The sequence below is a fragment of the Anopheles funestus genome, chromosome 2RL (genome assembly GCF_943734845.2).
Source record: "Anopheles funestus chromosome 2RL, idAnoFuneDA-416_04, whole genome shotgun sequence".
NCBI lineage: Eukaryota > Metazoa > Arthropoda > Insecta > Diptera > Culicidae > Anopheles > Anopheles funestus.
The window spans coordinates 12697294-13768265 of NC_064598.1; the positions used below are offsets into that span (position 1 = coordinate 12697294).

Consider the following 1070972-nt stretch of genomic DNA (forward strand, 5'->3'; position numbering starts at 1 on the left):
CTTTTCCACCCGCTGAATTTCTTTTTACCACCAACCCCTGTCTGGTTTGGTGCGGCTGTTTGGAACACCTGCAGCAGATGGTACACGGTATGAGGCGTATCCTATCGACGCCGGTGTCGGCAAACAGGAATGTGTCCATGAGCGAGCTGTTGTGCTGTTTCGTAGATTTGTCAACAGGCTCGCTGTGTGTCCATAATTAACCACTTCCGGCGACGTTGAATGTTACATGCCTGTAAGATTATGGTGCTGAGACAAGGACTGTTGTCAATTGGAAAAAGTTTGGTTGAAGAAAAAGGAGTTCTTTTTTTCGCCGAAGATGACAAGAATTACAGAAATAATCGAAGTTGATCAGTATGTTAGTAATCTTGGGAATCACCCTGCTGCTAAAGGTGGGCCATAAAATAGCCAAATAGCTAATTAACACAAAAAAAACATGATGGATCGAATTTCCACGGGAAATGAGAAATGGGTCATGTACGAAAACGATCAAGCAGCTTGGTTGGGAAATTTTAATTCGGCCACCATTTAGTTCAGCCCTGGCACCAAATAATTACCTCTTCTTCCTTGCATTGGCAAATTTGCTGAGTCTGAGGGTCATCCTGTCACTAAACGCTTAGCAATTGTCACTTGTCAGTTTTTCTTTAAAAAACTAACATTTCTAGTAAAATGAAAAAAAGAAAAAAAGAAAAAAAATCTATAATTTTCCCTACCTCCTAAGGCTCATTTTTGCACCAAGTTTTACCTATAACTCGGTCGGTAACCAACGAATCGCCAATCTTTAACCTGTGGTCGATAGATGGCACCCATGGCTACATTTTCTTCTTGGACGGCCATGCTCTCAGGTGTCTCTGTCAGAAGTTATTCGAGGAACCAAGTTCCATACCCTGTTTGAGACAATGTAAAATTTTCTTCATTTTTGAGTAATTTTGCAAAATTTTAAAAATTGATTTATTTTAATGCGAATTTGTTGCAATAAGTTTCTTTTCACTCAAGTAATGCTTTAAACTAAAAAAAGAATAAAAAAATAGAAAAAAATTTCAAAAAAAATTATCACTCGAAAATTTCATAAGGCTTACCCCTTGCCATTTTTTTGAGAAATTTTGAAAAAAAATTTAAATTGATTTATTTTAATGCCAATTGGTTGCAATAAGTTTCTTTTCACTCAAATAATGCTTTAAACTAAAAAAAGAAAAAAAAAAACTAAAAAAATAGAAAAAAATAAAACAATTATAAAAATTTGAATGCAATTGCTAAGCATGTAGTGACGGGGTGATAAGAAATTGTGATCAAACGAAGGTTGTTTAAAAATCATTACATTTTACACATAAGTAATCGATTAATTTTCCTCCATTCTAATAGTATTATCATCGATACGGGGCACTAATAGAGACGGTAAGAAATAAAGGAAAGTGAGCATAGTAAGAGATCAATTCTTTGACACTAAATGGCAGTACTTGATGGCGATGTGTCAACTATCTTCTATCTATTTATTTTAATCGCTTTTGACACACCAGCAACCGTTTAGTGACATAGCTCATTTACTAAAACATTCGCTGCAGCTTGGTCATTATCGAACAAACATCTAAACCCTTCTGTTTGGCCTATACTTTTGGATGATTTATTGAGCGAAAACAGTTTTAAACTAGGTCAAGCGATTGACGAAAAACAGCACATAAGTAAATGGTGCGTAAAGCGTCGGTTAGCCGTTTAAACAACCGCATAGAACTATAGACGAACGTTTAGACGTTTTTCGGCGAAAGTATGCAACACAAAGAAGCACGTTTTGAACGTTTCCGAATGGTGTCAGAAATAAATCTAACCGACGAATGTATTTGCATGTAGCACCAGCACCAGAAACGCATTAATAGTGCAAAATTGTCTTCCTCTCGCTCGCTGCTCATTCTATTTCATGCAACAGGTAGTTGATCCGTAACTAATTTCCTCGTTAGTATCACATATTGCAGAGCTGAATAAAACATTTTCTTAAGTAATAATCTACGGCCAGCCGTACATGACGAAATCCTCGATACAGAGCCATTCTCTAAGTGATGATCACCAAAGTTGGCGCACCTCAAAACAGACATTGAATTTATTTGGCCTGCGGCCGGAAACAGTTGTTCGACTTAATCACGTCGCAACACCCTCGGAACGCACGTACAGCATGTAGTTGATTTGGTTTTTCTTTTGGTTTTTGGTCACGTATCTTTTTTGTCTGCCTTCTGTAAATTGCATTCCCGTGCCCCACTGTTTTGTTGATTAATCGAGTCTATATTTTCAAAAGCCACTTTCTGTGTTATTTGTGCATGTTCAAAGTTTTTGCTGCATTCCTGCTTTCCTTTGGGTGTTCGGGTATCCCAATCCGCGGAAGATCACTTTGAAATTCGCCACGAATAAACTGAGGTCAGTGGACATTATCCCGGTTAGTCCTGTTTCGGCCGTTTTGATGGCGTAACAGGTGCCGGTTGATGGAAGAAATCTATTTTGCTTGTTAAGCTTCTTTTCCATTACTTGCCTGCGGTTTAACATCGTACATCAGAGAGGGTCAAGTTCCAATGTTATTTTTGTCCGCTTTACTCACTGGTCGTTATTAGATGGGCAGAATATCTTCTTTCCCCATTCGTAATAAAATGCGTATTTTAACAAATATTTCTTAAAGTGTATTTCTAAGACAATCATTCAATCAATATTTGAATTTTATTCCTTTTTGGATGGAAATTTTGCTATGTTTTTCGCCACACTCACGACCTTCATGACCTTCTCCAAAAACCATGAACTCAAGCTAGCAACATTTCACTTGTGTGCAGTTGCTCTTGCAGGACTGATGGTAATAACATCTCAAAATAGTTCATCTTTGATGGCGATACTTTTAATGTCCTGCCTTGAATTGGGTAATAAAATTTCATCCGAATGTAAATATTTTCCGCTGCACACATTTGTTACGAAATTGATTTTTCTTGGCACTACATCAACAACCTGATGAAGTTAATGCACGATCAAAGTTTCAACAATGATCTGGATTATGGTAAAATGGTAAAGTTTTACATAAGAACATTGTTGAACATTTCGCTTCGAATGAAAATCTGACTAAAATCTCTGGAATGTTAAGAATGCAGTCCATATTAAAAGAAACTTTGCCAAAACTGGATCACGTCAGAGACACGTAAATATTTACAACGAAATCTATAAATCTCATCGCATTCACCAAAGCTCGAAAAAAAAACAGGTGAGCAGCAGCAGTGTGCCGATTATTTCTGAATGAACCAAAAGCAGGAAGAGCATATTTTGAACGTACGATGACGAATGTATGACGTAGTGATTTTGATGTAATCCTACAAAACCAAATGTGGGTTGCAGAAGCATAACAAAAATCGGTAAACAAAATCATCGAAGACCGACCAACCCACTTGAAATTAATCATCGATATTATTTTTGGTTATTAGATGTTGTTTTCGAGGGAGATTCCGCTATAGCGTCATAGTTGTAAAAGCGATTTGAGATTGTTTTGTTTCTCTAACCACTGATCGACCGATCGCTCCTTGTTTGGAAGTGTTCGGAGTGATAAATGTACTACGTTGTTTACTTTACATTAACAAACTTCGGGAGTTATGTTTATGTGAATACATTTTACTACTGTCAACTCATTTAAAAATAGCATAATGTATAATTACTCCCATTTAGTATTTTATTAGCAATTTGTTAGTAGCATTTCACTTTATTTATCTAGTTTTGAAAAGCTGTTTTTCCCGCCAACCGATTACGCCACCCTGTGCAAGGTTCTTATATAGAATAACGACTGATGATCTTGATATTTTGTGGCTGGTTGAGGTTCCCTGAAGCCGGTCGGGATAATTTTTACTATTCATACATACATCCATCCCGGCACAGAACATCACCTATGCGCATCGAATATCTCAATTTCGTTATATTTTACGATATTATTGCATGTGTTACGTTTTTCCGGCACTTTTACGAGGGCTGTTTGAAATTTGATCGACCTTGTCTATTTTTTTTTATTTTGACAAATAATAACACCCATTTGTCATTTCTCAATACCAGTGCAGCACCCACTGTGCTGTGGCATCTTCGCACCAATGTTTGTTTTCGTGGTGTTGTTTCTCTGGACAGAATAACAAGCGTTCTCCACTGCATTCTGTAGTTTGTAAAGCAAAATCATAATTTTAGACGCATTTAGTGCCACGAGTGAATCAAATTACCATCACGCAAACATGTCCTCGTGGGAGGAAATTCAGGCTGTAAAGGTGAAGCGTAACAGCTTACGCGAAAAGTTAGAGAAACGTAAAAAAGAAAGGCAAGACTTGCTGGGCACCAGCAGCCCCGGCGGCCAGGGAGCCGTTGTCGGACTCATAAAAATCGAATCGAGCAACAACCTGACCGAGGATAAGGGTAAACTTCTTCTGACTACAATCAAACTGGATCAAACTGGAAGTGCGGGTAAAGCGGATCTCTGTTGTCATACAGACCGAAGTATTGTAGTGTAATGTTTTGTGCGGTTTTTATTATACACACTCACTTGCGCACAAGTTTTAAATACACAACAAGCTAAGATTGTGCCAGGGATGCTTATTTTTATGATGAACAGTATTAAATAATGGGGGGAAATCTTGCCTGCTGTCCATACATTCTTGCACGGTTCTAAATGTGATCCATTTTCCGTTCTGAATAGACATCGATGCAGAAGTGGAGAAATGTTTGGTGAAGGTGCTCGCCGACGAAAGCTTAATACTACCGACCAATTCCACCCAGATTGCGGAGCGCGTCGAAAAGCACGTTCAGAAAACCGTCTTGCGAGATTCGATCGCGTACTACCTTCATAAGCTAGCTGGACAGAAGTTGATCAACATTAAGGAAGTCAGCATTGGTGGAACTGTGGGCTATGAAGTGATTTCTGCTGAACATATAAATCTACAAGCGCTGCACGATGACATGGCAATGAACCACGCGCCCGTCGTATCCGTTGAGCGAGACGCAACGAAACGGAAAGCGGAGTGTACGAAGGAGGAAAAGTTGGCCGGTGGAGGTGGCAAAGTGGCCCGTGCCAATGCAGCCGGCGCAAAGGACGAAGGAAGGAAAGGCAACGCAGTCGATGGTTCGTTGGCTTGCAAAGCATCTGACATCATGTCCCTGCTTTCGTTACCATCGACCAGGGAGAAACAGAGCAAAAAGGTTGGTGAAGAAATTTTAGAACTACTTTCCAAGCCAACAGCGAAAGAGCGTTCGTTGGCGGAAAAGTTCAAATCGCAGGGCGGTGCACAGGTGATGGAATTCTGCCCTCACGGGACGCGCATCGAATGTATGCGATCGTTAGAAGCAACGCCAGACATGAAGGAAGATAAAAAATCTTCCAGCAATACGGACGATGAGGATAATGACGACGAGTGTAAAAACGAAGATGATGTTATTATTACGACGGACGAAGAGACCTGCCAAAAGAATACGATTGTGCTGGACGAAATTAAGGACGAATCCGTCTCATCCGAAACGGCAGCTAGCGAAACATCGGTGGAATTGCCAAACACCAAAACGAAGTATCAATGCAACAAGTTGCATTTCAAAAAAATCATTCAAAACCACACTGATGAAACGTTGGGCGATTGCAGTTTTCTGAACACATGCTTTCACATGGACACGTGTAAATATGTGCACTACGAGGTGGATACATATGTGGGCCAGACACCGACTATAGTGCCGGCAAAGCTAGAACCGACCGATGAACGGGTTGCTGGACAAAAGCGTCATGCTGTAGATGCATGCGCCACGCTATATCCCCCGCAATGGATTCAATGTGATCTGCGGTTTCTTGATATGACGGTACTGGGAAAATTTGCCGTAGTAATGGCTGATCCTCCCTGGGATATTCACATGGAGTTACCCTACGGTACAATGTCCGATGATGAAATGCGCCAGCTGGGAGTACCGGCGCTGCAGGACGATGGATTAATCTTTCTTTGGGTTACTGGCCGCGCAATGGAGCTCGGTCGGGAATGTTTGAAACTATGGGGCTACGAGCGAGTAGACGAACTGATTTGGGTGAAAACTAATCAGCTCCAGCGTATCATACGAACTGGACGTACCGGCCATTGGTTGAATCACGGCAAGGAACACTGTTTGGTGGGTATGAAAGGAAACCCTCCGAATTTGAACCGTGGCCTTGATTGCGACGTAATCGTAGCAGAAGTAAGGGCCACCAGCCACAAACCGGACGAAATTTATGGAATCATCGAGCGCCTGAGCCCGGGAACGCGTAAGATTGAGCTATTTGGTCGACCGCACAACGTGCAACCGAATTGGTAAATTCAAAGCAAAATGCAATAGTTAGGAAACATTTAATGATTTTATTGTTGTTTCGCTTTAGGATAACTCTAGGCAACCAGCTTGACGGCATTCGTTTGGTGGATCCTGAATTGATCAATTCGTTCCAGAAGCGTTACCCAGACGGTAATTGTATGACTCCGGGTAAAATACCCTAATTTTGCCCAATATTAACTATCGGTAGCTTTTTTTTAAATCTCACACATTATGATAATAATATTGAAAAGACTTATTTGCAAGTCAGCAGCAAAATTGAGCAATACACATTAGTCGTCTTTCAAGTTCGTTTGTATACCTCCAATCATAAGTAGAGTTTTAGCATCCGAAAATTATCTACTATTTCTACTCTACTGAAAACGGTAAACGTATACAACCAAAATAAAAGATCTCTGTTGAATCTGGGACAGAATTGCATTAATATATGGCAAACAGGGATCTTTAAATGTAATCACTAAAATCTTATCATTGATGCATGCATTTGTGGAAATAATGAGGATCGCTTCTTTAAATTGGTAATAATTTACTTGATTTACACTGCTTCTAGAGATAGTTAACTGCTATTATTATAGTTCCTCCAATAACAGCCGTAAACTCTTCGTAAAGTAACGGGGCGTTCATAAACAATAATTTATGCCCTATTGGCTTGATCCAAAAATTTTGTAAACATCTCAAACAACCATCATAAACTCAAACGGCTACCTTGGCGAACTGTCATTATGTGTGTGTATATAAACCTCGTTTGCATCGGCAACGCGAAGAAGAGCAAGAACATTTGCAGTGTGTGGATTTTTCTCTCCTTCGTAAAGGATTTACCGCATTTACGGCAAATAGTAATTTTGTTTTATTCGTTTCCTTTTGCACACCGCTAATAGTTGGTCACCATGGAGAAAGTAGACGACGACAAAAGCCGCAGATCACCGGCGGAGAAAAGTAAGTGCCCTTTGTTTATCACTCACTCACGACTAGGGTGAAGTCATTCATGCTTTTAATTGCTTTCCGGCAGGTTCAAAGAAGAAAAGTGACCGCAAGTCTCGTTCTCGCACACGCAGCCGTAGCGCCAGCCGTACGGATAAGCGGCGCAGCCATTCTAGGAGTCCGAATTATCGCCGGCGGCACGGCGGTAGCTCTTCCAATCGAAAGCGTTCTCGCAGTCCGCCAATGTACCGCTCCAGGCGTAGATCACACGACCGTGGTCCACCGATGCGCCGACATGGGCACGGACGTCGGCGTAGCCGGTCGCCGGGTATGGGTGCAAGAGGCGTTGTTGATGGTAGCGGAATGCAGATGGGCATGATGGTCGGTAACCAGGGAGGTGGTTCGTACATGATGCAGGGAACGATGTATGACCCTGCCTTCTATGGAGGGTACGGCAATAACGGTGGCTACATGGGTGGATACGGTGCGTATGATTACGGTATGGTATCCGCCGGATATGGCACTGGAACGATGATGGATCCATCGCAGGCAATGATGATGGGTGGAGGAGGCGTACAGACCGAGTGGGATCATGCTCCCATGCAACCGATTGTACAGGAAACGGAGGAGGAGAAACGCAAGCGCGAAGGTAAGATTTCTCCAACCAAAATGTAAATGACACCGTTGCTACAACATTCTTCCCTTTCCACTTCCGCACAGCGGCAGTCACGTTAGAGTTGCTGAATCAGCGAGCTGCTATGAAAAAACAACGCGACGACTACAAACAACGCGCGGGTGCACTGAAGCGTGAACTGAAAACGCTGAAAGAGCAACGGTCTGATCTTTGCTCGGGACGTGAACCACCCTCACCGACAACGAACGTTTTTATCAATGAAAATGACAAATTGCAGGTGAGTTTACCATAAAGGGAAAGATACGCAAATGAACTATGCGAGGCATACACGACGGTTCCCCCTCACCTTCGATTGTTGACCGTTGTAGTAATGTAAGAAAATTTTGATAAAAAAAAAGATAGCATTTAAAGTTAAGCAACAAGAAGAGACATTTCAAGATGCTCACTTGGAAACCACTCACACACACATACATACATACACATTCAGACACCTTACCTCCGTTCAAACGATAGATTTCCATTTACGGCCGCGTGCCGTTGCATTTGGACGATAGTTTTCTCTATTTCTCCACTTTTCCCACAGCCTTTAATTGATGATTGTGAGAGATGAATGTGATTGCAAATAGCAACAGGGACGAACAGACTGCACACAGGAACGAAATCACACACGTGAATGGAGAGGGACGTACCCTCGGCCGACTGCCGTATGGCTCCCTTTATGCCGCGGACAGCAAAGGGTCGAGACTGGCGAAATGTATGTGCATCTGCGAATGCGGCGATGCTATCGTAGGATAACAAGATTGTCAAAAACTGTACATTTGTAATGACCGGCTCTGTAAGGGTAGGATGTATTTTGAAGTCGTAAAGGAGTGGCTAGCCAAGCGCCTGCAACGGTGAAAAAATTGTTCGCTCAATGCCCTATAGTAATACACTTTACGCTTCAGAATACGCTTGCCCCAGCCCGATTGCATCGGGTCCGCACTTGTTGTAAAGTAGTTTGTAAGCCTTGGAGCAACTTCTCTCTGCTGGTGGATTGCCCGGGATCGTGAGCGGATTTTGAAACCTTCTTCAGGACCATAGCGTATGCGTGTTATCATCCATCATTATCATCCTTCCCAACGCTTCCATCATTGCGATGATGAGGCTACCAACTACGCCAACCAACTACCTGGTATTACCCGTTTGTATGACTCACTTTTGGGTGACTAGTTTTAGCAGCTCGGCTCACAATCCGACAAGGATAACACCCCTTTCATCTGTACCAACACACTTCTTTCCTTTATGGGTCTCCGGTCGCCCAGTATACGATTCCGGTTCCTAGTGGCAAACGATCGCACAAGCGTTCATCTGCACCTCTCCAACACAACCCCGTCTGGTCAGGAGTGAGGTCTAAATTGGTCATCCGTTACGTCCGACCACCCAATACCAATACACCGTGTGTTCTGCTTTGCGTTAAGAGTCGGATTAAAGAAAGGTTTCAAACGCAACATAAGACTTCTCCAACTGCTGGTCACTTGAACCTCTATCCGTATTGATCGTCATTTTTTCTTTGTTTTTTTTTTCTATTTTGCTCTTCCTTTCACTCTCGTCGGATTGAACGCGGGTGAAATAAAAACGTGCAGTCTCAAATACAGGACAAGATCAAAACGATCGAAAATGTTATCGACATGCTGGATGGGATCATTGCTAAAGATAGAACACCGTCACCGCCACCAGGTATGCTGTTACCCGGTACAATGGCACCGCTACATACCATTCCGGACGCAATGGGCACAACGTCACCCACTGCTGGTACGCGCGAAAGTGATGGTGGTGATGCAAATCGTCGCACATACCGCAACCCATCACGTTCACCCCGTCCCGACGGTGGTGGTAGTACGCTTGATCGTGCCCGATCGGAGTCGCCATCCCCTGAACGGTTAAAGAATGAAGTCCTGGAGAGTATGCATGCACGCGGGAAACGTAAACCATCAGATCAAAGGTACACCGCATTACTTGAAACATTGGTTTCGTTCGATTAATCAAATTTGTTTCATTTTTGCATTTGGTTTTATAGACAAGCTGATCATGCCGATGGCAAACCGAAAAAGCCCCCGTACAATTACGTTCATTATGATTCCGAGCTGCACTGGTGCGCTAGCTGCAACGTGTTCCCGAAAACAGCCAGAGAGTATCTGGCGCATTTGCACTCGGAACAGCACCAAAACCGGATGATCATTGATGAGGGCTCGTCCGAAGACCAGAAGCTGAAAGTAGCACCATGGCGTGCACAGCTGGACACTGACGATAATATGCTTAACACGGAGGCACCGACCAAAAGGGTACCGATACGTGGTTTAGAATTTTTCATTCCAGCTACGGCCTGGTTCTGCAAGTTGTGCAACTATTGGATGGGTGATCTCCACTGTGCTTCGTGGCATTTAAAATCACAAAGCCATGCCGAAGCGTACAGCGTAAGTTGGTTTTTATCATTCATCATATTTCACATTCACTGTAACGTGCCGTTCTCTACTCTGCAGAAATATGTCAACGGCCATAAAAACTATGAAATGGATTGGATGGCGGATCGACAAACAGCATTTGAAGAGTACGGAGAATCGAACCAAGGAGGTGATGGAGATATTCCTGCTCCACCGCCACCACCAACAGCCGAAGAGCTTCGGCTTGCTGCCTCGGGTACACAGTCCAACAAATTGCTAGAGGCTTCTTCATCTTTCCACATTCTACCGAAAAGCTCCAACCAGGAACGCAATGCATCATCCCCGGCGGTAGAAAGTATCCGGTCGTCCGCGACAAAGGCAGAGGTGCAAGGTTCAGCCTCAAGTGCGTCTAAAAAGACAAAAAAGAAGAAATCTCGCAAAGAAGATCGAAAAGAAAAGAAGAAAAAGAAGCGAACAAAGAAAAGAAAGCGAGCAGCTGCGTCGTCCAGTTCATCGTCCTCTTCGAGCAGTAGTTCGGATTCATCCGATTCGGATTCCGAGTCAGGTTCGGATAAAGGCAGCAAGGAAAGTGCAAAGAACGAAAACCCAATTCATGCAGCCATGCGTAATATTTTGAACGCTAAGGAGATGAATGCGAGAGAAGTAGCGGCAGCTGTCGCTGCAGTTGCTGCTGCTGCTGCTAAACCGAATGCTAATGAGGATGCTACGGGCAGTGCAGCTAAGGCGGACCAAAATTTAGGTATGTTAATGAAGCTGTTTACACTTTTAGCAGGTGATGTTTATGATGCTTTCTGTTTTCTCGCGTAGGTAAATGGACGGTTGTTCATCCGGCACAGGAAAGAAAAATGGCTTCATCCAAAGGACTAGCTGCTACGCCATCGGCAGTAGCACCTCCGCCACCTGCATCGAATTTTGCACAAGTTGCATCCAACTCCTCTGGCCTGGACGTTGACGACAAGAAGCGCAGCGGACGTGACGAGGAACGGGATCGAGACCGCGACAGAGATCGCGAAAGGGATAGGCGCAGTGTAGACCGTCGAGATCGTTGGGATCGACGAGACAGTCCGGACCGTTACGGTGGACGTGACCGTGACCGGGGTAGAAGACACGATTATCGTGACTATCGTGATCGACGCGATCGACGTCGTAGCCGCTCGAGAGGACGTAGAAGCCGCAGTGGTAGCGGTATGGGACGTCGATTCCGTCGGCGATCGTACTCCCGTTCACGCACACCGCGTTCTCGATCGCGTAGCCGGTCCAGATCAAGCCGTGGAAGTCATCGAATTATCGAAAAACCAGTTGTAAATTTTCCGCCGCAACCGAAACCGATTAAAACGGACAAGAAGGGTACGAAATCATCGGGCAAAGCATTTGGCCGTTCGGATGATGGAGGTTCGTCTAGCAAAAAGATCAAATCTACCTCGAGTGGATCTGTCAAGGAAAACAATAGCGAAAAAGGTGCGTTACCCAAGAAGCTTCCCTTTATCGGTCGCATGCCTGTATTTAAGAAGCAGCAGGCGGAAAATGCTAAGAAGGAAGAAGCGGCCGCTGCAGCAGCTGCTGCCGTACCGAACGCCGAAGAAAGCAATGATGCCGTTGACGAGCAACATGGGGAATTGGTTAGTTCAGAAGTGAATGAGTTGGCTGCTGCAACAATGGTCACTGCAGGTGATGCTAATGAAGCTGCTACAGCTTTGATGATGATGCCGGCACAAGAAGGCGTATATGATTCCCAAATAGTACAAGGAACGGATGCTTACCAGTACGCGGAATTACAAATGGGAGAAACAATAACACCCCAAGACATGGATGTGGCTAGTGGGGAAGAGCAAACAGGAGAGGAGAATGCGGTGAGTCAGGAGGACATCAATGCCGAGCCAACTCTTGCCAACACCGAACAGGATCCCGACGCATACGTGACAGCAGATGGGCAAGTACCGCTACCGAAAGATTTTCAGGAAGCACTGGACATCATTTACGATGGTGGCGATAAACCAAAGCGGGCTGATGTGATTGCGAAGGAAGCAGCTGCCGCAGCTGCAGCAGCAGCAGCCGCCGCTAAACCACCTGAAATAGTGCCCAATCCGCACGAGCCAGGATCTATAATGCCGGGGATGGGCGCACCTATGATGATGGACCATGATCAACCGCACATGATCGTCCCTGAAGCGATCGATATGTATAATCAGCAGTACGCTCTCGAATATGGTATGCAGTCGGCGGCATATCTTGCGGCAACTGGTGCCATGATGACCATGGGCCACGGTGTCGTACCGGCGGAGATGCATTACGTGGAGGATGAATCGCAAAATCAACCGCTTGACAATATGATGTACGGTGCAATGCATTCCGCCACGGACGCGGCGGCAATAATGCACCATCACCAGCAGATGGTGGCTGCTGGTGCACTTGATCCAAATGCTGCAGCCTATGCTATGGCAATGGTTGCCGGTGGTGGATATACGCCAGAAATGATGGCCATGCACCATCAAGCATCAATGGGAGTTACGGACGGTAGCGTAATGATGGAGGGACAGGCGACTTCAGGAAATGTTTTGAATGAAGTATATCCTTCGGAAAGTGCAACTGTAAAAGAGAATGAAGCTGCTGGAGCTGGCACAGAGGAACCTGCAAAGGGCCAAAACGAAGAAGGTTCGGTTGAAAATAATTCCGAAGAAAAAAGGACAAAAATAGTGGAAGGAAAAGATACTGCAGATGAGAAGGCCGTCGAAGCACCAGCTATGCAGCAATCAGTAGAAGAACAAGTTTCCTATGCGGAACACGAGCAGCAAATTGTAAATGAAAAGGAAGTAGAAGATAGAAAAGCTTTAGAAGAAGTCAGTTCTTACCCGAAACACGGGCAGCATGTTGCAATCGAGGCGTCAGAAGAGGCAGAACCACAGGAAATAGTAGAAGAACGTTTTTCTTACTCAGAACATGTTGAGCATGTTGTAAACGATTCGCCAGATGATGCAGAACCAGAGCAAACAGTAGAAGAAGAAGCGTATTCCTATACGGAACACGACCAGCATATTGTAAATGAAGCATCTGAAGAGGCAGATCAAGAACAAGATGCAGTCTACTCCTATGCGGAAGACGAGCATCATGTTGTAGAAGACGTACCAGTATCTGACAACGACGGAGACGAGTGCATCGAAATGCCCATGGGAGAACACTACGTTGAAGATTCTATGCAATCGAATGAAAACCAAGAACAGCCTGCATCGGTAGAAAATTGCGAAGAAGAAGTACTGTCGTCGAATGAAGCATTCGGACGAGAAGAAGCTACATCAGAAGAGGACGATGTGGAACAGGTGCTAACTTCGGAGGAATATTATGAACAATCCGAACCAATGCAGTCAACGCAATCCATACTGGATAGCATGATGGCCGCTGCTATGTGCAACTACATTGAGGAAGAAGTTGCTGAGGAACATTCGCAGGATTCTTAGGCATTCAACATTCAAGACAAAGCCGTAAAAGAAAGGATTTTATGCTTCTTCTGTGGTGTAACGACCTCCTAGAACCGTCTCTGCCATACATTGGTTTACCAGATAGGCCGAACAGTCAGGTCTTATCACGCGTTGGTTTATCCAGAACAAAGCAAACCGCGAAATGTTAGACACGTGATTACAAACTTATCACAGCAAAATATGATCAACATTTTAAATATATATCTGGTCAGATAATTTTAATTCCGGTATTTTGCATTCAAGTTGACGATCGCTGTTATTTGTAAACGGTACACAATAGGAATAAATAATGAATCAAAATAAAATTATGCTTACCATCGGTAGCACAAGCGGAAATCATTAACGGTTTGCTAGATATCGGTAGACTAGTACGAAAGCAAGAACTCGGCGGCACGGCTAGTTGGGTATGTATACTGCAACGCGCTCTTAGTAGAATTCGTATGGATCTATTTTTTTCCTAGATTGATCGCTTGTAGCGCTTGTAGTAAATGATCGACATTCTGTACCATTGTAATTTCCAATTGAAATCGTACGTCTGGATCCAGATTGAATAAGCGAGCGGCTTGTACTGAAGTACTGAAATATGGGTTTTCAGTAATGAACTGTAATCATTGTTAGTGTTGTGTTAATTACAACGCACGTTTTGCCGAAATTAAAATCCTGCTGGAACGGTTTTATTTTTCATATTGAATTGAAGTATCAAGATGAATGTATTGTTATGTGCACACCTTTGTTAGATGTACCTTTGCATTGTTTTTCGTTGTCACACATACCAACGCAAGCTTTACTAAACGTCAAAACAATTCACAAGCCGAATGCGCTTGTTTCGTGTGAAAAATAATTTGTGAAAATTTGATAGAAAATAGGCGTATTTACTATTAGTACATATAAAAAACTTCGATTAAAACATTTCTGGATTTGTAATTGCGTAGAAACGCTTTGTTCAGAACTATCTATAACAGTACTACAACAGTATGGCTGACGCAGCAGCAAGACAGCTTCAGTATGAGTACAAGGCGGTAAGTTGTGAAATGTGGCCTAATAGTTTGTTGTTTAGATGTCCTAAAACATCGTATTCTTTAAATGTCCGTTCCTTCCCAACACACAGAACTCAAATCTTGTCCTACAAGCGGACGTTCGCCTGATCGAGCGTCCGAGGCGCGATGAGGCTACCGGTGAGGTTATATCGCTCGTTGGCAAACTCGATGGTACCCGGATGGGTGACCGTGCGCAACGCAGCAAACCGGAAAAAACGGAAGAACGTAAAGCAAAGCGCCAGAAGCGTGATGAGGCGCAGTACGATTTCAACAGCATGAAAGGCGCTACCTTGCTGTCCGAGGGAATCGATGAGATGGTCGGCATCGTGTACCGCCCGAAAACGCAAGAGACGCGTCAAACGTACGAGGTGCTGCTAAGTTTCATTCAGGAAGCGATCGGTGACCAACCGCGCGATATTCTACGCGGTGCGGCAGATGAAATCTTGGCCGTGCTGAAGAACGATCGTATGAAGGAACGCGAAAAGAAGCGCGAAATCGATGGTTTGTTGGGCAGTGTGGCAGACGAACGATTTGCACTGTTGGTGAACCTGGGTAAAAAAATCACTGACTTTGGTTCGGATGCGGCCACCGCGATCGGTGGTGCGGGACAGGCTGGTCCCGGTGGTGATGAACCGATCGATGAAACGTACGGCATCAACGTACGCTTCGAAGAATCAGAAGAAGAGTCGGATGAAGATAAGTATGGTGAGGTGCGTGAAGACGATGGACAAGACGAGGGCGAGGAAGCCCGCGATGATGGTATTCTCCATGCAGAAAATCTTGGTGGTGGTGAGGACATGAACAAAAAGGAAAAGGCACTCGACCCGCGAGACATTGATGCGCATTGGCTACAGCGTTGCCTACGAAAGTACTATAATGATTCAATGATGTCCCAGTCTAAAGCACTCGAGGTATTGAATGTGCTCAAAGAATCCGGAGACGATCGGGAGTGTGAGAACCAGCTGGTGCTGTTACTGGGCTACGATTGTTTCGATTTTATTAAACAGTTGAAGAAAAATCGTCAAATGATCCTCTACTGTACGATGCTGGCCCAATCGCAGAGTGAGAGTGAGCGTGCGAAATTGCGCGAACGCATGAAGGCGGATGCAGCGCTAGCAAAGATTCTGCGGCAGCTTGATACTGGCAAACAGGAAGCGCAAGAAGGTCGAGACTATTCCAATGGAGGAGCAGACGGAACGGACACAAAACCGTCGCTTCGATCGCGACGCGATCGTGCCATGGATGATAGCGCCATGGACTTCATGGAGGGAAATGTGGGCAATGGAAGCGAACGTGCGGCTGCTGGAGGAGGACAGATTCTAGGTAACCGTACTGTGCTGGAGCTGGACGAGCTGGCATTTACGCAAGGTTCACATCTGATGGCCAACAAACGTTGCCAGCTACCGGACGGTTCGTTCCGTAAGCAACGCAAGGGATACGAGGAGGTGCACGTTCCAGCCCTAAAGCCACGTCCGTTCGATGAAGACGAAGAACTGATTGCCATTGAGAAGCTTCCGAAGTATGTGCAACCCGTTTTCAACGGGTTCAAAACGCTCAATCGAATTCAGAGCCGATTGTACAAAAGTGCTCTGGAAAGCGACGAAAACCTACTCCTTTGTGCGCCTACCGGTGCTGGTAAAACGAACGTTGCCCTGCTTACGATGATGCGCGAAATCGGTAAGCACATCAACGACGACGGAACGATCAATGTGGATGAGTTTAAAATCATCTACATAGCCCCGATGCGGTCATTGGTACAAGAAATGGTCGGTAATTTTGGCCGTCGGTTGGCGACGTACAATCTCACGGTGGCGGAGCTGACAGGCGATCATCAACTGAGTCGGGAGCAAATTGCCGCAACACAAGTCATCGTCTGCACGCCCGAAAAGTGGGACATTATCACACGCAAGGGGGGCGAAAAGACGTACACGCAGTTCGTACGTTTGGTTATTATTGATGAAATTCATCTGCTGCACGATGAACGTGGTCCCGTTTTGGAAGCGCTCGTTGCTCGTACAATCCGCAACATTGAAACCACCCAGGAAGATGTGCGCCTGGTAGGACTTTCGGCCACGCTGCCCAATTACCAGGATGTTGCAACGTTCCTGCGCGTCCGTCCCGAAACGGGACTCTTCTACTTCGACAACAGCTACCGACCGGTTGCCCTGGAACAGCAGTACATTGGCGTGACGGAGAAGAAAGCGCTCAAACGGTTCCAGGTGATGAACGACATTGTGTATGAGAAGGTGATGGAGCACGCTGGCCGCAATCAGGTGCTGGTGTTTGTTCATTCGCGCAAAGAGACGGGTAAAACGGCACGTGCCGTTCGGGACATGTGTCTCGAGAAGGACACTCTCGGAACGTTCCTGCGCGAAGGTTCCGCTAGTATGGAAGTGTTACGTTCCGAGGCAGATCAAGTTAAAAACCAGGAACTGAAGGATTTGCTACCGTACGGTTTCGCAATCCATCACGCTGGAATGACACGCGTCGATCGTACGCTGGTGGAGGATCTGTTTGCCGATCGACATATTCAGGTGCTCGTATCGACGGCCACCCTTGCGTGGGGTGTGAATCTTCCGGCACACACCGTCATCATCAAGGGTACGCAGGTGTACAATCCGGAAAAGGGGCGATGGGTCGAACTGGGCGCGCTGGACGTATTGCAGATGCTGGGTCGTGCCGGTCGTCCACAGTACGACACGAAAGGTGAAGGCATTCTGATCACAAATCACAGCGAACTGCAGTACTATTTGTCTCTGCTGAATCAACAGCTGCCCATCGAATCGCAGCTCATTTCCAAGCTTCCGGATATGCTGAATGCCGAGATCGTGCTCGGGACGGTGCAAAATGTCAAGGATGCCGTCACTTGGCTCGGATACACCTATCTCTATATTCGTATGCTGCGCCAGCCGACCCTGTATGGAGTGTCGATCGATGCGGTACAGGAGGATCCACTGCTCGAGCAGTTCCGTGCGGATCTCATACACACCGCTGCGTTACATCTCGAACGCAGCGGCTTGATCAAGTACGATCGCAAGAGTGGTCACCTGCAAGTAACCGAAGTGGGTCGAATTGCGTCCCACTACTACTGTACGCACGAAACGATGCTTACATACCACCAGCTGTTGAAACCTACACTGAGTGAGATTGAACTTTTCCGCGTTTTCTCACTGTCCGGAGAATTCCGCAACATTACTGTGCGCGAGGAGGAAAAGCTCGAACTGCAGAAGCTGATGGAGCGTGTACCGATCCCGATCAAGGAGAGCATGGAAGAACCGAGCGCTAAGGTGAACGTATTGTTGCAAGCGTACATCTCACAGCTGAAGCTGGAAGGTTTTGCTCTGATGGCCGACATGGTGTACGTTACGCAGTCCGCGTCCCGACTGTTGCGCGCAATCTTCGAAAATGTCCTTCACCGTGGTTGGGCCCAACTGGCGGACAAATGTCTTACTCTTTGCAAGATGATCGATCGTCGCATGTGGCAAAGCATGTCTCCGTTGCGCCAGTTCCGCAAAATGCCCGAAGAAATCGTAAAGAAAATAGAGAAGAAAAACTTTCCCTGGGAACGGCTGTACGATCTGGAGGCGAACGAAATTGGTGAGCTGATCCGTGTACCAAAGCTTGGCAAGACGATCTATCGCTACATACATCAGTTCCCGAAGCTGGAACTTTCGACGCACATCCAACCGATTACACGCTCGACGCTTCGCGTAGAGCTCACCATCACACCCGACTTCCAGTGGGATGAAAAAGTGCACGGCCAATCGGAAGCTTTCTGGATTCTGGTGGAAGATGTCGATTCGGAGGTGATTTTACATCACGAATATTTTCTGCTAAAGGCCAAATATTGCACCGATGATCATCTGGTGAAGTTCTTCGTGCCCGTCTTTGAACCATTGCCTCCGCAGTACTTTTTGCGAATCGTGTCTGACCGTTGGATCGGTGCCGAGACGCAGCTTCCCGTGTCCTTCCGGCATTTAATCCTTCCGGAGAAGAATCTTCCACCGACGGAGCTGCTTGATCTGCAACCGCTTCCGATCAGTGCCCTGCGAGATCCATCGTTCGAAACACTTTACGCCGATCGGTTCCCTCAGTTTAACCCAATACAGACACAAGTCTTTAACGCGGTATATAACAGCGAAGATAATGTATTTGTCGGAGCTCCCACAGGATCGGGAAAAACTACCATTGCGGAGTTCGCAGTGCTTCGATTGCTCTCGCAAAATCCGGCCGGCCGCGTAGTGTATCTTGTCGCACGCGATCCTCTCGCTGATCTTGTGTTTCATGAATGGCATCAACGATTCGGACAATCCGCACTCGGTTGCAAGGTGGTTAAGCTAACAGGCGAAACTGGAACCGATTTGAAGTTGATCGCCAAGGGTCAGATTATCGTAACGACAGCCGACAAATGGGATGTGCTTTCGCGCCGTTGGAAACAGCGCAAGAACGTTCAGAACGTGCAGTTGTTCATCGTGGATGAGTTGCAGCTGATGGGAGGAGAAGATGGTCCGGTACTGGAAGTGGCCTGTTCCCGGATGCGTTACATTTCATCGCAAACCGAACAACCGATACGCATCATCGCTCTATCGGCTTCGTTAGCCGATGCGCGCGATATTGCGCAATGGCTTGGCTGTAGTACGAACGCTACATTCAACTTCCATCCCTCTGTACGGCCAATTCCTTTGGAGCTACACGTACAGGGTCTCAACATAACGCACAACGCATCGCGTGTCGCCGCTATGTCCAAACCGGTGTACAATGCGATCACCAAGTTTAGCCCTCACAAACCGGTCATTGTGTTCGTCACGTCCCGCAAGTTGGCCCGGCTTACGGCAATCGATGTGCTGACGTACTGTGCGGCAGAGCTGCAACCGAATCGTTTCTTCCACGCGGAAGAAGAAGATATCAAACCCTTCCTGGACCGGATGACAGATAAAACGTTGAAGGAAACTCTCTCCCAAGGTGTGGCGTATATGCACGAAGGACTAACTGCTTCCGATCAACGCATAGTGGAGCAACTGTTCGACTCCGGTGCGGTGCAGATAGCTATCTGTACTCGCGATCTCTGCTGGGCGTTGAACATAAGCGCACACCTGGTCATTATTATGGATACACAGTTCTACAATGGCAGAAATCATTCCTACGACGACTATCCGATCACCGATGTACTGCAAATGGTCGGTCGTGCCAACAGGCCTTTGGAAGACGACGATGCTAAAGCTGTCCTGATGTGTCAGAGCTCGAAGAAAGATTTTTACAAGAAATTCCTTAACGAACCGCTACCGGTGGAAAGCCATCTTGATCACAGACTGCATGATCATTTTAATGCAGAGATCGTCACAAAGACAATTGAAAACAAACAGGACGCCGTAGACTATTTGACGTGGACGTTTTTGTATCGACGTCTAACGCAGAATCCAAACTACTATAATCTGCAGGGTGTCACTCACCGTCATCTGTCGGACCACTTGTCGGAACTGGTGGAATCAACGCTCTCCGATCTAGAACAATCGAAGTGTATCGGTGTGGAGGATGAGATGGATGCTCTGCCACTTAACTTGGGCATGATTGCGGCATACTACTACATCAATTACACTACAATTGAGCTGTTCAGTCTTTCGCTGAACAGCAAAACAAAGATTCGAGGTTTGTTAGAAATCATTTCATCTGCGGCAGAGTATGAGGATTTGATCGTGCGCCATCATGAGGATAACATTCTGCGAAGTTTAGGATCCCGTCTGCCCAACAAACTGACCGGTCCGAATGGTACTGCACCCAAGTACAACGATCCACACATCAAGACGAATTTGCTGCTCCAGGCCCATCTTTCCCGTCTGCAGCTGGGTGCTGAGCTTCAGGGCGACACTGAGCAGATCCTTGGCAAAGCAATTCGTTTGGTGCAGGCGTGCGTGGACGTACTTTCCTCTAATGGTTGGCTATCACCCGCCGTCGCCGCTATGGAGTTGGCCCAGATGGTAACACAGGCAATGTGGAGCAAAGATTCGTACCTCAAACAGTTGCCACATTTTACCGCAGAAATTATTAAGCGTTGTCAGGAGAAAGGCATCGAAACAGTGTTTGACATTATGGAGCTGGATGATGACGATCGATCACGTTTGCTCCAGATGACTGATCAGCAGATGTCGGATGTAGCACGATTCTGCAACCGATATCCAAATATCGAACTGACGTTCGCAGTTCTCGACAAGGATCGTATCCATTCGGGATCTTCTGTCGATGTGGAGGTTACATTAGAGCGCGAAGACGATGTAACAGGCCCAGTAATTGCACCCTTCTTCCCACAGGTAAGTTTCCTATTTCAAAGTTTTCATAGTTGTTATACCTAGCATAATAATCGTAGACACTGACTTATTTAAAACTATTTTTAAATCATTAGAGTGGGAAAAAAGTTCACCGGTTATTTCACATTAGCGTCGGTGTGTGTTATAATTATGCAACCAAAAGGGTGTAAACATAAAGAGTAGGAGCGTCGCCATAAGGATGATAATGGTTGACCTGTGAACAGGATGCGCCAGAGTACAGTACAGCATGAGCTATTGATAGACCGCTGCTCGGAGAAATGTTGATGAATTGTTAGATTGTTAAGATTACGGCATTATACAGCAACCGGAACTACCGAAATATTTTTTTCTTGCTGTATATGGGCAAGAGTAGTGGATTTATTGTAACAAATCTTACGTCATTGGCAACTAAGAAAGCCATGTTGATTAATTTACACGAAACACATTGGAATGGAGTATGTGACAAACCTACCTATTTAATGGCGCCGAGATAAAGTTCAAAATTTGCATCCTAGGCGCTTGTCACCTCAACCACAAGTTTATGTAGTTTAGTGGTGCAGTCATGTAAGTTGATCCAACTTCCTCGGATCTCCGTTGTTACAGAGTAATCGGAGACAATAGAGCTGAAACATTACCAGTGGAGTAAAGAGGAGCAGGTGCCTAATAAATCAGTCGAAGATTAAATAGCACCCGCCGTCGTCATCTACAATCGATCATTATTAATCGCACCCATGCGCTCAAGTCCTATCTGATTACTTTTCTGGCAAATGATTTGTTTTTGGTTGGTGGAAGGTAGACATCAGAGTCGGTCCCAGATCGACCAGAAACCACAAACCGCTCTAACGCAAGTGCCACATCGATCATCGATCGTCCTTTTTCGTTGCTTCAAAGAGTCGTGTAAGAGCCATGTTTGAGTTAATCTGATGGATGACCTTTTGCTTACTTACTTACTGGGTACACTACCAATTTATTTGTTTAGAGTGTATCTTTACACATGTACATAACATTTACTGTGTTTAGCAATCACAATTTTATACTTTTGGAAACATTTTTATTAACTAAAACGTTGTATCATTTTTTACCAAAAATTAACTGATATTTCTTTTATTTATCTACAGAAACGCGAAGAAGGCTGGTGGGTTGTAATTGGTGATCCGAAAACAAACTCACTACTGTCCATCAAACGACTTACCCTACAGCAAAAGGCAAAGGTGAAGCTGAACTTCGTCGCTCCCAGCCCAGGCCACCACGAGTACACGTTGTACTATATGAGCGATTCGTATCTGGGTTGCGATCAGGAGTATAAATTTTCCATCAACGTTGGCGATTTCCAGTCGGAGAGCGAAAGCGAATCGGATTAAAATTAATGTGGGCGAACAGAATATCAGTACAGCTCTGATGACGATTACTTTAAGACGGTTTGTATAATGCTAATCGAAATGATACTGCGTCTTTAAAACAATATTTGTCACCACCAAAACAATGGAATAGAGGAAAGATATCTATAAACCTAAACCTAATTCATAGCGAAGCTACTGAGCAATTTATGTGCATTGTCTTGAGAAATAATGTTCCAAAAAACCTTGATCAATGTAATACGGTCCATCTTCAAACCTTTTACTCCACCCTTCCACAGCGTACAAACATCAACGTGTGCAAGCGGACCCGTACGTCCTTCCGGTTTTCCTTTACCTTTTCCGCTACGGATTCAAATTTCAAGGCCTCAATCCACGAAACCTTATCCCAAAACGTATCTAATATTTCTTCACGATCGTGTGCGTGATTCCACGAAGTGCAAAAAGTCGCCCATGTTTTGCTGGCCATACACCAACGCCGACGACGGTGACCCACCACAGAAGATGGCGCGCAGAATATCAACTAATCGATCGAATTACAACTGGACAATAGGCAAAAAAGACGTCTTTAAATTTGGTTGTCGAAATACGAACCACGCGGTGGTAGTGCTCGAAAAGCTTGCCCAAAAATCCACCAAGTATTGATTTCCGGAACGATGCACCCGTGTCCACCAGGGTCGCAATGGTGGTGTAATTTTTGGGTTTTCGTATGTCGATCGAGGTGCGTAAAATCCTTCATTAATGTGATCCTCTTCCGACGTCCGTTGGTATTAATAGCCACGGTGTGGGTGTGTCCACTACTTCCTCATCCGCTTTCGGTTCCGGTCTGAGAGGCTCACGTGTATGTTTTTTGTTGTTTCTTTCGGCAGCGTATAAAATTCAATGCTGAAAACAATGAAAACTGAACTCTCGTGTTTGGCCACGAGCATCGTGTTGCATAGCACGTCTTTTCGGTGCAGATAGAACGGAGTGTAAGGTGTCCCAATAGTGCATCCCATGTATGGTGAGTAGAGCAAGATGTGTTTCTTTCAATGCTCCAAGACAGTGGATCATATTTTGTTTCTTATTCCGCAGCTGGCGCCATTAGCCTATGGTAGGGATTGATAGAACACAAATAGAGGCGTGAGATGATACGCAATCGCGGCTATTGGCAGGATGCATTCGCATTCGAGTGGGTGAAACTTTCCGTGAAATGTTTGACAGCTCGTAAGGCACACGCGGGCGCCCAGATCGAATCGCAATCGAGTGCTAATTGCAACGATGTTACGGATCAAGGGTTGCGCGTGTTAGCTCTTTCCGCCATCTAGGATCAATCTAGGGGAATGGAAACATTTCTTAAGTTTAAAAGCAGGTACAGCATGTTTATTGTTTTCGGTTGCCCACAAAACTGTTAAGTTTATTCAAACTGGACAGAAAGAAAAGGTTTCTAAAAACAAATATTACTCAGGTTTTTTTCTTCACTTGGATGAAATATTCAATCAATCATCTATAAAGAGTTGTCAAACAATTCTTTACTGCCTAGAGTAAATATTTTTAAAACAAAATCGAAAATTAGACAAGTGACCCAATGCAACAACAGTTTCAGATGTGAATGGAACAAACCGGTTTCGGACCATCGTTTTTCTTTTCCACGATGTGCTTCTTTAAAATATCGTGTGCGACATAAAAGGGCTACAATCGGATTAACGCTTTCATGGAAGTTCTACCGTTGTGCCATGTCTTGATTGATGAATGGTAAACCCAACGTTGTAAAGCATTGGAGAACATCTTTTGGGATGAAAGGGCTTTAAAGTGCGCTTTGACGGCACGTATTGTAAAGGGCATAGAAAAATACTTTCTTTCTCCGCTGCTGCATTCCAGTTCCGCTGGTTCATTTGAAAAGGTCTGCAGGCGCCAGACATACGTAAGCATTTATCAAGCTTGTCTAAATGCGAGCTGTTGTATGTGAAGTGTCTTCAAAACCCTTTAAAAGGGGTAAATAACTTATGCCGTCTTGTTGGACGTCGCTTGCAGCAGTTAGCGGTGGATGGTCCTCAAAATCTTCCCATAAAAATAATTTTCTTAGACCCCAGCTTCAAATTGGGATCAAGTTTAGGACCAACAAACGTAGTGCATCAACAATTTATTAACGATTTCCTAAAGGCTACTTCCGTTTCCAGCATCCACAGCTTAACGCCACCCACATCGATCGCGTAATGGAACCAGGTTCATCTCGATGCATGCAGGCACTGGATGACATCTGTCGCCCTTTTTGCTGACCAGCAGTTAGTGCCGATTTGTGCCACCCTAGCAAGGAAGAGACGAACGGTGCAAGGGCGCTGTGAAGCAAACAAAACAAACAAACGCCACCGTGCTAAAGCTCTGTACGGATGGCAATCCAGAGCCCATGCAGTGGTTGCATGATATGTTTATTTTTGGAACACCACCCGTACACCCGGTACAATCCGGCCGACTTAATGGTGCCGCTTCTATCGCTTCTACACTATCACTCGGATGGTCCTCCGGGTAAATCTCTAACACATCTCTAGGCACGTATCACGGCTACTATAGCACACTGTCAACGTACACAACGTAATGTAATGCTTGAGACTGATGTGTACATCTTCATGTGTGAGAAAGTAAAGATGCCACGCTACTTTTGTAAACGACGGACCATTCCTGAGTGAAAGCCAGCCGAAATAACGTTTATATGGTTGTGAAACGTGTTCGATAGATTACAAAGTCACCAAACCAATCAGCTCAATTTTTGATCTATTGATCTTCAACTTTAAATCACAAATCATACGATCGGCATTTGTTCAGAACTTTCACGTACAATCCTATACGTCATCTACCTGCTGTTATGGAAACATATTACACCTACAATGAATAACCAATTTTACACTTAAGTGCGTACAGACCACTACTAAGAGAATGGTGACAGATCGTCCGAATTAGGATGATCCGTTCCATTACTGTGTCAGTCAGTGAAAAGAAAGCGTCCCGCAGTGTTCGGCTCTTGCCGATGCACGATCACTTTGGGCAAAAAATTCCTGCAAAAAACTGTGCAATTTTAATGTTCCATTTTATCCATTTTGTTCAACTGTTCCAAACATTGGATCAGTTTGTGTTTTTTATGTGCTATATGTGTCTTAAATGTGTTTCCGTTCCCGGCATGCATCTAATGCGTCGTCAATTGTGATAATGGTTAGTAGTGCATATTGTACGGGTGCAACAAACACAACTTAAATGATGTTATATATAAAAACATACAGAAATAGGATGAATTATGTTTAAAGGTTTACATAAACCAATCCATCCTTCCTTCCTTTATGCTGAGTGTTAAGATTTGCCGAATTATTTCGCCTTTTATACCTGCAACAATCATGTCCGGCGGTCGTCGCAATAAACGTGGGAATACACGCATAAGCCATTTTGTTTTCGAACAGGCAATACGATGGCACGTTGCAACGTGTAGTGCCATGTGGTTTCCTTACGCCTTTCGATGTATTATCAATGCAATAACCGAATGTGTATGACTTCATCTGTAAACAGTGCGACATGTGTGTGAGGGGCTAGATTTATGAGCAATAATAATTGAAGGAAGTGAAGCAAAAAAAAAAAAAACACTTTGTGACGTAACTAGGACAAGTTTGCGACGACGACGAGAGGGACAATTTTACAAACCTGTCGTGTGTCCCCACAGATCACGTGTGTTGATCTATATTTGAACAGCGGAACACACCCCTCATCGTTAAATTAAGACAGAAAAGTCTAATGATACGTACGAAATCGAACGATCATTTCCGAAGTGTATGGAAGAATTCAACTGGCAGTTGAAAATAGACTCGTAACAAATGGTTTGTGCTACATCTGGCACAGGTAAATCATTAATTTAGCATACACCCCTGCTGTTTGTTTTGCTGTACCCTACCACCATATAACCTTGTCGGTCTTGTTTGGGTTGGGATTTTCTATTTAAAGGACATACCCAAACAGGGTTGAACTTACGCCCACCTGTAGTACGGGAGGGATCGGCGCGTGTCCGACATCCTTCGTTTACAGGGCGCATCTTTCTAGGTACAAGTAGAGAGCAAGTAACTAAAAAAACAGCTGACACGATGTCACGATGTGACCTGATGGGCTTACATCAGGAACCTCTGGGCCTGCAAATGGCCCTGGTTGCAGCGTCGCAAAGGGCGCGATAATGAACGTTTGGCGAGTGCACTCTCGTCATAATAACTGTCTACCGATAATGGCCAATGCTATTTTCACAAGATCAGTCTACGCTCGGTGAAAAAAGGGCCCAACCAGTGTCGCCCGGTGTACGGCTGATAAGACGCACTTGCCATATACCTGATAAGCTTTGGCTTGGCTCTCTCTCTCGCTCGCTCTCATCATCGTCCCTTGGTTATCCCTATTTTCCCTTTTTCCTTCCATTCCCACCAAGTTTAAATTCTCAAGCCACGAGCGCATCTTTGAATACATAAATAGCAAAGTTTAAACTAGTAATCAGATCAGCACGAACTGCAGGCAACTGAATTCGTTTATCTACGAGACAAGTAAATTTAGTACACCATCTTAACAAATTATATCCGCAAGACTTTGTATAATGTGTACAGAAACATATTTTTTCGTCTGGTCGTGATCCTTTGGAAAACAGGGCTAATAGAGCGTTGTCACATTGCAGAGAGCGTACAAGAGAATGAATCACCAACGATTACTCTCTGTTATAGAGCAATTGTAGCAATTGTTTAATATAACCAAAAACAAAGGACAAATTAGAGTATTTTGGTAAAATCCATGCAAGGAAAGCAAGAGGAAACCTTTACCAAATAACAAACGATCACTTAACATTGCTACTAGCATTTTATAATACTTTAAAAATTGAATAGAAGCAAAAGTAATAAACACTTTCATCATCACTGGACCAAACGGCACACACCCATCGAACATTGTGGCGTAAGCCTTTGTCGCACGCAACAAATGCTAGAGCGGAGCGTAAGCGAGAGAGAACCGGCTCCCAGCTCTCTTTGAGCCGTGATCGACTGCAGTGCGCCGGAATGAATGAAGCTACCATTTAATTCCTTTGCTCGGCGCACCGATGCATGAGTCTTCGATAAACGGTCGAAGCAAATGGACGTAGCCTTTCCCACCATCATCCGGCACTACTCGACACAGCATCCCGAGTGCTGCTATTTAACTTACGCCCTACGTTGGTTTGTGGCTGCTTTTCCTTTCTATCACGGCACAACATGAGCGACGGTGTGCGAAAGTTGCTACATCTGCTCGTCCGGAAGGCGTCGTGAATCATCCGGCCAGTAGGGGTACAGGATATTTTGCCAAGTGTTTGTTCGTTGCAGTGCAAGAAGAAGAAGAGGAAGAAGGATCAACCGATCCTCGTAATCCTGTGAGGGATGATGGTGAAAACATGTGCTAGAAGTGATCGTCCATTTTAAGGACTCTGGTTCCGTTGTGATTGCTGCTATACTGATCCTTCAAAGTGTTGATATTGGCTCAACATTATCAGCTGACTGTAAACGGATTCCGACAACAGTGTGAGAACGATTGAGCAAGAAGTGTTCTAAAGTGCAGTAAAATGTGCGACGATTTGTTCTCCGTTCTTGAAGCAAAGCAAAAGTAATCGCTCCCATAGTTGATGAAACCGGCACAAATTGAAGGTGAATCTGTGGAACTATTATCCCACGGACACTTCCGGAGGTCTTACACACTATCGATCAAGAAAGGACCAAGAACTCCTTCTCTGTGCAGTGTCTGTGCGTGTTGCGTGTGACGTGGCTTCCCAAATTTCTATCACCCCGATAGCCGGACTGACCACGGTGAACTTCGGCTAAAAATAACCAGTGCTTTTCCGCGACTTGGCAACAGTGATCCGCTCGGAAACAGGTGCGTCCCACGTTCACGTCGTGGGTGCGCTTTGTCGACATTTCTTTCCTATCCGTCGTGTGTGTTTCGATGCGTTCGTTCCGGCTAGCCGTGTTCCGTGCACGGGCCAAAGCGTAACGGCGTCTGAGTCTGAGTGTGAGAGTGTTTAGCTAAGAGCTAAGGAAGTTTCCCTTACTTGGCCGATGGTGAGTTCACTTGTCAACAGTGCACCGGAAGAGTGTATTGTTTGTTCGGTGGTGGATGCAGCAATAGTGGCTGCTTGAACGATTACTGCTGAGAAAGAAAGTGCGATCCAAGAGCAAGATTTCTGATCAGATTTACGAAGGGTAATTAAAGGATACCCAAGAAACACAAGGAACATCCTGGAAGCAACCCTGTTCGTGATAACTTCCTCCAGTCGTTAATTAACCATAAACCGGTAAGTAATGTATATGCTTTTTAATGTACTTTTGTAAAGAAGCACTGCATTCTACAATACAATGGCAACTTAAATTTCCCTTCACCCACACACAAGCTTTTGATTTGCTTGCGTGAAACTCAACCCACTTTCCTCGACGAAGACGAAGCGTAACAACAACAAAAAACCAAATACCCAAAGAAGCCAGACGTGCTCTCTAATCCAATTCGTCCCTTTTTCAATTGGTACGCCACGGTGCAGTCAATGACATTGTGCCCTTCTGCCATGTGGGACAATTTATGCTTTCACCACCTACGCGCTCCTCAGGCTGAAAACATAGTATATGGCCACCAAAGACACCTTTGCGTACACTGTGGCGGTACATAAAAAGGCAGCTAACGACCCCAAGGCGTATGATTATTTGCCACAATCGGGACACCTTCGTGTTGGAATATCGAAACCACCAATCCCGGCGGACATTGAATTATGAAGTATGCTCGCAAGCGAACTTCTTCAAGGCAGCTTTCCGATACCTTTTTTTGTGTGATAAGTGCAAATGGAAAATGCATATCAAAAAGGAAGTTCCGAGGCCGCTACAATGTTGCAAAACGTAAAGCCCTTGCAGACACTGATGCACGGGGCGTAACGGACGGGCAACTCATATTTATTGAGCGCATGTGTTCCTGTTATGTTGGTGGCACGGTTCCGCCTAGAAAACGATTCGATCTGATAGATATTTCGGAATGGTGTATGGGATGTGCCACAAACCCTGTGCCAGTACCTATAATCTTGCCTCTTGCCAAGGATAATAGGAAAAACCAGCTGCTAAGTGCTGGAAGCAAGAAAAAGGGCAAGATACATGAATGGTGATAAATTGACACTGTTTTACGTGCGCTTATTAAAACCACCTCCACGCGGTATGTCCCGATATCCCCGGTAAATCAAACTATTAGGTGTATGCAAAAGTTTGAGAACCTTTTAGTGTGGTTATTGAAATGAATGTCGTTCTTCAAGGAACTTATGAAAGTAAAAGATCTCTCGTCTAAAACATCTCAAAGGAATTCAAGACATTTATATATAAAATCTGTTAATCAATCTCCAACATGGATGCGCCTACCATGTGGACAAGTACGAACAAGATCATATCAGAATTCTACTGTTAAAAAATATGCTTTTGCCTATTACAACTACGTTTCCCAAAGTACCACATGGGGCATATATTATAATGGGCATTCTCTTATCTGTTGCATTTGTTGGTACAATTCCCAGTTCTCTCGTATTTCCCTTTCGGGAAAAGACATATCTCCTGTTCGGCTCAGGATCAGCCGACGGAATAGTAAACAATCAATAAAAAGCCTCATCATGAAATCGTTAATTCTAATTGCCGAACATGATAGCGTTTTCTCCGGTTTTATTGCACTGTAAGTGCACACGGTGTGAGGTGCGAGAAGACCTGTCCGATCGACACACCGTCAAACAAGACCATCCCCTCCGCTGGTGGTAAAGGTCATTCGAGGTAGTGACCAATATTCTGCTCGTTTGGCAGATTACGACCAACAAGAACAACTAACAAGAGCTTCCAGTCATCCCATCCTGCATGTCCAACAATCATGGAGACGGTTCGGTCGTTAGCACAAGAAGAAGAAAAAAACAACCCCAACGAAAACTTATCAAACTGAACAGTGTGGGGAAAGCAAAACACAAGTACACAAATACAGAGCCAAATTCAAGATTAATAAACAGTAAACAGTCTCGGCAAAAAGGTCACCAAACAGGCAAACACATCGGGGTGTAGCGGACACTCGTGTATCATTCGGTGGGCGAGTGATTCAACTACACTTGTTTAGTGCCGGCTCCAGAAGGGATCATCACGATCGTGAAGGAGCATATTTTTGGAACAGGGAAATGGTAGTAGCGCCGATTAGATGCCAGCATTTCAACTGGCAACCGTACACTTCTACTACAAGGCTGCTGTGAAAATTGCTCAAATAAACCGCGAAGATCCTGTGTACTCACCTTATCACTTTCGATTGCTGGTATCACCGTTTTAGGGGAATGGGATCGGGAGAAAAGCATGTTTGGTAACGAATTTTTGGCTTCATGTCCATTTTTGTGTGGTGTGCTTGGTGCCATACCAAGCTGAAGCTCTTATCTAATCGAGCTCAGTGAAATAAAGTCGAAGTAATTGTTATTGGTGTTGTTTTTTTTTGTTTTTCTTTGGAACGAGCCGGTCACCGACCGGTGTCGTTTGTATGGTGTGCAAAATGTAGGTAATGTAAATATCGGTTGTCAGGTCAGGACCCTATCTTGGTGAGTAACAGCAAAAGTAGAGGAGGACCCTAAATGATTAGCGTCTAATTTTGTGTAACATTCCAGTGTGGTTATTTCCCTGCATCGGTATCGGTTACTAAGCCACCATTTTTATCAAATAACGCCAAACAAATGTTACCCAACCGATTGGCATTGAGCGCTGAACTTGAAGTCGATGGATAGAAACGTTCTAAAACGGTACTGGTGCGGTCTATCTTCAGCAAAAGAAATGGCACAAAGTTGTCCACATTGTCAAGTCGACTCAGCTGTTCATGCTGCTAATACAGACAAATGTTTGCCATTTGCCGTGTGGCGTCATCGTCAACCCAAACAGTTTGCCCAAGGACTGAGATGTGTCATTTTATAAATAATTCATAGACGCTGCTCGCTAAAACGCACGGCATTAACCCGGCTAGTTGTCTCGTGCCTTCTTCTCACGATAGGTGAGAATGCGCGAAAAGTGTGCGCAAATCGCTTCCTTGTCACGCGAGCAGCACGCGATCGCCGTGGTCGAAGAAGTCAAGATCTATGCTACGCTAAAGTCAGACACAGTTCAGTTCATTAGCAGTTTGTCGGACAAGGAACATGACATTGTCAGACCATTTTACGTGGGTGTATGTGTGTCTGCCAATGATCTAGTTTATGTTTGATAACCTTTTGATACGTGTCAAACCTAAGAGCAGTTGGGTAATCTGTACTGATTTGGAAACTGCAGAGCAGTATTCTTTTCAGAACTAACAAACAACACGGATCCACTTTTTAATCTAGAGCCATCTATAGTTTCTGTTGAACTAAATCACTGTCTCAAGGACGTCTTCTTTATATTGGTGCGCCTGTTCAACCATTACCACTACTCATTTCAAGGTTTTTTAAAGCTCGTAGAACTTCAAGTACGCTTCTTGCATTGCGTAAGGAAGTGATCGCCATTAATTCTTCACGTTCGTTTACGATTCCCTTGTATTGTGTGACAAAAATTGCACCGCCATCATTGGTAAAAAGATGCGAAGAGTACAGAAAAAGCATTAACAAATATGAATGACTTGCGCTCAGAATGAACGTTCGTAAGGCAAGCCTCCATCAGCCTCAAGCAGCATGTGCAAAGCAGAATTGTTTGTTGTTGTGCTTTCTGTGGTAGTTTACATTTACTCCTTCAGCCTCGCAAGGTGCACTTCCTCTATCACCTACACGATGGTTGAATTTTGCAGGACTTCCCCATCAAGCGCCCACAGCCACTTATCAGCGAATCCCGATGACCTCTGGCTCGATGGTCAGACTGGTGACACCGGCTGACACTGGTCACTTCGGAAAGTGATGGTGGTGCTGGTGGCACATGAATGGATTGAATCCAGAAACACGAACCCAGTGCCACCGATAACATAAGGCCGAGCACGTTGCATTCGAGTGCACATTTGCATTCATATTGGAGCATGTGATTGTCGCTAAATCAGCGCCAATGCCAACCCATTAATTGATTTCGTTAGCTCTTGCTGGAGCTACCATCAATAAGAAGGGTTTCACAAAAGCAAAACAAATTAATATAAACATTGAAATTTAATGTCCAAAATGCTAAGAATGCATTCGGCAGCTTTCTCTCATTAGCCACCATACGGCCGGTATGGTGAGCTATTAAAAGCTGGAAAATAAATGCTGGTCACATCGTGTTTCCCTTCCTTCGAAAAACTTGTTCCTGGTTGATCCAACCGAGGCGATAACGAAACCGAGGGTCTGTGCTTCATTTTCAAGCTAGTCAACGACACAACCGGGCGCAGTTCACGTGATCGACGCATGCACCAGCAACAGCGACACAACAGCCAAAACTGGCCGGATCATAATTTCCATCGATTGTTCACTCGCACACTACAGCGCAGCGTGAACGCAGCCAAACGGGGCATAGGCGTTCCACCAATTAGACCGCACCAAATAACAGCACCATTGAGCCACTTGGGAGGGTCGTCGGTGTGAAACTGGTCGATCAGCAGGAGATCTCAATTACGATCTACGAAAACCTGGGAAGGGAAACACAGGAAGGTACGGGGATGTCATCCATCGTGCACAGCGAGACTGACTTTTGGCAGCGAAACCCGAACCGAATTACATAAACGGACTCGGCGCCAAAGCAAAACAAAAAAAAAGATTGTTCGTTTCAATTATATCGCCTCGTGCCTGCACCAAAGTGAAGATGTTATCAAGAAAAACTATCGTTTGATTTCGATCTATCAAGAGCACTGAAAATGTCAGCTTTTGATCCATTTACTTCCGGAGTACTGTAAAACGGGAAAGAAGAAAATCAGGTTTTTCTTTCTGGTTCTTTAAAACCACATTGAAAAGTACGATCTGATTGAGATTTGAACCAGGAACGGACTTATTGTCGCTTCATACCGTTACCGACTTTGCTATACAACCACTCAAGATGCTTGAGATATTATCGCCAATAAAAACCGGATCGAAGGGACTTCATGTCCTATCTTTATGCAGCGTAAATCTTCACATGTTGATTACTGGAGACCTTTCGGGGAAATCGTTCAATGATAGCACATTAATCTGTGCGCTTGTCAAGCCGGTAGAAATGCGTAGGAAGCGCATTGAACCGTACGATACCAGCACTAGGGTTAAGTAATGAAATAACTTCCATAAAACTTCACAGCACTCTGGCCTGTTTACCACCAAGCATAAAGTAAACTTTTAAAGTACGACAAGCGGTGTCAGTGATTTACGGCACACATTTTTTTTTCGACACTGTACGCGCTAGAGCGGGTGAAGAAAATACAACCATATGTGTCGCCCTTTGAAAGAGGTGTCCCGACGATGCAGCTACATTAGCATATTGATGAAGAAACACTAGAAAAGCAATTAACTTTCTCGCTCGATTGTTTCACCCGGAACGTTATATTCCTTGTGGCCGTGTTTGCGCACCACATGATTGCATATTTCCTTTTGTGTATGGTAAATTTAACTCCAAAAAAAACTAAACCATTGACTCGCAGCAACAAATTCAATCATGTACAAATATAGAAATGCATATCACAAAATGTTGCTGGCAAACGATGTGGAGGAAACCCTTTGAGGGATTTGGATTCGTCTCCTTTCGCGCAAAACCCATCGTCACCAGGTATCCTCCCCCGGTGCCGATTCTGCCACCCATATGGATATCCCACGTTCTGTTTCTGCACACACCCACTCGATACATTCCGAAGCTTGGGTTGTGCTATTTTTAAGAAAATGTAAAAATATAAAAGGGGAAAAAAAGAAATCACCTCAGCATCACACTCGGCCCCGTGCGGTAGAAAATCCGAAGCAACGTCGTTACGGTGGTAACGGACTGTGTAAACTGTGCTTAAATCAAACAATTTCAAGTAGGAGATCGTTCAACCGGCACCGTTCGTTACGTTCACGAGAGGGTAGATTTATGCATGTAGATTAAGTTTTTTTCCCTCTTTCGGGTGCATTTTTCCGCAAACTCAAGACCTACCAGAACTAAACGTACGGCGAACTTGATTGAACCCCACTATTCAACATTCGCCGGTTCAATGGTTGGACGCAAGGGGCTAAAAAATGGAGTAAGTCTAGTTGATCAGCATGTGCCATGTTTGCTGCGTGTTGGGCAATCTATCATCAGGAGGCTGCATTTCGGTGGGGTCCCTTGGGGTTTTTCTTTACAGCCCACGTTTCCTTCCTAACGCACGGTGTCACCGGCTCGTAGCTTAGCCGTTCCGATACCTGCCTACCCATGCTATGCGCACGTTGCGTGGGCTTGATATCTTTCGATCCTCTTTCGGGAGCGAAGGGAAACAGGTTTACCGCTAGGTTTGTGAGTGGGAAACAAGCCACGGCTCCGGTAGAGGAATAGAAATCAAAGAAATAGATTGCCCAATTCCTTCGACTCTTTCACTGCCAGCAATAACCCGTCCAATGCATCACGGAAAGGTGGAATTTGATTCTGTCGTAAAGAGGATACCAATAATCCCTACCGATAAGGTTGCATGTTAAGCTTTACCTGCGCACCGAGGGATGCTCTAGCGGGCTACTCTTCGTTTGGTGCGATTCACACGGTTCGCCCTCCTGATACGGCCTTCCCAAGCAGATCACAGCTCACAGCAGTTGTGCCATCACGCGGCGTGCGCGTGATCATCAGCCTGCTTCAGTTTTTTTTTGCTACGATGGAAACCCCGAGGCTATCAGAGCACGTGTGTGGAAGCGTGGTGTCCGGCTTGCTCCTCATCGACGAGGCTAAACCAAACCGATCGTGCAGGATTAGTGGCGACGATTTAAAAAAAGAAATTCTACTTCGTAATCTATAATTACCACCCCATTACCGCGGTCACCACCTAGCATCGGCAGCCTCAACATTGCGCAGTAGTACTAACTGCACAGTTAGGAAGTGCATCGGCTCGAGATAAGTAAGCAATTGTGTTCACGGGGCGCTATCTACCGATGAGACGACACTACCCATTGGGATAAGGATCCGTACAAGACGCACCATAGTAGTGGATTACTACTGGCATCACGGAATGATAGTATACCAGTAGTGTGTCTGACAGGTTCTCGTTGTCCATACGTTACTGTCTTCAGTATTTGACGTCATTCTTTTTTCCCGGGTCTCCGGTGGTTTAGTGAACCGGAACTTTTGACACACTTTCGGAAGACCTCGGCTGGCACGAAGGTTAGTTTTGTGATTAAACTTCACCTCCTGCGAAAGAGCAAATTCTCGGATCACTTTGACAGACCGAAGTGAGTATTGCGTCTAGTACAGATTCAAGACCCTAAGGTGCAGGTCGTAGACCTATCTTCCCGGGAACGAAGTATCAGAACCAAGAACAGGGAAAGGGAACAAACGTGTGTCCGGATCGAAAGATAAGCTCCAACGTCAGAAGAGCTTGATAAGCATGGTTCAGGTTCCGTATCAGCTGTTTACCGAACTGATTGTACTGGTTGGTTTCTACAGACCATTCCTGTCTGTAATGTGGGTCAAGGTGTGTGTCCACAAGCTGGGAATTGCAAATGCCTAAAAGGGACAATACTATACACCCAAACACTTTCAAATCCGTCTATCTTGGGAATATCAGAAATTTCATCAACAATAAAATCTTGGATTCATCGCGTCCATCGCGGATGAATGGTTTCTTATCACTGCCGGGTGTCAAACGCATCTTCCGAACGTACTGGGTAGCTACAACAAAGTAGCGCCATTCTACTAACAACCAGTGCCAGAAGTGAACACGGCGCCATTTCTGTGCACTCTCCTGCTTTACCATGTGAGAGGCACTATCATCGCCGCTCGTGTAGATTCGATCCTATTTGCATTGCACGCTTACCTCGGCTGTGGTAAAACAAGGGCGATCATGTTTCGTACACCTAACGACCCATAAAAATAGCTCATTCAACGTGCGATAACGAAAGCTTTGCACGGAAGAGAACGGCAAGGACGGGGCCATCGGTAGGACGCGTGCCAAGTCATCCAAAAGGAGAAGTAAACCAACAAAACAAACTAATTAAGATAAGATGGATGTGTGCGAACGTTGAGAGGGAACTCCGGAGCAGCATGGAATGTACTGAGAAATTCGTCACAAGTTCAAAGAGGAAATTCGGAGCAGGTACAGGGAGCGGTTGGTACGTACTGTGAGCTAACAAGCCTTTCACGCGGAACGATCGCCCTCGTCTCGGTGGACGAATAGCCAAAACCTTGTAAAATCGACCAATCGCCCAAAACTAGACGCCAGCGAAAACGGTGTGATGATCGCGCTCTATCCTCTGCACAAGCACCAAATCAAAGACGCCACGGCTCAAAGTCTGATGAAATGCTTTGAGACAATTATATTTTTAGCGAAACGATCAACCGTGGCCAAGCGAACGCACCCGTTGTCCCAGTTGCCCATGTGAAAGCCGCGTGATACTGTGTAAACTATTGACACGCTTCTCGCCCGACAGTAGTTGGTGGTGGCCGATCTTGATCGTCGCTTCTTCTGAGATGTCTCCTTGTCCGTCCTTTTGATGGGTGAAGTAAACAACACCCACTGAAGCGACTAACAGTGGCGACAGGTCATTTGCCTCTTGATCTGGTCTAAGGTGATCTACTGTTGCATCGAGGTGGAACAGCGCCGGTGACTATTGCTACTGCTAGTTCTCGCGGACAGCATTACATGAGATATTACGTTATCACTGTCTCCGGTAACACCAGGTAATGATCCAGCAATAGGATACTGTACTGGAATATTAAGTAATTTCGTTGCGCAATCGAACGACATTGGGTGATCAATGTCTCGGTACGATAGAGCGCTATTAGAAGCTGAATTGTATCATCTCACTCAAGAGCACCTTCCTTTCCCACAATGTATCGCACGTCATTCGAACCCCAGCGGGTTGAAGCGAAGCGCTAATATAAATAATCGGTTCTGGTTGCATTTGCAAAAACCCAAGCAATTTGTTTTTCTTATCCAAATAAAATTGTTCCAATAATCCGCTCCTGATTGACGTCAGTGGCGGTAATGTTTTAACCGCTAACGCAAAATCACATCGATACATCAGAGCGGTGTATGGAATGGGCGGATGTGTAAAAGAAACAAAACTGCAACTTAAATTGCCACATATGTACAGGATGATCTACCACCACCTCATTCGAATGGGGAGCGTGGCGAATCAGGCGAACCGTCGTTGATAAGACGCTACTTGTTCAAGTCGCGACCTTTACGGCTCCGCTCGGTAAGATCTGGATGGAAAAAAGAACAAAACACACGCAACGTAGGGCGGGTGGTACGAGATTTTGATAACGAAATTGCCCACAACGGAATTGGCGAACCGTTCGACGAGGGCTTGACAGTTGAAGCAACGAAGGGACACATTAATCACAGCTCCAACCGACGATCGGATGATTTAAGCCCTCTCGTCCGCGAAATTCGCCCACTGGATCGCGCTCAATGACAGTTATGCTGTCAAAACTTACCATTTGGATGATAGGCGAAAGTGTAAACAGTAGGGCACGGTGCTTTTACTCACAGTTGTCTGACGGTCATGGTCCCATGGTTCGAAGCAAACAACAGTTTCCCTTGTTTACCTTTCATTGTTAAGCCTAGCGATAAAAGCAAACACCTATCACACCGATAACCTCCTTTCGCTGTGTTGTAGGGGACTTACTGAATGCACTGAATGCACCACTAGTAGTCCGTTGTCCAACAGGGTTTTGAACACGATTAACACCAACTCTGTTGGTACAATCTGCCCGACAAAGTGCGACATTCACGATTGTCGTAATACGTTAAAGCCTGGTGGATCATTCCTGCATGCCTCTGGGTACACTAACCTTCACAGCTTAAATCTGTCTATAGATACTTGATCGGATGATATTTCCCTCAAATGTCCATACAAAGGTTGACAAAGGCGAAAGGTGCGACAACGGCACCAGACACGGGGCAGACACGAACTCTGCGTGAAACGCGCTGTAGATGCGCATCCTATACGATGTCTCGTTTTAGAGACTTTCCCTATTGGACACTGATGACCATTATTTCAATCGCCATCAATTGGACTTGTCAGTGCTAGAGGGCATAACCTGCTGAAGGCGCCCATCTTCTCATCCTCTACAGTCGCAACTGATGTAAAGTCGGTTGAATCTCCACCGAGGCCGGTGTCCTAAAAACGACCAAATTGAAATAAATTGCTGTCATACATGCGTATTGCATTGTGGGTGCACCTTCAAGGGTTCCAAATGCTGAACGGTACTGCCAAGCTGTACCGTTGGACATTGTTGCATCGGTTGTGCTGTTTGGAGCTCAGATCCAATGACACGCGGTGTGCACCTTTGGTGCGTGTGTGTAGCGGAAACAGAAACCTGGCACAACGGTGTCACCTTACACACATGTCCGTCCAGCATCGTTTAGTTGCATTCCAGAGTAGAAAGGGAAAAGCAATGCACGGTTTAAAAAAAGGCCCCGAACCAAACACACGCGTGCATTTCTATTCAAATTTAAACCGATCCCGAACAGCATGCTGGCGCTGCTCCATGTCTGTCACGTGTGTATGTATTTGATTCACATGTCAATTCCCGTCCATGTCATGTGGCTTTCATGATAACCTTGCAAAACGTTGTTGTGAAAGAAAAAAAAAGTGCAACTCAGAAATACCCGGTCTTTTCTACCGCTTGATCCATTGCCGATCCTCGTGATCGCTATCGCCCTGAAAAGTGCACGAAGAGCGAAGGAAACCTATTTATGGCTCAATCCTTGCACATGGAGGGATATTCTTATCAACCTGCGATTTGTGATCGTCGAATGGATGCACCACGGAACGGTTGGGTGCGCTAATCAATGCTGATCGACAGCGTATCATCACAAACGCTTTTTACGAGTTATTATTGCTGCCGCAGAGCATAGGATCGTGAGACTTAACCAATAATCCCACGCCCTCTACGCTCCGTGATGTTGGTGCCAACTGCCACATTACAGGATGCTGGCGCCAGCAAAACAGCTGAAGTGCTTTGATGGAAAATTCCATCCCTGCTTCATGTGTTTAAATAAAACTATGTGCTAAACAGAATCAGGCTCTTCTTGCGATTAAAACAATTGACAAGTTTAAGATTGTCGTATCTTTGGTGTTTGGCTAAATGCTAAATGCCTTTCATGTTAATGAAGATCGTAACACACACGAGAATCTTATAAAAAAGAGGTCACAGTCAGCTGAATGGGAGATGATCATGCGTTTATTCTTTAGGGAATGCATACGATTTCTAAATATATTCCACCACCAAATCAACCTGTAGATTATATCACTGTATTTACAAAGATTTGTTTGCCTGTATTGGCCGGGTCATTGAATGGGTAACACACGCGTAAAACCTTTCTCAGCGCCAAATCGGATTTCCGAGAGTTGTATGAAGAAACCGAACGAATGACGTGCGTAGATCAACACTAACAATCTACGAGTAAACAAATAAATCACCAGAATGGCAACGTCATCAGACTTTCTGCTGTCCTGCATATTTTAACCGCACACAATTACGAGACTTTATTGAGCATTGGCTTGAGAGGATGCACTTCCGGAGCGGCAATTAATATGGTGGCGATTGTCCTGTCTGTTGATTTTCATTCACATGTTCACCCATAAATCGTGACAAAAACCAAGACGCCACGTTTGCACGATGAACAGTACACGCGTATCTGAAGGAAAACGCAATACTTTCCTATCAACATTTTCAAATGCAATATCATTGTTTAAGTTCGTACTTTAATGCATTTGAACGATGTCTTCCGAGCACGATCGTACAGCCGAGGTAGGAAATTGCAGCAATACCAAACCAGCCGTCGTGAGTTCAGTTCCCGAATGGTCATCTTTCGACAGTGTGAATATTTTACACTATAGAAGAGTTCTTGTAAGTATCCGATTCTTGGTTACCTTGTAACACAGCCAACCTTGAATCATACTTGATCCGTCGTACTCGCCATTGAAAGCGCGTGAGAGCGAGGGGCATATCGTTGAGAAAAAGTTCCCGTGCACTCTTCCACATTTGTTGTGACCATGTCCTACTTTTTTATTGCTCTTCCATCACTGGTTGAATAGCGGTGCGGTTAGATCTTGTATATTCGTTTACTGCCATTGCACCAATTCAACGTATGCACAACGGGTGGGATGCCCTTAAAAATAGATTTTCCACCAACCATACGGGCATAATGGCCTCTGCTTTCCTTGTCCTTAAGTTCCTTTTATTCCGTAAAAACATTTTTGCCTTTACCTATTGCACCCAACCTGCTGAAGCAAACGGCTCAAGACTGTAACGACAATTATTATATTGCCTTGAAAGTCCATTATCCAGAGATGTGCCTTGGTCATGTCAGTAACGTTGGACATGCGAATGTCTCTCTTTAGAGAAAGTCAAAACTGAACTACCCAATATCCGATATTACCCAAGATTCGTTCATAAATAGATTGCCGAGCGGTAATGTGCACTATAAATAGAATCAAATATTTAAAAGATCTAATACGATCGTATGATTTACGTGTTCTTTCCTTCTTTTCCTTACAGAGAGGGAGGATTCTTCTAACGACCTCCAAGACTACTCGTACACTTTGTCTAGCCTCTGCAAGCGATTTTCTACACTCCTCGTCTGAATGCCAGCGTTTGCAGAAATGTTAGTTTCACAAAGTCCTCCCGTGTACAACCACCCACTGTCCACGGACTACAAGCCTGGCGGTGGGTCACCAGGTTCGGGTGGTGGTAATGATGGTGGTTACTACTGCCGACCAGCTTCACTGCAACTGACCCAAACACAGACAAACGGGGGACCTCCGCCGTTCCAACGGCAGCTTACACCGCCCTGCCTCAGTCCTACCGGTGGCAAGTTGCCAATGTCACCCCGTCGCTCCTGTCTGGTGATACGACCTGATGACGCCACCACGCCGGAAGAGTCCGAACCACCACAGACGGCAATGAAAATGATGGCAGTGACAGAGGACGACACGGTTTCGGCAATGTCTGCGGGACGCAACAAGAAGAAGGTTGTGTTTGCGGACGATCACGGTGGACAGCTGACGCAGGTGCGCGTGATGCGCGAACCCTCCTACATGCCACCGATCTGGAGTCTGCAGTTTTTGGCCCACGTGACACAGGGCATGATTAGTCCAGTACCGCAGGAACAGTGGGTCGTCGATTTTGTACAGCCAGCCAGCGACTATGTGCGTTTCCGGCAAAAACTGGACGACCGAAACGTATCGCTCGAGAACGTGATCATTAAAGAGACGGAGCAGCTAATCGTGGGTACGGTGAAGGTGAAAAATCTATCCTACCACAAAGAGGTCATCATCCGTTCGTCCTGTGATAGTTGGAAAACGCATGAAGACACTTTCTGTACCTATAGCGTGGTAAGTACTTGTGTCTTGAGCTTAATAATGCTTTAAAGCTTAATGATGAGTGATGTACGAACAATGTAATTAACTATTAACTCGTCTCATTCCTCACAGGTTGGCAATGGGACCGCTTCGGCTTATCTAATATTTGACACCTTCTCCTTCAAGCTAACTCTTCCTCCTAAGTCCAGACGGATTGAGTTTTGTGCCGCTTTCAAGTGCGATGGTGTCGAGTTCTGGGACAATAATGATGTAAGTGTCGTCTACTATCCTTCCGGGCGTTTTCGCTTTGAATCGCCGATACTAATCGATTGCTTCTTTTCTTAATCCAACCACTTCCAGGGTCGTAATTACTCTCTCACCAACCGTATCGCTCCCAGAGAGAACTCTGGTGCGTTCCTATCGTCATCTTCCGCCAGTGCCTTCAACAGTTCCAATCCCGGCCGCAATGGTATGTCTATGGCATCCGAAAGCTTCTCGTCGCCGTACGTGGATCCTGGCGCGGTACTCGATACATGGAGCGATATGAGCTTGGAATCGCAATCGGGCCCTTACTGGTAAATGCAAATTGCCAACCACATAGAAAAAAGAAAAGAACAGCTCTCAGCCACAAACACACACACAACCACACCCACAAAAGCCAAGATCCTTCATTTCCGACAAATGGCTCCGACATTCGGCTGCACGGTTCCAAGCAAAATGTAGTGTTTATGCAAACAGTGTAATTAAATGCCCATCCGTCAGGAAGTGCTGATCATGAACAGGACCCTACACTTCACAGAACTTAATGCTAGACTGCACAAATTTGCTGTGTTGTCACGCTGCTTTGTAAGAGAACATTCCGCCATTAATGGCATTCGAATTTAAAAAAAAGCACACATAAGTGAGACGATTGATAGCTGGGTAATAGATTAGCGATTGGTCGTAATGCATGTTGGCAATGGTTCTCTTCCAAACAGCAAGCAGCATTGCCATAATCAAACATGAGAAAGCCAGGAGGGGTGGAGAAAGGGCCCAAAATGGAAGGCGACAGCCAGAACAAAACGATAACAATTAGCAATTCAATTGATTCAACTGAACATCAGAAACAGATTGGCGTGAAAGGAAAAAAATAGCAGATGATCAAGCAAGCGATACAATTTCCACCACCCCTCCGACGTTTAACGTTGGTGACAAAACTAGGACATAACGAGTTACTAGTGTAATGGACATCCAGAGAAGAAAAACCTCGTTAGGCTCATAAAAGTGTTGCGGGGCGAGGATGCGACCTCTGTGGCATAGAGAGTAAACAAACAGTTTGCTAACAACTGAGAGAACACAACAAAAACCAAGTGATAATACTACTGTTGACGCCAGTTTCACCAAATCATAGTGCAACCCTAGTTACTAAGCCTGTGCTTTAGTAACCCCTTGCGTACTTTCTACCTTCGGGCGTGTGCTTCAAGCTGTGCGTGTGATAACTACCGGAAGGTTTCCGAAAAGTGTGTGCGATTGTGGATATTATACTAAGAGAGAGAGATAGAGAGAGAGAGAGAGAGAACACGAGGAAGAAGAGCATGGCGGAGAGAAGGAGAGATTAACCAAATGAAACAAAATCACACAGTCACACATTCGCACGCAATCGAAAGTGAAGGTGAATTTTCTCTGTTTGAAAAAGGTAATTTTTCAAATTAAAATTCCATACCATAGCATAAATATTTAGATATTTCCTGCTCCCTGCTCCTCGCCCTGCTCCACGTCGTTATCACTGCTTGGGGACCATCAACACTAAAAAAAACTGAACACCCGTACGCCACTCGCTTGTATTTAAACAACATTCAAATGGGAGTTAGTGGACTTTTTAGTTTCAAAAGAAAGTGGCCTAGAATCGTTTAGTAGAATTAGTGGGTTAATCCTAGCATTCGATCGACACTAGAGTACTATGACATTGTGCAAGGTTTCTGTAGAAGCTATTACGTAGAAGAGCTTTTTTTTGTTGATAAAAATGCACTACCATCTGATCATTCGACACTCACATATCAATCGTTGACTGACAAAATTGAGGTGTACGGGAAATATGTTTGCTACTAACGTTAAACATTACCTAACCAGCATGCACAACCGAACACTAGGTCAGGAGGTTATAAATCGTGCGTAAAGTGAACGCAAATGGAACCGGTTGCTAACGTCCTTCGAGTCGTTTAATGCCCCACCAAGCTGCCATTGAGATCTCTCGACGCACGATCACACACTCCCCGTTTTGGGTTGAATGATCTCGTTATTTTTGCGCGCTACTTCCTTCCGATTATGTTCCAACTTCCGTGCAGGTGTTGTGAAATGTTGCATTTGCAAAGTAATAGAATCAAATTTCATTCAACGGATGAAGTAATCGAGGAAAATGTATTGCCTACTCCAAATGACACTTTTTGTCTTGTGTGTGTGTGTGATTGTGTCCACTAACTTCCTGCAAGGTAAGTGTGTGATCACGCGATGCCCCGTTGAGCACGTCATTGGATAGCACACTTGAGTATGCGCACTCGTTCAAACACTCGGTTCGCGCCAATAGGCTCATTGGGCCGAAAATTTCACCCTCAATGCAAACCAAACGAACGTTTTTAGCATTTTCCTCTGTTTTCCCTTTCCTTCTCCCTTTTGTCCCTTTTTACAGCTGCTTCCGGTGTTACTGGAACTGTGTGCAGTCTGCGTTCAGGTGGTTTGCATCAGAGGGAAAGGTTAAAGAACCGAAAGCTAACCCTACTCGTAGACATATTAGAAACTGATCAGTAAGTGGCGTTAAGTGTTCCAGTAGGTTTTTAATTAGAATTACTATCGCCTGTGGATTAACACTGCCGGACGGCTTAATTGATTGTGTCACGTAAAATGAATGTACTACTTGTTTCATTCGTTTGCTGGAAATTCTTATCGCCAAACCACGGGATCCGTTTGTTCGGCTTGTCATTTGCGTGTTGGGAATCGTGAATCACCCTTTCAGTATGCTACCATGGGTACAATATGTTTGTGTGTGCTTTTCTTTCCCTTCCTTTCTACTTTTCCAATGCAATGACCATGGACATAGTTAGAGGTTTCATGTTTTGGTGTTTTTTTTTCTCTTTCTCTCTTTCTCTCCCTTGCACTATCTGCACTACCAGCAGCACGTTTGACTGTTCGCTGAACCGTTGCACCAATAATCGTAACCACGTGGCACAGGATGCTGTCGGTGTGCATCCACAGATGAAGCCGATCAGCATGAGCCTGGCGTATCCGGAAGGCACGGAAATGTCGCAGTGTCCGAAGGTGACGTCCGGTGGAGAACGACGGGCTAGTACGGGGGAGTTTGCTGTGAAGAAAAGCTGCAACCATTCTGCCGGTTCCAAACCGATCACCCCGCTTGGACGCAGCGCAAGCAACGGCAAACTGTTTTACATTCGCGAACGGCACGAAGGTGAAGATCTGCTCGCTAATTTGCTTCGTTTGCGTAAGCTGATGATGGGTGCGATCTCGAATGATGTCGTTACAAATTAAAGATCGCACATATTACAAAGCTAATATGCGGGAAGCATTCGTAGAAACTCGATCACCAGATATTTAACGATATCGTTCGTGATCGTTATGTCAGGATGTTTGATCACGAGGCAGTTTGACAAGTGTCCAATGGGGAGATTGGGACATGAATTTTCTGTAAAATTGCAGCATTAGCTTCATTCCTAAATAACCATTTGTATATAATTGATCAAGAGAGTCCCTCTCAAAACAATAACGATTGAATGAATGATGGTTGATGTGTCACACTTACTGAAGAATACTCAAAATAGACTCAACTGTAAAGGATCCCGATAACGGATCCCGAAGAACCGATAAACGCCACGGAATCGATGCAATAGAGTACAGGACCATAGCACAACTGATCAGCCGACAGATACGTCGATAGCGTTGAGATAAGGAAGCACGTGTAAGGAATGGAAAAGGATATTGCAAGAGTGATAGTACGTTTGTAAGAGAGCGCGTGATAAGGAGCCGGTGACCGGACGAGATTTATCGAATACTGTTGGAAGGGTAGAGATGCGTCCGGAGGTGAAAAAGAACGGATGATAACAAGTACTAGTAATTTAATATTCATATTTACATACGGAAACTAAAAGACTGATCGTGTCCACAAAGTAAATTTAATCTGGAACAATGTGTGTTAAAATTGCGAAACGAACCAAGAAAAGGGCGCCCGTCGATCGCAGAACGTAGAATGTCGAAGGGAGTCAGCAGTGCCGAAGTTGGGCCATAGATGGAAAAAGGCAATTACAGAATGAAATTAAAACAATTCGATACGATATATGTACGACATGTGTACCTTATGCGAAGCACAATATGGGAAGCATCCGTGGAGGAAGAACTAAGAGAACAGAGAACTTAATGCAAGTTTTCAACACGGTGTAACATACACACCAGAGTGGACCTAGTGAAAAGCTGTTTAGTGGCTTCGTTAATTTATGCACGATTTCTTCTACATCTATTTGCAACATCACTACACCCCCATGGGCATACAGTGCACCGTGACGCTTTACCTTTTCGTCGCAAATGCTGATAGGAAGGGTTGTTTGTTTTTTAAAGTTAATTAAGTTAATATATTTTCTACACGTCGCACCGGTTGAGTGTGTAGTCGTAGCTTGTAGATTATAACGTGAACAAAGTGATTGTAGAATAACCAATTTTCTTTGTAAGGAGGGTAACATGTTGTTAGCAGGAGGAGAAAATAGAAATCCCTGTTCCAGTTGAAGGAAAGATCAAAGACAATCGTTATCTTAAAGAGTGATTTCTGAGTCAAATTAATCAATAACGGCACACTTTCTAACGATGGCAATAGCTGCAGGGTATGTTTTATTGATAGACATTGCGTTGCTGATCCGGACCACATGTCGTTAGCTTGTTTCAAATTGTATACCCATTACTCTTAAGCTCAACTTGTCGCTACTTTGCCTTAGAATATAAACTGTGCTTTATTAGAACTGTATCGAACCATTATGAATCCTATGATCCGACGAGAGACAAATTGTAAGCAGATCGTGCAAGATCTGATTGCAGCGAGCACTAGTAGCTCTACCTTGGATATAGATTAGGTATACTTCGCAAACAGCTAGTGTGCGAGAAGATTGTACATATATTGTGAGACACGATCCCGTGATCGAAGGATGTGTTATTTGATCGTACATAATACGTCAGCAGCTTATAAGCAAATGAAACAATAGTTAGTAGATCGCATAGATTATGGTACATTGCTAACCTATATTTTGCCTGGACAGATCAATCTGGTCGCAAATAAACTGAACAATAAGTAAATTTGATTCTTAATAGTGCGTGAATGTTGGGTAAATGGGAAGTGAGGGTAATTTAAACGTGATGACATTGTTATTAAATGAAACAGATGTTGTACATGCAAGTATGATAGGTAAATCCTACGTAAACTCCCCAAGAGTTTCCGAAACTCCCAAGAATTTCCATAGCAAAGCATCCCAATAATTTCCATAGTATGTTTTAATGTTGTTGTTTCTTACCGATGATTTCCTTATGGATGCTCTGGTGAACATTCGGCAACAGTTTTTCACTACACAAATGTAATCCAGAGAATAACCTTTATACTTCCGGTGAAATGAAACACTAAATCTGAATATGCGGTGTTGTCACATCGTTTTCCATGGAAAATCGCCTGGGAAGCGCTGACTGTTCGTCTGACAGCTTCGATTTGCTAGTTGTCATTTTTTGACAGCGCCATTTGGTGAAGGAAGAAGTTTGCAAAGAAGTTTGTTGATCAATTTGCAACACCCATTCCTGCGTGCTACGTGAAGCCAAAAAATTCCAATGTGCTAGCGTTGCTCCCTAGTTTTCGCTTGCATTTCGCTTTACGAACCTCCATCCGGCAACAGGGCAACCGTTATAACCGGAACAGAACAGCAGACGAAATACGCGCCTTGTCTATGCACGGTGCTACGATTGCACACGGACGCAGCGGGCGGATGCTTGCTGTCTCGCACTAAAAACAAAACAACCTAGCAACAGCAACAACGACGACGATAAGCGCGGTACCAGCGTAGGAAGGAAAGTAAAATGGACAATTGCCACAACTATGCCACCACATGTAAGACGCGGGAACTTTTCCATTGTTTGTGCGTATCCGTTTATTTATGATATTTGGTTTCCTTGCAGCGAAAAAGAAACGAATCCCAATCTCCGACGATATACACATCATTATCAAAAAGTTCCGTGACAAGGACAAGCACGACGAGAAGCCTTGTGAGTGTGTCTCGGTTAAGAATGTTACCGTTCTGTGAATTATTGTGAATTACCATGTTCCATTTCCATTCCACCAGCTACATCAGGTGACCATGACTACGACGACGAGCATAGCATGGATTCGGAGGAACTGCGGCGTGTCCGGCACCAGGAACCGTCGTCCTCCTCCACTCTGGTAGGCATCACGTCGAATAGCAACAGTAACAGTACAACGTGCCCGAGCGGCAGCTCGTTACAGGCGGTCGGCTTAGGAAGCAACCATTCGGTGCAGGTGCAACTGCAGCCACAGCAACACATCATTTCACTAGGCCAGACCCATACCGGACTGGTGGCGAGCAGTAATGCAAACCTAGCATGCCAAAGCAGCAGCAACCAGACGGAGGATATCAAGCTTATACTGCGAAAGTTGTCCAACATCGAGGAGCTGCTGAAGGTGGTCGCCGAACAGAGTCTAAGTCGTCTAACGGCGATAAAGCAGGAAACGGGAGCTACGTTGACGGCTGCTCCCGGTGCCCAGCTGACGGCGGTGGATACGAACCAAATAATTCAGCAACATCATCAACAACAGCAGCAACAACACCATCAGCAGCAGCAGCAGCAGCAACAGCAACAAACGGTAACCCAGAACGCGGAGATTGAATCGTGCTTCAAGTTCCCAATTCGCTCGCTGAAGGAGCTGATCGAGCTGAACAAGAGCATCTGCGGCGACGAGTCGCTGTACAACAAGCTGTTCGAGCATCTCACCAAAATAAGACTGGACTGTGACCAAAACATAGTCATCAATGCGCTTACGTCCATTGTCAGTGACGAGGTGCTGGATGCGGTTACGTGGGACACTGGGAAAAAGTTTAAACTATCCTCGGTCGTGCTGTTTAGCGATTCGCTGTACGGTGAGCATAACCGATCGGAACGCAACCGAACGATGGCATCGTTTGGCGTCAGCCGATTCTTTGCTGCTAACACGTTTATAATGCGTTTCGTTTTCTGTTTTTTTTTGCGTTTCAGTCGCTTGGTTTAAGGACAAAATGAAGTACGATGAGTATGTGACCGAGATGAAGGATGCCATCGAACGATCGCACAAGCGGCATGCTAAGGTAAAAACGAAACGAAACCAACAGAACAGCCAACTGCAGCAGCCCCAGTCCCTGCAACCGATCATGCATTCGCCTTTGGGGACAAGCAACAGTGCCAGCGCGAACGCTCCGCCGGGGACCGTTAGCACGATCAGTTGTGACAATAGTGCATTAGTACTCGAATAGTGAACCGCGCGGGATGTACCATTCTGGCCAAGAAGAAATGGGACGGTTCGAACGTTCGAAGTGAATCTTGTTTAGCCACCATCCCCTCTATCCTTCACCTTCCTTTCTCATCCCTCGTGGCCATCGCGGCACTCTGCACTTGTGTTTTTAGGTTTGTTTGTTATTTTGCAGAACCGTTACTCTCATCGTTTGTAATCCGCCTGTTTCCATAGCAATTCTTCGGTGCTTCAACGGAAGATTTAGATACGGTTGAATTTAAACAGGACCAAACCACCTCCTAGCGATCGATGATCGCTCATTTGGCTGCAAGCTAGTTAATCTAGTAGTTGATCATTACAGTAAACTAAAAGAAGAGCAAGATTAATTGCTTTCATCAAATGCAAAGGTCACTATGATGAGCAAGAGAAGCCATTGCTGCTAGAATTCTTCTTATAAAAAGCCTAGGAGGGAGAATTTGGTCTCGATTAGGTTCGTACCCATCATTTCTGGTGTGTAGCTCAGCGCAGCAGTATGAGAACACCCACCCACTCCAACCTATAGTAAAATAATGATTTTAGAATCGCCAGTTACATGCAAGAAAGAGTGCCACAACTCGAAACACGTTGCCACAAATGGCACACCACGCGATCGAGAAATCGCAAGCAGAAACAAAACGCTTGAGAGGAGCACATGTTTAATTTCTTTTACAAGAACTTTACCTGTAATGCGTCAGCGCACACGCATAAACATCGGCAGAGCGCTGTATATTAGTTATGAAATTGTTTTGTTTTGTTTTGTATACTGTTAGAAAGTTCTTTTGCGTCCCAATATAGCGATGCAACTCGTATGGCAACAGGCGAATGTATGACAAAATGTTCGTTTTTCACTGTACACATTTGGCATGAGCTCTAGGAACTAAAGCGCTACACAGCAGGTGAGAAGAAGGCGGCAAATTTTAGGTTTAGAAGGTTTAGAATTACAATAACTATCAAAAACAAAACCTTACGAATAAAACAAAGCAAGAAACCCCCTTGTGTCAGGGTGCGGGAAACGATGGTTTCAGATTCATTTTTTGTTTGTATTTTTAGTCGAATCTCAGTAACCGTTGAACCGCAGAAAACGCTGTCGAGCGACTAGGGAAGAAAGTGTCAAAGGAATTCCTTCCAAAAGGTATGAAACTTAGCTTTGACACGCGTTTTTGTACGTTGCCAGCGACACACTGGACGTTGCCACTTACCTGTCTGCCACTATCGTCCAGCTCGGCATTATCGGGAATCTGTGCAAGATGGTTACCCGCAGACCCACCGGATGTAAGAATCTTTCTTCATTCCTGCTGTACTCTACTGTTGGTAAGTTTCAAACAGACATTTAAAATATGGACAAATATTTATGTTCCTTGCTTTTCTTGTAGATAAATAACATACTTTCGTATGTGTTTCTATTGTCCAGAAATGCGGTTCAAGCTACAAGCCATACTGAGCCACGCACGAGGGTTAGATACTTGCACTATCTTCTCATCGTTTGGCAGACAAACTCACTGCTGGTGCAGGGATACATTTGCTATCAAATATCTAATGTAAGACATTCTTAATTGAACAGTTCATCAGTGAGGATTGAACACATTTTATTTTTCTCTCTTCTGCAGTACCAACATGTAGCAGAACTGGTGGATCTTTTACCACTGTGCCTGTGTTTACTCTTTTTGGACACTTGTTACGCGATAGCACTAAATAGCAGTCTTCGAGTGATGTCGAACATCTTTTATGGAACAGTATTTGTCGCTTTTCATACCGTCGCTTGGCTCATGCTGTTGCTCAGCTTAACCTGTATAGTGTACAGAGAGTATATCGACTGCAGCTTCATTTGATAACAGCTTAGCTCCCAAACAGCCAACAAAGAAATATGCAATTCTAGTTCTCTAATAATACCTCATTCATTATATAAAGGGTACAAACTTATTCGTATTCCAGAAGCTTATAGCGATTTATGCAAAGAAGTAACAACTTGCTCCATTTTCTTATCATGCAATAGCGTTTGCTTATCATGTTGCACCTTACGAATTGCCTGACGCATGGCGGTTAGGAAATTTATCATACTGTCCGTTTCCTTCTTTACGTACAGGGCATGCGCAAGAAAAGGAATTTTGCGCAACGTTCGTCCGCTTTGTCCTGCCGACAGCTTAACGATCTGCAGTAGAATGTCGAGAACAGTGCAACTTGCTCTTCCAGGATCTGTGGCATCCTCGTAGCTCGGTATACCTTCAAACGCCGGTGCCGATAGTCGTCGATTGAATTTTCCTTCTTTCTCAACAATCCCATTGGCTTGCAGGTTGTGCAAAGCCGTACGATAAATTTCGTAGATGGCATGTTCCGTTGGGTGGCCTATGTACTGCACGAAATCGGCTCTATCAAGGAACGCCGTATCGATACTGTCAGTTAGGTTGGAAGTTGCGAGGATAAATACGTTTGGGAAATGGCGTAGACGATCTAGCTGAGTTAGAACGGCATTTACCACCCGTATACTGTCGCTCGGTTCGTTTGCTACAAAAAATAAAATGCGTATTACAGAAAATTTGAATTGTGGAGATTCATCGCATTCCTCCCAGGAACGTAACTTACAAGAAATTCTTTCCCTAGCGTATGCAATGGATTCAACCTCGTCTACAAGAACGCACACCAGGGAATGTTCATCTTCTAGCAATGCGACTATCTCGCTGAACACTTTCTGCACCAGCTTGCCACTCTCGGAGAACCAGCGTGAGAACAAACTGTGACTATTGATCTCCACCAGATGGGCATGTCGGTATTGCTCGTTTAATCTTATGGCCAACTTTTGAGCAACGGCCTTACAGAGGCTCGTTTTGCCCGTTCCCGGCGGTCCGTGAAACAACGCCAGACGATTGCAAGTGATCAGATTCTTATCAACACCCTTTCGTGCGAAAAGCATGGAGGTTTCGGCAAACGCCAGCATTTTATCCTTTATGCCTTCCTCGTAGATCAAGCTCTCCCACAGGCCGTGCAACTCTTGTGACGGAAGTAGCATATGCTGGGATATTTCCATTTCTTCTGAATAGTGCTTGATGGTTTCCGCCACGGCAGGCGTCTCCTGGAGCACGTAGAAATTGAACAAAAGCGCTGAACGTACCATATACTGGTCAATATCCGTGCACACCTCGACTTGCAAAACGAATGGGACCGGTATGGTGAACGTAGTGCCCATTTGAATTGTTTCCCGTTCTTCTAAAATGTCGTGAACATGCTGGTACACCAAACAACTCTGCTCCGCCTTATTAAACCTGCAATAAGAGAAAGGATAGCAATGAGTTTCGATAAAGAATTTATTGATGAATAAACTGTTTCATACCCGCGTGTGCAAGCCACCTCTATCCGTATGGTCGGTGCTGCTATGTCGTTCATCATTGAGCTGGTTCAGTAGTTATTTCTTGGGTGCGCTGTTGAAAACAACTTCGATTTCGTTTCTTCTCCGCGCACACGAACCCGCAGTCTGTCTTGTAATATATTCCAATATTGATCAACCAATTTCACTCGACCACAGTTTCCGATGAAGCTTGCACTCCCGTGCAAAATTATATCGTTTCAATTCAACGGCCATGCTTAAACCCTTTGCTGTCAACACATGTTTATAGAACACACTCCAATGCTTCCAATATAAACCCTTTTGCCGGCACAGGGTGATCTGAACCTTTGTTGTTGTACAACCGTTTTGTGGACGTTGTGAATAGTGTTGGGTCAAGAGCGAAAGAGGTACCTTAATCGCTCCGCTCATCTTATTGTGCGCGCTCCCGCACAGCCCAAGGGAAAAAGAGGTAGCTCCGTACGGAGCACTACACACAGGAGCGATTGTACGATTGCGATTGAAATTTAGCAAAATTTTATAAATGTGAAATATTTTAATGGGAATTTGTTGCAATAAGTTTCTCTTCACTTAAATAGTGCTTTAAATTAAAAAAAGAATAAAAAATCAGAAAAAAAAATTTTAAAAAATTTCAACTCGAAAATTTCATAAGGCTTACCCCTTACGTTTTTTTTGGGAAATTTTGCAAAAACAATTAAATTAATTTATTTTAATGCCAATGGGTTGCGATGAGTTTCTGTTCACTCAAATAATGCTTGAAATAAAAAAAAAAGTGAAAAATAATAAAAAATTCAAAAACTTGAAAAAAAAATGAAAATTTTCCTCATTTTTGCATCAACTTTTGCCTATAACTCGGTCGGTATCCAACGGATCGCCAATCTTTAACCTGTGGTCGATAGATGGCACCAATGGCTACATTTTCTTCTTGGACGGCCAAGCCCTCAGATGTCTGTGCCAGAAGTTATTCGAGGAACCAAGTTCCTTACCCTGTTTGAGAAAATGTAAAATTTTCCTCATTTTTGCATCAACTTTTGCCTATAACTCGGTCGGTATCCAACGGATCGCCAATCTTTAACCTGTGGTCGATAGATGGCACCAATGGCTACATTTTCTTCTTGGACGGCCAAGCCCTCAGATGTCTGTGCCAGAAGTTATTCGAGGAACCAAGTTCCTTACCCTGTTTGAGAAAATGTAAAATTTTCCTCATTTTTCACCAATGTAGCAAACTTTATAAATGTAATATATTTTAATGGGAATTTGTTACAATAAGTTTCTTTTCACTTAAATAGTGCTTTAAATTAAGAAAAGAATAAAAAATCAGAAAAAAAATTTTAAAAAATTTTCAACTCGAAAATTTCATAAGGCTTACCCCTTACGTTTTTTTTGGGAAATTTTGCAAAAAAAATTAAATTGATTTATTTTAATGCCAATGGGTTGCGATGAGTTTCTGTTCACTCAAATAATGCTTGAAATAAAAAAAGAGTGAAAAATAATAAAAAATTCAAAAACTTGAAAAAAAAGAAAATTTTCCTCATTTTTGCATCAACTTTTGCCTATAACTCGGTCGGTATCCAACGGATCGCCATTCTTTTACCTGTGGTCGATAGATGGCACCAATGGCTACATTTTCTTCTTGGACGGACATGCTCTCAGATGTCTGTGCCAGAAGTTATTCGAGGAACCAAGTTCCTTACCCTGTTTGAGAAAATGTAAAATTTTCCTTATTTCTGGGTAATTTAGCAAAATTTATAAATGTGATATATTTTTATGCGAATTTGTTGCAATATGTTTCTTTTCGCTCAAATAATGCTTTAAAAGAAGAAAAGAATAAAAAATAACAAAAAAAATTAAAAAAAATTCAACTCGAAAATTTCATAAGGCTTACCCCTTGCCATTTTGTGAGCAATTTAGCAAAATTTAAAAATTTGTTTTATTTTAATGCGAATTTGTGGAAATAAGTTCCTTTTCACTCAAACAATGCTTTAAATTAAAAAGTAGGATAAAACAAAGAGCTTTTCTGCATTTTGCATATTTTATTCCATCCAAACAGTGTTGCTGAAGCTACGGTGCGATCACACAATACCGGAATCAAAGAAAAAGTTTGTTCCGCAGAAGGCGAGGCAATCATGTGATTGTCTGTTTTAACGTAATTAATAATATGCAATTTTAACGTTAGACATTTACTGCTAACTTTTAATAAATAGAGCAGAAACATCTCAATTTGTTTAGCAATCCTGTTTGTTAAATCGAAATGAGCGGAGTTGATGATTCTGAAGCGTATGGGGTGAAATTTTAAATGATCTTTGGTTACAAGATCTCCGTTGGTTCGGTGATCGAAGCTAAACAAGATTGAAATTTGAATGGATGCTCCGTAAAGATTCTTCGTGGGGCCGAAATCTTTACAACGATGGTGACAGCCATAAACTAAAACACATTTATCAACCATGTTGCTGTTTTTTGGGTCGAAAATTAAGAAAAATATCTTCCAGAGAAGTTTCATAAATTGAATAAGTTAAGATTTGCTCAGTACGTTTCTCTTTAAGCTCTACGACCTGGTGAAACAGCTCAGATAGTTCAAGCGATGGACTTACGACGAATTTTAATAAACCCTGTAAGAGAGTAAGATTTTTAAAACATCATTAATATTAATGTTAACCCTGCTGCTTGGAATTTTTGGCATGCGTGCTTAACAAACCTTATGTTCCTCCTGCAGTTTGGCTTTGCAGCACTCCGTTACCTCATGAATCAATTGAGCAAAATCACCCGCTACATTTTCACGATCAATCAACGTGATGTTCAACTTTATCCATAAGTTGTATCCTTGTCCGTGCCGTTTTTTCAACTCTGGGATGGTGCCTACACACCGAAGCTGCCCATCAACCATAATCGAGAGCCGATTGCAAAGCTCCTCGCATTCGTCCATGCTGTGTGAGGTGAGCAGTATCGTTTGGTTTTTCCGCTGAATAGCTTTGATCGTTTTCCACAAGAAATGTCGCGACTTTGGATCAACACCGGTGGTGGGTTCGTCTAACAGTACGACCGATGGACCACCGAGCAGTGCCAATATTGTGGTGACCTTGCGCTTGGTACCTCCCGAACATTCGTCCAGTGTATGATCCTTGTACTGTAGGATGTCCAACTTAACCAGCCAGCTTGTGATATGCGTATCTCTCGCTTCGACTCCCTTAAGCTGTGCAAAGTAATCGATCACCTCGTACACGGTCATAAAATCAAGCAGTACATCGAACTGCGGGCAGTAGCCATATTGATGCCGGTATTCCAAAGCGTCCGCCTCGCGTACCTCGCAGTGCTGTAGATAAATTTTCCCTTCCGATGCAGGGAGATTGCGTGACAGCATTTGAAAGACGGTCGTCTTGCCGGCCCCGTTCATTCCGAGCAATCCGAAGCATTCACCTTTCTTCACAGCAAAGCTGACACACTTTACTGCCTCGTGCTGGGAATACGTTTTTTTCAACGCCTTTACTATGATCGCATACTGCTTGCTGTCTTCCTTTGATTCTATTAAATGGTTTACCAACTTCGTTTGCTGATCCACGTCATCGCAATTCGTTACCGGACTGTCCGTTTCGTCGCGTCCATCTCCTTCTTCCGGCTGGCGGTTAATCTTTGATCGTTCGTCCTCTCTCGATATCGAACGGCTGACCTGCCGGACTACTTTACGAATGTTTTCACTGGCCAATTCTCCCCTTATCTTTACCCTTTCTCTTGTGTACATGTTTTCCACCACTTCGTTCAGAATGACTACCAGGGCTACAAAAACAAACGGTGCAATTATGTAAAAAGTCGTTGGGTAGATTCGCTTGTTAGCGAATGTGGTCGAATGTTCCCTATTCTGCTGCTTGGACATGTGTTCGTATATAATAAGCTTTTGATTTTCGTACACCACACGCATTGAGTGTTTGAGCGCAAACTCGGGAACGATATGCAATATCGCAATCCAGGGTGCATTGTTCTTGATATCATCGTATCCATTGGAGAGCATTAAGACGCAAGCAACTAAAATGGAGGGTAAAAAAAGCGTGTACGTTAGTGGCAGCACCTACGTACTAATTCGCGGTCAATGTCGTCAATTCATTACCTCCCACAATCATAAGATAGCTCATAATTGTGATCGCAGTGTTGGCACTCTCCACACACTGGCTGATGATGTAAATCACCACCAGCGCAAGTACTCCGTACAGCCAAAGTATAAAAAATATATGGACCTTGGACAATTCACTAAATGCCTCATTATGATCCAACAGACCAACGAGCACGATCACTAGCACACATAGTAGCGTATGCACGAACAGATCGAATAAATACGTGCCGGTCCAATAAACGTATCGGTTTATGTTTTGAAGCTGCCGAAAGCCGGTCAAATGCTCGTGTAAAGGCACTGTCAGATATATCAGCATGTAGAACATGAACGCTGTGAAAGAAAAGCAAGGCGAACGTTGTTATGTGTATTCGTGATATTCGCGCATTTAAATTACCTATCGCGATCAGCTCTGTGAAGAAGAAAGGTGTCTTGATGTCTATAAGCTGTTTGCGCGTAGAAGGGATGTTATCCGTATGAACTATTGCGTCTGGTACACCGGCGTAGTAGCGTAGCAATATTGTTGCAAAAACAGATTCCGCTATTCCTGTACTATGGACGAGATTGTTGTTATACAGCACCGTTACCTCTACGGCATCGCCGGTAATGTTACATTCAATTGCTACCACTACACGGTCCCGATACCCAGTGTAGTCTTCAGCGATCCGTTTGCGTAACGAATCTAGCAAGGACACATTTTCCTCTACCACCATCCGCACGCCATTAACCGTAGATCGTTTAAAATCCGATTCAATAGTCTCAAGGTTCCTGAACACTTCATTGCCACCGCTATCAGTGGCACGATTGATAACAAGCACACCGAGCGCCTGGTCGATCACGTCCGCATTTAACGTTACCGCTGGAAGAGTTTTCGCAGCATCGATCTTACCGGTAGTGAACAAAAAGCATAATACCGTCACCAGTAGTGGCAGCGCATGCAAGAAACCGTAAATGTGCTTGTTGCACTTCATGTGTATCCACTTTTTGCGCCAAATCGCGAAACAAACATTTTTTGCGTGTAGAGGCGTAGTTTTGGATCCCGTTTCCCTCGAAGTTACTTCGTTCGTTAATGGATCCGGTGGGCTGTCTACACAATCGACACTTTCTGGATGATGTTGAAGATCCTTTTTACGCGTGCTGGAACTGTAAATGTATTGCAGGGACGTTAAACAAAGGTTCACGAACTGAATGTTTCAATCAAGGGTACTTACTTTAGAAACACTTCCTCGAGCGTTGCATTGGCCATACCGATCGTTTCGATGCCTAGATTCTTCTTGGTCACCTCTAGCTCTTTCAGCATAGCCGCATACTGTGCTACATCGTCGTATGGCAGCGTAACGGCAAATATTTCTTGAACCGAATCTCGAACGAAAGCTTTTGGTACGTGATGTTGGATCAACGACCAGGTTTGTCTTTCGTCAAAGTTCTTCGCCTTGAATAGTTTTAACGTGTAACCCTTGCCGTACTCCCGTTTCAGGTACAAAGGTGAACCGAACGCCACCAATGCACCCTCCTCCATGATCGCTACCCAGTCAGCCAGCACGTCCGCTTCCTCCATGAAATGTGTCGTCAGTAAAATCGTATGTTTTTGGCGCAATTTCAACAACACGTCCCAAATGTCGCGACGCGATTCCGGATCCAAACCGGACGTCGGTTCATCTAAAATCAGCAGCTTCGTGTGGCCAATGATAGCATTTGCCAGACTAAGCCGACGCTTCATACCGCCGGACAGTGTGTGTACGAGCGATTCACTCTTATCGAGTAGATTTACCTTTTCCAGCACGATTTTCGCTTCGTTCCTTGCTTCGGCTTTGCTTAAACCTCTCAAACACCCGAAAAACTCTAAATGTTGCCGACAGTTTAGGAACGAAAAGAACACATTGTGCTGTGGACAAAAGCCTATTCTCTGGCGGTATTGATTTGCGTCATGCTCCCCATCCACTACGATCGTTCCGGAGGTGCGAGGCAATATTCCAGTGATGATATTCATCGTCGTCGTCTTGCCTGCCCCGTTGTGACCGAGCAGTACGGTGAGACTCTGACTATAGATCGAGAGTGAAAAATCTTTCACCACCAACTTGGCACCACCCGTTCGGCCTTTGAAAACTTTGTTTAGCTTAGAAATGCGTACGACTGGTTTCGAGTTTTCACCAGATGTTTCGTTTGAAGGCTGATCTAGTTCCACTGCAATCGGGTCAGCCGCTTGATCGATGTACTCCATACTGATTGTTTCAAAATTGTTGTCCAGCTCATTGCTTGCGCTTGAGTTTTGCTGCAAGTCGTGTTGGCTTTCAGCGGTAATTTTGTTTGTATTTTTTGATCTATTTTTGACGCTATCACTTAACCGTGTCCGGTAGCTTTTCGACAAGAAAAAGCCTTTGGACTTTGGTGTGCCATACCGTCCGGGAAAAACGTTCGAAACGTAGAACCATAGAAACAGCCACAGTGCTGATCCAAAGAGTTGACCAACAAATATACGAAACAAGCTTATATTCTGTAGTCCAGGATAACCCACAGTGAATAGATTGTGAGCCTGAAACAAATGGCCCGAGGATTTAAACACATCCAACGTTAGTCCTGCGTAGCATAGGCCGGTAACGGGAAACACCCCAAAGGGTAGCACTAGTTTTGTGCTTAAAATTGACAGAAAATATGGCCCAAAAAATATGATTGGCGCTGCTGCGGTCGCCACCGTTGGGGATTCTACTGTAGTGCTCAGGAAGAAAGTGAAAGTAATCAGATTCGTCACAAACAACGCGCTCAGTATTATGAGGTACACCACTAGCGCTGCGGTCGCGTCCCAAAACCCGCTTCCGACGGCTATTGCTAGGCATATCAAGAAATCCACACAGAACTGAATAAAATTCAAAATAAACAGTGCAACTTCTTTCCAGTAGCTTTGTAAAGAAGCGATTTTCAAATGTTCTCTCATGCCGTTTGCCCGCTCTTCAACCATGGGAAGAAGCAAAGCGAATATGTCAATTATGACGAACACTACGGCTAGAACAGTCATGAGATGGATCGTTGGTATCGGTTCCTGTGGGCCCTTTTTATCATCCACGAGAATGTGCCCGTAAGCCACATGCAGTTTTGGTTCCGCGATGTTATTGTTTTGCTTGGCCAGCATCGACACGTACGACTGATCGACTGCATTTTGGAGCGCTAGAAAACCACTCTCCACATACTCATTGTCTCGCTTTTGGTAGCTGGAAAAGACGTCTTGCGAATATACGTCATCCGTGCGAAAGTTATTGTTTTTTGTCCGTATAACGAACGATAAGACACCTCCGTCAGAAATGTTTAGAAAACTAACTCCAAAACATATGTACGGGTTGTCCAGCAGTGCGAATTCCATTTCAGCATCACTAGCAAAAGGTACAACTCCTGAAAATAAACACGATATCATAAGTAAAAGATACATCAAAAGCAATGCACTACGCATAGCAACTTACGTTCGTCCACAATGAATAACTGCTGGCGCACAGTTTCCATCAGATTTTCGGTCAGCTCAGTTTGAGGGGTGTAGAATAGTTTGTTGACCAGCTCACCGGGGAAGTAATCAGCCAAATTATCCTGAATGATGGAAGAAGCAATAACACATTATTTCCGTTCAGTCGGTAGCAAATCGTTAGTTGCTTCGAAAGATTTATTCATGTATTCATCACATGTGCTACCGGTCGCGTACGTGATAAAGTTGCAAAAAGCACGCGTATTGTGAAGCTAATCGCACTACGCACGGACGTTACGTTATCGCCTAGGGTTCATTTTAATCGTATAAAGCGATTTGGGTCGTTAATCGATAACCTGCTTACATATAGCAGAATGATTTCTATGCTATGTTTAAAACGAACGTAGCGGGAATGGATGGAATACAAACGAAAAATCAAATTATTAGAACCAGTTTTTAACTAATAGTTTTACTTGCAAGATCCAAACAAGCGATAGGCCAACCTCTGGTTCTACGGGGCAGGAAACCCTAATGATCTAATAAAGTTCTAATTTTTGTCACACCCTCGTTAGCATACCACATGTTACAACCCTGATGTTACAATGTTTGCAGTAATGCTTTGTTACTTGCCTGTATAATGAGGTCATTTTCATAACTTTCGCCTGAGCTGGACGCTGTTTTGTTTTGTGGGACGTGGATAACAAAGATCGTTAAAAGAATGGGTAGCAGCGAATGGACGACTAGCCGCACTTTATGTCGCCGCTTTTCCGTTAACCCCATTGAGAGGAATAAACCCAATAGACGATGCATGTCTAAAGATTGTTTCACCACTAATTACACACTGTTGCTATTGAATTACGCACAAAACGGTAGAGCAAACGCCCCGACGCGTAGCTCGCTCGGTGACTCCGCACGACGAACTATTTGTTTGGCTTGCTGGCGAGAAACGTCAAACTCTGTTTTGACAAACGTCTGCTAGCCGAGCAGCAGCTGCCTGGTCCGACTGGATGGGTTTGAATTATATTTGCGCGCATTGAAGATAGCAAAATCGAAAATCATACTTCCTAAAACACAACATGCTATGTGCTGGTTCTTATCTCCTTACGAAGCGAAAGCATTGCGGTTTTAGAATTGATAACAATTGCTCACTCAATCAGGGCTCGACAACAAGCAATTTTTTGAATATGTACATGTGCCAGATGGTCAGGAATATTTAAATAAACATCACGTTTTAGATTTCAATTTGTTATTTCAATTTTAATATAACATTTGAGTACTTCAACAAACTAACCTGGGAAAATTGAGGCATCCCTGCCGCTTACAAACTTCAGGTTAAGTCGTTCAAATCCTTCCGGTTTGTGATTCGTGTCGTAATTTATTATTTTTCAATTATCGGCTACACCCGCCAGATAAGAATTATGCTGTAGATAGCATGCAATGCCATGGCAATCATCGTCCATGCTCCCTGTGCATGTGTTTATAAAACGAACTAGGATCTGCGAATTGGCGGCTACAAACTTCGCACTGGTACGGTTTCTCGCCTGTATGCAATCGTAAATGAACCGTTAACGTTGGTTTCCGTTTGAAGCGTTTGTCGCAATACTCGCAGGTGAAGTTCTTGGTGTCACTGTGCACAACCTGCATGTGCCGGTCGTAAGAGCTTTTGTACGTGAAGTCACGATTGCAAACGTCGCAACGATATGTCTTCCTGCCACGGTGAACGCTTTCGTGATCTTGCAGCGCGATGCGTTTGTTAAACGTACGTCCACAGAACGAGCAAAAATACTTCGGTTGTCGGCCTTGGTGCATGTTGTAATCGTGTTTCTCTAGTTTTGCTTCGCTCGTAAACTTTTTGTCACACATTGCACATTGGTACAGCTTGACAGACACGTCGGCATGCTCTTTAGCAAGATGTTGAAGCAGATTGCGATTGAATTTGAATTTCATCCGGCAGACAAAACATTCATTTGTTCCATCCGGTCGACATTTGGTAGCGTGGGGTTTCTTTTCTAAGGTACGTTTTGTCTTATGTGAAGCTCGATGTTGGCGAGCAATTACGATAGACGTGAATTGTTTGTGACACAGATCACATCGATGGAATTTCATCTCTAGTTCGGTATGAATCTGTCCGATGTGTTCACACAAATCCTCATTTTTAACGAATCGTTCTTCACAAACCGCACATATCAGTCGTTCGTTGCGTTCGATGCCATCATCAGCATTCATCCAGGTGCTGATATTGCACAAACGTTGTTCATCACTTGTCCCACAGGAGTTATGTTTCAACAGTTCATGGATGAAGGCAAACGTTTGACTGCAACCATTGCATCGATACCCAGTACAGTCTTTCTGATGTAAATCCAGTTCTGTCTGTGACTGGAATAGCTTGTCACAGTACAAACATCCGAACGGATATTGATGGGTGAGCAAGTGGTCATTCCATTCCAAAATGCTGCCCAGCGATATCATACACTTTTGGCATTGTTTGGGTACGATAACATCCTTGTGCGATGAATGGAGATGTTTCTGTACGTCGTGGTACGCCCCGGAGAACGATTTGCAGATGAAACATTTATGTTCCTGATCGTTTCCACAGCTTTTTGTAATGGCGAGAGGTTTTTCTTCGATGCCTTCTGATTCGTTGTCATATTCGTACAAATACTCCTCATCGTCGGATACGAGCTTGGCTGCTTGCATTTCGCTAGCTGCATCCGGAACAATCACATGCAATACATCGGCCTGGAATGAGGTATGGTTACTAGATTCATGATACATTGTATCTAGCAATTTTGTCTCCCGTTGTAGACTGAAAGTTATAGAAAAAGTCGTGTCAAAGATCTTCTCAACAACAACAAAATACCCTCTTCAAACATATCGCTACTTACCGTAAAAGTGAACAAAAAATCCCATTTACTCTTCGAATCTCGGTCATAATGCTGAAGACAACAGTGATGTTGTTTTCGCACTCGGGGCAAATATTCGTATACTCATCGGAAGGTAGCATCTGGATATCAACAATGATCGGTACGAATTTGTTAGTATGATTGGGACATTCAACCGAACGACGCTTTGCTTACCTCTGTCCCTAAAAGCACTTGCAAATGACTGCACTCTTCTTCGGAGTTGAACAAATCGAAAAAACTTCTTGTGCACTCGGTCTTCGTTAAGCAGAACCGGCACATGGTATTGCTAAGTTCTGTAGCCATGTTGCAAACCGGCCCACAACACACTGTTTACAAGAATAGCTAAATATTCCACAACGCGTTTCTTCCATCAACCATGTCAACAAAAGCGATTTGTTTATGCTTTGTCCAAGGCGACAACAGCTGTCAACGTATTGATAGAGAGCACAACTAAAATTAAGTGGGAACACGATTTCTCATAAACTAAAGATTTTAAACCTTTATCATTTCGAACAAAGAAATTATTATTATACAGCATTTTGAAGGAAATAATGTACGATTTATTATTATGCAACTTATGTCGAATTTTGCGTAATAAAGGATTTCTTATCTTGAAACAAGCCCACTTTCCATCTTATGATCGTAAAGCTAACATCCTTAAAATTCCCAGCCACGATATTCCTTCAATATCGCATTATTATCCTTCCGCATTCGTCTGACAGCACTCGCTTCACCCTTCGGCACGAGCCGTTTCTGCATGTCTTTCTTTTCCCGTTGTTGTAGATCCCCTTTTATCCGATTGCTGACTATCGACGGAGCAATCGTACTGGCCGTGGTGGAATAGGAACGAACGCTGCGCGCATCGTCCAGCAGCTTTCTTACCATCGCCATACGATATTGCCGTGAGTTTGTATCAATCGTTTTATCTTCTGGCTCACTTTCAGGATCGTCGGATTCGATATCGACACGCGCTTCTTCCGACGATTGTGCCAAGTGCTCTGTAGAGATAGAATCTTCCTCTGCCTGTTGCTGTTGGATGATGCTAAGATTGGCTGGCTCAATTTCTTCCTCTTCGTTGCGTTCAGGCATTTCAAGCTCTTCTTGGATGGACAAAGATTCTAGGTAGTTGAAAATTGCTGCATTCGGCTCTTTCTTTTTAGAATCCTTTGGTGGCTGTTTTCCTTCCGATAGTTTCATTTCCTCTTCCAACTTTCGACGACATTCGTCTAGCTCCTTCTCATCGACAAGTGAGTGCTCGTTATTCTGATCATACGCTGGATCTGCTGTTTCCGTATCTACATCTTCATCCGTGTCTGATTCGTCGTTTTCCGAACATTCTGATCGGTTTTCTTCGTGATATTCCTTCATCAGATCATCCTCCATCTCCTGTGTAAAACCATACCCTGAACAGAGCACTTCCAGATCGAGCTCGTCGTCTCGTTCCAGATCGCTGAACTTAGGATATTCTTCACTCTCGTATCCAAACTTCTTTCGGAACAGTTCTCGTACACCCTGCACGTCTCGATCAAAGTACATTTCAGCGTTTGGATGTGACGTTGACACCATTTGAGGAAAATCGATTACGATCGGACGTTGATCGTCCGTTATCATGATGTTGAACTCGTTGAAATCACTGTGTATTACACCACAGTTTCCAAGACGAACGATAAGGTTCATCAAATCATCGTACAGTCCTTCCACGTTTCCAACCTCGGATACGTTTGTTAACGGGTAGCCATCAACGAGCTCCATAATAACACAGTGCCGGTTGAAATCAACCGGTGTCGGTACGGGAAAGCCGCGATCGTACAAGGCCTTCATGTAGGCAAACTCGCGCGTTGCTGAAATGCGCGATAGATAAAGCCAGCTCATCTTGCGTCGCTTGCCGTGATAATCACGCTTCTCGCGCACATTACGGAAGCAGATACGACCCAGACGGTGCAGCTTCAGACACAAAGATTTGCCCTCCCCATCCACTACGGTATAGATGTTTGATTCCTTGCCGACTCCAATCTGATTTCCGAATCCGGCAATAGCTCCGCGTAGTGTAAGCGATTTGAGAGCCAAATAATCGTATCCAGCATTCGTTAAACGGTATCCATCGACTGCAAACGTTGGCAAACGGAGAAACGTTACAACATGGCATTTCAAAAAGTACCTAAATTACTTACATCGTTTGCCTCGTTCGTATGAAAGGAGCTTATGTTTGCACAGCTCGCGTAGCAACTTATGAAGTCCACCACTCTTTAGGCTTGCAATCGCGGCCACCAAAACTCCCGGCACCAGTTCATGATTCTTCATGCCCATTTCAATCTGTACCAGAGAGGTAGAAAATAAACACCAGTCGAAAGCATCAAACATCCGCTACTTACCGCCGTCAGGATGCGGAAATCTTCCTTCGTGAGATACCGAAGTACAGTTACATTGAGTTTTCCCATGATTTTCCCGAGTCGTTAAACGTTCTTTCTGCTTTGGAGAGATTTTTCTTTCCTCGTGCTTTGAGTTTCTGTTTACATCTCGCTGTCAGAAGGAATGTGCCAAATGCCCAAGATAGCTCTTTCTGAGACATCTACTGAGGTGTACACAGACGCCAGGGAATGCCAATTTGCAATTTTATTTTTATTTATACAGCATAGAAATGCAAAATGAGATAAGTTTGAATAAACTTGGATGATTCCTAATGAATTCAGAAATTCTTCGTGTGTAGGACAAAGGTATTCTGAAAATTTTATCCCAAATTTGGCGCCGGCATGTCAACGAAGAAACAGATGACATTTCTGTCCTTTGTTATGGAAAAGAGACGAAAGGAAACTGCGAGCGAGAGGAGACAACAGGCAAGAGAGAAAAAATAGTAAACGTCACTACTGTGAGTTGGAAGTTATGGTGGAAGTAGGAAAAAAGTGACACAAATTCAATTTACCCAAAGAAATTTCGCTCGCTGGTGTCCGCCTTGTGTTCCGTTGGCCAGCTGCTGGCCGCTGATCAAAATGTCACCACCCGGGAATGGAATATTCGTCGTGCGCGGTGAAATGTCCACCCTGACGACGGCAATGCGCCGCGGGTCAAGGTGGAGCTTCAACACGTACCAGGTAACGATGGGGTATTCATGAATGCTGGTGCCCAGATTTTCCCATCTGGAATCATTTCGTACGCCGTACGGCAGATTTTCGGCGAGGATGAACATGATATTTAAATGCGTTACGGAAACATTACTCTGTGAAACTACTTTTCATTGCAGGATGACGACAAGGATGTGCTACTGAAGAGTTTTCAAGAGCTGAAAGAAGTGCTGCTCCAGGTGGAAGATCTTCGATTGGTTGAGCCGAACGTATTCCTTTCTCCATTTTTGGACGTGATACGATCGGAGGAAACGACGGGACCCGTCACCAGTCTGGCATTGTCCGCCGTGAATAAGTTTCTGTCGTATGGTTTGATCGACCCAACACACTCGACCCTTGCTGCCACGGTGGAAAATATTGCCGATGCGGTGACGCATGCACGATTCGTCGGCACAGATCAAACATCTGATGGGGTGGTTCTGATGAAGATCATACAAGTGCTCCGTACATTGGTGCTCAGCCCAGAGGGTAGCGCACTGTCGGATGAAAGTATGTGCGATATCATATTGAGTTGCTTTCGATTGTGCTTTGAACAGCGGCTTAACGAATTAGTGCGACGTACGGCTGAAAATGCGCTGAAAGATATTGTGCTACTGCTGTTCATGCGGTTACCGCAGTTCGTGGAAGGTGGAACGTACAACACACTGAAGACGCTGAAAATGCGCTCGAGTTCGATGGATCAATCCGGTAAACGAAGAAAGTATAGTAAATCAAGCATGAAAGAAGAAGCAAAGCCTGCCACAAGTGTACCTAGCGTTACGACAGCCGTTCCGGCGGTGCCGAAGATTGTGACTGCATCCTGTACGGAGGATGCAGCTAATCAGGCAAATTCGGCAGAAGAACCAGTCACACCAGTGATGCTTACGGCGCCGAATCGTCTCAGGGCACTACCACTGTCAACCACACCAGCTACGCCTGCTGGGGTTATTGTCGATCTGCAGGGTTCTATTTCTCAAACGCCAAAAGCACCCGCAACAGACCCATCAGTAACAACAGCGGGAGATGGCAGTTCCGTCCCTGAGACCGAACCGGAAACTGTACCATTGCAGGGTAGTGAGGAACCGGTTGCTACTGATCCATCATTTGTGAATTCGGTTGGTGTTCGTTTTACGTCACAGCAGGCAGATGAAGAGGTTCCTACGACTGGGAACGCTTCGACGGTTTCACACGTTCCATATGGACTACCGTGCATACGAGAGTTGTTTCGATTTTTAATTTCATTGTGTAATCCAATGGACAAACAAAACGGAGATGTAATGATTCACATGGGCCTGACGCTTCTTACAGTAACGTTCGAAGTTGGTGCGGACAGCATCGGTCGGTACGATTCGTTGCTCACCATTGTGAAGGACGATCTGTGCCGCAATCTGTTTGCACTGCTCGCTACCGAACGGATATCGATATTTGCAGCCGGGTTGCAACTTTCGTTTCTTCTGTTTGAATCGCTTCGTGCTCAGCTAAAGTTTCAACTCGAGCATTACCTCACCCGTGTAGCGGATATGATAATGAACGACAGCCCCAGGATACTATACGAGGCGCGCGAGCTAGCAATGGATAATCTGCTACAGCTATGGCGCATTCCAGGTTTTGCTGCCGAATTGTACATCAACTATGATTGTGACCTTTACTGTTCAAATCTTTTCGAGGACTTGACGAAACTGTTGTCGAAAAACACACTTTCGGCGACCCAAGCCATCTATAGCATTCATACACTATCGATGGATGCATTGCTGACGATTGTAGAATCGATCGAACGGAATTGTGTGCATGCGAAAAATGGACAGAAACCGAAATACATGCGACATTCGAGAAATAATTCCTATGCGACGGCAAAGATCGTGTTGGATGCGTCAACGACCGGTACACCGTCCGTACGAGAAAACGAAGGGCAAATAACGTTGGAATTGGAGGCTGAATCCGAAGATGCAGGAGGCAATGCAGAACCGGCAGTAGTGGTGGAGAATATTAGCAAATTTTTGCACTCTAGTCAAAGTGATCGTTTAAGTCGGGAAGCGATTGCTAGTGGTGCATCCGGTGGAGATGAGGCTGCCACCGAAGGCACAACACTCCCTGCCGAGTCCCCGCAGAAGCTATCGCACGAAGAGCTGGCCGCAATCAAGCGCAAGAAGCGCCTACTGACGCAGGGAACGGATTTGTTTAACCAGCGTCCAGAAAAGGGCATCCAATTTCTGCAGGAAAACGGGCTGCTTAATTCAGTGCTCGATCCACAGGAAGTGGCACAGTATTTGCGAGCAAACTCTGGTCTCGACAAGAAGATGATTGGGGAGTACATTAGCAAAAAGAAGAATGTCGAAAGCCGCATCTTGGAGGTGTTTGTGAAATCGTTTGATTTTGCCGGTTTAACTATCGATCAGGCGCTTCGGTTGTATTTGGAAACGTTCCGATTGCCTGGGGAAGCACCGCTGATTTCACTCGTGATGGAACATTTCGCCGACCATTGGCATGTAAGTGATGAAATAAATTGTCGCTATTGCATTTGTCGTATTTGGTTACATCATGTTAATCGTTTGATCTTGTTTGTAGGAATGCAATAATGAACCGTTCGCCAACACGGACGCTGCGTTCCGTCTGGCGTATGCAGTGATCATGCTGAACATGGATCAACATAATCACAATGCGAAGCGATTAAACGTTCCGATGACAGTGGATGATTTCCTACGCAACTTGCGTGGTTTGAACGGGAACTCGGACTTTGATCAGGAAATGCTTACTAAAATTTACCATTCGATAAGGTAATGTTGGTGGCTTGTCGGAGATTCAGTTTAGATGGGACGCTAAATAAACGATTTTTTCATCTAACAGAAATGAAGAAATCGTTATGCCCGCGGAACAGACGGGACTGGTGCGTGAGAACTATCTCTGGAAGGTGCTGTTACGCCGTGGCGCCACAAAAGACGGCATCTTTCATCATGTGTTTGGGCCACAACACGATCGTGAGCTGTATCGCGTTATACAGGGGTCAACACTGGCCGCCCTCAGCTTCGTTTTCGATAAATCGCTAGACAATGTGTCACTCTACCAGAAGGCAACGGGAGGTTTCATGAAATCGGCCGCCATTGCAGCTCATTTCCAGCTGCACGGTGACTTTGACGCATTGATTTTAACGCTGTGCAAATTTACGACACTCCTAACGCCACCGCCGAACGATTCGAATGAAATAACGGCCAGTGTTATGTTCGGCCAGAACGTGAAAGCGCAGTTAGCGATGCGCACCGTGTTTGGGCTGATACACGAACACGGTGATTGTATGCGCGAAGGTTGGCGACACACGATGGATGTGCTGTTACAGCTGTTCAAACTGAAGCTACTGCCGAAGGCACTGATGGAAGCGGAAGATTTTTGTGAAGCAAATGGTAAGGTAACGTTGCTGCGTGAACCAAATCCACTGCCGAAGACGGAGGCGGGACTGTTCAGTTCGCTGTACTCGTATCTGGCGAACGATGGTCAGCGGCAGCCTTCGTACGAGGAGCAGGAAGTGATCAAACTGTCACGAAAGTGTATACGCGACTGCCAAATCGAGCAGATCGTGAACGAGTCCAAGTTTCTGCAGCTAGAATCGCTCGAGGAACTAATTGGGTGTTTGCTGGCGATGATCGTACCGCCAGACGCCCACAAATCTACTGCACCGCCGTACGGTGAGTGTACGGTCGTGTTTCTGCTCGAGCTGCTGGTGAAGGTGTTGATACAGAATCGCGATCGGTTGCTACCGGTTTGGTCTCGAGTGCAGGAAAAACTGTACACATTGTTGGTGGGTGCTTCAACGAATGAGTACACCTATCTGCTGCAGCGTACGACGGTCGCACTGCTCAAGCTGGCCATTTATCTGATGCGCAACGAGGAAATCTGCTCCACTATTCTGCAGAGCTTTCGAATGCTGTTGGCTCTGCGTCCAGCGGTCATACTGGCCATCTCGAAACCCATCTCGATCGGTATGTACGAGCTGCTGAAAACAAGTGCCCAGAACATCCACACCGAAGCAGACTGGGTGATCGTGTTCACGGTGCTGGAATGTGTCGGAGCAGGCGCAATGCCACCGGATTATGCCGTCGATCAGGTAGCGATCAGTGGTGCCAAATCGGATGGAGCGATGAGTAGCGAAGAAGATTCGGGTCTGCCCGATCGTGGGTATATTTCCGATTCCGAACTGAGCACTGCCACAATGCCTTTGGTAAAGACGGCCGCCCCAGCTCCATCTCCGGTACCGCTTCCTAGCAGCCCAACCACTGGCGATGCGTGGATAATGGTTAACAAGGATGCGATCGATCTGGTTCCGGCAGGATCCGGTGGGCACTCTCCGGCTACCTCTATTCAGCATTCGATTCAGTACCACTGCAAGCTACTTGAACACTCCGCGTTCGCGTTAGTGAAATGTTGGGAAAGTTTGGCGTTCATCGTGCGTAACGTGGCGCACATCACGCCTTACAACTTTGAGAGTTGTGTCCGCTGCATACGCACCTTTGTGGAAGCTTCTATGAGCCAACCGTATCACCCACAGCAACGCGATTATCAAACGAACAAAAAGAAACCCGGATCGGGCAAGGATCGTCAGCGGAAGCGGGAAGGAGCTTCTCACCAAGGTGCAGGCATGTCCTCATCCTCATCCTCGTCGCTCGCAATGGATAGCAGCGATAGTGAATCGGAGGAGTTGCCCGAGCGTTATCAATCAATATCAATCCAGCTGCTCGATCTGATGCATACGCTGCACACGCGCACGGCACAGATCTTTCGCTGGTGGGCCGAAGAAGGTGGTGCTGTGCCACAGTGTTCTTCTCTGTGGTCCCAGGGGTGGTGTCCGTTGCTCCAAGGCATTGCACGACTTGCAACTGACCATCGGCGCCAGGTTCGCACCAGCGCTATCACATGCCTACAGCGCGCATTACTTGTCCAGGATCTTCAGACCCTAACCGGATTGGAATGGGCTGGTTGTTTCAAGCAGGTTTGTTCAACAGCCGATATCTTCTCAGTCTATGAACTAATGTTTTTTTTTTATTTGCTATTGTTTCATAGGTCCTGTTCCCTTTGCTACAGGAGCTGTTGCAGGAAAAAGCTACCGGCCCGGTGGAGGTGTCCCTGCTTGAGGAATCCCGCATACGAACGGCAACGATTATGTCCAAAGTGTTTCTCCACCATTTGACACCGTTGATCGCATTGCCTAATTTTCAGGAGCTATGGCTCGAGATACTGGACTATTTCGAACGGTTCATGACGGCTGGTTCGGATATGTTGTATGAGGCGGTGTTGGAAAGCCTCAAGAATATGCTACTCGTTATGCATTCGGTAAGATGTTCTTGCTATAATAGCGTTGATCGAACGTGGTACTAATTGATGGGGTGATTGATTGTTTCGCGACAGGTTTGTGTGTTTCACAACACTGATGGTGTTACGCATTCTATGCTGTGGGATGTCACTTGGCAGCGAATATCCGGTTTTCTGCCCAATCTCAAGGATGAGCTGTTCAAGCACGAAGGTAGAACAGCTAGAGAGAGCAATAGACTAGCCTAGTTATGAACAGTTTTGATTAACAACCCGGTCTATCCATTCTGTTTGCAGCCGTCCGTTCATCGGTTAGTATTAGTGGTGGTAGCGCGGGAACTGGAAACGCAGGCTCCGGAATATCTCATAGTAGCCCGATGGTTCCACCGTCACTTGCCGGAGAGCAACAGCACATTTTAGAAGGTGGTCAGATAAATAACAGCTCAGTCGTTACCGACAGCATTCATCCGCGTGTTGTACTACATCCAGTACCCGCAGTGTCGGTTTCTTCAGCCTCGGTGCTATCGTCTTCACCTCCGGATTCATTTGTACAGCAACCCCAACCAGCTGCCAGTCATCCGGTCTCAACGGTTGAAGTGCATCGTTCTCCTGTACACCGAGTGGCTCCTAACAATCTGCTAATGAACAGCACGGCAACGAGTGATTTTAATGCACTTCCACTGATGCTGCCACGTGTTACAACGTTACCGCCACCGTCAGAATCGGTGCTTGCTGGACAGGAAGATACAATGAACGTAATGCTTTCATCTCCTGCGAAGGATGCCATATCACAGCAACATCAAGCATTGGCACCGGTTCAGACGGTTCCTTCGATAGTTGCACCAGTTGCTTCGAACATTATTGAACTCCCGGGGTTCCCGGTACCTCGTACACAACATTTGCCAACGAGTGCGCTGGACGATAGAAAGAACGATACGGAACACGAGTCTGCGATATCCGGCACCACAACGATCCCCGATGTAGAAACTGGAAATGTTCCATTGAGTCATCGTTTAGCGGGCTCACAGTATCCATCGCTACAGCACGTACCCATCGGTATTGCCCAAAGTTTTGCTCCGATCTTCGTACAACCAAATCCAATTCCAGCGGAAGCATCCGATATCTATTCGGATTACATCAACGATCCCTATAATCTGACACTGCAAATCGACAACGGAACTGGTAGCGTCCCAAGCGTTACCGGTGCTACAACGGTAGCTCCTGATTCGGACACACTAGCAAGATCAATAGAGGAAGCAAAACCCAACCCGACGGCGGTCACAACGACAATGACGGCATCAGCGACGTCGTCTGCCCAGATGGCGAATGTATTTCAATCGGCGCAATATTTTAGTTTCCCGGCCAGTGGCCGTATACCACCTGGGTCGGAGATGCTTTTCGGAGAACCGTAAACCCTAAGCATCGAAACCATTGGAATGCGTTCTTTTTCATATCGAACATTCCTACCATTCGCTTTTTTCGTGTTTCCTGTTCGTTTGTGCCTGGAATGGTATCTTTTAGCAAATTTATTCTACTCCCACCGGAGTTGTATTGTTTAGTTGGCACGTCTACAGAACGAGTGAGACACACACACCGTGTACCTTCAGCACGGTCTAATTCCGACTTGGAAGGATAAGGAATGCATATTTTAAGTACGCACTATATTACTCCTATCTTCGAACAGAGCTGCAGTGATTCAAACGGTAGCCAAGATATTTATTGGTGTCAAATCAGGAAAATCCTCTTCCGTTCTGTTGCAATTAGCTTAGCGGCGTATTGTTTATAACGCTCGACCACGAACGTTCTAGGGAAAGGTTGTAAAGGCTAACGATTGTTGTTCAATTTTAATTCCACTGTTTGTGTTTATTTAGGTTTATTGCCAATCTACTGTCCGTTTCCATTTTTAATGCATATAGTAAACAAAGCACCGCTACTTGCATTGTATCCCGGGCATGGGTATAGAAAGTAGTATTATTTAACCACAACGGTACTTGTTTTTATCAGTTTATCACACAGCAATTTATATCCTCCTTTGGGACACATATGCACTGTAATTGTGGATTTTTGGCCAAACGATTCACGTGGCATGCCGCGATGATGCAGACAGAGCCACAGGCATTCACGTCCCTTACACATTGTACGATGTTCAATAGCGAAATGAGGTCAAAGTTTAAGAAATAAATATATTACAAATATCCGTTCCTTCGTTTTTGATCCGCTTATAGCTAAGCTACGTTCTACAAGTAGCATGGCTGTATTCAATAGCCTGTAAGATCTGCTCCACTTTATCTGATATATCGATGATATCGCTATAAAATTCTCATTGTTTCCGATCGACGCAATTGTAATTTCGTTTGAAGTATTTAATCCTTCTTCATCCGAGAAGTTGTTGTTGTAGTTTGTTGTAACAAACCAAGAAGTTTGTTGTAGTCAATGTCTCTATTCTCCTCCCTGCTTTTGTGGTTTGGAATCTTTAGAATCAGAACCGCTTCCATCGATCGATCGCCTTTCGCACCTTTTTTATGGCGGTGAACCCACACCGTGTTGCAACAAACCAAAAGGCAATTCAATTTGGGTTTAATATTACATTTTTGTAGTAAGATTCGCTCTAAATCTCACCTGGCAAGAGATTACATTCCGGTGAACGCTTCTTTACGAAATATGGCAACTAACTGTTCTGGACTATGTCGACAACCATCTTTATCCAGCACGATCGTCTTCTGACGTGATTTAGATCCTCGATCGAGACTAATATCGCTCTTGCGTAGCTCCAGCAGTTTGGAAAGATATTTGATTAATTCCGTGTTGGCTTCACCATCGATCGGAGGGGCGGCTAGAATGGAAAACCGAATTGGTGTATAGTTTAGACGACTGATGTTACAAACATTCCCCATCCGGTCTTACCTATTTGACAACCGATTCCTTCCTCACTAACATCGGTGATTCCGCTTGTTTTAGCTCCCGGTTTGGCCAATATTTTAACGATCAAGTTTCCAGTCTTTGCATCTACCAGTACAGGACCATTCGGTGCCGGTGTGTTGTTTATCTCATCTTTTCCAGATTTTGAATGTTTGCCTCCAGCTGCTTTACTGGATTTCTTGGACATGCTACTAAACGTTGTCGTTCTGTGCCACGCTGCGGAATTGATCGATTTTCCAATGATTGTTTTGATCACCAAAAACATTTAGCCTTGTAAACTGGGTCGACTGCTTTAGGAAAGGGTAGGTTTGTTTACAAACAGCTGATTCTGACGTTTCTTACTCCTTTGGATTGGAAATTCCTTCTCGCCGGTACGGCAATTTTGGAAAACTTACTATTTCAGCAAACTTCAAGAGTTTCGTTTGAAGGAAAGGTATGTGAGCTATAGGGAGTACACATTTGCTCATGATTGATTATTCGCTCGATGTGGGCACATTAAACAAGCACATCTTATCAAAGTGAAAGTGAGCAGCTTGCTGGGGAAAGGCGGCAGCACCGTGACATTGATTGGGCTCTGGTTTGTAGGTCTGACCTCATTCGTCTTTCAAGACATTATCAACCAGAGACACAGAAAGTGCGCACCGTCTGCAGAAGAGGCCTTATGAGGGCACAGTTTATTTCTGAAATGAGAAACGACAAGCCACAAGCGTTGTAGTTTGAATTCGAAACAATTTGAAAATGTGAAAAGAATTTCAAAGTGGAGGAAGATTGAAGTTACACAGCACTACCATCGTTTACGGTGCAAATACTAGAAATGGGAAAGATGCTTACGTGAAGCATAGCTACAAAACCAAACTTGTTTGACTTTCTCTTACTGTGCAGTGTTTGAAGCTTCGTCCTTTTTAAAGGGCTGTTTGAAACAACGACGCAGTAGTGTGCTGGTGTACACAAACCTTACATAAGGCCCAGGACGGAGAGACAGGGCAGTTTGTAGATATACAAACAAATCGTTTGACGGTCACGATCGCATCAGTTTGGGAATTATTTGGGACAGCTTGTTTGCGTTTGCGATCGTTCGTGGAATGAATCCTGTATTTCGTCAACTTTCCGCAGCTCTATCGAGTGCCAGCTTGAGAGGTTCCATTCGGTACGGCATTGATGGACATTCGAAACGGCTTCAGCGTCCCATCTCCGTAGCCAAATCAGTCGCTTCCCAGATCCATCGAAATTATTGCTGTTTTGAAATGAAACCAAAGGTGTACGTAACCCGCAACGATTATGCCAGGATTGGGCTGGATCTGTTAAGAGAAGAGTAAGTTGTTAGATTTTAATCCGTTCAAAAATTAGCCAAATTAGCCGTACAATTTCTCTTTCAGATGTGATATTTCACTGTGGGACGAAGCTTATCCTGTGCCGAGAGATGAATTCCTCAAAAATGTGGCGGGAAAAGATGCAATCTACTGTTCACTGAACGATCGCATCGACAAAGAGTTGCTCGATCAGGCAGGACCAAATCTTAAGGTCATCTCTACCATCTCAGTTGGGTAGGTTGGAATAGGATGGCCGTAAAATTACACTAAACACGTTGGTTTCTGCTTCACAGCTATGATCATATCGATGTGAAGGAATGCAAACAGCGCGGAATTCGCGTAGGCTATACGCCGGATGTGCTAACGGATGCAACGGCCGAACTGACGGTTGCCTTGCTACTGGCAACAGCACGTCGACTATTCGAAGCCAACAAGCAAGTTCACACTGGCGGGTGGAAATCGTGGTCTCCAATGTGGATGTGTGGCAAAGGTGTGAAAGATTCTACTGTGGGAATCTTTGGCTTCGGTCGCATCGGTCAAGAGGTGGCAAAACGTTTAGCACCGTTCAAGCCATTACGGATTCAGTTTACAAGCCGCACGGACAAGTTTCTCACGGCGGAAGATTTGGGCGTAACACAGGTTCCGTTTGATGAATTGATCGAAACGAGTGATTTCCTTATCATTGCCTGTTCGTACAACGTGGAGACGGCCAATTTGTTCAACGATGCAGTGTTTTCGCGCATGAAACCTTCGGCAATCTTAATTAACACTAGCCGAGGTGGAGTGGTTGAGCAGCACGATCTGATTCATGCTTTACGTGCGGGTAAAATACAGGCAGCTGGATTGGACGTTACCACACCGGAACCACTTCCTCTGGATAACCCTCTCCTAACGCTTCCGAACGTTGTGGTATTGCCTCACATTGGCAGTGCCGACATTGAAACTCGTATTGAAATGTCGCGCATTACAGCATGCAATATCTTGGCCGGACTGAAGGGTGTAAAAATGCTTTCGGAAGTGTAGTATTGCATCCCGGATGCTGGAGAGCAAACTACTGTTACTTTGCGTTGTTCCGAAATAAAATGACCATATTTACCGAATTTCACTTAAACATGTTAGAATCGTTTCTTTAAATCTTTTGCCGATAGATAAATTAAACCGCTTAACTGCCGACACGCATCGGAGGTGAAACCAGAATGACTCCATCGCCGCGCACAAACAACATTGGAATGGTGCGTTTGGTAGTTTTGTACACCTCCTCGTACGTTTCTTCGTCAATCTCTACCGTGGTGACTGTTTCTTCGGCATCGCCCAGCACCATGTTGAGATGTTGATCAAATGCCTATAATCCGTACAAGACAAAGAGGGAGTGGAAGATAATGAAAATCAGGTTGGCAACCGTAAGATATTCGGGGAATGGATCTTACGTGCAATCGTCCGCGCAACTCGCGTTCGTAGCGCATTTTAACGTAGATTTTTTCATCCAAACTAAGCCGGATAAGATCCAATGGTTCCTTCACGGGAATAATGGGCATCTGCAACAAAGCGACCCATAACACGATGAAGGATAACATTTATGATGCGAGTGAAAATCAACCTACATACCTGTTCCTCTTCAGCCATTTTAATGATTGGATTGAGTTATTGAATGAAATTAGAAGATTCCACAGGCAAACGCCGCTATTTGTGCCGTATTTTGTTGTTTCTATCACAAGGCGCGGCTTTGGTAAATTGGCTTTGAAGTTTGTGGTGTAAACAAACGATGACAGGTTTATGCTATCGGTTACGTACTTAACAATTGATTTAAATATGTCTGCGTACTTTACGAAGCAATCCTCAGGAGGAGGATATGTATTACTCTAGTGAAGAAAATAAATTAATTTTTATCGATAAATTTGTACTCACTTTATCATTTTATTCGGAAGAATAATATTTTCTGCCTGTGTCTATCTGTCTGTTCGTCGAATAAACTTGAAAACACTGATGACATTTGGCACATGTGCTTGACAAACATGTAAACATGTGGTAGGTTGTTTAGAACAGGACAACGTGCCATGGGATTGTGAGCATCGTAATAGCAAAAATACTTGAATTTGTAACAAAATTAAAGACTATTGACTCTAGACTGATCGTGTTATTGGTTTTTGGTAAGTAGCAAATAAGTATTAATGCGTAACATCCGTAGTTTGATTAGTAGAGCGAGAATGCCGGCAATATGTGATGCGTTGCATTGTTGACAATGTGCGGACCAACAATTCTTATACTAAACGTAATAAAACGCTTACTATACTAAGCGTGTTCAAGTAATGGTAGCTGTAACAAAAGTTAGTCTACGTGCAGTCTCGAAATAATGGCCAGTTACAGATAGCGCCGGATGGGAAATAACTAATCAAAGACACATAACCTCACTTTCATGTTACGCTTGTTTACCTGTCGTTGCAGTTTGTTCGCTATGAGTTTCCGTGGACGCGGTGGTGGCGGTGGAGGCGGTGGATTTGGTGGACGAGGTGGCGGTGGTGGTGGATTTGGAGGACGTGGTGGCGGTGGTGGCGGATATGGTGGACGAGATAGCGGTGGCCGCGGTGGTTTCGGTGGTCGCGGTCGCGGCGGTGGCCGAGGCTTCGGTTCATGGGGTGACGAGGGTCCCAAGAATGTCGTTCCACTCGGATTTTACGATTACCCGTGCCAGGAGGATTTGATCGCAAAGGTGGATATACCAAATGTTCCATTCTTCAATGCACCCATCTATATGGAAGGAGAGAAGCTGATCGGCAAGGTCGATGAGATCTTTGGCTGTGTGAAAGATTTCTACGTATCGATCAAGCTGAATGATAACATGAAACCGGACGGGTTCCAGCCGAAACAGCAGCTGTTTATCGACTCGGCGAAATTGATGCCCATTGCCCGATTTTTACCTGGCAATCAGACTAAACGACCTGGTGGTCGCGTGGGCAAACCGGGTGGCCGTGGTGGTGGCGGTGGCTTCCGCGGCAGAGGAGGCGGTGGCGGTGGTTTCCGTGGCCGAGGAGGTGGTGGTGGCGGCTTTGGCGGTGGTGGTGGTGGTGGTTTCCGTGGTCGCGGAGGAGGTGGAGGACGTAATGGTGGTGGTGGCGGTGGCGGTGGCGGCGGCGGTGGTGGCTTCCGTGGTCGTGGAGGTGGAGGAAATCGGAGGTAATTTGATGATAGTCTCACGTGTTCACTACACAAATCCCTACACTGTCCCCGTATGCAATTTGATTATAAGTGTTTAAAGATTAAGGTCATGGAAATAAATGTGTCTCTTCCTGATTGCGAAGAAATATTCCAACCAAGCCGAAACATTTGATTACAATGTCTTCTTTGGAATGATAATTTGCATGTTTTGTTAGCTACATCTTATCATTTATTTAAAGTTAATCTTCTTGTCTTAAATACGTGGTTATTTATAAGCTTTATCATACAGAAGTTAGATGAAATTAAATAGATCAGGAACATTCACTCCTACACACTGGACAGCATTTTTTCTCCTCTAACCACCGGTCGATGCACAAGCGGTGAAATTGATGAACACACAGCTGCAAGTTTTTACATGCGGAAGGCTCGATTTGCTCCAAACAGATGGAACACTCTGGCGGTAATTGCTTTGCGCTAATTTTCCTGCGAAAAGAACTAACGTTTAAAAATGGCACTGAAAAGTACAACCGGAACAAGCTATTAAGAAATACCCGTACGATTGTAACCCATCGTGATTATCGTCCGCATATCCTGAAAGTACGTCCGATGTAATAATCGCGGGTGGTAGGAAAGTTGCCGTAAACCGTATAAGTTCAAACTCATCTTCGCAGCAGAATTCGCTGCGAAGCTTCAGCTCGTCCCGGTACTGATATGTGCTGGCGAAACAATGTCTACTGAGCATGTGTTCCGATAAACCACCGGTTTGATGCTGAATAAAGGCAGGAGAATTTTCCAACCGAAAGCACACACAAACTGGACAGTGAACTGCGGGGAGTTGTTGACCGCCGTTAGCAACAGCCGCTGGATGTAGATCGCGCGTATGTTCGTACAGTGAGTCGACGGTCAACCGGTCCAGGGCACAGTACGGGCAGGTGTAGATACCGATGGTATCGTACTGATCACTGTTCACCTTGCGTGCATACTTCGAGATCAGCTCATCGTACGAAATTAAACGTTGCAGTGGATGCTGGTGCTCCGAACAGGATGGGCTGGACTTTGGACATGCGAGACAACTGTACGTGCGTCCGTTCAAAAAAACTGCAAACGAACGAAAGTATGAACGTTAGCGAAGAAGACCTTATGTTCCAGCTGTACTTACGACTCATTGTTGATCGTTGCGGACGCTTGTTTGGCTGCTTGTGAACCGTTCACTGGAGAACACACGAGTGCTTTGAGCTGCCCGTATGAAGCCAATTGGATTGTCGGTCGCTATGGGAATGCGGAAAGCGTTGATCCGTATGACTGATAACAGTCGATTGGTTATGGATTGACGGAGATCACGTTTGCAAACCAAAGTACAGTGTGTAACGCATCAACAATCCAGCCAAGCTGTAAGAGTTTCCGCTGGGCATTGTTAAAGCTCTTGAAAGGAAGCATTTTGGGTACTAATAATTTCTTTAAATCTTTTCAGCTAGCACCAACTCAGTGCGTGTTGAAATTTGTTGAAACAAGCAGAGTTTTTTCCACATCTAGAGAAAGGTGTGATTCCCTCAGTACATAAGACATCAAACATTACACACTGATAAGAAATAGTACAGCTGATGATGATGATGCTAATCCAGCCATAACAAAAACAACGATGAAAGAGAACAGACCGTACAATAGAAGGGTCGATCTTTGGTTCTTAATCCATGCAGCGGGGAATAAACCTTCGAGTTGTTAAACAATCAAGCATTTATTTGTGCGAAGTGCTTGCGGATCGCAAATAGAAGACAACCGGGGGCATATTTCGATAGGAGTTTTAATTGTACAGCACTTGAATGATGATTATCCATCAATTTACACTTTTATGCGAGCGATTCATGGATGTTAACGGCTTTTGCACAAACTCACCACTATTTCTCCTGCGTGGAGGGGAAATTCACCACCCTACGGTGAGCTCATTCCCCTCCATTTTCTGTTCGTTCGCACACGTGCACCAAGTGAGAATTTTAAATTTCAAACGTTGGCGGTTACAAATAGATGTACCTTCAGTGATTTCATTCATTAAGATTACCGGAATTTCAATCGTCGTAATGCGGATGTTTAGATACAAAAAATGGAATGTTAACTGCATGAGCTATAATCCAATAATTCAATTTGTATTATCTCCAAGGACCATTTTCGCTTCAAGAAAAAAAACGCACGCATAATATGTCCTGAAAGCAAACGAAATTGTAATTCTTTTGGGAAATATCAAGAGATGGCAAGGGTGAATCGTCTATTCATTCTACGCAGCAATTATTTACGCACCGTAACATCCAGTCATGATCGATAATGTAAATGTGATATTTTATTAATTGAAAAAGGATTTCATTCGATGGAATTCAAACTGTTGAGTCTTCCATTGATATGATCCTTTGCCACCATGGTCTTTTTAAATCGAAACTTCAATAAGAATAAAACAATGCTAGTAAATTGTGGAATACAATTTCAAACTTTATTGGAAGAACTGATCCGACGGAACAGTTATTTGCAATGGCAAAATGATTATTGCATGAAATTCCAATGTCTGAAAGACATGGTGGGAAAATTGTTTCCATTCACAAATAGCTTCTAACAATTATGTTCCGTTGCTGGTGAAAGCAAACATACATAAAGTACATTACAAACAAAACTCCACATGGGCAAGTCCAGATTGCCATGGTTAGTGTTAGTGGGACACTCAGCTTTAGAGGGTGCTCAGATCGAGAATAAAATCCATTTCCTGCCGTCAACTACCATTGCGGGACACGCTCTCCGTTTATCCGAAATATGGTCGGCAAAGGATGTGAAGCTGGCACGAGCAAATAAAAGAACTCTTATCCGTTCCAATTTTATTTTGCATCCTCACTGGATAGTGTGCCCTTTTGGTACGGAAAGTTTCAGAAAGATGTTGAAAAAAAAAATTAAATAGAAGATTATATTACACGATTTTCCTTTCTCCATGCTTATCATCATCTGCGCGCCTGTTGGAGTCACTTATAGAAGTTAAGGTGTTGAATAGAAATACCTTTAAAAATAAATCGAGAACTGATATTGGGGGGAAAAGTGAATAAAATGAGTTTTCATATAACTTTCTACATTCCACTGGGAGCGTTTCCTGTTTGATGATTCGCCTTTCCCAACGTAAGCTTGTCTTTTACGTTCCATCTTTTCATATAGCAAAATTGTTCGTTTTGGTGCACCTGTCCCGTTTGTCTGTCAGGGTGATAAATAAAATAGTTGAAACAATCCAAACGACACGTTCATCCCTCTTCAAAACCACTCAAGCGTAAGATATTGAAACGAGCTTCTTGACCGGCGATTTCCCGCGGAACAGGCGTATGCGGAAGCTTTCCGGATCAATGCGTACGTGTTAAACTTTCGGATTTAAAAAAAAAGCCATTTAAACTGTGAATTATCGTCACTGGAGTGTAGCTTCACACGGACGGACACATCCTGTCCTTGAAAGCGAAGCCTAAAAGCGTTCTTTCAGCACAATTTCAATTTCTGCCACGGATGAAGGCGAGGGTTCCTGGGAGATGCTTTAAAACGTCCTTCTTCATGATTTGTGTCGAAGTTAAGATACGCAAAAATCAACGGATGTACGATACACAAGGAAAGCCAAACTGGAAGGGCCCAACAAAAAAAATTGTCGGTAAATATTGACCGTGGGGCACCGACCATGCCAGAAGCAGGACCCTTTTCGTACGGGTGTTCGGGACGCCTTTCCATTAAGGTTGGCAATGTTTTTTTCCCTATCCCTCTCCTGTCGTTACGACATTTTTGGGCATTCTTTTGGGGCATCTATTTGGCACAGGCCAGCCTGTGGAGCGATTCGATTCTGACGGTATGTCGGTACCGCAGTTGTCTGAAAGTAGCAAAAAAAGAAAAAGATCCGGACGTAGATCCGGCACCCAGTTGGTAGTCAGTGATAACGAACAATCAAACACGGGTGTCGGATGGTAGCCGTTTTATTTATTTGCCTTCACATTCCTTTACGGTAAATCGTTGGCACGCCTGATGATGTCCTTGGAGAATTGTTGCTGGCTCGAGCCTTCGGCATGGCTTCCTGCCAGGTTCAGGTACATCAAGAATGTGAACGCTGTAAGTCAGTAGAAATGTTTCTGGATCTCAATCACGTACTGGAAATGAAATGAAATATTTAAAAGAATCTACTTTTCATTTCCATTCTACCATTGTTTACAAAATTTGCACCAACTGGGACGTCTAGGTCTAGAGTGATTTGTCAATTTGGCAAAGGCATTGGAATTATTGTGAACAATATGCAATCAGCCTAACGAAGGGAACCACACCTATCAACCCATCGGAAAAGGTGAGATAAAGATGTTTTTGGTTCGTCTGGACTGTGTCCTTGAACTTGGGTTCTTCAACTCGGATTCTTTTCACTAGAAGAACAACACTACGCCCTTTTGCTCTTCGCAACAGTCAAGTTCACACGCACTTCATGCAACCCAAATGCTTTCCCGTGAATACGGCCCACAAAGGCCCACGTACGTCATTCGTGATTGATTGATAAAGCATCCACACAAGGTACATCCGTTACCTTGAACCTACACTTGTTAGATCTATGGCCAGTAAGCCAGTTTGCTTGTACGACTAGTACACAGTGACGGATCTAACGATAGGCGGAGTAGGTGGCCGTCAAAGGCCCCTCCGGCCAGGTGGCCTCGACGGACGGAAATTTGTATGAATGTTGGTAGCAGAAGAAAACCTTTCTTCTAACCATGGTACACTCGCCATCACGGTGGTATGGGAAACGGCCCCTCTTTCTAAGCAATTTATTGCCACACGATCGAACCAATGTCCCTTTAAAGCGTTTTTTCTACTTATCACAACAACAATGTTTTATGTTATTAAAAAATGTTTATATGACTTCATTTTCCATGCCATAAATGTAAGAACGGATCAAGAGAAGGCGAGGATGGCCTTTTTTTGCTTCTTACTTACGGCCAGACAGAATAGTCAGTCCTTTTTCTTACTTCAATCATTATATTTAACGTAATGCAAGTTGACGGTTTATTACTCTTATTCGCCATCTATCGATTTAAAATTCAGCCTAATGAAACAAATCCTTTTTTGTAGAGATATCTTCCGAAAAGTGTACCGAAATTCGAAGTATCTTGTCACAGTTAAAGATCTTAGGCTATGCGCTCCGACACCTTGTAAGAAGCTAAATTCGAATGATGCAGAATCAAGCTTTTCAAGAACCCATGTCGGCTTGAGAATACTTAAATTCTACACCTGAAAAACATCCTATTACTACTGCCATGAGTTTTCTTCTACGAAAACGATGGGACGAGTAGACTTCAAGGAAAGAATTTTACCATCAGCTCTCAAAAAAAAAAGCTTTGGAGCATTTATCTAACACATTCCAATGTAAGTACAAACCAATAAGATGAATTTGGTTTCAAATGTCTATCGATGAGATTTGGCACTCTTTAGCATGGTAAAGGTCAAGTTGAAGGCTGCTTGTTTTTCGTAGGAGGTGTAAATATTTGCCAAATAACATCAAATACAACGATGCATTAGGTGTTAGTTTACTTCTATTGAACTCAATACTGATTTTCGGATAAGTATCATTTGTTTTTTTTCCTTATCCGAATAATGTGTTATTGGAATAGTATTATTAGCGACAATAAGCCAATAATCGCCGTTAGATCTGTTTTTTTGTTCATTAATTGGTAGTATAACTTATTACAATCAATACTCAAATGTTCTGCGGATTGCATAAGTTCAACATAAAAAGGACAATATAAAAATGTCTCTCAAAGTTAAGCGCCTAAAGTTATGCAATATATGTAAAAATTAATGTTTTTCTTCTCAACACTTGGAATCATTGAACGTACAAGCAGGAGTAAAACAATACGTACAAATGTGTTGTCCTATTTTTTTTTAGGAAAAAAAAACTTTTGGATGAAAAATCGTTCCCCATCAACTATAGAGCCTGTCGTACCACCTGTTTGTTGAAACAGCCCCTCAAGCGAGTCTAGTGTCGAAGCATCAAATTCTCCACCTTTTTGGACGCTAACGCCTAACCAAGGGAAGGTAGGGATCTTCATTTGTGATCTTATGAAAAATTGCAAGTACGCGAACGTTAAGCAAAATGGCATAATCTAACGCTGGTGTGGGTGGACTAGCGGTACTGGAATGTGTTCTCACTGGGACCGTTAAGGTTACGTTGCAAAAGAACAATTTATCACGTTTGTTCGGTTGCGAACACGAGCCGTACATTAATTAGTGCCAGCGCGACAACAGCCAAAAGTTCTTTCGGTCGGCAAAGTGTGGGTGAAAGTTTGTGCAATTTTTCTTTTTTGTTGCTTCTTCGTTGCTTAAGTTTGGCATTCTTTGGCAGCTCTTATTGTTTTTAGTTTGTAAAGCAAAAAAAAAGTCATTTTAATGGTGTCGTTAAGCGGTGTTTTTATTTCAACAATCTGACATCAATTGAAATTATGGCGAAAAAAAAAGAAAACAGTAATTGATATTAAATTTGCTAATAAAAACAACAAATATAAACGTTGAAAAGTATCATTTCAAACCTTTGGAATATCGTTTTCGGAAGGATGTGACAGGACGCTAACCGATAGGAAAGAATTATGATGACATTTCCCTGCTGTTCGCGACATACTCATGATAAATGGGGATGCCCTGTTAGGGCCTTGCATCACACTAACCACCATTAGGGATCATTCAACTATTACGTATTTGCATTGTATAATTGATCATGATTCAAGATCTTTTACAGTTGGTTATCGATAGCCTGAGTTTATCCGATGAAGTGGGAAGAATCACTCGTCTTTTTTAATCTATTCGACAAAGGATCTCCAACGACAACAAGCGGGAAAGGAACCACTTTATGAAGGACTAATCTTTCGAACGGTTAAAAAAACACTAAATTTGCGTTTCGTAATAGTTGATTCATCCCTCAGCTCATTTGTTTCCGTTTTTGCATGCGTGATGTTTTATGTCAGCATAATTTAGTTGCTGTTTTTGTTCTCTCTGTGCCCTTTCAAATACTACGCAGCCGGCGTATAATTCTGATGCTGTGTGAGTTATGCACGAACCGACCCGTTGAAGGAAATTTTAAGGACGAACACCCCATTTTTCTCACAACACGGTGTCAAATATTTGCTTACGAGTGCATTCTTCATTTAATGAGTTTTATGCTAATTTCTCATTCGTCAGGTGTGTGTGTTTTTTTTAGTTTCAGTAGGACGCATTAGGAGGCCGGATGTTTGGCAATATTCCGGTAAGGTAATCGCCTGAGAGGTCATCTGCACGTTTTGTTGATTTTCAGTTTCAATGTCATTCGGGTCTTCATGAAAACCGGGAAAGAAATAAAAATTAATCTTCATCGTAAATGTGTTGGTTGTAAAAAGCAAGTGGCTTTTTGGGAAGAAAATTATAGTCTTGGTGTTTTTTTCCTATAAGTACGATAGGAAATGATTGATACGTTTTCTTAACTTTTAAATTTAAATTTATGAGTCATTGTTCGGGATCGTTTACCGTTGAACATTATTTGAGGTGATGGGAAAAGTCCTTTGTTTCCCCGTCACGACATGTTTAGCAATTGTCGCGTTTGCTAACGCGCACGTAATAAATTCATTCACAATGCAGCAATTATTTGAGTGAAAAGAAATGTATTTCAACAAATTTGCATTAAAGTACATCAATTTATAAAATTTTGCTAAATTACCCAACAAAACTAAGCCTTAAGAAATTTTCAAATTTTAAGAATTTTATTATTTGTTTATTATTTTTTATTCTTTTTTTATTTAAAACATTATTTGAGTGAAAAGAAACTTAATTCAACCAATTGGCATTAAAATAAATCAATTTAATTTTTTTTTGCAAAATTTCCCAAAAAAAACGTAAGGGGTAAGCCTTATAAAATTTTCGAGTTGAAAATTTTTTAAAATTTTTTTTCTGATTTTTTATTCTTTTTTTAATTTAAACCACTATTTAAGTGAAAAGAAACTTATTGCAACAAATTCCCATTAAAATATATTACATTTATAAAGTTTGCTACATTGGTGAAAAATGAGGAAAATTTTACATTTTCTCAAACAGGGTAAGGAACTTGGTTCCTCGAATAACTTCTGGCAGAGACATCTGAGGGCATGGCCGTCCAAGAAGAAAATGTAGCCATTGGTGCCATCTATCGACCACAGGTTAAAGATTGGCGATCCGTTGGATACCGACCGAGTTATAGGCAAAAGTTGATGCAAAAATGAGGAAAATTTTACATTTTCTCAAACAGGGTAAGGAACTTGCTTCCTCGAATAACTTCTGGCACAGACATCTGAGAGCATGGCCGTCCGAGAAGAAAATGTAGCCATTGGTGCCATCTATCGACCACAGGTTAAAGATTGGCGATTCGTTGGATACCGACCGAGTTATAGGCACAAATTGGTGCAAAAATGAGCCTTAGTAGATTGACAAATTTATAGATTTTTTTAGTTTTTTTATTTTTTTTATTCTTTTTTCAATTTAAAACATTATTTGAGTGAAAAGAAACTTATTGCAACCAATTGGCATTAAAATAAATCAATTTAATTTTTTTTGCAAAATTTTTCAAAAAAATGGCAAGGGGTAAGCCTTATGAAATTTTCGAGTGGAAAATTTTTTTGAAATTTTTTTCTGATTTTTTATTCTTTTTTTAATTTAAAGCATTACTTGAGTGAAAAGAAACATATTGCAACAAATTTGCATTAAAATAAATCAATTTTTTTAAATTTTGCAAAATTACTCAAAAATGAGGAAAATTTTACATTTTCTCAAACAGGGTATGGAACTTGGTTCCTCGAATAACTTCTGACACAGACATCTGAGGGCATGGCCGTCCGAGAAGAAAATGTAGCCATTGGTGCCATCTATCGACCACAGGTTAAAGATTGGCGATCCGTTGGATACCGACCGAGTTATAGGCACAAATTGGTGCAAAAATGAGGAAAATTTTACATTTTTTCAAACAGGCTATGGAACTTGGTTCCTCGAATAACTTCTGACACAGACATCTGAGGGCATGGCCGTCAAAGAAGAAAATATAGCCATTGGTGCCATCTATCGACCAAAGGTTAAAGATTGGCGATCCGTTGGATACCGACCGAGTTATAGACAAAAATTGGTGCAAAAATGAGCCTTATGAAATTTTCAAATTTTTATAATTGTTTTATTTTTTTCTATTTTTTATTATTTTTTCAATTTAAAACAATATTTGAATGAAAAGAAACTTATTGCAACCAATTGGCATTAAAATAAATCAATTTAATTTTTTTTGCAAAATTTCCCAAAAAAAACGTAAGGGGTAAGCGTTATGAAATTTTCGAGTGGAAAATTATTTTGAAATTTTTTTCTGATTTTTTATTTTTTTTAAATTAAAGCATTATTTGAGTGAAAAGAAACTTATTGCAACAAATTGGCATTAAAATAAATCAATTTTTAAAACTTTATAAATTTCCCAAAAAAAGCTAAGGCCTTAGGAGATTTTCAAATTTATAGATATTTTATTATATGGAGTTTCGCAAAAATTTTCTGAATCGCGTTCGCAAACGCGACATTTGCTAAGCGTTTAGTAACGGGACTAGAGCAAATAAATTTGATTTATGCTTAGTTCCTTTTTCCTTTTCGTTAAATAATAAATTAATAAAGTATGAGCAGCGTTTCAGTGGCGAAGAACAAACATCTAGGGAAATACTTTTAAAACAAGTTTTTTTTCTTAAAACGTGTTTAAATACGTCTGGAAGTTTCATAACTCGCGCCCAACACATCAGAACAGAACTAGTTTGAAAATAAAGTTAAACATGGCAAGAAGCCGTCAAGTTATTCAAAGACCTTACTGCACTTTCAAGCTGTGAGCAATTTGGATTCCATTGGGTTCACTCTTGTTCCCTTGGTTGATACTGAAACAATAAAAACTGTTTCACAAAATGCAGTAGCAGGGACGAGCACCCAGAGCACAGCGAAGTTCAAGTTATTATAAAACGCTTTTCCCCGGTGAACCTAAGAACTCGGCGTAAAACAACAATTTGTTGCGTCTGTTCTTATGTTTTTACTTTTCTTTCAGCCCATAACATAACCTTGTTTGCCGCCACCTTAGTGGGCAACTTATCCTTTCGAGCGGAACAGGTATTTCACGTATTTTCTTTGCATCCTTTTGACTAGACAGGTAGGAAATTTCCAACGGTGGAAATCCAATAAAAACACGTTCTATTCTTAAAGCAACAATCAGAAAGCATGGTATGGGTTGAACATTGAAAAAGGAAGAAAAATCTTCAATGTGGAAAATTTAGTCTCGATGGAAAAAAATTAAACAAAAAGAAACGGTTTACTTTCGTGCTATTGGCTGCTTCCATTTGTAATGCGTAGATGGATTTAAAAAAAGTTTCACAATGAATATGAAATATGCTTCAAAAGAAACAAGATTTTAATAATTTCCAAATAAAATACGAAACATAGAATAACTTTATAATATAATTATAATTAGGTAACGAAAATAAAACACAGCTTATAAATAAATATAAATAAATATAAATTGGAAACCATGTAATGATAGTAAAGAAGAAACAGTATTAAGTTAAAACAAGGATATTATGTCAATAAGGTTCACTTAAAAATAGTATAAAAAAATGTTAAGGTAAAATATCTAATTAATCATTTCATTATTTTTTAAAATAATTTCGGTATCGGTATACATTGAACTTCAAATAATTAAAAACAATAAAACTAAAAGGAAAGCTCGTGCTTTTCTCCTCATTTTTCTACCGGTCGAATACCTCAGGGGGTTTAAAAAATGCCTCAGAATCTTACGGTCTTACGGATCGATCGTACGGTGCGGTTGCAAAAACAACGGAAAAGTAAGATTCAAGTAAAAGGTCGCTCGGATGTTGTGTTGTGTTTCACTATTCCATTTGCCGTGGGTCGGTCGGAAGGATAATGCAATGTTTGGCCGTAATTGGATTTTAACCACAAGAAGTGACCGGTTGCGGTTTTTTATTCCCCGCGTGTGTTGGTAGATGTAAGTTCCTTCATTAAGTCGAACAAAGTGGAAAATTAAATCTATTCCACCGTTCCTCCGTTTGCGTACGACGAAGGTAACACCTAACCAATGCCGATTGATTGTGTTTTGATTGTGCGATGGGCAAACAAGGACATGTTTAAATAGAAAATCATTCAAGCAGAAGTTTAATAAGATTACCCTCTTTTTTTGATCATTATAAATTTATGCCGAGATTAAGAATAAATTGTAGTGAGCATCAAAGGAAAGCATATAAATTCCGTATCTACCATCAAGAAATCTCTTTCGCTGTAAATGAAAGTAAAAGTGTAAGCTTTATGAATGGAAATGTTACCAAGAATGGCCAGCTTATCACGCTTTTCCATCAATCGCATTTGCTTGTTAAAAGTTAATTTCCATTGAGAGCTCATTTACATTCCATTTATCCATTTATGCCAGTGAAAAGACAGCCCGTAAGCAGCATAATAGCATTCCAATGAGTCAATGTGCTTTGGAAAGGGACGATGATGTACTAATTTATGTACAAGTCTGTTAGAGCCATTTTCCACCTCTGTTAAAGTTTCCGACGACGAGACGGAGATGACACACCTTTCACACGGTTGAATGAACGCACCAGACTGCAGAAGTCGGATAAGCAGAGAAGATAAAAATCACGTGCCTTCGGGTATCTTTTATTATCGATATACACAACAACGGATCACAGCCGTTAGTGCCTGGTAAGTGTCTGGAAACCTTTCCAAACCATTATAATTAAGGTTGACAGCGTGGAAAGCCGATTGGATCATTCAGCCAACTACACACACCCACACACACAGAATAGTTGGTTTAGTGGCGTAATGTTTGTGTGGAAGATTACGGTGAAGAAGCTGGCAAACCGCCAAGGTCAGGTATGTGTCGAGATCTGGGGAATCTTATCTTAGATAAGCCTGCAGAACAGCCTCCAGGCGAAAAAGGGACACCTCGACCAGACAATCTCAACCCCCCCCCGCCCCGCCCCCACCTTCGTTTCCGGTTTTATGTGTTGGTGTTTATCTTAAACATTGCGCACCTCATCAAAGGCCACTGATTGATCGAACGTGGTACAGGAATGGTGTCCTTAGGTACCGGAGAAAAGGTACAAAATGGAGTTTGTTTTGTTTACCTTTTGCCTTTGCAACCCCCAAAAAGTCGCCCCCGGGGCTAGTGAAGGATCTCGGAAGTGCGAAAAAGGTATTCGCAGTGATTGAATGGAACGCTTCAACGGAATGCAATGGATTTCCGGAACGTTTTGCGCTGCTTGTGTTGGTGTGTATGTTTGGGATCGTTAAAATATTTTACTATTACGCAGCTATTCCCTGGTATGGTATGCGAACGAAAAAGCAAAACCATCAGAAACAGAAACAGTTATGAAGTGTTTCCTCTTGTGGAATACACACACTCTGCTGAGAATTGGGACACCGGAACATGTTGCGAAAGTTGTGACTAGAATTTAGAGTATTTAATTACGCATTGCTGAAACACATTTCAAATTTTCGTTTCAATTGAATACACACATTCACGGGAGATCGCTTTTGTAAAATTACGATTCATTATGTCTGACTTTGTGGGGGTGGGAATTCAAAATTTGAATCGTTTCTTGTACAACCGATTCCTACTGCAATATGGAAGCTTTTGGGTGCTTTATGTAGTTGTTGTGCACGTGACGATTCTGTGGGAAAAGCTCGTTCCCAGCCGCATTTTATGCTGCGTATGGGATGCAGTGTTCCAAAGACTTTTCGTTGAATTTCCTGCCAGTTCTACCGCATCAGTGTACGACGAAACAATCGGCAAGGTATTTGGCCACAGCTTGCCATAAAATGGTGCCGCAAACGAACAAAAGACATACTTGCGAAGCGAAAGTTCTGTTCAGCAGCACTGAAGCGGAATAATTCTCTTTGATTTTACTTTTCTACCGGGTTGGATTGTTTGAATTTTTAGTGTGCGATAGGCAAAAGTTGGGTTTATATCTTTGTGAAAAAAAGATTTTTTTCCATTTAACATACTTTATATTAAACAGATTAAAACAAGTCAAAAAATTAAATTAATTATATAGTATTATAATATGCTTACGGTTATAAACTCTTTCATTGTGCATATTGCATACTTTCAGGCGCATTCATATGCGTAACATAACAACATTTTCATTTTTAATCTTTTTTGTCCTTTTTTTGTCCTTTTTTTGATCTCCCAAAGTCCTTAACCACGTCTTTCATTTCTTTTACCTTTTTATCATCGAAGTACGAGATTTTTGCGACCAAAAATAGGACAAAAACTGAATGGGATGAAAGCTTGCAATGCATTTCCATTTCATTGCACGACATCGATGTGCTTGTGATGACTGTGATGACTTCATCAACGTGCAATCAGTCTTTGTGTTGTCGATTGGATTAGGATTCGTTTTGATATGTGGAGGAAGAATTTCTCAGTTTGAAGCGCAACTGCAACGATGCACTATTTCACATTTTAGGGGGGGAAAACGTATATCAAAATTCAAGTTTTCTACACAGTTCATGTACCCATAGAACGTTTATTGAGCTGATGATGGTTGAGCTAGTTTTCTTCATAAACTCATCCGATACAAAAATGTATGTGGGTTTTTGACACATAAAACACATTTTACCTGCTGTAGAGAATAATATTTGCAGGTTTTGAACACTTTGCACAAAATCGTTTCTATCAAGTCGACGGTAAATTCACTTAAAGTTGCTCAAATGATCATCGTGGGAGCAATCATGAAAACACAGCTTTTGTGAAGCAATAACAAAAAAAAATGCATTCTCCCACTGTAAAATCAACGACAGACTGTGGTTCAACGTTCCTGATCGTTCTTGTACAGTTTCATGTTTCTTTTGCGTAGTCGTAGGACGTAAAATGGACTTGCGCTTTTTTTCTGCTGTATTCGAAATTGATTGACATGTATTGTGTATGTAGGGAGGGTTGAGAAAGTGTTTCCGATAAAGTAAACTTCTCGGCCTACACTGCATCGTTCGGAGCTGTGAAACATGTTAAAAAGTCAACCTGTTGAATGGCGTGTTTTTCTTTTCTCCCATCACACCCAGTATGTAAACGAACCGTACACGATAAAATATGAGTCTATACGGTTGTTTTTCCCCAAATCGCTCCATTGATCCCGGTACCGGTCAGTATGCATAGGCGGTCGGAATAAATTTATAGCCGACACACTATACATATGAGAGTGAATGAGATGAGACGAACAAGAACGGTTCCAAGTAAGAAAAAAAAGGAACACTCAAAAAGTTGCTCTTGAATGGTCATGTTTTGAATGAGAAATTATTTACCAGCTAGTGTAAAACATTCAACACCATCTGGCTGGTGTAAAAGTAATCCACACCGAATCATAAAAGGACATGAGCGTCTCTAACGAGCGTTCGGTTCCCTTTATGGTTGCATATGAAAGCAATACAATCCAACCAAAAATGGATAAAAACGCTACAAACTCTGTGTATGAATATGGTCGAATTGTCTTGTAGGAAAGTTGGTTTCGTTGTTTCAATGATTTTGTTACCTTCTTGTTTTCTGCTTCCTTCCCAAAATTTGCGTACGATTTCCCAAATGTGTGAGCATGGTGAAATATTTAAATTTATGTTACAACGCCGATCATCTTGTGTGATGTGAGGAAACGAAGAATACAACGGCCAAAAGCACAATAGAAGCATCATGATATTTACATTTGTGGAAGCGGATCGTTAAGTTGTTCTTCGTCGGTTTAACACACAAATACTCGAAGCACATTAGCCTACGGAACCATTTGGGAGCGTTTTTGTTTTCTTTCTACCACCGAATTCCACAAAAAAAGCAATACAAACAATTGAAACATGCTTTACACATTGCATTGCTGGAAATGTGACGATAAGAGGAAATCTAGAAAGTAGCTCCAGTTCATACGGGTTTGTTCATGGGACGACAATCGAGTACCGTTTTCTTATAATCGAAATTGAGTATTTTTGTTTGGAAAACACCACCCAAAAGACAAACTCCTCATTTCTGTGCGTTGCTGTAATATAGAAGAAAGCCCGCACGAAAAGAAAGAAAAACACACAAAAAGCTTAAACCACCGTACAATTCAAGGTAGTCGAGTCGAAAGGAAAATGTGCTACAACTTCGATTTCATTTTGGCAAACAATGGTGAAAATGGTGAAAACCACAACGCAGCCACTTCGTGTTTGCGTTTGCGTTTGCTGCAAGGGCTGAATATTTAATAAAAGCACGACAGATTTACTTTACTGCCAATTCGCTTGCACATTCAATATCCGTTACTTAAAGGTATCAACCGTCCACAGGAAGCAGGAATTTCTCCACCAAAGGCATTCATTTCGCCCCGAAATCGATTGCAATAAAAAGCGATATCACATTCCGATCGCTTGTCCCCGGGTACACGGTGTTGTGTGGGGAAGCATTTAAGCATGATGCTTTCGGTCTGTTTTTGTCTCCAGTTTTATGACCACACGTAGCGATACTTCCACACATCCCAGTCGATTGCAAACTCGATATTTGATAGTAACGGAAATCGAGTTTGTACTACGAGAGTAGGGTGTGTTTGATTTAGAATGTTCCACAGTCAGGATGTCAGTGAACAGGGGCAGCTTTGTCAGTCGTTGTTTGGCAAAGTATTGTGTATGGGTGGGTGAATGTGAAAAAACAATTTAAAAAAGGAAGGAGAGAAAGAGTAATCTAACACCAGTCCCCAGTGTGAGTTTGATTTAGTTTTGTTTCTTATGTCACCCGCAAGGGTATATATCGAGAGCAACTCACTTGACACCTCGGCAATGACCTAGAGACCGAAACTTGGCGTCCACCAGTTCCGGTAGTCGAATATATTTTCAATTTTTAACAACGGGTCTTCTTCGGAACATGTTTTACGATATTTGTAGGTTATCTTGTCATGTGTTACGTCCCAATGGCGTTGCCCACCATCGGCTACGGAATGTATTTACGTTAGCCATGAATCATTGGATAGGATTCAATACGGACATGTTGCAGCAGGAAATAAGATACTCCAAGTTTTCCCCCGGATAAAGGGTGACAGGAAAAACTTTACACATTGAGTGTTGGATGCGGTTCGAATGAAATGAAATTGAGTGCAAAAATGTCACCTGCAAAATAGTACACATAAATAATTGATAAACAGGTCCATCATGGAGGACTTTCTTGAGATATTTTTTCGAACGTAGTTGGTCCTGTTGCTTTAAAGAACAAACTAACGAGTTGATGTTCATTGTGCTTTGTAGCCTTTTTGTTACGTGCTTACGTTCTCGTACCATTCTCCTGGGTTCAATTCTCGGGTGTATTTTGGGAAGAAGATGGCGGATAAAATTATTACGCGGGAGTATCTTTTCGGTAAACAGTTTTGATTAACTTTGTTAAGTTGTTTTGTCAATAAAAACCACTGTTCCTTACTACAACGATGCAAAGGCAGAAGAGAAGATACACCTTGCTGTGTGCGGAAAGTTCGCTGTGAGAAAATTAAAATTCCTCATGAAACATTGTTTCCGTAGCTGTGTTCTCACTTCCCTTGGGTATTTTATTATGCAAACTAGTGTCAAGTTCGTACACAAGCACCATCTGCAATTATTCACCCTACAGTGTCGACCTTCCGGAGATGTGTGTTATTGTGTTCAGCTTGTTAAGGAATATTATCATACTTGTACAAACGTTGGAAGCAGCCGGCGTCTTTGCTGCAGGAACGAACGGGAGTAAACACTTGAGCATAAAAGGTGCTTCCAGAGGGTCCTTGCCCTACTTCCCACGGACATACGCATAGTAACGAAGGCAACGTTTTGTTTAACAACAGCCAACGGTCATTATAACGGATGAACTTGGATTGATTCCACAGGACGTAGGAAGTTAGTAATAGTTTCGTTCGTTCCCACATAGTAATAGACTCTCTTGTCTACCATGGTTGGTGGTTGATGGCTTCCAACGTTAATTAATTTATATCAATGGTCTGTCACGTTGAGACATTACAGAGTAATTATGGTTGAGTTTCAACGAAAACCCCGGCCGCCTTCTTCTATTCATGTGGCAGTTTAGCTTTCCGCGGAATACCCTCTAACTGAGGCGTGTAGTTTGAAAGCGTTTCAATAAGATGCTCCGATAAACAGGAGATAAACAGTTCCAGCAAAACGGCTTCAGGCTGCCGTTAAGAACTTCCTGCAAGAGCAACAGACGATGAGTGCCACACTCAGAAAGAGTTGTGGCGCTGGTAGAACGGATGTTTAGCGTGAAAATTGATTAACTATCCGAGTGTTCGTGGAAATGACGATGGTATGATGGAGTTTTTTTTTTGAGGGCCAACAATTCGAATAGTATGTTGAGCTGATGGTATCAATCTTCAGCAACAATCCAGCACAGACAGTGATCTACCAAATATTTGTCGAAACACAGCAGACAACTCGGATGGATATTTTAGTTGCGTGAAGTTTTAAAAGCTTCTTGCTTTCGCTTCCATTTGCCCGATGAGCATGAATCCTGCATGAATAATAAGTTAACCGGTTGCTGGAAGTAGCTATATAGTGAGAAAGTTGCACAACACTTAGCGCTAACGGATCCAGTTTCTGTCTACCGAGGATGGGAAAAGGTAAGTGTTTTTCCACCTTGCGATGTGGCCTTTTGAAAAATTGAAAAAAAACTTGCTTTACCAGACTTTACTTTGAAATCAGATAGGCATGATTGGTAATATAGCGAACGGTAGAAAAATAAAACGAAATTCATCCGTTGGATGGAAAATTAATTTCACTTAAAGTGTACCTTTTACCGCTTTGCTTTGTATTAAAGAAACAGTTTTCAATCTATGTAAATAATCCAACAATTCTTCGAGGGTTTAGATTCTACGGTTCGTCGCTTGGGGAATTAGAAAATCAGGTAGCTGAAACCTTTAATTTCCATTTCTTAAACAAGAAAAAAAAACAAAACAAATCTCAATAATAAATACTGTTTTCCATTAAATTAAGCACCGTTGCGTTCTCAAACGGTCATAATTAAGGCACCCCGTGTTCAGCACACACACACCCCCCCAACACACATTGATTAATGGGAACGATTTGTTCGGCAAGTTCTCATCATTCTTACACGCCCAGCGGAGGGGCTCATTTCGAAGTTGACAAGGCAGTTTGTTTATCAGATTGCCTTCAGGGAATTGGAAACTTGTCTGAACTTCACAGAAACCCTTGTTAGACAGCTCCAAACAAAGGCAGCTTTCGGTATTTAACGAAGTTTTAGTTATTGTTGAACCTAATTTTAAACCCGGATTGCATACTTTCGGGGGCAAAAAGAGTTCGAAAGTATGCAATCCGTAGTACACAACACTATTTTGGAAATGAATTTTACTTTAGATTTAAACTTGGTATAGCTATTACATTTTAATTTACAATACTAAAACACACTAAATTAAGGAACCAATAATTATTTTTTACTTTCCTATTTACAGAAGTATTTACATTATCTTATCGCTTCTAGATGAAAAATACAATTTTCTCATTATACAACTTTCTTTTTAGGTAAGAAAATAAGAAAGCACCACCTTAAAAAAACTATAAATAAATAATGTTTTCCTTATTAGGAACGAGGGAAAAAATGGGACTTGTTTTAAAAATTTAATAATCTTATCCCTTTCCATATCGCCCTGGCCGACAAATATTATAATCTGCCATACGGTTCTTATCAGTGAAGCTCGTAGCCGTTTCTGTTTGGCAGCTTCCAGTACTCTCCCATGACTGAGATAATGAATGTTTTATCGTAAAAAACGCATTTGCACTAACTACGGTTGAAGGTTACGGTGGACGATGACACGTTGTGGTTCTCGCGTTCCCATGTTGATTTGAGCAGTGTGTTGGCTTCTCCAGAGATTTCTGTAATCACCACACAGTTGGTGAAAAGTGAAAGTTAATGAAGAAGCATGTTTCCAGGGCAATTCGGCAGGTCGACATTGTACAGCGGACGGAAGTCAGATAACTGATGCAGGCAGCCGAAAAACGAAATTAATTAACGGGATAAGGGGCCAAAAAATACGGCCTTGTTGGTGGCACTTGACATGTTGTACGATTTGTGTCTCTTGTGTCTCTGAAATGCCTTTCCGTTGTTCCGTTCGCAACTTATGCCTAACTTTCTGCCGGCTGTGAAATGCTGCTAAAAGGACGCGTCCCTTTTTCAAGCACCTTTCCATTTTAGCGGGGGTTTTGGCTTGTGATGCGTTGCGTTGAAAGCTTTACACGAAGAACATAATTCCCCATCATCCATTACTAGCAGCTTCTGGTGAGTTTTTTGTCGGACGTTTTTCAACATTTTGTAATGAAACTGTAGGTGTGTCCAGCGGTTGGGCAGTAAGCTAGGACAGTCAGATGACTGTCGACTGATCGACTAAGCTTCATTTTTCGAAACTGGATAACCGTGGTTGTATGTGTGTGTTTTTTTGTTTTTACGTTCCTAAAAGGATAATATCTACCTTCGTCCAAGAAGGTACAACAAATGAACTTTTTACCAAGCGGTGGACGATCAGTCTTGACGATGGGAGAGTTTCCGACGTGACTTTTAAAACGAGACATTTTCTTCCAAAAGAAGCACAACAAGACAACCAATAAGTGTGCCCTTCTCGTCATCTGCGTAAGAAGCAGGGATGGTAAAAATTCTTGTAATTGTGTCACTTTTTCCATTGTTTGCTTGCTGCAATTGTTTCAAAAACCGAGCTTATAGGTTCCATCCCGGTTTTCCAACTTTACCAAACATGGAAGATATCCAATTTCCATGAGAAAACATTGCTGAAGTTGCAAATGATTATAATTAAACCCTGAGATAAGGTACATAAAAAGTTCTTTAAATTAGTTGCCTAATTGCTATCGCAATTTCTATCTCTCTGTAACCTGAAGTTTAAAAACTATTAATTAATTAATTAAATTAACATTAACTACTTCACAAGACAATTGAGAACATGATAATTGAAAGTTTTTTTTATTCTACCCATTAAATGAAAAGAAGCAGAGTAAGAAAATAAAAGCAAATAAAAACCAAACAGCAAAACCTCTTATAAACATCGCAAAACTTTTAATTACTCCACGCAAACAAATTTATCATTGATTAAATTGTTTCATTTTCCACTGTTTATGTATATCTGCCATTTGCTAGTCATACTTTCGCGCCAGCGAAAGCGTACAATCTAATTAAGTTTTTTGAAACATCACCGATGGCATTGAGCCTTTTTTCTACGTATTTGCCGGAAGCTATTACCATCTTCTTGGTCCGTTGCCGGTATCCGGTTTCGTTGCCATTTAACTAGCTTCTGCATGCAACAGCTATAAAGTCCGCAGTGCATTGATGTTTTGATTGTGCAAACGAGGGAACACGACCACGCACGTGCCAGAATGCGCCGTTTGCATGTTGCTTATTGTCGGTCAACAACATACAAGGCAAGGCAAGGAGGGGGAAAAAAAGAAGAAATTATTCACTAACACAAACGCACAAATCATTGGTCCCTGGAGCATTGCCAATTAATGTATTGATTGGAAATGTGTCGCAAAGAAAATTGAATCGGATCGTATAATTTATGGTAAAGTTTACCACGAAATGTGCCATTCTAAAGGGAGTTTGGGGAGGGAGAAACTACGAATTGTTTATTCAAACAACCATTAGACAAATGATTGAAGATGGCATTCCATCGATGATGGCATTTCATTACGGGTGATTGTCTCTGGATTTTTCCTCTCGTTAGTATGTTCTAGGTAGGTAAGACGCTTGCGAACAGCCGACCGGAGCAGACGTGTTCACACTTTGCTCTCGCCTTGGTATTGGAGTTCTACAAAGCTTTTTCTACCTTTGGCGCGCCTCTGGTAGAAATTAGTGGAGTGCTCACAGCAGGTGTTAAATCAGCGACTTGGAAGGGAAATATTGTGCTTGTGTGTGTGTGATCGTGCTAACAACAGTGAAGTGGTGTTGCGTTCCGAATTACTCTGTGATTGGATGTGGCTGTGCTTTATGTGTTGTGTTTTGTGATCCCTACGAGCGTGAATCCTGTTTCAATAAAGTGTTCTCTGTGACAATCTAACGCGAATCCAGTGAAAATCTGCCGTTTTGTTTATTAATTTATTCATTGATCCAATTAAGTTGCCTTCTGCGACAAATTGCCAACGGGTTTTTGTTAAATTATATCCAATTCTCTCTTCTTCTGCCGTCGGCACAGTGTTTTTGCCCCGTTTTTTCTCATTAATTTCCAATAGCATCCTAATCGCCTTCTGCGTTAAGTGGATCATTTTAAATTTCGATCAAATTAAGTTGCCTTCTGCGACAATTTTGCCGACTAGTGAAATTAAGAACATTCGTGAAAGTGTCTAGTGCGCGAAGAACTTTCAGTGGCGCGTGCGTGTGCGACTAAGTGCAAACAAGTGCAAGTGGGAGGCGTCCGCGTCTGTTGATTGCCGTATCTTTTGAGTTATTGTCTTCCACGATAATTCACGGATATTCTACAGGCGGCGTTGACGCCCTAAGTTGGTGAAGCCCTCTGCCAAACCAGTCCCGCTTTAGCGAGTGCCAGTGTATTGAATCAACGGACAATTAAGATCAATTGGGAGGCGACCGCGTCTGTGGATAACCGTTTTGATTTGTTGTCTTCTACAATAAATACGCGGATTTTCGAAGGACGGCGTCGACGCCACAAATTGGTGAGGCCCTCTGCCAAAACCAGTCCCAACTTAATTGTCCTAGTGCTTGTGCGTGCGTGTGTGTGTGCTCCAGAAATTGATCCTCAAGCGACGAAGCATCCCACAAGTGCCAGCGCAGATTCAAACCGGCATGTCCTAGACATTTAAGATTGCAGAAATTTTAATTCATAAATTATTCCCAACACTCAATAACACTAACCATACATTCCTAAAAAACCTTGTCTACCCAAGTACAAATTCCCAGTCCCCATTTTAAAAATCGCTAGGAAAACCCACAAGAATCTCAAAATTCCAGAGCAAAAACCCATTCACAAACACACAACATTTAGCCCTAACCCATATTAAAATAGCATACACGGACCAAACCCACACTTCCCTACGCTCATAATATTTTTCTCCTTTGCACCTGCCACACCCTTCTAAAATAATATTTAACTAAACACACTAAATCCCTTTCCCACGCGCAAGGTAGTTTTTCCCCCCTCGAGAAACCACGTACGCACTTGCTACCTTGTACCCGTAACGGGGGAAATCCCACCAGCCAGCATCCTTTGCTTATTCACCATTCTCTATTGCACCTGCCACACCCTCTAAAATAATAATCAACTGTACGCACTAAACCCCCTTTCCATGCGCAAGGTAGTTTTCTCCCCGCTCGGTAGTTTATCTCCACGTACACACTTGCTACCTTCTACCCGTAACGGAAAAAACCCCATCAACTAGCATCCCTTACTTATTCTCCCATCCGTAGCTCCCATTCGTCACTTCTCTCTCTTGCACCCAAATAACCAATTCACCACTCACCCAACAATTAGTTCATTCACTAAATCATTCATTTAAATCTCAAACTAGGAGTTCCGTTCCGATACAATATCTCCTAAATTTAGCCTTAACTTATTAATTCTCCCACCATCACATCAACAGAAAAAAACTAATCCCTGAATAATTTTTTCCTGGAGATAATCAATCATCACTCAAAGTATTCTAATAATTTAATAACATTATATTAGGTTTCCGTAGACAAATCCAAATCCCCTTCAAAAATATCCTACTGTACTCTAGCATTAATATTCCCGAATATTAAACCAATTTCGATTTACGACCTAAACCTACCAAATCCGAAAATACTACTATATATATATATTTTATTCTGCATATCCACAACATTTCTTCTCTCTCACGCTTAGCACAAATTAAATAATCCTATTAATTTATAATCTCCCCCCCCCCCATTATAAACAAGACTACACTCTCCTTCTTTTACTACAATTCCAGCTCTAATTCTCCTCTTTCCTTACAGTCAAAATTCTCACACCCATCCCATATATCCGCTAAACCCACAAGGCAATACTACACTCTCCTCCTCTCTTATATTTTCAGCCAAAATCCTCATCCCCTCATAACTAATTTACCAAATCCCCTTCCACTTGTTAACAATACTACACTTTTCCTCTTCTCTATCTCTTATCAGTGCTAATTCTTTTCTTATTCATAAAAAATCCTTAAATTCCTCCCTTCTATCAAACAATACTACACTCTCCCTCTCTTCTTATATTTCCACAAAATTGCTTAACCTACCCCCCCCCCTCCCCATTAATAAACAATACTACACTCTCCTTCTTCTCTTTTATTTCAGGAAAAACCTCTTAATTCAACCCTCCTCCCCCAAAAAAAGCAATACTACACTTTCCCTCTGTTCTTATAATTTCAGATAGAACCCCTCCTACCCAATTAAACAATACTACACTCTCCTTCTTCTTTTCTCTTCCAGGGCAAAGTCTTTCATCTTTATCCCTATCCTCCAAAAAAGGCAATACTACACTTTCCCTCTGCTCTTATATTTCCAGGTTAAACTCCATCTGCTTCCACCATGGCCCCAATGACGCGCAGTACCTCCAGGTCGCAACTGACCGCATCGCCCAAGCGACTGTCGGGACCGGCCCGGGTGACCTCCAGAGGACGGGCCTCCCTAAGCACGGCGACCCCGTTGATGTCAGCCAGACAAGAGGCCCTACTCACTCGCCGGATGACACTAGGCTCTTCGCCGGCCGTGCCAACCCTTCCATCAGCGGAAGCTTCCGCACCTTTGAAAAGCACTTCGAAGGTTGGACTGGGTCTGGCAAAGCGGTCGACGTTGCAGCCGGTCATCGAGGGGAGTGCTGGGCCACTGGTTACATCTACGGCTGGGCGCAGCTTTGAGGACTTCCTGGTACGGTACCCCGTTGGCATCATTCCCGCGAATGACTTAGAGCGGGCAATGGCGATACTGACTGGCTTAATCCGTGACATACGGGACGGACAGAAGACAAAAGGACTCCTCACTATGCCAAAAGACTGGGCACTCAAATTCCGGACTTCCTTGAATTTGCTTGCCGACACAGCCGACAAAAACAAGACGGGATATCACGACAAAACAACAATGACGGACGTTCCCGAATCACCGCCACGTGCAGTGGACGAACTACCGGAACTCATTGCGACACCGGTTGAGCGGCAGTCCACGGGTAATGTAGGTGAAGTGGCCAGGTCTTCACTAGTGGAGGCCCAGCCTGCACCTCAGTCTCCCGGAAAACAGCTGTCTCCCGGTCCGACCAAAGAGGAGGTGGAAGAGCTGACGCACATGACGGAATTGATCTTGGAGGCCAACAATAAGCTTCTGCTTAAGTTGAACGCTGTAAAACAGTGGACACAGGAACAAACACAGGCACAAACACAGATAAACCAAACATCAGACAACCCAAACAACGAAGACACCACACAAACAGACAAACCAACAAACACACAAGACACCCAAACAAACAACCCTTCGACCCACACAAACAAAATGACAAAAACACCAAAAGACACAAACACCAAAACACAAACAAACAAAAAGACCGAAACCACACAAAACTCTGAAACAGACATCCCCACGACCACGGACACACCCTTGACCCTTTCAAACGATGAGGCAAGCAACATAACAGACAAACACACAGACACACAAACAGCCAAAAAGACAAAGAAACGCAAGCGCAGACAAACCAAGAACAAGACTACGGACAACAGACAGGACCAGGACAAGTCTCAAGAACCGGCGCCCGAATGGACAAAAGTTCTGAGCAAACAGGCCAAGCGACGGGCACGGAGGAAGCAGCGGAAGCAGGAAGCAGCGGCGCTTGACGTGAACCAGCAGCACCAGCGGCAGCAGCCGGAGCATCAGCAACAACCAAAACAACCGAAGCAGCGCGCGCATCGCGTCCCAGATGCGTTGGAGTTGGAAACAACGAACAACACAACACAGGACGAGATGATGCGCATCCTCAAGGAAAAGCTGGGGGATGATCGGCAGAAAGTGGAGCGTGTAAGGATGAATTTCCAGGGGAATATTCTTCTGGAATTGTCCTGCAAGAGCCACGACGAGACGCTTGAGATGTGGCGGAAAGTGTCCGAAGCACTGGAGGGCAAAGCGAAAGCCCGACCACGGACTCCCACAACTCGCCTCACCTGCACGAACATTCCACCAAGCTGCACCAACGAGGAAATTGCAACGGACCTAAGCACAGCCCTGGGAGTTACGATCTACGCGGACCAGATCAGTACCGTTAAATCCAATTACGGAACGCTGGTCGCATTTTTCGGATGCCCAGAGGTGGCAGTAACGGACGACGTGCTACTAAAACAGCATGTTGTTGGATTCAGCCAGTGCTGCCGGTTCAAGAAGGTTGAGGTGAAGCGCCAATGCTATCGGTGCTACGAGTTTGGCCACATTGCCACTCACTGCCGTGGGAAGGATCGGTCAAGCAAGTGTCATCGATGTGCGGAGACTAAGCACCCAGGACCGTGCACCAAGGAACGGAAGTGCCTCGTCTGCAAGGGCCCGGAAGCAATCGGGCACTCGTTCGGACAGCGCAACTGCCGCCAAGTTGGAGAAGGGGTAAAAAACCGGCCTCGTCATGATTAATGTCCTTCAACAGAACCTTAATCACAGCCAGCTGGCCCAGGACATGCTGATGCAGACTGCTCGGAACGAAGGCTGCGACATAGTGTTGATCGCCGATCCATACCGGATTCCGGAGAACAACGGTAACTGGGTCGCGGATCCGACGGGCAGAGTTGCAGCAGTATCGACAGGAAGATACCCTATCCAACGCATAATCGAGAATCGGCGGGATTACTTCGTCGTGGTCGAAATGCGTGGTATCATTTTCTGCTCCGTGTATCTACCTCCTGTGGGGTCCGATTTGTCAGTGGAGGATTATCGACGCAAATGGACCGAAATTGCGTCGGTGATTCCGCGGAATCGGGACACCGTGATCGGCGGGGACGTCAACGCCTGGTCAGGAGCGTGGGGGATGGAACGCAGACACAACGATGGAGAACGAGTTCATAGGGGAGCAGTGGTGATGGATGCTATGGCATCACTTGAGCTAGTCTTGTTGAACCGGGGCAACCGGCCAACCTGGAGCAACAACAGTGGCCGTAGTTCCATTATCGACGTTTCCTTCTGCAGCTCGTCTCTTCTGGGGGAAAATAACTGGCGAGTCTGCGACGAAAATCCAAGTGACCACAATACCATCAAGTTTGCGGTCGGGAGGACGACGACGCAGCGTAACCTGGGACACAGTGCACAGCAGGCTTCGGAGAGCAGATGGGCAACCCGGTATTTCAACAAGGACTTGTTCGTTGAAATGTTGGGGTCACTGGACATCTACAACCGCACCCTCTTGGCGGACGAGTTGACAGAGGCAATGTCAACCGCCTGCGACGCGACGATGCCGAGATTGCCAGCAGCACGGGGAGGACGACGATCGGTGTACTGGTGGAATAACGAGATTTCCCAGTTACGTCGCACTTACATCGGGATGCGGAGAAGACTCAGGCGAGCCCGAACGGAAGAGCAGCGACAGGATCGCCGTCCGGCGTACACAGCAGCGAGAGCAGCACTGGAGCAAGCTGTCAAGCGGAGCAAGAAGGAGCAGGGCGATCAACTTCCGGAACAGCTGGGGCCCCACGGATTCGGGCCAGGCTACAAAATCCGGAGGCAGATGTGGCAAGGAGCCCGAGTACCGATGGAACGGGATCCAGCCAAGCTGCAGCACATCGTCGGCGAACTTTTTCCGGTGCAACCGCCCATGGAATGGCCCACGGCAACAGGATTGACGGACGAGGACACGGCACGGGATGCCGTTACCGAGGGTGAGCTGGTGAGCATTGCAAAATCGCTCAATCCCCAGCGTGCCCCAGGAGACGACAACATTCCGAACGTGGCCTTGATTGCGGCGATGACGGCGTTTCCACGCGTCTTCATGAGAACGTTCCAGCATTACATCGATTCCGGCCACTTCCCCGTCGAATGGAAGAGGCAACGGCTAGTGCTGTTCTCGAAGGCCGGGAAACCACCCGGAGAATCATCGTCGTACCGGCCAATCTGCCTGCTGAGTGTTCTGGGAAAAGTATTGGAGCGACTCATACAGCGCAGACTTACGGAGCATCTGGATGCAACGGGCGGTCTCGCTGATGCCCAATACGGATTCAGGAAAGGACGCTCAACCATGGATGCCATCAACAGGGTGATTGCCAACGGAAGGGTTGCGCTCGACAAAAAGCGCAGGGGCGATCGACTGTGTGCGATGGTGACAATCGACGTGAAGAACGCCTTCAACACGGCCAACTGGACAGCGATCGGAGCAGCTCTGCAGCGAAGGAACACGCCACCGTACCTCCAGGCGTTGCTGCGGAACTACTTCACGAATCGCACGCTCCACTACGAAACGGATGAAGGAATGGTCTCGTTACCAGTATCGGCAGGCGTCCCGCAGGGTTCGGTTCTAGGACCAACACTGTGGAATGTCATGTACGATGACCTTCTTCGTTTGGAGCTGTTCGGAAAGCGTGCGGACATTATAGGGTTTGCTGACGACGTGGCGTTTACCCTTATCGGGAGGGACCCGCAGGAAATCAGCAACCTTGCTACGAGGAACCTGGAGATGATCGAGCGTTGGATGGATGGAGTGGGATTGAAGCTGGCCCATCAAAAGACCGGCTACATGATCTTCTGCACTCATCACAACCCGCAGGTAGGTCAACTACGTGCGGGGGGACACACGATCGTATCCACGGAATCGCTCAAGTACCTGGGGGTCGAGCTCTGCCGCAAACAGCACCACGGTCGGCATTTGGAGAAGGTTTGCAGCAAGGCATCACGTATCACGAATGTCTTGACCGCTCTGATGCCGAATAAGTGTGGCCCAAAAAGCAGCAGAAGGAGACCCTTGGTTAACGTTGGGAATAGCATTGTCCGTTACGCGGCACCATCGTGGGGACGGACGCTTCTTCAGAAGGACGTTCACCGGACCACGGTTCAGAGGACGCACCGCACAGGAGTTCTTCGAGTGGCCAGTGCCTTCCAAACGGTCTCCTACGATGCCGCTTGCGTGGTCGCAAGCACTATCCCGTTAGTCCTTCTCCTAGAGGAGGACATCCGCTGCCACGACGAAAAGGTAGCGAGGGGAAGTCCAGGACCAGACATACGAAAGCGGCAAAGGGAAGAGACCATGGGACGCTGGCAACAACAATGGACAGCCGGAGCGGGGCAGCCGAGATCGCCGGGGATGAAGACGAGGAGAATTATCCCGGACATTATGTCCTGGGTAAATCGCAAGCACGGAGAAATTGATTTTTATCTCTCTCAACTCTTTACAGGGCATGGGTTTCTCCGAAGCTACTTCGTCGAAAAAGGCATCCTCGACGGCTCGCCAAACTGCCCGGTGTGTGAACACCAAGTGGAAGATGTCGACCACGTAATGTTCCACTGTCCACGGTTTGCTCGAACCCAACACGAGATGCAGCAGCAGAGCCACACCAGCTTGACGATAGAAAATCTTGCAGCGGAAATGTGTGCCAACAGCAGCACATGGGAAGCAGTCCGGACCGCCGCAAGGACCATCTTCAGAAACCTCCAAGTGAGATGGAATGAGGAAAGTCCACCTACGGCCAGACGGAGACGACAACAACGACGGCGGAACACGGTACAAACGGGACCGCACCAAAGGATGACGACAACGGAAGCAGCAGCAGCAGCAACGAGTAACCAGAGCAGCAGCAGGAGCTAGACCCCACCGGAAGTAGCGGCTACGGACGGGCGGAATTAAGCAGCAGCAGCGGAAGGAAGGCACGAAGCAGCAGCAGCAGCTGAGACAACTAGGACGGATGACGCAGTAGCAGCATTGGAAAGCAGCAGCGCGTCAACAGGATGGGTGCATCGCACAAACGTTCCTGCATGGAGTACTACGCACATCAAGCGCATCGGCAGGGTTCGGATCAGGTCGAGGAGTGGTTTAGTTAGGGTCCCATCGGCTGCCGGGTCCGCTTCACGGGCCCAGCGTCACGATGAATCCCACATAACCCATCTCGGAGGGATTGGTTTGTAGCCGCAAGCCGCCCTTCGAGGTGGGTACCTTTTGAAGGTTCCCTCCCCGTTAACAAAAAAAAAAAAAAAAAAAAAAGTATGTTCTAGGTAAGTAAATGTGATTGTCGTTCTGGACTGCGCGTTCTGTAGTTTCGATATATTTTTAACTGGTATTGCCAATAGCACATCGAAGCATAATTTAATGGCGTTGCTTTGACAATAGCGAATGGTGGTCTCGATTCATGGAATGTTCAATACAAATGTAGTTAGTTTTGTTTTGAGTTCCTAAAGGAACATTTTATTTCGATGAATTTTCTAGCACTTAAATGGCGTTCACCTTTCAAACAACAATGCTTCAAGCTTTGTTCAAGCTTTATTATAAATTATTTATAATCCCACAATCGCAATATAAATATGTAAAACCCACCATTTCCAAATATATTGCAAAGGTTAAGGGCTGAAAGCATAGATAGCGAATTGTGTTATTTTAAATTAGCCTTAGGATCGGTTCAAATCGCGTTAGCATTTCGGTGAAAATACACTTCGTTTCGGTTCGTTGATCTATTTAGAACACATTTTTGCCAGTGGAAAATTTGACTTCGATATCGGTTCGGGATCGTAATTTATTGGACAGAGTTCGTTCGGTTGCGTGACAGCCGATCGATTTTCGGCAACCGTACCGAGCTTTTTAGTCACCAACAACAGTGGAAAAGGTTTTTTTTATCTATATAGATGCGATTGAAGAGATAAGCTAGATTGATAAACGGTGCAGGCAGATTAGGCGTAGGTTTAATTTGAAAGAAAAATTTAATCCACATTGTGAGGATGTTTTTTTCTGTTTTCATTTAGAATGAAAAATAAATAGTATAAAATTTTTGTGAGCATTGCATAACTGTAGGCGCACAGTATGCACGGTTGTACCCAGAAGTTATACAATTTAATCGAGCATTACAATGAATTTTAAAACATTCTTTTATTTCTCAGTATTTCTCAGTTCCCATGCCCGAGTACCACATTTGGTAGGAATTTTGAACGACAACGTTTTTTTCCGTAATATTACACATTCTCACACATACACACGCAACATTGTGTAATATATCGGATTACATAGTAATGATGGTGCCGTTTCGCCTTATCGAACATTTCTCCAAGTTAATTATCTAGTTGATTTGATTCAAATTTTCACTCATCGATTTCCCATCGAACTTTGTACATTTACTAAACTAAGTGCTAGCGTACGAAAAATATGCATTTCAATTCAAATGTATGTAAATATATCTGCTCTACTGCGGTTTTTCCTAAAAACGCGCTAATGTTTCAATCCATTCGTTCCGATCGCACAAAGTCGGCGACCCGCCCGAAGTCTATCATTCGGTTGTTTGCCGGGTTTTACTTAAATGTAAGTTTGTATCATGGTTTTCACTCATCACAAATCACGTTTCACAAATCGACTCTTGTACGAATCTGCTTCCCATTTTCCTTCACTATCCTACCTGAAACCAAAGCTGTTATTCAATAATTTTTTTCAAGTTTTTATTTCAATAGAAAGTAATAAAGATGAAATTTCTCCTTTAGTATCTGTTAACATTTAACGCTCGTTACATCACGCTCACGCTTTTACCGGTTTTGCATGAAGGATATTCCTTTTAAACCGTTTCCACTCGTGACGGTAATGAGCGATGGTGATGGCGTGCATCGATGGTTTTAATGAGTCCGTTGCGTACTATTACAACTGCTGCGATTGCCATTGTGTCGTACGGTGAGGCTCACCAGCATCGCTGCGATCATCATCGCCAACCACCGGTGTCCAAACTGCGCGTCAATCCACACTCAACCGATGAGTCCAGCTCGTGCGGTGTCGGGTCCGAGTAGAACGATGGTCTCGAAAGCATCAGCGAGTGTTCATCGGCCAGCATAGCGAATTCGCTGTAGCTTGGTTGACATCCTTTCCCGCTACCACCACCAGTCCAATAGCCGGTCCGGGAGTTGTGCTGCGTAAAAGGTAAAAAAAGAGCGAAACAAACGAAGCGTAAGGTGATGCGAAAAGGGAGATACATAGTTATGTTAATTTCACGCCGACGAACAATCTGTCTGAAAAGGGGAACTGTTACGATGTTACCACCGTGTGTAGGTGTAAGCCTAAACCCGGAACGGATGAAGAACTTTTTCCGAAAAAATGATTTCAATCATCCAGTCAGCTTGTCGACTGAGGAGGCATGGTCAGAAAATTAACACACAAATTGAAACTCGTTCCTTTCATCTCGATTTGCCACGTGTTGGAATTCGTTTGAATGGAACTGTGGAAAAAAGTCGATTAGGCGCGGATCTCCCGATTGGGATTTTTTGTTGTTGGTAGTTTTGAATCGTTTCACTCTTCAGATACCATTTTGATGGTCTGTTTACAATCTTGACTAATTAAGAAACAGTTGCAAGCAAACGTCAAGTCTGACATTTAAATTATCAAGTAGTTCTTGATTTGCGTTTCTTTTGCCACTTACTGGAATTAAATTTCGATTTCTTGTGAGCAGAAAAAAAGACATTGTGCTTTATTTGCTCAGTAAAATCATTAAGTAAGTGCAAGGATCTTTTTTTCTGCAAAAGCCTTCAAGCGCTTTGTGTGTTGTTTTAGCAAAAGCGTTCGATGGACATGCTGGAGCTTCATTTTGTAACGTTTTTAGCGTTGAATGACAGTGGTTGAACGTAGAGCAAAAACAAAAACAAACATAAAAGGGGGCTCCAAGCGATTCATTCCAACCTCGAAAACAAAACCTTGCACACATCGAAGTGAAAGTTACGAATGGACGTCTTACGCACAAGAGTTGGTAAAATTAGCACTCGTAGACGGTTTCTACACACTGCCTTAGGATAGATTCAGGGTTCAGGAAATTGTACCGAACAGAAAAAGACGTCACAAGAGTTCTCCCAAAAGAAAATGCTGAACCAGGAAGAATCCATTGGACAAGAGTTAACCCAATCAATTCCCATCATCAACGGCTAGTAATCACACACAGCAGACATTTGATATTGAGAGCGAAGCAGGGAAAAAATAAACACTCAAAACACTTACCTCCTTTCCACCACCCTTCCGATGGTTGCCTCCACCACCAACCGGTGTGACCGTTCCCACCTTACTTCCTGTCACCGTCGCGTGTTTGCCCGTGCTGCCATGGTAGTTGCTATTATTGTTGCCACTGCCGAGACGGTTGTAGAATCGGGTCGTTGCCGTCGTAGCCATACCGGAACCACCGGCAATTACTCCACTAGTGCCGGGTCCACCAGCTCCTGCACCACCACCACCACCAGTGCCACCACCGGTCGAACGAAGCAAAGATGCTAAATGTCCATGAACGAATGGGAAGAGAAAAAGTGAAACAAAACAAAATGGAAAACACGCAGTCAGTTACATTCATTTGCTTCATTTGGTTGATTGATTTTGTGCGGAGCGTGAAGATCGAGTTAATGAACAGAAGCAACCAGTTTCCCGAAAAAGGGTTTTCTTCAATACGTTAAACCCAAAATAAATTTGTGAAGTTCGTGTGGTAGTGGCAGTATATAGTTGAAGTTCATGAATTGTGGGATTAAATATAGAGAACGTAACGTCGAAAATTCATTCCCAAACCAGTTCAAATGTACTCTACATATTGCAATTGAAAGCTATAATTATCATTTAATAAGACATTTTGATCCACTCATCATCGGTACAGGATGCAAAAGGAATGTGAATGTTCGTTCTTGTCTATCGCAAGCTAATTAGCAACAAATAATATGGCGATGGATTGATTCAAATGGTCCATCAACTGGTGCTGGATTCTTTGATGTTAAATAAGCGTAATTGTATGCTGTTCGATTATAATTAAGTTTAACACATTATCTCATCCCAATTGGTGGTATTATTCCAAAAAGCGTATAAAATCTTAATTATGTGAAACCACAAACAGAATAAGCAGAACACACGCAACGATGTAGATTATAAATTCATCAATTGAATTGTTTTGTTTGCTTTACGTTTTAAGTGTATTTGCTATTCTGTATTCATTGGAAGAAGCAGCACCATTATGCAGCACACTGTATGTAGATAATGTTTTGTGCCACATTTTATCACAAATTGTTTGGTCATATTCACTCATAAATTCAACCACATGTGCTGTGTGTGATGGTGATGAATGTTGCAAAATATCATCATCATCATCATCAGTATTATTAACAGGTGTCACATTTCAAAACCAGCATGAACGGTGAAAACCTCAACCTAGGTTATGATGAGCGCGCGCTAATGGAGACGCCCAGTAGTTCGCAATTGCAACATGGATGGAGGCGCCTGGTGTTTTGAGAAAATGCACGTTCCACTGGTAGAGTGGTTTGCCGACGTTTGTTCAACGGATTCGGTTGTCGATGTACCTGTCGGTTGTAGTAGCGCAATGGTACCGTTTTGGTTAAGGTGGTTCATCGTTATGCTCCGGTGGTCCGCTACCAGCAGCTCATCCTTATTATCGCGCCCAGTCAGACGGTCCGAGTGCGGTCCAATGATCCCCGAGACGGCATCTGGAAGTAGAATGGCCGACAATAGATAGTGCCAACGGGGGAAATAAATTGAACAGATGGCGGGGGGGGGGGATGTTTTCAATGTTGTATAGCAATATATCAATGTTGTTTTCATACTGTCTAAAACATCGGTCTAAATGCAAATGCAAATCATCGAACGCTAAATAATTCGATTTGATTTGAGCATGCAGATTAGCAATGTTTCACGAACCGACATTAGAGGCATTAGGGAGAGAAAAAATCATGCAATCATGCATCTACTCTAATCTCGAATGCAAACTAATTTGTTGTATAGATGCAAAAAGAGCTAATCGTTAGCAAACAGATACGAGATGAACCATACGGAAGAGAAACAGTATTTAATGCCGCAGGGCTGTGTGGGTTTATTGTTTTGATCAGACAATATTGTTCATTTTTGAAATTTAACAAAAACAAACACCTTTGTTATCATGCTTTGTTTTACTAGATAATTAAATTATCAATTCAATTACAACACGTTACAACACTTTGTCATTTAACTACCAACATGCACCTTTAAAAACCTTTAATATTGGCTTTGATATATAATTTGTACAACGCATAGTAATTTAATCCTTTTTTCACGTTTGATATCAGCTTGTCAATAATCAGAAATGAGACATTTTTCACATGAAGCTCAGTAAAATTTTAATAACTTCTCCCTATTGATCGGTTGGCTCTGTGGAGATATAAATTGACTGATTTCAGCGTACTCTTAGGTTGACGTAAGTAAAACTCATGGAAAAGGCTTAATATAAACACACCCGTTCTTGTACGATCTTTCCATAATTATTCCATTTTCGGGGAAATAACATTTTTTTGCTTCTTGTTGCATTTGTCATGCCGTTTTAGCCCCGGTAACGTTTGATATAGCGATAATGAGCTACTGGATGTTTCGAAGAACACAAATGCAGGTCTCAGGTTTACTCTTTGACCCACTGCTACTGTTGGCAGTGAGGAAAACATAGTCGTAACAAACAAATTCTCAACAAGCCACAGGTAAAGGTGGACCAATTCCTACGGGAGTTCGGTGTGTACCATGCAAGCTAAACACGTGCACGCGCATGCAACCACACGACCACATAACACGTACCTGTAGACCGTCGCTGAGCTGCATTAGGTGTTTGAGCGCCGCCAAGCGTGTTCCGGCGCCGACAGGGTAGCCGACATTTCATCGCATACGAACCGTACACCAGCGGGTTCATGCACGAGTTCGACACGGCCATCAGAAACAATCCGTCCTGTACGGCAACGTCGACCTTCGCGGCACTTTCCCGATCGAACATGTACCTGTAACGGAGAGGGAAGTGTTTCCATTAAATTCTCCTTTTTCAGTGATGCGCTTCTTTTCCAGTAATGGGAAGTGTTTCTACGTGATGGTTAACCAGTGTGATGGTACTTACCAAAGGGTCATGACGACGTACGGTGTCCAGCACCAGACAAACACGACCACAATGGTGATGGTGAGTCGTAACGTACGCTGACGAGCTCGTTCAATATGCGTTAGGTCGTTGCATCGCAGGCGCATCGTTCCGGTTGAGTTGGAATCGCTCGTTTCTGTGAGAAATGAGTTTTAGTGAACAATATGAGTTTCCTTATTTAACTTTGAACAATATTAACCACAAAAGTTTGTCGTTACAAATCGTTAAACTCATTTGTTGCTATAATTGCAGAATAACAGGCGTTTTCTGCCTGAAAGTATGCAATCCGCACTTCAAATTACTTCAAATAATATGAAAGAAGTCGAGAGATGATCAAATTTTAATTTTACTTTGCTTTTTACTTCTTCTGTAGGGTTCAATATCAATGTGTAGAGTTCAATATCGTTTCTTGTACAAAATATTTACTTATTTAAGAGATTTTTGACAGCGGAATTCCTTTCATGGAACTACGCAATTAAAGTACTCGATATCATTTTCCCTCGATGATGTCAATTGTTCGTGTACATTCTAGGGAAGGGTGCTTCAGACAACCACTCGATTGAAGCACTAATGGTGCGTTTCATGCTAAAAGGTGCGTTGCGGTATTAAGCACCCTTCAGCGTGGTCAAATTTCATTCACATCGAATTGAATTCTGCATCGTGCGCGACTCGTACGGGGAATCGAATACATGTGAAAAACAAAAGCAAACCGCCCGCTTCAAAGGCGAATGGGAATGTGTGAGGTTTACTCGTCAAGACTTACCCTTTTCCCGCGAACGGTTGGAAATTTCGCACAGGATCACAGTGTAGGCACCACTGATGATCATCAGCGGCAGGAAGTACATGGCTATCACGCAGAACAGGTTGTAGGCCGTCTCGAGACCCGGCGTAGCAAAGAAGCCGAAGGTGACGCACTGCGTAAACCCCGGCACTTGTGGATGTTGCTGTACGCGGAAGATGATACTCTGTGTGGAAAATTCACCACGCGCAAGGTGGGTGGTGCAAGCGTGGGAAAAGGAAAATTAGCCGTTGCTAGCATAACAAGGATTTATCGCAGACAACTGTTTACCAGATGTGGGACGCGAAGGGACGAAAATAAAGCAAAAGCATAAAGATGGTGACTGTCAACAGAAGAAGACAATCTTCATTTGTTTTGTTTGCGGAAACGCAAGCACCTATAAATGGGACGACACGTTCATGCTGCAGGAGCAAAATTCTTATTCCGCTTCTTGATTATGAAGAACTTTCACCCACAACTGTACGCAACATGAAGCATCTCAGTGCCTGGGACAGAATTCTGCCTAGTGGCTGACGACAGGAAAAATCATTCGTGCGGAGTTTCATTAATATTTGTCTGTCGTTTCAAGTCCGTCGGTGCTTGTTCTACACCGTTCGACAGAGATTTTGGTGCTGACCTGTTTAATAGAATGCGGCAAAAGACATCGGCATTGGAGATGTGCAGAGGGCAACATTCGGCCCATTGGGAAGGACGCAGCATAAGCTCGAATAATAACGGATACATTTGTTTGTGGTGAAGCATTTTCATTTTCCATTTATGGGCGAGATGTTTTGCGGAAGGGAAAGGTAGCTGGAAAAGGGAAAAGAGTGTTTGCTACTAAGATACAAAACTGATACTAAGTCCCTTGTCAGGCCAAGATGCGCACTTCAGGTTTTCGGTTATGTTTTATCTCCACCTTACATTTTCCGAAGAAAAACGTAACAAAAAGAAAATGGAAACAAACCACAACAATTTGAATCTGTTTCCATATTTTCACCTCTCTTTCTCTCTCTTTCTCTCTCTAGCTCTTAAGCAACAATTGTACCGGGGGCTGACCCACAAAAACTTGTTTTATTTCACCGATGGGTGAATACTATTGAGATAATGAGTTAAATAAATTGGCGTTGGGAAAGTTTTTTAATTACTTAACCGTGCACGGTGGCCGAGGAAATGAAAGGAAACAAGCCAAGCTCGTTTTATGACTCGGTGAGCCTTTTCGAATGGGCAAACATGTCCGAACGAAGTTTAATTGGATTCATTTCGGCAAAAGTAAGTGCGGCGCCTCCCGCATTGTATGGGATTTTGTTTCGGATTTTTTAATGTTGAGACAAGCATAATGTTTTATTAGCGACAGTTATCCATTAACGCTGTTTGTGCATGAAGTTTGATTAGTTAACGAAAGGAGAGTAGAAAAGTGTTTCGTTTTTCACTTTAATTCATCCATTATGCACTTATCCCACAAAATGAGTATTCTTGTTCGGTATGGGGAACGAAAGTAAAAATTAAATAATCATATGTCGGTTTCACTGGTAATGTTGGGCAAGTGGCAAATGTTTGAATCATTTCACAATGTAGTCGTTAAGAGGTACGGTAAATGTCACATACAATCAAATCATTGCCATTACCAATACGTCCTTGAGTTTTGGGAAGGAATCAGAAAAGAAATCAAATGGAAATAGATTTTTTGGAAAAGTGTTTGATCGATTGCACGAAGGATTTGCAATTTAACATGGAGTTGATCGAACTCAGAATAAACACAGAACAACATGTGTAATAATAACCAGAGTGTGTTGGTAGAGAAGAAGGTAAGGACAATTGACAATGCTTTGAGGCGTGCTAATTGCGTGAAGAAGTAACAAAGATTTGAGGAAAAGGAAAGTGAGCAAAACATATTTTTAAACGTAATTCGAACCTAACGATCATAGAGTTCAAATGGCTATGAAACTTCTTCTTAATAATCAGGTTACAACTTCTACTCAATAGCGACACAACAGTACCGAAAACGGATGAAAAGAAGGTAGTTTTGGTTTTATTTTCCAAAGTATTTCCCTTCCATGGATTTGATTGTGAAAGTTTGGTACTCACCTGTGGCATCGCATTCACAAACGCAATGAACCAAGCTCCACCGAGCATAATTTTGCCCCGCTTACGGGCGGCCGACACGCGCAAAGGATATATCACAGCGAAGCAGCGGTCGAGCGACACGCACACTAGCACGTTCGAGCTAAGATACAGACAGAAGGCGCGCATGAACAGGAACACTTTGCAGGCAACGTTCCCGGCATGCCACTGCACCGTGATGCGCCAACCAACCTGCAACGTGGGACAGATTGCAATGAAGCAATTTATTCAACTGCTCGCAAAGACTTGAACAATTCAACTCTGATTGTGGATTATTATATGGAAAAGGAAAACGGTGAAAATCGAGTAAAAATGAATTTTCCCAGCATAACGCTGCTGCAGATAACAAGCTAGTCATTGATTATTCCTTCTAGGAATTTTCATTTCATCAAAGAATAATTTACGTGGAACACAAAAAGTTAGAAAAGTAGTTGGAAATTAAATCTCAAAGGATTGAACTACGAAGTGTGCATGAGGAGAATAATTATAATGAATAAAGAATAAAGGGAATCATGCATCAATTGCATGATTAATACAGAGATTAAAAGCTGACATTTAAAAGGAAAACTCTCTTTAGCTGATGCGGATGTTACTAATGCAAATGTAATACTTGCAATTGCATCATTACAGAACATGAAATTGACTTCCGATAGCAATCGATTGTAGTGTAAATATTTGACAGGAAATGCAATTTTAGCTTGCATAGTGATGTGGAAAATCTGTCTTTTGTAGCGAAGGAAATGATAATCAAATAATCGGCACGAAGTGCTTCACAACGATCAACTGAAGCATGTGTATTTTTCCGCTTGTTTGTGTCGTTAGAAAGAAATCAGAGATATAAAATAGAACACTATGTGAAGCAGTAGGAATGCAACATGAATCATCGCATGAAATGGCAAATACTGAACGTTTTTATATAAAAAATCCAATTAATATTTAAACAATTTACACAAGTTTCTCTTCCTAAGATAAGCAATCATTTACAGATGAAATAGCAACAAAATCGATAGTAATTAATGGAAAATTTATATCGATTATGATTGCTAATACTCTCAGCAACAGCAATATTGGAAGCTTTAATAAATAACAATACATCATCGCTCTTATCCGAACATATGTCAATGCTATCTCAATTTATCTATTGCATAACAGATTATGCAGTGAACGGTGAGATTTCCTTTCCAATGAGTTTTCCTGGAAAATCGATTTCAGAGTGACGGTAACGATGATTGGATAATATTGGAAGGCGTCACAAGGTTGATTAAAGCGTTATTCAAGAATATTAATTAAAGACCTTATGAAATTGCAAAAATGATAGATCAAAATAATTACCTATAATAAAACAATACACTTAATTTAAATTTCAAATAGATAATTGCATCAAACCAAATCAATGCATTAAAAATAAGTGGTCGAATGAGGTTTTCCTTTTGCATACACAAGTAAAAGCTTCTGTAGAGATAAACAATGCAATCAATTTATAACAGAAAAATTCACCGCTGCAAAAGAGAACATGCTTTTGCATTTTAATACGCATTCCATGGCATTTGGTTTCGGCAGTAAATGATGCTGCGAATGCTCTAGCAGCATACACGCCGCGGTAATGAAATTCTGAAACCATGTTGTGGTTTGCATCGTTCAATCGAGTGCTGCTCGGATTCCTCGGTGCTGTGATAAACTTTCACTTACCTCCAGTGGAATCATGATGAACGCGACCATTAGATCGGCCACGGCCAGATGGCAGATCATGAGGCTGACACGCGAACGACGATGGCGCCTGGAGCGGAACAGTGTTATGACAACCGACAGATTGCCGCCGGCCGCTATCACAAACAGGACGCAGTACACAATTATGACGGCAACTGTGGAATCGGTGTGTCCTGTAAAGAGAGGCAGAGTGACAAGATACCACGGATGGTAAGGTGAATATGCTTTCAATGTGACGAGTTTTGTGGTTGCAGCTTGAAATAAATCGTGCCATTCATAAGTGTACACAATAAGCCAACTAAGTAGCTGAAACGGATTGGTTGCAGCTTGTAACAATGTTGAGTTTGTACAGCGAACCGGATGCATGGTAGTCCGGGTCGTATGTATGTTTAACCCCAACCAGCTAACGGACAGCAAAATAGGAGGTTTAGTGTGAGAGCAGAATTGTCTTAAACAGATCGTTTGTTTGGTTGATTTAAACGTCTCTTTCAAATACCCTCGAGGAAATCAGAACCATGTGAAGGTACAGGCATGATTTAACGATGTCACAGAGGATTAAGAGCGAATTCTTACGATTAATAGCCTCTTTACTGCAAGATGAATAGAAAAGTCAAAGGTGTAAAAAGAGTCCTATTATCAAACTTTCGCAATGTCAAGTTGAGATAGATTTTTTAAAATAAAATCTCTTAAAAGTATGCAATTCGACTAACAAAACGTTTCTAAGTGTCGTGTATAACTAGTGTTGGGTCAAGAGCGAAAGAGGTACCTCAATCGCTCCACTCATCTCCGTATTGTGCGCGCTCCCGCACAGCCCACGCGAAAAAGAGGTATAGCTCCGTACGGAGCGCTACACACAGGAGCGATTGTGCGATGCGCTCCCATTTGAAAATTTCGTGGGATGATTTATTTTAATGCAAATTTGATGCAATATGTTTCTTTTCTCTCAAGTAATGCTTTAAATTAAAAAAGAATAAAAAATCAGAAAAAAATTTCAAAAAAATTTTCCACTTGAAAATTTCATAAGGTCTTGCCATTTTTTTTAGCAATTTAGCAAAATTTAAAAATTTGTTTTATTTTGATGCGAATTTGTTGCAATATGTTTCTTTTCACTCAAATAACGCTTTAAATTAAAAAAAATAAAAAATCAGAAAAAAATTTCAAAAAATTTTCCACTCGAAAATTTCATAAGGCTTGCCATTTTTTGAGCAATTTAGCAAAATTGTTTTTAGCAATTTAGCAATTTGTTTTATTTTGATGCGAATTTGTTGCAATATGTTTCTTTTCACTCAAATAACGCTTTAAATTAAAAAAAGATTAAAAAATCAGAAAAAAATTTCAAAAAAAATTTCCACTCGAAAATTTCATAAGGCTTACCCCTTGCCATTTTTTTGAGAAATTTTACAAAAAAAATTTAAAAAGATTTATTTTAATGCCAATTGGATGCAATAACTTTCTTTTCACTCAAATAATGTTTTAAATTGAAAAAAAGAATGAAAAAATAGAAAAAAATAAAACAATTATAAAAATTTGAAAATTTCATGAGCCTCATTTTTGCACCAAGTTTTGCCTATAACTCGGTCGGTATCCAACAGATCGCCAATCTTTAACCTGTGGTCGATAGATGGCACCAATGGCTACATTTTCTTCTTGAACGGCCATGCCCTCAGATATCTGCGCCAGAAGTTATTCGAGGAACCAAGTTCCATACCCTGTTTGAGAAAATGTAAAATTTTCCTCATTTTTGCACCAACTTTTGCCTATAACTCGGTCGGTATCCAACGAATCGCCAATCTTTAACCTGTGGTCGATAGATGGCACCAATGGCCACATTTTCTTCTTGGACGGCCATGCCCTCAGATGTCTGTGCCAGAAGTTATTCGAGGAACCAAGTTCCATACCCTGTTTGAGAAAATGTAAAATTTTCCTCATTTTTGCACCAAATTTTGCCTATAACTCGGTCGGTATCCAACGGATCGCCAATCTTTAACCTGTGGTCGATAGATTGCACCAATGGCTACATTTTCTTTTTGAACGGCCATGCCCTCAGATGTCTGTGCCAGAAGTTATTCGAGGAACCAAATTCCATACCCTGTTTGAGAACTGTTATATTTTCCTCATTTTTGAGTAATTTTGCAAAATTAAAAAAAAAAAAGATTTATTTTAATGCAGATTTGTTGCAATATGTTTCTTTTCTCTCAAGTAATGCTTTAAATTAAAAAAAGAATGAAAAATCAGAAAAAAATTTCAAAAAAATTTTCCACTTGAAAATTTCATAAGGCTTACCCCTTACGTTTTTTTGGGGAATTTTTGCAAAAAAAATTAAATTGATTTATTTTAATGCCAATGGGTTGCGATGAGTTTCTGTTCACTCAAATAATGCTTGAAATAAAAAAAAGAGTGAAAAATAATAAAAAATTCAAAAACTTGAAAAAAAAATGAAAATTTTCCTCATTTTTGCATCAACTTTTGCCTATAACTCGGTCGGTATCCAACGGATCGCCAATCTTTAACCTGTGGTCGATAGATGGCACCAATGGCTACATTTTCTTCTCGGACGACCACGTCCTCAGATGTCTGTGTCAGAAGTTATTCGAGGAACCAAGTTCCATACCCTGTTTGAGAAAATGTAAAATTTTCCTCATTTTGCACCAATGTAGCAATCTTTATAAATGTAATATATTTTAATGGGAATTTGTTTCAATATGTTTCTTTTCTCTCAAGTAATGCGTTAAGTTAAAAAAAAATAAAAAATCAGAAAAAAATTTCATAAAAATTTTCCAATCGAAAATTTCATAAGGCTTACCCCTTACGTTTTTTTTGAGAAATTTTGCAAAAAAAATTAAATTGATTTATTTTAATGCCAATTGGTTGCAATAAGTTTCTTTTCACTCAAATAATGTTTTAAATAGAAAAAAAGAATGAAAAAATAGAAAAAAATAAAACAATTATAAAAATTTGAAAATTTCATGAGCCTCATTTTTGCACCAAGTTTTGCCTATAACTCGGTCGGTATCCAACAGATCGCCAATCTTTAACCTGTGGTCGATAGATGGTACCAATGGTTACATTTTCTTCTTGAACGGCCATGCCCTCAGATATCTGCGCCAGAATTTATTCGAGGAACCAAGTTCCATACTCTGTTTGAGAAAATTTTCCTCATTTATGAGTAATTTAGCAAAATTTATAAATGTGATATATTTTTATGCGAATTTGTTGCAATATGTTTCTTTTCGCTGAAATAATGCTTTTAAAGAAGAAAAGAATAAAAAATAACAAAAAAAAATTTTCAACTCGAAAAATTCATAAGGCTTACCCCTTGCCATTTTTCTGGGAAATGTAGCCAAATTTTAATATTATTTTATTTTAATGCGAATCGATTGAAATGAGTTTCTTTTCATTTAAATAGTGCTTTAAATAAAATTGAAGAATAAAAAACAAAAAATAAATAAAAAAATTCAAAAAATTTGAAAATGTTCCTAAGGCTATAGCTAGTGGATCATGAGCGAAAGAGGTATTTCAATCACTCCGGTAATCTTATTGTGCGCGCTTCCGCACAGCTCACGGGAAAAAGAGGTAGCTGTATCGCAGGAATCGCTCCTGCTTGCAGCACTCCTTGTGGTGCGAAACTTCGCTCCTGAGAGCGCATCGCACAATCGCTCCTCTGTGCAGCGCTCCGTGTGGAGCTACCTCAAGCGCACCGCACACTTTAGAGAGCGAGAGCGGTGCGCTCCGCTCTTGCAAAAGAGCTACTTGACCCAACACTATTTATAACCATTCTAGTGTCAGCTGTAACAGAAGATTGAACTCACTTACTTAAGGACTTTGATCCTTTTCTACGTATGGCGCATGCATAATCAATGATTGTTCACAGAGCAAGAAAAAATATTTCTAAAATGAAAAACAATGACACCAAGTCATATGCTTGTTGCTGACATTTTGATATTCTACACCCACAGCTGGTACCACAAATCAACGGAAAAGGAACATCACCAGTCTCCTACACAATAGTTCGCACAGTTTTAAAGAAGGTCGGGGGAAGCTGTGTTATCTTCTGCTTTTGTTACATTTACCGTACCGGTTCATACATCACTTTAACAAGTTCTGCTTTTAGTTGCGTAAACGAGGCAAGAAAAATATAAAATGTAAACATTTTACATACATTGTTGGACGTTTGGCTTTGGAGCTGATTGATGGGAACGATGGCACGTGTGTGACTGTCAGATCAACCGCAACAACCGCAATAGTTGAGGATGATCAACCACAACATAATAAAAGCCAATCATTTTATACAAAAAAGCATACAGCAATAGCTCAATAACGAGAAAATTTTAATTGAAAAGTGTAAACAAGCTAGGAACGCGTAAACATCTGAAAAACCATGATTGTTATATCTATCGTTCTTTGAAATGTTTGTCGCTGATTAATTTTCCTACCAAGAATTGTACGTTAAGCTTCAATAAATAGAGTGCTATTGCTCTTTAGAAAAAATCTCACTATAGTTGTACATTTCTGAAACGTGAGTGAATCAATTTCCATAAGTTTAACATGTTTCGCTATAGAAACAATGGAAAGAATCACCTGAACGACGATGGCGATGGCTGACGATGAACGTGTTTGATTGCAATTCAAAAGTATCTGGTCTGTGATATTTTAATTTTCTTTTCTTCACTTCCATTTTGTGTTCTTCACATTAATAGCAGTTGTTCTCAACAGGTTACAGTGGAGAAGCTTTCAAATATAAACATCATGAAATCATACTATCAGCTGACTGATAGGAGAGTCTTGTTAAAAATAACTAACAAGCTGTCAAAACAATCATAACGCGTCAAGCCATTCGTCATACGGATTGCAGGGGGGAAGGTAAACAAGTGAATGACGTTAATAAGGCGCGAGAAACGCAACCATGACACTTGAAATTATGCAAGTCTACTAACAAGTTGTTAGTCATTTTTAATAGAGCTGTCAGTAGGGTTGTTGTAGAAATAACATATGGAAAATAAGACACTGTTTGTACAAAAAATAGTTCCATAAATAACTACACTGTAGAATGAAAAAGGCGAAGATGTCATTGGTTGTGTTAGTTTCCTTTCTAGTCACAAACATTCTTGACACGAATGTAATTGATTTTTATTTATAAAATTGTCCCGCTAGTAATAGATCGTGCAGCGTTGCGAAGTTGCGAAGGAAACATGTCCGGTTCGTGACAGTAGTTGAATGTACCGAAGCTTTTCCTACGTTACACGGAAAAGCTTAGACACTGTATACAATGGAGGCGTTCGATTGGAAAGCAATTACTGTGTTCTGCGTGGGTAGGTACATACAACAAGAAAGCAATGCAATGCGTAACAACACTAACGGACATCTTCCGAGCGGAATTTTTTGTTTTATTTGCAATTCTCCATAAACAAACGTGTTACAACCTTTACCTTTCAAACGACGCTTTTATGGGGAATTTTTTTGGACGATGAAATAAATTTGTTTGTCACCAAGGCAGCTGGTCCAACATAATGCATGATGGCTTCTGGGCTTCTAGAAATTTAATTTTCATTCGTGTCCATTTTATGAAAACAATCTAGAATCCAGAGAATAGCTCATTACCTTGATCAGCAGTGTGTGCCAATTAGTACATTGCCGTTCTCTGCCCCGTGTATTTTGATTTATGTACTAGAATCTCCAAAGAAAAGAGCAGATTTTCATAGTCAGTGATGAGATTTGCATAATTGAATGCTTCGTTACCATTTGCTCGAAAGGAAAGTATAACTTTTTTGAGAAAAACTTCCCCTAGTTAGTGGTGAAGCAAAAACTGAGAAAAACAAATGACGTCCGGCAGGCAAATGCTATTAGTTTTTCGATTTCAGAATCGTTATTTGCCATTTGCCACCTCGTAAATCTTGGTCGAAACCGGTAAACCGGTCGAACAGATAGGAGAAAAAAAATCACAAACACATCTGTGATTTTCCTTATCGTTTCCAATCGGTTAGCTTGATTCATGGTGCGGTGAACAAACGTTTAATTGGTTTATGGCTTAAAATCAGATCGACTGCAACTTCGCTTCAATGAAATTAAGTGAGTTGATGAAGCTAATAGTAATTATTTACCGTGTCTGGTTGCAACGAACGTTCGACATTATGCCGATGGTACAAATTTAAGAGAGAATGGTTTTTCATTTGAGTAAAGAAATGCTCTTCATGGGAAATTTGATTTGTCAAATGGTTGACAAATTTGGAACGATTTGTTACACTCTTGTTCAAAGCTGAGTACGCCATTTGGGATGAAACATGATAAAGATTTGTTGAAATGGGATGTGTAAAATCGGAATAAGGAAATTCAATGAAAGTTACTAGGTTCTTTTAGATTCGAATATTTGGTTTACAGAAAGATTTAGACTATTTAAAGGCGACAAAAAGAATGTCGTTTTGTTCTATTATCCGGTTTGAATGAATTATATAAAACTTGCATACATTTAGGAGCATTTTATAATGACACCAATAAAGCTAAATTTATGCCATTTAAGTGTCTCTTTTGAAAATCGCATCATGCTTCTTCATTAGTCAACTTGAACCTTTTTCAAAATTTGCACATGGAAATAGAAACATACGAAACAAATGAAAAAGGCTTTAATCACGCTTAGTTAGTTTTCATTCGTAATTAATCGAGTGATATACGGCGAGTTTCTACCCACCACAGAAAGTTCCTACGAGTTTAAAAAAAGGGAATCTGTCGTCAGCAAACTCCAACGTGTGTGAAACAAAGTTAAAAAATAGCATGTTAGATAAAGTTTACACTTTCAATTTATTGAGGTTGCAGACGACAAATGCTCCACACACAGTGAGTAAGTATCACACTGGCCAAAATGCACTGAACAAATGGCGCCGTTTTGGTAAAGCTCTGCTAGATAAAGTTTAACTTGATAGTTGAAGTAGATACACTGGACTTATTCTTTTGCTTCACACAGGAGATTGTAAAGGTTGCTATTATAAACTTAAATCTTTGGAACATGTCGGATACATCCGATAGCCAGACTTAGAGCTCGCACTTAGAGTGTAAAATAATTATTTTCTTTCAACTTTTCGATATTCTATCAAGAACATTGGATAAAGTTCAATAAAAAAAAAAAGTTCAAACCGAAAATGGAGACTCAAAAGATAAACAAAAATAAATTGGCAACTTTCAACCTCAAATCCAGCCCATCATACTTCAACATTTTCGATATAAGCCAGCATCTGCTTACCGCCAGCTACAGATTAAGATTTAATGGTGTTTAACATATCTCTCCATTTTTTTATCCATTTTCTATGAATTCTACTTGATCGTTTCGATTCAAGCGGTTTGAAACACTTGCCATCGATTGGAGATTTTCTATTCAAAAAGGTAAATGGAAAGTTTTGTTTCTATTTGTCTTGTATTGGTTTAGCTAAAAGTGCCCACGAATCAAAACACCCGTGCAGGAAGGGATTTCTGTTTGTACTCGTATTCTGCTCGCGTAAGCATTAGCCTTCCTACGCACTGGAGGGCCACACTTTATAAGAAAATTTTCCATCAAAGTGTCGCTTAAAAAGCAACGGTTTGAGCAACCAAATGTATGCTACAGAATGGAAAGTTTTTTTTCCCACCCTCAAGCGTAACGAATCTTCTGTCAACATGATGTTGCCGAATTTTTGTCTCAACGCTATCGCAAAGAAGAAAAGTGATGAGTGGGTAGTGAAGGGATCATATTGTGCTACAAGTAGAAGATATTTTAAAAATATGAAGGCAAATTTCATACCCAAACGAAGCTCAATTACGTACCCATAATGCTTTTGGTGCTGAATTTTCTTTTTTCACTCGATGTCTATGTTTAGGAACATAGAAACATAAGTTTGTTATCAAATTTTTGGTTTTCTTTTGCTAATAAACTGTCCTGCCTGTAGGTTGTGTTGAAGATAAATTTCCTCCCACCCAAAAAAAAAATAAAACTGGTATTCCATCAGACGAAAGATTAATTTTGGGGTGTGTGGTTTTGAAAGTTTTTGGTACCGCATGTCACATACACTTCAGTCCACTGGAACGTGAACTGGAAATGGAACGGCTGCAAGGGACAGGCCGGGAAACGTGTAAGTGCTTTTCGGTTTCGGTTTCGGTTTTAGTGAATGAACCTTAAAGCGTATATATTGTTGACAAGTTAGAAAAGCTTCCAGTCGCTTCGTCTCTCGCTCTCTTTACTTCCATTCACGAATTTACCCACGGTTGAGTTTATCGTAGATCGCTTAGCTGGACGCAGGCCGTAATTTATTGAACTTTTCTTTTCACAAGTGAAACCAAAAACTTATTGCTATGGGACAGAGAACCATTAAAGGAAAATAAGTCAACGCAACATAAATTGTGGTCAAAATGGAAGGTAAAACATTTCACGATCATAAACCATTTGTTACGCCTTGGGAGTGAAGTAACATTCGTTCTAGAACACGGCGAGGCTTTTAAAGATTGTACGATTAATTCTCTTTCAGCATCTTGGATAAATCATTTAACTTATTCCATCATAAATCTCTACAGTTGATGATTGTTCTTTTTCTAGCTTGAGGCGTATTTCCTTTCCGTAAAGTTGTTTGAACTTACTTCCTGGTGCTGTGACTTTACCTAATTGAGGGCGGTAGGATAAGCAGTGACAAAAAGATACCATCACCACAGTAACATGTCCGGATTGTACTTAGTTTGTAATTGGAAATAATTTTAAGCAAGATGAAAGTTATGCTTATTGTGCCAAACATCAAAGGGAACACTTTTTGCTCAAGGTAAGGGAATCGTTGTTTCAGGGGAAATTAAGGATTACGCTTTATTCCTTGATTTATGTCTTGTTAATTAATGTAATGTAAAAGCTTTACAACAATTTTCTCTTCCCTCAAATAATATTTATAATAATAAAAATAAAATAAAAAATAATAAAAAAAATTCAAAAAAATCTATAAGTTCTCCTAAAAAATAAAATTGAAATAAGTTTCTTTTCACTCAAATAAAATACAACTTATACATTTGCGCCTAAATGAATGCAATTCATTTTCATATATCCCTTAACGTCAAGGTTTTTTGAATTATTCAAATTATTTTAATTATGTTAATTAATTATGTTTTATTAATTAATTAATTAATTAATTAATTAATTATTATATATGAATAAAGATTTATGCTAATATTTTCACTTAATTCTTTTGATTTAATTGAGTTTTGATATGGGTTTTCTAGCTAATTTTAATTCCACAAAAAGTGGGTTTACATTTTACTAGCATATAAACTATGTTGATGTATAACCAAATGCTAAAGCACAACATGATCACTAACGAGTTTGGGTGTCAATATCAGGACAAAACTCATACATTCTGGTGTGAAAATAGAGCATTATCCTAGCAAAAAGGGGAAACTAATCGTTTTTGGCTGTATTGTTTGGCATCCTACCAAGCAAACAGCTACCTCAAAACCGCGGTTCGTGACCAAGAATCTGTGCAATATTGCGTGCCAAACGGGGTGAATTTATCGTCATTTGCATCACGTGTTACACTGCTGCCAAATGGGACCAGAATTGCTGGACCAGTCCAGCCAGCCAGAACATAAACTTCACCCACGCGATGGTGAGCTTCTGCTGGCGTTAGTGCAAAACCCTTTGCGCTCGACACTTTGCTGAATTAGTTTTACACTTGGAGATGTATCGTTCTCTACAGGGGGTCCGACAACACCGAACGTGCTTTTGCTGTCCACTGCTGTGCAGTACACCGGACGGTGTAACAGTGTTTGATGCATCGAAATGAACCACGGAATTAATGCAATAGAAATTAGGAAAAGATTTACGAGCAGGCTGTAGGCAACACATGGCGCTTGTTGCTAAATTGGTTCTGCTGCTAATTGATGCTGCTATTTCCGCATGCACTAGTTTCCCAAAAACTCATCTAAAAAGTGTATAAATAAACTATCAAATTAGGTGTTCAAGGATGAATTGAGTTTCCATTTTCGATAGGCGAATAATGATTCACAGGGGAACGTAATTACAACACATTGCTGTTCTGAAACAGGTTAACCAAAAACGGCATGTTTTCCTTAATGAATTATTCCTTAGCTATTATTACATTCCTGGTCCTAATCAGCATGGCCAGCATTTTTTCGCATACCGACATGATGCTTAATTTCCGTGTCCCAGTCTGTTATCTGCGGTCGGATAATCTAACCACATCCTTCTGCCTACGACGGAGGGAGGTTTGCTGCCGAGAGGATGGATATTTAATTAACAGCTGGAATGAACGATACCGTTGGCCCGCATTCGCATCGAAATTGCTGGATCGTGGATTTGCTCGTCCCCGTACTTAATTTGTTTGTCGCTTACATAATGGCCCGCAACACGTTTACGGTGTCACTCGCCTTTAACTTTCGGACCATCGCAATCGCGAACGGACAATTCGGACAGGCTTTTTTGTCCGAGTGAATAATTCCTCTAGCGATTAAATAATCTGTTAAGCTTTTCCTGGGTGTTTGGATAAAATGACCCGATACGTTCGAACGAATGAAGGCCAGCTTATTAGCAGTGGCAGGAACGTGCTACCCGTTCACTCCAATTACGAGAAGAGGATTAATTTTGGCAAACACATGTGGTTTTCACATTTCTGTTTTACGAAAAAATGCCATTCGTGACGGTGCTCCACTGCATCAATGGTTTCTTAACAGTAAAATACATCCACAGATTTTGTTTAGACCTTCAGTAAGTTGAATGAAAATCCTACTTTTATCTTCACAGTTTTGTAACACAAAAACAACGCCTAAATGTATGCAATGGTCTTTACAAAACACAATTTTTTAACCTTCTCTTCAGTCTTTTCAATACTTTAACGCAACGAACACTGTTGCTGCGGTTGGTATTGTTTGCTCTGTGTCTAAAAATATGTTTTCCCATCATTCCATGAAGCAATAAATAAATAAATACTGAATCATTTAGCACCCCGTTCGTTTGAAGTTTGTGGTTCGACATGTTGATTGTATTTTTATTTCGAGAAAACGTTATTTATCTCGCTCGATGCAATCACTCCTTCTTGGCAGATTGAATAAATAGCAAAATGTTTCGGAAAACTAATATTTGTCTTTCATCCGTCAAGCGCGACCTTTAAATCAATCATTTATACTGCGAACGCACGAACGATTGTCTGCGATGTGGAGATTTTCAAACGAAACGAAACGTTTGTTCGGCAAAGAGCATCTTGAAGCAGGTACAGCGAAATGGTAAACGGTTAGTAATAATTTATGAAGCCCACGGTGCATTAAACTGTTCGTTATCTGGTCACACGTTACGCCCTTAATCTTTGTTCCCTTGATTGATGGCGTCCGTATCCTGCTTCAGGGTATTAAATCATGTTTTGATCGTTTCACTTATTGCTTTAAATTGATTGGATCACACATCCGTTGTAGTGAGTTTGGTGGATGTGAGAAATGTTGGTGCATATTATATGAAAGCATATGACGCAGATCACTCTTGATGCCGATTATTGATAGAATCTTTAATGCTAAAATTCTCCATTCTGTTGTCACATGTTCTGTTCAGTACAGGTTGTTAATTTTAATGTATTTCCACCTGTATAATTTTCTTATGTCACAGCATTACCAGCTCGACAGGACCCACCGTGTACGGATAAGATTGTGAAACGAACAAGTTGTCTCCTTTTTCAAAAAAATGGTTAATTTCGTGAGCTAAAGGTAATGACAGCCGGCCGGTAACCAGCTCACCCTGGAGGACATGTGCTCGTTGGTACTCTTTTCTAAACGTTAAATTCTCTTTACCCTTGTGAGTGTCCCTCTTTGAAGATGGAGACGTTTTTACGAATTAGCAACATTTTTTTTATAAAAAAAAACAGAAATGTGTTTGTTCACGACACTCGCACACATTTGGCTACGAAGCTCCTATCAAATGTTCACCCCAGTAAGGGTTTAAACAGTGATCATACCGTTTAGCATGCTTCTTGAAAGTTACTTTCTTGACAAGGAAAAACTGAAAAAGCACACAATCATCTCATGATGTGATAACATGTTTATACACCCGTAGAGTAGAAGCACTCGCGAACAGAAACGATCTCACTTTGACATACCGCGTACGTGCGGATACTGTGTCCACCGCGAAACCTAGGAAGGCATCCGCATCAGAGCTGTTCACTACTTTCTTTTTGAACTCGAACCAGCACGTTTTCACTGCTTTCTTACGTGTATTTAGATCATGTTAAGCTCAGCCCATGTCTACAAGCTTTCAGCCGCAAGCTTCAGCCGTAGTAAGAAGAGCCCATCACCGGAGCTGCTTAGTGGATCAGTAAAAGGATTAGAACACATGGTACGGTGGAAGGAAGAAGGAAAGGAAAGCGCCAAATAAATTGGATACGGTAAGTTCGTTTTGTGGTCTTTGAGGTAAGTGGATGGAACGTACCGACATTAGCAGAAAGAGTAAATTTCCATTCACGTTGCTAACACATTTTCCACCATCTTAGTCACAACAAATTTTCCACCAGCGAATGATTTTACAATGGCAAAGTTGTCGTTCACAATTTACCTGTCACTGACAAAGCAGATGCTCCGAGAGGAGAAGAATGGAAAAAAACTATTTCGTTTTTTTTTAACCAATTTAACGTGCATGGCAAACCTGGCGAAAGTCTTGTTAAGAGGCTGAAATACTGTTTTAAACAAGTGCGCCTCGATGTATGCAATCTGTATGTCAAATTGTGTTCTTTTGTAGCAATTCAAGTGTAGCATTCAATAGGAATAAATGGTTAAGTAGTACTGCAATTCTAAGCTTTATTACGCAAAAAAATGTGTTTTTGCATTTTTTTAAATGGTAAAATGAACATCCAAATATGCCAAACAAGAGATCACATAAAACAACAAATGATTAACTCTCCCTTACAATTTTCCTTCCATTTATGCAAACATACACACACATTACTGAGCTAGCTATAAAAAAACATCAGAAAATCCCTATATGAAAACCCTTTTGTTTTCTCTAGAGTGAATGTTATGGCTCACAATGACCAGGATTTTTGACTAGTGAAAGGCAAAACAAACAAAAAACGACGGACAATGTGACGCAGATGAGAATTGTTTGAAAGAGAAGTTCGTTTTTGATGTGGTTCATTTTTTGTAAAACATTGGTGTGGAAAGTTGGTGATGTAAATTAAAAAAACCAACCTTCAACCGTATCGTTATCACAAACGGATGAAAGTTTTATTTTGTTTTCCTGTTCACCATTGGTACTTTTCCATCACACATTAAAAAGCCAAATGTGAATATTTTACAAACAACACAAGCTACCATAAAAACGGACATTTTCCACAAAGTAAAATCCGACTCCAAAGTTCAGTGGTTGAACTGAACAGCTGTCGGTCCTTTATGCTACACAAAAACCGCGTAGGTAGGTAGCGTGGTTAGTTCGAAAAGGTAAAATAATGCCATTTTCTGTGATGTTTTTTGGCTGACCTTTTCTTGCCGTGAGTGGTTGGTTGATGCGGTTTCGCAATGAGGATCACCCTCTACTGTGAGGTCGTTTGCGAGGAAAAGTCATCCGAAGCGCATTCATGGACACTTTATTAAAAGGCATTAATTTGGACATTGCGACGTCTGGGTATGGTTTTATTAAACATGTACACAGTACTGTTCAGCTTCAGTCCACACTTGGGTCGTTGTGTGTTTACACTGGTGATTTAACGTGCCTAGTTAGGTTGACTCATTTCGACCCTTTCAAGAAGCACTTCAATCTTAAATCTCGTTACCACACAGATTAAAGAGATATCCCTCCATGGGATAACAACGTAAGGATCGTTGTACGTTCCTGCGAATAAATCTCTACTGTTTATTAGCTTTTTTTCGGTGAAATCACACCACACAACACAACCAAATGTTAGGAATTTTCATGCAAACCAATGAACGATCCAAACCCAATTATGATTATCGCGCACAAGTATGTACAATCTCGTTCATCGAGGCCTCCAATCCATCGAAATCCTCCAATTGCCTCACGGTGTAAATTCTTTTGCATTTCATTATATTCTTGAAATTTTCCTTTTGTGCCCTCCAAGCATCCTCATCGGTTGCCTTGGCTCGAACCGTAACGAATCTGGCGTGTCTTTGCTAGTCATTTTGAATTGCGAAATGTAGAAAGGCCTGTTTTCCCCAAAAGGCCTGTGAAAACCTTCAGCCGGAGGCACAAAATTTGCTAATGCATTGTATGTTTAGAATTTGGAGAGAGAGAGAAAAAGGTCCGCAGCTGTCTTTTCGATGAAAGTGAAAACATTGAAGACTATTTTTCATCTCGGAACTCGCTTTCTTTCTTCTGCTTTTTCTGTTATCGCCCGATGGACCAATTTAATACTAATGCGAATTTTAATCGGAGTAGAAAGAGAGGAAGCATCAAATTTTGTCGGCGAACAATGGAAAAATGGCTTCATTAGCAGTCAGGCGAGCGTCAGCAGGTGTCAAGAAGCAGCAAACATTAATTCAAATTAAAAGCTTATTGTTAAAAATTAACGTGAATTGTCGTTTGTTTGTTCAAAAACGATAATGCAGAGATCGAGCAGTTTTAAACGACTTCACGGTAAAATAACAACAGAAAGGTGTAAAAAATCATTAGAATTAAATTGAACTTTTCTCATTGGCTTGAATGTCATTTTATGTATTCCTATAGAATATCGAAATTTGTCTTCAGACGAATGATGATTTTCATTTCGAATTGCATACTTTCATGCGTATTTCCATTCTATGGTCGTTATATAGAAAATTTTATAAAAGGCGCTATCAATGCTTGCCTTACTTGTTATGTTTCCTTTTACGATATTTTTTACGTACAAGAAACCATACGCTGCTAACGTTGAATAATGCAGATGAACCCCCGAAATATAAATTATCCTTTAATGGAAGTGTAAATTAATTCTATTCATCGTAACCTTTTCACTTTTTCTGCACGTACAGCATTCAAAAAAAAATTGCTATCAGACGTGTATTAAAATTGAACGAGTTCTTAAAGCCTTTAGTCATACAACCAGCCGCCAGTATTTTTGCTATAAAAATTAAACATGCTTTTGCAAGGTAGCAAACGCACCTCACAGCTCTTCCATTTTTTCCCTTTACTGTGTCAGAACTGATAAGCAGCCTCAATTATCTCACACCTTTACCTTTATCCACGGCTTAACGTTAGATGAAGAAGGACGCACGGGATTGTTAAGATGGATGGTGTGTTAAGCGAAAAGCTTACTGTTTTAATATAAATAGACCAAAAATAAAATAAGCACACCCAAAAAAAAAACGGTTGTTGACATTCATTTTCATGTGAGCACGTGGGTTATTGATATGTTTTTTTTTATGGGCGGTGTGCCGCTTTGCTCTACCAGCAGCGAATCCATTAGATCCTTTGGTTGGACCGTAAAAAAGGTTTCATTACATCCTGCGCAAACTTGCTGTTCGAATCTCAAGCAAACAGGAAGAAGAAAAACAAACTCCGTACCGAACGAAAGCTCCTCCGGCAAGTGAACTCAGTCTGTTCCGTGTTGCGATGGGAACTTGCTGTTTGTGTACCTTACACGGAGCCCACATTTCCGCGTACTGGCGCAGGCAAAAAAGGGGTTTTGCGGTTGGTGTTACGAGCTTTGCGATACCACATGATAAATGCACCCAACGCATGTGGCAAGATCGATGGATGGCGTGGGTAATGGGTTGAACATAAGTCTTCATCGAGCGTAATGTCTGCACAATGCTGTCCCGGGGCCATGAATCCAACATAGTTTGGCTTCTTTGGCCATGGTCTCATACCTTCGCGTGGGACAGACGATGACTTTAGACTAGTGCAAGGTACGGGGAAGGAGACGCCTTTTTTTACATTTCCATATCAGCTGTTCTCTGGCGGAAGGCGCACATATTTTATGGCATGACGTTTGGAAACAGAATGCGACCCATGGGAGAACCAGTTGGATGAAGGTAATAAAAACCCTGTATCTGCTACCAAGAAGATCGAACTAGTTTTTGCGCCGTATACGATAAGTATCGTCTAATACCAATTGATGGTGGAGTTTATGGTGCAATCTTGGAACACGCAGGATTACCCTATAGAATGAAGATTCCCACAAGAAAATCCATTTTTCCAACCGTTATTGCAAGCTAGAAGTGAAGGAGTGCATAATATATTTTGCAATCATTTTTATATCCTTCCCGATTTGGTGGTAAGTCGCTTGATGATTTACGACTGTTGTGGTTTAATAACCTTTGCAGAAGACCGTTTCCCCCCGTTACAATCGATCGATGGCGTTAAAGTGGTCTTATTATCATCTGCTTAATACACAAGTAATGAACAGTGTGAGAAACGATAATCATTTGTATGAATGACTTCCTTTTTGGGTGTTTTTTTCTTCCCAGTTTTACACAAGAAATCATGATTGAAATATATTATCAATTTATTAAATTTAATTTCCCTTGAAAACTCTCTCAAGCATACCTCAACCAAGCATTGATTTACCTTAGCTTGGATTAGAACGTTGTACAATATTCCCGATAAAACGTTCGTCTTTCGTACTTTACATGTAACGATGTGCTTAGTCTGTACAAGAAACTCGCCTGCACAGGAAGCACCATCATGTTTCCTCTTTTTGAACTAAGTTGTCATACTGGAACTTTCCATCGCATAACATTATTCCCTTTGCATTGCTACCGTAGCATGATTGCTGGTATCGGATACATTCTCTTAACTTAGGGTGGAATGGTTAGGTTAGGGAGCTACGATGAAAATTAGATCTGATGGTATCAGAAAGCCATTAAGATACATTCTACCGTTCAACAACTTTCGACCAAAGCGTTTATCTTCAAGGCTCTTCTAAAATGACTCCTGTAAAGGTATTCTCGTTTTGGTTCAAACCTGTCAATACGTTACAGGTAATAGCATAGTAGAACGAGATTTAATATCCCCAAACTGTTTACTAATAGTAGGGATACATTTGTCGATCAAATTGCATAACTTTAGGCGTTGTTTTTTCCTAATTTTGGCGTAAACGATATTGCCGTTAGGTATGCATTCAATTAATTAAATCACAGACACTGATTTCAGATGATTGATTAAACATAATCGAGGTCGTCAGAATATTGCACAAGCGTCAAACTTAATGCGTTATTAGTAAACCACCGAAATGGAACATTAAATTGTTCAAACATGAATCCTGTACATGAATAATGTGTTTACCTTTATGCTTCAATTTTATAATGAAAATTGAATTAATTAGCGTTTAATGGCGTTCTAATTATGCTAAATGGAAGTTAAACAGCAAGCTTAGTTGAAACGATTCCTGAACGTTGATTTTGCATATCATCTAGGACCGTTACGTACGGCAATAAATCACAATCATTCGATCAAACTCATCAAATTGCCGAGTACAATTCATTGTGATAAATATTGGAAAGCAGCAAAGGAATGTTGCGTTCAATCATCCTCATCATAATTTGAGGAATTCGATTCAAATCGATACAATTTCGGGGTGCGCTTGATTGGAGTTGGTGTGAAATTGATTGAATCGGTGTTTAAATTTGAAAAGAATGATACAAAACACAGGGCAGCAGCTAATTAAAATGCTTCTAGCAATCAATTAACATTATCCTATATTAAAACCAATTTACTGTTTTAAACAGTTTCATTTATTATGAAACAGATGTTTTACGATAAATCAGTTAAAAGGGGGAATTATTCTTCTGAAACTTCTGTCTGGTGAAGTTTATAATTACGCTTTAAAAAAAAGGAAAAAAGTCCACTAGAAGCTGGTAAACATTTTGAATCAGACTTTACCTCGTTCACGTTTATCGTTCAACTTTTCCCTATTAAGTGCTCGAATTTGTAACCGTTTCACGGAACTTTCCCCCGTCACTGTTTTGCTACCAAGGTCATAAACTTTTGACAAAAAACGGCACGCGTATTGTGTTCGGAAGGTTAGAAAATGGGCCATATAATTTATGTTCTTAAATAAACTATAACTGTATACTATCGTCTCTAGACACGGTCACCGATAGTTAATGTGGCTTGTACAACAATAGGTAGAGACCTTTTCAACCACTTTATAGATTTTCTTATACTTAGGAACTGTTTGGTGCTTAGGTAGTCATCTATTTCCATTCTTCCGTATCCTATTGTACTGCACCAATGAAACACAGCTTTATAGCTGCCCTGCAGTAGTTCGGATCGGCACAACCTCATCAAACTAACCTGACTGATGGCATCGTGTTAGTGAAATGTTACATGTTTAGCGTCAATAATTTGTGTCTCACTGAACGTGGACAATAGTGAGCTACCTTACCTGGAGCGGTGATGGTAACTTCCGTGCCATTTTTGTCGAGCCCTCCGAGCAGGTTCGATCCGTTCGGTGCGAACCCACCGAAACCACCCAATCCGTACGGGTTGGTGCCGGTAAAGTTACCGTTGGTAGCCGCACTTTGAAGATACTCCTGCAGATATTCATGCTGAAGGGAGATATCCATGATGTTAAGTAATCCAGCTGCCAGGTACATCCAGAGCGAGCTGCCTCCACCGGCAGCAAGTTCACTAGTGTGCACAGAAAATCATTCACTCCGGTGGCAATAACACACCGGTGGCCAATGGCAATTAAAATGGGAAGGCCTTCCCTTTCCTCTCAAGGGGAGATATTAATTTGCGTGCTAAATGTAACTTATTCACCAACACCGGAATTGCCCATTCCACGTGTTTTAATAGCCCCCCAGGGGGAAATTCTTGCACAGCGTAAATGGCACGCACTAATTCAAGTTGAACTTCCAGGAACCACTTCCACACACGATAAGGATGTTGAATATTTTAACACACTGAGATTGCACACATTGAGACACGGGCAGGCAGTTGCATCATCTGCAGAAGCGACCAAGCTGGCATGTGCTTTAGCTCGCCATAGTAATGGAGTGTAGCAATTGAACGGTAATTATTTTTCACCAGCATATTCCAACCGATAATCTTCAGCAGTGCCCGGCTAATTGGTAGATTGCGGTGTGGCACTTTTGATTAAAACTCGTTGCAGCACTATTGCGAGAGCAATGCACTTCACTCACTGCACAAAATGCGTAATTTCGATTTGAAGTTTCACCTTAACGAGATATCTATTGGTGGTACAATTTCTTTACTTCACTTGCAATTCACTTCCACACTGGTTGGTTAGTCACGGAAGACATGCTGGCTGTTAGTGCGCAAAGCTTCACGCAGTATGCAGATGCAGTATCTTGGCAACGAGCTAACACCCTTAAACCGTTTGAATTCAGGCGGGAAATCTCCCCGCGACAGAGTGCGTTTTAATCAAATTCTACACACGCTCCACGCTCGACCACACACGCTCTTCGGTCACAGTCGAATGGATGACTAACTTGCGCTTGTGGAAAAGCCTTCTTTGCGGGCTTCAACCGACCTGGATGGGAACCGTTTCAGTTGGATGCTGCGTTACGAACGTTGGGGAAATAGAACTCACCAGATGTGGAACACTCGTCCATCCTGCGACATAGATTCCTCGTTGAGGCGCATGTGCAATAGCAAACGAAGAAATCGGTTCGGTTTGCTGAGTGTGCCATAGCCTGGGGAAGCTAAATCAGATTTATCGCTTTACTATATCCTACACTTTACTGCAAAGATCGAATGCCTTTCCTTGGCATTGTAAAAAAAACCCCCGTAGCACAAACTGTTGCTTTACCGTTTCAATGTGTCCTCGTACCCATTTCACGCCCGGTTCATTATTGGCCTATTGTGAAGGCGATTGAAGCCGGTGCTCAAGTTTGATCGAAAACATCGTTTAAACCCGTACTAGACAAAACGGAGGGGCCCGCTGGCACAGATTGATTGATGTTGACAGTAAAGTATAATCCCTGCTTCCGGGAGTATTTTCCCGGCACGGCAGAATGTATTCGTCCTTTCGTCAAGGAAGGTGGACTTCATTTGCAACGATAAGCCAGTTGTCGTTGTTTCCGTTTTCCGGGAAAGCAACACGCTACGATAGCATTATAATCCGCATTCATTTTCAGGGCTGTTTTTTTTTACTGCTTAGAGGAAAATAAAAGTCCACACAATGGGTTATATGTAGCTATAGCAGCTCAACAGTACGACTGTTGCCGAGCCGATACAAACGACTTCAGTGCGTGCTTCTGGTTTCTTCTTTGCCTTGGTTTCAACACTTGACAATTGTACCACTCTTGTTTCTTTTTTATTTATTTCAAACCATTTGAAGCGAGCTTCCCCTTCAGACGTTTATGTGCTATTGATTCACATTCGCCACTGCTTCAAGGGAACAAAACTCTTATCGGCACGGAACCACACGCATCATACTACGCGAGCAATCGTATGATGCCGTAAATGTGCTTGTAAAATTGACAACTGGAAAAATGGCCACCGTCTGATGATGGTTGTTCCAGCAGTAAGTTAATGCGAACGTTTTTCGCAAGGGCCATTCCTACTTGCGAAGGAATCGGTAAAGGAAAGGTAACGAAAAGCAGTTAGCTTTTACGTGATTGCCTCGTTACGTTTCGATTTGTTGGTGTAGAGAATGTTGTGAAAAAAAAACCCCGTCAAGCAAGCTAATCGAATGATATTGATGGCAATCATGGATGAATCGGATCTTCAAATTCCGAGCGAAATATCGATTGCGCCTAAATTTATGCAATCTCATCCGGGGGTGATACGGATTTCGGCACAATGCCTTGACCCCATCAATCTTTATTAGCGGAAAGTAGCATAATCTGTTCCTGGTTGTACTGTACGTGAAAAGGAAGTCACTTCCATTGCTTTAGTGGTGTCGACATGTACAAGCTTAATCTTTGAAGCGATAAAAATATAAATTAAACACAATGATCATACAATAAACTTGTTGAACTCCATTCAACCTTCCGGAAACTGATGTGAAATGTATGTCACAAAATTTCAGATCGGTTTAAAAATAAAAAAAGAAACAGTACAAACCATTAAGCACGTGCGAATAACGTCAATGCACCCAATCACCATTGTGCGTCACACGGAAGCCACAATATCGAACCAAACAAAAAAAGACGATAAATTAAATTGAACGCAACATTTAAAATCTGGCCAACCGACTAACGCCTGTGACGTGGCTGATGTTTGATTGAATTATTTATTTTTATGTCACTTCTGTTGCGGTTAGTAGGATTCACATTCACTCGTTTATCCTATGTGCGGTTTTTATTCCATTCAAGCTAAATTGTTAACATAAAACAACGAGATTGTTAAGAGTGCGTGCCTGCCATTCCATTCAGATCATTGGAAACGAATAAGCTATCGAATTACGAATGTTTTTTTTTTTTAATTTTGTTGGGAAAATGCTCTTTAATATTAATTGTTAAAAGCACGCGAATTCCTTGTACGCCGTGAAAAATTTAAATGAAAAAATAAGTAAAATCAGTCCTGATTTCTTTTCTGAAAATGATGTTTAATTTCACAGTATTTTCCCAATTGGTTTTGCTGTTAAATTTTATTCACAATTACTATGAATCATTAATTAAATCAATAGAACATTATGCAAATAACATCTCTTCAAGGAACTGGAAACAGTGTTTGGTACTTGATTCCTGAGCGCGAAATCTTGCGTAATAAGGAATAATTATTTCCTTGAAGAATATTCCAATTTCTACCTTCAAGTGCTGTATCATGATTGAATCACTTAGTGGATATTTGCTAGTTGTACAACCATATGCTGCATTTGAGCATACTTTACCCGTCTGCGGTTCAGCAAATTAATCATCCTTTGTTTTCGGGGGAAGGAAAAAAAACGAATCAGCAACATGCATGTTAATACTGTTCATTTGCATCAACTTCTACATCTATCTAGCGAATAAATGCCGATTCCCAACAAACAGATGCGCATCCATGAAGCGATGCTTCGTAGCACAGGGTTAATGGGAATATCCTACCCGATTGCTTTGAATCTCATTTAGAAATTGTTCAAACGGCAGACCGCGAACTGGATTTGTCTAACTGCTGAGGACATGCAATAACCACCATTTGAATAGTCTCTCGAGCGCGCATAACATAAGCTTGACATTGGTATAACAACATCTTGACCGTATGTGCGACAAAGCTCATGCCAGGATCTGTTGCTAGCGGCTAGAAATCAGTAAGCGCCCGGACCGGAGATATTACCAACGGTCGAATACATGAACTGATCGCTAATTAATGGAAACTAATGATGGAACGTAGAGCTTTCGCTGTACATACGGAAGCCTTTAGATTCTGTCATGACCCTCAGCTGTTTCGTCTCGAGCTGGGAAGCAGTTTCGTTGGTCGTTATTGATTGCTACGAAAATAGGGAAGCTTAATCCTATAAAATGCCGTAAGCGTAGACTTAGCGGCTACCGTACACTGGAACCGTCGTTCTACGTTTCATAAAACCGTGGACAAGTCGCTGCTACATGTTCTGCCCATTTTGTGAGAGATGTTTTTTTTATTGCCATGTTCCGATTAAAACACTGTTGACTTGTGATGGGAAAAAGTTCAATCATGACTGCTGTTTTCGTAGGGCTCTTAGTCGAGTTTATCTTTTGCCATTCGAACCATGTCGTGCTGGGCCTACACAATATGGTAAAATATGTTTGAACATCCCATAGATGAAGTTTAAAATGAAAAAAAAAACACTAAAGTAAAGTGTAAAAGCAGGTAAACGGCATATACAAAGGTCAACAATTTTCTTGCTCGTCCTTCGTTATTCAAAGTATCACAGAGCGCAAACACGCCGGGGAGCGTAAAATACAGCTGAACGTTATTGTTTGCTTTGAAAGGCTAATGTTTCAATTTCGTTTTGAAACTACTCAAAACATACCTTATTACTGTGTTCAAAACGTGTGTAAATATGGTACGATCAAATAACAGTACCTGTTACGCCTTAATTCAGACTTTTGCGCAGAACATGCTATAACTCCGTCACTAAACGCTAGCAAGGTAAACAAATACAAATTCAAAACAAAAACAAAAAACAAAAAAGATGGTAGAGTGTCATTAAATATTGTAAAGTTTAAAAAAATCGAGTGCCTTTTTGCAAGTGCGTACGTGTTGTATATAATTATTGTGAATGTAAATACTATTTTTAAAACAGACGAATGGCTGTTAATTTGAAAAAAAAAATCTCATCTCGTGGACATTTTCCAAAAAAAAGAAAACTATAATGTTGCCAATCTCCTAAGGCTATAGCCTTAGATTTTTTTTGGGAAATTTAACAAAATTTTAAAAATTGATTTATTTTGATGCGAATTGCTTGAACTAAGTTTCTTTTCACTCAAATAACGCATTAAATAGAAGAAAGCATGAAAAATAAGAAAAAAATAAAAAAAATCTGAAAACCCGAAAATTTCCTGAGGGGTTAGCCTTGGTTTTTTTTGGAAATTTAGCAAAATTTTAAAAATTGATTTATTTTGATGCGAATTGCTTGAACTAAGTTTCTTTTCACTCAAATAACGCATTAAATAGAAGAAAGCATGAAAAATAAGAAAAAAATAAAAAAATCTGAAAACTCGAAAATTTCCTAAGGGGTTAGCCTTGGTTTTTTTTTGGGAAATTTAGCAAAATTTTAAAAATTGATTTATTTTGATGCGAATTGGTTGAACTAAGTTTCTTTTCACTCAAATAACGCATTAAATAGAAGAAAGCATGAAAAATAAGAAAAAAATAAAAAAATCTGAAAACTCGAAAATTTCCTAAGGCTATAGACTTAGCTTTTTTGGTGAAATTTAGCAAAATTTTAAAAATTGATTTATTTTGATGCAAATTGGTTGAACTAAGTTTCTTTTCACTCAAATAATGCATTAAATAGAAGAAAACGTAAAAAATAAGAAAAAAATAAAAAAATTCTGAAAACCCGAAAATTTCCTAAGGGGTTAGCCTTGGTTTTTTTGGGAAATTTAGCAAAATTTTATAAATTGATTTATTTTGATGCGAATTGGTTGAACTAAGTTTCTTTTCACTCAAATAATGCTTTAAATAGAAGAAAGCATAAAAAATAAGAAAAAAATAAAAAAATCTGAAAACCCGAAAATTTCCTGAGGCTATAACCTTGGTTTTTTTTGGGAAATTTAGCAAAATTTTAAAAATTGATATATTTTGATGCAAATTGGTTGAACTAAGTTTCTTTTCACTCAAATAATGCATTAAATAGAAGAAAACGTAAAAAATAAGAAAAAAATAAAAAATTTCTGAAAACCCGAAAATTTCCTAAGGGGTTAGCCTTGGTTTTTTTGGGAAATTTAGCAAAATTTTATAAATTGGTTTATTTTGATGCGAATTGGTTGAACTAAGTTTCTTTTCACTCAAATAATGCTTTAAATAGAAGAAAGCATAAAAAATAAGAAAAAAATAAAAAAAATCTGAAAACCCGAAAATTTCCTGAGGGGTTAGCCTTGGTTTTTTTTGGAAATTTAGCAAAATTTTAAAAATTGATTTATTTTGATGCGAATTGCTTGAACTAAGTTTCTTTTCACTCAAATAACGCTTTAAATAGAAGAAAGCATGAAAAATAAGAAAAAAATAAAAAAATCTGAAAACTCGAAAATTTCCTAAGGGGTTAGCCTTGGTTTTTTTTGGGAAATTTAGCAAAATTTTAAAAATTGATTTATTTTGATGCGAATTGGTTGAACTAAGTTTCTTTTCACTCAAATAACGCATTAAATAGAAGAAAGCATGAAAAATAAGAAAAAAATAAAAAAATCTGAAAACTCGAAAATTTCCTAAGGCTATAGACTTAGCTTTTTTGGTGAAATTTAGCAAAATTTTAAAAATTGATTTATTTTGATGCAAATTGGTTGAACTAAGTTTCTTTTCACTCAAATAATGCATTAAATAGAAGAAAGCATGAAAAATAAGAAAAAAATAAAAAAATCTGAAAACTCGAAAATTTCCTAAGGCTATAGACTTAGCTTTTTTGGTGAAATTTAGCAAAATTTTAAAAATTGATTTATTTTGATGCAAATTGGTTGAACTAAGTTTCTTTTCACTCAAATAATGCATTAAATAGAAGAAAACGTAAAAAATAAGAAAAAAATAAAAAAATCTGAAAACCCGAAAATTTCCTAAGGGGTTAGCCTTGGTTTTTTTTGGGAAATTTAGCAAAATTTTAAAAATTGATTTATTTTGATGCGAATTGGTTGAACTAAGTTTCTTTTCACTCAAATAACGCATTAAATAGAAGAAAGCATGAAAAATAAGAAAAAAATAAAAAAATCTGAAAACTCGAAAATTTCCTAAGGCTATAGACTTAGCTTTTTTGGTGAAATTTAGCAAAATTTTAAAAATTGATTTATTTTGATGCAAATTGGTTGAACTAAGTTTCTTTTCACTCAAATAATGCATTAAATAGAAGAAAACGTAAAAAATAAGAAAAAAATAAAAAAATTCTGAAAACCCGAAAATTTCCTAAGGGGTTAGCCTTGGTTTTTTTGGGAAATTTAGCAAAATTTTATAAATTGATTTATTTTGATGCGAATTGGTTGAACTAAGTTTCTTTTCACTCAAATAATGCTTTAAATAGAAGAAAGCATAAAAAATAAGAAAAAAATAAAAAAAATCTGAAAACCCGAAAATTTCCTGAGGCTATAACCTTGGTTTTTTTTGGGAAATTTAGCAAAATTTTAAAAATTGATTTATTTTGATGCAAATTGGTTGAACTAAGTTTCTTTTCACTCAAATAATGCATTAAATAGAAGAAAACGTAAAAAATAAGAAAAAAATAAAAAAAATCTGAAAACCCGAAAATTTCCTGAGGCTATAACCTTGGTTTTTTTTGGGAAATTTAGCAAAATTTTAAAAATTGATTTATTTTGATGCAAATTGGTTGAACTAAGTTTCTTTTCACTCAAATAATGCATTAAATAGAAGAAAGCATGAAAAATAAGAAAAAAATAAAAAAATCTGAAAACTCGAAAATTTCCTAAGGCTATAGACTTAGCTTTTTTGGTGAAATTTAGCAAAATTTTAAAAATTGATTTATTTTGATGCAAATTGGTTGAACTAAGTTTCTTTTCACTCAAATAATGCATTAAATAGAAGAAAACGTAAAAAATAAGAAAAAAATAAAAAAATCTGAAAACCCGAAAATTTCCTAAGGGGTTAGCCTTGGTTTTTTTTGGGAAATTTAGCAAAATTTTAAAAATTGATTTATTTTGATGCGAATTGGTTGAACTAAGTTTCTTTTCACTCAAATAACGCATTAAATAGAAGAAAGCATGAAAAATAAGAAAAAAATAAAAAAATCTGAAAACTCGAAAATTTCCTAAGGCTATAGACTTAGCTTTTTTGGTGAAATTTAGCAAAATTTTAAAAATTGATTTATTTTGATGCAAATTGGTTGAACTAAGTTTCTTTTCACTCAAATAATGCATTAAATAGAAGAAAACGTAAAAAATAAGAAAAAAATAAAAAAATTCTGAAAACCCGAAAATTTCCTAAGGGGTTAGCCTTGGTTTTTTTGGGAAATTTAGCAAAATTTTATAAATTGATTTATTTTGATGCGAATTGGTTGAACTAAGTTTCTTTTCACTCAAATAATGCTTTAAATAGAAGAAAGCATAAAAAATAAGAAAAAAATAAAAAAAATCTGAAAACCCGAAAATTTCCTGAGGCTATAACCTTGGTTTTTTTTGGGAAATTTAGCAAAATTTTAAAAATTGATATATTTTGATGCAAATTGGTTGAACTAAGTTTCTTTTCACTCAAATAATGCATTAAATAGAAGAAAACGTAAAAAATAAGAAAAAAATAAAAAAAATCTGAAAACCCGAAAATTTCCTGAGGCTATAACCTTGGTTTTTTTTGGGAAATTTAGCAAAATTTTAAAAATTGATATATTTTGATGCAAATTGGTTGAACTAAGTTTCTTTTCACTCAAATAATGCATTAAATAGAAGAAAACGTAAAAAATAAGAAAAAAATAAAAAAATCTGAAAACCCGAAAATTTCCTAAGGGGTTAGCCTTGGTTTTTTTTGGGAAATTTAGCAAAATTTTAAAAATTGATTTATTTTGATGCGAATTGGTTGAACTAAGTTGCTTTTCACTCAAATAACGCATTAAATAGAAGAAAGCATGAAAAATAAGAAAAAAATAAAAAAATCTGAAAACTCGAAAATTTCCTAAGGCTATAGACTTAGCTTTTTTGGTGAAATTTAGCAAAATTTTAAAAATTGATTTATTTTGATGCGAATTGGTTGAACTAAGTTTCTTTTCACTCAAATAACGCATTAAATAGAAGAAAGCATGAAAAATAAGAAAAAAATAAAAAAATCTGAAAACTCGAAAATTTCCTAAGGCTATAGACTTAGCTTTTTTGGTGAAATTTAGCAAAATTTTAAAAATTGATTTATTTTGATGCAAATTGGTTGAACTAAGTTTCTTTTCACTCAAATAATGCTTTAAATAGAAGAAAGCATAAAAAATAAGAAAAAAATAAAAAAAATCTGAAAACCCGAAAATTTCCTGAGGCTATAACCTTGGTTTTTTTTGGGAAATTTAGCAAAATTTTAAAAATTGATATATTTTGATGCAAATTGGTTGAACTAAGTTTCTTTTCACTCAAATAATGCATTAAATAGAAGAAAACGTAAAAAATAAGAAAAAAATAAAAAAAATCTGAAAACCCGAAAATTTCCTGAGGCTATAACCTTGGTTTTTTTTGGGAAATTTAGCAAAATTTTAAAAATTGATTTATTTTGATGCAAATTGGTTGAACTAAGTTTCTTTTCACTCAAATAATTGCTTCAATTGCGTTCGCAAATGCGACAATTGCTAAGCGTGTAGTGACGGGGTACGAATGTAATAAATGGCAATGTGCTTAAGCTACACAAACGTTTTTGGCATGACAAATCGATCGATTTACATAAAAATTTACAAAGCGTTGATTCATGAATTTACGTGAAAAATGGTGAAAAAAATACACTTACGTCATTGATAATTCCTTTCAAACGCCTTCAGAACTGTTACGGATTCACTTCATGCTGTAATGCAACGTTCTTTCATCGAACTTGCCGTTCAACCATTGAACCCTTAAAGCCATTTCTGTTGCCAAAAAAACGACACGCGCCAAAACCGATTGTTACGAGAGCGAAAGGATTTAGTTGGAAAATTGTCTGTTGGAAAAACAATCAAAAAGGGCAATGAACGATGAAAGTGAATTTGTCTCGTTGGGTGGTTTCAAATTCGGTTTCAAACTTGTACAATGCCGGATTTTGTTTACCGGTTGTATAACAAGATAAATAACGCTTAAACTAAACTTTTAGAAGAAACCTCAGAGAACCACTGAGACGTTCTTTATACATAATTCAATAATCAATAATATTTACTGTACGGAGAATACATTTGACTTTAAGATTCCCTTGCCAATAAACTTGCCTAGAAATGTGGCCACATTCGTTGGACACGCTTTAAACCCATAAGTTTCTGTGGAATCCACATTTTGGTTGCGTTCCATTGTCACTCGTTCAAATCTGGATTGACCCTAGTGAACATGGCACAATGCGAGTAAAAAATTCAAAAGAAGTGCTTTGAATTTTGATGGGAAATACCACGCTCACAAAATACGTTGAACCATTAGACGTTAAATCAACCGATCATGAGGGGTTCCAGTAAGGGATTTCAGACGAATGTTGGAATGTATTTTCTGCCGAAAAGCTACACATATCTAAGATAGGTACGTTATATACGGTAAAGGGAAATTCACTATAACAACAGCTGGTCCACAATCAGCTCTGAAAGAAGAAAAACATAATTAAATCGAGTTAAAGAACAAAAATGCAATACAACACAACTATGGGTCTTAATTATGTTTCTCATCATGAACATACCAAATACAATACAGATACTCTTGCAGCATAAAACCTGCTCTTGCATCGGTGCATATGCTTTTAATAATTTGCACAAAATGGAATAGAAGCACATCGTAGTTCGAGGAATACACATAATGGTTTTGAATTTCCGACAGTAAACAGATTCGTACCAAAGCTTTGTACGGCTTATTTTCTTGAAAAAGCCTTCATTGTTAGTTTGGGTAGTTTTGTTAAAAGTAATGAAATTTTCTGCCAGGAAGCATGAATAGGTAGTTCTGCCAACCGCAACATGTGCATGATCCGATTAGATGTCTGCCTAGTTGCATGTTTAAACATGAAAACTGTGGCGAAAGACATTGTATGAAATAGAGCTTTTCTCTGTGTTCATGTTGATATTCAAAGCTTGGCCTTGAATAAATAACTCCAACCACATAGCTTTATTTCGTTGGTTCGTTTATAAGATTATAAATCACCAACAAAATGTGTCTGTATCTGTTGATCAACAAGAAAGGATGTATCCTAACTAAACTGGATATTGAGTTGCCTGATCCATTCACCAGAGACCCACGCCAAATTAGCCGACGCTTGTTCCTAACTCATTGAGTGCATCCAAGAGATACGAACTGTCGAGTTGGCGAGTTTCATTCATTGATTTGGATCGCATGTTTTTGGTTGTTTTTTCTTCCTAATGCAAAAGCTCCAACATTCATAAAAGCGCGTTCCAATGTTTTCGTACAGCGCCGTCAGGGCTCCCACGGCGGATGACGGGTTCCTGGAACCGTTGACGAGATTTTCTACGGTAAGCATCATCACATTCCGTGGCTAGAGACCTACGCAAGGCTATATAATATTGGTGGATTTCGGACTGTGACTGTGCTTTGGGAATTTAATTTACATAGTTTGTAGAGTAGCTGTACCATCAAGTGGCGGTAAAGCATTCAAGGTTTCGTAGAAGTTGTTAACAGCTGTAACATTTGTAACGCCTTTATTGCAAACTTTTCAAACGATTAACGTTTAAAGGGCGTTGAGCTTAAGCTGTATCTGATTTCCGATTTGATTTGATGCTGAATAATGTGAACCATCATGGTTTTTATATGGTTATAATATTAAAAAAAAATCACAGCTCTTGACTTGACGGAAAAACCTTACGTTAGGTTTGCTGTTTCTTAGAAAGTTGAGAATATTCTTCTACTGCAGTTTTTTTTACAACGAAAGCTACTAATGAATTTATCTAGAATCAGCAGGATCCACATAGGAGATCGATATACCTGTTTTCGGTAAAAAAGAATAATAATATATTCTGCCAGCACCAGGCGTCTCCATCATAATATCAGTATGACTTTTTCCATGCTAACTTTTACAAATTACTTTTACAGGGAATCGCAAATGATAGGGTGTGGGGAACTCACTTCGCTGGTGAACCCAGGAAATCGCTTAAGTGAATATGAAATACACGACTATTGATATCGAAACTCATAATACGTTAGCGAATCACCCAAAAATGATATAGAATCGCGTGTCATTTATATATGGAATGTCCATGTTCTTGACTTCTCCACACAGGTGGTTTCGGGTTCAGTTCTTCCATTCGTCAGCAACAGCTGAATGTCTTGCAGGGTCTGGAATGCCTTGACTTCATTTACCCATGCGCTGGATAAAATGTTCTGCATATGTGGTAACAGTATGGGATATAATATATGAATAGGTGCCAGGCGTTGTCGAGTAAACGGTAAATAACTGGCTGATGTTGCCGTGCACACAGCTAATTTCACCCTAACCGTAATGTGAGTAGCACATTGCGCCTGTAACGGAAGTAAGTTTTACTTTTCGCGCGTAAAATGAAAGCACGTGCTGTCAGTGGGTTGATTTCGTTAATGCTGTCTTTTGATACTGTCAGCTGAGCTCTATTGTTTTGTTTTCAAATTTGCGTTCAATGTCAAACGAGATCACCGTTGGTGATTCCATTGTGACATTGCTGTCATCTGTGTGTTCTGTCAACAACAACGAAACTGTTTGCGTAAATAAATTAGCTGCGTGGTAAAGTTTTACCCAAAAAACACACAATTTGCGAAGTAAAATCAGAGTTGTTAGAGAGAAACTTTATAAAATAACATTTGTTAACACAATTCAACGATACTAGATTCATGCTGAAGGGTTCCAGCGGTGGGAGAACATAAAGTGATTTGTCATGTTGTAGCCTCTACCCGTGTAGAATGATAGTTGATATTTCTACCAGCATTTCGTGGCTTTAGAAAACAATTCGAGATAGTAGCCGTTAATCGTAACTCACTACACCATGTCTTGTGAGGTAAAAGTTCTCGCCAGCATTGACAACTTAACCGAAGTGCAGGAACAGTTCGGTTTGGGTTCAGGTAGGTAGAAGAGATAGAAGATTCCGAACCGCATTTAATGTTTCTGTTTCCCTTGTTTCATGAACATCGGCAGAAGAAAATTGGCTAAATGCAGTTTGCTATTCGTTATCTCCCGCCGGCGACATCCTTGCACTTGGGCACGGTTCAATTCTGGTGGTGTTAACCTCGCGCTGGGATCGTCAACGGCAGATCAATGTGTACAAAACGGCCTGGCGAGGAGCGATCGATAGCCCCAGTTGCATCATCACCAGCGTACTCTGCACTCCCATCGTCGGCCAGGGCCAGAGCTCGCAAACAATGGTCGACTTTAGTTACATCATTGTGGGTCTCGACGATGGACAAGTATTGTTTTATGGTGAAAACGGTACGCTTCTTCACTCGCAGATTTTCCACCAAGAACCGATACAAGCTATCAAAGCGCAAAGCGGCAAACATATCAATGAAGAGCTATACGTGCTTTATCCTTCCTGTAGTGTGATTTTGCAGGGCGCACAGGTATTTCCTTTGTTGCGCAGTTTACGACAGCAAATCAATCGTTACGGTGCCGGTAGTCCGAAGGTGAATGAAGCACAGGAAACGATCGCTTGTCGCAAGTGGAGTTATGAAAAGGGCATGACGATCGTGGATGCCGTAGTTGTTGGGCCGCAGAAGAGCTGCACTTTTGATCATCTGTTAACGGCCAGCTTAGAGGGTGGTTTCTTTGCAAAATACCGTCACGCAGCTCCGCAGAATTCGCTCATAATTGCTGCCGGGAGTAAGCCTTACGTTGGTTTCCATTACGCCAAGGAAGGGTTTACGCAACCAGTGCTGGCGGACGTGGCCAGAGCTGTAGCTAGCAAAATTAAATCTGCCTTACCGTAAGTACTGCCATACCGTGAAATTATATTTCCAGCATATTAATTTCTTTTGTTTCTTTCAACAGTTCCTGGCTGGGTGGTGGTGGTTCTTCCGCTCAACAACAAACTGCCGCAGAACCACAACTGCCTCCTTCCGAACCGCTGATATGCAGATTCGGATTATGTGATTTGCAGCGAAATGCGTTTGCCGTGTGGCTGGCACCGAACTATCAGTTGGCAGCCGTTGCGGATCACCTTGGGCGCATTATTCTGGTTGACTGTCAGCGCGGGATCGCTTTGCGCATTTGGAAAGGCTATCGCGATGCACAGTGCGGATTTGTAGAGGTGTCGGAGAAGCCACCTAAGGAAAGCTCAGCTACCGTAGGAGCAACTCGGAAGATTGATCGTCGAAAAGCATTGTTTCTTGTTATTTATGCCCCCCGTCGTTCGGTATTAGAGATTTGGTCGCTTCGTTCGGGTGGTCCGAAAGTGGCCGCATTTAGTGCCGCTAAGAACGGACAACTAATCTACAACACCCACAGCCAGATGGGAGTGACTAGCGGGGCAAGCAAAATTAAGTACACTGGCCATGGGTGTACATTTTTCGATCCGTCCGACAGCAGTTTGAAAGAGATCGTGATACCATTTCACTGTGCATTAAGTGATTCTAAGTCAAAACTAGCCAAAGATTTGCATTTGTTAAAGCGACTGAAAGTTTGTTTAAAATCGGGCGACGGTAGCGAATCCGAAGAGCTAGAAGAAATGACCGATATGTGTCGGTGTTTCGAGACGGATGAAGTCCGTCTGCAGTGTGTAGAAATGTTGGCCAAGCAGCGCAAGATTCGCCCGAAACTGTTCGCAGCCGTAGTGGACATCTTTGCCGAACTTTCAGCTGAAGGATCAATGATGAACACGACACTGGGGCCATCTGAAGCATCGGTACTGTTGGATGACGTCGTTGAAGACGATCAGGAAACGCAATCGATCTGTATGCCGATCGGTAAAAGCCCACTTCGTGTGATGTGTGAAAACTATCAAAGATTAGTAATGTTTTATCTGCATCTACACGGAGATAAGCCCACGATCGACGATGGAGATAAACACGGTAAACTTGCAGAGAAATCGATCGACCATTCTGAATCTGACGAGAAGATTGTTCCGAGCAAGGACGAGGAAAAGAAAATGAATGTACATCTTTCCGACCAGGAACTTACGGTGATCGAGCAATTGATTGAACTGATCCGTATGAACGAGAGTGAAGGATTACAGATGGGCCAGAACGCTACAATTGGGACCAGTGGTAATGCAGCGTCGAAAGGCGTTAAGTTCGACGAGAGTGCAGCTTCGGGTGTGCGTAATTCTAGCTTCATGGAGTATCTTTCATCGTTCAACGTTACAAACGAGGATCTAATTCTGCTGCGCGATGAAAACGGTGCCGTTGCACATGCGAGCTTGGGGAAAATCATTTTTGACAAGCTCTATCGAACGGATTCGAGCCGTTTGGTTGGGTTCGTAGATGCGGCAGATGCTTGCAGGCTGATGCCCGAGGATTTGCTGCGTACGTTCCTCGCGTACTGGTTACGGTTACCGTTCAACTACAGCGATATTGCCACCTTGATTGAAGACTTGACACGGTTTAATGCCGTGCTGCATCAGATATGTTTGCTAGCGCGAGATAGAATCCTTTTCGAAAACAATGCCATCTGTCTGTGGTGGCAATCGGTGCGAGAGTATCTGCTAGAGTCACCTTGCGCATTGCGCGGACTGCTGGCAGCACTGATGTGTCGCAACGAAGCCCTACGGCACGAAACGCGCCGCCGAAGCGACGAGGAACAGATCACGAGTGAACAGTTCGAGCAAGTGTCGCAGGAAGCGTGTCAGTGGATGCTGCTAATCTGCAAACTAGAGGACGTTGCTATTTTGGGGAAGATTCTCGTTGAAAACATTCGATGCCGCAACGCACGCTGGCCTACACTAAAGTATCAAAAACCGGTCGTAAGCCTGAAGGAAATTTTAACCGGTGGTAAGGGGATAGTGTCGGAATTGGTTGCGAAATGGGTTTCCTCGACTGGAATCGACCCGCCGATGCTAGTAATCGAAATACCACAGGAAGCAACGGAAATCGACCCGAAACCGATAGCAGAAGAAGCTTCCCCCGAGAAAGAGTCCGAAAATAACAGTAGACGCGAACGGAATCGACGGTTGGCGTTGATGAAGGCTAATCTGTTGCTTACGTCCGAGTACGGACCGTCTAAAGAGGATGCCGAGCAGGAAGCGGAGCTTGATCCGGTGCTATACAACTTGAACATTTTACGGCTACACTTTCCCTTTAGTCTCGATTCTGGTCAGCTGCTGGCGCAGCTCGCCTGGGAGTACATTGGAGCGTGGAGCAGAAATATGGCAAATGTGGCCTGTCTGCAAGCCGGACTTGCATCGCTCAAAGCTATCCCACGATTGCAGTACTCGATCAAGCACGGTCTTTGCTGTATGATATGGAACGCTCATCTAAAAATACCACTGGAAGCCACAAAGAAACTGGTCAACAAGGTCGGTCGACTGCCGAAGGAGAAACTCTGCCTGCAGGATATCGGTATCAGTGATGCGCTGGTCCCACAGTTTCTTGAATGTTGCCTTGAATTTTTCGAACAATTTGCTGGCAGCATCGACCATGATAAACTGGAGCTACGCTTCGAGGATCTGCTGCAGGATGGGCCGGTGCCGCTAACGACGTTAGCAACACAGCAGTCGTCCGCAAATATGGCTCTTCTAAGACTGCATCAGGAACTTACGACGGTCCTGCTCGTACTGACCTCGTTCCATGTGCGCTATGCGAACAAACCAATCCAACAGCTGTTTGATGGGATGTCGAATCAGGCATTTTTTTCGGAAATAAATCGTCAACAGAGCACAGCGAATGCACTACCCAAGGCGGACCAACTGTTGCGAAAAACGCGGCTAGAGTTTCTGTGCCGCACGGTAACGGCAACGATGGAATTGATTCACGAGGATATGGAAACCGTGTACTATACGGACCATAACAGCTGGATGGATACGATCGAGCGGCTAGCAGGTGCCTGGGAACTTGAGTTTGGGGACATTCGCAAGCATCAGGTAAGTGTGTGATACCGCAAGTACGTTGACCAAAAGAATCTGAATGTTTTTGTTTTCAATGTGTTAATTGGGATAATTGAATACGGTCGTTAATTGTTGGATATTTTTCCTAGTTTGATTTGTTCATTCCAAGTATTAGCAACTGTTTAGTTTTATTGACGAGAGCATGCTTTTTGTTTTTAAAAACATCAACACTGATTAATTAACAGCCACAATTCATTTCATTGATAGGAAGTTAATTTGATACATGTTTTCCTTCATCAATTGGTAGCTTTTGCGAGAAATTCTTTTGTTTTTGAACGCTATAAATGCGTAATGGAAATTCCAAACGATTGTTACGGCGTACAAATTAATCAGCGGCTATCCAATCCTTTGTCTATCTTTTAGATAATTGAACTGTACGCCTATGGATGGGACACATACGCACACGAGCTGCTGGAGAACGTTATTCCGGATCAAACATTCGCCAACCTGCTGCTAACGATAGCGGGCCGACGTTTGGCACTGTACACCAAGGCGAATCCGACGGCCTGGGGTCAGATCGCTGCGGTTGGTCCACTGCTTACCGACTATCTCGATACGCTTGTAAGTGTTGGGCAGGTTTACCTGCTGAATCGCTGAAAACATGCGCCGAAGGGAGAACATACTGCTCTAACTCATATAACATCAAATTTATCTCTCTTTCTCTATTTACTCACAATCCCGAAACACATCCTTTCCCGTGTACCCGTCCTTCCCTATGCCGTGTGTAATCGAACCGGGTGTAACGTTCGGCACGCAGGTAAGTAACAGCAATTACGGACCACCGCTGCGTTCCGTCGAGACAGACGAAACCACGCTGGCAACGGTGGCTGGCAGTGATTTGTTTATCGAAAAGATAACAAAACTAACCGAGAAAGCCTTCAACTGCCTGTCGACGCTGGCAGTCAATGCAAAGGGCACCTCCAAGGAGCTGCGTGTTGCCGGATTAATATTTGACGCTTGCGCCACCATCAAAGATCATCGGCATTAGTACATTAGAAGTAGCTTCTTCCTAATGTCCCGGCACTCTAAAAAAAAGCCACGTGATATCGATGTCTGCGGTTATTTGTTTTTGTCATTTACTACCAATCTTCCGTATTTAGCAATCGTTGTGTTAGGAGATGGTACGTTTTATTGTAAATAATTTCATTACATTTTAAACGTATAGGAAGATTCGTGATTGTGTGCTACTATTCGCGTCGTGGTCCTCTTTATGATCGTATTGATCTTTGCTTTACGGCGGTACCACAGTATAAAAGTTTAAAAACAACCAAACCAGCACCGAATCCGAACATATACAACCACAGTTAAATATGTCTCGAAAATGTTAATAAAAAGCCTTGTTGACTCGGACAAAACGTGCCTTCTAATCATCGATTCTGACGAAAGATGAAGTCTGATAAGGTCGACGTACATTTTCGTTCTATTTGCACAATCACCCACTTACTTACCAGACACGGAAGAAGACGAGCTATTGCGGTCCCGTGGCGAAATGAGTGAATGTAAATTAATCTAAAGTATTCTCCTTTCTGTGTCTTTGCAATGGCTTCCCGTTTGGGTTTGCGGTAGCCACAGGAATTCGTGAAGATAAAGGCACCGACATGAAACTTCTGTTCCATGTTATTATTTCCCGTGCTTCCACTGATTCAATTAGGCGTAGCAAATATTTGCATTTTCTTCTCGACTGCCAGACTGTACTCGATGGATGATTTTGAATATCGCCCCAGAAAACATAAGCTCCGGTGATAGTTGCCGCAAACCCCAGTGTCGGGTATGGTCATACTCGTTAGTATGATAAAGTCTGTGGCTTGGAATCGTAATCATCTCCCGCCTACAGCATAGTGAGTGTCTGCCTATGGTCAATTAACTGTGACGAATGGTGTTAAAATGTTGAGAAAGATTCACCGGAATGTAATTACTTTTCATCAGCTTTATTTAAGTGGTTTTATTGCTGTTAATGAAATTACGTAGTCCGATAAATAGTCCCTATTATGTCTGATTTCCTAGAAAGATACGGTTTAAGGATTATCTGGAAAACGGGTTGGATAAAAAGCATAATTTAATGGAAAATTCCCGAAATACTAGGCCATAGTACATAACAGAGAGTAAATAGGATATTGTAATTAAAGGTATCAATTTTATGATTAATGAATGCTAAATATCCTTTTAAATCGACGAAACGAAAACAAATCGCTTAGACACGATTTTGATTATAATATGCAAATTAGTTCAAATTATTTTCTGTTGTTCTCAAGAAGCGATTCCATTTATAATAAAGATTCGACACAACTGTGTGGGTAGGGAAGAAAGTACAGGAACTCTTTCGCGTAAGTAAAGAGCTTTTTTTACTTTCATTGTGTCAACATCAGAACGGCAAGGTGACAAACCATCTACTGATGACGTGATTTCCTTCCAAACGGACGAATCTGAAGAGGATTTAATCAAGTTTTGTCATTAATCAAACTGACTCGCCCACCGGTCGCATGTCTTATTTAACCTAAAAAGCTTCACAGTATTTTGCCCACGCAACCCTACAATCGGTGATCGGTTCTCTGTGCGTGCCAATGTGGTAGTGATCCAAAACTACAACTCAATTTACTGTTGGAGAAAATTGATCTCTTTATCAATCATTGCTCCTTAACGTCGTTTGTACGCTTTAAAAAGCACAACAGCAAGAGTAATGGTAAATCTCGATAATAGTGAATCCTTCTCACTCACGTTTATGTCATTTAGTTACGATTTTTTGCGTCAGATGGCGGCGCTATTAATACTATCAACCACTAACTGCTTGTGAAATGACGTCCTTTAAGTCACGAGGCAGAATAACTTTGTTTAGTTTATCTTTTAGAAAATTTGTTTAGAGGTAAAGACCAGAGCACTTTCCAACTTATAAGATTTCTCCTTCTACTAGCTATCTTAATATGTTTGAGATTAAATTTTAGTATTATTAAATCTATCGATCCATTAAAGAATTAATTTGCATGAGGATCGTGTTCTTTAGCTGAGCTTTTATCTCGAAATGCGCTTATGTTGCTAAATCGATCTTTAAGCATCAATTTACTTACGGTCATCTGGGAGATGCTGTCTCGCATTGAAATATATTAGCAAACAAATCAAGTTTGGCAAACATCATCTGACCACACCTGACCAGACTCGCCCTTTTGTCATCGCCTCTAAGCATCTAGGCTACATTATGCGCTCTGGTGAAGCAACAAATTGAAGTTTGTTACCGCCCTTGGTGGCTGAATTCTCATGTTTACCCTGCAAGGGGAAAACTTAAAGCAACGCATTTTCCGATATAAATATTATATCTCCCTCCCATCATAACATAAAGGTGTAGCTTCTTGACTGTTGCTCTTCTGTGGCCAACGAGAAGTTACCCGGCGGCGACACAGGATACATTAGCCCTGTAATGAACGCCACTCACGCAATAAATCAACAGCTGGCGGTATTGTGCCCTTCGCCGAAGGATTCGTTTGAATTTTCACCTACACCTGGACGCTTGCGTCGCTTACCCCAAAGGCGGCATTCCAGTTAAATGGGTTGAACATTGCTCTAATTAAGCGTTAAATCGAGCCGTTTGATGGAGCCACTGTGATGGTAGTACAATCAACACGCTAATAGGTCCACAACCGAACCGCAGATTTCACCAGTGTAGATATCGGAGAAACCGCAATTGGAAGTTATTACGCATCGGTTACCTCACCACCGGTTGTGGAGTCCCTTTTATGTGGGGTAAGAATTTTTTTACTTCATGCTGTTTGGATGTGTAATGGAAGTCTTCTTCTGTCACTTTGGTGGTATGGTTTTGCTTGCAATAGCTTAATAGACGTCATAGACCTGACTAATCTACTAATCTACTGTACTGAGTATAAGCCTCAATTCATGCCATTTTGAAATATCGATTTTACAGATTGTTGAATACACATTGAACTGCTGCTATACTTTATGTTAAGATACAGGATGACGTAATTCGATTCAGTTTACGATTAAACTTAATCTCTTTATAGAGGCAACATGTGAACGAATTTAATTCGAACGATTAAAGCTGATTTCATTGAAACAGTTAATCATGGCCGTGCTTTGAGCATGAACATAAATTACCTGCGAGTTTAATTTGCAGTAAAGCTTTTCATCGATTGCAACTTAGCTACCGAATTATTTTAATTACTTTTTTCTTTATTTACCACTCAAAAGGAATGGTAAAAAAATGAAATGGAGAATTTTTTTAATCGGAATACACACTACAATCCGAAATGAAAACATTGCCAGAAGCAATTCGGAGCTTCTGACACTGAGCTTTCTCCCTACTGAGCATATTTTATCCAACCATAACACCGGAACTTCGTGCACCGGTTCCGCCCGGGGGGCGAAGTGCCGTTTGTATGAGGGAAAACACGTGGACCACCTACATGTGTGAAACCGAAAATACAGTGAATTATGTATGAAGGGCAAAACGCATGTATGAAAATCCAAAAAAAAGGACAAATAACATCGAAAAAGGAACAGTAAATGCAGTGAGAATATTATTTATTTAAAGCTTTTATTATTGCTTGGTCTGGTAGGCGTTAAAATGGATTTAAAAATGGATTGGTGATGATTGGAAATTTATGAATGGGTCGTGTAGTGTTGAATGATTTCTTAGTATTTAATATTAAAATATTTTCTATTAATAGCTAACTTGTATGAGTCGAAAAAGGAAACGAAAAACCAAGACACACGACTTTGATTTTCTTTGTTTGTGTTCAATCTTTGTGATACACTTCAGCACACTTGTTACCATGGACATGAAATATTCATGCTTTATCCGTAAACATATCTAGGTCTTCCGGTAGGGCCCACACATGCCAAAGAACGGGCCCGATTTTCTCTTGGGCAAATCATTCAACCATTCCAAGACGACATTAGTTGCTTCTCATCTACGTCGCCGAAGCTTTCGATTTCCGCAAAACGGTCGTCAAGGATTGTACGGAATGCTGGTGCCCGAAGCACCGTACAATATACCGCAAATGCGGAAACGAAGTTCCTGCCTTGACAGATAGCAGCTGCACGCGAGCCAAATATTTTCCGACCACTTGTCTACAAACCTCACCTTGGTCAACCTATCTACCGGAGTCGGGAATATTCTGTGAACCATCCGTTTTGTTGTGTCTCAGAAGGAAATTCATGTAAATTTTGCACAATTTGCACATCACTTCGGATGAAAGCACAGGTTTAGATCGCTGCCATTTTCTTGAACATGGTGAAGTTTACATTTTGATATCTTGACAAGAAAATTGCATGCTTTTGGGGTTGGCATATCAACAGTATTCCGTTCACGTAACAATTGCAATTTGCATCAGAAAATTCACGTCATGATTAAATGCTTTAACAAGAACATATTAATATAATATTTAACAACGAGTTTGCAACTTTTGATAGAAACTTTACATCAAACAAATCTAATTTTTTCGTCCGAATTTCGTACCAATTTTAATTTGCTTCTTCACGTCTCTCTGACCACATTCGTATCCCTAACCACAACAACCATTTTGTGCATATGAGGCAACACTAATTTTTCCCCAACTTTCATTATACCGTTTGCTAACATTTGGCCTCTTAAAAAAACAACAGCAACAACTCTATCCCGCACGGATCAAAGCGATAAGGACCTGACGACCTCGTAAAGTTCGTAAACATACGTTGGTCGGTATCGTACCAAAAATGGGACATGTTAATCCACTGGGAATATCATATCATATGTGTTGCTATCGTGCAGCCTGTTTGTGTCGAGATAACGGAGCATGAAAAATTGGGAAAATTTAAAAAAACAAAGTAAAACAAGAACAAAGTTTAATTTTCCATCCCAAGCGTAAGGTACGAACATATATTCAACGCAAACACAATTAAATGGTTTTTTCTACCTGGTTTAAAGTGATGGGTATGAATTGATGATGTTATGCGGTTTTGTGAAAACTTTGTGAAACAGTGGATAAATACGACATTGGACGGCAGAATGTCAATTTTTATAAAAATGTTTTAACGCCCATCAAACTCACATACATATGAGAACGTATGAGGGTTATCGTTTTTATTGTTTTACTTTAAAGCCGCTTTCGGTTTGGATAGTTTAAACGCAAACCAGAAGCAATGTTGGCTAGTGCAACCAACCAGTGAAATTTTTACTTTATTTTCATTAAAGTTTTCATGAGATTTTTACGTAATTTTAATTACGAAAATTTTACGTAAATTTTGAAAATATCAAAATGCAAAAAAAAATTATGTTCTTAATATTGACGATAAGCACGTAGGTTAATTATGCAGCCCAACAACACTAATTTCCGCGCTTCACTACAATCCGTCCACGTGCGATCGAAGCTGGTGTATTTTTCCCGCCATCACGGTACACTAGATTGAAAATATTCATCGCCCGCTTACTGTTTGCAAAGGGGGGAGCGTCGTAGGTATATTCCTAATTTTACTAACTTTTTCTCATTGGCAATGTACTCCATATTGTGCGTGTGTGTGCAAGGTTCGTTTGTTTGGCTCGACGCGAAGCGCAAAACCTCATCCCGGTAAATAGCATCCTATTATCTACGGAACATTCAAAACAACCAACAAGCGTAACCACCAGCCTGCCAAAACAAAAGGGATTTTTTACATGAAGATTTTACAGCAAAATGACGGTATCACGCTATCATTTTCACTTGCGTTACGCTTGGTCGCACGCCGTATACGCATTCCTGTCATTAACGTCTTTTAAAAATGTTATCCCTGCGCTACGGGAAGCACTCGTTCGTAACTCTCCTCCTTGACAATTGAAGCCAGTTTTGCCCCGTTTGGTTTTCTTTCCTTTTTCCCACCCTTACACTAAGGGTGGCGAAATAAAAATGGTAAAGTTTTGTAAAAAAATGTTTTGATTCATTTTCTTTCTCTTTGCCTTTTTTTCGAGCGAATGTTTGGTGTAATTATGAATTTTTCATTAGCCACTTCTATTTTCGTGTGGAACAGTGTGGAAAATGCTAATTTCCCAGCGTAAAGCTTTAACAAGTGGAAATGGTACACGGTGCCTTTTAACCAAGGTAATTGCGTGGCTAAAACAATGCGTTCGGCAAGCGTAATATTTTCGAACCAGTTAATAAGTTTAGTGAAGTAAACGGAAAGGGAAACGGAAGTCTTGGAACAATTGCTGGGATTAAACCGTACAGCGAGTGGTTAAATAATAGAAAAAATGAAATCAAATTTTCAACGTTTTGGCACGTGTCGAGTTCTATTATTTTTTTTTCTCTAAAAGAAGAAAATTCCCACAACAAATATTCGTTTATCGGAAACGTTCCATACTGTAACATTTACAAAACATTATCCATATATATTGCTCCCCTCTTTCGGGCCGTGTTCCGTGACGTTTTGTACCGTGATTTAGTTTGCAAAATCTGAATTTTTCAATACCGCTCATGGTATTTCATATTGAAATTCCTGCCACGCATTGTGTTGAGGAAAGCATTGGCAGAATGGCGCATACAAATCCTCTTTACTGAAACGTGCATACGGGCTCCACCTGCGAACGCACATTCTCATCGGATCGGATTGTTACACACAAAATTCTATACCGAACCGAACATGCTCATACATCGCACATTGGGTGGACTTTGGAGGTGAACCAGTACATTAATTAAGAGCCACAAACGTAGCCGTACACAGCATATGCTGGCTTTAATTCGTTTCGTTGGAACTCGAATCCTTGTTTCCTCTGTGCGATGAGTGTGACGAGTAAATGGAAGCAACTGTACAATACATTAAACAATACACCCACGTAAATTCATCTAAGCTAAGCTGATGAAGATCCCTTCAACGACACCTGCCGAAAGAAAACTTTCCTCGACAGCCTCGACTGCTAATGGCGAATTAATAGACCCTCCAGTCGTGTTACGGGTTCACTCATGTTCGTGGAAAGCCTTCAACACGTGGGTTTGCCATAACCTTTTTGACAAGCTTACTTACACCTTACCCACAAAAAAAACCTTCCACCGTAACGGTAAAGGTATGCAACAAAAATTGGGGAAAAATCCCAACCAATCTGTACCACCGGTTACGATTTATTTAAATCTTTTGGGACAAAAACCTTTCCATTACTTACAACATAACGTGAAACATTGGTAGCACCATTAAATTGCAGTATTCCATAGACGTGCAAAAAAAACAATCTGCGAAAACTGAGGCCTGAAAAGAGAGCCAATTTATGAATTACGTTCCAGTGGCCATTTCGTGGTATTCGATTAATTTCCGCTAGATGCCATCAAATCCTATCACGTTACACGGTGGAGCATTTAAATTTGTTACCTTCTGAGACTTTCTGCACCACATCATGGCGCTGCCCCTTCCGGAGAACAGTAGCTTAAGAAAAGGCAAACAAAAAAGGCTTATTGAGTTGCAAAAATGGACAGCAGGGACAAACGGAACCCGTTTCGGTAGGTGTCGTGTTACGCTGTCTGAGGGATTTCGGTACCCTGTTTTGAATGAATTTTGATGGAAATATCAACAAAAGAACGGCAAAAGGTTGAATGGAGTGCGTCCCGACCAAAAGATGAATAAAGAAGGCTTTTCATTCAGTTTACTCACGTTTCAATTATTTTTTTGTAGCATTTTGACATATTTTTAACAACAAAATTGATTTCAGCTCTTTGCAAGTTAAGTAACAAATAGCTTTAGTGCCTCAACGGTTATTAGCTTCAAAGTACTCGAAAATATCTAATTTTATATTTCACTAGACAAGTATGATTAGAAATATGAAATTACATCCCAATATCCCAATGTCATCACAGAGTTCCAAGAAGCCTGCCGCTGATCGTGATCCTAAGCAATTGAGCCGTAGTACCTTTAGCGTTATATTTCCGCCCTTCATTAAAGTTGATGCCCTCGAAAGCCCAGCATCAAGGGGCAGACTCGTGTCGAAGCGAAAGTCTGTCGGGACGAACTTGAACTTGTCAACAGACGATGGTCGACATTTACTTCCATACTTGTCTTCTCCTCTTTTCTTCCGCGACTAGCAGACGTCTAGTCACTTCTCCAGGATATTCCTGCCGATGGTAGAACACTTGTTGCATGTACTAGACACACAGAGTAGGGGAACGGAAGACTCACCAAACCGCCAAAGTGGCACGAAAGACACTCAGTTCCCCTCTGAGAAGCTTTTTCTCTCCATCCGAACAGAAGTGGTGAGTCTGCGCATTCGGCTCATAGTCCAATCGGAAGGAGAATTCATTCAACTATGACTTCTAACGACTAGCGCGGATGGGTTTGATGTGACACACCTTTGTACACATATTCTTCAATGAAGATTTGCAAACGTGCAGTCTAAAGCCATAAATGTCAACCATCGAACTAGGTACGTTAAGCTTATCTACAAAAGGTTGTAGAATGCATATTAAAAATGTTATGAACCTTATCGGGATACTAATGATACCGTATAAATTAGCCAACGAACCGTCACGCAGCTACCTGTACGTGGGAGTCCCATACGGCGTTCTGCTTGACTAAAGAGTCATCCACGGGCAGGGTCACCGAAATTGAAACCACCTTCTAACGCTCATATGTCCGAGAAGGTTTTAGGATTCGGAACAAGAGACAGATCAAGGGATGGATTTTTGCTGCTGATTAATGGAGGTCTAAAGACTACGCACTGCGGGGTCAAACAAAACACATCCCCTGGGATCGACTGAAGGACATGGAAACATTTCGTATAAATAATGCATGTCGGATCGTATAGTTCAGCCCAAAATGTTAATTCACTGTAAAACAGCAACACTAAAATTATATATCTCTAATGAAACGAGTTTTCCCCTGCAAGATGGTGACTCTCGTTAGATGAAAGGTCACATTAACGGCAGGACTCGTCAAACGCATAATCGTGTACGTTGATATAAACCTTTTAAAAAATATATTTTATTGGTTTAACATGAAACATTTGACCGGATCAGACAAGCAAACTCTCATCTTTTTTTATTTTATTCACCTTCCGACTGACCTGACCTTTGCTTTTACCGGGAAGGTGTCCGTCCTTTTTATTTCTTTCTTCAAGTACGCTTATTAAAATTATATGCGGTTGTCTTTTGAAAATTGTACTTCAGCAAGCAAAGTGCAATAGCTGCTCCAACTGAAAGCTGCTGGGGAAAAAACTGGCAAATGGAACGGATCACCCAGTTCGAAAGCGCTAAAAACCAACCAACGAAGAATTAAGGTATATGGAAGAAGCAAAATCCATATACACACACACACAGACTCTAGATAAGATGAAACCGGCTGGATTGAGCACGCTGAATGCATATTAAAATATCCAATTACCATAACTGTGTATGACAGGCGGATGCACGGCGAATTGCTTAAGTGCCGGAGGTTTCAGGGAAAAACTGAAACAAGCAGCAAAAGAAGAAGAAGAAAAAACCCAGCGCATGGGCGAATGAGTAAAAATATGAACAATTTCTCCAGATGTTATCTTGAACCAATACTAATCCTTCCTTTTTCACACCGGTCCTGCTTTCAAGACAGATTTCCGTACGGATCTTCCGGTCCCTTGCGGTACAAGTTGGTGTACTCCATCCGTTTGCTATCCTGCTGGCAGAAGTCATAATCGAAATCAAACGACAGCGGTTGGGTTGTGTTTGGATGTCCGTAAAGCTGAACACTTCCGATGGTAACGTTAAGTGTAGCACCTTCGGCACAAGCCACCTGCTGTACCTCCTCCGTCGAGGTAACGTTCGCGATGACACTTATCACGACACGATCGTCAAGATCGACACCAAAGTCCAACCGGAAGCCAGGTTGAAAGAGTATGCGACCCGTCATCGAGCATTTCCATCGACGAATGTTACAATCGAACGCACCGACCAGATGGAGTGGCTTCAAGCGGGATAGTTCCGCTGTCAGAGGCACCGATGTCCCATTATCAAGATCAACCAACTCCTCGACGATGTCACGCATCGGAACGATAAATCCTGGTCGTAAAAACATCGGCAAATCGGACTCAACCACCGCATACTGTAGGACATCGTTGCCCGGCATCTTTTGACCGCCCCAAAGCTCGTAAAACGTGTCCGGGAAGTAGATCGCTATCTGGGTCATCTGGGGCAATAGAACGGGAGCTACCAATAGTGCCTCTCCAAGCATGAACTGCTCCCAAAGGTCCTTTGTATAGTTGGAGGCTTCCTCGTAATGGTAAAACATAGGTCTCAGATAAGGTGCGTCCTCCAGCAGCAAGGTGTTCATATACTCGAGCAGCGAGAAGCGTTTGCGCAGAACGGCATACATTACGCGTCGTCCAAAGTGGGTGAATTTATTCGGGGTCCGATCGGCCGTTACACGAAACAGTGGTAGCAGTGAGGCAAACTGGTACCAGCGTATGCAGAGCTCCTCGGAAACATTAGCGCGTCCAAGCGGTGCATTACCACACACCGGAGTTCCGGTAAAGCTGACACCGACCACGGAAAGCCCTATACACCGATTCACCTCGCTGCGTAGCGATATCCAGCTGGAGGAGATATTCGATGGAAGTGTTGCCGCCCGACTGCGAACATCGTAAGCTCCAGTCACAACGAAAGCATTCGCTGCAGCAATTTTCCTCTGCACAACATCAAGTGCCTGGACTCCGATCAGGTTATGCTGGGAAAGCTCTAACTGTAAGCTGTCCGATAGCAACGTGTTCCAGGGCAACATTTCTGCCAAACTGGCGTTCAGCTGATCCGGTTGATAAATCAACTGCTTTGGGCGTGGTAAGGAACTGTTTCGCTCATCGCGTGGACTGGCTTCTTCCAGCACGTATCCATCCGCTTCCAAGTTGAGGATCTTCTCCCATTGGGCGTCGAACCATTCGGTGAGATTAGACGAGCGACTGGTTCGCCAATCCACGTACACAGCGGTACGGTTTCTTACACGACCTTGGTAAGCAAGTTGATTTCCCGCGTGACGTAGCAGGATGCCTTTTTCACGCGCATCAATAAAGGTTGGATTGCCTCCGTACCCTACGGCAAGCACAATCGCAGGGACAAACTTCTTCCCGGCGTCTCTCAGTAGCTGCAGCATTGATTCGACATCCTTGTCGATAGTCATCGTGTCGGAGATCCAGAACATATCGTTGTGTAGACAGTGGGAATCAAACATAACGGTGTCGTTAAGCAGGAGTTCCAAATCCTGTCGCACGATGGTAAGATTTCGCTTCACAGACTGATCACAAACGTGCACTCCATACGCCCAGAACGGTGGTGTGTACTGGTTCTGCAGGATGGCTTTCGATTGTCGATACAGCATGGCGGGTGTTGGTCCAGGCAGAAACTGTAGATCAAAACTCTCGCCAAGCTGTGCACGTACAATGATGAGACGGGAGCCAACAATTTCCACCTCAGTAAGTCCGGGTGTGTTAAACATTAGTCCGTTGAACAGTTTCAGCTTTAAGTCTGGAATGACAATACGCCGTTACCCATCGGAATGGTACTGTTGATCATGCTGAAACTTACTGTAACCCATGATGATAGGAACGGCGGAGGTGTTCTGATTGTTCAACAGCAGATATTTGGTACCAGGCTCGAGATAAGCACGACCCAACCCAAACAAAATATCCGCTCCTAGGTGTAGTGTCCATTCGATGAAGTTATCCGTCACCACCAGTGGACCACGTGCAGTAGAAAAGATCACTTCGTGATCGATCTTTCGCTTGACTTCGATAAAGAAAGTAGGACTGTAGACTTGCACCTGTAGATCGGCTGTTTCTAGCTTCGTTGAAGTTGTAGGTGCCAGTGGAGGTTCTTGGTTTTCATCCATCTTGGACAGTAAAAACCTAAATCGTCCTCCAGTATCCTCTGTGACGCTGACATCAAATCGAACCTCCTTTAGTGCCGACTTCTCGTAAGGAGTCACAAGTCTGTGAGGGGTTAGGATGGCTGGCTCACCGGTAGCCCAATCACTGCCGATGATGTACTGATGCTCTGAGGGTAATGAGTGGTAGCAGGTGGCCAAACTGGTATAGCAACAGCCCATCAAGTGACATTCATTCCTTGTAAGATTGTGTGGATATCCGCAAGGAATGTGATAGAGTGTCGGATGACCACATGTACCAATGATGTCGCGCTTGTTACCGTGGCCAATTTCCTTCGAGAAGAAAAACAGATACGCAAACGCTGGTATTACGACACTGGCCAAACCAAGCACCACAAAGAGTCGTATCGTCTTGTTCAGCAGCAAAATGTGAATGAAAGCAGGCCCTAGAAGACATTTTAAAACCCAGATCAAGTTGGTCGATCGACACGACGTCACACGCTAACTTACTTTTATCGAATTCCGGAATCGTGGTGGTGTCGTAGCGTATTTCAGTGGAAAAATTGTTTCCGGAACCGTACTGATGTGGCGTTTTGGAACCGTTTCCATCCTGCCGACGAAACATGGCTCTAGTGTTACTCGCGAACTGGATTAGTAGAAAGTTTTTTGCGCGTGCGTTCAAGCGTTATCAATCAAAGTGAAATTTTCTTCCGACAGGCAGGTGGCAATAAACTGACACTAACCACCGTGATTGGCCATTAATTACTCCCGTCGATACGTGATGGTCGTTAGATGGTAGCGCGAACCGACTTCAAAGATAAGAAGTTATCAGGACGGAAATATCGCCGATAAGACGACACACAGTGAAACCACACGGTGTGACTGTGTGTGGCGGTGAGTAAACTAAAGAAACTTGGGATTATTTATTGGTAAGATTTGCAGTACGCATTTCATTTCCCCGATGATATGCTGTTGGCAGACATTGTTGAGCGCATTCCGAATGTCCTGAAAGGAATGTTTTCCGTTGATTTCAAAACATAGAATCAACAACATAAAACATCGAATTCCTCCGAATGTCATGAATGCTAATGTAAAGCATATTGCATGCTTTACAATCGGAAAGATAGTTGTGATTTTGATCGTTTGAATTAAATGATGGTTTAAATGGTGTTCGAAGAAAATAAACTTGATTTAAAATCCCTTTGAATCATGTAATGTCATGTAATGTTTCCCGCTATGTTTTGCTATGTCAGTATGGCGCGAATGCATTCAACTTCAATGAGCCAACCTTTTGTTCGGTGTCAAATATTGTGGGTTCAGAAATGCTAGTGTGTGAGTGACGGAGCCCATACGATGAGTGTGACATTATACGATGCTGCCGGTGTGTTGGTGAGCTCGATTGCACTCTTTACTGCGCGCTCAGAGTCGACGGTGGAAATGAGAAAAAATATTTTCCATCGCGAAAGTCGCGCCGTACCAATCGGAAGAATAAATCGCGATCGGACAAAATCGGTGCAGCAAAAGACGGCGGTCGTATGCAAAGCTGCATAGCACGCGCGTTTGCTATCGATGAGTGTTGAAGTGCAGCAGAAAAGTGATTTCGCTTACGGCTTAATTGGAGTGAATTAAGTGAGCAAAATGTTGCAACGCAAGGGGTCAGGCGAAGGTGCACCGCCGCCGAGAAAATGCTAATCCGGAAGATGGAATCAGCTCGAAAAAGAACCTGATCTGATTTCACATGATTGAATGATTGGCTGTAATCTAAATCGCTCGGGAAGAAATCAACAAATAGTGAACGGTGGGGTGCGAGAAAGTGTGAAATCAGGCGCCGCAGCAGTCGACGGGGTAGCCGTCATAACATCCCATTCTGATGCTTGCTTTGACGACCTTCGTGCAAAGCGCCACCAGTGTGATGGGTTGATTATTCCTATCTGCAAATGTGTTATGGCATAACGAGCGCATTTATTGTCAATGAAAAGTGTGTCGAAATCGACCATAATCGATTGCAAAACATCGCCATCGTGCTACGATCCATCTGTTATTTTATCCACCGTGCAGTGTCGTTCGACGGTGAGACGCCATTTTAGAATTGATATTTATAAAAAAAAAGTTTCAGCTGCATGCCGTGTGTACCGTGCGTATGCGAAAGGTATGTGTGTGTGTATGCGTACGCGTGTGTGTGTTGCTCTGGTGCATTGTACTACGAAGTAGAGTTTCTTCAATCATTATACGGCCGTTGGTGCCCATAAAACGGTCAATTTAATAAAAGTGTTTCCTTAAAAGTGCGTCATTTCCACGAATCGTGGATATAGGCATAATTGGATGCAGTTTTTTCGGGTGAAAGTGCCATGGTGGCAAGAAGCAAGGAAGAAGATTGGCGAGAGTGTGGTGTTGTCGAGAAAGATGAGGCAACACGCAGTAGTGGGGTCGTTCGCTCTTAGCTCGGTGAGCGAGTGTGCGTGAGATAGAACCCCCGTTGGCCGAAGTGTCGAGTAACGTGGTGTGCGTGCGTGTATCATACTGGTGGTTTGTTTTGTTTCGCAACATTGGAAGAATGCGTGCATCTAACGCCACGGTGTACATAATTGCACGATAATAGAAGAATCGTGAAAAAGAAACGTGACCAGAAAAGAAAATCAGTGTTGCGAAGACACACACTGCGTGTGCGAGCGATGGTTGCTGTGTGTGAATAAAGCAGCAGCCGACGAGCAGCTGTCAAATGAGTTGGCCGCCTATTTTACGCAATGAGATTCCGATCAGGTGTAATTTAAATTTGAAATAACGCGTGTGTTTCTACTGAAGAGCGAAATCTTCTAGAGAATAGAATGTTGATTATATAGGCAATTGAAATACGTAAGCGCCGTGAAGGCTGGTTATGTTTTGATCGTTGACAAGTGGTACTTGTTGTGTTGTCATCGTGCGTGAGCGTGTGTTGGTTGAACATATCGGTCAAAACAGGCGCCTTCTAATACTTCCACTACCACTACACAGTGGTTGTGGTGGTTGTGTGTGTGTGTTAGCACTGACTTATGTTTCCATGCGGGTAGGTTTATGTTTTTTTCTTCTCTCCATCTGATAAACTGTGCTATAAACATACGCGCCAAAGATTTATTGTGTTAGTTTCTAGTTCTCTTGAATGTGAAATTTAAATCAAATGTAAATAACACAGTTTTGTGTTATAAAATAGAAATAAGTGTTTGCCAACAACAGTGGTTGTAATTTAGCTAGAGCATTCTTCTTTCATCACCACCTTTTCTGATACGTGTCATCGTTCCACACGATTCCATTACGGTTATGACCCAAATATTTACCACCGGTTTCACTCGCAAAGAAGTTTGGAATGGAATTTATACTGGTTTTCTTCGAATGTGGAAGTACATTTGCGCATTAGCATACAGAAATCCATACAGCGTCCATTGAAGTGATTGAAGCAGCTTTGGCCCCTTTATTTATTACAATCGCACTTGAACTGATCAAGCTTTTAAATTGTTTGTGTACGTTTTTCTGTTTTACATTACATCAGTAATGTTTTTTTCATAAATGCATAAAATAATGTGTACGGGTTGTGAAAAGAAAAAAGAATGAAGTGGATAGTTAAAACAAAGTAGAAAGCATGTGCTTGGCAATCAGCTGCTGTCAAGACAAGACGCCTAGAAACAGTGGAGTACGTGACGTAATCCAAGGACGAACTCTCATGCCCTGCAATTCATCCTTGTGGGCCTTCGACCTTGAACACACCACACCAGCCTTTCTTGCCTGTTTGTGCACCTCTCGTCCTTCGTCGAGAAGATGATTTATGATAACGTCTCGGTCGGTTCCATTAAACAAGCGGCTATTGCTGAAAGGGCATTTTTCAGTCTGGCTACCTGCCAAACGAAACGCATTGGGCTCTTTTTTATGTCGTATTTATGTGTATTGCAATGTGGGCAAAATGGGCAGAAATGGAACGTGCGGAACATTTCAAAATGCTTCAAAAATCCACCCATCCCTTCAGTTGATGCGTTCATTGAATAAGGCAGCCTCGTTAAGCATTATTTTTCATAACACCAATCTTGAAAGATAAAGCTGGCCACACAAACAGAAGGTCCCTTTAATTTAGCTAACATTTATTGATTTAATTTAATTTAATTTAGTGCTTAAATATTAACGTTCCTATGTTTCCGAATTTTTAATAAATCCCTTATTTTCTTCTCATTTTAGGTGCAAAAGTTCTTCACAAAAGTGTCGATAAAAAAGTGGTAAAGCCTTATGAATAAAAAGTGGAACGAATAAGTGAATAAATTGTGCTGTATGGTTGAATGATAATTTAGTTCTAACTCCAACGTTCAACCGCTGCCTAAGCAAAATGACCATCGTAAAAAGCAATACAACCGACGCAACCAACCCTGCGGACAATGCGAAATCGCCTCTATCCTCATCATCATCGTCCTCTTCATCTTCCGACTCGGATGATGGATCAGATTCGTCTAGTGATTCCGATTCTTCGTCGGCATCTACGAGCAAAACGAGCAGTAAACAGAGCAGTGGCGGAGGTGTCCCACCAGAAAAGCCCCAACAATTTAGTGTTATGAGGTACTGTATTGGCGACATGCGCCAATTATGAAAATAATCGATCGCTAAATTGTTTCAACTAAATCGTTCCATTCACGCTTGCTTTCAGTTCCGATAGTGCCGGACTTCGAATGAAAATAGCTATTCCTCGAAGCCAATCCAATGCGACTCCCACGCCTTCACCAACGTCGCTCGGCTCCAACCAGCAGCAACAGCAGCTGCTGATGCAACAGGATCTTCCGTCACCGTCAGGAGCAGCTGATCGAAGACAGAAAAATGCAGAGAATACCCTTAGCGAAGCATCTAGCGCACTGTCGGCGCAAACGCCACTTACCGGATCCACTGGCAGTAAGTGCGATTCCTTCAAGGAGCATGGTAGCGTGAAAAAAGGATCCAACGCTAATGGAAAGAGTGCCATGGTGGAGGGTTCAAGTCGAGGTAGAACATCGACCACCCAACAAGTGTCTACGGAAGGTGGTAAAACGCTGATGACAGCGGCAGCCCACAAGCAAGGCAGAACGTCGGACAAAAGGGTACACGAGCGAGGAAGAACAGCGCATTCGAAGTCCAACAAACGTTCCGCTTCGGGAAATGGTAGTAGCGTGGGCCGGACAAAGAAAAGTGTCAGCGAAAGTGATTCCAGTTCACCCAGTTCATCCTTTTCGTCCTGCACGAGCAACAGTGATAGCGATTCGAGTAGCACCGCTGGTGACAATAGTAATCATAATCCGAGCGATAAATCTAAGCCAACGGCAGGACGAACCGCAACCAACGCAAGAACCCCAGCATTAACATCAACGACGGCTGGAAACACCATCGCAGCTGGTAAAAAGCAAAAAATTCTCAAACGAAAAAAGGTACTATTTTCCTTACAGATTTTATCTGTACCTTACAGATTAGAGCAAATTCGTGTTCATCGTTAATTAATTCATTATTTTATTTGTTTTTAGGCAAATCGGACCGTTACTTCCAGCAGCAGTGATGAAGAGGATGAAGACGAATTGCCGAGTGGACGTAGTGGCAGCAAAAGTGGTGCTGCGAGTCGTACAAACGAATTCACTACGTCCGACTCTAGCTCATCCGATGAAGTTGGAAAAGGATTGTCGGCTATACGAGCGAAGGGGAAGAATTCGCAAACGAAGCTGTCTGGTGTCACTTCCTCAGCAAAAGCTAACGCATTGTCCTCCGGTAAAGATGGTGGTCTTTTGACGATGACAACAGCAGGAGAAGGGTCGGGACTATTGCTTAACAGGCCGCCGCTTTCAACATCAACTCCAGCCAAACAACATGGGGCCTTTCCGCCTTCGCTCGGTGGTGGCGGTGCGTCGTCGGTGGGAGACGGAGGACTTACGGCCGAAGGTGGTTCGTGTTCTAGCGACAACGAACTTCCGGCTCTAGTCAATGCAGCGATCCGCCGAGTAGAAAGTGGTTCCGATGCGGAAAGCATTCGTGGATTGTCCGCTCCAACGCAACAGTACACATCTAGCTTGTTACGCGACTTTGTCGTGAAAACACAAATGCTTGGCTCGGTTGGTGGGAATGGAGCACTTGCAAATGTCGGTGGATCTGCCGCAAATAGCGCCGTAAGTGGAAGTGGCATCGGTGGTGGTAATGGTGGCGGTGGTTCACCATCCTCGTCGTCATCCTCATCGTCGTCGTCGGGATCCACATCCTCTTCGTCATCTTCGTCAGTGGAGGAAGGAGCAGATCCAGTGATAGGGAGTGCCGGCCCTGGACCGGGTGGCGGTCCTGGACCATTCGAATTAGATGTTCGCAAAATTAAGACTGAATCTCCTGTAATTTCATCGGGTCCGGCTGCTTCTGCCGGTCGAAATACACCAATTGTAAATGGGCTTACATCGGGCATGAAAGGTGATCCACTGGCACCAGCGGCACCTATCGTGAAACGTCGTGGACGTCCACCAAAATCTAGTTTGGCGACCGCCGCTGCTGCAGTTGGCGCAAGACCATCAGCTTCTTCCAGGTCGGTCTCCATTCCGACTGTCATTGAATCACCCGATTCGGGTATTCTTTCCACGCACAGCTCCACTGGTTCGCCTAAAACAGACAAAGCTAGACCCAATCTACACATGAGATCTAGCATGGGAGCGGGAAGTTCTTCATCAACCCGTCGCAGCAAGTCGGAAGTGCGTGGTGGAGATTCGACTGCATTGAGTGCCATATTACCCGCCAGTGGATCACCATACGGGGGGAATACGCTCTCTGCTTCTGCAACCGTTGGAAGCAGCGGTCGAACGTCAACTACAGCCTATTCGCTTTCCTCCTGTCTCGATCGAAACACGTACGCGACCGAGCGAGTGCTTTATCCACCTCGAGGACCTAAGAAACGAGGTGTAGGCAGACCACCGAAGAAAGATACGGCACAGCAGCAACAATCGTCTTCCGGAAGAGGTTCCCTGAATGGACCGCAAGTGCGTATTGCTGCTACCCAACAGTCGGAAGATCGTCTTGATCCTCACTGGCAAAAGATTGACATTAGCAAAAAGTTTCACGAACCGCGACTCAGTGGCTACAAAAGTGATGGTGGACATTCGACAATTTGCTGCAGCAAGCGACTTGCCTCACAAAGTGGTTACATTAGTGATTACGGTGGTGTTGGCGCTAGTGGTGGACGCAGCCGTCTTTCGGGGTACAAATCGGACTACAGTTCACGGTCTAGACGAAGCTGTAGCCGCGGTGCAGGATACCGGAGCGACTACGGAAGGGCAAAAAGCTGTGGTTATCGAAGTGATTGCAGTACACGCCACCGGAAGCAAGTTAGGCGGAAACGGCGGAAGAAAATTGGACATCAGCAAGAGCAGCACGAACAGCATCACAACAATAATCTCAACGATCGGAAGAATTATAATGCGTCTAGTGATGGTGGCGGAGGCGGAAGTACAAAATCGGCAAGTGTAGGTGAATTGGAAATAATGTTCATGGCCGGACTGACGCTGGGGAGTACGAGCGATGAAGATAGCAGCAGTACGAGTAGCAGCACAAGCAGCAGCAGTGCTGAGAGTCGCGAGAGCTTATTTTCGGACAACTCTGGCATCGATCGACCAGCACCGAGTTCGGTGGACAAAGCCAAACGAGTATCGCCTGAGAAAGGACGGAGAGGTAGTACCAAGCAGTTAGATAAACCGGCAGCTAAGATCCAGAGAACACCGCGTAAACCTACGCCGCCCAAAACGATTGCCAAAGGGCGAGTCGTGAAAGCTTCGGAAAGGTCTGTAGTTCGTGGCAGCAAAAACATATCAACTCCAACGATCGATCGAAGAAGGAAATCTAATCATGTGAAAGACAGCAAGGAAGACGAACAGTCAGATGAGGATGTGGTAGCTCGACGGTTTGGAGACAGAGGCCGCACTAAATCATTGCAAGCAACGGTGAAGGAGCCGCCGCCACCACCACCGCCCAAACCTTCAGTTGCTGCGACGGCTTCTGTGGCTCTCAAACAAAAGTCTTCTGCGATGATAAAGAAACCGGGCACACGAGGTCGTCCGCCGTCTGTTAAGAAACAGCCAGCAGTATCAGCTGGAGCTGGGAGCAACACTGCATCGACTAGCAAATCGCTTGGAAGTTTGAATGCTCTACTCGCACCGAAAAATCGTGCCACGCTTGTGCTACCCACTAACAACTTCGATCGAGTGTTTGCCTCGATGAGCAATAAGCAGCAGACAGCTGGGTCACCCAACGAGTCTAAATCGGCCATTTACACGTTCTCCAGCTCGACGGTGGGTTCGAAAAATGCGTTTGCGACGTTTTTACAACGCGGCGCAGCAGAAGGTGCCTCGAAAGACGACAACGATGACAACGGAAAGTTGATGGCGGTCAAGAAGCTTCCTCTGTCGAAGGCGAACGTGATCAAAAACTCGGAGGAGTGTAATCGTAGGTTTCAAAAGTCAAGCTCTTCGTTTGCGCTAACCGTTGGTGGAGGTGTGGGCGGTATTGCCGGATCGGTCGATCTGTTGGCACGGATTGCGGACGGAACGATACCGAAAGCGTCACCCACGAAATCGGTTTGTTCGAAACGTAGCCGCAGGAAGAGTTGTACCAGCGATCGACTGGAGGTGATGTCGGTGAAAAGCTACGGTGTGATTGGAAGCTGTGGCAAGATCAGACAGCGGCGCTTGAGTACGATGAGCCGGTGCAGTAGCCGATCGGCTGGATCGAGACATGCGGCGGCTAGAATGAAGCGACGCAAAAAACGTCTACGTTCTATGTCTGTCGCACCTGGTGCCACGTCGGATATGCTTAATGCTGGAGGGACGGCTAGTTCGTCGGGGCTCGACTTGAAGCTCAATGCCGAGATCGATCGGTTGAGCGAAAGTTTCAATGGCATGTGCCGTATCGTTGGTGGATCGACTGATGCTGGAACATCAACAGGTGGGCGATCGGTGAACTCACCAGAGGAAACCACATCGGCAAATGTTCCTTCAGTGGCAACACCGTCCGGCAAAGCACATCAAACGAAACGCTCGGTAAAGAAACGGAAAGCTTCAGAGCATGTGACCGATTCTCCATCGGCAACAGGTGGAGGAAATGCCGCAGGGAGTGGTGGAGCTGGTGGTGCAACAGGAAATGGCGGAGGCGGTGGTGGTGGAACGGGTAAACGGCGCAACAAAAAATCCGTACCAACGCAAAGCCCGGACGATCATAAACTTCCACTGAAGAAACGCCACTATCTGCTGACACCCGGTGAGAAAGGGAACAATAGTGATAACAATAGCGGAGTGGACGAAGTCAAATCGACGGGTGGCGCTAGTGGAGGCAGTAGCGGTACTGGAACAGGAACGGCTGGATCCGGTGGTGGTTCTACCAACTCTAGCTTTGCCGGTAGTCATACGGTGTTGAATCCGTGTGCCTTTACTAGTGGACGATTATCGGCCAACGCTGCGGTAGCTGGCTCATCCATGTCCGGAGCGGCCACCAAAGCTGTTACACCGAAAAAACGCCATCTACTGAAATCACCTGAACCCGGTCCTGTGCCGACTGACACCGAACTGCAGCTACAGCAAATAAAATCGAGTAATTCTCCACTAACGATCGTAAACGGAGGGATCGCAGGAACAGTTGGAGATGTTGGAAGTTCACCGCCGGAAGGATTAACAGCTGGACGGAAGGGACTAACCGATTTCGTCACTGGTGGAAGCCCGTCAAGTGGTATTGGTCATTCTACTACCGGTGCTAGTGGTAGCAAGAAGAAACACAATCGACAACAGGAAGCTTCAGCAGCTTCTGCTCACACCGGAACGAGTGAGAATCACAATTCTGCGGGAGCGCATCATCATCACCATCATCGTTCGACACCACCGGCACGTCCCTCTGTCATACAATCGTCTGCATCCGTGCTCCCTTCGGGATCCGGTGGGTTTTCTTCATCCTCTTCCGGTCCACCGCCGGGTGTGTTCGAACCAACGGTGGATCTGGAACTCGTGATACCACCACCGACCTCGATACCATCGCTTATTGCCAAGGTGGAGATGCTAGATTCGCCCCGCCTTGGAAAGGATTCTGCCGGTGCCATCGGTGGATCGGGCAATATCACCACCAAGCTGGAATCAGACGAACTGCAAGTTTTAACGGCTGCTCAGCGTAAAGGTTTGGCTGCTGGAAGTGGGTTACTCGCAACCGTCACGCCAACATCGGCTTCCTCCGAGAAGGTGCTGGAAAAGTTGCTCACCAAGACGGGCGCTCACCATTTGCTGCTGAAGAAAAAGCGCAAGAAACCCAACAGGACCGGTTTTCCAACGGTGAAGAAGAAGAAAAAGAAAGCACCAGAAAGTGACCCACTAGACGTTGGGTTGTCGGTGATTGATTTAAAGCCGGAAGTGGGACCGGATCTGTTCGATTCCTCCAACCTAACGCGACACGTACCATCGGAAGCGGAAAGGACGCGCATGAAGGAAAAGCATCTGCATCAAACGTCCACCGGCAAAAACGCTTCGTGCGATCGTGTGCCAAAGGAAGGCGAACCGACGGATTGCTTTATCGAGCGCCATTCGGGCGTTGGGAGGCCCCGTCTGTCGGTCGTGAGCTTGGAGAAGCTGCAGGGTAAGCTGCCAATTGCGACAGGAACGCGTGATGTGGCAACAACACCCCCGGCGACAGGCGGCCGAGGTAGGAAATCTGTCATAAATCCGCTTGCACCAGAACATCAGCTGGTGCATCGATCGCAGGAAAGAAACCGTAAGGACGATTTGTCATCAGTTACCACAGGGCGCAAAGGAAAAAGAAAGCACGAAGTATCAAAAGCACCTCCGGATAGTGGAAGCAAGCGTAAAGGAGCTGCGGTGGAAGTTGACAATCGTTCAACGAAGGAACGTAATCGCAGTAAGAGCGTGTCAGCATCGACGGAACCGCAGCAGCTACCGAACATTGTGCGATTAAGTGAGACTCTGTCGAAAGGTACGGCTAAAGAAAACAAGGAAAACAGTAAGCTACCTTCCGGCAGGTCTCCTTCCGCTGCAGGGAAGAAATCAAGCAAAGAGCCCGTCGTGAGCCCTGGTACCTCGCCGGAAGGTGATAGTACGGGAGTCATTCGACGCACTCGTAGCTCCTCGGTGGCGCTTGATCCGTCGGAGGTGAAAAAGATACATCAAGATGCTGACGATTCCGTCGGAAAAGGAACATCCCAGTCGAGTACACCAGTGCGATTGCATTCCTGGGGCGTTTCTGGCATACATAACGAAGATTCTACGTCACTCGATTCAATGCCACTGTTGAAGCGTATCCATTCGCGGTCAATCTCGCGATTGCAGTCAGTTTCCACACCGACGGTATTGCTGGAACCGTTGGCAACGTCACCGAAAACTCCGGGACGTCCAAGAGGACGTCCGCGAACAACTTCCCCCATCACGGCAACGGAAACGCCACATTCTCCCACCACCGGACGGGGTCGTCCTCGGACAGCGCTGGCAATCACCGGTAACACTTCGATCGTGTCTACCGATCGCGTTTTGTCGTCTCCACTCAGGTCACCGACGGCAAGCCCTATCGTTGGGGCTGTAGGTGGTGGTGTAGTAGTAGGCAGAAAGAAACAAAAACGAGATGGCCGTAAATCCGTTCCGCCTGCTATTGCCGAACCGATCGAAAGTGCTCATCTAGCGACCAGAATAAGTGCGTCCAAGTCTGTTACACCGACACCACCGGTTGGTACTGTGATACCGGCTCGAATGAAACGTGGCAAAAGTGACGAAATAGTGCGTTCTCAGCAGCTGGAAAAACCTGCCAAAAAACCTAGAAAAGACATTGCTTCCGCAGAACCATCGCCCGAAGCGACGACTGTTCCCGTGCCCAGAAGAAACCCGATCACATCACCGATCGTTGAACCGGTCGAGCCAGAAGAGACGGCCCACATTCTTAAGCCGGCTAGCTCGACCGACGAACTAGAACACGATCCGCTTCCACCGGATGAGGGACCGTCGGATTTCCTGCGTTTAGCTGACACTCCATCGCCAACCTCTTCCGGGGAAACGCGCGACCTGCCAACGGGATCTGGTGGGCGTGTTACGAGCAAAAAGCTACCTCGCAAGAAGTACATCACAGCGGGTCTGTTCTCCGATTGTTACAAAGACGATGGCACCGGTGGAGAGGGTCGTTCGGGACCGAAAACGCCACCGGAAACGCTGCTTCCTCCTCCGGCTTATTGTGAGCGCTTTCTGCGACGTACTGTGCGTGATTTTCAGCTACCGTACGATCTCTGGTGGCTGCAGGAGAATGGAAAACTGCCCGGACGGAACTCCGTTCCCAGCTGGAACTATCGTAAAATACGTACTAACGTGTACTACGATGTTAAGCCAAACCCTTCGACGGACAATCCACAGTGCAACTGTAAGCCGGATAGTGGCTGTCAGGATGATTGTCTCAATCGGATGGTATACACCGAGTGTGTGCCGGAACACTGTCCGTGTGGTGATCGTTGCAGGAATACGAGCATTCAGCGCCATGAGTACGCACCCGGACTGGAACGCTTCATGACGGAGGAGAAGGGATGGGGCATACGGTCCAGAGAGCCAATCATAAAGGGTACTTTTATAATGGAGTATCTTGGGGAGGTGGTGACGGAGCGAGAATTCAAAGAGCGTATGCGTACGCTTTATTTGAATGATACGCATCATTACTGTTTGAATCTGGACGGAGGTTTAGTGATCGATGGACATCGGATGGGGAGCGATTGCCGATTTGTGAACCATTCCTGTGCTCCGAACTGCGAAATGCAAAAGTGGTCCGTGAATGGATTGTTCCGGATGGCGCTGTTCGCTTTGCGCGACATTCCGCCGAATGAGGAGCTAAGTTATGACTACAATTTTAGTCTGTTCAATCCCTCCGAGGGACAACCTTGTCGCTGCGGGTCGGAACAGTGCCGTGGTGTAATTGGAGGAAAATCACAACGCATCAAACCCATCCCACTCGGGTCGTCCAACGGTAGTACGGGGCACCGCAATCCATCCGAAGTAGGTCCCGATACGGATCCCAGCAAGTCTGGTGGATCCGATGGAGCTGCTGGAGCAAATGGACCGGGCAGTGGTGGTGCACTGGTGGTCGAACTGAGTCCACGTAGTGCGGCGCGATCTCGCAAACGACAGGCGAAGAAAAATCAACCGATCGTGCATCTTAACGGAACACCGCTACCGACATTCCATCCACCAACGGTTAAGGAGCGTGCGCTGATCGCCGAGCATCATTGCTTCTTGCTGCGCAATCTCAATAAGATCCGTCGTCAGAAGGAACGTGCTGCCACGATGGTATCGGCCGGAGGAGCGAGTGGTGGCGCAGGAACGTCTGCAACAGATGGAGGTGCAGGAGCAGCATCGGGAGCCGATCAAACGACCTCTGGTAAACCGTCACTCGCATCTCAGATTTCGGCATTACGCTGTCCGCGCAATATTCGCACACGAGGGCTCGCATTCGTCGAGGATGATCCGGAGCTGGAAAAGACGGCACGCATCGCTGTAGCCTTGAAGGATATATGCACCGAAATTGCCACATTGAAAGGTAAGCGTTAAGAATGGGAAGAACAAGTATTGCTGGGTGAAGGAAATATAGCTAACATTATCGTTTCACTTTGTTTTAGATGATAAAGGGTTGCCCTATATCAGCAAACTTCAGCTGCCGTCGAAGAAGAAAATCCCTCTGTACTATGAGCGTATCCCGAAGCCGATAGATTTGGCACAGATTGAGACAAACATTGAGCAGGGTATATATCGCATGCCGAAGGTGTTTGAAGATGATCTACTGATCATGCTCAGTAATGCGATCAAATACTATGGCATCAATTCACCCGAAGGGATCGCATCGGAAGCGCTCAAATCTCACTACTATACCTGCAAACAGCAGCAGGTGCCGAAGTTGCAGGCCTACATCGGCGAAGAGAACGAACTGCTGCGAGGTTTCGTACCGAAGAAGGAACCGGAAGAGGACACGGGTTTACCGAAACCCAAGCGTGGTCGACGACAGGAGCAGACGGAGGACATTATACGCTGCATCTGTGGGCTGTTCAAGGACGAAGGTTTAATGATCCAGTGCTCGAAATGTCTCGTGTGGCAGCATATCGAGTGTACCAAGGCAGACCCAGCGGTGGAGAACTATCTGTGCGAGAAGTGCGATCCGCGCGATGTAAACTATGAGATTCCTTTGAACGAATTCACGGAGGAAGGTTACCAGTACTACATCTCGCTTATGCGTGGTAAGCTGCAAATTCGTCAAACAGATACGGTGTACGTGCTGCGCGACATTCCGATGTCGCCGGACCCGGACAATCCGAGTGCACCGGTGCGGAAGCATACGTACGAAACGATCGGTAAGATCGAGTACAGCGAGTGTGACATCTTCCGCGTGGAGAGTCTGTGGAAGGATAAGGAAGGGCGTCGGTTTGTGTACGGTCACCACTATTTGCGGCCGCACGAAACGTATCACGAACCAACGCGACGCTTCTATCCGAATGAGGTGATGCGGGTACCGCTGTACGAGGTGATCCCTATTGAGCTGGTGGTCGATCGGTGCTGGGTGCTCGATCCGATCACTTTCTGCAAAGGTCGTCCGGTCGATAGTTCCGAACCGCACGTTTACATCTGCGAGCTGCGTGTTGATAAGAGTGCGCGACTCTTTTCAAAGATCTCACGCCATTCGCATCCGGTTTGCATGAAGTCGTATGCTTTTCACAAGTTTGAGCAAAAGCTTAAGATAGCAAAAACATTCGCTGTAAGTATTTGCATGCGTTTCTTTCCCGCTGCAGTGCGAAAGGTTTTATTTTAATAAATCTTTTTTGTTTGTTACAGCCTCATGATCTTGGTTCTTTGGCACATCTACTCTCGATACGGGATAGACAGAAGAAAGGATCGAAAAAGGACGATACCAGCGGAGGACAATCGTCGACGGGGTCGGTCAGCGGCACTTCCAGTTTCACTGGTACTGGAGGAAGTCATTCAAGTGGTTCGAAGAAAATGACACCGATCATACAATTGCTGCCACCACCGCCGAAGGTACGTTACGATAGACGTAAATTGCATACCCACAATTTGTCATCCTTTCATATCGTGATTCAAATTTCTATCAGTAGGGGGAAACCTATCATGTACCTAAGAGCAAAACTTTCTAGTCACACACATCTTGTAACATTAATAAGATTCCATTCATAACATACTCATTAAAACATCTCACCCAACCGTAGCAATTTGATAACACATAACGTAAACATTTCTTTTCCCTGTCTTTTCTTTCTCTGTTTGTCTTTTCTGTACTCCAAAGACTGGCTTGAGCACAGAACGAACCCTTGCGGTTCAGCCTCCGACGGTGGAGGCAAAGCCGAGAAGATCAAAGGTCCATACATTGTTCGCTAAATAGCTACTTGTTCTTTACCATATTATTGCTTCCAAGAGCCTTTATTCATCTAAAATACTGATCACAAGATTTGTGTTGCCGCAAGATGAAGCTCTGCTGTTTATAAACGATCGGTTGATCGAGAGAGAGAGAGAGGAAGAGAAAAAACTCGCTTTACTGAAGATCTGTTTACAAAACTCCGTTTTCTAATGATATGTTTTTACTTTTTTCGACAAATATAGACGCTGGCAGAGAAACGGAACCGGCTGGAACAGGTGCTATGCCGGTTAATGCTAAAGCTAACCCTCAACCCGAACGCGCTACCGGTGGTGGACATATCCTACCTGTTGACAGGACGCGGTGCACGTCTGCGACGGACCAACAACTCGACACCGGTGCCGGTTATTTGAGAGTGGGTTCGCAAGAGGAGAAAACGGCGTCGCAAATGGAAGCGATGCTATGACTGAGCGCCCCGTTACGACGGACTCATGGTTTCTTCTCGCGGACGGTGTTTCATACGCATCGCAAAATACCAAAACAGACGACGGCAAATTGCCTATTGCAAGCTGTTTTCTTTCACAAGACAAACGATCACGGCAACGAAAAACGAGTGCGGCTGCTTGTTGACCATATTAACACAAGGCACTCAGTTGTGTTGACGAGCCAAAACAGGAATAATTTTCTGTCGTTTATCAGTGAAAGTGATAGCGTTGCTGGAAGGAGGCTTAAAAATACTAGGAAAACATACAAGAACACCCCGCACAACTTATGGACAACATTTTTTTTTTGGTTTGTTGTGCCGTTTGCCAACACACTCCAGGTATATGTTCTGTCGGTGGTTCTTGTATGCTTTCCGTTTTGCATCTTTGAAAAGGATGCTACCGATGTAAGAGATTTTCATCTATACTCACATACAATCACTCACTCACACACATATACGTACTACACTTACAATCATCTACCAACACATAGGAACACGCATATACTCACACACGCATATACAATACTTACACCGCTTTTAGTGTACCTTATTTTGATAAGATTTTTTTTTGTATTTATTATTGTTAAACGCTTTTATGGACTTGTTTAGAGACGTGAGAATTAGGTTTGTTAGTATTTTTTTTTATTACTTTCGAAAGGTTTTCCCTTCCAACCGTGGTTAAAAGGGATGAAAGCAAAGCGTCTGTCCTTTGCTATCCGGTTCGTACCCGTATTGTTATTTATTTGTACGAATTGGAACAATTTTCTGGACACGTATGGTTTTCGTTGATTCGTTGGTGTAGAAATTTGTTGTAATTATTATTCTAACTACGCGTACAAGCGTGTACGAGCATTGGCGTAATCGTAACGAGCTGGTTTTTAATTTTGCATTGAACTAGAATTGAGCACCTTTATACCCGTACCTTTAACTTTCATAGTATAAGCATAACTGGAAAGGGGGAAAACGTTTGTGCCACTGATAGGTGCGTAACAGCCGAATTTGGAAAATCTACGAAGCCGAAGTGGATGTTAAAATTGTAAATAGGAATGCAAAAAAGGGCCATCACCGATGCCAAGGATATAGTGTAAAGAAAAAATGCGATTGAATTTCCCTACATTAACACAGTTGTTGCTGAGACACGAAAAAATCTCCTTTAAACAAACAAACAAAAAATGCGCCCCCCTGTCAAATCACCGAATCGAATGGACTGGATAATTATTAGGTCATAGGCATTTAGGCGTAGTGTTGTAAAAAAAAGGAATACATCTATTTTTCTGCCCCAAAAAACACACACACGGTGCACCAACTTTTGTAGGATATAAGATGCAACATTAGTGTACACACATGCTTCGGACAGAGGGAACATTTGGAACATACATTAATATGCAGGATAGAAATTTAGTAACTTATTAAGATCAGAGTTGAAACGCTAAGCAAGTCAACATGCGCATAATAAGGCACGCTTTATTAGAGATTTCCAAACACGGGAAACGTACATCCGAGTGAGTATCGATTTATCCAACGTAAAGGATCTACTTGTACAATGCTTCATGCTAGATATAGATATGAAAGGTTTAACATGAGAGCTAGAGAGAGAGAGAGAGGCTTTCGTCACGATGGGCAGTAGTAGTAAGGGACTAAGCTAAAGATAGAAAAGGGAGTAAAACAGGAAACCGTGGTGCTAGACAGGAAATTAATTACACACACAAAAACACACACTCACTCACACTACAGCAGCACTGAGACGCTGATGCGTTTGCTCTACTATTCTCTGGAAATAAAACAAAACCACATTTTTGGATCATTTGTTCAGAAGTGAATTAAACGAAAGGTACGCTATTTAGCTAGTGATATCCTACTCAATCGAAAGAAACGTCGCTGATGAGTAAAGTCATAATATAGTGCGTTCCAAGAATTGTGCAATGAGCTGTCAGTCCTTTCCAATTGAGCGATCGTTTGCGACTTGATATCGTCATAAGTGAGCAAGCGATCGACTGATGTGCCGTCATCGTTTCGAGCGTGTTGTGATCGCTGACTTATTGCACGTTTCTGTATTACTCATCCACTGTAGCTGTCATGATCAGGATTAAGATCTTGTCTTTTCGTTCGCAGGCGTGTGAGGTGGTAGGGTTCGGTCTCCATGCAGACTGAGCGGACTTCAATGACGTAGGAACGTAGGGATGTAGGAAGAGGTATTAGCCAACTAAACCTTCCCAGGAGAGGGCGTTTAATATGCAATTTGGCCTCCTCCTGAGTGGGTCATACGTGCCCGGAACGGACAACTAATAAATGGTGGAAGTTAGTATTGATGCGGGGAATTAAAGCAAGTGCGAAGTAACTTCCCTTCTTTTAAACCCTCAAGTGCGCAATTGCTTGTTTATTAAATGTAACGTTAAATGTTTGATAAACGGCACCAATTCCTAGTGAAACAAGCTGTCCACTGCGGTTTAATCTGGTGAATGCTTCAAAACACTTTCCACATGACTCACATCATTTTGTGTGAAAAGTGGAAGTAACAAAAGTTAAGCAAATTCTCTCGAGAAAGTAGAAATTCAAGTTTACAATCAACGTCCACGATCATCTCTAAGCTTCAGTCTCACCTCAAGAGTTGAAACGCCATTAACCTAACGGTGGCAACAACATTTTGCGTCGTTATTTTCAGCACAAAACGAAAGCTTCAGCAACAGAATACATTAGTATTCACATTCAATCCTGGTTTCAAACCGCAACCCATCTGTAGGCAATGATCTTCCTTACCTACCGGACAACCAGAAAGCTCATAAACGAATGGGACAACTTTGTAGCTACGGCAAAAATAACAACAAAAAACACACCCCATGACTCACTGGGTCGGGGGGTTCAGGTGGTTGCCGGATCCTCTTGACAAGTCACTTCTCGTCAAGAGAAGCTCCCAGCGACTCACGTGTGGTACTGCGTTCCGTTTCAGGGTCTTGCACGCGTACGATCAGATACGAGCGATGAGATTTATAACGAAGATGAATGCTAATTACGGTTGTACAAATGTGTGTACAGTTATGAACTAACTTTACATACATTAGTTGGTGAGGTTTTGAGATTAGATGCTAGCAGTACCTTCACACCGTAATGTAGGGTTTGTGTCAATATTTTAACTTATAACTCTACGGGCTGGCGTTTTCCAGTGTAAAATGTGTCACCTAAAGGTTCTTTTGAGGTAACCTTTTGAGTGGTTTCTGTATTAAAAAAATGTTGTAATTTAAATCAATGATCTGGTAAACGTCTGACATTTGCAAACAAGTAATTGAAACATTAGATCATCCAACATTTATACCACGGCACACTCAATCAGCGTAGTGAGCAGACCTGTCCTGACGATCGTCATACTTTGATTCTCATCCTATGCGAGTTCTCTTTCTTTTTTCCTTACATTTTCTATTTCTGTCTCTCATTGTCCTTCTCCACATAGCTGAATGGAGACGCGTGGTGAATCATCAATAAGAATCAATCATTCTCATGCTGGGGGTGTGCTTTTTTAGCTGTACAAGAATCACCAACAAGGGATGATTCAACAATTACGTGATGAAAAAATTGTGAATTTTTGACCTCCTCGATCGTAGCAAAACATAGTACGGGAAGCATTATTACAGTAATTTTTTGAAAATTATACAGGCATTTTGCTTTATTTTTATACATCTAAAATAATTACTTTTGAAAAAACCATTTCTAAAAAAAATTGTTAATAATTCCAAAACCCGTCGCCGTTACGTGGTCTGATCTGCTAGAAAAATACTTTGCACTCATCATCATCAACGGAAACAACAAGGGAGCATCCCACAAAAGAGGTCCCATAACACCGTTCGATTTCGCCGCCAGCGACGCGAAAAAACGTCGCTCTCAAAAATCCAAAACTGATTATTCAACACCAAGATAGCATCCAACGGAGGAGGTAACACTGACTGGTAAAAAACAATACAGCAAATTGCATACCCTTTAGGCTTCTTCCATTATAGTTATGGTCATATAAGCTGTTTCCGCCTAAAAGTATGCAATTTGCAGAACTGCGCTATAATGTCCTTAACTGTCATGAAGGAGGACCGTTGTGCAATTAACGAAAAAAGTAACACTTTGCGCCTAAGAGGTATGCAATTCTATGTATTGGTTTTAACCAGTGAGTGTTTCCTCCTTCGTTGCATGCTCTCTTGGTGTCGAAAAATCATTTTTGGTCGTTTTTACCCAAACAACATGAGAGCATCCCAGCAAAGATTTAACAGCAACTGCTTCTTGTCAGCGTAACGCTTCATTCAGGGGTCTCTTTCTCACCAATTATCAATACTAGATTATCTCACGTCGTGATCAATGCTGCGCGATCAACATGCGAGAAAAGAACAACTATACGATATTCTAGATTGCCGGCTAGAACAGCGAAGTGTTACCTTCTTACGTGGATGTTCTCTTGGTGTCGAAGAATCATTTTTGGACGTTTTTACCGGACGATCATGGGGACATTTACACCAGTAAAGAGACGAACACTGCTTTACTTTTTATCATACTTACTCATATCGATCGTATGCCATCCATAGCTGAAATTTTTCACGCATGTATTAAAAATCCGAAATTTTAGAATTTTTTTTAGGTATTTATTTTATTTATTATTTATTTATTTTATGCAACTTGACACAAATTTAAAGCCCGCCTCCCCGCTACCAGTGTTACGGAATAGTTGAATGATCCCTAAGCAAACAAGTGAAGAATGCTGAAACCCACGAAATATTAACGATTTGTAAATAACCAACAGAATCCGGGGTAGCATCAAGGTGTGAAAGTAATTCGTGAATTATTGTGTGAAAATTACACACCAATGTAAGTTGTTCTTCTTTGGTAGTTCGATACGTTTATATGTAAATCACGTTGATCTTTAGAAAAAGTAATGCGCAGAAGGGGTTTTTGAATGTGTGTTGGTGATTCAACGATCTCGATTTCTAATCAACGAACCGGATGCTTGTGGAAGGAATTCTCAGCAAAAACGCGTCGGTAATCAAATTAGCACAATGGCTAAAGCACAGTGGTTAGCGACATCTCAATGAGGAGGAAATGGCGATGCTTTCGACTACATGCGCTTCAGCTTAAGCATCCAAATTGGTTAAGCTTCGAAATGATTAAAAAGGCTTTTCAGTGTTAAAATTCAAACTGCGTAATTGATAAATGCTTTACAATTAGAATGATGATGTTAAACATAAACACTCCCTAGAAAATATGTGATAATTTGGTACTTTTTAGAACGTTTTTTGTATTTTTTTCTAAATTACTCACATTTATTCAAACCACTTGCTACAATCATACAAAAGATATCTCAAGAATCTAGCAGTGTCCAGTGTCAACATTTCGCAGTGATCAATGCACCAAATAAACAACAACAAAACATCACATTCTGCATCCACTTCCCAGCCACTATTCCACATAAGCTTCTCAGTGTAAATCAACTCCAAAAGCACATTATTACACCCACCCCCATTTACTCCCCATACAGATGCATCGTCACGGCACGAAAAAAAGAAGGCACGTGACTAATTTCTGTAATAAACTCCCCACGGGTACTGCACCTATCGCGCGCCGTGACTCCAAATTGCGAATTAATCGAGCCACATGCAAAGAACACAGTAGCGTGCAGAAACGTGAGACAACTGTGCATTTATGTCCAATGCCACTGCATTTTATCGGTGTCCACCTTCTTCATCCGACATGCACCGTGGATGTAAATGGGTTTATTAGGAGCAGTTGTAATTAGCGTTGTGTCAAATCGTTCAGCTGGAGTGAGCTGAACGTGTGCGAATTTTATGTGCGAAGCCCCTGTCCTGACTTAAGCTCAGGATAGCATTTTGTTAGAGTGTTATTTATTCTGTTTTTTTTAATCTAAATATTACTTAGTATGTAGACTTTATTCGTTGAATTCCTTACACTGTTGATCGCTATTATGCGTTTGCGTGTTTTCGACCAGATCCGAGTGCCGTTTCATTTTTTATTTTTTAAAGTACGTATGTGTTGTATATTGTGAATGTAAATACTACTTTTGAAACAGAAGAATAGCTGTTAATTCGAAAAAAACATCTCATTTCGTATAAATTTTCCAAAAAAAAATCTATAAATTTGCCAATCTCCTAAGGCTATATTTTTTTGGGTAAATTTAACAAAATTTTATAAATTGATTTATTTTAATGAAAATTGGTTGCAATAAGTTTCTTTTTACTCAAATAATGCTTTGAATTAGAACAAGAATAAAAAATCAGAAAAAAATTTAAAAAAAAAATTTCTACTCGAAAATTTCATAAGGCTTACCCCTTACGATTTTTTTGGGAAATTTTGCAAAAAAATTTAAATTGTTTTATTTTGATGCCAATTGGTTGCAATGAGTTTCTTTTCACTCAAATAATGTTTTAAATAAAAAAAAGAGTGAAAAATAATAAAAAATTCAAAAAATTACAACAAAAATGAAAATTTTCCTCATTTTTGCACCAAGTTTTGCCTATAACTCGGTAGATATCCAACGGATCGCCAATCTTTAACCTGTGGTCGATAGATGGCACCAATGGCTACATTTTCTTCTTGGACGGCCATGCCCTCAGATGTCTGTGCCAGAAGTTATTCCAGGAACCAAGTTCGATACCCTGTTTGAGAAAATGTAAAATTTTCCTCATTTTTGCACCAAGTTTTGCCTATAACTCGATCAGTATACAACGGATTGCCAATCTTTAACCTGTGGTCGGTAGATGGCACCAATGGCTACATTTTCTTCTTGGACGGCCATGCCCTCAGATGTCTGTGCCAGAAGTTATTCGAGGAACCAAGTTCCTTACCCTGTTTGAGAAAATGTTAAATTTTCCTCATTTTTGAGCAATGTAGCAAAATTTTTAAATGTGATATATTTTAATGGGAATTTGTTGCAATAAGTTTCTTTTCACTCAAATAATGCTTTAAATTAAAAAAAGAATAAAAAATCAGAAAAAAAAATTTAAAAAATTTTTAACTCGAAATTTTAATAAGGCTTACCCCTTACGATTTTTTTGGGAAATTTTGCAAAAAAATTTAAATTGTTTTATTTTGATGCCAATTGGTTGCAATGAGTTACTTTTCACTCAAATAATGTTTTAAATAAAAAAAAGAGTGAAAAATAATGAAAAAATCAAAAAAATCAAAAAAATGAAAATTTATTAAGGCTCATTTTTGCACCAAGTTTTGCCTATAACTCGGTAGATATCCAACGGATCGCCAATCTTTAACCTGTGGTCGGTAGATGGCACCAATGGCTACATTTTCTACTTGGATGGCCATGCCCTCAGATGTCTGTGCCAGAAGTTATTCGAGGAACCAAGTTCCATACCCTGTTTGAGAAAATGTAAAATTTTCCTCATTTTTGCACCAAGTTTTGCCTATAACTCGATCAGTATACAACGGATTGCCAATCTTTAACCTGTGGTCGGTAGATGGCACCAATGGCTACATTTTCTACTTGGACGGCCATGCCCTCAGATGTCTGTGCCAGAAGTTATTCGAGGAACCAAGTTCCTTACCCTGTTTGAGAAAATGTTAAATTTTCCTCATTTTTGAGCAATGTAGCAAAATTTTTAAATGTGATATATTTTAATGGGAATTTGTTGCAATAAGTTTCTTTTCACTCAAATAATGCTTTAAATTAAAAAAAGAATAAAAAATCAGAAAAAAAAATTTAAAAAATTTTCAACTCGAAAATTTCATAAGGCTTACCCCTTACGATTTTTTTGGGAAATTTTGCAAAAAAAATTAAATTGTTTTATTTTGATGCCAATTGGTTGCAATAAGTTTCTTTTCACTCAAATAATGCTTGAAATAAAAAAAAGAGTGAAAAATAATGAAAAAATCAAAAAAATAAAAAAAATGAAAATTTATTAAGGCTCATTTTTGCACCAAGTTTTGCCTATAACTCGGTAGATATCCAACGGATCGCCAATCTTTAACCTGTGGTCGGTAGATGGCACCAATGGCTACATTTTCTTCTTGGATGGCCATGCCCTCAGATGTCTGTGCCAGAAGTTATTCGAGGAACCAAGTTCCATACCCTGTTTGAGAAAATGTAAAATTTTCCTCATTTTTGCACCAAGTTTTGCCTATAACTCGATCAGTATACAACGGATTGCCAATCTTTAACCTGTGGTCGGTAGATGGCACCAATGGCTACATTTTCTACTTGGACGGCCATGCCCTCAGATGTCTGTGCCAGAAGTTATTCGAGGAACCAAGTTCCTTACCCTGTTTGAGAAAATGTTAAATTTTCCTCATTTTTGAGCAATGTAGCAAAATTTTTAAATGTGATATATTTTAATGGGAATTTGTTGCAATAAGTTTCTTTTCACTCAAATAATGCTTTAAATTAAAAAAAGAATAAAAAATCAGAAAAAAAAATTTAAAAAATTTTTAACTCGAAATTTTAATAAGGCTTACCCCTTACAATTTTTTTGGGAAATTTTGCAAAAAAATTTAAATTGTTTTATTTTGATGCCAATTGGTTGCAATGAGTTACTTTTCACTCAAATAATGTTTTAAATAAAAAAAAGAGTGAAAAATAATGAAAAAATCAAAAAAATCAAAAAAATGAAAATTTATTAAGGCTCATTTTTGCACCAACTTTTGCCTATAACTCGGTAGATATCCAACGGATCGCCAATCTTTAACCTGTGGTCGATAGATGGCACCAATGGCTACATTTTCTTCTTGGACGGCCATGCCCTCAGATGTCTGTGCCAGAAGTTATTCGAGGAACCAAGTTCCTTACCCTGTTTGAGAAAATGTTAAATTTTCCTCATTTTTGAGCAATGTAGCAAAATTTTTAAATGTGATATATTTTAATGGGAATTTGTTGCAATAAGTTTCTTTTCACTCAAATAATGCTGTAAATTAAAAAAGAATAAAAAATCAGAAAAAAAAATTTAAAAAATTTTTAACTCGAAAATTTCATAAGGCTTACCCCTTACGATTTTTTTGGGAAATTTTGCAAAAAAATTTAAATTGTTTTATTTTGATGCCAATTGGTTGCAATGAGTTACTTTTCACTCAAATAATGTTTTAAATAAAAAAAGAGTGAAAAATAATGAAAAAATAAAAAAATCAAAAAAATGAAAATTTATTAGGGCTCATTTTTGCACCAACTTTTGCCTATAACTCGGTAGATATCCAACGGATCGCCAATCTTTAACCTGTGGTCGATAGATGGCACCAATGGCTACATTTTCTTCTTGGATGGCCATGCCCTCAGATGTCTGTGCCAGAAGTTATTCGAGGAACCAAGTTCCATACCCTGTTTGAGAAAATGTAAAATTTTCCTCATTTTTGCACCAAGTTTTGCCTATAACTCGATCAGTATACAACGGATTGCCAATCTTTAACCTGTGGTCGGTAGATGGCACCAATGGCTACATTTTCTACTTGGACGGCCATGCCCTCAGATGTCTGTGCCAGAAGTTATTCGAGGAACCAAGTTCCTTACCCTGTTTGAGAAAATGTTAAATTTTCCTCATTTTTGCACCAAGTTTTGCCTATAACTCGATCAGTATACAACGGATCGCCAATCTTTAACCTGTGGTCGATAGATGGCACCAATGGCTACATTTTCTTCTTGGACGGCCATGCCCTCAGATGTCTGTGCCAGAAGTTATTCGAGGAACCAAGTTCCTTACCCTGTTTGAGAAAATGTTAAATTTTCCTCATTTTTGAGCAATGTAGCAAAATTTTTAAATGTGATATATTTTAATGGGAATTTGTTGCAATAAGTTTCTTTTCACTCAAATAATGCTTTAAATTAAAAAAAGAATAAAAAATCAGAAAAAAAAATTTAAAAAATTTTCAACTCGAAAATTTCATAAGGCTTACCCCTTACGATTTTTTTGGGAAATTTTGCAAAAAAATTTAAATTGTTTTATTTTGATGCCAATTGGTTGCAATGAGTTTCTTTTCACTCAAATAATGTTTTAAATAAAAAAAAGAGTGAAAAATAATAAAAAATTCAAAAAATTACAACAAAAATGAAAATTTTCCTCATTTTTGCACCAAGTTTTGCCTATAACTCGGTAGATATCCAACGGATCGCCAATCTTTAACCTGTGGTCGATAGATGGCACCAATGGCTACATTTTCTTCTTGGACGGCCATGCCCTCAGATGTCTGTGTCAGAAGTTATTCGAGGAACCAAGTTCCATACCCTGTTTGAGAAAATGTAAAATTTTCCTCATTTTTGCACCAAGTTTTGCCTATAACTCGATCAGTATACAACGGATTGCCAATCTTTAACCTGTGGTCGGTAGATGGCACCAATGGCTACATTTTCTACTTGGACGGCCATGCCCTCAGATGTCTGTGCCAGAAGTTATTCGAGGAACCAAGTTCCTTACCCTGTTTGAGAAAATGTTAAATTTTCCTCATTTTTGAGCAATGAAGCAAAATTTTTAAATGTGATATATTTTAATGGGAATTTGTTGCAATAAGTTTCTTTTCACTCAAATAATGCTTTAAATTAAAAAAAGAATAAAAAATCAGAAAAAAAAATTTAAAAAATTTTCAACTCGAAAATTTCATAAGGCTTACCCCTTACGATTTTTTTGGGAAATTTTGCAAAAAAAATTAAATTGTTTTATTTTGATGCCAATTGGTTGCAATGAGTTTCTTTTCACTCAAATAATGCTTGAAATAGAAAAAAGAGTGAAAAATAATAAAAAATTCAAAAAATTACAACAAAAATGAAAATTTTCCTCATTTTTGCACCAAGTTTTGCCTATAACTCGGTAGATATCCAACGGATCGCCAATCTTTAACCTGTGGTCGGTAGATGGCACCAATGGCTACATTTTCTACTTGGATGGCCATGCCCTCAGATGTCTGTGCCAGAAGTTATTCGAGGAACCAAGTTCCATACCCTGTTTGAGAAAATGTAAAATTTTCCTCATTTTTGCACCAAGTTTTGCCTATAACTCGATCAGTATACAACGGATTGCCAATCTTTAACCTGTGGTCGGTAGATGGCACCAATGGCTACATTTTCTACTTGGACGGCCATGCCCTCAGATGTCTGTGCCAGAAGTTATTCGAGGAACCAAGTTCCTTACCCTGTTTGAGAAAATGTTAAATTTTCCTCATTTTTGAGCAATGTAGCAAAATTTTTAAATGTGATATATTTTAATGGGAATTTGTTGCAATAAGTTTCTTTTCACTCAAATAATGCTTTAAATTAAAAAAAGAATAAAAAATCAGAAAAAAAAATTTAAAAAATTTTCAACTCGAAAATTTCATAAGGCTTACCCCTTACGATTTTTTTGGGAAATTTTGCAAAAAAAATTAAATTGTTTTATTTTGATGCCAATTGGTTGCAATGAGTTACTTTTCACTCAAATAATGTTTTAAATAAAAAAAAGAGTGAAAAATAATGAAAAAATCAAAAAAATCAAAAAAATGAAAATTTATTAAGGCTCATTTTTGCACCAAGTTTTGCCTATAACTCGGTAGATATCCAACGGATCGCCAATCTTTAACCTGTGGTCGGTACATGGCACCAATGGCTACATTTTCTTCTTGGACGGCCATGCCCTCAGATGTCTGTGCCAGAAGTTATTCCAGGAACCAAGTTCCTTACCCTGTTTGAGAAAATGTAAAATTTTCCTCATTTTTGAGCAATGTAGCAAAATTTTTAAATGTGATATATTTTAATGGGAATTTGTTGCAATAAGTTTCTTTTCACTCAAATAATGCTGTAAATTAAAAAAGAATAAAAAATCAGAAAAAAAAATTTAAAAAATTTTTAACTCGAAAATTTCATAAGGCTTACCCCTTACGATTTTTTTGGGAAATTTTGCAAAAAAATTTAAATTGTTTTATTTTGATGCCAATTGGTTGCAATGAGTTACTTTTCACTCAAATAATGTTTTAAATAAAAAAAAGAGTGAAAAATAATGAAAAAATAAAAAAAATCAAAAAAATGAAAATTTATTAAGGCTCATTTTTGCACCAACTTTTGCCTATAACTCGGTAGATATCCAACGGATCGCCAATCTTTAACCTGTGGTCGGTAGATGGCACCAATGGCTACATTTTCTTCTTGGACGGCCATGCCCTCAGATGTCTGTGCCAGAAGTTATTCGAGGAACCAAGTTCCATACCCTGTTTGAGAAAATGTAAAATTTTCCTCATTTTTGCACCAAGTTTTGCCTATAACTCGATCAGTATACAACGGATTGCCAATCTTTAACCTGTGGTCGGTAGATGGCACCAATGGCTACATTTTCTACTTGGACGGCCATGCCCTCAGATAACTGTGCCAGAAGTTATTCGAGGAACCAAGTTCCTTACCCTGTTTGAGAAAATGTTAAATTTTCCTCATTTTTGAGCAATGTAGCAAAATTTTTAAATGTGATATATTTTAATGGGAATTTGTTGCAATAAGTTTCTTTTCACTCAAATAATGCTGTAAATTAAAAAAGAATAAAAAATCAGAAAAAAAAATTTAAAAAATTTTTAACTCGAAAATTTCATAAGGCTTACCCCTTACGATTTTTTTGGGAAATTTTGCAAAAAAATTTAAATTGTTTTATTTTGATGCCAATTGGTTGCAATGAGTTTCTTTTCACTCAAATAATGCTTTAAATAAAAAAAAGAGTGAAAAATAATAAAAAATTCAAAAAATTACAACAAAAATGAAAATTTTCCTCATTTTTGCACCAAGTTTTGCCTATAACTCGGTAGATATCCAACGGATCGCCAATCTTTAACCTGTGGTCGGTAGATGGCACCAATGGCTACATTTTCTTCTTGGATGGCCATGCCCTCAGATGTCTGTGCCAGAAGTTATTCGAGGAACCAAGTTCCATACCCTGTTTGAGAAAATGTAAAATTTTCCTCATTTTTGCACCAAGTTTTGCCTATAACTCGATCAGTATACAACGGATTGCCAATCTTTAACCTGTGGTCGGTAGATGGCACCAATGGCTACATTTTCTTCTTGGACGGCCATGCCCTCAGATGTCTGTGCCAGAAGTTATTCGAGGAACCAAGTTCCATACCCTGTTTGAGAAAATGTAAAATTTTCCTCATTTTTGCACCAAGTTTTGCCTATAACTCGATCAGTATACAACGGATTGCCAATCTTTAACCTGTGGTTGGTAGATGGCACCAATGGCTACATTTTCTACTTGGACGGCCATGCCCTCAGATGTCTGTGCCAGAAGTTATTCGAGGAACCAAGTTCCTTACCCTGTTTGAGAAAATGTTAAATTTTCCTCATTTTTGAGCAATGTAGCAAAATTTTTAAATGTGATATATTTTAATGGGAATTTGTTGCAATAAGTTTCTTTTCACTCAAATAATGCTTTAAATTAAAAAAAGAATAAAAAATCAGAAAAAAAAATTTAAAAAATTTTCATCTCGAAAATTTCATAAGGCTTACCCCTTACGATTTTTTTGGGAAATTTTGCAAAAAAAATTAAATTGTTTTATTTTGATGCCAATTGGTTGCAATGAGTTTCTTTTCACTCAAATAATGCTTGAAATAGAAAAAAGAGTGAAAAATAATAAAAAATTCAAAAAATTACAACAAAAATGAAAATTTTCCTCATTTTTGCACCAAGTTTTGCCTATAACTCGGTAGATATCCAACGGATCGCCAATCTTTAACCTGTGGTCGGTAGATGGCACCAATGGCTACATTTTCTTCTTGGACGGCCATGCCCTCAGATGTCTGTGCCAGAAGTTATTCGAGGAACCAAGTTCCATACCCTGTTTGAGAAAATGTAAAATTTTCCTCATTTTTGCACCAAGTTTTGCCTATAACCGGATCAGTATACAACGGATTGCCAATCTTTAACCTGTGGTCGGTAGATGGCACCAATGGCCACATTTTCTTCTTGGACGGCCATGCCCTCAGATGTCTGTGCCAGAAGTTATTCGAGGAACCAAGTTCCATACCCTGTTTGAGAAAATGTAAAATTTTCCTCATTTTTGCACCAAGTTTTGCCTATAACTCGATCAGTATACAACGGATTGCCAATCTTTAACCTGTGGTCGGTAGATGGCACTAATGGCTACATTTTCTTCTTGGACGGCCATGCCCTCAGATGTCTGTGCCAGAAGTTATTCGAGGAACCAAGTTCCTTACCCTGTTTGAGAAAATGTTAAATTTTCCTCATTTTTGAGCAATGTAGCAAAATTTTTAAATGTGATATATTTTAATGGGAATTTGTTGCAATAAGTTTCTTTTCACTCAAATAATGCTTTAAATTAAAAAAAGAATAAAAAATCAGAAAAAAAAAATTAAAAAAAAATTCAACTCGAAAATTTCATAAGGCTTACCCCTTGCCATTTTTTTGAGAAATTTTGCAAAAAAAATTTAAATTAATTTATTTTAATGCCAATTGGTTGCAATAAGTTTCTTTTCACTCAAATAATGCTTTAAATAAAAAAAGAGATGAAAAATATTCAAAAATTAGAGAAATCTATAAATTTGCCAATCTCCTAAGGCTATAGCCTTAGCTTTTTTTTGGGAAGTTTAGCAAAATTTATAAGTTAATGTATCGCAAACGCGTATAAATCGTTCGCAAACGCGACAGTTGCTAAGCATGTAGTGATGGGGTGAGATTTCACATTTCCTCCTCCCGGTTTATGTTCTCTTGGTATCAGAACTTATGAATCGAATCTTTTGTAAAAAGTTTAAGTTATTTACAGCAATTTAAGTAAATAGTATTTAAGTACAATCAACACATTCAATATACCAATGCATGTGACTCCCATTTGCCTGTTATTAGTACCATTTTATACCTTAATACACCAAACGAATTAGCCGTAACGTAAGTGATTTTTCATGTTTTTGTTACAGTAATTTCACATAAGGTATATATTTTTAACTGTCCACACCATATTGATCAATTTTGCTGTCGGTTTGATCAAAGGAAGATGCAGACATCAATACCGGGGCATGTTGTTCGATAACTACTGACTCGCATTAGCAATGGTGGCGAAAAACGATTACTCGTAAATTGCCTTCCAATGATCATATCCTCCTAGAGGTACATTTATTTTTTTATTGTTTTCATTCAGTATATGACAAAAAGTTTAATTACTTAATGGATTGGAAAAAAATTAAAATGAACTTACCTCAAACCATCACATCAGTTCAGAACTGCTTTATTTTACATTTTTCGACGCGCACTCTCTTTGTACTCTGGTTCTCCTATCGTAAAGCTCAACAGATTCCAATGTCTCAATGCGCACGAAGTACAGTGCGCCACATTCTTTCTTCATTGAACGCCACGCCACCCTCCGGAGGCTGTGTGTCAATTTCCGCGTAGTTGGTCGATGTTTCAAATCAATACATTCTTCAAGATAAACTCCTAAAGCAAACAATCCGCGTGAGCTGAAGGCTTTACATATCAATAGCTTTTTGTACGGTTGGAAGTACGCAAATGGAGTGTATATGGTATCCGGGCGATGAAGCCGATTCGGAGATACAATTCATTCATGGTGGGATCTGCTGTGCCGATAGAGAGCAAGATGAAGGATAGGTAAATGTGGGAGGTACTCACATGCGATCAAGCCTTCAATTAAGCACCATCGTGAGTGTTTCATTTACGGCTACTAAGTGTCGGCCGAGTACTTCTAGCAGGGTATTAAGTAATGAGCAAATAATTGTGCCCGTGCTACGATGGTGGCATTAGTGCAGGTTTAATCTTGCGATCAATCGCCATCTGTTGGTTTATGAGCTCCAGTAAGCTTCGTTATTTAAAACAGCGAATCCGCACCACTAAAACCGGTGGGTGGGAAATCAAAAATAACATGTTCCAAGTTTAACAGAAAAGCTGTAAATTATTATGGTGATAGTTTATTAAAGCAATGAAGGAGTAGGTGATATTGCCCGTTTGTCAGACGGTTTAATTTGGTTCCCATGTAGTTTGGTAATGTTTTTTTTCTCTCGGCTGGTGTCCTAGGACATTGGCCTCGAAGCTCAAAAAAGGGACCGCCAGCTTCATTTGAATGCGTTAAACCCCTTTCGGATACACTAAAGCAACGGCTATTAACGAATACCACACGTACCGATACTGAATTGCAGGCTGGTAAAGTGCAAACTGCAAGCCTCAGTTGCATTCATACTGATAAAGGGCACGGACAGTCTAATGATGGTTTTGAATGAACTTGCGCGTTTTGGAGGAGATACCTGCAAACGGAGAAGGGAACACAGTCGATTAGGAAGAAGTAAAAAGAAGGTAGAAACTTACCAGTTCTGATGTTCATTTGCATTGAAGCAGGTTTTTGCGAGTGTTTTTTTTTATTTCTAATTCGAGTGTAGTACACGTCGGGTTTCTTTTTCTGCTTTAGGCGTTCAGCTGGCGGATTGGAGTTTGTTCTAAAATGAATATATAAACCAAAATATTATTAATATTTTTAGCATACAATAGTAGCGTTACAGTAAAAGTTACAAAATAAGAAATTAACAGTAAAGTATAACTTTTGATGTTTAATTTATAAATTCCGGGTTCATTTTTACACACCCAATGTTAAAGCATTACTTATCCGTATACTTAATAAATCTTAGTAAAATCATCTTGCTTTCGTGTATACGATCTTTATATCATACAATGTTTGTTTTACCCAACTTAAACCGTCTGTCAGTCAAAGCTTAACCTTCTATTAGTCAAGTTAAGCTCTCACACAAGTAACTATTTGCTTTAAAAAAACAGGGACCGCCCGCAAAAGCGTTGAAGAACTATGATTCACGCGAATATTTTCTATCGGGCACAGGGATTAGTGTTAGAAATTAGCATTTTCCAATTTATCACACAGTCTTCGGAGACGCAAAAGTGAGTGGTTATGAAGGCGCTCACTGGGTGGACAGGTGAGACGGAAAGGCGGCGTTAGATTACATTTTTGTTGTTCTTGTTGCTGTTGCTTGCAATATTCACTTGGAGAAGCTGAATAATTGATTACTAATTATTACACGCACTAACTTCCCTACCCGCCCTAAAATACATGGTTGGAATCAACACACAGCATCATGGCGTCAGACGAAACGGAGGAGAATGGAAGGTGCGAGGATGAGAGTCGTATGTTGATTGGAAATGAAGAACTTTCCGAGGGAATATAAGATCAAAAAAAAAATACTGAATGCACCAGACTTCGACTCTTCCTCCGTTTCTGCTACGTCCGATCCATGCAATCACGTTTTGCGTCCTTCATCCTCTGTGGGGTTCGACGTTTTGCTTTGATCGGTTCGACACCGCCACACGTCGGCTTCGTCCAATCGAATCGCAACGGGACGATTCCGTATTAATATTCATGAACAATTTTCCAACATCGAAGCTCACGGCCTCGTGCTGCTAGTGTAATAGTGCCCGGAGGGTATGGAACTTATCATCAGAGCATCTTGGAGTGGTGCTTCTGCAGCTGTTCTGAGATTACTGCCGGCGCAAGGCTAGAAACATTGACGCAATGCATTTCGAATGCAATCCATCGGTAAGTTTCTTCATACTGCAAGCTTTTAACACGAGTTTTAACAAATAAATTGTGCGATTTTTTTTTGTTTTTTTGCAAACCATACATTAAGAGATTAAAACTGTTGAGTTCACTGCTCGATTTGGGGCTTGTGAATCATATGATGGTGGTAGACATGTAACCGGAACGAGACCACATGCGAACAGACAAGCGTTATCAGCGAACGCAATATAATTGTGGAATGATTTGAAACCAAAAATAATATGATAGCAGTCCTACGCATAACTCACCACAACGACAACAGCAAAAAGTCATCCTGGATGCATTCCATCACAGGCATGTGGACCAAATTATTTCCCAAGCGTGATAAGGTGCGTCTCGGTTTCTTCGTTTTCTACCCCCAGCTTTGTAGTCTACGATGTTCGATGAAAGACCCTGATAGGAAGGTCTTCCTTATCTGCTTACACCAATTCCCCGCCTGAAGAAGCAGCGAGTCCAAAAATCACACACTGTCTCATTAAAGACACAAAAAAAACCCTACAAATACTGATAGCTAGAGGGCTAGAAGACAAATTACCCAAAACAAAATGTTCAAAAACGTTGAGCATGATTAAGCTACGGAGCTTTATCTGCAATAAAACAAACGTCATGAAACCTTATGGTTGGTTTGAAGGGAATCGGCCGGTCAGTTTTCTCGCTAACCGTTATCAAACACCTGACGATATGTGTGACGAAAATTTGTCGATCGCTTGGTGCAAGTGAACTCAATCACTTAGAGAAAATTGTAATCATAGATTTCACTCAGCGTCATCAACGTCACACTTTTTTAGACGTTTGCTTTCCTCCCGGACAGCTGTTGTTATCAGCTTCCTCATGATCATAGATTCTTGTGATAGATTGCAACCGTGTATAGGTATGATAAGATTGATTTCAAATGTGTGCAACATCCTCCTGTCAAGGTCGTAGCAGTGATAATTGACATTTTTTCGCGTAATAAAATGTTCCAGATATTCGTGGGAATCACTGGCTTATCTTAGCGAACTTTAACTCCACTTTATGTCTTATTTTATTGGCAGCAGGTGGAGCGGCTTTAAACACTTTAAACTGCAATTATAAACACTTCAACGAAAGCTAATTTTTCACAAATAAAAACTGTCGACATTAGACGTCAAAATGTCAAACACTTAGTCCCTTCGCATTAAGTACTTCAAAGGGTACATACAGTTTAATGACAAAAATAAACCAACATAGTTTTGTTCGTTGCGCAAGTAGTTTACATAAGCTTATCTTACCCATTCTGGCTTTGACCTGCATCTCACACACTATCGTCATTATATGCAACTACGCCTGCGCTACTACATCAACTGCATGTGTTTACTTCCTTCCCTGCAACTTCGACTAATTGCAAGCCGTTGCATGCTAATGATAATGTTTAAAAATATAAACAGCCAGCGCCTTACATCGATTGCCGGAACAGATTTATGGCCTTTCCTGTGATTGTTTTGCTGCCGTTTGTGTGCGATCGTCGGCCATCTTCCCCGCCACCTTTAATTACCCTTTGCGGCTTAGACCGGGTTGGGAACACCGTTCCAAACAGTGGATGGATTCGATTAGGGCGAAGAAATTCAATGAAACAGAACTATGATGGAGAGGTTTTCTAACCTCAAGTTGTGCAGTGACTAAAGATGGACGTGACAGTGTATATGGAACCGGCCATTTGTTTACGATGTACGGTTCACCCATACGAATCTTTTGATCGTAATTAATATTTATAACAGTTCGAGAATTCTTGCCAGTTTTTTTTTGCTGTTGTTGCTGTCTCGTTTATTGACCATGAGACCTTATCATTACGGGACAGAGAAGCCCGTTTGTCAAATGATTCGGTCCGTGTCCAACGCAGCATGTCCTCCTTTCGAATTGTGCTGATAACTGAGTTGTGTACGTGTGGAAAAGAAGTATTACGAAATGGCAAATGGTCGATTACTAGAATACGAATGGTGTCATTACACTGGAGGAAAGGAATTCCCGTTCCGCTACCAGTATCTAGGCTTTCATGCGATGTTCATGCGAACATCAGTAGCACAAGTTTCGATTGAAATTGTTCAACTGCCTGCTGTCATTTTTATGTGCATAATTTGTTTCCATAATCCTAAGAAAGGTCTTCCTGACCATGATCTTTTTGGCCTTTTTTTTAAAATATTTTGTCTCGAAATCAATAAAGTTCTCAATTTTATTAACGATTTTTGACAACGCTTATTGATGCTCAGGAAGAAGAAAACTGGAAATTATTTGATTAGCTTTTCACAAATTATGTCACTAACTTGGTACATGTATTATCGTAGTGAATACTCTTTTTTTTACGCAATTCTGGTTCCCTCTGTTATAAAAAAATATATTGAAAATTCCGTGTATAATTGATGTGTTCAGTGTTAGGTTAGACTTTCATCGCTCCATTTTCAATTCCTTCATTCGCCGTTTGATAGAAGAAGCAAAAAAAAAACATTTCTGCACAAATGCCAACTCCCCACGATGCCATGTTGATCCTAACACGGGCCCACCAATACCCGGCCCGGTTAAAGAAACTGGATCTCTTTCGATCGGTGACACCTCGCAACAGGCGACAAACACTACCGTCGGCTTCGTTAACAGACCGCCAGCATGTGCCATCGAAGATAAGACCGGAAATAAAGAACACGAGTTTACGCACTCGCACCGACCTGACAGGTTGGTGAGCGGTGTCTGTGTGCTGTGGATCAATGGGTTAGTTCCCGGTCAATAAAAAGCAATACGATCAGTGGGATGCCGGAGGTCGAACCATTCTTGGGAATGCGAAGAAATGGAACGAAACGATAGCCGATCCCGATCGTACCGATCGTGTAATGTTGTTCCGATGGCGGAACACATTGAACATGGACGCGATAAATTGTGCCCCGGTGCACTTATATTTTTATCGATCCGTTCTCTGCAGGGAGTTACTATTAGCTGCACTTGGGGCGATGTAATCAAGTTGAGGAATTAATTGGTTACTATGTATGGGAAATCCAAATGACATCTTATTTGAAGGTTTGCTGTTGGAGTAAGAATATGAATTTACGTGGAATTGTTTCCGTAGTGTGTTTCTACACACATATGTTTGTAAGTGAACGGGTTAGGTTTCTTTAGCGTGTCCTCGCAGAAAATTAAATACCTAATGCCCAGAAGCCAGCCGTCCGTCGAATGGGATAATTAATTAACAACTTCATTCCGACGAGACGATAAACAAGTGACTCGTTTTTGAAACCCTTTACAGTTACAGTCCCCATCCCGATATGATTCGCCAACGCAAAGTGGCCCATCATCATCTTTTCAATCAAGTTCCTCTCTGTCGACCCGACGAAAGGGTACTCTCCCTGATTCCAGCTTCTTTCCGTCAGGATAGTCGACATTTGGGGGCCCAAGACAGGAAACGGGAGAAACATCTTGCGGTAAAGAAATTATTTATGTTCGCTTTAAAACATACTCAACCAGCGACACCCTGGCGACGGACGTACACTCGACCATCCAGACATTGTCCGTGTTTCGCCGAGACAAGGGATAAGGAATGATGGTGCACAGACCCTGTGAATCGATTAAAACCCAGCAAACGGCGGTCCGGAACAGAAGCCATGCCAAGTCAACCAATCGCCACCAGCACAGCCGGTCGACACAATGAAACGACATAATTTATAATTAAAGCACGAGGCCCGAGGTCCGAGTATCCTTGAAATGTGAGTTATGTGGCGAACCGTGACCGACCGATTCCCTCCCAAAAGCCTTATCATACGTTCGTACGTTCCGGGAGAGTTGTGCTTATTGCATGCGCTCGGCAATAGCCCATGGGAAACAAGTCCTTTACTGAGTGGGTTAATCATGTTCCTTTTTTTTTGAGTTCGTCTAATTACGATACTTTAGCTCAAAACTGAAGCTTGTTGGGTTACTTTTTGTCCCAGTCACCGTGCTGTGCTGCTCCACATGCGAATGATGGTTGAAGCCTAATCCTGCCACACGACCGAAACACAACGTCCTTTGAACGTACGAAATGCCATGACCCAACAATGCAGAAGAATGTGCCTAGTAGTTGCAAATAAGTGGAACAAACAATAAAAAGGTTCGAGTTCAATGTGCTTCTCTTTCGTTAGATTGTACAGGAATCGTCAAACAAAAAGCAAAAATACTTATATTCGAAACAAAGAGAAATGAAAGAACACTTTTTGTTGTTTCATCATTGTTTCCAACAGATGGCGCTTGCAATTGACAGTTGTAGGAAAATGACAACTACAAAGTGTCATGTTAGTTTCTTAACGGTCGAAAACGATCTGTTCGAACACTACTGTAAATGACGCGCCTATTTCCGCCAGAGTATCTGGGCTGGAGCCGTTCTAAATACCATTTGTCGGAACCAACGTCGACGCTGTCCGCCATACTATGGTGCTGCTGTGAAGCGAGATAACAATCCTTGCGATAGCGATCGTGAATCGTGAGAAAACGTCGAAGGACAAAATGGCCGGAAATCACGAAAGGGTTCACAACTTCCTGAGAAAGGTCCACCTCCTTTCCAGCAGAATTGTATGTATTATTTGATTACTTCCTGGTGAATGTATTCGAAGGAGGACAATTTTCACAATAAAAAAAAACATGAAACATTTGTTTTCTGCTTATTAGAGAAACATTATCCTTGACGTGTAAACAAAGGAAATCGAAGAAAGTGATTTGTTATGCAGGTTATTTCCATAATTACTTCAACATTTCTTATCTCAAGATGGGGGTTATTAGGCTAGGGGAATCATTTTAGAACTTCCTAGATTCCTTTTCAATTCCTCCATAGTCACACTTACTTTCGTTTTTTTGTGTTATTACTTCAAACCCAAAACAAAAAAACACATCGTGGTATTTCTCGTCTGGTGTGCTTCTGCCTTGAACAAATATGCAAGCATTGTGGAGGTATGATAAATGTGTAATAAAAACCTAGCTGGTTCGCGGCTGTACAATACTTTCCAACGTGAAGCTCGTGAGGAACCTTGAAATATTTCTCGTTAGACAGACTGGCTACAGCCGATGCTGCGTACCTTTGCTTCAAACGGCAAAGCATTCCTCTAGACATCAGCCATGTTCTATGCTTTACCGATTGTGCGATTATAATTCCGTCGCCTCACACTGCTGGAGCCTGTTTTCATACTGATGAACAATCGTCTTAAGTCTTCCAGTCGCTAGTCTCCGTCTCCTGCTCGCCCATTCGTCCTCTGGACGTGGTTTGAGCCGCTCCACTTGGTCAGGGGCAAACATTTCAATGTAAACTCCACCGTATTCTGTATCAGAGGATCGCTCGAAGCGGCATGGCGCGAATCGAACACATTGATTCGTTTCGCCTTTCCGTTCCGAGAAGGCAACTTCCCGTACGGAGGTCACAACCGCCAGCGCCATCTACAATGCAAAACTCGCTACCTTCCGCCCCTCCCTAGGCATCCCTCGAGAAGGGTTTGTTTTATTTTATTTAATATTTTTTTCCTCTCTTTTGATCTCCGAGGGAAGGTATCAATAGACATACAAGGAGTAGTAACCGTGGGTTCAAATGCGTCGGTGCCGGTTTACTGGCGATTAATCTTTTGCTGCAATGCGCTAAAAGGTTGAAAAGGGTTGCAACCTGCCGCCCCCCTCGCCTTCCCGCGTTCGGTGTGGGGCAAACCTTGTGCCTTTGGCACTTGTGATGACGGGACTAGGCAGGATCTCCCGGGCAGTAATTGATAGCTTTGAACTTATTGATCCGTTCCGGTGCGAAAAGCGAAAATAGGAGGGCATGAGGTAACACTGCGATCAGTCGCAAAGAGGTCGTTGCAAGATGCGCTTATTATTGTTACAACCAAAAAGACCTTCATCGGTGAACGATTGAAAACCGGTGACTATGAGTAAATGAATATCTGTTGCAATGAAACACCATTGACGAGCAATGAGATTTTGGGAAAAGTGTGCCAAGTTTGTATATTTTTCACAGGTTTTCTTTAGAGGACGCTTTTTTGGAAGTATATTTCAGGGTCACGTTTTCATCAAGAATTCTTCCTCCTGGTGAAGAGACGTGAAACCTTCACAAAACAATTTATTTCACGATAAGACAGACCGTGATTCCTGCACCAGCAGTAGATTGACAGAGGTTACGGTTCACATCTGACCCCGATGCTGTCTTGTTAGCATCTGTCAGGTGTTGAGTGGATATTTACTACATAAACATTTATTTACGCCACAACATGAGCTTGTGCTACAATTCAACCGATTAAAAGCAACCAGCCATAAGAAGCAGCTAGTAATGCCACCAGCAAAGAGGAAAGAAACAGAACGACACAAGGGTTGTTAAGCATCATAAGAAATCGTATAAATATTCTTCCCCACAACTCGTTGCATCTTCGTGCTGCAGTGCATTCAAGGGCGCACTTTTTTGTCGTTAGTTTGTTAGGACTGATTAATGCAAACAAAACAAAAAAAACGACACATAAGAAGTCACGCCAGTGAGGGAGGCTTATTGGACCATACGGTGACGACGATCCCTCACGATATTCACTAATGATGCAGATTTTTTAACAGTTCATTAACGCTCATTAAACAAGCTAGCAATTAACTCCCTGACATTGTGTTGCGTTTTGTTTTATGGCTTCGTTTTGTTTTGCTTTACAAAATTGCAATAATCAAAAGAAAAGGTTTAGTTGCATTTTTAGTTATTCGCCATTGATTTTTGTTTTATTTTCTAGCTATGGCTAGATGATTTTAATTGTTAAGCATGACCCTTTTGTGCTGACATCCTTGAAATAGAGGAAACCTTTCAACGACTTTAACAGTAGAATTGAAACACGCTAGGAAATAATCGATCAGAAAGCAATCTTACATCATCATTTGCCTATCAAACATTCGACCGTGTTGCCTTGGAAGTCATATCTATGTAACATGATGTTGTCGCAAGTCGTGAGGTAGGCAAGCCCACTTCCAACCGATACGGCTCGAGAGACATCTTGATCACACGAATGGATTAACATGATTTTTAGAACCTAGAAAACTCGCAGCAAATGACACCCGCGTACTGAATTTGTTTACTTTGACAGATTGTGGGCAAACATAGGCCAGTTTCGTCCATCCGTGCCATATTTGTGGGCAAACAGTGTACGGACACACGATACGTGTAATGGTGCATGTAATAGAGAAAAGAGGGCTCGTGTTTTTTTGCATAGATTATAGCATGGAACTGCCCAAAACATGACTATTTGTTGTTGTTCGTGTGTAAAGCTGACTCATGGTTACTGTCATAATATTGAAGTAGTAAAGGTTGCAAAGGTTAATTGACTTCATTTAGCATGTTCAAGCTGTTGTCGATCTTGAACCATCGCCGCATCGATTGCATTATGAGTTTAGCAAAGGAAGGATATACAATACCAGCACCAAATTATGCCATCAGGATCCGTCCACCGCAATCGATGACTTCACCAAACCCTTCGATTCGTCGACACCCAAAAGGAACATGGCAAGTGCCATGCGTAAGGTATACATCAAACGCCATCTTTGGTAGAAGAACACGCGCCACTGCGCCGAGTGTCTTGTTCTGTGGAAACTAACCATGCCAACAGAACTCTACATGGACAGGCAACATGGACGAAGGGGAATGGCGAACGCACCCGGGATGTCAATGGCAACACAACATTTATCATCGCACGCTTTGGCGTAAATGAATTCCACGTTTTAACTCCCCATTTTTGCAAGCCCCATTCGCTAGTGTACGCAAATGCGCCATACGAAGCGGGCGTCCCAAGCAACCAAAGGCGTCCTCCTAAGCAAAATCACGGGCGTGACAAAAGCTCGATTACCGACCAATGGAGCTGCGCAGAAACGAGCAGGCTACGCAAATGGGTTAGCAGCAGCAGCAGCAGGCAACATCGAACATGCACTTCACCGATCGTTGTTTGCTAGCTTTATTATGGATTTCAGTTCGATGCAACCGTGTTACGCACCATGGCTTCTTGAAACGGCAATTATGGTGTTTCGATACGGTCGATGCGCCAATGTGGTTGACACCGATGTGTTTCGGATTTCTGTGCGACTAATTTTAATGCGCAGAGTGAACCGACCGGGCGATCACGAGTTCGTGAGCAGCTGGACGGTTTAGAGGACATGGATGGGACAACTTTTATGTTTTTGTAGAACTTTCAAATTAAAATAAACGTACAGGAAAATGCGTAATTAAACATAGGCCTCTTTTGTGGAATCGATCGATCGATTACTCACAAAAAAGATGGTAACTTAGAGTGACGATCTTACAAGAACTCTTGTTGGGGAAATATATACAAATATTACCTAATTTAAATTTGAAACATAAATTATTTTCATTGAAGCATAAGCATAAATTCAAATTTTACGTCCAAGATAGCGATAATCATAAATCACCCTTAATTGAATCTGTTTCACATTGCGAAGCTTCATCAGTTCCATCTCTGCCCTACGACTTCTCCACTAAGACCCACAGAAATGAAGTTTATTATTATTCACTCTTGAACCGTACCACACCAGTCCGCCTGGTTTTATACGTTCCAGATTAATTCTCCCTCAGGCATGTTCTCAAACAAACACGACCCGAAGCATCGTCCCTGGACGATGTGTAATGTAAAACAATCAAGCTAATTCGCCGCGCTCCCCGATTAGACACAGCCTCGACGGGCGCTGACGGATTCCGATATCCATTCCTAAGGGCTGTGGATAATCGTCTATTTTTAGCAAGCTTTAAGTCATCCACTGCCCAGCCCCCCGACCTGAGTGTCGGAGTGAGAAGTGTGTCATGCCGTTCTGAGGTTTAACCCCTATGCAGGAGTATCTACAGGACTGCTTCTGGGCTGTGGCCAAGAATGAATTCAATTGGTACGATCGAGGATCGACAATGGTGCCACTGGTTCCAGCATATTCGAATCGTGTCGGTACGATCTTTTACGACTGTATGTTGAAGTCACACTGAGACAGTATTTCTTGTCAGTAACGTCAAAATAAGTGCCTTATAGAGATATGCAAAAGGATGCACTAGAACTACAATATTAATTAACGATTTCCTTATTGTCTAATTTTCTCGAAGAAGTCATTAAGCGATAGGATGATCAAAAAAACAAAATATTTCTATTGCCCAATTTTTGTCCACTTATTAGTGTCAATGTGCAACACTTGGTAAGGAACCGCAACGACTCTCCAATATGATTGAACGTCCGAACGTGCCTCGTTGGCAGTTCGCGGCGTCGTCGATTACACGCTCCTTTTCGTGTGTTTTTTTTTCAAACAGACCATTCCAGCCTGCCACATCCCAAAATGACTAATGTTGGTTTGCGGCAGCACACTTGACTGTGTCAGCACGAAGGGTAGGATCGACGACACACGGAGCCCAAACAAAACACGGTCGAGTAATTGTGCGGTCATATTCCACCGGATCGAATCGATAGCATCACTACCGGAATTACGGAACGTGTCGTTTGAGATGAAATGCTGTAATTTGTGTGTCAAAACGTACACGGTCTCTTGTAAATATATTCGTTTGTGATTTGAATATTGAAACATTTGCAACTAAAAACAGTATAATTGGAGGTGGCAATAAAGTTTGATTCGTTTTTTTTTTTGTTCTTTCTCTGCTCAATCTGTCGTTCCTACTGACAGGTTGATTATTGCTGTGAGTTCGACAATACACATGCGTATGTTTCAAAACGGAAATATCAATTTCATGAATATAATATCTCCCTCTCTCGTTGCGAAATTATCTTGAAGTGAGACATCCTTTCGTTTGCATGATTCGTCATTCATTTCGCTGGAAGGAAGATAAACGTTTGTGGGTTAGCGTTCAAACGGAACACGATCGAAGTCAATTTTGAAAAGATTTGAAAATTAAAAGTATTTAATGATCGATAAATTACAGCATGAACGCAAAGATATTGATACTTTTATGGAAATGGACAGAAGAACAGAAATTTGATTTTGGAAGAAATAAAAAACATGATGAATCATACATGGAAAGAGAAATGAATAACATAAACAGGATAATTTATTATCAAAGTCAATATTTAACGTATTCTTCTTCTTATCTTTTGTGGCACTGCAACCTCAAGAAGTCTTGTGGCTTGCTATTTCTGACTTTCCTTGACTTTGTTTACTCGTGGAAGAACGGTCGTTGCGTTTAACCTTCTCTCAAATTTCTGCAGATTAAGAAACATAAACCAAGGTACTAAAAGAGACTTTTCTAGAATTTCTAATGTATTCATGTTTGAAAACAAAAATGTCTGTCCAAAACTTCCCCAACTACATGTACAAATATGTGTTACGTATTTTTCATCCAACCACATACACATCCGTACCGAAAATTGTTTAACAAACTTATGATAAATCCTTTGCGCTGTTGCAATCTCTGCTGTTTCGCAGGGAATGTGACACGATCTACGTGCCACTTCTTACACGCAAATGCACGAAATTTGTCTTTTTTCGGCGGGGGGTTCCTCTTGGCCCGTGTACTGGAATGTGTGAGAATGATGTCTTCGAGTTTGATGAAACATGTGTTTTTCCCGATGTTAAATCGGTAGCTGTTGTTGGAATGGTATGCTTTTGGTTGTGTAACTTTAGCATTTATTTTGGTTACTTTCAACGGACGCACTCTTCCTTAGGATAATACTCGAACTTAGTATTATTATTAAAGTATTTGAGAATTAAATTCAATTTTATAAAAATCCACTTGTCATACGAATTTTTTATTTAAATACAATTTTGCTCTGAAAAGAAGAAACATACTGCAACTCTCTAAGTATTACTCTATAAGTATCTCTTGGAAATTTGAAATAAAAAGTAGGATCATTTAGTCATATTTTATATTTATCCCTGTAGGATAATAAAATAAATATTCAATTTGGACATCTTCATTTACAAAAGTAAACTCACACGAGAAATAATGCTTTTCTCACCATTCCGCATGTTAATTTATGTTCCCGCAGCAATTACCGAAAAATGCACACTGAAATACAATACATCTACCTTTCCTACGGTTTGCAACATTATGCATTCATACGGATGCAGATGCAGCTGTAGATAAATCGCCACCATAAAGGGAGACACAAACATACAAACAAAACAAAACAAAAAAACAATCAAACAAACGGATACACAACACGAAACAAATTTTAAACATTCAACTGCGTGATGGCTCCGGTTATGCCATTGGCACCAAATTTTATGCTTCTGTTCGCTGTGTGCTTGTTTGTTAGTTTTGCCACCGAAGGCCAACGCAATGTGTAACGATGCGTGAAAGTGAACAACTTCACCCGGGTTGGGGTGCAACGTTGGCAGTTAAAACTAAAACCATGTACCAAACCAGCATCCGGGGTGGTGAGGGCGGTAGGGGAAAACAGGGAAGAACCTCCTTCTGGCCCTGGCAGTTTTAAAAAATGCACCTCATTTCATACAAGACACCTTGAAGTACCTCGTTCAAATGTACCAACAAGAACGTCATGCTTCGAAGCAACTGTCCTGATCAGAAAACCCAAATTACGACATTCGAAATACGGGCTCTTCTTTTCTACTGCTGAACACAGAAAGAACATTCTGATTATGTTTACTTGGCTAACCACAGGCGGATCTCACTCGTTACGCCGTACAGCCAACAACATCGCATTTGTCATCAACCTTTTTTCCCCCCGTGTCGGCTGCTCGCCTTTGGGCTTTCCCTTCGCTCGGGGCCATCCCTTTTTGACGCCAACTTAATCAACATCCCAAAAACCTGCCTAGACTTAAAGACGACGCAACGTTTCGGCGCGTATTCGAGCGTCTATTTATCATTTTGGGTGGGATTTTTTTTTCGGGTTAAAAATATCGTCACACAAAAAAAAAATGAAAAACCAACCCTCTGGTTCATACTTTTTCATGGAAACAATCAATTTTCCTTCACAGCACGTGTTGCATTTTCCTTTGCCGAACGAAACCGTTCGAATTTGAGTGTACAAAATTAGTCACCTACAATTTGTCAAACAAAAATCTCGCATGTAATGGTTGAATATTTTCCAGCTTAGACAGAATGACTCGGATATTTGGTTTCACAAGAACTGAATCATCTTTAAGTTGGTACCAATATTCTCGATGTAAAATTTGTAATGGAATCTATAAGAAATTTCTTGTAAGATTAGAAATTACAAGGTGAAACGGAGTTTCGGAATAAAGTGCATGAAACATCCACCAACACAATCAAGAAAAAAAGATCACGAAAAGTGCGATCGCGTGCTTCATCGGAGCAAGAGATGCGTGCGGCACGCAGTGTGTCACACCAAGTGTAAACAGAAGACAAATGACAAATGTCAACGACACTGTCAGCTTACGGTCGGACATCATTTTGCCCCCTATCAGCCTAGTGGAAAGGTTTACTAAGAAAAAAAATACACACAAATCAGGTGTTTTGAGTAACGTCTGCGTTGGGCACAGGTTAATACCCAAAAATTAAATTGTTCCAACACCTTCCAACGTTTCCGTAGCCAAATCAACATTTTCAACTGCAACGAGCAAGATTGATGTAGGTACAATGTTGATCGTGAATCTTGAATGATTCAGAATTTGTCAATGGTACAATCTTCCCTAGGACGCATGAAAATGGCTGGGCTGTGATGTTGTTCCCTTAATTGAGGTTAGGGGCGTTGTTTACCTTTGACAGACGATCCGTCAAAGCAAACCGCCACAAGATCACGACTGTCCCACCCCCCGTCGACGTGTGCTGCGTGTTGTATGTCCACATCGGTCGGTGATCTTCACGCCGTTTTTCACGCGCGCCACCAATCAATTTGGTGTCTTTTTGGTGGGGTTTATTTGATGATTTCTGGTACGCCAGCAAACGACGATGGTGGCCATCGGGGTTTAGGTTGGAAGAAAAATAAAACATCGTCCAACATGACAACAAAATTCAAACGGTACGAAAGAGCGGAGCGGAAGGTGCGACCGGAGGTGGGTTTAAAATGTTTGCTTGGCTAATTTGGAAAGATAAATGGACGATTATGCCTTTTAAAATATTCCAAAAAGCCACTCATCAGTCGACGACAGTTCACGCCGTGGTAGTCTTAGTAGTAATGGCATTGGGACAAATTTTCCTCCAACTGCTCATCGTTGCCTTTGGTCCGTCTGCGCCGAGTGGTAGTTTTTCACTTTTGTGCTCTCTCGAGCTATCGATCGGTATTTATATATTATTCGAGGGTTATGGCATTTTGGGATGGATAAGCACAAAATTCAGTGTGTCGTGACTAATGGGCATGTCATAATTTTACGCTTTATTTTTTATAGCTTAACGTTTTATAGTGAATTTGAATAAAAGGATGGTTTAAAATATTTTATCAAAAAAATTTACTGTTGCATTTCATCTTAGAACACATATTGTAACAACCAGTGTAACTCTTTCAGACTAAAAAAATAGTTTCAACACTTGATTAACGGTGGGGATTAATATTATTCATCACGCATAAAGGGTAAAATTGAAAAATCAATCATAAATCGTTAAGCATAGCTGAAATAGCCATCATCATCCGACTCAACAAGCAGCCACCAACATTGAATGCCCCCCTCTTAAGCTTATCTTTATTTAAGACCACTTTGCCATTGATTTTACAACGGATTAACATCCCTTCAACTCCCACCCCCGTAGCTCCCTTTCTGGTCGAAGGTGAATGGGATTCCCTTAAAAGTGCCATCCAATCAACCGATAATGCGCCAACCCGCTAAGAAATTAATCAATTTCGTTCTTTCCGATGCGTACGCAGACCCTGTCACCATAACCCGGTCATTATCGTCACCAATTTTGTGTGTTTGGTGTCCGCCATGGCTGCGGTGATTGCAAATGGGCGCCATTTGTCTTCGCTTACAAGCACCACCTGTCAAAATGGATCGGTTTTGTATGTTTGTGTGCGTGTTTTCCTCATTCTTTTTGTCCCAATTTTACCACCATGCCATATTTTTTCCTTTTTCCGTAACAAATCTTGATTTGAGCAACATTTTTATTCACTCCATTCGGTAGGAATGTTGCCCTTTTCCGGCTTTTCGTCCGGCGGGAGAGAAGGAAACTCCCGTCTAATGATGCCAAGGTTTCGTAACATTTTGGGATGCAGTTGGATGATTGATTGTGACCGTTACCTTGTGTGAAGGGTTGTGTTCACACTGAATTATTACCATAAAAATAGGTAGAAGCCCTTTCGGTGTGGTCTCCGGCTACGCAATAGGAAGCGTTTGCGGAAGCCTTTCCGACACCAAAAAGCCGAAAACAAAGACCTTCTCCATCAGAGGTAGGAAAAAAAAGCACGAGAAACCACCTTCCTAATCGTCTATTCGAACCATCCGTGTCTAATGAATAGCTCTCGCGACGCTCATCGCGAAGGGTTGAAAATGAATGAAAATTAGGGGAAGCAAAAGCGAAACAAAGCGAAAACAAAACGCACGAGAAGAACCGAAATTATCGCATCACATAATCGGTGTGGTCACCAGATGAAGATGGATGCGGTGAAGCCGCACGGGTGGAAGACTTATAATTCCTTCACTTCCGATGGTCAAGGTGGGCATTTTTTGAAGGATGTTTCCTACCGCTGTGATCAGCTATTTCCAGCTTTGTCGAAAACTAATCGCTCTTCCACATCTGGTCACTTACGGTATGTCAGGGTCGTAAAATTTCGTGGAAGCTATCATAATGTTGCTGCGAAGCGCAAAAGGGCGCAACCAGAAGAGTCGTTCGTTCGCGTTCCATTGGAATCATTAATATTCAAATTATTACACCCCCCGAACAGGGAGGGATGATAATACACCCGGAGGGTTGATAACATGTTTTTATAAAATAAATTTTGGATTTTCATAATCGGCAGCACTCGTTGAAAACAGACCACAAACGGGTGGTATGCGATATGTTGTAGGGATTGTCTGCTTTGTATGAGGTATGTCATGGGAAGATCCATATACTGGATGTGAAATACAGTGGAATTTAATAACTGAAATCAAATTTCAAACACACTGATTCTCACGTGATCTGTTTGATCATAAATCGTTTGTAATATTTCTGCTTTGTAATTGGAGTCATTTCTGAATTATTTTCAAATTAAAAGGTAAAGAATATGTAATTCTACCTAAATTTGAGAAAAATCCAGACAAGGCTTCAAATTTGTCATATAAACTTAGAAAAAAAAACTCCAGTAACACTTATTTGTTTAGGAAAATATTTCCTTTCCTTTACTCAAAAACCAAGTTTTTGTTTCACATTCTTTCATCTAGTGACTAGAATAACGAGAAAAAGAAAAGGTGATTTAAATGTTGAAAAAAGAACAGGAAGAGAAAAATCCACATATAATCCATTTGTCATATAAACTTAGAAAAAAAAATCTCCAGTAACACTTATTTGTTAAGAAAAATATTTCCTTTCCTTTACTCAAAAACCAAGTTTTTGTTTCACATTCTTTCACCTAGTGACTAGAATAACGAGAAAAAGAAAAAGTGATTTAAATGTTGAAAAAAAAGAACAGGAAGAGAAAAATCCAGTTTCTTCGATTTCATTCAACTTTTTGCTAGAATAGAAGGCAAAAGATCGCTGAAAGCAATTAGTCTTCACAACTAACTGCAAACACAAGTCATGAGGAACACCGTGGAATCAATAGCAAACACGGAATATGCCAAAAAACCTGTACGATTTGTGGGACAGGTTTACAAGGAACGAAAAAAGTAAATAAAAAAAAAGAAAGAAACACATCCAAATACGATCATCAACCACCATTGACGAGGAAAGACACGATCGTTAGAAAAAGCAACCAAACGAAAAAAAAACAACAAACCCATAAGATCGAATACCCAACGACAAGGATCAGAAAGTGAACAAAAAAAAAACGGAACAAAACACAGAAATATCGCGAGTTGAGAAAAGATAAAAAACGATCCATCCCTGTCAAAATAAGACGGGTGTGTGAAAAACAACAGCAACAAAAAAAAACCACATCCCCAAAAGATCACTCACGGTTTCAACCGAAAGTTTAACGGTGAGTGTATCGGACAGATGAGTTCCAAGTGAAAAAAACACGATCCACCACAACGCCAAAATAGCAATCAACGAAATATGAATTTCCAACCCCCAAACGCCTAGGTCCGCTCACGTGTCATTTCTTCTCACCGCCCACCGCCAACCGTTGGCGTCCGATCGCTGCTCCTACACCTCTTGGGCCGGTTCTATCCACAAACGCACACCATCTTAATGTATGATGGTCGGCGCAGACACGCTGGCGCGAGCATCGCTGCCAAAAGTAAGCGCGTATCGCGGCAAGTAGCCGAAATGAAGGAAAAGACGACTAGCAAAACCAAAAAAAAAAAACAGCATAAAACGGAACGCAAAGGTTATCTCGCGCTCTCTATCAGCATGTTATTTCTATTTGCTCGAACCAAACAGTAACTTCAAAAAAATGACTGAGCACTCTTATCAGAATCACAGCCAGCCGCAAGAAGTAAAGCGCGGCAAAGTAATGAAGCAAAGCACTGAAACACAGCGACGACCAGAGAGGACAACAAACGAATCGATTAATTGAGGTTGAAACTACCCCGGGAGCAGTCCGTCTCACCCCGTACCAGATGGGGTGGAAAGTGCCCTCCATCCTTTCCCCCTTTTTGGGGATGGAATGTGCTGTGCGATGGGTGTGTTTAACACTAACCTCTTTTCAGAAATCAACAGCAAAAAAATATTCCTTAAAATCTGCCTTAAAGTCCCATTCAATCATGTGGCGAATAATTCGCCGTGAGTGGAAGCTGTGGAGGGCAGGCAGTCAAAAAAAAAATTCCACTTCTCATCCCACGAAACACAGCTCCACACCAAGCAGATCAAAAACATGGCCAACAAAACGATAAAGAGAAAAAAGTATTAACAAAAAAAAGAGGCAAGAAATCACATCAAGCTCTCTACCCCAAACGTGAACCGAATATTCGGGAGGAAGCAAACAATATGTGGCCAGAAAAAAAAAGATGTGAAAGATTGAACGTAAAAACATCGGGAGGGAGTTTGATATGTAAATGGCAAAAAAAGGGAACACAGTGTAGCAATGTTTGACCACCGAAATTCATTTGCTGCTCCTTCAACGTATCACCCCAGGGAGAGAAGGGTTTCCGGGCATGGTAAACAAAACTGAAAACTAATTTTATATGAAAAATTGATGAAATAAAAAACGGTGTACGTGGGATTTTATCAGAACCAGGCACAGCTATTGCCCATTCCCATCTGTTGCTACGCGAACTCGCTGCAGAATTCGATTCTTCTCAGATTACTTCGCACACACACAGTCGTCGAGCAACTATCGATCGTTTGTTTTCGACAGAAATGTGTTTTAAAACATGATACCAATACTCTTCCTTGAGCAAACGCTTTCGAACAAACGATCGCATGCACGAACCGTCTAGAAGGAAGGAATAGAAAATACAAATACACACTGACATTAAGCAAAAGTCACACCAAATGTTGGAATTTGCATATTATCATACCGAATCAATTATCGTGTGGTGTTTTTTTTTCAAAAATGACAATCATTACAATTATGAGTACTGAACGTCATAATTTCTTGGCCTGCTCAACAAGAACCCGGACAGTAGTGTGGTCCGTCCGGCAGCTTCCAAGATCCGTGTGCGTATGCTTCGCCGAACCGGCATTACGGTACGGGGGGAATTAAAAATAACAATAATAAAACCACTCACCACTACCATTGTAGCGATTGCGAGTGTGGGCGAACTGCCACTGGCAATTGGTCATTTGCGTGTGTGCGATTCGGTATCGAAAAGATGCGTGCAAATCCGACCGGATCTTGCCCGATCGACCGGTCAGTGGTTTTGTGATAGTGTATGTGTGTGCGAACGTTTAGGGGTGTGCATCCCCCTTAAGTTACTTATATACTAAAAGGGCGAACCGTCACTACTTCACGTACACGAGAATCAGCTGCTATTCGTACGCGTCAATAAGAGAGCAGCTCCACGTACAGTCGGTATCCATCTTTAGCTGGAGTCACATATTTTTGTTCAGTATTTCTATTTCTACTTTTTTTTATTTTACTTCTATTTATTCACCTACTAATGACCTACATTTCTAAACAAGTGATGTGCATTTTTTTTGCAATAAACTTCCACCTATCAATTGTTGGCATCTTTCCGATAAAAGTGCAACCATTACGACCCCACTGTGCCCTGTTTGTGCACTAATGAAAGTGGGAAAAGTTCTCACCATCGTTTCCGATCGTTGTACAGCGATCGTTCGATAAGCTCTGATAGCTTCCAGCGCGCGATAAACAACTCACGATAAAAAGCGATCCCGACTGTACCGGTCTCTCGTATGCGTCTCTCACGTGCTCACGCGTCTTTTCGTGTTGTATTGTTTTTTTTTCTTCTTCTATTCCCTCCCCATTATTGACACGATCGCCCGCGAAATGCTTCTGGTGCGAGAGCGATTTCACTATCAAACGGCATGGTGGCTTCGAAGGCGGTGGAACAGCGGTCCACGTTTCCCGGTGGTCGTGCTGCTGCTGCTGCTGCCCGTACAGCTGCTAACAAATGCAAGCTGAAGCGAGTAGAGAGGATGGAGGACGCCAAAAAGGTACTGCTGCCAACGCAGTACACGAAATGCCGGCTAGAAAGGCAACGAACCAATCGGCATCGAGTATGACGGCATCTCGCACCAATGCGACCGTTCCGATGATGCCAACTGTTGGGGATGCTATTTTTAGCCCTTCTGAGAGGGTTTCCAATTCGCGGGATCCAATCGGCAACTCACTATCAAACGTGGGGTGCCGTTACAGGGTTCGCTAAGACGTTAGTGTAACGATATGAAGCCGTTTATCCGGGTTTCTGTTTATTCGTGCTGCTCACAAAAGACAGTGATAAGTGATAATCTGAAACAAAATGAAGTACATTTTCCAAAAAACACAGTTTCAGCCCAACATACATTATAAACTGAGCCGTTTAAAGACGTGAGACATTGATGATCGTCAGATAAAAGTTAAAAAAGGCCCTTGATCAGTTGATGCTCATGTCATGAGAATGACACCAAACAATTCAACCAGTAGAATGAAAATAATTTTCCCAAAATAAACGAAAAGTCGTGTCTAACTTATGCTCGAAACATTCAAACCCTGCCCACGCGGTGAGTGGCCGCCAACACGCGTTCGCAACTCGCAACCCGAGAAAACATTCACGCTCACCCCGTGTTGCGAGCGCACGACCAAACCGATTTGGGGTTGGCAAGCGTGGTCGTGTGTCGCTCGTTTGGCCGTTTGCCGCGACCGTCGAACGAACCCGAATGCTATGCGGCGAGCCCAGTTTACAATCGCACACGAAACGGACCGCACATGTCGGCAGTGACCGGATCGCGAGCTTTGTCGCGCGAAACCACACAAACCCCGTACGCAACAAACGTGTCCCTGTTCGCAGCTCGATGCACCAAACGCGTAACGCGACGGAAAAGCGCCGGAAAATTCACGTTTACTTCTACGACACCCGACAGCGAACCGGCAGCGGAAACGGACGCTTCAGGTGGGGGAAACGCAGAGAGGGCGTGAACGTGAAAAATATTGTTGGGAAGGAAAAGCACGTACACACACACACACAGATAATGCACACATACACGGCGGGTAAACACAACGACGCTCAAGAGGAAAATTCAAACAATTTCTGCGCAAACAATTCAACGGAAATAAATCGGCTAGCAGAAGGTGTGAAACTGAAGCTTTGCAGCTTATAGGAAACAAAAACACAAATTTCTTCACTTCACAAGTGAGAAAACAAATCGGTTGTGAAAATTTAACCAAGATTGTATTACGAAGGAGATTCATTTTCAATTTCAAATTCTTTAAAAAATTTGATTGAAAAATTAAATTGAAATCTTTCGTTCCTAAGGGAAACTGAAAAGAAAAGTGATGCTTATGTTTGTGATTTTGTTGAGTTCGGTTTTATAAAGTGAAGCGTATTTAATGTTGATATACTAAGTAAACAAAACGAGTTTGAAGGTGAAAAGAATGTGCCCAGGGTTGAGAAACAAATGTCACCAATAACATAAAAACGATGTTTAGTTTTTCGATATTTTTAGTACAAAACAGTGAATCTAAATTTTGTTGTGTTTTGTAAGTCTTTTCTTTGCAACGGAACGTCAAGGACATTTAAAAGCCACGCTCATATGGTTCACCTTTAAAAATGTTTAAAAGAAAAGGATTTTCCGCATCACAATCCTTCTTAATCGCAGTCAAAAGCATGGTGTTAGTTTTAGCGTGTATGTATGTGTGTGTTTGTGTATGTGTGTTTTGAAACGTGTGTCCGTGTGCAACACTGGTCCAAAAGTACGCCTATCGAGTTCCGACCGAGGGAAACCACACACACACAAAAAGAGGTCTTCGAGTGTTGAGTTTTCCACTCGAGCGAAAAGTGTTACCACGCCGCCGTTTGGCCGTGTCGGATGTTGCAGCATTGAAGTAATATACGAAGAAGAACAACTGTTCGAGTGGTTTTTGCCAAAAAGGAAAAGCTGGAATACCCCCAACTAACCCCCTCACAGTGATGCCGGTGAAGGCATGCTAATTCTGGCAAACTCACGGCAAAAACAACAGCGAGCGGTCGGCGTGGTTGTGGTGAAAAACAGTGGAAAAATCGACTGACCGCCGGCAGCTCTTGTTCGGCTCTGGACTGACCGGCGCCACCGGGAAATACAATCGTGAAAAACCCCATCCCACCCTTACTGTGGGGAGGGTTTTCCTTCTTGCCATTGCTTCCGAGTTGAAGTCGGAAACTTCGGCTTCGGAAAAGTGGATTTAACGTTTCGTGGAACTTCGTGCCGTTCGGTTCGGGATGTTCGGTGCAGCAATGTGGGAAATATGTGTCCCCCCCGCTTGTCGGTTTTTCACGCCGTGTATTCGCTTTTGCTTATTTCTTATTTCTTATCCTTTTTCTCCAGCGATTCGCAGCACACAGTGCATAAAACGTCACTGCCGGCCAACAACAGAATTTACAGAAGCAGCAGAGCAAGTGCATCGGGTGCAAAAAAAAAAGGTGAATACAAATGTCACGCCAGTGTAGGTGCTAAATGTTAAATGTGCTAAGGTGCTGTAGGTGTTTCGCGTGTGTTTAGAAGAAAAGAAAAATAAGAAAAAGAAGAGAGAAGTACGAATAGAAGGAAAGAAGAGAGGAAGGAGATGAAAAAGAAAGGTGCAAAACAACACACAGTGATAGTGAGTGATAATATTAAACGCCAATGAACCGAATCAGGCAACGGCACGAATGCAGTAGGATTTACGCCTGAAGGAAAATATGACAACCGTGTTAGTATCAACGTAGCCACACATATACGCAACACATTGCATCGAGTGGCCGGCACAGCACCGGAAGTGATCGTAACGCTGCATAACGCACCGACGACAGGGGCGAACAACAGGTGGTTATACATTTTTGCTCCTTATTAAATACACCGAAGTATCATAATTCACGATTAGAGCGTTTGTACGAAATGATGCGAACCATTTGCCAATCTTCCACTCAAGAAAAAGGACGACCACTTCCCAACATTTGTTGCATGTTTTTGGCAATGTGGCGTGACGCCGTGAGTGAGACAGCGTGCGCAAGTAAAAACGGGAAACGACACTTGCACGGCCACTTGGCCCACTGCCCGGACGGCTTTCCACCCGGCTTTCCACCCGCACGTGCGGTGTGAGAAACAAATACAACATTATAGCTCATTGGAAATGGGCCAATTGCGTGTCGGCATACTATAAGAACATGGGCCAAAAAAAACGGGAGTAAACCGAACCGTGGAAAAAGGGTCACGTGCAGTGATTATATGCTGTATAAAGTTCACTCCTTTTTGCTTCAATACTATACTACAAACGCGAAACGTTCAGTGTACAGTGAAGCTGGCAACACTGCTGCCCGCTTGTTGGCAACGATTCTACATCAGCCTATAGATCGTATTCATTTCCAAACGCAACAACCAATGTTGCAGGTGTAGGTGTGGATCGATCGTTGCACACTTCTGACTTTTTGTTGTTGTATGTCTTATTTGGACATACTAAAAACACCGAAAAAAGAGCCAAAATTTGCACACGAAAAGAAAAAAAACCCGAAAGATCAAGGTAGAAAACTGGTCTTTTTGGTGGAATCGAGGATCAAGGAAGGTTTACGCCTTTCGCGGACGTTCGAGTTCCAGATTTATGGGCACCGCGAGGCTTGAACGAACGGGAAGGATAATTAATTTTACTTTGTAAAAACACAATCTGACGTGAAATCAAAGGGAGCGGGACAACCGATCTTGGTGCGCTTGAACGCTTGGTGGCAGGGATTAAGCATTGAACGATGAAACATAAACTGGCCGCTAAAACGATTTCCAGAAAAAAAACATTGAATACCTGCGTAGGTGGTACTTATCCGACCGCGCTTTTGGAGACTTGTTTTTCCATTTTTTTTCTGGTTGGCCAAGAATTTATGGCTACTGTTACCAAATTGCCAATCACGCATACACGTTGGAAAGTGCAAATTGCATCGTTAATCCTTCGTTTCCGGTGATTTTGGTGGTTGTATTTGTGCATCTGCTAAATCGTAAATGACTTTAATGGGGATATTTTAAGGTGTGCGAAGCAATTTGTTGACAAGAGACATGTACAGCATCTCCGGCACATTGTGTGTTCCTAGTAAATCCCTAACCGTGCTCACCACTCCAAAGTCCTCCTCCGGGAAGCGAATTTGCTACACTGTAATCCATTTGTTTGGCGTTTGGCAAGACCCAGATGGACCTTGTCTCCTGGGCAGTGTTTTCCCTACACATCGCTTCCTAATTATTCTCGTTAGTCTTCACGCACCGTGTATCCCACTGGGGCACACATAAAGTTTAGCGCCTAGGTCATATTCATTAGCTTAATTCAACCTACCCGCGGCCTCTCTCGCGGTCGGATGTCTGTTGGGGCGGAATCACAAAACCAAATATTCACTGTAAATGAATGTAAAGCAAACCACACCAAACCTGCATAAACCCCGCTGAAAGCGCATCGCGCAAGCGATACGGCAGGAATGAGCGGCATGAAGAGGCGTGAAGATATGTGATACACACTGTAAATGAATTGCATAAATTTGCATCTTCGGGAGGAGGCACTGGATTCAGCTTACTGGCTAGCATCCGGCGCATGGAGGGATGAATTCGCGCTGGAAGTGCTCGGAAATAAAATCATATTAATAAAACGCATCCCGATCTTCTGTACGCACACAACCCCAACTTAAGTTGTCCGGAGTCCCCGAACTGCAAAGGAAGTGTGTCGTGTGCGGATGCGAAGTCTCTCTACCAGCTCGTTGCACCAGATCGTTCTGTACCACCAACATCACGGGGCATCGGATCGTTTAAAACACACCCGTCCTTTGTCATGCTCCCGGCCACTTGTGTCTACCAAAAAAAAAAACCGCACACAGCCACAACACATCGCAAATGATAATGGTGCGAGAAGATTGCGCCTCCGGGGGCTACATAAAGTGGCACATAAAGTAACACACTTTATGGGATGTGGAGGAGCTTCTTCTGTGCGGCTGAAAAGATGCAAATTCACTCGATTTAGGAAAGCGACGAAGTGAGCGAATGGAAGCTGTTTGCCATTTACCCGGCTAAAAGGGAGGGATGTTGGGACGATGGAACGCTCTAAGTAGAATTTTGATCCGTTGGATTATCTCTTTGAAGAATTGATTAAGACAGCTCCTTTACTGAGTCGCGTTCTTAACGGCTGTTTCGAACATTCCAGGGTTTCTGGATATACAGTTTAGGGATTACACATATTAGTTATTACCGTATTATGCTCAAGAATGCGGGAACTTTTAGCTTTGTATGAGTACAAGACTGTAAAGGAATTATTAAATATGACTTGAAACATATGATCTTCTGTTAATTGTAATGATCAAACTTGTGAATCCTTGAAGTCTTCTAGGTCGAGTACCTGGAACGAGATGTCGCAATGTTGCATTAATTTTCATTCACTCCCGCAACAACTATTCGACCATTCAATCTCGTTCTTGGAATTGTTCTCAGCAAACAAGGTCCGCTGCCGTTTTAAGGTTATGTGGTGGAAGTTACAGGCCGCGTTGCCTCAAGAATAGATTCCTCAATGGAACTGCACTGTACGATCCGGAGTTCAACTTCAATCAATCTATTTCATATTTGTTTCAATCATCATTCGAGGTAGTAGCGAGTAGAGACGGTACGATCGTTGCATTTGGATGGAGGGTTGCACTTGAACAACAGTGCTATTAGAATCAAATTACCCGCGAAGTGTCATGATGGTGACACCGGCAAGTAAAACACGCTTGCAACGCCTTGACAGCTGTCGATTGAGTTGGTGGCCAATCGAGGTGTGTTGGCGGTGAACCGATGAGCAAAGATCAAGACACCTCATACACACGGGGGGGCTGCTGCACATGTCTGGACATGATGTACTCCAAAAGATACTTGTTGCGATGTCACAAAAGTCTTCCAAACAGCTTCCAAATGAAAGCACCGGGAATTGGTGATAATGGAGGAAAATTAACAGAAAAGGATCACAATGAAAGTGGAATTTTCCTGCAGTTGGTAAAGATCACACTGCGAAAGGTAGTGTCGAGACACACATCAATCAGATGCATGCACACAATTATAGACATAGGCCACGTATCGCATATACAGACTATTCGCCTTCGCACAAATGCCTCCTACGCGTCGCTACGTTGATGGCCCCACGATGGTGATTTTCTCCGCTTCGATGAGACGAGAAACATTTTCTATTAGCATTCTCAACACATAAACCTCCCCCTCCCGGTTTGCCCGATCTTCCTCGGTATTCCTCTTTTTCGTCAAATTGTATTTCTTGGTGTTTTGTTTTTTCTCTCCTACTTCTAACTCGACTGCTCGATCAAATCAAATTAGGTTGATGGCTATTAGCACGGGGGGAGACGACAACGCAACAGCGCTTCAAGAACATAAAACATGCGCGTGTGTGTATGTGTCTTTCACCACCCACAAACCTGTCCCGTCACACCACCCTGAAGGCTTCTTGCAGCAGTTGCACGATCGACAAGATCGTGTCTCGAAGATTAACACTCGAGCTTCTGAAAGAGGTCGTCTCAACGCCCTGCGTGCGCTATCGGTGTTTGGGCCAGAGTATGTTGTTGTTTTTTTTGTACTCATATACTCACTTTTAACCACACCTTTACCCACATATACACAGCATGTTGGGCGTGCAATTTTTTTTTTTGCACTCAAACCCCTTGCAAACCTCTCGGAGATCAACATCGCCGTAGTCGCATTCCCGCCCGATCTCAGGGCTTATCGAGAAGACAATGAATAAGAAATTTATGACTACGAGATCGTAAGATACTGATAAGCATGTCCGCGCAGCTTTAGGGCCACACGGTTTGGTTTCTCTAAATCGCGCCTTTTTTTTCGCTTATATGCAGCTGTTAGCCTTGCTTGTTCGTGAGGATTTGACATATGAACACAAATTTTGTCTTTATTTTGACATATGGGCGTTACGGGGTGCTGTCAAAAATGAATTTGATTGCTTTTGGCTTTTTTTGTTTTTTTTCTTCTTGATTCATATTTCCTGTTTTGGTTATCTGCTCCTGGTGCTATTATAAATCTAGTACGAAAAGGGCTGCACCTAGAAAGGAAATGAGTTACAAATTGCTTTTGTACACCGGGCTTTTGTAGGCACATATACAGTAGGCGACATATTGAGAATGTCATTGGTTAAACACTTGTCACGCAAGAAGACGCGATTCTTGATCTACGCAAGACGATCCTTTATAATGCTTGGAGCAACAGTAACTGTGGATCGTTTGATCGTAGAACACATCCGTTTACCAGAGTCACCTTGTTTCTTATCGAGGTTTATACTTGCTTTCTTCTTCGCTTGCAATACTAATGGAGTCACCGCGTGTATCACCCATTGTGTTTTCCCATTAGTTTCCCTCTCGCTTAAGATGATAACCGGCACCACCAGTTCCGTTTGCGTTTTCATGCCCGATGTTACCTCTCCCATTGAAAGGAAAGCGATAAGATTGTCTGAAATATAAATAATGATACTTGAAATTGCTGAAGCGAACTTTAGCCAGACATTTTCGGGTCCACGGAACACCAATCGGAATGTTTGAAATCGCTTCATACCAGCAAGGTCACGTTCTGTGCAAATGATTATGGAAAAATGGACGATAGTGGATTGTTTACTTTTTTGTTGTTCCTTTCATTATTGGAATATTTTCTTTTTTCCAGTAAACTTAAGACGTGTAATTTGTCACGTAGACCAGTGTAAGATTCTGGAATTAGTCATTATAACATGCCGATTACACCCGCTTTCAGATTAGCAACAAGCGCATGTAACACGCCATCGGTACAAAATGGCGTCGAATCGAACGTTCGTAATCGTGTAACATGCAAATTAGCTAACTTCTGCTATCTCTCTCTCTTTCCCTGCATGCACACTTTAGCATGCACAATCTGTACCAGCTGCTTCGCCCTTGCTTTCGCCACTTTAAACACTTTCATCCTGTACCAGCGGAACTTCAAACGGAGATGTAACAGCGCGGACGGTCGGTTACGCCGCGAAACAATATTTATTTCCATCAGCAAAAAGTGTGCCAACGAACCGTCCGAGGTTGTGACAAGCCTCTCCACAGTATGCAAGCGGCCATATTGCATAATCGGACGCACTTGCGCCTACACGTCTGCCCGAAGGCGCAACACTGTGATGACCGATTGGCTGTGTGGTCGTTTAAGTGTGTAAAACGATTGACCGTAGGTGATGCATTTCCGTCACTTAAGCAAGCGTCAAGTGTCACCTGATAAAAAACCATCGCATGTGGACACTCTTGTGTGTGTGCAGATGGAGTCACCTGGTGCTTCGTAGAATTTCGATAAGATGGTTTAAAGGGTTTTATTTGTTTTTTTTTCACCCGAGCAAGAGCTATTCATTCGTAGAATAAGTGTGGCTAAACACAATTGTTATTTCTACGGATGAAACACTCATAAACAATTTGCTGCTGGATATGATCAAAATTTACTTCTACTGGGACCATACACACCCAGCAACAACCAATTCCTCTTTCAAAACATTGACTGGAATCGATCAAAATATTCCCATTTTTTCTCACGATCTTAGCTTACATCCCCCACTCTCCTTTTTTCTGCCGGATAGAATTTGAATGCTATTTTTAATGACTTAAGCTAGGAAAAAAAGGCAACAAAAAATGGATCGAAAACAGGACAAAATCCATGATGAGAGCGCGACGGTCAGTCAAATCCCGTGTACTGGCTTTGGTTTTTCAAATTTCCTTACGGTTGGATTTTACTTGTTTTCATCATAAACATACACATGCCCGACTGTTATTCTTTCCGGTCCCGGGAGTTCATTGCGGCATTATGACGCGCTCTGGCACGCTGCGCGAGATTTTGCGTCCGCGTGTGTAAGAGTTGCGGATCGTGTTTTCAGACCGTTCAAAAATAGCCCTCCACCAAACGGGGGAACCCACCCATGGGTTGTTTGAGAAGGAATCAAATACACAGAAAAGGGCAAACATGTGTGCGGGTGAATATCGCGAATAAAAATGGGTGTGTTATTTAATATCCAAGCGTGAGAGCGGCGTTGATCCAACGTCCTTCGGCGTCCATGGCGCCGTACATCTTTGGGGTTATCATCAAACAGCCGTAGAACATATGAAAATGGTGTGACTTTCTCATGCTGTTATGCTTTATCGTACGTTTCCTTGCTCAGTAATCGAACACACAATGTGTGACAAATTTCAACCCAACCGACACTGTTTGTACAAAAAAAACGCTACTTAATTGATCGTTACCCAGCTACAGAGCGAAATGGTTGGGAAGTTGATTAAAGCAGGAATTTTGCATACTTCGCTTACAGTCAATGGAAAGACAACGGCCAAGCGAAAGATGGCGAAAGCTGTTTATGCTCCTGTCAGAATGAAATTTTCAAACAAGAAAGCTGATAGCTATCAGTTACCGCCACTGTCACTTGTTGGTGATGTTCGAGTTATGCGCTACTCCCATTTTTTTGCTGTTGTGTACCCCACCCGGAAAGCCGATCCTTGGTAAATGTGTTTGCTGTAAAATGGGAAGCTGGCTTGCCGCAGACGTACGACAAAATACGCCGTCCGATACGTTTGTTTGTGATCTGCTGACGGTGAAAGGTTCTTAGACGCCATCACCAGCTGTATGCTAATCGGGTGAGGGAGAGTAGGGAGATATGGGGGATGAGAAAAAAAAAGGAAAAATGGCAAAAGGTCTCTGTGAAGAAATTCGACACAACAATGTCACACAGAATGTAGGCCAACGTTGAGTTTTCGGAATGGAAAAGAATAACCAAATTGATGACTCTTTTTTTCCTGTTCTGTTTTGTTTGGTTGTTGCTGAGGCAAACTTCGATAATGGAATCCACTTTCAACAGACTCGTTGCGCGTTGCGCGTTAAGGGTGTGTGCTGTTCTTTTCCTCTTTCGGTTTCACGTCCAGCTACAAATGGTTTGGATTAATTTCCAACGACCGTTTGCCATTTGACTGAGCTCATGATGGATTGGTGATTAGCCTAGAAAAACTATAAGCAACACTAAATGCAGCATTTGTTTAGTTTTCGTATAAACATTTCATTGTTGTCCAACAACAGCGACGGTATTACGCTAAGCTGATTGGTTTACTCAAACAAACAAAAGCAGTAATTGAAAATAATAATTTATCATGTAGCGCATTCCCTTTGCGCTAAACCTATTACAGCATGCTTGTTTACATTTTATATTCTAGGTGTTTTTATTCTTTTCGACATACTTTCCCCTTACGACTCCGAGCAAAAGCCCACCTGGGTGGTAAAAAAAACTAATGTATGCAAATATGTCATTAACCTATCACAATATGCCACATTTCGGGCGCATAGTATTTTCCATTCCGATTTTATTGTTTTAGAAATCGGATTTTTATTTCGCCAAAATCGTACGCTTAAATGTCGAAGATTATGAGTCAACCTTTTCGGTACTGATCGGTGATCATTCTTACCCAATGCCAATATTTAAACCATCTCGGAATCGTTTAGTGTGATACGATCAACCGCTTCTTTCAGTAATGGACACATCGCAAAGGTTTGACTATCCCATAAATCACTTCCCCAGCGAAAGAGGAGGCTTTGCTTTTGCGGCATTCAAAATGTCCACTGAAAAAGGCATCCTTAGATTTTCGACCAAAAGCCACGGACGATTGATCTTCATCAGCACCGGGCACATTTGCATCGAATTTAGATCGAAAAAACATTCCAAAGATCAGTATCTCGGTATGGGGACGATCTTCCATGTGGTTGTTGTGGACATCCGCGTAGTAGGAAGAATTGAAATAGAGAGCTTCTCCAAAAAAAAAAAACTACCACATCAACAACCAACAGAGAGGAAGTCATTAATAATGTTGTGTGACTGCTATCTCAAATCATCTCCATAGAAAAAATAAAACAAAACTTCAGCGACATAAAGGCCACATAACCTTCGACCGTTTGCACACAGAAACGCATGTACAGCTGTCTACTACGAGTGGATTGTTTTTGTTTAAACTTTACTTTTTTACCAAACCTAACCATTGGACGTTCCAGTTCCGGATTTCAGACATATACACTCACACACACAAAAAAAGCTAATTTCAAACGTCAAAACATTCACGGATGAAGTGTGTTTGAATAAAACGAGGTTTCGCCCACGATTTTATCATCCTCTGCAAGCGCGTTACGCATAATTTGCACCGTTTTGTGGTTGAAACGGGCAGCAAACCGGCAAGGGAGAAAGAACAAACTAGCTCACACAAAACGACAGCCAAGTCGTCGCGGCAAAGTTTTTGTTTTGTTCGCTATTTTCTTCCCTCCAGAACGCAGGAACCACAGGCCTGATGACCGTAATTAATTTTAGCGAACCGAGCAGCAAATAAATTGAACCCATTCGTTAAGCACATCACAATTAACGAATGTCCGGCCTGAAGTGGGGCTAGACTTGTGTGATGATTTAGACTTTAAATTCTGCACATCGGCACCATTATAAACGTGCTAATCGTTTGAAATACGTGGGAATATTTAATTTTTTTTACTGTAATATAGTTGGGGTTTTCACGTATTGTATGTGCATTTAAAATGTGTGCCATGTTGCTTTATAACGAATACAATGTTCAGTGTCCAAGAGTATGGGGTTCCCCACAATTGCCCCAGTCTCCAATGGAAGAAATGCTTCGAAATGAAACAATGTGTGATAATGATTTTCTCGTCCCAGCACGTCCAACGTTCTCCAACGGTTGAGTGAGATCGTGCAATATCATGCCCTGACTGACTGACAGATGGAGTTACTTTATCGCCCTCGCAGATTCGTGGCGCCCTGTAAGACGGTCCATTAAAGGAACGAGGGGATGGCATGTACCCAGCATTACTATAAGCGAAGTAGACAGGGTAGACAACAGGGTTGAAGGTAAATCCATACTGGATCGGTATGGCTCAATGTAATGCTTTCAAATGGTGGGCACAATGTGGAGAAAGTGGTCGGTGCTCTATCCAGATAATTGATTTGTCACAAACGAGCACTGCACCGTATACTCACGACCACGGTTGACATTGAGCAGTACATTGTGGCATATGCAATGTAAAACAATCGAACCAAACTACGTTCTATTGACGCCTTTCAGTAAGCTTATTGTGGCGTCAGTTAATCATTATGGTGCGTTAAACGTGTTTAAGAGTGAAAAGTGTCGAAGGAAGAAATTATGATTTGCTATCCTTTTTATGGAGAAAGCTTTTTCTACCAGGAAAGTAACAACTTCATGAAATATGGGAAGAACAGTTTAACACACAGAAATCGCTACGATTAAATTAACTGCACCTGAAAACATCCTAAAGTAAGGTAACTACCGAATAAAAGGATAGCTCATAAATCAATACATCACATACCACAAGACCAACGACCTTCTGGCGATATACTGCTAGTGTTTCCTCGTTCCCTATCATCTATTAGACGCCAAACGGTCTACGTTTTGAAAACAAAGTTGTATTCAGATTTTTTTCGCGAGTCAAAGCGAGAATCTAGCCTTGTTGGGCTTTGTAAAATCTCGGTCAAAGCAATTTTGTTGACCGTGTTCCAAAACAAAACAAAAAACAATAGTTACCACGGTAAAAACGAACAAAATCCCCAGACGGATCCTCCAAATCCTCCAAACAAAAAAATACCCTCAATGTCTATATGTTCCTACGAAACCGAGATTAAGTGCCGCATAATTGGAATTGTGGTAGCGTAACGAACACAACTCGTCACCAAAAAAAAAGAAAAGGGTCACAACAGGAAACTGGTAGATGGCAACAAGCAAAAATCTCACCAAATTCCCCCAAAAATAAAACAGCAAACAACCTCCCGTTGCTGCAGCGGACATCCTTCGTCTGCGCGAGATGAAGTTGAAACGCTGTGTCACTAAGCGTAAGCGGGGAATCCGATTTGGAAGACGGGTAACAAGCAAAAGGAACTTCAAAATTTGGACAAAAACCGCATCGCCACAGCCACATATTTCTGCATGCAGCGTGGCAGGTTTGTGGCTGACTTTTTTGCTGGCAACACTGCTCACGAAGGCATTGCAAAGGGGAGGGCTAAAGCACACATACATCCACATATACAAACACTAAAGTTGGCCATGAATCAGGAAAAAAGACAACGCTGTTGCATGCGTCAGTTTCGTGGCGCCATCTGGTGCATTTCTCGATGTCTTTCGGGTAGTAAAACTCAAGTCGAGTTTTGTCGTGTGTCCAAAAATTTGGTGTCCCCAAAAACAATGCCAATTCCGTGTGCAACAGCGGAGCTTGTGAGAAGATTTAGCAGCGGTGTTAGAAGACGGTGCTACATTTTTGTGGATTATAGCCGCCACAAACAGGGCAGCCATATTGCACACGGAGCGCGTGGTCGTCGTGAACGTACTGCTACTGCCATCGTACAACATTGACCTTAATATCGGTGGGAAATATAAATCAAATTCATCCATAAATAGTGCCAAAGTGGAAACGGGCGTGTATGTTGTTGCTGTTTCCTCCCTTTCTCGCTCAGCTTCGAAGTCATCGCCACAGGGCGAACGAATTGCCGTCAATTGTGCTCAGTAAGCTTGCAGCTCTAAGAGACCAACCAGTGGACAAGCAGTTGCACTGTCGATCTGTTTTACTTGCGAGGATCGTTAGCAAAGAGTGCCATTTCCTTCCAAACAGTTTACGCATCCCCCTCTGCAAAGAAGACATTTCTGTTGACAACTGGATGCGGCCTCGAAGACCTCGGAAGGCCTCGTTTGCCGTTGCAGAAATGATCAGTAATAAATCACGCTTGGTGACGGTGGTGGCTGCGTGATTTTTGCCAGTCCAGGTGTTAAGTTGGCGCTGTACATTTTAGCGCTTCTACAAATATGGTGTAACTTGTAAACGAGTTCCAATGCAGAAGCGCTCCAATGCACTATAATAATAGTGTCGAGTAGTTAAGTTACAAGGTGAAAATTACACACTCTTCTTAAATTTATGACACTGTTAAGGCACGTAACAAGAGACGAGTACGGATGGTTTAACGTTCAAATCCTTCACATCGTTTCTGGATCTCGAACGATGCTCTCCCAATCGCAGCGACGATCATTAACGTTTTGCGCACGCGTTTCGTTGATACGCTTTTAACCCCAACTCCCTGTTGAGTGTTTTCTTCCCCATCCATACCTGCACATCCGGTTTCACACGGGCACGTTGTGCACGTGAGCGTTTTGTCGTCTTGGCCCATCGCTCACTGTCAGCGCGTCATCATTAGCATCAAATGGCACGATATAAAATTTACAAATAATTATCGGCAATCTATGGGCAGTGTGTGGTGGTAGCTCTAAAATAAACGAACGATGCACCCACCCACACGGCCCACACGTTTACCGCCGGGTTGCCCTTTTCCCCATTCGTCGGCCACTCTCTCTCTTTCCCCCAGCCGTCGTGTGTGTGTTGGAGTGTGACAGCCCCCGCGAGAGGTAATTAACTTTGACATTGAAAATCTCGGCAAACCAACGGTACGTTTTTTGTTCGGCTAGAAGGAAAGAAAAGTACCGCGTCCAATATGGGTTTGGACGGATGGTGGGAAGGTGAGCTGCGAGATAAACTCACCCCATTTACCTGCTGAGAGTGAGAGAGTAAACCACCAGCCAGCGGTACTAAAAACTAGTTAGGTGCGGTTAGTTTTTTGAAAGATTTCATCTCAACTTCAAAGCGCCACTTCCGCTCTGTGAGCGTGGCATTATATTGGTTATGCACCTTCGCCCGTGGGTTGTGTTGGAGGTGGAGGCCTATGTATGCGTCCGTTTGCATACAGTATGTGGCCGCGCATGCACATAAATTATTTAATTTCATTGTGCCCAAGCCACCGCACGCTGACCATCGCTCCAGCTCAAGCCCACGGATGACACAGCGAAGAGGATGATGAGGCAATGGGATTAATCTATCGATCGTATCCGTACGTAAATACGCAATTCGTGAACAAACGATTCGAACCACCTGTGTTTGCAAACTCTTTCCCGAAAGGTCGTTTTATTTTTTGATGATTTATTCGAGGCGGTGCCTGCTAGCAAAAAATAGAGGAAGAAAACGAAATCCATTTAGAGAATTATGGAAGTAAATAATTTAAATATTTTATCATGCCGCTACTAGTTTACTGCTCTCCTGCGAAAGCCCATTATGGTTCTATTATATCAGATTTTAAGCCTTAATTATGCCATTTTGAGGCGGATAAATAAACACCTCCGGAAATGGTTGTGTGCACCTTGAACTCAACATCAAACGATTGCTAAAAGTATCACCAAACCGGCGCATTTCACGCTGTGTTTAAATCTGGCAAACGTTACTTCTACCACCAAAATGTCAAATCTATCAATAAACTACAATTTCAGCAGATGCTTTATTTGGTGCCTTATTTCACCAGGCGCTATCATAAACGTATGATCGCCGACAGCAGCATGATGCTTGCATCACACGCGCTGTAAATTATTTTGCCGACGAACATTCCATCGTTTGTTCCATTGCCGGGCCTAACCACTAATGAACGGGAGAGCCCACCCGAGAAGTGTTTAAATCTAATTTACACTGTGCGCAGTGGGCGAAAGTGATACGCTGCTTGAAGTTTAACGATCATTTTGGAGAAGCCATCTTACTGTCCCAATTACGAACGAAATGAACGCACTGCTCGTTAGCTTGATAACCGAAAAAGAAACAGATAAAATTCACCCCGAACCGTGGCGATTCCCCGCGATCGGCATAAAGATAAAGATGAGCTACAAAGCGCAAGCCGTGAAATGTAAACTTTGATCGATTGAAGGTCGCACGGTGCTAGTAGCATCAATCAACTTGTTTTATTTAGTTTGTTTTTCTACACTCCATCCCGGGGACGTTCCAAAACGGGGTAAAAAAGACAACAAACGATAGCGTCGCTACATAGTGCCTTTTGCCCTACGTTTAGCATAACAACTCTATTTCTACCACCGAAATGTTATCTGTTTTTCTTCCCCCTTTTATGGCTTCCACTATGAAGCGTTACCTTCTTTATCGTTTGACTCTTAACTGATGGTGGAAATGCGTTTAATGGAGGTGAAGCGTTGAAGATGAAGCCGCCACTGATGTTGAGGTTTGGTTCCTAGAGCTCAGTGTCAAGCATGCGACAACACAAACGATCATGCCGCCGTACGGTAATTGACAAACTCGCTCTCTCTCTCTCTCTCTCTCTTCCTTCCCTAGTATTGTCCCACAAACAATCCCAATGTTCAATAGATCAATCTGAATTTGATTTGATTATTGTGCCCAATAGAGCGTAACAAATGCGTTAGCGCGTTATGCAATGCGTTACGTACCTTTGGTGCACAATCCACCAGATGGCGCTTGATTTATTTTAAGTACTTCAAAACAAGCATAAAAAATTTGCCCAATTAACATTGATGAATGGAGAATTTTATCTAAAGGGTATGTCTCTTTTGCTCCCAAAAAAAACCACTACAAGCCATTTCTCTTGCATGTGCGTCGCATGTTGCCCACCACCCGTATATGGGGTTATTGGAAGCATATATAGTTCGGTGCTGCACGAAAGAACAGGAAAGCGGAACAAAGTTCAGAACGTTGGCGCCAGCACGATGTGGCGTGTGCTCAGCCAGTGTGACTTTTATGGCGTTATTGTTATTTCTAAATTAGGTCTTCAAGGCTCCGCAATTCCCATACCTTCCGTTCTGCCCACCCTACTTGAATTCGGGGATAGTATGCCGGGTGACCCGTTTTCCAAACCATTCGGCGACACAGGGGCACGCCATTTAGCAATGCCGTGCAACAACAAACTGCAGCCTAGAAGGGGGTTCGGGATCTTTTTTTTTTGTTGCTTTAATGGCATCGACGGAATAGTTGCCGGGAGGGGGCTAGCACTGAAGGAAACACCTGTATGGCCTTCCTGTTTTAACTGGTACCCCGGAATGGCCGGGCTATGTGCTCGTGCTTTGGCTTACAATGGCGAAGCACGAAGAAGCGCAACAAAACAGTTGGCGCACTCAGAGAGCAAACAACTAATCTCCGACACGGCGCAACGGGAAATGAACGGGCTGAAAGATCGAACTAGGAAACGCTGGCGCGTAACGGAAGGACGCGCACCGGAGGATGAGGCTAATAAAAAAGCGGTGCTTAATTTAATTTAGTTAATTGAATCGGCTCGTTGCCAGCGCTTTCCTGCTCCATTGCCCTGCCTGGGAAGCGGCGCTGTTTGCAAATGTAGCGACCCCACATGGAAATGGCATTTGCAGAGTTTCCTCGTTTGAAGAAGGCTGATCGTGGATGCGATACAGATAGGGGAGTGAATCAATTCTCCCTGCAATGCCTTTGATTATAATCGAGCCAAATGCTAAATGGCGATTATCTTAATCGATTAAGAAGTGGGATAATATATTCCAAAGCTAAATCTATTAGCAATGAAATATTTATTTCTACTCGACTTTATATCAACATTTGAAATGACTTTAAAATAATTTCTCCAATTCTCACACGATCATGTTGTATCTCTTCACTAGTGGACGTTAATTTCTCCTTAATTGTCACACCAGATAAACATTGTTTATACATCTAATGCGTACGCTAATTAAATCCAACCCACACTAGCTCTCCGAATCCGCGACTTCCAGAATGGATGCGAACTGTTACACGCAGCAAACTTTCGCCCGTTTCGAAACAGTTTGCGTATGTGAATTGTTTGCACTGTCAACAGGGGCTGAGGTCCCAAGGAGCGCCACACTCTTCAACCTAATTGTACTTGCGTGCACTTCCGTTCGCCAGCGTTTGCATCGCTGCATGCAATGAATAATCTACGGGTGTGAGACGATCGTGTTGCTTACACAGCCGGCCCATATGTTTGTGTTTGGAATGGTTGCATCTTGCGAAGGGAACCACATTGCACACCTTTAGAACCGGAATACAGACTGCCTAACGAAGCTTAGTATAAAACCATTTTATTTGAACCAAATGGTATGTGTTTGGATTTACACCAGACACTATCCTATTTATGCAACAGACACGAACATTTTCGTCACGTGTTCAAATTTGGATCAATATTTTGCTCTCCTATTTGCATCTTTCTGGCTCAGATTTCAACACAAATAATTGCCACAGGGTGGTTTATATGAAGTAGTACAAAATTCAAACTGTCATTACTGTCAAATTTGTACCAGTATTAGTACATTTCCAGATTGACATTTCGAAGTAGACTCTCTCCCTTTTTCACTCTTCCTCGTCGTGACAGAACATAATATCGGGTCTGTACTTTTATCCCGCATAGATCTACCCAAACGAATGTTACTTGTGACTTTCCGCCCAACAAAAAATTGCTCAGTAATTGCGTCCTCATCCTAAGCAGCTTCAAGCACAATGGAGCAATTATCAGGACGATGTAAACCAATCCATCGCCCTAAGTATTTAACCTCTTCCAACCACGAACCGATTGGGGACCGATCGGTGGATCGCTAGAATGGAATCAAATTTCATCACGTCTTCGCACTTACCTTCGTAACTTCGCGACAGATGACGATGGCGGATGAGGCGCCTCCAAGAACAACACTGCCGCCGACGCCAGCGCAAGTACGTCTACGATTTGTACCCGGAACGTGGTATTTGTACGCTTCGGTATGTCTCCCGCACTCATCTGAAACCTATCCAGCACGTTGGATTTCCCGACATCGATTTCTATGAATTCAAACTACCCGAGCCGATGGGGGGGGGGGGATTTATTTCCCTGTAATGAAAAAGGGGAACGCGAGAGGAAGTTTATAAATAACACTTTGAGAGATAAAATACGACACTGATTCAACACTCGGCCGAACCAAAACTGGTGCAGCATTAGGAAATCCAAATGTGCTTAATAAAATAAATTCGTCTTGCTTTGTTGGGGAGAGAGCGAGTCTGGTCGCAACCGCAATCATAAACAATGGCATCGTTTTGTGTTACGCTCAAAATCAATGCTTACGGTTCGTACTTTGCTCCATAGAATATTTCATACATTTTACGACTTTATTGAGGTTGAGTACATTTCCATCTATACTACACGTACGAAGTTCCGATAGTGTACTCGATCCAATATCCAACGATTGTTTTGTGCTGGTCATTTTCTTGGAAACACACCATTACCGTAATTTCCCACACATCTCCGCATGCCCCCTCATCTACCCCCGTAAACATTGTTCCACCTTGCTGAGAGGGTGCGTTTTTCATCACTGATAACATCCTAACCACGGTTCATACCGGCATTACAAAGTAAACCCCACAAGGCGTATGTTGTAAGATCGGAAAACGATAACGCTTACGCTAACGAACGCGACTCAATGTTTGTACAATGGGAAACAGGAGCTTGCCCGGATGCAACCCCACCGCCATCCCCAAGTGGGGTTGAATTGTTTGCTAAGTGCATGTGGGCTAAATAAGGGTGTGCATTTCTTTACTATCGCAGTACCGCAAAATGGCAAGCGAATCCGAATATCGCTTAAATCGCCGTGTATGATTCATCTCAGAACGAGTCCCGGGCGATAACAGTGGAAACATACATAAGCTAGATAAATGTGCGATTCGCATAACATATACCAGCAAAACTTGTTACTTGTCAAGACGCAAACGCACGTGTGAATTATTCCACTGGACATGATTTATTTCCAACGCGTTTTGTTCGTCAGTAGCAGCATGTTTGATGCATGTGATGAGTCGTAGAACCCGATAACAGGTTCTAAATGCGTATCTACTACGATGGGATGGGTGTCGGCGTTGGGAGTATGATTACAATAAAAGCTAAAAAATATTACTCCTGAACTCCTTTTCTGGCCACAAACAATCCTTCGAATTGTCGGTTAGATGAAGAACCTTGACGATCGGTAACAATGGCTTGATGATCTTTAGACTAAGCTTTTGCATTTTTTTTCGATCATCGCTGGTCCGGAACACTTTCAGGAAATTAAGTCTTATTTCATTTTATCTATTTCTTCTACCCAGTATTACTGAACGTAAGATTTACGTGTTGCATTCCTGTAAAGAACCCAGAGTACATACCGGGCGATGCATCATCGTTCTAACCGAAATGATCTATCGGACAGTATCTAGGGCAAATTGGAAGTACACAGTTATGATCAAAGCACTTTTCCGTGTGCGGAAAGAGCATTCCAAACTGACACGCGAAGTGAAAAAGGAAACCGCTTTCCGTAAGAGGAGCTACAACAACATCTACCATAATAAAAACTCAAGTGTTTCACCGATCTTACACACCAACCGTCTTGATGCGAAATTGTGAAAAAATAAACATTCAAACGCTGGGAGCCAGCCATCAACTATCAGAGTTCCACTGAATAGCAACACTTCCCCGCTTATGTTTCTGCGCTTGCTCTAGCATTAATGTGACCTTATTGCATGCTTTTGCAAAACATGAAACAGCTCTTCGAACCAAACCCCAGGAAAGTGAAGATGCCGCCGAAGATGCTTCCTGTTCCCCGATCGTACCGATGTTGTTGTATATTGATTTTTGAGACGTTGTAGCACTTAATTCTCTAGCACACAGCTGCAGTCGGCCGTGTTTCGGTGTTCGTTTCCCTGTCTCACTGTTCCAACCAGTTGGGATGGTTGCAAGTGGATGACGAAGATGCGAAATAAAACTCAAGCTGCCTGCCAGGGTCGATTAACACATTTTCGAACATTTCGTTTACTGCTGCTGCTGGCTGCTTGAGGATGTGCATCGTGGCCACACATGCACAACATGGGGAGAATATCAAATAAATTTTGAAACCGATGAGATCTTTCGAAAACCGACACGTACATTCACGTGCGATGCTGGATGGAGTAAAACCCTCCGAAAAATGAGGTTAGAAATTAATAACTGTCAAAAACGGGCCCGGCTATGGGCGTTGGTGGTAGTGCGCGATGTCGTTGATGCTATCGCGCTGTCATACCGCTTCAAGCGCGGATCTTACGCACATGTTTTGTTTTGAGCAACAATTTGTATTAGTCGCATGTTCACGGCGATTTCAAGGATTTCGCCGTGCGTTGGGGGTGCAATTTTTCATTCCACAATTTTATGAATCGTTTAACGATGGAAATATGTCATATGCAGTTGGTAGACAAAAAAAAGTATCGCAATAGTTAGTAGACGTTGCAGCTGTTGTGGGAAAAAATACTAAACCTAACACATTTTGCAATACATACATCGGGAGTGAAGTTCTATTGAATATTTTTGTCAAACGCTTCAAACGCTGTGTACAACACAAAGGAAAACCTCAAACTTACGTTTTACCGTTTGAAAGAAGCAAAAAAAGAAAAATCTATCCCCAAACATGTGTTTGCAGTAAATTTTGTACATTTTTGTCAGCATGCCAGCTCGAAAGTCAGAGAAACCGATCGAGCATGGCACAGGCAAACTCACTGAAATGAAAGGTTTTTGTCGACTTAAAAAGAGGGCCAAGAAAAAAAACACTAAACATTAACGACGAAATGCATCGAAAACTATGGCGTGCATGAGAAACATTTATGTGTTTCTTCTTACTGCCTAAAATTAACTGAGTTTGATATCTTCCTAAAAGTGCTTTGAAGTGCCATATTACTACCTATTAACCCGTACGAATAAATGCGCCCTTTTATTTATTTTGTATTTTACATCTCTGTGTTGTATGTGTGTGTCCGTCCGCAGCCTTTACGAATGATTGTTTTGACAGTTGAGCAACAAACGATGCAATTGTGCAATATAAATCGCACCAGGCAGAGAGATGCGCATTCCTACAAAAAGGTGCAACAACAGCAACGCGGCAAGTGGTAAAAAGGTCAAGCGATTTGCATTTTCGGACTGTCGTGTTACGTTTTCAAACACTAACGAACGGCTCTGTAATTCACTTTGACAGCAATTGTCAGCGGAATGTTGACAAATGCTTTCGCTCGATCGTTCCCTGTCAGCACTGTTCTTCGTAATGTGTTTTTGGGGATTAGTATTATCGTTTACGCGGGTCGGCAAAATATACACAGCAGTAATGTTTCTATTAATAAAATTTCCAACTAAATTATACCATTTAATTATGTTAACCTGTTTGCTATCTTAATGTGATTACGAAATAATATTTTCTCTTTTATTTTTTGCAGGTAATTTTCACAACCCTTGACCCACATCGAATGGAGTTTTACATCAACCTGTTGATTGTCCAACTGCCTACAGAAGGAATAGTTATCGTACATGAAAAGTAAGGACACTTTGCGATAGGTATTTTAATTTAAAAATCCACTCCCATTTATTATGCACTTGGGTGCCCATTTTACCCCAAAAGTGGAACGATATGGAACGTTCTAACCTTTTGCACACTAACCTTACTTACTGCGTAAACCGAACCGGCCGACACCTGTTTTCTAATCACGAATGTAACACCCATAGCAAAATGACTTATTTAATGGTTTCCCTCCCCATCGGTGGAACCGTTGTAGGTTGTTTATTTTATTTTTCAACTCCCGCCGGGGACTGTTCATGGCATGCCTGTACACGTGAGTGTGTGCATTTGGATCGATTTCCCCTGGCTAAATGTTTACAGTGACTTTAGATTCATGTAACCCAACCCGGTACACCCGGTGGCAAAACGTTTTGTGGGATAAGAAAACGCAATATATAAAACGGCAAGCTTTCATGCTGCGCCTGTCCGTACGGTAGCATAAGTCATAAGTGAACTTGAAACGCATGAAATGTGCGCATTTTAATCTGCGCCAACGCAGCGGACCGACCAGCTGGCGCTAACGTTGATATCTCCCCCCCCCCCCCCCCCAGACGACCATTTATACCGATCGTACATGCGATCGGGAGTCCTACGCGCTTAAACACCACGCTCGAACGAGAAAGCGTAATTGATTGATCTTGTGTCAATTTATTTCGCATTTATCTTTTCCTTACGTTTAAGCGAATGAACGAAAAAAAACGCACATTGTATCTGGGAGGGCAAAATTTTAAAAACACTGAAAGAATCTACACATTTAATGGAGATACAAAAAAATACTTAGATACTATTTGGTTCTTCACTCACAGTGTGGCGCTAGTGTTGCTTATCCGATGGCCTTCAGTAATCACTCCCTCGCGATCGTTATTGGGTTAATCTATCACCCCTAGCGGTTCCCCTGTTTACAACTGTTCTCCACACCCTAACGAACATAACTTTTTCTCCGATTTGAAGCTCAACACAACACACCACCTTCATACGATGATCCATCAATCGAGCTCATTGACGTTAAGCAAATTATGACAGCTGCAGTCCGGGTTCGCTGCGTCTCCCTCTCTCTTCATGGCTTGCCATACTGCATGCATTTATATGCCTTTTGGACCGTTCCTCTACTTAGCGTGGAATGCTTTTGACGAGCTTGTTGATTATTTATAACACCCTCCCTTTTGCGTGCCGGTGTTACGACGGCTGAGATGAAGTTTGTTTTTTTGCCCAGATACTATTCTCTTTTCCCTTCTGTTAATACCAGGCGGCTCCATCGGATGATGATTGTGTGTGTGTGTTTCTGCATCTCAATTGCAAAACCGTTTCCCATGACATGAATTCAAAGAATGTCTCCCTGATATGTGATTATTGTTTTTTTTTCTTTTTATGTGATTATTGTTGGGGTTCATTGTTTTTAAATCTATTAGTAGAAAATACGTAAAATGAAAATAGAATTGCAACAAATAACATTGAGAAAAACTGATAAAAGTATGAAAAGCATTCATTCACTACGATTAAGAGTTCATGCGTTGAACGCATCTCTCTAGAACTTTGCTTCGGAATGCATTCGCCACACAAAGCAATCCATTTAGCACCAAGCTTCACCGAATCGCACTTGCCGTTTAAACTCTCGCATCAACACTTGCCCACGTGTGCGTACCTAAACGGGGATGGACAATCGGTTCGGTTCAACGAGCGCAGACGGTCGAGAAACGCACACTGTCACCATGGGTCACTCTGTGCAGCACGTGACGGTTGAAAGATACCGCCATCGGTAGAAGTAAAAAAAGCAGAGGGCAAAGGGCATCACGCTTATACGAGCAAAAAAAAAGCCAGGGCAACGCAAGAGAGAACATAGAAAAGAAAGGAACGTCCATTCCATGATGAGCGTGCATTATGACACGAAACGGTGATGGTGTGGCCAGAGTGGCAAGAGAAACACGCGCAACATGTGACATTCGATTAAAATTCCCACATCCGAAGGGCGCGCACGTCTCGGCACAAATACCTCCACATGCCAACTGTGACCGGCACAGCTTCAGCTTCACCGTGCTGTAGTGGCTCCGACCAATCATCTGTGATGGTGTGCGTAAGGCGCGTTGTTGACAAGTGCGACAATGTGGCGCGCCTCCACCGGCCGTTTCGATCGACCGTTGACAGCTTGCAAATGGAGATATTCCGCAGTTGGGCCACACTGGGACGAAATGGTTTTTGTGCGTTGTGTGTTTATTTTTTTTTGCAACATCAATTACTTTGTTGCTCATGATGATGGGTAGAAAGATAGTACAATTTTTAATATGATTTCAGAAACATAATTTTTAACCCGATTTTTTTTGCCATCAACCAAACATGAACGCTTGTAAAATTGATTCAAACTACGATCTATAAAAAATATGTTCAAATGCTAAGCCACAAGATCATGGGGAACCTCCGATCAATAAGCTTCAATTTAACATATTCTAACACGGTAGTTGCACACACTTCCTTAATAACCTATTTCTGTGATTATCGATACGAACCGGTGTTAGAGGTCCCATAAATGTCTTATCACTCTGCAATCAATATGTAATCTTATTTTATTGAATCAATTAAGCATGCTTGTTACACGCTAATCGTATGCATTTCGCTCATACATGTCACTTGTTCCAGTTTGATTGATTGTCAAATTTATGGCAACTCTGTCCCATTTCTGTGTAGAGGACATTGAGACAACAACAAAAGATGGACCTAAACAATGAATAAAGCCTGAAACTTTGTCCTTACTTCTACCTTAAAGCACTACAAATCTTCACAATCGGCAAGGTCACCGGTAAACGCAAAACGTACCAAAAACATCAACATATGCTACGTTATGTTGACTTTTCTACGGATAAACAAAAGCAGTAACTCTTCCTTAGTAAAGTGCGTTTGTGACCTTCACCATAGAGAGCGTTTTTAGGGATTCGTTCGCATTCGGAAGCTATTAAAACTATTCATGGCTTAGTATTCATTCGTTCCCAAAATGTATATTAACTTTCCCGCGACAGCTGTACTCTTCCAAGTAAATCCATTTGAAATGTTGTTTTCCCAAAAAAAACCCAACATCGAAGGCCATGTTCTGCTAGCCATGCACACAATGTTTGCTTTTCGATTCAACCTACACCAACCGGATAGCGGATCGTTTTTCACAATCGATCAATACCAGTAAAACAGCAACGTGAACGGGACCAGTATCCCCAGCCCCCCAGCATCTAATCTCCGGAAGCTGGCCGTCATGTGTAAAAGCAAACTACGTTACTGGCGGCACAGATGGAAATGTCGAGGAGGCGAAACAACAGACAAAAAAAAACGTTCACACGAAACGCTCGGAACATTTTAAAAATAGTTTCCTCCAAATTGGTTTTGAAATTTTGTTCACCATACCACGTGGTTGCGTACTATCACGCAAGAAAAAAATTGCGCTAAAACGTCGACAAGATGTCTAGTCGAAAGGGGGGGAAAGTAAAGAAGCATATTTTTCTATTCACTTTTTTGGCAGACAATTAGGGTTAACATGGGAAAAGTAAAACCTATAACTTAAACGTCAAACGTGAAGATTTTCTTTTAAATTTCCATTTCCGGGCGTAGGCATAAAAAAGACTTAATGGTGTCTAATTATAGCGCCTCCGGACGTCACTAGTGATCTGCGAGATTTACAGCAAATAGCAAAGGACACCTTCCTACACGTACGATCGATTATCGATTTGATTTTTAATCAAACCCTATAGCTTTACGAACGGTTCATCAAATAGCAATTCACTGCAAACGATGCCTCTTTAATGTGTTTAATCCGTTGTGGTTTATGGGTTAATTGCCTGCGCTTTTATCGAAGCAAGGATTATAGCGAACCTGTTCGCCTCAAACCTCAACTAGCATACACACTATAGTATATATACGCCACATCAAACAGTCATAAAACAGCGCGCGTCCCCACCACAGCCAACGTAACACAATTAGCGTCTACAAAACCCTTCCAACGCCCGCGATCAAGGGCCTAAGGAAGTGTGGTGAAGCATAAATAGTGCCGCCAGCCGGCTACTATTCATCTGTCAAACATGGCGCGGATGAGAGTTGACACAGTGGGAGCCCTGCAGGAGCACGATGTACCGTGACAAGTCAAATGTCAAAGTCACCTGCGTCGTTTCTGCGACCCATAATCAGCCTTCAGATCCATATTGCTCTACTCGAGCCATTCAATGTATTGTATTAATATGTCAACAGAATCGTTTACACGAGCAATTAGTGGCTTGTCAACAAAACAGTATAAAAAAGAATCGTTTCTTCTACGATAAGACACTAACCGAGCGCGCACAACGCAATGTGTGGAGTGTGTTGACTAAAAGCTTCAACTTTTCTTTACCCTTAACCTTCATATTGCTTCCCAACAGAAATCCTGTCCAACCAGACAAGCCGTTCATGCGAATAAACACACACAAAGCCTTTCGAGACGTTCCCAATGAGTTCCCAATCCAAACAAAACCTTCCGAAATCTGGTGGCGGTAGATTTTGGAGAACCAAAAAAGTACATAAATCTTCAGACCGTAGTGCTCCAAACATACCCCCAAGAAATATCAACACAACGCCTCTTTTCAAATGAAATGCGCAACGGCACGATCACGCGAACCTGGTTGTGTTTCGCGAGTCAACGCAAGTCGCGTGGTTGCGTGGTTGCGGTGTGTCGCAGCTCAATTGATTTGTCGCAATGTTGCACTTGCATCCGCAAGTCCACTCAAGCTCGAGGCACGATCGTGAGCTTCCATTTTAAACTTTCCAAAAATCTTCCCATAGCACACGAAGGTCTACCAAAAACTCGTACAGGTTAGTTATGTTGGTACTTCCTCCAGCCAATGTATACCGACAATCAACATACACCCTTGCAATGCTTCCCATTGCTGTTCCCAACCAGTCGGTCCGCTTAAACAAACAAACAAATGCGCGATACGACTTCCTCTCTCGGGCGGAACTCACGAAAAGGTTTCGTCGTTCGTTCGACCATCGAAGGCTCGAAGTTTTACGACACTTTACCGCACTGCTCGCGGGTGTACTGTATGCTGATTATTTTCCCATCACCAACCAGACCCATCGGCAAACGTTGGTGACCCTGAACGGAGGCACGCCGCTCTACTGCCTGCCGGCACGACGATCGCAACGATCGCTTTGATGTGTGCCGTTTGGAGTAGACCGCTTTGTTGTCGTTCTTCGTTTTTTTTTACTGCACGCGAACAAGTAGACACACTGCGTAGGAATCGTTAGGTCTGGCGGCATTTATCTCTCTCCGTTCTAGCTCTATTCTTAGTGAGCTTCCAATGTTTCAGGGTGTTTGTGGCATGGCATTGAACAATACTAAGTTACTAAAACATTAGCTCCAAAACTTAATTCGATCAAAGTGAAACATCTGAGCTTGTTCATCCTAATAAAAATACAATACCTTATGAATTATACATATGGACAATATTGATGTGCTCACAGGAATTTTGGACTATATTTTAACACGTTTCATACATACTCTTGAACATCTGTTTCACTGCTCTTATAAATACTTTTGCCAAATTCCTCCATACTGCAAACTATGCAAGGAGTTCCTCTAACTGACACGTCGGAATGCATCGAGGAGCTCCAAGAATTTCTTTCAGTTCGCGCCTGTCGTACCATCGTTACACATATGCAAACATGCAATCATATGCGACCGAATGGAAAGGTAGATCGGGAGTGGTGTATGGGGAGAGAGTGGGAGGGGGGAGAATGCAACCCATCCGTCACCTTCCTTTGCCACCCGTGAGCGACACAAACCTTTCATCGGTGCATCGATCTCCGAGGACGTGTGGGTGCAGCGAGTCAATTTTATGCGCGAGTATTTGGGTCAACCCGGTGCCGCCGCCGTCACTATCGCATGCTCATGTTGCCATAATTAGCGGCTTTCATTACTGTTTCATTAGCTCGCGACGCGTTCGTGCCTGTCCCGCCTGCATTCCACACCGCAGACACGGCGTGGCGTTCCTGGGGCTTTCAATTCTTCCGTTCCCTTTCAAAGCGTGCTGGGACGTTCGATTGGCGCCTTCAGATACTGTGTAGCATCTTGCAGAATTTTCATCGAAGTTCGAACGTGTTAATCTGCTTCGTAGCATGTTGCATTTTTGGGAGATTCATGGCTCACTAAAGATAATGCAATTAAAAAAACATCTCTCTATCCGAGGATTTTCAGTTCTTCTCAAGATGGCTACCAAAGGACCGTTGGGCTGTGCATTATGTTTTCAAGCTCTTGTAAGAAGATTCTTGTTTCGTGTGATGTTTCTTAATGAATTTTGATACCTTCTGATGACCACTCAGTTTTATCTTGATTGCATTAAATTTCACACCGGTGTTAAACATCTGGAAAACAGAACGCACTTTGCATAATAAGATAACGCCTGATCGGTAACGCTACCTTGACACCTTCGAAGATGGTCGTGGAAGATGATGAAAAAGGGACTGAAAACTGCGTAATGAAATCAGAGAAAATACACATATCTCGGTGCTTAAGTATTCACGATTGAGGACACAGCCAAAACATGGCACATTCTTGCACCGTCTTCACGCACTTCAGCGTGCTTATAAAAACCTTCCAAAAGAAGTAATTCTTGCCATGTTTTATTTTAAAGCATTTTCTTGTCATTTTTGGTAAAATCCTGTTTCTCACCACAAGAGATTACGATGTCAATTCGATTTATTTACCTTACACTCAATACACCGCTTCTTCTTGCTTGGAATCTTATGTAGCGGCCCCTCTCTGTGTCTCCCTCCCTTCCTTTCGATGGCATATTTCTCGTAATCAGTGTTTCCGATTTTCGTCTCACACATTGCATGTACGTCAAGTGGTGTCTCAGCACATGGTGGTAATGGTGCGTTTTGTAAACGGTTCGTTTGGTGTCGCTTTTAGAGTCACCTCATTTCGAGGAACGTTTCGCTGGCTGGTGAGTACTTGAAAACTTTGCACACCGTTTAACGTTTAACCGAGTCGAGAGCAATTTTTAAGTGTCAAATATTTTCTGAGCAGAATGTGCTGCTCCACCGACGACAAACCATTCAGATGCAGATCAAGCGCAGATACAAGCGAGCGAGAACTCCTCAGACCAACCGACAGCACAATTGACCGGCCCGACCCGTCACGAGTTATTAAGAGTGACATAAATGGTGTCTCGGGCCGGGAGGAGTTCGAGCTTTCATCCGAAAAATCTTAAGAAGTACGACTCACCCAAAACCAACCATTAATACACGCATGCAGCCCCACAAAACCTGTGGTTGGGAGTGTGGCACTGCCACGTTGACGGTATGTCAATGAACTAAAAAAAAAATTTGGTTTGCAAATTGTGCGGAAACACAATCGATACTCAAAAAAACACAACAAAAAAAACTTCAATCCGGGTGAAGATCTCTTCAAAATTCCAAGGTGACTCATCTCTAGAAATCATAAACAGTTCTAATCCAGGGGGGACAATTCTTTGAAGATTGTCTTCGTGTCGTTTCAAACTATCGTAATAAAACTATTTCCCTAGGTTCTTTTGCTTTCAACAATTTTACGACCATGTGCGCGTTCCTTTTCTAGTTGCTAAAGTTACCCAACTAATCCTTCCGGACTGCAAAAGATCCTTGGAAAACGTAAAACTCTTGCAATAGTATCGGTACCGCTAGAAACGGAAAGGGGTTCCATTTGTTTGTTTGTTCTAGCGTGGCCTTTCGACAGGAAGATACGAACCCGAAACCCCCCGTAACATCGACGTACTCCGCAATCCACATTACGACATCTTCTCGACACTCTGTCAATGACGGTCAATGTTCGAATTTTCCCACCCCTGGGCATCCTCAAGCAGCACTATTTTTTTTTCTGCCAGATGTCCGCTACTCCAAGGTCAAAGCAGAAATGTCTTCCTCCCTTCCTAAGTAAAAACAAAACGAACCAGCATCGGAAATGTACGAAAATGGAGGAAGGTCCCTCCATCTTGAATCACGACCGCACTCGGCGGCGCACTGAGATAAACCGTGTCTGCGAGATGGAAGATGGTTTTGCTTTTCGTATACGGGTTTTTTTTTGTTTTTGTTTATGGATCTCTCTTGCTTTACGAATTTTTGGATGTTTAACTTTCCTTGTTTGCGTAGCTTCTTGGGTGTACGCTTTTCGTCGTCGTCTTGCCGTTCATTTGTGTCCTCCTTGCAAGCGGTACGGGCATCCGTTTCCCTTTGGTCCACCATTTTTGGAGACCCGGTTGGCGATGTGGCGTCGTTCCATCAGCCGAATGTGCGTTTTGGATTTCGTCTGGATTGTGTTGCGACTGTGGCCAGTAATTTTTTTCGTTGTGTGATGAAGCATGAATGTAAAAGACGCGAGCAGCCGGTTACCAAAAGGCAGCCTTTTCAGTTCATTTATCATCGATTTTCGATATTTTGAGCATGCAGATGAGTGTCTTGCTTCGTAGAGTAGAGATGTTACGGTTTAGCCGTCACTGTATGGTTGCCGTTTTTTTTTTTGGTTTTGTTAGCCAAATGTTTTCATACACAAAGGAAATTTTGCTGCAGTTTGCTTGATCCCGTTGTGAGCGTTTTATGATTTTGGGACAACTGGTTCCTGGTGTAATAAAATCGGTTTTTAAATATTTATTTCTTCGCCATAATCCGCCATAAAAGTTACCATTAGTCGCTATTTACGATTATCTACCGAGCGTACAATAAAACTTTACCTCTAAGTATTGCCATAATCGGTGCATACAAACGCGACCTGTTCGAATTAATCGATCCGATCACCGGTTAACTCGTGCATAAAACTCATCGCTACGTCCACTGTTGTCTTGTATGGGGATCTTTCATGTTTCCGTTTAGTATAAATGCGTTTTAGCGTGATCAAACCAGTGCAAATCGAATGACGAACGGAGCAAACGGAGAATTAATCATGGCAGCATTTTTATGTGTCTGCACGCGATCGTTAGCAATCAAGCCGCATGTCTCAAATATCCGCGTGTGATCGACGGTGGGTGAAATTTGAAATCGCATAAATGGCAAATGGTGACCATACGGCGAGAAAGGAATCTACGGCAATGTGCCATAAATGAAGACGGCGAGAAAAACTGCAAAGTCAAAACATAGCACCAGGCGCCACGTTTACTTTTTCAAGCAATTTATAAGCGGCTGGAATTGTGAAAAAAAAATTACTGGAGCACCTTTAAAAGCTATTAGAGCCATGTTTTACGGTTTTTTACAAATCTGCATTCGTGGAAAGCAACGATTAATCCTAAATGCTTTCGCTCGATCCTAAGCAACATTTTGTCGCAATGAATGCAGTTTTTTTAAACCACACCTCAGCACCACAGAGTATCGATCTAAGCCGAGGGTCAATCAGAAATTATGATTCTCTCCTTGGGCTTCGGCGATGATCATAAAAATCCACTTCGCTGCACTCACGCTCCAATCTTTCGCTTTCCTCCGGTGACCATTAACGAATCGAAACCCCAAAACCGAACTCGAAACGAAGAAATCAATAATCGGTTGAACAAAAAAAATACAACATACCAGGCTCGAAAAGAAGAGGAAAAGACAGCATAAGAGGTTGAGGATTAATCGGCGCCATTAGCATGCTGTGATGGGGTTTTGTTGCAATGGATCAAGCGATCGACACTGGATGCAGATTTTTGGACATTTTACCACAACTCCTCAAGTCACGGGTTTTTAGCCCCCGGAACTGTGCATGAAGACCCAGAAAGCGAGAACATAAAGGAGTAGTCGCTATCAAGTAAACAACCAGACAACAACATTGACCGTTGCGTCCCAATCGTCGTTGATGTGTTGTTATACATTAACCCGAAATGCACAACACTCGTGATACTAAAAAAAATGCAAAACAGACCCACAAATCGGAAGATGACAAGAGCTGGAGATGGTTCGGGAGGTGATATTGATTAAAATTAATAGCAATAATTAAGCGTCAATGTTGTTTTTTGGAGGATGAAAATCATTTGCCAAACTCGCGGCTATGGATCGCGCGTCGATCGGAGTGGGAGCAATGTTGGTGTAGAAAAATTTTGGTACAAGTTCGGTGTCTTGTGACATTTAAAAAATTCGGTATTTTTTCAAAAATAAAAAGGTACAAAACTACACCATACACCTGATTTCCAGATGGTGATAATTTAAAATACAAACATGTGCCTTTTTCCGTTTCTCCCCAACCATACTCAAACACACACAGACACAGACACAAACGCAAGAGACTCTTCTGAATAGGTTGGAAAGGCCGCGATTGGAGGGACAGGTCAAAAGTCCTCCAGTCACCTTGACAGGCTGGAAGATTTTATGGCCCCCAATACCTTACGACTGCGTCTTACCGTCCAAAAGTAGCAGCGAATGTGACCACCACCACATACCACTAAACCGCATAAAAGACGTCGGATCAAGCTCCGGAAAAAAATGCCACACCGTGCCACTTGCGGCACAAAAGGAAGAAGAACAAAACCACACAACTTCAACCACTCGATGCTCAGCTTGATAGTTCGGTTTTACGACCGCATAAAAAGATGAGATATTGGCCTTTTTAAATTGCCCCAACGCGTTTCGGTGGTACGGTAAGCTCCGCCATATCGTTACGGCGGGTTGAAATCTTCCACCGGTGGAAGCATACTTCCCCAAAAATGGCCAAACTATTATTGCTACCGCGCTGGTTCTTTGTCGATGCTCTATCCCCGGTGAACGGTAGCCAAGTGGATGTTTCGATGGTTCTCCAAAACGGCAAAGATCTCCCCACCTTTACCACTAGCAACATATCGCACTCGAACAGTCTTCCTGCCTTTCAATACCAAAAACAAGCAACCCGAGTGTCCGAAGAAGCATCGACCACTGGGGTATACAAAAGATGCCGCCTGAACGATTCGGCTTTTGCCAAAAAGTTTGTCTGTAAACACGTTCCTACTGTTGACATCAGCGACAATGTTCGACGGTAATGGTTCGCACAACCATCGCCGTCGCCATGTTCATTTCGGTAGCTAACAAGTGGCTTCCCCGGATGGTCAACATGTCACACGTCTTAAGGATCCAATCAAGACCGTACCACAGCAGTGTGTGTGCGTGTGCGTGTGTCTCTCTAGTAGCCTATTCCGGTTGCTACTGTGCTAGACATTGTTCATCGATCGGATCATAAATTCGAACTTGGCACGAGTCACCGATTGCAATCTTAAAAAGGCAATCACGGAAGATGGCCAACCTTAACCGGGAGGTAGGAAAAGGACAAAAAGAAAGAAACAATTGCATTTGCCTATTCGTGTCCGCGAGCGTTTCCACAAACTTCTACTTTACATCGTCCAACTTCTGCCAAGTTATCGTGATGTCGTAAAACGTTATCGAGACATCCGCGCACACGACACATCGACACCTTCCGATGGTTGGCTTTGAAGCTGATGGTTGATTTATCTCAAGAATTTAAGTGTTGAAATAAGCATACTTGAAGTTGAACTGCATCAGGACCTCCGATGAGCTGTGCTGTCCTTCGGCTGACACATGGAATAATTAACCATCAAACCTGTTCACTCTAGCTGATTAACAAGAAGCAATATTTCGCAACGACTCACGAAGTCTGTTCGTTTGCCGGCCACTTTATTTGGCAGCTCTGTTTTGTCTTGCTAATTGGAGAAGCAAACGGCACAGTTAAATAAAGGATTTGTTTTTAGACAAATTCTCAATGTCATGCTTCTTGAAGACAACTCGCAAAAAAAAGCTCACAAAACCGTCTTTGCGAAATTGCGAGCGTATTTGAAGATGTCACTCTGGCGTGGAAGTATCAATATGCCGTAACGCTTGGAAACAAAACGAATTACCAGGAATTGCGGACACATGCAAATAGTGAAGAAAGCTTCTCCTTTTTTTATTTCCTTATGCGTCTCAGTCGCTATTGAAGAGTTCCAAAAGGAATGTGATATTAATGGCGAAGGTTTTGAACAAAGACATGTTACCCAGGAAGATGTTTCTCGCATTAGAATCGGAGTACTCCCCCATCAAACTTCACACTTGAAATGATATGCGAAGGAAACTATAAAAACCCGATGAAATAATCGTAAAACCCTATCTCTAGCACTAACAAAAAAAATGTCTCCTCTGCGCATCGTTGGAAAACATTCGTCCAAACAAAGGAAAAACAAATGCGGCGTCAGCCAGCTAGGGACCCAGGAGTGTAACGAACGTGTGTGCCACGTTTACAATCTAAATTATGATACCCATCAACATCCAGCTCACGCGACAATGCGTCGTCGTCAATGTGCCCGTCTTTATTGGAGTTACCATGGATACACACATTCCCTTGCCAATCCACCAATTCTGTCTTGTGTCTTTTGCCAGCCTGAAGACGCCATCATATTGCAGCGGGTACTGAAAAATATTCGTCCAAGACGTTAGGTACGAGATGCGATATACGTTCTCATCCGAATGCGCATGCACACATGTACGCATTTTCTGTCGCAATAAAAACTGCATTATATCGGAATTTGCATAACGCCTTCACGTACTCCACTCATCGAACAAGCGGACCACCGACGAATGGATGCAAATGATGGCTCTTTGCGCGAAGAAGAAGCTCCTTTGTGGGGGGTACGTTTTTGGATAAAACCTGTACTGTGATGCAGCAAAACCACAGGTGTGGCACAGTAATATCGAGAGACCAAAGTTTGTATTCTTGCGTCCAGAATCCGCAGAACGTTAGCTTCGAACGAACGAATTCTACAGGTGGCTGGTCTTAACGGACACTGCACACAAACACACAACAGAAATATAATCACACAAAACGGAAGTGTGAATGAATTGTTTGCCGCAGCTACTTGCCCTGTTGCTGTTGTTCGACATCATTTGCGTATGCCATTGTACGCGCCCCGGATGCGGGTCATATGACATGCGGTATGTGTAAGGTTTTGTAAACCACGAAAAGCACTTTACAACACACCTTTTTCCCTCGCTTTCCGCCCCATTTTCCGCCCCAAATCCGTTACTATACGCCTAGGTTGTATGTGATTCTCTGTAACGGATTTTATTTATAAATTTCATATGGCTAACCACCAACCATTCGCGAGAGTGCACTTTCATTTCGCTTGACGTACTTTTTGGTTGCGTATTAGCAAAGAATAGATTGTTCCGCGTGTATCATAATCGAGTTCAGAAAATATGAATACTGTATTTTTATAAACTCCTTACATTGATTTACTAAATCATCTACTAGTGCCTTTTTTTGTAGCGCACTGTATGTTAAATAAATAAACCAACTCGTATGGCAAATGAAATCGTATTTATCTGCGATCCTTTTTTTTGCTTTATCTCTGTATCTTGAAATACTAACTCACCGTTAAAACCTTCTGCCTGGTCCCACTTGCTTTACCTTGCCAATGGTACAGATGCATCAAACGCCACACGCCCCGAAGCGCCGAAAGAATGCGTTGCGTAAATTACAATCCGGCGTACGTTTGCGCAAAATTCGCCACACGCGCCTACACACACTGTCCCTGATCCGACGCGTATGGAGTCAACGGGACAATAAATTAAATCCGCGATCCTTCCAACGCAACGTCGAGGGCCCTTTTACTTCCCCCCAACACTTACAGCGGCGGGGGACAGCACAAGTGCCAACACAATGGCCATTCATACGAAGAGACACTTTCGGTCGCTTATCGAAGATTTTTATTTTCGTTACTCCTTCTTCCGTTTTTTTGCCGTGCAAAAACGCAAGTGCAGTGAATGCATCGAATGGAAAGTGGAACAGCAAGAGGCATAGGAAACACATTGCATTCATTGAAATGGGGGATACGGAAAGACAATGCGTGTTTTGGAAGACAAATTATGTGAAATGTTAGTGATGCCGTTCGTTTCGATTATAATCGCATTAACTCAATTAGTCATCACATATCAGTAAGAGAGATACGTAAGCAATCTTCTTGGTGTAAACTTTACTTCATCATAGAGACAATTTTCTATTATAACACGTTCACAGCAGCTTGAAACGTTTACATAAAGCCTGGTTTCCAACCGTCAAGCTAGATCAATTCAAGATCGTTTCTATCCCAAACAGTTACCTGCTCAGTATCAGCTCAGCGTCAAAAAGTCGACATGTATAATCAATCATCCAAACACGGACTGTGGCGATTATTGTCTTTTTCGCTCACAACATATCGTTAGGGAAAGGAACTCGTGTTTAAACGAGTTTGGGGAATTTGCCTAAGTTCTCCAAGTTCATATTGAAGGTAGAGGAACACTTCGGTGCACTAAACCCTCAATGCAATAGTAAAACTTTTTTAAAAGTACATTTGATTACTTAGGTTCCAACAAATAGAAACTGCGTGACTTCTTTCTCTCTCTCTCTCGCTCTCTTTTTGATTTATTTGACCCCGGTATGGTACAGTACGCTATGACCATCTGTCACAAGACGCACGAGAACCTACGCTTTTCTACTAGTGCAAAGCTACTCACCACCTGGGATGGGTTGCTGTTTGTCTCCGTCTAGAGGGCGCCACTTTTGGTGCAAAGTAGTACACACACTGACAGTCGCCGACCGTTCCGATTGTTTTGTTTGTGGAAAACATGGCAGTTCGGAACGTGGAGGCGTTGGGATTGGGAGCTCCCAGGGAGTTAACCTCAATCTCGTACCGAACGTTTCAGTAGCTTTGCATTCAAGCATCAAACCGCGAGACCGGTTCGGAATGATCCCTGAGCCGGTGGTGGGTGCGATTTTTTTTGTGTAGTTTTTTTCTGTCTTTATTTTGAATCAGTTCCTGAAGGAAGTGAGATTCAACGATCAGGGAATGGGAAGCAAATGAGTGGTTAAATCTGCATGAATTGGGCTATTAAAAAAAACGGATAGCTTATATCTTGTTCTCGCTGTCTAGGGTGAGGCAAACATAGAGAATAATGACTTGACATTACGTTTATGGAAGAACGAGGTCCATTCCGGACACTACTGGCACCCATTACCGATCGGGGAGAAGTCCACTTTGAAAGCCCATAGCTCATTTCAATCCCCCCGGGCCTGCCTGCCTGCTACAGTTCGTGTGAGTGGGTGAGGCTCGTCCCATGCTTTACTAGAATCTATTTTATGACCTCCAACAGACAACGGCTTGCCAACCTGAACCTGCAGTCTTAACAATCGCTGAGAGGGCGTTCTGCCCCAACGCCTTCGAGAGTTCGCATCCTCAATGTCCGATGGAGATGCGGCGTTGGACGCATTTTGTTGGGGGTTTTTTTTTTGTTCTTTCCTCCCGCTTAACCCAACTTAAGCGAACTGAAGCCAAATTAATTATCGCTCGTACCACAGTTCATCACAGACCCATAATACCGCTTCGATGCCGGTGGCAATTATCATTAACCGAGTTCTTTCGTTTGCTTCAGTACTCCCATTGCAGATAAGCTTCCGGATTCGTGGGCCGCCGGACTCACGGACACTCCTGCACCGCGGCGAAACAACAAGTGCATAAATCAATCAATCAATCCTACGGCACACTGACGAAAGTGTGCACAGGAGTGCAGCCACGGATCGCCTTGAGACCTTTTGTGAACGATTAACTAGTGCCTTTCCATATTCGCTTGCGGAAACATTCGGGACTCGGGCAAAACTATTTGGTTTTGCAAAATTTCGTCCCACAAAATCAGAACGATAGTGCCCGCAAAAGCAAACGAACATCGACTGGATGTGAAATATCTGTGCCAATCGCTAGTCTGTGACAAATTACAAGAGTGCCGTTTCATCGTACAATTCATACGATCGTTCAAATAGATCGCGTTAAATCGACAGTTAATCGTTTTCCGGCTCCGAGAGCCACCGAGCAAAGGAAGGAAACAAATCAGTCCTTGCAGTCATTCGACTGGTGCTGAGCAGCAAGCATATTGTGATTTAAGTTAATGTACAGCAACAATACTTTCATATACAAACGTACAATCAATCATATTTAAACAATACAATACAAATCTATTTAAAACAAACCCGTATACTAAGCGGAAGCATCATCACACGATACTTATATGTTGTGCTCCTAGCAGCATCATCATACACCAATACCTTACCATTGAAGTGCAGTTGTTGTGGTGCACAGAAACCAACAATTGCAAAACACACGACACTAGTGTATACTAACGCGCATACAGAACACGTGCCTCTTTCCAAAATCGAACCACTTTACCGCTGCGCAAGTGGGTGCGTCCTCAAAGTGCAAAAGTAAACAGCGCAAAGCAGCAAAGAGCTGTCCGTTGCTGCAAACAACATACCAGTGAAAAGAGTGTTTTTAAATAGAAAAAAACACACACACAAAAAGTGTATTTGAAATATCTGTGATTAAATTTATTCTGTTAATTTTGTGTGTTTGTTTGCTTTATTTTAGTGTCGGTCCGTGAGCCTTACCATTTTAAGTTTTTTTTTTGTTCGATTTTATAACGATCCTTTGGTTGGTTTCAACGAAGTAAAAGTGCCACGTAAAACATAACATACGAACGAACGAACAAACGACTTGATTTAGAGAGTGTTAAAAAGAAAAAAACACGCGTTGGGAAAGTCACCCAACAGCATACAAACGATATACGAACTACGTCAAACGAAACAACTTAAACTACCCGGGGCGAATCAAATTCGCCCGTCATTTAGTCATCGTACCGGCTAGCGATAGCTGACAGTTGCTAAGAGCAACAATACCTTCAGCGCATCAGCGCTGTTAAGCATCGACACGCAGCACACAACACAACATGTTCAACACAAACCTCAGCCTCAACGTGCCATCGCTCCTTATCATGGACGGTGGCACACCCAGGACGCCGGAGATCCTGAACTCGCTTATGGCCATGACAAATCCGCTCGAGTACTCGTACCCAGTGAACAACTCACAGGTGAGTTCAATATTTACAAGCTTCTTATCCATTGCTCTAACAATTCGATAGCCTGTGGATTTTAGTAACATTTTTGATAAAGAATTACTATAGTTAAATGTACAATGAGTAATTGAAACTCATAAATATACTTTTATTTCAATTGCAATTGATACTAAATTCTGCCAAATCTTGATAGCTAGTAGCTCCACATAAAATGTACTCCACCCAGTTCAATGCAGCATAAATGTAGAGTGTGTAAGTTTTACTCTTTAAACACCATTTTAAAAATAATCATTCCTCCAAGATTTGAAATCTCCCCACATTACTGTAAAGACTTTTTCCACGTCCTGTGGTGTTAGGTTTTGCACAATGTTAGACTTTGCTTTGATACGCCACACGAAGAAACTCATTTGCATACCATGCTCCACAACGCAGGAAATGTCGTTGATAACATCTTAAATACACCTCCACAATGAATTCCATCTACACGATTAACAAACCTTCATTTCTCCTATCCGGACGCCAACTACAATGTAGTGGATTCGTGACCCCAAGGAGAACCCCCATTGTGTATGTGTCTGTTCACCTAGACGGTACACTAGCTTAGTACAATCTTTGTTATTCTTGTTGGTTTTTGGTGCGGTCCCCGGTAATTCAATCAAATACCGATAAAAATCACTCAACGAATAAAATCTAATTTACTACATCACGGTGCAGCGGGATAGTAGTGACAGTACACTGGTCGCCTTCAGACAGCCGCTACCATTGTGGGGTATGTCACCATGTACGAATGTATCAGAGCACCCGACTCACAGCTGATTAAATCCAAAGCATTTAAGGCTGTCGGTAAGGTTGGAATTTTCGCTCAAAGTCTAGTCGAAGGCAGTTTTGAAGACGCCATCGCAGACACAATGCTCGCGTGAATATAACAATAGGCAACAGAGACATTTTGTAAGGGTTTCCCAATTTTGAATAGTAAGAGATCACGGTAATACATCCATGTGGAATGACCTTACAAGACGAACCCAAATAAATCACAATCAATGTACACTCTAAAGCGATGTTTTCTCCCATATAAAGTGAGAGAGACACATACTGAGTATACTAATCACCATCTTGCGTCTTAGAACGCTTACTTCACTGCATAAAGGCATTAGTTTTATTGAGCGGGTCTCTTTGGAAGTTTAGATCTTGATGAAGCTCAAAGGAAATTGCCGCGACCATGATGGTTTGTAGCCATCGGCGTATGTTGCGGTTCTACGATGGACCTATTTCCGACGACTTTGAACCTTAAAAACCAAACACCCACTCAGGTTGCGAGGGACAGAGAGAACTTCGTTAGATCGTGACAGCACAGTAACTACGGGGTGGAATGTGATGTGGAGTCCATAAATCTTCCTACACGCGCGTAATCGCGTGGTACATGCAACAGTTCCTACAAAACTGTAGATCTCCTAATAGACGTCAGGTCCTACACAGTTGGTACCTGCCATTTCTCGTAGGTAGTAAGCGCCATAGTGTTCCTTCCCGAAGACACGAACCCTTGCTGATACGAGTGCGTGCTTGATTTTTGTTTTCCAAAAAAGGGACAACAAGCGAGAGAAGGATAGAACTGCAATAACGAAACGGACGAAATAATCATGCAAGCAACCCTGAACCTTTCAATGATGCGACCTCCAACCGTTTGAAGTACATACCCAAGTACGCCTTACACCTTTACACCCTTGTACAGGTGTTACACCGCAGTGCAATTCCAATTACACGCGGGGCCCAACCCTACTGCCCTATCGTTATCGCCATTCTTTCGTTAGAAAGAACCCCACGCGGGAAAGCACCGCTCGGGACGGCAAATACAAGCGGAACCAACCATACCATGCCCTTCGATAACTTCCGTCGCCGACAACGCGAACATTAGCGGTCCGGTTCCCGCTTTGGAATGAAAATGGACTGAACAAAAACGCGCATAGTTCCAGTCATGGCGCCGCCATCAAACGAAATAAACCCTTCTCTCCTCCTCTTCCTCCAATGGGACACTCTTCCGTACCGGTGGACTTGTTTGAAACAATGTTGTATTAGATTTTATTACCTTCCTAACCTTACTTTTTTGCGTTGATTGGGGAAGCACGAACAGTCTCGTGTATGTGTGCATTTTGTGGGGGGGTGGGATTGGGTTAGGTTGGATTTTTTCACACCTCTGTGTCAAGCCCCGCGTGTCTGACGGTAATTTTTCGCTAGCTCGCTATGATATTAGTACGACAGTACCATTCCTCTGCGTGTTGCGCATCGTTCTGTACGTAAATTTCCTAATGAGCCTTTCCTCCACACCTTCTGTGTACTGTCAACACTTCTGCAACACACTACTATATTGTTGTACGCAAATAGCTTATAACAATGAAGCTTCTTTCCTTTCGATAAACATCTTTCTTCTAACTCGCCGGATTCGTGGAGGAAAAAATTAAAAACGCACATGATAGAAAGATATCAAAGAAATCATTCAATCTCTACCAAAGTTACTACAAGTTACTAGTTACGGTAAACTATGCGTAACATTCCAAGTAATCCATAATCTTAGGTTTTCTTCTCTGCCCCAGAGCATTCCTTCTTGGAAGTCGAGAAAAAATATTGCTGTAGAAAACCCCCGGCGAACATAACATTAATACCGCCAACAAACCAAACTAAAGGTGGAAAGCATGTTCGACGGGGCGACAAGGTTAAATTTACCATTAATTTATGTTGCCACAACTTGCCGTACCCGTACCGACGCCCGATCGGCCATCGATCCACGCCTCGGATGATAGATTTCCTAAAAAGGCGGCCCATTTCCGTTCCGGCGAGCATATCCGGCCCGGAAGAACCGATTGGCTCAGTTGGTCGCAGTTAAACAAGCCCGATTCGAACGAACTGATAACGACCCGGCACACCCATCACTTTTCGGACCGCCGGCTTCAGTGGGCCCTACCGGTGTCAACGAACCGAATGGGAATTCCTTCACCGCGAACCGTCCTCCAGTAGAAATCCACCTCGTTTTTTTATCACCGTATCAGTGGGCAATTTCGTTTCAACCGACCTACAAACGGGCTTCCGTTTGTCCAGTCAGCTCCGTGTGATTGTATGATTTGCTTCATTTCGTTTTATTTATTTTTACTAGTTTTGTTTGCTAAAATTAAAGATGCGTTGCTTTAGATAAGCTGCACCTCACTAAAGCGCTCAATTCAAATGACAGTGCTCCATCGGCCAAAGGCCAAGCACACACGCGGCGCGTAAAACAAAAGCACATTGAAAATGACCGTTGATTAATTATTTCTTGCACGCACACCGCCAGCGTAACCCTCATTTCCATAGAATATGTCGTGAAATGTATTGGCGTATTGTGTTTTCCCAGTTGGGAGTGTATACATTTATGGTTAGAAAACAGCGGCGAAGTGATGTGAGGCTTCTTTATTCCAGCAGCGAGGCTGACCGAGCAGAGGACGTGCTAATAGCTTTGAAATATTGAAAAATTACAGTAAAATTGAAAAAAAAAATTTAAATTGAATTATAATGCGAAAACTACAGAACCTCTCCATACATCCACGCAAATCAAAGTGCAAAGGTGTCGAACCTTTAATTGAATCTTTTCGTGAAATATTTCAAAATATTTCATATCGAGCAACCTGCGATCTTCACAGTCTTGCAGTTCACTATCAAACTAATCCATAATCGTTCAACATCTTCATAACTTTATTAATGATTCTTTTTCCTCATCTTTTACTGTTTTTCAGCAGACATCACTGAACGATAGCCATTCCAACAGCTCCGATTCGCCACTGGACTCGCCAGCCAGCCAACAACATCAATCCCAGCAGCAACAACTTCACCTTCACACCGGCAAGACGCCGAGCGTACAACAGGTAAATGAACTGCGAAACAAAACAAAACCACCCTCTTTGCCTTCTTCTTTTCCTGTCCATGTCTCACTAGGGCTGGTGGAAAGATTTTCTGCGCAGTGCAAATAATTATTAAAAACTCACCAGCAAACCAACCACAACCCGCGACCAGTTTTTGAGGACAACGGTTGTCGTGTGGTCCCAACCACTGTTGGAAGATTGCCTCTTTCGGAGAGTCCAATCACAAATGTGCAAACAATGCCCACAGTAACGACCCACAAAAATACACTTTGTTTGCGAGAGTTTTGGAAGAGAGTAGAATTGTTTGCGAAGATACTTTTACAGCAAATATAGAAATTGAGGTTCCTCGCTTGGATGGTCATTGTAGATGGCAATATGTTATGGAGACGTTATTGAATATGTGTGACTTTGGCACCATTTGAAATTATTTCGCTAAGTTACGTGCGATCCAGTTGAGTACTATTCCCACTACCTGCGGTGTGTTGAGCCTTGTGCTTACTTCCAGCTTTATCAGTCCTCTCTGTTCGAGCCATTCTACTGGAGATCAAATATATCCTACTGGAGATCCCACATATGAATATGAAAAATTCCTGTACTGTAGACAGCTTAACCATTTTTTAAAAGCTATTACGAGAAGATTGCTATATCTTACATTGTATATCTTGAATTGTTGTCCCATTGAAAGGAACTCTAATCTCTCTCGTTCTAATGCTCATCCTCCCAAATTTCGATACGTTGTGTCTTGTTAGTATTGTTTTTTTTCGCAATTCCTTCCTGAATAGCCTCCAATCAAGAGCTGACACCCAGTAGGAAGCGATCAATTTGTTCGCCATTCAATCACTAATGATGATAATTACGAATATTGGCAGCGACGACCCCAATGGGGCTTCGATTAATCAAGCGCGCGTTAAGCATTTTAGCATATTTTGGTATTCAAATAACCTTAGCCTTCGTCTTCGTCGACGGCGATCCTGCGTTGCCATTGTGGTAGACCCATTTGTTATCCTGACGGAGATTCATGTGTTAGGGTTTTCGCATACAATACCATTTGTTTTGTATTGTTTTAGGATATTTTCGAGTGAATCACTACGCATCAACATGCGATGTGAGTTCCTCTTTTGCTTAATCCCGTCACATTTTGCATTTTGCAAACTTCTGCTTCCGGCCCCAGTACAAGATCGCAACTATTCCGAGAAAAAAAATCTCTCTCCATTACCGAGGTCAATCATCCGCGAGCTGTTTGCTTTTCAACTTCTCGATCAACTTCTCCCCAAGTCGACCGCTTTCCCTCAACCCTTCGATCGCACTTTGCGCCACGAAATGCTGATTGATGAGACGACCGCAAACATCCCGAACCAAACCAAATTCAACGCCCACAGTGCGACAATACGTACGAGAGCCAACATTTCGGACCCTACATTCCCAAACCTCGGCGTTCCCGTCCTCCTATTGCGTGACACCGACACCCAATCTTCAATCCCAGGCACGTTCGCACTCACCCTGGCCCGCACACATTTGCATACAAAAATATCAAGTCAAGAAGAAAAGAACAATTCGATACCGCGCACAAGCACGCGAAATGTATCCATCTCCTCGGTCAATTTCTTCCCTCCCCCCCCCAAAGAACCCGGCCTCACCAAAAAGGCAAACGATCGCACACACTGCGCGAGACGACAAATGCCACATGCGAGCGTGATTTTGAAAGCATTTCGTGTGCTTCAGGGTTTCAGGCAATACGTTTCGGTGCTGTGGGCAGTACCAACGTGCTGGAAAATGCGATCTTCGATCTTGATCTTCGCACCGCATAAGGAAGAGAGGGAGGCTTTTCATTACTCCTTGCTGGTGTGGAGTACTTTACACCCTCAAAGTTTATGGTTGGTCTTAATCGAAAAAAATAAAACTTTCGAATTGCATACAACTTCCAACAGGCAGTGAAACACACAGACAGATACACAGATAGCACGAAGATAGCGACAAGAGTTTCGTCCCGAAATGGCGAAAACATTTTTCATGCTTCACCGAGTTGAAAACAACACGGCAAAAGCAAGAAGGAACGGAAAAGATGTTCCCTTCGAAATAAATAATGCCGCAAATAAGTCACCCAACCCTGAAGCATTTACGCAGCCCTGCTGGTTCAATTATGTTTCACGACTTTTGAGCCACGTTTCGGCGTTGAATTATGATTATGGCAGCTTTACCGCATTATTCTTAAAACTAGTTTTTGCTTTCATTTTTTTTGTATATGGTAGTGCGTTTGCTTCCTCAGCAGCAACAAAATGATTCACTGCTACTGCTTCTGTTTGTCAAATTAATTTTCAACGGACATTGGATTGGTTAATGGGTTGTTTATAGAAAAAACGGGCAATTCGGCTTTGGTTTTTAAAATTTAAAATATTTCATACTACTGCTCTTCAACACTAGACTGTTTAGTACTTATTTTTGTCATGACAATAACGCGATTTTCGTACTCGATCGTTACATAGAACAGATGAACAATCACCTCTGCCGTCTCACGGTCCCATTTTATGAACCAGAAACGATACAGACATGATTCGAATTCTTAACATTTTAGCGGGTAGACCGGTGACATTTTTGTTTCCTCTGTGACAACATCCCTTCACACAGACTTCATCGAAGAGGCCATTTTCAAACATACTTCAGCAAACTGAATAAGACGGAAACGACACGCACGATATCGTGCGTTGTAATTTTTTCATTTGATTCCGTTTACACAAACTAACCTTTTTACAAAAAAAAGGCAACGCTAAGCGATAAATAGAATCAGCATGGCGCTCGTATAATAGTCATTAGCTGACGGTGTTGTGTAAGTCTTACCTGCTGATCTTCACTGATCTGTATGTGTGATCTTTTGTTTCCACTTACAGACATGCTCGCAACTGATCAAGGAAGGTGTGAAGTTGCTGATTCAGAGTAAACGCAAGCACAGTGGTGGAGACTCGAGCGATGGAAACGAATCCAGCACACCGAAGGCAAAGGTAGCCCGTCGGCGTGACCCCTCCATGACCGATCACCGGGAGACGAGTGAAGATGATATGGAATCAAAGGCGAGTCCTCGCTCGACTGTTGCGGTAAGTATTGTTGGGATGTGTTCTGAGAAGATATGGCCACATTTTACGCTTTACTGGAGTTAAAGTACACATCCTTTTTTTCTGTTACCCTTTTTCCTGTATAGTTAACACCAGAAGATGAGGATCGGCGACGGCGACGCCGCGAAAGGAATAAAATCGCCGCTACCAAGTGCCGTATGAAGAAACGTGAACGTACGGTTAACCTTATCAACGAATCGGAAACACTCGACGCCCAAAACAAGGAGTTAAAGTCGCAGGTCAGCAAGCTGGAAACGGAGTACCGGAAACTGGTGGAAGTACTGCAAGCGCACGGTCCCACCTGCGTCCACCAGAAAGGCTATCAACCTCTTCCCTCGCTGTCAACCATTATCGGTAACAGTGGTAGTGGTGGAAGTGGGAAATATCTTAACGATCTGAACTATCTCGATCAGGACCAAACGGGTCAAGGGGAAATTAAATACTCCGAGTGTCTGAAATCGGTTTCCTCGAGTTCCGGCTCACCAATGGATAGCTTCTCCAAGCAAGATTCTGGCATTCTTCCTCCCGGCTACTGCAAACTTTCGCCCACGGAAACGACAAGCTTCCTGCTCGAATCACCCTCAGAATTATCCGGTACTGGGGAGCAGATTACCAAATCGGACTACATTCCCGGACCTGCAGTTTCTGTCGCTTCGTCAAGAACGAACTCCAACACGCAACAACCTTCGAAGAATGGACGATCCAAGCCTGGACCCAAACCAAGACAGTCTAGAGCGCAGAGTAAAACGACTCCAGCATCGGTAGCTACATCCACAGCAACGAATCTTCCTTCAATGAACAATACCACAACCACCACCTTCGGTAGCAAAGGGAATCCCCTGATTGCAGCAACCCTCATGACGACGACACCTTCCTCCTCCCCCTCATCCGTACCTTCTCCACTAACTGTAGGCAACTCGGTGTCGACAGTGAACGTTATCAACTCGATCGGAACACTTGTGACTACTGACGATGATGACTTTATTCTGAAAAATGAACTCATCGACACGCACAGCCCATACACCACGGTACAGAGTGCGGATCGGTTCTTGTTCGATGCCACACTTGATCTGTACAACAATAACGCCCACAGTCCCCTCACTGCCGGGCTCAACTGCGCCCAACCGCATCAACAACAACAGCAACAGCTTCAACAACAATCACAGCACAATCATCATCTCCAGCAGCAGCAGCAGCAACAACAGCACAGTGCAACTCTCAACAACAACAATCCAACCATGGTAAACGAAAATGACAAGCTTAATCACCTGAACGCCATTAAAGACAACACCTCCAATACGCTTCTCGAGTTCGGCTCTAGCTTCGAAACACTTAAGCCCGCCACAGTAGACTACACGCAGCATCAACAACAGCAGCAGCAGCAGCAAGCACAACAACACTCCAACGGGATGCATCATCAGCAGCAGCAACAATTAGATGGTTTGCTGGTAGTCGGCGATCCTACTCTCGGCCATCTTCTCCATCATCACCCGCAACAGCAACAGAACCATCACCAGCATCATCATCAACATCAACAACAGGCGCAACAGCATCAACAGCAACATCATCAGCACAACCAGCTTCAACAACACCATCAGCTTCAGCATCAACTACAACAACATCACCTCCAACAGCAGCAGCTACAGCAACAACAACAACAACAACACCACCACCAACAGCAACAACAACTCCACAATGCACTAGATCTACTGGGACCGGTCGCGAATGACTTCCTCCTAATGACTGACGACGATCCGACGGATTTCACCGATCTAGACAGTGGTATAACTGCGTACAGCAGCATCAACGGATGTCTAGCGTGACCTGCAGCTTTCGATCTGTAAACAAAACAAAACCTTCCACAAAGACAGCAAAAAAGCTTCTTCTGCTCGTATCGAACTGCTACTACTACCCAACAACATTAGAGATCATCAGTCTTGTTTTACTTACAACCAGAGCTTGTTTCACTCTTCTTATGTTCCTCATTTGTCTGTCTTCCAACATGTCTGGTGGGATAGGATTCCTCCGTTCTGGGAATGCTTATGTTCCTTTTGCAACAGATTGTACAATCTCGTCCAACAAATCATGTTCGACAGTAAGAACACCTTTAGGTGTTCTTCTACTATAACAAAAATATGCAACAGGATTTCACTTCAGCGTTCTAAATTGAGGTTAGTTGGCAAACGCCACACACAGAGAGCTGCGTACAATGTGCGCACACAAAACAACATCATCAGAAATGCCCAACTTTCCAATCTTTCAGGATTAGGAGAAAGAAAAGAAGTCTTTTTTTATCACCATGATATTTTCGCACAGATATTCCACGCATTGTTGATCACTGTGAGCCTTGTTCATAGCTTTCATAGCGCTGTCCAACAGAGATTACTTTCGCAAATTGTCTTTATTTTCCTGCTCGAATGGAATGTGTTGCTTTTCGCTTTAATGTCTACAACTATAACTAAAACGGAACAAACAAACAAACAAAAAAAGACTACAACAAGTAAATGGCGGAGTGGCAGAAAAAAGCTAACAAACCAGAAACAAAAGGAAACGGAGGGTTGCGAAACGAGATGGCGAAAATGAAAAGATCGGAAATGCATTCCTTTTTCGTGCGTAAGGTTCAATAATCGTATCTCATTTTATTACTATTATGGAACACTATACTGGATGTTATTAATATTCTTATTCCTACTATCGACTATTATTATTATTGCTGTGGCTATCTCTTACCGTTTCTTTAACATTTCGTTCTGCTCTGTTCCATTTGGCACTTGTTTCCAGTTGCTGTATGTTGTATGGCTTTGGGCTGCTTTTTTGTTGTTGTTGTTGTTGTATCCTCCATTTACTTGTTCAACCTCCTCTTTTCTGTTTCATACCTTTTCGGTTTAGTTTATTGTCGACTTTCAACTGGACAGAGAATCAGTTTTGCATATACACTGCTCTTTTGGCAAGTGTTGTGTTCATGTCTTGTGCTTCTTCACACCCGCAAGCTAATTTTTGTCAACCAGCAGAATGATGCCCCGATTACTTCCTTCCTTACTCTTCCCCTTTCGCCCTCTCTAGACACAATTTGAATACTGTGCAATCGTATGTTTTTCTTTATGGTTGCGTATGCTTGTTTTTGACGGCTCAAAATTCAGTTTGCATTTGTACAGTCAAAAAAACCGCATGGTGCGCATTAGGTGGGCGCTAAAACGAGAGAACAAAATGGATGTCAAACGTACCACATGGTAACTGTATGAAACGAACCTTAGCGTGAGCGGTGTGTTTCTGGCCATACTTTATCATTCAAAAGGCAACACACAAAAACGAAGTAGTTTCACATTCAGAAGCAGCTGGCATCTTCCAAAAGGTTTCCACTTTACTGTTCATACTCGCACCCATTCATTTATCTTCGTCTCACCGTGCAAAGTAAATTCATTAATTAAATTACCATTTGTACGGTGACTTGAAAGGAAGACATTTTTTTGTTCAACATACACAGAATACTCGAGATGGCAAACAAAACAATGTTTCCAAGAAAGAAAGACAACAGCCGTTCAGGCAACATCGCAAATCAAGAATTAACCATATTTGAATGTCCATGATTATTTTCGGGATTATTTTCGAGTAATTCTGATTGATACACAGCGAGCAAAGAATCTCAAATCATTCGGCTTCCGTTTTATGTTTTATCAGTTTTTTTTTGTATCTCAACACTCTGTCTCTGGAGCAGAATTTATTGGTCCAAACCTCAACATTCCAGCACGAAAAGAAACGACATTTTGTTCAGTGTATCAGAGCCTTATCCGGCAAGTCACTCTCCACAGTGTCTAATGCACCGAGCACGATCTACGTACCGAGGAACAGATGTATATGTGTCTAAAAGTAAAGCTAGTTAACTTAATAGTAATATCAAACTAACGATGTTTTCACACTTGTTCTATTGTGTATTGTGAACACACACACACACGAAGGAATGTTTCCTTCCACTTCGTACTGATTCAGGTATCAAATCAACCAACGGAAAGTTACCATTGTTCTATTTGCGAAAGCACTCTCGCTTTTCTGGTCCAGCATGCCAAACGGAAAGTTACCAATCGATTCAAAACCCCAGAAGCTTAAGTTTTCGTTGCCCAATCCAACTGGATGGATTGAAAACCATAGACCTTTAAATGCGGAGAGAGTGTTTGCGTGTGTGTGTATTGCCCTAAAGGCAATCATTAATCTACGGGTGCCATACTTTTAGCGTACATGTGTGCTACTACCATTTAACGAGCGGATGTAATACAAGCAAATTAGTATTAGATGTTTCCTCGTTCATGACTTGTTTTTTTTTTCATATTTCATTGTAATTACTATTAATCTCACTTAGTGATTTAGTGACAACAAACCAATCTCTAAAAAAAACATCAAATGGTGAATACTTATAGTCTTCCTTAGGCGTTTTACTACACTTTTTCTTTATTATTAGGAGTGTGACATTTGTCGATCAAACGCGAATGGCCCAAAAACGCATTTGTTAACAGATTAAGTTTCTTGTTTAAATAATTAACACCAACATTACTTTGACCACGCATACCATCTGTTCCTCGTGCTTCTTTGCATTAGACAAAACCCTGTCAACCATCACACATCTCCTGTTGCTGGAGTGCTCTAGCATTGAGATCTCTCCCAGCCGCTTCGTACATCACAAAAGCACAGCATCAAAACAAGACCAAGACCAATTTAATATTAGCTAGATTTGGATAGTTGTAAACGTACTATTATTAAGCATAACAACCAACCGAAAGCTTACTGTGAAAACTAGGATATAGGACAAATGAGTATGATATATAGTACTACGGCCTTTAAGTAACTGCAGCGAAAACACAATCGCCGATCGTGCAATGGTCGTCGTGCAGCGCACTACGACACGAGTATATATTATATATATTTATCAACTAACACTGTTGCAGCCTTTCAATGCGTACCAGTCCCGTCAGTAGCTCAGTTTATAGGAGAGTTACTAAGCACGCAGATAAGGCAAAATCATGTTCATTGTATACCATTTTAAGCCGTTTGTTCCACCTGGAACGCCCCAGGAGCCTTAGCGCCCGCAAACAGATTTGCTGTGCGGTTGTGTCTTCGTTTTATACTCAGGTGGTTTATGTTTATTTGGACCAGTTTAGCTTCACTGGTTTTGTTCGATGCCTTTACCAAAATGTCCTTCACGGTTTAACGGGCTGGACTTCTAATACTCCATGCCCTCAGTCTGACAGGACCGATGGTAACAGGATATATGCAAAATCTATGAAGCTAATATCGAATCCGTTCAAGGTGCCGCTTAAACCACCAGTCGCATGCCTTACGTATGGTAAAAGAAGCCTACTAAAACGATATTTAATATTGAAGTAAATTCACTACCCCAAAACTAGATAAAATGCCTTCCTATTTCCATGAATAGGTTATAATGCATGTTGCTAGTTTTTTCAGACAAACAAACCAGAAATCAAGAAGAAAAAAGCAAAAAAAATACAACAAAAAAAAGAAGAAATACCAACAAAAGGAAACAAACGAGAGAAAAATAGACAAAAAATATTAACATTCAACATTATTGCATACATTGCTATAGCCTTAGATGTGTACACTGTACGTGTTGTATGTATGTTTTTATTTTGTATACTTATTGTGCATTAGTGGGCCACGACCGTACTCCAAAACAAACGCTTTTTCCCTCCCTCTTACTGTAACTACTGCCCAAACATCAATTCGAGAAGAAAATGCATAGCAAGACGATTTTAAAATAGAAAAAAAAGTGTGATAAAGAAAAGAAGCAGGGTCGCATTGGGTGAAACAAGAGAAGGAAACAATAGATATTAAAGAGAAACTGAAAGTTCAGATCGACAAATATTCAAATAACACAGAAGACTGTGAATCATTCTATCAGCAAAGTCGAATACGAAATTCGCCAAATTCTTTCTCCCCTTTTTCCCATGCCTATCCTTAAAATCGATACTAGCTCATGTATTTTTCACTTCCAACGACACCCAAAAACAGAAAACAAAGCGTTCAATAAAACAAGCTAACCGATCCCAAGGTGGGTGCTGGTCGAGGTCTATTTGCGTATGCACAAAGGCAGGAAGATAAAAACTATCGAATGAAATTTATTATTCTACTTTGTACCTGGCTACCGTTGGCCACGTTCATGTTGATGAACGCAAAAAACAAGCGACAAAACCGAAAAGGACTCAAATTTAATCTCCTTACTCTAGATTATTGCTAGCGCACAAACAGACAACCGGGGCAGGAATGGGCAAGTTGGAATTTATATAAGACAGAGAATACGTTCTACAACTCCATGCCTTCCATCGCAACTGTAATTGGTTATATTGAGTTTGCAAGAAACATCAAAAAAGCACATCAGGAAAATACAATACAGCCCTTTCATCCCCCCAATATCAGTCCCTTTACTACAGCTACTGTGACGCTGGGCGAGAACCAATTAGGGCTGCGAAAATTTATCGAGCACGTTATACACTACACGAGACGTGTCTATTTTGTTCCAAAAACCTACTTTACTAAGCATCTATTCGTCGCAGCTTCCGTGTACGCACACTACAGACAAAAGAAATAGGGAAGGAATCCCCCAAAAAGAACCCTCGATTCCGCTTCTGCAATCGGAACAGAAGCGAGAACTAAAACATATTGAATGTTCGCATAAGTGTTGCCTAATGTGTTGCGCATGAAAAAGAAAATTGTAACTACGACTAAAACAGCATAGCTGACAATGTGAAAGCTTCACTAGAAAAAGGACAATGGACGAAGTAAGCAAAGAGTTCAACAAGCAGAATCATACGTTCGCTTTGTTAGAAAGATAAGAACGATGCAAACAAAATAATTGAAAACAAAAACCGATCGATTCAGCAAAGGAAGAATTATTTACAATCTAGGGAAAGGTAGAACGAGCAACAAATGTTCGACGAACCAGTGATGAATCAGTATCAAAAGCTGTAGTAATGTAGAAGGCAAAGAAAATGCGCATAAAAAGCAAAAGAAAAAAAGGAATTCGCGTATTATTTCGTCTGCTAAACGGCAAACAAGTGTTTCAAACGCATCCAAACTTTACGGCAATACGAATTACAGAGAGACAACCACACGACTGCTGTGTCGGGAAGCGAAACCATGATGGATAAAAATATAAACAACATCGGACTAAAATAGCCCAATATAACAAGCGATTCCCGGCGTTTGATTGTGCCTTCCCTTTCTCATTCATCCGCAAAAACCACACACACATTAACATTCACGGTTTTACTCACGTTTTGCTTTGTGTTGGCGGAAAAATTTCACCAGCTTCCCGTGCGCTTGACCGTACCGTTCCGCACAGTCCATTCGCTCGGAAATCCACACCGGTAGCTTCCGACGGATGCGTTCACCCGTGCAGTACCGAGTGTCGAGCAGAATGACGGCCGCATAGTCCCGTATATGCCGTACGGCTCGTCCAATGCACTGGTTAACTGCTTTCATGCAAAGATTTTCATAATATTCATTGCCAGCAGTTCCGGATCCGACCGCACCGGATGTGGGTAAACTTCGATCGAGGTATCGCATCCGTTCGATCAGTTCCGGACTGGTACGATTCGGGTAAGGTAAACCAACCACCACCACACATCGACCGAGTTCGTCCGCGAAATTTAATCCTTCACTTAGTTTACCACCGACAACGCTGAACAGTATGGCACCCGTGGCTGATCGTGCCGCACGCCCGTAGTCGAGCAAGATTCGATCCACTTGACCAGAGATTTTTGGCTCACGGAACACTTTCTTGCGCTCCTCTAGCCTTGCACGATTGCCGGACTCTTCCAGCTTCCGATAGAACAGATCAAGAAAGTCGTAGGAACTGAAAAATATCACCACACCATTCGGTACCACCTGGCAAATGTTTAGTAGGGTCGATTGAAGTTCGTCCAGCTGTTAAGAAAGAAATATTAGTTTACGGAAAAATGCACATAATGAACATGAGTAGGACATACCATTTCCACGTTTTGTTTGTTGGCGAAATTAAACAGAAATTCCTTCCCCGTCGGTCCACGTCCAAGCGCAATTGGAAGGACGGCATCCTTTGGGACCACATGGGGATAGCTTTTAATGGTAACTCGTTCCCGGCAATTGCGAAACACCTGTTCCGTTAATTCCTCCGTCGGTTGCATCGTACCTCCAGCAAGGACGACCTACAATAAAAGAAAAAAATATTAAAAAATCCTTCCCAACATGTGTGTGTTTTACTGTACTCCTCACCGATCGACAAGTTTGGACGATTTCTTCAAAGCGTGCACCCGGATTAAGCAACAAATACTTCATGGCTGACTGTGATGGATCCTTTTCGTCGAACGATAACAACACTCGACTATCGCCACCTCCATCTTCCATCAAACACTCGAGAAAGTTAATTAGCGGTCGGATTGCATTTGTTATCGAAGGTTTGGTTTGTATTTGGCGATCATTTTCCTGATCACACACAGTGACCACTTCCGGTTGTGCTTGCTTCATTGCTGGTCGTCCAACTTTCTTCACCTGTGCTTTGCATTTGTTGTCCTCTTCCAGATTCTTTAACAACGATTTTAATGCACTCGAAGCAGCTGCTTTCGATGTGGTTCCAACCTTCCCTCGAATGGCAGGTACATCCTGTTCGAGCAATTCTCGTGGCGAACTTTGGGCAAATCCATGTACTTTTTGCGCAATACGAGACCGTTCGCAGAATGAAAGTATATCGGACAAATCCAAATTAAATATATCCGCTTCAAGTAACAGCTCCTGCGTTTCAATCATTCGTGACGATCGGACGGTGGTAGTTTTACCATCCGGGGATAGCAGTTTGCCCAATCGGGTAGCGATAAAAATTAGCTGATTTATCCGGAGCAGATTTTTGGTGGAAAATCGTGAAAAATAGCGTGCCTTGTAGGCGGATAGATGCATCTTTGCCTGCCGGAACTGTTCCTGTTTCACTTCCTGGCTGTGGATGGCTGCAATCGTGTCCAGCAGATTGTGTGCCTCGTCGATGATGAGGATAGAATTGCGCAGATCAATACCGGATTGCTGTCGTGTGCGTCGATGTAGGATCAGCTGGTAGGGAACCATCAGCACCTGTGCGTCGGGAATAGCAGCACGAGAGGCATAATATGGACATGCCTTTTCACGCTTTCCCTCCTTTACAAGATCTTCAATGTCGGGCACTTCAAAGAGGATGCCATTTTTCAAACCTTCTATTGCACGTGGATTGTAGTAAGGACATGACTGTGCGAGTTTTCTTCGTTTCTTCGCACCACGTCCATCACGATCGCTAGGGTCCGTTTTACTCTTTCCCCCTTTTTTCAGCAACTCCAAACATCGCTCGTTCATAAGGGTACTAGTTTTAAGTTTTTGCACTTCCGCATTGATGCAAAGATGTTGCCGTGATGCAAGGGACATGAGACGAAGATCGTTTGCATGTTGCGTTTCTTTCACTTCGTTCACTACCTGCGACAACTGTGAATGTGTGCGGCTGCAAAATATCACCTGCACTGGACGGTATCGGTCCTCTTCGTCCTCCTTCTGCCGGCCAGAATTAGCATCTTCATCACTATCATCGTCACTTTCTTCCGGAATCAGAAACTCATCCTCATCGATCGTAACGTCCTGCTGCAGTGATTCTTCCTTCAATGTATCATCTTTCGCACGAATTTTTTCCCATCGAATCTTGTGCAAAACACCTTGATCCTTCATCTGTAGCAGATGCTTTTGATGATCTTCTATGGATTGCTTCAACAGGTTCAACTCATCCATTTGCTTTCGCTGGCCCATGGCATTGTACTGTCCCGATATCCAATCATTAGAAATCTCGTTCTCTTTTTCCAGTCGGACTATTTCGGTGCGCAGCTTTTCGATCGTTTCTCGCAGCTCCTCTTCAAATACGCGTGCATAATCCTTTAACCATGTCAAAGTTCCACAGGTTAAACTCAACGATTTGCCGGTTCCAGTAGGACTTTCGAAGATACCAATGCCGCCAGTGTGCAGTACTGTGTAGAGCGCTTGCATGAAATCCAACTGAATATCGTACGGTAAATAAGGGAAAGCAAATCCCGATCCATTTTCTGGAGGATAAAGTTGTTTTTTGGGATTAAAAGAATCCATTTCTAGGAGCCGGCTTTACTAGTGCACTTTTGATCGTTGTTTGTGTTTACGTTTCATTCGGTTTCAACGATTGGCGCCATTTCTTCTGTCATAGTTTCAAAAATACATCGGCAAACATCGAAAGTATTTTAGTTCGCCAGATTCAGGTTTTACCCCCTGATCAGCTGTGTAGTTAAGGTAGTTTTCTAAATGCTTGATTTAAATACATACATTCAACAAATTCCCAGAAACATTCAATTTTTGTAATTTTCTATTGACAATGAATTTTCGGTACAAACGCACTGTCAATCTGTCGGTACAAGAACGCGGTTCTGTTTTGACATTTGGTTGACATTCGTTTGTGCGTCGTTTTGTGATGAAACTGGGAAAAGCCAAGAAGACACCATGGCGGCCGGTCCAATAGCAGAACGAAATCAAGGTAATTTATCGGTGAAAATGTGTTGAGAATATAGTTATTGCTTCCACAATGTGAATACTATTAGCGTAAGGTAGCCGCCAACCATCGACATCATCAATTGTGCATCGTAGTTCGTCATGTTTTCCATATAGATGATGCCATGTTTGTTGCATGTTTACTAGGAATGTTTTTAACACACGCATTTCCTCGTTCCAGATGCAACGATTTATGTTGGTGGACTGGATGATAAGGTTACCGAAACCCTGCTGTGGGAATTATTTGTCCAGAGCGGACCCGTCGTCAATGTGCACATGCCGAAAGATCGTGTCACACAGATGCACCAAGGTTACGGGTTCGTCGAGTTTCTAGGTGAAGAGGATGCGGATTATGCGATTAAAATTATGAACATGATCAAGCTGTACGGTAAACCTATCCGCGTGAACAAAGCATCCGCACATCAGAAGAGTCTCGACGTGGGGGCGAACATTTTCATCGGCAATCTGGATCTGGAGGTGGACGAGAAACTGCTGTACGATACGTTCTCCGCCTTCGGTGTGATTCTGCAGACGCCAAAGATTATGCGTGATCCCGAGACCGGCAATTCGAAAGGATTTGCCTTCATCAACTTTGCCAGCTTCGAGGCATCGGATGCGGCCATGGATGCGATGAACGGACAGTATCTGTGCAATCGCCCCATATCGGTTTCGTACGCGTTCAAGAAAGATTCCAAGGGCGAACGTCACGGATCGGCAGCTGAGCGTCTTTTGGCAGCACAGAATCCACTGTCACATGCGGATCGACCTCATCAACTGTTCGCCGATGCACCCGTACCGCCTTCAATGCATCCGGGTATGATGGGTGGCCACCCGATGATGCCACCGCCACTGCTGCCCCCTCCTCCACCACCCTCCAATCCGGCTGCTGTTATACCGCAGCCACCAATCATGCCACCACCACAAGCTCCCAGCGGATACGGTGGTCCGGGAGGAATTCCTCCTCCTCCTTTGCCACCACCACTCGGTGTTCAACCTCAGCCTCCGCTACCAGCGGCCCCGATGGGTATTCCGCCGCCACCAAGGATGATTCCTCCACCACCGTGGCAACAACCGGGCGGCCCAGTGCCTCCCGCGCCTGTCGGGGCTCCAGCACCGCCACCGGCTCCCTCGGCACCGTTTCCACCACCACCGCCATCATTTCCACCAGCGGGCAGCAACGCTGGGGGACAATTTCCACCACCACCTCCAGCACCCAATACACCACGGCCTCCTCCTCCCGGTGCGGTAAGGCCTCCGCAACCACCACCACCACAGATGCCGGGCTTTCCTCCAAGACCTCCACCGGGCGGTGGTTTCCCTCCTCAACCAAGATTGCCTCCGCCTCCACCTTCCGCCACCTACACAACGGATGGCTACGGAGCGTACTAAAACAAGCACATCTCAACATTAACAACAGACAGACCTGTTTTCCAGCTGACTCCATGCGACACTCGCTCTATATTCGTTTCGCTCGTTTGGTACAAAATGAAATTAAATAAAACAAAAAAATGGAATTATCAATACCATTTTTCTTCAGCATCGGAGTTTTCTTGTACCATATTTTACCGCCTCTCACCTCTCCCTACGTACCCACACACACTATGGCGCGCCTTCCTATCTCTTCTTTTTCACGACCGAGAAAAAGCTGCGTGTGCGTAGCTTCCACTTCGTCCTGCGCTTGCGCTCGACATTTCCTAATCGAAAAGCTTACTCATCTAGGTTTACGCACGCATACACACACACAAACATACATATATGCAAGAAAGGAGATCATCAGAAGAAACAACTCCTTCCCAGCGTACAGAGAACATCTTGACGCCGCTAAACAGTCTGTGGCTCCTTTGATTGATTGGTAAACACTAATTGGCGCTTTACCATTTCGATCGCTTCGACCAATCCTTGGGCGTCCAGTGGAGACACTTCGAATCGATGCGAATCTTTCGCTTCTCCATCGCCTTTTTGTGCTGCTCAATCGTTTCCTTATTGATACAGATGATGTACTGGCCCTTATAGTAGTTGATTAGATTCAGTATTTGCAGCGTCGAGATGACGTCCTCCTTCTTTATACTGGTTAGTTCACATATTTCGCTAAAAAGTGAAAGAATTCGCAAATTAGAAAGGTATACTTTGTTAAGCTCTGGATGGTCCACACACTCACTTTATCGTTATTTGTGGTTTTTCGTTGTCTCCTGTTGGCTTTTGGAGGATTAATATTTCTAGTATCGTTTGCGCCCAATAGCTGCGGTACGACAGTAAACCTAAATCGGACAATGGCTTCTCCGGTGAACCCGTTTTCCCTTCGAATTTGGACAATTCATAACCTGACAAGAAGGAATAATCATTCACAGATTAGTTCATACAAAGTGGATCATAACTCGTGCGCGTTTTTTTCCAAAACACGGATAACACAAACTAAACTTACTAAATTCTATTAGTAGCTTTCCGTAACCTTTTCGTTGGTACGGTGGAATAGTTAATATGCACGCTACGTTATAATCTTCAGTGCTTTCCTTCTCTTTCGAGAAGTACCCGACGATGTGGAACCCGCGCGTATCGTACTCGGTCATTACGTAGAACAGAAATGGATCCGTGTCGTAGTAGAGCGTTTTATGATCGAGAAACAGCTTCGCGAGCAGGCAGAGGTTTTGAGCGTAGCTTTTGTTTTTCCTCCCATCGATCTCGAAGAAGCTGATCGTGCTTTTGCGATAGATCTCGTTCCCGGGCGGATGCCGTAGGTTGCACTTTTTCGTGTGACGCTCGAGACATTTGCGACTCTTGCGGTACTTCAGACAGAACTCGCAGATGTAGATACACGACATGGTGCACATTTCTTGCGGGTATGGTGCAAAGTACCAGGGTTTGATTCGATGCCGACCGAGCTCGATTAACTGCACGTTTTTCATCCGCGTCACCACATCGTCGTGGTGCGCCACCATGCTGCCCGATTGGCGCGGGGTCGGCGTCGATGGGACATCTTCCGAGTCTTCGTTTTCGGTGGAGGTCGCTTTGCGTTTGCGGCTGATTTTTTTCTGCAGCGCCGCCTCCAGCACGGCACCTCCGTTTACCGTAATTTCCGGCGTTTGGACGGGACTGGCAGGTCGGGAGCAGGTAAGGGCGGGAGGTAATCGTTTCGGTGTCGTCACACCGGTGTTCTGTCCCGTCGTCATCCCGTCTTTGCGGGGGAACTGTACTTTGCGCATATCCAGATACTCTTCCGTTACCCATTCGTCTAATCGTTTGTTAACTAAAACGGCAATCAGAAACAGTTTAAAATAACGTGCCTTCGCTGCCGAATGGTACACACTTTTCCACTACTCACAATCTACATAATGTACGTAGTAATAGCATTTCCGGTCCGATCCCTCCCTAATGCTGATGATTTCTGCTAGTGGCCAATCGTTAGTCCCGCTCATTTTCACCGGTAACCGGCAGCCTTCCACCAGTGAGGACTGTAAACAAAACGTAAACAAACGGTTGTAATCATTCGTCCTGCCGCACAGGGTCAAATTTTCGTCAGCTATTTGGGTAATTTCAATGGATGTTTGTGGTGTCTTTCTTCCGCAACATTTAGCACCAAGGTACGGCACGTTAAATAGCTAAAAACAGGAAAACTCTATCGACTCTGGGATCCTCCACATACAAGATGCTACCAATGTTTACATCGTGCAAAGCGCACACGGAATCGCTCGGCTGAAGGCTACGGAACGAAAGGGAATCATTTCCATGAATGCAATATATGAAAGCCTTACCGCCGAATCGAAAATTGTTTGTGCTGCGTCTTCGGAATCCATTTTTCTGTGAAATTTTTACCGAAAAATAAACCCGAACCAGCCCGCAGTTTACTTTTTTTATTTTTGTTTCTTGCTTTTGACAGCGCGCGAGCGAGAAGAACGTGGCGTTAGAAAGAGAGCCACCCATACATCCCGAAGTGAACCCGAAGCTGTGACGTTCGAACTACATCGCACAACAGTTTAGAACTCACCCAACTGCTAATTCTTTCATTTTGATATTTTCACGATTAAAACATGAAATGAAATAGCTTTGAGGTTTTAAAAAGTATCAGAAATGTACATGAAAAGTTATATTTTCTTTCCGAGTTTGAAATTCTCCTGCAACACACATTTACAATATTTTAGAACCACTTTCGAACATGCAGCACTGGGAAGTGTACTAAAATTTGAATTTTAGAACTAATTCAAAATTCTCTCCCCACGTGTTTTTAATAGCAAATAAGTTGTCCCAAATGTACACAACGCCAGTTTTGCAAAATATTCTTTTATTATATTTTTGCTCTCGTTCACTGAGAAATTCAAGTCGCTCTTCATGGTGCACAATTGTAATAGAAAAGAAAATCTATCCCATATACCCCACCCCAGACGCAGATTCGTTTGAGCCGCGCAAGAACACATAAACGTGGATAGAACGCAAAATAATAACCATAACTTTACAACCATCTCTTCCCTGGTCTTGATCGTTGTATAAACAGCAAAAACCAAAAAGAAAAAGAAAACAATATCCTTCGACTACTTCTTAACGCCCCAAAAACATTGTTCAAGTGAGCTAGCACATTACGAATCTACCAGTCAAAGATACAGCGGCAAAGAAAAATCTAAACCATAATATACAAAAAAAGCATACCGTGCCCACCGATACCGTTTCGCGTACACTTAACCTAAATTTCATATCTTCCCTAAAGTCTACACGCGCTACCGTACAGCAGGACGTGAAACGGGGTGGCACGAAAACTAAAACCGAGCAAATAAATATAATATACAATCTACACAAATTCCCGCCCCACATTATTCACTGCGCGACGGACGCTACCATAAAAAAAGGAACATAAAGCACCGCCGAGCCACTTAACAACATTGCGGTACGGTTCGTTGTTTTAATTTTCCCCTTTTTTATGACACTTTCCTTGTCCCGTTCGATCCATTCGAAGTTTGCTTCTTCTTCCGGTTTCTCTTTGGCCGGTGTTTCATGGGTCACTAGAACTTCGCGCAAAACCACGTGTCTTTGTGGTCCGTTGCTGATTTCAGCTTGTTCACCCATTTCACCGGTGATCGCCGCGTTAGCTGCATGATCATCATCAGCATCGTTGTCGCGTATCGAATTCCTTACACTTTTATGCTAAAAATATAGAAACGGTTACCATTTCCCAATCCCCTGGTTCTCCCCGTGCGACACCATCCTACCTCAATCGCACACCCTTTCACTCTTGCCCATGCTCGGCAGGTTTTGTTTCAAACATTAGCTTTGATTTATATCAACGCTCAGTCCGGATGGCAAGCGTTGTCGGAAGAAAAATTATATTAAAAAATCCCGCACAGTCTCCAACGATGGGCCGACCGCTGCAACGACACTTAGGAACGTGTTGTATTCTTCATTCGCACAAACCCCCACCACACTTTTTGCACGATTGCGTAAACTGTCATACGCGATAAGCTGCATGGTTCTTTTTTTCTTCACCCTTTTGCACATTCGTGGCATCCACTAGCCAACTAGGCGAGATGAACCTTCCATCGCCATGTTTTCGGGCTTGTTTTCGTTTCGCGTACATGTTCCAACGGACGGACACATGACACATTTTCCGTAAGTCTCTTCCTACGGTTACACGATTGGCAGTATTGTAAGGCTAGTACGGTAATCCACTATTTCTGATTCTCCTTCAGCTTGCGTATAAACTCCTGCTGGTATTCGCACTTCAGCTTTATGTCCGGTGGACACATCGACAGGCGCAGCTCGAGCGTGTCTGTCGTTTGGTCCAGATAGCCTTCCTCCTGTAGCCGCTCGTGATCCATAAACTGTGGCCAGCCCCAGATCTTCTTCAGCTTGAACACGTTCACGCCCTCCATCTTGATGTTTGCCGTAGGATTTAGATGATGCAGCAATTCCACACGATACTCGAACCTGCTGCACGAAAGGTTATAAAACAAGAGAAAAGAAAGCATAAGAGACAAGCACCTCGTAAACGATCGAGTTGTAAATGGATTACTGTGGAATGGTTTGATCTGCGAAGCATGTTTCATTTTTATACACACATTTTAGTAGCTTCCTCCGACATGACAATCATATGTACAAAGTCTCAGAGAATTGAGAATTTCATCAAAAATGGAGCAATAAAATTTTAACATACATGTACTAAATATAGGAAGACCATAAGTAACGTTTACTTACCTGGCAGACACGCCTTCGAACAATATAAGATAGATACTAAGATGATTTCCACGCGCTTCGTTGTGTCCATTTGCGTAGATCAGTAATCTCCAGGAAAAGCCCAAATCATCCACTAGTGGATCTGAGTACACGAAGCTGTCCTTGCGCTGCATCTCGGAAAAGTTGCGTAACGTATAAGTCATCGTACTGTATGCCGGTATCAGTTCACTGTAGTGAAAGGATATCAGTATTGATTGAGTGTGAGAAAGAAACGCTTTCGTGTTACAACATATTTAACTTCATTCCCTTTTTTTGTCACTCACCGTTTTAGTAGTTCACACTCCCGCTTCGCTTCCAGACGGAGAAGATGTTGATATTCGCACTTTGCCTTATAGTTTGGTGGTCGTAGGGAAAATCGAAAGTACAATGCATCCTGTTCCTCGCTAACGAACCCATTCGCACAGATCCAGTCCAGTCGGGCGAAGCGTGTCCAGCCAAATCGTTCCTGTATGTCGAACGATTGGGTTCCTTCCATTTTTACCGTTTTCGCCGCATCATTATGCAACAGTTCCACGCAGTACTCGTAGCTAGACGAATGAGAAACGATTAATAAGTTCTGCGATAAGCTAAAATTACCCGTGAACTCACCTTCCTGGAATGCCTTCTAGCAGTCTCAGGTACACGCTTAGCCATTCATCACGACCCTCCTTATCACCGTTGGCGTACACAATCAGCCGCCAGCAGCAGCCAAGATCGTCGTACGCATTGTCGGAACAGATGTCTTCCTGCGCTTCTCGCAATGCGGTGAAGTTGCGGACCACAAAAATGTTGGAAGCATACTCAGGATACACCAGCGTTTGCAGTGATGCGTTGTCATCGCGCAGATTCTTTATCCTCATCAGGTTCTGGTTCAGTTGACTGCAAATGACAGAACATTAGGATATAAAGAAACGAATGGCTTTGGCGTAACCTCACATATCCCCTCGATATACGTACGTATTGAACTGGGTACGAATTTTTTCCTCCTTAAGCGTTTGATATTCTTCCTGATACTGGCAACGGAGTGCGAGATTGGCCGGACGTATCGAAAGACGAATTAGAATGGATCCTTCCTCGTTCAGATAACCTTCCTCGAGCAGTCTTCGGACGCGAATAAACTTCTGATAGCCTCGTATTTCGCCCACCTTGAAGTGATCCTCCGACTGGAACTTCACCTGACGTGTCACATCGTCATGCAGCAGCTCCACCGTGTACTGATATCTGCGATGGGAAGGTGAGAAGAGTTTATAGTTAATCCCGAATTCTTCGGGAACATTTGGAGTGTACGTTCGGCCACTTACCTTCCAGCGATACCATCACACAGCTCAACGTACGTACTCAGATATCGTTGGTTAGTGTTGTTTCCCTTCGGATACACGTTCAACCGCCACCGGGATCCAACCGTATCGGTGTACTGCTTCGACAGTACGATCGATGTAGTGGGATCGCGAATGTTGCAGATCGTGATCACATTGCTATCGTATTCGCTGCAAAATGACAAATGCGAGTGTACAAACAAACCCAAGATGGTAAGCAAAATTTAAGTATACAAACCAAGCAATGGTGGTTTCTTTTATTAACGACAAATCAACAACAGTCATTAGCCGCCAAGGCAACATCTCTTTGCTTATCTGTGGCGCGATCTTGATGTTTTCAACGTTTTAAAAACTCTCTTTGAAGTCGGACTAACTATCGTTATTAGCGACCATTAGCGGCTGCAACGAACAGTCCAAAACGGAGATACAAATCGATCGTTTAAGATAGCCTTCGTTTGTGCACGCACACAAATTATCACCATCATAATTAGGACCACAACAATTCGGCCAATCTCGAACCGTTCTGCCGCAACAGCAGCTGTCACATAGGCAGAACGTTGGTATGCATAATTACTTAAATCTACCACTTGCCTACCTTCCTTCCGTCCTGCAGCGAACATCTTTACTAACTATCAACCCGGCAAGGTCAACCCTAAACATCTAATAGGCCGCCTAAAACCGGCCGCTCGATCCGAACTCGATCGCCTAGTCATCGACTCAATCTGTCAGTCCCGGATCACTGTCTAACGGCCGGAGATGGAACGCACACGCTGAAACAGTACACCACACCGGTCATGGACTTCGGGTGGAAAATTGGGACCGTGTCATGGCGTAGTTTAAGCATTTAATGGAGCATGAAAGACACCATTTTTGGTGGAACCGTACACGGCGCTTGTCTTGTGGAAGAAAGCACGACACCAAGCACCCAATTGACTCATGTGTACATGGACCGTCAAAGCCACCTCCGAATGTAATTATGATGCAAAACGCAGGAAAATGGCAACTTGCGATCGGTGTCTGATGTGTGATGAGCATCGGCAGGCAGGTCACCCTGGGTCGACTGCTTGTGTGGTTTAGTCTCCGGTGGCTGGTCTTCATTGTTTCTTCAGCAGGAAAATTGATGGTTTCGGACGATGGACGATGATTGGCAGCAGTTAATCTTCCTCAAGACTACACAATAGGTTTAATGTTTTTGGGCCCTAATCGTTTTGTGTGCCGCGTTATGTTTGGTGTTCGGGCTTTGCATCGCATCTTGTTTCGTGTTTTGGATCCATCCCTTCCAGGCATTGGTTTCTCATGCGTTTGCTTGGGGCTATTTGTTTGGTGATGATGCACCTAGACCGACACCATAATGTGCATTGTGTGGATGTGGATCATCATCTCGCTTCGGGTGGTAGCACTGACGGGTGTAAAGCATATCCAACACCAACCCAATTTGGAGCATTCAATTAGCCGCAAGGTTATGGATGCATTCGTACCTAAAGCATCGACTAAGTCTAATTCCACCAAACTCCCTCCAAATATCGAAGCCGTGTGACAGAATGATCCTTTTAAAGTACGACCAATCGGGTGTCCAGCACGACTAATTTGGACTTTTGGTTTTTTTCGGGGGATTTTTTTCACCTATTCATAAATAGCACCGATCCTGTAGACCACGCGGACAAGTGGGTCAAGTACTTTGACCAGCATTGTGATACATAACCACAAACGATACTACATCACACCGTTGAACACACTAAACTGCTCAATAAATTCTCTCCATCCATTTCACACAATAACCACAGCAATTAATGCCTTAAAGGGCGATTTGTTGGAAAGATTTTGTGACTATGCTGTCTAAAACTGATTGTCGACAACGTGCCATAAAACGCATGTACTCCATAAAAAGACCATTCCAAATTGATTATCTAAAGAACGACGTCATATCGTACGGTTTTCAATTACCTTTATCTATTGAATTAGGATAATAAATTTGGAGAAATAGATAAAAAGGCCTTCACGCTTGTACTATTTAATAATTATGCAATAACTATTCTCACTTCAAGTGTTTTGTGTCATGTTTTAATTTGATTGTTATTTACGTTCAATGGCAATTTATTTTCCAACCACCATTGTTTGCCACAAATTGCCGATCAAGATCAAGAAGCGAAACCATAAATCATAATGTCTTGCTAAATTGATTCATGTTTATGGCAAAAGAATCGATTACACAGGCCCCCAATAAAACATATTGCCATTAAAACTTAATTGTCTGTTCAACAACACACCTTCACCCGTGGATTGAAATACTAATTAACGAATATGCACACAACAAAGGACCTTCAGTTGGCATGATTGGATTGTGTGCGCCGATTCCTGGTACCAAGATTTGCAACCAACCAGCCCGTCAACAGCTTTGACCATCAACTTCCAAAAAAGGGTGTTAAGCGGCACTAAAAATGGTGCAAATTATAGCAACATTATCGTGCGCATACTTGTGCGTGTAGTTGGTGGGTACGTTTGCACCGATCGTAGCAAGGGAAGAGGTTCTTCCTTCGTTCGATGCCATTTTCTTATTCTTTGTGCCTAAGCACCGTAAATCAGCACACACTTTCATCCATCATCCATCTTGTGGTGATCTTTCGAAAGTTCGCTCTTGTATTGTGGTTTTTGGTGAGGAACTCAAAACTCAAGGCCCTTTTGAAAAATTATAATCCCAGACCCAAATCTGCCTTAACCTTAATTTATCGCTCCCGGCTATTACGATACTATTCTGCTCTTCTTTTAGAGTGTTATTTTAATATAAATGTAACATATGTTTTTTTCCTCCTATCCAAAAGAAAACTATAAATTAAACAAGAAAGAAAAAAAAACAACACGCTAATAAACAACCCCTAAATTGATTGCCATGGCGTCACGTCGCCGTCGTCGAAATAAAGAATGAAACCATGTCAATCGTTTGCGAGTAAACAGCCCTTAGCGGTGGTAAGATGTTGTCGTTAACATGTTAATCGTTAACATGGGGAGTGGGGAAAGCTAAAACGCCCTTGCATTGATAGCAAAAATGCTACAAATCGATTGGCAAATGGTGAACTACCGATCAGACAATTAGCTTCGAAATGAAGATCCTTTTTTTAAACTAATACCGTGCGTCTGCGAAGAACGCGAATAAATTACGCTCACAGCAAGGGCAATAACTATTGCACATTACAAACGACATGGTGTTAATCGAACTGCTGTAACTGGATGTAATTTTAGACAACGTTTTAACATGCGATCTTACATAAATCACTTACGCACTTAGTACAAAGTTAAGCACGGCCAGTACTTCCAACCCATGCAAGGTAGCATAATGCGTGGGGAGATGAATGCATTAAAAATAAATAAAATAAACATTCATCAACGTACGAAGCGGCTTGTCTCAACGGAAAGGCCCACTAAAATATCAACACCGTTCGCATCACATTCGCATCCCGTCGTCATCAGACTAAAAAAAAAGCGCCCCCTCCCCGAACGCATACAGTGTAAATAAAACATAATTAACACACCATTTAAATGCACCCGCACTGCTGGCAGCTGCTGTTGTTCCTGCTGCGGATCGCGAAGAAGAAGGACGATAAAGACACTCGCCCAACCGTCCACCCATTGTAATGTGACGGTACGGTAGCAGGCAGGGTTCGCCTAGTCACACAGACGGAGGATTAATATAAAAATCGACCACAAATTCGTAGCGTAGCTCTGTGAGTGAAGTAATAAGAGACGGAGAGAAAGAGAGATGGAGAGAAAGAAAGGAAACATCTTGGGATCGGCTGGTGGGTGTGTGTGAACTAGGCCATAAATTGCACTTTGCTTTGGTGATGTAAAAAATGATTTACAGCTGCACATCATAATAGAGTCAGGGTATCCGATCGTTCGGGCCTGAGTACCCGGAGTGGCATGAAAGGGAAAGCTTGGACAGAGATGAAACACATAATACGCAAAGCGCAAAGCTGGCGAATTTTAATTAATTCCTCCAACCCCGCATGATGTTCTTGAAGGTGTTTAAGCATTTCCCAACATTTGCTTTCCTTAATTATGATTATTTTTATTCCTGCTGCCGGGGGGATTTTTTTTTTTGATCCTCCGATTTGACCGACACTAGATCACACTAGTGCTTGCTTAATGCGGAATCTCTGCACACCTTAGAAAATAAATGCTCATTTTTTTAATAACTAACGTTGCTTCATGTACAGAATATTAACGGTTTGAGCAAACAGTTCGATGAACAAGACGTCACTAGCTGCCCGACTTTCACTCTAAACCCTCGCCTTGTACAAAACTGCCACGTCCGCACCTCCGAAGCCTGTTTCACATTGTTTTGCCTTTGGCTTTTTGCATACATAGCTCGGGCGATCTGTTTTTTTTTTTGGTCTTCTTCTCCTATTGGCAACGCTCACCAGAGCAACGCCCCGTAGCGAATTAAGAAACATTATTGGCGGGGAGAGTGGCGCGAGGCATGCCATGCGCCGGCATTAAGGTTCTGGCCCCGGCCGAAAACCTTTGCGCGCCACTGTTCGCGGGTGGCCCAGTATGCGCTAATTGACTTCACGCCAACAACGCACGTCAGCATCGGACAACGCGCGAGTCCTCCTCGCACCCAAACGAACGTCACAACGTGTGTGCGACGATCGTTCAGTTGTTGTGTGCTGTAGACGGTCAACTACCACGTTACGATTGTCCGCCTATCAACCGAAAACCAAGGGGACGAAGACAGGGCACCACGGGTCCGTATCTAATGATCGGAACGGTACTTTCATCTCCTAGCTATTGTTCTTGGCCGGTTTGTTTACGGTACCGCTACCGTACGAACGCATGATAATTAGCGTTACATTAAATTAATATGTCTCATTGGTGACTTCAATTATTTACACTACAGCCAAGATGCACCTGTGAACCCCTGCCCGGTGCAGATGTTGAAGATCACGTGAGCAACCACCAAATACGCAAAGTGAGAGATGAATCATGAGAACGCCGCACTCGTTGAATGCAAGGTACGCTGCTCACGTGGTTGGAATACCTCACAGATGATGTCCGAACTCTCCCACGGCGTGCTGTCGGTGGATCTGTGTGAAACTGATGGGGTAGGCAGGGTTTAAACTATTTTTACACTACACGATTGGACTCCCGCAAACGTTTCATTCCCGTACCCAACGCAGCAAAACCCACCCAATGAACGCAACCACCAGGTCCGGAAGGTTTGAACACATTAATGCGGTGCGGTAACTCCCCTCTCTGGGTGACCAATTAAAATTTCTCATGATTGATCCCTGTGGTGCACCTCAGCAACTAGCGATCTTTCTCGGCTCGTACGAAGCAAACGAACCGTTTCGTTTCGAAATTTCTTGGAGATCATTTAATTCTAACCCCAAATCTGGACGTCGGTTCGAGGTGTCGGCGCAATGACGCCGGACGTACTACATCGCACTAACAAGCGTGCTTGAAATGCTCAAACTGATCGGAAAAGCGGCAAATAGTTTATCCTGCACCACGAATAGTTTACCTGGCGTCTGGTTACTGTTTTGCGAGGAATGTAACATGGGTTCAATCTAATTGGATGATTAGTTTCCGGCATCCGGCCGGAAGCCTGGACGATTAAAGAGTATTTTTGGCAGCGTAGCTACTTACTTGATGTTATCCTTCATGAAACGATCGATAAACTCCTGCTGGTAACGGCTAACCATGACGATTGTAGGTGGCCGAACGGAGAACTTTATCTGCAGTGAGTCATCTTCCGCATTGAGGAAACCTTCCACCTCGAGCTGTTCGTTCTCGATCAGATCATGTACCGGGCCTGTCTGATGTAGCTCAAAATGGTCGATCTGTGTCAATCGAATCGCTTTGGTTGGATCCTCGTGCATCAGCTCGATACAGTATTCGTATCTGTCATGGAGAGGGTAAAAGTCGCTCAGTGACTTCAGCTTTTTTAACTCCATTTTCTCTCCCCTCTTACCTTCCAATAACACCATCCGTCATGATCAGGGTTACCGAGAGATGATCACTCTTCCAGATATGTAGACGCCATCCGAATCCGACCACATCTCGCAGCACGTCCGACGTTCGACACTCCTCCATCGGTTCGATCGCGTGATAGTTCTTGATGACGAACACTTCCGATCGGAACTCGGGCACAAACTCACTGCAAGGTAAAAACAATGACACTCATTAACGTGACTTTAGACGACGCCTGAACTCCTTACCAATCCAGATCCACCGGGACGTGCTCATGGCGGAAGGCTTTCGATGCCGGAGTCTCAACCAGCCGACTACAACGCTGCAGGAAGTCATCGTCTTTGAATAGCAGTTCCGGCTTTGGACATACTTTCAGTTCACTCTCCAGCCGCCTATAGGCACCGGTCACTCGAGCAATCTCCCCACTCACGGAGTCCTTCTGGCGCTGGAGCAGTGTAAGCTTTGCCTGGATCTGTCGCTCAATGTTTTCCGCTTCTGTGTGGAGCAGTTGGCTGAGTTCCTGGAGCTTCCGTGCTTTGGATGCCCGCACCCAGTCAATGTTCTGTTCGATGGCTTTTAGTACCGTGCCCACATCGGCTAGATACTCCTTGATGCCTCCAAACTCGTGCCGGATCTTCTCCACCTTGCTGTCGTACATGGTGGTGATCTTCTTGAACGTGTGCTCTGCATGTGTGTCATCGTGCAGGGCACACGTCTCACAGATACACCCATTACACGATAGACAGAAAAAGAGCATTGGCAGAGCGTGTGTGGGACAGAGCTTATCTCCACTCCCCCTGTTGTCATCTTCAAATGGAACCTTGTCCACAACATTGGGTTGTGACGAATCGACCGTCACACTACTCGACCGAGTAGTTTCTATGGGAGGAGGTGATGATTGCTTTTCCACGGCGAGGACTTTTTCACCTTCAGCCGCATATTTGTGGCGATAACCGTTCCTACGTGTCGTTTTCGGTTCCTCGAACGTCACCGTGGGTTTTCCATTGCTTTGGCTACTCTTTCGATCGGCACTCTTTGGTGACGGTTCTGGATGCACACCGTTACAGATGATCGGTGGCGATTTCGGTTTATTTCGCCCATTTTCCAACGGCCCAGAACCTGCCTTCTTCTCGACCGCGTCCAATTCCGTTCCGGCACCGTTCGAGAGTGACGGATCCGCTTGCGATTTGGACGGTGTGTTATCTTTTCGTTTGCCATGCTGCTGCTTACCATTCGTCACCGGCGGATGCATCTTCTCCGAGCTGGAACCGTTCGTAAGCACGGCCCGGGTGCCGTTCGATGGGTCCGTGCGGTTCCTCGGCGGTGGCGATGGGTGTCCGTCTTTCGGTGACGCATCGGCATCGCTCTCCAGCACCTTTACCACCACGCGTATCGTGCCCTTCTCGACGGACGGTGTGGCCGTACCGTTGCTCAGCTTAAGTGATCCATTGCAGCCGTCTCCGGCACCGTTGGTAAGGTGGACCGGTTCGCATGCGGTTGCCAGCGTATCATTCGCCTCGGACGCACACTGCACAAGGTGCTCGAGTGGCAGCTTGGAGTGGCAGTTGGGACACTCGATACTGCCGGGCGTTTGGGCGCGCTTCGTCCCGAACCACTTGGTGATGCACTGCAGACAGTACTGACGGGCGCAGTTCGGACAGCGGCTCGGATCTTGCGGTTGGTTCCAGCACAGTAGGCACTCGTTCAGGGCGGCCGATGCGTCCGACTTCGAACGCCGGTTGAGAATCACACCGTTCGGCAGTACGATCAAAGGTGATGCGCTGTTACTACTGGTGTTGTTGTGGTTCCCCGCACGTCCAACGCAATCGCCCATTATCGAGTTAGATAACTACTGCACAGCACGAGCACTAGGGTTAATGTTTATCGATTCGCGCACATCAAGCAGTCGCACTGCAGCCGCACACATTCCGAGCACTGCACTCAACTAACCGGACTGCACTGTACCGCCGCTGCTGCTCGGATCCGCTCCACTGCCGGGAAAGGACTAAAAAAGATGGGAAATTACCACTCACTACCAGGGTACCACGATCACACACGATCAAGCTCCCATCTCTCCTGCGGGTACGACTCATTTGCGAAAACCTCATTAACCATTTGCATCATCCTCAATAATCCTCAACCGTTCGTCACTTCACACGGGTTTTGCACAATTTACATCACAATTTAGCGTTGCTCGAAATGCTCCAAACGCTGGTTTTGTGACCACACATCCGGTGCACACGAAAAAAAACCCTCCCGAATCCGAATCGCTCTTTCATTTCTACACCGCATACATCGGAAAATCGAAACAGAACCACTAAACCTTAATCATGCTATAATGCTCGCAGCGTATAATCGTTGGGAAACGATGCACTTGTCGTAAATTCAAACAACCCCAAACGATAAACACACTGTTGACGCGAATTGTCACGGTTCTTAACCTGATGGTTCGAAGATCAAAATGTTCGCAATGCTGTTTAAAATGGATGTCCAAACATCCTACTCAGTGCGCAAGATTTACAACAGACTCTTGTGATCCTTTTTGGTGGAATTTCTTTCAATGGCCTATCTTCCCATTTCTTCAAACAAAACAAAAGACATTGCTGAACCACATCCTTGTTACACAACATGTCTCCTTCATCATCCGCTAAATGAACGTTAAACAGATCCATGTTAAAGATTATCCGATCTCCACCCACACACACACACACATGCACACACAGAAATGCCGTTTCGGATCTGTTTCATGTTCAGCATTCTGGGCGGTGCAGATTACCCAAAATGCTGGCAATGATTCGCAAAACATGTCATTCTCACTCATGTGTACATTTGGACAAATTGGAAACGGTTTAGTTTAATAAATTGCACTCCCTCTGCTGCTGTCCACAAACCATCTCCCTTCCGCACCCGTAAGCACTTCTTCGATCAACGAGGCAGAAAAAAAAGAATTAGTGGAGGTCAAGTTGTGTGTATGTCAGTTTTTATGCACTTAAATTCGTTATTTTAACTCGATTTGTTCTCCGTTCCTCGTCGTTCCACCTTGGAGACACTCTTCCGTCAGATCGACACTGCCAAGTGCGTTTTGCCCGGTACGATTTCAACACCAGGCAACTACTGCTGGTGGCGATTAGGAGAGGAAGTCTGTTGGCACATCACAAGACAGCAGCATTAAATCCAATCTCGTGGCTAAAAAGGGGTCGAAGGATGCGTGTTACTATCCTCTTGTTTCACTCACGAGCAAAGGTGGCAGAAATTTGAGACGAGACTAATGACTTCTCGACACAAATAGTTGTAGCATGTTAGTAGTGCAATCTGCACAACTGCTTCTTGGCGAACTGGGGGAACTGGGAATTGGGGAACTGTCGTTGAAGGCAGAGATAGTGCAGGAAATGCAGTGGATGGACGTTACAAGGATCATGCGCAATTGCAGCTGATGCAGTTCAAAATTCTGGGGGCAAGTTTGCTACTTTCCGCCTGATTAATTAAGATGTTTCACTTCCTTTAGACGTGATGGCTGGCATGGTTAGAATCTCTGTCGCCACATGTACACAGCTGCGACTACCAACAATGTGTACATTGTTCTGCAATTGGGATTCACCAGGAATTTACAAAATTCTCATGTACAACAGAATATATGAATTTGTAAATATAATTCATAAGAGAATAACAAACGTTAAAATAAATCGCTATATTATTTACTCATTTTGAGTGTCTCATGTCTGTCTATCAACATGCACTATGATATCATCACGATCGTTTCATTCTTTACATTGTGCGAACTGCATACGAATGATCATTCCTGTTTGCATTCTTGCTCTTCCCTTGCTCTTTCATCCGCTCTCCGTTTTAACTCTCATGGAAATGCGAGAAAAACTAACTCTCGGTTTTCCTCCCTTCGCGCTCTGCATTCGTTCGCTTTTCCACACGCACACTGTCGCACACGAAAGAGCAAATAAAAAAAAATACTAGAATCTCTCTCACAACATTCTGCGATCGGTTGATTTCTACTGCACAAAGATGGCGCTGCTGTAGCGAACCCGACACCTCACGCCTCGTGCGTGAAAATCTCACGAGCGAACCAAGCCCCAGGTGTCACGATGTGTGCGTGATCATTTCGGGATGACTACCGTGTGGCCACCACCGTGCCGTGATGGAGGTGAAAGAAAAAAAATATTTTTAACCCACTGTCGCCGATTTTCGTCGGTGCGTTTTACACCCCCGAAACGTAGCCGTGCCTCCGGCCCTTCACGCTTCTTCTGCACAGCCATGCGGTTGGGACTGGCAAACTGTGTCACGTTTACCTCGATCCTTAGACATTCACCTTTGCGGGGTGAGATCCACGGATAGTAATTATCGTCTTTTTTTTAAATTCGAACAAAACGTACGATAATTGTGCGCGAACACACCGTCGATCACTCGATCTCTAAGTGGAAAAAACCGAAAGGAAAATGATTTCCGTAGGCAGACGATCTAGTGGCTAGTTGGGTTTTCACACATTTTCACACAATGTCACCATTTTTCACATTCGGTGACATCTTTTACGCGCGCGCACACACACAGATCAACGCAAACACGCACGCACGTACGCACTGTATTGGATGAGATTTTCCCCATATCTACCCCTGCCGAAGGATTTGGAAGAGGGTGGCAAGGAAAACCGTACAATTCACCACAGATCACCCTTTATAAATTGGGCCACGCATACACACAACAGCTCACATCCAAACACTCTCGCACACCCATAAAATCCGGCTCGTTCGCACACAAACGGAAACGCTAGACGTGTGTAACGCACTTAGTCTGAGCTAATTTTCTTCGAAAGATCATTTTCTCCATACAATAATACCCGCGGAAACCACTAATCGTTGACTCGTGAAAGAGGAATACGTTTTCCCACCGCTAACTACCGCGATTTTCAAACCACCTTTCAACCACCAGCGATCACACCAGATCGGGTGTCAAATAATATTAGATTAACTAACACTTTGCATGATCGCAGCCGTGAGCGGGGGTTTTCCGCGACGGATATCGGATCCTTCTAGCGCATGCTGCACAGGTTAACGCTGTCTAACATTTGCACACCGCAATACCGAAACCGGAGTCGAAAATGAAAAGGTAAACGATAATAAATTGAAAATAAAAGGAAAAAAACGACTAAACGTAGCGTAGCAGATGCCCCCGGTGCCGTTTGGAAAAGTCGATCGAACAGCACACGACCCGAACCGAAACCGTAGGACGACCACCGAGAACTGAGAAGATTCGGTGTGGAAAACTGTGAGAAAATTATTTTGCACTAATCCTCACATCGGCACCGATCGTTCACACTCACACCCAGGATTCTAACCGAAAAAAAATTTTTGACGCAACGAACGGAGAAAATAGATTCAACTGAGTGGTGAAGAGAGTGTGTCTGCGATCGTTTACTCGCTGTAGATAAACATAGAGACATACACACACACCTTTATAAACTCAAATAGAATCTCTCATTTTCCTGTGCGTAGCGCAATAGGATGTGCATGGGTTGCACGTAACAATCGATCACAATCTTCGAAGGGTTCCCCGCTAAAACCGGCTGATAGTAATCAATACTCTCCGACACTCTCCATCCGTTACACACGATCCTCGGAAGCGGGGGTTTTGGGGAAAACTGTTTTCAGTGGGGCCTGGCAGTATTGCCAATGGGGGTTTTTTAGGATTATGTGTCTTTGAGGACTCCCGCGGGATGCTCCGAGGGTCCCTTACGCCGGACCGCCGGTTCGCTTGGTCAACCCCACGCAACCGATAATATACACTTAATAAAGTTTTATTTTTAGCACTCACGAAACGTCAGATCGTGTTTCTTTTGCTGGCACTGGCGTGACAGTTTGGTGCGTTTCCGAATGTCGCGATCTTGATGTTGTTTTCCCCCAAAAGCCGTATGGCTCATCCAGCACAAACCAAGCGTGAATGCGTGAGCGCCCAACAGAACGATCGATACGTTGTTTTTTTTTTGTTGCTTAGCTTATGATGGAGCTGGATTAATAGAATTCTTCATTTTTTTTATAAGATGAATTATTTCATCCAGGATGATCAGTAATTTTCTTCGCCAACTGCAATTTTAATCATACAAAACTGGAATGTTTCATTAATAAGATGGCTTTACGTAAGATAGATCACTTTCACCAATTGGATATTCCATGCGTGCTATTTTAGACCAACTACTTTATGTTCCAGCTGGGATCATTAGTCACGTTCAAAATGCGCTAAACTGCTTCGTTAACCTCTTGCGAATTTCGGACATTCTTCCACTACTTCTGATCGAGTAGGTCCTAGTGGACCGATTAAACTCGTTGATTGATCTGACAGGCGTGTGTTTGATTGGATTGGAGTAAGATATTTACAACCCGCTGCCCAACCTGGGACCGGTATTCGATTACACAAGGGACCCCAAAAATTACAGGGGTTTCTTGCTGATTTCTTTGACCTAACACCGCTATAGCTGGGTTTGTACCGGGGCAACTCTACTGGTAAGCGGCTAATGAATTATCGGGTCAAACATTCGCCAAAATGCTGGTTAGTGGTATCAGTTTGTAATAGTACGCTAATAACATACTACCATCGCTAATAGGTAGTTATCGATGATCTATTTAAGGTTTTGATGAGGTTTTGATAAATATTACCCATTGTTTCCGTAATCTCTTATTGGTAACATATACGCCTTCTGAGACTGTGAGTCTACGTCACGATTAACATCAAACCCACCGTTCCATTACCATTAGCTCTTGGTGAACTCTCTACCATCGTTCGTACCATCCGGCAACACCCCGCCCAGACCGAACCAGCCTTTTTGGACGCTAAAAATATTCCGCCACGGGTATACATTTCCGATTGCATAAGTTTTGGAGATTCTATAAATATGTCGATTACTGCTGCGGTTCGCCAGCGCAGCGTGCTCATTTGTTCGATCAACTATCTCGCTCGGTTTGCATGCTTACCGGGTAGCGCAATTTCACTCTCCTCTTTGCTTTTTCTTATTCGTTCAGGTGCTTCTGGCACGTCTGCTCGCTAGCATCTTCCCATGTTAGAAACATTGGCCCTCAAGACATCTTCCTAAGACATCCCCAGCCAGCGAGTATGTCCCCTGCCAGGCTTACGAGCATTGTAACACAACAGCCACTGCGGTACGGTTTTCAGAGCCGGTCTAGAGCCGCCCCGGGATTGCTCCACAACTGCACGTGCATCTCCACACGCGGCCGCAGCTACCGATCATTAGTCATTCGTCACCGTCCGCTACTTAAGCGCGTGCGGCTTAGCCCGGGATTGGGAAGCGTGATTTGTATTATTTTATAGACACTTTTGAAACATTGGACGGAGAGGGGGGGGGAAACATTTCAATTATTATAAACGTTTTCTTATGGTTGGAAATTGAAGAGTGAAGTAATTTATTTCTTTAATTGAAACAAGATAGTAACGATCTTCGATAATATATTTCTTAAATGGCCATTTACACAATTCATCTTTTCTCAATTATGGTTTCTGTTTTAATATCAGCAAATCTCTCTTCTTGGCTTCAACGACCTTATAGGTCATGCCGGCCATTTCTGGCTTACTAGAATTATTTTTACCACGTAGCCGGGTAGTCAGTCCTTGCTACGGGAGGACGGTCCGGATGGGATTTGAACCCGGTTCGGCCCTGTGGACTGGCGCCGTTTATCACATGCACCACCGGGCCGCCCCAATATCAGCAAATAAATCTATTAAATTAGGTTTTACTAAACTGAGCTCTGCTACTGATAGCAACTTGATACACTCCGTGTTCCATTCCAAAGGTGATCTCAGTACGACAGCTGTACATAACAGCTAAATCACTTGCCTCTGTGTGAAGCCGTCTCTAGACAACTATAACAGCTTCCTCTTGCTTATTTTCAATCAAATTAGTATCTCAAGCACTCTCACCTTCCGGTCAGCAACGACCACGCTTCCCTTTACTCCATTCAGCCTTCCAGCATTGGTTTTCGAAACGAATTGATTTGAGTTAAGATTACGCCGTGCACCGTGCTGCTAGCTGCTTCCATTTTAGAGGGGGAACGATTCGGCCATTTGTTTTATTGCCAGTTACCCCTTTCATTCACGATATGATCGGTTCGCTGTTTAGCAAACAATGTATTTGTAACCCCAGCAGTGCCCAAACCAACCAGCATCCCTCCCCCCCCAACAGGAACGGGAGCGTGAACAGCGTTCCGGCAGTCGTGACATAAAGCTTTTGTCCAAATTTCAACAGCTCCTGCTACACGATACTCTTGATCAACGGGGTGGCCTTAGCAGATCATGCAAACGCTCCCGGCATCACTTGTTCAGGTGAAATGGTTTCGTTGGCTTAACTTCTTGCCTAAATAAAATCGTCTCGTTTCATCGTCGCCCGTAAATACTCTCACGCGACCGATCACGCTGTGGAACGGTTCCAACCGTCGCACGCCTTTGACCCGCGGGGCCATGCGGCAATTTAAGTGCAAACAAATGAAACGAAAATTAAAACCATTGCTGATTTCACCAGTCACCCTTAGCTTGTGGGATTATTTGTGTAACGTTTGCCGGCTAGTGATGTACAAAAAACCGCGTAAAAGCCGGTCAGAAAAATAATGAACCTCTCTCCGGGATTCGGTGCAGCGAATTAGTTTTTCATCCTTTATGGAAATCCTCGCTGCTGTCTGTAGAATGGGAAGATAAATGGCAACAATGTCGCCATTTGCTTTAATTATTTCTCCGGCCTATTAATCTTGCACGATGGATGCACCGTGCAAGTAAATTGTGTATTTCTTTCGTAGGAGGAACCACGCTCCAATGGACGGTAAGATGGACGATGACATTGAGTCAGAAGTTGCACGACTTATGACAGAATGCACTTAGAGTGCAGTGGCAATCGTGTCGCATATTAACATTGAATCAAACCGCTGGAGAGAGAGAGGGAGAGAGAGTGAGAATACATAAACCAGACAGATCACATGCTGTACCGCACGAATGCGGTGACTGGTGACCCCAGAACTGGTCGGCGATGAGCTAGATGGGCATGAGAAATTTGTGCACTTTCAAGGTTTTTCTTCAAAATTTGCAACTCACTGAAAGGGCAATGTTCTAATGAATTCTTTGGTGGTGTACTTGATCAATGATTTATTGAATGTATTCTTAGTAGGACAGTTGAACGAGATTCATCATGTGATCGCCACTCTATTTATTGAAGAATATCAGGTGCTTCACTCAAAAATGGCAATTAAGAAGAAAAGATCATCCATTCGTTTGTCATACGTTAATCAAACGATCGACAAGAAATAGCTATTCTATGATCCTGTCCCTGACCCCTGATGCTACCGGCTTTACTGTTAACCTCTGGACAAATAAAAGTGTTAAAGGTAATTTACACACGAACAACGCAAAAATCCTACCACGAGTATAATCAACCCGAGCCTGCACCGGACTGATTCAAAACAGATGCACTCCATTACGTTTTTATGCATACAATTCGCCGTACAATTTATGTTCGCATAAACCAACCAAAGCAATGGTACCCGAGCGAAGTTAACGAGTTAAATTTGGCTTTCAAATTAAGCTGTCTCATAAATAACAATAACATTATTTTTGCTGACAACTTGTTGAATCGATTCCAACGCGCACGAACTTGAGGAACGCTGAAGATGAATGGTACCCTGCGGATTTTTGTTTTTTGGTGTGCGTGTGTCTCCACGATTGGAAACCGATCATCGGACCGTTGTAATAATCTCATCCGACATAATTCCTTCTCCGATTGGAGAAGTGTATAGCCGTCGGGTAAATCTCTCGGTAACGAAGCCCTGATAAGCCGTAAAGAACTTCCCCGATAAGCATCGGCAAGATGAATGGAACGGCATTACTGAGCTGCGTGTACTTTCGGAACTTTCGGGACTTTCGGGACTTTCGATTTCGGACAACTGCACTAGAGCGCCTCGCACGCAGGTAACAAGGTACGCTCCAAATTACGCAACTCGTGTTCCTCTTCCTCTCCCAGCGAAGTTGCCAAAAAGGGCTTCTGCTACCGCTCGTACCGTTGACAGGTTTTGGCTACATCGACCAACCTGTCAGCCCCAGCCAAAAAAAACCAACTGTTCTGTATCTTCTCGTACCTTTCACTGATGCATTCAGCTGTCGCACCGTAACCGCCGCTGATGACGTTTGAAGTGTACTGCCCTGCGCCAATCAGGCTAGAGTGACTGCGTGTCTTGGCACTTTCGAAACCGAGCCGCAAAACGTTGCACCCAGGATTTCCTGGGTGTTTATTTTCGCGCCCAATTCCCAACTACTCCGTACGGTGGTTTCTCCTCGTCTTCCAAGACAAGCCTTTGCGCCGTGGACTTTCATCTCTGCGCAAGGACAGGCCCGCACATAGATTCTGGTGTACGGTTGATGACAATCTTTTATTTCCGCTCAATTTGCAGCGACCGATCTCTGCACCCGTCAGCGACCGTTCTCGCGGTGGCATGGCGTGACACGATCCGGCCGGTCCGAAATGTCAAGTCTACCACCGTGCGAGCAATGTAAATTGGGTGCGGAAAATGTACGGTTCGGTCAAAATTTTATGACGATATCCTACCGACCTGCCCGGCCCTGCCGGCGTCCGATCCCGAGCGGCTGGGATTTCATCCCTTTGGGTTGCATCGCACGGGAAACCATAACCTAGATATTTCGACGATATTTTCATTTCACGCCGGGCTGCATTTTTTCCTCGTTGCCGAAACTCGATTGACGGGATCTTCGGCCCGGTTTTTGTCTCGCACTTGATGCGAAACATCGATCAAGTGATGATCACCGCGCATGATGGACGCAAATACGTTGAGGCAAATTTGCAACAAATGACGAATAGTTAAGCCATTTCTTGCAGTTAGCGACTGGATCGGATCGGTGTCTTGAGATATTATTAGGTCCCATACACTGGCAGATCCTGGCTTCCGCACAAACACATTCCGTTACGCACATCATGTTCGGTTTGCGAAAAGCTGTGAAGCATCTAGTTTTATTGGCTTCCCATTGGAACAAGACACATTTTTACGAGCTCGTTCTATTCCAATCATCGCCAGGCACAATGTGCGCCACAGATCGGACGCACGTTTCGCAACAGCACCCGCGTACCGTTTCGAGCTGCCGTGTTACGGATATGGATGGCGCCATTCGTTGGTGTCGATACAAGTAACATGGCCGGGAATGGGAAACCGTTCCCCGGAGAAGAAACTGGGACAAAATTGTACGTATACCTGTTGCTTGTCGCCATTCGAGACAATCGGCGGGTTTGTTCGAACGTCAGGACGCCGTTTCGACGCATCATCGGCCAAGCGCGCGCCCACCAGATGACACCGGAACGCAGCGCTACGCAACGGAACACCGCAAAACGAGGTTAGCTATTCTTGGAGCAGATCGCATTCACCGTGCGCTGCTCTATTCGATACCCTTTTTTACATGCTCGCTTGCCCGTACCGATACCAATCGGGCATGCCCGTTGCATGTTGACCGGGTTCGGAAAGCGACCAGAACGACCTTGTGGCTTCGAATCAAATTACCGTCAAGCAGGATAGTGCGGGTGGTCAAGAATGAGCGGCCACAATCGAAGGCCACAATTTACCACTTTTCACCTCATTGAACTGGGGCCGGCATGCTGTAATTTCAGGGACGGCGCACGGAAAAGCTGTAAGCAAAGACGTCGAGACACCGGTAATTAAATGTTCGCTCTCGTTTCCCACTTCTTGGCAATTATGTATCGCTCCACCCCATCGGAAGTCCACCTGCAAGAACGGACAGTTTCGTACGATTTCTTCCTTTTTTGTCTTCTGTAACCGGTCGACCCTAAAATATGCCCGGCGGGAAGGTCGTAATGCGCTTTCTTCACCAGTCCAATCGAGACTGACCTGAGTCATAAAACGATAAATATGTTTTGCAGAATTCCACCACACGTTACATTCACCTGCAGTTTTTTCTTAATCATACCAAACACTTTACTGTTGATGCATCTCCTACTCAACATCTCACCATTACAATTGGATATTATCACCATCGTAAATCCATTCCATACGACAACTGTTTGCTCTGCTCGCCAGCATCAGTAGACCGGTATACGGTTCGAGGCCAGACCACTTTTACCAGTTGTGCGCGATACTGAATGAGAAAACACGATTTCCCAAGGCCACTACACTATCTCCATCTGGATCACCAGTAAAACGAGACAACAAAAAATCATCATGTGAGCGGTCCCACAAACTTTCAATCTTCCCTGGTTCCCTGCTTCGTTGTTCGAAAGGATCACCAGCGCGTTATGCAAGATCGTTCTTAAGATCGTCCCGAGTTGCACACACACAAAAAAGGGAACGGAAAATAATAAGAACCGGTGTGATCTTACGTCATGTTTGCCAAATTCATGGCAACAGAAGAAAGTATTGCCTTTCGAATTTTGCCTACTGATTCCTACCCTAGAAACGCGTCATCTACGGGCCCCAGTAGCACCGGTACGATCACTACTGTGCCAGCGCAAACGAAGAAAGGCCGGAGAGACCGGTGACAGGTGAGAGGTGACCTCGTAAGATTTGACCGGCTCACCGAGTGTGCGCCATAAATCAAACACAATCAAACGTATGCACTCAATCGACGGCTCCATTTGACACAAACTAATGCGTTTCACAATAGAACACGTTATGTGTAATCGGTTGATTGACTCGACGCAAAGCAAATGCGTTGCATTCAATTTATTTATTTGATAAAGCTGACACATTACTGGACATACGCCCGGTCACTGGCTATGCTCTGCTGCCACTGAAGAGCCTTGCAGAGCTTAACCTTCCATGTCATCGCACCAGACGACCCGAGCAGTTTCCGATCTGACCTCCAACAGCTAATCCACACCCAGACTCCACAGGATTGACCCCAAACAAGCCCTTATTGGGTGACGGAAAACGAAACCTTTCTTGAGAAGACTGCACAAAAGGGAAAACAAAAGATAAATTAGTGCCAACTCGTTGCAGAGCTCCTCCATCGGTGTTCACCGGCCGATCGGACATTTGTCTTTCGAATGCACTTACTTTCCTTGCTCGTAATCGGTTCGCTCATTTTGCTTTCGATTTCGATTGCAAAGAAGCGGGAAACCAATCAGTCCTGCCTGCTCGACAGGAATGCGTTGTCCGTGGGCGCGAAGCCCCGACTTGGAATTGTCGGCGCTCGGTTAATTTGGTCAAGCCTCCCCGAGGGCTCGCGAGGAGCAAGCAGGAAGGCCTGACCACGGGTACGTACACCCGAAACCGCTGATACTGCGTTTCGTTTACTCGCATATTTTGCTTTAGTTTTTGTTTTTTGGGGGCAAGTTCGTCCAAACGACTGGGTGGTTATTATGTAATGTCTGAGCCGAAGCTGACCATGATGTCCTTCCGAGATCGAAGAAAAAGGGGCAAAGAAATTCCGAACCTGCTCCGAGCGGGTGATAATCTGTTTTCGATGTGGCCGTCGGATCGGAGGACATGTGCGGACGGTGAATTCGGTGCGCCATATAAAACTGGAGCAGTTGTGCCTTTTTTTGGACAGTACCCAGGGAGTGTCCGTTGGCATACGTTGGCGGCATCGGTCGTACCGAATCGATAGTATAGCAGTGGAACGGTGATCTAGACGTGTGCGGCAAACAGTGAGCAAGTCATCGGTGACTTAAATTGTTTCTCGTTTGATCGTGCTATAACGTGCCATCGTACAATGAAGCATTTTGTAGTGTTAAGTGCGTTAGTGTTAGCGCTAGCTAGTGCAAGACCGGAAGGTTATAGTTACTACACACCGCATGTTTCCAGTTCCGGCCATTCTGCTACCTCGAGTGCTAGTGTTCTGTTTAATTCCGGCACGAGTGCGTCTGGCACGAGTGCGTCCGGCACCAGTACTGTGGATGATTGTGAAGAACCTGAGCACGAGCAGCTGTCTCCGTACCAGCACAGCCAGGTGCACTTCTTCGCACCACAAGCCCCCGCTCACTCCGAAACCTCATCCTATCTGAGTGCTTCTTCCGGACATCATCAGCACGAATCGTCGCTTCCAGTAGCTCACTCGCAAGCATCCGTGTCTAGTGGTTCTTCCGGTTCTAGCCACTACCACTACCAGCACCAGGAGCAACAACAGCATCAACAACAACAACAGCACCACCAACATCATCAGGCGGTCGAACATCAGGTGCATCATCACGTTGAGCCACAGATCGAGTACTTTACAAACGTACACCAGCATCAGCAGGCTCACCAACAGCAGCACCATCATGCTCACCATGAAGCATCCGTACACTACGTACAACAGCCCGTAGTGAAGGAGGAAGTCCATAAGCACGTTTACGTACACGTCGCACCAGAAGAGAAGGAAGAAATTCACCAGAAAGTGATACTGCCAACCTACACCAAGCAGAAGCACTACAAGATCATCTTCATCAAGGCACCATCCCCACCGACCGTTAGCAAGGTGGTTCTACCTCAGCAGCCAGTCAACGAGGAGAAAACATTGGTCTACGTGCTTCACAAGAAGCCCGAGCTGGAACAGGAAATTGTCGTACCACCGCCAGCGACTTCAAAGCCCAGCAAACCGGAAGTGTACTTCATCAAGTACAAGACCAAGAAGCAAGAACACCAACATTCGTACCATCACGAGGAACAGCACTCATCCAGCTCTTTCGGTGGAAGCAGTGCTAGCAGCTCTGGAGGTGGCTTCGAAGTGGGCGATCTCTCCGGGTATGGTGGATCGCTTGGTAATAGCTTTGCCCCGATCGTCGTTTCGGAAGGATCGTACCATAGCACGACAGCAGCACCGCTTAAAGTGACTACTGTCCATTCCGTGGCATCTTCATCCTCGGCCGCACCCTCATCGTCCTACGTTAGCAGTACGGCTAGCAGCCACGGTGGGCATAAGGCTCAGAGCATTAAAGTCACCAACATTGGTCTGTCCGGATATTCTACTGGAGGATCGGGCAGTGTAGCATCAAGCTCCAGTTCCGGCTCCGGTAGTACTAGCAGCCGCCAGCGTGGTTCCAAAAAGTCCTGCGGAAAGTGTAGCAAAACTAACAGCACTCCTTTGTCCGTTGGAGGAACTCTGGATGCATTTGTGTCGAACGTGTTCTAGGTGATAGAAAGGGAGAACGCATGTTCTTTAGTTGTAGAAACCTTAGATTCTTTAGCTCGTTTAAGAACCACCTCCCGAAGAGAGTGAGAAGGGTGTGTTCCAATGCCAGATCCGTCTACTGGATGTTAATAAAACACAAACAACAAATTTCTCAAACCTCCGTTTCATCTCCATTTACTGGCAGTGACATTATGCAATCTACATGAGCAGTCGCACTCAGGCTCATTGTTAGTGGTCGTAGTTGCGTACCACCAAGGAACGGGACCGTTGTGAAAGGGACCGTATGATCGATAACGATGATCCGATCCGGCGAAAGAGAATGTATGGGAAGGTACTCCGATAGCCTTCCCAGTGTCTGTCCTTACCAGGAGTTTCCTTCACACGTTGATAATGTTGATGTTCTTCGGTACCGCGGACCGGGTATTCCCTCGCTCTGCTCGAATGGTATGTAATTAGTGGTGCGAATTGGCCACGATTTGTCGCCTCGGACGACGATGGTGATGAAGTGGAGCTCTGACAATCATCGAGGCATCTCCCCGGTTGTTGGTTTTGGTTGTTGTGCTTGCAATCTTCTTTTTGTTGCCTTACACTACCTCTTTGCAATGCCAATTTACTTCGCCTTCTCGCTCTACGCCTCGGGACTGAAAGGCGCGTTAATCATCCTAATGTTTTATCGTCTCTCTTTTCCCATTCTGCAAGCACAAATTACCCATTCAAAGTCACGTGTTCGAGGTGTTTGTTTGGGCGCAACAGGTGCCAGATAACCGAATACATTCGGTTTCGATCAATCGAGCGAACGCACTCTTTTTGTTCCTTTTTTAACCGTTTTATTTTGCCTTTCTTTCTATCTCTTTGGGAAGTAATAAAATATATGTAACTGGTAAAATTTGGAGACTTCTCGTTTGCTCTTGCATGATGACCTGTACTTGAATTGGAGCTGAACAAGCTTTGGTTCGATTATCAATTCGCTAAAGCATACAAGCTGAAGGTAAACTAGTTGAAAGTTAATCCATCATTTTGCCCACTTTGAGTGACCCTCAAGACTGCCAACAGCTGAACAGTAATTACTCAACAACTGAACGATCAGTGACACACTTAAAAACTTCCTTAAACTTATTAATTTAATGGGAATGTTTTGATTTGTTAGTTCAAATCGTTACCCCGATAATCTTTTCAAAATTGTTATAGTTACCGATTCGTCAAAAGAGGCTTAAACATCATAAAAGCCCACACTTTTAATTTTCCTACGATTTGAACGATTGGCATCCACAGTTCTGGGGTTTTCCAAATTTTCAATTCCAATCTCCATCTATCCTTGAACATCCATCAGCACGACACAACACACGCACGAAGTGTCCGAAAAGTGGTACCAATCTGCAAAATAGAATATCGCTTCCATCAATTCTCGTTCCCACTCTTGATTTCGTTACATTTCGATCGACTTTGCTCGCCAAACTGGTTTGAGTAATAGAAATTACACTTTTCCTTGACATGCCATGTCGTCACGTATGATCGGTTCGCTTTTTGTTACTCCACTCGATCTTCCTAATGCAGTTAAATCCCGCAAGCGAATCAAAACAAAACCACATTCCAAAACCATGTTACATTGCGAAGCATCTCGAAGCACTCAGCCTCACTGCCGAAGGTCTCGTGCAGATTGACGTCGTGTACCGTATGGTGCCTTTTGACCTCTTACGCTTCCGCACTTCAAAACTCAATTGCACTAGGTAAACATGGTAAAAGAAACCCCCATTAACGCACTTACTGGTGATATAATGTACACGATGAAAACACGGTTAGAGTTTTGTTTAAATAAAAAATTTGTCACCGTTATTTTTTTTTATTCTACTTGAGTTGCGCCACACTTCGTCCGGGTGATCTAATGTCCGTTGCCGGAACGGAGCTATGGAAACGCACGCTCAGTGTATGCAATATCCTTACAGTAATAAATAACAAATGGTAACGACTATGGCTTTCTCTCTCGTTCTTTTTCTTGTCCATTTTTTCCTTTCCCCTTTATATCTCTCTCTATCTTCCTGCTTTTTTTTTATCTGCCAGCTCGAAACCGTTCCAACTACTCCTACCGTTGGACTACAATCCTTTCGCTATCGTGTTTGTTATCTTTCTATTTGTTCTCTTTTCTAAAGTACAGCAGATGGGAAGAAATAGTGAATCATAGAAAACGATAAATGTGAAAAAACAAAGCATTACATGATCTATATACAAGCACCAACTGCCCGCCGTTCCGGTCGATTGCGCTAGAAGCCACAACGTCAGGAAGGTAGCAGTTAGCTTCCGATCGAGTGATCGCCTCGATCGACTAATCTCGTGAGTCCTTCGTTGTACGGCAGAAATGCATGATCTCCTGGATGATGTGGTGTCGTCGTGTATGGGTGTGCGGTGTAGAATGTACTGGCCCAGAATGGGGATTTTTGCAGCATCACCATGGGATGGTGCCACGAATCCTACTGCATGATTTAGTACGGTCCGGGGGAGTGACCGGGGGGTCCGTATTCGGTTGGCTGCTTCTCCTTCTGGGTCTTGTACTTGATGAAGTACACCTCCGGCTTGCTTGGCTTGGTCGGTGGTGGAGTCGGGATGACAATGTCCTGCGGTTCCTCGGGCTTCTTGTGGAGCACGTAGACCAGAGTCTTCTCTTCGTTCTGTGGCTGAACCGGGATAATCGGTGCCTTCGGGGCCGGTGGGCTCGGGGCCTTGATGAAGATGATCTTGTAGTGCTTCTGGGGCGGTGCTACCGGGGTAACGCGTGGATAGTGGACCTCTTCCTTCTCTGGCGGTGGCACATGCACGTAGATGTGCTTTTGGACGATTTGTGGAGCAGGGTTGTAGTTGTATCCGGAGCTAGAGCTACTACCTGTTTGGTGAAAAACGAAGAACTTTAGTATTGAGTGTTGCACGGAATCGATGAAGAAATAGTCTTAAGCACATTGGGTTTTTTGTTTTGGAACGAGCAGCTAGTTTATCATCTTTAATCGCAGTTAATCCTTATATCCGAACGATTTCATGTACTGTTACGTCTTGAAATTTCCTCACTAAATAACTTTAACCATTCACAATTACGGACCTGAGTACGAACCACCAAAGTCTCCGACCGATGTGAACGACGGAGCCGAGTAGGACGAAAATCCAGCTTCCGGACGAGCGGCGGCGTACGCCAGTACCACACTTAACACTATGAACACCTTCATCGTGCGTATCGTTTTAAGTTTTCGAAACCACCACAAATAGAACACTACACACGATTCCACCAGTGCTTGGTATTAGGCGGCGCTTATGCTATGCTGGCTGATGCTGCTGGAACAATGCACAATTTGAAACTGTTGCCGTGTCTTGAAGTGCAATGATTATTTATACTAGCGCATCCGACAGCACCGTAGCGGCTCATCAGCATCCGAAGCCACCACGATGAGCCTGAGAGTGGTAGCATCCCCCCACACCCGAAACAAACCAGGCACGCACACCACGATCGGCAACGCTCAGCGCCTTCAGCTCGCGGACACCGGTCGTGGAAGATGAGTTCGGACGCCATTCATCGTAGCGCATCCGCTAAATGGCGCACACCACCAAAGCCCATAGCCCTTCTCCGGGCACACGAACGAATGGAAACCCACGACCCACGACTGGGAAACCTTCCATCGTTTTACGGGGTTTGCGTTTTTTTGCCGCTGCTGCTGTTGTCGGAACATTCGCGCACCGATCAGTAAACCGCAATGCCCAAAATCCGCGCTGAGATCCACCACCCTTTCTGCAATGTGGATTTAATTTCGCGAGGCTTAAGGAAGGTACTGGATGGAACGGGCAGATCATTGCTGTCACGCGCAGTAAGATAGGAAGATGTCCTGTGTGGATAGTTACAGACGACGAGATACGAAGATAACCAATCACCATATACCCAATAAACAAACGGTCAGATTAAGCTGGATAGCTTTTGCTAATCGGTACTGACAAATGCGATAATGTAATCCCGTCAAGGCCATACCGGAGGGTTAGAGGATGGAACGTGCGGTGGAAAAATTACCCCAAACTCAACAGTAGCGATCGAAACGGAAAGCGTTTTTTTCACTTTCTCACCGCCATGTGCGCGCCGGGCCATAGGTTCTCGGCGATTCTTCATCAAATTACCGAGAGGAAACTGGCCTGATAGGCCGCCACCGTCTTGCGTTGTGTTTAAATGTCTGTGTTTGTGTCACACTGTTTGGTGAAAGGTAACCAGTCTCTTCCGCCAGCCAGCCAACAGTACCCAACAGTGGAGGGAAGATTTGTAGTGCCTCGTGCGGATACGCGATACTACATCGAGGAATGTGCGTTATGAAGACTATCCCGTCCCGTCAACCCAACGATTTAGCATAGCATGGAGGTAGACTAAACGGGACAAAAAAAAGCTACCATTAATGTGTTATGAAATAACAGCTACAGCTAATGTGTGCTTAGGTGTTTTTACTGTTTTTTTTCCTTCCCATATGAGATAAGCCACTAAGCAGCACTAGCAATAGGCGGTATGTACTAAATGCTCGCCCGTTTATACGACCGGTTTGGCTAATCAAGTTGACGTTACGCGATGGTGCTTGATTGATTACATTCCAATGCCAACGGATACATTCTTTTCGGTGAGCTTTTGATTGCTCTTTTACTATACTTTACACCGATGGGTATTCATGTCCAAATGGAGTTTGTACCAGAAACACTATCAGGGTCAAACACCTTCTAATTTTGTGACACATTTGTTGCCATTTACATTCACAACGTGCGATCTGCCCTTTTATCGCACAAGCGCAATAAGACTTTTTTGGTTGGTTGTGATTTTATCATCAATTAATTTGTATTGACCTTTTTAAAGAAGAATCCTTCTCTTTTTATTTATTTCTTTATTCGTACACACCGTAGAACAGTACTTCCACTTCCAAGCATACGACTTTCTGGACTGTTCCATCGACGATAAAATTGCTCCCATTCAAGCATTTGCATAGAAGTATTGCATTTCTCTAGATGATGCTTTTCGAATGATCCTTTACCCGACTTCCTCTCGGTTATGCAAACAAAGAGTTTCACACGGACATGCAGCTTTTGCTAAAGGTCGCCCTTCAATAGCACTTATCGTCTTGCAAGCGGCAGGAAAAAGCGGTCCACGCCACTATTGCAATCTTCTGCCAGTGGACTTTCGAAGCGCATTACGTACATTTCCCTCTGTAGTTGAATTAGATTTATATGAATGACTACGAGCGGGAGCAACCCTAATGGTGGCCCATACTGTTTGACTTTGGTTCTGATGCCATTTATGCCAGATCGAATCGCGACCTCACGGGATAGTTGGTCCACAGCCGATGAGGAGGGTAAAGGCAGAGATCTTCCAACTTCGCGCTCGTCAGACCACGGATGTAATCGTTCGGATTGAATAACGCCGCGCAAACTGTCAGTCTTCAGTCGGTCGGTAAAGGTTTCCACCAAGCTACCAAGTTTCCAAACGGCATCCAACAATTCAATCAAAACCTTCTACCAATGCGAAACGGCGAAACAAAGGTACGAAATTGGCAGAAGATATCCGAGTATGTCCGATTCCTAGTGCCGTGACGACCAGACGTCATCATGGCGCTGAACATATAAAACTGCAGCCCCTTGACAAGAAGCAGAATAAATCGATTTTACGCCGTCCTATGGATGATGGGTTGCATGGGTGCTGCTGTATCCTCTCGTGTGCCGCTGGGTTCAGCCACATTCGATTCGGTCTAAATCTAGCGGATGATACGTACGCTGGGGGGAAGAATTTACATAACTCCAAACACGCCACAACGTTTCCCGCGTGTTGTGCGAGATGAACCGCTAGGTCTCGTCTGCCTGAAGTGTGTCTGCCTGGCCGGGCCGGACGCGGTTGTTGAGACCTCCGTTTGCCCACTGAACTGATTTAAGGGGTTACGAGTGTAGGGCACCCCGAAAAAAAAAACAACCGGGTTAACCGTATGGCTCCGGTTGAAAGCGACTGTACACCAATTTCCCCGCCGACAGCCAAACAACGGCACGGTGAACGAGCCGTTTCGACCCTCGTTCGACCGAATTTGGCGGACCTGATCCGCTACGCAAATCATCACTTTGTTCCATCAATCTTAAGCTTCACCGGCAGACCGGCAACGCGGAGGCAACAGGTCAAACACAAAATTCGTACGTAGCTGCCGGAGTTGCCGTTTGAAAGCGAGAGTCTTAACCGCTTGACCTTGCATAATTACATACACCGCACACGGCACTACGCACTGCCTCCGCAGCTGTTGTTACGTTCGTGTCTAGTAGTGCCCCGTGGTAACTGCCGTATGACCGTTTTTGCTTCCTACGATGGATCGTTCCCTTCACTTGGTGTCCCGCAGCTAGCCGAAGGCATCGCGTGGTAGGATTTTAGAACAGAGCCAAAGAGGATCGGCTAGCAACAGAAGAAGTCCTCGGTAAACACAGTAAAACATCTCTTGAGGATCAGTGTCACGCGCCACTTCTACCACAGCACGAACCAGAGACATGAAGTGTTTCGATCCATTAGTAAGTTTTGTCCAACGTTTTCAACACGCGGAAAGGCGTCAAGATTTGTTCAAGTATTGCTTGATGTCCGATGGTGAACCACTTCAGCTACGACGCGCCAGCTTTCCCAAACCAAAGCCTGGTAGCACCTGATTTTTAACCACTTGCGGTGGCATAAATAGATCTATCGATCGATCTATTGGTGTTGCGTTAAGTGGCTCTACATCTAAATCTGACCCCAACACCGGTTCACCATCAGATGAAGAGTAGCTTCGCTCCTCAGGCAGCAAAAAAGGAGTGTCACGGTTAACACGCGCCACCAGCAGGTGAAAGATGTCATCTCGGACAATCGAACAACGGGCTTTGAAAGGGAAATTGGGCCCGCAGGAGTTTCGTCCGACCAACCTTAATCCAAACCGTGCCATTTGCCAGACCTTGACGGTACAGTTTCTGCCGTCTTCTTCGAGCCGAGTCCGAGTCAAGTGCATGTCCGTGCGGGGTACGATGTAGAAAGAGCGATTTGGTAGGAAGGAGACACGCACAGTGAAAGAGACGAGGATTGAAGAGATTGGAGAAAAAGTGTACCCAAATTAAATTCAACTTATTGCTCGAGTCACCGAGTAAGCCGCACAGCTTGCAAGACCGTCAAGGCCGATGCGCAAAAGGACGGACATCGGGCACACGGTAGTGTCCGAAAAGAAACGTCGAGGTTCCGAGTTCAACAACAATCGACCACCGGCCCCTTTTGTTGTTGTTGTACTTCTTCAGCCAATCAAACGGCCCCCCTCATGGCAGCCATCGTGCAGGAAGTGGAATTTGGGTACCAGCGCATTGGCAAGTGTTCCGAGTCGCTGCCGTATGTACCCTGTACACGGCATTGCATAATTACGGCGACTTCAATTGAGCGAGCCGCTGAATGAGCCTTACTAATGAGCCAACCGGCACGGAATGAAGTTGTCCGAACTCTGCTTCTCACTCGACACTTCTAGAGCGGTTTGATTGAGCGTATCATGGCACGTTGCGCCTGTCTTGAAGGGTCCCTCAACACTTTTTGGGGGGGGAAAAGAAATGGCTCTTGTCGTCGTTTCGGAAGTTTGCCAGCGCCAGTTACGTTCGATCGCGCCAATCAATTAAATCGCATTTCAAACAAACCCCAAACCGAAGAGGGCACACTTGATAGTTCGCACGGATTAACGACCGTACGAGAAGAAGCGCCGGAAGAGAGCTTTCGTCCCGGCTACTAGCAAAAGGGGGGGGGAAGATTGGGTATTTTTTCCATAATGACTATGTGAGAATCACCTTGGAGAAGCGTCTAATTCTATGTTCAATCTAATATTAAGACACTTTCTAGGGAAAATAGGACCATAATTGGATGGATGGTGACCTCATCAGCTGCAAGTTATTGCGTTGTGTAAGTTACGCGCCGTACATACTTCTAGCGAATGCACTTCAGATCTCTTACCCAACAATCAAACCGATTCCCGATCGTAAGTACGCCGTGTTGCGATGATGATTGACAACTATTTTAATTACCATAAATCTAGACCACCGAAACATCCAGCCATTCAAAAATAAAAGCATCCCATCAGCTTATCCATCGCATCTTGTTCACCTTACCCGAAAAAGGCTGATCTTATCCGAAAGTCTTTTCATGCCTCTTCTAATTACCTTTCCACCTTTACCGAGCAACTACCGTTCCATCGTTGCTCAACGCCGGTTGCTTATAATTTCACGAACAACCCATTAAAGAATAAATCAAATGACAGAAGATTGGTTTAAACAAAAAACAAAAACCACCCCACCGAGGGGGCTGTCGTTGTGGGGGGAGCTATATCTCACGCAATTATCGAGCCCAGTTTTAAAGTACATTTTTACTAATGCAATCACGAATTCCTGCACTGTTTTGGGTTTATGGTTTGGATGGGTTGTGCGGCTGTACCGTCGATTCAAATGGTGTATAATTTAAGCATGAATAATGCATAATAACGATACTATCTCCTATCGGACGCGGTCGGTACCACTTCCTCCGACGAGCCAATCACCACCGGCAGATCTCTTAATGATCGCGGGCCAGTCTTTTGGCAAACTCCCCACCCCCCAAAAAAGCAAACAGTGGCCCAGCAAGGCCACCCGCAATTTCTCCGGGTTCGGGTTTGCACTGCTTCAAAGTGGAGAGATCGCACTGCTTCGGGATAAAGCAAATTATATCACACTATCATTCATTAACATTAGCCATTACGTCAGCTTAAGCTATCTCTAAGTCGTCTATTTCTTGCATCGACAAGATTCCTTCCCCTATCCCCTATCATACCTTCCCCATCATCTGCTCTTTGACGGAATGTTTCTTTTCCATTTCAACTTCGATTCGATAGTGAAGCTGCAAGAATTGTGGTGTCATTTTACGCTTTTCCATGGTTCACGAGTTTCGACGTTTCGTACGGTATGGGTTGCTTATGTACATCCTCTTGCCGCTGGCGGGAAATGAAACAAACAATAAAGCTAAGAGCGAAAGCAGACAGTAAAAAAAACTAGATCTTCCACCACCTTTCATCACCGACTTTGGAGAAGAATGTACTGCTCAAAAATACAATCATCGAGATCGTGCCACCGTTCGGTAAGACAAATCGCTATTATTCCATTGCAAACGGCGGTAAAGCGAGTGTTCGGTCCGATCGTGTACGTTCGCAGCATCGCTGAGCTTTAGGAAAATCATAATTATTTCGAACTGGTTTTATGGGTTTTTTTTTTATTGTTGAGGCGGTTTTATCTTCGTGTCGAAAGGAAAATGAAGGGTGGAAAATATGTTCGCGGAGTGACTAGAGACGGAAAAGCTTGTAACTACTTAAAGAAACGTGATGTTCTATCGAAGCAATAAGATTAATGTTCGTATTTCAACACCACAAGATTAAAGAATTAATAAAGCACCTGTAACATTCTGCACTTAAGCACGTATTGCTTTACCAGACCCATGACTGGTTCTCTTATTTCTAACAAAAAGAACTTAAACAAATCCATTACTAAGACACACCTGACACACTGGAAAAGGGAATGGATAACCCATTAGTCAAACGCGATGGAAAATAAAGGCAAACATTAAAACACGAGACAATTAAAGCGAAACAATTGCCATTGAAGAAAGGTAAAAAAAAACGATACGTCACCAAGTGCCGATGGAACATGGTATTTCTTCACTAACCCTTGAAGTGTTTGTCACATTTTGAAGAATATCTTATGGAAATTGAGAATAGACTTTTCAAATCCCATCCCGAGCGGCAAGGACTCCCAGGCTGCGTGATGATAGAGATTATTAAAGAGATTTTGATGAACGATTTATTTTTTGAATTGCACTTTTTAGACCTCAGCAATGTCAATTATCTTCGATCAAATCAACATTCAGGACAACCTTTAATAATTTTTCTTTCTGACACAGAATTGTACTGCTGCCATTCCAGAGATCCACACACAACAAATGAAATATTTCCTATAAGATTGAGCATGCAAGGGTTTACCAGGGCATTCGCAATGGAACACATTGGACCTCAACCACAAACGCAACCACAATGCAATCAACACTGGGTCTGTAGGGCAGCAGGCGAATGGAGCATTGATGAACGCAAAGTGATAGTCACAAAGCCCTCCTAACGATGCACAATTGTGCAGTTCGCGGCTGTGAATGCGTATTAGCAGGTCCGAGGCAGGTCCGGTCTAGAGATGAGAATAAAAACTCTGTTTGGTGAGTGAGTCAAAGTGAATGAGTTTTTTATTAGGAATCAGCTCGTTTAACGACTCATTTCGGAATCTGTCTTAAAATATTGTAATACTTTACCTATTTTCTTAGATTTTTTTTTTGAAATTAGCAAAATTTTATAAATTGATTTATTTTAATCCGAATTGGTTGAAATAAGTTTCTTTTCACTCAAATAATGTTTTAAATTAAAAAAAGAATAAAAAATTTGAAAAAAAAATTTAAAAAATTTTCAACTCGAAAATTTCATAAGGCTTACCCCTTACGTTTTTTTGGGAACTTTTGCAAAAAAAATTAAATTGATTTATTTTAATACCAATGGGTTGCAATGAGTTTCTGTTCACTCAAATAATGGTTGAAATAAAAAAAGAGCGAAAAATAATAAAAAATTCAAAAAATTGAATAAAAAATGAAAATTTTTCTCATTTTTGCACCAAGTTTTGCCTATAACTCGGTCGGTATTCAACGGATTGCCAATCTTTAACCTGTGGTCAATAGATGGCACCAATGGCTACATTTTCTTCTTGGACGGCCATGCCCTCAGATGTCTGTGTCAGAAGTTATTCGAGGAACAAAGTTCCATACCCTGTTTGAGAAAATGTAAAATTTTCCTCATTTTTGAGTAATTTAGCAAAATTTATAAATGTGATATATTTTTATGCGAATTTGTTGCAATATGTTTCTTTTCGCTCAAATAATGATTTAAATTAAAAAAAGAATAAAAAATCAGGAAAAATTTTTTTAAAAAATTTCAACTCGAAAATTTCATAAGGCTTACCCCTTACGTTTTTTTTTGAGAAATTTTGCAAAAAAAATTTAAATTGATTTATTTTAATGCCAATTGGTTGTAATAAGTTTCTTTTTACTCAAATAATGTTTTAAATTGAAAAAAGATAAAAAATAATAAAAATATTGCAAAAAATCTATAAATTTGTCAATCTACTAAGGCTCATGTTTGCACCAAGTTTTGCCTATAACTCGGTCGGTATCTAACGTATCTCCAATCTTCAACCTGTGATCGATAGATGGCACCAATGGCTACATTTTCTTCTCGGACGGCCATGCTCTCAGATGTCTGCGTCAGAAGTTATTCGAGGAACCAAGTTCCATACCCTGTTTGAGAAAATGTAAAATTTTCCTCATTTTTGCACTAAGTTTTGGCTATAACTCGGTCGGTATCCAACGGATCTCTAATCTTTAACCTGTGGTCGATAGATGGCACCAATGGCTACATTTTCTTCTTGGACGGTCATGCCCTCAGATGTCTGTATGCCTGTATAGATGTCTCAGATGTTTCTATAAATATGCCAACCTCCTAAGGCTGTATAGCCTGAGGCTTTTTTTTAAGTAATATTACAAAATTTTTAAATGTGATATATTTTAATGCTGCAATAAGTTTCTTTTCACTCAAATAATGCTTTAAAAGAAGAAAAGAATAAAAAATAACAAAAAAAATTAAAAAAAAATTTCAACTCGAAAATTTCATAAGGCTTACCCCTTGCCATTTTTTGAGCAATTAGCAAAATTTAAAAATTTGTTTTATTTTAATGCGAAATTGTTGCAATAAGTTCCTTTTCACGCAAATAATTCTTTAAATAAAAAAAAGAATGAAAAATAATGAAAAAAAAAATCTATAAATTTGGAAATCTCCTAAGCAGAGGCGAATCCCGTTTCATGTCATGGCGTTATTAGGCAACCGTTGGCTCGATCGTTTAACGAAAACCGTCACCTTTATTCCCTCCTCAAATAAAAGTAAACAGTACCATCACCGTAATCGGTTGTGTGAAAATGATCTCTCTTATTAATTTCAACCATCAATTCCGGTGTTCCATTTTTTGGGGCAGCGGATCGAACCGCACATACATCCGGCGTATGAGAAGCAGGAAAAGTGTTTCGCCGGTGGAAAGGAACACATTTTGCATCCTTCAGCGATCGGTTCGTTCACCGGTTTGGTTCAAGGCTGTGGGATTAAAATCTCTACCACTTTGGGTGCTTTTAAAACAGCAGAACGTTTTTAATGGTTTTATATGGAATATTGCAATTCTTTTTTTTTTTGGTTCGCATCTTTTTTTTTTGCAGACACACTTTTTCAAATATCATTGGACGCATTGCCACACAACATGTTTTGTTTTCGTTGCGTTGGGTTTATTTTGCATCGTACAACGAATGACACGAAGAAACATAAACAAAAGACATCAATGCTCTTGGGACGTAAAGGAAAGGTTCGTCGCTTTGAATGATGGCGCAATGGACGCAAACACACATGTCCCAGCTATTTTCAATCATAGAAATAATCCTTCACCCTAGAGCATGTCTATTATGTCTTCTCTGTCGAGTAACATTTTAAACTGTACAAAACCCATCTAGTTTAACGCTACAACAACTGAAATCCGAATCTGTGCACCGTGCGTGATAAGGCTATCGATGCCACTCATCGTATTCTGTTAATTACTAACCACCATCTTCAACCTGAAAACGAAACAAGGTTCCCTTTCAGTTTTTTTTTATTTTTGGAAATCCCTAACACTTTTTGCGCTTAATTTTCCTTTTGTGGCGAAAACAAAAAAAAATTAGCGAAGGTAACACTCCGATCACCGGCGATCGCAAAGTAAAGACAATTTTATTCCATCCTGAAAGGTGAATGGCAAATGGTCGGTCGAAGAGGAGTAAACTAAAATAAAACAAAAAACAAAAAGGCATGCTTAAAACGATCCTAGTACGATCGTCTGCTTCATGTAGGATCGTTAATTTTATTACGCATCCCCTGTTCAACTTTCGGATAGGTCAGTTTACCTTGTCTTAGTGGTGCAGATAAAACCAGGCGAGCTTTTCTATCAATCAGACAGCCTCTAAGCTGTCTAGCGAACGGAATGGCTACCTTTTTTTCTTTGCTTTATTTAACTCCGTTCGCTTTCAACGGCGCGCTGTTCCCAAAAGCGCGCGAGGGGGAAACTATCTTAAAAGCCTAAGCCATTCTCCGCAGGTGGTAATGGTACGAAACCAAATTATGTCACTCCGGCACTTTCCACCAAACCATTGAATCGTGCTCGAAATGGATTGTGACGTTAAAAGGGTTGGAAATTACTTCTAATTGAAGCTTCAATTGTAACTAACAAAGTGAAATTACATTTAGCACTACTAAAGATATTTCTTTAGCTAAGCAAAAAAAAGCGGAATAAAATAGTTGCTTGTCTAAGCTACAAGTTTCGTAAACATTTTTAAAACGTTCCTCGTACAGGGTGAAAGGTTTATTTTATCGTCTTATCTTTGTACTGCTGGAGTGTAAAACATCATAAGGCTCATTTTTGCACATCTTCCATTCGCATCCTGTGTCACCTTTCGACAGACCATTACCATTTTGAAGATGTTGTTTTTTTTCTTCCTCTCTACCAGCCATCTTCTTCCGCAATTGACCTCATCCACCACCGAGTGTTCGTCGGATCGAATCGAAAGAAGCTACCACTTCGGTCCACTTCCGCGTTCTTCATGTTTCTACTCGATTTCCCATTTCGCCCACACCAGACAGATCCAACCACCCACCAATCAATGATCATGATCACAATGAAATTACGCGCCAACGGTGGCCAACATTTAAAAAAATGCTCACACACACTCCAAACCCGGCTCCTTTCACGAACGACGCTGCTGATAATCGAACCATCTTCAGCGCAACCTTCACCGGCACTCGAACAGAACAGGTTGGCCCGGTTGCGTATGTGATCTCGGTAAAGGTCCCTTCCTTCCAGCAAACCCTCTACACACGATGATCCCGGTGTCTCTTGAGGAGGGAGTGGGTTGGAGGCTGGGAGGTACGTGTCCAGCTACAAGACAGCACCGACTGATTGCAATGATCGCACCGAAGGAGGAGTAAAATCGCGAAATTACCGCTTGCACCGTTAGAGGTAGCACTTCTGGTGTCGCATGCACAAACTGAGAGTGGGAAAATCGGGATAATAAGAGGGGGAGAGGGGAGGGGAAAACGGTAAGAAACGGTACCCAAAAACATACGCGCCAGACCGAATGCCGTACCGTTGGTGGTCAAGCCGCAAATCAAAGACACTTTGGCAACGACCCCATCAACGGGTGATTACTTTTACTTTTTCTTACCATCCAGGGGGAAACATTGGATTGAATCGATGCTGTACCTGATTGTGCCGGTGTGGAGGGCACCATAACATCATAACAATAAATATGTTTTTATATACCGCTTTTTTTTCTTTTGCTCCCCTGCAATGTCTTAGGCGCACCTGCTAGCGAAAACCCGTACGACGTTTGCACACAGTTTATGGTTCTTTTATTTTAATCTTATAACACTAATGCGCCTCTTATTACACCATCAGTCTTTCCGGCACAGTTGGAACACAGTTTGTAAAATGTTTCATTGAACAATGACAAGATTCTCCAAATAAAAAAAAATTGTACCACAATTTGTAAAGACAAGATTCGCAAAAAACAAAAACATAATTTGTAAAATGTTCAATCAAAACATGACAAGATTCACAAACATTATCACACAATCATCACACTAGAAACGCGTTTCATTACATCCTAATGGCAATAAATTCTTCAATTTTTGCGTTTCGCTCAATGTTCACTCAGTGATTCATCAGCATCCAGGGAGAGCTGTGCGTCGATCGGCGTTAATGGCCGTATGTTGTACAGCAGCTCCAGCGAATCATTATCGCGCACATAGTTCTTCTCCAGAATCGTTGTGAGTGTCACGAAATCACGTAAACCCCAACCCTTCTGTGGTGTCCTATCGAAGTACTGGCGGATAGTCTTACTGATGGTCATCTCCGGATCGAGGTGTATCAGCTGGAACGTACATTCCATCCTAAAGATAAAGCAACAAAGAAAGTGCTCAACAACTCACTAGAACTAAACGGGAATTCTCGCATTGTACATACCAGCAAGGACTTCCGTCGATCAGCTCCAAATAGATCCCGAAGTGATCCTCCGCTATTACACACCACGCCATGATACGCCACGTACGTCCCAAACAGTCGGAGAACTCGTTCGAGTACACCTTATTGTCGTCAAACGTGGAAAAGTTATGCACAACGAAGATCCCAGTCTCGAACAGGTGTGGAATTTCTCTGTAAAACCGGACAGTGGCGTCAAATGGGTTATAAATCTCCCCGTTTATGCGAAGCGCAACTTACATTTTTAAATTGGCCTGTACACGGATCTGCTTAAAGTCTTTGATCGGATTCATGCGAATCGCATTACACACGCTGAAGATGTTGGACTTCATCTGGATGAGTTCCGGTTTGCTGCAGAGCGTCATTTCGCAACGCATCGTCTGGAGCTTCAGGTCGATATCTTCCATTTCTTGCAACAGACCGTCCTGATGGGTACGCAGCTTGGTCAGCTTCTCTTCCTCCTGCCGATCGAGACCCTTCAGTGCGGATACCATGATCGCTTCCAGCTCCTTGTGCTTGACATGCTTCACCCGTCCGATCAGTGCTACATTGCGATCGATCTTGTTGATCAGTAGCGCCAGCTTGTCCCGATAGTGTTCTACCTTTTCCAGCTCGTTGTTCAGCATGCTCACGTGCTGCTCGTACGTCACGTGCAGTGCCTTGAATGTATGGTCCCGGTGCCGTCCTTCCGACACGTCCGTAGCGCATACCTCACAGATGCACTGTTTGCACGAGGAACAGTAAAAGTTGACTATTTTACCATGCATCGGACAAAGCTCGCTTTCCGTTCCAGGGCCCATAGTACTGCCCTGTTTCACCAGCTGTGTGTCTTCGGTATCGGAAGCGCTTAGGGTGCGCAGTTTCTGTTGCAACTTCTGAATATCATCGAACCAGCGCACCTTTACGAGTTGATCGAGCTGTAGCTTAATCTTACAGTTTGGGCAGCTTTGGCTAATGCCCGAATCGAGCCACTCTCCGATACAATCGTAACAGTACAGCTTCGAACACTGCGGGCACAGGTGAGGATCATCGAGCCGGCCAAAGCAAATCGTACACTTGAAGATGTCATTGATGTGGGACAGAACATGACGGCCCGAATCGGTGGGTGTAGTGAGCGCTAGCGTCGACGTAGGAAAGGAAGTGTTGGACGTTGTCGGAATGGTAGATCCAGTTGAACAGTTCGTACCAACGGCAACAAACGAGGTGGAAGCGGTAGTGGATGAGGAGCTTGAAATGGTCGTTGAAAGCGAACGCGATGAAGTCCCGTGCCGGCGGGATTCGTTTTGATTGCTAGAACTGGCCATACTGGTGAAAGAATAATCTCTGCAATAAGACAACATACATCCGCATCAGTTTCGTTTTTGAGGGAAATAGGTTTGTGAAACTCATACTCAACGTGAGAGCGATTCATTGCTTTTTAACACGTGATTCATTTGCCGCTTCTTAACAAAACATAACACACAAAATAAGCGTCCGTAGTATGAAGATGAACGCACAGACAGAATATAGATCGTTCTTTTCGCTACTAAAATGGTGACTGATACTGATGCGCTATTTCACGCGGATGGTCATCGAACTTTCCCCCTGATGGACAGTACACAGTAATCCGCAAAAACAAAGCTAGCGAATATAGTGCTATAAAACTTCAGATTAAGATATGCAAGGTAAGCGAAAAGTTGGTTAATTTGGCGTGTTTTTTTTTTTTTTTTGGAACAATTACTACAAGCAATTTGAAGCACACAATCAAACAAATAAATTAATTGCGCTTCTTTAACTCGCCTCTGCGCAAACGCCACTAAATGTCACTAATGAGACTCACCCAGATATGCTACGATACAGATCAAGGTCTTGACGAACTCTATTCTTTTTAAACATCTTCACCAAGATTCACTTGTGCCATCTACGGCAACAGTTGCAATTGCGTTGGCTGTTGTTGTACATTGTCATGCAAATTTCATGAACTAAAAAAAGGAGGTAGTAAACGGCAAGATGCTGTAGTTAAACAATCAGTGCATGAACGCAGCTAAACTGTGCGTCTTAAGCTCGTGTAAAGCAATTATATGTTTGAGAAAGAGGGTCGTTTTGCAATTTGCAAAGAAACATCCGTATGAAGGTAAAGGTGATGTCAATGCCGTTTGCTAACTTTAGTAGCTAGGGCGCTCTGTTGGACTAACCTTAGGTGTGTTCTACACTTTTCATTTTAAACTTTTAAACAGAAGTAATTAGTATTCTTTAGTGATAATAATTTTAAAAAAAGTTCAATTTTTAATTCACCTATTTCCATTTTAACCTTTACACGCTATTGAACGAATGTCTTCAAGCGTTTAAATATTCAATCAGTTGAAGCACAATTCGTTTGGTGAATAATTTACGTGAAAAACCCCCCATTTTAAAGTCGTGCAATACTTCTGTCTGTTTTTTTTTTCCTTCCTTTACTATGGGCATCGTTGCAAATTCACAGCAAAGTAACAAAGAGATGCGCGGATCATTACGGCTTCGCGTCACGAAAACCTCCATTTCCCACTTTCGCTGTCAACGGGTGAGATGAATTGTGTACTGTGCACCGCCCGGTTTTTTGTCGGTTTATTAGCATTTTCTCACTATACTAAAACGAAGCGAGAGAAGCGTTCCGTAGCGTTGTAATGAATTTTATGTTCCTTCTAAAATTGTTACCACGATCAATACTCGTTGATTGAGGCACGTTACGTTGCGAACACGAAATTCATTTCCGGGGTTTTTCCGGCACATTTCCCGAACGAATTATGCGGCACAAACACACAAACATTGTTTGCAGCAGATCGCTGAACAGGGCAACATTCACATTCACAACGAACCTCACGACAGATACCACATGCATTGGCTAATTTTATCAATTGCGACAGGCTAATGCACTTGCAATGTGTTTATGCTGCCGCATGGTTACACACGTGTATGAGCTAAACACATTTTCACACCAATACACATGTCGTTAAACGCGTTCAGACTGCGTTTTTCCTTTTACCGCAAGTTCATGGCCCAAGTGCAACAAACTCTCACGTATTGGAATGTTCTGGTGAATTGATCTTTCTGGAGATGCACTGCAACACAATCAGACAGCTGATGATCACTAACTAGTACCCGAAACTTACCAAATTGTACTTTCGATTCGTTGTTGGAAATAGCACCGATGCTTCAATCTCTTCTTATGCGTCTAATCACCGCGAGCGGTGCATCCGATTCAATCGCATTCGTTTTCCTAACGATCGTCACTAAAAACACGACGATCGTGCTTTAAATGTCTACTACCCATACCATGATGGGATCCGTTCTTGTTTATCTATTTAGCACGATAGATCTGCGTTTATTCACGCACGACTTTAATATAGACTTCTTTGTTCTATGCACAGCGACGATACGCAATGGGTTATTCTGTCTACAGCTGGATACAACCGTTACGTATGCGTTAAGTAGCGCTACAAAGCGTTGCAGTTTAACGTTCCAAGGATTGATTTTTATTTTTCACTTTATACATCATTTTATTAAAACCAATAATAAGGAATTATAACGAACTAAAAAAAACTTCGAAACGCCATGCGGCGATGAATTTGAATCAACCTGGCTGTCGTTAGCGTACCCACCATTAGATGGCGCTGCTATTTCGGAGAAGTATATGGGATACACAAAAACCCAAAATAAATCGATTTTATCTCCGTAAACTAAAGCAAGCAGTTTTTGTACATGTTTTATTAAATATTTTTATCTTTTTTCGATTAAAATTAATTTCATTTAGATTTTTTTTTCATTATTGACACAATTAACGTCAACGATACGATTCAACATGGCGTCCACAATCCATCATTCACCAGCCTGCGCGTATAATCCGTCCTTTTTGACAGCAACAACACGCGTGTTTGGACAGCGTGAATGTTGCAACAGAAATTTTCACTAAATTAGTTAATATTTCTGTTAGCAACGTTCGAAATACGCCGCAACAATGCGTATTGAGACGTGTTTCTTCTGCTCGAACAAAATCTATCCCGGGCACGGGATGGTTTTCGTGCGCAACGACTGCAAGGTGAGTGCGAATCCCCAATTGTTTACCTCGTACCTTTCTCGCTAATCCCTGTTGCTTTTGCGTTTCGCCGCGTTCTGCTGTAGGTGTTCCGTTTCTGTCGATCCAAATGCCGTCGTGCGTTTAACCAAAAGAAGAACCCGCGCAAGATCCGCTGGACCAAAGCGTACCGCAAAACGAACGCCAAGGAGCTAACGGTCGATCCAAGCTTCGAGTTTGAAAAGCGTCGCAACGTCCCGGTGAAGTACGATCGCGAACTGTGGAACAAAACGATCGAGGCGGTGAAAAAGATCAACGAAATCAAACACCGGCGCGAGTGTCACTTCGTTATGGAGCGTCTGCGAAAGGCGCGCGAGTACGAGATACATCGCGACATCGTGGACGTACAGAAGAACATTTCCCTGATCCGGTCGCCTGCCATTGGGCTGAAGGAGCGCCGCGCGAAGGAGGAAGCCCAGAATTCGGCCCTGCTGATGGATGTAGAAACCGGCGAAGAGGAGGAAGAAATCCAGTACGTCGATGCCCGCAAGCTCGAGAAACAGCTCGAAGAATCGGCCGCTCTCGAGGATGATGAGGAAATGCTCCGAGCGTAAAGGGTGTGGGTATATGTGTGCGATTTTACCGTGTCGTTCGTTAAGGATTAGACTGTAAGGAATATATAAAAAAACACGTTGTAAAAAGAAACAAAGCTCCTGCGCAAATGTGTGAAAAGGTTGAGCGCAATAAAGCTGTTTCCACAAGCTGTAACATCAAACCGACGGCGATAATTCAGTAAAAATAGTTCCGACTAGCACGTTTCGTACGCGTAATAGGATTAAATTCATCGACCACATTCTCGGTCCTTCGCTCTCGTGGCAAACGGGAAAAACATTACCATAAGGTCAGTATCAAGTGAACAACTGGGCACGATGGGTTGTGTAAAAAAATTGGTGCTTGTATCGCTCGTGACGGCCATTCTGTTTTGTGGCGCTTTGCTTTTGCTGTGGATATGGCTGGGAATGGAAATTATTCCCAATCAAATTCGTGATCCACACATACTGCGTGATCGGTCCTTCGACTACATTATCGGTAAAGTATCCTCATTCAGAGGTATGCTGCTATCGATCGATAGTATTAACGTCCTTCTGTTTGCTAGTGGGTGCTGGAACGGCAGGATGTGTGTTGGCCAATCGTCTTTCCGAAAATCCGAACGTTACGGTGCTGCTGGTGGAAGCTGGCGATACGTTCGGTGCAGCTTCAATCATTCCACTGATAAGTACCGCCATGCAAGGCACCAAGTACGATTGGGCATTCCGTACGACACCACAAAAATATTCTTCCCACGGTTTAGGCAATAATGTAAGGTTACACTTTAAAACACTGGAAGCTAGACGTATTTATCGATCGATTTGCGTATCGAACGCTTGCAGCAACAACTGCTACCACGTGGCAAAGGATTAGGTGGATCGGGACAAATTAATTACATGCTCCATTTCACGGGCATTCCCGAGGATTTTGACCGTTGGGAGCAATTGGGAGCACGTGATTGGAATTGGCATGCAATGAAACCTTACCTGGATAAGCTGAACCATCCGGGCGGGATCAGCGATCAGTACGATGAGGACGACATTCGGGAGTGCAACCAGGAGCTTACTGGCGAGGAGTTATATGAGGTAAGAAGAACACGTTCAAAGCTGATTTACAAATAAAACTAAAATACCTAATTCTAATTTTAGACTAACAACCACTATGCATCGATTTTGTCCGAAAGTGACAAACATGCAAGCATTAACTTTTGCGCCCGAAAGGTTTCCTCCCAAAATCGGAACCTTCCCACAACGGATCGGTTGCACATAACCGAGGTAGACACGCGAGAATCTCTGCTGGCAAAGGTATTTACAGAAGCACCACTGGAACTTGGCCTGGATCGGTATCACTTCCGACCCGCCCGATACACCATTCGCAATGGAATCCGTTGGAGCAGTTACCATGCTTATCTGCGACCGGCATTCGGTCGTCCTAATCTATCCATTCTCACATCATCCTCCGTCGCGAAGGTCCTGTTTGATGAAACCAATCGAACGAAGGGTGTAATGGTGCAGTCGGTCGGCACTGGTCGGCAACAACCGGTTAGCATCCGTGTCGGACGGGAAGTGATCCTCAGTGCTGGTGCGTTACACACACCACAGATTCTGAAACTGTCCGGCATTGGACCGAAACTCGAGTTACGGCGACACGGTATCGAACTGGTACACGATGCACCTGCCGTGGGTCAGAATTATTTCGACCATCTCAATCTGCCGCTGTTTGTAAGCATCAACGCCACGGCTAGTGTAACGATGGACAAAGTATTATCGGTAGATTCGATCCTGCAGTACCTGAAGCATGGCCAGGGAGCATTAGCCACAACGGCCATTGCCGGTATTGGAAGTCCTCACGATGGGCAGTACGGGATTATCCTGTTCGGAATGGGCAGTGTCGATGAGCAAGCGTTACGCCATGTGTCCAACATGAAACAGGACACGTTTCGAGCGTTTTTCCCTTCGTATCAAAATACCAGTCAGGAGGGGTTTCTATTCCTCAGCACTTGCCATCAACCGTCCAGCCGTGGTGCAATCTTTCTGCGCGATCGTCACATCGACAGTGTACCGTTTTTCAATCCTAACTATCTTAAAGATCGGGCCGATATTGAGTGTATGATCAAGGCAATCCGACTAGCTTCGCGCACGGTTCGAACGAAAGCCTTCCGCAAGATCGGAGCACATCTTCACTGGCCGCACATTAAGCGCTGTTCAAACTTTGGCCCACCGGAAAACAGTTCGGAGGAACCCTCGGAACGGTTTCTGGAGTGTATTCTTCGTACATCGGCACTGACTGGGCATCATCCCGGAGGAACGGCCGCCATTGGGCAGCATGGTGAAGCTGTTGTCGATAATCAACTCAGGTGAGAGCCTGGCACTGTTGTGGAGTAACCTACCTCAAATAATAACGGTCAATACCTTTTCTTTCAACAGGGTTAACGGTGTGCATGGTTTGCGTGTCGTTGATGCAAGCGTGTTTCCTGCACCAGTGTCCGGAACACCGAACTCGGTGGTAATTGCTGTGGCTGAAAAGGGAAGCGAACTTATAGTGCAAAATGGTAATTAATAAAAAAAAATGGCAAAGCAAAAAAAGATTTCCTCTCCCCGACGGGGAATCGAACCCCGGTCTCCCGCGTGACAGGCGGGGATACTGACCACTATACTATCGAGGACATGTTGAGGAGCGTGTTCAAAGCCAAACATAAACACTGTGCATGACTCGTGCGGTACGAGATGGAATTGTTTTCACAAAATAATTGACTCATAAAAAATTTCTATCACATTTTTTACAACAAGAATAAATTAATACAAAACAAATTGTCATTCGACAGACAAATAGAAAGTTTTTTAAAATAGTTTCAGTTATTTGAAAGAAGCATTTCGATAAAGAAAAATGGTTCACTTTACATCATAAAATAAGAACGCATGTGAAAATTCCCCAAATTATCAATCATTCACCAATAACGGACAATATTTTGCAGCAGATATAGAATAAGGCGGCGTATGAGAGCAGAAGTTCAATCTGCTATCACCGTTACGCAGTCAATAAAAACCACTTCATCCTGTTGCTGCGTAGATGTACCATTTCAGCTCGAATGTTTTCAATGTCAACGACACTGGTAACAGATAACGTGTGTACACGTAGAAAACTGCGCCATCGATTGCTAAAATTGAGGCTCCAACTGTAATCTGGAGAACGTAATACGCCCGATTTTGATTCAGGTGTACAAATGTTGCGAAAAAAATGGGCTCACTATATCACACCCACAATAAGGCGCAATTTCTAGCCGTTTCGGAAGATTGGTTCGAGAATAAAAAGAAAAGACAGTACTAGTTTTCACATTGATAATATATAATTTTCACCAAATTAGTTTTGTCAGTTTGAGTGCTTCACTGCTTAATGTATATACTTCAATGTTCTTGCGACCGGTTTCGCATCGAAAGTATACGAAAAAGGAGTTTTCTGAGTGTATTGTGTGAGGGTATTTATTTTTACGCGATTCGTATTGTTTTTTGTTTAGTTATGCTTATCCACATGCTATTTACTTCGCACGCGGCACACGTTTCGACCTTGGTCTAGAAAGCAATATGTTGGTCTTTTTAGATTCGGGAATTATCTTCTGCTTGCATGCTTCTCCTCCTCCTCCTCCTCCTGCCGGTCATATATCGTAGGCTTCGATGCAATGTCGGTTCACTCGGTTCGATTCTCTAAGGCTAGGTTAGCGCATGTGATGTGGCAAGGCTTTTGCGCCGCTTTTTTGTTTTGTTTACATACTCCCCACAATCGGGCGCGTTTCACCTGCTTTCTGCCTACACTTGCGTATGCAGAAGGTTCTGGAGTAATCAACTGCATCATCGTTTAATCTATCGGCGCCGGACAGTATATCCAGGGCGTGGAATTGTGCGAAATGTGTTTGAAAGATCTTGTTTTGTTTTTCTTCGACCGAATGCTTTCTCTGCTTCAGTTAGCACTGCATTCCACCTTCCGTTTCATAGGCAGATTTGGACAAGCATAGATGGAAAGGGAGGAAAACTTTGATTCAATGTACCATGTACCACTAGCAACCAAATATAATGCTAGCAAGACATGTTTTGCATCTTACGCGAACGCATAGTGCACGGGGTCAAAGTCATCCAAACAAAAAACAAACAGTATCAGTCAGTGCATGGAAGAGCCTTCCAACATAAAGTCACATCACAATATTTTACAAACAGAGACAGAGACAATGTACAACAAAAAATTTATACCAAGCAATGTTGGGAACGGTTTCCGTGGCAGCGCATCGCTTTGGAGACACGTTAACTAAAACAATACATTAACACTTCAGCCGATCCGGTCCCATTCGGCGGGGGGCTCATAAAAGTGGGAATGGAAAACAAACGAGTGTACAGAAAAAGCAAAAAAAAAATCACGTCTCTCCGTAAAAAATAGGGAAAACGCGAAAAGAGAACGAACGGTTTCTTTGTAATCAAGAAGTTGGCTGGCAAATCGATCGGTAGCGGGATCGATCGCCCGGCTTATGCTATACGAATCGACTGAATGATCTGGAATATCGCCGAACCGCACACCACGAAGATGAACAGGGCCAACAGCCACGGTCCAACCGGATACTTTTCCTCGGTGTTCTTTGACGATTTGGGCACGTTGCCACGCATCGTGATGTTCTTGCTTGCCTTCTCGTTGGCAATGCGGATTCGCTGCTGTGGGGCCATCTTTCTGTTTTGCTGGTGAGGTGTTATCGGCTGTGAACACTACGGGGAGAAGAGAAAACAAATATGTCACGAAACATTCAACTTGGAGGCATTATTTCCCACATGCGTATTTACAAGGAAAACATACCTAAATCTGGGAAATGTTTTGTGCGTTGCTGAGGCGCTTTACTAACAGCAGTAGGCTATGGATTGTTTCTGTGGGAGAACGTGAAGAAAGCACAAAAGTGTAAGCACCTTAAGCCAGACGGTTAAAAAACAACAACTACAACGAAACTGCAACCAGATGATTCTTTCCGTCACTCGTATTTCACATACCACGTAGTACACCCGTCGTCTATTGCTTATTTGCTTTCCTGTTATGGGGAAAACAGATTCGACGTGGCGCTCGTGTACACGTTTTCAATCAATTTTTCACACTATACGCTAGAAGCGACGGTGGTCTGATTACGTTGTGCGTAGTAATTGAATGTTTGGAAAGAGAATGGCAATCCAGTCGAACGAGCGAAAGTGGGTTACTTTGGGTGGAGGAGAAAACGGATCCTTTGCTTACACACAAATCTGAGAACACTGACGAAAGTTCGACCGGATTGTTTGATTACGGTTGCTGACTGAGGGGAACACTTACTGCAACTGACTTGACGCTGGGACGCTTCCAAGTAAATAGAGGTCTGGATTTTTTAGTCTAGGCTCTTGTTTCGTTGTGAAAATGCCGAAAATGAAACAAGCAAATGCGACGTGGCGACGAAGAAAATACACACACCATGACACGTAGTCCCATATGCACTGTGGGGCATCTGCTGGTCTGGTCCGATTGACAGTTTGGTATGTAATCTGTCGTGAAAGGAAGACGTTGTGAATACAATATCTATGGAGCATACGCATAAAAAACAATTATTTTTTATCATTTCAGCGTAATAGAATAATAAATTGTTTCTGTTAGTATATGGCCAACAATTTTGTAAATACTTTTTACCAATAGACATCGCCTCTACAAACCTCGAACAATTTCTTTACAATCTGACGATCAAGTAAGTTTTCAGCTTCGTATCTAATTCAAGATATCACGGCACGAAGAAATTATTTATTCTTATTTTCTTTATAAATTCAGACGATACAATCATTTTGTTATTTAGCTGGAAGCAAAACAATACATGACGATCAATTAGGATTCAATTGGTTGTAATAAAGAATGACACAATTGGAAGCAAACTATTGCACCTAATAATGGAAGCGAAACTAGGGTTTCCTATGGTTCCTGTTTCGCAATGTTTGTATGCTCCATGTATTATGCCGCCCGGAAATGTTATTTCCGAGAGGTTAGCATTTAGGTGTTAAATAGTAAAAATAAGCTATATAACGCAATACTGGCCAATCCAGACAGCATCATATGTTAATATACATATTTAGTTACTATACGATATGAATTAGTTACAAACGATAACCGGTAAACTAACATACATTGTATATGGATGCTAGTAAGATTCATCAACCCAACACAGTTGTTATATATCATCCCATACTTTGTTCACTGCTCCGTATGACCATAAACCAATCTTTAAATGAACTTCAGTTGAGTTTACAGAAGCTACAATGTTATGGTATATTGCTGTTGATTTTTCAAGATCCTGCTAGCGTTTCCGACTAGTACATCACGCTTAGTTCGTTTGAACTAAGGCCTCTTCCATTTGTTTACCACTCGAAGATTTGTTCAATTTTGTTTACACTCAGTAATACTTGCACACAAGGGGAAGCCTGAAAATTTAATGAATCCTTCCTAGAATCGGTTCTACCTACAAGTAAACAATTTTCTCAATATCACAACAACCAATAACAAACAATGTATACTCCATTTACGAGGTACAAGATCCTTCCCGGCAGCTTGTATTTCTTACTTTTCGCACTTGGCTTACATTAACCGAATCCTTGTCCTGGCGCTGGCCCGTCACACATGCACACACCGGTGGAAAATCAATGACCCTATGTAGCCATCGTACCGCTCTGGACCAGATCCATCGCAACTCTTCGCAACTGCTTACGAACGTGGCCGCTCCTTCTTTTCCTTGTACAGCGCCAACAGCGAAACGTTGGCCACCTTCACCACCTTGAATCGGACTCCGGGAATATCACCGACGGCGTGACCCTTACGACCGAAACCGGCAACTAGCACCTCATCGTTTTCCTCGATGTAGTTCAGACAACCATCCCGGGGCACGAATGCGGTGATCTTCTTTCCGTTCTTGATAAGCTGCACACGGACGCACTTGCGGATGGCGGAGTTAGGCTGCTTAGCTTCGACGCCGACCTTTTCCAGCACGATTCCCTTGGCGTGGGAAGCTCCGGCGAACGGGTTGGACTTCCAGCGGGTACCCAAATGGGCCTTCTTGTAGTCCTTATCCGCCCAGCGCTGGTCGCGACGATGCCGGACGTGTTTGCGGGCGGTACGAATTCCACGTGGTTTACCCATATTAAATGGCGTCTGAACCGAACGAAAACTTGTGACGAAAAGAGCTCGCAATGCGTTGACAGCGGCGAAAGGGAACCTCTTTGACGTTTGGTCAAATTTTGACAACTTGACGGATGTCGCCCAAGGTAGCTAAGGACAGACGGGACGATTGATTTACCTTGGGCAATGTGGAAAAACTCTTTTCCTAGGATTCTGCAGATGTAATTTCAAGATGAATGATCAGTTGTGCTCCAAAAAATATTGCTACTTCACGAGAGACTGCCCCCCAATGATAAAGAACGATGATTGTAATTTTGAAAAATCGCCCACGTCCATATGGCTCATCAACAACTGAGCTGATTTGATGTTTCTTCCGTCATAACAACACACATACATACGGGTACGCACGGGCTGCGCATAAGCTTTGCTTTCTTTACGCACTGGTGAATTTGGAAAAAAAGTCCTACCAGACAGAGAGTGGTTCCATCGTGCTTGTCTTCTTGGTGTGATTAATTTCTTTTTACCACACATTGTTCGGTGTACCTTTTGTTCATTTTGATGTGTACGAAAGACAAGTGCGAGCAAACTCTTCTTGCAGCAAAGGTGTCCCTTTTTTCTGATTCGAACGCAACTAATTAAGGCGGAGAAACATTTGCATTCATGTTGGGAACGCTGGCGGTCCGCTGACCGACTGGGGGTGTTATAAATGTTGACCCAGCGAGAAAAAACTGTGGTCTCTACTGCCGTCATAGCTGCCGTCGGTGTCGGTGTCCTGTTCGTACTATCACGCTACCGCCGTGGCATTATGAGCCGGCTGAGGGCACTGAACCAGCGGGATCCACTCCGAGGACAGCAGGTGCACATCATCAACACGACCGATGACTGTCGCATGATTGTGGAGAAACTGCAAAGGTAAGGATCGATCGAAGCTTTTTTGCACACACACACACGCGCGCGCACATGCTATTGAATTAATCACGCGAACGTTAAATCCCACAGGCACTGTCAGGAGTACAATGTGCTAGGATTCGATTGCGAATGGGTCAGCTATCAGGGGAAGAGACGACCGGTAGCACTGCTACAACTTGCCTCGCACCGTGGCCTCTGCGCACTGATACGGCTGTGCATGATCAACAGGATACCGCAGGAGTTATACGATCTTCTAAATGATGACAATATTATCAAGGTAGGGGTGTCCCCGTACGAAGATGCGCGCGTACTACGGGAAGACTATCGGCTAAAGGTGGAAAGTACGCTCGATTTGCGGTACATGGCCGAACGGACAGGACTGGAACCGCTCGGTATAGCGCGACTAGCCAACGAGGTGCTGGGAATTACGCTTGACAAACATTGGAAAGTTCGTTGCTCCGATTGGGAAACGCCAGAGCTCTCCGATCGGCAAATGAAGTACGCCGCCAGCGATGCACACGTGGCGGTGGAGCTGTTTAAAAAGCTTTCGTACAAACTAGTCCCACAGTAAGTGGAGAACATTCGTTTCTGCTTGAGTGTTTCTGCTACTAATTCTTGTTTCACTATTCCTAGTTACCCATGGACAAGCCGAAAGGTAGTGCTTGAACAGGTTCTGGAGGAAATGGATTGTTTCATGGACCAACCGCACAACAATCGTCGGGCAAAACCGGGCGGAAGCTCCAAATCGAAGAAGCTACTCGCACCCCAAAAGTAAGTGAAAGTCTCCACTGGCGCATCGATGCGGAACCCAACCACTTAATGTTGTTTTTTTTTCCTCCGACATTTTCTGTTTCTAGTCATCAGAAGGCGAACAAACGATACCATTCAACACGCACGAAGCCACTGTATCACAACTGTTTGATGCAGGCTCCCGATGGTGAGCTGCTGTGCACATGCGATCGACGCAAGGCGGAATGGTACGTTCAGCGGGAACTGAGTGACCTTGTGAGCGAGAATCCGTACACCGTGCGGTTGCGTTTCGAGCCGGCCGGTCGGGCAGTTGATGAGCCTGGGAAGTACTATCTGCAGGCGAAGGAAAACATATGCGTGGTGTGCGGGGCAAAATCAAGCTTCAACCGCAAGAATATTGTCCCGCGGGACTATCGTAAGCATTTTCCTGGTACGTATATGCCTGCTACGGTCATAAGCTTCAAGCAAACGTGTAATAATTGTTTGATCGCGTTCGATCATTTTAGTAATAATGAAAGAGCACGTTTCGCACGATGTGTTGCTGCTGTGTGCTGACTGTCACCAGCGAAGCAGCATTTGCGATGATCGGCTGCGCCAGGAGCTGGCCGAGTTGTGTAATGCACCTTTAGCTGGTCAAAAAAATGGCTCCAAGGAGATTCGCATTGAGTCTATGGCGGAAATTCGGAAGGCAGCAAGAGCTTTGTTGAACAGTGCAGCAAAAATTCCTCCCGAACGGAAGCAAGTTCTCGAGGAACGGTTGCTGTCGTTGCTGAACAGTTTGGGAAGCGAGGGAGATTCGGTTTCGTCCGAAACACCAACCGGACCGCAAATTACGGAGCTTACACAGAACTTACTGGAGGAGTACAGTAACATCGATATATCGGTTCGCAATGAGCTGTACTGTGCGCACGGCGAGCGTGTGGTAGAACACTTCAAAAAGACCCCGGGAGGTTTGATGCAGCTGGAGCGCAGATGGCGGGAAAATTTCCTGCACACAATGCGTCCGAAGCATCTGCCACAGCTGTGGTCGGTAGATCATAACTACAAACGGTAAGCATTCGGAGGTTGTTTCATTATGCACATGTGTGCACGAACTAATGATCGTTTTTTTTCTCTCTATCGATAGATTGGAAATCCGTGCCGTCGAAGGGAGGGTGAATGTGGAAGATCTCGCAATTGCCGGCATCAGTCTTAACTCGTCACCTTCGACTTCGGCAACCTACTCGAGCCGATCGTACAGTTACTCGAATAATACACACACGAACGGGAGCCGTACGTACAGTGGCATCGGTACCACCGATAATCCCGCAACATCGACCCGATTCTACTCGAATGTGCAATCGCAAAGCACTAACGGGGAGACCGGAACTATAACGGGCGGTTCGCCCTACACAACACAGTACAAATCCATTGCTCAGCCGCGGCCACCCGATGGCCGATGGGTGATGGGAGCGGATGATACAATGTCGGACGATCCGACACTGTTTAAAACTGTCCACAACCAACCGACGCTACCGTACTATAACGAACCGGGAGCAGTCGGGTCGTTTCTGCAGGCAGACAGTGAACCGGCTACCGAGCGAGATTTTGCTTCGCTTCAACTCACCTACGATAGTGACGATTCTAACTCGACCCTTTCGCAACCATCGTCCACACTGCTAAACTCTAACGGTGTGTTCCCGGACGAGGAGTACGACGATGTGGAGGAAGGCGTTCCGAACAACGGTGGGGAGCAGGACGAGGATGCCGATGAGCGTAGCTTGAACGCGGTTGACAGTCTAGCCACCGATAGTTCTTCCTCGTCTAATGCGGCCAGGGTAAATCAGAGCGAAAAACAAACTGCTGTAAGCGGACACAAGATGGCTTGATAGACGGACCAGTGAGAACCGTGAGGAAACTCCGATAGAGGCAATATATTTTTGAACCGAAGCGAACCGAGAACCACTATCACAACAAAGGATGGTACAAACATCTTAACAATGCGACCGTTTCACACAAATGTAACAAATAACGAAAACTTATGAATTATAATCAGCGTTGGTTGTAAACCACAAAACTACAAACGACTGTTTTCGTGTGTTCGTGTTTATCGCTCGCTGCGCACCTGGTTATCTAGGGGGGGTTGTTCTCACAGATGAGACCGAAAGTGAATTTCTTCACACAACTTACGCCAAACGTTCTGGTGCGCTGCCAAAAAGGTTCACTTTGGCATTCGTTGTACCGTAGCGAAACAACGGCAACAGATGTAAAAGGGTGCACATTTTGAATGAGAATTTCATGCAGCCTGGCCAGGTGTAGACCGGTAGACGACAGAATGCAAACCACATGCAAAACGGTATCCCAATACAGAAGGCGTATAAATTTAACTTCATTCACAGATCGCGTAGCGGATGTTCATGCATTCCTCGATAAATTGGATCATTAATGGGAAAAATTAAGCAAATTCTTCACCGGATCGAACTATCCACCTGTGAGTGGCCGCTATTTGCCAGTAGCACATTTACAACCTTGACCTTCAAAATGCAGGATAGGCAAATGTAGCACATGTTCTGGCAACGCTCCGGTTATGTCTAACATTGTAGACTAGCAACAATTTTTCGTGGTACAAAAGGGAACCCATCGAATGTACAGAGAGAGGATCGGCATACCGTTTCGACATGCATGCCGGCCAGATTACACCAACACATATGACACGGTAGCAGTCCGAAGGGTGCACCGGTTCTGGGACTGAAGGGAGGGCATGATGGTACACAATTGGTCGTAATTCATTCAAGCAAGTTAAGCTAAATCCATTTATGTACTTAACTGCATTTTGTTTGAGTCTCCCGGGCAAACGTCTAAGTCCGAAGGGTGGAATATACAAGGTGCAAGAAGCATGGCACATGAGTATGAAAGATTGATGAACACTTTCATCAAGCAAAACACATCCCCATCCCTAAAACAAACAGCATGATGGATAAGCCGTTTACTTCAATCGAACCAATTCCAGCAACCGAGCGACGCTAACACGTGCTCGCATGGACAAATCAGAGCAAAGACAGTTTATTGGGACAATCTTCAAAAAGCTGTAGGCAGCCCCATCTGCCTACATGCGGCTCAACTACCTTTCCTGCTATCTTTAGTCGATTGCGGTGCACGATGGGGACAACCCATGTACATCCTCCCGTACACGTTTTGTGCAGTCTGCCAGATTATATTGACCGTGCTGCCGTCTGTCTGCTGCTCGGGCACTAATCCGCCACTCGCGCCCGGTGAATGTGTACGTAGTGGTGAGAGGGATAAGCACACCGAATAACCGTCGATTGTCAAATGGTTCCGATGTTTGATGCGCGGTCCATCTCCGAGGACCGAGAGCTCGCAGTTGCCAGCTGTTCGCGGGTGAGGATCAAACACTGCGCCAAGACGGTTTCGCGAGCACATCATTTGGACCGATGTGCGCAACGGGGTGATTTTTTGCACCCACAGCTTCCGGTTTGGCGTGATCCTTTTTTTTTGTTGGTGTGTTCGTGTGTGAGTCGTCGAGTGTGCATGAGTGGAGTGTTTGGTGATCGTTCCTAGTTTCTTACTACGAACCAAGAACCATGGGCACGGAACTGGAGGATATTGTCGAGCACATGAGGCGATTCGCCTGGCCGGATTATCTCGTGTTCGTGTCGATGCTACTCCTGTGCATACTGATAGGAGTGTACTTCGGCTTCGTACAACGGAAACCGAACACCGAGTCCGAATATCTGATGGGAGGTCGAACGATGCTGGTGTTTCCGATTGCCCTATCCCTGATCGCTAGGTAAGGTGTGAGCAGGACATGTGTGCATCGTTCACAGGTGATCACTGACGCTCGAATCGCATTCCAGCTTCATCTCCGGCATTACCTTGCTCGGTCTACCGACAGAAGTGTACTCCTTCGGTATTCAGTACGTGTATGTGGCGCTTGGAGTGACGCTGATGGGCTTTGTGATGGGTTTTATCTATCTGCCCGTATTTCACAAGCTTAACATCACATCAACCTACGAGGTAAGATTTTCCTTACAGACATATTTAAATGTAACATGAAGAAATCGAAGAAAATTCACATCGCAGAGCTTGCACTATTTTCACGAATTCACACGATGAATCAGCTTTGCCGTAATGTAGCGTTTCGCCTTTCGTAACCTCTAACACTGCAATCTGACAAACGGGGATGACACGATTACCTAATTGAATCAAATTTAAATTTATACCCTTTTCGTTTCACGGATTGTGGCCACATTTCACCCCAAAAGGGTAGTTGAGTTTTCCCCCTACTTTTTGGTAAAGATGTGAGGGAACCGAATTGCCCAGAGCTGTCTCCTTCCCCATCTATCTCGATCATGGATTATGATCTAATATGACCATGGATTGCATTAAATTTTGCCTGCTAGTCAGCAATTTAGTATCGCCCCTTAGTATATGACGAAGTGTAGAGATTACCGGCGGAACGAACACAATTGTCCGATGAACAGAAATAAAGCAGCGCTAGTACAACCACCGATGAGCAGGCGTAAATATGGCGCACGAACGTGTGCCAACTGCCGGAAATAGTGAAAGTGTGGCTGTTGAATACAGCACCCCAAACCCTAATAGTGATCTTCATTTAGAACTATCCGAATCCGGGATCGATCGGTGATCGGGTCGTGTGTCTTCCCGCTGTCAGGTTCATTGAAAACATGCAGCATTTGCCTCAGGAAAAAAACGGGGGGAAAAGATACCAAATTCGTCCCGTGCCCAACGATGACGACACGGAGCTGAGTACTAGTAGAATGGTCAGTTGGCACTCAATTAGATTGATTGTTTTTAAACCATGTTTCTGTGTCCTCGCGGGGGTTTGTACCGAGAATTTTACCGGGGCGTTTAACTGCTGTCTAAATTCGATGATGGATAGCGGGTTTACGATGTTACGCTGTTTCAAATTAGGAAAGGACCCCAATTTGCCGTAGTTAGACGAATGAATTGTTCATTACGCGACTTCGGGGATGATTATTTATGTGGTCGTAAAGAACAAAATCCCGCCTTGTACTAACCACTGCAGCGGTTAATCAGCACACGGCCTAACGCTTATCCGGAGAGTGTAGTATACAATTTGGTTCTTGGACATGTCGTAATTAAGGGCGAGTGCACAATACATAGAACCAGATCGCCCGAACCAAAGAAAATGAATTGTTTCTAGGGATTGGTTTGACGTAGACAAGTATTTGAATACTTACAATACTACTTACAATACTTACTTTTCAATACAAAAGACGATTGGCGACAAGGCTGGAGTTGCTGTTCTGCAATCCTTTTCAGAATCTACGACTTGACGAAGATTTGATCCGCAGTACATTTTACGATTCGGAATCATCTCTGTTAGAAGAATGCTATTAATGGGGCAAGCGGATCTTGGAGAATTGCTATTCTTTAGATTTTGTTCGTTTAGGCTGCTATTCCATCGATATAGTTGGCAAATGCTGGATGTCTTCATATTTTTGAGCCAATAGATTTTGGTTGTGCCTTCATTGGCTTCCTACCGGCATTTGCAATGATGTATCGCAGGATAATGTTCAGATCATGCTTTGGAAATTGAGTAAAGATTTCTCTAAAACAACCTTTGACACACTGTTCCACTTACTGCTACATTTTACCACATAAATTATGATCTCTTTCAGTATCTGGAGACACGGTTTGATCGTCGATTACGAATGTTTGGTTCGATTATGTTTACCATTATGAATGTAAGTAAAATTGGAAGGCAATAGCCGACGCAACTCACATTAATGGGTCTTACATTTTCGTTTAAGATCGGTTATCTTCCTATCGTTATTTATGTACCGGCGTTAGCTTTTAATCAAGGTATTTTTTTAAACTCCCATTTAAATGTGATTCGTGTTGTACATTTCGTTTCGTTTCTTTTCTTTACATACATTTCTCTGTCTCTGTGCAATGTGTCCTGTGCAATGTTCCCTTGTAGTTACTGGAGTAAATATTCACGTTATCACACCCATCGTTTGTATTGTCTGCGTGTTCTACACCTGTGTGGTAGGTTTACTATCGATTAGTTTATGTCCAAGCATGTAGAATGATGTCTAATTATCAATTGTCTCTTATTACCCGGTCACAGGGAGGCCTAAAAGCCGTCGTGTGGACCGATGTGGTGCAAACATTTTCCATGTTCGGTGCACTGGTTTTGGTAGCCATCAAGGGTACGATCGATTTGGGCGGATCGGATGTCGTGTTTCGAAGTGCATGGAACACCGGACGATTAGAGCGGCCTAAGTAAGTATTCGTTCGTTACAATCTCCATCGATCTCCAAACGTCTAGCTAAGGGTGCTTTCTCGTGCTTCTCATTTTCGGTAGCTTTGATATTAATCCAACCACACGGCACACGTTCTGGTCACAGCTGATCGGTGGATTCGTGTACTGGCTACAAACGAATGCCGTCAGCCAGAATATGATTCAACGATATTTATCACTTCCGTCGGTTGCCGCCGGGCGACGCGCTTTATGGATCTTCGTATTCGGCGTGTGTCTGCTTATGTCACTGTGCAGCTACTGTGGACTACTGATTTACGCCACATACCAAAACTGTGATCCTCTTACGACTAAGGTAAGGAAAAACATAAAAAATACATTTGCTGATCGTACGATAAATAGTGATGTTTTGTTTACAGCTCGCCCGAGCAAAGGATCAGTTGTTGCCTCTATTTGTGATGGACATTTTGCGGGATCTTCCCGGTCTGTCCGGGCTGTTCGTTGCCGGAGTGTTCAGTGCAGCACTCAGCTCTCTTTCCACCTGTCTCAACTCCATGTCGGCCGTCATTTTGGAAGATTTTGTCAAACCATTCGTACACAAACCACTGTCCCAACGGACAGTAAACTGGATTATGCGCTCGGTCGTCGTGGGTGTTGGTGCGCTCTGCGCCGCGCTCGTGTTTGTCGTCGAAAAGATGGGCACGGTATTGCAGCTGACGATGAGCCTGGAAGCGATCACCAATGGACCACTGCTGGGAACGTTTACTATCGGTATTCTTATCCCGTGGGTCGAATCCAGGGTATGTTTCGGATTATAAGCGAGACAAAAAAGGACAATTATTAACCGTTTGAAGTACACCATTTCAGAGCGCTCTTACAGGTGGCATTTTCGGGGTAATATTCATGTCCTGGTTGAGCTTGAAGGCACAGTATTGGGTGGCAACTGGTACGATAGTGTTCCCGCACAAACCAATGTCAGTCGACGGTTGTACGTACGATTTCGACCGTTCTTTGATAAACGCCACCAGTACGAGCGTTTACACAACTGAGTAAGTAGCTTTTGCTAGAATCTGTTTCGGTGGCAGCTTTAATTCTGTCGTAATGCATCTTTTCAGCGATATTTTCCCACTATTTCGTGTGTCGTACATGTGGTATACATTCCTCGGGGCGGCTGTTACCATTCTGGTTTCGTTGCTTTGCTCTGTACTGATCTTTGGACGTAACGATCCAAAAACGGTTTCACCCGATCTGATGGCTGGCTTTGTGCGTCGCTACATCCACGGTCCAGACACCGCGCTGAACGATCGAGGTGCATCAAACGCGTATGGTAAAAATGGCAAAACGTTACACGAATCTGCATTGTAAAACACATTCATACAGGATGAAGGGAACGGTCATTTGAAGTCATGTGGTAAGTTGTTCTTTAGCGAACGTTAGTAAGTATTTACTGTAAGATAAAGTGTTTGGCAGTGCCGCTACGCAAAACGGACTAGCATAATGTAACGTATATGAAATAAAATCTTGTACCGAAACAGTAAAACTAGTCTACTAACACTCATTACCTCCAAATCCATAGCTTTTACCGTTGTCTTGTGCTTTCATTTCTCTCACCCTCATGCTCATGTCAACTACATAAATGTATGTAAGTTTGTTTGTGTCAATTATTCCATTTTATTTATGTTTTTTGTTTATTAAATTGTTTTCAATCTCGTCGTTGATTGAGTCCTTTCTAATGAAAAGAAGGAAATATCTCAGGGATAGCTAATTTTTCCCTTTGCGTAACCCCCAAAAGCTGAGTCGGTCTGTCGGGAGAACCCTTATAATTTCTCGTACTTACGAAGGTGGTTATTGCCGACTGCGTGACCGACTTCTAGGTCTCTTCTTCTTCTTTGTTTTCTTCTTGTGAAATTTATCATCTGATTCTGAGCCGGATGAACGGGGGCTACGATGTCTTCTATCACGCGAAGAACCACGCCGTTCGTCCCGATACTCGCGGCGTTGCTTGTACTTGTGGGATTTTTTCTTCGTTCCCGACGAAGTACGAATGTAAGGTGAGGATGATTTCTTGTGCTTTCGCCGTTGGTGTTCTCGTTCGTCTTCGCTACTATTCGTACTGTCGTTGCCGTGATGGGAGCTGTGTTTGGAGTAAGCTTTCTCCACCCGTGTGTCCTTAGATGAGCCGGCGGAAGCGTTGTTCAATTCACGCTCCTTAAATTGTTCGTATTTAACCGTATCTAATGGATTGAAAAGGGAAAAAAATATGATTTAAAATAGCCTGTATGCAACTCGAGAATGGGGGCTTACCTACTTATAACATTTGAATTTTTGCTATATTCTGCCACTGATACTAGCTGAACCAAACACTCATTCAATGATTCCAATTTTCTTCCGATAGATAATTCAACAATCACTCGACCAGTGTCTTCATCGATACTTTTAACCTGCAACACAGAGAAAGAATAATAGAATTATAATTTATTTTTAATATTCAACATTTCATTCGTCTAGAGGCTGTTTGTGAATAATGAAAAAAGGTGATTTATTGCTTTATTATTTTATTAAAGTTTTTTTTCTCACATTAAAAGTCAACATTTTATAGTATTGCCTTCCCACTTGCCCGTTAAAGAAAGCCCAATCGGAACACATCCTTCAACAGACCGGCCATGCGTGTCTGATACTTTGCATCGCTCGTATCACTTATCTGAATCGAGCTGGTATCTTCACGGGCTTCATCAGTTTCGTCTTCCGCCAAAGCCGTAGCTTCTTCGCTTGCCACTGTTAGTGGGATGTGAAGCATACCAAGCACCAATGCCTGTCGGGCCTGTAATTTGATCAGTCGCATCAGTACTGTCAGCGGGAACCATTCCGTTGCACTATCGTCGCCGAGTCGCTCAAGATGGCTCAGTAACGCATGGTGGTAAGTCTGCAGCATGTTGTCGTAGTGATTGCGACGAAACGTTTCATCCGTCGACAGAAAGACGGTGTGTACAAAATCCAATGCCGGCGATCCATACTTTGCCAGCTGCCAATCGAGCAGTACCATTCGGTTGGGAAATCCACCCTAAAGGATAAACCACAATCTTGTATTCAATCATTCCACAACGTGTATGCGGATGCATTCTCACATTGTACGAAAACATCATATTATCTCCGGCATAATCTCCGTGACAAACTACACAGAACGGTTCCGACAGTGCGGTGTCGTTGATGTTCTGTAGCTCCTCGGCAAATGATCCACGAAGACGTGCCAACTTTTCGCGCCTTCCCACATCGCCCGGATTCAGCGTGGCCGACGCACTTTCGAATGCTTGTTCCATTGCCTGCTCGAACCCTTCCATCGCTAGTACCCGCTCGCCGGTAACATCACCCATGTATCGATACTGTTCAAACAATTCCGGCTGTTGCTTCTTGAGCGCTAGAGAAATGGCATGAAATCGTCCCAATTGCATCATCGCCAGTCGAGCATGATCATAGTCCATGGGTTCAAATTTGTGCCGGTTGGTAAATCCACGCCTTTGCACATCTTCTAGTATGATGATTCCTTCACCCTTTTTCGCGTCACAGTGCGCATGGTAGCACAACGGTCCAAAGGATACCATCTCCTCCTCGGCAGCTGATGTGTCGGGTGTCGCTTCCCGCTTGGTACGCTGAAACTGTTCGAAAGCAGGCAAAAGTTTCCCATAGACGAACACCTCACGCTCAAACATCGCCAGCATGATATCGTCAGCATCGGAAGGTGGCACTTTACACAACACGGTCACTTCACGTGGTTCTTCGCGAAATGTCACCCGGTAAAAAACGGACACCACCGAACGATTGTTTTCGTTGGTACGAAAATCATAATCCACCGAATGTTGATTACTGACGAAGCCCAACTTTTGTGCCACGCTGTTTAGGGCATCCCGCACGTATTCGGGTACGGTTAAGGAAGTTTTCATTCTGTACTATCGGTTGGTAGGTATTGTAGTATACTGAACGGTACATTAACTTGCCGCACAGTAGAGACAAGTTTATTTAAAACAATTTAAGATAAGATAAATCGACACACGATAAGACATGACTTATCGCATTGTGCGTCGCTGTGATATTCGATTCAAAGGAAAATTATCACTTTTATATATGGTGTCTCGTTAAGTTCGCATCGTTTTACAATAGATGGCGTGCATCTTAAACGGATGTTTTATTAATTGTTGAAAAGTTTTCAATTCTGGTTTGAATGTTATGTGTAGCTTATCAGCTGTAATAATACGAAGCAAAGAAAAGCCTGATGCTTGTCAGAATATGCCTACACCATAGAGAAATACTCATGGAAATATATGTTAGTAGAAATAAAAATTTAAAAAAAACTTCTTTTTCTCCTGCTTCTTCTTGGTGTAAGGATCTACTAGATCATGCCTGCCCCGGACTGGCTTAAAATAACTTAAGTCATTTCTTTTTACATCAGAAAATTAAAAACGAAACACTCACATCTTAAAGTACATTTAGTGTTAAGCTCCCTGCGTTCATCGATAATCGCTCCTTTTATTTTGGCGCATTCCATAACGAAATTGTTACGGAAGTGATTGCGTTCACTCTAGAGATATCCATAACGCACCATATCTCGTATTGCAGTACTCATGCGTGTATGGTAAGCTCTCTTATTGGTGTTAGTAGTTATGGCCTTCACATCCAACTCATTCGAATCGCGATACTTCTCGGCCGCGTCTTCCATATCGTGCAGATCTTCGGGACGTGTACACATCATCGGCACTAGAAAAACTGCCATCAAGATTCCGAACTTGCCATAACGCCGTAACTGGCGCACTAGCGCAGTGCGTGGGAACACTTCCTGCGGATTGTGGCCAAGCTTTTCAAGCAGCGTTGCTAGCGAGTTATGGTAAATGTTCAACATCTCATCGTAGTACCGCCGTCGGAACTCCTCGTCCGTGCAGCAAAACAGGAAGTAAGCGATATCGAGAACGGGCGACACGTAGCGTGTTATCTGCCAGTCAAGAAAGATGATATTATCTGGCGCTCCATTCTAATGAAAGAAAAGAGAGAGAGAGGCAACAGAATGGTTAAATAACAATAAACCAAATATCACAACGGAATGCGTACCTTATAGTTGAACATAAAATTATTGACCCAACAGTCACCGTGTCCTAGTACGGTGTATGGTTCGGCGGAACTGCCATTTGCTAACGATAGCATTTCCTGTCGCATATTTTCCCCGAGCTTTTCCATCTTTGCCCGTTCCTTTGTTTCGTGCGGTTCAAGCGTTTCCTTTGCATCATTTATCATCTGTTTCATCATAAGTTCGAGGGGGCTTTGATCATGCATCAGCAACACCAAAGAATCTGGCACTTTAAACTTTTCGAACTCTTCCGGTCGATCTCGTTTTAGCGCTAGTGAAACTGCATGCAAACGACCCAATTGCTGCATGGTCAGTCGAGCGTGTTCGTAGTTCACAGGCTCCAGCTTATCCCACATTCGGTAATCCATTAGACGCAGGTCGTCCATGATTATGACCGATTCTTCGGCGGCTTCATCACATTCAGCGTAGTAGCATTTCGGCACGTTGAAAAATCCTTCCTCGCGGCCAACGCCCTTTTCCTCCTGATAAGCAAACATTTCCGGTAGGAATGTTTTGTACACGAGAGTTTCACGACCAAAGCTGATCATCGTGTTAAACTGCCGACGGCGTGCATCGTTCAGCGGTGGAATTTTGCACAAAAACACCTCCCGTCGATCACCTTCGGTAAGGTAAGCTTTGAACATTTGGCCCACGAAACCGTCACCCTTGTTCGATCCAACGTCAAACTCGAGCTTGAATTGCCCGGCCGTAAAACCTTGCTCACTGGCCACCTGTTCCATCGCTTTGTAAAGATACGCGGGAAGCTCAGTAGTCTCTTCGGCGGTCGGAGGTACACCAGTAGAACTTTGTTCGGTAGCAACGGGTTCAGTTGCCTTTTCCTCGACATTGATTTCCGGTTCATGTGCAGCAGTTGCATTTTGTTCTTCCACTTTGCACTCTTCTAAAGGTGTGTCCTCCTTATCTGATACCGCTTCGTGATCATCATCTGCTGTATTTTGTTCGACACTATTAGCCTCCTTAACTTGCTCAGCCTTGGCCGTGTTCTGAGACTCTGAAGACTTTAAATCTTGCACCAATTCTACGGCAGCAGCAGACAAATGTTCAGACGATGTTTCTGTTTGGGCAACAGCTGTCTGGTTTGGGGGCACCGTTTCCGTATTTGTTTCTCCAGTCATTTTGAGACACCTTCACACCAGTACGTGCTTGTATGTTGTAGATCACTGTATAACTACGGCGGTACGTTTCAGTCCACTATGTCGACCCGATCAACTGAATCGCGACGGCCAATTGACGGTCTGTTATATTTTGATCACCCAGATGATGCGTTGTGACACGTACGGGCTGAGAAAAAGAACCGATAAAACGATGAAATAACGTACCTTCAATCACTTCCCTGCCTTGAATATGGTTTATCTAATCAGCAGCATTGCGTTTTCGTACAGCAGACGCCACCTCGCGTCTTTTATGTCGATAGCTTATCACGTCCATAGCGTTGTAATGGTTATAGCTACCGCATAGCACTCACTTTGTTATACCCATACAAGGCTTTCTGAAGCTAAAAATTTGGACCGAACTAAACCGCGAAATAACCTGCCTCCCCGAGCGACGCATTCGAAGCAAAATAAATCCAAATTCCTAGATTATGCGGCGGTTCATGCCGTGTTAGATTGTTCTCACCACAGGAAGTTTAGTCACAGAAGTGTGCCATCAATGAATTTACGTTATCTTAAGTCTAAATCTTGCTAAATCATGAACCATAAAAAAAATAAACAAAACTCCATGAAACCGAATCGAATCAAATGGCCATTGAAAACGAAACGTAACAATGATGACTAAACGATTCGTTCAATCATACCGGGGCGTAATCGTGTGACACAAGGCAACCCTTATATGGAAGTAAGAATGTAATGTTGGCCCACGAGACTGTCGCACGTCGAACCCCATTATCTTATCGTAGCCGTACGTTACTGTCTGTTATTATTTTTTGGACCTTTTCTACCACCCTGTTTTGGAATTGTTGCACGGAACCCAAAGCGAAACGGTTCATAATAATGGTCAAAGTGCTGTACAGAGATTTCAATACTTTGGAGCGAAAGCTTGGAAAAAGGTTATTCAATTACATAAAATATACACCCTAATTTTAAGTGTTATCACAATCAGCAGTTCTTCAACAGTGTACCGGAACGGTAACTGATTCCTATGAAAATGTAAGCTACTATCAATCTTAGTCTGCACTATCACTAAAGCTTTGAACTGCTCTCGGTGTACAGAAGTTCAATCTTGAAGATAAGCAGAAATATGGATACCGCCCAATAACCGGTTTCTTTTGAATCACAAAACAAATTAAACATATATTTTACATGCCCAATCGTTCCTGTGAATGGAAACAAATTCTACTTTATGCACTGCTTTGTAAGGAATGTAAAATCAACTTTTTGACCATGCGAATCAAATATAGCCATAGCGTACAGTGTCCCGTATCACCGCACTCATCCGCTTACGATAAGCGCTCTGGTCTGTGTTCTTCGTGTAGATGGCAATATCGACATTCTGCGTTTCGCGAAACATTTCTGCCGTTGCGTCCATATCGAGCAGATCCTCACTGCGCGTACACAGCATCGGCACAACAAACGAAGCTAACATTAATCCGAACCGACCGTACTGTCGCAGCTGACGCAGGAAAGCGGTTCGTGGAAAGATTTGCTGTGGACTGTGACCAAGCTTTTCGAGCAGCGTCGCTAGCGAGTTGTAGTAAACGTTCATCATTTCGTCGTAGTGTCGCCGGCGAAATTCTTCATCCGTACAGCAGAGGATAAAGTACGCCAGGTCGAGGATGGGTGACGAGTAGCGTGCCGATTGCCAGTCGAGCAGAATGACTTGCTCCGGTGCCCCTTTCTGAAATTGATACCGTGTCATTGTTTTGATCGTTCGATTCATCTTGCTTTGCTTTCAGCACGTAACTCACCCGGTACCGATACATCATGTTGTTGATCCAGCAGTCACCATGTCCGAGTACTGCGTACGGTTCTGCTAGCTCAAAATTATCGTACCGTTCAATATCCACCATTAAATTGTCGAGAAGTTTCTGCATTTTGCTTCGTTCTTTCGGTTCATGTGGTTCAAGCGTTTCTATCGCATCCATTGCCGTCTTCTGGAGCATCATTATGAATGGATTTCCAGGGCCCATCATCTCCTTCATTGGATCAGGCACCTTAAACTGCTCGAACTCCTGTGGTCGATCCTGTTTCATTGCCAGCGATACCGCATTGTAGCGGCCCAACAGTTCCATCGTTAACCGGGCATGCTCGTAATCGACTGGCTTGTCCTTGTTAAACATTTTGTAGCTGTTTAGACGTAAATCTTCCATTACGATAATCGCTTCCTCGGTCTGCCCATCGTAGTGTGCGTAATAGCATTTTGGGGTGCTGAAAAATCCTTCCTCTCTACTAATGCCTTTCTCCTCCTGATAAGCGAACATGAGCGGAAGTAGCGTATTGTACACGAGCGCTTCCCGTTCGAAAATCTGCATCGTTCCGAACTGTTCCCGGCGTGCTTCGTTTAAGGGAGGAATCTTGCATAGGTACACCTCCCGACGATCACCTTCGGTAAGAAATGCTCTGAATAATTCACCGACAAATCCATCACCTTTGCTGGAACCATCTTCCACTTCAACAGTGTATTGGCCAACAGTGAATCCTTCATTTTTGGCTACCTGGTCCATCGCTGTGTAGAAGAATTTGGGTAGTTCACTCGAGTTACTGTTATGTGGTTCACAGGAAATTGGTTCCTTTTCCGATACTTCCGTGACATTATTTGTTTCCTCGACTGCTTCTAAGACTATTGGGCCGTTTAGGCTGGATTCGGTAACGTTTACCTGTTCCTGCGATAGATCAGATTTAGATTCTTGCACCATTGTCACACCTTTTTTACACCTTTTTGACCACTCTTCAGCGGGGAACGATACACTGAACTGTTTACTGGCGATTACCGATCTGTTATATGTTCCTGCACTGGCAAACGGTAAAACAACAACTTCGATCGAAATCACGGGCAAAGCGCAAGATAAACAAATCCTACTTTCAATCCGGGTGATGTAATACAAATGGGAGATTTATCTTATCGGGCGGATCACATTGATTTAACGATTTTACATTTTAAAAAACCATTCCGGTTTTCACATTATTTGCTAAAATCATCAATAACCATTCTAGAATTACACTTTCACGGGGTTAATATAATTAGTTAGTAGATCGTTAGTATATCGCTTCCTATGTAACATCAACCATTTAATTATTTTATGTGATAAAATGTAACACCAACACAGACAATTCTATTACTAACTAAGACACTAAGATTGCAACACCCAAGATATTGTTACGTGATGAGAGTATCGTGACTTGCAAAAGACTGAGTATAATTTCGCAAGTCAGCCCGTACGAAACTTGCTGTCCAGCAGGACCCAACACCAAACAGTAAATTAATAGAACTGCTCCGTCATTGGTAACGGCCATGTGGTGGAAACATACGGCACCAAATCTGGTGGGGATGTGATATGTTTCGGGTGCGATCATACCTACCCCGTCACGCGCTTGCAATCTTATCTTGTTTGTGGTGGCGTTTGTGCCTGGTTTGCTGTAGCTTCAGACGAAAAAAAAATGAATGCCAAACATATGAATTACGAATCCACAGTAAACGGGGACTTTTTTTCATTGGCCAAAATCAACAATCATAAAAGTAAACAGCACAAACACAGGAAAGATCGCGATGGTTGAATACGATGGTAGAGTAGTGGGGAAGTTCCAACAAAGTTCCGCCGTCAATCTTCATAGACGTTTAAACACACAGCATTAGAATATAGTGCTAAAACGAAACCAGAATTAATAATCATTCCAACGCGAGATGTGCAAACAATCTTGCCCGCCCAACAATTCAACAAATCGCTTACCCTTTCGTTTGGAACTACTACATGCAAACACTTTATTGGGCATATGAAGTTATTGAATGTATTGCGCTTAGGTGCTCCGTTAATGAAGCCGGCACAGCATCATCATCCACAGCATAACGTTTTCAAAGCAGTTATTCACAAACGCACGCCAGACCAGCGGAAAGATGTATATCATGACCGTTTGTGCCTGACAATGTCGACGAGTGTGTTTGTATCTTGTCCAGCAAACCCATATACACGATCACTTCCATTTGTGTCGCAAATATACAATGAGAAACCCACGCTGGAAGCTCTCGGTCAAGTGCACGTTTTTTCCTTCAGTACTGATTTAGTTGCGACCGGTTACAGACTAGCGCCGTCATATAGATTGCGCACGTTGGGGTGTACAACATTAGCGATCAAACTCATTGCTCACCGTCGATCACGTCTGGAACAGCTTAGAAATAACACACGAAATGGAAAATCATTCAAATTCATCACCTATCGCAGAAACTAATGGACATGGTGAATCTACTAACGGTGTGGACAACCAAATTCCGGATCTACCACAATATCTGTACGCGGCACTTAAGCAACTAGCCCCAAAGGAAGGCTTTACCGAGGGTAACTTTTCAATTGCGTTTGATTTTGGATCCAGCAAGGGCGATGGGTTCGTAGGGCAGATGTTCAAGGCCACTATCAGTGAGGGGACCAGGAACGAAGTGTACTTGTGCAAGATTCCACCAATTGATGACGCTAGACGCGAGCAGTTTGGTTCGATGGCAGCATTTGCTCGGGAGGCGCTGGTGTACGAACGCTTTATACCATCCATCTACGATTACCAGCGGGAGAAAGGTATTCTAAGCCCGGAGGATGGAGGTTTCTTTCATACGCCACGCTGTTACTACGCGCATTGCGATGAAGTGGCCCAGGAGTCGGTCATCATTATGGAAGATCTTCGACTACGCGATTTTCGGCTGTGGAGCAAGCATAAAATAATCGATTACGATCATGCCAGAATGTTCATGACACATCTAGGCCGTTTGCATGCCATCTCGCTTGCGATGAAGCGTGATCAGCCGGAGCGCTTTGAGCAGTTCAAGCTATCGAACCCGTTCGATCCGATGCTAACAGCAGATGGTCCCTTTCGAAACATGATCCTCTCGCAGCTGCAAATGGTTATCGATGCACTGGACGAACAGGACACGGTCGAACGGGCAAAGATGGAGCAACTGAAAGAGGAGGTGTTCGATGAGCTGCTACGTTGTGGCACGGCGCAGCTGGCTGAACCATACACGGTTGTCGGACATGGGGATTGCTGGACGAACAATATGATGTTCCGCTATGAGGTAAGTGATGCATACACTCGTGCATAGTACAATCTTTTAATTTCTTAGCTTTTCTTCAGGACGGAAAACCTCAAGAAATCATCCTGTTCGATTGGCAAGTGATGCGATACGTCACACCTGTACAGGATATCGTGTACTTCATCTTTTGCTGTACTGATGAAGAATTTCGTCGAAAGTATTATCATGAGATGATTGACATCTACTACCGTTCGCTGTCGACGATGTTGGCAAAGCTGCAGCATGACGTCAGTGAGCTTTTCCCACGTTCAGCACTCGATGAGCAGCTGCGTGTCTTTGGTCGCTATGGTATACTAATGGGTATGTTCTTGGTGCCGATGATGTGTACCAAGAACGAGGAACTACCCGACATTGAGGCAATGGCACAAAAAATGGCTACAACGCAACAGTTGAATGAAAGTTTCTTCAAAACTACGGAATCAAATCAGGATACGTACGCCACACGCATGAGGGCCGTCGTGAAAGATTGCATACGGTATGGATATTTCTGAATATATTGATAGTGTACAATAATCGATTTGTAACCCAATTTCCAAATAAATATATTGAAACGCAAACTGTTATACGATCACGCAAGCTTTATAAGATTATCAGGGTTTGGGTTATTGAAGAAGTCACAACTAGCCTGCCATATAGAGTGGGAAGGGCAATCATGATCACTTCACATCATATAAGCAACAATCAAAGAATCGAAGAATTCTCGTTCATGTTTTTCAGTACTTTTGTACTATAATCTTGATATGAGATTGTATTTAGATCACATGAATTGAAACTCACGTATAGAGCAATTTATTGCTGTGTCACATAAGAAATCTTTTCATCTCTTTAATGTTTGCTATTATGTTCGTACACTAAACACATGCCTTGGAATTTTGTGACCTGATGCCAATTTTACCACCGTGGGGTGTTTACTTATCTTGAACCAGTATGGTATGATAAGAGTACGACCGTGCCACGAGCCAACTTTATTGATAATAACGGCAAGTCACTGATCATAGAAACGAGCCACGCGAACTGCAAAAGCAATTGTTTATGCGCATAAGGTACACCACAGCAAACGTTTGACTATCTTTCCATTAAAGGAGTTACAAGGAATGATGCCAGTCACGCGTCTGTACTGGCATGCGAACACGGCGGTAGATTATCAATGTTCCGTGAGACTTATCAACATTGACTACGCATTTAGCAGGGAGCGATACAATATTTGGTGGTTTTGATATCTCTTCGTATCGGTCAAAGGCGGACTATTTGTTTAAAAACTGATCTCCTCGCTCATTTTCAGCATCATTGACCGAACAGTTAACGTCCAAGTAACATCACATTAGTATCCGTTGTATAGAGTCCGACACTAAAAAGCGTGGAAAATGCCAGAAATACCCGAAACATCCTTTCCGGAATACATATTAGCCGGCCTGCAGGAAATCGCTCGGGAACAAGGATTTACCGATGGATTATACCGCTTCGAAAGTGAATCTGGTTCAAACATGGGTGATGGTTTTGTTGGTCAGATAGTAAAGGTGTTTATTCGAGAGGCAAATCGTAAGCTGGTCGTATTGTGCAAACTATTGCCCGAAAACGAAATGCGAAAACAGCAAGGCGTTCCGTTGTTCGATAGAGAATCTGAAGCGTATATGATAATCCTGCCATTGTTACTCAAGTTCCAACGTGAAAAAGCCCTTCCAGAGGGATTGCCAAGGTTTAACAATGTGCCACGGTGTTACTACGCAAAGACTGTAGTTGACAAGATGGAGTCAGTGATCATTATGGAAGATCTACGATTGCAAGCATTCCGTATGTGGGACAAAGCGAATCCTGTCGATTTCGAACACGCCCGATTACTCATGATCACTTTAGGACGTTTTCATGCACTATCATTTGCGATGAAAGATCAACAACCGGAAGAGTTTGCACAGTGCCGCGAGTTTATCGATCCAATGGGAAAAATGTTGGAACTAGACCCTACCAAAGGGTTTGAGAAGATGATGGCTGGTATGTGTCGTAGAGCACTCGATACACTTGAAAAGCATGATAGCTTTCGACGAGAAAAAATCGAACAGATACAAGATCGTATTATGCACGAAATCATGGCATGTGTCGATGGAAAAGCTGCTGAACCGTACGCTATTATAGGCCACGGAGACTGTTGGTCCAATAATATGATGTTTCAATATCATGAAGATGTAAGTAATGATCGTTTTACTTGATAAATATTTGCTTGCTTACATGGACATATTTTCTAATCTATTGTGGTCCTTCTAGAATCAAACACCGAAGACCATCAAGTTGATCGACTGGCAGCTCTCTAGGTACGGATCACCTGTGCTGGACATAGTCTACTTCATATTCAACTGCACGGACGAGGAACTGCGTTCTCATAGCTATCAACGACTATTGAGCATCTACTACAATAGCCTTAGTGAGCATCTACATAACCTGGGAGGAAATATTGAGCGACAGTTCCCACGCAGTGCCCTCCGTGACCAGCTAAAACAATTTGGTAGGTACGGACTACTGATGTCGATGATAGTGTTACCAATCATTTGTACCCCCAACGACGAGCTTCCCGATACGGATAAGGCCATGGAAGGATTCATGAACGAGATGACTAACGGCAATGGTGATGTTGAGCTGGAATACGGAACTACAGAAAAGGCCGCCATTCGCTATAAGAAACGAATGTCAGGATGTATTCGCGATGCCATACGATTTGGATATATATGAATTGGTACAGCAGAATTTTAACGATATTTTGGGTGAGCACTGTACGATTCCAGTTCCAGTGGGATCGTTGACTCAAACTTAGCAAATAAATAGAAGAATTACAATTTCAAACAGTATAGGTGCGTAATAATTTCTTTATAAGCAAAATCTAATTCGATTTAAGGTGAAACATGTGGTGAATCTTTTTCTAATACTCTTTTTGTTGCAAATCTGGTTGCCAAATGGAAGTGTGAACATGTCATGTCCATGGTTTACTATCTAAAAAACTAGTATACTCAAAGCGCAACTGTAGCACGCTAAAAATTAATGTGAAGAAATGAATCACATTACTTATGGAAGCTACGTTGAATTTTGGACACCTTTCTGCCTATTGGAAACAGCGACAATCATGATGACTCCACAAGTGTAACGGTCAAACAGATGATTTTTCACAAACATTTTTTTTCACTTCTTCCTCTTTTTTCACGAGGCGAATGTCAGCCAATAGGGCAAAAGCCTCTATAAAATAAATAAAATTAAAACTTCTTCCTCTTTGGGACACCGTCTATCTAGAACTATGCGTCGTTGTACACGCGTGCAGCAATTCATTGCTGTGCCACTTAAAAGACACTAATCTTTTAGATCTTATGGACGATACCTGTCCTACGTTTGCTGGCCTGTTCGCAAACTGAAAACAATCTTTTCAATCGTGTGACTTGATGCCAATTTTACCGCTGTTGATAGTTCACCCACCTTGAACTAACATGATTGCTGTACGACCGTGCTACTAGCCATATCTATCAAAGATAACGGAAAGCCATTTGTCATGGAAAAGACCAACGCGAGCTTAGTCTTTACATTGCAAAAGCAATTGTTGATGTGAAAAAGGGAGAACCGCATCAAAAGTGTAGCTGTCGTTCAATTAAAGAAGATTCATGGAATGATATCAATTAAGCATCTATACCGGTATGTAAACGGTGGTTGACTATCAGTGCTCCGTGAGTCTTATCAACTTTGACTACTCATCTAGCCGAAGGCTTATTTGTTTAAATACTGATCTCCTCACTCATTTTCAGCATCATTCTCCGACCAGTTAACGTCCAAGTAACATCACATTAGCATCCGTTGTATACAGTTAAGCTAAGTCAGATACTAAAAAGCGTGGAAAATGCCAGAAATACTCGAAACATCCTTTCCGGATTACATATTACTTGGCCTTGAAGAGATCGCTCGTGAACAAGGATTTACTGATGGATTATACCGCTTCGAAAGTGAATCTGGATCAAACATGGGTGATGGTTTTGTTGGTCAGATAGTAAAGGTGTTTATTCGAGAGGCACATCGTGAGCTGGTCGTATTGTGCAAACTATTGCCCGAAAACGAAATGCGAAAACAGCAAGGCGTTCCGTTGTTCGATAGAGAATCTGAAGCGTATATGATAATCCTGCCATTGTTACTCAAGTTCCAACGTGAAAAAGGTCTCCCAGAGGGATTGCCGAGGTTTAACAATGTGCCACGGTGTTACTACGCAAAGACTGTAGTTGACAAAATGGAGTCGGTGATCATTATGGAAGATCTACGATTGCAAGCATTCCGTATGTGGGACAAAGCCAATCCCGTCGATTTCGAACACGCCCGATTACTCATGATCACTTTAGGACGCCTTCATGCACTATCATTTGCGATGAAAGATCAACAACCGGAAGAGTTTGCGAAGTGTCGTGAGTTTACCGATCCGATGGGAAAAATGTTGGAACTAGACCCTACCAATGGGTTTCAGAAGATGATGGCTGGTATGTGTCGTAGAGCACTCGATACCCTCGAAAAGCATGATACCTTTCGACGGGAAAAACTTGGACAAATACAAGATCGTATTGTCAAAGAAATTGTGGCATGTGTGGATGGAAAAGCTGCTGAGCCTTATGCTATAATAGGCCACGGAGACTGTTGGTCCAATAATATGATGTTTCAATATCACGAAGATGTAAGTAATTTGTATGTAGTTTGCTTACATGGACATATTTTCTAATCTATTGTGGTCCTTCTAGAACCAAACACCGAAGACCATAAAGTTGATCGACTGGCAGCTCTCTAGGTACGGCTCGCCTGTGCTGGACTTAGTCTACTTCATATTCAACTGTACGGACGAGGAACTGCGTTCTCATAGCTATCAACAACTATTGAGCATCTACTACAACAGTCTTAGTGAGCATCTACATAACCTGGGAGGAAATGTCGAGCGACAGTTCCCACGCAGTGCCTTCCGTGATCAGCTTAAACAATTTGGTCGATACGGTCTACTGATGTCAATGTTAGCTCTGCCAATGATTTGTACTCCGAATGACGAACTGCCCGATACGGACAAGGCCATGGAAGGATTCATGAACGAGATGACTAACGGCAATGGTGATGTTGAGCTGGAATACGGAACTACAGAAAAGGCCGCCATTCGCTATAAGAAACGAATGTCAGGATGTATTCGCGATGCCATACGATTTGGATATATATGAATTGATATGGGAGTGTATCAGTGAATGATCACTATATGATTCCAGTTCCCAGTTCCAGTTATAAGGGAAAACACTTGAAGCTTTTGGTTTAATAAACTTTGCAATACACAGAGCATATGAACTCAGGCTCGCTCTTTCATATATATAGTCATGGACTCCTCTCTGGTTTAATATATCAAAGGTGTATGCGATGATATCTTATCTGGAACAGCCTTGAATAATTGTTTTTCTTCTGTATGACCTGTACATTCCCGCACATAAAGTTTCTGTTGCAACTTGTACACCACATTGCTATCAATTTTGATGGAGTAAGAAAACGAAAACCATATTTTCCATGGTTCGTATTTGATTGGTAGTGTGTGTTTTATATCTTACGACAAACACAAGTAAGATTTGCAACAATTATCTAAGATAGCAGTTTCTTTATCTCTAGCACCTTTGCTATATACTGATAATGTGTTTTCCAGTCTATCTAATCGAGCCACCTCCCTAATACTAAGCAACACATAACGGAATCATCGCTACTTCGACATGTTAGCCGTAGCATTATCAATATTGCCGCCGAACTCTTATCAGCATCCAGAGGGGTTTTTGGCTATTACAAAGATTTTGGTCGCAGTACTTGAATTATACAACGAGAAGAAACGATGAACCAGCAGGTATGATATCATTTCGTATATAGTGGCAGCTGTGAGTTACAAAAAGCTAGGGTTCCTCGAACGTACTTGCCATCGTCATCCAATCAGTTACGTCCAAGTTACCCCAGATAGCAGTAGTGCGAAGCCAGCTCTATTGAAAGACAAGGAAAACATGGCTGAAACCCATAAAATATATTTCCCAAAATGCTTTTCTGGTGCGCTGAAACAAGTCGCTCAGGAACAAGGATTTACCGATGGATTATACCGCTTCGAAAGTGAATCCGGATGTAACGTGGGTGATGGTTTTGCTGGTGATTTAGTAAAGGTGTACATTCGTGAGGCAAACCGTGAGTTAGTAGTGCTGTGTAAACTATTGCCAGAGAATGAACTGCGTAAGCAACAGGGCCTACCGTTATTCTATCGAGAATCCGAAGCGTACATGATAATCCTGCCGTTGTTACTCAAGTTCCAACGTGAAAAAGCTCTCCCCGAGGGACTGCCGAGGTTTAACAATGTGCCACGGTGTTACTACGCGAAGACTGCACTTGACAAGATGGAGTCGGTGATCATACTAGAAGATCTACGATTGCAAGCATTCCGTATGTGGGACAAAGCGAATCCCGTCAATTTCGAACACGCCCGATTACTTATGATCATTCTAGGACGCCTTCATGCACTCTCTTTTGCCATGAAAGATCAGCAACCGGAAGAGTTTGCGAAATGTCGTGAGTTTACTGATCCAATGACTAAAATGCTTGCCCTTGATCCTAAGAACACATTTGAGAAGATGACGGCTAGTACGTGTCGTAGAGCAATCGGTACACTCGAAATGCACGAAACTTTCCAACGGGAAAAACTCGAACAGATACAGGATCGCTGTGTTCCTGAAATAGTCGCATGCGTGGATGCAAAAGCTGCTGAGCCTTACGCTGTTATAGGCCACGGAGACTGTTGGTCCAATAATATGATGTTCCAATATCACGAAGATGTAAGTAATGATCGCTTTATTTGATAAATATTTGCTTGCTTACATGGACATATCTTCTAATTTCTATGTGATCCTTCTAGAATCAAACACCGAAGACCATCAAGTTGATCGACTGGCAGCTGTCTCGCTACGGCTCGCCTGTGCTGGACTTAGTCTACTTCATATTCAACTGCACCGACGAGGAACTGCGTTCTCATAGCTATCAACAACTATTGAGAATCTACTACAACAGTCTTAGTGAGCATCTACATAACCTGGGAGGAAATGTCGAGCGTCAGTTTCCACGCAGTGCCTTCCGTGACCAGCTAAAACAATTTGGTCGGTATGGTTTTCTGATATCCATGATGATAATGCCGATTATTTGCACTCCAAATGACGAGCTGCCCGATACGGATGCGGCAATGGAAGGAATTATGGAAGAAAATCCCAAGGGGAACAATGAGATCAACTTTGTATACGGCACTACGGAAAAAGCGGCAATCCGGTACCGAGCGCGCATGTCCGGCTGTATCCGTGATACTATACGTTTGGGATACCTTTGAACTGCTGATATGTTCAACATCAATATATTTTAAAACCATTGTTTTCATTATTACAATAAAAATGAATGAATTACGACAGAGACAATATGCTAATAAAAACGCTCACTTAAAAATGTGAGGGAAGATTTTGAGAAAACTATAACTTTCGATACTATTTGTTAGTAACCAGATTATTCAACTGACTTTTTGTAATCAGCAAATAGCAAATTGCGCAAGGTTAATGTAAACATTTTTCCATACTTATCAGTCGCATCTGACACGTCTTGAGATCAAACACTTTGGCGAAGAAGACAGGGCAAAACGGAACGTCAGAAGAGCAGATTCCGGTTTGAAAGAAGCTAAACAACACTGAGCTCCGCCAGTCGCTAGCAAAACGATTAAATAAAATAAATTGGTGGCAATTACGTGATGATTCTTTCTTATCTCTTGTCACAAATAATTATCACCCCTTGTTGTGGATCGAGTAACAGATAAATCGTTATAAAGGACAATTAAAACCTGTGGGAACGAGTTGCAAACAAAACGTGTATCAAGCAACATGTCAACAGTGAGTGTTCCAGCGTACGTGCAAGAAAGGCTGCTGATCGTAGCGGAAAAACAAGGCTTCGTTCGTGATCATTTTGTCATCGAATATGACCGGGGGTCCAAATCGGGAGATGGGTACATCGGACTCATCGTACGGGCTCGATTTGTAAGCCCAACGCAGCCAAAACTATCGGTAATTTGTAAATTTCCACCCGAGGATCCACATCAACGGCAACGTTTCAACGCAATGCTGCTGTTCGAGCGGGAGACATTCATTTACCAGCGCATATTGCCAGCTTTCGAGGAAATTCAGCTACAACATGGCGTTAACCATCAAGAAGGGACATACTTTGGTCACTATCCCAAATGTTACCATGCGTACTGTGACGTGGAACGTGGTGAGGCCGTGATTATTTTAGAGGATTTGCTAAACTCGAAACGTCCACCTATGAAGCTACTGGATCAGTATGTCCCGATCGATTATGATCATGTGCGTGTTCTGATGAGCGCATTGGGTAAATTAAATGCCTGTTCATTTGCGTTGAAGCGTCACCGGCCACAATTATTCGAACAAATTCGACAGTTGAATGATCTTCTTTCCATCGTACTCGACACGGAACAAACGCGACCATTAACGGATCGTAACTGCCATCTAGCTGCGTCGGCTTTCGACCCAAAGCAGGAAGCTGGCTATCATCGGGAAATGCTAGATCTGTGTAAATCTATGTGGCCTAGAACGGGAGCGCATATTCGAGGTATTCGAGCAGAGCCTTACGCAGCGCTTAATCACGGAGACTGCTGGACAAATAATGTAATGTTTGGTTACGACGCTGATGGCTGTGTGAACGATGTTTGTCTGTTCGATTGGCAGATGGCTCGATACGGATCACCTGTTCTCGATTATACACTGTTCATTTTTCTGTGTGGAGAGCTTAATTTACGTAGAGACAAATTCGACAGCCTGATAGCTGAGTTCTACAGCTCTTTCTCTGCCAGTTTACTGCAGCTGGGAGGTGATCCGGAAAAAGATTTACCTCGAGCCGAGCTGGAAAAGCAATTCATACAATTTGGACGATTAGCCCTGTCCATGGGAACCTATGCATTGCCTAACTTTGCACAGCTGCCGGCAGAAATTTGTGAAAACCCTGCTATGTATCCGACGGATAAAAGATTACAATACTATTATACAGTGATGCGGGAACTAGTAAAAGATAGTGATCAATTTGACAAAATTGAATAAAAATGTAACAAATCCAATTCTAAAGCAATGTGGAAATAAAGTTTTGACTTACCGTTGCGTATTTTCCCTTGTGTCTGCCAGAAATTATTTTTACCGGTGCACCACATTTCATCACTAGTCCTTCACCCTGCGCCAATGGTACCGTGCCTTGGCCATTGCCTTGCTTGACAGATCTATCTGCTCCCAGGCCGAGTCCTTTGGGCCGTGGCGCTGGGCCCATCGTTAACTTTTCAGTCTCTTTTTTCACATCACCTTTCCAGCCCATCCCACGCAACATTCCTTGACCGAACTGTTCGATCGGCACGGATTCATAATCGTCCAAAGTGCTTTCGCGTGCACCATCTAATGGGAGTTCTTCTGGTTTCAGCGGTACAACGATACTGGATGAATCCTCTTTTTTAATTATAGCGTCTGCTGTCTCTGCCACAATCTCGCGTGCTGCTCTTTGTTCGAGTGTTTCAATACCATCATTGAGCATGCTGTTAGTGCTGCTGAGTGTAGCACCATCTTGCAAGCGTTGCTGTTTGAGCTGCTGAATGATCGACACTTTCGTCGTTCGTTCTGTTGATCTTTCATTTTTTAGTGGAGGTATAACCAAGAATGTCGAACGTTGTTCTTCTTGTTTGCTACAATAGACGATATTTATTAGCTACGGATTGCAAATACGCAGTATAAAACGCAAACTTACCCAGACGTTTTAATCAGATTCCCTTCCAAAAACTCGATCCGTTCTTTTGCTTCCTTTGCCTTCAGCGTGACGCTTGATGCCGGGCTGATGCCAAGCAGAGTTTTCGGTTTGGCTTTAACTCCAAAGGAGATTTTCGGTTCGTTACTTCCCATCATATAAACTGTACTAGCTGCCCCACAACTTAAGACAAATCTTCACGGCTAGTTTAGCGAATAATCCAGAATTTTAACTAAGAATCGCACATTTTCCGCTTGTAACCAGAATGTAAACAAACTTGTATGTGCCGCCGTTTTGACAGCGTGCACAATGTGGTCTCCGACGGACATTTTCAAACAACGCAACAGAGTAGATCGTTATTTGTCGAATTCTCATATACCTATTGTGGAAAAAATGCGTGCTTATAAAAATAATACATAGAGTTTAGTAATAGTAAATTCATAAACAAAATGCAAATTCTACTCGTACACACAGTCCATCTTTTCTATTTGCGAATCAAGGTTACTTGAGCAGAGGTAGCATGAAAGCAATTTGCTTCAAAATTAATTTCAAAAACTGCAAATATGTTTTTCAGTTTCTATCTTTATATGCATTCTGAGTTGCATGGAGCAAAAAGGGTTGATACTACATCTAAAAGATAAATAATTTGTTGTGTTTAGACTGTTGAAAGTTAAATTAAAATGTTCGCCACTTTAACCTTGTGCAGCTATGCTCATTTCAAACGCGGAGCGTGTAAATGAGGGCTAATGTTTATGTTTGGTCCTCATGCTGGTGTGTTTTTGTCGAATTCACAGTGCAGCAGGATGGTGTGTAATTACAAGTAAATTTAGTGGATTTTTGTCTCGAAAACTTTGTTCCCTGTTCAGCATGAAACGCTCTTGATGTACGCAACCCCGTCTTTGAGCTTATAGAGCGGTAGCAAACAGGAACAGGAACTTTTTCTCAAGATTGCAAAACCTTATGCCAACGGTCAGCATGGCTGTGTCAGTGAACGGAATTTCCGTCCAATCGATGCTTCTTTTCGCGGGAGCAACAACGACGGTAAGTTACACTTTTTTTGGTAAATAACTCTCACTTTTGGTAAATAAGCATGTTAAAGAAGAATATTCAGCGCTTTAAAGGACTGTGTTGGTTGCATTTAAAGTACAGAATATATTTGGTAAACACCAACTTCCAAGCAGATTGAGGATATAATAATGCAATAGCTATGTGAATGAGACACTTTACGGATCTACCGGTGCATCATTATCCGCCATGTCCTCATCTTTGTTCCATGTATCCTTCGGACGAATCAACATCTTTGCTGCTTTGAGTGAATAATCTCCTAGCCATGATTCCCATAGGATGCCGGTCGATTTGTGATTGCGAGGGTTCTCCAAATAGTATTTTCCATTCAAATTCGAAGCCGCACATCTGTGGGGATAGTGGCCAAAGGTGACAAATGGGTACAAGAATTGATTTCAATAATACAGCTACCTGTTAAACCACCAGCCACTTCCGAAGGTAAGAGCACAGGGATAACTGTCAACCGATCTATCATTCGCTCGATCGTAGGTGCTAAAATCTTGATCATTGTGGTATGCTAGACCATCCGAAGCATTGCCATGGTAGTCCGAAATCATAATATTGTAGTTAAACTTTTCCGATTCAATTCGGAACGCTCCATATTCTGCGTATGCTTTGTTACCCTCAAAATCTTCCAGCTCAACTCTCAGCTCAACGTTGTCGTCGTAACTTAATCTAAAAAGGATAAGTAAACAAAAGGCCCTCAGGTGGAAAGTTTCGTTTGGTTTGTTGCTCTCACTTTCTCACCTGTGTATGAAATCGTTTCCCAACCAAAACTCGTAACCAAGATCCCCAAAACCAAACTTGTATTCATTCCAGGAGCGATTAAAATTTTCTTGCAAATCGTACAAATTTCGGCGCTGGATTACCGTCCACGCCGTACCATCCGTGGAAAACTCACAGTACCGTCTGTTGTAATCCCGTCTAGCCTCGTTAAGCTCGACCTCCGCAAACGTGTACACACCGCTGATCCGTTTCAATAGCTGATGGCAACCATCCTTGTCCGGATGATGGAAACTGATTTCATCCTGTTGCTCAATCGTTCCCGAGCTTACAATAGTGTCGTCCGCATTAGTACTTGTTCCTTCACTACCACTTCCAATATCGACATGTGCGGAAGCATCTAAGCTTTCGTCCTCTTTGGCCTCAGTGCTAGATATAATGGGATGGTGCACAGTTCGATCGACATCAGTCACATTCTGCGTGCAGGGTGAATTGTTTCGCTTTTCCACTTTCCTATCAACATCCAGCACTAAGTGTTCGATACGTTTCAATAGTATATCCGCACTGTTTGTAAACGTGGCCACCTCATGATTCGTTCGCTGGCAGCAAGACAGGATTTGCTCGAACTGGTTCGCCTCCAAATCGTAGATGCGTATTGTGCGATCCTCGATCGAACGCACCATACCCGTCAGTGCGTCCAACGATCGGCATTGCTTGCGGTTGGAAACCATTTCGCGCAATTTTTTCGCCGTCAGCTTGTCCAAAAACTCATCCATCTCTTCATCGGAGTCTGAAACATCCTTCCTAAGTTTAGTCGATGCTCCGACACGGTTTCCTTGACCATTGTTTTTGTTCTGACAGCTGTTGCCATTACTTTCGATCCGATTAATTTGCTTTTGAAGATGGCCAATTTTGGTCAGTATTGCCGCCTGTTCTGCGGCTGTTTCTAAACGATCATTTCGCCGTCCTCGATTGTTGGCACTGCTGCTCGATAGTGCATACACAGTTTTCGTGATATCGTGCAGCTTCTCATTAATAACGTCGACCTTTTCAAAGATATGTTGGACTTTAAAGTCCAGACTGGAGAGGCGCGTCTCAAGCGTAGGCGATGGCGTATCGTGTGCTCTGAAGAGGGCAAAAAAGAATTTTTTAAACAATCCACACTAAGCGCCATGTTTATTTACTTTCGCAAAATGTCCAGCTTGTTGTCAACGGATTTAATGTGCTCGCTCCAGGCACCGATGTGATGTTGGAACACGTCCCAAATTTGTGACTTCTCTTGCAATGTTTTCACGTTTGCATCCAAACTAGTCATCGTGGTAAGCAGCGACACAATGCGCTGCTCAAGATTGATAAGGTAATGCGAATTGAAGCGATTCAAATGAGATTTCACATCCTCCAGCAGCACGCGTATGTCCTGCACCGGCGTAACCTCGCCGGGCACGGGATCAGATCTGGCTATAACGGTGAGCATTAACATCGCCATCAACATAAGTGGCGCTCTCTGCATGATCTAGAGGGAGAAAAAGATACAGAGGACGATCACACCGAACATTCAATGGTGGCGCTATAAGACTGGCATAAAAATACGATAATAGTTCTCTAATCGTCGAGCTAATTCATCATTCCGCTCACTAGGAGATTTGAAAACCATCTTTCTGTCTACCATGGCACGTGGTTTCCGCGTTATACGATCGCTTTGTTTACAAGCCGCCGCCCACACACTTAGTCACGCTAGAACTTATGCTACGATTCGAGTGGCCAATGGTGGAAGTGGTTAGCATAAGCACGGCGCAACACACACACACGTTCGCGCATTTACACCACTCAAACAATCCAGGGCTAATCCGCAAAGGACCATGTAAGATCATAATGATTTAAAAATAGCGCCGCCAATCGGCAATTACGTTGATTTACGATCGTACGGTTGGGCACGAAATCTCACTTCGATCCATATTCACTCCAAATTCGTTACCAATTCTTTGCCACACTAAAACTTGCGAAGAAGTTCGACCGGCGTGATGTTGTGTCTAAAATTGGCACACCGAGATCGTTTAGGCACTTCTTATCGGATCGTTCCAAACTGAAAACCGCCACACAAACTCCCTTGGCCAGTTTATTCGTTCTACGCAATACGTTGAATCGTACCGTTAGCTTCATCTTCGAACAGTCGACCGGCGTCTTCCGCTTCCGAAAATGCACTAACGCTAGCTCTGGCCGTGCGGGACAGATAAACCGAGTTATTTTAATGCTCGATCACAACCACACCATTTGCTGAAGAGTGATTTTGAACTTGAACGTTCCGAACAACAGTACGTCTGGTGTGACCATGCTGCTTAATGGGGGTTTAGTAGATTTTTTTTAATTTTTCTCTCATAAGTGGTAAAGTAGTCATAAGTACTATGGTATGGGATTTTATGCTTGCTCGGTTAGAACGGCCTGGCCGTCTCAAGACTTATTTTACCACGTAGCAGGATAGTCAGTCCATGCTACGGGGGGACGTGGTCCGGATGGGATTTGAACGCCAGTCCTGCCGTGTGGTTTAGTAGTTTACTCACCATCTAAGTTTAGTCGATATCCTAGGGGCCACGATAGATCGATTTTGCTGGCAATAACAAGGTAAACAAATACAAGTTCAAAAATTAGATCGGTTGAGTGGCATTTAGCATAAATTTAGAAAAATTTATAAATTGATTTATTTTAATGCCAATTGGTTGAAATAAGTTTCTCTTCACTCAAATAATGCTTTAAATAATAAAAGAATAAGAAATTAATAAAAAATAAAAAAAATATAAAAATTTTGAAAATTTCATAAGGCTCATTTTTGCACCAAGTTTTGCCTATAACTTGGTCGGTATACAACGGATCGCCAATCTTTAAACTGTGCTCGATAGATGGCACCAATGGCTACATTTTCTTCTTGGACGGCCATGCTCTCAGGTGTCTGTGGCAGAAGATATTCGAGGAACCAAGTTCCATACCCTGTTGAGAAAATGTTAAATTTTCTTCATTTTTGCACCAAGTTTTGCCTATAACTCGATCGGTATCCAACGAATCGTCAATCTTTAACCTGTGGTCGATAGATGGCACCAATGGCTACATTTTCTTCTTGGACGGCCATGCCCTCAGATGTCTGTGCCAGAAGTTATTCGAGGAACCAAGTTCCTTACCCTGTTTGAGAAAATGTAAAATTTTCCTCATTTTTGAGTAATTTAGCAAAATTTTTAAATGTGATATATTTTAATGGGAATTTGTTGCAATAAGTTTCTTTTCACTCAAATAATGCTTTAAATTAAAAAAAGAATAAAAAATCAGAAAAAAAAATTTAAAAAATTTTCAACTTGAAAATTTCATAAGGCTTACCCCTTACGATTTTTTGGGAAATTTTGCAAAAAAATTCAAATTGTTTTATTTTGATGCCAATTGGTTGCAATGAGTTACTTTTCACTCAAATAATGTTTTAAATAAAAAAAAGAGTGAAAAATAATGAAAAAATCAAAAAATTCAAAAAAAAAAAAATTTATTAAGGCTCATTTTTGCACCAACTTTTGCCTATAACTCGGTCGGTATCCAACGGATCGCCAATCTTTAACCTGTGGTCGATAGATGGCAACAATGGCTACATTTTCTTCTTGGACGGCCATGCCCTCAGATGTCTGTGCCAGAAGATATTCGAGGAACCAAGTTCCATACCCTGTTGAGAAAATGTAAAATTTTCCCCATTTTGGCACCAACTTTTGCCTATAACTCGGTCGGTATCCAACGGATCGCCAATCTTTAACCTGTGGTCGATAGATGGCAACAATGGCTACATTTTCTTCTTGGATGGCCATGCCCTCAGATGTCTGTGCCAGAAGATATTCGAGGAACCAAATTCCATACCCTGTTGAGAAAATGTAAAATTTTCCTCATTTTTGCACCAACTTTTGCCTATAACTCGGTCGGTATTCAACGGATCGCCAATCTTTAACCTGTGGTCGATAGATGGCAACAATGGCTACATTTTCTTCTTGGACGGCCATGCCCTCAGATGTCTGTGCCAGAAGATATTCGAGGAACCAAGTTCCATACCCTGTTGAGAAAATGTAAAATTTTCCTCATTTTTGCACCAACTTTTGCCTATAACTCGGTCGGTATCCAACGGATCGCCAATCTTTAACCTGTGGTCGATAGATGGTACCAATGGCTACATTTTCTTCTCGGACGGCCATGCTCTCAGATGTCTGTGCCAGAAGTTATTCGAGGAACCAAGTTCCATACCCTGTTGAGAAAATGTAAAATTTTCCCCATTTTGGCACCAACTTTTGCCTATAACTCGGTCGGTATCCAACGGATCGCCAATCTTTAACCTGTGGGCGATAGATGGCACCAATGGCTACATTTTCTTCTCGGACGGCCATGCCCTCAGATGTCTGTGCCAGAAGTTATTCGAGGAACCAAGATCCTTACCCTGTTTGAGAAAATGTAAAACTTTCCTCATTTTTGAACAATGTAGCAAAAGTTTTAAATGTGATACAATACAAACAATACTTTAAATAAAATAAGAATAACAAGTTTATAAAAAAAATTGAAAAAATTGAAAATTTCTATACTTTAGCTTTGTTTTGAGTAATTTAGCAAAATTTTATAAATTGATTTATTTTGATGCGAATTTGTTGAAATACATTTCTTTTCACTCAAATAATGCTTTAAATAAAACATAATAAAAAGTGTGTGTATGACGCGGTGGGCAAAAACATCTTCGTTCACCTATTTATCTTGTTACAATTTCTTCTGGCCACCGGAAAAATTATGACACAATTTTCCAACGCGAAACACACAAGAAAACAAATCGGGCAAATCTGCGGTACTGCATCCGTTGTTTCCGTTCACATCCGTTGCATTCGTTCGCAAACGCAACAATTGCTAAGCATGTAGTGACGGAGTTAGAAGAGAATTTTAAATTTTGTTAGATTAAATTGTACCGTTTTGAAAGCTCCTTCCTTGAGATATAGTCTGGAGCAGACTATTCGCAACATGGAACCAGATGTGACTAAAAGCGGTAATCCTTCGGTACAATTAATGGACTGACTAATTCCATATGTTCAACAATGAATCAATTTACAAATACATAAAAATGCTAGAGGAAAATAAATTCAAGTACCTATTTATCATAAAAAAATTGTACGAAACAATTTGAATGGAAATTTGTACGCGCAACGAATCTTTTGAATGCGATGTTTTCATTCCAACCAGGAGTAATCAACTCTGTAGCATAGCTATATAAGCGCGACGTTTTCTGTTTTGTATTTGCGTTTATTTTGAAAACTTACGCAATGGTAAACGAATTGATTAAATAAAACCAGCCGGTTTTTTGATACTCGGAATCGATTATTATATGTAGTGTACTTTACGTGCGGTTTTTCATTATAATCACTTGTAGTTTTAACAGTAATATTGTATCGAAAGCAGTCGAACCCCGGCCCAGTTCGTGGCAGCACAAACTTAGACAGCACTCTAGCAATGGTGGCACATAACAAACACGTGCAATATATCGAACAAATTCGTTTTATATATTCATTCTTTTTTCAATCGTATTTTGAGTTTTTTTTTCACAATTTTTGTTTTATAGTTTACAGTTAGTCCACGGCTTCGAATTAAAAAAAAGTCATTTGTTTATCAAATTATCGCACTTACCTTGCATATTGCGTGCGTGTCCACATTTTTCTTTACAACTCGTTACATTTACATTTTTTGTGGTACAACAAAAAACTATCCATTCATTCCAAACTGGTGTGTAAATTTTGCATCCGTACATAACGGATAACGCTTGCTTGCATAGAATTGTGGCCAGCGGGACCGGTAAGCCGCTTCATTTGCGTTAAAACTAGCGCCGCGAGAAGTCACGCTGTACCGTGCGTACCGAACGCACGCTCTTACGTACACGTGCTCCCTAACTTGTTTCGGCCGTTCTTGCGTACGTGCGATGCGTGCGTGTATTTGTGTGTTATTTGGCTAGTGTAGCGTAGCAAGCAAGTGTCCGTATTATAAATGTTATCCTTTTTGGTATGCCGTGTAGCATATAGGCGTTACGTTTAGTGAAGGGATGTTTGTGAAGAAGAAAAAAAAAAGGAATACAGTGAGCATGGAAAAATCCGGCAAAGTGTAAAGGGGGATGATTGTTCCATCTGTTTCAGTTTGATGTGATATGTTTTCGCGTTTGGTGTAAAAAATCACAACCAAAACCACATAAAATGCTACACGATTATTTCACCATTGCTAGATAGAGTAAATTATGAAACAATCACATCTAAACCACAGCTCTTCCCAGCAAGCGTAAGTGTACGCGTGATAAAACCGAAAGAAAGAACGCAGTCGCGAACAAAACGAAGGTACAACACAAAAAAAACAACCCAAACACACATTACGACTCTGTTACCATGGCGCGATTCCAACTGCTTCGACTGTTGGTGGTACTATTTGGGGCTGGACCGTTCAGTTCGATTTTGGCCGCACTGGCAACGAACGATGAGCATCTTCTGATGGAACAGAACGCACACCGGCATCACGCATACCAGAAGGATTCACAATCGCACAGCAAAGCATCCTATCCGACGTCGGCCACAAATGTGCCTTCTTATGAGCTGGAACATGGACAAACGGAGGCAGCCGCACGCGAGTACGTGGCCTCGATGACCGATGCGGAATTGTCCGTTCCGAGCTGGTGCAAGGAGTGTAACGCAACCATGCTGCACTACTGTCGTACACAGCGATTCCTAAACGATCACTGTTGCTGTGAATATTCACACGCCAGAGGTAAGTTAGTAGAGTGACTCATCATCACCACAACAGAAGAAGAAAAAAATCTTCACCCTAGGATAGGACGATGCATGACGTCAGGTTGCGTTTTCACAAGTGGTCCCAAAAGCAAGAAAACGCGTCCTGTTTAGTATTGTAACCAAAATCACCCCCCCACAAAATGGCGGTTGGGCTGGGATTTAATTGCTAATTGTTCTTCGTAAACACACTCACAAAAGTGGTCCTATTTCTAGCAGGACGACTTGTACGTACAAAGGCGAGAAAAGAGGTCACGCTAAATGTGTTGCGTGATATGGGAATGGATGATGTCATAGGGCAGGGAGCGTTTGGTTCGTATTCCATTAAGGAAATCCTTGCTTATGCAAAAAAAAAATTAAATGACAAAAAAAAACGTTGAAACGACAGTTTAATCGATTCGTGATCGTAACGTAATCAGATTAGAAGAGTTTTTGTTTTGTGTTATGAAACACTTTCCCCACACCAAGAGTAATGATTTTGGCTTTGTAGAGTAAGATTTTGATAGGAATGATTCTGTTGCTGTGTGTTTGCCCGTTTGAATTGTTTATAATATGTGAGTTCTTAATCGCTTTGCCGCTTGAAACACTGCTTAGAGTGTGTTTATGCTATTCCCGTCGAATAGTGGCCAATGCATAACGCATTGTAACGTGCGAATGTTTAATTTTGCGACATGACCTTGACGCAACGACCATTTGCGTTGGTTGCAGTTGCTTGCAGTTCGCGATCGTCGATGCAGCCGGCAGGTTTTATGGCCGGATGTAACCTGTACGTGAGATGTCCACTAACTTATACATCAAAAACAAAACTATTCTTCATACTACTCTTACTACGAAAGCGATCACATTCATCTGTACGATTGAAACGCTTCTAAACCGATCACCTTTCGTGCTAACCTACTTCGTCATCCAGTGACAGGCGGTTATGTTAACCTTGCCGCTGGAAAACGTAACCCGGCAATTGCACCGTTTTTCCAAACTGCACGTGGAAAATGATGCAGCAAATGGCCGTCAATTCATAACTTGCACATGGGGAACAAAAGGTACGCGATTTCGTAATGCGACAAATTGTGTTTTGCTCGAGGTCCGGCAAAACGGGAGATGTTTCTCCGGGTGGGATGATTTCTGCGTGTTGCCCACTTGGTTTCTCCTCTCTTTGGAAGCCATCACACACACACACACACACAAACGCGGCAAATGATAACGAGACGCACTAAATTGCATTTACCAAATGCAAAGTTGATTAGTCGTTGTTTTCTTCGTTCTTTTTTTTGTTGTTCTCTCTCTCCACCCTTTCCCATCTCTCCGTTGTTTTGTTTTGTTCCATTTTGGGGGGTGGTGGAGAGGAAGTTGTCTACGTCATGGCTCAATGGAACGATGCAACGCCACGCGTCACCCAGAATGTTCGTTCCTCTCGAAAGGTGCGTCGTGTGTCGCTTAGGTGGGCAATTGCCGTGAAGTTGAATTGCCGGCACTCGGATACTGCATTGAATGTGCACACCTTTTGAAGGCTTTCTTTAGCTATACACTTTCCTATGTGTCCCATTGGGTCAATCATTGGCCACCGTTCCAGTTGGGTTGTTTTTCTTTGCTGCTTTTCGGAGCTCACGCTTTGAGTCATCCGTGTTTTGCTCGATCACAGCCCTGCAAGACGTTTCCTCCCGACGCGAAGCAAACAAACGATTTGCATAACAATATCAGGCCACAGTGCATGTTGTTCTGTTGGTAACATTTTTTTTCGCGTGGCGTTTTGTTTGGTGCTTTTACGAAGCAGCAAATGAAGATCACTGTAGATCGTACCAAACAGGGTCACCGGTTTTAAGCGATCAGTATCGGATTGTTTTGGATGCATGCAGCAGGCAATGTAAAGACGTTCTAATGTTTCTAGAATAAAGAATTCGAATTACATTCTTTTCCAGAGTTACGCCAATTCGAAATATGTGAATTTAAAAAATTTCACAGTTCTTGAAGTTTTCATAAGACTTTTCGTGAAGTTCCTGTATGAGCAGTTCAATTTTCTATCTGTGAACTTATGGAATATTAGTTTAAACAAAATTTACGTAAATTGTTGTGAAAAAATTGAAAATATAACTACATAAGTACTCGTTACTTTGAAATTCGAGGATTTCTCCGGAACGCATAGTTCGCGTTACTCGAGAAATGATTGTACACATTACTTCCATGAATTCTGTTTTTAAAAAACATCCACCAACAAATATGCTGCCGGATGGTGTATACCATCGACAAGATAGACGGCAATGTAACACATCTTTCTACTATCTACGTACGTGACCGTGGGTTGGGTTTTGGTTCATGAGTCTTCGACCGCAAGTATGCGCCAAGCTGGTGAATCTTATCAAAATGTCAATATTATAGCGCAAAAATACCATCAGCCTTTAGCCGATTCTTCAAACACCGGAAGCACATTCGAATTCGTACCAGCGGCAAGCTTTATCAAAACAACAAACGCTTGTCGATTAAATATTGCAATTGGCGCTTCCACGCGCTAGTTTGAGTGAAAGGACACAAAGAAATCCTACATTCCGTTCGCATAATTTATGCGCACCATCACCACGCCGAAAAAACCGCGCCGGCACGTGTGTCTCGCCTCGTAAAGTCACGCGAGAAGGTTGTTGAACTGCAACGTAACACAACGTTTGGCAGGGTCCACCCGGCCCGTCGTCGGTCGTCTAATGAGACCAGGGGAGAAAAGTAGGTCTCGATCAGATCAGAAAAATCGGGGGAGAAAGAGAAAAAAACAAAACGCACAGATGTTTAAATGAGGGATCCACGAACGGCGTGCGGTTCTTGTTGTGCGTCGTAATAAATATGAAAAACGGAAACGTGAAAATAAGGACCGAAGTTGGACATTCGGCATAATTTTTAGCATGGCGACTATACGTTGTATCATTACGCTTGGTAGTGTTGGTGTGTTTGTGTGTGTCCTTAAAAAAAGGGATCGAGACTTTCGATCGTTCCCTGCAGGACTTGTGATCGGATCTAAACTTAAGAAAATGGAACCTTGCTGCACAGAGCAGTGCAATGTTGGATGTCATTTTAATTAAGATTCCAGTAGAATCGTTCGATTAGCTGGTTCATTGAATTAAGTCCAAGGAATAACGCAGGTTCGTTTGGTCCAATGCACAATGAAAAGAACACAAAGACAGACGCGTGTGCACGTTTGATGCCGACGCATAGTGACAGTAACGTTGGGCAAGGCCCATCCGAATGAATTGTGCTTTAATCTAACGTTCGGCGCAGATTGATTATGACAGTTTAGAATCGGTACGAACAATTGCACGACATTCTCGAAGGAATAGGTAATGGTGAGGAAGGTAGCGCCCATAGGTAAGACCGTTAACAGTTGATCAAGCTGTCACGGTACCGATGGGCGATGACAATCGCCCGTACATCTTCCGGCACCGTTTTGCTGCGGACCCGTCGTCATCTTCAAGCGCAAGTATGTGTACGCGCGTGCCCTTATTCTTGCTGTGTTTCATGCGCACCCGGCACAATTTATGATCGCGTTTTGCCCTTCACAGGGCTGTTTGTTTGATTCTTTCAAATTTCACGATCAGTTGATCACGTCCAACAGAGCTGCCGATAGCGGCGGTGTGGCGGTTTTGTTGGAGCTTTTACCATTAGTTACGCCAAATTGCGCCGCCCGGAACAGTCATGCCGGGGACGATCGTCGATGACATATCGGGGCGGGTTATAATGAGATGCAGAACACGCACCATTCCGTCGATTTGTCGAATGCATTCGCGAGTTTGCCATCGTCAATAAGGAACGGGGAGAGTTCCAACGTGTTCCAAAACAATAACAACTCCTGTCGACACGCGTAACCCAGTGTCCGAGGGCCCCATTGTGCCTCATGGCTTAGAAATTTGATGCCGAAGTAACTGGATGCTTTAACAAACTCTGGTATACCAGATGCCCTTCATATACCGCTTGCAAGTGTTGACTGCGGGGGGAGGGTAATCTGATACCGATTCTATCGGGTATTATCTAATTCTACCACGGTGGAGAATCAATTTCCCCTGGAACCGCAAGACGCAAACTCGTGAATCGTCAGCCCGCGTCCGTTAATCCGATGAGTTTACGCGCATTTCGAATGCGGATGCGTACCACAATTAATGAGAGATAAAAAGTAATAACGATAAGGAAAGAGAGAGAGATAGAGGAAGAAATAAAAAAAAAACGCTTCGACCTCCAACCAAAATTGTGGGACCATGGTGTGCGGGGCGGTTTGCCACTTTTCCACCCTCATTAGACATTCCGGGGTCGTTTCTTTGCGGGTAGTGCAGGCAACAAATGTTGGCACCGAAATTGGATACGATCGGTTTAGAAGTTGGCTTAGGTTAAGGCGAATTGAGCGAAAGTAGCGCCAGTAGCGCGGTGTGGCGTTTAGTGGGAATTCGATAGGATTCGGCGTTGGGCAAAAGTGTGCTGTTAAAAAACGTGGACATTGGTATTTTATCGGTATGTAAGTTATGGTTATAGTTTCTTACAATCGATTAAAGTAATGAAATTTAACGAACATCATTGAAGATTTGGGGATTCGAACTCCATTCGGCGAATGCCTCTTATATCTGACAAAGGGCACCACATACAATTGTTGAAGAATACACCTTTGTGGTCTTTATTTATACACTTCAATATTACCACTTTATAGGACTTTCATAGTAGGAGATATGTTTTCCAAAACTGAAGAATACCTTTCTGGAACACTTAGGATTTCTGGTAAATGCGTTAGGATGAGAGGTTATGGTTATGGGTAGAGATCGGACTTAATCGTGCCAAACGAAACAACAGTTCCAAAGTTCATATTTTAATTCCAGCACCGAACAAACCGATTCGGTGCTGAAATGAAATTGTATGCCGATTGTAAATTAAACCATTTCGCTAAAGAAAACATACGCCTCGCTAATCGGTACAAGCATGTAAATATGTACACTTTTTTTTCGTTTTGTTTTGAAGAAGAAAATCCCAAAAACCCGTAACGGGTGCTTCTGCTGTTTGCCCATTTCACACCAAACGCCAACGTGAGGATGAGGGGAAATGTGTGACTCACGTTCGTCTTTCCATCCCCTATGTTGTGATCGTGCTCGTACTAATCGATATTATCCTTTCCTTCCAGAGCAACTGCCATGGATCTCACACACCTGCCATCGTCAGTTGGAGGGAGACTGCAAGGTAAACGCCGGTTCTTGCGGCAAGTATCGCGTGATCAAAGAGTGCTGCTGCGATCGGATCACAAAGCTGGAGTGTAAGTGGCGTTAAGTTTTGTCCATTCCTTTCTTTACCCCTTGCTGCCACGCCAGAAGAGTGGGAAGTGTTTATTTAACCTTATAGGCAGATCGATAACGAGCACCTCACGCCCCATAACATGAGTGTCGATTTTTTTTGGCGGGGGATATGAACTTCACCCAGATTAACTCGATCTGGAAGATCTTCTACGGTTCGCTTATCGACTGACTGCTAACACAAACCAGAAGCTGTCTCTTTTTAGCATTTTAAAGCGGAAAACCCATCCTGCTGTGAGGCACTCAAACCACACGCACACACGACACTTAATGGATGCTCATAATCATTCGCCCATAATCAAGTGGATCTGCTGTTGATGCTGTTGCTACTGTTGGATACATTTAATAGTTCCGGCATTGCACCCACAAACCTCAATATATTTGCATGCGAGTAGGTCACTCGAGTGCGGGTGCATTATTGGGTGGGCTTACAAAGCGCAAGACAGACGGCCCACTAATTTGGGCGAGATGATTATTCGCAATTATTACGGTAGCAATAAAGCTGATCATGCTTTGCTTCGCGAACGATGATAGGAGGCCGCACACGGATGATGGGAAGATGTGGTGTAAATATTTACGCACATAAAAACGCTTCTGGCGATGTGGTGAATCGTGGGTTAGAATTAAAGGTTGTTTTTTTTTGCTTCTTCTTCTAATAACACTAGATACTGCTCTACAGAAAATGCAAATCCGTTGACGTGTATACCTGCGCTTCGTAGTCGAAAGTTTCCCATTCCGTTTTGCTGTATGGGCTCCGATACGCGATCGGCGATTTATTTTACGACACCAAAACGATGCTTATTGTTTACCGCACAAAATCGCATCACACAGAACATACCACCAGCACTCGTGGGTCGGTTCTCGCAGAGCGGAAGATTTGTGGCTTATTGACACGCGTCGCGTGTTAGAAATATTGGAATGTGACGGACGGACATTTCTCTTTCCCCTCTTTCCCCAGTAAACGATCGGGAAGGAAATAGATCCGTTTTTTACGACGCTACAAAACCCAAAACATTCACACAAGACAGCCAGCACGCGTTTGTGGTAGCAACAGTTGGCAAAATATGTATGCTAAGCCGCGAACTTTGAAACGCAACGATGCGCTGTATTTAGCCAGTTTGCTCGTTGGATTTATGATTGATTTTTGAACATACATTTCAGAAGATACAACAATGCTGAGACTGTGGCGACATGGTAGAACACTGTGCCGGAACGTGGACGTTTGAGAAATTCATCATCTACACCCCACAACATTCCTGCACACAAAAGTGGTGTAACGTCATGATCGTGGAAGTGATCGTTGGGTGTAGAATTTTGTTTGAACTGTTCTACTTGTTACAACCTTGCAAACCTGTGCAAAGACACGAGCATATGATCAGAATTAAATTAGGTCGAGTCGTGTAAAAGTATAAATCGTTCCACGCTTCACTTGATCGTGCAGGTTAGCACACACACACACACGAGCCATGAACGTGGCGGGTGGAAAATATTTAAATCACCGCTTCCCATCTTTCGTCAGCAAACGAAAAGCGTATGGGCCCCCAATTCCCGAACATACTTCCAACAAGACGTTAATCATTATTTTTCATCAGAAAAATGTAGCCCTGATTGTGCGAGAGACAGAGAGAGAGAGAACGCACACACAACCGGATCAGAGTAGATTTGTGAACTGCCGATGGACTTGCTGGAAGGCTTTAGTTCATCTTCTTCCTCATCACCCAGCATCCCAGTTTGCATCATGCCACACACATGAGGTAACGTTTAACACCTTCGTGTTTATTGGAGGACTTGGAACGGTCCGAATGCGGTTCGATTGATTGACTGTGTACGGGAATGAATCTGTCGGGCGCTAGCGACCGATAAACAAACACCATAAACACGTACATACATCGACACAAACGCGTGCTTATACTGGAAATAGATCATGTGACGACGACTCGATCTTCAAACGGAACAGGCAAGGATGAGCAGACAGCCGTTTTGCGGAGGAGTGTTACACACGAAAGTGCAGACCGTTTGTCACTTGGTCTGGTAAATATTGCCACCATCGCTGCTTGCCTCTCGTTGGGCCCAAGCGGCAGCATCCATTTTGTTGCTGATTGAAGTGGTGTTGATGTGCTTGTCGGTACAGATCGCAACAACATTTCACTGTGACCTTCGGCGTAGATAAGCATAGCAGTATTAAACTGGAACTTTGAAATAGAACAAACATTATTTTTATTGGAGAAAAATAGGATGTTTAGCTTAGTATTAGCGTTTCAATTTTTACCTGAATAGTATAGATCGTCTTAGAAAAAAGAAGATAACTATTGTAGGGCATTTTGAGTATTCACGTGCTTTGGTCTAAAACACACAGAAGGTTGTGGTTTCACCTTCGCCATATTAAGGCTATTCAGTTACATGGGGCAACTAGGTCTAGTTCACCATTGTAAGACCAACAAATGACCCTAATAGGTCGCCCAAAGAGTACAAAAAAGTGTTACTTCTTGAGACTTATTTAAAGAGGGAATAGTTGTTGAATATAAAGCCATCACTTTGATCTGAGGCATTGCTTACGACATTTGAGTTCATCAAATAATGCATAATTAAACGAAAAATCAATGCACAATTATGACTTGCTCTTTACGCTGGAAGCATTACAACATTTGAGTCGTTAGTAATTATCTACCCTACCAAGTGACATCTTCCACGACGATGTTGCTCACATGCGGATGTACTTCATGCGGGCAAGATGTTTGTGGTGCAATTTACACTCATTACCCATGCGTATATGACGATATCATGCTAATAGAATTGTAAAACGGTCTTATCACACATCGCCGTATCATATCTGAATGTCATTAACTGTTTACAATTGCAGACGAAAAATGGAGCTCAAGCTAAGCGAACAACTTTGGCAGGTTGTATCTCGCGACGAAGATCATTTCCGTTCGTTTTTCCCTCTCACTCGCAAACCGTGAGTAACTTAAGCCCCACATGCGTTAGCATTGACAATGATAATATTGCGTTGTTCCGCGTTGACATTCGCGCGCTCTGACCGCAAGCAATGATTGCTGTGATCTACATTTTTCCTAACACCATGGCGCATGGTTTCCCTCGATCAGAAATAATCCATTAGGAGTGTCAGCGTCATTTCGCCACCTAATGTGTTCGTCAAGGGCTAACGAATGCGGTTTAGTTCGTTTTTTTTAAATGTCCCCAACAAATGGTTCGTTTCAGAATGGATAGGATTTCTATGTTGGTTTAAACTACCTTCCATGGTCTTTGTATAGTTTCCCGGAGGGAGTATTCTCAGGTCAAGAATACCATTATAGATATTTGATAATTTGAGATTAATTTTCTCAGCACCCTTTCTAGCCTGAAATGTTGTTTTAAATGTTCCTCGCTTAAAAAGGTGACAAATAAGCAGCCGGAAATTTTATTTCGTTTACCATTTTTCATTCACAGCCAAAAACAAATACTCATCCGGATCCAACACAGGACCAGCAAGGTTTATACCGTTTCTTGCCCTAGCGTGTGCTTTCGTCCGTTTTGTTCCACAGCAACAGCTCAGTTAGCCAGCCAGCAGCTTCGTTGTGTACTTGACAGGCAACATTCGCTTGTACTTAAGTGACCTTATCATGGAAGGTGATTCGATCGGTAAATGAACAAGAAGAGAACGAAAAAGGATGGGTCTTCAGCATTCAGCATGTAACGTTAGCATTCCTTCCCGGTGTCATTATTGAAAATTGTGTCTACATTGGTTTGCACTTGTGCTAGCGATGGTGTTGAACACCATACAGGGGCTCTAAACAGTGTGGTTATTTTAATTTGTTTAATTTGTTGGTTAGTGCATATATAAGAATCATAGCAAAACTATGATATCGCATTGTATTCATTTTGAGGCGTACAATAATCAATAACGTCCCCACCTGCCATTGTGAGGGTAAACTAAAGCGTGTTTACTGAAATTGGAAACAAAGTAAGAAGTTTTAGATTTCGACGTGTTAGCTGTGAAACAAAATTACGTAGTATAGGGTATGTAAAGTCATTAGTTTAAGTTACCGATAACAAAGCTAAATGTTTGTAAAGTTGCAGCAAAGGTGCATACCAAAGGGTAGACCTATAAATAAATAGTCTGTGAATAAAGAAACTGTAAAAAAGGATATTTGCTTTATTTTATGTAATAATGTATGTGAACCAAAAAAATCGAAATAATATTCAACTGAACGCTTCAATGTTGGTAAACATTTGAATAAAATATTACAATAACAGAATACAACTGTGCCCTTCAATTACGAAACACGTGGCGAAAAGCTGGCCGTTACATTTAAATATTCAATGCGATGATTAAAGCTTACTAACCTCACATGCAGGTGGCGCTTGGTCGTGCACAATGGGAACGAACAAGCAGTGCTTTAGTGTTTTTCCATTACATTTATTAGTTCCTATGAATATTAAATCAATTAACAAAGTATTTATACTGGTTATTCGTGCTAAAAAATAGATTATCAATCAAAAGGTAAGCAATACATTATCTAATTGCATTTCTTTGGTTTGTATTGAATTGTTCGTGTCCAAAAATGGCGCCGAAGGTGTTTGACAGCGACGCATTTGTTTACACATCCATTGCGTCATTTGCACAATTGCGTGTCCGTGGAAAATGTGAGCGTCGTGAACCGTATTTTTTGTGTTAAAATGATTCCATTTACCTTACGTGGTGTTACATTATGTTGTGTGCTATTTGGCGTTCTTTTGCCATCTACTTTCGGAAATCAGCACGGACAAGATTCCAGATGGATTAAACCCGGCGCTTTAGATCGGTGGGGCCAGCAGCAAAGACTTCACGGCAAACCTTACGATGGATCGGGCGAAGCACAGACAGAACCGTTGCAATGTGATTGTCCGCCTCCACCGGAACCAACTCCACCCACTCCCTGCAGCGATGATATCATCGAAGACCAACGTTTGGCTCTCGTTTTCTACCGGAAGCTGATAAAAACACTTGTCGCACGCGAAACTATTCGTGCAGATCCAGCTGCACCGGATTACTACAATGTGGATTGGTCACTAAATATATCTGCCCGACAGCTAGACAAACTACTAGATGACACAAGTTCCGCGCGAGAGGTTAATTTGATAGTGTCTGCACTATTGGAAAAGTCTACAAACACTCGACAGAATTTGATTTTCCGAGAAAATCAATGCGAACGTTTGTATAACTTTTTGATGCAATGCTTCGAATCGAAGATTCTGCACAATCTACTGCCAATCATTTTGCTGATCGCGGTATGCTATACGGTCCGCATAATTTCCCGCTTCACACGGATAAATTCGTTCATCGTGTTCCTGCTGTTGATCTTAAGCATTACTGTGTGCGGCAAGTGGAAGGAATGCAACGAGAATTTGGCAAAGAATGCCCTAAGAAACATGGAATCATCACCCTCATTCTGGAAATCATTGGTCGGGTTCGGTGCCCAAAATACTGACGATTTGCTTCCCGTTTGCGATCCGCTACAGGTAATCATAGAGTCAACGGTTCATTTGCAAGCCACATACTTTAAAAGCATGTTTAAAGAGTTTCTTAGTGCATACGAGGAAAGCACAAAAAATGCCTGGTTTTACGAAAAGATTTTAATCGGAGCGCTACTGACTGGGTTAGCTTACATTGTGATAACATCGGTACTGACAGTGGGTGTTCGCGGCGGATTCGAATTGTTCGGTAACATGGTCACCGTGGGGATGCGATCGTCCAGCAACACGCCACCGATAGGCGATGGGTCGGCCAATAACGTACCGCAGCAACAGCAACCACAACCACTGCCAACGGTTAATTTAAACTTTCACATAGGAGACAGCATCGCCAAGACAGTTCCGCTCAACGAAATATTGCAGCAGGAGAACCAACGTATCGAAGTAGTATCGGAGGAACAAGCAGCAGCGAACGAGGACACTCCGGGCGGAACACAGAAAAAAACCGCAGAACCATTGACTGCGCCGGAAAATGCCGAAGAACTGGACGATAAAAACAAAAAAAACTGATGAATAGTGATTTAATTGTTAGTGTGTGATTGCAGAAACGGTTTACTACTTACTTTATAAGTTTAATGTACTGCAGTGGTTAGCACAACAATATCCCTTAACCTAAGATCCAAGGACAGGACAGGCCTGGGCAGGACCCAAGTTGTGAAGAACTCTTTCGAATGCGTTGATCACAAAAACAGTCCTAAAAACCGCTTTGTTTATATGTTTTTCTATCTTCAAGTTGAATGTATTGTATTTGTTATAAAAAAAATGCTAACTAATATCCGGTTGCGTCAGCAAGTTTTGTAATATAAATTAAAAAATATACGTTCTTTGTGAACTTAATTAAATGTGTACACTTTTTCGTTTGGTAAATTTATCATCTCAATGTGTCAATTTGCAGTTATCAGTCTATGCCAACGTTACATGTTGTTGTAAAATAGCAAAAAATGGAATTATCATCTTTCTTAATCTCCTTCGCGCGTACACACACACTCAAACATTTACACACTGGTTTGGATCGATATTGCCTCTCGAGGGCCTTTTACACTATCTAATCACTAGCCTATTATCTTAGTTTTAGAAAAAGGGGATTTCTTACACGTAGAATCTTTGTAATGCAGAAAAGGGAATAAACTTCCCGTGGGATAGGTTCACGCCAAGGAATCACTGTCCTGTTACGGGCCACACCAAACGGGTTGAGTTGCCACCAAGGAAGGATAATCTATCATTGAGCGATGCTATCATTCACCAATGGAAACCGGCACGGAGCTACTGTCCGGTGACATCCTTGAACTTCCGCCAAGAAATGTTGTGCTATTAGTGAGGTGTATGAAATGAGGATTTATCAGCCGGAACTGTTGCTCTTCACTGTTGCAAAAGGATGCCATCGCTGGCAGAATAGGCAGCTGCGTATCGTACAGCAAAGGTCCGGTGAAGGTTTCCTTCTCGCAGCTGGACAATACGTTGCTGGGAAGTTCTGTGGAAAAAAGAAGCACAGGTTTACACACGATTTTTCGCTACAATTATCGCCCATACAAACTTACCATGCTTAATGAGATCAATAGACACGTCTGGGTGTTCGATTGGGCTTCTTACACTAAAATCACAATCCACTTCCGGAGACAGTAGGCCGCTACCGCCCAAACGCTCCTGTTCATCTGGGACGTTTGAGTTGGACAGCTGCTCCAACGGTTCCGGAATGCTAAGCTTCGACTCATCGGACGGTAAACACTGAAATATGTCCTCTATTTCGTCCGCAAGCGGCTGTAGAAGATCATCCTTACACACTAAGTTGAGATCGATGTTGGAGCTTTCACTAAAGTACGGTAGCGATTCATCCTTCAACACATCCGGTAGCGGTACCAACGGCATCTTAACTGTCCGCTTTTTCGCCCTTTCCAAGCCAGCCGAACCCGGTTCGGATGCTTCCTTTTTGCGCACACTATCGCCGTTCTTTTTCTTCGTCATAAACTTTGGCACACTGTCCAACTTTTCTCCGGTACGATGGTCCACCTTATGCCGGCGCCGGATGTGCTTCAGCCAGTTGGGAAAGTTGGTGAAATCGCGCGTACAATACTTGCACTTGAACGGACGCAAACCGGAATGGATGTTGCTGTGCTGGCGCAACTTCGAGCTGCTGAGAAAACCTTTGTTGCACTCGGGACAAACAAACGGACGCTCGTTATTGTGGACGGCCGAGTGCACCTTCAGGCAGCGCTCCGTTTTGTAACATTTGCCACACAGCTCACAGCGGTACGGCCGTTCCTCCGAATGGTAATTTAGGTGGCGCTGAAGGTGCGCCTTTTCACAGAAAGCTTTATCACACTGGCCACACTGGAAGGGACGATCGCCCAGGTGCGTTTTGTGGTGCTGAATTAGATTGATTTTCTGCACGAACGAACGTCCACACTCGGGGCAGGAAAATTTCGGACTTTCGGAGTGTATCTTGCGATGGGAGTAAAGGCTACCGGTCGAAAGTGATCTTTGGGGGGGGGGGGAAAGAAATAAGAACCATTAATAAAAGCGAGAACCGATTGTTCGACTGTACGTACTTCCCACAGTCCGGACACTCGACCAACTGCTTTGGGGTTCGATGCAGCTTTCTGGAGTGTTCCTTAAATTCAGCTTGCGTTGCAAAAATAGCATCACATCTAGGACAGGGTATTACTTGTAGTTTTACTTCGGCATTTTTCGAACTGCGATCCTTCGACGATCCGGATCCATTGTTGGGTTGATGGATGTTTTGGTGACGAGTGAGATCCGACTTTTGATGGAACGTTTTCGAACAATCTGGACAGCTAAACCGTTGATTGGCGCTGTGCCGGTAACAGTGTAGCTGGTATGCCCTGTACTGTTTGATACGCTTGCCACACACCGAACACACATATACCGGATCCTGATCATAGGTCGTGCGGAAGTGCAACTCAAATGCTGCTCTAGAGGGAAATGTTTTCTCACAATTGCAACACTTAATGCTCACTTTACTGCCTTTCTTTCCTTGATGGTCCGTGTCCGAGTGTTGCCCAATGCTACCGTTTTCCAACCCTTTACGCAACGGTATGCCATTGATGTCGAAATACTTCGTTGGCGAAGGGTTTTGTGGTTCCATAACCAACTTCAACTCATTACCTATAGAACATGAATAGAATCGCTTTTAATTCAACTGCAACCTACGGTTTCATTAGGAAGGTGTACATACCATTATTTTGCTCTTTTGGCTTGCTGTTGCCATTGACGAGCCCTTTTCCAGATTTCTCATCTTGCGATATAATCTTTGCGGCATCGGATGGTGAATCGTTTATTACCGGTAAGCACTTCATACCAGCTGCATTGTCCATCATGTGTTTATGCAATAGGTGCATAGGATTTGCTCCCCCCAAATCAAAACAAACAAACCGGGAGATCGGCAGTCGTCCAAAACGCAATCAAAACATTCGCCTCCGTACCAAACAGAAAGTGAGGTTAGGTTTTGTTCGAGCGGAAAAACTAGCGCTGATTAAATTGGTTTCAACTTCACGGTATACACTGTGCGATATATTCCTCATGTAAAGAGTAACTTTTTCTACAAGATTACGATAATATTTAGTTGAATGCTTGCAGAAAACACTTATTAAATGCATTATTTTACGCACTACACCAAAACAAACAATTACCAGCGGTAGCCATCTTTCTTTTCCCGTTTCCCCGTCAACCGCTTCCCTGACGTTTCCTCTTCTTCTTCCTTTCACACACACACAGTTTATGGTCGATGCGAATTACAATTCATGGAACGAATTTAGCTAGAACTGGCTTATTTAAAAGGTTTGCTAAAAATAACATTTTAAAAAGTGTATTTTATATTATTAAAGCTTATAATTTCGATATAATAATTTAAACTGTAAAACATAGAATAATTTCAACGAAAAATCCAGTTAACCACTTTTTAACGAAACCAGGAAACCATTTTTTAACGAAGTCTGAAACGTCAAGCGGTGTTTGTGTTTAGATCGCGCGCAACTTGTAAACATTCGCTTTCTGCACACACCGTTTGCAAAATAAATCCGTGCTTCAACATGATTAAAAGACCCTCTAAAAAGGATAGTGAAAATGAGATCCTTCGTATGCAGCAAGAGTTCTATGCGGAACAAAACCGGGACGTGAATTTTCAGCCCGCTGCCAAAGTGGTGCGTATGCAGCGGGATGGAGAAAATCCGGTTAACAGAGCAGCCGGTAATGTGCGCCAATCGGAATTCGCGAAACGACGAGCACAACGTCTTCAAGCATCGGCCGTATCTGAGCCGGTCGAAAGCATGTGCACAGAAGATGAACCTGCCGAAGAGCCACTCGAAGAGCCGTCCACCGAATCGTTGGTTATGGGAGAGGTCGTAGAACGAAACCCGGAAAAGATATTCCACGAAGGTGCTGCGACGATTGAAGGTTCTTTTCCCAAGACGCTGCACATTACGGCGTACCCGGCAAAACCAAAACCGAACGTGTCGAAGAAAAGTATTTTCGCACAAATGGTTTCAAAGGAAAAAGTGAACTCTTTGCAACCGAAAGGATCGTCAGAAAGTCAGGGCAAGATCGAGTTTGAAGCGGCAACTGAAAGTACGCTACTGGAAGGATGGGATGCGACGGAGATTCACAATGAAAACATGCGTAAACTGAATCAAATGTCGATTGAAGAGATCAACAAGGAACGGAACCACCTGTTGAACACTCTTGATCCAAAGTTGGTGGAGTTCCTCAAAGCGCGTAAAAAGCCTGGAACTAGTGCACAGAAGCCTTTGCCCGAGAACCAACCCCGGATGGAGAGCAAACAAATTTCGAATCCCGATTTACTCCCAGTCGGTATGGAAGTGTTAAAGGAAAAAGGATCAGAGCAGTGGATAAATTTCGACGTACTGGAACCGGAAAAGCTCGAATGGACAAAAGATATCGAGCGCAGTGTGAAAGAACTCAAACCTGGCGAATCGTATGAAGCTCGTTTCGATTGGAGGGGAGTTTTGCAGCCGTACGTTGCAGAAACTAACCATCAGCAAGCAGACGACCGGGAACTATATCTGCACGGTGAGGATGCTCAACGTCCTGGGTACACGCTACAGGAACTGTTCCGTTTGGCACGTTCGAACGTACTACAGCAGCGTATTTCTGCCCTTGGGGCCATCGCTGGAATGCTAAACATCATGAACCAGGGTTTCTACGACGGTGTACTGGAACTTCCCGTTTCGAAGGTGTTTTTCTTTCTACGATTTGCGCTTGATGAAAACACACCTTCCGTGGTGGAAGTTGCCTCGCGCGCACTGGCCAGTCTGTTTTACAACGATACCGACGAGATACTGCTTGATACCGTGTTCGATTCGGAGTACGGTATGGTGCAACCGGAACTAGCGCTAAATATCACTCACAGCCACGAAGAAGAACGGCGACAGCAGCAACAGCAAATGGAAGCAGGCTTCGGAGCCATGAACCTAACCGGTGCAGTTTCCGGTGGATCGTCCCGGCAATCGCGCAAAGCACACTTTAAAGCTAACCTGCCCGATCCGAACGATCCGGATGATGTGCACAATCGTGAAACGATGAACGATTTCCATCTGGCGGAGACGGATCTCATCGAGTGTTTGGCACGAACGAACATTATCGAACGCATCCGGTACATTTTGTTCGCGATGAAACCGGAAGGGGCAACCGTCATTAATTGCACCAAGATATTGATTCGATTGGCACGTACCAGTGAGCAGATGGCGCTAAAGATAGCAACCAACGAGGCGCTTATCGGTGGACTGGTGAAAAACTATCTCACCTCGATCGAAAGCAGTGATCTTGAGCATCAACCACAGCACGTCGTGTTGAAGCTGGTACGCATCCTGTGCGGATATCGTAACGATTTCTACGACCAGCATCTGGACCTTTACCATGTAACGAGCCTCGTGAAGCGTTACGTCTTCAGTAGAAAGGATATCGATGTAAGTTGCTACGTTGTGTGATGATAGAACTTTGTATTAAAAAAAGGTTATATTTTCTATTCACAGGTAAACATGATTCAAATACAAATCGAAGCATTTCGATTCTTTCGTTTGCTGTTGCAATGCAAACCCATCGATGGATTGCACAAGTAAGTGAAACCATTTAGAACTCTTCGGTCCAATCGTCTTAATCGAGGCAACTGAAGTTTTATCTATTGGGTGATGCATCGAGTTGAAAGATTAATTGCGTTTTTGTCTTCCTATGATCGAATGTGATGGCTCCTTATCATGAATGAAAACATTTCGCAAGAATGGCAATTGTTTCGGTATTCTTTGATTTATATTTTCAAATTAAACCCACCATTATGTTGGGTCCTGTACACGTTGGCTGTCCTTAGTGAGTAGTCTAGAGGTAAAAATTTAAGCTGAATAGAGATGTGAGCTTAATTCGCATGCTGAAACTGTACATAGAATGTGCTATAAATAATGAAAATTAAGCACATGGCCAATAATCACTTTCATTCCATCACCAGAAGGTGACAAAACTTGATCACCTCATCGTGCGCATTGAAGTAACATTTCACTGTCTCGTAGGCGGTGTCACATTTATCCGGAGTAACTGTAAGCGTATAAAAACGATTAAAAGCCGTGGAATTGGTTAGCGAACTGACGAATGTGCGTTCTTCTTACCGATGTGACTACATTCGCGTGTTAAATGATTCACCGCTTCCTTCACATCGTCCGGGATGATGTACAGCAATCGATCCAACAAGATGCGTCCCGTATCCTCCTCGATAACATCGATCTTGTCGAACAGACAGTGTATGTAACACTTCACAGCCGGATCATTATGTACCGTTCCGTCCAAACATTGGCGCAGGAGCTCCTCCGATGCGCCCGATTCTGCCAAGCAAATTTCGTGCAACATTTTGGCCGGCTTTTTGTAACGATCCGGTATTTCGAATGCCTGTTGGTGTGAAGCAAGAAAAAAAAATCCTGTTACTGACATTTGCGGTAGTTGGACAAAAAGTTTGTTCGTTGCACAAGTTCGTTGCAAAGCATGATTGTGGGAAGCGGAAAAATAGACAGTGCCAAGTGCAAAGGCGAACCATGGCCAGATGTTTCACGAACAGTTTGGGGAAAAAAAGCTAGACAGCTTACAGCCAGTTGCAGTAAACGTAACAATATCCTTGAAAAGCATTTGGTCAATGTTTAGGGGAAAGTTTGTTTTTACGTAGGATGCGTATTGAAGGATGAAATCGGCTTTAAATAGAGTGCAAAAAGTAGCACCTTTTCCCTTTTGCACGGAATTAGTTGTACTGTAGCGTTGTGTGTAAAATGGGGTTTTTTTTCTTCACTCGCAGCGATCATGGAAGTAAACCCATAGGTGACTCAGCACTCAGCAGATTGTTCTTTTAGCAACATGGCCATGGGAGGGAACTTTACACCAACATGTGCAGTTTGAGGTTTGTTTTGTGCGAATCAACATACCAAGCGTAACACAAGCGCACAGGCCAGCATTCGGGTTAACATTTTGTTTTCACAAGGAAAGAATTGAAGCTCAATCGATCGTACACGAAGGTACGTTATGGTGAAAAGGTGTCGCAAAAATGATACTATGGCACAGAACTCAATAGGACATGGTACGGTTTATGTCATGTAAGAGCAAAACTTTCTCACCCAGGTTAGTAAGCATGGAAGGCCATGGGAGGAATTGGGAGATGTTAGAAATGATCCTGTCCAAGAAAGTTTTCGTGAACATTGTTCCAGTGTTTGTTTTGGGCTTTCGCTCTTGAATGGTTGCTATACAAAGTTACGTGTTTGTGTGGATTACAACGATTACGCACTAGATAACGCCTGACGTAGAAGGAATATAGCTCATTAATGCAACCCGACACACCCGACAACTGGATCATTGGGTTTCTTGGAAGTAGCATCAAGCTTCGTAAGAAATTTGTCTTCGAGAGTAATGTTTTGCTACCAATTACATCCGATTTGTAGTTCGATCCCATCTAGGCCCGGATGAAGTCCGTTTCCCGGAAAGCGAAAACTTCCCCTAAAGAAGCACTGGCAAATGGTTTGATTCAGATGTTGTTGCACGCGCTAAACCGCCCAATCGGTAATGATGAACTACGGTTCGCGTGGGTTGAAAGTTTTATCACGAAGTGTTGAGTTTTTATTTTTGAACGCATGCTCGCATCAAACTTCTATTCTTTTTTACCTTTAACTTTGTACATTTTTTATACAGCTTTCCCCAAAAAAAAAACACATCATTCTTCCCCGAAAGGATGTATCGTTTGCTGGCGTTGTTGTGTGATTTGCATGTCGTGCATGAACCAATCGATACTTTGAAGATTCGGCAAGGATAGGGAAAAGTTTGCTAAATCTGTTCCTTGCCAACTTTTCCACTAAGCAACACACACACACACGCACACGCGCATAGAAAAGAGATGGGAAAGTGTAACACTAATCGTATGCAAACAGCGTACACTATGCGTGCTTATCAAACTTACGGTCGACAGCACAATGTAAACCGTCAGGACGACGGTGAAGGTGACGACCAGTATGTTCATCTTTTCGTCAATGTAATGTTTTTTCTTTCTTCCTTCCAATTCACACACACTGTGTACACTTCCGTTGGCAGGTACCGTTTGCCATGATCCGGAATTCAACGATGGCAAGTGCGTTTTCGCCGAATCGGCTTTATATCGCGCTGTTTTACAAATGTTGTCACTTCATCTGTTTGCTTCTTGGTTTTATACCGCGTCGCAGATGCGTTGAGTATTTCCGGTATGATTACGCACGAAAAAAAAAATGGAAACACAAGCGAATCTGCATATCATCTTCGTGAGTGTGCAAACCAAAACTGACGCAAGACACTAACAATCGGCGCAAGCACGCTTTAAAAACACGTTGTCAAGTGAGCATTAGGTGAGATTTGAATTTTGAATTTTCTAAACGCATTGCTTGCATACGTGTCAGGCGCTTTCATATGTCAAATTATGGTTGCGCATTACGCACGAACGATTTACGCACTTGTTGCTATTTGCAATGCACTAGTTTTTTCCCCTGATAGATTTAAATTAAAAATGTAAAGTACAAGCAAATAATTCCATATTACATATTCGCCGCAGCACAACACTGAAATTGCTTCGAGTAATGCATTTGCCGACGCTCCACCGTTACGACCGGAGAATCAATTTCCCATTAACAATGCGTTATACTCTCTTTGATGACACAACAATTAATAATCATTACTGCATGCACCTGTCGCTCGTTTACCCGCCACCACCACCCCAACAGGGTCAAGGACCATTTAAACCTGGTGGAAAAGATCGCAACCAAGTTTGGGGGGAGCATGATTGCGTTGTTCAATTGAATATTGATTAGAAAGTTGCGGTTTCATCGAGAGATGACTTCGTTTTCAATACCCGTAACGTAATAACCGGGACCAGGGGTGTGTTTTGTTTTTGAGACACGACCATGTACATGGTAATTTGCATGAACGCTGCACCGCATTCCGTGCGGTGCAGGAGGACATCGCGTTCGACAAAATCACGACTGCAACTGGTGGTGGCGTGTGGTGACAATTCATTACGCGATAGCGATTCGGTATGGAATTGTGAAAAAAAAGTGGCCAATAGTTCCAACCGTTTGTCGCGAGTCTTCGTCTATTGATTACGTGATTGCGTTGGGTAATGGGGTACGTAATTTCGTCCGTTGCGGTAGTACGAAGAAAAGTTCAAACGACAATAAACGAGATTGAAGTAAATGGTAAGAAAGTTATTACTAAAAGTATGTTTGTGTACTTGTTTTCTTTAATTTATTCCTTGCCCTATTTTAGGGATGTTTTGGTACGGTTAATCAAAGCATTTTCCTTTAAAACTAAGAAAGATTTCCACAGCAAACATCATTCACACAAATGTTCCGTTGATCGCTCCGTTTATGATGGATAATATTTGTTACTTTTATGGCTGTACGTAGGAACCACTTAACATTACGGTTGATTTGATGAGTAACCATTACGTGGGCTCGTTGTCCCATTAGATACTGCCCGGTTAAGAATTCACCCACCCCATGCGTCGCATTTATTACCATTTTCTTCTTCAGCGATCTATGGCCGGCCCTGTGCTACCTGGTCGAGTGGCACTATCAGCATCTCATTTTCGCCGAGGAAGGACCATTTATCATCCGCCAGCATGCTGTCGCCTTGTTAGCCCTAATTGGACCTGGCCTGCAGCAACAGGATGCAGATGCAGCTTCCTGCGGTGCAAGTGCGCTTGGCGAAAAATTGTTCGCTTGCTGCTCGAAATGGTTCGCAGTGGCCGAACGTACCGGTGCTAACGAGGTAATTAATTATGAGCATTCGGATAATAAACGACAGAGTGACGCGTGTTAAGACATTGCAATTCCCTGCAATTCCATTTGCGTTTTTTGCGGTTCGTTACAGTTCTCCCAAAAGATGCTTCTGGCGGGATGTCTTTGGACGGCAGCCCGAGCTCAACACGTGGTCGGGATGGAAACGTACAAGACATTCCAGGCGAAATATCTTACCCCATTTGTTCGTAGCGCACGGTTCGGTGAAATCATCCAAACGTTAAGGTAAGCTTTTGCTGGCTCACACCAAACAAGCAAACAAAGTCACGACACACTGACATGGTTTTCCAATATATTTCCCCGTAAATTTTTCCTACCAGCTCATCGTCCCTATTGCTGACGCACTTTGAAGACCGGTCCGAGTATGGGATCGGTTCCTTACCATCGTTGGGTGCTGTACAGGTGCGTCGTAACCAAACCGTTCCGACGCTAATTGTGACGAGAAGTTATCCCGTGTTTCTGCTCCATGCACTGCTACGTCTAATGCTGGATGAGCAACAATATACGTCCTTGAAGGAAGACATTTTCGGCACCGCTGCTCATCGCCATTACTTGCAGACACTGTGCGCACGGACACGCAACCACCGTCCGCAGAGCGGCGCTGTTAGTAGTTTGATTGGCAATTGGTTTGTCCAAACGATCGAACAGCGTTATCTACTCGACGTGTTGCAGCTGGTACTGGTTGAGGTTGGAAATGGTCGTGAAAAACGTGCCACTGGGCTAGAAGGAGATTTGGCCAATGAAGAAGCGGTTAGAACGATTGGCCTTCAAGTAGCCTTTTTCCTTACCTATTCGCTTAGTGAAGCGTTCTATCCCGCGCTCGTGCAACTGTTTGATAATATCGTTTTTGTACCCGCTTACTATGGAACGGTTGGGTTAGATTTGGGCGTAACCGGTGCGGACATGCAACGATGGAAGCTTAACTATAAGCTACTGGCCCAAAAAGCGTTACAGAACGAGGTGAGGTTATTAAGGGGTAGAGGTATGAGTTTCAATCAAAAATTACATCCCAACCCGATGGTTTTTGGACTTTGTTTGCTCAACAGGTCAATCACGTTCAGGACGGATTTACAGTGCGGGAATGGAAAAGTCCACTATTGCGACGCAGCTGGCCGTACAGTCCGCTTTATCTGATGGTGGATAAGCTGGAGAAAGGTTCCCCAAAGCTTGAACTACTTACCGAGAGCGCCATCATCAGTACCGGGTTGCGGTTCGCGGAGCTGATCGAAGCGGCCGGCATTACAATTGCCAGCCCTACCGAACGGCTGATGTACCTGATGGCTGCCTTCCTAGGGCCGGACTCAAAGTTTCTCGAACCGGATCTATCGGTGCTGATTGAACGACGCCTTGCAGCACTCCGCACCCTGTCCCGGCACGGTGACAATGTGTTTGATTTTGAAGGGGCAAAAATCGAAAATCGTAAAAGCTACTACGGGCTGTATCAGTTGGCGCTGGATACGTTTCAAAGTTCCAGCTACGGTCACAGTGGGTTCGGGTGTCTTTTGATGGTACCGCTAGCACAAAAGTACGATGTCCGCTGGCGCAACATGGTGTGGTCGGAGTACGTTGCCGTGCTACGATTTATCACCTGCACCGAACATGAGGTAAGCATGCAACCCACCCCCATCGTGACGTACGAAGGTATCGATTTGATTAGCAATCGCTTCACTTCCTTTCCCGGGTTAGCTGTTTGGCGAGCTGGCACACTACCTGGAGCCGGCAGAAAGTGATACCGTGCTTCTACGTTCTTATGGCCAGGCGCTCAATTCGAATCTGCTGCGACCCGGATCAATACCGCATCGGGTCGCACATCACCACCTACAGGCGTACCGTTCGAAGGTGAAAGTGATGCCGGATTCGGAAAAAAGGACCACGGCAAGCTAAAGGATGCAGCACTAATGAAAGGAAACGTTGAACGGTAACGGGGTGTGATAAATAAAGCGTAAATTGTGGGCTAGTTTGTTGGCCCTTTCTAACCTTGCGAAATGTGTGGATGTGGCGTAGTGAATTTATCACAATGCTTGTGGTCTTCCTTTGCTTGCAGCGCGAACATGACGTGAAGGTGATAGATAAGCTTTAATGGAAGGGACAAAACTGGAAAAAGTGTTTCCATTAGGACGTGAACAACCGCGGTTGCTAGCTTAGTGAGTGGCTGGTTTAGTTAGGAAAAAATGTGGGACATCATCCGTATCATTGCAGTTCGTTGAATTCGTAATACTCGATAAATCTCATCCGAAGTAGAAGCATGAAAAAGATTTATTTAAAAACGAAGAAATATCTGCTGTTTAAATAGATAAGAAACGTGTTGTAATTCTTATTTGTCCCGTGTCGTATAATGCTACCCATTGTTTGACAATGTATGTTCCATCAAGTTAATGTGTAGCTCTCAATGACTTAGGGATAGTCTCAACCGCGGTATTACCGTACCGATAATGGTTACAGTCTCTTGAACAGATTACAATTACGACAACACACACACACACGGTAAAACGTCTAGCAGCTCTCGTACAGGGTCGTTCTAGGGCGAAACAATACAAAACCCAAACGCCACACGTGAGCTTTTACGCTACGGTCACGGGAGTGGGACTCGTGCGTACAGCGAAAAGCACGCGTACAAACTCACCGAGCCGTGAAGCTCGTGGCATTCCGAAGGATACAATTTCTTAATGCCGCCGTGCTGGTTACCCAACGTACAAAATCCCACCATCCGTTGAGTCGGTTGAGTGACTTTAGCGTACTTCGTTGATGCTGGAACGCTTTCACGCTTCCATGGTGAGCGGAAACATCCGATTCCATCGCATTTTACACCTCTGGGGGGAATTTTTTTTTGTGTATTACCGTTCTTAGCCCCGAATGCTTGTGTAGAGGGAGCAGTAGCAACAAATGGAATGCTAACACGTCACAGGATAATACGGATCCGAAAATAAAGTTATGTGCCCGGTTTGGGGCTGTGAAGATTATCAAGCGGGGTGGATAGGAGACAAACAGAGCCAGAGGTCGTCCAAAAAGGCACTCTTACAGGCACACGCTTTTCCTTTGCTTCATTGCGATTTGTTCACATTGAACCTCACGCTATCCGTGAAGGTGCAGAAATGAATTTGAAAAGAAAGTGGGCAAAGTGTGTAACGCGCATTGAATAAAAATAGATTCGATCCCGGTTGTTCAGCCGTGCTTTATACCGGGTTGTCTGGTGGTGAGATAATTTAATTTAAAGATTAAATGCCTGGTACTCCGGATGCTACTCCGTATTGGATTGGAGTGTTGTGTTCCGATTGAAAGACAATGCGATGGTCCTTTCTGAAGCTTACAGTTACAGAAATGGAAGGTATTTGATGCGAAATGAAGCGAATAATGTGGTGGAAAAACCCCGCACCGTAAGAGTCGTGCCTGCCCTTACTTTTTACGAACGTGAATGGCGTTATAAAAAATGTATAATACAGGGAGGGGTGGAGCGGAACTCCTTGGAGACACTGAGAGAAATTGGTGCGCTGGTCAAGATTGTTGCAAATAACTCTGATACAATTTTTTATATATTTCTCTCTCTCTCCCTTTTCAGGACACCCTTAAATGTCGGAGACCAAGGCAGTGCTCTCAATCCGCCACTGATTGCAGGCCATTTATTGTACCTTCATTATTGGACAATGGATTCACCCTACTTGAGCTGCTTTTATCGACGCTGTGATGAAGTCAATAATCGATCATTTAATCATGCATCATAATGGATAATTATTCCACCTAATGAGAATACATCGAAGAACAATATTTGTCGTGCCGCTTCTGATAGCCTCCCCATGTCCCAGTCCCATCGCCCATGATGCCATTTAACATTCGAAACAATTAATTATCATCAATTGGCGCTAACGTGTATCGTGTGTATGCCGTGTGTGCTTCTTCAAATGATGAATACCGGTACGGGAATATTGGACCCCGTAAGATATGGCACACGTTGGACGCTTAATGTGTATGTCACAGAAACCGCGACTCCGTAACGACTGAAACCATCAATGGCGATGACTCAAATGTCGCCGAAAGGGGTCAGGTGGCGTTTAGGTTAAGTGTTTAATATGATGGACCGCGTACCCCACTACGGGAACGAAATTGACACCACTCGTGCAGGTTCTTCAACGTCGAAGAAGTTGGGCTGGGTTTTGGTGCTACTACACGGTTCGTTGCCATTTTGCTTGCGTTTCGTTGCGTGTGAAGTCACTACCAAACCCGTGTGGTGGATTTGTAATGAATGAAATGAGTTCAGTTTGAAGTCGTCACAGTTGAAGATGTTGTGGGAAATTAGCCGAATGGAAGCAAACAACTGTGTCAATATTAACGGAACAAATCCCTCGTATATCTTACCATCTTTAACCTTCAAATCTGCGTTGTGCTCATGCCGTTTTTTTGTGTTCTCTTAAGCAGGCTTGATACGGGCAAATGGCTTCTGGTTATTTGATTTATGTTCTAACACCAAATTCGGCAAGCACATCAAAGGATGATTGAATTTAATTTGATGGCGTCTGGCTTTTTAATTGTGTGCTCCGGGTTTTTTCTTTCTTCTGCTACAAACGGACATATTCGGAAGCTTTTTTATCGTAATCCATTTTTGTGTTCGAGCTCTCTTCTTCGAAACAGCACCTGAGACGATAGCTGAAGAAATCACAATATGTTTTACAAAAGTTCGCCGAAAAACTTCGTCATAATAATCAATACTTGGAATATTTGCATGACAATCATTGACCTGAGTACTACCAGGCTATACTAGCGCTGCGTGAGAATGTATAAGAGCACAAACGAAAACACATCTTCCCAGTAAGGGTGATGATCCCAGAACAGGTTAGATAACTATGGTTGAAAAAAAAACGTACCCTTTCTCATACCTTGCCCTTAAGTGCCTTGAGAAGATGGAAGTGAAACCTTCCTGACGTCACAGGCCGGCACATGTAACCAATTGACTTCACGCGCACACGTGCTTGTTTGCCGAAAGGAGGACTGCGTGTCAGTATCGGATTACTTCTTCTACCCCGAATTCCGGGGCACACCCTTCTTCAGCTGGTGAATTTATTACAATTCTCTCGCCATCAGCATGTAGTACTTCACCACCGGGAGATGCGTCAGAGATCAGGCTCAGCCGTTGCAAAAAATGCTACTAATTAATCATCCTCAAGCAGTGGGGATAGGCGTTCGATGATGACGATATCCGGTGGAAAGCATGTGTCTTTCCAGCCACAGGATTTGGACAGTTGGCCACAAAACTACATCGCCTTTATCATCATCATCATCATCATCACCATCCGTTTCAGAGTGGCATTCCCAGCATATGATAACCGATCCTTCCAACTCCACTCCAACGAATCGATTTTCTGCCAACGAAACCGAACCGGCAGTGAGTCAATGAAGTCACGTGCCTCGTTGTTGAGCTCCAGCGTCAGAGCGTTGGGACCGTTGGGTACGCATTCGAGGTCGTCTCACGTTGGCTTTAAAACCACCGAACAGCTGGCATTGTCCGTCTGTCGGGACTTTCTGCAAAAACGGGCTAGAACAGAAAATGATGTAACAGTATACAGACCGTTCTACATGGCGAAGGGGGACGCGATCTACACCCGCAAAAGGCGCAAAGAATGAGCTGAAGCGTGAAACGACTGTGATGCATTTTTCACGCTGAGTGCACTTTTAATAGCTTCGTTGACCGTGATGCTCGAACTTGGGAGCAGATGATGATAAGATGAAAGCAGGGAATAAATCATCCAACAGTGATTGATGTTTTTCTTTTTTTTTTTGGTTGGCCAGAGCCGGCCAAAGGGAGTCGATAGAACGATTTTTGTTGGATTTGATTCAACACAAGAAAACGTTTAAAGGTATCATTCGGATGAGACTAATGCCTTAAGGTTTGAAGACACAGGGCGGGGGGCAAATAATATTCTCCCAATTTGAATGATGAATGTCTAAAAAGGATATTGTAAACATACCCACGAAGTTTGGGTTTCGTTGACAATCCTTTCTATGTGGGATGTAAAAGGAAAACAATCTTCGTTGGACCAGGTATAACTTCTAGGGTGAATTCAAGTATTAAAATGGCTATCAACTTGAGAATGTTATTAGGAATTATTTTAAAAATTTAGTAAAAGTCACTGTTTATGCTTATTAGGCGCATGCTGTTTTATAGAGCGCCTGAAGCTATGCAAAACGTGTTGTAAAGACGTTTAAAATTTATTTGTTTGACAAATTATGCCATAAATTCTTGTAGTATTCCTGAGGTTATTGGAATTCATGATAATAGTAATTCTTAAAATCATATCAAATTCTTCTTATTTTAAAATAAATAATCTAACATGTTGATACTCCAGAAGCTTATCTGAAATGTGGAATAATGTGACCATAATTGAGGGACGGAGATAACTTTTGCGTTACTCACTTTATCAACTTCATTCACCGTATGGCAGGAAGTGGTCATAAAGTGGTTTTTACCTACCAAATGAACTGTTGGGTGATGTAAGTATATTATGCTCCACTACAAGAAGCTGAAAAACAACGATAAGGAATAGGATTATGCGTCGAGGAATGAATTTAATATTTTGCCGAAATGAATAAATTAAAGCTCGTTATTATTCGCCAACCGCTTCCAACGGTACTAAATGCTGATCGATTTGGGCTGCACGTTTGATCACGACTCGCTGAATCTCAAACAACCGAAGGTACACATGTCGGCGGGTTTATTTTTACCCAACCCTTCCGCCCCAAACGATCACCTACAACCCGCCGGCAGGATAGAGTGACATCACAATTAATTATTGAGCACCATCACCATTCCTCACCTTGCAACCTAAACTACCTAAAACGGCTCCATTCCGTTCGAAGGAAAGGCATCACCTTAAAACATGCTACCACCGGTTCCACGATTAGATGAATCAATTTACATACAATCCCTTGCCGCTGAGCATGCTTAAACAGTCCGCTACAGCGCTAGACATTATGCAGAAACAAATCAGCGTTCAGCGTGGCCGCGTGGTCGGCTGTTTTTTGCTCAATGAAGCATTTCAAGCGGGAGAACTCATCCGTCAATACGGATTATTTATCACATGACACGATCGCATCGCACGTGCACGGTTCGCGTTAGGCGGGGTGGGGGGCTTTAATGGGCCGGAGATGATTTTTGAGGGGACAAACAAAAACGGGAGTTAGTGGTGCGCAGGAGAACGACCAGATGACGCCAGAAACCGGAAGCAGAAGATGAACCGAACGGCAAAACTTCAGTGCGTAAACGGAAGAGAAGCCGAATGCAGGGTTAGTTTGTTGCGTGAAGCATTAAACACTTTTTCCTATGGAGTTCTATGTTGTGCGTGTTTCTATTGTTTATGCGAATATCCTTTCGTTGCGTTTGTGTTTGTAACTCGTTACCATCTGGACGGTTGCTATGTAAACCGACGTCCGAGTGCGTTTGCTTCGACCGGTTCCCTTTTGTTTTCGTTTCACTGCACGTTAAACCCTTTCGAATAACAAGTTTTGCTGTTTGAGAATGGAGAATTGCAAGAACGAAAAAAAAGACAACAAATCGCAAAGGGTTAAAATGCGTAGCGCCGGAATATCTGCATGCATTGCGCACACGTTGTAAACAAACCTTCGCTCGAGAGCAAGGGCGCTGAGAGCATAATCGAGAGAGCGAGAGAGAGAGAGAGATAAGGGCGCCGACAGTTATGGAGAGAGCAAGCAACGTGTGCGCGGTCGACTTTGAGTGTATAAAACGGCGGTTCCGCGAAATCGGTGGCTTTTGTTTAAGCGTGTCGTTCGCCAACAGCGGTGCAGTGTCCCTTTTTTTTACCTACGTCTGCTAAAACAATCCAACGCGGTAAGAAGATCAACCGTATCGTGGAAAAGGTGTTCCGTTGGTTAAGAAGAAACGTAGTGCGATCGAGGTTAGTTTTCGCGGCAATTGCGGCATGACCGCATCCGAGCTTATGCGTGTGAATCCCGGAAAAGTGTGAGCCACCATACGGGAAAAAAACTGATAAACTGAAAACGTTAATCACCGTACGACAGTTTGTTCGATTCACCATGCCTCTTGTGGCTCGTGCCGCATGTCGTACAAGTGCCAGTGACTACAAACGCGATTATGCCGGCATGATCTGTCTGATAAGCCATATGTCCCGGGGACCGAAAGCAGGAAGAAAAGTTGCGTTTTGCCCAAGAAATCTTCCCAGTGGCCATTGGTGGTGATGATACTGTTGTGTTCGTGTATGTGAGAGTTGTTTGTTTCCCTTCGGTTTAAATGCGCAAACGAACGGAATCACGGAGTAGTTATGATTATGAAGATGTTCCAGTAAAGGAACGGGTTTCTGCCACGGTTTAGCAAACAGAATTGTAAACGGATGTTCCCGGGCGTTGGAGTCTAGTATATTTTGATCAAAACTCATCGAACCAGAGCGTGCGGGAGAACGTGTTGTTGGGACGGAATTAACGGGAAATCAGCGAAATAAAGCTACTGTGAAAGGTTCCTTTTCCCCTCTGCCCAACTCTTTCGTGCAAGTTAACCCTACCGGATTGAAGGTTCCAATTTCGTCTATGGATCCTATAAAACACCACCGTGTCGAGAAGTTTCCGATTATTTCCGGTGCGTTTTTGAGTGTGCGTTGCCATTTCTTCTTCGTGCCCAAATCTGCGAACTCAACAGAGGACAGAAACAAAACACATAAAAACACCACCCTTAGGAATGGTTACCGGTTTCCGGTTCTTTTGTTTTTCACCTCACCAAAAACAAGGATGGCTTCGCTATCGAGGAGGATACGTTGCGTCTTCCGGGAGTTTCTTTCTTTTTGCGCGTGGCTTTTTGCCCAACTGTCATCTTGTTTTTGTTTTTGGACGCTTGTTTGCCTTCTGACAGCTCCCATGGTTTCCTTTGATGTTGCTCCAGAAACTCCTCCAGATGGACGGGGTGTGGTGAAAAGTGTGTTGCGAAATATTGCCCCTTTTTTTTGGACAACATAAAAGGTCTTTTTCTCCCCATCTTGAGCAAACCCCTTTTTGCCCTGGTTGAAGTATGCAATGCGCTGTCTAGTAGTCGAAGAATTGGGTTTGGTCATTAAAGTTAAAATCCATTCCGGGTGTGTGTGTGTGTGTGTCGTAAGAAGAAGAACTGTGCAAGAAACCACTAGAGAATCCATAAAACATGCATGGTGAGTCATATTGGGGAAGACCTAAAATTGGAACAAACTTCGTCCACAAAATGGGAGAAGCAGAAAAACTAAGTGACAGTGAAATGCAACACGATTTCGACGGAACAGCATGTAGGTACGAACTGTGGTGATCGAACTCCATCATCGGTGTGTAATCAACTGTGCGTGAAGTTCCATTTCCGCACACATGCAGACAAGTAAATGTTCTTGCGAATAATGAGGCCGCCGGGCGCTACCGTAGATGATTTTCGGTACGCTTTTCATCCAGAGCACTCTTGAGCGGCTTTTTAAACATTGAAGCCGCGAAAGGAAGAAACAAACGGTTCCCGATTCATGCTGAGTGTTTGGCGTTATGTATGTGCGTTACATATGTCAGTGACTTCTTGGAAGTAGAACATAAGGGGCATAGCGATTGGGGAGGGGGATGATGGAATGGTGGGGTGGGGGAATGTTTTTTCCCCCATCGGAGCTACCATGTGATCTACTTCGGGCGCATTTTTCGAGTGTTTGACAAGGTCATGCGTGTGTTTGTGTGTATGCTACTGTAGACATCTTTTTTCATGTTCCATTTGACCCTTTTAATGCTTGCTATTTGACCCTTTTGTGCTTGATGTTAACAAGCAGGAATTTTATTTTGATTTTTATCTGTTGTTCCTTATTAACGTTCGACTGTGTATTTTTTTTTCTTTTTTAACGATTCAATCTTCGATGAAATGGTGTGGTTCTTTTTTTGTTGGTGTTACTTTGTTTACAAACTCATTTCTTCGCGGATATAACAAGTGTTTGTTTAGCATTCTGTTTTGCTGCTTCCTTTCCGTTCGGTGCAAAAACCATTTGCAATCCGACGATCAGTATCGAACAACGTGGTGGTGAATGTATGCTGTATGATAATATTGACACAGTTTGGATTACTCTCTTGAGTGCACATCATGCACGTGTGGTGAGCAGGAATTCCCTTTCGTCTGTTCGGAGCAATAGAAAACGGAAGGAACAACAACAACATCAACACAAAAACGGCCTCCAATGTAAGTTTAACATTTCGAAAAAAAACTTTTATCTTTCTTTTGCACTTTAAGCTACTTTTAGCGGAATCATTATGATCCAGGATTTTTCTTTGCAAAGAAACGCTTTATTATGTATACAAACAGAGCCCCCAGAGGTCATGTTTGTCTTGCGTTTGGTATGGGTGAACATAATAAATAGCGTCCCCGTACCACGTTACGATGACGTCAGTGGAGACGAGCTGGAATTGGCTGCATAGATTTCATCTCGGATCGGATATTTGGACATTTTCACGTGGGAGGAAAAGTTAAAATGAATGAATGGAAATAAAATTGATTCCATAAATCTGTGTTCATGTTTCTAGCACTTTTCCTACATAGTTGTCCGGTCCGGGACGGATTTCTTTGGGTTCTGTTTCTTGAAGTTTTCAAAATACGTTGCCCACTTTTTCTCCCCTGTTTGTTTCGTTGTTGGTAGACTTTTCTTTCCTGGAGAGAAGCTTTTTTCCATGCCCCAATTTTCTCAACATATTCTTTTCTGTACATATTTACATAAAACGCTTCCAGCAATTTTCTTTTATTTGGGTCAATTACCGCCTCTTTTTCTCCGTGTCTTTGTATTTGTGATTTAAATTATCTCCCCACACTGTGCGCTGGTTCAGACGAGATTTTGTCCCTAACCGTAAGGGTCACGAGATCAAGCGATATAAACTATGCTAATTGGTTACCGATCGAAGTAGACACTAATTGTTGCTTTTATTTATTGCAAGATCTCCTCCATTAGTACTTCATTGTTTTAGAACAGGTTATCCGTTCAAACAGAGATCGTTTAATAAAAATGGAGCTCATTTTGTGATAAAAAATGCTTGACATTTACTATATAATCTCTTAAAAACAAATTAAATTGATCATTTTTTGAAAAAAGTCAATCATTTAAGAGATACATAATGAAGTTTTCTACGTCTTTTAAAATAAAAAAATATTTACATTTTACTCTACATTCCATTTTCTTTTGAACACGGTCATTCAGCGTGCAGGTGCATTGATGGAAGAAATATAATGAATACAATGTATCTGAATGGCCACACACTCCGTTCCATCACGATCTGGCATGCGGTTTATGTCAACGTGCTTAGAACGATGCTTGCACAACGCATACCTTTTGCAATACCAACTGCCAACCGACTTAACAAGAGCTTACGTCAGTTCCGCGGGTTGGTACGATTGTCATCCGACACAGTGTGACGCGATTGTTAGTACAATTTTATGAACTCCCGCATCTACAATGCCACCTAGGCCACCGGTCAGCAATATCCGATTCTTCGACGCCCTCCTACCCCTCCCTTAGTAATGATTCCGATCATCGATTTGCACTTATACCACTACTACTGTGTGCAGTAATTGTTTAAATGATGTTCCCGCCGGCTATAACCGTGGGTTGCGTCTCTATGAGCAGCTAGAAAGGGCAAGAGGCGCAGTATTAATCGCAAATAATGAGTTGCTAATGTTTCGCGCCACTATCAGCTGGCTGTAATAACACTATATGAGCAAGATATGAAATATTGCACATTAACCTTTTTGGGCTAGTTGTGATAAAATGCATCATTGCGTGTGATCTTTAAATTTTAAAGACCATTAAGTTTGTTATTTAATTTAACTCACTGCTTCTTCAACAAAATCACATGCCAATAAAAAGTATATTTAAATTGTTAGTATCGTAAAAACACTCATTAGACATAGAGATAAAACTGAGTAGTAACAAGTTGAAATTGAAAATAAGATGTTACTAACACAAAAAGATTTTTGTGGCGAAAAGGTCAATCTTTTACGTTAATCGGTTCAACTTTAAATTGATACCACAAACGTAGCAAAACCGCACTCCTGTTTTTCTTTTGAAGATTTGCCGCTAATTAGCGTAATTAACGTGAAACTGTCTTCATAATGGTTGACTATTTGTTTTTCTTTGTGGCGTAAAAAAACAACACTTCAAACGCATGCAACGAACTAGCTACATTTCCGAAATGGTAAAAATGTCCACTGAGCGTGTAATAAGATTTGCAGAGGATTTTTTTTCTCCATAAATATGTTTATCATGATATCTCCTTTAAGCAATTGAACTCATTGAATGTAAGAATATGTTAATTAAATTAGTTTAACCCGTTTAGATATTCATTCCTTTCGGTCATTTGTTCGTGTTGGGTGTTCGATTAACTCATCATCATCACCAGGGTGTATGTTGCAAGTTGCATATTAACTTCCCGAGTAGATAACAGCATACGTCACGCATACTCGCGTTTCATATCAAACCTTAGTGGTCCACCCCACGTCTATGCTCCGAAGTTCAGAAGTCATGCAATGGAAGCAGCATTGCTGACCGTATGCGATAGAGGTTTCATACAGAGATGAGCACTAATCGGGTAGTAGACACGCGCGTTCAACAATAACCGGTGGACCAAAGACAAACGGCACGTTTCATTCGTGAACCTCTTAATTCGACCAGGGTGACGATGACGGTCGCTTTGCTGTGCCGTAGGCCGGCACTGGAAATCATGCTATGGAGACGTCCTCAGTCAAGCCGGGGGTGAAGGATGGCTTCGTCTCCAGAAAGGAAATTATCAATAAACGTAAATAAACCTGCCATACCTTCAGCTGCCATACGCGAGCTGGTTGCATCGTCCCCGATGATCTACATGGTCCAGAAACATATCCTCACCGTACGCGGCCGTCCTTATGTTACGGTTCGGCAATACCCCCGGCTCAGATCTTGTGTCTTTAGAGCGAGAACGTAATAGGAGTAGTTTACACTCGTGTCGGTTGATAACGATAGGAGAGCATCATCACCATTTGTGGGAGGTGTTGGGGTAGTTGTCAATGGGTCTTGGGGATGTAGGTCGAAACAGAACAGCTTCTTTACAGCTGTTCCAGTGGAGATAAAACTGTGAGCTGTTAACATAACAGACGAAAGTGAAACATTACTTACAAAGGTGCGTATTACGAAACATAAGAAAACAATGTCACCGGGTCATCCGAACTGCTGCTGTTCGTATTCCCATTCCAAACTGGTTGTTCTGTGCTCTGTTCGGATTATCGTTGATCTCCTTCATCGACTGATCTGCTTCCGATTTGGTGTGATTATCTAACCGAAGGGAGTGAGTGCTCTGGGGTGGTAAACATTCTTTTGCAGTCAATGTCGAGCAAAAGCGGCTAGACGACGACAAACTACCAACGTGTATCAGCAACACCACCGGATGATGGCGGATGGAAGGGAATTTGAAATTTAAATTTTCGTCTAACCAACTTAATGAACGTTCCGACGTAAGCGGCAACTGTCGCTCGCTGAATGAACGAGAAAGATATCGTAGTGCAAACGTAGAAGAAAAAGGAGAGAAACCACGTTTCGGTGGCTCTCTTAGTAAAGGGCCCCTGCAGGGTGATTTGCAGTTCGGATTTATGATTATAACACGAAATCCGCTTTGTTGTTTGAAAGATATCGTCCCCCGGAGCAAAACACTCCAGCCGGGCTATGCTTCCGTTCCGTGACCTTGTGCGAGATTGGAGCATTAAACTCTTCTTGGAATGCCGCATCAACACCTAGATACCGGGGTGTTAATGCATGCGATTAGGAGCAAATTAATGTTGTCGGAATTCGGTGAGTTTCGTAGGCGTTGATGTTCGTCAGTCGGAACCGAGATTCAGGTAGTAGACACTTATTACTGGGCCTATTAATTTCGAGTTTATTCGCATTATGTAGTATTAGGCCTGTTGATTTTCCTTATCCTAAAATGCCATCTTCTGATCTTCCGATCCAGTACGAGATAAGTCACAGGTGTTGTTTTCCAATTAAAAGGCAGAACTTTAATAACTTAACAAGCAGTCATAACAATTATTTGTAGTACAAACCACCAATCAGCTGCCCTTAACGGTGCCGTAAGGCATTAAGGCTGGCGATGGTAACTGTCGTCAATAGCCATTGTTCGTTTCCTTGTGCCCAATTCGTGCAATTGCAACTGCGTAACTAGCCCCTGTCGAAGGACGTCGCCAAAGTTTATCATCCCACCACTACGACAACCGTTTTACCAGCGGCGTTTGGTTGATTGCTGTTTGTCGATAAATCCGTAACCTTTCGAACAGGGGCACAAGGGCCCCGGATTCGATCACCGATCTAACGCACGAGACACGCTCACTGAGGCTGGGACGCGAGTTTGTACCTTTTATGGGATCCAAGAGAACCAAGAACACAAATAATGATGTAGAATCGTTCTAGACGTAGAATTTGCCTACGATTGAGCTGTTTTATTTATTCGTCGACAACTGAAAGCCTGGTTATTTAAATGGCGTTTATGATGTATTGCTTTTTTGCCAGTTTGAGTGTGTATTATTAGCGATATAGTGGTACGATGGTCTTGTGACACGGTGCTTGGTCTAATACACCGAAGGTCAAGAATTGAATCTCATCGTTCGAATGGACTACAGAGGGAGTTACTCTGGGAGTTCGGATTGCTCTTATTTAGCATCATGATTTAGTGTACGGTGATTGGGAAAAAAGCTCAACAATATTCACCATTTAACAACATCGAACATCCGCCCCACAAGCCATGAAAACTACCAATTCTTCCAGGAATTCTCTAGGCTCTCGCCGTTCAAATGACACCGACTTGCTATGTGGCTCTAGTTCATGAACAGATATTGCATGTCCAAAGCCGTGGGAAAAGTGTGTTCCACCCGTTTTAACCTAAATACGACTTTTGGGCAGGGGCAGCCAATCTCTATTCTAACAACCTACTGGTCGGTGTCCACTACGTTCATGTGTGTTTTATTTCTACCCACGGGGCAAACATTGCAGAAAACATTCATGTTTGTTCCTCACGGTATTTGTCCATCGCCTGGTGGTTCGCTTTCCCTTCGTCCAAGAGTTTCGCATCTGCTTGATTGGGTATTTTTCTTTCTCCTTGCCTAAATTGTGTTTTTTTCTTCTGTCCTTTCACATACTACGGATATAAATGGTCAACTGCGTCAACATACACACGCCACGACACTGTCGGAGAGTGAATGTTGAAGCTGGACAAGTTGGTACAGCAAGAATCCTGGAACGATACATAGTTTCGTGTGTCACCGTCAAACGACGGCGGATGGACGATGAGATTGAAACAGGACATAAAAAAGAAACACGTGGAAGGAGTGGTTGGCGCTGAGAGTTAGTATGCAAAAATCGTAACAATTGATTGCTAAGTATCGTTATGTGAAAAGGTCCAATTTTGAAAGAGGTTCAATTTACTTAAAGCTTTATTATTGAATGTAAAAATTCAGCACTCTGCTATAAATTGAAGTTTATGATATCTTGATATCTTCAAGAGACACAGTCCATATGAGACATGATCTCGAAACGTTTCGTATCCTTAACCATTACCTATATTCACAGCACTTCCAAGCTCATTCGTATGTGGGATGGTAACTCCGTAGGTATTCTCTCTTTATTGATTTACCATTTGCTGAATGTTGCTAGCATCTTATCGAGTCACCCTGGTCACCCTGGTTGCTGCAACAGGTATTTTATATTTCGCAATCTAGTCCCTAACGGCAATCGGTAACGGGCTTACGGTTCGTTTCGATTAAGTGTACGAGCGTTCGGGATAGTAAAGATGGGTCAACATGTAAGTACTGTGCACCTTATCGTTGGCAGCGAAAGGAACAGTGTTGACGGAATCGCGGACCGTGAACGGGTTAGATGATACCTGAGCGCATGGCATGTGTGTGGATGCAAATGTAGATGCAAGCCAACAACGATCCACACCATCCGGCATAAACCCTTGTTTCGCCGTGCGCTAGTATTTAATCAACATGTTATTGCTGAAGAAGAAACCATGAAAAGAGCAGGGAGTATTATGTTGACCAACACTCCTCCTTCCTTGCCTGGTTGTTGAGCAAACACAGCACATCAATAATGGATGAGTGTAGTTTGTTTGAATTTAATCGGTGTACAAAAAGAAATGGCAAAAAGAAATACATCAAACCTTAGGAGGACGCGATGGAGGCGACACTGCGACAAACATCTCCTTTTGCCGGACGGTTGATAGTTTCGCGGAGATGATAACGACAGTACGACGGTAAACGTTATCGCACGCCATAGTGGCCACAAGTACGGTAGCGGATAGGCAACGGTGGGTTATTGGAGTTGAAAGCTACTCCCGGCTCCACACTATCAGCTCGTTTACCGATTCCATTGCTGCTGAATCGGTTCTCCCGTATGATGCGGTCAATCTACGCCGGTGCATTTATAGCCAAGTGATGCAGCAGCAGCAGTGGCCTTGGAAACGTTTATTTACGTTTAATGGCAAATTGTTGATGTAACTGTACGTTTTCTTTTTCTTTCGCTAAAATTTTATTTGTAGAGTTTTTTTACCTTTATGTTGTCATCAAACAAGCTTTTATGTTTCATCTTTTTTTATTTAAATTTTGCTTCATCAAATCAGCAAATTTGAACTTAAAAAATCGGAAATAATTAAAATAGGAAATCATTAAAAAATAAAACAAATCGGAATGCTCTTGTATCTCTTAGAACGGAAGGCTTTTACACCTTCATTTATGGATTTATTAAACTCAACATACCGCAGCTAGGCGTTAAATAGCATTCTACAGGTTCAGGTATGCGTATTGCGTAAAAATAATTCGCCAAAAATCGCTTCAAACGCACTCGTGCGTGGATGATTTAGAGCGGACCTGGTCGGAAACGGAAACGCTTCACTGTGGCATAAAGATCGAAACTCAATTTCGGTCGCAAATTCCACTTGAAAGCGCTCCCGTGCCGCGTGCACCGAGAATGCAGCATATGTGTGGCCGAAAGGTCCATTGATGTCAATAGGCTCGTACGGGGGCAGGTTGACGAGTCAAACGGACCGAGAAGCAACATTAAAAAAAAACGAACCTCTGCCACCGAGTGTTCATGCCCGGTAGCCAATTAAAGGTGAACCACTGCGTGTCGCTCTTGTTACGCTGTTATGCATTGAATGGGTGCCGTGGACCAGTAGTGGCACATTGTTGGCAGTATCATTCAATAGCGAAACAAAAGTTTTGCTACCTGTCTTTTTTTTTAATGATCCAGCATCCAATTACAGGGACGAAAACAAATGGCCGCATATCTTTATTGAAAGCAAATTTGTGCAGCGATGTTAAATATTATTTTTTTAACAATTAGGAAGTTATTGATTTATGTTTCACCAAACTATTGTTTACGATTTTTGTTGCTTCAGGGTTTTTTTGCATTATTGTTTTATTTTGTATTAATTTCTGTAACCATACAGTGTGCCATAAAAATACTAAAATTTGTTAAAAACTTCAGACAAGGCAAACATTTTTTTTCCGATCGGTTTTATGAATGCTTATTCCAATGGAGTATAATACTGCGCACGATCGTGTACAATTAATTGTCTGTAACGAAAACATTCCACGCGCTAACTAAAACCACAACCCCTTGATAGGGTTGATTAATTTCCAACGGTTCCCGTATCTTTTTAATCAATGAATATTTTCGCTTCCAGCACGTGACAATGGATGAGTGCGGCAGGTATACATGTGTAAAATACGTGTTCTACGATACAAAATGTTAAGTAACGATTGATTGATTTTGGAAGAAAATAATTTTAAATCCACGTACAAGCTGTGTTGCCCTAAAGTTAGTAGTTTAATAAAATACTTGAAAAACAAAAGAAAACTTTTCCGGCATATTCAACGTGAACAAAAAGGTTCGCGACGCTTGTTTAACAAGTTTAAAGTCAAGGCCTGGAGGTGTCAAGGTGTCTGGAGATATTTCGTTCTCTAGCGAGACAACAATGACTGATTTCTTGGAATGTAGGATTTTCTAGCAACTTCAGATTGTAAACGATAGGGATCTCTTTTGTCTTATAATTAACGAGTTTTAGCAAATATTGCATACCTTTGGGGGCGTCCTGCCAAAACAAAGCAGTTTGACGAGGCAGCTAAGGTTTTTTAATTAATTTATTTAAAGCCATCAATTTTCGAATGCTCTGTAAAGCAGCGTAATCGAATGCCCAATATTTCAAATCTCTTTCCAATGTGTGAGGCAAATTATTTAATGTTATAAAGTGTTTTAAAAACATATGCAAAAATTCAAAATTCTATGATTGAGAAATTTCTTATCACTTGCAACCTGGTAGCTGTACCTGTTGGACTATGGGATTAGAAAATCTATGTAGCGAAGCTTCAAAGAAAAAAAAAAATCGTTTTTGAACTACATCGATTAATTCCAAATTTCGTTCGATTAAAAAACTTTTCGCTTTTGTTTGAATTGCCCAAACTGAAAGCAGAAACAAATTTTCCCTTTTAAAAAGAACAACCGCTTGACTGATTGTTGATTCGGATTTTGAAATGTATTTTTCCATCGTATTTCTGTGCTGTTTTCCAGCATTCAGTTCACCAATCTGCATCTCAATCTGTGCCGCTTTATTACTTGCTCCTTGTGTTTGGCCTTGTCTGCCTTGACTACCGACCAGGCAAGGTGGAAACGAAGGGAAGGAAAAAAGAGCAAAAAATTGAAACTATATGAGATGGTCATTTGCCTTCATGCAATGACAAAACGTTCGGTTGGTTTGGGACACCATCACCGGTAGCATAAATTGCATATTGATTGCACGAGCAACGAGCTGAAAAGGACGGAAGGATGGTGGTGTGTTTGGTTTCTTTACGAGCTCTTTTCCAGAACCGGTTCCGGCAGGCGAAATCGGAAGAAGCACTTGTCCCGTCCAGGTGTGGTGGTATCGAGGTCAGGATGAAATATTAATTACAAATCTCTTCCCTCTTTGCTCGGAACTCCTGCTTGCTGCGGTGGAAAAAGGTATTCGATCCGCAGGATGGATTAAGCAGCTTGTATGAGACGGTTGGGTGCCGGGTTCTATTCCGTTTATGCAATTTGCAAACAGTAATATCCGCTGGAAGCAACAGGTAAGCGCCTGATGAAGTGGTTACGCTAAAGTAGCAAAGTTTCGATAGAGGTTTTTCCTATTCCCGCTCTATTGCAGATCGGTGGTTGAGTTGGGAATGCTAATGAGTTGTAGGTAACTAGCTACCAGATGTGGAAAGGGATCATTCTCGCAACATCGTTACCATGTAGGAAAATTAGTCCGAGACGCTTTCCCGAACAGCTCCTTGATACGGTCAACCTGGAATAAAGGTTCACAAATTAGACCAAAAAACACCGTGATATTGTGAGAGAAAGCTTAATTAATTAAATACGAACAATCCTTCACAATGGTGAAGTATAAATTGTTCACAGAAAATGGAATGCTCGTTTAGAAACACGCAGCACCGTTCTATCGCAATGTTGGGCGGGTTACGTCTCGATTGAACTCCGCAAAGTGAAGTTATATCAGAACCTCTTGCACAGCTACCGGTTACACCGAACGGTCCATTGCAAAATTAGCAATTATTCCTTACCATTTGTGGTGGAATATCATTTGTGCACGTTTTTGCTTTAATTATGAAACATGCTACATCATAATAATGTCAATCGATTGCATGCAGAATTCATCAAACAATAATGTTGAATAAAAAAACAAAAACCTTCTGATGCTTTGTATTTCGTTGTTTGTAGCCTTTTCCTAAAGGAAGGATAAAAGTTTTGTAATGGATTTTTATCATTATAAGCCAACAAAACAATTCCACTAAATGGATAAAATTTTCTGCGAATGATTACTCTCGTAAACATCGTACCAGCAATGCTTCCAGGAACAGTTTGTGTCCACTCATGTTGATCCTTTTAAAGGCAGCCTGTAAGATGCTGTAAGATTATTTTTCATCGTAGAATACGTTTTTTTTCTTCTGTTTATATTACATCAATTGTTTGCCGATGTCAGATGGGCACTCCTGCCTAGGGTAGCAGGTGATTTGGTGGTCCCCTTTCAGTGCGATCGTAACGACGCACGTGTCATTGTCGGCAGTCACTGGAGCGACCACGAAAACAGAACCAATCACTGCTAGCTGAAGTACCTTTCGTCGGGTTGATTAAATGCACTGCCATAAATCATAGTTTCCAGCATCATCGTGCAAAGAACCGGCGTAGTTCACAGCCACCTGGGGAGCAGCCGTTGGTTGGGCCGTCCTGTGTCTCCATCGACAACTTCGACAACTTGGGTACGACACGGTAGAACACTCGGTGTGGGGAGACGGTCGTAAATCAGGTCAAGCCGTTAGTCATTTTAATCGCTACCTCGTTGTCGATGTCTAAAAGGGAGAAAAGGGGATGAGGGCGAATTTGCATTGGGGAGGACAAAAAGTGACATCTAGGGGTTAACGCACTGGTCCGGATAGTGAAGGTCGGTACGCCGGGTCACTGGAAAGACCGGAGTTCGGTTTCACCGGTAACACCGTGCAGATATGGTCATGTCTTTGACGATCGAACTACATCGGCCGACGGCCTGTCTAAGAGTTATGGTAATGTGATTGTAATGAGTTTTTTAATATACCAAAATGGAACTGGCTGTAGCAGCAGGTGTGAACATGATACACGGAGTGCCTTTAACCAGTGCCACGAACACATGACTTGTGGGCTAGATGGTGTGTGTGGTTTGGTTATTAAAATTCTGTAAATACTTTCACTCGAATTTTTCGCTTCATATTAAACGTTAACGATGTTCGTCTGTTTTTGTTATTATTTACTTTAATTCGTTTTTGATATGATTCTAATTTTATTGTCTGTTATAAAGCAATTATTAGCATATCGTTCAATCGCTGCCATGCGCCTAACGACTCATGAACGTTTAAGTGGCTGCGTACACTAATTTATGCGCTTTTATAGCTCAACCTAATCAATAAGCAACAGCCCCAGCGTTCGGTTCTACCCATTCCGTCCGCTCCGTAAGATAAGTACGGCGATCAATTGTCGTCTTGTTCAGTGAAACAACTTTGTGCAAACATTTGATTAACTTGTTAACGTACCTAATCCGACCGGCATTGCCCTTAGCCTCCCTTAGCGACGTGTGAACATACGCATTTTTGCCTTATGGTGGCGTTTTCTTGTTGTTTGCTCTCTTTGCGTCGTCGTCCTTTGGTGTTGGGTGCGAATGAAGAAGGAAAAGTGTGGCGTTTCAGTGAAACCTGACTGGAAGGTAACTAACGACCCTTTCGAAGTCGGTCCGTTGCGATGCTTCCGATCGGTGCATTAATTGAAGCAGCACTGGCGGTGGTCGTACCGCGTTCAAAATCAAGATACCGGACGGACGGTGCCGTACAAATAGGGTAAATGGTAGTAGAAAGGTGATCGGCAACCCGGGTGAACCGGTTGTACAGGGATTTCGGGCCCAAAGTCAACTCGCGCTTGCATAATTATTGTCCATCAATGTGCGCACTGGTCTCGGTGTCGGTGGAGCTGATAACTCAACTACACTTCGCCAATCGACACAGATTTTGTCGACTCAATCATATAGCCAAGGGAATCGGAACTAGTTCTGCTCGATATAGTCACAAACTGCACCTGATTGCGCTGGAGAAGCGAGGAAGCAAGGGGGGGAGGGACGAGATAAAAAAAGGGAAGGGAAGGTCAAGCCTGACAGCCACCAGCCACCTACCTACCTTGGGGTAACCTTGACCAGCCGCACACTAACCAAGAGTGCTCGACATCTCGGAGTGCCTCTTGGGGAGTGCACTCGAGTGGGCCCCCCGTTCGTAAACACGGGGTGCGTAAATAATCATGGCAAAATGGCAACACTAGCACCAGCAAAGGTCAGAGTGTGTGTCATGCTCTTTCAAGGAGCTGATGGTAGATGCACTCGCTTTGGAAAGCGCCATCATTCACCGACCGAGGGACTGCTGCCACCATTCGAACATAGATTTCCCATTAAACTCTTCTTGGGAATGGGAAATTTCCCTCAGCCCCCTTCTTTGTTTTATTTGGTTGGTCAGCAAATTTGAAGCGCCCCGTTGCGGAAGGAAGTGTATTTTTGAACAAATTTACTTTGAAATTACATCAGTGCAATTTTCCCATTCCAGCACTTGTGTTTTCTACGTAAAGTGTAGCTATCAACATGCGTCCAGTTTGTAGAAGTGTGCGCTGCAACTCATGTTATTAAAATTCAAATGGCTCTCGAGAAACCACTCTTAATGCTTGTTAAACATAATTCGTAAGGATATGATAAGAAATTAAAAATTTCTGATAGTAATTAAATAATTGGATGATAAAGGTAGCCCGAACCGAGCGGCGGGTACCTTTTATCCGGCTGTCCCATTATCCGTGCAGCTCGGAAATGACAGTTCCAAAGGCGAATTGACATATATACTGAAAACCGGTGATGACAAGATATAAAAGCCTCAATAGGAAATTGACTCAAGTTCAACCAAATAGAACAGGTTTAGTTTGCAAAGTGCACCAAAGAATTTACTCAAAGAACTTAAAAAGCGAGAGCCTTAGGAAATTTTCAAGTTTTTAGATTTTTTTAATTTTTTTATGATTTTTTATTCTATTTTTTACTCAAAGCATTATTTGAGTGAAAAGAAACTTATTTCAACCAATTCGCATTAAAATAAAGCTAAGACCTTAGGAGATTTTCAAAGCTAAAGAATTTTTTTTTATTATTTTTTTATAATGTGAGTCGTTAAACGGGCTGACTCCTAATAACGACTCATTCACTCTGAGTTGACTCACTAAAAAGAGTTGTTATTATCATCTCTAGCCGAGTCCCGATGAGCACGGATAGTCGGCGTTCCACTGTACATGGAATTTCTGAGATACACGTGTACCTTTTATACGTGGAATCGCAGACAAGCGGATTTAATTCATGTTTTTCTCAAACAAAAAAGTAAAAAGGAAAATAACAACGAATTTAGACGAAATTGCGTTTTGATAAATGTGGAAATTCGAGATCCACCGGACTTTTCCTGATCTTCGCTGTACGCCGCCTTAATAATAGTTTATATCTCAGAGGAGCTAAAAAATCCTTTTGATTAATTTGCACATCTCTTTAGCACATTTCACATTAGCCGAGGTTTGAACTCAGGTAGTCTTTGAACACGCAGTCGCTGCACTTACCGTCTCCACCAACGAGGTCCGATCGTGATTGATGTATTCAATGCTAATATAAGCCCACATAAAAAATAATTATTTGAAAAAAAATTATTTCAACTGCTCTCGTCTAATTACAGCTTCAATTATTCATTTAAATAATCTCCAATGTAATAGCGTTCCCTGGAACCTTTTTTGCCATCGTTTGATTTGTTAATTTTATGATGTTAAATTTTTTGTTCCCACCGTTTGGGTGCACTGGGGCCTGCATAATGCTGAAAAGGCTAAATAAAACATTATCATACCTTGATGCATTTGTAATGACATTTGAAACATGCGTGTAAATTATTTTCCCTTGTAACATTCGGTTTTGTTTCCAATTCTTTTTACCGATAACATGAAATTCTGTCATTTCCCATGGATCTCTTCTGGGAAAGAAACATACAAAAAGGGAACTAAACCATTTTGGAGGGAGAAATGAGTTTGTTATCATAATCACCTTTTTTTTGCATGTTGCCCTTTCCGCCCTTTCCGCCAACTCGCTCATTCCCGCTCATTACCGCGATGGGATGGGAAGAGGCCTTTATCTGTTCGGTCAACATTTGCGTTGCGTTAATTATCGTCCCAGTACGGTGCCGCAGATGTACGAATTGCTGCGAAATGCATATTCAATGCGTGTCGCTTAGAAGCAGACAGGACCGACTCATCTGCCGTTTGTTTGTCTGTTTGCAATTGTTTTATTGTTTTACTGTATGACGATTTCGGTTTTTGTTACCAGCATAACGTAAACAAAACGTTATGCAAACGTTTAGCTGTGGGCAGGAAAGCGAAAAATACGGCACATCAACTTCAATACTCGCACTGGTGTAATGTGGAGAAAGTTTTGAAGAACAATAAAATAGACCGAAACAGAAAATGAAAATAAATTCAATTTATTTATTTCATCATCACGAACGAACCGGACGAATCGATTGTGAATATTGATTTAAGCGAGGAGATAGAATTCATTATCGGTTGGTGGTGCTATCTGATTTTAAAGCACAACTGTGCGTCTAGGGAAGAAACGGCATAAATATACCATTTAGTGACTATCCATCGGTATTTCTCGTCCGTGAAAAGGACTCCCAAAAGGACAGCGGACGGTGTGCGTTCCGATTAGAAATTAGCAACATTTCGCACCCGACGACGCCCTAATCAGTGTGGAACCTTTCGGGTGTCATTAAGCAACGTAAACTTTCCGAGCACGTCACGGTCTGGATGGTGACCGTGACAAGGGACCTGTCATCGTCGTTTCGCCGATTGTCGCCTTGCGTATTTGCAAGGATATGAAGTGAATTCACTTTCATCGCTGAGTTGGGATTTGTTATGTTTCGTTTGAGCCTGTTTTATTTTGTGGCCCATCGAGAAAGGTGAATAAAAAGGAGGAACCCTCTTACAAGCTACCGAAAACGGGCGACTCACTTCGAGTCTGGCAATAGCAAAGTCTTTCGCATGCAAATGGAACACGGTCTAGGGGCAAATGGAACCCAGTGGCGCACTACTTCCCCCCGCGGGTACAGTAAGTGTGTTGAATGTTAATTCGCCACGAATGGAGCTGGTGGCTTTAAGATAGCTTTGCGTAATGCCGTTATCAAAGGACATACTGCTGCTTCATAACGACAGGAGCGATGAAGCAAAATAATGAAAGCACACTGCAAGCGCAATTGCACGCACACAACCCCGCAAGCAAACAAAATACACGGCCCAAAAATATTGCTACACATTTTTCGAATCAATTTAAAATTTAATCAATGCCGCGTACCGAATGCGTGACGTTCGGTCTGTTTTTGGGTGAAATGGTAAAATATGCGAGAACGAGCGTAACAAAAATTCCACCAGCGAGTGGTTCGAACTTTGGCGCGCGGGATGGTAAATCCGACCAACGCATAGGCGCAAGGGCGCAGGATTATTGGTTGCGGAATTCATTGATTCGATGGTTGGTGCGTGTGGTGCCTCGTGCGATCAAAGGCTACCCACCTTCAAGGTTGGTTAGTATACACGCACAATTGCTTAATCAATTGCGTTTGCCATTTTATGCAAACTTGTTGCGAGAGTGTAGTGTACAGTGAAGCTCAAGAGCTTGCACTGGGAACAATCTGTACTACAAAGTGCTACCGAAGCGCCTGGAATGTTGCATGCTTGTCGTCGAAGGTGAACATTTTAATTACCACCATAATCAAAAATAATGGGGATAATACTTCTGTAAAGATTTGAAACGATTTTTTAAAATTAAAATAAAATTTTTATTTTATTACAAAAAAAGGTAAATGAATTTCATGTAAGGTTTTTTTTTTATTGCAACGATTGTTTCGTAAGCTTTTTTGTTTGCCTTCTGACTGTCCGTATCTGTCGCGCTTTCTGATAAGTAAAACCCGATTCTGCAATGCTCAGACCGGCCGGCGTCAGTTCGATGCAGCCTGCGCCTGTGGTGATTGATTGGCTAAGGGTGGTTTATGCAAATGGAGCACAGAAAGAGTGGGCTTGTCATTTATTGCCACGTGGTGACGTAATTTCATCACATCATCTATCATAAGGCTGAACATTTGTCAGTCTAGACAATTTTAGCACAACCCAGGAAATGGTGATGATGATTTTGATTGCTGTTGTTCATCTTGAAACACACACATTATTTTAAATTAAATTTGAAGACTTTTTATGTCCAGGAAATAAATGATATTTACGCTTTAAATATATTTTAATAAAAGGAATTTTAGTAACAGAATTAGTACGCTAAAATCACGTAAACATTCTATTCACTTTATTTTATAATTCAATGCAGTAGTGTGAACCAACAAAGCATAAATAATCGCTCGGAAAAACCACCAGCTTCAACGGATCATTGAAGCGTTATAGCCGTAAATTAAAACCATGCCCAACACCGTACTCGACGATAGACTGGCGAAGCAAACAAACCGCTTAAATTCGCCACAGGCAAGTGTCCTTTGTTTTGGCGACTGTAGTCTAGCACCAATCGGGATGGATTACACGCGGATGGCCATCCTCTTTCTGCACTGTTTGCAACGCACGAAACCGAATCGGATCCATTTCCCCCGGTGGTCAAACATCAATTCACCAAGTCCTGTGGACGGTTGCATGGAGGTGGTTTTGGCTGGAAGCGTGTGGCATTGTTTCTGCCTCGGTGTTCCAAACACGCTGGATTGTCTAGATGCAAATCGTTACATGAAAACCCTGTCCAGGTGTATATGGAGCACCGTTTAGTGATGAAACAGAGTAAAGGGAGATGCAGAGTGCTGAGAGGTGATGAAACCGATATCGATATCTGGTCTGGAGCATTAGCACTATTTTGCACCAAAAATCAATTCCCTGTTTCTTCGACAAAAAGCCATTTAAATTAATTGAAAAATCTCACCACTTTGGTTAGCCCACCCATTCGGTCCCAACGCCTGAATCCGTAATTTGTGGTTTCGATAATGAGCGAAGTTTCTGATTCCTTGTTGCTGCTGACCAGAAGGAGGAAAGTTCTCGATGTTCGCTATATTGGGATTCTAATTCTGTCTAGGGTATTCGGCTAAAGGATACGACCATGCCTAGTGTGGCTTCGAACGATAGTAGATCGGATGAAAAATAGATAAATGAATCGTTGAAATATGGCGTGCAAACATAAACACGCCGGGTTGGGTCAGATGTGTGGTTCGTGCTGGAAGCAATGTTTGCAGACGGTGCGTCTCTCGCCTAGGTAGCATGCGGACAGTTTTCTGTCAACAATGGAAAGCCGAGGCACTATCAATCATTTTTGCAACGGCCTTCGAAACGCATCCAATCAGAGGCGATATATTGTGCTTTGGGAGCTCGAGAACCCAAGTTCGGTTTGTGGCAAACGTAAAGGTGTTTCAATTGTTTAGAATGACCTATCGGAGTTCCATTGCTAAGCTGTGTGTACAAAGCAAAACCCTTACCAATATTTACACAGATAGCATTCCTCGAACAATTGTGGCATCGCGGTTTCGAGGTTTCCACAGACGGCAAAAAGTTCCACAAACACATGTGATTTCATTAGCGCAAATCTGTGGTATCTTAATCGCTTTTCAGATCCATCGAGGACACTCTGTTTTGTGGGTTACCAGATGGTAGATTTAGTATTGGTCCCTGAAGGTAAATGTCCTTGTGACGTGATTGATTGATAACGGCCAGACAGTTGCGGAAAGGCAATAGGCTTATTTCTGTGGAGGCAGATCAATATCAGGACATGCGGAAGTTATGCTGATCTATTTCTAGACATGAAATCTGGAACAAAATTGCTTGGCGAATCGAAGCGTAAATAGCCCACACGTTAGGTGTCAAGGATGACAATCAATGTTTTTCCTTCAAATTCGTGGAAACAAATCATGCACAATAAATATAGACTTCTTCGTTAACCTGAAAAGATCCAAGATGTTGAAATCCTAGACTAGCGCGATTTAGGATGTAAAAACAATAATATTATCTCTGAGTTCTGGGAAGGGTATTGTTATTTCTTTGCTTTGGAGGGTTCTTAGTGGAAAAAGGCTAATGATGGTTGGATTTTGTTTAGACGCCAAGATATTCTTGGTAATCTGGTTTTATAAAACATGGGCGTACCTTTGCATAAAGACCTTATTGAATAAGTTGCAAACATTTAAGTTACTTATCACTTTAACTTATGTTACTTCTCGTCCTTCTTTAGTGTGTTGTGCCCACAGCTCATCGATCAGCTAGTGATAAATAATCTTCAACACAAACAAACACGCCTCCCGCTCGTACCAGCAAGAGGAGCAATAAAAGCATCAGCCACAACCTTCGATTGTTCTGCGCTCGATATTTCCCTAGCCGCAGTCTGCAGTCTGCGGTAACTGTGTCCAGCGGCAACCCAACACAAAATCTCCCCAGAACGGAAAATGACAGATCCGAATGGTGGTGGTGCAAACGATGTGGAAATGAATGCTTTGCCGCGCAATCAGTCAGCGAACCGGTTCCAGGTTAACCTTGTCAATCATGACGACCCGGCCGCCCATGGAACCGGCAACGGTACGGCAACGGAACCGGTCACCGAGGACGACGTCTTCCCGGAGGAGATGGTCAAACGGCGTACCTCCCGTCTGCAGTCGCTTCGCAGCAGCTTCCGCACAGATCGCGACCGGGATCCGGAGCAGCCAAGGCAGCGCAAGCCCTCGACACGCTTCAACGTCGAGGGTGGCGAATCAGACTCGAACGATGACGAGGAGGATAATTTGATCGATGAGAATCGTTACGCGCGAAGCTTCCGGTAAGTGTATTTTTGGAGACCTGTTTTTATCTTTTGTAAGTATGTGTCTTTTGTGTCCTAGACCAACTTTAAGTAGGAACCTATTGCTGTGAATAACGCGTGCCACACGCTTTAATCACCTACAAAACTCAAGCGAGTTTTACTAGCTCTTAGAAGGAGGTAGCATTTGCTACAGTGCGAGCGAGTATTTCGAGTATTTTGCTGTGTGAAAGACCAAGTCATGTATCATTGAAGCACCTAAGGATAAGGAAACTTGCGCTGTAGAAACGTAGGTTGTGCACCAAATGAAGATCTCTCAAGCAATTGCCAGCGTTATTTACTTTGAAAGTCGACCGAGTAGGGAGGATACTGACGGACGGACGGATAGACAAGAAGTTTCAAAAGATTGATTATATTTCTAGGAAAATAGACGTACCGATTCGACGGGAATATTTTTTGTTTTTAAGTGAAATTCAAATCGTAGAATTTAAGCACGCATATCTAAATACGGGTTTGTTTTCTTAGAAGTGGAAGCACCGGGAACTGAAGAAAGGTCCTTTTATACAATGCGGGCAACGGTGTTGTTTACGTTCGCGTTGTATAAATGATGAGTTCTGTAATAAAGATTGGCATCTAACTTGCTCTGTGTGTTTACATTTTCAGACACTTCACACGAGAAGCCCTACCGCGGATGGATAATTATCGGAACATCCTATCGTTCCAAGGAAATCAGAGACCCACGCTGGATGAGCTACATGATGCGTCCATCACAAATAAGGTAATGCGGATTTTTTAACTGCTCCGAAACGTTTTCTTATCGAAATCTGTCTATTCGATGTGGAAGTTAGCAACTGCGCCCCAGCTAACCATTTCCGTACACGAATGATACACCCAGGACAGAGTAATAGAGTTGATTAATTTATTTAATCTGTCCAACCCAAGGGTCAAACTCTCTGGTTAATTGATCAAATGGATTCGTTTAGTGCCATTATTCCGACCGTTCCTTGGTGGTTCACCTTCCGGGCGTTCCGCTCTGCATCCCGCAGATTCAGTTGTTTGGAAAAGTAGCATGAAATGGAGGGTTTAGTATGCCTTTTTCGCGCATCGGTCCGTTACGCGATACACGGAGAACAACTAGCAAGGGAGGATGCTGAAGGTTAATTAATACAGACTCTGCTGCACATTTTTACGCAAGCATTACATCTGCCCGGGTGCGCGTGGATATGGGAGAGGTTTCCAATTAATACCAATCAAATGGAAGCATTTGATTGGGAATAGTGATGTCGTGTGCTGGCATGCAATGAAATGTTTCCCCTTTTGCACGCCAGTGAATGAGTTTTTATTTCCTTCCATAGAAAAAGATATATAAAAACTTTTGTAGAGAAAATCACACACAGTTAAGGTATTAAATGTGGTGTGGATGTGTAATGAAATAGCCAGAAGAGTGCGATAAATATGATACCATCGCACAAAGACAAAAATTTTCAACGGAAAGCAAACATTAATTTATCCCCGTGCTGTATCAGCTCGAGCTTTGAGATAAAATGAAAACACGATGATATGTGAAACTATTCGATCCAACGCGCCAACTATGCTTCACGCCTGCAAGGTATGCAATCCGCGCGCGGAATTTAATTTCGCACATAGCTAGTATCATTTTTAATTGAACTTTTCACCTATCCCCGGGGGCGGGCTATCCGATGAAGGGCGAGGGTGAGGAAGGGAGTAAGTTGTACTCCCCGAACATTTACACCTTGCAGCAGAGCAAGCATGTACTAGAGTCAGCGTTTTACACCGGTACAGAAACGAAAGGGGAATACTTTCTTCGTTTTAGTCTTCCGCTCTAGCCGGAATCGTCTTGATATTGCTTGGATAAGCTTTCCTATTCAATTTCCCTCCGCCGTTAAATGGAATCGAATGTACAGATAACAGGTTTCAGATAACTCTCGAAATGCCAGAACCCCGGGTACCCGGGGTTGCAGTTACAGAACGGTCAATTACTGGACCAGATCAATAGTCCTTATCGAGTTTTGGGTTAGCGATGGTTTCTATCTGCTCTTCAAATTGGACATTTGTGGATTTCACTTCACTTCAACTACGAGAGGAGTAATGGTATTTTTAGTTGAAATGAACGAGAACACTTGACACGAGCTATCTCGTTTAAATTAACCTTCAAGGTGGCACCTGAAGCTCCTCAAGATTTTGCGTCTTATTGAATCCAGTACTAATGGTAAAATTTTTCTCCATCTCACACAGGAAACGATGCGCCGAGGAACCGTGCACGAACCGGCCGAGATGGATGGTGCAATAAAGTTCGGCTGGATAAAGGGCGTTTTGATGCGTTGCCTGTTAAACATCTGGGGCGTCATGTTATTCCTACGGCTCAGTTGGGTAGTTGGACAAGCTGGTATCGTGCAAGGTGTGATACTGATCGTAATGACCACGGTGGTAACTACAATTACGGCTCTATCGATGTCCGCCATTAGTACGAACGGTGTGATAAAGGGTGGCGGGACATACTACATGATATCGCGCTCGTTAGGGCCCGAATTTGGAGGTTCGATCGGGTTGATCTTCTCGCTGGCGAATGCAGTCGCGTGTGCCATGTACGTGGTTGGCTTTTGCGAATCCATGATCGATCTGCTAGCCTCGTTTGGTGTTGCGATTGTGGACGGTGCCGTTAACGATGTGCGTATTATCGGTTGCATTACAATCATCATTCTACTGTGCATCGTAGTCGTCGGAATGGAATGGGAAGCGAAAGCTCAGATCGTGCTGCTGATCATCTTGCTGGTTGCCATTGTGGACTTTTGCATCGGTTCCGTGTGGGGTCCAAAGTCGGATCTAGATTTGGCACGTGGTTTCGTTGGGTTCAATGCGTCGGTGATGGTTGAAAACATGCACTCCGCGTACCGGATGGTTAAGGGAACGCAGCACGATTTCTTCTCCGTGTTTTCGATCTTCTTCCCCGCTGCGACGGGTATTCTGGCCGGAGCAAACATCAGCGGTGATCTGAAGGATCCTTCGTCCTCCATTCCAAAGGGCACAATACTTGCCATCGTGATTACGTCCGCCTCTTATGTTGGTATGGCGATCATTGCCGGTGCGACGGTGCTGCGTGATGCTACCGGTAATCTTACGGACGTCGTCAACGGAACTTGGGACTTCTCCGATTGTGAGGTGCAAAGTTGCAGCTACGGTCTGCACAACTCCTTCCAGGTAATGGAGTTGGTTTCGGTGTTTGGACCGTTGATATATGCTGGTTGTTTTGCCGCTACGCTATCATCCGCTCTAGCCAGTCTCGTGTCAGCTCCGAAAGTATTCCAAGCGTTGTGTAAGGACAAACTGTACCCGAAGATAAGTTGGTTCGGTAAAGGCTTTGGCAAAAACAACGAACCAGTGCGTGGATATATTCTGACATTCATCATCTCCGTGGCAGTCATTCTGGTGGGCGATCTGAACATGATTGCACCGCTGATATCTAATTTCTTCCTGGCGGCCTATTGTTTGGTCAACTTCAGTACATTCCATGCCAGCTTGGCAAAGCCTGTCGGCTGGCGACCAACCTTCAAGGTAAGGTGTAAACCCATCAGTATGAGCTCTTACAGCTGTTAACCTGTTTTATTTTCTGTTCCTTCCAACAGTATTACAACATGTGGCTCAGTCTGCTTGGTGCTATTTTATGCATTGCGGTTATGTTCCTGATATCCTGGCCAACGGCACTGATTACATTTGCGGCTGTACTGTCACTGTACTTGATCGTGTCATATCGCAAGCCGGACGTTAACTGGGGCTCAACCACTCAGGCACAGACGTACAAGAACGCACTGCTTTCCGTGCAGCAGCTGAACAACGTTGAGGAGCACGTCAAGAATTATCGACCCCAGATATTGGTTCTCTGCGGACATCCAAGTTCGCGCCCGCTGCTGGTAAACTTCGCCTACCTGCTTACGAAGAAGCTTTCCCTGCTTGTCTGTGGCCACGTAACCAAGACACACGTTTCGCAGAAGTATCGCAACCATCTGCAGAAGAAGGCATCCGAATGGTTCCGTCGCCACAAGGTTAAGGGGTTCTTTTCGCTAATCGATGATAATGATTTCGAAACAGGAGCGCGCGCAATCATGCAGGCATCCGGTATCGGGAAACTGCGCCCGAACGTGCTACTGATGGGCTTCAAGAGCGATTGGGATCGGTGTGAATCGGGCGAGCTGGAGCAGTACTTCAACGTCGTCCATAAAGCGCTCGACATGTACTTATCGGTGGCTATACTGCGTGTTGGTAAGGGTTTCGACTACTCTCAGGTGCTCGGTGAGGATACGGTGAAGTTTATCTCGGAGTACCCACGTACGCTGGTGGCGAACGATAGCACCAATGATCTGCTCAGCCATAACAAGGTTAGCTCGCTTCACGGCAGCTGTGATTCGCTCAGTCGCAACGTTTCGCAAGGTAAGTTACGGTCGTACCGGTACGATTACATCCCGAAACCGCTGAGCTTACCGTTGATATTTCTATTTCAAATTATTTCCTACCTGCACCTTTTTTGCATGCCCCACGCACCAAATACTCAACCAACCAAAAACCAAAAACCCAACCACCCCAAAACTCTCTTACCCACCATCTTGCCTGATTTAATAACAATGTGCACCACCTCCCGGAACGTTCCCCACACCGTCACTTACCCGTACGAACGACATGGCGATGCCGATGTCCACAATTTGCTGATGCCGGTACCGAATGATGATGATGATGATGACTGTAATGGAATGATGTATGGAATGTGGAATGTAAACACAATGCACTTGGAACGCGTACGCACGGACAAATCATCGGACCATCGCTAGACCAAACGATTGACGTTAACGAGAAGAACTCGAAAAATCTCAAGTGTAAGTATGTTGAATGAAAATGCATATAATAATATGAGATGAATTAGTTTAACTGTATAGATATCGATGCAATGAAGCATGCTAAAAGGCTAAATTTCCTTATCAACTATAGCTGTATATTTTAATTGTTTTAATTGAAATTCATTTGTACAACCATATCTTTCTATATTTCCTCTTGTGTTTATCATGAAGAGTGATTAATTCTTTCGTATTTTTATTATTTTAGCAAGCAGTACCAGTGATTTAAGCAAATCCATTTCCGTAGCTCCCGATCCGATTGATATCAGCGCTAAACTCATAACAGTAAGGACCTTTCCCTTTGGAAAACCTGTTGCCTTTACCCACAACCTGACACGACCATTTTGTTTTGCAGGAAACGGGCCAACGGTCACTGAAGCGTGGCGATCCATCGCTCTTGTACCGCGGACCGGGTGGTTCCGAGCTGCCGAAGGAGGTGCTCGACGAGCTGACACAGTTCACCTCGAAGAAGAAGACGGGTATCATTGACGTTTACTGGCTGTACGATGACGGTGGCCTCACGTTGCTATTGCCGTACATCATCAGCACACGGCGGAACTGGAGCTCGTGCAAGTTGCGCGTGTTCGCACTGGCCAACCGCAAAACGGAGCTCGAGTTCGAGCAGCGCAATATGGCGAGCCTGTTGGCGAAGTTCCGCATCGACTATTCCGATCTGCAGCTGCTGCCGGACGTCACGAAGAAACCGAACCAGGAGATGGCCGACTTCTTCAAAGCACTAATTAAGGAGTTCACCGTGAAGGACGATAACTCGGATGCCAACACAGGTGAGCGGGAACGATTTGTTTGTGGTCATTTGCATTTGAATAGGTTGCATTTACGGAGGACGTAGCGATGGACACGGACCGCTCCGTTAGACATACGCTCCATCAATGTCGAAAAGGCAACGTTTAGTGAGTGCAACCGTTGAATAAGTGTTAGCAATTAAAACTTTCCCATTTTACCGTCATTATCTGAACGGAATGTGGTAAATCTTTAATGGATATTTTTCATTATTTCATATTCCGTTAAGAGTTTAAAGCAACAACAGTAAAAAAATGAAGATGAAGTTGCGTCCTCGTAGAATAACAACTAGAGTTGTTTATTATGGCTCCCATTTCGAATGCAACTGGCTGCCTTCTGTGGCTCACAGCGCTGAAACTAATTTTCTCTTGTCGTGTGTTTTTCCCCTCTTTCCAGCTGGAAGTTCATACATATCGAAGGCGGAATTGCTGGCCGTACAGGACAAGACAAACCGGCATCTGAACCTGCGCGAATATCTACTACAACACTCGAGCAAGTCGGACCTCGTCGTCATGACATTACCGATGCCGCGGAAGGGTGTCGTATCGGCTCCACTCTACATGGCGTGGTTAGAAGCGTTAAGCCGTGACCTTCCACCTTTCCTGTTTGTCCGCGGCAACCAAACGTCTGTGCTGACGTTCTACTCTTAACCACAGCCCGGACGCGGCGGACCTGTTCCGGCAACAATTCATTCATTTTGCATTTGTGCTCTGCATTTGGCTAGCGGCCGTTGTTATGTTTTATTCGTTTCGTTTCATTTTATTGCTTTGCTGTGTGAGCCGAATGAGCCTTATTATTAGCCTTTTGTTCGTTTGTTAGATCGATATCCAACCAGCATCCTTATAGCTTTCGCATTAATTTATTGCCGTTTTTGGACGCAAGGCGTCTTTAACCCGAAGCACACCGGACAAACAGCTTCCCCAACGAACCGACGAAGAAGAAAAACGCATTAGCAAAATCCATTTTAGTGATTCCCCGGTGAAAAGGGAAAACTTTTCCCGCAAACGGAAGCCATTCTCCGGACTTTGAGTGAATCCTCACTAATGGGTCAGAATTGTGAGGTTCGGTCTTGTTAAGGTGAAAAGTCAGCAGTTAGAGCGTTATCGCTTCAGGTTTTGAGTTTCCTGTTTCATGGTTTTTATTACATTTCTATATCTGGTTGGTTTCCACTGGATGACCACGATGTTCATTTGGCAGATGGTTTCCATTTTTTTAGTGCTGTAACAGAAGAAAAACAAAAGGACGAATATCCGATACCAAAACATCAACCCTCAGAAGTAAAAGGATGCGAATGATATCTGGTTTCCACTGAGATGTTCCCGGTGACAATGCACCCGAGGGAGCACTGCGAAAAGCAAGAATGCAACCGATATCCGTTTTCCGCCACGTTCGATGCTGTGCGGAAGGGTCATCACGCCTGTCGGGCAGCTGTTCGTTCGGTGGGTGGTTTGTGGGTTTGGATGTTTTGATTGTAAGATTGTATTTTCATGTTATCGTCCTCTATTGCTCTCTATCTGCTTTTTGCTTTCCCCGTTTCCGCAATATGCTATCGTTCTAATCTAATTGTGCGACCGTGTGTTTGTGAGCTATGGTGGCTGCAGTTTCAGTTGCCATTTGTGTTTTTTCTCTTATTTTTTTTTATTTCGAAACACTGTGCTACACGGAATTCCTGTTGCTGTTGCTTGTGCTGACACTGCGCGGCGGAGCAGCAGAATGTTGAGAAGTGAAAAATGCATCTTTTATTACATTGCATTGCAAGCAGGATATCGTGCTGGTTCTGTTCGGTACACCACGGGGAAGAATTAGTGGGACGAATTGTAGCGTAGTAGTCATGAACAAAAGTCAACACCCAAGTCTTCTGGGGGGGTCCCAATCCCGTTTGCGCATTGTTTTTACTTGACCTTTAACGGACCAAAGTGTCAGTGCAAAGCTTAGAACACACACACTGAGAAATCACTAGCACTTCTGCACACATTCCATACCGATAAATGCTCCTCAGGATTGCGTCGCTGCTGTCAAGTTCTCAGGACATTTCGCTGCAAGTACTGGGAGATATATAAGTATTAATTTTCTGCATCCGTATGCGCCTTTTGGGCGCATGGGGGGTTTGTGTGTGTGTGTACCGGTTCAGCAAGAAATCTGACACGTGAAACCCCCTTTTCTAACAGTGTGCTCGCGCTGTGCCTGTGGATGTTTTGTTATTTATAGCATTATTTCATTTACGATAGGATTAGACAGCATGGAGCTTGCAAATACAGCTTCAGAGCTTAGGGTAGACGATTGTCGACGAAAGGTTAGATGGAATGGCGGGAGACAACCTGGCTTACGGTAGATTAAATGAAAGGAGTGCCTTTTTTTTCCTCGGACACAAACTCGAGGACAAAAACAGTTGAGTATATTTGGGTAAAAGTTTGGCATCGTTGCAACGGACGGAGTGCATAATTTGTTGTACAAGAAAATAATGACCACATGGAAAGAGTTTAGTATTGTTGAAACATTAGATACGAAATGTGAGGTAAAAGATGTAATAAAGCTCTGTACAACTTTGTTCGAAATAAAACCAATTCCAGTATATGTACAAATATACTTATTTATGGATTCCCTTCATAAACGGTTTGTAATTAGTTTACTTGTTTACTCGCTTATATCCTATTAAACTTTTGTTTCCGATATATCGCACAATCAAATGGCAAGGAAAAGCCATATCTGTAACACACCGCTTCTATGAACAATCAACTGGATGAAATTGAACTCGCCAAGCAAAACGAAGCAAATATCACTCGACCTGCCAATCAATGCGAATACATTGTCCAAAGGTAGAAAGCTTATTAGTAACGCTCGGAAAGTTATTTTCGATTCCTCTTACCATTGTGGTATTTAGTAGTAGTAAAATTGTGAAAAACCAAGAGCGGAAGCAACCAAACTATTGCGCGTAAGACGGCTCTAATGCTATTTTGTTTGGTGAACTTTTGTGTGTGAAAATTTGAGTTTATTTTATTTGAAAATCTGTATCGTTCGAAAATGCACAGTAAAGGGAAGGAATAAAATTTAAAAGAAATAAGAAACCACTCATCCAATCACAAAATCGAACTTTAGTTGTACAGCCTTATGGTTGGTGGTCTTATTCCGCGCTTGGAACGAGCTTTCTGAGTGGAAATTGATTTTTGCAAAAAAAATCCATCCTTCCCGTCCCCTTTTTTTACTTCAACAGTTATTGAACGGTAAGCTTCCGGCTATGTATTTTGTGCGAATGAACTTGGGAAGGTATGTAGCACCGGTGAACCGTAGAACCACAGAAACCGAACCACCAATTATCTGTATGACAATGTACGGTAGTTGATGAAAATCAGTAGCATAAAGCAATGATTGCACTGATGCAATCATTAATTCCATAACCGTGTTAAATGGAACTACATCATACAAACATGGTTCCACCATTTTGGTAGCGTAAAGGAAGTGACCTTTACAATCATAAATCATACTATCGCTTTACCTGTCACGAGATATCGGGAAGCATAATCGTTTCTATTGTTGCACAAACGATGCTTCTTCCGGCGACCTTAACGAATGAAGCAAGTCTACGTGCTCGGTGCACCTTTTACTCCAAACGCTGCTCGCATTGTTCTTCCGGGTTTTGCTGAAGCTTTCACTTCGCTTGTTTTGATTGATTTAGCGAAGTTCATCATTTACTTCGGCACCAGATTGCTCAACGAGATTCCTTGCCCTTTTTAGACGTGAAGAAGGATACACCTGTGCGGTGAGACACGGAAGATATGAACCTGCAATTTCCGTCATGTGCATTATTACGATCCTGTGGCCTGACATTGATTGGGAACGGGGAGGAACTAGTTACAGCCGCATTATGAAATCAATCACAGCTAATCTATTCCATAAGCGTGTCATAAAATTATAGACTATTACCAAGATATTTGAGAAAATTAATTCGAGAACACAATTGACAACTTAGTGGGGATATTGCTCACAATGTGCTGTTTAAATTCAAATATTCCTTTTCGCCCCAAAAAGCTTTCTAAGCATCTGCTTCCCTATCGTTAGGAGTATCACGCTATCGTTAAGCTAAATGACGATGATGAATCCGGGCAAAGAATCTTTCGTAAACATTCCACTACATCATGTCGTGTCGTGGGAAATTCTAATAACACCCGCAATAAGCTGCTTTCACATTTTTTCCACATTATCTTGGGAAGTAAATTTCCCTAAAAGTGGATCGAAACAAAAGTGTGTGCTTTTTTCCTTAAACTCATCTTCTAGTTCGTTGTCACTAAGAATGGATCATGAATTTACAAAGGGCGGAAAAAAGTTTTAAAAGCAAAAAAAATTTAAACTTCTTTCAAGCGTATCGTAAATCGGATTACTGCTGTTCTGGATACGAGCGTTGGTGCAATGGTGAAACAGAGTGAAATCAATTCTCTACAGCCGCAGCTATTTTCGATCAGCTACATTTCCGAGGTAATTAGCCGGATAATAAGGGGTTTTTATTTTCTGCGACATTTTTCGTCACACGTGCGTTTGATTTGCATGTTTTCGATCGGAAGTTTTGTAAAGAATAAATTACGGGAAAATGCACATAAAAATGCCTTTGAACCTTGTCCTTACCCTTATCAGAAACCCTTTTAACCATTGCTAACAAGATTGTTCAATCGATAATTTAAATACTCTTCACAATTTATTATTTTGATAGTCAAAAACAAATAACCGTTTCGAAAATGTCATACACCAGCTTTCTCCGTGCGATAACAAAACAAGCTTGCATAAATGCTGATCATGCATGCAAATGCTGTTGCTCTGAACACATTAAAATGCTCACCAAAAAAAAAAAGTCTCCTCCCAACCTTTAGGCATTAAAGTGTTGCATTTATTCATCTTCACTTCCGTATCTGAAAAATCTTCCCCCAAAATCCGGTTGACGGAAGGCAAAACCCGCGAACGGGACGGTTTACACAAAAAAAGCGGGCAAATTCTTCGTCGCCATTCGTGGAACTTCGTGCACGCAGCCGAAGGTGAAAGCTTTACCGTGAGCTTTAAACGAACCGAAAACCGAGCACGAACCGGCACAGTGAATTTATTGCGGGAAAACTTTAAATAAACTAATGTTCCGACTTTGTAGAAAGGGGTAAAATATGATTTTAAAACGGAAGATTGGAAAACATAATTTTTATTAATACAACATTACATAAGTTTGCATTATTATATAAAATCTTTAAAGAAGCTTATTTAGAAACATATTTTACAGCGAAAAGAATGACTGTTACAAATACAAATTATAATTTATTAATTTTTGTAACTAAGTACTGCGTAAAGAACAGTTTATCCCCTCAGCAAACGAACATCAGTTTTGTCCACGAATTCACCATCGCATGCCCATAGTGAGGCGTAAGTTGGCGCGATTTCGCTGCTAGTCACACGTTTGCAGCCGTTAGACGTTGGACGCCGTTAGATGGTTGAGCCGCACGTTAGTAAACATTTAAACGACGGCACCATCGCATCGTGTACCGCGACGGAACAAAAGCATGCATCGCAGGCCTCGCACCGTGTAAACGTGCGTCGCTTTCCGGTGAGCAGTATTCCCGCCCGGTGGGAAATAAATCAATCCCAATCTGTATCTAAATCAAAATTTAAATTACATTCCCCAGTGTAAAAGTAAACGAAAGAACAAGCGTGAAAGGAAAGGGAATATTAAAAAACGACATTTTTTTGTTGTTGCTAAAAAAAAACACCTGCAAAGAAGAGCAAATACTAATCCCCCGACTGATTCACCATTATTTTTCCGGGTGAATTGTGCAGTGTGTTAGTGTGGCGTGAAAATTCAGGTGCTTTCGCTCGGATTAGAATCGGTTCGAAGTGTTTAAGGGTTAGCAATCTCCGGAGAAGGTTGTGAAAGATGCTGTTAAGTCGGAAAATCTGTCTTCGGTGGCTGTCACACGTCATTTTCTGTGGCAGATTTAGCTCCTAATCAGGGAGCGAAGTGCATCTCGATTGATAGCAAGTACGAAGGGAAGGAAATAAAAGTGTTCCAGGTGTTCTGCCATCAGTATTTCGGCGTGATGATGTTGGTGAAACTCTGCGGTGCCGTCAGTCAGGCGACTAAATCGTAGCAAGCATCTCTGCAGTGCAAATCAGTGCACCTGAAGGATACGTTAAGGTGACAACCGGTTGATTCAAGGCAAATCTCAGTGTCTGTGTGTTACAAATCTTCTCCCAGAATTGATTGTCACCATTGCCATTCGGTGGAATTGGTTGGCCAGCGTGTTGTTTCTTCTTTCACTCACGTGAATGGGAGTGTGCATTTCGGGCAGTTTTGCCGTGTGTGCTGGGGGAATTATGGTAATTCGGGTCGCGCTTCCAGGGCCAAGATATTCCGCAACCGCCGCACGCAAGTGATAGTGAGAGCGAACCAGTGTGGTGGCAAACACAGGAGGCGGGGAGGTGAAAAGGGTGGAAGAGAAGGGGGTTGGAGGGAAGAAACCAAGTGGCGAAATGATGGTCGCAAAAGCATAAATTACACTCACGCCGGGCGATGCCGTTTTGGGGTCGACCGATGATCGCTCCAAGTTCCTAGGCGCTTAGTTACACCCTTTACCGACCCACAGTGTCTGTGCTTGAGTGTGTGTGTTTGTTAAGTGAAAAAATAGGTAATGAAATTGCACGACACCGTGTGCGATAGATCCGTCAGGCTAATGCAAGCAGATCGTATTATTCACCGGTGCGTGATGTGCTTCACTTTCGATTGTTTGATGAGTAATTGCGGAAGTTTGTCTAGCGGAAGCGACAGCATCGCAGTAGCCATCGTGAGACGCTATTAGGGTTCACCCGCTCGGACATTGTGCTGTCAAGAAACACAAACAAGCGCAAGAAATACAAACAGTTTGTCCGTAAGATTGTGGAATAATTGGTAAGTGTTTAACTGGGGGAATTGTTTGTAAGTAAATTATTTCTGTCATTGCTTCTAAAATTAAGTCGATTAGTTTTTTAAGTAGTTTAATGATAAAAATAAACCCCGATAAACATCGTATTTTACGTCACTCCACACCGTAATTGTTGCAGTAGTGCTATACATAGTGTATACATTTTTTATCATCGCCTGACGCAGTGAAGGACATAAATGGACCAAGTTGTATCGTCACGTTAATAACACATTCGTTGAAATGGAGCATAAAAAAAAGAGTAAACTATCGTATCATAACCACCCACCGGGCTTTTAGACGGTGTCGAGATGGGTAATCCCCAGAACAAAATTCATCGCTTTAGTATAGAACGTTTATTAGAAGCCATAAAAACAAACTAAGAAATGGAAGTAGAAAAAAAAATCGCATAAATTTTAATTATATAAAACACTTTGCAAACGCAACCCAACAAGTCAATTTGCGACATTTCTTTTGAACTTCTCGAACCGTCTGCCGCGAGACCCCGCGAGTCGTGATGATGGGTTGCGTTGATGGGCAGTGACAGCATTAGTGGGTAGCTTGTTAAAAAAGTATTAACATTCAAAGATGCCGACTTGAATTGGGACACGTGTTTTAGGTTTTTTGGTTGTTTATAATTTCTTGAGAAACCATATGTCTGCAGGATAGGTTAAGCAACCGAAAGAATAAGGGAAAAAATACAGCAAACAAAGAAAAACCCGTTCGTGGCGATATTATCTATTGCAAAAGGTGAATGGTGATGATTTTCGTGACGTGTGATGTGATGCGTGGAAGGAAGCTGTATAATTATCGGAAGCACATCAGTGTGAAGTGTTATGGAGGGATTCCCAACTGCCCAGCTCAATCGACTGTGGTGACAGTGGTCGCTGGAGCAACTTCTGCTGAAAGGTGGTTGTCCTGTCCTCCATCTGGTTCGGTGGAAGATTCCAGATGATTAATGGTGGTACAGGAGTGAAAATGGTTGTCCCAAGGCTGATAAAGGTCACACTGGTGGGAAATGAGGATTGATGAAGTTCTTTTGAAGTGCATAATATGGAGGAATGTAGCCATTATGTGGCTGAACTCATGATACAGCTATTAAACGAACCACTTAATATCGTTTCTGTTTGCAGAGTTTCAACTTTGTTCTTCTAGTGGGAGTTTATGGGGGGTTCAACCACCCCCAATGTGGGAGATTAATATATGAAAAACACATCATGAATAGACTGAAAATAATGTTTTAATTTGCTCAATATATTCTTATTGTGTTAAAAAGTAAAATAAAACAAACATAATTTGTACAAATGCAAAATGATTTACTTTTATTATCTTTACCTTTATTTATTATTTTGTTTTTATCTATATTTATTGTATTTCCAGACGAAATCTTATTTGGGTTGAGCTCTAGGACAATGACAGACTTATAGACAAGTCACATGCATATCTTCAAGATTTGACTCTCAGTGGAGTCGTTTACTTATCTGTCTTCTATTCAAAGTACAGGACAGGCCAAATAAAGAAACACGAAAGTGTCGAGCTTGTCAAACTGTTTTGAATTAAAAGTTTTAAAATTGAATATTATCCTTCTTTGTACATAGCAGGTGCTTATCAAACAATCTGGAAAAGGAATTGAAATCTTCATAATTTATACTTAAACCCCCAGTGGTACACAGAATCTCTTATATGCAGATTCGTTGACAAATACGATTTTGACATTTGACAGCTCTGTAATGTTATTCTACAAAATTTACTTATTGAGTTGAGGATGCTAGCTGAAAGATGCCTCAAATGTGCATTAAAGTGCAATAAAAAGCTGATAGTACGAGGAACTCTATTTACAAATTAATGCAAGATCTCACTATTGTGTTGCGTCAAGCTGAGGTGATGAGTGATATCGAACAATGGCGCTCAATCGCTAAGGGACACACCTACCTACCGCGAGAAAATCGGAATGTATCACAACATTACAAGAAAACGTTTCCACCTTTATGAATGCATGTCAATTCTTTGTTGTAATTTACTCCCAAATTTGTTATCTTTTTTGAGTTATCTTGAACTACACCAGTGGCACAAAACGCATGAAATTCAAATTTTCGACTCATATATCGACTCAGTTTCGGCGGGTCGAAAATTTTGACAACTCCATACATGGTGAGTCGAAACTGCTGCCGGTTAGCAGTCCTGTTTCGACTCACCTTTTTGATCTTTTTCACCATGGTGCTTTTCATAGGCTTTCGGAATCTGTGCCGTGCGCCAGTAAAACGCACCGGACTTTCGTTGTCCTTCTAGTTCACGGATCTTCCTGCGGCCAGATGAAGTTGATCGTGTAGTGCTCATTTTACCGCAACACTTTTAAATGAAACTGTACAGCTAAGCACTTCCACTTTCGCTTTGCTTTGTTGACATGAACGCTCACCATAACACCGCGGTAATGTCACAGCTGTGGTGAAAAAACTTCGTTTGATACATCAATTCACCATAGAGTTGAGTCGAAAATTTGAATTTGTGCCACTGGTGTAATTAATCATCAAACGAAACGGTTTCGTTTATTGTTCTACTGTGTCACAATTGCAAACTAATCACTCGATTGCAACTAATCATCATCATAATCAAAGGCAATTGAAATGGTTATCCCACGAAGCACATCGTTTTCGTTTAATCAGATGAGAATAAATCGCATTAATGGACAGATTGTCATCTTTCAAGCCATTTTATTGGAACCTTTTCACACGACAGAAATACGAACAATGTAACCGATTACAATCATATCGGTTAGATCGTAAAACTGATCATAAAAGCCAATCGAATTACTATCACCTCATAAAACCCCATCACTATGCACAGTGTATTACTAAATATTATGTTTTTTATGCACAAAAATGTTATCATCCTTTGACCGGTGTTTCATCCTCTACCAACGTCCATGAACTCCATATCCTTTTCTTTGTGAATAAAAAAAGCAGATTTAAAAAAAACCGACAACAAACAATTAACCCTTCGACACACAAGCATTCGTGGACGTGCAAATAAGTTCATGCGAAGTGTACCGAATACCATGAGGTCCATGTTAATGACTCTCGGTGCACCGGCAGCCAAGCTTTGGTACTACTTTGGTCCGATCGTTCTATTGTTGCCGTGTTTGTTTTGTTCTCTAATACGATGTATTCCCACCACCACACCCCAGACACTGGTGTAAAGCTTATCGGCAAAAGCGACCCCTATCGAAGAAGGAATGGGGTGTGTAAGAAGGGAAAATTATCACACCAAACCCGATTCAAAGCTGACCGACCTGTAATTATGATGAATAATTAACCTTTCCAAGCTGCCGATAGTTCAGTCAAAACGACGACTAATAATGCAATGCACGGTATGCACTTGGGACAGTGCACAATTGCCCATGGCGCGAATTGCATTGTAACAGGGAGTTTCCACCCCTACACCCTTTCCCCCTCACTCATTTCCAATTGAAGGGTGGCCTAGGTGACCCTGCAGGTCAACAACAGCTGCTGGTGGAAATCGCGGTTCAGTTATCGTTCTGAGGAAAATTGTTTTTTTCCCCCCTATTATATTTTATCGACAGCATCTTTCGTTCGTTTTCAGCAAACAATCATTTTGGCATACCTTCTCGTCTAGCCTTCCGGGAAAATCGCTTTCTCGTTTTCCCCATTTTCGTCCGTGTGCGTGTGCTTGAAAAAGGATATGCCTCCAACCGTTCCTTTCGCTAGCTGAAGAGATAGCTGACATTTTCGAAGAAAAACTTTGTTGCACAAATGGGTTCAAGATATTGGAATCCCAATTAAAACTGGCCGGTTAGAAACCATTCAAAATGATAGCGCTAAAGCTCGCTATCAAAATGGCAAAAAAAAACAAAGAAAAAAGGGACAACCGTTTCTTGGCGCTGAGGGATTCATTTCGTGGAAAGCGTCTCCAGCAACTTGGCAGGCAGCACGATACTCTCAGCCTGAATATAGAATTTATGTGTCCTGGACGGTGTTTCTATTTTTCCGAACAGAGGCAATTAATTTTACACTCCTACCATGGATACCTTTGCTTCAGGTTTGGGAAAAAGTTTATTTGTTGCAATGAAAAAAAAACTCTCCCATAAAATAAGGAGCAAACAAGTTTATTGTGATGCTAATTATCTTGGCTAGATAGCGTAAATAAGGTAGATCGTTTCGCCTCCGTATAGACATCCGTCCATGGTCGTAGGCTCGTGTTACCGTTGTAAACGATACACCGATAAGACCGTACATTACTCAACAGGTTGTTTTCATCTCTCTGCATGCTTCCTACACCTATGTCATATCATTCCCCCGGTAGGACAATATTTCTTCGCAGCTTCCGCTGTGTTTTGCAGGGCGAAAAGTTCCCTAGCTCCTAGCTACATGAACCTAGCGATAGTCACAACAAACAGGATGGAAAATTAGCACCAATTACGTAGCGTTCCACAGATTTTTTTTTTCGCTTCCAGATACTGATAGCAGTCGTTCCACGGGAGCAGCGCAACACGGATACTGTTATTGTGGTTCGTTACGTGACAAAAATTTCCTCACCCACTCCACAGCACAGCACTTTTCCACGTGCGGGTAAATGGCTCACTGGTCATCGTTTGATTATTGTTCCACAGTTCTTTTTATGATCTCGTAGCACTTCTCACGGTCCGAGATGGAATTGAATCATGGAAATGGAAATGATTTTCAGTGTTATTCGTTCACAGCTCATTTCATCCTTCAGTTTTTCGTTTTTTGTTTTCCTGACTCCAGATTGAAACCCAGGAATTGAGCGATTCAGTTCGACCGGAATGCCTCATTAAAATTGTATATTTCAATATGAAACACTTAATGATTAGCCATTTAGTAAATTTCCAAAAAAAGATTTTTTTAAATAAAATAATTTAGATTTGTGGAGTACATGTAGACAGAAAGATACGAACTTCAGCTTCAAAAACTTCGTTATATCACGAGGGCAATTCTTCAGATCTTTCTGTTTGTTCACACTTTCATCTGGATTTAGCTAAGAATTATCCCATCACTTATTTTGAGCATCTGTCACTTCGCTGTATGGTGCGGCCGTTGATTAATCGTGGTTTGGTGCTTCTCTCTTCACACTGCTTCCTGTGTGAAAAAAAGCAAACCCAATTTAAAAACGGTTAGGTCGGAAAACATCCAACGATGAGTATCAGAAATTAATAGGTACGTTTCTAGGTAAAACGCTCATCCCATCTAACCCAATGAAGCGTACAGCGGTGTGGATAAAAGTGCGAAGATAAAATTACTTCGAAAGCAACGAGCGAATAATTTGCACCGATTTTTTATTGCAGTGTCTGGTTTTCTTCCATTTCTTTGCGAATTATGGTGTGCTTTAAGTGTAAGGGTTATAAGATACATCTATCATTGACGTAAAACTAGCAAAGAAAATGAATTTCAACACCTTTCAACTTAAGACACAATGCTCTGCTAAATTTGAAGTACATTGAAGTGATATTTTGAATCTTGCAAAAGCGCATGATGTAGAGTACGATGAAGAAATGCGCAAGGCGGATGCAGTATGTACCGGTCCGGACCAAATAATTCGACTGTCAATCGGTGCTAGTGACACGATCTTCGGGACGTGATGTCACCTGCAATGTTTGAATTGTGTTCTTCGAAAGCTCATCGTCAAACACACACTACATACCGTTCCGCAAACAGTAGCCCGGTTCCGCTGGTGATTTGTCCCGGTTTGTCGCTTGACAGCATTATTACATCGAGTTTTGGAAAGCAAACACGTGTCCAACACAATCCACAGTTCGAAAACGTTGGAAACTGAGCCCCCGGGCGGGGAGTGAACTGTTGGACAAAAAAAGTCAAAATCCAATGTCGATTTGTACGCACCAGCTTCAATAATCGGAAAGATAGTAACTGCTATCTTTGGTATGCCACTGTGATCATCATCATCATCAATATCCAATAAGATGATAATTTAAAACATGAATCTAATGTTTACAGAGCAAAAGCGCGTACATCAATAAATCGTCCCATTCGGTTGGCAGTTAGACTAAAGTCTGGAGAAGGGGGAGCGACAGAAGAAAAACGAAGCCAAATATCCAAAATCCCATTTTGCCTGGTGATGAATATTATTCCAGACGATGCGAAACCGGGCCGGAAGATAAGGAAAACCATTCGATCTGGCACGTTTCACGATGCGATACGATTACTCACATTCACTGTCTGCCGGTAGTATATGTATACACTAAAGTACCAGTTCAAACTGACAGTTGGGGCATTAACATCACTTGCCGTCCAGCTGCTTCCGTTTCCCAATTCCGTTCCGGGATCCGGTTCTTGTGCAGCGATAATCCAAGCGATCGAAAGTAAACAACATTTTGCGAATTAAGAATGCATTAAGTGCAAAACCTTCTAAGGGATTAGCTTAAATTGAGCACAAAACGAAAAACAAATAGCATTGCCGAGTGTAACGTTACTCGTCACCGATGTTCGCCATCGGCAATAGAGTGGACTTGACACAACGTTCATCAGGAACTCTGGTTCTTCATCGCTTCAACTGTTCTACTTAGGCGATGGCTATAGCAAATCCACTTCTGTATTCTACACAAGCACGTCCCTAATTCATCGCCACTGTACTGTGGACTATCGGGGCCGTGTTTGGGTATTTAAAATTCCGCTTCTGTCGCTCTTCACAAACGCGGGTCAACACCTATCGTCACATTGCGTCCGTTGCACACCAGCTCTCCAGCTCTGTTTGACGATTATGTTTGCCACCGTCTGCATTATCCCGTCCGAAAAATCGAACGAAATTTTAAACGTTATTTAATCCACACACAATTCCTCTCATCCATCCTGTTCATTGTTAAGTTTATAGAGAACGCATTTATCCCTCGAGGTGGGGCGGCGAGTCGTGTTGTTTGCTTTTCCAGCCAGTTTTTCCATCCCATGTACCGTTACATGTCACGTCCACCGAGACAGGACGTTGAATCCATAATGTGATGTAGAGGATTGGGATTGGGAGAAAAAGGAACAACAAAACAACAAAAAAAAGCAGTCAATTATAATTGTTGATTCGACAAGCTTCGTTTACATGCCGTGTCTCGTGTACTTTTTGTGCTAAAACGAAGAGTTGGAGTTCCTTTTTCGCTTGTCGAGCGACGGTGTTGAATCAATCAACTTCAGCTTTTCTTAGGCTGTACTCACATCAACTTAGGAAATCGCCATTGTTTTGTTGTTCATTGATGATGAGCACAAGAGAAAAAAAAACAGCAAGAAAACAATGGCAACAGTAGGGGGCGAAACAGAAGAGGCCCATCCTTCGTCTCATCCGGAACATCAACGGCTCGTGAATAGTTAGGCGGTCAGGTTCTACCTTGTTTTGCTGTCTACCGATTCGTAATACGTGTAAATATTCAGCAGTATCAATTGGCCCGTTTGGCATGGCAAATCCTGCATGTTGAGAAGTTGTCTGCATGTGTTCCTCGTTCCATTCGATAAGGAGGAGGCTAGTACGTTTTGCATAAAATTTCCATTAGGTTTGTGGTTGTTGTTTCTAACTTTATCTCATCAAAAAGTTGCGCCAGAAAGTTACTGATTTATATTGCCTGCTTTATTTCGTTTTTGTCTACCCAAAAATAGTAGTAATCAAAATTGAATTTAATTCAAGGAGAAGAATTTTCCTGAAAATTACAATGGTGCAATTGTTGTAGGGCATCCGTCATACGGCTTGTATCATAATGAACCTCATAATCTCCTATTGACATTTAATGGCCCTTTGTAAGGCGGAAGAATACGGATCCCATACAAGTGAAGTCTTTAAAGCTGAAAGCTCCGAGAAAATCATGTAAACATGTTTATTTCCTTTTGGCATTTCCCACAAAAATTCATTCAGCGTAACGTTACTGACGTCAATTTTTCGATTTTATTTTTCTGGCATTTTTTTATGCAATTTATCAACACAACTTTCTATATCGTTTTTCCAATTCCTTACACTGAAACAATGTTGCCTACGTTGTGTGGACGCACTCGTTTGACAGTTATGGGCTATGATTTATTGACAGAAATGTTTCGGGTTTTTTTCTGCACATGCTCTCGAATTACGCACGGTTTGAATAGGCATTATTTATGGCCATTACTTTAGTTTCCAACCCAACCCATCTTGGTGGTCCAACGATACGAGCAAGTGGAAGTTAGTGAAGTGTGCAACAAGGACCAAAAAAAAAAATTGCATTTTATATTACATGTCTTTCATTACAAGAATATCAATTTGTAGCTGATTAAAAAACACCATCAGAATACACAAGATCTTACCCGGAACAGATTGCTTCACTCGGTACCATATTGGTACAGATTTCACTTTCACTGTCACAGTGTGTCCACTAGCCGCTGACTAGCAAAACTCTTATTAGATGGGAGACGAATAGAAAATTGCCGACGTGCCAGGAACCACAAAAAGCCATCATAGTATCATGGAAGAAAAAAAATCAATCTAGCTTACCACACAAACACGCAGCTACGTCGGACGTGCCCTACGAGACCGAGTGCTTCACTACACCAAATGGTTCGCCAAAATCTGACACACATGTGACAGATCATCTATCATCAATGCCACTCATCACAAAACCGATAGGCCCTGATTGTACGCGCCCGGCGCTATGCAAGCCCATTGCTGGAACCACTTTGCACGTTTTGTCAGCTTGTATGAGCAAATATTGATAACAACAGCGTGTACGTGCGTGCGGTTTTGTTGGGTGATCCGAGACGAGCCGACGCAACGAAACATGGCCACCCAGTACATGTGTGTTTGTTTGTATGCTCAATTTAACCAGACAATACGCAAAGCCATACCACGCACGTACGGAACAGGTACGGAAGATTTTGCCCATGCCACTCTCCGAACTCCAAACTCTTCCGAGGGCGGTGGAGGTTTTTGGTGGGATGCCCAGGGGATTGGATCGGTTTGGTAAAGGTGAGAAGAAGTCCAATTGTGTTGTATAACGTACGAATAAATGCGTGTACATTCTACCCCAGCGTCGCATCAACATGACCCTGCTCAAGCGCAATCGATCGTGACAGGCGCTGTACTAAAGGCTAAATTTGCCAAACGAAGCTATCCAAAATATTGAATTTAACCACCTACCCGCATCGGAGTGTTCTTGGGAAAGGGAGTTTTTTATATCTGTTACTGTTGCATTTAGAATCGGATAAAATCGTAGCAGTGAAGCGTGGCGTCTGATAGATAAGAAGCTGGTAAGTAATGTTTGGTGTGTGGAGTGGAGCAAACTCGAAGCTGAAAAATGTACGGAAATGTAGCAAATTTAAAAATAAAACCACAACCACAATAATAGATTTCCGGGTGTTTTTTGAAAAGAAGTAACCAAGCATAATTTCACGTGGTAATAAATTTGCATGAAATTGGCAATCCAAGATCGACGGCGATTTCTATCAGATATCTCGTCACGAGTTACAAATATTCCAACGATAACATTATAAATATTCAAAGATCAAAATATTCGACGCATTTAAGCCGCAACGCCATACGTGGTGACCTTGAGGGAATTTACTTCAAGATATTCGGCAACATAATTTTAGGGAAATCTAATAGAATCTTATAAAAACAAAACCTCAAAATACGCGTACTCAAACATTCAGGAGTTCACTATTTGTTTCTACCACCAACATGAAAATTCGCTGAAAACAATATCAAAGAAATCGAGAAACTATTTTTATAAACTCTTGTTATGTTTTTTCTTGGAGCTTTTATTGAGTATATGTTGCTTTGATCGGGGGCGGCCCGATGGTGCATGTGATAAACGGCGCCAGTCCACACGGCCGGACCGGGTTCAAATCCCATCCGGACCGTCCCCCCGTAGCAAGGACTGACTATCCGGCTACGTGGTAAAATAAGTCTAGTAAGCCAGAAATGGCCGGCGTGACCTGTAAGGTCGTTAAAAGCCAAGAAGAGAGAGATGTTGCTTTGAAAAATCGTAAGACAAAAACTTCCATTCCGATGATTTCTGTCGTCGATCTGAACGTAATTAAGTGCTTTATACGAAGCCAACAAAACCCACCAACGTATCCTTGGTTCGTGGTAGAGGAAAATGAAGATGAGAAAATGATTGTTGGGTCACTTTTACGCAAAAGCATACGAGTTCGTTCTGTTAATTGAAATGCTAATCATATATGGGCGTAAAATCACTCGTGCGTAGATAGGGATACTCGTGCTTTTTGTGCGTCCTTTTACCACGAGGGAAAAAATAGCTTTTTCTACTCAGTTTGGGATGGCTTAGCATTTGTGTGAGTCGCATTCATTGAGTCGATTGTTATTGATGTTTTACCCTTTTAAGGGTTAATTATTTAGGGGGGAAAATGCATATTCGTACTTGGCAAAGAACTTGAAAGAGATTGAGGTATAAAATATTTCGATATTATTCTCATTATGTGAAGCTTTTGACCCAGAACAGTTCAATGTTATGCTTATCTTAGCTAAAAATACACTACTCAAATATTTCACCAACAGGATGGGATTTTCCCCTGAAATTTACGAGTTTTTGTATTGAGACTATGAACGTAAGCGAGCGTTTATTGCATTAATTGCAACTGTCAGACGTAATCAAGTCTTTCGTTCACGCTAATGTTCTCGAAGCACATCGTGCCGGCACAACATCAGCTTATGTGCTCATTATTAAATTATAAAGTAGCGACCTGAGAGAAGGCGACCTAAGCTTTTTGTCTGACCTGTTTACAGCCACTATTTTCATACACAAAACCACAAACCTGCTAATGGCTTCCCATGGTACCGGCCTGGACATGTCTACAAGATGAAGAGATTTCGTTAATTGCCCTTTTTTTGTTTTTGCTTTTTTTCCTCTTCTCATTTCAGTAAATGTTTTTTTTATATTGTCTTTTTTGTGCTTTGTTTTTTTTTGTTTAGGCTGTACGAAAAAAGTAAACTCCAAACTTGTCTTCTATTGTACCATTACACGCATGATCGGCTGGAAGGCTAGAATGAAAACGTTGACCTCGTGTAGAAATTCGTTCCCTACCACACTCTCCTGTGGGAATATGGTTTGAAATCAAATCACAGCCAAAGATTTCTCGAGACTTTCTTCATCTTCATTCAAGCAGAACTATTTTGGGCACGATGTCGTATAGTAGAAAACATTAAGCAAATTAAACACACTCTGAGGAAGTCCCTACACAAATCAAGCTTTTAACTACAACCACAAGCACCGCAATCAGAGTGTAATGTAATGAACAGTACTAAAACTTTTCTACTCTTAAAATGTGTTTTTATCTTTTTTCCATTGCATTACACACACACAAAACGATCCCAAAACACGACATTCAAATGGACCATTAAGGTTGCAACCATTTATGCTACACATCAAATTGTGTCTCTTCCAGCTGACTGAAACCTCTGCTCTCGTCTGCTCCAGGTCAGGTTTGGCAGGTTCTCACACAAAGCATGGAAAAAGGCACCGACAAAAAGAAGCATAACATTTGATGCGCGTTGTTGTATTTTGTTGACAAATGAAGAAAAGCGATCGTTACCTTCAGGTGTACCTTCGAGCTGCTCCCGGTAGTGTGCGGTATTTCTGCCATGGTTTTCATGAACCTCTATGCCCATTATTTGTAGGCAAAGTGGAGAATTCGTAGAATCAATTAATTGCTGTGACACGACATTGCTCTACCACCCGGTTGGACAGTGTGCTGACATTTCGCCCCGAAGGTATTTGGCCGCAAGAAGTATAAAAAAATGGAGATGCTCACCAGATCTGTTCCGTTGCCCGTAGTTTATTTTTGAACCTAACCGAAATGAGGTTATGGCAGGTTTTTATCTAGATATGCGATAAACTCGCAGTGGCTTAACGGTACTAAGTTAGACAATGAAATGGTTTTGGGATAAGGGTTTTCTGATGATATCAAGATTGTACCCGCGTATAGATATTGAGCTTAAGATTTCGTCTTGCTCCAAGCCAGAACAATTCTTTATGGTAAAAGTATTTTTCTGGCTAGAGTTAATAATGAAGTTTGGGAGAATTTAAATATTTTGACCAAACTCATCATTTCTTCATTTCCCTGTACTAAAGCTCTTTCCCAGGGAATTGGTATAGCGGTGGCAAAAAAAAACATTCAAACATTATTTTAATAAGACTTGATGAAAAGTTTCATAAGTAGCAAAACATTGGTTCAACATTGTAACAATCTCAAATGGAGACAGTTTCCGCGAGACCCAGAGCATCATCACATTATCCAATTACGGACACTTTCTTGAAGCGGAGCAATGACGCTGCTATTCAAGCAACGTGTGTCTGGATGTCCTGTGTCCGATATTGTCCCATGTGTATTGTTTTGCTCAGACATTACGTCCACCTTCGGCAACTTGGCGAACCGCCGGACAGCACCTTTCATCGTTTGCGGATCTAATCCAATCAACTCGAAAGTCTCCACGAACTTCGTCCACACTGCCAACCGTCAGCCCGAGTCAGGTGTAATTGAATTACATTGAAATGTGTATTTCCTTTTCTGTGTCTAGTGATCCGTACAGCATCCGAGATAGAGAGAGAGAGAGAGAGAGAGAGAGAGAAAGAGAGTAGAACAAAAAATTGTACTTCAGGTCAGCGGTAAACGATAGGTCATCATCGACTGGATCGTTTCATGTTTCATACGCCGGCACAACCGCCGGAAACTTTGGCGGTGTCGGTGTCTCTGGTGCGGAAAAATGTACTTTCAAACAAACGCCACACACCATTACTGTGCGTGATGTGTCAGAAAAATCGTATCCACAAATAACTCTGCGTGCCATTGGGAGTAATCACGTACGACATGGAATATGTTGGCTTCTTGGAAAAATACTCACTCATGGGCCTGTCCACCGGATAACTGTGCTGTGCTTTAGGAAGCGTGCAGTTTAATATAGAAAAATTATCACATTATGTTTTGTTCTTTGTTTTGTTGAGACAAGACAGGCCAGGGTGCATCGGTGAGGAAAGTTTCTTCAACATTGGCGGCGAACTGTCTAAATTAGTTATGCTGGAATTGAAATCAGAAGAAAAAAAAATCTTGTATCTGAGCAAAACTTTGCACCACACACAAGTATTATGCTGATAGATGGAGCCATAAGTTCTGACACCGACAAAACAAGCTTCCCTTTTTTTCACCCTTCGCTTGTTGGATTCGAGTGAAGGAGGGAACATTTGTTTCAACTTTTCTCGCACATTGCCCATGGTGCCGCGGTAAGATCCCACCATACCATTGACGTTTACGCGGCCACAGTCGACCGTTAAAAGTGCCAACATGATAAACGTTCCACAGGGTGTACTAATTTATTGAAGAACGTTGGTTGTTTATCACCGCGAGAGCATTATGGATCTTTATGGTGTTTGCTGTGGGACGTTGACCACTTCCAATGGCTTGTGGGATAAAAACACACATCCCAAGAATACAGCGACTGTATTAGTTTGTTGTTAGCGTGTATCTACAGGATACGCGTTACAACATAACATGAAAAAAAAAGTCAATGGTCGTTTCCGGAGGCACGTTGGATGATCGATATGGGCCTGTGTATGCAATATAGATCTTCTGGTCCACATTTAGCTGACTTACTTTTCAAATCTCTACACGAGTTTTAACATTTCCCTGGAGACGTATGAAAAACCTAGTTTTGATACCCGTCAGGCGAAAAGAAACACACAAAAAACACTCGGAAGTCATTGGCCGAGGGTGTTCCAAAACACCAAACAAAACCATGGTGAAGATGGTATATTATGCTAGAGATGTGCAAAGTAAAGATGTGCAGAGTGAGTAAGAGTGAGATAGTGAGCTGAACCGTTGTATTAAACGAGTTTCGTTCACTCACCACGAGGAGTTTAGCGACTCTTTTTTCACTTACTCACTCATGAGTGTAAGCATGTAGCCGTGGTGAGTCGAGTTGCAAAAAGAGTAAATACGTGAATTGAAACGAAAATGTGCATTTTTTATTATTTTTCACTCTTTTTTCAATTTAAAACATTATTTGAGTGAACAGAAACTTATTGCAACCAATTGGCATTAAAATAAATCAATTTAATTTTTTTTACAAAATTTCTCAAAAAAATGGCAAGGGGTAAGCCTTATGAAATTTTCGAGTTGAAATTTTTTTTCTGATTTTTTATTCTTTTTTTTAATTTAAAGCACTATTTAAGTGAAAAGAAACTTATTGCAACAAATTCCCATTAAAATATATCACATTTATAAATTTTGCTACATTGGTGAAAAATGAGGAAAATTTTACATGTTCTCAAACAGGGTAAGGAACTTGGTTCCTCGAATAACTTTTGGCACAGACATCTGAGGACATGGCCGTCCAAGAAGAAAATGTAGCCATTGTTGCCATCTATCGACCACAGGTTAAAGATTGGCGATCTGTTGGATACCGACCGAGTTATAGGCAAAATTTGGTGCAAAAATGAGGAAAATTTTACATTTTCTCAAACAGGGTAAGGAACTTGGTTCCTCGAATAACTTCTGGCACAGACATCTGAGGGCATGGCCGTCCAAGAAGAAAATGTAGCCATTGTTGCCATCTATCGACCACAGGTTAAAGATTGGCGATCCGTTGGATACCTACCAAGTTATAGGCAAAACTTGGTGCAAAAATGAGGAAAATTTTACATTTTCTCAAACAGGGTAAGGAACTTGGTTCCTCGAATAACTTCTGGCACAGACATCTGAGGACATGGCCGTCCAAGAAGAAAATGTAGCCATTGTTGCCATCTATCGACCACAGGTTAAAGATTGGCGATCCGTTGGATACCGACCGAGTTATAGGCAAAACTTGGTGCAAAAATGAGGAAAATTTTCATTTTTTATTCATTTTTTTGATTTTTTCATTATTTTTCACTCTTTTTTTTATTTAAAACATTATTTGAGTGAAAAGTAACTCATTGCAACCAATTGGCATCAAAATAAAACAATTTAATTTTTTTTGCAAAATTTCCCAAAAAAATCGTAAGGGGTAAGCCTTATGAAATTTTCGAGTTGAAATTTTTTTAAAATTTTTTTAAAATTTTTTATTCTTTCTTTAATTTAAAACATTATTTGATCGAAAAGAAACTTATTGCAACAAATTCGCATAAAAATATATCTCATTTATAAATGTTGTTAAATTACTCAAAAATGAGGAAAATTTTTAATTTTCTCAAACAGGGTATGGCACATGGTTTCTCGAATAACTTCTGACACAGACATCTGAGGGCATGGCCGTCCAAGAAGAAAATGTAGCCATTGATGCCATCTATCGACCACAGGTTAAAGATTGGCGATCCGTTGGATACCGACCGAGTTATAGGCAAAACTTGGTGCAAAAATGAGCCTTATGAAATTTTCAAATTTTTATAATTGTTTGATTTTTTCTATTTTTTTATTCTTTTTTCAATTTAAAACATTAGTTGAGTGAAAAGAAACTTATTTCAACCAATTGGCATTAAAATAAATCAATTTATAAAATTTTGCAAAATTGCTGAAAATTTCAAATTTGAAAATTTCTTTTCAACTCACGTATTTACTTTATTTGCAAATGCACTCACCATGGCTACATGCTTACACTCATGAGTGAGTAAAATGACCGAACTTTAACTTACTCCTAATATCGACTCCTAATATCGACTCTTTCATTCTAAGTTGATTCCCTAAAAAGAGCTGTTATTCTCTTCTCTACATTATGCGCCATCGTAAGGGATCATTCATTTATTACGTAACATTGTTGGGGTAGTTAGGGTGAGGATGTAAAGGGGAAAGTGGGACGATGAATGGTTTAAATTTGTGTTCCGTACCTTAAAATAAGATACTTTTCTGGTTTTCTGGATTTTTAATGCATTTCAGCTATGGAACACGTGATCGATAGTATGAGTTAGAAGGATGGAAAGTAAAGCATTGTTCATCTCTTTGCCATCGTAAATGTCCCCATGATCGTCCGGTAAAAGCCTCCAGAATCGATTCTTCGACACCAAGAGAACATCCACTGAGGAGGTCACACTCACGTCTATCCTCTAGCCGCCATTCGAGTACATCGTAAAGTTTGATTATCATTCGAGATGTTTTTTCAATCCATTCGACCGATATCAAAGTTTCACGAATTACTATCAATGAGGACATGCGGAAAAGAAACCAGCAATAAACTGCCGAGCGTCAGGTTTTATTATCTCTTTACGGGATGCTCTGTTATTTCAAATGATTAAACTGAAGTAAAGTATTTTTGAAGGGAAAGTGTCAACAATTCACAATTGTTGCTTTACGCAATACTTGAATCATCCCCTAACATAATTTTCACAGGCCTATATTATTATGAGATGTGACCAATTCCACCGCTCTGCAGTCACATATTTGTAATTTATTTTATTTTTATGTTGTACCTAACTCAATGCTGCGGTTCCGGTATTTACGGTACCGGATAAAATTCCAAATGCTTCAAACTGAGCCGAAATAATACCCCAGAGTCAAGTTATCTCTGCTAACAGCAACAATTTATTCGTTAGCTGAAACCTAACAATATCCACCGGCGCATGGAATGTTTAGTATTTTTCACCGTTGTCCGTTGTCCGTTGTTTTGTTTTTGGACTCTAAAATTTCAAATTTGCGTACCATTTCATGCGCGTTTGATTCCCAAAGCTGGTGACCGGAGTGGTGAGAAATCTTTGCGCAAAGCTGCAAATTCATTTCACGGAAGTTTGGAATGCGGTGAAATGTGCAAGTTGACAATTGTGTTGGAAATGTTCATTTCCACGCTGGGTTCAACTAAGACTGAAGTACAATTAATGAGAAACATTTCTCAGAATGCTGTGACCTCCCGCGAGAAATTAATAATCATAAATAAAACTGTAGGGACGATGTTTCGAACGAATGTTTAATATCTTTACAAATAATAATCTTAAGAAAACCTTGTAGATGCAAGTACCTTTAATATATACATCACCTTTACCTTAGAAAATCTCTAAATCTCTTTCTGTGTTCGCCTCGTTTCAGATTTCCTGACCGACCCGATAGCGGCAAAATGCCGCCATCGTTCAACCTCTCCGCGGCCACGACGTATGAGTTGTTCTCGGGAAATGTATCGTCATCGTTGGAAAATTACACCACCGCAATGGTGGAACAATTTCCATTTGAAGCACAACATTCACAAAGATCACTGCTGGCAAAAAACGCTTCGATTACTCTCGGACTGGGCGTTGGTAACGCTTTCCAACAGCTCAACACAACCGTTGCTAACCTAACCACGGGACACAACGATAGCCTCGCCAATCTGCTACTGCATCCCGGCATCCATCAACTGTCCAGCGGGCTGGTAACGCTTGTCGGGGACATCATGAGCCAGTCGGGTGATACCATTCTCTCGCGTGAGGAGTGTGACCGTCTTAACATTAGCTACGCGTTCGAGAACGGCAGCGCACTGGCAATACCGGGCCTAAATTGTTACGAACATGCACCCACCCTGTCCAAATCGGGCGTCATCCGGGTGATCGTACTGTCCGCGATGGCGATCGTTTCACTGCTCGGCAACGTTGCGACCATGTGGAACATTCAGAAGAACCGAAAATCGCGCCGCGTCACCCGCCACAACTGGAGCGCTATTTATTCGCTCATCTTTCACCTGTCGATAGCGGACGTGCTGGTGACGGGGTTTTGCCTGATCGGTGAGGCTGCCTGGTACTACACGGTGGACTGGGTTGCCGGCAATCTGTTCTGCAAGCTGTTCAAACTGTGCCAGATGTTCAGCCTATACCTGTCCACGTATGTGCTGGTGCTAGTCGGTGTCGATCGCTGGGTTGCGGTCAAATATCCCATGAAGTCGTTAAACACGGCGCGTCGTTGCCATCGCTTTCTGTTCGTAGCCTATCTGCTGTCCTTTCTGCTCAGCACACCACAGGTAAGCTAAGTGAAATAGTGTTGAATTTAACTTTTATTTAAAGTTCCTGCTGTACAAAAATCACACTAAAAACGTACCCAAAACTAAAGTTTTTGGTATTAAAGTTTCACATTCACTTGCTTCAGAAGCTATAAAAATAGAACTTCTAAAAATAAGTTAAAATAACACCCTTCTCATCCTTAGCGCAATTTAGCATTAAGGGTGAATGTTCACATTTGCTCGACAGATACCAACAACGAGCCCTTTTGTAACGATTCAAAAGAGGAAACCGTCATTAGGCAATGGTTTCTTGATAGTAGTTTGTTCCATTTCGCCGAATAATCAAACGACTCATCCGGACCCATCTTTAGTGGTGATCTTTTCGGGGGATTTGCAAACAAAACCATCACACCCCTTCCCCATGTCATTAAGCTCAATCACGTTGTTATGATTTTGGGGTTTATCGCCGAAACACTCAGCTACCATGCGAAGGTAGGGGATTCAAACAGTAGCAGCTGAACCATCGCCGTGCCGAACGAACTAACATCGTAAAAGGGCTCGGTGTATCTGCTTTAAGGTTTATAAATATGTAGCGTTTTGGTTCGTTAAAGTGCCGTTAAAAAACCCGTGAACTGGAGAATATATTCTAGTGAAATTAATTTTCCCTACACGTTAGCAGATAAGTAATTTGTACATTTTCATAAACCGTGCCTGCTCTGCTCTGCTTCCCACATAGCGTATCAATCGCGAGTTGCTTCAACCTCCGGCCGTGTGTTTATGTGCTGTTCACCTCATCGTCATTAGCGACGCCGGGGGAGAGTTTTGCATTTTATTACCCCAAATTTACACAGCCACACTCAAGGTTGAGTTTTTGGGGGGAAAAAAATAAATTCCCCCCTTACACACTTCTTGACGCGGCATGACTGATTGGGAGTAATTAATCTGCTTTCCGTTCACTGCAGAGTGTCAAATCCATCCCATCTATACGTCCACATGGAGAGAGCCCACCGAACGCCGAGATTATATGCTCAGCGGAGCTCATCGCGGTACGAAACAATTAATTGCCACCAGAACTAAAACACCAAGGTCAGCTTAGGTTTAAATTAATCCTTCAATTATTAGCGGATCAACTGAACCGCACCGTGCCAGTTGCGTTGCAGACCAAGGGGATGGAATTTGGCCCAACGAAAATCGCTGATATTGATGGCTAATTTGCCAGATTGGTGCATTTTATCATACCGCTACCGTATGGCAGGGGTATGGCAGATAAATGGTAGCAGTTTGTTGAGTGCATTAGCGGTCATGTGTTGTGGTGTGAGGTTGGCATTTAATTAGTTTGATTTGCTGTGAAGCTTTCCCGTTTACGGAGTTACAGATACGTAGCCAATGAACCAGCATGCCAATCAAACGGGTCATCAATATTTTCGTCTTGTAGGTGAATGGTTTCGGCATACATACTAGATATTTTTTTTATAAGAAATTGTTATAAAATGAATCAGAAATATTGTTGTTTTGCTATTGTTTTTTTGGGTGTGCACTACAGACCAGAAAGTACACTACTGTTCCGAGAGACGAAGTTCTAGATTAAATTTCTATTGAATAAAGGAGTTTAGCTGCTCAGCGCCTAAAGGTATGCAAATTCCGTACATTTAATGTTATTAGTTCATTTTGCACAGTTTTATAAGCTGTTCAACAACGAGTTCCTCTTGTTTTGAATGCCTAATCAGTTACGTTGTGAGCTGAAATATTCGTCTTAATCGCAGGTTAATATCGTCTAATTCTGATTCGCGAATGTGCAACCAATTGTGGATCATTGACAGTTGAATGACAGATGCACGATAGATCGTTATGCACCTGTATCTACATGAAACGAACGCTCACACACTATAAAGCATTGGGATGGTGTATGCCACCCCACGCCATTATTGATTTTCCAATAGAAAGCACCCATCGAGCCCCTCTGCGGGTGAGTAAGGCGTGAAAACAATATTTTTTTTTTTCATTTCCCACAACCTATTTCCCGAGTTAAGGTTAAACCAGACAAAGGTATTGTTACTGCCGGTGTGGAGTTGAGTCTAGCCACCGACTAAAAAGTAGTTCCCGGCCTTGGCTTTTGTAATGCAACGTGCAACCTGGTTGGAATCGGGTGGGGGATGGGGATGTTTGTTCATTTTATCGTTACTCGATCGAGTGTGCGTGCAGTTGCGTGTGGGAATCTGACCAAACGAGTCTGCTAATGGTCGCCCGAGAACATTGTTTTCGGAAGCTTGCATCGAAGCAATCGAACCGTCCGGTTGGTAATTGTGCACCGAGTCGAACATTATGCAGTTTGATTGCAATTGCACTCATCGTACAGTATGGACCCTTGTTGCCAACAAACCGATCCGCTGGTAAATGAATTTCGTAACAAACGTACACTCGTTCTAGTGTGTGGAGCTTTAGAAGAAATGGGAAAGCTTTGGAAGAAAGTGTGCACACATACACACACCAATCGTTCAGTACGATGATACTAGTAGTTTGGTTCGGAAAATGGAATGTATTTACCCGACTGTTTCGCATCAAGATCTGAAAAGCGAATTAAATCGAGACAATGGTCAACAAGTGTGTTACATCAACCATTCTTGTCGTAAATCCAACAGCTGCTGCTGAAGGTCGTTCGGATGAAGGAGACTCATTTTCCGCACTACTAGTGCAGATGCCTTGTACCGTTTGGTTGTTCTACTAATCAAGGATGTGCAATATTCATGCTTCTGTGCTGTGTGGTAGAAAGTAGAAAGCAAATGGAAGGATTGGCTATGAAACGCTTCCTCTATCACGAGCACAGTACGCTCGTTTGAACATTAAATCAAATTTCAAAACAAGTAAAGGTCAAAAGGTTTAACCAACTACAAGGGTGTAGAGGGACTGTAATCAACTGCAGCTGTGCTTTGCAAACGTTGGGCAGTTGGTATGCGAATTTTCATCCGCTCGACTAACTGACAACAAACACGTATTTATTTGTGGCCTGTGGTTTAAATTTATTTCTCCTATTGAAGTAAGGGCTTTTAGTATTTATTTTCAAGTTTTTTTATCTCTTTTTTCTGGTTTGGTAAGTTAAAGAGAAAAGTCTACGCTTCTATCTCTAATGCAGTGCACCTTAATCGAGTTCATAATAAGAGTATATTTTTACGACGAGCAACAAGTCCTGAACGATGGATGTGTAGGGAATAAGGAAACAAATCGAATTACATAAACCTTGTAAATACGTACACAACTTCCCTGTGCTAGAAGTGGACTGATAATGAACATCTAATACGATAAAAAAAATCATCTTTAAATTATAATTTAAGGTACGAACCAGTGTTTCGATCGCTAGACGCAAAAGAGAAGGAAGGAAAGCATCGATGCACTACTAATCGCTGCTCATAATCAAACCGCTTAACAAACGTGTCCTAAACGATCCGCTTACGACCCTCAACTCACCACCCCGGCATCCATGAAATCACGGTATCAATTTACATGGTAATTTTGCTCCCTTTTATCGCACCCATTGAGTCAACAGAATTGGGCCCGAAAATTGAAATTTTCCACCATGATGGTAAAATTCGTAGAAAATTGTCATCAACACTTTAGCGTGGCGTGGGTAACATGGGCTATGTACTGCTTAGAGCTTGAGGCATTTTGAACTGCCCCCATCACGCGGTGGTTGAATTATGCATGCTGTTGTTCCTTTTGGCGTTTCTTTCGTGACTTTACTGTAGTGAGAAGTTGCTGTTTTCGTCGGATGGTGTGACATTGTTTCGTCAAATATGTATTTCGTAGAACTCATGCCTCGAAGATTGGAAATGAACCTTAAGCCAGAGTGATAAAACCAAAGGAAGCTTGTGTTTGGTTCGGTTTTTTGTGCTGTAAATGTTTGTTGTTAACTTGGTTTTTGTCTATAAATTATTGGCTGATTTATGCGTAGAAAACATAGAGGCTTTACAAACACACGTATGTTGTGGAATTTTCAATCACTCATAGTATCTCCAAGTATTTTTACATCATTGCTACATGAGGCTCAAATCTTTTCCGTTCTATGTAAATGTCTTCAATAAAGCTCGTTTTCGACTACTTCAAACTCATTGTCAACAAGAAGATTTCTTCTTTGCTAACGCCCAAATGCCTCCACTGAATCTCAAACTACTCGATCAACCTACGCTCCAGACACGAGGTTCCGTGGATACGCGGCTAGATTTACATTGCATCATGGGTATGCTTCAAATTTCAGATTATTGAAGAAAACGATAAACCCACGATAACAGACGGCGAAACTGTTTTTTTTTCTTTCTTCTGACGCACATCGTGAAATAATCGGAAATTCAATATAGAATTCAAAATTTCCACTAACCAACTCTCACCCCCCAAAAAAGTCAATCTGTTCCGACCAGTATTGGAAAGTTTGGTTCCCGTGCGAAGTGTAAGTTGCCACTTGACATTCATTCGAAAACATCCCTGATCAACGGATTTCATTCCCGTAGTTCGTGGCATCGTGGCTTTTCACTGGAAATAATGGTACGAGTATTCCAGTGCACCAGACTTTATCCTTTTGCTCTTTTCTGGGGAGAAAAGTGTTTGGACTGTTCTTGTATTGCTCTTAATCGCAATCGAGGATAGGATTTGCTGTCGCCGGAAGATTTGGTTGCTAATGCTCTACAAAGCACTTTTGCGGAACCGCGTAAGAAGAGTCTTCACTTTACAAGCTTTTGGCGTTTCGGGATTTTCCTGGCTTATCAGAAACTGTACGCTCTTCGTTTTAATAAAAATGTTCTCAGGACCCTTTCGCTTACCGGTAACTCCTTAGGCCGTTAATTGAGCGTACGATTTCGAAAATTAATCAAACTAACTCTAAATCAATTGAAGTCGTTTCGTAGAATGCTGCAAAAGATCAGAAGCAATATTTCCTTTTGAATGAAACTTATAAAGCGACCTTACCACCATCGATAAAAGGCCTAAGGAAAGGGGCAAGATATTGACGAAGTAATAACTGCTTTAAACGTTTGGTCACCAAGATAAAACGCCTAAAGTTATGCATTTCGCCAAGGAAAACTTTCATATTTTGTTCCTTTAAACGGCTTGTTCGCCTTTTCAACCAAAATTCCCTTTGTTAAACCTAATAAAAAAGCCGAAAAAAAGTGTGATGAATTTAAAGCTCCGAAAAAGATGGCTTGTCAGTTTGTTTACCTTGTTCCTGTGCTATGGTTCATGCTGCTTGGTCCGATTTCCGTGGATTAGAAGTGATGTTGACTGCATCCAAAAAGAACACGGAGAACGAGTATTGAGAAATGGAGTTTTTTTTTGTTAACGGAATTACGCTTCCTTTTCAAAATCACAACCAGCCGTATTTTTCCCGGAAAAGCTGTCAGGATCACTTTTTGTTGTGTATTGCGTAGCAATCGGGTGATCCCGCCCTGATGCTGTGCTGACGTCGGTTTCTTCTCTTGCACGTATCATTTTGAGCCACTTTGTTCCCTAATGTTCCCGCTGCGTGTGTCAACTCGGAACGGAATTCATTTATACAGCTTGAGGATGGTAAGGCTATCAATGCTGCCAATCACTCAATTATGAAGTATCGTTATTGACGACATCCAAACACAGGGTTCCGAAGCCTAGCGTTACGCAATTTCGTAATATGATCCGTATTTGCTCTCGTACCTACGCAAATGGTGTGATCTTGATGACATAGGAAAATATCTTACGCATTTGTTTATTTTTCTTACGCATTGTTTCACCCCCAGATGTACTTTGGTTTCATGATTTAGAACTGTTATTATGGTATATGGGATACTTTCCGATTTTATTTCGCCGAATAAATAAAAGACATTTTTTTACATTACAAATGTTTCTATTAAAATTTAATATGGAAAATAGGGAGTAAAATCTCAAAAAGACAAAGAGCAAAGAACTTTTCTTGTGATTAATATTGAATTATTAAACGTAAACCTTGTTACGCTTTGTCGGCTGATTATTTACGGAGATACTTCACACGGGATGCAGATATTGCTCGACCGAAATTATCCCACAGAAATTCAAAAGAATCACAAGGATCGTCAATTATTGTTATTTCCGAAAGGGGAGGGAGTAGAAAGTTATTTTTAAAGCGAATTCAATATACAAGTACAAGCTGAAGCCGCAATATCGCTCACGGAGGGCAAATGTAAACAAGCCTGTGATGATGCGTATGGTGGAACGGATTATTGTCTTCGGTCGGTTTTTTGTGCCACAGGTTTCTTACATGTGGTAGCTTGTTTCGTTTGCTTCCAACCAATTTTGTTTAGAAATTACATTGCTTGTGACAAACCCGTAGGGTTCGGTTAGGATCATTTTTCATATTTTGTTGTAGACTTGTGATAATCCTTTTTCCTTACGCTTGCACTAGAGATATACTCCTACATAGTGTGTAGGAAAATGGAAATTGGATACAAAATGCTCAAGCTTCACCAAATCTCTGGACAATTTGTCTCACACCGGTTGAATTATTACTTTTCCACACAAGACTTATCCTTTAGTGTTGAAATGATTTGAAACGTCTTACAAACGATTTGGCCAGCTTGATTAGCATGTGCTTTAAATCAATTAAACTTTTCCACACAATCGCCATTAATCAGCATTTAGACATCCGCCACTAACATTGAAGCACGTTCATGAACCCTGAAGGAAAATCTGTCCCAATCTGGTTCGGTTAAATTCCGGAAAGGTGGAAACATAATTCTACTACAAAGCACCAAACCGAGCCTTGGGCGTGGTTAGATAACACTCAATGAACCCGCACTCTCTTAGCCCGGATGAATGAATTGGGCACCGCAAAAGGCCACGCCATTGATCGTCGGCAGGTTTATTTTTGGGGGAACGGTTTTCTGCGGTTTTTCCTGACAGACAATGAGTTGCCTACGCAAGCGCCCGAAGCTGTTAAATTAAACCTTTCCATAGTGTCGGCTGGTTCACCCTAGCTACAATAAGCTATTCCTGGTGGCATGGCTATTAAAGGATGTTTATCATTTTCCATTTCATTTTCCTCGACCGTGTGTTTCAACTTATCTGTTCTTGCTTTTTCCCTTTTTTCAGTGGATGATATTCCGGGTGGCGAAAGGACCATTTGTGGAGGACTTTTACCAGTGCGTGACACACGGTTTCTACACCGACCGATGGCAGGAGCAGCTCTACACGACCTTTACGCTAGTGTTTATGTTCATCATTCCGCTGCTGATATTAATCGGTACCTATTTATCAACGTTCATGACGATCTCAAGTAAGTGTCGTAGCTGTCCCAGCGCACTCGCGAAAAGTAAACTTACCCAGAAGTCAGCCGTTAGGCAAGACAAACGAACCAAAAAGCTGTAACTTCGACTACTACAAACCTCCACAAAGCAAAGATCCCCATTCTACCAGAACACCGGCAACAAATGGGTTCACTAGCTAAAGTTAAATATTTAACTCCATAATTCGCGCACGGGAATCGAAATTGCCTACAATCAGCATACAATTTGCTCCCATCTCAAAGGCTTCATCTTGATGATGTTTGTATTTGCGCTGACTTCGAGCGACTTCTGTGACGACTTTGCCACCAGGAACAATAAACGGCAAAGGCTTTCCCGAACGAAGGTGATTAATTGCCCGGCCAACAATTAATTTGGTAAATTGAGATTTTTGGATAGCTGTTTGCCATAAAAACTGCCACTGCCTTCGCAGTCGAAATTTGCTTTGGTCGATTTACGAATCGTGGTGTTTTTCCAACACCGATGCCGGTTTATGGGGCCCGATTGACAGCACGATACGAACGATATCAATCTTGTTTGCTTTTTACTTTCATTTGCTTTTCAAAAACTTCCCTCTTGGGAAGGGAGGGTCGAGATTCGATCTATCGATTGTTTCTGGTGCTTCCAATTCCAAAGCTTCCTCTTACAATGTGATGGTACCTACTTGGAAGAATAGATTGAAGGATAATAACCACTCAGTTAGGCTAGCGCGGTCATGGTTCGTGAAGCGTTCCTTCAGTTCAAGTCAATGCTCCCTCCAATGTTCAGCAATTCTTATCTAATTATAAAGAAAATCCTCTTACTTCTTTGCTTTTATCCTGGAAGTTTAGTTTTAAAAGTTTCACGTAGAACGTGGTTGTTTTGTTTACTGTTTAAAACTCAAGTTTGGTGATTTATTTTATCTTCAAACAGAAGCTACTTTCATAAAACTTTCCCAAACCGTACACAGTGCCAAAAACCAAAATAGTCTTATCATCACAGTAAATGAAAACCATGCTAACTAACCTCAGCCATGACACACCATTCATCAAAGTATCATGAGAACTTGTCATTAATTAGTTGTATCGTAACGAAATGGACTCCACTCACGACACCGAACCCAGAAATGGACAGCAAGACGGGGCTGCAGTTTTCCTTCAAGCTTTTCCCTCTATAGCTCTGTGGTTTGCCACCGGTTAGAAAATGGCACCGATTACTCTCGACCAAGAAACAGATTGTTACGGTAAACTGCCACAGAATAGAGAGAGAAAAAAAACGTTTCTATCCGCTTATTGCAACATGTTGATGATGTGAAGATGCTCAGATTGCACGGAACATAAGTAGAGTTGAATGAAGCAAATGGGCACACCAGTTTCTATGAATGGTTCATGCTTAAATTATGGTCTAATTCCACTGAATTTACTAATGTAATTGGTGTAGTGCTTTAAAATTTAATGCTTATTGTGTATGAAATATGACGCTATTGCACCCACATTGCAGTTCCAGGAACCATAAAGGAGGTGTTTTTTGCACAAAATTTGTTAATATAGTTGCATTCAAACTAGTAATAGTCGTTTTTATTATGAAATAATCTTTTCATAGCCTTACAATGTATTAATCTGGAACCTAAATTGATTCGATATTCTAATGCTGACTATGTTGATTTCCGGATTGCATACCCTCTGGCTTCTGTAAATAATTTCGCCTGTGCGTATGCAATGCAAATAACAAATCGTCAATTAATTATAATTTTATTGATAAACACTGTTTACTTACCTCCGGGCGGAATCCAATTAAATGCTTTATTGTTGGTCATTTGCTTTCATCTTTACCTTTACTGAACTCACAATTAAAACAAAAGCATTCAGATTATACATATTGTGAAGCTTCTGTCCGCATCCTTATCTGAAAATTTGCCATCCCAAAATACGGTTCAGATTGACTTGTTTAGATATCCTGCTTTTTTCTTACTTTATTTCGCTTGCTCAAACCTTTCCCTAGTGCCACTGGGCGGATTTTAATTAAGAGGTTCTGGTCTGTTTCGGCACATTCTTCACATTCGCATTGCTGCAGGGTAGCGAAGCACAAAAGGTTAGAAGTGGCCTTCATCCGGTTTGTGCGTTTTAGAGCTTTCTATTCCTGCCAGACAAACAGAACAAAGTTCAATTCCAGATGGAGTTCCCGTTGCTGTATTTGCCTGATACCGATCACTGTCGGTAGCAGAGCGGCTTTGTTTGCTGCAAATTGTGTAATATTGTTTATTCTTGCCACACCATTGCACCATACAGGGACCTCAACGTTTATTGATTGGTTTGCATCAGAAAAAAAACACCAAAAATCGTTTTCATATTTATCATTCTAAAGTAATCTCTCTTTTATAATTAATTCACTCGTGTAATACACACATCAAAATGAGGAAAGGCCCCTTCCCATTGCGTAACCTTTAATGCACACAATAAAGCGCGTAATATATTTGTGTGCAAACGTTTTAGCGGCAAAATGGAAGGACAAAACACAAAACCACTTGGACCTTTCCATTCACTATCACGTTGCGGTTGAAAACGTCCCAATTTCGTAAGAAGAAAGAAAGCATCCGCCAGCCTATTCATAACAGATTGCTTTCACTCGATTTTCATCTCCAAAGCCAGTCCCATCAATCACCGAAGGGCTCGTTTGCATCGGATGTGGAAAAACCTTTTTCAGTGCTCTACCTTTCGTCGGTTTGCGAAAGTGACCGATAGGGAAGGGGGGGGGGGGGGGGGGGGGGTGTGGTAAAGGTCCGTGTGCGGTTTTTGTGCTAGATCCGATAAATTAATGCCAAATCATCACTACGTTTCGGTTTCCCTTTTTTGATGGAAGCCTAAATGTCCTACGGTATAGTAATATATGATAGCAGGTCAAGTGCTTCCAAGAATGTTAATGAAGGAATTTAATTTTTATTTCCATTCTGTAAGCATTGGTCTAAAACTTTAATTTAAACAAGCAACTTCAAAGCAAAGTAAATATTCCCAACTTTAAAACTACCACTCTCGATAAATATTGACAATAGTCTTGAAATTTGTCCTCTTAACACGATGGCTTCGATGTACCGAGTGATTAACTTTTAAATTCTTTCGATCGATTTGTTCCAATTGATTTAGACTTTATCACTCTACCGGTTCAGGTGTTTGTTTAAAGCGTACTTCTGTGAGACACATTTTATTTACTGTGACACACAGTTTTACAACTTTTTCACCGGCTGTTAAATAAATCATCTCATGCTGCTTGATGCAACCTACGGTGCAACGAAGTCAATCAATCACCACCGGAAGCCAAACGATGGATAGTGCTGTAACAGGTTCAAAGTTGCATCCGTTGGCAAACTGCCCAACGGATTTTTTGTGTTGTCTCTTCGCATACGAACGAGGAAAAAAAAGCTACTCGCTATGATCGCCTTTGCCGATGCAACAACCATGCGTCTCCATTTCAATTAAGTTGTACCACGCAGCAGGAAACTGCTGTTGGCTAACATGTGTAACGAAGTTGGGTAAAAAAAGGAACGTTAATTGAAATGTATGGCAGACACATTCCAACACTTTTTGTGTAAAAAACAAAATCCCCTAGAAGCTTTTAGGACACAATTTTAGAGACTGAAAGTCAATGTATAAAAGAACTATTTGATGTGTTTTTTTGTAGTTTTTTTTTTCTTTTTTAGGCACTGATATGGAAAAGTTGCTCTGTTTAATTTTGTTACACAAAAATACCACCATTCTATGCACACTATTGTGTGTAACTTATTCTTATGACAAAGAGTTAAAATTTCAAAATAAAAAAAAAATGTCAGGTCATTCCTGTTGCTGACTTGCGTGTACTTTAGCGGCAAACAAATAAAGTTTTCCCTACATATTATTGTCCGAGAACCCTTTTTTGTGCTCGGAACATATCCCTACGGATCAAATACAGCTCCGAATCCGTATCAGTTCCTGGAAGATTCGTAAAACTAACCCAAAACTTCCCCACACAACAAACGAGTTGCGTGCCTCTAAATTCTGCCCCAAAAGTCAGCACAAATACAAGCGGAAAACATGTAAAACAGGACCAGGCTTATTTTTGTGTGGTCTGAAGTTGACCAATAAATCAGACAGTAGGCTAACTGTTGCAGTACGCACACACACACCACCATAAGGTGTGGACTAAAAATATCTACCGACACAGCATCATCGTGCCATCTGCCACAAGGTCAAGAAGCACTTTCCCTTTTTTTTGACACGAAACCCGATCCCGAATTTCGACCATATTGAAATGCGGCTATTTTTGGTAACCATATTGCTTTCTTTTCGTAGAATCCTGTTTTCTTGCTAATGTGCGCTTCACGAACTTGTCTCACACAATATGTTCTCGTGCCACATTCCAACAAAATCCCGAATGTTTCCCCCCCATCAGGAACCAGCTCAGCTCAACTCGTAGCGTATGGAGAAATGTTAAACTTTCTTTCTACAACATTCTTTGCCGTACTGCACAAAGTGTTGCAGAAAAAAGGGGAAAAAGTTTTTAATTTCACCGTATGTAAGCAATGTGCAAGTGATCGGAGCGAATGAGATTAAGGATAAAATCTGTCCGGTGCAGACAATTCCTGTTGCTAACGCTTATTTGCGTTCGAACGCTGCTTGACAGCTTCTCGCAACAGCAGCAAACAAAAATGGAAGAAATAAAGCTCCCTACAATGCATACATTACACATTCGATAAGTGATTTTTATAAACCACCCGTTCGATCGTTTAATGCTTTTGCCACCGGGTGTTCTTTACACAATTTCGATACAAATTGTACGTCTTTCGCTGGGGAAGCAAAACAAAAAAAACTCGAACGCCAAACATTGTCGCACAAGTTTGTAAATTATTTGTTACGCTTTGTTTTCGAAACTACTTTTCCATTGCACCGAATGCGTACGACATAGTGTTATAAATTAGATTCGATTTAAAAATCGAACGAACGAGTATTTGGTGGATGGCAATGGGAAATTTCTCCTGAATCAAAATAATGGAAAAATGAAAAGTAAAAATTATATTAAATTTCAAAAAAAAATTTTGCTTTCCTCACCACCGAAAAATGGTACCAAATATCAACATTCACAATCAAAATTCGTCTGAGAAAATTATCCTTCCCGTTTTTTTTTCACTTCGCCCAAAGTCAATGGAGGCGCCTGGTACGTTTCAATGGTTGCACACGCGGTGCTTGCGGGCCTTCGGGGGAAAAATGGTACCTAATCCGATTATTATAGTGTAATAGAAATGAAGTTGGGGTTGAGTTTTTTTTTGCTTCTTTGGGGTAGCGAATAAAAATCAATCATACACCCAACCGCTGCTCATTTTTGACGTCCCAAAAGGGGAGGATTACTTGTTGACAGTGATAGGATTGCTCGGGCCAACAAAAAAGCCTTAATCAAATTTTGTGGCCCATCATTCTTTTTTCTTTTGCTCCCACTTTTGAATCCACTATTTCGGTACCACCAAATGATTTATCACTTTTCATCTGAAATTTAATTTGATCGCTTTGTTCTTATCTGCTGAATGATGAATACATTTCACTGTATTTATAAATGTACAAAATGTATTCTTTTACAACTTCCACCACGGAAAATGAAATTTTATTTTTTCTTCTACATAACTGAACACCTACCAGCGTGTGTGGGCTTAGCTACAGAATTTAACACATTATTTTAAATGACGCCCGACCTCACCGCACCATGTTAATCTGTTTAGTCTTAAAAGTTTGCCCCCAAAACTCGTTCGCGGGCTTCTCGCGTGCCGCGTGCTCTCGGTTTTGGCTTCGTATCCCGCTGTGTTTCGCACTGTGGTTGCAAATTGTGGTTCTCTAATTCAATAAGCGAACATACCACAAAACTTGACTCCATCGTCACAATTTCATTTTCCGGGGGAAAATCAGCGCCTAATGAAGATGCTTTCTTAGAAATGAAGCAAATTCCGGGCGGACGTTGTTATTCGCACACTTTTCCTTTCTCACGCCACGGTCGCACGGGAGTAGAAAATCAAATTCTACTTAAATGCAAATATTTCGACAATCGTCCAAAATGATCGCCTAATCCTTCCCTTCCAGATGATTTTCGTTTTGCTTTCCCTGCAAAAATCGAAACCATTTCGAAAGGTTAATGCTGTGCTGCAGTCACCGTAACTCGAGAAAGTGCTTTTGGGTAGTCACATTTGTCAACTCGTTCTGGGAGGAGTGTTGTTGTATACTTTTTTTTACATTCGACCTGTTAACGGTTCCATCGCTAACGATGACTGAAACTGATATACATCCATAAATTTTCACCTTAACTTGGGTAATGCTTTCCTCACGGTACACCATCGTCACAGCGGACCACCAACCGCTATGAAGAATGGAGTGTTTTAACAAGCGCCAAACAATATGGCCAGAAGTTTTGCGAAGCACTTGAGAAATAAACGCCCGACCACTGAGAGCAGAACGGGACGCACGGTTGTCCTTTTACGTCGGTGCCGTCGGTTTGCGCTTTTTGGCCAGGATCGTTGTGATATGGCGTTAGCATAAGTTCCCGTTCTTCCGCACTGGCTTCAAAACGCTTCTTAGCACAGGCTTAAAATTCATACTGCGTGCGTCTCGTTGAGAGAAACCTTTCGGCTTTCCGTTGCCATGGTGGTTGGCGACCGTTTTCATCATCCGTCCCGTTGTCGAACGTGCATCGGTCGGGGTGAAATGTGACCGCCGCGCTCAAGGTTTGACGGTTCGAAACCATTTACTGCGTGTTGCGCGGCACTGTGCGAACGCGTGTGTGCGTATGGAAAATTAAATTTCCGCTCAGGTGCAAACGGACGTGCGAAAGTGTCTCAACAGCAAGAAGAGGAAAAAAATCCACGGAGGATGACTTTTATAGCAAAACAAAAAGCATCAAACGCTTTTGGTATGGTTCCAAACTGGTGCTGACTGCTTGCGATATCGAAAATAGGACTTTTGAGATATTTTTAATTTATATTCCTGTCACCATTTTTCGGGCTGGCTGGTGTTGGTTATAAAGTAATTAATTTACCTATAACGTACTGTTTTTATTTTTGGCACCCTCAAGCGTTCTACATTAAAAGAGCATCTTTTCCTCTTTTCTGTTTTAATATAATTTGTTAAACTTTTGTTTAGCAATGTGTATTCTAACAAACTTTCACCAGATAACGTGACTTGTTGGGTAGAAGGATGCTTCGTTCTAGTTGGTGGTATCTAACAAACAGCATGCAACACGTGCGTACTGTGCATCATGCGAGTACGTGCACATGTCCTGAAGATAATTAAACTTTCCCAGAATCGAATGCAATTACGTTCAATATGCTATCTATTTTCACTAGGTGACATTACTTGAAAGTACAGGGATTTTTAAAATGATTATTACAATAATCGAAACAGCTTACTTAATATCATAATTCAAACTTATTTTACGATAACATCAGCACGACAAAATTCGTCTAATCTGTGTTTAATAATACAAAAAAAACCCAAAATAATCCAAAGATTAACATTTCTTTTCCGTGAAAAGAATAAATCCCACGACAGCTTTAATGCCAAAAGCAAGCAAAACTAAATTGAAAATTGTGGTTTTATTCGTGTTTGTGACCGCATTTCGTTACACACACTGCATTGCAGAGTGCTTCATCCGGTAATATAAACCGGTAATATTATCCGGATATGAACGATCCTTCAACAATTCGATCCACACTCCATTGGGAGGCTCACGGGTTTTTAATGCTATTTTTGGAACATTTCTTTCCTTTAACGGACAAAAAACATCATCATACCAAACACTAAACCGGTCGATAAATTATCAAATATTAGTACCACATTATGGAATCGATCCTTTTCTGACTGGTCGATACCGTAATCCTTGTATCCCCATGTTGAGGAAATGGTTCCCACGGCCAAAAACATAAATTGGAGGTTTTTTTTCCCCATTAAATGAATTCTTGTGCGTTCCTTTTTTCTCTGGTTCTCACTTATAGTGATTTTAATGCACACTTTTTCTCCCTTTTAGGTAGTGAAAAAATCTTCCGCATCGACACATCGGCCGTCGACCGGACAACGTACTATCGGCGTTCCGACACGAACCGCCAACGGTTAATACACAAGGCGAAGATGAAGTCCCTCCGGATATCCGTCGTCATCGTGGTGGCATTCGTCGTGTGCTGGACACCGTACTACATCATGATGCTGATATTCATGTTCCTGAATCCGACCGAACGTGTAAGTATTTGCTCCCCCCCCCAAATGTATGCATTTCGTCAATATTTACCCATCACCACCTATTTCACATTACCATTTCCTCTTCTCTCTTTCTCTCTTTCTCTCTCTCTCTCTCTCTCTCTCTCTCACTCTCCACAGTTCGGTGAGGATCTGCAGTCGGGCATATTCTTCTTCGGTATGTCGAACAGCTTGATCAATCCGCTGATATACGGTGCGTTTCACCTGGTGCCGATACGACAGCGACGCAATCAGTACAATCAACATGTAAGGTACATATACTCGAGCACTGTTTCGGTGTGCCGCTAAACTGCATTTCCGCTTCCGTGTCGGTGTGTCGCTAACGTTCTTCGCTTGCGCCTAAGTGTGTTCGCTTCCGGTTTTCCGACATTTCCGCTTGTCGAAGGTGTATAATACGGAACCGGGTAGAAATAGCAATCGTTTTTGGGAGCACTTCATTTCGTAGCGAGATTTGGTCGAATTTAGATTGATGCAGAACCGTATAAAAGCCCGATAGTCGAGTGGTGAATAGCCTTAGAAGAGCCACATAAATGTAGGTGCTTATGCAAGGCTCGTAGCACCATGAAATGGTAGTTCATTTGTTAGTTAAGCAGTCGCATCCGGTTGTGCGGTATGTTATCAACTTCATTACCAAAAGCATACTCCAACATCCCATAGAGCGTTTTACCTTTTTCTAAGAATCCCTTTCGGTCTATTACACATTTTTTTCCGTACAGAATGACACCGGAGGATATTGCCAAATATTCCAACATGTTACACCGGTCATGCATATTGCATACTTTAAGGGGAATGGAAGGAAAGCTCTTATCGAAAAACGCCTAACGTTATGCAATTCGTACAACAAACTGTTATTTTTATCTTCTTTCCTCTGTGACAAAGACTGAGTTAATTGGGTGCAATCGTGCTAAAGAAAATCATTTATGACACTCTGGTGTAGTTTTCGTATCGCCTTTTCCATAATGTAATTGTTATTTCGATGCGGCTAAGGAAGCCGCAATGAACCGGTACAAAACCTCCCGAATTAATAGCCTTTGCACGAACGGTTTCCATTCCATTTAACCTTTCCAACCCCTTGTATTTAACAGCCTTATTATGTCAATGTGTTCAATAGCAAACAATTCCACCATAAAACGAGCTAACAAAGTCCCCGGAAACGTAATCCTTTTTCTAAACCGCAAATGCAAATGCAAAGGAAAAATGTACGAAAAGATTTCAACTTTAAATTCCCATAATAAGCGCCAGGATAACAAGTTCACCATTTGTTTTAGCCATCATCAAGATGTTTGTGTCTTTCGACGGTGATCTTTTGAGCCAAAGCAAATGTTAATGCTTCACGTGCGGAAAGTGTTGCTGGATTAAAAGTTTGTCTTTCGTCGTCCACGTTCACGTTGGTGTGCAGGCGAAAATTGCACAAAACTTCTTCATATTTGGTGACGCAGGGTTTGGCACGTCCACTTGTGGATTGTGTGTGTGGATTGTCTTTCTGCGAACATTCATTAAGCATCGTAAGCATCATCTCTCGGAACAACTTTAATGGAAACATATGATTGCCGCGAGACGGCTTGAAGTGGAAACGTAGGGAAACAATTTCAATTATCACGACCCTAGAATGAGGTTCCATTAACCTCACGCGTTGTTTCCAAAACTTATGATTAAAAGACCAAATGAGCGTAACGATCGCGTTTTGGCACGCGTTGGCCTCCGGTAGAAGTTTGGCGTACCCCGAATGTCGTAATAAAGTGTATGCGCTGTTATTTGTTACTTTAATGCCGCACGTTTCAGCATGGCTTGCAGTTCAGCTTTCGTTGCAGCGTTTTCATATTTATTTCGTTACCGTTTTGTAGTGAGCTTTACCTGTGGTACCTGTTTTGTCATAGCAAAGTTATCCCACTTATCTTATCTGGTGCTCATAATCTAGCTTTTATATTATTTTGCGTTAAAAGAAATAGCCATGGAAAAGGATAAGAAAGGTTGAATCTTTTTTTGTTGTGGAACATGAGGAAGAGTGTATCGAAGGGAAAGAGTAAAGTGAATCGAGAAGATACCACTACAGACTGTCCTTACGTTTGTTCGAAAAGAAAAGGTTTTTCGATACAGGGGCTACAGTAGGGAGACAAAAAGACTTTTGCTGCTTTTTTTAAGCTAATAGCAACGACGGTACCAGATGGTTTCACTAGCTCGTAGCCCAACAATTAGCATACTTTCGAAAGGCTACAAAACTGCTTCTAAGGAGAGTGTAACTTGCAGCAAAGTTGCTTGCGTGTTGAATAGAGAACAAAGGAAAATGTTAGGGTTTAGGGTAACAAAAAGAATCGGTATCATAAAAACCATCAGCCTAGAATCATTTCATATTATGCACACCGAAGGGTAGAATTTCATCAGCTTTGTTTGTTGTTATAATGTTGCTATATTGATGTAAATTACTCACGGATTAAATGGAATAAATTCTTAAGAGGAACCAAAACATGCTTAAATGCATCAGTTAAATAGATTGAGAAATAAACAATCTGCTACAAAGGGCATTACTAGCAAGCAAACAGTTTTGTCATACGGATTGCATGATTTTAGGCGTTTTAAATGTAAAAGGTTTGTTCCAATTGAGGAATCGGTGCCTCAAAGTATGCAATACGCATTACAAAACGCATTCAGTTTTTGCAAGAGCTTCTTGTGTTGTGTGCATAATGCTATATCTTATGTACTTTAACAAACAACCAGCAAATGCAATGCTCGTAATATAAAAATAAAAGCTTAAACCTTAGTGTTTCCCATCACTAGCAGCTGCTTACTGCATGTAGCACTTAGCAAAAATCGATTACACTCTGTATCAAACTACTTTTTAATGTACAAAATTATTTAATGCCCGTTTTGTTTGCTCTTCATTCTTCGATGTGGATCAACCCCGAAACCTTCACACACTTCACCTTCCATCCGACTCTGCTTTTACGCTGATTGATTTTATTTTTGTTATATCGCATCGCATCCAAGAAACCCATGCTTCTTTATGTGCCAAACCATGTGTCAAGATAGAAAAAAGGGTGTTGCAAAGAAAAAGGGATTATGATGATCTTTGTATGTACAGATACACACACACACTCACACCCATATCTGACTTTGCACGAACGGGTACGACGATCTCATCATTTCCACATCAGCGCACACATCTTTCGCCTAGACAAATTGCGTTTCTGTTCGCTTGCAGTAAACAATAATAATAGCAGTAAAGCAGACAGCAGCTGGAGTTCAATAGTAAACAGTCGAGAACAAAAAAAAACCGAAACGAAAAACAAACCTTCAACTCATGCCTTTAAAATCATCAAAGGAACCATCTGTTGATCAATCGGTGTGTTGGTGCGCGCACATTCTTTCTTTCTTTCCTGGTTTTCCCTCCTCCTCAGGGAAGGCTCTGTGTACTTTCAGCGGTCGTCCACCTTCAACCATCACAATGGCCACCAGCGGAACCTGAATCCGCACATCAAGTTTTCCAACTCACACTCCAACCTGCCGGAGGAAATATCGCTCATGTCGCTGGAAAAGGATCTCCGCAGCCTGGATGAGAACGTCAACCAGATCCACCAGAAGGGTGGCGGCGGTACAACAGGAGGAGGAGGAGGAGGAGGTGGAGGAGCAGGACTTGTCGGTGGATCTCGGATCAAACGGCGCAGCTTCACCAGCAAGTTTCTTTCATTTTCCCGCCTATTTCAGCGCAATCATCCCACTAAGCTTTAAGAAAAGAAAATGGTGCACGCGCGCCTGTATGTACATAAGTCGGACAGATGAGAGAGAGAGAGAGAAAAGAAATGGCGACGCAGAATGCTCTCTAGGTTATGTTTACCGTTTAAAGTTTATCTGATAAATTATAGTTTTAAGCGAACGGTATCGAATGTTGATGACTTGCAGGAAAAACCACATGCAAACGGGCAGGGCCTGAGCTTCTGGGAAGCGAGTGCATCAGCTTCTATCGTTAAACATATTTGTTAACTGGAGGGGAAAAATACATAACGGCAGCTACTATACGAAAGGTGCAGCTTTCTGTAATGCATCCTTTGAACGGTCTCGAAACTGCATTATGCATAAAAAAAGACATTGCGTAGCGTCCGAAAGTCTATTGTACTGTTGCTGTAAATGGCATTGTAAAACTCGTTATTACCATTCTCATCCATAGTCTATTGTGTGTTCAGTAAAAACACATCTGTGAGTCCTAAACCGCTACACAAAGAAACGTTTGTTAGAAGAATGCATAGTTTTGTATAAAGGAAAACAAGATACAATGCAGGGAATGTAAACGAAGGGTGTAAAGTGCGTGTGAGCAATGGTGTAAGAAAAGAGCAAAATAATTCATGTTTACTAAAATGGCAGCAAAATGTAAATGCAGACAGATAGAGAGACCCGCAGCAGGTTGTTGAACTGAATATTCCGATGAAAGCGTTGTTGTGCAATGTTTTCCGCGAAGAAACATGTGGTTAAACCGAAAGAAATATATACATACATATATTTTTTAATAAAAATTACACTACAATTATACGTTCCCCGATGGTGTTGGAGTTTTGTTTATTGTTTTTTCGCTCAGCCTTAAACCTAATGGCATACACGTGTGTGCACATTCCTACTATTGATCTTAATTTCTGAAACATCGAGCCTTCGAGAGCTCGTATTAACTGTAACATTAAAGTTGCACAAGAAATCTGGTATCGTACGGTGCCATTTACTCCGATTCCGAACCCGAAACGGATTTGCGTGAGATCGGTGAAGCTTGCCTGCTGCCCGAACCAGAACGCGACCGTGATCGCGATCCGGACCGAGACCGGCGACTACCTCGGCTAGCCCGGCTTCCACTGCGGCTACGACTGCGGCTACCACTACGGCTCCGACTGTGGCTACGGCTACGGTTTCTACCACTCTTACGACTTCCAGCGCTATGGCTTCGGCTTCGGGAACGGCTTCGGGAACGGCTGCGGCTCCGGGACCTACTTGGGCTGCGGCTACGGCTACCAGATCCGGAACGGCTCCTCGACCGCGATCGTCTGACACTTCCCGAACGGCTACGCGATCGGCTACGGCTACGCGATCGACTACGACTACGTGAACCACTTTTAGCACTTCCGGCACGGCTCCCCGAACCCGAACGCGATCGCGACCGCGATCCGGACCTAGACCTCGATCCCGACCCAGAGCGTGATCGTGAGCGCGATCGACGCTGCGATCCGCTCGAGTCTTCATCGTCCGACGCAATGCGGCGCTTGCGTTTCGTTGCCGGTGCTCCCGCCTCTCCGCCCGATTCACCACCACCCGACTCGTCGCCGCTCGCTATCTTCAACCGGCTATCATCACTATCCGATTCACTCGTCGATACGGTAGCCTTCGAAAGGATGCGTCCCTTCTGCTTCGACGACAATCCTTCATCCATCGCCTTCTGGCGCTTCTTCTGTCCAGCCGAGCCTGCCTTCTTCTTGCGCTTGCGCGATCCTTCTTCCTCCTCTTCGCTTTCCGAATCTCCACCACTGCCCCGCCGTGCCTTTTCCTTCCGTTTGCGACTACCGCCGCCCTGCGATTTGCGCGGTTTCTTCTCACCCTTGCGCTTGCGCTCCTTCGGTGCACCCTCCTCACCACCGCTGCCGCCCATCCCGACCTCACCCCCGCTCGCATCCGAGTCGGAAATGTAGTCCTTCCGTCCACGGCCGCCTTTCTTCTTCGCTTCGGGCGCCGGTTCGGCAAAGAACAATGCGTTCTTCGTCTTTTCCTTGTACTCCTGGCGCTTGAGCAGCATCTCTTCGTGCGCCTTCCGGCGCATCTCCTCCATCCGGCGCCGTTCGTCCGCCTGGCGACGCTTGAACTCCTCCCGCTCGAGCTCCTGCTTCTGGCGTAACGATCGCTCCTCCTCGTCGATCTTGCGCGCCCGTGACACGTGGTACTGCGCTTGTTGCAACAAATCCTGACACTGGTTCGCTTCCGTTTCGGCGAGCGCAATGTTGTACCGGGTCTTGTCACCGTGCACGGACAGATAGGTGAAGTACTTGTGTGCCAATCCCAGCTCGTGCACCGCCTGTAGCACCACGCTCAGTACGGACTTTTCGTCACGCAGCACAAACGTGGCCAAACGCTGCAATACGAGCGCAATGTTGAACAGCAGCACCGTGTCCTGTGGGGCGACACGACGTGCCTTCAGCAGTGTCATCTTTGCTTCCTTTAGCTTGCCCGCACGGAAATAGGCACGGGCCAGATACTGCATCACCTCGACATTGTTGTGCCGGTAGAACTTCTTCAGACAGTTTTCGTACATCTGGATCGCACTAATGTACTGCTTCTGCTCCACGTAGATGTGAGCGATGTTGATCCACACGTCGCAAAAATCGGCCGTCGCTTCACGCACCTGCGCGAAGATGTCGCGCGCCTCGATGATGCAACCTTTGTGTGCCAGCACAGCACCGATACCGTTCGCCGCCCATATGTTCTTGGGATCATTTCGAAGCACCTGCTTGTAGATGGCAAGCGCTTTCTCCTGATGCTTCTTCTCCTTTTCCTTGTCGCGGTTCGGTTGGTGCAAGCTTTGAAGCCAGAAATTACCGAGCGCAATCAGCGAGTATGCATCGCTCGAGGTGGCCGGGTTCTTTAGAATCGTTTCGAAGTTTTTCTGCCCAAGCGTCCACTGCATTTTGGCCAGATGCAAATTTCCCAGCAGCGAACGCGTGTCCGGATTTTCCATGTTAATCTTCAGCGCGTCTTTGAAGAAATCGGACGCGACAAAAATCAAACCCTTGTCACGCGCCATACAACCGAGCCGGAGATAACAGTCGATGTAGTTCGGGTGCTCCTTCAGGATGTCTTTGTACAGTTTGTCCGCCTTGTCGAACACTGCCATCGCTTCGTACAGACGGGCCAGATTGTACGTCATCGAGACGGAGATCGAATCGTAGTATTGTGCGTCGTGCTGCGCCTCAATCTTGGCACGCTCGATCGCCTGCTCTAGTTTGGCCATTGCCTCGTCCAGATTGCCCAACCGGTAGTGCAGTGCGGCCACGTTGTTCAGTATCTCCGGCGGTATGTCCGCGTTTACCTTTTCCGTCAGAATGCTCGTAGCCGTACCGTACGCTTGCAACGATGCGGGCAGATCATTTTGCTCGAGGATTTGCGCCAACTCGATCCACGCTTCGACATCGTCCGGGAACTGTTCCGTTACCTTCTTCAGATGGTTCTTAGCAATGTCGCGCTTCGACTGGGAGGATGAAATCGCATACAGCGAACCGAGAATCTTCATCGTTTCATAGTTGCCCGGTTGCGCTTTCAGCACCTTCTCGAAGCACTGTGCAGCCTGCAATACATTTAATGATCGGTTATCTTTCTGTTCGAAACGTCCCCCAACGTCCCCTGTTCACTTACGTTTTCCGAATCGCCTCTATAGATGTACATCTGTCCGAGCCCAAAGTGTGGCAACACAAAATTTGCCGGTGCAAATTGAGTCGATTGATAGTAGTACTGAAACGCCTGATCGTAATCACGCTGCACGTGAAACGCACGTGCCAGCTGATAACAGCTTTCGGCACGCATCGCTTCATTTTCCGTGTTGTGAAACGCGTGCAACGCCAAATGCTGCACCTTCTGGTAGTCCTTTTTGAAGAAGAAATGGTTCGCCAGATGGTTCAGCACCATCGGATTCGTCGAATCGATCGTGTACGCTTTCGACAGCATCTGTACGCCCATACGGTTCGATTCGGGTTCGTGCCGATTCAGCTTCAGAATGGCTAATCCAACCAGCGCACCAACACACTGCGGTTCTAGATCGAGCGCCCGCTGAAACGCTAGCTTTGCCTTGTCCGGGTTGTTTAGCTTCAGAAAACAATGACCCATACCGAGCCGTACGGCGGCTGGACAGTTGGGGTTCGTTCGCAGCGCTTTCTTGTAGAACGCCAGAGCACCCCGATAGTCCTTCTTGTTGAACGCAATACAAGCCTTACCGAGCAGCGACGGAATGTTAGAGGGCGATTGGTTCAGCACGAAATTGAACTGTGCATCGGCTTGGTCCATCTTGTCACCTTCCAGCAGACAGAAGTAGGCACGCCCGAGCAGATGGTTCTGATCGTACATGATGATCTTGTCCGCCGTCGTGTACAAGTGTGTCGCCTTCGTGAAGAGATCACGCTTCTTGTCCTTTGACTTTTCCCGGTTCGCCTCCTGTACGTAGTAGGCGGCCAGCATATCGTACGCACGCATCTGATCCTTCTCAAAGTCCCGATAGTGAATGTTAGCATCCACACGGGAAGCTTCGAGAATTTTGATGAAATCATCTGTTTTCTTCTGCTTGTAGTACGCCAACTGTAGACGTAAGCGAATAAATAATTAGCGTTGACGAATCGTTTCAAACAAGCATCGGTTACACCTACCGCAACGGTGACCCACGTATTGAGGTGCGAGCGTTCTTGCCGCAAGATGCCAAGCACTTCCTCGCCTTCGGGAAGTTGTTCCGGATCGAGTTCTATGACCTATATAAAAACGGACAGCAAGGTAAGCACTGTTCGGTCGCACAACGAAACATTGTATTGCAATGCGAATATCACTATTTACCTCGTCCGTATCCCTCAGCGGGATTTCAATCGGTGCAGCCATGTTTGCCGCCGGCCTTCAGTGAAGACTGCGTAATAAACGCACGTTCACCACACACCTAAAGCTGTTTAAACTAGTGTTCCCGTGTGTGAAAAGAATGCACAATCTAGTGCTGATGTACTTAAGCTAAAACTCTGAATATAATTGTCTGTTTTAACACCGTAAACTTTAAACAAATTTCTACCAACTCACAAACAACGCGACCGAACCGAATGTGAAAAGTGAAATGTGCTTGCGTGTGTGCGTGTGTTTATTTGATATTTTGACTGCGTGCTTCGCGGCTTGTCAAACCGTTTATACAGACGAGGTGATTACCTAGGCGATGATTTTACGAGGGATATTTTAGACAGCGCCATCTATGTGTGAGCGGAGAGAGTTATTAAGAACACACAGCAGGAGGAGGAGCATATTATAGCGAGGCTGCGGGAGTGTGTGTGTGTACGGATGCTCAATCAGTTGGTCGTTGACTACAGCTTGTATAGAGCGGTTATACAGCTTACAGGTGGTTAATACTAGAGATGTGCAAAGTGAGTAAGAATGAGAAAGTGAGATGAAACGTTGTATTAAACGAGTTTCGTTCACTCACCACGAGGAGTTTTAGCGACTCTTGTTTTACTTACTCACTCATGAGTGTAGGCATGAAGTGGTGAGTCGAGTTGCAAAAAGAGTAAATACGTGCGTTGAAACGAAAATGTTCGTTTTTTATTATTTTTAATTCTTTCTTTTATTTAAAACATCATTTGAGTGAAAAGAAACTTATTGCAACCAATTGGCATTAAAATAAATTAATTTAATTTTTTTTTGCAAAATTTCTCAAAAAAATGGCAAGGGGTAAGCCTTATGAAATTTTCGAGTCGAATTTTTTTTACAATTTTTTTTCTGATTTTTTATTCCTTTTTTAATTTAAAGCATCATTTGAGCGAAAAGAATCATATTGCAACAAATTCCCATTAAAATATATCACATTTATAAATTTTGCTACATTACTCAAAAATGAGGAAAATTTTACATTTTCTCAAACAGGGTATGGAACTTGGTTCCTCGAATAACTTCTGGCGCAGACATTTGAGGGCATGGCCGTCCGAGAAGAAAATGTAGCCATTGGTGCCATCTACCGACCACAGGTTAAAGATTGGCGATTCGTTGGATACCTACCGAGTTATAGGCAAAACTTGGTGCAAAAATGAGCCTTATGAAATTTTCACATTTTTATAATTGTTTTATTTTTTTTCTATTTTTTTTATTCTTTTTTTAATTTAAAACAATATTTGAGTGAAAAGAAACTTATTGCAACCAATTGGCATTAAAATAAATCAATTTAATTTTTTTTGCAAAATTTCTCAAAAAAATGGCAAGGGGTAAGCCTTATGAAATTTTTGAGTTGAAATTTTTTTAAAAATTTTTTTCTGATTTTTTATTCTTTTTATAATTTAAAGCATTATTTGAGTGAAAAGAAACTTACTTCAACCAATTCACATTAAAATAAATCAATTTATAAAATTTTGCTAAATTTCCCAAACAAAATTATGAAAATACTGACCGCGAGGAACTGATTTCAACAGTGCTGACCGGGGAGAGGGGAGCCATTTTGGGAGACCGTAACTGAGAATTCTCTCGGCCCCTAAAACTCTGGTTGCGATGATGGGGATGGGGACGGGGAGGCGGGAGGGGGGGCTTGGTAGGGTTGTTTGGGGTTAATATCTTAACCACTCATCATCTAACTAGCCCAAATGATTCCCTCTTTAATACGCCATTCTACCTTCACCATGATTCCTTTGTGTGAATAAATAATTGTTTCTTATTTATCTATCCTCTTGTGAACATCGTCATCCGACGGAATAGGCCACAATCGTTCCACCGCTGCACAGCTGCATCGATTAGATAGCCGTAACGAATCAAGAAAACTCGACATTTTCCCCCTCAACACGGCACACACACACACAAGCGGCCCGGTGCTAAGTACTTTTTATTTGGCGTTAAATTTCCAAATCAATAGCATTAAAGCAAATAATGATGAGTGTGTTCGTGCAACAATAAAGTATCCTTCCATTCTTTCCATTCGTCGCACAATTGCGTATGCGGCGACAAAGCGTCTGGATTGCGCAGAGCGATTCTTCATACGCGATGTCCTTTCGAAAAAACGGTTGCCCCTTCTTGTACGTGTCCTTCCCGACAGACGACGGGCTTGTATCGCTGCGCTCGCTGGTCGAGTCTTTCTTCGCATTACGCAGGACATTGTGAGTGGCTTAGGTAGCCTGCGGCCAAAAGAGGCTTTCCATGCTTTTTCATTCAGAAAATGGCATCCGTACCCGATCGCTATAGCATTTCGCAAAACTCATTTCAACAGGCTTACATGCCTCGGTGTGCCACTCGCCGTGACCATGTCAAACTTGTGCTAAATCCTTCGCATCAGGTTTGATCTTCTCGTACCCGTCTCTCGGTTTCGAGTGGTTGTACAGTCACACTTTTCCATTGTTACTGGATTGTTGTCCACCTTTCTTCAACGGTAAGAAGCAACAAAAAGTATGTACAACCTCGGTGACTGGCAGCAATTATGTCAAATTAGAAGAATAAAAGGGCGATCTGTTAGCAGAATTGAAAGGAAAACGATCAAAGCCAATTATAAACCCCGAGAGGACGAACACGCTCAATTGTGTCCTTTTGCGTCGAGTTTTTTTTTCGCTTTTCTTTTTCCATCTCGAAAATCCATTCCTTCGCTGCCTTAAAAGTCATCCTACACAAATCATCGGACAAGCGCAACAATCGGTTGCGCACGTTCAGCTCGATCTCGTGCGCGGTACGCGCGTTTCGGCACGATAAAGATCGTGTACACCACATGCTCGGCCACACCCCAAAAGCACTCTAGCCAGGTGCAGCTTGAACAGGCAATAGAAAAGAAAACTTTGTCCTTTCTACAGTATAAAGCATTTTGAGCAATTTTATTGATAAACCACCCCTCACTGCCTCCATACCGTTCCGAATCAGGCTGCATTCGCATCGAGGAATAGCCGAACAAAGAGTATCCATATCCATATCCTTCAAAAAGGATCGCTAACAAACCGTGCCAGCCACCGTGCCACCCTGTCGTGGTCCTTTGCCACTTACTCACATGTACCTACATGTATCCAATATGTGTAAACAAATGTTATTTTATTGCGGCACAATTAGCCTTTAACCATCACAATCCAATAGAAAGGGTCGGTTGGAAAATCTATGGAAACAAAATATCAAGGCATCGGATTTGAATCGAAGGGTATATGGAAGTAATGGTTTGTATTTGCGCAAACGATTCGACCGATTGATTAAAAGAAACTACCAAATGTTATATTGAAGTCAAGAAGAGTGGTAGTTTATTATACTAATTTCTTTTAATATTTATACACTCGATTGTATTGCACTAAAAAAATTGTTTACTACTCCAAAAAAATGTACAGTGATTCCTTAATATTTATTCCATAAAAAAAATATCCCTAAACACAGTTGATTGCATACTTTTAAGGCGCTATAAAGCCTTTTGCAGTTATTTAAATTCTTCGTGAGTGATTCAACTCATTAGGTGAGTCGCTGATAGCCGCGAGAAATGAAATTCATGAGTTGAATATCTCATTAGTGAGTTAGAACAGGAAACTCTTGTATCTTAACAAGTAAATTGATATTCCCTTTTCCAGTAGATGTATTTGTGTTATTAAAATTATATAAGTTTTTAAACTCGTCAAATGAGTCAGTAATTCTTATGTGAATTAAAGATTTATTGGTTTAATTTTCCAACTTTTCATTATGGATAGCGATACATGCAGTCAGGAGCCTAATTAAAAGTAATCAATGCACAATTCATGCATTATAACGTGGGAAAAATCAACGTTGCACCGTTAGCGAAAACCCCTTAATTTTTCTTCCGGTCACAAAACGAACCGCTTCGACCGCTCGAGTTGACATTGATATGGTGCTTGAGGAGTCTTTTTTGTGTTAAGAAAACTGCTCGGAAGGATTCGGTACAGGCAGCAGGCAGCGAACGTGTATGGAACATGCAAAGTGTCCCGCTATTCATACCACTCAAGCGGACATTTGTGTTGAGTGCTTGGACGGGGTGACATTCGGTGAAGAGATCTCCGAAAACAACTCGAGCGACTTCGTTAAGTCGGTGAGTTTCCCACATACAACAGGCGACAATTTGTTCCAAACATGCAAAGTTGGCCCCTTTTATAGCTTTCTTTTGCAGCGGGTGCCTGTGCATTTGCTAATCAATATTTACAAAATACGGGCAAGCTGTAATGCGACCACCACTTGTGGAGTGTCTCGATTTCACCTAGGGCATTTTTTTTGCTGTTGTTTTGTTGGTTGTTGGTCGTTCAAGTTTGAACTTCTGAAACGTGATACACCGAAGATGACGAGAGTCAACTTGATGTCAAACCGAATGTACCGAAAGTACATTTGCGGTCAATGTTTTGTGTCGATGTGTAGTTGCTCCCAAAAACCGAGGTTTGTTATTTCCATTCTCGTTGGGAAAGTAATCCGTTAAACAGTACTGTTTTCGTTGCATAGCAACCATCCCGAGACCACCATGCCAACTCTATTATTAATGTAGCTTAATCCAATAATTATGGTAGCGCTATTGGGAAGGCTTTGGAAATAAATCCCATGCTCGTACATTTCACGCGACCCTTCACATGGACAATGGCAGGGCTTTGTAGACTTAGACTAGGTTATAGTGAGTCTGATGCATTCTTTTTTATTAAATGCAAGTTAGTGAAACTTTTTGATGCCATATTTTCATTCGATCACGGTAAAGCGACAAACCCCCTAGCAGCTACTTGTGGAGTTTGCGTGTTGCTTTAAATGAACTGTTTATTTACTGACAATGTATCCCTATTAACCAGGTCGCATCCCTCCCGGCAACATTGTTATCAACATGCATTCATTTCCTCGTCAGCAATTGCAGTCAAGCGACGCATGTAGACAAATATTTACACAAAACAAAACCTCAACCCTCGCGCCGGTTGTTCCGTTCCGGTGTACAAAACGATCGATAGGAAAATGTCTACTGAATGGTGGAGAGAAACAACGGGACACTAACCGGGAATCCAACTACCGGTTGTGGACCTACCGCTGAAAGTAGACGGAGTGGAAAATCTGTTTAATTGAAAACCTATGGAAAAGCGGGCAAGCGTTCATTATCGTTCGGTTTCATTCCGGGTCTGATAAATCCTTCTACCATCGCTACCGAATTCCAGCAACTATCTATTATCAGCATCTCATCTTCGCTAAGGGACGCGTGACCTTTTCATCTGCTGTTAGACAAGATGGCCAGCTAGTTCGGGATTGTCGCCATTGTTAATTTTAAATGGGTTTAAACCTACGAACGATGATGGAACTAGTGGATAATATTAGCATATTAAGATTACAAATATTAATTCATTTTATTTCGATCATAAAAATACTTGGATGATAAGAACCATAAACTAGGAAAACATTTCCATAACTGGATAAATTAAACAAAAATCGTAACATATCATTAACTCGCCAATAAGCGGCTCTAGTTACGACTTTGATAATTATGTTGCACAGCGAGTACAATAATTATGCTCGACTTTTTTACAATTTTTCATGTTCAGTACGTTTTATAACATTAATTTTGGTACGAAAAGGTTGAGCTACTTCTGAACGGCTCAAATGAGTATTTGAGCTACTATTATTAAAACATAGTATACATTCAGGCGCATCTAGTCGTTATAACGACAAAGGATGAATTACCCTTGTTGTCACTGGATTCCACCATATTCCAATCCAATCTATTGCAATAACTTATCAACATTTTTTCGATAGAAACGTTTTTTTGATTTTCAATGTCAGTGACTACTGTGATCGAAAAATAGATTATAAACCTATCCAGACGATCATATAAAGAGGATCATTGCACTGTGACAATATTCTCACAAGTAAAACATAATCTAACCTTCGCTAAAGCCTTTAAATCTCTGCTGAAATAAATGTAAGCGAAAATGTAAGCCTTGTCAAACGGGTTCCAATCACCCTAGACACATTCAGCGAACAACCACTCCTTATCCTTGCGTTGTCATTCACATCCGTAAACCATCTTGTACTAAATTAAAAACTACTTCAAACGCGCACTCACACAAACACCGCGTTAGATGCGCTCGCTTACACTGAAGATTGAATAATTTATCTCACACGGCACTAAACAGAAGGCATGAAAATTAACTTCCAAACCACCATTTTGGCGGCATTCGAACGGTCCCTGTACATGGGTCGCATCAACCACAGAGCGCTGTTTCGGGCAAACGGAAGAGCCTGCTTCAAGTTCATTAATTGAAAGTAAGATGGCTAATGCTACTATCCAGAACCGGGGAATAGCCAAGACCCTTCTCCCTTCGAGGTGTCTGTCGGTACCAGTTTCTCCACTGAATTTGAATATTAACCGCAAAGCGAACCCCAGCACAGCTACTCAAAACGTTCGTAGGGCCTATTTAAATTTGCTTTTTTTTTGTCTGTGTGTGTGTGTGTCCTCTTTCCACTGCCAAATGGGATGATTTTTCATGCAGGAAAGAAGGAATGATTAAGAGAAGCATGTCTTGCCACTCATTGCCGTCACCGTGTGTGCATGCAATTACATTTTATGAAGCTATCAATTTTCACTGAATAACGACGACACTGGTAAGTTCCCGGGCTAACAATTGCGTCTCGGTCGATCCTAGCGTAGAACTGGCTTTTTGCGGGGCAGAATGATAGAGTAGCCATCTTTAGTTGAAGATGGCTGCACAACTTTTTCCCCCTTTTTTCATAGCACAACAGGACTTTCAACATCAACGACATGACCACACACTCGTACCCAAGTACGAAGAGGGATGTTACGAACGTTCCCTTCCGACTGATATTCGCCCAGTGCCTCTAACATATGTGCCATCGGTTTCGATACCCCCTGTATCGGTTTAATTTGAAAAGTATCCTAGAAATATTATCTCCCTTTCTGTCAGCAGTGCGCGCGAGCGTTACGCGAAGCTTGGCCGCTGCTTAATTCTTCATGCCGAATCACATGAGCCTCGGTCGATGGTGTGCAAATATCAATTCTATAAAGTACTCGCCCTAGTACCGAGCCCTAGTAGTGCGGTAGGACCAGCAGCCGATACACATTATGATGATGATCAGCTTCCACCGTTTCCCAGTAAGGGGAAACTGTTTTCCTATTGTTGCAGAATAATAAATAAATTATCTAATACAATCCGTGGAAATGGTGTAGGTTTTTTTTATGTGTGTGTGTGTGTGATTTTGTCCCATTCTTGCTGTTTTTGTCCCTGCATTCGCGGCTAGCTCGGATACGGTATGTTCCTTAATTTTCCGGGACACCGAAACAAAAAAAAAAGGGAACATTTATTGAAGTGCCCGATGCCATCGAAAGCCATTGAAAACCTTCAAGTAGCGTTAGAAGCAGCAATAAAAACAACACAACCATTCACACATCCGGCAGAGGGAAGTTTTGCTGTGTATTTTTTTTACTTGCTTTCTTTCTAGTGTTCGGTAGAATGATTGACAAATCACCCAAAACTTTACAAATTAACCCTAATCGGTGAAGCGCAGGGTTTGAGCTAAACGTTACAAATTATTAAATATAACATTAAACGGTTATGTTTTCTTTATTGATGTCATTGTAGTAAGACACGGGATTTGTGTAGATCCGTTGTAAGCAAATAATGAATCGTTTTCTCATGTAAAACCGATGGGGTTTTGGGTACAAATTTTGCCTCAAATTATACTCGTTAATAATAAAAATGATTTTATGATTATATAAAGCGAAAAATTAGGAATGTTTGACTTATTGGAAGAAATGTTACTAGATAATGGTTCTCGATTTTTGCCTGAGCAATCTCGATTCTGTAGGAAAAACTTTTTCATCATCTGTCCTGATCTGATCTGATTTTACAGGATTAAAGTTGTCCGAAAAGTGTAATTTTTTATAGTTCCTTGACAACTACATTTACCTATAATGCATCTCCCAGCAATTGTTATGAATGAAGGGTAAAATTTAGTAATTATTTCCTTGATTTATGATCTCGGCGGATGTTAATCGCTTCTTCAAATATTTCTATTTGCTAAACCAAATTCACATGATTACGGTTATAATCACTTTTACGACCTACTATAAAAATCCTGCACATAAAATGCACTGGAGTCGTAAACTCATTTCTTAAAAACATCTTTACTTTGCCACTTTACCACTGTTTGATTTGCGCTTGATCGTACGCATTATTCCATTGCTTCAGTTTATTGCAGCACATCTTTAAGGACACACCATCCGGTGACATAATTGAAGTATTGTCCACTCGACTAGACAAGCGCAACAGTGTGGCCTTTCGTGGGCTTACACGCAAAGAAAGAAACAGCTCGAAATCGAAATGGGCCACAATGGACTACTTACACGAAAAAGCCTATTGCTCCCTTTTTGCTCAAACACTGTACGAAGGCACCCAGACACAAGGCACGACCCGATCGGAATGTGCATAAAATTGTTACCGTTTTTTTTGTCTGTGTGTTACATATCGCTTTTGCAACTATTGTGTCCTTTTGCATGGGTTTCTTGTTACCTTTTTTTGGGCTGTTCTTCTGTTACACCACCCTATTGCATACGCCGCTGCACATCGATGATCCAGTATCGAAAGGGAGCGAAAATTGCATCGATCAATTGTGTAGAAATTACAAGAAGAAAAACGCACTATCAAGAACGAATGCAATTTCAAGCATGCACACACTTGAAAGCACACACGCACACACAAAAAAACCCCGATAGAACAAAATAAAAAAGGCGTCTAGCCGAATAGAACCATCGGATGGATCCTTCACCAGCGTCTTACAGGGAAATGGCAGTTTCGCTATAAAGTGACGGAAAAGGCGTAGCGGGGCAATTTATCACGCTGCTGGAGTGATGCTTGTGTTTAAATGTTTTGTGGCATATGACAACGGCTTCGGAAAAGTGCATCCCATTCATGCACCTCCATTCATGCCGGGCCGGGACGAAATAATGCGCGACAATTCTTGTCCCTTTTTTTTTGCTCGATTTTCGGCTACTTTGGCCAAGCTACTTCTGGTTTTCTTTTTAAAGTTTATTCTTTCCTTTCAAGCGATCGGTTTTTTGTGTGTGTGTGTCTCGTAAGGCGAGAAGATCCTATCCAGAAATCAATAAAAATAATTGATTGATAGTGTGCTAGAGGGACGTCTCGCTGTGAGCCACTCGAGTTTGAACCTTAAAATTGCGGTTGATGGAATTGCAATTTTTGCTCACTTATATTTGCCCAAAAGTAGTGACTCTGATAGGATGTTTAGAATAAATTTTAATATTCTTTAAAATAATTTTTAAGAAAATAATTAAAAAAATCGATTGACAATCCTTTCGCTTCGGTTGGCCGATTTGATGGTCGAGCCGCTTGTCGGCAAAGTGAAAGGATCCTCTACAGATTTAACTCACCCAGAAATGCTTTCTTTTTTTGGCTCTGTAAGAGAACAAAACTCAAAGAACGATCATCGAAGTCGTTTGTCGGTAGTTTTTACATAGCAATGTGTTTGTCCTGAAGTGGCTCTTGACACTTGAGTGCGTTGAGAGGCAACCGATTTAGATCGATCCTCGATAAGGATCATCTGTTATTGTGTCGCTATCATTAAAGCTGTGATGTCACTTCCCACGCAAATTTTTATCCTTTTTCCTACTGAATCAATTCAGTAAGCTTGATACAAGAAGCTTGATACAACTAGGAAAACAGTACTTTGGTGAATAAACGTTTTGCTAATTTTAACTTGAAATATTTCAATACAAAAAGTATATTAAGGAAAACATGATTTTTAGATTTTTTTATTAATTTTTTTTCTGTTTTTTATTTGAAGCATTATTTGAGTGAAAAAAAACTTATTTCAACCTACTCGCATTAAAATAAATCAGTTTATAAAATTTTGCTAAATTACACCAAAAAAAGCTAAGTGTATAGCCTTAGAAAATTTTCAAAATTTTAGATTTTTTAAATTTTTTATGATTTTTATTCCTTTTTCAATTTAAAGCATTGTTTAAGTGAAAAGAAACTTATTTCAACCAACTCGCATTAAAATAAATGAATTTATAATATTTTCCTAAATTTCCCAAAAAAAACTTAAGGCTATAGCCTTAGAAAATTTTCAAATTTTAAGAATTTTTATATTTTTTACGATTTTTTATTCTTTTTATATTTAAAGCATTATTTGAATGAAAAGAAACTTATTTCAACCAACTCGCATTAAAATAAATGAATTTATAAAATTTTGCTACATTTCCCAAAAAAAAAACTTAAGGCTATAGCCTTAGGAAATTTTCAAATTTTAAGAATTTTTATATTTTTTATTCTTTTTCTATTTAAAGCATTATTTGAGTGAAAAGAAACTTATTTCAACCAATTCGCAATAAAATAAATCAATTTATAAAATTTTGCTAAATTTCCCAAAAAAAAGGAAATTTTCAAATTTATACTCGTTATAATCAATTGCAAACAATTCACTTTTTGGGGAAAGATACCTTCACAACACACAAAGTAACAAGCTTCAACGGGTTGATTTGTTTGATTTGGACTCGCTTTCAACACATCCACACAAAAAAACCGACTCCATTCGCAATCATTCTACCATATCGATAGACAGCAATGTTTTCACATATAGATCAAAGATCATATCGCTTTCAGCATTCTGATAGATCAATGCAGCTTTCCGATCCGTTGCAAATGGCGTACACCAAAGGATAAAGGATTAATGGCATTGTGTACCACCTTCATTGTTGGTTGATACCAATTTGCAAAAAGAAATAACAATACTTTACAATCCTTTCACCCGGCGATCGTTAGGAATTTCTCAATAGAGAAATGAAAGGTAAATGTATATAGCAAAAAAACCACACAGATTTAGGTTTTGTGCTGTTTTGTAGTGAAGATCAGTGCCCCTAACAGTCGGGGTGTAAATAAAAATGACTTGTCGAAATTTTACGAGAAGGGATAAATATTCACCATAAATCTTGTTGCTTAAACAGTTTGAGAAATAATTTAAAAAAGCTAAAGTTTAAAACATAAATTAATTAAATTCATTTCAATTTTATATTATTTTAGATTAATTGATTCAATGGATCCTTATGGATTACATTAAACTTGAAACTCTAAACAACATACAAAGGCATGTTTTGATTCGATCCCTTTTGTCACATTTCGGTACCCAAGACATTCAACACGAGCCATCAATTGCTGGCCAATTCCATCGCAGTCGTCACAAACCCCGTCCCAGACATACCGGCGACTTTATTGTGTCGCGCCGAAAAGTCTACCAAAGACGATGAATGTATTCTTATAGGCTGGAACAGGCAACAAGAAGACCTTATTTTGTTCCGGATCCTTTCTCTTGGTATGCTACTATATCCTGCATCATTCTTCACTCCATCGACACACAGAATCTTGGGTCCTTCAACCGAAGGGCGGAGTTTGACTGGAGTGTGTAGATCATTTTCCTTCGCTTCGATCGCTGTCCGGCTCTTATTATAGCAAAACCTGAAACCCAATGAATAACTAATGGAAGAATGGAAAGCAGACGAGGGGATCGAAATCGACCATCTGTTACGGTGAAGGTGACGAATTGCTGTTGTATTGCAGGGGCATTTTCCCTTCCTTTTTTTGTTGTTCAGCTTCAGCTACCGGGACGGTACAAACTCCCTCCGATTTTCCACAGGTATCGGCGGAGTTTTGCCCTATCTGCTTCAATCCGTCCCTCTCACGCTCTCTGTCGACCAATGGCAGCTTCCGTGCGGAATTAGCCGAAGCAGGGGAAAAAGGACTTTCGTGTAGGGTTGTCCTGAAGGCCACCTATAAATACCCTTCCCACCATGGGATCTTTACTTCATTCGGAGATTCATGCTAGGAAGGTGAAGTTCTTACGCGAGTAGCTCCACTTGTGCTTGATTGAAACGTTTTTAGAACAGTTGCTGTGATCTTCCAGAAAACCCAGTGCGTCTCAGTGTTTCATGTGAAGATGTCGCGCTCATTTCTAGTGGACTCGTTAATCAGTGATAAACCAACGCCGGTGAAGAAAAGTTTCCCCTATGCTGGACCCTTCACACAGCTTCCCGTGACTCCACCTGGGGCCACACTGCCTTACTCCGCTTGCTACGTTGGGAGTTATCTGTTCTCGCTTGGATTACAACAGCAGCAGCAGCAGCAACAACACCAGCAACATTTGTTCCAGCCGCATCCCCAACAGAGCCTCTTTGCACACACTCCAACATTACCACAAACGCCCACCAACCAGCCCGTGGTTCCGTTCTGGCAATCGGACGCTAAGCTCGAACTGTCACCGAAGCTTTACCAACCGACGGATGTCTCACCACCGAAGTTGTCCCCTAAGGAGGACTACTATCGCAAGCTGTACCGCTGTGAGAAGACACCGGAACGATTCTCGCCCTACACCGTCTCCGTACGTCCTACCGAAACGCTATCCAGCACCGTAACACCTACCGTTCCGTCGGCCAGTCCTTCACCGACGCGATCAAATGATCTCGCCCAGACGTACACCATCGATGACGAGTTGTCCAGCAAGCGTATCCGGACGGCTTTCACCAGTACGCAACTGCTCGAACTGGAGCGTGAGTTTGCCGGCAACATGTACCTTACCCGTCTGCGACGCATTGAAATCGCCACCCGGCTCCGGTTGTCCGAGAAGCAGGTTAAGATTTGGTTCCAGAATCGCCGAGTTAAGCGCAAGAAGGGAGATGCTCCATTCGGTGCTGAATTGACTGGTGTCTCCGGTACCGCTTCTGGAGGTCCTATTTCTCCAAAAGAACACCAACACGGTCAGCATTGCTGTTGCCGAGGATCACAGTGTGGTGGTGGGAACTCCGATTGTGAGGAGCTGCCCCAGCGTACGTCGGAAGAACGCACTGTGTCTCCCGTCGGCAGCCATCAACAGCAGCAGCAGCAAGAGAAAGCATGGGACTTTAGCAAAGCCTTCCAACATTAGGAAGTTTAAACGCTGTTTAGACCCGCCGCAGCCCAGTGATGCGCCTGTAAATAGAGAATCGTTGTAGATGGATGAGAGATTTTATTGAAAAAGAATATATTTTCTTAACACTTTAATACGTTGCGATACCAGTTTATAATTATAAATAAACAAAACATTAAAAACTAAACCATTTAATTGTGTACTGTTCATTAGTAGTAATTATTGAAACTTGAATATCACATTTTCTTTCTAATTAAAAAATTAAGCATTATTGCGAATCCTTATGAAGAAGATTTTAATCATCTTTTCTTATTCTCTTCTATTTCTCTTATTTGTTCCTTTTTTGTTTTCATATTAAATGTATTTTGTAGAGGTTTTTGTTAATTGTTCGTATAATTTTGAAAGTTTATTCCATTTTTATATTCTTTACGGCACTGATAATGTCTTTCACAACTTTATTTCTATTTATTTTCATTTCGCTTTAAAAATCTGAATGCTTTTTTCGAGTGATTTGATATTAATTATTTAATTACTTGTAATGGTATACATAAAAGTTATATTTTAAATTCATTTTTTCGATTTCAAAACTGTAGTAAGGTAGCAAACATGGAGCTTAAACTAGCGAAAAAGGATCCCTTTATAGCTATAAGGTTATATTTAAAAAAAGGCAGCTTTCCAAAGAAGGAAATGAAGAAGAAAAGTTTAAGAATGGCTAAAAATATCGTCAATTCGATACGCATTTCATACACAACTCCATTTTGCAAATCATCGATCAAACAAATGGAAACCATCCTTAGCTTACAGATATCAAAAAGATATTCGATCATTTCTCAACACCGTCTGCCGTCAACAGGTCAATTAGTATTCCATCGGGCGAATGTACTTTTGAGGCGGAAATGATATTTTTTTTCTTCATCCACATCGAACATTCGGTAGGTGGAAATATACTGTGAGTTGGTTTTAATTTTCACGCTCATCATCACATTATATCGGTTCATCCGTTTAAGGCCTGACGAGCGGTTTCCATTAAATTTGCTTAAATTGCTGTTTGCACATTTGTTCGTTTCTTGTTAACAATCGGGGAGTGCCTATGAGGATAGGGAAAGGCATCGGAAGCGGATGTTAAATTTTCCAGCCCCGTATGTTCTACGTTATTTACTATCCGAACATCACAAAAAGTCAAAAAAGGATCCGATTCTATTACCATTTTCTTCTTGCCTTTCTTTTATCGTATCCTGTCGATGCTAATGAAGTTGCCAATTTCGATCTTCCGGTTTAATGTATGGGTAGGAACAAGCGAGGAACAACCTATTTGCAAGTTGGACAGCATGATAATCACATTTCATTCAAACAGCTAACCAAACCCCTAAGCCCTATAAGCTCTCTCTGGTGGCACTCGTCCTGAATGACGTTTATGACGAGGGCCACTTTCCGCCTGGGATCAATTATGTGGGCGAAAATGTGGTGCACGATCCAAGGTTCAGTATGGGCAAACGAAACACCGGGAACCGGAACTATAGAGCGCAGGTCAAGGAAACAGGCGCAGTCATGCGCTTAAGTGAGCAGCATTGTTTGCTTCCTAAGGTGTGTCCTTTGTACCTACTCGGAAGAAATCCTTGACGGGATTCGGAAGGTGCTCGAAGGTGTGCTGTCCGGTTTGGTCGGATTACATGCCAACCGTTGTTGACACAGTGAAGTGAATCGAGTCAGTCCGACGATCAATTCGCTGCACGTTAAGCTGCTTATTCCGATCGGCAAGATCAGTAGATCCGGATTCCAAGGCAGTTTAGGTAGGATGAGTGTGACCAACCGGAAGTTTTTGTAGTTTTTAAACCTAATTTAAAACTCCACAATCGAATGAGAATGGATAATGGAAAGCTACAGCAAAAACAGGTTGTGGCACACTTCCCCGGTAAAGGAAGTCACACGTGACCATGGTACAGGCGGATTAGACGAAGTGGTTTTAAGGTAGCATGATTACCACGAGTTTGCTAATCTTGATGCTGTGTGGTCTTCGAAAAATATATAACGAAACAGAAAATGTTTCTAGTTGAAATGTATGGTCATATCAAATTCTTTTTCAATTATTGTACATAATTCAATGATCTGTTGAGAAGATATTTCATCTATTCTTTTGTCCAAAGATTTGATAATCTTCCAACGAGTCTATCCTGGCTATCGGTGAACTAGTCAGATGAGATTCTATTCAATACCTGCTTTTGCTATACTAAAGAAACTCATAATAGAAAATTTCCTTCAAGTCCCACCACAAAGACACTACAACTTTCCTGGCTGTTCTGCGTCTCAATAAATATATAAATAATATAAAATCAAGTCTATTATTGAACCACTTGTAAATCTTCAGTCTATCACAGATTCGTAAAAATCATTAAGACGAACACTGTTTACTCTGAACACCGATTTATCATTCCACCGTCAGGATATTTTGACGCAATAAATTGTTATCAAAGCGCTAAAACGCCCTTCCAAATTTAGGCCCGAAAGAGAAAAAAACCACCGTCATACAAAAGATTCTAACACCCGAGCAGGAAATGAAAATAAACAAACGCTCCCAATCGTGTCCCGGCACAAAGCTCCCATTATCGATGCCGCTAGCCGTGTGTCAACAAACCACAAATCAACGATAGAATAAACGTGGAAAAAAAACTAATCCAAACCGCAACGAAAAAAATAAAACACGGTGCATCTATCGATTTATCATCAAACGGCCATTTGCCCTCGGGGACTAACACACAAACACCTTCTACACCCATCTTGTCTTGATGGTCAGCGTCGCGTCAAGACGCACACAGACCGTTCGACCCCGGGACCAAGCCACGCGATGGTAAACAAACAACAGCCTTCCTTTGCCCGAACTGACCAACACGGTGGGCTTCAATTAAAGCGAAATTCGAAGAAATAAAACTTTCCTCAATGAAGCATTCGTTTGGCCCCGTGTTGGAAGATGCGCACCTACGAGTATCCTTGAGGATGGATAAAAAAGTAACGACGTGTCCTATCGGTGCGTGAAAATCCTCGAGCCCAAAACGAGATGGTACTGTGTGTCCTCGCGCGTTTCGGTTATAATTTGTGTTTTGTTTGGTTGTTCAAAAAAAAAGGGAAGTTAATTTATTATCATTACACCTTCACTTGGTCCCGATTCACGTCGCTTTTGATCCCTTTGTCGGCAAATCGAACTCGATGTCCTCGAGACCCCAAAACCGGCAACGACACACTGTCTGGCAAAGTTCTAGCCATTTCGATCGTCAATGAATCCTTGAACATCGAAAGGACAAACACGAGGTTTGTAGAATGTTTGGTTTTTTGTACAGTTTTCCTTACATTCTTACCTGAAAGATCAACCGATCAACAATAGATCGTTTCGATCCTTTTCGCATTGGCACAGGTAGGTTAGCATTGATCGGTTTTTTTTTCGCTTTTAAAATTTATTTTGTTACTTGCCTTCCTCTAGCTTCTCTTTCATCCTTCCTCCAGCAACTTTTGTTTCACCCATTGCCAACCGTTTGCTACACTCAATTGTAGTGCCCATTCATGAAAAGTGTCTTCGCTCCATTCATCGAACCTGTTGTTCGTTCCATTCATGGGCCTCCGATCAGCCACAATGGGCAGACGAATAGTGCTGCAGCTCTTGCCCGGACAATGAACATTCCAATAGTGTGCTTTCTTTCTCGTGCACCGTCCTTTTAACCTCCTTAACCTGTTCCGCACAGAAAAGGACATGATACCCGTAAAAGGGACTCATGCCGGGCGGAAAATAGCTTACCTCAACCGATCACCGAATGACTTCTGCGAGGAATGTTGAGGGAACATTAGCCAAAAACCTGTCCACTCTCGAGGTGTCCTATCCTGCTGCGCTTGGTGACAAAACCTCCACCTTCGGGGACTACGGACACTTCACCAATCTACCCTCCCTCAGCAGGATCCTTTCGGCCGGTACGTTCACTTGACGTTCTGCCCATTCCCTGGAGCGTTTCTGGAGTGGTACCAGCGCTATTGGATTTGAATTTGTCACCACCCGCGGTGCGAAGGAATGCAGAATTTGAATGAAGGAATACACCATCCTTCCATTATGCACCCCGGGAGCTAAGGTTCTTCCTTGTTTCTCTGTGGATGATGTAAAAATGGTAAGCTGGAACATTTGTCGACGAACCATCGTGGGAAGATTTGTGCAACAATCGCAAGTAATGTGCATGCAATGTTCATTCGTACCGAAATGCGGAAGAGCTACAATAGCAAACTGCTTCATCATGGTGATGGTTTTTTGATGCCGACTTTTTTTGCCAACTGAAAGTTACTCACTCATCCAACCCTATTGAGTGCAGTGTTTGCGGAAAAAGAATAACGATCAATCGGTTTTAATGCATCATTAGCAACAATAAAAAAAAATTATTGTAGCAGGTTGTGATCTTGTTTAAAAATTATAGCAGAAATCGTTGGACATTTGGGAAATGCTTCCGGCAAAGGAAGCACCGAGACCGAAATTTGCCAGAGGAAAAACATTCTCAGAAAGACTCTTCTAAATCTCAATTCTCACAGGACCTACCTTTATGGTACAAATCCGCACTTCCTTCCTATTTTGTTGGGATCTTCTGCGAATTACAGGTAAGTTCTGTGTCTCCCACGCCATCCGACACATATGGACGGACAGGAAAGAAGCATCTTGTCAACAACTCTTCAATGTAATTCTTTTCTTCATGTAGATAAAGAACATGGCTTGCGGGTAAAACTTTCAACAACTCTGGGAAAACAATTCTCGAAGGGTTTTAAAGACATCCTAATAAGCTTCCAATATCGTTTCCAACGCAGGACAGGAAGTGGTTGAAGACTTCATCGTGCATCATGCAACAGGACATAGTAAAAAGAATGATCCCTTTCAAAGAGCTTTTCTTCTTGCGCAGCAAGTTGGACACAAACTTGACAGAAAGGCTTACAAAACGGCTTGGTTGCAGTAAGATTTACAACCCGCTCTTTCTATCTGCTGTATCGCTCCGATAGTGCAGAAGTAACAAAATAACAGCGTGAGATATAACGTGCCAAGTGATGTAACAAGGAAGCAATTGATATTTTTTAAAGAACTGAAAAACCTACTCACAGACAGAAGAGTCTTCAATTACATTTCTCTTGCACAGCTTGTTGTCCCTGTTAGAATAAACAGCTTGAGCCAGTTTTATTGCCATCATCAACATCACCACATCAAGGTAAGCTGTTGACCATGGGTTTCCAATGCCCCGGATCCGCAAGGATCCCATCCAGCTGAGACGTTTGGCGGCTAGCGGGGAGATGTGTTTGAAAGCAATATTCGACTCCTGCCTCGTTGGCCTTTCCCACTCGAGAAGCGTGTCGAAATTAAGCCCTTATTGCACCGAAACATTCAAAACGGTACGGGACACGGTACACACAGCAATGCTTCCGAGGCCGGTGTTTGTTCGTTCCGGTCGATTTTTCCTTCACACCCGGCATCTCAACCTCATCAGGACACACGTAAAAACCTTCCTCAACACTATGGAAAATGGTGCGTCTCTTTTCCTATCCTTTGCTTCATGCTTACTCACGTGGTACAACGGAAATATGGTTCCGACAAGAGAAACCCCATGCCAGGCACCGAAGAGGCACCGAAGGTAGGCCTCTTTAATCCAATTAACGATGAAATTAAGATAACAAACAAATTTCATTAAAATTATAAAATGATATCAAATTAAATTCGACGCGGTGCGTATTGAAATAGACTCGCCGCTGCTGCCGACCGTCCGGAAGCTTTACCGGATTGTTGTTATAACGTTTTTTTTTATTTTCTTAGCACGATAAATAGACCATGCTTTCGTCATGTAACCATGATTCCCCATCCAAACCTGGAAGAACACACGAAGGAACGAAGAGATAACATCTAATCGAGATCACATGACGATCGATATGTTTACTTTTCACATGTTTCCACTCCTGTTTATCTTGGTGCTTGTTGTTGTTTACACGGCCGACCTTTTTTTTTTTTGGTGTCAACCGGAATAAAGCATCCCGAGCCGCATCTCGCTTCTTTTGGTCCCGTGTGTCAATAGCTGTCGGCAATCGATCACAATCGAATCCTCCTCCACGAAACGATCGACGGTTCACGTGGTTCACAGTTCAGTTTCCTTTTTTGCGTATTTGATGTATTGACTAGAATTTTTTTTTCCATTTCATTGCATGTCCGCGCATTGTTTAGCTAAGGTTACGGAAGCTAAGGGTAAAGCAAAATATTTTCATAGCCCCAGAGTTAATCGTATCCTTTCACACGGTTTCAGTCCTATCTTTGGGTCCGTTTTTCTTTCATTGAAGTTTAGCGATTTAGTTCAATGCCAAGCAACAGGTATAATGTGTATCTTATGTACACAATAGCACTCGATGTATAAAGCATCCATTTCAGTAGGTAAACACTCTTCTGGCCATTTACATGTCATCCTGTTAACTGCAAACCGATATTGACGATTTAATGGCAAGGTCGCTAAGCAGCAATCCCAATGTGTCTGGTATTTGTTTGCTTCAAGAGCAACGTGTCTGGACGCCATTAATCCGTATCGAGTTGACGAATTTTATTGACCTCCACTAATCAATGGAGTTACCGTTCCTACTCTTGTTCCCCTTATCAGAGTAATTTTATTGCCAACAAGTGTTGCATCGAAAATTCCACAACAATTCCGAGCGTGTGAACAAGCAGCTAGTGACACTTCGCGTGTAAGACCGGAAGTGCTAACTAACTGCTAGTGTTCGGTATGACCACACCCCCCCGTTCAACCCTACCAAGAACATCCCTCCGGATTGCTACCGACCCGAAAACCACTTCAGCATTCGTAGCGTGCAACGCTCCAGTAACAGCACCATCAATGGGGACCGTTTCCTTTTTCGGACCATACCCCATGTCCAAAATCGGCCTGTACGAAACACACCGAGACACCGGGACTCCTCCACAAGGGACGGCGACAAATATTGCACCAATTCACAACGCGAACTACTACTACTCACCTAAACCGCACCCGCGTCCGACATGGATCGATTTTTGCATTCTTATCATTTTAGGTGCGTCTCTCGGTAACCGGGCGTTGCGTTCTTCAGGATGTCAGCGGTCATTGTTGCCGATACTGTATGCGGTTGAAAGCATGGAGAGCAAAGCTGGCAAAACAATGAGCATTAGCGGGAAGCGAGAGACGAATGAAGAGAGCGTGGGTGATAGAATGTATCGCATTTCAATTTAATTTAAATACAAACGATCAATAAAGCTAGTCCACGATCATCAACAACAGTGCAGTTGGGCAGTTTGTCTCCCGGTACGGCGTACTGCAAGCAGACGAGAAGTGACTGTGTTAGGCCATCCTTGGCTAAGTGTATCTTTAGCCCACACCCCATACCGCATCGCATCGCACCAATCACCCATCCACCCACGGACCCTTTCGCCAACGGACTCCCTGTGGTGTGTCGGGACTTACGCGGTTGCGTTCCCGAAGAGACGCGCTCAGTAACGCTTCGGGTTTGATGGCGTGCAGAAGCACGAACTCCTAGTCGATCCTAAAAGACAAAGTTGAAGTTGTTGCCTAACGCCTTCAAGTTGTCTAGTTTGTCTGCGTGTGTTTTCGGGAGTGTGTACGTTGGAATACACAAACAAGAAGTCTTCACATATCTTCATCATGATTCATAAAGTTTGCCTCGAAAACAAGTGATTAGTGTAAAGTGAACCTTCTTCATGCGTATTGCCACACATCAGCTGCATCATTTGCTACACGATCTAAACGTGAGCGTCTCGTGGCGCACAAATCCATCGGAATGGAACACACTCTTCACCGTGCGTCCTTTAATGGGACGTTCTCAGAGTATGCAACATTCGCTTCGGCAGCTCTACTGGCCACTACCAACAGTACCGCTGATGCTGGCGAACTTGCCGGTAACCGTACGCAGAAGGCATCCTCCCTAGCCACACCCTGCATGGTGGTAGTGATGCTTTCGTACATTTTTGGCTGCATTGGGAACCTGATTGCCCTCATCCATCTGTGGCGCAACGTTCGCAATACGAAACACGCGCTAATGCTGAAGTAAGTGTTCGCTACCGCAAGCAACAAGCGATGGAACAACCTTAACCCGGTACTTTACATGCCGAGCACGTTCCCTGGGAACTGGTTGTGATGTTGCTAGTGAAAGACTGAGATCACACGGAGAACGGTTCAGTGCGGTGGATGGGAATGCTTCCAGATATCCGGTTGAAGTGTTCTAAACTTTAAGTCTTTTGGTTCCTAAACTCCGTCCAGAAACTGCGCATTGAAACGATTGCAATTAGTTTCTTTCTCTACTATCACACCATAATTGACTGCTTGCTGCGCCCGACAGCAATTAATGCTGCTTCGTAAAACATCCAATAGCTCTATGATTGATAGACACACTGAGCTACTAAAGGCGTTCCGAACCGTTGGGTGCCACCATAGGCGAAGGAAAATCAATATCCCTGAAGCGATAAACGTTTTATAGCCGACACATTAACGGCTGTGGAAAAATTAGATCAAGCGTCCGAGTGAAAGTTGCGGTTTATGTTCGGTCCATTTCACAGGACTCATCGGGTTTGGTAATTAAGGATCAAATTACAAACCGTTTCGGGCAATCGGTTCCAAACGAGGAAAAAGGCTATGGTTGATGGATTAAAATATTTGATCAAGCAATCAAATTAATGTTTGTGAATGGTGTGATTTTGCTTATGCAAATTAGTGATTTAATAAAGCATTCTTCCACGGTAATCTGTTGACAGAAAACAATTCAAATTACACCGTATCATGTTAATGAGTTTAAGCCTTCCGGTGGACAAGTTTGTCCCATGGCCGTACGTGATCGTTGCATGCAGAGGAACCTTGCTGTTATGCGTTCGGTTCCCGCTTCAGATCCGAACAGAGAAGATCCTGTGTTTTGCAGAAAAAAGCAATGTTTGAAAACCAAATTACCAATTTAATTAAAGTATAATGCCGCTCGCTTCTCCATTGCATTATTTGTAGCTTCCATTGAAAGCTTTTTCCGACATCTCTTCTATCATTCCATTTCACTTCACTTATTCTTAATGTATCTTTTTCTCTCGATTTCTTCTCTCAGATGTTTGCTTACGAACGATCTAATTGGATTGAGCGGCATGTTTGTCCAGATGTGTATGCAGCTCTACCTTCCAGCGGACGTAATTCAAACGAACATACACAACTTTTGCATCCTGCGCGTAATTTGGCGTGTATTCGGCATCAGTTCCGGCTGCGTAGCGTTCGTCATGGCGCTCGAACGTTATATAGCGCTGGCGAAGCCATTCTTTTATCATAAGGTAAGCAAGCGAAACGGTCAAAGTTGGCGGTAAATGTACAATACGATCGCATGGGCCCGTCTTTACAGTACGTGACGGATAATCTGATCCGCAAATCGATCTTCATCCTGTGGGGAATTGGTGCGTTCATAACGTTTCTGCCTCTGTTTGGATTTGGCGTTTATTACGATGAACGTAAGAAAACGTGTGCCCGGTACCGGAGCGCTACCGAACCGATGGACGTGGCGTATGCGTATTTGTTCTTCATTGTTGGTAAGGATCGTTCGTTAGGTAGCTCTCTCAGGTAGTTGAACTTGGCTATCTCTTCGTCTTTCTTCTCTAGGAACACTGCTTTGCGTAGGAATCGTGATCTGTAATCTAAGTGTGAGGAAGGTGCTGTATCAATCGCACCGGAAGATGTGTCGTCAGTTTGGCTCAATCAAACCAACGCCAATGCTAAACCGATCGATGAGTCAAACACCAAAATCGTCTAGCTTTACCGACTCCAACATCATGCGCATGTTCAACGAACCCACGACGGAGGAAATACGCTTCGCCAAGCTAATGACCGTCCTCAGTGTGTTCTTTCTTATTTGCTGGCTTCCGCAGATGGTCAGTCCAACAATGAAGTCTCCTTGTAGGTTCTATACAAACTATTGCCATACCTTTCATTTGCAGATCTCCATCATCTTGTTGCAACAGCTCAGTGCAGCTATGAAGCTGAAATTATCCTGGGTATTTCGAGTATCCGATATACTGATATTGGTACACTTTATGCTCGATCCGTACATCTATGTGCTGTTGAAAAAGAGCCGCCGAAGTGACCTGCGCACCATGATACGCTACATGTTTAGTCGCAACCAACGGTTCAACATCGTGGATGCTGCACTGTCACCGATGCAAAAGTCGACCAACTCATCACCACTTCCTTAGTTGCATTTCTGTAGGAATTATATAATTTAGCGGCCATCGTCTATCTGGGTGTAACGAAGTAGGACTGATCTGTAAGAAGGAGGAGAAGAGGGAGAATTCAAATGTCGAGAATAAAACTATTCAATTTAGCACAAAACACAGTTTTAGCGTAAGTCAATTCTGATATTCTCAATATACAAAGGAAAGAAGCTGGAGTCACTGGCTTGCTACACTTGTCTAAATACCTTTATTTCAATGTAAATATTATCACTAGGATACTTCACCTTTGAGAAATAGTTCGTCACTACGTCTGGTTGACTCAATGTTCGGAACACGACCATAGGAGATGGAAATCGGTTTTCTTCAAAATTTTGCGCAATCTTTCCCGAAGGCGACAGCATTGCTAGAAGCATGACCACAGCGTAATTTTATGACGGAAATTCCATGTGATGGCAAGTGATGAAATGCCTGCAGCCATGCAAAACACGTCATAAAACTACCTTCCCCTGATCATTTCCAACTAAATCTGTCTCCTAAAGAGACGTACGTCAATGGCCACGCTTCAAAGGATATTGAAGGATCAGTTTCATGCCTTCGTTTCTGCCTGCATTTCTATTTGCTTTGCAATCGTTCCAATGATGTATCCTAAACATCCACCAGATGCGTTTTAATGTTGGCGGGATGGCTACAACTCTTTTCGAACTGGATAAACAAGTTATAGGAGTAAAAAGTGTGTCTGTTCGTATTTGCTGTCACAAAGTGAGTGCATATGAGATTCGCTAATTACAACACGCGCTATAACTGGAAATGGATTATGTGAAACGCTGGTGGCTACACTAGCCAGCGTCCAGATTGTTGGGTAGTATAAGTTGATATATTCGATTAAAACGGTCGTTCACAATCGTGACTGATTCTTCTTGTTTTGCTCTGTCAAGGGGGTCAACCCCTATCACAACACAACACCGGAAGGTTTCTGTTCAAACTTTTTACGAAACTTGATCGTTTGCTTGTAGAATGACACACTACTGTTACCACGGAATTCGGTTTCGCTCTTCGTAGTCGTAGTCCACACAAATCCCATCCTTGTTGTTTGTTTGTGTTAGAATATCGTTTGTACTATCAGTGGCAAAGCACCAATAAAAGGAAACTTCACGTGTTACTGTTGTTGTTTGCTGTTTGGATTAACTTGCAAAACCCTGCACCTGATATCAATTGTTTGGAGGACCTGCGTTACTGTTTGGAGTATTGGAAGGATAGTTTCTAACTTCCCTTATGTATTGCTAGCTTCCTTTTGCTCCTGCAAATTGTTATTAATGTCCTAATTCTGATTCTATCACCATTTCTAGACGCATCGAAACAGATGTGTGCGTTATTCAATTGTAGATGTTAGTTAGAGGAGTTAAAACATGTCATACCAGACGGTGCCTGACTCTCAGCGCACTTTCTTCTAAGAAAATTTATCAAAGTATTCCTTTTTTTCAGGATATAATATTGCTTAAAACTGTCACTGAACTGGCAAAGTGTGTTTGAAGTGAATTTAAAGTTATGCGCGGTTTTGAATGCTTACACGCAATTAAAAAAAATCAGTAACAGTAATTATCTACTACATTATTTACAATCCAAAGAAACTTGACAAAAACACTATTCGTTATGCAAGGTGTAACAGAAGTATTTCGAGATTCTATGAAACTTGTGCAAGTTTAATCTGCCTCATCAATTTAAGAAAAAGCGCTTGCATCATACTGATAGTGAATGAAAACTTTAAATGAGTTGCTCAAAACGACCTTCTTATACTAAAACTCTTCCTGTCTTCACTCGTGAACTACTCTTGCCTAATTTTAAATAGCTTTGAAAATGGTACTGATTAGTTTGACAACTGGCAAAGATGTGAAATGCTTCCGCATATATGCAATGCATCTAAAGAACGATCCAGTGATGATCGGGAACAGCTAACCGCTACAGCTTTATCACAAACTAAACGCTACCGTCAATATCCGATCTAAGATCAGCAGCCCGGGCAGCCAGAAACATTTGTCTCAACTACGAGGAGTATCGTCTTGATATGGTTCCAGTTCCAATTTCCTTAGTCTCACCAAGCAGACGCGTTCACGCGTTCGGTACAATTCCAACACAAAATGGTTAGTGACGGTCGTGATGCGTCATCTTCTAATTGCTGATAGTGCTGATGCAGTCAGCATTTTTCGTTTCGTGCAGATGGTAAGCGCCTAAATCAATGCTCGATTCCCATGACATCGGTACGTTGGTTGTACCGATGAAGTTGCTGTAGAACAGAGGTTGCTGCTGTTCTTCTGTGATGGAAGTGGCCGAGAACTTGCGTGGTAGAGTGGCAACGGTAGCTCCGGAGCCTTTTATCGAAGCGCATACGGTTGAACTAGGACTTATGACAGTGGATCCACTGTTGGAAGCACAAAGCAACGGAATCGTATCGGTACAGACGCTTGCCTGTGTTGCGTCGTTATCTCCACCGGGACCAATCGTACCGTTCAGTGATTCGCCACAGGATCCTATCTGCTGGTTTTCAAGCGTTTTCTCCATCGTGGAGCTAACGTATGGACAAACATTGGAGGAACGCACCAGCATGCACCAATTCTACGAGAAAAAAAGGGGAAAAAAAAATCGCTTGTTAAGAAGTTCTGGAGAAGCATTGTATTTCTCAACGCGCACTTACCAAAATATTGAAACTGATGGCAAATATTACCGGCATCACACACGAGTGAACGTTCTCCAGGGCAATTATCTCCAGGAACCAGCACACGGAGAAGATCGGTTGGAAGAACAGTCCAAACTTGATCGCCTTCTTGAACTCGGTAAAGTCCTGCACATCCGATGCCATGCTCGGTGTGGTTAGTTCTGCCAGTGACAGCTGTCCCAGATCGATCCGTGTATCGTAACAATCGAACGACCGTTTGGTGGCGTTCATTGCGTACTGGCTGGCGGCTGCCGTTGTCATACCGGGAGTGATCGCCATGCCTGTGGTGGCCGGTTGTGGTAACGTCACCACCGAGTGACGATTTGCACAATCGGCATACTCCTGGCAGCAGACGTTACGATCCTTTACTTGTTCTAACTGCGGATAGCTGTTGCTTCGGCACACCATAGCCATATTAACACCGGCCAACGATGGCAAACGGGGATAGATGATGTCGTTACACTTGGAGGTGGTTTCGATGATACTTTCAATGCTTTCGCACAGCAGCTCCGTCTGCTTGGTGGAGATACGCTTGAGACTCAGTGTTCCGAGCACGGTCGTAAGAATGATGAGGAACGATATCGGCACCATAAAACTCACGATCATACCCTTCTGTATTGACATCCAGCAATATCGATGCACCTCGAATCGATCGATAGAAGACGCGTATGAGAACTGCACAAGAATACGGAGATCTATAGGTAACTGGAGCTTCTTCAGGATCAAATGCATTCCATAACTTACCAACACGTACACCGCCGGAATACCGTAACCCATGAGATAATGGTACTTCAGCTTCGGTGTACACTCGTTTGCAAGCAGATCGTAAATTACGTAGATGTAAATGAAGCACCAAATGCTCGTACTCAGATGTAAGTAGTGCAGCAGTAGTGCAATCAACTCACACCGGATCACGTTCCGCGTTGCCTGTACGCCTAGTATGAAGGATAAATTGGACGCGATCAGGGCCAGCAGCAAATTCAAACAGATAGGATAGAAAGCATTAAAGTGACGCAGACGACGATTTCTCAGGAACAGTATGATGATGGTCAGTATCTGCGGTGCTAGTGCAAAGACAGCTCCAATCACGATCACATTCCCACCGAGATCTTTGCGCAAATTTCCATTAGTTCCGTAATAGATGTACATAATATTGTCGATAAAATCGTGCCCCTTCATATCGTTGTTCAGATTATCGAAAGAGGTCTCATCGTCCGTTGTGTGGGCCTGCGGTGACTTGCGTAACGATTTCGAAGAATCTACAGTCGAGGAAGAAATGTTAACGACATTTAGACGAATGGAAACCCAAAAATCTAAATCGTGTAGAATACTTACACACTTTTATCACATTCTCTTCCCCAGGATATCGGTTCCGTTTCATCGTGCTCTTGTTAATGAAGGAAGCGTATATTTTATCCGGATCCGGAAAAATGTCCGGTGGTCGGGTTACTTCCCCGTGTGTCGCTACCGAACGACTCGGTGTCTCCTCCGGTATTGGTAAGCCACCGAGCGTCATGCCCGTCTCGTAATCGGACGTTTTGGTGCCACCGTCGTAATCGTAGTAGATCGGTTCCATAATATCGCCAGCCGGGCGGGTAAAGTTGATGAAATCGTTTATAAACTTCGTTTCGTAGTTGGCAAATTTAGCCCTTATTCCTTCACATTCTGTTGTTATTGGGAGATAGAAACATAAAGGATAAAAGCACAATATGAGTCTTATTGTGTTGTGTTGCAATTAGAGATTAAAATAACAACTTTTTTTAGTGAGTCAACTCAGAGTGAATGAGTCGTTATTAGGAGTCAGCTCGTTTAACGACTCATTTCGGAGTCTGTCTTACAAAATTGTAATATTTTACTTATTTTCTTAGCCTTTTTTTGAGTAATTTCGCAAAACTTATAAATTGATTTATTTTAATGCGAATTTGTTGAAATAAGTTTCTTTTCACTCAAATAATGCTTTTAATTAAAAAAAGAATAAAAAATCATTAAAAAATTAAAATAATCTAAAAATTTGAAAATTTCTTAAGGCTATAGCCTTAGTTTTTTTTGAAATTTAGCAAAAATTTATAAATTCATTTATTTTAACGCGAATAAGTTGAAATAAGTTTCTTTTCACTCAAATAATGCTTTAAATTAAAAAAAGAATAAAAAATCAGAAAAAAAAATTTAAAAAAATTTCAACTCGAAAATTTCATAAGGCTTACCCCTTACGATTTTTTTGGGAAATTTTGCAAAAAAATTTAAATTGTTTTATTTTGATGCCAATTGGTTGCAATGAGTTTCTTTTCACTCAAATAATGCTTGAAATAAAAAAAAAGAGTGAAAAATAATAAAAAATTCAAAAAATTACAACAAAAATGAAAATTTTCCTCATTTTTGCACCAAGTTTTGCCTATAACTCGGTAGATATCCAACGGATCGCCAATCTTTAACCTGTAGTCGATAGATGGCACCAATGGCTACATTTTCTTCTTGGACGGCCATGCCCTCAGATGTCTGTGCCAGAAGTTATTCGAGGAACCAAGTTCCTTACCCTGTTTGAGAAAATGTAAAATTTTCCTCATTTTTGCACCAAGTTTTGTCTATAACTCGGTCTATATCCAACGGATCGCCAATCTTTAACCTGTGGTCGATAGATGGCACCAATGGCTACATTTTCTTCTTGGACGGCCATGCCCTCAGATGTCTGTGCCAGAAGTTATTCGAGCAACCAAGTTCCATACCCTGTTTGAGAAAATGTTAAATTTTCTTCATTTTTGAGCAATGTAGCAAAATTTTTAAATGTGATATATTTTAATGGGAATTTGTTGCAATAAGTTTCTTTTCACTCAAATAATGCTTTAAATTAAAAAAAGAATAAAAAATCAGAAAAAAAAATTTAAAAAATTTTCAACTCGAAAATTTCATAAGGCTTACCCCTTACGATTTTTTTGGGAAATTTTGCAAAAAAATTTAAATTGTTTTATTTTGATGCCAATTGGTTGCAATGAGTTTCTTTTCACTCAAATAATGCTTGAAATAAAAAAAAGAGTGAAAAATAATAAAAAATTCAAAAAATTACAACAAAAATGAAAATTTTCCTCATTTTTGCACCAAGTTTTGCCTATAACTCGGTAGATATCCAACGGATCGCCAATCTTTAACCTGTGGTCGATAGATGGCACTAATGGCTACATTTTCTTCTTGGACGGCCATGCCCTCAGATGTCTGTGCCAGAAGATATTCGAGGAACCAAGTTCCTTACCCTGTTTGAGAAAATGTAAAATTTTCCTCATTTTTGCACCAAGTTTTGCCTATAACTCGGTCTATATCCAACGGATCGCCAATCTTTAACCTGTGGTCGATAGATGGCACCAATGGCTACATTTTCTTCTTGGACGGCCATGCCCTCAAATGTCTGTGCCAGAAGTTATTCGAGGAACCAAGTTCCTTACCCTGTTTGAGAAAATGTAAAATTTTTCTCATTTTTGAGTAATTTAGCAAAATTTATAAATGTGATATATTTTTATTCGAATTTGTTGCAATATGTTTCTTTTCGCTCAAATAGTGCTTTAAATTAAAAAAAGAATAAAAAATCAGAAAAAAATTTAAAAAAAATTTCAACTCGAAAATTTCATAAGGCTTACCCCTTGCCATTTTTTTGAGAAATTTTGCAAAAAAATTTAAATTGATTTATTTTAATGCCAATTGGTTGCAATAAGTTTCTTTTCACTCAAATAATGCTTTAAATTAAAAAAAGAATGAAAAATAATGAAAAAAAAAATAACTTTGCACATCTCTAGTTGCAATTGCAATTCTTAAAGCCATTTCCATGCTGCAATTCAAAGAATCATCTGCAACTGAATAAAAAACCGAAACCCAAAGGCTTTTATCTTTCTTCATTCATTATGAAACATTCTCTGCCGTGACAATACCCACGAATGCCAATTGCAATACATGGCCCAGTGCACTGACATCATCTTTTTGCTGCAAATCATGCAATTATATTCCCGATAAAGTGCATTATAGTTGAGTGCATTCCAAAAATACCCACGCTAAACTGGGACACTCTCAACGACATGTCGAGCCCGAGGAAGTACAAAAGAAACAGAGGAAAAATTTATTCTCCATTCCTGGGGGCAATTCCCGGGCGCTTCCCGTTTTGTGCTTCAGTACAATTGTCTTCCAGCATCGTCCGTTTCCCTGCACCGTGACGCGTTCGCTGCATACTTTCATTCATGCATTCATTCATGCTTCTGCACAATACATTTCCTGTGAGACTTCCAGTCAGCCCGTGTTGCGCGGCGCTCAAGTACCAGACAAGCGAACATCCTTTTACCCCGTTCAGCGCCCAAACGGCATCAACGCTACGGAGGACTATCAAAGGAACAGCTCGCAACTCAATACAGTGGTGTAGTAGGCAGGACACAATCGAAACCCCTTGGTGGGTTGGGAGTCCGCGTTGCTGAGATGCCCTGAAGTGGATGGTAAGAGTTGGCCAAGGGTGTACTCATTTAATGTGTAACACTTGTCACGTACCGGGTATGCCCGAAGGATATTGGGTGTTTTGCAGGTGTTTTAGCGAACACCTCTGCAGTAGTAGAGATTACCTTTTTTTCTTAAGAGAGTTTCCTTTGTTTTTCTCGAATGGCCAACACAAAACGATCTCAAATCAAGCACATATTTGCTTTGTGAATCATTTCGTGCCCTTGTTTGTGGTTTTTTTGCGCCCTCCCTCAAAAAAGGTTTCAGTTATGTAGTCCATTTGAAGGCGACCTATTCTAGGCGGGCAGCACGCAAACCGTACATATTCGTGCGAAAATTGATCAAACACAAATCAGCCATCGAACGCGCCAGAATGACCATGTTTGGTTTTGTAAGCTCTAATTCCGTATGCTTTATGTATGGCGTAGAGGGAAATTGATTTTTCCACCGTGCTGCTTTACGATTTACGAATGTGACGCAAACCCCAGCGAACGGATTTTGGTCTGTTTATTGCTCCAGACGCCATTAAACCGCCATTTTCCATCGTGCATTTGGCTGTGGCGAGGTTCAGAGCCGTTAAGTGTTTCATGCCTTTCGTAAAAGCTGTGCGATACGAGAGCTCGATGACAGCGCTCTGTGGACCCCCCGCTTTGCCGAAGAAGCAACAAGAATCCTTCTGGTTCGGCGATGAAGTACCACCATATCGGTACGGAGTAGTTACTTATGCATGCAAATTGAATCCAGTTGATTTCTTCAACACAGTTCGCCTGCCTTGCTACTGTGCCAAACCCTCCCACCCCCCCATTTACCTCGTGGTTACAATTCGTGCCTTGCCTTGGCCCCGATTCATTATACTCACGTAGCTGGCCGGAAAATTGCAGCACCAGCAGCACCGGAAGTACAACCCTTGATAGCATGATGATGATGATGATGAGGATGTGGATGCCGTCTGTGGCTCCCGGTACAGTCGAAGCGTTAAACTAGCGAACACAGATTCAGCGTACGGGAACGGGAACTAGATAAGATGCGGATAGTGGATAGTGGCACCAGCGAGCTTCAGTTTCACCGGGAGGATTCAATTAAAAACACCTCGCTATCAGTCGGTTCACATCGCACAATTACCCTTTCTCCATTTTGTCACGCACCGCTACGCTCTATCCCGTATAAGTAAACACATCAACTGGTGTACACACACACACACGCGGACACACCGTTGCTACTGGAAGACACGGAGACAGGAAATGTAGACACGCGGGGTACACGCTGCTGGCAGCTTTTCCTCTTTTTTTTGGCAAGCTTTTAGGTCATCAGACTCCCGATCCCGTCCATCAAGCTATCACAGTCTCTTTCTGTTGTTGAGACACTACCGCTTAGGTCACCGCTTGGTGCTTTCCCTCACGCGATTCGCATAATCGATACTGGCGCTGTGTTCACTGTATGGTGTCACCGCAATCGGGGGGCCGTTTCAAACGTTTATCACATTACACTTTACGGGCAGAAAACACACGTGCACAACACTTGCGACAGATGTCCGTGTCCGACGAGTGGTGATAAATTTTCATCTTATCCTTCGTGTCGTTCCGATCGGTGAAGAGTTCTTTTTCATCCTTATCCTTCGCAAGCTCACTCAGGCAAAAAGGGAAGGAATCCCTTCTGCACCTTCGGACCAACGCGACCGTAACGCGACGATGGACGACTGCTTCACTACCCGTACTATTACCGACTGACTGACTGGTTTCGTTCTGCGAACGACGAGTTCCTGCGAGTTTGCTCTGACCGAGAAACATACTTCCGGTTTTTCGTGCACCCACACAAACAACCACCATGCATGCTGAGCTGTGCTTTGTCGTAGTGGTAGTGTAAGATCCTGGGTTCCCCCAAAAAGTGTGACGGAGCTCGAGCGTCGTTTGTGATGCGTATTGCCACCAGTGTGAAACCATGCGTCTCCATCGCTGCTACCTAGCAACCGAGCTTCACCCATCACGCGTGAGTACTCGTTGCTCTCACAAACGGGCGTTCTCCGTCGTGCGATAAGACGAATGGGAAACACAGTGCGTTACGGAAAACATCCGCAGTACAACTGCGCTATATACTTTTGTTATATTACTTTTTGAATTTTATATTTACCACCTGCAGACATTTATCTAAATTACATCCGAAACAACCATAGGTTAGCTTTTTTGCTGCAGCAACAAATGAATCTTTATTAAAAATAGATAAAAAGAGCAACTTCTTCCTATTAGTTGTGTATGTTTCTGTAAGCTAATTTATTCGTTACCTTTCGAAAAACGTAATTACAATATAATAGACCTTCAAAAAACACAGTTCGGCTGTGTAAAAGTACGTGGAAAATAGCTCTATCTAAACAACCCATAAATAACAAATTAAAACAAACCTTTTTTCGCTATTTCAAAAACACAGTTTCATAACCAACAAACTCTACGCTATCCGGTTGCTAAATTGGAATCGATCTAGCTAATGTTCGTCCGTTTCGTATAACTATAATATCTATGGATTGCGTCCTCATCACCGCATTTAAGCACTTTTGCGTTTGGAATATGTATCGGTTGAGCGTTTTATGTTTTGAACGAATCATTTTCACAGCAACTTTTGTTTTTTTTTGTTACCTCACCATGATTTAGATACACACAAGGTACAAATGGGAAAAGGGAAACAAAACAAGGATTTAAACTCAGCCTACGTTTACTGCTTAACGCTTACGATGTATTTGTAACCTTCTTCCTGAGTACCATCATTTCCGCAAAGCATTCTACTAGGATCGTTGATTGTTGCTCTTAGTATAGTAGCACCGTGCACGCCTGTTGTGCTATTTGTCTTTTATGTCACCGAATGTGTTCAGCAAGTATCCGAAACTGGATTGTTAACGTTTAGCAGACTAGTGTGAACGTGCGATACGGATGTCGCATCCTTGTCCGCGATCCGCCTCCGGCTCACCGCCGTTGCGAGTGGACCAACATCAAGAAGCTCGCGGCAAGGAACAAACCTGCTGGTATGGAAGCTAACAAACTGTAACGTTCGTCTGGAAAAAAGGTAAAGGAATAAAAAGAAAATATTAAACAGACAGTTTCGCTCTGTAATCCACATCCAGCGCTTACCGGTCATTGCTTCACTCTTCTTCGAAACAGCCCAGCCCAAGCTGCGCTGAACCGCCATTTTCCACTTAGTGTATCGAGCATTCCGTTCCTCTTCGGTTGTCGTCGGAAGGAATGTTTCATGGTGTGAATGAACACCTGCGTAACCGCTGCAATAATACAAACGATCCTACCGTTATCTCTCTGAAGGGTTATTGAAAATGCAACTATCGGAAAACCCACACGCCTTATCAGCGGTAGTAAAACGGTAGCGGGAAAACAATTATTCATTTTCCCCGCAGATAAACACATTCCCCCGACACTTACCGAATTTCCGCTTCCAGCTTGTACAAATCCACTCCGTTCGCTTGTGCTGCGGCCATCGCTGTACCGAGTGCGGCCGGTTCGCGTACCTCCGTTTTCACTGCAAGTTACAAACGAAATGACAACATGTAGCCGATCATCTCAAAAGCACGACGCAAAATCGACGGGCACAACCACTAATTGCTCGATAGCGATAATACGTAACGTGTCTACGCGAGCTTTCGGTTGTTTACTTACACACAGGAATGCCGCCCAAATCCGCCTGCAGCTGCATTAGAAGACTGTTGCTCGCCATACTACCGTCCGCATGCAGTTTGTTAAGATTTATGCTGTGCGGCAGGGGGTAAAAAACGAAACAAAACAACAAAAATACATTCATCACCATACGAAGTGTGTTGGTACGGCCATAACCGGTACACGAAAAGAAGGGGAGCCCAATCGTTGGCCTTCCATCAGCACCAGCAGCTCCGACTTACCCGCAGTCTTTTTTCATCGCCTCAATAATGTCACGCGTTTGGAAGCATACCGCTTCCAAGGCGGCCCTCACTAAATGATGTTTGGTAGTGAAACTGGTCAAACCACAAAATATGCTGCGAAAGAAACCGAAAACAAACCAGATCATGCGAATGAGAGAGTGAGCAGCTGGTGATCGAGATCGTGCTCGGTACATTGTGTACAAGCTATCATTAAGTTAAATGAAGTATATAAAAAACGCGCGACACAAACACACACACAGCGACGAAGGGCACGGTGAAGTCATTGTAGAAAAAAAGCCCCCGTCTCGAAATGCGGGAATCACCGATCGGGTCGATCGGGTCGATCGGGTTTGATCTCGTGATACAGTTTACGGAAGCACGAAACGTGTCTGGCTCAGAGTGTGTAAAAAATAAATGAACGACGCGCAACCTTACCCACTGTCAGCGACATTTCGTTTTGGTAGGAAACGATTTAAACCTTAAGCAGGAATAAAAATAGTCAATCACGAACGGCTAACCCATCACGCAACTCTCTGGTCAGCGCGTCATCATCGGACGTGCGCGAGTAGCTTTAGATCAAGGTCTCTCGCACGACTATACTATTCGTCGATGGTTCTTTTACTACGAAACTCTCGCTTGCCTATCATCATCTACAGCAAACAATCCCCCAGAAAAAGCAAAAACGAAAACAATATGCCTTGACATCTTGCGCTTTTCCCAATCATCTTCCCACTATCTTAATGGGTTTGCTGGTACCGCATTTACAACCCAACCCCGGACATCAACCGGTGTAATATTGATGGTTTCGCGATTGGTACTTGAGGGTGGCGAATTGCACCACCGTTCCCGCTTGCCGTTTATAATCTAACGAACGAAATATGTGATAACACGCGGAATTTATGAGCGCTCTCGCGCGGTGTAGCAAACAAAACACAGCAACCCAACCATGACACTTACCCACGCGCATCCTTTCGCCAGTAGGGAGCGTACAGCCCGGTGAACGCAGGTACGAAGTAGACATCACCCGTCGATGACACGCTGCCAGCGATCTGCGAAATGACAAATGTTGTTACAAATACATCAACAGCACGGACAACGGGCATCACTTATGAGACACGTAATTGGGAAGCTGTTGAGTTAAGAATATTCCATTTGTAATTACAAAACCTTGCTTAAACCTAACGTGTCTTATCGTAGAATCGTTAGGGAAAAACAAATGAGACGAAGCAATAAAATATATATATAGAGCAAAGTCGTAAAGTCTAATCTCGCTAATAGCGCCAATAGAACATCAAAGAAACATCAACTATCGTATCAAATTGCTAAAGAGCGCTCTTTTGATCTTGCTTTTAATTTGCATACTTAAATGATGTCTTCTTTTTTATGATTCGCACACATAATTATCTTTATCGCGTCAATATGGTAATGAACTCTCCGTTCGGCCATTTGCGGTTGATTTTTGCACATCGCTTTTAAATGTCTTTCAAAGGTCACACTACTCGACCGCTCACCTGTTCGGAATCCTTAATGTCCTGGATGATTTTAAGATTGTCACGCAACCAGTTCATGGCCACACCGGCTACAGCTACTGAACCTTCCAACGCGTACACGGGTGGTGCATTCCGGCCCATCTGGTACGCTACCGTCGTTACCAAGCCGTGTGTTGATTGAACGCACTACAAAAATGAAATTATATTAGTTAATTCTTCCATCTTTTAGCCCTTAGCAATCATACCTACCCTCGTGCCCGTATTATACAGCAAGAAGCATCCCTTTCGATAGGTATTCTTTGCCTGTCCCTCCTTCATGCACCGTTGCCCGATAAGGCTCGCCTGCTGGTTGCCCAGTATCGCACTGATCGGTATCCCATCGAGTACACTGCTGTCCTTCACCTTGCCGTAGATCTCAGACGAGCTGCGAATTTCCGGCAACATGTCCGGATGGACGGAGAACGTTTTCGTTAACAACGGATCCCAGTGCAGTGTTTCGATGTTCATCAACAGCGTCCGGGAGGCATTGGTTACGTCCGTCACGAAAGCACCACCTTGTGGACCACCGGTCAAGTTCCACACCAACCACGTGTCCATTGTGCCAGCATAACAGCGTTTCTCCCGACAGGCTTTCCTCACTGCTACCACATTATCCTTCAACCAGTTCAGCTTGAGGGCAGAAAAATAGGGCGATATCGGAAGTCCAGACAGGGCACGGAAGTGATTGTGGTTCTGTTCCGGCAAACGGGCCAACACCCGATCCACCGTTTTATCCGTCCGTATATCATTCCATACTGCAAAAAAGTGGAAACAAAGTGTTAGAATTTTCCATTCCCTTCATTGTTAAACTAACGATTTCGCTTACCGATGGCATTGTACAACGGTTCGCCAGTGTTTTTGTCCCACACGACAGTTGTTTCGCGCTGATTCGTGATACCGATGGCCGCGATATCCTTCACGAGATATCCAAGCTTTTCCACCTGGTGACAGGATTCCACCGCACAGAGCCGAACAGCCTCCAGTACCTCGACGGGATTCTGTTCGGTCCAGCCGTCGCGTGGCACAATCTGCGTAATGCGTATCTGATGTGATGCAATCTCTTCGAATTCCGGAAGTTTAAAAATCTTAAAGGGGAAAAACAAATTCGTTACATTTTCGCAAGATAAACAAACCGCACGTCAGCAGACACGTGTCACGCGAAACGTGACGTATACGTACCACAAACCGCGCACTGTTTGTGCCTGCATCGATCACGCCAATCAATTTGCTGCGTTCTAAGGAAGCCATGGTGAATGTGCAGATTGTCAACAAATCACTGTCTGCCGGCGATTCTTCTGCTACTTCTGCTTAAACCGTGTCACAGCACCAGCTCGGTTGATCACCGCACACTGCTTTACACACTTGTAACTGCACACAGAGTCGCAATGCTAGTAGCACACGTTATGTATCGACCACCGCTGCTCGGCTGTACGTACGTTGCATAATGTCAGTCGCGGATGATGAGGTGCTGTCCCGCCCGTCCTGAGCGATGATCCGCTGTGCACGTGTGTCTGCTAGCTAAAAGAACCCTGCCAAGAAGGTGTGTCGAAAAACTTATCGGCTTGTCCACGTTATCATGATGATGCACTCATCACCCGACAGTTTCCCAACGAAACGACAATACGAAACGAGACAGCTGAGTCAGCAAGCTGCTCGCCAAAACGACATTCCTTCACTGTAAAACCGGGTCGGTAATGGAAGCAAACACATAGCTCTTTGCCACCACCCCGCTGCTCAGGCCTCAAGCCCACACTTTTCGTTAAACCGGCTTGGCGCGAGATCGTGATGGTCTTATCACCTCCCGGCCAGGGGGACACTTTCCGGGTGACGGGCCCACGAAGCAGCGGCTTATGACGCTTTACATCTACCTGTGCTGACCATCACCACCAACTACCGCAGCTGCCGGTTCCCAGTTTGCCGCGACAATTCTGGTGGCCACGCAGGTCGCGTATCGGTTCCGGCCAATTTCTTCGCACTACACACGTTGACAGTTTCAGCGAGACTTGTAGAAAGCCGAAGGAAAAAAAACCCACACTGACGCACGCATGTCAAGTAGCAGTGGAAAAGCGTGTTCATATCGTGCGTTAAATTAGGCTATTCAGCACAATATATCTATCGGTAATGCATCGACAAGGAATAGATAACAGCGTTAGAAAAGTACAAGAAATTCTCATTTAAATAATCGAAATAATCATGTCGCTGACATTGAAATCATCATTTACCAATGGCTGTTTTTTGTTACAACGCTTTACAATAAAGCACCCGACTGACGTCACTGCGGATAGAAAACAAACCCAACTGACAAATATATTTGTGACGTGCTATTAAGCTGTTAACGAGGTAGATATGATTTAACATTTACGCACCACAGCTATCGCATTTACGTTCATGCACGTAACTATACGAAATATGTAACCGTGCAAATAGACCTGGAGCGATATTTCTCAGTGAGATATCTCTCGTTGCGATGCGATGAAATGCGATGAAAAGTTCATATATAAAAAACAACATCTAAACGTCGTTGCCATAGAAACACATAGAATTATATCATCACAGTAGCCAAAGAAATGTCTCGCCCAGCGATTTTCCTTTGTTTGCTAAATTGAGCTACTTTGCGAAATATCTCACTGAGAAATATCGCTCCAGGTCTATTAGCACGGTAACAGAAATGCCTCCAACGTATGATAGTAATATTACAAAACTGCGCTCGTTAAGAATCCGCAAAGCAGCTTACTAGAAGCTGCATTGCAATTTTGTTGACTGGGCCTGTTCAGACGTCATGCGTACTGCAGCGAATCGTAAACCAATACACGCAAACGGTGGACGAGCCTCCAAAACTGTCTAAACGTTAGCGAATCCGGTTCGTTTGTTGATTTGAAAACGGACACGAATTCCCAACAATTGCGCGACGGTTGACCTACTTTAATTGCGCGAATAAAAAAGGCGTTTGAACGAGCCGATACCATTTTCCGACATGTAATTAAATTAAGAAAACGATACACTGATTCCTAAATTACTTTCTTGCAATCTTGCAGTATTGCATGTGTTGCTTGGTACGACAAAGGGTAAAGGGCGCACATGGTACGTGATGGCCCATTAGCAGCATATAGCCCAGGGGGAGTGTAATTTTAAAATTTCCTCGATAAGATAACGCCAGCAATCGGACACACGCCTATCGGCGCTTCGAAACGGTGGTCAAAGTACACGATTTTGATGACCGGATGCGCGACGAACCATGCGAACTGCACTGCGCCACGACACTTTTGGACGGTTTAAATATTTACATACCGAAAGCTAATTAAATAACAATCCCACTCACACACACTCTCTGGGTGATTGTATACGGATTTACCCTCACTGAGGTGAGTCTTAAATTAATATGATGTACCGCACCGCACTACCCAACCCGACACGCATGAACGACCGACACTCAACAACTGAGCACTAATCGAAGATTGGTTACAGCGAAAACCTGGCCTAATCTTACGCCCGCCATGTGGTCGACCTTGTCCGTCGCATTCCTATGTGTGCTGTGGTTCGATTTGTGATAAAAACCGCTGCGTGTACACCAATCAGTCACAAGAAGGCCCCCATGAAAAGTGATCGACCGAGAATGATCGGGCAACTTTGACGTCATTACCAAAGTGCAAGTTTCGCGGAAATTATCTCGAAACGGGCGAAGCGGCTTAGTGGATCGCCAAGTATGATCCCCGCACACCGAACAGATATTCTTTCCCGTGTGAGGTACAAGCTAAATAGCATGAATACGCACTCGTTTCCTTTCCATTTGGCATTTGGTGCCATAACGGGGTTTTTTTTAAATCGTCGTCGCTTTTTTTTATTTATTTACGTCACTTTCTGATCGGTTGTATGTACACAGCTTACGCGCTAAACTTTACTTTACATATAAATTATACAGGTGCATCTTTGTACTCAAAATGACTGGTTTCTGTTGTTTTGTTTCTTTTTCCCTTATTTTCATTCGTTACTGTTATACGTCGCTGCTGATTAGGTTTTGTCCTTAAAGTAGGTGTTTTTTGGGGCCGGTGTGTTGCTCTGCTAGTGGGTATCGAGTTGCTATAGTTTTTCACTATGTTTTGTTTGATTATCCATATTGGCCAGGAGCGTCTTGCGTTCAATGATGCATTAGGGTGATCTACAACTCGCAGTTACAATCGAGCGTTTAACATGTCACAACAAACAAAACGGAATCATCATTTTTCGTTTGGCAATAAAGGCGAGCTTAGTCTTAACACTTAGCTGCTAAGGAAAGGAAATCGTGTGTCTGTGTTTTTTCTTTTTTTATGGGAGAATAGATTTTATACGCTTAAATACTACCTTTTTTTCTATTCAAAACCGGCTACATGCTTCGTAGCATCACTGTAACCGATGTCCGACATGTTCGGACATGTTTGATTACTACACTAAACCGTAACAGTACTACTAGGTTGGTGTGTGTGTGTGTACATAATTTTGAAAGAAACTTCAACCTTCTCAATACAAAGGACGAACGAGAGGCACCTGCACAGATCCGGGTGCCGGGGGAGTTAAAGGGACCCTAAAGTTTTTGATTAAGATTTTGTTGATTTGTTTTTTTTTGTTGCTTCAGTTCCCTTCCATGCGAACTCCCCTACAAACGCTTTTCTATGATTGATTTTCGTGGGCGATTGCTACATAAGTATCATAAATGCATTGCCAGGATATAGACAACTCCCTTTTCTTTTGGTTAAAAACCCGCAACAATAATGGCAGTTGATCGTAACACGATCGTGCTCTGTGTGAATCGTTCCCACTAGAGAGATAGATAGAGTGTGTGTTTGTGTGTGTGTTTGTGTGGGTGATTTGTTTACGTATTGATTTGAAATGTACGATATCGGAACACTAATCTTGATTCTATGCTCTATCCTCTCACTAAAGACTTAAGATTCGCTATTTTTAGGCAGATGGAGTGTATTTTCGTTTCTATTGCTTTGTATCGTTAGATCGTTCTGAATGAATTTCATCGTATCGTATCCAGCTGGATGTAGCGAAGGGAATTTGTGTGTGTGGTTTTTATCTTAATCACCTTTGTTGTCGGTTCATTCGTTTTATCTGCCATTGCATAACACACGCCACACAGAACGTACCGTCGGACGGGGGAAGCGCAAAATCTGAGACAATTAAAGATAAACAATCTCAAACAACGATTAAGGAAAACAATATCCGTTGTATTTTTTGTCGTATGTACATATACAGCTCTTGCGAAAGCGAAGATAATGATGATGTTCAGTATAGTAAGGTTCCATCAATCGGTAAACGACATACACCAACATACCACACCGAACCGAACCCACCGAACAATAATTAGTCTTGTAAGCCATTCCATAAGGCAGGTGTGAGAAGTGAATCAAAGTGTGATCTCCACCATGGTAACACAATTGTAGACGATCGCTAAGACAATAGCTCCGCTTCTAGCTAAAGTACATCGGTAGGGTTTATTAGAACTGGGAGGGGGTGGTTTTTGGCTCCCATTAGTTGCTGTCCTAGCGGTAGTAGCGATAAAAGCAATAGTATTTGCATGTAATAGTAATAGTAGTAGTAATAGCAGTAGTGTTATTAATAGCAGGTTCGATGAGTTTGATGATCATTACACCGCTATGGAGCAAGCCTACCCGGACCACTGCCGTGGAATATATCATATTTACATACAACACTCATTAAAAAATAGAGAAAAACTTTACATACTGTTCCCCTTTCTAGCCGTTGCGTTTCGCAGACTATTAGTGCAAATAATTTATCAACTTATCGTCTACACCTTCCTCAGCATCCGTTTGCCGTTAACGTAAGTTAATTAATGTTTTCTCGCGTTTTTCCCTCTCCTTCGTCCTACACAACAATCGTTAACAAAGTCAGACACATATGTATAGAAAACGTAGCTCACACACGCACACACAAAAACGAAACTCTTAGAGACCGGGTCTGGCTACTACAGCTAGAGCTTATCGTCTAGATCCGACCTAAAATTGCAAAACTTTCCCCTTGCCATTCAACAACAATCGTACACGGGTTTTTACGCATCTGAAAACACCCTAACTTCAGTTTTAGCATTTCGTTCTACTTATTACCTAGTTAGTATAATTGTGTTCCGTATGATTTTTTCTCCCCAAAAAGTACACAGCGCAATCTTAAACCGGACACAGCGTGTGAGCGTGATGCCGTGTATCTCTATACTACAAACAGCAATTTTGAATGCTTGCCAATTCAATATCATTACTGTGACGTATTGAATTCTTTCCTTTGTGGAGCTCAGAGTCTTGCATCGTTATGATGCAAGGTTTCGCTAGCATAGTTGCTGGCACATACCGGTTGCTATTACCAAACTAAAACTTCGCACAACTCTCTGCTCTATACTAAATAAATCAACAGATGTAGCAAAATAGAGAATAGACGTTTGAAACAAAACAAAAAAACCAAACCAAACGCAACATATCACACGCACACACACACAAGTTGAATATTCTAAACGATCATGTTGACGAATTAAAAAAAAAAGATTCGATACAGCCAAGATAAAGCCATCGAAAAGAAGATCGTACAGTATTAAATTATGCAGCGTAAAATAACATTCTGCTGTTACTGTATATATGATTGTTTTACGGAACGCATCGATAATCAAGGCGCATATTAAGAACCGAAAGTTTGCCAGTCATCTGATCAGGTGTAATGAGGGAGGAAAGAAACTATAAAAAAAAGAAAGACCAACAGCATCGGAACAACTAGAAAGCTGTTGGAAATATTTACAGTCATAATGGCAGCAATAATAGTAACGCATCGGTAATAATATATGATTAAACATAGCGTAATGTAGCTTGGCTAGTGAGTGAATGTAAAGAGTTGCGCTTCTAATCTCTTGCTTAAGATAAATCGTACGTCGTTCGGTACGCGTCGTACACGATATTTTCGTCCACTTTACGGTTTTCTTTTTGTTTCTGTAAGCCTTTAGTACTAACCCACTATACCCACGCATCACATTCGGTGTCGTCATGCTGCCATGCCTAGCGCAACAGCATGACCATCCTCCCCGCCCTTTAAATATCCCTTCCACTGATCTGTCTCTTTTTCCCTCCCCCGGAATTTCCACTCGATAAAATGGAAGGTGCATGCATAGTGGAGGGATGAAATTAGTTCATTTCCTTAAACCTGCATTCGGTACTGTTTGATGTCTACTTCGAACTATTTAGTAGTGATAGTAGCGGAACCGTTGAAGGTACCCTCCTACCACGGATGGCTATCATCGGCTATCCAAGCTGGCCGTCGCCGTGCTACCACCATCTCTCCCAGCACCACCACCGCCGACCACACTTCCAACCGTGCCGGACATCGTCAGTCCGTAGCTCATAGTCGTTGGTCCCGTCGTCACCGCCATCGGACCAGTCTTCTTTTCCCCCGGCGATACAGTCTTTTTGCGCTTCGAGGAATTTGTACCACTGTGGGAGGACTTTTTGCTGCTATTGCTAGAGGAATTGGCATTGCTATTGATAGTGCCGCCACCACTGCTCACACTGCTACTACTATTGCTTCCGCTGGTGCCGTACAGTTTGGCAGCGTTGGACACAAGCGAACTGGTTCCACCGGTGGAAACTATCACCACATTGCTGCCCGCGAGCGCATTCGACGGTAGCAGTGGGAGCCCACCAACAACGGTGGCCTTCGGGCTAGCCGAACGGTAGTGAAGATTGTTTTCATCATTTACAACCATACCGGCGATTAGGTTATTGCTATTACTACTGCTATTGCCGCAATTGCTTACACTAGTAAGACCGCTCACATCGGAGGAAGGGTATGCCGGGGACGAGTTGGTGGGGATTTTGGGCATGCTGGCGGCTGTTCGTCGATTTTTATTACTATTGTGACGAACCAAACCGTTGTTCGCCGGTGTTTGGCCTATTTGCTGATGATGTTGTTGCTGTTGCTGCTGCTGCTGCTGATGGGGCTGCATATTATACACACTGCTGTTGGTATTGCCGCCACCATTTACCATACTGTTGCCGGTCGCACCACTCGACGGGATGCGCTCGGAGCTGTTGCGACTGTACAGGTTCTTGTTGCTACTAACAATCTGCTGCTGCTGCTGCTGCTGTTGCTGGTGGTGCTGATTTGGTGACGGTACGATGCGACGATTGTTCATCTACCGAGAGGTAAAACAACATTGGGATCGTGCATCTTTCCGCAAATGCTTTATTATCGTATTGCGCGTTGCTGGCCGCTTGTTACTTACGTTGTTGTAGTTGATCATCTGCGTATCGACGATATTGTTCGGGTCCGCCGACAGTTGCTGCTGTTGCTGCGGATGGTGCTGATGGTGCGTCATGTTTAGCAAATTGTTCTCCTCTATTAGCAAATCGTGCGGATGGGCCGTGGATGCTGCTAGGTGGGGGTTCGTCGCGGCCAGCATCATGATCGGTGCCGGACCACCGTTCAGATCGTGCAGCTCAATCGGTGGTGAACGGGTCGTGAGACCGGCTGCGGACGATGACGGCGAGATATCACGGGCGGTCGTCGACGTGTTGCAGTGAAAGTCCCCACTAGCGCCTCCCCCATCGCTATCCATGCTTTCCTCCGACAGTTCCACACTCGACGAGCTCGGTCGCCTTCGGATGACATGGCGCGGATACTGCTGGTGAATGTGATGAATAAGCGACTGCTGAGATAAATGGCGCGGTTGCTGCTGCTGCTGGAGCGGTATGTAATGATCGCTTAAAAGGACCGTCGTAGTTGTGATCGGCTGTAAACTGGATTGCCGAGTTAGTTTTTCCTCGAATGTATCCTTTATCCACTTGCGATACTCAATCACTTCGTCCGTCACGCGTATTATTCGGCCCAATATGCTTTGCCGATTACAGTCGTTTAGATTCTTATCCAAGGGTAACACGGCTTGGACGAGCACAATGTAGGCATACTCAAACGCTTGCTTCACATGTAACGCGCCTGTAAAAAAAGGTTAGATAAATGTGGGTTAGTATGGCACATTGGGTTCGACAGATGCTTCTATTTCTTACCATAGGAAGAACGGCCAATATCATTGCCGGGGGTAAGTGGATCCTCTATGCACAGCAAGCTCGGTCGATGACCATCTATCATTTCACGCTGCAACTCTTCCTTAGGTATGTATCGTCCCGATTTCACGCTAATACCTACAATATAAAGAAAAACAGTTGGTAAGTAAGGATAAAACCCACACAATGCTACTAAACCACCACTCACCGATCTTCATGTAGTTAAACTTGCGACCGTAAAGCTCGAAGAACTCTATCAACAGTACGCCCAGATTGGAGCTGGTGCTTGGCTTTTGGTGATGCTGCTGCAGGAAGCTAATGCACATCAGTATCAGCGAGTAGGAGGAAATGCCACCGGTGAACACCTCGTTCAGATCGCGCTGCAGCAGAAACTGTTTCAGCACTAGCACCAGCTTCTCCAGCACCGGATAGTCGCGCTTGAAGCCCTTGATCAGCTTCGCCGACTGTACGCCCGATTCCATATTGAAGGAAATGTCCACCTTTACTTGCGTCTGTCGATCGGTTAGCTTCACGATCGGAACGGATGCCTTATCGAGCACCCGGACCGAGTTCGGTTCGGCGATGCCCTGATTGATCAATTCAATCTCCAGCGTTCGAAGTGGCAACATAGTCCATTGTCCAATTACAACCAAATCTGTAATGTAGATAATACCAAACAGTGTATCGTTGTTGTGCTTTTCGGGTAATGGCTGGTACCGTGACTACTTACCGATATCGCTAGTGGGTAGGTAGAGCCCTGTTCGGAATGAACCGAACATTTCCACCCTTGCCGAAGGCCAGAGATTCAGCACGATCTGTTCTATCCGGCTAACCACTTTCACTCGGAGGGCGTGCTCGGTAGGCGTTGCGATCATATGCGCGTAAAATTGTTCTATCTCCTGATGTAATCTGTGAGAGATAAGCAGAAACTTTGAGTGAATATTTTGCTATCGAACAGTACGCGGGGGTAAATATTTAAAAAGATCATTCTAAACGCCAACGTGAATGAATTTCACGCTTCGCTAGAAAAATGCATCTCACAGGCAAACACTCAGAGAATGTATATCGGTACACATCTGCACAATCTCATCGGACGACCTTGAAAAGCAAATTCCAAACTTTTGTTACGTCTAAAGCAACTGTTACACAAACACACCCCGCTTGATAAACGACCGGATGGTGATCGCACCGTGGTTCGTAACCGCATGTAGATGGAAACCAGCACCAACAAAACACATCGTCTTCTTAAAGACCGATCCCGAGACACGATGTCGTGTGCAAAAAAAAAGAATCAAGCCTGTTCCAACCATTGTAACACTGTGCCGTAGATACAACACGTGGTGGGTCGATTTTTAACGGCAGATGATTCATAAACAAATGAAAATCAGCATCGAGCGAGAGCGTTCTTGGTGTATGTAAACGACGTTACCGAAAGGAACGCATTGCTTGTGGCCACCTGTTGTTGAAAATGACAAGGAAACCAACAAATATATTCCAATGCAAAGCGTTCACTTGCATTTTAAGTGCAAAAAGTGTTTCACAATAAAATAAGAAAATTCAATTACAAAACAATTCGACGCAATTCCGCTTATCAAAGTGACATTTTTTTGTGTGTTCTTCTACCGAATGATTAGCAAAAGAAAAATGAGCCCCAAAAAGTACTGGAATACAATAAAAAGAAATGAATTACCCACCGCAAAAGGGGTGAGGGATTGATAAGAGGGAACGATGATTTTTTCCACAACAACGACAACAAGGACAACGACAAAAAATATGAATTTTTCCGCATAGAAAAAAAAAACAAAGTTTTGTGTGTGTTTGCGTCTATTCCGACCACCACCTGTTGTAATTAATTGTACACGAATTGGCAGGATAAATGATAGTGTAATCTTACCAGGTTGAAGCAACAACAACAGCAACAACCAACCGCGAAATGGAATATTTGATTTATCCGATCGTTTCCAATCGCAATTGGTAAGTTTAATCTCACAATCTTGCGTGCGTAATGAATCTTTTAATCTTGACGAAGAAACAAAAAAAAGGTTTTGGATAGAAAAAGTTTTCCCCATTACGTATACGATTCGATGTTGAGGGGGTTTTTTTGTTGTTGTTGCGATATCGTTTCTTCAGCCAGCTTGAGTCCAATTTTCCAATTTCCAACTCTTTTCGATTGATTATTATTGTTGCTCATCGCTAGCAAACCTTTTCCTCTATTTCGTGTAAAGATTCGTGTTAATGAAATACGATATAGTTTGGTTTTTTTTTACACACAAAATTCATTATACATCCCATCCATACCGAAGCAGGGTAAAGCAACCCCAAAAAACGGAAGATAAAATCACACCTCAGACTCGTCTTCGCTTCACAGATAATGAAATAAAAAGAACCACGGAGAAAGCAAATGCTGCAAAAGGAAACGAAAACGCTTTTACAACGAAGCTTCTTCCCTAAATGCGAACACACCAGGGTTTTTGTGTTCCTTTCACCTGTTGTTAGTGCTCGGTGAAGGAAAAATATAAGTTAACAAGTTACGGAGCACCAAACGTACGGTGGCACAACAGGTGGGACGGGTTGGGGCTTTTTGGTGATGAACCCTTATGCACACGTTGCTATAAAACAAAAGCCACATCCACATCCACAAAACGCTCCAATGATCAGCGATGGCGGGGGGGGGCTTGGGTTGCAAACTGCATATCGGCCAACACGAAACAGACAACACGTGGGAAGGGTGGGTGCAGCTGATGGTGAAAGGGCGCACCGTGTGTGTGTTGACTAGCCGACCGTTGGACGAATAATACGATGACGATGCACACACACGGACTGTGGCTGCTCTCGGCTGCCCTTTGCGGTTCGTGTGCATTTCTTTAATTGTTATCACCCATTGCTGGGGTGTAAATTTCTTCAACCTTTCGTTGGCCAATTAACATGCACAATTAGTCGTCGTTTAGCTTTCATTTTCGAATGAAATGGCCAATAATTTACCAACATTAAGCATATAGTTTTAAATACTCCCTAAGTTGTAGAAAGTCCTCCTGAAAATGCTGACTGTAATATCTCATTAATGGGTAAAAAGTTGTCAATTCCACCATGTGATTAGAACCATACATAAAAATCAATCCGATCTTAGTGTGACGAAATTATGAAGTGATTGTGTGCCACATTCACTTCAAGTACAGGTCTGCAAGACGTCCCGCAACAACTGTTTCGAACTTGTGAAACAGTAGAATGTTCGGTGGACTGGTTCTATACTTGCACAACTGTTTCTTCACCAATCTCTCGTATTGTTATATTACACACAAACAGAACCATTCAATACACAATTTACACAATAAAGAATTGAACCACAAGACAGAGCAGTATTCCAACTTAATTTCGCAAAGAATACAAAAGGGAAGCAAAAGTCAATCCGTCATGAATGAGGTATGATGCGTGCCCATGAAATAGAATACCCATAATAAGATCATGACGATCATTTCCCGTTTTGCTTGTTCGTTGTACATGCACAAGAATCGTTCCGATCAGCACAAACAGGAAGGAGGCGAAAAAAACAATTCGCGAACATGGAGAAAATGAAAGCAGTAGCAATACCTATTATGACACATGCAGCAGTGCGCGCAAACACAACTGGATAAATACGACACACGAATGTACATCTCCGAATGTAACTTCCTAACCCTTCGTAGCTAGGTGTGTGGTAAACGACGTGCCCGGCCACACCATCACCTACACTCAATGTCTAGTGTCTGTGCAATTCCACAATTCATTAGCAGGTTGTTGTCTTGCGTCTGTTTCCTGAACCACAACAAGGCTTCCCTTTGACGTACTTCGTTCGTGCGCGATGGTCGGATTGATGGGCTAGAGGAATAAAGGGTAAAATGGACGAGTTTCTGTTACCTTTTTTTTTAAACAACCAACCCCCACCATCTGTTTGTTGCAAGCATTTTTCAGCAAAACAAACTGTTGAACGGTTAGAAGTGCATTTTATCTGACGCTACTGAGCAAAGGTGCGTCCGAGGTACTACGATTGACGCAATCAAGAGAAGCAACACTTTCACAGCCCAATACTCGTAGTAAAACCGAATGTCACTAAACGGCTACTATTTTTGCATTCAAAAATGGTGGGAAAGTATGGAAACTACGATCGGAGGATGCGTTCAATCATCTACATCCGTATCGGACGGAAGTTTTGTGTACACATTGCGCGTTGTTTGGCGAGATCACTGTTTTTTTTTTCAAGTAAGACAAAAACAAACCACCATTATTGTGTGTCGGGTGCATTCGGATGACGATAGTATTCACACGTTTAAATGCGAGAGGTATTTTAATCACTATCCGAAAACATTAGCCCACGCAATGGTCATCCGCCGCGACAGCGATCACTGTGATATCATGGCGTCCATTCAACAAAACAACACCGCGTGACGTCACAATGTCATCCGGATGCTTCCTTCATCCGTCTCCGAGCCATCTCGTACAACGTAAGCCGTATCGTTTCCGGTTCATCAATATGACAAGGACGGGACCCGTCGACCACATGCGGTGATCTTTTTTGTTGTTTTTTTTTGCCGTTCCTCTCACCAACTTCACCATCATCATCAGTTCGTAACTGTGCCTATGGTAATGGTAGGGAACTGGTCCACCGTACTAGCACACATGATTTATAATGTGACAAAGGCAAAAATCCAATCTGCAGTGCGCGCGAGAAGCATGTTTGTCGCGTGTCAGTTTAGCGCAACGAGTCAATTGAAGATGTATTTCAGTTATTTTAATGTTTTTTTTGTTCAGTGTGGTTCAGTGTATTACGAGCACACTTGCCACAAAATGTACAGAGATTCACAAACACTTGTACCAACCCCCCACAGACAGTGCGTATGTTTAGAACAGGCTGTACAAGAAAATAGGTCATTACCGATTAGCCGCACACTGTTTTGTGGGACGATTTTTCGCATATTCTTCGTAATATTTTTTGGCATTTTAAATACTCATCCGAATCACCCAGATAGTGTGCTGATCTATATGTCAATAAGAAAAAGGTATATTACATAAAGATACTTTCATTTTTTTCACCAATTTGCGAAAGATCGATCCTATTCCGTTTATCAACTTAAAGCAAAAAGGAAAAAAGAGCTGTTATCCTGTTATTTACTTGGTTCATTATCTGACTTTTCCGAACGATCGCCCCCCAAAAAAATGACATCCGCAATGAATGAAGGTCTGAAACGCAGCTTCTTCTTTGCCTACATGACATCCTTGAAATGCTGCTTGGCTCAGTGACGCAAAGTGGACACTCCCTGCATGAAGTTTTCTTATATATCCCATTCTACCAAACAGTATTTCATGAACCAAGATTTAAAGTGTTGCTTTTAAGGCACATTTTCAACAAAATCTTATCGTGCTAACAATTCCACTCTTCACATTGCTCTTAGAAATTGCTTCTCGTTCCACAGCGCTGGCTAGTGGCGATTAGGGAGGGAACAGTAAACTAAAATAAGCCAACTATAAGGTCAACATTAGCTACCACACGCTAATGATAAGAGTGCACACACCCCAAAACACACATACACACACACGCATGAGATGCGACCTCTTCGTCGATTTCGAAACGATTTACTTATGTATGCTATCTCATACTCATAACTAGGTGTGTAGTGGCGCACTTTCGTGTACTTGCTATTGTCAACCGACCATAACGCGGGTGTGTTCGTAACGTGGGGTGGAAATTAAATTGATGTGTCCCATCGCCATCTGATCCAAAACCAATCTGAAGCCGAACCCAAAGCGCAGCGGCAACACGAACTGGAAGGTGCTAAAATGAGATACGAAATCATACAATTGCTTATGCAGAATCAATACCAGCGATCACCATCTTCCACGTTTGCCAAAACTTACCAATCAGTGCCGCGTAACATTCGCAACAACACGCCATAAGAGAAAGAGAAAAAGAACGAAAAAAGAGTCGGGGGGACCAGAGTGTTATACCGGGGTCACTTACACGCAAGCACCCATCCCGCGTAATAAACGCGTTCAGCGCGAACAGGTTGTAAAAGGCAAAACCGTTCCGGCTGATTATAGAATCGCGCAAAATAATCCGCGTGCGCACGGGGGTTTGTTGGTATAATCTTCGTTTTGTTACTGCTTGCCTGTTTGTTACCGCCTTCTTACGGTTTGCGTATGCGGATGGGTAGCAGCACGAGACACCACAACACCAGCCGACGACAACGTTAAGAAGATTGGGGTAGCAACAGGAAATGTCGACCGCTGAGTGAATGAAACCTGTCATGTTCTGGCCGCTTTTTTTTTTGCGAAATGTGTAAATATTCGTGAGCAAGGAAATATTCAACGGAATGACATTTATGTAGCAAATGCGCGCTGTGAATGTTGAAATCTGTTACTTAATTTCAAGCAGCATATCGTGTAAGGGAGTGTTTGCAGTTGACCTATATTACTTGATAAACATTCCTGTTGTGGTTTCTTGTTGGTATTTTACGCTCACGATCAAATGGCCATAGTCGGTAGTGCGTAGCTTATTAATTTGCCTGGAATGGGTTCAAACCTTGGAATGGATCATTACTCCAAATATACAAAAATTACAATTCTCATTAGGCAAAAGAAAGGCCACACAAAAAAAGCGCAACAATCGCAAAATCACATATGAAGGACAAGCAAATTGTGTACATCATCATTGATGACAATCGTAGTTTCAGTCACATGCAGAAAGAGACGCGCGATAACCACCTTTATCAGTAGTGGGTGGTAGATACAAGAGGCAAGATGATACTTGTAACAGGGCGAACATTATTACGTGGAGTTTTTTTTTGTGTGCAACTGTGTGCAAAATTGTATAATAACAATCAGGTGTGTCTTATCACCGGTGGCAGCAATTCACAATTGCGATCGGGAACCAAAACAGAACCGAGCGCACTACGGCTATCATTCGTATGTTTGCTTATCGTGCATTGCAGGTACTACCTATCGACGGTTCCAGTCCGTTCCTACTTTACCGTTGCTGAAGTTGCAAATCATTCACATCCTTTCAATATTCCTTACTGCGTCATAGGGTGCCCAGCATTCGGGAGAGGGTTTCTTTACAGATTCTGTTTTGTACCTAATTTGCTGATAATCGTTTATCGATGAGTGTGTAGTTTGCAATCAGATAATAAACATGTGTTCCTTTTCCCCATTTCTGTCTCGTCTGTCTCTCCAACTACAGCTTCTCTTGCACACCTGACCCGCACCAGTAACACAAGCTTGGAACGATTGGAAACCAACAAACAACAACTTCTATCTAACTGGTATGCCAATGCACCATCATAAACTGTGCTATCACGTATTTCGCATTTTTGTTTGACTTTTACATCCCGCGGATCTCGCTGTGATGCTAATGCGAGATGCGAAACCGAAAAGAAAGAAAAAACAAGAACAGCACCCATTCTTCGCGCGCCTGCAACACTTATGTAGCGAAGGTCATCGAGTTCCTTTTGTTTGTCTTGCTGTCTCCTGTGTTTCATCGTACGTTCGCGCTCTTTCCTTCCTTCTTCCCCATAGCGGTTCTGGAATATGCGTCTTTACTTTTGTACAATCCGACCAAAAAACTGCGCCGCAACGTTGTTTCGGCAGTTTCTATCCGGCGTTGTTCGCAATGGACACGTCGCCTGCAAGCGCACTGGACGGTCAACTTTAACGTTCGTACACCCGCGCTTGTGATGTGTAAGCCGTCGTTACATGTACGCTTTTGTTGTTTTTTTTTTTCGTCTGTTCTTACGTAGTAGGTAAAGATTCAGCAATCGGTCGAGGTCGAGAAGTGTAGGGCTTCAACATTGATGAGCTACAACAAACCAGACACACAACATCAAACACCTCACTAATGAATGCCAAATTTTAAAGTAAGAAAAACCCAACACGAACATCTCGTACATCGTCGCACACTTGAACAGAACGCTAAAAACAAAAAGATAAGATAAAAGAGTAACGTAATATGTTACTGCTTCCTGACCAACCCGTCACCATAATAGCTACGTTACCCATTGCTGTCTACCAGCATGTTTTGTCCACACAACAATATTTGCCAAATTCCTTGCGCTACTCGCGATTCTACTCACCCAATAATGCCCCGACCGTACTTAAAGTTTGGCGGACGCCAGGGACATCCACCGTGGACACCGATCAGTCGATGATGTTGCTTGTTCATATTAAAGGTGCTGGCCTTATTGTCCGTCATCATGCTGCCCAGTTTCTTACGCACCGGGTTATAATTCTTCTCGTTACTGACTAGACCGGTTCCGGTTCCGCATCCACCCTTGCCGACCATATTGTTGTTGTTGTTGTTGGTACAGCCGTTACCGCCCCCCGTTGTCAACTCGGCACCGTTCGTCACGCCACCACCGGTGTTGTTACAGTTGCTGTTAGAATTATTGTTTCCCCCGTTGCCATTCCCGGGCCCGGCGGCATTCACTACGTTGTTATTGTTTCCGTTTAGTATACTACTGTTTGACAGTGCAGCGTTACCAACGTTACCACTGGTGACAGTTGTTGTAACGGTGTTCGAACCGTTGCTGTTACTAATTTTCCCCGTTGACTCGATTACCGGTGACGGTTGTTGATGATTACCGATACCGTTGTTGTTCCCACTGTTGGAATTATTGAATTGCAGGTCGTGTTGCTTTTGATCTCCGGCACCCAGTGTACCACCACGGGACGAAGGACCCTTCAACGTTTCCTGTCCATTGCCGTTGCCCGGACCATAATTAGCGTGCACCGGACCGTACAGATCAGAGTTAGTTTCCCATATACGCATCCAAACTAGCTTCGACGGACCGTCCTGTTCCTCCTGATACCAAGCCACTGCTGGGTCCATCGTGTGCGCGCAGTACTACGTTTAGCTTTTTTGCACCTTGTTTTTGCGTTATGTTGTTCTGGCTTACTTTAACACAACAATTCGCATTAACCACTGCTATTTGACACGGAACTTCCACACACACACACGGAATAAAATACTCTTCCTTATATTGCGATACCGTCGTAAACACACTTTTGAGTTCAATTCTAAACCACTACTTACACATCTAGAACCGATCTTTCGTAATAAACGATTCGAGAAGATCGGCCTACTTACATATTAATAAAGGGTGTAATTGTGTAACTACGTCAACCAATAAGGGTAGCACGCGGTTCTAATTCTACAAAACACAGCGCGCGCCCGTAAATGTGTTGCCGCCACTGGGTTTGATACACTAACACTTATTTTCTGTTGCTTAGTATCACTTACGATCTTCTAAACCTCCTGTGCACGAGATGTGCGATTTTCCCGTACACAAATAAGTGTGAAACGAATGGGGTGGAGGAGAAAAAATATGCTCGCTTATCACATGATTTAAATATTTGATTTTACGCCCGTTAACGCTACACTCTGTGCTTACTGCTGTAGGAAGAACCACTAAAATGGAATTAAAGTTCTTCTTTCTCACTGTCACTGAACGTGGTCACCTTACCCGTTTGCTATAGCAACACACGCAGATGCAATATCACACTCTCCAAGGGCGGTATCTTTTTTTTTTGTTGTTGTCGTAGTCAGTCCGACCACGTTATGATCTTATTATCTCATGAGGAGGAGATCACGTTTTTAATCATGCACAGACGTACACACTCTCTCACACACATACACTCACTGCGAGTAATTCGAACGATCACTGGGTCGACAATGCAAGGTCGATGAAGGGTTTTCGGTTCGGGGTAGTTTTTTTTTGTTTCATCCACCCGCCGTGTGTTTGTGATTGGCAGTATAAACAATATTGTTTAATCTCTACCACCTAAGGGCACTGTTCTCTGTGCGTAGGGTTCGTTCGTTTACACCCCTTCTCATACACAACCCGTGACCATGCGTCAAAGGAGAAACAGCAGCACCATCTCCTTTCGGGTGCGACAGCACACTAAGAGCCGATTGCGAACGATAGCACCCGTTTCCTCCCCAAACGACGACAGGTGTGCGTGTGTTGGTTCACGCGCAACCCCAAACCGCGACAAGGGTGCTAGGTTTTGCTAGGCGCTGTTTGGTGTTCAGTGCTGATCGGTCGAATGTAACGCGCTTGTACGGGTGCTGCTGTGTCCGTCGCCGTCGCTGTAGTGGTGGATTTTTCGAAGGGACTATATGCTCTCGGTGGTGCACGAGCGATTGCTTTGCACCGTGTAGCTTCGCGTTGAACAACTTTCAGGGTCGCACCGTGGACTGGTGGTCGCGATCGCGTCTCCTGAATACAGGTCCTTTCGAGACGGGTTGCTTAACTTCTGCGACGCAGATACGATCCTCGCAGGCTCATACGCACTTAGCCTTCTTTTCTCCCCCGGGGGGTTCTACTACCGTAGGCCCCACCCTAGATGAATCTCCACCGTTCGTACCGCAATGTGTCTGCAGAGGAAAGAAAAGATGGCAAACATGAAACGATTATTTAGAACTCCACGGACCAGCGGCCGTTGCATGAAAAGTGAATGTCGGATAAAGATTCTTGCTTGTGGTGTGGTGCACACGAGGCATCGCTGCTGCTGCTGCTGCCGGCATGATTTTCGGTCGTTAGTTACTTAATGTGGTACACACTTCAGCGGTTCTGTTGCTGAGCGATCCGTGACAAACAGGTTCTACCATTTTCTCAATGCCAACAACTACACCTTTTGGTGTTATTTTGTGCATTGATTCCCCTTCTTCCATGCGTCGATCAATCCACGAAGCATTAAGCTACAGCTTTCGGCCGAATTTACTATCCCAGAACATTGCAAAGATGGATGAAAATTTATGATTTTCATAATCATATCATCACAAATTTTCCAGACAATCAGCGTACGTGTTTACTTTTTGATTGAAGTATGCGTTTTGTTCGTAATGTTTGTGCTTAGAGATGTATTTTATTATTGATAAAATTTGACAACATCAGCAAACATGGATGCTCTCTATCTCTGTCGCTCTCGTGTTGTGCTCACGCTCGCCTGCTCATAAGCGTAGCTTAGGCCCCGTTTAGACACGTCAGATTTAAACGGCAGCTTCAGCGAAACTAGAAATATTTTTGGCGTGTATTGATTTAAAAATAAACATTTTCGTTGTTACGGTCAATTAATTATAATTAATATAAGTGAATCTTCATCTCATAAAAAAAGATATTTAAGCAACATATTCTACACGCAGCATTTAATGCGCGACCATTTTTCTTCACATCAATGGAACACAGGCTAACACACTTACAACTCCAACACGTGCTCGCACAAGCCGCACTACTACATCGATATACTATTCCACTTGCTGTACTACTTGGGGACGTGTCTAGACAGCGCTTTAGCTATCCCGTGCACCAAGCAGAGATCGACAATCGCCTGGAAGCTTCTGCTATCTCCCTTCCACATTACGCAGCATCGATCCCAATCGGACGTTTTGAATGAACTTCGGCATAAATTTCGACCTATGTTTCGTATACCGAAACGTTTTCCGCTATTTGTTCCGACAATCAGTCAGTCTCGTACAAACAGCAGGAGGACTGCAGGATTTTTGCTGTCATCGTGCGGATGTCTAGCAAAAAGCTCAATTTCAAAATTAAAGCAAAAAAGCTTGTCACAGCCGTTGCCACATTATTTTTTTTATGTGTGGCGATCGACCGTCTTTTTTTTCTCTTGCTTGCTCCTGCTAATTCTAGTATTTGTTCGATTCGCGAGTTCTGTTCTGCGCTGGTGTGTCTTGCATCGCGTTCGTTCGTTCGTTCTGCCTGTGGCTTGTCGGTTTGTTTCGTTTTGACTAGTGGTATAGGATTTAGACCGTACTATTATTTCATGGTTAGGGTATCCTCGCGCGATGTGCGCAAGGGTAAGTATGATAGTCATATACTGGAGTGATATTGCCAGCTCGCCCATGTGTGTTTTCTGCAAAGATAGTAATAATGGTAGGAAATATCGGGAATCGATCCCAGACTTACATTTGGAGGCAATTTACCGTGGTGTTTCAAGCGTCCGCGAACCGATGGTACCAACAATTTGGCGCCAAAAGGATTGATACGGACCAGGTTTTGTTCTACGTGCAGTGCCTCGAACGAAATACTATCAGCTGTTCTGTTATGGTTCTATTGTTGGTGATGGTTCGTGCGCGATGCATCAAAATGTTGTGCACTGATCTGAGCAATAATGATTTTTAGGTTGGTGTATTTTGTACGAGTGTTTTTATTTTTCAACATAGAATGGTGATCCTCGCACACGGACCGTTTTTACGTAGCTTTATTTTGAGGATTTTACAATGATATTTGTTGAATTATGTATGGGTTTGTTGTTAAAATAAACATTCCTTTTTTCGTAGGCTTTCGTGACATCTAATATGCAAAGCCATACCAGAACATTATCAATCGTACATATTCTTGGCTCTTGCTTGATACCGAATAGGATCATTACAGATGTCGCGAAGTACATTCATGTACAGTGCACTGTTAAATGTTTCATTGCGTTTCAATTTCTACACGCGCCTTTTATTTAAAGTGCCTGAGCATCTTTCGAACGGCATCGATTGCTGGTAAGAAGAGAACGCTAGAGAGTGTTCCATGTGTTCCATGATACGTTCAACTGTGTTGTGATATGTTTTGCACTTAATATTAGTTTTCCAGGAAGTGTCGCTACGGTCGCATCCTACAGAAACAGTTTGGCTCACGGGCTTAGCTGGTGCAATGCAATCCAATGCAATGAGCAATTGAATGAAAGGATCGATGGCAAATGAAATGTTGTGATCAGCAACTCTTGCCGGCAAAGACAAGCATTAGAAGAATGCTTCGTGGAACACCAGCCACGCAATCGATTTGTATTAAGAGAAATGCAAATAGAATTATTAGACATATTAAACTGATACAGCTATTTATCTTTCACAACACGAAGAAAGCTGTAACGTGTTCAAAAATATGCTATGAAACATAAACATAGCTACGTTAACACATCATAGCTGTGTGTTATTATTACAATTAACAATCAATTCCAAAGTTGTTTTATTTTTATTATTCAGTCTATTATGACTATTATTCCACAACGTTCGTCAGAACGTCTTGTCACACATAGTTTGCGCATTATTTCATCCGTTGATCATTTGACGATGGGTCTGAACGACAAGTCATGCATACATTCCTTAAGATAAAATATCGTTTGAATCATTGGGATCACCATGCATATGCTTCCATGCATATGATACGACGTATACGCATGATACAAATGTTGGGATAATTCTGCAGTGTGAGCATATGACGAACTAGTACTTTGGTGGTTCTTTATTTCACGGTCCTATAATCAAATCGGATTCCATCGCCCAAAACGTCTATCAGCTCATAACAAAATCGTGGTAGAAAACAGCAACAGCTTGGACACATGAGCATGAGCTGTTGTTTTATTTTTGTATGATGTCTTGGTGCATTCGCCTCTCATAATATGAACTAATAATTATGTTAATAATAATGATTAAAATTAGGAAAACAAATGTACAGCGATTCATCAGCGATTCTGTATACGATCCCGCGAACAACTCGGATAGCTTCGATTTGTTGTTGTAAACCAATGCATTTGTTGGTGTTGTTGGTGTTTGGAGCAGTCTGACAACCGCGCGGATTGTACACTTTTGTATCGACGGTAGAACGAGCGTGAGTACGAGCAAGAGGGCATAACGCAAGAGAAGCGAACGGCAAGAGAAAAATCATCAGACACGACTCGAGCTTTCTGACCGACTTTTGCTCAGTGTCAGTGCGAGCAGGCACGGAATATTTTTTAGAGGGAGACGTTCTGTCATTTGCTCTTGACAAGTCGAAACTTTTTGCTTGGGGATGTCGATCGTGAGGAGATTAAACCGATGGTATGAAGCAGAAATGCACTTTTTGCTACCAATGTACGAATGATAGGGTCTTCCAAATAATTAAACGATGTGCCTTTACTACCTACGCCTACTTTGACACTTGGCAACCGGAATCCTGGCTGCATTTTTCGTGTTCCGTTCGCGTCATGTTTCATTGCGTTCACCCACTTCTTCTTCATGTTTGCTGCTTCGAAAAGTGCTTACCACTCTTCCACCTGCATCTTTCAACCTCGTGCGAAGGGAAACGTACCGCTTCTCTCACACCAAAAACACACATTTAATTAATCCACAACATTCGACGACGATTAATTCTTCGGTCTTCTTTCATTCCTTCCTTCTGCCTTGCTCTCTTCGTCGCGCACAAAGAGACGAGGTTCGCATAATCGGACGATGGAGATAGAACACACCGAACACACGAAGAATCACTAGCGACAAAAAAGGAATACAATTGCGAAAAATTTTCTCACCTCCTCCTGCTCTTTGCACCACACTTCGCGAAATCACTGTTCCCCTTCGTACACGCAGCTCGCCTGCTTAACGGACAACTGATTGTCTAATGTTAGAATATCAGGTGGTAAAGATTGGGAAAGCAGCAAGAGAGCCCCGCTTCCGACAAACGTCCGCCCAGCCTGTGACACGGGTCGGTTTTCCTTCTAAAAATCCTGCCGAAAACGCACGCGAACTCACTTGTGGGTTCGGCCACCAGCCGCTAATACACACCAACCGGAAACGCCAACAAAATGGCCTGCCAACAGCACCGATACAGCCTATCACGAGCCCAACCGCACGGTGCTTTTCTGTGTGTATTTTATCACAAATTTGGTACTACTTTACGAAATTTTACCATGCGACCAATAGAAGGCGAAATATATGATGGCAGCAGGCACTTTCCTCTCAAGGCGACATTTCGCCGCATGCGCAAGGTGAGTACAGTCGTCTTGATGTTTGCGATGCAGGGGTTGTAAAGCGGATTTAATTAACAACGCGTCGGCTGATAGCTACACACAAATGATGCACTAAATTATGTTTTGATGTTTAAAATAAGCAACAGGACGTTGTCTTGAACAAATAAACGTAGTAACACAAAAACAAGACATAAGAAACATGAATTAGTCAAAATACAGCAAAGCAATAATTCTCATCACTAACCAATAATTCTCTGACTGACAACCACTGCAAAAACCGTTTTCCATCTTAACATCTAAACCTGGGGCCGACTGGCAACCATGATTTTTTAAACGGCGCAACTGTCAATTGATTGTGTCACTTGAATTTTGCAAAATAATAACAGCTTTTAGCGGCTTCACATACAGCTAGTGTAAAACAACGAAGCATTTATATTCGTAAGAGGTCCTATTTTTGGTAATAGTACATGGACTGGAATGCAAACAATGCCACAAACGGATACTAAAGTTCCTGCAGCTGGGCTGGCGGCGGCGTCCCTATCATTCGACATGCAAAAACATCCTACCGAACGGCTGCAAGGCGGTGTTAACATAACAATGTACGATCGAAGCAGGTTTGCCAAGTTGACGACGGAAGATTGAAGAAATGTATTAACTTTTTGTTTTATTTATTCACAATGGCGTGGTACAGAGATAAGGAATCTGCCGAAGAAGCTTCACCACGATGTTTCCGATCGACACGGAGGTAAAACATAACATACCGATACCATACCCAGAGCAGTGTTTTGACTTAATGTGTTTTTTTAGTTTTCAACCAAAGCGAGTGTCGGAGCTGCCTCCTCTAGAATCCGATTCCGATTCCGACGGTGATGGAAAGTATGTATGCTTCAATGGCCATAAGAAGTATTTTCCAATTCGTGCATTTGAATCATTGCTTTCTTTTAGCTTGAACTGTGCGATTCTGAACGATTCATTTCTCTTGACTCCATCAAAGTGCATCGATGAGGAGGACAGCGTGGATAAAAAGATTCCATCGAAAGCCACAATTCGGAGTGTTACGGATGCTGTACCGAAATCGCGAATCAAGCTAGAAGACAAGCTACCTTTGATGAACGTTGGCCCGGATGTTGAGTCCAAAATGATCAAACGACCACCGTTAGTAGAACGCTCACAATTCGATCTAAAAGCGTATAACGATTCATCACCAACCAAATCGACACGTAGTCAGGATTCTGGATATGGTGCAAGTGCGTCCGTCGATACGGTTGGCGAGCTGGCAAGTTCTGTTCGTAGGCCTGACAGGACTGTAGCCAATGGAGCTCAAAGCCCTACTCCGTTAGAGTCGGCACCCGAAAAGATGGAAGTCGATAGGAACCGCCATCAATTCGTCACACCACGGGACAAGTTTCCGGGTGGGCAGCATCGAGAAACAGGCTCAAAGATGTTTACCTCCACTACGGTGCGGAAGTCGCGCAACACAATTGAAAATGAGTTCAAATCACAGAAAGTATTGTTTGCCACCCCGGTCGTGATGCCCCGGCCGCCGGTGAATTTTCTACCTGACGACAGTCTCAACTATTCGGTGATCACGCCAGATGCGACGAAGGAACCGAAGCATTTATCACCGATTAAGGAACAGCCAAAAATGTCGAAAAGATCGACGAATCAACTGTTTGGTGGGTTGGATGCAGCAACTGATAAGGTGTCTCCTCCGAATGTTGCGACTCTGTGCGCACCGACAGTAGTTGAGACAAATACTAACTCGACCGATGCGCCACAGCAACCAAAGGAACGTCCGATCGTAATCAATGGGAAGGAATATATGGTGCTGAAAAAAATTGGATCCGGAGGTTCGAGTTCCGTCTTCCTAGCCAAACAGGTTGCCACCGGATTGGAGTGTGCTGTTAAGGTGTGCATCAATGCTTGTTTTTCGTTTAAATTCGTTGAATGAAATATTCTTTCTATCTTTTTCATCCCAACGCAGCTCGTTAACTTGAACGGGGATGCAAATTTGGTCGAAGGATATCTGAACGAAACCAAAATGCTTGCAAAATTGCAAACAAACGAAAACGTGATTGCGCTATATGACTAGTGAGTGGCAAACCTTGAAGAAGCTTATTGACAGAAACTAATCGGTACATTTTAATAATTTTAGTGCGCACATTCCCGAAGCAAGCCAGCTGTTTCTCGTGATGGAAAAGGGCGAGAGTGATTTGCATCGAATTCTGCAAGGCTACACCTCGGACATTCCGCTTCACACGCTGATGAACATTTGGTATCAGATGGTACAATGTGTGCACTACATTCACGGGGAAGGTGTCATCCATTTGGATCTAAAGCCGGCCAACTTTCTCATGATAAACGGCCGACTGAAATTGATCGACTTTGGGATCGCGAGCAGTATTTCGTTTGATTCGACCAGTATTATGAAATTTTCCCAGGCAGGCACATTTAACTACATCAGCCCGGAGGCATTGATCGATACGTCGAGCGAAATGAGTCCGGCAGGCTCGCAGCCACGCATTAAAATGTCCAAAAAGTCAGACATCTGGTCGTTGGGTTGCATTCTGTACCTGCTACTATACAAACGGACGCCGTTTGCTCATATCAAAAACGTTGTCACGAAGGTGAATGTTATCACCAATCCCAAAACAGTTATCGAGTTCCCTCCGCTGGCCAGCTACTATCCACCGATGTTGCAGGACATTTTGAAACGGTGCCTTCGGTACGATGCTAAGTCGCGTGCTTCCACGGCGGAACTTTTGGAGTATCCTTATCACATGGTTATTCCATTGAACAAGTAAATTCGCCAATGTTGCTGGCAGGCGCCCGAGATGTTTACGAACTTTTGTATTTTATATTATATTTATATTGTTACTACTCGATGCTTTTGTATACTGAGCAGCTTTCTTTTGAGCACTAACAGATGATTATAGAGAACTTAACTGGACCTGAAAATGCATATTATATCTAAGAAATCATTAACATATGAAACATTAACCCAATAAATAACAGAAAAGGAAACATCAGCTGTTTTCTTTTTGGGGATCATGTGAAGCTTCCAATTCGAGCCCCTTTTTGTTGAATTTCGATGAAAATTTTATTTAAATGTGATAGAATTCCATTGTTATTATGAATCTGCTTACATCTTGCTTATGAGCCACTTTATAGAATTACACGTAATACTGCAGATGAAATCGGATTGGATAAACCATGAATGAAAATCGGTAAAAAAAAACGGTCATTTTAAATTTTTAATCAACTGTCAAAAAGTACTAAAACGGAATGGGAAATATCCCTTATTTCCCACACAACAATTACCCATACAAATCTAGCAAGCAATTAGTGTGAGGGTACAAAAAAATTTCACTCAAAACGGTGTTCTCAGTACTAATGACAATTTACTAATAACTCACGTATTTACTCTTTTCTGCAATTCGACTCACCACGGCTGCATGTTTACACTCATGAGTGAATAAAAAGACCGAACCTGAACTTATACGTTTATGCCGGGTTTTTTATGACTCCGAAGTGAGTCCTTAAATGAGCTGACTCCGAATAACGACTCATTCACTCTGAGTTAACTCACTAAAAAGTGTTGTTATTTTCATCTCTAATTTTGGATGAGCAATCTTGTGATCGCAAGCCGAACGATGACGATTTCAGTCGACAAACCCTGCATGATAGTTGTGTCAAAATCGCACGAAGCAGGATATTTCGCATTTCCAGCGATTGAAGTTCCCTTCGTCAATTCTTGTTTAACATCCAAGCGAAGTAGAAGCAGACGGCGCGAGCAGAACATCGCGAGAAATTCGTTCCAAGTTTAATTCAGTGACTAGAAAAGTGATCAAACACATTATAACTAAAGGTAAGTGTAATTTATACCGTTAATAGATTAGGGAAAGCCATATTTATAGGTTAGCTAAATATTTGATACCGCATCATGGACCGCGGCTGGTATGAAGCCATGAAGGAAGGTGAAAAGCGTGGGTTTAGGATAGTTAGTCATTATTTTCGGTTCTACTTAATGTATAGAGTAGAAAAAGAGAACAAAATTAAAAGCTCAAAACAATCCTAAAATTAGTTTTAGGATGATTTGATTTGTCCAGTCATTGCTGGAATTTTCCATGGGTGACGCGCGTGGTTCTGGGTCATTTGTACAGTAGGGGCATACTGGAAAGGAACATTCTGGAATCAAACTGAAAGCTTGGCGGAATCAAAATGGAAGCCTTTGCAACCAATGCTTACCTAGATGAGTAACCAAATAGGAAAAGGTATGGTTTGAATTTGTCATAGCCTCCTGATGAAATCAGACTGATTGAAGGATTTTCGAGATTTTTTTATAAAGCTCATTGGATGATTCATACGTAGGGCGTTTCATACGAAGTTGGGCCTTATCGCAATTTCAGCTACTGGGCAGAAAAGCGCTTTGGGGCATGATTGAAAAGTTTACGATGTCATGTTTCTTGAAATTATAAAGAATGGCTTTATTTAAAGTCCATATAATGGAATATAACAAAAAGAATTCGCGAATCGTGAACTATCCAGTGCATGTGTTTGTGTGTGTGTGTTTTGCCGTATCATGCCGCATGCAGCAAAGTGACAGATGTCATGGAAAAAACGTGAAAATTGTAAAAATTTCTAGGTTCTTCATAACCCCACTTCCATATTTTTGCATCGAAACGTTTGGATTATATTTCGGTATTACGGTAAGGATTGGCCCTTTCGATTTCGTCCAGTTGTGTCTGGAAAATTCCAGAACCGAAGCGCGTGGTTTTTACTTCCGTCTCGTACAGTGAAAGAGTAGGAAGAAGAAAGCTTCTGGAAGAGCACAGTTGGAAACAAAATGGAGGCTTACGCAACTTATTCTCACATGGCGCTAAATTGATTTTCAGCTGTACGAGTAAATGCTTAAGGTTACATTAGTATCGTTCCGATATTAACAAGTTAACAACGAATTTAAACGAACTTTTTCAATGCGTGTCCAAGAATAGCACATGTCATGGCCACCTTTGGTGTGCGAGAGTGATGGAACGTGTTTCCATGATGTGTCCATACAAGGTTATGGGTACCGCGCGCGCATCATGTGCGTCTGCTCACTTGCGGTAACTGCCGCAGCTGTCCGGTTTTGCTTGTTACCGCCTTTTTATGGTAAAGGCCCGTTGCTTTGGAATCATGTACCGATTGTAGCAAGGGTCGCGTAGGGTCATGCGAAATCTTTCCCTTTTTTTTCTTTTCTTGGTCACGATTTTTTAATAAAGTACTCATGTGAATTGTTCATATTCGTGTTATTGCAGATGGCAGCAAAAGCACCAGCAGTTGGTATTGATCTGGGCACGACCTACAGCTGTGTCGGAGTTTTCCAGCACGGTAAAGTAGAAATCATCGCCAATGACCAGGGTAACCGAACCACGCCATCGTATGTGGCCTTCACTGACACGGAGCGTCTGATTGGTGATGCTGCCAAGAACCAGGTTGCCATGAACCCGACCAACACGATCTTCGATGCCAAGCGTCTGATTGGTCGCAAGTTTGACGATCCCGCCATCCAGGCTGACATGAAGCATTGGCCGTTCGAGGTGGAATCGATCGAGGGCAAACCAAAGATTGCGGTCGAGTACAAGGGCGAGAAGAAATCGTTCTTCCCGGAGGAGGTCAGCTCGATGGTGCTGACCAAGATGAAGGAAACGGCCGAAGCATACCTGGGCAAGACTGTGACGAATGCCGTCATTACCGTGCCAGCCTACTTCAACGATTCGCAGCGCCAGGCGACGAAGGATGCCGGAACCATTTCAGGATTGAACGTGCTGCGTATCATCAACGAGCCGACCGCGGCCGCCATCGCCTACGGTCTGGACAAGAAGACAGCCGGTGAGCGCAACGTGCTGATCTTCGATCTGGGCGGCGGTACCTTCGATGTGTCGATCCTGTCCATCGACGATGGCATCTTCGAAGTCAAGTCGACTGCCGGAGACACCCATCTGGGTGGTGAGGACTTCGACAACCGTCTGGTTAACCACTTCGCTCAGGAATTCAAGCGCAAACACAAGAAAGATCTGTCCACCAACAAGCGTGCCCTGCGTCGTCTGCGCACGGCATGCGAGCGCGCGAAGCGCACGCTGTCCTCGTCGACGCAGGCCAGCATTGAGATCGATTCGCTGTTCGAGGGAACCGATTTCTATACCTCGATCACGCGTGCCCGCTTCGAGGAGCTGAACGCCGACCTGTTCCGTTCGACGATGGAACCAGTCGAGAAGGCGCTGCGTGACGCCAAGATGGACAAGGCCAGCATCCACGACATTGTGCTGGTTGGTGGATCGACCCGTATCCCCAAGGTGCAGAAGCTCCTGCAGGACTTCTTCAACGGCAAGGAGTTGAACAAGTCTATCAACCCGGACGAGGCCGTCGCATACGGTGCCGCCGTCCAGGCCGCCATCCTGCACGGTGACAAGTCGGAGGAGGTGCAGGATCTGCTGCTGCTCGACGTGACGCCGCTGTCGCTCGGTATCGAGACCGCGGGTGGTGTGATGTCGGTGCTGATCAAGCGTAACACGACCATCCCGACGAAGCAGACGCAGACGTTCACCACGTACTCGGACAACCAGCCCGGTGTGCTGATCCAGGTGTTCGAGGGCGAGCGTGCCATGACGAAGGACAACAATCTGCTCGGCAAGTTCGAGCTGAGCGGCATCCCGCCGGCACCGCGCGGTGTGCCCCAGATCGAGGTGACGTTCGATATTGATGCCAACGGTATCCTGAACGTGACGGCGCTCGAGAAGTCGACGAACAAGGAGAACAAGATCACCATCACGAACGACAAGGGCCGCCTGAGCAAGGAAGACATCGAGCGCATGGTGAACGAGGCCGAGAAGTATCGCAGCGAGGACGAGAAGCAGAAGGAAACCATCTCCGCGAAGAATGCGCTAGAGTCGTACTGCTTCAACATGAAGGCCACCATGGAGGATGAGAAGCTGAAGGAAAAGATGTCGGACAGCGACAAGACCCTGGTGTTGGACAAGTGCAACGACACGATCAAGTGGCTCGATGCGAACCAGCTGGCCGACAAGGAGGAGTATGAGCACCGCCAGAAGGAGCTGGAGTCGGTGTGCAACCCGATCATCAGCAAGCTGTACCAGGGTGCTGGTGGCGCTCCGGGTGGCATGCCATTCCCGGGTGGTGCTCCGGGAGCTGGAGCTGCCGGTGGTGCCGCTGGCGGTGCCGGATCCGGTTCCGGACCGACCATCGAGGAGGTTGACTAAATCATTCTCACATTCCAACGGATGATGGCGCGTACTAAACAAGAGATAGGGACGATCTAAAAATAAACATGCTGCTGGCGCCACCAAAAACCGTCCCCTTGTTTGCAAATCTACGATCTTCTGCTTATCCTGGGACAAATGATCATCATTGGTCCTGCTACTACCACCACCACCACCACACATATGCTGCTTGATAGCGCATGCTTTTCTGCCGTTCAGTTCTAATTTCATACACTCCTTTCTGAACTCTCGACTATTACCCCTGCCATCCTCAAAGCCAGCAGAGCAGAACCACAGCCATTTATCATTGTGATTACGGAGGAAAAAACACTTGAAAAATTGCGATACGCGTGACACGCCGAGCAGACGACAAGTATTTTACGTTAGTGTTGAATGTTAAATCTTTTTGTATCATCATTACAATCCGCCTGCGGGGCGAGGTGTCGGAATATGAATATGTGAAGTACCCGTAAAGATTAATGCGACATAATTGCACTAACTTGTTCTCTCGCTAGCGATGAAATGTGCTGAACAAAAAATAATAAACGAAAAATAGGCCAAATAAAGAAACACGCTAAAGAGCTCTGTACGTCTCCGACAACCAAGATCATGATTGGAGCGAAATTAGAAAATATCTCTTATGTTTTTTTTCCACAAGATGACATTTTTTACCTCATGCTTAGATATAGTGGGAAAGTTAATCTACGCGGGGGGTCTTGACTATTGGATCTGGCGACATGTGCGAGCATGACGTGTAGAGAACGGAATGAGGATGAAACAAAACGTAGTTCGGCTAGAAATAGCCAAAGTATGCCGGAACCATATCACATCAACAACGTGCTCGTCAATGAATGGTAGCGTAGAGTACTCAGTTTTCTGATCGCTGTGCTGTGCTGTAGAATTATTCATAGATCGAAAATTAACTTGGTAGTACTATTGAAGAGCGTAGACCATGTGGCGACGATAGTAAAGTCATTGCAGGAAATTTACGACCTGTCTGGGGTTGGGTCTATGAATTATTTTTGTCATCATTTCATGTTTCGATGGCTTTCTCATCACAAGGCTATTTTTAGCATTTTGAATTCTGCAGACACGGAAAAATGCAGACCTTGTAACAAATGCATTAAGTGTTGAATCGGTAATTATATGCACACCCTGCGTGGTACAACAGGGTCAAACGAAGTCTTTTATTTATTGCACGTGACAGCGAGCAGGAGGGCCACTCAATGAGACAACAATGTGCCATAAATAAATCTTGTAATATGGTTTCTACACGTTCCTTCAGTGAGGACAACTTTCTGCTTGATCGTGCGGCGGTTCGTGTGTGGGTGTTCTACGCCTACAGCACGAGACTTTGTTCTTAACTGTTTATTGATCTGGCACATCCATTCCATGCAGGGATGAACTGTTCTGTTGTAACATGTCCGGATGGTGATTTATGAGCTTATTCGTGTGTGCCATACTGCTGAGGATGTTTTGCAGGTTCCAGTCCTTTTTAAGCAGCGAGTCTTCCAATAGAAAGTGACCGTGTCGTATGCACCGAACGCCGGTGCAATGTGCACATGATTTGAGGTTAATGCCAATCTCATGAATCAGTTCACCGAGGTAAGCTTCCGTTTCGTTGATTGCATGAATTTCTGAAAAGGAAATCGAAGAATGATGTTGAGAGGAAATGTTTTTTTTTGTGACATACAACAAGTTGTACCTATAGTGAAGAAAGGTTTCCGATATTCTGCCAGCCGTATTCCATAGATCATAGGTTGGCGATTGTCTGCGGGACGTATCGTTCCTCTGCATGCCAGTTCGTAGGCGGCCTGTGACTGTATGTCGATACCGCTGAGTTCGAACATTTTACGCTGGTGGGATGCCTGTATCGATGCCAGCAGGCGACCAATCTTTTCTGAACCGATGTGATCGATAGTGGCACGGGCCATTACACGAGACTCAGCGAAATGCGTTTCCGTTGCCTTGCCCAGAAATCCAGTTACTCGGTACACTCGTAGTGGCCGATTCTGTTGCAGTTTAAAGGCAAGATTAGTTCCATTGTTAATGCCGAGTACTGAAACGGGTGAAAGAAGCATTTTTAAAATAAACATAATGCATAAATGATGAATGAATCATATACCTATTACACCACTGGTGAAACGGCCATGGTTGGCAGAGAATCGGCATTTGATATCATCCGGTTGATAGCGTGGTCCTGTCACTAGGACGTTGTCCGACAAATCCTCGACTTTTCGTACGATCAGCTTAGAATCGACAGTGTTATCGATTACTACACGCTGCAGTGCAGGTCTAACTTCCAGTTGGTTGAGATCTACCAAGAGTAAAAGGCTTTAGTTGATTAAGCTGTTCAAAATATTCAAACTTTAAGCACGATTGATGTGTTACCTCTGCAGAGGTTGTGGATAATCGCATTTCGTACTTGTTGCACTGTTATTCCAGCAGGTTTGTAAAGATTGACCAGACCGTTTAGATAGTTCCATACCGTCGGTGCGTCCTTAACAAGTTTTAAAGCCATTTCGTACGTTAGTTTTTCATTTATCACAGCAAATATCTCCCGCCCTTGTGTTGTTATTTTCGATCCTAGATTGTTTACATATGGCATTGGTGCCCTCGGTTGTCAAATTTGACATCAGGAAATTTGCCCTGTGTTTAGGAGGAAGAGTTTCAATTCTTGAAAAAATACTTTCTTTTTTAATTTATCAGGATATTTTAAGATTTCAAGGAGTATTGGGAATCCATTTTCATTGTTTCATTTTAATTACAATCGATAATTGTGCGTAGTTTGCCTAATGTACCTGTTGCATCCGCTTCAAACAGTGCGAGAGATTTGCGCGGCGTTGACAGAGGGAAACTGACATTTCCCATAGGATGAGTGTAATTTGCCGGCTTGGGGTCAACCATATGGTATATATGCCAAAAAATATATATTTTGCCAAAACTGCTCGCTGGAAACGGTAAATAAAGCGAACATAAATAGTTATTTCCCGCTCATCAAGCTTATCCCGATTTGTAGTTAGTCGTAGAACCTTTTCCAGAATGGTCGATGCCAAGCTCGATGCGGTGCCGGTTGTAGATATCGACGAAGGTATTTTCAAGTACGTGTTGATCAAAGTTTACGGAAAGGAAAAAACCGACGGCAGCGAACCATCCAAGCTGATTGTTCGTGGCTTCAACCGGGCACAGTGGCATTCGGACATTTACGACGAGGTCAGTTCCGCGCTGCTGGGCCTTGGGCTTGAAACCGAGTGTCTCGGTGGTGGACGAATTGAGAATAGGCCCGACCTGAAGCAGATCAAAGTGTACGGATACTCGCAGGGATATGGCAAGGCGGATCATATGGAATCGCGACGTTTGCTGCTGACCAAATACCCGGATCACAACATAACGTGCTCCGACGAAGGTTACTGAGCGGAATGCAACAATCACATGTGAGCTTTATTTATATGGAAGTGTTTGGCGTTGAATACATTACGCAATGTCTTAATATTTGAGAGGCGGGAGTTGTATATTAACCATTTCCGGCATACGGAACCGATCGGTGTTTTGAAGGGTAATGATAATGAGAATTACAGAACCGGACGATGAGACAACGGGAGCAATAATGAAATTTCCTTCTTTAAAAAGATCGATTCCGAGGAATCGGAACGGTTTAAAGTAGCTACGTTAAATCTGTTCCGGTATGTAGTCTTGACTCGGGTGGGAACTATAATTTCCAATGACGTTGATTCGTAATTTAATTTCTACAATGATAAAGCAATACTAAGGATCCTTAAAGTAATGGAAAGCGACACAAAGCTAATTATGAAAAGAGCTAGATATCTGTTCAGAATGGAATTACTATTGATTTTCATTCAAATCAAATTAATCAAATTATACATTTCAAATCAAATTAATCCATTACTCATTTTTCATTGGTTCCTTGCAAATATAATGAATGTGCATTAGTGGCCATTAAACATTAACTTAGTGAAAATTTATTCGCACCCAAAACTATTGCATAAAATACGATTTAAAGAAGAAATCGAGCTTTGTTAAGCAAAAGGTCATTTCATTCGAATGAGGACCTGAGGGTCTTAACGATACCGTTATTTCGTTCGCGGAAAAATTTGAATGGAAGAAGTGCATAAACCATGGATGGTGGAAATTGAATCCGAATTATAAGGAATTAGCGTTGTAGGAAAGCTAATTTTTCAAAAGAAAGTCTAGTGCTTTTCTCTCTACCTTTTCACTCCTGGAGTAGTACAATGAAATCTTTAACCCGGATCATTGTGGTAAAGATGAACGGATATGGTAAAACAGCTAACAACAACATGGGAAAAGTAAGCAATCCAATTCAATCCTCTGGGAAAGGGCATCATTTGTATAAACAACAACAAAAAAAGCATGTCTGAGATGATTTTCCACGTACAAAAGTACAAAAAAAAAAGAAAAAGGATTTCACTAAGGAGACGTTATCCACCGAATTGTTAACTATCGGTTTCGTTTCAACGCATTCCTCGAATAAACAGCAACGGCTGTTTCGATTTTTTCAATGCCCAAAAACCATTCACCATGCACCTTTGCTGGCAGGAACTTTCTGCAGGTCGTGCGATTTTACTGTGCGGCGTTTTTTTTTCGTCCCGATGTTCTATAAATATTTATACATCGCTGTAGCACACAGACGCAGCCCTACACACGCAGCAAAAGGATTGTAATCCTTAAAACATTGACTACTGGGGAACGATTTTTGCGTTCGTAGGAGAAACGGTTCGGTTGTTTTGCAACGCGATGCTTCGACAGCAACGGAAAACAACGGCCTACTGCGTTCGAAAAACCATCGCCAGAAAGCATATGCTACCTTTGGTTTACCTTTTTCCGACGAAAGCTCACCGGGTGGTATTTACGATCGTTTATCGGCGGGGATGATCTTTTCGGATCGATCGAACGATGGCAATGTATCGAATGCTATTTGCTTAATACCAGGCTGTAATGTAATGAAATTCAATATGTTTTTCTTTCCTTCACCTACCTTTTCGGTAGCGATTGGTCGTATTGGGGGTAGCTGAATGAAAGTTTGAACCGAAACCAAACTCGCTTGTGCATGGTTATGTTTTCGTACAAAACATCAATTTATTTACTCGTTCTTTTTTGTTTAAATATCTCTTTACCGTTTAGACACTGTAGACACACCTACAGCAGTAGTATTAAGTAGTAGTTGCTGTAGTAGTATTAGTACTCGGCAGAGGGAAGTTAAGCTGAAACCAGCAACAGTGCACTGCAGTTGCGTTTTCACCACTAATTCCTTCCCTGTAATAGTATCGTTTCTACATATCGTTTGCCACACTTAATGGTACTGTCACAATAGCTAATATATAAGTATATACCTAGTACGACTCTAACCAGTATAGCGCAATACGCAAACGGAAAGGTAAACTATCTTGTCGCTTTCCTTTAAATTTGAGCAGACGCACAGCATCCACCATTTTTCCCGCGCGGGGAGGTAAGGAAAGGTTTCCCTTAATGTCCTACATATACCTACACTAGCTCGTGTTCGTGCAATTTACGCACGATGTATGATGCTTCCACATTGGAAGTTTGCCCGCTTGTCCAACTTGAGTGCTGTGCCTATGATTTATGGTTTTCTCATGGCACGACGCACCTGGAATGGCATAAAAATAAAGCAACACGTGAAAATGAAACACTCTCCTACATCCTTAACATGGGTTCTCTACTTCATGGGCCAGTGTTTGGTCCAACAATTAGCTGTGTTTTCTTTACCATTAATATGCTTACTCGCAACAGTATTAACTAGCATGTTATTAGAAAAAAACAAACAAACATTTGTAAGAAACAATTGTCTACCAGTCCAATACCAACTATTCGTGACAAATTGTTCTAATAATTCTGTTTTTTTTCTTTCTCCTTTAGCTAGAAAATCTCACACGCTTTAATCCGTTTTTAATTGCAACAAGAGCCAAGAGGGAATAAGTATTAAAACCGAAAGTTAATGGTTGAAGCAAATTAAAGTACCTAACGAAATAATCGCTTTTTAGTTTTTGGCATCGGCATACAAATTCTGGTACAGGTATGTGAAGAATTTCTGTGTGTCTGTATGTATATAAATTGCGATATGTATCAGTGACAGTGGGCTTATGTATAAAGGCTTCCGGTAAATATCCAATTGCCAAACATGATCCCAAGGAAACAAGTTGTTATTGTTGTAATATTATCTCATTTTCCCCCCCAATCCAACCCTTTAAATGGTTTTCCCGGTTGTTACGGGAATCGTTTTGCAATGGAGACGCCACGCCAAAAAGTTGTTTAAAAAGTTCACAGAACTCAAACCGTTAAAAGACTTGGTGCGCACTTTTTTGTTTATCTTGTTTTTGGGGAAGGGCTGAAAGTGAAATGAGCAACTACTTGCAAACTCGTGTGTGTGTGTTTTTTTCTTCTTCTCAGATCTTGCACTTGAGCCAGTAGGGCTCCCTAAAATTTTTTGTAGGCACAGGGATGACTGTTACGGTTCAGGTTTGATTGACGTTTGAAGTGATCCTCCGGAGACATGTTGTGATGCGCGAAAGGAAGAAAGATTTCCCTGCTAAATACGGTTTGCTACGGTTGGGTATGTATATGCCGTGGCGGCACCACCACGGACGACGTGCGTGATTGTAGAAGTTAAAGCTACTACACCGACCCGATCCCCGGCATGTGTTAACCCCGGAGTACGGTACAGTCCCTGACAGGTTGTTACTTACTTCGTTACAAGATAGAATTCGTTACGCCCATTCGATTGGGCTTGTGTGGCTTTCAACCGCAACGAATGGGGCGTTTTGTTGCGCTCTGTCTTGTTTGTTAGTTTGGCTGTCTTTTTACTCTACATTAACCTACACACTAAGCTACACTGCCTATCATCTACATTCAGTACAATGCCTCTGGGCTACAAGGAGGGACTAGTAGATTTGTTCTTACACTTCGATTGCTACAAGTAGAAAAAAGGGCGACTCTTTTGTATTGTTTACTTGCCCCCAAGTCTCTTGCCCCAGACGCCAAGCTGAGGAGCGTTTTGCATTAGAAAAGTGCCGCCAAAACACCTCATGGCGTAGTTAAACATACACACGTACACAGCGAATTACACCGACAATCACATACGACGTATGAGTAGAGAATACTGTTCGTAGAACCGAGGACCTCTCCCTTCACTATCAATGTTCCACCCGCTGAGGAGATCGTTGGGGAGATCGCTTGGGAGATCGTTGCGGTGAAATACCCACAGGTCCGTCCTCGGTCGCCGTATCACCGGCCGACTGTGGACAGTGTATCTGAGCTTCGACACTGATCTCCTGGTTGCACGAAACGCCCGCCTCATTCAGATTGGACTTGCTCGAGTCGGACTTGGTGATCAGGCTCGAAATGTTGGCCGTTATCGTCTGGAAGTCCTCGGTAATGATGTCGATTGTACTGCTCAGGTTGTCATTAAACTTGGAGTTCTTGAACAACTCCCTGCGGCTGTTGATAGTTGCCTGCTCTTCCCCGTTCCCATCACCAGTGCCACTGGCCGTCGGTGAAGTGTTGTTCCGATTGCTTGCGATGGTTTGATTGTGCTGGTTCAGGTTTCGCACCCGATTGCCGTGGGCCGTTGCTTCATCTTCCGGCGGTTCGTCGACATCGCGCAAGCTGAGCTCCTTGGACAGTGGTGACCGGCACGGCGTAAAGTCTAAACTACCACCGACACCACCATTGGTGGCAATGGCGGATGACTTTCGGCGCAGTTCGCGCAACTTCTTGAGACCGCTCAGCGTGTCGGGAGGTTTCGAAGCGTCCGGATTACTGAGCTCCACATTGCCAAGCACGAACGGAAGTTTGAGCGATACCTCACCGCCCATACTGCTGAGTATTAGCTTCACCTTGACGTAGTACGAGACGTAGATGGCGAACACGTTCTTCTCCTCGGTTGAGGTGGCGGATACGGAAAGCATTCCACGGGGAGCGCTCGTTGCCAGCTTGGAATTGTAGGCGGACGAGCTCGGATCGGCACTGTTGCTGCTAAATAAGGCACCTTCCACAGCGATCCAGTTTTTGGTGGTGCCTGCAAATGTGTTTTGAGATAGCGCATTAGCATCAAATAATGGGCAACCGGAAGCAATATGAGACGTACAAAGCAGCAACTGATGTACATAATTTATCGACCATATAGTTTGAATGTTCCTGATCGTAATAGAAACCACAGCGAAAAAAGGAAAATATCCTTTTGATGATTTCCCTCTTATAAAACACTTCCTTTTTTCATTTTTTTCGTTTTATTGGAGGCTGAAAAAAGTGATGCCGCGGTTGGTAGAGAACTCATCCGGAACGAGACTTGGAAAGGGATATGGGTTTGCATTTGCTTGCTTCCGGGAGCTTACTATTACACCGTTGCGTTTCGTGGAACATGTAACGCACTTCAAGCTGCTGCCGTCTCCGCGGGACGTCGGGCAAACGCGATACATCCATCGAGCGTACCTATCGCATGGAATGTGCCATCCATCAGGCCATAAATATCACTTACCTCGAACCGGAAGCAGCGAGTAGGATGCGTGGAGCGTATCACCCGGACCGATGTGTTTGCTGACGTCCACCTCGGCGACGATGTTTTTGAACTTGCCGTTGCTGAACATGCAGACGTCGACGTGCTGTACGGCGACCAGCTGCCAGGGATGGTAGAACCATGCAATGGAAGAATAAAGCAAGAAGCGGTGCTTTAGTTTGCTCGGTTCTGTTTGCCGAGTGGGAAGCCGAATACGTGTTGACGGCATGAGTCCATGGCACCCGTCAGCATGTTTGCTTAGTTCGTCCATGGTGCAGCAAATAGGGCGCCGGCCCAGTCTTGGCACTAGGCAGAACTCGTTACGTTTCACCAGCACACGAAGGAACTCAGGTGTTTTATCCAGTCTGGCCTTTTTCCTGGTCTATTGTAAGCTTCCGCCAGTGTACTTTGCCTATTGTCAATGGCAATGGATAAACATGCTGATACTGTAAAACAGATTAACTTCTGGTATCTTCCCACACCCGGGTAGTCTTGCCAGGGTTGTAGAACGTTTCCAATTCCCCTAGGTCGGTGTTATAGGGCTGTAACGCTTACATTTCAAAGTGGGATTATCTGAGCATTCCGAACGGGATGAATGGGGCCTCAGTGTATCTCCATTTTTTTTTCTTTAAAATTCAAAGTCTAATGTAAAGTAAATGTAAAGTCTCATGAATATTCATGCAAAGCTTTACATTTGCGCCAAAATGGGGGCATATGCATGGGAACGGTACTAAAAACGGCCTGGTATCTGTGAAAAGAGAAATCCCGTAAGAAACCGTCCCCTCGCCATGGCGGAAAGAGTTAACGAGGAAGAAGATACACTCCCTGTTATGACGTGGTGTGGTCGTACCCGGGCAATGAATACACACAGACACCACAAGAAACGATGTCGACGGTGCGGAATGAAAAATCTGTTTGCCATGTTTGAGTTTGCCTTGAGCTAGGGCCAATTGCCGTAATTCGAAGGGTCAACCCTTGTAGAAGACGGAGCAAGACGCTGTAAGCTAAAGAAACCAATAAAGCACATTAACGGATCAGACCGTCCGTGCAGTAGAGGATGGGAATTAAAAACAAAAAAAGGAAATTCCGGTTGTTAAGCATGCATTAATGTAAAGTTTCCTCTGCATTGTAGTTTGCTTGCTCGCAGTTAATTAATTCGAGACAATGTTGGTTTATCATTAGCAATTCTTGCAGTTTTTGCGCTTCGCGTGGGCTCACGTGACGTCACGGGACACCGGGTATGATTGTGTGCGGTGGAATGTAAGCGAACCTGGTTTTTTGTACCCAACATTAATCCTTATAATTATGCGTAATAAAATCAGTAAGCTATAAAGCATTTAGTTTGATTGTGCCTGTGGGTGATGAAGCGCATCAAACTGTGGTTCTTCCCGACTATGGCTAACGTTACGATGGGTGGGACTGTAATAAATTTAATTTAATATCCTTCCATTGGATTCCCGTTACATGTATTCAATTATTCAGAGGCATCGTTTTACGACTGCATTTGCTTTAAACAAAAAAAAGTGCTCGTCCATGGAAGCTGATATTGGGGGTGGAGTTGGTTTCATTTTCAATTTCCATACCGTAATGCAATACAATGTTTCCGGGCAACAATAGCGAATTGGAAATATGCGTCAAATTGTTAAATCATGGCACAGATTTAAGCATAACTCAATTAATACAATCAACCATTGTTCAGTCGGCAATGCGCCGAAAATATAGCTAAGGGGATGTTTTGAACAACCAACTGTGGAGCGATCCGAAAACTAGTATCGCTATGACCATTGTTGGAATAAATTAAATAACATGATTACCCGCTAACGTGCAGACAAAACTGGAAACATCAGCTCGTGACATTTGTAGCACGAGGAACGAACCAGAATGTTTCAGATTTTTGGAACGTGTGACGTCCGAATCTCGTGAAATCTGTCCCACCAACGAGAGCTTTTTTTTCTTCTTTCCAACAAATAATCTTCCATTCCAACGATCCATGCTGCAGGATAAGCTTTTATTATCATCCCACGGTCTACGGGATGGACCCTTGGATGGTGTAATGGTTGTGGACCTTCATCGTAATAGGAAGTTGTCACAGCGCAGCAAAAGCTGCAAAAGTGTCTCGTCGTGTTCTGCGTACTGAATTTCTAAACTGTTCTACGTCATTTTTCATCGGGCAGAATATGCACGGAGAGAAAATGGAAGAAAAAAGTTTCCCACTAACGTTAAAAATAGTTGAATTCTGTGTGCAGAATATCTGTGAGTACGGCTGTATGGACGCGATCGGCATCCTTTCGATCACAACAGCCATCACCAATGGAAAACGGTGTAATAAGTAACAAAAAAAAAAGACCCGCACACGCTACCGAGCGTGTTGTGAATCCTGGGATTACTTACCCGAATTTTCCGCACAATTTTTCGGCTGTCGTTCTTGATGTCGAGCGTGACGGTAACGTTTTCACCATGCACGTAGGCAGCTTTGTTGAGCGACGCTTTCAGGTTGACGCGTCCATCTGCCCACAGGAACGGCTTATCAACGGACACTTGCGGGCCCTGGAAATGTTTTATGGTACACAACAACAAAAAAAAAACGGGGTAGAAAAAAGCGGTTTAATAAAATGAAGGTTCTTGGTTGAGGGACCGTGTTTTTTTTAGACGCAAATCATAAAAGCCAAACCATTATACACGTTGATCAAGATTTTCTGCAGTTTGTAAATCCTTTTTATCATAGACACTTAGAACAAACGACAAAAAAAACTTCTTCGAACTGGGTTTGTATAGGTCAATGGCTACGATATAGAAAAGAGCATCGAAACATGGACCCAAAAATGATGGATGTTTGGGACTTGCTGTTGAAATCTTCAAATCTTTCTGCTTTAAAACTTCCAGAAATTCAGCAAACTTCATCTGGTTGATCATATCATTAAACTTATACCAAAACGACCCAATTCGTTTATTCTCTTAAGAGCATCCACACTCTTGAAGATGTGAGTGAGTGAGTGAGAGTGAATGAATGAATGAAATATTTTATTCCTGTAAGTGAATTAATTCGAATAGTATAGAAAGAGTTGTTATAATTCTTGTGCGATGTAACTCACTCATAGAGATGTGAGAATGTGTTATTAAACTCATGAGTCACGACTCTTTGGGGCGATCATCAACTCACTCATGAATGATTCAATCAGCTCACTTTTAGAGCTTTCATGAGTTGAATAACTCATCTGGGAGTTGACAGTCATCAGTATTGGAATGTATTTAAAAGCGTTCTTATCTTTTCTAGAAAGGACGCGATTAACGAATGAGGCCCTTCATACAGAATAAAAACGACCTTTTCAACTAGACTAAGTAAAATAAATTACATAGAAAAAAAGTTAAGGTAGTTTTAATAAGTTTTAGACGAAGAATTATTGAACTGGTTGTCCGAGCAAAGAAATTTTCAGACACTAAACTTGCTATAATTAGCTCTCGAAATCATCCTTAAATTCTTTCTCCACTTATCCAGATGCCTTTTCAATGGTTCAACTTGCTTTCTTCTTCACGCTAATTTATTTCAAGTATGCAATCCTTGAACGTGCAAAAAAGAATGTTCTACAGTTTGCACAAATTGATTTTTTCTTTACACGTACTAAAAACCTTTAGGCCTTTACCTTTGCTTGATCTCCTTTTCGCTACAGTTCTTTTCTTGGTCCCGGATGAAGACTTTTTGGGGCCGTAATCAATTATTTACGTCTCGATTTACCGTACATCCATTTGAATGTACCTTATGCGAAGATATCCGCAAAGAGATGAAGGGACAGGATTCATCGTTGCCATGTTCTAGTGGCTATTGAGCACTCCCTCTCGATATGGCCTGTTTTATTCGCAAGTGTGTGTGTGTTTTTTTTGTTCATTCTACGATCTTTCCTTCCGTTGAAGATGGCCTGTAGAATGTGGGTCCATGGGGCAACCGAAATGATCCCTCATCATAAAGGCAAATAATGACCTTCATAATTGGATAGCTGGCAGATTTGGGAGAGCGAAACAGCCGGAAAACAAGCTGCAGGACTCTTGTTGTCTTTTGGAACTTGAATTCGTTGTTCTTTGTGAAAGGGAAAGCAAGCGAAGAGGAGGGAGATGGTTCGAGTGGTTGATGGGTGAAAAAGACAAGCACTTCTACTTATCCATGCACGATGTAGCTGATCATTCGTGTGGCCGTACGGAAAGGGCGAAGTAAAAATAGCTCGCACTCTACCACAAAACCAAACTATCCATTTTGCACTAAGATGGCAGCACGCACTGGAGTGTCGTTACAATGCGGTACCTTCGCTTATGTCACGGTACACCCGTTTACCCGAGAGCATGTGTTTGTGATGCGCTAAATTTGGTCCCACTGGACGTGAATAAATGATTCGCAACAAAGCGGGCATGTGTACATTCCAATGAGGATGATGATGATGATGATGCTGCTGTTCACGGAATGAACAGAAACTACCGCTTCCCGTAGGGTAGTTATTATTCACCGGAACTGACGCAAGTCTTCGCCAAAGTGCTTGTCATCAATTTATCTCTTTAGTGATGCTCGACCGCGATGTAAGAGTGGGCGAATATTTTTGACCTGATGCTCCAGTCAGATGTCCTGTCACATCTCATTAGGCAATGTATGATAACTGTTTGTGTGTGTGTTTTTTTTTATTATTTTTGGAACCATCCCCGGTATGCTATAATGTTGGCCAATTGCCAAACTGTCCGATGGTTTTTTCTGCGTCATTATTTTTTTTGTTTACTTAACCGGTATTATGCCGTTATGATATTTTGGCATGCGACATTTCGCACAAAACCACGTTTTGCTGCTAACGATGGAGGCGCCTGGTGTTTAACGAAAATTGCCTTAATTTTAAACACGTTTGCTGCATGCGTCATCAAATGAGGGTCTGTTTGCTTAAGCGGTAATGTGGTATAACCGGTTTCACCCGGTTTGCCGGTGTGTTTAGATCGATACCGAGCTGGACATATTTTGTGTGCGTGTATGTGGCTAAATTTGTTTGGTGGAAATATTAAATGGAGCACACGCTTTTACACCAAATTAATTAATTGTTTCAAGAATTTTGTGTAAATTTAATCAAATTCGTAATATGAAACGAGACGATAGAAGTGTTACAAAAAACCCGCCCTCTCGTTAAATCTGTTTGAAGTTTTGGGTTAAATTTTCGCGGAACAACTATCGAAGGGAAAGGATTTTCAATGTGTTTCGTCGTAAGCCTTTCTCTCACTTCATGCGAAACGATTAACCGTTGGGTTTTTTCGTACAAAAATTTCAACAAAACAAAAAATAAAAATACATAAACCTCGCAAAAAGCTTAATGCGAAAAGAACGAAATCCACCTGAATCCTTCTAAATCGAACATTTTCGTTAGGAGAAGCATTGAGGTAACTGAGCCTAGTAGTTTCACACAGAAACACATGCGTTCTGAAAACATAGATTCTGAGAAATGATTTTAACAACGAAAACAAGTCTTTTTTTCTTGTTGTTGCGAAAATTGATTGCAGTTTGTATTGGATTCAATTTATCCTTCATTTCATTTTATCTCTCGTACTGCTCGGTTTTCCCTTTCGACGCGCACAAACACACACAGAGAAACCCCTGCTATTAGAAAGAGCTTTACCCGTAAGGTTTCCGTAGGCGCTTTGGCAATAAATTACCCACCCGCTTTTTTGGGCGATATGTTCATCCACCCACCTTGTTCGTTTCCGTCAGCTCGATGATGGCATGATCGCCGTACGATTTGATGCCACCGTTCGTGCTGTCTACGCTGCTGCTGTGCCGATGCAGTGAGGACAGTTTGAGCGACTTTGGCGACAGTCGTAACCGAAGCGCTCGTGGAATGGTGGTAGTGTTGGCATTAGTGTCCGTGCCTGATCCGGCCGTTGTTCCGATCGATGCTTGCGGTGCTAGGGTGGCCGGTGGGCTTTTCGGACCGGTCGTACCGGTCGGCTCGCTGAACGAGTTGTTGACGGTTGCCGTCTCGAGTGCGGCCGGTGCTTTGGTACTATCAAGGCAGATCTTATGGATTAATCTTATACCTAATCTCACAGTTGATCTCCGCTGGACACGTTCGTCGCCGGATGTTTCGGCTGCGGTTCGGTGATTTCGGTGCGTTTATGGTGGAGGGAAATTCCATACCAGCGAATATTGGTCCCCGAGCGTCATGGAAGATATGAAATTGTTCACCAAAGAGATAGAGAAAGAGAAAAAAAGAGAGAGAGAGAGAGAAAAAGAAAAACACAATCAACCACACCGGAAGGGACATCGTAAATCAATTAGCCCTTGGCAAAAAAAGGGTGTCACATTCTGTGCTGTCACCACCGGAAGATTCCAATGACGCTCGTCCTTCACGATTCAGTCACGACGGTTCTGCCGTGCTGCCGTCATCTTCCCACGAACGATGGGCCTTTTGTTTTGTTTTTCACGCGCTACATATGGCCGGAAGTGGAACCACTTACCTGTGTAGACGCGAACGTCATAGCTGGTACCGATCGGTGCTCCGGTGTAACGTTTGGCCGGTAAAAGCTGTACACTCGGTGGGGCCAGTGTGCCAATTTCCAGCGCGAACGGAACCGCATTTTTGCCCAACCGCTCAAGCAGTGCTTCCTGTTGTGTTATTGATTTAGAACGCAGTGAAACAGTTACCGAGCGGATATTCAGTTTGAAAGGGCGTTGAAATTGAGAAAGAGAAGAGAAAAAAGCAAAGCCATTGGTCAGTTATTGCGTGAAATATCGTGAAGGTACTTTAGAAGTTGCATCAAGTTAATTCTAATTAATTTACTTTACAAACGTTAGTTCTAATTGTTATTGGATATTCTCCCAGATAAAGCCGGATAAAGACTTCAATTGCGTAGCGCATGTGTCTTTCTTTCCACAAGCGGTTACAATAAAGCGGTAAAAACGAAGCAGATTTCATTCTTTTTTCCTTGGTAAGAATTTCATCCTATTGTTTTATTTTGTTTTCTTTTTTTGTTTTGGCTCGCTAAGAACCGTCTCTATTTCATGGAGTATGAAGTGAAATAAAAACCAAAGCTCTTCCACAAGCTAACCGCAAAGGGGGTGGGCCAGGAAGTGAGAATCTGTCGGATAGAAATATTAATTTCGTGAGCATGGACCATGTTTGGATTGTGTGTGCTATCACGGTAAACAACATATTTCCGTCCCGTCATGTAGAAGCATATTTTTGTACGATAGCTTTCTCCGAATGTAGAGATCGTTGTTCAGCCGTGGGCTGGATTGTTTGGTTGGAGTTTTGTTGAGAGCAAAAAACACTGTTGAAGGCGTAGAAGAGTTAAGCTTGTTTACATTACAGGGAAAACAAATTTCGTACCACAAAGCATGAGAGAGAAAATAACAAGAAATAATTTTTGCTGGAAAATGTCCTTTTTCTTTTTTTTTGGTGAACAAATTTCCGGAATGAAATAAATCGTACAATTAGAAAGCTTCGGGCTTTTCTTCCTCATAGCATATACATAATTACACATAAGCAACAATTTCTCAACACGAAACAGATTGAACAGAAATGGTCTACCCAGAATGGAAGCTTTCGTCTCGCATCGTACCCTTCCGATTACTTAATTATATCTTCTGCTACTGTTTTATTCAACCAAACCTTTCCACACTTACCTGGAGGGGTGTCAATGAATCCGCTTCGGCACTAACAGGTCTTGGCCAAAATTGCTGCAGGGCAATAACGGCTTCATTGCAGAACTTTAGTCCCATAACTTCCTCATCCTCACGTCCGTAGCTGTCCAAGAGGAAGGGAAGAAAAACGGGAGATCCGAGGATCCGTCAGGTATCATCAGTGTTGGGTATTTCGGACGATTATCATTACGAAGGATACCACGAAGAGTGTAATTGCAAGGTTCGTCGTTGTCGTGGTGCCGGATGAAATGAAGATAGGTAATGAAGAACGCACGGGAAAAGAAACAAAAAAAAAAGAAACTCAATAAACCAAAATCGGAGTGAAAATTAATTACCGCATGGGTTTCTTTCTTTTTTTTGCAAATGTTTTTCAAGTTGTTCGACATATTTCCGTGGAGAACTCGGTCGCCCGGGTACTGCCGTCAGCTTGGTAATGGATTGATGAACTTGCTCCAAAGTAGCCGCGTTAAACATCGATTTTGTTTTAGTGGAGAAAGTATTACAACATGGTTTGCCCGGGGCAAAAGTTTCGTTTGAATTTGTCTTATCCTTTTTTTGGGTGAAAAAAGCCTTCTTCTATACCACCTGGATGAACCATTAAGTGATGGACCATGAGGAGGTGGTTCCGTTGCATCGCCATCAACACCCACAGCCGACAGCCGGTCAACACAGAGGGTTGAGTGATTAAAACACCATGAGCTTATGGTCAACACACACACACTTCACATCAGCTACCCTCGCCGTATATGAAGGACCGGTTAACGGAAGCACCTGCCATTACTTACCGGAACGTCAGTGTAAGCTGTCCGTATATTTTAGCCTCGTTGATGATTTTCGAATCGATGTAAAGCACACCCTTGAGCGGTTCGATGACGCCCTTTCGTGCCACCAGCTCCCGGCTGCCAAGGTACAGCGTCAACAGTTGATTGGAGGAAGTTTTCTTGTACACGCTGAAAGTGTCAGAGACAGAGAGAGAGAGAAAGAGAATTAAAAGAGAAGTTTGTATACCATCGGTTAAAATCAATTTTAATGAAGAAATCGATCTTGAGCTTGCTTCACAGGCGTTTGGTTGGGTGTGTAAAACTTTGTTTAAAAAGAGGAAAAATTGAAAAAAAGTTGTTGTTTTTTGTTGCTTACATTTTCTTGTTCAAATGAGGCGCATATAATAGGCGGTAGCACAATAAGTTAAATTACATTAAAAGCATGTAATCGAATATATACGAGTGTGTGTATATCCCAACGTGAAGTCTCAAATTTTCGTTTTGGATTGAATTCTGGTCACGTTTTATTTTTTATTAATGTTTTTACCTTTTTTAGAATTAATCTTTTTTAATTAAAGCATTGTATTCTAATCATATTTCACACGTTTCAACACTTTTTGTAAGGTTGACATAAGAATTTTGTTTTCGTATAACTTACGACCCACTTACAGTAAGCGACACACATTAAGGTACATTCATTACTCCTTCACGCAACCATTCATCCTGGCTTTGCCGTTTTGTTGCGTGAGCAATACAAATTAACCCTTAAGGTAACATAAATCAGCTTATCTTATTATGTTACCGGTTTTTTGTGTTGTGTGTTGGAAATGGAAGTAATATTTTCTGAACAAAACCCCGGAAGTTATCGCTTAAGTTCGGGGTTATTTTTACCAGTTGGAAGTTAGAAGGCACCAAAAATCTTTAATTAATTCAAAACATTCATTCACACGAAAATGTCGATGTGCAAAAGCGCTTTGTAAATTAAAAGGATAGAGTAGCGGAAAGCATAAATCAAAGCTTTTTGTTTAATGGATTTAATGCAACAACAACAACACAATCGAATCGTGTTGGAAGCGTATCGTTTTCTTCCTCCAGTCGTAAGAATTTTCCGAGAAATTGTGGTAATCCGTGTTTTGAAAGCCAAACAAGTAACTCGCCACACAATCGAAAGAAGCTTTCAGGATTATTTCTTCCTTTTTTTGTCTCACAATTCGTTACCTCCATTCATTTCCAATGTGTTTAAAATGCCCTTTAAAACACTGTACAGTGCTCACACGCTTTTGTTTGCACGATTTTGGTTGCATCGCGGTGCAACAAATCCCAGTGTAAAGCGCAAACATTCAACAGTAAATTGCGATAGAAGGAGGAATGTGTTGCCGTAGCAGAAACAAAAAGGCGGACAAAAGCAACTCCTAAAAACCGAAACGTAATCTAGCATCGTGACTTTCTTGGGCATTGCAGGAAGAAAGATGGTGCACACGCCGTTAACTGAAACTACCGCATTACACGCCACTTATCCGAATGAGACTGAACACGAAAAGTGAAGCATCGAGGCGAATTCCTTTTCGCCGTGTGTACGGGTTTTTGGGATCCAGTGTAATCCAGCAAAAAACCAACACGGCAGCACGGATTGTGTTCGTCCCAATTCAACCATCAACCGCCCTTTTTGCTATTTGATGCAATCGAGCAACCAAAACGGGGGTTTCTGGGCTTTACTTCATTGAGTAAACCATATTCTCTTAACGCCCCAAAAACCCAACCCTTCTTCTCCATTTTTAACCACACGGCTCCGGTTGCATTCCTTCGGTTTCATGTCATGCGATGGGTGTTTTTCCTTTTCCTCCTCGGCCCAGGGTGGAAATGTGGTTTCCTTTCGATGGTTAGCCAGATGGCAGGAACGATTAGGCCATACACCCTCTACATCATTCCGTTCAAGGGTATGCATGTGTGCTTGAGTTACAAATATTTTTTTAAATTCCTGTATGTGTTTATGTGTGGGGGTAACCTTTTGTGTAGAGGAATTCCTGCATAGAATGCACCATCATTTGTGGTGTTACATTTATGCAGTGGAAATTCAATCCATTCTACCCCACCGTTCTCCACCTTTTTGGGGTAGAATTGTCCCATAGGGAAGTACCGCAATAGGACATCACGATTTTAAGCTGGATTACAATTTATTTACTGTCAGTTTGGTTCACCCAGTTCAGATGGATGGCAAAAAATACCCTCCTGTGTGTGTGTTTGTATTTGTTTGCGCTTACACAAACACCCTGCAATTGGATCGTATCGCAAGGTGTTATCAGCTGTAACGGGAGCATCATTTACTTACCGCTGGGAACCGACGGGATCCGCATCCGAATCCTGCAGCTTTCTGTGAAATAGTAAAATGCAATGAAAATCCGTTTTAATGTGAGCTGTAGGAAGTAGAGATGAGAATAATCATGCTTTTCAGAGAGTTGGATTTAAATGACTCAATAAGGGTGAATCAAAGTGTTTTGTTACACTATTTAGATTTGAATCGCTCAATAAGAGTGATTAAAAATGTTGTGTTACCTTTGTTGGGTTTGAAAGATGTTTTTTTGAGTGGTTTGAAACTTGAAAGAGTGAGTCACTAGTCGATGCAGAGAGTGAGTGAGTTGAAAAGCAAAAGAGTGAATAAAAGATTCATAACAACTCACTCACTCACTTTTGCTCAGTGGTAACATCTTTGTAATAGCAGGGCGTGTAATAGCCGCAGAGAATAATATGCCTTAAGAGTAATTAATGTGAGGTCTCTTCTTTAAAAGTTCGCTTTACAAGGCTCCTCGTTAGTGTGCTTCTTCTGTGCTTTTTGATATTTGATATTCACACCCACACAGATACAAAAAGGTATAGAAATCAAACACAAACTCCTAGAAGGATCGCCGTACAATCGAAACACGAAACAGTTTGCAATCTAATTCATCACGACAAAACGATGGAAGCGTTGGTTGGTGCGACCAAAGCTACCAAACATTCCATCCCTTTTGGCGTGCGAATTAGGTTAAACTCTCAACCTCCGTGATAGAAAACGCGTACCAAGACAACGGAAGCGCTTTCAATGCAAACAGAATAACCAGTTTCCGTAGCAGAAGATTTTTGGTAAAGGATATCCCGAAAAAGGGTACGAATTGCCTTTTGCCAAATAGAAAAGGAGAGAGAGAGAGAGTGAAGGTGAAGTGAGGTGAAAAGATGTTACCAAGGAGCAGCTGTTTTCATCGAATTTTCTTTCACCAAAACACAGCAGGATGGGTGAAAATGGTGTGTTTGTGTCGCCCTGCATGAGAAATATTGCCCCCCCAAAAGGAACCTTTTGAAGATTTACTTCTAACATGTCTGCCCTTTTGCTGTGGATCCCTTTTTGCAGACTATACTTTACTGTCGAACGATTAGGATGGCGTTTGGGACTTAGGACAAGCACAAGCTGACAACCTACTCTGGACGTGGAGGATTAAACAGAGCAGATGGCAAACACACTACACGCACACGTCAGTTGCTAACAATTGGAAGACGCACGAAAGGTGAGCATTTGTATGGCATTCGCAAGAATTATGTCCAATGATGAAACGAGCGCTCTCGAGAATATGGGCCCCTTCCCATCCTCCCGGGAGTCCTTTTTCATGTTGTGGAATTAAATTTACATGCACCGTTTGTTGGCATCCGTAGGCAGAAGGACGATATATCAAAGCACGTTGTATGAAATGAAATGCCCGAGAATGAATGATGATCACTTCCGCGCGCACGGTAAAAGGCGAAAGATCGAATCCACACACCGTCCGTATTCATCAGTAGCACAAATCGAAAGGAAATATTTCTCTTTGGTTTTATTGGCAAGTCGTTCCCTGTCGTTACACAGAGGGGTTACAATTTACGGCCTGGTCTGGTACGGTACTGCCTGCTGAGCGGCAGTCCTGGTTGAAATCGGAAAATGTTGTCCTTAATTCTGTTCGCCGTAGTCGGTGCGAATTCCTAACCTCCCATGGTGATGCTCCACGGTGCGACCATCTATGTGGGACGCATTATTGGATGAACGTGACGGTTAAATTATTGATTGTTTTCGAACGTTTGCGCAAAGTCAACAGAAGTAAAGGATAAATGCTTCGGGTTGAGCTATCGTACGGATCCAAGCGCACTTGTGCCAATGTGCTAAGAGGTTTTGCTTGTTTTGTACGAACTGCTTGTGGGATTATCCTTGAAAACAGTAGCATTATTGGCAGATATGGAACGAAGCTTTATAAATGATGCAATTTAATCGCTATATGCTGCTGCACCGACTGTCAATTAGACTTTAAATTAATACTCGGTACACTCGGCTATTGACTAGCGATGTCGTATACTGGGAAAGAATTAGTGAGTGAATGAAATCTTTCTTATGAGTGAGTTGTTTCAAATCTGTAGAAGAGATTGTTATGATTCATTTGCGACGTAATTTTTTCACAAAAACTTAAGGAAAGAATAAGTAAAATTAATCATGGAAAAGTCATTTATCTCATGAAAGAGCCATTTATTTCATGAATGAGTCAGTCGCTCATGAAAGAGTCGTTTCACTCATGAATGATTAATTTAATTCATGGGAGAGATGTTTTCGATGTATTTTAAAGCGAATTTGTTTAAATCAGTTTCTTTTCACTCAAATAATGCTTTAAATAAAAAAAGAATAAAAAATCATAAAAAAATAAAAAAAATCTAAAAATTTGAAAATTTTCTAAGGCTCATTTTTGCACCAATTTGTGCCTATAACTCGGTCGGTATCGCCGAATACCGAACGAATCGCCAATCTTTAACCTGTGGTCGATAGATGGCACCAATGGCCACGTTTTCTTCTTGGACGGCCATGTCCTCAGATGTCTCTGCCAGAAGTTATTCGAGGAACCATGTTCCTTACCCTGTTTGAGAAAATGGAAAATTTTCCTCATTTTTCACTAATGTAGCAAAATTTATAAATGTGATATATTTTAATGGGAATTTGTTGCAATAAGTTTCATTTCACTTAAATAGTGCTTTAAATTAAAAAAAGAATAAAAAATCAGAAAAAAAATTTAAAAAAATTTTCAACTCGAAAATTTCATAAGGCTTACCCCTTACGTTTTTTTGGGAAATTTTGCAAAAAAAATTAAATTGATTTGTTTTAATGCCAATGGGTTGCAATGAGTTTCTGTTCACTCAAATAATGCTTGAAATAAAAAAAAGAGTGAAAAAAAAAATTCAAAAAATTGAAAAAAATGAAAATTTTCCTCATTTTTGCATCAACTTTTGCCTATAACTCAATCTATATCCAACGGATCGCCAATCTTTAACCTGTGGTCGATAGATGGCAACAATGGCTACATTTTCTTCTTGGACGGCCATGCCCTCAGATGTCTCTGCCAGAAGTTATTCGAGGAACCAAGTTCCTTACCCTGTTTGAGAAAATGTAAAATTTTCCTTATTTTTCACCAATGTACCAAAATTTAGAAATGTGATATATTTTAATGGGAATTTGTTGCAATAAGTTTCATTTCACTTAAATAGTGCTTTAAATTAAAAAAAGAATAAAAAATCAGAAAAAAAATTTAAAAAAAATTTCAACTCGAAAATTTCATAAGGCTTACCCCTTGCCATTTTTTGAGCAATTTAGCAAAATTTAAAAATTTGTTTTATTTTAATGCAAAATTGTTGCACTAAGTTTCTTTTCACTCAAACAATGCTTAAAATTAAAAAAAGAGTAAAAAATCATAAAAAAATAAAAAATTCTAAAAATTTGAAAATTTCCTAAGTTCGCAAACGCGGCAATTGCTAAGCATGTAGCGAAAGGGTCACTATAAAATAATGTTGGAAGAAGCCATTGCAACATGATGTACTGGTCTGCTTAATTGAACTTAAATGCACTAAATAGCAACGATGGTGGCCATGTTGAAGGTATGGCTTTCCAGGTTATGGCTAACCATGAAACAAAGAAGCAACAGCACTAGTCGTGCGATAATGTGGGGCAATTTTTATGGACGTAACACTCCGAAACGCATCTGGAAATCGGGTGTCGGGAAGCGATGAGTGTAATTTGAACAGGTTGCACACAAAAAAACGCATTCGAGCGAACGTTAACACTAACGATGGGTGGGGCGGAAAACCGTCCCAGTTTAGCCCAGTCAATTCTTACCTGTCTTCCGTCGACGATGGTGACGGTGCTTTGCATATCTCCTGATCTTGGTCGTCCCGTTCCTTCAACATCGTTCGGCGTGCTCGTTCGGTTCAGTTTCGTACGATGCAAGACAAATGCAGACCGTATGGCGTATCGTGTCCTCTTGCCCCGGCACAAAATGCCCCGTAAAGCGAGTTGCGACCGATGTCTTCTTGGCTGCCCGCTGTCGGACGTATGGGGCGGGCTGGGCACGGCTGTTGTGATATGATATTAACTAAGGCTTTTACGGCGCTGATGCTGTTGCTGATTCAGGTGCTGATACCGGTGCGATAAAATGCTGACAGACATTTGCAAACGATGGCTTCGGTGAGCGTTCCACAAAGGTGGTTGCAGCATTGCGCCGTTCTCTGAAGGAGCGGTGTACCTTTTACCTTTTGCTGAGCTGTGGGTCGATGCAACAGGGCACTGTGCCGTGTCTTCCTGCTAGCGGTAGTCGTTGCTATCAACTTCCATTGTAGTGTCAAGCAGTAAAAGACGGTTGCATTGTACGGTGGGTAGCGTAAGAAAACGGGTCCCGTTTGCGAGAGATCTATCGTGAGCTATCGATTTTGTCCCACCCCCAAAAAGCCGCTGTTGACTGATGGTAGAAACGATCGATGAAGCTGTAAAGATAAAACGGAAATTTTGACGAGTGGTGTAAGAATGGTTGAAAGATGACACTTTGTTACTTTGGAAGAAAATGTTGAAGAATGTATTGCTGTCCCACACACTACTTACTACCTATGATCGATGCTCTTCCACCGTAACACAATTAACGTTATGTTCGTTTCCTTTTATTCTAATTGAAAGTGATTTGGACAGTGTATCTTGGCAATGTATTAACTGCCAGAAAGCAAGACACACCAGAGAAGCTAATTTCTTTCCATTTGCAGACAAATGCGTCCGTTAAAAGGAAATTACTCTACTTAAGAGCAATAATGCTATTAAAACAGTCTTCCCTTGTTCGGTAGAAGCGCGAAAAGAAATTGCATAGCATACCCGAAACGGTCATCAGTCAAGTGATGCACAGAATTTTGCTTTTTAGCTGAAATTATTCTGTTAGCCGCATCTGGCCAGACCAGATTCCACGAAGTACAGCATTGGGCAAGTAAAGGTCTGAATAATGGAATGGTTGTTAGACATAGGCACCAACACGTTTAGCATTAACACGGTGTTTTAATCCTGGTGTGGTACCTTGTTATTCGGTGGGCAAATTTCTGAGAATTTGCGGAAAATGCTAGTTGACCCGTATTGTAAGCCTTCCACGAGAGGGAGAGATAGAGAGAGCATCACGAGGTGGGTGCGAGAACAAAACGTACTTCGATAATTATACAGCAACATCATCAACAATAGGCTTACACGCTTTCGCCCTTCTAGGGTGGTGTGTTTTTCGTGCGGAGCTTTCTCGGCGATGGTACCCCGTGTTCGGGTGCTTTTTGTGGGTGCAACGCGGTTTTTCATCCGAAGAGGATGGACACACAAAATTTACCATGTTGAACAGATGGTTTATCGCGCGGTTGGGCAAATGTTACGCACCACAGACAGCTGAACCTTTTCCTTCATTTATACCGAAACACAGTTAGAACGTTTTGTGGGGGTTTTTAGATTTGGTAACCGTTGTGTAGTTGCATGGAGCAGAATTATGAGCCGCATTTGAGCAAATAATTACTATTTGGTCCACAACTAAGTAATGTTGGTTTTTTCAAAACGATTTACTTCATTTATAGTAATTTTATTTAAAATAATGTTTCACTCAGAAAACTGTATTTATGACTTTTTGACGATTGTTTATCAAATCCTAAATTCGACGTCGCAACGGGATGAGCAAAAATATAAAAGTTCGAGCATTTCTATGTTGCAGAATCACTTTGTCACGTTAAAAAGGTCCGTTTCTACAAAGTTCTCGGTTCAATTTCATTAATTGATTTCTTGAGCATTCTCCGATGAGGGTTTCGTCTAATTTCATTAACTCATAGTAGCTGACACCGATCTAGTTCCATCAGTATTTGGGATTATTTCGCAAAAAATATAGTCAAAGGTCGAAAAACCGTTCTTCAAATGACGGAATCGGTCGAAAGAAACATCTCTCTGTACATTTATCAGTAGTCAATAAGATTTTATCGCAGCTTGGGCTATGATGTTTCCGATAAGTCAAAATCGAGCCCTAATTTCTGTGACTTTTTTATCGATCCAAAACGAACATTACTTAGTTGTGCACCTAATACATTTTCCCATGAAAAAGTTATGAATAAACTCCAATATATCAGAGTATTGTCTGCATGTGATCAATCTAAATTTGTCCATATGCATCTTCCTTACCAGTTTTAAATTATGTCAAACATCACATCAACCGTATGGCACAAGCAGTAAGAAACAGGTGAAAATAAACTAATCACGTCACAAAAACAGATGGCTACCACAGCCGACGATAGCGTCAACCCTGCACTAGAAGTTCACTACACCTTATCACAAAACCTACGCAAGTGTTTGCAGTGTCGCGAAACTTTTAATTGACCCGCAGCATCGAACAGTTGCTGAACATAAGAAACCGCGACTTAGAACTTGCTCGTTGTCCAAAGACGCGCTGCTCGACGTTTCGGCGCATCGTTTCGTGGCCTTCGAAGAATTGTCCATTTGTTTGCGGTTCATAGTAGCACCTGTCTGTTAGTGGCATTCGTAAAGTACCCAACCAGTGTACCCAACATCGGTGAATCGGTGGCGACCAACACAAAACTTGCTCTCTGGCAAAGTTTGCTATTTTCGACCAAACCTGTCAAGAGAGTGTTTGGTCACCGTTCACCGCTTGTCTAAGCATATTCCGCATCGCAACGGTTTGATACATCGACCAGATGGTTGGGAACATTATCAAAACGTGCATTGGAAGTCGATTGTGTCGATTACATTAACACCGCCCATTCACACACGAACGTCGGTGGTAGTGGTAGTGATATGAAGTTGGTCGTCGTTGTTTGGTGTGACATCACTGAAGGCTGAACGAACTTGCGGACGCAGAAACGATCAACTTTACGCGCACCGGCACAACTTCCGATGTTTCCGGAAGCGTACGCCAACCGTTTCATTCGGTTCAACAGTTTTGGGTAAGCGTGTTTTTGGGACAAAACAAATAACGCACCAAATAGCTGTGGCCAGTTCGTTTGGTTCTGTACGGACGATTGGATTGACAATGGTGCAATGTACGGTAAAATTGATGTTAACTGCCGGTTCACGTTTGAAAGCGGTTAGTTTTTGCATGTGTGGTAGGTACTGATTTTGTACGTGCCCATTCGATTTTGGAAATCCATCGAAAAACGAGCAAAACGAACTTGCTGTCAACGTGATTAGTTGTTAGTTACTTTGGTAAAATTGGCAATTATTTGGTAAGAAATTCTTACCTTAAAATCATTTAAACTTAATTAACTCTACACATCAAAGGTAAATATGCTTAAGACGCGCATCAGAAAAGAACTGACATCGTTCAATTCCTCTCTGTTTCTCAATTGCACTCGAGTGCAGTTCAACGGAAAGCGGAACATAAAATGACTAATGAGATGAAAATAGGAAACCGTCCCTAGGGGTTGGTGTGCCGATTGTGTTTCGAGCAGGAACCGATTTCCGCTTTGCTAAGAATAGCTTTTCGTTTGGTAAGCAAATGTTTCAATCACACCCAAGCTTCAATACTTCCACAGTTGAAGCATATTTTGCTTCCTGTCATATCACGATCAGCCTGTGTGTTCCTTCCTGCTTTTTTGCGTAAGCGACAAAGGAACGAGAAAGTTTACGAACCTTTAAGCACCGTTGTGAATGCATACAGGAGTAGCCCGGAAATGATCTTTTGCAGCATTTGCTTCCGATTGTTTCACTGAAGAAATAGACAAAGTATAGCCTTATCGTAGTACCAGAGAGAGAGAAGGAGGGAGAGAGAAAAGTGTTCAAAGTTTAATAAAAAAAAGACAAAGTTGTTTAACATTTTCAGCACGCTCTCGGTAGCAAAAGGCAAATCGAAAGTACCAAGAGTTTTGTTAAACGTTGTCACATGCACGTGTCTATCCGTTGGATGCTTACTTTGCCCTCGCTCTCTCCAAAAACCCTTTCTCAAATGGGACACTCCCACCTGCAATTGGTTTCCCTTTCCGGTTGATCCACGGAGCAGCAACCCGTGTCGGTTGCAAATCGCTTATCAACCACGACACGAGCCGCATTGGGACGACCATCCAGCCAAAACGACAGCGACAACAACCGGACGATGAACATCGGGAAGTAATAAATGGTTATCGCACAATATGTGATTACTTTCGCGCAGACAAATTGACTGAATCGACTCTGAAGAGCCTCTTGAAAGTCTGGATGAATTGTAAATGCGTATGGCTGTGAATCGTTCGAAAGCAGAGAAGATCGCGGAGAGGAAAAGTGCGGCAAATCTTTACATGAAGCTCCAACGCGACTAAAAAGGGAAGGTTTATAAAATCAATGCAAAGACGGCAAGTAAAAGAAAACATGAAACAATGCGCGATATAAACAGCACCCACATGTACAGCGGCAGTACAAACACGTCAAGGGCTATTTGGCCCTCCATACGGCCGAGTACAAACAAATACATATGTTCGTTTCAACGTTTCCACCTGTGTGTTTGGGTAAATATTAGACCGATTCCGATGTAAACAACCGGGAGTCGTAAAAGTCGCCCAGTGAAGGAGTACATTTAGTGGTGTTTTAATGCAACAAATGCCCGTAAGGTTGCGATGATTTGCGTACGTTTAATGGTGAGGTCGTATTTTTAACGATAATGGGGGATGTGAAAAAAAACCCCCTAAAACCTTCCTACTCCATTCATTGGGCCAAAAATTTCGTGCCACAGATGATGGATGTTTCCTTTCGTACGTGAAGAAAAAAAGAAATCAAAATGCCGAATGTATGCGTCGGTTTTATGAGAATATATTTAAAGGAAAGAAAAATCTGTTCCATCTTTTAGAGTTTCTTTTTTTATCAACCGTTCTGTGATCAGTTTGATTCGTTACGCCAAAAGTAACTGTTGCGTATCGCGACACGATGGTGATTGATTTTTGAGCTGAGCCGGAAACTCTGGGAAAAGGAAAATTCATAGGAAAAAGTGTTTCTTGAAAAATAAAATTGCTTGAGGAAAAATTTGTTACTGACGCTGGTTTCAGTTAACATATCTAATTTAATATCTTTGGAACTATGGAATATTATTTTTCATTGGAATTTTGAATATGATTTTTAAATAAAGAAAAATTATTTTCCTTTTAGAAAAACATATTAAAATTAGAGATTATAAATCAAGTAATATTATTGGCAAGTTTGTAACTAAAACTTCAATATGTCATATTTCAAGCTGCTTCAACATTAACCAATTAATCAAACAATGCACGTACTAATTGCGGTCATTTTCCATACATATTCCAGCAAAACCATTCAACAATTTATGGCACCTTCGTGTGGATGAACTCCTTCCCTTCCCGTGTGGTTTGGATTAAATTTCCAATTACACCAACAGGGCTGGAATTCACCTGGTGGAATTAGCTGATCCCACTACCGAATGTGCGCAATTAGTAGCAATGCATGGAAATTAAATTCCTTCCAACTGCGTAACTCACACACACCCGGGATCATCATTTCACAGGCTTCTAAATCTGTGTAAGTGAACGAAACGAATCACTGTGTGTGTGTGTCCATCGTTGGTGGAAGTGTTTTTCTTGATAATTGTACCGGAAAATGCCGATTCTATTGCCAAGTTGCATTCCGGTGACGTCAAACGAGCCAGAAGATACGGCAGATATGCAGCGAAAGTGATCCTAGTTTTTTCACCGTTTTCCTTTTAACCCAAGTTCCATTTCCTGCTGGTTCTGCTTTTCCGTGCAGAAAGAATGCAGTGAACCGTAGGTGGTCTCCGGTGGCTCCGATGGCTGGCACTTCGGCAGTAAGCCCGGTGGAATTAATTCCTTCGTGTTTAGAGTACGTGCAGGGGCCGTTATTTGCACTTGCCATCCACCCCCCACCGGTACGAGTACGGTGACACACACACCGTACGAAGAAGAGCTCTTGTAACTCGTGTTGTTGAATATGAAAACATGGCGCGCGGGCCCGTTTGCATAATTACACTATAATGACGGCACGTTTGTAGCGTTTGGCCGGGAATGTATGTGTGCTAATGTTGCTACATTCTGGCATGTTGAGGCTCTGTGTTGTGCTTACCTGTACCTGCAGCCTAGTACAAAATCGCTGCTGATGGCATACGAATTTTGCTAAACTTTTCATCAGTTTGTTCCAATTAACGCAGCATCGACGGAACGCAATGGATAATTAATCCGGTTTTACCCGTGATGAGTCATTTCTGGTTGAATGCACGCACGAAGTTTTCAGCTTTTGGTTGGTTTTTAGTAATTTTGATTTAACACTAAAGAGAAAAAAAGTTACAAAAATAATCCAATGGAGGCGCATGGTCGTTCAGTAATATTTCAGGGTATTAGCAAACTTTTCACGGTCGCACGTCGGAAGAGTGAATTGAAATGGAATAATTAAATACGAGTTTGGTTGCGTTCTACTGAAGAAAAGGGTCCTAGACCCAGGCAAAGATCTGCTGTAAATGCTTGTTTTATTATTGCTAATAACAAACAACGGAAATGAAAAAGGAGCTTTTCACGCTTTCCATCAAACCCAACATCGGTGATTGATATTGAAAAATTTGACCAGCTTCACAGCTAAAGACACTTCCCGGAAGGCACACGAAATCGCCACGATGGGTTGCTGTTTTTATTGCCAGCGTGCAAATGATTCAATAATGTTTTTATCACTTCACTGCTTTAATGGATTTTTGTGGGCTCCGGTTAGGTCGGTTAGGCTTCAGCTTGAGCAAATTGTGGTGCTGAATGGTGCGAGTCATTCCGCTGTTTAGCGTTTACGCTTTAGATGAAATGGAGAAAAACAAAGCAAGATACGAAAAGTGTATGGAAATGGGTTAATTTAACCATCGTTCAAGAATTTACTTCAAGATTTGCCACTTTAAGAATGTTCCTTTGCGAGTTTTTTTTTGTTAATATTTCTCAAAAAGTACAAAAATTTTCTAGAAGCTACCGTTTTAATCCTTCTGTCTTTCATTTGCCATTTCCACGGTTTGACCGCGAGCAAAAATTAGCTTCTTTTTCTACCGGTCACGATGTGATTCCAGCTTCTACCGAGCACTCCGGTAATAAACCATTGTGGCGTTAAGCAGCTCGCAAAAGCAAAAGAAAAATCCAAGACGCCAAAAACAAAACAAAAAGAATCATTTGCGCAACGTCGTTTTGTGGCTCCATTTTTTTTAACCTTCGCCAACTTTTTGAGCTGATAAGCGAAATGCTTTTCTTGCGTTGTTCGTCGGAAGCTTTCATCCGTAAGAAATAAGCTACAAGATAAAAACCGAGGGGGGGAAGAGCAGATATGCAACGATCCGCAACAAACGCAGCAGAACGTGCTACTGTTGCCTTCTGATGAATGTTGCGGCCAGGAATGTTGTGGGGGGGTTGTTCCGTTGCTCCGTTTTGCAGCGGCCATGATTAACGAAGCGAATGCAGTATGAACGAAGTAGTCACTTTTGATGTGATTCCAAGTGTAGACAAAAAAAAATTAATTAGTTTCGTTTGCAGATGGGGAAGCAACAAAAAAAAAACAACGCAGAAATGGAGACAAATTAATTTACTCAATTCTCTGTTAAAGCAAGAACAGCGAAGGTAAACGAACGGTGGAAAAGAATAATGACTTTTTTTTAAGAAGAAAGGAAATTAATATTAACCACAAATAGGTCGACTATTTACCTCGTTTCGGTGTATTCAACGGATCAGCATAATTATTTGTGTATTATTTTAATTCATTTCCATTGTTTGCAAACATATTTTCCATGCCAAGCCTTTTTTTTGCTGCACGCTACTTTGTTTATTCCCTTTAGAAATAGGTCAAATAGGACACAAATTTTCTCCTTGCCCGCAAATGAAGTGAAGCGAGAGAAAATTACTCCAAAATAACAGCCCATCCATTGTAGCAAGATGAAGCTATAGCTCATCCTCCCCTAAAAGGGTTTCCATCCGTTTGCCCTAGACAAATGGACGAACAGAAAAAATAGCTACAAGCGCCAGAATAGCGCACACCTCCATCGCAAACGAACCACCCACTCACCAAAAGGAAAAATAACCCTCCAATGCGCCCTTCATCAAACGCCGCTCGCATCACGTGCCGTGCAGTGTTCGCGGCACGTCGCATTCCAATTTGGCGGTTTAAAAATAAACATCACCACCGGGACATCAGAAATCAACCGGGCGCCTCCATCGGTTGATGCTCGCACGAGACACACCATAAACAACCCAGGCCCGTTCGCTCGCGGTCACTCGCGTGTGTAGAATTGGATGCGCACTCGACGGTCGACAGTGTATTGCACATTTTAATATAAACGATGTGAAGCGAGGAAAAATTACTGCCATCCCTTCCTTGTGCTTGTCGTATTTCTAAGTTGCTCGGTGATAGAAGGAAAATGCTTCTTTGGCTAAGAAGGGGGGGGACTAAAAACATCATCATCATCATCATGATCGTCGCTTCATCATGCATAGTTCCTGGCGGATGAAAGGAACAGGATTCGGTTGCATGTGCCCCCCTCACTGCCAGCAAACTTAATACGAACGGTTCTCGCTGAGCAACCGTTGGCATGGAATTATGCCATAATTTTAAATGACCGTAATCGATACACATATTCCCTTTGAAAGATGTTTTTTTGGGATGAGCTATGAGGATGGTAGATAAAACCGTTGACTCACTGCATCGCATTGCTTCCTTTGCCTTAAAGGCAGGAGAAAATAACGTCAAACAGTTTTGCCGTCTTTTCTCACGTACCTTCTCACGTACACGGTCGTAACGAATTTTTGGACAGGGAGGAAAAAAAAACCGTAAAACAACATCGGGTAGCGAAGAAAACAATGAGCTTAAAATTTGATTTATTTTCAATTTTTTCCACCCCCCCTCTAACGCTTCTAACGCGTATATAAAGTGGCGTGTTGTGTTCGACATTGTTGGCTTCGTGTCTTGTCGCACCAGAGAAAAGTGTAAACAAAAGAGGCATTACTTTCATACTGCAATCTCATCCCTTTTTTTGTGGCGATCTTTAAGCGAAACAAAAACGGTAAAAAATTCATCATAAGAAAATATTGTAGATTTATGATTATCTACTACAAGCGGTCGATAAGTGCGCTTGAAACATTTTAGCTTCCTTCACCAGACTGTTCAATTATGTTCCCGTGTAATGGTGCTTCTAAATTGCATTCTAACGTTTATAACCTTTTATTAGATTTATACGAAAACAATAATGAACCTTTTGCCGAATCGATTCACAAAGGCGTTACTAAACGGACGCTCCCTCGATATACAAATCGTTTGACGAAAAATGCCATCACAAAATAAAGCAAACCAACAGCAATATAATCGGGAAGAGGGAAAAAAGAACCGGGAAAGAAAATAAATGTAATCGTAGATAACCGATTTTCTTCATCGCTAGTCGTGGGACATTCAAGCGAACGGTACGTAGTTTATTAGCAGCCATAAAGAAGGCAAAATTGTTGTTTGTTTTAATACGGTTTTGCCCTGCTTTTATGAGTCCCAGTACGCTTGCTCGGATGGGGACTGTACTGGGAACAAAACATTTCCTGATGCCGTTTTCTGATGTTTCTTTTGTTTCTTTTGCTCTTCACTGTAAGGTGAACAACTTTATATTCCCCAAACGGAATTCCCATCGTAAAAACTATTTCCCGGCTGCACATAAAAGAACACAAACACTTTGGAGCTTCGAAAAAAAAAGCTTCGGAATGGGAGTTTGAGTTGAAATGGGAATCCCACGCTTTGGCGATGTTAATGCAATTCATGTTTGCAGTTAATTCGATCTATTTTGCACAAAAAAGCATATACGAACGCATTGAAGCGGTCAACAAGTGACTAAAAGCCTGCAAAACAGTCGAAAAGCTTTTTTTGGCTATTGATTTTATTGCCTATCGGCGGACATGATCTATCGTCCAACACATACACGTGTGATGTTTATTGACCTTCCCCCAAAAAAAAGTGTCCCTTGTCAATGTTTCATTCGCGTGAAAAGGTTAGTCTCCCGTCCAATCTCCCATCGTTTCTGGAAGTCTCCTAAACACACGATGAATATGTTTCATTTCCTTGAGAAGCTTTTTGTTTTGTTTCCTCCCCAGCATTCCCTCAATGTGCTGTCGTTATTTGGATGCTTGTGACGTGCCCTCTAACTTTCCGTGACAGTGCCCCAGAGGGTGGGTGAGAAAAATGGGAAACTAGGGAACAATCTCAGACGCTTTCAATCATAAAGCTTGAGAGTGATTTTACCGTTCGTCGCCAAATGTGCGTCTTAATGAAGAATGATAGGAATCGCAGGTGTACAGAGGGTCACACCTGTGGTTTTGATACTTAGAAAAGCTAAACAAAAAAAACACGCAAAAAGCATTTTAATGTGCAATTTTTAATGTCCCATCCGTAGCGTAGTGCGGTATGAGGGGCAATAAAAACGTAGCGAACTCACGCTAATGTGGGTCGACCTTGGTTTTGTGGGACTTGTCGGAGTAGTGTGTAATCATTTATCATGTTTTTCTGACGTCACTCGACGATAGAGAGAGAGAGCACAAATGCGAATGGATGACCGATGACTTCCTTAAAAAGTATCTCACACATCGCATATGATGCGCTTCTTTTTATCACAAGCTGCTGTCGGGGTGTTATGCGTTTCCGATGACACTAATGACAAGATTTAATGTGCTGATGTGGTCCATGACAAGCGGGAACCTTAGAGCAGGGACTTCATCTCCCACACCCCCTTTTGGTGGTGTGACTGTTTGTGTACGTGCCATATGTAGGGATGGTGAGTTGAGGGTTCCAAAAAAAAAACGGTTGGCTGTCAAGTGTCGGAACATTTTGGAGCTTTCCGGTACAGAAGGCATCTCTCTTAGTGTGTCTTAGTGGGTTTGCATTTTATCACCCCATGTACACAATCTCATGTTCCGACTTCCCCCCTCCCTCCCCCAACATTATATTCGGGTTAGCTATTGTTTGAGCGGACTATTATCACGATTATGACGCAGCGATGTGATGACGTTTGAGGCTGTGACTGACGTTACGCCATTTTGACCTACCGGGTCGGGATTAGCAGCCGTCCATCATCATCCTCCAACAGTCTAACGACGTTTTTCGGGGTACAGTCAGGGCGTCGAATGTCCCGACAGTGTCTCTATCATGGCTGATGTAGTTTCCCCAAAACCCAAAAACCACCGAGCGAACCCGATATTGGAGGCATCCTATCCGGCAACCGCTTTGGCAATAAAACGCTAATCCGTTTTGTTCCAGAGGTTTCCCACCATAACCCAACAACCGACGCGCTTTTGTTGCTCCGTTCGTGGCACGAATCCCTTTTTCCGCACACTAAACGTCCGTCGACGAGCCGTTGTTCCAGCCGTCTAGGACTGGAAGTTTGTTCGGAACATTTACCCGCCGTGATCTTTACCAAAGGACCAGAGGCATAATCAATCTTGATAATTCTGGCTGACATTTCCTGTGGAGTGAGATAGCTCCTATACAAAAAAAAGAAGACCCGGACGAATGGAAGTTCCCACTGCAATAACGCAAACCGAGGGATTGCATAAATCAGACTGAAGCGAGAGAATTTATTACCACTTGTTTTACCACGAAGAATTTCGCAAAGCGCACAATTTACGGCGAGATGATGATAAAGTTTTGCATCACTTTGCCGATCCTAAACCTCGTTGGAGAAGGGGTGCCAACGGGCTGGCCTTTTTTGGCGTGGGAAGTTTTGATTCCATTCGCGAATAAAATAAAACCAATGAAGCGAACTGTCCGCTGGGGGTGGAGAAAGGATTTTCATGTATCATGTCACATGCAGTTGGAGGTCAAATACGTGGAAAACCCATTCGACTCAGTGTCTCAGGTTGTGTGTGTGTGTGTGTAATGGTAACGATTGTATGGGATTGAACTTTCCCAAGTAAGGTTCACGGTTCAGTGACGTCTCACAACCTCATTTCGTACATCTTTGTTCGGGTGACAAGAGTAAAAAGGAAAACGAATCCTTTGCTCTCTTCTTGCTCTATTATCACATAATCGTAAAGTTTCGGAATCACTCAGCAAAGCTTATCTACGGGAAAGAGGTTCTCCATGGTAGCGGGGCCACAGCTTCCGTGACGTGGCCAGGGCTGAAAATCCGTTTGTCCGGTTATCGCGTCTTGAAACTTCGATAATGGGAAACTTTTCCATTTGTCCCTAGTATTCGATTCCATTCCCTATGATCCTTCGACATACCTACGAATCATTCGAATGTGTTTCGTGCAAAGTTTTTTTCTCTCTTCCTCCCGTTACTCGTTTTGCAAATGCAGTTTTATGTTGGCTATGAAAATGTTTTCCAGTTAGTGAAATATTTCCGTTCCCGATTATATGCGTGTGTTGGAATATGGTTGTACGCATCGGTGAGCTTTTGTAATGGCAGTGGGAATGGCTTAATGGTGGATAAGAACAATAGAGAGAGAGAGAGATATTCATTCGAGTAAAGGTAATATCCTTTCGATATGGAGGTTCGTATTGATTTTACAGCGGTTCAATCGATTGCAAATGCTGATACGAATGCATACAAATAGTTGGCAATATTAATTAGCTTGAACTTGCACAACTGCCAACGCGTAACGCTAAAAACAAGTGAGCTAACATTGTGGAATTATAATTTTCACCCCCAACAACTGACTTCAGCAGCCATAACAATCTGTCCAGAGCAACTCATTTCTGTAAACGGCATATGGTTATTAAAAGAGAAAAAAATCTCATTTAATTTACCCTAAATTATCCTTTAGGGCATCCTGTCGGTGACATTCTGTTTGCTTTTTCTATTTACAAAACCAAAACCGAACCTGTGTGTGAAGCTTTGATCTGTCCTGAGCAACAGTTTTTCTTACGTTAAAAGTTTTCCAAACTTTCTCTCTCTCTCTCTTCCTCTCGAACCTGTTGCACTAATGCAAAAACTATTAAGTGACACATTCGGACATGTTCAAAAACCACACGACATGTGGGGTTTTGGAGCATTGTAAGTCGTACCGAAAACAGATAGAAAGCTTATATGCCATTATATCGCTGGCAGCACAGCACAATAACAAAGTTGCAACACACTTGTTGAATGTTGGACGGTATCGTAGTTGATGATTGTGTCGTGAGAGGGAACAAATTAATTTAGTTTCGTTCCAATTACACTTGTGTCAGCTTGAAGGGATGTGTTTTTGTTACGGGGATCTTTTTATGGTAAAGATAGAAAGTATTTGTTTGAGGTATTTCATGTGTTATAAGGCTTTGTTTTAAAAAGGGGGTTTTCTGAATAATGCGTTAAAAGCCATGAGAATGATTATTCAACATGGCCGCTTTAGGGAGTCGTCTCCTAATAGTGTTGGGTGAATTTGATTCAGATTCATCAATGAATGAATGATTCCGAATCTCATTTTTGAAAATTTATGAATCCTCAAAGATTCGTGATTGTCCTGCTACAAGCCTGTTTGAAATCTGTAAATTTTCATGAATCTATAAAGATTTATTGATATTTTGTTATGTAGTCGACTCATGATTCCAATGACTCTTCACAGAAGATTCATATGAATGATTCTTTCCAAAAGACTAATTAAGCACAACACTTGCTTCTACTTCTTCCCAACTTAATGATTTAAACAACAAGCAATTTCCCATTTGCGGATATCCCCAAAACTACCCGGTCCGTTTCATTCAACTCAAAAACCTCTGTTGATAGGCACGCTTACCACAAGAATACCATAACGAGCGAAGGTCAGAAGAAAAAGCTCTCCGGCTCCCCCCCCCCCCCCCCCCCCAAAAACAAAAGCTTTCTAATGAGCTGCTCTTGCCCTGAAACGTATACCTTTTAGTGTTTTTGGTGAAAGTGATGTGAACTTTTTTAATATACCACCCGAAACATAATGGAGTGTCCGTACCGCGGAAACGGTGGAACAGTTATGAATAAAACACGTAGGTGCGTAGAGCATGGTTTGGTGTAATTTCATGGTAGGCCCACTCGGTTGATCGATGGGAAAAGTTTAGTATTATGAGAGAGAGAGAGAGAGAGAGAGAGAGAGAAGAAGAGAGCGAGTTTTACAAGCGAACAGTGTGTGAAATTATTAATATCACCATCTGGTGATTGTTTGCCATTTTGGAGAAATAGCCTAAACATAAGAAATACCGAACACACGGAAGCGAGATCGTGGTGGAATGTTGTGAGAAGGATCATGTATGGAAATGGGGTATTAGGAAGAATTCTCTTTTTGCGTTCGTTTCTAAGAACTCATCTGTGGAACAGTGTTTTTAGTGCGTGGAAATCATCCATTCCATAAGTAATGGTATTCCTTTTCCAAGTATTTTTGTTGTTCCGTCGGAAATATTTTCTTTACCTTTTCAAAAAAACAAAACAATATTTTTAATGTACGGTAACGAATCCAGGAAACGAACATTGTTACGATACTAATTGACTGATGTAATATTGATTTGTTTTCCCTTCCATTTCCTTCACCAAACACTGGTGCACGTTTTCCCTTTTGGTTCGCTTGATTTACGATAAAATTCCCCTTTTTCCAGTGGCGTCCCCAATCGGGTTGCAAGGGATGAAAGTTTCTCAATCGAGCGTCCTTGAATGGGGGACGATCCTAATGGTTTGGTTCTACACTTTCCGCTAGTTGTACGAAAACCAATCGAGGCTCAACCAACGACCCGAAGGCATTTTGAAGCACGTACTTACACACGGAAGCACTTACGGTGGTGGGGTCCCATCCCATCGCTGACCTGTGCCGCTGGAAAGTTAACGCCACAGAATGTAGGGATAAAATGTATACAAAAAAAAGGGCAAAGGCAAGCAGTACTTCCGTGACGCAGGTCAAAAGAGTAACTCGATCGATAGCCGATTGGGATGTGAGGGTGAGCGAAGGTTCATTCACATGGTGGAAATGTCTTGCCCATTGACAGGATATTCTGAAGGATGGCAGCAAAATCAGCTAACAAGAGCTTAATATAATAGTGCTGTCATACAAATTGCATAACTTTAGGCGCGTGTTAGTTATTTTTGTTTTCAAATGGGGTTTTCTTTTTGTTTTCTTTTTCAACCAACAAACAATAGAACAATCACGCCACGCTGCTAGGATCAACACCCAAAAAGGATCGAAGCTGAAAATAAACACCAATGGACGCCATTTACGTTATCCATTAAATCATCGACCACAGTAAGAAGGTAAGTGGAAAGGCATCAGGAAAAGCCCACGTTTCAGGGAAAAGCCACCTATCAGGTGGATAATCATACATGTGCGTGCACACGTACGCAACTGCACCCCCCGGGAGGCGGATGGGCGATAAGTTCAATAAGTCTCAACCGGCAAAGGTGCATTTTCTAGCGGATGAATGCATTTTCCAATTAAATGAGGAGGTGAACGATGGTCAACGCGGTTTGCTGCCTGTGTGTGTGTGTAGTTCGATAAAGGTGCTGAGTGCATTTATTGATCAATGAATGGTTGATGATGTTTGCTGGGATGTTTGATATGGTTATTGCTGGGCAGGAATGGTTCGTGCTTGATAGTTGGAAACCGCTAAAACACATAATCGTACCACACCGTCCCGAGTGCTGCCACTTGTGCTGTAAATTCCGATAAAATGTAGTATACATTCGGGTAAGTGGTACATTAAAGATGCAGAAGAAAATTACTCCTGCACAGCGATACAACCACGTATGGATGTATTTATTTAACACTAAGGACTGTTAAACTCGCACGCTAATGGGCTAGTGAAGAGGGATTAAGTAAACATTGAATCGCCAATCGCCGATTTTCGTATTTGCATTATAAAAATCGAATCACAAAGCCTTTTCTGTCAGCGCGCTGTTCGAGTAATCCCGGCAGAAGCATCGTCTTTCGGCTTTGTTGTCACAACACGCGTTGGCGTTTGTTTGCGACGCCCGCTTTACGGTCGTTGGTGGTTCACAGACGACGCTAGCACATATATATTTATCGAATCTACATATGATAATACACTTTCCAATCACGTCCTTTCATCCGGACGATCCGGTGGATCAGATTAAATGTGAGGCTTAATCGGGCATAATTTATGATCGCTATTTGTCAGCATTGACGCTTTGACGTTGTGCCTGTGCGAAATGAACCATGATATGACGGGCAGGCACAATCTCGACATTTTGATTATTCGGTGAATGGAAAATCATATGCACATATGGGGAAATTGGTGAAATGTAGCCTTTTTGGTGGAAAGGTTTCCAATTTAGATGCAATAGCTGTTGACAGAGCTGTTGTATCGGGTAAGTAGCAAATTACAAATGACCTGAATTAATCTCGTTGAGCGCAAAATCTTGTTAGTTACGCTCCACTGGAGTGGATGGTGTTTGATAGCTGACAAGAATTGTAACTATTAAAGTTATATAAATATTTGAAAATATCATCATACCCTTCGGAATGTTGTACAAGCATTGAAAAGTGTTGATTATATTAATTAAAAAAAAATATTTCTCTAAACCTAAAACAACACACGACAAAAAGCTTCACCATGAGCAAGACAAATCGCATCGCACAGAAAAAAAATCCTCTTGTCTTTGCTGTAAAAACAATTTCAACATACCGACAGGACCTTGTTTTTTTGACAAATTACCCCACTGGGTGATTTCAATTATTCGTTCGTCCTTTCATTCCCCTCGGTTTCGGTTTCGGTGTTCCCTGCACCACGACCGGGCAACGCTGCATTGATTGTATATTCAAGACACGCTATTTCCCGAAGCCTGGGGACACGTTAATTTGACATCCTTTTAAAGTTCGGCAGGCTGTGATGTTTTAGCTACGCCTGGGAAACTAATTGAGGCTGGTCGAGTATTTTTTTGTTGTTGTTGTGTGCCACTTGTTTTGATTTGCATTATTTTTTTTGAAGGTTTTTTTTCTCTTCTTGCTCCCGAACGATGGGTTTTGTTGTTTGCTTGGTTTTTGGGTAATTTTAATGCTTCCATGTGCTTTTCCGCCGGTTCGGTTCGTTGAAATGGTATTATTTCAAATTAGTCTGCGTAATTGAATGGAAACCATAAGAGGAAGTTGTTGATGCAAGAATTACGTTCAGGCAAAGGAAGCATTAAAACAAGATAAGCACGAGTAGAAATGAAAAACATTTTTTTTTGCTGTCGCAAACGCGTTACAACCTCTTGGAAGAACTGTTTTAATCAACATATTTTTATTAGGAGCAAATTAAGCCGTAGACTTCCCATTTCTCTGCAATACACAGGACAGGATCTTGAGGTTGCAGCCGAGAGAGTATGCTTACTTGGCGAAAAACGATCAAAACATTTCCCGAGACGTGACTGCTGGCTTCGAGTCGAGCAAGCAAACGCAGCGAACGATGGCGTCCTGCTGTGACAGTGCTTCTCACTGCCGTTTCCGTCCTCCGTACAACACAGTCCAATCACCGGCAACACTTTTATGGAATCACTGGAAGGGAAGCAAAACCACCAAGGCTGTCTTTGTCGGCCGGAAGGATGGTACAGCTTCAGTCTGTTCAGTTGCTTCCAGCGTGTGACAAAACAATTCATTCAATTCGATTGCTTCCATTCTTCCCCTGTTGTGATTATGGTTTCCTGAGGTGAAGTGGTTTATCTGTTTCATATAAAAGGAACCCCTTTTTTCGGTACCTCATTCACTAGAGTACTACGACGTACCGCCATCATCATCATCATCATCTGCTGATCGAGCTTTACCACCCATGGATGCTCTCAAGCCGTGAGAAGAAGGAAGTCGTAGGATTGATTAAAATTTTACTCCACATGAGTGTAAAGACTAAATAAATCACCTAACCCAATCGTTCGTGGGTGTTCTTTCGCCAGGGTTGAAATTACATTTGCCACCGGTCCGTGTTTGGTAGTGCGGAGGCACTAATAAACTGAGTCAACTACGCAAGTTGCCTTATTTCCCTGAAGGAATACACCGCACCGGAGACTTTTCCGAGATGAAAGTTCAGTTTCAATTAAATACCGGAGGTATGGATTGACGAGCGGCTGAGAGAGAGAGAGGTGGTTCAATAAATTATTAATGCGAAATATTCAAGTGCTTTGGGAATGCTTTGAGTGGAAAATATTTTCAGAGGATTGAGGTGGAAGTTTAAATTTGAAATTGAACTAATTATAAAGAGAATGATAATACGTTAGGAATTTAGTCTTATCACGGCAAGAAACGTTCCATAGGGACGTTAGCTTACGGTCATCACTAAAGTGACTTCTACTTCAAACAAAAGACATCATTTTTCAAAGTCCTACATTCTGAAAAAGGTATCGTGATGAATCTTTGGAGAACGTAGACAATCTCCTTAACATTGGAATTGAATTCTGGTGATCGTTGCATATTGTGATCATCATCTTCATCATCACTTAGAATGCATCTATTTCCATAGGGGAGAAGTTGACATTCAATAAGCCACAATGTATGAGATCGTCTACTTCCAGGAGAGGATAACAGTCGAAGAATTTATTTGTCTTCTGCAAGGAACATGCGGTGACTTTTATCACACTTTTAAAATAACTCTAAATCGAAGGTATGACTGCAACCAAGAAGAGGACAATACTGAATAGCAGATATAGAATGGCACAGAGATGTCTGTGAGTTACTCCCCAATATATTGCGTATCAGTAAACATTGTCTTTGTTTCTTCTACATTCGATCGTATAGATCAGGGGCCTCCAAACTTTTTTAGATGGCGGGCCGCTTTTAGTGGAATAGCCATAACTGAGGGCCAATCTCGGGATCTCTCGGTAGGGTCGTAGTTTGGAGACCCCTGGTATAGATCATCATTCACAAACACAACTATAAACTAGTGAAGAGGCTTCATGGACGTGGTGTTGAAGTCTTTAGTTTGTAAATCATCTAAAGAATTTGAGAAAAAGCGTCAAGAAAAGCTGTTTTAAAGTAAAGACTCTCGGTAACCTGGAAAGTGTCTCCAACGTATATTATTTTTTGGCAGTACGCTTTACTCAAAACTTTTAACTTCGTTCTAACTTTTCTAATCCTACTTTGCCCTGTTGTCCTTAATATGTTTCCTTTGTTAAGGGAAATTCCAGAGAGATGAGACTCAATCCCAGTTATTGGTGTATTGGAGCGTACACTAACATGCAACACAATGGAACCTCTATTAGTTTTAGTAACAGCGTCCAATCGTGGAATGTTTTCATACATAAATTATTCCTCCTATTAGCTTGTATTTGGATAGAACATAACCATTTAAGCACTGCTTTCATGTTTCAATAAGATACGAGTGTTCATTTCCAAACGATAAACATACGTTCCTATCTAATCATACATTCTAATAAATAATTCTCAACGTACTTTCATTGGATTGTGGTCCAAACACACAGCAAGCACACCGTCATGCGCTTCGCTGCTGCAATCGGTGTCAAACCCATTGGTCGATTAATTCAATTGTATTCTTAATAGCGTCGTGAATATGAATAATGGTTCTCACTCCTACCCTAGTGGTGTACCTTTCCAAACAACAAAAAAGTGTCGCGTGTGTTTCGTTTCGAAAATCCCGATACTGTCCTCGATTAATGCAACTTTGCCAATGGGGGAGTTGGAACGGCTAGTTAGTCGACAGCACGACGCACCACTCATTTCACGACCATCGGCTGATGTTATGTATGCTGGCACTCGAGATTATGCTGGCGTGATTATACAGTCGCCCTCCACTTTCTTTCCATACCTTCGATCTTAGTACGCTTTCGTCATAAATAATGCCACACAGCGCGTACTTTCTATGTCGTCTCCCACATTAGAATACATTAACGGGCTGGATGTGCATCCCCTTATTCTTCGCCCCATTAACGGCGCATGTATGTATTCCCCATGGTTTGACCTTTTCCCGCCACTCCCGGGTTCTGTTCGGGGAGTGGTCGATTGCAAAGCGGTCATGTGAAGTGTGTTTTCTCAACAACTCAACCAATACGTGTTACGGGCGGTGCTGGTGCGTCATGTGCAGCACTGCCTTGCCAATCGGTCGGTGCTATTTTTTTATACCACCCATCCGCCCCCTTTGACACCATGCGAGAAGTCGAGTGGTTTTTATCTGATAAATAGAAACAACACTTTGACCGGGCGTCTGTTCGTTGTTGTTGCGCCTGCTTTACTTCCTCCCCGTCATTTCGCATGTTGCGAAGATGGGGCTGGGGGTGGGTAGTAACGCATCATGTTGCACGATGAGGCTATCTGTTGCAGGTTAGATGGCTGTTTGGCCGTAAACGTCATTCACCCATAGATGGAGGGTGGGATTTGTGATTTTTTCTCACGATTTCTCACGTTTACCTACGCGGTCGATGATTAGCATTAGGTGGCCGCAATCATCTCTCTTTCGAGATGTCTCGAGAAACTCGAGCAAGCTACAAACGAAGCCGAGTGTGTCGAAGTGTCGTCTTCGCACTTGACAGAAGCAGTGGACAAGGACAGTCGCCACATCAATGATTGATTTGCGAAAAGCTAGCACAAAATCAACAGTGTAAATAAATCAGCATTATTTTTACATTTTCTCTGCGAACGGCGGAATGTATCTTACGGTCAGTTATTGCTGGAAAATAAATGTCCCATTTTTTTTTGCTGCTGTGTTGTGTATTTTCCACGGCCAAATGTGTAGGAATTGCAAATGATACGAAACGGAGTGCCACTGTTTAATCAATGGAAATGGCATTAGGAAATGGTAAATAGGTGCCCGATTTCTTAACGCTTCCTGAAGGAATGTTTGTTTTTATGTTGATTTTGCGATGAGTTTGCTTACTAACGATATTTGCCGTTGTATTTATAACGCATGGAGCTTTAGAAGAGGAATAAAATGGCAAAAAAATATCGTCTTCATTATTGTGTGCGTGACATGGTTCGAACATTGAGCATTCCGTGTTCCGTTGTAAAAAAAAAGATTAGAGCAAAATGGAGAACGTTTAAAGCACAAACGCGTACAAAAGAAACTTCTTCATCAAGCGCGTTTTACTTCCCGGAATCCATTTGCTCAATGAGAAAATGGTTGCTCGTCATAATGGTTGCTCTGCTTGTGCTAATGGTGTGTGGTGCTCACATACCTGCGGATGTGGAGACAAAATGTCCCTAATAGGACACCTTTATCGAATAATCTGGAACCTTTATTAAGCTGTTGTTTTTTGTCCCTCCTCCCCACGGAATGAGGAAAGAAATGTAGCGATAATGAATATAACTTTCATTTCCCGGCACTATACCGAGTGTGTCGTTTTTACCGATCGTCTCTCTGCCGGTCAATAATTATTCCATTAGGAGCCGCAAATTACGTTCAGTAATTGAATTCCCGATGATCGTAGCAGGAAGCAACCTAATTAAACATGGCAAAATAAGGGTGCACAAAAATAAAGGACACCAAAGCGGCTTACCTTCGGTTCCGGGCGAAACTACTAGTCGTTCCTCTTAAACGTTATCTTATCGCTTTGCGTCGTTTCATCCGGTTTTAGGGTGAAGGTATTACTCTCTTTCTCTCCTTGTCTCTCCGTTCACTCGTTACCAACGCAGGTGAGACCACTGAGCTTTACGTCCCAGCACGATTGCCGAGTATTTCCCCGGTAGTTGTAAATCAGAATCCTATTTACCCAAGAAATGTCGATCGAGGTTTTCCTGTGGCGTTTTGTAACTTTTTTTTCTTTCGAAACGCAACAAGCCCTCTAAACGAAGAATGGGGAGAAACAAACGCTACTCACGGAATTGGGGAGAAGGAGGAGATGAAAAAAACAAGAAAAGAAAGCAACTTTAATTTGACACGAATCACCCAGTTTATGATGATTGGGAAGGATAAAGTGTTTGTCCCTTTTCTTTTTTTGCTCGCGATTTTTTGCTTTCGTTTTCCCCAATCTTGCTAAAACGAAATGACAGTTTTCCATCAGCATTTCCAACAAGCATCGTAGTAGGCGGACGGATGACCCCATCAACGGTAACTACGGGTTGGAGTTTTTGTGCTGACGTATTTAGAAGACAAACGGAATGTAAAATTAAGAATCTCATCAGATAGAGCTCGTACGAAAAAGGGTAGCAAAAACTAAAACCAAACATAGGGTCAGACGTTCACACACTCCCGTTGCATATTGGTGAACAAAAATTCTGGACACGTGGACACGTGGAACACTTTCACTTACCCACACCCCTCTTCCCGCACCCGCAATTCACACACAGAGCAGCACACTAGGTATAAGAGATCTAGTCGTCAGGGCACTCTTCACACAGCAAACAAACCAGCTGATCCGTTTCGTTAGCGCCCGTCACATTCTTGACATTCTTTTGCTGGAACTTTTGCTGGACGCACTTTCACGATGAACGATTGGGAGAATCGTTACATTTTGTGTAAATCCTTCTCGCTGTTTCAGGCCACTTCACTTGTTCGAAATTCGGATTAACTTGATAGCACTCTGCGGCAAGTGCGGACTATAGCGTCCGTGGAAGAAGATGGACAGAGCAAAAAAAAACGACAATCTTTTATCGACCAGCAAACGTTCGTCAACTGTCTGACGTCACTACGGCACGAAGAGACACGCTCACAATGGACACCTTAAGAAATTGTTATGTTTCGTTTCTTTTTAGCTCGTTCGCGCACTACACTCTAACACCGTTACATGTCATGTTACGATGACGAATATGACACCTCCAAGCGATAAAATCAGTTTTGTAAGGAACGTCTCTGATTCTGGTTGCAATCACGCAACGGCACTATATACCTAACGGTCAACCGTTTGCTTTGCTTTATGCCACACAAGATGTTTGGTTGGTAGGGAAAAACCGCGCGCGCTGGATCTACTTCAATGTCGTCAGACTATTCGCACACGAATGAACGATGGTTCGCGCTGGCGATGAATGGCAACCTGTGGGAATGGCATGAACACAGCGTTCACGCTGGTGAAAGAGAATCCGCGTTTCTCGCATATTCTCACCGCAGCTGTGAATGAATGGAAGAGAATTCCATCTTCAAGCGCGTAGCAAAAGAGAGAGAGAGAGATCGAGAGGATGACACGTTTGCTCTCCAACAGTATTGATATACTAAAAGCAGTAGTGGAACGGGTGCAGCGTACAAACGTGTTAGTGTTCACTCTGGCTGCTTGCCGCGTGCTTTATCCCATCGACCACGGCCCTGCCCAGCTTCCGTGCGTACACAGCGCCCCAAACGGTTCACGTGTGCCTGAAAGCAAAAGTAAGTCTTAAGAGATCTCGCCAATAAAAGAAAAGCAATCGTCGTACACTTTCTCCGATCGTCTCACACAGCGAAGGAGGTTAAAGAGCGCCAGATGGACGAGCGCCAGGCATGACAGCAGCAGTGTCGTGGAGCCTTTGCGGGCGACAGGACTCTGACCTAACGTTGCGTTATGTCGTCGTGCGTTGTACGTGGCTCGACGTTGACGCTCCTGATGCCCGTGTGGGGAAACGTCGTGTCAATGGGAAGGGTAAATTTGATTATTGAACCTGTCGGGGAATAGAGCCACAACCTTTACGCCTTGTGCTCTTGGTCGGCGGCATTAGTGATATTTCCTTACCGTCATCCTCCGTCATCCGCCATCTTACCGTTATCTTGCGCTATTCGCTACCAACGCGTTCGTTTCCCTGCTTGGAAAACAATTGCCAGGCCTGCGCTACCGGGTGAATCGATCCGTTCCAAATTTGAGAAAAGGAGTGAGAAAATGGATTTACCTTCACCTTTTTGGGGGGAGTTTTCCTTTTTTCCTTGAGACATTGCTACCACATGGAGGCACCATATGTAGTGAAGGTTTTTTTTCTTTCTTAAGACTCTATCCTGTTACCTTAGATCGGAAAGACACGGCGCGGCTCGGTTGTGCAGCATCGGAAGGCATCGAACGACAACTTTTCCGATGAAAAGTTGGAAAAGCTACACGGTCCCATACAAGCTCGGAGCGTTTGTTCGCGTTTATGACACAGGTTGGGGGGTGGGGTCGGAAAATGGAAATGCAAATCCATTTTCCAACGAGCGAGCTCTAACGGAGCACAGGGAGAAAAGGAGAAAAGTTTTGTTCGATACGATTGCGATACCGGTGTGCGCCAATGTGTGGTGCATTTTCCAATCGAATGGCACAGCGAACGAAGAAGTTGGTGCGAGTTTTCTTAAGGAAATGTAATTAAATGGAGATGAATGAATGTGTAGCCGGGTGTTTTTTTTTGGTTTTTTTGGATACGATTCGCAAGAAAACGGGAAAGTTTCGGCTGAGAGCTTTTAGAGTTTATTTTAGATCAACGCAGCTGGTGACAGTTTATTGGGGTTTTTTTTGTGTATTTACCTTAAAGCGATTATTGCTTTAAAGCTTCGTATTTGAAATCTTCCAATTTTTTAAAGTTATTATTAATTAAGTAATTTATTATTAATCTTCTTATAAGTATAAGTAAATAATATTTAACTAGATACAAATTGTTCTCTCATTATTTCTCAAGCAATGATTTTCCACACACTGAGATAATTATACATATTCTCCATACCTAAGCTTTATTCCTATCTGCACAGTATTGATGTATATCACCAATAAGATTTTACATACATTTTACATTCACCAACATAAGGCAAAATTTTCCTTCAACAAAACAGATCAAAAAGGGCACTGGACTTGGGCAAGAATGTGCGATTAGAAGCCCTTGGAATTTGGAACATTTTTCTCCACATGCCCCAACGTATCCAGAATGGAATTTGGTTGCATTTTCCAAAACGAAGAATGTTGTCACATTCACTACCAATTGGAGGAGAACGAGGATGGGTCTCTGTCTATTTATTCGACGACCAATATTGTCTTTGCAAAGTAAATACATTCCCACTAGCTAGTCTCAGCTGGCATATGATCAGTTGACAGCAAGTGTCAACCATTTCGTTGCCACTAATCTATCATCTATTCAGCTAAGCCACGTGGCTGAATCGCAAACAATGAGTGGCTAATATTAACAAAGGATTGTTGTTTTTTTTTCTCACGGCTGCCAGTTCATTTAATTTGCAAATTCGAAAAGACGAAAAGTAGTTCGCACAGCTCCCCAGGAAGGCAAAAGTGAGTGATTGGTTGTGTGTGAGAGAGATATCAGGATACGTGGAAATGCCTTCAGCAGACGGTAAGAAAGGTAAGCAATTAGTTTCGTACCGTGGCAAATATGTAAGCATACGGGTAGGACCAGAACAAATAACGGGGTGGGACCCGGGGAAGGTTCGTTGGCGATGAGCAAATGATGATGATGGTGGAAATGTGACGAAAGTGCTTAATTGATTAGCTTTCCCCGTTCACGGTCGTTGGCAGACAGATGAACCGTGAAATGCCAAAACCATCGCCATCAAACACCATACGTGGTAAACGGAACGTTAACTTTTTCCCTGCCCCCCCCGTGGTTGCTGGTTGAGTCGTTTGGGAATTACCAGCGCCCGGAACCAATATTGCTTCAGAGCGGCAGAGCCACTTCAGTTGATGGTTGTTTATTGTAGGCTTGTACGCCTTCGTCTAAAGTGTTTTTCTTTCCAAACCGCCATCGGATGATGGTGGTGGTGCTGGTGGAAAACGACGAGTGCATGAAGTTTCCTTCTCAAAAATGGAAATTTGTCAGATTTTAGAACTGCGAGCTTTTGCAGCGAATGGATCGAACAGTTCTGCAGATGAAGCAATAAATCATACAGACATGTTTAATGGGACGATAGGTTTCCGGGAAGATGAAGATGTTGATACGGGATACGGGAGTTTTTTTATTTTTAGGGAGAAGGAGTAGAAGAAAATTCTTTTCCGCTTGTCGAAACACGGAATTTGGATTTGGCTGTTTGCAAGATTAAAGGATGACTTTCGCAAACGATAAATTCGTTTCGTTTAAAGCATGTTTATTGAGTGGAAAACATTCGGGTGGAGTTTTCCATTAGAATTTTGTTGGTTTTCAATTTCTTGAGAGTTTGCTTTGAAGCTGTGTGTAACATTTTATTGATCGAGCAAACCAAATACTTAATTAATCGGTTTATATACAATCCTTCCATAATTCAAACGATACAAGACACTCAATGTGACATACGACTGATTAACACTTTGTTGACGGGCGATTTTTAGCTAGAACGTGCTGGTATCACCGCATACATTTGTTGTCTTCGGCGCTGGAGAGTATAGCGTGTCCCGCCGCACGATGTTATTAGTTACTTGAAATCTGTCACACACATAGAAACATTACATTACATTAAAAACATTCAGGTCAAAATAGTCCGTTCCGAATCAGAAAAGTTCGGCTAAGCGAGGACGGACATGTCCGTCCACCCGTCAACAACGTTCGGCTGAGCGAGGACGGACATGTCCGTCACCCGTCAACAAAGTGTTAAGTATGTTTGTGTCTGTGTCTTTCTATTAATCTTATTTCCTTAATCGATCCGATATTGATTGAGACACATAAATCTAATTTTTATCGCCCAAAAAAAAGTTAATAGATAGTAAGTTATATCCCAACTTCACATGTTTGATGTTATCGAAGTTTAGTGCTGTAACACAAGTAATCTCATAAATCTTAAAGGCAATGACAAAGTGAAAGTGCTTTCGCAAACAATTTCTACATTTGTTTTATGTTTTGTTTACTCGGTAGATTGGTAATACGAGCAACATGTTTTTGGAAGTTCATTTGTGTCCGAAGCCTGTAGAAAACTGGAGAAGAAAACGTCTCGAGAGAAGAAAACATTTGTTTGGGGTTTTTCACTGGAGCATAACAATTTGACCACGGAAATATTCGCTACTTAGCCGTGCTGTGAATAAAAATTCACCCTTCGGAATAGGGATTTGTTTTTTCAAAAGAGGTTTCTGTTTTTTTTTGTCTCGAGTGTCGGAATCGAGCCTCGCTGGAGCAAAGTTTTGTTTGTCAGCCAAAACAAAAACCCCAAAACAGTGCTACAAGTAGCGTGAAACAAACCCGAAGGGTAAAGCCTTCCATGGTCTATGGGGTTTTTTCTTGGTGAAAATTCTGACAAAGAGAGAACAATTTCTACAAACCTTTTAAAGCTACAAAAAACAAGGAGAAAACAGAAATGAAGGAAACAAACTGCTACATTATTTCCTAGAGCACCCTCTCGCAGCAAACCGGCCTCGAATGAGGTGGCACGAGCTAGAAATGTGAACCACCACGAGTGTACTTTACTTTCTGGCAGGTACCACTATCCGGCTCTACACACTTCCGGTCGGTGTGTTGTGCCCGGTCGACATCGGCCGGAAGCGTCAAGATGAACGTGGATTCAGACGAACATCCGACGACGAAGGGGATGGATGCACTTGCCTGTCAAAAGAGCAAGTAACAATGAAGCGACAAAAAATGGCCTCAAATCTACAGAGCTAGAACAGGAGAGAAAGTAGTACCCAAAATGGTGTCTTTTTACGCCCGAGAAATCAAGTCGATTTCTCGATTTCTCCTGAGATGATTGAAACCATCTGGATGGAGGATGCAACATGAAGGTTTTGTCGGGAGGGGAAGAAAATACACGTCAAAGGCACGCACACATACAAACCAGTAGGATACTAACCGTTGACACAAAATTCCACTCAAAAAGAAACGCTTACCCCCTGGAGGGATTCAATGTCCCACCACAACGGCGGCAACGGTGCGTCTCATCGATCTGTGAAACCTCTTGTTTTTCTCTCCGTTTGCTGTCGACGGAACCTTTTGTGCTGGTGTCCTTTCTTTCCTGTCCCTCGTTTTTTCGGTGGCTCTTCTTATTACGCGCGCTGTACAAGGCTTCCTTTCCCAGCGTAAGGATTCCCTCTTTTATCTCCCTTTCTCGCCCTTTCCGCCATTTTCGGCCGGATGTAATATTTCCTTTTTGGGGCAACTTTAATTTATTCTCAGCACAATTTCAATCGCATTGTGCGCTTCTACGGACAATGAATTGAACGCATGGCATAGGAAATGGACCGCGTTATGTGTCGTAATGGGTGCACGCCTGTTGACTGCGTACGCTTTTCGGCTTACGCACATGAAACCCGTCGAATGAGGGAAAGGTTATTAAATGGAATTATATCTTTTTTTTTGTTAAAATTTTATTATTCCACATGTTTACATGTAGCCATTATTTTTTGGGGGATGAGAGAGAAATGTTTTAATAACGAATGTGCTGTAAACACTTTTGTGTGTAACATTGTATTATACACTTTTGTGTTGTTAGTGTTCGTACAGATGTTTTCATGAAATGTTTTCATTTGTGTAGAGTACGATGAATACTTCCAGTTTGGGGTGGTTAAAAAGGTTTTCTTCTTAAATAACTTTTTTTCAAATATATTTCATTTATATTATATTTTTTTATTCGTGTACAAATATTTCTTTTTTACTTAATGAAGGTTTTTTTAAGTATAATATTGTCCTCATATTCACATTCCGTATAACTAATAGTATAAGTAATAGTAAGAACTCTATTTGAAGTATGTTTAGTTCTTCTTTCTTGAACAAATATCATACTCCGTTGATTTCTTCATAATAAATTCTTTTTCTTGGAATTGGACTCTAGTGCCATTCAGCTTATTCATCGAAATATTCCTTCGGTACGCCTATTTCCAGTTACTAGCAATAGTTTCATCATTTCTTTCATTACTTTCTATTTTTCTCGCTACAAATGCACTCCGACGAAAAGTGGAGCCGCCATTGTAAGAACTCTTGCAAAATGGCAAGATTGCGTCTGACGTCACGTTCAAGAGAACTTTGACCAAAAAAACCAGAAAAACCACAACTGGAGGCCCGATCACACGAACGAAGTACCGAAGCACACCGCAAAGAGTATAGAACGAATTGAATCTAATTTTCCATCCTGCCAGATTTCCTCAACATTTCTCTCGCAAACGAAGCTGCTCGAAGCTGCAGAAAGGGTGTGAAATGGTGGTAGAAACAGTCATGAAAATATTCTTTTTTCTTTTCTGCAGAAATCTTGCACAAGAAAAACGTTCGTGCCGTTCTTTTCGTTTCGTTTCGTCTTTTGCTTTGCTTTTGGAAATTTTTTTTTCGGCTTCGTTGCACCTGTTCGTTTGCTACTGGCGGTAATACTATTTCTGATATCCTTTGTCGATGTTTATTTTTCATCCACGGCCTCACGGTAGTTCCGTCTAACTCACGCAAAGCGATTATATTATGGTAATGATAATAATAAAATCACACCGCTGCGTGCTCGAACGCTTGTCGTACGCAATGGAGGCGCCTGGTACTTGGTAGTTTCCAGGCGAAATATTTTGGCGTTTATTCACCGGCATCCGGATGAATCGCAGTGTGCAAATCAGCCACTTCACTTGTCAATCAATACCTGCTTGGGTACATCATAAATTGAATCCCCCAAAAACGCATGTTTGGCAGAAGAAATAGAACATAAAGCTCTCTTTATTGGTTGTATTTGATTTAAATACGTTTGTAGGAAAACGTTTAGTTCCTTCCGTTAAAGTTTTTGCACCAAACCAACAATCGATTCGGTTTCGGAATTGGAACTTTAAGCAACGGAATGAATGCTCATCGGGGTTCAAGATCGATTATTAACTTTCCAACTGTAACTGAAACTGTCTACTCCACTGCTTTTCCCTCGAAGCACTTCCCAAAACAGCACCCAGCTCGTAGGATCGAACAGCGTATTCAAAATTCATACTCCAATCGTTGTTGTTCTCGGTTCGTTTTGTTCGCTTGTTAGCTTGAAACCGTGTGACTTTCGCCACGCCAGCACATTGAACGGCACATAAATCCCCCGGATCACAATAACCAAGCCACTCAGTGTGCCCTGACTTACTTGTTCTCTGTGTTTTTTTGTTGCTGTGTGGCGTATTGTTTCCCTTCCTTCTTCAACTGCTGCTGCCACATTCAGTGCTTTTTTTGCATTCAACTCTGGGTTGTATCATGACCAGACCAGTGCTTCAATCCGGTATTCAAATCTCAGTATCCGTTCAAGCGTTACGATGGCTTTGTGCAAGCCTAATAGGGAAAACGAGTTCGATGTGCTGTGTTTTCGGGTTTGCTTTTTAGCTTTTTTTTTATTGGTTTAGTTGAATTTCTTTGTGTTTCGGGTTTTTGTTCCTTCGTATGGTTTTTATTTTGGGCACGTTATAAATTTAAATTCTCACTTGTGAGGCCTTCGACCTTTGTAATGTACACTTTTTTCAAACCGAAATTTTTCATCTCATCAGGTTAAAGTCTTTTCTAGACTGAAAAATTCAAGTTCAAAATTAATTTTTGTTTGCTTAAAATACTTTTAAATGTTAATTAATATTTTTTTTATGAAACATAACTACGTAAATATTTTTTACTTTATCATTAATATGTTCCACCAATAAAAACCTTAATTTTTGTACCTTTGTTTTGCAAGCTCAATCCCTTTATTATGTTTTGCTTTCTGCGAAAACCATGCTGTTCTTCGTATCGAATGTGTTTCGTTTCGTTTTATGGTACGATAACAGACGTTCGTTCCCGTTCGAGCGCCCCCAAAAACATATGCCACCCAATTATGGTAATTAAGGTTAGGCTGATGTGACACGGTGTCATACATTGTATGCGTATGTATGCGGTTATGAATATATTTGCTTTACTTACTAATCGCTGCTCTACAACACTTGGTAAACAAATTTATAATCGGGTTAAGCATTTAAATTGTATTGATTTCCGACATACCGAAAGTATAGCTATTCATAGCACTTTACAATAGCTTCATTTCTTCCTCACCAATTCACGCGACTAACATACAAAGGGATTCCATGCAGTGCGTTAATAGCACACCGTATTTCAGCGGACCCTTGTCCATTACATCGGGTAATAATCCCATCCGATTATGTTACCGCGTTCACTGGGTATTGTAAAAGACAATCATTTACTTTTCGCACCCCTGCCAGCGCCACCCAACGTCAACGAACTCCGTACGGATACGAAGTACCGGGCGTCTCCATCATGAAGAAAACAATTGTGGCACCGCTGTACGTGCCGATTACGGTGATACGGCCTATCAATAACAAGTGTATTATCTTCATCACAATCGAACCGGCTGCCCGTCAATGGTGAATGAGTGGTTTTACTTATCCCACCATGCACTTTCATACCGGGGAGTGATTCGACCATATAATCCATCGCTTGTCACGTGTTTGTGTCCGAAATGTTCTGCTGGTGGCAGTTTCTCAGCTGGACACTTCGGGTAGCACTTGCCACGTAAAATAAAATAACGATCGAGTGTGGAAAAAACCAAAATGGTTTACACACGAACAATAATTCACTTTAGATAAGAAGGCACAGGTTGGGGAACCTGTGTTCCCACCATTCTTTTGTCCAACATTAACCGCTTTATACATTTGAAAATATTTTTTTAATCACAAAGTTACAATCGGTTCCTACTTCCATTTAACTGTAACATTTCGTACAATGTAAACATTGTTATCCAAACGGCCAAATCATCTTTGCCACGGTCGGTGTATTGTTCCGAATCATATTTATCAACCAAAAACCCACTGCAACAACAGTCGCCGGTAGTTGTTTTTTTCTCCCCTTTTCTTTTGTGATTATTCACATAAAAGAGTATTTTTGCACTTCCAGGAAACTGTTTGAACTGTCGTTGTTTGGGGCACTTGGCACTTGGCTGTTGTTTGCAGGCCGAGATTTATCATTCCGCATGTTTGGGGCCAACAAAATCAAAAGAAAACAACACCATCACCCTACTCCATGGGAAAAGGTGACCAGTCCAAAGTAGGGGTTTTCTTTTGACTTCACAGCGGAAAGGAAATTTTTCGTTAGATCGCATCACACGCATACACACAATTGTATGTTTGCTTATTTATTCCGACCCGGAAGAGGACCCGCTACTGCTGGATGCTGACGATGAGCCCGTACCCGACGACGAACCTTCCGGTGGTGGTGGTTTCGATTTCTTCTTCCGTCCGCTGGATGTTTTTTCGTGGATTATCTCAAAGCTACCGCCGCCCGTATCGCCCGTTCCGTTGCGTCGCTTTCGTTGATGGCGCGCGTCGGTTCCAGTGTGGCCACCATCCTCGCTACGATCGCTATCAAATGAGGTTCGGTGCTTTCTACGGTTGCTGCTCTGCTTAGTGTCCGTGTGGCGGGTTGAAGATTTTCTGCGAATCACGTTAGGTGGGGAGGAAATAAAAACACAAGAATAATAAAACGTACACCGTCGGGAGGAAGATGGTAATGATAAAGGATGGCAACATGTATATTTATATCGAAGCCTAGACTAACGTATAGACGGCCTAGCTTCGAGGATGTGAAGCCCGTTCCGGGTTTGGTGGAGCATTATTCCGGTTATAAGTTATAATGGAATAAAACTCCATCGAGGTGGAAACATTGCTCTCTTCATCTGGTGTGATCCTATGAAAGACTCACACTCACGTCCACCATATCATCTCGCGTATGACATTGCAGGGTTTTCAATCATATAAGAGAATATTGCAATCATATAGATGAATCGCGCAAATCAATTATAAATTATTAATTATTGTTTATTTTATTACATGATTACGGCTTTTGGATTATTAATTATTGTTTATTGAAATTATTCATCATGAGTTATTGGACTAGCACGTTTATTTTAATTAATGTTCATTAAAATTTTTAATGGAAAAGTGGGAAAAATTAATTCACTACTAACTGAACTACTATTCACTATCGAATGCTACTTTGACGATCAATGAATGTTCACTCATAGTACCGCGTGATTCCGCTAGAGGGCGCTTGTGCCCGGAATTATTAATGAGAATTAGAGCAAAAGGATCTTTATTATCGAATATGATATGATTGCAATATTCTCTAATGTGCTTGGAAAACCCTGTAATGGCATGTTTTTCTTTTTTTCTTATCGCAAGTAGCACATCATCGTACGGTGTAGGGAAGGAGACACACTTATCTCGCTTTTAGTACACGGTTTTACGGAACTGTGTGATATCCTATTTGTACTCCTCACACTTTGAAACATTTATTGTGCGTACACATGTATGATTGTAGCTAGGAACAGCTTGTACCCGTGTACGTTAATTTGCTCGGCATCGGAAGCAACGGAACACGACCGTTACGGGATATCTTTCTCAATTAATATTAATCCAAAAATGCCGTCATTTCCGTTCGAGATATTTGTATCTGCCTTAGAGGCATTGGATGGATGCGGAAGAAAATTTTTCCCCTTGAAAAAGGGGTTAGGGAGTATTACAATGAAATAGGATTACGTACGATCGAGCATTAGTCCGTCGTACACGAAAGGCGTTTGTTACTGTCAAGAGCTGCCGGGGATAAAAAAGGGATTTTTTCCAAGAATCAGGATCAATAGGGTAGTTTGTTTTTTTGCTCTTACGGCACAATTTATCATTTAAAGTTGTGTTTAAACATTTGTTTTGTGAGGTATCTAAAACTGATAGACCATTGTGAACCTTTTCTTGTGTGTGTTTTTTGTTTCCATATGGAGCTCTTTTACCTGTCCTTCGTGTCTTTCGAACGACGTTCTTCACTTTTCCCACGACGCCCACCAGTTCGTTCCGACTCGGACTGATGGAGATCATCATCCGCAACACCATCGCTATAGATCGGCGGTGGTAATGGATCGTCCTCATCCGACTCGGTTCCGGGCGGCAGCGGCGGTGACTTCACCGTTGATTTCCGCAGACGCCGCTGCTCGGCCGTAGTCTGACTGCTGGCCGTCGAGTAGCCAGTGTCCTTGCGGGACGAGGACGACCTGCGAGTGGGAAAACGGAACGTCAGAAGGAAACGAAGCAGAAGAAGCCCTTCCCCGGGCAAGGGAGCATAATGATGATGATGAGGTTTGACAGTCGTTTTTTTTGCGAAAGACACTTGTACTAATTGAGCCCAAAATGCGCAACAGTGGCGTGCCGTCACGGCTTGACTAATTGCGCATAATTAATCGTACTCACGGCACAAACAGCCTGTTATGGCACACCGTTGGCTCCGTGGTGGATTAGTTGTGACTCGACTAGGGGGGAAGGCTTTTGTTTAGGAAATGAATGCTTTTGTCGTTTGACTAACGCTTACCGACTTTTCCGCGAATGTTTCGACTTTCGTCCTCCTTCCTGTTGGTCTGGTTCATCATCACCAATATCTGCCACTTTCCTGCGGGCAAGAGAGAATGAGATAGTGAGATGTAAGATGAATAGAGGGAAAAGACGGGCCTTCCCACATCGATCTACTTTGATGAGGATGGTTCGTTCCCATTTTCCTGGAAAATAACTCACAAACTGGTTGCGGCTGCTTCATAGCCCGATTTGTATCCCAAAAACCCCGTCCCGAATAGTTAAGTTCCATCATTGATGAAAGACAGGGGGCGAAAAGTTTTGATATAAATGCCCACGCTCATGACCGGAGTTTCAGCCCGATAATAAAGCCATTTGCAGTAAAATCCTTTTTTTTCCTGAAAAAGCAACCGAAAAAACCCTTAATTCCATTCACTCGCTTGAAGAAACGAACGAACCACGGGTTTGCTTCTCGGTTGAATACTTTCACGATCACAAACAGACGATACACCTCATAAGTCGCATTAAAAGTGCATCGTTTTGCCACAATATGAGATGAAGTTGGTAGCAAGTTTAAAAATGGCCACCACAGACAACGCAACAAGTACAGGTGCATCGGTGCTTTTATTGTTCCGGCAAACTGGGCACAACTTCTGAGAACAACAGTTCGCGAAAGTAGGAGATTGCCTTGGTTGGCAACATGGCAAAACTTTGATTAGCTCCCGCAGGATCACTTCTGAGGGGGGGGGGAAGTTACAGTCTCGAGGATGGCCACACTATACACGCAGGCCAAGTTGCACTGTTTGGAGCAAAGCTTTTCAAGAGTTAACTTATCTTCCGGTACTCTCGAAGCTCACGAAACTTTCCACCAAATGGAAAAGATAGGGCAAGTTCTAGCTTACCGGCGAGAAATGAAATTTACAATCGAAGGAATTTTAAATGCCACGCTTGCGTTGTAGAAACGTCAGCCCCCGTTCTCATCGGATTTCTTATCAGTTTCGTGTCTAGGAGCAAACGGAATCAAACTAATTATGCTGGAAGCCAATCCTATTAACATGAATCTTTAAACAACTGTTGCTTTGGCTGAGAATTTGGTAGAAGTTTGTTTAGGAAAGCTTTCCTGTGTAACTTTTAGACACATTTGAAAGATTAGTTGGATTTTTTTCTTCTTATTAAAAGTGTTGCATTTTTAATGAGTACAGTTTGCAGTGGTATGGAAAAAATGTTTGTTAATTTAAATTCTTCTGCTTTAAACAAACAATCTTCTGTTTGATTTTCTCCTGGAGGAAGGGAAAGATATCGTAAACATTCGTGCGATCTTTCCGGGCTTCATTACGCGATACGCATAAAACCCACGGCAAATAAACCGTTCGTGCGTACTTTCTTGCTCGCGGCGAAAGATTCAATTTAGCAACGAGAAGTATCTTTTCGCACACGTTTGCTTCTGATACACCGGAATCACGTCCACTGAAGCTAAATCGAATCAAGGGGTTTATTTCCATTTCACCGTGCCACTATTACCATATCGTTGATGGGCCAGTTTCGAAAGCTCTTTGGCGTCGACAATTTCGACTGAATGGTAGCCACGGATGGCGGTCCTCATAACCATATCAATCCTTTTGAAATAATCGATAACGCGTCACACGAAAGTGGGAAAGGGTTTTTCCACCAGCACCTAACATCGTTCTCGACCGCAGCTTTTCATACGCAACCGGATGAGGGCCTCTTTCCGAGACGCGACAGGCTGGTTTCCTGGTGTGCTTCTGTAACTTTTAGTCACCACTTCGCCCTTTTGCTTCCCATTCCATCTCTTTCTCTCTCGTGTAGCTTTTTCAAAGACACAGGAAAATGGCATCGATTCAGACTTGCTACTTCCCGTGGCCTACATTCAGGCGCATTGCTACTGCCACACTGCCAGAGTGTCGGCGTTCGCTTGGCGGACGGGATGATTAATGTTTGTTCCCTTGGGGTGCTTTCCTTACCAGCCAAAGTGTTGCCGAGGGGCCAGAAGAGAGAGTGAGTTTCGCGTACATCCCGGAAAAGGGCAGGTTAACGATTCTGGTTGTGATATGAAGATTCGTGCGCGCAAAAACGCAACGAAGGCTTTTACGTGACCGCTTGTCTCGGGTTTTGTGAATTGTGGTGGAAAGGTTAACACGAAACAAATGGCATGTAATTAGTGATCGCTGTTAGATAATGTAGGTAGAAGGAATATTTACACTTTTTGTCTTACCTTCCGGTGTCAGTCAAGCAAGCAGGACAAAGTTGTTTTAAATTGATTCCCAGTTTTATAAACTTACAAAACGAAGGAAAAGTAAGCTTCTGTCTTTATGATTGAAAGACTTACCGTAAAGCTTAGCTCCGTAATTTTAGTGTCTCAAGGTTCAAATAACGACATGAAATGGAGTATCTTCCTTTACACAAATTGGATAATTATGTTTTAACAAGCAAACATTTAATCCGCTTTTCTCCGTACAATAAAATGATACGCACACAAGAGATGAGAAAAACAACTCTTTTGAGTGAGCCATCTAAGAGTGAATGAATTGTTATTGGGAGTCTACTCGTTTGACGACTCTTTTCGTAATCATAAAAAACCCGGCATAAATTCTCAGTTAGGGTCTCCAAAAAAGACTCCCCCCGATCAGCACAGAAAAAAGAGTCGCTAAAACTCCTGTGTGAAAGAAACTAGTGTTGGGTCAAGTACCTCTTTTGCAAGAGCGGAGCGCATCGCTCTCGCCCTCTAAAGTGTGCGGTGCGCTTGAGGTAGCTCCACACGGAGCGCTGGACACAGGAGCGATTCCTGCGATACAGCTACCTCTTTTTCCCGTGAGCTGTGCGGGAGCGCGCACAACAAGATGACCGGAGCGATTGAGAACCTCTTTCGCGCTTGACCCACTAGCTATAGCCTTAGGAACATTTTCAAATTTTTTGTTTTTTTTTATATTTTTTTTGTTTTTTATTCTTTAATTTTATTTAAAGCACTATTTGAGTGAAAAGAAACTTATTGCAACAAATTCGCATTAAAAAAATCAATTTATAAAATTTTGCTAAATTTTCCAAAAAAAGGTAAGTCTATAGCCTTGAGAAATTTTCAAATTTTTACATTTTTTTGTTTGAAAACAAAAGAAGAAAATGTAACCATTGTTGCCATCTATCGACCACAGGTTAAAGATTGGAGATCCGTTGGATACCGACCGAGTTATAGGCAAAATTTGGTGCAAAAATAAAGAAAATTTTACATTTTCTCCAACAGGGTAAGGAACAGACATCTGAGGGCACGGCCGTCCAAGAAGAAAATGTAGCCATTGATGCCATCTATCGACCACAGGTTAAAGATTGGCGATCCCTTGGATACCGACCGAGTTATAGGCAAAATTTGGTGCAAAAATGAGGAAAATTTTCATTTTTTTTCTTCAATTTTTTGAATTTTTTATTATTTTTCACTCTTTTTTTTATTTCAAGCATTATTTGAGTGAACAGAAACTCATTGCAACCCATTGGCATTAAAACAAATCAATTTAATTTTTTTTGCAAAATTTCCCAAAAAAAACGTAAGGGGTAAGCCTTATGAAATTTTCGAGTTGAAATTTTTTTTAATATTTTTTTCTGATTTTTTATTCTTTGTTTAATTTAAAGCACTATTTAAGTGAAAAGAAACTTATTGCAACAAATTCCCATTAAAATATATCACATTTATAAATTTTGCTACATTGGTGAAAAATGAGGAAAATTTTACATTTTCTCAAACAGGGTAAGGAACTTGGTTCCTCGAATAACTTCTGGCACAGACATCTGAGGGCATGGCCGTCCAAGAAGAAAATGTAGCCATTGTTGCCATCTATCGACCACAGGTTAAAGATTGGCGATCCCTTGGATACGGACCGAGTTATAGGCAAAATTTGGTGAAAAAATGAGGAAAATTTTCATTCTTTTCAATTTTTTGATTTTTTTTATGATTTTTCACTCTTTTTTTTATTTCAAACATTATATGAGTGAACAGAAACTCATTGCAACCCATTGGCATTAAAACAAATCAATTTAATTTTTTTTGCAAAATTTCCCAAAAAAAAACGTAAGGGGTAAGCCTTATGAAATTTTCGAGTTGAAATTTTTTTAAAATTTTTTTTCAGATTTTTTATTCTTTTTTTAATTTAAAGCACTATTTAAGTGAAAAGAAACTTATTGCAACAAATTCCCATTAAAATATATCACATTTATAAATTTTGCTACATTGGTGAAAAATGAGGAAAATTTTACATTTTTTCAAACAGGGTAAGGAACTTGGTTCCTCGAATAACTTCTGGCACAGACATCTGAGGACATGGCCGTCCAAGAAGAAAATGTAGCCATTGTTGCCATCTATCGACCACAGGTTACAGATTGGAGATCCGTTAGATACCGACCGAGTTATAGGCAAAACTTGGTGCAAAAATGAGGAAAATTTAACATTTTCTCAAACAGGGTAAGGAACTTGGTTCCTCGAATAACTTCTGGCACAGACATCTGAGGACATGGCCGTCCAAGAAGAAAATGTAGCCATTGTTGCCATCTATCGACCACAGGTTAAAGATTGGAGATCCGTTAGATACCGACCGAGTTATAGGCAAAACTTGGTGCAAAAATGAAGAAAATTTTACATTTTCTCAAACAGGGTAAGGAACTTGTTTCCTCGAATAACTTCTGGCACAGACATCTGAGGGCACGGCCGTCCAAGAAGAAAATGTAGCCATTGGTGCCATCTATCGACCACAGGTTAAAGATTGGCGATCCCTTGGATACCGACCGAGTTATAGGCAAAATTTGGTGCAAAAATGAGGAAAATTTTCTTTTTTTTTTCAATTTTTTGAATTTTTTTATGATATTTCACTCTTTTTTTTATTTCAAGCATTATTCGAGTGAAAAGAAACTCATTGCAACCCATTGACATTAAAACAAATCAATTTAATTTTTTTTGCAAAATTTCCCAAAAAAAACGTAAGGGGTAAGCCTTATAAAATTTTCGAGTTGAAATTTTTTTAAAATTTTTTTTCAGATTTTTTATTCTTTTTTTATTTTAAAGCACTATTTAAGTGAAAAGAAACTTATTGCAACAAATTCCCATTAAAATATATCACATTTATAAATTTTGCTACATTGGTGAAAAATGAGGAAAATTTTACATTTTTTCAAACAGGGTAAGGAACTTGGTTCCTCGAATAACTTCTGGCACAGACATCTGAGGACATGGCCGTCCAAGAAGAAAATGTAGCCATTGTTGCCATCTATCGACCACAGGTTAAAGATTGGAGATCCGTTAGATACCGACCGAGTTATAGGCAAAACTTGGTGCAAAAATGAAGAAAATTTAACATTTTCTCAAACAGGGTAAGGAACTTGGTTCCTCGAATAACTTCTGGCACAGACATCTGAGGGCACGGCCGTCCAAGAAGAAAATGTAGCCATTGTTGCCATCTATCGACCACAGGTTAAAGATTGGCGATCCCTTGGATACCCACCGAGTTATAGGCAAAATTTGGTGCAAAAATGAGGAAAATTTTCTTTTTTTTTCAATTTTTTGAATTTTTTTATGATTTTTCACTCTTTTTTTTATTTCAAGCATTATTTGAGTGAACAGAAACTCATTGCAACCCATTGGCATTAAAACAAATCATTTTAATTTTTTTTTGCAAAATTTCCCAAAAAAAAACGTAAGGGGTAAGCCTTATGAAATTTTCGAGTTGAAATTTTTTTAAAAATTTTTTTTCTGATTTTTTATTCTTTTTTTATTTTAAAGCACTATTTAAGTGAAAAGAAACTTATTGCAACAAATTCCCATTAAAATATATCACATTTATAAATTTTGCTACATTGGTGAAAAATGAGGAAAATTTTACATTTTTTCAAACAGGGTAAGGAACTTGGTTCCTCGAATAACTTCTGGCACAGATATCTGAGGACATGGCCGTCCAAGAAGAAAATGTAGCCATTGTTGCCATCTATCGACCACAGGTTAAAGATTAGAGATCCGTTGGATACCGACCGAGTTATAGGCAAAACTTGGTGCAAAAATGAGGAAAATTTTCATTTTTTTCAATTTTTTGAATTTTTTTATTATTTTTCACTCTTTTTATTATTTCAAGCATTATTTGAGTGAACAGAAACTCATTGCAACCCATTGGCATTAAAACAAATCAATTTAATTTTTTTTGCAAAATTTCTCAAAAAAAACGTAAGGAGTAAGCCTTATGAAATTTTCGAGTTGAAATTTTTTTAAAATTTTTTTTCAGATTTTTTATTCTTTTTTATTTTAAAGCACTATTTAAGTGAAAAGAAACTTATTGCAACAAATTCCCATTAAAATATATCACATTTATAAATTTTGCTACATTGGTGAAAAATGAGGAAAATTTTACATTTTTTCAAACAGGGTAAGGAACTTGGTTCCTCGAATAACTTCTGGCACAGACATCTGAGGACATGGCCGTCCAAGAAGAAAATGTAGCCATTGTTGCCATCTATCGACCACAGGTTACAGATTGGAGATCCGTTAGATACCGACCGAGTTATAGGCAAAACTTGGTGCAAAAATGAAGAAAATTTTACATTTTCTCAAACAGGGTAAGGAACTTGGTTCCTCGAATAACTTCTGGCACAGACATCTGAGGACATGGCCGTCCAAGAAGAAAATGTAGCCATTGTTGCCATCTATCGACCACAGGTTAAAGATTGGAGATCCGTTAGATACCGACCGAGTTATAGGCAAAACTTGGTGCAAAAATGAAGAAAATTTTACATTTTCTCAAACAGGGTAAGGAACTTGTTTCCTCGAATAACTTCTGGCACAGACATCTGAGGGCACGGCCGTCCAAGAAGAAAATGTAGCCATTGGTGCCATCTATCGACCACAGGTTAAAGATTGGCGATCCCTTGGATACCGACCGAGTTATAGGCAAAATTTGGTGCAAAAATGAGGAAAATTTTCTTTTTTTTTCAATTTTTTGAATTTTTTTATGATTTTTCACTCTTTTTTTTATTTCAAGCATTATTCGAGTGAAAAGAAACTCATTGCAACCCATTGGCATTAAAACAAATCAATTTATTTTTTTTTGCAAAATTTCCCAAAAAAAACGTAAGGGGTAAGCCTTATGAAATTTTCGAGTTGAAATTTTTTTAAAATTTTTTTTCAGATTTTTTATTCTTTTTTTATTTTAAAGCACTATTTAAGTGAAAAGAAACTTATTGCAACAAATTCCCATTAAAATATATCACATTTATAAATTTTGCTACATTGGTGAAAAATGAGGAAAATTTTACATTTTTTCAAACAGGGTAAGGAACTTGGTTCCTCGAATAACTTCTGGCACAGATATCTGAGGACATGGCCGTCCAAGAAGAAAATGTAGCCATTGTTGCCATCTATCGACCACAGGTTAAAGATTAGAGATCCGTTGGATACCTACCGAGTTATAGGCAAAACTTGGTGCAAAAATGAAGAAAATTTTACATTTTCTCAAACAGGGTAAGGAACTTGGTTCCTCGAATAACTTCTGGCACAGACTTCTGAGGGCATGGCTGTCCAAGAAGAAAATGTAGCCATTGGTGCCATCTATCGACCACAGGTTAAAGATTGGCGATCCGTTGGATACCGACCGAGTTATAGGCAAAACTTGGTGCAAAAATGAGGAAAATTTTCATTTTTTATGTAATTTTTTGATTTTTTTATTATTTTTCACTCTTTTTTTTATTTCAAGCATTATTTGAGTGAAAAGAAACTCATTGAAACCCATTGGCATTAAAATAAAACAATTTAATTTTTTTTGCAAAATTTCCCAAAAAAATCGTAAGGGGTAAGCCTTATGAAATTTTCGAGTCGAAATTTTTTTAAAAAAATTTTTCAGATTTTTTATTCTTTTTTATTTTAAAGCACTATTTAAGTGAAAAGAAACTTATTGCAACAAATTCCCATTAAAATATATCACATTTATAAATTTTGCTACATTGGTGAAAAATGAGGAAAATTTTACATTTTTTCAAACAGGGTAAGGAACTTGGTTCCTCGAATAACTTCTGGCACAGACATCTGAGGACATGGCCGTCCAAGAAGAAAATGTAGCCATTGTTGCCATCTATCGACCACAGGTTAAAGATTGGAGATCCGTTAGATACCGACCGAGTTATAGGCAAAACTTGGTGCAAAAATGAAGAAAATTTTACATTTTCTCAAACAGGGTAAGGAACTTGGTTCCTCGAATAACTTCTGGCACAGACATCTGAGGGCACGGCCGTCCAAGAAGAAAATGTAGCCATTGTTGCCATCTATCGACCACAGGTTAAAGATTGGCGATCCCTTGGATACCCACCGAGTTATAGGCAAAATTTGGTGCAAAAATGAGGAAAATTTTCTTTTTTTTTCAATTTTTTGAATTTTTTTATGATTTTTCACTCTTTTTTTTATTTCAAGCATTATTTGAGTGAACAGAAACTCATTGCAACCCATTGGCATTAAAACAAATCATTTTAATTTTTTTTTGCAAAATTTCCCAAAAAAAAACGTAAGGGGTAAGCCTTATGAAATTTTCGAGTTGAAATTTTTTTAAAAATTTTTTTTCAGATTTTTTATTCTTTTTTTATTTTAAAGCACTATTTAAGTGAAAAGAAACTTATTGCAACAAATTCCCATTAAAATATATCACATTTATAAATTTTGCTACATTGGTGAAAAATGAGGAAAATTTTACATTTTTTCAAACAGGGTAAGGAACTTGGTTCCTCGAATAACTTCTGGCACAGATATCTGAGGACATGGCCGTCCAAGAAGAAAATGTAGCCATTGTTGCCATCTATCGACCACAGGTTAAAGATTAGAGATCCGTTGGATACCGACCGAGTTATAGGCAAAACTTGGTGCAAAAATGAGGAAAATTTTCATTTTTTTCAATTTTTTGAATTTTTTTATTATTTTTCACTCTTTTTATTATTTCAAGCATTATTTGAGTGAACAGAAACTCATTGCAACCCATTGGCATTAAAACAAATCAATTTAATTTTTTTTGCAAAATTTCTCAAAAAAAACGTAAGGGGTAAGCCTTATGAAATTTTCGAGTTGAAATTTTTTTAAAATTTTTTTTCAGATTTTTTATTCTTTTTTATTTTAAAGCACTATTTAAGTGAAAAGAAACTTATTGCAACAAATTCCCATTAAAATATATCACATTTATAAATTTTGCTACATTGGTGAAAAATGAGGAAAATTTTACATTTTTTCAAACAGGGTAAGGAACTTGGTTCCTCGAATAACTTCTGGCACAGACATCTGAGGACATGGCCGTCCAAGAAGAAAATGTAGCCATTGTTGCCATCTATCGACCACAGGTTACAGATTGGAGATCCGTTAGATACCGACCGAGTTATAGGCAAAACTTGGTGCAAAAATGAAGAAAATTTTACATTTTCTCAAACAGGGTAAGGAACTTGGTTCCTCGAATAACTTCTGGCACAGACATCTGAGGACATGGCCGTCCAAGAAGAAAATGTAGCCATTGTTGCCATCTATCGACCACAGGTTAAAGATTGGAGATCCGTTAGATACCGACCGAGTTATAGGCAAAACTTGGTGCAAAAATGAAGAAAATTTTACATTTTCTCAAACAGGGTAAGGAACTTGTTTCCTCGAATAACTTCTGGCACAGACATCTGAGGGCACGGCCGTCCAAGAAGAAAATGTAGCCATTGGTGCCATCTATCGACCACAGGTTAAAGATTGGCGATCCCTTGGATACCGACCGAGTTATAGGCAAAATTTGGTGCAAAAATGAGGAAAATTTTCTTTTTTTTTCAATTTTTTGAATTTTTTTATGATTTTTCACTCTTTTTTTTATTTCAAGCATTATTCGAGTGAAAAGAAACTCATTGCAACCCATTGGCATTAAAACAAATCAATTTAATTTTTTTTGCAAAATTTCCCAAAAAAAACGTAAGGGGTAAGCCTTATGAAATTTTCGAGTTGAAATTTTTTTTTAATTTTTTTTCAGATTTTTTATTCTTTTTTTATTTTAAAGCACTATTTAAGTGAAAAGAAACTTATTGCAACAAATTCCCATTAAAATATATCACATTTATAAATTTTGCTACATTGGTGAAAAATGAGGAAAATTTTACATTTTTTCAAACAGGGTAAGGAACTTGGTTCCTCGAATAACTTCTGGCACAGATATCTGAGGACATGGCCGTCCAAGAAGAAAATGTAGCCATTGTTGCCATCTATCGACCACAGGTTAAAGATTAGAGATCCGTTGGATACCGACCGAGTTATAGGCAAAACTTGGTGCAAAAATGAGGAAAATTTTCATTTTTTTCAATTTTTTGAATTTTTTTATTATTTTTCACTCTTTTTATTATTTCAAGCATTATTTGAGTGAACAGAAACTCATTGCAACCCATTGGCATTAAAACAAATCAATTTAATTTTTTTTGCAAAATTTCTCAAAAAAAACGTAAGGGGTAAGCCTTATGAAATTTTCGAGTTGAAATTTTTTTAAAATTTTTTTTCAGATTTTTTATTCTTTTTTATTTTAAAGCACTATTTAAGTGAAAAGAAACTTATTGCAACAAATTCCCATTAAAATATATCACATTTAAAAATTTTGCTACATTGGTGAAAAATGAGGAAAATTTTACATTTTTTCAAACAGGGTAAGGAACTTGGTTCCTCGAATAACTTCTGGCACAGACATCTGAGGACATGGCCGTCCAAGAAGAAAATGTAGCCATTGTTGCCATCTATCGACCACAGGTTACAGATTGGAGATCCGTTAGATACCGACCGAGTTATAGGCAAAACTTGGTGCAAAAATGAAGAAAATTTTACATTTTCTCAAACAGGGTAAGGAACTTGGTTCCTCGAATAACTTCTGGCACAGACATCTGAGGGCACGGCCGTCCAAGAAGAAAATGTAGCCATTGTTGCCATCTATCGACCACAGGTTAAAGATTGGCGATCCCTTGGATACCCACCGAGTTATAGGCAAAATTTGGTGCAAAAATGAGGAAAATTTTCTTTTTTTTTCAATTTTTTGAATTTTTTTATGATTTTTCACTCTTTTTTTTATTTCAAGCATTATTTGAGTGAACAGAAACTCATTGCAACCCATTGGCATTAAAACAAATCATTTTAATTTTTTTTTGCAAAATTTCCCAAAAAAAAACGTAAGGGGTAAGCCTTATGAAATTTTCGAGTTGAAATTTTTTTAAAAATTTTTTTTCTGATTTTTTATTCTTTTTTTATTTTAAAGCACTATTTAAGTGAAAAGAAACTTATTGCAACAAATTCCCATTAAAATATATCACATTTATAAATTTTGCTACATTGGTGAAAAATGAGGAAAATTTTACATTTTTTCAAACAGGGTAAGGAACTTGGTTCCTCGAATAACTTCTGGCACAGATATCTGAGGACATGGCCGTCCAAGAAGAAAATGTAGCCATTGTTGCCATCTATCGACCACAGGTTAAAGATTAGAGATCCGTTGGATACCTACCGAGTTATAGGCAAAACTTGGTGCAAAAATGAAGAAAATTTTACATTTTCTCAAACAGGGTAAGGAACTTGGTTCCTCGAATAACTTCTGGCACAGACTTCTGAGGGCATGGCTGTCCAAGAAGAAAATGTAGCCATTGGTGCCATCTATCGACCACAGGTTAAAGATTGGCGATCCGTTGGATACCGACCGAGTTATAGGCAAAACTTGGTGCAAAAATGAGGAAAATTTTCATTTTTTATGTAATTTTTTGATTTTTTTATTATTTTTCACTCTTTTTTTTATTTCAAGCATTATTTGAGTGAAAAGAAACTCATTGAAACCCATTGGCATTAAAATAAAACAATTTAATTTTTTTTGCAAAATTTCCCAAAAAAATCGTAAGGGGTAAGCCTTATGAAATTTTCGAGTCGAAATTTTTTTAAAAAATTTTTTCAGATTTTTTATTCTTTTTTATTTTAAAGCACTATTTAAGTGAAAAGAAACTTATTGCAACAAATTCCCATTAAAATATATCACATTTATAAATTTTGCTACATTGGTGAAAAATGAGGAAAATTTTACATTTTTTCAAACAGGGTAAGGAACTTGGTTCCTCGAATAACTTCTGGCACAGATATCTGAGGACATGGCCGTCCAAGAAGAAAATGTAGCCATTGTTGCCATCTATCGACCACAGGTTAAAGATTAGAGATCCGTTAGATACCTACCGAGTTATAGGCAAAACTTGGTGCAAAAATGAGAAAAATTTTACATTTTCTCAAACAGGGTAAGGAACTTGGTTCCTCGAATAACTTCTGGCACAGACATCTGAGGGCACGGCCGTCCAAGAAGAAAATGTAGCCATTGTTGCCATCTATCGACCACAGGTTAAAGATTGGCGATCCCTTGGATACCGAACGGGTTATAGGCAAAATTTGGTGCAAAAATGAGGAAAATTTTCATTCTTTTCAATTTTTTGAATTTTTTTATGATTTTTCACTCTTTTTTTATTTCAAGCATTATTTGAGTGAACAGAAACTCATTGCAACCCATTGGCGTTAAAACAAATCAATTTAATTTTTTTTGCAAAATTTCCCAAAAAAACGTAAGGGTGTAAGCCTTATGAAATTTTTGAGTTGAAATTTTTTAAAAAAATTTTTTCAGATTTTTTATTCTTTTTTTATTTTAAAGCACTATTTAAGTGAAAAGAAACTTATTGCAACAAATTCCCATTAAAATATATCACATTTATAAATTTTGCTACATTGCTGAAAAATGAGGAAAATTTTACATTTTTTCAAACAGGGTAAGGAACTTGGTTCCTCGAATAACTTCTGGCACAGACATCTGAGGACATGGCCGTCCAAGAAGAAAATGTAGCCATTGTTGCCATCTATCGACCACAGGTTAAAGATTGGAGATCCGTTAGATACCGACCGAGTTATAGGCAAAACTTGGTGCAAAAATGAAGAAAATTTTACATTTTCTCAAACAGGGTAAGGAACTTGGTTCCTCGAATAACTTCTGGCACAGACATCTGAGGGCACGGCCGTCCAAGAAGAAAATGTAGCCATTGTTGCCATCTATCGACCACAGGTTAAAGATTGGCGATCCCTTGGATACCCACCGAGTTATAGGCAAAATTTGGTGCAAAAATGAGGAAAATTTTCTTTTTTTTTCAATTTTTTGAATTTTTTTATGATTTTTCACTCTTTTTTTTATTTCAAGCATTATTTGAGTGAACAGAAACTCATTGCAACCCATTGGCATTAAAACAAATCATTTTAATTTTTTTTTGCAAAATTTCCCAAAAAAAAACGTAAGGGGTAAGCCTTATGAAATTTTCGAGTTGAAATTTTTTTAAAAATTTTTTTCTGATTTTTTATTCTTTTTTTATTTTAAAGCACTATTTAAGTGAAAAGAAACTTATTGCAACAAATTCCCATTAAAATATATCACATTTATAAATTTTGCTACATTGGTGAAAAATGAGGAAAATTTTACATTTTTTCAAACAGGGTAAGGAACTTGGTTCCTCGAATAACTTCTGGCACAGATATCTGAGGACATGGCCGTCCAAGAAGAAAATGTAGCCATTGTTGCCATCTATCGACCACAGGTTAAAGATTAGAGATCCGTTGGATACCGACCGAGTTATAGGCAAAACTTGGTGCAAAAATGAGGAAAATTTTCATTTTTTTCAATTTTTTGAATTTTTTTATTATTTTTCACTCTTTTTATTATTTCAAGCATTATTTGAGTGAACAGAAACTCATTGCAACCCATTGGCATTAAAACAAATCAATTTAATTTTTTTTGCAAAATTTCTCAAAAAAAACGTAAGGGGTAAGCCTTATGAAATTTTCGAGTTGAAATTTTTTTAAAATTTTTTTTCAGATTTTTTATTCTTTTTTATTTTAAAGCACTATTTAAGTGAAAAGAAACTTATTGCAACAAATTCCCATTAAAATATATCACATTTATAAATTTTGCTACATTGGTGAAAAATGAGGAAAATTTTACATTTTTTCAAACAGGGTAAGGAACTTGGTTCCTCGAATAACTTCTGGCACAGACATCTGAGGACATGGCCGTCCAAGAAGAAAATGTAGCCATTGTTGCCATCTATCGACCACAGGTTACAGATTGGAGATCCGTTAGATACCGACCGAGTTATAGGCAAAACTTGGTGCAAAAATGAAGAAAATTTTACATTTTCTCAAACAGGGTAAGGAACTTGGTTCCTCGAATAACTTCTGGCACAGACATCTGAGGACATGGCCGTCCAAGAAGAAAATGTAGCCATTGTTGCCATCTATCGACCACAGGTTAAAGATTGGAGATCCGTTAGATACCGACCGAGTTATAGGCAAAACTTGGTGCAAAAATGAAGAAAATTTTACATTTTCTCAAACAGGGTAAGGAACTTGGTTCCTCGAATAACTTCTGGCACAGACATCTGAGGGCACGGCCGTCCAAGAAGAAAATGTAGCCATTGGTGCCATCTATCGACCACAGGTTAAAGATTGGCGATCCCTTGGATACCGACCGAGTTATAGGCAAAATTTGGTGCAAAAATGAGGAAAATTTTCTTTTTTTTTCAATTTTTTGAATTTTTTTATGATTTTTCACTCTTTTTTTTATTTCAAGCATTATTCGAGTGAAAAGAAACCCATTGCAACCCATTGGCATTAAAACAAATCAATTTAATTTTTTTTGCAAAATTTCCCAAAAAAAACGTAAGGGGTAAGCCTTATGAAATTTTCGAGTTGAAATTTTTTTAAAATTTTTTTTCAGATTTTTTATTCTTTTTTTATTTTAAAGCACTATTTAAGTGAAAAGAAACTTATTGCAACAAATTCCCATTAAAATATATCACATTTATAAATTTTGCTACATTGGTGAAAAATGAGGAAAATTTTACATTTTTTCAAACAGGGTAAGGAACTTGGTTCCTCGAATAACTTCTGGCACAGATATCTGAGGACATGGCCGTCCAAGAAGAAAATGTAGCCATTGTTGCCATCTATCGACCACAGGTTAAAGATTAGAGATCCGTTGGATACCGACCGAGTTATAGGCAAAACTTGGTGCAAAAATGAGGAAAATTTTCATTTTTTTCAATTTTTTGAATTTTTTTATTATTTTTCACTCTTTTTATTATTTCAAGCATTATTTGAGTGAACAGAAACTCATTGCAACCCATTGGCATTAAAACAAATCAATTTAATTTTTTTTGCAAAATTTCTCAAAAAAAACGTAAGGGGTAAGCCTTATGAAATTTTCGAGTTGAAATTTTTTTAAAATTTTTTTTCAGATTTTTTATTCTTTTTTATTTTAAAGCACTATTTAAGTGAAAAGAAACTTATTGCAACAAATTCCCATTAAAATATATCACATTTATAAATTTTGCTACATTGGTGAAAAATGAGGAAAATTTTACATTTTTTCAAACAGGGTAAGGAACTTGGTTCCTCGAATAACTTCTGGCACAGACATCTGAGGACATGGCCGTCCAAGAAGAAAATGTAGCCATTGTTGCCATCTATCGACCACAGGTTACAGATTGGAGATCCGTTAGATACCGACCGAGTTATAGGCAAAACTTGGTGCAAAAATGAAGAAAATTTTACATTTTCTCAAACAGGGTAAGGAACTTGGTTCCTCGAATAACTTCTGGCACAGACATCTGAGGACATGGCCGTCCAAGAAGAAAATGTAGCCATTGTTGCCATCTATCGACCACAGGTTAAAGATTGGAGATCCGTTAGATACCGACCGAGTTATAGGCAAAACTTGGTGCAAAAATGAAGAAAATTTTACATTTTCTCAAACAGGGTAAGGAACTTGTTTCCTCGAATAACTTCTGGCACAGACATCTGAGGGCACGGCCGTCCAAGAAGAAAATGTAGCCATTGGTGCCATCTATCGACCACAGGTTAAAGATTGGCGATCCCTTGGATACCGACCGAGTTATAGGCAAAATTTGGTGCAAAAATGAGGAAAATTTTCTTTTTTTTTTCAATTTTTTGAATTTTTTTATGATTTTTCACTCTTTTTTTTATTTCAAGCATTATTCGAGTGAAAAGAAACTCATTGCAACCCATTGGCATTAAAACAAATCAATTTAATTTTTTTTGCAAAATTTCCCAAAAAAAACGTAAGGGGTAAGCCTTATGAAATTTTCGAGTTGAAATTTTTTTAAAATTTTTTTTCAGATTTTTTATTCTTTTTTTATTTTAAAGCACTATTTAAGTGAAAAGAAACTTATTGCAACAAATTCCCATTAAAATATATCACATTTATAAATTTTGCTACATTGGTGAAAAATGAGGAAAATTTTACATTTTTTCAAACAGGGTAAGGAACTTGGTTCCTCGAATAACTTCTGGCACAGATATCTGAGGACATGGCCGTCCAAGAAGAAAATGTAGCCATTGTTGCCATCTATCGACCACAGGTTAAAGATTAGAGATCCGTTGGATACCTACCGAGTTATAGGCAAAACTTGGTGCAAAAATGAAGAAAATTTTACATTTTCTCAAACAGGGTAAGGAACTTGGTTCCTCGAATAACTTCTGGCACAGACTTCTGAGGGCATGGCTGTCCAAGAAGAAAATGTAGCCATTGGTGCCATCTATCGACCACAGGTTAAAGATTGGCGATCCGTTGGATACCGACCGAGTTATAGGCAAAACTTGGTGCAAAAATGAGGAAAATTTTCATTTTTTATGTAATTTTTTGATTTTTTTATTATTTTTCACTCTTTTTTTTATTTCAAGCATTATTTGAGTGAAAAGAAACTCATTGAAACCCATTGGCATTAAAATAAAACAATTTAATTTTTTTTGCAAAATTTCCCAAAAAAATCGTAAGGGGTAAGCCTTATGAAATTTTCGAGTCGAAATTTTTTTAAAAAATTTTTTCAGATTTTTTATTCTTTTTTATTTTAAAGCACTATTTAAGTGAAAAGAAACTTATTGCAACAAATTCCCATTAAAATATATCACATTTATAAATTTTGCTACATTGGTGAAAAATGAGGAAAATTTTACATTTTTTCAAACAGGGTAAGGAACTTGGTTCCTCGAATAACTTCTGGCACAGATATCTGAGGACATGGCCGTCCAAGAAGAAAATGTAGCCATTGTTGCCATCTATCGACCACAGGTTAAAGATTAGAGATCCGTTGGATACCTACCGAGTTATAGGCAAAACTTGGTGCAAAAATGAGAAAAATTTTACATTTTCTCAAACAGGGTAAGGAACTTGGTTCCTCGAATAACTTCTGGCACAGACATCTGAGGGCACGGCCGTCCAAGAAGAAAATGTAGCCATTGTTGCCATCTATCGACCACAGGTTAAAGATTGGCGATCCCTTGGATACCGAACGAGTTATAGGCAAAATTTGGTGCAAAAATGAGGAAAATTTTCATTCTTTTCAATTTTTTGAATTTTTTTATGATTTTTCACTCTTTTTTTATTTCAAGCATTATTTGAGTGAAAAGAAACTCATTGCAACCCATTGGCATTAAAACAAATCAATTTAATTTTTTTTGCAAAATTTCCCAAAAAAAACGTAAGGGGTAAGCCTTATGAAATTTTTGAGTTGAAATTTTTTAAAAAATTTTTTTCAGATTTTTTATTCTTTTTTTATTTTAAAGCACTATTTAAGTGAAAAGAAACTTATTGCAACAAATTCCCATTAAAATATATCACATTTATAAATTTTGCTACATTGGTGAAAAATGAGGAAAATTTTACATTTTTTCAAACAGGGTAAGGAACTTGGTTCCTCGAATAACATAACATCTATCGACCACAGGTTAAAGATTGGAGATCCGTTAGATACCGACCGAGTTATAGGCAAAACTTGGTGCAAAAATGAAGAAAATTTAACATTTTCTCAAACAGGGTAAGGAACTTGGTTCCTCGAATAACTTCTGGCACAGACATCTGAGGGCACGGCCGTCCAAGAAGAAAATGTAGCCATTGTTGCCATCTATCGACCACAGGTTAAAGATTGGCGATCCCTTGGATACCCACCGAGTTATAGGCAAAATTTGGTGCAAAAATGAGGAAAATTTTCTTTTTTTTTCAATTTTTTGAATTTTTTTATGATTTTTCACTCTTTTTTTTATTTCAAGCATTATTTGAGTGAACAGAAACTCATTGCAACCCATTGGCATTAAAACAAATCATTTTAATTTTTTTTTGCAAAATTTCCCAGAAAAAAACGTAAGGGGTAAGCCTTATGAAATTTTCGAGTTGAAATTTTTTTAAAATTTTTTTTCAGATTTTTTATTCTTTTTTTATTTTAAAGCACTATTTAAGTGAAAAGAAACTTATTGCAACAAATTCCCATTAAAATATATCACATTTATAAATTTTGCTACATTGGTGAAAAATGAGGAAAATTTTACATTTTTTCAAACAGGGTAAGGAACTTGGTTCCTCGAATAACTTCTGGCACAGATATCTGAGGACATGGCCGTCCAAGAAGAAAATGTAGCCATTGTTGCCATCTATCGACCACAGGTTAAAGATTAGAGATCCGTTGGATACCTACCGAGTTATAGGCAAAACTTGGTGCAAAAATGAAGAAAATTTTACATTTTCTCAAACAGGGTAAGGAACTTGGTTCCTCGAATAACTTCTGGCACAGACTTCTGAGGGCATGGCTGTCCAAGAAGAAAATGTAGCCATTGGTGCCATCTATCGACCACAGGTTAAAGATTGGCGATCCGTTGGATACCGACCGAGTTATAGGCAAAACTTGGTGCAAAAATGAGGAAAATTTTCATTTTTTATGTAATTTTTTGATTTTTTTATTATTTTTCACTTTTTTTTTTAATTCAAGCATTATTTGAGTGAAAAGAAACTCATTGAAACCCATTGGCATTAAAATAAAACAATTTAATTTTTTTTGCAAAATTTCCCAAAAAAATCGTAAGGGGTAAGCCTTATGAAATTTTCGAGTCGAAATTTTTTTAAAAAATTTTTTCAGATTTTTTATTCTTTTTTATTTTAAAGCACTATTTAAGTGAAAAGAAACTTATTGCAACAAATTCCCATTAAAATATATCACATTTATAAATTTTGCTACATTGGTGAAAAATGAGGAAAATTTTACATTTTTTCAAACAGGGTAAGGAACTTGGTTCCTCGAATAACTTCTGGCACAGACATCTGAGGACATGGCCGTCCAAGAAGAAAATGTAGCCATTGTTGCCATCTATCGACCACAGGTTACAGATTGGAGATCCGTTAGATACCGACCGAGTTATAGGCAAAACTTGGTGCAAAAATGAAGAAAATTTTACATTTTTTCAAACAGGGTAAGGAACTTGGTTCCTCGAATAACTTCTGGCACAGATATCTGAGGACATGGCCGTCCAAGAAGAAAATGTAGCCATTGTTGCCATCTATCGACCACAGGTTAAAGATTAGAGATCCGTTGGATACCTACCGAGTTATAGGCAAAATTTGGTGCAAAAATGAGGAAAATTTTCAATTTTTTCAATTTCTTGAATTTTTTTTATAATTTTTCACTCTTTTTTTTATTTCAAGCATTATTTGAGTGAACAGAAACTCATTGCAACCCATTGGCATTAAAACAAATCAATTTAATTTTTTTTGCAAAATTTCCCAAAAAAAAACGTAAGGGGTAAGCCTTATGAAATTTTCGAGTTAAAAATTTTTTAAATTTTTTTTTCTGATTTTTTATTCTTTTTTTAATTTAAAGCACTCTTTAAGTGAAGAGAAACTTATTGCAACAAATTCCCATTAAAATATATCACATTTATAAAATTTTGCTAAATTTCCCAAAAAAACCTAGGGATATAGCCTTAGGAAATTTTCAAATGGGAGCGCATCGCACAATCGCTCCTGTGTGTAGCGCTCCTCTGGAAAACCTCTTTTTCCCGTGGGCTGTGCGGGAGCGCGCACAATAAGATGAGCGGAGCGATTGAGGTACCTCTTTCGCTCTTGACCCAACACTAAACGAAACTCGTTCAGTGCAACGTTTCAACTCACTATCTCACTCTTACTCACTTTGCACTTCTCTAACGCATACACACACACTCTCTTTTTTCGATGATTTCAGCACAAAAGCACGATCGTACTGGTGTAAACTAAATTAGTTAACCTAAATTAATGAGCCTTTACTTGAGTTTAGCTGCCTTTGAAAAAGCTTCCCATCGGCCAATGGAACGGCGAATGGAAACTAATTTCCTTTCCTCGTGTACAGTCAACATGTGAGGCATAAGTGTGCTTACCGTTTGCTAATTTTCCGCTGCTTTTGCTGCCGTGTGGCTGATTGTTCTGCCTTTGCGCGCATCTTCAGCCGTCGTTTGTTGGCCGCTGCTTTTCTGTTTTCCGAATTCACCACATACAATCGGTACAGCTGGAGTAGTATTACGAGTGTGTTTTTGCCTGTTTTTTTTTAAAGAGAAAAATGTACTGTAATCGTTTCATCGCCCAGAGGTAGAAGAGTGATGGCACTAGCGAAGGAAAGTCGACAGACCATAATCGGGGAAGATAAATCACTCACAGGTAAAGAAGATGTTCATGTAGGTGATGATTTTGTAGTGCACGATGATGAGCAACCGGAAGGTAAGGAATGGTGCGTCCTGCAGCAAAATGTTAAGCGCAATGCCCCACACATCGATATTGCAGCAGGCCACATTGCAGCAGTTTGCATCGTCGCCCGCTTCCTGACCGGCGCGCGATTGCGTTCCACCGCCCCGTGGCTTGCGGGCCCGTGTCGCCGACAGGACGATGGTGAACTGTAGCAACGACCAGGACCATATGCTGAGCGTTAGCAGCACCAGCACCGGTTCGTTCGCTATCTTCGCATCCTTGAAGGAGTCAAAAAACTCGATAATGTCTGCCGCCGTTCCGATGTACACTAGCAGCAGCTGGCTGAGCTGGTCCCGGGTTAGATCTCCCTTCGGCAACATCCAACGGCCAATGATGAGCACCAGCATGAGAAACTGCTCGATCAGTGTGACCCACATTTCCGCCGTTAGCTGTATATCCGGCAGTTGAATCTTGACGCCCAGCATTTTGTTCAGATCCTTCAGATCCTTCCCGACCGTGGCGGCAAGATTGATCGTTTCGTTCAGCATCTGATCCTGGTAGCGTGTTCGCTTGTCCAACTTGTCCAGCTCCAGCAACCAGATAGCGGGCACAATGCTGGACAGGTAGAGAAAAACCGATGGACAGAACCTTGCGATGGTGGCAAACGCAGAAAACCCAATTAACTTACAAGCAAAACGGGCTCCACCGTGACACTACAAATGTTTATTTTAATTTACGTAAAAGAAATTTTTCTTCATCGAATCATAATGCCAACAAACACTAAAAAAATGAATAATGTTAAGCTTGCCATTAATCCTAATGTATCAGTGTGAACCGTTGACTTTCGGAACCGGATTGCTCCCAATGTACCGCCCTAAATCAACAAAAATGTAGCTGTCTGCAAAGAAAAACTTTCCCATTAAAAGTGCCCCCGTACCCACCCACCCAAGGTGTCCGGGGGTGGAACTGTTATCATTTAGGAAGGTTGCTGTCTTCGTTAAATGATTACGTGAGCGTAAAAAGGGAAAGTTGCTAAAAATTGCTCAGGATTTGTATATTTAATCAAAATTTGGCTAAAGTCTGAAACACGACCCCCCCCACTCACGGTCACTCATCTGCGTGTCAATTTTTCGTACAGGGTGATTCGGAGACTATGCAATGTGGCCTGAATTTGATTTTTTTTTACAATTACTATTAAATTGTAAGGAGGTTTTCGCATAGTGAAAAGTGATTTATTCATCGAGGAACCAAGTTCCATACGCTGTTTGTGAAACCGTAAAATTTTCCTCATTTTTGACCCAACTTTGCCCCATAGCTCCGCCGGTATCCAAGATATCGCCACACTTTCTTCTGGCCATGGCTAGATGGCACTTGTGGCTACATTTCGTCCATGCACCACTAATCGCTACCATGTCTGTGGCCGGAGCTATTCGCGAAAGCTCCAACGGATCGCCAATCTTTGACCTGTGGTCGATAGATGACACCAATTGCTACATTTTTTTCTTCTACGGCCATGCTCTCAGGTGTCTGTGTCTCGAAACATAATTAAAAAACACGCAACCGATTTCGAACCACCCTGCACGAAAAAAAGTCACTCAAATGAGTGCCCGTGAGTGGGGGGGGTCGTGTTTCAGACTTTAGCCCAAAATTTATGTTTTTTGTTTTGTTTGTAAGTTAAGATTTTTTTTTTAGCCTGGTAGGACCTTTGTCCAGAAATTCTAATTCTTTCCTGAAGGTTTTAAAGCACATTTGATAGGCAGAATGAATGTGCAAATTACTCCTATTCTAATCATTCTAATGTTACGTCTAACCGTAGAATCTTCATAAAACTTCATGAGTCAAGGTCTTCTGTTTTACATTATATTAGACAGCATTTGGAGCGCCCAATCAATGAGGCATCTTAAGGCAAAGTTTATACTCATTTATGTCACTCATTCACTAAACTGAAGTCCGTTAAAGTATAGACAAAAAAACCCACGCACAGAGCTCTGTAGTAAATTCGATTTTTCACAACTTGAGATAAGGCCCAACTTTCTGCACAACTTTCCTTTTTGTTTCGCCAACAGCCTAGCTGCTTTGCCACATCGCACCATAGGATAAAGACACCAATGCGGTAACTTTACAAGACATGGCACGAGCAGTGTAATTTCACTTCTTTTCAACCACCTTTACACCTATCCACATTTCAGTAGGAACATTTCCATCCATTGAATGAATCCCAACAATAGCACCAGACAGAAAACGGCAGCGAAGGTGAAAAAATAGAATCACTTTAAGTACGGTACGATTCCATTCCCCAAAGTGGCTGTGGTCGTCGTCGTTCCTGTTTCAGGCACGGGTATGCCATACAGCAGGAAATTAGATTTTACGGTTACCATTTTGTTTTGCATCTTCCAAACGTCCCCCACTTCCCCCCCCCCCATCCCAGAAAAGGGATGACAGCTTCCCGTCCGGTTACGTTCTTACCAGCGCCATTCCTGGTTCTTTTTGATCGCCAGCGTAAAGATGCCTTCGATAAAAAGCACTCCGATCGGAGCGCATAGACACCAGTAGATGGGTTCCTTCTTGTTTTGGGTCACCTGCCAGATCGCAATGAACCCGTGGGCTGCGAACAGTATTCTCGTCAGCGTAGCTTTGAACGTTGCGAGCAGTTTTGCCATTTTGCCGTTTTGCCGTTATCACTATTATCGCTGTACGTTGATCGGTTTTTAGATGGTTTGCGACTGACTGCGCTTTAAACTGGTTTTGCTCACCCGTTCCCGGGTTGTTTGTCAACAAATATTGACCAATTTCAACAAACGATCGCACTAAACTAACTGCCGAGGTAGCAGCATGGTCATGGCAATTGCTTCGTCCTTCTGAATCTGGGTGGGAAAGGAAGCATGACCAATCGAATCAATAGTGAAGGTATTCGAAATGTAATCGACACCACAATGACTGGGACAAAAGTGCGATGAGTTGCAAAAATGTTGCATGCGTCGGGAGTAGGCATTTGAAATTCTGCTGTAATATTTTTACCATTCCATTCCATTCCAGACTGAATTGTATCCTCATGTTAATAGTTCAATCGTGTCCCAAATCAGTTTGCTAGAATGATAGCACTTTCAAGAGCTGCTCTTTCTATGAATCATTTTATTCCATCATCAATGTATAAAATTATTCACAAAACACTGTATAAAGCTCCTTTTTTATCTTCTACTCGCCAATAAAAAGCCGTTCTCTTCCAAGATTGTGTCCCAAAACCGTTATTAGCTTCACTTTTTCGAATCTTGCTACCCAAAGCACATCTGTCAACTGTCAACGGGCATCTGACAGCTGCACAGTGCATGACCTCCCGTTCTAACAAATTCGATCAAAACATCGCAACAAATGTAAGCAAAACAAAATTCGCCTTCGTGTTGTTTTTGTGAAAAAGTTTTTCCCTGTCCATGTTCAGCCTACGCCAATAATCATGCTTGGCATGTATCGTTATACCATCTTTAATACTAGCAGCTCAGAATTGTGTACCATCTAGAAACATTAGGGGTGTTAGAATGTTGTGTGTCGCGCCGTAGTGCAATTAACCCAGGCATCAAGGATGGAGTTTAAGTACGCCAGCTGGATAGCGCTCAGCGTCGCTGTGTCGATCAATCTGTTTGGAGTGTTCTGGGTCACGACGATGGTTATCGGTTTGGTGCTTTTCTTGTTCGGGTATGACCCGTCTTTTCATGCCGAACGCTTATCAGGCGTCGTTCGAATTGGTGTCACATCCTCAATCCATTCTGTTCTTTTCACCGTAGGTTTCTAACCATACTGTACTTACAACATAGCGATCTGGACAAATTTCTCGACAGTGGACTGCTGGAGAATCCGCTAGATGAACCGAAATCGTTGGGACTCAGCATCGGTATGTAATGTAGCTGATGCGAAAAAGCATGAAATTCGGTGCCGTTGTATGCCCTTAGTTTGTTAGTCCTTTCTTTTTGTTTGTACCGTGCCTACGATTGCGAATTGGCTGTTTGTGTTTTTTCTTTTAGTTTCGGTTTGCTTTACCTATTCGGTTTGTTTTTTTATATGTTGCTTAATATCGCACATTTGAATTGCACACAATCTCATCTCGATTGGATAAGCGTGTTGGAATTATGTTTTTATTCCCTTTCATTTATACTTAAGACTTCATCTTCATTTGCTCATGTACCGCTCATGGATGTTTTGTTTTGCTATCTCGCTAGCAATATTCTATCGCCTCATCCGGAAACAAAATCCCCATTTCTCTTCTCTCTTTCTCTCTTTCCCATGTAAACACATTTTACACCCTTGTACACGCATATGCTCTCTATCGCCACCACATGTACCGATTGCTATGAACCAAAAACAAACGAAACAAAAAAAAACTCCCCAACGAAATGTTACCATGACATGCACCCGTGCACATGAAATTGCCACAAAAAAAACATCCAAATCAATCCCATCATGTCTACCGTATCTGGCCGGATCCGGTATCCGACACACGCACGGCACGCTAACCCCGGCAACTGTAACCGGTGTGTCCGCCCAAAAACAAAAATCAATGCCACGCCTTTTCCGAATTGCCACCAAAAACTGCTCGAATAGTTTGTGACCCTAAGCCCGGTAATTTGCTGCTCATTTCGCCCAACATCAAAGTGCAAACCGAATCGAACCGAAACGCGAAAGCGCACCACTCGGCCGGTACGGGCGACTCGGGTACGACCGGTGGCCACGGTACCCGTCGGCGCAACTTTCTCGATGCCGGTATCGAGCTGCTGTTCAAGAAGCGCGAACCCCGGACCAGCACCGCTGGTGGTGAGCCGCCGGCGAAGCCAAACGCAATCACGGATCACCTTATGCACCGTGGCCATTTGCACTTCCACCAACGGGACCATCATACCATTCTAGATAACAGTCCGGAGAGTGGACCGCTTCACCCGCCGGTACCGACCACCCATCGGCAGCCATCGCCCGGAGAGGAACGTAGCCGTTGGAGACCGTTCGAGAGCATTAAAATACACACGGACAAGCGGGCGACCGGAACGGATCACGAGCCGGACAAGCATCGGAGAAAAGATGGTAAATCTTTGTGTCAAAAATGCTTTAAACCGAGACAGTCCGTCATGCTTTATTCATTGTTTGTTAGTGTAAGAAGGTGTAGGTTTTGTTTTGTAAAGTTCGCTTGAATGGGACACTTAAGTGTTTCGGGGGAAGGGTAGAGGATGCCTAGAAGGATGCTAGAAGGTTTAGTGTGTTAGATTAGAGAACCTGTCTAGAAAACAATTTTCTTTCATTTGGCAGAACAATCTCGTTCGATCGATTCATTTTCCCATATTCGCTCCTTCCTAGTAGGTAATGTTTCCATCGGAGAAGAAGTGTCGGTCGCATCGACTCCACTGGCCTCGTTTAAATCTTATCTCACACACCCGGAGATACTGCTGCACCACCGTCACGACACTCCACCTGGCTCGCCGAAGAAGAAAAAGATCCTGAGCGGTAACAAACCGGTCGACAAGCTGATACACACGATCCTCGATTATGTGGTGCGTGATTTCATCGATTCCTGGTACACGATCGTGTCGGATAATCGAGAATTTTCGGAGTGCAACATACGCACCAGCATCGAATCGCTCATCCTGCAAATCTGTCAACGCGTCCGCTCGGTCGATCTGCTTCCACTGATGACGACCCGTCTGATCGACGATCTAGCGAAGCATACGCGCTTCTATCGGCTTGCCACGCAGGAGGTAGCGAACAGTGCCAACAGCAAGAAAGCGTCCGGTACGGATCCGAAGCGCATGAAGATTCACGAGAAATTATCGCCACAGCGACGTAACCTTAAGGTGGAGGGCCATCGGCGAAACAAGAGCGAGACGGATCTTACCTGGCAGCTGGGCAATGCGGCACTGCAGAAGAATGTGGCCAACTCACGGTTCTACAATCTGCCCGCCGATGAACAATCGCTGATCGATCCGGAAACGATGTTGCTGAATGCGTTCTTTGGCTTCTGCGAGGAATATCGCAGCGAGTGTATGGATGCGGAAGCGCTGGACGATTACTTCAAGCACGTGTCCGAAACGGTGCTTTACTTCGTGCTGCCGGAGGAAGATTTTAACTGCCTAACGTTGCGTACGTTGCTGTGCAATCTGCTCGCCAACAGTTTGCTAAAGCCGATGTTTACCACGCTGGCCGATCCGGACTTTATTAACCTGCAGATTGCGAAACAGTTCACCAAGGATCCGCCGGCGGGCGAGTTTCTGCTGAAGATGATCCGCCAGTCGACCGATCTGTCGGAGTTGCGCGCGTGCCGGCAGCTTATTACCAAAGAGATGGACGCAAAGTACAAGGACAGTAACTGTAGTGCCGAGCTGGCTAGTCTCAAGTACACGCAGAAGCTGATCGATCTGAGAATTAGCCATTTGCAGAACAACAAGAACGGTAAGGGGGAACATTTTGTGTTGTGCGATAGTCGTACTTATTTTCTCCTCCATTGGCTAGACTTTGGCAAGACGGAAAGGGACAAAGCTTCAACGAATTTACCACAGCTCAGCCTGGATGATATACTGCGGAAGGAGCTAGCCGTATTCTACTATCTGGACTATCTTAGTGTATTAAATCTGCAAAAGTATGTGATATTTTATCTCACCGCTCAAGGTAAGGGACAAGTTTTATTGTGTGCTTCATCTTGAAGCTTGATGGGATTCAATTTTATTTTTTCGTTTGTAGAATGGAAAATTAGTACCAGCCAATGTTACTCCGAGATGCAGGTGAACAAGTCAAAGCTAAGCCGAGAGGAGCTGCTGCGAAGTATCCGCGAAAAGGCGAGCAGTCTCTACCAAGAGGTAATAAGTCTTTCGAATTGACGAGCCTTCCAATTAATCCACGAATATCGTTCTCTGACGTTTCAGTATCTGCAATCCTCCTCACCGAACTATCTAAACATTGACCCGGGACTGATAGAGGCTCTCAATTTCCGACTGAACGATCCGTCCATCCAGCCGGAAAATACGTGGTTCGATTCGATCTGCAAATACATCTACGAGAAGCAGAAAAATGAAGAAGTGTTCCTTAACAACTTCTACCAAAGTGTGGCCTACAAGCAGCTGCTGCGTGAGTTAGACTTTCACAATGCGCACGATCAGGATATGCCTTCGCTCGATCATTTGACCGTTTTTGGTGGGTTGATGCACAGTGATAGTGCCAGCGATACGAACAGCGGTGACATTCGTTTCGACGAAACGGACGACGATGAGGAGGGAACGATTGCCACAACAACAGCTGCTGCTGCTGCAACAACGTCCACCGCAGCACCACCTATTACGGTGGACATAAAGGAGGAGCACGATGTGCGGGCCAGCAGTGTGATGAAGAAACCGTCCCCGTCGAGCCTTTTCCCCACGACCGTGAACACGATCAAGCATGCCCGATCGCACAGTGACTGTACCGGGATGTTTGCAGCCATTAACGATCTCAACATCGAGCAGCTACGCCAATCGTCCGACTGTTCTAGTAACGATTCGGGCAATGAGGCGCCGAACGCGGTGCCGACGAGTCGTCGAATTCCGGCACCACAGCTGTCGGATGTTGTGCATCGTTATGCGGATGAATCGAGTCATCAGGGACAGCAGCACCATCATCATTATCAGCACCACCACCACCATCATCATCATCAGTATAAACATAAACTGTCCGCACGGATTATTAACACGGCTATTCACTGTGAGGGTCATTATGCGGTGTACGCCATACAGGTGCACGTGATCGAGGATAATCATCACAAGAGTTGGCACATCTATCGACGTTATTCGAAGTTTCTCGAGCTGAAGAAGCTACTGGTGAAACGTTTTCCCGCCCTCGATCGTGTACCGTTTCCAGCGAAGAAAACGTTCCAAAACACACAGCGAGCCGTTTTGGAACATCGGATGGAAATATTGAACCGTTTCCTGGCGGAGATCTGTGCGAAGGCGGAACTGTCCGAGGAGATGATGGCGATCATACGCAACTTTCTCGAACCGGACACGGACGATCGGAAGATGCACGGTGGACCGGTAGTAAAAACGGTAAGGAGTACGAGAATTACCGATTTTCGCTGTTAATGCAAGGGTTTTTTCTGTTTTTTTTTTTAGATCGAAAGTCTCAAGTCCGGCATGAGCAAGATACGGAACATGCCCGACACGCTCGTCGGTGGCATTTCGCGCATGTTTGTGAGCAAAAGCTCACTGAAGGAGCGCAGCTTCTACGACATACAGGACATTCCAACGCTCGAACTAAAGCAGTCCGAGTATCCGGCCCTTGCCTCGGCACTAAATCTGCTCGACGAGGTGTTCGATCTGCAGAACAAATCGCAATGGTTGCGCCGTGGGCTTATTAACCGATTGCTGGGTGCACCTTGGGTTAGTCATGCGACCAACAAGCGCATTATACAGACAGCGAGCAGTCTGCTGGCCGCGGATAAGCTGGAAGCGATTCTGTCTTCGATACTGTAAGATTGATAATTTGGTTTTCATAATGATCAAGGAATGATCCTCTTTTTCGTTCTTGCAGAAATAATGTATGGCCCGAAGGGGATCGTTTCAATCCGACCACTCCGCTGCGCGAGGACAGCACTCGTCTGCGCACGAAACTGGCAGCCAAAATTTCTCTCTTTGCATTGCTGTCCGACGATCTGAAGCACGTGGTCGGTTCGGTGACGTGCAACAGTGGGCTGTTGAATTTCTTCCAAATGCTACAAAACAAGAAGCTAAACACTCGGCTACTGCTGATCCTCTTCAACCGGTTGTTGGTGGTGATCTTACAGACGGAAAACGTCACCAAACACCAGGCACTGCTATCGTCCGGAGACGCTAGTGGTACGAGCAATGGCACTGGAACGAACGGAACCGACGACACGGGCACGATACGCATTGGAACGCCGGGAATGGTGTCGGGATCGCGTAAAGCTTCTCGATTTTCGTGAAGAGAAAACCGGAAAAAGGGACACGACAATACACAGGATAGTTAGAGACCCACCCCCCTCATTCCAAGCAACACGACAGTATGACGCGAAACGAAGCTGTATTAAATTGAGACGCTATATTAGGTTGGCTTTTCTTGTTTCTTGTTTGCCTTCCCCTTTTTATCATGCCATTCCAAGTTTTTTTAAACAATGTTTATGTGCTGTTTATTTTAACGACGCGACCGAGAGATACTAGGAACGTTTATTTGTTACTGTTTTTTTACATTGGCTTTTAAGTATATGTGATGCACAGTGTATTGCAGCTTTTAATTCTGTCGATTACGATCGCTTAGTTTAGCTCGTCCAGGTTTTTGTAACTACAACTAGACATTAGGAAAGTGTAGAGTCACATATCGGGTGCTTAAAATAATATCCCCCCCCCCCCTTATCGCTGTATTTCATTTCCTTTTGAGGTGGCCTTTTTTACCTTAAAATAAACAAACTGCTCCCTTCGCTTAGATACGATTGTGCCGATGAAACTCCGATTACTAGTGGAATATTACTGTTGTGTAGAAACAAGGGATAAAAAAGCTAGAAATACACTTTATGAAAACAAAAACATTTAAAATTGGACATGTTCGGATGGCGAGAAACGAACTTTATTTGTGTGCGCTTGTTCGAAACGAATTTCCGCGATTTCCGATACAGTTTGCAGTTTCCGATGCAGTTGATAGTATGAGTGAACGTGCAAAATGAAACACCAAGATAGCATCCACGGAAGAGGCAACACAATTCATCCCTGCACCGATACCAGTGTTGCCTCTACCGTGGATGCTCTCTTGGTGTTTCATTTCACTCGATCACTCATACTATCAACTGCTCTGATCTGTCAGAACGGGTTGCCTCCTTTAATGGATGCTCTCTTGGTGTCAGAAATACGATTTTGGTTCATTTCTGGATCAAATTTTCGCAACCCACGAAAGAGATGAAGGATACATTTCGCTCTCTATCTATCGCTCTCATGCACGTGATAACAGGTTGCCTCCTTTAATGGATGTTCTCTTGGTGGCAGAAATCAGATTTTGGTTCATTTCTGGATCAAATTTTCGCAACCCACGAAAGAGATGCACGTGGCGGATAGCGAATAGTGTTACCTCTTCTGCCCATACTCTCTTGGTATTCGAAATAATTAAACTGGTCGATTTTTGGAGAATTTTTCCATCACGATTTCTTTCATTCGTACTTTTTTATTTTTAGATAAACAAACACAAACAACACCATTACGTTATTTTAAATTATGTTTTTTTTTACTCTGTTTTATTTAATCATAAAAGATTTGTTTTGCATCAGTTTGCTGCTTTGTTTTCATCATCATTCGTCGTCGTGTAATTTCTGTTGTAGTTTTGTTTGTTTGTTTGTTGTTTTTTTTCATTTACATAATTTTCGCTGTTTTACGCTTTTCCATTCCTCACGACACTAACATTCGTTACTACTACTTCTACTACTAATTACTAATGCTGCAACTACTAATCGCACACATCACATCCTCTAACCTTTAATTTACGCTTTTTCGTGCATTCCCTGCCTACACATACATTTTTTCCCCGCTTGTGGCGTTCCTCCTTTTTGCGATCGATCTGTTTTTTTTGTTTAATTTCTTTTCGATCTTTGTTACTGTTATCCCAGCGTGTTTACATGGGTGTTTGGGTTTTTTTTGTTCTATTGTTTTCGATAAGAGATGCCATAGTTCATTTGCTAGAAATGTTCCATTTTTGCACGTGATTTGGGTTTTGTTGTAGCGTGTTTTGTTTGCTTAAGTAAATCGGTCTCTCGCACTACATGCTGCTCCCTCCCCTATTGCCCTTACAATTCTAGTACGTAAAGAGCAAATTTATCATTGAGCAGTTGTGCGACGGACGATGGTGGCTTCATGACGGATCGTTCCGCTTTGCTCTTTCTTCGAGAAAGTGGAAACTGGAAGGTTAATGCAGAAAGCGAAAGAGATCCTGTTCTCCACATACAAAAAACCTGCTCCAAACGGAACGATCACTGTTCACCGTCATATGCAAACACCGATCGATCAAGCACACAAACACACTTTTGTAATGATAAGCTTGCTCGTAGTTACAAATAAGAAATAAGGCAACTAAACCGTAAGAAAAAGGAAACTGTCGTCCACAGCCGCCGAAGAATTCTAGGTGTCTTGGATGGTTGCAAGTTGTTCGTTTCGGTCAACCAACGATCAACTCTCGCGATCGTTCGTTCCCCCCGCCGTTTTGTTTGTTTTGTTTCTGGTTTTAAATGCATCGTAACTTCTAAATGGGGGGTGACGATTGGGGGCACGAAACCCGTGACCGCTAAACCTTCCACAGGACAATCCCAAGGCGGAGATGTGGATTCTGTTTTTGTTTGTTTGTTTGTTTTGTTTTGTACAAGTACGTAACAGGATACACGAGAGCACACACTTCAAGTGATATTACATTTATAGAGATGTATATGTTGTATTTATATTTATAGCTACTCCTGATTTGCTTCTCTATTTACATTTATCGCTTCTCCTACGAATAGTTGAAATATCCGATTCTGTTTCATTTTTGTCTGTGTGTTTATCGTGTACGGGTGGGTGTGCTTTTTAAATGTAAAATGTGTTTTCTATTTCACCTTCCCCCCCTCCTAGCTGCACCCTGTTCCTACACACATACGCACACGTACACTCACACGTACGGTGCCGCTTCGTAGAGTGTGTTAATCAATAATAATAAAAAAAAAAAGAAAAACCCTCCGCCCCCTGCCACAGTAAACTTAATCGTCTAAAATCACCGAGATCCTTTAACTAGGCGCAAATCTAAGCAAGGATTTAAAACAAAACGGAGGCCAGAAAAGTACCGCCAAGGAACCTCGCATACATCGGGCATTGAGTGCGGGACGTACGTATGAGTGCGAGTGAGTACGTGCACACCCCACCTGGTTTCTGTGGAGACCGCCGGGAACGGTTTCAAACCGTTCCACAATTGCCCGGCTCTATCAACGCGATTGCTGCTGATAGCTTATCTACGGCGAGCTTATATAACTTATAAAGAAAATCCTTAACTAACAGGGTTTTGTTGTTGGTGCTGTTGCTGTGGCACGCCCGATAGATACAGAGAGAATGGGAGAGAGAGAGAAAGAGTGATAGAAGGTTTTGACGATACGATAGAACTTAAACAAGTCTAAGGCAAAAAGCAACCTACGATACGCTACGATACTATCATCTTTTACAATTCTACCTTCTCTATCTCTCTTCTTTTTAGGTCCTTTTGCTTCAAAGGATCAAAGGACTTTTGCACACCGAGGAGGGATAAATAGAAGTTAATTGAAACAGAACGCCCACAACTGTCAAACTCCTGATCGATCGCAGACAAGTGCGTGCGCGCGCGTGTGTGTGTCTCTGCATACGTGAAGTTCCTCCCTTCGCTCTATAATTACAACTTTTCTTAGCTCACACGAACACACACACACCCACACCCGGTTTAAGCATGATCCTCAGTACAGCAACAATAGTCCGCGCACCAACAACCGTGTTCCCGTTGTACCGTCGTGGAACTATTTTTCCACCTTACCAACGCCACCACCCATCAGCAGATGTTCACCGGACAGCAGACCTCCACCGCCTCCACCACCACCCGGTTGGTGCGCGTAGTTCCGGATCTGATGCAGGGAGATCAGCTGGTTCGGGAAACCGTTCGCTGCGGCCGCCGCCACCGCTGCCGCATTCTGATTGATCGCTTTCTGATTCTGGAAGTTGATCGCATCGTACAGGTACGGTGGTGCCCGCTGCTGGGCAGCGACCAGCTGCTGCTGGTGATGCTGGTGGGCCGCCGCCAGACTGTTCAGATGCGGCGGCATCACATTGATCGGTGTGAAGGCGGACGTGTTCGAGGCGGATGAGGAGTTCGATTGGTTGTTAACGTGCTGCTGCTGCTGTTGCACCTGCTGCTGCTGGGAGTTGTGCCGGATGACTACCAGGTCCTCGCCGACGTCGTCCGCCGAGTTGGCGGAACTGCTGCTCCCGTTCAAGTTACGATGATGCTGCGGATCTGGAAAGATGGAACAGATAAGAAGCTACCATCAGGCGCTATCGCACCGCACTGTTGTTCCGTTGAAATTGGAAAACCGGGCGCACACACCGCATTGACACCGGGGTACTTACCGTTCGCTGCCCCATTATTCCCGCCGCCATTGCCGCCCGCACTGCCCGCACCGCCCCCGGTGTTACCACCACTGTTCGCGCCGCCACTACTGCTGAAATCGTACTGCTGCTGTTGTTGCTGCTGCTGCTGCTGCTGTTGCTGCATCGCTTCCGCTAAGCTGGCAGCCGAATCCGGACTCACCTTCGGCCAGTACGGATGTTCCAGGCCGACCGCCGCCGCAGCTGCCGCCGCATTACCCACCACCATACCGCCCATCCGGTTCAGACCCAGCCCGGCCAGGCCCGCCAAACCAACGGCGGCTGCATCCGCTACCGCGGCCACTGCTGCCGCATTCGCACCGGCAGTACCGGCACCGTTTGGACTTCCGGCGCCACTATTATTGGCGTTACTGTTAGCGTTACTGCTGCTGTTGTTGTTATTATTACCGGCCGCGCCCGATCCAGCCGCCGAGTTAGCACCGCCCGCCCCACTTCCGGCACCTCCGCCTCCTCCACCGCCACCGCCGCCGCCTCCGCCGCCAGCCGCCCGGTTGCGACGCTTCTCTTCCTTTTCCGCGTGCTTCTGCATGTGCTTGGCCAGGTAGGTTTCCTGCGTGTACGATTTACCGCACAGCTGGCAGATGTGCGTCTTCAGGTGCTTCGAATCCTTGTGCTTCGGGATGTGCTCCAGCAGCGAGGCCTCGTCGGTGAAGCATTTGTAGCACGAGTTACACTTGAACGGTTTGTCCGTCTGATGGCACCGCGAGTGGGACTGCAGGTTGGAGAGCTGGGAGAACGCTTTCGGGCAGCCGGGATGTCGACACTTGTACGGTTTGTCGCCGGTGTGCGTCCGGATGTGCTGCTGCAGGTGCGACAGTTGCGTGAACTTGCGCTGACAGATCTCGCACCGGTACGGCTTGATGCCGAGGTGTATCCGCGTGTGCTGCGACAGGTAGCTCGAGTTGGCGAACGACTTCGTGCACTGGGTGCATTTGTACGGTTTGGTTTCGCGCATCTGGAGCGTCCCACCGTGCAGATCCAGGTTCGCCTTGGCGGAGAAGATCTATACACAAAAACAGGGAAAAGAGATAAGCGCACACATTAGTGATTGAAGAGGATGTTAAATGGTTTCGAGTGATTCAAAAAAAAGAAGCAACAACTACACAGGAAGGATAAGCACACGTAACAGGTGTGGAGTGGACGACACTCCTCCGGCATCAATAGTGCATCACCCAATTGGCCTTCCTTTAAGGAGGAAAGTTCGAGTAGTCGAGTCAATGACGAATTGGGATGTACAAACGATACGAAATGAATCTTCTCGCCGTAGCGCATTTAACGCAACAACAAGGTGCTCGAGAAATACTCGAAAACGCATTCGAGGGGAGTCGTAATTGGTTATAGGCATCGATCGTTTAGGTGTGATCATTACTATGGGCAAATTTGTTTAAAAGCTCATGAATTCAATTAACACCCAATACAATACGGTTCGGTTGAATGAGTACTTGTTGAAGTTCTTTAATTATCCTACGATCACCAGCAGTACTGATGTCTATTTGCGGTGAACTTGCTGCGTTTAACAATTGCTTCAAGAAGACTCCAGCAGCGTACGATCATCAATCATTTTACTGAGCGAATTACTTCATGAGTTCTTGGGCTTTTGCATGCAAAATTGTTTTTTTTTTTTGGCAATCCTTTCATTAACGCTGTAGGTTCTCCAACTGTGCCGCAGATCGCCTAAATGTTGCTCTCTCACAAACGCTCACATGATCAGCTCAGCCAACCTTAACCTTGCGACGCATACTGTTTTGGTGTTGGTTTCGGTCATGCCATCGTCAATTGGATTATTAAAAATCCGCTCCACATGCGTGAACAACCCGCAGCGAACCACCGAACGAAGACAATGTCAAGGTTGTCGAATGGTCGGTAGTACTGAAATTGCTACATAAACCAGACGCTTGAAGTGACTTCTAATGAATGTTATTAGTGATGGCAAGAATGCGGCAATGTACTGCTGGCCAGCCACACATTTTGGTGGAATGGTTTGTTTTGATCCACGGTGCGGTTTGCTGATTGGTGACAGCAAAAGGCTTTAAAAAGAAGGCTCTCTTATTGCTCTACTAGACGCTTTTTTTAATTCCCTACTACGTCTGCTCTCTTGTTGCACACCAAAGAGCGAATGTATTCCAACCCCAAGACAAGATACACACACCCAACAGAAACGAATTGGGAATAGAAGTTTGTGGTCGTTTTTTTTTTTGAAAGTGACTAGTCATCGTTGAGACGATGGCGCGAATGTGCGGATAGCGTGTTTGTAACGACGCTACAAACTCCCCAAAACTAACCATTTACACCAAGGTCGTCCGTTCTTTCTAGGCGGGAAAGGGAAGAGTCTAAAGTGGAGGCGACAGCCCTAAAAGTGGTAGCACAAATAGTCGGCAAACTTCCTGACACTAATTTGAGGGTAAACTGAAGACAGAAGGAGCAAAAAGATGAGACTAAGGGGAACTTCTGTGTTGGGGGGAATATTTCAGATTTATGAATCTGAATGAATCTTTAAGCCGAATGAATGATTCAGAGTTTCTAAAATGAAGATCTTTCAAGTTGTGTGTAATATAAAAAAATGGGAATATCTGAGGATTCACGATTCTATCTCTATTCCAGTTTTTAAACCTAAAATATTTCATGAGAAACTAAGATTTTCAAGATTCACGATTCATGAATGTTTTGAGAGTCGATTCATGATTCGCATGGAATGATTCAAATCAAAGACTCTTGTCAGTCACTCGTTACGCGAATCTCGATCACGATCGATCATCTGCGAACAATTATTGTTTATTATTAAAAGCTGGTGACAAATTAGCTGCTGTTGATAAAAAAAAGGTCACCCATTAAAAGGACGTTAGAGGTCACGAGCAGAGTTGCTGATATAGAATGATAGTGATTATCTCTCATTTTGATACTCCACTACGGAGTACGGATAAACACACCACCTCTTGACCACTTCGGGGGAAGATCATGGCAGAATCACGGAATGTTTGAGGTGCAATTACAACGAAAACAACAATTTTATGGCAAGTCGCGCATACGCTATATCACCTCAGGCGTATGATTGAGGATTTAAACAGCGTGTTTTGTGAGTACACGGCTTTCGGTCGTCTTGTTTTTTTTTTCTTCTTCTGTATGTATGTACTCCCCCCATTATGGTTTGTTCTCTTCCTTCAAGTACCGATCGCGTCTGACCCGTTTGCTAACACTCTTTGCCTCTAAACTTCAATTTGTCGTGAAGAGGGCCAAGAAGGAGAAAAAAAACATGTCGTTACAAACACACGCTCACACACACACGTGTGTATTCGATCGTTTCGCGATGTAAACGGCTCAGCGCGCAAATGCAAATTGTGCGTCACACACCGTACCAAATATCCATTTAGCTCTTGAGAACTGTGCTCTCGGACACTCGGCGACTTGGTGACTTGATGCTACAGAACGGGACGGAAGCGAGAAGCGGAACGACACGGCTAAGTACGCTTTGGAAGCTTTTCAACCCATGTTGGCCAACTTGCTAAATGTTGCCTCATTTGCGTGATGGTGTGTGGATGGTGTTTTCTTCATATTAGTTTCTTATTCTTTAAAAAAAAAACTCCTCTTTTTTATGCAGCAGTTTGCAAAAGACGTTTGGTCAAATTTGTAAAATCAAACATAAACAATGTGAAATATTATTAAACGCGCCAAAAGAGATGATAGTGAGGTAAGTGAAGAAGAGAAGACAAAAAAAATACTCCACACTCCGCTGAGCAACATAACCCCACCCCAGCAGCTGGAGAAGCAAAAATAAACATAATTCTCTGCTTGGTTTTTGTTTGTTCTCGTTTCGGCACCGGCGGTCCCCCACACCAAACCGGGGGTTTTTGGGAAACGGAATCTCCTGCCCGGCAAATGATTGCGGTTGATGGTTCAAATTAATTCCACAAATTGCGCATAGCATACTTGCCGCCTTCTAACGAAAGGCGTTGCGAACGCACCTTATTTAAAATTTTATTCATCCATCGGCTTCAGGCTTTTGGAACCTTCGAACAAAAAAAATATATATATGGTCGGACATACAATGTCTTATGTGGGAAGCAGTCTAATGAAAGAATAACATTGGACGGTAGTGGTTGAACCATGCTCGTAACCTGTTGCGGTTGAATTGAGGCGCATGATTCATAGGAATACCGGGCCTGATGAGTTTTATCATATTATATGTTTACCTAAAATATATTTCAAAATGTGCAAATAATAAAGTAAAATATATATTTCTTAATGTCATACATGAAATTTATTGTAAAAATAGTTTCAATAAAGATTGTACTGATTTCCATGAAAAAGGACACAAGCTCTTCATGATTTTATTGCATGGGAAAATAGTTATTTGAAGTTTTTCCACAAAACTCTCGATCTTACTGCTCTCGTAAAAGATCGCTACAGCACCAACAGTGTGGCAAACGACAGTTGCTAATCGAGATGAAAAAAAATTGTGCAAAAAAAAACATTATCCAAGCAAGCCATTTTCCTCGAGCAAGCAAGTATGAGTGAAGGATGTAGGAATGTTTTTCTTCTTCTTCTCTCTCTCTCTTTCTATCAAGAATTCTGCTTTTCTTACGATAAAAAGACTCGTAAATCCATCGCCTGCTTCGGTGTCGAGGCTCGATGAAGGAAAAGCGACGATATATTTCGTATCGTTTATTATTTTTACCTTCCATTCTTCATGCTTTCACTCGTACGGCGGCGCCTGGTACCGAAGCAAATCGAACGTACTAAATCTCCTACCCACACCCGCACGGATGGCAAGTTCGTCAATTCTATCAATTTCTAGTGTAAGAGCGCCCTTCTCCCGCTGTCTATGATAACAGAAAGACGCCAAAAAAAAACCTCAAATCAAAATAACCAACGGGCGCACAAAGTGCAGACTCCCTTTGGGTACTACAAAACACAGTGACACATCCACGCAACAGTGAAAAAGAATGAGTGAGAAAGCGAGAATGAGCAATACGGCGTGTGAGAGTGAGATGAGTGAGATGGATTTGATGTTTGCTGCTCGCTAACTCCTTTCGGTTTCGAACATGGGCATGGAGGTGTGTGTGTGTGTGTGTCTGTGGGGGGGTAGTTGGATTGGGTGATGTTTTTGTTATTCTTTCATTTTCTTTTGCTGCCTTCAAGTATACACCCCGTTCCTCTTTCCTTCTGATCCTTTCTTCCTGTCATTCGCGCTGTTGCTGCGAATGTTGTTTTTGGCGGACGGTTTTTGTTGTTTCTGCTGTTGTTTTTGATGGTGTGTATTTTTTTTCTTCGTATTTCTTTTTCCCCTTTTTGCTCCATTATCCGCACATTCGTCTGTATCCAGCAGTGATGCTGTATGCACCACACACACACACCCAGGTTACTGCGATTTTTGTCCGGAGAAAAGGTTCGAGTTGGACGGTGGTGTGAGACACGTTAAGGGGGATATTTTATGCTGTTTTTTTTATTTTATTTTAATCTTTTTCTGTCGATTTTGAACCTTCTTCACATTCCATGCTATCCCGAAATGAATATCGGTGTATTTTTGTGTCAGTGTATTATGGTGGTAGGTGAGCAAAAGTGGAGTTTTGGGGGTTTTTTTTTTCAATCGTTCTGTTGTTTTTATTTTTTATAACTAACGTTTTACGTGTGCTTTTTTTGCCATACACCCTCTCAGTATAAAAATCCAATGGAGAAAAAGGAATGGAAAATGTGGTAAATAAAAAAACGGAATTGCATACTCAAATGGTGAAATGCAACGATATAAAATAAAGAGAAAAACAAATCCAACAACAGCAAACCCGATGCATCGTCACACAAATTTGGTGCAGTTGCACACATCGCTTTATGTGTGTTGCAAGCACACCCACCCCAGCATGAAAACCACCCCCGCCCAACAATGACGAGTTTTCATCGTCCTTTTTATATTCTGCACAGGATTAACGATGGAAGGAGGAAACAACGTTTTTTTTTGTTGCTTCAAACTGCATCCAGTCCGCGTTGTAAAGGAAACGTTACACAGCAAAAGCTTAACTGCACTGCATTGGCATTATATTGGAACGAAATTATTCATATGTGGTTAAGAGTATGTGTGTGTGTGTGTGCCCAGGTACAACAAATGTATTCAGTGTGATTTTTTAAGAAGGAATGAAACAGCACCAATGCAACGAGTTGTTTGTACCGAATGAAAAGTTTTCCATTCATCACACTGCACTTTATAAAGCAATTTTCTTCTTTACCGCCCTTTAAGGACACCATTTTCCAAAAACACAAATAAAACTCACCTTCACATCAAGATCATCCGATTCTTCACTCTTTTCCCGCTTTACAGGAAGTGCGGTTGGTTGAATTTTTCCCTCCTCGGAGGCTAGCAAAAGTTGCCCAAACACTGGTGCCATGTTTGCCGGGTGCGAAAATGTGACACACGGTACTACGCACACTTTCGATTTATCTACTTGTAGCACGAACTCCTTATCATATAAGGATATGCACACAATGATCTTAATGATGTTTTACACTTAAATTATAATATTGCACTCCTTCCTACGATTGCCCAGCACGTTCTCAAAACACTTAAAAAACCACGGATAATAATCGTTCTCCGCGCGCACACACACGAGACAGTGGTTTGTTATTGTTTCTCGGATGAAATGAGACGACGTTTGTTGTTTTTGTGTGTGTGTGTTTTTTTCTTCTTCGCTCTCCCTTCCTTCACTTCCGTGTCCCAACGGTTTTGTTCCGCGCTCACACACGCCCGTCAACTTATTAAGCGGGAATTACTTCTCGCACACAGCACCATCATCACCGTAATTGCTCTCATCATCACGCCGCCACAACTGATGCTGCACGCTGCAAAACGCACCGAAAACCATTTCGATAGGACATAATTTTTAGGTAAAATTTAATGGGAAACTAGTGCTGCTGTCAAATTGGCAAACACCCGAACAAAGCGAATCGTAGCAGGTTAGTGTGTTGTGTGTTGGGTGTGTGTGCGCGTTCTGTCCTTGGCAGGCAGAGACGAGCAAGATCGCCGAAAACGGTGCTCTCGTACGGAAAAACTCTCACGTGCGAAAAACCGGCACACACGCATGCACACACACAGGCACGCGTTCAGCTTCACTTTTTGTGGGTGTCACGGCGCGCGCTCTCTCTCTCTCTCTCTTGCTCTGTCGCGGCTTGATTTTGGCTTCCCGGAGATTCTTTTTTGCTACCTCTCTTGTAACAACACACAGCGCGCGCACAATCAAATTCAAACAGGGACAGACATTTTTTTTCTTGCGTTCCATTCCCTGCCTTTTTGGTAGTGCCACGACTTTTCAGAAACGTGGGGTTCCCCCACGGGGAAAAGAAGGTGGCTGTGGGTCGGGGGTGGGTATTTCGGTAACTCATGCGTTTTGCCGCTCACGCTCGCTCGTGTACGCCATTTGGTTTTTTGCTCCAACGCACACACACACACACGCACAGCTTGCTTTGATTCTCATTTTTTCGATAACTCTGATCTGGTGAATTTCTTTTAGCGAATTTAATTTTTTTACATCCATTCTTTATTTTTTGTTTCCTTACATTTTGGGTATTCCAAAAAAAAGTTTAAAAAACCAAACAAAACATGACAACATATTATTTATCTCACGAAGAGGACTGCTGTTGCGGTGGGGGCGAACCGACCGAAACAGATAAACAGGTTGATGCAAATTCGCTACCACAAGATTCGCAAAAGGAAACCCCCAGAAGAGAGAACAAAAAAGCATAAATTGTACACTCTTTTCGGTCACAAATTAAACTCCCGATCAAAGTATCCCGCGCTTCATTTTTGGCTCGCTTTGCCACGGCACGTCACACGACGGGCAATAGCAATAACAATAATAATAAAACCACACACACACACACGATGCTACAATTAAATACAGAGTCAGACATTCTTTTTGGCACTTTACGCTCTACACCAGATCATCGTTCGCCGTGCATACGACCCAGAGGGAAAAAAAGCATTATTCAAGTAAACAGACGACCAATTCTGCTAACTAAATTCATCATACACACGCACACACTTCTGCAGCCACACGCATTGAGAAACGAGTCGTCGCGGTACAAAAAAAAAATCACACACATTCACACCACTCTTTCTCAGCGCGCACGCACACATCCATACATCCGTACGCACACGTTCCTCCTCACAGCAGAAAAGGGGGTGGAATGCGCGCGGGTGAAAGAGAACGGATCACAGAGAGAGAGAGAGAACGAAGGAAAAAAATTGCCGAGTTGGTTGAATAAAAAAAAGCCACTCGACAGTACATTTCCACGAAAATGATTGCCGCTTAAAACTAAACAAAACTAACGCACGCACACCCGCTCGCATACGGGTAAGCAACACCAAAAAAAAAGGAAAACACTTTTTTTCATCTTCGAAATGCGGCGATTTTTTCATCTTGCTTCTTGGGGGGCTCTCTTTGCCTACTCTTGCGCGGGAGACGATGTGGTGGATGTGTGTGTGTGTGTGTGTGTGTGTGAGCCTGTGTGCGCCCCTTTTTTACATTTTATTTGGGGGGCTATTTTTTGCCCCGAACACACACGATAGGACAATTCACTTTGCGGCAGAAAATGCCTTCTTTCGGAAAAGGGAAATCCTTTGCTGGCGTTTCTTTTTTTTTGTGACGCACACACACACACACGCATGAATTAATCATAATCGGGGATTCCTTCGCAAAAAAAAGAAGCAAAAAAAAGTGTCACTCCCGGAGCGCTCTCGGCGCAGTATTAGCGCACATCGCGAACCAAAAAAAACGAGATAAACAAACCCGATCCGAAAGAATTACAGTGCACTTTGATTACATTTGCCGTGGTATCATTTTTTTTGCGTAACGTAGAGTTTTTAACACACAAAAAACACTTGACGCGAGCACAGACGAGAAAAACACATCCGCACGCTTCGGAAGGTAAGAAAAAAGAAAAACGCTTTGGTGTGTGCGGTCACTTTTTTGATAAAACGCACACAGCCAAATCAGCGTAGTGGGTAGCGGAAAAAGGGAACGGAACAACTTGCCGCACCGCTCAAGCACAGCTCGAATGGTGTAAAGTTTGACCAAAGTATCGCATGCTTATTCTCACTGTGCCGGTACGTTCTGCTCGAACAGCAGCTCACGCTGCTCGACACACGGCTCACTATCGCGATGAGTGAGACGAGCGTGAGATGAGAGTCGGCGAAAGGATGAGATGAGCAGCGCGTACGATAGAGCAAAACATGTCGGATTATGCGGTGCGGCGATTTTTTGCTGATTTGAATTTTTGGCGGAATGATGTAAAAAATTTTAGTTTTTGTTTTTTCCCCCAAAACTTCTGTGACATATACAATAAAAAGATGGAAATATTATATAAAAATAAATAAATAATTTTAGCATATTTTATATTCATTGCAAGTGAGCAACTTAATACATCTGGAGTCGTTTTTAAAAAATTTCCTATTAGTTGCAGTTCCCATACGCACCTACACACGCAACGTCATCTTTCACGTCATTTTCAAAAGCGCGCGCACGCCTCCTGTGTTGGAGCTAAACATGGGCCCTTTTGGCAAATTCTTTAATCGACCATTTTTTTTCGACTAACATTTTTTTATCGGTTCAAAGCCCCCACTCCGTTTCAAGCGTGAGCAACAAGAGCCGAGCAACATTGAAAAGATTTCGGTGTGTAGCATATTATGTACAACACGCTCATTGCCACCTCTCAGTGCCAGATGTCCTAAAAATGTGGTAGGGTGCGGAAAAACCTTTGGCAAAATATAAGGGATTTTCCATTTCCACTTACTTTTTTACGGAAAGGGGACAGGCGCATACACACACACACATATACAGACAAAGAATTACCGGTGTTCGGGATCGGTCACACACTGGACAGGGCTAGGCCAAAGGGACTACGGTTCGGTGAAGTGTAGCGAAGGGAACCGAGACGCAAGCGGACGAGAGCGGAGAGAGCAAAAAAAAGGACGCGCTGTGCTGCAGGACGACGACGGAATGTTTGCAAAATAGTCCGAGAGAAACGGGCCCAAAAAACACATAAAACCGGCCGTTAAGGTTAGGTCCGAAAAAGGGAAGAAGGGCTACCTTTTTTGTGTGTGTGTATGGTGTGCCTTCGAAAGGTTTCGATAAAATAGGGACGGTTTTTTTCCTTCCCTTTTTTTCTGGTTTTTTTTCGGAAACGCCACAACTCGACCGTCTGCCGTCTCATTCATTCCGTGTCCGAGTGCTTGTTGAGCCTGTTTTGCTTGTTTTGTGAAAATGGTTGAATTCCCCTAAAATATATCCGCACGTCGAAAGAGCGGCCAGAAAACTGCCGAGAATGAATTATTTAATATGATTTTTGCTTTTGAAAATAATATGTTCAAGGCATTATTCATAAATGTACCGTATAAAAGGTGAAATTACATTATCAAGCTAGCCGCGATAGAGCTCTTCACCAGAAAAAAAACCTCGCGTCCGATAAAACCCGAACACATCTCCGATAATGTTTACCTTCAACTGCGGCTAATCAGTGACCAAAATATATACCAAAAAAAAACGAACACAAGATTCCTAAATTTACATACTGCAGTTTGTTGCAGAACACCGTGCGCACGATTTCCCGCAGGGCAACGAACGATAATGGCACCCAACCAAAGCCACCACCAGCAGCAATAACACCGAAAAGTGAGCAAAAATTCTTCCCCAAAAAAAGAAAAAGAAATCAAACTTCCACGTTGAAGGTTTTCCTGCTTTTTTTTCTTTTTTTGCTTTTTTGGCCCTCCTCAGTTCAGGTTGTTCTCCCTTTTTTTTGTTGCTCCCTTCATCCTTCGGGGCGCGAAACGACTTCACGTCGAATCATCGCTCCCGCTCTTTCTTGGTTCCATTCCTCCCTTAAAAATGCATAAAACCGCGAAAAATCTGCACACACGCACACGCTCTCCTCGGCCGCCTATACACATATACAGTGGTTCAAAGTAATCTCCGTACACGTAAAGGTGATATATTTTTTTATTTTTTATTTTAAAATCATTAGAAAAACAAATTAATTTTATAAGGCTATACAAGACAGCCAGTTTTTTTCACGGTATTTAAAAGAAAAAAAAAATAACAGAAAAAGCAATAAATATCAAACATCTCTCCATAACTACAAAATTGGAGAAGTGTTCTACATTATACTTTAAAAAGGCAGTTTTTTATGATTTTATCTCCAACATTTATCAGATTAAAAACAATTAGATGACATCAACATTAATAAACAGGCATTGCAAATTACCCCGAAAAAAAAAATTGATAATCAATACGTCACGCTTCGATGTACCGTCAATAGTTTGACCAGCTGTATACCTTCAACCAAAGCAAAGTAACGAAAAAAAACCACGCGCGAGAAGAAAAAGAAACAAAAAAAAGAAAAGCAATCGACAAGAGAGAATCTCCACTTTCGTTTCGGTGTGTTTCTTCTTCTTGCTACTACTCTTCCACCCCACCCCGGGACAGCGTTACTTGCGTGTCGCGCGAATGTCTCGTTTCGGAGCTTTACGTGCACCACCCCTTTTTCCCTGCGCACGTGAATCACCCGCTCTCCTTGTACAAGGGGGTAGGTAAAGCACAAAGAGCGAGAAGCAGCAAAAAAAAATGTATCACTCCACCATCACTACCATCATCGCCGCCAACGCAACGCATCATTCATGCGCGGCGCTCCACCAACCAAAAAAAAAAAGCACATGGAAAAGTGGCGATTTTTTCTTGGTTTTTTGAACCCGTTTCTTTCTCGTCAACTACCCCCAAAAAATTCATCGCTTTTTTACGTTAGTAGTAGTAGGCTGTTCCCATCCCGTTCCCCTATCACTCTTTCGCTCTACCGCAACTATCTCACTCTCACTAACGGGTGTATGCGTGTGCGCGCGCGCGCACATACACTGTCACTTGTAGCTTAAAAAACGAGAAAAAACACACTTTTCCACCGTTTTGGTGGTGTGAGCACTTGGGTGGAAATAGGGGTGTGCGTTTTTTTTTCTCTTCTTTTATACCCAAAAACTAGTACTATGCTTCCTATTTTCCCGTTGCATTTTTTATTCGCCGAAAGAATCACACACATACAGGCGCGCGCGAGCTCGCCTTTGCACATCTGCATCGCGTCATATAACACCCGAAAAATTGCATTTCCGAGTTGCAATGCATGCGTGGCATCCTTCCCCCTATTCGGTTTACCTGTATACAGTTGCTTCTAAACCCAATATCATCCCCATCATCATCGTCATCAACAGCGTCGTTATAGTACAACAGCAAACCATCACCAGAAAAAAGCGAACCCGCACATTATGCATCAACTTCCCTTCAACTGCCTCCTACCGCGATGATTTGGAGAAAATCTCATCAAACGCATACACACACACACACAGCGACACAACGCAAGGGTAAGAGGGCATCATGCACGACATACACCGGGTGGCTAGATTACCGAAAAAAAACGCATTCATCCATCCCAAAATGCGCCTGCTTTGATAGTTTTGCTTTTTTTAGGCCATTCGACGCCGTCTAGCCCTCTCCTTCTCACGCACACGCACACACACACACGCAGCTATTCGTGAGCAGCGGGTTTCTGTGGACCAACGCACACACGCATCATCCGCGAAACCCGCCGAAAATTGCAATTTTTCTTTCGGCACTGTTCGGTTTGGGGGTTGAAAAAAAAACATCATTCTTTGTCACCATCAGATTTTGGTCCGCTACAATGTTGCCTGCGGTGGGGTGGAGAAGTATGAAGCAGGGTGGATGGCGAAGGGGTAAAGAGAGGGGACAGTAGCGGGGGAGACTTGCTACCCATCGTGCGTATCCAACATATAGTGAAGGTTCTTCCGTGCACCGTTGAACAACCGGCAACAGAAAAAAACAGCCAAAAACACCGCAACTGACCGACAAAGAGAAACTGACGTAATGTGATGCGCGATTTTTGGGGGTGAAAAAAGCAATGGCGGGAAGCGAAACATAAAAAACACACTCCCAGACGCACATGGACGTGAAGCAAAAGGCAAATAAAAAAAAACAAACGAAGATAATCGACGAAATGCATGCTGAGAATGTGGAACTATTGCAGTTGGAATACGTATTTGATGGAGTAAGCGTAGTTCTTTAGCTTAGTAATATAACAAAAGTAGTATAAAATTGGTGTACTGTAGTAGTAAACGATCGATCTAAATCACCTGAAGATCGTACAGTTTGATATCATATGAAAAATGACGATCCATCAGGGAATCGTTAGAATAGTTCAAAAGGTAAGGAACGAGTGAATAAACACACAAGATCTGGGTTCAAATCTCATCTTGGAATTCTTGTAATATATTCATTTGATATCGTCAAATCGAAGATAATAAGACTAATTTCCCCACAGATATTGAAGTTGATACAAAAAAGAAGTAATAAACAGCCAAAGTTAAGGAAGAGTACAACATTGACCATCACTCACATTTGTTTCCAATCTTTCCATGCCATCTTTAGAAGATCTCCCCACGATCTGTGTTGTGTCACTCTAGCCAGATCATCAAACAAAAAGGGTAAACATTGTCGCACTCTAGTAGCCAATAGCGCCACATTCTTCAATACGCAAAGAAGCTTGTGTTTTTTCTCTGTTAGCACACAAGCTAATTCGGACAAGATACAACACTTTCCATTAAACGAAACGGAAGTCGCGCCAAGAAGACAGCAACACCATTCATATACACGCGCGAACTCTCCTTCCAGTGTGATGGAGGTTAGGCACAATATCTTATGTTTTTTTTTCTTCCTTCCTTCTGTCATTTACAGACTCGAAACAGCCACAGCCACGGGTTGTAAGAATGGTGCAAACCGACGACTTATTAAGGCGCAGAGCCTGTTAAGCAACCGTAAAGCAATTAAACATAATCCCCCGGGTCGGAAGTAGAAACCAACAACACAAAAAATGTCTTCAATCGTGTTGGCAACACATTTTTTTTCACTAATTGTACGAAAATATGCTTATTTGCTAGGCTGTGAAACAGTTGGATAGAACTGGTCGAAGCAAACAAAAAAAAAACTCAGAACTCCAAATGTGTGTCCAGTGTGTACAGACATATGTGAATTACTTGAAGCTTTTTGGAAACATGGAGGGCATGATTCATTGAAGAAATGTCGGGAACCAAATGGTTACTGCACTGTAAACTGAGAAATTGACGTACATTTTCCATTTGAGCTGACTAGAGCGATCTTAAAAGCAGGCAAGGGCCGTGTTAAAAGCGAGCTGGCACCAAGTGTCATCCAAGTACCATGACCAAGCACTGGTTCATTCACTTGTTGCTTACTGGCGCCTCTGAGAGCCATACTATAACAGAACGAAAAAAAAAAACTGTTGAATTTACTTGCCTGAAACTGTTTGCTCAAACTTATTCCCAACACTTGACGTTTTTTTGCACACCAAATTGCTGTACCCTTCCGTGCCGGAGTGCTGTATCAGCAAATAAAAGACAACATTCAATTATCGATATTTTTTACAAGCCGGTTTGACGACGACGGAGGTAATAATGAAATGTTCCAGCGTACTTTGGGAAAGCGAGGTGATCAGTACGATGCTCCAACCACAACAAGAATCGTTCCTTGAGGAAACGATGCGCAAGTGATTAAAGTTGATGCACCGAAATATAATTCCCGCGTCCCTCTTTTTTGGGTTTATGCTTGTGCGTAAATTGAATTATAACACAAAACATATCAGCACACGACAACCACGCTTCAACACTAATGATACAACCAACGCTTTTCTTCCAAATGTTCGCTTTTCGAACACATGTTTTTGTTTACCGGGCGGGCAGGAACACCGGAGAGTTAATGATCTTGCGACCATCGTCACTTGGCCTTAATGAGATTTCGATCTCATTCCTTTTTGTCTTCCTGTTTCCTGAATCCTGACCGCTACTGCTACAGAACAGGATCAGTAATTTGCTAAACTTAAACTCCTTTCGATGGACGTCATAAGTGTACGAAAGCTCAAGAAGTTTTAAACCGTACCCAAAAAGGGGGAGCGACTAGAATTTTTACAAAACTGTCATCTTCGCGTACGCTGCTTACGTGATGGGGAAGCAGTAACGTTAACACGTGTCAAGAGTGGTGTTTCATATTTTTTGACCACCCCAAAAAATTATAATACTTTCGCCCCAAAACATGCTCACAAGAAGCTCTCGGGAACTCTCGTTAAGTGTATTTTTATTAAGCATGTTTTTCGCGTGTTTTGCTGAAGATATACAGGACAGAATACAGGACGAAAGACACTAACGTCCGATCGGTTGGACGCGTGGCTTCGACTTGTAAAAAGACATAAATCAAGCGGATCCCAAATGAAGATCAGCATGAGTTCTTCTTGGTTAAAAGAACTCAGAATAATACAACTAGAGGGAGCGAAAGAGAGAAAACGATTGCGAAACTGGTGGTGATGATCATAAACATGTCCAATGGAAGGAGTCCCCCCTCACCCGGAAGGCGAAACGCCATTGCAATTACTCCAGAATGTGATCTTAAAGCCACCGGTCTGGTAGCTTTTTGCATCTGCCCTTCGATTAGCGGCGTGGAACAGTTTCTTTTTTTGGGGAGAGTTTGCGCAAAAAGCGAACCATAAATCATGCACGCGGTCGGCTGAACTGTCTTCCACTGGTGTGTGCCGTGATCGTGAACGACAGCACAAACATGCTTTTGAGAATTGAAATCATGCAGATTGCCGATCGTTGAAGACGGTTTTCCGATGGTCCGATATCGCGAGACGAAAACTAAAGGCGATGAGTGCCAATTGAGTGGTGAAGGTAATTAAGTTTTTTTAAAAACGACACCACTTCCTAACAGTTTACTGATCACTTGTTCCTGTTCTTCCAATTTCTTAAAGCTACTCTGTGAAGTTTGATCTAATTACGATTGGAATTTTGTTTTTTTTCTTGTCGTGCAGGGGTAAAAGAGATCTCAAAAAGCACATAAAATAAATATCAAACCAATCTTACTTATGAGACTGTCAGGCAACACGTACTTAAACCATCCTTTTCAATGAGGTGCCATCCAGAAAGGACAATCAGCAACATTAAAGAATGGGCGGTGAAATCATAAAAATTAATTCTGACAACTTCTTTTCGGAATTCGTTTCAAGGGTGGGGGAATCCACTTTATGGTGGATCGTGGATCAAGTCCTTTTTCCCTTCTTTTTATGAATCTTACTCCACTGTAGTACTTGAATCCTGGTTCATACAATCCCAGGTGATATATAAAGTCCTTCGTACCTCCCCTGGGAAAGGGTTGGGGCTCCCAGAATATCATACTTAATTCGATAGGAACAAGGAGCGTGGTAAACGATGATGATGATTATGATGAAAAATTACAAACCTCATTAAAACGCGCAAACAAGTGCAATATCACTCATGAAAAATACATGCGCGACACACACGAATACGAACGATAGAAAGACAAGATATTAATGTAGGAAAGCAAAATTTCCAAAACTACAACCCCAAAATAAAGGGCTTCAGCAGAACGAACCGAAGCGAGAAATATCGTCTTTTGATAGCGTACAATTTGCGTATCACGTTATCATGATCGTACCCGTCGTCTTTGCTGCCTTTCACATTCTCCGGCATGGCTTTTGCGTACGGAGAAAGCATAATGGGCGGTGTCCTTACGATCAGCATGACGCTCCAGCTGACTGTCAATCACAAAAACCCCCCGAAAAAAAAACAAAAAAGGATGAACCTGAACGGGGACATACATGGGAGTATGGGAGCAGATTCATCACTACCAAAAAGGGGATCGTACCGCGCGTTGATCCTGTACAGCGCCACCGTTCAGGTGGCTATCATCATTTATTATCGGTACGTCCAAACAACAGGACAGGACAGCAGCACAGTGCGGGACAACCGATAGCGTCACCTGTTTTTTTATTTTTTACACAACCATAAAGGGTACAGCTAATTGCGAAAAGATGTAAAACGATGCATGCAAAATATGCTAAGCAGACAAAACATCAGTGGCGCATCATAAATATGGCGACGCGGCGCGAACCGTCTTTCGATCAAAGGGCGTGCGTAGGTTTTACGTTTTTTTACCCTATCGGTTCCGATCGTTCGGTAATGGAATTGAGATTAACTTGCGGTCAAACAGGGGTCTATAATTTGGATGTGTAAAACTGTGTAAGCTGATAATTTGTTTTATCACCTATTTTAATTAGAAATTAGTACCGATCGTATCATTCGATGCTGATTTGTTGTGTGCATTTATAACTTTATATAATTAAACACCACATACCTTTTTGCGACCTTTTCCATATCTCTGCAAGGATGAAAGAAGAGAGAAAATACATTAGAAAACTATTGAAACGTGTAATTAATTATTATCGATAATTAATAATATTACTAAATTGCATTTAATTCAAGGTAAATAAATTACGAAACAAAAGAAAATCTATTCCATCAACATTGTTAGTACAATCAATTATTTCAAAGTAATCTCCACCGAGCATAGCTAAACGATGAAAGATAAAAGCATATTATTACCCACCGCACAGTGCAGTGGAGTAAGCCGCAGGGAGGCTTTCATGTCAAACAAAAACCCCAATCCGGGTGGATGGAGACAACAACAACAACAAAATGGTGGTTTTATTTTTCTGTCCCAATATGAAAATTGTTAACCGATTATACTTTTTTTTTAAACTATGGGCAACGTAAAAATAAAACCCTTTATTGATAGGGCAGACAATAAAGCTGAAGCAAAAAAAAAATAAACCCACGCATACATTTAGAAAGAAAGAAAAAAATGGAAAATCTGTGTTCAATCAGATAGAACAAAACGAAAACAAAAAAATTGTAGTTGTTTTGTTTTAGGATGTGTTCACATTCAGTTGCAATGCGGATGTCCTTTTTGTGCTGGTCGTTTATAGTTATTTTCATTATTTGATTTTTGCATTTCCCCCTCCGACGATAGTGATCATTGAGGGTGGAAGGATGTGATAATTTTTAAATGATAGATTTTTCTTTTATTCGTTTATTGTAGGGTGTGGAAAATAGATTTTTTTTAATTGTTGCTTACACCCATATCAGGTACCGGCTTTGTTTAATCGTGTGTATCGAACAAAGGGTTAGGTCGTTTTAATCATCACACGCAAAATGGTGGAAAATTAAATGACGTTACAACTATTTAAAATGAATTTCTACTTTTTTCCATAAAATAGCACAAATGGAGTATACTTATATTGATCTTTTAAAAGGAATAGCATAATAGAATAATGAGTAAAAATTTTATAAAAAAAATTGCTAATAACATAATCCTTTATCTAAAGTTATGCTTTTTATGATTTGAAAAAAATACATAATTTTTCTACACTATTTTTCACTTGCATCAAAAGGTCAACAATTTTTGTTTTGTTCTTTGCCAGCAAAACATATCTGCGTGTGATGGATGTATTCAGTGGGGTGTTGGCGCTTTTTTTGTTCTGTTCTTTTTTTTTTAATCACAATTGTTTGTGTCGCGGTTTGATGCTAACACAGTAATGATGTACCATCTCACCGGGACCGCGAGTTATTTTTCACAATTTGTGTGTGTGTTTTCCACCTTTTTTCCCACCCAATTACACTTTCCTCCTCCTTTCGCTTCCTTTCGCTTTCACATAATTTCGATTGCTGCTGTTGATGACGGACCGATAACATAATAAAAATGCTGTTGAGTGTATGTTTTTATTTTTGTTCTCTTCATTTCAATTAGTTTTTTTTTTTGTTGCTTTGCTGTTTGTATTTTCACACAACATCCCCAACTCATGTTTTGGTTTTCAATACCTTTAACCTCCCCCTACCCCTTAGTTTTCCGTACAAAAAAAAAGTTGGTGACGAACGGATGAATCAAACACCAACAGGGGTGTTCGGTTAAAAGCCCGAAACCGCACGTGGACCATGAGCCACCAAATCGGCAACATATTCCCGCCCGATTTTTTTTTCTTTGTTTGTTTCCCCCGCACGTTTTGCATATTATGATGCACTTATGGGTGACGGGGATATTTTTTTTAAGCATCCCATTCCTTTTGAACGTACCGACCAAACCGACCTTTGACCTGTGGGATGCATTTTTTCGACCGCAGATTGGCTCCGGTTGGTTTCGCCATCCGTGTGTTCTGGGGTCGCAATTGTTTACCACGTGCACACCAATCCGTGATCCATCCGAGGAGGGAGAATGGGAGAGAGATTTATGTTGGATGGTTTAATTATTTTTATGTGTTACACAAAATATCCATAAACCGATCACTGCTTTTAATGTGGCGCTTGGTGTGGGAGTTTTTTACTTCGATGATTGGTTGATGGTGGTACATTTTTATTTATCTTTTTACCTAGACTTTTATCACTGCAAAATGCTTAGTGATTGTGTAAAATGCAAGCGAGCAATAACAAAAAAAAACGTGATGCATTTTTATCAAATCGCTCAAAACCGATCACAGGCAGCAAACGATGGCATTCATCACTGAATGCAAAATGAGCCTGAATGCACCGATTATTATGGAACAATAAATATAAAACCCATTCCACCCTATAATTGATTTAATTATAAAGCTTAGAACTGCAAACCACAAAAACCACGCGTAAACATAAGAAGAAAAAAAAGAAGTAAAACACAAAATAAAATAACATAAATTCATGCCAGCAAGGGCCATTTCCCCCCTTTTTTTTGGTAGGGAAGCGGGGCCATAGGTGGCAGAGCACTACATTTATTAATAACATCATTTGTCCGCTTGTGATGCCTCTGTTTTTCCCGCGCATAATATGTCACCCGTGATTCTAACCACAACGCCCGAATGTTGCCACCCAGCAGCACCCCAGGTTCGGTGGTGCATGTGATTTTTCATACTGATTGTGATTGCGGGAAATTAAAATTTTATGCATTCGCCCATATGCAGTCACCTTCCCAGCCTCTCCTCATCCCCTCTTTTATCGTTCCCCAAAATCAACCACAATCCTTTTTCACGAGCGCTTTGGGGAAAAAGGGGGTTTGCTGTAGCAAAAATTGTAAATTATAAAACATTAAAAATAAAAATCAAATATCCGGTTCACCGCCACAGATCGTTCCACGTGCGTGTATGTGCCGCTTTGTGGCGTTTTTCTGTGTTTCTGTGTGGTTGCCAGAACAAAGCTGATTAGGCTTTCTGGTTGATTGAAAATCATCCAGTGGTTGATGAAGCAGCAAAATTAAAAGTAAAGCAAAAAAAAAACACGAATCAAATGAAATCTCATTTTGCACCTCAAATACAAATGAAAAAAAGTGATTTGTTAAAGGTGCACTTTAATGCATTGCAACACTAGAACTTGTGTTGCTACTAATGCACAAACATTCAATCAGTTCGGACAGAAAAGGACACGCAAAACACGAATCAAATCACCAAGTGTTCAGTTTGCAAATTGATAGAGCGATCAAGCCTAACCTATGGCAAAACGACAACAATAAAAAAACTCAAATTCTATCTCCAGTGGACCAAATCATTATCAGCCAACCGAAAACAATGTATGTACCCCCGTCCCGTTGTTGTGAAGTTCTTTTAATCATTGTCAACAAATGTGCCCCGATCTGGGGCCCGGACCGGGAAGTTTTAGCGTTTTGATGATACGGCTAGCCACAAATTATTGTCACCTTTTGGCCTTTCTGGCGCAGGAAGTGGTCCTGTGGAAGATGTACTTTTGCTTCGTAATCAGCACACAATTTCCGGTACATTTTGTGGCTGCGGCTGCGAAACACGGCGTAGGGGCAGAAGGAAAAGTGCACACACTTGAAATGACATCCTCCGTCCGGCCCAAAAAGGTCAACAATTAAACTGCACTGCAAGCGTTCGTTTAATGATCTTTTCGGTGAAACTTTTCGCCTCAATTGTTCGGTGGATTGTAATCAAAAATATGTAAAAAAAAATTTTTTTCTTAATTTCATTAAAAAAATCCCTAATCAAATCTGTTTAGCAAATCACTTTCCGTACAATACTATACGAGAAATGTTAGAATTTCTAACATAAATAATCACTTCTAACTCACCCATTAGATCGACGTGCGTGAGAGGCGAAAACGCGATCAGATCTTCACACATACACCGCGCAGCAACATTTTGCTCTGCGCACGAGCGTGACACCGTCACGCAAAGGAATTGCCGCATTCGGTGAGCGCCGGAATTCGGTACGTTTACAGTCGCGGACAAACTTCTTGACCCTGAAAACCGGTCTACACGCGCTCTGCGCCCAATCTTCCATGCCCAATTCCCTTTTTGCTCATGGTTGCAGCGGTTAGAGGTTTGAGGTGTTTCTTAGCCTTTTTTCTTTCCTACGGTTTAGAGCATTAGATGGATGTAAACATTGTGCGCAAGAGCAAGAGATCGCTACGGGAAACGAATCACGTTTCGTCAAGAAGCGGCTTAGCAGGGAAGGTGTTGGACACCGTACCATAAGGGTTTCCTCCATCGGTGTAATTGTTTACGTAGAAAATGAGCACCGAGCGTGATGAAGGTGTCGAAATTTTTCGCCTGTTGCGTAACATTTGTTGCTTTAATGTGTTCATCCGGCGGTATGTAATAAGCATTTTACAAAACTTCCCAACTGATATTCCCACCACTCTCGCTACACCGTTTGAACGAAGCATCGCACCGACTTCCGGATAGAATGGATGACGATGAAGTCAACGATCGCGGTTTGCAAGATCTTCGCCAAACAAAAAAAAAAGCGCAACCGATGGTGCCGCGAGGTCATGGGAGAAGCCAATGCTTTTGCCGACTTGCATCCATCCATCCATCCAGCTCCATGCGCCGTGACCTAGAGATCTACAAATTCATTAATGAGTGTGGGTTTTGCAAGAATCAGCAGGCGGGATGATGTCCGAGTTGGATCAAGATACAGGCCCGAAAATTGATGGTGTTTTGTGTGGAGTGAGTTTGAAGTCCGAGACGTGGAGCGTTGAGAACTTCACTTCCTACCAGATCTCGAGCGCTTGAAACTGACGTTTGACATTGGACAAATTGCACGAGGTTCATCAATCCGTGATACGGAGATTCAGACATGCGACCACAGCAATGCCACTCAAACTTATCCAAATCCCTTCTCTTTTTTGTGTCAATATTTTGCCGTCTGCTACAGAGTTCCAAAAAATCTAACCTCCCGAAGCACACGAACTTTGAGAACATGAAAGTCTGTGAAGCTTTTGGTGAATCGAAATTGGTCATAAATGTCATGACCAGCGATCGTAATATGCAGATTTGTCGACATGTGTGCAGGAATGATTTACAACCGCGGCAAAAACACACACACACGGTTGAAGATGCACGCACTTCTGGCGCACTTTCGCGCACGCAATATCATTAGAAAGATAAGCAGGAACTTCCCTCCTTCAGCGGGAAATGCAATTCGGACGAAAAGGAAATGGAACCAACCAAAAGGGACGGAGGGGAGCCATTTTAAGTTAATTAATTCCAGTACGCAGCCAACATTACGCGCCACCGTGAGTAATGCGTGATTTGAAAATGTTTGAGGTTGAGCTTTTCGTGACGGAACGCAACAAAAGCCAGAACAGAATAGAACCTCCTGCTGGGGTGAAGATTTATGGCCGATTGCATGATATTGAGATTTGGATTATTAATTAGCGTGCAAATCAGTCCCCCCCTGGTCCGGTGTTGTGTGCGTTCCAACCACACCCCATCGCATGGATGGTTTTCATTGGGAGGGCTTCTAAGGAGCACACCTTAGAATAAGGGAAAAAAGGACCCAAATCACACACACGCCAGATTGAAAGAATGGACCTCCACAGTGATGTGAGTGATGGGAATTTTTCAAATTACATCGTATTTTTTGTCGTTTTTTGCTATCGAAATGCAATTGCTCATTTTTTCCAGTAGGCGGAGAAAATGCTAAAACGAATGCCTCCCACAACGATTATCAGAGGGCTCCATATGGAAGTAAAACAAAAAATGCTGTGCGTGTCCTTCCACTACTCCTTTGTTGTTTTTTTCTTTTGTTGCTAGTACTATTTTGCAGGATTAGGAACCGCCCTATTTTCGAGTCCGATAGTCTACGGCTTGCAATGGTGGTGCACGAAAAAAGTGCAACATTTACCATTGTGTGTTGCATTGTTGCGTTGATGCAGCAACCCTTCCTGCTCTAACAAGCAGCGGCTGCAATGGTTTTTCACGCCATCAAACACTTTCCATTGTCTAGCGCCGTGTGTACGCACTTGTGAAACGCTGTGCGCTTTTCCAGTTCGCTATTGGATCGTATGGGAGAAAGCAACTGGACGCGTTGAAACAGCATGCAAACGCATGCGAGAGCAACACACAGAGGTCCTACTCAATCGTGTACGACGTAGGGGAGTTTGAATTTGCGTTATAGGTAATTATAATTAAAATATGCTAATTATCGCTTTTACCGGCACGATCTAGCTATCCCTCATCTTCCCCTCCCGCTAGCCCTATTCGTTTGGGGTGGTGTTACCCGGCGGGGGGAGCTGAATTGCTCGATTGCCTCTAGCATCAGCTTCCATTAGTATGGAAATCGATAAAACATACATTTAAGCTGGTAGTGGTTGGTAGTGTAATGGTTAAAACAAAGAAACAAAAAAAAAACAAATAAAACAAAAAAAAACCAACCCTTCTTATAAAGTACATCTTAATGTGCGGTCGAGAAGGGTAAGAATTGATCATCGGGCTCAGGTAGCTCAGACCGATGGTCAGTCAGTATGGGTGCTTTAGTTTTCCCACCCATCCGCAAAAAGGGGTGCATAACATTACGTACGAAGGGCGCGCAATGCAACATGTGCATCGTGTGAGTGCTGCCCAGCATAGGCGCGCAGCAGTATGACAGTGAACAATACGCACCAGCAAACCAAACAAAAAAAAGGGGAGCCTTCACTAGTAGGAGGAGCTATTAACGGATTTTCCACCCCGCTGAGAACTAAATGCTCCAACAGAGCATTTTCCCGCCTTTTCCTTATCGGTGGAGCGATCGCCGAAACGATAAGCGAAGTTTACATTGGACCAAATCATTTTGGTTTTGGATCGATTCCTCAACGTTTTGCTTCAATAAATATTTATTGTGCATTTCGGGGGGAATAAAAAAAACACCGAAAGACCCTAAATAGCATCAACTTTATCACCAATGTTTAGATCTCGTTCGCTGGACGGTTCCATCATGTTCGAGAATTCAACATGACTCCAACGGATGACGGACAATCGGTTTCGGCGCACGTTCTTTTGATAGGCCCAAGGCCTAAGCTGCAAAATGATACATACCAAAAATCAAGATCTGATCGTTAATGGTAACGCGTCTTTGGATGCACGTGATGCGCAAGGCACAACTACCCGAATGTCCCGTGCGAAAACCCGATTCGGCACATTCACTCTTCAGGGTTTTTTGATAAGTAATATAAACACTGGAACAGAACATAAATAAAACAATCCACTGATGTACCGAACGCACAAGCAAACTTGTGCGAAGAAATAAGACAATAATAAGGAGTTCGAGGCAATTCCTCTAAGCGCCTAACTGAAATGTAGTACGCCCGAAATCGATGATAACCCGACCGAGAGCGGTGGGGGGAGAGATGTTAATTATTTTTGTTTCAAAAAATGTACCGCCAAAAACTCTTTTAATCTATTTATGGTAGAACGCAAATTAATCAAAATCAACTGCTCAGCAGCAGTGCCGAGGACTGTTTTGCTCCTTCGATTGGGTTGATTGTTTTTTTTTTGTTTGGTTTGGTTCATGATTGGGTCACGAAGAATATCACCCAAAAAGGCTCGGAATGCTCATTAACACTTGTTTTTGCCACTGGGGTGGCACCCCAAAAACTTCCCAGACGACATTGCTGGACATCCTTTGGTGGAACAATCTTAATGAGGACAAAACATCCGCGTATCTGTGGTCATGATTTTGAATTAATTTAGCTATATCACGAATGTAAAGCGGCTCCTCTACTCATTATTTGATGCTATAGGTGCAGATGTTCTAAAATGATACGAAAAAAAAATAGAATTTCCTAGTAGACATGGGACATGCGATTGAGTGGGTAAATCTTCAATTTTGCCAGAGTCGGAGTAGTCGAACTCCGAGACATTCCGGAGTAACTATGGAGTAATTACTCCGGAGTAAACTTCCGAGTAACTCCGGAGTAATTACTTCGGAGTTACTCCGGAGTTAAATCCGGATTAATCTGGAGTAATTACTTCGGAGCATAATCTGGGATTTATACGGCGGAGTCGAAGTGGATTCAAGAATCCATTCCGGAGTTCTCATCACTAATCTGAACCGACTGCAACTGAACATGTTAATGTTTTGGTACGTATATTACTGGCAGTTTCAGTACGAGTAAAGAGCATTCTTAGGTGTAGTCTGCAAACTCCTCACATTGAACTGTCGTCGTATGGTTGACGTGCGGAAGAATCGTCATTCATAATTCTATTGTACGGATCTCGTTCACTCAGCATAAAGAGTGGAACGAATCGAACCGTTCTCATTCAAAACTCGCATACCTATTTCCTAGAGAATTCGCTACATTCTTACCTTCACGGGTTCTGCCATCTGCGTCTCGACGATCGCCAGCGGTGTGGGAGGTGTGGACGGGGCACTGTAGTGTGGCGGTTTGTGATCCTCCACCATGCGCAGATCTGTTTCATGGTTGTTGTTGTTATTATTATTGTTGCCTGTTCGATCATCCAGCAGGTGTGGAGGACCGTGCTGATGATGTTGCTGTGCTTGCTGCTGTTGCTGCTGTTGGTGAGGAAGCTGCTGCTGCTGATGTTGCTGATGTTGCTGCTGCTGCTGCTGTTGCTGCTGCTGTTGATGATGGTGGTGGTGCTTTTGTACGACGGCATAGTCGATCAACCGATCGTTCGCGGCATTCGCGCGCAGATCACTAATGTACGGTTTGTAGTCGTGTACCAGTGCCGATCGAAGGTCGGTTCCATTGCCAACGGCAGCCGCTGCATGCTGCAGTGCGTTCAGCTGTCCCAGCACGCCCCGCTCGTTCATCGATCGCAGCTGATCGATCGATCGGTGGATGTGGCTGTAGTCACCGGTCGGTATCTCCGCCATCAGCGGAGAGTTGTGGTAGTCCAGCCCGCCACCGGGCCGGTACTCGATCGTTCTGCCCTCCAGCGTGCTACCGGCGTTCGGATGGTGATGATGGTGATACGGATGCTGTAGTGAGAGAATCTTGGAGCCGTTGCGTGGGTCCGTGATGTTGAAAATCGCACGGGACGTGTCCGTCCGGCCGTCTGCAATTGGTGAACGAACGCTTCTTCCGGCCCAACCAAAAGTACCTTCCGCAGAACACTCGCGCACACTGATCACACTGATCACCGGAGAGATCACAACACAGTCACACACGCACTACGGTTCACGGAACTGCACTACAACCCGACAACAGTTTGCGGCACATGGGGACAACTTCCTTTCCAAAAAACTTCCAAAGTTCTAGCAGACGTACGGGAAATTGCGTTTGTTTTGCTTTTCGCATGTGTCTCCCCCTGAACCGGCTGGGAATGGCTTGTTGTGCATTGACTGTTGTGCCGATATGTCTCAGGTTCACGTCACATGTCACATACACACGAGCCGAACCCGCGGCTTCACTCCACGAATGTTTGTTTGCCTTCCTGTTATCCTTCCGTACGGTTCTTGGCGGGTGGTGTGTCGGCTGGATGACTCCTGTCTCTGTGGTGTCTTGTCAAAACAAAAAAAAAACCCTTTACGATTTTCGTTCTGCGGAGAGAAAGAAGAAACTGAGTTTTAACCGGGGGTGCGTGTGTGTGTTATCGGAAATTGTCAAAGAGAGAAATTAACAACAAAAAAACTAGAAATACATAACATTCGTGTGCGTAAGAAAAAAACTCGCGTTGTCACGACGTCACTCTGGCGTTAACCATTTCTCGGGTGCTTTCTTGCATCTTGTTTTTTTTGCCTTTTTTCTCTCTCTCTCTCTATTGCTCTCTCTCTCGATAGATGGTAAAGTTTCTTTTTCACCAAATTCCCTTCACGTCGGACATCACAACGTCGGAGAGATGGGTCGTTCGCGTGGGTTGCGTGAATTTTGGGTTTTATTTCTCCCCACCCAACACCCTTTTGCCAACCCCTGGCTTCCACCCCACCCCTTTCGGGTCCCTTTTCGGCGGGTACGGTTCTTTCCGTTCCTAAGTGTTTCTTGCCATCCCTTGCATACCGTTTCACATCTCTCTCGCTCTCGCTCACTCTTGCTTATTCGTGTGCATTTTTTAACTCGCTGGTTGCTAGATCTGGGTGAAGTTTTGTAAAAAAAATCTAAAATACATACACTTGCACACGCACACACACACACATTCGGGTACGTTTTCCTTCCCCAACTGGCATGATTTTGATGGTGGTTTTGGAGCACCCCCAGGGCGGGGAGGGTGCGTGTGTGTGTGTGCAAATTGGAGCGCGGACCACGGGAATGGGTTTTTGAAGAGGGTTTTCTCTTTTTTTTATTCGCCAATCGTTAGGGGTTCGGTTCCGTTTTCGTTTGGGGCCGCAAAGTTTGACTTTCCGGAAGCTATCGCAGCAATGGCTGGCCGCGCGACTGCGTTGATCGGTCGTCCTATCGGTACGAAAATGCGAAAACCGGTCCAAAAACGATTCCCGCGCGTTTTCCATCCCCCCTCCCCCCCCTCCCTCCCATCACATCCCGTTCGGTGAGGGGGGTGCTAAAAACGCACAGCCTACTACTACCACTACCTGCTGGCGATGGTACACACCACGCACTACATAAAGGTGAACGGGAGATAACTTGTTTGGTGGATGCAGAGATGAGCAGAAGGCCGCACACACGCCGTGGTACATAAAGTGTCCGATCTTGTTCAATGCTTTACCTTCCGGTACGGGGGGGGACCAAAAAAAAGGAAAATCCTTTTTTTACCCCGGGAATGGTTGATGAAATTGGACGACGGTTGCAGTATGATGGGCCGCATCATAACGTTTCGGGATGCTACATTCCGGGGAGACCAGCAGCTGAAACTGATGGAACCCGATGACAAATCCCACCACCACTACCACCATCAAGACCACCTTTCAAACCGCGCCAACGACATCGACAACGTCAGCGGTGGAAAACCTTCCTCATCAATGCGTACGCGAAAGAAACGATGAGTAAGAGTGAGAGCGAGAGAGAGAGAGAGCGAACGAGAACGAGAAAAAGAGATTCGTACCGTTTTTGGGCACGAATTTTCCAAACCTTTTCATTCAACCCCCTTGTGTCAAGGCAAAAGCAGGAGCAACAACAGGAAAAAAAAACACTTTGCAGAAAAAGAAGTCCCATTCGCAGCAGGCACGCGCGCATTTTACTTGCGAAGGTACCGAAAAGGGGAAGAAGCGTCCGCGGGACGGACGGATTTTCCCGTCACTTCATCCAAAAAACCCCCCCGAACGTTCCACCCACGAAAGGGAGGAACCCGCCGGTCCAGGAAATAAGCACCAAACAAAAAAAAGAAAAAAAGCGTGTAGCATAGGCACCTTTAGAAGCGCCGAGAGCAAAAAAAAAAAGGCACGAAAAACTGCCAAACTAACAAAGCAGCCCGCTTGCCGCTGGGGATGATGTTGGAGGTGGGCGAACGAAAAAAAAAAAAGATAAAAAAACCCACCCGAAAGAAACGCTAGTTGATGGTGGAATAAAATGGGCCCCCGAAAAAACCGAAACCACGCTCTCCTATTATCAGTCACGGTACACTTCCGATGCAGCCGAGGCACCCGGTGACGGTGACTGGGAATGGATTTTTTGGTCAAATGATGTGCCTTCTAGCCGAGTTCGGTTGGGGGGGAGAGCGGGGGGAGAGGGTAGGGGTTTTTTCGAGACGAACAGGGAAAAACTTTTTCCCATTTTCCAACTCACGTTTGGGTTTTTTTTTCTTCTTTTGGTTCAGATCGGCGGAAAAAGCGCCGTACAAACGCGAGGTGTGGTTTAGTGCAAAAATGTAATACATAACACTGTGCGCGGGCTGCAGTAATAAAATGCATTTCCCACTTTTCCTTACGCACAAAGCTCCAACCAACACGATGTCACTAGTAAGACCGTGGTTGGTACGGTTAACATTCACGCAAGCGTAAAACACTTGACCGAAACGCGAGGTTTGCAACAAAACAACAAACGAAACAAAACAACAAAAAACCATTGCAACCATTGAACATCAGTTTAAACCAGTGCGCTTTACCTTTGTGGTCCGGGTTTTTGGCGTTTTGTTTTTCGCTTCTCTTCCCAATTTGTCCCACGGATGGATAAAAATGACACTTGTACGCACACGCACACACACACGCACGCACACGCCGAAACACAAAATCGTTTCACTGCACGCAGCACTGCAAGAAGCGCTTATACTGAGGTACGACGATTCCTCTACCTGAAGTTGTATATTTTTTGTGTGTTGCCTTTGTTGTTCTTCAAGAGACTCCCAAAAACCATGTGTGTTTGCTGGTGCTACTGCTATTTTTTAAGTTTTTAATGTGTTTTTTTTTTGGTTTGCTGGTTGTTCTCGGCTAGCGCTTTTTAATCGAAGTGAGATAAAACTGTCACGCACTTTGTGAATCCCTCGCTCACACAGCTCACGTATCACGTTCGATCGGGTTAAGAACTCGTACCAGTAGAGTAGGCTCCACCATCTCGGCACAGTTTTAGCGAACAAAAGCGGTAAAAAATGGTTCCGCCATCGAGCAAAAAAACGAAAAAAAAAACAGAACACCTATTTAGACACACAAATCGGCTACAGCATTTGGCGCACTGCAACCATAACTTCTCTATTTCACGCTATTTCTGACCAGCAAAGAACATAATCCCCAACAAGAGCACGGTGAAGCGAGCAACAACCACAAAAAAAAAATCAATCATACAAACACAATATTTATCATCACGTCACCTTACTCACACGATAAAAATTTGGAAACACAAACGCTAGAGCGTCTCGCACGGCACACCGGTCCGACCGTTGGATTACATCGAAATGAAAATGAAAAAATTGTTATGCTCACGAGAGGCCCTCCTGCGGTACGGTTCGGTATACGCTGATTGCGCGATGTATTTTTCGCTGGCGATGTTTTCTCGCTCGCGCATGTTTTCGGTGCGTTAGAAAGAGACACCAAGTCGAAGGGAACGACGGTACGCTCTCTCCCTTCGTTCGCTTCGTCTATACGCGGTTCGGCTATCTCTTTTTTTACACCGTTCGCAAACGTGTTTCAAACGGTGAGAGAGAAAAAACACACTTTTGGGAGCGTTTGTTGTCTCGCTTTTTGGGAGAAAAAAACCCAAGCAACAAAATCGTGAATTGGTATACGGCCGGAGAAATAACATCGCTGAGGCGATGGTCTATGGAAAGAAAATTTGGGAGCTGAAGATGTGAAGGAAATATATGAAATAAAAAAAGGAAAGAAAAAGCTGAATTCTGACAAAAAAAACTTTACTATCTCAATTATGAAGAATCATTTTCAACTAATATAAAGAAGTCTATAAAGTTTTGATACAAAGTTGGAACTGTAAAGGGAAAGAAAGGCCACAAAATCAAGTTTAGTAGATCGAACAATTATCAATGCATTGCTAAGCAACGTAGGAAGGTAATTTTTCCAACAACGTTTCTAAAAAAATCCCCAAATACCTGCTTGATGTGTGGAAGGAGAGGACAATTTTTCCTTCGCTGCTGGTAACGGTTCTGGGCAGAGTTTTAATTTTCCCCTTCCATAATCGATTTTGCGAAAGGGGTGGAAAAAAAATTAGGATGTTGCATTCGACGTGAATTGGAGAGAGAGAGAGAGCGCGAAAGAGAAGGAGAAAGATCGGCACATGGAATGTTGGTAAGGAGTTGAGTGCGTAAGCGAAAAATTTACGCATAATTCTGCGTCGTCGCGAACACTTTTTTCTATTTGCTTTCTCTGTCGTTGTTGCTAGAGAAACCCTTTTTTTTAACGTCCGAGAAGAGTGAGTTTCTGGGCGAGTCTTTTTTAAAGATTTTTAATTTTTTTCTCTCCCCACTTCACCGCCCCTGTTAGGGTTAGGAGGGTAAAGGGATGTAGTAAGGGGGTGGTGAGGAGAAAAAAAGGAGCAATACCAACATCTAGTTCTGTGGGCTGATCGAAGCAAGCAATAGAACCGAACACCCCTTTTTCTTGCCCTTTTTGCAAGGGGAGGGAAGTGGGAACGGGGAAGGAGAGTTTCTTTGCAACGAGGAAGGAAAAGGACCACAGGAAAAAGGTATGAGTACTGTTTTTTTTCCTGTTCTATTTTCTTTCCAAGTTCGCGTTGTTGCTTTTAATTCGTTAACAGTTCGCGTGGTGTTGGTTTTTCCCTTTTTCTTCAATTTTCTTTTTTCTTATTTGCATCCTTCATCGTTTCATCCACCAATCGTTTTGCATCTTAGAACCCTTTCCATATTACCCTTTTGTACACTCCTCCTCTCCTCTCTGTCCATCACTCCCCCGAGCAACATGCTGGTCGAATTTATGTCGTTGATCAACTGTGGTCGTTCCTTCTACAACCCCACAACTTGGGCAATCCACAACCGAAGCTGATGATGAGTCCGTTTTTCCTCTGAGGTGGGTGTTTTTTTTCTTCACTCGCTTCTGTTCCTTTCAAGATTGTTGTTGGTGGCCACGAGCATCCTTTTTTTTGGAAGCGAGAAAAAAGAATAAGGGCGAATTCTTTGGAGGTTTTTGCTGGGGAGGGAAAAGTTTAAACAGTTCGAGCGCGGAATGGCGCGGTTGGTGACGGTTTGGGGAGGGGGCAGTGGAACAGCGTTCGTTGTCTGATATGAAGTTGCATGAACGGAACCTGGTGTGGGATAAGGCGCGGTAGGCCTTGCGGAAGAAAACTGATTACATTTTTTGGAGATTAATTTAGGTTTTTTTTCTCTTCTTTACTTTTTCCTTTCTTTTGCATACAACACACTAAATGCCCACCACCCTTGAAAGGCTTTCATTTACATTTTTTTCTTCTCTCTTCTAATTTCACTTCCAAAGGACCCGAAGAAAGATGGCGCTTGGCTTTGACGTGTACCCCGCCCCCCCCACCCCCCCACCCGAGCGGTACCACTGCAACCCTTACCGTCCCCGGGGTAGTAGGGCTGGAGGGATGCCCTAACGCAACGGAAAGGGTTATTAAATTTCGCCATAGAAATGAAAATTTAATGTCAGGCCGAGTTAAATGGGCTTTTGAGGCAATTTTTTCGCCCATTCTTATGGCGGTCGCTTTACACCCTTTTGTGCAGTTCTAATCGAAGTTTTTGTTTTTTTTTCCTTTTGGGTTTGGTACCAAAATGGGAAGGATTGGAAACGAAGGAATGGATTTTTTTTGGCAAACTGTCGGTTGCAGGAGTGAATTTCGATCTTTCGATGGGTTGTAGAAGTTGATTGTCTATTTGGGAAAATTTTCTTCTGTAGAGAGTTGTAGCTTTGTTTATCATTGAATCGATCACAATTGATTAAAGAAAGATTTTAACCATATAAGCATGTTATAAAATTCTTAAATGCATTATAACAAAAAGATGAAACTATGAATCAAAAATGAATGCCTCACAAAACACTTTTCAGCATTGTCGATTATAGCTTTTAACAATCAAAAGAAACGCATTCACAGAAGATCGTTTGCTCGATGGCTAATAAATTAAAAAAAACAAAAAAAAACACTCGTATACACTTGCTAACCTGGTTCGATCAAAACAAGCCTCCCCACCCGGGGCGAGAGACCATTGACTCGCAATTTTGACGAGTTGCTCGAAATGGTGCAAAAAAAAAACAAACAAAAAAAATGATAAAAAATGCTGCGACAGACATGAGGAAAATGCATCGAAAAGCGGAACGCCACCAGAGTGCGTCGATCAGCGAAAACGAGAAAATGATTTACAATCAACACATAACCAATGTTGAAGAATAGGAAAGAAAACTAAATAAAAAACACATTTAGGCGTATCGATGGAGTACGATGAATGTGAATCAATTAGCGAAAAGCGAACAATAAAGCTAATGGTGTAGAACCCTAGCTCCAGGGGGGAAAATGTTTTATTTGAATTATTTTAGTTTTAACATGTTCTATAATTTTTATTTTATTTTTTTTTTCTTTTAACTAATTCTGTTTTATCATACCTTTGTACTGAAGCCGTTCTAAACCCGTTATTTAACACACTATGTCAACCCGTTTTGCTGGTCCGGTCTGTTATTGTTTGCCCTTAACTCCTTCCTGTCGACGATAGATCCGGCCTCCAATCGCACTTGTTTATAGTGCCTGACACGACCACCGATTCGTTCACTGCACGCAGCGAAAACAATCTACCTGATGACCCGCCACCCGCACATGGTGGTGATACTCCAACCCCTCCCATCCCCAAAAAACACCCACCCCCCAAACCCCCATATATTTGTATGTTTTCTCGTGCTTCCGTGCTGCTGCTGAGCCCGGAGTGCAATACTTTGGTTTTCTTGGTTTTCTTGAGCAACCGGGGCGGGCGAAAGATAACCATTCCAACCAGAGCCCCTCGAAACGGTACGCAAAACCCCGCACGAGGACTCACGGCACGAGTGACAGGAAATGTGTGAATGAACGACGCAACCCAGGGACGTGTTGTTACCGGCGTTGCTGTTCTGCTGGCCTCATCGGTTCCCTTGTGTGACCACTGTTGCTAACACACGGTGCGTTAAGTTGTGTTAAATTATGAATTAAATTGTACCTTTAAGCGTCTTGTGGGGTGTTTTTTTTTATAAATTTCGTTTGTTTTTGTTGGATATGCTCCCCTTTTTGTCATGCCTTTGGCAGTGTGCATGCCGATCTACCGAATGGAACGAGTTCTTGTGACCCGCCGTGGAGGTTTTTTTTCATGGGTGCTAAATGCAACGGTTTACAGAATTGTGCTTGCTGCTGAAATGTACTTTTTTGCCACTTAGACTTAGTATAAACAACATCAAGCAAACTAGCAAAAAAAAAGTTACTCAATGTGTAAATCAGTGAAAAAGGCGTTGTACTCTAGTTAACCCTTAAACGGTGACGTTTTAATATTGTCGTACGCACAATAACTATGTTTAATTCACATATTTTTGCACTCGAAAAAAAATCAAAAGAAAAGGAAAAAAATAGCTTTGATGTGGTGTTGTCGATTGAAAATAAATTCTACGCCAAATTGTTTTGGCGTTGAACCGAACCGAATTTGTATCAAATTAAATTTGCCGATTCGCCAACTTATTAGCCGTGTGGTACACAGCTTTGATGAGGTTTGTGATTATTTTGTTCCGTTTTTTTTTGCTACCCCGCGCTACAAATCGTAAGTAACACCCAACCCTGTGGGAAAGTGAGGCCAACGTTGCCTGATTGACGGGAATGCATCAAACCGGCCGGAGGTTATCGGATGTGAAGATGTCACCTTTTGTACGCGTTTGGGTGTCTTTTGGTGTTTTTGTGCCACTAGTTACTATTTCCGTTATCCAAAAAAAAAACAAGCAAACGAAACAAAACGTTTCGCGAAGGGCTTTAAGACTTACGGATTTGATGGTGTTTCGCATCTGGTAGGACGTGAGTTTGTGTTGCTTTTGTGTTGCTGCCGATACCGTTTGCAGTGGCGCGTCATGCGTAAGACACACCGGGGAGGCTGATAGAGGCAAAAGTGAAGAAACAAAAAAAAAGATAGTGTGACTTTGAAACTTTTTTTTATAACATGGTTTAGACATGATGGTTTAAGTAGACATCATTTGGTAGCTTTGTTAATGAATTAGTTCAGGTTTAAATTTGTGGTTTTTGTATGTAAAAAATATTTATTTTTAACATCCTTAAGAAAACGTAAGGAATTTTCTTCTTCTTCCTCTTTTTTTCTAATGGCACGTGCAAACCTTAAACCAAATGTTTGTAGAGTTCTTCAACATTCTTTTCAGAAGTTTAATATTGTATAATTTATAATCACTATGGAGAATTCAACTCTTCGTTGAGTCGAGATTTGAACGCAAATCGGTTGTAACGGAGAGTAAGGCACTTAGCGTCTCCACTATTTGAGCGGCTTCAACGAATAACTCTAGCAAGCGAATATAAGCCCGAGATATGTTTCTTAGCTCTTACAACAAAGAAGCTGAAAATCATTGTATATTATTTAAAAAAAAAGTATTCACTTGACGTTTTCTTTTTTCCTTAACCTGCACATAATCATTGTAACACTTTTTACGCAGCACTTGTTGAAGCAAACATAAAGTTTAAAAAATTCATCCTTTCCAGCACATTGTAATGATGCAGTTGAGGTACGAAAAAAAAATTTAACCTTTTTTTCTGTAGTACACAAATCCCAATCACTTTGTAAATCATCATCAAAAAAAGTGCATCGACCACACGATGCTCGGGGTGAGAAAGAACGCTTTTTTGTTTAATTTTTTTCCATGTCCATGTTTTTTCGTTGCAGCTCGTGCGAGAATTTGAAGACAAAAAAACAGAGCCGTAAGGATCCCGATGAAAGTGGACAAAAAAAAACACAGTTTAGCTTCGTCAACAGTGATGGGAAAGCCCTTCCACAAGTGAACCGATCGATAGCACGCGCCAATCGGGACCGCTGTAAATGTTGGATGCTGTTTTTTGCTGGTTTTTAGTGTAACATATTGGTGCGTTTATGGTTCGTTATGTCCTATTCCCATGCGTTTGTAGGTCATTTTTATGTGTGTCCTTAGCTAACGGGATTTTAGGTGAGGTTGTATAGGTCCGGAGAAAGTGTACGGGGCTGTGCGAGAAATCATAAAATTTGTCTTTCTGTTCTTTATATTTGAAGGAATATTTTTAAAATCCTTTTGCTCATATTCGGAGATTATATTCACGGAGATTCTTCCACCAACTTCAACGTCCAAATTTTAGGTTGTTAGTTGATTAAATAGGAGGATAATTTTCGAACATAAATTATCGCTTTCCAATCCTCTCTAGGGCTGTGCAAGCGATATTGCATACTGTTAAGCCAAGCTTCAGACGCTCGTGTTGGGCATGAAATTTTGCAAAAACAAAAGCTGTAAGAAAAAGACCATCCGCACAAGCATTTGTACAGCGGCGCATTCGAAGCAGATTCCTCTAAATGGCACTATAAGCCATCAGAACTGGCCGGGACCCTACCCGAAAACATGATTTTGACCGAGTGGTTCAACTTGAAAAAAAGGGTCCGTTTGGTCGTATGCAAAGCAACAGAGCAGGAGCAACTGACAGACGTATGATTACGAGAGGATCGTACGGATCTTGGTGATTCGGGATTCTCGGTTCGTTTGGAATTTGCTGCCATCTCTTATGGTGTTCTTCTTGCAAATTATGACCATCGGCATCCAGCGTCCCGTGTCCCGCGTATGAGGAGAAACTGCACCGGGCACTAGGAACATCTCGAAGATGCGCGAGGGTTGCGAATATTGAACGAACCCGGGCTACAACTTTTCTAAGAATAGGTTGTGCACGGGACGGGGCGAATAAAAGGAAAGATGCTGCAATGTACGAATCGTTGGGATCGGACAGTTTAGAAACTCGGGGACGCCTTGTTTTTGGGGGTCAGGAAAGGTCGCCAACCGACATTTTGTTGGTTAGGCTCCTTGCATGGAGTGAGATCGATCGATCACCTGGCAGTAACGGATTCTGTGCAGTGGAGAGGGACGATTTAAAAGAGTATTAACATTTTTGTGGAGATTGAGAATTTCTTCCAACTCATTTTAGACATCTCACATTGAAGAGATTCAGATTGGAGAAACGTATTTCAAAACACACAGCAAACATCCTGTACGGAAGATGTAAACACCATCATTTGATGACAGCCCGCATCCTAATGCTGAAGACGATCTTCATTCATCCAGCATCAGATTTTCGTCATATTGCAATGAATTTATATCTCTCACAAGCACATGCACTGGACTGGCCGCTACCTTCCCCGTGCTCAATACAACCGTAATAACATAATCAGATGGGATCTCGTGTAAAGGATCTTCAGACGGATGGGCTACGGTGCAGAAATTGAAGCCAGCGTCTGAAGCGTTCCCTGGCAAAAAGGGAAGGCAAACGTTATACAAAGAAAGGCAAAGTCCCTTCTGCCAGGGTGCGCTATCTACCTGCGGTACGGTTACTGCCAGCGCTACCGCTCATACCGGGGTTCCCTTTCGACTTCGGTTCCAATTGTTCTGGCAGCGGTTCTTGGTGTGTAAAAACTGATTTTCCCACGTTTTTTGCCTGTTCCCTGTTGGCCCAGACACAGCCAGTACCGACCAGTGTCAGCCACTCGTTCACTCCTGCTGCCTGGTGAGTGGTCTTTCTTTCTTTTTTTTTTATTTCGGGCCCTTCAAATTGCTGCCGGAATTTTTGCATCATCGTCCTGGCGGGCACGGTCGGAAAGCCGTAAAACCTCACCAAAAAGCGTTCCTCTAGAGCAAAGCAAAAAAAAAAAAATATTCGAAGCAATGAAAAGGAAGAGAAAAAAGAAGATCCAAATGTTGCAGGAAAACAAAACAGAAAGGACCAAAAAAACCGGTCCAAAAGAAGTAGGCAACGGGAGCATGTCGAGAGCATGGCGATCGAATCTGGATCGTGCCGTGTGCCCGTGTGCGCGCATGGACAATCGTTGAGACGTCGTTTTTTTGTGTGTCTTCGTTTCTTCAATGTGTGCATTATGTTAGCACAGATTTTGTTCTGGTTCTTCTTGTTTTTTTTTCATTACTGTTAAGATACACCGTAAAAGCATGTTATGTGCAGGTCCCTCCCAGCATTGGCTTTGATGCGATTGTTCGATGATCGGTGTCCGGCACAATCTGTCAGTTCGTTGCGATCGGTTGCATGATTTGCATGCGACCACCGCAAACATAAAGTGAAACATGATCCACCTGATACGTAGCAGGAAAGGGAATTTTCGTGGTTTATTTATATTCCAGTATGACGGCATTTGCTGTATTGTTTATTTTGGAACGCTTGTTGTTGATTATTTTGTTTTAATTTCGTAATAAAAAAAGACATTTCGAGCCCCTTGAAGTTGTCAATTTTATTTCATCACATGCAGAGTTTGTTAGCTTCTCCTAATAGTAAATATTTGATATAAGTAAATAACTGTTTCAATATAAAATTGTCTCTTTTAAAAAATAATTCCTTTTCTGTAGAACATGAAGATTCCTCTAGGTAAGTGAAGTCCTCAGTTTAGAATGTTATCCTCTTAACCCTCCAAGACTTCTCTTACAAGAAATCAAGCATCGTTAGGGTTTCCTGTTCGATCATACATCATATTTCCTGCCATTTCATCACGCAGATGTAAATTTCGCTTCCTATACGAAGCTTGATATCATTAAAAATATCACTCAAGAAAACCTCGATCATTCTGTATTGGATGCTGGCTGCTACACGTTTCCCACGATTCCACATCCTTAAGCCTGCGGTAGCAATTTCTTCCCATTGGTACAGCATCATGAAAGGTAAGGTGTTTCCGGGATGCGCGATACGTCTAGTACACTATCGGAAATCGGAGAAACTCAGAAGGATGCCAACCTTCCAAACCATGCTGTTTCACCGTGGGCGAAGATTAAACGCATCAACGACGAGCATCGGATGATCCTGATTCGCGGCCCCGCTACACTGCGCGTCCGGATGGCAAGGAAATGCTGTATCGAACGATTCACGGGAAATGCATTTCAATTGCCCGAAGCCCGAAATATGAAGGCAAGAAAATGAAAGCCGTCCGATCGGTCGGCTGATGCCGGATTGCATTCGAAAAAAGCTAGCTTCGGGCATTGCGAAAGAAAGTTGATGGCGTCCGTGGTAGCAGAAAGTCGAAGCCCGCGGTGGCGATGCATGTGTAGCTAAAAGAATGTTAAAAGTGGCTTACTTGTGCTACGAATTCTTCCCGCTCGAGTTCGTTACGCATGCTTCCATTAAGTGAATTAATAAAGATCCAATCGAAACGGGGTGTTGAACGGCAGTTTTCCGTGCTGAAGCGAATGGATTCGCGGGATACTTGCTGCACGTATGGGAATTGGGAATTGGGTAGGGTTGCGTTTTCTTCCCCGCAGAGCCTCGGTGGTAGAATGTTTTAATTAAACGCTTATGAGCGTTGCTATCGTGATTTGGCGATCGTGGCATGATCGTGGCATGGAACTGGTTTTGATGCTGCTGCGTGGCTGCTGGTGTTGCTTTCGGTGTTTCATGCCACTGTGTCCGACCCGGTCCTGGGCTGCATATCGCAGGCAGGTGCACATGGCTGTGAACCCGTTTGCGTCGTAGGTTTTCGGTGTAGGTTTGGTGAATACGGGAAGAGTGAACACGGGAACTTTAATGACCGGACGGTGTTCATAGCATCTGTGCATAATATGAAGGATTTTAGTGTAAATATTGTGATTAATTTCCCCGGATGTTTTGTCTTCCAAAAAAATAATAATTTACTTCATGTTGATCTAAAAACTGCAAAACTTTTTTAATTAAAAACTTGGACTCAACAAGACTTAAGCCTGAACGCCCTTAAACCATCAAACTCATTTGAAAAGTATCGCTTCCATCAAAAATTCTGCAGTCAGCGAAGATTACATTTCTCCAACATCATCTCTCGTGCATTCAAATCCCAAAAATGCACCTTAAATTTTCACTTTCAAACAAGATCAGGTTTTGTGCTATAGATGATTTCGTAAATGGATTCGTCTGTACTTTTTTTGTGCTCTTGCCTGCAAAATCTCCTTTTTCCAAATTGGGTCTGTGGGAACAAGAAAACTGAAGAATTGCCCAAAGACCTTCCGGGCAAAATGGTTCGCCATTGTTGCACAACACTCGTTCCACCTGAGCGCTGTTCGGTCCGTGCAACTTTCTCAGTACAATAACGAGATTATGCGATCTAATCTCCGATTGCCCATTGCTGATGGGAGAGTAAGAGAAATCAGAAACTCTGCTGTGCTTTCTGGATCAGGTTGCAACGAAGTACGGCACGAAGGAAGTCGTCAAGGACCCGGAACCGATCGTGGGAGGAACGCATCTTTCGCAACAGTACGTCGAGCAGTAGTTCAGGACAGGAAATGATTTGCTCTGACAGGAGTGAGAACTACGGACTATCGATCCAGAAGACTAATGAGGGTGTAGAAGTGAAAATTGCAGCTAGCCGCATAAAGGTGCACCACTTTGCGAAAGGTCGAGACACGGATCGAAATCGAAAGAAGTAAACATCTGTTGATATGCGAGTGCTACTCTGGAGTTAAGTCAAGCTTTTCGGAGGACAGATCGCTCAAAACCCACGCATTGGACATTGAATCTGAAGTCCGGGAGGATGAGTGGCTTTCAAAATCTCGCCCCAAAACATTATCTACCATCTACTGCACCGTACCGTCGAATTTGGATCTCTAGTGGACTAGCACGCCGCAGCTCTACACATTTCGGGCGATGGCAAAACTTCAGCACCGGGAGTTAGTGTGTGTTTGTTTTTCGAATTGTCAATAGCTCGTAGGCAAATTTATGCAAATTAAAGCGTTGGATTCTCGCATGTTGGTGGTGGCTTCATTCGGCCGTGTGGACGCGAGTGGACGTGGCAAAGAGTTTGTTTTGTAATGAGAGTACGCCGGTTAAGTACCCACTTGGGAAGGGGGATTTTTTTCTTCACAGATATTTTGGACAGATTGATGATCTGCAAGCGAGTGCAAGTAAACCGAAAATAAGATTCGGATCTTCTAATAGCTTCTCAATAGTTGCTTCCGGGGTTAAAAACACATCTAAGATATTGTGAACTCTTTATTCTAAATAATGCTTTAAACGTTATCACGCCTTCAAGTACTCTTTCCCTCCCCAGGACAAATTCTTAACGCAATTCGCGAAACTCACACGCATAAATCATTCGCCAGCAAAAAGCACAATTCAGTACGCGTGCCATAACAACCTACCCGAAACATACCGATCATAAATTGTAACGAGGGCCGTTTTGTACGCGATTGCCACTATTGAACTACTTTCGGCTGTTGCTCCTTTATCGTTCGATACATTGTTACGCTGATTGTCAAATTATTAAAAATGTTATGAAAATCGACTATTGTGCTATTGTGCTTTGCGGTGCGCTTTGTGTACGTCCCGTCATCCGGATACCGGGCCCTGATTCCCTTTTCTAATCCGTTCCCTTTGCCAGCAAAGGAGTCCTCGGAAAAGGGTTTTTTTATCCTGCCCGAAATACTATACCACGTATCGTGGTATATTCTACACGCACCGATACCGATCATTCCCGTCAATATCGATCAACCAATAATCCACATCTCGGGATGGTAAAAAAAGGTGCAGAAATAAAAGTCAAACCTTCTCCTCTTACGGATGGCGACACGGGCTAGTATTGTTGTGCTCTCGTTTGTTTCCTTTTTTTTATTTTCAAACCTTCTTTTATTCGCCCATCGGGCATGTGTTCGCCGTCACCTAAATTTCAGTGCGAAACGAGTTAGATGCCTGGTCCCGCTCCGTAAGGATAACCTCCGGTGGCCTGGCTAACCGATCGATCCTTAATCGAAGGTAACAATAGCCTAGCGGCACTGTTCTGCATTGTATTGGCGCTGTAAGAAAGGATAATTCTTTTGAGCTAATCATTGGCCGGAGGGGCAAGCTAAGGGGGAAATAAAGAAGGTAAAGAAAGGCATCTCTATGTCGGTTAGGCAACTGGCGGAGACACTTTGACGGGTTGCTTTGGAAAACTGCACACGACCTGCTGAAAATCAGGCTTTGCTTTGTCGTGGTGCGGATTTTTTTTGTTCTTCTGTTGGGTTCTTTTCACACCGTCGTCAGTTGCAATTAGCAGGATACGTAAACGAGGTGAAACGAAAGGCCTGACGCTAGGATAATAAAAGTTGTGACAACAAGAATCCTCCGTGGTTTTTGGGGGTATGCATCAAAACGTTCATTTACGGTGGAAACTGATAAGTTTCATCCTATTTTTTTGATTGAATATTGGGTGATAAAGAATGTTAAAAAACGGGGATTAAGTCCAAGGAAAAGTGTAATATTCTTGAATATTAATCAATTTTGTTATATTGCTGCCAAACGGTTAGTTATCAATCAATTAAGTTTTAGGACGTCGGTCAGTAATGCTGGAGAGTAAATATTTGGAGAAATAAACATGAGGAGTGAACGATTCTTTAGGTTACATTCATTTAGAACACTGGCTGCTAAACTCTAGTGCAGGGGTGTCCAAACTACGGCCCTCCCGAGAGATACCGAAATTAGCCCTCAGCTGTGGCTATTCCACTCAAAGCGGCACTCAAAGCCATCTAAAAAGTTTGGAGGCCCCTGCTCTAGTGCATTATTTTTGAGGAGTTCCGGACATTAACGCGATGGATGTGATAGGATAAAGACTCCATAAGAAGACGTTTAGTTTCTAATAGCGAACCGAAATAAAACTCCCGAGATCATCGATTATATTTAAGGTTTTGCAAAACGTGCCCACGTTCCCGGAATTGCCATGCTTTGCATGCAGTAAAACACCCGCTTGACGTTGCGATTCTTTCTACCTGGTGGATTCGTAGTCGATCTTTGAACCAGTCCGTTGGGTGCTGCAGTCACCCAATCGAAACCTGCTCCCCGTAATCGGCAAGGGTCTAATCGAAAACGATAAATTATAATCATAGCGGTACCGACCGAAAATACGATGATGTGAAGACCATGACCATAAGATACCGCGATACCGATATCACCCTACGGGACACACGGGATCTTCACGGGACAATGCTGGCGGTGTAGTGCGATAAAGAAAATATAGGCAGGAATCAGTTCCATCCTCATCAACCAGCTAGGAGGGCCGTAAAAATTTGCCAAAAACGACACACACACACACTCGCATCAGCCCCGAAAAGCCTGCACCCATCGTGGGCAGGTTAGATTTTGCGAAATGATTCAAGCTGCCTGGCGGCATCGCGAACAGGAAAGCAAAATGCAAACCAAACAACCTCAAAAATGGCATCAAAATATAAAGACACCGCAGTAAGGCGTTGGACATGGAGCCGGTTGGCCTGAAGGAGAACGCGTGGTGTGCGAAGAAGTAGGACCAAAAAATGGCAAATGTCGAAAATTCGCACACAAATAGACGCATAAAAAATGGTTAATCCGGATCCCGTTCGGTGATGGCGGAATAGACACCGTAGGCCTAGGCTAGGAAGGGTACCGGTCTGTTGTTTTGGTGAAAAGTCGCGACCAATCGAGGTCAATGCACTTCTTCGGGTACGAAACTACTTTCAAAAGCAAACTATGCGCCAGAAAAATCTAACCGGGTGCGGCCAGAAAAGACAACTCCCATCGGCAGAGGCAGGTTGCTACCGGCCTCCAGTCCGGTTCCTTTTGGTTACCTTTTGCTCCATTCCCAAAAAAAAACAGGCATCTCTTGCATCCAGGCCCGCCATCCGTAACGGCGGCTTATGGCGGTGTGGCGTGAAGCGAATGTGAAATTTGGCACCGGCCACAGATCTATTCGATGGCCGGCAACCGGCCGGCATCTTATCGGCCATTAGGCGGCTGTCATCGACGTTTGCCGAAATGTTTACTGCAATCGCGAACCAAATGCAGATTGGCAAGTTATGCAGATTGATAGTGGATACCGGACGGGCAGGTTTTTGGTCACTTTATGGATGGTCTGTTTGAGCGTCGAGTGAAAAGCATCGGTTAACTGTTATGGCAAAGAAAGATTAGCTTTGCTTGGCGTTGTGGTTTCGTATCATTAGGAATTGCATTGTCTAGTGGACTGGTTGTTCAAGTTCGGACGCTACGAAGACATGTTTTGTAGCAACAATGTTGTTTATGCGTTTTCACAACTGAATGGCCAGAGTTGAGAAAGAATAGCGAAAAGAAGCTACAAATATGTAGTAATGGTAATTGAATTATAAATTACAACTATTCTGATAAGTTCCTAATCGAAAAGTCTCGTTAAAGTCTCTTTTGTTTGCTCTTTTTCTGGACTGCTTGCTAGTCTCTTGCTTGGCGTGGGTTCAAATCTAGGATCTAAACTCAAGATTGAGTATCAAAGCTAGAGATAATTAAATAGAATTACACATAGTCTATATAAGTAGAATTATCCAAGATCGGTAACTTAAAAGTAGGGTAAATGTGGTAATTCAGAAAGAGCAAAGAAAATGTTTCTAATGTTTATTAAAAATGCTATTAAACATGGCTTGTGGCTGCCTATGAGATTTGGTTGAATAACCTCTAATTAGACATGTTTCCTTACTTCAGTATGAAGAAGAGAGCGTTCGAGATTATGTCCTTGAGACGATCTTGTTGTTGAATGGTTACTTGTTCTACTATTTGTCTTGTCGAAGTAAATAACGCTAAAACCACAATAGCACAATACATGAGTAGTAAATGCAGCTTAAGATATTTCTGATCTCACGATTATACTGGATTTAACAGGTTTAAAACAACATCGCTTGAGATTAATAGCTGGTAGCAGTTTTGTATTTATTTTGTTCTTGCAAAGAAAAAAAAATCCATCAATGGGGCCAAATTAACACCTCCCATAGCTAGTTGGACTCATGAATGAAAAGGACCGAAAAGCGATCCAAACATGCTTTCCGCATGATGTGGAGCATAAAGTTAAGAATGAAATCGCTCACCCCATACTGAGGGTGTGCCAATTTCTTCTTGCTTAATCGATCATTACGCTAATGTTTGCTCCCTCCCTACACGGGATGGTAGACGAGTGGTGCGTGGGTTTGAAGAATGCCCCAACCAGGACGGCATTCTGGCGGCAACCACCGAACATGTGCGCTGCACGTTGCGTACACACTTTTGATGATTTTCGTCGACTACGACGCGTTGTGTTTTTTATTCCCTCCAGTACAACTTACTGTGTGTATGCTGTGACTTTTGAGCGTTCTTCTTCATTAGTCACCGCCGTGACTAGGCTTTGCTCGCATCCAGAAGCCGACCAACTGGACCGAACGGAAACGGAACCCGCTGCCTGACGCTGTCTCGGGCGTAATGATTATATAATTCTCCCGATGATTAATAATAGAACATCGAGCAGTGGCGGTGTAGCGCTTTCCTCTGTCCACCACAGTACGATCGATCCTCCATCGGCTCATGGTGCAGGCTGACCGGCCACCGATTCAACAGTTGGCGTCCCCGGAGTGTTGTTTCACGAGGAGAAGAGGCGCGTCTTGAGAGGCAGGTAAGTTTATTAACTATTATTAAATTATTTGGCTCCCGGAACGGGGAATGGGTTTGACGAGTAGCCTTCGGCAGACCCGTCATAGGTCATGTGGTGCGTCTTGTCGATGGGTTAACGTTTAACCGTTCGATAGATTTTGTTCTTTTTTTTTTTTGGTTTTTTTAAATGAGGAAGGTGTTTTCCTTGCTACTACGGGATTGAAACACGACTGGCGACCGAAATAATGAGGCCCATGGATGAGGCGTAACGATTTTCACGGTTTCGCCGCACCAACACGTGCTAGCTGAGTGTCGTGAAGGGTTACATCAGTGTGAATAGATCCCAGGGTTACTCTTAAAGCTAATATTAAGTACTTATTACATTAAGCAAAAATTGCATTCTTTTAAAAAGAGACCACTTTTAAAGCGATTTAAATGACAGGAAAATCTCAAAAACGACTAGTTTAACTAAAAGTGCGATTCGGACAAAACCCACCCAGCAAACCCTTTCGAAATGTTTGGCGGTTTTATTCTGTGGAAATGTTTTTTTTTATTTCTTAACGCTTCCTTCTGTGTGTTTCAGAAGAAATTTTTCCTAATGATGGTTCTACTGGTGAGCAAATGAAGTGCGCGTGCGCCTTTGGCGCTTCCAGTGGCTATAATTATCGCTCCGGGAAGAAATCCAAGTACCCCACGGTGTTTAGATGATGGAGGTTCTCGTGGATGTGTTTTTTTTTGGTGTGTGCTCTTCTCCTTCGATGCCCCCAGATGTTTTCGTCTAACCATATGAGGCAATAGTGTTTTTTCTTATGTTTTATTTTTCACTCAACCGGCTTCTGGATCGGAACGCGCTAGAAGCATTAGATTGAGTTCCGCTCCATTCCGGTTCGGTACTGTAATTATGCTAGCCCGGGGTACCCCGTTCACCAAGGCGTCAAAGGTTTCCTGTATGCGTGTGGGGAAAATTTGTGACTAATTCTAAAATGATCCGATTAGCTGGAGATGGCTGGACGAGTTCGCACCTTATTAGGAGTCGCATTACAACGGTGTACTTGATGAAGATTCCGGTAGATTCGGAATTATAAAATATTGATCCTACCCTAGGGTTGTGTTTTGAGATGAGAATTATTAAATTCAAATTAGTTACTAACCGTTTACAAAACCAAAAAAAATGCTTGCAAAGTTCTCATTTGTCTACATTGTTTTCTCAACTCCACTGATCGACACCTGACACTTGTCGATTGGAAGGTAGTACAACATGTTGTTCCCCCCTGCGTGTATGTGTTGCCACTACATCTTCTGGGTCGTTTCACTCACCCTCAAGCAGTTGGTAACAGTGCACCGGCTATAGAGGACATAAACAAAACAAGGGCTGCAGATGATCGTAAAAAAAAGCGACCCAAACAGAGTCAAACAGTTACATTGTTTTCTGGGGAGAGTAATTAAGTCCCGCGCGTCGAGTCCAGACAGTTGGGGACAGTTTTTGGAGAAAGGCACGAAAGAGTCCTCCCGTTGGAGCTAATTGATCATCCCTGTTTGTTGCACATGAGATGTCACAGAGCAGTGCTACTGGGATCGGGGTGGTACATCGCAACACATAACGATCACCTTATCTACGATCGTTGTGTGTAGTAACATCGATTCCGTGGAACAACAACAACATGATGTGCTCCGTGGTGCCGGGGGTCACTGTTGGCTAGTTTGTTTTCGTTAGCCAGCGTTTTGTGACTGAGCTAGCCATTTACTAGGAACAATTAAAGCCACATGGACGCGCACTGCTCCAAGTGGCGAATGTTGGTGCTAGTGTCTAGGTGTTGCCTCCTAGACAACGTCTTCTGTTCGGTGTTGCGTAACGGTTTACGCCGGACACGGCAAGAAAGGAAGTAGCGATCGCTTTTATTATCAACCACAATTACTGAACTGCTCCTTTTGCAGTGAGTGTTCCTTTTTCGGTTTTCATAGCGACACGTACACGCACTTACGCAGCAAGTGGAGTTTGTAATTTGGTGCTTACCAGCGCCATCTTGCGGCAGCATATGCAACACCGGGGGCAGTTAATTTACTTCGCTCGCGGTGCAACCCCGGAACGTGCCTCAATTTCGTGCGAAACTTTCTCATCTCTCCCCAATGGCAGAAAAATAACACGCGCACACAAATTGGACGCTTGAGCGAAAGCAATTACGATAGGATTAAAACCACAACCTGCGTGAAGCAGGAGCCTTTTTATCGGGCCCTCATAGGTAGCAAGCAAGTGGATCGAGTTTGAAGCAAGAAAAAAAAATTAAATTCTCAACCGTACGAGATAATCTTTGCACGCGTGACCACGCCACGCAAATGTGGTGTGCGCGCGCGGCGTTCGGTTGCCGTTTTTGTAATCCATTTTCGATACTGGGCTGATGGACGCTGTATCCCAGATGCCCCACGCCGGGCTGTTGCTGTTGGTAATGGGTGCGCGATTCGGGACACCGAGGCAGCTGCAGTGTGCATTTCGTGCAGCCAGGCTAGAGGGTCACCTGATAGGAGGTCGTATGCTTCCGCCCGGTTGGCTTGAAGGTGAACCAGTTTTTCTACTGCTTCCGCTCGACGGAGCTATTTAATTGTAAGTTTTTGGTCCCATGCTGTGAGCTCTCTCTCTCTCTCTATCTTTCGCTCGGTTCAATTTCGATTGTGGAAAAGGAAATTTTTCTTATCAAGAAGTGCGTTATCTTCATTGAGTCTGTCGTCGTGTAATTCTTTTAATTGAAATGTCTGATTGAGAGCGAAAGAGTGGACATCAAGGTGAAACTGGAAGTAAGTAACGAAAGATTGAGAGAAACATTGAAGTTCCTTGCCAGTTACAATCAGCTGTATAAATGTAATCAATAAAATATATTCATGTAAGCTATTTTGTGGGAAAAAATCAATAAACACCCATCCAAGAAGAAAAAAGCCCAGGGAAATCTTTCATCCACAAGTTCAAAGACCTACGCAACCTAGACCTTCCCTTACAGATCATTTAGATTTATATCTCCTGTGTGCTATTCACTGCACCAGATGCTGCAGTTCGATCGGAGTGTGAGAAAGGACGGAAACCGACAGAACACTATATAATGCCCCAGATTCGTCGAGATTTCATCTTCCAACACCATTAACCACTTGTTACAAACTCTATTCAACCGCCCCGTGTGTGACCGTCCTTGTTTACGAGGATACTTTTCCTTTCTTTTCGGATTCCATCGCTACGGATTTGCCCCATCAACGGATCCCACCACACCGTTCGGTCCATTTGCTTTTCGTCCTTCGGCTGCTGGAAGGGATCGCAAAAGGAAAATCCCGAGGTTTTTTTTGGGTGATCGGTGCATCGGTCGAAACGTCCGGATCGACACACCAGTAAGCATAATATGTTTCAATCACAATAAATGCTCTCGAACATTCGAGGGGGAATCGGGGCATCATTTCCGTGGGATAAAAAAAAGTCGAGTGCGAGTAAAATGCTTCCCAATCCGTACCCTGTTGGATGATTCGCTTTGTGCTACGCATTCGTTTCCTGTGCATTCCTGCTTTCCACTTGCTAACACCTACCACCGAGAAGATCGGTTCGATCTTCTGCTCCGTTGCGTTATGCTTATGAATGAATCGAACGCTGCTCAGCAAAAAGCATCATTAGGGATGAGTTTTCTTGTCCCTTTCGTTTCCACTCACCTTCATCTACCCAGCCGGGTACGGGATCGCGATCGTATCGTAACATGTGACTCGCTGTGATGGTAAGAAAATGTGGTTTCACTCCTCGGAAAGATTAAAAGTAGATTAGAGTTAGCGAGCGGACTGGCAGGCAGCCGTAGGGGGGGTAATGTTCTCGAAGGGGTCTAGAATAGGGTCTAGCTGGGGATAATAAAAATGGGTTTTCGAGCGATGGTTTCATCCTGTATCATCCGTACGGTAACATATGTTTCAACGCTGTATTGCTTTGTGCGATCGTAGCGTTAGTCGTAGAGACACTCTTATCGATGCGCTCAGCTCATCCACATGTTACGTTTCGGGGTCTGCACTTGCTTCACTGAAGGAATGCGTGAAAAGGCAAGGCGTTAAATTGTCCAACCTCGAAGACACTTTGACAGTGATGTAATAAAGTTTGTGAAAAAGTCAAAGATTTAGTATATTAGCGATAATTGCTTGTTTAGATGATGTATAACTTCAAGAGCTCCTGCCAAGGTGTACTAAAAAAACTGAATCAATCCGAATGTCCGTCTGTAGTTTGCTAACGATCCAGTCAATAAAATGCAGTCTGACCTCAAACGACCATCATCTGTTATAACTTGCCTTGCAGACTTTATTATTCTTCGAACAAAATCACCAGCAGCTACTGCAGCTTTCATCTTCCGGGCATACTGAGAAGTCGCGTGCACCAAAAACCATGGAACTATCCAAATTTGATAGCCGGCGCTACTTAGACGACCGAACCCCCCGGGGGGGTCCACAACTGCCAATGACCGGCAAATGGATTCCACCGTGAAAGGCCACCGAAAGGGAACAGGTTTTGCATGGCTAGACTGAACGATTTGCCAAAAACACCACACTGCAATCAACCGCAGTCCACCCGCGTGGATCTGAATCGTGGTCTATTCGATCGAACCCGACAACTGGGCAGATCTCCCGTAGATGGGTGACATCTACGCTACGGCCTACGCTCAGGCATCGCATACGGCGCAAACTGTGTCAGATCGTATGCCGCACCCGCCGCGCCAGTACTCGAGTGCACCAGTTTTGTTACGGGGGAACGAAGTGAAAGGGTGGGCCGAAAATTTGAAAACCGGTCCTAAGCTACGCCGGACGAAGAAGCGGAGGGACCCCACCGGAGATTTGTGAACCGGTGCCAAATTCCAGGCCCCGCGTGTGTGCAAACGCGGACGAGAAACTTGTTTTGCATGTGGAAAGGTGAACGCTGAATGGTGAACCAAATGAAAGGAAAGCTAAATGTGCAAATGTGTATATGAATTGTAAAACAGGCAATCCTGGTCGTCACGCGTCGGATAGGTGGCACTGGGACAGGAACTGTGCGTTTTTTTTGTTGGGGGGAACTCGGGTGCAAACTCCTAAACTGTGACAGGAAGTTGGGCAAACGGATGAATACATGGGATGTGTGGTTTGAATAATGTATAAATGAATTTAGTGAAGGTTTTGTTTAATTCGTGCAATAAAAACCGTTGCTTGTAGTCCGATTGTTACTAGTTCTAATGAGCAGATTTGAATGATTAGGTGTTTAAAGTGATTTTAAGGCTAGTTTAAGATCGGCGAAAAAAATATTTTACTTCAAACAAAAACTTTCTTACCATTACGATTCAGATGCACCAAAGAATATTGCATATAATTGTAGAAGCTATAAATTATATTATTTTATCATCTACACAGAAAGAGCGTCATAAGTACCGTTAAGCAATTCATCTTAAATTGACTACCTATAGCTACAACGGTACTGCCGACAAGGATTCTTATTTGCATAACGCCTCAACTGGGTCGGTCCGGAAAGGAACATCGGGTGCATTTGAATCATAAATAAATAAATACCTGTTTCAGGATGTCCCTGCATCGTTTTGTCCCATTCTTGACCAAGACCGTCATCCGACCATTTTACCTGTGCAGCAGAACACTGTTTACTGTCCTCATAAAACATCCTTTCTTTTTCATCGTGTTTTGCCTTACCTTTCAAATTACTCAAGATGGACGGGATCCTTCCATCCATCCGGTTTTGGGTCGGTATGTAACGGGAAATCGAGTTTTTCGGGTGTCCGGCTTAATGCGTTTAGGACAGTTACGGTAACGGAAAGCGAACCTGAATTGTACCAAACACACACACAGTCTTCTGGGACTGATTTCCGTCCGTGATGACGCAAATGAAGCGTTTTCAATGGCAAAGACCTTGACGCAATTTTCAGAATGAATTAATGATTTTTGCACCGCATATAAATCAATCCATTTGTTCACTTTTGGGAAACCTTGACATCTTCGTGTGGGTTAGTGAGGATGACGGATTTTTTTTTGTAGTGCCTTGGTTCATTGGTTCGAATCATATGCTTCGTTTAGAGTTTGATTATTTCATACATTTATGTCGTACGCCTTATCGCTTCACCAAACATTTACCCCCCCGGTGTGTGTGTGGTGTCGCGGTTTGGTGGACTTCCGAAAACTGCCATCCAAATCCGATTGCTTTCCCCGGTTAGTTAGGGGAATGGGGAGGACTTTAATCGACTGCTAACGACTGTTTTGATGTTGATTTGTCCTGTCATGGTGGTACGGTACGGTTTGAGATGAGTTTTTTTTGTTGGTCGTTTAGCAGCAAGCTGCAGACAGTTGGACGTTTGTTGTTAGCGGAAAAGACATAGAAATCTTCATTCACCAGCGTTCGGAGCCGATTTGGCTGTAAATTCTGTCCGATAAGACGTGCGTAACATTGCGCCATGATTGTGTGTTTGGGGATTGGTTCTTGAATCGTCTCTATCAATGAATGTACGCGCTCATGTAGGTACAGGACAGCCGTGTCACTTTGGTTACTACGGACGGAAGCTGATAGATCAACGATAGAGGACGGTTTCTGTAGCGTTGCTGACAGCTGGTATGCTTGCCTAGCATCGTTGACCATTGACAGAATGGAAAGGGGGTTTTGGAGTAATGTTTAATTTTGTAAATTATTGACGATAACCCTGATGACACCTGATGACCGCGTCCGTTGGTCCACTGGAAGCTGCTGCGTATCACGTTTGTCCATCTATTGTGTTTTTTTTTGTCTTCCAATGTCATTAGTTTCGGTGGTGCTTTGAGTAGCTGCGTACCCGGTTTGATGTAGTGAAATGGGTAATAAAAGCGACATATTGAAAAGAACTAACAGTAACTGCGTTCCACAGCTCACTGCTAGTTGTAACCTGATTGTCGACCACAAAGGTCAAACGGTTTGCCGGAACTAAAAACCATCATATTTTTCCTTTGAAGTAAGATGAAAGAAAGATCTTTTTGATGCAAAGCCAACACATCATACATGCTTCGACGAGAGCGAACATGTGAGTCAAGCTCCACCAACGAGATCTCCAACATGGTAGCAAGAAACCGGACCAAAGAACGGCGTTGGCGAATGATCATATTTTATGCAACGGTTTTTGCAGAAATTGAGCTCATGGACCTTCGTACGCATTCGTCCAGTAGCGAATGTGGATCAGATCTGTTGAAAATGCAACACGCTAATTGATTGGTGTCGAGCATTGGTAATCGAATGGGCGAAACAGTGAGAAGACGGTGTGCCGGGAGGTCCTCGATCGGGCCGGGCACATCCTCGTTCACTGCAGTCAGTTGACAGCCATTGACAGGGCAGGCGAATAACGATGATATCATAATGGATAGCCGGTCGTTCCCGCTCAGTCTGTGGGGAGGTCCTTGAGATTCCACGTACGAACGCACCCTCAGCGGTTCGCCGTATGGGGTCACCGTACACAAATTGCACCGTTTGAAAAAGTGGATTAAATCGATCACATTATAAGACCTTGTGCTCTTGTGTGTTTTTTTTGCATTCCAATTTTTCGCATTACCTAGGAGGTCTCCATCAATCAAAAACCATTGATCCAAAGAACGGTGGACCCACAGGGACGCTAGTCAATGAAGCTGTCAGGATTCTCCAGGAAATTTTCGCAAACGTAGGAGATTAGTTTACCACGACCGTGCGTAACGTGGCCGGAGGTCTTTAACAAAAAAAAAGGACGGTCTCCTAACCGTTTTCGGGTTTGAAGTTTGGCCAAATGTTTTGGCAAAGATTGTACTCCACCAATCACGGGTAAGGTCAGAGGTGTGTTTGGTGGAGCGCGATTCGCAAACTATTGCGGCTTCAGTATCCAGTTGTGTGATAGACAATTTGCAGGAGAGGGCGTGGAGTGGGGTGAAACACTCCTCACTCGGTAAATCAATCCGATGCCACCGTAAAGTGACACTTTCTGTCGGACCACTTGTGTCGGCGTACCTGTTGCCGCACCGTGTACCAAATCTTGGAAGGCGCAAGCGCATGCCGCATGCGATACAGTTTTGCCGAAAAGCCGGTGGGCCCACAGTCCGAAAAATGCCTCGAATTTCTTAACCTAACTTGAACGTACCGAAACGACACCGTGATTCTCAGTGAACGGTGTTTTATGGTTGTTTCGGAGAGCAACCGGTTTCGGATTACCATGTTAGCCGGTTTATCGGGGTAACTGTCGTCAAGCTGGGAAGTTAACTCGAGGATTGTGTTTTCGGTGCTTTTGGACCGTAAGTTCTGATAGTGAAGAGGAGAGGATCGCAAGAAGATAAGAACCAAGAACGGGAAGCGAGGATGCCTCCAGCCCAAGGAAAAGCAACAGATGACACGCTGGTGTCGTTTGGGCGTCAGGTTACATAACAAGCGCATACGGAACTGTCGTTCGTTACACGCCATCACAGTGCTTGGGAATTATCTTAATGGGTAAGCGAAGGCTTATCGATGTAGGCGCAGTAAAATTGTCGATCGTGAGATCGAATGTTTGCTCTTTTAGGGAAAAAGCGATGTAAAGATGATAAGGAAATGGTTTTGTAGTTATAAATTATATACATGTTACATAAACAAACTCAGCCTCAAATACTTTATAGACCAGCTAATGACTAGTTTCCCCAAAAATATTATTTTATCATGAGAGTCTCAAGTCTCTCACAAAGTGTTGTCCAATCTTTTCATATTATATCGAATCAGATATATTCGATTATGTTTATGTACTATCATGCGTAGATATAAGAATATTTTTGTACGCTTTTCTGGTCTATTTGTTCAACAAAATGCAAGTCCAGAGATAAAACCTCTTTCAATAAAAGAAAATGGATTACTATAAAGAAATCATTCCCTCGAAAATGAGTGAATTTCTCAGCAGGAATCAAATCGAATGTTTCTCGTAATGTTTCACCCGAATAGACCGTACAGGATTGATTAGTTTTCACCTGAGGTGCGCAAAGAAGGTGAGTAAGAAAAAGAAAAACCGCAATTGTGCCACGGCCGTCGGGACATGCCCTTTGCTTTTACACGGTGTTTCCCACCAATTTGCTCATTAATCAAAACCCATCCGTCCATTTTCATAAATAATTGTTTCACACGAAAACCCCACACACACACACGGAAGGCGCGAAAACAAAAGGCCCCGAAAATCAAAACACAAATATTGCGGACGCACATCAACCGCACTCGGTTGGGAAAATCGGTTTCGCCGCGCCAAAGGCCAAAGGCCCTGAGAGCTTATTTGGGGGTTTAGAAGAAATGGAAGCAACAAAAAAAAATGGTAGCGAACAAGGGTGGAAAGAGGACTTCGGCACCCATGCTTTTTCCGGGGCGCTGGTATGAACTGGTTCAATAAATTTTCTTAAATTGAAAAATCAATTTCCAATCGTTAGCTCAAATAGATGCGGTTCTCATTTGCTGCTTGGTAAGGCGAAAACGTTGCCCGAAAAGTGGGGAATTAATTCGATCGGAATCTCTGGCGGAATCGCGGAATCGGAACCGAAACGGGGTGGTGAGAGGGAGGGTGAGAGAACGGAGAGAAGAAGTGAAGTGGTTAGGTTGTGTTGCCGCCACCGCCGGCTACCGCTAAGTGATCGATAATCGGTGCTAAACGGATTTGAACCTGATCGTCCGTTAAACCCCTACCCTGGCACTTTATGTGTTGCCGTTGTGCATACACACATCAGACGTTATGTTGTGGGTATGTAGAGTTTTTTTGCTTCTTCTCTTCTGTGAGTTGAATTTTTTTTCTCTCTCGCTTTCCTCCCTCGATTCGATCGTACCTCCCGTTGCGTTTTGCATTGCGCGTTGCAATGCGTGAAGAAGTGTCGAATCATGTTCCGAGCGGTGAGATTTGGTGTTTGGAAAGTGTGTGCACACACACGCACACACACCGACCACTTCCACTAGGGCTTATGTTTTAATGATATGCTTTTGCACACCGTTTACGGTTAGGATTAGTAGCAGCAGCCGTAGTAGCATATGTGGATTTTCGCCGATCAGTCAAGTCCAAAAGGCCAAATGTTTTGCCACTGAGGAGAGGAGGGAAGAGTTGAATGAGCTCCACAAAATGGGCAAACCTTAAAACAATAAAAACCCTCCAACCTTCCAAAAAAAAAAAAAAAAAAAAAATGGAAGGAGTCTGGAGGGCATTGGAGAGCTCCCGAAAAAAAAAACGCTCGTTTCCGATTTCCGCAGGCGGCATCTTTAAGGAAGAAAGAGAACACCTTTAAGCTTATAGCAGGAAGGGCAAAATTAACCGATCGATACGTACGTACCGTCTGGTAGCGATGCATGTCATACAACGACCAACTTCCGGTTGATGTTTTATCAGCGGCAGCGCGTGTCCTGCCAATTTTGATGCGTTCAGGTTTTGCGCACGTGTCGCGCGCACGAGCTGAAGCCCAAATAATGGCGGAAGCACAGTGTCACTATCTTCACACCGGCTGGTCACTGGTGATGAAGTTTAATGTGGATAATTAAGGGACCGAATGATAGCCCGACCGATTGGATCCATCTCTTCACTTGAGCCAAGCTAAATTTGTATTTGCGCCAAAAACTTTCCCTTCGTGTCTGTCCAAAGGATGGCTAAAAGGCAATTAAAGTGGTGTTTTTCGTCAAAAACCAACCAGCAGTCATAATAGTGCAAAAGCAACTGCATCCGATGCACTTGCTCGTGAATGTGTGGTTCATTTTTTTCTTCACTTTCCCACTCGATGGAACGATGGAATTGTTGGAAAACTGTTGAACCAGTGTGGGTCAGAGTAGTGGGTTGGTGCGCGTTTTTTTTTGTAAAAAAAATCGAAGGACAACCGGTCAAACAGCTGACCGATACGGTTCCGTTTAATTAGCACCGGTTTTTGGGGGCCCTGGCTAGCTCCTTCAGGGTGAAGGATGGCCCCCCGGCCGTATATCCCTAGGCGTTTGGTAAGAGCAACGCTGCCCCGAGGCCAAAACCGCACGAGGAAAGGTGGACATGCAAACAGCAGCAGGCAGCATGTCTCGGTGGAGAAAAGCAATAATTAGCTACAACAATGTTTACAGCCGATAATGATAGGTGAGGGCCTATCGATGCGAAGGGAAATAGTAAAGTCATCGAAGGCCGGATAGTCTGCTCTCGCCACATAGGCCGTTGTCTAGTTCTCTGGTTGGATAGTTCGATGTCGATCGGAACGGAGCGCTGTGTTGGACGAGCCCTCGACGAAGCATTCTGGACGAGCTTCCGGAGTACGGGGTACTCTGTCTGCAACGGCTGTTTTTTTATTTCGTGCCCAGCTTGGAAGGGCTTTATCGATCGAGGAAAACATTCACAATGTAAGGTTTCGATTGTTCCGAGCATGTAGCTGAAGCATTATAGTGTGGTTTGTTACATGATGTGCGAAGATAACTTCATAAGATGAGTACGTGAATTGAACCTGAGAAATAAGTTCCAACAATTGTAGTTCATTCATAGACTTATGAAAAGATTTTGTAAAGCTCAAAAACTCCTTAACAAATTTTTTACTTTTATTTATTACATCTTGTTTGCTACAAATAAATATTCCCATTCAATTCATTTTTTAAAACCAATTACGGGGTATGATTGCCCAAGGGCCAAAGGTTACGGTATGATCGGAAGCTTCAACCACACTTGTTGTCTGACGAACAATGAATGGTTTTTTTTCGCCTCAAGTCACGCCGTAGAACGCAAATCACTCGCGCAATTAGTCTGTCTTCGATTGTATTTCATCAAATATTGAACGTCCCGAGAGAGAGAAAGAGAGGGATCCGTTTGCGAAGGGCTGAAGAATATGACCTTTTCGATTGATCCGTCCATACGAATGTGACTTTACGTATTGTGACGATCCGATCGACTGACAGCGGAGTTTGAGAATCGATTTGAAACCTGGTTTTTTTATTTTCAATTCGCCTTCGAAATAAATGAAGTTCTGCTGGGTTGGGAGGAATGTTTTTTTATTCCACCTTTTCGTTCCGTTTCTGCTTAGCATCATCTGCATAAGGGGCCGAAAACAAGTCACATAATTATGTGTATAATTTCGGACGGTAACAAACAAAGAACCAAAAAAAAAACAAACGATCAAACAAAGCCATATGTCTTTTATGATCACATTATCGGGCAGGTTGATTTAGAAGTGCGTTTTTATTCTCCCAATGACTGATGTGTCAATGTGTTTCAACGCAGAATCAAACAAAGGAACATTGTACGGTAGCATAATAAGCGAGAGGAAAAAACACACACACAAGGGGCCACCAAGTGGCACTAACCGTTCGGGAGAGGGACATTAATTATTTCGATGCATTTGTTGCGCATCAAATTATGCGCCCAATTTAAGCGAAAAGCGTTTGTTGCGCATCGGTACGATAAAATTGATCTCCCGAGAGAAAAAAACAATCCGATCAAACTTGCTTGGTTGGTGCTGATAGCGCTGGGAGGAGGAAAACAGGGCCCGGTTCCCGCTGGACAATTATTACGGTTCAGGCATCGCTAGAATACCATTGGATTTGTTTTTTTGCAGTACAAAACCTTTGTCCTTCGTCACCTGCTTGGATGGAATTGATGGGAGGCAAAACCAAAAACCAAAAAAAAAAATCCTCCAAAAACTGTAATGCTGTACTTACATTTTTAGGCATTGGTTCGTGACGAAATGAAGGATTTTTTTTGGTAGCTGCTGGTTGCACTCTTATCGTTTGCTGCGGGGACAAAGAACGTTCTTTGATGATGAACTGTTAGCTGGTTATCAACTGCTGGGAAAACATATTTTTATCAAATGTTTTCCGCTTCCGTTGGTTCCGGCCGGCTTGATAAGGGTCATTTTATGGATTTTTTTTTGGTTAGCGGACGTGTCCAATCGTCCTAGGGAAAATGGGAGAAAAAGATTTTCTTTGCTTGGTTTTTCCTTCAAAATTGTGTGGGAAAAGTTTGAAAAGCATTTTTCAAACAAACTTTTCTTTCCTTATTTTATTTTAAGTAATTTTAACTTACTTTCAATTTAGTTTGATGTAAATAAAATTATAATTAAAACCTTTCAAACTACATAAATAATTTTTAAAGCACATAAAAATCAATTCTTTCTCTTTTCTTTACCTGCGTATAAACATAAATCGACCAGCCCGTAGCTATTACATCGTTAGCCGGCCCCAAAACGGATGCTCGTTGATTGACAGATGCTCCGTTCGCGCAAGAAGATTGCTTTTGCGCAGGAGATGCTTGATTCACCCCTCCCAAAAACGCATCCACACCGGAGAGAAAAAAATCTGCAAAGTCCAGCAAAGCATGTCCAACACCTGACCGTTAAAACATGCAGCAGCAACTTTCGCTACCCCGAAGGAAACCGCTGGTAGCTGTTTTTTTATTGGGTTTGGGAGAGAAATTTCGCTTTCCTTACGAACGAATTTTCATTTGTCTTTGTCCTCGGTCGGTTGGTCCGAACCATCTGGCATCTCGCACCAGCGTAAAACGTTTCGTTTTGCAAAACCTCAAGAACATGGGCGCGGGATCCACACTCCACACGGTCCAGGCAGCGTTGGGAAGCGAAAAATATTATGCTCCACTGTGCAACGTGCAATTAAGTACGTTTCGGGAACGGAAGCGCACCAAGGTGGATGAAGCCACGATGACAAAATAACACATAAAAGCAGGCATCGTAAAACGTGTAATTTTTCGGAGACAAACATTGCATTAATCGATCATTAGATGCGATTGAATCGTGCGTCGTTCGGGCCACCATTCTAATTGCGGCATCAGGTGTGCGATTCGGATGTGAATGGTGATTCGGAAGTGGTCGAATGGACAGCAGGAAAAAAGAAACACTACAAAACGGCTACAAAGCAGCAGCGTTCGATGAAATCGTTTCGATAAGCAGCAAAGAGATGGGAGAACGATGGGAGTTTTTGCGTAATGTTTTCCGATCCGATAGCGTTGATAGTGGTTGTCGATGATATGAATTGGCTGAAGGTGATTCTTGGCATGGAACAAGCTACCCCGAGGGTTCTCTAACGATGCAGGAGGCTTGAAGAATGAGCCAAAAAAAGAAAAATCTGCTGGTACGATCGATTCCAGGTGGAAAAGCAACGTTTTCTTACGCTTTCGTTTTCGTCAAACGTTTTCCTCGGGCAGGCACGCAGTCATCTGTCGCAGTTGTCGCTCGTTGTAGATCGCTTAGACACGAACATGGGGCGCTTGCGTGACGTTCTAGGTGGTAATTTATGGTCAAATTAAAACCATCAAACAATTAATTTACAAGTTATAAAGTTAAACAACGCATGCAAGTTATTGCCGAAAAAGTTACACTTCATGGTGAAGCGGGTAGGGGTTTTTTTGCGGTGGAATACTGAGAGGACAGTTTAATCAAATGCAAATGGAGATGCTGCTGTTGGCAAAAATGGACTTATGAAAAATGATGATGATTTTATCGCACGCGATTAGTGGCAATGTGGTGAGTGATTTGGCAATGAAAGATACTTTAGCATTTGAATACAAATGATGATGATCGTCATATTTTGTTGTAAATGTTGCATGGGACAAATGATGCACTTTGTCAAGGTAGGTAGCAGGAAGAATTGAATATATATTCATGTCCTTAAAAAACTGAATAGCGTCACAAAAAAGTGGCTCAAAACAATTTTGAGTTCTAAAAATAATCACTTCAAATTAGATTTGCAACATTTGCAATGTCTATGAGCGCCGACAAGCAAAAGAATGTTTGCCCAAAAAAGTAAACACATCTCAGTCGTGGGAGATTACTTTCGGCTAATTCATGCTACCTATTTTCAGCCTGCATTCTCCCGGGACATCGATAATCTTTGAACCTAAACAAATGACCCTTTTTTACCGATTTTGGTTGAACTTTTCAGACGGCTTGTCTGTCATCATTACGCCACTAAAGCGAACGATGGGACTCATGTTGTGAAATTATGTTTACTACCGAATCAATTCACTGTTTGTCGCTCAACATTGAACGGTTTTGAAGGGTATGACAAAAAATAGGTTTATTGCGAATTCGGTACAAAAACAAGAGAATTCGGTAGTCTGAAGGTTAATATTTGATAGTGCGTACTCGATCGTGGAGACGTTTAATCTTAGGAGACGATTTTTTACACCGCTCCTTTACCGGATAATCTTCAGAAGCCTATCAAGGGAGGTGATGGCACGTTTCACCCCTAGAATGATGTGAAATCAATTGGCGAAGCCGCATGCATTTGCACAGCTAAAAGTTCATCTCACGCGACGTTCGGTGGCTTATGATTTGTGTAAACATGGTGATTGTGTCACTATGAATATTTCCTAGACAGTGTTTTTTGAGGGCTCAGTTCGGTTTATTTACAAAATGTTGTGTAATAGAGAGGGAAAAAGTAAGTGTCTACGGTGAAAGAGATTACAACAGCGGTGTAGACGGTTGGAGTCTTTAGGTGGGCAAATCTCTGGACGAATTACTAATAGATCTCAACGGTTCGCCCGAAGTGCTGAATATCTCTTGCTTTCTCTTTGGATAAAGAATTCTAGGTTTTGTAGTTGGCTAAGGTTACCAAGAACCAAGATATTCAATTCTTACGACCCGGAGCAGATTTAGGTAAGATCCAAGAGTTGTTAGTAGTTAAGAGACTTTGAGACTTTGAACTTTAGCAATCATGGAGCTATTTAATGGGTTTTGACTCACGCCCATCACTAGTTCAGAATATCTTCTTCTGTCATCAACTACGAAAATGATTTTGAGAATTGAATGAGAAGAGATAAACATCTCTCCAATTTTTCCTCAAAAATATTCGCCATTAGATCAGGACAACAGGTTCGCTGTTTGGAACACCAAGAGACTGTTCCGTTTTTCTGGTTGTTTACTTTAAAAGATCTGAGTAGTTAAGCTAGCTCAGTAGCTCATGATCCAAAGATATTCATGCGTAAAAAATATATTAAGTACAAATAGTTACGATCCATCAATAGCTAAACGACTGTCTAGACGAGTATTTAAACTCGTGAAATATTGACACCTTTCCGTCTAGCAAATTGTAGACATTGCGCGTATATGTGAAATGTGTTGAACGATAAACTAATTGAATTTTACCTCATTGCGTGGAGGTGCTGATTCATCCAGGAACCCCTGCATTCGATTCCCATCATTATCTCGCAGCGGACACAAAATGGACGTTTGGGGTAAGCAAAACAAATGACACGCTGTAAATCATACTATCCAAACTTACCCACCCAACGAAGAGGTTATGAGGATTCGCAGCTAGTAGGTCCGCTTGGAAGATGTCCATTTGTAAACTTTACCCGTCGGGTCAATTACGCCGTCGAATATCTGTCAAACATTCGAACTTCAATCAGCCAGACTTGGAGCGATCGAAACCGCCACACAAACACTCCCGCGCCTTGATTGCCGGCAGATACGACCGGCAGTGTGGGGTATTTCCATTTTGTCTAATGAGAAATTACCATAATGAATCTTTTGTGCGCCTCGTACTTAGCGTGTAGTCTGCGTATACCGTCCTTCATTGTTGGGATGTGTGCTTGTCCACAGGGATGTGCGTATGTTTTTCCCATTCTCTTCTCCCCGATGCTGCTCCCGTTGGTCACCCAATCAAACCATCCTTTTCGGTGTGTCGGTTGTGATTTGGGCTCTTCGAACTACACAAAAGTCTTCCACGGTGGAGAAGCATCGTTTGCGCACTTGCTGCTGTGTGCCGTAGCCGCGTACACGATAAGTACCGTATAAGGACACGAAATTACCTGACCTTCTTCTATGACTATGCAGCTGATCGATACCGGTCCTCGTACGCTTCGGCAGTATGGTTTTAGTCCCCCGTCATCATTGGTTAAGCATCGTCTTCGTAAAATTCGGAGCTCATTCGGACGGTAATTACCTGCCACCACGGTATCCTCCCCCCGCCGTCCCCTTGCCCCTTGTCCCTTGTCCGTCACATCACCGTATTCGATCGATTGACAGGCCCCAAAACATGGGGTTTGTGTAGGGAGTAGGGAGTATGGAGCGTGTGAAAAATTATGATTTGTAACGATTTAGGAAAGCCAAGTCATCAAGTCGTTCGGACGTCCCGTGCAGTTGACAAGGGGTTTTGAAACGGTACCGTCACTACCACACGGGGTTTTGAATGCCAAATTGCTTGCACGTCGCTAAACGATCATACCGAACAATGTGTGCGAGTGCGCGTGTTGGCCTCACACAGGCGGAAATTACGCGTTACGCGCACGATCGAGTGCGTTGTCTTGAAAGGTCGCCCCAAATTATGAGAGGGTCGTTCGCCCATCGCCCATCGTTTGCTTTTTGGTTGGGCTGTCAGATTCTGCGCATTGCGCGCGGAGGCTACAGTGCTGAGAATCAAGTACTGGGGCACTTGTCCGGTGAGCCGGACATCTGATTACGGATCGCTGGCAGTCGATGATAGCACTAGACCTTTTTGGCCTTTTTTGTTATTGATTGGTACGGAGATACTGACAGTAGAATCCATCGACCAAAGAACGGTGAGAAAAGAAGAGAGCAGTACGGAGCTGTTGGGTGTTTGTAAAGTCGATAAAACTGGGAAATTGAAAACGAAATAAATTCTAACGAATAATTCTAGAGCAACATAAAAGTTAATCCAGTTCAAGATATTGTAAGATGACTATGATGGTGATGATGATATAAAAATATATTATTTTTGAAAGGTCTTAATAGTTAGTCGTAGTCTTGCTATCAGAAATCGCTTATAGAGAGTTGATTTCTGGATCTTTTCGTGGATTGTTCACACAAGTTCAATTAAAAAAAATCGTTACCTTCTTCTGTTAATATTAAAAGAATCTATACATATTCCAAAGCCCCCCGGTAAGAGGAAGCACCGCGAGAAATAATCAAACCAACGATTGTCGGCTGCAGTGGTCAAAATCGTTAAACTCCTATTCGGAAGCCGCCATGTGATGATAATTGGTAGCGCTGATGTGAAGGTAATTGCATTTTCGATAGCCACCTCCAAACCAACAAACCGTCCGCCCCCACACCCGAAATACCCTCCACCGAACGGGGTAGCTCCCGGATGCAGCTACCATCGGTGGTAAGTTTGGCCGATTCGGTCACAGTGCGAGCGTCACAGGTTCGTCGCTTAAGCTGCAGTTTCGAGGCTTAAGTACCGTGACGCTTTCAAGCCGTACCGTGAACCTTCGGCAATCCGCACACGGTAACGCGAAGACACCGTTGTTGCATGACTGCCGAAGTGCAGAAGCTGTAATTAGCCTCCAAAAAGGAAGCGAACGAGCGAATCTCATGTAACAAAGGTAACACGACAACAACGACCGCAAAGTGGCAAAGAATGGCCCCAAAAGTGTGGTGGTTGTTGCGATGTTGTGTGTGTTTTTTTTGTTTGTTAGTGATGATTTGCCACGCTGAAAATGCGACAAGTGTTGGCGCGACAACGAGTGCATCATGGGCCGCGTGGCCGAACCGGTTGGCCTCGGTTGACATGGTGAAGGATAGGGAGAGGCTGGGGGGGAAGGTTCAATTCTCAAGTTCACCTTCATGACGCAGATTTTTCGCGTCGTTCAAGTGTGGCAAATTCGGCATCACGAGCAAATGTTTGGCAAAGTACGGCGAGGGCACGAATGGAAGGGAGCTTATGATCGGATCGGTGCTGGTTGATCGTCGTACCAGCATCGGTTCCGCATAGGCCCTGGGCATGCTTATAACGTCTCGTTGAGCTGCTAAGGTCCGGACATGAACACGAACACACCGTGGCACCGTTGCACCGTCTTTTGCTTTTGGTCCAAATGTGGACTCAACTTGTGAAGAAGCGAAGACAATCAGTGAGCGTGGTCACGGTAGCCGAAAAGAACACGAACATTCGGAGTCGCGCGCACACATTTTCGTTGGTGTGGAATGAGTAATGATTATCATTAGGGCGAATGTGTGGACAAGGACATTCGCGCAGTTTCACGGGAAGTGACCGTGTAGCTGGGTTTGAAGCAAACGGAACAAATTTGGCCTACTCGGACAGGATTGTTGCATATTAAATCGGCAAATGAGCTGCTGCTATACGGTGAAGACAGGGTCGATTGTTAACCGGCGCAATGAGGGTTTTGTTTTGAGTATTGAAGCTCCGGGCGGTTTTTTGTCTACTTCAGCCAGTTACAGCGAGTATGTTGTTTTAAATGATTAAGATAACCAATTCCAGCCTACAAAGTGTTTCATTTCGAGAACTCTTCAGGAATTGGTTTAAAAGTGACGTGGTCTTCCAATACATGATCTTTGCTGTTATTCCTCATATTAAATAGACATAAAATGACATAACATACGCTATCATATTCGAAATTTAATTTAAAAACTTAAAACTAAAGTATTATTGGGAGAATCTGATTCATGAATTTGACTGAATCTATGAACTAAATGAATGACTCTGAATCTTTTTTCTGATCATAATTCACGAATCATCAAAGATTCATGAATCTATTAGGATCTTTGAATATTTGAGTCTTCATTATTTTTTGAAACTTCATAAAAGTTTGACTTTTACTTTGAATTTTGATTTGAATGACTCTTCACTGAAGATTCACATGAATGACTCTTTTCATAAGATTCATAAAACATAATACTAAACTAAAGCGTTAAACTTCCTTCAAAAGAAGGAATGCCGTTTTTAGAAGAAAACTTAGACATTTTAACAATCTTGTCTTTCATGCAAAAGCGATAAAAGAAAACATCACTTTAATGATAGATTATTACTTGGTGTGACACAGTAAGTGAGAACAATGAGAAGGAATGAGACGAGTTAAAACGTTTGTTTCCTATTAAATCGCTCAACCGTTTTCCTTCACTTCCGGTGTCACATTTCCATCCACGGCACGGAGAAAAACATTTCCCCGAGAACGGGTTACGATTTATGGTTTCATTTTTAATCACGCTCATCGTTCATAATTTACGACCACTTGACTCATTACCGAGGTTTAAAGACAAAACGCGGCAAGTAAGAGAGTCATCCATTTCGCTGGTAAAGAGTCGTGTACAGGCGTTAAGTATTGTATTTTGAAATTTCGGATCTTCAAATCGACGACTTGCAGAGCACTTGTAACTGTGGTTAGGATTTGTGTATTCGTTTTAACGAAGAAGTAACCCATTTGGTAGAAAGTTTTTGTTGTTCTGGGAACATTAAGGGGAATTTTCTTCACTCAGAGCACATTTCGGAGCAAAAGGATGATCGATGAGTTGAGGATGCGCTCGGTGGGTAAAAGCGACCCAAACCACAACCACCGACAAGCGTAAGTGCAATGTGCTATAAACGTGTGTGGAGTGTTATGGTATCACCTGTTGCCTTGAGGGTCGCATAAGTGTAGAAAGGACAGGAAAAGAAGAATGCATTAGATCAGTGCCACCGATAGGTGACAGATATTATGCTAACAAGATAAGATTGAACGTGGCGCAGTTGAGCAACATTTTTGTGGGTCTCCAAAAAAAACAAGGATGTCGATCATGCTTAAGCATTGTAGATCGGTTTTGTTTTGTCGATCAACGATAAATGAGCAGTGAGCAAAACATGGTACAAAATCGTATGCGAATCGCGTCCCTAATGCGTGAGGTAATGTTGAGTCATTTTAAAATTATGTGAACACCACGCTGAACAGCAAAATTCCGTAAAGATTATCTTCCGAAAGGGTGTTTTTATGTGTTGTGCATGTTATTAACCGCAATATCTTGAGGCATTGTTTGCTGGGTGTATATGTTTTTTTTTCGATTCAAAGCATTGTATTTTGTGCTGATTAGCATGGATACGCTTCGTAATAATATTAAAGTTCAATGAGCTTTAGCAACGATAAGGGTGATATTTTTATCGAGATGCGGCAATGTGCAGGATCATGCATTTAATTATAAAAGTAATATGTTGCAACATTTTTAACCTTGCTTTTTTAACAAGCATTCAATGAAATTCTGATAAGCAATTTCGTAAGAAGATTTTTTTCTTAAACAAGCTTCCAAGATTATTAATGAGAAAAATTTGCATTCGATCTTGCTTTGTTAATCCGACAGGTCACGCAAATAATTACCGTAAGGACTTTCCGTCATACCGATTGCAATGCGTCACGGGTTCCGTTAATGAGCATGCGTGCGAACCAGATTGACCGGACGAACAGGAGCCCACATTGCCACCAACGGCAGGTTGATTGTACAGGTCGGCTACTGCGCCTCAACCTGACCGGTGGCACGCGGATACACCTTCCTCGGCCGTAATGTGCCGATTTCCTGAGGCTGCACCGTACCCAACCACTTCTGGGCCAAAATTGGTAGCTTCGACCGAGCGAATCCACGAGCCACGCCACGAGCCAAACACAACAAAAAACCAGCGGTGGCTAAGCAATTGCGCCAAGCGAACAGTTACCGTGCCGGTTAAACTGTATCATTAAAGCTAGACCTGCCGAAACAGCAGGTTTTCGGCAGGCGGCATGATGCTGTTTGGGAATGGCAAAGGAAGTACAACAAAAAAATGAGGTTTGCGTCGAAGCGTGCTCGGAATTAGGAGGAAGCTGCGACTAGCATACGATAGAGTTAAACTCACCTATGATTGAAGGTATTTTATTTATATCTGAAGATTTGAGGTTATTTTTTAAAGAAGAATACAATATTTCTTGATATAATGAATTTTCTTTCGAAAACTCTGTGAGACCTGTGAAGGGTATAAATACATGAAGTTATCTCCTCGATTATATGACTATTCTTGTGAGCCTCCCAAAACGTACAACAGATTGGAACAACCGAAAAATAAGTAGCCTGTACCTAGAACGGACCATCGGGTGCGCAACGGCGCAACCTCCAACCGGAGCCATGTTTTAAATTTCCAATTATCTACGCACGTGTTAATGATTGCCAGGTATTGGGCAGGCAGCCCCCGGTACCTAGCGCGTCCAGGCGCCTCATGGTCCGGGTGTTATTACGTGCCGCCTTCAGCGCCATCCAGTTGGCGGCACTGGATTTGGGCAATGGGTTCCCTTCAAATGCGGAGCGCATACTTTCATCCCTGACCGTGCCTAGCTTGGGACCTGGTAATTGAATGTTCAAATCGGACTCCTCTCACCTCACGTCGAAACACAACTCCCAAATCGGGCGCGCCTCGAAGCACCGAAATGAGTGCTTTCCATTCCGTCCCTGGTTTTTCCCTATTTTTATGTTACAATCTCCTAAAAATCCTCCCTTTTACCTTCCTATTAGTTACCTCCCTACCCCCCCCAAAAACCCACCAAAGGAAAATGCCGTGCTGGAGAAAGGAAATAATTGAAATGCTTCTAATTACGGTCAGAATTATGTATGCACGTTCCATTCGCGGCTATTCGCGAGATCTTGCCAGGGCGCACAGCGGCACCGGGTTTCCGATTGCGCATCGATCGTGATCAAACCGATCCACTGGTTTTACCTCCTCTCTTCCCTCTCCTTCCTTCCCTCTCCTCCCTTCCAGGCAGATCTGGCGATCGTACCCTGTAAAGGGAGGCCGCAATTGACCGTTTTGGGCAGACGGAAAATCTAATTATTCCACCCGGCACTCTGTTTTCGAACGGTTTGGAACGGATCGGTCCACATACGGGGAGGTGGGGTGCCGCTGGGTATTTTTTGGATGGGCAAATGGAGCAAGCGGGTGGGCAATTTTGGAGCAATGAATTACTAACGGCATTGGGGTTTGGTGTTTTGCACCGGTTTGCGGTTCCTTCGTCGATCAGCCCAATTTGATAAAAAGGGCGCCTGGCTCGATATGCAAACTGATCATTATTTGCGCGATTGTAGCGCGTCCGTACAGTTTTGGACAGTGGTTTATAATGTCACCGGGTTTTACAGGATGGTAGAAAGCGATAGGGAACAGCTTGTAAGAGAGCGTTCCATATCGCAGTAAACGATCATTACTGGGGTGACTATGTTGTTGTTAGATGATCTATTCTCAAGATCAAACAATCGGGTTGTTTACATAATAACATATGCATTAAAAATGGACAGATTTTAACTATTTTTCCAAGAGTTCCCTGCCGCCTAGTGGAGCACGCAGGTATTGGTATCATCACTGTTCTTAGACAAAATGTATCAACATTATCAATTAATTTGTAACAGCCACTGCGAAAACAGTCAGACAACTCTTTGTTAATATACTAGTCTACCTGCATAAAGATCAGAGACATCCGAATAGTTTAGCAAAATCTTAAGATAATGATCGATAATTCTTCGTGAAATTTCAGCAATCGACCAAACAGTGAAAAAGTTGCTATTCTTCAGCAATAACCTTAAATACCTTAATAATATCTTTTTGCTGAAGATCGCCAATCCTCTCAGAACTTTCTAAGGAAAACCTTAGACGTAGGGTCCTAACAATTGAATAAGTCCAAAAATTTCCAGCCCAAAACAGAGTGACAATTGATCACCAAAGTCATAGTGTTTTGTGTATTAATAGCTATAGAAAGATGATATTTCATATTATTGTATATTAGATTTTGTCTTAAACCTCTCAAAGAGCTATCAAACTCGTTCTTCAGCTGTGATACTCTTTCATTTTCCAACGATGGAGTTTCTAACCTAAAAAAACAATCACACGGCAGGAAGTGGACCAACAAAATAAAAAATCCCTTCCTTAAACTGGACCCGCAGGACATCCAGCTGCTTTCCTTCACGGTAGCAAACAAATCATCGGTTTCCTTTCGATTTCGATCGATTCCTGCTGCCGGAACCGAACATCCTCTGCTCCGGTGTGGACATTTTCCAGCATGCAACTCACCACACTCCAGATGGTTGATCGTACTGGGAGCCCGCGGATCCGGAGACCCGATTTGAATACTCTTGCAGTGTAGCTAGAAGAGACGAAAAAAAGGATGACGCACGCAAGGACCTACATACATATAATCGTTTTTATTTCTATTACTCCCGTCGGAACCGGACGTGAGATTTTTTTTCCCATGCTCGTCAACGTGCGCTAGACTCGTAATAATAATAAAAAAAAATCCCAAAAACCCACCGCCGGATGAGTTACCGAACGGCCAAATGGATCTTATTTTGTTTGTTGCGCGTCTCAAGCCGCGAAGGATAATCATGAACCGCGACCGAAGAAGCGTGGGAGCGTAAGAGCCGCACAAGGGAATATCCCGATAAAAAAAAAGAAATGAAACCTCACCGTCAACGTCCGCAAGTGAGAGTATCCTTTTTTTTGTGCCCTTAATGGCGCATCTGTGCCATCGAAGACGCACCATCCTGCGGTTACGATCACGTCACTTCCGTGTGTGAAGGATTTGTCACCATTTGCCTGCAAAGCGTGACGCAAGGATGTGTGATTGGGCTTCCCACGGTTTTACCACACTTGCGCTTTCGAAGGATATTCGTGTTTCCTCACGCAATGCGCACTACTGCCGCCAGATGGGTGTCATATACTTGTAGCAACAAATTAGATTCTCTGCCCACCAGATTGCGCAGATTGGTCTTTTTGTTGAGGTTTGGTGTGAATGTTTACTTAGTGATTTTTATCTATTATTTTAAATAATAAATAAACTAAAATTATTTATTTTATATAATAATTTTTACATCAAGAAAATGAGTCATAAAAATGTTTATAGTTAAGAACAAAATTATCCCAAGTAAAGAATTGGTCCACTGGTCGTCAAATGAACCATATACTGGTTAGCGGTTGTGTTTCGGGTCGTGTGACAACTGCAACTCCAATTAGGTCCTTCTCAAGTGTCTTGTTCTGTGGTTATGTTCTCAGTGGTAGTCCGGTAACAGTGCATAGAGCACGCCGCAAAAAGGGACGATTTGAAATATGAACATTTGACCAAAATAAAGTGCGTGAAATGAGGACATAACACAATCATTTCTTCTTTTATTTTTTTCCCTATCTAGTATTTTCTTTATTTGTAAACGATTGTGTGTTAATAAAGATGAACTTTTCTATTATTTCTTGTCGACATAAAAAATGACCCGGAACATTTTTTTTAATACGGCACGTGTCTTGAGAAGAGACTTTTTTAATTATAAAAAAAAATTTAAATAATAATTGTGCGATGCATGTAAAAAAAATCATTCGACAATCCATATCATAATGTTGGAAGCGTAAAAATAGGATAAAACACTGTCGCACTTCGCGGTACAACTGTCGCATTCCGAATGGTTTATGGCTTCCGTCGTGGTGTAACAGACGTGGAAAAAATCACTTCCATCCTTTTTTGATCTTTTGGGAAAGTGAAAAATAAAATCTGTGGGAAAAAACTCCTCTCACTAAAACAATTCTTCACATAATCGATACTCCTCCAGGGAAGGTCACATGTGGTGTAAGATGTATGAAAATGAATATATTCTGTGTTTTATCTATTTTATGCGTTCAAAAATTTTATTCTTAATAATTTATTCTTTCAACATATTTTCCAAAATTAACCAAATTCCAAACTAATTCTTTAAAGAACACAATTTATTGATCAATTGTCCCATTCAGTCACGTCTCGTTTCGCTGTTGACAAATGCTGTTGAAAATGCGTAACGTGGCTGTTTGTTGCAAAAATCAAACACCAAACGGGTGTCGCATTGTGTCTATTTTGCGCATTGTTATACCCGGCCACAGCAACAAACCGTTCCGGCCGTTGTGTGTGATGCATTTTTATGCAAATTTTGAAATTGTCCCAGCAAACGATTAGAGTCATTAGATTGGTTCTTATTTTTCCCTCACAACAAAAAAACTCGCAGGATATGTGTATCGTTGTGTGAACATAAATCAGTTCCGTTCTCTGTTCGTAAGAACAGCTGGCGCCATACTTAGCGCAAGAAAAGCCTCATCGGCACTGGGATCGATCTATTGTATCGCGCATTGTGTACCTTTCACACATTTATCAATAAATATCCAAATAGAGCGTAACATCTTCGTTGCCACGGTATAATCATAAGAAGAGCGAATAGAAACAGAAAAAAGGTTCGAATCGATTGATTTGCATATGAAGAAGTTTTCAGGGTTTCTTCACTTTGGATGGGTGGCGTTGAATTTTCCCAAGCACTCACACACACACAGCCTGATTTGCATAGTTTTCGATCAAAACCGAGCCCTTTTTAATGGACGCATAAAACCCGGTACGATCGTAAGAAAACCCTTTTGCTTCTCTTTTATGGGAGACATTTTAAGAATGCGCGTATCAAAGGTTGCAGCATCAAGAATTAATCGTGATCAATAGGAAATATTTGGTTAATAGTCAATCGAATTTGCATACGGCGCCTCGGGTCTTTCTGGAGACGATCGGCAACCTAAATAAGGGTTAGAAGCGTTTGCAGTTTTTGTTGCATTCACTATAGCAATTGTTTGTGCTGTTTGGTGCGTGGAAACCCCCGGTAAAGGTGTTGGGAACGGTCGTGTGTGTCCCATGCGCGTTAGGAACGGGTTCTTTAGGGGGTTTTTTCCATCTTTTCGTCAGTTATCGGTCACCGGTACACAATTAATTGTTGTGTTTGGTAGAGTGTGTCAAATTAGAAAATTTTACACCATTTTTTCCGGATATCGATCGGATAGAACTTGGTGGAAAACGTTACGCCGTAATGATCGAACTGCTTTCGAATGGTGGCAAAGAGTTAACTGGAGTTGATTTGTAATGATTGATTGTTTTTTTGTGGTGTGTTTCCTCTAGCTTGCGTTAGGTTGTGCAACTATAAAATGGGATACATTTTTCCAGTAGAATGTTACGTTAAATGGCAGCTAGCGTATGACGAATGTCTGATTGATTGATTGTTGGTTTTGCAGGCGGACGACATGTCCGGAAAACTGATTCCATCATTCGAACGGGTTGAATTGATTTGTCACATTAGCAAGTTACGGTGTTGCATGATTTTGTGCAAAATGAGTTTTCTAGTTGAGTTTTCCGTTTTGTTTGTGAATGCTACTTTTTAATACTTATTTTTAACCTTTTTGTTTTATTGTTTTGTGTTGCAGAAGTTCGTTTTAATTTTTCTAATTTACTTTCACACAGTTTTTACAATCATTTATCTTGCACGAGTTTTGAAATTCACTTCCCTAGTCACATTCTTTATGTTGGGTATCGTTGTTTAAAGTTTAGTTATTGGTACATGGTTTTTCATTTATTTTTTGTCTTCTCATCTGTCCTGTGAGGAAACTTTTATTCCCATGGTAATGGTTTTTTCTTCCATTTGTGCGTTTGCTTCCTCTCCTCCAGTAACTCCACCCGTTCACCCTTCCAGTGCCGAATTTCCTCATTAAATCCTTTTCTTTTTTCCACCAAAGGTACCGGCACGTTTCCACGACAGTAACGACGGTGGTGTACTTCCGTATCATTTCTTTTCTGCTTAGAAACGAGTTTTTTTTCTTCTCTTCCATCGTCACACTACTCTATTTGCTTTCTTTTAATGCTTGCGCAAGGATGCGATCTATCTTCGCTGTATCAGTGCGTCTAATACCATGGCATAATCATTAATTTATATTTACTGGCCCATGCGCGTTACACGGTGATGCTTTTTTTTTGCTCTCGTTGTTGTTCCTTCGCTCGCCCTTCCGGGTGAATCCTTTTTTTCTTCTTCGGTTTCCTGCCGTTCCACTGCCTGGTGTTGCAATCATGCACTACAGCTGGCCGGTAACATGGTGAGCGGTGGATTCTAATTTGCATACGGGAAGCTGCCTTTTTTCTCGTCACGGGTCGAGACTTTCGATGATCGAAGAAAATCATTCCTTCTGGCTGCGGTTTTTGGATTAGAGCGTCCTGTTGTGTAGATGAACCCTTTTCTTTTTTAAAAACCCAACCCGTACTTCGGGAGTACTAGACGTAGAAGGGAGGGTAGTGGAGTGGTGAGGATTTTTTTAAAGTTATCCTTAAGATAGAAATTTGATTGATGATCTAATGATGATGGAAAAGCTAGAAGCTGTTTATTGTTAATGTGGTGAATCTTATATGATATAACCGTTTTTCGCTATATAGAAACCTTATGAAATTATGAACAATTCATATTATCCTTAGATGAAATGTTATAAAATCAAAAAATAAAATAATATAAGTAAATATAACGGGGCGGCCCGGTGGTGCATGTGATAAACGGCGCCAGCCCACACGGCCGGACCGGGTTCAAATCCCATCCGGACCGTCCCCCCGTAGCAAAGGACTGACTATCCGGCTACGTGGTAAAATAAGTCTAGTAAGCCAGAAATGGCCGGCGTGACCTGTAAGGTCGTTAAGCCAAGAAGAAGTAAATATAACAATAATAAAGATACTAATACTAATAATATCAGATAAAAATTTTAAATGAATATGCAAAAACTGACAAGAACTTGGTTTTGAAATTATGAAATTAATTTGCTCATAGAATACTGATAACTTTTCAGTTAAAAATCGTAAAACCCTTAAATACTCGACAAGATACTTGATTTATTTTTTATTGTTTCAAAACATTCATTTCAAAACTTTGGAAAAAAATATAAAGACTTGTTAACTTCCAAGTTTTTGTAATGTTTTTTTTTCACTTAGTCTTAGTTACGTTTACTTTCTCGTGAATATTCGCACAATTCGAAGTTTAAGGTAATTTACCTTAAAAAAATGATTACAGTTATCAACAACATTTTTTTAACATTTTAATAACCATTTAAAAAAACAAATCGTAAGAAATATACTTCTTAAAAAATATATATATAGAATAAAAAAAATCCTACAACAATTACCATAAAAAATGCACCAAAAGTTCGTTACCGCACAATTATAAAAACCGTTGGGCCACGGATTTGCCCACGGTAAGATCGCTGCGTTTCGGTGAGCTGTTGTCTTACGCACCCGGGAATTCTGTATCCTGCGGCGAAATGTTGTCAAAGGTCCATAATCACCTCCAAGCATGTGTCTTGTGAACTATCATCGCGACTAGAGCAAGGAAGAAGTGGTGTATTTTTTTTATTTCTATATTTTTCTTCCTGTTCCGGAAGATCGCGTCGTTCTCAGGGTAAGATAGACAAAAAAAAAATGTCCATACTCACCCATGAAGGACCCCTTAACGGAAGGAAGATTATGAAAATGAGCTGAGGTTCCTTTTTTTCTGGGTGATCTGTCTTCCTTGTTCTGGGAGACGTTTTTGTGCATTGTTTTTTTTTCTTCTACGTCCATTTTAAGACTGAAGTAGCACTGATACACAGTAGACTGCACACGCATCATCACGAAGTGAAAGGATTGTGTGTGAGAGAGCATTCCAGGACATCACGGCGGTTGACAACAGGTAAGAACATTTGAATATATCCGTATCCCGGTTCTTTCCCTCGAGGCACACTTCAAACGGGAAAGCGTCTTTTCTATCCCGAAAACGCAGTCCGGAAGAAAAATCCCTTTTTCTGGAGAGCTGCAAGTCATAATGAGATGCAGAAAGCAGGAAGCAAGGATTTCGAGGTCGCCCAACGAACCTCCGGTAAGTACGCGTGTGTGTCTCTGGGTGCGGTAGGTACAATGGGAAAAAAAGAACCCCCGTACACAAAACCTCACACAGAGAGCAAAGACCCAGGCTGTGTGTGTGTAGCGCTGGATAATGTGTTTACTTTTATTGACATAATTAATGATTGATAACAATTTATATGCAGATTGCCGGGTTTCAATATCGAAGCCGGCGGCGCATTTACCGTCGAGGTTTCGGGTGGCACTTTTCTCTGCAGCCGATGAGCGATTCGGGCATTCCCTGGGCATTCTGGTGGTGTGGCTCATTTTCGCTGGAAGCCATTTCGGAAACCTATATTTATCATAGTCATACGCGCGAGTGTGACTGAGCAGTGGAAGACATTTTAATGTTTAAAAGGATTCACACGGCTTGAAGCTGGGAAGATACAGCCCGGAGCTAATCAGCTGTGCTGGTTCCATTCGTGTGAATAAGTGATCCCATGTCTTAGTGAGAAGATCGTTGGATTTCGTTTTAAAAATTGTACTTTTAAAAATGTTAATGTATAAAACATGGCTTCCTACAAATTTTTAACTAACTATTACTTGATAGTAGCGTAGGCGAGTCTACGGGGTGAGCGAATAAAGTATTATTTTATTTATTATATTTATATTTAAATATATGTAAGTGTAGTAATTTTCGCAAGGCATTTCCTCCTTGCACTTTGCCTTATCCCGGGCATAGTCGGTTCAAATAACGTCTTGTGGCCATTAATATAACGCTAAGGATGAACAAATGGCCATGAAATCTAAGCATATAAACATATTCTTTAATTCCCGAAATATTTACACCGATTAGTCAAAAGCTTTATCGACAATATTCAACTTGATCGTGATTGAAACATCTTACCCAGGTTGATTCTATCAGATCGTTCCGGATTTGACGAAGAAAGAGTAAGAGAGCGAAAACAAAAAAAACCTGTGTCCAATATAAATATTTTCATTGAACGTGATTGAGTGATAAAAATAACAGCAAAGGCAACTTTCGCAAACACTTCCCCCTTTCAAGACATTCGTTTCGCCACATACAATTCGAATGCTCTATCCAACGATCGGTTGGCTCTGCTATGTTCGCGCGATGAAATCTATTAGCAACACAGGCGAAGGGAAAACGCTATCGGAAAACCTTTTAACACGCAAAACAAGAGGAAAAGAAACCAAACGCTTCTGCAACCCTTGGAGGGTTGATGCTGGAAAGATAAAAGGAAGCAAATAAGAACGTTTCGTTGCAATAGGCTAAACATTTCAATTAACCGCACTAGCATTCACACTAACAACACAAAATTGATGATGGCGAATCAATCAATAGGTTTGCTGTTTTGCAGCAGCAAAAAAAAAGGGTTTCATTTTTTATTTTGCACACAGAAGGGTAATTGAACAAACCCCCTTTGGTGTTTCTTATACAGGGAGTTTTGTTTTCTGCACACTCCCTGCTGGAAGGAAACCGAAGTATAAAACGTCAGGATAACAAGACCGATGACGTTCAACTTCTTCTGTTGTATGGGACAGGGTATCCTTTATGTTTCCTATTGTACTGTTTTGTTCTTTGCCAAGAATGTACCGTAAAGGGGCTGAAGGGACAATTCTTCTGCAATAAAATGATATTTATGCGTGCGGTATGGCTTTTGCAACTTTTGCAACTCCCCAAGATGCAGGAAGCTGCAGTGTTGCACTCGCGCACAGTGGTTTTAGGGCAATTCCTTTTTTGCTATAATTTATTTTTTTAAATTTAGGATATTTATATTACGTGTTTGAGATTGTTTTTTCTTCCCTTCTATGATCCCTTAAATAATTTCAATTAATATTAAAATTTCTTTTCTGCCAGGCCGTTCTTCACGAATAAAAAATCTTTTCTCTAATTTTTTTCCAATATTTGGATAAAAAGTGTTCGAAACTCTTTTATAACTATTACGAATTATATTATAATTTGCTTCAGTTGTAATATTATCATAAGTATGTCCAGCTTTCTATTTTCCAAACTTGGCCAAGCCCATAGTGCTTTCTGATGCGATCGGATACTTTTTGCTTGCTGCTTGTAATTTTGAGATACAACACCGCAACCACCGCACACGCTTGCTGTGCAAACAATGAACATAATCGAAGGAAAGCCCTTCCGGGCGTGTGCACAAGATTGGGTCGCTATTCCCTCCGGAGAAAGGATGCAAAGACCGGCCGGCGACGTGATGCAACTGCACTTTCTTTTCCCTCTCCAGAAAAAAAGGGTAGTTCTTTGAAGGAATTGGCAAAAGTAAAAAACCTCGTTCCCTGCGGAACTGTTTTGCGATTATTGCGAAAGTCCCAATGTACCTGAAGACGATTAGGGAGATGATCGGTTTTTGTAAGGATTCGGCTTTTGCGAGGGATACGTGCTCGAGTGCATTATGAGTGTGCTGCTCGTGGGTTAGAATCGATATTGCTTCCATTTAGCAGTGCAAGGTTTTTTTTGGCGGAATGATTCTCATTGTGACGCATTGTGTCGGAACCGTCAGCATGACACAATGGTGAGTAAAAGGATTCCAATAGCGTTTAGAGAAGGGGATGGGACTTTTTTTTTAAAGAACTGTTTGCCATTTCTCCATTGTACCGCCACAGTTATTCATCCTGTTTTTCTTCCACCCAAAACAACAGAAGAAAAGACCCCGGGACGGTGAAAGAAAGCGAAAAATATCAACACGCAAACATGGGTGAAATGAAACACGGAAAAACGCAAGGCTAATAATTTATTCGTTTATAAACCATTTACACGGATTGGCAAAAATGGAAACGACGGTACGAGCCGACGAGTTGATTGTCGATTGCAAAGGAACGATCGGTCGTTAAATCGTTTGCAAAAAGGGGTAAATAATTCTTTATTAAAAAGAAATATCTGTCGGCGACAGTTGAGTTATGATGAGGTGTATCATTGGCCTTCAAGGACGAGAAAGGAAAACGGAGCAGCAACAAGAAAAAGGAACTGGGCGTCTTGCATGGGTTTTTCGGTAAGATCCCTATTGTTTTGGAGGATTTATGCAACCACTTGTGAAAACCTCCTGGTGTTGTGATTATTGTGTGCGGTGTGTTGAAGAATTAGAAATGGATAAGGATTTGGAAGGCATTTTGAAGGCTTTTTGAAGACATTTTGAAGGAATCGAACACATTGTTTTGCGTGTAAAACAGATCAAAGATTATTCCGCTAAGATTGTAGACTAAGTAACTGAGGTAAAACAATGCATTTTGTATTTAATTTCTCTATTTATAGCATGTTCTATTGCTTCAGTTTCAATCAATAAATATAATACTAATGTATCAGATTTATTGTAATAAAAAAAGCATTCATATCTGTTGATCAATGTAACAAAATACAAATCAAAACAAACAACTATCACCCGAAAACGTAGAACATTCAACTTGGGAAGAAAAACTCACACTCTCCGCATTGTGCCGTCCCCATTGTGAATGCGTTTGGAAGGAAAAACGTTTTACAGAAAGATTCCACCAGAAGGAAGCTGCCAGAGGAATTGTGATGATTGCGCGATGCGCGATGGATGAAAAAAAAGTTCTCACCCCGCGAATCCTTAACATGATTCACTGGTGTTTTTTCTTCCATTTCTTATTCTACTCACACCATGAACGTGAAGGATGTTGGTTAATGGTTTTTTGTTGTTTTGTGCCTTCTATCCAGGGATCACTCCAACCCTTTGACGGGGTGCTTGCACCTAAGGGGCCGAGGACAACGCAACAAGGATAGCTCATTTGAATAATATGCAAATTCGGATCATTTCTAATCTGAGCCTAGGCAAAGGGTGTTCTTTTTTTTGGGAAAATGTTCGTGATCGGGCACATCGGGGTTGTGTGTGCGAGGATCGTGGAAGAACAGACCCCAAAGGCTGTGTGTGCGTATGGACCCGGCTGACGACTTCTTTTCTTTCGACCTGCGTTTTTTGTTCTCTTTTGTAACGGGCACAATAGTTTGAGGCCGTTTGAGTGAATCTCCGGTGTCTTCTGGTGTAATCCTTTTTTTTTTTCTTTGGACAAAGGGTGTAGAGGGGTGGTGGAAAGTGTGTGTGTTTTTTCTCAGCAGAAAATCTATCTTTCCACGGGTGAACTTGTTTTCACGGCAATGAACTAACTCATTGGAACTAATTTATTAACGCAAGCAGTGAAAGAGAGATAGAGATAGAGGATTAAAAGAAGCGAGAAATAACTAATTTTCTATGAACAAACTGTACCTTGCAAGTAATACAAGTATCAAGATTTAAGGTTGATACCTCAAGAACTATAAATAATTTTATTTTTTCGAATTGTTTATCAAGCAACAAACGAATTAAAAAAATACTGAAAATTCTAGTGTTAAGTATCCTTGTTTTTTATCGGTTTTCTACTGTTTACTACGTGAAATGATTGTGAAATATTTTGCCTTACGTTTGGAAATATTAACCAACATGTCCAAAAGGACATTCTACGCGCAAGTCTTCCTCCAATAAAATTCCTTATCTGTGAAAGATAAATGACTGACATGATGTTGTACCGCCAGTTCTTGCCAGATTTTTTGTTCGTCTTCAAATGCCAGAGTGATAATAAGAAAAGAAGAATGTAATCTTGACATCCTTGCGCGGCCATGTCCCGCAAACCCATCCTTTCCGGTGGTCTGATCCCCCCTCGGCAGCATGGACGGGCGGACGAACAGGACTGTCGTCAATTTGTGTGGAAATAGACGGAAAAGGGGGAAAAAAGAAAATCTATCACACCGAAAAAACCGGCCCTCCGTGTGCTGTCCCGTTTTGGCAGTTCTAATTTTCATTGTATTGTTAATGTATTCAATCTCGCGGGCTCGCGGGACAAGTCTTTTTTTTTCGTTCGTTCCGGTAAGACGCTAGGCAGTTTTTGTTCCCAAACGTCCTTGCTGTCTTTATCACACAGACACAAACGTAGGACCGTTTTTGTTTAATTTCCTTCAGGTTTTTTTTTGGTTCCCTATTCGCCGTTCAGCCGGTTCCTTATCGTTAAAGGATTGTTTTTCGTTCGCGCGCAAGACAAGAAACTGCGCAAGCACCCAAACAGATAGGGTAATTTTTTGTCCTCCCTTTTTTTTCTTTCGGTTCCCGCTAGCAACCACCAACCACGATACTAAGGTTCATTCGTTTTTATTTTTTATTTTAGTTTTGTTTTCCAGAGCTACTCCTAGTTCACCTATAGCTTATAACCTGGTGGCTGGAATCATCTCTAATACATGCACCGTTTATCTTGAGATATGATGCAAGATGAGGTTGCTTCTGCCAGTTTTGCTGGGCCGGCAAAAGAGACCGACCCGCAGCAGCCGCACGGATGGTGATTTGTTTTTTGGAAAAGTGTGAGAAAAGCAAAAAGAGACAAGAAAGAAAAAAAAACACGGGAAGTTGCTATCGGGCGAAAATTTGGAGTTAACAAATGAGATGCTGCTTGAATTGTGGAATGATTACGGCCAGAGCAGGATGAGACGCCTTTTATGTCCTTGAATGTGGAATGGGAGATTTAATTACGACACTTTGCTATGTTCGGCTCGGTAGTTGGGACATTTAACCGTCACTTTTTTCTTTGTGTTTGGTTGGTTTGCTTAAGATTATCACAGTGAAAGATGTTGGAAGCAGAACCGGGTTTCGATACCGGGAAGTGGTTCGATGCAGATGTGATAAACTGGGCGCTTTAAACCGTGGGTTGAGATTTAAACGGTTTTTCCGACTGAAACTGGCAAAGGATTCAAAACTATTCTGAGTCAGTTTTGGAAATCGGAAAATTCGGAACTCCTTCTGAATGGTTATTGACGGTAATGGATATTGTTAATAAATGCCTTAGATAATTTTGGTTTCCAACAAATTTTCCAAAAATGGAGATAAAGTTGATTTGAAGTCTTTTTTGTCGTGAAACTCAAGAACAATTTTGTCTGTGATAAAAACTATTTCAAACAGATCAATTTGAGGGTTTTAGATTGGCTTTTATTGGCATGACGGATTAAACCTTCAAAAGTTCTTATATCTTGAGTAGTTGAAGCTTTCCATATTCTTGGAGAAGCATAAGACATCTTCAAGATGTATAACAGATGTCTACAATAGTTAAAGATCGTCGTTTGAAAATGTCTTTCGAAAATAGCAGAAATATTTTCGTATCTATATCTACAGTATCTATATATTCGAGAATTATATCTTCCAGAGTAATCCAGAAGACAACCGTTGAAGTTTGTCAACTTGAAAGCCTTCAATTCGTTCACTTCTTCTTAGCAAGATGAAAGTTCAAGATGAAAAGGTTCTTTGTCTTCGTCATATTGATCAACTTTGTAAATAGTGTGGTTTGACAGGTTGAATATCTTGTGTACTGATATTTTTAGTATCTTTTTTTAAAGTATTTATATTAGACCTAGGATATTCTCTCTCCAAAGCTTATTTTTCCACTTCAATAAAGGAGTAGTGGGATTTGATAAAAACTTTTCTTCGCTTTTTTAGTGTGATCACACTAGGCTCTCGAGCAAAACGAAGAAAAAACAGGTGTCTTTATAACTAGCTTACACTCTGGACAAGTGTAATTTTAAAGCGGCCATTTTCATGGCTTGTTTTTTTATTCAGTTTTACAATTTACCGTTGAAATGAAGGCATTATTCTTTTTATATATGGAAGCAAAAAATAATTACAGAAAAAAAACATAATTTAATTACTCATTTCCTTCATTAAACGATGATTAAACGAGTTTATTGAGGATCCCGAAAATAGGAAACAAAAAAATCAACCCTACGCTTCACACCCTTTCTCAGTTGTGATCATGGGCGCGCATCGATAATACCCGCACAAGAATCGGGAAATTTTTCTTACTCACATCCGTGAAATTTTTAGTAAAGCTAGCAAGAAAGCACCCAGAACGCTTTGTGGAACCGGAATCGTGGAACCGGGTTGTGCATATCATGCGAACTGCACAGTATAATCACTTGATTACTAGGTACACTAATACCCAGTTTGAGTTTTCCTTGTGGCTCACCAATGGGGAGGGGTTTTTTTCCTAGTGCGTCTGTAATTTTTTGTTTGTAGTTTTGTGCACTCTTTATTTCACAATGATGCGGAGTTGGCTCATGATGATGATGATGGGGTGAGCCTACTCGGTACTCGGTCAGTAGATTTTTATTGTTTTTGCTCAAAGAAATTCTCGAATTACCCAGTTCCGATAAAGAGTGTGCGTGAGTGTGTGTGTGTGTGTGTTGGGTGATTTTTTGCTACTGTGACCGTCAGTATATTTCATTTTTCGTCGGTCCCTCGTTTTTTTTTGCGGCACTTTTTCCCATTGAAACAGCCGCCCAAGATGGCCGCGGCAAGCGTTAAATGAGCAACGCCCGTACCGATCATCAGCTCGTTTGATGCATCGGAAAATAGTTAACTCTGGGCACTGTGGATGAGTAATTTTGTGTGAGTTTTTTTTTCTTTCTTTCTATTTACTGGCACTCGTTTGTATGTGCACTCGTGCTGCTTACAGTATATATATTTGCTTGTTTGTACTTTTTGCTTACCATCACCACCACCACCACCACCCAGACAATTGGCTTAATTTCCACCCTAAAGCGGTGCGTAGGGAAGGGAGTTCATCGTTGGGAAATAAAAATGTAAAATCGGATATGGAGAGCGGGAGGGACAACAAAAAAAACCAATTTCCATTTTTTCCGCCATTTTCTTGCACCGAGTCAGCGAGCTATCGTGGAAGGGTATCTGAATGAAGTGATTTTTTAAAAAAATGTTTCAAAAAAAGAAAAAGTTTGTACTAGACAAGCATCACCAATTTATGCATCAAAGCTATCGCATTGCAGACGAGATTGCAGACGATCGATTGCATATTTGATGCATCGATTATCAACCGATACTGATCAGTGGTGGCCTTCAAAACGAAGTTTCAGCTCTATAGAGTTGATGTTAAAAATTATAAATTCATTTGATCAGAACACTACGATTCTGTAATGTATAGTTATGTAAGATATGATTTTCGTCCGTCTTGAATCAAGTAGAGGTTAAGAAACATTTGCATTAAATTTAACTCTAGGCGGATTTTTTAATCAAAAAAAAAATTCTGACCCTAAAAAAGGGAATGATTTTTGTATAATTTAACCATCAATTGTTCACGCATGTGCGCTGGTTTCGTTTTGTCGAATAAATTACTAGCCAAAAAAAACTATTTTTCCAAAATGAAGAAAAAAAACCATAAAAACTCGCGGAGGTTCCATTTTGTTACAATTTAACTAAATCAACCCCCTCGTGGAATACGAAAGTCGCGTTTTTAATTTCACGTTATTGAATTATCGGAAGTGCTACACCCCATTCCAAGTCAATGCCTGCAATCATCATGGCCGCCTTTAGTAGGAATTGTTGAGAGTGAAAAAAATGCCACCCGACATTTTTTTCCTCATTTTTGTTATGTTGATAAACACTAACAAATATAAAATAGAGTGAAAAAAAAGAAACCAAAAATTCACTGTTACAACACAAAGGATAGAGGTAGGGTTTGAAGTTTTTTTAGTTTAAATTATTTAATAATATGAAAATGCACATGAAGGGTTACCATTAGTAGCAAAAAACTGTATCAAAAAAAGTGTATTTGATCGCATGATGGCGTCAGACGTCGTTGCGTATCAAATGATGGGTATCCTGGCTTTGTTCTACATCATCCGCGTCGGCTCAAAACGTCAGCGGAAAACTTGCAACGAGTGATGAGCTTTTATTTAAAATAAGAAGTAAAAAAAAATTGTTACGTCCCGGTGTGTGACACTAAACATACGCACACCGTATGCGATTGGAAATTAACGGTACCGAGAGCAAGGGAAACCGAGCGTCCCACAGATGCCTGTTTGTCAGGACGCTCGCACGATGGGAAGGAAAAACTGTCCGCCTAACGTGTAGCCTGGTTGGAAAAACGCGCGTAAAATGTATGCTGGCACCGTGTGTGTATGTGTGTGAGAGAATTTTTTTTTCCTTCTCCTTCATTTGACGATCGAAAGCTGCACGTAGATCCGTGGCCGGGCATTAACGGCATTATGCATACGAGATGAGTTTTTTTGTTGCTCGGTTGTTTCACCAACGTTTAAAACTATCTTTTTTTTGCTCTGTCTCTCTCCCTGGAACTAGAGAACAGGTTTGGTGTGGAATTTTTTTTATCGTTGCTCAACTTGATATGGAAACGGTTACCGGGACAGAATGGAAAAAGGATAGTTGGGACAAAAAAATCTTTAAATAAATGATAGCAAAAAAACTGATCTTCTAACCTATCAGATACAAGGATACGTTAATCGACGGTCGCGGATAGTAATAAAAAAAACACACACGTAAGAACCCACCGAAGCCACATACTAAAAGGGTTACAAATGGCGGAAGCAAATAGGAAGCGAGCTGAAGTTTTTTTTTCTTTGCTTTCAAAACTTACGCTATATGTTTAATAAATAGAACAGTAGGATATAGTCCCTCAGTGAAGAACAGAAGAAAAAAAAACTTGATTTAGTTCCTTGTACGTTAGAATTATGAGTTGCTGGAAAAAAAATGTACGGAAGTACAACGTTTTGCGCGCGTATCCTGGTAGCCCTTATGAATAATTGACTACCAACTTGGCGGGCTTTTGACGGGGCAGCCGTTATGCTGGTTTTGTAATACATTGGCTACATTGGCCTTAAGCTAACAATATTGTCTTTTGCAAAAAAAAGTTGTTAACAATATGCTATCGCCCCACCAACCCTGGTGTGCCACCTCCTTTCCAACTGCAATAATCCAATCATTTTAACACCATTGTTTGACGTATATATGAAGCAGCCTAAAAATCCGGCTCTACACACAGTGGTGTCCGATAAATGAACTTATAATGGGTTTTTTTTCGCTTCTAACCATTCCGTTCGACACTTTGGAAAAAGTTACCAAAAACAGTAAACAGAAAAACTCGTGGGAATGCGTTTTTTCTCTCTTGTGTTTGATGGTTTGTATTAATGTTTACTAGAGGCATGACTTTTCCGTGTGCAATAGTGTTGAAGTTGTTTTGTTTACATAGCTGGGAGGTAGTTTTGTATGCTCTTGTTGTGGGATTTTGTCACCTAACTGTATGGCAAATTTGTTTGATGATGTAAAAGCAGTGAATTTTTTGTTAAAGCTATTGACAGTTTAATAAATTTTAGTGTGAAGTTTCCATAATATTTGGTGGATGATAGTGTGCGTTTTGTGTGGTTTTGACAATTTTGTAAAATATTGTACCTTTTCAATTGAGATTAATTAATTAAATTTATTTATTTGTTTTCTAATTTATATGCATCTCATTATTACTTCTAGCCATTACTTTTATAAAGAAACTCTTAATAATAAAGAAACTCTTTGCACAATTTGTCATTTAATTAAAGTCTTCTTCTTCGTGGCTTTACGATCTCTAAGCTCATTTCGGCAATTTCTGGCTTACTGAACTTATTTTTTTAACATAGTCCATAGTCAGTCCTTGCTACGGGAAGACGGTCGGGATGGGATTTGTTCCCGGTCCTGCCATGTGGAACCAGAATCGTTTTTGTTGATTAATATATGTTGCAACCTCATGGATTAACCACTCGAGGAGTAAAGTATCTAGCATCCTAGGCGAGTAATTAGTTCTTAATAAAGAGAACACGCTACAGTCGATATTTGAACTCAAATCAGACGTTTCCTGAGCCCTATATTACCGATTTTGTAATTCACTTTAACCTTTCGTTTTGAAGACATTTTGAAGGGTTGAAACATATACATACACCTTTAAAAATTCAAAATAAAGAAATAATTCAATACACAATGTGGGAGGGAAATTCAGTTCAATGGAAATATAACACTTATTGTGTGGTTGTTTTCATGAGATATGTTTACATACCTCTTTTTCCTTTATTGTACAGTACAAAGCACAAACAAGTAAAGTCTGATAGAAATTGAAGAACCGTATTGTAATGGTAAACTATTTGAATAATAGCTAAACCAATAGTATTATTTCTTTAAGGATAAGATATTATCGATGAAGTAGGGGTTGCATGGTGATCCTGTATTTACTCCACAAGATTTCGATAAGATCGATTTCTATTAGCTTCCTTTTCTTTAGTTGATCGTGTAACGACAGCTGACTCAATTCTATCCATTTCATCAATGTAGGCGTAATTCTTTCAGGGTTCAACCACAAGAACATAATCAACAAAAAAACCATTTAAAACTAGAAATGAAAAACTTCTCACTTTCCTTCGGCTCCTTTAAAATGGGTGCGGAGGACGAAAAAAAAATGGAAAGTTTTTCCTCCATTCAGGATGCACCCGTTACGCATAAAGAAGGACGATCACCTTAGAGCGATCAAATGTGTTTTAAAAATTGAATTCATTTTCCTTTTCTTTACCCGATCCCACACGCAGGAGGTGTAAACAGTGCCTTTCAGACCTTCTGGAAGTTTTTTTCTTTTATCCTTTGGTCCATCAATAGATACAGTGAAAAAAATCACACACAACATGACTGGTTACGATGAAGGAAGCTTTTTTTCCTCATGTAACTACTCCTTTCGATTACATATCCATAATGCATCCATCGTAAGGTGTTTCGTTTCGGGACATGTGATCAACGTGTTCCAGATAGTCTAGCAATAGGTGAGGAAAAAAAATCTAATCCCAAAACAACGGAAACAGTTGTGTTGTTCTACTTTCGGTTTCAATCGAGTTTGGGCTGCCGGGTTTTTTTTTGTTGGGTTATTGTCTCGTGTCTTCTCACTGACCCGGTGGTTAAGTTCTAGAGATGATCTTGGGTTTTTTAAGAGGGGACCCACAAGTAAGTACATGTCTGGTAGCATTTGGATATTTTTTTGTAGCTTTCCTACCGAAAAACCCACCATCGGACATCGGGCACGAGCTGTATCGCGCCAGACGCCAAACCCCTTTTTTGTTGTTGTCTCCCCCGGCACACACACACATCACACGGGGAAATGAAAAACACTTTTCTTCTTCTCTCGTGCCACTCCGATCGCGTGTCCAAAACACTCTAAAGAGAAGAGAAAAAAAAATCGTGATCCAAAGTGTGTTTTTTTCTTCGTTTCTCTCGTTCCAAGCAAAAGACAACCACCCGAGATTACACGTCTTTTTTCACGTTTTACTTTGACGGTCTCGGTTTCGGATGGGCCCACATTTTATTCATTTGTTTTGTAATGGTTTTTTGTTTTCTTTTTTTTTACGGATGGAAACGGCTTTTTTTCATTGTCCATTTTGTGTTTTTTTTAAATGCAGAAGTTTGTTCTTAGTGGTTCGGGTTTTTTTATTGTTACCTTCCGGAATGGCATCAGATGCATCTCTCGCTTGCGTTGTGGTTCGAGCTGAGCTTTGGGGATTTTTTTTTCCTGGTTCGTTGTCGTCTGACGTCCACCGAGATGGTGTCGGAGTTTATCATTCTTACGTGGTTTGGTGGTTTTGTTTTGAATGCGTTTTAAGTGTAGTTCCTCTGGTTCATTCTCAGCTTTGTGGGTTTAAATGGGGTTCGTTTCGGGACCTTTGGCACTTCTCCTACCGGTTGCACGTAAGTGCCAGAGCAAGACACGTACCTTCGTGCTGGACACGGGAAGGGATGCAATGTGTGTCCTGTTCCATTTCCATCCCTCATTGAGGTAGGTCATTTGAATGCCGAATCAGGCGCCAACAGCTGGCAAAGTGGAGGCAATATGTCCTTGCAGGATTGTGTTTTTTTATCCATTTCATTAGCCACCGTTTTGAAAGGAAAGATTTTTTTTGTTAATATCGTTTAATTTTTTTTAGACGGTTTTAATGACTTTTTTCTCTACTGCTTTGGTAAACCGATTATATGAAATTAATGGATATCATAACAAAATAGAGAGCCGAAACTGTTGGAATCAATCAACCTTCCTTATTTCCCAACAAAATGTTCTTGCGCCGGGTGCCATGTGTCGGCGTGATGAGCATCGATTTCGGACTTGCCTTTCAATGAAGATAGGGGTGAAATGAAAAAAAAAACAAAGAGTACCCGCCCGCCTTTGTTGGTGGTCAGTTAGAACCGGAGTGGTTAGAAAATTGTTAGATTTTCACCCCGAGCCATTCGACAGTCGGTTTAAGGATTGTAATTATTTATTAGCACCTCATACTCCATCGCATACGCATAAAAGTGGCAATTAAAACGGAAGCCATCGCAATGTGAAACGTATACCAAGTCAAGTGTATGTGTCAATATGTCTTGAAAGGCGTAAAAATGCATGAAAATGGGTAGGGTTGCAACAAAAAAAAAAAAACAAACGTTTAAACCACTCTGTACTGTTATTAAACGATGAATTATGCACAGTCAAATGTAAATGAAAATGTTCGATAAAATTGCTTTTGATTTGTGGTAAATTATTGCACCCTTTTACGCGCGGGGAAATTATTTCAAATGCTGCTAAATTGTTTATCAAAACGTTCGATATTTCAATTGTGAATAATAGATGCAAAACAAATAGCGGGCGGTTCGTCCGAAAGGAGCTGAGTTTTGTTTGTTTAAAGTGTCCATTACTGGTGCAATTGGAATTTACTGTTGGAGATTTAGTTGACTTTTTTTTGTTACTTTGGTTTATTTTAATGAGTTAGACAAGAGTGTTATGGGTGAAAACAACACTCTGACGAGGAAATAAAACAAAACTGTAACTCGTCAGGAAAGAAACTGAACAAGGAAAAGACAGCATAAAACAGAAAAAACAGGAGAAATTCGTAACATTACGCGCACTGTCCGGCCAAGTGACGTGTCTAAAATGTATAAAAATACCATCGCAAACAACCATTAGACGGTCAGTTTCACGGGGCCGCCGCAATTTCTATGCCGCCGCCGCCAGTAAACCTGTCCTGTCGTTTACATTTTTTTCCCCGCTCTTAGTGCAACAGTTAATAAAATGTAATTTTAATTAATCCCATTTGCCACAAACACGCTCATAATGAACACGTGTCAGCAGTAAAGTTTCTCTCGGCATCGCGCATCCACCGGCATCGCCGGTTAAACCGAAACTAAGCCGAGAGGCGAATAAAGTTTTTGAAGTGTTGTTTTTGTACATTTGTCGTTTTATTTTTCCAGTTCATACCCCAAAAAGTCCCAAAAAGAAACAACAGAGTATAACGCTCCAAACGATCTTTTCCCTGATCTAATAGTTTTCGGGTGTTGTGAGCACGAGCCGTCTTCGCGGGCAGTCGGTAATTAGCAATTACCGGTGACCTCTATTAATATTTCCTTCCACTACTACATGGGAGCAGAAGGTGGGGGACCAGATGGAAGGTATTTCTAATTTTCCTCTCGTTTGCTCAAAAGCTTTCGGCGACCTTTTGCACTTGCCTAAAACGGTGCGCACCACACCAGGCTTCGTGCGCATTCGTTCAAACCGTTCCAGGTGGTTTGAATTTTTGCGCGTAATTAAGAGCGGTTTTAAGAGGGAAGAAGAGAGTGGAGGCGAGAGGAGGATTTTTGGGTGGTAGAGATCGGTAGGCACAGCAAAGAGAAGCTTTCCAGGAGGTCCAACATGATTTCTTAGCGTTGTTTCAAGGCAGATCCTTTCTGCTGCTTGACGCTTGGTGGTCCGAAAGAAAGATTGAGAAGGTCCAATGAATAAATTTATTAATTGTGAAGATTCAAGCAATTTTCTAAGCGACATTTAGATTGGTTAGGAAGGTAAAATATTTGTAAATATAGATTAATTTCGATACAGATGTTCCTTTCCAAATCGTCTCAATCCAATAAAATAAGGAAATAGTCTCCTTAATTTAAGTACTTTTAAAAATTCAATAATTTCAGTTAATTTCATTTTACAGTAATTTCTATCCTATCAATACCTTGTTGTGTATGTAGATGTAATGCCATTACACCACTTGAACCATTACTTTGAACGACATGCTATCGTTACTATGACCACACGACCATTTGTTTCTTTTTTGTGAAATCAAGGCAAAAACTCTTAATTTAATTACCGCACTGCCTCACGTAAATGAAACTTTGTCGTCTTCTTCAGATTTGAACAGCGCACATTGAAGCGATGTCCACCGCATCGTCTGCATGTATCACTCGCTAGTGGCACAAGTTCCATCACCCGAAAGTGTTTGTCAAACGATTCCGAATACGATCCACTAGCTCGTTTTATAGAAGATCTTTTTTGATGGAGTTGATGCCTTGGGATACGGCCGACACTGTTTATTGGCGGTCGTTGCGGTTGTGCTTGATGCGGTATGATGGATTTTTAACGATTCTGTTGAAAAATTCCCAAATCCCCGCTGACGGTGCTTATCGCGTGCAGGATCGCGTTGTTAGAAGAAAGCACCCTCCAGGGCTGGAGATGCTTAAAAAGAAGAACCGAGCAGTATCACTCACTGCCCATCAAGATGACCTTGATGACCGTGGGGTGATGGGATGATAGCGATTAACAATTCGCGAAATGAAAGGATGCTTAATTTGGGAAGTGATTTGATAAAGCTAAACTAAAGAGGAGTCATTGGTAATGAAATAAATTGTGCTGTTGTTATAAGTACAGCAATGATCGTTTGTTCTTTGTCGATTTTATCAATGTTTTTAATTTCCTTTCGAACTCATTGCCCACAAAATACAACCGATCCCGTTAGCCTCGGGCTTCGTTCATCTTTCACAGGCTCTGGAACGACATCCGGAAGATGCGAAATGACCAATACCGGTTAAGATGTCATGAAAGATGGAGCACGTCTATTGGGCTGCATTAAAAGTATAGCACACACTGACCGCTGATGATATCCTACGTCCGAGCGTATACAGGAGCAGCTTAATGCACAAAGCTCCAACGAAAACATGGCAGAATCATGGGAACGCATCTTTACCTCCGTACGTACATCGGATGCATATGCATCGCACAAACAGGTTTGCAATCAACAGAGAATGCAAAACGGAAACGAAAATCGGCCGCTTGATGATCGTCTCGGAGTAGCGATGTGTGCGATGATTTCTGCGGAAGTAATTTTTCACTGCTCAACCAGCCAGCGGCATAAGAAGATGAATATGAATTGCACTTTGCTCGATGCTGAAACACGATAGAACAATCACATGGAGTTGGAAAAGCAGAAAGATCCCTAGTTGAAGAAGGTTTATTTGCCTTCTAAAGGAATCAGGTAAAAATAACACATAACCTTCAAGGCAAGAGGGATGGAAAGGATCTCAAGATGCTGTAAAGATAGTTTTCAAGAAGTCAGCGTGATATACAAACTAAAAGTAATATCAAGTTATTCCAAAATCTTGATTTATCTCCTCAAATAATTTGTAACTCATCCCTGTGGTTCTGAACGATTCCAACAGATGGCAGTTCAAGAAGTTTATACATTGACGCAAAGATGGCGCTTGCGTCGGTTCGAAGAGTAAAGAGCTCCTCCCACTTTTTTCTCTTAGATTGGGTGGCACAGTGTAAAATTAAACGATAAATTTAAATTTTAAAAATTAAAACAATTTTTAATTTATTTATAGGTCATTAAATATTGAGCAAGGAACTACTAATTGTTTGATAAATATGTTCGACGAACAAATATTATTTATGCAACTAGAATTTTTTTACACAACGGCCTATGACTCCGGATTAGTAAAGTCCATTAAGGATAGCCATGAAACTAAAAATTCTCAGACTTATAGATTGACTTAATTAAGTCCATAATTAATCCATAATTAATTGTGGATTATTTTCCAAAATTTACTGTTAATTTAATACAAATCTCAGTGAAATTCTGCCGAAATTTGCTTCAATTCAACTTCAAGTATACTCTTTTGTTTCAATGAATCCTCCAACACCGTACGAAAATTAATTTAACTATGATTTGCTCCACAAAAACTCGTCCAGTCATGACGTTCATTAATTTTTGTAGTTTAAAATTAGTCCTAAATTGTTCACAGGACCATTAATGAAGAAAATTCATTAGCAAATGCCTATGCTAGGAAACTTTACGTGCATTTCCAATCGCTAGAATCCTGAAATCATCCTTTCACAAAGGTTCCGGATGTATTATTAGCTTTGAGGAAAAAAAGGGTGGCATTCGAGGACTTTCCGTGATTGATACTGTGAGGTAAACAAAAACATCCTTCATACCTACGGAAAACCCTCATACAATTTAGGAAAGTCACCTTTAGGTATTAGACGGCTATTTCCCACTACCGTGTTGCCGTCCGGGGATGGAGTCGGAATGAGTGTCAACAATTTTTAATCCAAATCCCCACAATTACCTTTCATTGGTTTGGCAAACTGTCACTCACCCGAAGCCTTACTGCTGCTCTGTCCCGGCAGCGAGGCATTGGGATTATGGGTAAAGAGATTTGAGAGGGTGTCATCTCACCAGCATGCTAATCAATTCATCTTCCACAATGGCTAATCCGTGACCCAGTGCCTCGGGCCACTGGTGGTGTGGGTTGTTGTGATGGTGCACTGGGAATTACATGGGGATTTTTTCGTCCTCAGCTTCCATTTGACAACCTGGGTAATGTTAATGTCAAATGCCGGTCCTTATTACTGGGGCTCGTTCGGATTACAACCACAGCGGACAGCGAAGAGACAGACAAATTATTTATTAAAGTAATTTAGGTTAAATGTATTTGATTGTACGTTGTTTTCCCAACCCCCCCTGGCAGGAGCTGGTTCATTGCGAAGAACATGTCCTTCGGATGGGTTTTTGGGGTATGTTTGCCCACTCGGACGGACGAATTGCTTCGCTTGTTAGACGGTCAAGTGAACCCAAGTGTTTTCCACAATTGGTTCCCCACAGCACGTTGGACGATCGGGGGACGATATTGTTATGGTTTTATTTTTCTACTCTCGAACCCCGTTCGAGACGAAACCGTACGTCGGTCGAAACAATTCCAAAAACCCACCACACATTGCGGCGAGAGTTTTCTAATGACAGACGCTTACGCTTTTCCACCCTCCGAAGGGGATAATGATGCTGGCGGGATGATAAATGAAAATGATATACGAAAAGCACGGTGGTAACGATTTCGCATCATTACCTGGCCGTTTTCTGTCGGTTTTGTTTGGTCATCGCTGGTGAGGGTGGATGAGAACACGGAAACCGGTAGCCAGTAGATGGAGGCAAGACAACATTTTTGGATGATTTTATTTGTGGCCATTTACCATCCGCGTATCCTTTTTTTCCTCTATTATAGGTAGATGGATGAGAAAAGTCGGTGGGAAAAATAAACATTTTAATCATACCCAACTGAATTAGCAGCAGCCAAGCGTGTTGCATCTCGGTTTTTATTTGCACGAGTAAAAGTCAAACCTCACCTGCAGCATTTTTGGCAAGCAGTGGTGAGGGGTGCGTCCGGGAAATTGGTTGGTCTTTTTTTTTTCGTTCTCCGTTGCTGATGTCGTTGCTGTTTGTTTGGGATTCTTTTTGGCACATTTACATTTTTGGAGCAGGTTATGGTGATTGAGGTCGATTGTTGATTGTTGGATAGGATGTGTAGGTGGTTTTATAAGGATGATATCTTTCGAACATCTAGCCGATTAGATGGAGAACCATAAATTCTATTGCAATTATTAGGTTATGCTTGAAAGATATATTAAGATAAACGTTAAATTTAGAAACTTACAAAAAACTTTTTGGGCATGTATTGTGCTAAAATAAATGTAGATTTTTCTATGCATCAGACGCGACGAATTAGTCTACATTTAGGCGTAAGTTAAGAATTTTTGACAAGCGAATTTCACTTAGAGGCCGCATTTGACATTCAGAATGGTCTACATTTAGGCGCAAGCTAAGAATATTAAGTAAAAAATCATAGTATTTTTGCGAAAAAAGTCGATTTTGTTTTATCTTTTTTTCAAGCAATAAAGCACTATGGAGCAGCTTTTATGGGACACGCAGACAGTACTTGTGCTACCGAAAAAAATAATCCCCAGTAAACATAATACTTTCGTGCCTTTTAAGCGAAAGAATGCAACTTGTGCTACATTTCACTGCAACATTCATTCATTCCTTAAAGCTACTTATAAAACCAACCTCAAGCAAACGGTTTTGAAGAATCCTTTTCACTTCCTTCATAATAAATGGGCCTTACACATGGGCCACGGGCGCATAAATCATCACAACCCACACACAACCATCACAAACCCCGAAAAAGGTGGTCGAGATTGTCGGACGGGTTTGCAAATCGGGAGCAAATGGTAACACACAAATCTGACCATCGCATATCTTACATATTAACACACTCGGTACCGTCTTCTCATCTACAGGAATTTGATGGTACGCGAGAAGTAGCTTCTCTTCATGCCCATTTTTCCAAAAACGTTCCATTTGTTGGCCGTGCTGCAAACTGGCAAAGAAAGAAAGAAATTCGCTCGTTTCGTTTGAGGCAAACAAAAGGAAATAGGGAGTGAACGGGGAGAAAAATCTCATCCTACAGCTGGACCATGCATTTTCACACTTTCATTGCTGGGTGAGGAAGATGTTTTTTTCCTCGCTTAGTTTGTTTCCTTTTCTGCAAGCAGGGGTTTGAATTTCCCAGAGCAATATGTGCTCTTTGGGTACGTTTTGTGACCGGGGGTGTAATAACTGCACCGCCATTTGAACACAGTTTGGACATGATTTTTTTAACACTCAGTTTAACTTTTTGTGTTTTTTCTCCACACACACACACACACGCGGTTCGGTTTCAGTTTGGTTTTGTCTTTGACCACAGCATTGTCACGGATTGGCCTTTGCGTCTGGTTTTTTTTTCTTGTTTGAGTGTGTTTTTTTTTCTAACAGGGTAGTTTTCCCCTCGATAAACAGTTTTATCGGTTTTCTTTTAGGGAAAGTCATGAGACAGACTTTTTTTCGGCTGTTGTTGTTGAAGGTTTCGCTGTATTTTGTAGGGAAAAAATCGGCCTTCACTCAAAGAACAGTGCAAGGAAAAAATATGTACCTACTACGAAAGCATTGAGAATCCTTAGTCTATTTTATTATTTAATTATTTTACTTTTTCACGAAAACGTGAGATTTCTATGTAGTAAATATTTACATGTTCAACAAACAAAAATTTTTAATCGAAAAAAAAATATCTCACACATCACCATACACTGTGTGTTTCTGTGACCAAATGTTGTTAGACAAACATTTGTCTCGTAATGGTGAAAAATATGTGGGAAATCCTTACACCACCGGTGGTCAGTGGCTTCATCCACGAGGTTTATTTTTCATCTCCCCATCGACTGTTTGTTTTTGCGACTTCCTTAGCCGGAAAATTTCTTCCAAGTTTTGTGCCACACAAGCTGCCACTAAACACCGTAAATGTAAGAATATGAATCGATGGATGTATCGCACGTGATGTGGTTAAGATGAAACGATAAACACAGCTCAAAGGTTCCGGTATCGGGATCGGTCAACTCAAATTCATCCGCAACCTCACACAACCGTCAGCTGGTGCTGGTCAGATGCTCCTTATAAATATGTTTTAACTTTGGCGTTGGAAAAAGGGTTTTGTTTTTTTTTTCTCCCTCGGTTAGCGTGCCTGTGTGGTGAAAGTATTGTCCTGCATGATCGGTTCTTAAAGATGGGACTTTTTCCTTTTCCTTTTCTTGCGGAATGGAACAAGAACTTTGGAAGTGATTTTGCACCAAGTTGTCTCCTCTTTTGGTGGCTTAGTGACCACATATATCGGCCGACTACTGGGGCATCGAAAAGCTGCATGATTTATGAGTGTTTGATAATCCGATCCCGTGTGAAAGGGATGGAATTGTAGCGGGGCAGCAGCAGTATCAGCCGGATGATAGCAAACCTCAATATTATGATTGATAGCCTAGAGCATGCTGTACGTATTTAAACCTGTGTCAAGTGAAAAGCAGATTATATTGGTGGTCAGTAAAAGGAAGGCATCGCGTGAGATGAATCTTCAAAAAAAGGGGCGAACCAACTTTTACACGCATCCGAAGAACTAAGATTGGTTGAAAGTCCTAGCTTTTGTTGAGGTTTTGTAGTTTAAGCAGATTTATTCAACTTGATCAATTTTTAATCATGTTTCGTAAGAAAAATAATCAAAATAAGATTTTCGGTTGAAAACTGGGTCCAAACGTTTCTAAACTCAGTATCGTTTTAATAAACAGCAAACGTTCTTCGTTGAAACAAAACCCTCACAATACCAAGACCGGAGATGAAAACAAAAAGCATAAACACAATACAAACCAGACACTGCTCGTCGCCTTCGTTTTCCTTTTTCCGACCAAGAAACGTACCACAATTGATTACTCGAATTTTGCGGCCCATCAACAGATTCACGTGACATTTCGAGCGTCTTTCTGCACTTGATAGGACGTTTGCGGGACGACAGACGGGCAGGCTTGATGGAATGCTGAGTTCTGACGCCAAAGTGAAGCCTTGAACAAGTCTTCAGATGGTTGGCGGGTCATTTACAGCTGCTCTCGTCTGGACGGTTGAAATTGAAAGTCCACCGGCACAGAGACAGTTGAAGAAGGGAGGAGGGAGATATCTGTCGAACGAGTCCTGATCGACGCGTTTTCATCGATCCATCCGCGATGCCTTTGGTGCGTGTCCCGAGGGATACGGCCAGTCAGTCGCTCCCGGGGAAGATGTCGTACGCGCGAAGTTTTTGGTACGGGCAGGATGATTAATTATTGAATCACATTTTTCTGCACCTCCTACCGGTCTCTTGTTAAAGGTGTGTTTGTGTGTGCGTAGAAGCTGAAGGAAGGGCCGTGGTGGCCGTGGTCAATCGATATAATAACGTTTCGTATTGTGAAGCAGAAGCATTTGAGTGGTCGTTCGAGATGTTTGTCTCTTAAAGCAGAAGCAACAATTACACAATTCAGGAGGGCTTTATTCCTTCGAAAGAAGAGTCCTAACATTGGCTGTATCTCTGGTAACAATACTAAAGATATTATGAGATAAGATTAGTGTGTTTCATCTAAATTTGCCTTAACTAACCTCTGATTTCATGGGATGTCTTTTACCGGAACTCCTATTTCAGATATTCAATCATGATTTCATCTTCGCTTTTAAGCTCGTTTTTCCCCCCGGGGAACGAAACATTGTACGAGTGTCCTTAGAAAATGGTTGCTTTAACCTTCAACGACATCGATTGCAGTCGGCAGATATAGCTGCGTGTCCCGAGCGTCGTTGCAGCCACACTTAACATTCTCCGGTGCAGTAGATTTATCGCGAAATTAAACTTCGTGACGGTTTTGAGCAGCAGATCGTTGCACTCGTCGTAAGATGGCGACCGTTGGTCAACCATTGGTCGTTTAAGGTTTCCCTCTAGATGCTCCATTTCATGGTACAATCAGCTTTTCGATCGAATCCACACAACCGTTCCGCCATTCTAAAGTCTCCAGCAAACCCAGGGAAAGAGTGGAAGGACAGTAGTTGAAGCGAACGGAAGAAATGAAAATTTAAAATTCATCCATTTATCAATCAATCAATCTGGCCGCCGAACCGATCCCGATGGCCGCCGGAACATGGTGACAGTGACGACGATGATATTCGATGAAAACTGAAAACTCAAAAACACCCTTCCACGGACGATTTCCATCTAGGGGCAAAGCGCATCCGAATGCATCCGAATGCAGGCGAGAGTTTGGCTGGTCAGCGAGACAGAAATCTGCCATTTATTTTTCGCAACGGTTTTGCAAAACTCCAGAACAACAGTCACAGCGGACGGTTCGGTGTTTTGCGGTGCCACAGGATGACCAAGTTTGGCGGAAGTTTTGTGGGTTCGTTAACGATGTTAAGATGAAGTTTTACGATTGGTTTTGTGTGACTGTTTTGGTGAACGATAACCAGCGGGGAAATGGATTGAGAAGGGTTCGGAGATTAAAGAATATTTCATGGTATTGGGGGGGATTTTTTTTGGGTACGGTGTTGTGACTGTTGTCTGAGACAAGCGAGCGCAATGCCGATTATGGAAGTTTGTGAATTTAAACAAAAAAATTCTTGTGAGTTAATCGAGTTCTCAAGGGTTAACATTGGAGGAATAAGTTTTATAAATATTTAAATTTTGTTTTGACCGTACGGCAATAAGCCGCCATATTGGAATTTAATAAAAAAATAGAATTTATTTTATAAATATGTAGCACTTCGTAATAACTTAAAAAAAAACCAGACTTAACGTACAAACAAACACTTTCTCCCGGAAGGAGCACAATGCCAATGAAACATTTTAATGCGATAATTGACCTATAAGTTTCAGCAGTATTTTCCACATGATAAATTACTCTACCAACGTCGGGTAGTACATAGTTGACCTCACGCATTTGCCTTCTTATAGGGTGTTTTTTTGCCTTTCATAATTCTCAATTCGCCGATATGGTGCGAAAGAACAGCTACGAAGTCGGTGATGTTCCACCGCGCCTATTACGCTTCCGGGTTCTTGTTCCCCCACCTCCCCTCCCAGAAAAACCGAGGTGAAAAACAAAGTTTCTTACCGGTTCCATCAACAGCAACAGCAAAAAAAGAAACTCCTTCATCAAATATCTCGAATTATTCAATTACACTCAATTGCAGCCAATATTAAGAAAACGGTTAAGCGGTTTTTGCATTCCAGGTCCAGCTTGACTTGTTTTTGGTTTTGGTATCCGATCCGAAAAGCGCATCCAGTAGGAAGAAAATGAAAATGTAGCCCCGAACGGTGAAGGCTGTTACGGGTAGAAATGGTTTTTTGTCCCTCACCCGGAGCCATAATACGAACCGGAAACGGTTGCATTCGGTCGCATCCGTGGCACGTGATAAGCGACAGCTTGAATGGTTTCTAACGGCGGGGGAAAAGAATGGGGAAAAAATGGATCCCCAACCCGTAACTATTCGAGCTCGGTAGAGGCAAACATTAAACAAGAACAACCGGATCTCCACTATGCGGCGCGAAACCCCTTGTCGAGGGTTTTTCGGGGAGGAAATACTGTGCAAAAGTGCATCCAAACGCACAGGCGCATGTTGCAGCTGCGATGAATGTGAATTGCATTTGCTTCCGAGTGCACCATCAAAAGTGCAATAAAAACGAGGCGTGGTCACACGTTGCACGATTCGGAGGATTTTTTTGTTGTTGCCTTCCAATATTTCGTCCCTTGCTATAGCCATTGTGTCCCCCTTTTTTGTGTTTTGGGGAGGTAAGCGGTGGCGCTTAATCCTGTCGCCTGGTTATGGAGCGACACCACAAACCAAGGACCCCTTTTCGGCTGAGCGGAACAGACAAATAAAAATTCTTGCCATATTTCGTTTTTCCGCCGCGTTTTTCCCCCGCGATTTTCCCCACAGACGTCTCTATGGGTCGAGCGAGGAATGATGACAAAACTGTAAAATTAAGGCACGTTATTGGCCAGGTGAAGGACAGGAAAGTAGGGTGTGAAACGGTTGCCAATTCAATTTCACATTACCTTACGACCGCCGTCTGGAGATGGCAGCAGAACGAAGTTTGAAAGTATGAAATAAAATAATTTTGGAATAATTTTTATTGGACGACCACTCGCCGACGAGGGAACACAATAAGAGGAGGTGGTTTGAGGTTGTCGCATTAGTTGGATACATGCACATGCACTTTTACCGTGTATTTGTTAGCTTTAGCAGACGGGTGAAAAAAAACTTTAGGGGAGCACAGTGGCCTGCAAAACGTATCAACGGAACGAGACCATTCATAAAAACCAAACAGTAGTAATGGCCGCCGTTTTCATTATCGCTCAAGCCTTTCGATTCACGACGCACGTACACGCAACCCCCCCGGGGTTAAAGTAGACTGACAAAATGGGTTATGGTAGACATCAAAATGCAATTTCCTTACCTACCAGCTTCTCCCTAATAAATGCAATTGCAGTATCAAAGGTCTATGGTAGACTTACAGGGTCAAAAAGGGGAGTTCGCTTTATTATCAAACAAGTCCAACCGTAATGCGATCGTTAAGGTTGGATGTGAAGATCGTGTGGTGGTCGTTAACTCATTTGTAGTTACAAATTGGGATGATAAGCACCAATGCTCAGTGTATGATGGGTCGTCGGATGGATAGAAGATATTTATAAAAAAAGTTGCGTTTTTCGAAAAGTCAACATAACAGGGATAGTAATGAGTTCTGATTTCGCTTTCAATATAGTTAATCACACATCAGGTAATTGATTTGAATATTGAAAACAGAAACACAAAAATACTTGAGCTTCGAATGGGTTAGAGCTTTCTAAGCATGATGAGATTCAAATCTTGAAAAGTTCTAAATTGCACTTATAAAGCATAATTGTTAGGGTAATTTCTACAAATGTTTTTAAAGTAATTCATCTGAAGGTACCGAACTTCAGGTAACATTGAAAATCTTGAAAAGCTATGAAGCTGAGAAATTAATTTGAGTTCCAAACAGCATAAACCAATTTAAGAAGAAATTCAATTTTCATTGCTTAAAAGGAGTTTTATTGTTTCATTGCATGAATACTTGTGGAGAGACCTTTTTCTACTAATTTTAAAGAAAAATTCTGGGATATTTTTTAACTGTATCTTCGAACTCAGTTTGTCAAATTAAAAAAAATACAGAGTAAGATTCAGACTAGTTTTTTTAAGAAAAGCACACTCATTTGAGTTTTTCAATACAAACACTTCAACAATCCTGAAAATCCGTTCAACACTTCTGAAAATTAAATTTAGAAAAATATTTTTTTCAAATTAGAAATCAGAACAATCCTTAAAATATACACCAAAATTGTTTATTTTATCGTTCTAAATTTTCCAAGAATAATACAAAAAACAACTCCTTTACACATAACTTTTTCGTGAGTGAATTAAAGCACGTAGGGAAACCATTAACACAGCAGTGACACAGTTTTAGCTGTAGCTCTTTAATTAAGCCACAAATCTTCGCACAATAATATACTCTGCTGCAACATTTTGTCCCATCTGCTATCATCATTATCACCACGATCATCATCATCATCATCATCATCATTGTGTCCGTTAACCTTAAGAACGCAGGCCAAACAGTTTGGAAAAATTCCAATAAGCCATTAGACACGCAAAGCGACATTTTCCAATTCCCTCCATGTCCATTGCCCGCATATCTTCCAACCGAGCAAAAGCTGCAAAATTCGTAGCACTGTAAAGAGTAACTAATAGATACTTCCTTCACTTCCGAAACTGAAACCAGCTTCACCCCGGACTGGACGGCGGTAATTGTTTCATTAGCAACGAGACCGTACGAACAGAAGCTCGGGCCCCGTTTGTTTGCTAATGGTAGAAATATGATAATTATACCCCCAACCTTGCATTAGTTGGACGCTGTCTGGTGCATGTCCCGCCCCTTCTAATGGACACCCCTGTTTTGGAGTCCTGCTTGGAGAGCTGTACCTCGCCTATTCGGGGCCTGTGACTATCGGGCGACTTCAATCTGCGCGCCCGTCTCTAGATGGGGTTTAGTAATGTCGCATTGTCGGTATCGGAGTCTTTATGCGGAGTCGGCTGCAGTGTCCGTCGACGCAGCTGGTCGATAAGGAAATCGGTCGCATATTCGCACAATGCCATTCACGGTGTTGCGAAGATGCCAAACACGGGACTGGCTAAGGCTAAAGGGGAGCTACCGTGCAGGGTTACGCATGCCATTCGCTTAATTTAATTACATGTATCGCAAACGGTCATAATGCTCACACGGATAACGCGTCGCACGAGGATGAGAAGTCGGTGCGTGTCCTTGGCATATGTTCGCAAGGTGCAAATTCCGATCCGGGAAAATGGAACATGCGAGTGGAAATCGTGACGAGAATAGTCAGAATGAGATGAATCATGAAATAAAACAGTTTCATCTTACTTCTTCGATATTTATTTAAATTATTGAATAACCTTAAATAATAATTTAACAAATTGTGAGAAAAAATATTATTCTAACTAATTTAACCATTAAAAAAGTAAGGAGAATTTATACTCCTTCTCTGTTTTTTCGTCTGGTTTTATCTTAAACTTCAATCCAAAACATTAACTAACCGGTACCAACGTACATAGCTGTTACTTTATCGGTCAACTCATAATGATCCCCATTGCCATAAGGAACGGACCACCCGATTTCATCCCGTGTAAGCTATCTACCCGTTGCGATCTCATCGTACCCACCCAACCAAACAAGGGTAAATGGTAAAATATTTCAAAAATGTTTTCCCCCGCTTCATCGCCAACGTAAACCCGGTTTCCCAATTTGTACTGATTTGAATAAAAATCCCTGCCAAACAAATTGCGTCCCTGTGGCTGTGAGCGAACCCGAAGGTGGACGACCGCATTGGCAGATGACTGCATTTGGACAGTGTGGTCGGTCGGTCGGTGTGGTTTTGGAATGTGTCCGCGTGTGTCCGAAAATGGGCAAACGTTCTCGGGTCAGTCATCACTCACGGGTTGGCCAGTTGACACTAAAACCGTGCATCCCGTTTGACACGAATGGAGCGTGGAATGTTACCGAGTTGGGGCGTGGAACGTGAGAATAGTCCGTGGCCAACTCGTCCCGCAGGAACGACTGAGGATGGAGCACACTCACTCAAGAAGGTGGTAACACTTTACGTGTCGAATCTCGACTTCACCGGTGACGTCGCCGTATGTTCCGGTGGGAAAGCGTTGATTGGCGCTAATCACTTAATCGGTAGCAGTGAAGAAAGGTTTTACTGCACCGATCGGTAGTTTCCCGGTGCTGATTAAGCCATTCTCATGTTGGTGCTTTACGGAACCGAAACGGAACAGCTTCCGGTTAATAGAGGAGTGTGAGCACGAGAGCCACTTGCCGTTTATACCCTTCGGTTCAAAGCTATCACCCGCACGGCGTTGGCAGCGTGAACAGAAGTCAATTATCATTATCGTTAACAAATCGCATCACAACGCAATCAACGATAATCGTGCCGATCATCATTACTCCCGCACGGGTTCGAAACGCATCATCAAAACACATGTAGCCGGGGGCACGCATGGGGCGGCTCGGGAAGATAATCATCCCGCGGACTTGGGCGGGGTGCTTTTGTGTGGGTTCGACCACAAATCTATCTTTCATTGGGCTAGGTTAAGGATGAACTGCTGTGCAATGGTGTTAATTATTGTACCACACACCTGATCCGGTGGCTTGAGCTGTTGCTGAAGAAAGCATGATGCTGTGGAATTATGCTTTAAATGCGAGTGCTTTAATCACTCTATCACTAATAGCTAAATAAGGCTAACATAAAGATGGTTTGAAGTGGTTGATTGTACGCATTACATATATGGTTAATAATACGTTAAAATTAACAATTTCGTCTAATCAATGTTTAAATTACATCATTAGAATTTAACAAAACTAAATAAATAAAAAGTGAGCAGATAAAAAACAAATCCTGAGTTTTGAGCTTTCTTTTTAAGTTACCTTGTCAGCTGTCATCATAACTCTGTAATTGAAATGAAGTCAATTGTTTTGAGAATTCTAATCTATAACTGTTTTTACTATTTCGTTGTTGGAGAAAAATCTGATTAGTGTATAAAAATATATCTTAGTAAATTAAAATCAAGGTTTATTTATGTGAACGTGTATACAACTATAGAAGAATAAAGAAATCTCTCTCTCTCTCTCTTGTTAGATTAACGACCGTTAAGGTCATGCCGGCCATTTCTGGCTTACTAGATACTTTTTCCACGTATTCGGATAGTCAGTCCTTGCTTCGTGGGGACGGCTCGGATGAGATTTAATACCCAGTCCTATCGTGTAGAACCGGCACCGTTTATCAAATACACCGGACCATAACAGTTTCTACTATTGGAAAAAAAGTTGGAGAAAAGTCTGGAAAGTGTTACTGCGTTTTAGTAAGTAGAACAGTAAAAGTAAGTAAATCAAGGTTTATTCATGTTCATGTATACAACTACAGAAGAATAAAAAAGTATTTTCATCAAAACTGATTTCCATTTTGCATGAGTTGTATAACGTTTAACTATGTTTAACTTAACGTTTATGTATAACGTATAACTTTATTGTATAACGTTTTGTTAGTTCAGAAATACCTATTTGTTTTGTACAAAGTTATCAAATGGCAAAACCATACTGTCTGCAGCTCTAATGTGTTGTCTGGATGAACAAAATCTGATAAAACTATTTAACATCCAACATCGTACGATTGTATCATTGCTGCTGCCCTTATGTACGATGCAAACAAACAATCAATTGCATGCAGATGCATCATCATTAGAACGTTAACTCCCTGTTTGTGTTGTCCATGTTGGACAACATGCGGCCTTCAAAGTAACAAATCTCGGTAAGTGTAATTTCAATCGCTGATTGTTATAAAGCCGCTGCATCTTGCTGTCTTACAGGAACGGCAGAAAACGTCAACGGCAACGGATTACAAATGTGTCGTCATTAACTACAATGTTGCATTCGGGTGGTGGGCAGCGTTCTGCCACAAGATTCTACCATCTCCTGTCAGTGGAAGGTGTTTGCACTTGAAATTAAGGTGCCATTGCATCGCTAAGCTGGGGGTAACGCTAGGCGGTAATGCTGGGACCACCCATAAAGGCGGCAAACGGCAACAACAAAAAAACGCTGCTGGATTAAAAGCTGCCCTGCTCAGTGGGAAGGTTACTGAAGCTTTGCCGGTGAAAGATTAAAATGATAAACCGTTGGACGTTGTTGACGATCGTACCGTGGAAGACTAGAAGCCGTTTACTAAATGTAGGAAAATGAAGGGCAAAAAACACAAACCACCTCTTAACTATCATATTCGTGCGCAGACGCGTAGCCACCGCAAGCCACCCGAAAAGGCAGACGGTGGAAGGGTTTTAGCATCGTTTATGCTACCTCCACGCCTCCGTGACATCATCGCGATATAGTCGCATGGTTTTCTTGTTGGCCCATCTCCTAGCCACGTATCATTTTCCACTTGGAAGCCCACTTCGCAGTCCCGGAGCTCCACGGAGGGGGAGAAGAGATCGCTAGGTTGGTAAAAACAGCAGTAACAACACCCGGAAACATTGATTGTCTCTGTTTCGGGTCTGCCGATCAGAGTACCCGGGTGTTGGGCGGACGGAACGACTGGTTGGGAGTCGTTGGGAAATGGCCGGTGGAAAAACTAGCCCCAGCAATGCTAGCCGTGTCGCTTTGCTGCACGTGCTGGAACGGAACAGGCAGTTTAGGTACCTGAGTTTTCCGGTGTTAGGTACTCCGCCCCCAAAACTGACGGCTCGCAGCAATCGCTGGGAGAAGTCGATGGTTGAATAATAAATTGAGTGCTGCTACGTGGAATAGATAAGAGCCGTTTGGGGCTGTGAGATACACCCCCCGGTTATGAGAGCGAATGACCGGATATTATGATTCACCATGACATTCGACTGGTGATCAATAAATCGACCTCAACATTAAGTGATATGAGTTCTTACGATGATTACTCGGTTTAAAGAGGAGCAATTAAAACTTTGGGAAGCTTTCTTGTCTAACATCTCTCAATTATGAGTTCTTTCAAGTATCAGTCTAATGTCTATGTCACATATTCTCTTTTTGGTTTGAATTCTAGACTAAAAATACCTCAATAAACATCTTAATCTCGCTCTATGCTCTTGTGTGATATTATATTTTGAGGCTCCAATTTCATTGGAGTCTCTTGATCAATCTATCCACCGTGTCATGTGTCTAGATCTTCAACACTCCTGTATCGCGGACAGATATCAAGATTCGGTAGTAACTTTCTCCCCACAACTTTGATGTGCCGTTGTTTACCTTCGGGCAGGCCCTTTTCCAAGCAAAAATCCAATTTCATTCCAAAACTCACCCTCTGGTCATCACGTCCGATCCACCTCCCCAGAAGATGTGTCCAATTCGTGGCCCCAAAAACCTTCGACCCTACACACACACAGAAACACCCGCATTTCCATTGTTACACTGTGGAACACACACCGAAACGTATCGCTTTGATTACCCAATGTTTTCCCGCGGAAACCTCTGATACGCCACGGCGTTACGGTTTTGGGCGAAAGAAGACGGCCGCCAAGAAGCGGCCAGCAAGAACGATTACGGTTGATTAATTTCGATAATGGTGACCGCGAGACTACGGGATGGTGTCCGCCGAATGTCTGGCCGTAGGGTACGCCAATCGATCGATCAAGTTGAACGAATTTCGGTTTTGGTGTTTCGTTTGGGTGTTATTGTCGGTGTTCATTCCCGGCTTCCGGTGTTGTTGTGCAGGGTTACGGCGCAAGGTTAGGTTCACATCTCACATCTTAACAGAGTTCCTGCAGAGGGTGGGCATGATTTCACAAAATTAGTTTGTTGTCCCAATTGATTTTGTCGTTGTTACATTGAAGATAGAACAACAGATATTTGTGAATGTTTTCACAAATAGTAAAGTGAATTCTCACCCCGAAAATGATACAATCACATAAGAGAGTAATAAAATAAACCAAAAACAGCATAAAAGCAACATAAGAAAATAGCAAACTTTATGAGGCTTTTCCGGCAGTCAAGCAGGCGTTAAGCGAGTTCTTCTTCACAGCTGTAAACAGTGTTCCGTTTGCACTCCCTCCCGTTCGCATTTCCGATCCGGCGATGCTAAAAATGCTTCAGAAATTGTTTTCAATTAAATTCTAATTAAAACATTCCACTGCTACTGTCGGTGGGCAGGCAAAGAAGCGAGCGAAAGAAGCTCTGTTGAAGCAGGAACCAGTGAATGGAAAGGATTTGGCCCATTTCGCACCAAGCATCGCTGAGGAGGATGGGGTTGACTTTCACCGCCGTAGTTACTTACGGGCTTGTCAGTTTACCGTTTTGTTGGACACATTTTGTGTCCTTGCCCAACCAGCCACTACCGTTAACTTCCGTTTGTGTGTACGTGGGGTTGTCCACGAGGTATGTAGAATCTTCCAACGTCATCTTTACCATCTTCCAGCCCGGTAAGAAGTACCGCACCGAAGCGTTTAATTGTTACTGCTGAAAACTATTCCCCTTTCCTGTGCGGACGCCATTGATGGTTCGGTGGGCAGATGAGTTGGTCTTTTTTGTGCTGCTGTTGTTCTCTCTCGCCTGTACTGATGTTGTTTTCGTCAGGACAGTTGGTTCACACTATCGCGAAACTGAGACTGCAATCGATCAGCGATGACTTGTCACTTCTTCGAACTTGCGTCGAAGACCTGTGCGTCGTCACAATTCGCTTGGGAACGGAAATGACTTGAAACTTGCACCGTACCTCCCAGAATAAACCGTAAGACGGGCTCGCGACAGGAAGTGGTCGTTTCTTTTTCTTCCCCACCTCTCTCTCTCCCAAGCCCTCCATTCACAATTGGGAATAGCATCATTGACAGTGTGTGACACCATTTTCAGCATCCTTCCCGATGGGGAGTTTTGTCAGTCTCATTCGCAGCGCGGTGTGAGTAGCGTGATAAAATTAGATCAACAAACGATAATGACTGGGCAGGAATCGTTTCAGCTACATTTCCCCAAATTTTATATGGAAGGAAAACATTTCCATCACCCAATAGCGAAATTCTTGGCTTAATTATTCCCCCGATAAAATGAACTTCCTATCGATCGTAACATAATTTCCCAAGGAATGTAACTTTATAATCAGTGTGGGAAAATCCAGCGAATCTTTTGGTTTTTTTTTTCACGGAGGTTGGGAACTCGATTCGGACTGTCCCAACTTCTTCGTTGTGGTGAAAAAGAGCAACTAAAATTGAACCAAGAATTTGTTGCCAAAAGTAAAGTTTTACTCCACGCTCGACGAAACCTCTTTCCGTTTTGTTCTGTTTCCGTTTTCTATTGATCTGATTTCGTCTCTACTGTGTGGTGACTTATTTCCTTTCACATTTCTTTTTTTTTCTTTCTTTTGGAGGGGGAAAAAACTTTTGTATACAACCACAAACAATTGGCCAAACGGTGACTTTTCCCGTTGAACCTTTCAGCTATCTTGAACAACGTGTTTGTGTGTCTGTTTAGTGCGGGAAGATGTCTCGTTTGTGGTGTCTCATGATAAATCTTTCATCCGGGAAAGAATCTTACATTTCAGCAGCAGCAGTCAACACTGCCAATTCCAAACGGTCACATTCAAATCAAAATTGCCTCTTTATAAGACTAACTTTTCGTGTCAAAAGCAAAAAACCCACCGAAAACCCATCATCACAACTCTTCCACTTTCACACCATCGAAGCGCCTCGAATGCCTGAGACGCGCTTTGAATTTTCCCCCTTCATCTTTTATAGCCCCTGGATCAATGAACTGTGATGATTTACCAGCAAATTTAGTTGCCACTTTGGATAACTTTTTAAACTGTTTTATTGAGTTTCGATAGATTTTTTATGGCCCATTTCTCTCCCAGTTTTCTCTCGCTGGTATGTCACACCCTTCACGACAAACTTAAGCGGAGAGGGTGTTTTTTCGTTGTTGTTGCTTTTCCACCCTTGAGGTTAGCGAAGGCCGAGACAGAAGACCGAGCGTCCCCTCAGTCAGTCGCTTAAAGTGGTGGAGAGTTATTGCGTGAGATGTTTGAAATTATTCTCCGAGGAGTTGTAAATCCTTGGTTGTTTTCTTAGAGACAAAAGTTGCAGTGAAGTGCAAACGACCTACAGAATCTTATCGGTGTTCGGTTCTGGGAATAAAATGAAACACGTTAAGGACGATTTGATGGCAAGATAAAAACATTAACCTTCAGACGAGTGAAGTAGGGATGTTTCGTGAATGTGATGACATTCCACTGAGTGGCAAAAACAAAACCATTGAGATCTTTTTTTTGCTTAATTTTACAATTCCGTCACCCGTTTAATGATCGACTACTGTTTCATTGGATGATCTTTTAATTTTTTATTTAATCAAAGAGTTGTGGAATTCCTCCGGCAATTCACTAGTAGAAATTCTGTAACAATAAAACATAATCTGGTACTGTTGGAAATTGTCCACACTTCTTCGCAACCGAATAGCCTTTTCTTCACTTTCCACTGCCGCGTTTTGCTTGCTTTCCCTTAGCCGAGCAGCTGAGAGAGCACAGTGAAAGACAATAGCAAAAAGTGTCGAATGCTCATCAGATGTGAAATGCTCAGTTGGCAAGTGCATGTACTGTGGGCATCGCATTAGCGATCGGTGTGGCGCATATTTCCCCCCGGTGGTACACGTGCAAGCGTGGCGAGTGGTCAGTTCGATGAAATTTAATGAATCTCCCAGACTCGCAGTACGTCCCTTCGAGGCGTAGCGGTGGGTACTGCGGAAAGATGAATGAGTTTTAAATAATTATCACTCGATGTCCACTAACTACACTCGAGAGGAAAACGAAGAAGCGGCACGAACTCGCAAACACAGAAAAACGAAGCTAAAGCGTATGGCACGTGAAAGAAACAAGAACAAACTGAGTACGACAAAACGGGAATAAAGCAACGAAAAATGAAATAAAAAAACATGCTCACAAATGCATTCCATTGCTAGCCGTACGGACAGCGACATACCGCCCGTGTGTCAAGATGCACTTGATGCACAATGAAGGCAGCTTCAAACCCGACAGTACCGGGTACCCGTGTGCGCAATTCCAGTGGCATAAATGAAATATTAACGTTAAATTGAGGCATCGCATCATAATTTATCATTTTCTGCTCCCTCTGCTACCCTCCCCCCACCCGTTTTCCCTCTGCAGTTTTTCCTAGCGGCACTACGGGAGCTACAGTTCGGAAGCGGCGGTTTTAATTTTTGCTACAGGGCAAAGCTTTTCTTCACCTTCGAATGTGAGTCGTTCGCGGAAAATCAACTGTCAGTCGCTTTGGCCCAGCCAGCCGGGTGATTTGGTTTGTTATCTTTGAGAAAAAAAAACAAAGACAAGAAAGAGAGAGAATCATACACCATTCACCAGTAAAATATGCATTCATTCGGCAGGAAACTACCAAAAACCAAATGAAATGTACATATTTATTTTAGGGCAGCTTCATTGTTTCATTAAACTGTGCCCCGAATACGGTTTGTTCCAATTAACCAAACACGAAGGGCGAAGGGTTTGGTGAAGGGCTTTGCCGAAGGGGGTCCCTTATTGCAATTGCTACCCAGCACATCCGCTGGCAGGCATCGTGCATTCCCCGTGGCTGTAAAAGACGAGTGAGAACAAAATGATTGTATTTTTATTTTGCTGTACCACATGTACCACAAAACAACACCGAAAAAAACAACCCACAATTCCTTTAATTTATTTTACAAGTTCACAATGAGCTTCACACTACACCGCATCGTGAACGATCGCAAGCATGAGCCTCGATCTACTTTCTCTGTGTGGTACAGACCGAACCAGACCGAATAAGCGATTGATTTCTATTTATGTATGCGACTGATCGCGAGTAATTTATTGTAATTTTTAATTTCATTTTTATTGACTCTCGTTCCAGGTGCAGGGCTTTGCCAAGTGGTAAAATTACAATTGAATTTTCCAGCCAAACAAAACAAACCGGTGAAAGGGATTAATTGTTTGCATTGAATTGTTATTTGCCAAACAGCGGTCGGGGAGTAAATTGGTAACACACACTGGCCACAAAATTTGCATTTCCATTTGTGGAGGGAACACTGGCCGTGGAAAACCCCGCCGTTAGTGGGAAGCGTTAGACCAGCAAAACGGGCCTATAATTGAAACATTTGCAAGTAAACCATCATACATGCGCTTATTGTTCTTTCACCTCACAGTGAGACATTGTAAGAAATTAACAATTAATAACGATAAAACCGTCCGCTTCCCAGGCCCAAGACGTATGCAAATGGGATGTTGCACCGAGTAACATCGTCTGCGAATCGTTCGCATTTGCCAACTGCTTGTACCGCTGTCATGTAAAGTTGATGCTATTGTTTTACAACGTACCGGCCGCTTCTTGGCCACTGCATCAGCGCCTGTACTTGGTACCGTACCACAAGCGTACCAAACAGATTTTACGTGTACGTCGCTTTACAACTGATCCGGATTGCTTTACAAGCATTCCCCCTTGCGGGAAGATCCTCCTCGCCCCGGCGAGGAAACAATAATTGTCGTCGCACAACATAATCTGCGCCGGGATTGCCAAGCGTTCCCGAAAAAGCATGTCGATCTGCTCGATTGATCTGTTATTCGCGAGTCGTCGGAGTAAAACAAGCTCGATTTGCGGGACGGGACCACAACAGGCCCGACGTTACAAACGCAAAACATAATCGATTTACTTTGAAACAAACAACCCCCCTTGGAACGATTACCATACGCGATCCAACGGATGGTATCCGAACGTATTCCCCGGGTTCCGTCTGTTGGGCGCTTATCTTATCGTACCGTACAATCGATCGGCACGGGCAAGATGTTCTGGATGCACCAGAGTTTACTGCAGATTTCCGGATCACCCCATGGCCGCATTGCACACGCATACACACAATCGGGACTCTTTGTACACACAATCGATGGTGGCCAACCGGATCCGACTGTGTGGTGGGTGATTATTGCATATTTACGGCTAGCGCCAGCGCGATTGTTTGCCCGGATTACGACCCCCGTCTTAATCTTGTTTGCCAACGACAACGACAAACGCGACCGAATCGCGTTCCGTTCGGCTCATTACACGCAGCTCATGATGGTGTCCGACAACATGCGACGCAAAATGTGTGGTTCTTGTGACGGTTTGTTTGGCAATGTTTGTATTCCTTTCCCTGTTGAGGTTGGTGGCATGGTGGGTGAGGAGGAAAAATTGCCGTGCCAATGGAAGGGACTGTTGTTGTGGTTATGTTTTTTCTTGGGTTGCTGATGCCCCAGGTTCTGAGGATATGGAACAGATTTTTTAGCCAACTGCCTGATATCGATCACCATCGATATGGTGATTGTACAGCGGAATGGTGGTAGATAAGTTTTGCGTGTGGGAAATATGTTTTTATTGTTAGAATTTACTTAATATAAATAGAAAATTCAAAACATTCAAAAATGAGAAAAAATATGTTTCCTTTGGGACGTCCAGTCATCGAATTCGGACGAAATACCATCCAAGCTGCTTTTGTTGAGCTGTTAAGAAAAGGATATTACATACCTTCAGGCGCTATCTATCCAAAGCTCAGAACTTTTTCCAAAACGAAAATAAGGAACCTAGAAAATAAGAAGATAAGAAGAAGAAATATTAAGAAAATATACCTTCGTTTATAAAAAATAAAGAAACCTAAAACCTCTATATGCCGCAATACAGCGTGTATAAGTATAGAAAGAACATTAAATAAATTTTGTTCTTTAACATTGTTATCACAATTCTCTTCAGTTTCTTCAGAAATATTCGTATTCAAAATAATGTCTAATGAATCGCTTTAATCATTAGAGGATCAACTCTTATTATAAACGAAGTCGACCTCTGCTGAAGGGACTATTCTCCTCAACCGCTGACGGTTTAGGTATCTGTCAATCCTTTATCCAGGTCTTCCTGGTGGATTCACATGCCTCCTGTGTTCACATACGACCTAAAAGGACTCTATGTGCAGAGTCGTCTGGTGACATTCGAATGACCCCACCGAATCCAGGCGGGTCGTATTTGAGGTCATAATAGTGACTTCATTGTTCTTTCAAACATATTGGGAAGTTTCGTTTTGGACAAAGTTCATCTCTTAGAGGCGTTTGTGAGTACTGGAACTCAATAGGATCTACACAATCCCAGCTTCAATCGTCGCGACAGGTGTTTTGAGTGAAGAAGTTTCCTCCGACTGTGCAAAATCTGGTTGGTAGCCAATACTCTAGCGCGCATCTCATTCTAAATGTTGTTGTCGTTGCTGACCTTTGACTCAAGATAGGTGCAACCACCTCGAGGATGCAGACACCTACCGGTACGTCAGTCCTGCGTATACATGGCGACATATGCCAGGTCTTGATGAAACGGTTCAACTGGTTCGACTGATTCGACCACGTCATGAGAATGATACCGGACAAGTCTCTCCATGAAATTCTGGTTGATATTTTTAACAACTGTTTCCTCCGAACATTAAACTAATACATTAACATAACACCATGCATCAAGCTGCCATATGGTGGGTAAACTTGCATTAACAAAGTACGTTAAATGTACGAACTCATCCCAAAAACACTCTCTTACGAGGTAACATTAGGATCCCAGCGAAAGAACAACCCAAAAGCAAAAATGCACTGATGACCCTTCGGTGTCATATCCGGTGTTTGCGTTGCATTGTTGAAGACGTTTCGCTCCCTTCGACCGGCTTTCTGAGCAGTTCTGTCATTAGAACGCGGCACATCTTTGAAGTAACACTGCAACCAAATGGCCAATTTTATCCCTCCTCTCCCCATCGTACGTCCCCGTACGGTACAAGCGAGCGGGAATAATCGCGACACACATGACACGGACACGTCACCGCACATAATCACATTTGCGAGTTCGGGTGCTCGGAAACTGCCGATGGTTTCTTCCTTCGCTCGGTTGCTGACGATGATCGAGTGGCGTTAAAAATGAGACAAATAGGTTTTTAATCACCTCCATCTACCATGCCGCGCCACCGGCGCCATTTATGGCTCGTTTTCGGCACCACTTTGACATTGTTTCGACACTAAATTGAACTTAATTTTCCGCCTATCCATCTACACCGGGAAGCCAAATCCAAGCGATCACTGCTGTGAAGCGGTGTGAAATTCAGTTTCATGTTTTTGTCCTCCCGTTCTTTTTTTTTTAAACTTCAAATGCTAATGTTGTTCTCCGTTAGAATTGTCCCTTCTTGGTGCGACTCGAGATGCAAAACTACACACGCACAAGTGCACACAGAGTACAGCAAAAAACGTAAAGAAAACTTTCCAAAGCCCGTCCAAACGCCCTGTTACGGTTCAATGATTTATGCTGCCAGCAACGAACGCACCAATTGCTCACACCAACACCATACAGGTCGTGCGGAACGAGCGAAACCATCTTCCTGTATCAATGAGAGCCGTCGTTCACCGTCGCAGGGAATGGGAATTATTTTATTCAATACACTTCCCAGTATTTCCAGTAGCTGGATGGTAGAGTGGAGATTTTAAGATTTATTTCGTAACAATCAAAAATAAATAATCTACAACTTTCATAAACAATCGTCTCTCCATCGTTTGGCCTTAAAAAACAACGTTGCTTTCTCAATTCCCCAAACCTTTGAAACACCATTGAAAACGGGGAGCAAACTCACAAGTGTCGCCCGGTTCATTTTCTTACGACAAAGCGAATGGGAACGAGCACCGGAAGATCCGGTGCCGGTAATATTGATCTAACCGGTCACGTTTGGGTGGCGAGCAAATTGAATTTTGGAACGTAAAGTACGCTACCCAAACGGCGAAACAATCTGCACAAATGGAACGTTGCTGTGCGCTAGGAAAAACAACCAAAAAAGCAGGTTGGTGTTGGCCAGGAGAAGAGAAGCAGGTGCAGGAACTCATGCAGGGTGGGTGTTTTCTGGACCGATTATGCCATCGAAGTTTATCCTCCACACCATCAGGGAATGGGGATGAAATTGGCCCGATTCGATACAGTGGTTTGTGTGTGAGCTAGATAACAGCCGCAGAGTGAAGCTGAGAGATGGAAGAAACTGGCTGGGAACAAAGTTTCAGTTTTGCATCATTAGCATTTTGCACGCAAATTTTATGCAAATTTTTGTATTCGAGTTTATGGTGCATCTAACTGACGCTTGTTGGTTAGTTGGCATCGAATCTCCTAGAGTGGATAGAAATCATTTCCCCTGTTTAATGTTTTTGACAAATTATTTGTAAAATTTAAATGTAGTTTAAAATTCCTTTAAAATTCCTAAACTATGAAGTACTTGATTTTGTTAAGAACATTAAATTTACAACAGGATTTATAAAACGCTTTAAGATACGCTTGTTCCTCAAACAAACGAAAGCAACTAACTTAAATCAATCGATGCTCCAGCTATTCTGGTTCAATTGGATCAAGGTTTTGGCTTTTGCTGGTTTTCAGAAATAATTTCTAAGTAGCTCAGACAGAATGCGCTTTAAATTTGTAATTTGTTTACATTAGAGCGAGATCAACCAGCTCAACACCTTCATGTAAATCCAAGAAACTGCTGTCAGATAAGAGACCATAGTGGAAGAAAGCTTCTCTCAATTTGCTTTGCAGTAGAAGTATAAATTATCCCTAATCAGGTATCGCTTTGGGTGATGCATTTGAATGCAGCTTGATGCAGTCGTCTTTGATCCAAAACCAAACCAAAAGGGCAGATGATCGTTTAACGTCGCATCGTCTTCGAAGGAAGTTGATTAAGGTTTAAATTACTGCATCGCAGAGGATCCTCATCAATAGTTCCTTTTAGACCAGACTACCAGTTGGGAAGATTCTCTACAAGATGAGACTCCCTGAGCTGTTTGGCGTCGGACACTAATTTAAAATAGCGGTGAAAAGCAACGGTACTCTGGGATTTTGCTTCCAAATTTTTCGCCTAACATTTTGGAACCTTCGTAGTCCGAGACCGGCCAGTTACCAGTCTGGGCCTCCAGAGAGTCACCCCAATTTGGAGTGATCGGTAAAGGATCATTAATTGTGTCTGGTAGCGTTCGCAGCGATGCACTCTACTGATCATTATGCTTTTTGCTTGCATCCCTGTTATGGAAGGCTGCGATGGATGCAACTTTCGACAAGTGTACGAGAAAACAACGCCACGAGGGAAATATGCTGCTGCGACCGTTTAAGAAGACGACTTGTTTCAAGCGTACAAAGGAGAAGCATAAAGCATATGGCTGCGGCTGCTCGATCGTTCTATTCGAGACGGGTAACGATCAATCTAATCCCGACGATTGATATATGGCTACCCCGTAGCACTTCATGCAACTCATCTTCCATCACATCAAACCACCGAAAAACCAGCGCAAAACGCAAAAGCTCCCTCGTTTTTGGGGAAGATTAATTTTTGGTTGTGCTGTTTGCAGAATACGCTTTTGGACTGTGAAAGACATTCCGCCGACAACAGTGACAACATTAAAAATGCTACCGGTTTTACGAATGTTTTGCTCGCCGAATTGCATCCACCTGTGATAGGAAAGGCGAGCAGATCACGGTTTGAAGTGAGTTTGAAGAATACTGGAAGGGAATTGGAAGAGACGAACGGGGGTTTTTGGGCCATTCTATCCCAAAAACTTTATTCCACACCGTTCTACAGCGAGGGAAGAATGTCAAGGTGATTGCTGTATCGATTAGACACGATTAGACGAATGGGCCACTGTGTCGCGTCTCTAAATTCTGAAGGTCCCTCTGAAAGCCCATCAACGACGCATCGCTGTCACGGGCCCATCTTCCATCCAGCTCGTCCGTCAGTCATCTCATATCCTTCAGCTTCTTTTCCTCCGTCTCCACGGTAGCGGTGACTAATTCCTTTGATGTCGTACCGCATCCCGGCATACGCCTGGGGAGTGCTGCATTCGATTTCCTTTGGGGGTCTTCGGCGGCGGCCCAAATTTGGAGCACCGAAGAAGACTGAAGGAGATTCTGGAAGGTCAGACCAGTCGCAGCCGATGATGACTTGTGCGAATGCACCGATAGCGCTGCACACGGGACGGGAGTGAATTCATAAATAATTACAACATAATGTTCACCGTGATTCGTCCTGCCGACGATGAGCGGGAGACCCGTCGGTTGAAGATTGTCGTGGGATTCTGTGTGGCTGTGTGTTGTCGCAATGGGTGAACAGTAGTCCTTGATCGCTTAGCCGGTAGAATGGGGCACGATCGCCAAACAGGCGGCAAGGTTTTCGCGATGATGCACCCGATGGTAATTAAGATTCGCCACAGAGTGTGGAATAACGCTTCCCAGACTATCTCGCCAGGTGGCGAGACCAAGAGAGTTCCATCACCGTACATTATCCCATTTTTAAAATAAGAAAACTGGGCAACACTGACGGGGCGAAATGGTCCCCATCACTGAATTCGCCTCGGAATGATCACATCAATATACGAAAAAAACTTGAAACTCACCAAATGACTTTATAATGACTACAAATGACGAATCTTCCGTATAATTATCATTGCGAGTTCGATGGATGATCCTTCCCGGAACAGCACGGACGTTCGCAACACGAATACTATTGGATTTGGGGCGTATTAAGCGCGTAACTCCGGTAGTTCTCATTCGTCGATCAATCGTTTTCAATAAAAAAGAAAATAAATTTCATGCCTTTTTCTTACCCTCAAGCCTTCCTGCCTTTATCGATTAACGGGTTTCATTAGGATGCGGTGGCATCCAATGTTCTAACATTATTAGCCGTTCGGTGCGATTGCGTTTTGAAAATGTGCATGCTAAATAGTTCCCGCCAATATGGGACTGTTATTTGGCAAGTGGATTATTGATGGTGTGGTTTCGAACGTCGAACGAAATGAAAGAGGTGGTGAAGATTACGTCAATTACGAGGCTTATGTGATAATGAAGTTGAAGCTGATCGTTCATTATGTACACATTGCACTCGAAATTGAGATGAGTTGGGTACGAAAGGAAAACGATCGAAAGAAGAAAATTGTTTTTTAAGATAGTTTGAGAATTGAGGCACGAGAGAGAGTTGTATTGTAAGAAAATAATTCAAATATTCTTAAAATACTGTAGTTAAATCAAAACGTTAAGAAAGGTAATTAGATATAAAAACTATTTCCGGATTGAGGCATCTTTCGCGTAAGATGGCGTTAAAAATTTAACGAAACAATTCTCTCCCGATTTCGATTATTTCATTAATACTTCCTGACACATCACTCAGGAAAACAGCGTCCCTTCCGTATCGCTTCATCAACCCAACTTCAACTAAACTATCATATCATACCATCAGGTAAACATTTCATTGCTTCCAGCTTTTTCCCATTAGGTAGTGAACCACCGATGAAATAGTTTATTTTCGGCAATCAATAATTTTTAATGATGCGGACGTGACTTGAATGTTTTTGAGGCCAGCCGAGATGAAACGTGACGCCAACCGTTTTCGTTGCCACACTTCGTGTTTTCGGCTGCGCGAGCGGGAAACGTGGCACCGGTGGTCACACCCGACAGCCCAGTGAGATCTCCTTTTAAAAACAAAACAGTACAAAAAACAACACAACCGGTAGCTCTCATCTATTCGTTTGAAGATATCGATCGGGTGCATCACACACGTTAAGCGCTTCAAACAAAAGCCACATACATCGAGGTGAAATTAAACACTTATTGCTTGTAGAAAAAGGAGCGAAATAAAAACACGAATGCGTAATAAATGTGGCTAACGGAGGGCGCACAGGTACGGCGCTAGTGATCTCGCCCATCGAAGGAAACATTCCGTACCACTGAACCGAACAGAAAGTATCAATTAGTGCCAAAAACGTGAACTTTTACAACTGTTAAATTCGTGTGCGGACGTTAAACAATTTTGCCATCACGCAGGTGGCTCTTAAGTTTGGGAGCTCCAAAAAAAGAAGACAACCATCGCTTTATTGTCAAAACAAACAAATTTTCAAGTGACTTTATAAGGAGGTGATCTGTTGTTTGTCTCTGGAGAGAGGGAACTTGCCGAAAAACAACCAACACCATTTGTCCATGGTGGGACACACGGATCGCTAAGGAAACGTGTATGCAAATGATGAGACAGCTCAACACCTTCTTATGAAGCCATTATCAACACATATACGTCATTTATCTTGTGTGTGTCACGCCCGCCCGTACGTAGACTGTCTCGAAACTTTACAACTTTCTTTCAAGAAGTCATTCTTCGTGAGGGTGTCAGATTGTTTGCAGAACATTAGACGAGAGGATGGAGAAGGGGGGTCTCCAAACTCTGGTGGTGTAAAATAGCACCCTGTCTTTTGAGCGGGCCTAAACTCAATAACAATGTGAGGTCATCATCGTTTTAGGGGATAATGTTTGTGCTTGAGATGATTACCCTCGGATGACTGTTGGAAGATGTTGTGATGAAGGTAGTTTGCATATCACTATCAGGTTTGATTTTGTGTTGGTGTTAGAAGTAAATCTGGTAAGGAGTTTAAGCGAAGACTTTGAAATAATTTGATATTTGAAGGCTTCAGTCAAATAATATGCAACGTAATATTTCAGGTTTTGTAACTCACTTCCCTCTTTCATAACAAAACATAACGCTGGAGGCATCTCCCTGGACTTATGACGTATTGGTTTGGTCAATCTCTACTACCAAACTACAAAATAAGGAGGAAATTGAGGAGTAGGAGAAAATTGTTTTAATGAGCATAACCCATTAAAAATGATAAAACAGATATCACTCGAGTCGTCGACACACTGGTTCTGGGTTCAAATCCTGGCTGTCTTTCTTTCCCAACGGTTTATTGGGAAAGACATTGGGGATTCATCATTCACTTAAACTGCGCATGAAGAATTTATAGTTCAAACATGTTATTCACAGCAGTTGTCTGATGGCTTTTCTTTCAATATCTTATTCCAACAAAATCACGTTTTCCCACGAATAAAAACAAAAAACACACAAATTGCAGTTAAATTCCTTAACAGCTGCTTCCCTTGCCAATACCGTAGCGATTCGCACAATTCTCGTGCAGAACCGAATCTCCTTCCGCCCAAAAATGCTCGCCGTTAGAACACGCGATGCTCGTTAGAACGGTTCAATCTAACGGTACCAAATCATGTTCTGCACGCCTAACACTGCAAAGGATAACGGACGGATCCACCCTTAAAAAGACAGGTCGACAATCGACCTGAATTAATAACATCAATTCATTACATCGCTCGTTCCAGGAGGACGATCTCTCCCCCCGCAGGTCACCGATATTCATCCCAGAACCTAGCTGTGGAGCATGGTTTGCGTGTCAGCAACTTGTGCTGGCAACCTTCTTTTTTCCCCCCGGTGAAACGCATCACCCCAAGCCCAAGATGGTTGCGACGAACAAATATCCGGTGCCCGAAAATCGAAACTCCAAAAACCATCACGAACAGACGGATGGGCGGGCTGGCGAGTGGCACAATTACCATAACGGTGGAATTAATAACAGGAAAATCCTTAAAGTCTTGTAGACAGATTGTTTACGTGAGTGCTAACGACAATGAAAAGTGTTTGTGTTTCGTCGTGAGCCTACGATTAGCTGTCCGGAGAAAGGGAGTGATTGTGGGAGTGTCGTCATGCGGTACATTTAGGGGCGCAGCATTGTTTTTGACTTTTAAACAGCAGCATCTCGTTTTCTCACCATTTTTGGAATATTTAAATAATTGAATCTGAATTGTCGCTAAATAGTTTCAGTAGAGCAGTTAGTTATGATGAAAGGTAGAAGTCGTACAAATTGGAATAGTATTATTAATAAGTAAATTAGAAAAAGAAATCCCGAATGTCCTCTTAAGCTGACGTTAGCAATCCTTCTTTCAGTGACATAAGAATCACACATTTATCTCCCCTTTTGGTAATGGTGATGTCAGATGGAGTGTTGTGGCATGATAGATAATTGCTAATAGAAATGTACAGCGGATATTTATTGGGACACGAACGATACCCGCCTAGTCACGCCATGCCAAATATTAATATTCATGAACGTACATGAACGCACGCGGTTACGCACAAAATCGCTTCGCTTTCACGTCACGCGAGATCAGCTTAATCAAAAGCCAAACAACAATGACAAAAAAAACAAGAAAGAAAGCAAAACCTCTCCTACACACGCACGCACGTAGATGAAAAATCAGCGAACGCAACCACATTTGGTCTGTATTGGCTTTTTAGTGCTGCAAGTGAACCCCGGAAAGTGGATCAGCAACGCGTATCAGCATATCTTATGCATTGCTGATTTATTTCGTCTTCCGCAGCTGGACGCATTTCCACGATTCGTTCCACTGTCACTGTGTTGTCGCCCGGATTCGGGCCGGGTTCCATGGACATGAATGCGAAAGTGTTTCCCATCATGGTCCCACAGCCCAACGGAATTGGTAAAACTATCATCGGCATGAATGGATGGATGGATAAATGTTGGGCTGAGAGCCGTCCCCCGTTTGTGGAACACGGGTGGAAAACTAGCGATTTTCCTGGCACGCGGTTCCCGTCTCGGAAGCCGATGGCGTCTTGATGCCGACCGATGCGACAGAGACAAATTCATTCCCTATTCAATTGGCTGTTTATCCTGATTTCTTTTTCGTTCGATGGTTGGGCCTTACCACGGCCAAATCTGAGGTCGAATTTGTATACTGGAGGTTTTCTATATGGCTTTTACAGTGATGGTTACATGAATGTGTTTTATTTACTGATTAATTGAATGAATCTCATTTACTAGAAGGAGAGCAGCATTTGAGATTGGTGCGCCTAAAAGAATACTATTCACCTGTCGCAGAAAGTCTAAAACATCTTCTGAATTTAGCTAAATAAACCATAAAATAAACTATTGCATACATTCGGGCGTTTCCTTGCAATTCCAATCCAACTGATCAGCATTCAATTGTAAAAAGTTTTAAGATTTTTCCTGCTTGAAATTTTTGTGTTTTTGTAAAATTATATTAAATTAAGACAAATTTTCGTATCGTTAACGTATATAATTTGCTCATGCTCCAAAAAAATCGCTTGCCCATATGCTTACTTCCCACACTGTCTGGCCACTGTCAACAGATTACTTTTCATCGTTGATGATGCTGTGATTCACAACCTAGTGCTTGATTTGTTTACTCGCTTTTGCATCCATTCATGTCTACGTAACGCATGAGCTGTTCACAAAAGTAACAACACAATGCCCATCAACCGTCGGAAACGATACAACTCTCACTGGGTAAAAGTAAAAGATTTCCCTATTGATTTTGTGCACCAAATGGGAAAAAGTGTGTGTAAGTGGTGGTTGGCAATAAATAACACATGCTTAAAACAGTCTGATGAGCCGGCAAACATTCAAAATCTCGCACCACCTTGTACAAGTGCTGAGGTTAACCGAAAATGTTGGAATAAATAATTAAACCGATAAGCGACCTGCTTAAGGAAGGACAAATGACCTTTTGCCCCAGCGGTACGAAGGACGGCAGTTTGTTTCATCTCCGTCTCCAGAGTGGGGTGATGATGAGTTTACTAAAATCCCAACCGTCATGCAGGAAGGTGCTGACTATGCTCACTGGTTAGAGCAGAAGTAGCGAAAAGATTTTTGCGATTAGTTTCCCTGCTGGACACAAACACACACACACACTTTATCGCCCGCTGGGGATGACCATCACAAGTGAAACTCCTTCGGGATGGGAATATTTATCACACCAGTCACTTTGCAACACACGAAAAAAAGGTCAAGAACTGGTAGACGGGTGAGGTGTCTGTAACGCACTATCACCTTATGCGAATGACCATCTTGTCCGAAAAATGTCCGAAGAAAAGGGTTAACTAGCCCCCAACTATCCAACCGTTCCGGATCGATCCCTCTTCAGCTTGACCTCTTAGGTCAGAAGGGAAAAAAGGGGAAAGGCAGTTCACTCCCCCACTACCGGAAATCCATTCGGTAATCGGTTTCTTTATCGGTAGTGATTTTTGTGCGGTCATTTAAAACATCGTGCCAAGCAGGTGGTCAACTTCTCTCCGGGCGCCGGTCCGGAGTGTTGAAGAGTTTGGGAAGAAAATTAAATCGTCATCCGGACACAGAGATCCTTCTGGGTAAAAACCCAGAGATCGATTGTGATACGCTAACAGTGTTTAATGGTTTAGTGCGTACCACTTTTTCCAACCGGATCCTGGTCGTTTTCGGGTTTCGGTCGGAAGTTTAATTAATTGTAAGTGATTTGTTACTTTTTGTCCGAGTTCGAAGAAATACACCAGAGGTTTTATCTGGAACTGGCAACCAGGAATGGGAAGACACTGAATGGAAGACGGGCAATTTTGAGTGTTTACAATTTAAACAATTCCTCCGTCATGGGAGATTGGCACGTTGTGATATCGTTTTGCAGTAAGTAAGAACAACTCATAAAGAGCGCTAAAGCCAGCTGTAAAAGCCTCTCGTATTCTGTTGATTGCAAATCAAACTCCGCGCTATCGTATTCCAAACATCAACTTGTTATTGTTACTAATTTGGACGAATGACTCTCAGAAGTAAATAGCTGTGGGAATTCTGTGGGACAATAATTCCATTGTATCCAGTACTAAAGACTGCTGCAACTAATTCATTCTCAATATTTCCTAAGTAACCAGAAATTGGATTACATTACAAGGTTCAACAATTTATCCTGACTTCTCCTCAACCTAAACTTTCCTCCAAAAAAACCCTCCTATAAGATGCTTTATCTGGTAGACTGGTGCTGTGTAAAATAATCTCCTGCTCAATCACCAGCTAACGCACCGGTGTCGTTTAACTTCTTAACCGAAACATGACATAACAGCACCCACAATGGAAGACATATTTTTATCATGCTTCCTAAACTATCCGACACTTTCGCAATGCGCTCCGGTGGAAAACGGAAAATGCCTGTGGGTTTGTAACGACTACGGCTAAGACGAGGTTTTCGGGTTCCTTAAAAACGGACGGAAAATTTATAGTTTTCCAGTGTCAGTTGACAAACTCTAGCGACCGTAGAAGCAGAGCTCGTTCTGCCCATCCGAGAATGTGTAAAACACTTTCCTTGACACTTTCGCTTCCCGGCACATCCCGAAACGGTACAGTTCCCTTGCAGTTGGATGCTGCTGGTGAAGGTAGAGCACACGGTACCGGGCCGTCCAACTGTGTACGACGCAACGCCGCAACCGATCCGCAATCATCCTGAGGGTGATTTATTGCACTCGGCACGTTTTATGAGATAACATTCCCGGGGTGTCCTGGGTGACATGTGAGCCCTGCTCGGCTGTAAGCCCGATGAGGTTGTGCATTTGTTCTCGCTACTCGGCGTTAGATAGACAAGGTTGGGGTGAGATGGATTTTTCCGGCGTGCGGGAGAAAACGTTGTTCAAGACGTTGGGAAAAGAAAAATTTAGCGTGACATGACGGGTTTCTGTCTTTTGCACTGATACACAAACATTACTTTCTTTTTTCCCCTCTGCTTCGTTTTCCGGCTGCTTTGTTGCTCCTGCTCTCCCGTGTGGCGGTGTGAGAGAAGTGTCCTTGGAGTAGGAATGTTGTGCCCTGTCGCCAAGAGCCAACCGTCGCGCAAGTGGGTTTTGCGATCCCTCTAAATCATCTTGACTATCCGAACAGCCCTGGTCCAGTTCCGTACGGCTGCTGACTCTCCTGACTTTAATAATCATCATTTATAAACATCATTTTTAATGTCTTCTGGCTTCTCTCAGACACGGTGACCAAAAAGCCATCCTACTGGACGGCTTGGGCCTGGACGATAAACGGTCTCATAGGAAACAAAAAGGGAAAGACAAAAAGGGACACAACGGTTTTCCATCGTCAGCCAGAGTGGTGACACAATGGTGGCCTGGTCATTCGGTACCTTTGTTTTTTTTCTCTCTCACTTCTAGAACACTAATACCATTCACAGTTGTTTGGCTATCCTCGTGGCGTTTGCTGACAAGTGGAGGAAAATTTGTTTTTTTTTGCGTGTGTTTTGTTTGTTGATCCAATGCAGGCTAATGTTGATTATTTGCAAACATCATCACGATATTGAAAATAGGGAAAGCTATGTTTTATGCTCACTTCAAAAATACGCTTGAAGGATTGCAGGAAAAAAAATTAAGTAGGTTAATCATTAACTGTTTCCATATTATTGGTATTTTATTGATAATAGTCATGGTAATCGAAGAATTAGCAGTGTGCTTTTAAAATATACAAAACAAAATTTGCTATTAAAACTAAAATTGCCCTCAATAATATTAGATAGAAAGAAAAAAGAAGAAAAAAAAACTTTTAAATAGGTTTGAAATAAAAACCCCATTTTTTCTGACCTTTTACCATACTCAGCAAACAAACTATTCTAGCCCCTATTTCTAACCAAACAAAACGAAAAAACTATTTCTTCAGCAAAACACATCTGATCCGGACTCAATTATTCTAATAACATTTTTCCCGCTTGTGTCAGCAGTGTTGTCGCAAAGTGTTGACGGGGGATGGTTTAAAAAAGTTTGATACTTTTTTTTAACTTTAAATTTAAAATTTATTGCTTTTCCCAATTTTTGAGGGAAGATTTGCTTTAAAGCAAAACATACAAACATATGCACACATTAGGAAGGTGATGCAAAACCGATTGGGAGGAGTTTTCTTGCAAGAAATTCTTCACCCTTAGCCGGTGGTAGTTTACATTTTCGGGGGGATTTTTTTTTTGTAAACTTGTTGGATTATTTGCTAGCCAAGAAAAACAGAGACAAATTTGAAAAGAAATTCAAACGCAAAATGGATTGTGTTTTCATTTTTTTGCTGTTCAAATGATGCAAAAAACTGGAACGATTGGTCAGCATAAAAGTAATCGAAAAGTAGATCGAGAACAACCCCTTTGGGATGGAATACCAGCTGAAAGTAATAAAAGAATTTTTTAACTTTTTTTACATGGGTCAAAAATTACCAATATGAGGTGTTGTAAACAAAATTTTCATGTAAATTGATAAAAGATATAATATAAAAGACATATTCAAATAAATTTACTATAAAAATCCTACTCATTAAAATGTCTAAAGTACTACTTCAGGATCTTCTTCAGTGGTTTGCGTTACGTTGATTTCCCTCCATCCAGCAAAGAGTTTAACAATCTCTCGTATGCTACAAATCCTCTTAAACATTCGCCTGAGCTTCTTTCGCAACTCACCGTATCAAAGGTGAGACCATCATATCAGCACCATTCCTGGTGATGTATGTCTTTATTTGTCTTTTTATGTGGTAGACTTACTAGATGCTCCCAAAAACTCACACCACTCTGTCCCAACCGATAGACCACCCCTTTAGCTACGGTAGATTAATCCAATTTAAAGAAAATATCACTGCCAAACAGTACCATCCCTTTCCGAATTCTTAAAGCAACCCTCTTCCCGCAGTTGTGCCATTTGTTGGTCATTTGGAAGAAGAATTGCTTTCACAAAAAACAATGCTCCCAATCTTTGGCATGGAAAGCGCCTTTTTGGGGAAAGGGTCGAAGTCGAATTAAAAAGCCACACCGCTCGTTTGCTGCTCTTGGGAAGAAAAATGCCTTGCGATAAAAAATACACATACCCAAGCAAGCAAGGCAGCAAGAAGAATTCTTCACCAAACTTCGACGACAGGGTAACGTGGGGAGAGACGTCCAGGCTCTAAGACGATGTGATAACATGTTTATTAAGGTAGTAAATTAAGCAAATGAACCGTTCCGGAAACTGCGCCGAGCTGTGAAGTGAAATATGTGAGTACATGCCTTTGCAGAAGGCGAAGACACAAGGAAGGATTTATCTACCGTGTTCGGTTGTGCTGAGTTATACAGCGAAACAGATTTCACATTGTGGAGAGCTTAACTTACTTTCTTCGGTGGCCAAAGGGTGAGCAGGACACGCACACCAGGTAGTGTCGGTAAATCTTTTTCTTCCCGAAACGGATAAAAGTAGGAGATTTACATCCCCTTTCCGAGGTCGTCCGCTTTTCGTCCTGGATGTGTAGATGAAACTCTTGGAGAACATTGGGCCAGGACATATTTCGTCTTATGTGGTGCAGCTTCTTGCCTTCCAGAGAACGACGACTAGGATACGCCATTCATTTTCCACTTCAATGACAATGTGCAAAGCGTCGGTAAAGGTGTAGCCGGTAGTCTACCACACAACTACCTCAAGGACAGCTTCTGTATCTTGCAGCCAGGACAGGAGATCAGTGAATGTAAGACAAATATTTATCGTTGGCCAACATGGCACCACTGGAAGTGGGAGCAAAGTTCACTACCATTCTCCAGGTGGAAACGATGGGAAACAGCGTTCGAAACTCGATCGCACTGTCCGATCACCAGAAGTTGGCAATCGTTCGGCACCAACAGCCCAAAAGGAAACGGTACTCAGTCATTGGCGCCGCGTTGGGCCATAATTTTGTTTTAACTGCAAGGTGCCTCCAGCAATCAACAGATGAACGTTTTGTGTCGATAACTTTGCACATGATTTGTGGCAATGAAGAAGGGGCTTTGCTTTTCTTTCGTTTTTTCGATGTTATTTCTTTACTTCCCAACGATTTCCGTTTTTTATGGACCACCGAGCCAGATGCACTTTAGAAGACGGGCTTGTGGAGAATTTAGTTTTGTTCCATTTTTTGGCCAAAGTGTTGATCAGACTGAAGACCGAAGGGCATTTGGGGTCGATTGGAATATGTTTCGTTAGCGAAGAAGGGGTGTACTTTTTTGTGTCTTGTTTTCATAGCGCATATCCGTATCTTCCTAGCGCAGGAACTGGTGAAACTTACGCCATGCTCAACTGGTAGCAGCTGGTAGCGTTGCACTCTATTGCCGCATAAATCACGCACTTTACGACGCAAAGAAACTTCCCCAACAAATGGTTCCCATGGTTCGATTAGCTGGGCTGGGAATTGATGGGCCCAAGTGTTGATTTCTTGGAACTATTATATACTGCCTGTGAGCCTACGCAACAGTCAAACAAAAAAAGGATGTTGTAAGATTAAGATAGAGAGAGAGAGAGAGAGAGAAAGAGAACGAGAGAATTGTTTTACTAAAAGAATGAAGATGTTCAAAACAACCATATTACCACATTATTTACGAATTCGTTAAAATATTACTTATTTGCCCAAGACAGCCCAAATGTCATTTTTCATGATCTTCCTATCATAACTCTCAATTGTTAGTTTCTTATCGTTCATGTAAGAGCAAAAAGAAAACACACTTACACACAATCACTGAAAGGGGTTAGAAATTTATTGCGTTGTTTGTGAAACCCTTTTCGGCGGAAGATATCAGCAGGACATCGGACCAGAACCACTGTGCCTGTGCCGATGAGTCGGCAAACTATTTCTTGAGCTTAGCTTCCGGCCACTACAGTCTAGCCATTGGCAGTGACTTTTCACTTCACTGCCCAAAGACAATCCGCTGGTCCGCCGCATGTGGTCTTTAAATAAACATTTATTCTGCTCCAAAGCAACCACCTCGTCAGCATACTTTATTCCGACGGATTTGCTGCTCCTTTCAACAGGGGGGGGGGGGGGGGGGGGGGGTAGGGGGGGGGGGGCAGAAAACGGCAGACAAAAGCCAGCCCCAATCCCAGAAGGTGTCACATCATTCGGGACAAATTTCTTTTCATGCGGCCGGAAAGAAAACTCCCTCTGGATATCCAAACCCTCCACATGCCAATGTCGATGATTGTACGATGGAGCAGTAGTGTTTTGGTGTCTGTGTGTTGGTTTCATTACCACCGGCACTAGACGGCCAAGGAGCTAAGGATAAACATTTGGCGTAGCTGGCAGATGTAACGGTGGACCATTCTTGCTAGCCAGCTTCCGATGCATTCGTTTGCCAAAAATTTGTCTTAGAGGGTAGAGGTAATATATCATTCTCGTCTTTCGCACAGCCAAAGCGGGAAGACGCTTTAGCTGTTGGCAAGTCACATCTGTGGGTGTTTCTTTAGGAATAACTGAGAAATTGTATCTATTACTGTGACGAAAGCTGGAAGGAGTAACAGCCGTAGCAAATCATGAAACTATCTCTTCGGCCTGATGTAAATTGTGGAGTTTTAGTTGATAACTTGTCGTTTACTTTAGCAGAAAAATATATCTCTTACTCTTACAAATTTTAGTAAAATAATAATTTACTACGTGAACTAATAATTTTTTTTCGAGAATTCTGATCCTCGAATTATTATCTCGTTGCAGCAGCTTCGCTAAACAGTGAATAATGGCGTACCGCAAGAAAAATTCATCCCACCAATAATTCGCCCAAATACCACAACCAGTTGCGCCCTACCACTGCCATGGAAACCAAGAAGAACGCCGGAAACCTCCGACCAAAAAAAGAAAGAAACGCTTCTGATGGCGAACGTCCTTTTGCGTATGGGAAAATTCTTCCACTAATTAAATTTATGATACCGTTTTATTTATGTGCAGAACCGTTTAATTTATTTGATGAATTGTTATTATTATTATTGTTTTATTTGCTGGCACAACCGGTGCGCAGGGCAACCTTTGCACGAGCTCGACATGGTTGCGTTGAACACAGGGAAAACTGATCCATCTGACTTCGATGATACGATTTCTGAGCCTTGCCCGTAACTCCCGTGCGATGGTACAAGTAATAGTGAGGCGATAAATTAGTCTAGAAAGAGATTCTACCGACGACTGCAATGGAAGGAATACGAGTAGTTCTCCATCGTGGAACGAACAGGCCAACGAACAACAAAAGTTGCGATAAGATTGGAGCGAAAGCTTCCAAGAGGTTCTAAATTAAAATTCAATGAGTACGAAAGACAGATCGCGATCCGTGTACTTTTGGTCGGTTTCGGTGCAGGGTCGGGATGCGAAGAAAAAAACACTGATCCCAAGATAGGATTTGTCGGCAGTAACCGGTGGCTATGTCGTCGAAATTGGCGGCAATATTTTCAGCAACCGATAGCCCTCGAGACCGCCAGCGAAACTGGCAGGCCAACCGTCGAAAGCTTTATTTCGACTACGTTAAGATTATAAATATGGATGAAACGATGGCGAATCTTCCGTGCGACAGACAGCTAGGAAGAGGATGAAGGACGGGAATATTTGAGGGACGTTCAAACAAAACGCGTCAAACGCTTGATCTTTGGACAGTTGAAATTTTAATGTAGTAAAATTTGACAATGTTTCGCGAGTGATAAAATGATGTGTGATATTTTTAATTTGAAGTGTAAATAATTTTCAGTTAAGTTTATCGAAAAAAAGACTTTAAGTATTCAAAAGAAAATGTTATTCTTCGTACCGTAAAACAAGAACAATAATGCACACTATTCTTAACGTATGCGGTTTCTTTTATCATGTCCCCAAAAAAAACGTTTCTTCTGTGTTGATTTTATTTAAGAAAACTGCATCCAACTCTTGAAAGCAACCACGAAAAATCCCCACAGAGGTAAACCTAACCCCATGCGTTGTTTTTGTCAATCAAGTCAAACGGAATAATCGACCGACGAGCGAAAAGCGTTAGTCAAAACGCACAAATGAACGTCATCCAAGGTTGCTAAAGTCTCGAAATTCATCCTCCAGCCTAGTGCAGAACGGGTGCAACGAGACAAAAAAGACACATGTCCCGAAGAGCCCGAATCGGTAAACGATGGCCCGCATGGCGTGAAGAATCCTACAGAACAGTAACAGCACCGATCGAACCGATCAGGACGAGAAATTGTCAGGCGCAAGAATGTTTCCTTCCGCACGCGAAATGACAGTGAATGATCCGTCTCGGAAAGCGAAAGTCGCTCCATTTTCGAAACCCGAGCCGTCTCATGTTTTCGTTTCCCTGTCTTCGGTGCGGGATACGTTTTTGTGTGTTTGTTTACTGTTTCATCTGCCAACAGCTTATCGTGTGTAGCACATTTGCGCCAAACGAACCTCCAAAAAAAAGGGGTTTTGGTGAAACGGGAGGGAGAATTTTTTAATTTCACAATACAGGAACAACCGCTTTGACGCGTAGCTAAAATATCGTCTGGTAAAAATGAACCTGCGAAACGGGAGCACCAAATATGAAAGACGGGCACGGGCATTAAAGGGGTGCAATAAAAACGCGCATCCTCATGCCGGAGATCGAACGACCGGAGAGTACGAATGGAAAACGGAAGCAAACGGACAAAAAAAACTCTCTATCGAACGACCGATGCACCGGCGCGGGGGGTTTTTCGTTGCATTCTCGCTTTGATTGCCGATTCAATGTTGCCGCCCGACAAATATTTGACATATTTGTGTTTTCTAGAAGATATGAAATCAATGCAAGGTATGTTTCGTTTTTTGACAATTTTTTTTCTTTTTGCTCGTGTCTCAGAGTTTGAACGTTTCTTTTGCTTAAATCATTAGAAAAGTGCAGATCGCGTTGAGGAAAAAAAACTATAAAAACCTTGGCCAAGAATTCCCAAAACTATTGAAAGAGTTTCTTGAAGAAAAAAATTATTGGTATTTTGGGGGAAAAAATGTACCAAACATTTATACTTTGTTTATGAAAAGTTGAAATACTTCATCACTTTAATCCTACTCCTAGACTTCCATCATTAACAGCCCCGATAAGTGTATTTGCTGTTGCGATGACGAATCAAGTGAGTGTCTAGATGATGCCATTGAAGCAATTTATCAAACTGTATTTTTTCGATTAAACAGCCTGTCCATCATTAGCCGCTTTCCATGATGTGCTTTCCCATTTCACTGCTTGGGGGAGTATCACATTTTCCAACTGTTCCGACAAAGGAACGGAGAAAGAAATTAAGGAAACGTTAAAGCATTGAAACATTCGTCTGTTTCCACGTTTGTGACTGCTGATGAACATGGTTACCATTACCACTAACCTGATTAGCAGAAGAAATCAAACCTCTCTTAAAGGTGTTCTTCTATTTTACTCAATTTTATCCACACAAAACAAGAACTTCATTCGATTAGTGCCACATCCACATGCGATTGGTTTTCGTTTGGTGACTTTTCAAATAAATTAATAATTTATATTTGCACTGATCCGCTAAGGTCACCGGGAACGCTTCAAACCACCAAAGCGTAATGGTCTGCGCTACACGGTGTCTGGGGCTACACGATCACGTTCCAATGAGGGACAGTACCATTTTCGGGCAAAACCACTACCGGGCAGGATATCCATAACGGTTCCGAACCGAAACGACATGCAATGAATAGCTAATTTGGATACATTTTAATTAAATCCAACTCGTTTAGGACTGAGACTTTGCCATTTGACAGCATGCAGAGTGCCGATGGTGAGAAACGGAACGCACACGCAGGAGCCGTGTGAGCTCACCAAGCAGGTTTTCTTTTTTTTTGCAGTGTTGCATCCCGACGGCAAACACCATGGAAGCGATAGTGTTTTTCTTATGCCATATTTCACGGTCTTGCGTGTGAGTATCGGTATATCAACCTTTGGAGACTGTGGGCAAGACACACACAAAAAAAATCAATAAACAATGGATATCTGGGCGATCTTGGACTATCTTGGTGCTGTAGAAGTGTAGTAGTATAATATGTTGTGTGCTTTAAATTAAAGTAATGGATTTAGTTTCCGATCCTTAAACCTTATGAGAGGAATTTCATGTGGACTGTAAACGTACTTCTACTTGAATTATTACACCATCTATAGCCTTTTTGCTTGTCAAACCCAGAAGACAAGTCTATTGGTGGAGGTGTAAACGAATGTCCATTTCTAATGATTAAAACCAAACTCTAACTAATCTTCAAAAGTTTATCGGCAGTGACTAAGCAAATTACACTAAAAACACGTTGTCCTTGCACCTTGAGCTTACACCATTCTTGAAGTGTCTGGCATTACGATGAGTTATGTTGACCACAACGTCCAGTAACCCTTCCACTCAGATTCGGCAAACACTTTGCTTGATAAAGGTTATGAAAAGGGGGGTTTGCGAATCTATATTTAATTTATCGAAAATTATATAGAGCAAATGGACAGCAGGGGACTCGATTTCTGGACATTCGAAAGGACGTCATCCTGATGTAGGAAGATGATGATGTCATTAGTCTTGAGATTGAGATAGTCGTGGAGTGCTCCCGAATGTGTTGTTGAGGAAATTTGAACTTAGTATTCATTTCTTAACTTTAATTTCTGATGATCCAGTGGGGAAATTAGCCAAAGTTGTAAAGCTGATGTCTCGGAGACACCTCCTGAAGAATTCTGGTAAGAATCATTCAACGGATCACTCACCGTCGTCGGTAATCGTTGACTCAACACAGCGAAGTAGCGAAACAGCTAAAAGAAAGTGGCAAATAGTTGATGGACGAGTTGCGGGGAATGCATCTCTACCCTACCCTTCTCCAATGGATGGAACAAGAACTCGGCCAGAGATGCACCCAGACTGACGAGACCTAAAGCAGAGCAAATTAAGAAACGACAGTAAAAGGAAAACAATTAACCCCGCCACAAGAGTCCTCACCGTTGCTCCACACACAGTCACCACAGGCAACACGATTGATGAGCATTGGCTTTGAGCGGTCAGTGAAAACCGGAGTACTTCTACTGGCCCCCGCAGTCCGCCACCCTCCCTCCGAACCGAAGTTCCTTGAGCGCGTGAAAACACTGAAAATCCGACAGTTAATGAAATGTTTCGTTGTGCGCTTTTAATGAAACGCACTGCACTGAATGGAAGCTGTCGTGGCTGCTGTTCGGCCCGCCAGTGCCCCGGAAATGGCTACCGTTGGGATGGTGGTAGAATGGTTGTGTCTTCTTTCTCGCAGATCGACGCTACACAAACGATAGGATCGTAAAAATCTGCTCTACTGCGAAACCACTTCATCGCCCTGGGAGGGAACGGTCATTCGTCTTCATTTCTCATCTTGGTTCCGTGTTGGAAAATTAAAGCATACGTTCCGAGCGTGGGGATCGGATTCGATTGTACAATTTGGGGTCCGTTGGTCGTATTAAAGGAAATGTCGTTTGCTCTCAGAATTGATTTTATTCTTCCAAGGTTTTTTGAAAATGTATCTTCAATTTCTCGAGATCTGATCGAAGTATAGGCAATAGTCTTTTGCAAAGACAACTTATTTTATCATCTCAAATCTCCTCAATCTACATCCACGAAGTAGTAGTTCCTTCCCTCTTAAATTGTGCCACTTTCAATACTTATTTGAAGTCAAGAATTAAAAAAACCCTGGGAAATCTATCGCCAAATAAGTTATCCAAAAAAACCACACAAAACGAACAAAAAGACCAGAAGTTTAATTACTTCCTTCCTTCGGCTTCACTTGTCCTGGTGGTCTTCCGAGTATATATAATAATTAATGAAATAATTAGTTAATTATTATTGCAAAAATCACATTCCCGGATGGGGCTTTTGCGAGTCCCCGGCAAACTCTTTCCCCTTTGCGTTGGGAATTGGGAATCAATGGAACGCGGCATGTTTCTGTCTCTTCCGCTCATGAAGAGTGACACTCTTTACCATCGTTAATGGGGCTATTTGGTTTGCAAATAAAATTAAATCTCCATCATCGTTATCCAAACGACCGAACCGGGTGGTTAACGATCGAAACCGAGGAAAAATCAATAGCCATTTAACGATGCACTTTTCAACGAGCCTTTTCGACCGACCTTACGGAAGCTGTGTTTGACGTTTGTTTAATGCATGCGAAAGTGGTAATTCTTCATTCTTTACCTCGTTATTAAATTCTACTTAACTTCCGTACAAAAAAAGCAGGGTTTAGTGACAAAAAATGGTAATTATACAAGGGTGCAAATAGTTCTGATGTATTAATCATATCTATCGGTCACATTCAGTAATGAAACTTCCCTGAGGGTAAAATTAAGTGCTACACATTGTACAATATGTTTTTCAACTAGTAAATCCACCAAGTATTAATATGTGGCTTATTTATTCCCAGCACAGTTTAAGCCTTTTGCTTTTCCTTTCCCCGCCCCAATTGACAGTAATCCGGAAACGGATGGATCCGATCATAACTACCACCCAAGGGTCGAAATATATTTCCTCAAATTACTCAACCAACAACACACATACCCCAACACACATTGACCGTAGCCTTGAAACATTCGCTGAGACAAATTTCCGACCCATGCTCCGTGAAGCGACACAACATATCAATCAACTATGCGAATTTTCGACCGCAACAGTTCGCTCCACGGGCTCATTAGCTGATTGCTAGTGTTTCTGGTCTGCCGCCAAAAGCGAGAACAACCCAAGATGGACATTTATTATATTTCTTCCCACCCTCCCCTTGTTCATTGGGATTTTCTTTTCCCCGCTTGTTCGTCTCAATCCTCACGGTTCTTCACATGCAGCGAAACAAAACCAAAAAAAGCAGTGCTTATCACGATGGAAAACGTGAGATTTTCGGTTTCTCACAACGGACATTCGCGTGTGAGATGTTACCCATCGTGATGGTTACTTTCAACAAAACGCCACCAAAAAAATCAGGCGGCCCTGTATTAATGTCCCCACGTCGGTTCCCTTTTGTACGGTGAGCGTGTGAGTGAAAACAGAAGCTCCGACAGTTGGCCGAGTAATCCGCAATTTGCACTCTTTGGCCAGCTTCCGAACTTACCGTCACTCCTCCATTTTGGTAGGGCAACATTCGGGCGGGTGAAAAATGAGATAAGAGAGATAAATGAGGGCAATCAGTTGGATGCTGTTTCGTTCAAAAATCCTTGCCAAATAGTGCTGCTGATGGATTAAATCGGAACCACTTCTCCTACTGGCAAACGCTAAAAGACAACACAATTTACGCTCGGGTGTTTGTATAGTTTAATATCACAGGGAGAATTTCGTTTCTGTTTTCTTTTTGGCCTGCAATTTTCACCGAAGAAGACACAAAAACCTCCAATGTTGGATTGTAACCAGGGGGGAAAAATCGGATCCACTAACCGTAAAGAAAGAACTAACAAAGTGATCCCTTTGGTCCTTTTGGGGATAATCTCGCGGAATAGTGGCCGGGCGCGAACTAATCAACGTGTTTCAAAGGTTTACAAAACCGGTCGTGGTCATTTGGTGCTCTCGTATCCAACACACATTAAACCCTGGAAGCGCCTTTTGATGTTACGGCAACCCGCGCACGGAACTGCCCTTTGAAAGTGACCGCACATCCAAATTCACCCCACTTGTCAGCCCTTTTGGGTGTGGATGGCTTAAAGCAGGGATTTGGGGGGAGGGAAGCTAATCCGCTACAGATTATTACCATGTCGCCGAGAACAGAGAACGGAACCGCTTCAATCTTCTCTTGAATGGAGCAGTGTTGCCAGAGTTTTTCACCCTTATTTCTTGAGGAATTGAGAGGGTGGAAATTTGGAAAAAGTTGCTACATTTTTGATAAAAAACAATTCTAACATGATTTTTAAAAAGCAAACATTCATTAAAATCAACTTAAAAGTGTATTACTTCGTGCTGTTTTGGAAGGAAAAGATCCTACAATTTGGCAGCACTGATCATCATCACCTAGCCGTACTACAATCACTTCGCGCAGCTTCCGAATGAATAAATCTTTCCCCCCGGCGAACAGAAGCAAACACACGGCACACCGTCTCGCATTCGGTGCGGCAATGAATGAATAACAATTTTCACTGTGACGAATCTATTTCATGTTTAATTTCCTTATAATGGAACCGTCGCGCGCGTGTACATACACACACCGAGCCATACATAAACCCCACCGGCAAAGCCCTTTTCGATGGGCCGGCAACACATCAGAGAGGATCGATCCGGATTGATCACTTTAGTGCCGGCACACACATCCGCTCCACTTTGTCGGTACACTGGCCACACTGCCGCCTTGTTGCAAAACGTATTAACACCGTTAACTGTGCAATTCATTCAATCTGCCCACCGACCTCTCATCGTCATTCATTCATGCTACGGTGCTAGGCGACGATGATGATCATGATGATGAAGATCGTGTCTGTATTTTTATGGTTTTTTTTTGTTTCCCCCCCCGCGTGTGTGTGTGTGTGAGCTCATCCCGATCGATTCCAAAACCGTTCGATCATAGGGGATCGGGTTCGAAAAATGATAGGCTCTTTAATGTTGCTGGTTGGCTTGAGTTTGGACTTTTTTTCTTCTTTGGTTCACTGTGCGTACTCTGTGCGCCAGACTGTTGTGTTTTTTATTTTGGTTTTGCAACCTTCATAAAACGGAATATCATGCACTTCATGATTCGGCTCGACACGTATCCTTTCCTGGGTGGTAGTTGTAGTACGCCGGTTTCGAGTCATCCCATCATTAACAGGCGTGTTGTGTAGGGAAGACGCAATACGAAAACAAAGCCGCTAATGTGCCTAATGAAAGGAGGGTTTATCCTCCCTGGAGAACACAACAGCAGCAGCCGATGAACATGTCGCCCTAATAACCTTTTGCTAGGGAATTCTGTAGATTGGTGCAGGCTGCTGAGACAATCATACGTGACAGGATACGGTGGTTTGATAGTTTTGGGGGTTTTGCGTTCCTATCGCACACGCACACGCTCATTTGTCTTTCGGTTAAATTTGTTGGGGGTTGGTTCATGGCGATGACTCGCTGAAAAAGACCCCAAATGCATTTCAGTCCTTATCAGTACAATAGAATCACGTGTCCGATAAGCACTTACTGTTGGTGTAAGTACAAGCAAGTTGTTTTCCAAGGATTGCAAAGAGTTGCTTTAGGTTTTTAGACAAATTAAACTCTAATTAACTTTTATTTTATAACACTTCCTATAGGATCGGTTTAAAGAATATGTTCCCTGTTTATGAATTTCATCTTCCTCAGTAACCTTGGCATTGCCTGGCTATTCTCTCCATTACTCGCAACTTGACAAAGAGTAAAACAGTGATGTGATTCATGTGTATGTTTCGCTCAGGTTGCATGTTTCGTGACCCCAAATCACCCAAAACAGGCTGACTCACGCTCGATTCATTCATTTCCACTATCCACACACAGAGAAGTCTTTGAACTTTGCGCTAAACGTGTTTGGTGCATTTTTGGTTTGGTTTTCCGACAAGGATTCTCTTGCCAGATGGATTTGAGAGCTATATTATTAAAACGTTTATATCATAAAAATAAATAATTTGATCCATTTTGATTATTTGGCACCACAAAATTAGTAAATTGTACATTTTTATATATTTTAATTAGACACCATTCAGTCGAACGGTTGTTTCTCCTGTTGCGATATGTTCTTCTATAAATATACAGGTTAACATCCCTTCTTCACTCTCACTACGATCGATAAATTCTCTCCATGCCGCAAACACGCCACTCCATTTTGTTCCGGCTAATGAATGATGTATAACATCAATTTCATTTTTATTTAGAGATCCTACTCGGGCGATAGCGTTTAATAAAATTATGCAACGATGCCCTGTCGAGTCCGATCGTTTTCCTAAGCCGGTTCACCCATGCCGTGTGCGAATGAGTCCCGAGCCAAACGATATACCATTTATGTCCCCATGAATGTACGGGGAGCGTTGTGTGTATCGGTGTGTTTTTATGTTTAATTAAATAATTGCTTTAATTGCACGCCCGATGCGATTCTTTTCTACTCATTATGATAGTGTTGCTTGTTTTGTTCTCCGATGTTTTGTCTGCTTCGGTTTTTTTTGTTGCTGTTGCACCGATCATTGCTTCTATGTCTTGTTTTTTTTGTTTGGCCGTTTTTTTTGTGTGGTTCTACTTGGCTGTATCTTCCGTCTTTACTGATGAGTTGATGAGCGGACATTTTTTGTTTTTTTTTTTTTTTTTGCAGTCAGCAACCAGCGATCAGGACCAAAGAGTGAGTGTACAGTTTTCGCATGTATAAGGCGCCTCCTCGTCAGGCCAATGGTCTTTGTGTTTGCAATTTTATGCGACAGGTGAGTGGCTGGGTGTGAACCGTATCGTGAGTTGTTCAAGTGCATTTCGTGACAGACGCTGCAGGGTTTTCCAAGAAATTATTATTATAATATTTAGCACTTTGCTAATAATAAAATAATTTTATTACAAAAATTTTATTCCTTTCAAACAACTTAGTAATCGTTTTACCATCAATCAAAAATCGATCTTTGGCAATAAACGACGAACCCTGTACAAATCGTGAATGTATCAGCAAGAGCGACTCCGACTGTCGCGAGAGACTAGATCTCACCCAGTCACTCATCTAAGCTGACCGGAGAGGTAAAACACACAAACGAACCTCATCCACATCATCCCCTAGACACGGAGCCATCCTCCACCCTCTCCAAGCAAAAAAAAGCTCCCCTTTTTTCGTATTCTAAGCTTCGGTGCTCTTGCCATCCCGCTTCTTCCTAGAAACAGGTTTCCCAGCATACCATTGTTTGTAGGGGTTTTTTTCTGCTTCTACCACCCCACGTGCTTTTCCACCCCACGCACTCCACACGCGTGGCATGTGCGTAAAAAAGCGACCAATCGCAACTGTCCAGCATATCGCGGAGCACTGTTTCGGAGGCGGAGTGACGTAACTCATGCGACTGCGCCGTATCGAATTGCCGTCGGAAAATATCCGCCGGTTTTTGGGAAAATGTACACAAGAACACGGAAAAGCTGTGTAGAGCAAATGAAAAATGTTTTAAAAAATATTAAAACCAGGTATAATAAATATAATTAAAAGTTAATATTACTTATTACAATATTTTGCTGCCACGGTAGACAATTTTCTAAAACAAATCTCAAGTCAAACATAAATCATGTTTTTTTTGTTTTTCAAGAAGGACGTTTGTTGACAGGTGGAAATAGTCTTAAAAAACATCATCGAGAGCTGCAAATGGAACATTTTAATTGCAATTATGACATTAATTCGCTACAGTTTATTCATCTGAAATGTTTCCCATGTTTTGTAGCCAATGTTTTTAACTTCACTTTGATGTATATCAGATGCATCAACATGCAACAGAAAGTGTTTTGTGCTGTTTTATATGTACCAACAAAAAAAGAGAAAAACTCTTCCCAACAGTATGTAACTGCTAGACAGCTTTAATAGTGTCAGTGGCACCCGTGGCAAAACACAGGACAAAAAGCGCAACATTTAAGAAGCATAAAAAATCGATGATGACTGCTGTATGACTGATGGGGAGCCGGTTGTGGTCTCATGCCATTTTGTTTTTTTTGTTTGCTTAACAGTTTACTACCGGATTTTTTGTTTCCTCTTGGGATTCTTTTCTTTGATATGTATTTTTTTTTGTTTCCACATCAAAACGCGACGCGTTTGTTTGTTTTTATGTTTTTTTTGTGCATCAATGAATGAGACACTATGAAAAGCAAAATCGGATTAAACTATCGCATGCATTAGTCGCTTGAAATGTGATCCTGAAAGTGATGCTGAAAAAGGGGTCCCTCCGTAAAGTAATTACAGCGTTTACAATAATCGCTAAATAGTTCCTTTTATTATTGCAATTTGCGTACTTTACGTGCTTTCTAGACTGAATATTGAATGAGTTACTGTTGCGACTTTCGATACGCCTTTCCTTGTAGCATTGATCGCCATTTGCTTCATGTGACAGTTAACATGCATCATTTTCCCGCTCCTTATTTGACTTTATCTTGCTATCAAGATCTTGTACATTAATTAATAGTGATATTAAATTTCATTTTACATTTGAATTATTCCAAAAAACATTTCTCTTGCTCGCGATACAACCTTTAATGACCCAATTAAACCAGTCGGAACACACCTGACTGGAACAAACTGTAGTAACAAAAAGAAAATTCCTAATTTGTCGATCGATGTAATGCACCACTTACATGTGTGTGTGTAAACGTTAGATGGCAGATAAACCTTCTTGAAAAAAAATCATTCAAGCAACACTTGTACAAGACACAGGGCAAAAGAAAATATTCCACCAAAAACAAAACCCCCCCAAAAAAACCAAAACAAGTACACACACACAGACAGTATTTTTCGCATTCGCCTCAACATTGCAATGAATTCAAAGCGATCGAAAACGCCAGACATGACCCGGCCTGGGAAGCAAGAATTCCTCTCGAGGAGGAATCAGAGGAAAAAAAAAGCCAGAACCATCCCAATGGAAACAAAAAATAAAGACGGCCCTCACCGCTCGTCATTTCCTGGGGCACACATATATGAGGGGTAGGTCATGACCACCATCGGGTCGAGGTCTGTCGGGATTTGACGATCGGTGGAATGGAAATTGGACAGCGTTTTGTAAGCCGAATTTTTGATTCACCAACCGAAAGATGCAGCAAGAAACGGGCATTGTCGACTTTATCGAATTTGCATAGAATGATGTGTTCTTGCGTTACACAAAAATTTGCCACAAATAAACATACAATCGTGCTTCTTCTTGCTGTCTCACTAAACGTCCAAACGATGAAGCTGTTGCTTCGCGTGTATTTTCGTTAATGATTTAGCTCGTCTTCGTATCATCTAACAATGTCGCAGACAGAAAGTCTGCAAGTTTTGACATTTTGCAGGTTTCCCGCCTCTTCTCACCCGAAACAACAAAAATTTATTGCAACACATTTTAACATTCGGTTGGCAAATTATGCGTCACTTTGAAAAGCATCTGACAGTTAGTGTGCAATATCTGACGGACGATGAACCGCGTCACATCTGGCCATCGGTTCACATTCTCCTCACCGAAAAGTGCAAGTGTCGAACTCGCTTCTTTGCCCGACAGCAAAACGGCTCATTAGCAGCGGAGTAGCGTAACGTTCTCCAGATGATATTTTGATAATGCATTTGAGACGAGATGCCACAACGCCCGAACATTCGCATCACAGCATCCGGAAGCGTTTTCGTCTGGGAAATTGCAACACAAGCGCAGAAAGATGAAATATGCCGTGAGAACGCTCAACGCATGGAACATACGTCACATATGTAAATGGTGGGAATGTTTTATTCGTGAAGTATCCCGTCAACGTGTAAGGGAAATAACTTCATATGCGTTGAAATTCCAATCTTAAAAAGCCTATTAAATCGAATCACCTTACTGTATTATTTGCAAGTTTTTTAAACAATCATAATGAACACACTTAAAGTGTGTAAAATATTCAATAATAAGTGGCAAACACTTCACACCACCCGCGCTGTGTGGAGATAAATTCGCTCCGTATAATTTCAATCACAATCAACAAACGAACGATGTTATGATTTTTTCTCTCGTGATTTGTGTGATAGCACATTTGCAAAACACAATACACACACATTAAACATTTTTAAAGTATGTGGTGTAGCAACCGTGAACAAACCGTGCTCAAAATCAATCTGCAAATGCATTTAAAAAATCCATCCACCATCAAACCACCGTGGTTGATTTGTTTGCACGAGAAATATGCAATAAATAATAGTGCCTCCTGCCCTTATTGCCGACCAGCGCACTGATCCAGCATTAAACCTCTGAGTTTGAAAAATTTGCTTGAGAGAGCACGAAGACCCACTCATATGAGTGTCGCAGTGGAGCAGAACCTTACAACGGCAATCGGTTCGCGAGTGAGTGACTTTCCCGCCCCGGGGGGAGACTTCATCGCATCGCAAGCGAGAGCGCGCACTACGACCAGCAAAAATGCACACGAACGAAAGAGTACGCTCTGGTACGCGTGCTACGGAGCCTGCGCCCCACCAGTAGGAGTGCTGGCACGCTGAAACGTCGGGAAGAGTCGTTGTCAAGCATCCGAAACAGCCTTGGCAGTCACATTGGGGAGCGCGTGGTAAAAAAACGCTTTTTTCCCGGGACCGTCCGTAGTCCGTTTGAGGTTGGCGCGTTTTGCAGGTGCTATCTATCGGTGTACCGGGGGTTTTACGCTGGTCGTTACCGGGCCACAGCAAGTAACCGAACGGCGTGACACGGGAGAAAACCTTTGATTGCTGTAAACGAAACGTTACCGTGTGCACGTGTGATTCCAGTGTGAATCCTTAAAAGGATTTTGTGCCGGTGATTAAGTGAGGGAGAAAAGTTAAAGGCAGAAAATAGCAGTGTCCGGGAATTTGATAAACAACGCATTCAAGAGATAACTGAAGATACATGTGTTAATTAAGATCGCATCCATAAATAGTGGCAGAGTGAGCATCTCGGCAAATTAATAAGTTTCTTACCACACCCTGGTTCGCTATTGTTCTGACCGGGGAGCTAACAGTCAGTTGTTCCTTTTTTGGTTTCGGTGTTTGTGCGTACAGCCAAAACAGGTTAGCAGGGTGTGTGCCACAGCAAGCAAACGTGATCTAATGTCAACGCAGCACGCATAAAACAATTTCCACAATTTTCCCCCCCGCGGGAAATCCCTCACGCGGGCATTGTTGCGGTTGTGTACGCGGTTTGTTTACACGTTTCGATTGTTACCGATATATGTTTTGTTTAATAGTGCTCATGGAGGGTTAATTTGTTCAACGCATGCCGCCACAAAATTACCTTTAATTACCGAATTGCATGTGACCGGAACCTGTTTGTTCGATGCGCTTGGTGCAGTATGCAACAGGAAGTGATTATGGTGCAAGTGTTATGATTTGCTTTTTTTAAATACTAGTGAAAAACTTGTTTCGAGAAAATATAATTCTTAAATGTTGTACTGAAGCGTTTACGTGAGTTTGAAATCGATCTACACGAAAGCTGTAGTGTGGTGCTGTTTATTAACAAGTTCATTTCACTGAAGTTTCGTATTAAATTCTGACAGATATTTGGTTGAAATTGTTATCACAAAACCCCCGGCAAAAAGATTATACACAAGTGCTTCATCCGGAAGGGTGTTTGAGAAAAGGCAGTGCAGCAGGTGGAAAATGTTCTTGTACGATCGTTATCGCCAAGTGCCAGCGTACGTGAGCTATGTATCCGTGGTATAGAGAAGCCCAGCTCAGCGTAGGACAACTCTGCAGTCCCCTGGCCGGACCGACACCTATTAAGACCGAGAACAACTACAGCGATTGTATGCTGGCTGTGGATTTTCCCAACAAGGTAGGATGGAAAAACTATAACAAAAATTTCAATTAGAATGCTGTCAAGATCACTAAATAAAACGCGATCGCGATGGAAACGAAATCTCGCATTTAATATTTTTTCTAATGTGGAAATAATTATACATCTAAGCGTTTGATGAAATAACACCCACATGATGAAGTTTTTTTTTCTTTTCACTGAGTGTTTCAGCTGTCTTTGTATTTATACATATATATTTTCACTCCTCACATTAGCTTACTAAGTCTGGGCTTAATCCAAAACGATTCGTCACAAATTGCACCAACACTTTGTGCCGTGTTTCACCTGTCCGAGCCGTGTTTTGTGCACTGGTCCAGATCAGCGATGTATTAATGGGCATTTCCTTTCGTTGTGCGGTGAGCTATTCATTAGCGAAAGGATCGACATCCGTTTGTGCACCTACGTGTGTGCACGCTACACGCGTTCGTCTTCATCGGCTCATCAAAAACAGCGCTGCACAAGGGGATGATCTGACCAAGGGCCCGTGCATGCCCTATTAAGCCAGCAAAACCTAAAGTGCACGTTGCACAGTGCCAAAGGATTAATAAAAACCCCCCCTCTATAATTGTGGAGAATTAAAAGTGACCGTGCGTGCCGCAGTGTGGAAAATTCGCGTAACGCAGCAAACACCAATGTTCGGTGTGGCCGCCCGATTCGATTCCAATACAGCGAATGTTAAACTGCATCGCCACGGCCACAAGGGAGGAGACACGCTTAAGGTTACGGCAAATTATTACCTTTACCGATACGAGTCGGCGACCCTCGGTGTGCCCTTTCCGATGCTCGGATTGGATAATAAAACGTAAGGCAATCCGGCGGGAAGCAAATCCGCGTGTCCGCGGACCGACAAAGGTGCACGGGATTTTTGTGTGTTTGGAAATCGTGCAACCGGTGAAAGAATCCCGCAAAACCGGCGGGAAGGTAAATAATAACGAAAGCGCCACATTGCGCTCAAGCCCGATACCTAATTAAAGAGTTTTAAGTATATGGGGCGATTAAGCGATGGTAGGCTCGTTTTACATGCAACGGATAACTAATTTCTAAAGTGTACCTACCCTTTTAATGCTTCTAGCCAATTATGATAGCCAAACGCAATCCTAAAGATTCGTTTGTGCTTATCGCAATATGAGTCAAACATAGTTAAAGTCTCAAATATTGAAGCTTTCAGTTCAAATTTATTTCTCATTCATGGGATTTTTATTTTGTAAAAAATATATCATTTTTCTGAAATAAGTGACACATTTTATCTGTTACACAATGTCATCGGTAATTGCTGGTCACGCTTTTCACACTCATCTAGAGCAATGTGCATTTCCGGTCATTGGCACAAACAGGGCCACATTGCTTAATGAGCTGGATGAGTATATGGACACAATACGATGCCGGAAAGGTCTAACCGAACCGAACCTTTTATTCTCCAGTGTCATCAGCGAATCACACACCTAATGGATGTTTGAGCAAAGAATTGCTCAAATCCGTACATTGTGTGCAGTTGATTTCACTGATAAAAAAAGTGCTCGATTATGTTATTCAAATAAATTTCACCTCAACAACGTGTGTGGAAAACGTAAGTGACGCTTTTCAATGTTTGTTCCATTTTTCCATCCCGTGGTAAGGCCAGGGACGGGACACAAAATCAAGCTGATGATTTATGTTAATTGAATGATGGAAAATAAGCGATGAAATAGCGCACATTCGTATATGGCATCCGAATGACACAAAAAAAACGCTTTGACGCGTGTAAATGGGTTGGGCCATTTGGGGCTGCCCCCATTAACAGATTCAGTCAGAGCATCAAAACACCAACATTCACCTTCGCGAGGTGGTAGCGAGTCCGGTACGATTCAATCGAGTCAATTATTTCCATCACACCTTCATCGTTTTAACTCGGAGTTGCGTAATCGTGCGCCACTGGAACACACCTTCGGTGTAAGCATCTGGGGTGATGGGGGTTTTTCTGTCTTTGATCTGATGTGGTGCGTCTGTGGACACAATCCACTGGCAATGTTTAGTCGTACGATCGATAGATCACCGACTGGATGACTTTATATGCAACGAAAGGTTATTCTTGGTGTCTTTGCTATACGAGACACACCTCGGAGTTTAATGCAAGTAGTCGAGTTCTAGACAAGTAGAGTATCATTCCTCTTTAGACGAGTTCATGTACTATGTAAATAGAAAAAATATATATACATTATTAATCTCAAATATTCTCGTGCCTTGAACATAACCTATTTCTTAGTGATATCATACATTGAGTACTGTTTTTATTGGTTAATTTCTTCATTACACTAGGGAGATCTCGATGGTGTTGTAGTAGTGACGTCGATCTTCACACGAAAGATCTGATCTCAAATCCCACCCGTATCTTCCTCCTGAACGCAAGAAATGACTTCTAGTTACCAGCAAAGAATGTCTAGAAGAAGACTCTAATCTTAGTTATGTCGAGTTTCATAAAAGTTCTCCTAAAATTACATCCAATTCCATACGAATTCGTTCATTTCGTGATTCTTGCAATTAAAATGTCTACATGTAACGTTTATAAACTAATCACATGCAATTACCCAACATTCCATGCATGTATTCAATTTTAAAACATGTACTCTATTAGAGCCAATGGTTGTCATTAAACCTTGATGGTGACCGTACTGGCGCTTGGACTGGTCCTGTCCTCATGTCCCTCAGTGACCACAATTCCCCAAAGGAATTCCCCGTGCGCTCGGTTCCACTAGTTCTTATCAGCACAACTTATGTCGGAGCGGCACAAACACAAAACAAAGCAGGACATTACCGAGGGGAAAAGGGTTCGCGTATTGATACAAAACTCCTTCGCTCCGGTAAGTCCACGCCACATTACAACCTCCAGTTCCAGCAAAGAACAAACGAAGCGCTAACGAGGATTCGACCAATCGACAGATAAGATCTACATCGCTTCCATCGGTGTACATGACCAGCCGTCGACCTTCTCCGATTACGCCAGCGTGTCCGTACGTGGCACTACGTCACCATAACCACCCCATGGTCGTAAGCCCCAAAGGATCTCTTGAACCGGCAGCTCCCCAGACCGGCAATGAATTCTGGGCCGTGCTTTCTAAAACTCCCTATTCCAACCGATGCGCGTTTCAAACATACCTTGCGAATGACAAACCTCGGTCGAGAACACAAATAAGAAATGGAGAAACAAAAACGGGGAGCAAAAAAGGGCGAATTGAACCATAAAACCAAAAACCGGACCACACATCGCGTACCGGAGGGTGGTTGGCGGACGGCCAAATGGATATGTTAATTGTGTACCAGGGGGCGGTGAGTCCCCAAAACTAAATAGTAACAACTTGCGAACCTGCAAAATATACACACGACACTCTACCCCGGCCGGTGCGAACCGTCATGGTACTGTTGGTTTCTTCGCTTCGCTTTGGGGTTTTGTTTATGCATTCATGAGCTGCAGCATTAAAAATTTTGCAAAACCCTTTGCCTGCTGCAAGCTTCCGTAAGGGAAACTCCGGAATTGGGGAGGGGGTTTGTGAAAGCTGTCCAACTGGCGTTGTTTTTCGGGATATGTTTGCCACTCTCACTAGCGTTGCATTCGTATTTCCGTGGACTAAACATGTCGACGGTTGGGCGTCCACATTCGTTCCTGGTGTTTAACTGGGTAACAATATACTTCAAACGCAACTATTCTCCAACAATTGTTCTTTGCGTGAAAGTAATGGTCTGGAGCAGAGTTGTACATCAATAATGCTTGAAGATGTGTAGAGACGGTTACCAACATTTACTATTTAATCTGACTGTTATTATCAAACTAAATGGTTTTAGTTCAAATAAACAAAAATATGCAGATATGTTACTGCTCATTTAGAAATTGAGAACAATTTAATCATTTTTATCCTAGAATTTTTATATTTGGCTAGAAAGATGTATAAGTGGAGCATGTTTGAAGAAATCAAAACAATGTTTTGGTGTATTTTCTTTAAGCTCAAAGTTTCAGAGAAGAAGTTGAATATCTCTCTCTCTCTCTCTTCCTGGCTTTTAACGACCTTACACAGGTCACGCCGGCAATTTCTGGCTTACTAGACTTATTTTTACCACGTAGCCGGATAGTCAGTCCTTGCTACGGGGGGACGGTCCGGATGGGATCTTTTAGTAATTTCAAATCAATGTTCTCTCCAATAATGAATGTAAAGCTCACAAAGTATGGATATCCTCATTAGAAATCATATATGCTCAAAGTTGAAGTAAAATCAAAGATTTGTATGTCGGTACAAATCATTTCTCAAAATTCTCTCAGCTGATGAGCTTCAAATTCTCATTTATTTGTCAAACTAATGTCCAATTTCGCCTTATTTTGAACATCCACATTTTCGTAATACTTTGAAGTTTTCTAATTTCGCGTTTTCAAGTGGTAGAAGATCGAAATATCTTTGTTGATATTTAATTTACATTTTTTGTTATTTTTGTTAATGACTTTTTTCACTTACTCTTAAACTTACTTGCTCTGTTAATATGTTTCTTATCAAATATTTAAGATATTTTTTTTAATTATAAAAAATCCTCTTTTAGGTTCTTGGAGCAAGTTTTCCATTGTCTTTTAATTGTTTCTGATTTGCTAATTTAATTGATAATGTAACAAAATTGATAAGAAAGCACTACAACACCGCCAAACAAATTACTCCATTGTTGCTGTTCACAAAATTTACTTTTTCTCACCCCTTAAAACAACTTTCTGCTGCTAACAAAACCAAGCTACGAACCCGATGCAGTCACAAAACCCCAAGCGCACAAATCATAAACATTAAGCCTTGTGCACAACCTTGTCCATGGCAAAACATCACTTTCGCGTGCGAAAGTGACACCCGGCCTGGGTGCTTAGGTTGAAACCCCCGGCGATCTGCTCGCAATGTTTGCCGGCCGGCACCGCAAGGGAGAAGATACCGTCACAAATTAATCCTTCGTTCGCCGGGGTGTAATAACAGTCATTTGCCATCAATTGACCGCGCTAACATTAGCGGTAGCGACCAGGCAACAGTTCCGCTTACCACACGCTTCGGGTGAGAGAGGTGTCTAATGAGATAGTTGGTAGGTACCACAACGCTTGTAATGACAAATGTGCCTCCGGGGCAGCAGTCCGAACGGAACGGTGCCCAGCGTGTTGCGTTGCCCATCGCTTGCACACCGGATGCGCTTCGGGAGCATATTTTTGACAGCTTATCGTAAATGGGTGTTACGTTTGGTGTTTTGTGTGAATGAGCAAATTATGCTCATAAGCGTAATGAGTACAATGATTTTCAAAGAGCTTTTTTTTTGTTCGTTGTTGTTTGGAACAAAATAGTGCTCGTTAGATGTTTGTTCTGGAACGCCAGAAAGATGGTATTTACATTGTTTCATTTGCTGTTAAAATTATTGTATTATCTTGTGACCATTAACTATACTCTTTTGCTGTTTTTTGGCCTTAGAAGGAATTTCTTTACCATGGACAATTTTTTTTGTAAAATAAACTTCTCCAAAAACCTTCTCAAAATATACTCTTCCAAAGATTTATGACAAATTTGTAAGGGAATAAACATGCCAGCTTAACTTCCGTACGCCAAGTGTCATTAAAAACACTTTATGTAAATCAACCCATACACAACACAACATTTACTTGCTTTCACTCACGCATACAAATCGATTTATGATGTAGATGTCACAGCTAAACTAACGCCAGAAGTTTTGCCAGAAATGAAAATTCCATCCAGCGAATTGAGATATGAAAATTCGTTAAATCATTTGTCACTCGACAAAGACACCCGCCCCGAAAGTGGTAAATCAGCTAAGGTGTGGCATTTTCCGGAAGAAAAATTCCAACAGCAACAACAAAAAAATCCCCTGTGTGTGTGTTCATATAAAAGTGAAACTCAACGAACGTAGATTCACATACATAAACTCACATAAATCATCGTTTTAGCGTACGTTCTGTGTGTTTTTTCTTTCCTCACTTTGTTCTTTCACTCGTTTTATTTTTCTCTCGTTTTTTTGCATTTATTCTCGCTTCTGTTCTTGGGGCTTCCGTCGCTTGAGGCGGCAGTCGATTTTCAAACCGCGAGATGAGTGGAGCTGCAATAAATTTTCTCAACCATGTCCCGCCCGTAAATGTGTTGATGATATGTTAGAAATTAATGAGCACTCTTGCGACGGTGGGAAAACTGTCCCCTGGAGGAACGAAGGAACCAATCGCACACATATGCAAGCTATACATTTCGATGGCTTTTTAATGTTTGGGTTTTAAGCGTTTAACGCATTGATCATGGATGACAAGCGATTGTTTGCAGATGGTGAATGAATTGGGAAAGAAATTGTGCTAAAAGCTTTTTGTTCAACAGTAATCCGTTTGATCTTGCTTGTTGTAGGCCTTGTTAACAAAAAAATAGTGAATTAAAGTTGATATTCTCACTTTGAAGAGAATATTCTCCCATGCGGATGAACTGTCTCATAAGAAATTTTGCAAAGACCATCTGTCTGCTTCATTCAATTCTTAAAATGTAAAAAAAACTCGATCAGGTATTCGTAGTCCACCACCACGACCTAACGAAGCGGAGCATCGAATGCATCACCGGTGATGCACTCGATGCAATGCATTTTTTTTCACCGTCGGTATGCATCTTAACCGATGTTTCGTGGGTTTGATTGGTAATCGCTGGTAATGACGGTTATTGGCGGGTGCAGTAAGTTCGCACGTAAAGATGATTGGACCTCCCCGGTTAATGTTGCAGATCGTTGGCATCATCTCTCGCGGCTTGATGACATTCGTCGTTAAGCGACCGTTTAAGCGGTGACGCAACAACCACCGGTCGGCGTGAATGGTGATGATGATGAGCAGCAGCAGCAGCAGCAAACGAGTTTTGATGGCACGTTCTTAAAGACAACTCAATTCTGTGTAAGTACGCAGAAATTGATTGGGGCTGGTATATTGCGCAACTGCTCCTCAATGGGTCTATACTTGGCATGATTAAAAATGATGTAAGGATATGGCGAACGAGAGGAATCTTTTCCGCAATTCACTGACAACAACATGCAGCAAAAGGGATTAGACGTAAAACAAAATTTTCTTCAATTCTACCTTTTATCAAGTCTTCAAGAAAAAGCACCGATGTCGTCTCGGAACCTCAACAATAGTTGTAAAAAATCTATCCAGGCGGCGATGTCGCGTTTTGTCCGAATGATCGATCCTCCTCTTCTGATGGACACTTTCGCTTAACAATGTATATCTTGTCCAGATGCTTCTTTAACCTTTCGTCAAGATTTCAGGGTTGTTATCTTCAACCTTTCAGGGAAAATGATGGAGTCCCTTTAATCTTGATGTTCACCTTTAATTTTTGAACCTTTTGTAAGGACATTTTGGTATTGGAATCCCAGAATGTCTGCAGGGAATATATTCGTTGCTCCAGAAGTAAGAAAATATTATAAACGACAGATTACCTATACCCAGAGTACATGAGGACCCTTTTGAAAAATCACTAAAATAAGACCATTTTCTTTAGTTCCTACTAGTGAATCTGATTCAAATTTATGAATCTAAACGAATTTTTGAACTGAATAAATCACTCTGAATCTCAATTTTGAAGATTCAGGAATCCTTAGAGTTTCAAAACAGCTCGATGATTTATGTGGTTGCCCCTCCTCTACTCCTTGGAATAAGTCCCCCCAAGTTAATCCCTTATAATTTAAGTTTGTTGGCAGCAAATCATGAAGAATTCTGGAATGATTGAGGATTCATTTAGATTTATGAAAATTGATTAATATTTTAGGAGTCGGCTCATGACTTGAATGACTTCTCACTGAAGATTCATATGAATGACACGTTTCAAAAGATTCGATAGGCACAACACTAGTTCCTATGTTTGTTTCACATTTCTCAACAACATCTAACAATTCTGCCCTAATTTCACACTGCCAGGAATACATTATTCTTATCTAATAAATTATTATAGACTCACTGTAAACATGGTTAGTAGCATCAACATTATATTCACTCATTGCATGAAGAAAACAAACCTCAAACAGCAACAAAACACATCACAACACATCTCGAAGAAGCGACGATTGTTCGGTATGCGGTCACATTAATGAAACGACCGCTAACCGTACCGGGCAGTGCAACAGCAGATGCATGTTGCAATTATCGATTGCATTCTTGCACTAATTCCACCACCAGCAACAAAACCACCATCTCGCACTGTTGCAGCGTTGGGTTTGTTTTTTTCATTGCTCTCCCATTTCCAGCGATCGCAAGTAATTAATCAAAACTGTCTCAATCGATCCGAGCACTCCATAAACGGTTACAGCCGTACCGCGGTGGCCACTACACTGACTTCACGCACGCGTAATGAGCCGATGTGTGCATCGATTTTTGGTCAACGCGTCAACGCGCCCAACACGGTACCATCCAACACGGTGATCGGTCCGTGCCGGATTCGATGAGCCGGGAAATTCTCGGCATCAATCCGGGTGGCTTCGGTAGGGTTTCGATTTCGGTTTGATTCGATCACATTGTCGCCCCTTTGTGATACATAGATCGCCACACTGCCCGACGGATAGGTTCCATATTCGGGATGCGGACACTGACTCCAATCAACCGACAACCGAGGGTCAACTGGCGGTAATGATCGGATCGATTCGGAACGTGCTGCGGTCTGTGTGGCCAAATGCAGACATTAGCACTCTTATACATAGACACAAAACACACAACCATCATGGCGCGAAACGAGATTGTCTATCGCAGTGGAAATGCATTCACGGTCACACTGTACCGTCCGGTTCGGGGGGAAAGTCCTCCATTCGCTCGAATCAGGATATGCGATCCCACCCATCAACCCCTCCCTCAATGAGTCATGGGTGACACCCGGTTCGGAATTTTTCTTCCCATCATGGCGGCAGAGTAAAATGTTCTCCCGCTCACCCTTAAAGGGACACTGGCTCAATTAATTGACACGCACGTGTACTCCTCCTTTCTCACCAACCTTACTGGACCACACCCCAGCATTAGTGTCCCGCTCCAAGTTGTTGTGTTTTTTGTTCTCAATCTACCATCACTAAACGGTGTACGATCGATCGAGCAATTAATTAAAATCGCGAGTAGCGCCCCAAAAATGGGAATAGCATCACCAAACGAATTGCAGCTAATCATCTTCGCGGCAAAGTGCATCCCGATGCATCGAATGCATCGTTACCCGACAGGCGACTAGGGGTTTTTGGGGTGAGGGGCACTGATAGGGATGATTTGATTTTAATTACCATCGAACCGCACAAAGTGTCAATTGTACGCGTTCAATTGTACAGTAGTGAGCGATGCCGTCGTTGCGAGTAAGGGTGGAAAAAACAGCCAACACACAGCCGACGCAAAATTGCACGACTCTTTAAGGTTCGGTTCGGTTACGGAGCGGCGGGAACACACATCACCACGAAGTGAAGTAAACAAACCCCGACCGGCAAAGCGAACAAATCTCAATTATGGGAAAATAATTAGAGCACAAAAACGGGATGGAAAATGGGGTACATCGCGAGTTGGGTGGTTGGAAGCACAGGAAGTGTATCTCAAATCGTGCCCCGGCACACAAACACAATCACCGAGGCTCGTGCGCTTACTGCCCCATCCGATCGGGGTGAGTTAATTGTGTCCGATGCTTATTTGGCGTTTGCGAGTGATGTCCTTTTGCCATTATCGCAACCAGGCCCACCACCACCACCACCTCCTGGGTGGCTCGTGACCGAGTATCGCCATTTTTGGGAACACTCACAATCGAGAATTGCCGCATCCCAACAATACATTTTACAAAAAAAAACATTAAGCAAAAAAAGCAATACACCGCAAAATGGACGTTCCTGATTGTTCCGAGGTTTGCGTGTACAAAATCACGCACACGTCACGTGGGGAATTCGGTTCGTCGTTTTGTTTTATGGCGTGGATGGGCATTTTTGCACCCCTAATTAGCTCCACCATAAGGGGGGAGGTTAGCTGGCCTTTGCACACACACACACACACGCGCACAAAAGTGTAATGGCGGTTGCGCTAACGAGCTACTAACGCACAAAGGATCAGCAGCACACATTTGGTGCATGTTTTCGTGCATTCCCGGGGAATGCACATTCGCCGCCCATTTTCGGTTTGCAAAGTGTGACCGAATACTGCTCATTAGAATGTTGCTGCCGTACCGGAAAACAATTAGCAAGAGTGTGTGGCTGGAAGCTTTTTGGGTAGCCCAGAAGATCGGTTTTGATTGACCGTGTGAAGAATGCTTTAAGTCATTTGGTGTACAGCAAATGATCTAAAATAGAGCAATTAGCGGTGCATTGCTGGCGTATTCTTACCGAAAATGGTGGTAGAAGTTTTCGGTAGATACGCTAAATGGTCATCAATTAAAAGGAAACGATTGTGAAAATGTTTGAAAAGTTTTCTACTTGGAATATATTTCAAAACAGTAGAACGATTATAAGGAAAGGTATGAATATCGTTTATTTATGAATATTTGTAGTTTTCAATCACTTAAAATGTTTTGCTAACAATTGATAAATCGTTTTGTTTGAAAAATTGAATCCAAAATTTTAAATGATTACAAATTATTTTCTAATTTTTTAAATTTTCATTTCAAAATTTGTCATACTTCGATAACATTCTCCATAACTCGATAACATTCAGTATTTTTACAGATCATGCAATGAGAAGATCTGCAAATAACTCTTTGTTCTATTCATTCATTTTATCTCAAAATTCATATCATTAATCTCCAGTCATTTCCCTTCAATTTTAACACATTTTAAAAAAAATATTACTATTACCATCATTCTCTCTAACTAACATCAAACATCCTTCTGTCAACATCATCAAACCAAAGTGTACTTACATACACTATCGGTGAGATCGAATTAACAGCTTGTAGCCAATCAATTCCGTATCAAATATCGTCCAAGATTATTAATACTTAATGACATGAACGAAGCACACAACAACACGAGCAACGGATTGCCTTAGCTCCACAACTTTTGCATTAAACTTTATCGCGATCGCATAATAATTATGCAAATGCACACTATCCGATGCGATGATCGTTTTGCATAATTTCGCCATCGATGGTCTCCCGTGATGAGGTGGCGGCTCTTTCATCACCAACCAATGATATGTTCACTTAATTTTCATCACCTTCGATTAACTTGCTACTGGAAATCAATAATGAGCAGCACGAGTGGATGATTAAACGCACCATAAATGGCCCATCGGTACGGTAAAGTGGTCCATAAAGCATCTCTATTCGAGTGCAATTTATACTGCCGATTAAGTGTGGTTAAGAATGGGATTAAGGTTTAATCGTAGACAAGTTTCATCAGCTCTCTTGCCGCCGGTATGTCGGAGAAGGTTTTTAATTCCCTTCTTGTTGGATTGCGATGAACATATCAGCCTTCAGGTCATCTGCATAAAACAATAAAGGTTTTCTTCACCGCATTTGTTCGCAATACGGTAGCACCACATTTCACCCACCGAAAATTGCAACTCCACCATCACCTCCACAGACGGAGCTAATTACAATAATCATTATCGTGATCAGTGCTACCATCAGCAGCTACAATCGCCATCATAATTATCGGCATTCACCGGCCACCGGATCGTGCCATAAAACTATCGATTAGCAGCCGAGAAACTTAAAGACCAGATACAGCGCGCGGTCCGTCTGATTAATTGTTTTTCGCCGCAAGGTTAAGGATAATGCGCCTTCCGGAGTGTGCTGAAGTGTGCTCAATCCCGAGCCTTAATGCTCGGAGCTCTAGATATAGGAGGGGACTCAACTACGGCCAATATATCATTCCTGGGGCAATCCTCTGCTAAATCCGTCATCGTGCAACTGTCATCGATTGACGCGAACAGCGAACCTCGAGGCTGGAGAAGGAGGGGAAAGCAAAAGAAATTTGTCTTCTTATTTCGCACCCCTCGCTGCCATTTCAGTCATGTTGTCTTACAAACGCATCTCGCAATCGCACTTTACGTAATGGAGATGGAACGAACCGAGGATGTGCTTTAGCGGGATTGTCAACGTCATTCACTCAATTCCGGTGAGTCGTTATGGGCGTTTCTGGGGCTTTCCACTTTTCTGATGCACAAGGTTCGTTAATCAAACATTAAAGACATGTCCTCAGTCCCTAGGCTGTCTAGGCACAACAAGAGGAACGTGTATTGTGTTCCAATTTCAGTGAAAATTCAGTTTTATCCCAGTATTTGCAAGAACTTTTATACATTCTTGCTTGTAGCAATAGCTTACTATTTATTTATTGACTCCGAAAATTATAGGTCATCAGTTATTGAAGATATTTCAAAAAATATTACTTCAAATATTTATAAATTCATTTTTCAACTCTCAAAAGAATTGTTTCATCCATTTTTTTAAGTAGGTATATTATACCTTTATCTTGAGAATGGCCCTCGCTACCCTCGTAAGAGAAAGGAATACTTTGACACCGAGCGAAACTTCACAAACAAAGGCGTATCATTAGCATCGAAGACAATTAATCAAATAAAAAATAACGAGATTCTTCCCCGTGCTTGTTCACCCCACAAAACACCAGCCGCAGTGAGACAAGAACGAACGTCCTGAAGTTATCTCGTTGCTCATCTTCGCTTGGTTTTGTTTTGACCGATAGAGTCTTCCTGTTCCGCTTGGTAGGAGAATGTGTGAAAAGAGTCAGGAAAAATAGTGAAAAGCGTCCAAAAACTGAGGACACAAACCTGCGGAGGGTGTAGAATAGATCCTATCGATCGTTCTGGGATCAACTTGCTTGTGCGAAACATAAAAATGTGCAGCCTCACTGTGGTTCGAACGCATGAAACAATGTGGAACGAAGTTAAACATCACCACAGAAGAGGCTTTAGGAAATGAAAGAAGGCGCAGGCAAAACAAGAGGTCCACAATGTCACCTCTATCCTGCCGGAAGTCACTCTTGTTGCTGTGGGTCTTGTTAAACAACGAGCCACAAACAGCCACAAATAAGATGTTGCCGCGTGGTTGTTACACCAAACCACCGTCACACACCGAGCACCGAGCAGTCAGTTGCAGCAAATATTCATGCCAATCGTGTAATTGCACCGCAGCATCTGTCCGTTCAAACGTCATCCACCAGTCGTAGGGCAGTGTTCGAGCGACTTCATCGATAAACGATTCCATCGACGCATCGCTGACGGTGGCCAAAACGACGCCCCGATCCTGATGCACCTGATCCTGGGCCAATGCATTCGGTTGCTGTAGTACCGTCAGTCCGTTTTCTGCAGACTATAAACAGCGCTCCCAAGTAGATCCTCAGCGCCCGCAAATCCCTCGTGCTCATTAGGCCACCCGATCGTCCGGACGGGAGCTTTCGTAAATTGCATATCGTTAGGAACGGTTTAAATACGAATTACAATAAATTGGCAATCGACCAACACAACGGCCACTGTCGCTGGGGCTGCAATTGACGAACCCGCTCGTCGTCCTGGGGTTCGATCTTCCGGAATTGAAGGCAAAAATGCAAAAAACCTCCAATTCGTTTCGCTCGTCGTTCTTATGTTGTAGCCTTATTGCCTTACCCTGCCTTTTGTACACGTTCTACCGAAACTTTTGTTGGGGACGTTCCACCAAATGGCCCCGATTGCCAATTGATACGTCGTACGCAATGTTCGTTCCCGTTCGTCCATTCGTTTCCTTCCGTCCTCCATGTAAAGGAGTTATCCTCTGTAAGAGCGCTGTTGCACTTGATCCTGCAAAGCAGCGCCACAGCCATTCATTATTTGGAGTTTTATTTTATTGAATATTGATAACCGTACTTCCGGCTGTAGTTCGAATTCGTTCCACAGTTCGAAATGCAAATATTCGCCCATCCGACTCCGGGTCAGTAATTTGATACACTTTCTTCAACCACGAACACCATGTCATAAGAGAGAGGGAAGCGTTTCTGCTTCTCTTGTATTTGCTTGTTTACTCTAATTCGCTTTTGGATCATTATTTTTGGGTCAATTCAAAAACAAGCAAAAAACAGTGGAAGAAGAGATTTAAGTGCCGTTTGGATTTGATAGAAATTCCTGGATCGCACGGTTCGTTAAACGTGTGAAGAAAAGTGTAAAATGAAATGTGCAAAAGATATCTATATTTGTCAGCGAATGTAGCGCGGGAGATGGTTTTGAATTATGAAATATTGCTGTCGATGTAGATGATGGGAGGTAGATTTTGTTCACAATTTTATTTCTCTACTCGGTTTCAACTACAGCACAGTACATGCGAATTTTATGAAACATAAATGTGAAAAGATGCCGATCTTTATGAATAAAAAAAAAAAAAAAATGTGAAAAGATCATATTCTTCCTAATTCAACGTATTTGTTACACCAAGTTCCTACTTTTTTGTTGTCCAACAGTGCGAATTAAACAAAGTTCTTGTTTCATCTCTGCAGTTTTATGCGTTCTTCTAATTCTTAAGTTAAGTCATATAAAACTCATTTATAAATGATATAAATCATTTAAACTGACCGTTATATCGAAGACTAAAGTTCTTGTATCGTTATTTGCATGTATTACAAACAAGTGTCGAATGGTCGTGTGCCACAGCGCTTCGCTACTACACCGAGAGTCGTGGTTCGAATCCCAACGGGGGACTGTAACATAGGTGAAATTTCGTTAAGTCAGTTTTATTCTCAACATAATATAATATTTCTGACAACATAATATGAAATATCGGAAATAATATTTCATTACAACTCAACTCTCACACACAAAGCAATACAAATTTCAATGCATTTATTTCAAAGTGTGAGCTCTGATTTTATGTTTCTCTCAATCACCATGGAATCCAACTCCTAATAGAACAAACAACGGCATCAACGTCATCTCGCAGCAATTTGCGGCTGCTCAATCTCATCGCTTTGACCGGAGATCGGTGGTGGTTTGATGCATTTGTGAATGAACCGTTTCCATCATTACACACTCAGACACACACAACAAGCCTTCAAAACAATCAACCGTCACATTGTACCCTTCCACGCTGTACACCCTGCCAGCATCCGGGGGGAAGGGTGGCCATTTATATGAGGATGCTCACCGGTAAACCGCATTGTTTACCGTCTCCAAAGTACAGACCACACTTCCACCAACCGCAACGAACCACAACGTCGATTGAGTCGCCAATCGAATGGAACGAAGCAGAACACAGAGAGCATCGATCGAAAAATTGCGCATGATTAGTGTGGATGCATCGATCGCTGTTGACCGAATGCTTTGCTATTTGCTCCGATGCCTTAAAACACGTTTTCCCAGGTTTCGCGCTGACCCGCTTCCAATACGACGCGTGGTATTGGGCCTGGATTGTATCTTGGCTGCGGTCTCGGTCGGGCCCCGGCCCAATACCAGGATGTACCGTTTTCCACACGCAGCACCAGATTGAGTGTACCGGAAATCGGAAGCCGCCGGATGAGACGCTTCCTGTCTGGAAAATGTAACTGATTTCCGTGGAAAAATACTTACTACCGAGTAACCATCACCTGGGCAGTACGCATACACGAGCCTACAAGCTAAATGTGACAGAAGAATTCAATAATTGTCACAAAGAAAAAGGCTTCCGAGCAAAGCATTCCGGTGTCGGTGTAACAAACCTTTCTCGGCGAGGAGCGAGCCTTCTTACTTCGCCGCGAGTCACAAATTGATTTCAAGTGAGCCCTTAACTTATGGTTTGGGAAGCGGTGCAGGAAAAGCCGTGAAAAACTCGACTCCCATTAATTATTTCCCCGCATTTCGGTGCAGAATTTGGGCCTGCGGGAAGGTAAATGTAAAAACAAATGCACTTCAAGTTTCTGGCCCTCGGCGTGTGGAGGGCCAAGAAGTACTTGGACGGTGTTTAACGCTAAGACAACCAAAGTTTCGATGTTCCCTTCGCTTTCACTCTGCTCGGTCTTTTTCTCTCTCCGTTGCGGGACTAATGTCTTCCGTCTGGTGTATAAATTATGCGATTCGTAACTGCACGGCGCAACTGCAAAACTGCAGCACCGTCGGACGTTAGGAACTGATTTGAAATTCAGAGCTTGGTTTCCGCCGTGGTCTACAGTCTTTGCACAGTCAGCTCCACAATTGTGCCCTGGTCGGGCAGGATCCTTCACAGCAGGCACCGGTATTGCAGCGATCGTACCAAAGCGAAACCAGGTCGGATACGTGGACGTTCCCCTTCCCGGAACTCGTGCTGCAACCATTCGCCTGTGGATGCTTTATTGGAACGGCTGCTCCAAAAAGTGGGACTTCAATCTTTCTAGCTACGCTTTGCATTTTAAGAAGCCTTCAACAGCAGTAATTTTGGGGCCCGTTTGCTTTGACTGTAAAAACTTAAAGAAGCAGCTTACCACCTGGTCACCTGGAGTACCAGTTGCTTGGAGATCTTTTGTCTGTTCTGAAGCCGAAGCATTGTACATTTGACACTTGGATCTTCGTTGCGAGTTATACTCCCCAAAAGCCACAAAGCTGTTAAAAGTGTTCGATTTACAGGTTAAAAGTGATTAAATTGGTACCGTGGTACCGAGGCACAGCTTTCGACAGCTTATTTATCTTCAATTTGCCAATAACCGCAGGCATCTGACAGGCTCCCTTCCATACGCACTAATGATACGTGGAAATACCAATCGTTACACAAAACACTCGTTCAAAGATCATTTAAACACTGCACCATTCGTACACGAATTTGTGGTTATTTGGTGGAAATTTAAGCTTCCAACCCAAACCACAACAAAAAACATTTTTGCTCCATAAAAAGAGTTAGAACGGAAGCTAAACGCTTGGCATTCTTTATTAACCGTAAATGGCCGTGTCCGTTTGCATGTAATGAGTGCCAAATCTTGGCACGAAACCAAAGCCCTGCTTTTTTTTTGGCTATCCGTGCCAGGTGTGCGTGCCGTAGCTTGAGCATGCCAACACCAGCCAGGAGACACGAAATAAGAGGTACAGAAAAAAACCTTCCCTTTTTTGGGGTTTTCTTTTCGCAAACCCCAATTGTATAGCTTCGTTAGAATGTGCATGTTTGCAAATTAGTGTGCGAAAAATAAAGGCGTGGTACAAATGCTGTGCCACGGTGCAACAGTGCAAATTGTTTTCCCAGCAGCAAGGACCCATCGGTGGGGGACACAGGTGCATGCAAACGTTCAAGTAATAAGCTTGAGGATGTGTTTTTATTTGCTTATCGAAATCCCCACCGAAAGCCACGCCCTTGCATTCCTTGTCTTGGGGGGGTAAAAAAAAGTCGAACGTGGTGAGCTTTTCCGACACGAAGACGAGAGAGTTTTCCCCCAAAATTTTGGTATCTGTTGAGCGAAGAGAAAGGGGAGCAGCGACTGTTGAGAAAAACAAATTGTGAAAAGGGGAAATTATTGGCTCTCGGGCGTTTAGGAACTCAGTGAAACTCACCGGAAGGGATCTCGTGTGAATTAGAGAAATGTGACTTGAGCTACTACAGTTTACAGTGAAATATTCTACAAGAAATTAAGGATTTCTCTCTAATTTTACACTTCAAATGCATTTCTTTCTTGTTCTATGTCGTATTTTGCGTATGTTCTTTGTGTTTTTGTGTTGCTCCCTGGAAGCTTTACATGTATAGCCTTTTTTGTATCAAAACGTAACGATTCCGAAACCGAAGCTGATCGAATGGAAGTGAATCATTATGTAATCGGTTCGTCCATCCAACCACTTGTTTCGATTAAAATGTAAAAACGATGCGAACGTGCGGTCTGACGTTTTTTTTTTGCACGGATTGCAAAAGCTGGATGATGGATAGGAGATTGAAGTTTTGCAAAAACGAAACGAAACCAGAAAAAAACACTCACCCTACATCACACAGCTGAACTAAAAAGCTACAGTAAACAACTACGCTGGACGCTCCAAATCGATCGAAGATAAGATGAAGCATCAGCACACAGTTTTTTTTTCTTCACTCTATCCCTCCTTTTCCATATTATGTTGCGATTGTGAAGTAAACGCACACACCCTCGGGTACGGGACGATGGCGCCTACGGACGGCGACATTGCGCTCGCGTCCCACAAAACAAGTGGAAAAGTGGCGAATACAAATGCGACGTTTTGTGCTATAAATGCACTGCACGCATCGTATCACGTGGCATACAGGGAGGGAAATCGGGAGAGGGAAGGTTTGTAGCGCCGTCGTCTTGTAACGTGGAAACCTTTTGGGTGAAGCTGCATGGGGTGAAGCAACACCCCGATACGGGACAGCTGAAGATCGCGCCAACGCCTGCCTGGAACGCACCACTGTTCAATTGCACTGTTATTTATGGTGTTGGGTAAGAAAGATTTCTTCTGTACAGATGTGGAGTTTTTTTTCTAACTCTCTCTCCTGCCACTAAATGATTACTTCTAGCTTATCATCGTTGATCGAAAGGAAACGGTTGTGTTATAGTGATCTTTTTTCACTCCCAGCTTACCGATTGGCGTTGCAGAACAAAAAGAGAAACGATTGATTCTAATTTGCATCAATGTAATAGAAGCGTTTAAACATTGTAATTTAGTTCCCTCCACTGTAGTCTGGCCAGCATATCTTTTCTTATCTAGCAAAACAAATCAACTTGGTGGGAGTTTTTTTCTACAGCATTTACATTCGTGTAAAAAACGGTTTGTAGTTGAAACTTAAAAAAAGACTATTTAAAATTAGCTTTTGCTGAAAGACTTTTTTTTATCTAAAGATAAATATCTAAAATATCTATTTTAACTGTAACACATAACTTCATTTTACGTGCTACGTTGGCATTAACCCTGCCAAATTCAAAAAAAACCGATTGTATAGTAAATTGCATACCAGCAGGCGCGAACGGTTTGTGTCACGGAAAACCCAACAGATGGCGCTTTCGCATTTTAATTTTCCGGTTGAATTTGAACAACGGCTCACAAGGGGAAAAATTGCGTGTGGAAATTCCGAAGCAACGTAAAACGATTTTAAATGTAATGTTACAGCCAATGCGTGCTGTGGATTAAAATTATTTTCCTTACAATAAGATTAAAAATATTAGGGGAAAATGGATTTTCTGTTAGACTTATCTGGTCTTTATACAAATCCAAAAAAAAATCCATAATTATTATTTTTAATACTAATGTTAGTAGCTCTCTGATGACTTTTGTTGTAGAGACGATGAGAGCAGAAGTTTGCCGTAAAAGTAATAATTTCTTACGATTATAAAGATAAGTCATTAAAAACCACCATTACTAACAAGTTTTCTAAAATCTATATTAACTTCTCCATACACCATTGATGCGTTTTTTGATCCGGTCACATACAGTACTATTTCACCTCTTGTCCCTTCTCAATTGTTCGAACTCTCACCTAGTCCGAGCGCAAGAAATGTGTTTCGTTTTTATGATTCTTGCGAAGAAGGACTCATTTTTTTTATTCATCGTGCACACACTATTTCCTTATCGAGCACGAGGTTAGTTTTTCTTCTAGTACCTACACAGCTTTTTTTCCTTAGACATTTTCACTCCACGTTCGGTTTCTTACTCGTACTGCTTCGTATGTTTTTATGACCATCTTAAACTCTCGCACCACCATACTATGGATGTGTGAGACTGTATGTGTGTGTGTACTTCTTCTCTCTTATCCTACAGCTCCCCTACCCTACCTCCTTTTTCCCTTCTGTAGTGCAATCTTGAAGAAATCTATTTTTGGTTCGATAGTGTTCACATCTTCGTTTCCTTCGCGAGCGAAACATGTAGCACATACATTCTGCAGACAGACAAGCAAAAGAAATACACGTATATGAATGCATTTTTTACGTTTCTTGTTTTTTTTTTTTTTGGTGTGTTCGTTGTTGTTGCTAAGTGCACATTGCAGACTCCTGCACATAAGGATTCACTGAACCAATTTGATATTTTATTTTACTTCCATTCGAGCTGAATCCTTTCGCTCAAACTCCGGGGTTTTTCTTCATGTAAGGAGTTGCATTTTTTATCGTTCCGGAACGAATGTGAGGAAGGATAAGGAGGGGGGAAATTGAAAGTATGTTCTAAAGTATTTGCTTGAAAAGTAACATGATTTCATCATCTATTGCTACCAGATTTGCTATTTTGATGGTACATTGTTTAATATTGAAGATATTGCTGATTTGATTTTCAGTGAAAAAGTAAAGATTTTTCTTATCGATAACAAGGAAATCACAAAACAATACATTGATAAAAAAATATGTTTGCAAAAAGCACATTACAAAGTAAAGCAGCATAAAGCTGATTTCATAAATACTGCAAAAGAAGTACAGCTTTAAAGCAAAAAAAAAAACTGGCGCGCAAATTCAAACGTGCTTCGCATACAATAAGGACGATCGTGAGGATGAATGTAAAAAATCATTCAACAACTCTTGGTGCCATCAGAATAAAATATTACCCCCGGCCAAAGAAAATCATCGTAGTGGAAGGGTGGGACACCGAGGGGGAGGGGGAGAAAGAAACAACAAAATACAAATTCTCCCACCCCCCAACACACACACACACACTCTGGTTCATGGACACTCACACGAATGGATTGTTAGCGAGGTTCAAATCAACAGCTTCTGGCAAAGGAAGCTTGGTTACGTTCGTAATCGATGGATAGCCAAATGGATGAAACAAAAAGGATAAAAACACAAAAAACTACGAACTAGAAACGAAGAAGGATGTGAGAAAAGTGCGCGCTTTACCCCAACATGAGTGCAGCATTCTTCCGTGCCTCAAACGTAAATAAAAACGCCATAAAAACGCCATGTGACGAGTGAGTGTTATACACACTTGGAAAAAAGTGTAAAAAATAAGTAAAATGGAACACAAACCAACAACAAGCAAAAGGAGAAAGACATGAAAGAACAGAATAAAAACAAATAGACAAACAAGTAAAGAAAGTGTGGAGTGTGCGGACAGAGTGGGTAAGACGCAGGGAAAAAAGGAGAAGAAAAAAACAAGTCCTCTTAGACACATGCACACACCAAGAGAGACTGATCCAGTGGGAAAGCTTCTGGCGCGAAGGAACCCCGAAGGGCATCGTGGGTGGCCAAAGCCAACAACACACAAGCTGAAAGAAAGCTGCCCCGATGCGGCAGGAGCAGCAACATACGAAAGAAAGGAACCGTACTTGAAAAAAAAAAGCTACACATCTCACCCAGTGGAAATGCTTCCGAGCGTCCAACGGATTCCGGCAGAATAGAAGAACACGTGGAAGTAAGGAGATTCGTCGTCGAGGGAGGCTGCATTCTCACCACCATCACCACCACCACGGTTAAACTCACCACCAGCTAAAACGCGCGGTGGTATTATGCGGGGTGTTAGCTCGTACATGGCCGCGAATAGACTAGAAGAAGTAAGCGCAAACGAAAAGGAAACGAGTAGCAGCAAAAAAAAACAAAAAAAAAACAAAAAACATGGAGAATGTAGCGACAACAAGGGCGCAAACGAAGTGCAACGAAAGCAACAAGGGAAGCAAATAAAATGAGCACCCCAAAAAAAAAACATAAAACACATCCACACACCGAACGGAGAATCCTCATGCTACCCAATATCCTCCCAGTTGGGGTGGGTGGAGGCAATGGAGGGACCCGTTTCTTTCTCGCGGTCCGGTCCAATAGTGTGCATACGAGGAATCAACAATATAGCAAAAAAAAAGTACACCTCCCAAGCCAAGTAGAACCAGAAGCCGGGACGAGTATGGGTGTGTGAATGGTTGTTTCCCCCCTCATGTCACTCCCCCCCAATACCTTCTGCCCTTTTTTCCCATCCTGTGGTGGGGCGACGAGCAAGAAGAAAATATATGTGTGTATATATAAAACTTATATTTTTCTCGCATAGCACTTTTTCTCGGGGTTTTTTGTTTGAGCAGAGGCAAAAAAAAGCCCCGCCAGAAGTAGTATTATGAGCGTCAAGACGTTTGCTTCGTCCTGGTCGTGTTGGTCGTGGTTGTCGTCCTCGTCGTCGTCGTCGTCGTCGTCGTCGTTGTCGTCCTCATCGTACAGGCTATCGGCGATGGTGCTGTTGCTGTTTCTGCTACTATTGCTGCCAGTTCCGCCGATATGGATGGCATCGTGGTGACGTTACGCTCTCGGTGGCCAGTACGCTATTTTGCCAACCAGCAATCATCAAGGAAGTGCGCGATCATACGGAACCGGTGATCAGAAACCGAAATCGCTTGTAACCCCGCTTACCAATCGGTGCCTTAAGAGTGTCTGTGAGTGTGTGTGTCTGTATGATTAACGACAAAGACAACTCGGCAAAACCTGACGTGTGAAACCAATGTTCCTAAAGCATGAAAAGTGTTGGAGTTTGAGCAGGTGTACTTCACACTGATCTAAATCCAAATGTAATCAAAAGTTCCTAAGTGTTATCTAAAGCCTTACAATCTACCAAACAAAACTCCGCACCAGTCCAGAGTGTCGTTTGTGATCGATAAAAATATCTTAGCAAAAATCTTGTACTGTGTTGTTTAAAAAAGAAGAAATAAAAAAAGCCTAAAGTGGAACATATCCACACAAGAAAACGCGCGTAGATTTAACCCCGAATGGAGCTAATCTGGAGTACGAAAGTTCCAAAATAGAAATTGTGTCACATCTTTTCTGTGTTTTCCTCGACTCTCTCTCTCTCTCTCTCACACACTCACTCGCTTCCTTCCACTTGAAGTAAGTTAGTCAATTTTCAAGTTCCTTCGCGCCAAGCTTCCATTCTGAAGCTCTTCCAAATGGATAGGAAGAACTTCCAGCTCCCTTGAATATAGCCCCTAACAAAACTAACTTCCCGCACGGAGGTAGTGTGTATGAAAAAGTTTGTGAAAAAGTTTCCCTCGCACCAAAAGCCGGAAAAAACTTCCGTCTCAAGTTACCGGGAGGATTACCCGTGGCCGGCATTATTCTAATAGTTTCTTGTTCGCACGAGTAAATCGTAAAAGTGACCGGAAAAAAGCGAAAGTCTTACCGTCGCTTAAGCATTGCTCCATCGCCCCACCGGTGGTCACTTAGAAGTGTGTGTGTGTATGTGTGTGTGTGGGAGCTTTTTAAGGGATGAAAGTGTTTATTAGGGGCTTGGAAGAGAGAAGTGACAGTTTGAAAGTGGAAAACGTAGTAGGCTCTATGGTGAGCAGCTTATGCAGTGAGCAAAATGAGAGTGGTGAGTAAGTGTGTAAGTGAGTAAAAGGTAAAAGTGGTGAAATTCGAAAAAAATCTCACTCGATGAGTGAATGAGTGAGCGTGTTTTGTGATTAAAAGTTCCTATTGAAGTGATACTAATGTCTACAATTTATTCCTCACCAATGACGCCCTCAAAACTACGCATTAAGGACGATCTCTACAATCGTCTCACCTCATCTCACACCGGTGAGATGCTGTGCAAAGCTGTCAAAACAAAAAGCTCCAACTATTTTCCCACCGATGGAGGTGCTGCAACACGACACGATCAACAAGCGTCTAGCGAAGAAACCAATCGTTACGTTAGCGGTTATCCTGCGCAAACGAGAAAGGAAAGAACTACTGTGAAGCATTCACCAACTCACCAAGATGAGAGTGAGCATGGGGACGCGGGAATTGCACCCAAGTCTGCGTTTATCTTTCCGGCACAGTTTTACAAAAAATTGTTTGCCGCTTCAGCGTCTCTGCTTAAGAAGCAGCAAACTAGATCCGATTCCTGTCACCACTATCAGGCGGAACAATCGGAAGATGAAACAGGCGTCGACGAACAGGCGGAAGATCTTTCTAACCCAACGACAAGTTCCCCGCTGGAATTTCCTCGCAATTTGTTGCCTAACCCATTGTCCTCACAGGTTCCAGTACAGCAAGAAAGTACATCAGAAGGTGCTCATCCGGAAATTGACCGTGATGTTGACACGAGTGAAAGTAATGAGATCCTTGAGGTTAGTTTACGGTGTAAGGATGAAGAATTCCCTCTACACGTATTGTTGCTTCATTTTTCCCCCACACACTCACTGATGACATTCGGATATGATGATTCTGCTTTACACATTCTGTATTCAATTATGATGCGCTTCTTACGCTTTCCATGAATGTACGTTAATGCAAATGAGCATAAAAATGTGATCCTCCCCCCCCAATCGGAATCTGTATGCTTTTAATGGGTTTAAGAGATTTCATTCGAAATTGCCACCTCATTGATTGCCATTCCTCAATTAACCGCTAATTAAACATTCTTTTGTTACCAATTCTCTCCCTTGCAACAGAAACCGTCGAACGCATTCCCGTGGCTATCGGAGGCGACCAACAACAACGATTATAGCAAGGGCAATAACAATCATCACGGTACGCCACCGCATCTACATCCCCACCCACACCATCCGCACCATCATCATCATCACCATCATCCGCACCATTCCCATCATCCGCATCTGCCCCACTCGGCGCCCGGCAGTCAGTCAAATCTTGGTGCAGCTGGAAGCAGTTCACACGCTGCCAGCAACTGTCGTCACGGACATCCGGAGGACACCAAGTGTCGCTCGTTAAACTGTGGCCCACCGCAATCGCCCACGGCCGCCGCCGCCTCCTCCTCCACTAGCCTAGCAGCGAACGAGGGAGCTACTCCCGATTCCAGCAGCACCACGGCGACCGCCACGGCTATACCGAACTTTAACCAGATGCCCGTGCCAGGCGGTGTGCAGGGCCAAAACCCGACCCAGGGCCTCGTGCACTGGATGAGCGCGGTAATGGCCGAGCATATGACATCGAACCCGCACCATGATCCGGCTGCCGTCGGGATGCACTACATGTGGAATGGACCGGTTGAGGTGAGTTGTTAAGGCGAATTCTCAAGAATTTTGTTATATATAAAAAAATAAACAATATTTGGGTAAATTTGTCTGTAAACTGCAATACTTTCTTACATATTATTAAAATTTCTAAAGGTGAAAGTATTTCATTTCCAGCGCTTATAATCGAAATCATTCTAATAGAGCGCCTTGATTATATGACAATTGACTTCACTTTCCCGTTCATATGGCTAAACGTCATCAACCGCTAGCAAATCGCACAAAATATTTCCTTCAGTTTACCAAAAAAAACAAAATCTTCCAAAGCTATAATAAGAGCAAAAAATCTTCCCTCAAGTCCCTTTTTTCCCACCGACGACTCCCACAACCAAGACTTTTCGTATCCCATATGCGCATGTGTTTGGAAAATCTTTCGTCCAGTGCTCAGTTTGGTAAAGAAAGAACGTACGCCAATGCTTCGGGCAATGCTAGAGAAAGTCACACAACGCACAACCCTAAAGCATCCCCCCCCAACAAAGAACGAACTAGGTGAAAGCAAGTTCCTCTTCCCACAACACATAGGAATGTCCTTGGGATTTTTTCTTCTTTTTTCCGTTGATCCCCTATCTTCATCTGCAACTTCCTCCTTCCCAACGAAAACGAAGTTAGCGAAAGAAAAACGAATCACCAAACCAGTATGGAGGATGTGTAAGAAAAACAAACACCAGCGTAACAAAGAATGTTTTACGAAGCAGCAAATAAGAGCAGCAAACAACAACAGCGGCAGCAAAAAAAAATGAAGGGAAAACAAACACATCAAACACCGTCTCGTGCTATCCGCCAGTCCGCCGTGAGGGAGATTCAACGTTTTTTTTTTTGGAGCCTTTCCAACCGACGGCTTCTTGAGGCTGGTCAGGAATGTTGTGCTTTTGATTATACGGTTCCACTGGTTCGGTGTATGATTTGTTGAGACAGTTCCACGATGGAAGTTTACTTCACAGTGGGGAGGATGTTTTAAATTAAATTTTGATTTTTTTTGGTGTGGAAAAAACTTTTCAAAAAAATATTTTCGTGTTGAATATTTAAGTGTTTAACAAAAATGTTTGAAAATACAAATATTGTCTTGTTTGTATTTTATCTTAAAGATTTTCTTGTTTTATATTCCCTTCTCTATGTCGCTTAACTGTCATTTGAACGGTTATTTACACATTGTTTGACGGACAACAAAGTCAGTTTGCACTTGCAGTTTCATAAACAGTTTTCCTATAACTCGTGAAACAAAGCGATAAACCACCATGCGTCTCCACCGTACCGCGCGTCGTGGTTGCTTCGTTGCTTATAAACCTGTTTTTTTTTGTTTTTGCTATCATATAACTACTTCGCACACCAACACAACTACACCTAACAGCATTCTAGCACACAAATACAAATACACGGACACAATACACACAGCAGTAACAAACCAGCCAGCATCCTTGTATGGAACCAGGCGCGCTAGCTCACTGTTCACTGTTTTGGTGGAACACTGTGAGAAAAGGACCTCCGGAAATACACGATTTTGTTCAATTCTATGTTTCAAGGTATTTTTTTTCTTGTTCCTTTCATCCTAATGCTTGTATGTGTGAATTTCCCCACTTTCGTATTTAACCTCGACCGAATTGAAATTGTTCGATTCGAAAGAGAAAATAGAAAAAAAGTGTTGGGTTTTTTTTGCCACTCTTTTCACCTTTTCACCCGCTCGGATTTTTCCATTCCATCATGAAGAAAACAAATAAAACTGGCGGGGAAATCCATTTTAGAAAGAGAGAGAGAGCATACAGCTACCGATACCGGGAAGGAAAAAAGGCTATCTCCCCCACAGGATGAGAAAAGAAAAAAGGGAATTGTTAGAACAAATAAAAAAAACCCCGCCAATGTTCGTCTGCATCACCTTCAACACTCCTCCTCGCCAACATGTGCCCTGGGTTGTGGAAAACAGTAGAAATCACTAACACCACGCTTACCGTTGAGTGTGTGTTATGGTTTTCCTAGAATTTACAGAACAACTCACGCTCGCACGATGGAACGATGATGCAGTAAGTGCGCGTTGTATACCGAAATCGGTTCACAAAACACACTGTTGACGTGTGCGAAAAAATCAGCGATAGCTGTTAACACATGAAAGTTTCAAGTCCGGCTGAATAATGCAATATGCCAAATATTGTTTTCCGTTGATTAAACGTTCGCTTCACATTGCTTAATGTCCGGGTTTAGAATAGCAAATGATGTTCTATAAATGGATGAATGGTTCTTTTACTCTCCTAAAATGGATCAGAACTCTTTCAACTAAACTTCTGCATGTGTTTTGAGGTGTTTAAAAATCTTCATCAAAAATCAAACATCATGTAGCACTTGAAACTCATTTTTACTGTGAAACAATTGAAGTGTTTGATTCTCATTAATTTAATATTGAAATTTAATTTATTTAATTTTTAAAAATATGTTTCCCTCTGTCTTTCTTCTAAATAGACCAATCTAAAATATTTTCTAAATAGTTAACAGAGATTTCTGTTTCTCTTCTGATACTCCAGTATATTGTATCATTCTCTATTGAGAAATTTATCAGTCGTCATGTACAACTTCATGTGTCAAATCTATTTTAGAACTGTCACTTCCTAGTGGCACGAATAATTCAACACCCGGTTAAAACGCGCTACTATATTTATTTTGAGTTCTTAATTTAAATCAGAATTTCTTAACCTTGTTTCTCGATTGAATAAAGAGATTTTTCAATATATAGTCACACATTAGCCAGAAGGAAGGAAAGACTAATAAATTCCACTCATGAAAGATACACTGGAACTTGTACTCAAAAACCCGATCATGCATAACCGGCTTATGAATGATGTTGGCTGTCACCTTCCCGAACGGGCCACTCGAAACCAAAGGCCGTCCAAAGCTTCCAGCTTTCGTTCTGGGCAATATCAACCAGCTCGAAACATGCATTTTCCAACCTAATCCATCTACCGGTTCGCCTAATGAAAACGTCCCCAACCTCACGCGTTCTTGCTTCTCGCTTGAACATCCACATCGACTACGTCTCCAATTACTCCCGCGAGACATGGCGATTCAAATCCCATCCCGAGGCGGATGTTCGCGTATGTACATGTCTGTCCTGTGCACCGGCCAGCAGCATTCAGGATGGGATATATGTATCGAACATAAAGCCCCACTGTCTACATGCGTGTACGGCGATGTCTAGCTCGCTAGAGATTTGAACCAACGTGTGTTGGGATAGGAAGCAACGATTTCCCCCCGCTATCCAAGCGATTTTGGCTTTGATTCCACCAAATTTGCTCACCTAATGATTTATGGGCATCGCGCACGGGCATTCATTACATTTCCTGCTCTATTTTTCAATTTTCCCTGCCCTTTTCGCACTTTTTTTTCTTTCTTTCCTTACCGTTAACGCGATAGGGACCGATTTCGACATTCGCAAACCGGCCTGGTTGCCCACGGTACCGCGCCCGCGACCAAGACCATCAATACCGTACAAGGCCGGATGTATACCGTTTGCCGCCCGCGGTGAGGGTTCCGCGCGTAACAAAAGAAGAAAAATAGACTCCCATTTTTCATGATTAAATTCAAATATTTGTAGTTAGCGAAGCAGCGCTGACGATGTTTACAAAACCGGACCGCGGGATGATATAATTTACCAGCAGGCAAGCAAGCATTCGAGAAAGGAGAATTTTTTTTTTCAAATGGGTCAATGTTAAATAAATTATAATAACACTTCTATTAACTTACTGTACATCTCTACAATTGATTAAAAATCGAAAATATTTCAACTAGAAAGTTTAATGAAAAATCTAAAACATATCGACACGAATTACATCCAATCTAATCTTAGTTTTACCAATCAAACGGACGACAAAATTTTTTATAATTTCAAAAACTTTTACTCCACACACAAACACGCCGAAACACGCGACATTCACCACCAACTGGGTGCAGCATTATGAGTGGCCGGTTGGAGAGAGAGAAAATAAAAATCTAATTAAAACTACGAATTTCAAACGAGTCTGGACAAATATCGTCCATCCGACCAGTAGCATCCCCAAGGCCGGTTCGTCGCTTTAATTCCTCTTCGAAACACACGCTGATTGCGTTTTCCCAACCTGGTGCTTCTTTCGCGCCGGCCCACACCCACCCGTGTTTCCGGGGGGCGGAGAGGGAGGCCATCATTTCGGGTGTAGAACACGCGCACGCACGCATCATCATCATCGGAACAGGAAGCGTAGCTTGCGAAGTAAATCATTTAATGTACATTCGTCGGCCCAATACTATCGACCGTTTTCTGTGGCACAGTGAATCGTCGTTACGACAAACGATAGACAAGCGTGTATGGCGATCGTTTCCGCTCTCACACACACACACACACTCACACATAACGCCAAATTTGTGTTGCAAATTGTTCCTTTTTTTTCGTCCCTTTGCTAAATGGCAACCGAATGTTATCTTCATTTTTTTTTCGCCCTCATCTCTCTTTCCGATTTGTCGATTTGGAACGATCGTGTCCCGTATTAGATGGTCACCAGTTTGTACCGGTTTTACACCCGGTGACGCACTTTAAGCCCTACCCTGTACCGGGTGAAGCAGCAGAAATTCAACACGAGCGAATGAGAATGGGGCGAAGTGAAAAGGAAAAAAACCGGAAAATTCTTGCACCCGAACCGACAACGGACAAATGTGCGGCCTCGTCGGCAGATCCTTTCCTATCGTTACCATAGATTCATCAACACGTTTCAAACTTACCTCCCCCCCCCAACACGCTTCGCCCCCACCCCCGCCCGTTCCGATTACGTCCCTTTTTACGTCTCTCTCTCTCGCCTTCGTCCCTCAAAACCCATTTTCTGCTTCACATCTTCCCACCGACGATCGTCGGACCAGGTCGGACCCGAACTCCATCAAAGTGAAGCAATCAAAGAAGAGAGCCAGCGTTTGTCGGCTTCAGCAACGTTCGCAATGTGTCCGCAAGCCCTCGAGCCGTTCCTAACCGTTTCGTGGGAAAAAGGGGGAAAAAAGGAGTGGAGAGTCGGAGGAAGGGAGGGAAGAGAGGAGTACACATAGACGGAACATTGAAACCCGTGAACTAAACCTTGATGTGCTGATGTGCGATGGTTTTCCCCCCGTGTTTTTTTTTTGCGTAACATAGATGGAATGGGCGAGAAAGTCGGGGAAAAGATCCTTTTTGGCCACCTTCCAGTTCCGGCTGCACTGGTCGGGTTTAATTTTCACCACCAGCACCATGGCAAACGGACACGGGAAAAGTGCCGGAAAGGAGGGTGGGGGGGAGGAGGTTGAAAAGAGTAAAAAAAACGGAACCAAAACGTCAGTGCAAAACTGGTGAACGCGGACCCAAAACCGAAGCGATCCGCAACCGGGGCGAGCGAGAAAAAATTCAATTAAAAAATAACTTTGATATAAAAATTTTCCACCCTTGAGCTAATTTTTTCCAGTATTTTAAATAATTTTTCCACCCTCTTACGTTCGTCTCCCCCCACTCTGTTTGGGAGCACACACCCACACCGGGTTCCGGAGCTGATTTGGACGCTTCAGACAGGACGATGCTTCGTGTTGCCTTCATTTGCACCGGTTTCTGCCACATTTCTGCCTGTAGTACGAAAGGGATCCACGGTACAGAAACTTATCTTGGTCGTGCTTTTGTGAAGCCTTTTCTTTCGGATTTTCCTTCGTTTTTTTTGTAGTTTATTTTAGTAAACGAATGCTTGAAAGCGATCATTTTACAAGCATTAAACCGCGGTCCACTTTCAGCGGGTTGGGTGGTTTCGGGAAGGGGGGTTTTCTCAACGCCATTTCTTCGAAGTGGCCACTCTTCCACGCAGCTGTATAATGGGATGATTTTAACACGAACAACTTGTTTAGCAAAACTGCACGGGAAGATCATTGCTAGATGAATTATTATAACTCGACTTGTGCGCTGTTGAGATATCAACTAATTTCTAATGGAAAATGTCCATCCATTGGGAAGGGGGTGATTTTTTTTTGTTAAAGTTTACTGTCATTTTCATTTTGGCAACAAAGCTTTGTGCTTTTTAGGCATTTTCAATTTATTTGTTGATGATGTGCCAAAGGTGTTAACACATTTTTTTGCTAGTTTGTTTGCACTGAGTGAATGCAATAAGATTGTTATTAAATTTATAGGTATACAAACGTTCACTTTTCCAATTTACAGTATGTTTAGCTTTATACATAAAAGTAAACAGAACTGTTCGTCCTTTAATGTTCAACTACATTATATCAGAGATATTGGTATTTGGAATATATACTTTGAGCTCTTTTGAACGACTCTTGTCGACGAGCTTATTGATGTTGACACTTACCTCACTTCACGGAATTGCGAACATACGCACAACCACATACGTAGTGAAATTAAATTTCTTCCTAGAACGTTTCACATTTATCGGCAACTCAGAACTTACGAAACATTAAATGTGTGTATCGAAAATCGACCATTTGACTGTAATTCATATTTCAATCGACATCGTGATGTCATTGTTTGACACCCTGTGGCGGATCAAGCAGATCAAGGGGGGTAATTTACTTTATTTACCAATAAATTATATAATTTCTCTTGCTTGCTTCCGATATGTCTGATTGAATGTGGTTTACTTACCCAAGTTTATACGCTGGACTCTTTACTTTCATCAAACAGAAAACGGCATTTACTTTGGAATATAATTCCACTTCTTCGTGGCCCTTTTACTTTTACAAATTAGCATTTTTCATTAATTTATACACATCAACTCACTTTGACACATTTAAAACAACACACTCACCTACAATGGCTACAATTTTGAATACACAAACGCATGCACACATAACACAAAACTCGTTTCCAAAACGCACTACACAACGCAAACTCTGCTTTCACTTACACACTTGAATACTTGCCTTGGTGTATCTCACTCGGTGTATCTCACGCGATCGAAACTACTAACACGAGAGCATACGCTCACACAAACCAAGCCTTCACAGGCTACAATTGGAACACGAGCATAAATATCTTCCCTTTTTATCATCATAGCACTCGAATTTATTTGATAACGATTCCTTTAATGGAATAAGATCACGTTTTGACACTATAAAAACAACTATAGCAGACTTTTACACGCACAAAGAAAGGACGCCACTGTCCACGCATCACCGAATTACGTTCATGTATTGCTGTCCGATCGCTAGTGATCATAACTTCTCCTTTTCTCATTAGCGTTATCTCTCCTGCTGCGCTATCGCGACACACCTACACAACTATAATTAGGCGAAGCGGCTCGCTCTCACCTTCTCTCATTCTTTCGCACGCACTTCGCTCCTGCATGAGATCCGCTTCTCCACTCTCCCCGCTCCACTCGATCGTGTCCGTTCTTACACTATTTTTAACAATATTTTAACACTATTTTTAATACCATAAAACACAACATTCTTTAGCAAAATGAAGTGCATAACAAATGCATCTCATTTACAAGCTTTAGTACGCGCATCGTACACGCAATTTTTTTTGCAAATTTCCTTAGTGTCACACGCGTTCCATTTGGCGTTAGCGTCAGCAAATTATTTATGTCGAATCTTAGCAAATGTCATCTCCGGCATTTTGATCTCGCTTTTTGACGTTTAGATCGTAGCCTGTTTACAAACCAATCTGCAAATGCTTCGTATGATCTAGGTGTATTTTACATAAAAAGCAATATAAAGGAAATTATCAGGACATAAAACACCATCTACTATGTTACTTTGGTCATACACAATTGTTCCATGCTTTATTAAGCATTAAGTGTTAAGCATGAATGACAATGAATTATTTAGAAAAGCAGCCCTAAAGAGTCGACAATTCCGCCTACCGTAAGAGACCGCCACTGCTGACAAATTTTTAATTAGATTGATGATGGCAATTTTACATTCAGACACAAAGATTCGCCCAACGCTTCCATTACTAACAAAAACTACATTTATTTACTTCTCTTTTATTGCACCTTTTCGTCCAATGGCGTCAAACTATTCGAATTACCCTTCAAACGTGGATTGTGTTGTTGACTAACTTGTACCAAATTTGTACATTGTGGATGGCTGAAATTGGGATGAAATTAAAAACAATCTCTGTATGCAAATATGGTACAAATATTCACGCTGCATTACGATACATTGTCACCATCACCTTCCGCCGGGGATAGCAATGTGGACAGCATACGAAGGATATGGACACGTACGGTGGTTGGCCAACACCTCGAAACCCAATGGCGATGAAGCAAGGATATGAGGTAGTGTACTCCGCCTGGTTGTTGATGCAATGTTTTCCAATTCTTGTTGTTGTTTATTTATCTCATTTTGTTTTCTTGTTTTAGTCATTGTTTTGATTGTGAACTTTTGCATGAAAAGCAGGTCGATTTTTGTTATTTCTTTCATTTATTAAATGGTTTTTTTTTATATTTTTAGTATTTTTTTATTTTTTTTTATTTTAAGTTTTTAAGCAACATTAATCGCTTTCTACTCTTCTTCTGCTAGGCAAAAATGAATCCAGTCGATCATCACCACCATCACCATCATCACCATCACAACAACCTACAGAAAGGGCACATGATCGACGATGGTCGTCTGCTGGATCATCACACCATGCAAACGGGCGCGGCCCAAATGAGCCAACTGTATGGAGCCCGTGGCTCATCCAGCAGTAGCTCACCGGGCGGTGGCCTCACCGGGCATGGTGGTGCTACCAACCCGGCCACCGCACTGCTCGTCGTACCTCAGCCCATCAATGCCACCAAGATCGGTGCTACCGGACTGCCGAACGGAACTGGTCGAAAGTATCAGTGCAAAATGTGTCCACAGGTAGGTGAAATACAATACGTTTTCCTGCAACAATGAGCTACCTCGAAGAACTTAACAATTTACACACCAAAATTCCTTTGCATAAGCAAAGTTTGTTCGACATTCGGCAAACACTTCCGGGACGCCGGGCACGTCTATCGGTTGCCGAAATAAGTATATAATTAAAACATTTTCACCATTACCTTCGTGCTAATTGGAAAGTGGATTGTAACCTGCTTTTTTCGGATGTACGTGGCTTTACTTCAGCTTAAATAAGACTATCACAACGAAAGGACGCGAACATGTCGGTCTTTTCCGGTGTACGGAAGTGCCCAACTGGGCTTTGGGTGGGTGTAAGCATTTCGTAAGCAACTTCGCTTTAAACATGCTTAAATAATTATGAAGCTTTAAGAGCAGATTTGAAACACATCAGCCTTGGTAATCTACTTACGCTTTACATACTTGTTATTGTGTGGTAAAAGAAAAAACATATTTTCATTTTAATTTGTTTCAAAATTGTAAAAAACATTCATTTCGACAATCATTTCACACGGGCCTCGGTAGATCTTTTTGTTAGATGTCGTCTATTAAGCATTAAGCACACCGTTTTGATGTATTTTTAGACCAGTTTGTCGGTTGAAACGGCTTAAAATGTAGTCTTTTCCGTTTCTGCACTTGATGCCCAGCCGGCCGGGAAACGGTCCAACCAGGCTTCTGTCCCGGCAGAGACAGCGAACCTGGTGGAAGTAAAAAAAAAAGAAACTCATTATCAACTAATTACAAACACTCAATCAAGCTAATGAAAGGAAACGAAATATGGGAGTCCACTCTGCAACATCTTACTTCTAAAACCTTCAGCGTTTATCAGCGTCTTTCTTTCGTTTCGTGAAGCGGTCGATGCAAACCATCACTTTCTTCGCATGTTTTCCATGTTTCCCTTTTCATTAACACGCCCAGCCAAAGGCCGGTGGGTGAGCCGGTGGGTTTCAATTTTACCACCCACCCACGGGTGGGGGTGCATTTTCCACGTTTTCCTTTCTTTTTCTACTTCATCCTCGACATCTCGTCCACCGGTCCTGGGTGAGTTTTTGGGTTGCTTGTTCCCCCTTCAGCTTTATCCCACGTGGAATTGTTTTCAAGATTTTTCTCTTGAGGAGTTGCTTACATTCTTTGTTTCGGGTAGTTTCGGGAGTTCTTTTCTTTTTGTGTTGGCTTTTTCCTTTTCTTTTTTTTTTTTGTTTGCAAACCGGACGCACTACAACGCAAACCAACAGAACAGAATCCTTCCTTATTTGATGTAAGGTGATGAAAAACTTTCACAATGTACAAAGCTTGAACAGTCAGCCCCCAAAAAGCGGAAAGGACAGTGTCCCGGTTGGGGGGCAGTGAAAAATTGTGCCCAACGAAATGGTGTTTCTTCTCGATTTCTTAACTTCTTGCAGCCAGCTTCGAATAATCAACTTTCAAAGTTCGTCAATCGAACAAAACCTTCATTTTTGCCTTTTTTTTGACACATTTTTTGTATTAAAGTTTCTTTTGTCTTGTGGCCGGCGTTATCCGTTAAATAATTACTTGTTCAAAATCGATCCAGCGTTTGTTAAACGTTAAGTTATATATTTTTTTAAAATTATAACTATCTTTTCTATTTTTAAACGGCTTGTTACGGCATGGACAGAGTGCAATCCTTTCGTCGAGAACGGCTATTCATTTAACGTGCTTTTACGTTCCATTCGTGGTCGCATATGGTCACATGGTGAGAACTTGGTGCAATTATTTTGTCCAAATTATTCACCAAACATTATTTCCACCATTCTACATTCCATTCTGACACGTTTCGCTGCGCATTCACTCCGATGACGGTGATGAAGGAAAAACTTTTCACCATTCACGAACGGGCACCAATGATTCCGGGGTGATGGCGGTACCATATTTGAACCTGCAACAAAGTGTGACAACTTCCCTAACGACACCCGGAAGTTCGTGTCCGGTTGATGGTGACGGTCAGCTCGTAGACACACCGACATACAACTCATAGCAACAAAAAAAGAAAGAAAAGAAAAAAGATTGAAAACCAAATCAATTGTTTTGTTCTCGGAAAGCAAGACAAGCAAAAATGGTAAAACTTTCCCATTCATTAAGTGACGGCGTGTGCTGTTTTTGCCTTTCCTTTTCTTTTCCTTTGGGTGTTACAACGGCACACTTTTATTTCAAATCACAAAGACTGAAAACAGGGACAAAAAAACCAAAAACTCGGCACCTCGGCTGTCTGTGCTGCGCTGAATGGAATTAAAACATTTCATTTGCGTTAATTGGGAAATTGCGAGCTTTTTGCCAAATGCAAAAATGCGCACGAACAAGACTTTAAATAAACAGCGGTAAAAGTTTGGATGGCGACACAACTCCAAACAACGGCTAACAAGCTAAAGGGAAAATCTAAACTAAAACGTAACACAAAAATGGAAATTTTGTTTATCCTCCCTCCTCCCTTCGCTATTGTAACAAAAACGTAACGCTGGCAGTAACCCGCCTCCTCCTACCAGCGTTACGTGATAGTTGATTGAACCCTAAACAATATCTCGAACAAACGTGGAATATTATGGTAAAAATGTACAATTCATACGATTCATTTACGCCAACCTGCAAGCGGGAAAAACTTTTTCCCGGACCATTTTCGCGGAAAGTTATGTAAAATCGAATGATGTGAAGGACAGCCCCACACATGGGCGCGTTCGTGTGTTAGCACGATGCAGCCAAAACAATTGTCAGAAATTCATTTTATCAGCACACCCCCCCCCCCTTCGCTGGGGGGGAGAAAAAAATGACCCCCCAAACCGCCGCATCCCGGGTAGTGTGCGATGGCGTATGTGTCAGTGTGTGGGTCTAATTTGGAGTGGGGAAGGAAAAAACCACAAAACCCGAGGAAAAACCTGTACATTTTTCCACATTTTCCACGGTCACTCTATGACGGTGGCTTCCAGTACCAGCATTTTCTACTCGCTCCTTTCTCACTGGGCATCACTGGGCTTCCATGCAAAGCTATGGTTGAGATGCAATCTTCTGTCCCTGTTTCACCTTGTTTTATACTCTGCTTAGACCAGGCAATGGTCACCAGCCCAACATAGAAGGAAGGTAAGGGAAGAAAAAAAACCGAGGTTCCCTCCCTGTATCGAACTCTTTTCTGTTTTCTGGGAGGTATTCGGTTTCCACCGGGATTTTTTTTCCCCGCGCTGTTTCGACTAGAAAGAGCTGAAATTTCCATCCCCCAAAAATTGATCGGCTACGAGCGTTGTTAAGGGATCCAACGATGGAGATCGGGAAAGGGATACAAGAGTGCACAAATTTGGAAACTTCCACCAAATTTTCTGTTTCGTGTTGTGTGTGTGTGTTGTGTGTGTCTTTTTCTCTTTCCCATTTTTTCCCGGCACTAAGCTCACGGGTTTTTTTCAAACCGAACGGTACCGCATTCGCCGATGGCTCTATCATTTAATCAACTCCCCTCTTTCCCCAATGTCGGCTCCTCTAAGCTTCCCATACGGCTCACACACCGTACCGTACGCAACCGTTTGCTGACCGCACACCAGGGGCAACCGATTCGCATCACCACACCGTATGGAAATTCGTCCTGATGGCCGTTGATGGTCTAGCGTCGTTGTTCGGTATCGTCCGGCAGGTTTCGTGATGTTCGATGCCAAACCTTGAGGACGATGAGGCCGCCCCGTCCATTACGGTCACCGTGCGCCTATGTACACAAGGCAACCGATGCGTGCCTGTGTATGCGTTCCTCACAAAACCGAACACGGAATTTTTGCTCGGAGATCTTATTGGATGCGTTTTGTTTTGTTGCTTTCTTTTCCTTCTGATGTCCTTTATCGCTTTCCGGGGGAAAGCCCAGAACACCGAAACGAAGTGCATTGGGCAGCCAAATTTGAATTTGCTTTTTTCTGTTTCTTTGCTTTTATTTCTGCTTTTGGCTTGTGTGCATAATTTGCCCGACACTGTTCGCTGGTTTGGAGTTTTGTTTTGTTCGCTTTGTTTCGCCCAGGCTTTGATTATTGCAAAAGCTTCAAGGCAACCTCCGAAATCAGCATATCAGAGTTTTCCTTTGTACTGGTACGCATGATTGCACCTGTGCATCATGTGTTTGATGTGGATTGTACTTTTTCATCGTATCTAATTTGTACCATTTTCTAACATTGCATTCATTGTGGGAAAGGAACTGATCTGATTAAGCGGGATGCATTCTTATTTCAAAGATTTCTTTCAAGAAGCTTACTATTGTTATTACTGTTAAAGAACATACGTTCTTTTTTTATTTTCATTCGAACTTGTAAGAACTAACTATACTAATTTCCGGAAAAGCGGTTATTAATAGAAAAAGGTGTAATAATTACTATGGCTGAATTTTATTGAAGTGAAATATTTTTAAATGAGAGAAATGATCAAAGTTCATAATTAAAACAAGCATAAAAGTATACAAAGTATTAGTTTTTACTCTCTTTAAATTTTAATCATCAATTATGCCTTCAAAAAGTGTTTAATTATCAACAATTCCGATCCTAATTATTCTATTATACATTTCAACCGTACAAAAATCAATGAAAAAGTTTCCAAACATTGAAACTATTTTAATGTAACTACCACACAACACGCACACATCTCCAAATATGCTAACAAAAATCCAAAAGTTTCCACTACATGCTTCAATCGCCTTTTTTCCCGCGTCCTTGCATTACCAACATAGATTCGGATCGAAATTCGTCCCCGATCAATGGTTAGCTGTTGTTTTGTCTAGCTGGGAAACTAGTGTAGTAAATGGCGAAATAAACGTCCACCATGTGTGTCCGTCCATGTGTGTGTGTGTGTGTGTGTGTGTGTGTGTCCAATCAATACACGCGTTCATATGCAAGCGGAAACGCAACGGAATCCATCGGAACGCATCATGCGTTGCGTACATGCGTCATACAGCGCGGCCATATAGAAGTGGTTTGGCAAATGCAAAGCATCATCACCACCAACCCCAGGGTTTTCCCCTTTTTTCGCATAGACAGAAAATCTTGGCAACCAGAAGCGAGCAAAGAAAACATCACAACGCAAGGCGAGAACCTAGCGGCCACTATCTGTGTTGGTGCAGGTTCGGTACGGTTTTTACGGGGTCGGGACAGCCAGCTTCCTTTCTGCAGTGGGAAATAAAAATTCGCTTTCCCGCCCGGTCTAGCTTGTGTGCGTGAGTTACGATGGGATTTTTTTTCAACCCTTCGTTTACGTTTTTTCTTTCCACCGAGTGAGCCAGACTTAGAGCTTCGGATTCGGCGGTTCCTTTTCTCGCATCCGTGGCCTGCGCTAGCTCGAGGAGAGCAACAACAAAAAAATCCCCCCAACTACCCCAAACACGCACACGGCGAAAAAATCGGGAAAATCGTATCCCTTTTCCACCGTTTGTGCCCGGCAAAGGGAAGGCAAGGTGGTCAGCAAGCAGCCTATGTATACGCTAATATTCTTTTTATTCCATTGTGCCACCATCGGCCACGGTACCCATGTGAAACATCACGTAGCAGACCAGCGGGATCTTGTTCGTTCGTCCCTTCGCTTGATTCGCCGTCCCGCTTGTTCGGACTTGCCCGGGAAAAGGACACCGCAACGCAACCGGCACCCGCGTTTGCCGAAGCGATAAGGAAAAGCGAAAAAAAGAAACCTTATCCCTGCCCCCCCCCTGGAATCGAGACCTCAGGGTCAGGGTAGGAAACGCTGGGTTTTTGGGGAGGGAGGATAATTCAAATTTGACTGCGTAACACACTCACAGCGAACAGAAGCTGGACGATGCAGAACTGGACGAACAGAGCGCGATAGAAGCCGAAAGAAAGAGAGCCAAACAAATGGTGGGAAAAAAAAATGCACGCAAAAGTTGGGGAAAAAATGCGCATCCATCACGCTCACTCGTACGCGCCACCATTGCCCGGCACGAAGAAAGGCAATTTTTTCGTTCCACCGTTCGCATCCTTGTTTTTTTTTTATTTTTACTCTCGTCCTTTCTTGCATTTCAAACACCGCTTGCACACGCTTGTATTGGTGGGTCCCATCGTTCGGGTGTCTCATGTCCGATGGCAAAACCCACTCGATGCCGATGGAGGCGCCCAGCACCCGGATCCTTACTGTGCTGTGTTGGTGCTCTCGTGCACCCATACAGCATCATCGGGTATCGGGCAGACAGACGCAGCATTGGGGTTGTATCCCAGCACCCCTCCTCCCCACCTGTCCAGCACGCAGCGGATGCAACACATGCAAAAATCTCGGATTTTTTTCTCCATCTACTACCGCGTGCGCGGCATTGTACAGGATTTTTATTTTGCCGAACCGCTCGTAGATGGTATCCTCGGGTTTTTTTCTTGTCCTTGCGCTCCTTTTTTAATTCTCCACACTCGCTACACTCATTTCGTGCGCTTCGTCTTGTCTTGCTTTTCGACTATTTTTTTTTAATCTGCACTCATTACGGTTCGGTAAAACATCGTGGGCGACCGGTTCGATGGTGAACAGTATTGCAATCGGGGCATTTTTTTTTGTTCGACAGAATTGTTTTGTTGTTTATTAGCTGTTTATATTTTTCCTGGTTTTGTTTATTGTTTGCTTTTTTCCTGATTTTTGTTTGTTTGTTATTTGTTGTTAATTTCTTTTGTATTTTATTACTTATTGTTTGATGTTATGTTTAAGCGATTTTTCATGTTTAGTTTGCTCATTGGATAATGTTTCATTTATATTTGTAGACAAGTATTTTATTTTACATTATTTATTGTTTCACATTTTTATATTATAACTTTCGCATTTAGGTTTCGGTTCAGCATTCTTTAAATGTTTAATTTTTGTTTTAATTTCTGATTTTTTGTTTTGTAATAATGTTTTATTTACGAGTTTTTTATTGTTTTTTTCCAAATTTAAATTTACAAAAATTATCTTTTTTGGATAAAACATCACTTGACACTATGAACCGTTTACGACACCTTAACACCGCTAGGACATTTCACCCGATGATGCTCAGCTTCGAGTACCCATTTTCTTCGTTCGTTGCTTTTTTTTCTTCCTTCCATCATCACCCCAAAACAACCCTTGCAAAAGACCTACCTCGTACCTCACCAACCGTTCCCCCACCTCTCCCTCGCCACCACGCAACGTAAATGCGTTTTTATCCACCAAACACGATCGTGTCATCGTCTCGTCGGGTGGGTGGTCAGCACACTCCCAACCGCGCGGGGTTGAAAAATTTGCACACGATTTTTTCTCTCCTCCATCCTTTCGCATCCCGTGTTTCTTGCCCCATTCCGTACCATTCCGCATCGCCAAACGGTCACACGCACAACGCTCACCTCACCATCATCTCGGTACGGTCACCGAACGCGCCCAATCGTATCTTCATCAGGTCCACCTTTCGTTACCACCTGCTCCCCACCCATTCGGGGCGGGTAAGAGCGTCCTTTCCGCGTCATCCCCGAAACCCGCGCCCTCCTCCCGGAAAATGATACTACTCGGTGGAAAGCCACAGCAGCATCAACCAGTCGTCGGTTCGGCCAGTTTCGGCCTCGGCCTTCTCGGTTGCTCCTCGGCAGGCTTGCAACGGTATCCAAAGCTTTGGCCGAGACCGGGGAAGACTCGGGGTTGAGAGGGGAGCAAGGATGAAGGTGGAAGGTTGCACACAATTGGTGTGTGTGGTAGGGATGGTGGGCCGACGCGCCGAACCCGCGGTTCAAATGAGACGAAAACGAAGACGATCCTGGACGAACCGGGAATGGAATGTACAGGCGGGGGGCATGGGATGGAAACAAAAAAGGGAAAGGTCCCGGGGACATTCAGCCCAACACCAAGCGCTGCTCAGACACACGCCACACAGCAGTTTTTCGGACAAAAAAATCAGTCGAGTTTTTACATTCTAATGAGTAACAGCACATAAAAATTGTGCGCTGCCCGGCACACGGTACACGTCGAAACGCGTCAAGGTGCGCTCGCGTATTCGGCACAAGAAACACCAGAAACAAAGCGACGGATATTTTTACCGGACCAAATATAGAGCGCGCGCGTCTCGGCAATTGTTTTGTGCGACGGAATTGGCCACGGAATTGGCTGATTACTTTTGTGCGCGTTGTACGAGTTTGCCTTATTGGCTTATCTTGAAGAAATACACACACGCACGCACGCACACATACGCTTACTTACGGAAAACGTATGGACACAAAGTTTAAGTGTCCCCTTAATTACCTTAATTACACGCACAGGTTGGTGAAGGATGGGGAACGGTGTGATGTTTAACGTTTCGAACGATCTTGATTGTGTGCTGGCCCCGACCGCGAGTGTAAGGCGAATGGAATCGAAATGGAAATATAGATCCTTCCGTAGTGCCATCCATCTGCCGATCGAATCGGAATGCCGATTGCGCGCCTTTCCGCGCGTGTAATTGCTACTACAGGAATAACAACAAAAAAGGAACTATCGCCGTCTGTTAGCTATAGCCGAGTGATTTGTTATACAAAACAGAACCAACAAAAAAATACGAAAAAAAAGGCCAGTTATAGAAAGAAATGAAAATGAAGGTAGAAAAACAGCAATACGCGCGAAGAAACGCTAGTTCAGTCCGGCATTTTCCAGCGCAGCAGCAGAAAGCGGGTTCGGGTGTGAAAAGTCGCGTCTCGTCGTGCCAACAAAAACATCCACAAACACAACTGTCCGGGGCATAAAAGAGGGTTGGACCCCCTCCCTTCTCCTTTTCCCCCACGCTAATACTACTGTCGGAGGTGTTACGGTGATATGGTGCGGTAAATGGAACATTTAAAAAACGGGGGCTAACCGATTTGCCCCGTAAGAAAAACGCCACCAAAAAAACCGATGGTGAGGGAATATATAGAAGAAAAAGGGACCAAAAAATCAACCAAAAATCCAAACAAACATTGAACACATCGCGGAAGCGGAACTGTCATGGCGAGATAGAAAATAGACAAAATAGATTTAAACGAAGAGGAGCAAAAAAACCCTCCTGCTGGAAAGTGAATAGAAATGGATTCCATCGACTGGACCGCGACGAGCCGGATCTAGTCGATCGCGGTTCGTTCGCGGCTTCTCATTCAACCGTTCCCTTCGGCCGAGTCGGAGGGAATGGTTGAGTGGCTCACCGGGCTCAGCGTCCAGCAAACGTAACCTGGCCGTGAAGGACTTCTTTCTTATCAAGTGCAAGTTTGATACGGTGAGCTGTTGCGTCGTCTTAAGTGCCTTCCTTTTTGTGTGAGTTTATCGTGTGTTGTTACGCGGGGCAATGATACAAATTATCCGATCTCGATAAAGATATATGTGAAAAGAAAACTCCATTTTCTTATTAAAAATAGGATCATTTAAGTGATGTGAAATGGTGTACAATAAGTGCAATATGGCAGAGTTAATTAATTGCTCATTCAAGTTGTGTTCCATTTGCCTTTTGAGATAAAGCAGTTGGTTGTTTAGAACAGAAATGTTCTTATGTTTGCAGCATTTTTAAGTGAACTTATATGAATTACTTATATGTAAAGTTTTTTTTTAATGAAATTTTTAAATTTAGTAGTGAAAACAATATTTATGTTGTTTTTGTTTTAGTTTTATTTTGATGAATAATTGTTCATAAACATGCATATTTTTAATTCCTTCTAGTCGAATATTGACTCACTAATGGAGGCGCCCAGTCATTTAAAAAAAAAGACTAATTACACTCGCAAAGTTTTAATATGAATAGCTATTCTGCTGTGCTTTCTTGTTAGTGACTGTTTTCACAACGAATAATGAAGCTGTAAGACAAAAACCTTGGTTTAAAACCGTTTAAGCGTGTGAACGAAGTTTCAAACAACGAAGTGTGTTAGTGTATTTCCCATTAAAAAGCTTTCCCCACTGTCTCAAGCTGGAGGGACGCGTCGTTGAATATTCCCGCCCGGGTGGTGGACTGGACTACCACAACTCGCCACTGATCGGTGAAATCGCTGCCGGCGGTGATTACAGTCAGTTTCATCGCTCGATAGATCAGTTACGATCGCTGAACGAAAGAGGCATTCTTGCGTCGGCATCGAACACGCAGCTTACCGTCACCTTCACACCGATTCAGAACAATGGCAACAATCCTGCTGTATTAGGCTATAATCAACAGCAGCAACAGCAACAACAACAGCTTCCGGTGCAGCAAGTACAACAACTTCAGCATCAACAACATTCCCAGCTACCACAACACCATCTACAGCAGCAGCAGCAGCAGCAACAGCAGCCGTCTCAGCAGCAACAAAATGCAAAACCATTCCTACCCAACGGCATCATACCACATCATGAGTTTCCTCTCAAGCCCAACAATACTCTGAACACAATCGGTGGTGTGCCCGGTAACATATCGCTTGCAGTGAATGGATTGCTTGTCGGCAGCAATGGTGTCCCGCTCGTTGATGATCGTTTGAACAATAATCATCTTGGTGTTGATAGCAGTAATCACCGTGCGAATGTGACCGTAAATCCTGCCGGTTCGGTTATCGGTGGTACTACAGCTACATCGGTACAACGTGCTAATGGTGGCGGTACAAACCATGTGCCGGTTAGTGGTGTTGTTTGTAACAATGTTCCAAGCTCCAGCAGCGGAGTACCATCAACCGTCGGTGGTGGTGGTGGTGTTAGTTCGGGTCCAACGGCGAATTCCACCGGCGATCAGATCGATCTGGAGCTTAAACAGTATATCGTCGAGAAGAAGGAACTGGACAGCTCCTGTCCACCATCACCGACGAATAGTGTGCTGCTAATGCAACAGCAACAACAGTTGATGGAGGATTCGGATGACATGCTTGATTCGAAACATTCAAAGGTAAGCAGCGGAAGTATACTATTCCCGTGGAGAGGATCAGCAATATCGCGGCAAAGTGTGTGCAGAATATTACTTATTTATCAGGTGTTAAGGTGCTTACCAGACGCGTCAACGTCGTCACTCTAGGTCCCGCCACACCTCCATTGTCCATGTGAATGTCCTAAAAGGACTTTACGGGCTGTGTCGTCTGGTGCCATTCGAATAGCATGATCGTAACACAGGAGTTTTGGGGAGTCTAATTCTCTGTACGATAGTGAGTTCATCGCCTATGTCCTATGGACATTTGGGGTCAAAATTCTTTGTGAGCGTCTTCCTCTCGAACACGTTTAAGACGGTTTCGTCAGATGTGGCCGCCTCATAGGACTGTCCGGTGGTGTAGATGGTAATGGCGTCGGTATTTGTACGGCACGATCAGGTTTCAAATCCCATCCGAACCGTACACCTGTTCGAAGAACTAACTATAAAATCAAGGAAAGCCTTAAATAGCCGGCCAAGATCTCTTGAGGTTTTTGAGACCCCAAAAAAAGAAGAAGAGACAGGATACTTTTCGATAAAACTAAAATTTTAAAATATTCTTTAACAGATTGCAATTTTAAAATAGAAATAGACAAAAATATACTTATTTATCCAAAAACAACTTTATTGTAGAGCATTAAAATAGTAATAAAAAAAAGAACAATCCTTCACCTCATTCCTTGTGAGCCACCGAAAGAGGCTTATTACCAATTGAGCCCACCAAAAAGGAATTTCCTTTTGACCAGAAAATATGCTGGAAAATGACAACAATTGAAAGCGCACACACACGCCGAAAAGTGTTAGGGAAACTTATGCTTTTTTCCCACAACAATTTGCCCCCAAACACAAGTGCCACTGCTCAGGCCACCCAATTGAAACTTTCATCCGCACAAATTTGCGTCGCTTAACCGCTCCGACGCGTACGTGGTGCCGGTGGTCCGTCGGTGTCTTTTGGTTGGGACAGGCATTTCGTTTTTAATTACACCCTCCCGTGCGAATACCGCCCATACGATGACAGCGACATGGAAGAACGCTTCCCCGGGTTGGGTTGAGTGTGAGAGGTTTTTTTTTGCTTCTTCTTCATCATAACTACTTTCGGGGATGGGAAATTATGTGCAAATTTTACCACCAAACGCAATCATCACGACGCCCACAATCCGACGCTTCCGGTGGCCTTCCCGGTAAGCCTTCCGCTGCTTGGAAGGCGTCCGGACGAGTGTCGGAGTGTGGATCCTTTAAGCTGTCACCTTTTTTGGGCCGCTGGCAACAAAGGACGGGCTGAGTAGTATCTGATGTCTCGAGCAGCACTTTCGTTGTTCTTACACCATTTCGTATGCTTACGGGTGTCCGGTGTCATTTTTTAGAATCCAGCTTTTTTTCCCTCTCTATCGCACGGATAACTGCTGCATTGCGTAATGCAAGTGATATGACGCAAACTGCTGCAGATTAATTACACATTTTCTACGATAACCATTATTACACCATTATACTCAATTCTTTTCTATTGTTCTACTGAGTGATTTGATGGCGTTTCAATCCGTTTACTAAAATTACTTTTAAATAATATTTTCCTGGTTACACCAATTAATCATTCTTCATGCCAATTTTGCCTCCTCTTTGGCAATTTTAAAACTATTTTCCACAATATTTTTCATCTTCGAGGTAGCTCCAACTGCGCATTATTCTGTTAAAATGGCTCGCTAATCTATTCACTCTGCTTGCAGATCTTCACCTCCAAGGCGGACCTGCAGCTGCACACGCAAATTCACATGCGTGAAGCAAAGCCGTACAAATGCTCCCAGTGCAATAAGGCGTTCGCCAACTCGAGCTATCTGTCCCAGCACACCCGCATCCATCTCGGCATCAAGCCGTACCGGTGCGAGATCTGTCAGCGCAAGTTCACGCAGCTGTCGCACCTGCAGCAGCACATCCGGACGCATACCGGCGATAAACCGTACAAGTGTCGGCATTCGGGCTGTCTCAAGGCATTCTCGCAGCTGTCCAACCTGCAGTCACACTCGCGCTGTCACCAGACGGACAAACCGTTCAAGTGTAACTCGTGCTACAAATGTTTCTCCGACGAACCGTCACTGCTGGAGCACATTCCGAAGCACAAGGAATCGAAGCACCTGAAGACGCACATCTGTCAGTACTGTGGAAAGTCCTACACCCAGGAGACCTACCTTTCCAAGCACATGCAGAAACACGCGGAACGAACGGACAAGCGGCCACCGATTGGGACGCGAAGTAGTAACAGCACGGTCAATCTGAGTGCGTCCACGCCCGGCAGCACTAGCTCGGGCAGTGGCAGTGCATCGAACGGTCCTACGACGACCGTCGGTCCTGCCACGATGACCGGCGAGAGCACGTTCTGGCCGAAGGTAAGCCCAGACTCGGCGGCAGCTACGATCAATGATGTTATCAACCAGCAGAACAATCATCACGACTTCAGCCTGACTCCGAATGGCAGTGCAACGAATGGTAGTAATGGTAGCACCGGTAACGGTCCTGCAACTAATGGTCCCCAATCGAACGGGGCAAATGCGGTACATGGGTCCGGATCCGATCTCCCTGGGCCACACCATCAGCGGGATGATGCGGTCGATGAGTTGGTTGGAACAGCCCGAGGGCCTCCCGAAAATTCCGCCAACAATACAAATACCCAACCCAACGGAAACTCCAACACCGGACCGGGGAATCAAACATCCACACAGCAACAACAACAACAACAGCAACAACAGCAGCAACAACAGCAACAACAACCTCCACCACAGCAACACAACGGAACTGCACCGATGAATGGTAATCTTGCGATCCCCCCCGTCTCGACACCCATGTCCGCTAGCTACGACTCGAACAGCATAGCGAAGGCCACCAGCAATTCGGCCTTCACACCGATCAATGCGATGCCACCGCACCTGAATAGCCTGCAGCATCATCATCAGCTAGCGACACAGCGGCCCTCCTATCTGTACGATGCCATCAGCTTCCAGAACCAGAAGGCCGCCATGGCTCAAAGTCCCTCGAACGCATTTCCCAACCAACTGATCTCGCTTCACCAGATACGCAACTATGCGCATCAACCGGCCGGTGGGTTAATGGCCGGTGAGCATCTGCTCGGTGTCACCGTCGGTCCCGGTGGCAAAGACAAGGGTTAAGCTCACTCGTCTAGTGGAATGGTTTACAACCCATATCCGTTTGCCCACGGTGTAATTGTGTCCCAATTCCCATAGCTACTCCTATTCCCTCTGTACATACACGCTTGACGATCGATCTCGATCGACGGTAAGCCATCCGGCCACGAGCAAGCAAGAGGCTAACCAATATCCGACGTGTGATCACAAGTTCTGATCTTCGGATTCAGCCATCGACGGGCACCGGATTAACTCTCAAACTCACACAACACGCCGTTGGAGGAGTTCCCATATTTCTAGCAAAGTTTCGTTGCAACTTCGTTCCCTTCAGAACATCTTTCTTTCATCCTCTCTCTTTCTCTCTCTGCCCCCTTCTTCGTATCTTTTATCTCACAAAGGACATATCTTTTATTAAGTTCTTCGAAAACAGACTATTTCTCTGTTTGGCGCATTTATTGAAACGACACAGGTTTATTTGCTGTGTATTTTTCCAAGCATTTCTATGTTAGAAACCAAAACTAATGTCACATTTGTCTCTTCACATGCGCCCCAATTGTGATGGCGAACCGTTGATAGGTGTAGTAGCACTATTTAAATGTACAAGCAGTTCCCAAATTAACGTGACTACACGGAGACACAATTAAATGAACAGGACCGTCCAAATGACTCCATCGTGACCCGTTCCCTACGCCCAACATCGAAACTTACTTTCCATTCTTTGCTTTTAACCGTAGCCCTGTTGTGCGTTCGTTGTCTTGCACAAGAAAAAAAAAGATGTCCAAAAGAAGGGTTTTTGTTTCCTACATATAACTGTGATAAACCAGTAAGATGATGGATGCATCTTGCAAAAGATAGCTCCAGTCTCTCGCTTGCGTTTCCTTCCTTTCCGGCCGTGTCTTTGCTATTTGCCCATTGCTCCTATGCAATATGTTGTCCCACATCTTCCCACAGATCCCACAGATCCGACAGCAAAAACAAAAACCACATGCGTTGAAGTGCGATGTTTAAGTATAGATGTAAAAAATGATAGCTTATTCCGTTCACGAAAAGGGGCAATTGCGCCAATTCGTAGCATTCTAAGCATTGCAGCAAACAAGGTTCCTCATATGGTACTGAATATGAGAATATGTGTAAAATTTAATGTGAGCACTGCGTGCGACTAGGTTACAATCATGGTGAAGTATTGACATTTTCCAGCAATCCTACTTCGTTCATTACTTATTGCAAAATTAACAAACAAACACAAACTCGTTCGTGGATCCATTCCATCGATGAAATTACTTAGACGGACAGTGAGCACCGGGCAGTGCACCAATATCGTAGCGAGGGTAGAGATATGCCACCGAGCGAAAGCAACGAAATAATGAGAAGATACTACTAAATATAAGTAATGGAAAAAATATAAAACTAATTAACAAATCAACCATCGGTGTGACTCTGTCGATGGTGCAGAGCATAGGCAAAAAAACCCTTACGCTAAGTAACATTAAAAAGCTGTAACTTAAGTAACTGAAATTCTGAACATAAAAGCGTCCCACCATGATGGCAAAGCCCCTGAAAGGCGCTGTTGTGCTACTGTTGCGCTACTACTGTGTGTGCGTGTTTGTCACGTGGACGATTGAACAAGCTGCGCTCGGTGTTTCTCGCGTTCTCGCGTTCTTTTATGACGATCGTCTGAGCAAACATACATTAAAGTGTGAGGTCCTGCTTCAAAGGACCTGATTTGAGAAACGGAAAGATTAAAATATTTTTTATTTGTATCATTGTATCCTGTACATCCTTCACAACAAGAAACACAAACACACACACCCAAACACATAAAACACAAAACTATGAAACTATTTCAAAAATCGAATAAAAATAAAACTCTTATAAATGTATGTAAATTACCTACACGATCGTTTTATTATGTATTCCATAGTAAGAGAAAACAAAAGCAATAAAAAGAGAACGCAAATATCGAAAGAACGATGGTATTTTGGTCTACAAAGTTGTTCATATGGCCGTTGCGAACTGGTAGCGTTCTTAGACATTCTAAATTATACAATTTCTCAAGGTTGCAGAGAAACTGTTCAAGGATTGATTTTATACACTTGCCTGTAAGAGCCACACCAGCGACCGCTTAATCCATTTACCATTAAACCCGCCACTTGATATTCATAGAAAGAAAGATAATTAACGATTCGAACAAAGTATGCAATTCGCATAACAACACTGGCTTATTAGTACCTTAATTTTAGCCTGTTTATCTATCTGAATAATATTGTCAGCGGGGAAACATTAGCTTTCCATGCATACGAACCACTGTGCATGTAAATACCTTCGCTGAAGTATTGAACCTTGAGCTATAAGCGAACTTTGGCAATCAGCTGTTTTTAGCAAACAATCTACAAAACAATATCGCTCAATTTTGATAAAGTTTGTTGATGAAATAGATTAGACGAGTGTTACAAGTTTTTGAATAATTACTCTTCTCGTTCATATTCATAACCGTTTGCATGAAGCATTATTATACATAGCGATAGAAGAGAAGAAGAACATCATACATTCCACGTGAAAGCAACCCCTAACAGCAGTGTGATCAATTTCCTGGCAGTAAACATGTATACACATCTTTCGGGAGGTCGTGCTAACATACAACTGCTACAAGAAGCCGCTGTACGTGAATTTGTTAAGATTCTTGATCGATGCGAGGGTACAAAGGTAAAGTTGATCAAATAAACGGGATCGTGCAGCCTCCCTTTCTTCAATGTGTAATTATCTCCCCTCAGGCTATCATATGGGATGAGTCATTGGGCGGACCTGTTGGGCTTGTGGCAAGGTATACGTTCCTTAAGGAGCACCATGTCACAAAAATGTATCCACTGCGCTCGGAAGCTTGGACGGACATCGATGTGAAGAACATTATCTTCATAACACGCCCACATCAGACGCTGATGGATTACATTGCCAACAACATCCACGAAGAGGAACGCAAACGAAAAGGTTTCGTATCAAGCGTCTTCTTATCTTTCGTTTTTCTTCTTTGTTTTATATTAATGAGAATCTTCGTTTAATTTTCAGTTTCACGGAAGGAGTATTTTCTCTATTTCCTTCCCAAAAAATCCTTTCTCTGCGAAAAGCGACTCCAGATCAAAGGCGTGCACGGCAGCCTGTCCTACATCGGTGAGTTTCGCTGTGAGTTTTTCCCATTCGACAATGATCTCCTTTCAATGGAGCTGAAAGATGGCTACAAAGAGATCTATATCGAGGGTGACACGAGTTCGCTTCATCAGTCGGCGTGTGCACTTGTCGCACTGCAGAAGCTTTATGGGCGCATTCCAAAGGTGTACGGAATTGGAAGTTATGCGCAGCGTGTTTGGGAGATTACAAAAGCGCTGACCGAGGAGGATGGGCATGCCATGAACAACGAAAAAGGTGTCATCGATCAGATGCTCATTATCGACCGATCGACCGACTTGATGAGTGTGTTGGCAACGCAACTTACCTACGAAGGACTAATAGATGAGATTTTCGGCATCAACAATACGACGGTAAATCTGCCGGCGGAAAAATTCAACACAGGCGAGGGTCTCTCAACCGACAGAAACACGGAGAAAAGCCAATTCATACTGAACTCGAAGGAGCAACTGTACACGGAGCTGAGAGACAAAAACTTCAACGCGGTCGGAGCGGTGCTGTCCCGCATGGCCAAATCAATTCGATTGCGAGCCAACGAAAACCATGGCGAAAAGTCCATTCAAGAGTTGAAAAAGTTCGTCGAAAGTCTGCCACACATCAAATCCAACGAGCAATCGCTTGCGACCCATACCACGATCGCTGAGCTGGTGCAGGATGTGATCTCATCGCACGCATTTCTAGACGTGTTGGGCTGTGAGCAAGAATTCCTGCTCTGCTCTGATGTGGACAAACCGAACAGCTTCATCGAGGATATGATTGCGAAGGAGGCACCACTGCGAAATGTGCTTCGATTGATTTGCATGCAGTCGATCGCCGGATCGGGACTGAAACCGAAAGTATTAGATTACTACAAGCGTGAGCTGGTGCAGGTGTATGGCTTGAAAACGCTACTTACACTGGGTAATCTCGAGAAGGCTGGCCTTCTTCGACAGCAGACCGGCTCCCGTACCTATCACGTGCTCCGCAAAACTCTCAATCTTACCGCAGAAACACCGGAGGAAGTGTCTCCGAAGGACATTACGTACGTGCATAGTATCTACGCGCCGCTCTCCGTTCGTATCGTTGAGCAACATCTGAAACCCAATGGATGGCAACTGTTAACGGAGAAGCTGTCCACCTTGCCGGGACCAACGTTTGAAGATTTTCAAGTTTCACCCAGTTTGAGCAGTCGTCGCGGTTCGTTCACCAGTGAAATGTCTCAATCCGACATCCCGCGCGTGATCGTAGTGTTTTTCATTGGAGGCTGCACATTTGCAGAAATATCAGCGCTACGATTCCTTGCGCAACAGGACGAGAACAACGTCGAGTTCGTCATCTGCACGACGAAGTTAATCAATAAGAACACGTTCCTGGATTCGTTTATTGAAAGTTAAAGCAAAAATAAGTGTGCAGTATCATATAGCAAGAAGGCAAACTTTGCTTGTTTGAAAGAATCAGCTATAAAATCGGGGATTAAAAATAAAGAAACCATTTATTTTTATTATCACACGTATACAACTTTTGCTACGTATTATTTAGCAATATTATTCCATTGTTGTTGAGAAGGTTTACAGACTTTAAAACGATATAGGTCTTTCGGCTCCTATAATACCAACAATCTTTTGAGATTAATAAATATCCTGTATAATCTAAACATGTACTTATAAATCTATTTATACTTACATATTAACTAATCACGTTTCACATAATTACACCAAGCATTGGAAAGCATTGAACAATTTTTGAATATCGAATTTTTCGTTTTGATGTAAAAGTTCAATTGGATATCCTTCGACGAGGGGCCGTCCAAAAGTGGCAAAAGTCCTTGGACAGAGTAGTCCATTCTGCTCAATAGTGGACTCAAGATGACACAGGATATGCAATAGAGTGCATAGTTACTTTATGAAGTAAATTTAGACTGCAATTTGAACCTCACCAAACATGTTCCAACGACCGAATTACAAACATTTTGTCCGAACGCTGCCGAAGTTTGACAGCTGGCCTGAAGGTTGACAGCGATTGTCATGTTGTTCTGGCATGGGCTTTGACGTTTCAGGACGTTGTGTGTGTGTGAATGTGTGCGTGTATGTATGCATGTTTTTTGTGTGAAATCGCCATTTTGTGTTTCGGGGCGATGTGAATTCGGACGGACGGAAAAAAGGTAAAGATCGGACGATTTGGTTGCTACATTTTACGAATCCATGATCTTATGTCTAGCTAGTCCATCTGTAGACTATGGTACAGCCTTAAATACCATGGCAAGGAAGCATTGTTCGGAATGGGTTGCATGAAGGTGGCTCGGTGTTACGAAAATCTCTGCACTCGTTCGTAGAAACTTTCATCCACCAATATCCCGATCCGGTCCTGTCGTCATCCGTGGTCAGCTGCAAATTATGCAAATTTGGCAATCGTAAAGAGTGTGCGAATGGACCATTAAAGATTTCCTGTACGTGTGATTGCGCGTGTGTGTGTGTGTATGTGTGATGAAAACGTATGTCCCCGCCGCACACACCCACCGAATTGCTCTAGGCGTGGTCTGAGTGCGAAAAGACGGACTCCGCACTGTGGAGTGGGTGACGACGATTGGTGGTGGACTGCAGTGGCAACGATACGTTTTCTGTGCAGAGCGAAATGTGTGTGAAAAAAGTGGAAGGTGTAGAAAACTAATGAAACCAAATAAAACCTGACATACATGCGGCCGGCCGACCTTGAAATTCTTCGCCAAAAGTTGCCAACTAAAGGCTGAAGCTAGACACACAAAAGCGACTCGTGTTTCGGCAACGGGGCCTATTGGGCAGTGAGGAAAAGGTGAAATCAAACGTCCCGGAATGGCTTTTGGATGGTGCGATCTCGGGGACAACATTACCAAGCAGCTGAAAATTGACCTGAAAGTACATTTCAGTGTTTGAAGAATCCTATCAACGTACACTGCAAAATGAGCAGAATCAATTTGTGCGCCGCAGTCATTAAAAGAAACGCAGCAATGAAGTTCGTCGCGGCTGTATGTTGATCTATTAAATTAGCGGTTGGCAATTCGCTTGTCAAATGCACTATTCTGTAGGCGCAAGAATTGACCAAAAGCAAATCGAAACCATTTAGCTGTGATTCTACTGCCTGTGAAATCAGTGTGTACTTGATGTGTACAGACAAGCTCTCGGAGCAATTAATTAAACCAGTGCACAAAGAATTACTTTCTTCTTGATGCGCTTTTTTGTTTAGGAAGACCCAATGATGGTGAATGAATCATAGGAAATGTTGTAGTAAATGAAATCAGCCATTTAATTTCCCCGTCCCCTTCTCCCCTTTCAACCGCTGCTTTGCTTTTCCTCGAAGTAATAATCGATCCACCCTTAATTTCTCCGCAGGTTCGACAAGAGCATACGCTTAAATCCGCCCTACTCAACCGGAAGTGGCAAACGTGCGTATCGTGATCGTCATCATCAGCTCTTGGAACGGTTCGTTCGGTTTGACGCAACGGATTAGTGTGCACGACAATACTATTGTCACGGCGACCTGATCAGTTGAGAGAATTAGTGAAGATAAATGGATAGTGCCCCAATGTGCATAATCGTCAGTGATCAATTCAATAGTGTATCTGTGTGTCGGATAAGGGCGATGTAATGTCTCGAAGGAGATGGTGTCCCGTTAAAGCAAAGAGCCTCTCCATCGCATTCACCTTCCCTGATGGCGGTGTGTTTTAATGTGTTTAATGTGTAAAGATAAACGATTACGGAAGTGTAAGTGTACAGCGAAAGTAAATACTTCTCGATTTATTTCGGAAACGTCCGAAGGTGCGCACCCCGGTGGTAAAGGCACGTCATAGACGACAGCCGTTGTAGTGCGTTTGTTCACGGAGCTGTGAGTGCAAAACGGGGCGCATTCGCGTAACGCGAGTGGCGACAGTGGTGCGACGATGAGGCCGGGAAGCCTGAAAGACCCCGAGATAGCAGAACTTTTCAATAAACATGATCCGGAAAAGATATTCGAAGATTTGCGCGAAATCGGGCACGGTTCGTTCGGTGCGGTTTACTACGCCAAATGCAACCTCACGCCCGAGATCGTCGCAATCAAGAAGATGTCCTACATGGGCAAGCAGAGCATGGAGAAGTGGCAGGATATCCTGAAGGAGATACGCTTCCTGCGGCAGCTAAACCATCCGAACACGATCGAGTACAAGGGATGCTACCTGCACGAAAACACGGCATGGCTCGTAATGGAGTACTGTGTCGGGTCTGCCTCGGACATCATAGAGGTGCACAAGCGCCCGCTAAAGGAGGACGAAATCTCGGCCATCTGCGATGGTGTGCTGCGAGGGTTAAGCTACCTGCACGGTCTCGGACGAATCCATCGGTAAGTGAATCAACCAGAAGACGAAGTTTAAAACAGATTGCTAATGATCACCTCTTTCCCATTCACCAGTGACATTAAGGCTGGCAACATTTTGCTTACCGAGCAGGGCATTGTGAAGCTGGCCGATTTCGGTAGTGCCGCGATCAAGTGTCCGGCAAACAGCTTCGTCGGTACACCGTACTGGATGGCACCGGAAGTGATTCTGGCGATGGATGAAGGTCAGTACGACGGGAAGGTGGATGTGTGGTCCCTTGGTATCACCTGTATCGAGCTGGCGGAACGGAAACCACCGTACTTCAACATGAACGCCATGTCGGCATTGTATCATATCGCCCAGAATGATGCACCATCGCTCCAGGCACAGGAGTGGTCGGATATGTTTCGCAATTTTGTCGATTTCTGTCTGAAAAAGTCACCGATTGACCGGCCAACGTCGACGCAGCTTCTGAAGCACACGTTCGTAACGCGAGTACGGTCACCAAATGTGCTGATCGATTTAATTGCCAGGTAAGCTGTGGCGCACGAATGAAAACAAAACCCAGAGCCACTCATGCTCAGTTTGCTTCTTTCCTTTTTTATCACTTCAGAACGAAAGCCGCCGTAAGGGAACTGGACAATCTGAACTATCGGAAGATGAAGAAAATCCTAATGGTAGACTGCGAGACGGAAAGCAACATTGGCGACGCGGAGGATACGCCGGACGAGCAGATTGGAGGGGACAGCAGCAAGAGCAACAGCATAACCTCCGAACACTCACTGCCATCGGTCGATCAGCAACAGCACGGTGGTGTAGGGAGCGGGCTGATGAGAAATTCGTCTCGTTCCCGACCCACCAATCCGATGTCAGCGATGCATAACAATTCCGCCGGTGGTAATGTAAGGGATAGCATGCTTTCGAACGTCATGATGGCCGGCATTAGTGGCAGCGGTTCGGGAAGCGGCATGATGATGGCCGGCGGCATGGGTGGCACCGTTGGCATGGGCACGAGTGGAATTCAAGGCGCGGGTAGTGCGGGTTCAGCCGGTGCCGGTGGTGGGCAAGTGAATATCGGTGCTAACATGGTCTATCACCATCACAACTCCTCTAGTCCCGTTGTGTCGGCGCACCATCACCCGCAGCACAATCACAATCACGTGTCGCAGGTGGCGGCCAATGCCGTTGCCGATCATGGTGCCAACAACTTCGCTACTATCCGCACGACCAGTATTGTGACAAAGCAACAGAAGGAACATATGCAGGTAAGTGTGGAAATCTGCTGGAAGATGATTGGGCGCGAGTAATTAATGATGAATTTTGCCTTTGGTCAAGGAGGAAATGCACGAGCAAATGTCGGGCTACAAACGTATGCGACGGGAGCATCAGGCGGCACTGGTGAAGCTGGAGGAAAAGTGTAAGGTGGAGATGGAGCAGCATAAATCCGCCCTGGACAAGGAATATGATCTTTTGCTGCATAATTTTACCCGAGAGCTAGACAAACAATCTGTAAGCATGGTTGGGAATGGGAGGCAGGGCGAGGAAGTTGAATTCCTATTTAATTTATCGCAATCACCAATACGTTTCTAGGCAAAACATCAGCAGGAGATTGTGCGAAGGATTAAACAGAATGACGCGGCAGAGAAGAAGCTGCACAAGGAAATATCGACCAGACAGGAGGGCGACCGGAAGGCGTTCGAAATCCATCGAAAGAAGGAGTACAAGGCAAACAAGGAACGCTGGAAACGGGAACTATCGATGGACGATACGACGCCCAAACGGCAGCGTGATGCAACCTTGCAGTGAGTTTGATCGAGTTTTGCGTGACGTCACGCACCGCCAATAGGGTCAGTGGGTAAAATTTTCCTTCGCTTCGTTCACCTTCCACAGAACACAGAAGGATAACCTCAAACAAGCGGAACAGCAGGAGGAGCAGCGGTTGTTGCGGGTACAGAAAAACTACATCGAGCTGGAGATGCGAAAATTCCGCAGGAAAAAGATGGGATTACTGCATGACCTCGAGGATCAACTTTTGCGTGACGTAAGTTGTAAGCAAATGGTGGTAATTATCGTTCGCGTTTTCTTACACAATTGGGCATCATTACAGGAGCTCAGCAAGAAGCAGCAGCAACTAGAGCAAGCACATGCCATGCTAATTAAACACCACGAAAAAACACAAGATCTCGAGTATCGCCAGCAAAAGAGCGTACATGCACTTAGAGAAGAGCAGGTGTGTGTAAAGCAGTCGTAAGAGTCAACTGGCCATGTTTTCTAATCCGTTTGACTAATTTTTTTCAGATATCAAAACAACATGAAAGTGAACTGCGAAACCAAAAGGAGTACATGGACAGGGCCGAGCGAGAGTTGTTACGAAGACACGCACTCGAATTAAAACAGCAACCAAAGAGCCTGAAGGTAGGTCACCGGGGCCAGGACATCCATCGACTGTGGGGCCGAAAACTCATCCTTTTGTTTTTCTCTCGCCAAAAAACTAGCAAAAAGAACTCCAGATTAGGAAACAGTTTCGTGAAACGTGTAAAACACAAACAATCCAGTATAAGGCACTGAAGCGGCAGATACTGCAGACAACACCTAAGGAAGATCAAAAGGCTGTGATAAAGCAACTAAAGGAAGAGCAACATCGTAAGTTAACACTGCTCGGTGACCAGGTACGTTGGGTTTTTTGCTTTCCGTGACACCAACTCTTGTGACTCATTTCGTCTGTTTTGTTTTTCCTTGTGCAGTATGAACAAAGTATTGCTGACATGCTGCAGAAGCAGAGCCTTCGTTTGGACGAAAGCCAGGAAGTTGAGTGCCACCAGCTGAAGGATCGGTTACAGTACGAGCTGGACATTCTGACCGCTTACCAGAGCAAAAATCGCATGCAGGCGCAAGCGCAACGCGATCGCGAGCGTAAGGAATTGGAGGATCGTGTCAGTGTCAGACGGGCACTGTTGGAGAGTAAGGTAAGGTTCCGGACACTCACACAAGGAGAAAAATCTTATGAATGGTTATATTATTCCCTTCACCAGATGGAAACTGAGCTGCAGCAGTTCAATCAAGAGCGTGCCGAACGGATCCGCCAGCTGAAGGAGAAACACGACAAGCAGCTTGAGGCATTCGACGAAGAGTCTGCCCGGATGGGCTTCAGGTAAGGCGTAAAACATAAACGTTGCTTTTATATCATTGTTTGTAACATACTTTTTCTCATCACACACACACACACACAGTGCACTAGCCTTAGCGGAAGCATCGAAGGAAACGTACCCGGATGAGGAAGGCAGCCTGTCCGGATCGATGCTGAGCCTGGCGCACAGTAACAGTTCCACCAGCTTCCCAGCTGGTTCTCTATAGCATAAGTCCTCCAAATGGATGACCCTGTCGAGTCAGCATTCGATGTAAGCGAAAGGCCTCCTTTTACCAGTTTTTGCAAAGTGCAAAGTGCAGTTATCGTCTGGAATTGTCAGCGGTCAACATTGGTACCCCAGTGCCCGAGTGTTCTAGCAACACTTACCGTGAGCTGAGTAAGGCATGTGCACGAGTCGTGCATATGGAGGGCGATTCTGAGATTATATGCGATGGAGCAAATGAAGCAGGGGCCCACGGATAGACTGATAGATCGATCAATTGGAAATATGGGTTCGTTTCGGGGCACAGAGAAAGAGAGAGAGACACACACACTGGTTCGATATCGCAATAGAAAGTTTGGAATTAATCTATTGTGGTCCGGGTGCGCGCCACACACGGCTGCTGCTGTCGGTGTGTTGTTGTTTTTTTTTGTTTTTTGACGTTTTGGATAAATGTACTCGTATGTTTTATGTATGTTTTTTTTCCTGTTCTGTGTTACCATGCGCTCTAAAGGCACCACATATTCGGTTTCAGCTTTAATAATTGTATGTTAAGACGACAGACTACCGCTATCGAACGTTTCGTTTCTTTTTTTTTATTTGTTTTACTTTATTCATTTGCCCTGCCCTTAAGAAATAATGAAATGACGGAAAAGATCGTGTGCTAGCAAATGAAACACCCATTTGATGAGTGTGAGCTCCATCAGCGTTACACTATATTGGCACACACAAACACACACACACATGTTGTTTTCGTTAATTCTTTCGCACTTGTGTTATGTCCAACTACCGCCGAAAGAATGTCTAGTCAACATGCTATTGAAATCACTTCTTGACCGCTAATCTTCTTACTAACAATCAAACATCTAAAACAAATTAAATGAAAATATTACTAACAAAAAAATACTCAACACTATCCAATACCTACCAAAAGATCGACCGACCGAAGGTCTTGTGTTTCGGCAGGAAACATAAATTTACTATTTCAAACGTTTCGTTATCATGCTAAACGCAAACGTTTTTTCCCCCATCCGTCTCTGCGGAGAGGGAATGTTTGAAGAACGGTTTGAATGTAATATAGGAAAATCATTTATTCTTAGCCTTTTTGACTGCTGCGACTGAGAATGTGATCATGAAGATAGGGGAGGAAAAGCTACAAAATCTGATAGATTAAATAGATTTGTTTGTAAAAAAAAACGAACTGGTAAATTGTTGTAATAGCGTTAGAAACGAATCATCGATCTATTCCTGTCGTCGCAAAACAAAAGACGTCCAAACTGGGCTGAGAATTCAAAGCCAGGTGTTGAAGTCGGTAATATGGTCCATTTTTTTCTCTCTCTCAACCACAATCTATGGGACAATTGATTGGCGTTTCAATGAAGGCAAAGAAACACTTCCAACCAGACACACAATATAGCCAAATTTAACATCCACACCAATAACCTTCTGTTTCCGTTCATTCGATTCGATGATTCGATTAAATGATATGTGTTAACAAAAAGTCGTTTCTTTGTTTTTGTTCTTTTTCTTCAATTCGGCGGTAAACACATTCGTTACGTATGCGTTAAGTTTATACTATTTTAGTGTAGATAAAATTCTGTACCGATATTATGAATGATTTAATTAATAATCTATACACGTACCCCCCCGGGGGTGGTTGTGGGATGTGTTGTCTCAGCTCGGACAGTTCGATAGACAAAGGAAACGGATTTGTTTTCTGTTTTCTCGCCCCCAAAAAACCCAAAAGCAAGTATCTGTATTGTATAATTGCTTCTTCACCCGAACCAGATGGCCAAGCTTTCATTGCGTAAAGTAATTAGATAAAATAAAAGGCATACCTAGGTATATAATTGTGCAAAGTAAAAGGGTTCCGTTTGTGGCATTACGGCATATGGGATTAGCAAAAGGCGAGAGAATTCAAACACAGAAAGTGTCTATCGGTTGGTGCATTTATAAGATTATACAGAAACGAAATTGTAGTAACATATAATCAATATCCTATAAACACGAATAATGGCAAAATTTTTGCAGCCTTGACAGATCTGACAAAGCAGAGAAAGTCAACAAGAAGCGATAGAAAACGTATGATACAGCGAACAGACAAAGCAAATACATGAATAAGCGCGCGAACGCGAATCCTTTAGACAATATAATAGACCACGGAAGTAAGAGCCGATCGCTAAATTGGCCGTTCACAAAAGGGAGGCTAGTAGAATGAGGGCGGATAAGTACACTAATCACTGCGCGTCGCTTAGCCGAAAAAGGGTGGCAATTTTTATCAACCAACTTCTTGCTATTATCGTCTCGTAGAACAAAACGGGGTTCTTCTTTATATTCCCGTTCCTGGCTTTGTTAAATTTATCTGGTGACGTGTAGTAGGTCGTGTAGGGGCAAAATTTGCAACAATGGAAATAAAGCTTCCGTACAACAAGCCACACTTGTGCTATGGTACAGTGTGACAACCTTAACATGAGTTCGATGAAGGGTTTAATACTCTTCGCTTAAAGCCGATGGGTGCTTATTCTGCTTTCTTATCATGCTAATCCAAGAACCGAATGTTGAGCAATCTGTTGCGCAAACTGTTGCGACATTTAAGTTTGATTGAAAAAGCGTTACAGAAACAACGTTTAATAACGCAAAACAAAACCAATCCTGTCATCTGTGTGTAGTTCTCTGGAGCAAAAGAAGCCAAACAATCAGATAATCCAGTCTGGCGGATTATTAGCAGCATATTACGGCCACCGTTTGGTTGGATTCAATCATTGCATCCAGGCGTAGCTTGGTATATAAAGCGATCGATCGATCGTCGATCGTGAATAATAGAAACCCAATTAACAATTACATAAGTAAGCATAATCACTATTATTACGACGGATAGCGATGAAAAGGAACGGAATGTGAATAAACACGAGTCTAGTTTATTCGTTTTACTGATTAAAAAAAAAATCATTGCTTTAGCGAACAAATATGAAGTTAATACAAAACACAAGAAGGAAAAAATGGAACGCGGCGGAAAAGCAAAACAAAAATGAACAAACGTAAGAAAGTAGTTAAAGACAAAATGCAATAGGCAACACGCTAGGGGCCGGGGAAGGGCAACCACCGTAGGGAAGGGAGCAATGTGTGATGGATATTTAAAGTATATTAGATGCCTCATGCACATTTTTACCGCAAAGTGATGAAAGTAAAACCATAATAATTAGCAGCAAATAAACAATCTAATAAAAAAAAAACGAGGAAAGCAAGCAAGCAAAAGCAGTAGTAGCCACAACACACCGCGTTTAATATAAAAAAAAACAGCAAGGAAGGTGGAAAAGAAAAGAATGGAAAAGCATAAAAAAGACATACAATACACATCGCGTATGCTTGTGAAGTTTATAACAAAATAACATAATACTGCTACCAATAATAGTGACGAAATAACCAAACTGTGTGCAAGCCCCGTAGGCTGGCGTGAAAGGTTACAGCATTTGCGCGTAAAATGTGTAATGAATGTGCTACCACTGTGGTGTAAAGTTTTACACGTTAATTCTTTTGCACTCTTTCAGCTAAAATGTTTCGGACACGACACTACACACACTACTACTACTACTACGCAGAGACACTTTTCCGATTAACATACCAACATACATAAGTAACACTGAAATACATTTTCCTTATATCGCATTACAAAAAAACACGTATAGGACACAAGCAAAAGGGACAGGAGCTAAACAAACAAAACACAGAGATACACGCTGCGGTGACTCAAAAGTCGGTGTAGTTCACACGCATGTCGCACACGCTAGGTCGTCCTTGTATGTAAGCACGGAAACGTATGTAATCTGTAAAGGATTTTATCTAGACACAAATGGGGTGGGAACGGTTACGAGAGGGAAAGTTCTGTGTGAGCTACTAATACCCGCATGGAAACGTGGTGGAAAATTGGTGGAAAAACTGTAAGCAAAGCGAAGATGCTGTGGCAAACAAAACGAAAAGGGGAAATAGTTTAAGCGTATCGATAATACCAAGTACTGCAACTGCTCGAATAGTGAAGGGAAAGAATAAGCATACAATTACTATCAAAGGGACAGTTTAAAAACAACATCAAACAAAACAACTAATATAATCGAATGTGTATTCACTAATCTTTCTTTTGTTAGTTGCTGGATAGAACTACGCCATCTGCTATTTTATTGGGGGGAGGAGGGGGTGGCGGTGCACAGACGATTAGAACGAATGGGTGTGTTCGTAACGGACAATACAATAATATTTCTTTAACAAACTCCAACTTTTTAGTGATGTTTTGTGGTTTCTCCTTACAATGAGGCCCTAAATCACACATAAAAACGCCGAAGGTGTTAGACTGCCTCAGCAGCGACAAGGATTGATCGTTAAAAAAAATCAAGTGACCCCAGCATTTCCTAGTGGACAACATACAGCACAGCTCCCCCAAAAAAAAAACACTAGTTCCTGTAACATATGAGATCCGTACGGCAAGAAAATTCGAGCATAAGCCATGGTGGGCGGAAAAGAGAAAACAGGCCCAGAAAAAGGTGCGTCAGTAGCGGGCAGTATCAGCAGGAAAACAACAGTTAGACGATTCTTTTTGTACATACAATTAACTAATGTGAATAAATGCAAGCCAACGAGTAGTAAGGGACGACGCTGATACGAAAGATAACGATGTGGAACAGAACATGAACAGAAAGCAAAAAGATGGACAGTGGGTAAAGAAATGCGTGAAACGGTGAAGTAAAGAAGAGAAAACACAACATTCAAACAATACATACTCACAATGCGAAACTTACACTCTCTCTCTGTCTCTCTTTCTCTGTGTATGTGTGGTTGCAAAGGGCAAAATCCGAAATCCGAAATAATGGTCCCACAATCCGCTCAGGGATTCACAATGCCATCGTGTATCGTTTATTATCTTACATCACATGCTTCGGTAGAGAAAATGGAAAAACAATATATTTGTATACAACAAACTAAGCCTGCATGAAAAATTATCTCGAGGAAACTAAGGAGAACACCTAGATCAATGTGACTTCAGTCTATCAAAATGGTTGGTGCACGCAATTTCATTTCATAAAAGCTAAAGAGCATTTATTCCTTAGCTGACAATAACTAAAAAAAACCCCCCTGTTCGATGTAACAGCTAAACTATAAAGCACTTTCCTGTTGCCAAAATTATTGCCAAAAAAACGTTTAAAAGCGAAAAGAAATGCATGTGGAAGAGATACGTTCTAACAATAACGAAAAATGCCATTTGGAACTAATTAATTGACCCAACATACAAACCACCCCCATGCCCTCATGCGTGGCGGAAATTTTCGTTAGGAAAGAAGGCAACAACAATCAACACAAGCGGCCACAATTCTAACTACTACCACTACTGGGTTGGTGAGAACTCTGTCGGGGCCAGAATGCGGCAGTGCATTTCGCGGATCAGTGGCACAGTGTACGCAACACATTCGTCCCAGCCGGGCGATCGCCAAGCCGATTCACGAGTTTCCTTTCTTCCCTGCAAATCCTTATAACCTGCAAAAAAGAAGGAAAAAAAACATTGCAGCTTAGTATGGCCTCCGTACAGTTTAACCCGCCAAATCCGGTTCCTTACACCAAATGTGATGAACGTTGTAAAGGCGTCCTATTTGCGAGAAATACCCGGCAAAGGCTTCGTTGTTGTTCTGGCGATGGTTGATGGCCCGGGCCCAGTTGTTGCCCCACTCGATCATGGTGCCCGGCTTCAACCGATAGGAACGAATTTCGTAGATGTTTTTGCCTTCGCGCAGTTGCAACTGTGGCCAATAGCTAAATGCTAACAGATACTGCAAATGTCGTGACCGCAGAAAGGTACCCCGTTCCTGCGTCAATTGCACGTAACTCTGCCGGGGGGGAGGGGAAAGAGATACGCATGAAATGGAGCTGCGCAGCTACTTCAACATCCATCTCCCTCCTCCATTACCTTATCACTGCTCAGCTCACGCTTCGCCTGATCAACCATCTCGAAACCACCGGTATAGCGCCACAGGTGGAGACATTGGTCAAGATCACCTACTTCCACATTCCAGGAGCCGATCAGTTCCATCGATAGATTTCCCTTCGATTGTACGATTTGGACCGAGTTTTTGCTGTAATAAATGGAACGAAATAAAGCACCAGCTTAGCGGATAAGGCATTACACCCAGATTGATAACGCGTATCAGGGAGCATATTTGGCTAAGAGTAAGTGACAATCGCAGCACGGTGAAATCGTATACAGCGTTCGGTTCATCCAGCTACGATCATTCACCTGCGTCTGTTTGTACGCCTTCCCCTGTACGATCATGTTTTGTACGATCAACTCGTGCCCGGTACTTACTAGTTTTCCAGATACTTTCCAACCGAATCCGGACGAATATTGTGCGTGTGCAGCTCGTAGATGTCGAACTTGTCGCTAAGCATCCGGCTGTGGGAATTTTTCGTCGGTTCGATCTTGCGAACCATCAGCTTGCTCAGCCATGACGATTCGTCCTTGTGCAGGGCGCTGCTCGTTGTCAGTGTCCTTCACGTGTATCGCAGGGGTCACCGGTAGCACATCAAAGGTGGGTTCATCATCGTCAGCATCACCATTTGGAAAATGCATGCCAAAATTGTAATATATTACTATCCGTATCATGAGCTATTACGCATTTGCGCTTGGATGGATGGAAGAGGATGCTGTTGTTTATTTCTGTGCTTTGTACGGACGGTACATTTGCAAAAAGAAAGCAATATTTATCACCCGTTTTTGTTACCTAACCGGCTGCGGTAGCAGTGCCCGTGCGTGACGTAGCGATACTAAGGACATGGTGATTTTCCCGGCTCAATTTGCAATTGTCGGTGTACACTACTTTTCGATTTCCTCCGGCCAAAGTTCGCCGACCCGAGTTTTCAGTCGATCGTAATCCCCGGCTACAGGAACAGCACGGAACACTAGGAACATGAACGACTCCAAAACGGCGACTACGCGATTGTGATCCGCGTACACAAATAAACAATACACACACGCAACAGCTTCACTTCCAGCCGGACAAGGGAACAGTTTTTATTTTTAGTGACGGTTGCGTGAAGAATATCTACGCACTTGTCCACAGTTGGTGACGAGAACAAAAGACAAACAAGGGGAAAACAACAAATAGTCCGTACTCTGTTGTTAATGCACGATATTCTAGAGTTTTTCTTAATATTTTTTTCGATTTCTACAAATTGCCCGCAAAGTTTCATCCCAACCCTGACAGAAGTGAGCGCACTCTGGGTGTAGACCACACAGTACTAACCGACTTTACCCATTTTCAATTCAATTTTCTTTAATTTACCATACGCATTTTCGCTTGAATTTGTTTCTTTTATGAATTTCGTCAAATTAGGAACGATTTAGTATCTGTTTATGGAAAAAATTGCTTTTAAATTACGCCATTCTAGGCTGAGCTACAAATCAAACCCGCTGTGTTGTGCAACCGTAGCTCAAAAGCGTACACCCGCTTGTGACAGCTCGCTGCTCGATCAGATGTGTTTTGATTTGAAACGAAATTGTTGTACACAAACAAACCCAACACGCTGTCTTCACCGGCTTTTGCGCGAAAGCCAACGCGTTTGGTTTCCAGGGCAATGACTAAGCTAACTCGGGTGTGTCTTACGTTGCGAGCTTGCTTTTCAACCCAAGTGCGACCATTAGCATCAATCCAGAACCACCCGCCGGTGCCGGTGGTAACTTGCAAACGCCAACAGTTCAATCTCTACCAGAACGATCTGCCTGCTAATCCGGATCGGATAAAGTTTGGCGAACTGCCGCTCGCCTCCGACGGGTGGCGTCATCGCCGGTCCAATGGCGATTACTTCATCATACACCCGGTGCAACGGGCCTTCGAAGCGTACGGTTTGAGCGAGCGATCCTTCACCGAACTCGGAATACGTGAATCGTTGGTGGAGAATCTTAAAAAGCAACATGTACTGTCGCCGACACATTACCAGGTGGAAGGTATTCAGGCGATGCTCGACGGCAGCCATGTGCTGTTGGCGGCTGAGACAGGCTGTGGCAAAACGTACACGTATCTGGTGCCAGTGATGGAACATATTCTGCGCCGTAAGCTGCATGAAAAGCAGCGTGATTTTAACACGCCCTTGATGTTGATCATTACGCCCGGCCGTGAGCTGGCCCAGCAGATTGGTACGGTTGCGTCAAAGCTTACGGAAGGGCTGGGCATTAACACGCGAGTCGTGCTTGGTGGACGAACGAAGCAACAAATGCTCAATCCATCCTTCGAAGATATCGACATTCTAGTGGCAAGTTTCGGAGCGATCAGCAAACTGATAACGAGTGGAATTTACCGTATGGAGGAAGTCCGTTACGTTGTGCTGGATGAAGCGGACACGCTGCTTGATGATAGCTTTAACAGTAAGCTGCTACACCTGATGAAACGCTTTCCATTCCACAAGAACCATCTGCAGGATCTTGGGGAGGACATTCATGGAACACAGATGGTTCTAGCTGCAGCCACCATGCCGTCCAATATGGAGGAACTGTTATCGAAGCTGGTGAATGTTGCAACGATTGAGCAAGTGGTAAGTCCCAATCTCCATCGACTGATGGGCCATGTTACGCAACGCTTCATGCGCGTCCGCAAATCAGATCGACCACAGATCCTGCTCGATCTTGTGCGCAAGGATGCAAAGCGTAACGTACCGACGATCATTTTTAGCAACAAAACACCGGCCTGTGACTTTGTGTCGATGCATCTGAACGGGCACGGTTTCCCATGTGTTAATCTAAACGGGGACATGATGCTGAAACTTCGCCTGGGACAGTTTGAGAAATTTCAACAGGCGGAAGTAAACATTATCTCAACGACGGATGTCGCTAGCCGAGGATTAAATACGATCCGAGCGGCGCACGTGATAAATTTCGACTTTCCACTGTACACCGCAGATTACATCCATCGGGTTGGTCGTATCGGGCGCATTGGAAGCAGGAACGACTGTTTGGCAACAAATTTGGTTTCAAGTCAGGCAGAAATCGGTGCGGTACAGCGGCTCGAACATGCGGCCAGAACAACCAATTTACTGCGGAACGTTGACGCGAACGTGAAGGGCATAATTAGACGTAAAATGATGAAGAATATGGGAGTACCAAACGAAGGCCTGGTAGCAAGCTAAACGAGGCAATAAAGTGTAAAATAGTCGTGCTATGCGCTAATGAAATGTTGAGTGTACTTATAGTTTTTAATAAAATCTCAAAAGAACAAATTTGGATGAGATCTTGGAACAATAAATTGAACCTGGTTCGAAGTGTTCTACTCGGTAGTGTATACCACAGCTGACAGCACAATCATCAACACAACACCACCAACTGATGTAAACAACTTGTTTTGTAACTCAGCTGGTGCGGTGCACGAATCGTTCGAAGTTTTCAGGTGCAAAGAAAACGCTTGCGGAACGGCGTTTGGTAGACGGAAAACCATGGCTACCCTTTTGCCCAAACCTATCGACCCAGAAGAAGCTGCTAAAAAGGAGAATGCCACCAAAACGGAGGGAATATTCTTTCCCGGGTCCGACTTGGACGAGGTGGCTAAACATTTCATTGGCAACATTCACCGGTAGGGCATGAGTGAAGCACGTGGTAATATTATTGTTGTATGATGTTATAGAAATAATACTCCCCTATGCGTTTGCAGTTATCGAGAAAACATTATCATACCGAAAATGTACGGAGTGGTACAGATAAAAACCAACGAAGAAAAGCTAGTGGAAGCCGCCTTCGAGAGCTGTGCATTCAAATCGTTCATGAGCTGTGTGCTGGGGTACGGTTTGGGTGCAGCGATTGGTCTGTTCAGCTCCTCGGTCAATCCCAGCATTGCCGATCCGATGGCCGGCGATAAGCAACAAACGGCGAAGGAAATTTTTCGGGAAATGCGCCAAGCGACGCACTCGTATGGTAAAAATTTTGCCGTCATTGGAGCAGTGTTTGCGGCGGTAGAGTGTGTAATCGAATCGGTACGTTTCTGAGCAATGGGATTGCATTAAGTTGGTTAGAAAATGGTGCTAATTAGTATAGAAACCATTTACAGAAACGTGGCGTCTCGGACTGGAAGAATGGAACCTATGCTGGAGCCGTGACCGGAGGATTGATTGGCCTGAGAGGTACGGTATAGACGGCATCCTTTACACTAACATACGGTACAATAAAATCCATCTTTTTCTTTTAGCTGGAGTGAAGGCTGGAATAATCGGTGCCGCTGGTTTTGCCGCATTCTCCACAGTTATAGATTACTACATGAGACACAGATAAGAACCAGACGAATGGCCGGGAGAGAACAAAAACATAGTTATAGAATCCCCAGACACACCATATGGTCTGGTAATATTAACGTAAAATAAATAGTTGTTTTGGTTTAACAAGTTGAAAGGAGATCGTTTGAGATTAAAACGATTACATGTAAGTTTAGAGAAAAATTTCCCCTTTTATTGAAAGGGTTAGCATACAAGTAAGACCAATTTAAAATGTTCATAAGTCCATGGAGCAATTTTGCACACTGAATGTCCTTCATGTAAATTCTGTCATCAAGACATCACGTCAGGCAGGGTACGGTTTCTGCTAACTGAAGGCTTTCGCCACCCCATTCGCAGGAACATGCGCAGTAATATGTAAACCTGCTGGACAAGTTTCGCTCCACCGTCGTTTTCCACGGTGAAACGGTTCAGTTCCATCTCTCACCGTTCATTACGCATGTGAAAAAGCTATCACGGTTTACGTTTTCAGTGCTGCAGCTTCAGTTGTAGTAACAGAAAGCACAGCTGTCCGACACGCAGTTGTGATACTACTCGGATTATTGTTACAAAATTAACACTTTAACAGACGAAAAACACCAGTAAACCAGTGGAGAACACATTGTGCACAGCAGTAAAGTGTGGTTTTTCCCTCGATTTCGTTGCGTGTCCCGTACCGATTTAGTGCGCGCGAATCAGGGGAGGGTTTGGAATTTTTTCACAAGTGTCCTTGATTTCTGGAGTGGCGGAATGAAATACGGACAGCTTCACCTTTTGGGCGTATGAAAAGCTGGCGCTAGCGGGCGATATGTTGTACCTTGCTACGGGTTAACAAAAAAAAACGATCATCGAAGAAAACGATGCATTTGGCAATATTTTCTCGTCACATTAAACCAGAAATATCAACATATTGAGTTGATGTAGGATACAAAACGGATCTGCGGAGCAGCTGGTTGAGAGCGGTGTGATGTGTGCAGTGCACGAGGAAAAGCAAAAAGCAGTGCAAGGGTGGTTGATCTGATTTTTGGGAAATTAAAAAAAAAAGCACATATACACCCACACACATAAACATCTGGTGAAGGTGAAGTTCACGGGAAGAGAGGTTGGTGAGAAGCTATAGTAAATAACCCTGGGTGTTTGCAATGTGCATGCGTGAGTGCGTGCATTAGGTTTTTTATCGTGCAAAGAAAAGTGGCCGCAAACACACCTCATCATATGGTGACATTGGTTAAGCGTTTAAACGTTGCAAGCAGTGTCCAGTGTACGATGGCGGGCCGGATTCGACAGTGAGGATAAAACAGACCGAATAGTTGCGGAAGTAACAATTACATCTGTTGTACCGTTTCCATACGGTTGTGCAAACGTTGGCCAATTAACGGGATCGTACTCTGTCTGTCTGTTTTCCCCCGTTCGGCAATTTACCTCCTTGATGGTCAACCCTCTCTAGCAGGGGTAACGGAAAGTGCAGCACAACAACAACCACTGGTCGGAAAATGTTCCCCGAAATAAATCCCCCAAGGAAAATGTCGTTCCAAGCAGGTATGGTATAGATTAAATTACCGTCTGTTGTATGCATCCCCGTTTCACTCGGATTGTTGTTTTCGTTATCGTTATCGCCATCTGTGTCTGTGCGCGCTTTCAAGTTCGCTGGGTAAAAGGAGTTCTTTTTTTTCACTTTTTCTATCAGCTGTTACCGTTTTTTTCTGTTGCTTAATTTTCTTTCTTTATCTTCGTGTATTCTTTTTCATTTGTTTTCCCCTACAAAGAAAAGCATGTAAAACGAAAAAGAAAATTAGTAAAAAAAACACACACACACAACAAAAAGACGAACTTTATCACGTACAATTTTCTTTTCCAACCTTATGCACACACACATACACACGAGCGCACACATTGGAAGAGACAAACTCATGTGCATTGAAACACATGTGGTGCGGAGTAGGCGCGGAAGATCCTTTTTCCTCAGCAGCCCACATGTTGAATGTGAGCGACGAACGCGTGTGTGAGTGTGCAATTTAGTAAAAAGCGCTGAATTGTTGCGAATTTGAAAAAGAAAGGGAAAACAAGAAGAAAACACCAACAGTAGAATACAACGAACGTATCGCAAGCAGCACGATTATCTCACTGGTCCTTTCAGGGTTTTGTTGTTGATTCTGATGTTAGCTGGCCGCCCCGCAGTCGAGTGAGCAGCTGTTTGCGGGCCACCCATATTCCAAAATGGAGCGTACGGCCAATTTTACGAAGGTGGTGATAGAAAAAAAAACAACAGCACCCAGCTCTCCATGTGTGCAGTTGTTCCGCTGTTTACCATCATCATTACGCGAGCTTTTATGGTATTACAATGGCTGCTTCCTTTTTTTTTCATGCATTTCCTTACATTTTTCCGGAGGGCCCTCATTTGCACTTCCCAAGACCCACCCACAATATGGTGGGTGGTCGCGTGCGTTCCTCTGGTGTTATTATTGTGAACACGTGCGTGTATGTGTGTGTGTGACTGTGTGGTAATTTTTCCTTGCGGAAAGAAGGGTGTTTTTACTGCATTAATTAAAACGGAAACTTATTTACCATTCGAGTACGTAAGTAAACATCATGTTTGTGTGGACATATCACACGAACATGATAAGCAGAGCAGAGCAGGAACGGGAAATGGCAATGGATGATATACAGCACACTTTAGACGAGACGACTTTTCCCGAATGTAAGAAAATAAGGGCCAAACATTTATCGCTAACGATACGGTACCAAAGGTAAACAACACGTAACAATATGCACTGTGTGGCTGAACCACGATGGATTGGCGACAGAAAGGCAGATAAGTAAATAGGCGAAATCAATGGCTGAGACAGAAGGGGGGGGAAAAAGAAATCGAAAAGAAAACTTTCGTTTCCAAGCTGGTAGTAATAGTAAACCGCCTGCTGTGTTTTCTTTTTCCGTTTCCAATCCACGCGATTGGGAGCGGAAGAAAAGAAAGAAAACAACTTTTGCAATGAAAGAAGCTTTCTTGCGTGAGATGAGTGCACCTCATCTCACTTGCTGGTGAGAGATGAGTGAGCAGTGAGTCAGAGATATTGCAACTGGGAAGCTGCCTCGCTGTAGGACGATGATGTGTGGTTTTCAGGCGGTGTGGATAATCAAATCAAGCACTAGGGGCTAGTGTTCCGGTCACAAAAAGGGTCACTCAATGTGGCAGCGAACAAAATATCGAGGTCGACGGTCGGAATTTTGCACAAAAAAAGGACAACCTCAGTGGGCATAACACATCATGAGGCGCTCTTTAGGACATTAGGACGAATGAGCAGCAAATAAACAGATTATAGCAAGTTAATGGTTCATGTTCACCGAAACCACTACACACACACATATGCTGCTGCAAAGCATGATTTAGACAGTTTTCGATTCGGTTTTGCCACCTCTTCTTGCGCTGACGGTAGAAAAACTGTGTTTCTGCTTGACGAACCACCACAAATCATCAGCCACCAGGCACCTCCATCAGCATGATGCAGCGTGGTGGTAGCTCGCTGTGGCATTATTAGCTCACCGGGTGGGAAGAAATTCCTCAAACAGTACAGCGCTTCAGGCTCACGCACATCAAACGAAAGATGTGCGAGATGTGATTCTTTCTCTCTTTTTTTTTTGTTCATTTGTCCGATTATGAAAATTTCTTTTTAAAAGTTTTTATCTTGTGGTTCGTTATGCTGGCATGTGCTGACGTCAACGCGAAACGACGTGCCGGCGAATTTTGTTTTTCCACCAAGTGGGCAAATACAAAGGAAATGAATTTGTCTGTTGGTTTAAAAGTGCTTTAACTCGAACGGACTTTAAACATTCATTTGCTTCGCTATGGAATGCATGCAATAGACAGAAATATCTGCACTTGTTACGATCATAATAAGTACTGTAAAATATAATTAAAATAAACTTGTGTAAGCTCACTTTTTGGCACATCTTATTAACGCTTTTTTCGTAATCCACACGTTACCTATAATGCACAACACGTCTTTTCTTGGTCACTCAATTAATTTACTATAAATTTTATAATAATTGCCTTCATCTTTGCATGCATTATGGGAGTCTAACTTATGTTTTCCTTATTTTAAATTATAAATCCAAGATTTCGATTTACCCAAAATTGTAAATAGTTTTGAATGAGTTATCCCTGCAAGTATCGATCGTTATTCGCAAACGTTCTGCGAATTTGCGAATAGTTGTGCAAAACCACTGTGTTGCCGGATGTCTCATTTGCTTTCGCTTTCCGTTGGAACTGTTACCTCAGTGTGTTTAGTAAATGTTTGTTCTTGTTCTTTCGTCCTCTCGCCGTGGTGATCGATACGATCGCTTGCCTACTTCGTGTGGATCCATTCCTCTTGGTTCTTCGACTGTGGATGAACTCCTGCCTATATGTCTTATATTTTAATTTATTTTACCATCAAAATTATTTTCTATCCATTGTACGATTAATCCTTCAATTGGTGGTCTAATTTCGCGATGTTTCGCACAACAAAAACTGATCTGTGAACTGTACATTCCAAACAATGTTTCCTTCCTTTTGGTTTACCTTTGCTCCATCGACCCCATTCCTATACTACCCGCCGATCCACTGATCCATCCATCCAGATCCGGTCGATTTTAAAGAAAAGCTCATAGCGGCAGTGAAGAAAGAGGTGAAACAGGTGATGGAGGAAGCCGTCACCAAGAAGTACATACACGAAGAGTCTTGCTCGGTAACGGCCCTATGTGCAGCTGTCGAGGCGTGCCTAAGCCAGGGTCTGCGAAGGCGGGCTCTTGGCCTGTTCAAGACGTCATCCACCACCGCGCTACTGCACAAGGTGGCCAAGGTGAGTATTAACAAATTTTCCTTCCATCCCCGAGAAAATGAGAAGAACAAAAAAACGCTTATCTGTCCCAGGTTTTTGATCCTCACCTCAGGATCCTCACAACACTCGTCCTGGTCCTGCTTTCCTTCCCAAGCGTAGGTTCCTTAATTGCATTTAGAGCGTGTAGCGGGCTTTCGATCGTTTGTTTCTTTTACGTTCCGTTCTGTACATGGTTATATATTTCGTTCTGTTGATGGTGTAGAGACCGTTCAACGTGGTTTTAGTTTAACTGGTAACTTGTAATTCACCAGTTCCCAAGTGTAGTGTGTGCCTACGTTAAAGCTGTATTCGATGCGTTCCCCCCAGTGTACTCTGAAAGGAAGATCAACGATCATGTAAGCAAAATTGCCCAAGATTTTCATTTGACTATTTGATAGCGTATATTGCGTTATGTTTGTTTTAGTTCCATATACCCATTGAATTTGGCATTTGATTTGATCCGTACGGATACGCTGCTTTCTACGGTAGATGATCCTAGTTTCATGACGCTTTACTGTTACTTCCGATCGATCGTCTTGTATGTAGCTGAATTGAGGAAACTAATTTAAAATGGCTCCAACATTTTCTACGCTTTTACACACACACACACCCTACCGCGCGCCATAGGTAATTCGTTTGTTTGGTTAGAATATTGGTGCTGTTTGTTTTGTTTCAATGTTTGTTAGTAGATCGCTAGAACAAGTTGATTAGATTCACGTCGCTTCGTATCGAAATTGTTTATGAGTGTAACCATGAATCACCGTTTTTTTGTTTTTTGTTTTTCAAAATGCTCGTTGAGCTAGTTTTATATTTCGAAAACAATGTTCTACCCAAGACAAACAATAAAACATGTGCCCTGTATTCGATCCTCCTGAGTGTGGCTGAGCCGTAGACCTTCGAATTTGTAAAGCCCCAATCCCGTTGTCTCTGTGTGACTGTACAGCATTGAAATCAAATTCGACAGTGAACACACTCATTGATGAATGTACAGATCCGTTAACCTCCATCAAAAATGTAGAATCCATCATTGCCCAAAGCTTCTACTTGCCGACAGCTAACGTCACTACCACTGTCTTCCATTACTTACTACAAACTACACGGTTCTACGTTTCGTTGGAATCTTTTATCACTGTCTTCCCACAGCATTGTCCCGAAGCTGCCTGTATCAGTAAGAAGGTGCAGGATATTGAAAATAGTGATCCAAATAAAAGATCTTCATCAAGCAGCGACAGTACCAACAAACCACCGATACTAAAGAAAGGCAGCAGTAACTCTGTTTCGACAACGACACCACCACAGTCATCGCCAGTTGTAAAGTAAGCTCTCGGTACTCCTTTTTCCCTGTTTAAGAATCCATACTTCAACAATTGTCTGTTTGCGCAGATATCTCTGGATACGGTTGGCACTGTACGAGAAGAAACTGTCCCGTATCATCGATCATCTAGTGACGAACGCAACGCGGTACTACGAGCGCGACTCACTAGTTGCTGATCCAGACTACGGTTCCATACTGAGCTCTCTGCTCGTGGGGCCGTGCGCACTGGATTACTCTCGTGCCAAAACTGCGGATCATTTTTGGACCGATCCTCCAGCGGACGAATTGGTATGTTTGAGGATCACGTGTGTCTGTGGTGAAACTATCTTGACACTACTATTTATCAATGAAATGTTGCTTCCATAGGTTCAGCGTCATAGAATCAGCTCGAGTAATCCTACGCCACCAGCATACCGAAGACCAATGTTGAACTTCAAGCGTAGCCTCCACACTAGCTCGGAGGAGGGCAGTATGGCGTCGTTCAAGTCAAACAGTTTGGCATCAGCATCGAAGGACTACGTGGAATCACTCCACCAAAACTCGCGAGCCACATTACTGTACGGGAAGAACAATGTTCTCGTCCTGCCGGTACCGTTCAAGAGCGATCTCACCTTTGCAAGCATCTTCGCTAATACAGCTCTATCTTTTTCCTTATCAAATTCCGGCTCACAGAAAGACGTCAGTGAACCGATGCCAGGGTATCTCAGTCTGCATCAGACAGTACAATCGCTCACGATCAAATGGACACCGAATCAGCTGATGAACGGTTACACCGAGTCGGAGAATATCGACAAGAGCTCGTACTGGGCATACGCGTTGAACGTGAATGTTGACGAGATCGTGTACGTACATTGCCATCAGGCGCGTGGTGGCGATACCGGTGGTACCATCATCCTCGTCGGACAGGATGGTGTCCAGCGTCCTCCAATACACTTCCCAGAGGGTGGTCATATGGCGGCATTTTTGAGCTGTCTGGAAACAGGTAATAATGCTCAGATTGAAGTACTTATTCTACTTTACTTAATGTTCTGTTTGATTTTGCAAAGGTCTTCTGCCACATGGTCAACTGGATCCTCCGCTATGGTCACAGCGAGGTATTGGACGTATCTTTCCCTGGCCTCAGAAATCACGCCGCCGACCGTTGCCATCTTTGCTGGAGACGAACGATGAGATGCCAATCGATTATGTGTTTCGAGTGGTCAACAAGGGTAATACCGATGAGTTTTGTAAGTATCGAAGAAGATAGCAATGCGTGGAAGATGTGGTATCATCTATCTGTCTGTCTCGTTTTCTTCTCAGTGGCAACTCATTCGATATTGGAACTAGGACGCACTAGCCCACGCTATCGAGCCCAACTGAGCAGTTGCTCCACCAACGAAAGTAGTGACTGTTCCAGTAAAAGTCTCTCGATCGATGCCATGTCCATCGACAGTCCTAATGTGAGTAACTTGGGCACATAGATATTTCTCACACACAGACGTTTTGATATCCTATTCCGTCTTATTCCCCAGCCACAATCAAACCAATCGACCAGCATTGCCCTTGTCTGCTCCACAATGAAACGGCAAATAATTTCTCGAGCATTCTACGGCTGGCTAGCGTACTGCCGTCACCTTTCCACCGTGAGGACACATCTATCAGGTCTGGTGAACGGGCGCATCACACCAGAAGCTGGTGCCGAGGAGGGTCTTACACGATCACGCTGGGAAAGCTTGCACGATGGAAACGGTGTCGTGGCGGACGATCAGGAAGTCTACCGGTTAGTGTACTACGGTGGCGTTGAGCACGACATTCGCAAGGAAGTTTGGCCGTATCTGCTCGGTCACTACACCTTCGGCAGCACACCGGTCGAGCGGGCAGAGTTGGACGAAACTGCGAAGCACTACTACGAAACGACCATGAGCGAATGGTTGGCAGTGGAAGCGATCGTGCGCCAACGGGACAAGGAAAAGACAGCCGTTGCGGTAGCTAAGCTGAGCTCGGGTAGCGGTAGCATGGAAAACAAAAGCAAAACCATCGATCAAGATGCCGATGGTGAGGATGAGGAGGAAGAGATGGAGAACGAAGTTTTCGAGGAGAATGGGTTCTCCGACATGTCTGAACCGGAAGTCGAAGGTGAGGAGAAATCGGACGCAAAGCCGAAGCTTACCAAGGACAACATCACCCTGCCGGTGATTGCGCAGGACGCTACCATGGACACCGAGAATGGGGAAGAAGACATTAATGCTGACCATTCCGAGCAGAATCAAGAGCAAGACTTTGACAGCAACAAGAGCTCACCTTCCGACTCCTCCTACGCTACGGTCGGTAATGATTTCATCGATGTGGCCGACATCATCTCCCCGATGGGTGAAGGCGCAAAGTCTCTCGGTGCGGAAGTGGAGCGCATGCAGGAGGATGAAGATGAGGAAGTGGTGACTTCCGATGGTGCGATCGAGGCGGAAGAAGAGGAAGAGGAACCGGAGTCGCCCAAGTCTCCCGAGCAGCCACGTGCTGTCATTGTTACCGATGCGTCCATCGATGTCACTATGCTGCCAACAGAGGTTAGAGAGCTGAACAACAACAACACACTAACGACACTGCCGGAAGAGGGAAGCAATCATCAGCCGGCACTAGACTCGTTGCAAGAACCCAAATCAACCTGCGTGTCGCCTGCCAGCTCAAATGGAGGCATTTATAGTGTAGGTGTTTGATGAGGGTTAAGTCCACTGAAATGCTCACTGAGGAGGTTCTTGTTCGTTTCATTACAGAGTGAACTGCTGGAGTCGTTCGGTTTAAATCTTCACCGCATAGAAAAGGATGTTCAACGGTGCGATCGCAACTATTGGTACTTTGCGAATGAAAATTTGGACAAGCTGCGTAACGTTATTTGCACGTGAGTAGTTAGGATGTCGGCAAGCTTTGATGGGCTTTGTTTGATCGAACATGATCGCTTCTTATCTTCAGGTATGTTTGGGAACATTTGGATGTGGGATACATGCAAGGCATGTGTGATCTCGTTGCGCCACTGCTCGTCATCTTCGACGACGAATCCCTTAGCTATGGTTGCTTTTGTCGGTTCATGGAGCGCATGATTGAAAACTTCCCTAACGGTGGTGCAATGGATATGCATTTTGCTAATATGAGGTAAGACACAGAGCTCTACATAAGACACTCTTCTGGTTCTAATCAATTCAATTCTCTTCTTCGCAGATCATTGATACAAATCTTAGACTCCGAGATGTACGATCTGATGCATGCGCACGGTGACTATACCCATTTCTACTTTTGCTATCGTTGGTTCTTGCTCGACTTTAAGCGCGAGCTCATCTATGCCGACATCTTCTCTGTATGGGAGGTGATCTGGGCGGCCAAGCATGTCGCTTCCGCTCATTTTGTACTGTTTCTAGCGCTGGCCCTGCTAGAAACCTACCGTGACATAATACTGTCCAACAGTATGGATTTTACGGACATTATTAAATTTTTCAACGGTATGAGATAGGGGACTTTATGCTTCAATTCCCATACTAACTGTTTCGTTTTGATTTCAGAAATGGCTGAAAGGCACAACACACCATCGGTTTTGAAACTGGCCCGCAGTTTAGTGCTACAACTTCAAACTATAATTGAAAATAAGTAAGAAACGAAAAAGAGAACACTAGAACATTGAATAGGAGATACCTGTATGGTATAAACAGTTAAAAACAAAAAGCGCCATTCGCACCTACAAAACTAAACGCATTCAGTATACAAGGCAAAACAACTTACATTGTACAACAATGAAGGAAAAAATAGGAAAACGATGATTATATTTAATGAGCGAAAGCAAATCCTATTACACCGGTATGATGGAGCAAATATGCCATACAATTACTTTAGCAACATTACAATCCCCATCTTTAGCTACCTTACTGTGGATGGCATTAGACTTTCAAAGGTGTTTAGGTGGTCTATCTGTCTATAATGTCACTGTTACCTTTTTGGGCAGTTTGTTTGTACTTTTGAGGTTAACCGTTTAAAGCACGGACCGACGCGGTATGTCGACGGTTTCCGATCGTAATGGAGCGCCTCCTAGTGCCGGCTGTACATCTGTGTATCCTGTCGGGTTACGTACGTAACATGTGTCTTTCAGTTCGATTGCTTTACGTTACGTCGTTGTTGTCGCTGTTGTTGTGATTCTACTAGAAGATTTTTTGTTATCTAACTGTGCTGCACTGTGTACTAAGTGAAATTGTAAGACTATTGCCTCGTTTGTCAGTACAAACGTATATATTAGGCACATCTGGTAGGTGCTTTGATCGCGTCTCGAAATGCGATGTAGAATTGTAAACCGTAGTAATATCCCACCATCCTAACACTTCCACCATTTAAAAGAAAAAAAAGAACATCCAGTTTCCGTTAGATAATCATGCACGTGAATCCGACCTTGCTGCACATTTGATTGATGCATCACAAAAGTGAAAGTTTTCCGTTAAAGAAGCACAAAATAAACCCCCGTTCAGTCGCGTAGTGTTTCATTTCCGATTAGTGTCGATGTCTAAATAGTAAAAAGAAAACAAAACTATTTGAAAAAAAAACAAAATAAATAAACTACAAAATGAAACTGGTAAATTGAAACATACAACTAAAACCAAAACCCATTACAATATCCAATGCAATTGAATCTTATGATGAATCGTACTAAAAAGCAGACAAACAAAACAAAAGACAAAACAAAATAACATAGATTTAGACTTGTAAGTGGAACTGTTAGTAATGGTAAAGTTCTATTCTATTTAACAATGTTTTAAGCATCATTCTTTTTCCTTTCTACAATTTAGTGAAACTCAATGTCTAGGAGGGTATATTTAATCATGAACCCCGTACAAAATCCTTTAAAGCTATGTTTTTTGTTAGAAGAGTGTTTATCATTCTAGTAATTCTTTTTTATGTTACAACTCCAACATTATCAAACAAACACATCAAATTAATCAATCGACGAGGTAGCTTCCATTTCACCAGAAACAACAGGAATAGGAATGATGTATCCTTCTAAAACACTGCAATTCGTTGACGTCTGATCAACAAAGTTGTAGTAAAACATTCCCAATAGAAAAACACACAAATCACAAACATACTCCTAGATGAGTTACAATTATACAATAGATGCAAAGCCATATATAATCGCATAACAACTAAAACTGGAATGAAACTATCCACGATAGTATCCCGAAGGGGAACGAAAGACGAATCAACAGACAGAGGTGGTAGAGAACGGCAGCGGCCAAATGGGAAAGGTATAGAGCTCGGCGAGAGTAGACGAAAGTCGCCACATAGTTGCAAAGCATTTTAAATTGCACTGCAACGTTTGGAGTTTATTAAGAGCCAGAGAGCTGTCGTATTGGGCAGAGAAGGATAAGATGGATGCATACCGCTGCAGAGCAGCTGGTTGTGCGAATATTTTTGTGTAGTCAATGTTGATACAAGAAACTGTTTTTCATATAAACACATTCTGTTGCAGAATGAAATACAAAACTATTACGGCAGGATATGAGCGCATTAAGGATCAGGTCCTTGATTACGGATTAAGGTATTCTTTTATTTTGATGTAAAGAAACTACAGCAAATGCGGTTATCAGCAGACCGTGTTTACAGGAACACTATTGAATAAAGGTATTATATCGTAACAATACAACATCAAACATAACCATGCGTTCCGTGTCTGTACATTTGCCAAAGAATCTGTACTCCGTAATGAGCAACACGCTCCATTAACGTTCGTGAACTTTGTTCGGTTTCGTGAGGTATGCTCGTCGATAGAAATCACTGAACATCATCAGCATGAAGACGTTCTGCAAGCCGACGAACCACATCACACCCCGCGGATAGTTACAGTCCATGTTGAGTACGATAGGGCGGAAGAAGTGAAACACCAGGTAAGCGAACTGTGCCATCTGGATGAGTGTGACGTATCGCTTCCACGTTGCACCACGCATCATTTCTGGCCGGTAGATGGTAAGGAAGAAGTAGAAATACATCACAGCGTGAACGAGTGTGTTGAGCATGCCGAGCATAAAGCAGTGACCGCCGGCCAGATAGCGCATAACCAACAATGTCGACAGCACCATTATCGTGTGATGATACACGTGCAGAAAGGACACGTGAGATTGCTTTTTCCGCAGCACGAAGAACACGGTGTCGGCAAGATCGAGTATCTTCAGCAGGAAGTAAAAGTAGGCGAGTCGTAACTCTTCCATCGACTGATCACTCGCATCCAGTACCAATGGCTGACAGACGAAGGAGTACGGATACTTGCGCAAATAGTTGATACCCTACGAAGATTGAAAACTTGTCATAATCAGAAACCAACAGGAGGACAACGTCCGGTAGTCTTACCTTCCCGAAAGCGATCAAATTTGCAGCAACCTGTACAAGATTGTAGACGATCAGAAGACTGCGCATTTCGAACGGTTTCCGATTGGTCATCAGTTTTGGGCCCAGGTTGAGGACGAAGTAGAGATACGCACCGGTTATTAATGGAACCGTCCAAACGGATTGGAGCAGCGGTAAATCGACAATTCTCTCATCTAAAGAATAAGCCAGATCTCATGAATTCCAATAAATTGAGCTACTCTTCGGATGAGCCCTCATACCTGTTTTGTCTACCAGATAATTATATCCATTAAGGATCGAGCGTATGATCAAAGCCATCCTACTAAGTAAGCAGCACAAATTATCACTTATGTCCGTCAACTAGAACTGTAAGAATGTTACACCACCAATGTTTGTACCTTCTGCACACGGGAGCAGCTCTCAAGTAAGACTGATATCCAAACACCGGGCGCAACTTTTCAGCACGAATGGTTCCTTCAAAAAGTGGACCTACATTTACGGATAATTAATTAACCATACACGAACTCTAGCTAGTAAACCGCATGGCCAGTATGTGACGTACAATCTGCTTCTAGTCGCTAGGATCGTGCACTTACCTCGTGCTGGTTGGTTAATTTGTTTTCGCACTCGCCAGTAACGATGGGAATTGTTTTATTGCTCTCCGCAGAGGGGAAAAACTATGGCAATGAACTGAACAAATTTGTCGCTTTTCGCAATGTGCTCGTTGCTGCAACAACCTTGGCCCACTAATTTGTATACTACTCCTGGTGTAATCCTGGTGTGACGTACCGGTTATGCAAAATCCAACCCCATTTCGTAGCGCATCTAGCGTCTTAAGCCTCTGGGGAATTTGGTTTCAGCGTCAGTAACAATGGACCAGTATAAATGGGATGTGTTGGGATTAAAAAAAAAGTGCAGAACATAAGTGATCTAAAACAGTTAATGCTCCAAGCTATTACTTTTACGATTTTGATTTGTTTAAGCGTAAAGTTAGAGTTATGAGTAATTAATGGAAAAAAATTTAAAAACAAGTTATATTTCTTGAGTGCTCTTTAAGGTGTATTAATTCTCAGGCATGCATGCATTTCATAGTGTCTATCTAGACTACCGCTAATAAAAACATATTAAAATTCCAGGTTAAATTTACTTCCAGCTCACTTTACTTTATGTGTTGCCTTATTTTTTATTCAGTTAAAATTTCCGGACAACATGGGAAACACACGGCTAAATCCATGCTACTTAATCTCAGCTTAAAGTAAACTTACGACCCAGCGCACGAAGCTCTCCCGCATAACACGAAAGAGGTGAAGGTTACGATACCAAAACAGATTTGCTGCCTCATGCACAAGCTAGGAAGTGACCATACCGCAACAAAATTGTCGTCACAGTGACATCGGCATTTTCGGCAGTGTGTGGGAATTCACCAGTATGTACTTAACCGTTCTAACGCTGCGGTAAGTGAATGGAATAATCAGTACAATTAATTGGCCCTCCAATACACCCGTTACTACGGACAAGCAACCCGCACCAAGACGATGGACTTCTTCCCCTTTCTAGCCTCCCATCTGCTCCCTTCAGGCTTTCACCAACCACTCTCTCTCTCTCTCATCGTTCGGATAGGTTCGATCGTACAATTGGAAATTGTAATTAGCTAACGCTTTACCGTCTGCTGCTGACATTGAAACGGTACGCTTTCGATAGGTTCCATTTTGTTGTTGTTTGTTTAGTTTCCCTTATTTCAGTCGTTTTATTTTGTCGAGTTTTTCGTAACACGCATACATTACATTTAGCTTTACACACATTCACCACTTTTAAATTTGTACGTTGATTCGTTCTGCTTCACTGTCTTGTGTTCTTGACTCTAACTTCTAATCGAAAGGAAACCTCGTCCCGATACGATCGATGACCCGTTTCTTTTTTTGTTTGCCAATGGGACGATGGTGTCAATGGACTGCTACTGCTTTTTCCTCTTCACGATGTACGACTTAATGTAAAAGTCCATAAAGAGGGCGAGGATGAAGAGTGCCTGCAGGAAACCGACGCCCATCCAGAAGCGCGGAAACTTGCATTCGCTATTAAAGAACAGCGGTATGCCGAAGTGGAACGCGAGGTGAATGAACTGGAGCAGTTGCATACGGGTTAGGTTCTGCTTCCATCGGGCACTATACTGCGAGCCGTACGACGACAGGTAGTAGTACATGTACATGACGGCGTGTACGAGCGTGTTCCAGATGCCGAGCATGACCGCGTGCCCGCCAGGTACGTACAGCATACCGAAGAATGATCCAAGCACCATAACCGTATGGTGGTACACGTGCAGAAAGGACACGTGCGATTGCTTCTTGCGCAGCACGAAGAACACGGTGTCGGCGAGGTCGAGAACCTTCAGCAGGAAGTAGCTGTAGCTGAGATACATCTCCTCCATCCCCCGATAGTCAGTCGTGTAGTTGCACACCTGACAGGAGAAGTTGTAGTCCCTGTACACGACAAATATCTTTATAACCTGCAACGAACCGAACGGAGAAAGGAAATTTCGATCATACTCGATCACCACGCCTTACACCCAATTTGCCTTACAATCCACAGAAAAAGTACACTATTGATCAGCACTTGCACTATGTTGTACACGCGGATAATCTTCCGCAGATCGTACGCTTTTCTTTGGGCCATAAACCGTGGTCCAGCGTGCAGCACCATATACAGATAGGTCCCGAGCAACAGCGCCAGAGGCCAGGGACTTCCGGCCAGTGGCAGATTTACGCTGCGCATATCGCGTCGTTCCACCATGAACTCCCGGTACACGTCGTACATCCGTTCCAAAACAAGCGTCATGGCTGCGAAGGGTGTTACTACTATGCGCTATCCACTATCTACCACCTTGCAGCTAAACCACGTACAAAACCACACTGAACACTTCACAAAATTGGCCGCTATCCGCGGATCACTTCGAAACCGCGGTAAACCTGGACACTGCCACGTGGCACGTCCACTCGACACCTTTCAACTGAGTCGCCGATGGGTAGGTAAAGCGTCTTTTAAATGCTTTAAATTTGCAATGCATATCCATGCACACGCATCGGGAACCTTGGACGGGGTAGGACGCTTAAGAATGGTCAGCTTAGAAATTGCTCGTTTTCTGGAGCGCGCGAGTAAGCAAGACTGTCGATTGCCGAGAGCCGTGAGGGTTTCCCCCAGGGATGACTTTCGGCCACGGGGGAACAGACGTTCGTACGATACGTACCCTAGCAACTGCTTTAGCATTTAATTTAATGTGTGTAACGGTGTCACTGTGTGGACACAAACTCGAACTAGACGAAGTCGTCCCGAATCTAGTGGTAGTGATTGCGGTCGCTTACTTTATATGCCAGGCTTTTAGAAAAATGGCGCAATTCTGAGTTGGGTGGCGGAAGTTCGGTGTGGTACGACTATTGTTAGAACATTACTTTCTTACATGCTCCAATTGAAGGCTTGACTATCTAGAACATTTCGTACTTTGATTTGGTACGGATTACTTCATCCAGAGACAGCTCTTGCAAGACATTCCTTGCAACTATGTAACGCATGTCCTATATACTATGTGGATCAGGTCTAAAAGAAGATACTTCAAGTTTTTGGACTCGTCTGTAAAGCATTATTTCACAGTGCGGTTAGGCTCTCTAAGGTGTTCTTCTTCGCATTTAAATAGGCGAGAACTAGTCCTTATTGGCTTATTCTGTGATTGGGAGACACAATTCAGCGGAGCTTATAATCCTGAAAGAGGCTGTTATTGTTTCCACATATAATTGACTTATCTAGAATAGGACCATCAGTACATGATCTCATCTTTCCAGGATATATGTTCGGACACGTAGTTCAGCACAAAGATTTGATTTGTTAAATGAAACAGAGTACAACCTTTCCGAAGATGAGTGCAATAATGGACAGGAGAGAATTGTCCTATAAGTCCTCATAAGCCCTACCTAATAGAAACCTCAAGCGTGTTAAAGGGCATAAGCATTTCTTTACCAAAACTTCACGTAGGCAAATCCCTGTTATATCTGATTATTTTGAGCAACATCTACAACTATCAAGGCTTGTCATTTAATTCTCAGAATATGAGGGATTCCCCTGGCTTATTTACCAGAAGCCGTTCCGCCCACTTGCTTCACACAATGACTATCGATACGATCACTCTGTTTGTAAATGTTTACATTGAGTCTGCAAATTATACTATTAGTCCACTAATTTGGGAAGAACTCAACCGTCCTATTTCGATCATCACAGTTGAGAATGATTCTTTCAAAAATCTTTGTACGTAGTAAACACCTCAAGAGGACAGTTCTCCAATTCTTCAACCCCAACAACAGTCCATCAACGTTCCCACAGGCAAAGTGTGTCGAGTGCATTAAGATTAACTAGTGGAATTTCTTGTGAGATTGTCTTGCACCTGGTCCATTAATTACGGTCATTCACAAACCTCACAATTAGCCATACCTGCACCTCATTGCACACGGATGCACTTGCATCCAGCTTGGGTATGAAGTAGGTCATGACCTTGTGCGGTACGTGCGCGGAAGAGCATCCCAACCCAGATACCATTCCACACCAGGAATCTTGTCAATGTGGCTCTCCGAACGTATGTACATGATCGGCAAAAAAAAGCGTTCCACGATCGCACGAATGAACGCATGCACAAATGATCGACGCCAAGGTAAAACCTTATGCTGGCGCGTCTGTGTGCGTACGATGGTTCGGCCAAAAAGTCACCAAAATAACATTAGATAATAGAAGGCTAATGCCGGCAATGTGTACGCGGAGAAGAATGCTACGCTGAGGCTAGCGTGAAACCGGAATCAAAATACCGGTTTTTGTATTTATTCATCCGTGCCCTGACGTTGATGTGGTGCCTGCTGCTGCTGCTGCTACTTCTGGTTGGCCTGCGAGTCTGTGTTATTCTGCTGCAGACACATCATGGGACGGTTTGTGCTCGAATGTCTGGTGGTTTGTTTGCTGATAACATTAGCGAGAAGCCAAAATGAAACCTTTTCGTTTGCCACGTTGGGACCGGATACGGGTGTGGACCGATTGCACCGAAGTTCACAAAAGTTTGGCTTACAGTTTTACCAGGTAAGGAACTGCGCATCGATAGGGCTAGACCGTTTGCGCAACATGCATATATTCGTGATATCCGCGAAAGCATCTTATTGCAAGTGACCTTGTGCGAGGCTTGTGTTTCAAGTGTGTCTGGGTTGTTTTTTTATTCTGCAATTCGTTCCGTCTACGATCATGTCGTGTTAGTACGTCACCGAACTGGTCGATTACAATCCAAACGTAACGACGGTCAACATCATCGTATCTCCGTTTTCGGTCTGGAATCTGTTGACCTTGATAACGGAAGGCGCATCTGGGCGGACACTGGGTGAGCTACTTGTCACATTGGATGTGCAACAGCAGGAGATACGAAACTTTTACAAACCGTTCGTACAAAGTTTGAGGTAAGTTTGAGAGGGAAAGCCTTTAATCAAAGAGTGGTACAAGAAAAGTTGCAATCCGTTCCGATATTCACAGTCTTTTGGACCAAGATGTACAGCTGGCAGCGGCACAGTACGTCATCACCGACAAGAATCGTCCAGTGTCAAAAGATTTCGAAACGAATTTGGACAATTTCTACAACCCAAGCATATTGCAACCGATGGATTTTGCCAACCGCAAGCAAACGGTTGATCGCGTTAATCAACTCGTTTCCGACGCAACCAAAGGGCAGATACCGAAGGCGATCGAAATGAGGGATCTGGAGGAAGCGCGATTGATCATGCTTTCGGTACTGTTCTTCCAAGGACAGTGGACGGTAAGTGCAGGAAAATACAATTAATGTTAAAAATTAAAGTGTGAAGTTTACTTACCGATATAATTTCCTGTTCCAGATTCCATTCAACCGATCGTTCACCACGAAGGTTCCGTTCTACGATGAAAACGATCAACCGATCGGTATGGTAGAGATGATGTTCCAGCGAGGTATTTTCCCGTTTGCCGGTTACAAGGAACTGGACGCACAGATTCTGGAGCTTCCTTACGGGGCAAATCGACATCTTAGCATGCTGCTGATTATGCCACGGAAAGGTGTACCGCTTGTTGAGGTTATCCGCAAGCTGGCTGGATATGGCGTTGATCGTGTCTTCGAAGAGCTTGACCGCAGCTTGGTAGACTTCGACGACGACGAGGTGGAGGTGCATTTGCCAAAGTTTGAGTTTAACTCCGACTACAATTTAATACCCATTTTGAATCAGGTGTGTGGCGGAACAATCTCCACGTACGATTGAGGGCGTTCTTCTTCTAATATCTTCCCTTTTATGTGATTTTTACAGATGGGTATCAAAGAGGCTTTCGATTCAGGGTTAGCCAACTTTGGTAAAATCTCGGACCTGAACGCCATTTACATTAGCAGCGTTATACAGCAAACCAAAATCGTTGTGAACGAAGAGGGCACGATGACAGCCGCCGTAACGACCGCTGTCTTCGCTAATAAGGCAACTCCTCCACGCTTTTTAGCCAACCGGCCGTTTGGATTTATGATCGTTAATCGTCAGTTACGAACGATTCTATTTGCCGGACAGGTTAAGCGACCTAATTTGGTCTAAATCTCCCTAAACGATCATTCTACGCAGATGGATTTACTTTCGGAACGGGAGCATATAAGCGGACAAATAAATGGAAAAGTATTTGTTTATAATATCGAAAGATTATCTGTATTAGCTTAGGTACGGATCAATGTCTCGCTCCATTCGATCCGACTCCGTCTCAGCACCAACGGCACAAGCCAGCAGTGTGTTGATGTTTTTCTCCTCTCCGGCACCGTACACATATCCATTTGCCTTATCGATCGCATTCTTAAGCCTCAGCAGGCTTTGTTCGCGCTTGGAATCAAGCAACAGGAACGACACTAAACTGTAATCTTCTACCATGGAGACGATAGCCGCGTTCAATTGTGTAAATTTTTGTCCCATCCGGCTTGTGTCCATGCATTCCAGCAAGTAGCTAAGATCCAGCACTTCTGTGTAGTATTCCACATTGAACGGGAGCTTCGAATCCTGTTCCCTTAGTTGATCCGCTTTGCTGAGCACATTCACATGCGGTAATCCCATCTGTAGCATCGTATGCAGGGAAAGCAGCAGACACGAGATGAATTTGTACGGTTCGGTGCAGTAATGCGACTCCACCAGATGCACCGTGCAGAGATGGTATCCCAGCTGTTCCAGCTTTGCGAAAATATTCTTCAGCGCATTGTTGTGCGTGAACAGTTCCACCTGTCCCGGGCAATCGAAGATGAAGTAATTGCTGTCGAGGCTTTTCAGCTGATCCAGTAGCCATTGAAAGTTTGTCTCCAGGAACTCTACACAGTAGATGAGCGCTCCATTCGGTCCAAGCCCGAACTGTTCCATTGCGTCCTGTACCGTAATCAACTGCATAATGTCGACAGCACTGGTGTACTCCATGTTGTCGTTGGCCGGATCCAAATTCACAACCATGGCTTTGCGTCCGATTTTTTCTAGAAATGTCTGCATTTTATGGCAGTAGCTAGTTTTGCCAGCACCCGGCGGCCCGATAACGAGCTGGCCATAGAGCGGCGTTTGAGTTCGAAGTTTTACCAGACTGTTTTGCATTATTTCTGCTCGCTGTGGAAAAATGTGTACCGATAACCGTTTGTTTACAAACGCGACTTTGTTGTGATCAGCAGGAGCTTTGACGTTTCGCTTCTGTGCGGCGAGCGCTGACACAGGGTGTCTCGTGCAAAATCAAAAGTTCCGACAAATTTACAAAATACAATTTGAACTTTGCTGTGAAACAAATTACCATACAATTTATGTACAATCCCTTTTAAAAAATTTGCTTTTTCCACCTTCGCACTCCCAAGAAATCGATCTATCGGGCGATTGAAGAAACACGAAAACAATTAAAAAAAGGCTGACAAATTCCGTTTGACATTTCTTCCCTCTCGTGCAATCTTCCTCTTTGTTGCATCCATTCAACGTCGCAGCCAAGGAATGAAAAATCAATAATATAGCTTTGCTCTCGTTCAAAGTCGAGATCGCCAGGAACAAATCATCAGAAAGAAACGCTAGGTTGTGTGCATTGTGAAGAAGAGTAGTACTAAAGAAGTATTGTGAAATTAAAACCTAACCCAAAGCTACACGATGGCCGACAACGAACAAAAAGCGATGCAGCTGATGGCAGAAGCGGAGAAAAAGTTAAATTCATCGAAAAGCTTCTTCGGATCACTATTCGGGTAGGTCAATTCGAAGCAAAGGCCACGACACCTTCTCGCTGTGCTATCAAGAGTATGGAATCACGAAAAACAAGTGACTCATCGTGCTAATTTGCTTACGGAAGTGCTCACAGCAGGTTGCCCAGTTGCGTGGAATTTCTCCACTTGCAGTGGTGCCCGTGTGTCATATTGTTTCAAAAGGGTGTCTCCCACTTTAACACTCACACCCTCCCTGGACAATGGATGCTCTTTGTGTTCCCGGCCCTGCTGCAAGGCAGCTGCGTTGAATTGAAAAACAATCAATAAAGCTTACTAATCTGCTGCGTCGTCATTTGTCTCCCCTTCTCACGTTTAGTGGCGGTTCGAACAAGGTGGAAGAGGCCGTAGAATGTTACCAACGGGCGGCAAATATGTTTAAAATGGCTAAGAAATGGAGCCAGGCAGGATCTGCGTTCTGCGAGGCTGCCAACCTGCACGCCAAAGCAGGCAGTCGACACGATGCGGCCACCAACTACGTGGATGCATCGAACTGCTATAAGAAAGTGAGCCACATTCCCATTTCCTTTCCATTGTAGCTTGAGATAACATGATCTTTCCTACCTTAGACCGATCCAAATGAAGCTGTTAACTGCCTGCTGAAGGCAATTGATATTTACACCGACATGGGAAGGTTCACAATGGCTGCAAAACATCACCAGAGCATTGCGGAAATGTACGAAAATGAAGCAAACGATTTGGTAAGTAGCTACACCGCGGATAACATCATCCTTAAGCTGCCTTCTAACACCACGATCATGTTTCGGCCAACAGCAAAGAGCCGTGCAGCATTATGAACAGGCGGCAGATTACTTCAAGGGCGAAGAATCCACCAGCTCTGCTAACAAGTGCATGCTGAAGGTGGCACAGTATGCGGCACAGCTGGAGGATTACGAAAAGGCGATACAGATCTACGAGCAGGTGGCAGGATCGTGTCTCGACAGCTCGCTGCTGAAGTACAGCGCCAAAGAGTACTTCTTCCGTGCGGCGCTTTGCCACCTGAGTGTGGATCTGTTGAATGCTCAGCACGCGATGGAGAAATACGCACAACAGTACCCAGCATTCCAAGACTCGCGAGAATACAAGCTTGTGAAGGTATTTAAGAAAAAAAGGAATGCATTTTGGCGATTTCTTTTCATTGCTTTTCTTTTATTCTTCCCCTCATTCCAGACGCTCTGCGAACATTTGGAGGAACAAAACGTGGATGGGTTCACTGAAGCTGTCAAGGAGTACGACAGCATTTCCAGGCTGGACCAGTGGTACACAACAATCTTGCTGCGAATCAAGAAGCAGGCCAACGACAATCCGGACCTGCGATAAGCAGCTTACACCAAGAATATCTATCACAATCGCTCTCGATTGGTCTATTTGTGCGCCCGGTCGGTGGCAATCGACAACACCACATCCGTAACCGTTGTTTAGTTTTTTTGGACCGCATGTTGGGTTCATGGAATGATTTTATTGAACCGAGTGCGGTCAAGGCTTGTGTTCGCTCGTACAACATTCACTCGTTGCTCTATCTTTTTTTTGCGGTATCTAATGACGGTATTGGTACACGGGCGTGAACACTTTTTAACCCCATTTATCCTACTGGATTTAATGGAAACAGTAAACCATAAATTTTATCTTCTCTAAAAGCTAAGTACGATAACGGAAATTGAAAAACCCTCACACAATATTCGCTGAACACAACAGTAAACTGTAAAAAATATCGAAATCTACCACCCGTTTTAGTGTAATAACATTGCCACCAATGCTCGTGCGCCCCATTTTACCTCGACAAACGGGAATCCTTTATTGCGTTTACATTATACGTTGAGTCTTAACCTGTAGCAAGCTTATTATATTTTGTTATGTTAATAAATTTAACTGCACCTAGGTATTAAGACGTTAAGCAGCAGTACACATCTTATAGTAACGGACACATATGGATTGAATGGGTAAAGTTGAACGAGAACTCTGGGGCACACCACACCACTACAGCGCATCGTTTGCAGTGCAACAGAAAAAGAAGCTTTCATCCTTGCTCACTATTCCCGTGGCGTGGATTTGTTTTGTGCGCGTTTGTTTTTTGCTGCATATTATACATTATGCCTGCCAGCAATAGCAAAACGTTCAATAGGCTAGTGAATGCGATTCCCTTTCGGGTTTTTGTGTGACCGTCCGGACCGGGCGGTTCCACTATCCGCGGGGCGCTTCGAAAGGGGCATTAACAAGTAATAATAGTATTGATTCGCTACAATTCGACATAGACGAGACAGATATAGATTATCTAGTAAAAAAGTAAAACAGCAACAATCCAGTATGTATCTTCAACCCCAGCCAGGCAGTAGCGAGGAGTTAGAATCAATCACATTGTTACTACCATATACTTATACTCGTGGCGTACGCTGGCTCGTGTGCAAATGTAGATCCCAATTGCCACGCGTAGTCATTACACCACATCCAGAAACCTACCACGATTACTGTGTGTCCGGCAATGGTCACACCGTCGTGTGGCGCAAATACGTGCTAAGAAAAAGTATGGAGCATAATCGGAACGAACAGATCTTTGCAGTTACGATCAGCAAGTTAATCAGCAGCACTAGCAGAAGTAAAACAAAAACCGTTAAAAAGGCCTGACAATGGAAGGGCTGAAATTATCACTTTCTTGCTAAACAAAACAACAACATTGAACTATTATTAATGTAAACGAAGTGACGGGAAATATAAGCGTAATGTATTCTCGATAATATGCGACAGACAGCGAAAAAAAAAATGTGGAGTCAGAAGAAGAACGGGAGAGTAAAATATACTAACGATTACATGTTTCCAATTGAATTGCAATAACAAAACTACCGTGAATGAAGTCAATAAAATAAAATCAACGCTATAAACAAATCGCGTATTTTATGTGCTTTAAGCAGCGGTCATTAGTTAGTGGCTGAAGAGCCACGGAACGGACCGTTTGGTGTGGCATTTCATTGTACAGTGTACGCAGCACCCTTCGGTACACAATCCCCATGAAAATTCCTACCGAATATCCTGCTCACAGTCGCATCGGCACGAATAAGGTAGGGTGTGCAAGGATTTTCCACCCCTTTTTGTCGTGTGTTGCTCTCACCACCAGAGCAAATACATGTTCAGTTTCGCGCGCGCACACACCCTACTATCAAAGTGTACCGCGACACACACCATCAAAGTAGGCACCCAAACGTCCTTTCTGATTAAACACTGACACTCGCTATCCTTTTTTTTTGCTTGTCTCCTTCTTTCGATGTGTGTGTGTGCCGCGTCGCGAACAGTACAATTGTTGCCGTTCCATACAACCTGGGGAGTGGTGTTGAGAAATCATACATGTTTTTTTTTTTGCATGCGCACACACGTGCGTGTTTGCTCGCGCACGTTTGCGTGTGTTGGTGTGAGCAAGGACGATAGGAGCAAGGATATTTTCCAATGTTCCATTTTCACCCTTGCGTGCAGGGAAAATTAAGGAAAATAACCTCGGCTAAAGAGAGGAAGAGAGTAGAATCAGAGTTGTCAATCGTCGAAGTCGCGAAACGGTTCTCGTACGTGGTTGGTGGACTCCGGGTTGAAAAATGTGCCCGCTGTTGCAAGTTTAGTAAACGCATTTTTCAATGGTTGGGTTCAGAATCCGGTGCACGGTTCACGAAGCATTAAACCGAAACAAAGTTTCATATCAACTACTCATCGATCCGCTTGCGGAACGTGGTATGCCGGAAACGTACCGTGAACGATAGTGGCAGCCCGAAAGTACAATTCGCCAATTCCAAAGAGAGAACCACGGACGAGAGTGTTCAACGAAGCGAAGGGTGAACGGGGTGACGATGAAAATCAAAATTATGAAATCATTCGTCATTTTGGGAGGCCCGCGGTCCAACAAACTGGAGTGAACCGTACCGTTCCCGGGCGATATGAATCAAAGAACTAAACGTTTCAAACACCCGAGATAACGACAAGGATAGAACAGTGAACGTGTGTTTGGGGGTGAAGCTGTGAAATCGTAAAAAAATACTCGTGAAATAATCACCATTTACACTGTGACCAATTGCTATAGAAATTGTGTTGTAAAACAAACTTACCACCCTTTCCCAACCATCGGAGGCAAGAGTTGTTAACCGAGAACGGGGGAAAAAAGAACCACAATTTTAATCTACCGTGTTTTTCCGCACAAGCGGTTGGAAAAAATGGCCGAGAAGCAGTTTTTTGATTAGTCGCTGCTCAGTGATCCATTCACACAACCTCAAACTCATCATAGTAGCAGGCTAAAGTTGTTCCAGCAGCAAGGAAAGTGATGGAAACATGCTGATGAGCGTTACTAGATAGCAGCAGTAGCACCAGCAACACCAAACACGCACGTTGTGGGTGGATGGAAAAAAGTGAACAGCAATAATTGGGTCAATTTTTGGGACACATTTGACCGGACATCACCGAGTCCGTAAGCATTGCGGAACATTAAACGTGAACATTACCGCTGCTCCACATCATTCCCGGTGATGAGCAGTGGCGGAGGGATTGTGCAGAACCGAGCGCATCCCCGGACAGTGTGTGGATTATTGTTGGTGGCGATATCTTTACTCTGACAAGCATTGGTGAATCCGCCCCTCCGGCTCTCGAACACGGCCGAATCACACATACTCATTCGATTGTTGCAACGGCAGCAAGTCACGATATGTAGTGCAGATAATCAAATTGTGCGCTTAGTTTGAAAGTATGGAAATGAGCGATCGTGCGAAAGAAGCCGGTACCGTGTAGTGGACGTGCTGTGGAACCATTCATATAACCGGGGTGGTCGGAGCTAACAAAAGCTCATCATGCCATTAGAGGTCTTTTAACAACATTAGACGAGAGTTCCTTTTTCAACTCGTCGGAACAAGGACTACGTGGAAAATCTCCAAAGTCTCGTTAAGCCATTACACTGGCAGGCAGTCAGTGAATGTGGACTCTCACCATTTGGGTGACTAGTAACAATCCTGTTTGGCAGGACGACAACCCACAAAAACATCCACCCCCGGTACTCTACACCCGTATGGTGGTGTCCAGCTCCCTCCGTAATCAATTAAGCGAGCGGATGGAAATGTGTCTATGATGAGACTATCGAAGGTGTCGCCTAAGAAATGTTTTTTTCTTGTTTTATGTTTTGCTGTACTGATATTATTAGTGTTCAACTTAAGGTAAATGCGATATTAAAAGCTATCAAAAATAAACTGAAAAGTGATGGCAATGTTTCCGGATTTTTTTTTGTAGGGATAAAGATTGGAGTACTAAATCGCCACATGTGCTATATGCGAGAGATGAATACCAGCTGGATGAGACTAATCTGCGGCACGAGGTACTGTATACCGCTCTTGTAGCTGTCAGATCTCAGATAAGACAGAGTAGAACCGTTTAGTATGTAATTAAGTGCAGCCATGTACCATGTTACTGATTCAATCACATAACCTATCCATTCTCCCGGAAACTTCTAATTGTGGGCATGATTTTAACCTCGTTTCAGCCATCCGTTACAACCCTAGAGGCCGTGGATACTGTTGAGCATGGTGAGAAGGAGAACGATATCGTCGACTATGGAAAGTCCCGATCGGAAGAGCGGCCTAAAGAAACGCTGACCGCAAGCGATCTGCCATGGTACTTCTCGCAGGGTATGCGATATCCAAAGCCGGCGAGGCGCAATCGCAAAACGAACAAGCGGCTGGCCAGACTGCTGCCCAGCGAAACGTCGCGAGGTGATCGCATCAGCAACCAGCTTATGTTCGTGCCGCCAAACTATGAGACAATCAAACGAAAGGGAAAGTTGAAAACGATCCTGCTGTACAATGGGCTCAGTCCGTGGAACGTGAAGGCTGGCCGGGATGTGTTTCTCAGCTCCAAGTGCCCCATTTCAACCTGCACTATTACGGCGCAGCGGGAAAAGGCCTCCACAGCTGATCTAGTGCTGTACAAGGATCACTACATTCCACCGTCGGTTCCTCGATCGACCTACCAAATCTACATGATGTACTTCCTGGAGTGTCCGTACCATACGCAGCACGTGAAATATCCGGACGTATTCAACTGGACCGCTACGTACAGGTTCGTGTTCAAAGGTGTTGAATGTCAGAAGTCCCAGAGCTAATCGAATATTTGATCTCCCTCTAACAGGAAGGACAGTGATATTGTCGCACCGTACGAGAAGTGGGAATACTTCGATCCACGCATCAGACAGGTGGAACAGGATCGTAACTACGCGCTCAACAAGACGCGCAAAGTGGCCTGGTTTGTTTCAAACTGTGGTGCACGCAACGGACGCCTTCAGTATGCACACGAGCTACAGAAATATATCCAGGTAGGGATAGTAAAGATCACCAGAAAAGGTTGATCGTTTGCTAATGCGCAATGTAACGCAATTCCAGGTCGATATTTATGGTGCCTGTGGCACGTTCAAGTGCTCCCGCAGTACAGCAGAGCGATGCTTCGAGATCCTTGACCGGGACTACAAGTTCTATCTCGCCTTCGAAAATTCCAACTGCAAGGACTACATCACGGAGAAGTTCTTCGTCAATGCCTTAACGCGCAACGTGCTGCCCATCGTGATGGGTGCCCGGCCAGAAGACTATGAGGCTAGTTCGCCCCAAAAGTCCTACATCCATGTGGACGAGTTTGGGTCACCGAAAGAGCTGGCCGAATATCTGCATCTGCTCGACCGAAATGATGAGCTGTACAATTCCTACTTCAAGTGGAAGGGTACGGGCGAGTTTATCAACACATACTACTGGTGTCGGGTCTGTGCTATGCTCCACGATGATGCCTCCTTCCGGAGGCCCAAATCGTACGACGACATTAACGAATGGTGGCGTGGACCGGGCGTTTGTACGAACGGTTCCTGGCGCAACTATCGGGCACGCAATCCCGAAAAACCAATATCCGATAGTCGATGAGCATCCAGGCAATCGCAAACCAGGTCTCGTATACACAATTTTGTTTCCTCTTCGCGAAAGATGATTTGATCTATCGGGAGCAGTCTCCCTTTACAAAGGCTAAAGCAGAAGTGTATTATAGCAAAGTTCCTTTCTTTTTAAATTGAACACATTTGAAAGGGCCATTAAAACTAGCCACGTGGTAAGGGTCCTGCAAGCTCACGAATATTTAGTATTCTTTTGGATAGCTTCATTTCTTGAGAAACGGGAATTACCGTTTAATCTAGAGTTATTTAACAGGTTTATTTATCTTTATTAAGATGTCTAATAATTGTCGCTTTTCGATGACGGTGATAAAAAAACGTTGCTCATACACGTGGCGACTAGCTAGAGTAGAAGCAAAAACATGAGCAAGCGGAGCGAACAGGCGAAAGTGCTTTAAGTTCCTTTCCATACATCAAGTAACAAAATTGCAGTAGAAAAAGCTAAATGAAGACGACAGCCATAGGGGAAAAGGAACAAATCACGTTTCTTCTTAGCCATTAAACGATTTCAAACTTCTAGAGCGTGTGGGAGGTGGGAATTTCGCTCGCCGTTAGCTCACCGGCTGTAAGGAAATTATGTTACTTAATCTTTTTGTCAAATACATTATCCTTTTTGATGTAGATAAAACGAACGTAAGGTTGAAATCGAACGATTTGCTTATTGTAGCGTGGATGCATTCCACCGCTTATTTATTCGACCGCGAAATTTGAGTAAGTGATGAGAAATTTGTACTTATGGCACAATGACTTACAAACTATACAAACGTATACAGAAGATCTTTGCAAATGTCCAAAGATGGAAAACCGAGTGGGTAACGAGTAAAAGCAGAGTACATGAACAATATAAAACAATTAAAATTGGCAGGATTTAAACTTTACCACGAGATCTTTGATCTCGTTTTGTGGTGCATTTTTAAGTAGCTTCATCAGTATCTTACGCTTCAGGGCTTCCGATTCGACCGTTTTAGAGAGCTGACAAGAAAGAGATAGAGAAAAGGAGGGAAAATAGTTAAGAAAATGGTTTCTTCCACATTATTTTCTAGAAACTGTACAACTTCACCGTTGCACTTACTTACCTCGTATGCACGTTTAATGATGGCCGCAGGCATTCCCGCCAGCTTAGCAGCATTAAATCCGTACGATTTTGGACATGCCCCTTCCGTGTAGCGGTACAGAAAAGTGACCGTCTCCTGGGTAGGATCATCCCCATCTTCGTTTTCCACCATACAGGCCTACGAAACCAGAGGAAATCGAACGTTAGAAGTTTTGTTCTTCAAGACAAACTTTCCCACTTCATTTCCTCACCATGTGACCCAAAGCGATCCGTGGATCTTCGTGGAAACTGTCCACTAGATTGTGATAATGTGTTGAGAACATGGTGCGACATTTTAAATCCGCCAGAAAGTGTACAACGGCACCGGCGACAGCTGTTCCATCGTACGTTGCCGTTCCACGGCCCAACTCATCCAACAGCACCAGGCTGTCGGCGGTGGCATGTTTCAGGATAGCGGATGTTTCATTCAACTCCACCAGGAATGTGCTGTGGCCGGCCATAATGTCATCGCTAGCACCGAGTCGCGTAAAAATTCGATCAATCAGCGTCATGCGGCAGCTTTGGGCCGGAATGCGTGATCCAATTTGGGCCATCATGGCCAGCAAACCAACCTGCCGCATAAGGGTACTTTTACCGCCCATGTTCGGACCGGTAAGTAGTACCAGATTGGCTTTCTCATCCCCTCCGATAGCTATGCCGTTCGGAATGAAATTCTCAGCCGCATCACTCGTCAGACACGGATGGATACCCTCCTCGATCTCGACGAATGCTTTGCCTCCATTTACCGACTCATCCTTATCGAGTAGCTCCGGCACACACATCAGCCCTTCCGACCGTGCATACTCTGCCAGCGACGTAAGCACATCGAGCGTGGCCATCAGATCGATGCAACTCTTCCACATGTCATAATCGCGCGAAAATCGTTCAAAGATTCTACGGGCTAAATCTTTCAGAACCGCCTTTCTGCGATCCTCAAGCTGCATCATCTGCTTCAGGAAGTGTCGCGTTTCCTCGGTGTGAAAGCGTTTGGCCGCATTCTTGCCGGTTTTCGTACCTTCCAGCGTGTAATCGCTGGTTGCTTTCTTTGCCCGTCCTTCCGGCACTTCCAACTGAAACCGTTTCTTATCGTTCCCGAAGTACTTTACGGTGCAGCCAAAAAATTTACCTTGGCTCACGAGATACTGATCAAGTTCTTCGTTCAAATCTTTGATCTCCTGCTCGATCGCATCGTATTCTGCGTCGAGCCCTTTCTCCGGCACGATACTGCCACTCTTGAGTGCATTTTCGTGATCGAACGAGTTTTCGAAGAATTCGATCTGTTTTTCCATCGATGGGAACGCTCCCGATGGGTTGGAACCAGCTTTGTGGGTTAACCGTATGAGTAGCTTTGAAGAAACGCTTGCAAAAAGACGTGGAAGAGCTAGCAGAGATTGGAATCCTTTCAAGGTTGCGATGAAGTCGCGCATTTTCTTCTTTCCGTACACGTGCTCCTCGTACAGGATGGCTCGTCTGGTTGGGTGATTGGTTAGCGCCAGTCCGAAACCATGAATCTGTGCCAGATGCCGTTCCATGTCCGGTAGTTGACCGAGAATCTGACGAACGTCCTGCAGCAGGTCCACATTCTCAATCAACTCACCAACAGCTTCCTGGCGCTCGAGAATTACCTCTTTAACGCAGCTCGGAGCACATACCCAGCTGTGAAGCAATCGTTTACCAAACTTGGTGCAACAGTGATCCATTCGATCGACCAGAGAACCTTCCGAACCGACTATCTTCAGATTGTTCAGTGTAATGGAATCCAGTACCATAAAGCGTTTGGCTTTGGCAGCCCCAAGACGCTGCTCAATCGTCTCGCTACCTGCATGCTTGTTTTCATCAAGTGGAACGTACTCTTCGAATGTGGCCAGTGAAAGCACCTGCTGGTCCAGAAGGCATCGCTGCAGATACCAAACACATCCCCCAAGCGCTTTCAATGCAAGTTGGTACGATTCTTTTGGCGTTAGCCCCAAACTATCGGCATCGTCCAACATGGTGCGTAATGCCGGTGGCCATTTGGACTCTTCGCTCATCGATCCTCCGTAGATTGTTTCCGCAAGATACTTCAGCGTTGTTTCGCCCGACCAAAACTGGGTTCCGTGTGTAAGGGCTTCACGCTTCACGTTAGCAAGCAATGTTCTCATAATGCGCTGCGTTCCCTCGGACATATTGCCCGAACCGGCACGCTCATGAAGTATCAGAACCGGTGGATAGTGGGACAAGAACGTGAGCAATCGGGACTGCTGGTTATCGTCGTCAAACTCACCGAGATGAAACAATCCGATCGATGTGTCGATAAAACAAACTCCGTAGCGACTGCACGTCCCTTGACGGGGAGTTTCCGTAATCGCCAGCATGTAGCGTGGTTGGTGATTGTTGGTAATGGTTACCTGCTGCCCAAACACCTCCGTACCCATCAGAGTGATTTGACAAATCTCCCGACGGACGACCTTGTCGAATTTGCTGTTCGTACGCTCGGTCTTACAGCGCTCCTGCATCATTTCGGGTGTTTCCGTTTGTTCCACCCGGGCCACCTTGAAGCCCTTCTCGACAAGTGTGGTCGACATACGGTCATATGCAGCCTCGGGAAACCCGGAGTGTGCGAATTCACCCTTCATGAAGCTGAATCCGAGCTCCGTAACACCGACCTCAGCATCCATATGATACAATTCGTAGAATTTGCCCACCTTGAAGAACAGTACACAATCGAAGTTCTTGCTCTTCAGGATCCACCACTGCCGCATGGCCTATAGCATGGGAAAAACGAAGAATTATATCACAGTTTTCATTACATGTTTAATCGAGTATTTCGATTCTTACCGGTGTCAGTGTGGTAAGATACTGGTCCGGCACGTACAATGTTCTGTTGTCATATTTTTCACTTCCCGGTCGATTGCCATGAATGTCTTTGATTTTGTTCGGTTTTAAAAAGTCCAGCTTCTGGTGAGTCCAAACGGTCGGTTCGTCCAAAACAGCACCCGGCTCTTCGCTCGGTTCGTGGACCGTTTCTAGTTTTATCTTTTTCTGCACTGGTCCATCATCCGATGCATCTTTGCTTGCTTCCTTTCGCTGATCAGCTTCGGCCGTTTCATTTGGCCGCTCAAATGAGGATAGCAATGCAAACTTTTTCGTACCAGTTTGCTCATCATGATCCTCCACATTGTTGTTATTGTTGGGTTTATTCTCGTTATTCCGACCACCATCGCCATCCTCGGTGTCCGATGTGTCGTCCAGCAGCAAGATACGGCGCCGCTTCTTTTGAGTAACAATCTCCTCTTCGTCGACATCATTTGCTGGCGGTTTTACCGTTACGGAGCGTTTCTGCTTGCCGGCTGATCCAGCTTCCTTTTTAACTGCGGCTTTGGAGCTTTTTGGTGTGCCATTAGTTTGATTGCATGATGAAGCACGGTCTGCAGGAAGGGCACTCGTTGGAGTTGATGGGTTTGCCGGTTTCTTGGTGCTTGCAGGGGATTTAGCAAAGTAATTGTGCAATGTATTTGGGGAGCTTGGGAATTTTTCCTTATTTTTCGACATTTTGCAACGAATTCAAACACGCCAAACAGCTAGAAATGGGACACTCTTCACGAAACGAGAGCTAAACTCACAATCAACAAACGCGCGTTTTTTTATTCAGCTCTTTGACGTTTGTCGCGCGCTTTTTCAGGCGTTCAAGGTTTACATATTATTTGCAATACGTAAACCTTGGGTATTCAAAGGCGCACAGTGGTTGTTCAAAACAAAAAGCGAAATAGTTTCCTACTGTAGAGTATTTTGCAAAAAATGTTGTGAAATATACGTGGAATAATTTTATTTCTTGTATTTTGAGGTACAAACAACACATAAAAAACAAGAATTTAAAGAGAACAAATGTTTATCAGCTGTAGCCTACAAAAGTTTCGCTAATGACTGTTGTAAGGTTCTTTCCGTTCATGTTTTGAAGAACAACAATCAGATTGCGTGTAGTTGATGACGCCGGAAAAGCTAGTTTTACAAATAGTGGAAACATTTAAGTATTGAAATGGTTAAAGCAAATCATCAGATGGTGCACAAATGATCTCATAATAGTGAAGAACTCGTAACAAAACAATTGAGAACGAATATGGCTTGATAGCAGCCCTTATCGATGGTGAAGTTGTCGGTAGGAGGACAGCTTGTACTCCAACATTTACACAGAAAATGCGATAGACGCAGTAAATAGATCAATTGAACAAACTTCTGGTGAGAAATCGATTCAGAATACCTCCTCGGTAGTAAAAGACACGTCAGACACGAACTAGAAAAAATATAGCAAGATCTATGATCACACTATGTTGCTATGATCATTATCATCGGAATTAGTGTTTAGTGTGTGTGTGTGTGTGTGCGTGTGTGTAGTTTAGGAAAAATTCGCAACGAAATTAGTGTTTAGTGTGATGCAGCAGTTCTTCCTTCCCTGAGGAAAATTAGGGACTATTTCATCCTTATCAAGTAAGTAGAAATATTTGATCAAATTCCGATCGATTATCCATTTACACACAGCTTGTATTTAAAGTTCAACAGGATGCTGTGAAGAGTCTTGATTCATTTTGTTTGTTTCCTTTTGTGTTTCACTGTTTATCAAACATTAGATAAAGAAAATTGTTCGGCAGGGATTTCTTTGTGATATTGAACAAACTTGTTTTATTATAAAAATTTAATGTTCGATTTTTGTTACGCTTCGGTACGGTATTAGTTAAGTTTTATGAATTGTTTCAACTCAGAGAGCAAAAAAAAAAGATCAACATTATTCATATTTAATTAAATCAAAATTTTCACTATTACATTGCTCAATAGATAGCTATTATCTAATAACACTTTCTCCACACGCTAGTAAGTGATAGTAGTGTACGATCATGCGTTTTGGAGGTTCGCGTCGTGAACCTCCCCCGGGTAATGATCATGGTGGTAACATTCTGCATTTTCCTAACGTATGTTACGCCGTAAACGTATCGCGCTTATGTGTGTCTTTTTCAACCAGAACGCGGAAAACACACTTTGCTGGGTTGGTTTTTTTTTGTTAAAATATGGTCAAATATAATTAGATTTTCATTAGCCTATCGTTGCTTATAAGAGAAGGTTTTGTCTTTTTTGAAGTTTCTGTTTCGTTTCATTAAGAAAGCAAAAGAAAAAAAATCTTATCCCTTTACCACAAGCAACAACAACAACTGCCACCTGAACAATGTGAGCCCGCTGCTCAACTGCCAGCTTTTCATGGCGTTGGGTGTGAGTGTAGGAGGAGGATAAACGAAATAAGGTAGGTGCATAAGGGTAAAGACTAGATCAAACATAGTTTGGAGGCACTTGCTCCGGATCGGTTAGAACCAAATAGGTAACTACACAACAAAATGGAACTAATAAACAAACATTGGGTTTTCAAACGTCCTGAACGTGCTTTTGGCAGGCAGGGTAGGTAATTAAATGTCTTTTAATAGTTTAAGGAGGATTTCGTCCTATCGGCACAGGTATCATGGGAGCGACCAGTATATCCTTGGCATTTGCATTACACGTTCATTTCCACGCAAATGAGTTCGCTTTCCTATTGGCATCCTGCTTATCAATGTTGCTCGATCTTTGCGTCGATGTCGGTGAGGTAGTAGTATCCGTTGTAGTACAAGATTTCATCCCTATCTAAGGCACATATTAACCACGGTCAACAACAAATTGAAGTACGCAATTGAAAGCGGATCCGCGATCTCGGCTGATCTCGAATCGATCAGCCGTTGCGCATCGCTCCACCTGCACCGGATAACAGGATCGCACGAAATAAGGTCTTACTCAGAGTTGTTACAGGTCTATACAAAATATTGTCTTACTATCACAGCTAGGGAACAAGTTTAAGTAAACTGAACGAAATGAGAGATTTGTGCTTTGAAACAAAAAAAAAACATAAACCGAACCAAAAATGTTTGTAAAACAACATAAAATTCAATTCGAAGAGTGAATATAATCGTCAATTTTTGCTTTGAGAAACAACAGTCAACGCTACCAGTCGTCGCTGTCTGTCTCTGATCGGGACTGGCACTGGGTCCACCTGATAGGTTTTTGGGGCCGGTGGGATACGATGCGCACTGTACGCAACGGACCCCAAAAGTGTCTCTATTAGTACTAGCGTATATAGCGTAAATCGTTAACCTAATGTCTTTTTTCAGTAAAATTTCCCCAGCCTTGCCCAGCGGGCCTTGGCTGGATGCTGTTCTTTAACCGTTTTCCTTTGGTGTAAGACGCCTTCCCCCTTGTAGTGTAACAAGCACAATCGAGGTCTTTTAAATGTCTTTGTCAGATTGTTTGGTCGCTGTTGGGTCATCCGTTTTCGGCTCGTTTGACTTGCCTTCGGGCTTTGGTTCTCCCGGCTCACTAGCGGTAGGTTCTCGCTTAATACCGCCAGACGGGACATTGCACGGTGATCCTGCCGCTTCCATCGCTGTTGTGGTCGTGGTCGAGCAGGTTGCCGACTGTGCCAGTGCCGCTACTGAAGCTGTCTGGTTGAAAAGCAATGCGGGCGATTTGTGGTGGGCCGCAAAAGTCTGCAGCAACGAGGGCAACGAGCTCTGCGAGGTTAGGTTTGCAAGCAAATTGCTGGCCTGCTGCTGTTGTTGCTGTTGCTGATGGTTCAGGATGGCTGCGGCCTGCTGTTCAGCGAGTCCATCCTGCTGCTTGGCAAGCTGGCTGTACGTAGTACCCTTGGAGCGCTTTCGCTTCGTATCGGGATCGCAGGGACTCGGTGCACCCGGATGGCGATAGGAGACATGCTTGCGTAGCGCGTCCTTGCTTCGAGATACATGCGGACATACCTGGCACGCGTAGCTGCAGTACGGTAAAAGAGAAAACACTTCATTGGAACTACTATTCCGACGTATCCGTATTGTAAATCTACTTACCGGACGTTTTGATGTGTTTCCAAGTGAACGCGCAAATTGTACTGGTTGCTCAGCTGCTTGTTGCATATGCCGCAAGTGGCGTACAGCTTCGAGGATGGAGGCTTCTGCGTGGAAGGTTGCTGCGGTGACTGTTGCTGCTGTTGCTGCAGGGCCACTATTTGTGACGGATGGGTAATGTGAAGCGTTTTGATGAGATTCTCGTTTGCGCTACCGGGTGATGGTGCCAGCGCAAGTAGCGAACCGGGCGTCGTGGTAGTTGGCGAAGAGGCCGTTCCGATGGATGTGGCCGTAGCAATCGGTGAGGCACGTGTGTTCGTGTTGGAAGCTGCGTTCGGATGGGAGGACTCTAAGCTAAAATTTTCCGGCGTCTTGGAGGCACTTTCGTTGGTGAGGAAATGATGGGCAAGGTACGGGTTCTGTGTGTTGCTGACGGGCGTTACGGTGGGTGGTTTGTTGAACAGATGCAACGGCAGCTTACTACCTTCGGATGACTGTTTGAGCGTTTCCAACAGGTTTTCCGTGATTTGTTCCAACTTTTTCCGCTTGTTCGTTGCCGTGTCGTGGGCGTTGAGCGTTTTGCGCGTCGTGGTTGTTTGGGTGACGCGACCCGCATCTTCCAGTCCTGGTGTTTGCGGTGTCGGCGTCGAAGGTACGGAACCGTACGAGTGGTTCAGCTGATGGATGCTGTCGGAGATATCTTCCTCCTTCAGCTTCAAGCTGCCCAGCAGCAGCGGCCCATTCGGTAGCTTGCAGTCCCGTGTGTTATCGTTGCCAAAGTTCCCAAACATGGGCGAATCGACGATCGTGCGACTTTCGCCAGCAGAGGGTTGGTGCTGTTGATGTGCGTAAGCCGATCGTATCGGTGTACTGGAACGATTCAGGTGATGCTGTTTCTCCTTTAGCATGGCATTTTCGGCGTGCAGATTAAGTTCGTTCATCTTGCACAGTGCTTCCGCGGAGAGTTGCTCGTTACGTTCGGCTTCAAATCGCGCATAAAGTTCACTGGAAGTTAGTGACTTGGAGGAAAGATTCCCCGCGATTGTGTTGCAAGCATTTGCTGTGCTGGTGGAGTTGCCCGAATATCCATCGTTGTGATGATTCGCTCCACTGGCACCACCGTTCGATCCTCCATTCGATCCTCCAGCGTTGGTGATCAGATTGAGTGCCTGGGCATTGTTACGCATTTCAAACATGTCCGAACCGAACGCGTACGGTCGGGCGAAGAAATTGTCCACCGGTGAGGACACCTTCATCGAATGGTAAGGCGAAGGTACGTCCGAATCCCTCGACGATGATGCTTCCGTCGAAGGAGTGCTCGATTTGTTGGGATTCTAAAGGCGAAGAATGAGGATGTGTTAAATTCCTTCAAAATCGAACCCAATTGCAAAACCCTATACTCACACTATTGAAGTCGGCCAATCCTTTAATGCCCAGGGTTTCGGCCAGCGAAAGCAGGACGGATATTTGCGCTTCGTACACGTTCACTTCGCCCGAGTACATGAAGGTGATCAGTGCGGCAACGGCGTGATACGAAGCACCGGGCAATACCACAACCGGATACTGTGCGCCATCTAGCGTACGGAACAGCTCGGAGAAGAATGTACTGCACGCGCTCAGCACAACGCGATGCGCTTTGATTTTCTGCCCTTCCGCCATTAGCGTTACATCGGTAAGGTGTGACTGATCGAGCAGTAACGGTAGCGAGCTAAGTAGACTTGCCTGCGTGATCGTTACGTTACATTATGGAGAAGAGAGTATAAACGGGATGAAAGTTAGTCTGCTGGTCTGCGGAAGTGAACGGAAGAGAACGAGAGAGATTCAGAGTTGCAGTGAACTTTCTTTACCTGATGATTGTGCCATCGAAGGCAGAACTGTTGCGGACTTGAACTGCCTGCTGCTCCTCCTGGCATTCTTCCACCTCCACCACCACCACCGCCACCACTGCCTACACCACCTCCGGTGCAGCTACCGGGGCGACCTCCAAGTGGGTGCGTGCTTGCGGCGTCCATTTTTAAAAATAAAGGCCAATTTTAGGTCACTTGAACGGACGGAAACGCTGCAATGGTAGCCAGAGATAGAAAAATAAAAGCACACTGCCACGATACAACGATGCAGTTCATTCCAACGGCGATGGTGACGGCGAATCTGCTGCAAGCAGCGACTAAATCTGATCACTAACAACAACAACAACAATTAGCCCTTCGATCGATCGTCCGTCCTGATCTTCAGGCTACAGTACATCGATCCACGCACGCACAAGAGCTTTCCTTCGCTATTTACCCGTGTGTTGAGATCGTGTGATCAGTGTGAGGCTGCATGTAGGGCCGATGTAGGGAAGTGAACAGGCGGACTGTGCATGTGCGATTGTTTTGTGTGCATGTGTGTATGTGTTTTGTTGAAGATCTCCTTGCACCTCAAACGATACGCACCAACCACTTGTTATGCCGGGCCGTGCCGTGGGAATGCCAGCTCGATGAAGGAACTCGTTCCGCCCGTCCGGAGACAGCTAAGTGTCGTGGAATGTGTTCGGAGATGCGTCGTGTACGTTTGCGTCGTGCTACTGCCAGAGCAGCGAACGACGCATTGATACAACTACCGATGAAAAAGGATTTCGCGCGATCGCGATCACTACCGACACCGTCCGTTTGAGGGTGGAAAACAGTGTGTGTGTGAGAGAGAGAGAGAGATTAAGCGAATGAGAGCAAATCCGATTTGGGAGAAGTTTTCCATCAGCTCTCCCCAGCGAGGTTTTTTTTTGGGGATGGGAAAACATTTGGACGAAGACGGATAGATACGGAAAATGGTCTCGCCAGTGTGTACTGCTGCCCGTAAATAACGAAAGCAACAAAAATAACGCCACCAGTGAAGGGAAAACATTGGCGGAAAAACACACAGGCCCGGGGGTAGTAACGAGGAAGCTGTGCTTTTCTCCACGCGAACGATCCGCAACCGGGTGATTTATACGGATGAAACGGATTTCTGGGACAGCGTGAAATGCGAGATCGGTCGCGCAAAGACGTCTAAACGCGAGGGTTGGGACGGTTGTGCAAGCCGGTTTGGTGTTTGGTGGGATTTTAAATTGGTCCATTTTTTTTTGTTTTTGGGAGCTCGAAAAATCCACCTCACATTCAACACCAAAGTGTGATTCCAGTGGAGTTTCGAACGACAATAGGACTATTTTTAAGTACCAGAAACAACAGAGCGTAAATTGGGAGAAAAAATCGGAACGAGTTGTACACTCTTTCGGTACCTTTTAGCATACTGTAAAGGTTTAAAGTTCTTGTTTGTTTTTTTTTTTAATTATTTGGTACTTCCTTCTTGTTTCGAAGAGAAAGACCACCTGCTCGTATCGACCTAGTGAAGAAAGTCACTAAACGTAAGGGATAATAGCGGTGAATCATAAGGAAGATACAGGAAAAGCAAACACCAATGATTGACGGCATTAAGAAGCGCCACCGCGTAACATTCAGTCTGGCATGTTTGTTTGACTTAGCTTAGACACTCCTACACGTGGGATGCTACGTCCTTGCAGGGTGATGTGCAGAATGCCGTTTGGGAATAAAACGTTCAACTGAAGGGAATTATTTTCCCCAGGTAGCTCTTGGAATACGGAAGAGTTACTGTCCTTCGTTGGTATGGAAACTTTGCCATAATATTCACCGAACGAACGAGAAGATTTTCCAAACTTTCCCCATGCCTTCCCAATGCATGGAAAGTGGTCATTGTTGGGAAGGAAATAACTGCCCGGTGTCGATCGCCTTTTACGACCGTAACCGATGCTACCACTTAAAGAAGACAAGCGAGCGCGTGACAAACGGCAAATAAAACACACGATCCGTGACGAAGAATTGCCCGTTGGACAAAACAAATCCTCAACTGAACAGAGAGAACGATCACCAGCGAGAGAGAGAGAGAGAGAGACAAGCACGTACACAAAAAAAGGTAATGTACCCCCAAACAACCCCTCCCGCGTTTTTGGGGGCAGGAAAAAGGGACAGAGGGTGTGAGTGTTGTTTTTATTGCTCCACCATATGTGCGCGAGGATCTTTTACGGGGGATCTAGATTCCCGCAATCCCACCGGGCAACCTGGGCAAATGGACTGGCCAAACGAACAAAAATACCAGCACCAGCGGGATGGAAACCGCGAAATCCGGGGGCATATCACCGGGAACACACACCGAAACAATGCATACCTTGTGTGCCACACTGGCACACATACACAACGTGCACATGAACGGAACCCTTTGGCAGAGGCTGGTGATGGTGATGTCCGTCTTACCAATCTGCCAACCAGCCAGCGAACCAGTCAGCCAGTTTGTCAGTCTGTCACGGCGCACGGGATTTGTATTTTTAAATTTTCCATGCTCGTCTTTACTGGCTCGAAAGGTTGCTGCTGCTGGTGTTCACCGTTCGCCCCCTATACCGTTTGGCCCACTGTTGTGTTGCTGCTGGTTGATAGAATTTCTTAAAATAAATCTCCCAGAAGACAAAAGCTGATGATAATGCGGCAATCGTAGTGGGTTTTTTTTTTCATTTCATGGGACATTGCGCCAGTGTGAGTGCACGGGGGGCACATCCATGTGTGTATGTATGTGTGTGTGCTTGTATGTATGCGAAACTCCGCTCTTTGCGTCGTCCCGTTGGAAAATCATTTCCCCCTTTCCTCCTCGCAAAAAAAGCAACGTGGATCAGGCCAGATCACGAGCGAATGTCACCGAACGCGATGAATCTCCACCGATATCAAACGAGATCAGGACAAGCAAGAGTTCTGTACATGAAAGAGAAAGAGAGAAGTAACAGCGAAAGCATGAGGTACGAGGAGATACGTACGGAAGAAGCGAGGGAAGGGTTTAATGAGTAAGCACAGAGTACCCGCCAACAAGTACGCAATGGGAGGCACGAACCCCGTTGTGTTGGATGCGGAATGTCCGAATGTCGACGATCCTTTCGACCGACGGTAGACGTCACACGCAACAGTGACTATATCGTGTGTATTTTACTACGATAAACATGATGAAAAGGTTACAGTATCAGCATATGTCCTTCGCTAGTAGAGAGATGCTAGTACTAAGAGTACTACGATTTCTCACTTCTCCAATAAAAATTCTGGTGTACTTGGGGAGGTTTTCTATATCCTGGAATGGGAATCAGAAGTATGTCTGGTGTTTTCTGGTAGATGATTGATTCAGAATACTGGAGTTCTGGAGTTCTGGTCCTCGATTAGACCAGAAGTCCTTCCATATGACAGTTTACGGAAGTTCCAACAAAAACGATTGACCTCGCGTTCCAAAACATAAGAAGTCCTTCCGTGGAACAATCTTGACATGAAGATCTCATATACACAGAAGAAGGATCGATCTCGTTTACAAAATCTCCAGTTTCCAGTCGAGTGATCGCTCATTGCAGATATTGTTGGGTGACCGATCCTCCACAATTGAGGAAATCATTTGACTGTTTGTGATGACCCACAAAGGGGGTTCATACATTTTGATTCTTTTTAATCTTATCCATCCCTTTCTCTACCGTCTACGAATGGTGGAAAGCGAAACGAGAAAGCCCTCAAGAGTCCAGTGTATTTTTAGGACCCCCACGGTAGCCATTATTCGCGTCACCGTTCGATCACCACCACGCGATACTACACCGTACCGTCGATCACGGCTCGTGCTGTTGAGTGTTTGTCACTTTCCGTGATTAGATCGCTATCTGTTTTCTGCCTTCTGGTCCACAGTGGCAGTCGTTTTCCTTGTTTGTGATGTTTCGACGCATGGTTGCGATCGGTGTTTTTTGGCCATACTCGCATAACACGCACTTTCTCGCCACGACGTTGGAGGGCAGCAAGGATCGTAGATCAAGCGAGCAAGGAAAGGTGACGATCAATGAGAACAAGCATGTGGGGTGGAGTATGTATGTGTGTGTGTCGGGTGGTGGATTATGTCACATCACGCTCGGCAAGCGATCAATCACGCACGAAATCGTGAAGTGGTGGCATCTTTTTCGAAACGATTCCACGCCGTGGAGTTAACTATGGATGCAACGAAAGGGCAAGGGTTTGACGAACCGCAGCAATAATTATTTGAGGTGAGATCGTGTTGAGTTTTTTTGAGTGATTTCCCGTTCCTCTCGATATAGGTGAGATCGTATTATGATGTTTAAAATGTTTAAGTATCGATATCAGTTCCATTATTTTCCCTCACTCTTCACAAAATCAAACGATCAATCGTATTGTCAATCGTCTTCCGGCAGTTGTGTTTTGCTCGTTACCACGCGAGCGCACTAACAGCATGACCCTCGGGGAGTGTTGCGTCCTTTAAACAAAAGCATAAAATAAAACCGACACAATCGCACCACTAACGGAGATGGACTGCCGTGTGGCCGGTTAAAGGCAAGATCGCGCCAAACCCACTGCCCGTCGTCACTACTTTTGGCCTCCACGAGCCAACAGCAAAAAAAAATAAAATCGAGCAATCGGTCGTAGCCAAAAGGCGACCGAGTGTGTGATTTATTTGTCATGTTGCTGTTGTTGATGTTTTTGTTGTTGTTGCTGCTGCTTTTTTTGTCAGTGCGCGCAAATGGATAAAGTAGAATTAAGTTTATTTTTAACCCCCACTTCTCTCTTTGCCGTGTAATTGAAATCAGCCCAAATCAGCCTGCTCGTAACGATGAGGAAAAACGGCAGAAACTGTTTAGCGATTTCAGAAAACAGAGAGAGAGAGAGAGAGAGAGAGAGAGCAAACGTGTGTGTGTGTGTGTGTGTAGAAAAGAAGGAAATCAGCAGCGCGAAAAGAAAAATTCCTCTGCCAATGATCCGCAAGTGAGGCTGAGCAAAATGACGCGAGCAAGTGTCAAGTGAGTCAGGGAGACATCCAAATGCAATTATCGGCCCTGTGTGGAATGTGTCCATGAGACACGAAATGACCGGGAAAAGTTAAGTTGCAATACATTTGATGACATTTGCAAGATATCCGAGTGGATGGGAAGGATAACGAAATAGTCAACTCATTGCATTGCTGGAGAAACATCTGCAATCTGCGTTGCAATTCTGTAAGTGACCATCGGGAAATTGGTGGAACTTAATGGACATTACAAGCAATCGGGATTGATCGGTGTATTAAATTTGGAGCTAGTAAGTAGACGTGTGTTTGGGCATGTTGGTTTGTTTGTGTCACGCTCGATAAACTTCCTGGAACTTACATTGAATTCGTTGCAGTTTCGCTTTAGTACGTTCGATGAGTGCACAAGTGCATAGCACCCCAAAAACTCGTTACCAGTCCTGTAAATCTGCTCGCTTTACACGCATCGGTTTGTCGACTGATGGGAAACAAATTGCAAATCAAACAAAAATAAAAAAAAAACCTCCCCGAACCACGATCAGTCCATGTTTGTTCGCACACGCTTCACAAATAACACACAACGAGAGCACACAGGCGGTTGTCGGCGATTCCAGATGAGGTAACACGTGTGTTCCAGGTCTCCAGCGGTGGTTCGCGTTTCGTAACGGGCCACCGGGACATATGTCGCGTTTGTTTCGTTTTTTTCTTCTCTACTGTACCAAAGACCAAACTACTTGATCGCGTGCTTCGTGCATAAGCGATCGTACATCACTCCTGAACGATTCACTGCTCGGTCCATCACAAGCCCATCATCACCGTCGATCCGTCCGTCCACGAATAGTGCGCACTTATATCACATGGTGAACTTTTTTTCTTCATTAAAACGAGTGTAGCGAGAATTCGGTGTTGAGGTCTGATCCTCGTTTTCGTACATAAGATCTCGATCTTATTACCCCCCTGTTAGCAAAGACTTGTGCCCACACACACACACACACGCGCACGTGGAACAGTGGGGAAAGGATTTATGGTTTTGTTTTCTTGTCGTTTAATCACCTTAAGTAGCAAATGAATTAAAAAAAAGAATGAAAAGACTCACTATTTACGGCAAAAAAACCGATCATATTCTTGAAATGGAACCTAGACGGGGGACACTTTTCACACTAACGTGAAAGACCAGGCGCTTCCATCAGATATTCAAGTGATATACACAAAACTCACAGCACGGAACTGATAAGAATTAAATCGCAAACTTTGGCAAAACTGGTCATTTACTAAACTGGTTTAAGTTTCAATTCACCCGGAGCCTATCCAGCCCCAGATTATGTGATACAGTCGCTACCACCGCCGCCGAAGTCTTCCTCCGCGATTCTCGAGCCAACTGAGCCGGGGCTGAGGCATCCGCGAGCAATGCGATCGTGGACGAAAATGAAAATCGCTTGGACACGAAACGATCATACAAGCAGAAAGAGAAAGAGATTGAGGGAGAGCAAGGCGTACGAGCGAGATACAAAAGGAGGAAGGCAAGACAAAAACGACAGACCGTTGGAGTGAAACAGACGCTCGCCAAACGTAGACTGTCGTCAGACGACGGAGCGCGTCCGGACCACATTCAGGCAATAAATAGAACGAAGGAACGAACGCAAAAGTTTCTCCGTCTGCCAGCGTTCCATTTTGTTGGTAACGCGGGAGGGTGAGGCGGGTGCGAGAACCTGGGGTGGTGAATGGACAGGGTTGCGGTGTCTGACCGGAGGCGAGCCTGGGACGACAGCGACTACTGCCGACTGCAGAGTACGACATCTTTTCACCCAAAAAATCCAGGCCGAATTGTACTATTTTTAGTGGCACCCGACCGGGGTCTGCCCTGGAGAAAACTACCACTACAACAATGCGCGCACCGTGGCAGTGACAGCGGCGAGTCCGCGCACTTTCTTCGCAGTATCCACGGACTGCGCCAACAGGTCTTGGTGCTCTTTTTCCGTCGCAGTTGTGTCGCGGTCGGTTGCAGCGCCAGCAGACGACGTTGCCCGGACGACGATGGCGACGACGGCGACGGGATCACCGTTTGTCGCTGGTATCTGTGAGGTGCTCCGGTGTCCGGTGACAACGGAACGTCTCCATTCGCACCGTCCAACCAGAAAAAAAAGAAAAACACACACACACACATCCAGCAAAGTTGAAATACTCCACACGCACGTCCATCAATCTGCCATATCCATCGCCATAGGCGAGGGCGAAAACTATGAAAGCAGAAGTTATGCAGATCATTTCCTTCTTCGCACACGGTCCGTGTGTGAGCTTAGCTCATACACACACACACACACGCATACACACACATACAGAAACACAGGCGCGCGCGCGCGCTTTTCACGACGACAATCGGCTCCAAACGCGATCTCGATCGATCGGTTCCAAATGGGGGACATAAGCGGGGACGTACGGGTGCACTACCACGAGGGGGGCATGGGTAAAAAGGGCCGTGACAAATGCGAAACGAGATGAGATTGACACCGACCGAGTGACGATCGACGGGTGATCGTGATTGTCTCCTACTTTTCTGCCACTCGATGGATGTGCGCTTTTGCTATTCCGGGAAACAGGGGACCCACAAATGCGCATGGGTGCGTAACTGAAGGAAGTTGTAGTGAGGTTCCTTTTCTTTTTTTTGTTCTCGTTCGAATCTCACCATACCACCTCGCGCTAGGGTTGGAATTGTTCCTATCACAAGGACGCGATCACAAGTGCAATTGTACGCACACTTCCCAAAAGGACAAAATAACACACAACCACACACTACACACTGTGTTCGGAATGTTTCCTTTTTTCACCTCGGAAACAGAGAAACGTATCCTGGAACAACGTGAGATCAACCGGGCGAACATTTGCGGCGCCAATGACTTACTACGAGCAGTAACAAACATTCCCACCGTTCTGCCGTTTTGTCTTTCGCTGCCCGTGTCTTTACTGTTTCGTTTCGTTCGTTTTTGAAGTTGATTTTAGCGGGGGTTTCTTTTCTTGCGGTAATTTTCCTGGTTGGCCCCGGTGAGCTGAGAGATGAGCTCGTGCCCAACTCACACTTGCCGATCGACTGCCCGCGCAAACGCTAGCAAAACACTGGCTGAGTGCGAGTCGTTTCGTCTATCGGAAAAACATGTCTCTTTCCGCGAGAAAATGTCAAAATCAGCTTCCGAAAAGTTCACTGGCCACAGAGAGCAAGCATCAGCAACGTGGTGAGCAAAGTTTCATCACGATTCACTCGTTTTTTCCCACCGAAAACGCGTTTGTTTGTGAGGCGCTGATTGGTTCTCGGTAGTTAGATTAGCTCACACAGAGGTATCTGTACGGTGAACGGCGTACAGTGAAGGATTCCGATCGAGCGTGCGAACACCATTACATTGATCACATTGCTTTAAGCTTCTTAACAAGTGACAACCGTCAAGAGTGGTTGTACAGACAAACATTGGACAGGGTTTTGTAGCATGGGCATTAAAAGTTCTTAAAGCTCATGAGGATGTCAAGATTTTTTAATGCAGTTTTGGTGAGAGAATTAATAGACAGTTTGACAAGGACACCTTCACGATGCAGGAGATCTTGGAGAAAATGATGCAGCCACAGCTCCACTCCTTCCATCTCCTCATAAATTTCCACAGAAGGCATACGATCCACAGAGGACAAGCTTACCAGATTTGGAAGAATGACAATTCCTAACGCTACACATCAGGTGATGGTCAGGTGAAAACTCTCAGGACCAAAGTCTGTAGAGTAATGAGGACTCGTAATAGAGGGGTTTTGGCATCTCTTGGAATAACAATGAATAATAAAAGGACAGATAGGGATCCGAACCGCACACACGATGTTGCGTAGCTGTATGTCTATGATTGTTTTGGAGGCTACTTCAACTGTTCGTGTAAACATGATTTCGTTTCAAGCCATCCTACGGTTAATTATTGTAGATTTTATTTAAAAAATTAATTCTTCTGATACTGTTATTCTCGTATAATACAATGCGCAATGGGAATCTATGAAATAGTACAACTATTCCCCGCATTTTAACGTTGCCACGATTGTCGCCAAAACTTGGAGCGCTGAAATTTGTTCAGTAAACAAGGTCACCAATACATAGCCAAGGACATCTAACTGCCACAATACAAATAAAATATGTCGATGTCAACAAAGCCTATTATGAGACCTCATTACTCTACAGACTTTACTCAGGACCCTTTGCTACCACTAAGAATCTGCGTCAAGGACTTGTCTACTTTTAAACCTAGCACTCAGAGGTGGAAACTTCCGGGATCATTGAGGTAGAGATGCGTGCCAGGCTGCTGGCTTCCAACCAATCTTGCTACAGTCAGAGGATGTTTTTGAGGAAGCACTAAAACACTTGTCACGATGATCGAAGCTGTGATTATGTAGAACCTGTATAGTTCCAGTATTCGCATTCGCTTCCAAGACATGAAGGTCGATTGCAGCGATTGAGAGGAAGATGTTCAGAAGAATTTTGAAAGAGTCGCTATAATGAGGAATTCTATGACGATGAACTCAGTATCGTACAACGAAGTAGACTCGTTAGGTTCAGGATGCTTGGTCATGTCATTCGCATGACATCGGACGTAAAGTCCTATTAGATCCTCCACATGGACAGTGGAGGTGTTGTAGGAACAAACTGAGATGGAGTGATGGCGTTGATACGTCTACCAGAAAGGATAGCATAATGGATTGACCGAGAACGGAGGAGAGGACTCCTGCAACAGGCCAAAAACCGTAAAGGAATTATAGATCCTGATCAGTAAAATACTAACTTTAAAGATGGAAATAGATTGGACAATGCAGAGGTAGTGTTTTATTTGACTTTGATTACTGCTCGAAAGCGAATTGCTGAAAGAACACGGCTTTCTGAGCAACAATCAAAATTTTATACAAACACATCCGGTCCAAATACCTTTGTTTGGGAATGAAAATGCAACTTGCTACACACGCTACAAATTACTAATTTAATACACAAAAATAGTAAGTCTTACCTTAGAAGAGCTTCAGAAATTACGATAAACATCAAACTGTAAGCACTCATATATCACTTCATAACTCACTTCACAACACCACTTTCAATTGGACAAACACAACACACCAACGGATGAGAATGGAAACGACCCTCGTCGGTCACGGTTAGAAAACAACTGATATCAACCGATCGCCACTAGACGAAAGCTTAACAAAGCTCACACCGGTGCTGGAAGCTTTCGTTGCCTGCCGATCCTATGTACTATGTACGAGTGTTTTGTCTTGCGCGACACGTGCGCGAAGAAACCCGGTATGCTGCCACGTGGTAAACATGCATCATGGAGTGGATGCATCAGCACAGTACATAACAGGAAAATGTGCATGTGTGTGATGGTTGCACACGATGGTTGCATGACATAAACAAATGGAAAGTAAATAGAAAAGAATGAAACGATTATTAGTGCTGTGCTGTGAAGGAGCTTCTATAGATGTGCATTCATTGATTGGGATTGGTTTACGAGGAAGAATATCGCTCTGGCTACATAGTTACGTAAATATTGGAAAGCAATATAATATATAAAAAAAATTTCACAGGTTGTATATAATGTAATGGTAGAATATCTTTATGTTGTTCTTTAAATTAACTTTAATTGCTCAACATCGAGAGCGGATATTTATTTAATTAGCAATTTACTTTGATTTCAAACTTTTGGAAAACATAAGAAAAATACAAAAAAAATCCAATTACAACTCTAGAAGACTCAAAATCCTAAAAGAAAAACATAATCTATTGTTTTTTTTGTTTTGCTAAACTAAAATTGCTCACAAAGAAATGGTTTCAGAACACTAAATTGCATATTAATGTCGTAATGTATGCATAACAGAAGCACAATAAAAACCTCTTCTCTGTCATATTTCGCAAACACTAATGGGAAAGTCTTGTCCACTTACCAATGCAGCATCGCATGGGCAGTTTTGATTGAGTGGACTAATTGATACATGCAACTATTCGCGCCAGATCATAATTACTGCCAACCCTCTCTGAAGCCTCTGTGCTGATGCTAAAATAACACTTCGGCCGGATGCTGACTTTTAACGTTTCAACTATTTATCGGCCGAAAGCAAACCAATTCTCGTCCTTTGACAGCGTGTCAAGCAGCTGTTTGACATTTCGAAATCCTTTCTACAATATCCAATAGGGAACAGACGTTAGTGATGCCTTCTTGGGGAGGCTGGTGGCCCATGGCTGGAAACCCGACGACAGGAAGATGCGACGCAGACGCATGCAAATTATTGACCTTGTTTGCATGAAGCGCTTTACTGCATGTGAAGCAAACGGCAAGCAAATCACACCGAACAATAACTGACCGACGGCTTGATGCAGTTTCCATGTTTTTTGGAGTTTTGGAGTTTTTGCTTTTATTTTCTTCCATTTTTTTTAAAGCTTGATATTCCATTTTGCTCTCTCGCGCTATTTGGCCCATTACTATCTGTCCATTTGCCTGCAACGGGTTGGTATTGAATAATTAAATAAATTATTGTACGAAAATCAACTGACAGCGTACCGAACGGGAAATGGGCTGACATGCATTACCTTCGTCGCTGCTCTGTGGCTGTCGGGCTGGCATTTTCGGTCGTTTCATGCAGCGCTCACCGGTTACCGGAGTGTCGGTTCGTGCATAAATTATGGTTCCCGTTTTTTTCCGGCATTGCAACCGACCTGGCTTATCGCTTATTTGTAGTGAAATTCTAAAATGGTGGCAAACGAAACCAAAACAAATAACAAAAAACCAAACCGGCGGCCGGGTAATGCATTATTGGGGGAGTTGGGGACGAATGAGGATGTCCACAATTCTCCGAGTGCCGAATGTTGAAAAGTTGTTAGTTTTCCCAAATGCAGCTTACCCTTCATTGGTGTTGATTAAAACTGGCAGCAATGTTGCGATTTCCAATTCCTACTGCTGTCAACAGTGTCCTGTGGAGCAGGATGGCAGAATCCATTGCCAATATAAATCGGGACTAATGGAATCGATTAAGAAGTGCTAGTTTTCTATTCACACCCCTCTATGCTCGGTCCGAGCTTTTGGGGGGAGGTTGGAAACGTTGCAGCTAAAAACGACAAGAATTGTGCACAAATCGAGGACAGTTTGCAAACGAGTCAACGAACCTTCTGTACGAGACATCCTGGCCAAATTTTCACTCCTCTCCATATATCATTACATCCGTCGGTGTTGTTTCTACTCGTTCAAATGCATTTCGTCGCTCACCTTTGGGAAATCGTCTTAACAAGGAAGATTGGTTCATCTTTTACCGGGTTTTTGTTTAGTTCTTACTACAGAATCACACACAACAACAACATACACTCACACAGTACACAGCTTTTCACCGGGACACAGAACCCAGGGAAGGTTTTCCTTACCACGACCCGGAACCGACAACTGACAACTCGCGTGACTCGACTGGCACGGTTGGTGGTTTTCCGTGGTGATTAAAAATTTAATCCATCTCACACCGTATCTATTTCGGTGTCGTGGCTTTTGCATCTGCAGCTGCAAATATCTACCACCAACCAAAATGGTAGCCATCAATCAAATGTTTTGCGGCCGTTCGGAAAAGTGGAGAAGAAGTACCGCGGAATAGCGCTTTAGGGTTTTAATGGCATTTCACGTGTCAAAAGTGTTTGGCGGTTGTGTGTTAAATAGACCATTTATCTTAAAGTTTAATAAGAGCCTGGATTGTTTTGTTTTTTCGATGTGAGAATCTGCTTTTTAGACACTAATAGATGGAGTTGTGGGAAAGAGAACTGCTCTGCTTGATTGTTCGCCATATCGTATCCTTTGAATAAGACGCTTAAGAACACTTTTACTTATGCCAAAAACGGAAAACTGCGACCTGCGGACATTTGCACAAAGTTTCAATCGAATGTTTGGTTCACTTTCGCTGCTGGAAAATCCTTTTGTTTACCTTATGGACGCCTTTTCCTTTTTGGCGTCCACCATTTCTAGGGAAAATGCTTCACCTGTGTTTCCACTCGGTACAATGGTTTGTCAGTAAACTTTTCGAAGGAAAAACCTCACCACACCGTACACTACAATCGCTGGCACAGCTGGAAAAGTGTTCCGTTTAATTTTGTTACACGAAAATTACCTTCAAGGCCACCAGAAGATACACCGAAAGTGCACAAAAAAAGCGCCTAAGCAAAGCGTTTCGCTAGCAGTACGCAACACGCCGCCATATTTGCTACTTTTACACACTGTCGCGCGCGCACTCACCAATACGCATACCAGGCTCTATCTACCGTGGTGTGCGGCGGCCACTAGGATACGTTTGGCGGGTGGGAAAACAAAAAAAGGAAAACAACACCCACACGTGTGCCGTACACGGGATTTTCGCCTTTTTCCTCCACCAATCGGAACGCTGGCCAGCGCCTGTGCTGGCTGGATGTGTGGAAATGGCGGCGGTTATGCGTGTGTACACACGCAGCGTTTGGTGGTGCGCTGTGATGGGTGCCGCGTTGAGTTTCCCTTTCGTGCGGAAACGAGACAGTGCACAACAACGGTGGAGTTTGGAAAAGTAACACTTTCACTTTCTGTTCACACGGGACGATGCAATGACACGCGACAACGGGGTTGTGGAAAATTTATTGTGTGCGAAATTTTAGCGGTTTTTGCACTTTTGACGTTTTGCTTAGTAGGCTTAGTAATTTTATTTTTATTACCGCGGTAATGCGCCTGCAAGGTATGCAATTTGTAGAGCAAAACGTTTTTAATTTCCTAACAAAGTAGCCCGTTTGCCTTTTTCCACCTCAAATCCTGTGACGTCTTCATCGCGGAAATTGTTTTTTGCACGGCATTTTCCATCTTTTCACTATTAATTTTCACAACGCGAACTTAATTGTGCTGATAATAAAAGCGTAAAATACGCACCACTTTTACCACGAATTTCGCTACATTCCGGAAGAAGTTTCTGGCCACTGGACGTGATGATGGGCCCGCTGGGGCCACCCAAAAACGCCACCCGGAGTACGTGTGAGAGAGATGCGCACGCAATACCGTTCCTAGGCGGACTGAAATCTGTCCAAAACGCACCCGAGCCCATGGCAAGGGGTGCCTATACCGGCCAGCGTTCTTTGCTGCCAAACGGGCTGCCCGGTTTTTTTTGAATTAAATGTAAAAAGAAGAAATAAAATAAATTTTGAACAACTGAAAAACGCACCCGTTGGAAGAAAAGGAACTGTAGAGAGAGGGAGAGAGTGAGAGAAAACTACATAATCTAAAATCCAAACCCGAACACAACGTACGAGCGATCGCTCATAGCCCCTTCGCCTTAAAAAAAACGGGTTGCCCGTTTCGGAAGTCCCTTCCGGCGTGTACGCAACAGCGTGTACGCATGCAGTCAACAACAAATATTACCTCTTCCCATCGTTTACCCCGGCATCATCAAAAAACGGTAGTCGATTTTAAAATGAATGTGTGTGCGTGTGTGTGTACGTCAATCCATTCGTGTTGTTTTGCAGGAAAAGGGGAAATAAAATAGCGCCGGCCGTTTTTTTATCTAGCAACTTTTTTAACCGTTTTTTTCGATTTTGATCCCTTTTCTTCCTGCAGCTTCCAGCCTCCAGCTTCCCGCGAAACCCCTGGGCCATGACCTGTCATCTCATTCATCTGTGCCATTGTTGTTGTTATTGTTGTCGTTTTCCTGTTGAGTGAGAGAGTGAGAAGGATTGTGGCGTGAGCAGGAACAGCCGAACGATCTCAGACGGGAATGGGGCGATTGTTGTCAAGGTGCTGAGAAAACTCAAGACCTACTGGGAAAGATGGGATTTGATATGGGATAGTTTCTCAAGCAACAGACAAAACATCATTTCGTCAAGGATATTTCGCCTTTTGCAAGGGAAAAATCAGGTGAGTACGGGGAAAATGCACACTAAATTGAGGTGGTCAATAATTGCAACATGATAAGGACATTAATCAGCATGAAAAGAGATTTGCAAAATTCTTTTTTTCTGCTTTGGCAACAAGCAATACTTTTGTTAACCTAATTTATACAATCATTAACCGTTTATTTTAAATTTTATCTTTTATATGTTTATCATCACATTTGCTTTTTTATTTACTTAAATTCGTTTATTATTTCTTACATTATTTTAATAATACATTTTTTATTCCATTTTTTTCTATTTAAAACATGAAATATTTAACAATTTATATTGATTATAATGATTTTGGGGAACCCTTTCATGGCTTAGAATTAATCGAGATGAATGTTAAAGTATTGTTTTAGAACAATTCGATGCAGTACGATTCGACCAAGCAACGCGATACATTTTTTTTTTAAAATTAACCCTTAACACACGAACTTTTTTTTGAAGATATTTTTTATTGGTATCATTATCATAACGATGGGAATTTTGTTTTTAAATGAAAATCTATTACATTTCATCACCACTCAAAAAAATACCCTTCGCACTGTTTAATTCGTATCAGGATGAAGGACAATGGTGCCATCCTTATCTCATTTGCATTAGGATAAATAACCAATTGAGAGTGCAATTAAACATTGCTTCACATACAGACAAGCTGAATGCAAAAAAAAATGCAATAACAAGACGAACGAACCTATTAATTATTCGGTTTGCTTTGGAGATTGGAAATAGGAAAAGATAACAAATCCAATTCCTGTTTAAACAGACACACACACGCACACATCAGTTTTTCCCTTTGGTCGTTGAACCCCGGTGTGCGTTCGAGTGCGCGATCCTTTTTGTCCTTGCCGTAAGGCGCCCTTTCGAAGGAGTGACAGCAAAGGGGGCAGGGAGGAAAGAAAAGCAACAACCAAAAAAAAAATCAAGAACATGGAATTAAATTTTTTTTTACATTCTTCTTTTTTCCCCCTTGTTGTCTCCTTGTTCGTCCCTTTTCTCCGGTTCCTGCCGGTTACACAGCTTACCTTTCCGTATGACGTACGCAACAACCCTTACCAGACCTTTGCTAAACGTGTAAATAATCATCCGCACAGCCCCGAAAGGGAAATAGCGCCCTGTTTTTTTTTGTTGGCCAAAATGCTCAAAAGGACCTCGGCGCTTCGATCTCGCACCGATCTTACGCCCTGTTTTCGGTTCGCTTTTTAAGAGTTTATTGTATTGGGATTTTTGGGGTTATTCGCTTTTTGCGCAATCCCTCGAACGAGATCCTGGCATTGCGGCGCGATTTGAGAGAGTTCGCATTCATTTTTCCCACTTCGTCAATGATTTTCCCGGTTTTGGGTGGTATATTGTTGTTTCACTCTCACATCTCATCTCATTGTCCTGCTTTTCGTTGTCGTTTTGCGTTGAGCTCTTTTTAGCTCAAACGGCGCCCAGAACGACGTGTGGACGGGTTTGAGTTTTGTGAGCGGTTTCTTCCTTTTTTTTTCCTGTGTCATTTTAGTCCTGTCTCGTACCCCCTTTTATGCAGTGCAAACCCTTGCGCCCTTTTGCGAACCCTTATGCATGGTCGTAGCACTGGCGCGACCGGTTTTTTTTTTTCATCAGTCTGGCGCAACAGCGCTGCGGCGTATTTAGGCAGCACTCAAAACCTCCGGGGAAACCCCTTTTCATGTGTGAGAACTCACAATCATCGTGAGGTGAAACTGTTGGACAACGGGAAGAAGAAGGGTGATGAGGAAACCGTTCGTTACCTTTCAGATTAGAGCCAGAACCAGGCCGGAACGACATCGCTTCGATCGTTCGCTCATTCGCGCAATTCACGCAATTTGGCACCCGATGGCACAACCAGGGATGGCAACAGTTTTCGAAACGGTTTGTTTTTTCGAGCCACTATTGAGAGGAATGAAATGCAACTTAGCGAAGAAAAAAACGGAAACAATTTTTATAATAAATGTGCGCTCGAATGAGATCGTGCTTTTTTTGCGCTGGGAAGTTTTTTTCGCCCTTTCTGTCGGTTCGTTCAGCCTCTCATATGCGCATACCCTTTATCCTTTCGAGCACAGATGGATGCGGGACACACGGGGGACAAAGCAGGAAGGAGAGGACAGGTAAAAGGGGTTGGAAACAAACTCCCTGGCAGACTCACACAGTATGGAAGGAAAGCGAAAAAAAAAATACGAAACGGTTTTTGAAAAGGTTTTAAATTCGATTCCTGGCTGGTTTGTGTAGCCGGGCGCCTTACACGCGCAGCCAGCTTCCCTTTGTGCGTGTTACGCGCGTCAGATGGAAACGTGAAGCTTTTTGGCGTGAAGCGTGAAGTGCAGTAGATGCGCGCGAATGCAACGCCGAGAGCTGCTGCAGCTGCACGAACGGGAGAGAACTGACGATGATTTGGCTGGATTTTTGTTTAGTTTTTTTTTTATTTTTCCATTTTCTTCTTTAGCCTGGCGGGTTAAATTACAAAGCAAGGATTCATTTGTGTGATCGTGTGTGTGTGTTTTTTTTTTATTTTGTAAGCGACATTGTCCACCTCTCCGGGATGATGATGGACGAGTCATCGGTTAGAGTGTTCTATCAGACATCAAGTCGAGAAATGTATCATTAACACCATGACGATTGCGTCTAAAGTTGCTTTCTATGTACATTATGTACAGATTTAATATAAAAAGACTTTAAATTGTGCAAATTTGTGTAGACAAACACCATTGTGCCACCATAAACATAGATTCAAATTCGCCGATTTACCTTTACCAAAGTTTGGAAGTTTTGTTGCGGTTAAATCCCATCCCGACCGTCCTCCCGTAGCAAGGACTATCCGGCTACGCGGTAAAATAAGTCTAGTAAGCCAGAAATGGCCGGCGTGACCTGTAAGGTCGTTAAAGCCAAGAAAAGAGAGAGATTGCGGTAGGAAGAAACTATTTTGCAGTTTTATTCTCAAGACGAGAGGTCCCAAGGTTTGAACCTTCCAAAGACCTGGATTGAAAAATTAAGTTCCATAATGATGAGCGGATATTTTAGATCCTACATAACGACTTCAATGGTGCAATTATCTGTCTTTGCATTTTCTAACGTTACTTGACGATAATTTGAATTAAAAGCAAACTTGTGAAAATACCGACCATAGATAAATCGCTCTCTAGCTGGAATGGATAGGTTCTCATTTCGGTTCTGTTTAGTGTGATTACTTATTTAGAGCACAGAGAAAGACAGAAATGATAAAACTCTTTCTGAAGGGTTTTTTATCTGAACCGACGGAGATTTTAACGACAATTTGGTCTAGTTGATGGACATTTTTCCATATTCGATGCAGTCTGAAATGAAGAAGGACAATAACTGTAAGTCGATAGACATAGGCCTTAATACCCATAATTGATCTAAAGATCACTTTTGTTCTAAAGATCACAACCAAAATTTCAATTGGATAAGAAACGAGCCTAATTACAAACAAATGATACCAGTGTCCTAACAGAGGTCCCCTTGTTGTTTAGTTAAAAAGGACATTCAGTTTCAGTTCAGTTTTTAATGTCAATTCTTTCAAATGATTAATACCACATTCAGCCCATTACTTCATTCTTTGTTGTATTTATTCACGGTATCTCAATTGCATAATCATTTTCTTTTATTATTACCATTTCTGTTCTTATGTTTCCTTTCTTTTTTTACTTTCCTTCGCTTCTTGTACAACTCCGCTTACCAATTAAATCCTCTTGTTCGATTCTTTCCTTTAATGTGTGTGTGTGTGAGTGTGTTTTATCTTGGGAAAAGCTGAAAAAATGGCAAACGCACATTTCTGGTTTGTTTTTTTTTTGTTTTTACACAATAAATTGCAAATTCTTAGCACACATACACATAATCGATTCTCAATCTACTGCTGCACAACAGGCAGGAGCAGTCAGAAGGGTGCAGGCGGACCAGGCAATAAAAGCCACAGTGTTACCTACTGCTTGGTAGTAGAGAGAGCATTAGTTCTGAGTGGTTATCCTTGCTCCTTGAACGATTGCTTATTGCATCCAAGGGTCAAGAATACCAATAGAGAATCAGAAATCAGAAGCATGGTTTTGCTTCTCCTGCTGCTGTACATATTTGCAATTACGGACCAACGCACCGCCACAACGGTTTACCCGGGGCCTTGGGGTTTCGTTTGATTTTTGTTTTGCGTTTTCTTTTTGTGCTAACCTGTTTCTTTTACCGCATGTTCCCAATAATCGGCATGTTTGTTGGCTGCTTGCGGAATAATGGTTTCGTTTGTTTGTGTCAGCTGTTTCGGAATTCGAATTCTTCTCCACTGACGAATGGCTTTTGAACAAATACGCTAAAGAAATATCATACTGGTATTTGTTGCTGCTGCTGTTGGATGCCTTAATCATTATTGACTATTACACACAAATAGAGGTATTTTTTTGTAGTTCTAGAGTATCTGTGTCACGTTGCGCTTCGCTTTCGTTTTGATAATTATGCTGCTTTTTTGTTTGTTTGCTTGCTTGCTTAGGATAATGTCTACTTAATAGAAAATCAACTGAAGCACAGCTAGAACGCGATAACCGGCTCGCGATATTATGGTCGAATGTTTTGATCGTCTAGATTAACCACACACACAAAAAACAAAGATGATTTGTTTCCTTTTTATGCTGAAAAAAGATCATTCCTAGCTTCTTTGCAGCATCCTTACTTCCTTATCTGTGTTTGCTCCATCAAATCTAAACATTAATAAGCAAAAAAGAAAATTCCTTCTAGGTGTGTGATTCATACATTGTTACACTGTTGCAAACTGTCAGCGCTTTACATTTCTCACGCAAAAGCGATCCTACAAGCGGGATTCCTACTGCGGCCGGGCATGTGTAATCCATCCTTTCGGTTTCTAAAAACACTACGCAGTGAATGGAAAGGCACAGCGTCAGCGAAAGAAATGGCCCAATTCGCCTTACCAAATTCGCTTGCGTTGGTTGGGTTGGGCAGGCAGTTGAGCATTAAAAACAAATGTTTGTGCGCTTGTTTGACTTACTCGGCTCCACAGAAGCCAAATATCTATTCCTTCCCTAAACGGTCCTATTTCTTTTACAAAACAAAACATAAACGACGGCCCATGCACGGGTCGGCAGCGCGGTACACAGTTCGTCTTTACGAATTTCGCTTATCGTGTAATATGTTGTTGCTGGGTTCATTGTTCTAATTGTGCCATGGCAAACATGTTTCGTGATGGTACGGTTTCCGCTCCGTCGTATGAGAGGTATGGGATGACTTAGGGAATGAGAAGCATTAACTTAAATCGTAAACAAAACGTTCGTCGCAGACCGATGCTCGTTCTCTCAACCTCGTGTGTTCATGTTTCCTTGCTTGCTCTATTCGTTTCTATCTCTAGATTCGTATTTTATATTACGCCTATCGATATAATTAATGAGTAATTGTTGATTCTTTTTTTGTTGATGTATTAATGTATGCATGCGTGCGTGTGTGTGTGATTGTATGCTGTGGTAGCTTTGAATGTACGTGTGTGCTTTGGACGAGGCGATGGCATTAGAGAATTTGATCCTCCATTCTACGGATTGTCGCGAGTAAATAAAACATTAACGTGATTCTACCGAAGCATTGGACCACAGTGATATATACCAGTTGCCAATCGATCAACTCAAATCAAAACAATCGATACAAAATGCAACACGCGCGGGAACAATGAGCAATACGGCCGCACACCAACTTAGGCTTGGCGCGCACGCGTTTAATGGAATGCTTTCAGTGAGTGCAAATTGCAGCAGCGCACCGATAATGGTTTGAGTTTGGAAAATTATTATTACTTTTGCATCTCGCTACGGCTGCAACGCATCAGAGAAAGTGCTGGTCAGGTTATCATATCAGACTAGATTCATGTAACAGCAAAAGCATTTCGTTTGTTCGGCACAAAATGTTTACACAATTATTTGTTGCCTTTTCTCTTCTGTGCGCGTGTGTGGGTGTGGTGCTTGGGAACAGTCTACACTTCTATGCTAGTGAATTTTATGTCCTAATCCACTCATCATCCACTATGCGTCCCTACTATTGTGTGGCGATCGTTGTTCGGGCAAAATATGACAAACAGAAAAAAAACTCTATTACGATGGCACGTATACCCTCATACACCACCCGCACTATCACGGTTGGGTGGCACGCAAGACATGGAACTTGCCTCTAATGCACCCATCCATCACTTTGTTCCAGCACTGTTTAATGGGCGGCTGGCCTGAGTTGAAATTGAGGTTGATATAAACGGCTAGCTGCGATTGGTTGCAAAAAAAAACACAAACCGAATCCAAAACAAAAAAAGGGTACATAATTATCGACTTAGTCTCCTGTCTCTGTTTAGTTCTCGGCGCCCCTCCAGATTCATTTGTTGTAGAAACGGTCGGGTTGGTTCCTTGTATCGCGTGGTATCAGTGTATTCGGTATATAAAAAGAGTTAATCCTAATTGTCATTCTTCACATAAAATGTTCCAAAAAAAGAAGGAGCTACAAAGCCCCCTCATTATGTTAGTGTTTTGTTTATCATTTGTTTATCGTTCTTTACTGTGTTAAACTTCTAAGTTTCGGTGTTTTCGGCGGTTCATACCTTTCACGTTCGGCTTCCCTCTTCTAATAGCGCAACACTAGCCACCTACTTAACACTTAACTGGAACTTTCTTGTTTGTCAATCGTTTCAGATAATATAAGCCTTCATTCTCGTTTTCTTGTGCTATGCTGCATATGCTATGTTGTTTCCTGTTACAATCTGTCTTGCTAATTCCCTTTTCCTTCGCCCTCTTTTTTCGTTCAAAGGAAGCCACATTCGTTACTGACCCTAAACTCAGTATCAATCCTACCATCCTCATTGTCGCCTTACGATACGTATATATTGTATTTTGTTTTGTTTTGCAGTGTTTGCTGTTTAATATATTGGTTTAATATTGTTCGAATATTAATTACTATCTCGAGCCGGTTTATGCCTTCTATCAACAATCGTTTACGATGCCTAGCGATATTTTATACAGATCAGCAAAATTTACAATAGCCCTATGCAAGAACTCATATTGTGCCTGGAAAGAATACAAAGAGAAAAACAAATGAGCGACAAATGCCTTTCGAATGCCACACATCGTCACATTACTTACATATGTCTGTATCATTAAACTACGTTGTGCTCGAAGTTTCCGCACCACCGTGCAAATATCGACACGTTTCTCCGTCTTTAGCTGCATCACTAATATACACATGGCAACGAAAAGGGAACTTTTGTCCGTTCCGAGACTGTAGACAAATAGAGAAAGCAATAATGGTGAGAATCGAATAAGACGCAGCGAAACGACGCCCTCTCTTACCTGCAGTGAACGGCAATCGTAAAAATGTCCTGCTGCTGAGAGCTATGCTTCTGCGCCTGGTTCACGATCTCGATCATACCGCGGGTCACCTCGGGGACTTCGCCCTCGACCGTCGGCCACCCATTATACTGGAACTGTGTCACGTGGATCGTGTCGTTCGTCTTGCAGTTGGTGACGGTAAACTCGCGCTTCGTGTAGTAAGGACCACTCTCACTCTGAATGTACGACACTAGCAAATTCTCGTACTTCATCTCTTCGTCCGCCCAATACCTGGGACACTTGTTTGGACCGTCACCGATCTGTTGCAAAAAGGCACATCGTTAATCGTTAAATAATTTCAACAACCGACCACACGACCGCCGATACCATACCTCTGAAAACATGACGATCGTTTTGATGCGTTGCTCAAAGATCATGCGCCAAAAATCGAAAATGGTGTCCTCCATCGGATCCTGCGTAATGACGAAATTGTTCTCATCATCGTACCCATCGATAAAGGACGCATTGATGTAGGTGCAATGATCCCGACCGGGTATAGGGGCCAGTATGACACGGTTCTTATCGTACGGAATGCACGCTTCGGCGCGATTTTTCACCTTATTCTCCTCACTCGAGCCCATCGTTGTGGTTTTTCGCGTGTCCTCTTGGAACGCTTTCAAACGCTGAAGAGTAAATCACATCGATTAAGCCGGCTACTTCGTCTTGCATAAGCCCTAATCTCACCTGAAACTGTAGCTCAAGCCGTGATATTTCGACATTCTCCGAAGACGGTTGCTTGAGTGCTTCAATTGTGCTTGCCAATGACTTTTGATCAATCTCTGTATCGCCAAAATAGGCCAACTCAGCCAAGGCTCGATACAAAAATATGTATTGTTTCTAAAGAGAAATCAAATTGTCAGATTAATTCGAAACACCGTGCCGAAAAGATAATGCTCGCTTACCAAAGATTGGACGAGGAAATTTCTTTGATATCGCATATCACAAATGGTGTTAAAAATAAACACCTGACCCTCCTCCTGTAGCTGCTGCATTAGCGTATCGAGCGCTACAAACGTGCCAGTACGACCGACGCCTGCGCTGCAATGCACCAATATAGGGCCACGCTGCAGCGAGTACTCGGAGTTGATTCGATTGATAAACTTGGTTATGCCTTGCGGGTGTTCCGGTGCCATGAAATCCTTCCATGCCAAATAGTGATATTGACTGATCTCGCGCGATGTTTCCTCGCCCGAACTGGCGGACCGTTTTGTGACCTGTAAAGTAATGAAAAATCATGCATGCAGTAATAGTCATTCCCGCAGATTATTATCAAACCCCAGCAATACCTACCTTTAGCGTGCGGACGATATAATCGGCATAGTATGTTAGAGATTGGAACGTGATCAGCAGCTCACCGTACTGAATAGAATCGTTCGTACTTTCGGGCCAGTATTTTGCACACTTGGTTTTGTTGTATTCTTCCAGATTTGTAAGCATCACGATAATCTCCAGATGCTGTTCCCAGATCATGCGCCAAAAATCATTGATCGTTGCATCCATTGGACCCTGGGCGCAGATGAACTTCTTTCGCTCCTTGTATCCAATCACGAAGTTCGCATTAATGTAGTCTGATCCAGCCAATCCGTTCAGCGGCGTTAGCTTCACCCGAGTCTGATCGTACGCCTTGATGTCGGGATACCGGTTCTTCGGCATATTTTCCTTCATGTCCGAGTTCTTGGTCGTCCGATCGGCAAACTTGTCCGGCAGCAGCTCAAACTCATGCTGAAAGCCGTAGTCCGAGTCTTTGTGCTTTTCGTTGTACGCCTTCGGGAGATCGTCTTTCGAGATCGGCGGAAGGACCGGCGGTTTGGCACTGTTGGAACCGAGCAAATGACGATGATGAGCATTAACACCGCGGCCACCATTGCAGAGGGCGCGTCTATAGAGAGGGGCGATAAAGGAAGGGAGCCAAAATAGTCCCGGGGAAACAAAAGCAACCGAAGGAAACACAAACCAATGATGGTGTCTCTCTTTTTTTTTCTCCCTCCCGGATCTGATTTACAAGACGTTAATAAAACGAACGAAGCGCTTACCTTAGAGAATCACCCAAACTAATCGTTTCACCTTCCTGGGCTATATTGTTACTGACGTGCTTGTGCAGGAAACAGAGAACCATCAGTACAATCACGACCACGGCAATCAGTGCAAGCAGCACTTGAATAACAATGTTCAGTATGTAGGAGATGTCGTTTCCATCCCTATCCTCTCCCGATGGTGCACCGGCATTCATTTCTTGGAAGTATTCGCTAAATGTCGATACGTAGCGTCCATCATCACCACCATCGGTATTAACTACAATCCGGGAAAACAAAACGACTAATTAGTATATTCTTTTCGGCAAAATATTGTCCTACCGGTTCGACAACAACACTTACCGACAACCTCAAGAAAACCAGTGTAATTACTAGTCGGATCTAGGGCACCGTCAAAAATCGTTTCCAAACGGGGCATCATTAGCTCAAAATACTTTCCCGTATCTCGTTTCTCATGGTTGGAAGACGCTTTACGTTCATCTTCCAATGGCACTGCTTCGTTGCCCGTTCTTACACCAGGTGCTGATGTCACATCGTCATCAGCTGGGAGATCATCTTTAGCAACAGGCAATTCTGTGTGGAAAAATAGAATGACAAAAAAATCATACAGACATATAATAATAGTACTTCTGATCGATGAAAAATTTAATACCCACCTGTTGTTACCATGGAACGGTCGGCATCCGAATGAACCGGTGGTCGCGACTGAAGACACTGTGGACATAATCCTACCGCGGGACTATTTTTCCCATCGCCCAAAAACACCTCCGTCTGCGTGCTTATACCAGCGAACACCTCCGCCAGATACGTTCCACCGTGGGTATTATTGATCGAATGCACGTCAGCATAACTCGTGATGTGTGCGTTCTCCGGCGCCGGCAGTGAGCCGTTGTGGTGAATGTGTATCCGTGTTAGGTATATCTTATAGCAGCAGATCGGCCCATTCCGTTCGGAAAGACGGGGCAAAAACAACTTAAAGATCCAATCGTGCTGATCCGTCCGCAACTTGCCCCAACTGATGCGACCAAGATTGTCGGGCGTTGTGGCTGGCATCGTACAGGTGGCCGATGCGATCACACCGGGCCGCTTTGTGCGTGTGTGGGCCGTAACGTTTACGGTGTAGTTTGTGTTCGGCGGTACATTGTCATACTCGGTGGATAGTGTGTGGATGTTTTTGATCTTCGGTCCCCAGATGTCGTTCTTCATCATGCCAAATTCCGAACGAAAGGTAGCGACCCCGCTCAGGATGGTTTGGTAGGACATTATTTTGCCGTTTGGAATTTCCGGCTCATCCCATCGCACGCGCACAAAGTTACGGCGGGAAATGTTATGATGTGAGCAGGTTATTTTGAGGTTCCGAGGAGACGACGCCTGTCCATCACTGGTCGTGCCGTTCACTGGCTCTGACCAATTGCCGCATATCTTTGTCAGCTCACTGCAGGCCCGCACACGAAAGGTGTATTCCGTTGCCGTGGCTAGATTATCGAACATGTACGGTAAATTGCGGCTGTTCTGCGGATGAAATGCTTCCTTTTTCATAATGGAAGCATTGACGCTGGCAAGCGATACGACCAGCTCGTAATATTGGATGTAATCGGTGAGATTTCCCGGTGGTGGTGCCCACCCGATAGTGATCGTTGAATGGGTGCTTCCCTTGACTTCCACTAGCGGCGTAAAGCTCGGGTCCGTATCGAGTGTACGAATGGTTTCACTGTATTCGTGATGCTTGCTATCACCCTGCCCATTGGATGCACCCAAACTTATTTTGTAATCCGTCCCAGGCTCGAATCCATCCAGTACGTAGAACGAATTGTTTCCTCCTATCTTTTCACGGTAGTAGGTAAACGTCTGATCACCCGTTTTTAAGTATCGCACGATGTAATTCTTAATCTGATCGTTCCCATCGTTTACCGTCCAGTTCAGATAGATCTTGTTGGCACCGACCGCTTTCGCGTAATCGATCGTTACCTGCGGCACATCCAAAATCAGTAGGGACATCGATTTCTTTACCTCGTAGTTGGCTTGCATCTGCGCCGAAGGCATTACCACGCACGAATACGTTCCGTTGTGGGCTTTTGTGAGATCGCGCAGCGTTAGGGTGGCATTCATGTGCCGTTCGTCGATCACCCGCTGTTCTGAGTTGTTGGCCAGCGCCTTCATGCTGTTTTCACCCGACGCATCCTCCTTTACCCAGTAAACAGTGTGGGACAGCGGGAATGCTTCGATCACACAGTACAGCTGCTGGATGCTGGTCGTCTTAGTTCTAATTTTGTCATTGCTAGTTTGGGTGATCTTTGGTAGAATTACGGTGCGTACGGTGTACGACACGTTGAGACCATTTTCCAGGTTGTAGCAGGTGTAGTTACCTTCGTCCGATTTGGTAAAATTGTTTATGGTCAGCGTGTAGAACAGTTTCTGAGCATTTTCATCGTCCGTCTCGTCCTCCAGTACGAAGTACGGCCACTTTCGTACCGCCTCGCTGCTGTCCACGATAAGGAACGATATGCTGCAAACGAGATGCGTATGTGCGCATGTTAATAAGCGTTTGTTTTGCAGCAGGGAACAACGTATACGCCCCTTTGTGTCGTCACACTTACCGAGAGTTTGAAATGTTTGCGCCATTCTTTTGCCACACTATGTTCTGGTTTTCGGATGTGGCACAGGACAGCGTTCCGTTACTGCCGGTAATGAAGTATTCCTCTCGCACTGAAAATCACGCAAAAATGCATTAGTCATCATAGACACACCGGGTCGATCGAGAGCATTCTTACTACCTTGGCTATTCTTCGCTGCGACCAGCTGACACACGACGTAGACACTTACGAGCCAACACAGGAAGGCTTGCTTTTTCCACATTGCTTACCGTCTACGGGTAAGAGCGTGTGAAGACAGCTCTTCAATGGCACTATGTTCAGCTTTGCTGCAAATCCACCCTTCCTGTGTGTTAAGTTTTTGCCTGCCAACACCCAACTAGGCCGCGCAAAACTGCCCAGCTTCCGCGGACGGGGACGGATGCGGACAACCGACACGGATTTATCTCGCCCGCACGTTCGTACGTTGATTGCTCTCTGCCCCCGGTACGCTTTCCGTTGTTGCTTCTACTTCTTCTTCTTGCTTTGCTTGCTCGCTGCTTCTTTTCCTCGTACAGCGCCCACGGAACACCTCTTTCTTCTTGCTGGTAGTTCGGATGCGGCTTATCACACACTCGTTGCACTGTGCCGGTGCGCGTTACGCGTTTATTCTATCGCAACTACACTGCACGCAACCATCACTCACTTTTTATTGCTTTTGTTTCATGGTTTTAGCGCTTTTCGGCAGCGATTTTCGGACCCAAACGGGAATGGGAAAACAAAAACCGTGTACAATGGCGACCAAAGTGAATGTGGACCGGGTTGGTACATAGCGCACGCTCTGACACCCGACGGCGGCGCTTGACGATGACAGTTGAAGCAGAGTGCTGTCAGGCGGAGCACGAATATTGTGATTCAATTTATATAAATGAAACGATAAAAGACTATTTGTGGCATTGCAATAACTAATTAACGTCTACAGCGCTCATGATTTATGCCATAGAAGCTTCACTTAGATCGAAACACTATGAAAAAATCGTGTTTGTCGAGCGTTCGAACTGTTACGGATGTTATGGACGTCTTTTAATTCTGTCCGTACGCAAAGTGCTTTACCCACCGTGCGTAAATATTCAATTTTTTATCAGCAAAAATGTATTGAACAAAAACATCGATTTCCTATGTTTAGTAAAAATGTTTATTACCAATATCCAACAATGATTTAATTCATGAACGCTTCAAAGAACGGGAAAATCAATCAGTCCTATAGTGCACAAATGTTCGGCCATAGTGCGATGCACTTCAAACTGAGCTATTTTTCTGAGCCACTAATCGAAACCGTCGGATGCAGCGGAGCAAACTAAATCTATAATTATCAGCTAAAATGAAGCTGCTAATTAAATGCTGAATGCAAATTGACGAATACTTTACCAGTGGCAAGATGGAGTGGATTCCGAGGCCATAGCAAACACAAACTATAATGTAAAAAGGGTTTTTTATTAAATTGTGTGGATCAATTTGTATATCGGTAAAGATGCAACCTTCGTTATTAACATAGATAATTTTGAACTGTTTAAATTATTAATGTCTTCAACTTTCTCAATGTAAACATCTTTACGAATGAATAGCAATCATCATAAAACACACTTAGTTATTGATGTTGCCTGTTTGTTATCTGCAATGGAATGGAATTTTTCTGAAGCAACAACACAAAGCATTGCAAAAATAGAACTCTTTTTTATCTACCGGAAAGAATCATAAAAATGGATAACAAAACTGTAGCTGATAACATCTAAAAGAGGGATAAGGATCGAATTAGTCGTACCGGACACATTGATACGCTGTTTCTAAGGTATCTTTAGACCACGGCGATTTCGATATCATGGTAAGGAAATACTGTAAAGCCGCAAAAAATTTGTCTTCCACGACAGCAGAGAATGCAGCACTGTTTGCAACTGGCTGCTGTAACGCGTGATATCAATATATCAGCAGAGAGGGTAGAAAGCTATCATTGTCAGTAATCGCAGATAATCGGATTTTGTTCCAAGAAAGTAAATTGCTTTCGCGTAAATATCGTGTTGCGTTGCGCATTCGGCAGAATCAGCTGGTAAAGCATCAGGTCTCTATATCAATATTCGTAACCCACCAAAAAACATTTCACACGTACCGGAAGAAAAACAAACAAGCAATCGACGCACGTTACCAGGCTATCAATCCATGCTCATCATATCCAACATTTCGGTACATCCAGCGCACAGAAGGTTTTATCACAGCGTACAATGAAGAAACGTGCGATATGGCAAGGTGCGCTCGAAGCTCTCCATAATTGTATTACTAAATCAATCGGCACCAAACGCTTGTCAATTGTGTGTCGAGTGGATTACTTGCCACTTGACTGATTGATTCTCTTATCTAGTTGGCACTAGTGGGCACCTAGCTCTGGCAGGTGAAACAGAAGCCAACGCGGCAAAAACGAACTGAGCTGAGTCGACGCCAGGGTACGTGGAATGCGCCAGTAGCAGTTTTCCATATTTTTAGCTAATAATACATTCCACTCGTGGCACGCTCAACTAATCAGGCTTTACGAGCCACCCCGAAGCTGCTGCTATTGTGCCGCAATTTCCAATCGTATATCTCTACCGTGCCACTCTCGGCTGACAATGTTTTAGAAGTTAAGAATCATTAAATACTTGCTCTACTTTTGCGTCAAGTTTGTTCTCGCGCCGTGCTGCAAGATAGCAATACAGTTCATCTGGCGAAGGGATGAAACAGGAAACTGGAATGGTACTAGTACGTGGTTCTGCTACAACTAACTTAGCTACTACAACTAGCTTAAGCTGACCTGTACATATTGCGCTAAAAGTTTGTCATGGCATGATTTATGGCATGTCCATCAGCCTAAGATGGAAATAGGATGCACACTGTGCTCCCGCAAACCTTCCTAAGTCTCTACCCTGTTCCCTTCCCGCTTTGTGGGTAGTAGGGGCAGTTGATAAGTTTCTTTGAACAATACAATCTATCTTAACGATACGGAGCAGAGCCCCACGGGCGCGCGCACACAGAACGGTATGGTGTGACTGCTGGTGGAGACAAAACCCCGTGCTTACTACCTGGTCGGTTATGTCAGTGCGTCAGCTTGTCGTGTGACGATGGCGAAAGGCACTGATAACGTCTTGCCCATGCAGCGGTGGGAGTGCACGTTTTTTTTTTGTATGCCTACATGCCTCAAACAACTCGACTATCATTCGCGTGCAGATCGCGGCCAGAGAACAATAACACAAGGGGACAACGCGATACCGATGGGTTTCACTGCGCGTGATCTCTCTCCGTGTGCGTCCGTGTCCACTTTGTAGTGGATAGGGTAGAGATAGACTTAATCAACAGCCCCAATATACACTTATCGTTTGGAAACAAATTATCGAACTACGTTGCTGCTGCTGCTGCTGGTGCTGGCGTGTGCGGAGACGTTCGTAAAAATCGACCGAGAAGCTTGTCGTAAAAAATATGGGAAGCAAAATATTGGATCGTAGATGTTTTTTGCTCGTTTTATAGCAAAACCCTTTAAATTTATCACATTAATCTATTATCTTTCCCATTGCGCTTCTGGCGGTAATGTTTATCACCACAAGCGATGTGAGCAATAGAATGAGCCCTGGATTGAGCTACACAGGAAAAGGCTACCTAATGCAATATAACTTCGCAGCAATGATAGGTTATAATGGGCGAAACAAATCTTTAATCAATTTATTGAACACCGAAAACACCACACTTGCTGTGCACGGTGGTTATCGGAAGCTTCACGACACTACCCAGATAGAGTAGCTCAATTTCTTTACGATCATCATCAATATGGTAGACCTCCAAGACTGGGGCCGAATAATAAGAGGAAGCTGAAAAAGCGACAATACATTTATAGCATTGAGGTTGAGCTTTAAAAATGGTCGCGGTCGCGTTCCGATTACTACAAAGTGTGGACTTTGGAAGTTATACGCATTTTATCGTACACGGTGCCAAACGCAATCCAAGGACGTCCATTTTGTGGATCATAGTAGACAACGGATGGAAGCTTTTGAGCAAAAGTCGTTTCTACGGTAGCAGATCTTCTTGCACCATTCCGTTTCTTATCAACCAACATCAGCGACGTATCGAAACGATCAAAACAATAGGGCCCAACCATAATGGTCGCCCATCGAGGGTTGCAAAAATAATAAAAACAATCACCATTGCAGTGGAAGAGTAAAGCAGCAAACATCGAGTCCATTATTATTTTATTATTATTGAAGGTGCATAGTGCGCATACACCCCCGTTCCGTGTGAGACCGCGAGGTTGTTTGTATTGTTAGGGATGTTTGTAATTTTAATATCTGCTCATTACGCGACCAAAAACCTCGAATTTCTACTTCGAATCCGCAACGAATCGCGCAAACGGCACAGTACGGGCTAATCGCGTATTCGCTGCACGTTCAGCATTTTAGTGACACATAAAAATAAGCAAAAAGTTAAACCGTTCCACTCCAAGCTGCAAGCGCACACGAACATGCGCATCATCGCTCTTTCTGCTGTTGCAGCAGGTAGATAGTGTCACAGAGCTCGGTATTAGCCGGTACTTACCGGCTTCGGTGAGCATTGCTATTTGCATTCGATGGCGCTACGGGCCACCGGAGCGACCAGCGCCAACGTGGATTACACATGTACGTATCAGCTACTAGCGCAGATATCGCGTAACAGCGTCTTGGACGTACGCAAGACATACAGCGCACGTTAAAGCGCGGTTGGATTACGGATTTGTGGATCCACCTGTCGGTCTTCCTGTTAGCCTTTTTGGGGCTATGCTGTTTTTTTTTCCTTTTTCTTTTCTTCGTGACGCTTGTCTGTGCAACTTGTGGTGTTATCTAGACAAATATTAATTATGAATTTCATGATAACCCTGACCGCACTAGAAACCAGACACGCACGGAATGCAAAAGGTATGAGGGCAAGGTGTGGTTGTTGATAGACACTATGTTTTCCCCTTGTCGGGAAGACAGTGGATTAACGAAATCTCATAATACTCGATCCAAGGTGTGTATCAATTATTTTTAACTGACCGCCATCGGCGTCGGCATTATCAGTCGCCCAACCGCCGAAAAAAGAAATGTTTCCAAGTGTTTCGGATACACCGCTTTCATGTCTAGCGGAGCGTCTTCAAACTAAATCTTAATCCGTTGGACTCGAACCGTAACGATATGAATTTAATATTGAAAGCAACGTCAGAACTTGTGAATCCCTCACGAGGATATTCGGTACAGAAGCGATGGAACATTGGAGGTTATAAGGTGTTGGACATTTTTTGTAAAGTGATAAAGAGCTAATTTATCACATTAAATCTTCTTGTCAGCAATGTGCCTGCGATGATTTTTGCCCTCAACCTGGACTCAAAATCTTCAGCCACCAGAGTACCAGTTTGCCTCAAGGACGCAGCTTTGTCCGATAACGAACTTCATGGTCCACGTCCTGACGCGTCGCTGTCATCTTTAATCACGCGCACCGAGCCTTCCATGAGTGGACCAATCTGTGTCCAATATATCACCACCACGCAATTCCAGCATCTCACTCACTTCCTGCGTCCACAAATTCGTCCCACACTATCTCGATTTATTCAAATTATCTGCCCAATATTTGGCCCACCAATTAGCGCGAATTGTGCGAAGTCGTGCTTATACGGTTGGCACCCGGTACTCGGCCCGGATAGCGCCATTAGACGGATGATCGGGTTTGCCGTTGCTTTGGAATTAGAGAGATTTCGTTTAGAAGTTTACTCACGACACAGCACAACATCACTTTGCACCGACGGAAAGTGAGTGAAGATTTGGCAGTCAACTTTCCAGTATTTGTCGACACTTACCTCACTTGCTGCAGGACAGGTGTGCTGCTGTAGGACGGACCGAGGGAGACAAAGTGACTCGGGCAGCTAGTTTCACAATTTTTTGACTACTCAAACCTTATGCACGAGGCGAGAAGTAAAAGACAAAACCAAAGAGCTTACCTAGCAACTGCACGGACAGGGAACTCGAAGACAACATTAAACAAACTGCACAATTGACAGGCAAACATACGTCTACCGAGTGGAGCAGAAATTCGGATTGTACTCTCACGACCTCTTTTCAAAAACAACCAACGTGTGACGTACGGAATATTTTCCTCAATTGTTTTTGTTATTTCTTATTTTGTTTAATTTTTTTTTTCTTCTCCTGTTTTCATACTTTTCACTTACACTTTTCGTTTCTTTTCTGCCACACCGTGTAGCCCCCGCGTTTGCACTTTCTTCCAACTCACTTAGACTTTGCCTACTTTGACTTGACAACCGCGATGTGTTATGGTTTGTTTTTTTTCTCTCTCTCTCTCTCGATTGCTCGTCTTGCTACTGAGACCACTACACAATCGTGCTAAACCATTTCAAGGGCCCACTTAGCATCTTAGCCGTCCGGGAAAGGAAAGGTAGGTACATCCACTGTGCTCTTCTGCTCTTCTTTCGGTTTAATTGTAACGAGAAATGATTTAACATTTTAAAATCAGTTTTGTTTTTGGCTAATTTGTTTAATTTTTGTTTGATCTTCTTTTTTTGTTTTGCTGCAATTCTTCTTTTCTTACATTCCTGCTATGTTTTGCTTTTCATCTCTCCATCTTTCGGTGATTTGTTGTTGTGGCATTTTCGTCTTTTCACAATTTCTAAGTAGCTTCACGCACGCGCTTCGAACAGTTCGATACTCCGATCCGGTATTTATGTATTTATCATTAATTTAACAATATCTGCGTATTTCATTAGTGTATGGTTTAGGAATAATTTGAAACTTTGATTTCGGTAAATACGTTTTGTTTTATTTTTGAATGATTTTATATGTCTTTTCTTATACTCCCTCCCTTTTTGCTTCATTTTTCAACCCGTCTGTCTCTCTGCCCTGTTCGGCGGTCCAAACACAACAGGGAGTTGGCGGTGTAACATTGCTTTTGCTGTAAACTTTCGATTTTGTTGCGTTGCGGGGGGGAAGGTGTGGGGATTAGTTTTATATGTTTCATCACTATGCAGTCACGTCCTCCATCCTTATTCTTCTTTCAATCGATAACAAAACGCACGAATGTACGGAATAACGTTAAGACTTCCGTTCCATCCATAAAAGATGCTGCTCAACCATGTGCTAGTACGTCGTCATTAGTCTGTTGGATCGTGAGTTTTATTTTGGATGTGATTTTGCATAGAATCGCTACGATTCACTACCGTACGATGTGTTTGTTCAAAAGGTGCAGCAGCAGCAGCTAGTTGCGCTAGTTCCACGATTACACGTTTTCCCGTTTCGCTCCATTTTATTTTATTCGCTGGTTGTTTAGTCTGTTTGTTACGTTTTTTTCTGTTTTTTTTTCACAACAAAATGAATGAATAGAACTACATCGATGAATATACAGCAAAAGTGATGAAAGTTTTGTATATGGTATATGTATATATATATATATATATAATATATATCGTAGGCTTCATTCGATTCTCTGCACCTTCGCACCTTCTCCTTTCGTCGTGTCTTGTTTGCTTTTGCTTTTATATACTCACAACACTCGGCGACCATTGTCAATAATATATAATATACTATATGTTTTTTCTGTCTTTTCTGGCATATATATATATCTATATATATGTATATATGTATATTCTTGTCCTGCAGTTTGCTAATATTACTTTACCTCTTTTGTAAACTGTAGCCGAACGTATGTTTACAACGTTGTTCTTGTTTTTGTGTGTGTGTGTGTTGTTTCGTTTTAGTAGATAATACAATGGTTCAATGTTGATTTGTTTCATGTTGTTTCTCTTGTATTTTTTTTTCACTTCTTTTAAGTAATATTATTGTAATAGCAATAATTTAGTAACACTTGTATTTTTTGTTTTGTTTAATTAATTAATTATAATTTAATTATTGTATTAGATTTCGTTACCGTTTCTTTCTGTTTTTTTTTGTTTTATTTTATTTGCTTTCGTTTACAATTACGTTCACGTTTTGAGCGTTTTTATTTCCTTCACTCGTCTCTATGTGTGTGTGTGTGTATTTTTGTTGCCTTCCTGTACCATATGATGGTCGATATCGTTGTTGCCCTTTTGTCTCAGTTGCACTTAAGGCGGCGTCCATGTTTAATTTTTCCTTACCTGGTGCTAGTATATCCACCATTTGCACTGATTTGTACGATCAATACTTTTCCATTTGCCACAAACAAACAAAAATCATGTTTTATAATAATGCTGCTTGCTTCATTACGCCATTATCAACCAATGTAACAATTATTATTGCATTCTCTCTACACGCTAAGCTTAATAATGTGGCCGGCCCACACTTGTCCACTGCTGGGTGGAAGGAATAATTCAACAATGGTAAAGAACAACAACAACAACAACTAAACAATATATAAAACAAAACAAAAAGCTATAAATCTCCCAAAAAAAACGAAAGTGCTACACTAACTCAAACGCTGCACTCAGTTCAATTGGCTAAACGATACACGATCGAAGGTGGTTCTAGTTAGTGTATAGGGTTTTCTTTCGCTTTGCACTAAATTTAACCTCTTACCTACTCTTAGTACTTAATGTACTTTTTTGTGTTCTCACTATCGTCTCGTGCTGATTGCGCGTTAAAACGTGACGGACGTGTGTGTATCACCGTAGAAAGTAAACCGCGCGCTTACACATCTAAACTATGCAAAACAATAAACAGCGTATTTCGCTTACAGAAGAAAGTGAACTAGCCAGCTAAGAATGTAAAACAATTGCACACAATCCTTGCACCTAACGGGTAAAGCACCAGCAGCATAGCAGCTACGAACCATAATAAAATAAAATACTCGATCACTCTAGTCGTTCTACGCTAATCACTCATCGCTCTTAAATATTGCATTTTGTGTATGTGTGTGGGTGTATGTTTTTTTGTAGTATTTGGCCTACTTTATTGCAAAACGATCGAGTTCGATCGGTCGAAAAAACTAGAAGCACGGAAAAAAATAAAATCATTACAAGTAGCTAAGATGTACTACTAACAAACGTACTAATACTGCCCATTCTTCGCTATTCACTAGCAGGATGACGCCACACCGAGACGATCCCCTCCCGGCACACTGACACACGTTACGATCCCGGGTCCATAAATTCTCCTCAACAGCACCAAATCTTGCACTAATCCGGCACCTTCAGCTTTGTGCGATTTGCACCCAGTTTGCACACGCTGCCACATGCCAACCCCCGGGGGATTGACTTAGGATGACAAACTGTCCACAACACAACCCCCCCCCCCCCCCCCACCCCACGTTTGCAATCCCTTTCTTCCCGAGGCCCTTCTCTGTTCTCTGTGCGCAATGTTAAGTTGATGGATTGTAAATCTTTCCGCAAAAGCTCGTCCCGTGTATGTACGTTTTTAAACAGTTTTGCCATCAAGCCCGGCACTGTGGGCTCGATTGTTTGGCCACGGCGAGGAAGAAATCTAGGGCGCCAACACCACCATTCGACGATCGTCTCGAGATCTCTGCGCATCCGGCACATATCCCACCATCTTCATTTATCACGTTCTAATGCTTCGTACAACAAATCAACAAAAAAAAAACAATGTGACACAAGTGTGAGATAATACAGTGGCCCGTTCTTTTCGTCAGCTTCCGTTTTTTTGTATATGTGTGCCACTTTTTTGCTGCTGCTGCTCGCGTACTTGTCGCGAAAGGAACACGACGCCATTTTTTGTTTGCTGTTGTTGCTTCTACTTCCTCCAGCAAACCGCCACCGATTAGTCCAATTAAACATGGCAGCGATTCGGTACTGTGGCCATTTAATAAGTACTTGCGCTGTTCTATTAATCAATCTATCTCTCTGGGTCGTTCTACATTTTTCGCTCATCTTTTAATCACTTTTACACGCCGATGGAATTCAATGTCTAACTCGCGGCGAGTTAAATCTTACCCTAGTGAATGGCGTGCAGGCATGCGCTCGCACAAAAAAAAAGCCAAACGGACCAATCTTACACACTCCAAGGGCTTCTTATATACAACGGGAGCAACGAAAAAAACAAACAATCGTGTGTTTATATCGCTTTGCTACGTAGCTTATTTGTTTTTTTTGTGTGTAACGAATACAGTTGTGGGTTAATTGCTTTCCAATACGAGAAAATCGTTCCATGTAATGTACATTGATATTTCCCAACGTCACTTACTACTTTCGTCACCGGTGACGTCTTCATCCTTTCATCACGGTTCCCTTGTACTCTGACGTCAGTATTGTCCGCACCATAATATTGCTCCGGAAGCAGATGGTAACTTAGTGATCCATCGTCACAATATTGCCTTCCGACAGCTCTAACGATATGACGCCATCGCCCGGGACACGATCGTTTCATTGATCGTGCAACGATCTGGAACTCTGGAAAGCAGAGTTTTGATTATTGTCATTTTACGAACGAATACCTCTCCCCCAGACCCTGGCAAAGGGCATTGGGTGAAAAACGTTCAATGAGATCTGAGCGTCATATCGTTCCGTTTTTTTTGCAAAAACCAAAAACAAAAACGCACAGCAAAAACAACCGGAACGTGCATGTCTCGTGTGTCGCGTGTTTCTCCAAACAAATCGTCATTAAATTATCCCACTTCACACACACACACACACACACACTCTGTGGCCGTAAACCACCCTAGGTTGGGAATAATGTCATGCTCGATGAAACACGTATTTAACAAGAAATAACAATTAGTGAACATGATATCGATAAATCGATGACGTCGTCGATTTGTGTTGTTTTTTGTGTGTTGTTTATCGCCCAATCAATCCACGGCGAAGCCTTAAGCGATACCCATCAAACCGACGCCAAACCGTGCCGTCATAGTGAAGGGAGAGCGGGCGGGCGCGATCTTCGCCAACATCGCGATCACGTTGTCGAAGCGTTCGATCACTGGGCGTTAGAAAAGATGCACCAGTGAGGGTGGGCGACTCGCGGATTCGTCGAATCGAAGCGCAATTAGCTAAAGGGTAAACATTTTGCCTGTAACATTCCAGACTGACATTTCGATTCCGCTTCAGAGTAGAATGTGTACGTATTTTTTTACTTCCCCCACATCTAGATGTGGTGGTTTCCACAGTTCCAGACATTCCGATACATTATGATCTTTCGCGATGCAAATGGCGCTTCCATGGAGGTGGGAGAACGGTGGGGAGGAAATAGGAATCTCCCCCAGTTCCGATTCGCTTAGATGTTGAAACCTTCCATTACATCAACCTGTTGTTATAAGCCTCCAACACGTTTAACTACGTTCCACTTTGCATTGGAGAATTTAAAAAAAACCCCGGCCACCACATCAGCCCAAAGTGAGGCATGATGGCGACATCGGTTTTCTATCTCATAGTGGCCCCGGGGGCTTCGAGATAATGGGAGGAATTCTTTTCCTTCCTTCCTTCGCCAGATAACACACACACACACATTTATAGGGTGCTGTATTTGTGAGTGTGGTGCCCCGTCTCCCCCATCTTATAACGATCATCAATCCATGCATGGCCAATTTGTCAACCCTTTTCGTCAACCGGAGCAACTCACCCGAACTAGGAGGGTGTCGAACGCGAAAAAGGTACTCCCTCTTTCTGTGGAGAGGTGGGTATGTGGAGTGGATGAGTGGAGGCGGCAGGAAAAATAATGAGTGATAAGCGAGTCCGAATGTGCTGGCGCCATAATTGTCAACGTCAAGATTATGGGACGCACCAAAGCGGCGAGGGTATGGAGATCGTACAACGCACCCTCGTTGTGGCGTCCTATCTAAAAAAGCAACAAAAAAAAATAACACACAGCACCACTCAACGCAGTCTACACTCCTACGTCACAGGGCAGTCATATGAATGAACATTATCTCACACGCACCCGAAGTATGCATGCGATGGCCCATCGGCAACTGCCGTCAGGGCTCAGCAGGACGCCCTCGGTTTCCCCAAAGGCAAACGCAAAATAATTGATCGTGAGTCGCCAAACCCCTTCCCCTCGGCCGTATGATAACTCCGAACCGTCACTGTTTCCGTCCAGTCTTTGTGTGTGAGGGGCCATAAACAAATAAATCAAACGAACAGCCAATCGATTGAAGTGTATTGGGTAGCTTAAATACCGGACTATCCCTCGCATGCTGATGCTGATGGGCTTAAATACTGGTAACTTAGGATCCAATTGATCAGTTTGATAAAGTTGATATAAGCCCCCGTCGGTCGTTGATAAAAAGCCCGGGCCTCGTCGGTCTTCCAACAACCTCGCCGCTTTCGAGGCCACGTCCATGCCGGTTTGATCAGAGCATCTCAGAGCGCGGACGGTAGGAATGGAACGCTGGTACCAGTCACAAAATGACGAGCTGCCATTCGAAAACGAGAGGGATCGCCGAGAATTAGATTAGACGTCTTTAACAATGGGCTTATTTCGGCTGATCTATCCACTACTATCGCCATGCTGGTCCAACAATTGAACACACGATGCGTCTCGTTCACCTATCAGCAACGTTTTGAAGAGCACAACAAGAATGTCTCGCAATGTCTGGGCCCCCGGAAAAAAAGCCAGATCGTATCACCAAGATGGTCGGTAGAATGTGTCTTTTTTTGTGTTACTCACCCACCCCAATAGAGATGAATACATCAGCTTCAACAAATGTTTGAGACTTCCCAACCTTTTAGTATTGTCCACACGAGAGTTGCCCATTGGGCGTCTTCCCGATTCACCCGTACCCGCAAATAACTGAACACAGCTATTTCGTAACGTAACGTAACGTAACAACTACAACAACGATGCTGAGGAACATACAACAACATTTCGCTAGTACTACTACGCATTCCACAACACATCCCACATAACCTGGAAACTGAAGTGAACCTCAACAATCTAGCGGATTTCTTACTAACAAACAAACGATCCCGGCCAGCTGAGGCAAAGCTGAGCGGGTTTTTTTGTCTACCGTCTACTTAGTTTGCTGACTTAGATATGAATTACACCCTACGGTATGATAGGTGACAAGCGACGAATAAAGATTCGCTCATCGGGAAATAAAATCGACAATTAAACTTCAGAACTAAAACGCTGTGCAATTTATGTACGGGTCTCTGTGTGTGTTTCTTTTTTTGCTTTAGTTCTTCAACCATATCTGCGCTACACGTTTTGTTTTCCACAGCCACAACTGTAGGGTCCTGCCCTACGGCCACTACCATGTATAACAACCGTCTGCACGGCCGCTCGGATGTGTTGTGTCACGCTTGGTGACACTTAAAAAATCAGTAATACGGGCCTACAACTATATCGCTTATTTCTTCTCACTCTTCCAACCGGAACTAACGTCCCGCCTGTAGATCATTCCCAGCCTTCTCCGTGCACCGTGCTTAACAACGGTTTAATGTACATTAATATTGTAACAAAACAATCCATTCCCCCCGTTAGGGACTAAAGTGAATCATTCAACGATTTGATTTGTTCGGTGTGTGTTTGTGTGTGATCTTCCTATCTTCCTGACGTTAAGAATACTTACAAGTTATTGATTTCGGTTACGGTCGAGCAGGCTCTCTCATGCTTTTGATACGGTTCTCAATACGTTACAACAGACTGTTGTGGTGCACTTTTCTGCTGGCTGCCATGATGATGATGATGATGATGCTGTTGCTGCTGGTGGTGGTGTTGATGATGAACGTGCAGATGATGAGGTTGATGTGGCAGCAGTTCCGCCTGCGGCTGTATCGGTTCTACCGAATCCTGCTGCTTGTTACCGCACACTAATGGCTACGACTCGAGCTTTACGTTCGTTTCGAGCGCAAACTGTAGCTGCGTCTGGAGCCGTTTGTTTTCCGCCAGCAGCTGGTTGATGCTTTCCTTCAGCTGTAGGTTCTCCAGCAGTATCTGATCCTTCTCGGCAAGGCACTCGGTCAGCTTGTCGCTGGTGTCTTTCAACCGCGTAATGTACTCGCACGCTTTCGCCAGGATGCCGCCCTTCGATAGGTTTTCGCCCTGACCACCATTGTTCTGCTTGTTCTGCGTCTCGGACGATGGGCTGTTCATATGTTCGGCGGGAATAATTTTGTTCAGCTCGTGTATCCAGTTGTTGATTTTGTCCCTCCGCCGTCTTTCGATTTCGTTGTGGTTTGCCCTTCGCCGATCGTCGCGCTGTTGCTACAGTTGGATGGAAATGCAACCCGGAGGGGGAAAAAAGGGAAAAAAGGGGGATGTAAATTAGAAACAGTGTGTTTAACAGGCGTTACATTAATTAGTAGCACATGAATTGTGGATGGAATAAGAAAAAAAATCCTCCCTTAACATCACTCTATTTGATAATCGTTCATGCTGGTGATCGATATCGATAGGTCCATGCGGTGGGCCACGTTTTTTCCCCGTGAGCCATACAAATGCGAAACAACTTCAAGCGTCGGGTACAAACGTCGTTACTGAAGACCCGCACGTAAGGAGACGTACCCCTGCCAGCACCCTGATAATGCTGATTGATGCCTACTGCACTATGGCATCCCCGCGATCAATCGACAACGCACCCGTCCGCACAATCTATCATCCATTTATTATCGGTCGGCGGTTGTAGCCGTACACCGAGGGCGGCCCGTACGTACGAGATGGTTCCATCGGTGGATGGTTGTGTCCTTTTGCGTTGCACATAACGCCACCGTTCGGTAGCACCAGATAGGCTTTTGCTTTTGCGGTAAAACGGACGGAAAAACAGCAAGCTTTCCTTCTCGTTGAGTTGCTTTGGCAAAGGAATATATATAAAAACACCTCCCCATCGCTGAGTGATCATTTATCTCGCCAGACTGCGATATGCGCTTTTTTTTGCTTCTCTCTCTCACTATTTCACCTTGGCGCGACATCGGTGCACAACGTGGATTGCGTGCGTTTTCGATAGTGTGGCCTGCGCACACAGAACGAGCGGATGCCGATGATCGGCAAGTTCAAATAACCAGTTTCGGTTACCGGAGGAGTCCTCGTCATTGTCACACCGTCACCGTGCCGCGGGCGGGTAGAAGTAAAAAAAAAAAAAATAAACGCCAACTAACCAGTTAACATGCTACCCCCCTTTCCCCCCAGCCGTCTACCGACAGGCCGCGTTCAATAGGCGCGCGTGCACTTGACAAGATCGATTCGACACTACTCGCTACTCAACTACTAAGATGCTTTCAGACGCACTCTCTACGCGCAGCGACCTCTGACGGACTCGCTGCGCACGCTCATTTACACTCCCGGATCGAGCAAATCGGGCGAACCGATCGGAAGCGACCGAACTGCGGGCTACCATTGCATACGGTGCGGCACAGCAGTGACATGCTGGTTAATTGCTAATTAATGCCCTCTGTCGCTCGGTTTCTATGCTTAATCGAAACGCCAGAGGTTAAAAGGCTAACCTGCTGCACCGACCGGTGGGGGCAAGCTGGCAAAGGTGTTTTCTGTGCCGCCGATGAAGGTACCGATGAAGCGAAGAAATAGAACGAGGCAGCCTAGACACGGCGACACCACCAAACGCTTCGAAACGACTGGGGGCATAGGGCAGGGCGTGAGAATACATCCCCTAGTACAGCGAACACTCCTTCACCGGTAGCCCTTTTCCGAGACTTCTGACAACATTGGACAAGTACAACAACCACACACACACACACATAGTGCCCAGCATCTCCAGAGCTGGCCTAAAGAGGCCGCCGATTAGTCGATAACCTTGAACTTTATCGATGCGCGCTATCGTGCGTGCGTGCCGCCGTTAGATATAGACACCGGCGTATGAATGGAAACCGAAAGCAACGTACCACTATGGTCGAGAAGGAGAATTCCCAACGATTACAAGTCGGTACCAAACTAGGTCCACCAGGGAGAGGCTCGACCAAAACGGCCAAACGTTCTCCAGCTTCTGCGTGGTGTCGCTATGAGACGTAGCGTATTCTTTCGCCTCCTTCTTCGCCGGGTCACCATCACCATCGGGTAGGTCATACCGGTGACTTTCGCTTCGTCGTCGGCTCGTTGATGTTTTAATTATTCATGTCAAGGTTCGCTGGTGTGAGCGTACGCGGAGCAGCACGCCTGCGGTGCGCACCCAGCTGCTGGTGGGCCCGCTGGGAGTGGAAGCGATACGAAACAGGTGAATGAGCAGAACCGCCATGATCGTGCCATTGCCGAAGAGTTGTCTGAGGCTAAGAATGTTCTTAGCTTCAGTACTGAGTCATTCGTCGTGCTTCGCCACTGCTAGACAGCGCAAAAGCGGCTTCCAAATGATTGTGAGTGTTGAATGCCGACATCTTCAAGTTAGTTCCAAGAGATGCTCAGTAAAAACGTAGGAACTTTGTCTCGATTTGACTTAATGACCTACTAGGAGATGCCTGATATATTAGGAATCACCAAGAACATCGTATTAGTAGTCGGGAATGTTGGGAACTATTATATTTGTGGGATTCTTAAATTAAATCAAGTTAAACTGAACTCTATAGTGACTGTAGAAAAATGACTCAAAATAGTATTAAGCTCTCCAGTTACATGCACTCGTAAGCTCTGTTTTGCAATTGATCTTAATAATTTATCCAAAGTGCTGACGTGTCTAAATTTGCATTCCTGCACAAGCGCACAATGTTTAATCACAATCTGCCGGACAACAACATCTCTTGGCAACGCAACAACTGTACCAACGAGAACAATTCCAATCTCAGTTGCAGTTATGGACCATTCGCCAGATCTTGTATCCATAAGTTAAAGAAGATCTTTTCAGCTGTTTTGGAAGTATCAAAAGAATGCCCATCGATCGAATTACCAGGGCGCGAAACGAAACACGCTAACACCAGAAAACCCTGACACTCCATTAGACCTGATACGCTTCTGGCCACCAAACTGGATGTTTAAATACCCGGGAGCAAGAAGAAGTGAGAGAGAGCGAGAACAAGAGGGAGGAGAAGAAAAACAAGAACTACAGAAAAAAAACCAGATCAAAGCCCAAACGGTCCAAGGATAAATATTCCATCCTAGGTACTGCAGGGGCCTTCCTTTGCCGCTACAGTTCCTTCATGCGCGACGCTAATAGTGTGGAGCTCATTAGGCAGTGCCTTACTGATCGCGTTGCCACGCGGTCCCTTCCACCATCCACTGCCGCTACTACCTCCGGTCCTCCAGGTGTTGATGGATTATGGCACATTGTTGTGTGTTATCGTCAGTGCTTTTTTGCATGTCTGATGTAATGCGACAATCATACGCGGCGCCAACCAACGTTCCTCCGCCCCTTTCTCGTCCATCGTCCGGTTGTTCCGGAGCGTTAAGGTGAAATCGTATTATGAAGTTCGATCAATCTGCCTCGTGGATGGAAACACGAATTTGTACAGCGAATTAGTACGGGTCCACTAAAAACGGTTTTTATTTGCTCTAGATGTGTCCACGGGGCGGGCAAAGCAGTAGAGGGTTGGTGAAAAAAAAAACCACCACCACCGCCCCCGGGAGGATGGACGGACGGAAGGTAAAAAGCATAGAGCAGCAACATAACCTTCTAATGAAAAATGGTCATTTGCTGACGGTTGGACGAGACCTGTCAGCAAAGCGATTAGGAAAGTCCAACTGGAAAGCTACTAGCTGTAGGCGGTTGGGGTGACCGGAGTCGGGTGTAAGGTTTATAGTATGATCCCCCCCTCCCACACCCTTTCGTGGGTTCTCTTCTCCCCCCGCCGCCATTGTCGTTTATCCCTTTTCCACTAGAAATTACGATATTGTCAGGCGTTGGGCAATGATGACGAACCGGCCACGATAATGATAATTTGAATATCAACAACACAATGCCATTCGTGCCCGTGCCATCCTGTGCTGTAGTTTCCCTGCATCCCGTGCGCGCTACTGCTGGTAAACCCTTTGGGCCGGTGGGTTTTCCACCCGGGGCCGACATCTGTTTACGATGGCTCTTGTGTGTGGCTGGCAAAAGTGTAATTTTTCGTTTACGTAAGTGGCCCTTCCACACACAGACGCGGCACGTATGTGTGTAGTGCGGTTAGCCTCCCGGGGGCGATTGGTTGTCACCAAGGCCAGTTTAAAAGGTTCTTGATAACATATACTAACGAGGGTTGAGAGTTCTTACTTCAAACAGACACAAACACGCAATGCTCCAGTGACAGTGCCGTTGTGAGATGAAGCAAGCGATGGTTTGCTTACTCAGTCACAGCCGTATGGTCCGAAACGGGGCCACAACATCGGGACCTCTTCGATACGCACGATAGAGGGACTTGATGTTGTACTTGCGGAAAGGGTTTTCCGGTTTAATCTTGTTTTTTTTCTTAATTTAATTTTGCAACTTCCAAACGACACTCGACTCTGGACTTTTGGGACGGATTCCGTTTCTTCAGTTACCAATCCCATTTGCCCAGTAAACAGTAAACCTTCGTGACCGGATGATGATGATGATGAGAAGAAGAAAGTATTTTAACACTCCACACACTGTGATAAGATAAAGATAAGAACGTGCTTTGGCTCAATATCGCTGTGCAGAGTAACGCGGGTCCACCGTGGGTCAAGCAGTGCGGACAACCTTCACAGTAACGCTGGTTGGGTTTGAAGTGCAACACAAACCTTCTTCTGTTGTTTTTTTTTTGTGTTTTGTTCCTACACATCCTGTTGCACTTCATTTTTTGTTTTGTTTTATTCTTATGCTACTGCCAGGGAGGAATTTCCAACCTCACATCCTCTTGAAGGGCCTCTTGTCACAAAATAAAAATTTCAACGAAAGTGTTTCCATTCTACCACCCCGTCCCGCGCGTAGTGTTCTACAAAAAGAAAGGGGGGGAAGAAAAAGGTTTCGCGCTTACCTTTCGATTTAGGTTTGTGTCTCCATTGCACTCCGAGTTCCGTTGCACCCCCCGGACACTGTTGGCGGATCGGGACTGTTTCACATTGTCGTTGTTTTTCTTAAACACTAGAAAGGAGCCTGCACAATATACATATGGTGTGGAAAGAGAAAATAAATTAGTCCACAAATCTGTAAGTCGGCACAACGGTAGTCGGATCACAAAAGCTGGACATTTAAAAACAAAAATTCCATTCTAATCACAACCATTCACACACTAAACACAGTAAACGAAGGGGACAAAACTGTTACAAAAGATGCAACATAATTTAAAACTACACAACAATGCACACATTCACGCAAACAGGCACACATACATTCACACACACACACACAAACGAATGTGATCAAAACAAAAAGCACAAACACACACACTGAAGGAAAGCAGGAAACGAAACACAAACACACAAAAAGAAAGTAAAACAATAATGCAAAAAAACATAAAGGTTCAATTTACATTGACTGGGATCGTTGCTGGAGTTTGTTAGCGTTGGGTATGGACTAGCTGGAGATCCTGTGATAAAATTAGGTGAATCTAAACTGTCTGCCACTTGTATTAATCTTAGTGCGAGCATTCCTGTGAGAGATGGAGAATGAAGAAAAGAAAGTAGAAAAAAAATATGGAAATACAAAAAAAAAGAGAGAAAGAGAGAGAGAGAAAAACGAAAGAAAACATGAGTAATACGGTCAATTGCAAAACACGCAACGTACGTGTGTGGTTGGTGCGCTAGTGCGTTAGGAAGAGACTTAGAACGATAGACAAATGGAAGATGTTCAGGGGAGGGAGGGGGGATAGGGGGAAGGGAGGAAACAAGGATGGGAAGAGGGAAATTGGGGCCAGAGGTATATTATGACGATTGTAAAATGTTTTTTATTGCACATGTGCACTAATAGGCCAACCATCGTATCGATAAAAGACACTTCAGAAGGATTCACTGTCCACTGCTTTAATGTTGTGATTCACTGGGCAATACACACCCCCAACCCCCACAATTCATCCCTCAATGTCACCATCCCTTCTAAAACGAGAATGATTGTCTGCTGTGTGGCGCATTTAAAATGTACACCTTTTTCCAATAATAGCCACTAGACTAGAATCAATTCCCGACGATTCTCACCGTAATACAGCCGAGAACAAACCTCGCAAATGAATGATCTTTCTTGTGGCTATTTTTGAGCCACCAAAGAAAAGTGTGCAGGGGGAGGGGTGGGGGGGGGGGGGGGCTGCAGACTTGCGGTGCGGGTGGTTAATACCCGATGCAATATAAATTATTGCGACGCATGGTGCGCGCCAACAAAAGCATAAACCGCGCACACGAGGTGTTTTATACGATGTTGCAATAAACTGTTGGCGCAGGACGCCCCATATTCTCGCGTGATACGATACGGGGGGGTATCACGGCACTTTCTGCCATACGCCACCTGTTTTTTTTTTTTTTTTGGTGTGTGCGGTAGTGGTGACTGATAAACTAATGCTTTCGCAAGCATGCAAAGGGAACGGATGAAGGTAAAACAGCGATGCCACGCTTGTCACGACGAGCGGCCAATGCCCGCAAAAGTGCACATCGTTTGTGCTGCTGATTTGTGCTGCTTCGTGATACTGGATACATCCGTTCTGATGTCTAGCTTCACTTTTGTGTGTGATCCATTTTCAGGTTCGATTGGCGGTTAGGATGGTATAGGGGAAAGGGTAAGAACAACCATTGGAAACAAGTGCATTGGGTGGTGGTGCGAAGGATTTTTTAAAGGGGTGAAACAGTGGTGTAGGTGGCACATATTGTTGTAGGTAAGCAAAATTCTTCAAATGTACCATCGTTTTTAACTGTAAACTGTAGGTCATCGTCGATATGTGAAAAATCACCTGCAAGCAGAAGAAAGTGAAAATGTAAACATTAGTCGTTTGCCGCTTTTTAATCCTTTCGAAGATGGGTGGATGAAAAAACTGTGTCTTACGATCACTTACCAAGAGTATTGTCCTCTGCCATGCTTATCAGGTCGTCACTGTCGGTCGTCGGATTTTGCGTTGCAGTTGTTGTTGTTGTTGCCATCGGGGACAGACGCGTTTCGGCATTGATCGGTTTCGGGGGGTTGCGTTTTAAACATCCGTGTAGCATGAAAATACAAACGAAAAACGACAACATTTAGAACACTTGCTATCACTTGCGGTCTTATCACTTTCACTTTCAATCCTCAAGGGTGGCGTTTTTGTGAGGAGGCTGAAGAAAAGGAGGAGGAAAGAACAACATGTTTCCACAACCAAGCAACCAACCAAGATATGGTCGATTTTTTGCCATCTCGCTTGTAAAAGCACAGAGAACGTGATTTACTTGAAGCGTACTTCAAGCGTACTTCAAGCCGAAAAGGGTCGGTACGGTTGGCCCTTCGTACAAAAAAAACCCACACACGGAGGCTGTCTCCGTGAGGTTCCTTTTTTCACACCATTTCGCACCAAACAATTGTCCCCTCACACTCTGCGCTTGTGGTACGCTTTCTTCTTACGTTTTGGGTTGCATCCCCCGTCAAGACGGGAAAGGTTGGAACCGGGGGGGAGGGATGAAGTGAAAATTCGAGCATGAAAGAAGGGGGGTGGATACTATTTTCAGTGCCTACTAGCTGCAAGTACACTGTTGTTTTGCATTTGCACACACGACGAAAAACAACACTGCGTCCCCACCACAAAGGGAAAAATCAACACTAGAGGGCGGAAAATTTGCCACTCATTTTCCCCCACACACACCTACCCGTTACGGGGTGGGGAGAATATTGAAGAGCAGATGTGGTTTTTCACGTTTTTTTTTTGTTTGGTCAACTAACTATACGCACAAATCCGTGATCCGTTTTGCGGGTGTGATAAATTTTCGGGAAACCTGCAGAACCTGAACCTAATCCTTTTCACCGCCCCGTATATAGCCAGCACAAAAAATGGATAGTCACAATTGTTTCAAACAAGGGTAAACTGAACTGTGTGCACTTGCGAAACTTTTACGAGTGTGCAGGCGTAATCAGGCAACTGCGAGAGAGTGAGAAAGAGAGTGTGAAAACAAGAAGCGCTCGAGGAGCGTCGTTTGAACGAAGGAAAATAAACCAGATTGAGAGATGAAAATTTGTAGCGAAAATTTTCATCTCATCAATCGGATCCCTCTCGGAGCGCTCTCCAACGCCCCCGGCGGGGGGTTTGGGATGGTGGAAATTGTCTCACGAGCGTGAGAAGTGAGAGCGAAACGGGAGCCGTTTTTGAATGAAAGGATGACAACGATTAGAACAGGATGCATTCGGATGCAGCGTGTGCAAGCGAAAGGGAAAGCAAACTTCTACTACTACTACTACTACTACTACTACGGAGAGTTAGTATAAACACACACGCATACACAAATGCGATGCGTGAGAATGCATCGTTCATGAAAAATAGAGAAAATTGGACGTGAAATTCGTAAATCCACTAGCCAAGTGGGAGGAAAACCAATAATGGGGAGAAGTAAATTTAAAAAATAAAGGAAACAATAGTTGCCACCAGAGTGTACACAAACTCTCGCGAAGGGGTGGAAAATTATGGGGTAGGTTATGCCGCCTCCCTCCATGCTAACTGCCTCCCCCCCAAAATGGGACGCATACACTAAGAGCGAGTTGTTTTTTTTTCTTTCGTTTTCACTCTCTTTCTTTCTCTCGCTCTCCCTGTCTCACTGATTGTGGCCAACCCTCGCGTAATCAATAATCGTGCGTAGAATGAATTCGTCTCACTGTTCTTATTTGCTTGTTTGGTTTTCGGGGGGATATCCGCTTCGTCTAATTACCTTATTTCTAAGCAATCTACATCGTAGTCGAGCTTATTCATGATGAGGGCCGTTTTGGGGTCGCGGTGGGCACCGTTCGCCAACAACACACCAACCACAAACTTAAACACACGCACCCGCACTCACACGCACAGAGTACCAGCAAGTTTTGCTGGGTTTTGCTGCTAGATTCCGCTGCAGCAAATTGGACGTAACGAAGAAACGGCTCTCAGCACACCTCAGCAGGCGCGCACGTCCAGGGTTGGTCCGGTTGCTGGCAGCCACAACCTACCCAGGAGACCACCAGTGGGAAACCTTACTTACAACACTAAAGTAAACGGGCCTGGCCCACACACATATATCACACACCAGCACTTTCGTTACAATGGGGGAAAGCACTCGCACACAAAAACGCACTCTCGGGGCCACCCGTTTTTTTTTTTTGTTGGCCACCCACAGCCACTTCCTTCTTGCAACGCTTTGTGGGCGCTGTGGCGTTGGCGTTTTGTTGGGCCCAACGTCGTACGTCGTGCTACTACTTGTCTGCTACCTGTTCTCGAGCACTGGATCCGCTCTCTCTCTCTCTCTCTCTCTCTCTCTTGCTCTCTCTTGCTCTGTTTTGTTACTATTCCACTGCTCGTGGAACCGACAGGACGAGAAAGGAACGCGCGCGCCCAAAAAGGGACGGATGTTGTTGGGGGACCGTTTTTGGGAGAAATTGTATTTCTTGTTACCCCTAAAAATTTCTCCAACCCCTTTGGAACGGTTTCCGTGCACCTAGAACACCCCAGCACGCAACGCGCCCTTTCGATAGCGCTCTCCCTGTGTAACCTCCGTGCTCGCTCTATTCGAACATTCCTGGCAGCACAATTCGGCGCGCACTCGCGAAATGCTCGAACCGTTGCACACTTGTTCGCTTCGCTTTATTTATTTTTCTTTCCCTCCCTCGGCCAAAGGACAGAGAGATGCACTTGACGCTTCCTTCGACGACACGCACATACACGGGCACGCTTTGTCCTGTCACTGCTGCTGCTGCTGCTGCTGGCTTTGATGTGCTTGATTTCTTCTTACACTCACTCCGGAGACAATTGGTAAAACGCAATCCGCCGTTTGCTCGTACCACGTACTCGACGCGACGCACTAATACGCTTACTACAGGGACCTACTAAGGCAAGAGTGTCCGAGTGATGCACAATTAAAATCCCGAATAATGCGCGATTTTCGTTTGTTGCCTTTTGTTCAAGTTGTTTGTTTCTCTGGGGGTGCCCCCGTAACAACAACCTGTCAAATTTTTTGGGGGTTGCGAAATTTCTCTCTTCTACTTTCTCTCTCTCTCTCTCTCTCTCTCGGGGAAGTGGATAAACAACAACAAAACGGCACGTACACGATTGATGACAGTTGTGTCGGTCACCGATGCGATGCTAAAATATTTCGCACAATTTCACACTCTCCTACTAGGCGGCTACTAATGTGCTCGGAGGGGGGATGTTTTTGTGTGGCTTCGGAAGGCAATCGAAAGGTGGAAATTCCTTCTCACGGAAACGTCGTACCTGCCCGTTGTGTGCTAAAACTGTGCTGTAATTTTCGCGCGCAGCAACAAAAAACACCCCTGCCAGCGGAAAACCCCGGTAACCGTTGGCAACGGAGGTTTGATTTTGACAGCAGTTCAACTACTGCTGCTCTCGATACTACTACTGCTGCTCTCGGTTACTATTTCGCCGTCATGCACACTAACGGTCGACGTTAAAAACTCGCCCGAAATACACGTTATGATGTGCGAAAAGTCCCCTGTCCACTGGGTATATATGAGGCCATAAAGTCTGCTGGTGAATCACGCGGTGGGGTTTTTTTTTTCTTTTCAAACGTATTTATGTTGCCGCGAACACTCGCGAATACCGTTCGCACGACAACACCAGTCTGACCCAGAAGAAGGTTGTGCACGGTGCACGTTTTAATTCTGTTTTGTTGTTTTTGTTTGTTTTTTTTTTTTTTTGGCAACACAAAATCCGTATGTGCGGCGATTCCTTCGCACAAACTGTGAGCGGTGCACTGACTGGTTTTGCGGATGACCCGAAAAGAGCGATGTTTACTGCGCGGCGGTGCGTAACTGAATGAATGTGGCCGCGCATTTGTTGATAGGGAGCCTCCACACTGTCGTGAGCCCGTCATTGTCGCGTTTACGTCGATTGCGCCGCCGGCTAGCACAGCGTGAATAAACAAACACACGAATCAGCTGCACGCACACATACACCCATCCGAGTGGCTGCGTAGAACGGGCGGGCAGGATGGGTGGCGGGTGCGGGTACGGTGGCGGGCGAGCACGTGCGACGGCGAAGGGATGTAGATAGCCGCAGACAGACAGAAGACGCACCGTCAGACACAGTGCATATACTACGATACGTACAGTGCGCTACCAGCTTTTTGCACAGGGGTTTTTTGCAAAATTATGCTGCAAAATTATAAATGGATTGGGATTTTCCTTGCTTGGAAATTCTTCCAGTTGATGACAAAAAAAAGGTTGAAATATTGTAGTTTGTTATAAGTATAACAACAGTAAAGTTTAATGTAGTATTAAAGCACGCATAATACCAAAATTTTATCCCAATAGCATAAAACTTTCTAGTCTACCTGGGAATGTCCCAAAACCACATGAGAATTGACGTCTTTTGAATGAAGTCATCTTTGAAAGTTGAGATTTCTGAGGTATGAAAACAATTTTTATGGTTTGATTGTTTGCTTTGAATCTTGACGAGATCGTTTTTTTTCGAACTTGTTTAGTATCATTATTCAGACACGAACTGGACAGGACTAGATATCAAATCTCATCTGGACCGTCCCTCCGAAACAAGGACTAGCTATCCGGCTATGTAGTATAAATAAGTCTAATAAGCCAGAAATGGCCGGCATGACCTTAGACGTCGTTAAGCCATGAAGTATAAGACTATTCAGACACATGAAGTAGAGATATGGCCTGGCCGTTTTATACGAAACAGGACAAAAACAGGACAAATGAAATGGCACTGTCTCAAAAGACACTCTTCAAATAACCAATTTTTGCTGGACACACGACTCTTTAGCTTGGCAAATAACTGCATTACAAACAGAAAAATTTAACTGAAATGGGTTAAATGAACGCCAAAGTTAGTCAGTCCAATAAAACCTTTAGAATTCAACGTAAAACCAAAGGGAGACATTAGTCATTCGACATGAGATATTACTGCTATTTTAAGCACTCTTATCTCTGTAAGCTGCCTTATCTTTATTAAGGAAGCAAATGGGCTGTTTTTAGATTTTTATTTGAGCATGATTTTTTCTCCAAAACTTGAGTAAATTAATACATAATTAAATCATTAGAACATTTGGTTATAAAAGAATTAACAAAAAAGTTACTCCATAATCGCCATAACGTGATGGAAGAGTGTCACGCACTGTTAAAGTAGCTGCACGTTTATGCCTCGATGCGCCGTTTTAAGCGGTTCTTAATCGCGCCATCCCAGTGTGCCCGAGGGGTGTCCGGGGCAGACGGCGACGACAAACCCGGGGACGGGTGGCGACGTGTTCGATTGGCACGTGAAACGGAAACTGTGTGGTGTTGGTGTGTTTTGAGTTCACTACTCATTCAATCGGTCCGATCGTTCGTACTTTCACGTTTCGCTTTTATTCTGCCCTCTTTTTCTCTCTCACGCTCTCTCTCTCTCTCCCCCTCTGGGCCCTCCATCGACGATTACAATCAAACGATTAAAGAATAAAACCACCCCGATTAGAACCGGACCGTGCGGAAAACACCTGTACTTCACCTGCATTCTTTTAGGGCAGCATCGGTCCGATCGGTCCGAGAGGCAACGTAAAGTTGGGGTGATTTTCCACCGTGTGCGCTAGTAAACTGTCGCACAACACGACACACACACGGTGTGTGAAAATCTACTCCCCAACCCCTCCATAATCGGGTCCAGAAACTGGGATTTGGTGGGTTATTTTTTTTGTAATGATAAAATTGTTCTGTTTTTAAACTCTACATAAATCCCACTCTATCTTGTCCGAAGAATGAGGATTTGTCCTATCGGCATGTCGTTCGACTTGCACGGGTCCGCTTATCAAAAGCATGCGCTCCTCTGAAAGGGCATTGCGAAGCAAATTTTTACATCCGAAACATTGTTGCAACAAAACCGTCCGTTATGGTTGATAAATGTTTGAAAAAGGTTTGATTAATGTGCTGAAGCTACTGAACTGATCGTGCAGTAGAACGAATGCACTTTTCTTTATGCACTCAAAATGCACCCACTAACCTTGCATTCGTAACGTAAAAGACACTATTCGCGGCGTTTTTGCCCCACACAACAACCTTACCTTGAATTGGTCAAATTCGATTATTATGCAACGCGAACCCGTACGAACTGCACTCGGAATCGCGCACCATTGCAAATGTTCTGCCTATTAGTAATAATACCGTACCAAGGCGTGGGGTTTGTGTTTTGTTTCTCGTTAAACTCTCTGTCACCCGCTTGTCATTCGTCTATTGGCCACTAAAATCGAATCATTTCCCTCCCCCCGGTCCCCGTCCCCGCCCCTCCACAGCCCTTAGTATATCCCGAAACCACCCTCCCCGTTAGCTCATGATGGGAAACCTTGAGTAGAAGATTGCTCCATTGCGTTTGTGGAGCCCGCAGCAGCGCGCAATGATTGAGCTTTTCTAAATTATTGATTTGCGCAGCTCTCCCGCACGCTTATTAATCAAATTATGAAGACATGCTACACTGCTTGACAAGTGTTTAGAGTTTAGAGAGTTAGTCTCTCTATCGGTGCTTATGTGCGAATATTTCATCACCTTGAAGTTTGTTAACGAGTCACTTCGGTTCGGGTGGTTAGGTTTTGGCCGTAAAAACTAATATATTCTTAAAACCGAAACGTGGCGTAGAATTTGTTTTTTTCTATACTGTACGTGTTGTTTTCAACGGTTCGGTAATTTGTGAACTTGTGTTATAAAAAAGAAAATATGTTTAAAAAACACCATCTCCCTTTCGGGCTTGAGTAATGTCTGGTTCATTACAAGGCGAGGAATCCACACTCGTGCTTTTCGATGACTCTGGTTTATTGCTTTTGCATTCCCAGCCTTTGCCCACTATCATTAACAAGCCCATCTGGCAGGGTACGTACCTGGCAGCGAGAAGTGGGGAGGTTTTCCCGCACCTTACACGAAACGGAACCCCCGGTGGAGCTTATTCCCGGTGGAACTTCACTAGCAGCTGTAAGTAATCTGTCAAGCAGCCAATCAAGCGGTAGCATCAACACACACACACCCACACCCACACAAGGCTTCTTCTCACTCCCCCCCTTTTTGTGGTCATATTTCTTGGGAAGCACTACGTCGATCATCTGCCGTTGTGAGCTCGTGTATGGCACGGGTTTTTGAAATGTAATTATCGCCGTAAATTGTCAATGTCCGGTTGGCGGTAAGTCAGTGTTCCGGTATGCCATGGTGGAAAGAGCATTCGGCAATCAGCAGACAACATGGGGTAAAGGGGGTAGAATTTGATGTAGATTACATTTGCGCTAGAGAATTTGAAGAGTTGCCAGGGGAAGCTTAAGTGTTGTGTTGTGCTGTAAATTAGGTTTCGCGAAATTGTCTCCAAACTGAATGTAACACCGTGTCTCATGGGTGTATAATTTGAATTTAAGAACACAACATCTTGGTGATCGATGGACATGAGAGAGTCCTAGAACGAAGTCAATATTTATCCCTTTAACTCACAAAAAAGTTTCTGTCATCATACGTAGAGTGATCGATAATGTTAAATAATTCAAAATCAACAAAGTATTTGATAAAAAAAAGATCATTTTTTCGGACGCAAAAATTTTACAGTTTTAAGAAGTTTAAGACAACAAAAAATGGCTCCTTACGACGAATCATTCTTGCGCTGTAATGTCCAGGAACTTTAAGCTGAAGTTTTGGACATAATCGCGTTTAAAGATTTTTTACATTAAAAAAAAACATAGTTTTGAGTTTTGAAAAATTTACTACTCTCTTTCCATAATCGATGGATGATCAAAATAAGGTCTGCGAATGATGACGTGCGGCCTCCAAAAAAAAATGCCTATATATTAGGAAACGTGCCACCATAAACCATAACCGTGTGTTGTGTGGCACGTTGCGAGAAAAACTTCACCAACATTAATTCGATCCCATTGAAGCACCCCGATTGAGGTGGTTTGCAACAACAAACGCGTCTATTCATACATGCCAAAATAAAAACTGAATTGAACATTCGAAACTAAAACAAAAACTAGAAACTCCTCCACACCAGCCACACATACAACCAAATCCAAACATGCATGAAATATGAAACGATGAAATTTTAAGCGATCAAAGGCAGCAAAAAAAAATACAGTGCTTCATTCAACATGCATGACACACACGCGATAAGCTTCACCCCCGGAGTGGCGGTATGTCAACCGATGGCCATGATATTTGTGGCATGGAAGCGAATTGGGTGAATCACCGGGAAGTGGTGGTACTGGGCAGGAAGCCAGCAGGGCACAATAAAACAACAGCAAAGCGGGGTAACGTTAAACAAAAAACGCAAAACAAAAACAGTTGAAATCAGTTTGCGAATGTGCTGCCGCCGAATGACTGTGCAGAAGGTGCAGAACAGGAGACGGGGGACGTGGTTTCGTGGCCACACAAAGCCCTCTCTCGAACTTCGCTCGTAATCGATGACGCTGAAGGGTACTTCATGTGACACAGTGATCATTATCGGGTCCGAGCCCAACCACCAGCTCGACAAAAACACGACGAGGGATTTATCAAAGCCGCGCGGCGTAAAGCGCGGTGTAAGAAATGGAAAGAATGAAAGCAAACGACCGGTGGTTAATAAATAGAAGAGGTAGGAAAGCAAGAAAAAAAAACCTATCCGACCAACTTTACCACTTGACATGCGTCCGTTGTTGTGCACGTTGTCGCGCGCACCACAAACAAAGCACCAGCAGATTCGAAGGATGAGCGTTTTCGGCAATCGGGAATGGGGTGGGGGGAGAGTGGATCCAGCGCTCAGCTGGTCCAAATAAAGCCGCAGAGAAAGTATGATAAACCGACCTGGTAAGGCTGTGGGAAGGTGTTGCAAAAAAATTAGCCACCCCCCTGTGGTACGCAATAAATATTCATTATTAAGACATCGAAGGCTTCGCAATAAATAGTGAAATCCTTGCAGCAACGCAGCCTGATCCTGACATGGCAGTAAAGTAGTACACCCGAATAGGGTTCAAAAATCGTTTAAGATCGATCATCGAAACAAGATGGTGGACATTGTACATTGTGTTGCGCAGGCTTACGCAATCCTCCCATCCGTATTGCAGCAGTATTACACAGCTCATTGTATCCTTTTCATAAGGACGTACAATATAAATCCAATGTTAAAATAAACACCGTAAAGCCTTATGAAAAGAGGGCCAATAAAAACGGTCGTTGCCAAGTCGGCGCAGTTGAAGCTTACAGTCGCCCTCTAGTCTGCCAAGACCGATCGCCATTACTTCTTGACCGCAGGAGCCGGTGTGGAAATGGAATGGGGTGAAGATATTCGGACGTCCGTTAAAACGAACAGTCGCCAAAAACCAAAAGTCCCACAAACACAGTCCCACCGAATCGACGACTCTCGGGAGGGGTGGGGGGAGGCCTGTGTGTGTGCAGTGATTTTTTAATTCCACCTTGACGCCGGGTATGATGCAGAAACAAGTTTACATTCACCGTTGGGATTTACCAGCAGACCTCCAGAAAGGGGTGGCCCGCCGGATGGGGAATCGCGTGTCAGGCGCGGTGAGCATAGATCTTGAACATATTGGCAACATCATCAGAATGATGATCACGAAACGGCATGCGCTCTCCATACTTCGTCTCTCTCTCTCTCTCTGTTGATCGCGCTCTCTCTCTCGCTCTCTCGCTCCCGAGCTACATACCGATAGTAACCATTTTTGTGATTAGTGTACTTTTAACTTGAACACATCAAAATGTCACAAACGTCAAACGGTTGTAAACAAACGCGAGCAATCAACAAAGCTTAACGACAACCCGATAAGAATCGCTGATGAGGTCAAGACATTCAAGAACTCACCCAGAGCAGCACCGGATAAACTTCCTTTTACTTATACACCTAAATATGTGTCAATGTGTCAAACACGACGAAGCTTACGATGCGGGGGATAAAAATCACATCACTGCGGTGGAGGTGCGACAACGGTAAAGACGTACGATAAATTATTAGGACAAAAGAGCACGGGTAATCGAAAACGAGGGAGAATAAATCAATGAAACAAAAAAGCTAAACGCAGCAGATTAAAAAAAAACACACACACACACCGTGTTTTGACATCGATCGTGATCTTGACTTGATCTTTGCAGGCCCCTTTGCGCAGCCGCCAGTCGCTGCGGCGAAGGTCTGCGGTGCAGTGGTGTGGGCTTTTGCGTGTACGCGGCTGCTAGCGCCCGAAGCCCTAACCAACTAACTCCGAAGCGGCCCGGAGATGGCCTAAGCGAATCTAGCGAGTTCACCGGTATGGTATGGACGTGTCGGTGCCAACGTCGGAGAACGTACGTCCGTGCCCGCGTATATAGCGCTTTCAAGTTCAAGTGTAACAGCGTGTAACTGGAACGAGCGGTGCGGCGCGAGAAACCGAGATCGAAAGGATCGGTGTTGGATCTCGGGCGATCGGTAGATTCGGTGCACAGATCGTTTGATACACCTGGAAGGTCGTGACCTTGGATCGGTCATCAAAATTGTATAACTGGAGCAGTGGAGCACAGGGAAGGTGCAGGCCGTTCTATCAACAGCGTCAAATAGCGTCTTAAATAAAGAACAGGATTGGGTTTTTGACGCGCGGTTTGTTTGCGGCGAGAACAACTGAAGATCAAGGACGGAGCTAAAACTCGCCTGGCGTAATTGTAGGGTTGCCGCAGGATCAAACAAGCTCTAGACAAATGTACATTATTTACCATGCTTTTTAATGACTTGAGGGAATTTAAATATTTTAACGCGCACTCTAAAACCACTAGCACAAGATTTTGGGGTTTTCCGCGAATGATTTATTGGTCTACGTCCGGCAGTATGAATCACACCAAATGAATCAAACAAACTGGAAGCTGAAACAAACAAATTGGCTCTCCAAAAAACGTTTTGCTGGTGCGGAATGGTTAAACCCCCTTTCAACAATACTACTTGCCAAACAAACAATTATGCCCTTCAAAAGCAAATCTGGTTCAGCTCCTGTTTGCTACCATCGTTGAAGTCACCGGCGCACGAAAAGACACAAACAACCACGCTGCAGCTGCTGCTGCTGCTGCTACACCACACCAATACCATCGGGTGGGTAATAATGCGCATGTGCCACATCGACGTTACGCGAGGATGTTCGACGAGTACCGAGTACGCACGGGCCCAAAAACACGAGTAGCTCTAATCTAATGGAAGTTCATTAGCGAGCGCCATTTGTCAGATTGGTGTGAAAAAACGTGTGTCGCATTTTGTCGTACAAAACAGCATGACAAATACATGTGAAGAAGACACACCGGATGAGGTGGCAATAGCATTGTTCTTGGTGTGTCCATTTTGCACGACCCCTCCATTTTACACCCCTAAGCGTTGCCGAAAATGACGGAAACGATTAATAAACATTTAGTCCAAAAGTCGAGAATAGAAGCGAGTCTCCGAATCCTTGACGCATTTATTGTGGACACCTGCGGATAGCTCATTAGATGGCTCAATTTTCTGGTCAACGACGGGTGCTTATGTGATCTATTTAAAGCGATACACGGGCGCTTCCAGCGGTGTGCTACAATGTGTGGCACGCTACTACACTAGCCACGGTAACCATGGTAACGAATGATCGATTTTCTGCCCGCGCAGCAGTGACAGTAATCGCTGCCAAGACTCGCGCACACACAGTTCGTGATGTGATCGAAGTGTGCGATGTTCGGTTCGAACACTGGAGACACACTTAATTGATCGGCCGTACAGCCGTACCGTCGTCCCAGGATCGGTTGGTGGTGAGATTTGACCGCCAACTCACCGGACCCTGTCTAGAGGGCAGATCGTCCTAGGGTTTGACCCTTACACTTCTGATGCTGACACACGACCGAACGAGTGGCAAACGAGAATGATAAATGGATTGGGGCGTGTTTTTTTCTCTCTCTCTCCTCCGCCCCTCCCCGTACAGATTTTATCTCTTCAACCCAAACCTGACCACCGTCCTCCATTCTGGACCCCGGAGTGCCTTTACCGTATGATGGTGTAATTTTACATCGACACCTTGGGTCACCGGATCGTGCACAGGACAGACGGTCCGATTGAATTGGGGGTGTTTTAGTACCAAACACCATTAGCAAGATTTATGCTATCTTGTTGATGGTGAAGTGATACTACCATTTTTTTTTTTTGAAAGTTAGCATCAGAGTTTATTTTTCCAATTAAATAAACTGCAAACCTATTATCGTACGATGAAAGTGCGTGTGTATACAGCGTACCGTAAAGTGCAATATTCATTGTAATGGTGTATCGCCGTGCTCCGCCGTATGCATTCGTAAGAACGTGTGCAATTTTGATTATGATTCGCTCGCTTTAAAAAAAAGCCCCCGTACTAACACGCTCGTGCGTCGATCTCGCGTCGATCAACGAGACGACGGCGTGCGTTTGCGCGTTCGCTGTCGTTCATTAATGTTCCGTTGACCTAAATACACCTATTATTCGTTGACCCCGGTTTCGCTGATCATTTTGTGGAATGGATTCGCACCCCGCTGCGTACCCCCTCCCCCACCCTTTGTGTGCGTGTACCGGCGTGTGTGTTTGCACAAGTACATACACATACACACACCCCCCGTTTGTAAATGTTCTGCATGTAGTGTAGTGTGCACACTATACTACAGGTTTACTTGTTTTCCCTTCGCACACGATCGAACAATCGAACGCGTCATCCCTCAATTCGAGTACAAACGCGAGGGACGAATGCAAGTCGGATATCAGTGTTTCTCAAATACGCATACGCAATGCAGGATAATGGTTTCGCGTTCTGTTGCATTTAAAGCCATTCGTCTGTCAAAAGAAATTTAAAGTTAATAAGAAATAACGAAAAGAGAACAAACAAAAATTTTGACCAACAATATGCGATGCATTGAATCTTCTGGTGGCTTTCTCATGACGTGGCCATGGCACAATAAATTGAGTTCTTTGTAATGACTTCTTCAAAAGCTTTTCATATTTTTCGTGCAATATATTCTTATTAACTTGAATCCTATTCCTATTTTCCTTCTTTCCCCTTCCTTCCACACCTATTGTTATCCGTTGTGTTGTATTTGTCTTTACATGTTTTTTTTGTAGTGCCTTAGCCAGGCCGTTGCGGAAACAGTCGCCTTCGAGGATAATACCAGAACCGCAAAAAGGAGGCAGACCGGGTGTCTTGTGTCCACAAAATTATAACTGTTCTTTGTTCTGTTACAGTCCCGTGCAGGTCCCAAACAAAGAGTGACAATATCGCTGTTGGTGCATTCTATCACCATCTTCAGCAACAACACCAACGAATAGTAGCTCCAACATCAACCGCTCTCCACACCTATACAACAATAATAAGGAATACAATGAAGGCCACAAAGTAATATGACTTCGGACCATCCAACAACAACACTAGCAACAAAAACAGCAATAACCACAAACCCCAAAATCACAACCGAGTATGCCCGGGATAAGGCAAAAGACAAGGAGAAAATGCCTTGTGAAAATTGTACACTTCAGCCTTTTGCGGCTGACAATACGGCCGAAGCCGTAATCAGTAATTATAAATAAATAAAATAAAATATATTCTTACAAACCTCAAAGAAAGGCACACATTACAGGCTAAGAGCCACTGCCTCGTGACAAACTGCATCGAGCAAAGTGAGCAATCTGCACTTGTTCCATACCGTGGCAAACTACACGCGCATGCTACGCAAAGGAGCTACCTCAATCACAGTACTTTTACGCACAGTAATCTGACCTTTAAGTAGAATAATAAATAATCAAAACCAAGAAGTTATGACGCTACATGTGCCGATGACTACCATCACGACGCCGGTAGAGCAATCAGCAAAAAGGGCAAACAGGGTGGTGGCAACACTGCTGGTTGCCTCTAGTGACGGAACCAGGGACCAGCAAAAGGGATCCCCCGAGAGAGTAGCAACCCGACCTACACCACAACAATAATTTAGACCTCCAGGAATTGGACGGAATCGCACACAGTCAAAAGGATAACTTGTTTTGTGCAAGTTATGGCATATCACAGGGCTGGTTTCCACTATCTCACTCTGAACTGGATCACCGATTTACGACCGAACTGTGCTCAATCTGGAGTACACCAAAAAAAAAAGGGTAAAATTGAGCGAAAAATTAATTTACATACCCCGCGGTGTGGGACTGTCTATGGCTTCTTCCGAGCCAGCCTCGTACACTCGGACAAACGGTTTGGCTGCAGCTCGTTATCATAACCCCGGGGTGTGCTAGAATGGACCAGTTTCCCTTTTTTTTATTTGCTCTCTTTCTCTCTCTCTTATCGCGCTACCTGAAACGGGGAGGTTGTAATGGTGGTCGAAAGTGACGCTCCAGCGCCTGTCAGAGAAGGTCCCGCAGCTCCCACGGTCGGTGATGCCATCGTACCAGGGCACTTACTATATCTCGGTATCTATCTCTAAGGTGTTGATGATGACTTGCCTGTCAGCTCCTGCTTAAGCTCCGTGGAGCTCCGGTTCTTCGTTGTTTTTTTTTATTTTATCAAACATTATTATGCAAGTGCGCTTACATCTATCTGACCGTCTCGCACCCATTACACGTGGCAAAGCGTAGTTCATTTTAATATTGTCGTACCACAGCGCGTTATCTGTTTGAGAAGGGTGTGGGTAAGAATGAAAAAAAAATCCCGTGTAATCTTCACCTTCGTATGTCTTTTTGTTGTCGTATTTTCGCAACCTCGGCTACTGTTATGGGGTGTAAGAAAAACCCGTATTCCGAGCGTCAAGCTTGCATCACACACTGATCACAGTGTCTTGGAGGACGGTTTTTTTTGGTGGTTGATAAGCTGTATCTCCCAGGTCCCACCGTGGAATTCGCACCATATCCACGTAAACGCGAGGGGAGGGTTTTTGGGGAGGGGTATTGCCGTTTTATCACCGTCACGTCTTATCATCCCAGCATTAAACAGTCAAACGGGCATTTAAATTTCCTGCAGTGCCTGCTGAAGGTGCCGTTTACTGAAAGGACAGCAAAACTATGTCCCAACAGACACACTTGCGACTCATATCGGTCACAATTACACAAGTTTTGAAATGAGATCTGACCGAGGAAAAATGTTACAATGTTCTTCCGCAGTTTCTCGCTGCATCGTCGATCAGCTCTCTCGATCGGTGTAAAGACGGTAAGAACTCCAGTGTCATATATCTACCGTTTTGTGACCAATGTTTTCTACAATCCAAATGTCACCGATTGCATAAATGCCTTCCAATGAAATCCCTCGGTAAGGCATTCTACATAGCGTTCTTACGATAAACGCCACTCTCTGGTGACTCAGTAATGTTTTTTTCTATCGACAAAAGGCAATTATCGTCGGCTGTAAAGTGAGGAATGACGCCGCCCAAGAATGGTTCTAATTAATCACCCGACACATTAACAACGCGTCGGACACATTTCCCATGGTTTGTCTTATGCTGACCGCATGTAATCTTTTGTGGACTTTTGCTATAGCATGTCTGTTTGGTGCATTCGATGTGTAATGTTTCATTCCAGGAACTGAGCATGGTTCGTGTATGGGACAATGCGGGGAGATATGCGGTGATAAAGGGTTTGTAAAGAAAGAACGCTCCTCAGAATAGCACCAAATTGACCAATTGTATGATTTATAATTTACACACCAATATAAAAAAACAAAACGTGATCCTTTCGTTTACCCTCTGTAATGTAACAAATGAATGCGCAAGGTTATTGCAGTGGTAGCTCATGTGCATGTAATGTTGTTTAGAACCACCGCATTCAGAACCACTTGGTTGCATCCTCTAAGTGGCAAAGAATACTTACCAGAACGTGTGCTGTTTTTTTTTTTGCAAAACGTTCCAAACCTATCGCTTCCTCCGTTTCCCACCTCGTGTGGACATTCATGGACAGTTGGATGAGTGGCGCCCACTCATAGTAGATCTGCAGTGCGCTAAGATATCTGCGGATGTACAACTGAGATGCGAACTTGGAACTGGATCAAATCGCATGTACGGTGGATGTCGATGTACACAGTGTGTCCGGTGTAACGTGCGTTTGTGGTATGGTAATTTCATGTGTCAACATCACATCGTTGATAAGCAATTCCGTAACCTCTCCGCTGGTGGTAGAAGCTGTTTCGAAAAATAAAACACAACTCCCTCACCTGCACCTGTCCACATCTCCTACCCATGTTGGGTATCAGCGAGATAAACAACAAAATTGTGAACTGGTGCACTCACTGAAAGCCGCGAGTCCCGAGATCGATGAATTTAATAATGCGGAACGAAAATAGCTCTGCAGCATCATAACGATGGACCGTGTGTGTGTGTGTGAGTAAGGGTGAAGAAAAATAAACACATTACGATCTCGCAACCACCCATCGAAAAGGGGTGGTGATCGACGGGGACGAGCATGCTAATTAAAAGATAACAGACTCGTCCATTTCTTAGCGCTCAATAATTGGTGTACTGACTTTATTTATCTATTGCTTTGCGCGGTACGATGATTGTTCAAGGCTTTGTGTTCTATTGTCGATTGGAATTATCATGCTATACTGCCGGGTAAATAGATCAAAAAAATCAATAACAAATTGATTGTCTTTCGCAACATGCGCGTACATCGGTTTGACACGTGTTTAGTGTTATTTTTTTTCGCCCTTTTACTTAAGAATTGGTAGTAAGTGCAACGAGTAAATCAACAAGTGTATGGTGATGAAATGTATGGAAAAAACACTCAGTTTTACGAGCTATTAGTTTTCACCACCCCAAACCACATCACACAATGATCGGATGTTGATGATGATCGTGGAAAAGATAGCAAGAAACGGTAACGATACATATGAATGAAGTTGGTTTTTTTACTGTGCTTTCCGTCGCTCTCTTTCTCGCCGCACTGTAGTGGGAAAGAAATAGATAATTTCCACAGGCTGTTTTCTTTACAGCCCTTTTTGTGATTATTTTTTTTTTGTTGGTATTGTTGCTTTGACATCACTTTTTTGCACCATTCCACCAAGTGGTTTTGTTCCGCGCCCGTAATGTACAACCTTGACACATCGTGAGCTACCTCGTATGGGTTGCTGATCATCGCCCTTTTCCGGTGTTTCCCCCTGGTCCCTTGCAGGAAGCAGGGAACCTCGTCCCGGTCGCTCGTAGGCGGAAAACTGAGCACACTTTGATGGCCATTATCGTTTGCTATTTTCCATAAGACACCCGCCATTAAACAGATTGGACATTGATTAGTGTCATTTTTCCCATCGTTTGTCGCGCACGTGAGTGACCGGTACCTTCCTATGCAACCGTGAGCAGTAGCTGCTCGGCAAGGGAACGGTTGGCAAGGGTGGATTGGGCCCCTTGTGTGGAGTGTTCACATCTGGAAATCTAGATTTTCATTCTCCCTACAAACGCTACCGAGTCGCGTACCAGTTGTCGCAGTTTGTTTGTTTAAGGCCAATTGTTTGTTTCGTTATCGGTCGGTCGTTTTTCCCGTCAACCCAGGATGACCCTGCCCTCCGCCACGACACTCTGGCACACGAACTCTGCAAACAGCGGGAGACACATTTTCCGGTACGTAGCAAAATCCGCCGCTTTTTCGCCCGTTGACAAACGATAATGATTGGTCGTTGAATTCGAACGGTTCGCAGCATTCGAAACGAGCCCTCGCGCTTTGCCAAGGTTTTCCACATTGGGCACAAACACCGAAGCACAGTCGGGTAGAGGCCGAAAGGGGGGAAAATTTAAAAATTCCGTACTACATCGCACCACACTAATCGCGGATATGGCACATAGATAATACAAACGATGCATTTCCGTGCGCGTAGATTATGTTACGTTTTGCTGGAAATAATGAATGACCCATTGCGCGGTATGCCACCGGTTTGATTTATTGCCCATTTCGACCCAGTCGGGAAGTCGGGGTCCCAATTCCCCTCACATGGTCCCCCCGCCCTTCACAAACCGAATAAAACCCAAACACAGATAGGAACTACCACCTTTGTTTACATTGAACAAAATGTATACCACTTGTCGGTTTTATTTTCTTCTCTCCGTTCGGCTGCTTCGTACAGTTTTATATTTCGCTGAACAATCAACATCCATTATTGTTTATTAAGTGCTGGGTTTGTTGGGGATGCGTTTTTTTATCTTCTTCTTCTGATTTCCGTTTTACAATCTCACCACACAGACACGCGCACACCTTTCCCGTGTCATGTCGTCCGTCGTCCATTGTCAGTGGAGTGGAGATGTTTCGTTTCAGGGCTACGGTGTTTTAATGCAAATACAAACTCGATTATCAAACACACTTTGGAATGAATCATCCAGCATTGATCGATCCGCCATTCGCTAATAGACTCGAGAAGAACGGAACACGGATATGCTTATCTAACCACCTGTGGCACTGTGCCGGCCACCATTTGCAACTAATATACTCTATTGGATCTAGGGAACAAGTTTCTTTTTTTCCTAGTTACACACTGACAGCTCTTCACAACGATCAACGTAGTAGAATAGTAATGCAGCAACGACAGTTACCATGGTTCCCGTCGTTACCATACGCTCGCACACAGCAAAAACAAATAGGAAGGTTCAGTTAAGTGCCAGTGTTCATAAGTTATTCGATATAATATTTCCTTTAAATAGTTCAGGGTATGCTTACGTTCCCCTGTCTGCGATTTACGTTTGCGCGAATATTCCCAACTCTTCGAAACCTTCTCCGTCGCTTTGCTGTGCGTCGTACTGTTACCGTACGAATCGATTATCGCGTATAGAAAACCTTGTAGTAGAGCGTCTTCGGACGCCACAAGCTGTACGAGTTGTCAAACTTGAGCAAATACGTGCCTTCGCCCGGGTACGTATGGGAACCGGCGTACACCTCCTGGTGACATTCGCGCCTATAGATCGGTATGATGATCGAGATGGGATTGCGCGTACCGAGCGCACTTCCGACGCTACTCGTTTGGCTGCTCTGTACCGGACCACACTCAAGATCTTCCGCACAAATCACTTCTGCATCGGCGAAGAATACCGAAAATGAAAAAAGAAAATTCATTAAAAGGTACAGGAAAAAAGACCAGTGTCAGTAATCAGCTACCTTCATCTTCCTCTATCGTATCATCGTCCTCGTCACTTTCGCTAATATGGACCGAAACTTCGGTCGTCGGTGGTTTACCCCACTCGAAATAAACGCCAAATCCAATATCGTAACTGTCGGTTGCAAACTCCCAGAACAAACACGAACCACCTTCGTGTGTTGGAACTTTCACCTGTTGATGTGATGAAGACACAGTAAATTATTCATTCCCTCAAGCACATATTTCAAGCAGCCATTTCTCAACCGTTCTTTACCGTCACTGTGTCACCATGGTTTACGCGTATCACACCATCGCCCTTTCCGGCCATTACTTCCTGCTTGAATAGTTTTATATCCGGCTTTGTCCACATGTTAGCGGGACTGATTACTGCGTAATCTGCAATAGATAAGGCACGTTAATACGTTATCCTTAAACCACATCGTCCAATGGCATACCGCCGGAATCATTGTCACTGTCACACTGTTCCTTAAACTCGAATTGACTATTTTCCTTGGTGTTAGCACACGCAAATTCTGCTGTTTCATTGGTACCGGTTCCATTCTCACATACGACGGCGGTAGGATTATCATCGTCCTCCCCATCGGATATACTTTTCAGGCGGGCCAAATTGGTCGCAACCTGAGCCTGCAGCTGCTGCATGTACTGGTGATAGTGCTCGTTCTGAAGCTGCCGTATCAACACGGCTTGCTGTTCCGGATTGCCCGGAAATTGAATTTCGGCATACTCCTTGAACTGGTGGTAAGTCTGCTGGTTTAGCGCATCCTGCAGCTGCCGTCGATGTAACTCTTCGCGATTCTTTTCATTCTCAAGCCGCAGCAACTCTTCCTGGCGTTCTTTCTCCGCGGCAAGCGCTTCCGTGCGCTGAATCTGTTCCTGCTCGGCACGGCGAGCCTTCTCTTCCTTGTCCTTCTTGATCGCTTCCACGTACGGCTTAAACAGTGGACATAGACGGTCCAGTAGATCGATGAAACCTTCCATCGCCTGCAGCTTCGTAATCGTGCCCAACTGTTGCCATGCTATTCTGCGATCTTTCCCAATAACATCGAACATGCCCAGGGGTGGTGCCTTCGACAGGTCCAGAGGTCCATTTGCGGCCTGCTGTGTAAAAGCCACCAGCTGCAACAAAATTTCAAAAACCAAGGAAGGACAAACATTAACTTTGCGTACATCCCAGCATAGACTCACTGGCACTACCTTTAAGTTGTCCTCGTAGCTCAGGTGAATCGCTTTACCAGATTTTTCTACAACGAAAGAAGACATTTTAGAACTGCGTTCTTGACATACTGCGCCTCTTGCGCCAGAATGTTTCACACAACCATCATCGTACCTTTGTAGAAACTGCAGGCCAGCTTGTACAACTCTTTCAGCGGTAGATTCCATTTGAGGATTTTGTTGTTTTCTTCACTGGCCGTTCCCCCATCCAAGGATAGGTCTTTGAACGAAAGGTCCAAATTTTCTGCCGCTATCATCGTTTTTGTTGTTTCGTTGCTGATGTTGACCAGCACCCGAACCCCTGGTATTCCGTCCGTACCAACACTTCGACCAACTGGAACAATCTCCAGCAATTGCAAGTGCCAAGACCGTAGTGTACTATTGTTGCTGCAAACAGTGGATTCACTGCTTTTTGGAGTAAAATATCGTTTTCGGTTGTGAACGAAATAAAACTTACACGTCCACCCAGGGAAAAAGTTCTTACTTCTTTTTCTTTTCTATGACTGTTCTGTCAAAATTTTCTTCAAATAGAACGCGGGTGTTGTTTTGGTTATGGCTCACTTACACAGTCCAGAAGTTGGCTGATTTATTCAATGAAAGCAAGCAAAAAATGGAAACCTGCGTTGTTGCAGCAAAAGCGAAAGCATAATTTTTCATCTCTGAAAGAAAGGAAGAATTTTTCATTGAGAATTTAAAGTGCAGGACGAATAGCTTTAAATCTTTCGCGGCATAAGTAGTACGCAAACTGTGGTTTGCGTTACGTGGAAATGAACCTTCAGCATAACTTTGAACAAACGTCAAGAATACGCAAATAATCACAACAAACACATCGTACCCCGTCACCCCGTCACTACATGCTTAGCAATTGTCGCGTTTGATAACGCCACAAAAGTAGCTCAATTTTCCAAAATAATTTTGCGATTCTGGCGCGACTTTAAGGTTGTTTAACTTTTCTCGTGCATGGTTTGTTTACGTTTTTAATCGAGCCGGATTTACCTTTCTTTTTTGGGAAATTTAGCAAAATTTTATAAGTTGATGTATTTTAATGCAAAATAAGTTTAAATAAGTTTCTTTTCACTCAAATAAAGCATTAAATAAAAAAAAAGAGTAAAATTCATAAAAAAAATAAACAAATCTAAAAATTTGAAAATTTCCTAAGGCTATAGCTAGTGCTGGGTCAAGTAGCTCTTTTGCAAGAGTGGAGCGCACCGCTCTCGCTCTCTAAAGTGTGCGGTGCGCTTGAGGTGAGCGCTGCACACAGGAGCGATTGTGCGATGCGCTCCCAGGATTGAAGTTTCGCACCACAAGGAATGCTGCACGCAGGAGCGATTCCTGCGATACAGCTACCTCTTTTTCTCGTGAGCTATGCGGGAGCGCGCACAATAAGATGACCGAAGCGATTGAAATACCTCTTTCGCTCTTGACCCACTAGCTATAGCCTTAGGAAATTTTCAAGTTTTTAGAATTTTTTTAATTTTTTTGTTATTTTTTTTTTTTTTTTTTGCTCGGTTAGAACGGCCTGGCCGTATCAAGACTTATTTTACCACGTAGCAGGATAGTCAGTCCATGCTACGGGGAGACGGTCCGGATGGGATTTGAACCCGGTCCCTGCCGTGTGGACGGGCGCCGTTTTTCACATGCACCACCGGGCCGCCCCAGTTTTTTTTTTTTTTTTTTTTTTTGTTATTTGTTATTCTTTTTTTCTTTTAAAGCATTATTTGAGTGAAAAGAAACTTATTGCAGCATTAAAATATATCACATTTTTAAATTTTGCAATATTACTTCAAAAAAAAAAGGCCTAAGGCTATACAGCCTTAGGAGATTGGCCTATATTTATAGAAACATCTGAGACATCTATACAGACATACAGACATCTGAGGGCATGGCCGTCCAAGAAGAAAATGTAGCCATTGGTGTCATCTATCGACCACAAGTTAGATTGGCGGTTCGTTGGATACCAACCGAGTTATAGCCAAAACTTGGTGCAAAAATGAGGAAAATTTGCATTTTTTTTTTAAGTTTTTTATTTTTTTATTATTTTTCATTCTTTTTTTTATTTCAAGCATTATTTGAGTGAAAAGAAACTCATTGCAACCCATTGGCATTAAAATAAAACAATTTAATTTTTTTTGCAAAATTTCCCAAAAAAATCGTAAGGGGTAAGCCTTATAAAATTTTCGAGTTGAAATTTTTTTTTAATTTTTTTTCTGATTTTTTATTCTTTTTTTAATTTAAAGCACTATTTAAGTGAAAAGAAACTTATTGCAACAAATTCCCATCAAAATATATCATATTTAAAATTTTTACTACATTGCTCAAAAATGAGGAAAATTTTACATTTTCTCAAACAGGGTAAGGAACTTGGTTCCTCGAATAACTTCTGGCACAGACATCTGAGGGCATGGCTGTCCAAGAAGAAAATGTAGCCATTGGTGCCATCTATCGACCATAGGTTAAAGATTGAAGATCCGTTGGATACCCACCGAGTTATAGGCAAAAATTGGTGCAAAAATGAGGAAAATTTTACATTTTCTCAAACAGGGTATGGAACTTGGTCCCTCAAATAACTTCTGGCAGAGACATCTGAGGGCATGGCCGTCCAAGAAGAAAATGTAGCCATTGGTGCCATCTATCGACCACAGGTTAAAGATTGGCGATCCGTTGGATACCGACCGAGTTATAGGCAAAATTTCGTGCAAAAATGAGGAAAATTTTCATTTTTTTTAAGTTTTTTGATTTTTTTTATTATTTTTCATTCTTTTTTTTATTTCAAGCATTATTTGAGTGAAAAGAAACTCATTGCAATCCATTGGCATTAAAATAAAACAATTTAATTTTTTTTGCAAAATTTCCCAAAAAAATCGTAAGGGGTAAGCCTTATGAAATTTTCGAGTTAAAATTTTTTTTTAAATTTTTTTCTGATTTTTTATTCTTATTTTAATTTACAGCACTATTTAAGTGAAAAGAAACTTATTGCAACAAATTCCCATCAAAATATATCATATTTAAAATTTTTGCTACATTGCCCAAAAATGAGGAAAATTTTACATTTTCTCAAACAGGGTAAGGAACTTGGTTCCTCGAATAACTTCTGGCACAGACATCTGAGGGCATGGCTGTCCAAGAAGAAAATGTAGCCATTGGTGCCATCTATCGACCATAGGTTAAAGATTGAAGATCCTTTGGATACCCACCGAGTTATAGACAAAAATTGGTGCAAAAATGAGGAAAATTTTACATTTTCTCAAACAGGGTATGGAACTTGGTCCCTCAAATAACTTCTGGCAGAGACATCTGAGGGCATGGCCGTCCAAGAAGAAAATGTAGCCATTGGTGCCATCTATCGACCACAGGTTAAAGATTGGCGATCCGTTGGATACCGACCGAGTTATAGGCAAAATTTCGTGCAAAAATGAGGAAAATTTTCATTTTTTTTAAGTTTTTTAATTTTTTTATTATTTTTCATTCTTTTTTTATTTCAAGCATTATTTGAGTGAAAAGAAACTCATTGCAACCCATTGGCATTAAAATAAAATAATTTAATTTTTTTTGCAAAATTTCCCAAAAAAATCGTAAGGGGTAAGCCTTACGCCAATTTTCGAGTTGAAATTTTTTTTTAAATTTTTTTCTGATTTTTTATTCTTTTTTTAATTTAAAGCACTATTTAAGTGAAAAGAAACTTATTGCAACAAATTCCCATCAAAATATATCATATTTAAAATTTTTGCTACATTGCTCAAAAATGAGGAAAATTTTACATTTTCTCAAACAGGGTAAGGAACTTGGTTCCTCACATAACTTCTGGCACAGACATCTGAGGGCATGGCTGTCCAAGAAGAAAATGTAGCCATTGGTGCCATCTATCGACCACAGGTTAAAGATTGGAGATCCGTTGGATACCGACCGAGTTATAGGCAAAATTTGGTGCAAAAATGAGGAAAATTTTACATTTTCTCAAACAGGGTAAGGAACTTGGTTCCTCGAATAACTTCTGGCAGAGATATCTGAGGGCATGGCCGTCCAAGAAGAAAATGTAGCCATTGGTGCCATCTATCGACCACAGGTTAAAGATTGGCCATCCGTTGGATACCGACCGAGTTATAGCCAAAACTTGGTGCAAAAATGAGGAAAACTTTCATTTTTTTTCAATTTTTGAATTTTTTATTATTTTTCATTCTTTTTTTTATTTCAAGCATTATTTGAGTGAAAAGAAACTCATTGCAACCCATTGGCATTAAAATAAAACAATTTAATTTTTTTTGCAAAATTTCCCAAAAAAATCGTAAGGGGTAAGCCTTATGAAATTTTCGAGTTGAAATTTTTTTTAAATTTTTTTTCTGATTTTTTATTCTTTTTTTAATTTAAAGCACTATTTAGGTGAAAAGAAACTTATTGCAACAAATTCCCATCAAAATATATCATATTTAAAATTTTTGCTACATTGCTCAAAAATGAGGAAAATTTTACATTTTCTCAACCAGGGTATGGAACTTGGTTCCTCACATAACTTCTGGCAGAGACATCTGAGGGCATGGCTGTCCAAGAAGAAAATGTAGCCATTGGTGTCTTCTATCGACCACAGGTTGAAGATTGGAGATCCGTTGGATACCGACCGAGTTATAGGCAAAAGTTGGTGCAAAAATGAGGAAAATTTTACATTTTCTCAAACAGGGTAAGGAACTTGGTTCCTCGAATAACTTCTGGCACAGACATCTGAGGGCATGGCCGTCCAAGAAGAAAATGTAGCCATTGTTGCCATCTATCGATCACAGGTTAAAGATTGGCGGTCTGTTGGATACCGACCGAGTTATAGCCAAAACTTGGTGCAAAAATGAGGAAAACTTTCATTTTTTTCAATTTTTGAATGTTTTATTATTTTTCATTCTTTTTTTTTATTTCAAGCATTATTTGAGTGAAAAGAAACTCATTGCAACCCATTGGCATTAAAATAAAACAATTTAATTTTTTTTGCAAAATTTCCCAAAAAAATCGTAAGGGGTAAGCCTTATGAAATTTTCGAGTTGAAATTTTTTTTAAATTTTTTTTCTGATTTTTTATTCTTTTTTAATTTAAAGCACTATTTAGGTGAAAAGAAACTTATTGCAACAAATTCCCATCAAAATATATCATATTTAAAATTTTTGCTACATTGCCCAAAAATGAGGAAAATTTTACATTTTCTCAAACAGGGTAAGGAACTTGGTTTCTCGAATAACTTCTGGCAGAGACATCTGAGGGCATGGCTGTCCAAGAAGAAAATGTAGCCATTGGTGTCTTCTATCGACCACAGGTTGAAGATTGGAGATCCGTTGGATACCGACCGAGTTATAGGCAAAAGTTGGTGCAAAAATGAGGAAAATTTTACATTTTCTCAAACAGGGTATGGAACTTGGTTCCTCGAATAACTTCTGGCACAGACATCTGAGGGCATGGCCGTCCAAGAAGAAAATGTAGCCATTGGTGCCATCTATCGACCACAGGTTAAAGATTGACCATCCGTTGGATACCGACCGAGTTATAGCCAAAACTTGGTGCAAAAATGAGGAAAATTTTCATTTTTTTTTTAATTTTTTGATTTTTTTTATTATTTTTCATTCTTTTTTTTATTTCAAGCATTATTTGAGTGAAAGAAACTCATTGCAACCCATTGGCATTAAAATAAAACAATTTAATTTTTTTTTGCAAAATTTCCCAAAAAAATCGTAAGGGGTAAGCCTTATGAAATTTTCGAGTTGAAATTTTTTTTAAATTTTTTTTCTGATTTTTTATTCTTTTTTTAATTTAAAGCACTATTTAAGTGAAAAGAAACTTATAGCAACAAATTCCCATCAAAATATATCATATTTAAAATTTTTGCTACATTGCTCAAAAATGAGGAAAATTTTACATTTTCTCAAACAGGGTATGGAACTTGGTTCCTCAAATAACTTCTGGCACAGACATCTGAGGGCATGGCTGTCCAAGAAGAAAATGTAGCCATTGGTGCCATCTATCGAACACAGGTTAAAGATTGGCGATCCGTTGGATACCGACCGAGTTATAGGCAAAATTTGGAGCAAAAATGAGGAAAATTTTCATTTTTTTTTAATTTTTTGATTTTTTTATTATTTTTCATTTTTTTTTTATTTCAAGCATTATTTGAGTGAAAAGAAACTCATTGCAACCCATTGGCATTAAAATAAAACAATTTAATTTTTTTTGCTAAATTGCTCAAAAAATGGCAAGGGGTAAGCCTTATGAAATTTTCGAGTTGAAATTTTTTTTAATTTTTTTTCTGATGTTTTATTCATTTTTTAATTTAAAGCACTATTTAGGTGAAAAGAAACTTATTGCAACAAATTCCCATCAAAATATATCATATTTAAAATTTTTGCTACATTGCTCAAAAAAATGGTAAGGCCTTGTGAAATTTTCAAATGGGTGCGTCGCGAAATTTTCAAATGGGTGTGTAGCGCTCCGTTCGGAGCTACCTCTTTTTCCCGTGGGTTGTGCGGGAGCGCGCACAATCAGATGAGCGGAGCGATTGAGGTACCTCTTTCGTTCTTGACCCAACACTAGCTATAGCCTTAGCTTTTTTTGGGAAATTTAGTAAAATTTAAAAAATTGATTTATTTTAATGCGAATTGGTTGAAATAAGTTTCTTTTCACGCAAACAATGCTTTAAATAAAAAAGAGAATAGAAAATCGTAAAAAAATAAAACAAATCTAAAAATTTGAAAATTTCCTAATGCTATAGCCACCAGAATCACCAGACGCACCAGAATCGCAAAATTATTTTGGAAAATTGAGCTACTCTTGTCGCGTTTGCAGACGCGACAATTGCTAAGCGTGTACTGACAGGGTTACGTGGAAATGAACCTTTAGCATAACTTTGAACAAACGTCAAGAATACGCAAATAATCACAACAAACACATCGTAAATTTTTTTATGTTTTCATCATCCACTTTGTCTTGCGGCTATTTCACCACAAAATGAGTCAAAAAGATTCACAAAAACTAACTAACACCGCAAGCGACGAGGATGCTGCGCTGGTGTTAAACACTGATCCAAAAGTCGTCACAAAAGCGGCCGAGCTGCTGCAACCGATCAACACCGAGGTGGTGGAAAAGAACCTCGACAAGGTGCTGGAAGCTGTGAAGATCGTCGATTTGACATGCGATTTCAAGGGATGCAAGCAGAAAACTAACCTCGTCGGTACGGACTGCTCGTTCTGTAAGGATCGGTTCTGCTTTAAGCACAGCTTGCCGGAAATACACGGTTGTGGTGAGGCGGTAAAGCGCAAGGAACGCGAACTGTTCCTCCATCCTATGACCGGTAAGGCGAAGGCGGAACAGTACGAAAAGCAGAAGGCCCAGGTGCGTTTGACGCAGAAACTGAAACAGATGTCACTGGAGCGAAAGCAGAAACCCTCGTCCGGTGGAAGCAATAAGACCACCGGCAGTACCGCTGGTCCCAGTCGGGGTGCTAGCTCCAGCAGAGGAAGAAGACGAACCAACAACCCTTAGGCGAGTGCTACCGTTTCGAAAATCATTATTTATTATGATCCTAAGTATAAGTAAATGTTATATAGCGTGATAGCCAAGCAGCAATAAATCGACAGACTGTGGCCATTTGTAGCTGATCGCTTATTTGTCCCGCCGCAACACACATGGGAGGGTGCATCCGGTTATCAGCATCGCTGCTCTTATGGGACGTAGTTGGGATTTTTTCGCAAAATGCAGAACCCTTCCATGATTGGTGTAAGGGAGATGTACTCCTCAGTCGCTAGCTCAGCACGTTCGCCCATCGCCAACAGTACGGGGGTAGTGTGTGTCTGGAAGCCGGTGATGGTCTTCGGTTTACCCGCTTGTCCGACCACATCTACGGCCTGAAAATTAAGAACAAAATCCGTTCCAGTTAGTCCTTGGTTGATGTAAAGAATCTCAGTCTGTTAAACTTACCATTCCCACACGGACAGGGACGGGGCACGAATTCAAGTCTTCTGTGAAGGTAATCAACATGCGTGGCTGCATAGCGGTAGTTAGAGTGTACAGCAAATAGTGCGATTTTCCGAGGATGACTGTGAAAGGAAAGAAATTTACGTTTACTATTTTGCCGCCAAGTATTTCCGCTTCGTGTACTCACTGTTCTTTACGTCCAAGAACGAAACAAGTGCTGCCATCAGACCGGCAACAGCGACCGGACTCATGAGCTGGCGATCACTATGGTATGGGCTGATCGTAAACGTGCCTTTGCCCAGATGAGTCAATCCCTGAGCGATACGCACCATGAACAGATTGTTCGGGTCCTTCGCGTGATACTGTGCCAGCTGGCGCAACATCGACGCCAGGCGTGCATTGTTCGTTCCGGCACCTACGAGACCCATGGCAAAGATGGCATTGTGGGCCACCTCGGCATCGCTATCGTGGGAAAATTTGCTCAGCGTATCCAATATGTTTAGCTTCGGGTTCGAAACCGAAATCAAGCCAAGTGCGAGCGGGACGGCACGGCGTATGCAAGGTTCACAGTAACGGAGCAGATTACCGAACGAACGGAATGCCATTTCGGCACCGATCTCCTCACCCATCGCAATCAGCGCGATACCGAGCACAGCCACGGCCTGGCATCCGGAGAGATCTTTTTCCTTGTCTTCCTTCTCCTTGGTGGATTCCTTTGATTCGGACTTCTTCGACGCCGGTTCCTCACTCGACGATGCCGTGGGTTCATAATGTTCCGAACAGAGATGCAGAAGCTGTTGAATCTTCAGCACGTTTCCAGTGCCAGCATAGGCACAAATTTCCACCATAGTGGTAGCCATCGAACGGAACGGTTCGGCCACAATCTCGAGCGCAGCAGTTACCGTTTCGACCGCTTCTTGCCGGCCAAGGTATACAAGGCCAAGACCGAGCGGCAGGAAACGTGCATACGTATCCTTCAAATCGGCCTCGCTGCGATCCATAATGATCTGAACAAGCACCTCCGTTACCTCGCTGTTGCAGGACCCGACCGCAATCATACCAAGGGACAGAGCGGCAATACCCATCACCTCCATGTTCGATCCGGTTCGGCGTTCCGAGCTGAACACCGATCCAATCAGTTCCAGCACAACCGAACGGTTCGATCCCGCATACGCAAGACCCAACCCCAGGATGGCTCCGATACGCATCGTTGTGTTCTGATGCAGAACATAATCGGACAGCAGGGCCAGTGCCGGATCGACCTCGTTCCGTACGCCACAGTTCACGATACCGCAAGCAAGCAGTGCGCCCGACTTGATGTAGTCCTCGTTCGAGTACAAATACTTATCAATCGGTGTCAGACCACCATCCACGTCCCAGAGCAGAATCAATCCCAGCGAAGCCGTCGCACTGAGCATGCCGTGCTCTTTGTTTTTGTACAGCCACTTGTTGCCGTCCTCCATTAGCAGCTTGTCCTGCCCGAAGCCAGCATTTACGAAACCATTCACAAAGCTGGCGGCCAAATTCTGACGTGCCGAATCAATCTGCGAACCGAACGGAGCACGAGAATTGTCCAGGTGCGATTTGTATACGTCTTCCGGTGTTTTCGGCTCCATAATGTCTAGCTCACGCGCTAGATTAAGGAAATGATGATTCAGATGCGAGTTGGACATGATCTCCACCAAATCATCGTAATCGTTGCAGCCTTCGGGCAACTCGAGGAAGATTTGCTGTCGGCCAAGCATGAAAGCAAGCTGCTTCTGTACCGCGCTGTCAGCACAGGAAGTGAAGATTTCCTTGATCAACTCCGTGTCGTTGATCATCATTGCGAGACGCATCGCCTGCGTGTGCTGGTTAAACTTACGTGAAAGATTTAGCGCACACTTCAGCAGACTGATGTTTTCCGGTTCGGCCACGTACGGTACGCAGCTCTGGAGATACAGACAAACGCGCGGATAGGCGCTCTCGTCGACGTAATTCTCCAGCAGATCGAGTCGTTCGATTTCCATCAAAAGATCACACGCTTCTGCCTCCGCGTTATGTGCCATATTGTACGGTATGATCTGGTGGATCAGCTCGATCAGACGATTCTTGAAGAGATTATCCGTCGATTCTGGCCAGTTAGCGGCAATCTCGCCGGACAGATGTCGCACATACTCATGGCCCCATTCGCCGATGTTCTCGGTACTGTTATCGCTAAGCAACCGGTACACCAAGCACTCCTTACCGGTGCCCATGGTCATCGCCAGCACGGAGATAATTTCCGCGCATAGTTTCAGCGTATTCACATCCTTCAGCTTGGCCGTCATTTTCTTGTGAATTTCCTTCATTGTTTCATAGTGCGGACGCATGAACTTTAGCGGCTTCGGCACAGAAGTCATGGAGGTGGTGGATGCACGGATCAGGTTTGCCATCGCCTCCAGCGAAGGGCGGTACAGTTCCGAGTCTGCTTCCTGCAGACGTTCCACCAACATGTTAAGCTCATCCTGAAGCTGCTTATCCTCGTCGGACTAAATGGAACGATAGGAAGATGAAGGAATTGATTCGAAACACGTAAAACTTTTGCACAACCATTAACAGATACATCGGGATGACGGGGCAGATTGGTCGCGTTGTTTTGTTCAAACTCCCGGTTTCTGCGCACACTTACCAACTCCGTTTTTTCGTCCTCCTTTTCTTTGCCCTTTGCTTTCACGACAGGCTCTTCGATTTTCTCCGTTGTGGACATTTTGCAAGTGAAAAATTTCTTGTTGTTCGCACAAAATACAGTGAGGAATTACAATCGGCTGCTTTCTTGTTCCGCGAATGATTTTTGTTGAATCACGTACCTGTCAAAATTGAGGTTAGCGAAAGTGTGACAGCGACATAATGGTTTACAGTGCTTGATAGAAGAGTAGCGAATACGACACCGTTACGAATGTAGAAGAGAAGTGCGTGATAGAGAGAAATAATCGAGGGAAATGGATCAATAAATTTGATCAGGATCAGAATATGGAAAAATAAAACTTCTTAGAGCAGCATAAATATCAGCAAGAAATATGATTTCTACATAGAATACCAAGTGGAAGCTTTCGACACCATGATATGAACTGGTTTAATTCGGTTAGCGAAAAGAACGTTGAATTCGCCCTGTTTCGTATCCCTTGAATGCCCTACACCGCTCTGTAGCATTGTGAGAATATTTCATGTGCATTGTTAGTCAAATTATGCAATTTAAATCATTTAGAACCTTAGTACGGGTAATTTAAGTAAATTTCATGTTTTTAAAATTTCAAGCCCTTTTTACAAACATATGTATATGGACCTATAAATGTTAAATTTTACAACGCAACAAACCACCTGCAAAATCCTAAGTTCTCAGTGTGCGGTAAGAATTTAAACGGCCAGAATTTGCAGCTGTCAACGGCAAGAAAACAGCAAGGAAAAAAACACGATAGAAGTTTGTACAAAAAAAAACTTGCAGCCGAAGTAAAAACATCAGCCGAATCGGTACAGATAGGAAAATTTACGTTTCGAAACTTTACAAACATTCGATGGCGATCATAAATTTAAACAGTTTGCTGTAATGAAACGTTGAGTGCTAGGCGCAGCGTGTGCAACGAGCAGAGGAAATAGCCAATCAATGCCCTGGTTCAATGTGTGTGCCGATGCCAAGGTCAGAGTCGAATGTTGAAAAAGAAAATCTAATCGTGCGTTCGGTGTAAACTGGAAAGCCGCGAATTCGGTGCTTGCAAAATGGTTCGAAGAAGGTAGGTGTGATGCGTTAGGATCGGCTGGTCATAAGCCTTTTGTAAGTGGAAGAAATTTCAGCATCTCAGAGGGTATATAAGAACGAACCGTATGTTGCAATTGTGATGGAAGTGAGAGGAAAAAAAACACACCGAGAGCCTCATTGAAATGTGCACGGTATCGGAAAAATCGATAAACATTTAATGTGTGTCTTGCGCGACGGGGAAACCCTTAGCGGCCCCGGATGTGTCGGGGTGCAATTGAAGTGCGAGGTGCGAATTGAAGAGAATGAAAACGTGTCTCCAATGTCGTGTTGGTTTGTAAATTAGCACATCACGCCGGCCGCAAAGCGCGGTGTGGCTAATGGTGTGAGTCATCGGAGGGAAACCGCGAATGGAATTTATGTAAAATTGCCTTCACTAACATCCAGACAACATAGCCCCACCACCACCCACATCGCCCCTCCCCTTCATTGATCGATTGTGTGTTGGTCAGTGTTGTATGTTTTGGCATCTAATGATTCATGATGCGGTCGGCAGTCCATTATCGATACCGTATTGCTCACCATGCACAATCTAAGATCAACAACTTCGGTGACCCTGGCGGGGTCTCACGGGTGTGTGCTTATCAGTGTGTGAGGAACGGGAAGGAAGATTCCCCATCGCGCGCCGATGGTACTGCGCGTGTGTCCAATACACACTGCACAGCCGTGTCGCCGTATGTTGTGATTGATATGCGCCCCACACACACGCCAAATCGGCGACAGGATGGTCTGTTTTTATATGCCCGTTATCAATTGTCGACTTTGGACTTTCGGCGGTCCGGGTCTTCCGATCGCGAATCGTTTCCTGCTTCGGATTATCGCAGGTTGTGTGATGCGTACGAGCCAAGAAACAATGTGGTATTATCGGTTCAATTTTTAAATTAAAGCAGGTTGTGTGTTGCCTGCACACCAGTTGCTATCGTTGCCATAGCGAAGAGGCTCGCCCATTATTTTATGGTGAAGAATTTTTGTTTTGTTTTGTTTTGCTAGACACACATAAATTTAACCGCACTTCTCAATCCACGAGATAACAGACGGTGGATAGGATTTTTTGAAAAACTTTATATTTTATGTTATCTTTTTCCTCCTTCTTTCCCCTATTCACCGGTCTACTTACCAGGAAAGCGTAATAAATCAATGTATTCACTGGAGGAGGCTTTTTGCTGCAGCGCTTCGACATCGTCTCAATGGAACCGTCGTACCCGTGCTAAGGTGGATCAGCTGAAACGGCCGTACAGCAATCGTAGTAGTGGCAAGCGACGCAGGAAACACGAAGCGACAACACCGGCGCGGTACTGCACCATCCGTAGCGTTTGACCGTTTGGCTGTGGTATCCCATTTCGGTTGCTCCATTTGCTTTTTCCCTGCTACTGCGTCTACTGATGCAAACAGCATCATCATCAGCTCGATAGAGAGCGCTCGTGGATGACGCAGCATGGAGCTACAATAAATTAGCCTAGCAAAAATCTTACCACCCAACCAGCACGCTCACTCGCTCGTGGTCCAGCGTGAGGAAGATTAATCGCGTGAAGGGAAGAGTGCGCTACACTCTCCACAACGGTGGCAGCATTAGGTGATTGTAGATCTAGTAGAATTAAAGCGCCATTGATAAGGGCACGCTAGAAAAATCCAGACCATTTGGACGGGGTACATTCCGCGACAGAAGACGCGCTGATCGTACAACTGAAGCAAACACTGTTTATACACACAACCGGCGGAACGAACCAAACACCGCCACGAGTCAAGATGCCGTGCTATAGTTTAAGGTAAGACTAGTTTCTCCCCCAAAATTGTTCGATGTACGACGGATTCACCCAAAACAAGCTGCCACGTGCTTTATGTGTTTGCAGAAACATCATAAAATATCCGCGTGCCGTACTGCGGACGATTCTGGTGGTGGCCAACAACATCTACTGTGTGCCGACGTATCTGGTGTGGATGTTTTTGCTACTGCCATTAAGAAAGATTCACGAAACTTACTACTATCGCATCGAAGGCATATTATTCCACTGGCTGCTCGCTAACGTATCCATGTGGTCGTGGACGGCCGGTTACGAAGGTAAAGCATCTCGTCCCGTCCATAATACGCTGTGTCTTTAAGTGATTAATCATTGTTTAATCGTTTCTAGTGGTGGAAATGGGTGACGATATAACGACGGCATTCGATAAGCGCACGTTGGTGCTGGCAAACCATCAAAGTACCTCGGACGTACCGCTGCTGATGGCGGCTTTCAACGCAAAGAAGGGCATCCTTCCGAACATCATGTGGATCATGGATCGGCTCTTCAAGTATACCAACTTCGGTGCTGTAAGTCTTGTTCATCAGGACTTTTTCATTGCATCGGTAAGTGTTGAATGTTTGCTGTGGTCATGGGGCTGGTGCTAATCCTAAACTCCTTCGGTTGAGGGGTTGTACTTTTAGGGTAAGAAAAATCGCGAAAAATCTCTACAGCAGCTCAAATCGCACATACAACAATGTTACGTGCCGAGAAAACGAAAGTGGATGGTACTATTCCCTGAGGGTGGTTTCTTGCGCAAAAGAAAGGAAGTCAGTCAAAGGTATAGTTCACTTTCAAACATCGCACCAATGAGTGTTCCACACGTGTCTGAGTGGCTAACGATGAGGATCTAATCTGTGACGCTCGCTTTACAGATTTGCAGAGAAAAACAATCTACCAGTATTAAACAATGTCACCTTACCGCGCGTGGGTGCTATGAAGGCGATCATGGATATGCTCGGGGCACCAAGTGACATGAATGTTTGCTCTTCCTACTCCTCCACAAATACTCCACATGTGGACAGTGTGGTGGCGCAGGATGCGGTTAAACAATCGGACAGCAACAGCACTATCATCAGTAGCAAAGCAATAAACAAGGAAGACGATGACTGTGGTAAGGATGGCACGTGTTCGGTTAACGGTGTGGCATATTTGACAATATTTCTGTTCATCAGATACCTGTAAGGATGCGACGTACGCAATGCTGAACGGGCAATCGGGTGGCTGCATCGAATACGTACTAGACATTACGATCGCGTACCCACAAGGCACTCCACTAGATTTACCGAACATCGTGCACGGTATGCGGGATCCCTGCCAGACGTTTTTATTCTACAAACTTTACCATAGTTCGGAGGTAAAGTTGGTTTTGTTTTTCCTTGATCGTTTCCCCCCCCCCCCCCCCCCCCCCCCTTAAAAGGCAAGCATCGAATGATCATGCTTCTTTCTGCTCCCTGTTCAACCGATAGGTACCACGTGAAAGTGAATCCCTCACCCAGTGGTTGTACAATCGATTTTACGAGAAGGAGAAACTGCTCGAAGAGTTTTATCGCACCGGCACCTGGCCGGCCAGCTGTATCATTCCGCCAACGGTCGTGCATCAGGACTTGCTGCGGTTTTTGCTGATACATCTGTTTTTCGTTACCTCGACGTATGTGCATCTGCAGCTCATTTTAATGTTGATCAACTACACGAACGTCATGTGCGTGTACATGCTGAGCTAAACATGGACGTCTACGCGTGTTCTCCACTCTCTAATCTCGCACCAGAGCAAGGGCAGATAATGGCAAACGGCAGCTCTACGATGCGCGACATATAAATCAAATCCCCCAGGGAGAGTACATGCTTACTTAATGGAACGGAGGAAAGAAGCAACGGAGGACGTACTGAGTAAACAAAAACCTGCAAAAGCAAACAAACTCTAAGTCGCACCAAGTGATGGAGACACACATTTGCTAAATTATAAGTGAAAAAGAAGCATCTAATCGTGCTGATGTTACCCTATTCTAGTGTAAATGGTTGTAGTGTTTAAGCGTACCCAGGATAACGAAGATGTCGGAAGGGAACGACCCAAAACGTTCTGCTGCTGCCGTTTGATGCTGCTTGTAACAACACTTACCGAGACAGCAGCGCATCATTTCGCAATAAGATGAAGCAAATCAATACACCTATTGGTTTATTGCATCTTTCTCCTTCAGCCGGCGTTCTAGCGCCATGAGCTTGCACCTTTCCTTCGTAATGCAGCGACGTCGGAACAAGGTAGCGTTGAAACGCACACAATATACAAACAAACAAACAAACAAAACCCATTACTGATGATGATAGGCGGCACAAAGTGAGGTGATGCGAGTGGTGATGGCATCACACTGTGTTATAAAGTAGGTGAACCGTTAGTAGTAACGATGCTATCTTTAATGTATATCCAAACACAACAGACAAACAAAACATTCAAATCAGCACCAGGAAACCGAACGCCCGCTAAATATCCTGTACAGTAAAGTGAATGCACGTGAATTGCGGTATGACACGTTTTGTGGTGTGTAGCGGTATATAAGTCAGTCTCTAGTTTAAGTTTATCTACACGAGTCAGTGATTAAGAGCTAGCGATACTTTACAGAATAATTCAACCTCCCCCTCTTATCATCCCCAGTAGGACGTAAGCACAGTCAACCGTCAACTGGTGTAAAATGTTCTAAAACAAATGTAAGGAAATTGTTTTCATTTTCCTCCACGTTTACTACTTCTCGGTCGGTTAGAGTTAGGATTGAAACGGTTTTGTTTTGTTTTTTTTTTATTTCTAACTACACCGCCACGGCAGCACTGATTTAATGAGCGTAAATGTACTGAAAGTAGTGGAAGAGTGTGTTTTACTGTATTGTACGAGCTTTCAAAAAAAAACAAAACAAAATCGCAAAACGATCGATGCGTGACGTGAATAGTTGCGTAAAAATCGGATAAATGTAGAAAACTGTTTAAAACAGGTGTTATACACAAGGCTTTAAGTTAGATAGGTTTAACAGTTTCTTTCCAGTTCTTTCCCTTAGTGCACAATCCTCGCGGTTAGGTTATAGTGAGCGAGTTTAAAAGAGAGAGAGAGAGAGAGACACTTGAGGATGTTGATCGCAAGTACCAATTGCGATTGTAAATACTATACACATGGCAGTTTGAATCCTTCTGTTTCCTCTCCCCGTAGTACGCCGGTATCTATATACACTAGTAATTAAAAGACCGATCCTGCCCCTACTCCTCTGCTCCCCCTCTGTTCCCTCTTTATCTTTCTCCTCAATCGTGTATTAAGGAACTATTTAATCTAACTGTCCCAGCAGAAACACTGTTACAGGCAACAGGTACAGGATAGATGGATGAGAATGCGTTTGAAAGTCACATGGCACAGAATAATTTTCACTCACGTGTGGGTCCTTTATTACCTTTCGCGTGGTACACCTGTTTGTGTGTGTGTGTGTTTGTGTGAGTGAAGAAAAAAAAAACGGATCCTGTAAGGAAGTAGTGTCCTGCCCTTTGTAAGGAATTAGCATTCGTGCGTTATTTAGTGTGTATAAATGTAGCACAAGTTCCGTTTAAATGCGGGTCACAGACACAGCCAGGGGATTTTTTTTTCTTTAGCCAGAGCGCGCGGTACTTCACACACGGCGCCCCCCCTTATATTCGTTTGCTCATTTTCTACAATTAGGCACCGGAATACACGCGGAATGCAGTTTACTGTGTCCTCAGCCAGCCTCTCTCCTCTCTGTGCGTGTGGCGAATGATCGGAATCCTACGGTTACCGGTAGCGTTTGCTTCGATTACTTTTTTTCGAATAGAAGAAATACGACAGTAACCGGAAACAACTGTATGAAGAAATTAACGGCGATCGTGTTTTTTTTCTCGTTCATTTATTATATCCGATCAGCATTCGCATTTGCCTTTCATCTTCTCCATGCTTTACGGTTCATCAAACCCATAATAACCTAATTTGCGACCGGCTAAGCGTGATGCAAACTCCAACACCACCGACAGTGAGCGTTCGTTTTGAGAGAGCTTAAAAATACAACCCGCCACGAACGTATCGCCGGCACCGAGACTGTCCCGTATCACTTCCGGTGGATACGTTCGTTGGCTATACCAATGCCCACACGCATCCATCGCTATCGTATCGCTCGATCCCCACGGACAAAAGATGGTGTACGAACCGGGGTGGGATTGTTTCAGCGCTAGCACCATTTCGCGTGCACTCCTGTGACCAAGAAAACGGGCAAAATCTTTCCCAACAAACACCACATCGACACCATCAACGAGTAGGTCCAGATTGGACTGGCGAGGTTTTTCCAGCTCAACCGAGATTGTCACTTTCGCGTGTTGTTTGTCCGGCTCATTATTCCAGCAGCGGATGGCGTGTATCATCTGAACAATCGACGGCGTATTACGTCTACCCTGGAGATGTGTGACAAAATTAGAACCCCCAAATCGAAGGCTTCTACCCTTTCGCATGTCCTACCTCGAAATGAATCCAGGAATATTCGGCTAGATTGATATTTTTAAACGCCTCCAGTGTAAGCTCCGGCAGGTCGGGATTGCTGTGCACGATCGTTCTTGTGCCGGTGGCCAAACTCAGCCAAACGGTAGACAGTGGTACGTGTGTATCGCGATGGTACACGCACTGATCGAACACGATCTTTCGCTTTTTCATGTCATCTAGCGCAAATTGGAATGTTTTCGAATCGCTAAAGGAAGCGAGCAATTCACAGTGTGCCCCGAGGTTGGCCAACACGGTGCAGTTGTTAGATGCGTTACCACCACGCTGCCAGCGGCTAGAATGGCACCGTTGATCGGAATCTTCCTCCGGGTACGTATCACACACTTGTATGATGTCAATGTTACAAAGACCGACGCAAAGAATTTTCTTCCGTGACTCAGTGACCTGCATTTCGGTCATTGTGACTGAAATTCATGGAACGAGTAAAAAATCAATATAGAAGCTTATTAAATGGCTAAAACATATACAGCAAGTCAAGCAAAGGCCGTTCTCAAACGCGATGATTTTCACATTCGATTATATTATATTTTGGTGCATGGCATTGTTCAACATCGTGTGTACATTTGCAGTACTTTTTGGAGTATCTTTCGAAAAAAAAAACAAACCGAGTATAAAACGTAATAGAGAAACAACAACACTAATCCTATCTCGATCGCGTCGAACGATCGTCACGATCGTCCGGCACCCGTTTTGGTATTCGCGCACCCTGCAGAAGGGCCCATTTCACCCTCACAGATCTAACCCGGTATCGATCAGCTCGCGCAGCAGCAGCGATGCGCGGCGTGGCAGCAATCGAAGCAAATGGCTTACGAAGAGCAAATATTTGGGAATGCTGATTTCCAGCTCGTTGCGTCGCACGCCCGCTATGATGCGCCGGGCCGCTTCGTCCGACTTGATGCGCCCGAAGGCGGAAGAAATGCGCAGCCGGATATCGTTCAGGCAGTGGTCAGTTATGATGAACGGGTAGATGTGCACCAGGGTAGTGTGGATGGTGTGCTGCCGCTTTTCGATACGCAGCTCCTCCAGCGTGGACTCGTACAGCCCTTGAACGGCGAACTGTGACACGGCTAGCGGCATTTGATGCTTTAATCCGCTTACACCGGCTACCGACGTGAGAAAGACGATGTGTCCATGCGATACCTTCTTCATTTTGGGAAGTATCGCCTCAAGGAGCTAGCAAAAAAAGAAAAAGGGGAAAGGCCCAACGTAAGTGGAAATGTGAGAAGTTTAAGAAGGAATTAGTATACGTACCAGAAAATGTGAAACTACACCAACATTCAATGTAATTTCGATCGGTGGTGCCTCCGTAACGAGGCTTCGCGCACTGGGAACGTTACAGCTGTGAAACAACATGCTGATGGTGCCGAGGCTGCCCTCGATCGCGGCCACCGTGCGATTAATGTCCGTCCTGTTCGTAACATCACATTCGTACGCAGAGGCAACTCCTCCGGAAGATTGGATTTTCTTCACCAACAGATCGTTGTCCGTTGAGTTAACGTCGATACATGCCACCTTTACGCCAAGTTCCGCAAGCTGTATGGCGAGATCGTACCCTACTCCCCGACCACTACCAACGACCTGTAGATAAAAGACAGACGACACTTCAACAAGGCCTTATCTTCTGCTTATTCACCCGATTTCCTATCGATACTTACAGCCGCAACCTCACCGGTAAGCGATTTCGCTTTGGCTGGCCTTACCAGACGGAACAGCGATTGCAGTAAGGTGAGAAAAAACTGCACCAAGATGATCAGCACATCCCAGCAAAAAATCAACGTCGCGTATAACCGTAAGATCATCGAAACGGGCTTTCGGTGACAATCGAGCCAAGCAGGTAATCGGCGGGGACTTTCCTTGGTTTCGGTCGGCTAAAACAAAAAACGTAGAGCGGGTTAATAGCAGCTTATTTTCCATCCCTACGCTTAAGTGTGTTTGCGTGCGGAAACCAAATCATCGGCATCTGGACATTGGAAACTTGGATCGTGTAGTTTACTTACATGGAACCGTGTCATGTATTGGTTGGGCATTGTTATGCACCAAAACTTGCACAATTTGCATGAAAACGATCGGGGGACGGTCTTGCATGATTAATACGAAGCACATTTCCGCGCGGCACAACACAGAAGTTAAATTTAATTAGTACCACTACACCGTGACAGAGCAGAGGCCGGAATGTTCTAGCTAGATTATCTTAATCCTTTCGCGACAAGGGAAAAAACAGCGCAAAATTTAAACACACATGCATTGAACTTACCTTGTTGATGTACGTGAGAAGGAAAAGCTTTGAGAGCGGGAATCACAATCAGTTCCCTCGGGAGGCTTATTCGGTTTATCGCAATCCAAAGTCCGTCCGAGTGGACTAATGTAGATTCACACGTACGACGACAGTTGAGAACATGCGTTACGAATGATTTCTACCGTGTATCAACGCACTGTGTGGGGAGGTTCGCTGATGCTAAGGCCGGAAATTCACCGATCTTACACTGTGCAAAGAAACAAGACAAAGTCTGAAAAACTTATTCATCCAATCGATAATGGTATAGCAACACATGATATTTTACCTGTTTCAATTTAAAATTGCGTAAAAAGGAGCGTTAATAATGCGTGTACGTTTTATTTGTGTGATGGGATTGTTGGAAAAGTCATAACAAACCGGGTAGGCCGCCCAAAAGATTCGGCCGCTTTGTTTTCAGCCGCCTTGCGTGTATATACTCGCATGCTGAGTACTAGAGTGGTTTCTTTTTTGAAAACCGTTTGAAACGTTCGTCGCTTGTCGTTCGTACAGCAACAGGATATTTTTTAAAAATATTTTTAAATTGTTATTTTGTGGAAATATTTTCTGAAAAAGGGCCATCTTTCTGTAACACATGTTTTCTTGTTAATCAGCTTGTTTATTTTGAAATAGCACCACAAAATGGATAAAATTAGCGACCAAATGCCCTTCTTTCATAATCATTAAAATGATAAAAAAAAACTAGAAAATCTCGTCGTTTCAGACAAATTTATATAAAATTATCTTTTAACGGTTGTACCACGAGGCAAACGTTTCATCTAACACAGCTTGATTGAAGTGTAGGATACTCTTGAAATAATTGGTTTGATCGTTATCCGAAGAAAATTTAATTTAAACACTTTAACCACTTGAGACTATGATGTTGGTTCAAAATCGAAGGGTTGAATATTCCATTCACACGTACAATTCGTAAGGGCTACTTTCGAAATTATGCTACCTTTTGAAGTGTGTTTTCGTACTCGATCAAAAATCAAACATCGCTAATTACATTCCCTCGGTGAAACATTCCCCAGAGCACCGATTCGATAAGGCCGACAATTTGCCGATCTGTGTAGAGATGCTATTTGTTTGGTTCAAGCACGATCCAGCTTAGGAAACATTAATCCCCATATACCAACAACAAAAAAAAGGTTCTCCCAAAATGATGCTCTCTTTTCGCCAAGACCGTTACACATTTAGGTCACGGCGCAGGTCATTATGGAGCACAATGAAATCGTGCCATTCCTGGTGCAACTGAGATGTACATAATTGCCCCCCTCGCTTCTCCCCCACCCTCGTTTTTGAAGGTTTCCCTAACGTGGGAGAAGGGTCAGCCCAATTTCCACCGATGCGCTGCTTATAATAATCAGATTACCACCAACAAATTGTTTCATCTTGTTGCGGACCCGCATATCGTTTGTCCGAAAGTTGGAGCTCGGATTTTAGGTGGAAAACAAAACCATCATTAATCACACCTAGGAACTAGTAACTAATGTCAATAAATTTTCATCTCAAGCTTAACAGGCTGGCACCTCGCTTCATGCGGCCACGGGGCTACTTCACGATCGCTATCGTATCGGATCGCTTCCCTCAATGGGTGGAGCTAATCATCTGCTAATGTTCTACGATCGGCGCCAGCATGCATAACATGAGGTAATTGATTTGCCGTAAGTGCTATACTGTTACCAACAGCTTAACGCGATAATTATACCGTTTGTTTGGTCGCGCTTTACATGCCTGAGTAAGGCGCGTTCCGATTCACCAACGTCGGAGTTCTTCAGTGGAGTGGAGTATTTATTCATAATCTTGTTGCCGCTCGTTCCTTGAAGCGATCAGTGCGGGGTATATCAGCTCGACCACAACTCCAGTCCGGTTGACGCCTTTTGGGCGGGTGGCCGTTTTTCCGAGAGATATGTTGGCCAGTTCCCAGCACCCGTCATGCGATGTAGCGGGGTTTGCCCGTAAAAGAATACTTGGGAATCCGGACCTAACTGTCGTTGTCGATGGGCGCCGCACACGAGATGATTTTGTGTTTTCTTCCCATTTTGCTGGGCGGAACATTTTTCTCGTCTTGTGGAATCGTGTGGACTAATTTCCGACCAGCACACGATGACGCTGGCGCTGCCGCTGTGGGTAGTGATTGTGCAGATTGACAGCCATAAGCCTGCGGAAATAATGCTACTTCTCATCGGGTCTCGAATAATAATGCTTCTCCATCTTCATCAAGCGTTTGTTCGCCCAGAGAAAGGAGGTGAGCTCGAGACATAGATTGGCCCATCGGTGTGGCCATCGAAGAGTCGGTGCTATGGCAACAAATTGTTATTACACTAACATACACCGCACCACACACGACCTAACCGCCAAGCCGCCAAAGCACTGCAGGGGGCGCCAATTTTTGTGTGTGTGTGTTTTTTTTTTTGGAGAAGAGGAAGAAAATCTGGCCCGTTTCATTACCACGATCATCAGGTCATAGATCTCCGATTGGCGCTCCGACCGTAACCATTTGAAAGTGTACAAATCGATAAGCAGCCGCACAAACATACCACGGCGCACACGATGATGGGAAGTGGCCGATCAAAACGTCTTGGATGGCGATAGTGGCGCTGACGCTGTTGTTCCCTGCGTACCGGGTGCGTAATGCTTCTGGCGCGTCCCATCAATGGGTTCGAGGCCGGCCAGCATCATGCGGGAGAAATCATGCAAAATGTTACCACTAACAACATAATAACGCTCACCGAACAATTATCCATACCGACTTTCGAACGTGACGATCTCGCGGAGGTCAGCGATCATCGACCTGTGCTGGTCGATCACCAAGACTTCTGGTCAAACACTGCGTGGTCAAACACCTTTTGCGACCTATACGCAAGGAAAGAGCGTATGCTATCAGCGCATTGAGTGCAATAAAATGTTTAATGCACTTTATTGCGAAAAATAGAAACAAAAAAAAAGAGAACAGAAGTTTGTGGGAGCTTCCGTTTTCCCGTGCTTTTCGCCATAAAATGCGATGGTGCGAACAAACATTCATTTCACGGTCGGTTTAGGGGTGCGTGCTTAGTGCGAGGAAGTTTGTTTTACTCCTTCACCGGGGGCTGTAACAGGTGGTGGATACGTTCTGGGAGAACGAATTGTGATTTAAAGAATGCTTAAACGATACGGTTAGTTCAGTGGCAGGAATAAGAACGGGGTAGATAAGGAAGAGGATCACTAATTACCCTACTCGTCATTACGAGTGGCTGTGGGGAGGGTTTTGAAGCAGAATGTAAGAAACAGCATAAAATGTACAGATTTGATTTGTAGTCTCATGCTTACATACCATTGCTAGCGAGTCTGCATAAAAATGCATGTGTTATGATGAAGCGAAAGAAGTTGTCCGATCTCCCTTGAGTGTTTCCTTTTGCAAATGGTACTGTAATGAAATTCGTTTAAATAGGATAACATATAAATGTATGTCTTTTCGAACTACAGCTAGATGATCTTCGATTGTTACCAAACAACTAGAAAGTAGATAAAGTTCTAGAAATTATAACCTGAATCTTGAAAAATCAATAGAACATAGATAAAGAACAGTTTTATATAAACTTTAGTATATTAGTACTTTAGTAGTTTAGTATAAACTTACATATCTTCAATCAGAGTTCTGAAACACATGACATAGAGGAGAGAGAACACTCACACTGAGCTCATTTAATGGTAAAGATTAGTGTTGTGCTTATTGAATCTTTTGAAAAGAGTCACTCATATGAATCTTCAGTGAAAAGTTATTCAAATCATGAGCTGATTCCCAAACTATTAACAAATTTGCATAAATCCCAATGAATCTTAAAAAAAATATGAATCCTTGGTAATCCTTTTTGGGGATGGGGGGGACCACATAAATCATGGGGCTATCCCGAAACTCTAAGGATTCATAACTCAATGAGGATTCATGAATCTTCAGAATAGAGATTCAGAGTCATCCATTCAGTTCAAAGATTCGTTTAGATTCATGAATCTGAATCAGATGCACCCAACACTAGTAAAGATTAATCCATACGATTCGATCGGTCTAGTACACTGAACGACCTGTCATTGTCGAACCTCATCTCAAGAAACCCTCTCATATATACGGAATAATTCTAGTAAATTATTTTTTAAGTAACATTGTCTGGATTGTTGATATAAAAAGAGAGAAATAGGTATATTTACCAAGAAAAAAAGGAGAGAAAAATAGATAAGGCTGTTCAAGTTGTTAGGACTTATGCGATCACAAACGCCGGAATGTATGCAATTTTCAGAATATTTCTCTCTCTTAATATTTAGCTACTTTTTAAATTGAATCTGAAAATTAGATGTTTCCATTTGCCCCAATACATAACTTAGTAAGGGTTCATCGTATCCAACGCTCGGAATGTCTTAACTATCCACCCCAAAAAAAGTTCCGATCGACCATTATCAATTCATTGGATTAGTTAAGATCGCACCCGTACACGCTTCGATCGAGATTTATTCCGTTCCATTCCGCTATACTTTCTCCCGGTCCGGCTTTGAGAACGGTAACGAAAATGTACACAAACGAGCGAAAAGCACAGCATCGGGAGAGAGGCAGCAGCAACAGCTTTTGTTACCATACCCCAGGAGTTACCAACGATTTGGAGCTAAAGCACGGAGAGAAGCACGAACGCATGCAGACAGACACGAACGCAATTGTGTAAGCTGCTTCTTTTTATCTGCCACGGAACCGTCCGTTCCGGTTCCAGTCTGCAGTCGATATTCAACCCGATCGGACGTACCGGAGAACCGGTCAGAAGAAAGACATTCTGGAACTGGATACTGGAGTTCCCGTTCCCCAAACCACTTTGCCACCTAAGCGTCGGCCCATCCGCTCCGCCGTGCCAGCAGCAGCCATTGATCGTACCGGAGATCTTACTGCGGTGAAGAAAAGAAAGCTTCACAGTGTTGAATCTTTGGTACAGAGCGTGAGTGTTTTGTTGTTAGGTCGCAATTGCAGCGTTCGCAGCATTTGCCGTATGGGCGTAGCCCTTCTGCCCTAGATTGTCCTGTTCTGGCAATGCAGGAGCACAGAAGTACCACCGTCGAACGGCGAATCTGGCTCGGATTGTAATCTTGCGGACGTCGATGAGCAAGAACATTAAGTGCACTTAAGTGAATTAACCCAAACTGAAGACTTCCCGAGTTTTGGGGCCCCATTTTGTAGTGTGCGAGTGAACACGTGTGTAGTGCACTAGCGTCCAGTGCTTCACAGCATCCAGCAGGGCTAGTGATCATCGCACAGTGGATCGTACGATCGTGATCGTGAAAGAAGAGCTTTATTTCAAGAGAATCACTTCTTCAGCTAGAAGCCCAGCCAGAAGCTTCTAAAAGAAAGTAGACATCGTAACGTTCCAGCAAATTCCGGAGGATAAACGTACCGCAGATTAGTCTCTCGCGTGTTTTCCGTCCATTTGTACGGAACCGTAACTTCGCCGAGGGTAAAGACACCACAGCACAGCATAACGGTAAGAACCTAAATGTCCAGAATGTTGGTCACTTCGATGGCTACCAGCAGCAGCAACTGCAGCGTAACACATTCAAATGAACGTTTCGGGAGATTCGGTGTAGAAAAGTGACGAGAAGAAAGTTCTTTTTTTTTGCTCGCTTTCTTCCAATGCCTGACAGCATAAATGAAAGATCCATCAACGACGATCTGACGCTTTGGTACGGGAAGGCTCTCTTGCGGGAGAAGCTTCTTGACGACGGTCCGTGCGCCAAAGTAGGCTAAGCGATGACGTACGACTTGCCCGGCTCCGTTGCTCTGTTGCGGTGGTGTGAATGAACTTTGGCTTTAGCTACGGCTTCGACCGCAACCGGAATGAGGCCGCCGTCTGGCGACGAATCGAGGGATGGTGTTGTTTTGCCGGGAGTTTAGACGTACGCGGAACGATCGTCCCAAAGCGAGCGACACCGTGCTTCCATCTTGGGGGCCCAGCGTACCGTTCCGAACGGGGACATAGCTGGAATAGAGTTTTACACCAGCCATTCTGCTTTTGGATAATCGTTATTAAATGACTCTGCTTTTGTACCGGACAAAGGCTGAGAATAAACGATCGACCGTATAAGTTCGCCTGATCTAACTGTACACAGTTTCAGCGGTGTGGACTTTGCGGAAGATCCATTGCGAAAGTATATAATAATTAGCCCGAAATGTCCCCGATCGTACAGCCTCACAATACCCCCCCCAACAATGGTTATTTTGCTTTTGTTGCAGGTGCTTTTCCTTCCATTCGTATGGTAATAACTTAATCAATCGTAAAGCGTCTTCGTGCTTAAATCGCGGTGAAAGTAGTGACCTCATGCAGGGGGGTGATAGCCGTACGCGACAGCTGCTGGCGTGCGAAGGCGTGAAAGAATTTCAACGCAAACGCAAGCGACGAACCTTCGCGGCGCGCGTATTGATTGTGTACGAAACTCGCTTAGCGTTTTGCATTTTGAACGGTTTCAAATCAATGTGGCCCGGTTCGATTAATATGCTTTTAAAAATCCAACCGATTAAATTCGATGGTTTGGTTAAAAAATTTGAATCAATTTTTGGTGGTTTTTTTTTGGGTGTTCACTTTAAACGAATTTCTCTCTAGTAAAATCGAACTAGATCGGAACCGATGGGTACGCTGTGTGTGTGTGTGGAATCTATGTTATGTTTCCGACCGGATCGGATAGTATCGTTTTTTCCATCAATCTAACACACCCCGAAATGGTATCAATGGACGTATCAAAATTGACCCCAAAAAAGAAAAAAAATTGGCTCATCTTTCATCAATTGTCCTCCCGTGAAAGGAAAAAAAGGAACGATTGCGGGTGCAATCGGGCCGTGTGTTCATTTCCATATGAAAACCTTTGTACAGGTGGCGTGGGGGGTAAAGGGGGGAAGGCACTCTGTTTGTGAGGAGAAAGTGTAACACGCCAACACCTTGTTCTTCACCGCAGACAAGCGCCAGAGCGCCAGTGTGTCTTCTTCCGCAAGGTTACATCGTAGCCCTCCCTTCCGGGGATGGTTCTCACGCATCTCGGGCGAATTGTTGTGATTGTTGATCGAACGATAAGGTTGCACACCGTATCGTACGGAATTAACCTAAATTTCAGTGAGACACTTTTTTTGTGTGCCACTCGCGCAGCACCAACGCACCCTGTTTCGTTGCCGGGTGCGTTGGAACGAATCCGTACAAACACACACAGACATGGACCTTCAAGAATCCATTGTTTACGTACGCCAGTACATCCTAGGTGCCAGGTGGAAATCATGTCAAACGTAAGCTTTTGCTGTGTTTTTTTTTGCCTTCCTTCCTTCCACTGCTTCCGATCGGTGAGCAAACATACTCATTAGAAGCAGCACCAAGTGACGTGTGCCCGTTAAAAGTAGCAACAGAGTGACTTGTCACTTGAATAAAAAAACCTCCTCTTTTATTACTGCTTCAGCTAAATGGTTCCATTTTACGGCCACCAGCCAGCAAAAGCCTGGGTGCACAAATCTGGTGAGAGAGCATAACGACAGAAATACACCACAAACCAACCCGCTCATAAAATGAGCTCAAGCTTAACCGGGTGTTTTTTGTTGGTTGGCTTAAGTAAATATTGTTATTCGGGGCTTTTGCGAGATTGTGGATATTGCTGCCGTTTTCGTTTTTGCATACCCTCCAAGCGGATCGTTTATGTGCCCTCCCTTTAAATGCTACGATGGTACACTAACCACGCCGAGAAGTGTATGTAGTGTGTTATTTCTTCTGTTTTCCTGTTATTTCCCACTGCCCATTTGCTGCCGGCCGACTGCATTGTTATCTTGGCAGGAGTATCGCTAAGGAGATCTTACAGCGGAGTAGAATTGCCTTACCACTAATGGGCGTACATGTGGCTGTGTATGTGTTTATATGTGAAGAGTCATAGTCGATGCTGGAAGGTACCGCAGAGAGGGAAAAGAAAAATATATAGGTACCGATGAAGCATAATATCGTAACGGGATTTTCAAAGGTGGAGGGCGAGACGTTTCCATTCCGCTCGAGCCATGAGTTCATGAACTTGAAAACGAAACCGATGATTCGAGACCTCGGAAGATCGCGCAACGGACTGGACACGCACGCATACACACGCATATGCATATAGGCCGGTTTGATCATCCATCTGTCTTTGGGGATATGATTTGTTTGCCTTGTTGCTTTTTCCTGCTTTTGCCCTCCCCCCCTCCCCGGGGGTTGGGAAAACGGGAACGATCGTCAGAGGAAATTGTGGGAACAATTTCAGTCAGGGAACTCCACAACTTCATGACCAAAAACTGAAGATCAAGTTCAAGGTACTAGACGCCGATCACGGGGCCGAAAGGCGAATGGAAGAGATAACAAAACGCATCCACAAACCCATTCAACCGTAGCACGCAAACACTCGTGTGATGCGCGTTATGCAACTGCGATCGCCACGCCAAGTGACTGTGGAATTGGAATGGAGCAACAAAACCGTCATCAGTGCGAGTCGATGAGTGCCAACCACCGGAAAAGACCGGATCGCATCGGGATGGCTTGTAGTGCTAGCGCAAGACAAGCAAGTAGTACAGGGTACAATCGGTGAAGAGAATTCCGACCGGGTTCGGGTTGTACACAACCAGGCGATTTAGGTCAGATCGGTGTTCACCTTCTTCCTAATATTTAACGGTGCATATGGGAATCGATCGGTGTATGGGTGCTTGGAAACCGCTTCAATTCCTTCCACCTATGAAGACTGTTTATCTCTTTAAGGGAAGGGCTGTTTATACCAGTGCCCCCACCCCCCCTCGAGCGGTGGGCCATTGTTGTGCAAAACAAACAAAAGAACCTGGCGAACCTCCTCTCCATTTTCGGGGTGAATGGGGTGACTCCCTGGATGCCTCGGGGGGGGGCCTTCTGCGAAAGGCCCTGTTTTCGGGAAATCGTGCAGCCAAATGGTTAGCACATTCTTTTACCCGAAACGAGGTTACGGCATCGTTACTTGGAGTGTTTTTTTCTTTTTTTCATTTTGCGCTGGAACGCTGGACAGTTGAATGTCCTTTATGGTATGGGCCGAGAGAGACGGACGGAAGTAGGTGACATAATTCGATTGGCCCATACCCGTTATGTGCGTGTGTGTGTGTGTGAACGATCGTGAGCACTCGCAGTAAACGGTTCTTATGACGTGTTGAAATTCGTCAGCCGTGCAACTGTTTATTGATCGATGGTGCCATGTTGATGGGTTTATTTCACCCCATTTTAAGTGGGCTGGATGATTCAGCACTTGTTTGTTTGTTGCGATCCTTTTCAATGTATGTAACGGAATGCGCCTTTTCTGCTTTGGTTTAGAAAGCTTGAAGTTCTTATAAAACGCCTGTTGCTATGCAATTCGCTAAACAAATGAGTTTGTTACTTATACATCGTACCCATTGGTTTAGTTTCTCCACGTTTAACCAGTTCCTTTCTACGTATTTTTTTCAAAATAGATAATGAAATTTATCGCTACATATGCACTGGCCTTGCTGCTAGTCAGCCCCGCCCTGGCCCGGCCCAACCTGGTGGAACCGATCTATCTACGACGGCGCAGCAATCCGCTGGAGATTGTGGAAGAGAGCGTGGAGTCGAGCAGCCTGCCTCAGGATGTTTCGGCCCAGAGCAGTACCGAGCAGCAGCAACAACAGCAGTCAACGACCGGAACCACAGAACCTGCCACCGACAGTAGTACCACCATCGTCGCCAGCACGTCCACGCACCAACCAAGGTACCAAACTACTAACGATGGTCTCTCTAGTGATAGTTTAATCAAGGAATTTCTACTAAAAAATCTGGCCAATCTGCAAGGCCAGTTACCGTTGCCGGTGGCAGCACCGGTTCCGCTAGACACGGCTGGATCCGAGGAGCAGAACACGCTCCGTTCCGTTTCGCTCGGAGTGTCGGGCTTGGGTTATCCGCCGCTCCCGAACTGGGACCCGCCAGAGAAAACGTACGTCTATCCGGTAAAGACACAGTATCCGGCCGCACCGTTGGAGGTAGAAATTGGGCAGAAGCGTAAACCGATCATACACAAAATCATTACCAAGTGGTCCGATAAAACGTCCGATGTGTTTAACGTGGAGTATGGAACGCCCGCCGTTAATCTTTTGAGGCCTTCGAGTCAGATCTATTCAAACTTTGGTATTACTACACCGGCCAATACGGTGGAGCAGCAGTTGTACGGTGGCTTTGGTTCACCGGAAGTCTTGTCGACGAATTTCCATACACCCTCGGAGGAGGTGTACCAGCAAGGTCCGGGACCGATCGTGAACGATCAGCTAATTCCTTTGAGTTCCTCCGACACGAAGAACAAGAACAAAAAGCACAAAAAGAAGAACAAGATCAAGATCACAATCAAGCCGACGCCGACGGCTGGTCCCATAAAGGTGACAGCAGCTCCGCAGGCCGATCCGGATCGTCCGGATGCTGTGTACTCGGGCGAGCAGGGTATAGTGCCCGGTGGTTGGAATCCGTACGAGGATCCGTATGAGGATGCGAACCCGTACGATGAGGCCGGTAATTTGAAGGGTGAAGCGGTGTCGGAGTGCAATGAGATCAGTATTTCGATGAGCGGCAAACAGGGCTGTAACGATATACAGATCGCGATCAATGAAGACAACCCTAGCCCGACGAAGCAGGGCGAGCTGACGAAGCTCGGTCCAGGGACGGCCGGTGTGTTGCCCGGTGCAGCCGTTGCTGCGGCAGCCGTCGGAACTGCTGGCGCTCTGTCCGCGGCACCCCAAGCGGCGGCTGTCCCGGCAGCGGCTGTAGCGAGTGATGTCGCTTTTGCTGCCCCACTCGCAGCGGCTGCTCCGTTGGCTGCGAATTCCGTTCCGTTAGTACCAGCCGCCATACCGGCACCCGTGTCCAACTTTCTCAATACACCGATCAGCAATATTGTGAGCAGTATCATTCGACCGCCGGTACGCATTGGCGGTGCGGGACAACCGGCGGCCACCATTGGGAATGGTATCGGAGCGAATCAGAACAAGCTGAAACCGAAACCGGGCAAGCCGTCGCACGACCACGGTTCATCCTCATTGCTTCCGGATGTGTCGCACGCCCTGCTCGGTATGATGGCGGCCGTATCCGCCATGACGCCGATGAATATGTTTGTGCTGGGCATGACCAGTTTACCGGTGTTGGCGATGATCATCGGCACGGTGGCAGCGGGCATGTATATGTACAAGTTCTACTACCCGACACCAGTCCGGCACTACACCACGACGGTGTTGGTGCAGAAGAAACCGCCCGTATCGTACCACTGGATACGCAAGCCAGCTCGTCCAGGGCGGCGGCCTGTACATACCTCCTCCTGGACGGATTACGATCCACACAGCTGGGGTCCGGCAGCTAGCTGGGACAATGATCGACGCAGCATGCGGCAGCACTCCGATCCGTACCGTCGGCACAAACCGAACAATGGCAGTAGTACCACAGTGCCCAGTTCCCGCCGGGCGTGATCACTCGCAGCGTGCCAAACTGGACCGTTTTGGTCTCGGATGTCGGTCCGGGTTTTTTAGTAGAACATTCCTTGTCCAGACAAACACAAAAACACAAACACACATGAAGACACTTAGTACACACCAAATAGTCAATAACCTTCCAAAAACAAAACAAAACCATCACCCGACGCCACCGTAGCATGAATAGCATGGCCCTTTTTTTAGCGCTTAGTGTCCAGCCGTAATTACCGCTAGTGTAGCTTGATAGCAGTAGCATTTGTCCGAACCCGAAACACTAATTCCATTGCATGTCGCTTGCATGTCGCGTTCATGATCGTACGCTCGATTTCTAAACCACTCATCGCCGGTGGAATTACATCTCACTTCACCTCATCAACTCATCTCATCTTAAGCGCGGTGGGCAGGCAAAAGAAAAACCCCCAAAAAAGCTGTTTAAATGCCTCAGGCTTGCCTTTTCGCATGCATTTTCCTCTTGCTCTCTCAACGCTTGATCGTACGATCGTACGAAGCATTCCGAAGGAATTGTTTGATTTGTTTGTAGACATAATTAGTGTAATTTTGAATCGTGCATCCATAGTACGAAAGGAAGCATCCGATAGCCACGCCAAGTGTACGTATCGCATCCGTAATAGATTTTGTTAACCGATCGCGGCAGCGCCGGCCTAATGGACTGGCGCGAGACGGCGATCGGCTACCGAGTCGCAACACAAGTGCAATATAATACGTAAATTCAGCATCAAGCATCAAGTGGCGCGTGTGATGATGATAATCGTAATTTAGTCCGGCATTTGCGTTAATTGCTCCGCCTTCCATGGTACCGTCGATATCGAACCGTCGTGAAAGCGTTTGACAATCGAGACACGGTTGTGGGAATGTTAAGATCTTGCCTGAGAGGTTGTTATCCTGCCACACGGCCAGCCTCTTCTAGCCTGGTGGGCGATCGTAAAATTGTTTGCCCGAGATCACCACCGCGTATCGCTTTCACTGCGTGTGCGTGGCAGATTTTCGAGATGCGAGAGTGACTGAGATCGGAGTTATGTTTTCATTTATCGTTTTGTCTGTAAGGTTTATACCATGTATGTACAGTGTAGCTCTATGCGACTCCCACCTCGGGAAGTGGCAATTTGACTCTAGTTTAGTTGTGTAGTGTAATGGAGTTATTTTTTTTTAATAAAAGGTAAGAATGTAGCATAGATTAAGGTGAACAGCGTGATAATATTGTAGCACCTTGTAGAACGAACCTGCATGAGCCCGGCAGGTGGCAAACCGGTCAGCCGCATCAGGAGAGGATGGATTTCAGTGTTATAGCTGTGTAGCGTTGAGGAGGCAAAGCGTGAACGAAAAAACACCTTGTAAATCATTAGCTAGTAGTGTACCAATTTTACTCTAGTTCTGCTCGTACCTTCTCGCCCGCCTGCGGTAGGCGGTTTCTAGATTGTAAGCACAGGTGCATGTGGCGAATGGGCCAACAAAACCGTATTGCATGTAACGGATGATCGTTTGTAGATTTGCTTAAATAGTGTCCAAACTCCAAACCAACCAAGTACCGTGACTAACAAACCAATAAAATGATTACGCTCTTCTGCTTACCCTATCGAACCATCATGTTGTTTCTTGCTGTACAAAGTGCGGTCCGGCCGTTTACAAGCCTGGACCTGTTCACGCCATCTTCACATTTCCACCCCATTTTCCTGCATGAAACCTTCATTCCTTCATTATTCCGGTAGCTTTCCTTTCGTAGCATGATCTGCATGTTTAGAACGTAGCGAAAGATGGTGGAGAGACCAACAGCAACAAAGCAACAAAAAAAAATACAGTAAAGGAAGAAAACAAAATCGAACTGAATCGGCAGTACCGCAATAAATGCCACCCTTCCTCCGCAGCGTACCTCACGCGTCTCGTACAAGTTTCCTGGTGTTCTAGAAATATATCTATCTTCTTCTCATTGCAGTTACGCGTTCAAGCGTCCCGAGCTGCTAAAGACGAAGATGGGCACGTCCGGGTTCGTGGTGTCCACCAGCACGAAAGTGCTAACCGGTGGTGCTAGCTCCGCTTCCGGAGCGTCTCAAAGACCCCGTCCCAGCTCGATTCTAGCGGGTTCGGGTGAAGCGAAAGCTAACGATCAGCTAACCCTCTTTGATCGCTATTCAGGACACGCGGGTGTGGCGGAACCAATGACCGACGAGGAGTACCAGAACGAGCTGCATCGTGCGACGGAGCGTGTACCACTGCGGACGACCAGCCCGAAGGAAGGTCTATCCACCTGGGTACTCCTGTCGGGCAGCGATTCCACCGAGATGAAGAACGACTTCACGAGCACGACCCGTAAGGTGATCACGACCACGACGACCACTACGACACCGAAACCGACTACCGCTACGAAACGTTTCCAACCTACGACGCGACGTCTCATCCCAACGACCACACCTCGTCCTGCCCGCACAACCGTAACCACATCCGGCAGCAATTCGGATGAAAAGAAGGAGAAGCAGAACAAACCACTACCCAAGCAGAAGATTGCCTCGACGACACTGAAGCCGGTGATTGTGAAGAAGGTTAAGAAACCAGTAGGTGCCACACCTGCAACAACCCCAACAACCACCACGACCACCACTGCCAAGCCAACAACGACGACCTCAACTCCAGCGACAACTCCCGAGATGGTCATTACGGAGCAGAGTGCCTCCACGGTGGCGAACGACCTGTCTGCCGCCATCACCGATGATAGCTCGATGGAGTCATCCACCTTCCTGATACTGGAACCAAAGGACGCACAGTTCGATCTGCCTGAGGATCGTTCGCCTGCGAAAACGGCACCGGCAGCAAATGGTGGCAAAGTTGCTAAAAAACCAACACGAAAACCGAACGCCAAAGCACCCGGTGGTACGAAGAAAAAACCGGCCAACAAGAAAACCCGCAAGCCGGAAGTGAAGGATGGTGTGGCGAACGATAAGAAACCGGCGAACAAGAACAAACCCGTCTCGACACAGATCATCAACTATTTGTCCCGCGAGGTAATGCCCACGGTCGGTGTAGGGTTGGTGGGTTTGGTAATGGCCGCTGGGTTAGCTTCATACTTCCTCGGCAGTCCGCTCGGTGCGTTGCGTCGATCGGATGATCGCAAGGATGATCTTTACTACTCCAACTACGAAGAGTACGCCGGACAGGATGGACAGAATGAGGAGGATGTGTTCGGGAAGCTGATTGCCGGCATGCCGGATCGTTCCTACTATCGGAACAATGCAGTACGCCGACGAACACAGGTACAGCCGGTACGCACTGGTCATCAGTACTATCATGTGCAGCCTTACTCTGCCAACAAGTATCCGCACATTACGTACCGCAACCGGGCGTATGGTGGAGCAGGTGGCCCGAGCGCCCCGGAAACGATGTACACGAACGTAAACCGTCCGGCACAGGGTCAAGGACAGGTGCAGAATCAGGCAAAGTCTCAAAATGAGTTTTTCTACAACACACCACCAACACCGTACTATCCGATGCGTACCGTTTCGGTCGAAGCCTCCAAGGTTGACGTACCTTCGCCCGTGTACAGCTCGTCCTCTTTTCCCACGACACCTAGTAGCACGGTCAGTCCGGCAACCACTCCCAGTCCTGCAGCAGACCCCAATGTGGAAAACGAGCACGAAATGATGCCCCATCCGGAAGCGTACTCCTCGGAGCATAGTCCGGAGCATCATGCGCACTATGTCGTCGGAACGAGCTACTCGGACAGTATGTTGGACATGATCAATGCCGCTTCGGTGCCAGAACATGGACCACGAAGAAAGCGTCGTGCGGTGGAATCGGACGAAGATATTGAGTTTGAGAACGAGATTGATGTGGATGAAGATCGTCCGAAGGATACGTCGGCACAATCAAGTCACTCTGGAGAAGTGACGGAAATGAGCGTCCCGAAGGAAGACACTGCGACAACGACGACGGCGGGAGTAACAGAAACGACAACGGAGATCCTACGATACACCTGGGGTGACTTTATCCGCAACACCGTCGAACGGAAGGTGGCGATGGGTCTCCATTTCCTGCAGCACGTCACCATGGACTTCCAGCGATATCTGAACGGTGTTCATGATCGGTTCCAGCAGCATCACAATCACACCAGCTCATCTGAAGCCACTCATTAGGCGGGTGGAGCTATAATAGAACTAGACACATCCACACACACACACACATCTGCAGGTTCTGAACCATTCTATGGGATTGAGGATAGGATTCTCGATACGAGCGCTATCGATCGTCGTGGACCGAACGCATATCGCCGAGAGCTCTCTTCTGATCTTGTAGTACTGAACCAAAAGTCGTACATTTTCTACGGCTCACACTGGTGAACACCCGAAACGCGCACATACAAACACACACATGCAGAAGGGGCAATCCATGGCCGTGGGAAGCATTCTTAAATTATTTATTTTTTCACGCACAATCAATTTGGATTTGAGGGGTTCGTTTCGTTCGCCGTTTCGTTGTCCCGAGGAGATCGGGAGATGTTGTGTGGTATGGGAATGGGAAGATATTATCCGAAAACAAAAACACACGCTAGACACACAAGAGGATATTTTTTGTGTGCGTGTGTGTATGAATGTGTGTGTGTGTCTGTATTTTTACGCATTTATTTACAATCCGTCCACATGCACAGGATGGTTTGAAAACGATGATACATTATATTTATGTAAACCAGTGAACAAATAAAACGAAACAAAAGAAATACATTTAACAACGTTTGCGAGTGGGGAAAAAGAAACCGTTCGTTCGTACACGAGATCAAATCCCTTCCAAAACTATTTTTTTTATATTATTTTTACGTACTACAGAAATAAATAATTTATCTCGCCTCTTACTGAGTAATGGTGCAGCGGTTTTGTGTCTGTGTTTTCCTTTTTCGCATTATTTTTTCTTTCGCCCAAGTACCATCGGTGCCAGGATGGCCATAGTGGCCGGTACCATACCCGCACCAACTGCCGCCAACACGGCCGAACTGTCCTGGGACGCATCGCGACGCATTAGTGAGAAGGTTTGGCCCGCAGGTGACACCGCTGCCGAATGTTTTTTCTTCTTCTGACCCACGAGACTGGTTGCCGTCGAACCGGGATACTGACCCTTGCGTTTGCTCTTTTGCTGCTTTACCGCATCCTCAACCGTTTGTGTCGAGGAGGACACCTCGATAAGCCCGTTGTGCGAGGTGGTCATATCGATTGCATTCTTCATGGGCAACACCGTCAGCTTGACCGTCTGATGGCTGGTGGATGTGGCGGGCGAGAACGTGATCGCACGCTGTCCGTGCCGTCGTTTGGGATATTGGTAGCCTTTGGTGGTGGAGATCAGTACCCATTCGCCGTTGCCACGATCGGGGTAGGAAACTGGTCGTACTCGTTCGCTCGGTGGATTGTGGTCGTCGACACTGTATCCGCCGCCCTGTCCGGGACGATCTGGAGCAAATTTGGGGAAATTTGCCGGACGACCATCGGTGATGATGTCGCGATTGGAGATGCTGGCCGTGGGATTGGGACCCTGGTCGTGGTAAGCTTTCATCGAATCGTACGGATTGCTCGTATGCAGCTGCTGATCGTACCAGCTGTCAAGTTGTGGTTGCGGAGGAGCTGTCGGTCTGCCACGCTCCGGATCCGGACGATCGCTGTAGAGCGTTGCGATGGGACGCCTTCGGTTGTAGAGCGACTCGGTAGGAGTTACCGAGCTTGGTGGTAACCGGTTCACCGGTGCTCTATTGTCGCTATGCAACGCTCCATACCCGTAGTCATCGTCACCGTTCCCGTTGTAGTAGCTCGACGAACCGATCGATCCCGACGTAGCGACTGGTTTGTACTTAGGAGTTTCCTCACTCGCTACACTACCCGTGTTCCAGTACTTGTCCAAAGCGTGCTGCATCGCCGTAACCTTTCCGGGCGAGTTTTTGTTCAACTCCGACATCGAACCGCTAGCGTGCCACTTTGATACCTTACTTTCAGACCACGGCACTGCTTCGAGACTCACCCAACCGTCCTTAATGTTCCACGGGTGGTTTTTGTGGCTGTGGGTTTGTTGGGGTTGCGTTTGATAGCCCCCCAGTGCTGGCTCCTGGTACCAGCGCTTGTTGCTGGTAGCTCCCAAACCGCTCATCACATGCCGCTCGTGTGTGTCGTTAAACACGAACTCGTCCTCCGTTTTTGGCTCATCTACCGGCAAGCGTTCGTCGGTGTCGTTTTGACTCTCGGCCTGAATAGCATCCAGGTGGGGATGTTTATTTCTGTACTGATTCTCGTCCGCACTTCCCACACCTGGGAGCTCGTTCTGGTTTCGATTAACGCTGTTGTTGATCATCGTGATCTCGTTCAGGCGCTTTCTCGTGGCGGAATCAGCGTTGCGCAGCTTCTCGGAGTACTCTTTGAGAAATTTGTTCAACAGCTCCGGTGAGTAGAGCGTTTTTCGGGAACCGGTCGATTGTTCGCTGGAGGAAGCCGAGCTCTGTTCGTTCGCAGGTCTGCTTACGCTTAGTCCGGTGCTCGTCCGGAAGCTTGTCGTTGGACCACCGGGCAGTTGCACTTCCTTGGGGAACGTGTCCAACGGTCGCCCATTAGACGAGCCACGATCGTACGGATCGGTGGCTTCGATGATGGTGATAGGTTTCGAACCGGGCACCTCAATTTCGTACGTGGTAAAGTTCTTCGACGCCATGATCAGCTTCGGAGAGTTGGTAAAATGTATCGTTTCTGCCTTTAGACATCCGAACCCGTACGAGCACAGCCACAGCACACAGCACCACCAACCACATTTCAACTTGCCACCCATTTTGATGGCTTCACTTTGTTCTCACCCACACACACACACACGCACAGCTTTCGTATTCTTTGTGTTCTCTGCGCTCCACACAGAACCGCTCCTAATTCACGCAACAAATCACTCCGACGGGAGACTTCAACGACGTGTTCTGGCACCGCGTTTGACGTTAGCTCGTGCGTCTAATCAATACTCGCACATCACGCCCAGATGACTGAAGTGGTGGAGACTGGTTGTCCTACTAATATAGTTGACTTTCCTGGCAGCACGCTTCAGTGTGTGCAGGCGCGCGCGCGCGCACAACCGCGGGAAAACGACTTGCCGAGCTCAGCTGGCTGGAACGAGCAGCAGCCACAACATTGAAGCGCCGAACCATCTCCTCGAGCGTACCAGTCTCGATTGCTGGTGGTGCCATTTCTCTCACCCTTCGTGTGTCCCCGACACCAGACCGGGCTACAGGGTATAAAGGCATGGAAAGAAAGAAAATTGCATCGAACAAAACCCGCCCCAAAGGCGGCGTTTGTTGCCGGAGCGTTGATATACATAGGATGTTTGGTGACCGTGCATGACTTGCTTAAGGCACCGACACGGCCACCGACAACGACAAAGAGCCGATCGGAAAGGAAAAGAAAAAGAAAGCTCTCGACTGTCTATCGGCCGCACTGGGTGCCTTCTGCCGGGCGAAAGAACTCCGCTACGCCGGGAGGATCGGGACGGGAGAGAACTAATTTCAAACCTTTCGCTCACCAACGCAAAAGGGCGTACACACAGCTTACCGATAAAGGTGAAAGTATTAGGGAGGAGAAAAGCAGAACTTGCCTGCGCGCCCGGACAAGCGCGAGCCCTTTTGCTACGAGAAGGTGATAGCGCGCCAATGCCCGTAAGGACTGTTTCCGAGCGATCTAGCCTGTCTAGCTTAGAAATGGGAGCATTCGTTGACCTCAGGGTGCCAACTCATGTACATAGTGGGCGTAGTGTTTGTCTTAACGGTGCTACTACGACGTCCAAATGGTTCGAACCGTGTGAAACCTTCACCGGGTGTTAATCCTGCTGAGAACTCACCAGTATTAGAAAGATAAACGAAAACGGTTTGTTTCGATTCACCAACCACGAAGGTTGATAAAATTATCAAAAACAATTGCACATTTGCACTTGCTCTCACTTTTTATTTCGAGGCGTGAAAAATTATGCTGCTGAATGCGATTCGATTTTCGCGGCGGTGCGCTCGCGCCTGTTAAGGAACTGTGGCGAGGGGGCTTTAGGTTTTTCAGATTGTTTCATGCTTGTGCCTTTCTTACGATATCGAACGGTAACGTGCGTCAAGTCGTTCACGGTCACGGAACGCTGAACTTAATGGTGACAATATTTGCCCAACAATTCATTTATCCCGATTCGAGTGCCGGCTTGTCGGTGGATAGTGTTATGCTTTCACTGATCTTCCATATTGTTATGGTGGTATTTGTGTATGTGTGGGAGGGCGACGTACAATTATGCATGCTTACGATCTAATTGAAAATTGCACGTGATCATAATTTCATTCGGAGCATTCCACATTTCAAGTTCATATAAGCAAAAATGAAAGAAAAATTTATTCTTTTTTTGAAACTGGAATGGTTGTAACGTTATTTAAAAAACATAACAGTATATAGTTTTTTTATATTTAAGAATACTCATATTAGTCCTAAATTCCTTAATTCAGAAACGAAGTGATAATTATTTAAAGTATTGTATAGTAATAAAGTCTGTAAAACGTAAACTTTAAATAGAATGTATTAATTTTCTTTTACTCCTAAATGTATGCAATAAGCATTTCAGCAACGAAGCATTTATCCCAGACACACTCCAAAGCTTATGTGTCATTGCTTTGCAGCGCCATCTAGTAGCAATATTATGCAAGCTTGTGAGGAATTTCTTTTCCTTGATATTTTTTTTGACTGTTGTTTTACTGCATGTATTTTGTAAAACATAGCAATTTATAAAAGTCGTATCAAAAATGGAATATTTAACAAAATATTAAAATTGTAACTATTTAAGAAAGTAGTCATTCGATACACTATGAAGAATATTAATTGTGAAATGTTCAATCGCCGTCCCTCGTTTCGTTTACATCTTTAAAAAAAAACAAAACACAAAAAAAGCGGTTGGATATTGATAGTTGTTCCACCCAACCGAGTGAGGAATAAATCATTATGACCATCCCTTCAAACCGATGCTCATTCCGTGGTAAAACGATGCCGTAAGTATCTGCAATCGAACCCTAATCGAACACCTCGCGAGGCCAATAAACAATCAGACACGTGTGTGTTTGTGTGTGTGTGTGTGTATATGGGAAGGAACAGAGAAGAGCCAAAGGGGAGAAGAAGAAGAAAAAAAGCGACACAAAAGATACAAACAAAAAGAAAACATTCCGCGTAACTTTCACTCAACACGCTGACGACTTGACACGAAAGTAATCAATAGAACCGGAAAATGGACGTGTTACTACTTTTACAACCCTGGCAAAACGGTAAACGGATGGTGGAAGGTCCTAAGGGATCATTCAACTATTACGTTATTTCGAATGATGAAACTCACCGTGTTTTCTGTGGAAAAATCCTCACAAAGTGACCGCCAGTTTCATCATTTGAAAATAGAAGATGATTAACCCAAACATCACACCTCAAGGAAATTCTTCAGAAAATATTCCAAGGACGAACTTATCTTTTTGATAATCACTCGACAAAACAATTAGAAGACAACTAGTTTTTTGAGAATAAGAGAAAAAGCTGAAGCGATAGCTAAAAGAAATGTTCTACTAAGTTGTACGGAGCGTTACGTTTTGTTACAAGGAGGGAAGGGGATCAAAAACTAACAATTTTTGCGTTACGTTATAGTTGAATCATCCCTAACGCGCCCGATTACCTATTACGAAACGAAACACCCCGAAGCGAAACTGGGTGGGTCGGGACGGACGCGAAGAAGGGAAATAATTATCGGACGAAATATGCGTGAGAAATATGGTACACCCGCTTGATGTTAATCACCGATTCGCCGGAAACAATTTTGCTGCCGGGGCGAGTGCGAGCGCGCGCCAAAGTCAACAAACCCGCCTGCTGATCCGCACTCCCGGTGCCGGTGACGATCGTTTAGGACCTCCGGGGCGATCATTCAAGATGGCGGTCTGTTTGACTGACGCGCGGTAGTGTGTCCTGCCGGCCATTTGCCAATGACCCACACGGACGGACGCCTTCACCGTCGGTCTTAATTCCGCCCGTTGAAAGGGACTCATTAGGGCGCGCAAACATCGCGAATGCCTCGCGCGCGCGCGCCGTAATGAGATTACTTTCCACGAACAAGTAATGCGCCAAGCGCATTTTGGGTGAAGAAAAGCAAAAACAACAACAAAAATGCATCACTTTTGCTAACGAAGCGTAAATGCGAGATTGAACTATCAAGTCAACGGAGACCGGTTCGGAACTTTCGGTCGGAAATTATGTCAAAAGTAACGCTAATGCTCCTCACTAACGCCTCGCTATGCGCGCAAGTTATGCAGCGTGGAATGTTATGCATCAAACATAAAATCCCTTTTGGATTTTTTGTTTATTTGTTTTTCCGTCCCCTTTTTTTTCGATACGCACATACCGTGATTACGTACGATGCGACACATTTTCTAGGCGTTGATCTTAATGGAGCAAGTGCACCGTTGGAACAATGATGCAATTGCAACAAAGCGCAAAACAATAGCTTCGACGCAAAACGTCCTGCAGCGTGTCGCTTTCAATGGGGCTTTTGGGTCCTTATACCGCCCAATGAATTCATCCTCAGCTGAAGGTCCAATAATACGGACCCGAAACCGTTGATGTGACATTATGCTTTAGTGCTTTCAGCCGGGGCGGGGGGGTAGGTTTCTGGTTAATGCTCCCATACTGTTTTGCCTACTGTTTTTGCTTACTGAAGGGTATCATCTTGTTTTGGGCATTATAAAATGTGCCAGCAGCGTACAGTGATGCTCTTAATCGCACAGTGACAGTGTGCGTCGGTAGACACACGGACCGAGCGAAAGAGTGAGAATTCAAACTTCTAGTGTTCCGTTTGATAGTTTATCCGAAAGCCGAAAAATCGCAATTTTCCGTACTCCAAATCGTGCAATGTTCTAAACCATGTGTTGTGCGGCAATGTTTCATTCGGCTGTGCGGGTGTTGGTGTGTGTCTGTCTGCTCGTCCCCTTCGTCAGAACGATCGAGGTACACGAGGATGTCAACGAGGGTCCGATCGGTGCACAGCTGCGTGTAAACGCAAGCATTCCGCATACCAATGCAACTGCACCGATGGTTAATGAACGCAATGTAAATGACCTACCGCGCGCTTTGCCACCGCACCAACGTTACTCTCCTGGCGTGGAGGAAACGCTCACCACCACCGCAACAACCGGCGAGCTGCTGGTTGCAAATAATTTCACCGCATTTCCCAACAATCATAAACAGCATTCCGGTGTGAGCGCAGTGCACGGCCAAACGTCATCGCCATTAACGACGGAAGTTGTTGCAATCGCTGGCATAACTTCCTTCCCTTCGGCACCGTCACCTTCTGCGCCAACAGCAGCCCATCCAACCCCAACACCACCGGTCACCGGGTTGTCGTCCTTTCGTGCAGCGTACGTATGCAAAATATTGGTGTCGTTTTGATTTTTTTCTTCTTTTCGAAAGCAATGAAAACACAATGGACACCGTACGGGTTCAAGTGTGTGAAGCAGGGGGTGAAAAGAGGGGGTGAAAAATTCGCGCATTAATACGCGGATCTAACACGCGCTCGATTCGTTTATTATTTCATCACACACAAGCTCCAAGTCCGTTCCCAGACAGGTGGAAGGAAAAAAAGATGCGGAATTATTGTGTTTTTGTTTTTCTTGTAGCTTCCGATGCTGATCACAAATGTCGGATCGGAAATTCGGCTCGAAGATTCGGTGATGTTTTTGGTTACTTTTTGGTGATCTTTCAATTTGTAAATTTTTGTTAGCCCGTTTTTCGAAAACAATAAAACCGAACGATGTTTCAATCCTTCCCATCGCACGTGATCGTGCAAAAGTCGATGGAAAGGATGAAACAACGGCGAAGGGCGGGGGTTTTCGGTAAATTGCTCTCAGTTTGCCACCCAGCAAGATTCATGGCATGAATCGCGGAAGATACAAAATCCCACCCCACCGTTACAATATACACGCATGCGGTGTTAAATGGATTGCGTGTACCGTGGCCGTGTGTACGTTGTTTTTTGTGTGTTGGAGCGGTAACGACTAACAAAAAAAACACACACACACACACATCGTAACGACTGGTGAAGAGCAGGCAGAGGCAGACCGAAACCAAAGAAAGACATCATCAAGTGAGGCCTTAAAGAAAGTGATACACTTTCACTGTTATCGCAGTAGTCGGGCGAGCTGCTGAGACGGTGGTGTATATAACACAAGTAGTGCTTGGACTTTTTTGTTTGTTTATTGGAAACAAAATAAACATGTTTCAGGTATAATATTTAAATGCAAAGTTTTGAAGTCAATTAAATTGCTTTACATGATGATTTTTGTAAATAATTTTAATATTTTTTTAACTAAAAAAGATAAAATTTCTTTGATGTTTGATCGAGGTTTTTGTGATTCTTTATCACAACATAAAAAAACTTTTTTTTAATTTATTTTTTTTATTCCAACCAAAATACACCACTGCCTAACCGATCGCAGATTTGATGGTTGGAACCAACGGTACGGCAAATAAAATAAAAATACAGCACCTCGGGGCGTTTTCGTAACATTTTTATGCTTTTATACAACCCACGAGCCAGGAATTTGCTGTTCGGTTGAGATGTTTTCATTCCAGGAATGGGATCCTCGCCTGCTAACGTAGCAAAGCCGCTGGAAACCAGCGTGTTGGAATGCAAAAACCAAACAAGTGTTGAATGTTTTGCGGTCTTATGCTGATGGAATAAGAAATGGACTTTTGTTTTTCTCCTTTCCTATCAAATGCAGAAATGGACATTTGTACCCAGGCCGTGGCACATCGACGATCGTGAACGATCGTTCGGTTCAGCACCAGATATCCGGCTACCGGAAGCGACAGCTTTATGCCAGTGCCGCACCACGGCGTAATATCACCAATGGCAGGTATAGATTGCACAAATGCATCCATTCATGAAGCACAACAATAAAAAGCGTTTGAATTTTGCACCAGTTCCGAGGGACAATTTACCAAGGAGTTTGTCCCATCGCCCGAAGTGGTACCATTTTTCAACGAGGAAAATACGGCACCGGGCAGTGCAACTACTGGCACGGTTGATGCATCCTATCCTACCGGACTTTCCGACGGTGACTCACGGTGGTATGCCGGTGGTATGGGACTATCGTCGAGCGGGTACACTAAAACCCCATCCGCGAGCGTTTCCTCGGAGGAGTCCGGAAAATGGGATCACAAATACACCTGGACGACACCGACGGTACGGCACCAGCACCAGCAAGTGCAGATAAAATTCCCACAGGAAACTGCACCACAGTTCCCATCGCCCAAGGGTAAGTGGAAATGGATTCCGGAAGAGGAGAATGAATCCAGCGAAGGCACCAAGAACCAACGTCCAAAGGGGGGTGAAACGCCATTTTCTTCGACGGGATCATTTGAGGTACAGCATTATGGACGTCATCCGACGTACGTTTTTCCGACACCGTCCAAGAATCATCCTTACTCGTTCGATCGCACTCCGGCAGAGGGCGCTTTTAGCGTTGATCCAGTGACAGTAAGCAATAGTAGTGGCGTTAGTAGTAGCAGTAGTAGTGGCGTTAGTACAGAAAGCACCGAAACAAACAATGGAATTGGTGGTCTAACGGACATAAAGCTGATCGGCAAAGAGGATGCTCATCTGAAAAGGTAAGGCAAGAGGGAGACTTCACCTTTCAGTTCGTTGGTGCGATAGTGCAAATGTCAAACTAATTATCTCGCATACTCTCATCCGTGCAGCTTTTCACCGTGGAAGAAAATCATTCACGTTCTGAGTGCAGCCATTCCGATCGGGTTGCTAATATCGGCACTCACGCCACAGGTCGTTTACATCAACCCGAACGCTACGCAGTAAGTACTACGCTACGCTTTAAACCTTGTTTTGCATTGAATGCCGATGCCGTAATGGCGCATCGGAGCATTGTCATTTTTTTTTCTCTTTTTGCTTCAACCCCTTTTTGGGTACTGCACAATTATTTGCCGGCACTGAAAAACGGGCTCCAGCCAATTTTTGCCAACTTTCTGGCGTAATTTCGCCTTCCTCTCCTACTGCCACCGGGGGGAGATGCGCAGCAAATGAGCTGCGTACACACACACACACGGCAAATTCACCGTACCGAGATTATGTAGTGCGTCGCAGTGCGCAAAAGAAGAAAGGTGAAAATTGTGAAAACAATGCAAAGCAAAGCGGCAGCAAACGAGCAAATAGGAGGTGTACGCGTGGGGCTATAGAAGATATCCGACAGCCTACTTTAAGACGCGCTTATCCACACACATACACGAAGGCGCTCGATCGCGCATACATACGAGGTGTATCGCTAGAGAGCGCGTCTTTCGTGCCGCGGGCCAGTAGCAACGGTCGGTCGGTTCGACGAAAGTGAAAACGTGTTTCCACAGCGCCTGGCTTGCCTGGCTTGCTTACTCCACATTTCACCCCCTTTCTTCCGTTCCGCTGTTGTTTCTTTTTTTGCATCACTTGGTTTGTTAAGATTTTCGCTTTTTTTTCTTCTTTTCTCCTGTGGCCATTCGCATTTCTTCGTCATCGTGGCCAGCGCCTTTGACATGTTACATCAGTTATGAAAGATGAATGAACCGCGACTGAGCGCACGCACATGAGGGCCACGATGACGTTTGACGATGACGACGACGATGATGCGCTTCACCATGCAATGGCGCGTGGAAATTTATACCTATACACAAGAAATCTGCACCTACACGCATGCAGTCACCTGTTGTGTGGGATGCATTTAACCTCTTGACGAAGGGGTTTCTAAAAGTTCGGGTGAGCCACGGATCCCACGGCTCCACGTGAGTCCAATTGGAGTTTATGGTGCGGTCACGGTTAAGGAAGGAGGGGCGAGAGAGGGTTACACTAGGTGTGTGATGATGACCCTGTCATAAATCGAAGTTCAACAACGCTAAGGCCGGCTTTAATCTTTTTTTGTAAGTGTTTACAGATCGAAGTTGAACCTAACATAATATCTTTCTGTGCAGAGAAAAAATTTATTTGGTTCATTTGGGTTTGAGATTTGAACCAAAGACTTCCACTTTAGCATACCATCCACGCTTAGCCTTACTCCACAAGCTGTGCGGCTAGTGTTGGGTCAAGTAGCTCTTTTGCAAGAGCGGAGCGCACCGCTCTCGCTCTCTAAAGTGTGCGGTGCGCTTGAGGTAGCTCCACACGGAGCGCTGCACACAGGAGCGATTGTGCGATGCGCTCCCAGGAGCGAAGTTTCGCACAACAAGGAGCGCTGCACGCAGGAGCGATTCCTGCGATACAGCTCCCGTGAGCTTTAGCCAAGAAGAAAATGTAGCCATTAGTGCCATCTATCGACCACAGGTTAAAGATTGGAGATTCGTTGGATACCGACCGAGTTATAGGCAAAACTTGGTGCAAAAATCAAGAAAATTTTACATTTTCTCAAACAGGGTAAGGAATTTGGTTCCTCGAATAACTTCTGGCACAGACTTCTGAGGGCATGGCTGTCCAAGAAGAAAATGTAGCCATTGGTGCCATCTATCGACCACAGGTTAAAGATTGGCGATCCGTTGGATACCGACCGAGTTATAGGCAAAACTTGGTGCAAAAATGAGGAAAATTTTACATTTTCTCATATAGGGTAAGGAACTTGGTTCCTCGAATAACTTCTGGCACAGACTTCTGAGGGCATGGCTGTCAAAGAAGAAAATGTAGCCATTGGTGCCATCTATCGACCACAGGTTAAAGATTGGCGATTCGTTGGATACCAACCGAGTTATAGGCAAAACTTGGTGCAAAAATGAGGAAAATTTTCATTTTTTTTTAATTTTTTGATTTTTTTATTATTTTTCACTCTTTTTTTTATTTTAAGCATTATTTGAGTGAAAAGAAACTCATTGCAACCCATTGGCATTAAAATAAAACAATTTAATTTTTTTTGCAAAATTTCCCAAAAAAATCGTAAGGGGTAAGCCTTATGAAATTTTCGAGTTGAAATTTTTTTAAAATTTTTTTCTGATTTTTTATTCTTTTTTTAATTTAAAGCACTATTTAAGTGAAAAGAAACTTATTGCAACAAATTCCCATCAAAATATATCGCATTTAAAATTTTTGCTACATTGCTCAAAAATGAGGAAAATTTTACATTTTCTGAAACAGGGTAAGGAACTTGGTTCCTCGAATAACTTCTGGCACAGATATCTGAGGGCATGGCTGTCCAAGAAAAAAATGTAGCCATTGATGCCATCTATCGACCACAGGTTAAAGATTGGAGATCCGTTGGATACCGACCGAGTTATAGGCAAAATTTAGAGCAAAAATGAGGAAAATTTTACATTTTCTCAAACAGGGTAAGGAACTTGGTTCCTCGAATAACTTCTGGCACAGACATCTGAGGGCATGGCTGTCCAAGAAGAAAATGTAGCCATTGGTGCCATCTATCGACCACAGGTTAAAGATTGGCGATTCGTTGGATACCGATCGAGTTATAGGCAAAACTTGGTGCAAAAATGAGGAAAATTTTCATTTTTTTTTAAATTTTTTAATTTTTTAATTATTTTTCACTCTTTTTTTATTTTAAGCATTATTTGAGTGAAAAGAAACTCATTGCAACCCATTGGCATTAAAATAAAACAATTTAATTTTTTTTGCAAAATTTCCCAAAAAAATCGTAAGGGGTAAGCCTTATGAAATTTTCGAGTTGAAATTTTTTTAAAATTTTTTTTCTGATTTTTTATTCTTTTTTTAATTTAAAGCACTATTTAAGTGAAAAGAAACTTATTGCAACAAATTCCCATCAAAATATATCGCATTTAAAATTTTTGCTACATTGCTCAAAAATGAGGAAAATTTTACATTTTCTCAAACAGGGTAAGGAACTTGGTTCCTCGAATAACTTCTGGCACAGACATCTGAGGGCATAGCCGTCCAAGAAGAAAATGTAGCCATTGGTGCCATCTATCGACCACAGGTTAAAGATTGGAGATCCGTTGGATACCGACCGAGTTATAGGCAAAACTTGGTGCAAAAATGAGAAAATTTTACATTTTCTCAAACAGGGTATAGAAGTTGGTTCCTCGAATAACTTCTGGCACAGATATCTGAGGGCATGGCTGTCCAAGAAGAAAATGTAGCCATTGGTGCCATCTATCGACCACAGGTTAAAGATTGGCGGTTCGTTGGATACCGATCGAGTTATAGGCAAATCTTGGTGCAAAAATGAGGAAAATTTTCATTTTTTTTTAAATTTTTTAATTGTTTAATTATTTTTCACTCTTTTTTTATTTTAAGCATTATTTGAGTGAAAAGAAACTCATTGCAACCCATTGGCATTAAAATAAAACAATTTAATTTTTTTTGCAAAATTTCCCAAAAAAATCGTAAGGGGTAAGCCTTATGAAATTTTCGAGTTGAAATTTTTTTTAAATTTTTTTTCTGATTTTTTATTCTTTTTTTTAATTTAAAGCACTATTTAAGTGAAAAGAAACTTATTGCAACAAATTCCCATCAAAATATATCGCATTTAAAATTTTTGCTACATTGCTCAAAAATGAGGAAAATTTTACATTTTCTCAAACAGGGTAAGGAACTTGGTTCCTCGAATAACTTCTGGCACAGACATCTGAGGGCATGGCTGTCCAAGAAGAAAATGTAGCCATTGGTGCCATCTATCGACCACAGGTTAAAGATTGGCGATTCGTTGGATACCGATCGAGTTATAGGCAAAACTTGGTGCAAAAATGAGAAAATTTTCAATTTTTTTTTAAATTTTTTAATTTTTTAATTATTTTTCACTCTTTTTTTATTTTAAGCATTATTTGAGTGAAAAGAAACTCATTGCAACCCATTGGCATTAAAATAAAACAATTTAATTTTTTTTGCAAAATTTCCCAAAAAAATCGTAAGGGGTAAGCCTTATGAAATTTTCGAGTTGAAATTTTTTTTAAATTTTTTTTCTGATTTTTTATTCTTTTTTTAATTTAAAGCACTATTTAAGTGAAAAGAAACTTATTGCAACAAATTCCCATCAAAATATATCGCATTTAAAATTTTTGCTACATTGCTCAAAAATGAGGAAAATTTTACATTTTCTCAAACAGGGTAAGGAACTTGGTTCCTCGAATAACTTCTGGCACAGACATCTGAGGGCATAGCCGTCCAAGAAGAAAATGTAGCCATTGGTGCCATCTATCGACCACAGGTTAAAGATTGGAGATCCGTTGGATACCGACCGAGTTATAGGCAAAACTTGGTGCAAAAATGAGAAAATTTTACATTTTCTCAAACAGGGTATAGAAGTTGGTTCCTCGAATAACTTCTGGCACAGATATCTGAGGGCATGGCTGTCCAAGAAGAAAATGTAGCCATTGGTGCCATCTATCGATCACAGGTTAAAGATTGGCGGTTCGTTGGATACCGATCGAGTTATAGGCAAATCTTGGTGCAAAAATGAGGAAAATTTTCAATTTTTTTTTAAATTTTTTAATTTTTTAATTATTTTTCACTCTTTTTTTATTTTAAGCATTATTTGAGTGAAAAGAAACTCATTGCAACCCATTGGCATTAAAATAAAACAATTTAATTTTTTTTGCAAAATTTCCCAAAAAAATCGTAAGGGGTAAGCCTTATGAAATTTTCGAGTTGAAATTTTTTTAAATTTTTTTTCTGATTTTTTATTCTTTTTTTAATTTAAAGCACTATTTAAGTGAAAAGAAACTTATTGCAACAAATTCCCATCAAAATATATCGCATTTAAAATTTTTGCTACATTGCTCAAAAATGAGGAAAATTTTACATTTTCTGAAACAGGGTAAGGAACTTGGTTCCTCGAATAACTTCTGGCACAGACATCTGAGAGCATGGCTGTCCAAGAAGAAAATGTAGCCATTGGTGCCATCTATCGACCACAGGTTAAAGATTGGAGATCCGTTGGATACCGACCGAGTTATAGGCAAAACTTGGTGCAAAAATGAGAAAATTTTACATTTTCTGAAACAGGGTAAGGAACTTGGTTCCTCGATTAACTTCTGGCACAGACATCTGAGGGCATGGCTGTCCAAGAAGAAAATGTAGCCATTGGTGCCATCTATCGACCACAGGTTAAAAATTGCAGATTCGTTGGATACCGACCGAGTTATAGGCAAAATTTGGAGCAAAAATGAGGAAAATTTTACATTTTCTCAAACAGGGTAAGGAACTTGGTTCCTCGAATAACTTCTGGCACAGACTTCTGAGGGCATGGCTGTCCAAGAAGAAAATGTAGCCATTGGTGCCATCTATCGACCACAGGTTAAAGATTGGCGATTCGTTGGATACCGATCGAGTTATAGGCAAATCTTGGTGCAAAAATGAGGAAAATTTTCATTTTTTTTTAAATTTTTTAATTTTTTAATTATTTTTCACTCTTTTTTTATTTCAAGCATTATTTGAGTGAAAAGAAACTCATTGCAACCCATTGGCATTAAAATAAAACAATTTAATTTTTTTTGCAAAATTTCCCAAAAAAATCGTAAGGGGTAAGCCTTATGAAATTTTCGAGTTGAAATTTTTTTAAAATTTTTTTTCTGATTTTTTATTCTTTTTTTAATTTAAAGCACTATTTAAGTGAAAAGAAACTTATTGCAACAAATTCCCATCAAAATATATCGCATTTAAAATTTTTGCTACATTGCTCAAAAATGAGGAAAATTTTACATTTTCTCAAACAGGGTAAGGAACTTGGTTCCTCGAATAACTTCTGGCACAGACATCTGAGGGCATAGCCGTCCAAGAAGAAAATGTAGCCATTGGTGCCATCTATCGACCACAGGTTAAAGATTGGAGATCCGTTGGATACCGACCGAGTTATAGGCAAAACTTGGTGCAAAAATGAGAAAATTTTACATTTTCTCAAACAGGGTATAGAAGTTGGTTCCTCGAATAACTTCTGGCACAGATATCTGAGGGCATGGCTGTCCAAGAAGAAAATGTAGCCATTGGTGCCATCTATCGACCACAGGTTAAAGATTGGCGGTTCGTTGGATACCGATCGAGTTATAGGCAAATCTTGGTGCAAAAATGAGGAAAATTTTCATTTTTTTTAAATTTTTTAATTTTTTAATTATTTTTCACTCTTTTTTTATTTTAAGCATTATTTGAGTGAAAAGAAACTCATTGCAACCCATTGGCATTAAAATAAAACAATTTATTTTTTTTTGCAAAATTTCCCAAAAAAATCGTAAGGGGTAAGCCTTATGAAATTTTCGAGTTGATATTTTTTAAAAATTTTTTTTCTGATTTTTTATTCTTTTTTTAATTTAAAGCACTATTTAAGTGAAAAGAAACTTATTGCAACAAATTCCCATCAAAATATATCGCATTTAAAATTTTTGCTACATTGCTCAAAAATGAGGAAAATTTTACATTTTCTCAAACAGGGTAAGGAACTTGGTTCCTCGAATAACTTCTGGCACAGACATCTGAGGGCATAGCCGTCCAAGAAGAAAATGTAGCCATTGGTGCCATCTATCGACCACAGGTTAAAGATTGGAGATCCGTTGGATACCGACCGAGTTATAGGCAAAACTTGGTGCAAAAATGAGAAAATTTTACATTTTCTCAAACAGGGTATAGAAGTTGGTTCCTCGAATAACTTCTGGCACAGATATCTGAGGGCATGGCTGTCCAAGAAGAAAATGTAGCCATTGGTGCCATCTATCGACCACAGGTTAAAGATTGGCGGTTCGTTGGATACCGATCGAGTTATAGGCAAATCTTGGTGCAAAAATGAGGAAAATTTTCATTTTTTTTTAATTTTTTAATTTTTTAATTATTTTTCACTCTTTTTTTATTTTAAGCATTATTTGAGTGAAAAGAAACTCATTGCAACCCATTGGCATTAAAATAAAACAATTTATTTTTTTTTGCAAAATTTCCCAAAAAAATCGTAAGGGGTAAGCCTTATGAAATTTTCGAGTTGATATTTTTTTAAAATTTTTTTTCTGATTTTTTATTCTTTTTTTAATTTAAAGCACTATTTAAGTGAAAAGAAACTTATTGCAACAAATTCCCATCAAAATATATCGCATTTAAAATTTTTGCTACATTGCTCAAAAATGAGGAAAATTTTACATTTTCTGAAACAGGGTAAGGAACTTGGTTCCTCGAATAACTTCTGGCACAGACATCTGAGGGCATGGCTGTCCAAGAAGAAAATGTAGCCATTGGTGCCATCTATCGACCACAGGTTAAAGATTGGAGATCCGTTGGATACCGACCGAGTTATAGGCAAAATTTGGAGCAAAAATGAGGAAAATTTTACATTTTCTCAAACAGGGTAAGGAACTTGGTTCCTCGAATAACTTCTGGCACAGACTTTTGAGGGCATGGCTGTCCAAGAAGAAAATGTAGCCATTGGTGCCATCTATCGACCACAGGTTAAAGATTGGCGATTCGTTGGATACCGATCGAGTTATAGGCAAAACTTTGTGCAAAAATGAGGAAAATTTTCATTTTTTTTTAATTTTTTGATTTTTTAATTTTTTTTCACTCTTTTTTTTATTTTAAGCATTATTTGAGTGAAAAGAAACTCATTGCAACCCATTGGCATTAAAATAAAACAATTTAATTTTTTTTGCAAAATTTCCCAAAAAAATCGTAAGGGGTAAGCCTTATGAAATTTTCGAGTTGAAATTTTTTTAAAATTTTTTTTTCTGATTTTTTATTCTTTTTTTAATTTAAAGCACTATTTAAGTGAAAAGAAACTTATTGCAACAAATTCCCATCAAAATATATCGCATTTAAAATTTTTGCTACATTGCTCAAAAATGAGGAAAATTTTACATTTTCTCAAACAGGGTAAGGAACTTGGTTCCTCGAATAACTTCTGGCACAGACATCTGAGGGCATGGCCATCCAAGAAGAAAATCTAGCCATTGGTGCCATCTATCGACCACAAGTTAAAGATTGGAGATCCGTTGGATACCGACCGAGTTATAGGCAAAACTTGGTGCAAAAATGAGAAAATTTTACATTTTCTGAAACAGGGTAAGGAACTTGGTTCCTCGAATAACTTCTGGCACAGACATCTGAGGGCATGGCTGTCCAAGAAGAAAATGTAGCCATTGGTGCCATCTATCGACCACAAGTTAAAGATTGGAGATCCGTTGGATACCGATCGAGTTATAGGCAAAACTTGGTGCAAAAATGAGAAAATTTTACATTTTCTCAAACAGGGTATAGAAGTTGGTTCCTCGAATAACTTCTGGCACAGATATCTGAGGGCATGGCTGTCCAAGAAGAAAATGTAGCCATTGGTGCCATCTATCGACCACAGGTTAAAGATTGGCGGTTCGTTGGATACCGATCGAGTTATAGGCAAAACTTTGTGCAAAAATGAGGAAAATTTTCATTTTTTTTTTAATTTTTTTGATTTTTTTATTATTTTTCACTCTTTCTTTTATTTTAAGCATTATTTGAGTGAAAAGAAACTCATTGCGACCCATTGGCATTAAAATAAAACAATTTAATTTTTTTTGCAAAATTTCCCAAAAAAATCGTAAGGGGTAAGCCTTATGAAATTTTCGAGTTGAAATTTTTTTAAAATTTTTTTTCTGATTTTTTATTCTTTTTTTAATTTAAAGCACTATTTAAGTGAAAAGAAACTTATTGCAACAAATTCCCATCAAAATATATCGCATTTAAAATTTTTGCTACATTGCTCAAAAATGAGGAAAATTTTACATTTTCTGAAACAGGGTAAGGAACTTGGTTCCTCGAATAACTTCTGGCACAGACATCTGAGGGCATGGCTGTCCAAGAAGAAAATGTAGCCATTGGTGCCATCTATCGACCACAGGTTAAAAATTGGAGATCCGTTGGATACCGACCGAGTTATAGGCAAAACTTGGTGCAAAAATGAGAAAATTTTACATTTTCTCAAACAGGTTAAGGAACTTGGTTCCTCGAATAACTTCTGGCACAGACATCTGAGGGCATGGCTGTCCAAGAAGAAAATGTAGCCATTGGTGCCATCTATCGACCACAGGTTAAAAATTGGAGATCCGTTGGATACCGACCGAGTTATAGGCAAAATTTGGTGCAAAAATGAGGAAAATTTTCATTTTTGTTTTAATGTTTTGATTTTTTTATTATTTTTCACTCTTTTTTTATTTCAAGCATTATTTGAGTGAACAGAAACACATTGCAACCCATTGGCATTAAAACAAATCAATTTAATTTTTTTTGCAAAATTTTCCAATAAAAACCTAATGGGTAAGCCTTGTGAAATTTTCGAGTTGAAATTTTTTTTTAAATTTTTTTTCTGATTTTTTATTCTTTTTTTAATTTAAAGCACTATTTAAGTGAAAAGAAACTTATTGCAACAACTTCCCATTAAAATATTTCACATTTATAAAATTTTGCTAAATTTCCAAAAAAAAACTAGGGCTATAGCCTTAGGAAATTTTCAAATGGGAGCGCATCGCACAATCGCTCCTGTGTGTAGCGCTCCGTACGGAGCTACCTCTTTTTCCCGTGGGCTGTGCGGGAGCGCGCACAATAATATGAGCGGAGCGATTGAGGTACCTCTTTCGCTCTTGACCCAACACTATGTACGGCCGTTAAAATTGTTAAATCGCTCGACATATTTCACCTTACCAACGGATAAGTGATCGTTCTTGCGGTTTACTTTCTTTTACTTTTTATCAGACCACCAGTTCAACTACAGACACCGACACCTGTCAGCGGAGCAGGTTTATCCGGCACCGGCCAACGTCAGCGCAGTCTCGGACAGGATGTGCCACGATTCGTTCTAGCCCAGCGTGGCCTCGGTGCGGATCCGGTGGCACTGGTCAAACTGCTCCGCAAGCTTAATGCGCTCGAGCAGCGCGAAACGGTGGTCCGCACCGGTTCGGAGACCGGCGACGATGTGGAGGGCATGAACCGTTTAATGGACACCGGCAAGCTGCTGGGCTGTGACTGGAAGCTGCTCTGTCAGCTCGCTCGCCAAGGAATGTCCGGTCCGGGTACGGACGCGGTTCACAAGATGCTGTGGAAAATTGTCAGCGAGTAAGTAGCCGGTCGGTCGGCGTTATACTACGTTATATACTGTGCGCTTTGTGGTATTCCGGTATTCCCGGTTGGCAGCCGTTTACTCATCGCATTCATCACTTTCACTGTCGGCTTTCCTACAGGACACCATCGGAATGGACCGGACGGCTCGGGCTGGAGGAGATCTTCCGCCTCATACGGGAAGGTGATTGCGATCGGTTGCAGCGCACCTGCGACCAGGACACTTGAGGATGCAACGGACGGGCGAAACAAAGATGGTGCAATAAAACAACCAGCCAGCAAAACACCACGCACGCATAACCTCACGTAGCCTCGGGCATCGTTTTAACAAAGCGAAAGTCGATAAAGTGCATCTTCGAAGCCATCGGGAAGCTGACGGTAAAGTGCAATCGCAATGCAATAAAAAACACACAGCCACACACGGATGGATGGATGGAGAAATTAATTGTTTATCTTGTACGAAAATGTGTGACCACTTTGTGGAGCGGATCTTAATGCGCATGACATTGTTTGTATTATCGGCAGGAGTTTTGTTATTGTTGTTTGTTTTTTTAAATAATAAATTACTTTCATTTTACTAAAATACCATCCACCAAGAGGATGCGGATGGGAAAAACTAATTCTCCAACTGTTCGAACCCATTCATCATTACCATAAACGGAGGCAACCAGAAGCAATAAATAATTAATTAGACATTTCTGTTAATCGATAACGATCCCTTTTCGGCTTTATGCTTTGTTCATACTGATTTATAAGAAGATTTATAACATTCATCTTCGCTTCGAAGGGCCCCGCCGGGTGCTCATCACCCATAATTATTACGTGAAATCGTGCTTAGGTCGGTTCAAACTGTTGGGCTGAAAATGATTTATAAATTAGGACCAAGCGCTTATGAATATATGGAAACAAAACATCCACACGGCTGATGATGGATCCCGATTGGGATTGGGACTTCCCGATTAGGAGTGTGATTTTTTCGGTTGTTTTGTACCACGTACGTACGACTTCCGCACTCATCGATAATACGCGGCAGATGCTTCTGGTCGAATAAACAAAAAAACCCCATCATTACGAAAACGCGTTTGAGTGGAGCCCGAAATGATATCATTAGCCAAACCAGTAGTGATCGGAACAAGTGCGCACTTCATCATCCGTACTCCCCGTCACGCGTTCAATTGGACCAATAGCTCTCCACCCCACCTTAAGAAAAAAAACCCCTAAAAATCACCCCGGAAAACCAACGACGGAACGCAACATCGATCGTTATCGACAACGCGCATTTTGCATTACAATGCGCACGTTGCATAATTCGATCAGGTGGTTTCTTTAAATTGGGATGCGCTGCTGGGAGGAAAGGAGATGGCCGACCCGAAAACATTCAACGTACTGGCTGGCGGTAGGAATGACGGAACGGAAACGCGCACAAACACACACATACGCCACATGTACAATGTGAAAGAGCAATAGAGCACGAGCGCATACGGTTCCGACGGAAATGGCAGTTTCGTCGCTTTACTTTCAACGCAATCTTTCGTCCCGTTCCGATCGAGCCGTCAATATGAGAGATGGTGGGGTGACCATTTTTCGATGGCAGCAAAATGGCAACTTTCTTTCGCGCCACTCGATCGCATCCACACACATATGAGCAAATGGAAAGGCTTTCATCTGTGCGGCGCGCGTTCCACCTTCTCCTGGTGGCTTTCTCCAACCCGTGGCCCCGTGATCGTTTCGGGCCAACAAACAAACGCGAGACAAAACGACACAGCTTCCCTTTCGCTCCTTTCTGTTTGCGATGGTGCGCGGTTTCTGGGGTGATCCACGATCTCATCCCACCTTTTCCCCCTTTCACTTCCCCTTTTACCATCAACTTCAACGAGGGGAGATGCAATCCTTTCATTCGCTTCGCAAAGATGCACTTCCAGCGCTATTACGTTATTCAATCGCACCCGCTTACTTGATGGAAGAGCGCGATGGTGGATTGGGAAAGAAGAGGGAGGACTGAGGGAAGGGAAAGAGAGTTTCGTCTTCGTGTTGAGATTTTGAGACTTTTAATTTCCCTTCGCAGCCGGGTGAAGTGAAGGGTGGACCGGGCAAGCAAAACGTACAATGTCTCCCCCACTACAAAACCGGCGTGGCGCTCCGGCTGGCCTTAGGTTGGGTTCGGTTGGCACCGGGATCCACTACGAATCAGTATCAATCTGAGCGCTCGATGCGACGCACGACGAACCCCCACAGCTAGACCACGCTGAAAAACAAACAGGAAACTACTATTCCTGCGTTTCTTCACAAACGGAATTCCGGTCCGAATTCGATCCATCCTTTCGAACGGATACCTGACTCCCGCAGCAGCAAACACGTATTATATTCAGTTTCTGCAAAGAAAACAAAAACAAATTTGACCACCAAACCGCATTAAACATCGAGCAGTGTTACCCGAAACAAAATAGTGTTATTTTTGTACCAGTGAAAAATACTCTACATCTATATTGCGCGGAAAACAGTATTAAGTACATTCCAACAGAGAAAAAACCGAGGCTGACTAGTAGTGTGTGTGTGCGGTGTGCGTGAATTTTGGTGGCCGCTATAAAGTATGTTTTAGTTATAAGTATGGTTTAGTAGAAGTAGTTAGTACACATTAAATAGATACTGCCATAATATGCCATAAAATGTGAGCTATAAAGTGAACGGTTACAAAGGCCTTTTTGTTTGCATCACGTGGCCATTTCATCATACCTCCTCCGGTTTGGTTCGCACCGTTGTAATTGTGGAACTTTTGCAGCCAAACACACATAATCGAGTGTGGGAGTTGCGTTGTCTTTTTGTTGTTTGGTCGCCATTTCTCCACTCCCATGTCTATTACATCTCCACACAGCATCCGTACTTCGAGGAACGGAACGAGCGGCGAAAGAGTTCGAAGCGGAAGAAAAACGAATGTGAAAGTGAAATAATACCGACCGGAACAAGACGCGGAACGCCGAGAATATCGAATGCCCGAATTGACCGGCCCATCGAAACGATTCCAAAGTGAATAATTACGGCATCGAATCGTGCGAACAGATAGAGAGAGAAAGAGAACAAAAAACCGACAACCCGATCGATCGACAATACACGTTCGAATATCGGATGCAGATCGAACGGTTGTTTGCTTCCTAGACGCGTTTGTATGTGTGTGTGTGTATGTGTGTCTCCAATATTCAAATGCATAAACAAGACGATGGCGCAATCGGACAGGGAGTGTTTGTGAAATGGCACTTTAAAGATGCAGTGGTCCCACGCTTGAGACACGGGGAAAAAAACGGGAAACGGGAAGCAACGAATGAAGGGGAAAGTTAAAATCTTAAACCCAAACCAGACACTCCGGGGACGACGTATGCACAATTCCCTTCCCATCGTCTCGCTCCACCAATCATTCCTCCCTCCCTCCAGTCCAACGGGCCCGTTTTGGGAAAGTACATTTAAAAGGCAGATCGCCGAGTGTGAGCTGAATTGGGAATTTCGGTTCAACAGTGATTAATTTGCTGCACTTTTACACCCGTAGCAGAAGCGATCGTATTGCGGACTTTGCAACGTTTAAACGTCGCATCCATATGAACAGTAAAAAAACAGTAAATTAACAACATTTTAGAAATGACTTTTCTACCATGTTAGGGGAATATCTCTCTTTTCGGCGGCCATCACATATACATAAATGGCAATATTTATATATGAATTAATTGCCACCACCATTAAGTGGTGGGCCATTTTTGATAACAAACTAGTTTTTGCAATTGATGAATATTTAATCCACTTACTGCACGGCGTTTGTCAACTTGGCACAGGTTCGTTGTTTTCACCATCGTTGAAGTCTTTCGTTTAGTTGGCTGTAATGTGAAATTGATCTAGTTTATAATGATCCCAGCTGGCCGGCTCACATCTGGATAAGGTTATTATCAGATTGTGTTAAGGATCCGAATGCCCTCCCCTTCCCCCTCCTCCTACGCCCTTTGTCGTACATTTTGTGGGTCACTGTCTGCGGTCTGTGACAACTTCAATCGAAACGAGCGAAAATAAAAAATGGAGTATGATAGCGTGCCCAGTCAGTGAGTGGACATGAAAGATAAAGCTAAAAGAAAGCCTTCCGATCCATTCGGCTGACACATACATACGTGATTGCCCATCGCGCAAGGTGTCTTTCGCCTGGGCAAAGTAGCATAAGAGTGCGTCAGGTTCATCACTTTCACGTGCCACACGGTGGTGGTTCGAAGGTGCCGAAGAGCGCTGCATAACGTAACAGTTGAGTGGCGGTATCGGCAAAGGCAAACGATATTACATGGTCAGCGAAAAAAAAGCCCCCACCCGAAGAAGCAGAAGAAGAAGAAATGCACACAGACACACACACGCACATATGGTTGTTGGCTGCTGCATGACGAAGAAATGCCGGTACCAATGAGCCTTTGCAAAATGGGATGAGGGAGACATGAGTTAATTGGGGAGGGGAACGTAAGGGAAAGAGACAGGTGGTGGAGAGGGTGCAAAGGGGGTTTGGAACGCGACCCAACATAACACTCATGCCGCTGGAATGCGTTGGAAAACGCGGTGGAAAAGGCAAAATGAGATAAATAAATGAATTCAAGGCGATACTTTCCAAATAAAAGTGAAATTCAACAAGCAAGCCTTCGGCTGTGTGTATGTTAGTGCGGCTCACCGGCTCCGGCTGGCAAGCTTTTGCGCAATGGATGTTTAAGAGTAGCTGAAGCAATGGGAGAGTGGGAAACGGGAATGGCTAAAGAGGATGGTATGAAGTATTTTGCAAACCGGGTAGACAGTAGATCGGGGTGACGTTTCGCGAAAGCTCTCTCCCACTATCCGATACCGATACGGTATCCGAGAGCAAAACCGATAACAATTAGATTGTAACGGTAACGGGAGATTGGCAATGTGGTGCACACGCTTTATCGAATCGCTTTCCGTTTTCTTAACTCTTTCGTTGTTGTTTTCTTTTCTATTTTCTTCCCTCCCTTTTTGGTTTCCACCCACCGCGCCCTGAAGGAGGAAAAAAGGAGCCGAACCGAGGAAACAACATGCTGTTGGTTTTCCAACTCCTGCAAAGATGACCGTTTCGCCGGTGCTGGAGAGATCCGATTTCCTGCACATTGTAACCTGCCCACACCAGCCCGTATCGTCGTAATTGGTGCATCTGTGTAGATGCATATATGTGAGTGCGTGTGTGAGTGCGTGCGTGTACAAGTGTAGAGAGAGACAGAGGGAGAGAGAGTGAGAGATAGTTAGTGCGTGAGGTACATGTGCATAGTTTGGAGAGGAATTAGAAATCGAACTAGCGCTGTGTTGTGTGCCCGTGAAAAACGTTGCCACCTGAAAAACGGTGTGCCATCGAAGAGGAAAAGCCGAAAAATCACACACAAGCAAGGTGCACCAGTTGGGTTGGGTGGAAAACGCGTGACGAGAAAAACGGCTGCTGTACACATACGCCAAAAAAACCAACCAACAACGTACCACACAATAATTAACTGAACAGGGTGGAACTGGAGCTGAAGCGACGAAGCGAAACCGGTGACAAGCGAGGAAACAATCAATCTCAGCAGTGGCTTTTATCGAACAATCAGAGCACGACGTTTTATCGGATCCCTTTTGGGTAGTTGGCCAGGTGACTTTTAGCTGCCGGGTTCCTTTTGTTTTTTGCGCTACACTTGTTTGATTTCTAAAACGATCGAGCGGAAAAACCCCAGCGACACCAGTGGAAAATTTCACCAGCTACCAGGCGCTTAGAAGACGCTCTCGATTTCGGCTGCTGGCATAGTCTGGATTTCGCCCGTACAGTTAACACGCTGCGCAAGAAATGGTAAGTGTGTTCGCTTCGTATCTACCGCTTAAATCTTCTATTTAGACGTAAGATCCTTTACTAGGACAATTAACATTCTGGGCCGGAATAGCACCGACTGTTTCCGGCAAATAAATGGGGTTAAGGAAACGATCGATGACAGCTGCAGTGCACGGGCAGATCGATCGTTTCGATACGGTCCCGCTGACAGCAATGTTGGACGACCGGCGACCACAACTCGATCGACCGTGGAATCGATCATCGCTCAAATTGGCCGTCACCAGCGATGCGATTGACTTTATCGCAATCGGGTGAAATTTATCGATTGCGTAAGTCTCGGTGGGGAGCTGGGGGGGCAGGAGGAGTTCCCGACGATTCCCCTGCCATGATCGGAATTCGCGGCCACAGTTACATGGAGGCGGGTGGAAGCAACAACGAAAAAAAAACTTTCACGAAAAGCCATTGCCACGGGCAAACATCGGTGCGGTTCGAACCGGCGTTTCGAACGATCGGGTGCTTGCAGCTGATTAGTGATTATTTTCTGTCGGCCGTGTCTGTTTTCCGTTTGTTCCCCCCGTTGTTTTGTGCACCGGTACAACTGTACGCCCCTTGTTCGTGAGGGTAAATAACATCGCCGGAATTGCTCGAAATAAGACATTATCGGTGAAATGATAGGGACGTGGGATGGGAAACGAGGTGGTTACAGCTTCTTCTTGGTTGTTTGCAACGGATCGCTTTCGGTTTTCAATTGCAATTGGAGGAAGATCACGCTGCGTAGGAGGGAATGGGGAGGGGGGAAGGTTGAGAAGGAGTTGGAATAGGTTTTACTCACTTTGCGATACTTATTATCAAAATTACTCCAATTGTTACAGTAAGCGTTTTTTTGTTTGAATATTTCAGTTAAAGTTAAAAAATGTTTCATTATTTTACCTCTCGTGGAAATCCCTGCTTAATAATAACCAACTGATTGGGCACTAATGATACAAAATTTTCTATTATTTATTATTACTAATCTCTTACTACCAAAAACATAGTTGAAATGGATTGATAGTGTAAAAATGTTGGATTGATGAAATAGTAAGGTTATTTTTGTAAGTTTATTTTTTTATAATGAAGTATATCTCCAATCTTGAGCAACGCCAAGTATTGAGTACCAATACTAAGTACTAATATGAAGTAGTAACATTGAAGATGACAGTTGGGAAATAGTGTTGGATGTTCCTCTATGAGTAATTATGAAACTGGTCGTTTTAGGAAGAATTGAGAGAAGTTCAACAAATGAGTAGATGGGAATGAAGAAGAAAGATACCATTATATGATATTTAAACATGTTTAGATATAAATTTCGAGCGTTTTCGTAACGTTTCAACATAAAAAACCCACTTGAAACAAAATAGACAAACAGCTTTAACTTACTATAAATGTTATCTTCTTTCCAGACGTCATACATCCTAACCCTCGCCACCGTTGGCTTACTGTTTGTCGCCGCATTGGCAAACAGTGAAACCCAACCCAACGGACAGGGATCGGTAGTCTTTACCAAGCTCGACGCACTGTCCGCAACCCGGAACACATCCGCTCCGGTGGAGCGAACGAATCGCACCACCTCGGAGGAAGTGGCGAAAGTACGGCCGGCTTACACACGAACCGAGCTGAAGGTCTCACGAAGTCTTAACCCGGACAACGTGCAGAAGCTGAACGTACGCTCCAACAATGGACGCATGGTACAGATCATCGTAAAGAAGCGCAACGGAATGGAACTACCGCTCGGAAGTGTCTCAGTAACTCCCAGCTCTACCACCGGCAGTACCAGCCAGGGCGTTTCCCATTCCTTCTCACCGCCTCCTGCCCAAAGCCACGTGACACCTTCGCGAATTGCCGGCAACTACCGTTTGTCGGCCGATTCGGCACCGGAATCGGTGGACATTATCAACGCTTTCCTGGAGCACGTTAATCGTATCGAGCGACCGCCCCGATCGTTCTACGACGACGATCATGGTGCGATGAAGAACGATCGCCGTCCGGTGCGCATAAAGGTGAGTGACGAGGCGGTACAGGAGAGTCGTGTACCGCCGCCCGTAGTTATCAGCTCGGACACGGTGTACATGAAGGACAATGGAGCAGTGAAGACGCACAAACGGGGCCGTTCGATGCAGGAGATTGGTGCTGACGGTATACCAGTAGTACATGGCATTCGTGTTCCGGATGATGAGTCCGATAAGCGTCAGGTGTGGCGAAATGCTCGCGTTATCAATGGTGAACTGGTACCGTACGAGAAGGGACATGTGCCGACGAAGTTGGAAAACAGTGGCGACATCTATGGACAGCTGATCTTTGCCAAACCGTCCGGAAATGGTGGTGGACGCTCCAGCATTGGTTCACGGCAACGCAGTATCGGACCATTTACGACGGCCGACAACTTCCAACCGAACGATGGATTGGCCAAGAGTTTTGGACCGTTCAGCGTTGAGGATAACTTACATTCGGGTTCTATCGCAATAAACTCCAATCCACCGAAGGTGACGGGGAATATTGGGCCGTTCTCGAGAGCGGATAATTCGCGCCCAGTACCGAACGGACGCTTGGTGGAGTATCTGCGCAAAATTAACGAGGAAGAAAGTCGTAAGCACTACCCACAAATTTTAAGCCGCGCCAACTTCAAGGAGGATGCGCTAGCCGAACAGCCCAAGATACAGCGCCGTATGTTACAGAACCCGGGCAATCCCAACTATCCCGTATCGCAGCTGTACTCCATCAATGGTCCGGGAGCACAGAACCAGGAGAAGGAGTTGGAAGACACCCGTAAGCCCGTACTCCAATACGCACATCCGGAACTCGGTGTTCAGCCAGCCAAATCTGTTCCGCCGGAGCGTAAGCCAACGAAAGCGATGAAGAAAATCATGAACGTGCAAGATTACTACAGCAAGGCGGCACACAACGATCATTCGCCATACGCGATCGAGCCGGCCATGAGCAGCAAGGATTACTACGATCCACCGCAACCGGTCAAGATGCCGCGACCGCCCCAGTACGAGAACTTTAAAGGTCCCTCCACGTACCCGTACAACTACGGCTACATTCGGCGCGTTAAGCACGAGCGGCCATTTTGGGTCAAAATTACCGATCAGATGCGCGAAGGACTCCAGAGTGGGATTTCTACCGTGCAGGAGTTCACCAAACCCGTCCTGGAGCCCATCGTCGAGGCCGGACAGAAAATCTCCAAAAATCTCGGACTGGTACGAAAGGCTGACGAGGCTCAGGACAAGGTTGGCGTGGTGGTGGCACCAGCTACAAATTCAATTATACTCCCGGCTCTAGGGCTGATGGCGGGTGGAGCGGCCCTCGGTCTCGGTGCGGTCGCTGTGGGCCGTTTTTTCGACATGGGTCTGCTGCGTCGATCGGGCAGTGAGTTGCTACCCTTCGACCTGGACGATCTGGAGCACAAGCGGGCGCTGGAAGCTATCCAACAGCAGCAGCGATATCAGGACCAGTACGACGTGATGATCATGAACTCACCGGACGAGCGGGAGTTTGCAAGACGCTCCAAACGTTCGATCGCTCGGAATCCCTTCGAAGAGCAGGGCCTGCAGGATGTGGGACACGAGTCTGCCAGCTCGTCTCGGGCCCGTTTCGAGCAGCAGCTGCGCGAAACCGACTGGAAGAATCCTTCCTGTGCCAAGCTCACCTTCTGCCGTGTGATGATCCAACAGGGCGCCGACGATATCGTGCTGATGGAGAAGAAGATGTACACTATGCTAGATATGTAGGTATCGCTGTAACAACCTTGCTCAAGAAGGTGTCTCTTTAACGCGCGCTTTATTGCTTCATTTTCTGTAGGATGCACCCGGCGCTGGCCGCTAGTCTCACCGATCACCTGTCGGAAGTCACTGACGCCATCCGGCAGAACGATTGCACACGATTCGTTTGCCAGCAGCAAACACGATCTTGAACACCCTTCAGCACATCTGCGGACCAACACTGGCACAGGCATGCGGCACGGTTCTTGCATTTCGACACTAGTTGATGTTTAATAAAACTTTCGGAATGAGTGTATGTGAGTGAAACGGGAAGAATGCGAGTGGGAAGAACATGGACACTCCATCCATTGCAAAATCCTATTAGTTATAGCGAAGAACTGAGAACAGGGTGAGCTTGTGGACATAAACACCCGAGCGATCCGAGATTGTTTCATGCTCTCGGGACGGAATGATTGTGTGTGTTTTAGACCATGTCTGTATTTTATATTAAAATAGTAAGCAACGATAACAGCGATACGGCATAGTTAGGTGGTGACCCTTTTCGAGGGCTGCACGTAGAGCGTAAGGAACTTTAGCGCAAGTGAAAATCATGTTACCTTTATCTGTCTGTTAAAAACTGAGCGACTGAGTGCCCAGTGAAGTGAGGAAGTAGTAATTCTAAACACTAATTACCCAGTCTAGCCAACTAATCACACAATCGTAAACAAATCCCGTTTTATGAATATTTGTTATTAACTTTACACATTTACCTATACGCTAAAAACACACCACACCAATCCCTTATGTAAGACTACGAGAAGAGATTTGATTTCGTGTTATGTATCCGTACTTGTACATACACCAGAGCATCATATGCCAAAGGAAAGGGATATAGCTAGGGACTAGCGGGCAATCGATGAACGATGCCCAAAACAGGCGAGAAATACATTCGAGCAAGTTAGTAATCGTTGATCGAGAAGATTTCGTTCGATAAGTGACATTATAGATGTGGCTGCGTTTCTGCATCTAAACGAGATTCTATTAAACTTTTGTTGTTATTGTTGTTGTGAAACGACTTGTTAAGGAAGAAAAATGAGGAAAACGATAGATAAGTAGCAGAACGTACGTTATTGTTTGCATTGGAGAGGATTTTATTGTATGCAAAAAAGTTATTTAATAAATTATTTACTACATGAGTTTGATAAATGTTTTCTTTTTACTTGGCAGCAGTTTGCCTTCGTATTTATTTGATTTAAATTTACTTTACTTTACTTATTTACTTAAATTTACTTTACTAAAAATTTACTTCAAATATTACTGATATTTTAAATTAATGCTCTTTCTCGATGATACTTTGCACTGGAGGTTTCATTTTACTTCTACATATAATAAACTAAAAACTGTTAAACACAAAGAAGTAATTATCTCATATATAATTTTACAGCATAACACATATTACAAAAAAAACATCCCAACCAATAATATAAATGACGCAGGAATGCATTAATTTTCTTTCTGCTCTTGAAGATTGAAAGGGGAAAACGAAATCGAAAGATCACTTTAAAACTTTCTACACATTGTCCCACTGCAAAGATTACAAGTCGTTCGGCTCATTTAACATACCATCTTATGCAATCTTTATACCAGTGAGTAAGAGACTAGTGCTTCAACCTAAGGGTTTTCCTCACGACAACAATTTGAGCAAATTGTTATTGTCTACTCTAAACACAGCACATCACTTATCGGATAAATGATTTAATGCAGAAACAGTTTAAAGGTGAAATTTACTAGCTTCAAAGATAAGGTTTCTTTGTGTTAGCCGTTTAACCAATGCAAAAACGATACTAACATTTTTGAATTCTTCTACAATTTTTTGTTGTGAATTTTACATATTAAATCAAAAATAAAAGAATTCCACTGGTATTGGTTAAATCTCACAAAGTGGAACGAAGGTCAAGGGGAAAAAAGGATGAACGGAAGTTGCCCACGATAAGCGGTGATTCAAATGGACATTTGGACTAAAAACATCGTAGAAGAAGGTGAGCGAAAGAGAGCCTCAAGCGTCTAAACGCAGATAATGCGTCGATGGCTGTACGGACGGTTGAGTTGAAACATGAAACTACTGCTTCTTCATACGGCACCACAGCTATTGTTACAAGATTTTTCCATTGTAAGCTTTAAAATCATTTACAAAGTGTGCAAACGACGAGGAAATGGATGAGCCAGAAGGCACCAGGTGGTACGATGGGTGACGGGAAACGAGTTGATGCGAGCATAACAAAGCGAGCAACCAAAATGCGACAAACGCTACGTTATCGAGGCATTGCTTCCTTTCGAACCGCTGCCAAATGGTGAGATGTTTAGGATTGAAGCCTAGCGAAGAAAATTGTGTCTCATTGTCTTTCTACCTGACGATGCCGCTGGTACCGCTGGCGACCTACCCTCGGTCCGCAACGGTTACCTGCCGAGGATATTTATGCTTGCTCGACAGTGGCCAAAGGCTCAGTATTATGTACAACCTGTAGCAGTGTGTTTAGCTCCGAATAAAAAAGGATCTGGGTGAGGTGCATTCTTGTGCTTGGGTGTGAACATTCCAAACAGCAAAAAATTGTGTGAAAACGAACGTTAAGTGATACACGATGAAACCTACCTGCTTGTTAGTGTCGGCCGTTATCGTGCTAATGCTAGTGCTTGTGATTCCCGAAACGTTTGGCAATGTGCATGATTTTGATGGCAATGAGCTGCACACTCCGCCGTATGATCGGCGCCGTCCATTCGGCAAAGAGCAGATGCCAGTGGGACGCGGATTTACTGACAGTGCGCGTGATATTCTGGCCAGTCCGGCCGGTCAGTTGGCCGCATACGTTGCGAAGGAGATGATCAGTCGATCGGCAGGAAATAGCCAGGTGTGTGTATTTCATTATACTGTGTGTTAAACTCACAAAGCATCAAATTTTAGAAATCTAACCTCAAGACATTTTTAGTGCATCAAGTACAGTGCGTGCAACAAAAAAGACACAGAATGTTAGCACATGATATCACAAATTTTAGTTACTTTTTACAATCAAATGATAGTTTCTATTATCATCAAGACTAGAAAAAAATTGCTAATGATTTTTCACAAAAAAACTCACAATTTTTGTCTTATTATCTGATTCGTTTGCTTAAAATACGGTTTGAAAAACTGTTTCAATGATTCGAGCAAAAGATTCGAGCAGAAGATTTCATTACCAAACCAACAAATCAACTACATTCCATCCGTTCTAAAGCGCCACACTTATTACGTCAATCGCAACTTTTGCTTTTGAACTTTTACTTTCGAAATCAAACAGTGAAAGGTGGCAAACTTCTTCCCCGGACTAATCAAAAAGTAAAAACAACTAATTAATCGTTCCATAATGGATACGGGTATTTTTTTTTTTGTTTCTTCTTCGTTTTTTATCTCTTTAACCCACTCCACAGGTGCTCAGCTTGAACCTGACGAATCTCTTGATTCTGTTTCTACTGAAAGCGCTCATCTTCGCCGCCGGACTGATCGGTGCCGGGAACTGGAGTCAGTACGCGAGAGGCCGCAGCGAAGAAGGTAAGCCCCATCATCCCCATTTACCCGACGCATCGCACCGGAACCGGCATCGTATTCAGCCGTCGCGCTGTTATTGTTTTCCTCCACCACCCCAAAAACCCCTGGTCGAACAAAACACCGGAAGCGGCAAATAATGCTCCATTCCGAAACGAAATAGCCCGAAGGTTTTGCGATTGCAGCACCAACCGACATACCGACTCACAATAGGGACACACAATGGTCCCGCAGCGCTAATGAGTTCTCCTTTCGCGTGAATCTCGCCTTCTAACGCTTCGCCCTTCGTAATGCTTCTTTCATCTGTCCAGGTGCTGCCAATGGGGGATTTTTACTGCCGGGTGAAGCGAACCTCATCGTCGGCTATCTGGCCGCGGAAGGTTCCGGCCAGGATGGGTGTTTGATGCGTTCCGCCTGCCGTGCACCGCGCACGGCCGATGAGTATGCGCGGGCGGCACACGCCCTCATGAAGGGTGCGGAAATGTTTAGCCCGGAAATAGCGGACAACTACAACTACAAACGCTTGCTGACGAGTCTGGACCGGGCGGCAATGGAAGGGTTGCAAGGGGCACCGTGTGAAATGATCTACGCCTGTCATATCTGATGTGGATGCAGTGGCACTCTTGTTGCTGCCAGTTGTAGCGGCTCCCTAATGCAGATGTGCATTTTTAGTCTACAGTGAGTTTGAGAAAAAAAGTAAACACCTGAAAACAATAAAGCATTACAAGCATTTTTATTCTGTTTCGATAGGTTAGTGTCATAGTGTCATTATTGACCTTTTCCATGGTAAATTTTAGTTCATTCAATCGCAAAGAGATGCAACAATTGATCAGCGTAAAAAAATCAGCTACAAAAACGGTTCGCATTGAATAAATTAATTCACCCCAACGAAAACTTTCCTTTGAAGGTTGACAAATAGTATCATATTTCACGTTCATTCATATCCTTTAACCCTTTTTTCGAATAAACAAAGATCTCAGATTGATGATAAGTGTTAGCTTAGTGAGACTCACATTGATTTGTAGTAAAGATCCTTCATTTTAACTTATGCTGTTCTTTCTGAACAAAAGCAAAGACGATCCAACCTAAGCATTACAAGTTGTTTTACACCTCCATTCAGTGGCGAATCAACCTTCTCGGAGGCCCTAAGCTGCCTCCAATGGTAATTGGGGCCCCAAAACTAAAGAGAGTCGCACTGTCTATAAACTTAAATCAATGAGGTTTATTTTAAGGCCATCCGCTGTTGCTTAGTTTGCGTAGTGGATGATCCGCCTCTTCTTAGGAGATTAGCAAATTTATAGATTTTTTTTTCTTTTTTTATTTAAATTATTATTTGAGTGAAAAGAAACTTATTTCAACCGATTCAAATTAAAAGAAATCAATTTATAAAATTTTGCTAAATTTCCCAAAAAAGCTAAGGCTATATATAGCACTAAGAAATTTTCAAATTTTTAGATTTTTTTCATTTTTTATGATTTTTATTCTTTTTTTAATTTAATTTAATTTATAAAATTTTGCCAAATTTCCCAAAAAAAAGCTAAGGCTATAGTCTTAGAAAATTTTCAAATTTTTAGAATTTTTTTTTATTTTTTTCTTCTTTTTTTATTTAAAACATTATTTGAGTGAAAAGAAACTAATTTCAACCAATTGGTATTAAAATAAATCAATTTAGAAAATTTTGCAAAATTACTCAAAAAAAGCTAGGGCTAAAGCCTTAGGAAATTTTCAAATTTTTTGATTTTTTTTATTTTCTTCTTCTTTTTTTATTTAAAACATTATTTAAGTGAAAAGAAACTTATTTCAACAGTCATTTTTGGGGCCCTAACTGAGAATCCTCGCGAAACTGAACCTGAGAAACTCTGGTTGTGATGGGGGGGGGGGGGGGGGGAGTTTTTGGGGGCCCCACAACCAACGAAAGAAAATAAGTAAAGTGTTACAATATTGCAAAACATGCATATTGAACTGTACAAGCGCCAAAAATTTCGAGGCCCCTTCAGCCTCGATCCCCCCGCGGCCGCTCAGTTTCCGTTGTGGATGATCCACCTCTGCCTCCATTATGTATCCTGTGGGCATTGGCAAAAGTATTCCTTCTAATGAAGGAGAATAACAGCAGCAGGTACCCTTGTATTATGTTCATTCCCTATTTCACATCGCTTCTACCTTACAATCGATCAATTCAAATCCTACCGAACCGAACCCGGGTTGTGGTACGAACGATAATCATTCGGGGACATACGAGCATTGTAACTCAACACCCATATGCTGCTGTCCGAAAGTGCACCAAGTAATAAGGGTGTCCTGTACAGCAAGAATAAACCCATCGGAGGCAAGTGAAAACAGTAAAGCCACATGATGAAGTGCAAAAAAAGAGGGAACCGAACTGGCATCCGACGACCCGATGGTGCGATTTCCGAATCTACGACAGTCGAACAGAAAATCGTCATACCGTGCCAATGGGCTAGGACCGACGGGCATCCCGGCACCCGGCTGTGAAAAACAACTGTTTAAATCCACTTTGGATTTCCGAGCAATTTACATTCAAAAGCACTTACACTTCACGTTCACTAACGCGACCTGGAATCTGGAACGGATGAGTGAGAAGGACGAAGAAATGGTAAAACGAATACGGTCGCACACCCCCATACAGTCGGGTTGACTTTTCATAGGGAGTTTTTCCGGCCGCTAACCAATGGATCCCACTGTGCTTCCGTGTATGTGTGGATGTGCGTGTGGTTTGCTTTGTGTTGCCCCTTGTTCATTGTCTCTATCATTCACTCGTTAGTATACGAGTGGGCAAAATGTTAATTCATGAACCATCGCCTGGATGACAATCAAACACAGCAGGAAAGAAATTTCGAAGGGCCGTTGACGTCACCAATATCCCCTCGTAGTCCACTCCGTAAGCGGTAATGCCCTATTGAATGAGTCTAATTTAAATTAAGAATGACAAGCAACACTTCGATCTGTCTTTCCACCCACACGGGAGGACTTCGGAGTGCTACAACGTGACCTTCCTTCGTTTCTTGTGGGATGTTTCCTTTTTGACTGATAGTGACAGATCTTGGTCGATTCTTGGATTCTTACTTTTAGGGGTCAGTATTTAGGCGCGATGTTGTGAATATCTGTTTGATGAAAGTAGAACAAACAGGAGCAACAAATGGTTGACAGAATAATGGTGATTAGTATTTGGAAGTAGTGGTCTCTAAGCATCATAAATGATTTTTAGAGTTGTAACATGCTTTACTAACGTATGTCAAAATATATTTATTAATAATGTATTATTATTAATAAAAAAGTCATGCCAATAACAACTTAGTATACGCTAGTCTTATGTGAAGACACATTAATTTGAGATAAAAATAACAAAAATACCCAACAGCAACTCAATCAACCCGTACTGAGCAAAAAGGAGCATCAGTTGAACGAATGACAATTTACTGAGATCGACCCGCTTCCGGTGCATCATACCGGTACCTTTATGTCCCTGATCTCCAGCTTCCTGGGTCGAACAATTATCCGTAAGCCGTCCCCTTTCGCCCATTTCTTCCCCGAAGTTTGAAAAACACCCGAGACGAAGTGGCCATGTGGCACAGTGCCACTATCGAATAGTAGAATCGAAAGGATGGAAAAGTGTCGTGCGGCTTAGAACCTGTACCGAATGTCCCACCCCTCATGCCCACCCTCGTTCCGCCCCCTGTTGGGTGCCCTCGGGGTATACATATGTTGGAATTGAAATAGAATTCAATTCTCAACCCCTCGCCGTCGAATATTCCTTCTGTCCAGGCAAACACAGTCCCGTACATGCTCATTGTTATTGCCTTGTTGCCGAGACCGATAAAGTCGAAATGTTGCGACAATTTCGCAACCGCCCACACGCACACACACCACTAGCACCCTATACTACCATCGACGAGTGACATGAAAATTACTAATTCACCCAGGACGCAATCGTCTACGGTGCATTCGAAACAAAACGATAATTATGCTCTCTTATTATCACAACCTGATCAAACGCACCGTATCCGGGTTCGGCAGTGTGGACGTTCCTTCGGTGGCGGTTTTGTTTCCGTTTGATGTTAGTCGAACTGGAGAGAAGGATGGACATACTTTCAATGGAATTGCTAAATGAACGATCGGTTCGGAGTTGTTTTGCCTTCGACTATTTTAGGCAGGTTTGCTGCAGTGGAATAATTAATATTTTGATAGGATCTGCATGCAACGTTGCTGTATGGAACATTGTTAACGTCTAAGAGTATCCACAAGAGCTTAATGAAAAGTGTGTTTCATTTGCTGCGAATAGAGCAAACACTTTCCAAGGCTGTAAACAGTGTCCAAGGATAAAGAGCGTCGAATAAATTCCTTCCGCCCCAAAAAAAAGGAAGACAAAATCCCGAAGCGTAACTTCCGTTGATACTTGCATAAAATATATATGTATGTATGCCCAAAAATTGCCTCCAGCTATCGTACGCTAGAATCGACAAAAAAAGGCGCAAAAGAGAAGAAATAAGACCCGTAGCATGGCAAAAATTCATCCCGGGCACAAGAAATTATGCTCATCATCATGGCCGGAGCACTGACGCACACACACCCTGCCGTACGATCTCCGATGACAAAACCCGTCTCCTGCTGGGACGAGCCAACAAAAAAAAAGGATATCGACGATACGGATCCGTCTCCGATATGGTCGCCGCGCTGTGTCGTACATCGCTTGGGGCATTCCACGGCCGTGGTTAGAACGGTTTTTGGATGGGAAAAAAGTCACGTCACACATCACAGGCGAAGCGAAAAATTGGAAAAAGAAATCGACCACCCCGTTGCCGTTTGTGGATGATGTTTTTCTCCGGCCTTCGGAACACGAACAACGCAGGTTCCAACTGTACTTTCCTCTTCCTTGTTTCCGTGAAGTTTTCGACCGAGGGCAGGGAAGAACAACTTCTTCACAGCGGTGCGGTGCGAAATGGAAAACAGCCAACCCACCCACACATGCGAACGATGGCGAAATCGGTCCATCTGGGTAGTTCTAGAGGGAGCAAGGGTCTGCCCGTATTCGAAGGGATAAGGACACGTCGCAAGGATACGTAGATATGCGCCACCGAAACTGACTTTAGAAAACTCCCCAACTGTAGGGCGAGATGTTGTTAGGGAAAACCTCAAGAAAATGAGAAAAAAGTGTGTCTCCCCTTATCGGGTGCTTTAGTGAGAACATGTTGAAGCTCGATCGTTGCTGTGGAAAGTCATTCTTCAAGCGTTCTCTACTGCAAATAATATAAAAAAAACAGAAGCAAAAATGCCGGTGGATGACGAGAAAAGCCCATCATCATCGCCACCAAAACCAGACAGAGTTTCCATTCTACAGAGTTCGATGGCGCGCGCACACACACACACGCGTGGCGTTGTACAACTCGACAACAACAGTATCTCATCCAGTTATCTATCTAAATAGAAAACATGCGCTTTTTTGTGCTGCTTCCATTAAAAAGTCATTAAACATCCTCTTCTCTGTTGCGAAAATTATTAAACACGCTCTCGCATCAAAGTTTGCGTGATGCGGGGAAAAACATTTTCACATCATCCCAACGATCCTATCCCCCAAATCCGGTCCCTAGACCGGTAGCACAGCTTTATCAGTGTATTTTTTTATTCCATGATGTTTTTTCCCAGTTTTCCATCCCCAGCTTTAGATCCTTTTGCTTCGCTAGGTGAAGGCTTATTGTTAGTTTCATTCTCTTATTCCGCCCTGGTATTGTTGCAGCGTGCGAGGAGATGAGCATTTCCTATCCGTACCGGTGATAGGACACACTTTATAGAGTGTGGTAAATTAAGCCAGAGGAAGTGTGACATTATCGTTTTGCCTTGTGAAATGAACGAAATATGGCTGAAATGATACAGAGAGCTACCGAGAGCGCAATTGGAAGAGGATGTAATAAACCGTTTAAAGTCTTAAAGCACAACAGTAAGAAACAAATTTACTCCACAAGCTCACAATGTTCCTATCCATTCGCAACAAACCCCATTACTTTAGACTTTAAGGGTACAATTTAACTCACATAACGATTAAGTAAATTTCTGTAAGATCTCTTCGTTTACAGACGCAAACACACAACAACCAAGAACGTTTTCTTCCCAAAGTATTGTTCGCTTACGGCAATAGCTCCATTTCCCCATTCTGTTTGCCGGAAGTTCCGGAAGCTTGTGTGTCTCGTAAAAAGCCCATCATATACAAAAGGCTTCCTAAAGGAGCATGTTTTTAGATGGAAGATTGTTCTCTTCATTTTTTTGTTGTTAAACGAATGGAAATTCTATTCCTGTCTGTTGTGAGTGTGTTCTTAAAGTACCATATTGATCGGTATGTACGCTTAGCAATCTACATGGGCATCCAAGGGATGTGTGGCTTTTTTTTAAAGACAGTAATCAGCCCCAAAAATGGAAAGAGAAATAATCTCCCCAGCATTTAACATGCGAACTTCCAAGGATAATGGAAGCATGCTCCCTTTTCCTCCGTTCCCTTCCGCAACCACCAAAACAAAAAAATAAGCAAGAAAACAAAACCCGAAAGAACCTTCCACCATTTTGGTTTCAGCTCTTATTAGTGTTTATCCCGCCTGAAAATGAGACAACAGCACACACAAAAAAAGACGGTTTCGCCTGTTTAATGTTTATTGAAAATACATTTAAATGCTTTTTCGCTGGAAAAACTGTTTTCCACCAAAAACGAGCGCGACAAGCGTAGGTACGCATGTGAAGCATGTGTTTCCCGAGGCTGATTCGCATTCATTTACCCGACATTGGAGAGCATCGTAATCGGTCGTTCGGTGGGATGGGAAAATGAATGGATTTTGACGAGTCGCAACGCGGGAAGGACGAATTGAGTATGGGCGAGTGGGTGGGATGAAATCGAAAATTGAACGAACGGAAAACTGAAGCTCAGAAGTGGATCCATGCGCCGGATAAAAATCATCATCATCGCCATCATCGCCATCATCGCCATCATCGCCATCATCAGCATTGGTGTACGAACACGAGCTATACGTATTGGGCTGCGTACGGTGCGGTATAAACACCGACAGACTGGCTGCGTACGTTCAGGCTAGCCGTTCAAATCGACAGACCTATCGAGAACCGTGGGAGGGTGATTTTGAAATTGAGCAGCAATGAAAGAAACGTCCCAAAAGTAGCAGGAGATAGGAGACGTCAGGCGGGTGGACAGGATCATGGACTATTCCATTTCGACGGCAAAAAGGAGCGCAACGAAAGTGTACACGTACATTAAGCTTTTTATGTTTGCCGTAGATAAAAGGAATCATGTTTTTTTAATTACGATCGTTTACGACTTTTTTTTGTTGCTGTTGTTGCTCTTGTCTATCCTGCCTGCCAACCATTCGCGATTGCAGCCCCATTTCCCCCCCGGTTTTCCCATGCCCCATACCGTACGCCCGGGAAAAACGTTTTAGTAACTGTCCGTAAAACGGTTTTCGCGAAATTGGCTAATGTATCCCGCATAAAATATACAATCTCTTGCTATTCTGAAGGGACCGGTTGGTCGGTCGGTTTTTGGTCGGGTAAGTGAGGTTGGTTTGGTTGGGTTTGGTGCTTCTGGATATGGGCGTGCGTGCTGGTTCGCAAAGAAAAACCGTACGATGGTGGTTAAAATGGACGGAAGGATACATCGGATGGCAAACGCTGGAACTCACGATAAGGGCACGAATTGGGCACGGGAAGGGAAGGTGAATGAGAAAACGATTTTCGAAAATTCATAATCGATTCGTGGCATTTTTGGCGTTTGTGAAGGGGTTTTTTTTATGGATTCAGCATTGGTGGAGTATAATGCTTGGAAAATTAAACAAATGCAAAGTCCAGCATTTAAATCAATTTGTTTCTTAATTTATGCTGAGAATGATTATTTCATGTCAAAAATTTTGTTTTATAAATTAAAAATATATTTAAATTACCTTTTCGCTCTCATAAAAAAGGATATTATTTTGTTTTATAACCGATCTAAACGTGCTTTCTCTTCAATCACTCGCTTGTGTGTTTTGCCACAAGTTATGGTACTAAGAAACTCAAAATGCTTCAATATTGTGCCTTTTTTTTTGTTTTACTTTTATTTCCCACACACGCATGTGGGAAACGGGAACCGATTCTAAAACGTCAAAGGACCGATCCGGAACGATGGGCGTCCCAATGATGGCACGAAGATCCTTCCAGCTTCCTTTGAAGTAAGTTTACGTTTACTTCTTCATCGCCAACACTGGAGATACTGGCTGGGTAGTGGTTCTCGGTAACTCGTGATGGTTCCTTTTGCGTTTGATACGTTTCCCTGTTGCCCGTTGCCCTTTTCACTAGGCAATCCATAGGAAAATCGTCGCATTCAGGACGAATAGGGAGCAGAACAAAAAGGAGCAGAAAAAAAAACTTTTGATGGTTTTGTTTTATGTTTAAGTAATTTGCCAAAGTTTATTTCCCATTTTTTGGAAGGAGAGAATCAAAAAAAAATCCTCCCATACGACGGGTTGAGCAGAATGGCTCGAATCCTGAGACAGGACATTGTACACCACAACATACTGCTGCCACCCATTTGGTGGTTGTTGCTCCACTCGTTTGATCCACAAACAACGGGGAGAAGAGAGTTCAGCAATTAGATTTGGTTTAGTGCATTACCGTGCATTACCAGCCGGAATCGTTGGTTCTTACGCTTTTGGGATTTTTTTTTGGTGTTGTGTCTTTTCCTTCACTCACTTACGGGTTTGTTTCTTTACCATTTGGTGTTAGAGAGTGATTTTTTTCGGTTCTATTACGCTTCATCTCGCAACTCCACTTCGAGCACTAACACGAAAAATGCTTTCTATTTCCATCCATTTCGCCCTTTCGCTTGCAATGGTGTCGCGCTTATCCATGGTCCCGCGCACTGCGGTGTGTCAAGTTGTCCCTAATGCATTTCGGGGTTTTGCTACTTGACACTTGGGCCACCATCGGCCACAACACCTTGTCGAAAGAATGTGTCCCTTACCTTCCTTTAAACGTACCGAGAAACCATCGGAACAAATTTCTTTGTGTGGCATGTGTGTGTGTATGCTTACGTGGCCTAAATAAAGCAACATCCTCTCGGCGTCCTGAAGGCGTACCGAGGCCACGTGTCAGAACAATTCATCCGAGATTGAGGACAAACAAACGAAAGGAAGGTGTGTCGATGTTGTTGGTAGTAAAAAAAATTATAAAGCTTATTTTCGCCGTATGTGGCCATTTTGACGAGTCCAAGGACGCTGTGTATTATTAAGTTCTGACATTTAAAAAAAACATCCTCCATGAAATCTACTCCACCCTTCGGTGCCAATCATCGGGAACGGGGGTTGACCTTACTAAAACGTGGTGCTCACGATAATTAGCGAGAACGGAACCGACCGGAAGTGTAAATATTGTGACACAGTAAGTGAGTGCACGTGTTATTACGTGGGCCCTCTAGGATAACGCCCCCTAATTAGGGAAAGAATTATTTTCATACCATCGGGTTTCAAATGGAATCAATTCACACATGATTAGAATGTTCTCAAGAGGGGTTTTTTTCTAGAAATAAAAAAGCTGATACTACTTCGTAGTAATTTTATATTAAATTTTCAAACTCGAAACATACTTCACCGCTGGTCACAAAATCTTTCTCCATTCAGGATTAAAGCAGCTCTTTCCGTCCAAATTCATCACATTTACCGACGAGTGGTTCCCTCGCCGGATCGTGATATCATTGATAAATTGATTTGCTCTGGTCAGGTTGGGACAAGATTCGACTCCGATAGTCAAACAGTCCGGCGTGCTCTACCCACTATTTGTCCTGCTGCTGCTGCTGCCTATTCGGCTGCAACGGTAGTAGTATGGCGAACATAATTACATTTGCTAAACTTTATTTCCACAAATGTCATCCACCCGCTGCCGATAGCTTTAAAGCGAAAACAGATCGGATGACAATCCGGGATCAATCGATTGCCGTTTATCGTGTAATTCGAAACATCGGGGGGGAGGGAGAAAAAAAACGGGAAATCGGTTTTATGCTGATAAAAATCTTTTTCTTTTTAAAGTCAAATCAGTTATTGCAACAGTCTAGCAAAAGACTAGCAAGGGAAAGGTATAGCAGAAGTTTGAAGAAATTTTACTCTGGTTTTTTGGTTTTCTTTTCGGCTACAACCGTGTGATTTTTCATTCCTTGCAACACCAAGCACAAGTCTTCCATTATCACGGTCAGTATCAAAAACCTGCTGCTGTCAAGAATTTGTTTTTTGAATTTATTTAAATACATTCAAACATCGAAGAAGAAAAAAAGCATACTCTATCAAGTATCTGGCCATCCGTCCTTCTCGCGTACAGACACAAGAAAACCCCCGAAGTAAGAGTAAATAAAGCCAAACACAACAATGAAACAAAAAAAAACACAACTCACCGAAACAATCCCCGGAATGTTGTTCTTTTCCAATCAACTTCAGCCACCCAGCAGCTCGATTCCCAGATGGCCAGATGGCCGACTGCCGGGGCACCAAAGTATGAAAGGTATATCTCCAGATCTCCGCTCCAAAACAAAGACATCCTCTCGTCCATGGTAGCGATGGAGGCAAAAAAAAGGTATACGATAAAATGAAACTACCAAACTTCATCCCACTAACTGCCCCCATTCCCATCCCTTCTGTCCCGCTCTCCATCATCCTGTGAAGCCTTGCCCGTGGGGCAGTATGGACAACCATTTTGTAGCTGCTCCCTGTTCCCGTTTCAAACCATCGCTCAACCCCCCGCGCCGCATCAACGTGACCCACAATGGCGCATGGTTGCCGCACGTAGGCAGCGTTCCCCAACCAACACAACTTCACGTGCCGTTACGTACGCACATCACCCACACAATGGTACGCACGTGAACGGGATGAAGGGACACAACAACAGCAACAAAAAGGACACACCGACATTATCGCTCCGTTGGCACGCTAGTTATCCCTGTTCAGCCACCATCAAGCCATGGCGTTGCCGTAGAAACGTGCACCGAAAACATTAGCTCGAAATGATTGGTCCATTTTTTTTGGCCACATCATCTACGAAAAGGATCTTCCCGGTGGTTGTGTGGTTGTCCTGCTTAATCCTGCTGCCGGGCGGGTGTATACGCTCTCTATACGAACAATAGACCCACCGGACATGCGCACAGTTCCGTTCAAAAAATGAAACGAGGTTCTATTCTCTCGCTCGCTTTTGCGTGAGGTTCCCCTTGGAAAATGGTTGTTTCGCATTGACAGGTTCTCTCGCTCGTGCTGCATTCTTTGGCCATCACATTCACCCCCGCTTTGAATAGCGTACACGCACCCTAATTTCATCCCTTCCGCAAGAGATTCCTTTTTTTGGCAACACTGCTCCTATCGCTAGCACAGACACACACACACACCCTCGCAACCCACCGAAGTACCGTGAAATTGCACAGTTGATAGAATCGTCCCACCGTTCGTCCTATTGACCAGCACCGGATCCCTTCCCCTTTTGCGGTACCAAATCCAACCAGCTATGCTCGCGCGAAAAGGACCTTGGTACGGTATTTCGCGCGCCCGTACACACAATCGTGACGACTGACGGAACGGGACGGGATGGCGAGGTACTCGGAGCATATCGAACCCGTCGGGCCAGCGATCCGGTACCGTCGCGAGGGGACATCAGATGATATTAATTTTGTTACTTTCGAGCATTTCCATTTCACAGTCCGAACAGGCTGATGCACTGTGCCGCTAACCAGGAGGACAAGCGCGACCAACACCGACAACTAGAACGAACGCGTACTAGGCCTGGACTAGCGAAAGTGAGCATCACGTGAAGTAGGTTGCGATGCAGTGCTAGTGGATAGAATGGTCTTCACAGGTAGGAAGATGATAAGAACGTGATAATAAGTGTAATAATAGAACCACCACCCCATTACGGTGAAGTTGTGTGTTTTTTGAAGGAAGCAATGTCGCTGAGAAGCTCAAATGCCTCACTTCTTGATGTTTTGAAGAAAAAAAACGATACCCTTAAAACGTGATTAGAAAGAGGTTGTGTAATGTATTTCTTTTAAACGACCGAAGAACAACTGTGAAAGTAGAAGATTAAAGAAAATCATAGACGAAGAGTCACTTTCTCGAAGTCAAATCTCGAATTGTTCGGTTGGGTATTCAAAATCCTCAAATATTCGTTTCGTGAGTTGTAGTGTCTGGATCGCGAGTTGTAGTTGTCTAACCGGAATAAGGATTTACAAATATCATTCGTAAGGAATGAACGCATGTGTTGTGCTTACAGTATTCTTCTAAATTAGTCCAATGAATTGACGTAAAGCAGTGATACTAAGGCCAGTAAAAGAGCCCTCTAATTTGTACAGAAGTTAATCGCCCAAATGGGAATGGAAATGTGTGCATCCTTCGTCATCCCACTACGTCAAAGAAACGATATGTCTCGCGGTAATGTACAATTCTAGTTCCGAGTTCCGAGTCGGCTGAGTCAATTCGCTTAGTGTGTGCGTGCGTTAGTTCCCGAAGTTTCGCCGTATCTCCGGTATTTCAAGCTGTATCTGCCGACGGATTACTGCTGCCTGCCTGCGCCGGTGGTGAATGCCGAACACGCCGAACCGTCGTCGCTGTCCAACGCCGGCCACACCCGCTGCCAAGACAGCCACGGCCCCACGGTGGAGTTCAAAACCAACTGCGCCGGAACCGGCCCCGTCGGCGGTGTTCTAGGAGGAACCAGCAGCTTGCCGGGGAGCGTAGGTGGTCTTGGTTGTATCGGGGGTGGCGTCGGTGTAGCCGGAACACCGGACGGAGTGACAAACGGTGCACCGCTAGGGCTCAGTCCGACCAGTGCGGCTGTATCGGACTCGCAGCAGTTCAACATATTTCCGGCCATCTTCAGCCGTCAGCTGAACTTTAACACCTCCACCGGTTCCTGCAGTCAGTCGAAGCTGATGGACGATCTGCGGCCAAATCTGGTCGGCGGACTGCTCGGACTGCAGCAGGGTCTGCTCGATGATCATGCGGCCCTCGCACACGGGGGCAACCTGTCCCAGCACAACGCTGGCCAGGATAGTAAGTTCATGTCCCTGCAGGACAACCGGTTGATGGGGATCGCTTCACACGAGAACCGACTGCTTGGGCTAGGTTCACAGGACCACGGCCGGGGTGGTATCGGTGGACCGACGGGTGCGAACGGGGACAAATCAATAGGCCAGCATCGGAAGTGTAGCAGCACACCGGAAGACTTCAGTGCCCTGTACGGAGGGTTAGCCGGGACGCCGATCAGTGATCATCACCACCATCACACGCCAGCTCACACACCTCCGAATCGACTGTCGGACAATGGTTCCGTAACGGGTAAGATGTCAAAGGCGACGCTAGATCCTGCGCTGCCGCAAACAGATTCCTTTCCCACTCCAACTTCGCAGATGTTCCGTCGGTAACCGCAGCATGTTTTGACCGACGGCACAACTCCAGGGTGCCGACACGAGCCGATGGCACCTTTAAAAGCCCGCACGTGGCCTGGATTAACACGGGAAGGGAACGTACACCATTCGGATAATCCATCCATTATTGTACGACGCTAAATGGCCAAAAATAGCTTTCTAATGGGATTGTTGAGGATTCAACCGGTGATGTTTTGTTGGTGGCTTACGCCTCACCGTGATTTGATGTCTTTTTACGGGTGAAAAGAAAGTCCGTCGGTGGTCATTCAATGGCCGGGTAACTGGCGATATAATTACTCGCACGATTGGAATGGGTTAGAAATCGCACTCCACGTGAGATATTGTGGTTTGTTTGGATGCTTTTTTGGCAGCTGGGAAATCTTTGCCTTCCGACGGGATTTTAACAAAGACCTCATGATGCCGTCGGTACGAATTGAGTCGCTGATGGTTTGTTGGATGTTCCATTGTAATTGTCTTGTTGACAGCTGCATACAGGATGTCCGATCCATAATGAGAATAATTAATAATATCTCATCAAATTATTTCGTCGTTTCTCTCCTCAGGAATCGATAGTCTACCTCAAAGTATTGAATGTTTATTTACTGTGTTACCTTTGGCCGTGTGTACCGAAACCAATGGCTCGTAGTGACTGTTCAATCCATAAAATAAATATTTTTCGTCAACTTAACGTTGACTTTCACCCCAAAAACGGAACCATCGTACCAGGATGTAATCTTGGATCTGGTAAACACCTATCGATGTGCGATGAACTTATTACACCCTCGTATACCACCTTACCGTGACCACCAATATAGAACTATAATGATGACAATTATAATAACAGGTTGAATGCTTCGCCTATGCAAAGCATTACTCACAATCCCGAGGACTGTAAGGACATCCCCTAGGCTAAATGGGACCGTAGTGTTCGAAGGGACACAGAGCGGGAGGAATGGTACAGACGAGTGCAAACAAATGGTTACATTTCTGGTAAGAGGACACCGGAACAAATGTTACCCGTTTAAGCTTCACACTTCACCCATGAATTGGACAAACTGTGAGGCCAGGGATTGGCAATGCCTACCAAGCTGACTGCAATTGCAAACGGCCGTAGGTGATTGTCGTTCCGGAGCAGTCATTAGCATTGAAAAGCCGAAAAATTCACCAAAGTACACACGCTGATTACAAAGCAATTGAGTGTTTCCGCCGTAGCACGATTGACGGAACCGTCGGCAGGAGGAAACTAGAACTTCACTTTTTGTACAGATCCTGTTGCTATAACACGGCAGGGCTGCTGTGTGCCCGCAATCGAACCCTCCTGATTTCCCATTATTATACTTTTTTTTGCGGCGCACCATTTTTTCTTTCTTTCGCCCTTTTAGAGGCTTTATGTGATGAATGTAAAGAGCACCATGCAAAAGAGGGAATAGGGAACTGTCAATCTCGGAGAGGGTCCATGCCCGAGTGCATCAAATAAAGTAATAGTCAAAGGGGGAATTAGAGAGCAATCAAAAGGTGTTGACATACATACTTGTCGTAAGCTGCACTTCATTATTGTTGCTTTCTTCCATGAATGAATGGGACACCGGACGATCACGCGCGTACGAAGGGATACCTTCAGAGATCCGGATCCGGGGGTTTTAGTACCGGACCTGGCCATATGGTTGGTGTAGAATTAGAGCCCAGCGTGACAGGCTTTTAGTGATGATGCTACACGATGTGCACCGATGCAGCAGGATGATGGTGAGGGTAGGCACTAAATAGGATTTCGATCAAAGGATGAAAGATACAGCCCGCGCCGAGTCGGCAATAGATTGAGTGCATGTTCCGCTCGACAAGAAGACAAGTACTTATCGGTCTGTGGCTTGATTAGCGCATCTTTCTGACCAAAATCGTCTATCCAATTGCCAAAGCATGCTAACCGCAAACCCTTCCACCAGGAAGTTCCTGTCCGTCTATACTTAGCTCCACTATTGGCAGTATCTTCTTGAGGATTAAAACTGCTCTTCCTGGGAAATTCTGCACAAAAACGGTACCATCGTTGTTCGGGCACAGTATCAATTATGTAGATGGGCTAATTAAAGGTAAACGTGGGTGTCATTTAACTAATTAATCGCTTTTCCTTCCTACCATTGAGACGGGTAACTCAACTCAAGCTCAGCGGCACCAGCCGGGAGTTGACCTGGAGTCCTCTGGCCTCCGGGGTCTTCTTGGGACGCGAACGTGGGCGACGGCGCGTGATTCGCGAAACCAACAACGGTTATTAATGAATTATTTATTTTTGTAAATTATGTTAATGCGCCAGTGACTGCGAATGATACCGTCCCTTGTGCCTGCCAGACGACGACACTATCGGATGATTCCTTCCCACTGACCATCGGATCCGATTAAAATTCGTCTTTCTTGCCGTGCAAGTGAAAAGGATGTCCAAACCTGCAGGGCAATTTTGCTAATGACAATCTAAGGCTTTAGAGCAAATATCCTTTAAAATATCTTCAGGTAATAAACGATCAGGTGAAAAGGTGCGAGATGGCACATATTCTCTTTCACCGTCCGGTCACAACTTTACGTAGCTATGGTTGATGATTTACATTCCAACCGTGGAAATGCATGCAAGAAAGCAACAGCACAATTATGCGCATCTATCATCATTAAGCGTGATGACGTTGTTGATGGGAACATCATCATCACAGCACTTGTGATGATGATGCAGCGAATCTTTTCACCTTCCGTGGACACGTTGTGGACATTGCCGTTGGACACCAGAACGTTGATTTACAAGGCTCATGTCAGCTCAGGCTGACAGACAGGATCCTCAGCGTACAATTGGCGTACGTCCAAACATCGCCCACTTTTCATTGTCACCCAACCATTTCAACCAGCATACCAACATTTGAGTGATATCCTCTCATGATCGGCGCCTGTCGCCATCACGATCGTACGCTCATCCCGTTGATCCAAGGCGTGCGACGCTCGACAACATGAACCGGGAGCAGTTTTTAGCGCCAGCCATCACAAGATGGCTTTGTACCAACCAACCAATCCACCAACAACCGTGCCTTTTGGGGTGGATGTAGTAGACATTGCGAAATAATTTATTCATTTCCATCATGGAATTATACCATTTGCATACTAAAAAGCCTTTCGTCCAGGGCCGGGCAATGAAAGGCCTCGTTTTGAGCATCGCCTCTTCTGGTCACATCCGTTACTCATCCATTCCTTGCAAAACAGTTCTACTTTCCGAAGCACATACACACACACACGGGCGTACGCTGTGTGTGAAAGTCGAATGCCAACAACGAATCGTTAAAGGTGGAACGACCAGCCGGCCAGGTCGGCCAACATCTGCTAATGAGCAAACTGATTTTAGAGCAGCCAGGGCACAGCCGCACAGCGGAAAATACGTTGGATGTGTTTTATTTTGGACCTGTGGGTAGAGAACGGGTCTTGTTATGAGGTTTTCCGAATGCATGAACTAGTTACTCGTTGACTTTTAAACGCTTTCAAGCCTGTGCTATGGTTAGGTGATTATGCCATGCCTAGTTAGAAACTGATAGGTAAAGTGCTTTAATCACATAACGTATTTAAGTGTATGATTTTGGGAGAGATGCTGTAATTTTGTAGCATTATTTTTATTGAACTTCATCACTTCTATAATATTGGCAAGATATTATGCCATTTAGGCGAATGTCGGCTCTCGAAAGAGTGCGATTATTTATGGTGAAAATATACAGCAATAGATGCAAGAACTCAGGCAAGTCATGTCATTTTCTATTATGTGTTAGTATAAAAATATCGACTTCAGTAATGGCATATAGCCATAATCAAACACTTGCCTTAAAGTATACAATTCGCATAACAAAGTGTCACGGATAGACAATTTGAGTGATAAAATTACACCATATGATGCCCTTTTCGTTATTTTAAGAGACCTATTAAAAATTTATTGACGATTAGATAAACAAATCTCTACTCGTACCAGACACCGAGCAAATTTGAAAGTGTTTATTCTCTTATAAAAAAAACTCCCTTTGATGTGGCCACTAACTCTTGTATCGATTGTCCTCCATCGCTTGAGACAGCTTATCAAGTTGCGGTTGCCCTCTGCCAGAATGCTACTACGAGATTTAAAGGGTTAAAACGTTCATCATTTACAACAAAAAAGTAAGCTTAAAAATCGCACCCTTTTTATGATGCTGTACAACAATGTCCTACGAGACATCTCTGTACAATCGATATTCTCTGTCGATGACTATCAACGACAAATTGAAAACCTCCTTCCTTATGTGCATGTAGATAGGTTTGTGTGGTTGTGTGTGCATATGGTAGTGTCACGAGCACAGCGATCACGGTATTGAATTTAGGTTTAGCCCATTACTTTGTAATTATCGGCTCTATAATTATCAATTTAATTACAATCAATTTATTAATTAGTATTATTTAAATGGATACCACCAATTTATTGGCTCATTATATGGCTCGATTTCGTCGAGTGGCTACGTGAGTGTGCGTATGTGTGTATGCGCGTGTGTGTGTGTGCCGTATGTGTGAATTGTCGATCGTGGTGAACTTCACCGCTAAACTAAACGCCGATCCTGCCCGTATTTTCACGGTTACCTTGTGCCAGAGTGTATTGTTTTTCACACCCGTCACTACGTCACTGACGTCACTGAGTGTTTAGTGGCCGTTTTTTTTTGTTGCTGTTTAGTGATTATGGTGCTGCGATAGTGTTCGTGTGGTTTTGTACATGATGCTGGTCAGAACGTTTAACTCTGCCTTCGTTCCGGCCTGCCACCGAGTGTCCTTTTGCACAGGGACAGTACTACTCGCCAGATGCCTCTAATCAAATTGTGACAACCGCTGGTGACGAGACGCGCGGGTGGTTTGGCAAACTATTAATCGCCAGTAAACTTTTTTGTTGTTGCTGTTGTTCCACTAAACCAATGCTAATTAGAATAATCGAAGGTACGTGGATCGTTTAGGTGTAGCTTCATGGATCGATAATATAGGAGATGGTTATAATAAGCGGCAACATTGTGTTCCGTAAGCAGACGCAACTATACGGGCTAATTATGGGCTGTGTCGTGGCCTGTATACAACCTGAAACTATTGTTGCAATTGAAAAGTGATACCATTGGAGAGTTTCACTGTCAATTTTTTAAATCACTATCTTATCGACCAAACATCTCCATCAGATCCTACTCTACAGCGGCAATGTTGCTTCGCCCAGCACGACGAATGGACCAGATATTCATTTATTATTTATGATACATATGGTACCTCTATTATTAATCCATTTCCCGTACCTCGTTGAGTAAAGCCCTTCTGATCTTGATGACAAGTTTAAGGTTTGCTACAGCGACCCGGTTCCTGCCCGAATTGGGGGAAATGCAACGCAAGTGGTGTCCTGTGGGTTTGCAAATAGAAAATACACTTGACTCTTCCCTTTCCCTTTTCGTTTCCCTTTTCCCGTTTTGCTTTTCACTTAACGTTCCACTTATCTGCAACAGAATATCACCCCCCGAGCGATGATGTCCCTGTATCAGTGCATCTGTGTACCGACGGAATCATGATGCGAAGACCCTTCCCTTTAACGTGTTTAGAACCAAAAATTGAAATGCATTCTAAATCTGATAATTTCCTTTACATTTTACCACTACACATCGGATGGGATCATATCAGCGGAAGGTGCATTTAAAAAACTAAAACCCGAACCCAACAGTGGCCCACTCGGTTCCTCGGTGCCGGGTGGCATTTCGTCGCCCGGAAGTGGCATCTCGGGGTTGCCTCAGCATGCTGGCCACACGCCTACCACAGCATCCTGCCCGACACCGGCCCGAAGGCGACACCGAACTACCTTCACTCAGGTGAGTAGATGGCACACGTGAGCCCCGGCCGTGTCCTGCTTTGCTGTCCTAGTGCATCCGATACTAATTCCTGTCCATTTTTTTCTCTCTCTCTCTCTCACTGTACGGTTGGTGCTCCCACAGGAACAATTAGCAGAATTAGAGGCGGCCTTTGCGAAATCACACTATCCGGATATCTACTGCAGGGAGGAACTAGCACGAACCACTAAGCTGAACGAAGCCAGGATACAGGTTAGTACCAAGCTGTCAAGTAAACCGTATAAACCGTATCTGACAGACGGACCCAACTCGCGGAAGTGTCGATTTTTTTTTTCTAACCGACAAGCGGAATTCCGCACACATACATACAACTAACATGCTTAGGCTCAGCGCACAATTTGGTATGCTAATTGGCGAAAGTGAAAATTGACATTTTCATTCAAACTTGACGGCAACAATCGAAGACATCGGGCGTACCGACACATGGCGTTACACGGCGCCGCGAACACAAAAGGCAATGCAGTAAAGAAGCAATGCAATGCAAAAACTGGGCGACGAACGAAGGGTGTAAACGTGGAAGCAAGGAACCGGAATTACGGTGCCATCTATTATGCTAATTTGCACGTCGTTCTACTTTCAACGTTTACTTCCTTCTATTTTTATTGCCTTCGCGATCAGCTTTGTTTTGCAATGGCGGCGCGGCGTTCGGATTCTTGTGCCCGTAGTAGTGGTAGTAGTAGTAGTAGTAGTCCGGTCGTCGTTTGGCGGGATGATTAATATTCACGATCAACGTTAGGGGTGGTATTAGAATATTGCCTTTCGTTCCACGTTGCCACGTTTGGTAGGTTGAAGCCGTGAAGAAAATATCGAAATTTCAGTACACGTGCTTCGGTACACATTCGATTGAGTTGACAAATGGAGAGGTACATAGTAATACATGAAATGTAATAAACAAATTTTTGGGGTGCAATAAATTGGGTTTGCTGTGAGGTGAAATTAAAGCTCACCAATGTTAGCTTTTTTCTCTACTATAACTTGAAGAACACTTATCAAGGATACTAGGGCAGGAATAACCAGCAGTTTTAGCAACTTTTGTTCACCTAAATCACATAATTTAACGATTTAGATTTGTCTCAAATGTTGCCAGAGTTAAGTCACGATGGAAACGACATTTCAGGGGAAAAATAATAATAACCTTTACCTCGAGAAAAGTGTTTCCTGCACAAAAAGCTCTATCCATTCAAAGCCCCCAGATACGATCCAATCAAACTTACCCAAAAGCTTACCGGCTGGACCGAATACAGTTCCAGCTCGGGTTTTACGCGGAAAATTTAGTCACGACTAGCCGCTGCGATGCTCAAATGACGAAATAATACTTATTGATTGCATCAATAATTCAATGAAGATATTCGAGCTGTATGCGCGACACACACCTTCCACACCTTATGAGCCCAACCTCTGACCGTGTACTCTTTCCGTACGTGTACGTGGCGCAATCGTTTGCGGACTAATGCTTCCCGGTTCTGTTAGGCCGAAAAAGCAAACTCCGTTTCACAATGAGTGGTATCACCGTACAAAGGCATTCCCGTGTGCCGTGCAATGCGTGTCTGCCGGCTGCATCGGAGCGTCGTGTGCGTTTGATCCTGGTGTAGGCACATCCTAACGCGTTACCATGCCTAGAGCGATCCTTGAGTGTGCTCGAACATTTGCTTTTTTGCACCGATCAATTTTTCTATCGCTTCCTCTGAATTCGTTTTCGATGCTCAAACTCCAATCATCTCTCAAGCTTCCCATCGGGTTGAAGGGGAGCACGGGGACGTACGGGAAGAAACTCACAACAACAAAAAAACATAAAGGACATCCTTGCACCGATGGATTGATACGCTCTGATACGTCCTTATCACGATCCGAACCCCCCGGGGGCTAGTTGAACAAAGATGAAAAACAATTTTCACCAAAGCCAAACCTTTTCGGCCATTGGGACACCCGTCGTCTATCGGGTGCTATGGTGCTACGTTGTGAATTTATTATTATTGTATTCTAGCTCCTTTCATGCATTCACATGAAAAGGACCATACCGGTGCAATTATTTTGTTTGTCGAACAGCTACCAACCATCTCCACCGGGGTGACCGGCAGCAGAGACACCATTGTTTTCGGAGCTATTTCGTCGTCGATGTACAACAAAATAATCAATGCTTCCGGATACATTCCGCTCGGACACAAGAGTGCAGAGAAACAGGTACCGCGGTACCTGGATGGGGATAGCCAATAAAGCTAGCCAAACTAACTCGTCGCATATTAACAGATCGCGCCACAGATAGGCCGAAAGGTAGATTGTTATGGCTGGAAATGTCTTTTCTGGCGAACCGTCCCGAAAATCGTGACTGGCAAGCAGCAGAGACCCCCTGTTTATCCAAGCCTGATTGATCGACATGAAAGGTTCGCCAACTGGAAGTTGACGAACGGCCGACACACAAACACTCATCAGCAGCAGTAGCATCGTCAACATCAGGCGCACGTATGATGTTCATGCTTAGGCATCGAATCTGTTCCGGAACCCAACCCGCACTTCCCATTCTGCCCTTATCGGTCTAATCAGAAAGATATTTTCCCAACCCCGGTGTGCTCTTATTGTGCATCAAATTTATGGTTTTTCTTTGCCACACAGCACATTAGCATACGGTTCGATGATGCTTCACCACACCGTGCAACGACTCTCGTGTTTTATTATCCTTGTTCCAATTTATTAGTTGAAGCGTAATTATGCAACAAAGAATTGCCGTCCTCTAGATGGTATGTACACCTCACAAAAGATAATTTAACTAAAGATGTCGCATTTAGACGAAGAAAATTTGGTCAATAATTGCTGCAATTGACATTTTTGAGCAAAATACAATTCAGCCCGCTTAATTCTGAGTTTAAATAATGATTAGGATTATCTGGGTATTATTACGGCGAAATTACTTTCCTCTATTTTTGAAGAAAAGTGGTCTATCCTTCCAAGATTTAGACTGGTATATATTAAATTTTACAAACAAGCAATATTAATCAAATCTTTAAGATAATAACAAAAAAATACTAAAGAAGCAATGTGGGAAGATGGGCAAATGTATTTCACCATAAATATTCCGTGTCTTAGCGTCCTGACGTGTGCTTTAGACACGAGCTTCGAGATTCTTTTTCGCTTTCTTTCTCGCTGACAAAACTTTTCCAACTCCCCGTGTGCCTCCAGCTTTCGAAACGCTCAATGTTTGCCATTTCAGTGAAGGTTTTGCACAAAACTCACACACGCCCAAAGCAACAAAAAAAAGAAGCCAACAAACGGCTAATGCGCAAAAGGCAACCCAATCTCAAAAATACATTTCTGCGAAACGCTCACTGGAGCGAACAGCGTTGAAGTTTAAAGTAATACAAGAAAACCTTTCCGTCCTGGTTCTCTAAACTGGTAAAACTTCGAACCCATCAAAGCATCATCATCGTTGCCATCGTCGTCGTCGTCGGCGCCGTCGTCATCATCTTCATCTTAAGGACATCGTTCGAAGGGTGGCCCCATGGCTAAGGGCAACTTTACCTCCCATGTCGAGTCGAGCGGTGACGGATGATAAAGGGATGCCCGAGCTAAAGCCCGAAAGCGAAAGAAACCCCGTATAGCAGCGTTTCGGCCGAAAAGGAACAGTGCCAAGCAAAATTACCTACGGAGCAGAAGATTGTGGAGGAGGAAGGAAAGGGCGAGAGAGCGAGGGAACCAGTGTACGCGGCATTCCCGTTTGCTGTTAGTGTGTAATCTACAACATCAAATGGATCCTTAATTCAATTACTCCGCCTTCTTGGAAATTCCTCCATTACGCTGCCCGCATCCCGGGCGCTATTCTCCGTTTCGCATCCACAACATTCCGTTTCCGACAGGTCTTCGCTTCTTAGCCGTCGCCTTTCTGGTCCCTTCCGTGCCAACCACCATTGGTCCCGGGCCCTTAAAAACCCCTAGCTAAACCGTAAAGGGCCCAAAGCCATAAGACACGAGCGTGGCATCCTTCGCGCACTCCCTCGAGGACACTTTTCCACGTCCACTGTTTCAATGTTTCCTTCCCGCGTAGTTTATTTACGAGTTCAATTTCGAGTCGTCCACCACCCCAAACACGAACTGCTTCTTCTCACATGGTTTCCTCCACCTGCGCGCGTTTCCTATCCTTGACCTGGAGACAGAAGCCATACACTCTATGTGTGTGTGTGTGTGCGTGCTTGTGTGTGTGTGTGGTGAAAGGAAAATGGCGGAACTAACCAACGAATACGGGCTTCGAACAGTCGGTTCGCACAGTCGTGCAACATAACCTAAGGAAACGACCAGATAAGATAAGGGAGACACTGTGTGTGCGTACGTGTCCCATCTCCCTGCTAGCCTAGCCGCATGCCATATCGTGAAGAAGCATGCTGAAGACGCTAAAAGGCACTGGCAAAACTTTGCCCTCGTCTATTTCGCGCGTCTTCGAAACGGTTGTAGGATGGAGTCGGCGAACGAGGCCGAGATGAGCTGACGGGATTGGTAAGAACGGAGTGGGCGTAATGGAAGTCGGTTCGGTGAGTCGGCAGTGGAGAGGGGCTGATGATTTCGAATAGCGGTATACACATTTAATTTAAATAGAAGACAGCATCTCGCACCATGGCCATCAAACCATCGCTGGATACGCGAACTGGAGGACCTATCGTTATCCAGCATGGTGTACACGACAGAAAAATGACTTTCTTCGCAATGCGCTCGTAGTACCTTTTTACTTTACGGCTTTTTCGGGTAAAAATACAAAATACCAAAAAAATAAATAAATGAAATAAGGATAACGTCACCATGAAGGAGAGCAACAGCGTTCCCATCGACAGCATCGTATCGTTTTCGCAACATCACTGATGTCTTGAAGCAATCTTTCACTTCTGCTCGAAGTGAACTGCTATTTCTTCAAGGTAACACAGTCTCAGTATCTTTAGACCTGGATGCTGGAGTCTGCCCCTCAAGATGCACAATATTAACTCGCTCAACCGTTCCATAGATTTCCTGCTACTTTGCGTAGAATTGCTCCCATTTTGCATACCGTTTTATTACTTCGTTTCATTTACAATACACCCGGAAAGAACCGGCCATATTTCCCGTTGTATACAAGTATTGGAACATTGTTAAAACTCTGTACAAGTAAACATTCCAATTTCGAAATCGCAGGATGCCATGACACCATGCTACCAGCGCACACTCAGATGGATATAGAGCTGGAGAAGAAAACGGTGCACAGGCACTGGGCATTCTCGCACTTACACATGCTTAGCCACGTGCACAAATTCGCACCGCAAGATAGGAAGGGGAAGAACCGAAAACACCCGTACGGACGTGGGGTTGAAGCGATGAGAAATAAGGGTCGTTTCAATAACAACCCTCCACTGTACAGTGTTGTTGCTGTAGAATTCTACTTTCGACGGGTGAACGATTCACCATGATGGTCGACATTAAACCAGGCGAAACGATTGGGTCCGCCATTTTATCAACTTCTTCGCTTTAGTTTTCGGAGAAACTTAATTGCAAATAATTACGTGATTTTGCGTTCAAAAAATTGTAAATACTGTGTGCACCAGAACTTGAGTCTTCTGTAAAATTCCATTAGATTGATGGTCGTTTCATAACCTCACTTAAAATACCTCAATAACTATGCTAATAGATCCACTAACCGTAGCTTTTAACGTTTCGTCTATTCGCTAACGAAAATGTTTTTCCTTCTTTTTTTTTTTGGTATCATGATCCCCCTTCGTTCCCGCAGGTTTGGTTTCAGAATCGAAGAGCAAAGTACCGAAAGCAGGAGAAACAGCTACAGAAGGCGCTCGCGCCCTCGGTCATACCGTCCTGCAATGGCATGATGCGCAACATCCAGGGCTACAGCGTTTCGAGAGGTTATCAACCGTATCCACATCCAAATTCAATCAACCGGTATCCCCAGGTATGGATAAAAAAACACGATCACAACTCAAACACACACACACAGCAACGCACTTGCATTCCAATTTTCCCATCACTTATGAAACTACCAACTTTCTGTGTTCTGTGTGTGTGTGGCTGTGTGTATGACAGTATACTGGATTGAGAGTATTGATTTGTACTTTACCATTTTTTCTGTTCTCCCTTCCGGTTTTGTTCATTTTTTTCTGCTTTCTTGCCTTCCCATCAACCATCAGGACCTGTTCCAAATGGGAGCCTCATCCTATCCGGGCATGACGCAGCCGTTCTCGATGACGCACGGTTCCAATATGGGTGCCGTTGGCGTTCGCCAGGACTCCATGGGTAAGTTTGGCAGACCGTGCTGCACGTCGATGTTTTTTTTTTCTTTTGCTCTCTTTCTCTATCCCCATTTCCCAACCGGAAGACGCGTGACAGGTTGCCGGTACGCGAAACGCGCAGTACAACACTAAACTGAAATAGGAAACTGACGGCACTGTTTGTAATGTGGGCAAATAACCGGGCAGCACAACGATCGCTTTGCGCTAGGTGAAGCATGAAATAGTGTGTATGGCCTTTGCCGTAAACGATTCGCAGCAAACCATGGGCAACACCGTTCCTGACAGCTCGTTCATGGCATTCTTTGATATAAATAAATAAATGCTCACGCCCGTTTCGGGCTATAGGGGGGGGCATAAACCATTCAGCAGGTGAATCAACGGAAAAGCCTGCATCTTTGAAGGAAATTTGCTATTTTCACCTCAAAATTGGGGTAGGTGGGAAGGGCGGTATTGGGGGGGGGTGGTGTAGGCATCTGGGCAGGTTGTCAGTGAGTGTGCCACCCAGCCAGTGCACGTCAACTTCCGGTGCAGAAGTGAGCCTGTTTTGGAAGGCGTCAGGACACCCATCATCATCTTTGACATGCTGAGGGGGTTGGGGGTACGGGCACGTCTTTGGAAAATTTGTCATTTCCGCCAAGCGGTAATGATCAATAATGTTTCTTGGGTGGTTCTTTTCTTTCTTATCTCCACATGCTTTTGCTCGGTGTCTTGAAGACGTTGGATATTTTTCTTTTGCATGCCGGTAGTACTTAAGGTGAAATATAAGGAAATTCAAAAGAAAAACACAACACGTGCAGTCTGTCTTTCGGTGTGAACTGCAGATGCCAACAATTCGGCATTTTGTATGTAATGCTATAACGTCCTTCTTCTTTTTTTTTTAAATAAAGCCATTTGCATTATATCTGCTTTGTGTAGCCTTTACTTACGTTATAATTCAATGCGCTCGTTTTTTTTGTTCTTCATTTTCATTTCTTCCATCTCGCCCAGGAATGACTGCCGAGGACGAATGGTACAACAAAAGCTTATCGGCACTGCGAATGAACAGCTCCCATCATCCGAATCTGTCCGCACCGATGCTGCAATACCAAACATAATTAATGTAGATCAAATGAATACAAAATAGTAGCGCACACAACCACGTCCCGCGCTCCACGCTACATTGAGCCACACTTCACACGCACACACGCCAAACAGGAACGTACAGGACGAAATGTACGGAACGACGGATGCCGGACCGGGTTGCCATCTGGGTTGAATGCGCGGAAACCATTTAACCGATAGCAGTGGTGCATCGAACAATGCAGTTAAAGCATCCATCCTCGATCCATCCCCCCACCACACCGGCCACCATCATCAGGCTCGTTTTGTGGGAAAATTCCCATTTTTTCTACGATCGCTGCTCCCATCACACATCGATACGTGAACGCCCTCTTGTCAGCCCTGCCCAGGATATGGCCATTATTTTTAGGATCGCTTTTATGTTCCATTGTTATTGATGATGATTTTTCACCAGCCCCACCATTCTGGCCAATGTTGTTAAAAAACAAACGACGAAAAAAAAAATGAAACAGAAAACCGTTTAGTGTCCCGACCGGTCGGAAAATGCTAATTGATTTAATTTATTGTGTGCAACAAAAAGAGGCTCCCCCTTTTCCCTGATGGTGTGTTTCGTCAGGTGCGAGTGGGAATTGAGGGGGCGAAAAGTGCTTCATGTGCTTCAAAAAAAAAAAAACATCCCGACCACGGCAACATATTCCCGGTGCCATCTTAAGCGACGATTTCATCCCCGGCTTCCGTTCGGTTGGGTGAGATAAAATTCGCCATAATTTGTGTTTCATTGCATTTACGTTGATCGGGATCTGGCCAAAGCAGATAAGCAAGGGGGGGGGAGGAAAACCAACTCTGATGTACCGGATCGATGCGAGGAATGGACAGAAAGAAATCGCTACTACTAACGCAGAATGTTTCCAAATGAAAATCAAAACTTTATCCGTTTGCCGGATACAGACACTGTCGTCCTTGAGACAGCACAGATAGCAAGTGGTAAAATGATCCCGTGTCCAATCTCTAGTCATTAACTTCCTTCTCTTCCCGTACCTCACACAGCGAGGTAGACATTTTCTAACATAAGCAAATCGTACATTAAAAAAAAACACAAACACGCTGGAAATAAGAAGAGATTTAGCAAAAGGTTTTCTATAATGGAAGCGCAAAACAAGTCAATAAACCTTCTTTCACCAAGTACCAGTTTGTACCGAATGTGGCAAAACATTTAAACATTCGATTAAAAAAGTATGAGAAAAAACATAGCTAAATTATTTTATTTTACACAAGTGAACAAGCGAAAAACAACAATGCAGCAAAACGCACGTTCGCACACGCGTATACGCTAACGTATACGCACCGAATGCCAACAAACAGCACAGATGGGGGGCGCTCTGCAAACAATACAAAATTATGATAAAATAAAAAGCAGACCGATCGACGGCAATGTCGTCCAAAATTATGCCCCGGATTGGTTGGTTGGCCACCAGTGTGCCCCCCCTTTTCTAGGAGCGTCAACTGCAACTGTATCTTGTACATAGAACACTATACGAGTAGTAAGGAATATTAAGGATACAAAAGGAAATACTATAAACCAGGGCTGCTGCTATATAACACTGCTGCTAGAGAGAGCGAAACGCGGGATGCGATAAACAAAACAAACCACCACCAGCTAAACCAGGTGGGGACAGTAACAACAAAAAAACAATCCAGAAAGCGTTTGAATTTTATGTAGATGTAAATATTATAAGATACATTAAAATTAATACAACCGTCAAAAGCAAAAGATTGTGTTTTCTACTGTTTTTTTCTGTTTTGCGTAAAGTATGCAAACCGCAAGACAAAATCACTTTAACAGTATCACGGACATGAAGAGCGGTAGTGATTAATCTAACATTTAATTACTATTCGAGTTAAAGGTAAGCATAATTTACTAGTATTCGAATAAAGCTTTAAGAAGGAATGTTGTTGTCAATGTTTAAATAACCTATAATGTAATTTAAAACTAAAAAAGCTACCAGCAAAACATTGTGTGAAAACAGCAATGTGTTTCTTACGTTTCATTTTCGGACAGTTCAATGCAAATGACAAAAAAAAAACTACCAGCATGAAATTATATTAATCGGCGAATTACTTTGAATTGGTTACTGATTTTTATTTTCTGCACTAAACCGTTTGTTTTTCGCTTAATTAAATATTAATCGATAGCAATCATAATCGGATGAAACATTATAAAATCGCAGTCCCTGCCTCTTAACGTTCTAAACCTGTTGCTCTTCTTGTCGTCCCTCTGCCACTGTGGGGGTGTATATGTTCGTATCCTTGTAACACAACATTGCTATGCCTGAAAGCCAACTGTGTAGCTACAACTGACTCACTCCATGTCTCTCCCTCACTGTAGAAAGGATGTAAAAAAAGAACTATTTCTCACTGTGTCTTTAGTAGGTATTTGCACTCTTCTTCGATTCGTCTTTAACATACTGTTCGAACATCATTGTTGAACTAGTTCAATACGCAATTGTTGCACTTTTAACGAAAACGAGAGGTATTAAATGCATGGCGCTCGACATGGATTTTTCTGTCCCCGTTCTTCGCTATGTTTTATGTTCCTTGTGACGTTTTTTTTATTCCTTCTGTGCGTCGTAAAGCGCACGGCTGGTTGCGATCAATTGCCAACAGAACGGAAAGCTATGTGAACGTGTTAACGAAGGACTTCCATGAGCTTGAATTTATGTATTTCAGAACTCTTCAGCGATCGTCATACATTCACTTCTAAACATCAGCCATCGAGGACCTTTCTGAAAGACGCTTTAAACTCTGATCGTGTCAATATTGTTCCTGTCTTCCAGTTTGTTTTTGTTCCCTAGCACTAGCCCTGCACAGGACGAATGTATATGATGGCGTTTGTTATAGCGCAACTCTACGTATATATGTATGGGTATTTATGAAGAATAACAAAATAAGCCAACTTTTGCAGTAGCCGATTAGGCCCAATGCAATGTAAGACGATCGTTACTTGCAGAGCAACTGCGGCGATAAGACGTTACTTCTTAATTGCATTAACAAACAAAAATGTCTAATCAGCCAGTATTACACCGTATAGGATTTGGATTGAGTGTTTGTTCCATCTTCATCTTACTGTACTGAATATGTTGCAGTCGAACGTAGGACTCCGAGAGTTCAATAAAATGATCGCACATACTTACTTACTTACTTAACTGTCCAGCGGTACACAACCGCTTTGCGGCCTTGGCCTGCTGTAGGAGTGTCCGAAACCGGTTCCGGTCGAGTGCCGTCGTTCGACAAAACTAATCGATCACTAGTCTTAAAAAGGCATACTTATGATTCATACCAGCTTTCACGCAACGATTGTTGATGCTGATCGTGACAATGGTGATCACCACTACACATCTTAACAGAACCATTTCCATTTTCCCTCCGCCAGTTGCAACCACGAAATAAAAGTATGTTTGCAGGACGAATTGGTGAACAGTATTCCCCGACGTTTAAGGTACAAAAAAGTAGGGCATACAGTAACGAATAGAAAACCGTATCCAATCGAAAGGGACGGATATTTCCTAAGGGAAATAAGGGAAATGGAACAGTTTTGATCTTTGCGGAATTAAGCTCTAAGACTTATAATTTTTTAAAAAATACTACACCGAAACACTAGTAGTTAGTGTTACCACCACAAACATTCTGTTGACTAACCAAAAGATTTCAACAAAAAGAACATTTGTGTGTAACACGTGTGTGTGTGTGTGCAAACGCGTTTAACAGTGAATATTGCGCACAACTGTGTCTGTTTTAGAATTTACTTTCTCGGACCGTTGAAAGAAAGATAGAAAGAAAGAAAATGAACAAAAGCAACCTCACATCCATATTTCATACAGAATAGTATAGTAGAGTTAAGTGCATGTGGAATATAATGATAAGAAATTGCTTTTATTCTACCTAAGCTTTGCTTTCCGATTTGTGGAAAGTGAACAGGATATCTTCGTTCTACTTTGCCTTTCTCTCTTCCTAGGTCTCTCTTTCATGTCGGTTAGCAGACTGACATCCGCGGTTTTCGTTCATCGTACCATCTAACATTCTTACAAACTACGATACTAATATTTCTCTTCTACTGTTTCCAATATGCTCTGTTTTGCGGGTCACCAGCATCGGCATGCATTTCGCGATCGTACAGGCAGGACTATCGCGTATTTCTTAGATGTGTATAGATCAATGATAAAGGGTGTGCTTTGCTTTGTAAAATGTAGTACACTTTTACCGTCTCTCCCCCTTACTCTGTCCGTACCCTTCCTCTATTGACCAACAAGGGTAGCTAACTCTACTGAATAATGACAGTATTTGATGCGTCGCCAGCATCATTACTTTTGATGCCCGACGTGATCGTCACCTCATCAACGTCCATCGATAAACCACTGTCTAGGGTATTTGCCGTTGACAGCGACGTCACGGAGACGGACTCGATGTGGATCGATGTGTCGTCATCGATCATGTTGTTACTGTTGCTTATCATTACCGATTCGGTTGATTCCTTTGATTTGCCATTCGCTGTCGCTGTTACCCTGTTGTTGTCGTCGTCGACAAGGTCAATCTGAAAGGATCGGTCACATAGGATGGCATGCACATTATATGCTACTATTTTCATGTAGTGTTTTTGTGTTTTTAGTGGCTCACACTTCGCTTAATTGAGAGACGGAGAACGAGCTACGAGAGAATGCATTCTGTGAATTCATGTGAATCTTTCAAAAATCCCTCTACAGCAGTCGACTTACATTATTCGTTCACTTAACCTCCATTATCTCAACATCCCCTGCCACGGAAGGTTCCTGCTTTTCCTTTTCACTTGAACGATCGGTTTTGGGTGGTTCGATACTTTCGACGTCACCGGCGATTGCTGCGGTACCTCCACTAGTAACAGATTCCGATGCCATCTCAGCTGATGCTTTCGCAAGATCAAGCGATTCTTTCGCGGTACTAGATCGACTATTGCATCCCGTTACTTCTTGTGATTGTTTCGAGTTAGCGGCTTCAAATTCCTTCAGCACGGCGTCCAGATTAAACCGGCGCCGATAGTTCATGAAAAAAGTGCGCACTTGCGTTTCAGTTTTTGAGCCGAGTGTATCGGCAATGGCCTGGCAGACGTTGGTGTAACACCCAAACATCACCCAAAAACATGACGACAAGCGGGTGATTTTGTGTTTTGTATAAAGCCATTCAAGAAAAAGAAGAAGAAAAAAAGAAAAGAGAACGAATCAAAGATACGTCTGGGAAACCATTGCTGTGTAAGTTATTTAGCCAAACTCTCGATCGTTACCTGAAAATCTCGCCCATACATACGTACACCTTGCACCGCTAGCATTAGCTCATCGTTGTTCCAACGGGAGTTCAAGCGGACAGAACTCACTTCCGGTGGTTTTAGTATCTCCAGCACATCGTCTATCTTGCGCTTGAATCCACTGCCCTTTTGTTTGTTGTTCTGAATCTGAGATGGAACAGGGAACAGACAAACACGGTCGGATAATAGTTTTGTATGGTAGGTTATGCAAGCAGGCATTCACACTAACGAAACCAATGTAATGACACGGCGGAATATAGCATCCGGGCAAAGCGTATGAACAGCGCGTTACATTTTAACTCGCACATTTTGCGATCGCAATAGAACTCTTTAACAAACAGATAATTGGAGTAGCTCAGGGAACAACAAACTTCCCTTTTTGCAAATTAAGAATAAGGTTTAGTCAACATCGCTTTTACACACTTTGGCGGATGATTTCCACTGTTCATGGGCATGGTATCGTTTGTGCGTCGGCTCACATAAGCCATCCTCTTTTTTTTTGGTACGCTTACTTGGGTCAATAGTGAAACGATTTCCCGATCCATGCTGGCCAACAAGTCGTTATTCTGCATGCCTTTTTTGTAACCGCCATCAGTGCCAACGATACCGCCGTCGCCGTTCTGAGCAGTACTGGCTAACTTCACAATATCGTCATGATTAATATACATTCCTTTGGGCGGTCGGCGCTTGTGACTATCGCCACTTTTACCCAGGATGTTCGAACCCCTTGTGCGTTTGTTCATAAAGGACGGGCCAGTCGTTGGGCGTAGCACACCGGTGCGTCTAGCATGAGATGGAAGCGAATCAATAAGGCTCGTAGTGAAATGCAACGATAAGCCGTAATCATTTAGAGGGAAACATAAGGAAAATGTAAAAGCTCAACACTAACGTCACTCTACAATAATACACTAAATCTTGGTTGGGAGTATACTGTTCAACATTTCACAATGTGAAGAAGATAATTTGTGTAAGATCATGAAGCAAGATCGCGTTTGGGGGGATTGGATCACCTAAGGCGTGCCTTTTCGTTACAATTGAAATAATGCTGTGCTTGCCAAATCGTGGTGTTTTACGATAATTGGTCTCTCAACATAAATCGTATACGTGAGTGTGTGTGCGTGTGTCTGTCATGGAGACATATTACTCCTATTTATTTACACTTCTTTTATTATCCGTGCAAATGATCGACCAATACAAACGCAAAATAAAACTTTTCTAGCATAGTAAAAAACGGTGTTGCGCGTTTGTGTTAACAAGATAATGAAGACACATTTGGAAAACAAAACAAGACTATACAAGCACACATACAAAACAAACACACTCATAAATAAGAATACCTGTTGGGATTTGGTGTAGTATTATTGCAAAACGACGTATGAAGAATAGGGCAAAAAGAAACAAAATCAAGGATAGTAATGTGGGATTTGTACAAGTAATGCTTTACACGATTGAGATGTAGAAATAAACAGTACCTCCAGTGATGGTGGCAACTGCCACAGAGCTTTCCTTGAGATGACGCATGCACTTCGCTGCACGTCACCCCACATCCGGTGCAATTGAGTGACCCCTCGTTGGTCGCCCCACCGCCGCCGGAACTGCCATTGCTTTCGTTCTCGGCTTCATTGTTTTTGCCACTACCACCTGACCCATTATTCGGAACGTTCGAGTTGCTATTCCCAGCGCTGGCACTGTTCGATCCAGCGGTCGTGCTGTTCGTCGTAGACTATTGAGGGGTATTTTTTTTCGCACAGGGCCACACGGCGCACGCAACAAACAAGCGATCAGCGCCCCGCCGGATTTCAGATGGACACACATGGACACAGATGGACGAATGGGAAAAGACAACAAAAAGCGAAATACGGTTTAAATTTAGCTATCCCGTGTCGGGGGCGATTCGATCAGATCAACCCAAGAGTTGGCTGCAGTGCAACACAAATCGGCACGATCCCTTGTGCCTACGAAACGGAAAGATTAGAATCCCCCACTTTCCTAGCATCCCTTCAGCTACAGTTCTCTCGCTCTCGTTCTCTTTCTCTCTCTCGCTCGCTTTCTTTTCATATCGATCATAATACAAACATATGTTAAGTTATTGCGCATGTTTCCGTGCGAATTATGGTCAAATATTTTGCTCCAAAGCGGAGGCACTTACCTTGTCCTCATTGTCCGACTCTTCGTTGCTTCCGTGGTCACTTCCGTTCTCCGAGCTATCGTTCTTCTTAATTTTTTCCTGCCTATCCATCACACTCGTTCTGCTGCGGGTCTTTTTCCATGAGTAGTAAAATTTCACTAAGCTTGCAATCGATTTATCGGGAAGCTATTTGAATGTGCAATGGAAATAAAGACGGCATTACAACGACCGTTTTTTCGGCAACCGCGACGCTTTTACCCACCATCTGCCGGATCCGATGGAAACTTTTCCCATGGAACTGAAACGCCTGCTCAAACAGCACACGATCCTCAGCGGACCACTCATCCGGGAAGGGCGTGAAGTTGGCCAGATCCAGGACCGCGCGCTCCAAATCATGCTTGTGCCAGAACAGCATCCCGAGTGCCTGTTCGCCATTGTAGCCGTACTTCTCTTTCGCAACGGTGATGTAGTCTTCCACTAATGCAGTTAAGTTAAAAAAGGGGACAACATTATTCGAACGAAATCCTGGACCCGGGATGTGGCCTCAACCACCTACATTTGGTATCGGGAATTTCCTTTGTCGGTGACCACACTAGCAGCGCTCGATCGTTCAACTGTTCCGGTTTGCGTTCATTCGGAGCAATAAGCTCCGGGCACACGGCTTGATAATCACGGCCCACTCGAATTTTCTCTGCAAAAACCAGAGGGATGAGAAATGCATTGAAATGTCAATAATATGTCGGAACATTCAAATTTCCCCCCTGTTACGAAACACCGCGGTGGCCACTGGGTGCACAGGGTTCCAAACTTAATGCCTACAATCGCATGACGAATCCTGCGTTTCGTACAGTCGTTTACCCGCACGCCCTGTGACCTCACCACTCGCTACCCTGTAGTCGGTACAGGGTACGTCGGCATCGTTGCAACTTACCTTCATATTCGCTTTTGGCTTTGGTTGCCTTCGAAGTGTTGCCATTTTTGCGAGCTACCGTCAAGGAAGAAAGAAACACAGTTTGTGCGTGAGGACCGTTTCAGGATGGATTAAAACGCACGGCGGACTGGTCCGAGGACCCTTTCCTCACGCTGCGTGAAGGGCACTCACGAGGAGAATGACAAACGTCGTCGTTACTTACAGTTTTCGTCGTCCGAACTGGAATCAGTAGCAGCACCGCCTGTCCCGGAAGTAGTGACCACTCCGGCACCCGCATGACCGTTAGGGCTTGGGCCGCGCGATCGCTTACCGTTCCGCACGCCCCCTTCCGTTGTTCGTTCCGCTAGAACCATCTTCACCCTCTTCGAATCCAACGCGAGAACTCCAGGCTACCAGGTGTGCTTCACTCACTAATTCTGCTGCTAGGCGCACTTTCTGCCTTCTCCCGCAACAGAAACTTACACTACAGTGGAAAAATCACCGACAGAACAGGGAACCACGGTTTTCCCTTTTCGAAGCGAGCGAGAAACAATCGGTTAGCGAAGGAAAATATCAAACAAACGGAACAAACACTGCGACCCACAATTCTCTGGCCTAGCTGCACTTTTCACACGACCGTACAATCGAGTTTAAGACGCTTGAATTCGAGTACTTTTGTACTGGAAACTGCTCGATCCGCTCGACCACGCATCCGCACATCAGTCGAATGTCAAATCAGCCAACGCTAACGACTTTCCCTCTCGCTTTAAACATCACACTGAAGCTTGTGATGCTTGTGTTCTCTTTCATACTTTTTCATACGTACTGCATTTAAATTTTTATAAACGTTTAATGAATCGACCTTTGTTAATTTGTAGTCCAGAAGTATGTTATTGGAGAGGTGCCAAGCTGTTTTGTTTGCACAGTTGTGTCATTTTTGCTCTCTCCGCCTCGGCACCTCTCGGAACCGTGGATGATTTTAAATGAAAAGAAAGAAAAAAAAATAATAGATGAACACGTAAATTCCAAGAAATTGTGCTTGTTTCATTATAAACAACTAGTGTCCAAAACATTTGAACATTGGCAAAGGACAATTATCAACATTTTCATTCACAATAGACGTTCAGTCGTGTACAGTGTAAACACGACTTCAGAACGAAAGACTTCAAATTTGCTGTTTTTCCCAGCTAGCATTTTCTTCTGATCCGATTTCGTTTTGAGCCCGAATATTATGTAAATCATTTTTTACGCAAGAAACTGGGCATGGCCCGGTCAGGATGATTTCATGGGTGATAATTTATTCTGTTTATTAACATTTCAATTATCGGAAAATCCCCAATCGTCGATAACAAAACACCTTGATAATGTTTTATTCAGAGAAGTATCAAGGATTGACAATATGCTTGTCTTGAAAAAAAAATTGACAGATGCTTGACTATCACTTCGGTTCGTTGCCGTTCCTTTTTCCTCAAACGTCTGGCAGCCGCTAGTAAGGAGGGAAAAAGTTATTATAACGCCAAAAATTCTTGAACCGAATACAAACTACACATAGTAACCAATGGAAAGTGAGTTTTCGTTGTGCACAATTGATAAAAACTCGGAACACATATACAGGAAGTGTGAATAAACGAACTGTACTTGTGGTACCTGTGACCTATGTTAAATTATACGACAGCGGCAACTGAGAATGAAAAAAAACTCTTCTAGAGACAAGCGCAAACAGCAACCGATCATTCCTCGTAGACGAAACCGGGGTGATAGTGGATCTGATGTGGACCATGAAAATGATAGAATGCATGTGAAGCAAGGCCTCGATTCGGTGAAATCCAGCTCGAACGTGAAATCTGGTGAAAATTCAACTCCTGCTGGGCTGCTGGAAAACGGTGCATCTATCAGTGGTGAACCGGCTGTGGGCGAGAATCTATCACCCGTAAATGAACAAAACTCGTCAACTCTCGTGGATTCTACGACGGAAGAAACAAAACAGGCTGTGGGGGAAAATCCATCACCCCTAAATGAACAAAACTCGCCAGCGCTGGTGGATTCTACGACGGAAGAAACAAAACAGGCTGTGGGGGAAAATCTATCACCCGTAAAAGAACAAAACTCGCCATCACTGGTAGATTCTAGGACGGAAGAAACAAAACAGACGATAAGATTGGTATCGCTAGATAAATTGCTCCGGCCAAGTTTAGTTGGAGTAGAACTACCACCGGTAGTATCACCTGCAAAATCGAATAAAAACATCAGCATTATCGAACTCAGCGACGATACGGACGAGGAAAATCTAGAGCAACACGTTATTAAGAATCCAACGAAAAATGCTGATAAAGACGTAATTGTATCGCCCGCCAAAAAAAATCATAAAAAAGAAAGCATTGCAAAAGTAGCAACCCATCACACGAAGGAAGTGAGCGTCGTTGTCAAACGGTTACCGACGGATTTCAGTGCTTTAAAGGCGACTTACGGGTTGACTGAGATTCTTGACCATCACAACCGTCCAATCGAAAAGTTTGTGTCTACCAGCAATCGGTTCCGTGTCAGTGTCACTAGAGGTAAAGCTAGTAAAAAAAGAAACATGGCCAATGAGGATGAACAACAAGCGCAAGCAGGTAATAGCAAGCGGCAAGTAAACGGTGTAGAAAATAAAGCGGAATCGGATGTCGAAGCTGACACACGAAATGATAGTGATTCGGATGCACCGACTACCCGGAACCGAAACAAATCGAAAAACAGCATTCCAATAGAGGTAACTATCGTGAGTTTTTCTGCAAAGTATGCCATGCAAAATTGCAATATTCAACCGGCAATTTTTTTGTACTTATCGTTTTAGCGAACACGTTTTAAGAACACAAGAAATATGCGAAAGAGACGGGCTGTTAGCGATAGTGAGGAGGAAAAAGATACAGGGAAGTCGTCACCGGCGGCTATTTCACCGGCGGCTGGCAATTCGGAAGAGGAAAAGGAAAGTGGTAGCGACTTTGAAATTGCTAAAAGCAATTCAGCCGTTAGCAGAAATCTGCGTGCGGCTCAACGTTCGAAAAGAGCAGCAACTTCCAGCGCACAACCAGCGGAAGAAGCAAGCAGTGATGATGAGAGCAAAAAGGAGAAAAATGACTTTCAAACACGCAAGAAGCGGACCAGAATTCGTAGGAACTCTTCATCGTCTTCTGGCGACGATGGAAAGCCCCGTTCGAAAAGGTTAGTTCGATTTGGTTAGTTGGCGGCGCATCAGGTGTAATTTTGATTATTTTTCAGAAAAAGGGCAAAACGCATCGAAAAGAAAAAATCCGATGGCGATAGTGATGCTGATTCGCCCAACAAGGGACGCAAGAATATACGCAAACTGCTGAAGAAAAAAGATCTGGATGAGACAACCAAGAATGCAGAGCAAGAAGAACGCGAGCGGAAACAGCGCATTGCGGAGCGACAAAAGCTTTACAATCAGGTGTACGACGAGAAGCCGGAAGTGGCGACTACGCTCGACCAGCTGGTGCTTGATTTTGACGCAGACACAAAGGAACCGCTGCTCGAGGTGGATAAAAAGTTGGTGAAGATGCTGAAACCCCACCAGGCCAATGGGATAAAGTTCATGTTTGACGCTTGCTTCGAAAGTCTCGAGCAGATGAAGGAGAACAAAGGTTCCGGTTGCATATTGGCGCATTGCATGGGTTTGGGCAAAACGTTGCAGGTAGTGACGCTAACGCATACGTTGCTTGCCAACGCAGATCTGACCGGTGTGGAACGTATCCTGATCGTGTGTCCACTGTCGACGGTGTTAAACTGGGTGAATGAGTATCATATGTGGATGAAGCACGTGAAAAAAGGTACCGAGGTAGAGGTGTACGAAATATCAAAGTAAGTGTGCGTTATTTGCGCGTAGCTGAGACATTGCCAACATTCTACTGAAATGATTTTTCTTTCATAGATACAAAGATAACGTCACGCGTGCGAACAAGCTTATGGAATGGCACAATGAGGGCGGTATAATGATAATGGGATACGATATGTATCGCAACCTGGCCAATCCTACCGCAACTCGCATACGGAAGAAGGTACGCGAATCGTTGCAGACTTCGCTTATCGACCCGGGACCGGAGCTTATCGTGTGCGATGAGGGGCACTTGTTAAAGAACGAGAAAACATCTCTCTCGCAAGCGGTAAACCGAATCACTACGATGCGAAGGATCGTTCTAACTGGTACACCTATACAAAACAATATGAAAGAATGTAAGCATGGTTTTACGTTTAAATCGCGTTGTATCTAATGAAGAGTTTTCATACACCACAGATTACTGTATGGTGCAGTTTGTGAAACCCAAGCTGCTTGGCACCTATTCCGAGTACATGAACCGGTTCGTGAATCCCATTACGAACGGACAGTATACCGATTCGACCCCGTACGATATCCAGCTGATGCGCAAACGAGCGCACGTGCTGCACAAGCTGCTTGATGGATGCGTTCAACGCAGAGATTATTCAGTATTAGCTCCCTTTTTACCACCAAAGTTGGAATTTGTGGTATCGATCAAGCTAACCCCGCTACAGAGCACCCTCTACAAGGTCTGTATCTTAAAAACATGAGGAAACAATACTTATGAGTAAGCATCATTGCCATTTCATTCTTTCTCACTTGCAGTACTTTATGGAAAATCTGGCCGGCAAACGACTTATAGATGATCCGACACAGAAGCGATCTTCCATGTTGTTTACTGATTTTCAGAATCTGCAACGTATCTGGACGCATCCGCGGGTGTTACGGTACAACAGTGATCGATATGAAATTAAACAGCAACGAAAGGTTTGTGGTATTAACGATCGATAGTTTACCGCAGAGCGTTAAACAGCATTCTTATCCTTTTAGCGTGATTTGGATAGCGAGAATGAATCCGGCAGTTCCATGAAGGATTTCATTGCTGACGAAGAAAGCGCCGAATCGACCCCTGAATCGTCCGATGATGATTCCGACGTACAGTCCGTACACGATGAAAATAGCAACAGTGAAAAAAGCTCCGGAGAAACTTCGAAAGACAGATCGAAAGCAGTTGGCACTCGCCGTACTAGAAATAATCCACTATTCGCAAATGGTATGGAAAAGGGGGAATATTAACCCTATGAGGCGAAGATAGTTTGCCCATCTCCACGTTTGAATGCAATTGTTTTGTTTTCTTTTTTAGAATTGTTGGAAGAAACAGCTGCAGAGAAGCCAGATAATCCAACGGAATGGTGGATGCAGATGTGTCCGGAAAGTGAGCTTGACAATCTCGAACACTCCGGAAAGTTGGTCATTTTGATGGAAATTCTGAAGGAATGCGAAGCGATCGGTGACAAACTGTACGTATTTCTAGTGATTGAGATGATTTAAGGTGATTGAGCCGATAAGTTAATGTACATCTTTCTCTCGTTTTTCTAATTTCTCTTCATAGGCTGGTATTTTCACAGTCTCTGTACTCGTTGGATATAATAGAACACTTTCTCGCTCTGCTGGATGAAAATATGCAAAAAAACGAAGAGGACAGAGACGAGAAGCTGAGCAAATATTCTGCATCGTGGTCGCTGGGTTTGGATTATTTCCGTTTGGATGGATCAACATCGATCGATCATCGGAACGATGCGTGTAAAGTGTTTAATGACGAGAGCAACACACGAGCAAGGTAGGTTCAATGAACGAAACAACAACCGTTCTCTCAATGCATTGAATTTAAAATGAAAAAATACATTTGTTCGACAGATTGTTCCTTATTTCAACGCGAGCTGGTGGACTGGGTATAAATCTTGTTGCCGCCAATCGGGTGGTTATATTCGACGTATCCTGGAATCCTTCGCATGACATTCAGAGCATATTCCGGGTGTATCGATTCGGCCAGAATAAACCCTGCTACATATATCGATTCATTGCGATGGTAAGCACAGTATTGAGTTGAGACGAACAGGCCACATTTGGAAGATGTGTGTCTAATACCTCTTTTGCCTCTTTCACGCGTCACCAGGGAACAATGGAGGAGAAAATCTACGAACGACAAGTTACAAAGCAAGCTATCTCAAAGCGTGTCATAGACGAGCAGCAAATTGATCGGCACTACAAAGAAAACGATCTTCAGGAGCTGTATCGGTACGACGTAGATACAAGCGAGCCACGACCGGTGCCTAACCTTCCAAAGGATCGTCTATTCGCCGAGCTTCTCAAACAGTTCGATACGTTGATCTACAAATACCATGAGCACGATTCGTTGTTGGAGAACAAAGAGGAGGAAACGCTTAACGAAGAAGAACGCAAGGCAGCATGGGAAGAGTTTGAACAGGAGAAGAATCGGCCCCCGATGCCGACATACGGTACCAGCGGCTTAGGTCTTGGTGTTGGAATGGCCGGAAGAAGTAAGTTTCTTGTAAATGTTGACCGATTTGTATTACGAATATTTTTCTTCATGTTCCTGCAGTGCCTGGGCCGCTTACATCCAACACAACGTACGGATTCCGGAACGATGTGCTGCTTAAGCTGTTAAACATAAAGGCACGGGAGGATAATCCAACATTCAACGATGCCACGATTAATGCTATGATACCATATTTAATGCAACAGCTAACACAGCAAATGAGAGAAGGGGAATTAACGGTAAGAGTAGTGGACCTTTTTTTTTGTTAATTTTTGCTATGCCTTGTTACAATCCTGACGTTACCCCTTTTTTGGTACAGATGTACAGAAGCTTGTGGGAGCTTTACTATAAGCTGGAAGTTCCATCCACTAACCAGCAGTATGCAATGGGGTACAACGCACTACAACCTGGTATGGTAGGACAGATGACGCAGCAACCTCTCATTGGTCAGCAACCAATGATGAGTGTTATGGGTATGGATCCAAGTGTGCCCTATCAGATGAATCCGGCTCAAACAGGCGTAAGACCGGCGTTAGCAACAAACTTTTCGGTAAAAAAACAATTGTTTAACCACAGTTGATGCCATTTTGCAACAGAACCGCTTTAATAAAAGTGTTCTTCTCTTCCTTTTCTTTGCTAACAGATGTCGCAAGAGCCCGGAATCAGCGGGATCAATAGATTCGATACGATTGGTGGTGGTACTGGCATCATTACCGGCACCACACTCAAGGCAAATCCAGGCCCTATCACTATCGATCCCAACGTAGTTGAGCTTGATTAAAATAAGCGATTCAATTGGATATACCCCAGCAGTGGTGATCTCTAGATATTGACTTCTGCTTCGAATATTGGATTTTGCGACATGAGCAATGGAACTTAGTTTCGTGCAGTACTCACTAGCGGGCGTACTGCTGAATTTAGAATTTATTCATAACACACATTAGCTGTTTAAATAAAGACATTTTCTAATCCCCTTAATACACACCACAAAATCGCAGGGATGTGCATTCCGGAGACCCGGTCTGTCCATGGTTGGTTTGATCTTTTGCTGTAACGAAAAGAAGTAGCAGCGTTCAGTCGGTTAGAAACACAGCACTGGGAAAGAAATCGCGTTTCGGTACGGAAGAGGGTTTCTCTTATATGGCGTCGTACGAATCAGGATCCGGTGTTCGATTGGTGACCCTGCAGCCGTTCTGTAGAAACTGGGCACCGTCCTGCAACGTAAGAAATGGTGCGATATGTATGCGCAACGTTCGATGGCACAGTACAACAGATGGTCAAAAACTTACCCGCACAAGGCCGGGCAATCCGCGCCAGAAATCCAAATGTGGTACGATCTCCATTCCCCGTGCCCCGAGATAGAACGCGTTCACCGTTGTTCCAATGACGAAGTACGACACAAGGACGACGAATAGCATTATCAGCAGTACCGTGCCGGTGCTTGGTTTGCTGAAATCTTCCATTACGACGGGACATGCGTACGGGGAGAAAAGCAACAGATGCTAACGGAATGGAAAGAAAACAGAGCGGCAGGTTAATGGACATTTTTTGTTTGCATGCTTCTTTTTTTCACCCGCCGTACCGTTGTGACATTTGCGATGGAATCCGGGTAAAAGAACGACTTCTTATCGGTTGTACAAACCAATTTTACATGTGTAATACTGAAATTGATAATCGTAGTTTATGTGATGACTAATGCATCGAACGGCTTCCGCTGTGGCCTATCTGCTAAGATGGCGCTCATCGAGAGTTTTATTTACCTATGGTTCGGTTTGATATAGGTGAGATAAAGCCCATCGTCAGAGGTAAACTGCGTTTCCTTTAGCTCGCCTAACCGTACCAATGTATTGTTTGTCGCATCATACTTGCAAAGCTGTATGGAAGGGAAACAGACAATTCGTTTACATGCGCCACACCGACTGCTAGCGTCACCAGTTCCTTACCGTGTATCCTTTCTTGCAATCCACGTTGGTTACGTTCGTTTTGTTGTCATCCATCGTGTAGGATATATCCTGGCAGGGGCTAAAGTAGTAGGCATCCCCGTTGGATACATTTGTGTGCAACGGTTGGGCCCCAATATCTATGATCGGTTTTAGATTAATGCCGGTACCGTCGAAGAATTCGCACGCACAATCGCCGACGCGTTTGCACTGGTCCGCGATGGCAAACTTTAGCAAGCAAACGAAAACAAGCACTAAATATTTACACATCTTCTTTGGTAGCGACCACTACTGCCTTGTGCGTAAGTTTATGATGGGGATTGCGCTGTTGTTCTGCACTTTGTGCTGTGCTAAACCATGTGGAAGAATGGAAAACAGCTGATTTGTAAGTGATTTTGTCAACGGGAGAGACGTTTTGTAAACAGCAATGATTAAGCGCGTCGCAAAAGCCACAACAAATCGCCTTGTCTCGCTTCTGTTTCCAGCGCCTCCTGCTTGCTCACATTCATGGTAAGCCGCACTGTAGGAAATTTGCCTCGGTCATGCTGCTTGACGTTTGTAGTCATCACGTGACACGAGCACAGCACAATCAAGCGCGAAATTTCGGATGCGCACAGAATGTGACGAAAAATGTGTGTCCAGGCTCAGCGGTATGGGATGTTTGGCAATGATTATTTTATGCATTCAAATGGACAAGACACGCGTGGTACGTGGTTTTTCATCAAAGTCGTGATTTATTATACATTTATTATTTATTTAACTCATTCAACACAAGACTTCCAACACTCACATGAATTATAGGTTGTACGAATATTCGCTTCTCGATTGTAAAATAACCGTTGTTGCGCGCTGCTAGAACAGAAAGGAGGGAGAATTGTTGTGTGCACGTACATATGTGTATGTCTGTGTGTGTGTGTGTGGGTATGTGTGCAAGCGGAAAAACGTGGGAAAATATGGAACATAAAAATCACAGTGATATGAACAAAACTAAACGTGTGTGTCTTCCTTTTCCACGGGAGTTTTGCTTCACAATGTTCGACTGGCTTTCCTCGTTTTACATCGCAACTTATCTTGTTCCTTTGCTTTATACAATGACTCCTAGAATGCATTTCAGTCTTTGTCCTCTTGTGTGTGTTTGTTTTTTCATGTTGCACTAATTAAACTTTGCCATACATTTGCTTGCCTTGCTGTTTTTTAATCTCTTCTTTATACATAACATAAAAATGTTTCAATTGTTTTTGGTGATGATACAACACAAACTAACGTATGTTCACACTTATTTATGCGTTAAAAGTTGTATGCACGATTCATTCTCTGTCTCACCTTCTTCCCTCGCTTTTGCCTTTTTTATTCTCTATTCTTACTTGTGTGGATTGTGTTTTGTAGTTAAAACTGGATACGACCCGGAAGATTTAGTTCACCGTTGGTTTTAGTTAGATTAAAATTATAATTGGATAAATAAACAACAAAATCTATGAATGCCCTATCACGGTTGAACATTTCAACTTGTAATAACCAACATAAATAAATAAAGAGTACGATAATAGAATAAATAAATAAATAAATACATAAATAGTATTTCATAGCTTTCATGAACGTTGGACTAGCAATGCAAAGAAGTTTAAATATGATAAGGATTTTAAATTTAAACTATAAATTAGGACTAGCTTTTACGCTTGTTCGATCGTCGTTGGATTGCGGTACAGTTTTCCCTCGCGAAACTTCCTACATGGAGAGCTGAAGTTACTCATACCCTCGCCGTTCTTTAAGTTCCAAATTCGTCGATCATACTCATCAGGACACGAGAATGGGGCAAATAATTGCACTATACTATCGAGCTTGTACGAATCATCCACCATCTCTGTTTTGCGCGCACCCTCCCTTCGACTAGAGGCCTACTGACCTATTTCCACTTCACTGAAGTCAACGGAGTCATCTCTACTAAATGCAATTATTGTTACTGTTTGCTGAGTGACGATACTTAGGAGGTATAATTAAAGTCTAATGATTGGATCGGAATTCCCAAAAATTGCATCCTGCCAGCTACAATATCGGGAATACACTTGCACGTTATTTACAGTCAATCAGTTTGCGGAATGACTCTGGATTCGTCTTCGGTACGGGCGGGTTGTGAACCCACCGTGTAAAGGAATCGGACTAATAATAATCTTCATAAGTTACCTACTACCAATGACATGAACATGAAATGACACGAATTTTGACTAGCAATTATAATTAATAGCGAAGTTGGGACTAGATTTAAGGGACCGTTCACAAGACTTTGGAATGCAGGAAATACAGCAGCAATAACCGGATGGACAATGGAGCATTTCTTTACCGTATCTGCGTATCTTATCGACTAGAAATTGTGTGTTTTTGCCCTCCGCAACTGACTTGCAATCTGCAATGTTCAATGTTTCCTCTGTATAAGAAATACTCTATATATAAATACGCTTTTTTTTTCTCTGACTTTAGCTTGTTACAAGTTTTTGGGGGGAAATATGACAATAAATAAATTTGCTCATTGCGATCGTAAATAGCAGCTTAAAACCTAAAACCCTACTCTTATCTGTCCGGCGTCTTTTGTCCGGCCTTTAGTGCTCAATTATTGTAGCCTCCTCACCCTTAACGTCGGATATTGCAGCCATCGCTTTCGTCAGGACCGATGCATCCTTGAGGCTGAGCACCTGTAGGACCTGAGGTTCCGATCCCGGTGGTCCTTGGATCATCATCTGATGCATACCGGGACCCACGGTAATGGTTTCCATCGTTTCTCCGTTCTCCACCTAGACGACGGATATTAAATGCAAGACAAATTCGAATAAAATACATCACCCACGCACGCAAGAAAAAAAAACATAATGAAAGCATAAAAGCAAATGTTTCCTAAATCAAAAATATACTCTTGATAATTAAAAGACCTGCAAAACTAGTCGAAAAATGGTGCTACATGAAAAGAAAAATGGAAACAAGTGTTGCATATGCAGAAATAAAGCAAACTAAACTAAAAAAAATACCACTATTTCAAATGCTACTCACTAAATCACACATCTGAAAAGAAAAGAAAAACAGTGAAATATTATTCCATTATTTTGCTACAACTGTGCAATCAATCCGGATCAGAGACGGTGGTTTAAAGACTGTATCCGGCCATTTCGTGTCTAGCAATCCTGGCAATAGCCTTCTATTTTGCCGTGTAACGGTTGATGTCTAGGGATGGCAGGAGTAAACGAGTGAGCTACAAAATAAATCATAACATTATTGTAAAACGATACTTAAATGATACAAAACCGACGCTTAAAGGAACGCAAAAACAAACGCAAACATTTATAATAATAAACACAAGATAATTTTAAATTGGTGTTTCATTGCACTTTGGTTTTGTACAGCACTTATTAAATAGACTGTTTAAGGTAACTACTTATGGCTATTTCATTACGTGAGAAGATACATGTTTTTTTTTCTCTCTGTTTGTTACCAAATTATTACAACTATTACATTTACCGGTGCTTAGAATAAATAGTGAATCAGCGCAAAAGGATTTAACTAGATGACATGATAACAAGTTCTGGTGGGTTTTGCACCAGGATCTTTGGCATTCGTTTACTTACAACAAAAATGACTATAAAAGGGTGAACCTAAAACGTTGCTGAGATCCTTCAGAAAATGATAAATTGCACAAAACAGTATGGCCGGGATGTGTATGCGAGCGATGTAGGTATAAATAAAATAAATAGTTTTCCATCATTTTGCATTCGAAACGATCTTTTCCCTAGTATAAAGCTAGCAAACTATTGACTGGATCAGCTCAATCGTGTGTGTGTGTGTGTCCGTTTGTACTGACTTTCGTTTCATTTGGTTTCATCTTTTTTTTAACACACAGAGAAAGAGTGAATGTAGCAAATATTCTTAATAGCTGCATATACTAATCGACTTACTTCTTCCTTACAATGAATAAGTTAATGACACAATCATACGTTACGCATAAGACTAGAAATTGCACCAAAAATATTGAAGATCACTAATTACTAAACACAAAAATAAAATAAAAAACAAACACTAAATAAATACACTACCAACGTGAGTCGGTTGTACGCTTAAATAAAACCAAACTATAACTAAAATTCATTAAAATTCTTTGGCCAAACAACTTAAAAGTTACACTGCATGACTAATTTAATAGTACATGGCTATAAATTTAAAAAAAAAACGGGATACAGGTGAACATTGTGCTAGCGGTTGTGTACAGGTCAGGTGGGAAAATGGCTTCGTTATCCTTTTGTCCCGTCTCCTCTCCTTCCACTGCCATCCGTGTCTCTATAGGTTTTCGTCCTTCTACACACTTTGCATACCAAAATGTTTCTGATCAACCAATTCGTTGGAGGCATTGTTACTACTGTTACTACTGCTGTTGTTCATTTTTTGACTTATGGTCAGCGCATCGATCAGATGGCTGCCCTCGTTAACCGTCAGCTCAATGTCCCGTTTCAATTGTTGGTGCTGGGAGGATTTGGAGGAATCGGTCGTTGTAAAGGTAGGTCCAGTCAGTTGAATGACAAAGCTGTGCGTATCGCCACCATCGGTCGATACCACGCTGCCATCTTTGTCCTCGTCCATTGGCTCAATCTTTGGTATACAAAATTTAATCTGATTCCCCCCGATACCGGTACCACCGAGTATTGTACCGCTTGGTATCACATTCGATTTGCGATGCACGTTCAAAGTGTGTTGAGAGAGATTATTGTTATTGTTATTGTTAGCCATGGTTTGATTATTAACATCCGCCTCTTGTGCATGATGGTTCGAGGTGGAAATATTAAAGCAACCTCGCTGCGATGGCAATATCGCGTTAAGGCCAACCATCGACAGACCACCGGCTGCGGTGGAAGAGCGTGATACGCTGTTACTATTATTGGCACGCTGCTGCTTGCTGGACGGCAAATGGTGTTGCATTTGCGGTACGGTCAAAATAGTCCCGTTGCTGCTCAACGCATAGTTGGCCAGCATTGCGGTAGCATGGTGCTGATTCGATGCACCCACATTTGTCGAAATGGTCAAGTTTTGAGTCGTAGTACTAGCGGTGCTAACCACGGAAGAGGTCTGTTGCTGTTGCTGTTGTTGCTGCTGGTTGGACGTAATGTTATGTACCTGCATCGGAGTTATACACACGGTTCCATCCACATTCGGCACCTGCTGTATGTTTGCCACCATCGTCTGATACATCTGTGCAGATACTGGTACGGTGATCATGCCGCTCACGTTCACCGGATAACCTGCAGCAACAAGCGAAACAAGGTAAAATAATTAGTTGATCTTTTCAGATATTCAGAGATATAATAATGTCATACCTTGTCCGTCTTCGCCCGTGATTATTAACTGACCATCCTGACCAAGGGTAGCTTCCGTCAGGTCAACCGACATGCTTTCGCCCTGTCCATCTGATATAGTTTGAATTGCATGTACACCTCCGTCGGCTTGTTGCTGCAGCTATAAAGGCAACAGATATTTGAGTGCATCAGTGCAATCTGCACATCATCACACGGTTCACTTACGGTTGCAATTCCTTGTACTTGTGCGGTAGTTCCATCCGGTAACGTGATGATAGGATTGTTAGGATCAACCTGAATAAGTGACACGGTACCATCGGGGTTTTGTATGGTCTGCAATACGGTGTGTGTGAACTGTAAGAAAGAAAAACCGAACCAACCAACGAAACAATTACAATTAGTCGCAAGATATAGAAATTCCTATTACTACCAAAAGCCAAAATTTAACAACAACAAAAAAAACTCAATTATGAAGGTAATTAGAAACAATACAGGAAAATTAACATATTAATGTATAAGGGAAAACAACAAATCAATCAAGCGCAAATTATTCGAAGAACTACAGAAAAAATCGTGAGTAAAAAATCAACATCAAAAACATAACGAGCGGAACGGAAAATAAAACACAAACAGCAGAAGTAAAGCTTCTTCTCTCATCTCACAGAAACAGCAGCAAAAAATCGAAATACGAAATAAAAAAAATCAAACGGCACTCAGAACGAAAGGGGGTTTGATAAAACAAAAGCATCACGACATCGACTTATGTTTTGCTTAGTAGAAAATTGGTGTTAGTACGAACATCCACATCGCTTAGAGCCATCGAGTCTAAGCAAACCTGCGCGTTCAGGGTCTGCGTGGGTGAAGACTGTTGCTGAATCTGGATGGTGCCGTCGGGGTTTTCCTTAATGATCTGCCCGTTCGCGTTGGTGATCGTTGTCGTGGTCTGACCGTTTGCCTGTGCCTGCTGTTGCTGCTGCTGCGGGTGTGCCTGATGGATGATGATTTGCTGTTGCCCACCGGCACCGTTGGTGATGGTGGCCGTGGTTGTGTTGCCGCTGCCGGCCGGACCAACCGTCACCACGCTGCCATTTTCAATCTTCATCACATCAACCTAATATGTCCCACACGGCACCCAACGCGTTAGCAAGTTAACGAATCGAAAAGAGATAGGACAACTCCGTTTAACAAATAGTACCAGACAGTCAATCGACATTCGATAGCGATCGATTCTGATGCGACGCCGCATAACGATCGTGATCGAAGCAATGTTCGTCGCATTGTGGTGCATCAGATGCGATATTACCCATCCAGGCAACCGCTGGATGCATGGATACTTACATTCGAACTAGCCGTTGCTATGGCGTTGGCTTTCTCGTCCTCTTCACTGAACGCGGGCAGCAGATCTTCTCTACCGTGGTATTTGTAACAATTTATGACAATTTTTCTCAGTGCATGAGTCCAGCTTATCTGTGCGTGCCCCCGAAAGATTAATGGTACAGGTGTGAACAATGTGTTTTTTTGTTTTCGTTTGCAAACCGAAACCAAACCGTTACAATTAAACTAACGTTGTTTACCTTTTGTTTTTCTTCCTCGGTGCGTGCATCCATGCGAACGTTTGCCCAGGGTAGTTCCTTTGGCCACCAGGGAGGCCTGGTGGAGTCCCTGCCCCAGCCCGGTTTTCCTCGCCCGGTAGAATACTTCAGCATCAGCGGAATGAACGCGCGAAGCTGCGCCTGTGTCATTTTCTCCACTGGCGTCGGTATACCATCGATGATAAGCGGCGGTAGTTCGAACAGCGAAGGATCATCCTGAACCCGCGGTGGTGCCTGAGCGGCAAGTGCCTCATCCAGCTTGTCCATCACGTTGTTGCGCAAATTCTTCAGCACATCCTCCAACGGTTTGGCTCCGAATACTTTGTAGATGTTATTTGGTTTGCCAGGTGTTGCCACCAACACGACCGCCTGCTGCCCAACACGTGTGGCATACTCGAAAATAGTTTGCTGTGGACGAAGAAAAAAAACACCACAGGGTGCTCAAATCGATTCGATCCGATACAAAAAACAGACGGAACCTACTCGCAATTTCCGCAGCAATCGGTTCTGCTGTCGCTTGCGGATGGAAGGGTTCGTCTCGAACGAGTGTGGCCGCTTTTTCTTCTTTGACGATGTGATGGCGGCTGCGGCAGCAACGCCGACGACACCGGCGGCCACCAGCTGTGCGGTGACTTCATTTTCCATGGCAACATTGATGAGGTTCCCATCGTCATATGCGCTGCCCGGACTGCTGGGATTGTCATCGTCATCATCGTCTGATGCTCCGGTGATGTTGTCGTCCTCGACGTACTCCATCGCGTCCACGGCGTTTATGGTTATACTCATGTTGGATGTGTTTTGTTACGCTGTAAGTACCAGAATTTACACTATTGCCAAGAACGCCACTATTGTTAGGGGAATTGATTTATTCACAAAAATATATTTTTATATCAGTCTAAATTCTCAAAAAATAAGAGAACAGAGTTGATAATAGTCGACTAGATGTGAGTGAATGAATTAATATTCAATTTATTATATTTTAGGCCAGTTTGCTGTTCTGTTAATTTTGATTTTTTTCCTTTAGTAAGACACATTACAAAAGGAAATATTAAAAATTGATTTTTAATATTCTCTAACATCTGTAATTTCTACCATCATTAAATTTCATGCAGGAATGAAAAAGATCCTAACAGGAATAGCGCGGCCATTGTTTTACGACGCCCGGCAAATGCGATCTGTTTTCAACGCACGGTGAAAAAAACATTGAGGGAAGCATGTATTCAGCCCTTTAAACCATTCACCATGCTTCCTTCCCATTCACCTCCCTATCATTCTTACCATCGCAAACATTGCCCTTTGTTATGCACAGCATGGACGAAATCCAAGCCAACAACCTATGTATGGTTCTATGTTGTATGCTTCATGCTCACCGTGCTGTTGTTAGTGTGTGTGTTTTCGAGCTTACTTTCCCCTCACACCCTTTCGCGTTAGCCGTGTACGTACAAAGGGACACGGCAACAAAATGATTCATTTTTCGGGGCCCGCTTTTCCATTGCGAGCATTTGTGAGTGCAATTTTCGTTGCCAAGGCGTTGCATGGTTGGTTTTTAACTCCATATGAAATGCATTTCGTACGCAATACCACATGGCGAGAATTGGAAAAAAAATATTTTTCACTACATTTCTATCCCCATATTGTAGCACGGACAACATGGTGGCGATGAGAGGATTCTCACTCGAGCGCTACTAGGTACGTGAAAATTGTTCACGGCGTACATTTTTCACGATGGCACGATAGTCGATCGCCTTTTTTCTGCACCGCACAGCCTACCAAGACCGCAGCCGAAGGCTTTCGCTTGGGTTGGTTTCGACATGTTTCGTTTCCTGCCTCCTGCAAGGGAAAAAATACACATGCTCTCACGGTGGCGAATTTCTACCATCTTGCCAAGCACGGCAACGTGAAAAATGCGGATTTCTTAGTTTCACACGAAAAATCACAAATTTCCCGCACGGCGACTGCATTGCGACTGCGGGGACTTGGTTTGTTTACAGTTTTTTGCCATTCGACTCAGCTCATTTCCCAAAATCAAGCGCTATTGGAGGCCTCAGCGCATGAAATTTTCCCGAGTTTGCCCTTTTGCCTTTTACCAAACACCAACCACACAACACACATTATTCCTGAGCAAGCCCAGTTAAATTTTCGCGTTACGCACCTGCGTGAAGTTTACAAAAATAGATCCCGTCCACGAACGGTCGACATCAACAACAAACGCTGGCGATGGTGGTTTAAAATCACTTTTTACACCGTTTCACGCGCGATTTCACCGAAAAATGGGCTTATTTTTCCGGAAAAACTGCTCGCTACTTTTCCACGATTTCCACGGCCGGACTCGTATTGATTTTTCCACACATCGAACACATGCAAACGTACAAACACACACGCCTACTCATAAACACATGCACCTACACACACAAACACAAACACTCATGCTCGAAACTCGACTTCGAAAAACAACGCCGAGCGGTTCGAACATTCCTTCTTCGAAACGGTTCAAATTTGAAACTACGGTTGCACAGGGCATGATTACGTTTCATGTTTGAATCACTTTCGTTATTCCCTTTTACAGAGCTGTGCTATTTGATACGTTAATTTATTAATAACTGGGAAAAAGAATATGTAAAGTAGTTTCTCTGGTTTTTGGTAGGTTTTTAGATAATAATTTGTATGTTAAATAGCATAGGCGTTCAACACACATAGTTGAGCATGTTCAGTATTTAAATAAGATAAATTAGCTTGGTTAAAGTCTAAAGATGTTTCTAACCGATTCTTTACTACTTACGAACGGAACTATGTTCTCGAGCTATTATGCTATTGTTATACGAAAATCTTTCCGTTATCAACATTAGTAGTAAGAGAACGATAAGAACAAGCATACAATTTCTTGATAACTCAAATGGTGCTGAATATTTTTTTAAATCTAATTTATATATAATCTAATATGCATACCATTCCAACCTTATCTCCTTGCTGGTTATTTGTGACACATTTGGTAATTAAATTTGCATTTTTATTTGTTTCATATTCCACGTCGGTCATCATTGTGTTAGGCTATGTAAGTGGAATTTAGACAACATAATGATTAATTCGACCACTTTACGTTGTGCAGTTTAAGTAAAAAAAATAGAACATAAGAACCTAAAATACGATCGTACTTTAATTACACATCTTCTACACTACTTTGCATCCTTACATCCCATCAACATCAACATAGGAAGATTATTTTCTTTCTTTTTAATTCCACCAATTTATGCAATACGAACCACTACGCATGATGTGTTACTTTCACTTCATAAGAGTACCACCAAAAGCGTAGGACTCTTTCGTAACGGAAAGGCAATATAAAAAGATCAATAGCTGACGAAAGGTTTGCCAATCCAGTTGACCTCGACCTCATTATGGTGGTAATAAATTCTAACCATCCGTGTTTGGAACTAGCAATGGTTGGATATTCGCCAACCAAACAAAAAAATTACACACCGATTGAAACAATAAGCACAAATAGTAAACAACGATTTTGTCGCATTGTAAAGCACCATTTTCACTACGTACGCCGTTCTGTTTTCCATCCAATTTCTCACCGGTAGCCGCCTTGAGAAGCTCAAGTACAATGTTGCCCTTCACTAGGCAGCTAGCTTTGTTAACGTGTAGCTAGATGACCTGGTGAACGACCGAATTGTAAACTTGAAGGTACACACATCAAATCCTGTCCACACTAGATGATTGTCCGAACGATTCGTAAACGTAAAAGAACCTTCTGTACGTCCGTCCATGCTTTTTATATGTTTACTTCCGTTTCGTTTCGACGTCCGAAATGATGCAGTTTTCTTAGCTCAATGTTCATGATTAGCGGGTGATATGCATTGAGGGCCGGAGACCGCCGACAGCCCAATGGGGAACAGGAAATAAGGATGTGATAAAGAAATTTCCCCGCCTAGTGCCAGCCTACAACACATGTGGATGGTCGTGTAAGCGCTGCGAATATAGTCGTGAACCACGTTTGGTGATGATGGCCATCGAGAACGTAACCATGCGGTCCGTTTTATCTGGCTTCATGAGCTCATTACCATTTTTATCAGTTCCAACTGCTTAGGGCACAATATCTTTCATCGAGGATTGTTTCGAATGGATCGAATGAGTTGAATGTGCAGTTTTCGTTTATTTTTTTTTCTTCCTAGCAATCTTCTGCACGATAAGCACAGCGACGTATGCGTTCGATGAGGATTTCTGGAGATTTTCTAACTTCGCACATGGTCAACATATCTAGGACAATGTGTACACACGTACGCACACGCGAAACACCGCATATTCCAAGAAGATAAACATTAACACTGCGTAGAAGTTTGATGCCCAACGATTCGTACGATTTCTTAGGGACCATTTCTCGAACCAACCTCAGCGTTTCACAATTCCATTGA

At 42.9% G+C, this 1070972-nt stretch overlaps 96 protein-coding genes, 1 long non-coding RNA gene and 1 other non-coding gene across 187 annotated transcripts; 50 read left to right on the plus strand and 48 right to left on the minus strand.

Moving 5' to 3' along the window:
* The first annotated feature begins 4005 nt into the window (after positions 1–4005).
* LOC125774665 (N6-adenosine-methyltransferase MT-A70-like protein) lies at positions 4006–6611 on the plus strand. Of its 2 annotated transcripts, none has more exons than XM_049444804.1 (3): positions 4006–4404; positions 4685–6308; positions 6374–6611. In XM_049444804.1, exons 1-3 carry the CDS (start codon positions 4227–4229, stop codon positions 6486–6488), a joined length of 1917 nt encoding a protein of 638 aa, XP_049300761.1. In that variant the 5' UTR covers positions 4006–4226; the 3' UTR covers positions 6489–6611. The 2 variants fall into 2 exon arrangements, with proteins under 2 accessions (XP_049300761.1, XP_049300760.1); XM_049444803.1 differs by having other exon boundaries at positions 4029–4452.
* A 436-nt stretch (positions 6612–7047) lies between these two features.
* LOC125765222 (zinc finger matrin-type protein CG9776-like) lies at positions 7048–14132 on the plus strand. 3 transcript variants are annotated; one of them, XM_049430134.1, is made up of 7 exons: positions 7048–7260; positions 7334–7894; positions 7966–8156; positions 9502–9860; positions 9936–10332; positions 10399–11059; positions 11128–14132. In XM_049430134.1, exons 1-7 carry the CDS (start codon positions 7212–7214, stop codon positions 13770–13772), a joined length of 4863 nt encoding a protein of 1620 aa, XP_049286091.1. In that variant the 5' UTR covers positions 7048–7211; the 3' UTR covers positions 13773–14132. The 3 variants fall into 3 exon arrangements, with proteins under 3 accessions (XP_049286091.1, XP_049286092.1, XP_049286094.1); XM_049430135.1 differs by lacking the exons at positions 7048–7260; positions 7334–7894 and adding an exon at positions 8463–8633 and having other exon boundaries at positions 8040–8156; XM_049430137.1 differs by lacking the exons at positions 7048–7260; positions 7334–7894; positions 7966–8156 and adding an exon at positions 8658–9353.
* A 138-nt stretch (positions 14133–14270) lies between these two features.
* On the plus strand, positions 14271–22652 carry LOC125765221 (putative U5 small nuclear ribonucleoprotein 200 kDa helicase). The gene is made up of 3 exons (XM_049430133.1): positions 14271–14812; positions 14902–21135; positions 22251–22652. Exons 1-3 carry the CDS (start codon positions 14768–14770, stop codon positions 22491–22493), a joined length of 6522 nt encoding a protein of 2173 aa, XP_049286090.1. The 5' UTR covers positions 14271–14767; the 3' UTR covers positions 22494–22652.
* A 222-nt stretch (positions 22653–22874) lies between these two features.
* LOC125765223 (uncharacterized) lies at positions 22875–23681 on the plus strand. The gene is made up of 3 exons (XR_007418528.1): positions 22875–23208; positions 23357–23490; positions 23562–23681. It is a non-coding gene; the product is annotated as an uncharacterized LOC125765223 (long non-coding RNA).
* Positions 23682–41060: 17379 nt separating this feature from the next.
* Positions 41061–47229, plus strand: LOC125765050 (protein phosphatase 1 regulatory subunit 3C). Of its 3 annotated transcripts, XM_049429909.1 has the most exons (5): positions 41061–41925; positions 42025–42162; positions 42253–42467; positions 44558–44672; positions 45042–45148. In XM_049429909.1, exons 1-4 carry the CDS (start codon positions 41176–41178, stop codon positions 44667–44669), a joined length of 1215 nt encoding a protein of 404 aa, XP_049285866.1. In that variant the 5' UTR covers positions 41061–41175; the 3' UTR covers positions 44670–44672; positions 45042–45148. The 3 variants fall into 3 exon arrangements, with proteins under 3 accessions (XP_049285866.1, XP_049285864.1, XP_049285865.1); XM_049429907.1 differs by lacking the exon at positions 44558–44672 and having other exon boundaries at positions 41062–41925; positions 45039–47229; XM_049429908.1 differs by lacking the exon at positions 44558–44672 and having other exon boundaries at positions 41062–41925; positions 45042–47229.
* A 395-nt stretch (positions 47230–47624) lies between these two features.
* LOC125765086 (myb-like protein Q) lies at positions 47625–50474 on the plus strand. The gene is made up of 4 exons (XM_049429954.1): positions 47625–48013; positions 48082–48168; positions 48246–49058; positions 49174–50474. Exons 1-4 carry the CDS (start codon positions 47983–47985, stop codon positions 49425–49427), a joined length of 1185 nt encoding a protein of 394 aa, XP_049285911.1. The 5' UTR covers positions 47625–47982; the 3' UTR covers positions 49428–50474.
* A 24-nt stretch (positions 50475–50498) lies between these two features.
* LOC125765165 (uncharacterized) lies at positions 50499–51273 on the plus strand. Its single transcript, XM_049430072.1, has 3 exons — positions 50499–50755; positions 50818–50982; positions 51052–51273. Exons 1-3 carry the CDS (start codon positions 50579–50581, stop codon positions 51271–51273), a joined length of 564 nt encoding a protein of 187 aa, XP_049286029.1. The 5' UTR covers positions 50499–50578.
* On the minus strand, positions 51006–53242 carry LOC125765073 (pachytene checkpoint protein 2 homolog). The gene is made up of 3 exons (XM_049429932.1): positions 52770–53242; positions 52025–52701; positions 51006–51946 (listed from the first exon to the last, which is right to left on the minus strand). The coding sequence occupies exons 1-3, from the start codon at positions 52823–52825 to the stop codon at positions 51381–51383; spliced, it is 1299 nt and encodes a 432-aa protein (XP_049285889.1). The 5' UTR covers positions 52826–53242; the 3' UTR covers positions 51006–51380.
* A 1552-nt stretch (positions 53243–54794) lies between these two features.
* LOC125764905 (ATP-binding cassette sub-family A member 2) lies at positions 54795–61252 on the minus strand. The gene is made up of 7 exons (XM_049429605.1): positions 60959–61252; positions 60333–60453; positions 58092–60264; positions 57278–58023; positions 56881–57213; positions 55477–56798; positions 54795–55390 (listed from the first exon to the last, which is right to left on the minus strand). The coding sequence occupies exons 1-7, from the start codon at positions 61136–61138 to the stop codon at positions 55220–55222; spliced, it is 5046 nt and encodes a 1681-aa protein (XP_049285562.1). The 5' UTR covers positions 61139–61252; the 3' UTR covers positions 54795–55219.
* A 90-nt stretch (positions 61253–61342) lies between these two features.
* LOC125765032 (zinc finger protein 883-like) lies at positions 61343–63672 on the minus strand. The gene is made up of 3 exons (XM_049429878.1): positions 63406–63672; positions 63214–63332; positions 61343–63134 (listed from the first exon to the last, which is right to left on the minus strand). The coding sequence occupies exons 1-3, from the start codon at positions 63532–63534 to the stop codon at positions 61778–61780; spliced, it is 1605 nt and encodes a 534-aa protein (XP_049285835.1). The 5' UTR covers positions 63535–63672; the 3' UTR covers positions 61343–61777.
* Positions 63673–63768: 96 nt separating this feature from the next.
* Positions 63769–65789, minus strand: LOC125765030 (uncharacterized). The gene is made up of 3 exons (XM_049429876.1): positions 65604–65789; positions 65403–65544; positions 63769–65336 (listed from the first exon to the last, which is right to left on the minus strand). Exons 1-3 carry the CDS (start codon positions 65667–65669, stop codon positions 63889–63891), a joined length of 1656 nt encoding a protein of 551 aa, XP_049285833.1. The 5' UTR covers positions 65670–65789; the 3' UTR covers positions 63769–63888.
* Positions 65790–65928: 139 nt separating this feature from the next.
* LOC125764902 (Golgi-specific brefeldin A-resistance guanine nucleotide exchange factor 1) lies at positions 65929–73821 on the plus strand. The gene is made up of 7 exons (XM_049429592.1): positions 65929–66320; positions 66470–68815; positions 68895–69103; positions 69174–71307; positions 71379–71648; positions 71724–71838; positions 71922–73821. Exons 1-7 carry the CDS (start codon positions 66219–66221, stop codon positions 73034–73036), a joined length of 6291 nt encoding a protein of 2096 aa, XP_049285549.1. The 5' UTR covers positions 65929–66218; the 3' UTR covers positions 73037–73821.
* Positions 73535–74890, minus strand: LOC125765173 (UPF0235 protein C15orf40 homolog). Of its 2 annotated transcripts, none has more exons than XM_049430087.1 (3): positions 74529–74890; positions 74244–74457; positions 73535–74130 (listed from the first exon to the last, which is right to left on the minus strand). In XM_049430087.1, the coding sequence occupies exons 1-2, from the start codon at positions 74806–74808 to the stop codon at positions 74255–74257; spliced, it is 483 nt and encodes a 160-aa protein (XP_049286044.1). In that variant the 5' UTR covers positions 74809–74890; the 3' UTR covers positions 73535–74130; positions 74244–74254. The 2 variants fall into 2 exon arrangements, with proteins under 2 accessions (XP_049286044.1, XP_049286043.1); XM_049430086.1 differs by having other exon boundaries at positions 73535–74139.
* Positions 74872–76958, plus strand: LOC125765092 (glyoxylate reductase/hydroxypyruvate reductase). Of its 2 annotated transcripts, XM_049429967.1 has the most exons (4): positions 74872–74976; positions 75657–75855; positions 75920–76087; positions 76147–76958. In XM_049429967.1, exons 2-4 carry the CDS (start codon positions 75788–75790, stop codon positions 76874–76876), a joined length of 966 nt encoding a protein of 321 aa, XP_049285924.1. In that variant the 5' UTR covers positions 74872–74976; positions 75657–75787; the 3' UTR covers positions 76877–76958. The 2 variants fall into 2 exon arrangements, with proteins under 2 accessions (XP_049285924.1, XP_049285923.1); XM_049429966.1 differs by lacking the exon at positions 74872–74976 and having other exon boundaries at positions 75071–75855.
* Positions 76945–77615, minus strand: LOC125765194 (U6 snRNA-associated Sm-like protein LSm3). The gene is made up of 3 exons (XM_049430110.1): positions 77459–77615; positions 77281–77388; positions 76945–77195 (listed from the first exon to the last, which is right to left on the minus strand). The coding sequence occupies exons 1-3, from the start codon at positions 77474–77476 to the stop codon at positions 77016–77018; spliced, it is 306 nt and encodes a 101-aa protein (XP_049286067.1). The 5' UTR covers positions 77477–77615; the 3' UTR covers positions 76945–77015.
* Positions 77616–77842: 227 nt separating this feature from the next.
* On the plus strand, positions 77843–79173 carry LOC125765138 (probable H/ACA ribonucleoprotein complex subunit 1). Its single transcript, XM_049430032.1, has 2 exons — positions 77843–78000; positions 78296–79173. The coding sequence occupies exon 2, from the start codon at positions 78306–78308 to the stop codon at positions 79026–79028; it is 723 nt and encodes a 240-aa protein (XP_049285989.1). The 5' UTR covers positions 77843–78000; positions 78296–78305; the 3' UTR covers positions 79029–79173.
* A 39-nt stretch (positions 79174–79212) lies between these two features.
* On the minus strand, positions 79213–80873 carry LOC125765137 (uncharacterized). 2 transcript variants are annotated; one of them, XM_049430030.1, is made up of 3 exons: positions 80166–80873; positions 79558–80104; positions 79213–79489 (listed from the first exon to the last, which is right to left on the minus strand). In XM_049430030.1, the coding sequence occupies exons 1-3, from the start codon at positions 80170–80172 to the stop codon at positions 79318–79320; spliced, it is 726 nt and encodes a 241-aa protein (XP_049285987.1). In that variant the 5' UTR covers positions 80173–80873; the 3' UTR covers positions 79213–79317. The 2 variants fall into 2 exon arrangements, with proteins under 2 accessions (XP_049285987.1, XP_049285988.1); XM_049430031.1 differs by having other exon boundaries at positions 79564–80104; positions 80166–80872.
* Positions 80874–109073: 28200 nt separating this feature from the next.
* LOC125765015 (adipokinetic hormone/corazonin-related peptide receptor variant I-like) lies at positions 109074–140033 on the minus strand. Its single transcript, XM_049429848.1, has 9 exons — positions 137018–140033; positions 118689–118879; positions 116964–117191; positions 114864–115065; positions 114083–114236; positions 113773–113969; positions 112518–112661; positions 111187–111452; positions 109074–110110 (listed from the first exon to the last, which is right to left on the minus strand). Exons 1-9 carry the CDS (start codon positions 137226–137228, stop codon positions 109907–109909), a joined length of 1797 nt encoding a protein of 598 aa, XP_049285805.1. The 5' UTR covers positions 137229–140033; the 3' UTR covers positions 109074–109906.
* Positions 140034–149379: 9346 nt separating this feature from the next.
* LOC125764913 (rab3 GTPase-activating protein regulatory subunit) lies at positions 149380–155217 on the plus strand. Of its 2 annotated transcripts, none has more exons than XM_049429623.1 (5): positions 149380–149891; positions 149965–150748; positions 150814–153838; positions 154226–154423; positions 154620–155217. In XM_049429623.1, the coding sequence occupies exons 1-5, from the start codon at positions 149816–149818 to the stop codon at positions 154848–154850; spliced, it is 4314 nt and encodes a 1437-aa protein (XP_049285580.1). In that variant the 5' UTR covers positions 149380–149815; the 3' UTR covers positions 154851–155217. The 2 variants fall into 2 exon arrangements, with proteins under 2 accessions (XP_049285580.1, XP_049285581.1); XM_049429624.1 differs by having other exon boundaries at positions 149968–150748.
* An 8531-nt stretch (positions 155218–163748) lies between these two features.
* LOC125764950 (lysosomal alpha-glucosidase-like) lies at positions 163749–167660 on the minus strand. Its single transcript, XM_049429715.1, has 3 exons — positions 167153–167660; positions 166345–167088; positions 163749–166284 (listed from the first exon to the last, which is right to left on the minus strand). Exons 1-3 carry the CDS (start codon positions 167265–167267, stop codon positions 164375–164377), a joined length of 2769 nt encoding a protein of 922 aa, XP_049285672.1. The 5' UTR covers positions 167268–167660; the 3' UTR covers positions 163749–164374.
* Positions 167661–167869: 209 nt separating this feature from the next.
* On the plus strand, positions 167870–184328 carry LOC125764891 (histone-lysine N-methyltransferase ash1). 2 transcript variants are annotated; one of them, XM_049429542.1, is made up of 8 exons: positions 167870–169685; positions 170843–171214; positions 171303–172050; positions 172144–180193; positions 180273–181399; positions 181477–181680; positions 181946–182017; positions 182260–184328. In XM_049429542.1, the coding sequence occupies exons 2-8, from the start codon at positions 170988–170990 to the stop codon at positions 182425–182427; spliced, it is 10596 nt and encodes a 3531-aa protein (XP_049285499.1). In that variant the 5' UTR covers positions 167870–169685; positions 170843–170987; the 3' UTR covers positions 182428–184328. The 2 variants fall into 2 exon arrangements, with proteins under 2 accessions (XP_049285499.1, XP_049285500.1); XM_049429543.1 differs by lacking the exon at positions 181946–182017.
* Positions 184329–197209: 12881 nt separating this feature from the next.
* On the minus strand, positions 197210–274931 carry LOC125764951 (ATP-dependent DNA helicase DDX11). Of its 3 annotated transcripts, none has more exons than XR_007418498.1 (5): positions 272884–274931; positions 272619–272816; positions 271905–272556; positions 198755–198882; positions 197210–198693 (listed from the first exon to the last, which is right to left on the minus strand). XR_007418498.1 is itself a non-coding variant. In XM_049429716.1 (4 exons), the coding sequence occupies exons 1-4, from the start codon at positions 274753–274755 to the stop codon at positions 237297–237299; spliced, it is 2730 nt and encodes a 909-aa protein (XP_049285673.1). In that variant the 5' UTR covers positions 274756–274931; the 3' UTR covers positions 234627–237296. The 3 variants fall into 3 exon arrangements, 1 of the variants encoding a protein (XP_049285673.1); XR_007418499.1 differs by lacking the exon at positions 197210–198693 and adding an exon at positions 237075–237304 and having other exon boundaries at positions 198764–198882; XM_049429716.1 differs by lacking the exons at positions 197210–198693; positions 198755–198882 and adding an exon at positions 234627–237304.
* LOC125764974 (activating transcription factor 3) lies at positions 219229–271819 on the plus strand. Of its 4 annotated transcripts, XM_049429760.1 has the most exons (7): positions 219229–219527; positions 220939–221415; positions 240673–240770; positions 256164–257648; positions 261392–261520; positions 264403–264606; positions 264711–271819. In XM_049429760.1, the coding sequence occupies exons 4-7, from the start codon at positions 257508–257510 to the stop codon at positions 266445–266447; spliced, it is 2211 nt and encodes a 736-aa protein (XP_049285717.1). In that variant the 5' UTR covers positions 219229–219527; positions 220939–221415; positions 240673–240770; positions 256164–257507; the 3' UTR covers positions 266448–271819. The 4 variants fall into 4 exon arrangements, with proteins under 4 accessions (XP_049285717.1, XP_049285716.1, XP_049285718.1 ...); XM_049429759.1 differs by lacking the exon at positions 240673–240770; XM_049429761.1 differs by lacking the exon at positions 240673–240770 and having other exon boundaries at positions 219229–219396.
* A 137-nt stretch (positions 274932–275068) lies between the features above and the next one.
* On the plus strand, positions 275069–276724 carry LOC125765081 (splicing factor 3B subunit 4). Its single transcript, XM_049429947.1, has 2 exons — positions 275069–275173; positions 275369–276724. The coding sequence occupies exons 1-2, from the start codon at positions 275140–275142 to the stop codon at positions 276574–276576; spliced, it is 1242 nt and encodes a 413-aa protein (XP_049285904.1). The 5' UTR covers positions 275069–275139; the 3' UTR covers positions 276577–276724.
* On the minus strand, positions 276702–279094 carry LOC125765059 (histone acetyltransferase Tip60). Its single transcript, XM_049429916.1, has 5 exons — positions 278937–279094; positions 278507–278636; positions 277610–278431; positions 277346–277508; positions 276702–277275 (listed from the first exon to the last, which is right to left on the minus strand). Exons 1-5 carry the CDS (start codon positions 278976–278978, stop codon positions 277059–277061), a joined length of 1374 nt encoding a protein of 457 aa, XP_049285873.1. The 5' UTR covers positions 278979–279094; the 3' UTR covers positions 276702–277058.
* Positions 279095–279446: 352 nt separating this feature from the next.
* Positions 279447–293985, minus strand: LOC125764927 (uncharacterized). 5 transcript variants are annotated; one of them, XR_007418496.1, is made up of 11 exons: positions 293648–293985; positions 288914–290670; positions 288667–288852; positions 288342–288596; positions 282684–282869; positions 282340–282603; positions 281992–282261; positions 281667–281930; positions 281365–281571; positions 280383–281100; positions 279447–280317 (listed from the first exon to the last, which is right to left on the minus strand). XR_007418496.1 is itself a non-coding variant. In XM_049429656.1 (10 exons), the coding sequence occupies exons 2-10, from the start codon at positions 290497–290499 to the stop codon at positions 280839–280841; spliced, it is 3480 nt and encodes a 1159-aa protein (XP_049285613.1). In that variant the 5' UTR covers positions 290500–290670; positions 293826–293985; the 3' UTR covers positions 279447–280838. The 5 variants fall into 5 exon arrangements, 4 of the variants coding, with proteins under 4 accessions (XP_049285613.1, XP_049285614.1, XP_049285611.1 ...); XM_049429656.1 differs by having other exon boundaries at positions 279447–281100; positions 293826–293985; XM_049429657.1 differs by having other exon boundaries at positions 279447–281097.
* Positions 293986–302211: 8226 nt separating this feature from the next.
* On the plus strand, positions 302212–305688 carry LOC125765054 (homeotic protein female sterile-like). Its single transcript, XM_049429913.1, has one exon. The coding sequence runs from the start codon at positions 302394–302396 to the stop codon at positions 303789–303791; it is 1398 nt and encodes a 465-aa protein (XP_049285870.1). The 5' UTR covers positions 302212–302393; the 3' UTR covers positions 303792–305688.
* Positions 305599–307143, minus strand: LOC125765169 (uncharacterized). Its single transcript, XM_049430082.1, has 2 exons — positions 306877–307143; positions 305599–306666 (listed from the first exon to the last, which is right to left on the minus strand). The coding sequence occupies exons 1-2, from the start codon at positions 306998–307000 to the stop codon at positions 306269–306271; spliced, it is 522 nt and encodes a 173-aa protein (XP_049286039.1). The 5' UTR covers positions 307001–307143; the 3' UTR covers positions 305599–306268.
* An 11189-nt stretch (positions 307144–318332) lies between these two features.
* On the minus strand, positions 318333–322293 carry LOC125765041 (E3 ubiquitin-protein ligase TRIM37-like). 3 transcript variants are annotated; one of them, XM_049429896.1, is made up of 4 exons: positions 322106–322293; positions 319218–320300; positions 318963–319151; positions 318333–318889 (listed from the first exon to the last, which is right to left on the minus strand). In XM_049429896.1, the coding sequence occupies exons 2-4, from the start codon at positions 320279–320281 to the stop codon at positions 318640–318642; spliced, it is 1503 nt and encodes a 500-aa protein (XP_049285853.1). In that variant the 5' UTR covers positions 320282–320300; positions 322106–322293; the 3' UTR covers positions 318333–318639. The 3 variants fall into 3 exon arrangements, with proteins under 3 accessions (XP_049285853.1, XP_049285852.1, XP_049285850.1); XM_049429895.1 differs by lacking the exon at positions 322106–322293 and adding an exon at positions 320374–320959; XM_049429893.1 differs by lacking the exon at positions 322106–322293 and adding an exon at positions 320369–320958.
* A 531-nt stretch (positions 322294–322824) lies between these two features.
* On the plus strand, positions 322825–323782 carry LOC125765163 (probable ribosome biogenesis protein RLP24). The gene is made up of 2 exons (XM_049430069.1): positions 322825–323031; positions 323115–323782. The coding sequence occupies exons 1-2, from the start codon at positions 322951–322953 to the stop codon at positions 323619–323621; spliced, it is 588 nt and encodes a 195-aa protein (XP_049286026.1). The 5' UTR covers positions 322825–322950; the 3' UTR covers positions 323622–323782.
* Positions 323783–323899: 117 nt separating this feature from the next.
* On the plus strand, positions 323900–326430 carry LOC125764995 (neither inactivation nor afterpotential protein G). The gene is made up of 5 exons (XM_049429807.1): positions 323900–324096; positions 324164–324366; positions 324438–324680; positions 324744–325951; positions 326022–326430. The coding sequence occupies exons 1-5, from the start codon at positions 323937–323939 to the stop codon at positions 326152–326154; spliced, it is 1947 nt and encodes a 648-aa protein (XP_049285764.1). The 5' UTR covers positions 323900–323936; the 3' UTR covers positions 326155–326430.
* Positions 326189–326260, minus strand: Trnad-guc (transfer RNA aspartic acid (anticodon GUC)). Its single transcript has one exon. It is a non-coding gene; the product is annotated as a tRNA-Asp (tRNA).
* Positions 326431–326919: 489 nt separating the features above from the next.
* Positions 326920–329076, minus strand: LOC125765196 (stress-associated endoplasmic reticulum protein 2). 2 transcript variants are annotated; one of them, XM_049430112.1, is made up of 3 exons: positions 328927–329076; positions 328429–328496; positions 326920–328340 (listed from the first exon to the last, which is right to left on the minus strand). In XM_049430112.1, exon 3 carries the CDS (start codon positions 328299–328301, stop codon positions 328107–328109), a length of 195 nt encoding a protein of 64 aa, XP_049286069.1. In that variant the 5' UTR covers positions 328302–328340; positions 328429–328496; positions 328927–329076; the 3' UTR covers positions 326920–328106. The 2 variants fall into 2 exon arrangements, with proteins under 2 accessions (XP_049286069.1, XP_049286071.1); XM_049430114.1 differs by lacking the exon at positions 328927–329076 and adding an exon at positions 328617–328821.
* Positions 329077–330150: 1074 nt separating this feature from the next.
* Positions 330151–330814, minus strand: LOC125765182 (40S ribosomal protein S23). The gene has a single exon (XM_049430096.1). The coding sequence runs from the start codon at positions 330763–330765 to the stop codon at positions 330334–330336; it is 432 nt and encodes a 143-aa protein (XP_049286053.1). The 5' UTR covers positions 330766–330814; the 3' UTR covers positions 330151–330333.
* Positions 330815–331103: 289 nt separating this feature from the next.
* LOC125764962 (exonuclease 3'-5' domain-containing protein 2) lies at positions 331104–334466 on the plus strand. Its single transcript, XM_049429729.1, has 6 exons — positions 331104–331656; positions 331744–332220; positions 332287–332424; positions 332511–332833; positions 332910–333453; positions 333530–334466. Exons 1-6 carry the CDS (start codon positions 331451–331453, stop codon positions 334269–334271), a joined length of 2430 nt encoding a protein of 809 aa, XP_049285686.1. The 5' UTR covers positions 331104–331450; the 3' UTR covers positions 334272–334466.
* A 1089-nt stretch (positions 334467–335555) lies between these two features.
* LOC125765018 (sodium-coupled monocarboxylate transporter 1) lies at positions 335556–340190 on the plus strand. Its single transcript, XM_049429854.1, has 10 exons — positions 335556–336190; positions 336258–336417; positions 338067–338132; positions 338199–338250; positions 338369–338436; positions 338519–338673; positions 338756–339005; positions 339070–339450; positions 339518–339699; positions 339766–340190. Exons 1-10 carry the CDS (start codon positions 335985–335987, stop codon positions 340013–340015), a joined length of 1770 nt encoding a protein of 589 aa, XP_049285811.1. The 5' UTR covers positions 335556–335984; the 3' UTR covers positions 340016–340190.
* Positions 340191–341200: 1010 nt separating this feature from the next.
* Positions 341201–342657, minus strand: LOC125765080 (uncharacterized). The gene is made up of 2 exons (XM_049429946.1): positions 341776–342657; positions 341201–341711 (listed from the first exon to the last, which is right to left on the minus strand). The coding sequence occupies exons 1-2, from the start codon at positions 342586–342588 to the stop codon at positions 341271–341273; spliced, it is 1254 nt and encodes a 417-aa protein (XP_049285903.1). The 5' UTR covers positions 342589–342657; the 3' UTR covers positions 341201–341270.
* A 469-nt stretch (positions 342658–343126) lies between these two features.
* Positions 343127–348378, minus strand: LOC125765034 (uncharacterized). Of its 5 annotated transcripts, none has more exons than XM_049429882.1 (3): positions 348088–348378; positions 343748–345065; positions 343127–343670 (listed from the first exon to the last, which is right to left on the minus strand). In XM_049429882.1, exons 2-3 carry the CDS (start codon positions 344897–344899, stop codon positions 343224–343226), a joined length of 1599 nt encoding a protein of 532 aa, XP_049285839.1. In that variant the 5' UTR covers positions 344900–345065; positions 348088–348378; the 3' UTR covers positions 343127–343223. The 5 variants fall into 5 exon arrangements, with proteins under 5 accessions (XP_049285839.1, XP_049285840.1, XP_049285837.1 ...); XM_049429883.1 differs by having other exon boundaries at positions 348066–348378; XM_049429880.1 differs by having other exon boundaries at positions 348051–348378.
* Positions 346007–348038, minus strand: LOC125765057 (uncharacterized oxidoreductase dhs-27-like). Its single transcript, XM_049429914.1, has 2 exons — positions 346690–348038; positions 346007–346619 (listed from the first exon to the last, which is right to left on the minus strand). The coding sequence occupies exons 1-2, from the start codon at positions 347635–347637 to the stop codon at positions 346173–346175; spliced, it is 1395 nt and encodes a 464-aa protein (XP_049285871.1). The 5' UTR covers positions 347638–348038; the 3' UTR covers positions 346007–346172.
* Positions 348379–348959: 581 nt separating the features above from the next.
* LOC125765067 (uncharacterized) lies at positions 348960–350586 on the plus strand. The gene is made up of 2 exons (XM_049429925.1): positions 348960–349997; positions 350057–350586. The coding sequence occupies exons 1-2, from the start codon at positions 349125–349127 to the stop codon at positions 350504–350506; spliced, it is 1323 nt and encodes a 440-aa protein (XP_049285882.1). The 5' UTR covers positions 348960–349124; the 3' UTR covers positions 350507–350586.
* A 119-nt stretch (positions 350587–350705) lies between these two features.
* On the plus strand, positions 350706–355340 carry LOC125764809 (uncharacterized). The gene is made up of 4 exons (XM_049429398.1): positions 350706–352195; positions 352275–352734; positions 353876–354699; positions 354764–355340. Exons 1-4 carry the CDS (start codon positions 351380–351382, stop codon positions 355223–355225), a joined length of 2562 nt encoding a protein of 853 aa, XP_049285355.1. The 5' UTR covers positions 350706–351379; the 3' UTR covers positions 355226–355340.
* A 125-nt stretch (positions 355341–355465) lies between these two features.
* Positions 355466–357410, plus strand: LOC125765076 (uncharacterized oxidoreductase dhs-27-like). Its single transcript, XM_049429936.1, has 2 exons — positions 355466–356851; positions 356932–357410. Exons 1-2 carry the CDS (start codon positions 356036–356038, stop codon positions 357391–357393), a joined length of 1278 nt encoding a protein of 425 aa, XP_049285893.1. The 5' UTR covers positions 355466–356035; the 3' UTR covers positions 357394–357410.
* A 512-nt stretch (positions 357411–357922) lies between these two features.
* LOC125765083 (uncharacterized) lies at positions 357923–359219 on the plus strand. The gene has a single exon (XM_049429949.1). It carries the CDS (start codon positions 357932–357934, stop codon positions 359156–359158), a length of 1227 nt encoding a protein of 408 aa, XP_049285906.1. The 5' UTR covers positions 357923–357931; the 3' UTR covers positions 359159–359219.
* Positions 359220–360901: 1682 nt separating this feature from the next.
* LOC125765000 (angiopoietin-2-like) lies at positions 360902–562590 on the minus strand. 6 transcript variants are annotated; one of them, XM_049429812.1, is made up of 7 exons: positions 561759–562590; positions 501688–501877; positions 363780–365791; positions 362816–363144; positions 361656–362756; positions 361320–361583; positions 360902–361256 (listed from the first exon to the last, which is right to left on the minus strand). In XM_049429812.1, exons 3-7 carry the CDS (start codon positions 363789–363791, stop codon positions 361067–361069), a joined length of 1896 nt encoding a protein of 631 aa, XP_049285769.1. In that variant the 5' UTR covers positions 363792–365791; positions 501688–501877; positions 561759–562590; the 3' UTR covers positions 360902–361066. The 6 variants fall into 6 exon arrangements, with proteins under 6 accessions (XP_049285769.1, XP_049285774.1, XP_049285773.1 ...); XM_049429817.1 differs by lacking the exons at positions 501688–501877; positions 561759–562590 and adding an exon at positions 501878–502041 and having other exon boundaries at positions 363780–365224; XM_049429816.1 differs by lacking the exon at positions 561759–562590 and having other exon boundaries at positions 363780–365224; positions 501688–502041.
* LOC125765157 (uncharacterized) lies at positions 367353–377894 on the plus strand. Its single transcript, XM_049430062.1, has 3 exons — positions 367353–368426; positions 373584–373712; positions 377197–377894. Exons 1-3 carry the CDS (start codon positions 368051–368053, stop codon positions 377304–377306), a joined length of 615 nt encoding a protein of 204 aa, XP_049286019.1. The 5' UTR covers positions 367353–368050; the 3' UTR covers positions 377307–377894.
* Positions 380255–382988, minus strand: LOC125764997 (zinc finger and SCAN domain-containing protein 2-like). The gene is made up of 4 exons (XM_049429809.1): positions 382454–382988; positions 381807–382383; positions 380799–381736; positions 380255–380731 (listed from the first exon to the last, which is right to left on the minus strand). The coding sequence occupies exons 1-4, from the start codon at positions 382614–382616 to the stop codon at positions 380496–380498; spliced, it is 1914 nt and encodes a 637-aa protein (XP_049285766.1). The 5' UTR covers positions 382617–382988; the 3' UTR covers positions 380255–380495.
* Positions 383213–391553, plus strand: LOC125764920 (RNA polymerase II-associated protein 1). 2 transcript variants are annotated; one of them, XM_049429640.1, is made up of 7 exons: positions 383213–385199; positions 385266–385348; positions 389310–389547; positions 389650–389801; positions 389897–390536; positions 390623–391180; positions 391234–391553. In XM_049429640.1, the coding sequence occupies exons 1-7, from the start codon at positions 383307–383309 to the stop codon at positions 391417–391419; spliced, it is 3750 nt and encodes a 1249-aa protein (XP_049285597.1). In that variant the 5' UTR covers positions 383213–383306; the 3' UTR covers positions 391420–391553. The 2 variants fall into 2 exon arrangements, with proteins under 2 accessions (XP_049285597.1, XP_049285596.1); XM_049429639.1 differs by having other exon boundaries at positions 391263–391553.
* Positions 385512–388541, minus strand: LOC125765180 (general odorant-binding protein 69a). The gene is made up of 3 exons (XM_049430095.1): positions 387713–388541; positions 385890–386166; positions 385512–385818 (listed from the first exon to the last, which is right to left on the minus strand). The coding sequence occupies exons 1-3, from the start codon at positions 387770–387772 to the stop codon at positions 385718–385720; spliced, it is 438 nt and encodes a 145-aa protein (XP_049286052.1). The 5' UTR covers positions 387773–388541; the 3' UTR covers positions 385512–385717.
* LOC125764932 (bumetanide-sensitive sodium-(potassium)-chloride cotransporter) lies at positions 397300–426292 on the plus strand. Of its 8 annotated transcripts, none has more exons than XM_049429665.1 (10): positions 397301–397477; positions 399515–399759; positions 417444–418022; positions 418665–418779; positions 420258–421574; positions 421646–422447; positions 422843–422887; positions 423114–423190; positions 423261–423690; positions 424103–426292. In XM_049429665.1, the coding sequence occupies exons 3-10, from the start codon at positions 417655–417657 to the stop codon at positions 424354–424356; spliced, it is 3408 nt and encodes a 1135-aa protein (XP_049285622.1). In that variant the 5' UTR covers positions 397301–397477; positions 399515–399759; positions 417444–417654; the 3' UTR covers positions 424357–426292. The 8 variants fall into 8 exon arrangements, with proteins under 8 accessions (XP_049285629.1, XP_049285627.1, XP_049285622.1 ...); XM_049429667.1 differs by having other exon boundaries at positions 399526–399759; XM_049429669.1 differs by having other exon boundaries at positions 399587–399759.
* LOC125765025 (gonadotropin-releasing hormone receptor) lies at positions 429044–468479 on the plus strand. 2 transcript variants are annotated; one of them, XM_049429868.1, is made up of 6 exons: positions 429044–430619; positions 447621–448521; positions 455584–455767; positions 463785–463993; positions 464132–464262; positions 467407–468479. In XM_049429868.1, the coding sequence occupies exons 2-6, from the start codon at positions 447649–447651 to the stop codon at positions 467735–467737; spliced, it is 1728 nt and encodes a 575-aa protein (XP_049285825.1). In that variant the 5' UTR covers positions 429044–430619; positions 447621–447648; the 3' UTR covers positions 467738–468479. The 2 variants fall into 2 exon arrangements, with proteins under 2 accessions (XP_049285825.1, XP_049285826.1); XM_049429869.1 differs by having other exon boundaries at positions 464132–464257; positions 467407–467666.
* On the minus strand, positions 468541–473238 carry LOC125764922 (RNA polymerase-associated protein CTR9 homolog). Its single transcript, XM_049429648.1, has 4 exons — positions 472568–473238; positions 472387–472485; positions 471386–472318; positions 468541–471317 (listed from the first exon to the last, which is right to left on the minus strand). The coding sequence occupies exons 1-4, from the start codon at positions 472607–472609 to the stop codon at positions 468714–468716; spliced, it is 3678 nt and encodes a 1225-aa protein (XP_049285605.1). The 5' UTR covers positions 472610–473238; the 3' UTR covers positions 468541–468713.
* LOC125765108 (homeobox protein Hox-B4a-like) lies at positions 483161–485867 on the plus strand. Its single transcript, XM_049429988.1, has one exon. The coding sequence runs from the start codon at positions 484643–484645 to the stop codon at positions 485624–485626; it is 984 nt and encodes a 327-aa protein (XP_049285945.1). The 5' UTR covers positions 483161–484642; the 3' UTR covers positions 485627–485867.
* On the plus strand, positions 493103–496007 carry LOC125765085 (prostaglandin E2 receptor EP4 subtype). Its single transcript, XM_049429951.1, has 5 exons — positions 493103–493686; positions 494726–494942; positions 495011–495194; positions 495265–495533; positions 495600–496007. Exons 1-5 carry the CDS (start codon positions 493421–493423, stop codon positions 495852–495854), a joined length of 1191 nt encoding a protein of 396 aa, XP_049285908.1. The 5' UTR covers positions 493103–493420; the 3' UTR covers positions 495855–496007.
* LOC125764988 (uncharacterized) lies at positions 496062–505103 on the minus strand. The gene is made up of 5 exons (XM_049429796.1): positions 503867–505103; positions 499879–500208; positions 499288–499802; positions 498523–499218; positions 496062–498443 (listed from the first exon to the last, which is right to left on the minus strand). Exons 1-5 carry the CDS (start codon positions 503922–503924, stop codon positions 498000–498002), a joined length of 2043 nt encoding a protein of 680 aa, XP_049285753.1. The 5' UTR covers positions 503925–505103; the 3' UTR covers positions 496062–497999.
* Positions 505616–510526, minus strand: LOC125765028 (glycerol kinase). Of its 2 annotated transcripts, XM_049429872.1 has the most exons (11): positions 510297–510526; positions 509608–509957; positions 509255–509513; positions 508639–509183; positions 508411–508575; positions 507857–507948; positions 506900–507013; positions 506661–506752; positions 506427–506523; positions 506124–506269; positions 505616–506047 (listed from the first exon to the last, which is right to left on the minus strand). In XM_049429872.1, exons 2-11 carry the CDS (start codon positions 509674–509676, stop codon positions 505959–505961), a joined length of 1668 nt encoding a protein of 555 aa, XP_049285829.1. In that variant the 5' UTR covers positions 509677–509957; positions 510297–510526; the 3' UTR covers positions 505616–505958. The 2 variants fall into 2 exon arrangements, with proteins under 2 accessions (XP_049285829.1, XP_049285828.1); XM_049429871.1 differs by having other exon boundaries at positions 509608–510526.
* LOC125764939 (non-canonical poly(A) RNA polymerase protein Trf4-1) lies at positions 512204–644699 on the minus strand. Of its 6 annotated transcripts, none has more exons than XM_049429685.1 (7): positions 644690–644699; positions 525563–526707; positions 518194–518372; positions 517672–518118; positions 517467–517601; positions 516686–517395; positions 512204–516595 (listed from the first exon to the last, which is right to left on the minus strand). In XM_049429685.1, exons 2-7 carry the CDS (start codon positions 526315–526317, stop codon positions 515699–515701), a joined length of 3123 nt encoding a protein of 1040 aa, XP_049285642.1. In that variant the 5' UTR covers positions 526318–526707; positions 644690–644699; the 3' UTR covers positions 512204–515698. The 6 variants fall into 6 exon arrangements, with proteins under 6 accessions (XP_049285642.1, XP_049285640.1, XP_049285639.1 ...); XM_049429683.1 differs by lacking the exon at positions 644690–644699 and adding an exon at positions 532154–532337 and having other exon boundaries at positions 525563–527865; XM_049429682.1 differs by lacking the exon at positions 644690–644699 and adding an exon at positions 532030–532147 and having other exon boundaries at positions 525563–527865.
* LOC125764993 (dual specificity protein kinase Ttk) lies at positions 532517–535099 on the plus strand. 2 transcript variants are annotated; one of them, XM_049429803.1, is made up of 6 exons: positions 532517–532828; positions 532906–532959; positions 533022–533090; positions 533160–534123; positions 534199–534305; positions 534370–535099. In XM_049429803.1, the coding sequence occupies exons 1-6, from the start codon at positions 532692–532694 to the stop codon at positions 535016–535018; spliced, it is 1980 nt and encodes a 659-aa protein (XP_049285760.1). In that variant the 5' UTR covers positions 532517–532691; the 3' UTR covers positions 535019–535099. The 2 variants fall into 2 exon arrangements, with proteins under 2 accessions (XP_049285760.1, XP_049285761.1); XM_049429804.1 differs by having other exon boundaries at positions 532517–532813.
* Positions 535943–540105, plus strand: LOC125764994 (heat shock 70 kDa protein cognate 4). Its single transcript, XM_049429805.1, has 2 exons — positions 535943–536082; positions 537512–540105. The coding sequence occupies exon 2, from the start codon at positions 537512–537514 to the stop codon at positions 539471–539473; it is 1962 nt and encodes a 653-aa protein (XP_049285762.1). The 5' UTR covers positions 535943–536082; the 3' UTR covers positions 539474–540105.
* Positions 540620–542188, minus strand: LOC125765101 (pseudouridylate synthase TRUB2, mitochondrial). Its single transcript, XM_049429977.1, has 4 exons — positions 541865–542188; positions 541599–541790; positions 541179–541532; positions 540620–541110 (listed from the first exon to the last, which is right to left on the minus strand). Exons 1-4 carry the CDS (start codon positions 542079–542081, stop codon positions 540842–540844), a joined length of 1032 nt encoding a protein of 343 aa, XP_049285934.1. The 5' UTR covers positions 542082–542188; the 3' UTR covers positions 540620–540841.
* LOC125765186 (sex-regulated protein janus-A-like) lies at positions 542410–542970 on the plus strand. The gene is made up of 2 exons (XM_049430101.1): positions 542410–542433; positions 542493–542970. The coding sequence occupies exon 2, from the start codon at positions 542516–542518 to the stop codon at positions 542885–542887; it is 372 nt and encodes a 123-aa protein (XP_049286058.1). The 5' UTR covers positions 542410–542433; positions 542493–542515; the 3' UTR covers positions 542888–542970.
* Positions 544550–587073, minus strand: LOC125764978 (uncharacterized). Of its 3 annotated transcripts, XM_049429773.1 has the most exons (11): positions 584867–587073; positions 584114–584426; positions 562597–563240; positions 558772–558813; positions 556467–556631; positions 555664–555784; positions 554496–554643; positions 553732–554126; positions 550413–550568; positions 548004–548142; positions 544550–547544 (listed from the first exon to the last, which is right to left on the minus strand). In XM_049429773.1, exons 3-11 carry the CDS (start codon positions 562665–562667, stop codon positions 546661–546663), a joined length of 2121 nt encoding a protein of 706 aa, XP_049285730.1. In that variant the 5' UTR covers positions 562668–563240; positions 584114–584426; positions 584867–587073; the 3' UTR covers positions 544550–546660. The 3 variants fall into 3 exon arrangements, with proteins under 3 accessions (XP_049285730.1, XP_049285731.1, XP_049285732.1); XM_049429774.1 differs by lacking the exon at positions 584114–584426; XM_049429775.1 differs by lacking the exon at positions 558772–558813.
* Positions 594487–619740, minus strand: LOC125764820 (transmembrane protein 26). Its single transcript, XM_049429424.1, is given in 6 exon segments — positions 594487–594784; positions 596134–596391; positions 596706–596783; positions 616962–617169; positions 617216–617978; positions 619732–619740. Coding segments are annotated over 6 exon segments (1614 nt in total).
* On the plus strand, positions 620315–626706 carry LOC125764917 (sorting nexin-13-like). Of its 6 annotated transcripts, none has more exons than XM_049429629.1 (9): positions 620315–620955; positions 621045–621151; positions 621859–622332; positions 622606–623691; positions 623752–623907; positions 623980–624095; positions 624162–625313; positions 625380–625735; positions 625798–626706. In XM_049429629.1, exons 1-9 carry the CDS (start codon positions 620843–620845, stop codon positions 626207–626209), a joined length of 3972 nt encoding a protein of 1323 aa, XP_049285586.1. In that variant the 5' UTR covers positions 620315–620842; the 3' UTR covers positions 626210–626706. The 6 variants fall into 6 exon arrangements, with proteins under 6 accessions (XP_049285586.1, XP_049285585.1, XP_049285587.1 ...); XM_049429628.1 differs by having other exon boundaries at positions 620316–620955; positions 622603–623691; XM_049429630.1 differs by having other exon boundaries at positions 620317–620955; positions 621910–622332; positions 622603–623691.
* Positions 627469–741767, minus strand: LOC125764983 (zinc finger protein squeeze). Of its 4 annotated transcripts, XM_049429787.1 has the most exons (6): positions 741727–741767; positions 664872–664978; positions 655923–657119; positions 647669–647692; positions 630378–631419; positions 627469–630264 (listed from the first exon to the last, which is right to left on the minus strand). In XM_049429787.1, the coding sequence occupies exons 3-6, from the start codon at positions 656451–656453 to the stop codon at positions 629771–629773; spliced, it is 2091 nt and encodes a 696-aa protein (XP_049285744.1). In that variant the 5' UTR covers positions 656454–657119; positions 664872–664978; positions 741727–741767; the 3' UTR covers positions 627469–629770. The 4 variants fall into 4 exon arrangements, with proteins under 4 accessions (XP_049285744.1, XP_049285742.1, XP_049285743.1 ...); XM_049429785.1 differs by lacking the exons at positions 664872–664978; positions 741727–741767 and adding an exon at positions 660284–660510; XM_049429786.1 differs by lacking the exons at positions 664872–664978; positions 741727–741767 and adding an exon at positions 660275–660510.
* Positions 741768–771398: 29631 nt separating this feature from the next.
* On the plus strand, positions 771399–822515 carry LOC125764943 (zinc finger protein rotund-like). Of its 3 annotated transcripts, none has more exons than XM_049429696.1 (5): positions 771399–773025; positions 797250–797810; positions 806000–806086; positions 806331–806654; positions 819213–822515. In XM_049429696.1, the coding sequence occupies exons 1-5, from the start codon at positions 772897–772899 to the stop codon at positions 820644–820646; spliced, it is 2535 nt and encodes an 844-aa protein (XP_049285653.1). In that variant the 5' UTR covers positions 771399–772896; the 3' UTR covers positions 820647–822515. The 3 variants fall into 3 exon arrangements, with proteins under 3 accessions (XP_049285653.1, XP_049285650.1, XP_049285651.1); XM_049429693.1 differs by lacking the exon at positions 771399–773025 and adding an exon at positions 796274–796925; XM_049429694.1 differs by lacking the exons at positions 771399–773025; positions 806000–806086 and adding an exon at positions 796274–796925.
* A 223-nt stretch (positions 822516–822738) lies between these two features.
* On the plus strand, positions 822739–825299 carry LOC125765014 (vacuolar protein sorting-associated protein 33A). Its single transcript, XM_049429846.1, has 3 exons — positions 822739–823325; positions 823394–823607; positions 823686–825299. The coding sequence occupies exons 1-3, from the start codon at positions 823224–823226 to the stop codon at positions 825173–825175; spliced, it is 1806 nt and encodes a 601-aa protein (XP_049285803.1). The 5' UTR covers positions 822739–823223; the 3' UTR covers positions 825176–825299.
* A 524-nt stretch (positions 825300–825823) lies between these two features.
* On the plus strand, positions 825824–836241 carry LOC125764945 (serine/threonine-protein kinase Tao). Of its 3 annotated transcripts, none has more exons than XM_049429703.1 (13): positions 825824–825942; positions 827147–828131; positions 828201–828638; positions 828719–829370; positions 829441–829614; positions 829696–829907; positions 829996–830146; positions 830213–830335; positions 830404–830520; positions 830601–830774; positions 830850–831071; positions 831138–831256; positions 831336–836241. In XM_049429703.1, the coding sequence occupies exons 2-13, from the start codon at positions 827695–827697 to the stop codon at positions 831457–831459; spliced, it is 2943 nt and encodes a 980-aa protein (XP_049285660.1). In that variant the 5' UTR covers positions 825824–825942; positions 827147–827694; the 3' UTR covers positions 831460–836241. The 3 variants fall into 3 exon arrangements, with proteins under 3 accessions (XP_049285660.1, XP_049285663.1, XP_049285661.1); XM_049429706.1 differs by having other exon boundaries at positions 829444–829614; XM_049429704.1 differs by lacking the exon at positions 825824–825942 and adding an exon at positions 826248–826434.
* A 67-nt stretch (positions 836242–836308) lies between these two features.
* On the minus strand, positions 836309–838568 carry LOC125765123 (protein NipSnap). The gene is made up of 5 exons (XM_049430014.1): positions 838214–838568; positions 837799–837981; positions 837403–837568; positions 837055–837322; positions 836309–836975 (listed from the first exon to the last, which is right to left on the minus strand). Exons 1-5 carry the CDS (start codon positions 838264–838266, stop codon positions 836827–836829), a joined length of 819 nt encoding a protein of 272 aa, XP_049285971.1. The 5' UTR covers positions 838267–838568; the 3' UTR covers positions 836309–836826.
* Positions 838569–838959: 391 nt separating this feature from the next.
* Positions 838960–840715, plus strand: LOC125765040 (probable ATP-dependent RNA helicase DDX28). Its single transcript, XM_049429892.1, has one exon. It carries the CDS (start codon positions 839067–839069, stop codon positions 840609–840611), a length of 1545 nt encoding a protein of 514 aa, XP_049285849.1. The 5' UTR covers positions 838960–839066; the 3' UTR covers positions 840612–840715.
* Positions 840716–840825: 110 nt separating this feature from the next.
* Positions 840826–841860, plus strand: LOC125765158 (mitochondrial import inner membrane translocase subunit Tim22). The gene is made up of 4 exons (XM_049430064.1): positions 840826–841051; positions 841130–841448; positions 841523–841595; positions 841661–841860. Exons 1-4 carry the CDS (start codon positions 840915–840917, stop codon positions 841741–841743), a joined length of 612 nt encoding a protein of 203 aa, XP_049286021.1. The 5' UTR covers positions 840826–840914; the 3' UTR covers positions 841744–841860.
* A 229-nt stretch (positions 841861–842089) lies between these two features.
* Positions 842090–853554, plus strand: LOC125764935 (small G protein signaling modulator 2-like). Its single transcript, XM_049429675.1, has 13 exons — positions 842090–843260; positions 846336–846556; positions 847718–847890; positions 847958–848177; positions 848256–848477; positions 848562–848871; positions 848936–849115; positions 849189–849328; positions 849401–850570; positions 850640–850764; positions 850836–851015; positions 851082–851359; positions 851420–853554. The coding sequence occupies exons 1-13, from the start codon at positions 843215–843217 to the stop codon at positions 851506–851508; spliced, it is 3354 nt and encodes a 1117-aa protein (XP_049285632.1). The 5' UTR covers positions 842090–843214; the 3' UTR covers positions 851509–853554.
* Positions 853426–855816, minus strand: LOC125765124 (elongation of very long chain fatty acids protein AAEL008004-like). Its single transcript, XM_049430015.1, has 3 exons — positions 854501–855816; positions 854244–854434; positions 853426–854179 (listed from the first exon to the last, which is right to left on the minus strand). Exons 1-3 carry the CDS (start codon positions 854556–854558, stop codon positions 853619–853621), a joined length of 810 nt encoding a protein of 269 aa, XP_049285972.1. The 5' UTR covers positions 854559–855816; the 3' UTR covers positions 853426–853618.
* Positions 855817–855942: 126 nt separating this feature from the next.
* On the minus strand, positions 855943–858020 carry LOC125765125 (elongation of very long chain fatty acids protein AAEL008004-like). Its single transcript, XM_049430016.1, has 2 exons — positions 856818–858020; positions 855943–856743 (listed from the first exon to the last, which is right to left on the minus strand). The coding sequence occupies exons 1-2, from the start codon at positions 857070–857072 to the stop codon at positions 856195–856197; spliced, it is 804 nt and encodes a 267-aa protein (XP_049285973.1). The 5' UTR covers positions 857073–858020; the 3' UTR covers positions 855943–856194.
* An 820-nt stretch (positions 858021–858840) lies between these two features.
* On the plus strand, positions 858841–860957 carry LOC125765077 (serine protease inhibitor 77Ba). The gene is made up of 5 exons (XM_049429937.1): positions 858841–859346; positions 859518–859714; positions 859788–860067; positions 860144–860506; positions 860585–860957. Exons 1-5 carry the CDS (start codon positions 859191–859193, stop codon positions 860855–860857), a joined length of 1269 nt encoding a protein of 422 aa, XP_049285894.1. The 5' UTR covers positions 858841–859190; the 3' UTR covers positions 860858–860957.
* Positions 860948–861921, minus strand: LOC125765114 (GPN-loop GTPase 2). Its single transcript, XM_049429996.1, has one exon. It carries the CDS (start codon positions 861878–861880, stop codon positions 860969–860971), a length of 912 nt encoding a protein of 303 aa, XP_049285953.1. The 5' UTR covers positions 861881–861921; the 3' UTR covers positions 860948–860968.
* A 327-nt stretch (positions 861922–862248) lies between these two features.
* LOC125765117 (alpha-soluble NSF attachment protein) lies at positions 862249–865398 on the plus strand. Its single transcript, XM_049430000.1, has 5 exons — positions 862249–862503; positions 862838–863024; positions 863088–863219; positions 863293–863613; positions 863689–865398. The coding sequence occupies exons 1-5, from the start codon at positions 862412–862414 to the stop codon at positions 863836–863838; spliced, it is 882 nt and encodes a 293-aa protein (XP_049285957.1). The 5' UTR covers positions 862249–862411; the 3' UTR covers positions 863839–865398.
* Positions 865399–866076: 678 nt separating this feature from the next.
* Positions 866077–870108, plus strand: LOC125765052 (glycoprotein 3-alpha-L-fucosyltransferase A). The gene is made up of 5 exons (XM_049429911.1): positions 866077–867692; positions 867766–867850; positions 868016–868590; positions 868660–868843; positions 868911–870108. The coding sequence occupies exons 1-5, from the start codon at positions 867604–867606 to the stop codon at positions 869433–869435; spliced, it is 1458 nt and encodes a 485-aa protein (XP_049285868.1). The 5' UTR covers positions 866077–867603; the 3' UTR covers positions 869436–870108.
* Positions 869758–874150, minus strand: LOC125764926 (probable DNA mismatch repair protein Msh6). Its single transcript, XM_049429653.1, has 4 exons — positions 873369–874150; positions 870764–873295; positions 870535–870690; positions 869758–870430 (listed from the first exon to the last, which is right to left on the minus strand). The coding sequence occupies exons 1-4, from the start codon at positions 874080–874082 to the stop codon at positions 870311–870313; spliced, it is 3522 nt and encodes a 1173-aa protein (XP_049285610.1). The 5' UTR covers positions 874083–874150; the 3' UTR covers positions 869758–870310.
* A 1148-nt stretch (positions 874151–875298) lies between these two features.
* LOC125764968 (broad-complex core protein isoforms 1/2/3/4/5) lies at positions 875299–887496 on the minus strand. 7 transcript variants are annotated; one of them, XM_049429749.1, is made up of 6 exons: positions 887175–887496; positions 884637–884753; positions 879289–879500; positions 878846–879163; positions 877445–878775; positions 875299–877370 (listed from the first exon to the last, which is right to left on the minus strand). In XM_049429749.1, the coding sequence occupies exons 3-6, from the start codon at positions 879451–879453 to the stop codon at positions 876830–876832; spliced, it is 2355 nt and encodes a 784-aa protein (XP_049285706.1). In that variant the 5' UTR covers positions 879454–879500; positions 884637–884753; positions 887175–887496; the 3' UTR covers positions 875299–876829. The 7 variants fall into 7 exon arrangements, with proteins under 7 accessions (XP_049285706.1, XP_049285704.1, XP_049285705.1 ...); XM_049429747.1 differs by having other exon boundaries at positions 884637–885328; XM_049429748.1 differs by lacking the exon at positions 887175–887496 and adding an exon at positions 885494–886180 and having other exon boundaries at positions 884637–885328.
* Positions 887497–893920: 6424 nt separating this feature from the next.
* Positions 893921–964687, plus strand: LOC125765078 (acyl-CoA:lysophosphatidylglycerol acyltransferase 1-like). 3 transcript variants are annotated; one of them, XM_049429939.1, is made up of 8 exons: positions 893921–894177; positions 960169–960814; positions 960899–961107; positions 961178–961392; positions 961471–961607; positions 961702–961940; positions 962002–962183; positions 962296–964687. In XM_049429939.1, the coding sequence occupies exons 2-8, from the start codon at positions 960795–960797 to the stop codon at positions 962548–962550; spliced, it is 1257 nt and encodes a 418-aa protein (XP_049285896.1). In that variant the 5' UTR covers positions 893921–894177; positions 960169–960794; the 3' UTR covers positions 962551–964687. The 3 variants fall into 3 exon arrangements, with proteins under 3 accessions (XP_049285896.1, XP_049285895.1, XP_049285897.1); XM_049429938.1 differs by lacking the exon at positions 893921–894177 and adding an exon at positions 958664–959025; XM_049429940.1 differs by lacking the exon at positions 893921–894177 and adding an exon at positions 959792–960005.
* Positions 897767–906993, minus strand: LOC125764911 (tyrosine-protein phosphatase 69D). 2 transcript variants are annotated; one of them, XM_049429621.1, is made up of 12 exons: positions 906372–906993; positions 906195–906303; positions 904254–906103; positions 903940–904170; positions 903598–903856; positions 902855–903377; positions 902467–902778; positions 902249–902401; positions 901897–902187; positions 901526–901824; positions 901319–901454; positions 897767–901243 (listed from the first exon to the last, which is right to left on the minus strand). In XM_049429621.1, exons 1-12 carry the CDS (start codon positions 906451–906453, stop codon positions 901160–901162), a joined length of 4329 nt encoding a protein of 1442 aa, XP_049285578.1. In that variant the 5' UTR covers positions 906454–906993; the 3' UTR covers positions 897767–901159. The 2 variants fall into 2 exon arrangements, with proteins under 2 accessions (XP_049285578.1, XP_049285577.1); XM_049429620.1 differs by having other exon boundaries at positions 902855–903443.
* LOC125765119 (upstream stimulatory factor 1-like) lies at positions 915467–930920 on the minus strand. 7 transcript variants are annotated; one of them, XM_049430005.1, is made up of 6 exons: positions 928811–930911; positions 926983–927020; positions 926830–926880; positions 925477–925596; positions 924982–925100; positions 915467–920332 (listed from the first exon to the last, which is right to left on the minus strand). In XM_049430005.1, the coding sequence occupies exons 1-6, from the start codon at positions 928849–928851 to the stop codon at positions 919946–919948; spliced, it is 756 nt and encodes a 251-aa protein (XP_049285962.1). In that variant the 5' UTR covers positions 928852–930911; the 3' UTR covers positions 915467–919945. The 7 variants fall into 7 exon arrangements, with proteins under 7 accessions (XP_049285962.1, XP_049285965.1, XP_049285964.1 ...); XM_049430008.1 differs by lacking the exon at positions 928811–930911 and adding an exon at positions 927843–928136; XM_049430007.1 differs by lacking the exon at positions 928811–930911 and adding an exon at positions 927834–928136.
* On the minus strand, positions 945023–947849 carry LOC125765053 (Golgi resident protein GCP60). The gene is made up of 6 exons (XM_049429912.1): positions 947454–947849; positions 947321–947367; positions 946561–947242; positions 946380–946501; positions 946126–946297; positions 945023–946040 (listed from the first exon to the last, which is right to left on the minus strand). The coding sequence occupies exons 1-6, from the start codon at positions 947593–947595 to the stop codon at positions 945790–945792; spliced, it is 1416 nt and encodes a 471-aa protein (XP_049285869.1). The 5' UTR covers positions 947596–947849; the 3' UTR covers positions 945023–945789.
* On the plus strand, positions 954160–954955 carry LOC125765168 (DNA-binding protein SMUBP-2). The gene has a single exon (XM_049430081.1). It carries the CDS (start codon positions 954311–954313, stop codon positions 954842–954844), a length of 534 nt encoding a protein of 177 aa, XP_049286038.1. The 5' UTR covers positions 954160–954310; the 3' UTR covers positions 954845–954955.
* Positions 954853–958126, minus strand: LOC125764953 (26S proteasome non-ATPase regulatory subunit 2). The gene is made up of 4 exons (XM_049429718.1): positions 957927–958126; positions 955464–957786; positions 955280–955398; positions 954853–955206 (listed from the first exon to the last, which is right to left on the minus strand). Exons 1-4 carry the CDS (start codon positions 958002–958004, stop codon positions 955024–955026), a joined length of 2703 nt encoding a protein of 900 aa, XP_049285675.1. The 5' UTR covers positions 958005–958126; the 3' UTR covers positions 954853–955023.
* A 13-nt stretch (positions 964688–964700) lies between the features above and the next one.
* LOC125765175 (ketohexokinase-like) lies at positions 964701–965284 on the minus strand. Its single transcript, XM_049430090.1, has one exon. The coding sequence runs from the start codon at positions 965225–965227 to the stop codon at positions 964769–964771; it is 459 nt and encodes a 152-aa protein (XP_049286047.1). The 5' UTR covers positions 965228–965284; the 3' UTR covers positions 964701–964768.
* A 16-nt stretch (positions 965285–965300) lies between these two features.
* Positions 965301–965759, minus strand: LOC125764827 (ketohexokinase-like). Its single transcript, XM_049429436.1, has one exon. It carries the CDS (start codon positions 965757–965759, stop codon positions 965301–965303), a length of 459 nt encoding a protein of 152 aa, XP_049285393.1.
* A 101-nt stretch (positions 965760–965860) lies between these two features.
* LOC125765102 (estradiol 17-beta-dehydrogenase 11-like) lies at positions 965861–968034 on the minus strand. Of its 4 annotated transcripts, XM_049429980.1 has the most exons (6): positions 967922–968034; positions 967615–967843; positions 967358–967438; positions 967016–967228; positions 966612–966938; positions 965861–966533 (listed from the first exon to the last, which is right to left on the minus strand). In XM_049429980.1, the coding sequence occupies exons 3-6, from the start codon at positions 967385–967387 to the stop codon at positions 966090–966092; spliced, it is 1014 nt and encodes a 337-aa protein (XP_049285937.1). In that variant the 5' UTR covers positions 967388–967438; positions 967615–967843; positions 967922–968034; the 3' UTR covers positions 965861–966089. The 4 variants fall into 4 exon arrangements, with proteins under 4 accessions (XP_049285937.1, XP_049285935.1, XP_049285938.1 ...); XM_049429978.1 differs by having other exon boundaries at positions 967358–967843; XM_049429981.1 differs by lacking the exon at positions 967358–967438 and having other exon boundaries at positions 967922–968033.
* A 3456-nt stretch (positions 968035–971490) lies between these two features.
* LOC125764958 (uncharacterized) lies at positions 971491–983555 on the plus strand. Its single transcript, XM_049429722.1, has 3 exons — positions 971491–973130; positions 977105–977379; positions 981069–983555. Exons 2-3 carry the CDS (start codon positions 977108–977110, stop codon positions 983257–983259), a joined length of 2463 nt encoding a protein of 820 aa, XP_049285679.1. The 5' UTR covers positions 971491–973130; positions 977105–977107; the 3' UTR covers positions 983260–983555.
* Positions 983556–984019: 464 nt separating this feature from the next.
* LOC125764999 (uncharacterized) lies at positions 984020–986134 on the minus strand. The gene has a single exon (XM_049429811.1). It carries the CDS (start codon positions 985916–985918, stop codon positions 984020–984022), a length of 1899 nt encoding a protein of 632 aa, XP_049285768.1. The 5' UTR covers positions 985919–986134.
* Positions 986135–992034: 5900 nt separating this feature from the next.
* Positions 992035–993039, plus strand: LOC125765153 (uncharacterized). Its single transcript, XM_049430057.1, has 2 exons — positions 992035–992790; positions 992881–993039. The coding sequence occupies exons 1-2, from the start codon at positions 992264–992266 to the stop codon at positions 992993–992995; spliced, it is 642 nt and encodes a 213-aa protein (XP_049286014.1). The 5' UTR covers positions 992035–992263; the 3' UTR covers positions 992996–993039.
* Positions 993040–1004898: 11859 nt separating this feature from the next.
* LOC125764960 (uncharacterized) lies at positions 1004899–1013656 on the plus strand. The gene is made up of 4 exons (XM_049429725.1): positions 1004899–1005756; positions 1008197–1009007; positions 1010426–1012749; positions 1012824–1013656. The coding sequence occupies exons 2-4, from the start codon at positions 1009005–1009007 to the stop codon at positions 1012933–1012935; spliced, it is 2439 nt and encodes an 812-aa protein (XP_049285682.1). The 5' UTR covers positions 1004899–1005756; positions 1008197–1009004; the 3' UTR covers positions 1012936–1013656.
* Positions 1013657–1015056: 1400 nt separating this feature from the next.
* On the plus strand, positions 1015057–1017379 carry LOC125765203 (uncharacterized). Its single transcript, XM_049430121.1, has 3 exons — positions 1015057–1015629; positions 1016186–1016306; positions 1016612–1017379. Exons 1-3 carry the CDS (start codon positions 1015363–1015365, stop codon positions 1016902–1016904), a joined length of 681 nt encoding a protein of 226 aa, XP_049286078.1. The 5' UTR covers positions 1015057–1015362; the 3' UTR covers positions 1016905–1017379.
* Positions 1017380–1027971: 10592 nt separating this feature from the next.
* Positions 1027972–1045315, plus strand: LOC125765096 (homeobox protein unc-42). The gene is made up of 6 exons (XM_049429971.1): positions 1027972–1029649; positions 1035421–1035605; positions 1035729–1035836; positions 1041382–1041558; positions 1041794–1041899; positions 1042883–1045315. Exons 1-6 carry the CDS (start codon positions 1029244–1029246, stop codon positions 1042987–1042989), a joined length of 1089 nt encoding a protein of 362 aa, XP_049285928.1. The 5' UTR covers positions 1027972–1029243; the 3' UTR covers positions 1042990–1045315.
* A 2089-nt stretch (positions 1045316–1047404) lies between these two features.
* On the minus strand, positions 1047405–1051976 carry LOC125765019 (REST corepressor 2). Of its 2 annotated transcripts, none has more exons than XM_049429855.1 (10): positions 1051548–1051976; positions 1051346–1051399; positions 1050971–1051105; positions 1050677–1050891; positions 1050436–1050600; positions 1049759–1050009; positions 1048799–1049069; positions 1048266–1048433; positions 1047724–1048083; positions 1047405–1047542 (listed from the first exon to the last, which is right to left on the minus strand). In XM_049429855.1, exons 1-9 carry the CDS (start codon positions 1051696–1051698, stop codon positions 1047733–1047735), a joined length of 1761 nt encoding a protein of 586 aa, XP_049285812.1. In that variant the 5' UTR covers positions 1051699–1051976; the 3' UTR covers positions 1047405–1047542; positions 1047724–1047732. The 2 variants fall into 2 exon arrangements, with proteins under 2 accessions (XP_049285812.1, XP_049285813.1); XM_049429856.1 differs by having other exon boundaries at positions 1047541–1047655.
* A 797-nt stretch (positions 1051977–1052773) lies between these two features.
* On the plus strand, positions 1052774–1058676 carry LOC125764910 (transcriptional regulator ATRX homolog). Its single transcript, XM_049429619.1, has 14 exons — positions 1052774–1054073; positions 1054158–1054525; positions 1054583–1055182; positions 1055253–1055554; positions 1055616–1055887; positions 1055964–1056125; positions 1056189–1056411; positions 1056502–1056658; positions 1056751–1056978; positions 1057056–1057227; positions 1057315–1057699; positions 1057762–1057937; positions 1058018–1058248; positions 1058342–1058676. Exons 1-14 carry the CDS (start codon positions 1053012–1053014, stop codon positions 1058477–1058479), a joined length of 4476 nt encoding a protein of 1491 aa, XP_049285576.1. The 5' UTR covers positions 1052774–1053011; the 3' UTR covers positions 1058480–1058676.
* On the minus strand, positions 1058575–1060117 carry LOC125765132 (uncharacterized). The gene is made up of 5 exons (XM_049430024.1): positions 1059642–1060117; positions 1059459–1059571; positions 1059281–1059359; positions 1058988–1059200; positions 1058575–1058912 (listed from the first exon to the last, which is right to left on the minus strand). Exons 1-5 carry the CDS (start codon positions 1059906–1059908, stop codon positions 1058835–1058837), a joined length of 750 nt encoding a protein of 249 aa, XP_049285981.1. The 5' UTR covers positions 1059909–1060117; the 3' UTR covers positions 1058575–1058834.
* A 232-nt stretch (positions 1060118–1060349) lies between these two features.
* LOC125764967 (DNA-binding protein Ewg) lies at positions 1060350–1069131 on the minus strand. 10 transcript variants are annotated; one of them, XM_049429743.1, is made up of 10 exons: positions 1068710–1069122; positions 1067041–1067363; positions 1066540–1066965; positions 1066304–1066432; positions 1065765–1066076; positions 1065191–1065319; positions 1064987–1065125; positions 1064787–1064911; positions 1062678–1062689; positions 1060350–1062424 (listed from the first exon to the last, which is right to left on the minus strand). In XM_049429743.1, exons 2-10 carry the CDS (start codon positions 1067341–1067343, stop codon positions 1062233–1062235), a joined length of 1767 nt encoding a protein of 588 aa, XP_049285700.1. In that variant the 5' UTR covers positions 1067344–1067363; positions 1068710–1069122; the 3' UTR covers positions 1060350–1062232. The 10 variants fall into 10 exon arrangements, with proteins under 10 accessions (XP_049285700.1, XP_049285701.1, XP_049285702.1 ...); XM_049429744.1 differs by lacking the exon at positions 1062678–1062689; XM_049429745.1 differs by having other exon boundaries at positions 1062307–1062689; positions 1068710–1069120.
* Positions 1069132–1070972: the final 1841 nt, after the last annotated feature.

Bases quoted from the DNA above. Each gene is read 5' to 3' on its own strand.
- LOC125774665 (XM_049444803.1), top strand. From the start codon at position 4,227: ATGTCCTCGTGGGAGGAAATTCAGGCTGTAAAGGTGAAGCGTAACAGC. The intron at 4,453-4,684 runs GTAAAGCGGATC...CGTTCTGAATAG, and splicing joins GGATCAAACTGGAAGTGCGG to ACATCGATGCAGAAGTGGAG. The intron at 6,309-6,373 runs GTAAATTCAAAG...GTTTCGCTTTAG, and splicing joins CACAACGTGCAACCGAATTG to GATAACTCTAGGCAACCAGC.
- LOC125765222 (XM_049430134.1), top strand. From the start codon at position 7,212: ATGGAGAAAGTAGACGACGACAAAAGCCGCAGATCACCGGCGGAGAAA. The intron at 7,895-7,965 runs GTAAGATTTCTC...ACTTCCGCACAG, and splicing joins GGAGAAACGCAAGCGCGAAG to CGGCAGTCACGTTAGAGTTG. The intron at 9,861-9,935 runs GTACACCGCATT...TTGGTTTTATAG, and splicing joins CGTAAACCATCAGATCAAAG to ACAAGCTGATCATGCCGATG.
- LOC125765221 (XM_049430133.1), top strand. From the start codon at position 14,768: ATGGCTGACGCAGCAGCAAGACAGCTTCAGTATGAGTACAAGGCG. The intron at 14,813-14,901 runs GTAAGTTGTGAA...CCCAACACACAG, and splicing joins TTCAGTATGAGTACAAGGCG to AACTCAAATCTTGTCCTACA. The intron at 21,136-22,250 runs GTAAGTTTCCTA...ATTTATCTACAG, and splicing joins TTGCACCCTTCTTCCCACAG to AAACGCGAAGAAGGCTGGTG.
- LOC125765050 (XM_049429907.1), top strand. From the start codon at position 41,176: ATGCCAGCGTTTGCAGAAATGTTAGTTTCACAAAGTCCTCCCGTGTAC. The intron at 41,926-42,024 runs GTAAGTACTTGT...CATTCCTCACAG, and splicing joins CTTTCTGTACCTATAGCGTG to GTTGGCAATGGGACCGCTTC. The intron at 42,163-42,252 runs GTAAGTGTCGTC...AACCACTTCCAG, and splicing joins AGTTCTGGGACAATAATGAT to GGTCGTAATTACTCTCTCAC.
- LOC125765086 (XM_049429954.1), top strand. From the start codon at position 47,983: ATGGACAATTGCCACAACTATGCCACCACAT. The intron at 48,014-48,081 runs GTAAGACGCGGG...GTTTCCTTGCAG, and splicing joins CCACAACTATGCCACCACAT to CGAAAAAGAAACGAATCCCA. The intron at 48,169-48,245 runs GTGAGTGTGTCT...CCATTCCACCAG, and splicing joins CAAGCACGACGAGAAGCCTT to CTACATCAGGTGACCATGAC.
- LOC125765165 (XM_049430072.1), top strand. From the start codon at position 50,579: ATGAAACTTAGCTTTGACACGCGTTTTTGTACGTTGCCAGCGACACAC. The intron at 50,756-50,817 runs GTAAGTTTCAAA...CTTTTCTTGTAG, and splicing joins CCTGCTGTACTCTACTGTTG to ATAAATAACATACTTTCGTA. The intron at 50,983-51,051 runs GTAAGACATTCT...TCTCTTCTGCAG, and splicing joins TTTGCTATCAAATATCTAAT to TACCAACATGTAGCAGAACT.
- LOC125765073 (XM_049429932.1), bottom strand. From the start codon at position 52,825: ATGATGAACGACATAGCAGCACCGACCATACGGATAGAGGTGGCTTGC. The intron at 52,702-52,769 runs GTATGAAACAGT...CTCTTATTGCAG, and splicing joins GAGGTGGCTTGCACACGCGG to GTTTAATAAGGCGGAGCAGA. The intron at 51,947-52,024 runs GTAAGTTACGTT...TATTTTTTGTAG, and splicing joins CGCTAGGGAAAGAATTTCTT to CAAACGAACCGAGCGACAGT.
- LOC125764905 (XM_049429605.1), bottom strand. From the start codon at position 61,138: ATGCATCGTCTATTGGGTTTATTCCTCTCAATGGGGTTAACGGAAAAG. The intron at 58,024-58,091 runs GTAAGTACCCTT...ATACATTTACAG, and splicing joins CTCGAGGAAGTGTTTCTAAA to TTCCAGCACGCGTAAAAAGG. The intron at 55,391-55,476 runs GTTTGTTAAGCA...ACTCTCTTACAG, and splicing joins AACTGCAGGAGGAACATAAG to GGTTTATTAAAATTCGTCGT.
- LOC125765032 (XM_049429878.1), bottom strand. From the start codon at position 63,534: ATGGCTACAGAACTTAGCAATACCATGTGCCGGTTCTGCTTAACGAAG. The intron at 63,333-63,405 runs GTAAGCAAAGCG...GTTGATATCCAG, and splicing joins AAGTGCTTTTAGGGACAGAG to ATGCTACCTTCCGATGAGTA. The intron at 63,135-63,213 runs GTAAGTAGCGAT...TATAACTTTCAG, and splicing joins ATTTTTTGTTCACTTTTACG to TCTACAACGGGAGACAAAAT.
- LOC125765030 (XM_049429876.1), bottom strand. From the start codon at position 65,669: ATGGGAAAACTCAATGTAACTGTACTTCGGTATCTCACGAAGGAAGAT. The intron at 65,545-65,603 runs GTAAGTAGCGGA...TCTCTGGTACAG, and splicing joins ATTTCCGCATCCTGACGGCG to ATTGAAATGGGCATGAAGAA. The intron at 65,337-65,402 runs GTAAGTAATTTA...CAACGTTTGCAG, and splicing joins ATACGAACGAGGCAAACGAT to TCGATGGATACCGTTTAACG.
- LOC125764902 (XM_049429592.1), top strand. From the start codon at position 66,219: ATGTCACCACCCGGGAATGGAATATTCGTCGTGCGCGGTGAAATGTCC. The intron at 66,321-66,469 runs GTAACGATGGGG...TTTTCATTGCAG, and splicing joins GGAGCTTCAACACGTACCAG to GATGACGACAAGGATGTGCT. The intron at 71,839-71,921 runs GTAGAACAGCTA...TTCTGTTTGCAG, and splicing joins TGAGCTGTTCAAGCACGAAG to CCGTCCGTTCATCGGTTAGT.
- LOC125765173 (XM_049430087.1), bottom strand. From the start codon at position 74,808: ATGTTTTTGGTGATCAAAACAATCATTGGAAAATCGATCAATTCCGCA. The intron at 74,458-74,528 runs GTAAGACCGGAT...TTTCCATTCTAG, and splicing joins AGGAATCGGTTGTCAAATAG to CCGCCCCTCCGATCGATGGT.
- LOC125765092 (XM_049429966.1), top strand. From the start codon at position 75,626: ATGAATCCTGTATTTCGTCAACTTTCCGCAGCTCTATCGAGTGCCAGC. The intron at 75,856-75,919 runs GTAAGTTGTTAG...TTTCTCTTTCAG, and splicing joins CTGGATCTGTTAAGAGAAGA to ATGTGATATTTCACTGTGGG. The intron at 76,088-76,146 runs GTAGGTTGGAAT...TCTGCTTCACAG, and splicing joins ATCTCTACCATCTCAGTTGG to CTATGATCATATCGATGTGA.
- LOC125765194 (XM_049430110.1), bottom strand. The intron at 77,196-77,280 runs GTAAGATCCATT...TACGGATTATAG, and splicing joins AGTTGCGCGGACGATTGCAC to GCATTTGATCAACATCTCAA.
- LOC125765138 (XM_049430032.1), top strand. From the start codon at position 78,306: ATGAGTTTCCGTGGACGCGGTGGTGGCGGTGGAGGCGGTGGATTTGGT.
- LOC125765137 (XM_049430030.1), bottom strand. The intron at 79,490-79,557 runs GTATTTCTTAAT...TTCTTTTCGCAG, and splicing joins GATGGGTTACAATCGTACGG to GAAAATTAGCGCAAAGCAAT.
- LOC125765015 (XM_049429848.1), bottom strand. From the start codon at position 137,228: ATGTACCTGGCAGCTGGATTACTTAACATCATGGATATCTCCCTTCAG. The intron at 115,066-116,963 runs GTGAGTACCAAA...TTTTCCACACAG, and splicing joins TTGTGAATGCGATGCCACAG to AGTATCATCTTCCGCGTACA. The intron at 113,970-114,082 runs GTAAGTACCATC...TCTCCGTTACAG, and splicing joins TACGTCGTCATGACCCTTTG to GTACATGTTCGATCGGGAAA.
- LOC125764913 (XM_049429623.1), top strand. From the start codon at position 149,816: ATGTCTTGTGAGGTAAAAGTTCTCGCCAGCATTGACAACTTAACCGAA. The intron at 149,892-149,964 runs GTAGGTAGAAGA...GAACATCGGCAG, and splicing joins ACAGTTCGGTTTGGGTTCAG to AAGAAAATTGGCTAAATGCA. The intron at 150,749-150,813 runs GTAAGTACTGCC...TTCTTTCAACAG, and splicing joins AAAATTAAATCTGCCTTACC to TTCCTGGCTGGGTGGTGGTG.
- LOC125764950 (XM_049429715.1), bottom strand. From the start codon at position 167,267: ATGTTTCGTCGGCAGGATGGAAACGGTTCCAAAACGCCACATCAGTAC. The intron at 167,089-167,152 runs GTAAGTTAGCGT...AATGTCTTCTAG, and splicing joins GATTCCGGAATTCGATAAAA to GGCCTGCTTTCATTCACATT. The intron at 166,285-166,344 runs GTAAGTTTCAGC...TTGTCATTCCAG, and splicing joins TCCTATCATCATGGGTTACA to ACTTAAAGCTGAAACTGTTC.
- LOC125764891 (XM_049429542.1), top strand. From the start codon at position 170,988: ATGACCATCGTAAAAAGCAATACAACCGACGCAACCAACCCTGCGGAC. The intron at 171,215-171,302 runs GTACTGTATTGG...GCTTGCTTTCAG, and splicing joins CAACAATTTAGTGTTATGAG to TTCCGATAGTGCCGGACTTC. The intron at 172,051-172,143 runs GTACTATTTTCC...ATTTGTTTTTAG, and splicing joins AAATTCTCAAACGAAAAAAG to GCAAATCGGACCGTTACTTC.
- LOC125764974 (XM_049429760.1), top strand. From the start codon at position 257,508: ATGTTCAACACAAACCTCAGCCTCAACGTGCCATCGCTCCTTATCATG. The intron at 257,649-261,391 runs GTGAGTTCAATA...ACTGTTTTTCAG, and splicing joins ACCCAGTGAACAACTCACAG to CAGACATCACTGAACGATAG. The intron at 264,607-264,710 runs GTAAGTATTGTT...TTTCCTGTATAG, and splicing joins GTCCTCGCTCGACTGTTGCG to TTAACACCAGAAGATGAGGA.
- LOC125764951 (XM_049429716.1), bottom strand. From the start codon at position 274,755: ATGGATTCTTTTAATCCCAAAAAACAACTTTATCCTCCAGAAAATGGA. The intron at 272,817-272,883 runs GTGAGGAGTACA...CTTTTATTGTAG, and splicing joins TCGTCCAAACTTGTCGATCG to GTCGTCCTTGCTGGAGGTAC. The intron at 272,557-272,618 runs GTATGTCCTACT...CTTTCTTAACAG, and splicing joins ACAAACAAAACGTGGAAATG to CTGGACGAACTTCAATCGAC.
- LOC125765081 (XM_049429947.1), top strand. From the start codon at position 275,140: ATGGCGGCCGGTCCAATAGCAGAACGAAATCAAG. The intron at 275,174-275,368 runs GTAATTTATCGG...TCCTCGTTCCAG, and splicing joins AATAGCAGAACGAAATCAAG to ATGCAACGATTTATGTTGGT.
- LOC125765059 (XM_049429916.1), bottom strand. From the start codon at position 278,978: ATGGATTCCGAAGACGCAGCACAAACAATTTTCGATTCGGCG. The intron at 278,432-278,506 runs GTGAGTAGTGGA...TTGCCGTTTTAG, and splicing joins CTACGTACATTATGTAGATT to TTAACAAACGATTAGACGAA. The intron at 277,276-277,345 runs GTGAGTGTGTGG...TTCACTTTTTAG, and splicing joins AAACCACAAATAACGATAAA to CGAAATATGTGAACTAACCA.
- LOC125764927 (XM_049429656.1), bottom strand. From the start codon at position 290,499: ATGGGCGATTGCGTTGGACGTGCGGGGAACCACAACAACACCAGTAGT. The intron at 282,262-282,339 runs GTACGTATATCG...TGTCATTTGCAG, and splicing joins ATTCGTACCCAGTTCAATAC to TCAACTGAACCAGAACCTGA. The intron at 281,931-281,991 runs GTGAGTTCACGG...TCATTCGTCTAG, and splicing joins CTAGAAGGCATTCCAGGAAG to CTACGAGTACTGCGTGGAAC.
- LOC125765054 (XM_049429913.1), top strand. From the start codon at position 302,394: ATGAAGCATTTTGTAGTGTTAAGTGCGTTAGTGTTAGCGCTAGCTAGT.
- LOC125765169 (XM_049430082.1), bottom strand. From the start codon at position 307,000: ATGAAGGTGTTCATAGTGTTAAGTGTGGTACTGGCGTACGCCGCCGCT. The intron at 306,667-306,876 runs GTCCGTAATTGT...TTCACCAAACAG, and splicing joins CTTTGGTGGTTCGTACTCAG to GTAGTAGCTCTAGCTCCGGA.
- LOC125765041 (XM_049429893.1), bottom strand. From the start codon at position 320,388: ATGAATCGCTCTCACGTTGA. The intron at 320,301-320,368 runs GTATGAGTTTCA...GTCTTATTGCAG, and splicing joins ATGAATCGCTCTCACGTTGA to AGATTATTCTTTCACCAGTA. The intron at 319,152-319,217 runs GTAAGTTGCGCT...CCGGTTTTACAG, and splicing joins GTACAGGCCAATTTAAAAAT to AGAAATTCCACACCTGTTCG.
- LOC125765163 (XM_049430069.1), top strand. From the start codon at position 322,951: ATGCGTATTGAGACGTGTTTCTTCTGCTCGAACAAAATCTATCCCGGG. The intron at 323,032-323,114 runs GTGAGTGCGAAT...GTTCTGCTGTAG, and splicing joins TCGTGCGCAACGACTGCAAG to GTGTTCCGTTTCTGTCGATC.
- LOC125764995 (XM_049429807.1), top strand. From the start codon at position 323,937: ATGGGTTGTGTAAAAAAATTGGTGCTTGTATCGCTCGTGACGGCCATT. The intron at 324,097-324,163 runs GTAAAGTATCCT...TCTGTTTGCTAG, and splicing joins GTCCTTCGACTACATTATCG to TGGGTGCTGGAACGGCAGGA. The intron at 324,681-324,743 runs GTAAGAAGAACA...TTCTAATTTTAG, and splicing joins CTGGCGAGGAGTTATATGAG to ACTAACAACCACTATGCATC.
- LOC125765196 (XM_049430112.1), bottom strand. From the start codon at position 328,301: ATGGCCCCACAGCAGCGAATCCGCATTGCCAACGAGAAGGCAAGCAAG.
- LOC125765182 (XM_049430096.1), bottom strand. From the start codon at position 330,765: ATGGGTAAACCACGTGGAATTCGTACCGCCCGCAAACACGTCCGGCAT.
- LOC125764962 (XM_049429729.1), top strand. From the start codon at position 331,451: ATGTTGACCCAGCGAGAAAAAACTGTGGTCTCTACTGCCGTCATAGCT. The intron at 332,221-332,286 runs GTAAGTGGAGAA...CACTATTCCTAG, and splicing joins TCGTACAAACTAGTCCCACA to TTACCCATGGACAAGCCGAA. The intron at 332,834-332,909 runs GTACGTATATGC...CGATCATTTTAG, and splicing joins CTATCGTAAGCATTTTCCTG to TAATAATGAAAGAGCACGTT.
- LOC125765018 (XM_049429854.1), top strand. From the start codon at position 335,985: ATGGGCACGGAACTGGAGGATATTGTCGAGCACATGAGGCGATTCGCC. The intron at 336,418-338,066 runs GTAAGATTTTCC...GATCTCTTTCAG, and splicing joins ACATCACATCAACCTACGAG to TATCTGGAGACACGGTTTGA. The intron at 339,700-339,765 runs GTAAGTAGCTTT...GCATCTTTTCAG, and splicing joins ACGAGCGTTTACACAACTGA to CGATATTTTCCCACTATTTC.
- LOC125765080 (XM_049429946.1), bottom strand. From the start codon at position 342,588: ATGAAAACTTCCTTAACCGTACCCGAATACGTGCGGGATGCCCTAAAC. The intron at 341,712-341,775 runs GTGAGAATGCAT...TTTATCCTTTAG, and splicing joins ATATGATGTTTTCGTACAAT to GGTGGATTTCCCAACCGAAT.
- LOC125765034 (XM_049429882.1), bottom strand. From the start codon at position 344,899: ATGACTGGAGAAACAAATACGGAAACGGTGCCCCCAAACCAGACAGCT. The intron at 343,671-343,747 runs GTACGCATTCCG...TTCTTTCATTAG, and splicing joins ATTTTATGTTCAACTATAAG to AATGGAGCGCCAGATAATAT.
- LOC125765057 (XM_049429914.1), bottom strand. From the start codon at position 347,637: ATGGTGCAAGAATCTAAATCTGATCTATCGCAGGAACAGGTAAACGTT. The intron at 346,620-346,689 runs GTGAGTTACGTG...TATCAATTTCAG, and splicing joins ACATGATGTATCGGTACCGG to AAAGGGGCACCGGAGCAAGT.
- LOC125765067 (XM_049429925.1), top strand. From the start codon at position 349,125: ATGGAAAATCATTCAAATTCATCACCTATCGCAGAAACTAATGGACAT. The intron at 349,998-350,056 runs GTAAGTGATGCA...GCTTTTCTTCAG, and splicing joins ATATGATGTTCCGCTATGAG to GACGGAAAACCTCAAGAAAT.
- LOC125764809 (XM_049429398.1), top strand. From the start codon at position 351,380: ATGCCAGAAATACCCGAAACATCCTTTCCGGAATACATATTAGCCGGC. The intron at 352,196-352,274 runs GTAAGTAATGAT...TGGTCCTTCTAG, and splicing joins TGTTTCAATATCATGAAGAT to AATCAAACACCGAAGACCAT. The intron at 352,735-353,875 runs GAATTGGTACAG...GATACTAAAAAG, and splicing joins CATACGATTTGGATATATAT to CGTGGAAAATGCCAGAAATA.
- LOC125765076 (XM_049429936.1), top strand. From the start codon at position 356,036: ATGGCTGAAACCCATAAAATATATTTCCCAAAATGCTTTTCTGGTGCG. The intron at 356,852-356,931 runs GTAAGTAATGAT...TGATCCTTCTAG, and splicing joins TGTTCCAATATCACGAAGAT to AATCAAACACCGAAGACCAT.
- LOC125765083 (XM_049429949.1), top strand. From the start codon at position 357,932: ATGTCAACAGTGAGTGTTCCAGCGTACGTGCAAGAAAGGCTGCTGATC.
- LOC125765000 (XM_049429812.1), bottom strand. The intron at 361,584-361,655 runs GTGAGAAAGTGA...TATCCTTTTTAG, and splicing joins GGAAACGATTTCATACACAG to ATTAAGTTACGACGACAACG. The intron at 361,257-361,319 runs GTAGCTGTATTA...CTATCCCCACAG, and splicing joins AGTGGCTGGTGGTTTAACAG to ATGTGCGGCTTCGAATTTGA.
- LOC125765157 (XM_049430062.1), top strand. From the start codon at position 368,051: ATGGCGCGATTCCAACTGCTTCGACTGTTGGTGGTACTATTTGGGGCT. The intron at 368,427-373,583 runs GTAAGTTAGTAG...CTTTCCTTCCAG, and splicing joins TGAATATTCACACGCCAGAG to AGCAACTGCCATGGATCTCA. The intron at 373,713-377,196 runs GTAAGTGGCGTT...TTTCATTCACAG, and splicing joins TCGGATCACAAAGCTGGAGT to CCAAAAACAAATACTCATCC.
- LOC125764997 (XM_049429809.1), bottom strand. From the start codon at position 382,616: ATGCACCTATTGCATAAACACATGATGGACAATGCAGCTGGTATGAAG. The intron at 381,737-381,806 runs GTACGTACAGTC...CCCCCCCCAAAG, and splicing joins GAGTGTCCGGACTGTGGGAA to ATCACTTTCGACCGGTAGCC. The intron at 380,732-380,798 runs GTAAGTTTGTAT...TTTTTTCCACAG, and splicing joins TATTGATCTCATTAAGCATG to AACTTCCCAGCAACGTATTG.
- LOC125764920 (XM_049429639.1), top strand. From the start codon at position 383,307: ATGATTAAAAGACCCTCTAAAAAGGATAGTGAAAATGAGATCCTTCGT. The intron at 385,349-389,309 runs GTAAGTGAAACC...TTTCTTCTTCAG, and splicing joins CCCATCGATGGATTGCACAA to CGATCTATGGCCGGCCCTGT. The intron at 391,181-391,262 runs GTAAGCATGCAA...TTCCCGGGTTAG, and splicing joins TCACCTGCACCGAACATGAG to CTGTTTGGCGAGCTGGCACA.
- LOC125765180 (XM_049430095.1), bottom strand. From the start codon at position 387,772: ATGAACATACTGGTCGTCACCTTCACCGTCGTCCTGACGGTTTACATT. The intron at 386,167-387,712 runs GTAAGTTTGATA...TCACACCAACAG, and splicing joins TTTACATTGTGCTGTCGACC to GCATTCGAAATACCGGATCG. The intron at 385,819-385,889 runs GTAAGAAGAACG...ATACGCTTACAG, and splicing joins ACGCGAATGTAGTCACATCG to TTACTCCGGATAAATGTGAC.
- LOC125764932 (XM_049429670.1), top strand. From the start codon at position 417,655: ATGACAGATCCGAATGGTGGTGGTGCAAACGATGTGGAAATGAATGCT. The intron at 418,780-420,257 runs GTAATGCGGATT...CATCTCACACAG, and splicing joins ATGCGTCCATCACAAATAAG to GAAACGATGCGCCGAGGAAC. The intron at 423,691-424,102 runs GTGAGCGGGAAC...CCCTCTTTCCAG, and splicing joins TAACTCGGATGCCAACACAG to CTGGAAGTTCATACATATCG.
- LOC125765025 (XM_049429868.1), top strand. From the start codon at position 447,649: ATGCCGCCATCGTTCAACCTCTCCGCGGCCACGACGTATGAGTTGTTC. The intron at 448,522-455,583 runs GTAAGCTAAGTG...CCCTTTTTTCAG, and splicing joins TTCTGCTCAGCACACCACAG to TGGATGATATTCCGGGTGGC. The intron at 463,994-464,131 runs GTAAGTATTTGC...CACTCTCCACAG, and splicing joins TCCTGAATCCGACCGAACGT to TTCGGTGAGGATCTGCAGTC.
- LOC125764922 (XM_049429648.1), bottom strand. From the start codon at position 472,609: ATGGCTGCACCGATTGAAATCCCGCTGAGGGATACGGACGAG. The intron at 472,486-472,567 runs GTAAATAGTGAT...GTTTTTATATAG, and splicing joins CGCTGAGGGATACGGACGAG to GTCATAGAACTCGATCCGGA. The intron at 472,319-472,386 runs GTAGGTGTAACC...TTACGTCTACAG, and splicing joins ATACGTGGGTCACCGTTGCG to TTGGCGTACTACAAGCAGAA.
- LOC125765108 (XM_049429988.1), top strand. From the start codon at position 484,643: ATGTCGCGCTCATTTCTAGTGGACTCGTTAATCAGTGATAAACCAACG.
- LOC125765085 (XM_049429951.1), top strand. From the start codon at position 493,421: ATGGAACACACTCTTCACCGTGCGTCCTTTAATGGGACGTTCTCAGAG. The intron at 494,943-495,010 runs GTAAGCAAGCGA...CCGTCTTTACAG, and splicing joins AGCCATTCTTTTATCATAAG to TACGTGACGGATAATCTGAT. The intron at 495,534-495,599 runs GTCAGTCCAACA...TTTCATTTGCAG, and splicing joins TTTGCTGGCTTCCGCAGATG to ATCTCCATCATCTTGTTGCA.
- LOC125764988 (XM_049429796.1), bottom strand. From the start codon at position 503,924: ATGCTATCAAGGGTTGTACTTCCGGTGCTGCTGGTGCTGCAATTTTCC. The intron at 499,803-499,878 runs GTAAGTATTCTA...CCTCGACTGTAG, and splicing joins AGAGAATGTGATAAAAGTGT to ATTCTTCGAAATCGTTACGC. The intron at 499,219-499,287 runs GTAAGTTATGGA...ATTCTTGTGCAG, and splicing joins TTCCGGCGGTGTACGTGTTG to TTCTCATACGCGTCTTCTAT.
- LOC125765028 (XM_049429872.1), bottom strand. From the start codon at position 509,676: ATGGCTTCCTTAGAACGCAGCAAATTGATTGGCGTGATCGATGCAGGC. The intron at 509,184-509,254 runs GTAAGCGAAATC...ACTTTTTTGCAG, and splicing joins ACCGTTGTACAATGCCATCG to TATGGAATGATATACGGACG. The intron at 507,014-507,856 runs GTAAGTGTCATG...TTTCTTTCGCAG, and splicing joins TGGCGAAAGGATGCGCGTGG to CATATTTTGTGGTTTGACCA.
- LOC125764939 (XM_049429685.1), bottom strand. From the start codon at position 526,317: ATGGACCCAGCAGTGGCTTGGTATCAGGAGGAACAGGACGGTCCGTCG. The intron at 518,119-518,193 runs GTAAGTAGTCAC...TCTACATTACAG, and splicing joins CCTACCCACTAGCGATATCG to ATTTGGTTGTAATTGGACAA. The intron at 516,596-516,685 runs GTAAGTAACAAG...ACCTCTCGGTAG, and splicing joins AGATGATCAACTACAACAAC to ATGAACAATCGTCGCATCGT.
- LOC125764993 (XM_049429803.1), top strand. From the start codon at position 532,692: ATGCAAACAATGCCACAAACGGATACTAAAGTTCCTGCAGCTGGGCTG. The intron at 534,124-534,198 runs GTGTGCATCAAT...ATCCCAACGCAG, and splicing joins GATTGGAGTGTGCTGTTAAG to CTCGTTAACTTGAACGGGGA. The intron at 534,306-534,369 runs GTGAGTGGCAAA...TAATAATTTTAG, and splicing joins GTGATTGCGCTATATGACTA to TGCGCACATTCCCGAAGCAA.
- LOC125764994 (XM_049429805.1), top strand. From the start codon at position 537,512: ATGGCAGCAAAAGCACCAGCAGTTGGTATTGATCTGGGCACGACCTAC.
- LOC125765101 (XM_049429977.1), bottom strand. From the start codon at position 542,081: ATGCCATATGTAAACAATCTAGGATCGAAAATAACAACACAAGGGCGG. The intron at 541,791-541,864 runs GTAACACATCAA...TACTCTTGGTAG, and splicing joins TATCCACAACCTCTGCAGAG to ATCTCAACCAACTGGAAGTT. The intron at 541,533-541,598 runs GTATATGATTCA...CACCCGTTTCAG, and splicing joins TTTCACCAGTGGTGTAATAG to TACTCGGCATTAACAATGGA.
- LOC125765186 (XM_049430101.1), top strand. From the start codon at position 542,516: ATGGTCGATGCCAAGCTCGATGCGGTGCCGGTTGTAGATATCGACGAA.
- LOC125764978 (XM_049429774.1), bottom strand. From the start codon at position 562,667: ATGTTGAAGGAACGGGACGACCAAGATCAGGAGATATGCAAAGCACCG. The intron at 554,644-555,663 runs GTAAGTGTGGAA...ATAACACAACAG, and splicing joins ATTCATTGACACCCCTCCAG to GAAGCACTGCTTGAGCGGTT. The intron at 548,143-550,412 runs GTAAGTAATCCC...CATCCCTGGCAG, and splicing joins AAATTGTGCGGAAAATTCGG to CTGGTCGCCGTACAGCACGT.
- LOC125764917 (XM_049429628.1), top strand. From the start codon at position 620,843: ATGGAGTTTAAGTACGCCAGCTGGATAGCGCTCAGCGTCGCTGTGTCG. The intron at 621,152-621,858 runs GTATGTAATGTA...CTGCTCGAATAG, and splicing joins ATCGTTGGGACTCAGCATCG to TTTGTGACCCTAAGCCCGGT. The intron at 623,908-623,979 runs GTAAGGGACAAG...TTTCGTTTGTAG, and splicing joins ATTTTATCTCACCGCTCAAG to AATGGAAAATTAGTACCAGC.
- LOC125764983 (XM_049429787.1), bottom strand. From the start codon at position 656,453: ATGGCGGAGATACCGACCGGTGACTACAGCCACATCCACCGATCGATC. The intron at 647,693-655,922 runs GTAAGAATGTAG...TCATCCTTGCAG, and splicing joins AGATGGCAGAACCCGTGAAG to AGATATGGAAAAGGTCGCAA. The intron at 631,420-647,668 runs GTATGTGGTGTT...TTTTGTGTATAG, and splicing joins ATGGAAAAGGTCGCAAAAAG to ATCTTCTCCGCCAAGGCGAA.
- LOC125764943 (XM_049429693.1), top strand. From the start codon at position 796,305: ATGTCTACAATTTATTCCTCACCAATGACGCCCTCAAAACTACGCATT. The intron at 796,926-797,249 runs GTTAGTTTACGG...CCCTTGCAACAG, and splicing joins AAAGTAATGAGATCCTTGAG to AAACCGTCGAACGCATTCCC. The intron at 806,087-806,330 runs GTAGTGTACTCC...TTCTTCTGCTAG, and splicing joins CGATGAAGCAAGGATATGAG to GCAAAAATGAATCCAGTCGA.
- LOC125765014 (XM_049429846.1), top strand. From the start codon at position 823,224: ATGTATACACATCTTTCGGGAGGTCGTGCTAACATACAACTGCTACAA. The intron at 823,326-823,393 runs GTAAAGTTGATC...ATCTCCCCTCAG, and splicing joins ATCGATGCGAGGGTACAAAG to GCTATCATATGGGATGAGTC. The intron at 823,608-823,685 runs GTTTCGTATCAA...TTTAATTTTCAG, and splicing joins AGAGGAACGCAAACGAAAAG to TTTCACGGAAGGAGTATTTT.
- LOC125764945 (XM_049429703.1), top strand. From the start codon at position 827,695: ATGAGGCCGGGAAGCCTGAAAGACCCCGAGATAGCAGAACTTTTCAAT. The intron at 829,371-829,440 runs GTAAGTGTGGAA...CCTTTGGTCAAG, and splicing joins AACAGAAGGAACATATGCAG to GAGGAAATGCACGAGCAAAT. The intron at 829,908-829,995 runs GTGAGTTTGATC...CACCTTCCACAG, and splicing joins CAGCGTGATGCAACCTTGCA to AACACAGAAGGATAACCTCA.
- LOC125765123 (XM_049430014.1), bottom strand. From the start codon at position 838,266: ATGTCCTTAGTATCGCTACGTCACGCACGGGCACTGCTACCGCAGCCG. The intron at 837,569-837,798 runs GTAAGTACCGGG...CATTTATTACAG, and splicing joins GGAAAGTATCTGGAAAACTA to CAAAAACTCGGTCCAAATCG. The intron at 836,976-837,054 runs GTAAGGAACCGG...TCTTTTTTGCAG, and splicing joins CAACGTTCATCACATTTGGT to GTTATAAGGATTTGCAGGGA.
- LOC125765040 (XM_049429892.1), top strand. From the start codon at position 839,067: ATGACTAAGCTAACTCGGGTGTGTCTTACGTTGCGAGCTTGCTTTTCA.
- LOC125765158 (XM_049430064.1), top strand. From the start codon at position 840,915: ATGGCTACCCTTTTGCCCAAACCTATCGACCCAGAAGAAGCTGCTAAA. The intron at 841,052-841,129 runs GTAGGGCATGAG...ATGCGTTTGCAG, and splicing joins TTCATTGGCAACATTCACCG to TTATCGAGAAAACATTATCA. The intron at 841,596-841,660 runs GTACGGTATAGA...TTTTTCTTTTAG, and splicing joins AGGATTGATTGGCCTGAGAG to CTGGAGTGAAGGCTGGAATA.
- LOC125764935 (XM_049429675.1), top strand. From the start codon at position 843,215: ATGTTCCCCGAAATAAATCCCCCAAGGAAAATGTCGTTCCAAGCAG. The intron at 849,116-849,188 runs GTAAGTATCGAA...TTTTCTTCTCAG, and splicing joins GGGTAATACCGATGAGTTTT to TGGCAACTCATTCGATATTG. The intron at 849,329-849,400 runs GTGAGTAACTTG...CTTATTCCCCAG, and splicing joins TGTCCATCGACAGTCCTAAT to CCACAATCAAACCAATCGAC.
- LOC125765124 (XM_049430015.1), bottom strand. From the start codon at position 854,558: ATGGCTTTGATCATACGCTCGATCCTTAATGGATATAATTATCTGGTA. The intron at 854,435-854,500 runs GTATGAGGGCTC...CTTATTCTTTAG, and splicing joins TTATCTGGTAGACAAAACAG to ATGAGAGAATTGTCGATTTA. The intron at 854,180-854,243 runs GTAAGACTACCG...CAATCTTCGTAG, and splicing joins ATTTGATCGCTTTCGGGAAG to GGTATCAACTATTTGCGCAA.
- LOC125765125 (XM_049430016.1), bottom strand. From the start codon at position 857,072: ATGACGCTTGTTTTGGAACGGATGTACGACGTGTACCGGGAGTTCATG. The intron at 856,744-856,817 runs GTAAGGCAAATT...GGTTCGTTGCAG, and splicing joins GTGTACTTTTTCTGTGGATT to GTTATAAAGATATTTGTCGT.
- LOC125765077 (XM_049429937.1), top strand. From the start codon at position 859,191: ATGGGACGGTTTGTGCTCGAATGTCTGGTGGTTTGTTTGCTGATAACA. The intron at 859,347-859,517 runs GTAAGGAACTGC...ATGTCGTGTTAG, and splicing joins TTGGCTTACAGTTTTACCAG to TACGTCACCGAACTGGTCGA. The intron at 860,507-860,584 runs GTGTGTGGCGGA...TGATTTTTACAG, and splicing joins TAATACCCATTTTGAATCAG to ATGGGTATCAAAGAGGCTTT.
- LOC125765114 (XM_049429996.1), bottom strand. From the start codon at position 861,880: ATGCAAAACAGTCTGGTAAAACTTCGAACTCAAACGCCGCTCTATGGC.
- LOC125765117 (XM_049430000.1), top strand. From the start codon at position 862,412: ATGGCCGACAACGAACAAAAAGCGATGCAGCTGATGGCAGAAGCGGAG. The intron at 862,504-862,837 runs GTAGGTCAATTC...TCTCACGTTTAG, and splicing joins TTCTTCGGATCACTATTCGG to TGGCGGTTCGAACAAGGTGG. The intron at 863,614-863,688 runs GTATTTAAGAAA...CCCTCATTCCAG, and splicing joins GAGAATACAAGCTTGTGAAG to ACGCTCTGCGAACATTTGGA.
- LOC125765052 (XM_049429911.1), top strand. From the start codon at position 867,604: ATGATGAGACTATCGAAGGTGTCGCCTAAGAAATGTTTTTTTCTTGTT. The intron at 867,693-867,765 runs GTAAATGCGATA...TTTTTTTTGTAG, and splicing joins TTATTAGTGTTCAACTTAAG to GGATAAAGATTGGAGTACTA. The intron at 867,851-868,015 runs GTACTGTATACC...ACCTCGTTTCAG, and splicing joins AGACTAATCTGCGGCACGAG to CCATCCGTTACAACCCTAGA.
- LOC125764926 (XM_049429653.1), bottom strand. From the start codon at position 874,082: ATGTCGAAAAATAAGGAAAAATTCCCAAGCTCCCCAAATACATTGCAC. The intron at 873,296-873,368 runs GTAAGAATCGAA...CCCATGCTATAG, and splicing joins ATCTTACCACACTGACACCG to GCCATGCGGCAGTGGTGGAT. The intron at 870,431-870,534 runs GTAAGTAAGTGC...CTTTCTTGTCAG, and splicing joins TCATTAAACGTGCATACGAG to CTCTCTAAAACGGTCGAATC.
- LOC125764968 (XM_049429751.1), bottom strand. From the start codon at position 879,453: ATGGACGCCGCAAGCACGCACCCACTTGGAGGTCGCCCCGGTAGCTGC. The intron at 879,164-879,288 runs GTAAAGAAAGTT...ACGATCACGCAG, and splicing joins TTCGATGGCACAATCATCAG to GCAAGTCTACTTAGCTCGCT. The intron at 878,776-878,845 runs GTGAGTATAGGG...CTTCGCCTTTAG, and splicing joins GATTGGCCGACTTCAATAGT to AATCCCAACAAATCGAGCAC.
- LOC125764911 (XM_049429620.1), bottom strand. From the start codon at position 906,453: ATGTGGAAAAAGCAAGCCTTCCTGTGTTGGCTCGTAAGTGTCTACGTC. The intron at 906,104-906,194 runs GTAAGTGTGACG...TCTCGTTTGCAG, and splicing joins GCAAACATTTCAAACTCTCG to CATATCGTTCCTTATCGTGG. The intron at 901,825-901,896 runs GTATGGTATCGG...TTTTTGCAACAG, and splicing joins CGATCGTCATGTTTTCAGAG to ATCGGTGACGGTCCAAACAA.
- LOC125765119 (XM_049430003.1), bottom strand. From the start codon at position 927,160: ATGTTGTCGTTTTTCGTTTGTATTTTCATGCTACACGGATGTTTAAAA. The intron at 925,597-926,829 runs GTACATTTGAAG...CATCTCTCACAG, and splicing joins GTTTACAGTTAAAAACGATG to GAATGCTCGCACTAAGATTA. The intron at 925,101-925,476 runs GTAAATTGAACC...TATATTGTGCAG, and splicing joins CAGCAACGATCCCAGTCAAT to GCTCCTTTCTAGTGTTTAAG.
- LOC125765053 (XM_049429912.1), bottom strand. From the start codon at position 947,595: ATGATAGCGGCAGAAAATTTGGACCTTTCGTTCAAAGACCTATCCTTG. The intron at 947,368-947,453 runs GTACGATGATGG...CTTTCGTTGTAG, and splicing joins GGCCTGCAGTTTCTACAAAG to AAAAATCTGGTAAAGCGATT. The intron at 947,243-947,320 runs GTAGTGCCAGTG...ATTTTGTTGCAG, and splicing joins GCTACGAGGACAACTTAAAG to CTGGTGGCTTTTACACAGCA.
- LOC125765168 (XM_049430081.1), top strand. From the start codon at position 954,311: ATGAGTCAAAAAGATTCACAAAAACTAACTAACACCGCAAGCGACGAG.
- LOC125764953 (XM_049429718.1), bottom strand. From the start codon at position 958,004: ATGTCCACAACGGAGAAAATCGAAGAGCCTGTCGTGAAAGCAAAGGGC. The intron at 955,399-955,463 runs GTGAGTACACGA...TTCCTTTCACAG, and splicing joins GTTCTTGGACGTAAAGAACA to TCATCCTCGGAAAATCGCAC. The intron at 955,207-955,279 runs GTAAGTTTAACA...CTTAATTTTCAG, and splicing joins TCCCTGTCCGTGTGGGAATG to GCCGTAGATGTGGTCGGACA.
- LOC125765078 (XM_049429939.1), top strand. From the start codon at position 960,795: ATGCCGTGCTATAGTTTAAG. The intron at 961,393-961,470 runs GTAAGTGTTGAA...TTGTACTTTTAG, and splicing joins AGGACTTTTTCATTGCATCG to GGTAAGAAAAATCGCGAAAA. The intron at 961,941-962,001 runs GTAAGGATGGCA...TCTGTTCATCAG, and splicing joins CAAGGAAGACGATGACTGTG to ATACCTGTAAGGATGCGACG.
- LOC125765175 (XM_049430090.1), bottom strand. From the start codon at position 965,227: ATGATACACGCCATCCGCTGCTGGAATAATGAGCCGGACAAACAACAC.
- LOC125764827 (XM_049429436.1), bottom strand. From the start codon at position 965,759: ATGACCGAAATGCAGGTCACTGAGTCACGGAAGAAAATTCTTTGCGTC.
- LOC125765102 (XM_049429980.1), bottom strand. From the start codon at position 967,387: ATGCCCAACCAATACATGACACGGTTCCAT. The intron at 967,229-967,357 runs GTAAGTAAACTA...TTTTTGTTTTAG, and splicing joins AATACATGACACGGTTCCAT to CCGACCGAAACCAAGGAAAG. The intron at 966,939-967,015 runs GTAAGTATCGAT...TTTTATCTACAG, and splicing joins TTACCGGTGAGGTTGCGGCT to GTCGTTGGTAGTGGTCGGGG.
- LOC125764958 (XM_049429722.1), top strand. From the start codon at position 977,108: ATGAAATTTATCGCTACATATGCACTGGCCTTGCTGCTAGTCAGCCCC. The intron at 977,380-981,068 runs GTACCAAACTAC...TTCTCATTGCAG, and splicing joins ACGTCCACGCACCAACCAAG to TTACGCGTTCAAGCGTCCCG.
- LOC125764999 (XM_049429811.1), bottom strand. From the start codon at position 985,918: ATGGGTGGCAAGTTGAAATGTGGTTGGTGGTGCTGTGTGCTGTGGCTG.
- LOC125765153 (XM_049430057.1), top strand. From the start codon at position 992,264: ATGGGACTATCGTCGAGCGGGTACACTAAAACCCCATCCGCGAGCGTT. The intron at 992,791-992,880 runs GTAAGGCAAGAG...TCATCCGTGCAG, and splicing joins GAGGATGCTCATCTGAAAAG to CTTTTCACCGTGGAAGAAAA.
- LOC125764960 (XM_049429725.1), top strand. The intron at 1,012,750-1,012,823 runs GTAGGTATCGCT...CATTTTCTGTAG, and splicing joins ATGTACACTATGCTAGATAT to GATGCACCCGGCGCTGGCCG.
- LOC125765203 (XM_049430121.1), top strand. From the start codon at position 1,015,363: ATGAAACCTACCTGCTTGTTAGTGTCGGCCGTTATCGTGCTAATGCTA. The intron at 1,015,630-1,016,185 runs GTGTGTGTATTT...CCCACTCCACAG, and splicing joins GATCGGCAGGAAATAGCCAG to GTGCTCAGCTTGAACCTGAC. The intron at 1,016,307-1,016,611 runs GTAAGCCCCATC...TCATCTGTCCAG, and splicing joins GAGAGGCCGCAGCGAAGAAG to GTGCTGCCAATGGGGGATTT.
- LOC125765096 (XM_049429971.1), top strand. From the start codon at position 1,029,244: ATGGACGATCTGCGGCCAAATCTGGTCGGCGGACTGCTCGGACTGCAG. The intron at 1,029,650-1,035,420 runs GTAAGATGTCAA...GGATCATATCAG, and splicing joins GGACAATGGTTCCGTAACGG to CGGAAGGTGCATTTAAAAAA. The intron at 1,035,606-1,035,728 runs GTGAGTAGATGG...GTGCTCCCACAG, and splicing joins ACCGAACTACCTTCACTCAG to GAACAATTAGCAGAATTAGA.
- LOC125765019 (XM_049429855.1), bottom strand. From the start codon at position 1,051,698: ATGGTTCTAGCGGAACGAACAACGGAAGGGGGCGTGCGGAACGGTAAG. The intron at 1,049,070-1,049,758 runs GTACTGTTTATT...ATCTCATGCTAG, and splicing joins AGTTGCCACCATCACTGGAG to ACGCACCGGTGTGCTACGCC. The intron at 1,048,434-1,048,798 runs GTAAGCGTACCA...GTTCCATCTCAG, and splicing joins TCGTTTCACTATTGACCCAA to ATTCAGAACAACAAACAAAA.
- LOC125764910 (XM_049429619.1), top strand. From the start codon at position 1,053,012: ATGAAAAAAAACTCTTCTAGAGACAAGCGCAAACAGCAACCGATCATT. The intron at 1,055,888-1,055,963 runs GTCTGTATCTTA...TCTCACTTGCAG, and splicing joins TACAGAGCACCCTCTACAAG to TACTTTATGGAAAATCTGGC. The intron at 1,056,659-1,056,750 runs GTACGTATTTCT...TTCTCTTCATAG, and splicing joins GAAGCGATCGGTGACAAACT to GCTGGTATTTTCACAGTCTC.
- LOC125765132 (XM_049430024.1), bottom strand. From the start codon at position 1,059,908: ATGTGTAAATATTTAGTGCTTGTTTTCGTTTGCTTGCTAAAGTTTGCC. The intron at 1,059,572-1,059,641 runs GTAAGGAACTGG...CCTTCCATACAG, and splicing joins ATTGCAAGAAAGGATACACG to CTTTGCAAGTATGATGCGAC. The intron at 1,059,360-1,059,458 runs GTAAATAAAACT...TATCAATTTCAG, and splicing joins TATATCAAACCGAACCATAG to TATTACACATGTAAAATTGG.
- LOC125764967 (XM_049429734.1), bottom strand. From the start codon at position 1,067,343: ATGAGTATAACCATAAACGCCGTGGACGCGATGGAGTACGTCGAGGAC. The intron at 1,065,320-1,065,764 runs GTTCGTACTAAC...TCTTTCTTACAG, and splicing joins TGGCTCTAAGCGATGTGGAT to TTCACACACACCGTATTGCA. The intron at 1,065,126-1,065,190 runs GTAAGTGAACCG...TTGCCTTTATAG, and splicing joins AAGTACAAGGAATTGCAACC to CTGCAGCAACAAGCCGACGG.